Source organism: Lissotriton helveticus, chromosome 7 (genome assembly GCF_964261635.1).
Source record: "Lissotriton helveticus chromosome 7, aLisHel1.1, whole genome shotgun sequence".
NCBI classification, from domain to species: Eukaryota; Metazoa; Chordata; class Amphibia; order Caudata; family Salamandridae; genus Lissotriton; species Lissotriton helveticus.
Genome location: NC_136068.1, coordinates 1,289,208,234 through 1,290,361,666, shown reverse-complemented (window position 1 = coordinate 1,290,361,666; position 1,153,433 = coordinate 1,289,208,234). Strand labels below are relative to the sequence as shown.

At 45.6% G+C, this 1,153,433-nt stretch overlaps 2 protein-coding genes across 5 annotated transcripts in view; one reads left to right on the top strand and one right to left on the bottom strand.

The window, feature by feature from the left end:
• Positions 1 to 108,820, top strand: part of RECQL5 (RecQ like helicase 5) — a 912,465-nt gene extending 803,645 nt beyond the window's left edge. For 2 of the 3 annotated variants that reach the window (XM_078654536.1, XM_078654535.1), the window contains exons 14-20: positions 41,513 to 41,609; positions 41,905 to 42,048; positions 44,685 to 45,412; positions 82,720 to 82,798; positions 95,906 to 96,160; positions 102,175 to 102,247; positions 107,297 to 107,534. In XM_078654536.1, the coding sequence (XP_078510662.1) occupies positions 41,513 to 41,609; positions 41,905 to 42,048; positions 44,685 to 45,412; positions 82,720 to 82,798; positions 95,906 to 96,160; positions 102,175 to 102,247; positions 107,297 to 107,400 (1,480 nt within the window). In that variant the 3' untranslated portion in view covers positions 107,401 to 107,534. Of the gene's footprint in view, positions 1 to 41,512; positions 41,610 to 41,904; positions 42,049 to 44,684; positions 45,413 to 82,719; positions 82,799 to 95,905; positions 96,161 to 102,174; positions 102,248 to 107,296 lie in introns of all 3 variants that reach the window. The other variant, XM_078654534.1, reaches the window with a different exon arrangement.
• A 108,415-nt stretch (positions 108,821 to 217,235) lies between these two features.
• MYO15B (myosin XVB) lies at positions 217,236 to 1,028,071 on the bottom strand. 2 transcript variants are annotated; one of them, XM_078654532.1, is made up of 44 exons: positions 1,027,543 to 1,028,071; positions 979,863 to 979,925; positions 915,007 to 915,064; positions 873,649 to 873,779; positions 825,522 to 825,617; positions 821,472 to 821,707; positions 808,298 to 808,476; positions 808,072 to 808,144; positions 796,151 to 796,348; positions 795,952 to 796,049; positions 720,801 to 720,877; positions 718,566 to 718,647; positions 717,125 to 717,154; positions 716,521 to 716,634; positions 673,690 to 673,886; positions 671,363 to 671,653; positions 669,445 to 669,544; positions 636,908 to 637,033; positions 634,760 to 634,961; positions 624,510 to 624,588; positions 618,712 to 619,003; positions 587,307 to 587,422; positions 544,094 to 544,153; positions 543,186 to 543,261; positions 523,955 to 524,073; positions 523,067 to 523,185; positions 496,802 to 496,943; positions 492,899 to 493,010; positions 490,961 to 491,172; positions 474,155 to 474,255; positions 466,971 to 467,034; positions 454,419 to 454,491; positions 454,008 to 454,084; positions 453,503 to 453,579; positions 451,887 to 452,017; positions 451,329 to 451,423; positions 400,991 to 401,068; positions 399,900 to 399,996; positions 381,732 to 381,880; positions 376,717 to 376,841; positions 358,227 to 358,360; positions 332,932 to 333,065; positions 283,664 to 283,804; positions 217,236 to 218,910 (listed from the first exon to the last, which is right to left on the bottom strand). In XM_078654532.1, the coding sequence occupies exons 1-44, from the start codon at positions 1,027,924 to 1,027,926 to the stop codon at positions 218,845 to 218,847; spliced, it is 5,604 nt and encodes a 1,867-aa protein (XP_078510658.1). In that variant the 5' UTR covers positions 1,027,927 to 1,028,071; the 3' UTR covers positions 217,236 to 218,844. The 2 variants fall into 2 exon arrangements, with proteins under 2 accessions (XP_078510658.1, XP_078510659.1); XM_078654533.1 differs by lacking the exon at positions 717,125 to 717,154.
• Between the last annotated feature and the right edge of the window lie 125,362 nt (positions 1,028,072 to 1,153,433).

Sequence of the window (1,153,433 nt, the reverse complement as noted above, 5' to 3'; positions counted from 1 at the left end):
TCCTCATGGGGATGATGCACATGACGTAGACCCTTGGGATGACTACTTCACAGATCCCGACCCACACAATGATCCAGACCTCTATCCATCTAGGCCATCACCACCAGATGACAATATTGGTTTCGCCCAATTAATAAATAGGGCTGCATAATACCATGGGGTACAATTACATTCTGATCCCTTAGAGGAAGAATTTTAACTTGAAACTGTTGCACCCTCGCAGAAGTCCACACATACCCTGCCAATGTTAAAAGGCATGCTCAAACCTGGCCCAGAAGTTTTTAAAGACCCTGTCAGAGCCAAGATTCTCAACAGCACGATGTATAAAAAGTATAAGGCAAATCCCAATGACCCGATTTACATTAAAGGTCAAATCCCTTTGGATTCTCTTGTGGTGTCTAATGCACGCAAAAGGGCAAACTCCCAGAGTAAAGGCAACACCCCCCTCCTGATAAGGAGTCAAAATTAATAGACGCATCTGGTAAACTGATTGCGTCACAGGCTGCAAATCATTGGTGGATAGCCAATGCCCGAGCTTTATTGGCCAGATACGACAGGACTCACTATGATAAGCTTGAAAAGCTCATGCAACACCTTCCTGACCAGTACAAACATAAGGCCAACAACCTTATCCAAATTGATAACAAACACCTCAATTAAATGTGTGCTAGATGCGGCTGATACCACATCAATCAATCAATCAATCAGTGACACTTATAGAGCGCGCTACATACCCGTAGGGTCTCAAGGCGCTGGGGGGGGGGGGGGGGGGGGGTGCCGCTACTGCTCGAACAGCCAGGTCTTCAGCTTCTTCCTGAAGGAGAGGTGGTCTTGGGTCAGGCGCAGGTCGGTCGGGAGGGAGTTCCAGGTCTTGGCGGCCAGGTAGGAGAAGGACCTTCCTCCTGTAGTCGCTCTTCGGATGCGGGGGACGGCGGCGAGGGCGTGGTTGGCTGATCGGAGGTGGCGTTTGGGAGCGTAGAAGTTGATCCCGCTGTTGAGGTAGCTCGGGCCTTGGTCGTGTAGGGCTTTGTGTGCGTGGGTGAGGAGGCGGAAGGTGATTCTTTTGTTGACGGGGAGCCAGTGAAGGTCTCTCAGATGTCCGGTGATGTGGCTGGTTCGTGGGATGTCGAGGATGAGTCTGGCTGAGGCGTTCTGGATCCGCTGGAGTCTCTTCTGGAGCTTGGCGGTGGTACCGGCGTAGAGGGCGTTGCCGTAGTCCAGTCGGCTGGTGACGAGGGCCTGGGTGACGGTCTTTCTGGTCTCGGTGGGGATCCACCGGAAGATCTTCCGTAGCATGCGTAGGATGTTGAAGCACGCCGAGGAGACGTTGTTGACTTGCCTGGTCATGGAGAGGGAGGAGTCCAGGATGAAGCCCAGGTTGCGTGCATGGTCTGTTGGTTTGGGTGCGGTGCCCAGGGCGGGAGGCCACCAGGAGTCGTCCCAGGTGGAGGGGGAAGAGCCCAGGATGAGGACCTCCGTCTTGTCAGAGTTCAGTTTCAGGCGGCTGGTCGTCATCCACTCGGCTACCTCTTTCATCCCTTCGTGCAGGTTGGCTCTGGCGGAGGCGGGGTCGTTGGTCAGGGAGAGGATCAGCTGGGTGTCGTCGGCGTAGGAGATTATGCTGAGGTTGTGTTTGCGTACGATGGCCGCGAGGGGGCTCATGTAGACGTTGAAGAGGGTGGGGCTCAGAGATGATCCTTGAGGGACGCCGCAGATGACTTCGGAGGCCTCTGACTTGTATGGTGGTAGGCGGACTCCCGCGCCATTAACACTAGCGTTTTGTTGCGCTAGCACGCTTGGCTTCTGGTCTCCGGATTCAAACAGGATGTACAATCTGCTATCCTAAATTAGCCCTTTGCTCAAGAGCATCTTTTTGGTCCTTCAGTTGACACAGTTTTAGAAAAGAAGAAAAAAAGTTGCAGAAACTGCTAAGTCCACGGGGGCCTTACAATTCCCTTCCCTTAGAGGCTCTTTTCGCCGCTCCTTCTACAGGGCTGGCTCCAAAACCATTGGCTCAGAACATCCCTCTTTCTCCTACAAGAGTCACACTCAAACATCCTCCAAAGGATACTTTCGCGGAGGCTACAGAGGCAACAATGGTAAAGGAAAGGTCACAGCAACAATAACCGCACATCCCCTACCACCAAATAGTGACTTCCTTGCACTTTCTCCTATCATCCTACTCCTGTCGGGGGCGTCTCTCACAGTTTCTACCTGTCTGGAATTCAATCACAACAGACAGGTAGGTAAGACAAATTGTCCATATGGTTACTGCCTGGAACTCACCTCTACTCTCCCACCCCCGGCCCCCCCAAACATTCCTCCCAGACAACGTCCAATGTCCTCTGAACATCTAACACTTCTCAAACGAGAGGTTCTCTCTCTATTACAAAAACATGCAATAGAACCAGTCCCCTTGCCTCACCAAGTCATGGAGGTTTACTCCCTCTATTTCCTAATTCCAAAAAAGGATGGCTCTCTGAGACCCATATTAGACCTCAAACCGCTAAACCTCTACATTCAGTCTGATCACTTCCACATGGTCACTCTCCAACAGGTGCTCCCCCTACTTCAACAAGGCGACTTTCCCTCCTCTCTCGATTTAAAGGATGCCTACTTTCATATTCCCATTCACCCCACTCACAGAAAATATCTCTGGTTCGTGGTAGATGGTCAACACTACCAATTCAAAGTCCTCCCATTCGGGGTGACTACAGCACCAAGAGTCTTCACTAAATGCCTTGCAGTAGTTGCAGCCCACTTAAGAAGACAGCACATTCATGCCTTCCCTTATCTGGACGACTGGCTCACAAAAGCCAAGTCACACACAAAGTAATGTAACTGCTTCACACCTTGGGATTCACCGTAAACCGTACCAAATTCCATCTCCAACCATGCAACATACAATAGTATCTAGGGGCTACAATAGACACTTCAAAAGCTCTAGCATACCCCAACCCAGTCAGGATAAGCATCATACAAGCTCTAATAGCAAAATTTCAACCTCAACACTCACTACCAGCGCAAGTGTTTATGCAATTAATCGGGATGATGGCCTCTTTCAAGAATCCAAATGCGTCCCTTACAGGAGTGTTTGGCACGTTAGTGGAACCAGGCTCAAGGTCAGCTAACAGATCTGGTGTTGGTAGACGACCGCACCCATCGCTCTCTGCAGTGGTAAAACACACAAAACGTTTCCAAAGGGTGGCTGTTCCACGACCCGGTTCCACAGATTGTGCTATCAGACGCATCGCTCACCGGCTGGGGAGCTCATCTTCAAACCCATACTATTCAGGGCATATGGACCCCTCAACAAAAATAATTCCACATAAATTACCTGGAATTGTTGGCAATCTTCCTAGCATTAAAACCTTTTCAACTCCACCTCTTAAGCAAAGCTGTCCTAGTCCGTACAGACATGACAGCAATGTATTATATACAAAAACAGAGGGGACACACTCTCTCCAGGTTTCACACCTAGCTCAAAGCATATACAGATGGGCCATTCCTCAAAACATATCTCCTTGCAGAACACCTCCTAGTAGTACACAATCAAATTGCAAATCTACTCAGTCGCCAAAAAATGCAGATCCACGAATGGGAACTTCATCCTCAAGTTCTGCTTCCATTCTTTCAAATCTGGGGCCACCGAGAAATAGACCTGTTCGCCACACACCAAAACGCAAAATGCCCAAGCTTTGCATCCGGGTATTCACACCCATTGTCCAAAGGCAATGCGCTATGGATGAACTGGTCAGGCAAATTTGTTTACGCTTTTCCGCCTCTCCCACTCATTCCGCTAATGGTTCAGAATCTCAAACAGCATTCCCTCACAATGATCCTAATTGCTCCAACATGGGCCCGACAACCATGGTTCACAACCCTCTTGGAACTATCAGTAGATCCTTCATCAAAAGCCATGCCTCTCACCCAAGCTTCTTACTCAGAACCATGGAGAGCTAAGGCATCCAGATCCCAATCAACTCAATCTTGCGATCTCCCACCTAAAGTCTTAGAGTTTGGCTACCTTAATCTCCTGCCAGACTGAATGAACATCATTAAAGAGGCTAGACGTCCTACCACTAGAGCTTGCTATGCCGCAAAGTGGAAAAGATGTGTAATTTACTGTACAAATAACAAAATCAACCCACTAGATGCTTCCGTTCAAAACATCATCTTTTCCTTTTTGCATCTACTACAATGTAACCTTGCGTATACATCCATTAGACAACATCTCGCGACAATAGCAGCCTATCTCCAAAACAGACAACATTAGTCTTGTTTAGAGTACCAGCTTTCAAGGCATTTATGGAAGGACTTAAAAGAATAATTCCACCTAGTGTTCCACCCTCTCTAGTATGGAACCTAAATGTGGTACTTACCAGGCTCATGGGTCCCCCATTTGAACCTATGCATAAATGCGAATTACAATTTCTCACCTGGAAAGTAGCTCTCTCAGAAGAGTCAGTGAACTCCAGGCATTAACCTATCAAGAACCATTTCTCCAAATTCATCAAAACAAAGTGGTTCTTAGGACTAACCCAAAATTTCTATCTAAAGTCGTCTCTGCTTTCCACCTTAACCTGTCTGTAGAACTCCCAGTGTTTTTCCCTCTTTCCCTGCAGAGAGCGCCAGAGGGCTGAACGCCAGAAGGCCATTACGAGCAGAATCTCACAGCACAGCTGTTCGGCATTACCATCACTCTTTCCCGCCGCAGTGGGGGACCGCTTGAACCTCCTGAACCCCTGCCGGAGTTTGCTGATCTACCGGAGTTACCGGAGCTGCCTGAGCTGCCTGAGCCGCCTGTGGAAGCCTGCGGGAAAGTTCACCCGCCCACGCCTCCCACACCCGTATTCAATCTGCACTTGCTCCTGCTCTGCTCACCGGGATCACCGAGCCGCAGAGGCTCGCGGCAGCACCTCCCTCTCCGCGGCTCCTGTGCATTGGAAGCCGTACACAGTTGAGCCGCGTGAGTCAAGAAAGGGGGGAGGGGGGCCGGTTCCAGCCCTGGCTCTAGTCTCGGCCAGGCTCGGTCACGTTCACGGCTCGTCACGGCTTGGCCCCTGCATGCTGAGGGCTCTTATAATCTACCTCGAGCCTCCTGCGGGGGGCATAAGCACAAGCATAAGCACAAGCAAAAGTGACTGCTGGTTGGCCGTGAGCGCCTAGAGCAACCTGAAACTCAACGGAGCGCCCTCCCCAGTGATTCCGTGACTCGGGGGTTTCAGGGGAGATACAGCAGCAGCTGCAGCAGATGAGCCTGGGATTAGCATTGGAAACCAGAGATCGGGCGACGTGTATCAGGAAGGCAAAGGGAAGGTGTGTCACAATTCCCGCGAGCCGGGGGAACTGAGGAACCGTGGAACTGTGGAACCACATTGAGACCCGCTGAGTCCCACGGAAACACCGGCTGCGACCCATGAAAAAGGAGGCAGGGGCTGTGAACCTTTTATAACACCACAGCGGGGAACCAGCAAATCACCAGCTAAAAAGGGGAGGTTAGTGGTTTCTCTTAATCCTCCCACCTATTGACATTTCATCACGCTCCACTCCCATCTTGTTCTAGACCAAAACCTGTTAGCCATCAAAATTATTATAGCCTGTTATAGCTTCACCAGTTCTTTGTGGCTCGCTCACTTACCAACTTGGACAGAACGATACATGCCACATCTGCCAGCCAGCTGGGAGACAGGCGCTCAGGTCAGGCCTGCAAGCCCAGCCCTCTAGTCCTAGTCTCCCAGTCTCAGCCTCAGTCCAATCCTCAGCCTCAGCTTCAGACTCTCCCTTAGCCTCAAGCCTCAATTTCAGTCCTTGGGGTCTAGCGAGCAAAGACCTTGCGTAGCAAGCTGGGTAGCAAGCAAGGACAAAGTCAAGCGACTCACAGGTCACCCAGCACCACAACGTTCTGGCCCTTATTCCCCTTATATCACTGGGAGCGACTACCTCTGACAGCACCGCAGAGGCTCAGCAAATTCAACATGAGGTCGGGAAAGAAAAGGGTCCACCTGGAAAGTAAGCCGAAACTCAAATCAAAAACCAAGTGAAAGGCAAAGCTGGAGACCACATTAAGCACCACCGAAACAGAAAATGTCAAAGAAGTTAGCGGGAGTTGGGCAGCGACACAAGGAGAACCTGGAGAACTTGGAGCATCCAGCGATGGAGTGTCGCGGACTGCGATCTCTCGTCCCAACCTGCGACAGCCTAAAATTACATCAAAATGTAACTTCATGAAAGATCCTTTTTCCACTATTTTCTCGTCTAGCGGGAAAATTCAGGGCCTACAGGATTCACTTCTTCCCCTATCACCAGGGGACCCGCTTCTTGCTCAATCTCCGCAGCAAGTCAGCTGCACTTCATCTCCCTCTCCCATATTGGCCAGTCAACAAGCTTTGAGTCCAGTGACAGCAGGGGCAACAGGGGCCTTGGTCGATCGCGAGACTTTCAACAAGGCCATTTCTAGATCGTCATCATCCCCAGCAGGAGACCGGGGGGCAACGCCTGTCTTCCATCTACTTTCCCCTGTTACGGTCCCAAATGCCATCCTGGCACCAACAGCCTTATCCCTATGTGCATCAAGTCAGACACATGATCCTTTCACGCACAATTCTTTCACCTGCAGAGGTGTGGAGTTCAACCAACGGCAAGAAGCCCTGAGCAGCGATGACATAGGCAACCCAAACAGCTTGCTGCCTGTAGATAAAAGCCATCTGGCCCAAACGGACAATATTAAATCCCATTCACAGCCCCCAGAAGGGGCATCAAAAGACCAGCTTGATCACAATAAAGAGGACCGGCCGAACAGACCAAACCTAGGGAGCGACGGCCTCGTCAACATAACCTATTTGGGCTCGCAAGAATGGGCCGATCTAGTTGCCACATATATTCCATCTACGCGTATGAACCCAGCTTCACCAAAGGTGGAACCACCAAATAACATCCAGGACTTTAGACTGGGTCCAACTCAGGAGGGTGCCCTCTCAAATTCAATCTCCTTGCCGACCTCCTCACTGTCTTTATCGCCCAATAAAAGGGACATCGACATGGGGCCACCAAAAAGTTCACAAGCAACAGAAGTGTCAAAAACGTGGGACATCCTGCTCAACACTATGCAACGAACTGTTGAAACTCTCCATTTTCAATCAGACAAAATGGACCTACAGCTGTCTCTTTTAGACACTCTTGCTGTCTTTGTAGGGAGGATAGACGACAAACTCGGCCAGTTAAACTCGCTAATTAGTAGGGCTCAGCAGGACGCAAAGCTGGCATGTAGTTGCGGTCCCATTATTGACAAACTTGCAGCACTTCCAGAAATCGTATCCAGCCTATTAGAAGGGCTGCCAAAAGGGACAAACACAAGGCCCCAGTGTATTAACCCGGCGAAACAGCCTCCCACGTAGCACCAATAGGAGGGTCAACTGCAGCAAGCTCCACCGATAAAGTCTCACCGGAGTCGCCATCAGGGGGTCTGCCACTGGAACTGGCCCACACGGCAATTTGTTCCTCTTCTCCTCCAAACGCCTGCAAGCCACCCCTCAATGCGAAAGGGCGGCGTCCGCTGAAAAGGAAAGGCTGGAAAAAACAAACACCAATAAGTATACCAGAAGTCTACCCACTCTTTCAAACAAGGAAAAAACCTGAACAGCTGGCCGAGAGTCCTAACGCAGCAAACCCTATTAGAAAGGATTCACTGCCTATGGCCCTCGGACTTTCCCCCAATGGAGTATCCGTAAAACAAGTCTTACTGCTTCCACGTTGGAGGATGGCAGAGTCGCATCCGACGGTAGAACCGGATCCCAACATAAATCCGACAAACATTGTCTCTGCAATGTGACTGAGGAAAGCCCCCTTATTCTACCTCAGACATCTGATCCTGTAACAGCACAGCCAACTCAAATCTCGGATCCCGCGCGGGACGACTCATCCATCCCCACCTGTGTAAGTTCCCGTTCCCATGAGGTGGCGGATCCACGGCTCCTGAGCCCTCAAACTAAGTCTTTACTCACCAGAGCTAGTATTATATCAGATTTTTCTGTGCCAGTTTCAACAACTCTCACCTTTGGAGAGATTCCTATTGGAATCCAGCCTTACTCTGACCGTAACAATTTAAGTCCTCAAGCCCCGAATAATCAGCTAATCCCTCTGTTATATCATCCAGAGGACCACTCTACCAGCATCCTCTTTACTCCAATCAAAGGGCCCATTTGACATCCTGAATAGAGGGAATTTACTACGGCTACTCAGCACCATACCAGCACTTAAGGACTTATCTTCAGCGGACCTTCTGTCCATAGAATTCATAAGAACAGATAGGCTGGATGGGAATGAGGCGACAAAAGCTATATGGACTTCCCCTGAAATTGTCAACAAAACCCCTAAGGAGCAAGGTCTCCTTAAAGTATGGAGAATCAACATAGCTGCCCACCACAACACAGGATACCCGCCGCCCCTGCTTGAGAGGCCCCAGCAGCGCCCCAATACAATTGCAACGACACGGTCCGTGCTGAGGGGCGCATTGGGTTCCTCTGCTACAGTAGCGCAGGCGACACCCATGGTAAACAGCTCAAGGCTGACAAATACGCACCGTACGATTGAACATCGGCTCATCAGGATATGCAATTCGCAAGCCAACCACCAATGACAAGGATACCGAACAGAGAAAGATCTGCGCATGGAAGCACCGCACATGGATCTATGCTCATGGAATATCAACGGGCTCTATAACAAAGTACCGGACACTGACTTTCTAAAACATGTCAAATCGTTTGACATCATTCTCCTCCAGGAAACTTGGCTGGAAGAGCCGATTCATCTAGAGGGCTATACTTGCCATCATACCCCAGCCATAAGGAAAAGCAAGTTTGGTCGTCTATCAGGAGGCCTAGCAACCTATCTTAAAATATCAACAATTGGTTATGCTCGGGCACTAAGCTCAAACTCCTTGGCCATAAATACAGTGGATTTACTACTTCACTTCGGGGGCAAGAAGAAAGAGCTACAGCTGACCAACACCTACATCAACCCTAAAAACAAAAGACAGGAGGGGAATATCTTGATGGACCATTTACATAACGTTATGACTACTCGAACATCATCAAACCTAATTTTGTCTGGAGACTTTAACCAATGCATTTTAGGGTCCTCTGTCATCAGCGACATTCAGGCCCAGTCATTCCACTGAAACATACCAACTCAAGCATTCAGCAGCCAATGCAAGGCATCTAAGGCTGCAAAGGCATTACTGGAAGACCTAGAACACATGGGCCTGAGGGTCTTAAACGGAAGATTCGCAGAGGACTCACGATCTGTGCCCTCATTCACCTAGGGCAAGACTACCTCCTCAATTGATTATACGTTAGTCTCCCTTACGTTATATCATTACGTTTTAGGTTATAATTTAGGAGATAAGGTTGACAGTGATCATCGCCCTCAAGAAGTCAGTCTAGGGGCGCTCCCTGATGATATTCTTTTGAACGCAACAGGTCCGCAGGATAGTTACTCCATCAACCTCAAACGCATCAAAACTTCAGTAGCAAATACTGCTGAGGTACTTCAAGCTGCAAAAACTCAACGAAGCACTTCAAACTACCCTTCCGGCAACACAGTAGCAGGCTGGGAACGATTCACGATGAAGTTTGCAAACAACTACTCGACAACCGTACGGCACTCTTTAGCACCAGCACATGGTGTCACAAGGAAGATCTCGAGCACCCAGAAACTAGCTATGAAATCACACAAAAAAGCGATTAATAAAACTTTAAGACGGTTGAAGCCCGGGGAATGGAACTCTTCTAGCAGAGATTCACAAACACCGTGTGGATCTCCAAAAACTGAAATGGGCAATTAAAAACAAATGAAGCAGATTTTTGGGCCAAACTCCACTACGCATCCAAGGGCAATAACAGCGCCCAGTTCTGGTCGATCATAAACAAATTGTTAAACCCAAAAAACAATGGTATAACATCTTACAAAACGAAATCGACTTGGGAATAATTTCTCGATGAACATTTCAATCATCAGGACGGCAAAACAAGGAAGCTTTATAATCTTCTGGAGAGCCGAAAACTTCAAATAAGCTCAGCACGAGAAGATGCCATATTGGTGCGCTCTGTGGCCCAAATCAGGAAATTAATTTCCAAAGGTAGAAAAGACGGCGCAGCTGGTCCAAAACGGTATTCCTCCGGCCCTTTTCAAACTTGAACCAGAATACTGGGCTGACAAGTTGATCCCCCTCTACTCATCTATTAGTAACTTTGGGCGCCTTCCTGTCTCATGGAGGGGCTCAATCATCTCACGGATTTATAAGGCGGGGGATAGACTCCTTCCAAAAAACTACCGCCTGATTGCACTCATTGATATTGAGGCTAAATATTTTGCTGGTCTTCTATTGACTCAGCTGCGAGACTGGACTACAAATCAAAGCTTAATACCATCTAGTCAAACGGGGTTTTGTAAAGACATGGGGACAACATCCAACCTGGTGGCCATCTCGTTGCTCATTGACAAGGCCAGGGTTATCAAGCAGGCTCTCCATCTCTGCTTTGTGGACTTTAAGGCGGCCTTTGACAATGTCAATCGAGATATCCTCAGGCGAAAACTGGCCTCCTGGGGGATTCCCTTGCCTCTACTAAGCCTCGTGATCGAATTACACACGAATACGTGGGTCCAGGTAAAGCTTGGGAACGGCTCGCACCTCTCTAGGCCTATTCCTACCACAAAGGGCCTAAAGCAGGGGTGCGTGTTAGCTCCAACTCTCTTCAATCTTGTAATTCCCATGCTCCCCGGTTAGGAGGCAAAGGGCTGCCCAGCATTTCCTACGCAGACAACGTGGTTTTGGTCAGCCACACGAAAGTTGGTCTTCAGAATCTTATTAACACGCTTCATGGTTATGCCGTTAAAAATCTATTAGAAGTGAGCATCAGCAAGACAAAAGTTCTGTCCATAACTGGGAACAAAAAGTCGCACACTTGGTCGCTTGGCACAGAAGCAATTTCAAACTGCTCTGAATACAAATGTCTAGGGATCCAAGTTGACAAAGGTGGCCGCTATTTAAATCAACTAGAGGCCATCAAGAGGAAAGGCATGTTAATAGCCATGACACTGAAACAGTTAAAGTCCAACTTGAGTGGTGAGACTCTCCTGCCACTACTTCGAGTAGCAAAAATCAAAATAGAGTCATCAATTACGTATGGCAGCGAGGCCCTAAGAGGAACGGACGCAAAACTTCTTGATACAACCATCTCAAAGGCCTACAGACTTCTATTTAACTTGCCATCGTACACTTCGCAGGCCCAGATTCGGTTGGAATTTGGGCTGACACTCGCACGAAGAGGCTCATACATCAAGTGCTGGCATAAATTAAAGAACTCTTCAGAAAACACCTTGAACCGACAGCTCGGGCAAGATATGACCAGTTCAGCCAGGATGCTGGCGAAAAAATACTTGGAGGAGTCCTTGGCCATCAAAGGACAGAAAGATCTATGGGAGACTCCTCTATCTCATGCACAATTCAAGCGCATAGTGAACAAGAGTTTAAAGAGTCCCTCGCATGTGGAGGACAAAGCCTCGCTTTCTCAGAGGCGCCACGCCTGGATGACCCTGTGTACATATAAATCACCAGGGCTTCAGGCATATTTTGGTCTGGGGTATGGCTGGAAAACAAAAGAAGCCTTTTTCAAACATAGGCTAGGGATCCTACCTGCCATCCCTCACCTACCACCATGGCTGAGACAGAACTACGGGACCAAATGCAGGCTCTGCGGAATCGGGACTGAAGACTTAGAACATCTACTATGTACTTGCTCGAGGCTGAATGAGGAAAGAGTAGCTCTGTTGAAAACCGCCTTCAACGAACTAGGAGTCCGCTCACGGAGACAAGCCGTCCTTGCCTGTTTTGATCCTGGTTTCCCCCCCTTAAACGGGAAGCTGGTGAAATTCCTGAAACTAGCAGAACTGAAACAAAAAAAACAGGCACTTGGCCGAGAGGATACCTCAGGATAAGACAAAGAAGCCTCGAACAATATTCTCGTACTATGTTTTATTGCTTTTTATCTTTGCTATTTCTTTTTATTCCTGTTTTTAAGGTTTTCTTTTAATTTCTCTTGAGGAGACTGTTTTTCAATGTATTTTTGTAACGGTTTTTATTAACCTAAAACAATAAAAATATTACTTACTTACCCTCTTCCAGACTCAGTAGCAGAACGGGCTCTTCACACACTGGACGTAAAAAGAGTGATACTTTACTACAGTGAAAGAACAAAATCCTTTAGAATGACTAAACAACTTTGTGTGGCTTTCTCCCCACCTCATGAAGGCAAACCTATCTCTAAAACAGGGATTGAAAGGTGGATTGTTAAATGCATCTAAATATGCTATGCTAAAGCCAAACGCACCTTAACCATTCTCCCTAGAGCTCACTCCACACGTAAACTAGGGGCATCCATGGCATTGTTAGGGAACATTCCCCTAGATAACATCTGCAAAGCAGCAACTTGGTCTACACCACACACATTCACAAAACACTATTGTGTAGACGTGCAAGCAAAACAACAAGCTAGTGTGGGCCAGGCTGTATTAAGAACACTTTTTCAAACCACTGCAACACATACAGGTAGCCACTGCTGTGTAGTCTATGCACAAAGATACGATCTACTGCTCATATGCGGTGAACGGAAAATGCTACTTACATCTGCATTGCATCTGTTCTTGGCATGTAGAGCTGTAGATTGGTATGCTCCCACCCGCCTCCCCGGATACCTCTATCGGTTCCAGTACTATCTTACTTAGATGCATCACACATGGACATCCTTTTCTATTTCTTACTAACTCCATCATAACCCTCCATGGCAAAACAATCTGGAGATGGAGTTGATGCCCATGCGCACTATCATCCTAAGGAGGAGTCACCTACCCCGTGACTACAAAAGACTTCTTCCAAGACAAAAACAAAGTGCAAACATCCGAGCCCAACACCAGATGGCGATCTATGCACAAGTAAATGGATCTACAGCTAAACGTGCCAAGAACAGATGCATTCCTTCTCGTCCTTAGTTAGCAGTGCTGACTCTAGAATAAATAGACTGTTGGTATATAAGAGTTCCTGCTCCGGTGTTCCTTGCACGCCCACAATTCTCAGCGTTCACTTCCATTTATATTGGTCATATGGACTATGAAATGAGCCATTGAGTAGTCTCCTGGAGGCTTTTTAAGTATAATTTAACTAACCCTCGTTTTAAAATTATTACAATTGATCATGTCAACTTGTTCTTTGCCACCAACTTGAGCACCACTGGAAACTTTTATCTCGATTTGGAAAGGATGTACAAAGTGCGTGTACATCAGCTGTGTGAGGCATCATGAAGTCATTGATGAGGAAGTTGAAGTGCACTTCAGGCTCAAATACAAGCAAAGGAGGATAGGTGTTAGCCAGTGGATGAAGCTCCCTCTAGGGTTGATCTAGCAGGGCTCAAGGGCGATTATATGTTTGCCGAACATGTTCTGTCAATATGGTTAGAATCATATTGTGACAGACCCCACACTTGCAGGGAAGAGGAGCTTCACAAGTGATATGGAACTGATTACTGACTGCAGGCAGGAAAATAGATCAGCAGGCTACAGAAAACCCACTCAGAAGGTACTATGAAGTACTGCAACATGGGAACCCGTTGAGAGATGAGGCAAATGTGAAACTTTACTGAGGTTGTGTGCACTGCCAAGGGTGGTCCAGGAATGGCTAGTGCTTTGGTTCAGAGATTGCAAACCAGAAGGCAAAACTCCTGTCACTGCAGGCTTTCAAGTTAACTGGAATTTTGAGGTGCTATCTTTCATTTGGTACCTTTGCTGCTTAGGAGCTTGATATTCGTTTGAAATGAACCGCGATGATGGATCATTTCAAGCAAATCACTTCAAGCACCTCATTTTCATTTATTTAGGTATGGAAATTATTCACCTGCAAGACAAACCGCAGGAATGGATTATGTGATAGTTAGTAAATGACACAGAGGAAATGGAATACTCTCTCACTGTCACTAGCAGTTTTACTGAAAGTTTTCTTTGTATTCACAAACACCACATTACTTTCTGAACATATTTTTCACTGGCTTTCACATTTAGTCCAGAATCTTCTTTGCCAATGTTACTGCCTAGCATGTGCTATGATTTACTACAAAGATCCAGTACGATGAGTGGTTTGAGTCCCGGAGATGCTGTAGTATTTATTATTGGGCACATTACAACAGATGTCGACCTGATGTAGATCCACTCTTGTGATGCCAGTAGATAGGACTGAGGTGGAAACTGTGTGTGGGAAGGCTCTAGTACTGTTCCCCTTCAGTAATGTGCAAAATTTAGGAGGAGTTCTCAAATTGTTTCCAAGTTGTGGGCTAAGATTAAGCATGCCACTGTTGACAAGGTGATTTTAGATAGAATGCTTTTGGGTGAAGACTAGTCTCCTCCACAAATGCAAGGCAAAGTCAACTGTGCATTTGAGAAGCTGGCTGCTATTTCCCCTGACCAAGTTTATGGCCCTGGAGAAGTTGATTACAAATATAGGGTCTGAGGAAGAAATTGCCTTTCCATACGCTGTGGTGCATCACCCGACACATTCCATCTGTTGCTGAAAAATCAGAATTGATAATGTCCTGATGGAGGCAGTACTTTGCTTCTCCAGAAATAGTAATAAGCTTTCTAGTGCTGTCAAGGATCTTCTCGTGGTGGAGAATATTGGAATATTGGAAGGTGGAGTGTGGATCTGGGTAGTAAACTTTCGGTTACATTGGACAAATGTCATAACCTTACAAGAGAAGTTCCTAATGATCCATTTCAAATGTTTTAGTTGCTTTTATGTTCTACCTTTCAAGTTGAAGAAATTTGAAACATGTGCTCAATATGACCAGAGGCTGGCATACCCATGTACATCTGATCTGGTCCTGACAATTATTAGCTATAGGGAGGACATGCATGGGTGGCTTAGTGTCTTACCGCATCTTCGTGCATACTCCTGCCATCTAGTTTTGGGTCCGGATGTTTGCAAGTTGTTTTTCTTCGAAGAAGTCTTTCCAGTCTGGAGGTAGGTGACTCCTCCTTTCGATGATAGTGCGCATGGGCATCGACTCCATTGGTAGATTTTTTTCCGCCATCGAGTTCGGACGTGAATTGCTGCTCTCCGGTTCAACACAGTTTCTCCGGTTTCCCTTGGTGCGCAAGACACTCACCCTCAACGGTATTGTTTTTGATCGCGAAATCTCCTTCTCCGTGTATCTTATTTACTGAAAAAACCCTCTTTCGATCGGGTAGGTCGTGGAAGGTTTTCTGCCCTACCCGCGTCGGTCCGCTTCGCAGTTGATGGAACGGACTCCATTTAAATTCTGCCCTCGTGCTATGCGAAGTATTTGTGCACCGACTCACACAAAGTGTGCAACCTGTGCTTGTCTCCAGAGAACAGGACTGCGATGCGTGTAAGGCTTTCCGATCGAAAAAGACGCTTCACGACTCTCTGGCTTGACATTGCGACATACAGAGCCAACACACAAGTTCCATTCCTTACCTCTTTGGAGAAGATTTGGAACAAGAGGCCGGAGAAGCCATGGGAGCCGAGGAGTAACAAGACCCGATCTCCATCTCCGACTCGGGCTCCGAGGGGGACAAAGACATCTTGCAAGGGCAGCGTACCATGAGTACAGATCCTCCCTTGCCCCAAAGTCCACCTCAGTCCAAGAAGAAGGCTTTGGTTCAACCCGCCTCCAGGCCACGGTCGGCACCGAGAACATGTTTCCGACGCCCCGCCCTCCGGCTAAGCACCGAAACACATCCAAAAGCCTTGCGGCTCCGAACTGAGCCGTTCAAAAACGTGCACCGAGCAGAAAGCTTTGGGATCTAAGTCAAAGACAGGCTCCGCCCCTCCGACACCAAAAACGGCTTCGGATCCGAAATCCTCTGCATCCAAAACACCAGAATCCAAAACTCCAGCATTGAAAATCTCGGCACTGAAACAAACGGATGTGCCGATTCCCTCTAAGGAACAACATTTCGATGCTCCGCCTTCCAAACCGGATCCCAAAGAGAGCTATATATTCACCCAACTACTAGACAGCTCACCACAAAAGTATCCTCACCCCTAGGGTAGATAAGAAGTATAAGCTGGCACCATCTGATCCAGCATACATAAAGGGGCAGTTACCATTGGATTCCTTGGTGGTTTCCAACGCATGCAAAAGGGGCCATTCGCAAACAACCGGTGATGCTCCACCCCCAGATAAAGAATCTAAGTTGATAGACGCTTAGGGTAAAAGGGTAGCCTCTCAGGCTGCAAACCTTTGGCGCATCTCCAATGCACAAGCTCTGTTAGGTACGACAGAATGCATTGGGATGAAATAGAGCAATTTCTACCTGATGAGTACAGGTCCAAAGCACAAGACCTAGTGCGGGAGGAACAGCTAATTTCTAATAATTCCATCAGGTGCGCACTAGATGCTGCAGACACTGCTGCTAGAGCTGGCAACACCAGCGTCCTTTTGAGAAGGCATGCCGGGCTTCCTATTTCAGGATTCAAACCAGAGGTTCAGACTACAATCTTAAACACACCATTCGATAAGGAACACCTCTTTGGCAGATTCCTCACTGTAAAAAATTAAGAAGGACCATGGGAGCTCTTCAGTTACCAGGACATGGTTTCTTACGGCGCTTCTTCTACCATGGAGGATCTAAGGATACTTCCTCAGATACTACCTCCACCACGTATAAAGGCAACAATCAACCCTCTGCCTCTAAAGGGTACTTCAGAGGGGGTTACAGAGGCAAAAATGGCAAGGGTAGAGGTAGAGGCTCAAACACATGCGCCTCTCCCTCCAATACCAAACAGTGACTTCCCTACACTTCTCACCCGATCGTTTAACACATGTCGGGGGTGTCTTTCACATTTCCTACCCGTCTGGTAGTCCATAACTACAGACAAATGGTTACTGGAAGTTATCTATTCTGGTTATTGCCAGGAGTTCACCAACAATCCTCTAAACATTCCCCCACAGTCAAACAAACTCTCAGCGTATCACTTACACCTTCTCAAACAAGAGGTTCAGTCTCTCCTTCTAAGTGGGGCTATAGAGCCTGTACCACTACGATACCGCGGGCCGGGCATATACTCCTCGTATACTTTCTCATACCCAAAAAGGGCAGTTCTCTCAGACCAATTCTGGACCTTGGAGAACTAAACCTTTACATACAGTCAGACCATTTTCACATGGTAACACTTTAACAAGTACTAACACTTCTGCAACAGGGCGACTTTCTGTCTACTCTAAACTTAAAGGATGCCTCTTTTCATATTCTAATCCACCCCGCTCATCTCAAATTTCTCAGATTTGTGGTAGCGGACCAACATCACCAGTTCAAGGTATTCCCGTTCGGAGTCACCACTGCTCCCAGAGTCGTCACAAAGTGCCTGGCGGTAGTCGCTACTCACCTCAGAAGACAACACATTAATGTCTTCCCCTACTTGGACGACTGACTCATCAAAGCCAAAACGTATTCAATATGTCTCCAACACACTCACAGAACACTACAGTTACTACATCAACTGGGGTTCACAGTCAAGTCCAACCTTCCAGTACTCAGTACTACCTAGGGGCCACTTTAGATACTCAAAAGGCCCTGGCCTTTCCCAACGCAGCCAGAATTCGCAACATTTAGACTCTAGTTCTCAATCCAATCACCCTCCAGCTCAAGTGTATGTGCAACTACACAGAATGATGGCATCGTGCATCATAATCTTTCCCCATGCCAGGCTTCATATGTGTCCCCTTCAGGAATACTTAGCGAGTCAGTGGAATCAATCGCAGGGTCTTTTAACCGATATAGTGTTGGTAAACAGCCGTACTCCTCGATCTGCAGTGGCGGAACACACAAAATGTATCAAAAGGACGGCCCCTCATAGATCCAGTTCCACAGACAATGCTAACAGCGGATGCGTCCCTTACTGTCTGGGGGGCTCATCTTCCGCACCACACAGTGCAAGGCCTGTGGAGCCAACATCAAAAATCACTCCACATCAACCATCTAGAATTGCTGGCATTCTTTCTAGTGCTCAAAGCATTTCAAACCCACCTAAATGCCAAAGCGGTCCTAATACGTACCGACAACATGACAGATATGTATTACATATAAAAACGGGGGGGGGGGGTGGGGGGACACTCTTTCCAACTGTCACACTTGGCCCAAAACATTTGGAGATGGGCCACTCACCACAACATCCATCTCCTAGCGGAACACCTCCCAAGAGTGAACAATCAGATTGCCGATCTCCTCCGCAGATACACAAATGGAAACTTAACCCTCAGGTTCTCCTCCCATACTTTCAAAGTTCGGGAGTCCCTCAGATAGATCAGTTTGCCACACGCCAAAACACAAAATGCCCAAACTTTGCCTCCAGGTACCCACACCCGCTCTCGAAAGGCAATGCACTACGGATGAACTGGTCAGGGATATTTGCCTATGCTTGCCCGCCTCTCCCACTCATTCCATTAGTGATTCGGAAGCTCAGGGAAACCTCTCACACTGCTCCTAGTAGCTCACACATGGGTTCGTCAACCATGGTTCACAACCCTGTGTGAGCTGTCTCTGCTTCCCCATCAAAAGCTGCGCCTCACATCCAGTCTCCTCACACAGAGCCATGGAGAAATCAGACACCCAGATCTCAAACAACTAAACCTCGCGATCTGACTCCTGAAGTCATAGAGTTTGCTTGTCTAAATCTCCCACCAGACTGTATGAACATCATCAGAGAGGCCAGAAGGCCTACTACAAGAGCCTGTTACGCAGGTAAATTGAAACATTTTATCTGTTGCAATAACATCATCATCAATCCTCTTGATGCCTCAATACAAAACATAATTTGTTACCTATTTCACTTGCAGCAGTCAGGATCGGCTTATACTTCTATCAGACTACATCTCGCTGCAATAACTGCGTATCTACAGAATAGGCAGCACTTATCGCTTTTCAGAGTGCCCATAATCAAAGCTTTCATGGAAGGACTTAAGAGTTATACCACCAAGACTTCCACCTGCCCCAGTGTGGAATCTTAACGTAGTCCTCACAAGATTGATGGGCCCACCTTTTGAACCCCTGCATAAAAGTGAGCCACAGTTTCTTTCTTGGAAAATGGCGTTCTTCATCGCAATCACTTCGCTAAGGAGGGTAAGGGAATTACAGGCACTAACCATAAAAGAGCCTTTTTTCCAACTTCACAGAGACACAGTGGTTCTTCGTACTAACCCCAAGTTTCTACCTAAGGTAGTTTGTCTTTCATTACCAGAATTCTTTCCTCAACCTGATTCTGTAGCAGAACAAACTCTACATACTTTGGATGTCAGAAGAGACCCTTTTATATTAAATTGAAAGGACAAAATCGGTTTGTAAAACCAAACAACTTTTTGTTGCTTTTGCACCACCACACAAGGGCAATCACACATCCAAGTCAGATTTTGCCAGGTGGATTGTTAAATGCATCCAAACTTGTTATGCAAAAGCAAAAATAACTTTAACTATACCCCCAGAGCGCATTACACTCGCAAAATAGGGGCTACGATAGCTTTCTTAGGAAACATGCTCATATTTGACATTTGTAAAGCTGCAACATGGTCTACACCGCACACATTCACCAAACACTATTGTGTTGATGTGTTAGCAAGACAGCAAGCTAATGTAGGTCAAGCAGTACTTAGAACACTCTTTCAGACAACTGCAGCAGCTACAAGTTAGCCACCACTTTGGGAGAATACTGCTGTATGGTCTATGCAAAGCATGTGTTCTACAGCTCACATGCCTGGAATAGATAATGTTACTTACCCAGTAAGCATCTGTTCTTGGCATGTAGAGCTGTAGATTCACATGCGCCCTCCCGCCTCCCGGGTACCTGTATCTGTTGCAGTTCTCTCTCTTACTCTATATACATACGCATGGACATCTCTATTCCTTTTTTTTTTTACTTTTTTAAAAACTTTTTATTAGCATTTGTGCTTCAGAATTATACATTTGTTTAAATGAAACATTGTCAACAACCCATATCAGTTCTCTCCATTTGCAGTTAGGGAATACATCATCAAGTACACCATTGTCCGATGGTACAGTGCAAGCCCAGTCAGCAATATAACCAATGAACACTGTCCCCGCGCCCCTACAAACACATCTTCCACTGCAGTACAATTGTGCCACACAGTGTTTAGGTAAGAGACATGTCTACATCCCACATAATACTACATATGTTAAGCAGCTATTACATTGTGTTCCTGCGGTGTACATGGAGTAGTGTCGGTACCTCACTCCTTCCCCTGGCTTCCCCACCCAGTTAGTTGTTCTTCTTCACCAGTCTATCCGGAGCTCATGGACTATTCTCATAGGTAGTGGACAGCTGCGGTGGGTAGCAAATGTGTCCCCGGGATTCATTCCATTTCTCCCAAATTTTGGACCATTTCTTGGGACATCCCCTATGTGTATAGACCGCCCTCTCTGCCACCATCGCCACATCCATATAGTTTTCCCACTGTGTTTGCGTGGGCACTACACCGGACCCCCAATTTTTAGCAATGTTTCTCTTTGCGATGGCTAACCCGAGTGTAGCCCAGGTCTGGAGCCCCAGGCTTAGGTCAGTAGGGGGCCAAATATTTAATAGACACCATCCGGGGTCTAGCTGGACATCTGTTTCGCCTACCAATGATATTTCAGTCAGTATGTGCTCCCAGTATGTTTGTATTTTAGGGCAGTCCCACATGGTGTGAAAGTATGTCCCCGCCTCAGCCCCTGAGACATAGTGGATCTGGTGCCCGTCCCAACTTGTGGAGTAGGGTGCGTGAGTAGTACACGCGATGTAGCACTTTAAGTTGCACTAACTTCAGCCGTGATGGGATAGCCGCCTCTCTAGCCGATGCCAGTTGATTCATCCAGCCCGCGTCATCTATGTCTCCCAGCTCCACCTCCCATTTACTGCGTAGGACAACCATAGGGTCTGGGAGATTGTTTACAAGCTTACGATATGTTAGTGAGATAGCTTTGGGGCTAGATAATCAGTAAGTAGTCTGTCTTCAAGGGGAGATGAGTCAGCTAGTTTAGTGCCTGGTGGGATTGCACTTTGCAGCGCGTGTCGGACTTGAATATATCGGTATAGTTCAGTGTCTGCCATTCCATACTTCTCTTGCAGGGCGGCGAAAGATATGACCTCTTCTTTAATCCATAGGTCCCCTATTTTTGTTATACCAATAAGGTCCCATTGTCTGAAACCCTTGGTGTTAGCCAAATTACCTAGGCGGCTTGTTTCCCAAAGGGGGGTCGCCAGCGTGAGCACTCCCTCCCATCCCAGTGCCCTCTGTGCCGCATGCCAAATTTTGATTGTGTGTTCCGTGGGGCCTGTAAGTGTATGCCGTTTTTTGTTCGTATAGAGGGCCTTCATCAAGTGTTCTATGGGAAGTATGCTTTTATCCAGTCTGTATGCTGGGTCGTGTTGTGGAGCGTGTAACCATTGATTTACAACCATCAATTGCGCCGCCCAATAATAAAGTTTGACATTTGGTAAGGCTATGCCTCCATCGTACCAGCTGCGCACCAGTTTGGCTTGTGCTATACGGGCTGGTTTCCCATCCCACATTAAGGAGGATACCTCCGCGTCAATCGCCTTAAAATAGGAGAGAGGGACAGGGAAGCGGGTATTATGGAGCGCGTAGAGGAATCTGGGGAGTGCTAGCATTTTGAAGAGTGCGGCCCTTCCCAAGAGTGTCAGCGGGAGAGCTCTCCAATGTAGGACATCCGATTTGAGACTTTGTAGGGGTTTCATTAAATTTTCTTCGATAAATAGTGAGTGTTGCGGGGTGACGTATATGCCCAAATACTTGAACCCTCCAGTGACTGTTTGTAAAGTGCAGTTAGGGGGTAGTGTCGGTAGTTGGCCTCGTAATAAATTTAGTAGTGATTTTGTCCAGTTTATGGTGTATCCAGAAACCTCTCCGTACACTGTGAGTACGTTCATTAGGGCCTGTAAGGACTCTGTGGGGGACATCAGGGATATCAAGACGTCATCGGCATAAAGTGAGATACGGTCTTTCCAGCCCTGCTCCCATGTAATTCCACGGATGAGTGGTTTGTTCCGAATTTTGGTCGCCAGTGGTTCCAATATGAGCGCGAAAAGGAGTGGGGGTAACGGGCACCCTTGTCGTGTACCGCGGCCCAGTTCGAATTCCCTCGATATATTAGCCACAACTTGGGCCAGGGGTGCCGTGTATAGCAATCTCACCCAGCCGCAGAATTTGGGGCCGAGCCCCATCCTTCGAAGCACTTCATATAGGAATGGCCATTCAACCAGGTCAAATGCCATCGTGGCGTCCAAGGAGAGAATGGCCGCATCCTCCTGCAGCTGTGGGACTCGGTGTAACACCCCGTTAAGGCGCCTTAAATTGAGGGAGGTATTGCGTCCGGGCATAAAGCCGGACTGATCCGGATGGACCAAAGTCGTGAGATGCGGTTGTAGCCGGAGCGCTAGTAACTTCGCCCAAATTTTGGCTTCGGCATTTATTAACGAAATCTGAATGTATGAGGACGTCAGTTCCGGAGGTTTGCCAGGTTTGTGAATGGCCACGATAGTCGCTAATCTTTGATCTCTGGGGAGTGTACCTTGTGTCAGGCAGTCATTGTACATGGAAAGGAGATGAGGGGTAATTTTTTGCGTGAGTCTTTTATAGAGTTCTATCGGGAGGCCATTTGGCCCCAACGCCTTCCCAGTGTGGAGTGCCGTCAGTGCCTTCCCCACCTCTTCCAGCGTCAAATCCTCTTCTAGTGTTTGTGTGTCTTCTGGTGAGAGTGTGGTCAGTGGTATGCCATCCAAAAATCCCCTGCAATCCTCGTCGGTCATCGTGCCCCGTGGGGTATAAATCTTCCCATAGTGGGTGGCCAGTTCTTCTATTATTAGTCGGGGATCGGTGGTTATGGAGCCATCCGACAGTGTGAGTTGGGCTATCCATCTGTTAGCTTTTTCCCGCTGTTCTAACCACGCTAGCATTCTTCCCGTTTTATCACCTAGCTCATATATTCTGTGCAATGTATCTGTATATCTAGTTTGTGCCATGTCTGTCGCGTATGCTTTGTATTCTTGGGACGCCATTGCTAGGGTATGGGAGGTTGCCGCGGTAGGGTCCAGTGCATGTGTCATTTCTGCTCTCTGCACTGCTATCTCTAAAAAGTCGAGGTTCTCTCTGTGTTCCTTTTTATGCCTAGTGATCGTGGATATAGCCTGTCCTCTAACGACTGTTTTGTAAACCTACCAAAGGAGAGGGGTGAGTTGCTGGACGGGAAAGATGGCGGCCGGCTAGGACGCCAGGTCGTGAGCTCCGATGAGACTGCCCAGCAAATGTGAGAAACCACGAAGTTCGTGCTCCCAAACCGATTCCCTCCTTTGAGCCTAATGCAAGTGACCCGGTGAAAACCCGGTCCTGCCTCGGTCCCTGAGCAGCATAAGAAATTAGGAGACTAACCTCCGTGGTGCTCGTGGCCGCTCTCGTCTCGTTTGGGGCTGTGCAGTGCTGTGCTGTTTGGCCGGCGGCCTCCAGAGGTGAGAGGAACGGTGGGGTGGGGTGTATGACGCCACCCGCTCAGACGAGTTTGTCAGTGGAGCCCCGCCGGTCAGTTTCAGAAGCGTGTTTGGTGCAGCCTGCTACACGCTCGGCTCGGCAAGGGCTGTGGAGTGCTGCCCGGGAGGCACACAGTGCTTGTCGGAGAGCTGCAGGCAGAGTCTCCTTCCTCTCTTGGGCAGTGGGGTCGGCAGGGGAGGCGTCAGAACTGACACTGACATCGACGGTGGGATCGGAGACCAGGAGAAGCGTTCATCGAACAGGGGGCTCAGGCCACGGGTGAGTGAGGGTGTCGAGGTGGCATGCTCCTTGGAGGGTGTAGACACAAAAAAGGCTCCCAATATCGTCAGAACCAGGGAGGCCAAAGGGAGTAAGAGAGTAAAAATAATAAACCGGGTGCCTGGAGGAAAGGGAGAAAAAGAAAAAGGCTTAATTGCACAAAGGGCTAAGCAGATCAAGGGGCACCCAGGAGTGAACCAGCAGCAGCAACGGATGAAAAAATTTGAAAGCACACTGGAGGAAAGAAGTAACAATGGGGGTCAGGCCTTGAAAGAGGGGACGAAAAACGCAGAAAACACTAAATCAGCCCAAGTACAAGTGCAAGTGCATGAACTAAGTGGGGAGGTGGAAACTGAGGTGGTCAGTACTGAGTTGTGTAGTCCTATAATAAGTGCCAAGCTAAGGGAGTGTAAAGGGGCAGCGGCACTAGTGCTACTAGTGCCTGTGGAGAAAGCACACATTGGTGAAACAAGAGTAACCACGGTTCAAGAAAAAGAAAAGGATAAGGAAAAGGGGGTATCAAGTTATTGCCTAAGAAATAGACAATTTCTTAAGTACACCAATCAAGCAGTAACAAAACAAGTAATTGCCCCTCGTAGCACTAAAAGGAAGTCTAAGAAGCAAATTAAGTCAGACCCCCAGCAACTTTTACACGAAGAGGAAAACACCGAAGGAAACAGGGAAGATCGGAAGCGCACCAGACGCTCCTCTTCGCGTCACTCCCTCTCTTAGATCCTTCTTTAGAGTCCAGGACCAGAGCCAAGTACTTACCGGCAAGGGGGGTCAAGAGGTCAAAGTAGTTAAAGTAGTAGAAAGCAACGCTCCTACTTCGCTATTTAAATCTTGCACACCTAAATCTTGCATACCTGAATTTTGCATACCTATGGCTGGGTCTACAAATATGGCTCAAGTATCAGGTACGTTAGCCTCACAAGAATGTACACCCATCCCTTCTATAACGGAAGGGAGAGGTCTCATGCAAGAAAAGCCGACAGCTACCAAAAAACAAGGACAAATGCAGGCAAGCCCTATAACTGACGGATCGGAGGGGTCGGAAGAGCTAGAAAGCGTACATCCTCAACCAGTAGTAAATCAACTGAGTAGCCATCAAATAGGGGACCAGTTAGGGGGAGGGACATCTCAAACTCAAACTCAAGCCCAAGTCCAAGTCCGGGAGCTAACCTCAACAGAGTTGATGATGGAGAAAATGATGGAGGAAATGAGGGCAAAATTTGCCGTATCCGAGACAAATCAGAGTAAAATCCGAGAGGTATGTGAAGCATTAGACACTGAGATGAGTGCGTTGAACGATCGGGTCAACGTGGTTGAGTCAGTTCTGGAGGGTCTCTCAAAAAAAGTGGAGAGAAATGAGAAAGAGATAAGGGTCCTCAAAGAAAGTGATAGGAGCACCAGCGAAAAACTGGAATCTTTGGAAAACCAGGCCAGAAAAAATAATTTGAGAATTTTGAATGTTCCAGAAGGTAAAGAGGGGACTGACGTAATGAAATTTATAATACAGCTACTCGAGGAGCAATTTCCTTGGACAAAGGAGATAGGACTAGATGAAGATATTCAAAGAGTGCACAGAGACCCTTTCGGTAGAAACAAAGAAAGAAAGAACCCCAGGAAGATCCTGATAAATTTTAAAACCTACACTATCAAGGAGAGAATCCTAAGTGAGGCGCTGAAAAGTGGCTCACATAGCAAAGGTGATTGGACATTTAGGATCAGGTCCGATATTTCTAAAGCCACTCAAGATAGGCAATGAGAATTGGGGCAATATATGCAGGAGCTGAAAAGTTTAGTGGCAACTGTACAAATAAAGTTCCCCGCTGCACTCCTAATCATGTGGAGGAATAAAATGTACAATATAAGGGAGCCTGCTGAAGTAGCTCATTTTCTGGAGCAGATGAAGGATCAAGGGAGAATGCAATCTGAGCCAGAGCTTGGGTCCGGCGCTAGGTCTGGGTGCTGACCCCTAGTCTCTAGTCTCTAGTCTCTAGTCTCTAGACTCTAGTCTTTAGTCTCTAGTCTTTAGTCTTCAGTCTACAATCTTAGTCTTGGTCTCCGTAGATGGGATTATGGCCCCTAATCTCCCCAAATTTCAAACTTAATCTTGATAGAGGAGAGGGGACCTAATAATACTGTATGAAAACCAGGAGGGCAAGAAAATATTTTTAACAGAAACAAAGAGGTCGTACTACGAGTAAAAAGTGGGCAGTCATGGGGCTCAAAATGGGCTAATAATGCAGCCCAAAAGAAAAAGAAGGGAGGTTTCCCCAGGGAGGTTGTTTTTATGTCACAAAAATAATAAAAAGATAAAAAGCACTTGGGTGGGGAGCAAACTAGGGAAAAAAATGGGAAAAAATCCTCAAAAAGCAAAAAAAAAAGTTATTAGGGCCTGCAAAGCCTAGGCGAGGGGAGGACATGGAAAATTTGTATGTGAAAGAAAGAGGAAATGATGGGGAAAAATGTTAACATACTATCTTGGAATGTAAACGGGCTAAGACTCCCAAGTAGAAGGCGTAGAATTTTTGAATACCTAAGGGTGGCAGATTGTGAGATCATTATCTTACAGGAAACACACTTGTTGAAGATGGAGTGGGAGGACATCATAGAAAAACTAAATTGGGTGGATTGCTATGTATGTACAGATCAGGAATGTGTGGTTAAGGGGATAGCGATACTCTTCAAAAAACCCTAAAAGTAAAAATTGAAAAGACTGAACTTGACAAAAAGGGTAGGTGGGCAATCACCAGGGTAAGAATCTACGATACCCCGTATACAATAGCGGGTTATTATGGTCCCAATTCCGACAATCCCTCCCCCTTACAGAACTTGTCTACCCATCTTTTATCATATATATCCCCGGTGATCGTAGGGGGGGATTTTAATTTGATTCCAGACCCTAAGGTAGACCGTTTTCCACCCATGAAACAGGTTAATCTCCCTAAAATGCGGGAGTGGGTGGGAATCTATAATAAAGATCTAGGTTTGGTGGACATTTGGAGGGAGAAAGGGGATAAAAAACATCCTTTTACCTTCAAAAATAAAAGACTGGGAATAAAATCCAGAATTGACTTCCTGTTGACAGACAAAATATTAGTGGATCAAATTTATAAAATCGAGCATTTGCCAGCCACATTATCGGACCATTCTGCCGTGCTATTAAAATCTCAGTTGAACATCCAACAGCCGGCAGTTAGATGGACAGTGGATCGTACCATTTTTAATGACCCACAGAACATTGAGAGTCTCAAAATAGAGTCGTTAGAGTACTTTGAGAATAATAAGGAGGGCGTATCCCCACAGGTCATGTGGGATGCAAATAAGGCGGTTATAAGAGGGAAGATACTCAGTTTGTCTGCATACAAAAACAAAAGATCAAAACAAGAGATAGGAATGCTGGAAACTAACATCAAAAACCTAGACTTACTAATAGTGACTGAGGCTGATCCTGAAACAATAAAGAATTTGGAAGAGGACAGGGGGAGGCAAGAAGAACTGCTAACAGGGGAGTTAGAGAGTAGGGTAAGAGAGAAATGGGAGGCAAGCAAGTTGACGCATTATGAATACGGGGAGGGGTGCAGCAAGCTGCTGGCGTGGAAAATAAAAACAGATGCCAGTAGAAACAAAATACTCAATACCTTACCGCAAGACGGTTCAGATATTTGTTCTGAAGAAGAAGTAATAAGAAAATAATTCGTAGACTTCTTCTCCCTATTATATACCGAGGACACAGCCCCATTAAGTGAAGATTTAGATAAGTACTTAGAAACCCTGGATTAACCAGTGTTATCGAACCAGGAACAAGAGGAATTAAATGCCCCAATTGCAAAGGAGGAGGTAGAAGAGGTGTTGAGAGGCTTGAAGAGGGGTAAAGCAGCAGGCCCGGATGCCCTACCAAATGTTATGTTATGTTATGCGTTTTTATTTGGCGCACAGATGCTCCAGATAAGGAGCGTCCTGGCGCCCGACAAGGCAGCTGCACAACACAACTGAAACAATAAACAAACAGTGTAGACAAACTAAGGGAATAAAAAAGTTTTCACCGCACGGCGAAAGGAAAGCAGATCCCTCATAGCGCGGATCGCCGGGGGCAGGGAGTTCCACAAAACCGCCGCGCGCACTCGAAACGAGCGTCCTCTAGCTCGACTCCGCTTGAAGCGCGGCACGACAGCTAGTTCTAGGTCGGCAGATCTTAAGAGTCGAGCTGGGGTGTAGTGGGCAAGAAGAGCCACAAGAATCGTTGCTGGGGACCCCTTCAGAATTTTGTAGGCGACACAGAGGACCTTAAACTGGATCCGCTGGGCCACCGGTAGCCAATGCAATGACCGCAGGGTACTGGAGGTGGGACAGAATCTAGGGAGGCCTACCACCGCTCTTGCAGCGGCGTTCTGGATCCGTTGTAGGCGCCCAATCTCCGCTTGGTTCAGACCAACTAGTAAGGAACTCGCATAATCCAGCCTCGAGATGACTGTGGCTTGGATCATGAGTTGCCTAGTGGGAGCATCGAAGAACTTCAGCACTGGACGGAGCCCGCGCAGGATGCCAAAGCAGCAGGCCGCCGTGCGTTTGGTATGACACACAAACGTAAGGGAAGGGTCCAGCCAGACCCCGAGGTTCTTAAGCTCGGCGACTGGGATGGGAGCAGGACCCAAATCCCCAGGCCACCATCTCTCTCCCCAAAGATCCGGCTGTCTGCCAAAAACCATGACCTCGGTCTTACTAGCGTTCAGCTGGAGACAGTTGGACGTCATCCAGCTGGCGGCCGCCCGCAGTCCTTGTTGAAACCTGGGGGCATCTACTTCGGCGTCCCCGCTGATCGTAACCGCTAGCTGGGTGTCATCGGCATATGACACCATCGTCATACCCCATTGCCTGACAACCTCAGCTAGCGGCCTTACGTATAGATTAAACAACGTAGGACTCAGCGAGGAGCCTTGGGGAACCCCCAGGTTCAACGGATGGAATTTGGACTGGTAAGGTGGGACGGTCACGCTAAAGGCCCGGTTGGCTAAAAACGACCGGAACCACTGGAAAGCGATACTCTACATTAAACTTAGTGAGGTCCTATCCCCCCTATCACAAACTTGCTAAACAAAATCTATCTAGAGAAAGAGAAACTTCCGGATTCGTGGAATGACGCCACGATAAGTATCTTGCTAAAGCCGGGTAAAAATCCAGCAAGATGTGAATCCTATCGCCCTATAAGCCTTCTAAATAGTGATTATAAGATCTTTACACAAATGTTATCAAAAAGGCTCGGTATAATAGCAGGTAAGCTGATAAAATATCAGAAAGGGTTTGTAGGAGGCAGGCACTTGCAGGACCTGACTCACGAGCTTATTGGGTCTATAGATATAGCGATAAGCGAGAAAATCCCCTTAACAATAATAACGCTGGACACGGCTAAAGCGTTTGACAGAGTGAACTGGGGTTTTCTAAATGCAACGCTAGAGAAATATAAGTTGGGTGAAAACTTCCAGGAAGCTGTTAAAGAATTGTACCGATCACCAAAAGCTAGGGTTCTAATAAATGGGAGCTTAACAAAGAATATAGATATAAAGAGGGGGACTAGACATGGGTGTCCCCTCTCGCCCCTATTGTTTAATTTATACATCGAGCCGCTGGCACATAGGCTTAGATCTAATTTGGAAATAACCCCGTTCAAATATAATGGATGGGAAAAGAAAATAGCTTTGTATGCAGACGACCTGATGATTTTCACGGATAATTACATAGGATCCATTAAAGCTATTGAGGACACTCTAAACGACTTTGGTAGGATATTTGGCTATCAAACTAATCAATTAAAAACAGAGATTATGAGCTGGAATTCCCAAGTTATTAGCAACTACACCAGGGAGAAAATCAGATATTTGGGATAGAGTTGACCAAAAACTTAGATAAAATAGCAAAGATAAACCTAGACAGGATAACAGCGGAAGTAAGAAAACTACTGAAGGCACGGGGAGGTCTTCCTCTAACATTTTTAGGTAGATCTAACCTAATTAAAATGGCCACCCTCCCAAAATTCACATTTATATTTAGTGCTATCCCTCTAGAATTTAATAGAGATATTCTAAAGAAAATACAGGGTGAACTGTCAAGTTTCATTTGGGCATTTAAAAGCCCTCGCATTGCATGGGGTAAATTGCGGAGAAAAAAACTGGAAGGAGGAATTGCTAGTCCCGACCTAGTTGAATACTATAGAGCCTTTCAATTTAAGCATATTAGGGTAAACAAGATCTGTACCCGGGTCATCTTAAAGCAACGACCAATAATATTGGCCACTATTTGTACAAATTCGGTCACCCGAAGTACTTCAAAAAAATAAAATTGAAGACTTTGGAATCAGCTGCGAAATTGTGGTATCGGATCAGGAGTACTCTGGATATTCCTTATTATAGTGAGTTTGCACCTATATGGGACTCTCCAGGAACTCCGGAGTGTCTTAAAGACAGTTTGGCAAAACCACTAAAATCATCAGGTTATGAAGTATGGGGCCAAGTATTGGTTAAGAACACTGTAATAGATTGAGAGTCTCTATGTACAAGCACAAATGCACCCCTTTCAAAATTCAAGTTTTATCAACTTTCTGGTTGGGCAAAAACTCTGAAGGAGAAGTGCAGTGGAAATAAAATCCTAGAAGCTTCAATGTTGCAGAATTCCCCAAAGAGAAAAGAAATTGCATTATGGTATTGGGCACTGATTGGAGCCACGGAGGAATACCTGGGGAAAAGATCTGCCATTGTTGGATCTTCAACATTTGTGGCAAGTATCTATGAGCAAATGTTGGTCCATTGTGAAATCTGCTACTCTAAGGAGAAATCACCTATTTACTTCCCACAGAGCCTACTGGACGCCAAAGCGTCTATCCAAATTCAGTGGCAGTAACACGAAATCCTGCCCCAAATGTGGCCTACCAAGGGCGGACGATGTGCACATGTTCTGGCAGTGCCCCCAGCTCGGTGGTTTCTGGCAGGAAGTGAGTAAAATCCTAGAAGCTGTACTGAGAAGACCACTCCTAGTAAGTATGGATCTTGTTATTTTTGGGGTCTGCCGGCAAGAGGGAGTAAAACCCTTAACAAGGAAAGAAGAGAACTTGTTGTTTATGTTGATTCTGCTTGCGCGAAGGGAACTCTGCATTAAGTGGATAAGACCGGTTTCCCCTACGCACTTAGAATGGGTGGCTTCCATAAACAGAGTTAATAAGTGGGATAGGAAAGGGAAACCCAGTAGGAAATACAACTATTGGGAGATTTGGGAGGACTCACAGTTTGCAAACTAATTGGGAGATTGAACATACTAACATGCTAAGCCCTACTCATTTCCAATGTTTATGCAATGGCAATATGTACACAAGCATGATGCTTGTGAGAGTGGCCAAGGTGGTCAGCTCCCCCACTTCGAAATAAAAGTATTGAAAGTGTCATGAATGTAAGGGGACCCGACTTTGTAAGTACACATAGTGAGACTCCCCAGCACCAGGGGTGGTGAAGGTCTGGACAGCTGAGAAGTGGGTCCCCGATAACTTCAGATACACTCTATTGCAGAATGAGGGGGGGGAAAAAGCCTCCCAAAGGATGGAGGGTGAATCTACGGATGCCAGGTTCTCTTCGAAGTAGTGGTCGGTGGCGGTTGCCAATGCCGTCGCTATTTTGTGATTTTTAAGATAACCTGGATAGATCGGATAAAGTCTCTGTCGTCTGGGGTGGTGTGTCGTGTAACTGAGCTGAATTGGGGAGTGATCCGAGATCCCTCTCGGTAGGTGGTCTATCGATGTTACTTTTTCGGGGGAGATCGCTAGTGTTAGCATGTAGTCTATGCGGGAAAGACTGTTGTGTGCACCGGAGTGGAACGTATATTGGAGCTCTGTGGGATGCTTAAGTCTCCATATGTCTGTCAGTCCTATAGCGTCTAGGAATTCCCTAAAGGCCTGATGAGGTCTAGTAGGGTCCCGGGGTGGATTGCGGTCGACGGACGCGTCTATTACTGCGTTAAAATCCCCTCCTATAATTAGTTCCCCCTCAGGGAGATCGACCAGGAATGTACCGAGGTCTCGGAATGCGCTTTGGTGAAATGCCGGAGTAATATACACCGACAGTATGTTATAATTGATTCCCTCCCATTGACAGGCTAAGGCAGCGAAGCGTCCCTGGTCGTCTGTCCGTGTGTCTTTTATTATTTGTGGGTAGCTTTTGTGTATCAGTATGCCAACCCCGCGGGATCCCGAGGAGAAGTCTGCATGTACTAACATTTTAAAGCCCCAACGATTCAGTGCCTTGCAAGCTGACCCTGTCAAGTGTGTCTCCTGTAGTAGAGCTACAGCCGGGGCCCTCCGTTTTAGGTACTGTAGGACTAAGCCTCGTTTGATTTTATGCCCTAACCCGTTTACATTCCAGGAGATGATTCGTAGGGGGGGGGGGGGGGGGGGACACTCTATTTTACCCGCCTGGGAACCGTGTTCCGCCCTTTCGTCAGTCGCCATAGGGTATGAAGGTCTCATGTGAACTTATAATGCTGCCACCGTATTGCGGTGAAATAAAATGTCGAGCAGCCCGCGCTGGGCTCGCCAATATATGTGCGGTGCCGGAATCTCTGACTTAACAGACAGCTGTAGTGGAAATAAGAAGCGCGCAGGTTGCCCACCGATTGTGTGGTCTAGACTGCGTGTGTATTTGAGTGTATCCCATAGTGTCATTGCTATACATTCATGGAGAGATTGAAGAGCAATCAACTGGTAACATAACCAACTAGAACTTTTGAAGTCCAAGACCCCCACACCCCTCCCTGTCGCCCCACCCAATGCAAAACTGAAAAAACTCCCTACCCCCCCACCCTGCCTCCCTGCCCGGTGGATCCAACCCTGACCACCTCCCCAACTGAGCAGAGCGCTTACATTCCCTTGTAACTTGCATAACTCTGGAGGATGAGACCTCTCCGACCCTCCAAAGTCCCCCATTCGGAATCAGTTCCACAAGTGCATTTTAGGTTCGATAACTCCTACCTCTCGCCATCTTCGTAAAAACGTTCAGTTGAGGCCGTTCCAAGTCTTGGCCCGTTTCAATGATATCGTACAGCCCCCTCACCCCCCGTACATAGTTCGTCCGTACTTCACGGACTACAGTGATTGACTCCAGTACTGGATACGTCACTCCCTTGGTGTCCTCTCGGGCGAGATACGTTCCCTTAGGTCAGTCCCTTTCAGTGTTCCACAGGTGGACGTTGGGTACCTTCATCAGCTGTTCCTCGGGGCGCTCCTCGGTTTCTCGGACCTCTTGCCGGTCGCCAACCCTCTAGCCAATCTTTCGCCTCTCCTGGGGATTCAAAGAACCAGGCCTTTCCCTCGGATTCCACTCTGAACCGTGCTGGGAAGATCATGGAGTATTTGAGTTCTCTTTTCCGCAGCTCCTGCTTGACTTCCACATAGCTCCATCGTTGTTGTGCCACTGCTGCCATATAGTCTGGATAGATGGTGAGTTCTGAGTTTTCGATCTTTATCGGAGGGGCCATTCTTGCCGCTTGCAAGATGGCGTCTCGGTCGTGGAAATTGAAAATACGCGCCAATATGGGCCGTGGCAGTTTCCCCGGGCGTGGCTTCCCTCCTGGTACTCAGTGGGCCCGTTCCACCGAGAAATACTTCGATAATCCACGCGGTTTCAGCTGGTTTAGTATAAGGTCTTCCACAAAGAGGTCGAGGGCCGGGTCCCCTGCTGTCTCTGGTACGCCAACCAGGTGTACATTGTTGCGTCTGGATCTACCTTCCTGGTCGTCCAGCTTAGCTTTTAGAACAGTAGTGTTCTAAGAACACTTAAAGAATAACAGTGAGAATTAAAGGTACAGGAAACATTATAATAAAGTAAAATGTAACAGTTGTGTTGTCTTCTTCCAATTTGCGCAGCCTGTTCTGGAGATCCGCTGTATCCGCTGAGAGCACCGCTGTCGTTTTTTCCACTTCTCCCAGGCGGTCTGTCACTTTAGCGAGATCTGCACGCATGAAGGAGATGTCTGTAGATATTGTGCCCATCGAGGTCTGCATTACTTGCAGCGTCGCCATGACGTCTTTCAAGGTGACTTCCCCAGGGTCTCCTCGGGGGGGGGGGGGGGGGGGGGGGGTGATGATTGCGTGGACGGTTGTGATGTCGTCCCTTTCGTCGTGTCACCGCTTTCTTTATGGTAGGCATATTTATCCAATCTTGGGGCCTCTGAGTGACCCTTCACTCCTCTGCCAATCATATTGGCCCCCTCTCGGGGCCGAAGCCCGGTGGTCGCTTGTGTCTTGTCTGGACGGTGCCCACTGGACACCACCAGCTGGTTACAGTCCTGTGGTTGTCGCCCTGTCCACGCTGGGGGCTGGGATGTGTGCCTCAGGATGGTTGTGGGTGTGCGCCCGCAGGGTCCCGGATGTACAGTCCGCGTTAGCAGGATGCCACTGAGCCCCTGTGCCAGCGACCGCTCTTCGCCCTTCTGGTGGTGATGGTGGTGGGGGGGGGTTCGCAGAGTATTCGTTGGATCCCGGTATGCCTTGAGCCAACCACAGTCTACCTCCCCCACCCGCGTTATTTTAGGGTACCTTCAGTGCAGTGCCGCCGCAGTTATGGACCTCGAGATGTGGGCCCCAGTGCCAAGATGCCCCGTCGTGTTGCTGCCAGTATTTGTGCAACCGTGGGTCTCGCAGCTGGTCATGTCTTGTTCCAGGCACAGTGGGGCGGCTGATCGGCAGGGCTCGGTAGGCCTTGGAATGGCCTCAGTCCACTTCCCACGTTGATTATGAGGCAATTATTCAGTGCTGTGAATCTGTGGGCAGCGTCCGTGCGATACGTGCCTCCGTGGTGGGACACACCTGCTTGCCTTCCTCCGCGCTCGTGTCGCCGGGGGTCCTGCTGCTTGCTTCGTCTTGGTCGGGGCTGATCCGGCGGCCTTGTCACCAGTGGTGCCGGCTCCCGGGTCCCGAAGCTACCCGAGTCCCGGCTTCGGTGGGAAGAGTAGGCCGCAAAGTTGCACACGGTGTATCTCCGGCTGAGGTGGGTTGCGGAGAACGCCGGCCAGTGTTGCGTGGACCGGACGTGTTCCGGTAATCGATTATGCGCTATAGGCGCATGTACTGGGTAGGATAAGTGTCCGGATTTCGGCGGGGGATCACTAGGGCCTCGGAGCTCTTCTAAGCAGCGGCCATCTTGCCTGGTGCAAGCCCCTCCTCTCGACATCTCTATTCTTTACTTATTAACTCCATTCTCACCCTCTGCAGGAAAACAATCTAACAATGGAGTGGATGCCCATGCTCACTATCACCGAAAGGAGGAGTCACTTACCTTGTGACTAGAAAGACTTCTTCAAAGAAAAACAACTTGCAAACATCCGGACCCAACACTAGATGGCAGGAGTATGCAAAGCATGCGAATCTACAGCTCTACATGCCAAGAACATATGTTTACTAGGTAAGTAACATTATCCTTAGACTGTAGCACGTTTTTGGTGTGATTGCTACTTACATGTGCACTTGCGCGGTCGGGCTCACATTTGTGGAAATGGGAAATATTCAACTTGCTGTTAGATGCCGTTTCAAAGAGGAAAGGAAAGTATTAAAAAATGATTATTGCTAGCTATGTGGTCATCAATAACAGAGTTGTTCCATACTGAGGTGTCCCATGTGATGACATAGATGAGAGCAGTGATCAAGTTGTCTATGATGTTGGGATCAAAAGTGCATTAATAATATCTGCCGAACATACACAACACCGCAGTGCAGAGCGAGTTTTGGAAGTTATAACATACAGAATTATAGATGGGAAGCTGGAGGTGTCGAATGTCATTTGGAACCACCAGGTGGAAAACTTTTATTTATTAATTTTACAGCTACCCATCTACAATTTTGGCATGTGAGAGTTTTATATTTTTTACATATGTCCCCATGTCAAAAGGAAGTCATGCACAACATGGAATCCTCTCATTCAGCCCCTCCCCCTAAAAGTAATTTAAGAATATTAATAACCTGATGTCCTGTCCACTGCCATTGCTAGTGCCTTCTGGGGAATACTGGGAGAGCAATTCATTTTCTTTGTTTCCCCATAGCCATGCATAGCCGGGTTAAGGATCTGATATTCATGCTGAAGGCGATCTACCAGAGCAGTACATAACTCAATAGGCTTCTGAAGCTCAAGTTGATGGTGAAATTTAGTAGTGTACGCCCATACTGTGCCAATGAGAAAATCTATACTCTTAGCAGTGCATGAAGATGAAATCTAGACTTGAGGAGACAGTTCTAAATAACTCAGAAGGTAAGAAGAGACTGATACTGAGGGGTTTCATACAGACGTCTCACCCTTGGAACTGTTGAACATACCAAATGAGGATGACCCCATTCTCTTGTGCTGTAATGACATGTTTCATGTTGCAGTGAAAACAAAAAGAGGCTGTAATCCTTCAGATAGGTCACCCACAATCCAGGGCCCAAAACTTCAAGATGTGTACCTCACGGTTAATGGGGTTATGCACTGCATTATTTATTATTATTCAGAATGACTGTATCTGAATTATCAACTCCTAGACCAGCATCAATCTTGTTTTAGGAAGGGGCACAGCACCGAATCAGCTCTCACTCAAGTTATGGAAGACATTTTAAAAATGCTTGACAAAAACAAATCCTGCCTTCTGATTCTCCTTGACCTTTCCTCTGCATTTCACACGGTTAGTCATGACCACCTCCTATCCATCCTGCAAAACAGAATGGGTTTTGCTGATCAGGTGCTACAATGGTTCTTGTCTTTCCTTCATCACAGATCACAAAGGCAAACCACTCTCTCTCCCAGCCCTCTCCTGTACTCATGCGGGTCCCCAAAGGGTCTGCTCTATCTCCTATCCTCTTCAACCTTTTCCTGGAACCTAAGCCTAACTCATTAAACTCCATGAACATTCTCTTCCACATGTATGCGTACAAAACACAACTCTATTTTAAAATCTCATCCCTGAGAAACATCATCTCTCTCAACACTGGTTAACGGAGAACCATCTCCTGCTTAACACTTCCAAAATGGAATATGTGCTCATCTCCCCTCCGAACCACATCCCCAAGCTTGACCTATGGCTGAGTCACCTCACTGCTTTCAATTGCACTCCTCTCATCATAGACTCAGCCAAATCTCTCGGAGTCACCATGGAAAAGCACCTAAATATGAAAAATCATATCAGCAATGTATGTAAGGGAGCAAACCACTTGTGGAGGTCACTGAGAAATATCAAACCTTTCCTTCCACTAAATGATTTCAAGCAGTGGCCCAAGCACTTGTCTTGCCGAGGCTAGACTACAGCAGTGCTACCCTCTGTGGCCTTCCCAAATACGCCCTGGCTCCACTAAGTTCATCACTGAACAGGGGGGCTAGACTGGTCACAGTTACCAAACGATACGAACATATATCCCCAATCCTAAAATCTCTCAAATGGCTTTCCTACGAAGCATGAATTCAGTTAACGATTGCCGTTGTGGCGCACAAAGCCCTTCACTTCAATGCTCCCAGGTACCTTGCGCAAAAACTTGAACTATCCTCTGGTTTAAGAGCCTCAAGAAGCGCCACTACCTTCCTCTTGAAACCACTCACCCATAACAAAAAAATAACTTGTCACCAAGCTTTCTCTGGCGCTGCCCCAAAGATATGGAAATCTCTTCCACCGGAGGTACGCAGAATCTCTTCAACGAAGACTTTCAAATTGGAAGCTAAACGATTCCTAATGAACAAATTCTTACCATAAGAGGGATCGGCTCACTTGATCGTTGACATTGTTCCCACTATCTTGTTACCTCCATTTGTAACAGCTCTTCTTTAATGCACACTGTGACCCCTCCTCGTTGCCCGTGTACACCTGCTTATTGTATTACCCTCCTGGGTGCAATTGTCCCGCACTCTGCGATAATTCCCGTCTCTCTTTTGTCTTTTTTCTCTCTCTCTCTCTCTCTGTCTGTTAATATTGCATTTATGTTCGTCCTCCCATCATATTGTGAAGGGCTCTGATAACCTTCGGGATCTTGTTAGTGCTATATAAAACTTTATAAATAAATAAACAGCTGTTCATGGCAACGGTTTTTCCCCCCAGCCTTGTTTTATTGGGTTTTATAGTTTCTTTTACATTATGATTACATTCCATTACATAGATTATTTTTACATAGTGCATAGTATTAAAATGACACATGAGTACAATTACAATTCTTTTGTTCCGTATTTCACTCTGTGGAAAGTACATTTTTTCTGGTAAATCCGTTATCCCTTCGCTTGAAGCATAACTATTTTCTTCAGGTCTGGCGGTAGCCAAGACTTTTTTTTTAATACTTACTCATGAGGGCTTTTAGCCAACCCTCTTTACGCATTGGTCTGTTACTGTGTCATTCGCATTTTTCTTCCACCCATTACAGTATGGAGCAGTGGGTCGACCCTCTTCTGCCATTGGCTTGCTTCACTGTGAGTGATGTCATTCTGCCGTTAAGTAAGGAGCACCTCTACACAAAGAAGTGCCCTTAAATGCCAGGGACTACTGTTTAAAACATGCTTTTTCAGCCCCTAAAAATTAGCTTTTAGCCGCTTTCTTTTTTCCTTTTTTTTAAGATTGAGGGCTCAGCAGATTCCTCAACAATAAAGTTTTGTAAAAATTAGAAAACAAAACGAGGATTAATGAAGCCAGAAGGATGGCAGACCTTTTGGCTTTGCCAATGCTTGTTCTGTTCTTGTTATTTTTATATCTGCTTTAAATAGCTTTCAATCTTGTCTTTGTTGTACACTGGAATACTACCCATAGTTGACTTTGTAGTAGTAAACAAACAACTAAAGAGACTTTAATAACCATGTGTATTAACTGACCCCAGCTGCTTCTCTGGGCAGTGCCATACAGCCCATCTCTGCCAGCTTGTGGACATCTTTCCATATTGCTATTATAAGGGCTGGAGCTGATTTTCAGGTTATGGCAGTAGTTTATTTGCTCATTATTATTTCTAAATCTATGACCGTATTACCTGACGTTTTTCATTTCATGCTGGGGAACTATCCCAAAAGGCATCCCATGGGTGTGTATAACTCTTCCTTCCTTAATGCAGTCTCGGGGTGCGCTGCAAGCCCTTCCAGTATTTTACTAATGCCATGTGGTAAAACCCTGCTTCCCTCACGCACATCTGGGGCATGTTGATTACTTCTGAGTAAGTCTTTTAGGTGTTTATTAAGTTCTGTGAAGAAAATGTAATTGTGTTTATTTATTTTTTATTTATTTTGAAAGTTTTATATAGCGCGGACAAGATCCTTGCAGATATCAGAGCGCTTTACATAGAAGGGGTACATGAGGGCGCATAGTCAGACAGATAAATCAATAGAACAAACAGTACAAATAGGTGGCTGCAAAGCCAATCATGTGAGTAATAAGACAGCTAATACAAATAAGCAAAGGGGTCAAACATGTGGTACAGATCGGTACAGAGTATTAACAGAGTTCGAGATAATAGTTCAAGTGTATTTAGCCATAAGGATAGCTTTTACTTCATTTTTAAAGAGTGTAGTGGAAGAGATAAGCCTGGTTTCGGGAGGGAGTGAGTTCCAGATCCTAGGCGCCATTACTGAGAAGGAGCGCTTATATGTTTTTTCCTTCCGGAATCTTCGAGGTTTCAGCAGAAGATTGTTTGTGCCTCTAGTGTTTCTAGCTCCGCCAGAGATTGTCAGCTTCTGAGCGAGGTAGCCGGGTGAGTTTAGGTGTACCGCCTTGTGTGTCATGCAGGCGATTTTCAGATGTATTCTGGCTTCAAAAGGTAGCCAGTTCAGGGATTTCAAGTCAGGGGTAATATGGAAGTGCTTTTTTGACCCAGTGATGAGTCTCGCTGCAGCGTTTAGAGAAGCTCTTAGGGGTGCGGTTGTAGTTAGGGGGAGTCCGCAGAGGGCGATGCTGCCGTATTCTATTCGAGGGAGGACTAGTGCTTGTACTGCGGTTTGGAAGTCTTTGGCTGGGAGGAAGGGTTTAAGTTTCCTCAGCGTATTGATTTGGAAGTTCGCTCCCTTTGTTGCCTTGCTGATATGTTGCTGCATGTTGAGATTGGTGTCGAGTGTTATGCCTAAAGATTTTGCTGAGTCCACGATGGTGGGTTGGACATTGAGTGCGGTTAGGTGTTTAAGACAAATTTGAGTGGTGGCGATCTTCGCTGGAGGTGAGATCAGAAGGAACTCTGTTTTCAGGGCATTGAGTTTGAGATGATTATCGGCAAGCCAGGATTGGGTACCTCTGATCGTTGAGTTCAGGAGCAGGATGTCTTTGGGGGATTGTAATTTGAGATAAAGTTGGGTGTCATCGGCGTACATGTGAAAGTGTACATTGGATGCTTGTAGCAAGGTGGTCAGAGGTTCCATAACTAGGTTGAACAGAGTTGGGGATAGAGAGGATCCTTGGGGGACGCCTAGCGTTACAGGTATTGGCGAGGACATCAGGTTGTTGCTCTTGAATTTCTGAGACCTGTTGTGAAGAAAGGAAGTGAACCACTTGAGAACAGTTCCAGATAAACCCATTCTTGTGTTTAGTAGTTTCAGTAAATTCTCATGTTGCGTCGTCAATTATGTGAGTCATAGCAGTTTCTGTACTGTGTCCTGCTCGGAAGCCTGACTGGTGAGGATTGAGGAGATCAAATTGTTCAATGTGTTTAGTCAATTGTAGTTGTGCGCATTTTTCCAGCAGTTTGGCGAGAGTGGGAATATTGGTAATGGGACGGTAATTGTTGAGATCAGAGGGGTCGGCTGTAGGTTTCTTTAGAAGAGGTGTGACTTGTCCAACTTTGAGAGAGTCAGGTATGCTTCCTTGTTGGAGAGAGCTGTTGATAATTTTAGTCCAGAGAGGGAGAAGCAAAGGGGTAAAGTCTTTTACTGCTGTAGCAGGAAGGGGGTCCGTGAGGTGATTGGATGGTTTCAGGGTGCTGAGCAGTTTGCCAATTTCTTCTTCCGTGTATGTGCCAAAGGTTGACCATGTAGCATTGTTTTTTGGTTCAATTGGTGTATTTGAAAACTACATTGCATGACACCCTCTATGTATATTTTGGAATCCATGTCTTCTCTACAGTAAAGTTGAAATCGGTTTCCCACACTTACCCAATTAATGAGCTGGCCTAATTTTTTAGTACTGTTGCATAATGATTTGTTTTTACTTATAAATGAGTTGATTATTTTGTAACCTTTTCTTTATTACTTTGACTTTTTAAGGTTGTGACTTCAGTAAATACCTGGGGGCGGTAGGAGTGTTTGTCTCTCACTAGACCCAAGGCAGGTGAACTCTTTCCCTCCCACTCCCCCACGCACCACCAAGGTTTTCACCAAACAGGATCTGGCAGTGCTGCTTTGGGATGTTTGCGGTTTTCTGTTGTTCTTCTTAAGTTCTGCAGTGTTCTTATGTGGGTCAACAAGACCTGAAATATTCTGCTGAATCGAAACCGGGTCTGCTATGGGCTGCTGTCCAGAGTCAGGATCGGTCACATACAGCTGTAAGCATCAGCCATGTGCTTTGTCAAACTGACGAATCTGATGTGTTCTCCTCCAGTGATCTGCATGTTATGGTTCTTCTTGTGTCATTCAGAAAGCTATTTGCACTAACCAAGTCCTTTTTATTATTAATTTCAGATATTTAAACACTGATGCCCGTGCTGTGGAGATGGAACATGAGGCTTTCCGGAGCAGCAAGATGGTTAATCTCTATAAGGCGACCATGCTGAAGAAAGTATGCTACCACTGATCGAAGGGGTGGGAGTACAAAAGACATAGACTGCCTGGTGGGCGGTGGGATGGGATGGGGTTCAATTACTCTTAAGAGCTGCAGTAGATTGGAGAAGAGATGTCAAGTCTCTAAGCATGCAGGAGTAGGTGTAATGGTGGAAGATTGTGTAGACACATTACATCGAGAGCTCAGAAGAGCCGCTGCTACTTGTGCCGTCTACTGTGGGGAGACTAGGCCTGTTTAGATGACTTTAAGTTTTAATTCAGCAGTAAGAGGTTCTTTTCCCCTCTCTTTTCAGGTTGCGGAGATTAACAAAGCGTCAAAGGTGGGTGAAATGTATTCTGGGCTCATGCCAGAGCACGAAAAAAGCAGAGAACCCGCAAAGGAGTCTTCAGCCTCGGAACTTGAAGATGGCTTTGTTCCTGCTTCACAAGTCTACTCGGTTAGTCCATGTGGGGCTAGGTTTGAAATCAGCATGGCAAGGAAGAGACCATGGAACATGGATATAGAAAGAACACATTTCATGCAATTCCCAATCACACACGTTTAGTACATTTACTTGTAGGGAAAACCTGGAGATGTCTCTTCTTTATTAACACCCCTAAAATTGGTAGGGTGGGATCCGACTTCGTTTTTCGCATAAACTGTATTTTTAGTAGCACAACCTGATATCACACTAGGTTCTCACTTGCATGGCTTAAAAAGTCTTAGCAAATGGGAGACATCTTTTCATAGAGGTTGAGGACTAACCTGAGCATTAGAAAAATTCAAAGGATTCCCCAAATTATTCAGCTGGAGAGGGGCATATGGGTCAACAAAAGCAACAAAAAAATCTGAACTAAAGTGTATTCAGTGCTGTCAGCTAGAAAGGGGGGGTTTACTGCTTATCTCCTTAAATGTCAACCTAACCACATTATGCTTTCTAGGTTCAGTTCCCCCTTAGCACCTACTCATTGGAACGCTCTTCCACCCTATTTGAGGGCGATTTTCAAGCTACTCCCATTACGCAAGAGGCTAGGAAGTTTTCTGTACGAAAAGTAGTCCATCATTAACCTCGATATAAAGCTTCCCTGCATTTTGTATGTCCACCCTAGCTTCAAGATATCCCTTCGGGGAGGAGCAGTGCGCTATATAAATGAAATATATAAATATATAGAATAAGCAACTCCTACTATTCCATTCAGCGTTAGAAATATAAAGAATCTTTATATTATGTTATGTAGCAGCAATTTGCACAATATATTTTATATAAAAAATACCAAATTGAGTATTTTGTAAAACTCATTCGTATACCAAAACAGAGTTCATTCAGCTGGATACTGCTATACAAAGACAGCACGTCACCCTGAACACACACTGCACTAGGGACATTCTGTAACAGTACATTTTGGCGGAGTCCAGTGGGAGCTTAAAAATTGACAGTTCTGAATGTTGGTGGTGTTTCTCAAGTTCATCACCCTCTCATGACAAAATTCCAAGTCCGCATAGATCCTTCATCATGTAATTCCAATAATCTTTGGAGAATACACACTGGTAAAGAGCCCTGCTTCCATATTTCCAAGATTAACTTCTTGACGTTGCCCAATCACTCAAACTGTCACAAGTGTGTAGACTGTACTCTGTAGTATATTCATCCTGCCTCTTGTGGAACCTCGAACATTAGTTGGATGATAGTCCCTGTTCTCGATTATCAGTCATAAGAAATTATCCTTATGAATCGCCCCTCAGTCACTAGCATATCTTATTGTAATCCAGATCCAACAGATAGGTTGTTTTCCCGAACTAGGCTTCTTTTTCAGAAAAGTCTAATAAAAAATGTGACTTATTTAAGCACAAATATACTTAGGCACAAGTGGGATATGTTTATTAGGAGTTAAATTGATTGAAGTGTGGCTCATTTGTTACATTGAAACATTTTGATTTACCATACTAGGTTGAAATATTGTTGACCATCGTCCTGCTACAGGACATGTTTGCCAAAGAATGTACTTAATGCCGATAAAATTGTCTATCTGGGAGATGAGCTACTCTGCTTAATATTATTTATAATAGGGGAAAGATGTTTGAGTAATGGAGACTGATCCTAATTCTGTTTCTCCGTTCATCCTAGTGCATCTCCCCAGTGTTAATATATTTGTTGCCTAGGGAAAATTGTCTTTAAATTCTTGAGATGTTTTGTTGGTAAATGTAGGCAATGATTTCTCCGCCTTTCTTTCCTCCAACATTTAGGCTAAACGTTCAAATCAGCCAGGTTTAGAAGATGTGTATGTAAGCATAGGGACTCGTGCTCCTCGACTGACTGTTGAGTCCAGATCTGAAGAGAGTGAGCTATTTGACCCTGCTTGGGGCACTCATTTTAACTGGAGCGTTCTGTCATGGCCTTCATCATTCTCCTCAGGCAAAGGCTCCTGCTCATCTGATTTTCATTTCTCAAATCGGTATGGTTGTCTCATTTAGTATTAAACACTTGAAAGTAACAATCTAGTTCAAGAGATACTCGCTTTTAAGTCTGAATGGACACATTGTGTGGCATTCAAGCAATCGGGTATCAACTTTTTCTAATAAGTAAAGTAGTAACTTGCACTCCTCAGGCTGTCATAGAGCAAATATTTCCCACTGACCTTTTAGTATTATCAGAAAACATGACCAAATATTAGATCTTTTTGGAGGTATGGTGAATATTTACTTAAAACATTTTTCAAATTGCATTGTGCCTCTGAGGTTATGTGATCAAAAGGTCAAATCTTTATCTGTTTCTGTTTGAAAGATGTGATGGGACGCTATTGGGTAGGTACAGTGAGAACAGCATTCTCTAAAGTTTTGTGATCTTAACTATATAATAACGTTTATAGTAAACTATATACATTCTTCCAAAGCTGCGTACAGAGACATGTTACTTGTAGGAGTCACAGAAAAGAGAGATATAAAGAAATATATCTGAATGAAAGAAACCATATGCAATCTTTTCCCTTTCCTCCCATTTCGTTGTCTCTCCCTTCATCATCTTTTGCAAGTGCTGTTTAATTTCACTTTGTTCCACAACACATATTAAATCTCATTATTTTTCTCTTCATGTAGTTTAAACCCAAACGGATTGGTGCTGGTGTGCGTAGTGCTCAAGGACAGTTTCAGACTGCTTCTGACCTGCTCAAGCAATCAAAGGCGGGAGACACTGAAGGAGCAATTTCAAGTTCCACGTCAACCGCAGAGCAAAGTCAACCCAGGAAAGAGAACTCGAGTTCAGCACTTTATGACAATTTATGTCCCCCCAAAAATATAGAGGAAACAGCAGGAGAATCTCAGGAGACCATGGAAGCGTGTTCCCTTCCCACCAAGGAAGAATCCACTACAAACTCAAAAAATACTCTTTTGTCTGATAGTCCCAAAAAGACCAAACCTAGAAAAAAGCAACTTCAGCTGGCAGAGGCAGCCAAAAAAGATTCCCAGAATATCTCCAAGTTTTTCCAGCTTGGAGTAAAATCGGAGACCAGGACTTCTGTAAATATCCCCAAGGGGAATGAAGAGGTGGACTGTAATATCAGAGAGGCACAGCCTCCGCCTGCTCACCAAAACAAAACTCCTGAGAACAATGTCTTCCTAGATACGGAGGGTGCCACAGCTACAGTCCATCATAGGGAAAAGGAATCACTGACCGTGGTTGAGGATGGGCAGACTGGCATTGGACTTGCATGTTTTGGAAGGCCAGATGAGAATCTGCTGAGCAATCAACACCAGGAACCAGGGACCGGGGACTACCTAGACCACGTGAAGTGCCATAACACAGAGGAGGCTGACACGGAAAAGAGGTGAGGAACTTGGGTGTCCACGGGAGAATCAAGCTCAAAAAGGTAGGTCATATATTGCTGACCACTATTCTGTCTGTTAAACAAATTAATGAGGCTGTAAAGGGCAGCAGATCAACCTTCAAGCACGACCAGTCTGCTCTCAAAACCACCTGTGTGCTCTCTTCTGCTGCGGTTACACTCTGCACAGGCCATGTACACAGTTGGTTATTACCCCTGTTGTAATTCCTCGCCCATGGGGCCATTAGTGGCAGTTACAACCCTGCATTATGTTGTCCTTGCCCTGTACCCTCACAATCACATTCATTAGTCAATAGCGTCCTTTTTGCATCCTTCTGCTTGTGTTCCTCCAGGGCTTCGTTCTCCAGGCAGCGACCCTGTCATATTTGTGGATCTTGTCTTTATCATGAGTGCTTCCATCGCCTGACGACGATGTCATGACCTGGAAATACCGACCTAGGACGGTCATGTCCTTCCTCTGTGCTCTCACTGTGCACCTCCCCTCTGTGTCATGTCCTGCAGTCTGTCCCTGGACTATGGTGTCCTTGCAGAACACAGTCATCGCTTCCATCTCTTGCTCTGTATCCTCAACACTTCGATTCTGATCTGGTATTGAGGAGACTATAGTAACAGAGAAATCAAAAGGGGACTATAATAGAAGAGAAATCTAGAGGCTTTCTGTGGGTAGGCTGAGCTTCCACAGCAGTCCAGGTGGACGGAGCTATTAGCACACACGATGGGTTTAAAGGCTTCTGAAGTACCCTTGGCTCGCACTAGTGTGGCCTAAACGTGTAACTAGTGTCGTGGATATAGACAAGATAAAACGACATCGAAAAAATAGTAAACATTTATTAATAAAAGCATTCAATGGCTGAGAGGGAAATGCCTATTTTGGGTGGGGGATGAATCTTTCTAATCATTCCAAAATAGCCTGTTTGGCATAGCAATCTATTGACTGTTTACTAAAAGTAAAAATAAAGGTAAAACCATCAAGAGTTTTAAGGGCACACCTGTGCACCTCAGCCAGTCAGGATTCTTATACAAGCTGGCACAGTGGACGATAAGCTAGCAATAGGGACCGGTACCGCTAAGGTGAATTATTTTCGGATACATTCAGAAACAGTCAGGTCATGTTTCGTGTGCCTCTGATAGCCTTGCAAGTTCATCTCCTCTGACAGACTGTCTCAGGTAGGATCCTCACAGCCAGCCATAGAGGCTGAAACCGCAGGGGATTGTTGTATCTCCTTTTGATCTTTCCAGGCATGAAAGATAAACTAACATCATACTTTCCTGGATTCCCCAAACACCTACGCAACAGTGCTACTTCTCTTTCCTATCTCGGCATACTCTGATTGAGTACTAGGCCGTCACCAGCCTTTGTATTTAAAGACATGGAGCCTGATTCACAAAACCTGTGTGCACTTTTTGCAGCTGGCAGAATACCTCTGGTAATTGTGCGTGTGGTTTCTGAACCCAAATACCCAAATTCACCATGCCTTTTGCTGGTCTGGGTAGGGCCAATAAGTGTATGTGCGGCACTCCTAGTTTTAGACTTTATCTCAATGCACAACCAAGCAGCTGGCCCTGTCTGCTCTGGCTTTGATGGCCCATTGTAGCAGGTTGGCAGGTTAACATTTACTTTTCCACTCCTGATTCGGCATGTGCTCCTCCACGCACGCATTTGATGTATGGATGTTGGAGTCTATAAAGCAACCGGGTTATTTCTGTTCCCACATGTGCCTGATGCCTCTTTTGTGCATACCTCTGTGAAGGAAGGATCCCCTAGACTCTGTACTTACCACAGACCTGGTAGACCCTGAGCACAACATGTGCATGCATGAGCTTAAGCCTATTTGTACACTTGCATTACATTTTAAACACAGGAAAATTCTTACTGAGAATTTGTAAAATACACTCTTTGCGCCCAATAAAACAGTGTTGTGTGCAAGTTGTTTTACACCAAGCATCACTTAGTAGCGGTGTGGTCCTCCTTTTGTATTTTCATTTTAATCAACACCTTGAGCCGACAAATCATGGTTCAAGGAGCAGTGTTGCATGTCTTCCAGAAAAAAACACTCCTAACAGATGCATCTTTAATATGGAGCTGCTTTGCAGGTAGTAATTTGCTTTGCTTGATGATGGCAAATGGATGATCTCTGGGTCAAGTCCCAAAAGGCAAGTGGGGGCGTGGCTACGAGCCGGCAATGGTGGACGCATAGTCTTTGAGCTCCGTCCCTAGCTCGCAAAACTAGCTACTTATCCTGTACCCCAAGTACGCCACCCACCTATAATTGCCTTCCGGAGCATCGAGGAGCCAAGGAGGAGCGGCGGCGAAGCCCTGCCGTCCCTTAACACGTCCCAGGACCCGGGAGGAGTAACGACACCCGCGGCGGCCTGCGGCCTCGTGTGAAGCCGCGTCCTGGATTTGGCAGGCAGCCCGGGGGGCTATCTACTGACGGCGAGGTTGCGGGAGCACAACAGGTACGCCTGAATCCGGGATGCGACCGCTCCCACACCGACTACCCTGCCTCCTCAGCTTGGGTGTGGCCCCCGACGGAGCACCCTGTGAGACCGGCCTGCCATCGCCGGCCGCGGCCGAGAGCGGCTGCGCGCGCTGGGGGACGCCGCGATCGGAGCTCCACCACTACGGCCAGTGGGAACCAGGGCGCCTGACTGCCGAGCGTGGTCTGCGGACCCGGACTACGGCAGGGACGGACAGCGGATCGCCACCCCAGGAAGGCAGCAGGTACTAGCTGAGCGCGGTGGGCGGCCTGGGCGGCGACACCGGCGGACGCCATCTTGTCTCCTTCCGGGGCCCCGGGCTGCGCCAAGCTCACCGCGCGGTGATCTCTGCCCGCCGAAGCCTTGCACCAAGACCACTGGGAACAGGGAGAGCGTCGAGTTACCGTAAAAGACCCACTCGCATCCTTGCATGAGACAACCCCGACGTTCCCGGAGGGCAGGGTTCGGAGTACGAGGACGCCATACCTGAGGTCTCTCCTACTACAAGCCACAGCGGTGACCCCGGACCACCTTCGTGACACCCCTTCTACTACCTGGGGGTCGCCCCGGCCACCACTGCCTGTACCCGACCATACGCCGCTGAGAACTTTGCTCACATCACCTTAGTGTCCCACACTGGCTCTGGGGAAGACGTAGTACCGGCTGATCCCCGGCTCCCGGATCACATCTCTCAACGTTCACTGGTGCGCAGGATACCACGGACCACAACACGGTGGAGCCTGCCCTGTGGGCGCGAGATCAACGCAGCGTCGCCCTGCACACCAGATCCATGGGGAGACACCGGGGCAAATCTCAGGACCAGGGCGCGCCAACGGACATGCAGTCTACCGTATCTGAGGACCCTCTGGCTTCTTCCAACGCGGATGTCGTCCCGCCAACCGGAAAGGGGACCCAAGACGCCAAGCTGGACCTCATCCTGAATGAAATTAGGGCGACAAGAGAGGCACTTGAAACGCGTATGGATACTATGGCAACGGGCCTCTCACTGCTCAGGGCAGATCACAATAAACTGGCTGAGAGAGTGTCGGAGCAGAAAATTGCGCTCAATGACCTGATCCCCCACCAAACGGAACACTCCACAAAACTGGAAGGCATGGACAAACGACTCCGACAGCTGTGGGACAGGGTGGACGACGCGGAAGGGCGGGCCCGCCGCAACAACGTCCGGATTTTGGGCATTCCAGAGCGGAGCGAAGGGAGGAACCCCACCCAATTCGTGGAAGACTGGCTCAAACAGATGGTAGGCCAGGAAGATTTTACTGCCCTATACAGCGTGGAGAGAGCACACAGGATGCCTTCGAAGCCGCCTCAGCCAGGAGCACCGCCGCGCCCTCTGATCGCACGCCTCCTTCACTATAAAGACCGTGACACAGTATTACGCGCGGCAAGGGAGAAAGCGCCTATCCGATATGAAGACAAGACCATATCGGTGTACCCGGACTTCACACCGGCGGTACAGCGGGCCAGATCCACCTTCCTGGGTGTCAAACGCAAATTGCGCGAACGAGACCTGAAATACGCGCTCCTCTTCCCAGCCCGCCTCAAGATCCTGCACGGCAACAGATCACACTTCTTTGATTCCCCAGAAGAAGCGGAAGAATGGATGGAAGTCACACTCACCCTCCGACATCACAAGACCCGTTCGCCGATGGAGCCAGCAATGGCCGCCGGAACCAACCTAGCCGTAGCCGCCCTACCTCTGATACTGGCCAAGGCCCCTCGACACGTACCCCACCGAAAGGTCAAGACGCGACGAACCGCTCACTGGACAAAACGAAGGTGACACAGCTGACAGAGGCGGCACTAGCCGCCCACGATGCGGGCACAGCAAGGGGCACGGCTAGCAACTCGGACACGCGCACAGAGGTATCGGGGTCAGCGGATAGCTTGCAGCTCTTCCCCAAGATCACAGCACAATTGGCTGCAGAATTTTGACTACGGCACCTTGATCGCTGCACGATTGGTAATGTATGACCAGCACGCTTAGCCACACGCGGGTGGGTGGCATGGGGGCTGTATGTGCTAAGGGCTTGCTGGATCACCACGGATCAGCACATAACAGGATCGGATAGACTACACCCCCCATCGAATGGACATGGTTAAGTTAGAATGTTACCCACGTTGGGTATCATGGTTTGGACCCCGAGTCCGTTTCCTTGGGGACCTTAAAGTTCAGGGGTTGTTTTTTAGAATGGCATTCTATCACCAACACAGAGTACTCTCGGCTTGCTCACCTACAGACGCGCCACTTCCTTATGCAGCACACAGACATGGGGTCACTTAAGTTATATAACATATGCACCTGGAACGTGAGAGGCATGGGCTCGATCCACAAGCGGCACAGAATACTGGCCCAACTTAACCGCAGAGGGGTGGTGATAGCCTGCCTACAAGAGACACATTTAAGTGGTGCCAAGAACTTGAAACTGTCAAAGAAATGGAGGGGCCAACTTTTCGCTACGTCCTACTCTGCATTTTCAAGAGGGGCGGCTATATGGGTTCGTAATTCTGTGCCCTTCAAACCACTGGAACAGAAGATTGACAAAGAGGGAAGATATGTATTTGTACGGGGCGAGCTGGATGGTGTAACTGTTGTAATTGGCTGTGTGTACGCCCCGAATTCGGGCCAATCGGTCTTTTTAACTAGCCTTAATGGTGTACTGGCGGACTGGGCGAGCTACCAATGGATCATCGGAGGGGATTTTAATGCTGTACTTGATGTTATGTTGGACAGGTCACACCCACCTTTACACGCCACCGACAGCAGGAAACAGGCGGCCGCACTGACACAATGGGCGGACGGGTGGGATTTAGCGGATGCATGGCGCAGCAAACACTTACTAGACAAAGAGTACACCTTTTTCTCCCCACCTCACCAACTGCACACCAGAATAGACAGAGTGTTCTGCTCCCTCTCTTTACTTGGGGCGATCCTCACAACGCAACACATGGGTAAGACATTCTCAGATCATAACCCTGTGGAACTGGTGATGCAATGGGGTAGACTCCTGACACCTATACCAACGTGGAGGCTGCCCACGGACCGGTTTGAAGATGTTGCCTTCAAATCATCCATGGCGGACACCATTGAGGCTTTCTTCGCCACGAACACTGGCACCTCTAGCTCCAGGCGACTGGAGTGGGACACATTCAAAGTCTACATAAGGGGGGAGGCAATGGCCACACGGGTGGGCATGAAGAGGGTGGTAATAGACGGCCTCAAGGAAGTAGAGGGTAAACTGGCATTGCTAGAAAAAGAAGCAGCAGGCACACACCTCCACTTTACACCATTACATGAAGCGCACATAAGGCATGCCGAGCTCCTGGAAGAACTTAGGCTACTGGACTACCGGGAATATACTAACAGACAGCACACCCAGGCTGACCGGTCAGGCCCACTGCTAGCCCGCATACTACGGGACGCCCCGACACACTTACCAATCCTTTCTGTTACAGACCAGGACGGCTCCACGGCCTCGACTCAATTAGGAATCAACAAGGCCTTCACAGACTACTACACCACATTGTACGACCCACACCAACCCCTCTCGCACGCGGCACTAGAGGCATTCATGGAGGGCCTGGACATGCCGCAGCTTACAGAACATTTTAGAACACAAGGAAACCCTAATTGGAACCTTAGGACCATGGGTTATTTTGATTATTATAGACAACAGGGGTCCTAGGAAGTTATGATGCAACAAGGAATACTCATATAGACCACAATCAGTGCTATATTGTTTTCGGCGCCCAGCCGGGCGTAAAATTATTTATTAAAGAATAACATAGATTTGTATTGAACTGAAAGGGGTCAATGAATAAACAGTAAGATAGGGTACAGTCCTGTACCTATCCCGCAAGATTGGAAAACCAATAGAGTCAAGTAAGATAGAAAGGAGAAAAGAGGTTTTTCAGGCAAGAAAAAGGAAATTTTTGTAGAGCCAAGGGTGGCTTGCGGTTTCAATAATAAATTTCGCAAAAATACACCCAACAGTGTAAACAATTGATTATACACATTGGATCACATATAACACTGTTTACAGCGTCGACGTTTCGATCCCTAAGGGCTCTTAATAAAGTGGGATCATCATCAGGACAATTTAAAATCACTGCCTGTATTACAATACGAAAGCCTGTAGGAAAAAGGAAAAAATAGAGAAAAATAGAAACATGAAGTAAGGCATCCGCCTGAATTGAAAGGAATTTAAAAACATTCGACAGGGCCCACGTGCTGTTTAAGGGCCATTTTCTATTATTACTCGCGGTGATTTTGCTAATGTGAATAGTGATATTTGTGTCGTATAATAAGGTTGAACGCAGAGTGAAAACGGCGCAGTGACATTGTGATAAAACTTTGTCAATGTAAATAATGGTACATACTTAGTGCGCAACACTAAAGGCGTGTGAAGTGATTCGGTGAACAGGATTTAGGAGCTTGGTCAGATGGTGATAGTGAAGGGCTATGCATGTGTAAGGGCTGGCTTAGGGCAGTGATCAAACCCGGGTTGTGGCCATTACCTTCAATGGTCCAGAAATGGTTTACAGAGGCACGATTGTTCTAAAATTCTCTTTCCAGCTTCTATGAAGTGGGTGCTGTACAATAAAAATTAACCATTAGCTGGGTTGTGGGGGCAGTGGTACCTAGGCCAGGGAATTGGGGTGAAGGCTTACCTGGCTACAATTCACGCAGCCGTGGGGTAGAAGTTGAACCGGATGGTTACTTCCTGTTTCAGGAGTGGGTTATCTCCTGAACTGCAGTCACACTGCTGGATGACAAGGATCGAATTTAAAAAGGACCAAGGGCAGAATTATGGGGTTGACTATACAGAGGTTAAATTCAGCTCTCGGCTTACCTGGCTATATTTGAGGCAGCCGTGAGCTCGAAGAATTAACGCGATGGTTTCATCCCGGTCGGGAGTGTATTACCTCCTGTGCAGATGCGATGCTGAAAAATAACAAGGAGCGGGGTCAGGGCCAAGTCTACCGGCTACGGTAGGGGCCGGGATCTAAGCTGCGTTTGGGCGTAGGCTTACCTCGCGTCTCGATGGAGGCGGCGGTGGGGTGGTGGGAGAAACTCGATGGTCTTCTCCCCCGTCTCAGTGGCAGCGCGAATCCGCTGTGACCGAGTGTGTTCTGGGTAGGATATTTAGGACCGATAAAAAATAAAGAAAGGACTGGGTGCTATTCCTGATATTTGGCGGCCATATTTGAATGGCAAAAGGAGTCGGTATGGCCAGGCTGAGAACCTAGTTATTTGTAGATCGCCATTTTGGAGTGGTGAGGAAAAATTTTCAGTGAGTGCTTATGCAGTTTAGTGCTCATACCCGCGAGAGGTGCAGGCCGTCTGTGCCCAACAAGCATACACATTTTATTAAGCAGAGAATTAAGAATATAAAACTACAATGTAGGATTTCAGTTGTCACATTTCCATATTTACAAGGAGTCTTATCGGATTAGCGTAATCGAACATAATCGCATTTGTGGTACCGTTCACCATTCAAAATAGGAAGAAAAATGCACACAACAATGTTGGATTTAGTCATCATTTTCACATTCTCAGGGAGTCTTTTGATTATAATGATCACGGCAAGTCGCTTGTGTAGTTCATCATTCAAGGTAGGTAGAAAATTAAACCACAATTGTTGGATTTAGTCAGTACTTTTCAAAAAACCAAAGAGTCATTTCAGATTATAGAGATTAGGAAAAGTTGGTGATGTGGTTCAATTCAGAGTAAGGATGTCCAATCCTCTGTCCGATTTAATCCATTACGAATGGAGTCTAGCAGTATGATGCACTTCAACTCTTCTTTATTTAGAAGACTGGACATGCTCCCCCCTCTTTGGGGAAGTTTCAGTGCCTTGAGTACAGTCAAACGGATGTCATCCTCGTCATGGTTGGTTTCCAGAAAGTGTTCTACCAGTGGGGCATTTGGCGTACGGCATCTGATGCGGCTCCTATGTTGGCAGATCCTGGTTTTGATTTTTTGAGATGTTTGCCCAACATAGTTTTTGTTGCAGGGGCATTGGATCAAGTAGATAACATTAGTAGTGTTACAATTTGTGAGTGTGTTACATTTAAAGGTGTAGAGATATGACTATTCCCTTGAAGCATACAATGGGTCTGGCTAGAATCTAGCTATAGCACCTTCATTAATACAATCATGACAACATACTATACAATTCAAAAGGTACACAATTATTTATTAAAATGACAAAGATAAAAATCGATTCACAATTATAAATCATCCATTACAAAAGAACACACAATTAAAATTATTGGTCAACTAAAAAACAGTTAGACAATTTCTTGTGACCTGCACAATGAAACGGACAGACAAAAAGTTGCAAAACATGAAACTTGTAAGATACAGTTGTACATTCAATCCTGCAATATAATATAATCGCTCCCTGGTTATGTAAACCAAAACTTGTATATCACCAAGGGAGGAAACAGTTTGAATTGTACTGGGTTTTGGGCGTCGACGCGTTTATATTATATTGCAGGATTGAATGTACAACTGTATCTTACAAGTTTCATGTTTTGCAACTTTTTGTCTGTCCGTTTCATTGTGTTCTTTTGTAATGGATGATTTATAATTGTGAATCGATTTTTATCTTTGTCATTTTAATAAATAATTGTGTACCTTTTGAATTGTATAGTATGTTGTCATGATTGTATTAATGAAGGTGCTATAGCTAGATTCTAGCCAGACCCATTGTATGCTTCAAGGGAATAGTCATATCTCTACAGGTTCAATACCCTAACTTCCCTTGTTTATTCTAAGGGGTTCCTCTCTCTTTTTTTAATATTACATTTAAAGGTGACATTATCAAACACAAAACATTTCCCTTCAATTGTCAAGTTACAGACTGTACAGCCACCACATTTAACATGTCCAACAACGGGGGACAGACCCCATGCTGACTCAAGAGTGGAAGAATGAGTGGGACTGGGTAGTGCTGCGCGGACCAGGTGGTCCTTTAAATTCTTACTCTTTTTGAATGCAAACAATGGGCGTTCGATCTCTAGACTACCGGCATTGATTACTGGCCAATGTCTTAGAATCAGTTTTCTCAACTTGTTGGAGATGGGGGAGAATGTTGTCACACAAGCTATCCTGTCCATGTTTTTCTTTGGATTTGGGACAAGAAGTGTTTCTCGTGGGCGGTACCAAGCCCTTTTCAGGGCGTTTTTGACTATTTTCCTTGGGTAACACCTGTTTTTTAGTTTGTTAGCCAGGGTAGTGCTTTCTCGGAAGTAATCCTCCTTATGGGAACAGTTTCGCCTGATTCGCAAGAATTGGGAAAACGGTAAGGAGTCCCTCAGGGCCCTGGGGTGATTACTGGAGTACTCTAGCAAGGTATTTCTCTCTGTGGGCTTACGATAAAGCTTGGTCAATAGTTCAGCTTCCTGGTGGAAAATTGTCAAATCCAGGAAATCTATAGAGTTCTTGTCAGATGTTGAGGTGAATTGGAGTCCCAAACAGTTATTGTTCATCCAGTGTAAACAATGGCGCAGTACATTGACGTCTAATCTCCATATCATGAAGATGTCATCAATGTATCTGCGCCACATGATGACACCAGAGAAGAAGGGGTTGGTAGGTACAAGTATTGTCTGTCTTTCTATTTCGTCCATAAATAATATGGCCAGGTTCGGGGCAAAAATAGCGCCCATAGAGGTCCCCTTGATTTGCTGGTAGTAGTGACCTTGGAATGTGAAAAAATTCCTAGTCAAGCAGAGTTCTAATAGCTTACAGATGAACGATGTTGGAATAGCATGTGGGCGAGGACGGCTATCTAGAGTCCTCTGTATAACCAATAAAGCCGCTGTCTGTGGGATATTCGTATACAATGACTCCACGTCCATGGTGCACAAGGTATCGGTGAGGGGATTAAAGGGATGGTGCTCGATCAGGTTGATCATGGACATGGAGTCACGTACATAACAGAGTGTTGAAGGGACAAATCCTTTTATGAAGAAGTCGACAAAGGCCCCTAGGGGTTCCAATATTGAACCACAAGCCGAAACAATTGGGCGGCCAGAACGACAGAACGACAGCGGGACGACCTGAAACGTACTATCACCACGACAGAGATTAAACAGGCAATACACGCCTTACTGAGGAATAAAACTCCTGGTACAGACGGCTTGCCTGTAGAATTTTACGAGACGTTTGTTGACCTCCTCGCCCCACGACTACAGACCATCTATCATGAAGCACTACAGACTGATTCCTTACCACCGTCCTCCCTACAGGCCCTGATAACTTCCCTGTTGAAGCCGGGCAGGGACGGAATGCACCTAGCTAACTACAGACCCTTGTCCCTCCTTAATACTGATTACAAAATACTGAGCAAAGTGCTGGCAACTAGGCTGACACAATACATTCCCCAACTGATTCACCCCGACCAGTGCGGGTTTGTTCCTGGTAGGAGCACGGCCTTGAATCTCCGTAGGCTAGCCCACCTGAGGATACCGGCCCAGGCGACCGGGAACACCGAGGGCTGTATCACGCTAGACCTCAAACAGGCCTTCGACTCCCTTCGATGGGATTTCATGTTTGCCACCTTCGAGAAACTCGGCTTGCCTCCAGAATATGTTGCATGGGTCAGACTGCTTTACTCCCAGCCGACGGCGCGGGTTCGGACGTCCGGATGCATCTCTGAACCCTTAGCCATTGCGAAGGGTACCAGACAAGGATGCCCACTCTCTCCACTCTTATTCATTCTAGCACTAGAGCCGTTGCTTTGTAAGCTCCGTAAAGTAGCTCCCCACCTAGGCATCCAAAGGGGTGGAAGAACGCATGTGGTGTCGGCCTATGCTGATGACATCATCCTGTATCTCCGTGACTTGAAAGGAGACTTGCACCCTATCCCCACTCTCTTTGAGACTTACAGGTTGCTATCGGGTCTCGCGATAAGCGAATCCAAGTCCTTAGGTTACTGCTTTACTGACACTGAACCGTCCGCGCCATTGCCATTTCCGCCATACGCCTTCCAAATGGCGGACATCACCTTCCGTTACCTCGGGGTCCAAATATACAGGGGAGCGGAGGCAATGCTGCATGGCAACCTGGACAGGGCAATACGATCACTCAAATCACAGGTGCAGTTCTGGCAGTCGCTACCGTTGTCGGTGGCAGGTAGAGTAGCGATCTCAAAGATGGTGGTGCTTCCCCGACTACTTTATTATTTCACTAACTTGCCATTCCTGATCCCGGCCTCTACTTTCAAAACATTAGACACATTACTGACGGAGCTGATATGGGGATCGGGTCGGAGACGCATTGGACTGACTAAACTGCAGCTTACCACTGGGGCCGGGGGCATGGGAGCACCGGACTTTAGGGCCTATAACTACGCGTGTCAGTTACAATGGTTGGCTTACTGGCTGGCGGGTAGAAACCTACATGAGATTGACATGACGGAGGATGACCGGTCCAAAGGGAAACTCCACACCTTACTTCTGCCCCATTCGGAGCTGCCTAGAGATGCCCCCCCCCCCTTCTCCGCCTTGCCATTCGCTATTGGCGGAAGGCGGTGAAGTATCCATCCCCCACGACTTCCTACGCCCCTACAACACCGCTGCTCGGTATTCCACTGGAATCCGGCCTGCTCACAACCCACAAGCTAGCTTCATGGCATGACGCAGGGGTCATGCACATCGGAGATCTATTCGCAGATGGACACATATTATCCTTTGAGGACTTCAGGGCCACATATAACGTCCCCGAAGGCTCATTCCTCTTACATGCTAGCGTACGGCATTTTGTGACAGAGCAATGGGCGAGAGATGGCAAGGAGCCGCCCGCAAACCCACTACTATCCATGCAATACCTCATGGGAGCGGGTGGTCACCTCACCAGATGGCTCACTACTGGTGTTAGATCTGGGAGGGCGATCCCCTTAACACCCCTTAGGACTAAATGGGAAGGCGACATAGGACGGCCACTTGGGAGCAAGAATGGGAGCGGATTCTACAATTTCCCAAAAGGGTGGCCAGAAGTCCGAAATTCTAGTTCATTCAACTGATGGTACTGCACCGGGCTTACCTCACGCCACACCGCATACATGTTATGTTCCCTGACACTACTGATGCCTGCCCCAGATGCAGAGCTGAGGACGCTACACTGATACACATGTTCTGGAACTGCCCAAAACTGGGCTATTACTGGACGAACATACATGACTCACTCGCCAAAGCAGGGTCTTCCTTATTACCCCGCACGTTAGAACACACAATACTAGGGTTAGGGCCGAACACGCGGAAACGGAGTGTGTCGACACGCTTCACTGATATGGCCTTGCTACTAGCGAAACGCGCGATAACAATGCGGTGGAAATCACCCAAACCGCCAGAACCAGACACATGGAAAGCAGAAGTTATACGATGGGGTAAGGCAGAGGGCGAGGCACTGCAGCGTGAAGAACGTAGGGGCCACAGAAAGACGCCGATATCGCTGGATTGGTTCACCATACTGGGAGCCTTTGAAATGGATGGGGAGGAGGGATCTGAAGTTTCGCTCTCTACTGCTTGAACTGCCACTTACCCTTGCTAGACTTTGGCTTGCCTCGATGTCCCAGAGTGCGTCTTGAAATATGTTAACCACCTACCTGTAATGTGTGTTGATTATACCTCTACCTAAATGTATGGGACGTACATCCGAGTAGGAGCTATGTGAGGGAGCAGCCGATGGACACTTGACTATCTAAATTACGAATAGGAATGCCGAGGGCGGGTATACTAAGGGTGGTGGGTGGGAGGTTTATGGGGGTTCTGTTTAGCTACTCACGACACAACAAAATAAGAAAATTTACATTATGGTTGTTATTACATTACAGCGAGGAGCATGCCCTCATTTGTATGATTTATTCTATGTGTACTGTAACGCATTGATGCTCTACTTGATCTGCAAATAAACAAATTTTCAAAAAAAAAGTCCCAAAAGGCAAGTATTGAGTTAAATTGCTTTTTTGATTGACACTTCTTCCTGCAGCTTCATCACCTCATGAATTTCTCTTGTTGCCAGACTGGATCTGGAAAATTAGAAAGGTCTCCTGTGTTGGTAGATGGCATGTTGGGTCCTGCTTGACATTGGTGCCTCTGTGGTTGGGACGTCACGAAGTAGTATCTGGTGTCACCTTGACATCAATTCCGTTTTTTTCTGCACCTTTGAACTCGGAGCTGGAGTTGCTATACATTCGAAAATGGTTAGGATATTCCATTTTGCTGTGTGTTTGGGGTGATGCCACAGAGCAAGAGGTCAGGCTGTTATATGTACTGCTTCTGCCACTCCCGAGACGTTTTAAGTTCAAATCCCCCTCCAAGCCTGCTGCCGGTAGCAATTGTTTACTTCGGCATCTATCGTGCACTGGATTTGATGTTCTTACACTTCTGGAGGCCATAACAATTGACTCCACCTCTTTAGATCTCACAACCAGGATAGGTCTGGAGATGTAGTTTTTCTTCTAAAGAACTATTTTTTTTCCAAGTTCAATACTTATTGAATGGAGAGCTCGTCTTCGTCTTGACATGTGTCCCCAAGTGTGAGAAGGATCTCTGGTCGTTACATTTATTCCGACTTCAGCCTCAACTTCATTTTTAGAACCCTGTATTTTGGTGGAAATAACTCCGGAATTGGTACCTGGCTCTGTTCTGGCTCAGTGTTCGACACTACTGACTCAACTACTGGCTTTCCTGTCCCCTGAGGATGACTCCACTGAGGTGGCAACCTTCACCCAATCCTTGCAAACTATGCTGCACTCTCCCCTGACTCTTTCCATGGAGCCTACAGGATCTTTGACTTTGCCTGAGTTCTTTTCCTTTGGGGCTGGTCAACCCCAACTAATAATGTTAATGTTGTAACAGCATCTGCAGCCATTATTATGCTGCTGAAGGTCTCACCGTCTGTTTCAGTTTCAGCACCTATACCAACACGGTCTATGCCGGTGGCTCTGGCTCTATTTTCAAGACATGTGGGTAGTCTTATAAGCATCCCACAAGCCTTGCTCGGGCTTCAATCAAGGTCTTTTGTGCTCAAAAGGTTCATAGTGAAGCAGAATTACTGTGTTCCTATGAAGACTCAGAAGAGGTTCCTCCTTTTGTTTTCAGAACCTAAATAACTTCATTACTTTTGATAGGTTTATCCTGGTTTGCCCACCTGCATTCCATTGAGAGGACTTTGTGTCTTTTAAGGTGGTTTTGGGCAAGCTGGCCAAGATTCTAGCATTGCCCCAACTAGTTGCAGAGATTAAGGCTAACATTTTGACTGAAATTCTGCAGACTGGCGCTTTGCTGTCGGAAGACATATTGCTTTTTAATGAGACATTGTTGGACTCTGTCATGCCCATTTTTAGCAGACCAGCATCTGCACTGGCTACCACCGTTTGGTTGATTGTTGTTATCTTGCTCCCCCTAAACAACCCAAATGTTTGTCCTATCATCCATCATTCCACACTCCTGGATATATCCGTGCTGGTACTGGTCTCTCGTCTTGCTCCCCATCGAATATTGAATGTCTGCGGATTGAGTCTCTTTGCTCTTGTAATGATACGTGCATGATGGTGCGCTACACCAAAACAGTTTGAGATGGCACAGTTGGTGCTTCTTCTTTTGCCAGACCACGTCATTTTTCTGAAGTGGTTCATGGTGATTTTGGGGACACTACAAAACTTCTTAGACCTGCTCTTGACACCATGGACCTGTATCTACCTACTCTTGACAACGAAGGGTGTTGTCTTCAAAGGGTACCAAGGCCAGAAGTGCCAGTTTTGATCTTCATCCCCGACTTTTGATTTCAAGGCTCTTTTAAATATCTCCTTGTGAGAATGCAGGTACATCAGGGAGAAGATTGTTTTCCTTTTGACACTGCCGCTTTATTGACTTCTGTGGCCTTTAGCCTATGCAGAGGGGACTTCATCCTTACTTTCATTCTGGTCAGTCTGCTGGCACAGCTCCTAGGCAGGGGACTCTTGTTACTTGTTGTTCTTGAAGGGAGCCCCTCTCCCCTTGAAGAGTATCCCGTAGTTACTGACAGTGGTCTTGCTCCTTGTTTGGGCATTCTTGGTGTTACTGATCCGTGTATTCTTGAGTCAAGGCATTAATTGGAACAATACACGATCTCTTGATGTGGCAAGTGACACTGTGAGGGACATCACACAGTTACACCACCAATATATTTGTTCTTTGTACTACTCTTCACTTATTTAGGATTATCTCTTGTTTGGAGGGTTAGTTCCTTTCCACGGATGGTATTACCTGGTTTTCATGTGACCAGATTAGGGTAGAGACAGCATGGGATGTTTTATGATGCCCTTTAACTATGGGCCTTTTCTTCCTACTGAACATCTGTCAAGGAATTGTATGGTGATAATGGTTTGCATCTTTTGAATTCCATTTATTAACAGGACCACAGTTCCCACATCCTCCATGCTTTCCTTTCCTTCACATTTGCTGAGGTCTCTTTTGGCCTATCAAGTTTTTCTGTTTTCTGTTACTGTTATGGGCCTCTGTGGGGCCTGCTTTGCCCTATTTTGGATTGGCTTTGTAATTCAAACCACATTTAGTGGCCTTTTGTATGTTGTGTTTCATGCCTGTTCTTTCTGCACTGTCTTGATCTCCGTCTCTGGTGGGGAGGGGCTGGATGGGGGAAAGGTGGTGTGTCCAGTGTTGTGTGCGGTGCTGTTCACCTTAGAGATGCTTTGGTTAGCAGGTGATCTGTACGCTGTACTTTATGGAACCAATCTTTTATTCGTTTTAGAAGACAATCTTGCGGCAGTACACAGCTGTGTGCCTACAACCACATTTGCCGGCAGCGTGGGATTTATGTACTAATCAAATGTACGCCACTTCAGTGCCTAAATACCAAAGCTGGCAGCGATGTCTGGATTGCATAAGTACATCTATCTACAAAAGGAGCAAAATAGGTGCAACACATGAAGAAACAGGACAGACATCCCTCCTCCTTCCCTCGAAAAGGAAAGGATGGGGATCCTGCACCGGTGCTGAACTTCTTCATTGTAATATCACTAACTCCCATCTATCAGACCACACTTTGGCTCTGTCTCGTTATATACGGGACACCATCGCCTCCTGCGCCTTGGGGATTAGATGCAGTATTTGGGCCAGGTTACTTCCCTAAACTCTTTTGACAACAGTTGTATGAAAGGGGCCCATAGGTCTGCATAGGTTTCGCCCTTGCAGTCCTGAACAAGTGAAAGGCGCTCCATGGCCAGAGTCAGCCACAGTCTATGTAACCAGGTTGTGTGATCCGGCACTGTCGTAGTGCTCCAGTGCGCCAAGAGTACCTATTGCGCTGCCGCTAACGCCAGTGCTATTTGCCTGCCCCTCAAAGAGCGCTGGGAAAAGGTCAACGATTTTGAAAGCCCCAGAAGTATGTAAGCCGAAAAGCGTGGAATCTCCGTCTCAAAGGCTGTGTCTATGTCCTTCAGCACCCCAGTCTCGAGCAATGCCCGAGTAAATGTACCAGAGAGCTGGCAGGCCCACATTCCCTCCAACACTGAAAAATAGTGTGGTTTTTGTTCCAGCTATGGCTGCGAGCCGGTATGAGGTACCAATAGGAAGAAACCTTGTAAGCTGAATCAGTTCCAGCGGTGTTATGTGCTGAATGGTGTGGCCTGTAGTGAATGTTCGCACATTCTTTGTCTGTTAGGGCCCTCCCCAGCTCCTCCTCCCAGCACAGTTGGCCCTTTGTGTGCATCCTTTTCTGCCCGGCGGCAAGCATAGTGTATAGTTCAGAGATCAAGGGTTTATCATCTTTTTTACTCACTACCCCCTTCTCAAATGGGGTGAGTAGCCGAGAGACCTGCTACAGGTATGTTGGCGAGGTGGACCAATGTCTCAGTATGCTGTACTTTAATGGCAAAAGGGTGGTGTGGACATTTTGTGATTTCCTTTTGTTATCTATTTGGAGACACAGGGTCACGTGCAGAACTAGGCAGGGACTGCCTCATTATTTAAAGTGCCACCAGTTGATTTTTTGTGCTGTTTGATTCTGCTCTTTGTACCATGCCATTATTTCCAGCTTTGACTTGAAGGGCTGACTGCGCCACAGACCCTCCTAGGGTTTAATGGTCTGGAATCAACAGATAGAAGTACTCATGACAAGAATAAGTTACTTATTTATTTATTTATTTATAGGTTTTTATAGCGCTATGAATAAACTCCCGAAGGAGTATCTCCGCGCTTATGACACCTAGAGTGGAGAGCTTAGATGGAGCTACGGGGAGATATTTTAATACTTTAATACCAGAAGTCTAGTAGAGACCAGCGGATAAATGCTTAGCATAGGCTAAACAGAAAAGTTTTCAGACATTTTCTGAATTCTAGATGACTCCCACACTGTTTTAAAGGAAGCGGGAGGGAATTCCAAAAGCTTGGGCCTACCACAGACAAGGTCCTACCCCCTTGCCTTGCTTTGGCGATTTTTGGAATGTTCAACAAGAGCTGTTCACCAGACCTAAGGGTACGTGTAGGAACGTAGGGAACAAACTTAGTAGCAAGGTACTCAGGTCCTAATTCATTGAGGCCTTTGTGGATTATACAGCCGATCTTAAAATTCACTCGCTGCCGTATTGGCAACCAGTGAAGTTTGTGCAATAGAGGTCTAGAAGGAGACCTAGGGGGAGCATTGAGCACCAACCTCGCTGCTGTATTTTGTACCACCTGTAGGCGGTTGAGGACCTCTTCATTAGCTCCTGCCAGGAGACCATTGCAGTAATCAAGACGGCTGATAATCAGAGCTTGAACCAGAGTTCTCCTATAAGAATCCGGAAGGTAAGGAAAAATCCTTCGGAGGAGACCTATTACGTGGAAACATGTTCCTACCGTAATGGAGACATGATGTTTCATAGTCAGCTCTGGTTCTAGTCTGACTCCTAAGTTCTTGATCACTGTTTTGGGCTCAGGGACTGGGCCCAGATCAGGAGGCCACCAGTCAGGGGACCATTGGACCTTGACATCACCAAAAAGCATAACCTCCGTTTTTCCAACGTTGCATTGGAGGAAATTGGCAGACATCCATCTTGCAACTGCCTTCATTCCATCGGAGAAAGATTGTATTATCTCCGGTGTAAGATGTTTAAAAGGGAAGAGCAGCTGCGTATCATCAGCATATGATACTGGGTGGAATCCGTAAGCTCTAGTTACACCTGCCAAGGGGGCCACATAGGTGTTAAACAGGGTTGGGCTCAAACAAGAGCCCTGCGGAACCCCCTTGGTAATGTTAACCTCCTTCGACCTAAAATCACCCATGGTGACAGATTGGGTGCGGTTGGAGAGAAAGCTTCTGATCCAATCCAGTGCCATACCACCGATTCCACTCTCAGCCAGGCGTTCGATAAGAATGTTGTGCGAGATAGTATCGAACGCTGCCGATAAGTCTAGGAGTACCAGGATCACAGAGTAACCTTTGTCCTGGTACAACCGAAGATCGTCAGTAATCGACAGCAAGGCCGTTTCGGTGCTAAATTTTGGCCTGAAACCTGACTGAGATGGATCGAGGTAGCCAGATTTTTCCAAGTAGGTAGATAGATGTTTATTGGAATGCTTTTCGGTGATTTTCCCCAAGAATGGTAAAAGGGAAATAGGTCTGAGATTAGACAGATTGGTCCATGGAATTGAGGAATTCTTCCTGATCGGTCTTACAAGAGCTTTTTTCCAACATTGTGGAACTACTCCAGATGTTAGTGAGAGATTTACTAGCCTCTGAACGTCAGGGCCCAGAATGCTCCCTAGTGGGCCCATAAGCCTAGCTGGGAGCCGGTCTGCCGGACTGCCACTTTTGATATCCATAATTAGACTTTGGACCTCACTCAGTGAGATTTCTGGAAAGTTATTAAAAGAATGAGACTTCTTGGCTTTAGTTGATGATATACGCATCAAAGCAGAGTGATCTTGACTACTGTTCCCAGTATTTGTGGTCTCTATTGTCCTGTAAATGGCATCAATTTTATCGGAGAAAAAGCTTGATATACTATCACAAAGATGTTGTGAGGCCATATCTGTACTTTCGCAAGCAGCGGGCTTCAAAAATGTATTGACAATCTGGTACAAGGTCTTTGAATCATTACCAGCTGCCTCTAACTGAGCGGTGATATGGTGCTTGCGAGCAGATCGTATGGCTTTGTGATAGGTATTAAGAGCCATCCTGTAATTGACTTTGTCTCCTTCCAGGTGGGAGGTTCTCCATGTTTTCTCAAATTTCCTAGCTGTACGTTTTAAAGTACGCAAATCCTCCGAATACCAGACTTCATGTTTCTTGGTGAAGCTAGTTTTAAAGGTTTTTATCGGGGCAAGTTGTTCTACTACATTACCGACTGCTAAATCCCACTTCGAAAGAGCGCTGTTAATGTCGTCTGTACATACGACAAGAGGGGGACAGTATCTTTGTTCAAAGGTGATGTTGGTGATTTTATGCCACTGCCTTCGTTTGGATGGAATATGGGCATGTACAGCGGCAGGGGGAACGTTTATTGGCATGAAAAACTCAAGCATAGAATGATCTGTCCAAGGATAGTGTTTGGGTAGGTTACATTCGATGCCCGGAAAATTGGCTATAATCATGTCCAAAGTATGTCCTGCTTGATGTGTAGGTCCACTGTTACATTGTTTTAATCCCAGGAGAGAGATATCAGTCATAAACGATTGTACCTCCTTATTATTTCCGTCTTCACTGTGGATATTAAAATCCCCGAGTAATAGGAAATCTTTATCTATGCTAATATGTTGGTGCAATTGCTTCCACTAACAGTTTAGACATGTTTTTCAATGGGCCAGGTGGACGATAAACCAGGGCTCCTTTCCTGCTACATTTAGTGGGTGAATCAATCCTAAATGTCATCATCTCAAAATCAGAGGTGTAACATTGATCTAAAACAGAGACAGAAATGTCATCTTTAAATACGATTGCTATACCACCTCCGGTTTTTATAGGTCTATCCTGTCTAACAATCTTATAGCCCATCGGTATGCCAAGAGTAATAGCGGGAGTGGTATGAGGTTTAAGCCACGTTTCAGTTAGGAAACACATATCTGGCTTATAAGTGGAGATGAGATCCCAAACCTCAGTAGAATGCTTAACTAGCGATCTTACATTACACAATAAGTTACTACCCCCACAAGTCAGAGTAGTCGTGGTATTAATAGTACATTGTTGATGGGAGACGCTATGCGTTAAGAATTGTGTATGGCAAAACCTACACGAAAAAGGCCCTTCAGGGCAAAAGTGAGATGGCGGAGAACAGTTAGGTGAAAGCACATTAGGGCGTAAATAACGTAGAGTGTGAGAGAGATATACCCGCCTGGTACCCTGAGTACCGCCAGTCGGTAATACCATAGCCCCTAGCCACGTCCTGTCGCGGACGGGCGCAGACGGGCTTCTCTCTGGCGCGTCTCAGGCGCTTCACTGCGCGCGACCGCTGCGCGCTCGAGGCGACGAGGGGGCTAAGTAGCCTTCCTGAATGGGAGACTAGACCGCTACCCGCTTGTACTAGTGGAAGTGGAGTGTGTGTGTCTGCCTCTTACCTGCCCGCCCTCCGCTCTACGGCGCTACTAGCCGAGTCGGACCGAGGCGGACAGGCTGAACCACCGAGTGCAGACTCCCTTCAGTAGGTCAGTTTTTAAAAAACCCTTTTGCCCCTATGCAGCGTGTGCAATTATTAAAATACAATTTTCACTAATGTGCTTTAAAATTTTTAAAGTAAAACGATATCAAGCATTAAAATACTGTATCCGCATTTGCTGACTGGAGCAAGCTGTCTGGCGTCAAGCGGGTTGGGGAGACTCTGCCACCGTCCTCCCTACCGCAATCCGCCGGCAGCTCCTCGCTGCCTAAGTAGCCTTCCTGAATGGGAGACTAGACCGCTACCCGCTTGTACTAGCGGAAGTGGAGTGTGTGTGTCTGCCTCTTACCTGCCCGCCCTCCGCTCTACGGCGCTACTTACCTTTTGTAACGTTGTTTCTGGTTGATACTGTATCTACCTGCACATTTCTCACCACACCTGCATCCCCCTTCTGGGAGCATTGTGAGTTTAGTAAGGTTCTATGTTCTTTTTTCTGGACTGCATTTCTATCCCTTTTGTCAGTCTCTTCCTCACCTCTGAGGGCATGGAAAAAGGTCTGAAACTTATATCACAGTGCTGTGATGGGGCAAATATGGCTCTGTGACATCACATCTGGGGAGGCACCAGTGTCGAGTGGGAGTGAGGATGCCACTGAACAGTGCAGGAGATCTATTTCAACTTTTCTATAACCAGCACCTGGGGAGATTCACGAGATGAGTAATCTGCAAGTTAGGTATAGCATGTACCGGAAACAGTTAGACGTTAAGCAGTCAGTTTACAGGGGGCGTGGCCAAACGTGGAAGATGGCAAACACCTAATCCAGGAGCTCCTGGGCCGATAACTCTCCCCTATCCCCCACATAAAACACCCATCCGTTCTAACCCTACAAGCAGCTGCACGGAGCGACATTTTCCAGCCGGGAAACAACAACGCTGAACCTGTAAACAGCGACCCAACTTGGGACTGGGCCGTAAACTACGCGAGGCTGCCAGTCTGGGCCTAGCACTCCGGGCGGGAGCAGCTGGCTGCTGGAAGGGACAGAACCACCTGAAATCCTGGACAGCTGATAGATGCGACATGGGTAGTGGCTCGGCTGATTTGAGCTGACTGAGGCGCCAGAAGTGAGCAGCACACACGGCGGACAACAGAGACACAGAGCGCCCTTGGAGGTCCTGCGGTGGTGGAGGTATGCAGAGTGACCGGGTCCTGCTGCAAAGGGTGAGGCCTAGTTGTGCAGCATGAACTGGAGTATGGGACTGAGGCCGTGCGGCGCAGGGCGCTAGGGGACCTGGCTGTGTAGTAACAGGAAAGATCACGGAGGGCCTATGCATACCATGGAGGAGCAAGGTGAGCGAAATACTAAGGGGGCCCCGAACAACAGGGAGGCGGCCGCGACCGACTGCAGTAGTAAAACACGGCCCAGAACAACAAAATCAGCTGGGATGCGCAGTGGGCTCCCCCTCCTCATCTCATAATGCACGGCCTGCAAAACTGCGCCATACACATCCCAACACGATATATATGCCCTTAAAGGGGCAGCGAGTTAACCCCTACAACCACATGCCCCACCTACGAGGCCAGCGAGGTAATGTACGGGTGGAAGAAATATATCTCATGGCTATGTACAGCGGGCAAAGTGTAAGATAGACCGCAACAAGACTGGGCACAAAAACTGGAAGAGTACATAAGACGCAAACAAAACCTAAGCCCTGTCAGTATAGAAGCTCTAGTGGCCCCCCCTGGTGCAGCGGCACGTAACTTGCAATCAATCAATCAATCAAAGCATTTGTATAGCGCACTACTCACCCGGAGGGTCTCAAGGCGCTGGGGAGGGGGGGTCCACTACTGCTCGAACAGCCAGGTCTTGAGCTGCTTCCTGAAGGCGAGATGGTCCTGGGCCAGGCGGAGGTGGGTCGGGAGGGAGTTCCAAATCTTGGCGGCGAGGTAGGAGAAGGATCTTCCTCCTGTGGTGGTTCTTCGGATGCGGGGGACGGTGGCGAGGGCGAGGCTGGTCGAACGAAGCTGGCGTTTGGGGGCGTAGAAGTTGAGGCGGCTGTTGAGGTATCCTGGGCCTTGGATGTGTAGGGCTTTGTGTGCGTGGGTGAGGAGACGGAAGGTGATTCTCTTGTTGACCGGGAGCCAGTGCAGGTCTCTCAGGTGTCCGGAGATGTGGCTGCAGCGGGGGATGTCCAGGATGAGTCGTGCTGATGTGTTCTGGATCCGTTGGAGTCGCTTCTGGATTTTGGCGGTGGTTCCGGCGTAGAGGGAGTTGCCGTAGTCCAGACGGCTGGTGACGAGGGCCTGGGTGACCGTCTTCCTGGTCTCGGTGGGGATCCACCGGAAGATCTTTCGTAGCATGCGCGGGATGTTGAAGCATGACGAGGAGACGGCGTTGACTTGTCTGGTCATGGAGAGGGAGGAGTCCAGGATGAAGCCCAGGTTGCATGCGTGGTCTGTCGGTTTTGGTGCGGTGCCCAGGGCGGGGGGCCACCAGGAGTCGTCCCAGGCGGAGGGCGAGGAGCCCAGGATGAGGACTTCCGTCTTGTCTGAGTTCAGTTTCAGGCGGCTGTTTTTCATCCATTCGGCTACCTCTTTCATCCCATCGTGTAGGTTGGCTCTGGCGTTGGCGGGGTCGTTGGTGAGGGAGAGGATCAGCTGGGTGTCACCTGCGTAGGAGATGATGTTGAGGTTGTGCTGGCGTGCGATGGCTGCGAGGGGGCTCATGTAGACGTTGAAGAGGGTTGGGCTGAGCGAGGAGCCTTGAGGGACGCCGCAGATGACTTCGGTGGCTTCTGATCTGAACGGGGGGAGGCGCACTCTCTGTGTTCTTCCGGCGAGGAAGGAGATGATCCACTCCAGTGCCTTCTCCTGGATTCCGACGTTGCTGAGGCGCTGCACTAGGGTGCAGTGGCAGACAGTGTCGAAGGCCGCTGAGAGGTCCAGGAGGATGAGGGCCGTTGTTTCTCCGTTGTCGAGCAGGGCTCGGATGTCATCGGTTGCTGCGATCAGTGCGGTCTCGGTGCTGTGGTTGGCCCGGAAGCCAGACTGCGAGCGGTCGAGGGAGCCGTTCGTCTCGAGGAAGGCGGCCATCTGTTTGTTGACGGTCTTCTCGATGACTTTAGCAGGGAACGGGAGCAGCGAGATGGGGCGGTAGTTTTTGAGGTCGGTGGGGTCGGCCGATGGCTTCTTTAGAAGAGCGCTGAGTTTGGCGTGCTTCCAGCTCTCCGGGAAGGTGGCGGTGTCGAAGGAGGTGTTGATGATGTCCCGCAGGTGGGGTGCGATGACAGCGTCGGCCTTGTTGAATACGTGGTGTGGGCAGGGGTCGGTCGGTAATCCGGAGTGGATGGAGTTCATCGTGCGGACGGTGTCTTCGGTGCTGATCGGGATCCAGGTGCTGAGGGTGGGGGTGAGGGGCGGTGGTTCGGTCGTGGTGTGCGTCGGTTGAGTGCTGAAGCTGTTGTGTATATCCGTGATCTTGTTGTGGAAGTAGGAGGCGAGGGAGTTGCAGAGGTCTTGCGAAGGGGTGATGTCGTTGGTTCCGGCGTTGGGGTTGGAGAGCTCTTTGACGATGTTGAAGAGTTCCTTGCTGTTGTGTGCGTTGTTGTCCAGTCGGTCCTTGAATGCGGTTTTCTTGGTGGCGTGGATCAGTTGGTGGTGTTTCCGGGTGGCGATCTTGAGGGCAGTCATGTTGTCCGGTGTAGGGTCTCTGCGCCAGGCTTTCTCGAGGGCTCTGCAGTTCTTTTTGGAGCTCTTGAGTTTGTTGGTAAGCCATGGGGCTCTCTTGCTGCCGGGTCTACTGGGCGGGGTCTTCAGAGGGGCTAGGTTGTCTGCGCAGTCTCTGATCCACTTCGTGAGGTTGGTGGCCGCTTGGCTGGGGTTCTTAGCGCTAGTGGGTGGGTTCTTGCTCAGGGAAGTCGCGAGCTGGTCGGCTGTGATCTTGTTCCAGCTTCTGCGTGCAACCTGTTGCTGGTGGTGGTGGTGGATCCTGGTCCTTCTGAAGCTGAAGTGGACGCAGCTGTGGTCCGTCCAGTGGAGTCCGGTGGCGTGGCTGAAGGTGATGTCCTTGCTGGAAGAGAAGACGGGGTCGAGTGTGTGTCCGGCGTAGTCGGTGGGGGTGGTTACCAGTTGCTTGAGTCCGAGGTTGGCGAGGTTTTCCAGCAGAGTGGTGGTGTTGCGGTCGTTGTTGTTCTCCAGGTGGAAGTTGAGGTCCCCGAGGTGGATGTAGTCAGTGGAGGGGAGGGCGTGCGGGCTGATGAAGTCGGCGATGGCCTCGCTGAATTGTGAACTTGGTCCCGGGGGTCTGTAGATGAGGGTGCCTCTGAGGGTCGTCTTGGGGTTGATGTGGATCTGGAAGTGCAGGTGTTCGGTGGGTGCGAGGGTGTCGTCGGTGTTTGCCGTGATGCGGATGGAGTTCCTGTGGATGATGGCGATGCCTCCTCCTGTCTGGTTGACGCGGTCCCTCCGGATGATTTTGTAGCCGTCCGGGATGGCGATGGCGGGCGCTGAGGAGGCATTCATCCAGGTTTCCGTGAGGAAGGCGACGTCTGGGGCTGTGGTGTCGAGCAGGTTCCAGAGCTCGACGGCGTGTCTGTGGACGGAGCGGGTGTTGAGCAGGATGCACTTGAGGTGGTTGCTGCTGGAGTTCGGCTTGATCGGTGCTGGTGCGGTGCAGGTCCGGATGCAGGTGAACTTGCAGGAGTGGCAGCAGAAGGGTCCGTGGGTGCGTCTTGGGGCGGCTCGGTAGCACCCCGGGAGTCTACCGGTGTTGAGTGCGATGAGTTCGGTGGCGTCGTAGGTCAGTCGGGTCATCTTGCGTCGGTGGGGGCCGGGGGTCCTGGCTCTGGGCGCGGTCCAGGCGCGGACGGGCGCAGACGGGCTTACCTTTGGCGCACCTTCGGTGCTCCGTCGGTGCTCCGTCGGTGCTCCCGCTGCGCGCTTCCGCTGCGCGCTTCCGCTGCGCGGTCGCTTCGGGGGCGTCATAAGTGAGGAGCCGGGAGGGCGGGTCAGCTGGGTGGCGGGAGCGGGCGGCCAATGGGCAGGAGGGGGGCGGAGACGCCAGAGGGCAGTGGCGGGAAGGAGGATCGAGGGCGGCTCAGCGGCGGCTGGGTCGTCCGGCGGCTGGAGGGAGCACACAGGTGGGGGAGGGCAGCAGAAGGGGGGAAGAGGGGTACAGAAGGCAAAGGGGGAAGGGGAACAGATGCTAAGTACACAGGCGGCGGACAGGGGAAACAACAGGCACACAGCAGGTTACAGAAGGCAAAAGGGGAAACAAGTGTGCAATACAATTGGCGAAATGCAAAGGGCAAACCAGGCACGCAGCAGATGGCAAACAGCGGCAAAAAACGGAGGTGGTAGCAGGAAGTGCGCAGCAGTCAGCAGGGCAGCGTGCTGGCAACAGCAGGCAGGAGCGGCGGAAGTGGGGCGACCTCGCCTGGGCAGGCTCGAGCGGTCACTCCTTACCCCTGTGTTTGGACCCCTTAAGTGAGGAGCCGGGAGGGCGGGTCAGCTGGGTGGCGGGAGCGGGGCGGCCAATGGGCAGGAGGGGGGCGGAGAGGGCAGTGGCGGGAAGGAGGACCGATGGCGGCTCAGCAGCGGCTGGGTCGTCCGGCGGCTGGAGGGAGCACACAGGTGGGGGAGGGCAGCAGAAGGGGGGGAGAGGGGTACAGAAGGCAAAGGGGGAAGGGGAACAGATGCTAAGTACACAGGCGGCGGACAGGGGAAACAACAGGGACACAGCAGGTTACAGAAGGCAAAAGGGGAAACAAGTGTGCAATACAACAGGCGAAATGCAAAGGGCAAACCAGGCACACAGCAGATGGCAAACAGCGGCGAAAAACGGAGGTGGTAGCAGGAAGTGCGCAGCAGTCAGCAGGGCAGCATGCTGGCAACAGCAGGCAGGAGCGGAGGAAGTGGGGCGACCTCGCCTGGGCAAGCTCGAGCGGTCAGAGAGGGATGTGCGCATTGTGTCCCCACACGGTGCGAGAATACAGTACCCCAGGCGCCATTTTGGGGACTGGGAGAGAATACAATGAGAAGGCCAAACGGGAAACCGGGGGAGCAGGGTCCAGCAGGGGACCCCAACACCAATGACACAAAAAACCCGCCACTATTGCTGGAAGAGGTCCCAGCTACCCCTGCTAAAGAAGTCGCCCTCTCTGACAAATTGGACATGAAACTGAAAGAAATAAGGGAATCTAGGGCGGTGCTGGAGAAGCAACTGGGTACACTCGCAACTGATGTGAGCCTACTACGAGCTGACCATAAAAACTTGGCTGAGAAAGTCCAGAAACACTCAATGACCCCATGGCGAAAAGCACAAACATAAATGGTCACACAGTTGCAGCAACAAGCTAAAGAACTGCAGGACAGGGTGGATGATGCAGACGGTCGAGCACGTAGAAACAACATACGTATAATAGGTATGCCTGAAAAAAGTGAGGGACGTGATCCAATGCAGTTCATTGAGCAATGGTTGCGTACTGCGGTGGCGACGGAAGGACTGTTTGACATGTTCAGTTTGGAGAGGACCCATAGGGTGCCGGTAATCGTGCACCTGGTCTGCCACCGAGACGGAAGGACTGTCTGACATGTTCAGTGTGGAGAGGGCCCATAGGGTGCCGGTAATCGTGCACCTGGTCTGCCACCGAGACCAATGGTGGTAAAAATCCTGAATGATAAAGACAGGGACACACTCCTCTGCAAAGCAAGAGAACGAGCCCCCCTCCTTTACGAAAAACACAAGGATCTTCCTGTTCCCGTACTACACTGTGCAGGTACAGAGACAAAGGGAAGCTTTCTTTGGGGTTAAGAAACACCTGCAGCAGCTGAATCTGCGATACACGTTGATATTCCCAGCCAAGCTCAAGGTTATGCACAACAATGCCAGTCACTTCTTCGCGGATGTAAATACTGCATGGCTGTGGATAGAAACTAACTTCCCGGACCTGACGATATTGTAAGAGCACAGATGGCACCGAAACGGGAGCCAGCGCCGTAGGCGAAATGGGCAGAGAAACACTGTAAGGCAGCGACTAGAGGAAGAGAGAACACCCACCCTAGAGCAAAAAATAGAGAGTAGGAGAGCAGCTTTTCAGACCGCTGCAGCACTGAGGACAGCAGGAGACGCCAGCAGACGTGACTCGTCCTCGGATGGGATGCCATTAACAGACTCTGAGAACAGCCAACCTTTATTCCCATCTATGACTCCTCAAATTGCCCGTGACTTGCTGGATTGAGCAAAGGAAATGCGCGGAAACAGCATCAGAACCGTAAAACACAGTACAAAGTTGGGCAAAAATGAGACCCCTATGTCACCAAGAAACTGATACAGAAACGCACAAAACACAAGCCTAATGGCCCAGAAGCAGGGGCTGGTCGCTGTTGGTATATGTATAGGCGCTGATGACATTGATATGATCATACCACTGACTTAGCAGGATGTGGGGGAGACGGATCGCGCTACCGTGGGGCAAGGCCACTTCTTCCTTTTTCTCTCTCTCTTCTCTTCCTTCCCTTTTTTCTCTTGCCTTCTTTATTCTAATCCTCAGAATATATTCAACACAATGCTGCCTCTAAGTGCAGCACAAGTGACCTGTCTGGAGGTGAGATTATCGCTGACGTACTTCCCTCCCCACCCCCCTCCTCCCCACCCCCCAGGGATTGCAAGTATTATGTTTAAGTTGCTGCCACTATTGGCAAATGATTGGTCGGGCACATATTTGGGGTTGGACTGAAGTATTGGGGTAGTTTGGATACACATAATTAAGAGTCACAAAGGGCGCACAATTGGGCACAAAGTTAAACCTGCGAAGAAGCAGAGCGAAAACACAAGGGCGAATATTAGAACGTACACACAACACAAATGACAACACTGTCAACATATAAATTCCTCACATGGAATGTGCGGGGCATGGGCTCAGTGCATAAGAGGTACCGTATTCATGTGCAACTGATCAGGCGTAAGGCGCAAATAGTATTCATGCGAGAAACACATTTAAATCTAGCTGAAGTCGGCAAACTCTGGAAAAAATTGAGAGGCCAATTGTACAATACAACGTATTCTGCATTTGCGAGGGCTGCAGCAGTATGGATTAGGATGGGGGTCCCTTTCAATCTACTAGAGCAACATATAGATGGGGAAGGCAGTTATGCCCTGCTAAAAGGAGAACTTGACGGGCGGTTGGTAGTGGTGGGCAGTATTTACGCCCCAAATTCGGAACAAGAAGTGTTTCTGAGGATAAGTGCTTCTCTGGCAGACTGGGTACAACATCCCTGGATTCCGGGTGGGGACTATAATACAGTCTTAAGTATACAATTAGATAGATCGCACCCCCCAATTAGTTGAACAATAACAATACGACAGGCCAAAGAGCTGGAAACATGAGTGCGAAGATGGACACTGACAGGTGTATGGCGCAGCAAAAATGTAGAAACACGCAAATACTCATGTTATTCCCCGATGCATGCATTGCGCATACGGATAGATCGCATCTTGTGCTCCCTTGTCCTGTTGCCGCAGGTGTTGAGCACTATATACATAGGTAAACCATTCTCGGAGCACAGCTCACTAGAGCTCACTCTTCAGTTGGGTCGAGTCCCAACCCGGTCCCGACGTGAAGATTTAACCCCCAATTACTCGAGGAAGGTGCTTTTAAAGCACAAATATCAGGTGCAAGCAACAGTTTCTTCTCCCACAATGCTGGTACTGCCTCTTCCGCCCTGGTGGTGTGGGAGGCGTTCAAAGTGGTGGTGAGGGACCCAACAATCGTCGCAACAGTAGGTACAAGACAAACGATTGCACGTAGTCTAGCTGAAGTAGAATCCCAGCTTGGAACACTAGAGAATGAGGCAGTCGAGTCCCCAGATAGCGCAGACAAATTACTGAAAACACGTATAGACTACGCGGACCTACTTGAAAGGCTGCATGTGGTGGACTATAGGACATATGGCCAAGGAGCCCACATAGAGGCGGACAAGGCTAGCACGCTGTTAGCAAGAATAATACGAGATCCCCCTCCGTCCGTCTCAATAACAAAGATCCATTCCCCCTTACGTGCCACAGCTGTCACTTAAGTAACAATAAATGCAGCATTACAGGAATACTTTGAGCACCTATAAAAAAGCCCCTGCACAGGCACATACACAGGAGATTCGGCGTTTCCTCCAGGGAGTGCAGTTGCAGTTGCAACTGCACTCCCTGGAGTTCTGTTAAAAGAAACAGATAAAGAAGCACTGAAATTATCGATCACAGCAGCGGAGATACAGGAGGCAATCCGGGACCTTCCAAGAAATAAAACTCCGGGGTTGGATAGTATTCCCACAAAGTTCTATACAACATATGCGAAGGAGTTAATAACCCAATCAGAAAAATTATACGCAGCAGCGCTGGACACGGGCGCATTACCCCCGACCGCAAACCAGGCGCTTGTGGTTTCTCTGCCTAAACCTGGTAGGTATAGCACTGACATTTCAGCATATAGACCCCTATTGCTATTGAATATGGATTACAAAATAGTCAGCAAAATAATAGTGACCCGACTGCTCCCACATCTCTATAAGCTAGAAAAAACACAGACCAGTGCGGATTGGTCCGACATAGGAGTACAGCCCAGAATGTACATATGCTACAGGTTGCCCTGCGATACTGGAAGCAACGATTGAAGTACACAGCACCATGGCTACTGTATGCGCCAAATATCCCGCTTTGGGATTCCCCATTCCAATGGGAATAATGACTCGTAACCAACTAACGGGGTGGGTAGATGGGGGGGTTACAACAGTGGAAGCATTATTCAACAAGGGCACTCTACTGTCACAAGCTGACTTCATACACACCCAGGGTCTACCAAATACTTTGTTCCTGCTACATGTTGGGGTCATTCATTATGTAAAAAGGGTATGGGCCCTAGATGGGCAGGAGCCACCAACACATGACCTAGTTAGTGCACATGTTGCATTTAATGGGTACAGGCAGGCACCTGACGAAATGGCTGTATACGAAGCTAATGGCTGTAGAGCGGCGCTATCTTCACCGCTAGTGGCTCTGCGAGCTAAATGGGACACAGATTTGGAATAGGAACTGACGGATGGTGAGTGAGCATCCCTTTAAGCATATCCAAAAGTGGTATTTGGCAATGCGTGCTTCAAATGTATTTAATACATTATCACACAGTATGCATATCTGGCACCCATATGCTGTGAGGCTGCCCCCATCAGACGATTATTGGGCACAGATAGCACAAGCACTGACTGTATTGGTGGGTGGTCAAATGTGGAATACAGCCAGAGGCTGTGTGCTTGGGTTCTACCCACATCCAAAGGGATATAAAGTGCAGGCACACTTTGCGTATCTAGCAATAATAATCGCCAAAAGACTTCTAACAAGGAGGTGGAAAGCAGTGAGACCGCCAATGATTGATGCATGAAAAGAAGAGGTAAAGAAATGGGGCCTGGCCGAAAGTGCAGCGATTCGGAGGGGGGAGCAGCGAGGGCTCCGTAGAGTACCCATAGCAATGGCCTGGGATATGCTGCGGGAGTCCTTAAAAGCATGGGACGGGAATGTAAACACTAATGTAGTGGCTGAAGCATCTCTCCATGTAAAGCGAACTTGTTATGTTAAGCGAACTTATAAAGTGCATGGCTGCCCCAACAACGGGGCGTCCCAGTGCTGACAGACAGGGGGCCATAGAGAGGAAAACTAGAGAGTAGAGAAAAGCCAGGTTTTAATCAATTTCCTAAATGCCCAGTGATCTTGTGTGCTCCGAGCAGCAAGAGAGGCAGCATTCCATAGGTCTGGGGCCATTGTCCTAGACAAGCGCCCCACTGCTGTCTGCCTGCCCCATCAAGGAGTACAAGCCAGGTGCAAGTCAGCGGAGCGTAGAACTCGAGTTGGGACATATGGAGAGCATAGCATTTGCAGGATTTGGGGGCCTTGGCCATGTAGAATCTTGTGCATAGAGTCTTAAACAGGACTCTGTTAAATTGGTAACCAGTGAAGATGGTGAAGAAGATTAGAGGCATGATAGTACTTTGGTAAGGCAAAAAGTGTGCGAGCTGCCGCATTCTGTGCCCGTTGGAGTCTTTTAGTTACTCACTTGTTCACACAGAGTAAGAGCCCATTACAATAGTCTAATCGAGACTGCACTACTGATTGAATGATCTTTTGGCGGATGGATGCATCGAAGTATCACAAGATGGGTTTCAGGCTCCGTAGGAGGCCAAAACAAGTCCCCACCACATTTTTTGCGTGGTTCTCAAAATAGAGAGGGCATTGTCATTCAGGACCCCTAAGTTCTTCACCACGGTTTTCGGTGGAGGAGTGGGGGGTACCAAGACCCGTAGGCCACCATTTGTTGTCCCATTGATGTCATGACCCACCAAGAGCACCTCAGACTTGGAGGAGTTCAATTGTAAGTAATTGTTTGCCATCAAATCTGAGATGGCCAGAAGATCCTCTTGGAATTTCACTTGTCTTGTTTAAGGTTGTTGGAAAAGGTAAATACCAGTTGGGTATCATCATCATAAGATACCATATTGATATTCCTTGCTTTAGCCACGAGGGCCAGTGGTCGACATATACGTTGAACAGCGAGGGGCTCAAGGCAGAGCCCTGGGGGACCCCACAACAGAGAGAGTAGATGCTGGACAAATAGGGAGTGGCAGAGACCTGAAAAGAGCGATTGGTCAGGAAAGATGCAAACCAGACCAGTGGCTTGCCCTTGACCCCGATCTCCTCGAGCAGTTGGAGCAGAATCTTATGGGAGACGGTGTCAAAGGCCGCACTGAGGTCTAATAAAACTATTGCAGAGGTGTTATCCTCATCTAACGTGGCCCATAGCTGCTCTGTTATTGCCAGTAGATCCGATTCAGTACTGTGTCTGGGCCGGAAACCATTTTGATACCTGTCTAAGATCTCATTTACTACCAAATGCTTGGTCAGAGAGATGTTAACATAGGACTCAATTAAATTTATTTCGATAAAAGGTATCATAAAAGTTCATAAAGATACAGTAAATACAGTCACAAAATATTTATAAAACCATTATATACGTAAGTACTACACTAAATACAGGTATTACGTATGTCTTAGTTAATCGAATTTATCACAATATGAAATATAAAATGTGTGTTGTTTAAAAAGTTCTAAAAATTTAAGTTTTTAAAAAAACACTGTATAAACATTTCCAATAGACATAATAGGTGCCAGCTGTAATCAGTGATCTTGTTACAATTCATATTTTTTCTCCCGCTTTTTACTTTATATAATACACTGCAAGCAGATACCTACTAATGCCAAATACAAGAACCTGACGTGTATCTGTTAATAGAATACTTTCTGCGTCTCTACACCTCCGTACTCCTAGATTTATACAAAGAGGTTTAATCCACTTTATCCTTTGAGCCTTGTAGGCAGGACAGAAAAACAAAACATGTGTGATGTCCTCCCTCCCACCACCATTACACATGGAGCATTTAGCATCACTGTTTTTGTTCCACCTTGCAGCACAACTTTTTAACAAGAGTATTCTATACCTAAATTTAAGGTATAGGGTTTTAGCTAGTGGAGGGTTCACTTCGTTCAGGAAGGGTTCATAATGAGGGTCTACTTTGAACAACAGAAATAAATTCTCTGGGTAGGGAGCCATTTGATATATCATTAGTTCTATGTTCGTTCATATAGACCCAGAAGATAGCTTTTAATGTCCTCCTCGAATTAGTGGTTAATGCATTAGGGCTATTCCAAAAGGGTGACAGTCCTAACCTCTCAAACCATACTCTTATATGTGTGAACCATGTGATACGGTTAGAGATATCCAGATCTTTTAACTCCTCTAACTCTGCTCTATAATAGAGGAGTGCCGGTGTAGTCCATAACCGTACCCAGAACATTAGTGGTCTAAGTATTGCGTGATGGTCAGTGCGCCTCATCTTAAGGTCTAGCATCATCTGGATTGTGGGAGTACGCACAGGTATCTTTAGGAGAGATCTGTAGAATGTTTTCTTTCACCTCAAATGATTTTTTAAATGCAGGGCCCCACAGTTCCGCCCCATATAGGGTCGCCGCTTGAGCTTTAGCACGGTACACCTCAAGTGCAGGAAGCACAGCTTTACTCTGGCTTTCCCCATGCCTTTTTAGTATGGGGCGACTGTTCTGAATCAGGAGTAGCTTGCTTTTATCAATTTGGGTTTTCCACTGCATTTTAGAATCAAGTGAGACTCCCAAATAGTTAAAATTTTGAACATATTCCAATTTTTGATTGCCTAGAACCAGATTCCCTCTAAAGGAACTGTGAGGGTTTATGGCCATGTATTTGGTCTTATTAGCATTTATCTCTAATCCTTTGTCACTGCAATAAGAGGCAAAGGAGTTGAGAAGACGCTGTAAACCATTTGCAGTTTGAGACATTAGAATGGTGTCGTCATAGGACTCCATAATCTTGCCCAAATATGGTAGCAAAGAAATTGGACGGAAGTTCTCTGGTAGAGACGCATCCAGTGCGGATTTCTTAAGCAAAGGAGTGACCTTAGCATGCTTCCATGACTGGGGGATCGCCGCAGTTTGAAGTGACATATTTATCAATTCCCAACCTCGGTCAAGAGGCAATCATGGAATTTCCTAAACAGGTCAGGTTTGAGAGGATCATCGGGGGAGCCTGATTTGACCTTCATAGACAGAGCGTCCATGTCTTTAAGAGGCATGGGTAGCAGATCTAGTAAAGAATGGGATTGAACTGTCCTAATGGGGTTCTCCAACGATACAGAGCCGCCCGTCCTCGTGTTGAGTGCACTGTAAATGCCTTCCACCTTATTGATGAAGTGTTTAGCCAGTGACTCGCATTGTGTATTGGCGGATATGATGTTATTGGCCTCAGCCGGGAATTTCACTATGTCTTTTATAAGGGAAAAGATTGTTTTGGAGGGGTTGGGCCTTGACAAGATCAGACTGGCATGGAATGGGGCCTTGGTCTTTTGAACTAGTTTATGATAAACTTTAATTGCTTTCCTATAAGTGATTTTTGCAGTGGAGTCATAGGCAGTTCTCCTAGCCCGCTCTTAGATTTTACATTTTTTTCTTTTCCATGATGAGAATCTCATTGTACCAAGTGTGGATTTGAATATGCTTGGCACAGATCATTTTCCTCGGGATACAGTGATCAAGTGTGTTGTTAATCCAATCCCTAAACAAACTGTCAGCTGCTTCTAAATCAGTAGGCCATTCTGGGCGGGACAGGTTTAGGGTGGGTAGAAAGGTGCATGTGTCCGTTTTATGCCAAGGGCGCTTCATAGAAGACTGACAGGAGGAGCATATGAGGGTGCCTCCAATACCGAGGCACAGAGAAATGAGAAAGTGATCAGTCCAGGTCAGAGGGATGGGTTTTGACCTCCAGAATCTGAAGATTCGAAAATACCGGATCAAGTAAATGTCCTGCAGCATGTGTTGGTCCCTCCAGTTGCTGAGTTAGTTTGCAGGCATCCATGTCTCCCAGGAAGTTGGCAATCTCATCCGAGTCAGAGCATTCCAAATGTAGATTCAGATCTCCTACAATGCTGAGATTGGCTGCTTTTAAAAGAAGAGTGGATGTGATGTGGACTAGAGCTTCTTGAAAGGCTTTTGCAGGGCCTGGCGGACGGTAGCTAAGGAGTCCAGTAAAGGTACATTTATGGATGGGACAGAGTAATTTTAAACAAGGTACTTTCACAGTCTGGAATAGTCTGTGGTGTAAGAGTACAAGAGAGCGCTGATTTAAATATGACTGCTAGGCCTACCCCTCCCACTTGTCCTATTTTGTGCACACACCATGTAGCCTGCAAGAAGGGCCAAGGCTGGAATGGCCACAGAGTCAGCAGTAAGACAAGTTTCCATCCGGAATAATATATCGGGTGAGGAGTCTTGTAGGAGATCGAACATTTTTGCATGGTGTTTCACAAGTGATTTGCAATTAAGGCTAAGGGTGGTAAAATATACCAGACCAGAGGCCAGAGGGGATGACCCTAGTCCCATCTCAGCTCTAAACCCACATTTATCACACTGCTCTTGAGAAAAATCGTGGTGCCATTTACAGTGCCCACAGGGAGCTTTGGGTTGTAGGGCAAGCAAACGTTCTCATGTGTAAATTTGCCTATGGGAAGTACCAGGGCCAGGAATCCTGGCGACGTCCAGGCGCGGACGGGCGTAGACGGGCTTGCCTTAGGACAGATTAATATGTAAACTAGCCATACCATTAATTAATTAATATATATTGGTAAGTCGATATCACATTGCCCTGCACTAGACACATAGTGGGCAAAAGTCCATTTAGCATTGCTGTCTACGATTAGAGTGTGAAATATACAGGAATGCACTACAATAAGTTTTTCCTAGCCGCATGTAACTGTACACTTGTTTTATAACTGTATAGATTGCCCCTTGTGATGGCCAGTTAGTTTATTTATGGTGGGTGGGAGGTAACTAGGATTGTTTTATAAGCATTAGTAATACTGATAATTGGTATAACAACTGAATTTAGTGAACATGTTGGGAACATAGACATAGTAATTGGATGCAATCCGTGGAAGGGTATGATCACACCCTGAAATAAGTAACCTCATTGCGTCTATGTAACTGTAATCCTTATATTGCGTTGTACACGTATAAGCAGTTTTTTTTCTCCACAAGAAAAAACAAATGTACCCAAAGAAATTCTAATTACAAAACTCAAAGTTTGTTATGAACAAAAAAAAAGCCTGTCTGTTTAAAAAACTCTCCCTAAGATGTTGAAAAGTGCAAATTACGATTCACTCCTGCTAGCAATTCATTTAACGGTTCTCCAGGTCTCATCACACTGTTCTATATTGGCACCATATCCTTGCTATGCACGCTTGTTTCTTTCATTCGCTCTGTCACAGACCTTGTTCTGTGGTGTCATCCTGCATTTTAGTATTTTACTGTGATTCACAGACCCTGGGCCGTTCATTGCTGAGGGAACGTGCTGCTTCTATCACATACCAGGCTCTGTGGTTAGTCCCTGTACCTTGGCCTCAGTGCTCCCCCTTGTTGCATAATGTCTTTGCTCTGTATTCTTGGTGCTTCAACACTTCACTGCCACCATATTTTGTAGTCGGAGTTCTTGGGCTGCGGTAGTTTTGCTTTGTTGCTTGCTTCACATTAGCATATCAACATTCTGTGATCAGTCATCCTTACTGACGCCGAAACTTCTTTCTTAGGACCGAGGCGGAAGCAGAAAGAGAACCGAGCATCCAGAGTGAAGTTCTGCGAGGGAAGAGACCAGGGCCAGTAGAGGAGGTGAGTCAATGAGGCAGCACATCATGCTGTTCAGATGCTTCGCACCAGCCATTTGACCACATTTAGAGGGGGTTCCTCTGTCTCCTTGTTATATTCACATGAATTTGCACTCTTCGTACCTGGGTTTTGACAAGTGGATTACCCTTTCCGCCCTTCACTTCATTGCAGATTTAAAATGCGCTTCACCCCTATGTATTTTCTTTAGCCTGGTTTTTGAATTTTGAGTTTTGGTCGTTTTTTTCCTTAGGTGTAACACTGCCAGCTATTCGTTTGTTGGATATGTTTTGACATGTATATTACAACATGGCAGAACATGTTGTAACATAACATGCATATTATCCGTGAAGGTCTTGTAATCCTGGTTTTCCATCATAGTTCTTCTCTTTTAATCATAAACATCTCGCCCCATCTCCCCTTGAACCAAAAATATAGTTTAAGTGGAGATCTCTGTATATCCATTTTCTCTCTCTAGCTGACGTCCAAAAACTAATGAGCTGACTGATTCCCTGAGGCATAACAGAACTGGGCTGCTTGGGAATTCATAAGGCCACGCTTTTCAGTCCTGGTATAGCCAAAGTAAAGGAACGCCATTTGCCGCTTTGGTTTTTCAATTGAAAATGCTTTTTTAAAGTGGAGCTTTCAGTCAAATGTATTTTAATATGAAATAGTTGTTGTAAATAAGCTGCTTCAAATCTTCTCACGTAGGTATGTTTTTTTCTGTAATGATATCCAGATAGCAAAATTATTTACTGTGCGTTCTCACTCAACCGCTCAGATATTCTACTGTTATTCATTTCAGAGGAATATCTGTGGAAAAAACTAGGAATACAGTTAGTAACGTTTGCTTTCTTTTAGAGAGGGGTGATATTGCCTTAATGGGTTAATAAAATAATGACTTTTACCTATAAAATAAATGCAATGTCTATTTTATGGCAAGGCACAGAACCCAACAGTTTATAGGTTCAAGGCTTTGCAACAACCAAAGATGATATACTTGCAGCTGACTTGAAAGTAGGAGGATCTTTTCAGTATAGAAAAACCTAACTAAGAATGCATGCCAGCATTTCCCAAGACTCCTGATTGAACTCCTCCTTAAATCTCTGTACACTATTAAGATTTTTTAAAGGAAGCTGGAGGCTGTAGTTGCAAATGTTTAATGAAAAAAAGGGAACAGAGTTTCTTGCTCTGGGGCTAAATGCCATCTCGTCAACATTTACCATAAAATCTAGGGAAAGCAATTACTACACCACCATTTCAGTGTATTGCTTCAAGACATCCTTGTCCTGAGCCATCACCTAAATTTCGCCTAAGTGATTGTCCTTTCAGAACCGAGTCATCACGTACTTAATCATTTTTGTGGAGTCCTGTGTTGTAACGTCACACCAACATGCAGACAAGTAAACCACTGCTTCATTTCTAGCCGTAAAGACTGCATGAGATTCTAAGCTTTTAAAATTCTGGCATGGTCACATTACCATTCCTCGATATACAAGCTTTATCCGGTTCCCTGACTTCAGTGTGTTCTGGTTTAGGCCTTTCCCTTCCATTCTGTGGTGGCGATCAACCACCCAACTGGTCTCAACACAGCTGTTCCTCCTTTTGAATTAGAATGTTGCCCACAAAATAATGAAAAGGGATGGTCCTCACTTTCCCTAAAATCCATTGTCCACCAGGTTGTAATTTGTCCTGTCCAGAAGTACAGCAGGCCTCCTGCCTAAATTATGAGAAAGGCATGGGAGTTTGTCATTTCAATAGACAAGAGAGTGTTTCCTCTCGTTGCCTCTTTTGACCCACCCTTGATTTCGTTGAGGTTTTGGATTGAGGACTGTTTCTGTATGCCAACGTCTTATCTAAATATTCAAATCACGCTAGAACAAAGCAGAGATCACTACACCTCAGCCAGAAAGCTAAATGACTGTCAAACCGTCCAATCAAGAACATGCTGCTAGAATGTCTGTGTTCTGTGTTCAAGGAAACATATAAGCATAATCTACATATTTGGTCATTTTCTTGATAAAATAGTTTCCAAGCTTCATTCCCTTTGCAGAAAATGTTCTCTCGTTAATCATTGCATCTGAACATTTGGGATAAAGTGCAATTAAATATTCCATCGCCTGTCAACAAAAGGGCTATATTCACATGTCCCAATAAGAAAATTGCCCTCTCGGGTAATCTAGGCATCAATTCAGGGCCTAAAAAACAAGTTATTTTTCCTCCAAATCAAAGTTCTTTGTCCAAGGCCCTTTAATATTAAGTAAAAAGTCATAATCATTATTTCATTCTTGATCAGTCAATTTGCATGTAGCTTAGGATTCACTACTACTTTTAAATCTAAAGAATTTAGCAAACTTTATGACCTCTTCTGTACAGTTACCTCTTTCAGAATCTATCACCTGATTCATGAATACCTGTAACAACGACTTGTTGCTCTGGCAGCTAGTCCGCAACAATGTGTGGTGGGATAACATTAGATCTAAAATGTGATCCTCTGAGTGCTCCAGGTGGCTTCAGGTGTTGCCCATTTACTGTACATATCCTTGGCTTATCACCCTGCCCACCCATCCTCGACCCCTGCCCACTCATCCCCGACCCCATCTTCCATTCTTGATTGAATCATTGCCTGTTGTCATCTGTAAGATTTGTCGTGCAGTTGTTTCCCCAAAAAAAGTCGACCAGGCCAGAAGGGAGTTGGCATTCTTTTCTTCTGAAAATTTGTCTCCGTCAAAAAAGGTGTGCCTTCCCCATTGTAAAGGCTTCACCTAAAGCGACACAAACATTGAATATACACCTGCTTCAGAGGTAAGAGCGAGAACTTTGACTTTTACCATCGCTAATTTAGAAATGTTTATCCTAAATCCAGGTTGGGTCTGTCAAACACAACATGGTGATGCTGTTCTCATCACAGGCCAGATTATCTGTCATCAACATTCCATTCCCCAATAATCAGAAAAAGACCCATTTATGCCACTTGCACTGTGGTTCGACTTGTTAGGCTCACCATCCAATGTCAAGAGTGTCGAAAGGTTCATCCTTATAGGTACCTGTCTTTAGGTTCAGTGTCTGTCCCCCATTTTAGCCATTGTCGTAACTACCATCAGTGAGAGGCGTCATTGTTGTTTTATTATCTAGTCCCCATTCCAGTTTCCAAAAACAAGTTGGGAAATGGGGGAAGTTGCTTCCTTTTCTCATGGAATATGTAATTAAATGGGTGCAAACCTACAAGAAGAAAGAACATTCGTTCTTCCCCAAGTCAGGTGATCAGGAAGAGTTGCAGGAGAATACTAGTCCATTAAGGTTGCCATGGGAGCGGTAAATACAGTTGAGGCGACAATGATGATGAAGAGGAGGTACCTAGTTATGGAAATAATTTTCACAGAAGCTTGTTTAGAGATTGAGCCTTAGAATGATTAAGTTGACCCGAAAGACCAACCTTCTTCCTATCTATACCCTGTGCTTTCTCTTCCAATAGGTGCACCTAATGTTATTTATATGACAAAGGGGATAGTCAATGAGTTTGGCGTACATCTGCACTTGAGTGTACAAGAAATACTTATTGGCCAAACTTAACAGCTAGTGCAAAGAGTAAGGAGTCCAATATTTGGGAACATTATAGCAATTTGGAAGAAAGTCTTAGAATCACCATGTACAACTCCAGCTACAAGTAGCTAACCAGGTAAGCAAAACACAGTTCCCCAAGTCTAAGCATTCGTGCCGTCACAGCCTGTCCAATCATTTTGTTTGGGCTTTCACCACAATCTTCCATTTTGGGTACCATGAAAGTATGCCTAATACAAAATAGAATCTACTGTGGCCAAAAACCACATGTATCATTTGCACTCTACATACATCTTCTGCGCACAAGTAGCATATGGACATGCAACACCCATGCTTTGCGTGCATGGATGGTGGACCCAGTGGTAGGGGATTGTCAGAACAGTTAGAAAACCCCAAAAAAAGACGTTTGGCTGAGTTCACAATCAGACAATTTGGAAACTTCACCTATAATCCCTTTGCTGCCAGCAGTGTCTGTATACTCCAACATGTTGGCATGACAGTGGTGGTTCTCTTAAACAAGCATTGAAAAAGCCAATAAGCCTCACCTTTGGGACCTATTGACTTTGCCAAAAGTTTTAGCCATAGTGCAAGAATCCCTGATGACGTGTAGCATGACGAACAAACATGGGGGGCACACCAAGCATGCACAAGCCTACAAAATGACTCAGGCTTCCTTTCTTTTTGTTTACAGATCCTAATGAATCAGTAAAAAAAAAAAATTAACGAGAGCAGGTGTGGGGAAAGAACCTGGGTGGGGAAACCATGCTGGTGGTGGAAGCAACACAGAAGGTGGAATCACAGAGGGCAGGGCCCCAATACAAGAGTGGGGGAAGCAACATGGGGGTGCATGGGGTAGAAACACGGAGGGCGCAGGTGGGGAGCAGCATCACGGAGGGCACAAGGAGGGAAGCAAATGAAGACAGACCAACATGGAAGGGGTTGGACGCGAACGAACAAAAGTGAGCTCAATGTGGGGTTAAAGCGTACTCTAGAGCAACTCAGAGGGCGGAGTTGTACAAAAGTGAAAGCTTAAGGGAGAGAGGCTCGAAGGATAAGTAAGCTGAGGAAAATTATATCTCTACAGTGTTTTGACAAAATGTGGGGAGAGAAATGGGCAAAGACACTGAATGGTAAAAAGGCATGCACTCGTGTACTGCTAAAGCTGTTTTAAGTTTTTAAAATGATGATGGTGTCAACGATAAAAAATTTAATGTGCACATAGAAGCATAGGAAAGGCCCTAGATGAAACAGTTCAAAACTGATAGTGCTCAGGAGAGCAAGTAGAAGGGTGAAGCTTTATAAAATTATGAACACACTTAGTGCGACTTAAAGAAAAAAATGTTGAAAGTAGAACTTTTGTAATGTTATGAAAAGATATGTTTTGGGAGGAGTGGGAAAATACACAGCACGGGGATAAAATGCATACACTCTCATGAAGTGCTTTTAGAAATAGAAAAAAAACTTCCCACAAAGTAGACACTTGAGGAAGGATAAAAGGAGCAACTCGAAAGATGGTAAATGGTGTACTCCGTGAGAGGGACGAAAACTAGGTGGACGGGCTAAAACAAATAAAAACATTGTATGGAAAGCCAAAAAAATAAGATTGACAAAACAAAAAAGCAATGGGTGGAGTTGCTTTCCAGGTCCACAATTAACCTGTTCCCAATAAGTCTTTTGTAACTAGACGGCTGTGCTGTCTGTCAGACTAGAACCTAAAAAGTAAGGTGCACATGGGGGGCTCTCTCAACCACAGGCCTCCTTCGGGTCTCACTCCATATCAAGGGAAGGTCTCGGTGCACATGCTATTACCCCTTGCCCCCTTGGTATGGGGACTTTGAGGCAGGGGTCCACGCTCTCTAGAGCCATTCTCCATCCCAACAATTATTAGTAGGTAGCTGTCCGAGTCAGAAGCATGAGGTGGTTGCGCATTGCAGTCTGGTGGTTTAGCTGGAAGTTTGATAATACCCAACTCACCAAGATAGTGGAGCTGCAAATGCTTATTTTTTCTAATAATTTATAGCTGCGCACAAGTTGCTAGGTTCGTGATATAACATTTACGACTCCGGGTAGCAGAGCATACACCTATACTGACGCTGTATGGTACAGGCAACAGGTCTTGTACTTCATCTGTGGTGAGACTTAAGTGAACTTTAAAGTTTTGTTTAGGAAGATCCCTGTGCCTTGCTAAAATCAGACCACTATGCAGTAGCCTAGCACGAATATTATGGACCGTTGCGCAACAAATGAAAATGCCCCCTTGACTGCTGACGAGATAGTAAAATACAGCAATTATCAGAGTTCAGTGGGCCCGGTGCCACTACACCTGCTGCACAAATGGTAGCTACCTACGCATCTGCAATTCTGCCATTAGCACTAAAAGTGAGTGAGTGAGGACGTGGCACACATCATAACAATTTAAATCTCCAGAGAGAGCGAGTGAGAGTTTGGAAGAAGAGGTCGTTTATCAAACATAGATTCAGATTTTTAAAACTACAGGTCAGGAATGGTTAACCAGGTTGTTGTAAGATATACATATACAGTTTAAAATGTACCTGTGATCAGTTCACCTTACAGCCGACACTATGGCTGTAAAATATGCATGTGCTGTTGTGAGCCCAGAAATCTTGGCAAGAATCTATTTAGGCATGGGTGTAATTTGGAATCCATGCCATGATAAGGCCTTAGTAGTGGCATTGGGCGAGTAGAGCTCACTATAAAAGGGAGAAGAAAGAAGAACAGGAAAGTCTGCAACAGAGGATGATAGAAGCTGGCTTTGCAGCCCTAAGTGAAGGTGCTCGGGTGCCTTGGTGCCTGCTGACTGTAACCACTGGGAAGCACCATTCAGCCGGTATCCCCACAATGGGTAGAGCCTGGAATAATTTCACACGGATCCAAGAACACGCCATTCATTGTGTCATCCGCACTTAAGTATGCACACAGCCCTGGCGCAATGCTGAACCACCGGAATCGGAAATACCCTTCTTTGTCGGGTGGTAAAGATAGCCCTTGAAGTGGCCTGTACCACATCGATTTCCGGAAGTCCCAGAAGGTGTGATGTAGAGCGTGCAGATAGGCTGACTGGTTGCCCTGCTCCATGTGAACCACATATCGGCTGCTTCTTATTGTCCTGGAGGGTGCAGGTTTTAGAGCATTAATGGGTTTTGTTGAACCTGAATACTATGTGCATGAGAGAGGGCATGTGACCGCGATACTTCCTGAGTGCTTGCTTTAGGTTTGTGATTTTATTTAGCCTGGAGGCATCGGAGTGCTTTAACATAGAGCTGAAGCATACAAACTGATAATGCAAAGATACTTCCTAGGAGGAGTAAGTGCCTGGATGCTCAGAGTGAGGGTGATCAAGGTTCTTGTGACACGACCGGAGAAACATTGGTTCATGTAATGCTCCCAGTTGCAGGTGGTGGGGGTTCCAGGACACGGGATTCTTGATTCCTGATTGGTGCCTGAAAATTTCAGTGTCTAAGTTAGATAAGAGGGTGAAGAGGAGTGAACTGCTATGGTCCATTTCCCTACAAAAAGCTCCATGTTACCTCACTATTAAGCATTCCCTTTGGTCGAACTCTGAAAAGTACGCCTACATTTGGCCTTCCCAGTAACATTGAAATATCCATCTTCAACAGCTGGTAAATCATATTCCAAGTGAACGATAAGATCTTGGCCATGGTTGACAATATCTTTCCCACTCTCAGACCCTTCCCTTCTGACTCGCATACTACCCCATCTGAACCCTCCTCCTCATACTCTACTCCCTCCACCACAAACCTCCTAACACATCACAACCTCGACTACACCATCCCCTAAAGCATCTTCAACCAGTTACAACACCTCCGACACTCCCTCCTGCCTTCATTCCCCCAGTTTCACACAACCACCTGCCGTGCACTATCCAGACAGCTACCCATACTCAATGTGCCTTCACCACGAAACCACCTGTTACCTACCAGGCACGTAAAAAAACAACCTCCCTCATCTCTCTTTGCCCCTCACATAATTCGCTGTTAACCCCCATCCCATGAACATGCTTCCTCTTGCTCCTTCTCGAGCCCTATACATCCAAAACATATTCTGAATCACAAGCCCATCTGAGACATGCCACGAAAGAACAACACAAACCTCTACCTTGCCTTGTACAGCATTGGCCACCCTGCACGAAACTCCTGTCCTTACATCTCGCAAAGAAAATAGACAAACTTATCTCTTTTCAGCAACTTGCTCACTTCTCAAAATTGTTACCCATAACACCCTGTGTAGAATAACAGCCCATTTCCAAACAGTATCTCCAAAGGCAATCACTCTCTCAGACCCATATGGGCATACTCTCCACTCACAGCTAATAATCTACACAAGCTTGTAGAAGTTACAAAAGCACCAAACTATCCTAAGACCTTCTGCCAGACTCAAAATGGTCTACCTAGCCCAAACCACATTTCACCAGATTCATACCATACCATGATCTTAGGTGGACCATACCATGTCCACCTAAGATCATACCCCCCCCCCCCCCCAAAATGAGATCTAAATACCCACTCTACTTATCAGACAGCTGGTGCATAAACTCTCCAGTTCTTTCTTTATTTGCATGCTGCACAACTGATGCTCTGCAGTCAAACACTGCCTTGACATCTTAGAGATGATCAGTGACCACAACATGGACATCATGGTCCTCAGCAAAACGTGGTTCAACTATACCATAAACAATGCATTTCCCTGCCCTCCAGCCTCGTGAAACTGGTCCACCTCTGATCGATAAGGTTTGAGAAAGTAGTGCTCTCTGCCCTTTCCTGGGTAGCAACAAGAATCAAAAAACTACTTAAGTGGCCTGCTACTCTATAGACAACTGGGACCTTCAAAATGCAGTTCTACAAACAAAATGTATGTCCGAGCCATGCATGATGTAATGCTTGGCCAAAAAACGGAGCTCTACTGTGAAGGAGGGGCAACTGGTACTAAGTGTCTTGGCGTGTGTGTATGATGAAGTGAGCAGTCTCATGGAAACCTGTCAGTTGCTTTAGTCATGCCTTGCAATAAGAAGTCTACAAAAAGGGTTCTAGTTTCAAAATCAAATAGTAATAAAACATTTTAAAAAAACAAAATCTTACAAATGTTCAGTTACCTATAGTGCTCATCATTTACCTGGGTTGTAAATGTGGGATGAAGTAAATGACATGCACCATACAAATATGTGTTATAAATTAGCCTCCACCGCCTTGCCTACTGTTAGTCACACATGGACCCAAGTATGATTGTGATGCTTTTAGGTCATGATTATACAGAGAAAGAACATGTAGTCAGCGCTGCAGAAATTAACTTAATTACCAAGAGCTCTGTCCATCCTTGGGTTGTTTTTGATGGGAGTGGGGGAAGGTCAGTGCACATTGATTTCCAAGCCTTGGGACACTGGCCCAGAGGTACTTGTGCATACCCTCATCATTGGTACCCGCAGAGGAGTTCTGGAACACAGGCTTACCTGCCCACTGTCTGCACACAATACTGACCAGCGAGCATGTCAACATGTTCATTTTTTTCAAACCACAATCAGCAATAGAACCCGAAGCACAAATGTTTTAAGTTGATGCCAAGAACCTCCTATTTTTTTTTATCTGATTTATTTTTGAGTGGCTCAGCATAAGTTGAAAGACTAAGTCAAACTTTCTGATGTTTTGTTATTTGTGCTGTCATTTCCCTAAAACCATATTTTAGCTTGATTTATTATATGAAGTTGTCTCTGCTGATATTTTTCAACCGATTTACATATTGTTTGCACTTCAGTGAGTATGATTTGAACTAATTCTAAGCTGCTTTGCGCCTTTGTTTTCAACTTGATGAAGTAACTTGTTAATAGAAGTGGCTTTCATAAATTTCAACGGTTTTTACTGCTAACTATGTAACGTGGTTATTGTTAAAATATTAACCTATGCAATTGTAACAGTTTAAAAGGTTTTTTTTATTTTTACCAAATGTACATGCTTGATTTATAGATGAAATATCCTCCAGTTGGGCCAAGTGCTCGATCCAAGTCTAACTATTGAACGAAATGTATTCAATAGTTGATGGTTAAAGCTCCAGAAATAAATGTTACATTGTATTACTCTCCTTTAAGGCCACAGAGTCAACGAGAAGAGTAGCAGGGTTTAGAAGATGGCACAGTTTATCCAGATGTTTAATAGTAGTAGTCATTCTTGGAGTCATTTTAATTTTCTTCTTCAGATGAGTTGAGATTTTAATGTGAACACTGTAATTGTGTATTCTGTGTATTTTTAGAATTGTGTTCTGTGAAACGATCCCTTCTTATCCATGATGAGTAGCAGATATAGAGATTGAGATAGATCAAAAGAACAAAGGAATTCACATTCCTTTCAGTTCAAGGGGAAATCTGTTTCCAAACAAGGCATCTTTATTGATTCATGCCCTGCTTCTAGGTCGGTATCTCCAACGAGTAGCTCGTGAGCTACAAGTGGCTCTCCAGCTCCCTGTCAGTAGCTCCCCTTTGCGCAGTCCAGCCTACTACTTTAGAAGCTTTTGCTTGGTTGAATCATTGTCTGTATACCAAAGTTAAAAAACTTTATTGTGAAGGAAAATACATGTATTTTCAGTAAGAGGTGTTCGGAGAAAAATGGTTGGATTTTGAAAACGTATTTAAAGCTATTATTTGAGTTGGAGAGATTTATTACTCACATTATTACCTTTGTGCCAGAGGCGCTACAGCTACTGCTGTTATGTATTACCCATTTAGAGGCATTCCAAATTGATAATGCTTTTTAGGTCGAGCCTAGAGCAGCGCATGCGCTGCTCTAGTAAAACGACCTCTTGGAATCGCTCTGGACTTTTAACACGCTAGTGCGTGTGAAAAGGCCTAAGGCTTGCAGTTACGAGCAGCAGCGCGCAGTGTGCAATCTGTCTGATTCCACACGCTCGCACACTACTTTCACTTCACGGTCACTTTAACTTTTCTAAAATTTGCATTCGGTTGTAAGCTGAAGTGAATCCAATGCTTGCCATCCTCTAATAAACGGAAACAGGGCTTGCAGTTAAGTTGCTTGTCAGTGTTGCTGTAGAATATGGTAATTTTGCACTGGAATCTATTTGAAATGTGTGCGCACATTGTTTTCAGAAGAAGATAATGGATAATACGCTCAAGTCAGCCTAGAACCTTGCTCCCCAGCACCAATGTACATAAAGATTGCAATTATGCCACATCCTCTTCAGTACATGCTAGTGGAAATCTCCTGCCTATGGCATCAACGGAAATAAACGATTATAGCAATACAAATAAACATTCACATATTTTTTCAAAATAACTTTATTATTTTGTGTCCAAATAAGGCAATTCGCATTATCAGAAAAACATTTTGCACTGAGCTGCTTTAAAGGGCTGCAAAACACCGATGTCCTGGCAGAACAGACACACTTTTATGGAACTGCAGCACTCTTCAAGAGGCACCGGCTTGGTTTTATTTGAAGAGCTTAAGGCAAACAGGAAACGTCACTTAGCATTGTTCTGCAAACTGTTAGCCTGTGAACTCTTTATGTAAAGAAAATACAAATGAATCCACATACCGAACAACAAATAACTGGGTCGTCGATGCTGCGTAAGCAGCTGCAGGGCGAATTTGGGAAGCTTTTGTACCTATTAAAATCGAGGATGCTGTTTTCATGGCTCTGGTTGTACTCAGAACCTTTACGGGTTCAGCTTAAGCACGCGCACGTACACAAACGCACCAAAACATAGCCTTGCGCTTCTCTTTTATAAATTGCTGTTTTCTTGTTTGAAGTGCCTGGCCGTGGAATTCAGATAAGGGTAATGTGGGTCAGTGCTGCCAGATATCAGGCAGCCAGGGTTTAAAATATTATCCCATGGTGAGCTCTCGGCACTGGCAATGTTGACAAACCAGATGTCCACAGTACTTTGGGTAACAAACAACTTCTCCGTTGGCAACATTAGACCATAATTGCAAAGTTACTTTTTCCCCAGTCATATAAACCACAAAAACACAAAACAAAAAAAGTGGTATAAATGCTTTTTCACAAAACAAGCATTGGCATAGCCAATAGGCCTCACCTTTGGTACCTTATAAGTATTTTAATTATGCAGCACAAGATCCTTGATGCAACATCAACTGTTGCATGGCTAAACACTTCTAATGTCCCAAAGGGGAGACCTATTGGCTATGCCAGTGCTTGTTACTTATCTGCTGGCGGCCCTGCCTAATGCACTGTTGTGATCACTGCTAACAATCTTGGATGGGTGGTCACTGCTACATCACTAATATAAGTAGCTCAGGATGATTTTCATTGAATATTAGGAGCTCTTATTAAGACCTCTAGCACTAATAGAAAACTTCAGATTGGTTTCCATTCAAGACAAAGGCAGCAATGCTCTTGAAGAACTTTATCTGTGACAGATTCGGAAGGCTATTACCTGGAAATCATTACAGGTGTTCTGCAGTGAGATTACTTTATGGATGGCCTGATATGCAGATAGGGCATGTGACTTGAAGAAATGTATTTGCTTGAAGGTTTGTAACTTTATTAGCTTTCTATTTATTGGTAATACTTTGAACTCTGCTCATCATATTAACTAAGTTGAAGTTTCACCGTAAAGTAAAGGCATTTCACCTTTTTTAGAGAAACTTCATTTCCACCAATGAAAACATGTTTACACCTTTAAGATTCGCTTCACAGAACTGGACACAACACATATTATGTGACTTTTCCCACTAGATGTATGCGATGGCACACTGGATGTTAGTGGTTGGCTGTTAGCTGTCTTTATTTGATTCAGTGGTTGCAAGCAGTTGACGTTGTTCCACAGGATGTTAGTGGTCACCTCTGCAACCCTGCGTGTATTTGTGGCCATCAGGGTGTTTCTGTCTAGAAGTACCTGACCTGTGTCACCTCTGAACGCTGTGTGCCCACCTGGGCCTTTGTTACCACTGACAGCAGTGTCCCGCCCTTTGGTCCTTGTTAACAATTTCCATTACTCCATGGCAGCTGGTGGTCATGGTGTTCTCTTCTCATCCATTGTTGGCAGTAACCATCCCTGAATTGCCTCTCATGGCAGTGTCCTTGTCAGCGTGACCCTGTTAGCACTATGCTTTTCTGATGCTTCCTGTTTGCAGTGTCCATCACCTTGTGGCTCCTGGTGGCTGTAACCTTCCTGCTGTTTTCTCTGGTGTTCTTCCTGGTGCTTGTTCCACGGTGCTTTTGTCCCATGCTGCCCCTGGGACAGTGCTTGTTCATGACTGGACTCTGTGTTAGTGTCTTTTCCTGTATGGGCCGAGCCCCTGGTGGCAGTGTGCTTTCCTGATGGTCCAATATAGTAAATGCTTTGGTCCCTGGGCACCGCTTTTGTGCAGTTATTGTTGGTGGGCATGTTCACTCTTCAGTAATCAGTAATATTACTTCTGTTATTTGTTTGTGTACTTGCTAGCTCTGCAGTAATTCAGTGTAATATATGTCTGTTAATTGGACAGTAATTAATTCTGTGAATCTGCTTGCTGTAAAGTAATTCAGTCCATATATTGCCGCCTTTAGGATTTGCCGGCCCCTGAAACGAAGAGACTGCGAACAGGAAGGAGCTCCTCTTGTTTAGCACCAGTGGACACGAAGGCTGGAGGAAGCCTTCCCAAGAAGAAAGTGACCTTTGACCCGAATCTGTCCTCAGAAGACAAGGAAGGAACGACAAAAACCATCCAGCCGGTTGCCAAGGGAGTGTCCCTCAAGGATATAGCAGATATTGTGGTTAAATATCTGACTCCGTTCTTCAAGAACGACCGCTTCGCTTCCAAGGTATGTGCTGTCTTCTCCCCTGTCTCACTTCATGGACCAGGTGCAGCGCTAGCCAACTGCAGCCAACATGGACGAGGCTTTGGGTAGCACTTACTTTGCCTCTCCATTGTGGCTACTGGAGAGGATCCTCAGCCAAGTTGGAATGTTGGTTTATAGACATTTAATTTTATTTTTTTTTAAAGCTATTTTTCAACTTGTAAAGGAAACCAAAGACTCATTCTGAGGTCATAAATGCAATCTATAAACCATAGAGAGCACAACATTGAAACATTGAGCAGTTTGGAACCTTTACACCATTTATAAGGCATCCAGGCGAATGTTCTAACAGCATGTCCTCTCAGCGGAGCACAGTTATATATCAGAAACATAACTCTGTTTTATCACATGTCCCCAGTAGGCATCACTCACCCACATAGATCAGTTGCTGCCATACCACAGACACCCTTTCATCCACAACCTGTAGGTGTTGTGTTTTTCTTGCCAGACCCTGGTGGGTCGTAACTATGCAGGCTACCCACTTGGATATCCATCTCTCACCTCGCAAGATACACCCCAAGAGGGTCCCATATATCTTCTGGCCGTAAGGTCATTCATTAGTTGCATTAAGGTGCCACTCTCAATACGATCATTGCATACCTTCAGGCCCTTAGACATTCATCGAGAGTGCTAGCTTTTCGTCTGCCTCAGTTCATGGCCACCCTCCGATTGGCGATTTTACATATCCCATAAGTGGTGTTTCCTCTAGGTGTTGATCTGTCATCTCTTCCAAAGCAGGACAGCCTGCCAGTAGTCATGAATGCTTTTTTCCATGCTAATTGTAAGAACCCAGCTTGTTCCTTCCTGCAACGTGTGCAACAGTGGTGGCGCATAGGGTTAATTTAATGTTATCAAGCTGGATACTATACGCCCTATGCAAAGATTTTAAGTGAAGTAGTTTATTCCAGTAATACAGGGATACAGGGTGCAACAGTATTTTTATTTGTCATCTGTTAGGGGTTTACCCAAGTCTGTTTTCCTCACCCGTCTGAACAGCTCTGCCGTACTCATCCGACACTGTGGCACACAGGCATACAGCTGAGACACCCAATATGTCATAACTAGAAAATTAATCAATTGCATGAAGTCAGTGTTTTGGAGCCTAGCATAAATAAAGAAGTCTAGGGTAGTATGGTTCCTCCATGATTTAAATTCCTTTAGTGTAAGGAAGTGCCCTTCCCTACATAGGTGACCAAATTCCAACAAAGTTATTTTAGTCGGTATCCCCTGTATCGTACGCTCCGTGGTGAGAGACACCATGGAGTTTTGGTGAAGTTGAAGAGCCGGTGAATATAAGAATGTGTTCCTCACTCTACATCACAGCAAGCGCTATGCCCAACTTGCAGCGCCCACAGTTTTGACTTCTCTCTGTGGCCTAGCCAAATCAGAGGGAGTATGGATGTCCGGGGAACTCCCTCAATTGGATCCTGTTTAGGAATAGGATAAAGGAGGCAGTCATCTGGGTGTGATACGAGTAGGCCCCGAAGTGGCATTGCCACACGTTTTAGTAAAGTTCGAGGTCTGGGACTCAAAACCACCCCGGTCATAGTGGAGTGCCTTCGTGCTCCAGCTTATCCTGGCAGCACTGTTGACTCAAAGCAGCTTAATCAGTAGGGTTTTGAGAGTGAAAAAGAAATGTCTATTGAGGGGGATGGGAATGTTCATAAATAGGTAAAGAAACTTGGGAAGGACCACCATTTTAAACAGTGCCACTCTACCTGCAAGAACGAACAAGAGTTTCATCCTGTTATCAACCGGCCATTGTAACTGATCTATGGCGGGCCACCACTCTATGTTGCCCTGCCCCCAGGTGTCAGAGTCCACAACCCAGGTATCAGGGTCCGCAACCCATCTAATAGGGGACTCTAACGGACACATCTCCGTACAGTTGGTATGCGGAAACATCCGTTTTATCCCAATTCCACTGCGCCTCCTAAGCTGCTGCTGAAAAATTGAGGTAAATGGATATTGTTGTACTCTGATGTGACAACGAGCTTTGCGCTCACACTAGTCTCAGGATAGTGTTGCAGTCGCAAAAAGTCAATAGGTGCACAATTATTTGCCGTGGGGATGCGCCATGGTGTGGCCATGGGCTCAGCAAACAATGCACTCTCTCAATTTATGTTGCAGGCTAAAATATCAGTGAGGACTTTTTCAATCTATAAAGCCATCCCATTCGTGTCAGTAGACTTGGCAACCTCCAAAATTCGCAAGATTGTTCTGTCTCGGCCTTGCCTCCAAATCCTCAGTATTCACTGTCACCACAAGAGTCCACTTCTCCAACTTAGCTCGTTTGGCCTTGGTTTCTGTTGGGTCGTTTTCTATGTCTGATCTCCGCTCTGCGCCGTCTAACCAGACCGAGTGCCGGCCCATCAACTCAGTGAAGCAGTCCAGTTGGATTGCCATGGCATCTATTTTAGCATCAATAGATTGAAGACTGGACTTAAGGTCTAATAATCGTGCAGCTGAGGTATCGCTAGTGCCCGGCGCATCCAACGTAGATGCATTGTGTCCATCCAGTGTGAGGTCCATGCGACATGGGGTTTTTCCCACATCAAAACACAGTTTGCCATATCTGGTGCCACCTTTCCCTGTTGCACCCAACCGTACCCTGAAAGGCCTAGATATGCCAACAAGTCACAGCCGTTTCCAGCCAATGGAGAGTAACTGCTAAGTGCCGAAGCCCACCATCTCCGGTGTTCTCCAAACAGTCAGTAAAAGAAGGGGGCTATTTAAACAAAGAATTGGAGCTGACGCAACCTGATTGCTTCAGGCAGAATTTATAGAAGACCCAATGATACCAGTGAGGAACTGGAGATATAGACACCAGGGCTCAAAATGCCTCAATTTTAAGTCCTTAAATGGAAATTAAGCGGAGTCCTGCCACCTAAGCAGAAGCTGGTCACACCGCAGGGTGGCTCCAACCCGCTGCACCTTGCAGCCAATCCGACCACTGCTGCAAAGGCATCTCAGTCTGCGGCTCCCCTTCCAAGGCTGGCTACAGCGCCCCACAGCCATGGAGGTGCATGCTGGTCTCCATTCACTCTGAAGATGTGGGTCTTCTTTGTTGTGGGTAGCCTGGCGCCAGCCCAGAACACAGAGCTAGGAGATGCAGCCGCTAAAGTCCCAGAGGTAGATAGCGCGGGCCACGTGCCGGTACAACCTCAAAGAGCGGCATATCACCTGGCAGCAAAAGCAGGGGTCTTGCCCGACATGGCAGGCCGGAAGAGAGGACAGCCTCCGGCTCAACAGTGCCCCCGCCATGACCGAGCCTCCAAGGCACAGTGCCCCCTGTAGGCCGCAATCTTCCATCGGCAGCAGCCCCCACACCACAGCCAGGCAGAGCTCTCTCCCTGTTGCCCCTGGTCACCATTCCACCTCTGCCAGCATCCTACAGCTTTCGGGGGCAGCAGAGCTAGGTAACAGTAAGGGTGGTAGAATACCCTGATACCATTTGTGTTGGGGGTGCCATGCAACTGCCACGGATAAGATGTGCCACTCGGTGCTCCCTGCTAGGCCGCCATCTTGGTTGCCTGCGTGACCATGCCCCCCTAATCCCTTTATAGGCATTTTTATTGCATGCAGTCATCCATTATTATGAACTTGTCGCTCTATCACCTTTCTAGAGTGGGTCTCCAACAGGTCAACCACGAGCTACCAATAGCTCTCAGGCTGCCTCTTAGTAACTGGCACATGATGATTAACTGTCACCTGATTTGCCAAGATGCAGCTGCCTAAATGCTATGCATCACTTTAAAACACAGTGAAACGCTTTCTGTGGGGCCTAAGAATTGGAAAATGCAGAAAGATGTAGTTCACTCTCTTCTGGAAAATTCTTTTTTCTTTCTTTTTATTCAATTTTTATTCTTTTGTTACTTGTTTCCTTATTTCGCTATTTTTTGGTTTCTTTTTCTCCTTTCTACTTCTTTCTCTATTTAGTTAGTATTTTCTTTTGTCTTGTGCTTACTTTCACTCTCAACTCATTTTCTTTTGGTCTTTCTACTTTCTGTCCATTCTCCTTCCTTCTTTCTTCTTTCATTCTCAACTTCTCTTCTTTGTATTCTTTCTTTATTTTTCCTGTCTTTCTTTTTCAATTTCTTGTGGTTTTCCTTTGACTGTTTTGTTTCTTTTTCTCTTATCCTCTTCTACTTCTCTCCTTTTCCCCTCCTTTCCTTTTGTTACTTTCTTTTTTCTTCCTCTTTCATTTCTCAATCCTTTCTCCCCTTTCCTGCTTTTCTTTCTTTTACTCTTTTTTTCCCTGTTATTTTTTTTTTAATATCTTATTTTTTCCTCTCATTTATTTGACTGTTTCTTTCTAACTTTTTTCTTCCTCTTTTTCCTTCTCGTCTTGAATTCTACTGGGTTTACTTTTCTCTTGCCCGACTTGCTCTTTTCTTGTTCTTATCTTATTCTACCTTTCTTTTTCTTTCCTCCTCTTTCACTTCTGTTTCTTTCTTTGCTCTTTTCCTCCTTTATTTCCCCTTTCTCCTTTGTTTAGCTTCTGTTTTTCTTCCTTTCCTTTTTCTTGTCTTATTCTTTCTCCTTGTTAATCTGCCTTTTCTCATCTCTTCTTCTCTCCTTTTTGTTTCTATTTCTATTATCCTATACTTTCTTCTTCTTTCTTCTTCTCTTCTCTCTTATGATCTCAGTTTTCTTCCCTTTCTCAAGCTTTTACCCTACTTTTCTCTCTCTTTCTCTCATTCACTTCTCATTGTTTATTCCTACTTTTATCTTTCATATCTTTTCTTTCTCTCACTGGTTTTGTCAATTCCTTTCTTTTCTTCTTCCTCGCATTTCTCTCCTTACGTTCTTCTTCATTGGCTTTTGCTTCCTTTCTCATCTCCTTTCTTTTTCCTCACATTTCACTTTCTTTCCCTCTTTCTTTTTATTTCTCCCTCTTCTTTTCTCTTCCTTTCTTTCTCTCCATCGTGGCTTCTTAAATCAACCTCTTCATGGAATAATTTGTGTGTCGTCATTTTCTTATTGCTGTACAGTGTGGTGGTCACTGCCGAGATATGTTTAGTTGTAGCCTATGACTGAAATGGGCTGATGCATTGCTGCATAATGTCTGCTTTAGTAAACGGAGGAAAAGTGTGAGTGACGCAACAACAATATATACCTGTTTATTAAAATCAAGAGGTCTTGCCTAACGTCTGACCTAAAAACAGATAGCCAAGGGGAGAGGTGTGCTGCTAGACCTGGAATATGTGGGATGAGGGCAGTATATTTCGGCAGGGAACATCGCAGTGCAGAAGTGCATTTGGAATGAATCTTATGCAGAACCGTAAGCTGCTTTCGGGTAGTAGTGCACACATTTTTATGAGCTGTTCAACATTTTATAAATCCATGCTTATTTATTCATTGCTTAGGCACTCTATGGGCTGCAGAAAGAAATGCAAATCTGCGTGCACTACAACTGTGTTTTAGCGTACTTAAAACACATTAGAGGTGGTGATTTATCACAACACTACAGTATGATGGTGGGTGTATCAAATAGTTTCCCCACAAGTTAGAAATGTCTGCTGGTATTATTTATAAGCGAATTTCAGCTCCAGTCAACTGCATTACAAAATTTTATTTTTAATATATATGTCCAATAATAGATCAAAAGTGACATCTGTTTTTGCCTTACCTGATATTGCATTTTTAAATTATTAAAGGAGCTAGAAATGTACTGAATAATTCATATTTGTCGGGACTGGGGCAGAGCATGCTAATCTGCACTCCCTGAGCACCAGGAAGACCGAGTCCTCAGAAGGTGGACAAGCGACAACATTTATGGGTCATCACAGCAAGGACTATGTAGAACTCTTAATTGAAAGGAGGCGTCTAGGCTGGCCAGTCAAAGAGAGGGCATTGGCATAGGTCAGACGGAAGCCCATCCGTACCGTAATCAAAGTATAGGATTGTTCAGAGACTCCTCTTTAATCTTTGTTCTTCATGCTGCATAACACCCTTCTCCTATTTCTCATGCATAGGAATTGTTCAAGGCCTTCGCCAGGCAGCTCACCCACTTCCTGTCCAGTGAGAAGAAACCCCTGCGGAAGAATGGTGAGATGTCCTCTGGGTCTGCATAGTAGTGTTGGGGCATTAAAGAGAATTTCTTGCATTTCAAATTCATAGAACAGTGACACTTTCCAAACCGCACACTGTTTCTGGGATAGGGTGGCATAATTCAACACTGCACACCATTCCTGGATAAGTTGTGCCAGCTCCAGCGTTCTATCTACACAGTGGTGATGCATGCTGCACGAGCAGTGCACAGTGTTCTAGATTGGGAGTAGGGAGACATACCACAGCTGTGCAGTGTTCTTGAGTCAGTGATGCATCTTAGGGCTGTGAAATGTTTTCGAGGAAGAAGGCCACTTCAGGAAAGTGCTGCGTTTAGAGTAGCGACATCTGTCTAGGACAGAATGGGTTATTGCAGTAGTGAAATCCCTCGAACTGTGCCGTGTACTGAGGCAAGCAAAGGCTTTGCAAGCAATGTGGGTTTCGAAATCTAGGCAGTTTGTCACCATCCAGAGCCAGTCAAATGGGCAGGAATATGCCTTAGCATTTACCTTCTTTATTAAATTTGGCACTGCGTGCGTAAACTGTAAGTGGTCTGTGCCTTGCAGTGCGACAGAAGGTGGAAAGAAGTGATAGGGGATTTTCATATATGTATTGCAGTTATTCAGGTTTGACAAAATATGCATTTCATATCTGATAGAGACATCTAGCCGCAGATTCTTTAACTTCGAATATCTCCCCAGGCGTCAGACTGGATCCGGAAAATCCTTTTCCTCAGCAATACCTCTACACGCAGGGAGGCAGCGTAGCCCGGCTCCGTCCTGACGTCGTCCGCGGAAGTGACGTCACTGGAGCCATTATGCCCCTCCCGATGTGCTGACGTCAGTTTTCTTCTTTTCTGCGTCCTAATGCAAAACCGGGAAAGTGATACCTCTGGCCTGTTTTTCTTATCTTCAGGCTTTCTCGATGCCTTTTTGTGTCGAGGAACAGTGTGTTCGATGCCTGCGGGCTATAAGTCGTGCCGGTCCTGCTAGTGACAGATGTCAGTGACGGATGAAATCTGTATGTGGTGCTTGAGCGAGCTCCACGACTCCGTGGAGTGTGACACTTGCCGCCAGCTGCGGCTGAAATCCCTTTGGGAACGCCGCATGAAGCTGCTGTCTGCCCTGATGTCCCTAACGGACCCCTCGCGACACGGGTCTCCCTCTCCAGCAGAGACGCTCACATGGCGCCAGTCCTCACACAAGGACGTTCCTGTTCGGGGCAGGTCCCACTACCGTTGCCGTCATTCGCCTACCTCGGGTAAGCTCAAACGGAAGTCGCGGAAATCGTCGTCTTCGCGGGGACATCATGTTGGGGCCTGCGGTTCCCGGTCTTTGCCAGACTCTGGCCCCCAGGATTCGGGCCCTGCATATCCCCTGTTTCCGGGTACTGGGGCGACTCAACCTCAGTTTGAAGACTACTGCAGGGCCCTGCAGTCCTTTCTTGCTTTGTTCCCCCTCCCTGTTGCGCCTTAGGGCCCCACAGTGGGGGTAGAGACTCAGGTTGGGACTCCGCCGGCGGCCCCTGAGAGGCAGGTCCCTCTGTTCCATTCCGGAACAGTCTCTTCTGTATTCTGTGTATATTTGTCGTATTGGTGCACACAGTTTGTGCTCTACGTTCTTTCTTGTGGCTCAAACACTGTCAGGGGTTCTTGCCTATGGCGAGGTAAATTTACGCCGGCTCAGTCTCGGCTGTGTGTTGCCTCCTACCCCACTTCCCTAGCGGGGTCTCCGGACCCTTGCTTCTTGCAGGACAGGGGCCTTAATTCTTCATAGGGTGGCTCTTGTCTATATCTTTCTGCCACCGGATCTGTGCTCCACCCCAGCTGTTTCTCCGGGTGTGGTTTCCTACTCACATTGGTAGCACTGGTGGTAAACTCCCCACCAGCTGTTTTTCTGGGGGTGAGTTCTTACTCCCATTTCTGGAAAAGTTGCTTCTTTAGGTAGCATTACTGTGCATGTCTTCTTGGCATTCTCCTTGTTGGTAGACGGTGTCAGTCTATGGTGATGTGTGCTTCTGGTGACAGGCTTCTGTCTGTGCCTTTTCTCAATCCCTTACTGACAGTCTCGTGGTCTAGGTTACCGCCTACCTCACGGGAGACCAGGTTTCTGCCCCCTCGGGGCACTGTTGTTTTTTTTTCAGCATTCTGTGACTGTTCTGCCGCTCACCGGTACAGTGGTACCAATTGAGCGACTCCCCTGTTTAGGGTTTTGTCCCTTCATGTATGTGTGGCAACATTCCTGTCTCGTTGTAGATTCTACACGCCACAGGGTGCTCGCATACTAGGTTCTTTTTGCCCTAGTATCTGGCCTTCATGCTCACTCTTTCCTTCGGGATCAAGTCTCCTATGTGTTCCTGGCTTGCAGGTTGTCCCCTCACGATGGTACCTTTTGGTACCTTTGGCTGCATGCCTACCTACTGAGCTTTTGCTCCATGGTTACTCTTTTGTCTCTGTGACACTAGACTCTGGGTTCGGCCCTGCCACTGTTGTCGCATGTCCTGGGTGGTACACATTTCATGTGTTTTTTTCTTACACATACCGGCCTCCTGTTGTGGCTCCAGTTCTTGGCCAGACGGTCTTCGGACTGTCCCCTGTACCGTTTTGGTATTCGCTGTGGTGTATGTTCAGGCGGTTTGCTCTACCGTTGTCATGTTCCTTACAGAGTTTTCTGGGTCTAATGTCAGTTACCCTGACATTGCTGTTCCCACCGTGTTTCGTCCAGTCTTTTGACGAATATGTTCTTCTGGAACTTGGTCGTTGTTTTGCAGACCCTCCTCCTATGGGGTGTGGCTTTGGTATCTATTCTAAGTTAAGGAATCTGTGGCTAGATGCCTCTATCAGATGGAAGAATTACTTACCTTCGGTAACGATATATCTGGTAGAGACAGAGTCTAGCCGCAGATTCCTTTAACGCCCTCCCATCCTCCCCGCTCTGTGAAAGCCTTTTCATATGTTGTTTTTCCACCTAGCCCCACCTTTTCTTGTGACCTTGATCTTTCGGAGGTGTGCGCTCGCACCTCACACTGGGGCAGGGTGTGTTCAGCGTGGGGCCCTTCAGCCTCCCCTCGGTCCTAGTGTTTTCGAGCCATTTGGCTCTCCACTCAGTCCACATTTTTAGATGGTTAAGGTCTATACTTTTCACTGCCTTCTCTTGGTGCTCCACCTGTGTTCTCCAAGTGTGGCATTATTCTGTTTTCAATTTCGACCCACCGTCCATGCTGTGCCTCCATCTTTCTATGGCAGTCGATTGGGTTAGGTTCTCTTTTGTGCTACAGTCATTCAATCTCTGGAGGGTGTGTGTAGTGAACTTTCTGGTGGTTATTCACTTCTACTCACTTGTCTTGCAACATGTTGCTTCAATATGGTGGTTCTTTTCATTTACCTCCTGTGGTGACAAGCTGTGTCTGGCTTGTCCTATCTTTTGTGCCGCGGCTGTTACCCCTCGAGGTGGGCACGGCTTGGCAATTTGTTGGGCCCTTGCTTGCAGCAAGTGCTCTGTAAGCTCCCTTTAGTCCCAACGGGTACTGGGTGCTTTTTCAACTTCCTATAGTTTCTCTTTTTTTTTGTTACTTATTGTTGTTGTTTTAACGATTTTGCTCTTTTTTAACACACACTGTTCCTATGCTATCGCAGTTTTTGCATGGCTCTGTGTTGTGGCGTGGAAAAGTTTCTTGTAAAAAGACTGACATCAGCACGCCGGAAGGGGCATGTATGGCTCCATTTATGTCACTTCAGTGGAAGATGTCAGGACGGAGCCGGATGCCGCCGCCTCCCGGCTTGCAGAGATATTGCTGGGGAAAAAAGATTTTCCGGATCCTGTCTGACGCCTGGGGAGATATTCTAAGTTAAGGAATCTGCGGCTAGACTGTGTCTCTACAAGATATATCGTTATCGAAGGTAAGTAACTCTTCTGCCTAGAATAGAGACATATCTGTTTATTGGGGCATTTCCCAAGAGGCTCTGAAAGGCTTGAGGTTCATTTTGTGTCAGCGAGAGCCTGATACCACCCAGTCCTACTATCCTTTCTGAGGTAACTGCCTATTGGGAAATCTAAGACTACAGTTGATGCTTTAATTTAAACTCAAGTGTTTGAAGCCGTCTTTTCTGACATATGTCCATCTCTTCCTCTCTGAACTTCTCTTGCACCACAATCTACTCTCCACTTTACCCTCTACAACCTTTTTGCCTTCCACTTTGATTTCATCTTCTCCCACAAACTGTCACCTCTTTTCATGCACTCTGTCTCTGTTCTTTACCTTTTGCCCTTCCGCTGTTGTACCTTTCTGACACCTCCCCTCGGTTCATTGCTTTCACTTTTACTCTTGCCACTTCTGTCCTTTCTTCCTCCTTTTTCATTTTTCTATTTTATCCTTCAATATCCTCCTCATCTCCTCTTCCCTATATTCCCTTCTCCTACCCATTCGCTCTGTTCCCCATTCCCAATTTACTGCCGATTTTCTATTTCTCCCCTGATCAATTTGTTAATAATTTGGCTCTTTTCTGCATCCTGTCCCCATTTCCCAATCCCTAAACTCCACCCTTCCTTCTCTTCTTCCTGATTCTCTTCCTACTTATTCATTCCCTTCTTTTCTCCATTTGTGTTTCTCCATTCTTTCTTCTCTCCCATCTTTCTTTCTTCCCACTTCTAACTTCCCTTTTTTTCGTTCATTTTACATCTTCCGTTCTTGCTCCCCCTCTTCCCTCCTACCCACGTTTGTCTGTCTTTGTTCATTTCCTCTCATGTTACCTGGGTGCCTGTTCTTTCTCCTTTCCTCCTCCATCCCCTTTCTCTCCATTCCCTTTCTGTCCATTCTCCTTCCTTCTCATTTCCTTTTTTCCACTTATTTTCCCTCATTTCATCCTTGTCATTGTCCCCTTTCTTTCCATCATTCCTTTCTTTCGTTTCCTCTCCCTTTCTTGAACAATTTTTCGTTCCTTCCACTCCACTTTGTTCCTTGTCCCCTTTTTTCTTCTCTTCCTCCACCTCCTACACCATTGCCTCCTTTATTCCTTCATCTTCTCACTTTTATCAACTTTTTGTCCTCCAGTGAAAGAAGACGCCCATCGACTGATTAAGAAGTTTTTCAAGACCCGAGCGAAGTGTGAGAGTGAGGAAGACTGGCAAGAGGTGCTAGTATCTGATGCCCAATAGACCAGCCTGGGTTCATACTCTAGCCACATCATGTCCAGTGGACCACAATTAAAATTGCTTTGGAAAGTGTCTGTCCCGGACTTCTTTCTGGACTCCGGAGACTTGCGGCCTCACGCTAGCCTCTGCCAGTGCCAGCAAGACATGCAATCTAGTGGATAATGCCATTGTTGTTTCAACTTTTTGGTTCAACTGGATATGGTGAATGACAGTCACACCGGATTCTCCTCGGTGTTGAAGATCTGCTCTGGAGCTACGGTTAAAGCTAGTAATGCAACTTGTGAAGACCAGCCTCTTCGATGCAGCAAGAAGTTACAATATACAGATGTTACAGTGCTAGTAGTGGTAGTGCATCTTGTGAAGACCTGCCACCTGTGGCCACTGCTGGTGCTGGTGACACGTCATGTGAAGATCTGCTTCTTGCAGATACTGTTAGTGCTAGTAGTGCACCTTGTGAAGTCCTGCCCCCAGGCCACTGCTTGTGAAGACCTACTGCATTGCACCATTTCTACTGCAGTTTGTGAAGCCCTGCCCTACTAGTTCTGGGAGTGCACCTAGTGAAGCCCTGCCCTACCATGTATGGATACTGCACCGCTAGTTCTGGTAAGACATCTTGTTATGTCTCTGTAGTCATTGCATCTCCCACAGCAGCTACCCTTGGTTCTGGTAATGGATGTTGTGAAGATCTACTCTTAGGGACTGCTGGAGGTGGCTATGTACAGACTCTGCAAAGCTCCGCTGGCAGTGTGCAGATCCTGGATCTTGTGAAAAGCCCCCCTACAGTCACAGTCCACCCTAGGCAGTGTACGGACACTGCTTCTTCTGAAGACTTGCTCTAGTCCCAGACAGTGCATAGATACTGTACTTTGTTACGAACCCTACTGCAGTCACAGCCCTTCCTGGGCAGTGCACTTTAGATTGGGTAGGAACACAATTGGGAGTTCTTTTACAGCCTTGTCACCTCCTTAGTTCCCCAGATAGTCTTTTGTGGACTTGATACTTTCATGCTTTACAAGCCTTAAGTTAAAAACTCTACTGGGGAGCCTAGTGCAATCCCCACAGCTCAGGGAGTCGTCAATGTTCCTCTTTAGCAGGGAACTGATATTTCTGTTATGAATGTTCATTTTGAATGTCGCTCATTTAGTGCCTATTAGTATTTATTCTCAGGAAAGAGAACGTGTTGGTGTTGACATAGGAGCCAACCATCCATTGGTCATGTTCAAACTTCAGATGTGCTGTTTTCACAAAAATCACCATTCCGTGCTAGAGGTTTGTCATGGTTTGTATCTCCATATGGCTTGGAGATCGTCATTAGCTGCCACCATACATTAATGTGCGTGAAACAAGAAGATATGGAATCAATAACACAATAAGGAAGTCTTTGTCATGAAAAATACTCAATAAAATGATATGTTCCCCTTTTTCCTCTCTTGTAATTTGACTTGATTTAGTTGTTCTGCTGAATTTCATCATATTCACCCGAGACATCCAGGCATTCCCAGTTCCTTGTGTAATCAGAGGAATTTGATTTTGGTTTGATTTTATTTCTTATAAAGCGCAATGGTTACCAGGAAGGTTTCATGACTTGAAGGGACAAAACCATCAAAGGAAGGAAAAGGGCAGCACAGTGGACGTTTTCAGCGCCCTTAAAAAAGCGTTATGTGGCTCAATTGTTCTTAGTTGCAGTGGCAGTATATTGGATAGTTTAGTGCCCCATAGTCTGAGTCATTACCTGCTGGCATGATCATGTTTAATTATGGCTACTGCAAGCCAGCGAAAGTCTGTATCAGAGAGACATGATCCTATTTTTGTAAATGGTAAATAAGATGAACAGCTTCTTTCTGAATGCATTGCACCTTTCCTTAGGGGTAGGTTGAGAAGCTAACATGCAGACTGATATGTCTTGAAGGTGAGCAAGTAGCTCTCACTGAAGCACTGGTGAGGTAGGACACATCTAAATACATACAGCGTTTAAAAAGAGTCACTTTAGACAGCCTTTACCTGTTAATTTGTGTAGAGCTCTTTTTAAAGCCAGTGATACCCAGGGATTTGTCCTTAGGAAGTGGTTGGGGAGCTATTCTCATACTCCTAAGTCAGGGAGAATTCTTCCATTGCTGTTAGTTATTTCTAGCACCTCAGTTTTGGTAAAGTTACATTTCAGATACTTTGCTAGCATTGGAGTTTGCATACATTCACATGCTTGCATCATTTCACATCATCAGGCTGGAAATCCCTTGAATAGCAGTTAACTAAAATGGCTATAGGCCTCAACAAGTGTTTTTTAGTAGCACAACCATCTCTTTGAAACAACCCAAACTTCAGCCAGTGAGGTGAAAGTGCTAAGCGTTCCTACTACCTGCCATAGCTCACGATTATATCACACTGTTTGTGTGAGAATTGAACCAGCCCTATCTTCAACTTTCAGAGTACTGTAACTTGTTCTTGGGGTCATTTTGTAGAAAAGTACAATTTTGGGGGTACACTTCTCCTGTAACACCAATAGTAATCATGACTGACATGAAAAAATATAAATTTTCAAATCCTGCTCTACATGCGGACAGGAAGGTCAAGCTACTTACCTTCGGTAAAGCTCTTTCCGGTAGAGATTTGATCTAACAGCAGATTTGTGGTCACCTTTTGAATGTTCCCCAGGTGTCGGACTGGATCCAGAAACCTTTCTGTAGTACCTCTGCACATCGGAGAGTAGCACCATGCGGCTCCACACTGGGACCGTTCCACTCCAGATATGACATGCGGAACCTAAATAGGTGCCACTCCTGCATGCTGACATCAGTTGCTTTCAATGCTGTCTGTGTCGCCAGACTCTGAGCCCAATAGCAAATTGGTTGTCACCAGTGTGCAGACTCCTGGACTTGGGATCTTAATGGATTTGAAGTCCAGTTCACAGAAAAGGGATGATGGGGAGGGTCAGTAAGGAATCTGTGGTTAGATATTGTCTCTACCAGAAAAAACGCTAACAAAGGTAGGCAACATATTCATCTGATAGACATTTCTAACTGCTGATTCCTCACCTTTAGAATACCTACTAGAGCAGTACCTATTAGGAGATGGGTCTGTGAATTTTGTCAAACCAAAAGTTGCTACATGCCCAAGTAGGCAAAATGCCCCTCTCATTGAACCTGACAGTCCAGACAATAGTGCTTCTTGAAAGTATTGGGTGATTATGCCCACAGAGCGGCCTGGCAGATGCCCAGGATAGGAACTCCACGCACCAACGCAGTGGTAGCAACCTTGGCCTTGGTGGAATGAGCTTGCAGTTCTTCTGGAGGGTGCTTTTGGCCAATGTATAGCAGTTCTTTTTTTTTTTTTTTTTTTGTATTTCTTTTTTTATTGAAACTTTTAACAACATAAACAAGAAAAAAATAACAAGGCAGTACAATCAATCGAATGGCGAAGCGTCCTGCGGGGAGGAAAGCATAAGATCATAATACAATCATTGACATTGCAGGATGGGAGGATTGAGGGATGCAGCAAGTCCGGAGACAATCCGAGCAACACAATAGCAGGAATGTCGGGTCAAGGGGAAGGAGGATCCGCCACTAAGTGTGTGAAGGGAGGTGTACATATTTCTCCCCGGTAGGAGTTCAATTGACCCCAAATCTTACCCCACTTGCGAGGCCTGCCACGTGCCACATACACCGTCTTCTCCCTGAACATGCACCAATCCATATTTTCCTTCCATGCCAGAACTGTGGGCGAACTCTGAGAGCCCCACAACTGGGCGATATCCCTCTTAGCGATCAAATTGCCAAGGGTCACCCACTGAGTCTGGGCCAAATCATAGTCATTGGGTTCCCAAACATTCAACAAACATCGTCTAGCTTCAGGCAACAACGCAACACCCATGACCTCTTCCATCACTGCATGCACTCAATTCCAGAAACGAACAACCACCGGGCACTCCCAGAGTATGTGGAGAAAAGTGCCCGAGAGGCCGCAACCTCGCCTGCACAGCCCATCCGAAGCATAACCCATGCTGACCAAGCGTGGACCGGTAACATAGATCCTGTGGAGAATCTTAAGCTGTACAAACCGGAGGCGGGCCGGAATTGCAACCTCTTTCGGCGAGGATATGGCCGACTGCCAGTCCTCGTCATCTAACTCCAAAACCATCGCCGGTCCAAGCTTCCCTGAGGCGCTGTAGAAGGTCGGTCCTATTGTTTATCAACTTTTTGTAAATAAGCGAAATCGTACTGTCGGGAACGTGCCCATCCAGCACCCGATCTTCAAGCGGCGATGCCTCCGGAACAGTAGTACCCGGAGGGAAAACCGCCATCAGCGCGTGTCGGATCTGAGCATATCTAAAAAACTCCTTGTCACTCAAGTCATACTCCAATCTCAACTCCTCAAAGGTTTTAACCCGATCCTTAGTCCATACATCATTCACCCTGCATATACCAATAACGTCCCACCTTTCAAAACCTTTCGTCTTCCACAGGGAGCCCAGTCTCTCGGAAGCGTAAAGAGGGGTCGCGCATGTAAGTCTATTCTTCCACCCCATTGCATCATTCGCACGATGCCATACCTGCACCGCTATCTTGGTAGCGCCCTGTTGTAGTCTCCACCAGGCAGCAACCATCTGTCCATTTCGAACGCGGGATCGTACGTGCCGTGGTTAATGGCCCCCAGCTGGGAGGCCCAGTAGTAGCGCTTAATATCCGGGAGAGCGATTCCACCGTCTTACCAAGGTGGTGTTTACTTGGCAAGGGCTATGCGGGACCGCCCACCCCATATCAGTTGTCTCTGCAAGCTTTCGACCTCTCAAAAGTAACTGGCCGGGATGGTATCAAAAGTATTCTGGAGGACATATAGAAATCGGGGCAGTGACATCATCTTGAATAGAGCCGCTCGTCCGAGCGGGGACAACGGAAGTCTACGCCATGCCTCAACATCGGACCGTAGGCGATGAAGCGGGGGTAGCAGGTTACGTTCAAAGCAAACCACAGGATCCAAGGTGATAAACACCCCCAAGTATTTGAAACCCGCGTGTACCACCTGTATTGGGCACCCACACGGCAAGGGAGGAGAATCTCCAGAGAGAACGTACACGCAGGACTTGGACCAATTGATTACAAGGCCAGAATTTTTACCAAAGGAAGTCAATACATCGAATAGCACTACTAGCGACTTCCGAGGTGACGTGAGGTATAGCAGGATGTAGTCAGCGTAGAGCGATACTCTGTCCTCGAAGTCAGGGGCCAACGTATACCCTTCATTGATGGCTCCCACCTCAGCCAAGCCGCCAAGGTTTCCAAAGCAAGGGCAAAAAGAAGCGGGGACAACGGGCACCCCTGGCGAGTACCCCTTCCGAGAGAAAATGAGCCAGAAACACGACCATTAACGACCACCTGAGCCAAGGGGTCGTGATATAGTAATTTCACCCAACTGATGAAAACAGGGCCAAAACCAAACTTGGCTAGGGCAGCCCAGAGGTATGGCCATTCCAGCATATCAAACGCCATTGTGGCGTCCAAAGAGGCCAAAATGGCCGATTCACGCAGCGAGGACGCTCTCGCAAGAGCGCCATGTAGACGCCGAAGGTTCAGTGCCGTGTTTCGGTGTGGAATTAATCCGGACTGATCTGGATGGATCAGGTCGCAGATAACCGTTATCAAGCGATTCGCGAGCACTTTTGCGAGGATCTTAGGCTCGGCGTTTAAAAGCGAGATGGGCCTGTACGACGCGCAGCAATCCCGTGGCTTCCCCTCCTTGTGAATCACAACAATAGATGCAAGTCGTTGATCGTAAGGGAGGGTACCAGCATCTATCGATTTTAAAACAAATCGAGCGAAGATGCGGTGCTATTTTATCTGGACGTAGCTTATAAAGTTTGATGGGAAGTCCATTCGGACCCATGGCCTTTCCCGATCTCACAGAGCGGACTGCGGTAGCGACCTCCTCAACAGAGAGTGTCGCGTCCATCAGCTCCCTATCCAGATCCGACAAGCAGGGCAAAGCGATGTCCCTTAGAAGCAGATGCGAGTCCTGTTCTGGTCTATCCGATACTGGGGAGTACACGGTTTGGAAATACTCAGAAAAACACTCCACAATCTCAACTGGGTCAGTCACTCTCACTCCATCCGCTTTCTCAATCAAAGGAACCACACGACTAGCCCTCTCCTTCTTGTCCAACCAAGCAATCAACTTTCCGGCCTTATCTCCCACGTCATACAAACGGCCTTGCTGCTCTCTACTCATCACCTTGGCGGCATCAGTGACCAATGCTCTATAGTCAGTTTGTTTGAGGCTGAGAAGGTGCAACCTGTCCTGGGTGACATCAGATTCCAGTTCTCTTTCTAGGTCTGATATCTCAGTTTCAAGTCGGACCACTGCCTCGCACTTACGCTTCTTAGCGTTATTAATTAACGATAAGGCGTGGCCGCGGATGACAGTCTTATAGGCTTCCCATAGCGAGACAGACGATGACACAGACCCCACATTATCCACAAAATAATGGTCGAGTGATTTGATCAATTCCGTACGGATCTTAGGGTCACGGAGATACCAAGGGTTGATCGGGGCTACCCGGCCCTCAGTTCCCGGCCCTGTTTCCATTACAAGCCATAAGGGGGAGTGATCTGAAATACCCCTAGCCAATTGTCTGATCTCTTGAACAAACGGGGCCTGTGTTGCGGGAATCAGCATATAGTCAAGTCTCGAGCGACTACCGTGTGCACCAGAGTGAAAGGTGTATTGCAATTGTCCAGGGTGTAGCAGCCTCCAGCAGTCTATCAATCCCAGAGTGTCACGGAAGCCACCCAGCCAGGACTGGGACCTCCCAAGATCCCTAGGTGGGTAGCGATCGATATTCCCGGAGACCACTGAGTTGAAATCGCTGCCCACCACAAGAATGCCCTCTGGGAGCCCCAGTATCACCCTCCCCAGATCCGCAAAGGTCGTAGTCTGAAGGCCAGGTGGGACATAAACGGAGAGCAGAGAGATGACTTCCCCTCCCACCGTCCAGTAATGGTGGCGTATCGCCCCCTGTCGTCAAGAATGACGGCATCGATCTCAAGGGGGAGGGAGACTCTGACCAGGATACCCACCCCCCTAGAGCCAGTGGTGAAGCCGGAGTGTGCAAGGAGACGGTAGCCCCTTCGATTCAAGGCATGGCATGTATTGCCTATCAAGTGTGTCTCTTGCAACAGCACGACATCAGGGGAGAGACGTCTCAAGAGTTGTAACACCACCCCACATTTTATCCTGTCCCCCAACCCGTTAACATTCCAACATAGCAATTTTAGCCCCCTACCCCCCATCCCGAACATGGTCGCAGCATCCACCCCACATTAGTCGCAACAGCCAAGTCCAAAAGTCCATCAATATAGTGCCTTGAAATGAACCAAACAATAACAACTCCCCCCCTCCTCCCCCAACCTACCCTCGAAACAAGACCCCCCACCCTGCACCCCTGCGTTAGACTCAAAGGCCCCCCCAACTTGAAGTGTGCCTGTCCCCTAGCAAATAACTAATCTACGAAAAGAAACTCCAGAGGAGGAAGAGACCCACTTCCTCCGCCACCCCTGGACAACCACCTCAATTAAAGCAAGTTAAAGGATCCGCAAACCATAGCTGAAAGATCTATATGTAGTCCAGCGAACCAAGTCCCATTACTATTCCTGTTCCATCGGTCCACCTTCGGCTCCACCGGACTGTTCAGGGTGTTCCTGCTGCCTGGGCAGTGTGTCGAGACAATCACTTGCAGCCTCAGGGTGATCAAAGAAGAACGTCCGATCTCCATGGTACACACGTAGCCGAGCTGGAAATAGCATTGCGTATTTCATGTCCCTATCTCTCAATCGTCTCTTCACTCCCTGAAACCCCATCCTTTGTTTCTGCACCAACTGAGTGAAGTCTGGGTAGAAACTCACCGTCGTATTCTCAAATTTCGTGGGGCCACCCAAGCGCGACGCCTGCAGGATAGCGTCCCGATCACGGAAATTAAATATCCTGGCGATTATGGGCCGCGGGGTAGCACCCAGCTTAGGTTTACCACCCGGCACTCTGTGTGCCCGCTCCACCGCAAAGAATTTACTCAGGCCTTTGGGTGCAAGATGGTTGACGATGAGGTCCTCCACGATGAGGTCAACATTTAAGTTGTATGAATTCTCAGGGACACCCACAATACGGACGTTGTTCCGCCTAGCACGACTTTCAAAATCCTCCAGACGGCGGGAGAAGGAATCATTAGAGGACCGTAGATTATGGGCCTCCGTTTGTAGGTCGGAGACATCTGTCCTGAGGCTAGAAGTCTTCAAGTCCAGGGATTTAACTTTTTCGTTCATTTTAGCTAAATCCGCCCTGATCAAGTTGACATCAATCGCCACTGTATCCAGTTTTTGTGCCAGGGTTTCATACTGCACACCGATTGAGGTCTTCATACTCGCAATGGCGCCCATAACATCGTGCAGAGTCAGGTCGTCGTCCGCCGTAGGATCGTCTCCCTTGTCCACCGGAGGCTTGCCCGTTCCACGGGGGATCCCTTAGGATGGGTGTATCGGTCCATGACATTTGATTGTATGGAGCCCCCACGGTGAGCAGTCTTGGTCTATCGCTTTTCAACCTCTGGCTTGCCGGCCATCTTGGAAGCTGTGCCCCCGAGGGGACCCTGAGATCTGGTGAAAATGGCTACGTCAAAATCACCCACAGATGCTCATCCAAAGGACAGTGTGTCTCACGTCACACACCGAGCGTTGATATACGGTCCCGGCCCTGGAGTAGGACCACAAAGTAAAGCAGTCCTTGGGCAGCGGGGTCAAATCCGCGGCGTAGAAGGGTCCGGGCCAAAAGCGAAACCGAAAGCCAAGTCCAGGGTCGAGAGTAGGATCAGGGCAACCACTGTTGTTCAACTACCGCCCAGGCAGATCATCAGATCCGTGGAGCAGGCCAGGAAAGTTCAGCTTGTCATAAAATCGGTTCCCTTAGACCAAATCAATTTTTGAAAGCAGCTATCCTATCAGCTGGGTTGCATCTTCAATGTTCTGTCGTCATAACCAGGATTATAGTCAGGATAAGTTCCGGAGGTGGCAAAGGTCCAGGAGCCCTGTGCTCACGCGACCATCCCGGTTGCGCGCGAAGCTCCTCCTCTGTTTAGCAGTTCTTGATGCAGAGGACGAACCAGCAGGAGATGGTTGTTTGTGTATGACCTTGCCTTTTTTTCTCTCCATGTACCCCACATAGAGCTGATCATCTACCCAGTGTTCTCTGTTGCGATTGATGTAAAAGCTCAGGGCTCTTTTGGGGTCCAAGCAATGGGGGTCTCTCCTCTTTTTTAGAGGGATGAGATGGAGGATAGAATGCCGGCAGGGTGATTGTTAGACAGTCTTGTAACGCGTCAGTTTCAGCAAGAAGGATGCTTGTGATAGTAGAACTAGTTTGTCTCGGAAGAAGAGAGCATGAAATATGTGAGGACCAAGTTACGGTCCCACTGTGGCATGAGAAAAGGAGAGGGAGGAAACAAGTGTTACAGGCATTTTTTTTTAACGCATCTCAGCCGTTGATTTTAACAATTGGGGCTGGCCCCGCAGCTGGAAAAAGTGCAAAAGAGCCAAAAGATAGTACTCTAATCTTTGTTGGGTGAGGTACAAAACAAACAGAACATAACATAACTTAGCCTGGAGGGAGTTAGTCTGGTGTGTACTGCACCAAACCATAAATCTTTTACACCAAAAGGCGTATATAGTTTTTGTTGAGGGATACCTGGCTGCCAAGGTGACAGCAACCACCTCTGGAGGAAGGTCAAATTTGTTCAGCTGTCGCTGTTCCATCTCCATGCATAAAGGTGGAGATTATGAAGGTCTAGGTGCAGAACCCTGCCTTGTTACTGCAACAGCAGGTCACCCTGGATGGGCAGCCTGATTGAAGAACAGCTGCTCAAGCTCAGAAACTCTGGGTGCATACTCTCCGTGCCCAATACAGGGCCATGGGGATGGCTTGGGGTCGGTCGGTCAGTCCTGATCTTTCTCAGAACTCAGGGCAGAGGAAGTATCGGCAGGAAGGCATACAGAAGTCCCAAGTTACACTCTAGGCGGAACATGTCTCATAGCGAGAGACACTTTGGAAACTCCAATGCACAGCATTCTCTGTGGTGGCGAATAGATGGAGCCATGGTTCTCCCCCATCAGTGAAGAGACCATGCACCACCTCCATGTGTAACTGCAACTCGTAATACACTAGGCATCACCTGCTGAGTTTGTCTACCCTGGCATTCAAAGAACCTCCCAGGTGGTTCACCTACAGGAAAACCCCTTGAAGGTCTAGCCATTTCCAGGGGTGCTGTCTCCTGGCATCAGGCCCCTGACCCCACTTTGCCCTGTTTGTAGCAGTACCACATCGCGGTGGTGTTGTCCTTGAGCACCTGTATCAACCTTGCCTTAAAGGCAAGAAGGAAGGCTTATAATGCCAAATGGATGGCCCAGAGCTCCAAGAATTTGATAAGGAGCCTGGCCTCTGGTGGAGACCTCTGACCTAGACCTCTTCCAGGGGGCTGCCCCAACCCAGAAGGGATTCATCAGTCTCCCCTGTCAGCTCTAGAAAGGGTAGGGGTGGGATCTGCTGCTGTCACAGTCCAATACCCACCAATGCAGTCTCCTCCCAAATCCTCCCAAATCTGGATGTGGTCGATGAGGTCTCTTTGATGTTGGGCGCAGTTAGACTTCAGATCCCACTGCAGAGTCTGCATATGCCACCTCACATGCTTGACCAGCAGGATGCAGGAACCCATCATGCCCAGCAGCCTCAGAGTTGACATCACTGAGGTCCAGGACAGAGGCTGAAAGATGGGGGATCGTAGCCTAAATGTCCTGGACTCTCCAGGAGAAAGTCACAACTTTGAACCGTGTCCAAAATGGCTCTGATGAAGGAGTGTCTGAGAAGGAGTAGGGCGTGGCTCATTGATAGTGAACCCCAACAATGTCACGAGGTATGAGAAATTAGAAAACTGGTATCCCCGACCTCCAGAGGTAGAGAGTGGCCACCACCACTTTTGTGAAAACACCAAAGAGGCACTGGTGAGGCTGAAGGGGAGCAGTGCAAACTGAAAATACTACTAGCCTTACCTTGAACCGCAGGTAAAATCTATTTGACTGCAGGAAGGACAGGTATATGAAAATATGCATCCAGCAGGTCCAAGGATGCCCTCAAGTCACCTAGGTCCATGGCAGATATGATCTGGGCTAGCATGAGCATTTTTAATTTGTCCATTTAGAGACCGAATGTCCAATATAGGTCTGACACCCCTGTCAGTCTTTGGCATAAGGCAATAGTGAAAGGAATAGCCCTCTCCTCTTTCGGAATCCAGTACCCTCTAGGGAGCATCCTTGGAGAGAAATACTTGCACCTCTTGCAGCAAAAAGTACAGCTGTGCTGATATTCACTGCGGTGTGGGAAATAGTTAGCGGGGCAAAATGAAAAGGTGGGGATCGCTATGTTGAACGATTTAGAAATCCAGCTGTTGGACGTGATGGTTCTCTTTCAGGGGATCCTCATCAATAGTCATAAGCATTAGAATATTCCCGCCCATGTGCGGGACCCCGGAAAGATTATATTATATGTGCCCCACATATATATATATCCCTATATATATATATATATATATATATAAACATATATATATATATATATATATATATATATATATATATATAAACATATATATATATATATATATATATATATATATATATATATTCACTGAAAAAACCATAGGTTATAGACCATATATAGTTAGGAATTAGCATTTACAAACCTTATTTTACTCACACAAAACCATTGAAATTCCATATATAGTTAGTTGCACTAACTATATATCGCGCACCCGCAATCCACTGCTGATCATGTCACATATTACATCATTCATGACATGGTCAGTGACATCACTGATGACATCACTGATGACATCTCAAATGACATCACTGATGACATCTCATTTGACATTACTGATCACATCACTGATGACATCATTCATGTGATAATACGATGAACCTCTTCAGACTCTAATATAACCTTAGATACACTCAGTGTAAACAGACACTCACAGACTGTCACTCATCCATGAAGTTACACACACACCTAGTCAGTCATGCAAAGAATCAATCACACCTCCATTTTCTCAACTATACAGTTATACACACCTTACTTATTCAAACACATACTAACACATATTTACTCACACATTCACTGGCTCTTATGCACAGTTATTTATATATGTCAACTCTCACATGTACTGTGTTTTACATATGTACTTACTTTGACATGTAGCACTGAGACATCCATTCACTCACCAATACACTCATGCACACAGTCAACCGCCCATACAGCTGTTTCCACATGCACTTTTGAACCCATACATCTAGTGAATCAACTGCTCACACATCTATGCACAGAGTCATACACCTCCCAGACACCCACACACACACTCAGTCTCCCATACAAATACATGGGCAACCAATCAATAACCCATATAGTTACTCATATAGCTACTGATCAACACATGCAGCAGTTTACAGAACAACAGATATAATGATGCACAAATTAAGACAGTTTAGTCACTAACCCAAGCACTCAGTGAGACACATTTAATCACTCACTCATACAGTCAGTCATGCCCCTACTAAATCCTTCATCCAGACACTTATAAATCCACTCATTCTTCAATATGTAAGACATATTTTAACTTTACAGAAACATACAGTCACTGGATGTTGTCATCAGTGATGTCATCAGTGATGTCATCAGTGATGTCATCAGTGATGTCATTTGAGATGTCATCAGTGATGTCATCAGTGATGTCATTTGAGATGTCATCAGTGATGTCATCAGTGATGTCACTGACCATGTCATGAATGATGTAATATGTGACATGATCAGCAGTGGATTGCGGGTGCGCGATATATAGTTAGTGCAACTAACTATATATGGAATTTCAATGGTTTTGTGTGAGTAAAATAAGGTTTTGTAAATGCTAATTCCTAACTATATATGGTCTATAACCTATGGTTTTTTCAGTGAATTTCAATGGTTTTGTAAATGCTAATTCCTAACTATATATGGTCTATAACCTATGGTTTTTTCAGTGAATTTTCAAGGTTTTGTAAATGCTAATTCCTAACTATATATGGTCTATAACCTATGGTTTTTTCAGTGAATTTCATAGGTTTTTTAATAGCAAATATCTATATGTATGAAAGTAATAATTTTTATTAGAAATTTTAAAATGTGTAAATATTTTTTTTTTATGTGCCCCGGTACGCTCCCGGGGCACGTACCGGTGAATGTACCGGGGAGCGTTCCGTAAGCGCTGCTCCCGCGAACGAAAACAACATGATGATGTTTCGCGTAGTCGCGTGATGCGCCGCGTAAACGTGACGCATCGCGTAACCGCGTGATGCGTTTCTTCGGCGCGCTCCGTAAACGTACCCGAAAGCGCTCCGTGGCGCGACCCGGAGCGCGAAACGTAAGCGCGCCGGGGCGCGTAGCGTAAGCGCATCGGGACATGTGACCTGAAAATAACACTTTTCATTGGTTCTCAACTTTTTTTTTTCTACAAATGATGAAAGCCCCCTCCTCTTTTCCTCATTCTTACTTTTTTCTTTGAGAAAGCAAGAGCTATCTGTGAGACATGGCTTCAGTAGTAGCTGCAGCTAGTGCACCCCCACCACCACCACCACCCAGAAAGGAAGGTCCACCACCACAGATCTTTCCAGGAGTTGAAGAAGAGGAGGAAGAAGATGATGAGGACCAACAAACCATAACATACTTGCCTGAAGAACCAAGACAAAGCCATGTCAAAGTTCATTATATATGGCAGTATTTTTCCATTCCTGCTGGGCAAAAAAAAGTGAATGCCCCGAAGGTGACATGCTTAATTTGCAAAGAGGTCATGTCCAGGGGCAACCCAAATAAAAAACATTCATTTGGGAACTACACAATGATCCGCCACATGCAGAGGTGGCACCCTAACAATCTGGCACAATCTGAGGTACGGGATCTGGCTCAGAAAAAAAGAGACCATCAGGCCAGCACCTCCTCAGGTGAATCTTCATTTGCAGCACCAGAAGGGCGCGAAACAGTACCAAATATACAAGAAAAATTTGGTGTAATAAAAATGGTCTGCATTTTTTGCGGAAAGACCCTCTGCTACGGGGAACTAAGCATTCACCTTATTAATGCTTCCATCGACAACCACAACTGCAGCAAGAGAAGAAAGCAGTAGGTTTTTTTTTTCTCCTCTCGAGCCACTGTTCCCAGTTTTTTGTTTCTTGTTTTTTGTTGAGCCCTTTATAATGGCTGTTTTTCGTTGTTTCCCCCCAAAAAAACCAAAAAAACCCATAAAATTGTTCAAAAAATACAAAAAAACAAAATGTTCAGAAAAATTAAAAAAATATATAAAACAACAAAAACATTAAAAAAAAGTTCTTTTCAGAACTACCTCCCATTTTAAAAAAATTACAAAAATTTTAAGCACTCTTGACTTCATTTTTCTCATTGGTGCGCTTCCCGGTGCACGCACCGGAGAGCGCCCCGTTAGCGCAATTAAAAAAAATAAAAAAAACAAGAGAAGGAGAGCAAAATAAGAAGAAAAATAGTAAAGGATGTGGAATGAGAGGTAGGGATAGAACCGGACTAAAAGAACAATCCTGAGGGAAAGTGTTAGGAAAACAGTGAGCAAAAGTAAATAGGAATAAAACAAGATGTATGATAGTGACTAAGGTTAAAACATGTGGAATAACAGAGAGAAAAAACAGAAAGCAGAAAAGAAGAAGTGACAGAAAAGGAATGATTGAAACAGCAAAGAAATGTAAATAACATAGGGGCATATTATCAACACAGACGATAACATTTTCGCTGCTTTTATCGGCAGAAAACTGCCGCTAAAGCCGCTTTTGCGGCAGAAAACTGCAGCTAAAGCCGCTTTTGCAGCAGTTTTCTGCCAATAAAAGCAGCGATAATTTTATTGCCTGTGTTGATAATATGCCCCTTAGTGTGCTTGAACTACAGGGAGAAAGCATAATGAACAAGTAGTGAAAGAGTGATCAGTCAGAGACAGTGAGAGTAATAGAACAGGAGTGAGGAACTATGAGAACAGAGGGACTGAGAAAAGGAGTAGAAGGAGTAGAGTAAGTAAGTAATAGAGAAAGGAATGAGGGAAATAGCAAAGGCAGGAAACTGAGGGTTAAAGAAATGAAGCAGTGGAACTAATTGAAGTTAAATGTGATAGAAATGTAACGAAAAGGGTACAAAACATTTACCTTATAATTGTCGTTAACTTAGTCACTTGTTATTTTTATACTTTCAATCTGTGAAAGAAAGAACAAAAATTTGAAAAATATTAAAACATGTATTTAAAAATTAGAAAAGACAAGGGAAAAGATTGACAATCATCCAATTTTACAAAGAAATAAAGTTAGAGATAAACATGCAGAAAAAAAGAGAAAGAAACGGTGATAGACAGTCAGACACAAAAAGAAATTGAAATAGAGTAAATTACTAAGAGAAAAAAAAGAAGATACTTTCAGTGACAGAAAAGAAGGATAGAAGAGAAAACTAAATTGAAGTTGTGAAAGCTACTAAAAGAAACTGAGTAAGGTAAACTATATAAGGAAAGGGTGAATAAGGAAAAGAGAGTGAGGGAGAGAGGAGACAGAGGAAGTGAAGGAAAGAGTGTCAGATACAGACTGAGTGAGGCATCTACACAATGTGATTCATAATGTTAGGAAACACAGGTAATGTAATTGAAAAACGTTCAATTTTTTTTGTTTATTCCACAATCACATCACTTGTGTTTCCTTTGCTTAGGTATCTCATTGTGTAGATGTAGTCTAGCATATGAAAGACTACGCAGAAGGTGACCACTGTATGCAACAACTTTGACACTTACAGAAGCCTCTGCTTCTCCATGCCCCCTACACAGTCCTAAATATATACATTTTAAACTAACAGTATCTTGTTGCAGATGAAATGAGGCCTATCTTGGTGCATCTTTTGCACTGCTGCTGTGTCACAAAAGTGACACAACGGCAGCGCAAAAGAGGTGCACGGTCATCATAAAACTGTCCCTAACATTTTAAATGATTGTTTCAGGATGCCGATAAGGTGTGGCCTATCCAGAGATTTGTTTGAGGTGAGGTCTACTCAGAGTTACAGATTAAATTTAGGCTTGTTGAAGAGTACAGAGGAGATAATACATGTGCAAGCCTACCAACGAAGTGAGTCATGTCCACTGCACTCTTGAACAAAGGCCGGACCTCCTCTGTGTCCCTGGACAGGCCTAAACCTCATCTGCACAATGTGATTCGTAATGTTAGGAAACACAGCTGATATAATTGAAAATGTGCAAATATTTTTGCTCATTTAACAATCACATCACCTGTATTTCCTCAGCTTAGGTATCTCATTGTACAGATGTAGTCTAGCATATCCAAGAGTACGCAGAAGGTGAGGACTGTATGCAACAGAGCAATGTACATTACTCACCTCCCTTGACACTTACAGAAGCCTCAGTTTCTCCATGCCTCCTACACAGTTCTAAATGTATATCATAAATACAAAAAGTACAGAATTAATTATACATGTTAAATGGTTTATTTTTGCTGTTCTCAGAATATATCAAATTTCACTAAAAACAGTGACTTGAAGGTATTCATCATATAACAGCGGGGGAAAAAAAACACAATCAAAATGATTGTGTTTAAAAAACCCATATAACATAACCAATCAGAAATCAGAACTCCTCAAAAGTAACTTACTTTCCATGACGTCGAAGGATGTCCTATGAACAGCTTATACTCTGTTGTGCTGTTATTACTTTAAGCCCGCCACTTTCTGAAAGAAAAGCTCAATCGTTTTGACAAATATGTTACATACAATAAATGACTTCTCGCTCTCTACCGCACTTCTCCTCAAGGCCAAATCGTGTAAGAGCCATTTATAACTCTTGGAATTCTTCTAAGCAAATCCCGTCATTTTCTTTTTCCGCAACTTTCAGAAAGAAAACGTTCAAAATCACTTTCACAATCCTGTACTAGTAATATCTCACCCTTCTTGCTCACTCATGTTCCACATTTCCTATGACACTGATACTGCTTACTATGAAGCAGACTTACACTACCTCTATGACTACTACAATTATTTAATTCTCTACATCACTTTTAATCACAAAGCAATTTAAAACAGTACATAAAATTATATCAACTCCTAAAATCATTATAGGCCAGTTACCTACCCTAAATTCTTTCTTCTGAAAACAGAAAGTAATAATATTTTTAAATAAAAAGGCAACATTGTTTCATAGTGCAATGTGAATTATTTCCGGAACATCATTTTTTTTTACATTTTGAATAAGATGTGTAATAAATGGATGTTGTCAAAGGACCATCATGTCATATAATAGCTGCAGTTAGAAATGTTCTTCCTAAAATCAACGACTGTGTAGCCATAACATTTGTAATTAAAGTTGAAAACTTATTTTCATCAGGTTTATATAGTTGGAATTTTTAAATGACATTATAACCAAAAGTTTGTTCAAAATATGTCGACAGCATTGCAGACTTACATTACCTCTACTCCATGTTTTGATTGGCTGCTTGAATTAGCTTATTAAAAGAAACAGTTTTTCTGAACTCATTCAAAGTGCAGTTCTTTTTCCATGACGTCAAGTGTTATGGTAAGAACACCGTTTGCTTTGGGAAATACTCTGTTGTCCTTTAACTAATCCGTGCCCACCACTTTCTGTAAGAAAACCTTCTTTTTTTTTCAGGAACTACTTAAAACTGAAAAATAACTTTTGACTCTGTACTACACTTATCCTCAAGGCCAAATAGTGTAGGAGCCATTAGAACCTCTTGAAATTCCTCAGAGCAAATCCCGAGATTCTTTCCCTAAAATTTTGGTTGTAAAAACACCAGGTAAGAATTTTTAAGGTCAAAAGGCAATTTTTTTTTAAAAGTTAAAACAGAATCATTGCAGAATGACCAGCCGTTTCGAGACTTCAAATAAGCTGTGTAATGTCCTGATGTTGTTGAAGGACCGTCATGATATATAATTGCTGCAGTTACAAAAGTCCTTCCTGATATTGACAACTGCGAAGCCACACATTTTTTTATTAAAGTTGTCAATTTTGTTCCATCAGGCCTACATCGTTGGAACATTAAAATGACATACTGGCCATATGTTCGTATAAATAATGTGGACAACATTTCAGACTTACATTGGCTACACTCCATGTTGTGATCGGCTGCTTTTGCTTATTAAAGGACACTGATTTACTGTCTGGCAAAGTTAAATATATAAATTTTTCTGAGTCTACACTAGTAGTACTTGATACCCTACATTTCTCGCAGTCATGCTGCCATTGATAAGAAAGGCCAAACAGGTGATCTAAATCTACACCTTCATCTTGCAATACATCAAGCATATACATTAAAAACTCCTGACAATCTTGCTGAATATTTTGAGAGAATTGCGTTTGACCTGAACATTTGTCTAACAGATTTCAAATTTCAGACACACTTTCTATTTTTGTTCTATCAGTGCTACATTTCTCTAACACAGAATTCAACAAACTGCAAAATCTTTGATCCGAATTGACCACAATCTCTTCTTTTACATTTTCTAGAGAAAACAAAACATTAACCACTACATTAGCATAGCAGTTGACACCAGAACTGTTTTCAAATTGAAAACCAACAACATCTTCAACAAAATCCTTTTTCTTTCTGCTTATAATTTCTGGTTCATCGACTTTTCGTCTTTTTGCTATAACTTCTCTACTATTGGTCACATTTCTTTGTTTCCGGCCTACCACACGTTTCTCAAACAAAGGATATTGAGGCAAATGTGGCGCATACTCTCTTCTTAACCTATTGTATTCCTTAACACAATCTAGATCCTCACAAATGTTTGTGACATCACACTCAATCAAGTACAATCCCGATAAAGTTCTGTAAAAACAGTTTCTGTCGGGTCGGGGACAATCGATATTTGCCCGGCGGTATTGCCTCTGTGACCCTCTAGTCAGTTAAATCAATGAAGAGGCAGGCGCTGGAGACTGGAAGGCAGGAAACAAGGGTTTTTATTCTCTCCGGAGGAGAACACAACGAAACGGACAGAAGGTATCGTTCTGAGGTGCTCTAACTTACGTTTGAGGCCTGGCCCCTTATATACAGTGTTTTATGGTTTTTATTGCAGTTTACATATATGTGACAAAGCTTTGATATACGGAAAGACATACCCGGAATCCCCCTTTGGGGCCCGTTCCCACACACATTTACAGTTGAAATCCCCACCCTAATCACAACAGGTGATGAGCATCGCGCAGCTGGATAATCCGCCGAGTCACGGGATGTGGGGAGTGTGATTGGGTCTCATGGGGTGGGGGCTTTGATCAACCCGGGGATTTCTTTGATGGGGGAAGCTTTCTATTGTACGGGGAGGGGCAAGGGTGGTATCGGCAGAGCTGGGTGTCGGCTTGGGAACGGGGAGGACAAAACGGGCACACGGGGAAAAAGGGGGTTTGCATCTAAGGGCCGGAGATCATGAAAGGAAAGCAGGGAGGTGTCGCGCTGGGAACAGGATGAGGGCCGGGGGCAGAACAGCGCCGAAGAGGGGTTTATGACTCAAGGCAGGTGCAAGCAGGGGGTGGTCAGCGTGCAGGCTTAGCGAAGGCAAAGGGCTATGTCAGGGGCTAGCGGCATGCAAAAGGGTTTGTTCTGATCGGGGCATCTTAAAATGGCGGGCGCGCACGACAAAAGTGTGGCATCAGGGGAAGAGGCAAGATGGCGCAGATAATGTTCACCAAAACGCACTAATTTTCCACAGTCCCTCCTTTAACATATTCAAGACATCTTGTTGGTTCATTTTCTACTCGGGTCTATTGTGGTGAGCATGAAAGAGAGAGAACGGTAGGAAACCCAAGATAAAGAGTTGTAAACAATACACTTTGAGGTTACTAGTTTTTAGGAGGTGCACCTATTTGATGAACTTTGATAAATTGGTTCAGCAGGAAAGTCATAGGAATGAAATACAAAAACGGCGAGCAGCAAGTACATATCATAACGTAAACTGGCAGGTTAATACATAATTCGGATTCGGATTGGAGCAGGATCAATACAATGGTGGCTGGGAGAGAAATGAGGCGTAGAAAAAACGGTGGTTGAGGAGGTCAAACGTTCGAAGTTTACGAGTTCTCATTGTTCTTTGTGGTCTTTCGTTGGCGCTGTTGAGCACCGGCGGTGGAGCTACGAGTCCAGCTCTGGTCTAAGTTCTGCGTTGCAGGGCACGACCCTTTCCTCGCGTTTCTGGTCGGAAAAGGTCCTTTTCGCCCCGTGTCCTTTGAGGTGATTGTCAGAAAGTTCCGATGGAAGAAGAGCGCTCAAAACGGTCTATAGGGTAGGTCAGAGGAAAAAGAGGGGGATGGAGCAAGGCCAAATTAGGAACAAACTAGGGGAACGAGAGACTTCAAATAGGCGGGCGTGTGACGGAATTCAGAGAGCGGGGACTTGTCGACAGGCACTGGACGTCGAGCAGGGGCATCAGGTCGACCCTTTCTTTTCATGCTGTCGAAAACAGTGCCTCGTCCTGCAGCTCTTTTCAGTCGTGGTCTCGCCTTGGCCAATGTCGTAGGTGTCCCTTAGTCTGCAGTCAGGCCTCGTGCTCCCACATCCGGTCGTTTTCTCCTCCAACAGCAGTACCCTTAAACAAGTTTGAAAAGACAGTCTTTTAGAAAATTTTCGGATGAAGATAATCAAAAAGTCTATTTCTCTCCCAGCTCCAGGCAAAGAATGAAAATGTCCGTCATTTTTAACGTTCACAACTGGCATATGAATGACCGGTGGCGGACCTGCTGGATTTACTATGACTTTCCTTCATAATCATTTATTACAGGCATGACAGTTCATCTGATGGTAACCCACCTTCGGGAGATAAATCTGGCAAAGGTATGCCGTTCTCTAGAGTTTCACATTTACAAAAGGGTACAGTGAGTCGTCAACATGGTACTACACAGGTATTTCACTGAGAGACGAACATGGCTAAACATTTCCTTTCTATCAGTGCATCCTGTTTTTCAGCTACTGCGAGGTTCATTTTGACGATTTCTTTACCTTGGTCTAGTCTGTTAACCTTGTAAAACATCATTCTGGGTCCTACGTAACCTTTTACAGCCCGGTTACTTAACTTGGAAGGACAGGGGATTTATGGGAAACAACCAGGGACATAGACAGGGGAGGCAACGGGGGTGATCGTTTTTCTGGTTTGGGTATTACGACGATTCGGGGAGGGGAGGGTCGCGTATTCTGAGGTCCTTGTTTTATACTATAGGAGCCGTTGACATGTAGTTCCCTTATTTCGGGCCAGATTAGGGAACCTCTGTCGTCTTACCTGTCCTTTCCCTTACGGCCCAACCTGGGTTCATTGACTTCTAGCGGAAAAGGAGAGGTAATGACGCGGCCTCAGGGTGATTGCATTAAAGACAAATGTTTGTGCAAATACTGACGGTATTTGAAGCCAATTAGGTGGTGTGCTAGGGGTGGCAATCTGCCAATTTCGGGGCTAACCACTCGGAAGAGTGGTAGTGAGAAAATAGAGAGAGAGTGAGAGAGAGAGAGAGAGAGAGAGAGAGAGAGAGAGAGAGAGAGTGCAACGGCAGGCTAAATAGTACACGTGCAACGGAGAGGGCGGCAGTGCGTTCGAGAAAGGCTATTTAGTGCATTACACAGTAAAGGGTATTCACGAGTCCACGTTAGCTTGTAATCATGCAGTTTGAGCATTAGACAGGGTAGAGGGGACGTGCTTTGGGAAAAGGAAAGAAGAAAAAGGAGGTACCATTTTGTCGCACTTTCTCGCATTCTCGGTCCTTTGACCAGTTGGGTCAACGCCTCAGCCACACACACACACACATTCCCTCACAGTTTCGCATCATACGTAACGCGGGTTCATTCGTCCGGTCTGGTTTAAGGGTGATCACTTTTTATCAGGTTGTGCTAATTTTTCGGGTTTGTTCGATACGTGAGTAGTTTTGCAGGCGTGCTTAGACACCACCCTGCGGCGCTAGTCCGTTTCGTGCACTTAGACATGGCAAGGTCTCAGATCTTCGCCACACCTTGGCTGTAATCTCTGATGTAACCTGCAGAGGGAGGAAAAAAGGGGGAGGGGGTGGGGGAGACAGCATTCGCGCGCATACAAATACATGGATTCATAAGTCCTTTACTTACCTCTAACCCGTCTTTCCTCCTTGGGGCAGGGTCCCCGGGGATATGGTTTTCGGAGTCGAGGGGGGGTAGTGTGTTCATGTAGGGCGTGTGCGGGGAAACATAAAAAGGAAACCAGAGGTGCCTAGTGCGAGGTATCTAGTCAAAGGATATATCTCACTATCGGGATCCTTAAACCTCTTTCAACGCCGTGGCGTTCTAAAGTTCTTCGGTTCTTGGGTCCCTGCTACTTTGGAACGTTGTACTTTACAGTATTTACATTATTTCATTTCACCCTCCTTTTACATTCCCTCATTTACACCATTCGTTTTACCCATCCTTGGAAGTCACGGTCTTCCTCTACGCGAGAGTTCATGAGTCAGTCGCGTACTTTTAAGACGGAGTGTCGTGTTGTCGATCCGATCCGTCCTCCAGGGCTGGGCAACCATCTTCCTTTAACCTTAAAGAGAGAGCAGAGTAGGGTGCACAGAAAAAGAACTTTCCTACCCATCCCATATTTGTTTTAAAATAAAGCATGCAATACCCGTCCATAGTTTCAAAGACTTTATTTTGCAAATTCATTTCAGCATATGGATTAGGAGGGTGTGGTCGTATTTGGTCGGTCGTGGCAATGGCTAAAGTGCGTGCAGCGGGGGTGTCGTTTGCAACAGTAAAAACATCGGAAAGTTTCATTCATTCATTTGTGAGAGACTAAAACGTCTATTAATTGGCTGGGGGTTCGGGGGCATATATTTTCATAATTTAGAAACATAAGCATAACAGGTGTAATCAGGTTTCCTATATACATACCGTACGCATGTATCGTAAATGAGGTTTACATCAGTTATAAAAATATAATACATTGTATATTCGTAATCAACGTTTGTAACGGGGATCTTTTCATACTGTTCGTCGAGTGAGCTCTCCTTGTCTTTTCTAGCCAAGTGTACAAAGGATCACAAAAATCTCAGAACATCAAGTTTATATTAGTGCGAAGGAACACCACGAGGTGTTCGTAAGTTCCGATTGATACCAGCGCCATTTTGGGCGGGGCCGGCACAGTCCGGAAGCAGCATCAGGGGGAAATGTTTCCATTACTGGCAGTTTGGACCAGAGTCCTTTTCGGCAGTTCTAGAATTCACGCTAACAGAAGGTGTGGCAATGTCATGTTTGTTTCGTTGGCGATCGAAGCAGCCGTCCCTTACCGGAAACCTGCAAAGGCCGAAGGCTCCGCCGGGGACCTTTGTATGATCTTCAAGGCTGCGGAGATGCTGCCGGAGATGGGGGCTCGTGCTCCATGGGACAAATGTTTGAGTTGTATGGCTGGCCGAAGTTACTCTAGTGGCCGGGGCCCGCCTTCCAGCGGATCCAGACGCCATTTTGAGGCCCTACAGGGGCCACCCTCGTCGAGTTTGCAAGAATGGAAGAGACCCTTCGGAGTGAAAGGAAGAGGTCCCTGTTTTGTGAGAGCGGGACGTTCAGCTGGGGTGCAGCTGTGATGCCCCCACCTGGGGGGGGGGGGCGAGGGAGACTCGTTCACATCGTCTCCTTCTCCCGGTGCACTCCATGCCGCTCCTTTTCATCGCCCTGCATGAAGGCCTCTCCACATCCGGTGTTCCCTAAGTGTCACCATCGTATGTTCGGTGCTGCGCAAATACTGGGGTGCCACCATTGTGTGTTCGGTGCTGCGCAAGTACTGGGGTGCCACCATGGTGTGTCCGGTGCTGTGGAAGTATGGGCACCATCGCCTGACTGGGGGTGTTCGGCGTCGGACTGGGGGCTGGGAAACCTCCTACCGGTGGAGGTGGGAGAGGCTCGTCCGCGTCGCCTCTCCCTCCCAGCCCAACTTGGACAAATTGTTGTGGAGGTACGTGCAGGACATCCCGCCGTCCAGGACTGCTGCGGCTGTGACAGAAGAGAAAAGGAAGAGATGCCTCGCTCTCCTCTTGACATGTGGCGGGACTACCTTAGTCTTTCCAGGCCCGTTGCGGCCGGCCAAGGAGACATGTGGCGGGACTACCTGCAAATGCCCAGGCTGCGGGCTCCTGCCTCTCCTCCGGCTCCCCCATACGTTAAGATTTCCTGACCAAGAGTTGGCGGCGGGGCTCGCCTTATATGGGTTGCCGTTGGTTGGGCGTAGCCGTAACCCTGCCCTATTTTGGAAGGTTCCAGAATGGGGGGGGGGGCGAATGTTCTGTTTGACTTTCATTTTCTACAGTTTATCGTTATTGTTCCTTGTTTGTTGTGCTAAATTAAAAGTTCAAGTTTATTAATGTTCTACGGATTTTGTTTTATCATTTCTTTCTTTCCAGGTTGCTTTTATGCTAAGTTTCTGTTAACAGGGGTCGAGTAACACGGAAACACGTGTAGAGGGGTGACGCAGATTTGTACATTTACATACACACGAACTCAGACGGGGGGGGGGCAGTACAAGTACGACATACAAAGACCCAAGACAAATATAAAAACAGTTATCGGTCATAATTATCTCTTTCCGTCTGTAAGTTTTTAAACGAGGCTGGGTTCCCGTCTTGACATTGCCCGACCTAGGAGAACTTGATCATGCCGCTGAGATTTTCCTGGCGAAATCTGTGCCATCGGGCATAATCAAACGTGGTGGTCCTGTCTGGCCTGTCTATGTAAGTCGGGTTCTTCTCTGTCTCGCGCCTTTTCTCGTACTGTCGGTCTGTCGTTCCTGTCGGTCCTCTGCTCCTACTCACGCTCAGTAGAGTCGGGCATTGGGCTTTCCAGTGTCCGACATACCTACAAAAAGCGCATTGGTCTGACCCTAAGTCTGGTCGTCCTTGGTATAGTGTCGGGGGGTAAGTTGTGGGTAGCGGTGTCCTGGGGTTGTCCTGTCGGTATATTTCCCTACTTGGTTTATCCTCGTCTTTTCTCTGTCGTTTCGTAGCCTCTCTGCGCCACATACCGAGACTGTCGAGCATAATTGGCGTCGTCTTATTATTTCGAAGGGCTATTTCTAACGTTTCTATTTTATCAAGGTCAAAGGATCCTGCCAGTGGCCACTGTTTATCTTGGCTATCTTCGGTATACCTATGCCATAATTTATTATAAGCTATGGTGACTAACCCATAGTTTATGAACATGTCCTTATTAGGGGTGCCTTCTAGTGGAGCCATATGGTCCACCTCTAACACCCGGTCCGGGCTAAACAGGCTGTTTATCAATGGGGAGAAGACAGACATGACGGCTCGTAACGAGGGACTAAAAAGTCAGCACTGCCTATCTTATCACTAGGTGCAAAGACTAGACAGAATATTTCTATTCTACGTTGTTTGCAGGCAGTGAATACCTCATGGATCCCAAAAAAAACCAATAGACCAACAAAATAACAATGGGGAGAATGAGTAGGATCGCAAAGATCTGCGTTACCTACCCTTTTCACTATCTGCAAAAAGGATGGTCTCTTCCCTGCTTGCAGACAGAGAATCTCCAGGAAACAATAGTTTGTGAACAACAGTTCAGTTTCAAGCAATTATTGAGTGGGGGAGAAAAAGAATAAGCACGGCTGCTACCCTACTTATCCTCCACTGCTTGCAAAGGGAGAGAGAGCCTGTTGCTTCTCCGTTTGCAGACAGTGAATCTCTAAATAAAAATAAACAAGGCAATACTAGTATTTTGAACAATCAAACGATCAAAACAAATTTCGCAATTAGTCGTGGCAACACGACCTTACCCGGACCATGTGGACAGTTTCTTGTCTTCCGAATCCAGCGCCCGATCGTCCTCTTTTTCTCGTATTTCTCACGGCACTCCTGATGGTTCCCAGTCAGGACCGTAGATCACTCGAGAGAGGTCTGTTCGGAACTAGTGAAGTTCGGATGATCGGCTGCCAGACGAGGGTCTATTGGGCAAGAGCTCTCCCGATCGTTGCAGTCGTTCACTCTGTCGTCGGGACCTCTCCCACTGGATCCACGAGTCGCTGATGGGCCCCACGCTTGGGACGCCAATTGTAAAAACAGTTTCTGTCGGGTCGGGGACAATCGATATTTGCCCGGCGGTATTGCCTCTGTGACCCTCTAGTCAGTTAAATCAATGAAGAGGCAGGCGCTGGAGACTGGAAGGCAGGAAACAAGGGTTTTTATTCTCTCCGGAGGAGAACACAACGAAACGGACAGAAGGTATCGTTCTGAGGTGCTCTAACTTACGTTTGAGGCCTGGCCCCTTATATACAGTGTTTTATGGTTTTTATTGCAGTTTACATATATGTGACAAAGCTTTGATATACGGAAAGACATACCCGGAATCCCCCTTTGGGGCCCGTTCCCACACACATTTACAGTTGAAATCCCCACCCTAATCACAACAGGTGATGAGCATCGCGCAGCTGGATAATCCGCCGAGTCACGGGATGTGGGGAGTGTGATTGGGTCTCATGGGGTGGGGGCTTTGATCAACCCGGGGATTTCTTTGATGGGGGAAGCTTTCTATTGTACGGGGAGGGGCAAGGGTGGTATCGGCAGAGCTGGGTGTCGGCTTGGGAACGGGGAGGACAAAACGGGCACACGGGGAAAAAGGGGGTTTGCATCTAAGGGCCGGAGATCATGAAAGGAAAGCAGGGAGGTGTCGCGCTGGGAACAGGATGAGGGCCGGGGGCAGAACAGCGCCGAAGAGGGGTTTATGACTCAAGGCAGGTGCAAGCAGGGGGTGGTCAGCGTGCAGGCTTAGCGAAGGCAAAGGGCTATGTCAGGGGCTAGCGGCATGCAAAAGGGTTTGTTCTGATTGGGGCATCTTAAAATGGCGGGCGCGCACGACAAAAGTGTGGCATCAGGGGAAGAGGCAAGATGGCGCAGATAATGTTCACCAAAACGCACTAATTTTCCACAGTTCTGACTCGTGACAATGCCACATATGCCATACCCTCCTTGAACACAGAACTGCCAATATTCACCAATGCACTGTCTACACTTAAACCTTGCGATTTATGGATTGTCACCGCATATGCCAAGCAAACAGGAAACTGCTTACGGCGAACATATAAGTCTTTTACAAGCAAAAACCTAGCAGAGCAACGACCAATTAGCTGTACTTCCTCAATGCCATCAAATTTAATTTTTAAAAATTCAATTCCATCTCTATTTCTGTATTTCTCAAAATCAACAACATTACCCATTGGTCCATTTACCAGACCCCTTTCAACATGCAAATTCCTTCTTAAAATGATACGGCAATTTAAGCACACATTCAGAGTCTTTTCAAAACCTGCAGTTTTAGATATAGTCTTCTCTAATGAATCCAATTTTGATTTCAAATTCTCAGACAAAATAATTGTTGCTCCCATATGCTCTACTCTGTCAATAGCTTCCAGTTTCACAATCTCTTGGTTTTCTAAATGCAACATTTTGTTGTTGAAGATGGCACATTCTGCAAGAGTTGGCATCAAACATATTCCAGATTTCTTCTCAGTAATTTTCTGAAAAATATTCTCAGGCACAACGTCTTCTTCTGGATACAAATTTGACAGTAATCGTGCATGTAAAGCTTCTTTCCCATGCTCGGTCACTTTTCCGATTCTAACATCTTGTAGAATATTCTTATAATCTTCATCCTTCGCTTGACGCATATTTTCACGCAGTTCAGCATAATTGAAGTTTAACCATATATTGACGTTGCCAATACTCCCTAGGCACTTCCTGGGATCTTCATGCGTGAGCATTTTGAACACAGGTTGTCCTTTCACTGGTGTCAGCTGCAGAAGATCACCGAAAACAATGATGTGTTTGCCACCAAATAACACATCATACTCTGTTTTGAGAACTTCTTGCATTCTCAAATGCACAAAGGCAAGCATGACATTGGAAACCATGCTTACTTCGTCAATGATAAGAAGTTTCATTTTCCTCAAGACTCTTGAAACTTCACAACAAGCATCTCCAGATAACTTGTGGTATTGTAATTTGTTATCATGCTCCACTGGCAGCATCAGTAGACGATGCAAAGTAATACCTTTAATGTTATGTGCTGCCAGTCCAGTTGGAGCGGTGACAACACAAGACAGCGATGACTCAGTCCTTTTCTGCAAATAACATGAAATTGCTTTAATGAGGAAACTTTTTCCAGTTCCCGCTTCTCCACTCACGTACAGTCGGACAGGCTTCAACGACGTACATGAGCACTCTTTCTTCTCATGACTTAATCCATGATCTATTTGGTTGGTAACTTCGTCATATATTTTCCTCTGCTCAACGTTGAGTTGTCTTTCCAAGTCTTCTAAGTTAACCGCATCCTCCTGAGCATGTGCCATGGCTCTTTCCACTTCAATCATGGCAGTGGGAGCTTCATTTTCGATAACTGGTCCTCCTAGTGGATCCTGACTCAATGAAACAGAACTCTGACTGTCCTGAGAACTGTCTCTAGCAATCTCGGCTGCAATCGTTGCTTCCTGCTCGATTTCCGCATTCAACATTTCTAGATATTTGGGAAAAACAGGACATTCTATGGTCTCCTTGGAGGCATTGGAAGAGTCTTCGTAACAGAGGAAATCTCCAAGCAGTTCCTCTTCTGCACGCCAAGGCTTGAAAAGTTGCAAAAGTGCTAAATAGAAAAACTCTTTTCTTTCAGGAGATTCGCCACTCAATTTTCGATGGTTTACCAAGTGGCATTTTCTTTGCTTGACCAGACATCCCTCACTTCCAATTACAGCATACACTCCTTTATCAATATCTTCTTTGATGTTCCTCTTGAATATGTAATTTTGTAGAACCTCATACAGACAAACATTCTCGAGGTGACTGCTTCTATTTGGATAATATGGATCCAACATGTTGGTCTTCAAAATATCTGTACTGTTTGGCTCCTTTTCCGCCAAATACTCAATTTCCCGTACAGGTTTCAGAACTCGATTACGCGTTGCAGCAAGACCAAGACTCGCCCAAATGATACTCCTGGATTTGGCATAGAGACTTGCTGAAGACAACCGGTCAGAACATTCGTAAGCTCCGATTTCTCGATGCGACAACATCTTCAGACTGAAACTGTACAACTTCTTACTGAGGCTCTTTTCATGGGAAATGTCATCCCACATATCCTTCAATTCTGTCTTTTCTTTTTTGGTGATGTAAGATGTCACATACCGAGCCACAGCCATACAGTTATCAGCCACAAACTGTATATCCATGTTAGCATTCCACATGGACAAAATCACTGGGTTGTAGTCGTTGATGTACTTGGACTCTTCGTTCCTTTTCAAATAGTACGTATTTTTGGGTGATTTCTTCATCACATTATGTCGCAGTGAAGACATCAAACTGTTCACTCTTCCTTTAGAAATCACCGGTCGTGGAAAGGCGAAACGACATTTTGTGTAGAACTTGTCCTTGTTTCTGAATTTACAACGACAGTACTTTCCACAACGATGGCTTTGGAAGCGTAAAACTTGTTCTCTTAGGCTTTTGTGTTCCCTTGCCTTTGGAACAGCACATGTAGAATACTGTTCTATGAAACTCATCACTAAGTCATCCGGATCTGTTCCAAAATTGGGTGCATCTTTGATCCACAGCAGCATATTCATATGAGGAGCACCTCTTGCTTGGTACTCCTTTCTCCAGAAGAAATCCAACACCTCTCCAAGAGGTGGATTTTTCTTGTTCATGATGAAAGACATCATAGCTTCAAATCTATGATTGAAGTACCTGCATACATTCACTGGATCCAAGGAGCACAGTTCTCCGGGTGTCTTGAATTCGATATTTTCAATGTTTCCATTTGCCTCTCGTAGAAATTCAAGTAAATCTTCCCAGCCATACTCTGCACAGCTGAGAGTGAGGAACCATGTGGGAGTTCCTAAGTTCCTCAGCATACATTTTAAATCACCATGACGACGGTACTAGTACTCATTAGTACCACGCTGACACGCCATGAGATTAATCAGGTGAGAATCCAAAATACTGTCTTGCACATTGACTTTATCCATAAAGTCACTTGCCGAGATATTTTGCATCTGTACACCACTTTTCAAGATGTGGTTCACTGCATATGACAGTCCAGACAGATCGCTTTCAAACAGTAGATGAAACAAATAGGGAATGCATTGACGAAACCTAGGATCTTCTGCATACAATCGTAAAGTCCGGTATTCAGAAGCAGGAATTTGATCAGGTCGCTCATCATATCTTCCTCCTTGACCTGTTGGAAATAGCTGTGGGAAACACCGAGCTTCCAAACTTTCCTCCTAAACACTAATGGGACTTCCTTTGGCTTGTTTCATTTGAAACAACTCAATAGCATTCCCCATGACTTCCTTGGAATGCAAAGGATGAACACTATAATGTTCATATATTTCTTCATTTTTAGAGGCTTCTACTTTCTCAATTTGACCAGCACACAAATCGCTATCCTCTTCTTCACTTACTTCCTCTTCTGCAACATATACATTCTTGTAGTACTTATTGTTTTTCTTCAAATACAATGTTGCCTTTTTGACTTTCCTAACATCCACTAAATCTTGCCAGATTTTCTTACTCTTTGTCGGAACCCCATTAACTAAGATAACCAGAGGTTCCTTTCTCTACTCCAATTGTATTAATGTTTTTCTTCAAATCTAGAGGCAAATAAACAACTCTTCCCTTTAATCCTCTCTGTAAATCTGATGGAGGCAATTTCCCTGTCTTTGGCTCCATTCGTACAATAGCCTGAAAGGGATGGATACTTTGAATCAAAATAGATTCATAAGTATTTAAATCCTTCAATTCAGAAGGAATCTCAACCAATTCCAGATTATTATGAACCGCTCTAGCAGGTATCCGGTTTTGATTTAATTTGTTACAACAATAAGTACACACACGTTGATCCGATCCCAAATCAAAACAATTTTCTACCATCAAGTATGTTGCAAAATCCTTCCATTCACTATTATTTTCACTTTCCGCATATAAATCCACTAACTTAGTCTGATTCTTATAATAAGTGCGTCGACAACACACACAAGTGAAATTAGGTCTCTCACTTGATTTCACCTGAAACGTGGCAATTTCTTTCTGAAAATTATCTGTACTGGAAACCTGTACACTATCTTCCACATTACCTTCTTCTTCTGGGTCAATTTCAACATTCTCCTCTTTACTTGCAAAGTAACAAAACTCAATTTCTTCACAAATATTCTTTACATCTACTTCAGAACCATGCAAAAGAGCAGTGCATAATTGTTTAAGCATAATTGCTGGACTCTTAGCATAATACAACATTTTAACTAATTTCCTCACTTTATTATGATGCACTGCTAGCATCCTGAAATGATGAAAAACACTCTGGCATACTCTCCTGGAAAGACAAGCCAGTGAATGACCATGCAAACCTGTCACTTCTCTCACTCTGCAAGGATCTAATTCTTGCAACAACTTCATTTTCTGTTTTAAAGTTTTCTTATTAAATGTCCGTACAAAATCACAAAGCAAATTATTGGAATCCTGTCGCACACTGCACATACTACTACACTTCCAGGTATAAACTGGTCCCTTAGGACGTCTTCCTAAAACCTCATTACCTAACACCTCTTCTGCCTCTGTTGTCACAAGTTTTTCTTTTTCAATTGGACAACCATCTTTCACCTCATAAGCTCGACCATTGGTGTCAACTGCATGCACCAAATCATTATCCTGGAAATAACTCTCCTCATTAAAAAATGCCTCACAACTTGAACTATGCATCCATTCTCCTGAAAAAACTTCACAAAAATTACTACGATTAACTGTTCTCTTCCATCTACTATTTGTTTTGAAATCATAAATTGCCTTGTTTAGTTTCCTAATTCTATTGATTATCAAAATAAATAACTTTCGCTTAATTTCGAATGCCTGATCAATAATTTTCTCAACTTTTTTTTCTCTTATAAAAAACCACTTTCTGTTCACCTTTCTTAATATTTTTTAACAAATTTCCAATTATCCTGTTGCGGAACATTCGTCTATGAATGTCCCTAAACTGATTTTTCCTTCTACTACCATGCACAGAGTTATCTCCTGCTCTAGCAGTAACATTTTTGATTGGCCTTTCCTTTCCGTTTAAATTGGCTCTCTTTTTCTGGACTAAAACATGTTCTGTAGTAATACTTTTTTTTTTACAAATATTTCTTAGGAATGATTTCGTTCTCTTACCCGGAGCTTTCTTGGTGACTTGACGAGTTTTTATTGTAGAGGACTGCTACAAGCATTTAGTAATCTGCTGTCTTTGACGTTTTGTAGCCTTTCGGTTTCGTTGTTTAGATGGCATGTTGTAATTTTGAAATGATCTGCAGTTGAATCTGTGGTAAAATATAATAAAAAATGTTATTAACCACTATTACCAAACAGTAAATCAATAACAGTCATCAAAAAATTAACATACTAGTTGTCAATTGTACATACAATAATTTTTAGTGCATTGGCAAATTTAGTAGTCACAAATAGTAGCAAAGAAATAGAATGCTTCTACATTTGACCTTTGCTCTTTTATATGGGAATTTGAACTAATTTTTATCAGCATATTTCCCTATTTTATTAAAGACACTTCACACAAGCTGTTTTTGAAGATATGTTTAATTTTAAATGAAAAGGTTAACATGTTTACTTTTCATTTCCAGTAACTTTTAAAAATAAATATTTATAGTTCCATAGGCTCGAGCAGGTCAACTTCCCACCCTATGTCATACAATTCTGACAAATCGGCATCCTCATCATGATCTTCATCATCCTCAGGATTTAAATCATCCAAGGGATCTACTTCCACTGATGTTTCAATCACAATTTCAATGATAATATCGAGATCAACAGATTGCTCATTATCACTCATGCTTGATGTTGTCGTTATCTTTAAAGAAAGAGAACAACAATGAGATGTTGCAGACTAAGAGACAAATCTCAGAGACTATAATTGTAAAATTGTTTAACAAGAGTAACATTTTGCAGATATTATTTAACCATGTCCAGCGATGCTGAGGAGGTGAGGCCTATGTCCAAGTTTTCAGTGAACAGGACTCATCTCTTCTTAACCTTGGATAAGCCTCACCAACTCTGTGTCCCCTGCTAATACTTAAATGTAAAGGGGCAGATTTATTTTAACTGGCACATCCCCAGGGATGCACCAGTTAACGTGCGCCGCTGCTCTGCCACCCATGATGTGCAGCATTTACAATGCAGAGCACCATTGAGCAAAAACAGCACAGATGCGTCACGCATCTGTTCCACAAAAATGGCGCATTGCACGAATCACGTCGTAAGCGCGACATGTCTACTGCAATGCACAGGGGCAAGCCACACATTGCATGGTGCATCACTCCTTATGCCTGTTTCAAACAGGCGTAAGGATTTGATTCAGCAATGCCATAAATGTGACTCAGTGAAATCTTCTTAATTTTACTGTGTTAGTTTTACAGGGCTTTCATGCAAATGACTGCCCACCCTACAACAAAACGCTCACATGAAATCTGACGCAGGTTTCATGTGGCACAGGACTTTACAGCATGACACATCTGCCTAGATGCATCAAGTTGTAAATATGTCGCAACATAGCAAATCTTTTGCATCGCCCCTGCGTCACAAAAGTGACGCACAGCGGTGCAAAAGAGGCACACGGCTATCATAAATCTGTCCCTAACATTTTAAATGATTGATTCAGGATGACGATAAGGTGTGGCCTATCCAGAGGTTTGTTTGAGGTGAGGCCTACTCAGGGTTGCAGATGAAATTTAGGCTTGTTGAAGAGTACAGAGGAGATAATACATGTGCAGGCCTACCAATGAAGTGAGTCATGTCCACTTCACTCTTGAACAAAGGCCAGACCTCTTCTGTGTCCGTGGACAGGCCTAAACCTCATCTGCACAATGTGATTCGTAAAGTTAGGAAACACAGGTGATGTAATTGAAAAATGTGGAATTTCTTTTCCTCATTTCACAATCACATCACCTGTGTTTCCTTTGCTTAGGTATCTCATTGTGCAGATGGAGTCTAGCATATCAAAGAGTACACAGAAGTTGAGCACTGTATACAACAATTTTGACATTTACAGAAGATTCAGCTTCTCCATGCCCCCTACACAGTCCTAAATGTTTACAGTTTAAACTGACGGTATCTTGTTGGAGATGAAGTGAGGCCTGTCTTGCAACATGGTGCATCTTTTGCATCACTGCTGCATCGGTTTCATGTGGCACAGGACTTTACAGCATGACACATCTGCCTAGATGCATCAAGTTGTAAATATGTCGCAACATAGCAAATCTTTTGCACCGCAGCTGCGTCACAAAAGTGACGCACAGTGGCGCAAAAGAGGCACACGGCCATCATAAATCTGCCCCTAACATTTTAAATGATTGATTCAGGATGACGATAAGGTGTGCCCTATCCAGAGGTTTGTTTGAGGTGAGGCCTACTCAGGGTTGCAGATGAAATTTAGGCTTGTTGAAGAGTACAGAGGAGATAATACATGTGCAGGCCTACCAATGAAGTGAGTCATGTCCACTTCACTCTTGAACAAAGGCCAGACCTCTTCTGTGTCCGTGGACAGGCCTAAACCTCATCTGCACACTGTGATTCGTAAAGTTAGGAAACACAGGTGATGTAATTGAAAAATGTGTAATTTCTTTTCCTCATTTCAGAATCACATAACCTGTGTTTCCTCAGCTTAGTTATCTCATTGAGCAGATTTAGTCTAGCATATCCAAGAGTACGCAGAGGATGAGGACTGTATCCAACAGAGCAATGTACATTACTCACCTCCTTTGACACTTACAGAAGCCTCAGTTTAATATTTCTCAGTTCAATATTTATTTAAAGAAGTACACAAAATATGACCTTCTCATAAATATGAAAAGCGTTTTTTGTTTTTTTTAAAAACGATTTTCTGGTCATAATTTGAAAACACAACACAGGTCCTATGTACAAGCACATCCTATCAGTACTTAAATTAGCCAAGCACACATGGGGGCGTATTTACAAGGACCTTACACCACAGGGAAATAACTTAAATTAAAATGGGGAAAATGACATCAAAGGGACTCAAAGGCCTTTTAAATATGCCCCAAGCAGCCTATGAAACTCTAGCAGTACATATCAAGAAACTTAAATGACTTCAATAAACGTTTTTAAACACATCAAGTAAAGCAGTTATTCAACTACATTCATGGGGAAGTGACTTAAAATGCCCTAACACACATGAAAGCGTATTTTGAAGGCCCTTAAACCATTTTTGCATCACTTTTAACATGGCTATGTAACTCAAAGAAACAAAATCTAAATTTGCCAAGCACACATGGGGGCGTATTTACAAGGACCTTGCACCACAGGGAAATGTCTTAAATTAAAATGGGAAAAATAAAATCAAAGGGACTCAAAGACCTTGTAAATATGCCCCAAGCAACCTATGAAACTCTAGCAGTACATATCAAGAAACTTAAATGAGTTCAATAAACGTTTTTAAACACATCAAGTAAAGCAGTTATTCAACTACATTCATGGGGAAGTGACTTAAAATGCCCTAACACACATGAAAGCGTATTTTGAAGGCCCTTAAACCATTTTTCCATCACTTTTAACATGGCTATATAACTCAAAGAAACAAAATCTAAATTTGCCAAGCACACATGAGGGCGTATTTACAAGGACCTTGCACCACGGGGAAATGACTTAAATTAAAATGGGGAAAATAACATCAAAGGGACTCAAAGGCCTTGTAAATATGCCCCAAGCAGCCTATGAAACTTTAGCAGTACTTATCAAGAAACTTAAATGACTTCAATAAACGTTTTTAAACACATCAACTAAAGCAGTTATTCAACTACATTCAAGGAGAAGTGACTTAAAATGCCCTAACACACATGAAAGCGTATTTTGAAGGCCCTTGCACCATTTTTCCATCACTTTTAACATGGCTATGTAACTCAAAGAAACAAAATCTAAATTTGCCAAGCACACATGGGGACGTATTTACAAGGACCTTGCACCACGGGGAAATGACTTAAATTAAAATGGGGAAAATAACATCAAAGGGACTCCAAGACCTTGTAAATATGCCCCAAGCAACCTATGAAACTCTAGCAACATTTTAAATACACAACTTTCTTCATAATTTTCTCCTTAAAGCATACTATTCTCTATCTAAATTAAATGAATTTTTTCTCACCTTAGCAAATACTTTTTGAGTTTCAAAACAGTCTCAGACACACACCAATTTGTCTTCAGCAGAGCAAAAGGTATGCACTCCAGAGGCTGCAACCAACAATGGCACAGAAATGCTGTAATTCATCACACATATCTCTCATGCCACCCAATCAGAACTCTTCCCTCACTTTTTCAAATCAACACCCTTCCCCCCTCTGCCCTTTCTGCCTTTTTTCCATAGCAACCACCTCCTGAAAGACCTCTCATGTTTGCAAGTTCACACAACAATGTTTCAATTGAACTCTGAACTCTCAGTACACCTGCGTATCCAGTGCAATCTTTCATAAAATGATTTTTTCTTGACCATTCAAATTACATCTTTCAAATAACTCATCCATGCACCCTAACTTTCTGTTTTCAGCAATCAAAATCCACCAATCACTGCTACTGATTAATTACCACAGCAACTCCACAGTTTTTTTCATTACATACTCCTACTGTTTCAACTGCCATTTCATTACCACACTTCATCTGACTGCAGCAGAACCTCCTCTCACCATGTTTTCTGTCTGGATTGTTGGACATAGTTATATCCACTGGGCTCAAAGGTATGCTGATAACAGAAATTTACACAACCTCAATTTACAAAATGTGGAAGTCAACTGGATTGGCCACGGAGGATTAAGATGTCACCAATTGATACCATTGGTGAAAACCTTTTTGCATTTGCCAAAACCTGACCTGTTAATTGTGCACTGTGGAGGAAATGACTTGGGCACTTTGACTGGGGTAGGTCTGGAAATGCTTTTAAAGGACACCTTTGAGCAATTGATGGCACTATTTCCTCAAACTGCCTTGGTATATTCAAATATATGCCAAAGACAGAAATGGAGGTGGTCAAACCAATTTTGTCCACAAATTGAGAAATCGAGGAAGCATGTAAATAAATCTGTTTCAGCTTACATGAGAGACCATGGAATGGGCTCCATCTACAACAATAACTTGCGTTACCACATGCAAGATATCTACAGAGCAGATGGAGTTCACTTCTCAGATGAGGGGAACAGAATTTTCATCCTCAATTTAAGACTGTGCATTGGTACCTACTTGTAGGTACCTACATCAGCCACAGGACCCAAAAGCTCTTTTCAGAGCTACCCTACATCTGATCACTCACAATTATTATTTTACTCTAACTTTTTTCACAAATTTTCACCAAAGTACGCTCCCCGGAGCGCTACCCGGTACGCGCACCGGACGCTAACCGCGCGAACATTTGAAAAAAAAGATTTTTTTTTCACACATATGGGCCTCCTCAGCCACCCTCAGAAAACCTAGGGGGTCAGGATACGTCTACCGTGCCCCCTTCTACCCATTCTCAACATTATTTGCCCTCCATCTTGTATCTCAAATCTACCGAAACACAAAATGGAGGACTCCCGTAACGCTGCCGGTTCGCGTACCGGGGCGTGCACCGGGAAGCGCTCACTCAAAAAAGGTGGGAAAGTAATATACAGAAAAACCACTGGAGACACTTTCACCAAATATAGATTAGCTCATACTACATACCAATCCCTACCATTTTCACAAATTTGGTTGGAATTCCATTTAGCCATTTAGCCTGTAGACCTCTCTAAATACCCTGAGGTAAATTACTTCACAAAACACATCTGAAGTGTTGGAATTGACAACCAATTAAAATGTTACTTTCATTTTCTACTTTTTTTTACCTGACATTTGATTGGTTATGTACCTCAATATATATAAAAAAAAAGAGAGAGAAACACAGCCATTTTGACTACTACTTCCTGAAGTACATTGCAAGAGCATTTTCACTGTCAACTTAAACTTGTTTTTAAAAGGTAAGATGTTATTTTATAAATTTGACAGGAGAACTATGTTATGCACTTTAAATTAATTTGGGAAAACATTCTCAGATAGTTATATACTATCCCTCTGTAAGAGTTAGACATTGAGAAAGGCTTGTTTATTATAATTATGGATTGATTTAGGTTTCTGTGGTATAATTATGAATTTACTTAGGCTTTTTCACAGGCACTTTTTAATAGTACTACTTCACGCCTGAAACCATACAGTGCCCATAGATAACTTCTCTGTTATAAACTCACAAGTACCTGTCTGAACTTAAACCCAACAGTGCCCTATCTCTACTGATATATTTATTTTTTATGCAAATTTCAGCACAAAAATGGAAGGAGAACAGAACGTTTCCTTTGAAATTGTCCTAGAGATGAACAATGAGGAAATCATTGAACCCATTGACTTGGAATTCATGGATGAATCACGGGACCATGAACTTCTACAATGTGTAGAATCTGTGGATTTCTTACTTCAATATGAGGACGGTCAAATGTGGGAAGTTATGTTCAGTCAAAAAGAAGACATATCAGACCGTCAAATGTTAGACGTTCTATTAAATTTTGAAAAAGAATCAGAAAAATAAATGTATATTTAATAATCAAAAATTGTTCGAGTCTTTAATCATTTTTATATCTAATTCATAAACTAGTACCAAATTGATTATAATGTAAAGTCAGACTTATAGTATACTGTGCAACTTTATATTATCTCCAATGTGTATTTAACATCTCTTTATCATCTCCTGCCTCCATATTGTTTCTGCTTTCCTGACACACTATGGTATGAATTCCATATTCCACAATAACTTCTAAAACAGCATGCAAGATATCTACAAAGGAGACGGTGTATATTAATTTTTTGACTCTGCATTGGTACCTACATATTGCTACTTAAATAAAAAAAACGAAAAAAAAACAACAAAACGAACAATCAATAAACATACAATATTTAAAAAGTCTATCATTCTTTTTTCCTTATAATACGCTCCCCGGACCGCTTCCCGGTGCGCGTACCGGGCGCTCCCCACGCAAAAAAAACGAAAACATTTTTTTTTTTTTTTCCCCCACGGGGCCCTTTTAAAGCCTCCACATCAAACCTAGGGGGTCAGGGAGGATCTGCTATGCCCCCTTATAGTCATTTACCCCTTTGTTTTGGCCTCCTCTTGTCTCTCGATCCTACCGAGAGACAAGATGGCGGCCGCTCCGGACTGTTTAGAATGTTGACAGACAACGGAGAGCCAATCAGCTTCGCTTCGCGAAGTTCCGTTACGCGTCAGGTACGAGAACCGGGGCGCTGCCCAGAGCGCGCTTACAGATATATATATTTTTTTGAACGTTAATTTCTCAAAATCCACTGGAACACATATATTGAGACCTAGCAAAGGCACATCGGGCTACCAGTCCCTACAATTATGCCAAGTTTCGTGGAAATCCATTCAGCCGTTCGAGCTAAAAGTGAGGCCAACCGCCCTATGGAAAATTGCATGGGAAAAACGCGTTTTGGGACCCCCCTTTTTTCTCGCCCCCCCTTGACAAAACCCCCCCAAATTTTCAGGGGCTGCTCAGAAACAAAATGTTCCATTTTCCTGAAAATTTCAGCCAATTCCGTCCTCAAATGCCAAAGTTATTCGACATAGAATTTTCAAAAATCCCATAGGAATCCCGTAGTCTATGGCACCGCAAGTCCGTTCTGTTGAAACACGGACTTGCGGTGCCATAGACTATGGAACCGTGATAAGGAACAGGAGCTGTTTTTGGTGGTTTAAAAACGTGCAAGTATCAGGAAGAGACTTAAGCCGCAACCCACTGGGGTAATACTATGCATAATTTGAAGCAAGCACGGCACTCGGCCCACTGGGGAAATTAACAAACACCACAAGTACCACGATGCCCCGAGAGTGGCTACGCCCACTGAGGCGGACTTGAACTCACATCAGGTGTTTAAAAGTGAGCGCCGGCAGCTTCTTGCAAAACCAGAGTCCCTGATGAAATGCTGTCACCAGCATGAAACGCGTCGGACAGAAAGGTGAATTATTTGCAGCGCGAGTGTTTTCCTGTACTCTGCAAAACCTCCAATAAAGAAACCAAAGCTTTATTTACCTGTTGTGTGGCTCTTCCACATTGGGCTCTCTTTGTTTGGATTGATATATATATATATATATATATATATATATATATATATATATATATATATATATATATATATATATATATATATATATATATATATATATATATATATATATATTCACTGAAAAAACCATAGGTTATAGACCATATATAGTTAGGAATTGGCATTTAAAAAACCTTATTTTACTCACACAAAACCATTGAAATTCCATATATAGTTAGTTGCACTAACTATATATCGCGCACCCGCAATCCACTGCTGATCATGTCACATATTACATCATTCATGACATGGTCAGTGACATCACTGATGACATCACTGATGACATCTCAAATGACATCACTGATGACATCACTGATGACAACATCCAGTGACTGTATTTTTCTGTAAAGTTAAAATATGTCTTGAGTGGATGTATAAGTGTCTGGATGAAGGATTTAGTAGGTGCATGACTGACTGTATGAGTGAGTGATTAAATGTGTCTCACTGAATGCATGGGTTAGTGACTAAACTGTCTTAATTTGTGCATCATTATGTCTGTTGTTCTGTAAACTGCTGCATGTGTTGATCATTAGCTATACGAGAGGCTATATGTGTTATTAATTGGTTGCCCAAGTATTTCTATGGGAGATTGAGTTTGTGTGGGGGTGGCTGGAAGGTGTGAGACTCTATGCATAGATGTGTGAGCAGTTTATTCACTAGGTGTATGAGTTCAAGAGTGCATGTGGAAACAGCTACATGGGCAGTTGACTGTGTGCATGAGTGTATTGATGAGTGAATGGATATCTCAATGCTACATGTCATAGTAAGTACATATGTAAAACACAGTACATGTGAGAGTTGGCATATATAAATAACTGTGCATGAGAGCCACTGAATGAGTGAGTGGTTGTATCGATCATTGTGAACTTGTATCAGGGATTGTATAAGAGAGTAAATATGTGTTAGTATATGTTTCAATAAGTAAGGTGTGTTTAACTGTATAGTTGAAGAAATGGAGGTGAGATTGTTTCTTTGCATGACTGACTGGGTGTGTGAGTAACTCCATGGATGAGTGGCAGTGTGTGTGTGTCTGTATACACTGAGTGTATCTAAGGTTATATTAGAGTCTGAAGAGGTTTATCGTATTAGCACAAGAATGATGTCAAATGAGATGTCATCAGTGATGTCATCAGTGATGTCATTTGAGATGTCATCAGTGATGTCATCAGTGATGTCACTGACCATGTCATGAATGATGTAATATGTGACATGATCAGCAGTGGATTGCGGGTGCGCGATATATAGTTAGTGCAACTAACTATATATGGAATTTCAATGGTTTTGTGTGAGTAAAATAAGGTTTTTTAAATGCCAATTCCTAACTATATATGGTCTATAACCTATGGTTTTTTCAGTGAATTTTCAAGGTTTTGTAAATGCTAATTCCTAACTATATATGGTCTATAACCTATGGTTTTTTCTGTGAATTTCATTGGTTTTTTAACAGCTAATATCTGTAGCTGTAAAATGTATTCTTCTTTAAATCCAAAAATATATTTTATATGTTTATGAATAATTTTTTTTTTTAAATATTTTTTTTTCTTCGTTCCCGCTTCGCGAATCGGGAAGCTTCCCGTTAGCTGACCTTGATGCCGCGAAATAGACCGCGAGCCGGTAAACGTTTCTTTACCGCAACTGCCGCGTTAGAAAACAACATCGTGACGCCTCCCGTCCGCATGACGTTTCGCGTTGTCGCGTGATACGTCATATGACGTGCTACGTTAGCGAACTCGTACGCTTACCGAGTCGCAAAGCACAGGTTTCTGGAAGCAAACCGGGAGGCCCTGCAAAGCGCGTAACGTAAACACAGCAGGTCATGTGACTTGGTAATAACACTTTTCATTGGTTCATTTCACTTTCGGTTTCCTAATGATGTAAGACTAGGTCATATGATCTAAAATGAACACTTTTCATTGGTTGAGAACTATTTTTTTTCCCAAATGGTGAAAATCCCTCCTTCTTTCCTCACTCTGACTTTCATCATTGTGAGAGAAAGACCCTTTGTTACCAGTGAGCAATGGCTTCTTTACTAGCTTCAGCTGGTGCTTCCCCACCACCTCCACCACATCCAAGGAAGAGTGGACCACCTGCTAAAGTTATAATTCAGCAAGAAGAGGAAGAAGAGGAACAGGACGACCTAGATAATCTCCCTATTATGGCCAGAAGATCTGTTGTACCGGAAGTAACGGGACCAGAGGGCAGGGAGATGGTGCCAAATATACAAACGAGATTTCGTGAAGTAAAACAAGTCTGCGTACATTGCAGTGGAATCATTTGCTACGCAGAAAGTAGCATCACTCTGATCAACAGAGCTATTAACAATCATGCTCATGTTTGTCCGAAACTCCCCAAACAATAAATTCTTTTTTTTGTTTTCTTCCTCCTGTTGAGCCCTTTACAATGAATCGTTTTCGTTGCCCCCTCCGAAAAAAAAACAAAAAAAATATAAAACTGTTCAGAAAAATTCAAAAAAAGTAAAAAAAATGTTCAGAAAAATAATAAAAAAAATATAAAACAACAAAAACAATTTAAAAAAAAGTTCTTTTCAGAACTACCTCCCCGTTATAAAAAAATTGGTACAATATTTGCAACTGTGCCAACCTCTATTTCTCTTAGTTCGCTTCCCAGTTCGCTCCCCGGTACGCGAACCGGAAGCGAACCAAAAAAATTTTTTTATAAAAAAGAACAGTAAGTATAAGGGAAGGAAACAGACAGTTATGTTAAAAGAAAGACAGCTATAGGGGAGTAAACTAGAGATACTATTACCCGTAATCCACTGCTGATGATGTCACATATTACATCATTCATGACATGCTCAGTGACATCATCAGCAGAGGATTGCGGGTAACAGTATCCCTAGTTTATTCCCTATAGCTGTGTTTCTTTTAACATAACTGTCTGTTTCCTTCCCTTATACTTACTGTTCTTTTAAAAAAATTTTTTTTAGATCTGTCAGAAACAGTGAAAGTAATGAAATATAAAAGACTACGTAGAATATGAGCACTGTATGCAACAACTTTGACACTGACAGAAGCCTCACCTTCTCCATGCCTCCTACACAGTTCTACATGTACATCATAAATGCAAACAGAACAGAATTAATTATACATGTTAAATGGTTTATTTTTGCTGTTCTCAGAATGTATCAAATTTCACTAAAACAGTGACTTGAAGGTATTCATCATATAACAGCGGGGAAAAAAAAACACAATCAAAATGATTGTGTTTAAAAAACCCATACATTACAAATCAGAATTCAGAACTCCTTAAAGTTAACTTACTTTCCATGACGGCCAAGGATGTCCTATGAACAGCTTACACTCTGTTGTGCTGTTATTACTTTCAACCCGCCACTTTCTGAAAGAAAACTTCCATCGTTTTCAAAAACATGTTACATACAATAAATGACTTCTCGCTCTCTACCACACGATTCCACAAGGCCAAATCGTGTCAGAGCCATGTATAACTCTTGGATTTCTTGTAAGCCAATCCCGTCTTTTCGCATTTCCGCAACTTTCAGAATTAAAATGTTGAAGATCATTTACACAATCCTGGACTAGTAATATCTTCCCCTTCTTGCTCAATCATGTTCTACATTTCCTATCACACTGATACTGCTTACTATGAAGCAGACTTACACTACCTTTATGACTAGTACAATTATTTAATTCTCTACATCACTTTTAATCACAAAGCAATGTAAAACAGTAGACAGCATTGCAGACTTACATTCCCTCTACTCCATGTTTTGATTCGCTGCTTCAATTAGCTTATAAAAAGAAATAGTTTTTCTGAACTCATTCAAAGTGCAGTTATTTTTCCATGACGTCCAGTCTTATGGTTAGAAGTTATGTCTCTGTACTACACTTATCCTCAAGGCCAAATAGTGTAGGAGCCATAAGAACTTCTTGAAATTCCTCAGAGCACATCCCGAGATTCTTTCCCTAAAATTTTGGTTTTAAAAACACCAGGTAAGAGTTTTTAAGGTCATATGGCAATTTTTTTTTGAAAATTAAAACAGAATCATTGCAGAATGACCAGCCATTTCTACACTTTAAATAAGCTGTATAATGTCCTGATGTTATTGAAGGACCATCATGATATATAATTGCTACAGTTACAAAAGTCCTTCCTGATATTGACAACTGTGAAGCCACAAAATTTTTAATTAAAGTTGTCAATTTTGTTCCATCAGGCCTACATCGTTGGAACATTAAAATGACATACTGGCCATATGTTCGTATAAATAAAGTGGACATCATTTCAGATTTACATTGGCTACACTCCATGTTGTGATCAGCTGCTTTTACTAGCTTATTAAAAGAGACTGATTTACTGTCTGGCAAAGTTAAATATATAAATCTTTCTGAGTCTACACTAGTAGTAGCTGATACCCTACAGTTCTCGCAGTCATGCTGCCATTGATAAGAAAGCCCAAACAGGTGATCTACATCTACACCTTCATCATGCAATACATCAAGCATATACATTAAAAACTCCTGACAATCTTGCTGACTATTTTGAGAGAATTGTGTTTGGCCTGAACATCTGTCTAACAGATTTCGAATTTCAGACACACTTTCTATGTTTGTTCTATCAGTGCTACATTTCTCTAACACAGAATTTAACAAACTGCAAAATCTTTGATCCGAATTGACCACAATCTGTTCTTTTAAAGTTTCTAGAGAAAAGACAACATTAACCACTACATTAGCATAGCAGTTGACACCAGAACTGTTTTCAAATTGAAAACCAACAACATCTTCAACAGAATCCTTTTTGTTTCTGCTTATAATTTCAGGTTCATCAACTTTTCGTCTTTTTGCTACAACCTCCCCAGTATTGGTCACATTTCTTCGTTTCCGGCCTACCACACGTTTCTCAAACAAAGGATACTGAGGCAAATGTGGCGCATACTCTCTTCTCAACCTATTGTATTCCTTAACACAATCTAGATCCGCACAAATGTTTGTGACATCACACTCAATCAAGTACAATCCCGATAAAGTCCTAACTCGTGACAATGCCACATATGCCATACCCTCCTTGAACACAGAACTGCCAATATTCACCAATGCACAGTCTACACTTAAACCTTGCGATTTATGGATTGTCACCGCATATGCCAAGCAAACAGGAAACTGCTTACGACGAACATATAAGTCTTTTACAAGCAAAAATCTAGCAGAACAACGAGCAATTAGCTGTACTTCCTCAATGCCATCAAATTTAATTTTTAAAAATTCAATTCCATCTCTATTTCTGTATTTCACAAAATCAACAACATTACCCATTGATCCATTTACCAGACCTCTTTCAACATGTAAATTCCTTCTTAAAATTATACGGCAGTTCAAGCACACATTCAGAGTCTTTTCAAAACCCGCAGTTTTAGATATACTCTTCTCTAATGAATCCAATTTTGTTTTCAGATTCTCAGACAAAATAATTGTTGATCCCATATGCTCTACTCTGTCAATAGCTTCCAATTTCACAATCTCTTGCTTTTCTAAATGCAACATTTTGTTGTTGAATTTGGCACATTCTGCAAGAGTTGGCATCAAACATATTCCAGATTTTTTCTCAGTAACTTTCTGAAAAATATTCTCAGGCACAACATCTTCGTCTGGATATAAATTTGTCAGTAATCGTGCATGTAAAGCTTCTTTCCCATGCTCGGTCACTTTTCCAATTCTAACATCTTGTAGAATAGTCTTGTAAACTTCATCCTTTGCCTGACGCATATTTTCATGCAGTTCAGCATAATTGAAGTTTAACCATATATTGACGTTGCCAATACTCCCTAAGCACTTCCTGGTATCTTCATGCGTGAGCATTTTGAACACAGGTTGCCCTTTCACTGGTGTCAGCTGCAGAAGATCTCCAAAAACAATGATGTGTTTGCCACCAAATAACACATCATACTCTGTTTTGAGAACTTCTTGCATTCTCAAATGCACAAAGGCAAGCATAACATTGGAAACCATGCTTACTTCGTCAATGATAAGAAGTTTCATTTTCCTCAAGACTCTTGAAACTTCAAAACAAGCATCTCCAGATAGCTTGTGATATTCTAATTTGTTGTCATGCTCCACTGGCAGCATCAGTAAACGATGTAAAGTAATCCCTTTAATGTTATGTGCTGCCAGTCCAGTTGGAGCGGTGACAACACAAGACAGCGATGACTCTGTCCTTTCCTGCAAATAACATGAAATTGCTTTAATAAGGAAACTTTTTCCAGTTCCCGCTTCTCCACTCACGTACAGTCGGACAGGCTTCAACGACGTACATGAGCACTCTTTCTTATCATGACTTAATCCATGATCAATTTGCATGGTAAGTTCGTCATATATTTTCCTCTGCTCAACGTTGAGTTGTCTTTCCAACTCTTCTAAGTTAACCGCATCCTCCTGAGCATGTGCCATGGCTCTTTCCACTTCATTCATAGCAGTGGCAGCTTCATTTTCGATAAGAGGTCCTCCTAGTGGATCCTGACTCAATGAAGCAGAACTCTGACTGTCCTGAGAACTGTCTCTGGCAATCTCGGCTGCAATCGTTGCTTCCTGCTCAATTTCCACATTCAACATTTCTACATATTTGAGAAAAGCAGGACATTCTATGGTCTCCTTGGCAGCATTGAAAGAGTCTTCGTAACAGAGGAAATCTCCAAGCAGTTCCTCTTCTGCACGCCAAGGCTTAAAAAGTTGCAAAAGTGCTAAATAGAAAAACTCCTTTTTTTCAGGAGATTCGCCACTCAATTTTCGATGGTTTATCAAGTGGCATTTTCTTTGCTTGACCAGACATCCCTCACTTCCTATTACAGCATACACTCCTTTCTCAGTATCTTCTTTGATGTTCCTCTTGAATATGTAATTTTGCAGAACCTCATACAGACAAACATTCTCGAGGTGACTGCTTCGATTTGGATAATATGTATCCAACATGTTGCTCTTCAAAATGTCGGTACTGTTTGGCTCCTTTTCCGCCAAATACTCAATTTCCCGCACAGGTTTCAGAACTCGATTACGCGTTGCAGCAAGACCAACACTCGCCCAAACGATACTCCTGGACTTGGCATAGAGACTTGCTGAAGACAACCGGTCAGAACATTCGTAAGCTCCGATTTCTCGATGCGACAACATCTTCAGACTGAAACTGTACAACTTCTTGCTGAGGCTCTTTTCATGGGAAATGTCCTCCCACATATCCTTCAATTCTGTCTTCTCTTTTTTGGTGATGTAAGATGTCACATACCTAGCCACAGCCATACAGTTATCAGCCACAAACTGTATATCCATGTTAGCATTCCACATGGACAAAATCACCGGGTTGTAGTCGTTGATGTACTTAGACTCTTCGTTCCTCTTCAAATTGTATGTGTTTTTAGGTGATTTCTTCATCACATTATGTCGCAGCGAAGACATCAAACTGTTCACTCTTCCTTTAGAAATCACCGATCGTGGAAAGCCGAAACGACATTTGGTGTAGAACTTGTCTTTGTTCCGGAATTTACGACGACAGTACTTTCCACATCGATGGCTTTGGAAACGTAGAACTTTTTCTCTTAGGCTTTTTTTCTCCTTTGCGTTTGGAACAGCACACGTAGAATACTGTTCTATGAAACTCATCACTGAGTCGTCTGCATCCGTTCCAAATTTAGGTGCATCCTTGATCCACAGCAACATATGTATATGAGGAGCACCTCTTGCTTGGTACTCCTTCCTCCAGAAGAAATCCAACACCTCTCCAAGAGGTGGATTCTTCTTATTCATGATGAAAGACATCATACCTTCAAATCTATGATTGAAGTACCTACATACATTGACTGGATCCAAAGAGCACAGTTCTCCGGGTGTCTTGAATTCGATGTTTTCTACGTTAGCATTTGCCTCTCGTAGAAATTCAAGTAAGTCTTCCCAGCCATACTCAGCACAGCTCAAAGTGAGGAACCATGTGGGAGTTCCTAAGTTCCTCAGCATACATTTTAAATCACCATGACGACGGTACCAGTACTCATTAGTACCACGCTGACACGCCATGAGATTAATCAGGTGAGAATCCAAAATACTGTCTTGGACATTGACTTTATCCATAAAGTCACTTGCCGAGATGTTTTGCATGTGTATACCACTTTTCAAGATGTGGTTCACTGCATATGACAGTCCAGACAGATCGCTTTCAAACAGCAGATGAAACAAATAAGGAATGCATTGTCGAAACCTAGGATCTCCTGCATACAATCGCAAAGTCCGGTATTCAGAAGCAGGAATTTGATGAGGTCGCTCATCATATCTTCCTCCCTGACCTGTTGGAAAAAGCTGTGGGAAACACCGAGCTTCCAAACTTTCCTCCCAAACACTAATGGGACTCCCTTTCGCTTGTTTCATTTGAAACAACTCAATAGCATTCCCCATGACTTCCTTGGAATGCAAAGGATGAACACTATAATGTTCATATATTTCTTCACTAGTACAGGGTTCTACTTTCTCAATTTGACCAGCACACAAATCGCTATCCTCTTCCTCACTTACTTCCTCTTCTGCAACATATACATTTTTATAGTATTTATTATATTTTTTCAAATACAATGTTGCCCTTTTGACTTTCCTAACATCTACTAAATCTTGCCATATTTTCTTATTCTTTGTCGGAACCCCATTAACTAAGATAACCAGAGGTTCCTCTTCCACTTTTTCTACTCCAATTGTGTTAATGTTTTTCTTCAAATCTAGAGGCAAATAAACAACTCTTCCCTTTAATCCTCTCTGTAAATCTGATGGAGGCAATTTCCCTGTCTTTGGCTCCATTCTTACAATAGCCTGAAAGGGATGGATACTTTGAATCAAAATAGATTCATAAGTATTTAAATCCTTCAATTCAGAAGGAATTTCAACCAATTCCAGATTATTATGAACTGCTCTAGCAGGCATCTGGTTTTGATTTAATTTGTTACAACAATAAGTACACACACGTTGATCCAATCCCAAATCAAAACAATTTTCTACCATCAAGTATGTTGTAAAATCCTTCCATTCACTATTATTTTCCCTTTCACTTTTTCCATATAAATCCACTAACTTAGTTTGATTCTTATAATAAGTGCGTCGACAACACACACAAGTGAAATTTGGCCTCTCACTTGATTTCACCTCAAACGTCGCAATTTCCCTCTGGAAATTATCTGTACTGGAAACCTGTACACTATCTTCCACATTACTCTCTTCTTCTTGGTCAATTTCAACATTCTCCTCTTTACTTCCAAAGTAACAAAACTCAATTTCTTCACATACATTTTTCACATCTATTTCAGAACCATGCAAAAGAGCAGCGCATAATTGTTTTAGCATAATTGCTGGACTCTTAGCATAATACAACATTCTAACTAATTTCCTCACTTTATTATGATGCACTGCTAGCATCCTGAAATGATGAAAAACACTCTGGCATACTCTCCTGGAAAGACAAGCCAGTGAATGACCATGCAAACCTATCACTTCTCTCACTCTGCAAGGATCTAATTCTTGCAACAACTTCATTTTCTGCTTCAAACTTTTCTTACTAAATGACCGTATAAAATCACAAAGCAAATTGATGGAATCCTGTCGTACACTGCAAATACTACTACACTTCCAGGTGTACACAGGACCCTTAGGACGTCTCCCTAAAACCTCATTACCTAACACCTCTTCTATCTCTGTTCTCACAAGTTTTTCTTTTTCAACTGGACAACCATCTTTCACTTCATAAGCTCGACCACTGGTGTCAACTGCATGCACCAAATCATTATCCTGGAAATAACTCTCCTCATTAAAAAATGCCTCAGAGCTTGAACTATGCATCCATTCTCCAGAAAAAACTTCACAAAAATTACTACGATTAACTATTCTCTTCCATCTACTATTTCTTTTGAAATCATAAATTACCTTGTTTAGCTTCCTAATTCTATTGATTGTCAAAATAAATAACTTACGTTTAATTTCAAAGGCCTGATCAATAACTTTCTCAACTATTTTTTTTCTCTTATAAAAAACCACTTTCTGCTGACCTTTCTTAATATTTTTTAACAAATTCCCAATTATCCTGTTGCGGAACATTCGTTTACGAATATCCCTAAACTGTTGTTTCCTTCTACTTTCATGCATAGAGTTATCTCTTACTCTAGCAGTAACATTTCTCATTGGCCTTTCCTTACCATTTGAATTCGGTCTCCTTTTCTGGAGTGAAACATTTTCTGTAGTAATATTTTTTTTACTAGACATATTTCTTATGACTGTTTTTCGACTCTTACCCGGTGCTTTCTTGGTGACTTGACAAATCTTTTTGTTAGAGGGCTGCTGCAATATTCCATGCTCCTGCTGTCTTTGACGTTTTCCAGCCTTTCTTACTCTTTCTTTGCTAGGCATCCTAAAATCTTGAAATAATGTGCAGTTGAATCTGTGGTAAAATATAATAAAAAATGTTATTAACCACTATTACCCAACAGTAAATTAATAACAGTCATCAAAAACTTAACACACTACTTAAGTATATAATATACTGAAGCCTATCTTCAATTTTTCACTGAACAGGACTCATCTCTTCTTAACCTTGGATAAACCTCACCTACTCTGTGTCCCCTGCACATAATTAAATGTAAAGGGGCAGATTTATATTAACTAGCACATCCCCAGGGATGCACCAGTTAACGTGCACCGCTGCTCTGCCACCCACGGTGTGCCGCATTTACAATCAGATAGGACAAAGCTACATCAAAACCCTGCGCCTGCTTGAAGCAGGCATAGATCTTGACGCAGGTAGGCTGAAAGCTAAAGCAACAACTAAGTGTCGTGTGCAGAACTTACAAAAAAGGAAAAATGGCGTTTAAACCAGTAATGAGACCATGCTAACGTAATACAGAGTAAAAATATCCAGGATCTACATCAGTTTGGGGTTCACGAACCTGGCAGGTACAAGGCACTGAGGCTTTCCACCGTGCATGTCTCATCCCAAAACATATGTTGTTTGTGAATGAAACAATTTCCCAGACCAAATGCTTTGGATTGGCTACTTCTAAAAAATTAAACACCCCTACTATCCCGGAGTTAGAGGAATACGATGGTTGGAGTAATTTTACTCGTTGTCTATTAAAGATTTACAGGCCCTACTCCGTAATTCTTCCTTTAACATTTCCAGTATAAATCCAAAAGGTTGACTGCTTTGGCAACGTGCCTTATCCACGGTTTAATAACGCTGCCTTTTGCTTTATATAAGTTTTCAAATTGTATGAAATATATACCAATAGGTCGTTATTAACCTTTAGGTAGTGGTTTTCTTCATCAAGTCTGGTCGCTTCCATACACATACAGATTTTCAAAGATGATCAAGAACTTTATCTGAATGGAGAGGAATGCACTGAGACGCCAGATCATTCACTAATGTGTAGGCACAAACAGTTACACGGTTCATGCAACAAACACCGACCAAATATGGCTTGCGTGTTGCAAGGCACGCCATTTCCTGCTATCATCCCCACGTTCAAGTTCTTGGAAAATGGTAGTTATTTGATGCTCAATAATGAAGATTGTTCTGGGTTAATTAAAAGTATTCATTTTATCGTAACAGTAAATGAACGGGTTATTTGCTGCAGAAATGTTCTATTTCCTCCCACACATGAACATAGGGAGTTTTCAATCTGGCCACAAATACCAACCTTGGGAGCACATTTCAACGGCATGGCAAGAATAAGAGCTCTTTTGTCTCAGAGAGAGGTGGCCTTGAGTTCGGCCCGTGAAACTTTCGTGCTTCACATAGCGAACACCCGTACAGAGGTGCAGACCCTTTTAAATACAGATTCGACTTTGCATTTCAGCAAGATTACCCATTCATTTCCATGCAGCAGGAGGCCCATAGGAATGAAGGTGCAATTTGCGATTAGCAATTACCTCATCGCAAATTACGAATTTTTCCGACGGTGCAGGGGTATCTCAAGAACACCCTGCTGCACCCCTGAAAAAAAAATTTGGGGTCATATGGCGCACATAAATTTTGAAAACATTCCTTTACCTCAAAAACGATTTTCAACTCATAATTTGAAAACACTGCACATGGGGAAATGACTTAAAATGTCCTTAAGACACATAAAAGCATTTTTTGATTGCCTTTGCAGCATGTTTCAGTCACCTTTAACATGCCTATGTAACGGAAACATTCAAAATTTAAATTTGCCATGCACAGGTGGGAGCATATTTACAAGCAATTTGCTCCACAGACAAACTTCTTACATTGAAATGGGAAAGACTCTCAATTACCTTATAAAGAAGCAGACACCATTATGTCCTTCTCATCAATATTAAAACCATTGCTTTTTCTCAAAAACGATTTACAAGTCATAATTTGAAAACACTCCACAGCTCCTATGCACATAAAAGCCCTGTCAGTACTAATACTTCACATTTTCTCCAATTACAATTTCTCAAACAAACAAAATCTATTTGTGAAACACTTGAGACAAAGCAACATTTGAAAAACACAACTTTCTTCATAATTTTCTCCTTAAAGCACACTATTTTCTATCTAAATTAAAGAAATTTTTTCTCACCTTAGCAAGTACTTTGAGTTTCAAAACAGTCTCAGAAACACACCAATTTGTCTTCAGCAGAGCAAAAGGTATGCACCCCAGAGTCTGCAGCTATCAAAAGCACAGAAATGCTGTAATTCCTCACACAGATCTCTCATGTCACCCAATCAAAACTCTTCCCTCACTTTTTTTCAAAGCAAAACCCTTCCCCCCTCTGCCCCCTCTCTGCTTTTTCTGCATAGCAACCACCTCTTGCAAGACCTCTCACACAACAATGTTGCAATTGAACTCTGAACTCTCAGTGCACCTGCATATCCAAAGCATTCTTTCATTTAATGATTTTTTCTTCGCCACTCAAAATACATCTTTCAACGAACTCATCCATGCACACTAACTTTCTGTTTTCAGCAATCAAAATCCACCAATCACTCTTACTGCTTCATTAACACAGAAACTCCTCAGTTTTTTTCATTTTACACTCTCATTTTTTCAACTGCCATTTCATTGCCACACTTCATCTGACTGCAAGAGAACCTTCTCTCGCCATGTTTTCTGTCTGGATTGTTGGACATAGCTACATCTATTGGGCTCAAAGGTACGCTGAAAACAGGAATTTACCTAACCTCAATTTACAAGATGTGGAAATTAAGTGGTTTGGCCACAGAGGATTAAAATGTCACCAATTGATACCATTGGTGAAAACCTTTATGCATTTGCCAAAACCTGACCTGTTAATTGTGCACTATGGAGGTAATGATTTGGGCACTTTGACTGGGGTAGGTCTGGAAATGCTTTTAAAGGACACCTTTGAGCAATTGATGGCACTTTTTCCTCAGACTGCCTTGGTATATTCAAATATATGCCAAAGACAGAAATGGAGGTGGTCGAACCAATTTTGTCCACAAATTGAGAAATCGAGGAAGCATGTAAACAAATCTGTTTCAGCTTACATGAGAGACCATGGAATGGGCTCCCTGTACAACAATAACTTGCGTTACTACATGCAAGATATCTACAGAGGAGATGGAGTTCACTTCTCAGATGAGGGCAACAGAGTTTTCACTCTGAATTTAAGAATGTGCATTGGTACCTACTTATAAGTACCTAAATGTACCATAAACCCAAAAGCTCTTCTCAGAGCTACCCTACATCTGATCACTCACAATTATTATTGTACTCTAACTTTTTTCACTAATTTTCAAGAAAGTACGCTCCCCAGAACGCTTCCCGGTTCGCGAACCGAGCGCACTCCACGCAAAAAAACTAAAAAAACGGTATATATTTTTTTGCCCTGCGAGAACCTTTCAAAGCCTCCACATCAAACCTAGGGGGTCAGGGACGATCTACTATGCCCCCTTATGGTCATTTGCCCCTTCGCTTTGGCCTCCTCTTGTCTCTCGATCCTACCGAGAGACAAGATGGCGGCCGCTACGGACTGTTTGGAATGTTTACAGACGCCGAAAAACCAATCAGCTTCGCAAACCTCCGTAACGCGAAAAGTACGCGAAGCGGAGCGCTGTTACAGATATATATCTTTTTTTGAACGTTAATTTCTCAAAATCCACTGGAGCACATATATTGAGACCTAGCAAAGGCACATCGGGCTACCAGTCCCTACAATTTTGCCAAGTTTCGTGCAAATCCATTCAGCCGTTCGATTATTATTATTATTTTTTTTTTTGCCCCGCGGGGCCCTTTTAAAACCTCCACATCAAACCTAGGGGGTCAGCGAGGATCTACTATTCCCCCTTATGGTCATTTGCCCCTTCGCTTTCGCCTCCTCTTGTCTCTCGATCCTACCGAGAGACAAGATGGCGGCCGCTACGGACTGTTTGGAATGTTGACAGACGCCGGAGAACCAATCAGCTTCGCTTCACAAAGCTCCGTTGCGCGAAAAGTCCGCGAACCAGACCGCTGCCTGGTCCGCGCTTACAGATATATATCTTTTTTTAAACGTTAATTTCTCAAAATCCACTGGAGCACATATATTGAGACCTACAAAAGGCACATCGGGCTACCAGTCCCTACAATTTTGCCAAGTTTCGTGCAAATCCATTCAGCCGTTCGGGCTAAAAGTGAGGCCAACCGCCCTATGGAAATTAACATGGGAAAAACGCGTTTTGGGACCCCCCTTTTTTCTCGGCCCCCCCTTGACGAACCCCCCCCAAATTTTCAAAGGCTGCTCAGAAACAAAATGTGCCATTTTCCTGAAAATTTCAGCCAATTCCGTCCACAAACGGCAAAGTTATTAGACATAGAATTTTCAAAAAACCCATAGAGAAAAAATCCTAACTATATATACCTACTGGCGACCGCCAGTAGGTAATATATATATATATATATATATATAAAAATAAGCAATTGCAGCCTAATAAACATCAGAGCTGAATTATGCTGTAAAGAATTTCCATAAACCATGAACAAACATGCATTATAAACATGAAAAACAACAGTCTTGTTTTAGAACTGTTTTAATGCTCAGAAAGCAGTGGAAATTCTCATGAAACACTGAAAGCATAGGAAGCTCCCAGGCTGCATTGCAAAACTACAGTCTAAAAAGACTGAAAAGCTAACCTGCATCAACATGCAGCAAAATGACACTGTGCCTTTAAGGCACCCATGACCCCCAGTTCCCATCATGCCTCAGGGGTGACAGTTAGGTCAGTTGTTCTTTCCGGCTCCTTCAGGAAGGACCCTGGTAACTCAGCTCCACTCTTTTCTGGCTTTCTGTCAGAAAATTCCTTCATATTCTGATTGTTTTTGGCTTACTTTGACATTTTACATCAAGTCAAGTAAGTATCTGTCTTTATTGACAGTTTTTTTGAGACATTTTCACTCAAAATGCCCTCACTCTTTGACAACTGCCCTTCTTGTTGCAACAAGAAGGCTAAAACAGACAGTCATGATGTCTGTATACTTTGTTTGCCTGATCATCATGACCCAAAGACCTGTCCTCACTTCGAGCTCCTGTCAGAAAGAACTCTTAAGGACAGGGAGAAGAATCGCATTTATGGCCTAGCCCAAAGGTCATCCAGAGGAAGATCTCCGGTGAACAAGGGCTTCAAGAGGGCTAGATCACCTTCAAGGGACAAGTCTTCACGTCCTTCAGCTTCAGCGTAGGGCTCGGCGTTGAAGAAACAGCTACCGGTGGGTCATTTATCGAAAAAACGACAGTCGACGGCGGGCTCGCCGTCGAAAAGAAGATCCGGTTTGTCGCCGACGTCGAGGATTCCAGCTCCGTCGCCGAAATCCCCTCCGCCGTCGTTCACCAGGCGACGATCGACGTCGAGGGAGGTCACACCTCTGCCATCGTCAACAGGGTGACGATCGGCATCAAGAAAGGGGACTCCTCCGCCGTCGTCAACCAGGCGACGATCGGCGTCGAGGACCATAACCCCTCCGCCATCGTCAACTCTAGGCAACGATCGGCGTCGAGGACGAAGACCCCCATCCGCCGTCGTCAACCCGGCGACGATCGGCGTCGAGGGGCGTTACATCTCCGCCGTTGTCATCCAGACAACGATCGGCGTCGAGAAGTGTGACCACTCCTCCGTCATCAGCAAGGCGATGATCGGCGTCGAGGCCCAAGATCCCTCCGCCGTTGACAACCAGACATCGATCGGCGTCGAGGAGGCGATCTTCATTGGCGTCTCGTCGGCGCTCGGCGTCGAGGGTGGTCAGTACACCTCTGCCGTCGTCACATAGACATTCGACGTTGAGAGAGGAAGCTCCGTCGTCGGCTGGTCATCGCCGTTCGGCGTCGAGAGACCATCATTCCTCGCATCGCTCGCTGTCGAGACATTCGACTCCGAGATTGCTTGCTCCGTCAACGCCCAAGAGGTTTTTGACGTCGAGAGAGAGGGTTCCTTCGTCGGCAGTGCAGCGCTGTTCGACTCCGAGAGACCAACGTTCGTCACCGTCGAGGCATTCGACGTCAGAACACCCGACGTCGAGGCCTCATGAAAGGGCTGATTCGACGGCAAGGGACTCTGTGATTATGGTGAGTGAATCGGCTTCGCGCCACTCCTCTTCCTCTTCTTGCTCCTCAAAATCACCCTCAAGATCCAGAAGTCCGGTCAATAGATCACCTTTACGACGGACGGATCCTTCTTCGGAAGTGGTGAGGTTCTCCCCTAGGTGGTACCAACCGTTGGATCGTTGGCGAGAATCAGGGGCTGCCAAGCGGATGCGACAGTACGCCAGTCCGGAGCACAGGTCTCCACTCCAAAGATTGGTGGCAGAAGTGGACAGGCGCAGCCCTCCCAGGCGCCAAGCAGAAAGATCGCCTGTGAGGAGGCCATCCAGATCTCGTTCTCCCAGAAGAGAAGAGCCGGCCAAATCTCGTTCTCCCAGAAGGGAAGATCCAGCCAGATCTCGCTCTCCGAGAAGGGAAGAGCATCCAAGAAGATCACGTGAAAGGAGGCACGGTGCTCACCGCAGGAGTCGAAGAACTCCATCTTCTTCTTCTTCCTCAACCCTGTCTTCCAGGAGAAATTATTCTCCCACGCTTACAGATAGCCCCATCTCCAGAGTTTCTCCAGTGGACGACTACAACACTTATCTAAATGTCCTGCAGTGAGGGGCTAAGAAACTGAACATTGAAATGTCTGTCCCCCAAGTGGCTACGACAGTGTTTTTGAAACACTGCATCAAAAATCTGTTTCACGTCCATTACTACCCTTGGTCCCGGGAATTATGGATCCTGTCAAAGGCATTTTTCTAACTCCAGCGACTATTAGGGCTCAGCCGGCTCTCATACAAAAAAAATACAAACCAGATGACTCCGACCCAGTCTTTGTGAAAGCTGACCCTCCAGAAGACTCTGTGATTGTAGCAGCGGCTCGGAAGACACATGCAGTGGCTGCCTCCTCCTCAGTTCCACCAGACAAAGACAGCAAATCACAGGACTCATGGGGTCGAAAGGTATGCAATTCTGCTTCTTCTTCCCTGAAGATCTCCAGTGCGGCTGCTCTATTAGGTAGATATGATAGAGCCCTATGGGATTCCATGGATTGGTTCAAGTCCAAACTGCCAAAAGAGGACCAGAAGGACTTTGAAGAGACACTGACAGAAGGCTGCCTAGTGTCTAATCAAATAATTAGCACAGCGGCGGACGGCGCAGTGCAAGTGGGATTCTTATTCCCATGGAGTTTGTGCCAGGAGGTCTTCTTGGCTGCGCCTTACAGGCCAAAAAGCTCGATGCACAACAACGCATCTTAAACCTTCCTTTTTCTGGTTCCTCTCTCTTCGGTGAACACGCTGACGAGGAGATGAGTCAAATGAAGACCGAGCTGGACACTGTGAAAGCGGTCGGTCTAGAAAAGAAAAAGGAGTTCAAGCGCCGCTTTAAGACCAACAAGGGCTGAGGGGCTCAACAGAGGGTTCAAACCCCTCAGTGGTCCCAAAACAAGAGTCAAGGCAAGACCCAATTTCGAGGAGGCAAATCGGGCTGGGGTAGAGGTCACCAGCAGTCCTCTAACACAGCGAGGGGAGGAAAGGCGTGAACAGTGGCTTTCTCTGGCGCCGTTGCCCACTCCATTGGGAGGAAGTGCTTCACAACATCTGGCAGAGTGGGTCAGCATCACAAAAGATCGTTGGGTGCTGAATATACTGCGCAATGGATACACGCTACGTTTCCGTGCGCTCCCAAAGAACATTCCTCCGAAGAAATCTCTTCCCCACCAGCTGGACTTGCTCCGGAGAGAGGGGATAATTCTTCTGCAAAAAAGAGCTATAGAAGAAGTACCTCCCTCTCAAAGTGGAAAAGGAGTCTACTCCAGATATTTTCTTGTTCCCAAAAGAGATCAGGAGGACAAGTTCAGACCCGTTCTAGACCTTCGTCTTCTAAACAAGGTCATAGTCAAGGAAACGTTCCGCATGCTAGCTCTTCACCAAATATGTCCACATCTTCAAGTCGGGGATTGGATGTGTTCGGTGGATCTGCAAGATGCATACTTTCACATCCCGATTGCACTGCGTCACCAAAAGTACTTGAGGTTTGTGATAGGCAACAAACATTACCAGTACAAAGTGCTGCCCTTCGGGCTCAAGCCCGCACCACGAGTCTTCACTAAATGCATGGCAGTGGTGGTGGCTTTCCTTCACAAAAAGGGTCTTTTCATCTATCCGTACCTGGCTCTTAAAAGGTCCATCTCAGCACAGGTAGCAAACGATTTCCAGCTTTGCCTGCACCAGTTGCACAAACTCGGGATCCACGTCAACATGGAGAAGTCAGTCCAGCGGCCAACACAGTCCATCCACTACCTATGCTCCGTCCTGAACACAAAATTGGCAAAAGCGTTTCCTGCGGAGGAGAGACTTTTTTCTATGCGGCAGAAGGGCAGAGTTCTGCTCGAGTCTCGAAACCCAACAGTCCGACAGGTTGCCTCCCTGTTAGGTTCCATGGCGTCATGTATCTTTCTCACACCGAACTCCAGGTTGAGAATGCGTCCTTTACAGCAGGCCCTGGAGGACCAATGGGACCAAGCGACAGGACGTTGGGAGGACCGGATCAGTCTACCCCAAGTAGCGAAGACTTCCATCAAATGGTGGACTCGACCGCAGAATGTTCTGGTCGGAGTACCTTTTCACCAGCCTCTCCCAACGCAGTCAATAGTGATAGACGCTTCTCTACAAGGCTGGGGGGCACACATGGGGTGCCTTCAGATTCAAGGTAGGTGGTCGGCGCAAGAGCAGACCTACCATATCAACATGCTGGAGCTCCGAGCGGTGCATCTTGCTCTCAAAGCTTTTCTTCCAGCGATCAAGACCAACTCTGTCCTGGTTCAGACAGACAATACAACCACCATGTTCTATCTGAACAAACAAGGAGGCACACGGTCACGCCCTCTCTCCCTGGAGTCACAGGCGATCTGGCACTGGCTTCTCGCTCGGAATCTCTCAGTGGTAGCAGTGCACCTTCCAGGCGAGTTAAACGTCAAAGTGGACGCACTCAGCAGGCACTTCGAAGATCAGCCAGACTGGGTGCTAAACGACGAGGTAATAGACGAGCTTTTTCGTTGTTGGGGTCGTCCAACTATAGACTTGTTTGCAGACGATGAAAACAGAAAATGCCACGCCTTCGCGTCCAGATTCCACCGGCCAGGGACGCAGGGGAATGCTCTCTTGATGACTTGGTCAGGGACATTTGCTTACGCATTTCCTCCCCTATGGCTGATCCCAAAGGTGGTTTCCAAGCTCCTCAGGTTGAACATGGAGATGATTCTAATAGCTCCGGACTGGCCACGGCAGTGGTGGTACCCGGACCTTCTTCATCTGTCTGCGTGTCTACACAAACGGCTGCCTTGCAGACCAGACCCGTTGAGCAAAATGAACGGGAGGATTCTGCATCCCAACCTCCCGTCACTGAACCTGACAGCATGGCTCCTGACGTCCTGCAGTACGGACATCTGAACCTACCTCCTGAATGTATGTATATTTTAAAAGAAGCTAAGAGGCCTTCCACAAGAGCGTCTTATGCGTTCAAGTGGAAGAGGTTTTTATATGTGGTGCAGGGAGCGTCATCTTGACCCTACTACGGGGCAGGAGGAGGTTGTTCTACCATACCTCCTTTCTCTAGCAACATATGGGTTGAAGTATGCTTCCATTAGAGTACATCTGTCAGCCATTGTAGCGTATAGGAAATCACCAAGCCAAACTTTTTTCTTTCAAGTTCCAGTGGTCAAGGATTTCCTTCAGGGGTTGAAGAAAGTCAATCCCCCTGTACGGAATCCTTCTCCTTCTTGGGAGTTGAACCTGGTTCTATCCAAGTTGATGGGGTCTCCTTTTGAGCCCATCCACAAGGCCTCAATGCAACACCTCTCTTGGAAGGTTGCGTTCTTGGTGGCAATTACATCGGCGTGAAGAGTAAGTGAGATACAAGCGCTGTGTACAAAAGAACCCTACACTGTTTTCCACCACAACAGAGTAGTCTTAAGATCACATCCATCCTTTTTACCTACAGTGGTCTCTGATTTTCATATTAATCAGTCCATTTCTCTTCCATCGTTTTTCCAAACCCTACGACCCCAGCTGAGCGGTCTCTGTACTCTTTAGATCTCAAGAGAGTGCGTAAGTTTTATTTGGAAAATACCAAAAGTATTAGGAAGATGGATCAGCTCTTTGTCAACTAAGGTTCAATGAGAACAGGCTGGCAAAAGATCCATCTCCAGATGGATTGTTTCCTGTATTAAACTGGCTTATCAGCTGGCGGGCAAGCCTTTACTGTTGTCACCTAAAGCACACTCTACTAGGGGAAAGCGGCCACAGTAGCTTTCTTACATGATGTCCCTATGTCTGAGATTTGCAAGGCTGCAACCTGGAGATCAGTTCATACCTTTACAAGGCATTACTGTCTTGAATCTGATTCCAGGACTGATACTCAAGTAGGACAAGCCTCTTTGAGGAATCTATTTGGGTAGCCGGCGGCCTGTACAAGCTTAGTTTTTTCTAGGCTTAGTATTGATATTACTGTTTTTCATTATTCCTTTGCCCGCAGGGAGAGGAGGTGAGGCTCGCTATTCTGTTCTAATGCTTATGACTATTGATGAGGATCCCCTGGAAGAGAAGGATTAGTTACTTACCTGTAATCCTAGTTCTCTTCCAGGGGTATCCTCATTAAAGTCATAAGCAACCCTCCCGCCTCCCCGGGCAAAGGATTATTTTAAGTTGGAGATATGGTTAACCTAAATGTTTCATGTTTTTTTTTTTCAGTCTCCACAAAGAACAACTGGCCTAACTGTCACCCCTGAGGCATGATGGGAAGCTGGGGGTCATGGGTGCCTTAAAGGCACAGTGTCAGTTTGCTGCATGTTGATGCAGGCTAGCTTTTCAGTCTTTTTAGACTGTAGTTTTGCAATGCAGCCTGGGAGCTTCCTATGCTTTCAGTGTTTCATGAGAATTTTCACTGCTTTCTGAGCATTAAAACAGTTCTAAAACAAGGCTGTTGTTGTTTTACATGTTTATAATGCATGTTTGTTCATGGTTTATGGAAATTCTTTACAGCATAATTCAGCTCTGGTGTTTATTAGGCTGCAACTGTTTATATATATATATATATATATATATATATATATATATATATATGTTTATATATATATATATGTATGTGGGGCACATATAATAGAATGTTTCCGGGGTCCCGCGCATGGGCGGGAATATTCTAATGCTTATGACTTTGATGAGGATACCCCTGGAAGAGAACTAGTATTACAGGTATTATTTTCTTTACAGTCCTCCAGTGCAGCGCCTACTTCTTCACCAAAAAGACCTGACCCACCTCAGGCTATAATCTTGCCTACATTATGTTTCTTTCTGGTAAATGTAATGTGTTACTCGCTCTCTATTACTTTTAACAGTGTTGTGATGCCAGCTTTTGTTGGTTTGCTTATTGTCTTCAAATAAAAATACCATGGTAAAAAGAAAAGGCACAATCCATGAAGTAGGCCTGTAAATCCCAGAAAACCCAGTCGAGAGCATACACATATGTCAATAAAGTGCAACACTTGTGTCAAATGCCCTTAGGACCTAGATCAGCTGGGATAACTTATTTTCCCACTGGCCTCTTGCAAATCCATGTAAAAGGTCTGAGAGAAATCCACCACCAGCATTTCTATTTATCCTAGACCTGAATCAGCTAAAAACATAATGGAGCTCCTGCTGGTGTGAATGCCCTGGCAGAGGCCCCAGGTCAGAGTCTGGATGTCTGCCATCCAGCTGAGCTTTTGTAATTTCATTGTGTGACATTGTTTGAGATAGAGCTGAAGCCGGTTTAGTATCTCTATCAGTCACACATCCTCTTCCAGCATTTGCACCAGCGTCCACATGGAAAGCTCCATCACATATCTTTGAGCTAGAGTGGTAGCCTGTACCAGTGTCTGTATGGGACCTGAAGCAAGCACCAAGGGGTCAAATTCCACTAAGGACAGCTACGGTAATGGTAACCAGACTGAACACCCCTGCGTTTACTTGTGGCCCAAAGGCATGCCATAGAGAACCGTAATCATGCCAAAAATCTGCAGCATGGGCTCCTTGAAGGCTTCAATCTGCTGGGGCATTCCATACGGCGTGTGAAATTTGGGGCACACTAGCATCAGCTGAAGAACTGGCTCTGCAACTGGAGATGTTGTAGGTGAACTACTCATATCATAGCAACCCTTGCACCTTCTCTTTGGGTTCAGTGTGGCGGGATGGGGTCACGTCCTGCTTCACTTTAATGTGTTTGTGCTTGGACTTCATTTTGACTTACTGTAGGACTTCGAGCGTGACGTTGACCCCTCACACAAACAGCCTCAGGGCAAAGTCTGAGCCTGGAACTTGGACATGCACAAATGCCGGGACTTCTTTTGATTGACAGCATATAACATCACCCCAAAGATCACCTTTGGGTTCATGAGTGCACATTTCTTGCACGACTTCGAGTTGTGACCCAAGCCCAGATACCAGAGACACAGTTCATGTGGGTCCATGACTCACATCTGTTTTCCTCACTTGCTGCATTGCTTGTAATCTGTGGTTTTGGGCGACGACATCACTCCCTATTACACTGGAACTCGGAAGACAGACAAAATAGCCAGCAGAACTCTGGATCTGCTTCGGAAGGCGCTGAAAGAAAGAGACCAACATCAGTGTGTAGGAATGGTGATTGTATGCGGGGTCTGCTCTGTCCAATACTGAGCCAATGCCGAGCCACACCGCACCACCTACTTGTACTTGGGAGCACTGCTAAGAAACGTTTTCCAGATCCAATCTGGCACCTAGGGAGTATTTTAAGGTGAGAAATCTGCAGTTAGAAGTTTCTATAAGAAATATAAATATATGAGAACGTGGGAAGGTTGCATGTGAATGTATGAAATATAGGTATATATTATACTTTTCTTACGCTTGTGGTTCAAAATCTGAGATATGGTGGACTCCAGGAGGAGTAGGAGCACTTGGAACTTAAACCTCATTGGCTGAAGTTTGGGTTTTTTCAAATGAGGTGGGTGTAATGCCAAAGAAACACTGTTGTTGAAGCCTGTGACCATTTTAATACTCTTTACTGCTATTTAAAGATGCAGAGGATTCCTAGCCTGACGACTGGGAGTGATCCAAGCATGTGAATATATGAAAGATGCCAATGCTGAATAACTTGAGTTACAGGTAATAGCCATGGGTCAGATAAAAAGGCCGCTGATCAGAGTGTGCGACCAGTAAATACTTTTCTTAACAGATCTATGTACAGATAAGTCTGTTTAGAAAATTCAGATCTGGAATAGGTCGCAATCCAACCTACCTCATCAATTTTCATAAAGTACGTTGGAAATTGTAACTCAGTCCAACTGGAGACCATTGCAGTTGTTTTTTTGTTTTAATTTAAGATTGAGAATTGGTAATGGTCCATACTCCCCAATAAACTTTACTTTAAATTCACAAAGGGGAAGGGGCCTCAAGAGGATCCCTTCCCTTTTAAAAATGGGTTACGACTCTAACTTGGGGTCGGTAACTAGAATAGGAATCACTATTTCTAAGGGAAGCCTACAGCAGCCCATTATAGTGATTTCTTTATCAATTTTCAAATCCATTTTATGATTTGGATGGGGAAATTAGTTATAGATTACGAAATTGCAAAATGCATTTTTGTGGTCGCAGACTCTGAATGGAAGCTTTTTAGATCACAAAAATGCTTTGGGCATCTGGTCCCAATTTCTTTTGTCCCATCCTTTAATGTAGTGTTTCCAAGCAAGTGCATAGGGTTTTTCACTGTCCCTACAGACTAAATATACAGTAGGATTAAACTGTTTCAGCAAAGGATAAGGCTTTACAATCAAGTGATCTTATTATGCAGGGCAGTGAATGCACATAAACATTAAAGGCAATGCAGACAGAGAAGATCCTTGTAGGACAGTTAGGGAAACAGAGTTGTAGTGACCCAATTTCACTGAATGAGTATGCCCTCTTGGGAAAGATCAAAGAACAACAGAATGCCAATACTGTCACCATTCTTCCTTTGTAAGTTGTCAGACCATAAGAATTGCACACTACGGTCAAATACCACACTAATGTCTGAATGAATCTTTTGTTTTATTTTAAATTTTTCTTAAACAAGGATTATTGGTTATTATTTCACCAATTCTTTATACATTACAAGACCTCTTTCACAAATATATATATATTTTTACACAATATTCACAAAAATATTTTATACAATATCAACAATGTCACAATTATCAAAACAATTTCAATTTCAAAACAATCATCCCCTCACCCATTCACATCCATACATATCATCATACATTTCCACAAAACCTGGAATCGAAATATTCACAGTCAGCCATATACAATAAATTTTTCAATGATAAAACTTTTAACGAAAGTTTTTCTATTACTCCTTTGTTTAGATGGCAAAAGTTGTCTACGCGTTTTAAACTCACACCATTCGCGGAGTTCTCATCAGGACAAATAGCTGTAAGGAAAAGGAGAACAAGAACCTTCCTTTAGGGTCATGTCAATAATGATGGTAACCTTACTCTTAGGAAAGATGATAATTTCTGGAGAACAGCTGCTTCCATTCATGCCTCCTTTACTCACTGTAGGAGGAGTAGAAGGTCTATGTCACAAGCAATGGAGAGATCCAAATACTGCTTTAAAATCTTCAGGAACCAACTGACTCTTCAGGATGTTCAAAGATAAGGAATCTGCAAATAGATAATGTCTATGAGAGATATCTGATGTAGACATCTAGTCACAGATTCCTAACCTTTAAATAGATAACCAACCATGAGGTGGTTCTGCAAGTCCGATCTAACCAAAAAGTCCTGCAGGACTGAATGGGCAAAATTCCCATCACAATGGACCTGACTGTCCAGGCAGTAGTGTTCTCCTCAACTGGTTCTTCTTCATAGGGGTCCAGAGCCCCTTCCGAATGACGCCAATCCAGCTCCGTGTCGGAGTAGGGTCGAACTACAGAGATGGTGCTGTTAAGGGGCATCAGTTGCACCAGGGACATCTGCACTGGAGTGGTCAACGAGGAAGGTCTCAGAGTGCGAACCCACCGGTGTGGTTCCAGTAGGGGCGTCTCCCGCCACCGTGGGGCCCAAAGGTGCTCCAGAGAGGCCAGGCTGCCCAAAAATGAGGCACATGGCCTCATTAAACTCCTTTAACTGGGCAGGGGTCACGCCGGCTCCGCAAAAGCGTGATGGGGATCCAGATTCAGACCCCGCCGTCTCACCGGGCCTGGAGTACCGACGGTTCCTCGTCTCGTCAGATAACTTCGACGGACGGGGAAGTCGAAGAGTGTTTGGACTTCTTCAACTTCTTGAGCTTGTGGGACTTACCAGACTTCCCTGAAAACTTTGATCTCTGGACCTCCCATGGGAACAGGACCTTGAGCGCCGCTGAGTCTACCGATGTCGGTTGGTGAGGAGTTTGAGGGATCGCTCCCTCAGCACCTTCGGGTACAAGGGGCTACAGTCCGCACACACCTTGGTCATGTCCCAGCTCTGGGAACCACAAACACACCAAGCGGGTGTCGACCACCGACATTTGCCTATGAGAGGCCCCACATGGTTTGAAACCAGCCAGTTTCTGAGGTCACATCCTCACACTAGGAAAAAAATCTCTGATAAAAGGTCGACAAGAAGTCAAAAAAAGACCAGTCAAAAAGTGACTGAGGGGCAGCTCAATCCAGATCAGTGCTATCCGGAACAGAAAGGGAAGTACAAATGGCAGCGCACCGAGGTTTCAGCTTTATAGGTACCGGGCACATCACTTCCAACATGGACGATGCCAACATGGAACCAAATGCCACCACCTACTGGCACACAGGGGGTACTGCACGAACATTTTCCGTATCCAGTCGGATGTCTGGGCATAAGGTAAGGAATCTGCTGCTGGAATTCTCTATCAGATATTTGTCGCACCTTGTCATATGGCTCACTAGGCCTGCCATAGGAGTGACTTACACATATTACAGAGGGAGGTTTGGGCTTTGCCATACTTTTAAATGGCAAAGTTGAGTTAACAGTTTAAAACCACTTCCGGTCTGAAGTGGCATGTTTTCCCTTGATCACAACCAGGGTGGCACAACCAGTGTTGCAGTCCCTCCGCTAAATTGCAGGCCCTGTATGCCATATAGTAGGGACTTGCAAGTAAGTTGGCTTATGCCAATTGGGTATGAACCAGTTGAACATGCACACTTTATGGTCAGGGCACAGGTGCTGAGATCTGGATAACCTGCCTCAGTGTCTTCTGAGTCAAAAAAACAGGAGCATCAGTCCAAAACTATGGGGGTGGCCATACAAAAAGAGGCATTTTCTTACACAGACTAACTCTGGAAGAAGCTGGTATGTGTAAGGTGGACACAACACCTGAAGTTTACTCACCCTCTGAGCTGAGCTGTTGGTAACCAGGAACGTGGAGCATCAAGGGAAAACTGTCCAATGGCTCAAATGGAGTACACATCAGAAATGTCTACTAAATTCACATCCCACTGGGATATCATAAAGGGTGCAGGGGTAAACAAATGCTGTAGTCCTGTCACAAAATATATCACAACTGGTGATTTAAATAGGGAGGGGTGATCAGGTAACTGAAGAAAATCTAACAGTTCTGAAAGATAACCTTTGACAGTGCCCTAAACAAAACTTTGTTGGGTTCGAGAAAGAACAAAGAGCAGGACATCAGCCAATTTGGCCTTAAGGGGATCAACCTGATGGGTGCTGCACCAAACCAAACACTTGTGCCACCGACGGGCATCTATGATCTCTTTTGATGGATGCCTGGCTGACAGAATAACATCAATAACCACCGGGGAAGGTCAAAGGCATTCAGCTGTCTCCCCCTCAATCTCCATCGATGAAGGTGGAGTGTGTGCAGACCGGCATGGAGAACCCGACTCTGCTGCTGCAACAGTAGATGCTCCCAGACGGGCAGTCTTATTAGAGAACATATGCTCAAGTCCAGGAGTTCTGGATACCACATTCTCCATGTTCAGTCTGTAACCATTAGAGTGACTTGTGAACCGAGTACTTATCTAATCGGTGCTGACATTGCTCATTCTCAGCAGTTGTTAAGAGATCGAGCCAAGTTTATCACCAATACCGTAAGAGACCTTGTGCCACCTCCACGTGTAACTGTTACTCGTGAGCCGCAGGGCACCTGCAGCTGAGTTTGTCCGCTCTGGCATTCAGGAAGCCTGCAAGGTGGTTCACCGCCCGGAGAATTCCTTGGTGGTCCAGCCATATCCAGAGGTGCAAGCCCCAACTCCCAACCTTCGTTTGTTGCAGTACCACATGGTGGTGGAGTTGTCTGTGAGCACGTGTATCAGCCTTCCTTTGATGGATGGTAGGAATGCTTTAGAGCCATCAGCACCAGAAGGTTAATATGGAGCCATTATTCCGCTGGAGACCAGAGGCCTCGTATCTCCACATCTCATAAATGGCCACCCTAGCCCAGAGGTGATGCATTGGTCACCACTGTTAGATCTAGGTGTGGAAGGGAGAGGGGTCTGCCACTAATCCAATCGCAGTCCAGGGGTCACCACTACAAATCCTTTGGACTCTCCTCTGAAATCAGGAGGTGGTCGGAGGGGTCCTCTTGATATTTGGCCCACTGGGATTGCAGATCCCACAGCAGAGCCTAGTGCATGCTCCTGGCCGGCTCGACCAGCAGGATTCTTGAACCCATCAGTCCCAAAGCCTCTGAGTCAACCTCACTAAAATCCAGGACCAAGGCTGAATGATCGGGATCATAGCCTGAAAGTCCTGGACTCTCTTTGTCAGAGGGTAGGCACGAAACCAAACTGTGTCCAGGATGGCTCAGATGTACGGGTGTGTCTGGGAAAGAGTCTGTGTGACTTTGACACATTTCTAGTGAACCGCAAAGGTGACATGATTTTCGCCGCAGTCTGGAGGTAGCTCACGGTTGCCTGCGGCGAACCTTCCCTCAACTGCCAGTCATTGAGAAAGGAGAAAACTGGCTCCCCTGACCTTCAAAGGTGTGCTGTCACTGGCAAGGTGTCAAGCCCACTGGCCTCTTGCAAATTTCCATACCAGTTGTATCCTCTGTGTAGGGTTGAGTGAGCTCGTCATTTAGGTCACAGTTGTTATCTGAATTCATGCCAAAGAGTGAATGTAAGCAATGGTGCCTGCCCAATGAAGGATTCAGGACGGGCAATGGCACCTCGGTTGGATTTGGGCTGGCGTTGTATCGCTGAAGAGGATATTTGGGTCCGGCTCCCCGGGGAGCGAGGGAGGTCTTGGCTTCTAAATGCCCGGATACAAGGCTCCAATGACTGCGAGAACAGGATAGGGACTGGACCTTGGACTTGAAGCCATACTAGGAACGCCCCCAATGCGACATCTTTTTGTGTTTGGCGACTTAGTTCCGCCTCACATTCCATGATGGCCTTGGGATTCATCACCGCTTAATCTCCGTGGTTATTTTATGTCTGAGGTGTTTGCAGTCAGACCATGACTTCATCTGCTTGTTACAGAGTTTAAAACATGTTGTCTCAGGTGGTGGCATCCATTGCACAATGAAGAGAATATTAAAAGTTTGCGTTGGAAAAACAATGAGGTAACAGTCTTTTAATGAAGTAAGAAGCACCGGATCCCCGTCTTGTGGTGCGGAAAGAAAGGATCTGACATCAGGATCCTGCAGGAGTGGTGCCTATATAAGCCCCGTACATCACTTCCGGAGAACAGTGTCAGTGTGAGCTACTGCGGAAATATTTCCGAATCCAGTCTGACACCTGAGGAATATTCAAAAGTGGAGGAATCTGCAGCTAGAAGTCTCTATCAGAAAAAGAATACACACAAGTAAAAGTAAACAACCAACTGCAGCAGTCTTGCAAAATGGTTCTACTGAAATAGGAGTTGCATTGTAACCCAGGAGTGTGTGATTCCAATCCCACAATCCTCCATGCCAGTTCAATTTCAGGAAGACTAGATGCAGCCTTGTGGTGCAGCCAGATGACTGTCAGAAGTCTTTCAGTACTGGCAATCATTCTGGTAAGGATGCAGTTTGTGGATTCTCCCTTGGCTGCCATCCACCCACCTCAGTGAAAGTGGACTCCATGGCAATCACACCAGACCCATCTAACACCTAGTATCAAGTTACTGAATTAGCAGTGTCTAACCCTCTCCCAGCTCCCATTTGGACCCATTTAATTATTTCTCCACTGCTGTCCTCGATTTTTCTGGTAAGTATCACAGCGACCCGGGTCCATGTCACAACTCTTTGCACACGAGCGGACGCTGATACGTCGATCCAGCGAGGAATTGCAGGCTGATTTTTTTCAGCTTTCACAGAGCTTTTCGTGACCCTGTGGATTTTTGTCATTGACATGGATTATGGCATGAAGCAATATGAGTAGCTGGCGTACCGACCAATTGAAAGGGAGATACTGCACCCGGGTCGCTGTGTTACTTACCAGCGCCAGAGAAATAATTTCTTCCGATCGATCTCAAGATTATTATATTTAACCCTGTCCTGAAGAGGCCAAAGAAGAAAAGGCTGAAACGTGAGCGCATCAACACTTATGTGGAGTCTTGGAATAGCAGTGATTTTCTGGAACTGTGTTGTGTCACACTAGAATCAGGCTAACGAGGGGACTAGCCATTTAGTGTAGCACCTTGTAGATTACCTCAGAGTGGTTCTCCTAGAAGTATAGGGGTGACATTTGTGTGAATACATTTTTTAGGGTTAGTGTTATTTGTTTCATCATCCGTTTCATGTTGGTTGTGGGTTGTAATGTAAAAACACTTTTGTGATTAATGTCAACTGTTTCGCCTTGGATAGGCGTCATTGTTCTGTGTGTGTGATAGATTGATTTTAATACATTCGCTATGAACAATGATTTTTGCTGAGAGGGTAATTAACTGTGCTCTACTCGAGAAAAAGTGTTTAGTATTGTTTCCTTTTATACCAATTTTTGATTGTATAAAAGCCACTACCTCTACTGCCCGAGTTCTGAATTAGAACAAGAACAATTGTGTCGGTCATCCCTGTGACACCAGATTGGGCCAAGAGAGTGTAATGCCTGAAGCTCTTTGACATGAGTATCTGTCCTCCAATCAGGCCCCACTTCAGGAGGACAGCAGGGCAGAGTTCACCACCCAAATCTACACAACCTACACGTCCATGCATGGAGATTTGGTGGTGGCAATTAGCTGCTTTCATTCTGCCACCTCAGGTGGTAGGTGTCATCCTTTCCGTCAGGCGTCCCTCCGTGAAATTCATCGGCACTGGGCCAACTTTGTAACTTGGTGTGGTGCTCAGGACACTGACACATACTTTCTTTTGTTTGCTTTGACTTTAGCCCAGCAAAGTCATGAAGTGGACACTGTAGAAGGTTATTTGTCAGATTTGTATTGCCTGTCTAGGTTAGTGGGACCAACGGTTTTTGTTCAAATCACTTGTTGTGATGAGATTTAATATAGGTTTGATAAGACAAGTGAGGGAGGGAGGATAGGTCACTAAGGTGGGAGGGAGTTAGTTGTCCTGGGATACTTGGGAGAGAGAGTTTAGATCTGTGATGATTGCTGTAATAAAGGATCATGGACTATGATGTAAGGATGGATGTATTTGTAATTTCTGACATTTTTACTGTACACTGCAACTGATGTATGTTTAATAAAAAGAATTTAAAAAAATTAGGTTTGACACACATGTTCCCTCGCAAACTGTGATTCCACAGTGGGGCTTTAACTCAGTCTTGACATTCCTCATATGTATGTCTTTCAAGACTATACCTAGCTGTTCGCAATGTCTCCTGACCTGGAAGACTGTTTTCTTCATTACAATTGCGTCAACTCATCATTTGAGTGAATTGCAGGAACTGTCAGTGCAACCGCCCTACACTGTGTTTTTTCTGGTCAAATTAGGGCTGAAGAATCAGGCAGCCTTTTTACCAAAACCTGTGACTCCCTTTGGGCACTATCACCCTACCAACGTTTCTTGGTCCCCCTCACACCTCCAAAGAGGAAGATAGGCTTCATCAATTGAACCCCAAAATAGCATCAAGCTTTTACATATATCGTACCAAAGACCATCGAGTGAACTATGAACTTTTTGTTAGGTTCCTGGAGCATATCAAGAGAAGGTTGTGCTGAAGAGGACCTTGCTAAGGTGGATAGGTCTCTGCATTAAGATCTGCTAGTGGCTAAGAAGAAGCCCTGTAAGGTCTGACAGCCCATCCTACTTCCATTGCATTGACGTGGGGGTTGACTATCCTTAAAATGTGCCAGAGTGCGGCATGGGTGTTGGTGCATACGTTTATGAATCACTACTGACTTGACAACTCTGTTCCACAAGACATTTGGTCTTTGTGCACTCCACATACCCCTCCATCTTGGGGAGATACTGCTTTGGTATCTATTCTAAGATGAGAAATCTGTGGTTAGAAGTATCAATCAGAAGAAGTTACTTATCTTTGGTACCTTATCTAAGTGCATACTCCTCACTGCCCCCACTTCCCTAATCTGTGGAGCAGACTCTTTTTAACATCTAAAATAGTCCCAAGTTGGTGATCAGCACACGCTTACCAATAATTATTTACACTCTGCGTCTGAGGGCACAGAATTTGAAAGACAAGAAATTTACCTCAGCGCAAAGGGGTTGCGCTTATATGTGGCTTTGCTCCCTGACTTCTGGAACGATAGGGAGTCAGCGCGAAACCACATGCCTGCTTCAGAAATTTCCCAGATTAAGTCTGGAACCTGGAGATACTGTAAGGTGAGGTATCTGTGGTAATATAGAGTATCTCCCAGAAGGATTATGTTACTCACAATGTAAGCATCTGTTCTTGGCATGTAGTGCTGCAGAATCACATGCTTTGCATAAGTCTGCCATCTAGTGTTGGAATTGGATGATTAAAAGTTATTTTTGTTCCAAGAAGTTTTCTTCGAGTCATGAGACTGTGACTCCTCCTCTTGGTAATACTGCGCATGGTCATCGACGCCATGTTCAGATTGTTTTGCTGTGGGTGTGTGAGAATGTAAGAACGCTGTATATGTAAGCAATAAGATGGCCATGCGTTAGATAGGAAATAAAATGTATGAACAGCAACCTACACAAGATTTATTGGGAAGGAGGGTTGGCATATGTGGATCTACAGCACTACATGCCAAGAACAGATGCTTACAGGGTAACGTAATCCGTTCGAGGCATATGTGCTGTAGAAGCACATGCTTTGCCTAGACTGTAAAGCAGACCCTCTCACAAGGCAGTGGTTAACATGTGGGGGCTGCAGTTGTTGAGTTTTAAGTACCACTTGACCAACATTTGCTTGTTGGCATGCAAATATGTCCACACAATAATGCTTTGTGAAAGTGTGTGGAGTAGACCATGTTGCTGCTTTACAAATTTCAGCGATAGATATGTTTCCTAAGAATGCATTGGAAGCTCCAACTTTTCTAGTAGAGTGAGCTTTCAGGGGAACAGGTAGAAATTGTTTAGCTTTTATATAGCATGCTTGGTTGCATTTAATAATCCATCTTGAAATGCTTGATTTTGAAATTGCCTTTCCCATGCAAGGAGGGGCAAAGGCAACAAACAAGTGTATTGTTTTTCTAAAGGATTTAGACCTATTAATGTAATACATTAGTGCCCTATTAACATCTGTGTGTAGTGCCCTTTCTGCAACTGTGTCTGGTTGCTGAAAAAAACAGACAAGTCCATGGTTTAATTAATATGAATATTAGAAACCAGTTTTAGTAGGAATATCGGGTTACTTCTGAGCACTACGCTATCATGATGTAGTTGAAAGAAAGGCTCTTCAAGAGTTATCTCCTGAATTTCGCTGACTCTTCTAAGGGCAGAATTAGCAATTAAAAATGCACGTTTCCATAAAAGGTACTGTAATTACCAAGAGTGTAATGGCTCAAAAGGAGGACCCATTGGTCTTGTTAGGACAAGGTTTAAATTCCATGCTGGTGCGGGTAGAATTCTATTTGGAATTACCCTTTAAGTCCCTCCATAAAAGCTTTGATAACTGGTATTTTAAACAATGACGTGTTGTCTGTTTTGCAGATATGCAGCAATAGCTGCAAGATGTAATCTTATAGAACTGTATACTAACCTGGCAGTTTGTAAATGCAATAGATAAAGAATAATTGTTTGTACCTTGCATGAAGAGGGTTGATGTCTTGTGTATGTCGGAAGACAACAAAGCGTTTCCATTTTGCTGCTTACCACTTTCTTGTGGTAGGTTTACGAGCCTCTTTAAGAATGTTCATACAGTCTTGAGGTAAATTTAAGTATCCAAATTCTTAGATTTCAGGAGCCAAATTGCAAGATTCATTTCTTTGGGATTGGCATGCCTTAGTGTCCCATGGTTCTGTGTGAGAAGGTCCGGGTTGAGGCGAAGTTTCTCATGTGGGACTAGAGACATCTCATGAGTGTTAGCAACCATGGTTGTCGAGCCCATGTTGGAGCTATTAGTTTCATGATGAGAGATGGCTGTCTGAGTTTCCTGACCACTAATGGAAATAGTGGGAGAGGTAGAAAAGCGTAGGCAAATATCCCTGACCAATTTATCCGTAGAACATTGCCCTTGTATTGATGGTATTGATATGTGCTTGCGAAGTATGGGCATTTAGTATTTTCTTAGCAGTTGAATGTTGTGGTGTATTGGTAAATTCCATATTTTCTGTACTAAGTGAGATAATTGGGGAGAGAGTGCCCCCCCTGTTTTTGTAAATAATACATAGTTGTCATATTGTCTGTTATAATTTGGACAACTTTGTGCTTTGGGTGAATTAGAAGGGTTTTCATTGCTAGATGAACAATTTGCAGCTCTAGCTGATTGATATGGAAATGTTTTGGAGATGTGCTCCCTAACCTATTTGTGAAGCATCTGTTGTCAGAACTATTAGGGAACTGGGTCCTGAAACGTCCGCCCTTTGGATAGAATGTGTGGATTCCACCATTGTAGAGCATGATATGTGGGGCTGTTTACCAACACTAGATTGTGAAGTTGACCTTGTGAGTGAGTCCATTGTTGAGAGAGACATTGTTGTAGAGGTTTCATATTTAGTCTGGTATGTGGGTCTCTGTGAATACAAGATGCCATCATGCCTAGAAGTTTGAGAAGTATTTTGGCAGGAATGTGAGTTCCTGTTTGAAACTGTTGAATTAATGTTAATATGTTGTGTATTCGGTCTGTTTGGGTTTGCTATCGTTAAAGTGGTGTTGAGCATTGCCCCTAGATACGACTGAGTAGCTGCTGGTTGTAGATGAGATTTTTGTCGGTTGATGGTAAACCCTAATGGATGAGGTACATGTAGGGTCTTTTGAGTGGTTTTTTTGCAAAGGTTGAATGTTTTGCTTTGATTAGCCAATCATCTAGATAAGGGAATACATGAATATTTTCTCTGCCCAGATGTGCTGCCACAACTGCCAGATATTTTGTGAATACTCTTGGTGTAGTTATGTCAATGGGAAAACCTTGACTTGATAATGGTTTCCTAGAAAATGGAATCTTAGGTACTTCCTGTGTGCAGGATGAATGGGTATATGAAAATAGGCATCCTTTAGATCTAAGGTTGCCATGATGTCCCCTTTTTGTAAACAAATGAATGATCTCTTGTAGAGTGACCGCATGGAAGTGTTCTGATATTATATAAGGATTTAGTGGTCTGAGATCTAGTATGGGCTGGAGGGTTCTATCTTTTTGGGGAAGAAGGACGTATAATTGATATACTCCTGTTCTGTGAAATCTTTGTGGAACTGGCTCTATTGCTCCTTTTTGCAACAAAGCCGTTATCTCTTGTTGCAGAAGGATCTGAAGTTGTGTGGATAGTTTGTGTTTACAAGGTGGGATATTTGGAGCAGTTATTATCAGCTGTAGACAATAACCATGTTGGATAATGTTTATGACCCATTGCTCTGTTGTAATTGAATTCAAATTTTTGAGACACTGTTGAAGACGACCCCCAACAGATGTTGGGTGTTGTGGGAAAAAGGTAAAGGAGTCATTGTTTGGTATTGTCATTTGAGTAACCGGTATTGTTTCCTCTGCCTCTTCCTTTAAATGTGTTCCCTCTGTAAGAACCTCTGTGGAAGGTTTTTGTTTAGGTTAATCCCTAATTTTTATATTGTGACGCAGATGTATGTGTGGTAGCTGATCTTGCCCCCTGTTTGTAATTGGGCCTACGAAAGGAACCCCGGGAGGTGTTCATTTTTAGAGCGCCCATTTATTTTGCTACCTCAGTGTCCTTCATTTTCTCAACGGCTGTGGCCACTTGAGGGCCAAAGAGGTGTTCTTGATCGAACACAAGATCCAATATGGTTAATTGTACTTCAGGTTTGAATTCTGATACCCCTAACAATGCATGCCTGCGTATTAGGACACTGGTATTTATACCTCTATCAGCAGTGTCAGTTGCATCTAGTGCACACTTAATGGAATTGCTGGTGATAATTTTGCATTCACTGACAATTTCCTGACCTCTTTTTCTGTGCTCTTCTGGGAGGCATTGGAGTAGCCCCTCATTTCGTCCCAGTGGGCCCTGTCATACCTTGCAAGCAAAGCTTGGCTATTGGCTATATACACCAAGGATTAGCTGCTTGTACTGCAACTTTTTTCCCAGAGGTATCAATGAGTTTGGATTCCTTCTCTGGCGGTGGTGCATCGCCAGTTGTTTGGGAGTTAGCTCTTTTTTTTGCATTGGACACCACTAAAGAGTCTGGAGTTAATTGCCCTCTAATAAAAAATGGGGTCTGATGGTGGTGGTTTGTACTTTTTGTCAATACGTAAGTATCCTTGTTTTGGCTGGGTGTTTAAAGATTTCATCTGAGTGATGTGTCATGCCTTTGAGCAATGGTAAATATTGTACCCCTTTTTATGCAGTAGACCAAGTCTCAAAAAGGAAATCATCCTCTATTGATTATTTATATAGAGGTACCTGATGAAATGTGGCTGTTTTTGCTATTAGATCCTGATCGGCAGATGCATCATCTGGTGGTGATGGACGACTGCGATATAAGTCAGGATCTATGTCAGCGTTGGGTCAATATTATTATTCCAGTGATCCCTGGTTGTGTTTCATCTGGGATATCTTGATCGTCCCCTACTGCTGACTGAGAAGATCTGTTACCTGGTTCAGACAATTGTGGTGAGTGAGGTGTGGAGGTGGTGTTTGTGGTACAGCTGAAGTAGGAATGGGTATGTGCGATTGAGTAGTTGCAGCATCCTTTCTTCTCTTCTTTAGGGGTTGAACAGGAATGGCCAAAGCCTCCTCAAAACTCAAATGCCTCTTAGGAGTATGTTGTTTTGGTGGCAGTAGCATTATTTTCTTAGCTCCTGGCTGAATTTGGGAAGTTTTTTGTTTCGGATCGAGCTTTTGATGAAATTGTTCAAGGATCGGCTTGGGAGGAGATTTTGGACTAAAAACAAAGTATTTTGGAGGTGGAAGTCTTTTTTTCTGTGCAGAGACCGAAGTCCAAGGTGTTGTGGTCTCGGACGGAATGGATGTAGAGACCCCTTCTTTAGGCTGAATTTTCAGAGCCGAGCCATACGGCGAGGCTTCTGAGTCATGTTTTTGGTGCTCGCCATCGCTTGTGTGCAGTGGCGGCTGGTGAGTAGTTTTTTCAGTGAGAACTGATTATTTGGGCTTCAGAGCAGGGGTAGAAGTAGTCACAATACGTTGTTTCTGCGCTGGCTGAAGAGTGGCCGAATCCTCTTCTGATTGAGACTCTGATTTGGAACATGGATGGAAAATGCTTCCTCCTGTGCTGCTGAAGCTTCTTCGACCTCCTCTTGGAGACCGAAGATGTCGGGGGATATCATCTGTTTATTTGCACTGCATTTCTGGTCTTCTAGCACGTCTGTCCCTAAGGGTCTTTTTGGACCAAAAAGATTTGCATGCCTCACAGCTGCACTCTCAATGTTCGTGCGAGAGGCATAAGTTGCAAACTGAATGTTGGTCGGAGTGGCACTTTGGACGAGAGTACTTTCCATTAGGGGTCATTCTCCGAGAGTGTTGGAAATGCAGAAGTTCTGCCTAGCCAACACCCGCTATGTAGATTCTAAGTATGAGAGTTAATACGATGCTGATCGAAACAATACTGGTGAGACATATAATGGACTGAAGGCAGCTTGAAGGAGACTCGAACCGGAGCGCAAAATCCTACATCCGGACCCGTCGGCGGAAAAAACAATCTGAGGATGGCGTCGATGATTATGCACAGTATTACCAAGAGGAGGAGTCACATAGCCCTGTGACTTTAAGAAAACTTCTTGGAACAAAAATAACTTGTAAACATCCGCACCCAACACTAGATGGCGGACTTATGCAAAGCATGTTTATCTACAGCACGCATGCCTCGAACAGAGCCATACCAATGTAAGTAACTTGTTCTTTTCTTCAGAGAAATACATTGAATAGGAAAGTTTCTATGTTGGGAGGTGAAGAACCCACTAGCGTTCTGAAGATGCAAATATAAACTATTACCTGAAATTTCTGAAAGTAGCAACTCAAGTCTCACCATTGTTGTCCTCGCTCTTCAGACAATTGGAACTAGTACTTACCACCTACCTGCATGGCTGTTATCCTAAGACTCTGGGAAATCCAAATCGGAGCCAGAAAATGCTGTTGAAGTGAGCTAAGGCGTACATTCTCAGTAGTCCCTAATCCTATAAATTTGCAGATACTATATTAGTATTTTCATTCATTTATTTCTTTATTTCGGCCAACGGCCATAAAAGACACACATAAATACATTCATTAACTCATACATTTAGAACATAATACATGTGTAAGATCAATTAAAACAATAATTACAGTAATAAGGTGTAAAGTTAATTCTCACCAATTAAATCAAGGACATAGTTCATTCAGCAGGCAAATACAGTTTTAACAGCAGAATTCACTATTTAAAATCTATCCATCTTCAAAGTACCTGTCCCATTTTCTTTCGGACAATAAAAACTGAATGAAGAAACCTACTGATACTGAATACGATAAACTGTGCAGTATTAGTTTTTAGGATCCTGTATGCTATATAACAAGATCTAGTGCCTAAAAGAGCACACATTGGTTTGAGCCATTTTTTTCGAGCTTTCTGGTATGCTTTGCATATGAATAACATATGCACCTCATTCTCCTTACATATATCTGAGCACATAGGGCATCTCTCACTTATATTATTAGGACAATCCAGTTTTTTATTTGTCCAACGCTCAGTATTAGATTTCAGCATGAGGTTCCCATACCTGAACTTCAGGAAGAGAGTCTTAGCAAGGGGAGGCTCTATTTCGTCCAAAAACGATTCAAAACATGGTTCAGTTTTAAAGGTTAAAAAATGATTGGTTAGGGTGCCGGTTCTACTATCATGAATATATCTGTCATTCATGAAACACCAGTATGCTCTTTTTACTGTATTTTTGGCAAGAGCTGGTAAATTCTCTGGGTTTTCCCAGAAGGAACTCAACCCCAGATTGTTAAACCATTTTTTAACATGCCCGAACCACCGAATGGAATTGAAGGTGGTATTTTCAATGATCATTTTAGTTAGTGGTCAAGGTGTGATAGTTTAAACCAGGTAAACTGACTACGACACCACTGTTACAGACTCTAAAAGCAATGTGATGTATACAATGGTGCTGGAGCCCTTTCTTGGAGGATTTATACTCACTTACATATTGGAGTCTTAAAAGGGCCACCTACAAAAGTAAGTTATAGAGAGGTTTGGGCCACAAAGTCACCTGCGTCAAAGTAATTTGCAAGATCTTTCCAGCTGCAATTGAGGCTCATGGTTTTGAATGTAGTTCAAGGACAGACATTGGGTCCTAAAGGAAGGCCTCAAACTGCACAGTTAGTTGGGGTGGGGGGGGGGACATATTGGTTATGTAGAATAAAGCGTTTTCTGATAAAGATACCTCTAGGTTCAGATTCCCCACCTGGTAAATATTCCCCAGGCATCACACAGGCAGGCCAAGTGTTCAACAGAGTCACCAGAACAGTGTGAAGGAACAATATGGTGCTCAGTTATGAGACAAGAAAGCTTGCTTCCGCAAAGATATATCCTACACAGACCAGATTTTAAAACTGCGCATCATCATCATTAAGCAGTCAATGGGATGGAACATACAACCTCCCCTCCTTCCCCTCTTTCAACTTCATAGACTATGAAAAGGCATTCTACAGCGTAGACAGGGAGACCCTTTGGAAACTTCTCCTTCACTATGGTGCACTAGATGAACTTGTTAGAATCGTCAAGAACTCTTAGAGGGGAAGGCCTGCAAGATAGTCCATGGAGGACAACTCCCAGAAGCCTTCCAAATGAGGACCGGAGTCTGTCAGGGTTGTTTACTTTCACCTTTTCTGTTCCTGCTGGCAATAGACTGGATCAAGAAGACATCCACAGCAAGAAAAAACAAATGGGATTGAGTGGACACCTTGGACGCAGCTCAACAACCTGGACTTTTCAGACGAACTAGCAATACATTCTCATATCCATCTGCAGATGCAAGAGAAGACTGGCAAAGTGGAAGCTACATCAGCATAACATTTGCATCAACATCCACAGGGGAAAAAACACAATCCTAAAGGCTAACATGCCAGCACAACTGCAGTCACTCTTGCAGGTGATGCACTAGATACAGTTGAGGCCTTCACCTACTTGGGCAGTGTCATAGACAAGCAGGGTGGTACAGACACCAATGTCAAGGCAAGAATTGTCATAGCACGGACTGCCTTCTTTCAGCTAAAGAACATCTGGAGCTCCAACTACCTAATGCTGCAAACCAAGATCAGGATTTTAACACCAACATAAAATCGGTCCTTCTGTATTGAGCACTCCGCGAGGCATATGTGGGCTCTTCATTGGGATCACAAGTCCCAGTGGGCCCACCATCAAAGGGACCTCTCAAGCCACGTTCAGATCTCAAAGGAGACTGTATAAGATCTGCAGTGGTGGAGACTAGACCGTAAATGGGTTTGTTGCAGACCCCTCGGCCTTCCCCACCCAGGGCTGACTGTGGTGACTGAAGCATCACTTGTAGGTTGGAAAGGCCATTTTGAAGAGGTGGAGATTAGCAGCCTCTGGTCTACAGCGGAGTCTCCTCTCCACATTAACCTTCTAGAGGTCAGAGCCCTCCCATTGAACCACCTGGCAGGATTATTGAGTGCCAAGGCTGCAAAACTCAGCTGTTGACGCCTGGCAGCTCACGAATGGCAGCTCCATCCAGAGGTGCTGCAAGGTCTCTTCTGCGAATGGGAAGAAGTTTGATCAATCTTTTCACCACTACAGAGAACGCACAATGTTAGCACTTCTGCTCATTCGAATTTCCAAAGCATTTTCACTCTGATGCATTCCACCTTGAGCGAAACTCTGGACTTGTGTATGCATTTCTCCTGATACCACTGTCCTGAGTTTTCAAGAAGATCAATACCAACCGGTCCCAAGTCACACTACTTGCTCTGAACTGGGCATGGAGAGTATATATAGTATCCAGAACTCCTGGGCTTGAGCAGATGTCCTCCGATCTGGCTACTCCCCCTAGAGGACCTGCAGATGCAGCAACATGGCAGGGTTCTGCACCCATGCCTTTGCAATCTTCACCTTTATGCTTGGAGATTGAGCAGCAACAACCGAACAACTTGGAGGTGGAGGTGGAGGATATCATCTCGGCAGCCAGATTTCCCTCAACGAAAACGATACGCTTGTTGTTGAGACAAATTTTTGGCCTCTCGAGTTATCTGATGTTCTGTTATTTGTTCCGTATGTTGCCCAACAAGGCTTTGCTTTGGGCACGGTTATGGGTAATCTTCTTACTGTTGCCAGCTAAGCCCTCGTCGTTTAAGTCACCTGTTGTGATGCAATGTTTTTATTTTTATTTTTATTTTTATTACAAGGGCTGCAAAACGTATCTCCCTTTGTCATGCCTCAATGGGATCATCATCAAGTTCTGGCATTTCTGATGTGCTCTTAGTTCGAACCACTTCCCAGCTGTCCTTTACAGCGCCTTACTATCAAGATTGTATTCCTCATTGCCATCCCATTGGCACTGCATGTGAGTGTCAAACTCTTTGTGTTAGCGTGACACCGTGGATAGTATCACCAAGCCCACAGGCCAATTAACTTAATCATATACACAGCCTTAATCAGCCCTAATCTCTTTTGCACTTTCCCGTGATACAGGAACCATAGGAATAATGGTGTCAGTATCCGGCACACTGAACATATTGTTTGCACCAGTACTGGCAGCATCTCAATATATAGCCATAGTCTTTTGATTATTCACTTCCAAATCCCCAGCAGCTCATTAGGTACCTGAGTGGGGCTCCTCTTCTCCTTTGTGATCCTTCATGCCTCGATGGGTTCCCGGGTTGCTTTTGCTTTTATAAGATATTTAAGAGAATGTTGGCCCCGCATTTAATTGACGTATACCAAGAAGCCATAGAAACTGGCAAGCTCCCTCCAGCAATGGGCGAGGCGGTCGTCATACTCCACCCTAAACCAGGTAAAGACACACAATTGTGCGGTTCATACAGACCCCTCTCGCTATTGAACTTCGACTACAAAATTCTGGAAAAAATGATGGCCAACAGACTATCGTTGATAATTGACCAGATGATTTCATCCGCCCAATCAGGCTTTATACCGCACAGGTCCACTTCGCTGAACCAGCACACACTACTCACCTCCCTACAAAGAATCAACCCCCAACTCACGGCGGCGGTCCTATTGAACGCCGAAAAAGCCTTCGACTCATTGGAGTGGCCATTTCTGAATGCCACACTGACAAGAATGGGTATACCACCCAGATTCTTCTCAGTAATATCTCTGTTATGCACTCGCCCATCAGCCCGGGTACGATTGAACAGCTCTCTAACACCTACTTTCACTCCATTGTGGGGAACACAACAAGGCTGCCCCCTCTCCCTGTTGCTGTTTATTATAGCAATAGACCCTCTTGTACGACATCTGCAGGATAATCACTCACATTGGGGCATACAATTTAAAACAGGGCCCTTATTGCTGACACTTTATGCTGATGACATCATCCTCTATGTGAGACACCCAGACCAGAACCTTGGACCGATTCTCTGCGAAGTCACCTGTTACAGCGCCCTATCGGGACTGCACATAAATTGCAGAAAGTCCGATATTTTTCCCTTAACCGTAGGTCCCGCCACACGTAGCTTGGAATATCCACTAAAATGGTGTGGGGACTCAGTTAAATACTTAGGCATTCACATTTACAAAGACCCGTTTCAGATCCTTCAACTTAATTGTGGCCCAGCAATGGAAGACTTAACAGGGAAAATAGACCGTTGGCTGAATCTACCTGGATGGCCGGGAGAATTGCCCTGATTAAAATGGTCATTTACCATCTATATCTTTTCCATAACATCCCAATACCGCTGTACAGAAACTTTTTCGCCACATTGCGCTCTCAGCTGATACATATGGGGGGGACAAATGCAAAAAAAAAACAAGTGATGGACAGAATGCTGAACAATGTCATACTTTCACCCCAGTGGAGAGATCTGGGCCCAAATCCATCGTTTTTTTGCTCACCATGCCTTTCCAGTTTGAACCCAGCCATATGCAAATCAGTCTTGACCCTGTGCCCAATGGGAACAGTCCAGCCCGAACTGTTAAGCCAGGTCTTTCCTGGACCGGAATCAAGCATCCTAGGACCGGTTTCTGGCTATCAGCCGTCATCAGCCAGGATAGCTTGACTCCAGTGGTGTGGAGAGCACGGGACTCATGTCCGAGCATACCCGTCCCACTCGGGGTGACAAATGCAAAAAGAACAATTGATGGACAGAATGCAGATCAATGTCATACATTCACCCCAGTACAGAGATCTGGGCCTAAATCCATCGTTTTTTTTGCTCACCATGCCTTTCCAGTTGGAACCCAGTCATATGCAAATCAGTCTTGACCCTGTGCCCAATGGGAACAGTCCAGCCCGAATAGCCAGGCCAGGTCCTACCTGGACTGGAACCAAGCATCCTAGGACCGGTTTAGGGGTTTCACCGCTCATCAGCCAGGATAGCTTGACTCTAGTGGCTTGGAGAGCACGGGACCCACGTCTGGGCATACCCGTCCCACTCAGGGTGACAAATCCAAAAAGAACAATTGATGGACAGGGGGCAGACAACCCATAGTTAGCTGGGACGTCTTGACACTGCCCTATGAAAGAGGGGGGTTTGGATACCAACTTTCAACTTTATTACTTAATAGCACAATGCCGTTTTTCACTACACTGGTTTCACTTTGACACCCGTATTCCTTATCTTCAACCCGAAGCAGACCTTGCTCACCCCACTCCGCTTTCGGCTCTATTGCCGGTGGGCTTGGCTCGTGACCCGCAGGACCTGCAAACCCTCTCCATGACCAGTTGGGCCTGGAAACAACTGACTCTAGCAACCGGGGCGCAATTATTGTTTTCACCATACTTTCCATTAGTAGGGAATTTATGGATCCTCATCACACAAGAGCAGGCGGTAATACACACCGTAAATTTTTTTTAACTGGAAACATTTGGGGACCTTTTCCCCAACAACCATATTTATTCCTGTAGCGAAGACATCCGATTTAAAGAGGCTACATTCATGGAACAATTCATATTATATCAATTGCAAAGATCGTTGAAATCTGCAATTCCCAGCTACCCTATTGAGCCACCAGACTTCCCACCGCTGACACTCCTTATTAAGGATAGCAGTGGAGAACATCTAGTGTCCAAAATGTTTAGGGCCACGATAGCACTGCTCCTGCCCTGGGATGAGAAGGTACGACAGGCTTGGGAACAGGATTTAGGTCTGCCACTCACGGACACGCAGTGGCATTACTGTTGCGAACAAACACAAAGAGTTTCCTTTAACCATGAGCGCAACATACTACATTTCAAATTACTACGCCGGGCGTATATCACCCCGGCCAGGGTCCATCACTTGGACCCAGGTCGACCACACACATGCCCAAGATGCGGAATCTCGATGGCAGATTTCGCACATTTGTAATGGATGTGCCACAAGGTGGCTCACTTCTGGAAGCGGGTATTTGAGGAACTCTCACAAATTATCGCCCAGCCCATACCCCCCAATTCCCTACTGGCTTTACTAGGATATGTCAAAGATCTCCCAAAATCCTTCAGATGCTTTTGCGCAATAGTACTCCTGCTCGCTAAGCGATAACTCGCAATACACGGGGGGAGCAAGCACACACCAACAGTAAAGGGATGGATGTTTAGCTTGTCATATTGCAACACCAACAGCGAATTATATGCCCAACTCCAACCCCCAACATTTAGACCACTGGACATATGGCACCTTTCAAATCCCACTTATTAGCACAAACCTTGGTGAGTTTGCAAACCGTGCAAAAGTCTCAACCAGAACATTGAAAGGGCCAAAAAATCGGGTATTCACAATCCATCTGTAATGGACACCGGGAAAATGTTTATATAACTAATATGCTTTCTTTTATTTTTTTTGGCTACTATGAAAATTGTGGACCTAAATTGTACTGTTTGGTATTATAAGGAAAAAAGGATATAAATAAAACTTAAATAAAAAAGGGCTATCCTTAATCTCTCCTGAGTTGCTCTGAGGAGCCACATGCCTTCCTTCTGTGATCTGTTCAGTTACTTATGCTTCTGCCCTTTGCTACGCCACACCACCAAAGGAGTGTTTAGATGGATTGGGCTGTTTGGATGCCATACTAGGGCTGCCTCTCTAGCACCCGATTCAGATAGACTTTGACTGAAGAGGAACTAAGATAGATTACCTCAGCAATTTGTCCTGCGATCTCTGGCCCCACCAATGTTGATCGCAGAAGGGCCTTCCAACAAGGGGGTAAGGTTGTTTAGGTCTCTCTTGCAGACTGTGGCTGCGGCTTAATGAGAGCGGAGGAGAGGAAAGTAGAGCAACAGCCAATCACTTAGTCAACATCTTGGCCACCTAGTTGACTAAACCGCCCACGCACAACAGTCAGATATTTTTACGGAGGCTATTACATCTTCAGCGACTCTTGGGGCAGCAGGATGTGCATCAAGAGTGGAGAGGCAGGTGCCAGATGCGAGAATACTAACTGGGGTAACCCAAGAGGCCGCAAGATCCGATGAGATAGAAGTCAATTCAAGGGATGACTGCCTCGAAGCAACGACATAGAATGATGCTCGAAGAAGGTATATAATCATCATAATCTATCTGCTACCACTGAACATAAACTCAACTACATCATGGACATCCAGGGCAGTGGGACCAGAGAAGAGAGTATCCAAGTCATCTAGTTTAGCTAGCATGTGACACAGAATATTAAATAATACCAGCATCCGCATCAATGTAAGGCTATAATGAAACAGGAGATCGTTAAACAGGTTTATTCACTCTCTGATGTCTCGACTGATGTCAGAAGATAACGCAAGTATAGAGAGCAATACAGATAGCGTGGATTATGAGGAATTAAATACTAACTTGGTGTCATGTGTGGCTAGCAACAAGGGTCCGCTGACAGTTTAAAAGTCAGTCTCTAATGTAAGTGACAAATTGGAACTTGACTGCTCTGACGTGGGACTATTATTTGTCACAGGCCTTAATGGTGCCTACACAGGCCCGCACATAATTTCTGGAGCAGAACGTCATCAGTGTGGAACCTAAAGGCGCCACCTTCAGGCTCACAGTGTTACTGCTGAAAGGTTTCAAGATCCAGTCGGTCACTAGGGGAAAAATAAGAAGGGGACGCGCTAACAGCAAGTGGGGTGCACACATCTTTCGCGGTGAGGGGAACGGCCAACGCAGTCCTGACTCTGCCCTTACCTGCCTGCCATGAGAGAACGGCTGCCAAGAACTACCACTCCCAGAACCCCCTCAGCCTGTTGCCATCTGTGAATGAAAAGCGCCTGGTTACCCAAGGGCATCCCAGTGCTAAGGAGTACACTAAACCAGATTCATAACATATCAAGGAAAGAGCAAGGTTTTTAACTGTTTACTGAATTGCTGGTAGTTAGATTGAGAGCGGATGTGGAGAGGAATACAATTCCAAATCTTGGCAACACTATATGAAAACAGGCGACCTCCACTTCTTGTTCGTTTAATGTTTGGGACTGTTAATAGGTATTTACCCTCTGATCTTAGGGCTCTTTTGGGCTGGTTGGGAAGAATCATGGCCTGAATCAGTGGGGATCCTTTTCCAGCCAGTGCTTTATGTGCAATGCACATAGCTTTGAATTGAATCCTCTCCTGGATTGGAAGCCAGTGTAATGAGGCCAGAGCAGGTTTGGCTGAGAACCTTTTTGGAACATTTAAGAGCAGCCGAGCTGCACAATTTTGGATCGTCTGTAGTATTTTAGTGGTGGAAAGTGGGGCTCCGAGGTAAATAGCATTCGCATAGTCCAGTCGAGACAGGATTAATGCTTGTACTAGCAACCTTCTGGCCAAAAAAGGTAGTAGGGGAAGAATTTTCCTGATCACCCGCAAAAAGCTGTAGCACGTGCCTGCCACTTTCTGCGCTTGTTCCTTAAGATCTAGGTTGGAATAGAGTACGACTCCTAGGCTTTTTATATACTTTTACGGGGTATGGCCACCAGGAGTCTATATTAAGGGGGGGCACGTTGCCATGAAGCATAATTTCCGTTTTTGCTCCATTGTGCTTCAAATATGAGGTGCCATCCAACTGGTCACTTTTTCTAAACAGGATTTAAGTTATCATTTTTATTCAGTGAGACGACTAACTGAGTATCATCTGCATAGGTGACGATCTGCACCCCGAATGGGATGACTATATGTTGCAGAGAACTCAGGTAGACGTTAAACATAGTAGGGCTTAATGCTGATCCCTGAGGGACTCCACATGTCGGGGGTACTTGTTTGGAGATGTGGTCTTCCTCAAAGACTGAAAAAACTTTGTTTTCTAAAAAAAAGATTGCAATCATTTAAGTGCTATTCTGTTAACTCCAACATCTCGAAGTCTGCTAATCAGGAGCAAGTGGTTGACTGTGTCGAAGGCTGCGCTTAAATCTAATAAAATAATTGCAGCGCAGCCTCCGCTGTCAAGAATTTTTCTAGTTTCCTTCACTACGGACAGGAGTGCAGTCTCAGTGCCCTGCCTGTGATCTGAAACCTGTTTGTGAAGAGTGGACCAAGTTGTTATTTTCCAGGAAGCCCGAAAGGGAGGAATTTACATGCTTCTCTGCGATTTTGCTTATGCCAGGAAACAGGGAGATGGGTCAGTAGTTTTGCTCAGTCTTCCGGGTCTAGATAGAATTTTTTTAGCAAAGCCTTCACCATCGCCCGTTTCCACAGGGGAGGTACAATTCCTGTAAGAAAAGAGGCATTAAACAGGTCGACTAAGACTGAAGAGATGATCTTGCTAATCTTATATAGAATAGTGGGCGGAGCTGGGTCAATGGATGAGCCCGATTTAAGATGGGTTAAGATTTCTGCTAAGGAATTCTGGTTCAATGGGCGGAATTCTTTCAGTAGGACCTGTTCCCTTGTTAAATCAGTTTGAGGTACCAGCTGCTTGTCACTTTCCAGAAGGAAGGACGTGTAGATGGTTTGTATCTTGGCCGAGAAGAATTCTGCTAACTGGTTACAGTGGAGTTGAGGGATATCTGTAGTCTGTGAAGGGGCAGAAGAAGTCAAGAGTGATTTAGCAACAAGGACGATTTCGCGCGGAGAGTTTACCACCAATATTATTTTCTCTTGATAATAGGAACTTTGTGCAGATTTTATTTCTGATTTGTAATGTTTAATGCTTCTCTATATTTAGCTTTATTACTGAGTGTGAAGTCTTTCCTCTACTTCCTTTCCAATAATTTGCATTTTTGCTTATGTTTCCGGAGTCCCGAGGAATACCAGGGGTTTCTATTAGTACCAGTTTTTATCTGTATCTCTGTTTTTTGGGAGAATAGTGTTTAGCGAAGACTCTAACCAACTATTGAATATATCATTAGAAATAATAGGATTGGGGTGGGGTTTGGGTCTTGTAACTTCCAGTTCAGTCTCCCATGCATTCCACGGAAGTGTAGACCAAGTCTGAATACGTTTTTTTCTTTCCCTCGCAGGTGGGCTTATTTCCTGCCTAGCCCAGGTGAATGGGAGCAGGAAATTATCAGACCATGGTAATGGAATCGGTTGGAAGGCAGTCAATGTTTCAATATTAGAGAAAATGGGGTTCAATAAATGACTTTTATTGTGTGTTGGCCCTGGGACTTTTTGATTGAGCTGAATGGCCGCTAGCCCTTCAACAAGTCTCCCAATACCATAAATTTGGTAGGGAGCGTGCCAAATTGGCTACGATTGCAGGTATGGCCTGACCAAATGGAATCACAGGGCTGGGGGACGATAAAGTAAAATACCCGATAGGGTAATGACATGAGATAGCCAGATGGAAAACAGGATACTTTCAGAGTTTGGAATGTGATTAGTCGTGATGCGGCACATCCTTGTAGATAATAGCAATGCCCCCTCCCCGACCAACATCTCGCTCTTGCCTCTGTATTATATAGTGAGGTGGGAGTGCTTGTACAGTAGCATAATCCAAATCTTTGTTCAACCAAGTTTCCGTGAGGAACAGGATATCCTTTTTTCTTCTTCTTCTTCTAGCAGGTTCTGGATTTCCACAGCGTGCTTGAGGAGGGAGCGACAGTTAAGTAGAAGCATTTTGAGCTCACTTTCCTCCACTAAGGTGTCAGACCTACATAAAGGAGGGCACATTTTGTAATCACAGTTAGGACATTGTAGGACATGATGCTCAGGACTTAGAGGTTCCTCTTTGAGGTGTATGAGCTGTTCAAGTGTGTAGCAGAGCCTTATCTGATTGGAACCAGCAGGTTACCTGGCCCCTGTTCGGGTGCGGACGAGCGCAGACGGGCTTGCCTTTGGCGCACCAGCGGTGCACCCGCTGTGCGGTTGCGTCTGTGAAATTTAAGATGCAGGAACACTTCAATATATATATTTGAAAGTTGTCTTTATTCTCTGAAAAAGATTCCATCCAACCAGTCTGAGACAGCAGCTTCAACTGCCTCGCTTCAGATCTCAACACTATGACCTAAACACATTCCAATACCTCATACATTCCATAAAGTCATACCAATACAGTAGAAATACCACACATCTCCCGTCCCTAAACAATGTAAAAAATTTCAACCAAATGAAAAATAAAAAATAAATAAAAAATTAAGTTACACATAGACCTTCAGGTAACTTGGGCTCTTTGTAGATCTTGTAGAATGACGAAGAACAAAACTAGATGAAGATAAAGTTGATCTTTCTTCTCATGCAAATCTCGATAAGAGTCTACATGAAATTCAGATGAAATATTTTGTGCCTCATCTTGCAAGTTTATTTGTCCATTTTTAACCACCACAACTCTGTTAAGTTCCAAACTCTATGATCTTGCGTTTTGACAGCATTCTTGAAAATTTTAATAACAAGCATAGGTTTACTGTATTTCAAATTTGCATTTCCAACATGACATGGTTTTTTTTACCACCACCAAGTCTCCAATATTAACCTTTATCAATTTCACAGATTTCTTTTTATCAAAATAAGATTTCCTTTGAAATGCCTTGCTCTCGTCCCTTTCATCTAACTCCTTTTCATTACAAACATCTTGCCTACCCTTACTCAAAGCATAATTATTGACCCAACTCGGCTCAAAATAAGTAATGGCCATCTTTTCCGAAACAAAAAAAATTGAGTTTTCCCTATCGTGGGATGAGGTGTCCTTCTATATTCTTCAACTTTCCTTAAAACGTCAGATCTCCAATCAAGAGATAGAGACTTGGCAAGGGTGATAGATTCTTTGAGAACTAAGGTCATTACTTCCTTAAAAATATCATCTTTAGTTATTTCACCACACCATCTCTCCTCAGAAATGTGATTTAGATCCACGGCACACACCTTTTCACCAAACTCATCATAGGTATTCTCTTCACTTTCAACACACTCTCCAGAAACTAAACTTGAAAAAACATCAGCTACCATGTTGTCCACCCCAGGAATGTATTTAAGAGAAAAAGAATACTCCTGAAGAGCAATTATCCACTTGGTAATGCGGCTAGATATCATATCAAAACCTTTATTCTCAAACATTTCCACCAAAGGCTTGTGATCCGACCTTATTTCAAAATTCACACCCCAAAGAAATTTCTTCAATTTCTTCACAGCCCAGAAAATAGCTAGGCACTCCCGCTCTACTACGGAGTATCTAGTCTCCGGCTCCCTTAAACTGCGAGAAAGAAACGAGACAGTTCTCATTCCATCAGGACCAATCTGTTGCAACACAGCACCAAGGCCTTTTACACTTGCATCAGTGGTTAAGACAGACTTGAGTTGTGTATCAAAACTTTGTAAGAATGGTGCATTAGATAACTTATCCTTAATGATAGAAAATTCCTCTTCGCATGACTTTGACCAAACAAAGTTGTAACCTTTTTTCAAAAGACATCTCATATTCGAAGTCAAACTTGCGAACCCTTTGATAAATTTGGCATAGTATTCTATCAACTCCTCTTTAGAAGTAGGAGCAGACAGGTTCCGAATGGTACTAACCAACTCCTCCTTCGGCTTAACTCCACTACCTGAGATATTGTGACCAAGATAATTCAAAGATTCACACCTAAATTTACACTTTTCAATTTTTACTGTCAAATTGCCATTACTAAACTTAGTAAGCACAGATCTAAGGCGAGAATCATGTTGGTCAACATCATCACCAAAAACAAGGATATCATCTTGGTATATGTCCATGCCATCGATACCTTTGAGCAAGTTTTCCATCACCCTTTGGAAAACTGAAGAGGCAGAAACGAGTCCAAACGGCATCCTTATGAAACAAAACGTTCCAAACGGGGTTATAAAAGCCGTAAAATCTCTACAGGACGGTTCAAGCTCAATTTGATGGTATGCTGAGGTTAAGTCGATGGTGCTAAACACCTTCGCACCACCCAACATGACCAACAGTTCATTAATATTCGGGAGGGGATATTTATCCACGACCACATTTTTATTCAACTGGCGCAAATCGATGCACAAACGCAAATCGCCATTGGCTTTCCTAGCAGCGACCACAGGTGAAAGCCATTCGGTGCCTTCAACAACCTCAATTATTCCATTGTCCATGAGTTTCTTGATCTCATTTTCCATCTCATCTTTAATGGCCAAGGGGACACCCCTAACTTTACAAGAAACAGGAATACAATTGTTCTTAAGCTTGATTCTGTGCTGATAACCCTTCAACTGTCCAAGACCATCCCTAAACACCTTTGGAAATTCTGTTTTCAAACCTTCAACAAAAACATCACTATCTTTATTATCCACCAAACAAATGGGTTGTTCCTTTAATAAGATTTGCGGTTCAGAGTTTGGATCTAAATAAACTCCCAGTTCACCTTGGTGTATGCAACTTATCAGACTGTCACCTTTCTTTGACACATACATTTTTCCTGATATCATTCTACCACGGAATTCTATCAAACCCCAAAAATACCTATGTAATTTTATTGGTTCCCCACCATAAGCTAATGGGGTGATATCAGGTTTGAACAAATGTACCTTATTCTTGAGATCATTCTTGTAAAAATCATTGGAAACTATGGTTATCTTAGCCATCGAATAGTACACGAATGGTAAAACCCTCAACATCAATTTCATCAATGGGACATGACTTTTTAACAGAAACACTATTTACTTCAGAAATGATCTGCCCTCATTCAACCTCATCTGTACTAGAATTCACTTGTTCTTCTTGGATATAAACCTTCTTGACCTTTTGAAGAAGTTTAGTTTTGCATACTGAAGGATAATTACCCTTTTTCTTACACTTGCTACAAACATTCCCAAGTGCTGGACATTTTTTGTCATTGGCTAAATGACCACTCTTATCACATCTGAAACACTTAAAAGATACATTTGTATTCCCAAGTTTTTTCTCACCGTAGTCAAAATTCCTATTATGTTCAGAATACTTCTCCTTATCAATCATTTTTGGTTTCTTCTCATTCACACTCTGTACTTTTGTGTCCGTTTTATCTTTGTTAATAATAGCAACACACTTTAAACAATGTTCCATCCTTTTAGCCACAGCAATAACTTCATCCAGAGTTGGCTCATCCCTAAGCCACAATTCCTCCCTGACCTTATCCATATTGCATCCCAACATGAATTGATCCCTTATGTGTTCATCAGTTAAAGCTTCAAACTTACATGACGAGGATAATTTCCTCAAGTCAGTTAAAAAACTTTCTACAGATTCCTCTTCTCACTGCATTCTTTTGCCAAAATGATACCTTTCTAATATAGTACTTATTTTAGGAAGGTAATGTTTATCCAATTTGCAAATACAAACTTCATACTCATTAAGACCATCAGCTTCAGCTTCAGGTAGCTCTGGTAAATGATCAAACACATCCTGGCCTTCAGAGCCAAGACAATGGAGTAATAAAGATGTTTTCCTCTCTGCACTTAATGTGGCACTGCATACCTTTCAAAAACTTTCTTCCATTTTTTCCATTTTATCGTGGGCTCACCAGGAGAAGGTAAAAAAATGGATCAGCAGTGACATTTTGCATTGCACCAAACATGCAAATAAAATAATATATTCAGAAATATATCCAAAATTCTTCAAGAACAGTAATTCTACAAGTTTTCCCTTCTCATAGATTTACCAATAGAGAGAGAATAAAAATAACCAACTATTCATAAATATAGCAAGGCATGCATACCATTTGGTTCCGAAAATACACAAGTATGCAACTAAGTTATAACAGCATACCTACATATAACAAAATAAATAGCATGTAAATTGCTGTGAACTAATTTTTAGAATTTAGTGTGCGCATCGCTGTTTCATAAAATACGCACCACAGAGTATCCTAATTAAAGCGTGCGTATCGCTGGTTAAAATTGTACAGGCAGCTGTGAGTCATTAGCTACAATTGACGAGCATAAGTACCTTCGTTGTGTTCCATAAGCGTATAGCCGTAAACTGAAGTTACTAAATAATTTGGTAATCCAAGCGTGCGTACCGCTGAAAGAAAAGACACACTCAGAATATAATAACTGTTTAAGACCTTTCAACTTGAGTACTTCCTCGGTTGTTTTCGTAGCTAATGCGCGTCGCTCACGCAGCGCTTACTTTCTTCTTGTTTCCATAACAAACACGTCGCTAAGCAACAGTAAAAGCCAATGATGAATCACGTAGTGACGTAGCTGCAATAGACGCTGTGAACAAAGATGTCGCTAAGCAACAGTACAAGCCAATCATGAATCACGCTGTGACGTAGCTGCAATAGACGCTGTTCCTTGACTTGGACACACGCAGTGTCATCATTCCATTGAGAGACATAGGCGCTTCACGAGCAGGAATTTGAAGAGTAACAATGCGCGTGAGTGACCATTCCTTTAACGATCAAGTTATATTTCATGGACAAACAATCTCACAAAATGAAAACCTCATTAGACAAGCCAGTAGAAACTTTCTTAAGCCGTTTGACAAATAAAAAGTTCTTAAATTCGAAAGAGTCAACAGCTCCCAAAAGTACGCTCGGCAGAGCAAAAGCCAGCAATAAATATCTAATGGTTTTCTTTATGTGCTTCAGATTCAGCGTTAAGCTTCACGCATCAAGAGTCGCTAAGCTCTTCCTCCGCTCACAGCAAGTAACTACAATCGGAAGTCACACCAACCGCTCCCAGCTAACGCAGTATTTCTTTATAGCGAGCGTTTGTGTGCCGATATATGCAACCATAGCTCTTTAACAAAAGTTTTTTTTAACTTAGGAGATTCGTAGTTTAAAAATAAAATAAAAACGATGGAGCTTTAAAGGGTTCCTTTAAGCAATCCTTCCATTAGTTGAACCCAAATATAGCGACCATCAAAAATAATAGTTTAGGTCTCACCACAGTATGTACATCTTGCAAGATGTTAGGATCTTCTTTCAGGATACCAGGATACCAGTGCCGACTATGCCAGTGTGAAATTTAAGATGCAGGAACACTTCAATATATATATTTGAAAGTTGTCTTTATTCTCTGAAAAAGATCCCATCCAACCAGTCTGAGACAGCAGCTTTAACTGCCTCGCTTCAAATCTCAACACTATGACCTAAACGCATTCCAATACCTCATACATTCCATAAAGTCATACCAATACAGAACAGGAGAAATACCACAGCGTCATCGGCTCCTAATGAGGCCGACTGAGCGTGATGACACGGGGCTCTAACGCGTTTGTGGTTGCAAGCTAGAACGTTCACCTTGGAGGGAATAGCCAGCCCTAGGAGCATTGAACACCAATCTAACAGGTGAGTATAACAAGTTTAAAAAAGCAATTCTCCACAGGTTTTTAAAATCAGTTTCAAATGCAATCCTATCTTAGCGCTCGCCGCTGTCAGTGTTAACCCAACAACGTCAGTATCGGGGAAAAGCGCTCTTGCGCGGTCGCGTCATCAGCTCCTAATGAGGCAGACTGAGCGTGATGACGCGGGGGCTCTAGCGCATTTGTGGTTGCAAGCTAGAGCGTTAACCTTGAAGGAATAGCCAGCCGTAGGAGCATTGAACACAGCTCCGAAATGTAACAGGTGAGTATAACAAGTTTTATAACCAGTTTAAAAAAGCAATTCTCAGCAGGTTTTTAAAATCAGTTTCAAATGCAATCCTATCTTAGCGCTCACCGCTGTACAGTGTTAACCCAAAAACGTCAGTATCGGGGGTGCGATAAAATCTGCCCTAGCCTCCCGCAGCGCTGGACGCACTAACAGCAAGTGGGGCGCATACATCTTTCGCCATGAGGGGAACGGCCAACGTGGTCCTGACTCTGCCCTTACCTGCCTGCCTTGATGGTACTGGCCGCCAAGTTCAACCACTACCAGAAACCCCTCAGCCTGTCGCCATCCGTGATGCCGAGCAATGCGCCTGGGGGTGCGATAAAATCTGCCCTAGCCTCCCGCAGCGCAGGGCGCACTAACAGCAAGTGGGGCGCACACAGCTTTCGCCGTGAGGGGAGCGGCCATCATGGTCCTGACTCTGCCCTTACCTGCCTGCCGTGAGGGGAACGGACACCAAGAACTACCACTCCCATAACCCCCTCAGCCTGTCGCCATCTGTGACGACGCGCAACGTGCCTGGAGGCGCGATAAAATCTGCCCTAGTCTCCCGGTGCCCTGCCTGGGCCAAGGGCGGGCCCTTACTAGCCCGCCAGAGGCCGGATTAGGCTGGGCTGGGACACTCCTCTTGAGTTTGAGATAGTTTAGTCTGGAACAACATGATCCCTGGGGCAAGTACTTTTACTGACAACAAGCTGACTCTTTTATTTATTATTTTTACATTACTGGTAAATCACACAATTATTAAGTGATTGGCAAAAGGGGCATTTTTTTTCTTTTTTTTTTCTTGCCATAACGTGTTTGTTTAAGTAGTAGTTTGTTGGAACCGTGACTAACATGGGTGAAAGACAATTAACAGCTAACATTATTGCGAAGCCCAAAGACGCTAAAATGACCCTGCTAAATTACCTTACGGGGGCTGTAGGTGCTATAGTAAAGCCGATATCTTGTGTGGAAGAAACCCTAAATATAGAGGCACAGGGGTTACCTAGTAATAGCAAAGAATTATCTCTACCTGAAATAGTGACAGACGAAGCCCGCATCCCGGGAACTTCAAACCCAGAGCTATTAAAAAATGGGTGCATCCAGATACTTGCCGATGATATCTCTATTAATGAGCTGGATGCTGAAACATCACCTCCATCAAAAAGATCTTGTAACCCAAGATCAGCTGAGTCATTGGATAGCTTCCCCCTCCTCCCCCCCGAGTAATTTCCCTGGCCCCCGATAATAGACCATTTAAAACCAACCCGAAAAAAACAGCAAGGGAAAAAAGGTAATGTCCAGTCTGAAAAGGGCAAAGGAATTGAACCCTGCTCCAAAAACAAAGGAAATGGTCCCCATAATGAAAACGAGAAACTGTCTAAATTGATCATGGAATTATCAGAATACGTGAAACAGTCTATCAGTACTATGGAAGGTAGATTAGAAAAAATATAACTAGGTCTGGAGAAAGTTGTAAGAAACCAGAGCCTAATAAAGCATATGGGGAACATGTGTGAAATGGACCCTCTAAGTACATCAAAAGTAACACAAGGTGTAAAACCTATTTACCCCGTAGCATCTGACAATGAAGATAAGTATGGGTCAGAAATACACACGGAGCGAGTTATGACATGAGCCACCAATAAAAACTCGACCTATTAACTCTGATACACACGACAGACTGTGCAGTCGACCCAGTCTAAATCTACCCGCGGCAGCTACCCCCTTCACAGTGATATTAGCTAACATCCTCGCCCCCCCACCCAGAGGAAGATGAGACATGGATATCACTGCGGAACAAAGCCATTCATTGCTTAGGGAATAGAACTGGACTGACTAGGGAAATGTTTAGGGAATTCAAAATGGTCAGACGTGTACCTTGAGTTGGCAATAGTATGAAAAGTCTTAAGGTAGATTGTGTTGTTCTTTCTTTTGGTGTTCCTTCCTTGGTAAGGGAAATTCTATTTAGAGCCAGGGACAGAAACATTACTGACTTAGTTATAAATGTTCTGCCTTTGGGTTACTTTTACCAGCCTACTCTTTTAACATGACAAGAAGGAACCCAGCCTCCTACTCAGCCCATCGGCTATTTCTCCTATAATCTGTAGGTGGCAAATAGATTCGGGCCTCTCCAATCCTTGGATGCAAATAACTGACTACCTAGTCAAAAGAACATAGCAATACAGCAAAGGATTTGGTAAATAGGATAATCAATGTTATCCTCAACGATTTTCCAAGCACGGATCCGATGGTCAACATGACCAAAGAGGGAGAAGCTTCTGGGCTAGACCCTGTGATTAGGAATATTTCAGACCAAAGTATGCCTAGTAATCCCACACAGACCGAGCAATCTAGTCCTAAATTAACTCAACAGACCGAATCGGTCAGTGGATTAAATACCCCTAAAAAAGTAAGTGATCTATTCTGCAACATAGCAGGTTTATGAAACAAAGTTAACAATCTAGCATGGTTGAGTTTATTGATACATTTGATATCCTGTGTCTACAGGAGACTTGGGTGATAGATGATGGTCATCTGAATGGATTTAAGACCTACCATACCCCTGCAATTCCTCAATACACGGGAGGCCAAAAGGAAGGATATGTGTGTATATTTCTAATCATCTGAGTGTATCAAAGATTGAACTGATAAAATCTGACAATTATTACCAAATAATATAGATTTGCATAGACTCTAGCTATACCCGGGCTGTCGTTAACTTTTATAGAAATGCAGAAAATGGTCATCTGGGCCCCATTTTAAAACAGTTAAGCGAGGACCTAGGCAAACTAAGGGCAAACAATAGTACAGAAATGATTACTGTTTGGGGAGGGGATTTTAACGTTAATTTGTGCCAGCAAGCTGGGCTGGGAATCTATGGGATGGAGGTAGAAGAGGATGTATTTCCGATTCACTTTGAGCACACTTCCAGGGGGGAGATGCTCAATGAAATTTTGTTCTCACATGATCTTGGGTTTTCCAACTGTCTGTGCTCCCCGAATGTGGAGTTTGAATACACCTTTATTGGTAGGGGACTTCTATCTATAATAGATTTTATAATTGCTCCTAACCGTTATGCTAATTTAATCGCAAACTATAAAATAGATTCAAATGTACTGAGTGATCACCTGCCCTTGAGTTTCAACATGTGTTTGCCCACTGCTGTTGAATTACATTAAAAAAACAAATTGGCATGGACCAAAAATATCTCCCTTGCATGTTTAAATGGATATACTTTACGTTGGTCCAGTCACAACCCTGCAGAATTGAACAAGCAAATTATAACAACGGCTTATGATTTAATTTTAACCTGTCTCTGGGAAACTACCTCCCATGATAATATTTTGTGGCCTTTTTCTGAAATCACCCGGATTATCCAAAACTTGTTAACAGTGGAAACGAAGGGTATACGATCCCGTAAAAATGTATGGTTTGATTCCCATTGTACAAAAACATATACACGACTTAAAGAGGGTTTACACAGGGCTGTGAAAGATCAGGAGGAAATCCGAGGATGTAGACAGAAGTACCATTTGGCCAGAAAGAAAGAGTTAAAAGAACTAGCTTGGGATGCCCTTCATGAAGCATCTCTGAGCAAAGATAGCTCATCATTCTGGAGGGCAGTTAATGCTCCGTTCTTTACCACCGCCATCACCTTTGTGAACACCCGAGGCACACTGGTAAGGCCGAAGGGGAGCACGGCAAATTGAAAATGCTCTTGGCCTACCGTGAACCGCAGGTAACGCCGGTGGCCCGGCAGAACGGGGATATGAAAATATGCGTCCTGCAAGTCCAACGCCACCATCCAGTCTCCAGGGTCCAAGGCAGCCAGGACCTGAGCTAGAGTTAGCATCTTGGACTTCTCCTTCCAGAGGAAGCGATAGACGTCCCGGAGGTCCAAGATGGGGCGCAAGGCTCCCTTGCCCTTCTTGGGGACCAGAAAGTAGTGCGACAAACACTCCCGACTTCCTGATCTGGAACGCACTCGATGGCTGTGACTTCCTGACTGATAAGAGCCAAATGATCCCCCGATATGCGGTGGAACTGAGGCGGCATGGCTGGAGGAGCGGACACAAAGGGGAGCAATGTAATGTCGCGCCAGTGGTGGAGGTGATGGCAGACCCTGTCACCCACTGGTGTGAGGTGCTTCCTGAAGCACGGATTAGGAAGGTTTGGAGGCGGAAGCAGCGGGGGTGGACGTGGACTGACCCAGGGGCTGGTTCCCAGACTCGCCCCTGCAGAAATCAAGTCTGCGGCCACGCTGAGGCTCGGTCTGCACAGGCTTGTTGGAGGAGCGTGTTTGGGTGCTTCTGCCCTGGCCACAAAAGGAATGAAACCCAGTAGTGGCAGGGGTCTTAGTAGAAAGGCCCAAGGACTTGGCCGTGGCTCGCGAGTCTTTAAAGCGCTCCAGGGCATTGTCGGCTTTATCACCAAAGAGGCGGGAGCCATCAAAAGGCATGTCCATGAGCGATCAGGGTTGCCTTCACTAACATCTTCTAATACCTTGGTGTCGTGTTTGAGCTGTCAGGTTCATGGGGGCCGGCTGTCGGCTTCTTTTAATGAAGTCGACTGCAGCCATATTAAATTTCTCGAGGAAAATGGGCAGAAGACCTCTGGGTATCCTCCTAAAGATATATCAGGCAAAACGCGTGAGCATTGCGACATTTGGGGTGGGAGTTTTGGGTTTTCATGACTTATCTTGTAAACAATGCGTGGAAAACGCTTTTTTAAGGTATATTTTAGCAGTACCTGTCAGTTCCCCAGTTCTTAACTGCCATAGCGAGTTGGGTATTTCCTATATTAGAGATGTGATTGAAGTATAACCGGTGCTTCTTTGGCACCGTGTTTGGATCTCCAGTTCTACCGGCCTAAATAGGAAAATGATCAAGGACTCAATGAATTTGGATTATGCAAGTAAGATGACTTGGTTGAAATATGTTAAGAATTTCATGTTTGATTTGGAGCATCAAGAATATTACACTTCCCCAGAGTCAATGAATTCTAGACCAAGGAAAGATCCTAAAGCAATTTGAATGTCCCATCTTGAGTCACTTAGACTGGCCGTCGAGATGAATAAATGTATGGTAGTTCAACATCAAATGACCTTGATTACTTATGAAATCCAACCATACCTTTTATGTTGTACTGGGGGATATGATGGATATCTTTTAACACATTTTAGGTTTGGCATCTTTCATTGTCTAATTAGCTATCCAATGATGAATGATTGGTCCAGCAAACTCAGCTCCTGCCCTTGCGACAACATTTCCCCTCAAACCACTATCCACGCGATTTTATTTTGTAAATACTATGGTAAGGAAAGATCAAGATGGATTATGCCCCTATTAAAGGTGGGGGGATGGAGGCGAGGTCGTACTGCCTTTTTGTATCTGCAGTTGCTGGATAGCGTGTATGGTATAGGTGTTATGGCCGGCTTTCTAAACAACATCTTGAAAGAAGAGAAAAGAATAAATAGCTAAACAGTCTATGTAAATGTACTTGTCTGTACTATTAGCTGTAGAGTTGCCCTGTTCCTAAATGTATTAATATGATCAGCTTAGCATTGTGTTTATCAAATGAACTGTGTAATATGTGTGTATTTGTATTTTAGCTGTTTGCTTTTGTGATTTTAATGGCTAAAAGCGAATAAAGCATATTCTGCAGCTAGATAGTCACTACCAGAAGCACAAGTTACTTACTTGTGTAACAGTATATCTGTAAGAGACATTAGTTAGTGATAGATTCCTTAACTTAGAATATCCCCAGTTGTCAGACTGGATCCGGAAAGTTTTTCTGCTTAGCAGTACCTCTGCACGCCAGTAGGAGGCGTCCTGCGGTTCCCCGTCCGTCACTGGCGTCGTAGGCGCCGAGATGACATCACAGAGAGTACTTAGGCGCCACTGATGCGCGCTGACGTCAGTTCTGTACACAACTATTCCGCGCCGAAACGCAGAGCCATGCAAGATTCTGACAATTGGTGCATAAAACTAGGGCCCTAAAAGGGGATGACCTTAACCCTAGTAATCAGTTCGCAGAACGGGGAGGATGGGTGGGGCGGTAAGGAATCTATCACTAACTAATGTCTCTTACAGATATATCGTTACACAAGTAAGTAACTTGTGCCTCTGAAAGAGACACGTTAATCAAAGATTCCTTACCTAGATACCCCAGCAATACCAACTCCGGTGGAGGGTCTCCAAACAGGATTACACCAGAAAGTCAAGGAGCACAGAACTGCCAAAGAAGCCATCTCTCCGGACCTGACTGTCAAGGCAGTAATGTTTGGTAAAAGTGTGCAGCGAGGCCCACGTGGCTGCTTGAAAAATATCCTGCAAGGGGACACCGCGTCCCAAGGCAGTAGTGGCTGCAGTCGCTCTGGTCGAATGGGCACGCAGCCCCACAGGAGGCTCCTTCTTGGCCAAGGAGTAACATGCTTTGATGCACAAAACGACCCACCAAGAGATGGTCCGTTTGTGCACCGCCTGAACTTTTTTGGCGCCCACGTAGCCAACAAAGAGCTGATCATCCACCCGGAACTGCTGTGTACGCTGCAGATAGAATGCAAGCGCGCTGTGCACCATGCCACAAACTTGTTCCACCTGCAGGTGTACACCGTCTTGGTGGAGGGACGCCTGGCTACCAGAATGACATCACAGACCTCTGGAGGAAGATCGAAAGGTGTCAACTGTCGCAGCTCAATCTCCACGCATGGAGGTGGAGACTGGCAGGTTCGGGTGAAGGACCGTCCCCTGCTGCTGCGACAGAAGATCCTCCCGAAGAGACAGGCGGATCGGGGGGGGGTCGATGCTCATACTGAGTAGCTCGGGATACCAGACTCTCCGAGCCCAGTTTGGAGCCACAAGAATGACTTCGGCCCGGTCGTGCCTGATCTTCTTCAGCACTCTGGGCAGATGTGATATAGGCGGAAAGGCGTACAACAGACCGCAGCTCCACTAGCGACTAAAAGCATCGCCGAACGAGTGCCGCCTTGGAAATTCCAACGCGCAGAACTGATGACATTGTGTGTTCTCTTGTGTGGTGAATAGATCTAACCAAGGCTCTCCCCACTGCTGAAAGAGACCTTGCGCCACGTCCGAGTTCAGACGCCATTCGTGATCCATCAAGCACCAGCGGCTGAGTTTGTCCGCCATGGCGTTCAGGGAACCTGCCAGGTGTTGAACCACCAAGGTAATGCCTTGATGTTCCAGCCATGTCCAGAGGCGCAAAGCCTCCTGACATAGGGTCCAGGACCCCACCCCACCCTGCTTGTTGCAATACCACATGGCGGTGGTATTGTCCGTGAACACCTGCGCCACACTTCCCCGGACAGAGGGAAGAAATGCCTTCAGTGAAAGTCGGATCGCCCGCAGCTCCAGAAGGTTGATATGGAGCCGGGACTCCACCGGAGACCAGAGGCCTCTGATCTCCGCCTCCCCATCCGAGGAGGGATGCATCCGTCACCACTGTGTGCTCCGGTTGGGGAAGGGAGAGGGATCTGCCACTGACCCAATCGTGGTTCGTGAGCCACCACTGCAACTGTCGTGCAGCGCCCTCCGAGATCTGGACGTGATCGGACAGGTTGCCCTGATGCTGCGCCCACTGGAACTTCAGGTCCCACTGCAGAGCCCGCATATGCCATCTGGCATGCGTCACCAGCAGGATGCAGGAGGCCATCAGGCCCAGCAGCCGGAGGGTCATCCTGACCGAGACCCGGGCTAGAGGCTGAAAGATCGGAATCATAGCCTGAATATCCCGGACTCGCTGCTCGGGAGGATATACCCGAAACAGTGCTGAATCCAGAACCGCTCCGATGAAGGGGAACTTCTGAGAGGGACTAGGTGCGACTTTGGCACATTGAGGGAGAACCCCAGCAAATGCAGAAATTCAACCGTATTGTGGAGGTGGGCGACAACTGCCTGCGGTGAGCTAGCCTTCAACAGCCAGTTGTCGAGGTAGGGGAAGACTGACACCCCAGACTGGCGCAGATGAGCTGCGACCACCGCCATCACCTTTGTGAACACTCGAGGAACTCTGGTAAGGCCGAAGGGTAGCACGGCAAACTGAAAATACTCGTGGCCTACCGTGAACCGCAGGTAACGCCGGTGGCCCGGCAGGACGGGGATATGAAAATATGCGTCCTGCAAGTCCAACGCCACCATCCAGTCTCCTGGGTCCAAGGCAGCCAGGACCTGAGCTACAGTTAGCATCTTGGACTTCTCCTTCCAGAGGAAGCGATTGACGTCCCGGAGGTCCAAGATGGGGCGCAAGCCCCCCTTGTCCTTCTTAGGGACCAGAAAGTAGTGGAAATAACAACCAATTCAGACTTCCTGATCAGGAACGCACTCGATGGCCCCCTTGGACAGGAGGGCGTGACTTCCTGACTGATAAGTGCCAAATGATCCCCCGACATGCGGTGGAACCGAGGCGGCATTGCTGGAGGAGCGGACACAAAGGGGAGCGAGTAACCTCAGCAGATAATCTACAGCACCCACTTGTCCGATGTAATGTCGTGCCAGTGGTGGAGGTGGTGGCGGACCCTGCCACCCACTGGTGTGGGGTGCTCCCTGAAGCTCTGATTAGGAAGGTTTGGAGGCGGAAGCAGCGGGTGGAGGTGGACTGACCATGGGGCTATTTCCCAGACCCGCCCCTGCAGAAATCAAGTCTGCGGCCGCGCTGAGGCTCGGGCTGCACAGGCTTGTTGGAGGAGCGTGTTTGGGTGCCTCTGCCCTGGCCACGAAAGGAACAAAACCCTGAAGTGGCAGGGGTCTTAGTAGAGGACTTGGCCGTGGCCCGCGAGTCTTTAAAGCGCTCCAGGGCATTGTCGGCTTTATCACCAAAGAGGCGGGAGCCATCAAAAGGCATGTCCATGAGCGAGCTCTGGACATCAGGCGAGAACCCAGTTGAACAGTCGTGGCAATTGCCCTGCCCAAGGAATCAGCCGTGTCCAGACCTGATGGCAAACTTCGCCGCATCCTTGCCCTCCACAATCGCCTGGGAAAAGACAGCCTGGACCTCTTCAGAGCACTGAGGCAGGACCTCCAAGACCGAATCCCACACCACGTGAGAGTAACGGCCCAACAGGCAGGCGGTATTTACTGATCGCAACCCCAAGCTGGCCGAGGAGAAAAACCTCTTGCCATATTGGTCCAGCTTCTTAGATCCTTATCCGGTGGAGCTGTGGGAAAGGCACTCTGCGACGTAGAGGTCTGAATGACCAGGCTTTCAGGCGTGGGGTGAGTGGTCAAGAAGACCGGATCAACGGGCGCCGGGCGATGGCGCCTAGCGACCTTCTTATCTACCAGAGCTTCAGAGGCCGGCTGGAACCAAGTGCCCAAAAGGAATTCGGTAAGGGCCTCATTGAAGGGGAGCCACGGCTCCGACGACGTTGATGCCGTCTGGAGCACCTCCGTAAGGAGGTTGGTCTTGAGGGCGACCGTAGGGAGGTCGAGGTGGAGAACCTCTGCAACTCGACGCAGCATCATAGTGTAGGAAACGCACTCCGCCTTAGTAGGCGGGGGTGATGGGTCGGAGGATACATCAAGCTCACCCACATCGTGGAGGTCATCTACCCAATCCTGCTCGGAGTCACACTGCTGCGCAAGGGTGGGGGGGTCCTCAGAACCGTCCCTATCCTCATCTGGCTCCGGAGTAGAAGGAGCCAGCCGCGGTGGCAGGGCCGAAACCGGAGAGGGGGCAAGCGGTGCTGGGAGTGGTGCCAGGAGCGGCGCCGGCCTGGGCCGAACCGGTGCCGCATGCCTCTTTAGATTCTAGGTCGGAACGAAATGGTCCGAGAACCGGGACAGGGGCGGGATAAACGGCACCCAGTCCGGCACCGGTAGCGGAGCCATGGGCGGCGCTGGGGGCGGAGTCAAGGGCAGCGCCGGGGCTTGAGCCAGCGGAGCTGCACCTTGTGGTGCGGGAGCTGAGGGTCTGGATCCAGTGGCGCCGAGGTTTGTGCCAGATGCGGTGCCGCCGGCCCAGCAGGATCTGGACTCGGGACCGCGGGGCCGGTAGGCGCGCCAGCGGTAGCCGAGGCCTAAACAGGCGGTCCATGGCAGGAAGAAACTCTTGCAACTGTTCGGGAGTCGCGGATGGACCCGGGTATAGCTGGTAGGCTGCGGGATTCCCAGGCTCCAGAGGAGCCGCAGAGGCGGAGCCCCTGTCCCCCACGTCCGCCTCCGGGGAGTGATGGGGGGACATCGAAGAGCGAACACGCTTCTTCAACTTCTTCTAATGGCGTCGCTTACCGGATTCCGAAGGTGAAGACTTCGAGTCCGAGGAGCGACGGATCCGGTCCCGTGAGCTGCCCCTAGACCCGGAGCGGCGGTGAGAGGAGTGCCGGACCTCCAGCAACTTCCGGCGCCGCTCCCATAAAGCCTTTGGGCCATAGCACGGCAGTCCCGACAATCCCGGGAGTCATGGTCATACTCCAGGCAGTAGCGGCAGACGTCATGGGGGTCCGCCACCTACATATTACGGTGGCACGACCCAAAAGACTTAAAGCCGGGCATCCCTACGTGCACCAGGAGACAAGAGAGGGAGACGAAATTCTCAAAAAAGTGGTCAAAAAGCAACCGAGGTACTTGCTCAATCCGGTTCTGCGCTTTTGGCGCTGAAAAAGAAAGAACTGACGTCAGCGCGCATGGGTGGCGCCTAAGTACTCTCCGTGACGTCATCTTGGTGCCTACGATGCCAGTGACAGGCGTGGAGCCGCAGGATGCCACCTACTGGCGCGCAGAGGTACTGCTAAGTGGAAAAACTTTCCGGATCCAGCCTGACGCCTGGGGATATTCTAAGGTAAGGAATCTATCACTACCGTGTCTCTTTCAGATAAAGCGTTACCAAAGGTAATTAACTTGTTCTCTAGTGTACCTATAGGTCTGGTTAGGAATCAGACTTCTCTCTTTGCTTTTCTGTCGACATCTTTTCTGTCTGATCACTGTTGGGAGTTAAATTAACTGTTTGTGTTTACAATGTTTATGGCACCAATGGCACAGTAATTTCTTGATTAGCATAACAACTGGGTTGTTGTAGGAGTTGGTCGCCTGGCGAAATAATCTGAGATTCCAACCACAATTCCCTATTCACCTCCGGGTTCAGAACAGCGCACAGGCTACAAGAACTGAGGCAAGAAGTCTGACACTCGACTTTTAGACACCACATCCATGAGGAACATGGGTAAACACGGACACTTGCTGTCTACACTCTGGACAGGGTTTGAAGGCCAAAGATTTAAGAGGAAATCATTTTGGAAAACATGTATTGGAAAAAGGAGGTAAATCAGTGACACGTTTGACTAGTGTCTGCATTCTGGTCTCAGTAGCACGGGAAAAAGGGAAACATCACAAGCACCGGGGCTACCTTTAACAACTAGATGCATCACCCTCGATGATGATTTCTCGGATGACTAGTACCACAGCATATGGTTGTCCTGTTTATACCATTTTTCCATCCAGTGGAAAATCTTTGTTGTACTATCAGAAGAAAAAAAAAACTGCATACTAATGCTGACTAGAATAGTGGTGTTATAATCCAATGTTTTTGATGGATCCCTAGGGGAATATTCCTGTTCAAGTAGACATAATAGCCCGAGCTCCCACAGGGTTCGAGGGCAAGCCTGATTACACAACACATAATGCCACAGTGGCTTCATCTAGTGCCAGAGACATGATGGCTAGGAAACGGTTCCGGATCCAATCTGCTTCGTGAATCCGTTTCTACCATTAGGCAAGACTAGGCGGCCGCCTAGGGCGGCAAAAGGGCCAGGGCGGCAAAAGGGGGAATTTTTAAAATATTTGATCCTACCTACGTAAAGCTAGGTGGCCGCCTAGTACTGCCTAATGGTAGAATCGGCCCTGCCCTCAGGACCCTTCACGGGGCTCAGAGTGTCTCTTGCCGGATCCAGCCAGAGAGAGCGACGTGCGCAAAATCCCCACCCCATCCACTTTGTCTCTTTACAATGCATCCGAAAAGGCCTGGAATCCCAAACAAGCAGCGTCTCGGCGAGTACAAGAGAAGGGGCTGGCAGTGCAGGGAATGTAGACTGTTTTAAACCGCTCGCCACGGCTTTCCTAAACACCAAGAGCTCACAGAGAGGGGTGTAGTGAGAACTGATTTCAGTGCTTTGAGGAGCCCTTATGACGTCACAGGTGCTGTACAAATAACATGCAACCTAACGCAGGATGGAAGCTGATAGCCTGCTACTTGAAAGGGGGACATCCTCTGCTACTTCAAGGCACCCCCACTGCGGGCTGTGCGTCTTCAGCACCAGCCACAGACCACCTGCGTGCAGTCTGCACAACATGCACAGAGCTGCAAAGACCCTGCAGACCGTATTTACTCATTTCTCATCACAGAATCAAATACCCTTCATATGATTCCTGTTGGCATAATGCAAATCCAAAGATGCAAAATTGCCCAAGGCTGTAATAGCAGTGTCGGTGCTCACTCCCTGACAATTGTCAACACAGCACATGAGACGTACAATGAGAACGGATGTCAACAAACTTACAAATGGAGGGCTAGACTCCAATGTCGCTCGTGTTTTTCAATTAAAAAGTACATTTTGTCTCATTTGAAAGGCATAAAACAATCTTTTTTTTTTTAACCGCTCGATACATTTTTGAAGACATTGTTGGAAGGTTGAGGAGAGTAACTGCGTGGCTATTGCCTCTTATCCTGTAAATATCACATATAACCTTTACGCATTTCATTACTGGTAACTGGTTAATGGCTTAACAACTGAATGATTTCATCTTCAACATGCCTTAAACCAGTAAAAATGGTTATTGTTCTCTTTAAGAATTCTGGGCTGAAATATTGGCAGCTCAGTAAACTTTGCACCTGTTGTCATATTAATAGGCTGTTCGTGCCTAACAAAAATGAATGTGTCCTCATGATGTAACGCAACTTGTGCTCATTTAAAGCGCTCTGATACCCGATACTATCGGGTCAAGATCGCTCTTTATAAAACTTTGCAAAAAAAAAAAAAGAACTGACCACTAACCAAGTGTCATGTCCGATACCGTCATCCGGTAGTGACTGTTTAGACCAACGTCAATGTCCACGCTGGGATTTTTGAGACCCTGTTAAAAGTAAGACTACAAATCCCAGAATGCAACGCACAGGTGGCTTCAAACCCAGGATTAGTTGAAGGTGTTCCACAACATGGAACCACTTGTCAACTATGCTGAAGTGTGCATTCTGTCTTGCACCGGCTCAAAATCTGGTCAGGATTACCATCATAGCGGTAACATGCACGAGCTTGTCATAATTTCTATTCACAGTGCCAAGAAGCAGTTAATTCTGTGTTGTACACCAAACTTTATTAACGTCTTGCCATAGTCTCTGATTAGCGCAGATTTGAGCATCATGAACTATAATCTCCCTGACGTGGAAATCTTTTAATTGTTGTGATAAGCCTCTATTAATTGGATACAATGGTGATGATAACTATTTCAGGCGCCTCAGTGAAAAAAAAAACATGGGTCGGCAAAACCACTAGGTCTGGCCTTGGAAGATGGTGCAAGTTACTATTTTTGTTGTTTCTGGTTTTGAAAACGAGGTGCACTGTCGCCTCAGTGATATTTAAACACAAGGCTCTATTGGGCATCCGTGTACATAGTTCTGTGAGTGTATGGCTACCGTAAAGGTCTGGCCTGGGCCTTTCGTTGAGGTCATTTGCAGGACATACTGTTGTGATTGAGTTTCCTGATAGTAAATGAGAGTAACATAAAAGCGTTCAGCAGTAGAGGGTGTGCCTCTCTAGCCTGGATGACAGGGGGAGAGAGTGATGGTAGTAAAAGGGAGGGGGCGTCATTTTCAATTCTCGCCCAGGGCGGCAAGACACCTAGAAACGGAGGGATCTATCAGAATAAGTGTCCTTTCTGTTCTACTTCTAGCACCGAATACCATGTCTTTCTATGTGTTATAAATGTTAGGAGTCTAGTAATGTTTTGTTCAGTGTTTATATTAAAAAATCTAAGCGTCCGGTGTTGTGTCCAAAGTACACAGGCCTTTGAGATTAGGAGTTAGCCTTAACTTACCAGTATGAGTACATCTCTACTCTGTGATCCACATAAAATGTTGCATTGTACCAGTATCTTCGCACACCGAGTTAAGTGCCCTGTGTTGTAGTCCATGTGTTTCATGAGGCTTCAGGCCCATCAGGTCTCACTCAATATTTCTTCCTCGTACAGTCAATGAAGTAAGCGCCAATGATTTGCATAACCTATTATTTACAATGCTACTGTAAAGCAAGGCAGTATCTACATAAACAAAAACTAGTTCATGTATAGTATTAAAGTTTCAGCTAGGACATCATTCTTATTTTAGGAATAGTAACACTTTATGCAATTAAAATGAAGTTTAATGAATCGTTTATACAAAAGTAACTTCACAGTTGCCATGTTTGCATATCATGTTTATTATTTTACTTCATTTGCAATATGAATTACAATTATTTAGATTTACAAAATTCTATAAAACCAAATTAAAAGTACAGTCTGTCTGGATACTTCAGTCATAAAGAGGCTTCTAACATGCAGTTATTTGAAAGGCATGATTAATCTCTTAGTGCCTGGATAGTATCTGGGTATTTATTTGCACTCATTTTTCTTGGCCCTGGAAAGGGGTATGACTAAATCTGAAACTCCCCACAAACGTATTAAGAAAGGTGACTGGCAATCATACTAATCAGTGGCCTTCTGTCTTTATTTTGTGTGTCCAATACTTAAAGAATGGTTGCGATTGACCAGCAACAGCTCACCCAGTAGTAGGTCTTGAGAAAACTGTAAAGGAGTTGCTGATCAAAAGGATTTGTGCAGACCCGCCATTCAACAGCATAGCTCTGATAGCAATGTTGGATGAAGTAGGTCATCTATCCTTAGCCAGACTCATTTTTATGTAGTTTGATTCTATGCCAAAGTATTGCCTGAAAAATGACTTGATGTAGGAAAGGCATGTCTGTCTGATATATATAGGTTCCGGGCGTATGTTTCACTGCCCCCTTTTGATTGGACTTATTAGTGAAGACCATATTCTCGCAGCTATTTTGGTCTCTGCTTGATAGTGTGTTGCAAAACCTCTGTTTACTTATTCATTGCCATTATAGGGGATGTGATAAGGAGGGGACACGGAGACAGTGCCACACAGGCTGTTCTGTTTGTGTCATTCGACAGAAGAGTGCATTATTCATAAGTGTAGCCCCTTACATTGCCTTACTATTATTTATATATTTAAAATTAAATATAATTTACACTTTTATTTTACATTATATAAAGTACTTGTCACAGTGCATAGATTTTTTTCTTTAAACTTATTAAGTGAAGTACATATTCATTTGTCTGCTCGTGTATTAGTCCTATGATACCGCTGGTTAGACATCTGCATTATTTTCTTTCACTGGCGGCTGTCAATCTATAGTGATATCACTAATGGGCGAAAGCCTGGAGTAACCTAACTGGCGCACTTCACCATGAAGTGAAGTCACTGGTAAATGTTGGTCTGGAGGTGACGTTAGGAAAGAACATCAGCTCGAAAAGCTGTCAAAGCTGGGAGTCAGTCTTGAGTGATGTCACTGGAGTGGTGGTGGAGTGAACTAACGGGCACCAGTTAATCTCTGGTGAAACCCTAGTGGGCGTCAGCTGTAAGTGGTGGCACGATGTCACAGTTAGGTGTCTGTTTGGCATGGTGTGATTGTGAGCATTTGTCAGCTTGCACTTGATGCACTTAGGGGCATCCATTCTAAGTTAAGTCAGTGGTGGCCACGAGCATGCAAGTCACTCTAAATTGTATGTCAAAGGCCAGGAATATCAAGGATAAATATGATATGGAAATGGGTAATGTTCAGCCTTTAGTCTCTATAGTCACAAGTGCACCTTGGCTCCATGCTATCATGATGAAACGGGTGTGCACGTTGATTCTGTGGTCTCTGGTAGACCATGAAGAGGATGCATTTCTATTGCTGGTTCTTGTCCTTCTTTTCCAGTATCGGCAGCTGATGATAACATGCTCTTATGGAAGCGAAGAGCTGTCCAGGTCTTCCATGATGATGGCAATGGTGTGATAAACTTCTTTAGCCTGTAAAGAAAGGACAAAGACAAACTAGTCATCAGACTGTCTTATACTTTCAATGTTTGATACTTAACCTTCTGCGCATAAAATCTCTGATTTTAGTAGGGCCATTGCCAACAAAAAACAAGCATTGGAAATGCAATAGGTCTCGCATTAGAAAAGTTGGAGCTATTGGTCTTGTAAATGACAATTTTTTTAACTTTTGTTTTGGTTTTGAAAATAGCTAAATTAATATCTTTGTCATTTACAATGCCAATAGTTATAACTTTCGCAAATGTGACACCTATAGCATTTGTAATGCAACATGATTTGTATTTACGTGACTTAGATGTATTGATATTACAAATAACAATGGCTTTTAATTTTTTTAAGTAATTAATACTTATATAAAAGTGATTGTAATTTATAATGGCAATAGCTTAAACTTTTGTAAAAAACTTTTGTGAAGATTATGTTCAGTGTATTTTATTGTGACGAAAATCCAAGAACAGAAGTGAAATATTAACATCTTTTTGTGACATTTGTAATAAATCTTGAAACATTGAGAGAACATAATTGAACCAGTTGTTGTTGAATGGTTGCACAGATTGATGCTGTGATGGCGCAGTGGTGCTGAGTGATGCTGTGGTGGTGCTGAGTGATGCTGTGGTGGTGCTGAGTGATGCTGTGGTGGTGCTGAGTGATGCCTTGGTGGTGAAGAGTGATGCCTTGGTGGTGAAGAGTGATGCTGTCGTGGTGCTGAGTGATGCTGTGGTGTTGCTGAGTGATGCTGTGGTGGTGCAGACTGGTGCTGTGGTGGTGCTGATTAGTGGTGCTGAGTGGTGCTGTGGTGGTGCTGAGTGGTGCTGTGGTGGTGCTGAGTGGTGCTGTGGTGGTGCTGAGTGATGATGTGGTGGTGCTGAGTGATGCTGTGGTGCTGCTGAGTGGTGCTGAGTGATGCTGTGGTGGTGCTGAGTGATGCTGTGGTGGTGCTGAGTGATGCTGTGGTGGTGCTGAGTGATGCTGTGGTGGTGCTGAGTGATGATGTGGTGGTGCTGAGTGATGCAGTGGTGGTGCTGAGTGGTGCTGAGTGATGCTGTGGTGGTGCTGAGTGATGCTGTGGTGGTGCTGAGTGATGCTGTTGTGGTGCTGAGTGATGCTGTGGTGGTGCTGAGTGGGAGATGGGGAGAGGGAGAAAAAGGAGAGCAGGGAGAGGGTAAAGAGAGAGAGAGAGAGAGAGGAGAGAGGGGGGAGAGATGAGAGAGAGAGGGGGAGAGAGGAGAGAGAGACGGAGACGGGAAGAGAGGAGAGGGAAAGGGAGAGAGGGAGAGAAGTGAGGGAAAGGGAGACGGGGAGAGAGGAGAGGGAAGAGAGGGAAAGGGAGAGAGGGAGAGGAAAGTGAGGGAAAGGGAGAGAGAAAAAGGGAGAGAGGGTAGAGGGAGAGAGGGAGGGTAAGAAGAGAGGGGGAGGACGAGAGCGAAGGACGGAGGGGAGAGAGAGGGGAGGGAGAGAGGGAGAGAGAGAGGAGAGCAGGCAGAAGGGGAGATGGGGAGAGGGAGAAAAAGGAGAGCAGGGGGAAGGTAAAGAGGGAGAGAGGAGAGAGAGAGGGGGAGAGGAGAGAGAGAGGGTGAGAGAGGAGAAAGGAGAGGGAGAGGGAAGTGAGGGAAAGGGAGAGAGGTAGACGGAGAGAGGGAGAGTGAGAGAGTGAGGGGAGGGAGGGAGAGGGAGGACGAGAGGGAAGGAGGGAGAGGAGGGGAGATAGAAGGCAGAAACTGCCTGAGAAACAGACACAAAGAAGGAGTAAGAGAGAAAGGATGGCAGGCTTTGAGGAAGAAGAGTGCCGCAGACAGAGATCATGCGGTGAGAAACAGGAGGGCAAAGGCAGATATGGAAGACGACGATCCACCGAGCAGGTCAAGTCGCGGAGAGGCACAGGCATAGAGCAGGCAGAGCACGGGGAGAGGAGGGGCACAGAGAGACTGAAGGGCAGTGGCAGCTAGATTGTAGGTGCTATGAAAGAAGGAGATAGTGAGTCTGAAAAAGGTACGAGTGGGCCAGAGAGATTGCGAGAGAGAAAGACGAGAGCAGACAATATGAATGAAAGGGAGAGAAACAGTAAGACAAACTGGAGGGAGACAACGAGAAGTTGGGGAAAAATGAATGCATGTGGCTAGCAAATGAGGGACTGGGAAGTACGTGATACAGACGAGATAGTGGTAGTAGATGGACGAGTTGAAAAAAAGAGATGGGCAAAAGGCAGTACAGTGAGACACAGGGAGAACGAAAGAGAAAGAAGAGGGCATCATTGGGTAAAAGTGACAGAGAGAGAGAGAGGCAAGAGGGAGTGTAAAGTTTGAGTCCAAGAGAGGAGAGCTATACAGACAATAAAAGTATGGATGCACAAACAGACACAGGCAAGAGATAGAATACTCTGGGAGAAATATAGCACGAGAGATAGAGTGACAGCAATAAAGAGACTAGGAGAGTAAATGGGAAACTCGCAATTCCAATATTTTAAGGGCAGAGTAGGAAAGAGACATGCATTAGACAGGCAATGTGGATGAGAAAAACGAAGATCAACGCACGAGAGGAAGAGAGCAATAAAGACACTAAGTGGAGACAATGAGAAATGATAGAGAAATGTAAGTGCACCCACGGGAGAGACTGGGTGGGGCAGGACAGACAAAGTGCAATACAGAAAAGAGACATGCATCATACAGAAGGGAAGGGGCAAAAAAGAGATAGAGACAGTAGAAAGAGATGGGCAAAAGACAGTACAGTGAGAAAACAAAGATGAAACAAGGAAGAGGGAAAGAAAGGATGGAGGCTGACGGGCCAAAAGAAGGAAAGGAAAGAACGAAGGAAGAAAGGGAGCAGGGTGAACAACAGAAAGAAGGACATTGAGGAGAAACGTAGCCGCAGACTCTTTGGACATTAGGAAAAGGCACGCTGAAGGGCGAGGGAGGGAGGAGAAACGTGTGAAGCAGGGGGCAGGGGTAGCGGATACCTTTGAAGTGAAGCTAAGCTTCACTTCAAAGGCTTGTTGGCACAGCGCACGCTGGGGGATGCCTGTGGGAGGGAGGCTGGTGTCTGTGCACGCGCTTTTTATGGCAATGCACATGCGCATTGAGCGAGCTTTTCACGGGCACTGCATGGAATCGCCCGATCTCGGTAAGCTCTGTTTAAGCCCCTTTATATCTCGCTCCGCTCAATGCACATGCGCATTGATAGGTCACGAGACCTAATAACCTTGAAGGATTATCATGGGACTGAATGTGTATACTAATGCTCAAACAAAGCTGGAATTGGAGGAGACAATCCCACAGACTTAGGAGTGCAGGCTTGTATGGGACCATGTGCAGAGCTGGGAGGGATGGAGCATTGTTAAGCTCTCACTGAGGTTTTTTTTAAATAAAATGTTAATATTTTTATTTATGCTTTTGACATATAACCGAAGCAAAAACATATTGCAACATGCATCATTAAGACCTAGTCAAGGACCTCCATGACTCATATACAATGCAAAGTTGCTACTTGTGTGCCTTCACTAGCCTCCTCAGTCCACCCCCTCCCACCATCAAATCTCAGGTCATTGATGACCAGTCCTCAAAGTCATCAGCCAAATACTCATCTATGCGGACCATTTTCAACCGTATTTCCTCTGTTACAGCCTGCTCCATCAGGTCTCTCTCCCAGGGTTCAATATCTGGGCCTGTCTCCCTCAGCCATCTGATTGCTGTTCGCCTTTTAGCCAGGCCCAACAATGCGAACTCTTTGCTATATATAGTTTCTTCCCCTTGGACAACGGTATGCCCAGTAAGCAGTGGTGGGAGGCGGGGGGCGGGGGGGGGCTGAGGGACAGATCGATGGACAGTCCAGTGATCCAGTGTAAGTTTGCATCCACATCTGCCCAGTAGCCCTGTAACCGTCCACGTTATATGTAATAAATGAGCACGTTCCTGTCTGCATCTGGGGCGGTCCGAGAGTCGGGTCGGGTAGATCCTGGCCAGTTGCAGTGGTGTATAGTAACTTTGGTGCATAAAGTGAAAATGTGTTAGCTGGATTCTGACATTACTAGAGGTTGTTTTGACATGTGCACAAGCCTGTCTCACTCTGCGTCTGCTAGGGGCGTGCTGTTAGCTCTGTCCCATTGTTTGCAGGCTGTCAGTTTTAGCATCTGTCTCTCAGCCTTTAATGCCCTGTATAATTTGGACACCCCATGGATGACCGTACCGGATTCCAGAAATATTGTTAAGGTCACAGAAATTGGGTGGTGGCAGGGAATTCGGGGCAGATCTCACTCATCACCTTGTGTAGTGTAGTTCCTATAGTCCCAATAGGCTCTGCGCATTGGAATAATATCTTCAGTAGTATAGACATAGGACTGAGGTTAACTAGGTCTCTACTGACTATATTAGACTTAAGTTTTTTGCCAGCTAGCTCAGAGTTCACTAGAAACTTTCTCGAATAAGCGAGGAGGAGTTTAACCTCCCTGGATAGACAAGAAGGGATTTAGTTTCTGACAACCATAAAACATGACAACTTTGCTCTCCCTGAATAAAAGTATATCTCTAGAGTCGTGTGAAAACAAAAGACAGCTATTTCACTCAGTCAAAGGTGCGTACTTAGTTTCACCAGATTGCAGAGAAAAAGAGAGACGGGCGTTTTCAATAAAAGGTGTTATTTATTGAGCAGTCATTTTCCTCATACAAGAGAAATGAATTGCTACAATTGCAATACTTATAGTTAAGTAAAGTGCATACAGTACAAGCAAGATTATAAAATAATACTGTAAAAGCATTGATATGGTTTCTTAGCCATATGATACTTTAAAATGGATAAAATAGATGCATACATATATACATTGACTAATCGTACTCAACTGGTGCTTCTAACTACGCCTACCCCGGTGTACCTGACCTAAGCCTAATACGTGGGAGGGAGTAAGTAAGTAGCAGTTTAAGTTAAGTTTGTTTTGCCAAGAATCTGACTCAAGAATTCTCTGTAAGGGTTTAGTCAGTTCAGTACCTGGGTATTAGAAGGCAGGAGGGCTGGTATCTCTCTCTCAGGACTCGGTATCCCAGTCACCCGCAAGGGTAAGCTGGAAACGCCGGAGGCTGGATTTCTCGGCAGGAGAAAAGACAGCGTCTTTCTCAGCGCGTCAAAAGGGAGGGGCAGCGTCCGTGGGCTCTCGCATCAGCTGGGCTCTTCGGAAGTAGATAGCTGCTCTGCTCCAAGAGTACCACCGTGTGTTTGCTTAAGGCAACGTTGGTATATTTATACCTGAAAGGTGCCGGGTTTGACGTAAGGCTGGACATAAGGCGTCAATAAAGATGTCACTAAGAACTGGTCGTTCTTACAGTGCTTTACAGGAGTTCTCGGACGAAATCAAAACAAAGCAGCGTTGCTGGAGGCTTGGATTTGTTTAAGAACTCGGTGTGCTTTCTAGGGGGCTGGAGGAATAGGCTTGCTTAATGTGACAGCATGCGCTATGACTGAATTATGAAAAGGGTTTCTATGCCGTTGTAGGGATATTATTGATTTATAACCGGACAAGGGCAAAGGATAGGAATATCGATTCAGGTACCTAGATAAACACACTACACCCACTCCACAAATTCATGTCCATAATTACTAAATTAAGCAATAGTAAACATATCTAACGGTGCATGTGTATACCGATCCACCCCAAAATACATTATTTTGCATCTGAAATGGCATATGCGAAATACACGAAAAATGAGTATAGGTACAGTATTTCAAGCAGAGTAATCATTCATAAAACAGGATGCATATATTTCTGCAGAATGATTTTGCTAAAATTACACATGAAAGGGCTCTTAATACAGAAAATAAAAGTGCGAGACCATTTCATCACATATAAATACAGTTATTTGTAAATATGCTAGAGGCTGAGGTAATCTATTGTCTCTAGAGTTCCTAAAAATAGAAGCTCTGTTCTCTAAGAATAGTTCTACTTTAAGCAGAGGGTGAGTGCCCAAAAAAAGTAAATATTTTGGAATCGGGAAAAAAATAGTTTCGTTTTTCAAGGGAAGAAGTCAAAACAGTTCCAAATACTTTCAGAAGCTTTTGTTTTTCAAAGCTGAAGGCCAAATTCAGAGAACGCTGAGTGATTGTTTGCTTAAATGTTTATTCTTTCTGTTCAGGGGAGAACATCATTTCAGACAGACTTTCAAAAAAGCAGTTTACCGCTTCAGGTGAAAGTTCGACCAAGTTGGAAAATGTCGCAACTGTGCAGTCGTGAGAATGATTGCTATCATCGATGACATGATCAGCATTGCTCACAGAAGGTCGTACCTGGTTGATGTTGCTCTCATCTTGCACTTCACTACCCTTTAATCGCAGTGGTGAAGTCTCAACGAATGCCGTCATCAGGATGGGTAACCGCTGGGGACAACACGATGCATGAGCCTTTACTGGACTTAGCAAAGTATCTGTATCCAAAGGTACTTCTGATTGTAGTGTGAGACAGACGTCTAGCACGCATTCTTCTCCGCACAGCATACATCTTAACACAGGTAAGATACAGTTCTGCCAGATGGGCCTGAATGAAAGAAACCAGGTCATATTCAGATCTCTTAGCCGGGCTAATCCAAGGACTTTAGTTATGCGGTACCGATAGCGTATAGCTAGGATCGTTTCTTCCATTGTTGCTGGAGTCTTGTCTGTGACATGGCTTGCCATAACGAAGCAGGAGTATCAAAAATAAAATGCCTGCTACGAGTCCCAACAGGAGTGGAAGGCCGCCAAAGATTGAATGGACAAAATTAGGAAAGATGCCCAGGACTGCTTTGAAAGGTGTCAACAGTCCCGAAAAAATTGTCTTAAATACACTTGCGATACCATTCGTATCAGAAATGTTTAAGATTTCGTTTAGCATTTCTGCGAAGTGTAAGGGGCAATTTGTTGATAAAAGGTTATGTATCTCTGGCGTAGTCCTTGCAACTTGGATATCATACGTTTCTTTTGATGACGTCAAGGGCACAGGCGTCTGTAGAAGAACAGACTTCATTCTGCTTAAAGGATCAATTCGAATAGAAGAGATTTTCAAACTGGGCCAAATTTTTCCCTCCCTGTCTGGAGTGTCGTACGGATACAATACTTGCATACAGCAAGTGACCATGGACGAAACGCTTACTAGATAAGCTTTTCCTGGCACCAGGCCACAACATCTGTGGTCCACTATTAGAATGTAGCTCCCGTTCGAAAGCCGTCTAAAGAATGGCTCTATTCGAGTTGCAGGTGTGCCAAGCTGGTGACATGAAAGGTTATTTGAAGTCCCCTCACAGGCCCCATGTAGATTTATACCCTGACACAGAAGTATACCGCTTAGTGATTTTTCACAATTATCACCACTAAGAAATACATTCTGTCCCTTTTCACTATAACGTGTGTGTGTAAGGTAATTTCCATGATGACTTAATGTATCCTTTACCCAACCTTTCATACTGGCCTGCCTGTATATACTTTTGGCAGTATCGAAATTGGAAAGTTGTTATCGGAATAGTTATGATTCCGTGTATTATCCATTCAATGACAGGTCGTTCTGACATTGTCAATGGTAATCTCTCAAGTTTTTCAATGCACAGAATTGTATATTCTGCTCCTTTTTGTGCCAAGCTGATTTGTATATCAGTAAGGTTAAAGATAGAGAACAGTGACGTTGTGTTGATTAAACGCCAAGGCACGTAGCCTGAACGCAGATTTTGTAACGTCCAGCCAAGCTGTACAATAGAACGCAATTGGGACTGACCATGTTGTAACATTAGCATGTCCTGCTCTATTATATCGATTGCAGATGATACAATACTGTCCAGTGAATATATTCTGGAAGACAGAGTCATTAACCCATTGTCCACAACAGAAAGTGATTTTTCCAAATTAATATGGTCAATTTCCCGTATTTTCTCTGCTGTTTCAATTTGAGTTTCTTTCCAAGCTTCGTTATAAGCTGCATATATAGAGGCCGCTATGAAACGTTTTTGACGCTGTTTGCGTGGTCCCATAATGAAATCACGCAAGTCAGCACCTTCTTTAAGTAAAGTTAAGTGTTGCTTAATTTCTGCCAGTGTGGATGTATGTAGCCATTCAAGGCAGAGTTTTCCTACACTGTATGTTGTTACTATCCCTGGATGTTGTCGCTGGGAGTATCTAGGGTCTGGCCTGGTCAATTTGAACCCCTGTATTTTGTTCAGGAATCTATCTTGACAGTTATTTGTGTCTGGGGGCCAGATCAACCATTTTTTCCAATCAGGATGTGTTCTGTTTTGGTTTAAAATATGGGATACGTCTATCTCAACCTCTGTAGTGCTATTACTGTCAGGTGTTGGCTTTGGAATAGACGGTTTGTATAAGTCCTTAATTTTGGCTAGGCCAAGACAGGTTGTTTGTTGAATTGTGTCATTCAAAAATATAATTTGTTCTGGGATCATGCAGGCTCTGAATAATGATTCTATACCTTGGACTTGCCAATCTTTAGTACCCCAGATGGTTTTTGTCTCAATGTTATTTTTCCAAAAATCAAAACCAAATGTATTCATTTTTTCAAAAAATGTTTCTGAATAGATTAATTTTGTATTTGTCAGCATGGTTTTCATTCCTGTCTTATTTAACAGTTTGAAATAAAACGTTTCTGCTTCACTTGTGTTAAACCCTGAGAAGTATGGGAATTTCTCATAAAATGTTTTTGAACTACCTTTTGGTGGAGTTGCACAATGTTCCCATTGATTATAATTTAAAACATTTCTAGGTTGAGCAGATTTATGCAAATAATGGTTAGCATAATGGTTGTAGCAGTACATCTGATCATAATTCGATGAACCTTGTAAATAATCATGTTCAGTAAATTTTGCTGACATAACTAAGTCTGACATCATATCGTTAATACTTTCAAAGTCCCAATCATCAGAGAATGTACTCGGTTTTACAAAGTCACTTAATGAAACCTTAAATTGATGAGGATACTTCAAGAGCTCGACCGGGCCATATATATCGTAATCTGTTTTGTCCCATGCTACCCCACCGGGTATCGGATTGGCTGTGAAGTTTACTGAAGAAAGTTCTCTTTTCTCGATGTGTGAAGACTTGTGTGGCTTTAGGACCAGGTTGATATTCTGGCTTGCTGTGTCCATTGTAACATATTTTCCCTCAATGAAGTGTCCCAAGCATAGCACCATGATGAGCCAAAGCAGGAGGAAAAGTACACCTAGCACCACCCAAAATTCAATCCATGGGGAAATCAGATGGGTTTCTTGTAGTTGATGAAAGAGTTCTTTAGTTTTGTCTTTAAAAGTTTTTGTTGTTGTTGGCTGTTCCTCAGGTTCGCTCGGATCCTCAGAAAAGTCATCGAAATTGATTAAGTAGCCTGATGTAGTTCTGTCAATTATTGGAATTGCTTCTGGATTTTTCTTTGTTTCATTAGTATAGTCTGTGGCTACATCGTTGTAGACAGGTGTTTCTTGACGAATTGTTATAATTTGGGTTTCAAGAGGCATAAGTTCCTTGGCTTTGTTGCATAGTCCTTGTTGATTCACTGTAGGTTTATCAAATGTGATTAGTCTCTCAGTTTGAACCTCTTGACTTGTAGCAAACTTTGGTGTTCTGCTACTTCTTGGGAGTCCACTTGGCCTACTACTTATTATTGGCCACATGATTGTGGTTTAACCAGGTCGATGGATACAACTCGGTTCTCCTTTTACCAGCAAGGGGCGGTAGTACAACTGATCTTGTTCCGTTGACAGCTAAGACAGGTACTGCTTTTCTGTAAGAAGGCACAAATTCCTTCTTGACCGCGATTTTCTCTCTGACCAGATCCCCAATCTTTGGAATCCAGACAGGCCTTGCTGGGACAGGTGGTTTCTCTTCAGTGGCTGTTGGCTGTTTCAACTTTATGTTGCTCAGGTCTTTTCTTGTTTCATTTAAGTCCTGTAAAATAGCCAAACGATCTTTGATATCAAAGCATTTTCCTTCTACCACTGAAGTCTGACTATCGAGATCCTGGATATGCATTCTAGTCCCGAACAATAGTTCTTACGGACTGAAACCTTTTAGAGAATTTCTTGGCAGATTGTTAAGACTACGTTGGACACTTATTAAATGTTTGACCCACCCAACCCCCGAACCTAATACCTTTGCCGTTATAGATTGCTTTATGTCTCGGTTTTTTCTTTCCACCATCCTATTTCCCTCAGGAAGGAAGTGATAAGATTCCCGCAATGCAATGCCCATGCTGGTCATGGCCTTCTTATAAGCTCGAGAGCTAAAAGCAGGACCCTGGTCAGAATGTAGCATGCCAATTGCGTCTATGCCACTATAGACTCGCAAATCTTTTATAACAGTTCAGACGTCAGCCGAGAGCTGGGGGTCTACATTTTAAGTGGAACTAGTCTCTTTAATAATATTAATGGGACGCATTTTTTTCTGGGTTTTTTGTATTGATATTCTTGTGATATCTAAAAGAAGGGCATTGGCAGTACTCCGGGCAGTTCGCCACTGCGGTCTCTGTTGCAGTTTTGACAGTAGAATGCAAATTTGTAGTTTTGCAGGCTCATTCCTGGCCACCAGTATATTGATTGTAATTCTTTCAGAGATTCCTTAATCTTAAGGTGTCTTAGACCCTCACCCATATGTGCGTCTGCTATTAATAAGTTTCTCCTGTTCGTGTTTGGAATTACTCTATCCCCCACTCCAGGGATTTGAGCAAAAGGAACGGAGTTTGCATCGATTACGTATGTATAATTGAGTGGATAGTTGACGGGTAGCGCTGTATAGTCGCCTTTTGATGACGTTTTTACCGCCAGCATCGTTTCCCCGTCTACGTATTTTCCTGAATGCTTTTTTGTAGCTACGGAAGCCGGCTTAGTTGCTTCCGCTGTGGCTGTCTCAGCCAATGAATTCCCTGAAACGTGAACGCCATCACGTTCATGACTCAATGAATGTATCACGTGAGTCTTTGGTAGTTCTTTCTGTAAAAGAACTACTTGTTCCCAAAGCGATTTTTGCTTTATTGTGGCACCTGTGTCATCTTTGTAACGGTTTTCAACCCATTTCTGCAAGTCGTTATTGTATGATTTGACGCAGTAATATGAATCGCACACTATTAGTGTCGGGAATTCGCGATCGGCATTATCTAGCGCCATTTTTAACGCTATTACTTCAGTTTGTTTATCTGAATTATTTTCTACAGAGTGTGATTTTGTTACCAGAGGTCTCAATTTACCTCCGCGCCACACGTATTTAACAATCTCGCATGTGGCGTTATAGGCTTGTTTTCCCCAAACTGAGGGTTGTGCATTTCCGTCTGTATATATTACACAGGCGTACTGTTGTATGGGCAGAATGTCAATTGGCAGAGGATATTCTCTTTCATATTCTAGATTTTTTAATTTTTTCATTTCCGGGTCAAAATAGTGTTTCACTTTGTCTATAGCAAGAGAATTTTCCCATTGTATCCATTTTGGATTTAATGCCACAGTAGGTAAATTACATGGGCTTGTTAATGCCTCAAAGGCTGATTCTGCTGTTCTAACAGTAATCCGTCTGCCTTCGGCTTGGTCTCTTTCTTTTGCTACAGCTGTTTGAATCGCATGTACAATGTTTTCCTTAATACTGAATGTTTTTTCAGCTTCTGTGTACAAATGTGATTTGTATGCTATTGGTACCGTTTCTCCCTCATTAGAGTTTAGGTATGTGAATCCGCATTACAAGGTTGCGTGTGTTATCGCATGTTTGCAATTTTGTTTTAGCTAACATGTCTGTTTGCAATGATCTCAAAATTTCTGTGTGTTTTTGAGTCCAATTGATTGTTTTAAAATCTGGTCTTATTAGTTCATAGAGAGGTTTAACCCTCTCGGCATAATTTAGAATGTGAGTTCTTCCGAAATTCAGAAAACCTGGAATTGATTGTAAGTTTTTCAGCGTTCTTGGTGCTTGGATTACAGCACATTTCTCTAAGAAATTGTCTGCCAGGCTTTTGCCTTCACTTGATAATTCATATCCTAAAAACAGGACAGTTAGATGGGCAATTCGTGACTTTTTAAAGTTGAATTTGTAACCCTCTGCTGCGAACCCAAGTATTATGGTGTTCACTCTTTTCAAGTGAGTATCCAAGTCATCATCTGTTAGATAGATGTCATCGACATAAGATAATGCCTCATCATCATACAGTTGTAGTAACTCTGTTACTCTCGCTGAGAATAATCCTGGGCTGTTCTTGAACCCCTGTGGGAGTCGACAGAATTTTCCTGTGAGCCCATTATTGAGAAAGCGGTCAAATACCTGCTTTCAGGTGCTATATTTTGACAAAAGAATCCATTAGAGATGTCTAATGTTGTTTTGTATTTTTTGCGCACGATGTTATTCATTAGTGCTGCACTATGTGAGTTTTGTACTGCAAAAGTTTTGCAACATGAGTTAAGGTGTCTGTAGTCCAAAACTAGACGATATGAATCGTCTGGCTTGGAGACAGGAAACAAAGGATTGTTCATTTGTGAGGTGCAAGTTTCAATCACCCCCTGGTATTCAAGTTGATCTACGATCTCCCTGACCTGTTTTTTAGCTTCTTGCTTAATTGGGTGCTGCCTCTGTGCAGTTGGTTGACATTTTAACTGGATTTTGTGAGGAGGAGAGTCCTCATCCCATCCAACATGGTTTTTATATAATGCAGGAGCTTGGGCTACTGCCCACTTCCTTGCAAGTGTATATTTTTTATGAATTGGAATATGATTTGAGAAGGCAGGCATAATCATTTCTTCGCCATGAGGGCACTCCCTGACAAACTCCGGTGGCCAGTCTTTTTCGGCTAAAAGGATGTAATAGCCTTTGGAGAGGTTATCCCAAAATAGACCCCTTATTTTCCTAGTCTTAGCTCCCTCTATACGTAATGTTATTTCGTATATTTTATGAGGTTTGCTAAATCTGGTATCTGCAGTTTCCACCTGAATGTATTCATTCGTGTCCACTGTCTCCAGATGATTCATCAGGATCTTGCGAGCTATGCTCACTTCTGCTGCGCTGTCTAGCATTGTCTGAGCCCACTCTCCGTTTTTCAGCTGTGTCCTCAGGATCCTCGGCATGTTTGATTATTTTAACACTGGCTACCTTCTTTTTTGGAAATTGTAGTTTTTTACTTTGATGAGCAGGTTCTTTGTCTTTGAACTTGACGTGCTCTTCCCTGTGTTCTGACCGTCCTCTTCTTTCCGATTTCTGCGAGGAAGTCTGAAAAGATCGAGAGGGACGTGTATCAATATCTTGATATCTATCAGGTTTCTTCAAATTATCCCTATTTCTAAGGTTGTATCTTTTCTCAGAGGGCTCCCTCTGGGGAGACTCGTGTCCTTGGTCCAGAGATCTTTCTCTCCGCCGAGGAGACTTTCCTCTGGATTGGAATCTTTTTTCTTTGGGAGTGGATTGTTTATTTCCATCCCAGCTCTTTTTTGGAGTGTTTAGATTATTTTTAATAAATCTCTTTTCAGGATTTTCAGTTAGTTGGGGTTTTAATGGTTTCCCACCCAAACTATCTCTTCCTAGCTCTTCATAGGATTTTTCTATGATTCTGGCAAGTTCAAATGGTTGTTCTGCTATATCTGTTTCTTTCAATTTCTGGCGGATTGCCACAGATGCTGCTTCTCCTTTTATATTAGATAATAATAAAGCTGAGACCTGCTTGAAGTCTTTCAGTAATTTCATACCCAGAGTTAAAGCAGGTTCTGGACCGTATTCGTTTTGAATCTGTCTTAGCACATCTGGTATTACCGCCATGGACGGAACACCATGTGTTTTTGTGTAAATGGAAGCAAAAACTGTGCCCCAAGTTTCACAGTCCTCCACATGTGGTGCGAGCCCCATTGGAACGCAGATAGTCAGAATTCTGTGTTTCTCAGTAGGGGTAGTATCCGGAAATACTGCCTCTATTTGAGTGATGTTTTGTGCTAACCAGAATGGAATTTGTTCCCGTTTTGCGGGTACTTTACCCAGACACGATTGTATGTTCTGTGGTGTAATTTTGTTTATGTTCCCCTGATGAGGGGTCAGCTGTGGAATGTTAATAGTTGGTTGGACTGTTGAGGTCCGCATTACATATTGGACTAATTGTCTATGTATTTTAATCAGTTGTTTTAGCTGTGCTAAAAGTTCTGGTATTGACATTTTCTCAATGTCTGGATGTGGTGTGTAGCTGGCTAGAACCGGCCTTGTTGCTCCTGGTCTACCTAGTGGACCGAGCCTGGTGATGTGATTATTATGTTTTAGGGCGCCTTTAAACCAGAGCAGGTGCTCTTGGTATTTTAATGGGATTTCCACCTCCTCGAAAGGAGTGTAGTCATCCGGTGGTTCCTCTATTTTGTAATAGTGGAATTCATGTGTGACAGCGTTTGCTGCTGGAAAATTTAGCCATGAATAGAATACCTCTGTCTGCCGATATTCATGTGCCTCAATTACAAATATGACTGTACCACCTCTCGATGTTAGTCCATTTTCTATAAGTTTAAGAGTTATAGTTTTTCTTATGTTGACCGGAATGAGTATTGCATCCGGGTCGGTTTGCAGGAGACTATTGTCATCCTCTAGGAGTTGAGCTGCTATTCTAGCTGCCTCCCTATCTCCTTCACCGTCTGACATTTTACTGACAGGAAGGTTTTTTGTTGCAGATCAGGTTTTCAAGGAAACAAAGATTAGGTGCACAATATTTTGGAACACTGTATCCTTCAACGTTGAATAAACCAAAAACTATACATAGAAATCACTTCCTACTAAGTTCCGGCGGATTTTAACCTTTTACCCACTCCAGACGTCTTTGGAGTTTTTACGGGAGAAAGGGTCTGTGTGAAAAAGCACGACTGAGTTACTCTAACGTCTTGCGTTAGATTTATCGCCTTACCAAATGTTGAGCGCCATGTAGTGTAGTTCCTATAGTCCCAATAGGCTCTGCGCATTGGAATAATATCTTCAGTAGTGTAGACGTAGGACTGAGGTTAACTAGGTCTCTACTGACTATATTAGACTTAAGTTTTTTGCCAGCTAGCTCAGAGTTCACTAGAAACTTTCTCGAATAAGCGAGGAGGAGTTTATCCTCCCTGGATAGACAAGAAGGGATTTAGTTTCGGACAACCATAAAACATGACACCTTTGCTCTCCCTGAATAAGAGTATACCTCTAGAGTCGTGTGAAAACAAAAGACAGCTATTTCACTCAGTCAAAGGTGCGTACTTAGTTTCACCAGATTGCAGAGAAAAAGAGAGACTGGCGTTTTCAATAAAAGGTGTTATTTATTGAGCAGTCTCTTTCCTCATACAAGAGAAATGAATTGCTACAATTGCAATACTTATAGTTAAGTAAAGTGCATACAGTAAAAGCAAGATTATAAAATAATACTGTAAAAGCATTGATATGGTTTCTTAGGCATATGATACTTTAAAATGGATAAAATAGATGCATACATATATACATTGACTAATCGTACTCAACTGGTGCTTCTAACTACGCCTACCCCGGTGTACCTGACCTAAGCCTAATACGTGGGAGGGAGTAAGTAAGTAGCAGTTTAAGTTAAGTTTGTTTTGCCAAGAATCTGACTCAAGAATTCTCTGTAAGGGTTTAGTCAGTTCAGTACCTGGGTATTAGAAGGCAGGAGGGCTGGTATCTCTCTCTCAGGACTCGGTATCCCAGTCACCCGCAAGGGTAAGCTGGAAACGCCGGAGGCTGGATTTCTCGGCAGGAGAAAAGACAGCGTCTTTCTCAGCGCGTCAAAAGGGAGGGGCAGCGTCCGTGGGCTCTCGCATCAGCTGGGCTCTTCGGAAGTAGATAGCTGCTCTGCTCCAGGATTACCACCGTGTGTTTGCTTAAGGCAACGTTGGTATATTTATACCTGAAAGGTGCCGGGTTTGACGTAAGGCTGGACATAAGACGTCAATAAAGATGTCACTAAGAACTGGTCGTTCTAACAGTGTTGAAAATGGCAATGTATGTGTACATAAGCGGCGTTCATTTGTGTTCACTGTACCCCTTGTTGTAAGCAGAACGAATAATTACGAAACACTGACTGTGTTATCCCGCCAGCATAAGACCCATGCACATATGTACACGACAGCTATTTTAGGCACCATGGCCTCTCTGACTGTTTGCTAAACCCACGACACCCCTCCCCGCGCGCACTGCTCATGCAACGGCCACAAGACCCTCTCCCTCTGCGTGACCCTGCTTTAGAAGTAGCACTCCTGCTTGACCCACACCCCCCCATTTCCTCCCAGGAACACCCTTCCCCTCAGCTGACAACCCCCCCCGGCTGCACTTGACCTCTCGACCCGGTCCCAAGTCCTAAGAACAAGCCTCGTGGATGTACATCCCCCTTTTCCCTGCCCAGCATAACAAAACCGTGATACACCAACCGAAGTGTCCGACCTTATCACCTGACCAACCTTTGACCTGATCATCCCCTCCTGCCCTCGTGCCCTGTAGGAATGTCCAGCTGAGAGGTCACAATCTCTTGTTACATTCAGGAGGGGAGGATGACATCTGAGCGACTGGTATGGGAATAAGCCTGAAGCTGGGATTCCAAGCATGCCTTTTCCCACTTCAAAGCGTCTTTATTGTAATAAGGAATGTTTGTGCATCATAAACATGTGTATAAAAGACGAAGCCTCAGAGAACTTGTTAGAGCACCTCCTGAAGACACTATGCGAGTGTCCGAAATGACAGGCTCTCCTCATGAGAAATAAAACTCTATTCTTGTCTTCCTGCTTCCAGCGCCCGTCTCTTTATTTGGTAATTGTTCAAGATGGGAACTAAGAGGCGTCCTGCGCCAGCAGCCTGGGCATCAGGTGTGTTATGGGCTGACTTTTCCTCAATTGGCGCCCCAACGCGGGGTCCATTAGCGACATAAGGTCCGGTAAGAGAGGTCCAGACGATGGGGTGAATATCTAAACGATTGGAGTATACCTGCCTTGAGAGGGCCCTCGTCCGGCTGCCGATTGAATGAACTTCACCGATTCTGAACGGACCTCTCTCAAGTGACCTACTGTCCTGACTGGAATCCCACAGGAATGCTGCGGTAAAAACATGGAGAAAGAGAACGATGGGGCGCTGGAAAAAGGAAGGCGAAGAATTGCCCACATGGTCCGGTCCAGGTAAGGTTAAGTAGGACGTCTTTACGTCCGATTGGTAGGATGGCTTTATCCATCTGATTGATTGATTGATTGATTGTTTTGAAATCAGTATTTAAAATACTGGTATTGTTCATTGATTGGTTAATTTAGCCTCGGTTGCTACTTGAAGTATTGGTTCTCTTGGAGACATTCTCTGTTTGCAAACAGCGACGAATAGGAACGTTCCTCTCTCTTTGCAAATAGTGAAGGATAGGTAATGCGGACTTTTGTCCCCCGTTGTAATCCGTCATGCCTATTTTTCTCCCCACTGATTGATTGGTTGCTCTGTTGCTCTTTGAGACATTCGCTGTCTACAAACGGGGAAGAATAGGAATATTCTGTCTCCCTTTGCAGATAGCGAAGGGTAGGTAATGCAGACTTTTGTCCCCGTTGTAATCCGTCATGCCTATCTTTCTCCCCATTGATTGTTTGTTATCGGTTTTTATCGATTATTGCTCTTTGAGATATTCCCTGTCTACAAACGGGGAAGAATAGGAATATTCTGCCTCCCTTTGCAGATAGTGAAGGATAGGTAATGCAGACTTTTGTCCCCGTTGTAATCCGTCATGCCTGTTTTTCTCCCCACTGATTGATTGATTGTCTGAACATTTATTGTTCAAGGAATAGTTCTTTTGAGGCATTCTCTGTTTGCAAATAACGTGGAATAGAAATGTTCTGTCTAGTCTTTGCAAGTAATGAAGGGTAGGTAATGCGGACCTTTGTCCCCCGTTGTAATCTGTCATGCCTATCTACTCCCCACTGATTGGTAAACCAGTTCCACCCGGACCATTTATTGGAGGTAGGTCATCTGGCTCGGCCAGGAGGGTACCCCTAATACAAAAGGACAAATATAAAAATGCGGATTAGCCGCTGTATCGTGCTAGCAAATAAAAGAGAAAAATATATATATAAAAATCGTTAGGGAAAAGAAAAGGAATAGAGTGAAATCAGTAGGCCGCTGATGAGATCTCTTTTCAACCTCGCTGAAATGGAAACATAGGGAACAACCCCTCTGGAAATATGAAACTGGTGAGGAAAGCCGAACTTAACGCTATGACTTCGAGACAGCTTGGCTCCACCACCCACCCCGCCCAATTAACGACAAAACTTAGGCGAATAATAGAAAAATATATAACACTCTAGCGAAGTAACAGGTGAACACGTTTTATTTTTTAACAAACAAAAAAAACAACATTTAAGCAACTATTTACATGACAAACTGCTGCAACGACAAACGAAACCCACAATGCATTTCGCCGTCTGCCTGACGCCGTTCCAGCCCTTCCTTCCCCAAAGTAGCAATGTTGGGCTACTTTGGGCTACTTTCTAGTAGTTTTTGGGCGTTTTAAAGTCTACAAAAACCGTCATGGGCGGTGGGGTGGAAGGACCACTACGCGAATAGCCCGAAGGCGGCGCCACACGCCAAGGCCTGTCCCCCGGATGAACCAAGGGACCCGTTCCTGGGGCCAGGGCGAAGAAGCGTCCGGCCGCCATCGGCTGTGGGCCCGGCCCGAAACGTGCCAGGCGTCCCCACTTCTTCAATAATGGCTGCGACAACACTGGGGGGGGAATGTCTTGCACATGCCTCCGACCCCCCCCCCCCTCGTCCTCATCGCCTGGTCCGGCCATAACAAATGTCAAGCAAGACGCCGTGGGGTGCACCGGGAGGGAGAGGCGGCGCGAACGAGCCTCTCCCACCTCCCCAGGTGAAGGCTCCCCAGCTGCACCCCCAACGCTCCTCGCACCCGGCAAAGGGTTCGTCCACTCTTACGGTGCAGCGACGCTCCTCGCACCCGGCAAAGGGTTCGTCCACTCTTACGGTGCAGCGACGCTCCTCGCACCCGGCAAAGGGTTCGACCACTGTGGCGATGCTGCGACGCCTCGCCCGACAGGTTGAAGCCCGTCTGCTCATTTGACCCCGCGATTGCCGGTAGCTGCCGAACTCTCAAAATGGCGGTCGACCTTGCAAGAGCGGGCCCAGCATGAAGGAATGGCCCGGTTGCTTGTTGACTCCACCATCATAAAAGTTCTCCTCGACCTTGAAGATTCTATAGGAGCCGCGGGAGTCCCCGACCCCCGCAGATACCCCAGATGGGGAATGACTGCCATAACTGCCCGCGGAACGATGAAAATGTAGCCGCGGGACGTCGGCGCTCCCATGCTGACGCCAGCCTCAATTTGAATGACTAAAATCCTGCAGACTACAGTTCGGATCAGTTCAGGTGAAAACGCAGTATGACCCGGTAGAAAAATGTTGCTTCCCTCCCCCCCCTTTTGACTGATGGTTCATACTGCCGATCCCTTTCTGTTGCCCTTTTACGGAACTTTTTGGACTGCCGAAAGAGGTTCTGGGCCAACCACGAGTTGGTGGAGGTTTTGACTGTGCCTGGATCTGCCTGGCCGCACCCAAAATGGCGCTGGTACAAATGAAACTTTCAACTCCTTGTTGTACCCCGATTGCTCAGCCTTGATGTCATGAAATATGTATACAGTTTTTAAACACAATGAATTGATATGGGATGGGTACTGATTATGTGTTTGGACAATGAATTGAAGTGAGATGGGTGCTGGTTGAACATTCGGACAATGAATTGTTGTTAAGTTTGGCGCATCATGACTATTGAAAGTTCGAATTTCAACACTTATGATACTCGCTCACACTGAAGTTTCGATATGATCATCTCTCCCACACTAAAAGGTTCATCTGGGCTTAAATGCCGAGTTGGCAAGAACTGCGTTCCGTGGAGATAGACCGAGTATGTAGTAAGTAAAAGCCTTTTCGGGTTTATGCGCGCTGATGTGTTTTTTAAATGCTGCCCCCGCCCCCTTCTTTTTCCCTCTTTCTGCAGGTCACTTTGGAACATCGATTAAAAATACGAAAAAGAAAATGGTGATCTAACGGACGAAGAGACGGGAAAAATGCATTTGATTATGGTGCCTACGCACCCCGAATAATACAACCAAAAATAATGTGCACTCATGATTAAGCACTCTACACTTAACTAAATAGGGAAAGGTTTAAAGAATATTCTGAGGTGAGGTTTACTCTAGTACCCTCCGCTTGGAGGACTAGGAATGTTGTCAGTGTTTGGAAATTACTACATCCTTTCCGCACCCTCATGGACCGGAAACTCAAAGCTGCCCTATTGTTCTCCCAACTGACACCCACTGTTGCCTCAGCCTGGAAACACATTAAGCCCGACCAGGTTAGTTCTTGACTGGTTGCCAAAGGCGTAAGTGTGTACAACCACAAAGACCAGTAAAGGCAGCCGACAATAAAAGGAAAGAAAAGGGTAAAAAGAGCGTAGGATGCTAAGGATGCGCAGCATACAGGAAGAGATCATTATGGCCAATAACGGTTATATGTCTTGTCTTGGATTTTTGTATATAATACATGTACTGTCTCCCTCACCTGAGTATGTGTGTACGTAATGTATGGAGCAACGTCATCCCTCTGCCTGTGTTTCCGTATTACTTAACCCCTGTTGTTCTGTGTTGTGCGCGCACTGAATGACCCATTATTGTGTGTTCTCTCTCTCTCTCTCTCTCTCTCTCTCTCTCTCTCTCTCTCTCTCTCTCTCTCTCTCTCTCTCTCTCTCTCTCTCTCTCTCTCTCTCTCTCTCTCCTCTCTCTCTCTCTCTCTTCCCCTCTCTCTCTCCTCTCTCTCTCTTCCCTCTCTCTCTCTCTCTCTCTCTTCCCCCTCTCTCTCCTCTCTCTCTCTTCCCCTCTCTCTCTCTTCCCCTCTCTCTTCTCTCTCTCTCTCTCTCTTCCCCTCTCTCTCTCTCTCTTCCCCTCTCTCTCTCTCTCTCTTCCCCTCTCTCTCTCTTCTCTCTTTCCCCCTCTCTCTCTTTCTCTCTCTCTCTCTCTTCCCCCCTCTCTCCTCTCTCTCTCTCTTCCCCTCTCTCTTCCTCTCTCTCTCTTCCCCTCTCTCTCTCTTCCCCTCTCTCTCTCTCTTCCCCTCTCTCTTCCCCTCTCTCTTCCTCTCTCTTCCCCTCTCTCTCTCTCTTCCCCTCTCTTCCTCTCTCTCTCTTTCCCCTCTCTCTCTCTCTTCCCCTCTCTCTTCCCCTCTCTCTCTCTCTCTCTTCCCCTCTCTCTCTCTCTCTCTTCCCCTCTCTCTCTCTCTCTCTCTCTCTTCCTCTCTCTCTCTCTCTCTCTCTCTCTCCCCCTCTCTCTCTCTCTTCCCCTCTCTCTCTCTCTCTCTTCCTCTCTCTCTCTCTCTCTCTCTCTCTCTCTTCCCCTCTCTCTCTCTCTTTCCCTCTCTCTTCCTCTCTCTCTCTTTCTCTCTCTCTTTCTCTCTCTCTTTCTCTCTCTCTTTCTCTCTCTCTCTCCCTCTCTCTTTCTCTCTCTCCAAAAGCCCCTGTCCCCTCTTTCCTTGTATGGTGACATTGTGCCCCCCCGGCACAAAACTTAATTGGGTCTCCTCGAACACAAAGGTGTTCGGCAAAATTGACAGGAACTAAAAACGATTGTGACTTGCCATAATACTACCTCTCCTTTCTGCAAAACGATAGAACCCGAGTTGGTAATGAAGGAAAGGACAGGTAAGACGACGGATGTCCCCTAATCTGGCCTTTTATAGGGGGACTATAACGTCAATGGCCTTCTGTTTTCCAGTTCGCTAGAAATGCAATTCCCAATGCACCGATCACTTCACCCCTCTACACTTAAGTGCGGATGTCCAAAGCTCCCCCGCTTCTCCGATTGACCCCAGCTCCCTGTCCAAAGCGTCCCCGTTTCCCCCGATTAACCCCAGCTTCATGTCAGCTACCCTCGAAGCGTAATTGATGACCTTGATTAACGGTCGCTCCCCAAGAAAAGCATGTTTAACATCTGCCCCCTCCCCCTTCTTCATGACGATAACGCCCCTGCTTGCAAGAGTTAGCCGACCCCAAAGGGAAATGTAAGATTGTCGGTACTTGGGTTAAAAAAGAAAAAGGGCGAGTCTCTACATAAGGACTCGATTTTGAGTTTGATATAATACACTGTGTATAAAGGTCCAATTTCTCTCCACATACGTCACGAATGAACGCCAAACAGGTTTATGAATTCAATGGTAATGCCCTCCTACATACTCCATAAGTGATGACTTCTGACTGTGACCGATGAACTTATCTCCCACCTACATAGGATTGGGGACGGAATTGAGATGTATAAATGTCTTCTCCTGCCAGTTTTTCTAAAACTTATTTTTTACCCATTCAAAGATACAATCACCGGAGGAGAGGAGCTGGACGTGACGCACAGCCTGGCCACAGATCATGAAGCACGTGTGACCGCGACCAAAGGTGGAGCCACCGAGCAACGAGACGCGGGACGAGGCACCACTCTCAAACTCGGCAGATGAAGGAATAAAGGGCCGCCTTGAAGCTCTCGATTTGCTGACCCACTCGTGCCTGAAGTCCCCGTCCCTTTTTGAGCCCGACTGATGGGCCTTCCTGCTCGTCATCTTTTGCTCCTTTTGGTCCCTTGATGTGCTCAAAGATCTGATCCCACTCCGCCCTCTCTTCCCTTGATTATTCAACAACATCACACTTTTCGCATAACTTTTGACTATAGAATGAGGTTTTGCCACGGAAAAAGAAAGACACGCAGGTGCCCAGCATGAGGCACCCCTAAGAAAATCAGTTAAGAAACAGGACTGTGATCTAACAGCAGAGGACTGATCGCACCCTGCAACGTGTAAGAATGAATCCAAGCTGGACCTATAGCTCCACCGCCGGTGCTCAACAGCGCCAACAAAAGAAGACGGACTCTGTTAAAAAAGACATTGTGACGAAAACCCCCCTTCCTGAACTTTCTACTCACCCCCTTGACCAAATTGCTTGTATCAACTTGAACTCCTCCCTCAGCCATTTTGTATTGCTTTCTAAAATGTTTCATCGATCACTCATGCATTTAGTTTTCCAAAGGTCTCTTATAGCACTGACAAGACCCGAAGGTATCAGAGCTCTTTCTACTGTATTTTGATGTCAGCGGAGAGAAAGTCAGAACATGATTCTATAATGTGTCTGAACGTTTTTCTTGATTAACCCCGACTAAAGTATAATATCGATCTCTAGACTTGTATGAAGAACCCAACAAATGTAAATTAACATGTATTGCATTCTGCCTATCGTATCGACTATATAGAATTGAACTTGCTTATGTAAAAAAGCGGCGACTGTTGAAAATGGCAATGTATGTGTACATAAGCGGCGTTCATTTGTGTTCACTGTACCCCTTGTTGTAAGCAGAACGAATAATTACGAAACACTGACTGTGTTATCCCGCCAGCATAAGACCCATGCACATATGTACACGACAGCTATTTTAGGCACCATGGCCTCTCTGACCGTTTGCTAAACCCACGACACCCCTCCCCGCGCGCATTGCTCATGCAACGGCCACAAGACCCTCTCCCTCTGCGTGACCCTGCTCTAGAAGTAGCACTCCTGCTTGACCCACACCCCCCCATTTCCTCCCAGGAACACCCTTCCCCTCAGCTGACAACCCCCCCCCCTGGCTGCACTTGACTCTCGACCCGGTCCCAAGTCCTAAGACCAAGCCTCGTGGATGTACATCCCCCTTTTCCCTGCCCAGCATAACAAAACCGTGATACACCAACCGAAGTGTCCGACCTTATCACCTGACCAACCTTTGACCTGATCATCCCCTCCTGCCCTCGTGCCCTGTAGGAATGTCCAGCTGAGAGGTCACAATCTCTTGTTACATTCAGGAGGGGAGGATGACATCTGAGCGACTGGTATGGGAATAGGCCTGAAGCTGGGATTCCAAGCATGCCTTTTCCCACTTCAAAGCGTCTTTATTGTAATAAGGAATGTTTGTGCATCATAAACATGTGTATAAAAGACGAAGCCTCAGAGAACTTGTTAGAGCAACTCCTGAAGACACTATGCGAGTGTCCGAAATGACAGGCTCTCCTCATGAGAAATAAAACTCTATTCTTGTCTTCCTGCTTCCAGCGCCCGTCTCTTTATTTGGTAATTGTTCAAGATGGGAACTAAGAGGCGTCCTGCGCCAGCAGCCTGGGCATCAGGTGTGTTATGGGCTGACTTTTCCTCAACAGTGCTTTACAGGAGTTCTCGGACGAAATCAAAACAAAGCAGCGGGGATTTCCCAGGTTGCTGGAGGCTTGGATTTGTTTAAGAGCTCGGTGTGCTTTCTAGGGGGCTGGAGGAATAGGCTTGCTTAATGTGACAGTATGCGCTATGACTGAATTATGAAAAGGGTTTCTATGCCGTTGTAGGGATATTATTGATTTATAACCGGACAAGGGCAAAGGATAGGAATATCGGTTCAGGTACCTAGATAAACACACTACACTTGGTCAGCCTTGCATATTGTAAGAATAGTCCCGGATCCATCCCAAACTGGTCTGGAGACTCAGCAAATGTCCCAAGCTGTTCTCCCGGGAACTAGTCCCCAATTGTCATACAGCCCCCTGCATGCCAATGAACCATAGTCATGTCCATCGCTATCTTCTGGAAAGGCAGAGGCCATTTTAGCTCCAGTGCCCTAGAAAAGGGACAGTACACCTGAGCACTCAGTGCTCACCTCTGCCCACATCTTTGCCATGTGGCCCATCACGTATGGGAGGTCTGAGGGTGCTGCGTTCCCCATCATCAATACCGTTTGTAGTGCATCAAACAGCTGTTACTCCAAATAGTCTATCTGGGTACACCAACTAACACCTGCTGTAATTATGTTGTGTAGTACTATAATTCTAAGTTAGGAAGGCCAAGGCCCCCCTCTTCCTTGACCAGCTTTAAGGTTGTCAGTGCTACTCGGCTGCATCTACCAGCCCAAAATAACATTACCAACATGGGAGCCCAGATCGCACACAGTGCGTTCTGGAGATGGTAGAGGCACCGCTGCAGCAAAATCATCTGTGCCAGAGCCACTTGTCTGACCAGCGATAGTGGTAGAATATCCGAGAAAGCTATGGATTTTTTCAGCCCCTCTACGATCCTGTCCATTTAAGTGCATACTGCCTTTGCCCCCTGATGCCTCACAGTTATGGCCAGATATTTAATTGCTGTGTTTTCCATCGTAGCCTTATATTGGTGAGAGAGACTGTAGGGGCATTCGCCAGGCGTCCCAGTGGGAAGGCAAGTGCCTTTGCAATAGTAGTATGGAGCTCCGCCCAACTGCTCTAATGCATTCTGTAGTAGGGGCATCAAGACATGACAGTCCCACATGTAGACCAGCATATCGCCTGCATACAGTGAGACAATGTGTGTCACTATACCGATCTCTATCCTCCAGTTGGCCAGCATCTTTTGCAGGTGTATCTCAAGTGGTTCCAGTGACAATGCAAACAGCAAGGATAACAGAGAGCATCCTTGCTGGGTCTCCCTTCCACATTCCAGGCCTCTGAGCCCGTGCTCCAGACCTTCGCTTTTGGCATTGTGTATAGCAGTCGAACCCACCCCCTAAAGCGTGCCCAGGCCCGCAGCGTTTTGAAACCTATAGTCCCATCTCACCGTGTTAAAGGTTTTTTCTATATCTAAGGCCATATACCTGCTATGGAATGAGGTGTGGATGTGTATGTATGTAAGTCTGTGAATATTATATGTGAAGCTCCTCTCAGGGATGAAACCACCTCGATCCTCATGCACCAATATGCTAATCATTGGTCGTAGCCTGTTCTCCAACATTTGAGCTAATATTTTAGCATCGGCATTAATCATGGAAAGGGGTCTATAGGATCCAATTTGCATTGAGCCTCATCGTGCGTGAGAGTTGGAATGAAGTGTTTAGCCTTGCAGTACACTTCCAATAGCTTAGCCATGACCAGGAGCGCAAAGCTTTATAAAAATAAAGAGGTACGCTGTGGAGCCCTGGCATCTTATTGTGCAGTATCTCCTTGAGTGCCTGAGTCAGCTCTTCCTGTGTGAGCTCCACGTGTAATCGCACAGATTGCTCCTCAGAGACACGAGGCAGTGGGCACCCCCACCAGTATTCCCCTATGTCACCTATCCTCTCTCCCGGCAAGTTTTTATAAATACTGGCAGGTTAATGACTCAATGCTTCCATAATGCCTATCTGCATGTTAACCTGCATACTGTCCGGCTTTGTGACGGAGAGGATCTACGAGTATGGCACCTCAGGAAGCAGGAGCCACGCAAGGAGTCTACCAAGTTTATACCCCTCTCTGTGCAACTATGGCCTATATTGTCACAGTGTAAATCTGTCTAACTCTTCCCATGTGGCACAGAGCACCTAGTACACTACCAGCAAATCTAGTCTATTGATGGGGCCATTGGTTCCCTCCTTTGCAGAGTCACCACTGACTCCTCATGTTGCAACATGTCTGCGCAGCTGTTGCTGTATTCCCGCCATTTTTCAGATGCACTCCCCCCCTTACCACACATTTAAAAGCTTCCCAATCCACAGCTCTAGAGTCTGTCTTGCCCCAGGTCTGCTCAAAATATAATGTTAGCTGCACCTCAACTCAGCATTCTGGAGCGTCTCCTTCCTGAACCCTCCATGTAGACACCAGGGGACTGCTCCTCATTCCAGTATAAACAATGATCAGCGGTGAATGATCAAACAGACATCTAGAGTGGTACTGATCCTTCTCTGCTCTAGTACATCTGGCCCCTCCATTTCCTGTGCAGCGTGTCCGCCTCCACATCTGTCACATGGCTTTCCTGCAGGAAAGCCACTTTTATTGCCTGCCTTTTTCAGGTATGTGAGCAGCCTGTTGCGCTTGCTCGTTTAGGCCCGGCATATTCGAAGTAGCCATTCTCAGACAGCTTCTAGTAGCGTGTATCATTCACCCAGTCTTACTGTGAAGCAAAGTTCCTCTGACCCTCCCTGCATCCTGCTCTGTGATATATCCATGGTCTTCATCCTGTGCAGAGTCCATGTCCTCCGCCCCCATACAGTTACCATCGTCAAGGGTTGCATTAACTCCATCATAGGAAACAACCCTCTTTCTGCATACACCAGTCCCAACCCTCCCCCTGCGTAAACACCTGTAAGTGTATTTGCCCACTTTGCTCAACCCTGAACATTGTTACTTCACATATACAGTTAACCAGAATAAATCATAAAAAACCCTCCCAATTTCTTACGCAAAACCTGCTACTATATGTATGTGTCTTCGCCACTCGCCACTTCACAGGAGGAGGTGTGCATACCTGCCAGGACCAGACACCCCTAAGGGCCCTATTCTATCTAGCATGGGGCAGTGCAGTGGTTCGCCACAGGCCCACAGCCAACTGAACTATCAATCACAAATAGAAAGCTTTGTTCATCAGCAACTGCAGGATAACGCACAACACAACAGTATTTGGGGCATTACAGTGATTGTATCACCCCAACCCCCTTTTCACCCATGAGGAGGCACAGGCTGAAGTGCAGAAGCTTACATATTTGGAAATTATCCCTCAGACATAGCCGTTTCTGGTATCACTGCGTCCACCGCCAGGCCACCACCCCCCCCCGATACTCCACCTCACCAGTATTCAGCAATAGTTCTGCAACACATGAGGTGGGAGTCTGTCACTAGCATGCTATCCTCATCCATCATAATCTGTGCTCTCTGGGTAGGTGCAATCAGCTCCATCAGTGTTGCAGGATTAGTTCTGCCCGTCCATCTTCACTGTTGCCTTTTTGCTGCCGCAGATGGAGTACTCATTCCGCATCTGGTTCTGTCTCCCATCTCCGGCCGCTCCCATGCGTCCTCCGCCCATGTGAAGAAATGGGAGCGTCCACTGCGGAGTACTTTTAGTTTTGCTGGAAACAGCAAAGTGTACTGTACACCCTCTGCTACCCTCGGCTCTGAGTTTCTGCTCAAGTGTCAAAGGACTCCAGCTGTTTTTGTAATCTGTGCATGTAATCAGGAATTAAGTGCACAGAGCCAGCCTCAGTTTTTCATGCGTATTGTTGTACAGTGTCTCTATATTTATAATTGAAAATGGAAGCTATGATGACAGTAGGAGGGGCTCCAGGAGGGGGTGCTGGCACCAATGCCCGGTGTGCATGCTCCACCGTTAACATTTTGGATAGTCCTGGTGGGTACAGCATTTCTGTGATCGAGAGCTCCATATAGCTGTTTGTGTGGACACCTCTGCTCTCTCCGGTAGTCCAACAAACCGGAGATTATTTCTATGGGACCGTCCCTCCTCACCATCAACCTGTTATCCATGTGGTGCGAGAGGTCAGCATGGGATAGTTGTTGGAGTGCAGTTTGGTCAACCAAAAGGAGAGCTATCGCCAGAAGAAGGAAACTGCTGGTCTGGCTGTTCCTGGAGACCAGTAGTCCAGTGGCGATTAGACTTTAGCTGGATCAAAGAACCCCTCCAGGGTCATCGACCCCTGTGGCCAAAGTCACCCCACCTGGACCAAGGAGCAGCCCCAGGAAGTCCCCTGTTGACCACACAACATCTTCAGCATCCTGTATTCCTTGCATCAGGACCACTCCACAGAAGATAATGACAACTGGCCACTAACGCTGGATGGGAGACTGCTTTTGTTGCAGAGAGAACTGTTCTGTTGGACCATGGTGGTCATCCTGCCTGGCTCCCCACATGGGCAGGTTGCCCAAAATACTCTTACTTAACTGTATTCAACCTAGATGTAACTTTTAGTTAAAAACTTTTTAAATGTCAAATTCGTTGAATTGGCCTGTGCTTGTTCAGAGTTGAGTGAAAAATATTGATTCATCGATCCCTTAAAAATCTCTATTTCTGGGACCCTCTGGTGGATCTTTTTTGTTTTGGTGTCTATAAATTAATAAAAATACAGTTTTCTTTAAAAAAAATTATTGTTGGATTTCTTGAGAGTCCAGTTTCTTTCCTCTGCAATTGTTTTGATGCTATTTAAATGCTTTACCCGTGTTCCTTTGTTGAAGCCTGAATGCTCAAAGCCACAGCTACCCAAGGTTGAGCTAAGGTTTGACAAACTAAGCCAGACTGTTTCTAAGATGGGTTTAAAATGTATTACTCATGTGAGGTCTCACAACCACACCATATAATACACCCCTTTTTTCACAACCAGGACAATTCCTTGGTGGTCCAGAAATTTCTAGATGTACAGGGTTTCCTGGTACAGGATCCATTACCCCAGGCTGCCACGCTTGTTGCAGTACCACATGGCAGTGGTGTTGTCCGTGAGAATCTGTACCAGCCTCCCCTTAAATTTGCCAAGGTCTGCAAAGAAAAAGGCTTAGAAATAAACTGCTCCAAAACTAAATATATGTCTTTCAATCCCTATAAATCCAACAAGGGCAAACTCGTACTGGGCACGCAAATATTGGAGCGGGTAAAGTCCTTTGATTACTTGGAAGTTCGCATCGGCTATAGGCTGGTATGGACTCTGAAGCTGGAAAAGAGTCCTCTGACCCTCCAGCATGTAGATTGTGCTATAGTACGAAGGGCTAGGGCTTCCCTCTATTGGCCAATTTCACCTATCCTAGAACTTCATAGGGCAAAAGGTCTAGGAGCGGCCCGATACGGGGCTGAGCTATGGGGGCTGAAAAATCTGACAGACCTAACCCTTGTCGAAATAAATTTATTAGAGCCATCATGAACCTGCCAGTGAACACACCTCTCCTGCCATTAAGACTAGATCTTGGTTTAAAACCTAAAGAACACTTCGCCATTCTTAGGGCACTTTTGTTCTGTATAAGGGTATGGACAAGGAAAACTCAGGTCCCGTTGAAGGAAGCCGTGGTCCAGCTGATTGCCCTGCACAAGCAAACAGGTTGAATCAAGTGGTTCAAGAAGATCAAGGCTTGATTTTTAAAAATAGGGCTGGTGCAGCTCTGGGAGGAACCTGGGACCATCACCAAATCTATGGTCCCCCTTGTTAAAAAAAGGTTCTGGGGACTGATGATCTCTGAAAACATTGAACGCACTGCACATGGCACTTTAACTGTGATGTTCTTAAATGTTAAAGGCAGTTTTGGTTTCGAAACCTTCCTGGACGATATCGAACCACCCCAGGCACGAGCACTGTATAACCAATTTAGATACGGAACCATTCCTTTAAATGCAAGGAGATGTAGCTGGGGAAATGTATCCATTAATTTGCTGCGCCCCTCTTGTTACACTGCTCCCGAGACACTTGAGCATTTTCTCTTTTGTTGTCTCTCCTATGCTGATTTTAGGAAACTTGGATAGCTCCTGTTTGTCGAATGCTTTCTTTTAGATGTCCTTTGGAAGCCACACGTATTTTTAATTCAGATACTACAAGCTGGCTAGTGTTTTCTATTTCGAGATTTTTGCTTTTTGCCTGGTGGAAGAGGTCAAAATGTGTAAAACAGTGTCTGAACATTGTAGTGTCGATCTAGCTCAATCTGTTTTTATGATTGATTTTGCACATTGTTTTTTTATTGGAAGAATTATAAGTCTGCTTTTAAATGGACATCTCAATGAACATTTTTCTAATGCAATTTTAATTGTTTTTACTCTGATGTATTGTTTTTTTATGGTGTGTATGATCATATTTTTGATCTAATAAAGTAATAATACTAATACTCTTACTTAACCGTATTCACCCTTTAGGTAACTTGTAGTTAAAAACTTTCTAAATGTCAAATTCATTGAATTGGCCTGTGCTTGTTCAAAGTTGAGTGAACAGTCTTGATTAATCGATTCTTTAAAAATCTCTATTTCTGGAACCCTCAGGTGGATCTATTTTGTTTTGGTGACTATAAATTCATAAAAATACAGTTTTCTTTAAAAAAAAAAAAAAGAGTGTTCGATTTCTTGAGAGTCCTGTTTCTTTCCTCTGCAATTGTCTTGATGCCATTTAAATGCTTTACACGTGTTCCTTTGTTGAAGCCTGAATGCTCAAAGCCACAGCTACCCAAGGTTGAGCTAAGGTTTGACAAACTAAGCCAGACTGTTTCTAAGAAGGGTTTAAAATGTATTAAACAGTGAGGTCTCACAACCACACCATATAATACACCCCATTTTTTCACAACCAGGACAATTCCTTGGTGATCTAGATGTACAGGGTTTCCTGGTACAGGATCCATCCCCCCATGCTTGTTGCAGTACCACATGGCAGGGGTGTTGTCCTTGAGAACCTGTACCAGCCTCCCCTTGATGGATGCAAGGAAGGTTTTCAATGCCAAGTGGATGGCTTTTAGCTCCATAAGGTTGATACGGAGCCAAGACTTCATCAGAAACCAGAGTCCTCTGATCGCCATCTCTCCCAGATGGCCGACTCAACTTTGATGCAATGCATTGCTCACCATTGAACCCTCTGGGTAGGGCAAGAGAGAAAGGTCTGCTGATGACCAAATCATGGCCCAGTAACCACCACTGCAGATCCTTTGCAGACTCCTCCAAAATCTGAACGTGGCTGTAGAGGTACCCCTCATATTGGGCCTGCTGAGACTTCAGATCCCACTGCATGGCCCACATATCCACCTCATGTGATTGACCAGCATGATTTAGGAGACCACCAATCTCAGCTGTCTCAGAGCCTACCTCACTACATTCCAGGAGAAAAGCTGAAAGATTGGGATCATAGCCTGAATGTCTGGAAATCTCTTTGCCGGGGGGAAAGGCATAAAACCAAACCGGGTCCAGAATGGCTTCGATGAAGGATGGGCTCATCAGAGAAGGAGTCAGGTGTGACTTCAGCACATTGATAGTGAACCCCAAAAAAGGCAGGAGGTTCTCCATAGTCTAGAGGTGATTGAATATTTTTTGGGCCTAGCCTGCCTTCAACAGCAAGTCGTCGGTGTAGGGGGAAGACTGTCGCTGTTCAATCTCCACACAAGAGTGTTGACAGTTTTGGGTGGAGAACACTCCCCTGCTGCTGCTGTAACAAAATCCTCCCGAAGGGGCAGCCTGATCAGAGGACCAATGGCCATGCCCAACAGCTTGGGATACCAAACTCTCCAGGCTCAGTTTGGAGCCACAAGGATGACTTGAGCCTGGTCTTTGCTGATCTTCTTGAGAACTGGGCAGGAGTGGTATGGGCATAAAGGAGCACAGGAGGCCTTCACTCCATTCAATATGAAAAATGTCCCATTGTGAGAGCCACCTTGAAAACTCCAGCATGCAGAACTGCTCATATTGTGCGTTCTCGGCAGTGGTGAACCGCTCTAACCAAGGCTCGCCCCACTCCAGAAAGAGACCTTTCACCACCTCCGGTTGGAGATGCCATTCGTAATCCGCTAGGCATCTTCGGCTGAGTTTGTCTGCCAGGTGTTGAACCACCAGGTATATGCACTGACGTTCCAGCCATGTCCAGAGATGCAAGGCCTCTTGACAAAGGGTCCACGACCCCTCCATTCCCTGTTTGTTGCAGTACCCCATTGTGGTGGTGTAGTCCGTGAACATGTGTACTTGCCTTCCTTTGATGGAAGGGTAGAAAGGCTTTTAATACCAGCCATATTGCCTGGAGCTCCAGAAGGTTGATGTGCAGTCTGAATCCTGCCAGAGACAAGAGGCCTCTGATCTCCACCTCTACCAGATGGTCGACCAATCCCAGCAGTAATGCATCTGTCACCACTGTGAGATCGGATTGCGGAAGAGAGAGTGGTCTGCTGCTGACCCATTTGCAGTTTGTTAACCACCACTGCAGATCTCTTGCAGTTTGGTCCAAGATCTAGACCATGTCAGATAGATTCCCCTGATGCTGCACCCACTGGAACTTCAGGTCCCACTGCAGGGGCAGCATATGCCAGTGGACCTCTGTCACAAGTGGGATGTAAGAGGCCATAAGTCTCAACAGCCTCAGAGTCAGTCTCCAGGATAGAGGCTGAAGGATCAGTATCACAGCCTGAAAATCCTGAACTCACTTGTTACATTGCATATTATATTACTACAGCTCTCCCTTTTAATTATCTCTTTCCCTTTTAATTATCTCTTTCCCTTTTAATTATTATGTATACTTTTAATCTCAGCACCTGCCATACAGTTTGTTATGACTTCATTTGGAATTGTGTCTCATGTCATTCTTTCTTGGACTTCGGCTGATGCAGTACTGTGCCCAATCCATTAAACTACTTTTTACCTTCTAATGGACTTATCTGCTTCATTTTAAGGAATCCTACACTGGTGACGAGTTACATCGTACCTACTACTTTAGAGGGCACAGGAGCGGTACAATTTATTTTGGGATTTGCCTATTTTTGGACTTGACCATCATTATCTACATGTGGATAATAGCATTATGTTATTCACCACCCATTTTTTCTGCAGTTTCTACGAGGTTCCTTCACCCAGGAAAGAATTTTAAACCTGCTTGGGTACTTTTGGCCTGTATAAACAAAGATAACACTGGCTTCTGGTGAGCGGTTGATGCCCCTTTTTTTAACAATAGAGAGGCAGATTTTATAGACATGGTTATTACCGGTGACATGTGGGTAGACTTTTTTTCAGGGCTCTACATGGATGAGACTACAGATGATAACGTGATAGAGCACTGAGAGCAAACGATAATATTGATCAAGGACCATTACCCCAAGAGATTAAGATCACCCTTGAGGCAGTCACTAAGTCAATCAATGAAAATGCCTCAAAGAAAGCGCCAGGGATGATTATAAGCCTAAAATAGGGTTAAGGGCCCCTCTTTTAACTAATGTATTAATTAGTTGTATCCGTCACGGGTTTTTTCCGACCTGGGAAGATGCCATAGTGATACCTATATTCAAGAAAGGGAACAGAAATTAACCTGAGTGCTATCGCCCGATATCCTTATTAGATGCCTTTATGAAGATAGCGGGAAGGGTCATTTAAAATAAGCTTGAGACATGGACCGAAGATACAGGTGTTTTATCAGTCTTTCAATATGGTTTTCGACCAGGTTTAGGCACCATTGAACAGGGGCTTAATTTGTCCCTGATTATTGACAAATACACAAAAGCTAAAAAGGGCAAACTTTTCCTCACCTTTGTGGATTTAAGTTCCGCCTTTGATTGTGTCAAACACGTCATGCTGTGGGATACTCTTAAAGATCTAGAATGTACCCTCCCTTGCTGCTGTTCATAAAGGAATTATATAGGGGGGCAGGTGCGAGGGTAGGGTATGGGAAACAGGGAGAATGCTCAGCTAAGTTCCCCATAAAAAGAGGGGTGAGGCAGGGGTACATTCTTGCCCCACTGCTTTTCTCCCTCTATATAAACAGCGTGGGACAGTACATGAGCGAGTTCAATCATGATCATCCAACCATCAGGGATACCCCCGTTCCTATCTTATTATACGCAGATGATGCTGTGATAATGTCGCGGACACAGCTGGGCTTGCAAAGGTCGGTCTCTAATTTTGACTGAGCGGGGCTTAAAGGTAAATTTCGCTAAGATATTTACCATGAACTGCGGAGCAAGATTGAGGAAGACATGCAACATCTTTATTGATAATAAAAAAATCGCGAGCAAGGATAAATTCTCTTATCCAGGTATAACCTTTGACAGGAAGGGCTCATAGAAAGCAGCCATGAACCGCAGAAAGCTGACCCTCCCGAGAGCCATAGGAGCTGTTACTAACTTTTCAAAAAAACTAGGTGGAAGACACGTTCCGGAGCTTCTGGCCATTTATAAATCTAAATGTAACAGGGACATACGGGGCTGGCATATGGGGTATCGAATGCGCAGACCAAATACAACGCTGTGAAAACGCTTTTATGTGCTACTTATTGGCGGTTCCAAGTTCGACCGCCGCTTCAATAGGGACGTAATTAAAGATTGCCTCAGGCTGAATGGGGTGGCAAACCTGCCCTGGATTAGTTACATAAAAAGTATGACACACGATATAGGCCACCCAGAATATTTCCATAATCCAAGCAGCTTGGAATCTCTTTCCAGAAAATCCCTTAAAATACATTGTTTGAAACACCTAGAAGATAAACAATGGCTCATCGAGAGACAAAATAAATCTGTCATGGCAAATCACTGATGTCCACTTGCACAGGTATACACCCCTACTTAACATTGGTATGGAGTAGTTTCTCTCGTATGCAACTGGCCCGCTTTCGCAGTGGGTCCTTTTTTAGGACGGACACTTTTCCTGATGTCAACGATTGGACAGAACCTCATCATATATGCCCTTGCGATGATATCTCTAGATTGACCACAATGCACTGCACTTTATTCTGTAAATATTATGTTGTACCGAGGAAAACATTTTTATTGCCCATTCTTAGAAGATGGAACCTAAAACAATGCAGAATAGCTTTTTTAAGAATACAAATGCTAGAAAATGAACATTCAAACCCAAGCGTTGATTCTTATTTCTTCTGCACGTCACACTGATGTGCACAGTTTTTCAATATTTATTTTGACAGCACATTTCAAACCCAGGCATTATTTCTCATTTCCTCTGCACGTCACGCTGATGTGCACAGTTTTCCATGTTTATTTACCCAACTCCATTACACTGTTGTACATAACTACTCATAATCCTTTTGTAATCATTCTTCTGGTAGTATAGTGCTGTTACTTTTAACATTTTCATTAGTGCCTGTATTACCATGCAATTTGAACAGCCTGGTAAATTTCTCAAATCCAAGGGTGATCTTCCCATTCCCTGGTCCAGATGGAAGGAAGAATTTATAACCTACATGAAAGCCATTGACGGGGATAGGATGGGCAATGAAAGAAAAAAGAGTATTCCATTGTTTAGGATCTATGGGGCAAGCCGTATTTAGAACTTTACCTGTAGTGCCTGGTGAACTCAGCACCTTTGAGGAAGCACTTGTATGCATGGAAACACGCTTTAAGCCTACTACTAGTATAGCATTAAACAGGTATACATTGTATACTAGACCTCAAATGGATTCTGAAGCTTTTGACAACTTTTTAACTGCACTTTAGACCCTTGTGGTTTCTTGTAACTTTGCATCATAGTATATGAAATGATTAGGGACTAAATAATTGTAAATGTTAAAAGCAAGAAACCCCAAGAGCAGTTATGGGTTCTGGGAAATCGTAATCTGCATGACACCATAGTTACAGCGAAAGCCTTTGAACAATCCGAGAAATCGATGAAGACTGTTGAGGATGTATATGCCAAAGGAGATGGGAGTAACAAAAGTATTGATGAAGTTTGTGCTGTGAATAAACCCACGTTCACCAAGATTTCCTATCGCGGAAATAGAGGTGACAAGTCGGTCATATGTTTCAGGTGTGGAAGTACCAACCATGTAGCCTCGTTCAAATTTTGTCCTGCTATAGGGAAGGAATGTATCAAGTGTAACAGAATGGGGCATTTTGCCTGGACCTGCAGAGATGACCGCAAAAGAACCATTAACAAAGATGGGAATGTTCCTACTAGAAATAGTGAGGTTTCTTGTGTAAGATGTACCAACTCCTCAGATGATGATCCAGTTAGTGAAAGAGGTATTGTAGTATCTATAATTGATGTATGCTCTCTCAAGGAAACTCTATGTTCACCCAAGTGTGTTGTCAAGTTCTTAAATGAAGATCTGAAACTCATGGCAGATATCAGATCGCTTTGGACTATCATTACAGAAAATTATTTTGATAAAAAATTCAGTAAAGTCATGTCCGTGAAGGATTTGTGCTCTCCGTACATCATAGCTCAAAGTTTTGATGGGTCTACGATTGATCTTATGGGGTATGTTGCTTCAGATGTTGAGTTTACGGGGAAGATCAGCTTCAATTAAAATGTATTTGGCAAGGAAAGGTGTTAATGTATTAGGTTGGAGAGACCAATGGAGGTTAGGGATCATCCTCAATCCCTGCAGCAAATAACCAGTCATGGTTGTAGAAGAAGGAGTTGGTTTTGATGTAATTGAAAAATAATTTCATGAAGTATTTTCAGAAACATTAGGGAAGCTCAAGGGTTTCACTCACATAATTAAACTTAAGCAGGGAGCGTCTCCTGTGAAACAGAAACTCAGAAATGTGCCCATTAATGTAAGGGATGAGCTTGGCAAAACCTTGAAGGGTATGTTAGATGAGGGTATCATCGAAGAAGTGGAGTCCTCGGAGTGGGTTTCTCCAATTGTCTTAGCACGCAAACCCGACAAATCTTTGAGACTGTGCATAGATCTTCGAGCTCTCAATGCGAACATTTTGGTTGATTGCCCCCCCTGCCTAATATTAACAAGGTAGTGATCTTGTTAGGGCGTGCCACAGTTTGCTCCATCTTGGACCTTAGGTCCGCGTATCATCAAATTGAATTGGGCAAAGAATCTCGCCACATGACTTCTTTCATTACACCCCATGGACTTTTCCAATTCAAGAGGATGCCTTTTGGATTGGCATCTGCAGCCTCCGTGTTTCAGAGGTCTATGTGGCATCTTTTTAAGGATATGCAGTCGTGTGTAAAATGTTTCCAAGATGACATTCTAATCTACTCACCTAATAAAGTAACTCATGCAGAACATCTTAAAACAGTATGTACCATCCTCAAAGAATATGGACTTACTCTGTAGAAGAGCAAGTGCAAACTATTTCAGGAGTCAGTTGAATATCTTGGACACACTATCTAAGGAAGGAGTTGTTTAAAAAAGAATCTCTTGTCGATGCTATTCTCAAGGCGCCTGCTCCTGACTCTAAAGACAAACTTCTCTCCTTCTAAGGTCTCTGCGAGTATTATAGTAAATTTATAATGAATTTTGCATCCAAAATGGATCCCTTAAGAGAATTGACAAGGAAAACTACTGAATTCATTTATGGTGAAAAACAACAGGAAGCTTTTGATAACATTAAGGCGGATATGATTCCTGCTCCCACACTCAAACCTTATTGTATCGGTAAAACTTGTATACTCACTGTTGATGCTAGTCTATATGGGCTAGGTTGTGTTTTGTCTCAATGTGCAGGTAAAGATGAATGGAATGTGGCCTACGCCTCCCGCACTCTAAACCTTACTGAGAGATGCTATGCAGTGATTGAAAGGGAGTTATTGGCATGTGTCTGGGGGGTCGAGCACTTCCGTTACTACATCTGGGGTGCACGGTTTGTCTTGGGGACGGATCACAAGCCTTTAGTTTCTATTTTGTCCCCCTGTGGTGGTCTCAATGCTACTGCCAGAATAGCCAGGTTAATGTCTCGGTTACAGGAGTGCAGTTTTTCTGTGGAGTATGTCCCAGGAAAAATTAATGTTACTTCAGACTGTTTATCAAGATTTCCCTGTAGTGCGAATGGAATGTGTGAGGATGAAGAAGTTGTTGCCAATATTTCTGAGGTAATGTCAGATAAGTTCAGTTCCATTTCTGAGAAAATGTGGGAAAAAGGCATGAGTGAGGATGATCTGTTGCGTCATTATAAATGATACCAGAGTAGGTTGGCCTTCTAAGAACGAAATATCTGTTGAATTGTTTCCTTTTTTGGAAGATTTCCAATGAATTAATTATAGAAGGTGACTTTATTTTTAGACAAGGGAAATGTACTCCACCTTTATCCCTTCGTGATCATATTTTATCTATGAGTCATGAAAACCATTTGGGTATGTCCTCCATGAAAAGACTTATCAGGTCTTTATTTTGGTGGCTTGGATTGGACAGATATGTTGATAGAAAAGTCTGAGAACGCTCAAATGTGATCCTGCTCCCCTCATCTCTGTTCAGTGGCCTGATTACTCATGGCAAAAGGTAGGTTTAAACATTGCAGGGCCTTTTAATTTTCTACCTCAGGACTGCAGGTTTGCGCTAGTAATGGTGGATTACCATTCCGAGTGGCCTGAAGTAAAGTTGGTCCCGCATGCTACTACTTATAGTGTTGTTTCATTCTTAAAGGAAGTTTTTGACAGAGGAGGTTACCAGGAAGAACGTATTTCAGGGGAAACAACCTTTACAACGCAACTTTTACAACGAACTACCATTACAACAAATTTTTTACAACGCAAGTACCTTTACAACGCATACCATTACAACGTAAGTATTGGTTTGGGTAAAGGGGTATTTTTAGGGTTCAGGGTCAGTTTTCAGTTTTTGAGTAAAGGGGTATTTTTAGGGTTCAGGGTCAGTTTTCAGTTTTTGGGTAAAGGGGTATTTTTAGGGTTCAGGGTCAGTTTTCAGTTTTTGGGTAAAGGGGTATTTTTAGGGTTCAGGGACAGTTTGGGATTTTTGGGGTACAGGGTTAATTTGTAAAAATAAAATAAAATTATATTTAAATTAAATTAATTAAATGTAATTAAATATAAATTAATTATATTTTAATAATTTAAATTAATTTAAATTAAAAAAAATATTTTTAGGGTTCAGGGTCAGTTTTGGGTTTTTTGGGGTACAGGGTTAATTTGTAAAAATAAAATAAAATTATATTTAAATTAAATTAATTAAATGTAATTAAATATAAATTATTTATATTTTAATAATTTAAAATAATTTATATTAAAAAAAATATTATATACTTACCAATATTTACGTTGTAATGGTATGCGTTGTAAAGGTACTTGCGTTGTAAAATCTTGCGTTGTAATGGTATGCGTTGTAAAAGTTTTTGCGTTGTAAAAAATTCGTTGTAATGGTAGGCGTTGTAAAAGTATGCGTTGTAACGTCATACATCCGTATTTCAGATAATGGTGTACAGTTGAAGTCTCGTGAAATTACTGATTTTCTAAAAATCTGGAATATTCGTTATGTCGCTACAGCCCTATATGAACCTCAAGGGAATGGTCAAGTGGAAAGGTACAATAGAGTTCTAAAACAAGACATTCTATGGGCGCGTAATTTTGGTTCTATGTGGAAGGATAAGTTCAGGGAAAAGTTATGGTTGTGCCGCATAACTCTCCATTCAACCACTGAAGTTTATCATTTCTGTTTACCCAAGGGGAGAGAGCTGGTTTCCAAATTGTGCCCATGGTGGTTCAAAAGGGTCATAAAAGTTCACAGTACAGAACTAAATCAAAATTAAGTAGCCCACAGAGTGGAAGAAAAACAACAAAGAAGTACATTTTACTATGATCTCCCCATGAAAGTTAAGGCACCCCATTTTGTGGTTGGTGAGTGGGTAAGAATACGTAAGCCTGGCTTTCTTCTCAAAGGTCAAGTAAAGTTTGGAAGACCTGTTAAAATTGTCAAAGTCAATCGCAACAGTGTGGTTACCCAGGGTGGGAAAGTTTGGAATGTAAAACGTGTTGCTAAATGTACCATTATGCCTTCATAAAGTTTCTAAGGGGGGGAAATGTGTTACATTGCATATTATATTACTACACCTTTCCCTTTTAATTATCTCTTTTCCTTTTGATTATTCTGTATACTTTTAATCTCAGCACCTGCCATACAGTTTGTTTTGACTTCATTTGGAATTGTGTCTCATGTCATTCTGTCTTGGACTTCTGCTGATGCAGTGCTGTGCCCAGTCCATTAAACTACTTTTTATCTTTTACTGGACTCATCTGCTTAATTTTAAGGAATCCTACACCACTGTTTGGGAGAATAGGCCCGAAACTGCACCTTGTCCAGAATAGCTCTAATGAAAGGGATTGTCTAAGAGGGAGTCAGGTTTGACTTCGGCACATTGTTAGGGAATCCTAGCGAATGTAGGAGGTCCTCCATATTCTGGAGGTGGGAGACGAAAGCCTGGGGCAAGCCCACCTTCAGCAGCCAGTCGTCGAGATAGAGAAAGACTGGCACCCCTGACCTCTGCAAATGAGATGAGTGGACCTAGCCAATTAGGGAGAGGCTTATCCCACCCTCCAACTGGAGGGTGGCATAATAGGGGGTGTACACACCCCACGGTAGGAACCCATTGATCCCGACCTGCACACCCCGTTAAACACCCCTAAATATAGTATTTAGGGTGAACCCTGAACCATGCCTCCTGAGATACGAGTAAGAAAGGAAGATGACTGAAGAGCCATGCTGTCCAGGAAGAAGAGCACACCAACTGCTTTGGCCCAGCCCTACCAGCCTGTCCCGTCTATGACCTGCCTACAGCAAGAACCTCGGCAAGTCCAGCAGCCAACTACCACAAGAGCCCTGAGGACCTGCCCTGCAACCATCTTACAGACTCTGTCTGCCATGAGGACCGGATTTGCTCAAGCAAAAACTCACCCACAGAAGAATCTGGATTCCAACGATTCTGCACCAGACGAGCACGGCCTGAGTTAGAGTGACCCAACACTACGACGAGGTCTCCCCAGTGATCCATCTGATGATCCCGGACCTCCCTCAAGCTTCAAGACGACACCTGCAGCCGCAACCTGAAGGGTCCCCCGCCGGAGCTTGTAAGAAAACCTGAAGCCAGAAAACACCCCTGCACCCAACGCCCCACGGCCTTGGGTGGCACACCCAACGGTGTTCAGGCATCCCCCAAGAACCCAACTTACCTCTCCAGCCAGTGGTCGCCTTCAGGAGGTCTCCCTGCCTGAGCCTGCAGCAACTTCGCACAACTGAAGGTCTCCATTGAAACGCACAGGGTGCCCGATGTCCTTTTTTCACCCTGCACCCAGCCGCCCCAGTGTCGCAGCTCCTGTGTTGGTTGTTGGCCCCTGCAGTGCTGACCTTAACCCCAGGAGCTTTGCTCCCACAACCGAGTGGCCAGCTCGTCAGCAGTCCCTAACCGAAGGCCCTCTTAGCCCCATTGGCTAATGTTGGGCTCCTGCACTCTGCACCCAGCCACCCCAGTGCCGCTGGTGGTGCAACGTGAGTGCCCATCTAGACCTTGGGGAACATTGGTCCTACCCCCCAAAATTCCAACTCGTAAGTTGTGTACTCACCCGAGAAACAGCGAACACTTTTCTCCCATAGGAACCTATTTTAAGAGATTTTGAGCCTAAAGTTTTTGGGTTGAACTGATGTTTGTATTGAGAAGAGAGAACTAAACTGCAACTGTATACAAATTCTTACTTACCTTGTATTGTGATATCCCAAGGTGTGATATCTAGGCATACCACCCCCAGTACTCAAAATAACAAAAAATTCATCTAAAAGTAATTACTGAATAACATAGCATATATATTCGGATAATGTTATATATTATCTTCCAAACCAGTCCTATTCTAAAGGCGCTCCAGTGGCATACATGTTCCTTTCTAATTCCAGCCCCCATGGAATATCACATGCTATACACAATGTTAACTTTCCGGGGCCTACTAGTGTCTGTATAATCCCCCCACCCCAGCACCCACCCCCTCAACTCAAACACCCCTCCCTCTCCATGTCTGGTCTATCTCATCGAGTATACCTACTCATATCGTAACCGTACAGTCCATATCCATTCATTATCCATTATCCAGTGAATCCTAATGGTTTGATCCCCTGTCTCCTGTGTAACGCGTGCTGTGCTTGCGTATTCCCATCCTCCTCCTCGTCTTTTTCATTATCCACATTATCAGTTGTCAATTCCCCTATCATCGCCCTCCATGCCTGCACATCGTCCTCCACCTTTTCATACTTTGTGTACACTACGCCTTACTTTGGAATAGTATATACAGAGCCAGCTTCCTACAGCCATCGAATGGCATGCCCATAAGAGATGCATGGACATCCCCAGAGAAGCCAGTTGATCTCCGCGTCACTAAAGACGCAATTGCCCTGCACAGCTCATCTACCGTGTCCAGCCTGCATCTGATTGTGAACTTGGCTGCATCCCTGCCACCAGCAATAGCCTGGGTCAGGATGGCCCTGGCCGCCTCCAAGACCCCAGGTAGCTATTGTGCAACCGAATCCCACTCTGTGTGGCTACATCGCCCCAAGAGCCATGCCATATTCATGACCACAGTGCAAAGCCGGTGGAAGAGAAAATTCTCTTCTGAAAGGTATCTAGCCTCTTGGATTACCTATCTGGTGGAATAGCAGGGATCACACTGAGGTTAACCCTACAGGTAGAGGCCTGTGCCACCAGGTTCTCAGGGTTTGGGTGCAAGGTGACAAAAGCTGGGTCTCAAGGAGCGGGACAGTGGTGGTGTGCGACTGTCCTTTGCACGGGAGTACCCATGCAGGGCTTGGCCCAGGCCCTCAGCAGGACATCAGAGAGGGCTTTGTTGAAGGACAAGAGGAGTTCTGTGTGGGACACCCTAGGCTGAAGGACCTCTGTTGAGACATTGGTGTTGACTTTCACCAAGGGCAGAGTCAAGTTAAGGACCTCAGCCACCCTCCACACCACAATAGCAAAGGGAGGCCCCTTCCTTCATAGCCACACTATAGGAGAGACCAGGCCAGCTTCTGGGGAGGTGTGCAGACTACTGGCATCAGCCAGATCCTCATAGCAGTTGTGTTCGGCCAAAGGTTCTACAAGGGGGTCAGCAAAGCTGCAAGGATCCTCAGATCCACCCTGGTCATATTCCTCACAGGGCCTATCAGGAAAAGGGACACTTTCCACCAGAAAGATTGTTACCACAGGTAAGTAACTTTTTCTCCAGATTATATACTTCTACCTGCAGATTCCTCTCCTGTAGAATAGATTCCAAAGAAATACCCTGCCCAGGAGGAGGGTTGATGGATGGTTAGACAAGAGAATCCTGCAAGATGGACCTGGCAAAGTGTCCGTTTCTGCTCACCTCTGAATCTAGACAGTAATGTTTTGCAAAGGTGTGCAAGGAAGCCCACATGGCCGCCTTACAGATTTCTGCTATCCGGACTCCCTGAGCAAAAGCAGAAGTAGTCAATTAAGCCCTGGTGGAATGGACTCTTAATTCCTGCACTAGGCTTTTTTTTTGGTTAAGGCATAACAGATCTTATTGCGGACGATGATCCACTGAGACAGAGGCCTCTTCTGTACTGCCTTACCTTTTTTTTAGCATCACAGTAGCTGGCTCCTTGATGGGTCCAGGTAGTAAAGAACCACCTGCTAAGGATCCAACCAAAGCACCCGCTTCTCCTCCTTTGCAGGATGAGGCAGAGGATAAAGGTAAAAGAATTAATGGATTCAGCAAGATAGAAAGTGGTGACAACCTTAAGGGGGAGGCAACCCTGTTTCACAACACCAACTTGTCTGGAAAGAAGGTAGCGAAAGGAGGGCGACAGTTAAGGGCTTGCAACTCACTAACGCTTTTAGCAGAAGTGGTAGCAACAAAAAATACAGTTTTGAGGGTCAACATTCAAAAGGTACAACTGTGAAGGGGCTCAAACGGTTTCCCCATCAAAAATGAAGATTTAAGTCCCATTGAGGAACCACGAAGGGCGCTGGGGAAAAAAGGTTGACCAGGTCCATAAGAAAATGCATAAGGGGATTGTAACAGGGATGGTTGACCCATCAGATGGAGGAAAGCAGACAAGGCAGCTAATTAACACTTGACAGTACCAATGGTGCATCCACTCTGAAAAAGAGAAAGTGCAAATTGTAGACCCTGAGCAAGCTTGGCCTTCACGAAATCTACACCATTGTCTGAATGCCATGCAACAAAGATGCCCTATCGGCCAGAATAAACAGGCTTGAAGGAGGGACAAGATGAAGTCTACCACCTCTGGTGGCAGCTGAAAGGAGCTCAGTCGTCTCCGCTCAATCTCAAGAATGTAGGTGAAGGTCTTGGAAATTGGGGTGCAGAATCATTCCCCCCTCACTGGGAGAGAAGGTCCGGCCTTAGTGGAAATTTTAGCGGGGGACATGTAGAGAAGTGCAGGAGGTCCGCATACCACACCCTTCTTGGCCAATCAAGGGCTATGAGAATGATTTGAGCCCGCTCTTTGGGAATCTTCCTGAGAACCTGAGTAATCAGGGGCTTGGTGGAAAACCTGTAATGCAACTAAAAGCTCCACCACAACTGAAATGCTTACCTCAAGGATCACTTCAATGAATACTGGAGGGAGCTGATCTGCTGGCACTGAGCATTTTCTGAAGAGGTGAATAAGTACACCTGAGGGGTAGCCGACTGACATTCAGAGACCCCGCTAGGTGATTGGTAGTGAGCCTAAACTTCCAGGCAAGAGAGGCGAGACCCTACTCCCCCTGCTCGTTGCCGTACCACATTGCGGTCGTGTTGTTAGTCCAGAACTGGACGATGACCCAGGACGGAGGAGAGAAAGGCCTTAAGTGCCAGCTGAATTGCCCGTAAAAGCATCAGGTTGATCTGAAGAACCCGCTCTTCTAGAAACCAGAAGCCTCTGATCTCCAGATGCACTCTGCACCCTAGGGTGGAAGCATTCAACACTACATAGTCACAGTCGGAGGGGGGTGTGAAGGCCATCCCATGAGTTAGGATTGCCTCGTAGCCCCACCATGCCAGTTCGACCACAGTGCTGTTGAAGATCACAATGAAGTCCGTCGGGCCTCCACATACTGAAGTCACTGCCTGCAAATGCATTACTGCAGGCTTATGTGTGCCAACTTGCGTTTGTGACTAGGAGGATGCAGGAAACTAGCAGATGTAGAAAATGTAGGATTCTCAGGACTGGGATTCTCACACCTCGCTGGAAAGATGGAATCATCTCCTGAATGTTTGATTCTTTGATCTGGAGGAAAGGTGAGAAATAGGCGATGTCCAATACCGACCCTATGAACTGGAGTAGTTGGGAGTGCCACAGGTGAGATTTGAGCTTGTTTATCAAAAAGCCCAGGTGGAACAGCAGGAATGCTGTCTATTGCAAATGGTGCAACTCTTTCTAGCAAGCTGGATTTGAAGAGCCAATCATCTAGGTATGGAAAGATGGGGATGCAACCACTGTCAATACCTATGTTAAGACTCAAGGTGCTGATGTCAAAGCAAAGTGCAGTGCTGCAAAATAGTAGTGAATAGAACTCACTACAAATCACAAGTTCTTCCGAAGGGACAACAGGATTGGGATGTGGAAGTATGCATCCTGTAGATCAAAGGACACCATCCAGGCTCCAAGCTCCAACGCCAGTAGATCACGAGCTAGGGTCAGCATCTTGAACTTTTTTTGAGGAAGAAGTTCAGATTCAGGAGCTTCCAGAATTGGACACAGACCGCCGTCCTTCTTGGGCACCAGGAAGTAATGCGAGTAACAACCATGGCCCTTTTCCCTCGCTGGCACAAACTCCTCCGCTCCTTTGAGGAGGAGAGCTCCCGCCTCTTGCTGTAGGATAGCCAAATGGTGTGTTGGTGGAGAGGAGGGAGGAGTTGAAATGATGGGTGGAAACTGACGGAAGGAAAGGGTGTAGCTTTTTTTACGATTTGAAGGACCCGCTGGTCAGAAGAAAATAGGACACCCTCCCTCCCACAGGCTCCGTGTGGTATTGGGAAAGCAGACTAGGGCTGTTTTTCTTGGGGCGCAAGGGAGGAGGAGGGTTGTAGGGCTAATTTGCAGCCTCTCCCTCTGCTGCAGCTTCAGTATTGCTGCATTAGAGAATTCTAGTGCTGGTGGGTACTGGCGGGGACGATTGAAATTGCCACAATTTCATTGCTTCAGCGAATCTGAAGCCACAAATGAAGCGAAAAGACCGAAGTCCTTTGCAGGGGTGGAAACTGAAGATCAAGCTATATCTTTGCAGGTCTTAAACCTCTCCAGCACTGAGTCAGCTCTGTCCTAAACAATCGAGTGCACTCAAAGGAAAGATACATAGGATTAGCCTGGACATCTGAAGAAAAATTTGACGTTCTGAGCCAAGCATGGTGTTGCACCGAAATAGATGTGCCCATTGAGCCGAGTGGTCGCTCCCCAGCGTTTGGTATCGTTGCCTGCAATCTGCCTTCTGCCCTCGCTTGCCGCTTTGTGCTCTGTATAATTTAAATAAGCAGCTTTAGCTCTGTTTTGCTTTGTACTTTATCTGCCATTGTATTGTATCTGTTTGCGCGTCTGTTTATCCCCCAGCGCTCCGCTGCCATTTTACTTGTTGTTGTGCTCACAGTGAACCCGCCCCGCCTCCCAGCTGAGCCGCCCTCCCACAAACTACTTCCAGCGCTCGATCTCCTCTAAGCGCTGTGACTCGCTCTCAGCTCTCGAGCCGAGTGGTCGCTCCCCAGCGTTTGGTATCGTTGCCTGCAATCTGCCTTCTGCCCTCGCTTGCCGCTTTGTGCTCTGTATAATTTAAATAAGCAGCTTTAGCTCTGTTTTGCTTTGTACTTTATCTGCCATTGTATTGTATCTGTTTGCGCGTCTGTTTATCCCCCAGCGCTCCGCTGCCATTTTACTTGTTGTTGTGCTCACAGTGAACCCGCCCCGCCTCCCAGCTGAGCCGCCCTCCCACAAACTACTTCCAGCGCTCGATCTCCTCTAAGCGCTGTGACTCGCTCTCAGCTCTCGAGCCGAGTGGTCGCTCCCCAGCGTTTGGTATCGTTGCCTGCAATCTGCCTTCTGCCCTCGCTTGCCGCTTTGTGCTCTGTATAATTTAAATAAGCAGCTTTAGCTCTGTTTTGCTTTGTACTTTATCTGCCATTGTATTGTATCTGTTTGCGCGTCTGTTTATCCCCCAGCGCTCCGCTGCCATTTTACTTGTTGTTGTGCTCACAGTGAACCCGCCCCGCCTCCCAGCTGAGCCGCCCTCCCACAAACTACTTCCAGCGCTCGATCTCCTCTAAGCGCTGTGACTCGCTCTCAGCTCTCGAGCCGAGTGGTCGCTCCCCAGCGTTTGGTATCGTTGCCTGCAATCTGCCTTCTGCCCTCGCTTGCCGCTTTGTGCTCTGTATAATTTAAATAAGCAGCTTTAGCTCTGTTTTGCTTTGTACTTTATCTGCCATTGTATTGTATCTGTTTGCGCGTCTGTTTATCCCCCAGCGCTCCGCTGCCATTTTACTTGTTGTTGTGCTCACAGTGAACCCGCCCCGCCTCCCAGCTGAGCCGCCCTCGCCCCTCCCCCTCCACCATCCATATATGACAGTAGTTCCCGCGCGCAGCGTTCACGCGCAGCGACCGCGCCCAATCCGCGCCGAAGGTGCGCCAAAGGTAAGCCCGTCTACGCCCGTCCGCGCCTGGACCGCGCCCAGCGCCAGACCCCCTGCCCCGCGCGCTGTCCAGCCCTCTCGCATTACCTACGCTGCCGCCACCCTCCTAGCCCTTAACCCCGGTCGCGCCCCCACCTGCGTCCAAGCCGCTCCTGGTCGCACCCATGGACCGTTCTCCTGCTACTCCTGCAAATTTAGCGGCACCGATAACATCTCCGCTACGACCACACCACAGATTCCCGACCCCAACCACCTACAATGCATCCTTCTCAACACCCGCTCGGTCCACAGGCACGCCATCGACCTTTGGAACCTACTAGACGCCATCTCTCCAGACGTCGCCTTCCTAACGGAAACATGGATGAACGCTTCCTCCGCCCCTGACATCGCCATCTCTATCCCTGATGACTATAAGATCACACGCAAGGACCGCACCGACCACACAGGAGGAGGAATCGCTATCGTCCATAAGAAATCCATCCGCATCTCAACCAGCTCTGACGCCAACCTCGCTAACTCCGAACACCTTCACTTCCAGATCCACACCGACCCCAAGACAACTCTTAGAGGCACCCTCCTCTACAGGCCACCAGGACCCCGCGCAAAATTCAGTGAAGACATCACGGACTTCATCACCCCACACGCGCTCCCCTCCAAAGACTACATCCTTCTGGGAGACCTCAACTTCCACCTTGAAAACATCAACGACCGCAACACCGCCACCCTCTTAGACAACCTCTCCAACCTCGGACTTAAACAACTGGTCACTGCCCCCACCCACATCGCAGGTCACACTCTCGACCCCATCTTCACCTCCAGCAACCATGTCTCCTTCAGCCACACTACGGATCTCCTCTGGACTGACCACAGCTGTGTTCACTTCACCTACAACAAGCCGAAACCCATCATCCACCTCCAACCAACTCTACAAAGAAACTGGAACAAAATCACCACGGATCTGATCTCCACATCGCTCCTCCGAACCTCCCCAGCCCTCTCTTCTAACGCCAACGAAGCCGCCTCCAACCTCACCCTTTGGTTATCCAACACCGCCGACACCCTAGCACCACTGAAAAAACGTCAACACAAACTTGGCAACAAGAAGGCCTCATGGTTCAACGATGATCTCAAGAAGTCCAAGAAACTATGCCGCTCCCTTGAAAAGGCCTGGAAAAAAGACCCATCCACCAGCAACAAGGACGCCTTCAAAAGCGCCACCCGTACTCACCACCAACTGATCAGAAAAGCCAAGAAAACAGCATTCAAGGATCGACTTGACAACAACGCCCACAACAGCAAGGAACTTTTCAACATCGTCAAGGAATTTTCCAACCCCTCGGCCAATTCCAACGACATCACCCCCTCTCAAACCCTCTGCGACTCCCTAGCCTCTTTTTTCCACAACAAGATTGCTGACATCCACAACAGCTTTGACAACCAACCCGGAAGCCAACCCACCCTACCATCTGCTGACCATCTTCCCCCCGTAAACACCCTTAACGCCTGGAACCCAATCTCCACTGAGGACACCATCCGCCTGATGAATTCCATCCACTCTGGATCCCCCACAGACCCATGCCCTCACCACATCTTCAACAAAGCAGACTCCGTCATAGCTCCGCACCTCCGAGACGTCATCAACTGCTCCTTCAACTCCGCTACCTTCCCGGAAGACTGGAAACACGCTGAACTCACCGCCCTTCTGAAAAAACCAACAGCAGACCCCACCGAACTCAAAAACTACCGCCCCATCTCGCTTCTCCCATTCCCGGCCAAAGTCATTGAGAAAGCTGTCAACAACCAGCTCGCCGCCTTCCTCGAAGCCAACAAATCACTCGACCCCTCACAATCTGGCTTCCGAGCCAAACACAGCACTGAGACCGCCCTCATCGCAGCAACAGACGACATTCGAACTCTACTGGACAATGGAGACACAGTCGCCCTCATCCTCCTCGACCTCTCTGCAGCCTTCGACACAGTCTGCCACAGCACCCTTTTACAACGCCTCAGAAACATCGGAATCCAAGGAAAAGCACTGGAATGGATCACCTCGTTCCTCACCGGAAGAACCCAGAAGGTCCGCCTCCCACCATTCAAGTCCGAGGCCTCTGAAATCATCTGCGGCGTACCTCAAGGATCCTCTCTCAGTCCCACCCTCTTCAACGTATATATGAGCCCCCTCGCGGCCATCGCACGCCATCACAACCTCAACATCATCTCTTACGCGGATGACACTCAACTGATCCTTTCTCTCACCAAGGACCCCAGCACCGCCAAAACTAACCTACACGAAGGAATGAAAGAAGTCGCCGATTGGATGAAACAAAGCCGTCTGAAACTGAACTCAGACAAAACAGAAGTCCTCATCTTAGGTACATCCCCATCTGCATGGGACGACTCCTGGTGGCCGGAAGCCCTCGGAAAAGCACCCATCCCGACAGACCACGCACGGAACCTTGGCGTCATCCTGGATTCTTCACTCTCAATGAACAGACAAGTCAGCGCCGTATCCTCTTCCTGCTTTAACATTCTTCGCATGCTCAGAAAAACATTTCGCTGGATCCCCTCCGAAACAAGGAAAACAGTCACCCACGCTCTAATCACGAGCCGACTGGACTACGGAAACACCCTCTACGCAGGTACCACCGCTAAACTCCAGAAGAAACTACAACGAATCCAAAACGCCTCAGCCAGGCTCATATTAGACATCCCACGCAACGAACACAGCTCTGGTCACCTTAAAGACCTCCACTGGCTGCCCGTCAATAAGAGGATCACTTTCCGACTGCTTACCCACGCACACAAATCACTCTACGACATCGGACCAGATTGCCTCAACTCCCGACTGTCCTTCTACACCCCCTCCCGCCAACTTCGCTCTTCCAGCCAAGCCTTCGCCACTGTACCTCGCATCAACAAGACCACCATGGGAGGCAGATCCTTTTCATACCTGGCTGCCAAAACATGGAACTCACTCCCCGCTTACCTTCGCCTCACCCAGAATCACCTAGCGTTCAGAAAGCAGCTTAAAACGTGGATATTTGACAAATAATCCTCCTCCCCTTCCTAAGCGCCTTGAAACCCTCTGGGTATGTAGTGCGCTATACAAATTTTATGACTTGACTTGACTTGACATTGCTCGGGCAACAGAGCCCGCTGTATCTAGTCCTAATTTGATGATATGCCAGGAGGCATTCTGCCCATCTGCAATGATGGGCAGATGGACAGGGCGGGACACAAGCGGAAAGATCATTTAGGCCATATCCCACAAAGCATAGTACTAGCAAGCAAGAAGACGGTTGGCTTTGAGGGATTTTATGGCCATATTTCCCGTAGAGAAGACATTTTTGCCCTGGGCCTCCATACTTTTGAACTCCCTGTCAGAGGGAATTGTAGGGAAAGCACCGCCAGTTTGGATGCCCGAACAAGAAGCTTTGGTGACCCGACTCTCAGGAGACCCCTGCTTAAAGAAGAAAGCAATATCGCCAGGGGCATACCAATAAGGTTGGGCAATCATCCTATTGACTGCAGGCGCAGACAAGAGTTTCCCCATTCTGCCATAATGGGATCCAGCTAGGGGAGAAGTGGTTCTGAGGAGGCTGATAAAGGAAAAAGAACCCTTGTAAGGACGTCTGTTTTTGTTTCAGTGGTCGGTAACTGTAAGTCCAACACCTCTGCAGCTTTCAACATTACTCTGTTCAAGGATATGACCTCCAGCATTGGTGGTCCAGTGGGGAAGTCTAAAGCTAGTTTAGACCCTGTCTCCAACCCACTGACTGGATCTGGATCTTTATATACCCAAAGTACTTCTCTGGATCAAATTCTGTTCCAAAGATTTCATGGACAAGTGATCTAGAAGCCTTTTCTTCCAGTAGTCTTGGTGCCTACTTATGAGAATTAATCTGAGGCTTGGCATCAGGCTGTGGTGCCAACAGTGCCATGTCTGGGGCCAGAGGGAGTGACGGCGGAGGTCAAGTCGGTGGTGGAGGCATGATCGGCATCGTCCATGGCATCAGGTATGGCACTGAGAAGCAGAGCACATGATCAAAACAGTATTGCACAATCAGCGGCTCCAATGGAAAGGCACTGAATGGGATCGGTTGACAGGGCAAAAAGAGTGGCAGACGCAGTGGGTTTTCTGGCCCAAAGGTGCACCGAAGCCTTTGCAAAAACAGGGTTCATCACGTTGAGAAAGTCCGCTCCGGGAACTAAGGGAAAGCTGGGGCCAGAGCCAGCGTCAATGGCTTGGGAGACGGGACCGGGAACTGAAGGCTATGGAGGTTTATTCAGGTTCACAGGAGGAATAGTGCTGCACGAAGGATCCTCTGGAGGTATGTCGACCAACTCCAGTTCCTAGGACAAAATTTCTGCTGGAGATGGAGAAAGGCAGGGCTTACTTCCCCCTGGAGCATTTCTTTTCCTTCCTCCTGTGCTTTGTCTTCAATTTCTAGAAAATGATGATGGAGACCAGGAGAGGAGTCTGAAACTTTTTTAATGTCGTCAGTCTTCCTTGGCTCGGGCCATTAAAAGTTTGGCCTCTTGCTCCTTGATGGCGTTGTGATGCATGCTGAGGCACAAGGAGCAAGATTTATAATCTTCATTGGACCCCAAAGAGAGGAAATGGGGATCTGTGATGGACCTCTGTCCCTTATAATCCCTACAGGGCTTAAACTCAGACTTTGTTTGGGTGGGCAAGGTACTTTCTGGTACTGCAATCGTTTTGGCTGAGGTACAATTCTTCAGAGAGTGAAGCTCTGGAGCCGCGTCAAATGTGTGCAAAAAAAAGGAACTGACATTGATGCGCCGTGGTGGGCGCTTTATGGTTGCTGTGATGTCGACTGAGTCCAGCGCCCTCTATTATTTCGAAGTTCCCTGGATCCAGTCATATGCCTGGGATTGTTATACAGGTGAGGAATCTGCAGGTAGAAATATCCATGAGAAGGCTGAAGTCGACATCAGACGACACCAGTCTGCATCGGAGTTAGGAATGACTATGGGTTCAACATAGGCAGTGACGGAAATGGCATCACTGAACCAAACCCTTGTGAAGGTCGTCGATTCGCAACGGGAGTCAGTTCAGAATCAGGAACAGTTCCAGAGGGCTTGACTGGTGGCAAGGGCGAACTTGCTAGCGGTAACCCAGTTGTGCCTCCTTCCAGGCCACATGGCGCTCCAGAGTGGTCCGACTGTCCAATAATGAGGTGCATGGCTTCATAGAACTCCTCAGTTGGGCTGGGGTTGCTCCGGCTCCAGGAAATTCTGGGAGGCACTCCTGGATTGCTTTGGGGTTTATCATTTGGCAGTGAGTGCAGGCCCCGAAGGCGTAGTAGTCTGGCTCCAGGCACTACAAACAAACTAGGTGGGTGAATCTGTCACAGACATTTGCCTGTGACAAACTCCATTGGGTTTAAAACCCACAGGTTGCTTAGGGGACATCTCTAAGGCACACTAGAAGCAAAAAGGCTCAAAAAGGTTGACAAAACGTTGAAAATGTGGTTTAAAAAAGAGCTACGTACCTCTTCCAGATCCATGTTGTTGGTGCGTAAAGAAAGGGTCTGAGGTCCGCATGGTGGAGTGATGCCTATGTAGGCCATGCACACAATGCATCCAGAGGTATTCAGTGCTTCCCACTAGCACACAGAGGTACTATTCAATATTTTCTAAATCCAGTCTGACACCTGGGGAATATTTCAAGGTAAGGAATCTGTGGCTAGAGGTCTCTAGCAGATAAGGCAGATCTGTGCTCAAGGATCCTGTCAACAGGAGGTAGAAAGAAAATAACTGGCTAACCTGCCCCATGCAGGGCATAATGGGGCACTGGAGGTCAGAGAGCCCTTGAAGGCACAGTATTCTATTGTCATTATTTTCAATGCAACAGCCCATACAGTCACATTGCACTATCATTTACTTTAAAATAAAGTAAAAATAGCTTGTGAAGGATGTTTCAAAGGTCACTGTAACCTATTTTAGTGAATTTTAAAGGCTCTATGCCTTTTTCCATCTTTTAAAGTAAATTAATAGAATAGTCAATAAAGCCTGCCAGTCTGCACGTTTTATATTTTTATCACATGTACCTCCTGGCCTTTCTGAAGTAAGCGACATGCACATGATTGAGGAGTATTTTTGTTCAGTGCCCACGATGAATAGCAGGTAAGGTAACAACTTGTAGGGATAGAATGTGAGTAGCTTTAAACCCCTAGAGAATGTGACTTTCATGCCAGTGATACAACATCTTATCCTTACGAATATATTCCTCTATGGTGAATGATGTAGTAGTTGCCTGAAGGATGTTCCTACATCTGAGGTGGATTTCGCACACTCCATACACTTAATTGCGCAAACATAAAGCTATCTGGACTCAAGAAGATGGAGTGTGAAGAAGTATTCCACCACCTGTCTTCATCTGCGGTGCAGGATAGACTCTGAACTTGAACAATCTATCCAATGATAAAGCAAGACGATACACGTACCAGAATGGTCTCAAATGTTGTGAATATGTTTATAGGTCTCTGCACTCTCTATTTCTACAGCATATTAAGGGTCAAGGGACTCAGAAGAAAGAATGGCAAAGGCAAGTGGCCATTTCATATAAAATACCTCTCTATGGTTCCCCGTTTACTAGTTCTTTCTGGCAAAGTACTGGTATTTCTTGTTTGACGTACACAGGTTTTAGAGGAAACATGGTGAAATTCTTCAGTTTCCATTCGTGACTTATATTTTTGTTTATGCTGATGGTATACTCCAGGTTCTTGGCCAGACTGGACAACTGCTCTATCACGATGAAGACCTTGTGATCTGAAAAGCCATGCACCATAATCTGTGTGCCTCAGTCAAAGGTAAAATCTAGGCAGCCATGTTTTCTCATGTAGAACATAAGGGTCATGTTGTCCATCCAGCTCCTTATAAAAGTACGATGAATTCAGACACAAACGACTGATTATATAGCTTACCTTTTCAAAGCATGTATACGTAGCTTTAATGTATGTATCAGTGACTTTGGGTAGTATAGCTACTGAGGATGCATCCTTTGTAAAATGGAATTAAGGTCCTAGAAAGGAGAGACCTGTGAAGAGTTATACAATGGGCTGTGACCAGGTTAAGGACAATTTGAGGTCCCTCATTACCTACAACTACAACAAGTAACTACTGTATTCAGTATCAATAAACCGTTTTGTAATCACTTGCTGTCTGATAGTGCTTGGATTGGCCTCACACAGAACTAGCAGTTTTTATGATGAATACATTCTTAAGTGTTGAAGCATGTACCTCGACACACCTTGTTTTGGCAGGGTCTGAAGCAAGCCTTGTCTTTATTTAATGATGTTACCAGGTGCTGAGACAGAAAAGGGCGTGGCTGTTGCTCTCCATTTTCACTTTACTGCAACTCATCCAGGAAATAGAATATGTGAAATTCCATGATGATGAGGTATATTGCAACCTGTTACATCTGTGCCAGGTACCAGCCATGAATGTCTGACAAAATATTGATTACAAAAATATCTACCTACAAAAATATCGTAACAAAAATGTCGATTACAAAAATATCGACATGCTATCTCTAACAAGGTAAGAACAAAAATATCAAGAAAAAAATTTCGTAATTAAAAAAGATAGTTTTTTTTTAAATTTAACAAAATATGTAATGTAAATAACATAATACTTATATTTTTAACTGTTTATTACATTTATGTTATAATATTTAAAATTAAATAATATACATAATTTAATTACAAAAAATAGTATACATATAATACATAATATATACTTCCTTAATAACTTTTAAAAAGTATTTTATTAACTTATAAATAAATACAATTATTATAAATTACAAATACATTTATAAACATAAAATAATAATATAAATTAAAATTAATAAAAATGTAAAACAAATGTAAAAATAAAAGTAAATGTTGGATAGCATAGGGGTAAAAATTACTATTCCGACTCCAGAGAGTGCAGCAGTAGGGAAAGTGTTGGATAGCGTAGGGGTAAAAATTACTATTCCTACTCCAGAAAGTGCAACAGTAGGGAAAGTGTTGGATAGCGTAGGGGTAAAAATTACTATTCCAACTCCAGAGAGTGCAACAGTAGGGAAAGTGTTGGATAGCGTAGGGGTAAAAATTACTATTCCAACTCCAGAGAGTGCAACAGTAGGGAAAGTGTTGGATAGCGTACGGGTAAAAACTACTATTCCAACTCCAGAGAGTGCAACAGTAGGGAAAGTGTTGGATAGCGTAGGGGTAAAAATTACTATTCCCACTCCAGGTAGTGCAACAGTAGGGAAAGTGTTGTATAGTGTAGGGGTAAAAATTACTATTCCAACTCCAGAGAGTGCAACAGTAGGGAAAGTGTTGGATAGCGTAGAAGTTAAAAATAACATAATTATAAATTAATTAATATTTTAAAATATTTAAATGTGTTATTATTAAATAAATATAAACCATTTACAAATACCAATACATAATTATTAAAAACATGGTTAGCAATAAATAATTAAGTAAACAAAACAAAAATTAATGATTAATACAGATTCATAATAATTAATTGCCAATAATAATTAACAATCATATAATTAACAACAATTAATAAAAAAAAATTGTTACTTAATTACATTTAAATTACTTCCCACCCTATTCCCCTATAAACCCACAACCCACTAAAGAACATAATTATCAAGTAATCAATTATTTAAAATGAATGACCAATTAATAACATTTAATTACCAATTAATTAAAATTAATTTACAATTCCTAGAAATTAATAATTAATTTCGTATAATTAAATTACTCCCCACCCTATTCCCCTATAAACCCATAACCCGCTACAGAACATAATTATCAAGTAATTAATTAATTAAAATTAATGACCAATTAATAACATTTAATTACCAATTAATTAACATTTATTTACAATTCCTAAAAATTAATAATAATTTAGTATAACTAAATTACTTCCCACCCTATTCCCCTATAAACCCACAACCCGCTACGGTACTAAAATACAAAATGTACTTAAATTACATAAATAAAAATAAAATACATATTAAATACATAATAATATGAATAAAAATCATATAAAAATCGATATTAGTAACATCGATATTACTAACATCGATATTAGTAACATCGATATTACTAACATTCATATTAACAAAATCGATATTACTTACCTTCGAAATTCAGTCCAATCAATATTAAAAATATCGATATAACTTACCTTCTATATCATGTCCCTTCGGTATTTAAACATCGACATTATTTTATGTCGATATTTAAAAATCGATATTTTCTCTGCCTACCACCAGCCATATGCAATTCAGCCTTGATCCTGAAGTGTGGCTCAATGGTTAGAGCGGCAGACCCTGATGCAGAGGTCTAGCCCGGGACCAGGGTTCAATTCCCCGCCTCGGCGGGTCTTGGGCTCAAAAATTCCACGGACCTGATAATTCTCGCCTCGGTGCCTATTCCAATCATGGAGTCCCACTCTGCAACTCTGGGCAATAGCTTGCTTAATCTCCACAACGGCCCCCACAACGCTAAGGATGCCTGGCCTCCACCTTGGGGGTGCCCAGGAGTGGACACCTCACAGGGAAAGCCAGGATGGGTTCCACAGCCGTATTCGTACAAGCGCCTTGAGACCCTTGCGGGTGAGTAGTGCGCTATACAAGTATCAATTTACATTTATTTACATTTACACCCATAGGAACAGCCCAACCCGAATTGCTAGGTCAGGTCCTGGTTTTTATCTGACGTGGCATTGCAGGCAGAAAAATGATGGACATAGACATCATTGCAGTTGAGAGTAATTACTAGTAGCTGAGATTTGGTCAAGCAATCCACCTTCACTTTTTTGTTTTGTTATGTTATGTTATGTTATATCTGTCTTATATAGCGCACGGCTACTCAAAGAGTGTCCCGGCGCTTTAATGCACACCTGTATCACAACATAACAGAAAAAGAGAGCAGAAAAATAGGGGGGAAGTTCAGACCAACCGAGAAAACTAATATCTAAGAGGTAAAAAGCCAGGTTTTAAGGCCCTTCCTGAACGTCAGTAAATTTGGAGTACTGCCCAAGGTCACTGGCAAAGTATTCCAGAGCTGCGGAGCCAGCAGTCTGAAAGATCGGCCTCCTATACGTGCCCTTTTAATACGAGGGCCCGCGGCCAGGAACAAAGATCCGGACCTCAAGGATCTTGTGGGGTAGTAAGAAACTACCCTCTTTTGTAAATATTTTGCTCCTGAATCATGAAGAACTTTATGAGCTAAAGTCAGGGCTTTAAAAATTATCCGCTTCCGGATGGGGAGCCAGTGAAGTGACTGCAGGAGACCCGAGGTTCTGGCACGGCCTGATAGTCCAAAAATGGCCAGTGCTGCCGAATTCTGGACCACCTGCAGTCGTTGTAACAGATACTCCGGCAGGCCGAGATACAGAATGTTCGAATAATCCAATCTCGAACCAATTATAGCCTGCACCGTTATCTTCGTATGATCTTCCGATAGTATGGGCAGAAACTTGCGTAGCATCCGGAGCAAACCGAAGCAGGTGCCGGTGAGACCGATTATCTGGGATCGCAGTGTCAAGCCATTATCGATCTTAATCCCCAGGTTCTTGGCCACCTGGGATGAACCTGTAGGTGGAAACATATTCTCCGGCCACCATTCCTGCCACTCTGGATCCGAACTGCACCCGAAGAAGAGTACCTCTGATTTATCCGAGTTGCACTTGAGGCCGTTAAGTTGGAACCAATAAAAAACGGCCCCAAGGCAACCCTGGATACTCTCTCCATCAAAATCCGCACCTTTCCCGCACGTGAAGAGGAGCTGGGTGTCATCGGCGTAGGAAACGATCTGGGCCCCGAAAGATTCCGCTAGTGCCGCCAGAGGGGTCATAAAGATGTTAAAAAGAGTCGGGCTCAACACAGAGCCCTGAGGGACTCCGACTCCCAATGACGGCATCTCAGCGGAACTGGAGGAGGCCCAGACCGTTTGTCGACGGCCCGCCAAGAAAGATCGAAACCAGCTGAGCACCGTCCCCCTCAGACCGATCTCATAAAGTCTGGCGAGGAGACCCTCATGGGGGACGGTGTCAAAGGCCGCCGACAGATCGAGCATCAGTAGCATCGCTTTGCCACCTGGGTCCAGCACCTCCTTAATAGCCTCCGAAACTTCCAAAAGCGCTGTTTCAGTGCTAAGGTTTGTGCGGAAGCCGGATTGAGTGGGGTGCAGTAGATCATGTGATTCCAGATAATCGGAAAGCACCTTATGCACATGCTTCTCGAGGATCTTGGCAAAGGCGGGCAAAAGCGAAATAGGCCTATAATTAGCCAGCACCTCCGAGTCCAGACCAGGCTTTTTAAGCAGAGGTATAATCATAGCCTGCTTCCAGATCTGGGGGACTACACCCTCACTAAGGGAGCAGTTCAAAAGGGGGTTCACAATGGGATTGATGACTTCGGCCATTTTAGCCAGAAATTTGGCCGGGCATGCATCACGAGGAGATCCCGATTTAAGGCAGGCCATCAGGTCCAAGGATGCAGAGGCTGAAAGTGGTGGAAAATCAGCCAGCATCGGATCTACACTAGTAGCGGAAACAGGGCCACCCTCAGAAGAGTGAAAAACCTCAGACCCCCTCAAGGGAAAGGACTCTTGAATCCGCTTGATCTTGGAGGTGAAAAAGTTGGCAAGGGCACTCACCCATGCCTTCGTAGGAGGTACCTGGGTCACGGAATCACGAGGGGCCATAAATTCCCTCACAATAGCAAAAAGCTCCTTGCATGAATTGGAGGCCGTCTCAATTTTCCTAGAAAAATAGCCTCTCTTCTCAGAGAGAATGTCGCGATGGTACGCTTTGACAGAGGCTCTGTAGGCGAGTTTAGCCCCCGGATCGTATTGCGCACGCCACGCTCTTTCTGCCACCTTACACTGCCGTCGTGAAGCCGCCAGTGCTTCGGTAAACCAGGGGGCGGACGCCCGTTTTGCAATATTGCGAGGAGACCTCACCGGGGCAAGATCATCCAGCCTCTCCGAGAGCCACAATTGCAACTGCTCTGAGTCCCTTTCTAAATCCCCTGTCAGGATACACGGATGAACCAGACATGCCTGTATTAGCAGTTCTGGAGTAACCCGATGGAATGCCCTAGATCCCTGGGAAAGCTGTCGAGAGACACTAGATGGTTTGCTTGTCTCCGACACATAATACTTAACCAGCCTGTGATCCGACCATAGCACCTGAATAGGTGCTAAAATCTCTATAAAGGTCGTCGAGAAAACCAAATCCAGGATATGGCCCTTATCATGCGTCGGTCCGCAATAATAAGGCAGAAGGCCTAGAGGAGTCGTCACGTCCAACATTTTAATCGTGTCTGCATCCCTATCGTTTTCTTCAGTATCACACCATAAGTACAGACCGGGGTCCCCGTGCTTACTGTGTCAGTGTGTTCAAACCACCCTAGTGACAAGGTTCAAAAACGCTGAAACTGGTCTGGGGTTGCTTATGTTCCCACTTAGAGAGGACCTGACCATTCAGGCTGGACTGCTCTTTTTGGAGCAGGAAGAAAACTGATGTGCATATTACTGGTTCCTCTCTGAGGCAGCATGATGGGCAAAAAAACACAATAAACTGGACTGAAGCTCAGAGTAGTCATAGGTGGCTGAGATTAATTCAAGAAATACAACCATCACTTTTTTTGGTACATACTTGAGGTAGCATGCATTTGGAGAAAATCAGTGCATCTGCACTCCATGGCCAGCATGGGTGGGTGACTGAGCCTCCTGGGCAACATTGGCCTTTCAAGATCACCTGGAGTGATGCTGAGAAACCTTCATGCAATGCTTACAATTACAGGCAGTTGTGGGTGAACAGAAGGTTGCAATGGGGGAAGGGTGGGGTGTCAAATTTAGGATTCTTCTTCCCATGCTGAATCAACACTATACTCTTAAAGAGGTAGGAATGTCTGGTCTTATAAATGACTTTTTTATCATTATATCTTTTCAATAGATTGATGCCTGAAGTTCCCAAACTAAAGGAGGACGGGTAATCTTTTACCTCTGTTGTCATTTTGTGTTTAGAGCACATTTACGAAGGCAGTGACTAGTGATGGATGCACCACAACACATGGAAGTGCATCTAAATTCTCATCTGTCCGCCTTTCTTGATCAATCCGGATATTTGGATAACACACAGCATGGCTTCAGGAAACACCACAGCACAGAGTCTGCTCTGACTCTTGTGGCCGACAAGATCCGTCGGCAAGTGGACTCTGGCCAATCCACTGTCTTGGTTTTACTTGATCTCTCGGCCGCATTCGATACCCTGTCTCCCGCCATTTTAACATCTCGGCTTAGGGAGGCAGGGGTCGAGGGATCGGCTTTGAGTCTTCTAAACTCCTTTCTTTTAGAAAGAGAGCAGAGAGTGATGCTTGGGAACTACCTCTCCCCTGCCAAGTCTTTGCAATGTGGGGTGCCACAAGGGTCGGCTTTAAGCCCGACCCTGTTTAACATCTATGTGGCCCCCCTTGCTAGACTTATAAGATCGCAGGGGATGGAGGTAGTGTCCTACGCTGATGACACTCAAATCATGGTGTCTCTGGCTCATTCCTCTGTGGTGACATCTGCCTTGAGCTTCAGGGTATGCATGCAGTTGGTGGCAGACTGGATGACTGTTAATTCCCTGAGGCTCAATGGCGAAAAAACAGAGGTACTGGTTTTTGGAAAGAACCAGGATGTCTGGTCGAGCGAGTGGTGGCCTTCGTCTCTTGGCACTTGCCCCTCTCCCTCCCAATCAGCCAGAAATCTAGGTGTGATATTTGACACCTCACTCTCGATGTCCCTTCAAGTAAACAGGACCGTGGCCACCTGCTGGGGTGTGATTAGAACTCTAAATAGAATCCGTGAATATCTTTCTCCCCAAGCTCGGAAACAAATTGCAGTCGCTCTTGTTGGCTCCAGGTTGGATTATTGCAATTCCCTGTATATGGAGTCCAACAAGAGCCTGGTACATCGACTGCAAATTGTGCAGAACGCGGCCGCACGTTTTGTATTGGCCCTTCCTAAGGTGGCTTCGGCGACTAAAGCCAGGAAAGATCTTCACTGGCTTCCAGTGCAGCACAGAATTTCTTTTAAAATTCTTTGCATGACTTATAGAGCATTGGCGGAGGGATCAATGAGTGGGATTAGTTCCTTGCTCGCTCGCTATGTCCCAGTTAGAGGCCTTCGATCCGCTGAATTGCTCCAACTTGTCGTGCCAAGGGTCAGGCTGGCAAGATGGGGAGCTAGGGCCTTTTCAGTGGTGGCCCCTCAGCTCTGGAATTCGATTCCCATTGAGCTTAAGAGGTTGCCATCTATTGAGTTGTTCAAAAAGGAGCTAAAGACATGGTTCTTTAGGAAGTCTTATCTCTAACTGAATGTTTCCCTGGAGTGATAAGCTGTGTTTTGATGTTAGGCGCCTTGACGCCCATGGGGCAAAGTATGCGCAGAATAAAAACATTTTCATTCATTCATTCACATCGGTTCTCATTTTTTTTGTAATGTTGTTGCTTTGTCCTCACTACTTTTTGCTCCACATTTTGTGCCGCCAAATTCCATTTCAATTCCCTGTCTCTGGATGTCCTCTCCATGGTTTGGGAAAGATTTTATGCCTTACATATTGACACCTGCTAACATTAGTCATCATCTTCAGTCAAAATTGTTAAGGAGGTTTTTTTGTCTTTGTAGCATTTTCTTTCTAGGGCGCTCACAAGAAGAAACTTTGATGTGTTTAGGGTCATATTAAGTGCAAAGTGGCACCGTGGCTCCTGGGAGCAGATGCTTTCTTCTCAGGCAGTCACAAAGGAAACTTGAAAGGCCTTCTCAGCATCCAGCTTTTGGCAGGCATTTAGTAGATTGGGATTGATGGTTATATGAAAGTAGGCCTCTTGCAAGTTGGTGGACCCCAGAACCTGCACTTGCTGTAGGACTGAAATGGAGTTTGACCCTTCGGAATGATTGCTTCCTCAGGGTACCTGTTCAATTTGCACGCATCCAACTTCCCAATTTCTTTCTGACCAGGAGATACTAAGGGGCCGATTCCGATGTCGGACGGACCTGAGTCCGTTCGACATCGGTCCGGAGTAGTAACCCACCGACCTGCTGTCGTGGGTTACTGCCCTCAGTCGCATTCCTATACCTGACAATGCAAGCATGCTTTCCGGTCGGAAAGCATGCTTGCATTGCTGAAAGCAGGGGTGTAGTTCATCCCTGCACCCTGTGGCCGATACCCCATGGTGTCTGCCACCGGGTGCGGGGAATCAACGGAGGGGCACCATAGGTGCCCGCCAGGCTGCCATTTGGTGCCTCACACCCATGAGACAGCTTCCGACTGCCTTTTCGTGCCAGACAGACCGACACGAAAAGGCAGTGAAAAGCTGCCATCGTACTCCCTCGGTCGGAAAGAGGCGACTGGGGGAGTACTGGAGGATTTCCAGACTGCGGACAGGCTCGTCCGCAATCTGGAAATCCGAGTTGGATTCCTTCCCGACCGAGCCCATCGAAATGGCTCGGTCGGGAACGAATCCGGCCGGCAATGACGGATTCGGTCGGAAGGGCTCCGAACATGGTTCGGAGCCCTTCCGGACGAAATCGGAATCGGCCCCTAAGAGTAAAAATCAATCTTGCAGTGCCATAGGGCACTGTAATGCATTGCGGTGGCAGTGTCGAAAGCTAACATTTTCTGGGTATCCCTTCAGATTTTGACTGAAAAGGACTTTAGGGATACTTCAATTCTGCCGTCCAAGGTTTGAGCACAAGCAATAGATGAATTCTAAATAGAAATAATCTAGTCAGTAGGTCTTTTGCCCCAAGCCCATTGTGCTAGCAATATCTAGCCAGGAGACCTGTGGCCAAAAGTCGTGGGTGTTTGGAATCTCTAGCCAGGAGACCTGTGGCTAGACTTTAACTGAAGGTTAAGTCTGGGTAAGGCCCACTCCCCTGGACGGGCCTCACTTTACCCTAGTTAACCCTAACAAGTGGTGGCCTGCGGCATGTTGCCCATTTACTGCCATCCTTAGCCCTTGGGTCTGGAATCCTGTTGAAAGCTCTTCGTTGCCTGAGCCTTTGTGACTAGTGAAGACAGTTGGGGGCCAAGATGAATCCAGCCAGTCTACAAGATCCTTGTGCTTTGCCAGCCCATGGGTCCCCGAAGTGCCTGTCTGTCCTCAAGAGGAGACTCATCGACGTTCAGGGCCTCCACAAGTAGAACTTTCTCTGTCCTTCTCTGTTGACTGAAGCAGCAGGTCTGTAGGCCTGCAATGTCATCAGAAACCTAAACAATCTCACCTTTCTCTTACTACTTTGAAGGCTGTCATCCGATAATTTACCTACAAGCACACTCTCTCGCTCGTTCGTTCTTCTCAAACAAAAAGCTTCAAAGCTCCACCCAATTACCTGGGTGTACTAGTTATGGCCACCTCTCAGGGCCTGGACGAGCACCTGCGAAATAGTCCCCAAAGCCAGACCCATTCTTCCTGCAAATTCTAAGCATACTTACTCAAACCAAGGGGAAGAGGTACCAATATTAGACTCTGAAACTAGTGCAGAAAAAGGACAAGCAGTGTAGGAACAGGATCTCATTCGGCAGTTGGGAAGAAACAGTGTGAAAATAGCGGTGCACACGTGCTGTTACAGGGAACAGTGTAGGAGAGCAATGCATAAAGTCAAGTCCAGGAGGAGAAAGTGTGGGAACAAAGATCAGAAGTAGACATCTGTAGAATGCTATTAGAACAACATTTAATGCAGCAAGACCCAGGGATCTATGTTGTTTGCGGTGGTAGTATTGGGATAGGACCACAGGGAGTCAGACCTTTAAGGGAGTCTGAAACCTGAATGACATTTACTTGGGAGCAGGGTGTACCCAGAAAAGCTTTTATCGTATTCCTTAAGGTTCCACATGGTCCTTCCCATGTCCCAAAAGATGAATTATGATTACCTCATGTAGCTCGAACCATACGCTCTTTGGTTTGTTGGTGGTTCCATAATTCACCTCCACACCGGGGAGTGTAGCGCTGTCCATGGGCCGCAGTGTTTTCATGGTCTGAATGTCCGTCAGAGGAATGGAAAGATAGGTGTTCTGGAAAAGGAAAATGGCAGACTTAAAGATTTACAGCTCAATTCTGGCAGACAATTACAATCAGAAACATGAGCAGATCTCCTAGAGATGTGACGTTGATGCTACAAACATTGCCACATAAGGCATCATCCACCACATAGTCATATGACCAAGTTACAAAATAATTTCTAGTTCAGTTAAAGCAAATATTGAAAATATTTTACTTTCATTTGTTTCAGATTTCATCTTTGTCATCGAGAATTAAAGCACACGTGTTTTCTAAATTGTTATTGGGTGCAAATGATGCAATGAATATCAGAATGACATCGAGTAGGACAAGCAGTTATTAAAAAGAGATACCCAATTGAGTGTACACGCCACGCTAAAATAAGAAAGAAATGCATGCTCTTTATTAGATAGCAGATGATAATATATTCAGGTGTTGAAACAGTTACTTTTAGAAGCTTTAATGTATTCAATTCTTCCCAAGCATGACCATACCTCATCTACTCAAATGAATCATGGAAAACGCTCACAATTAAGCTCAAAATATATATGCACAAGTGTGGCCTGGAGAAGCATTAAAGGTGCATGCCTCTTTAGCACTCCTCTCTTGCCTGACCTTTTAGCAGCAAACATTTCATCACTTTAAGGCAGTTCAAACAACAGCACCAGTGGTTTGGGGAGGTATCGTCCTACAGCTAGTGGCAAGTGACAGGCGGACCCCTCCCAAGAAAAAGGAGGAACCATGGAGGCCTGAATCCATAGGCACGGAATTACCAAATTGCATCTTGGTGTTCTTACGTTAGGAGCTAATACCTCAGCCGTAAGGGGATGGGAAGAGTGTGTATGGCAGTAGGTTGCCCCAGAGCAAAAGAGGGTTGTGTGGAGTCACCAGCAAGCACAGTGAGGTTCAGTAAGTAGCAGACCATGTAGAAGGGATCAGGTGGTGTCTGCATGGAAACCCACATCCTGTCTGTAGCCCCACAAGCCAGAGGTATTAAGATGGTCTAATGGATAGCGATGATTATGGCGATGTGCTCGACCCAGTCATGTAAACAAAAAGGGCCGAAAAGGAGGGGACAAAAGAGAATAACCAGAAATAGAGGTGACATCTTGAGCATAGGATCTAAATGAGGCAGTGGGATACTTTAAGTAGAGACTTTGTGAATCCCAGTGCCTTGGGTTTATGAGAGAGAATTTGCTGCACTATTTGTGGTGGCCACTACTTAGTCCCTCTAGGTTCATATATGGCATCAGAGGAAGGATATGTTACATTGAAAGGGATTAAAGGGTGAATATGAGGTATGAGGAGTCATCAACCTCTCACTCAGAGTAACTCAACACATGTATCAAAGGCATGGTCAGGGAATACACCGCTGAGCGTCAGAACACATGCTTTACTCACCTGCAGCTACAGTTCTCTTTCGGATTGTTAGATTCCCATTCTTGAATAGTTCCCCCTCCCTTGTCAAGCTGGGAGTCCCAATGTGACCTTCAAATAGCAGTATTCATATGACAAAGGAGTGTAAACTCTAAAAACTGTGTTCTTTAGTAGAAAAACTACCTCGGAAATGCCCCAACTTCAGCCAATGAGATGAAAGCACTCTCAACATCCTCACCCTCCCTCTGGAGGCCACTATACCTCTGATTTTTAGCAAACGTGAAAGGATACATAGATCGGCTAAGCTTCTGAAACTGGGAAGGATCAAACACGTGAATCTATGAAAGATACCGATGCGGCAGGGCTGTAACTACAGGTAAGTAACATGTTTCTTCTCCAGCACTGGAACTTTAATAGATTTGCATACCTGAATCAGAGTAGTGATATGTAGTCAAGTGAATAAGAAGCACTTTATGCATATTGTATAATCTTTGTGTATATATTTGCAAACAGTGGAAAGAGGCTCACCTGTAGAAACAGCTGTCACGGCCCTGCTTGCCCCATAGCGGATTGTTGTTTCTGTATTCAGGATGCAGTTTTTCCTGAATGTGGCAACTTTTCTGTGATGCTGCCCTGCAGATATCTGCCAAAGGCACCCATCCAGTTAAAAGTGCTGTCACTGCATTTTTGAGGGGGTGGCTGTCTTTTGTATAACAAAAGCCAACTATAGGTGCGATCCACCTTGCGATGCCTTGGTTAGCAAGAGAACAGCACTTCTTCTGATGGCCAAAGGAGGCAAAAGTTGAACTGTTTTCCTAAAAGTTTTAGTCTGGTAGAGGTAGAATTTGAGACATCTGCGAGTTTCCAAGGAATGTGAAGCTAGCTCTGCTGTATTTGTTGTGTTAATAAACAGTGCCTTCGAAATTATGGATAAATTCAGGTTAATGTACCAATCTGAGATTAGTGTGCACACCACCCTGTCATTATTAAACCTTAGATATGAGTCCTTGATCATAAATGCCCCGGTTACTTACCGGTAATCATCATTACTCCGAGTCCTTGTCTTCCTCGCCACAGTATAGTTTCCCTTCCCTCCCGGCCCTCTTGGTGGCTTCATGTCTGCGGCTTGGATTTCAGGTCGTTTGGCTCTTTTTCTGTATCCCTTTATGGGATTGGCTGTAGCCACTGGGGGCCATCTTGGAGGGAGGGAGAGGGAGACTAGAGCGCTAAGTTTTGCTTGGAGTTTCTGTGGGAGCCGGAGGCTCAATGGTTAATACTGTGGCGAGGAAGACGGACGAGGAGGTAATGCTTGGATCTCCGCGCTCACCATCAGAGTGGATGGCAAAGCCAAAAAAACAGACACTTTTCATTATAGAAATGTAATGTTTTCTTTGTGAATAGGTTCAAAGTGGCTTTTCATCAGCTGACTTTGCAGCGTATTGAGTTCCCACCTCGCTGCTGAAGGTCTCACTAGTGAGCGCCCTTTAAGGAATTTCCTAATGGTTCTTACACAGAAAACAGCAATATATTGTCAGGTGTTCTGCAGACCAGAGAAGTGGCAGACACATGCACTCTAATAGAACTGTGTCTTAGTCCTGACTGAACTAAATGAATACAGCAGATGTGGTAGGATTAGTGTGGTTTGGAAATTATAGGATACTATTCTTTAGTCTTTAGTCAGCCACGACAAGCAGAATATATGTTTTATTTGTTGACACAACTCTTACTTGAGCCAGTGTAAAATATCGCAAGTTGAGAACTCTGTGTTCAGGAGCCATGCCGATTAACTAAGTGACGAAGGATCATGACCATAAGAATTTCTTTTGTGACTCTAGTCAGAAAATCTGGTTGCTTGCCCAGAGGAATGTGCAAGGCTTCTGACGGATGAAAGATTTGTCAACCAGTACTGGTGGGACCAAATTAGCATTAGGCATGGTTCCCTCTTGGGCTTTCTAATCACCTGTAGGGTGATGGGAAGTAATGGAAAAGTGAAGGTTAAGTTATTGGACCTTGACATTAAAAAGGCATTCACTGAGGGAAAGGAAAGAGATGGGGGAAAAGGTAGGCAGCATTGTGAGCCAACATGACTGATGCGAGTCTTTGAGCCTTGCGCGAAGTCCAGTAATATCAAGCACAAAGCTGCCTCGCAACCAGAACAAATACAATGTCCCTCCCCTACCTTCTGTGATCCAAAATGTGGCCTTCTACAGCTTGAAACGTGGGGCTGCGGAACACATCTGATCTCGAGGTCAGCAGTTCTGAGAGACGCCTTTCCTGAATCTGCAGGCACACAATGACCGATACACCTGGGGAAAGCCAAAGGGCCCTGATCAAGTGCTGGGACTGGAAACATTGGGGCGGCTTGCTGGGAAGATCCTTGAAGCCAGAGGTGTCCAATGCAGTATCGAGAGACCTCAATCCAGACATGCCACTGATAGCTGGGGAGGGAGGTAGAGGGAGGGAGAGAGAGGGAGAGAGGGAGAGAGAGAGAGAGAGAGAGAGAGAGAGAGAGAACGAGAGAGAACGAGAACAGATGGTGTACGGGCCTGAAAATTAGGAGGATGTAGGGGTGGATTCCCATTCCACAAAGGCTGGAGTATTGATTGTCTCCTCTTAGGTGCGTAGGTGGGAATGTTCCTGAGGCGAACAAGAGGAGGCACTCAGCAAAGGGCATGAAGTGGTAGAGGCTGTGCGTCTGGTTTGCTGACACCTTAAGAGGACTTGGGGGAGAGTTCATGATAGCCATGGTGATCCCCTGATTGATAGCTACAGCCACCCATCCCCCCACATTGGAAGAGAGCTGGAGACCAGCATGTACCCCAGGCAATTTTTTCAGATTTGGCTCCCTACATAAATATCTCCACAATGGAGAGTGGAGGTGTCCCTACTTGATGTCCTCTATTTGGTGCTGGATAGCTGTTAAATAACTCAGGAGTCCCTGGCAGAGGCAAGGAAGTGGTGGGGAGCTGGTTCACTCGTAGCACCGGCACAATGTGGAGGTGAGCCCCTATGGCCTCCTCTTAGAAGTCCAAATCAGCAGTAATTCTGCACGGCATGAAGCTCAGCTAAATGATGCTGTATACCAACAAAATCAAGAGCTTGTTCAACTCCAAAGCACACTTATTTGACACTCCATGGGCTGCCTGGGGCTTGGTGGCTGAATAGAGAGCACTGAGTGGGGGATTCAGGCTGAAAGGGGACTCCGCCTCCTTAACCTGTACAAGGTGGGCTTGACCTAAAGATAGGTTCTAGGGTGGTGAATGCAGCAAAGGAATTAAATTTGGTGCAGGCAGTACCCCAGGGTACACAGCTTTGAAGACAGAGTATGAGTCAAATATGAACTATCTCGACCAGGAGAAAGATCCTGCCAGACCCTGTTCAAGGGACCACGGGTGAAGTAAAGGCTACTGAGCAGTGGCGGTGCGTCCATTGGGGGCGTTGGGGCGTTGCCCCACTAGCCATGGACGACCGCACTGCAGCGCCAACATGCATTAAAAAATGTTTTTTTGTTTTAAAAATAGCGGCGCGCACTGACTCAAGCGCACTACCGGCCCGACAGAATCGGGCATCTTTAAGGAAGTGGGCCGGGGGAAGGGGGGGCGGGGCTGCGACGCACAGGCAGCCAGAATATCGTATGTGACACTCACACACACTGCGCAAGTGAAATCCAGGAGAAGGCAATATTCAGACTTGCCCGCGCATGCGTACACTGGTACAACTTCCCCCCACCCCCCTCCATGTCACCCAGAGACACAGGCAGGGACCCGGGGTCCCGGGCACAATATGGGCAGATAGTAGGCTGCTCGTTAGCCAATCCTGGCGCAGTGGCGCTGTTAACTCTGCGCCAGGATTGGCTGCTGCAGCAGGATGGTGACGTGCGGCACAACAAGAGCGAAATTGAAAGCAGAAGAAAGTAGTGATCAGTCGTCGTCGTTGTTATTGTGTGCCTGCCTGCTGCCTAAATCTACTACGGACGGTCCGGACCGCCTGGTGCTTTGTGCGAGTCCTCCTGTCTCCTGGACCTGTCTACTGCTGCTGCGTCGGTCGGAACGGAAGACAGACATCGAGGACTCGGAGCAGATCACCAGAGACGAGAGAGAAGTTCCAGATAGTCGACGTCACGGTCACCTCCACCACCGCGACCCACGTAAGTTTTTTACTGTGCCAGGCCAGGCCTCCTCTGACCTCTGCCAGTGCCAGTGCCATCCCTAAGTTAACCAGTCACAGTCATTAATTAGAAACAAATAGATATAGACATCTGACGCTCCACAACTCTCAAGAAAATACAGGAGCCGCACTTGGTGAATGAGATGTTTAATAATTCCCAAACCTACTTTAGACCCTCTGTTTTCTATGGGCTCTCTTACTTGCATCCTCTTGTCTGGCTGCTGGGACCTAGGTCTGCATACAGATGGACTCTTCTTAACTGAAAGCGGATAGCGTTTAGCGTGTGTAACTTCGCAAGCGGCCTGATAAAGCCATCAAATGAAAAAATGCCTGAAGCAGCACAGGGTTGACACGTTTATCTGTGCGTATTGAACTTAAAAAAAAACATGCTCCTTAATAATTTCTGTGTATTGGAGAAACGTGACTTTTGCAATGGCCTCAAATCCTCCAGTGGCCAGTTGGCGCTATATCAAAGAAAGTCCGGAAAACAATAATGAACCTTCTCAATATGTTTTCATAGCCTAATGCTCAAACACAACTTTGATGGGTTTTATTTATGCTGCATTTATTGTTCTGCTTTATATGTTTTCAAGCCAAAGGTATGTGTTTAAAGGGGCGATGAGGCCTTTGGATATGAATTCATTCATAGCAGTCAGAGTTGCACGCAGTACGTCTGCCAGTGCACTTAGCAAAGTCAGAGATGACACCAGCTGCTGGTTATTAAACAGGTGGCTCATTACCAGGCAGGGCCAGAATCGAAGGTCATCACACTGGTCAAATGTTAGATCACAAATCTTCAATTACTGCTGAATCGAAGGTCACTAAATGTTAATGATGTCACGAGTTTCACGCGCCGAGGTCCGTTCACTGGCACAATTTGTATTGACTGCACAAAAGCTTTTATATTCAATCAGCAACCTCTTACTTCTGTAAAACCTGCCAGTTTCTCGGCCCTCACATGCACCGGCTAACTGGTTTAAAACCTGCCTCAGCAGTAAAGCGTTGGCGACGAAGCCGCCAGGGACATTCACTGAATACTGACAAGGATTTGATGCAGTGCTCCAGGGTCAGGTCAGGTGTGAATCCCCTTCAAAGGAGATCGTTTGTTCATCAGAAACGGCCGTGAATCTATAGTGCACCCAACACTTCAAGGACGTGCATTTTTAAATTAACATTAGTTTACCTCCTCTATAAGTTTATGCTCTATTTATTTATTTGTTCAGATTAAGCTTATGCATGGGCGCATAAGAAAACAGCAGATTGAAAGCAAGACAGACGTGCCATTTAGGAACGTTAAAGTTTTAGGGTTATTGGTTTTGCCTAAAGGCATTTTAGAGTTGCGTCTGATAGTACCAGTTCAGAGAGCTAATGATGTAAATACGGGGTGGCTTCACAGTGTACAATCAGAGCAGTGAACGGCACCTTGGAATAACACGAAATGGTATGAGTTGTCAGAGAGAATAAAATATTTTGCCACCCATTCATAAATACATAGTATATGCATTAACGCATGCAATGTATGCAGCCCAGGCTTCACTGACATGTTTTTGTCTTATTTGTGGGTGAGGGAAAAGCTCCAGACACACATCCAAAGAAGAACCTACTGAGCAGTGGCGGTGCGTCCACTCTGTATTCCAATATATATTTTTCTTTGTAATGTTATTGTTTACTGTAGCTACAGTTTGCATTATAGGACAATTATCTGGTAATTGTGTGCTGATTTTTTTCCAAACCTAGTTGTCCGTGCTTCTATTCACTATCATATGGGAATGTGTAGTGTGCACAATAAATTCTGTTGTATTGCTCTAATTCTCTCTCCGGAGCGGAGGGCTCCACATTCCAGAATGTATGTTTAAATCATGGAATATGGGCTCAGCTGAAGGAGGCTTTGTCAAATCGGTCCCTAAAAATGCTTTTACCTATTATTGTTACTAGACCAGTTATTTACTAGAGCGGTGCGGGCGCTTGTGTGTCACTGTCCAGTTTTGCAGTGCATCTGCAGGTTTTTAGAAGGGTAAGTTAGTTTATTGGTGCAATGCTTTGTGCTGCTTGCGACACTCTGCGGTACGCGAGCACCCATGCGGAGCCTTAATAAAGTTTCTTTCCTTCAGTCTTACTTGATGTGTGTTTACTTTCTCGCTCCTTTTCTCTTATGTACTTTAAATCTTTCTTATGAGGCTGTGTGTAGAGTAGTCTTTGGAAACCATCCGATGTTTTGTGCCTTTGGTAAACCGAGATCCCCATGGGGAGGAGCTTGTTCTGTTAAGGGGCCCTGTGCATCCATCCATTCATGAACAACAGGCCTGTGTATTATTAATATCACACAAGTGCAGCCTCTTGATTACTCTGCTAACCCCATGGCTTGCAAATTCTTCCTGCTTTCCTGATGCCTTACAGGAGAGTTGGTCCATGCAGAACAGCTGAGCCAGTACAAATGAATGCCCTCTACAACCCAAGGCATCCGGCCGTCTGACGCATCACCCTTAATTGCAGCCTTTGCCCTTTGCCTCATCCAGCCTTTGCTGGAAGTGGGGTGTTTATAGGGCGCAGCGGCCTTTGTGACCTGTAAATGTGGTATTCGGCCCCGACAAGGGCCCTTAAGAGTCTTGGGACCCCGGAGCTGGTGATTGGTGAATCGCTCCCTATGCCAGGGACAGAGCCCTCTTGTCTGCCCCAGGCCGCAGCGCCCCGGGTCTCTGTCCTGGGGCAGTGTAGGGGTATAAGTGCAGAGTGTGTGTGTGTCTGTCCCTGGGTGCACTTGGCAGAGAATGAATGTTGTATGTTGTATACTTGTAAAGCGCACAGCTGCCCCAGCAAAGGGGCGTCCCGGCGCTGTATACCGCTGGGGAACCCAGTGTGTGTGCTTGTCCCTGGGGTGTCCTGCGCGCCTCTAATGTGTGTGTGTGTGTACTTGGCAGTGTGCGTCTGTCCCCGGTGTGTGCTGCGCCTCTGATGTCTGTACTTGGCAGAGAGAAGAGTGTGTGTCTGTCCCTGGTGTGTGCTACTGCTACGCCTCTGATGTGTGTGCTTGGCAGAGTACTAGGTGTGTGTGTCTGGGCCTGATGTGTGCTTGGCAGAGAGTGTGTGTGTGTCTGTCCCTGGTGTGTGCTGCACCTGTGTGTATGCTTGGCAGTGTGTGTGTGTGTGTGCGTGCTGCATGTCTGATGTGTGTACTTGGCAGAGAGTGTGTAACTGTCCCTGGTGTGTGCTACTCCTCTGATGTGTGTGCTTTGCAGTGTGTCAGTGTCTGTCTGTCCCCGGTGTGAACTTGGCAGAGAGCAAGTGTCTGTCCCTGCTGTGTGCTGTGCCTGTGTTTGTGCTTGGCAGTGTGTGTCCCAGGTGTGTGCTGCACCTCTGGTGTGTGTACTTGCCATAGAGTATGTGTCTGTCTCTGGTGTGTGCTGTGCTCTGTCTCCAACACTCTCTCTGTCTTGCTCTTGTCTCTTTTCTCATATATCCTGCCCTCCGCTTCACTAGGTTTCCTACTTCTGTTCCACTTCATTTTTCATTGACCACAATTGTCTTCTGTGCCACAAAATTCATATTCCCCCACCGTTTCCCACTGCTCCTTAACTGTTAGTCCATGTGATCACCAATCTGCAACAAGCAGTAAAGCCTACATGCTCCCATCAGGCCCCTGCAGTGAGTAAGGAGTAGTATAGAAGCAGGCCACCAGTCACAAAAGCAAGCCCCACGCAGACATGCCTGCTGGACCCATAGATAACCTTTATTAACCTTCCTGCTTCCTCAAATTTGCTTGAAAATGCACAATTTTTCCACTATTTTTTCAAAATTATTATATCACACAAGTGCAGCCTCTTGATTACTCTGCTAACCCCATGGCTTGCATAATTTCCTGCTTTCCTGATGCCTTACAGGAGAGTTGGTCCATGCAGAACAGCTGAGCCAGTACAAATGAATGCCCTCTACAACCCAAGGCATCCGGCCGTCTGACGCATCGCCCTTAATTGCAGCCTTTGCCCTTTGCCTCATCCAGCCTTTGCTGGAAGTGGGGTGTTTATAGGGCGCAGCGGCCTTTGTCACCTGTAAATGTGGTATTCGGCCCCGACAAGGGCCCTTAAGAGTCTTGGGGCCCCGGAGCTGGTGATTGGTGAATCGCTCCCTATGCCAGGGACAGAGCCCTCTTGTCTTCCCCAGGCCGCAGCGCCCCGGGTCTCTGTCCTGGGGCAGTGTAGGGGTATAAGTGCAGAGTGTGTGTGTGTCTGTCCCTGGGTGCACTTGGCAGAGAATGTATGTTGTATACTTGTAAAGCGCACAGCTGCCCCAGCAAAGGGGCGTCCCGGCGCTGTATACTGCTGGGGAACCCAGTGTGTGTGCCTGTCCCTGGGGTGTCCTGCGCGCCTCTAATGTGTGTGTGTGTGTACTTGGCAGTGTGCGTCTGTCCCCGGTGTGTGCTGCGCCTCTGATGTCTGTACTTGGCAGAGAGAAGAGTGTGTGTCTGTCCCTGGTGTGTGCTACTGCTACGTCTCTGATGTGTGTGCTTGGCAGAGTACTAGGTGTGTGTGTCTGGGCCTGATGTGTGCTTGGCAGAGAGTGTGTGTGTGTCTGTCCCTGGTGTGTACTGCACCTGTGTGTATGCTTGGCAGTGTGTGTGTGCTGCATGTCTGATGTGTGTACTTGGCAGAGAGTTTGTAACTGTCCCTGGTGTGTGCTACTCCTCTGATGTGTGTGCTTTGCAGTGTGTATGTGTGTCAGTGTCTGTCTGTCCCCGGTGTGTACTTGGCAGAGAGCGTGTGTCTGTCCCTGCTGTGTGCTGTGCCTGTGTTTGTGCTTGGCAGTGTGTGTCCCAGGTGTGTGCTGCACCTCTGGTGTGTGTACTTGCCATAGAGTATGTGTCTGTCTCTGGTGTGTGCTGTGCTCCGTCTCCAACACTCTCTCTGTCTTGCTCTTGTCTCTTTTCTCATATATCCTGCCCTCCGCTTCACCAGGGAGAGGTGTGGCGCCGCGGCCAGGGCGACTGACGCTGGAATCTGGGGATCAGGGTTCGATCCCCGGCTCCGGCGGCAGGTTAGCCCAGCACCATGTGACTCTGGGCAATAGCTCGCTTAATCTTCCTGACGGCCCCCAGCGCCTAGAGACCCTTACGGGTGATTGTGCGCTTTAACAAATGTGGATTATTATTATTATTATTAGGTTTCCTACTTCTGTTCCACTTCATTTTTCATTGACCACAATTGTCTTCTGTGCCACAAAATTCATATTCCCCCCACCGTTTCCCACTGCTCCTTAACTGTTAGTCCATGTGATCACCAATCTGCAACAAGCAGTAAAGCCTACATGCTCCCATCAGGCCCCTGCAGTGAGTAAGGAGGAGTTTAGAAGCAGGCCACCAGTCACAAAAGCAAGTCCAACGCCGACCTGCCTGCTGGACCCATAGATTACCTTTATTAACCTTCCTGCTTCCTCAAATTTGCTTGAAAATGCACAATTTTTCCACTATTTTTTCAAAATTTTCTCGGGGGGAATTCCCCCCGAACCCTCCTTGGGGGGTTCGGGCTCGCTCGCTGCGCTCGCTCGCTACAGTGCAGTATGAGTACCATTTTACGCCCCACCACTTTGAAATGTCACCAGCCGCCACTGCTACTGAGCCCGACCCAGCTAGGTTGGGGTCATTTTCGTCTTATGTTCCAGGATCCTTTCAACTTTTGCTCTGCAAACAGGACCAAGTACAACTCTTTCAGCACTTGAGTCTGTGGTAGCAATGGTCAGCAGTCGAAGGCTTCTCTGGGAGGTAGTGTGGCGGTATGTGTGGGGTGAAGTTGGTCGACATGTTTCATGTTCTAAATCGTGTAGTTGGATCTTAGCATTTCATCAGGACCGGGGGATCCTCATCTACGCTAGAGGGGACGGTATGGGTATGTGTAATGATGTCACGTCCCCTACAGTCTGGACTTGTGTCGTAGTCCTGTGTGAAAGTAAATGGGTTGAAAAACTGAGGAAAAGTGAGGTATACCTCCTGGGGAAGACCTAGAAGGGGGGTTATTTTGGCCCCAACCATGATGTCCAGGGTACTCGCAATATGGCTAGGGAGGAAGCACTCAGCTGGAGGTCCTACGAAGCGTGGGATCTACCCCTGTCTGGACATAACCTGTATCCCCACGCATTACACATACCCATAGCGTCCCCTCTACAGTAGATTAGGATCCCCCGGTCCTGATAAAATGCCAAATTCCAACTGGACGATTTAGGGCATGAAACCTGTCAACCAAATTCAACAGGTAGGCACACTCAATATTTTCTTTCATTTGACTGTAAAGAGGTTAAGTAGGTCCAAACCTCAAGAGTGGACCACCCCCCACAATCGGGTATTCTTTAACATGATAGGAGTGCTGGACCTTGATGCATCCTAAATTTAGTAATTCTTAAGGTGTAGTAGGCTATTTTATTGCATCAGGTTCATAAGTTTTGCATAGACCTATCACCACACATAGGATCTCATTAAACAGACTAAGAGTACCAAATCATTTCAAATATGTCACACCTCACATTAATGCAGTTTTACTTCTATGTGCTTGTCCCACCTTATAACCGTCTTGAAAGTTCGATATAATTTTATTTGGAAATGTAAATAAAGTTATTTATAAGAAAGCAAAAGGCATTCACCCTCGAATCTGTTTCCCAGTGTCTGCTCTCCATTATTTATTTTTTGCCATTCCAAATAGTACCAGATTTGGATGGCGCTAATGATGAAAGACTTTGTCCAGTGGGGCATGGGTCATGGGTCAGTTCCCATTTGGGACATCTGGTCAAAGTGTTGCTGGAAGCTCCTGCCCACACATTGTCTCATGTTACTTATTGATCTAACTGCATCCTTTGACACCATTAATCATTAGACGTTAATTTACTCTCTGGAGAATCTTATGAGCTTCAAATAGAAAGTTGGCTCAAATCTTTTTTAACCAACTGCAAATAACTAATGAACATAGGAAATTTAGCTTCAGACCATAAATAAATCCGGTATTTGTAAAGTGTGAACTGCTCACTCCTAAGGGTCTCAAGGCACTTGGGTGCATCGGGGAGATTTTGTGAGCTATTGTCCAGAGTCACATGGTGCTGAGCTTAGCTGCTGCTGGGGTCGGAATCGAACCGTGAGCCCTGCGCTCTGGAGTCAGCGCACTGCCCGCTGTTAGGACTAAGTTAAGGTGCCACAGAGGCATGACAAAGGGTAAGGAGGAAACGTGTTGCAAACCTTTCTAGAACCTATGAACAACAGGGGATTTAAAAAAGGATGGCTGATCAGGCAACCGCAGAAAGGCTTAGATGGTAGAAAGATAGCCCTTTACGGTGCCAAGAACAGAGCACTGCTGGGCAAGGGAAAGGATAAAGAGAAAGACCTGAAAAAGTGGAGCAGAAATAGGGTCAACCTGTTTCTCTCACACCACCCCACAATAGGTCTAATGGAGGGAGACCTGGCTTCCAAGATAGCTTTGCAGACTTTGGGCGAAGGTCAAAAACTGTCAACTGTCACTGCTCAATCTCTACAAAAGCATTCACAGGTTCGTGTGGCGAACCGTCCCCTGCTACTGCAACTGATGCTCAGAGGACTAAAGGCCATGTTCAACAGCTTAAGATACCAATATCTCTGAGCCCAGCCCAGAGGCACAAGGATGACTTGGGCCTGGTTGTCCTGATCTTCTTGAGAACTCTGGGCAGAAGTGGCATGGGCGGAAAGGCGTACAGGAGGCCTGAGCACCACTCAAGATGAAAAGTGTCTCCGAGCAAGAGCCACCTTGAAAACCCCAGCATGCAGAACTGCTGACACTGCATGTTCTCAGCAGTGGCAAACACATCTAACCAAGGCTCTCTCCACCTCCAAATGGAGATGCCACTCGTGAGCTGGTAGGCATTTTCAGCAGACTTCATCCGCCATAGCACTCAGGGAGCCCACCAGGTGTTAAACCACCGGGGATATGCCCTGACATTCCAGCCATGTCCAGAGATTCAGGGCCTCTTGACAACGGGTCTACGACCCCACCAGCACTGTTTACTGCAATACGATATGGCAGTGGTGTTGTCCGTGAACACCTGCACTAGCCTTCCCTTGATGAGAAGTAGAAAGACATTCAATGCCAGGCGGACCACCCGGAGCTTTGGAAGGTTGATGTTGAGTCAGGATTCTGCCGAAGACCAGAGGCCTCTTATCCCACCTCTCCCAGATGGCCGCTCTATCCAAGGAGTGATGCATCTGTCTCCTGGGTCCAGGCAGACAGGACTTGAGCGAGTGTGTCCATTTTGTGACTTCTCCTTCTTGAGGAAGAAATTGAGAGGGAGCAGGTCCAGGATAGGACAAAGGCCTCCATCCTTCTTGGGTACAAGAGAGTAGCAGGAATAGCACCCACAACCTAATTATGGTGCCAGCCCCCTCTCTTTGGCTTCCTTGGCCAGGAGAGCCATCACTTCCTGCCAGAGCACGGAGAGATGGTCCTCTGTCAACCTGCCACAAGCAGGTGGCATGGGTGGAAATGTAGTCATGAAGCGGAGGGAGCATCCCTTCCGGACAATTTGAAGAACTCATCAGTCTGATGCTATATACCTTCAATGGGTCAGGTGATAGCGCATCCTACCTCCCACTGGGCGCCCATGATACTAAGAGGGCAGACTATAAGGGCTTGGAGGCTGAGACTGCAAGGGGGTGGTGGACTGGTTGACCTCTGGCTGTCTGACTCAAGGGGGTCTGTGGGCACAGCACACTCTGCTATTCAGAGGCGGGGAAGCTTGTGTGCTGCGGTAGCTGGGATGGTATAGGTGCAGCTGGAAACCTTTTACATGGCCACTAAAGGAGCGAAAAGCAGACTGGGGATGGCAAGAGGTCATGGAAAGGACCAAGGACCTAGCTGTAGTGCTGCTATCCTTAAAGCGCTCCAGGCTTAATATTCCTTATCTCCGAAGAGACGGGAGCCATCAAAGGGCATGTCCATAAGTGAAGTTTGGCCATCCCCTAAGAAGCCAGTTGTTCTCAGCCAGGTGTGGCACTGTAATACCACAGTAGAGGAAACCGCTCTGCCCAGCAAATCGGTGGCATCTAGTCCACATCGGATCGTAAACTTAGCTGCAACTCTCCCATCAGCAACAGCCTAGGAGAGTATGGCCTGGGCCTCCTCTGGAACCAACCAACCAAATCCGGCATACAATAGGAGTCATGGCAGAAAAGGCATACAGTGTTTACGGACTGCAGTGCCAGACTGGTGGAAGAAAGAAATCCTCTTGCCTAAGGTGGTCAGCCTTATGGATTCATTATCTGGTGGGGTGTTAGAGAACGCACCAGGATTTACATGAGCCTCTAGAGGCTTAGACCACCAAACTCTCCTCAGTAGGGTGTTGTGTGAGGAAATTGGGTTCCCCTGGGGTGGGGCGTGGCTGCAGGCAATTGTCCTATTCACAGGAGCCCCTTTGCTGGGCTTGGACCAGGTCCTAAACAGGATGTCTATAAGACCTTCATAAAATGAAAATATTAGAGAAGCGGTTCCGAGAGGTCACTCCTAGCTGAAGCACCTCTGTCAAGATGTTCGTCATGACTGCCACTGAGGGCAGGCTAAGGTCCTGGACCTCAGCCGCCCTTCTCACCATTGCAAAGAATTCTCCCTCCTCCATAGTCACAGTAGGGGTAGAAAGCAAGCTAGTATCTGGACAGATGTCCACTCCACTGGCTTCCACCAAGTCCTTGTTCATGTTTGGATCTAAAGGCTTGTTTTCTTCAGGGTCCATCCATGGATCCAAGAGGCCTGACTGGTGCCTGGGACAGAGCCACTGGCGTGGATCCAGTAGGGACCTCCTGAACCCACAGGGCCCAAAGGCACGCCGGCGGTAACAAGTCACTCAAATATGTGGTGCATGGCGACTTAAAACTCTAGAAGTTAAGCGGGGGTCTCTCCAGTTTTCAGAAGATCTGGGAGGCACGGACCAGGCCCATGCGCTGGCTCAACCACAGAACCAGGCCTCAAATGGCAACACTTCCTCGTCAGCCGAAGTGAAGTCGAATACCACTTCAACTTCTTATTCTTCTTCTTGCGGTGGAACTTACCAGAGTGGCTCGACGACTTTGAGTGCGACAAACAGCTTGGACTCTGTGACCGAATATGGGATCTTGCTCTTGACTGGGATTAAGACTGTTGCAGTGTCTCACGTTGGGCCGCCAGGATCTAGAGGGACCGCTCCCTCAAGGCCTTCGGATTCATCGCACGACAGTAGATGCAGGTCTTTACATAGTGGTCACACTCAAGGCACCAGAGTCAGACAAGGTGCAGGTTTGTCACCGATATTGATCAGTGACAGGTGCCACAGGGCTTGAAGCTAGCCTTCCTAGATGACATTCCTGCCACATCAGGGGAAGGGTTTCTCAAAAGACGTTGACAAAAGTCGAAAAAAAGGCCAGTCAAACTGTGACTGGGGTGGCTCTCTCCAGAACTGCACTGACTGGCACGGACAGAAAAAACTCACGTCAGCTTGCTGGGGAGGCACCTATATAGGCACCCTGCACATCACTTCCAGCGCAGATGACTCCGATGTCGTCACGCGGAGCCGAACACCAGCACCTACCGCACGCAGGGGTACTGCTAACGAAACATTTCTGGATCCAGTCAGACGTCTTGGGATAATTCTTAGATAAGGAATCTGCGGCTAGAAGTCTCTATCAGATTAGATCTGATGCAAGCCAAGCATCAGAATTGTTTCTTTCTTTATAAATTTGTTTGTGACCTGTAGGTCTAATATCAGTCTGTATTCTACCTCTGATAATTTGTATATACCAGGTAATACCTGAAGTAACCTCCTTGGCCCTCCTGATTCCATCTACTGGCTTGTTTTCTTTTATTAGGACTGTTGAGTTGAATGGGTAACTGATGCTTAAATGTTGGTTTTGCAGGAACAGTCTTGAAATGTAGAAAATATCAATGACCTACAATATTTAGTACCTACTGTTTCTTAGAAGTCCTGTCTGCCACTGGAGTGAGAAACAGAGGATGACTATAAGAGTGTCACTGTCTATTACCAAAGTAGTGCTTTCCTCTGGATGGGAAAGGTTTCATCGATGATGACTTGGATTTCGACTACCTTCTTTGGTAAGGGTATCTATGTATTTGGGGATACTGCTGTAAATGAGGCTGGAAAGGCCAGCGATTGGATTGAACCCTGCACTGGTAATACCTCTGCTTCTTACCTTGAATTGTTGTCTGAATAATTGTTTGTCAAGCCCCACTGCTTTCAGAGCTTATGCCTTGTTCTTCATCTTTCGCATTTCTTCCTCCCTGTGTTACCCAAACAAAACGGACCCTGAAAACATGAGGTTCATCATTTTTTAACTGTAGTTCCTTCTTTAAGTTGGTAAGGCGCAATCAGATAGATTTGAAGGTAGGTACACCATGACCGTATCTGCTGTGGATCGCAGTTCTGTCAAATCATCTGCTGCACTTATAATCTGGTTGGAGCCCATTGAGTTTTCTTATATCATTCCTGTGAAGTCGTGTTGATGTTTTGGCAGATCATCGATAAAGGTTCTCATGCTCGCACAGATTTCCCTCTGACACCTTCCAGGAACAGCCTTCTTGCTGGCAGTTGTTATTTTAGGTGCATAGCTGCCATACAACATACTTTCCTTTGTGATGTCAAGGCAGTCCAGCATAAATGACGGCAAGGGTTTCGGAGCTGTTCTCGACGGTAACATTTCTAAAATTAAAGAAACTGTCAGTTACAGAGCCCCCAGAGAAATGTCAGGTGTAGCTGCTCCCCTGTCTAGGGCCTGATGATTTGCTGTAATGTAATCGATGGGAGGGACATAAGAGGGAGCTGCAGCTGGTGAAGTCAAAATTCAAGATGAACGAGTGCCAACCAAACCCGATATAGGAAATCTGGAAGGAGATCCGTCTCTCTTTCTCCTCTCCCGAGTAAGTTTGGAAGAAGCTGCAGAGCTGCGAAGAGACCTCAGAGTTGGTCTCTTTTTTGCATAGTGGAGACACAGGTGTTGGTCTTCGCACCACTGTCGGAGGTGACAACTATACGGTATCTAAAAGAACCTGAAGTGGATCCTCAACAGCTGTTATTGGTTTTATCGGTTTAGAAGGTAGTTGATGCAGATCCGGTGTAGTTTGATGAGACATAATTTGAAGAGGCTTAGACAAGCACTCTACTTTTTTTCAATTTTATTTTTTTAAGAAATGTTGTTAATGATAAAGATGAAAAACGAGGTGTCACGTCAGGCGACACACCTTGTTGATTAGGTGATGCCAGTCATGGAGAATGTAGTAGCGATGTTGAGGCCAAAGACTTAATTGACTGCAACAGAGTAGCCGTCATATGTATTAATGTTGTTGGTGATGGTGACAGTCCTAGTATTTTCAACAGCATTGGTGAAAGGGACTTTAAAGGAGATCAATGGCGTCTCTTTTTTGACATCGATTGGTGACCTGTCTTCGATGTAAGTGATGAGAAACCTATAGATGTTGATATCGTAGCTGGTTTAGACATTAATACCAACACCAGTTTTATCAATGTCGAGCTGTAAGCAGTCTTCACTGTCAGAAGGTGGGTTGTATTCAACATCAACAGTGAAGACCATGCAGGCTGCGGGTGTTTGGTGTGCTTCTCCATGACAATTATGAGAGGCCGACATTGAACCTACCTTCATAGTAGAGTAGACTGGAGCTGAAGCGCTGAACACTAATGCCAATACCTTAATTGCCAATCTCGACCAACGGCAAGAATGTTGTTGTCGATGTTTTCTTGAAAATCACTTTTCTCTACATCTCCCACTGTGGGAGTCCTTTCATGAGCAGGCTGTCTTTGAGAGGTAGGATGGAGGATGGCTTCTCCATCATTCCTGAGTCTGATGCCCACTGGGTTTTTAAAGTCCTTTTGAACAATATTTTTTTGCAGATGTCACAGTCTTTCACCAGGTATGACCTTGTAGAGGTCAAAGTCAGCCTTTTCCCTCCCACAGAGGGGACACTTCTCAAAACGTGATGGCAGGGCTGAGGTGAGCATCTGTCTGAAAACAGCAAAAACTAATCTCACTTGACAGGGTGATGTTAAAGGTGTGAAGTGAAAATAAAAAAAACTACGTTTTGATGTCAATTTCTACTAAAAAAAACAATAGAGGTGTTAAACCTCACCTGTGCTCTCAGATGCTACTCACTGAAGCCAGAAAAAAGAACGGACTTCACGAGGCAATTGCCAGTACAGTGCATGATGGGTAAGGGGAAGCCTCTCGACTCTTAACGAGATAGAACACGTTTTCACACATTTCAATCTAAGATTATCAGGCTGAATTTTTTCCTTCGGTATCATATTTTCACACCTTTCACCTACTCCTTAAGGTTCATCAGTGGATTTCAGGAAAAAGTGTAAGCCTTGCTAGGCTATTAAAGGGTGCTTGCATGATATTTCAATGGTTAATGCATCTATGAAAAGTGTTCCAGGGTCCACGAACACTGTCCGGAATTATTCTAGCATTTGACTTTCATTGAAGATACTAGAATGCTGAACTTTTACAGTCCTCTTATTTTTATATTTTGTGCCTATCTATGTAATAGTAGTTGTATGATGCAATCCTTGTTGGCAAGCAACTGAGTTGTTAGCACAGGAATAAGCCAAAGAGAATGATTAAAGTATTTTACAATAAGACAGAAAATAAGTAAGTTCTTCTGTGTAGCGAAGTCAACTTCCTTGAACAGGTGTGTCTTATTATTATTATTATCATCATTATTATTATTAATAATTAATATAGCGCTGAATCACCCCAAAGGGGTGTCTCTGCGCTTAGGACGGAGTACTGCAGCCAGACCCAAGGGAATTAGAAAAGATGAGTTTTCAGAAGCTTCCTGAACTGAGAGGCGCTCTGGCAATGCCAAAGCTGGAGGGGCAGCTCCTTCCAGAAAGCAGGGGGCAAGATTTGTAAAAGCTTTGCCACCATTGCACACCTTTTTAATTCTAGGGTGCAAAGGAGGAGCTTGGACCCAGATCAAAGGGCTTTAAAAACAGTGCAGCCTATCTTAAAGTTTACCCACTTTCTCACAGGGTGGCAGTGGAGTTTTTTGAGAAGGGGAATAGAAGCCTTTCTAGGTGGGGCGTTTGCTACTAGATGGGCAGCCGTGTTCTGCACAACTTGTAGCTTGTTTAAGGAGGCTTCGTTGGCCGATGCCAACAGTGCGTTACAAAAGTCCAGACGACTTAGTACTAGGGCTTGCATCAATGTTTTTTTGGTAGAGGAAGGTAACAGGGAGAAGATTCTTCTAAGTAAACTGAGTGTGTAGAAGCAGGTGCCAGCAGTAATAGTGGTGTGAGCATCGAGAGTGAGGTACTGGTCGATCCTGATTCCTAAATTCTTGACCACTTCTTTAGGAGACGGGGCATTGCCCAGCTCTTCAGGCCACCATCTGGGAGTCCAGCTTATAGCTGCTCCTCCAAACAGCATAATCTCTGATTTCTCTGCGTTCAATTGGAGGAAGTGAGTCCTCATCCGGGCAGCAATGGTCTTCATGCCTTCAGAAAAGATGGATTGTATATCAGGTCTGCTTTTATCAAAGATGAGGAGGAGCTGGGTGTCGTCCGCGTATAAGATGGGAATGAACCCTAAGTTACTCATTAGTTTGGCCAACGGGGTAACATAAATGTTAAAGAGAGCAGGGCTCAAACAAGAGCCCTGCGGTACCCCCTTGGTGACTTTGGTGGTTTTTGATCTAAAGGTCCCCAATGTAACCATCTGGGTTCTATCAGTAAGAAAGTCTGTCAACCACTTCAGTGCAAGGCCTTGTACTCCAATGCCTTAAGTTCTTTCTGAACTACAGGAGGTGAGAGAGCGCTTTTGATGTTGATGGGGATGATGGATGGGGTCCTGTATGCATAGTCTGGCAGTGCGCTGGCTCCTGGTGTAGAATTGTCTTCCTGAGGTGATCAGTTTCTTGGTAAGCTATGCAGGGTGTCATTGCTAATGTCCTTATAATTCATGCACCTGGTTTTGGGCTTGTAGGAGGATAACGGTGTAGGGTTAGTATAGTTCTTTCAGCTTTGAAGAGAGGTGCTGGTGCAGAGGTCTTTCAGGGGTGCCAGAATGATGTTTTGGAGACTATTAGCAGAGCATTGCCTTCATTAATCGCACAATTTAATGAACAATTGACTTACCTTAACTAAAGCTCTTTCTGGAAGGTGGAGCAGTAGCTCTGTACCACACCATTCTCAGCCAGTTTGGTGCAATGAAGATGACTTGGGCTCAGTCCTGGTGGATATTCCTCTGAACCCAGGAGATCAAGTGCATGTCATGAAACGCGATCTGAATTGGAAAATTCCACCTTAACCAAAATGTGTTCCCCTATGGCTCCTTTTAACAGACACTGGGGGCACAGAACATCGGGCAATGGGCTTTTCTGTGACTGGCGAAAAGATGTATCTGAGGGATGCTCCAACAGGGTATAGATGTCTTGCACCAACTCTGTGTGAAGGTGCCACTCGTCAGCAACATGACGCCAACTGAAGCTGATGGCCCTTGTATTCAGCAAGCCGGCCAGATTATTTAGCATTGGTGACAGAAGAACTGGCAAGGAGCTTGGTATTGTACTGTAAAAAAAGTTCAATCGGGTCGGGGACAATCGATATTTGCCCGGCGGTATTGCCTCTGTGACCCTCTAGTTATTTAAATCAATGAAGAGGCAGGCGCTGGAGACTGGAAAGCAGGAAACAAGGTTTTTATTCGCTCCGGAGGAGAACACAACGAAAACGGACAGAAGGTATCGTTCTGAGGTGCTCTAACTGCATCCCTGAGGCCTGGCCTCTTATATCCACATTTATGACTTTATTGCAGATTACACATACATGTTTAAAGCTTTGATGTATGGAAAAGACATTCTCGGAACTCCCCTTTGGGCCTGTTCCCACACACATTTACAGTTGAAGTCCCCACCCTAGTCACAACAGGTGATGAGCATCGCGCAACTGGATAATCCGCCGATTCACGGAATGTGGGGAGTTTGATCGGATCTCATGGGGTGGGGGCTTTGATCAACCCGGGGATTCTTTGATGGGGGAAGCTTTCTATTGTACGGGGAGGGGCAAGGATGGTATCGGCAGAGCTGGGTGTCGACTTGGGAACGGGGAGGACAAAACGGGCACACGGGGAAAAAGGGGTTTGCATCTAAGGGCCGGAGATCATGAAAGGAAAGCAGGGAGGCGTCGTGCTGGGAACAGGATGAGGGCCTGGGGCAGAGCAGCGCCGGAGAGGGGTTTATGACTCAAGGCAGGTGCAAGCAGGGGGTGGTCAGCGTGCAGGCTTAGTGAAGGCAAAGGGCTATGTCAGGGGCCAGCGGCATGCAAAAGGGTTTGTTCTGATCGGGGCATCTTAAAATGGCGGGCGCGCACGACAAAAGTGTGGCATCAGGGGAAGAGGCAAGATGGCGCAGATAATGTTCACCAAAACGCACTAATTTTCCACAGTCCTCCCTTTAACATATTCAAGACATCTTGCTGGTTCATTTTCTATTCGGTTCTACTGTGGTGAGCATAAGAAAGAAAACGGTAGGAACCCTAGATGAAAAAAGAGTTGTAAACAATACATTTTGAGGTTTCTAGTTTTTTTTTAGGAGGTGCACCTATTTGATAAACTTTGATAAATTTGTTCAGCAGGAAAGTCATAGGAATGAAATACAAAAACGGCGAGCAGCAAGTACATATCATAACGTGAACTGGCAGGTTAATACATATTTCAGATTCGGATTGGAGCAGGATCAATACAATGGCGGCTGGGAGAGAAATGAAGCGTTGCAAAACGGTGGTTGAGGATGTCGAATGTTCGAAGTTTTATGAGTTCTCATTGTTCTTTGTGGTCTTTCGTTGGCGCTGTTGAGCACCGGCGGTGGAGCTACAAGTCCAGCTCTGTTCTAAGTTCTGCGTTGCAGGGCACGACCCTTTCCTCGCGTTTCTGGTCGGAAAGGTCCTTTTCGCCCTGTGTCCTTTGAGGTGATGGTCAGAAAGTTCCGATGGAAGAAGAGCGTTCAAAACAGTCCATAGGGTAGGTCAGAGGAAAAAGGGGGATGGAGCAAGGCCAAATTGGGAACAAACTAGGGGAACGAGAGACTTCAAATGGGCGGGCGTGCGACGGAATTCAGAGAGCGGGGACTTGTCGACAGGCACTGGACGTCAAGCAGGGGCATCAGGTCGACCCTTTCTTTTCATGCTGTCGAAAACAGTGCCTCGTCCTGCAGCTCCTTTCAGTCGTGGTCTCGCCTTGGCTAATGTCGCAGGTGTCCCTTAGTCTGCAGTCGGGCCTCGTGCTCCCACATCCGGTCCTTCTCTCCTCCAACAGCAGTACCCTTAAACAAGTTTGAAAAGACAGTCTTTAGAAAATTTGCAGATGAAGATAATCAAAAAGTCTATTTCTCTCCCAGCTCCAGGCAAAGAATGAAAATGTCCGTTATATTTAACGTTCACAACTGGCATATGAATGACCGGTGGCGGACCTGTTGGATTTACTATGACTTTCCTTCATAATCAGTTATTACAGGCATGACAGTTCATCTGATGGTAACCCACCTTCGGGAGACAAATCTGGCAAAGATATGCCGTTCTCTAGAGTTTCACATTTACAAAAGGGTACAGTGAGTCGTCAACATGGTACTACACAGGTATTTTGCTGAGAGACGAACATGGCTAAACATTTCCTTTCTATCGGTGCATCCTGTTTTTCAACTACTGCGGGGTTCATTTTGATGATTTCTTTACCTTGGTCTAGTCTGTTAACCTTGTAAAACATCATTCTGGGTCCTACGTAACCTTTTACCGCCCGGTTACTTAACTAGGAAGGACAGGGGTTTTATGGAAAACAACCAGGGACATAGACAGGGGAGGTAACGGGGGTGATCGTTTTTCTGGTTTGGGTATTGCGACGATTCGGGGAGGGGAGGGTCGCGTATTCTGAGGTCCTTGTTTTATACTATAGGAGCCGTTGACATGTAGTTCCCTTATTTCGGGCCAGATTAGGGAACCTCTGTCGTCTTACCTGTCCTTTCCCTTACGGCCCAACCTGGGTTCATTGACTTCTAGCGGAAAAGGAGAGGTAATGACGCGGCCTCAGGGTGATTGTATTAAAGACAAGCGTTTGTGCAAATACTGACGGTATTTGAAGCCAATTAGGTGGTGTGCTAGGGGTGGCAATCTGCCAATTTCGGGGCTAACCACTCGGAAGAGTGGTAGTGCAAAAAATAGAGAGAGAGAGAGAGAGAGAGAGAGTGAGAGAGAGAGAGAGAGAGAGAGAGAGAGAGAGAGAGGGAGAGAGAGAGAGAGAGAGAGAGAGAGAGAGAGAGAGAGAGAGTGCAACGGCAGGCTAAATAGTACACGTGCAACAGAGAGGGCGGCAGTGCATTCAAGAAAGGCTATTTAGTGCATTACACAGTAAAGGGTATTCACGAGTCCGCGTTAGAATCTTGTAATCATGTAGTTTGAGCATTAGACAGGGTAGAGGGGACGTGCTTTGAGAAAAGGAAAGAAGAAAAAGGAGGTACCATTTTGTCGCACTTTCTCGCATTCTCGGTCCTTTGACCAGTTGGGTCAACGCCTCAGTCACACACACACACATTCCCTCACAGTTTCGCATCATACGTGACGTGGGTTCATTCGTCCGGTCTGGTTTAAGGGTGATCACTTTTTATCAGGTTGTGCTAATTTTTCGGGTTTGTTCGATACGTGAGTAGTTTGCAGGCGTGCTTAGACACCACCCTGCGGCGCTAGTCCGTTTCGTGTATTTAGACATGGCAAGGTCTCAGATCTTCGCCACACCTTGGCTGTAATCTCTGATGTAACCTGCAGAGGGAGGAAAAAAAGGGGGGGGGGTGGGGGAGACAGCATTCGCGCGCATTCAAATACATGGATTCATAAGTCCTTTACTTACCTCTTACTCGTCTTTCCTCCTTGGGGCAGGGTCCCCGGGGATATAGTTTTCGGAGTCGGGGGGGGTAGTGTGTTCATGTAGGGCGTGTGCGGGGAAACATAAAAAGGAAACCAGAGGTGCCTAGTGCGAGGTATCTAGTCAAAGGATATATCTCACTATCGGGATCCTTAAACCTCTTTCAACGCCGTGGCGTTCTAAAGTTCTTCGGTTCTTGGGTCCCTGCTACTTTGGAACGTTGTACTTTACAATATTTACATTATTTCATTTCACCCTCCTTTTACATTCCCTCATTTACACCATTCGTTTTACCCATCCTTGGAAGTCACGGTCTTCCTCTACGCGAGAGTTCATGAGTCAGTCGCGTACTTTTAAGACGGAGTGTCGTGTTGTCGATCCGATCCGTCCTCCAGGGCTGGGCAACCATCTTCCTTTAACCTTAAAGAGAGAGCAGAGTAGGGTGCACAGAAAAAGAACTTTCCTACCCATCCCATATTGTTTTAAAATAAAGCATGCAATACCCGTCCATAGTTTCAAAGACTTTATTTTGCAAATTCATTTCAGCATATGGATTAGGAGGGTGTGGTCGTATTTGGTCGGTCGTGGCAATGGCTAAAGTGCGTACAGTGGGGGGTGTCGTTTGCAACAATAAAAACATCGGAAAGTTTTACTCGTTCATTTGTAAGAGACTAAAACGTCTATTAATTGGCTGGGGGTTCGGGGGCATATATTTTCATAATTTAGAAGCATAATCATAACAGTTGTAATCAGATTTCCTATATGCATACCGTACGTGTGCATCGTAAATGAGGTTTACATCAGTTATAAAAATATAATACATTGTACACTCGTAATCAACATTTGTAACGGGGATCTTTTCACACTATTCGTCGAGTGAGTTCTCTTCGTCTTTTCTAGCCAAGTGTACAAAGGATCATATAAAATCTCAGAACATCAAGTTTATATTAGTGCGAAGGAACACCACGAGGTGTTCGTAAGTTCCGATCGATACCAGCGCCATTTTGGGCGGGGCCGGCACAGTCCGGAAGCAGCATCAGGGGGAAATGTTTCCATTACTGGCAGTTTGGACCAGAGTCCTTTTCGGCAGTTCTAGAATTCACGCTAACAGAAGGTGTGGCAATGTCATGTTTGTTTCGTTGGCGATCAAGGCAGCCGTCCCTTACCGGAAACCTGCAAAGGCCGAAGGTTCCGCCGGGGACCTTTGTATGATCTTCAAGGCTGCGGAGATGCTGTCGGAGATGGGGGCTCGTGCTCCATGGGACAAATGTTCGAGTTGTATGGCTGGCCAAAGTTACTCTAGTGGCCGGGGCCCGCCTTCCAGCGGATCCAGACGCCATTTTGAGGCCCTACAGGGGCCACTCTCGTCGAGTTTGCAAGAATGGAAGAGACCCTTCGGAGTGAAAGGAAGAGGTCCCTGTTTTGTGAGAGCGGGACGTTCAGCTGGGGTGCAGCTGTGATGCCCCCACCTGGGGGGCGAGGGAGACTCGTTCACATCGTCTCCTTCTCCCGGTGCACTCCATGCCGCTCCTTTTCATCGCCCCGCATGAAGGCCTCTCCACATCCGGTGTTCCCCAAGCGCCACCATTGTACGTTCGGTGCTGCGCAAATACTGGGGTGCCACCATTGTACGTTCGGTGCTGCGCAAGTACTGGGGTGCCACCATGGTGTGTCCGGTGCTGTGGAAGTATGGGCACCATCGCCTGACTGGGGGTGTTCGGCGTCGGGCTGGGGGCTGGGAAACCTCCTACCGGTGGAGGTGGGAGAGGCTCGTCCGCGTCGCCTCTCCCTCCCAGCCCAACTTGGACAAATTGTTGTGGAGGTACGTGCAGGACATCCCGCCGTCCAGGACTGCTGCGGCTGTGACGGAAGAGAAAAGGAAGAGGTGCCTCGCTCTCCTCTTGGTCATGTGGCGGGACTACCTTAGTCTTTCCAGGCCCGTTGCGGCCGGCCAAGGAGACATGTGGCGGGACTACCTGCAAATGCCCAGGCTGCGGGCTCCTGCCTCTCCTCCGGCTCCCCCATACGTTAAGATTTCCTGACCAAGAGTTGGCGGCGGGGCTCGCCTTATATGGGTTGCCGTTGGTTGGGCGTAGCCGTAACCCTGCCCTACTTTGGAAGGTTCCAGAATGGGGGGGGGGCGAATGTTCTGTTTGACTTTCATTTTCTACAGTTTATCGTTATTATTCCTTGTTTGTTGTGTTAAATTAAAAGTTCAAGTTTATTAATGGTCTACGGATTTTGTTTTACCATTTCTTTCTTTCCAGGTTGCTTTGATGCTAGGTTTCTGCTAACAGAGGTCGAGTAACACGGAAACACGTGTAGAGGGATGACGCAGATTTGTACATTACATACACACAAACTCAGGCGGGGGACAGTACAAGTACGACATACAAAGACCCAAGACAAATATAAAAACAGTTATTGGTCATAATTATCTCTTTCCGTCTGTGAATTTTAAACGAGGCTGGGTTCCCGTCTTGACATTGCCCGACCTAGGAGAACTTGATCATGCCGCTGAGATTTTCCTGGCGAAATCTGTGCCATCGGGCATAATCAAACGCGGTGGTTCTGTCTGGTCTGTCTATGTAAGTCGGGTTCTTCTCTGTCTCGCGCCTTTTCTCGTACTGTCGGTCTGTCGTTCTTGTCGGCCCTTTGCCTTTACTCACGCTCAGTAGAGTCGGGCATTGGGCTTTCCAGTGTCCGACATACCTACAAAAAGCGCATTGGTCTGACCCTAAGTCTGGTCGTCCTTTGCATAGTGTCGGGGGATAAGTTGTGGGTAGCGGTGTCCTGGGGTTGTCCTGTCGGTATATTTCCCTACTTGGTTTATCCTCGTCTTTTCTCTGTCGTTTCGTAGCCTCTCTGCGCCACATACCGAGACTGTCGAGCATAATTGGCGTCGTCTTATTATTTCGAAGGGCTATTTCTAACGTTTCTATTTTATCAAGGTCAAAGGATCCTGCCAGTGGCCACTGTTTGTCTTGGCTATCTTCGGTATACCTGTGCCATAATTTATTATAAGCTATGGTGACTAACCCATAGTTTATGAACATGTCCTTATTAGGGGTGCCTTCTAGTGGAGCTATATGGTCCACCTCTAACACCCGGTCCGGGCTAAACAGGCTATTTATCAGTGGGGAGAAGACAGACATGACGGCTCGTAACGAGGGACTAAAAAGTCAGCACTGCCTATCTTATCACTAGGTGCAAAGACTAGACAGAATATTTCTATTCTACGTTGTTTGCAGGTAGTGAATACCTCATGGATCAAAAAACCAAAAGACCAACAAAATAACAATGGGGAGAATGAGTAGGACCGCAAAGATCTGCGTTACCTACCCTTTTCACTATCTGCAAAAAGGGTGGTCTCTTCCCTGCTTGCAGACAGGGAATCTCCAGGAAACAATAGTTTGTGAACAACAGTTCAGTTTCAAGCAATTATTGAGTGGGGGAGAAAAAGAACAAGCACGGCTGCTACCCTACCTATCCTCCACTGCTTGCAAAGGGAGAGGGAGCCTGTTGTTTCTCCGTTTGCAGACAGTGAATCTCTAAATAAAAAAAAACAGAGCAATACTAGTATTTTGGACAATCAAGCAATCAAAACAAATTTCGCAACTTGTCGTGGCAACACGACCTTACCCGGACCATGTGGACAGTTTCTTGTCTTCCGAATCCAGCGCCCGATCGTCCTCTTTTTCTCGTATTTCTCACGGCACTCCTGATGGTTCCCAGTCAGGACCGTAGATCACTCGAGAGAGGTCTGTTCGGAACTAGTGAAGTTCGGATGATCGGCTGCCAGACGAGGGTCTATTGGGCAAGAGCTCTCCCGATCGTTGCAGTCGTTCACTCTGTCGTCGGGACCTCTCCCACTGGATCCACGAGTCGCTGATGGGCCCCACGCTTGGGACGCCAATTGTAAAAAAAGTTCAATCGGGTCGGGGACAATCGATATTTGCCCGGCGGTATTGCCTCTGTGACCCTCTAGTTATTTAAATCAATGAAGAGGCAGGCGCTGGAGACTGGAAAGCAGGAAACAAGGTTTTTATTCGCTCCGGAGGAGAACACAACGAAAACGGACAGAAGGTATCGTTCTGAGGTGCTCTAACTGCATCCCTGAGGCCTGGCCTCTTATATCCACATTTATGACTTTATTGCAGATTACACATACATGTTTAAAGCTTTGATGTATGGAAAAGACATTCTCGGAACTCCCCTTTGGGCCTGTTCCCACACACATTTACAGTTGAAGTCCCCACCCTAGTCACAACAGGTGATGAGCATCGCGCAGCTGGATAATCCGCCGATTCACGGAATGTGGGGAGTTTGATCGGATCTCATGGGGTGGGGGCTTTGATCAACCCGGGGATTCTTTGATGGGGGAAGCTTTCTATTGTACGGGGAGGGGCAAGGATGGTATCGGCAGAGCTGGGTGTCGACTTGGGAACGGGGAGGACAAAACGGGCACACGGGGAAAAAGGGGTTTGCATCTAAGGGCCGGAGATCATGAAAGGAAAGCAGGGAGGCGTCGTGCTGGGAACAGGATGAGGGCCTGGGGCAGAGCAGCGCCGGAGAGGGGTTTATGACTCAAGGCAGGTGCAAGCAGGGGGTGGTCAGCGTGCAGGCTTAGTGAAGGCAAAGGGCTATGTCAGGGGCCAGCGGCATGCAAAAGGGTTTGTTCTGATCGGGGCATCTTAAAATGGCGAGCGCGCACGACAAAAGTGTGGCATCAGGGGAAGAGGCAAGATGGCGCAGATAATGTTCACCAAAACGCACTAATTTTCCACAGTACGACTCCAACAGGCATCAAAAGAGTTCCTAATGGAACGATAGGGGTGCTCCACATCGGGGGAGAAACTGCGGGTGGGAACGCAATCGGAACTCCACACGGTCCCATGGAGCCAAAAGGCACTCCACAGGCGGCCAAAGAACACCTGAATATGTCCCACATAGCACCTAGGAAGAGTGTGTGATCAGCAGCCAGTGCTGGAAACTCGGGGTAGTTCAGAGTTTGCATTTCTAGTGGATTTGGTAGTGGCAGTGCTGGAACAGGCTCTGAGGCCAGATTTGGCATTAGGGACACCGGAGGATGCTTCTGAGGTGGCGTGATATTCACCATTCTTCCTTTGAAGATGATGACTTGGCTGAAAGAGGGGTATACAGAGGAGATTTACCCCTCTATTTCGATCAACGTATTTATGACTCCATACCCTTTCGTCTTTTTTTTCTTCCTTGAGGATTTTGATGATGGAGAAGAGTGAAAATGTGACCTTGAGCTTGGAGTAGAATGTCATTGAGTAAGACAGTCATTCCAAGCCCGGGCCATGAAAAGCTTGGTCTTACAGAATATGCAGCTGGATTGGTCATAGCAACGAGAATCATTTGTAGAGCCCAATCACCACAGATAGCCTTCAATCAGATATGTGATGGGTATTTTGTTTGTCACAGATGAAACCATGACTTTTTTGTAGTAGAGATCCTCAATGATACCTGAACTATACATCAATTGAGGAATCTGCATATAGTTAGAAGTGCTCATCAGAAACTGGGCTAAGGCCGAATCTATTTAAAGGAGAACATCATATCGAAGGTTGAATTATCACTATTCCATTAGCAGTGGGGACAATATTCCAAAACTGGACTGGACTTGACTTACATAAATGGAACAGCAACACTACTAATTAGTAGAATATGACACAATGTAAGTAGAATTGCACTGCAGGTTAATTAAAAAAGTTATGTTCACCAGTCAACCATTGTGAGATATAATACATGGTCAGGCAGAGGGTCAAACACCATCCGCATCCTAAGACTCGCCTCCCTCTTGCAACTAACAGCCACCATCCTTACAGCAATCATTAAGACCAGGATGGCATTAGAACACATTACCACAGTGGAATTAAGGTTTGTCTGATCAAGCACGTAGAATGCTTTAATGTCATTGAGGTAGAAAAAGGGATTTTAGATATTTAGAGCTCAATACAAATGCTGCAGACCCAGAAGTAGTTTGTTACATAATAGTGAAGAGCTGGATCCTGAAAGGTGACTTTCGAACAGAATAACATGTGGTCTATGTTTTCCTGATGGGGGCTAAGCAAAATCAAATTGAGAGATTATTAGAACATAGACTGGGCTCTGGTATTTCGCAAGAGCACCTTTGAGAATATGGAATAAGATGCCAATATGAAAGACACCACTATAAGCTATTGTTCTCCATTTAAGTTTAATTAAACACTATTATTACTGTGATCTTAAGAATTGGGGTAGATGAAGTTATCCTACATGAGGCCAGGTATTTCGGCTTAATAGCATACTAACAGACTATGCCTATGAGCCATAGAATCAAATTCCAAAATGCAGATAATGCGGGGGCAATAGTCACAATGGGTAACTGTATTAGAGATAACCTGTTATTAATCATTCTGGCCCTTAAACAAACACATTGTCTGATCTCTTGGAGTCACTGCATGAATTTTAAATCACAAATAGATTATGGGTCAGTGTAGGGAGATTCCACTCTTATTCCACTGGGTAAATATGCAATCGCCACCCCCACCCTCCCACCTTAGGCAAGATCCGGCAGTGGGCACCAGCTTCTCTCAAATATTCTGGAGCAGAATATTTTAGGATTGAGAGGAAATTACTAAACCATCTCTTGAACAAATACAAAGTGGTTGGAAGGAATTGATGGCCTTTTTGTGGGTGTGTTCCCAGTTTTTAGAATGTGCTACTACCTGGTACTCTCCTTAACGCCCCTAAATTGAGTATTTAGGTGGCACCCCTTGCCTAGAACTTTAGATTCGACGGATCAACAGAAGAAGGACGAAGAAGACACACTGCCTGGACAGGACTGCAGCAGAACTTTGGCTAAAAAGCTGCGTCCTCAGCCCTCTCTCGACAATCGCAACGGAGTGACTTGTCCTGAAAGCTGGCGAACTACCAAAGCCTTGGTTAGCCTGCCAACACTTCAACCAACACCGAAAGTCTCCCTTGGAGTAGAGGAGCTACTCCCCTGCGGTCTGCAAGCACGGACAAACAAAGTCCAGGCCACCGCTTTGCAGCTCCCCAGCCAGACTGACGCCACAGACAACAGGAGAAGATACTCGTACTCTGGAAGGTAAGATCTGTCTCCCCACGAGTCTGAAGACATCAGAAAAAACCTGAGCAGTGCCCTATCAACCTCTGGGGTACCAGATGCCCTGCACCAAGCACCGACCGTGAGTGTCCAGTCTGGACTCTCACTGCTCCAGGACCAAGCAGCCATCGAGGGACATCACCATCACTGAGATCCATGTCAAGAGTGGCCCAGCTGCCTTGATTTCTCCTCTTCCAGCTGTTTGTCCCTGAGCGTGAGGTGCATCTTTGCGTAGCAGCCCAGCCAACCAAACCAATCTGCTCCCGAGCCCTCCGGCCCGGATCCGGATGAACTGGCTATGTCTCCGTGTTCCAAGACCCCTTGTGCCCTGATACCCTTATGGGAGCCCTCTGACTTGCTCGCAAGTCCCTCTGTGCAGCCTCTTTTCAGGTGACCCCCTTCTCTGTAGCGCCAGCTATCAGCCTCACCAGCACCCTGCTCCTAGTAAAACATGGGCGGTTCCTGAAGAACTGCTGGTAGTACTTTCAACCTTGGCCCACTACTATTCCGATCCCAGAAGGTGAACCCCTCAAACCGACTGTACTTACCTTTATGCATGTTTGATTTTTCCTCCCATAGGATTGCATTGTGCGTAAAAGTGCAAAGGTTTGAACGATTACTTACTTGTGCATATTTCTGTCGAAAACTGTACTTACCGTGAAACTAAGTTCATGAGTTATATAAAAAGAAGTGTTGTTTTTCTAAATTGGCTTTGGATTGTGTGTCTCATTTATTGCCTCTGTGAGTACAACAAATGCTTAGCACTACTCTCTGATTAACCTAACTGCTCACGCACACTACCAGAAAAGAGAACATTAGTATTATCTAATTTAGTCTCTGTAAACCAATTGGGGACCCACTGGACTCTCTGCACAGTGTACTCTGTTTTAATACACTGTATAGAGAGACAGCTTTCTGCAATTCTAATATTGGTCACAAGCTCAGGGGTTTAAAGAACTAGAGGACTTTAGGCTAGACTTGTATAATAACCGAAAAAGTGCATCGGATTGGACCGTTAACCTTAAAATTGCAGTGTGCTAAGGGTGGCTTCAAAGTGCATGAAGAGGAGTATTATAATTAGGCATGCATGTTTAATCTGTTGTAAATTGCTTTCAGGGAGATGGCTTACTTAAGTTCAGATGATACAGTTATATGATCCTAGATTGGTGCCCAGTGAACCTTTAAGGCACTGCTAAAAGGGAGAGCACTGGAAATAAGGAATACCGGCGTATTGTACATAAAATGTTCAAAGTAAGGCAGAGATTGCACAGGAGTTTTGTATTTTCTAGGTCACAAGATAATGGCAAAACTATAAGTCAGAAAAGAGTTACCAAACTGTAGAAAGAGACATTTGGAGAAAAGGATTCGCTGAATTGTGCCCAAAGGAATCTTTTAGAGAATTTGATGACATGAAAAAGATCCACAACCTTGATGGAATCTGGATCTGCACGAAGTACTGGCTGTGTATCCCAAAATAAAGATTTACATCTCCAGTTTGAGCTGCAATGATTCACTTTACAGGGTCTCATCAATGGAGTATGTTATATTGATTTGTATAGTGCACTAATCACCTAAGAGGCTACCCAGTTGCTTAGGCAGGTGTGTAGATGTGTGGTCCCCAAAGTGGTTCAGGTTCCAGGTCTTCAGATTCTTGCAGAACTCAAGAAGTGAGGAGGAGGCTCTAAGGTGTTGGGGAGGTCCTTCCATTTCTTGGGTTTGATGTAGGAGAATGAGTGACCTTCAGATTTGCTTTAGCATATGCGGGGAATGCGTGCGAGTGAGGCAGAGCGTAGGTGTCTGGTGGGTTGGCGAAAGTGTATGTGGCTGTTCAGGTGTTCTGGCCATTGGTTGTATAAGACTTTGCATGTGTGTGTGAGACGTTTGAATTGGCCCGCAATTGTGAATGGGGAATCAGTGAAGCTTCTTGAGGTGCGATGCGGGTGTGGCGTGAGAGGTTAAGTATGAGTCTTGCAGCTGTGTTCTGGATGGTCTGGAGACTGTGTAGGAGTTGTTTGGAGATTCTGGCATAGCGAGTGTTGCCATATTCCAGCCTGCTTGTGATGAGTGCTTGAGTGACAGTCCATCTAGTGTTCCGAGGCAACCATTTGAAGATTCTTGTTACATGTGTGGGATGTGAAAGCAGGAGCTACACACTGCATTTCTTTCAGCAGTCATGTTGAGCTTGTCACATAGGATAATCCCTAAATTTCTTGTGTGCTCTGTGGGTGTTGTTCTCAGCTCTGATGGTCATTAGGTGGAGTATAATTTTGAGGTCTTGTTGCTGAAGACCAGTACTTCCGTCTTGTCGGAGTTGCAGTCAGTTGGTTCGCATCCAAGGGTTACAGTGCGCTTTACAAGTATGGATAACAATAACAATGGTCATGCAGTTGGTAAAGTTGATTCTGGTGGTGGTTGTCTTGTCTGTTAGGTAGAGGATGAGTTGAGTGTCATTGGCATAGAAGATGACGGTAATGTCATGTGGTCAGATGATGTTGGCGAGCAACATTATGTATATGTTGAAAAGGGTGAGGCTGTGTGATTCCACATTCCACATAACAATCTCTTGGGCTCTGATGTGAAGGGTGGGAGCCTGACTCTTTGGGTTCTTTCAGTGAGGAAGGAATAGATTCATTTGAGAGAAGATCTTTGTATGCTAATCTTATGGAGTCTTCTGATGAGGGTGTTATGGGAGACAGTGTCGAAGGCATTTGAGAGGTCAAGCAGGATGAGGGCCTCTGTGTCTCTGCAGTCCAGGATGATTGGAATGTTTTTGGTGGCTACGATGAGTGCTATTTTGGTTCCATGGTTCTTTTAGAATCCTGATTGAGTGTTGTCTTGAAGATATTAAAGTTTGAGGTACTTTGTAAGTTGATGGCCTTCTCAATCACTTTGGCTGGATAGGGGAGCAGTGAGATGGGTCTGAAGTTGCTCAGTTGATCTGGGTCAGCGTGGGCTTCTTGAGGAGGGGTATGATTCCTGCAAGTTTTCACGGTTGGAAGCTGGGTCTGTGTATGCTATAAGGCATAGTGTGCACAGAGTTCAGTGGATCTCCAGAGGTATAGCAGAAGCTAAATTAGATAATCACTAATAGCTCTGTTTGTGGTAGTGTGGTTGAGCAGTTATGCTTATCAGAGGGTGTGTTAAGCATTTATTGCATTACTCAGGCAAGAAATGGTGGCACACACATTCGGAGACAAAATCCAGACCAATTCTCCCATCTAAAGTAGGGGTCAGAACTGGTGGGAGCCGATTCCTGGGGGCAGCAAAAGGCAGGGTCAGCTAACAAATGCGGCAGGCCTTTGATGCTTTCCCTTCATGGACCCAGCCCATCCTGGGAAAGGAGGCATGACACCTCTGCCCAGGATGTGCTTTGTTTCTGGACCCAGAGAGCAGAGACCCTCTACCCAGGGGTCCAGCCACCTGTCTGGTGGTGGCAAATGGCGGGTAGCCATTCAGGAACCAAATCATGGGTGGTAGGTTTTCAAGGGGCTTCTCTAAGATGCCCTCTGAGTGCATTTTACATTAAAACCAAACTTCCCAGCTTTCAGTAAAGCTGTTATGGAGCTGTGGAGTTTATAATGACCAACTCCCATACCATATACTTTCTATGGCTTTACTGCACTTACAATGTCTAAGAATGGACTTAAACACTGTAGGGGTACAGTGCTCCTGCAACTGTACCTTCACCTGTGGTCTTGTGCACCCTGCTAGAGGGGTGACTTACCTAGGCCACATGCGGTGGGTTGCAGGTAAGGCATGCAGTGATGTGTGCTATGCCGAGACTTCACTTTTCTCTGCACCAAAACACGCAGCCTGCAAAGGCAGTGTGTGGGTGTTAATGTGCAGGATCGATAAGGGTGGCACCATAGGTGCATCAGCCATTGAAGGCCGTCCACGGTCACAGTGACCTTGGTACCCATAGTACATTTTACAAGGGACTTACCTGTGGCCAGAGATGTGCCAATTCTGGGTACAAAGGAACAGTTTTGGGGAAATAACAGAGGCCCTAAGAACCTGATTGGCAGGGACCCAGGGCTCCTCAAGTCAAAGTAAACCAAATGTCAGGCAAAAAGTGGGGGGTAACCATGCAAAAAGGGACACATTCCTACATCCATTCATCCTGGAACGTGGTGGACGTGATGGAGGTGTTAACGATGAGTGTAAGGGGGGGTGCTAATTGGTGATGTTCCCAGGTTGTAGAGGCAGTAGGAGCCGCAAATTCCTTGCCTTTGAATAGATACCCAAGCAATACCATCCCTAGAGGCAGACACATTTAAACTAAAAAGTCATGCAGGACCGAACAAGTAAAGTGCCCGTTCCTGTGCACCTGACTGTCCAGGCAGTAATACTTGGCAAACGTGTGGATGGACGCCCATGGTGCTGCCTGAAAGATGCCCAGGACTGGAACTCCACGGGCTAACTCAGTGATCGCGGCCTTCGCTCTGGTGGAATGTGCTCTTAAGCCTTCAGGAGGCTGCTTCTTTGCCAGTGCACAGCAGATCTTGATGGAGAAAATCACCCCTTGAGAGATGGTCCGTTTCTGCGCCGCATGACCTTTCTTCTCACCAACATATCCCACTGAAAGTTGGTCGTCCACCCAGAACTCTTGTGTGCAGTCAAGGTAGAACGACAACACCAATTTTGGGCCCAGACGGTGAAGTCACTCCTCTTCTTTAGAGGGATGTGGAAGAATGTAGAAAGTGGGCAAGGTGACAGATTGGCCCACATGAAGTGGTGAAACCACTTTTGGCAGGAAAGAGGCCCTAGTGAGCAGCACCAGTTTGTCATCAAAAGCTTATAGGAAGGGGGGCGTGGCTTGCGACCGAAGAACATGGCCACAACCTAGAGGAGCTCCCGGCACCCGACAGCCTTGACCTGCAAATCCAGAAGTTATCCTGCAGCCTGGAGTGACCAGAGCGTGAAAACAGCAGCAGTGTGCCCTCCGGTGCAAGGATATCGACCCGGTGAGAAACGCGGTGTTCCCAGAACCGAGCACGGCGAAGGGGCGGAGCTGAGGCCTAACATCCGCAAACGGAGCCGGGACCCACAGTGAATACCAGGGCCGCACGTCGGTGTACGTAGGGCGGCCAGACAGCGAGACAGCACCCGGACCCTGATTCCCGGGACCAGGATTGAGCGCTAAAGGCAGTGAGTGCCCCCCACATCCTGAACAAGTGTGTGAAGGCTGCACCCTCTGAATAGATCGAAAGTGCGACGCAGGAGCCAGGCTACTGGGCTTGATGCGGGGCGAGGTCCGGGGGAGCAGCCGGGGGGCCAGGCTGCAGCAGAGGGGGAAGAAGGACACCAGGGTCAGCGCAGCGGATAAGGCGACGGTGCGACACGGAAAGCTGAAGGTGGCAGTGTAGGAGGAAAGGGCCCCCGGCGGCTGAGGTGAGACCCCTCGAGGGCCATCGACGAAAGGGTAGCAACAGGCCAGCATTGAGGTACGGAGACCCCTGGGGGTTAATCAACACAGGTGCAGAACAACCGCATAGACAAATACACGCTGACAAAGAACCAGCAAGCAGAGCCTCAGCCGGGAACGCCGGTCACGGGCGAAAAGACTGATAGGCCTCAGAAAGAAGTCACGCTACAAGACGTTATGGCAACGTTAATACAGATGCAAACATCCATTGGCTCCATTTCCACTGAGGTGTCGCTGCTGAGGGCGGACCTCTCTAACATGAGCTCTACGGTGACGGAGGTGGAGGCCACGACGAAAACCCTCACGTCGGACACAACAACATTAAAAAAACAAGTGGCGCACCTGGAACGAATGAACCTACAGCTATTGGCAAAACTGGACGACCAGGAGGGGCGCTCTCGGCGCAACAACGTGCGCCTAGTTGGCGTGCCGGAGAGTATTCGGGGGCCAGAATTGGACCTATATGTGGATGACTTGATACAAACGAAGCTCTGCCCCCGGGGACTATCCAAATTCTTTTCGGTGGAAAGGGTGCACAGGGTCCCGGGCGAGCGGCCCAGACCAGGAGCTCCCCCGAGGCCGATCCTTGCAAGACTTTTCAATTTTCGTGACAGGGATGCGATCCTTTAGGCGGCCCGAGTGGGCCCCCCTATCCGAATAGAGAACAGTTCGGTGACGATATACCCTGATTATACGGTGACAGTCACGGCCCAAAGAAGGAACTCCGCAATAGGGAACTGAAGTATGCAATGCTGTTCTCGGCAAAACTGAGAGTGCAGGCGGAGGGAAAAACCTGTTTTTTGAGTCACCTGGATAGGCCACCGACTGACTGGAGGGCTGGAGATTAGTAACCAAAAATCAAGGGCAGGGGGAACGACGACGGAGGCCCTCCCAGCGAGACTGAGGTGTAGAACGAGAGGAGGAGACACGGCATGCGAGTGGGGAACATAGAGCAGAAAATGAAGAAGAATGAAGGATCAGAGGCCCGAGCAGAAACCATGGAACAGTCAATAAAGGAACAGACTTCCACTGGATAAACCCCACTGGAGGGGAGATCGATAAGCAACGGTAAATTAACTGGGACGCTTGGACTGCACCGGACTGAGAGTACGATAACGCTGAACTGGCACTACAGGGAGAAGACACTGCAATGATGAGAGAACAGCTACGGACTATGTAGAGACTCGGTTGCAGGCTTCAGATGAGTATTGCATAGGGTGGGGCGGGCGGGGGTAGTAGGGCTTCTCACTCCCCAAGTTACAAATGTTCAATGGTTTGGGACTGAAGCACTCTGCTATGTTGGGGAGGCGGGTAGTTTTAAATCCGCTCGGCAGGGAGGCAGGGTGGGGGATGTGCAGGGGGGGGAGTTTATGAAGGGGAGAGTTGCGGGGGCATTGTTCCCACTGTTCATGGGAAGTTTGACTTTAGAAAAAATGATGCATGACAGGTCAGATCAGATTGCGACACTCCATACACAGGGTCCGAACATCAACACATATGGCAGAAACAAACCAGGACACTAGCAGTACAACCGCAGGGACTCAGGGACCCAACAGCGGGCGCCGCAGCTAACAGTACTCTCCTGGAACGTAAATGGACTGGGAGACAAAATCAAGCGGGGATTGGTGCTGCAATACATCAGAAGGAAGAACCCGGCTGTAGCATTGATTCAGGAGACACACCTGCAGGGTACGGCAGTTAAGGCACTGAATAGATGGGGGTTCCACATGGCAGCACATGCAGAATTCTCTTCCGGGTCTAGAGGTGTTGGTGTCTTAGTAAATAAACGCTTCCCTAAGGTGGTGACAAAAACGTATAATGACGAACAGGGTCAATTTGCGGCCGTGACGGGTTAATGGGATGGCAAGACATACAATATGGTTTCTGTCTTTATCCCACCTACACTGCACCGAGGCAGCATTTGCAGATTTGGGGAAGTTCCTACTCACCCTCCCTGAGGGAGAATTGATTATAGGGGGAGATTTTAATGCAGTCATGGACCCAGACTTGGATAGACAACCTTCGAGGGGTGCAAGCCGAGAGACCCGGAAGTTGCGGGACTTTGTGGAGGCGTTGGGTCTACTAGATGTATGGAGAACTAGATACCCGACTGATAGACAGTTTACGTTCCACTCTGGGGCCCATAATAGTGTCTCTAGACTGGATTATGTCTTCACTTTAGCCACCGGGGTATTGGGCATCATAGACATCCAACATCTCCCGAGAGGAATTTCGGATCATTCCCCAGTTAGTATCACATACACATCCTCCAACTTACAAAATCGACAACTCTTCCCCATTAGACCAGGGTATCTACAGGATAGGAAGATTTGGAAAACGTTACTTCAAACCACCAAACAATACTTTGAGGAAAACGAACATTCGGTCTCCTCACCGTCGACACTCTGGGAGGCTTATAAAACGGTCTTGCGAGGCCAGGCCCTATCGGCGATTACAGGTGAAAAAAGGGATCAGCAGAAACACATAGGGGACCTCGAGGAGGCAGTAGGAAGGGCCGAAAGGGTGCATACATTGGATATTACAGAGGACACGACACATGCATTCGACCTAGCACAACAGGAATACAGGGCATAAACACGAGAGGAGGTCTCTGACAGACTTACAAAAACCCAGCATACTATATATGGACAGGGGGACAAGGCAGGGAGGTTGCTGGCATGGTTAGGGAAGAAGGAAAGGGCGAATAACTGGATAGCACAAATACGTACATGGGAAGGTACGCTAGTACAGGCCCCACAGCAGATTGCAGATGAGCTGGCACATCACTATGAATCAGTGTACACACGGCTAAGGCAACAGTTGAGGACAATCAGGCATTCTTGCAGGACATACAGACTCCCACCTTGGGGGACGACGCTGTTTCAGCACTAGAAGAAGACATGGCGCAGGCAGAGATCGCGCAAGCGATTAGGGCACTGAACACGGGGAAGGCGCTGGGACCAAATGGTATCCCAATAGAGTTTTATAAACTAGGGAATGCACAGCTAGCGCCACACCTCCTAGACATGTATAATGAAAGCTTAACGATTGGGGCTCTACCGAGGGACCAGCGCCTGGCCACAATCGTTGCGATACACAAGCCGGGCAAGCCAGCGCAGGAGTGTGGTGCATACAGGCCGATTTCACTGCTCAATGCAGAGGCAAAGATATTAGCTAAAGCCCTAGCTACGAGACTTCAGCCCTACCTAGCTGACATCATCCACCCGTACCAGTCGGGCTTCATGCCCCACCGCAACACCGCACTCAACCTGCGGCGGCTGTTCGGAGTGCTGGAACGAAGGGAGACCCTAGACGAAGACGCGGCCATACTCTCCCTAGATGCGCGTATGGCATTTGATCTGGTGGAATGGCCCTTCCTCTTTGCGGTCCTCCAGCATTTGGGCTTCGGCCCTAAATTCTGTAAATGGGTGGGATTACTATATGAGCGACCATTGGCAAGAGTGGTAGTGAGCGGCTGTCTCTCCAAAGAATTCTCGCTGGATAGGGGGACACGACAGGAGTGCCCGCTTTCACCCCTGCTCTTTGCTATATTCTTGGAGCCCTTAGCGCCATGGGTCAGACAGGACCTCACGATAAAGAGCAATGGACTGGGAAGATCGAATCTCGTTGTATGCAGACGACATCCTATTGTATCTTACCTCCCCAGCGCAGTCTATTAACTGTTTACTTGACATCTGCGCTGCGTACGGAAGAGTGTCTGGATACATGATAAATTGGGATAAGTCGTTGTTATATGTCCTCCGAGGCTCGCCACCTCAATTACCAAGAGGGTGCGCGCTACAGATAGTCACAGATGGCTTTAAATACCTAGGGATCTTCATCACACCTGATCGGATGCAATTCCTTGATAAAAACTTGATGCAGCCGCTACTGTGGCTCAAACAGGATGTCCAGCATTGGTGCACATTGCCCCTTACGCTCCACGGTCGTGCAGCACTGTTTAAGATGGTGGCGCTACCGAGATTCATTTACGCACTGCAAAACATCCCGTTCCTGGTCCCGTCTAAGTATCCTAGAGCAGTAGAGGCAGAGATAATCACTCTCCTATGGGAAGGGAAGACACCTCGTATTGCTATGAAAAAACTAAATAGAAGCTGGTACGACGGAGGGATAGCTTTGCCTGATATTAGGGCCTATTATTGGGCCTCGCATCTTGTCCCGATCAACCAATGGCTACATGTCCCCCAAGACGAGCCAGCGTTTCGGCTGGACAGGCATATCTTGGAGAAAGCTGACATCATGGATACCCTGTATAATAAGAGACGAAAGCAATCAGCCACCGGACCGACACTCCATACGATTAACATTTGGTTTATGGCGCAGCGTGTATTGGGATGGGAGGGAGTGATTACATTGGCAACGCCACTGTGGGATACCTAAAAGCTGGGTAGGCTTGGCAACTCCAAGGGATTTCGGAATTGGGACAACATAGGGATCTCGTCAGTGGGCGACCTGTGGCAGAAAGGAATGGTAATTCCATTTGCGCAACTACAGACCACTTATGGCCTCGCTGAGACGGAGCGCTTCCGCTATATGCAGATTAGACATGCCTTGCAATCGTCTCTACCGCCAGGCGAGACCCCAGAGGAATCCTCACCGTTAGAGGATAGGCTCCTGACTGACCACCTTCAAAAAAGGGCGATCTCGATGATTTACAGGAAAATTATTAATAAAAGACCTGACCCCACACACACAGTGAAGGTGGCATGGGAAAAGGATGTGGGGGACATTGATGAGGCGGACTGGCGAGATGCACTCGCCTCCCCGAAAGAGGCTGCAATTCCGTCCAGACTACGGCTGGTGCAGCTTAAAATACTGCACCGCACATACTACACGAGGGTGCTGTTGCACAAAATAGGGAGTGCAGATACTTCACAGTGCTTGAGAGGGTGTGGTGAACGAGAAACCTTCTTTCATACGGTGTGGGCCTGCCCCACAATAGGAAGATACTGGATGGCAGTAATGAGGACACTCTCCCAAGTTGCAGAAATTACGATATTGCCTGAGCCAAAATATTGCTTGCTAAACATCTGGGAACCAACAGATTTGAATGTGACCATGCAGGGATGGGTGACCCTGGGAGTAACAGTGGCAAAGCGGAACATTGCGCAGCGATGGGGCTCCGGCACCAGTCCGACTCTAACCCAGTGGTCCCCTGATATGGACCTTGCAATGGTTGCAGAGAGATCTGTTTTTGTATACAGGGGATGTCCCAAAAAGTGGGAAAAAGTTTGGGGTAGTTGGAACTCCTATAGTGGTGGAATCTGCGAGCCACAGCTCCCGGAGGACAGTGATTCAGATGGGAGCAACTGAATGCCTTGTATATCAGAAGACCGGGCTGCCACGCCGTGCAAGGGAGGGTTTATGGACCAAAATACCCTGGAGAAGAGCCCTCACATTTGAAGGAGCAAATGTATCTATATGCGAGCTTGTGATCTGTATTTATGTCATGCAAACATTAATGTCCGATTTTTGCTTTAATCTGTCAAATAAAAAGTAAAAAAAAAAAATAAGCTTATAGGAAGCAGCCTGAGGGGACAACTGTGTTAAGGCTCGAAGGGAACACACTTCAGAAATATGAGAACCAAATTAAGGTCCTCCTGAGGCATAATGAAAGGGGAAGGTCGGAACATATGTACAAGACCTTTTAGAAATATATTTACAATGGGAGATTTAAATAAGGAAGGTTGGTGAGGCAGCCGCAAGAAGGCAGAAAGATACTCTTTCAGAGTGCCTAGAGCAAATACCTGCGGATCAAGGGTCAAAATAATAGGTAAAATATCAGAAAGGGAGGCAGAATGAGTGTCCTTAGACTTTGCTGTACAATATGACACAAACCTTCTCCATCAGCAGGCGTATACCGTCTTGGTGGAGGGACACCTAGCTGCAAGAATAACATTACAGACTTCGGGAGGAAGGATCTCCATGCAAGAAAGCGAAGAGTTGACTGGTTACGGTGGAGAACCCTCCCCTGCTGCTGTGACAGGAGATCCTCTCAAAGGGGAAGCCCATTCAGAGGATCAATGCTCCTGCTCAAAAGACACCAGATTCTCTGTGCCCAGTTCGGAGCCACAAGGATGATTTGGGCCCAGTCATCCATGATCTTCTTGAGAACTCTGGGCAGGAGTGGTATGGGCGGAAAACGTACAAGAGGCCTGTGCTCCACTCGCGACAAAAAGCATCTCAGAGTGAGAGCCGCCTTATGGCGTGCAAAATTGCTGACATAGCGTGTTCTCAGTAGAGGTGAACAGATCTAACCACAGCTCTTCCTACTGTTAAAAGAGACCTTGCGACCACCTCGGGGTGGAGATGCCATTCGTGATCCACTAGGCACCAAAATCTGGCCTGGCGTTCATGGAACTTGCCAGGTGTTGAACCACCAAGGAAAGGCCCTGCTGTTCCAGCCATGTCCAGAGACGCACAGCCTCTTAACAAAGGGTCATCGACCCTTTGCCCCAGCCTGTTTGTAACAGTACCACAGTGTGGTGGTGTTGTTTGTGAACACTTGTACCAGTTTTCCCTTGATGGAGGGTAGAAAGGCATCCAAAGACAATCGGATCACGCTGAGCTCCAACAGGTTGAGGTGGAGTCCCAATTCCACCAGAGTCCTCTGATCTCCACCTCTCCCAGATAGCCGCCCCATCCCAGCAGTGAGGCATCTGTCACTACTCTGAGATCTAATTGGGGAAGGGAGAGGGATCTGCCTCTGACCCAATCGCGGTTTGTTAGCCACCACTGCAGGTCTTTTGCAGTTTTCTCCGAGATCCGGAGCATGGAAGAGAGATTACCCTGATGCTGCGCCCACTGGAACTATAGGTCCCACTGCAGAGCCCTTGTATGCCATCTGGCATGTGGCACTCACAGGATGCAGGAGGCCATGATGCCAAGCAGCCTCAGAGACAGTCACACCAAAATCCAGGATAGAGGCGGAAACATCAGTATCATAGCCTGAATATCCTGGACTCACCACTCAGGTGGAAAATCCCAAAACTTCACTCTGTCCAGACCAGCTCCGATGAAAGAGAGCATGTGAGAGGGTGTCAGGTGTGACTTCGCCATTTTGATAGTGAACCCCAGCAAATGAAGGAGGTCCGCCATAGGCTGTATGTGGGAGACCACGGCCTGGGGCAAGCCCATCTTGAGTCATCAAGCTAGGGAAAGACTGGCATCCCTGATCCACACATATGAGCAGCGACCACCGCCATCACCTTGGTGAATACCCGAGGGGCGCTGGTAAGGCCTGAGGGGAGCACGGTGAAGTGAAAATGCTTGTGGCCTATCATAAACCGAAGGTAATGCCTGTTGGAGTGAGAACGTAAACCTTCCAGAGGCTGTTTATTTTCAATGAGGACTGCAACCAGTCCTCATGTTTGCTGCTGGCACCTTTTCTATGGCTTTCTTGGTCAAGAGAGCTTGACATTCTCCTTGGAATATAGACAAGTGGTCTCAATGAATTATAGGAGCGGCTCTTGAGATATCTGCCCAGTATGTAGGATATTATTTTGACTTTTGTAGTGGGTACTTTAAGGTCTAAGACCTTTATCTCCTAAAAGTAGCAAAAGAGGCTGATTCCTTTGTAGCTGTTGCTGGGCTAGGTAAATGTAGGCTAGTGTCTGGGAAGTGTATAGTCCACTGGCGTCTCGTGAGTCAAAAAAGCGATTTTCTTTGTCATAGATTTGACTTTCGTTGTTGTCATCAGGGTCATCATATTGGTGGGGCAATGTTTTGGGATCCAAGAGGGGACATTGTTAAAGTGATTGCAACCTCAGCGGAGGGTGCGTCGGATTACCCTCTGAGTCTGAAATGACTATCAGCACCCCCCTACTGGATCAGTGGCATAGAATCAATGCTCAGGGTTTATTTGCTGGTCCTAGCATCGTAAACGACTTAGCCCCATGTCCAGAGTCAGGGCTGATACTGAGGCAGGGTTGAGTAGCACAGTCTAGGACAACTCTGCTGGAGGCAAACTGGCCGAAGGCCACCTCGGATCCTCTAGGCCCGTAGGTGGTCCAAAGGGATTCAGTCAGGTATAAAAAAGCGTGACACTGACTTTCTTGAATTTGCAGGGTTGTTGTGACATCGCCAATGGCACAGGGAAGTGACGACACATAAGGGTTGGAGTCTGTTCTAAGGACGGGAAATGGGTTTACCACATGAAGGTATATGGGGTGTCACATGACTTCAAATTGTGGAAGTGGCAGGAGGAAGGGAAGCCATGCTTTGGCTTCTTCTGGTTTCTTAGACTTTTGGACTTACCAGATGAGTGGGACTTCAAGGATAAATGGTCTTGAGATCAGCCTCTGGAGCAAGAGTTTGTCCAAGCCCTGACTAGGACTGGGCCTTCCTCATCTTCTGACAGTGTGTTGCGACAAACAGTTTTGCTTCGCAGTACTGAATGGTCTTTGGATTCATATTTGCATACTTGTCACATCTTTGAATGGTGTTTGGAGTCTAGACACCAGAGACCTACCTTATGGGGGGAGTCCATCACCGTTATCTGGTTGCGAAAATCCTTACCTGGGTTGAAACCTGTCCTTCAGAAGGGTTATGTCCCTTGCAGCCTGGGAAAAGTTTTTTGAAAGAGTTTGTTTGGCTTGGCAGTGTTTCAGGGAGAGCTCTGGATGCGCATCGGAAGGTGCAGAAAGAAAGGAACTGACGTAAGCATGCGGCGGTAGCGGCTATATTGGGGCCCCCCCGACGCCTGGAGCGACACCTGGTGGCCCACCGCCCTCGGAAACCCGCCAACCCCCACAGACCACGCACGCAACCTGGGAATCATCCTGGACTCCGAGCTCAAAATGGACCGCCAGATCAACTCTGTCTCATCTTCCTGCTTCCACACCCTCCGCCTCCTTCGTAAGACCTTCAAATGGATCCCCCTCGAACACCGAAAGACAGTCACTCACACCCTGGTCACCAGCAGACTCGACTACGGCAACGCACTCTACGCCGGAATAAACAAAAACCTCATCCGCAAGCTACAGAACATCCAGAACGCCGCCGCAAGACTGGTCCTCAACCTGCCAAAACACTGCCACATCTCCCAGCACCTGCGCACACTCCACTGGCTCCCCGTCGAGGCGAGAATCACCTTTAAGATGCTCACCCACGAACACAAGGCCCTCCACGGCACTGAAACAGCATACCTGAACAGCCGACTCAAATTCCACGCACCCCAAAGGACCCTACGATCAGCCCAGCTCTCCTACGCCGTGGTCCCCCGCACCAGAAAGACCAGATTGGGAGGCCGCTCCTTTTCCTTCCTCGCTGCCAAAGCATGGAACGCCCTTCCGCTCCACCTCAGACAGACAACATCGCTCCCCATCTTCGCAAGAAACCTCAAAACCTGGCAATTCGACAGACCCCCTCCTTGATGGAATGGAACCTGCAGCCCCCCCCCCACCCCCACCCCTAGCGCCTTGAGACCCTTACGGGTGAGTAGTCGCGCTTTAACAAACCCCTGATTGATTGATTGCCCCAATGTAACTTCTGGGGTTGGACAGACCCGATGCAGAAACGTGCAACACCACCTACTGACACACAAGGGTATTGCTGAGAAAAATCTCTAGATCCATTCTAGAGCCTGTGGATTTCACAAGTTGAAGAATCTGCACTTAGAGGAATCCATCAGAAACATTCAATGACATCCTCTGACTAGTATTTGATAAGAGAAGCTGGAACTGCAGAAGGAGCATGCTCAGAAATCTTGAACAGTAAATCAGCCTTAACTCTATGACGATATCTGAGCAGGAGGAGGCTCAGCAGCCAACATAACTGGAGAATGCGAGACATTGACAGACTTCCCAACTCCCTAGATTACTACCAAGCCAGATGTAGTTGCTAGAGGCTGCGGGCTTTCTAAGAATGACTAGGAAGTGAGAGTCATACTATTAGTCCAGAACCAAACCAGGCTACATTCTGCTGATCAATCAAGAGGCAGTGTTAGGAACAGCATGTATTCAAAACTGCTCACTCAGAAGGTGAAGAGAGAGGCAAATTGAGAGATTTGTCCTGCTGGTAGAACTGTGAGATGATTAACTTGTTGATATGTTGCACTGGCTGAAGGTAAGGCTGATATGGCACTCATATTAAGTAACAGGTATATAGATGGTGTTATGTGTACCCAAACTGGAAAAGAAGGTGGAAGTTGCGTGGTACCTTTTCTGTAACTTGTCTCCCTAACTATGCTGAAAAGTGAGAATGAGTGAATCTAAAATGGCTGTAACTCCGATACAAACAGTTGACCTACTCTTTAGGAATAAGATGGAAGATAGTTTACAAATACACAATCTCTTGCAGTGCCCCTCACATCTCTATTGTCTACCAAAATAAAGAATGTGGCTGAACATAAGGAAAAACAGATGATGGCATAAGGAGCAAATGTAACTGAACTGCTAACTACAGAGAATAGTTGCATAATACCCATGTGCTTGATCTCACATTGAATTGCTAAATTAGGTTAAACAGATCTCCCGCCAGACCATATCAGTCACAAAAGTGTTATAAAATGCATGAGTACTACAGAAACAGATGATAATCATGTACAGTGTGAGAAAGTCAACTCAAGTTGACACCAAAAGATTACGGCATGTTTGAAACAAAAGCTACAACACAGCCTCCTTGAACTTTCATGTCAGAAAACAGTCAGTGATACACTTAATCCTGATCTTAGCTATGGAAAAAGGACTCAATTGGGGATGGTCCACAAAAACAGAGTGTGCCACACCGGCCTCCCTCTCATAATGAGAGTTTCCAATGAGATCGGGAATGCCAAGGCAGTTTTACAATCCAGCAGAAGAAAATCTCTCAAAGCAGTTCCAATTAGCACCTGAAGTTTTACGTAAGAACTCTTTTTAGCCTCTTGGGCAGCTGGCAGAGGATACTTTCAAGCCTGGTCAACCTTAAACTCAAGCAGAGAAACCACAGGCATCCACAACAGGTCGGACTAAGCAGGCGGACTATGCAGGGGACTCGGTGTCTGCAATCTACATGAATGGAATGATTAAAGGTCCTGGATCGGACTCAGAGATTGAAATTAGTAGTCGAGCAATTAGCATCTCTTCTACAAGACCTACAGGACCTAGAATCCATACAAGTATCAAACAATATCCAGCAAATCACAAGTAATGACTGCAATCAATAGGCACTAAACTTCAAGTCGTAGATCAGAAAATTGAAATTTGTTGAGACGATTAGATGAAGCTGAGGGAAAATTAGCCACCACTAAAGACACTTGCAAATCTCAATATGGACCACACAAAATAAAAGCACACAAAGAGCATAAACTTTGAAAATTGCTCAAGATGGCCATTTATGACTTGTTGGCTTACCAAAATACTCATAAGGTCACACCTCCCTATCAGTTAGTCAGGCACAAAACAACTATCAAAAAGTGCCAGAATTGCCATATACTAGATTAGATGACTTCTCGGACTATAGAACAAAGAAAGAAGTACTTAACCAAAGTCTGGACAGAGAGAGTGTTTAAATCAACCACTGGGGTGACAATCTAAATTTGTTACGCTATGATCTTAGAGATGTCCCAGAGGAGCAAAAATAGGCAAAGCCCGAGTTCAAAGCTCCGGCTGCACAAGCACAAATGGTCCAACAATCTAGCCTTAAAGTTCTGCAGCAAGGCATGCTTAATGTGTTACAGGATGTCGAATACATATGAATGCTACTACAGAAGATCATGTATGTAATTATCCCAATTCAGCAGATATACATGATTTTTATATAGTGTATTACTAGTGTTTAAAACTGTGTATTATATATTGGAGTAATGTTGATCAGTGCATTGGAAGATCAGGGCTGCATAATGAAAGAGGGCTTTCGGCTTTGCGCATGTTGGTGTGCACTACTTACATATTCCTATGATTTAATTGAGCAGGCTATATTCCGGCCCATGACTATCATTCTCGAAAAAGCATGGGGATATAAGAGACCTGTTTTTGACATCAGTTACCAAAAATGATGAATCCTTGTCCTTCACTGCTCCTGTTGAGGTTAGGCGGGGACGATTCTGCCCCTGTGGGATCTCATCAGCACCTCCACTTTAAACATTACAATGGTGTGGCTAGCACACAAATAATTCATGGGATCTTTTATTACCTACCTGAGATGTCTTGTCCACCACCATTATATGTTCGCGGTTCACCGCCATGTAACAAGGGGCTGGTACACCTGGTTCACTCATTCGTTTGACCTCATAGATATTACTGTCAAACAGGGGTAGTTGGGTAACGGTTTCTGCAGAAGAAGAAAATTTAGAGATGAGTGGCAAGTGACCAGCAACATCATGTTGGTGTAACTCTAATCTACTGCTGCATGTCGGTGAGATACAGAATATGACCTAAGTCTCATAACATATTATGTGAGTTACAATCCATGGAATAGTGTGATGGAACCACTCACAGCCTTTCACTTGAATGGGTTAAAGAAATAAAACTGTGATGTCGCCACAGAGAATTCATGAGTGGTGCATGTGGAAAGCATGGCAGAATGTGATACAGCCTCAAAAAGCTTATGATATAAGTATCATAAGAGAAGAGAGCTGATAGGACGATGGTCACAGAAACACATTTACAAACCTTTACATGTGTATTTCCACCCCGATTAATGAACGGTAGAATTGTTGCTTGCTGCTCAGACCAACCTGGACACTTTCAAACAGTTTGAAGAAAAACTATTTTAATTAATTCCAATCTAATCTTGTAAGATATTTGGAGTTCCCTGGTCCTGCCATAAAGCAAGGGGAAGATTGTTGGTGAAAGAGGGATTCTCAGAGAGCTCTGCACCAAAAAGACTCTCTTCAGACCTCATTGTGTAGCATTTGTAATTTACTAATGTTGGTCATATATAACCATGATAGTGTATTACTGATATGGAAAAAGATTTAGTTCTCTAGCATGGCTTCCTTCCGAGATTCATATCATGTGTAAAAGAATGCCAGGCATCGAGAAGTCACTAAAAGTAAAACCAGAGGACTGAATAACACACTCTAAACAGAATTCTGAGAGAGTCCTATTCTGCCTGAAAGTGAAATCAAGCCTGTACCCCCAAGCTAAAGTTCCTGGCAAAAGCATGAAAAAATATCCATGAGTGGCTGTGTAAATTCCCTCTTTCTGGAATTGTGTCAAGCAGGACTATTGTTGTTGATTGAGCCCTAGTCAGATAACCCACAGCATTTGCTTCAAGAGCATAGCTTACGCTCTGCAAAGAGAATCACATAAAACAAAGTATCCTTCATGTGATCCTGACTCAATGCTGCCTAGCCCAACACTGTCAGACCACAGACTACTACCAGCTGTTCAAATAGTACAGCAAGGCTCTTTACTCGTCAATTTACTCTGCTAATGATTTTGAATCTGGTTCATGTACAAATCTAAAATCACTTCAGAAGCAAACTTGTGTTAGCCCTTAAGTATGTCTGATTTCACAACAAACCATAAGTGGTTTCTTAGAAAAAGCTTCATTTTGTTCACTCTTGCTGATGAAGATGGTTACCTCGAAAAAGATGAACTTTAGTTTGAATCTATATTAAGTGTTAAAAGGAAACCCCTCCAGTATAAAAAATAACTAAATCAAGGTCCCTGGCTTGTTGCCCTCATGTGCTCTTCTGCCAAGTGATCTTCGGCATTGATTTAAATCTGGGGGGAGGGGGCTCAGATAGGCTGGAGATCTCTCCCACCACATGCGACTATGCAGCGGTGGACACTGCACAACATTTTAAAATGTAATGTATTTTTATGACATCCATAAATGCTGCTGCCATCGCCGTTTCCAATACAGGTGCTACACTGTCCTGCACCATAAAGGGGCCAAAATGGGTAGCTAATTGTGGGTTTAAATTAATGTGTTTCTGGCTTGTAAAAATATCTCCATATACTGTTCACACAGCTAAAGAAAACCATGCAGCATAATTACACATTTTTTAGGATATATAATGTCCACGCTGATTTCTTTCCACACTGCATTTGATTGGCAAAACATCTGTTGTGCCTGAAAACACAATCTAGTTACTAGGCTAAGGGGTCATTTAGAGTTTGGTGGATGTGGGACAACCACTAAAAAGTGGCAGATGTCATCTGCTAAAGATCCAACAAGAGTATGCAGTTCCTTTTAAAGACAGTGGAATAAGTGTATAAAGGTTCCGTTTATTACAGTGGGAATATGTGCCTATAGTAGCAAGTGCCCTCACACACCTGGATGGGTGTTATGCTTCATCACTGGGCAAGCTCCTCGTTGGGCTGGCGCTGCAATGCCCGATGGGCACGCTCAATGAGGCACTTTGCCTGAGATCTATTTATAGAACCTCCGTTTGATGAACTGAGGGTGTGTGGGCCAATAGTGCAGATTAGTAAAGATTATATGAAAAGGAAAAGTGTATTAAAATAGACTAAGTGATCCTCAGAGACAAGACATTTTAAGGAATGAGTTCGCTTGTCTAGTTAAAATGGGGATTATTATCGAAGGATATAATGGTCCTAGATAGCCTAGTGATTGTTAATGGGTCAACATGTTTCTCAACTATTGTCGTCAAAAATGATCATGTGGCAATTCTTCAGGACCTAAAACTACCCTACTCTAGACAGTGGCTGGAATTCCTGGGTGTGTATTCTCAAGAAGAGATTACCAATCAATCAACCAAATTGTGGTAAATCTAGTACCTCAAAGTAGGTAAAAACCGTCCTTAAACTTAAAAGACAGCCATATCAATACAGACTGTAAATCACAAGTAATCATTATTTTTGTGAGGCATGCGATGAAATGTCAAAACATACCCCCAAACGACATGCGTGCAGCAAGCACTGTGAAACATATGACACCACCCACACACACAAAAACATGACGATTGTGAAGTCACAACATGAAGATCACTTACACTGTGGAGATATATGTAAAAGGGTTAAAATAGTATCAAGGACTCACCCAATTAAGGCATCGGTAATGCCCCCGCTTGTATGCGGGCCCTAATCACCTAATCGCTCCTGGTCCCCTCCCTCTTTTGATACAAGCCCATCTGCTAAACAGAGGGTATCCCGGCTCTAATTAGTCATAGAAAGCACCAGATTTCTGACACCACATATCTGCTGACCAACAGGACAGTGGCCATTGGGCTGTTGATCAATGTACCTCAGACTATCTACCCTATTTACAGAAGACCTTCAGATGTACATTTTTCCATGTTGAGACTGCCAGGAATAGCCTGACTGTCTTGAACAGGAAAGCAAATAAATTACCCCACACTCTGGGAGAAAACTCCCACCTTGTCAGGGCTATTCATTTTTTTTATATCATTTTCAATAAAAAAAACTATTTTTTTCTTCGGAAGTTTGTTTTTGAAAAACAAAAAATTCTTCAGAGCACGTACATTAACCCCTTAGCTGCGGCGGCTATTCCGCTGCAGTGCTAAGGGGGAGGGGGTGCCGTCACGAGCCTCGGGTGGGCTGTGCTTGTGACGGAACGGTTCCGTCACGGCCCTGCCCGCCCAATAGAACCCTCAGGGCAGGCGTGAATTTGTGCCGCGCAGGCGTGGCGAGTGGGCCGTGACGGAACCGTTCCGTCACCAGCACAACCCACCCGAGGCTTGTGATGGAACGGTTCCGTCACAAGCACGCAAGGGGTTAAACATAAGACACACTAGATTAAGCTTCAGTTCCTTCAGTGGAGTTGCTGTGGAGGCTTCGTTGAAGGTACAGAGAACCCACTTGCCTGACAGAGCTCTCCAAGTATGACAGGCAGTCATCTAGCAGGGGAGCAGCAGACTTCCCTTTGCTGCCTTAGTGGGACACCCACTCAATTATACATAGCCTCTACATTTGATGAAGGTTTTAAGATCAGAAACACGGTTTATGTTAAGGGTTTCAAGACTAAGGGCTACATGTACTATCTGGTTGCAAAAAGCTGGCTGCAATTGTGACTAATTTTGGTGACACAAAATGTATTTCACTAACCTACGTATGTCCAAATAGGACGGTACACAAAATAAACAATATTGAGTCACAGACCATCTCCCTAATGCAACTCACTAGGGTTGGTCACAATCAGATATTCTGGACTGCAAAGGTCAGCAGAGCACCATACCCGTCATTGATTTAAAAAAAACCTTCTGTAAAAACAGCAGCCTAATTTCCTTAAAAGAAACTATTATGCATTTAAAAAAATAACTTTATTCTTTTTTTAAAAAGCTTCAATGGTAGTTGGGAGTAATCCCCTACACCACTGTCTTCGCCCCATCAAACTTGTACCCCAGTGTGCAAAGTGAAAGGGTTCAAAAGTGGGACCCCTTCCCTTCTGCTAATAAGTTACCATCCCAACTTGGGTGTCAGCTACTTACAAGTTTACAACCTGAATTTCAGTCAAACTATTGATACATAGGGTACAGAATTTCTATTTAGAAGATATGCCAACAAAACGGCCCTTCAAAATAGCAATTAGTAAACCAATTCTAAACCCATTTTAGTTCTATATTCTCTATATATTTTAGTTCTATTATTAAGTTCTAAAATGGATTTAGTTAATAGGGAAAACGTTTTAGCAGTGCAAACTCACAAATGTAGCAGGTCACCACTAAGTTTCATACATCTGACCCTAATTGCTGTTTCAAAGCTCTGACTAAACACAGACTTCCCTGTGTTGCTTTTCAATTAAGCATTTCTTCAAGTAAAGACTGCTTTTCTTTTTTGTTAAATAGTGCATTTTTGCAGCTTAAGGCTGTACTCCTGTCCCCCATATGACTCTATGGTGCTGGATTCTTAAACATGCAACATTTAAGTGAGGTTGAACCCAAGCCAAGTGAAATTCAGTTTTACTTGCCAGATTTGCTTTCCATTTGCAAGACAAATCCGCAAGCATATATATTTTTTATTTGTAACCATTCCGTCACAGCTATCTGACGTAGTCTGTGGGAGTGTGGTATCATTGCTCAATGTATTTTATAGTCGGTCGAATTAAAGTTATCAAAACCTGTAGTGTTGTATTTTAATAATGATTTAACATGGCTGCAAACCTCGCTCTGCACAGACAACACTCATCTCAGAGTACCAATTTTCTAGCAAATGTATGCAGTTATTGAAACCCTGGCCAGCCCTAATCTAAGGAAGAAGAATTCTCTGATAAAGAAAAAAACCTATCTGAACAATTATTTTTGGAGCTAAAGACTAGTCTCAGAGGGTGTGGTTATGCTGTATGTAAAGTGGCTGCAACCAGCTTCCCTATTACTCCAAGAAACACACCAGCTGGGTACGAACTGCTCCTACAGATACGGCTACATAGGGTGTACCATTTGGGCTTCAGCCGGGGCTCCCAGCGGGTGGCTATATCACTGTAGAAAACGTTTTCTATGGTGGTGCAACAGGTCTCTCTAGATCCCCTTGCCTGCTTACGGCACTGTAGATGGCAACATGTGAACACTTCAAGGCATATAAGCCTCCACCGCGAGCTATACTGGGTCTGGCCCTGGAGGAGGCCCCTCAGCTCCTATCGACCATCCTCCCGGGGTTCACTCTTGAGGGTGTGGGGTAATTTTAATCCCATTATGCACCCCAGACTGGACACAGATTCAAGATCCGAGGCCGGCAGGTCACAGTGCCTGTCAGACTGGGCGAGGGCTCTCGGCCGTACTGATTTATGGCAACATCATCATCATCTCAATGCCTGACATTACACTTTCTATTCCGTACCTCTTCCCGCCTCAACTAAACCTTTGCCCCAGCCATAGACTCTGGGGAAATTTCCCGGATTCAAATACTTCCTAGGGGACTCTCAGACCACTCTCTCATAGTGGTGACGACCGGGAAACCGGCTGGTGGTGAGCGAGGTCTGCTCAAAGTGAATGCTTGGTGGCTCTTAGGCCACTCATTCAACGACTATCTCCATGACACCCTTATTGAATACTTTGATTGCAACAACGGTACAGTTTCTTCCCGAACCACATTATGGGAAGCCTGCAAGGCTACTGTCCGGGTAGAGGCCTTGGCGCATTAGAAGTTGGGCCAAAGGGGCTGCAGAATCGTCCCAGAGATTCATAAGCCTGGGGGGAGGGCGGGAGTGCTCCCAGCGGTGAAAATATTGCTGCAGTATTCAGCTCTAATTTTCGTGGCCTAAATGCTCACTGTGGGCCCCACCCGCCTAGAAGGGTCACCACATTATGGTGGACATCCAAATGAGAACCCTCTCTGGGGAGGAGGCGGCTGACCTAGACCTTCAAATCAAGGTGAAGGAGGTTCAGTAGCCAATTGCCTAGATGTCGTCAGGCAAGACATTGGGCCCTTATGGCTTCCCCTAGAATTATCTAAGAAGTACTTCTCCATGCTCGCCCCACATTTATTGCCCCTATTCAACGATGCTCTGGCAAGTCATAGACTCCCTCCAGACTCCCTCCAGATCTCAGGGGGGGCCACCATAACGGTCATCTCCCAGCCCAGAAACCCCCCTGAGGAGTGTGTCTCTTATCACCCTGTATCACTAAAAAAACGTTGAAGTGAAAATACTTACCAAAATGTTAGCAACAAGACTAGCGACTGTGATCTGCTCGCTGGTCCACCTGGACCAGAAACTGGCAGGAGCACTAGGCATTGACTTCGCCTCCTTCACTTGGCACTGGTGCAGAGAGAGAAACTGCATGAGGCCAGTGAATTGTTGTTAATCGATGTGGAGCACGCATAGTCCAGTGGCCTGTTTTTCTAGCGATCCTTCGTTAAATGCAACTGGGCCCCAGGTTCATCGGCTGGATAGAAACCAATTGTAAAGACTTATGAGAGCAGCTCATGGTCAACAGAATCCTCTCACCTCCCCACCATTGCTGTTCACGCTTGTAGTCGAGCCACTAGCGGTGTAAATCAAGGTAGATGCTAGTGAGCAGGGAATCCGGTGCTTAAATGGGCTGGAAGACAGGGTCTCTCTCTACTGTTAAATGCTTTTATATGTTCATCGCGCTGAGGCCACTGTTCCCAACCTGATGTAAATCCTTCAGCTCTACAGTGATGCACTGGGGTTCTGGGTGAATTGGGAGAAGTCAGTGTTGGTGTCGGTGAAGGGGGAGGTACAAGGGGGAAGAACAGATACTCAACTCCAGTTGGCAGGAGACAGTGTCCGCTACCTGGGTATGACTGTGGCTTTACCCAAAAGAGATATTGGGTACTAAATGTGGTACCTTTACTTAGTAAGATGAAGCACAACTTTGTGACATGGGAACCACTGCTACTGACCATGGTGTAACGTGGAGTGCTTTTAAAAATGATTACCCTCCCATAATTCATTTACGCCCTTCAGCATTATACATATATTCTCCTCCCATCCTTTTTCTCAAAACTCCAGGCCCAAATTGGGGCTTTCTTATGGGCCAACAAAACTTTGCAAGTGTCATTTGCTAAGTGTTGAACGTCCCTGTATGTGGTGGGGGTGGGGTGAAGGGATATAATGATATACTACTGGGCATCCCATCTGGTGCCAGTGGATGACTAGCCCAATGGGGACAGGGACGACCAGGCAAACCCTTGGACCCCTATGCAATACTTACTTTATGGCAAGTCACCATCCAACGCACTTTCTGGGAAGTTTACAACAGCTGCCCAAAACAGCCGGACAAGTCGGTATTACCAAATGTGATTTAATAGTACTCTTTATGTTGGTGGATATGTGGGGGAGGGGGGACAGGGTCATCAAGTCCTTCCAAGATCAAGTGACTCTTCCACAGATCACAAAAGGATTAGTTACTTACCTGTAATCCTAGTTCTCTTCCATGGGAATACTCATTAAAGTCATAAGCACTGAATAATCTCCGCCCATGAGCGGGAACATATAATAATATAATAATATAATTATATATATATATATATATATATATATATATATATATATATATATATATATATATATGTGTAAATACATATAATAGTAGTACATAGTACTAAACAAATTATACACATATATATGTATAACCAATAAAAATGCAGCCCAACATAACCCATAGGCTAATAAAGCCATAATTACATATTTTCTGCAGTATGAAAATAAATCATATAAATAATGCAATAAAAAGGCATGAGCCTCAAAAGCATTCCATAATCAGCAGAAAACCTTTATTTTCATCAAAGAATTTGTAATAAAAGGCAATTAGCCTAAGAAGGCTGCATACAGAAAAACTATCCCTGTATAGAAAATCAGACTGACACCTCGCCTTTAAGGCATAAGAGAATCTGAACACTTTGCCTTTAAGGCCTCCAGGGGAACTCTGTTCCCATCATGCACCACAGGTGACAGTTAGGTCAGTTCTTTTATACGGTACAGTAAACTTAGCAGGAATCTGCATCTAGAAACACAATAGTACCATCATAAAGCTACTGCTCGCCCGGGGAAGCGGGAGGGTGCTTATGACTTTAATGAGTATACCCCTGGAAGAGAACTAGGATTACAGGCAAGTAACTAATCCTTCTCTTCCAGGGGATACTCATTAATAGTCATAAGCACTGAATAGAGTAGCAAGCTCATACCCACAAAACGCGGGCAAACAGAAAAAATAACAACAACAACAACTGAAAACACACAGTTCTCAGGTAGCATTAGCAAATACATTTCTAAGAGATGCTTGCCCAACCTGAGCATCTGCCCGTGTGCCTGAGTCAAGGCAATAATGGCGAATAAAAGTATGCACTGAACGCCAAGTAGCTGCCTTACAAATTTCTGCCATAGAAACATTTCTGAGGAGAGCTATGGTAGAAGCTTTCCCTCTTGTAGAATGTGCTTTTGGTCTTCCTGACAAAGACCTATTTGACAACTGATAAGTTAGAAGAATACAAGAAACAATCCATCTAGCAATGGACCTCTTAGATGCTGCAGAGCCTGTATTAACAGGACCATAGTTAATGAACAAATGGTCTGAATGTCTCAAAGCCTTTGTTCTATCTAAATAAAACTTAAGGACTCTCTTCAGATCTAAGGAATGAAGAGCCCTTTCAGCAGGACTAGTAGGATCTGGAAAAAAGGTAGGCAAGGTTATGGCTTGATTAATATGAAAATCTGACACTACCTTGGGCAGAAAAGCAGGATGCGTCCTGAGTACCACTCTATTAGAATGGAACACAGTAAACGGTTCTTTGCAACACAGAGCTTGAATCTCGCTCACTCTACGAGCAGAAGTAATAGCCACCAGGAATGCTACTTTCCAAGTTAAGTGTTGCAAGGATGACTTATGTATCGGCTCAAAAGGAGCACCCATTAAGTTAGTTAACACCACATTAAGCTCCCACGGTGGAGAAGGAGACCTGACTGGCGGATACACCTTTGTCAAACCTTCCAGAAAATCCTTTACTACAGTCATCCTAAAAAAGTAGACCTGAGTAGGTGATTTTCTGTAGGCTGTGATCGCAGCAAGATGGACTTTAATAGAATTAAATTGAAGACCAGATCTTGCTAAATGTAAGAGGTAGGGCAAAATCACCTGTTCCCAACCATCGATAGGATCAAACCCATTACTCTCACACCACAGGTAAAATCGTTTCCACTTAAATCCATAGGATTTCCTTGTAGAAGGCCGTTTCGCCTCCTTAAGGATGTGCATACAGTCAGGATTCAACTGCAAGTGTCCATACTGGATGACTTCAGGAGCCATGCTGCCAGGCGCAGGGAGGACAGATTGGGGTGGAACACTCTCCCCTTCTGTTTGGACAGAAGATCCGGGCGACACGGCAATCTCCTGTGTGGTACGTCCGACAACTGAAGGAGATCTGGAAACCACCATTGGCGTGGCCACTCTGGGGCAATCAAAATCATCCTGGAGTTGGTTCTGTACATCCTGTTGATTACTGTTGGTATCAACGGGGTCGGTGGAAAAGCGTACAGTAAGTTCTGACACCAGTCTATCAAAAGGGCATTCCCCTGAGACCCGCTCTGGGGAAACCTGGACGCGAAGACGGGGCATTTTGCGTTTCCCACGTCTGCGAACAGATCGATATCTGGTGTTCCCCATGCCTGAAAAATACTGTTTGTGACTTCCTCGTTGAGGACCCAATCGTGAGCCTCGACGAAATCCCTGCTTACAAAATCCAGTTGAGAACTCCCGCCAGATGTACAGCTGTTATCGACAAGTCTCTTGCCAGTAACCATTTCCAGATGGTCTGGGCTTCTATGGACAGAGTCCTGGACCGAGTACCCCCCTGCTTGTTTAAATAATACATTGTCGTTGTATTGTCTGTTTGAACCAGTTGGGACCGAGACTGGAATGAGGGAAACAGGAACTTGAGGGCTAGATGAACAGCCCGCAGCTCCAGCAGGTTGATGGATAGCCCTTCTCTGAGTCAGACCATAGCCCTTGTACTTGCAGAGGGCCCATATGAGCACCCCAACCCTGGAGTGAAGCGTCCGTGATCAGAGTCTGCACCGGAGGGTCTTGATGAAACGGAACACCTCTCATCAAGTGTGATCTCTTCATCCACCACCTGATGGAATCCTTGGCGGACTGATGAAGAAGAACTCGATCCTCCCAACATCCCGTCCTCTGACTCCACTGATCTTCTAGACACTGTTGTAGAGGACGCATGTGCAACCTTGCGTTTGGAACTATGAAGATGCATGATGCCATGGATCCCAGAAGTGAAGATACTTGACGAACTGTTGGATAAGTGGATTGACGAAGCAGTTGACACTTCGACCTGATTGATAACCACCTCTCCTCCGAAGGACACACGTTGTCTCTTTCTGTGTCCAGAAGAGCTCCCAGGTAATGGATCCGCTGAGTAGGATTCATAATTGATTTTTTGAAGTTGACCTAGAGACCCAACCTGTGCATGAGATGAAGACATATGGACAGATGATCTTCCAACAGAGACGGGGACAAACTCTTTAGGAGCCAGTCGTCCAAGTAAGGATAAATGAAAATTCTCTGCATTCGATGGAAGGCAGCAACCACCGCCATACACTTGGAAAACGTTCGGGGAGCTGACTTCAGCCCGAATGGAAGTACTGCATACTGGTAGTGATGAACAGACACTTGAAACCTGAGAAATCTGCGAATGCCTTTTGGAGATTGGAGCATGAATATATGCATCCTTCAGGTCGATGGAACACATCCAGTCCCCTTGATGTAACCGAGGGAATATTTGATGGAGCGCTAACATTCGAAACTTTTCTTTTCGAATGAACCTGTTCAACAGTCTCAGATCCAGTATGGGCCTGAATTCTGCCTTGGGACCTTTATTTTTCACCAGGAAAAACTGGGAGTACAGACCTTGGATTCGCTGTGGACGAGGGACTTTCTCTATTGCTTTCTTGCACAGAAGGATGTTTGCTTCTTTTTGCAACAGCTTTAGATTGTGATGAAAAAGTACCTTCGGATTGATAATGGGAGGAGGTTTCTTGAATTTTAGGAGGTAGCCATTTTGGATAATGCCGATAACCCACCTGTCCTTTGTTAATCTTCTCCACTCGTCCAAGTATAAAGCAATGCTTCCTCCTACCGGAGTGGACAACAGCTGCGGAGGAAGTCTCTTTTCATTGCTTCTGAGGCTGTTTTGCAGCAGAGGACTGTTGTCTATTTCCTCCTCTGCCTTTCCCAGGTCTGCGCTGTTGAAATTGAGACCTCTGTTGGTTCTGGCCTTGATTTTGCGACGACCAGTTCGACGATTGCCCACGTTGCTGGAACGACCTTTTGTCATAAGGACGAAAATTACGCCGGCGGAAGTCTTTCTTCTTCTCCAGGCCCACTGCCTTCAGAGTGTCCAGCTCCGACTTCATCTTGGTCATCTCATCATCAGCATGAGATCCAAATAATGTCGATCTTTTGAAAGGTAGGTTAACTATCTTTCTTTGGGCATCCGGCTTTAGACCCGTGAGACGCAGCCAAGCCGATCTTCTGGAGCATATGCCGTGGGCATAACCGTGAGCTGCCAGATCAGCCGAATCCGCAGCCGCACTTATACTTTGGTTTGCCACCAAACTACCTTCTTCCACAATCTCCAGGAAATCTTTCTGATCTTCCTTTGGAAGTTTGTCTGCAAACCTCGCCATAGAATCCCATAAGAGGCGATCATAGCGACCCAGCAAAGCCGCAGCACTGGCCACTCTCATGACCGAACCAGCTGTGTTACACATCCTTCGGCCCAAGGAATCCATATTTTTACTGGCTTTCTCAGGTGGGGCAGACGAGACAGACGTAGCCGAATGGGCCTTCCTGGCTGCAGCCACTATGAGAGAATATGGTGGCGGATCTGTGCGCAGGAACATGGGGTCTTGATCAGGTGCCTTATACTTTTTCGCAATCCTTGAAGGACCTGATCCTACAGTCGCTGGCGTCAAGAAGTCTTCATTGCCGGTTCCAACAAACCAGGCACCAGTGGAAGAAGAGGCCTAGCAGAGGACATTTGATGTAGAGTCTCAAAAATGACAGAAGGTTTCACCTGAGGCACTGTCATAGTAATATTGAATTTACTCACCCCATGACACAAAACCTCATTAAAGGTTCCCAAATCATCTACAGGCGAAACCCTGGAGGGTGGTGTTGATGAAATCGTGGGCGAATAGTCTCTGTAAGAAGACCTTGTTGAAGAGGAAGAAGCAGGAGATCTATGTCTTCTCTCAGGAGTAGTAGACCGATGCCTACTGCATTCCCTAGAGCGTGAACGCCTTCGCACTGGAGATCTGGATCTCCTTGGCGAACCACCAGCCGATGGTCTCGAAGCCCCCATAGTCAGTGGTCTTTGATTAGGTTTTGGCTGCATCTTCCAATGACGGAGGCTTTCTAGCCATCTTGGAGACATACCTGCAGGTGGTGTTTTACGCACCGGAGAGCCCTCCGGGGAAATCTGCACAATCTGCATTCCCAACAAAGAAGAAGAAGCAGATGAGGAAGCACTCCCAACTGAATGTGGAGACCCAGATGCTGGAGCCTGCACCTCTCTGGGGACCACCTGTCTTTCTCCTGACGCTGACTTCCTTGACATCGAGTCAGAATGAGCCACCACTGAAGAATCTTGGTGTGGAGAGGCTCCGACCACTGGAGATCTGTTCACCGATGTCCTTGACTGCAGGTCGTGTGAAGCAGACCTTGAAGGGTCATCCAACACTCTCGACGCTGATTCAGACCTCGACAAAGACCTATGAGAGGTCCGAGAGGCTGATCTAGAATGTTTCGACGTCGACCGTGAGACAAGCAGCGTAGACCTCGACGTCGACTTCCTCGACGTCGGACATTTTCTCGACGCCGACTGGCCCCTTTCTAGCCTCGAGCCCGAGGCATGCCTCGACGTCGAACCATGTCTCGACGGCGATCTGGATTGTCTTCTCTTTTCAGGTCTCGACGTCGTACCTTCATCTCTCGACGTCGATCTAAACTTTTCTCTCGACGTCGATCCAACTCTTCCTCTCGACGACGATCGCTCTCTCTCGACGTCGAACGCCTTGCTCTCGACGTCGTCCTCATAGCAATCGACACCAGATGTCTCGACGTCGATACACTTCCCGACGTCGACGGTGATCTTGAGTTCGACACCGCACTTACTTTTTTCGACGTCGACGCTTCCTGGTGTCGTTTTTTTCTTGCTTTTACCTTCAGGAGAAGCAGATCTTCGACGTTTTGAATGAGAAGGGGACCTTCCAGACGACAAAACACTCCTTGCCCCTTTCTCACGACGTCCTTCTCTCTCCATAAGCCCCAAAAGCCGAACCTTTTCTCTTTCTTTCAAAGTTCTGCTAGAAAGCTTGAGGCAATGGTAACATTTTTCCACATCATGTGTGGAAGGAAGACAAACCACACAAGCAGAGTGAGGATCTGTTTTGGACATCTTCTTCCCACAGGAAGGACACTTATAGAATAAAGGTGGCATAACTGACCAACATTTTTCTAAAAAAGTAGTCAGAAAAGGTAGAAAAACACCACCAAAAGCCAATACTGTAAAAAAAGACATGAAAAAAACAAATTCTGACTGAAAAAAAGTCAAATTCAGCCGAGCTCAAGTTCCAGGTTCCTCACAGAACAAGCCGGAAAAAAGAACTGACCTAACTGTCACCTGTGGTGCATATTGGGAACAGAGTTCCCCCGGAGGCCTTAAAGGCAAAGGGTTCAGATTCTCTGATGCCTTAAAGGCGAGGTGTCAGTCTGATTTTCTATACAGGGATAGTTTTTCTGTATGCAGCCTTCTTAGGCTAATTGCCTTTTATTACAAATTCTTTGATGAAAATAAAGGTTTTCTGCTGATTATGGAATGCTTTTGAGGCTCATGCCTTTTTATTGCATTATTTATATGATTTATTTTCATACTGCAGAAAATATGTAATTATGGCTTTATTAGCCTATGGGTTATGTTGTTTACAACAAGGGGTGGTGAGGGACAGAGTCTCTGAATTAAGCAGAATACTCTCACCCAGTCAAGAGATCAGGGCTAGATTCAACACCGTTTTTTAGCTCATTGCACCATCCCAGTTTCAGAACCTGGCTGTATGCAAATTAGTCTGTTCCTGTCCCAGTGCATGATGGGAACAGGGCAAACCAAACTACAAAAGCCAATTCTTACACTGGGAAGGAAACAAGCTTCCGGGGACCGGTTTCTGGCATTACAGCCGTCTTCGGCCCGGCTTGCTTGAATCCTGATGGTGCAATGAGCAAGGGACTCATGTCTGAGTATACCCTTCCACGCTTAGGGTGGACAAAATTATTTACAACAAGGGGTGGTGAGGGACAGAGTCTCTGAATTAAGCAGAATACTCTCACCCAGTCAAGAGATCAGGGCTAGATCCAACACCGTTTTTTAGCTCATTGCACCATCCCAGTTTCAGAACCTGGCTGTATGCAAATTAGTCTGTTCCTGTCCCAGTGCATGATGGGAACAGGGCAAACCAAACTACAAAAGCCAATTCTTACACTGGGAAGGAAACAAGCTTCCGGGGACCGGTTTCTGGCATTAAAGCCGTCTTCGGCCCGGCTTGCTTGAATCCTGATGGTGCAATGAGCAAGGGACTCATGTCTGAGTATACCCTTCCACGCTTAGGGTGGACAAAATTATTTACAACAAGGGGTGGTGAGGGACAGAGTCTCTGAATTAAGCAGAATACTCTCACCCAGTCAAGAGATCAGGGCTAGATCCAACACCGTTTTTTAGCTCATTGCACCATCCCAGTTTCAGAACCTGGCTGTATGCAAATTAGTCTGTTCCTGTCCCAGTGCATGATGGGAACAGGGCAAACCAAACTACAAAAGCCAATTCTTACACTGGGAAGGAAACAAGCTTCCGGGGACCGGTTTCTGGCATTACAGCCGTCTTCGGCCCGGCTTGCTTGAATCCTGATGGTGCAATGAGCAATGAGCAAGGGACTCATGTCTGAGTATACCCTTCCACGCTTAAGGTGGACAAAATGGGTTATGTTGGGCTGCATTTTTATTGGTTATACATATATATGTGTATTAATGAGTATCCCCTGGAAGAGAAGTATCGTTACTTGCAGCTTCGGTACACCCTGGAAATATACCGATATAAACTTACATCCCTCCCAGAATATAATCCCTTGGAACTTTCCCTCATACACGGCATGCTTGGGAAAAGGGGTAGCTCCTGATTATATAAGTCAATCATTATTAACACCCGTGACCCCTTGCTCACACTCAAGGCACAATGGGAGGCAGATTTGGGAGCAATTGAAGATGAGGAGTGGGTTGAGGCAAAAATGGTGCCCCGTCAATTGGCGAGATCAAAGCACTTTTTCGGCTAACACATTTAAATGCTTGCATACATTTTACTATTCCCTGCACAGACCCTGGCAAATGGGATGAAAAAGCGAGCCCCACATGCACCAGGTGGCACTTCTCCCTTGAGACCTTCTTCCACAAAGTTTGGGAGTGTCCAGTGATTGTACGGTACTGGAAAACAATTAAGGATGTGATGCAAAATGCAGTAAAGAGACCGTTAGACTTGAGTCTGAAGATAGGGGGTAATGGACTTGCTGAGGGGTACCAGGCGTGCACACATCTGTGATGACCAAAGGATATTTGGAGGCCAATATGAACATAGCCTGCCATAGGCCAGAGGCTCATTTCACTCAATCTCAGTAAGGACCATCAGAATGAAGCATTTTGCAGCACTTGAGGAACTGGTCTACAAAGCCCAGAGGTACACAAGAAATACTTCTGAATATGGTCTCTCTGGACTCGGGCAGAGGCGGTTCTGGGACAGGCTGCAGGCTATTGATTCAGTGTTCTTGTTGCATAATGGGTGGTGGTCTCAGAGGGTCTCAAGGATAGATATTGTATTGCTGGGTTAGTGGAGACTCCACAAGTCACAGCACTTGCTGAATGTTTAAATTTGCATGTTCTTATATACAGATAATCAATAAAAAGTTAGTTTAAAAAAAGGTGTCTCCGATGTCCTCTATGTCAAGCATAGAAGAAGAATATAATTGGTGAAGGGCATTTTGTGAGTCCCTTAACACACTAGGGGCCGTATTACAGAAAGTGGCCCGGGGCGCAACAAGCGTTTGTGCCCACTTTGCACACCCGAGGGGCACTTTTGTATTACAGAAGGGGGTGCAGACACTTGTGCGGACCCTTCTGTAATACAGACAGTATTTACTTAAAGTGCCAGCGCTATCTGCAGGGGGCTTTCCCTCGTTTGCATGGGGGTGTGCCCCATCCAAATGAGGGAATCCTTTTGCCTCTGCTCCCCCGCCCTATTACAGACGCAGACAGAGAGGTATAGATGCCATCAGTAGCTGCACTTACAGAGTGCCCCCTAAAAGGTGGGACACTGTCAGTGCACCCCCTGACTGTAGCCCTCTGGTAGGGGGAAAGTGGGTCCCATGGACCCCCCAGACATTCCCTTGCAGGCGGTTTTCTGCCTGTACTGTGAAAACACTGAGGGGCTGTAAAGCAGCTGCTCCGTTTTTCACCTGAATGTGTTACCCTAGGGCAACGCGAGTTCGCAGCTGCCCTGAGGGCAGCACATTCATCTTAATAGGGCACATTTTCATTGTTTGCGCCAGGCACACCTTTGTAATCGTGCGCCTGGTGTAAACAAGGCAAAAATGTGCTTATTGTGTAATGTGGCCCTAGAAGTCCATATCTTGTTGCAATGTAAGACAGTCTGTAATATAAAGAGGCTTATTATACATTACACACTGAACAAAATAAAAAAAAAGTGGTTACAAAATGGTGCTGTGTCTCTTCAAAGAACATGTAAGAATTATACAGCAGCTGTTCTTAAGCTTTTGACTTCTTGGGATCCTCAGCGAATCACTAATGCAAGCTAAAGACCTCAGTCTAAAAAATGTCTAGTTAAACTTCAAAACAATACAGAAAAGTACAGAAAAAAGCATACAACAAACAAATCAACAAGTAAGTTACCTTCCATGACGCCTTATCTGGTAGAGACTCTATGTAGCCGCAGATTCTTTACCTTAGAATATTTCCCAGGCATCAGACTGGTTCCAGAAACTTTTCGAGCAGCACCTCTGTCCGTCATTAGGTGGCATCAATCTGCTCCATGTCAGATAAAGTTGCAGAAAGCGGATCGACCATTTTGGAAGCACACCATGGCACAAATTTGTCCTAACGGCAGACGTATACTGTCTCAGTTGAAGGACGCCTGACTTCCTGAATGACGTCACAGACTTCGGTGGGGAGGTCAAAAATGTCGAGAGATGCAGAGCCTCTTGACACAGCCCACCCTGCCCTGTTTATTGCAATACCTTATGCAATGGTGCTGTCCGTGAACATCTGAACCAGCCTTCCCTTGATAGAAGAAAGAAAGGTTTTCAATGCCAGGCAAATTGCTCTCAACTCCAACAGGTCGATGTGGAGCCAAGATTACGCAGGAAAGCACAGTTCTCTGATCTGTACCTCTTCCAGATTGCTGCTCCAACCCAAGAGTGATGGATTTGTCGCTATAGTCAGTTCTGGATGGAGGAAGGGAGAGGGGTCTGCTGCTGACCCAATCTCGGTTCTTTAGCCATCACCACAGATCTTTTGCAGCTCCCTCCGTTATCTTGACCATATTAGAGAGATTCCCTTGATGCTGTGACCACTGGGACGTGAAACAAGTAAAGGTACCTCTGAGACCATAAATTCAATGTATTTCTCAAGACATAGGATTAATTATTTTACCTACATCAATTTTCTATAAATGAAAATGCAATACTTTTGACAGCTTAACAACTTGGATATATAGACATCAACTCATCTCTCTGCTGTTGCAACAATAACCAGCACAGCAGGCAGGGAAAGATTGGAACCACTGACCTCTGCAGATGTGCTGCGATCACCGCCATCACTTTAGTGAACACCAAGGGTCGCTGGCGAGGCCAAAAGGGAGCACAATAAACTGAAAGTGCTTGTGGTCCACAATGTACCGCAGGTAATGCCTGTGAGTAGGGCATTATGGGGATGTGGAAGTAGACCTCCCACAAGTCCAGTGCTACTGTCCAGTCTCCAGGATCTTGGGCAGACAGAACCAGAGCCAATCTGAGTTTCTTCTTTTTCAGGAGGAAGTTGAGAATGTGCAGGTCTAAAAGACGGTGGAGACCGCCATCCTTCTTGGGCACCAGAAAGTAGTAGGGATTACAACCGCAACCTACTTCTGAGGCAGGCCCCATCTCAATGGCTCCTTTGGCCAAAAGAGTCTGTACTTCCTGGCGGAGCAGAGATGGGTGGTCCTCCATCAGTTCGTTTGTGGATGGTGACTAGAGTGGTGGGGTTTCTAAAAAGAGGATGGATTAACAAAGCTGAACAATATGAACTACCCACTTGTAAGATGTTACGGACTGTCAGTCTGGCAGGTGAATTCAGATATTCAACTAAAAGGGTTTTGAGGCTGCAGATGCCAGGGATGGCAAACAGGGTGGACGTCTGGCTGCCTGGCCCATGAAGGTTTGTTGGAGTTGCATCCGTGACTACGAAAGGGCTGGGGAGTCTGTGGGCTTTGTTGGCTGGGTGAGAATGGACGAGACTGATGGCCCCTACCATAGCTACGGATGGGGCAAAATGCAGAATGGGGTTGAAATGGGGCAATGGAGAGACCCAGGGATCAGCCAGTGGCCCAGCTGTCCTTAAACCACTCCAGCTTGGAATCTGCATTTTCGCAGAAGAGGTTGTTGCCATCAAAAGGCATGTTCATAAGAGATGCCTCAACATCACCCAAGAAGCCATTCGATCTCAGCCATGCATGGTGTCTGAGTGCCGCTGACAATGCAATTTCTCCGCCTAGAAAGTCAGTTGTATCCAGTGTGCAGCAAATGATGAACTTTGCTGCTTCTCTATCGTTGGCAATGGCCTGGGTAACTATAGCTTGGGCCTCCTCCTAGAACATGGGCAGCGCTCATACAATGGAATTACAAATTGTGTGGGTGCCTTAGCCCATGAGTCATGCGGTGTTCACTGAATGCAGAGCTAGGCTGGTGGAAGAAAACATCCTCTTTCCAAAGGGTAACCAGCCTCTTGGATTCCCTATCTGGCGGTATTGTAGGGAAAGCGCCAGGTTTAACTTTGGAGGTAGAGGCATGGATAATCAGACTTACTGCGACAGGGTGTGGGTTGAAGAAAGCTGCATCCCCAGAGTACAATAATGGTGCACAGGAGCCCCTGTACAGAGCAGGACATCCTTGAGGGACTCATTAAAGAGGAAGAGAGGTTCTGAGGGGGTGACTCCCGGCTGAAGCATGATAGTTAAGACATTCTTTTTGACTGCTACTGAGGATCTCAGCTGCCCACCTCACCACTAGGGCAAAGGAAGTCCCTTCTTTTGTAGCCACACCAGGAGGAGAGACTAAGCCAATGTCTGGTGAGGTGTCAGACCACTGGCATCTGCCAGTTCCTTGCACCTGTTATCGCTGGGGTCTTCTAAGCGGTTCTGGTAACAATAAATATCCTCAGATTAACCCAATCATACTCCTCAGAGGGCCTGTCGAAGAAAGAAGGCCTGTACTGACTTGGCCAGTGCCAGAGTGGGTATCAGGCGATACCAATCCGGCTTTGTATCGGAGTCGGGTATGATAATGGGGTCATCAACACTGTGGGTAATTGGCTGGCCTGGAAGGATCAAATGGGGGTGGGGTCGCACACTACTCACACACCGGCGGTGTCGCCCCTAAGGACTCTGGTCAATGTAGTAAAGTGTTCGCGATGCATCATCTTTCGATCTTCTGCTATCTTCGCTGTCTTCGCCATCCCTGGACACGTGTTTCGTGGTATCACCCCTCGTCAGCAGGGATAGGCCGTGTACTGGGGTTGCCGATGGCTGCCAATATCTGCCAGGTATAGTACCACTCAGGCGCGTAGGTGCGGGATCCCAGGCTCGTCAGCCCACTGCTCACGGGAGCTTTAAAGTTACAAATGGGGGTGGGGTCGCACACTACTCACACACCGGCGGTGTCGCCCCTAAGGGCTCTGGTCAATGTACTAAAGTGTTCGCGATGCATCATCTTTCGATCTTCTGCTATCTTCGCTGTCTTTGCCATCCCTGGACACGTGTGTGAGTAGTGTGCGACCCCACCCCCAATTGTAATGTTAAAGCTCCCTTGAGCAGTTGGCTGACGAGCCTGGGACCCCGCACCTGCGCGCCTGAGTGGTACTAAACCTGGCAATATATGGCAGCCACCGGCAACCCCAGAACACGGCCTAATCCCTGCTGATGAGGGGTAAATACCCCGAAACACGTGTCCAGGGATGGCGAAGATAGCAGAGAATCGAAAGAAGATGCATCGCCGAACACGAACTACACTTACCACAGTCCTTAGGGGCGATCCCGCTGGTGTGTGAGTAGTGTGCGACCCCACCCCCAATTGTAATGTTAAAGCTCCCTTGAGCAGTTGGCTGACGAGCCTGGGACCCCGCACCTGCGCGCCTGAGTGGTACTAAACCTGGCAATATATGGCAGCCACCGGCAACCCCAGAACACGGCCTAATCCCTGCTGATGAGGGGTAAATACCCCAAAACACGTGTCCAGGGATGGCGAAGATAGCAGAGAATCGAAAGAAGATGCATCGCCGAACACGAACTACACTTACCACAGTCCTTAGGGGCGATCCCGCTGGTGTGTGGGTACTGTGCGCCCCACCCCCAATTGTAATGTTAAAGCTCCCTTGAGCAGTTGGCTGACGAGCCTGGGACCCCGCACCTGCGCGCCTGAGTGGTACTAAACCTGGCAATATATGGCAGCCACCGGCAACCCCAGAACACGGCCTAATCCCTGATGATGAGGGGTAAATACCCCGAAACACGTGTCCAGGGATGGCGAAGATAGCAGAGAATCGAAAGAAGATGCATCGTGGAACACGAACTACACTTACCACAGTCCTTAGGGGCGATCCCGCTGGTGTGTGAGTAGTGTGCGACCCCACCCCCAATTGGCCTCGAAGGATGTTGATTGAACAGGCTCAGGGGAAGTGAAGGCCTCACGACCACAGCTACAATGGTTCTGAGGGCAGACCCACTGGTGGCAATCCAGAGGGGCTGTCTGCTGAACACATGAGGCTCAAAGGCACTTCAGAGGGGTGGGCCCGCCCAAAAATAAGCTTCATAGCCTCATAAAATGCTTGTAGTTGGGCAGAGGTCTCCCTGGCTCCGAGAAACTCAGGGAGCTGCAGACTGGACTCTGAGGTAAGCCCTGCGTGGGAGTGGGGCTTATTGTTCCAGCGCCTCGTTCGATTACTTGCACTAGCGTGCTTTTTGACTTCTTTGACTTTTTGTGGGATTTACCCAATAACTTTGAGCATGCTGATGAGCACCTGGAATGGCTCTGTGAATGTGCCTGGAACCTTTTTCGCGACCGGGACCTGGAACGTCATGGAGGTGAACGGTGTCAGGTGACAAGGGGCTTCAAGGAATGCTCCTGCACCGGCTTGGTGTTCATGGCGCAACAGTCCTCAAAGGCCTTGTAGTCGTGGTTCAGTTCCAGGCACCGAGACAAAACAGATGGGTATCTGTCACAGACATCTATTTGTGACAGGAACTACACGTCTTTATAAACCCCTCAATTGGGGGGGGGGGGAGTTTGGAGTCCCTGACAGACTGAAAGACAAAGCCTCAAAAAGAGTTGTCAAAACGTTGAAAAATGTTGTCCAAAATGTGAATAGAGGTAGCTTTCTCTGGATTTTCTGGATTTGCACTGATGGTGCAGACAGAAAAGAACTGATGTCAGCCCACTGGAGTGGTGCCTGTATAGGCACCACACACGTCACTTCAGGCGCATACGATGCAGAGCCGATTGACACCACCTACCAGCGCACTGAGGTACTGCTCATAGGGTTTCCGGATCCAGTCGGACGCCTGGTGAAGGTGTCTCCAACCAGTCGATCGTGAGCCACCAGTAGCTCCCTGACACCTTCAGAGTAGCTTGCGGCCTTGAGTTAATTTCTAAATAAGCGCAGAGTCACATTTCCTTTCCTCAAGTTAAGGGAAATGCTGTGTTTATTTTACATATTATCATCAGGCTGCAGATAGCAGGTCCTTGTAATGAGCAGTGCTCAGTCAGATTTATGACCCAGACAGGGACACAGAGGTGAAGAACTGAAGCACTGAGGTATTTAACTCTTCAATAAAAGTCCTTGTCGTGTCAGTATTGGAGCTGAGAACAAATTATGTTTCTGAATGCTTTTAAATGGGAGAAAATTAAAATGGAATGTTAACTCTTCATTTTAATTTCCTCCTATTTCAAAGTGCCGCATTTACAAACAGCAGGCCTCTCGCTTCTAATGGCCAGTATGTCCCGTGCCACATATGCCTATGACACAGGCTCTCAGTCACTCATACACATATACCTATTCATATGCACACATGTTCATACATCCCCAAAGACCACACTCTCACTGAAACACAAGGCAGTCCTGTCATAAGGTCCCTAGTCAAAGTATATTTTTTCAAACTATAGTATTTGGCTCTATGGACATAAAAGCTTAAAGTCAATGAAAATGGGCGTGGGGGTGTCTGGTAACAATCTGAGAGTTGTTTAGCCTTCAGTAGAGCAGGATGATTTTCCCTGATCAGAAGGAGCTCTCACTACAGCAAAGGCGGAAGACGCCTAAGTTTAGGAATCTGCGGCTAGAAGTCTCTATCAGATATGCAAATTATTAAATGTTTTATTTAATTAATAAACAAAAAAAATACAAAAATCGAAACTTCAGTTTAATGGGAAGGTAGTAGCTTTTCAAAATGTAGTTTTATTTCTAAAAAACAAAACAATAGACTAGACCAGTGGTTCCCAAACTTTTGACTCCTGAGGACCCTCACTGAATCACTACTGGAAGCCGGGGACCCCCAAGCAATTTGTACAATTTAAATTTCTTTCTAAAAACGCCTTTTGAAGCAGAGGCAATTTCAAGAGGGAGACATCCTGAATTGGGTCTATTGGCATGGACATGTATGCATACAGCATTGTATTAATTAGTGGTACCCAAGGGCTTATGGAAAGTGAGACAGCAGCACGAAAATCCTACTGCTGATCCTGGCTGCATCTATTTTTACCTGCCTGCCAAGTAACGGTAACCTATACACATGTGCCTTTCAACGTTTTATTGCTTTTATTGCATTACCTGTATTTTCATTGTTGTGTCTGTGACTGGTGTTGTCTGCCTTCCCCCGCTGCCTGTACGTGGTCTGTGCCCCTTTTTCTTCCCTCTGTTCCCCTCGCTGTCCCCGTGCTCTCTCTGCCCGGTCTTTCCTTCTGTACCCCTCGCTGCCCCGTGTCTCTGCCTGGTTTTCCCTTCTGTTCCCTTCGCTGCCCCCGTGCCTCTCTGCCGTTCTGCCTTCTGTTCTTAGCTGCCCCTATATTTCTGTATTTTGCCTCTGTGCCATTCATTTTTTATGCCCGTTTGCCCTCTGTGCCACTCGTTTTTCCCTCATTTTTTTGCCCCTTTTGCCTTCTGTTCCACTCGTTTTCCCCTCGTTTTTGTGCCTTTCTGCCCTCTGTTCCACTCGTTTTCCCCTCGTTTTTTGTGCCTTTCTGCCCACTGTTTCTCTCGTTTTTTGTGCCTTTCTGCCCTCTGTTCAACTTGTTTTCCCCTCGTTTTTTGTGCCCTTCTGCCTTATGTTCCAATCATTTTTTGTGCCTTTCTGCCCTCTGTTCCACTCTCTTTTTGTTCCTTTCTGCCCTCTGTTCCACTCGGTTTCCCCTTGTTTTTTGTGCCCTTCTGCCCTATGTTTCACTCGTTTTTTGTGCCTTTCTGCCCTCTGTTCCACTTCGTTTTCCCCTAGTTTTTTTGTGCCCTTCTGCCCTCTGTTCCACTCGTTTTTGTGCCTTTCTGCCCTGTTTCACTCGTTTTTTGTGCCTTTCTGCCCTCTGTTCAACCCGTTTTCCCCTCGTTTTTTGTGCCCTTCTGCTCTATGTTCCAATCGTTTTTGTGCCTTTCTGCCCTCTGTTCCACTCGTTTTTTGTGCCTTTCTGCCCTCTGTTCCACTCGTTTTCCCCTTGTTTTTTGTGCCCATCTGCCCTATGTTCCACTCGTTTTTTGTGCCTTTCTGCCCTCTGTTCCACTTCATTTTCCCCTCGTTTTTTGTGCCCTTCTGCCCTCTGTTCCACTCGTTTTTTGTGCCTTTCTGACCTCTGTTCCACTCGTTTCTCCCTCGTTTTTTGTGCCCTTCTGCCCTCTGTTCCCCTCGTTTTTTGTGCCCTTCTGCCCTCTGTTCCACTCATTTTTTTGTGCCCTTCTGCCTTCTGTGTCACAGCTCGTGTGCTGTGAGGATGCATGGGCGTTTAATTTTTCAATACGACAGGCACTCGAGTCCTGCGGACCCCCTGGGAATGTCTCACGGACCCCTGGGGGTCCGCGGACCACAGTTTGGGAAACGCTGGACTAGGCTGTAGATTATGTCACTGTCTTTTTTGCTCCTACTGCATGCTCTCATTCTGTTGGTGCACACAGGGCTTCAATTGAGCCCACAAACTGTCCATACTAGATTCCATTTGCTGTACTTGTGTTACTCCCACAAATCATACTAATGCTATTAATTTGATGTTTAGACTCCAGCTTGAAACGACTTCATATTTACAGTATTTACTTTTTTTCAATTTGTCTTTTTTAATATAAATATACTTTATTAATTGTCTGATATTATTACATTTTCTAAACAGTTGGGGATTCCCTGATTAGGCATTTTTGGCCCATTGGGTCATAAGAGCCCAAGTTAAGAACAAGAGACAGAAAGGCAGCAAAGGAAGCAAGAGAAAGAGTGAGATAAAGAAAAAGAAAGTTTATGATGGAGAAAGAAGAGGCATCAAATGAACTCAAAATAAAGCAGCCTGGTTATTCAGCAGCTCCCGCATTTGGCAGTGCTGGTGACAGGCTTCTAGGAAAAACGTTTAACATATTAAGCAAAGTAAAGGATCTAAATCAGGGATGTTTTTCATGCTGGAGAAATTGTTCACATACACATGCACTCATCTCTGCAGGGATACCCTCTTATCAACAGAAACTTCCAGAGGCCCCCGTCTCCTCACCTATAAAGCGGACTTTGGCTTGCCATGGGCTCAAATCCATTATGGTTGCTATCTCCTGAAGCACATACTTCTGTGTGGACTGAAGGTTCACCTGCTGGATCAAGCATCGTGGGATGTAGTCCATCAACTCCTGCCTGAAAAGAACAAAAATGCCACCTCAGAATTAGACAAAACCCTCCTGACCACAGGTAAAGAATGAAAATGTAGGACTTCTCAGCCACCTTCAGCATTGTTGGCCATCATGTACCTATCCACACTCTAAAGTCTTGAATGAGATCCCCCTGGCAATGTTGTTGATTATTCCTTCTACCTGTCCAACCAATACCAGTTCATTCAAATGGGCAAATGCAGGTCCCAATAACTCTTTATCAAAAACAGAGTCCCCCAGGGTTCCACCTCGTCCCCAATACATTTCAACCACTATATACCGCCTGAGTATCATAATTCACCAATATGCCAATGACGTACAAACTTACTTTAAAGTCTTTTCTGCTCCAAACATCTTATGCCTTAAACACTCTTAATCTTTCCATGAAAGTTGTAGTACGGGGAGCAGCAATAGGGCAGTTGGTGGGAGCTAGGCAGGAAGTTCACCGAAAACTCTGTGAGGTAGAAGACCGGTTAAAGATACTTGAGAGAGAGGCAAGTGAAGACCATGGGAAGAGAGGGGAACTGCAAAAGGGGAATATTGATCATGCTGACGTACTGGAAACGTTGAGAACAATTTACCACAAAGACTACGTTCGCCGACAACATACGGAGTTGGACAGATCTGGTGCCCTATTGGCCCGCCTCATCCGAGACCAACTGGACCCTCCGGTGATAACCCAGATCTGGGACCTGGCGGGAGATCTGGTCCGCACACAATCTGAGGTTAATACAGCGTTCCATGACCACCTGAAGGCGTTGTACGCCCCCTTTGAGCGAGAGGACCCGGACCGGGTGTCCGAATTCCTACGCGATTTTCCCTTCCCGACCCTATCGGATGAAGCCCAGCAGGACCTAGAGGGGCCCGTCACACAACATGAAATCCGGGCTGCCATTAAATCCTTAAACCGCAATAAAACACCGGGTATAGATGTGCTCCCCGTGGAGTTCTACGCGACCTATTCTGACACCCTAGTGCCTGTCCTGGAGAAGATATATAGAACGGCCTTTGAGGAGGGACACCTACCTGTGTCGACGATGCAGGCCTTGGTTATCTCCATACCTAAACCGGGCAGAGACATCTTGGACATGGTGAATTATAGGCCTCTGTCCATGCTTTCTACGGAGTATAAAATCCTTAGTAAGGCCCTAGCATTAAGACTACAATCCTATCTTCCTACCCTTGTGCACCGGGACCAGTGCGGGTTTCTTCCAGGCCGAAGTACGTCTCTTAACACACGGAGATTGCACGCACTTATGTCGTCCACGCCTCGGGAATTTCATCGGGCAGGGTGCATAGCACTGGACCTGAAACAGGTGTTTGACTCGTTGTCCTGGTCGTTCATGTTCGAAGCTCTGAAACGATTTGGGTTCCCAGCTTCCTTCCTGAAGTGGATCAAATTACTCTATACGGACCCTTAGGCTAGAGCGCGCACAGGTCGGCATGTTTCCGACAGTTACTCGGTACACCGGGGCACCCGATAGGGCTGCCCCCTGTCTCCGCTTTTATTTGTCCTTACCCTAGAGCCCCTAGCTATAGCCCTACGTGCCCAGGGCGACCAGATGGGCATTCCGATCAGGGGGACACATAACTTGATATCAATCTATGCGGATGATATCTTATTGTACTTCAACGACCTGGAGGCGGATCATACAGCCCTCTATGATATTTCTAGCCATTTTGATGAGATTTCGGGTTTAGCTATAAACCCCGACAAATCGAACGGCTTCTATTTTAAGGAAGCACTGCACCCTGATTCCGTTCCCTTCGGAACGCATCGGATCCCGGTATCTCAGACCTTGTTTAAGTACTTGGGGATCCAGGTATACAGGTCAGGTGGAGGAGTGTGGCTCAATGGTTAGAGCGGCAGACCCTGATGCAGAGTTCTGGCCAGGGGACCAGGGTTCGATTCCCGCCTCGGCGGGGTTTCGGGCTCAATTTCCTCGGACCTGTTAATTCTCGCCTCGGTGCCTATTCAAATCACAGATTTATACAGGTGATGAAATTGCACAGGGCTTACCTGACCCCTAAGAGACTACATAAAATGTTTCCGAACACCCCCCACCGCTGCCCACGATGTGAGGAGGATGAAGTGGGATTCCTCCACATGGTCTGGTCCTGTACAAGTATACGGAGGTATTGGACAGAGGTATGCCAAACACTAGGAACGATCACTAATTTGCCAGTGCCCGGGGATGCGCTGTACTGCCTGGTAGGGTCCCGTAAACGGCCCAAGACACAGAAGGCCCAACTGAAATTCCTTGATTTGGCACTCCTATTGGCAGACAGAGCATTGACGATGCGGTGGAAATCCCCCAGACCACCGAGGGCTTCCCTGTGGCAGGCAGAGATGGAGCGATGGGGCCGAGCAGAGGGGACGGCTCTTAGAAGGGTGGAGGAACGAGGTCAGAGAAAATATCCTATATCTCAGGACTGGGAGGTCATGTTGGCAGCGTTAGAGGAGGTAGATCTTCACCCGTCACAAGAGGAAGGAGGGTAGAGACTACACACAACATGGGGGTTCCTTAACAAGAGCCGTAGGTGCCCGAGGGAGCGCACGGATTACTTGGACTTACTAGCTAACAGTATACCTACTAGATAGTGTCAGCAGGAGATAACTCATGGAGGATTCCACAACCGCCAGGAGTAGGGAGGGATGTGGTATGGGAGGGTTCAGAGGGGAGGATATGGGAGTTGTTAAGAATTTTTCTTTTGTTTCCTTCCTATTGTCATTCAGGTCAATGTCAAGGTCTAACTGCTGTTCCCCATTACCGCAGGAAATGTGATATATGCATAGATAATATGTCAAGGAGGACCGAGTACATTCTGTTAGAAACGATATTATATGGGGCATGTTTGTGATTCTATATGCAAGGGAAGACCTTATGGGGGAGAAAATAGGGAAAAATTAGCTGAAGACTACGATAATTGATGTCTAATTACAGTATTTTACCCGGTAAGCTGGAAATAAAGGGCCTCATTTATGAAAAGGGACGCATCGCTGCGTGAAAGCAGCGATGCGTCACTTCTCAGTGCGCACTCCTTGCGACATACCTGATGCGTTATATTTACAGTATGAGGCATCATGTCCCAAGGAGTTACAGATACATCAGTATTTCTGACGTATCTGTAAGCGCAAAAGTGACGCATTGCTGGAGTGTGTCACAAAAGTGACGCAACTCCAGCAATGCATCCTTTCACATGGGGCAAGCCCCATGTGAAAGGGCTTGCGTCAGTCTTACGCCTGCTGTGAGGCAGGCGCAAGATTTTGACGCAATGGCGTCCTAGAAGTGACGCAGTGAAATCTCATAGATTTCACTGTGTCACTTCTACGAGGCTTTTTGCGGGGGAACGCCACCCCTGCATACATTATACCTGGCGCAGGTATAATGTGGCGCAGGGGTTTACAAAGTGACGCACCGGCGGCGTAAAAGTGACGCAGAGCCTCATAAATGAGGCCCAAAATGTTTAATAAATAAATTTTAAAAAACACTCTTAATCTCATCCAAATCTGGGTGCCCCACACCAACCTAAAATTCAACTCCACCAGAACAGAATATCTGTGATTTAATGAGAATAACAACTAGTTAAATCCTAAGTCAACCAAATTAACCTAGATGGATTTAAACCCAAACTTTCACCAACATCAAGTCATTTGGAATCACACTCGGCACCAACCTTACCGTTAACGAAAACATTGTGAAGAAAACCAAGATAGCATGATACAAGCTCTCTCTTTTAAAGAAAGTGAAACCAAGTAAAATCAGGGGAGCAGGGAAAACGCATTTTTGATCCCAATTTAAGGGGCACTACTGGTGTAATAAGAGTACTTTAAGCACCTCACCCTATCCAACATTGGTTATAAGGAGCAGCAAGTATTATGAGAGGGACCCAATGAGGCAGAATAATATAGGTTATGCCTGAATAGGCACAGAGATGAGTGAAAACTACCACATCAGCATGCTCTATTTGGGACAGATCTGGGACTGTCTCTCCTGCAGTCGCTGGGGGTGTTTCACAGGTCTCTATAATTTAACAGATGGTGGCGGAATTTCTCATGCACCCATTCTCGTTACTGTACACTAATATAAACGTCACCCGAATAAAACGTCCTGTAATGTGTCTTACAGGACCCTGGTGTAGTGCCTTACCCATGTTTGAGGGAAGACACGTCACAGGTCAGTTATTATTGTTCCTTTCACTCCTGGGACAATGGGTGGGTGATGTTCAAGAGGGATCTGCTTCCTTCTGGATTGAATGTTGGGAGCCCTGGCTCACTTTCGACTGCTCATGTAGTTATTACGATTCTTGCGAGTGACCTTCATTAGCTCACTCTCATGGAAGCTGGAGCCGTTGAGGGATAATTGAGAATTAATTTGTCCAACAAGCACTTCATATGACCAACTGTAGGGTCACGTCTAGTCAGGGAGCGAGCAGTGGAGTGAAACTAAATCGGAAATCAGTTAAGTCTCAGATCACTTTCTTGCTTTGCCACATTCTTCATTGCCTTCTTGCGGGCGAGTATGAGCTTATCTATTTTATAATTAATTTGAGACTACTGTGGTATGATAATAAGAAACTATAGAGATGCCTGAAATTCTCACCACTGAATCAGGGGCATGATCTCCTGTCTTGAAATTCTTGTGATATTTTTGGGGGTAGCCAAGATCATTTATATTTTGGTTAAACCCTTTCTGCAGTCAGTTTGAATAACTGTTTCATCAGCAAATTGAGAGTGGATTGTCTTTCCATCAATGGGATAGGCTTTTGCCTTGATGTCTAGTACTGCCCCTAAAAAGGTTAAGCTTCTAGGCAGGTGTTAGAGAGGATTTCTCACTGGTGATGACGAGTCTCAGTCTTACAAAGGCCAATATTGTTTTTTTTAGGCATCAAGATGAACCTTTGGTCATTCAGTCGTCCAGGTTTGGGTGTACCTGGGTATGCCTAGACGTCAACGGTAGACTGCAACTGGAACTATTCAATTATTAAATATCCTGGAAGCAGATCGGAGGATTAAAGGGAGAACTAAAGGGAATGCGCACAACTGATAGTGGAGACTTGTTACCTCGAACCTGAGGTAGACGCAATGCTTTTATTGGATAAGTATATGAAAGTAGATGTCCATGAGGTCTAACGATACCATGTGCTTGTGCCTCATAAGTAACTGTAGAACCTCTTGAAGAATTACCATTCTGAATTAATGTTTCTTTAGAAACAGATTTAGTTGTCTGAAGTTCAGAAAGGACGCCACTCTTTTGACACTTTCTTTTTGATGAGAAAGTATTTGAAATAGAATCAAATGTTCTGAAGTTTAGGCACTGGTCCGATAGTCCCCTTCTGTAGAAAGTTGCAAATCGCTGCTTTCAACAATCTTAGAGGCTTGTGCTTGACCCTGTGCGGAGGAGTCATTTGTGGATGTTGAAGAAATTCTAGTGTGTTTCCATGCTGGAACATATTGAGCACCCATATGTCTGTGGTGATCTTTATTCAACAAAAAGATCCTACCACTGCATTATATTATGTCCTTCCTTATTTGAAAGATTGCAATTATAATGATGATGTAGAAAAAGTGTTACACCCCTGCAGTTATTCAAAAAAGGGGAAAGGGGAAACACTGTGTTTTTAAAATACCCCTCAGACACTGAAAATTAATTCAGTGTCAAGCGGCCCGTCACAATGGACCCGACTATCCAGCCAACAGGGTTTGGTAAACGTGTGCAAAGATGCCCAAATTGCAGCCCAACAGCTGTCCAGGACAGGGACTCCACAAGCTAACACATTGGTCGCACCCTTGGCTCTGGTGGATGAGCATGCATGCCAATGGGTCCTAGGCTTGCTTGTGTTCCGGTTCAGGGAGTACCTGGCCTGGCAGTTCAGGCGGACTGTTCCCATTGAGGAGCAAGGTCAAGACTGATTTGCATATGGCTGGGTCCAAACGGAGGTGGCATGGTGCATAAAAAAAGGGTCGATTTGGATGCGGCCCCAGCGATTGCCAGTTGTGGAAAATTAGTGCGTTTTGGTGAACATTATCTGCGCCATCTTGCCTCTTCCCTGATGCCACACTTTTGTCGTGCGCGCCCGCCATTTTAAGATGCCCCGATCAGAACAAACCCTTTTGCATGCCGCTGGCCCCTGACATAGCCCTTTGCCTTCGCTAAGCCTGCACGCTGACCACCCCCTGCTTGCACCTGCCTTGAGCCATAAACCCCTCTTCGGCGCTGCTCTGCCCCAGGCCCTCATCCTGTTCCCAGCGCGACACCTCCCTGCTTTCCTTTCATGATCTCCGGCCCTTAGATGCAAACCCCCTTTTTTTCCCCGTGTGCCCGTTTTTCCTCCCCGTTCCCAAGCCGACACCCAGCTCTGCCGATACCATCCTTGCCCCTCCCCGTACAATAGAAAGCTTCCCCCATCAAAGAATCCCCGGGTTGATCAAAGCCCCCCACCCCATGAGATCCGATCAGACTCCCCACATTCCGTGAATCGGCGGATTATCCAGCTGCGCGATGCTCATCACCTGTTGTGACTAGGGTGGGGACTTTAACTATAAATGTGTGTGGGAACGGGCCCAAAGGGGAGTTCCGAGAATGTCTTTTCCGTACATCAAAGCTTTAAACATGTAAGTGTAATCTGCAATAAAGTCATAAATGTGGATATAAGAGGCCAGGCCTCCGAAATACAGTTAGAGCACCTCAGAACGATACCTTCTGTCCGTTTCGGTGTGTTCTCCTCCGGAGAGAATAAAAAAACCTTGTTTCCTGCTTTTCAGTCTCCAGCGCCTGCCTCTTCATTGATTTAAATAACTAGAGGGTCACAGAGGCAATACCGCCGGGCAAATATCGATTGTCCCCGACCCGATTGAACTTTTTACAATTGGCGTCCCAAACGTGGGGCCCATCAGCGACTCGTGGATCCAGTGGGAGAGGTCCCGACGACAGAGTGAACGACTGCAACGATCGGGAGAGCTCTTGCCCAATAGACCCTCGTCTGGCAGCCGATCATCCGAACTTCACTAGTTCCGAACAGACCTCTCTCGAGTGATCTACGGTCCTGACTGGGAACCATCAGGAGTGCCGTGAGAAATACGAGAAAAAGAGGACGATCGGGCGCTGGATTCGGAAGACAAGAAACTGTCCACATGGTCCGGGTAAGGTCGTGTTGCCACGACAAGTTGCGAAAGAATTTGTTTTGATTGCTTGATTGTTCAAAATACTAGTATTGCTTTGTTTATTTTTATTTAGAGATTCACTGTCTGCAAACGGAGAAGCAACAGGCTCTCTCTCCCTTTGCAAGCAGTGGAGGATAGGTAGGGTAGCAGCCGTGCTTGTTCTTTTTCTCCCCCACTCAATAATTGCTTGAAACTGAACTGTTGTTCACAAACTATTGTTTCCTGGAGATTCCCTGTCTGCAAGCAGGGAAGAGACCACCCTTTTTGCAGATAGTGAAAAGGGTAGGTAACGCAGATCTTTGCGGTCCTACTCATTCTCCCCATTGTTATTTTGTTGGTCTTTTGGTTTTTTTTTATCCATGAGGTATTCACTACCTGCAAACAACGTAGAATAGAAATATTCTGTCTAGTCTTTGCACCTAGTGATAAGATAGGCAGTGCTGACTTTTTAGTCCCTCGTTACGAGCCGTCATGTCTGTCTTCTCCCCATTGATAAATAGCCTGTTTAGCCCGGACCGGGTGCTAGAGGTGGACCATATAGCTCCACTAGAAGGCACCCCTAATAAGGACATGTTCATAAACTATGGGTTAGTCACCATAGCTTATAATAAATTATGGCACAGGTATACCGAAGATAGCCAAGACAAACAGTGGCCACTGGCAGGGTCCTTTGACCTTGATAAAATAGAAACGTTAGAAATAGCCCTTCGAAATAATAAGACAACGCCAATTATGCTCGACAGTCTCGGTATGTGGCGCAGAGAGGCTACGAAACGACAGAGAAAAGACGAGGATAAACCAAGTAGGGAAATATACCGACAGGACAACCCCAGGACACCGCTACCCACAACTTATCCCCTGACACTATGCAAAGGACGACCAGACTTAGGGTCAGACCAATGCGCTTTTTGTAGGTATGTCGGACACTGGAAAGCCCAATGCCCGACTCTACTGAGCGTGAGTAAAGGCAAAGGGCCGACAAGAACGACAGACCGACAGTACGAGAAAAGGCGCGAGACAGAGAAGAACCCGACTTACATAGACAGACCAGACAGAACCACCACGTTTGATTATGCCCGATGGCACAGATTTCGCCAGGAAAATCTCAGCGGCATGATCAAGTTCTCCTAGGTCGGGCAATGTCAAGACGGGAACCCAGCCTCGTTTAAAATTCACAGACGGAAAGAGATAATTATGACCAATAACTGTTTTTATATTTGTCTTGGGTCTTTGTATGTCGTACTTGTACTGCCCCCCGTCTGAGTTCGTGTGTATGTAATGTACAAATCTGCGTCATCCCTCTACACGTGTTTCCGTGTTTACTCGACCCCTGTTAGCAGAAACTTAGCATAAAAGCAACCTGGAAAGAAAGAAATGATAAAACAAAAAAAATCCGTAGACCATTAATAAACTTGAACTTTTAATTTAACACAACAAACAAGGAATAATAACGATAAACTGTAGAAAATGAAAATCAAACAGAACATTCGCCCCCCCCCCCCCATTCTGGAACCTTCCAAAGTAGGGCAGGGTTATGGCTACGCCCAACCAACGGCAACCCATATAAGGCGAGCCCCGCCACCAACTCTTGGTCAGGAAATCTTAACGTATGGGGGAGCCGGAGGAGAGGCAGGAGCCCGCAGCCTGGGCATTTGCAGGTAGTCCCGCCACATGTCTCCTTGGCCGGCCGCAACGGGCCTGGAAAGACTAAGGTAGTCCCGCCACATGTCAAGAGGAGAGCGAGGCACCTCTTCCTTTTCTCTTCCGTCACAGCCGCAGCAGTCCTGGACGGCGGGATGTCCTGCACGTACCTCCACAACAATTTGTCCAAGTTGGGCTGGGAGGGAGAGGCGACGCGGACGAGCCTCTCCCACCTCCACCGGTAGGAGGTTTCCCAGCCCCCAGCCCGACGCCGAACACCCCCCAGTCAGGCGATGGTGCCCATACTTCCACAGCACCGGACACACCATGGTGGCACCCCAGTACTTGCGCAGCACCGAACGTACAATGGTGGCACCCCAGTATTTGCGCAGCACCGAACGTACAATGGTGGCACTTGGGGAACACCGGATGTGGAGAGGCCTTCATGCGGGGCGATGAAAAGGAGCGGCATGGAGTGCACCGGGAGAAGGAGACGATGTGAACGAGTCTCCCTCGCCCCCCCAGGTGGGGGCATCACAGCTGTACCCCAGCTGGACGTCCCGCTCTCACAAAACAGGGACCTCTTCCTTTCACTCCGAAGGGTCTCTTCCATTCTTGCAAACTCGACGAGAGTGGCCCCTGTAGGGCCTCAAAATGGCGTCTGGATCCGCTGGAAGGCGGGCCCCGGCCACTAGAGTAACTTTGGCCAGCCGTATAACTCGAACATTTGTCCCATGGAGCACGAGCCCCCATCTCCGACAGCATCTCCGCAGCCTTGAAGATCATACAAAGGTCCCCGGCGGAGCCTTCGGCCTTTGCAGGTTTCCGGTAAGGGACGGCTGCCTCGATCGCCAACGAAACAAACATGACATTGCCACACCTTCTGTTAGCGTGAATTCTAGAACTGCCGAAAAGGACTCTGGTCCAAACTGCCAGTAATGGAAACATTTCCCCCTGATGCTGCTTCCGGACTGTGCCGGCCCCGCCCAAAAATGGCGCTGGTATCAATCGGAACTTACGAACACCTCGTGGTGTTCCTTCGCACTAATATAAACTTGATGTTCTGAGATTTTTGTGATCCTTTGTACACTTGGCTAGAAAAGACAAGGAGAGCTCACTCGACGAACAGTATGAAAGAATCCCCATTACAAATGTTGATTACAAATGTACACTGTATTATATTTTTATAACCGATGTAAACCCCATTTACGACGCACACGTACGGTATGCATATAGGAAATCTGATTACTACTATTGTGATTATGCTTCTGAATTATGAAATATATGCCCCCGAACCCCCAGCCAATTAATAGACGTTTTAGTCTCTTACAAATGAATGAGTAAAACTTTCCGATGTTTTTATTGTTGCAAACGACACCCCCCCTCTGTACGCACTTTAGCCATTGCCACGACCGACCAAATACGACCACACCCTCCTAATCCATATGCTGAAATGAATTTGCAAAATAAAGTCTTTGAAACTATGGACGGGTATTGCATGCTTTATTTTAAAACAATATGGGATGGGTAGGAAAGTTCTTTTTCTGTGCACCCTACTCTGCTCTCTCTTTAAGGTTAAAGGAAGATGGTTGCCCAGCCCTGGAGGACGGATCGGATCGACAACACGACACTCCGTCTTAAAAGTACGCGACTGACTCATGAACTCTCGCGTAGAGGAAGACCGTGACTTCCAAGGATGGGTAAAACGAATGGTGTAAATGAGGGAATGTAAAAGGAGGGTGAAATGAAATAATGTAAATATTGTAAAGTACAACGTTCCAAAGTAGCAGGGACCCAAGAACCGAAGAACTTTAGAACGCCACGGCGTTGAAAGAGGTTTAAGGATCCCGATAGTGAGATATATCCTTTGACTAGATACCTCGCACTAGGCACCTCTGGTTTCCTTTTTATGTTTCCCCGCACACGCCCTACATGAACACACTACCCCCCCTCGACTCCGAAGACCATATCCCCGGGGACCCCGCCCCAAGGAGGAAAGACGAGTAAGAGGTAAGTAAAGGACTTATGAATCCATGTATTTGAATGCGCGCGAATGCTGTCTCCCCCACCCCCCCCCCTTTTTTCCTTCCTCTGCAGGTTACATCAGAGATTACAGCCAAGGTGTGGCGAAGATCTGAGACCTTGCCATGTCTAAATACACGAAACGGACTAGCGCCGCAGGGTGGTGTCTAAGCACGCCTGCAAACTACTCACGTATCGAACAAACCCGAAAAATTAGCACAACCTGATAAAAAGTGATCACCCTTAAACCAGACCGGATGAATGAACCCATGTCACGTATGATGCGAAACTGTGAGGGAACGTGTGTGTGTGACTGAGGCGTTGACCCAACTGGTCAAAGGACCGAGAATGCGAGAAAGTGCGACAAAATGGTACCTCCTTTTTTCTTCTTTCCTTTTCTCAAAGCACGTCCCCTCTACCCTGTCTAATGCTCAAACTGCATGATTACAAGATTCTAACGCGGACTCGTGAATACCCTTTACTGTGTAATGCACTAAATAGCCTTTCTTGAATGCACTGCCGCCCTCTCTGTTGCACGTGTACTATTTGGCCTGCCGTTGCACTCTCTCTCTCTCTCTCTCTCTCACTCTCTCTCTCTCTCTCTCTCTCTCTCTCTCTCTCTCTCTCTATTTTTGCACTACCACTCTTCCGAGTGGTTAGCCCCGAAATTGGCAGATTGCCACCCCTAGCACACCACCTAATTGGCTTCAAATACCGTCAGTATTTGCACAAACGCTTGTCTTTAATACAATCATCCTGAGGCCGCGTCATTACCTCTCCTTTTCCGCTAGAAGTCAATGAACCCAGGTTGGGCCGTAAGGGAAAGGACAGGTAAGACGACAGAGGTTCCCTAATCTGGCCCGAAATAAGGGAACTACATGTCAACGGCTCCTATAGTATAAAACAAGGACCTCAGAATACGCGACCCTCCCCTCCCCGAATCGTCGCAATACCCAAACCAGAAAAACGATCACCCCCGTTACCTCCCCTGTCTATGTCCCTGGTTGTTTCCCATAAAACCCCTGTCCTTCCTAGTTAAGTAACCGGGCTGTAAAAGGTTACGTAGGACCCAGAATGATGATTTACAAGGTTAACAGACTAGACCAAGGTAAAGAAATCATCAAAATGAACCCCGCAGTAGTTGAAAAACAGGATGCACCGATAGAAAGGAAATGTTTAGCCATGTTCGTCTCTCAGCAAAATACCTGTGTAGCACCATGTTGACGACTCACTGTACCCTTTTGTAAATGTGAAACTCTAGAGAACGGCATATCTTTGCCAGATTTGTCTCCCGAAGGTGGGTTACCATCAGATGAACTGTCATGCCTGTAATAAATGATTATGAAGGAAAGTCATAGTAAATCCAACAGGTCCGCCACCGGTCATTCATATGCCAGTTGTGAACGTTAAATATAACGGACATTTTCATTCTTTGCCTGGAGCTGGGAGAGAAATAGACCTTTTTGATTATCTTCATCTGCAAATTTTCTAAAGACTGTCTTTTCAAACTTGTTTAAGGGTACTGCTGTTGGAGGAGAGAAGGACCGGATGTGGGAGCACGAGGCCCGACTGCAGACTAAGGGACACCTGCGACATTAGCCAAGGCGAGACCACGACTGAAAGGAGCTGCAGGACGAGGCACTGTTTTCGACAGCATGAAAAGAAAGGGTCGACCTGATGCCCCTGCTCGACGTCCAGTGCCTTTCGACAACGTCCCGCTCTCTGAATTCCGTCGCACGCCCGCCATTTGAAGTCTCTCGTTCCCCTAGTTTGTTCCCAATTTGGCCTTGCTCCATCCCCCTTTTTCCTCTGACCTACCCTGTGGACTGTTTTGAACGCTCCTCTTCCATCGGAACTTTCTGACAATCACCTCAAAGGACACAGGGCGAAAAGGACCTTTCCGACCAGAAACGCGAGGAAAGGGTCGTGCCCTGCAACGCAGAACTTAGAACAGAGCTGGACTTGTAGCTCCACCGCCGGTGCTCAACAGCGCCAACGAAAGACCACAAAGAACAATGAGAACTCATAAAACTTCGAACATTCGACATCTTCAACCACCGTTTTGCTACGCCTCATTTCTCTCCCAGCCGCCATTGTATTGAATCTGCTCCAATCCGAATCTGAAACATGTACTAACCTGCCAGTTCACGTTATGATATGTATTTGCTGCTCGCCGTTTTTGTATTTCATTCCTATGACTTTCCTGCTTTATCAAATAGGTGCACCTCCTAAAAAAAAAAAAAACTAGAAACCTCAAAATGTATTGTTTACAACTCTTTTCCATCTAGGGTTCCTACCGTTTTCTTTCTCATGCTCACCACAGTAGAACCGAATAGAAAATGAACCAGCAAGATGTCTTGAATATGTTAAAGGGAGGACTGTGGAAAATTAGTGCGTTTTGGTGAACATTATCTGCGCCATCTTGCCTCTTCCCTGATGCCACACTTTTGTCGTGCGCGCCCGCCATTTTAAGATGCCCCGATCAGAACAAACCCTTTTGCATGCCGCTGGCCCCTGACATAGCCCTTTGCCTTCGCTAAGCCTGCACGCTGACCACCCCCTGCTTGCACCTGCCTTGAGCCATAAACCCCTCTTCGGCGCTGCTCTGCCCCAGGCCCTCATCCTGTTCCCAGCGCGACACCTCCCTGCTTTCCTTTCATGATCTCCGGCCCTTAGATGCAAACCCCCTTTTTTTCCCCGTGTGCCCGTTTTTCCTCCCCGTTCCCAAGCCGACACCCAGCTCTGCCGATACCATCCTTGCCCCTCCCCGTACAATAGAAAGCTTCCCCCATCAAAGAATCCCCGGGTTGATCAAAGCCCCCCACCCCATGAGATCCGATCAGACTCCCCACATTCCGTGAATCGGCGGATTATCCAGCTGCGCGATGCTCATCACCTGTTGTGACTAGGGTGGGGACTTTAACTGTAAATGTGTGTGGGAACGGGCCCAAAGGGGAGTTCCGAGAATGTCTTTTCCGTACATCAAAGCTTTAAACATGTAAGTGTAATCTGCAATAAAGTCATAAATGTGGATATAAGAGGCCAGGCCTCCGAAATACAGTTAGAGCACCTCAGAACGATACCTTCTGTCCGTTTCGGTGTGTTCTCCTCCGGAGAGAATAAAAAAACCTTGTTTCCTGCTTTTCAGTCTCCAGCGCCTGCCTCTTCATTGATTTAAATAACTAGAGGGTCACAGAGGCAATACCGCCGGGCAAATATCGATTGTCCCCGACCCGATTGAACTTTTTACACAGTGACTGAGATTAATTCAAGCATTCCCTCCATCACCTTGTTCTTTTTGCGGTATGGTGGATGGCACAGGAAACAAAGCACTAACTCCAGCTGCAGAAAGGGGTTAGAATCAGAGGACTGGGGTGGAGTCCCACCTATTCAGTGCAAACGGCGCACTCCTTTCCTGGAGAGGGAGCAATAGGAGGAAGACTCCAGTCTGGACTTCTTGTGTTTAGGCTTTGCCATAAAAAAATTTCATGCCCACATTTTAACAGGGATCATTTGTTATAGACCTCCGGGGTTTTTTACGGTGTTTCAGCAGCAGTCGCTGCTGGAGAATTTTACCAATTTGGCCGCTGTCCTTTGTAAATTAGTTATCTTGGGAGATTTCAACCTTTGGTTGAATGGATCTCTTGATTCAGGGTACTTCAATGTTCTTCACTCGTGCAAGGGTCTTTGCCTTTTCCAGCGGGTGGCAAAGGCAACCCATAAGCGGGGTCACATACTTGATTTGATCTTTGCTGAAGAGCGGTATCTTAACGTTATGGTAATTCTGCCTTTGGTCTGGTCAGACCATTTTTTGATTAAATTTGCAGTGGACATTGCTAACCATAATCTCCGAGAAACTGGTGCTAGGAATTAATATGTCGGTAGAGATTGGAAGGCGCTTCTGCGCAAGCGGGGTTTAGCCCCACTGTTTTTGGTAGATGATTGCTTTGAGGCAAATAAGTTTGTAGGCAAAAATTATACCTCCCTCTGATCGAAGATTATGGCAGTTCTAGATGTATTCACCCCGCTAAAAAATCATAGAACCAGGGGCAGACCATCGGCTCCGTGGTTCAATGATAACCTAAGAAACATGAAACTTGACTTCAAAAGTGCAGAGAGGACGTGGAGACGGGGTTATGCGGACTCGGATAAATATATATGGAGATCTAAGATCATATGCTATAAAAAGGAGATAAATAGGGTTAAGGCAGAATATTTCTCTAACATGATTCTTAATACCCCGAATAACCCCAAAAGTATTTTTAGCATTCTGAATAGTCTTACTAGCCTTGAGTGTACAAAAAAGCAGATACCCCCCTCTCCGGAACTGTGTAATAATTTAGCCAATTTCTTTCATGCTAAAATTAAAACTATTATTGATGAGTTGAGGGGGGAGGGAGTCAGCAAGTGGTTTCTGAAACCACTGACACTGTGGGTTTCAGTGATATGGGGATGAGGGGTAATGATGTTCCTATTACCCCTACAGACAGCATGAATGGCAATTACTTAACTGAGTTTGTGCCTTTGACCTTGGAGGATTTTTGTAAAGTAGCACGTGGCATTTCATCAGGTTCTCCCTTAGACCCTGTTCCTCACAAAATCTGGAAGGAGTTCGAGGCAGAACTGTTTCCTACTCTACGATTAATTTGTAATCAGCCCCTCATTAGTAGGCTAGTGCCATTGCAGTGGAAACAAGCTTTAGTGACTCCTTTGCTAAAAAAGCCTTCTCTGGACCTGCAATGTCCTAAGAACTATAGGCCGATTTCTCTTCTGCCCTTTCTGGCCAAAATCGTTGAAAGAGTGGTTAGTAGGACGCTCTCCAACCATCTGGAGCAGCATAAATTGCTGGAGGAGGCTCAGTTTGGTTTTCGGCCTGCTCATGGTACAGTGTCGGCTCTGGTGATCTTGATGGACAAACTTCGGATGCGGGCAGACAGGGGTCAGGCAGCTATTCTCATTCTGCTTTACCTGTCTGCCGTGTTCGACATGGTCAATCATGGGACTCTATTGAGTAGGCTGGGGTGAAGGGCTGTGCTCTCCAATGGTTTCAATCTTTCCTTAAGGATCGAACGCAGGCAGTATCCCTTCCCCTTATCGTTTTGATCTGATTAACATCACACATGGTGTGCCACAGGGCTCGGCAATCAGTCCGATTTTATTTAACATATACATGAAACCCCTGATTGCAGTCATTAAAGAGCATAAGATTTTTATTTATTTATTTATTTATAAAGTACATCATAAACTATTCCGATGACACGCAGCTTATTCTCTCCTTGAAGGGAGAGCAATCAACTTCATTGGAGGAGTTCCATTGCTGCTTGCGTGATACGGCTCTGTGGCTGAAGAGTAATTCACTGCAGTTCAATGCAGACAAGACTGAGGTGCTCTTCTGCTCAGCGGATAGGGTTCCCTCTGTGTTGCCCAGTAACTTCTGGCCTAGCGATACGTCAACCGCAGTGAGACCAGTGGATACGGTTTGTAACCTGGGCATCATGTTTAATAACAAGTTGACTATGGAGGCTCAGGTTTCTAGAACGGTGGGTAGCTGCCTTGCGAATATCAGATTTTTGCGGAAATTTTTGCCTTTACTTCCCCACCAGGCACAGGCATTAGTTGTACAGAGTACAGTCTTGAGTAGATTGGACTACTGTAATGCCCTCCTGTTAGATTCTCCAAACTTTCTGTTGGATAGACTTCTTAGGATCCAGTCCACCGCAGCCAAACTTGCCTTGGGCTGGCCTGGAAGGACTTCTTCCTCTCGAGGCTTGGCAGAATTGCACTGGCTCCCGCTGGGGCAGAGAATTCAGTTTAAGTCTCTTTGCCTTGTGTTTAAGGCCCTACATGGGCTGGGCCCGGTCTCTCTGCAGAGGAAATTTGAGTGGTATGTTCCAGCCAAAAACCTCCGTTCCGCTTCAGCGAGACTAGTTAAGACCTCGAGGTTCAGGAAAGTCAAAGCGGGGGGCAGAACCTTTATGGTTGCCACTGCTAGACTTTGGAATGAATGGTCTCCCTCTGGAACTGAGACAAGTGAGCGATCTCCTTCTTTTTAGAAGAAGACTAAAAATGTGGTTGTTTTTCCGAAAATTTAGGGGCTGCTTTTTTTGGGTGGCCCCTAACCCACCCTTCCCCCCCCCCGACGCTCTTCTCTTTGTAAGCTCCCCACCATGTACTCTGAGTTGCCAGCGCCAGGATGCCTCTAACAGAGCGCTTTAGAAATTAATTAAATAAATAAACTGAGACTTCCTATTAGACTTTCTGGAGGATGGGGACACGGATCAGATCTTGGATGGGACCACGATTTGGACCGGGACCAGCCTTGTTCCTTGTGCTCTGCATCAAAACTCTTTACCTCCTGTTTCCTGATGGTCTTCATATGCATTAGAGAGCATTTGTTTCATGACTTCAAATCATTCTTGGATCTGAGCCACTAAAGCTGCTAAAGACAGATGTCATGCTGGTCTCTGACCGACATGTTCTTCCTGCAGATGTGGCAAAGCTTAGAGCCTGTAGTTTTCTGGAGACACATCCCTAGCAACTGCCCCAAAACCATTTTTTGGAAGTCAGTAAAACACCGACAAAAGTTCACAAGAGGAGCTCCGTCAAAGGGCATGGAAAAAAGTCAGCGCTCAAGGGTGGTGCCCATATGTGACTCCATGTCATCACTTCCGGAGGCAGGGCAGAGCCACCACAGAATCCGATGGTACCACCTCCCATTGTGTAAGGGCAACTGCTAGGAAGCTTCCTGATCCAATGGCCTGTTTGAATTTAAAAAGTGAGGAATCGGTGGTTTGATGTATCCATCAGAATGTTCAACACTGCCAAGAGCCATAAACCGATATAGAACCAAGCCTGGTCGAAAACAAAAGCACTCAAACAGGTCGAATCCTAAAGAAGAGGATATAAGCCCAACCCCTGAAAAAAGAACTGAACCCAAACTAGTGCAAAAAGAACAATTGATGGACAGAATACAGAACAATATCATATATTCACCCCAGTACAAAGATCTGGGTCTAAATCCATGGTTTTTTTGCTCCCCTTGCCATTCCAGTTTGAGCACAATCATATGCAAACCAGTCTTGACCCTGCGCCCAAAGGGAACAGTCCAATCCAAACTAGAACGCATTCTGACTGTTAGAGCTACACTTCTGAATAGCTTAAAGTTCGACAAAAGAGAATGTAAACAAAAAACAGGCCCGAGGCTCAAGTCTGACAGGCTGTCAACCGAAATACGCCTGTTCCTGTCAAGTGGTAATACATCAAATTATGGCAATTGTAACACAACACACTGGCATTTCAACTAGACTCAACTCTAGCAGAAAAGCCAGTAATTTGAACTGGACTCAAGTCTACGAGAAAGGCCTTTAAAAAAACTAGGCCAACTTACAGTAATCGTCTATCCTACACATGTGCATTTCTGGACTGTGACACAGCTGCTAAAGGCTTGTTGCACCCTTCGGGTGTTTCCTCAGAGCGCATATGAAAAATATATGACTGAGCAGATTCAGACATACTTGGAAGGCGGGTCAGCAAGTCCTTTGACAAGGTGCTGCAATGCAGCCAGGATGCCGGTCTGTTTCTCCAGGGGTACAGTTCTATCCATCATGAATAGCTTGCGGTTCAGATACTCCCAGAGCACCTGTGATAAAAGAGGTAGAACATAAGGGAAAGTTACTTATTTACGTGTTATTCTAATTCACCACAAAGGTATTCTAGTTAAATTCATAAAATGTTTGAACACTTTTGATTACTTTATTAAAAATACAAATGGAAAACATCATTTGGCTCCAAGAAGCAGAATTAGACACCAGGTCACAGAAAAACACAATCAAAAGAAGAACTACATGGACTAGTTACCTCGAGTCACAAAACAATAGGTTGTATAAGAAATAAGAAAACTCAGTCAAATTTCTTTTCAGTATTCAACTTGCCTGGAGTGAATATAATGCACCAAAAAGTCCCTTAAAGGAGGTGATGGGATGAAGGAAAGGGAAGGAAAAAGGAACAGAAGGGTAAGGAGGTAGGCAAGAGCATTAGTAAATACTGTGAATCACGAAACCAGTTATCCAACAGTTGTCATAGCTGTCACATACCCCAATTATATGCAACAGTAAGAACGAGTTAAGGCAGAAAAGATTTTTTTGCTCAGAATCATCCACAGTTAGGGGAAACATAAATCCCAGGTCTCTTATGCGCTGCCGATAAGACTGTTCAGGTGCGACCTAGCTGCCTCAAGCTCAGTGCTAGCCACATTTACCACCAAAATCCCAGCAGGGCTCATCCAAGGATTCTCACCCCATTGGTTAACCTCTCTCCAAATGGCTTGGAGGTGCTGTTTCTTACTTTGAGTCGGAAGTCTTATAGGATCAGGATACACCTGCACTCATATTGAGTGCTTCTTTTAAGGAGGCGCGTCTTTAATAATACCATTGTCGGTGTCATCAAGAGTTACAATGACAGAATCTCCATTGAGGATTGGGCGAGAGATCCCTTGATGAGCTTAGATCCTACATTCCCTCCTGTCCATTAGTGCAACATGGGCCATCTGCAAACAAAAAGTCTCATCGTAACCATGAAATCCAGTTTAGTAGGGGTGGAAGTTATCGCTCCACCAAAAATTAGCAACCCTCCCTGCAGTTTCCAGAATTACAGTTCTGCCCTCCAACTATGACACTGCTCAAGTTCTATCAGATGTCGAATCTCCAGATCTGAAGGATCTGCTTGAGTCTCCACTTTACTCAGGTTGACACCACTGCATTGAGACCAATCATTCTACCCTCCATTTTCTTCATCCTTACCTTCATTGCAGAGCCAAATTTCTCCACATTACAGAGCTGCAGCGTGATGCTCCCTAATGCTGCCAGCATTTTCTTTAGACCACTAAGAACTTATGGGCTTAATCATCACTAACTCTTTTCTATTTGTGAGTCTTGGAGAGGTTAAAAGTCCACGTTGTCTCACCTGGATTGTTTACCTGCTACGCTCAGGTGGAACACTCCTGCTAACTACAGTGAATCTTGTTACCTTAGGGAGAAGCACTTCTGCACCGATTATCCATCCCTTCAACCAGGCACCATAGACAGCTGTCAGCTAAGAGGACTCTGTTATCCCATCCTCATTCCCCTCAGGCACTGCAGGGTCTTACCCACTCCACTGGTACAGTGGCATCTCCTGAAGGATTCGGGATATAAACAGCCTCCTGTGTCATGTCTGGCAGAGACCCGAACTCCAACACCTTTGCATACATTTTAGATAGCTTTGGTGTTAGGAGGGGCACGTACACCAGGTAAAATTCTACAGGTAGGCCATCCGTACCAGTTGTCTTGCCCCACACCAGATCTTGGATAGCTTCCCATATTTCAGGTACAGAGAATAGCTTCTCCGAGCAAAACCGGATCGTCCTCAGGCAGCTTCGGCAACACCACCCTAGCAAGGAAAGCCTCAAGCCCCTCCTCTGGTGTGGGGTCATGTGCCGCATTAAGCTGTCCATAATGTTGTGTAAACACATCATGGACCGCCTCTTGGGAGTACACCATCTCCCCCCCCCCCCCCCACCTCCCCCAGGTCCAGCTATCTGAGTAATGAGGAGCAGCCTGTTCACTGGAAAAGTCAGTCATGAGAGCACTCTACCAGCTCAGCGCCCCCTCCACATGTGCAGACAACTGATACTCATGTTTGTTTGGGACGTGGAGCCTTTCTAGCGTTGTCCTGTGTCTTTCCCATTCTTCGTGTACAGAATACAAGACCTGAGGGTGGTCTGGGACTTCCTTCTCTAATCACTGGATGTCATCTTCCAGTCTTCCTGCAGCATTCTCACGGTCCTCACTGATTAGCTGAGGCATTACCTCAACTCACCACCTTGCAAGCTTCCCATTCAACAGCTTGTGTTGATTATCACAGACGATGTTGAAGTCCAAGGATAATCTGTCAATTTTATTCTCCAAGATTTCCCAAAATGTATTCACGGCATTGAGGATCAAGTCCAATTTGTCAGGGGAGCCAGTTGCTTGCAAGAGTGCACCAGCCGACGTGTCCTGGTCCAGGCGGGTGCCCCCGGGGATGGGGCCCTGTCCGGTCTCACCATCTCCCCCGCCGCCATTCCCTTGCAGCTTTTGTGTGATCCATGTTGGGTTGAATGTAGTCTTTCCCCGGAACGTGGGATGGTCAAATCTCTCCTACTGGTCCTGGCCCTGCCATGTGGGTCTCAAAGGGGTTGCAGCAGTGCCTTCTTTATCAGCCCGTAGGGGCCCAGCGTGTTCAAAGCTACACCCTGCCCTATTCTCAATTGAGATTAGCAGTCAGTCAGGATCTTTGCATCCAACTGAGATTTCAACCAGGGATGGAGGGGAGATTCTCCCCCCTCCACCAAAGGACAAACAGGTGTCACTGGTATCTCCACTGGGTGCCCAGCAGTTTGTCTGGATACTGTCACCTTCAGCCTCCGGGGTTTGCTATAGTCCTCCCCGATCTTGTCCCTCTACACAGGGCTGCTGGATTTTTCCAGACGTCAGCACCTCACAGTCATCTTGTTGTTGGCACCTCAACCTAAGGAATGGGGCTTGTCCTTGGCACTGCCCAAAACACCTCCAGGCTTCATTCTTGGCATCTTTGTCTGTGATAGGCCCAGGGAGCCCAGTCTGGTGCCCTCATGCTCTGTTGTGGGAACTCTCACCCTTCTCTGTGCCACAGTGGCTCCTCCGACACCACAGCATCCTCCCTCCCACATCAATGGGAGGCCGACTGACATCTGCGGCAGTCCCAACACTCCCTGGGCACACCACCAGGCCATCAGCAACATTCAACCCCAACGATGACTGCAGCAAACTACGGAGGGCAGTGGGATCCATTTTGGATACCCCTGGCCTAGCCTAGCACAATATGGAGGTTGAGGATTGTTCTACCACACAGTGGAAGTGTATCGCTTAATTACTACAGCTGAAGGGAGAAGACCCAGACTATGAAGCGGGGGAACTGGAGATAGGGCTCCTTTATATATCCTATGATGCCTTTTGATTAGCAAGAATCTGCTTATTAGTCTCCATGAGCACTGCCATTTACTGGATGATAGAGGTGATTGGTGGTACTGCAGACGGTTGTGATAGGTGATGCCTGCTCTTTTGTCTTTCCTTGATTTCTCCTTTAGGTAACCTGACGACAGTCAAGTGCTGAAACCTCACTGCTCTTTGTGCCTCTGTTGTGGCGGGTGGAGACAGCCCTAGTGGTACCTGCTTTGTAAAACCTCACTCTAAACAAAGGTTGTGTCTAAAGAACAGTCCCAGGAAGAACACTTGGAAGAAGAAACACCTCAAACCACTACAGTTTCAGACAGGAGAACCACATCTCCGGTTTGGAAGATGTGCTTAAAAGTGGGACCAAAATCACCCCACTCTGATCCAGTTTGAAGATCTCTTGGACCAAGGCAGGTAGTGCAACACAGAGTACCCAGAGGAGTTCTGTGCATCCAGGGCTGGTGTCTGTCTGCAAGCAAGTCTCCCAGAGCTGTGGGAAATCACCTGAAAACTGAATGTTCTGCTTAAGTTGGGTAACAATAAACATCTGTTATTCAGAGCCAAGATACCCTTGGGTGAATGTGGCTATACAAATACACATCTTATGTTTATGTTATGGCGGACCAGAGTGCCTACCCTGCAGTGCCTGCAATCTTGCCTGCCTGCTGAGAGAGGGAAAAACCTGCCTTGCCGAAGAAGAGACCGTTCAGGAAAGAGTGAGGTTCAGCACTTCTCTGATGACTGTGCAACAGGAACAAGTGATCTGGAAGGACACTGCTGCCTGTGGGCATCCCCAGACTCATTCTGGATTCTGAATGGAATCACAATACCCTGATCAAGTGCCAGTCCGGGCTGTGATTGCATGACAACTGAAAGCTCTAGCAAGGTAACTGAGAAACTGCTAAAGACACAAGCGGGGCTGCATCTGACAAATTGGTGTAGACCCGAACGGAGCAGCAACTGCTGAGTCACTGAAGGCCAATGAATGAGAATGAAGTTTGCCCCTAGCTGGTGGACAGAATAAAGTGCATCTACTGCCTGTGGGGTGAATGAAGGGCAGCCCAGACATCCCTCGCCTGCAGAAGATGTTGGGTGCAGCGAGGAAGGGATACAGTGTCCTACCTGCAATTAAGATGAGTAGCAGCGTTCTAGCTGTGGTGAGGATGGGAGGCAGCCGTCATATTTGTGATGGGGATGAGACGCAGTGTCCTATTGTGGTTAAGCGGTTATACTGAGTTCTACTGTGGTGAGATTACGAAAGGCATTATCTGGATAGGGTGTAAATGAAGTGCACATCTGCCTTGGGTAAGCAATAGATGCAGTGCCCTAGTTCTGGAAAGAGCCCTAGCTAGGGTGAGAGCGAGATGCAGTGGTCCAGCTGTTGAGGAAATTACATGCAGGACCCTACTTGGGTAGAGAGCAATATGCAGTATTGGATCTGTGATGAGAAAGAGGTGAAGCTCTGACCTGGGTCCCAGAAGAACCTGCTCACCTGGTTATAGTGGACGGAACCTGCTCACCTGGTTATAGTGGACGGTTGTGTATATATCATTCTCAAAGTGCAGTGATGTCTTCCAGGTGATGCGTCTGAACTCCAGGCTCACCGAGTTATCCTCCAATAAGAAGTCATGGATGTATTCCTCCCCTCGGATGGGCCTCACCACCTGACCTGTGCACACAAGATTGTCATTGGTTACCATATCCGAAACCCGGATGTATACAACCTCTCAGGAATGACTCTACATGCTACAAGAGCTCTGCTTGCTTAAAACAATAAGGGATTCACCACAGTCTGAGTGAACTTCTATTCAAAGGGCGCCACAGGGAGAAATCTCCTGAATTGAGACAATATTCAAGAACAAATAGTGTGTTTGTGTGTGGGGGGTGGTAACACATGTTTATTAGACACTGACAATGCATGTGAGAGGGAACACAAGCTCATAGGCACTGATGAGGTGACAGAGACAAAAACACAGGCTCTCTAGGAATCACTGCTGTATGTAAAGGAAGTGCCTGCTCCTTAGGGATTAACACTGTGAGAGACAGGACAGTAGCTCACAAGTACTTAGCGAAAACGCAGCTCATGCTTGGACACATGTGCATCCCAGGGAGACATACCTTCTGTCTAGGCAAGAAGAACATCTGCACCATGGGGGCAAAGAAAGTGTTCAGGAGAGCGGACATGACTGTGAGATGCATGTCTCTACCTAACAAAAAAACCCTAAACCCTCACAACACCAGCTCCAGCTCATCATACCCAGGAGTAATTTTAAAAACTGACCTGTAGAGGAGAAATTCACTTTGAAAATGGATAGACAGCAGATGGTGTTACAGTCTTCCAAAAGCCATGACTACCAGGGAAAAGCACCCTAAATGCATCACTCACAGCAGGCAACCTCCCTGACATAAAAAAGTATGTGGGGGAGCAAAGGGGGGATTGTCAAGGCCTGGGTGTCGAGTCTCCTCTGGTGTTCTAGTCTTTGTCTGTCAGAGATACAGGCGACAGGATTTCTAGTAGCAGTGATAACACTAGTGCAGGACACTCTCCCAGCAACTAGTGCTATCCAGTTTGATTGATTCCCTGTTGACTGGGACTCTTGGGAAACCCTGCTCAGAACCCTGCTGAAAAAGCTTAGATCAAAAAGCCTGTAGCACTACGTTCTCATGTGAGGAGTGGCTGGACACAAAACTGGGATCAGCAAGCGTAGGTCTATAGAGCCTGGCCACTATTCTGCTCTCAGATAGTGATGGAGTTTTTTCCATGCAGCTAATATCAGGTATAATAAGGCTGTGTTAAAAAGGCAAGTGGGACTCAGATAACTGTTTAGATGTCAGAAGCCTCTCAGTGAGGATGATGGCTTTTGCTTTGATTGATGGAAGGGCGAGGTCTAAAATCTCTCCTGCCCATCTCACCAAGCTACTTCACGGGGTCGGGGGAAGGGAACTAGAAGGGTTCACCATTTCTAGTTCAGGATAAGTATTGGTGCCACTATCAACCCCAAAGGCCTGAAATTCTGATTCCGTATTCATGGACAAGAAACGGGCAGCCTCTCTATTATCATCTATCCTGATGTCATCGATAGGGTCTGAATCAGTCCCAAACAGGGTGCGGATAGTGTCTCCATACCACCCAGAGCTAACAGATTGTCTTGTAAGCTGCTACTCTTCTAGTAAACATTGAGCGTCTCTCCTCAACTTGACTGTCCTGTATGTAGGTGACGGTTGTCCCGACAATGGAACCAGAGTGTTCGGCATTGGCGCAGACAATGGCGCCAACAGTGCCTTTACTGGCATCAGGGGAGTTTGGGTTGAGGCTCAGAAGTCATAAGTCGCACTGATGCCAGGTGCGAAGCGAAGGAGGTGGTGTTGGAGAAAGTTGAGGCAAGAAGGGGGTGAATGTCACCACAGGAATTTCCAACAGTGGCAATCCAAAGGCACCCATACCAGTCCCATAGTGGCAATAGCGCACCAGGTGGGGGACTATAGCCTTCTTAAAAATAATGAATAAACATTGCAGGATCTGTTGTGAGAGAAGGGAAATCTGGGTAAACCAGTGTCTCTGATCATGAGGAAGAGGGGGATGGACCTGAGCCAACATCAGATCTAATGGCATCTACACCACTGCACCCCCCTGAGCCAACATCAGATCTAATGGCATCTACACCACTGCATCGTCAGGGACCGACATCTCCAACAGTTCTGGCTAGGAGGACAACTAAGTAGGGTTGGAGACTCTCTAGGACAGCAGTTCTTAACCCTTTGACTTCAGTGAACACCCACTAATTCAATACTGGAAACTGGGGCCCCCCACCTATAGAAATTCTATGATTTGAACCTCAAAACAATATAGAAAATACAGAAACTAGTACACATCAAATATACAAATTATAAAATATTTCAATTCACAAATAAAGACATTCAAAAATCGAAAGTGTTATATCAGTAGGAAGGCGTCGGGGTGTGTGGTAAACCCATGGGTTTTCAAAGAGTACTTCTTCGAGAATTGGTAAGGTTTCTTTGTGCGTTAGACTAGTATAAAGGCTTTCCACATCAAGGCCTATCAGGATGTTGGTTGTTGGATCGAATTGTAAGTCTTCAAGGAGGCACAGCACCGCTTTGGTGTCCCGTAGGTACGTGCTCGTACTTTGAATGATCGGGCGTAATAAAGCGTCGGCAAATTTAGACACCCACTAGGGACACCTGACTCATTGAAACCATGCCCCTAGTGAGTGAGGGGACTCAAGAAAGGAAATTTTTCCTTCTTTGTTATGTTTTTCGCCTATAACTGAGTGACATTCTCCTGCTAGGTTGTTTATCTGAGATTTCGGATTTTGTAGGTCTACAGTTAGAATGGGAGGGTGGACCTAGCTTTTCCCTCTACCTCCCCCCGTTTTTGATCTACATACTTCCTTAATCAGCTAATATTATTTCATTTTGTAAACAGTCACAGACTTCCCTAGTAGGCATGGCAGACCGACCATACGTTAAGAGTTACTGCTCCAAAGGCATTGGAGGAATTACTGTTCCTCTTTTTCTTTTTTTTTTCCAACATCATATTTTTTCTCCACATAAATATATCATACATGAGTCAAAAACACATTTTTATGAGAAATTCCCCATCCGCCCAACAAGAACTCCCTTCCCAACTAAAATACCTCACTTTGGAATTTGCCTAGGGTTGTACTTTACTTCCCCTTACATTGAGCATGAGTAGCATATCTAACATAAGTTCGCTCCAGTGTTTGGGAATTGGAAGGATCACAGGGATCTGGGGCACCCACACTCCAGCCCCTTGTCTGTAACGTAATTCAACAAAGCTTATCCTTAGCTCTCAAACTTATGATGAAGACTACTGCAAATTCCTATAAAATGTGGTTGAAAACCTGTGATGTCTCATATCATTATGGCAGAGGTAAAATGTTACACTGTGGTAAACCAACATGGATACTCGCATCTTAGTAAGTGTAATCTTACACTCTTCAACCACATTTTATAGGAATTTGCATGTATTCTCATGGGAGAACACAGTTTATTGTTTTACCCAGGCACTGCACATTTTGATTCATTGTTCACAAGAGTATACTTACTGGGAACCTCAGCAAGCCAACATCATAGAAGTAATATAAATCACACAGTCATATTCGATTTTACTTCATAGTTAATTGCATGGATGCTTTTGAAAGTGATACATTTGTTATGGATTCACACTGAGGACAGTTTCTTTTATGTTTGTAGGATCTATCCCCTGATGAAGGGCACAGCGGGAAATGCATTGGGCATATTTATGTTAAGAAACATTGTTACATTTGAAAACAGCATAAGTTGGATACTTCAAACTGAAAGGAAAAGGTGTCATAATCACAGACTGGACCGAGCTTATGCTACCTCTACTGCTTTGTTGTTTAAAAGAGATTTATTATGGTTGTCACGAACTACCTTTCTTTCCAGAGTATCAAACTGACTCCGCTTGTTGCATACTTTTGTTTTCACCATGTTCCTAATCTTGTTTTAAAATTGACTTGTTTGCATTACTTCTAGGACTCCTATTTTTCTTCTCCTCTATCTCCTTCTTCTCTCTTCTTCTCCTTTCTTCTTCTCTCTTCCCCCCTTTCTCTTTTCTCTTTTCCGTAAAATCTTTTAAAATTGCATTTACTCTTAGTACAGTTTTTACCTATGGGGATATAGTTTTGATATTGCTTTTCATATCATGTTTTTGTTTTACTCATATCCTCTTGCTACATGACTTTGTACTGATGTTTTACATTGTTTATTATCTCAGTAAAGCATTTTAAACACAAACTTAAATGAAAAGAAAATAAAGAAAAAATATGGTTTGGAATAACACTAATTACTTTTTTGAATATTTGCAGATTGGTGACGTTCCCTACATGTTGGGGATATCGCATTCAGTTCATTCTCACATATCTCACACTCAGGAGGATTAACCAATCAGCACCAACAAACAGAATACGTGATTAACTAAACCATGTGTGAGTGTGTAAGTCTTATCATTAAGTAGCTGGAAGTAACTCATGCGGTCAAGTTCCTGGTAATTGTATTCCTGTTTACATTGGGCAAAATCTATAATGGTATTTCCCAGGAACAGATCTCGTAACAAATTTGCAACCACACTCATACCAGTGGACAAGAGCCTCTGGTATGATCCCTGGGATGAAATCTACATTATCCTGTAGCAGGGTAAAAGGGGAGGGGAAGGTTGTCATGTGATGGTCCCTCGTCAAAGAGTCCCAAATATCCATGGTTTGCCTCAGTATATCGGAAACATAGCAAACTTGGGGTATGGCATATCTGGGAGACTAAGGGATGGTCCTCTGGCACAACCCATTACCGCCATGTCCATATGGATCCAATGGTTTTCATTTTCGCATATGGACCACTCAAACAAAACTCCAAGCTGGGTCCCCTGGTAGTATTTTTTACTATCTAGTAGGCCCAGACCCCCTGAACGCCTGCAATATTTTCCTGGAGACTCGAGCTTTCTCTCCTACTCAGATAGAGAAGTCTATCACTTGCTTGAGTGCTTTCAAGTAGCTTTCTGGAAATTTGGCTGGGAGCGCTTGAAAAATATAGTACAGCTTAGGCAACATTTTCTGCTTTATCTTAGCCAATCTACCCAACCAGGGTATATGCAAAAGTTGCCACTTGTGGAGGTCGGATTTGATTAGGTGTTTAGGTCAAGGGTAATTTATAGCATAAAGCATGCTGTGCTGTGGCTTAATGTAGAACTTCTGGGTATTTTAGTTTGATGTTGGGGGCACAGCTGATTGGGTGCAGGGCGGAAAGTTTGCTTTTGATATCCGCGGTTAGACCCATACTGAGAATATGTAACTTATCGAGGTTCACCTTGAAGGGCAACACCTCTTCGTAGGATTCCAAAAGCTGCATAATATGGGAGATGGAGCTTATTCGGTCTAATATTGTGAGGAGAATTTAATCTGCTAACAAGTGTATTGAAAGCTGCCCCCCCCCCTTAAAGGGCATCCCTCTAATGTCTGCATATTGTCGGATGGCTAGCACCAGGGGTACTACGGCCAGCACAAATAGAAGAGAGAGGGGGCAACCCTGTCATGCCCCCCTTAACAGATAGATCTCCTCCGATTGTTCCCCACTGACCAGGACCCGCACCATAGCGGATTTGTAACTAGCCAACACCTAAGTCAGTACTGGGTACGTATAAGATCCTTTCCAAAACTCGAGCAAGGAAAGGTCAGCTGACCGTATCTAAGGCCTTTTCGGCATCTAGCTCTCTGCTGTCTCATACATGGGATTGTCCTTTTTCTACGTGTTGTAAGACTCGTCTAATGTTGTCCGCGGCTTGTCTATGTGGGATAAAGCCTGATTGATCGAGGTCTATGAGATACAGCAAGTGTGGTTAGAGTCTGTTGGCCAAACGTTTTGTGAAGATGTTTGCATCCAAGTTAAGGAGCGTGATAGGTCTATATAGGCATTGCATATATGAAGAGATTTCCCCTGCTTGTGTATTAGGGTAATGTTGGCTGAAACCATTGTGTCTGATGTTAAGAATGAGTTAAGCAATAACACCAGGTGAGGGGCTTAAAATATTTTTAGAAATGATTGGTGATGCCTTTCGGCCCCCGGTCTTTGTCTGGGCGCAAATCCTGGATAGTTTGGGGGACTTCCTGGTCGGTAATCAGTTCTTCCACTTTGTCACTGTGGCTTTGGAGATTTTAGGTATGTGGGCCTTGGCCAGAATGGCAGCCATCTTATCAGAGGGAAATGAGTCTCCCCGACACAAAGTCACATAAAACTCATGGAAGGCCCTCACTTTCTCTTCTTGACGATCAAGAAGAGCTCCCCCCCTGGTCGGAGCAGGTCAGGAATTCTATGGGAAGCTGTCTGGGTTCTCAGTCTCCTTGCCAACAGGATCCAGTCTTGATTGCCTGCATATAAAGCATGGGTACTCACAAACATTTTCCCTGGGTCCGCAAAGTTTGGTCTTTGGTGTGACTGAGGGCCGCACTGATGCCAGTGGGGGTGTAAAGTGGGTGTAGGGGGAGCGAAGCAAGTATATATAGGCGCTTAACTCAATTGCACTATGTGAAACCAGAAAACTTGGGATGAATCTAGGTTTCTCCACTTGACCAAATTGTGTGACTCTTGGCAATTATTTTATTTCAATTCCCTCCTTTTTCTTCACAATCACATATAATAGGACCTCAAAATACATGACTTTAGGATACGTGCTGTACAACACAATCTCATGTGCTTGGATGTAATCACTAATGGCATTGTTGTAAGGGGGAGGGGGTGGGGGGTTGGGAAGCCTGAACGTTTCTAAATTCATGTTTGAAAATCATCACTTTAAAAAAAATGTATTCCGAATGCACTGCTGTAATTTGATTTACTAGGGTTAAATGGTTCTACAGGTCAATGAAATACACGTTTTGAATTTTGAAAACACTATCGTATTTTTACACGTTTACTCTCTTTAAAAATGGAGGTGTTCCTAAAGTTAAGGGCCCAGTTACTTCCTTTCCCTAAGTACAATAACCTTTAAATAAGAGCTTGCTGTATTTTTTTTTAAATGTTGGAGCTGAGTTGAGTAAACAGCAGTCCAGTACTGCTACTGTCCAGGGGGCCGCATGTATAGGTCAGGGGGGGCCGCATGTATAGGTCAGGGGGTCCGCATGTCGCCCCTGGGACATACTTTGAGTATTACTGATATAAAGCTTTTGGCATAGGCACAATAGTGCCTCTATGACTTTTCTGTGATTAAAAGGTCTCTTAGGAGCAATCTCCTCCTGTAAGTCCCTCAGGGAGCCATCTGTCTATGGTTCTGCACTGCTCTTTTGTGGTCTACTTGCAAGGACACCCTATATGTCTTGTTGGTTTGGAGGAGTTTAGCCTGCTCTTCTATACAGTGTAATTGAATCAGTGCCTTGACAGCGTCCCAAACAACAGTGGACTCTGTCTCTCCTGTATTATTATTCTCAAAGTACTGTTCTATCCCCCCTATGAAGTTCTACTCAAACAGGGTCGTCCCTAAGCAGGGATTTGTCATATCTCCACAGGAGTCATCTGTTAGGGATTTTATGGCACTTACTCTTCCACACCACCATGGACTGGTCTTAAACCACTAAGGACCTGTGGGGGTGACAGACACTTTTAGTGCTAGGATGTAAGGGGTTCCCCAAAGTAGATCAATATGCAAGTAGGATCTATAAACATGTGAGAAACAGGTGAAGTCCTGCTCATTTGGGTGTTTGTGGCACCACAAATATTAGACCTAGGTCTCTCATACCTAGCGGCAAGGCTTGGACTATCACTCCCTGTAAGTACCTGTCAGGCGGGTATCTATCTAGTGATCCATCAGGTACGAGGTTGAAATCAACAACCCACAATAAGCTAGTGGGGTCTTATTCCCCTAGCTTTAACATAAGACATGGGAGGTGCTGGTCTTGGTCATGGGGCATTGGGGCATTAAATGTATTGTATGGACGATTCTGGTATAGCCCTTCAAGATAAATGTAGCACCCCTCCTCCTTATTAGCAATCACCTTTACCACTTCAAAAGGGACATTTTAATGTCTGCCAATCATGACTCCTCCCCTCTTTTCATAGTGTTGGTAGCAGCAAAGAATTGATTATAGTACAATCTAGGCTTCATTAGATATGTTTCTGCTCTCCTAAGGTGCGTTTCTTGCAGGCAAAATATGGTGCTGGGACAGAATATCGAGTTGGAAATGTCGACTTACACAAATATCGAGTTGAAAATATCGTGATTCAAAAATATCGACAGCAAGAATATCGTGGTCAAGAATATCGAATTTAAGGTATGCAATATCCTTAAAAAAATATAGAAGTCATTAATATTGTTTGCAAAAATATAGATGTTTAAAATATCGATTTAATTAGTGTTATGTATTTTAGTTTATATTTTAAATGTATGTGATGTATTTTTTTTGCATATATATTGTTTATGCTTTTTAATGTATGTGTTACATTTTTAGTAGTTATGAATTTTATTTTAATTACATTTTGTATTTTTTTAGTTCCGTAGTAGGTTGTGGGTTTAGGGGAATAGGGTGGGAAGTAATTTAATTATAATAAATTAATGGTTATTCATTTATTTAATGTAGATTTTATAGCATTAATTGTGGGAAGTAATTTATTTGTAATTAATTACTAATGGTTATTAATATTAATTCATTTATTGGTAAGGAATTATGGTAATGGTGTAATATGTTTTAGGTGTGGGTTGTGGGGTTTATAAGGGTAAAGGGTGGGAAGTCATTTATTTTTGATTAATTAATAACTAGTTGTTAATCTATATTAATTATTTTATTGAAAATTAATTATGGAAATTGTGTAATTAATTTTAGGTGCAGGTTGTGGGGTTTATAGGGGTAACGGGTGGAAAATCATTTTTGTTTAATTAATTAAAAATTGGTTGATCATTAATATTAATTAATTTATATTTAATTAGTGTATTTGTTTATATTTTTTGTGGGGGGTTTTATTGTTATAGGGGTACAGCGTGGGGAGTAATACATTTTACTTACTTTATATATAGTTGTTAAATACTATTAGTTTTTTAAACTGAAAATAAGTTTTAATTGTGTAATTAATTTATTATACAGTTTAATTTTAGCTGTGGGTTGTGGGGATTATAGGGGTAAAGTGAGGGAAGTTAAACAATGTATATGAGTTTTAATTTGTTTTTTAATTCATAATATTTCTTTAATTGACAATTAATTATGGTAGTTGAGGAAGTACATTTTTTTATTTAGATGTGGGTTGTGAATTGTGTGGTGTTATAGGGTAGGAAATAAAAAAAATACATTTATGTAATAATTTATATTTCTGTTTCTAAATAATTTTTAGTTAAAAATATTTATTAGTTAGGAAATAATTTGTTTATTTTATTAATATAATATTTGTAGGTATTTGTTATATTTATTCAACATTATAATATGCTTTTTAACTTTTTAATATTAAATATATTTGTATTTGAATATTTAACATATTAATATTTTATTTATTTATTTTGTTTTTTAAATATTTTTATTGTTGTTAAAAGTGTGTTTGTTTTTAATTTTGAACTAACGTTCCCTACTGTTACACTCTCTGGAGTGGGAACAGTAATTTTTTTACCCCTCCGCTACCCAACACTTTCCTTACTGTTACACTCGCTGGAGTGGGAATAGTAATTTTTACCCCTCCTCTATCCAACACTTTCTCTACTGTTGCACTCACTGGAGTTGGCATAGTAATGTTTACCCCTCTGCTATCCAACACTTTCCCTACTGTTACACTCACAGGAGTGGGAATTTCTACCCTCCGCTAGCCAACACTTTCCCTACTGCAGCACTCACTGGAGTGGGGAATAGTAATTTTTACCCATCCACCATCAAACACTTTCACTACTGTTGCACTCACTGTTGTGTGAAATTTATGTTTGAGGATTTTTAAATAGTGTAATGTTTTAATTTATAATAGAATGTTTTTTAATTAGATTTTATGTTATTGGTACAAACACACACACACACACACATATATATATTTGTACTTTTTTATAATTTTAAATTGATAAAATATATTAAAATGAATAGTTTATTGTTTTAAAGTAAATATATATGAATTATTAGGTGTGTTTAACTTTTTAAATTAAGTTTATTATATTTTTTTAATTTATATTAAATCTACCTTATTTTTTATATTAATTTTATTGTTTAACATATTTAATATTCATTAAATATATATATATATGTATATGTATATGTATATATCAAATTCGATATTTTGTACACCTATATTTTTTACATCGATATTTTTGTACTTACCTCTTTAAGTATAGGGAGTCGATATTTTTGCATTCTATATTTGTGCATCAATATTCTTTACTTCTATATTTTTAACATCAATATTTTGTCAGTGAACCGCAAAATATATCTGGTGATACTTCTCTTAACTCCCTCCTGCTCCTGTATTGTTTAACAGGAAGTTAATCCTGTAACATTCCAAGTCAGAAGTTTAACCATATTTCAAGAAACAAAGGATTAGATGTAAAGCTGCCGATGGAGCAGGTATCGTCCTCCTGGCAGCACATTTAAGGTGAAACAGGTTGGTAAAGACATTGTGTAAGGTGACCATACCATCAACTAAGTACTCATTTATAGTTCCTCTGCCCAACCTGACCCCCCCCCCCCAAAGGAGCTGAACTTATTAACAACCCTTGTGGAGAAGGGATTAGATATATCCCCAACGCAGTGATGAGTAGAGTCATGGTCTGCTTCCACCCACCCACCACCCTCACATCCCCCTCAAGAGGCCTTCTGCTGCTCTGCGAAGGGCTATCTGGTCTTACAGTGAAAGTGTTACTGTACAGCATGGGTACTCACAAACTTTCTCTCGGGGGCCAAATTTACAGTTTGGTTTGTGTCCGAGGGCCGCATCGGTGGGGGGTGGGGTCAGTGGGGGAGGGGGCGGGGCTAGAGCAACAACATAAAACTGACCATGAGGTTGATCACAGGTCCCTGCAGCGGACGCCTTCGTCCACTGAGCCGTCCCAGCATACACACATCTCTCTCTCTCTCGGTCTCCCTCCCTCTCTCTAGCTCTCTCTCCCTCCCTCTCTCTAGCTCTCTCCCCTCTCTCCCTCCCTCTCTCCGGTCTTCCTCCGTCTCACTCTCCGTCTCACTCCCTTTCACTCCATTTCCCTTCCTTTCCCTCCCTCTCTCTATCAGTCTCCCTCCCTTTCCCTTCCTCCCTCCCACTCCCTCCCACTCCCTCTCCGTCTCCCTTCCTTTCCCTCCCTATCCCTCCCTCACTCCTCCATCTCCCTCCCTTTCACTCCCTCTCCATCTCCCTCCCTTTCCCTCCCTCTCTGTCTCCCTCCCTTTCCCTCCCTCTCCCTCCCTTTCCCTCCCTCACCCTCCCTTTCCCTCCCTCTCACTCCCCATCAGTCTCCCTCCCTTTCCCTCCATCTCACTCCCCATCAGTCTCCCTCCCTTTCCCTCCCTATCCCTCCCTCACTCCTCCATCTCCCTCCCTTTCACTCCCTCTCCGTCTCCCTCTCCCTCCCTCCCTCTCTGTCTCCCTCCCTTTCCCTCCCTTTCCCTCCCTCTCCTTCCCTTTCCCTCCCTCTCCGTCTCCCTCCCTATCCCTCCCTCTCCGTCTCACTCCCTCTCCGTCTCCCTTCCTTTCCCTCCCTATCCCTCCCTCACTCCTCCATCTCCCTCCCTTTCACTCCCTCTCCGTCTCCCTCCCTTTCCCTCCCTCTCTGTCTCCCTCCCTTTCCCTCCCTTTCCCTCCATCTCCCTCCCTTTCCCTCCCTCTCCTTCCCTTTCCCTCCCTCTCCCTCCCTATCCCTCCCTCTCCGTCTCACTCCCTCTCGTCTCACTCACTCCTTCCCTCTCCCTCCCTCTCCCTCTCCCTCTCACTCTCCCACTCACTCCCTCCCTCCCTCTCCCATGCACTCCCTCCCCTCCCTCTCCCACGCACTCCCTCCCTCTCCCACGCACTCACTCCCTCCCTCTCCCTCTCCCTCTCACTCCCCCTCTCCCTCCCTCACTCACTCCCTCCCTCTCCCACTCCCTCTCCCTCTCCCTCCCTCCCACTCACTCCCTCTCCCACTCACTCCCTCTCCCACTCACTCCCTCTCCCTCTCCCTCTCCCTCCCTCCCACTCACTCCCTCTCCCACTCACTCCCTCTCCCTCTCACTCACTCCCTCTCGCTCCCTCTCACTCCCTCTCACTCCCCCTCCCTCTCCCCCTCCCACTCCCTCTGTCATCTCACCCTGCCTGTGTGCCAGCCGGGGCACACACACACTCACAGCCGCACCCGAGCACTTCACAGGTCTTCAAAAGACCATTTGCATGTTAATGAGACCTTTGTATTTCACCTCTTCTCAGGCCCCTGCAGCTGTACTCTGGCCATTGCTAGGTTCGCCCGGCCGGCAGCCCCCACAGAGCAGCAGAGTCTCTCGCTCTGCTGCAGACACTTTAAAAAAAAAAAAACGTAAAACACAGGTATGATGTCTCGGGGGTCCGCGGGCCGCCAGGGAAGGCTTGCCGGGCCGCCCCTGGCCCGCGGGCCGTACTATGAGTACCCCTGCTGTACAGTTTGGTAAGACTAGACTTGTTCTGCCATTAAACCGTTCCTAACCCTCCCAACTACCAGCAGTATATAAACAGCATCAAACAGTTTCTGAAAACCTATCTATGTCAACCCAAACCAGGCAAAGCAGTGTGATGTAGGCTGGAGGCAAAAGCTGTCATCTGGAATGGGCTTGACCACAGTACATGAAAGATTGGAGTTTGTCATTAGTCTTGGTCTTTTTGGTTGCTCCCAATTATCCTTGGGCTTCCATTATTGGTCAGTCTTCTCTTTTGTCAGCGCACGTGGATGTTCCTTCACTGACCCCAGGATTTCCTGGGCTTCCTCCGGCGTGCGTACCATGTAGGGTTTGAAGTTGATCTGAAACCACAGAGCAAAGGGGTAGGCTCACCAGTAACATAGCTGTCGTCTGCATAAGTCAGCCGTTACCCGGTCCAGTGAATGCCTCTTGTTTAGAGTAAGCATGGGCGGATTTTGCGGATCCACGATTCACGAATTTGCGGATTCACGGATCGTGGATCCGCAAAATCCGCGGATTATGCGGATCGGCGGATTTGGGGGCGGGGCTTCCTCGAGTGTGTGGGCGGGGCCAAACGGACGGGCTTCCATGCGAGCGCACATGCCTCTTGTGTGTATAAAAGGTCAGAGACCGATCGGAGCAGCAGATTAAGAGACAGAAGCTCCTGGTCACAGGAACAGCACGGGGATTGCGCTCGTGAAAGTCAAAGATGCAAATGCCTCTGGCCAGCATCACAGAGGATTTTCGATGGTATATTTGGGAAGAAGGCACACCTGCCCAGCACCCACAATGCTCACGATTGTTTTTGGGCTGATGAATGAGTCACTGAATTTAAGCTTCAACTAGGGCACATGCTTTATTGATATCTGCAAGTGTTCCTCAAGTGTGTGGGCGGGGCCAAACGGACGGGGCTTCCATGCGAGCGCACATGCCTCTTGTGTGTATAAAAGGTCAGAGACCGATCAGAGCAGCAGATTAAGAGACAGAACCGTTTGTCACCATCATGAATAATTTACGATGGAGCCGGCAAGCTGCCAGCGCCATCCTGCAAAAGTTACTTAATTAGCTTCAACAGGAAGCTCCAACGGATAAAATAAAGCAGGCGCTCGAGCCCCTGCTGTATCTTATCTATTAGAGCTTCCTGTTGAAGCTAATTAAGTAACTATTTGAGGGTGGCGCTGGCAGCTTGCCGGCGCCATCGTAAATAATTAGGCTCGCTTGAACTTTTGACCGCAAAATCCGCTCCGATCACGGATTGCGGATTTTCGGTAAATTCGCGAGAGTTCGCGGACCGCGAATTTACCGAAAATCCGCAAAATCCGCGATCGGAGCGGATTTTGCGCTCATGCTTAGTTTAGAGTGGTCTGGGAGATGTCTTTGGAAGATATCAATCTACTGATCCAGGTAAGTGAGTTGGTCAAGTTTTCAAGCATCCCTCATGATGTGATCATGTAGTGGGTAGGTGTCAAGCTTAGCTATGATGTCTCTCTGTCTAGCCCACAGCCTAGCCCACATAAAAGGCCTTGATTGTCCAACTCTGTGTGCCCATATGACAGGGATCTCATATGTTTTGCTTTCCTTGAGGACAAATTGAAACAGGAACATGCAAAAGTGGTTATATAACAAGAGAGCGGATGGAAAGGAAATTTTTTAAGTGGTTCGGCACAAATCTTACCCACAGAGAAAATCTGTAAACAGTTCAAATGTGATGTTTCATAAATTCACCACAAGTCAAATCGACTCGCGGTAACAAAGTCATCAGGCTCAGGGACCTTGGACGCAGGGTAGGACATACAACGCGCTCCTGCCGGCCCAACTGGTCAAGGGGCCATAGCTCTTAGGTTACCTTTAGGGACTCTTAGAACAGACCAAATCTGTCATGGGACATTAATAACTTTATTTTTTATACTTTAATTTCCTTTCACTTAATCTAAGGTAAACTAAACACACTCTTTGTGATATGAGGTATTTTCTGTTTTACAGAAAACCGAACACAATAGATATGGGTTGGTTATGGTCCTGAAGAAATGCTTATGAACCTTTGAGGTAAAAAGAGACATAAAACATGTTGACTGCACTGTAAAACCAAAGACTCATCACTATGCCCGATTGGTTCAGTCCCGTTTTTAGTCTTGGCACAGACACTCGCTAGGAATAAATACTGTCAAGGCAAGGCCCAAAGCCAATTTTAACTATACCTTTGCCCAGTCTACCTCCCCCTATTATAATAAACTCAAACAGGGCAGTGACCTGAGCTGTGGAAAATACCGGGCCAAGAGGAGAAAAGATCTTTGCAAAAATGCCTTATTTCATGGGAGCCCGCAGGGTATTACAGCGCCTCCCCACTGAGGAGCTAGCCCGATGATGAAGCTAGGTCTAATCCTTCAACCAGCTTCTTCAAAAAAGAGGTCAAGATGATCGGATGTATGATGGTTCAATGCGTACCGTTACAACGCATACCTTTATGACGCAGGTCGGTGCTCTACTCCCATAGCAGTTTGACTTCACTTTCCAGCTTGGTGCCAGATCTGGTAATTTTTTTAGATCTAGGCTCATAGCTATGGTGTCGCCCTCATTGGTGGACACACAATCACCAAAGGTTTGAATTTCCTTACTGACATCTGACAAGTCTGATGCCAAATCTGCTTTCAGCGCTTGCATCTGGGTAGTCACCATGTTCAAGATTTTATCGTGGAGGTCACACAGGCAGGCCTGCCAGTCTTCCTGCTTGATTGCATGCCCACTCTCATTCTTTTTGAAGTCCATCGTCGATGTCGGCAGTGGCAGTCCCAGAGACCCCACCAACTGCAACGTTCCTGGAGATGTGCCCCTCCCACAATTGCCACGTTTCCTTTGGCATTCAGGCTTTTTTTCATGGCCAAAAACATGTCCACCCCAGCTTTTCTGTCCCAAAATTAAGCTGTGACAGCAGGGGGATGGCACTCAAGGTGGTCACCCGTCATGACAAGGGAACCAGGCACAAATGTCCTGGGACTGGTGCACTCACGAAGCAGCATTGGTGAGGCAATCTCCTCAGGGCTTGGGGGTTGAAGAATCAGTACACATGGCAGAGTACGGTCATAGAAATGGAGCCTGGGCAATCCTTACACAGATCTCTAGGCTGGAACCCAGGATGACTGTTGATGCCCCTCTGACTTAGGTTCTTCGCCACCGGGACACACTGAGGCGCCTCAGGATCCCGCCATCAAATGAGGTAAGAGCCAACCAAGGGCACATAGTGATTTCGGAGGCAGAAAGGGTGACCAGGGACGGGAGCTTATCGGTCGGACGCCATGTTCATCTGACCACTGACCACACAGCCCAGCCATTTTTTCTCATGCTTACATCGCTTTTCTTGAGACAACTATGAGGATGGTGACGGTGATGATTTTGAATGAAGCCAGGACTTGCATCTGGTCTGGTGTTCGTCTCGGGTCCTGGTGAGAAAGAGGTAAACTTGCCTCTCTTTCATTACCTTGGGGTGCATTGCTGAAACATAACTCTCACAACTTTTTGTCATGATCTGACCCACTGGCGGCTTGCACGGGTCGGGGATAGAGGGGGCAGTAAAAAGGAATAAAAATAAACGTATCTCCTTGCCGCCTTGTCTCTTCTCATCATACCTCTTCGTTGTTGTTCTGCTCCGGCCTGAAGCAGGAAATACCCAGGCTCCCATGAGCCAATCACAATGCTGCAGTACAGCATTGTGATTGGTCTGAGCGCCTTGGTTTGGCCCTCAGCCAGGGACTGTGAGCCTGGGCATGTTCTCCACCCAGGCTGTAATGCAGCCTGCGTGAAGAACATGTAAAGTGCGCAAGATGGTTTGGCCAGCCAAACTATCATGGGAACTGATAACAGTGCATACCACTCCCCGTGGGTGCCTGTTGTCCCTTTGGCCCCAACCTCAAGATACAAAAGAAAACGATAATAAACCAAGGTTTAGTATCGTTTTAAAAAAAGTTGTTTTATGCTGATGGAAGTGGGGCGATGCTCCTCCGCCATAGTGTAGGAGCCGCCGCTGATCTGACTCCATGTACCAAAAGCAAATGTTTTGAGTAACTGAAGAGCAATTTATGGATCTGCATTGAAGGTACAGAAAAAAGGGAACTGAAATCAGGACACAGGGATGTGCGTTTTATGGCTCTGGTGCCCTCAACAGGCATGAAAGAGCTATTGAAAAGGTTTCCGCATTCTGTCTAACATCTGGGATATTCAGAGGATGAGAAAACGGCAAGTATAAGTATCATCAGGATGTTGTAGGTCTGTGGTAATTTTTTTCTATGCGATAGTCTCCTTGTTTTTCAACATAACTTGTTTTGACATACTTTCTGTATTCTTTTCCACCAACTACTGACTTGAGAGTTAGTCACTCATTGAGTTTGTCCTATTTTGGGCTATGCTCAATGGGTTTGGCACTGGGTAAGTCAGAACTAATTGAAAAAATACTGCATCACATTTTCAATGTTCTAAGCAGATGCTTGCAGATATAAAAACTTTATTTCCAGTAACTACAGTCCTCCACCTTAAGTATATTTGATAGATTTGCATGCTTAAATTATTCTCCAACATCAGTTTCCCAGCCTCATGTCAGGGAATGATTTAGCATGAGAATATGTTAAACATCCTGTAATTACAGTACTTCCACTTTGGTATCTCTCATTGATTCACATGCTTTAATTATTCCCCAACATCAGTTTCTGAATTTGATGTCGAGGAATAATTCAAACATGTGAATCTAAGACAGATCCAATATTTGTGAAGGAAAAGTTACTTACCTGTAACTACAGTTCTCCAACTTTGGGGTCTATGACTGATTCACATGGTTGAATTATTCCCCGACATCAGGCTGGGAAACTCTCAGCCTGACACTGGAAAATAGTACAAGCATGTGAATCTATGAAAGATTCAATGTTGGAGAACCCTTCATCTATGTTGGTTGAGAAAGGCAATATTGGCTGCTTTTCTCTATAGTTACAGTGACCTTTGGTCTTCAGTGTTTTGAGAGCTTGAAAATGGATGACGATGTTTCTCCAGGCAAAGAGCAAGTGTTCCTTTTGACAGCATCTGCAGAGGCATGTTTGGTCAGAAGGTTAGTATATGTACTCAAGTAGTCATGCCCTCAAACAGGGAGTTATAAAACACTGAGTTTAAAGGCTACTGTAATAAGCTCAGATGGAACATACTGTATTGAAGTCAAAGTAAACATCTTCCCCATAGAAGATCTATACTGTGTTTGAGTTGTAAATGGCAGAGATGAATAGATTATAAGGAAATCAGGAAGTTCCCCAGAAAATGGGTCTTTATAAAAGGGCCAACACATGAAATCTTCAACTTCAACACTAGTGACCTACCAGAAACACAAGTCATATATACGGCAGACTTTGAATCAGCCATATTCAGAGGAAACCATCTGCTGGAAAACATTCAGATTGACTCACCAACCAGTCAGTTTCTAGTAGACGATTTCTAGTTTAAAACCCGACCTGGAGTCTCAATCCAGAGCTGGAGAATTGGCATTCCTGTTCTTTCCCCAGCAGCCCCTAGCTAAGATGCCCTGCAAACACTCACCTTGGCTCTTGTTGGCAAAGATGGCAAACTCCCGGATCTCCAAAGGCTCATCGATACCCAGCTGCCCACACAGATCCTTCCCTATATGAGCAGCCACCTGGGGGTGAGGAGACAGTGAGGGTAAGGAAAGGGCAGGGGATAGTGAAGAGGAGAGAAGGGGATGCAGGGCAGGAATACAGGCGGTTAGTGAGATTGTATTGACAACTGTAATCACCAGTGCCTTTTCCAAAAACACATCAACAGTGTACAGCAATTTCTACTACTAGTGACATCATATCACATTGTTCCTTGCAGATGTAATTCCACTCCACAGTGTCCCTGCATGAGTTACAGGCCTACAACCACCTGTAGTGTACGCACTCTAATGCCTGCAAGCTTCATTGTTAGTTCTATTGCAGGTGTCGTTTAAGAGTAAAGATGTCCAATCTCCAGATACCGTGATGTCATGCATGAAGTCATAATGTATTATCTCTTTACACCTTTTGCCCTCTAAGATTTCTCACCTTGAGGATGATACTCGTAAAGCTCAGCTGGGTAATCTCTACCTATCCACTGCTCTCCAGCCTCTACGATCCCATAGTGACATTTCCAGGACTCAAAAGTGAGATCTCCTTAGTACCCACTGCTGGATATCTCCCGTCTCATAATGTCACTTGACACCCACTGCTCTCCCAGCTCCTTTACCCCAGGATATCGCTCACGAAGCCAACTGAGACTTGCTGTCCTCTCATTACACAGTATCACTCTTGAAATCTACAGGTGTTTCTATTTACCTCTATGCACCCCATCATGTCTGGAGATTTGACATCTTCACTTTTAAATGACACCTGCAGCTCAGGTACATTTCCCCTCACTGCACTCTATTATGTCAGTCATGCAGGATCAGTGACAGATCCATAGACACCCATTTACCCCTGAACCCACTATTTCAATGAGGTGAGTTTGGGTGTGCGATTTCCTGGTGCCTATACCCTTATGTCAATACTGAACTCATGTCTGTCTTGGAACTCAAGTGAGACATCTCCTTAAACCCCCACGCCTCATTCCCTGATGACCTCATTCCGTATTCAAATGCTGTCTCAGTGACGTACCGTGAAGGTTTTGACTTTGGTGGTGAATTGCAGTTCTCCAGGCAGAGCGATCTCCAAACGGCGCGAGGCCCGTCCCTTCTGCAAAACATGAGAGGGCAGTGTTGAACACCAACACACTACAGATTACACTAACACAATAGAATGCACTGACTCCACTTAAAAAGACACACTGGAAGCCAGTACCCACGTTATATTAACAGCGCCTGAAATTCTAAAGAGCTATAAAGACTAGTCCGTGTGAGTCTCTACAAATCACCACTACAGCACCAGCGATCAGCCACTAAAAGAGTCCATAAATATACTGATTCCTGGTAAACCAATCATAAGCGCAAGATCCACCAGAGATGGTTTGTCAGATTACTAACTTAATAGAGACAGAAAGAAATATAACAAATGGTGGACCACAAACAAACACTTGTAGAAAAACATGAACACAACATTCACTAACACTATAAAGATCCAACAGAGAAATTGATCAACTCACAAAACATACAGGCAGAACATAAATAACATGGATACAGAGGATAATGGCATTAGACAATGTGGGCCTTGATTCACAAGGGAAACTTACACTTTCCATGCGTGAAGGCGCTGCACATAAAAAGACCAATCTTTTTATGTGAGGAGACTCCGCCCTCTTAGATATACCACTCGTAAATCCATTTGTGAATAGCAAACAACTGTAAACTTACACAATGGTGTAAGTTTACCTTTGTGAATCAGGCCCACAGTACCTCTAGGCACACAGAGCACTAACACGCCAAATCAGAAGGAAAAATCACACAGGTGCTAAGCAGTAACAACATAAACAGAGCACCAGCACAAGTGAGGGTCAAAACAAAGAACGGGCACACAAAGCATGAAGTCAGCACAAAGACACAGATCACCAAGCAGATAGAGGAAAACGTTACCTACCTTTCGTAATGTTTGTTGCTAATAGATAATCTATCTTTCTCAATATACAGTATCTGAGAAATATTTCCAGGTCCATAACTGTATCTTGAAATTTTAAAAACTCCAAACTAGACTTTGTGCAGCCAAAATGACAGATGCAATCTATGTAATCATTAGTTTATCCTTGTTTCCGTTTGTCACAGAAATCAAGAAAAACACAAGTTACTGAAGAAATAATATCTAACTCAGTATTGAGAAAAACTGGGAGGGTGATGATTATTATTATTTATTTAATTTATTTAAAATATTTATAGAGCGCGGCTGTCACCTGGCAGGTATCCTGGCGCTAGTAACTACTCCTGAGGTTTTCAGGCGAGAGGGTGAACTAAGGGCAAGCGGACTCTGAGGGATGATTAATATGAGAGAATGACTGTCCATGATAAAAAGGCTGACAGTGAGTAAATAGGATATTCATCCTGCATTTCCCGCAGCTTAGAAATACTTCACAAGAGTGTACACCAGAGAAGGGGACCCTAGTGTTCTTATGGTAGAAACAGTCCAACCACCATTTGACTGAACTTTTCTTATTCATCGTCTCCAAATCCAGACACAGATTTTTTTGGCAGATGTAGGGTAATTCATTTAGAAAGGGGGTTACTTTTATCGTTCTGGACTGTAGAATACAGGCAAGTGTCAAGTACACGTATGGCTATACTTCCAGATTGCTGCCTGGCAAATGTCTGCTATGGACACTCAAGCGAGCATAGCTGTTGACGTAGGCATACTTCTAGCTAAAGCCCTTCCTTGCAAAGGATAGCCAGCCAGATCACTGCGGGATACAATGGCAGCAGACACCCAGTAAGCTATAGCCTGCTTCAAAAGAGATTGAACTTTTCTAGGAGGCTCATAAATTACAGGAAATCGATCAGATTTTCTAAATTAGCTTGTTTTGTCTGAATACAATTCTAGCCATCCTCTAACAAGTGAAATATTCTTTTCACTGCAGTGTAGGAATTTTGGGAGAAAGTCTTAACGATTACGAGCTTGTTTAAGTGAAAATTCAATAGTACTTTAGGTATTAAGCATGGATTAGTTATAAAACGACTATAGTCACACAATTGTAAATAAGATTCTTTTATTGTAAAAGCATTCATTTCTCCTACTCCTGGTGTGGAGGTTGAGCATTTAGAATAGCCAGTATCCAAGAGAGAAATGCTATTTCTGCTTTATGTATCGGCTCAAAAGGACTTTTCAAACGCTGAAAAAGTACAATATTAAGTTGCCAAGATATTTGCAGGTGTGCTTCTTTGTAATTGAAATCACAGCCAGGTGCACCAGTGTGACTCAGACCGGAGCTGGCACTTGTTGAAGATATGGAAGAATATTATGCAAAGGACAAGAAATTGGGCTTAGTTTTGTTGAGTACACTAACTACAAAAGCATTCCCACTTGGCTTTATACAATGTATTTGTTGACAGGAAGTTTTAAGCAGTAAACCTCACTGGATTCAGGATCCATGCTGATACACTTAGAGATGCTGGATCTGGTTGCAGGACTTAGCCCTTGATGCGAGAAAGCAGGTGTGACAGAGGTGGTAACGGTTTGTGTGGCTGCTTTGATAGGAGAAGAAGATCTGCGAACAAGAACTGTCTTGGCCACCATGGGGCTATTAGTAGAAGTCAACATGGTGTTCCTCTTCATCTTGTTTATGACTTTTGGGATCAGAAGAAGAAGAGAGGTAACACAGGCAAAGGTACCTGACCGGGCTATCGAAAAAACATTTCCCCACAACAACAGTAGGATATGCCTGCTGGCATAAAGGTGGCATCTGTTGTCAGATTTGCACCAAAGAGGTCCAATTTCGAATTGCCCCAAAGTCAGACACTGTTGTTTAGTTGATCTTGAGGAAGCTCTCACTTATGGCATTCCTTTTATGTTCTGCTCAAGTGTCTGCCCATGCATTATCTTTCCCAGTACATGCACCGCTGTTAATTGAATATGGTACTTGATTGCTCCTTTGGCCAGGGAAGAGTTTGGTTACCTCCTTCTTGGTTTATATATAGTACGTCAAAGTTGTTTTGTCTGTGCCGATCAATACACAACTCCTTTTTATTAGTAGAAGAAAGGATTGCAAACCTAGAGTGATGGGTCTCATCTCCACAATATTGGTATGAAGATGAGTATTGTCTGTTAACCATAGACCGATTAATGCTAACTCTGGTGGATGTGCTCCCCAGCTGCCTAGTAAAACATCTGTTGCCATCATGAAGCAGAATTTTGTTGAAGGAAGATTGGTGGTATTGTCAATAACATAGTGGTTGATGAGATAATCGCTGTAGACAGTATTGCTGACGATGTCAAAATCGATGTTGTTATTGTAAGCACTACTGTTTTTTCTCGTGTGTCTTAGTCAATGGTAATCCCTTCAACATCTTTGTCTACAATATCGTCAATGACCCTGACGACTAGGGCCTTGATTACGATGTCGATGTCCTCAGTCCCATACCCAAAGGAATTTTGGTGTCAGTGGCTCGGATGCTGACTTAGATCTAGCTGGTTTATCAATCGCAATGATCTACTAAGATAAAAGACTGTCATCCTTTTCGGTCCTTTGATCCTTTTTTTGGAGGTTCTTTTGAAGTACATTGCGATTTTTCAGATTTTGAAGGTTCAGGAGCCATCCTTTTTGGGGATGAGAAAGTAGAGGGAGTACATGCCTGTCCCTTGATATTGTAACGACACAGGTTCTATGGCTCTTTTAAACAGGAGAGATTGGACCTCTTGCTGAAGTAGATATACATGTTCTGGTGACATTTTGTGAGAACTTGGTGGAATGTTTGGAGGATTGTTGGTAAGCTCCAGGCAATACCCATGTTGGATAATTCCTAACACCCATTTGTCTGTGGTGTTAGATTGCCAAATGGGGAGGAATTGTAGAAGACGTCCCCGACAGGTGTTAAATGATCGGGGGACATGTAGGCAAGTCACTGCTTGTTGGGGAGGGGGAATTACGTGGTGTTGAACCCATGCCTCAACCTTTGTTGTTGTTGCCTCTGTATCCTCCTCTAAAGAAGCCCCTCGTAGAGGAAGATTGATTGTTGCCTTTGTAGGTGGCAGCAGTATTGTCTGAGGACATGGTTTTAACCCTCCACGATAGAAGAAGCGACAAAGGAGCCCCGATTAGAGGGAGACTTCAGAGCTCACGTAGACTTGGCTACTTCTGTGTCTTTTTTCATTTATATCTACTACGGGCCTGAAGCGATGTTCCTTGTCAAAAGGAGTATTTAAAATAGACTGTTATACTTCAGGTTTGAAACCAGAAATCCTCAACCATGCAGGTCTCCTTAATAACATACTAGTGTTGATCTCTCTAGTTGTGGTGTCTGCAGCATTTAAAGCACATCTAATGGAGGAATTGGATATGAGCTTTCCTTCCTGGACTAAATCCTGGGCTTTTGCTTTGTGCTCATCTGGGAGATGTTGTAGCAATTGCTACATTTCGTCCCAGTGTGCTCTACCATATCTGGTTAGCAGGGCCTGGGTGTTGGCAATGTGCCAATGATTTGCTGCTTGGGCAGCTACCCATTTACCAGAGGCGTCTAATAGTTTTGACTCCTTGTCTGGAGGGGGAGAATTCCCTGTAGTCTGTGAATTGGCCCGTTTACAGGCATTAGAGACCACCAAGTAGTCTAGTGGTAACTGTCCTTTAATAAAGACTGGATCTGAGGGAGCAGGCTTATTTTTTTTATCAATTCTGGGGGTGAAAATGCGAGCACGCACTGGATCTTTAAAGATATCATCGGCATGTCTCATCATACCTTTAAGTATAGGTAGAGTGTGGCTAGCCCTTTGTATGCTACTGAGCGTTTCTAATAGGAAATCTTCCTATAGAGATTCCTTGTGTAACTGTACCCCATAATATTCTGCAGCTCTAGCAAGTAATTCTTGATAACCTACATTGTCGTCAGGATGGGACGGCTTTGCAGTGTAAAGATCTGGGTCATTATCTGTAGGTGAATCTGTGTTATAATTAGGGCTCCCGGTTTTATGGTATTTATATTTTTTTCATTTCCATCTGTATTTATCCATATTTATTTTTTGGCTAATTTTACCTGCATTTATCCATATTTGTTTAAGATTTTGTGAAAAAAATTAAGTTGAAATGTGTATATTTCTGCATGTATTTAACCGGTTAATGTACACTTGTGCCTGAACGCCTGACAGGTTTTAATGAAATATATACACATTCAGATGATAAAATATGCACTTATAAGAAAACATGCACAATTTCATTTCATGGTTGTGTAGTGTAGTTCCTATATTCCCAATAGGCTCTGCACATTGGAATAATATATCCTATAGATGTGACGTAGGACTTATGTCTACTGGGTCGCTATCAAATATATTAAACTTAGTTGTGAGTGCCAGCTAGCTCAGAGGTCACTAGAAACTTTCTCTAATTCACAAGAAGGGATTTAGTTTCTGACAACCGCATAAACATGACAACTTTGTTTCCCCAAGATAAAACTGATTTTCAGAGTCGTGGAAACAATAGATATTTTACTCAGTCATTCGTGCTTGCTTCGTTTCACCAGAGGTGCAGAGAAATAGAGAGACCGGCGTTTTCAATAAAAGTATTTATTGAACAGTCTTCGTTCTCATGCAGAAGAAATTAACTGCTACAATCGTAATACTGGTTGCAAAGTATAATGCGTACAGTAAGAATAGTAGAATAAAATAATACTGTAAGAGCATTGTATGGTTCCTAGACCATAGATAAATACATACATAAATTACAAAGGCTAAAAAGTACTCAACTGGTGCTTCTAAAATACGCCTACCCCGATGTACCTAACCTAAGTCTAGTACAAGGGAAGAAGTAAGTAATGTGTAGCATAAATTTAGTATTATTTGCCAAGAATCTATCCAAGATTTCTCTTAGGGTCTAATCAGCTCCGTACCTTGGTTTAGAATGAGGGAGGTCAATCTCAGGACTCGGTTTCTCAACAACCGCAAGGGTAGCTTGGAAACACTGGAGCTGCATTTCTCGGCAAGAGAAAAGACAGCGTCTCTCTCAGTGCGTCTGCTGGAGGGTCGGCTTCCTTCGGCACTTGCTGTAGCAGGATGCGTAGGGCAAGTAGATAGTCGAACTGCTCCAAACCACCGTGTGTTTGCTATGGCAAATGTGGGCATATTTATATCTTGAAGGTGCTGAGTTTGACGTAAAGGTGGACATAATAACGTCATCAAAGAGTCTCAGTTCTTTGAAAACTCCATGAGTTCTTGGACAAATCAATATTCAAGCAAGGGGAAGTCCCTAGCTGCTGAAGCCGAGTTTTCCAAGAAATCGTTGTGGATTTTCAGAACTAGTGGAAGTAGCCATGCCGTATTTGGACTGCATGAGCTATGTCTAAATATGGTTATGATTTCTATGCCTATATAAGGATGTGGTTATTTATACCTATATAAGGGCATGAATGGGGAACATTGCACTAGGGTCCTAAAATGCTATACAACACCCACTCCACTTTATTATGTTCGACATTACTAAAATGTAAGCACTAAAACATATCTAATGCATGTGTTTACAATCCCACCCAAAAATACATAAAAATGCATTTGAAATGGTTGTACACGAATAAATGAGCATTTATACTGAACGCATTTGCAAAGCAATGATTTCATTTCAATCATGTAGCATGTTGTTAGTATTGCTAACTGAATGAATCATAAAAATTACATTTATGAAATGGCTCTAAATACAGAAAAAGGTCGAGACCATCCTATAGCAGAATATATAAACTGTTTTGATTTCTTGATAAGGTCAATATTGTTTCTAGGAAGTGTTCAAAGAATTCTTGTTCTCTAAGAATAGTTCTACTTTAAGCAGATTACTTTGTGCCAAGTTTTGTTTTGTAAAAAAAAAAAATCGTAGAAAAATAGAGTTCCAAAGTTAGCAGTTTATTGTCTTTTTGTTTTGAAAAAGGCGAAGGTCGAATTTCAGATTTGAAAGAACGCTGTGTGCTAACTTCAAAAGTTATTCTCTGTGTCAGGAGAAAACATTAATTCGTCTAGGCTGGCAAAGAAATCGTCTACCACAGTAGATGAAAGTTGAACCACTTCATTAAGTAGATCAATCGTACACAAATGAGAAGCATCGCCGTCAGCGTCTGTCGCATTAGCAATGTTCGCAGTCGATGGTACCTGTGTGCCTGTTGGTCCGCGTATCTCACCTTCAGATGGAATTGCCAGTGAGATCTCAATGAATGCCGTCATCAGGATTGGTAGCCGTTGGGGGCAACACAATACATGAGCCGTTATCGGACCCAGTAAGGCGTCAACATCCGTTGGCATTGCTGATGGAAGTGTTAGGCAGATATCCAACACGCATTCCTCTCCACAAAGCAGGCATCGTAGAACAGGTAAGTTGCAATCTTGCCAGATTGGTCTGAATGACAGGAACCACGTGGTATTCAGATCTCTCAAACGAGCCAAGCCAAGAATCTGCGTTATGCGTTCACGATACTGCATTGCCATCCATGGTAATCTGGGTATCGCTGGTGACCGGACTTGCCATAACGAATCCCTGCTACGAGTCCTAAGATGAGAGGCAGGCCGCCGAACACACAGTGCACGAAGTTAGGAAAAATGCCCAGGACTGCTTCAAAGGGTGCTAACAGTCCCGAAAAAATCGTCTTAAATACATGTACAATACCACTGGTATCAGACATGTTTAAGATACGACCTAACATTTCTGCGAAATGTATGGGGCAGTTTGTTGATTATAAGGCATGTATCTCCGCAGAGGACCTTGCAACTTGCAGATCATACGTTTCTCTAAACGAGGTCAGTGGCACAGTTTTTTGTAAAAGAATGGCTTTCATTCTGCTTAAAGTATCAATTCGTATAGAAGAGATGTTCAGTGAAGGCCATAGTGGCGACTCCCCGCCTGTCTTAGTTTCTGGAAACAATACTTGCATACAACAAGTGACCCTGGCTGACACACTAACAAGCTAGACTATTCCTGGCATCATTCCACATCAGCTGTGATCATTCAGCATTATGTAGCTCTCATTGGAAAGCTGCCTAAAAATTGGATTTATCACTGCTGCCGGGGAACCCTGTAGGTGGCATGATAAGTTGCTTGAAGAACCATCACAGGCTCCATGTAAATTAATGCCTTGACAAAGAAGTGTACCGCTCAATGTGGTTTTGCAACTTTTACCACTAAGAAATACCTCCTTTTCCCCACTCCAACATTTGTGTGTGTATGGTAAGTCCCATGTCGACTTTATGTATTCTTTACCCAAACTTTCATGCAGGCATGCTGGTATGTGTTTTAAGCAATACTGAAACTGGAAAATCAACACTGGTATCGTGATGGAGCCATATATTATCCATTCAATGGCTGGTTTCTCAGAAACGGTTACTGGTAATCTCTCTAGTTTTTCTATGCTCAGCACCGTATAGTCTGCTCCCCTCTGTGCCAAAGAGATTTGTTTATCTGTAAGGTTAAATCCAGTAAACAATGACGTGGTGTTGATTAGACGCCAAGGCACATAGCCTGAACGAAGGTTTTGTAACATCCAGCCTAGCAGCATTATAGAACTCAATTGAGACTGGCCATGTTGTAACATTAGCATGTCCTGTTCCATTATGTCTATGGCAGAGGATACAATGCTGTCCAAAGAATAAATTCTGGATGACAGAGTTGTTAACCTATTTTCAACTACAGAGAGAGCTTTCTCTAAATTAATACGATCAATTTCCCGTATTCGTTCTGCAGTTTCCATTTGTGTGACTTTCCATGCTTCATTATGAGCAGCGTAAATACCGGCGTATATGAAACATTTATGATGTGGTTTGCGAGGTCCAAGCAAGAATTCTCTCAAATCAATGCCATCTTTAAGTAAAGTTAAGAGTTGTTTTATATCTGGGAGTGCGGATTTTTGTAGCCACTCAAGGCACAGTTTTCCTACACTGTAAGTTGTTATTATCCCTGGATATTGTCTCTGAACATATCTTGGATCTGGCCTAGTTACTGGAAACCCTTGTGTCTTTATCTAGAATCTATCTTGACAGGTATTCATGTCTGTGGGCCAGTTTAACCATTGTTTCCATTCAGGATTAGTTCTGTTTTGTTGTAAAATATAATTTACGTTAACCTCCTCGTCTGTAGTTCTATTACTATCAGGTGTGGGCTTAGGTATGGACGGGTTGTTTAAATCTTTTATCTTAGCCACGCCAAGACAAGATGTCTGTTGAACAGTTTCATTTATGAACATTATTTGTTCTGGGATGATGCAGGCTCTGAATAATTCTTCTAAGCCTTGTACCTGCCAGTCTTTTGTGCCCAGACAGTTTTTGTCTCAATGTTGTCTTTCCAAAAGTCAAAAGCCTAATGTGGACAATTGAGCATTAAAGGCCGCAGAATAAATTTGCTTAGTATTGGTTAACATACTTTTCATGCCTGTCTTATTAACATTTTTAAAGTAAAACGTTTCTGGATTTGTGACATTAAAACCTGAGAAGTATGGAAATTTTTCATAAAATGTTTTAGAGCTACCTTTTGGTGGCATTGGACAATGTTCCCATTGATTATAAGTTAAAACATTTCTGGGGGTTGCAGATTTGTGCAAATGATGATGACCAAAATGATTAAAACAATACATTTCTTCATAATTTGATGAACCATCTAAGTATTCATGTTTTGCAAATTTTGCTGACATTTCTAAGTCTGCCATCATGTTATTTACAGCCTAAAAGTCCCAATCATCAGAAAATGTGCTTGATTAAACAAAATCACTCAAGGGAACCTTAAATTGGTGTGGAATCTTCAGCAGCTTGACAGGGCCATAAATGTCATAATCAGTTCTATCCCAAGCCATACCACCAGGTAGTGGAACGGCTGTGATGTTTACTGATGACAGGTCTCTTTGTTCACGATGAGATGATTTGTGTGGCTTCAGAAGCAAGTTGATGTTCTTACTTGCTTTGTCCATTTTACTATATTTTCCATCTATCAGCTTTCCCAAACTTAAAACAAGAATGAGCCATAGTAGGAGAAAAAGTACACCTAACACAATCTAAAATTCAGCCCATGGTGATACCGGATATGTATTTGTAAGCTGGTGAAAAAGTTCTGTTACTTGTTCCTTGAATGTTTTGTTTGTTGGTGTTGTTTCAGGCTCATTGGGATCCTCAGAAAAGGTATCGAAGTTGATGAAATAGCCAGAGGCAGTTCTGTCAATGGTTGGTAATGCATCTGGATTATTTGAAATCGCTGGAGCTGCTTGTTCCCTTGACATGTTAGTATAGTCAGATGCTACATCATTGTAGACAGGAGATTCTTGACGAACTGTTATTTGGGTTTCAAGAGGTACAAGTTCCATGGCTTGGTTGCATAGTCCTTCTTTTCTCACTGCAGATTCTTTAAAGGTGATGAGTCTTTCAGTTTAAACCTCTTGGATGGTAGCAAGATTTGGTCGTCTGCTACATCTTTGGAGTCCAATGGGCCTACTACTTATTATCGGCCACATAGTGTGGTTTTATCAGGTCAATTGATACGGACCGGTTCTCCTTTCTTCCAGCAAGTGGCGGCAGTAACACTGTTCTTGATCTGTGGATTGCTAAGACAGGTACTGGTTTTCTGTAAGAAGGCCCAAATTCCTTCTTATCCGCGATTTTTTCTCTGACTAGATCCCCAATCTTTGGAATCCAGACAGGTCTTGCTGGGATAGGTGGTTTTTCTTCAGTGGTCATTGACTTTTGTATGGTGTTGCTTAGACTTCTTCTTGTTTCATTTAAGTCCCGTAAAACAGCCAAACGGACTTTGATATCAAAGGGTTTTTGTTTTACCACTAAAGTATGACGATCGAGGTCTTCGACCATCATTCTAGTACCAAAAAGGATTTCATATGGAGTGATTCCACCCAGAGAATTTCTTGGCAGGTTATTAAGACTACGTTGGACATTTATTGAATGTTTGAACCACCCGTCACCCGAACCGAATACCCTTTCTGTTATCGATTGCTTTATGTCATGTTTTCTTCTTTCCACAACCACATTTCCATCAGGATGGAATGGACTTGAGTACCGCAATGCAACGCCCAAGCTGGCCATGGCCTCCTTGTAAGCCCGAGAGCTAATAGCAGGACCCTGGTCAGAATGTAGCGTGCCGATTGCGTATGTGCCTATATAGACTGGCAAATCTTTTGTACCAGTTTGGGCGTCAGCCGAGCACTGAGGCCATATCCAAATGAATCTTGTCCTAGTACTTGTGGGACTGCTTTTGTCCATAGGGACATTTGAGCGTGGATAGTCTGATGCTATCTAACAATGGTGTCTGTACTGGGCTGGCTACACTGTAGTCAGGAATCTGGTGGCGCTCTAAGCCGTGATCTCTGTAGCAGACATCGCAATTAATTCCAAATTCGTAAATGTGGGCATTCATCCCTGGCCACCAGTACATCTCTTTTAATTCTTGTAGAGATTTTGAGATCCCTTGATGTATCAGACCCTCTCCCATATGCGCTTCTTGAATCAAAGCACCTCTCCAGTTCCTGTTTGGAATTACCCTATCCCCCACTCCAGGGATTCGAGCAAGAGGAACGGAGTTGGCATCAATTATGTATGTATACTCGAGTGGATAGTTTAGAGGTAACGCAGCTCTGCTGCCTTTGCTTGTGGCATTGACAGCTAGCATTGTTTCGCCGTCTATTTTTGTTTTTGAACGATTGATTGCAGCTATGGAAGACGTTTGCACAGCTGCCTTCGCGGCTTCATCAGCCAATGAATTCCCTTCAACATGAACGCCATCACGCTGATGACTCAGTGTATGGATCACGTGAGTCTTTTGTAGTTCTTTCTGTAAAAGAACTACTTGTTCCCAAAGCATTTTATGCTTGATTGTGCCACCTTTTGAGTCTTTAAAACCATTTTGAAACCAGTTTTCCAAATATTAATTGTAACACTGGACGCAGTAATACGAATCGCACACTATGAGTGTGGGGAATTTGCGATCAGTATTTTCAAGCGTCATCTTGAATGCCTGTAGTTCAGCTCGCTGAGCTGTACAGTCTCTAAGAGATTGAGTTTTTGTGACCATAGGTCTGAATTTACCATCGCGCCAGTGACCTTTAACAATTGCACATGCAGCACTATAAGCTTGTTTACCCACAATTGCGGGCTGTGCTGATCCGTCTGTATAAATTATACATCCGTAATGTTCTAGAGGCAGAATCTCAGTGGGCAGAGGATATTCTTGTCCTATTGGAGAAATTCTTGAGTCTTCAAGTAGGGGTCAAAAATGTATTCAACGTCTGTTGCAGCAAGAGAATTACCCCATTGTATCCATCTCGGATGTAGAGCTTTTGCATTCGGAATGCTTGCGTTTGTCACTGCCTCTAAGGCATGTACAGGAGTAACGACTTTATGTGTTTACCCTGTGCGAGGGCTCTCCCTTTTGCTACTGCAGTTTGAACCGCTGTCAGAATTTTTTCTGTTGAAGTGAATTTCATTTCAGCTTGTGTGTACAAGTGTGATTTGTAAGCTATTGGTACCCTTTCACCTTCATTAAAGGTTAGGTATGTGAATCCGCATCTCCCTGGGATGATTCGGATTACAAGGTTGCGTTCGTTTACGTGTGTCTGTAAATGTGTTGTTGCTAACATGTCAGTTTGTACTGAACGCAAAATTTCTGTGTGTTTTTGAGTCCAATTAGTAGGTTTGAAATCAGGTTTGATTAATTCGTAGAGAGGTTTAACCCTTTCTGCGTAATTTAGAATGTAAGTTCTTCCGAAATTCAAGAATCCTAGAACTGACTGTAAGTTTTTCAGCGTTTTTGGAGGTTGGAGCAGCGCACATTTTTCTAAAAAGTTTGCTGCCAGGCTTTTGCCTTCACTTGAAAGTTCGTATCCCAAGAATAGGATGTTCAGGTGGGCAATTCTTGATTTCTTAAAATTTAATTTGTACCCTTCAGAGGCGAATCCAAGTATTATGGTGTTCACCCTGTTCAAGTGCCTGTCCAAATCATCGTCTGTAAGATAGATGTCATCGACATACGATAATGCTTCATCATCATATGTTTGTAGTAACTCTGTTACTCTGGCTGAAAATAACCCTGGACTGTTCTTGAATCCCTGGAGGAGACGACAAAAGTGTTGTTGTGTCCCCATTATTGAGAAAGCGGTCAAGTACCTGCTTTCAGGTGCAATGTTTTGACAGAAGAAACCGTTTGAAATATCTAATGTGGTTTTACATTTTTTGCGCACGATGTTATTCATCAGTGCTGCACTGTGTGCATTTTGTACTGCAAAGGTTTTGCAACAGGAATTTAAATGTCTGTAGTCCAAAACTAGACGATATGTATTGTCTGGTTTGGAGACAGGAAACAAAGGATTGTTCATGGACAAGGTGCATGTTTCAATCACCCCTTGGTATTCATGTTGATCTAGGATCTCCCTGACCTGTTTTTTAGATTCCTGTTTAACCAGATACTGCTTCTGAGAAGTTGGTTGATTTTTTAACTGGATCTTGTGGTGAGGAGAATCCTCATCCCATCCCACATGATTTTATATAATGCTGGTGCCTGGGCCACAGCCCGTTTTCTGGCATAGGTGTATTTTTTATGAATAGGAATATGATTTGAGAAGGCTGGCATAATGATCTCTTCGCCATGTGGGCACTCCCTGACAAATTCAGGTGGCCAGTCTTTTTCAGCCAGAAAGATGTCATAACCCTTAGATAGTTTTTCCCAAAAGAGTGCTTTTATTTTCCTAGTTATGTCCCTGTTAGACCTGACATCATTGGCGTGAGTCTCCCTTCCATTTTTGACGGATTGCCTCCTCTGTTTTGACATATTGTTGCTGGTTGTATGTTTTGGGCCCTGTGCCACTGCTAATCAGTGCCACAGTGCAAGTGCGCCCTATGTTAAATTGATATACTGATTGGATTCCATGATTGGCTTATCTGATCTACTGTCAGCCCCTAGTACAGTGCACCATGTGTGCCCAGGGCTAGTAGAGCAAATGCTGCTGGTGGGCTTGCAGTACTGGTTGTGCCACCCACAGAAGCAGCTTGTAAAGTGTGTCACAGGCCTGCCATTGCAAGGCCTGTGTGTAGTCTGTGACTACCATGTCGACTTGGCCAAGTGCACCCACTTGCCAGTCCCTAAACCTTCCCTTTGCTTCATATTAGACACCCCTATGGGAGGCCTAAGGGCACGGTGCATTGTAAGTATAAGGTAGGACATGCTCTGATGCGTGTAGCATGTTCTAGTAGTGAATCACAGCCATTTTTGTTTTTCACTATTGAAGGCTACCTGGTCTCATAGATTAGAATGGGTAGTGAAGATTGTTACATCCCTACAATCCTAACTGGCTCAGGGAACATGGTAGAAATTCAAGTTTAGTATGCCTGAACTCAGAATAATAAAATACATCTTTTAGTAAAGTTTATTTTAATATTCTGTGTTTGCAAATACCACTTTTAGAAAGTAGGTATTTGCTTGCCTAACCATTTGAGCCCGCCTCTGCTGACTTGTGTATTCCTAATCTGGGTTTGTGTGTGACAGGGCTTGGGAAATTCCAGGAGACAGTCTGGGACAGCCCAGTGGTGATTAGGGAGATTTACCTCCAGATGCGAGGGGGAGAGTGCACCTGGGACCTGAATAGGGCTAGGCCTTCCCTCCACAATGCTGGCTCCACCCCCTGTGGCTTGTCTGATGTCCCTGCCCTGCACAGTGAAAGGAGAAGGGGAATCTTGTCAACAGAGTACTCCAGAGCTGCATCTTCCCTCCCCTGTGCTGGCTCCACATCCTGTGGGGCGTCTGATGTTTCTGCCCTGCACAGTGAAAGGAAGAGAAGAGTCATGTAAACACAGTGCTCAGGAACTGGTTTAAACTAGGCAGAGGCCTCTCTGGCTTCAGAGAACAAAGGAAACCTTTCTGCCAAGGAGTAGAACCAAGGAAGCTGCAGGAGTTTGGACTGCCCCTCTGCCAGTGTGCTGTTTGCTGGGTTGGCCTGCAGTGGTTGCTTCATTGCCAAGGGAAAGGAGAAAGAACTTTGTAAGGACTTTCATCTACAGAATATTCTCTAAGGGCTTGAACTGTGCTTGCCTCCTGCTGAAGTCTCAGGGCCAAAAGACTTCACCTCCAGCTCCCTCCTGAATTACCTTGCTGGGAATTCTGACTCCAGGCACTTGCGTGCCGCTGGGAGATGGAAGCGCGACGCATCGAGAAGAAGAGGGTCGCCGCCACAGCTGAAATCATCGCAACGCCGGAGAAGCGAGAGTTCGTCGCATCTCCCTGGAAGCGTGTGTTCATCGAAGCTGTCTGCTGTCGCATCACCAGAGAAGCGCGACGCATCGAGAGAGCTGTCATCGCATCACCGGAGAAGCGCATCGCAGGGCCTGTTGCGGCTCCAAAGTACAGAGTCGTCGCAAGGCTGCCAGGGCGTTCTCGCATCGTCATCGCCGCATCAAGGGCGCCATCTTCTCGCATCGCAACTGAAACATCGCATTGGCATCGCATCGCATCAAGGCGCCATCTTGCGCACCGCAACAGGTCGAGAATCTACGCATCACCTCCGCACCGGTAAGGCTCACGACGAGTCCCCTACTCTGCGCAAGCATTGAGAAAGGACGCAACCGTTCCCCCGGGTCACGGAACCAACGCATCTCCCCTTTTGCGAGCCTTTTGTTCACTTTGCGTGCCGCATCCAAGAACTTTGTTGAGAACTTTGTCGCATTTACCATCAACTTGAATTAAGAGACTTTTATCCTCTTTTAAGTAACCTTTAGTGTAGTATTGTGGATTTTTGTCGTTTGTGGTCTTGTGTTTACGTCTATATAAAGAATACCTATTTTTATAAAACCTGTGTTGTGTCCATCTGTAGTGCTATCACTGTATTACTGTGTATATTTACAAATGATTAACACACTGCCTCTGAGATAAGCCTGTCTGCTCGTGCCAAGCTACCAAGGGGGTGAGCAGGGGTTATTAAAGAGAGTAATCCCCTTATCCTGACTTAGAAGTAAGGGTCCCTATTTGGACAAAGGTGATAACCATTGCCAACTAGAGACCCCCAGATCTAACAGTCCCCCTCTATTCGGAGTGTTACTTCATATTACTTATGTGGTACACTAACCCTGGTATCTGCAGTTTCAACCTGAATGTATTCATTCAGGTCCACTGTCTCCAGATGATCCTTCGGGATCTTGCGAGCTATGATAACCTCTGCTGCACTGTCTAGCATTGTCTGGGCCCACTCCCCGTTCTTGAGTTGTGTCCTCAAGATCCTCGGCATTTCTGATTTTAAGACGTGCTACCTTCTTTTTGGAAAATTGAGTTTTCTTATTTTTAGGAACGTGTTGATCGTCTTTGGACTTCTTCCTTGTGTTCTGATCGTCCTCTTCTTTCGGATTTCTGCGAGGAAGTCTGAAAGGTATGAGAGGAATGTGTATCAGTATCTTGATATCTATCAGGTTTTCTTAAATAATCCCTATTTCTTAGGTTATACCTTTTTTCAGAGGGCTCCTTTTGAGGAGACCTTCCTCTGGATTGAGAACGCTTCTCTTTAGGATGTATCTGTCTAGTATTTTCCCACTTCTTTTTAGTAGTAGTGAGTGTGTTTTTGATAAAAACGTTTTCAGGATTTTCTGTTAGTTCAGGCTTTCCTGGTTTCCCTCCCAAACTATCTCTTCCTAGTTCTTCATATGATTTTTCTATTATTCTGGCCTGTTCATATGGTTGCTCAGTTACATTAAGTTCTTTTAGTTTTTGGCGGATTGCCACGGATGCTGCTTCACCTTTAATATTTGCTAATATTATAGCATAGACCTATTTGAAATCTTTCAGTAACTTCATACCGAGATTTAAAGCAGGCTCTGCCCCGTATTCATTTTGAATCTGCTTCAGGACGTCTGGTATTACCGACATAGACGGTACACCATGAGTTTTTGTGTAGATTGCAGCAAAGACTGTACCCCAAGTGTCACAGTCCTCCAGGTGTGGTGCAATCCCCATTGGTAAACAGATTGTTAGAATCCTGTGTTTCTCATGAGGTGTACTATCTGGAAATACTGCCTCGATCTGAGTAATTTTTTGAGCTAACCAGAATGGAATTTGTTCCCTTTTTGTGGGTAATTTACCAATGACTGATTGTATGGTCTGTGGTGTTATTTTGTTTGTGTTCCCCTGATGAGGGGTGTGCTGTGGAATTCTGATAGCCGGTTGGACTGTTAGAATCCACATGAAATATTGTACCAATTGTCTATGTATTTTAATTAATTGTTTTAGCTGAGCTAATAGTTCTGGACCTGTCATTTGTTCAATGGCAGGATGTGGTGTATAGCTGGCTAGTACCGACCATGTTTCTCCTGGTCTACCTAGTGGACCGAGCCTGGTAATGTGATTTTGATGTTGTAGGGTGCCTTTAAACCAGAGCTGATGCTCTTGGTAAGTTAGTGGAATTTCAATGTCCTCGAAAGGAATGTATTCTGCTGGATGTTCCTCTATTTTATAGGAGTGGAACACATGTGTTGTTGGATTTGCATGTGGAAAGATAATACATGAATAGAATACCTCTGTCTGCAGATATTCATGTGCCTCTATGACAAATATTACTCTACCACCTCTTGCTGATAAGTCATTTTCTATAAGCTTTATAGCTATGGTTTTCCTTCCATTTTCCGGGATGATTATTGCATCCGTGTCGTCTTGTTGAAAACCTGTAACGTCAAGACCTGGTTGGTTTGCATTTACTGCATCTCTACTGTTTTCTGCGTCACTATTCGACATTTTGTTGAAAGTCTTGCAGAGCAAGTTTCAAGGAAATAAAGATAAGGTGCACAATATTTCGGAACACTGTATCCTTCAACGTTAAACAAACCAAAAACGAATAAATAGGATTTTCGTCCTACTCAGTTATGGCTGATATTTTATCCTTTAATAGACTCCAGACGTCTATTGGAGTATTTTACGGGAACAAGGGGTCTCTGCGAAAAGCACGACTGAGTTACTTTAGTATCGAGCGTTAAATTAGTGCCTTACCAAACGTTAGGCGCCATGTAGTGTAGTTCCTATATTCCCAATAGGCTCTGCGCATTGGAATAATATATCCTATAGATGTGACGTTGGACTTATGTCTACTAGGTCGCTATAGAATATATTAAACTTAATTGTGAGTGCCAGCTAGCTCAGAGGTCACTAGAAACTTTCTCAAATTCACAAGAAGGGATTTAGTTTCTGACAACCGCATAAACATGACAACTTTGTTTCCCCAAGATAAAACTGATCGTCAGAGTCGTGGAAACAATAGATAGATATTTTACTCAGTCATTCGTGCATGCTTCATTTCACCAGAGGTGCAGAGAAAGAGAGAGCGGCGTTTTCAATAAAAGTGTATATTGAACAGTCTTCTTTCTCATGCAGAAGAAATGAACTGCTACAATCGTAATACTGGATGCAAAGTATAATGCGTACAGTAAGAAGAGTAGAATAAAATAATACTGTAAGAGCATTGTATGGTTCCTAGACCATAGATAAATACATACATAAATTACAAAGGCTAAAAAGTACTCAACTGGTGCTTCTAAAATATGCCTACCCCGAAGTACCTAACCTAAGTCTAGTACGAGGGAAGAAGTAAGTGATGTGTAGCATAAATTTAGTATTCTTTACAAAGAATCTATCCAAGATTTCTCTTAGGGTCTAATCAGCTCCGTACCTTGGTTTAGAATGAAGGATGTCAATCTCAGGACTCGATTTCCCAACAACCCGCAAGGGTAGCTTGGAAACACTGGAGCTCGATTTCTCGGCAAGAGAAAAGACAGCATCTCTCTCAGTGCATCTGCTGGAGGGTCGGCTTCCTTCGGCACTTGCTGTAGCAGGATGCGTCGGGCAAGTAGATAGTAGAACTGCTCCAAACCACCGTTTGCTTGCTATGGCAAGTGTGAGCATATTTATACCTTGAAGGTGCCGAGTTTGACATAAAGGTGGACATAATAACATCATCAAAGAGTCTCAGTTCTTTGAAAACTCCATGAGTTCTTGGACAAATCAATATTCAAGCAAGGGGAAGTCCCTAGCTGCTGAAGCCGAGTTTTCCAAGAAATCGTTGTGGATTTTCGGAACTAGTGGATGTAGCCATGCCATATTTGGACTGCATGAGCTATGTCTAAATATGGTTATGATTTCTATGCCTATTTTAGGATATGGTGATTGATACCTATATAAGGGCATGAATTGGGAAATTTACTCTAGGGTCCTAAAATGCTATACAACAGTTGTGCAAATCTACTGCTGTTTAAGGCTCTATACTAAAATTCCTTTATTTTTGTAATCACCTTGCCTGTTATTCCACACAGCTTTTGGCCTGGCAGTCATGATTGCCAGCATTCAGAATCACTAAAAAACAACCCAATTTCCATTTTTATCCACATTTAAAAATAAATACAGACATGAAAATAAATATTTTTCGCTCTGTATTTATCTGTAAAAACAGGGATCCTTAGTTGTAATACTTAGAGGGGTGTGTTGGTCAAATATTGTCACCCCCCCCCATCCCCATGATCACCATCAGGTGGTGGTGGTGGTGGAGAGATAGTTGGTTTAATCTCTAAATGCTGCAGAAGTGGAGAAGTTGGTGTAGGGGAAAGTGGTGGATGAGGAGGAGAAGGGTTAGTACCTACATTCTTCCTCTTCAAAGGAATATGGTAAATGGTGTCCTTTAACTCAGGTTTGCATTTCTGAGGTGATTTAGTAAGAACACATCCTGTGTCTGGACTTTTATAAAGTTCCTTTTGCTTTGGGTCTGATTTGGGTGTGGGGTGTCGAAAATCGGATCCTGCAACTTCAGAGGAACAGTTTTAGGTTTCGGCACGAGGCTTTCGGTGCCGGGGTAGAATGACTTTTCAGTGCTGAATGAGGATTCATTTTTGGTGTTAATGATTTCGGCTCCAAAGCAGTTTTCGACTTCGAGCCTGAAGGTTTCGGCTCATTGCCAGACTTTGGCCGACTCGATCTCGAGCCGGAAGGCTTAGTGACGTGTTTCGGTGCTGAGCCGGAAGGCGGGGCATCAGAAACATCTTGTCAGTGCCGACCATGGCTCAAAGGCGGGGGTGGGACCAAAATGCTTTTGTTTCGGCTGAGTTGGAGTTTGGGTCAAGGGGCGGGGTGTTCAGAACTCACAGGATGTTGACCTTGTGGCAAGTTTTCTTCAATCTCGAAGTCCGATTCTGGAATGGAGGCAAGTACTTGTTGTTTTTCCTCGGCCCCTTGTGTGTCAAATTTGTGCTTGCATCCTTTGCCGAAGATGTCCGGCGTGTATTTAATGTTTTGACTCTGCATTTTGCAACGATGAGCCCGACTATCACGGAGTGTTTTCTTTGATCGGAAAGATCTGCATGCGTTGCAGTTCTGTTCGTTGTGTTCTGGAGACAAGCACAAGTTGCACACTTTGTGCGAGTCGGTGCGCGGATACTTGGCATTGCACCAAGGGCTGAATTTAAACGAAGTTCGTTCCATTCACTGCAAAGTGGACATACCCGGTTGGGCCGGACGGCCTTCCCAAAAGTCTTCGATCGAACTAGAGGTTTTCCTCGATGGATACAATATGCGGAGAAGTGGGATACGAGTTTGAAACAATACCGACGCGGGTAGAGTGGATTGCGCACCGAGGGGAACCCGAAGAAATGGTTTCAAAGCAGAGCGCAGCAATACATGTCCGAACCCGATGTCTGAAAAAAACAATCTAACAATGGAGTTGATGCCCATGGGCACTATCTCCTAAAGGAGGAGTCACCTACCTCGTGACGGGAAAGACTTCTTCGAAGAAAAACAACTTGCATACATCCGGACCCAACACTAGATGGCAGGAATATGCAAAACATGCAGTCTACAGCTAACATGCCTCGAACAGATAGTTTCCAAAAGTAAGTAACTTTTTCTTTTGACAGAGTCTTCTACCTGCAGATTCCTCACCTTTGCAACAGATGCATTAGTAATACCATACCTGCTGGTGGGTCTGAAGTAATTGCCACACCAGAAAGTCTTGGCAGGATTATCACGTATGTTGTGCAGATGAGCCTTTTTGGTACTACAGGTAAGTAGGGTAAGTATGTTTTAAGTTATAAGGCATTTTAACTTAGTGATATCTGTGACCATGGTAGTTTAGCAACATTTTGCGAAAGTACCACGGTACATGCTGATGACAAGGAATTATGTGATTGGCAGGGGCAGCTCCTCATCAATGGCAGAGGAGCGTCGCCTCACTGCCTGGCTCAGAGCCAGCAAATGAAAAATAAAATAATGTTCTAGCATCGTTTTATTTTTCATTTGCCGGCTCTGAGCCAGGTTGTGCAGGGAGGTTGGGGACATGGATGGAGGAGAGCTATGTTTAATCCCAAAGTGCACATATGTGTTTGGCAGGCCGTCTCAGGCAGACCAAAACACACATGTGCACTTGTGCCGGGCTGTGCAATGAACAGCTGGGCTGGAGAAACCCCCACAGACTCCCTGGCCTTCGCGGAGCATTTTTTCAGCCCGCTGAGGCCTAGCAGGAGTGCAGCGCCCGGATTCGATGGGAGTCTGTCCCAGGGGCTGCTCGGACAAGGAAGAGAAGAGGAAGTGCGATGCGGGAGGCGGTCTGCAGCTTCAGGTAAGTTCTTTTATTGTTATATATTCTACCACCACCCTTGCTCCTCTCTCGCGTTCCCTCCACCCACACAACCACCCTTTGTTTGTGGCGTCCGCCACTGGTGATTGGCTAATGACATCCTCTACAAAAGTTAAAGGCAGCCATGTTGTTTTAACTACTCTTTGGGTGTGTTCTGGGTTAGGGCCTTACATATAGGTAAGTATCAGGATTCATATTTTTTCCCCTACCCCTTACAACTTTTTAAAAATGATAATGGATAGAAAAAATATTTCTAAGTTTATATATATATATATTTTTAAATTACGGAGCATCGCAGTATTACCTAATAAGTCCCGCGGTACATAAGAAAAATTAAAAAAATTATAAATATGTAAACAAAAAAAATGCACCGTACTACATTATATTTAAAAAATATAGTGTACTACAGTGTATTTAAAGAAAAAATCCTATTTAATTCTTTACAAAAAAGTACTGTAGTAATCCTAAAACTTACCACGCCAATAAGATTTTTTTTAAAGCGCGATTCTCCTTAAACTGCTTTAAAAATATATTAAAAAATATAAATACATTTCTCTACCTATTACCACTTTATTAAAGTGGTAATAGGGAGGGAAAAACAATAAAACTTACTACTTACCAGTATATGAGTCCCTAACCCAGAATGTAGCAAAAGTGTGTTGAAAACTACATGGGTGGTTTTAACGTTTTGTAAAAACAGCCATTAGCCAATTAGATACTGCCTTGTCATTGGCATGTACCGTGGTGTACCACAGCACAATATCTAACTTAGTATTTTGAGACTTAGAACTTTAACAATACTTAAACTATTTACACCTACTACCAAAAATCACAGTTTACACCCCATAATCTATATTTCTGCCACATTAAATGTACATTAAATGAATATCCGTTCACCCATCCTCACGTTATGCCTGATTAATGTATCACACTCCACTCTATGCCACTCCACTCTACGTCACTCCACTATATGCCTTTCCATTCTACCCAACTCCACTCTATGCCACTTCACTGTATTCTATTACACGCTACACTACTCTATTCTATGACACACCAGTCTGCTCAACTGTACGCCTCTCCACTCTCCGCTATTTCACTGTACGCTACTCCACTCTACGATACTACACTCTATGCTATTTGGCTCTATGCCATTCCAGTATACCGCACTCCACTATACGGTTTTCTACTATATGCCATTCCGCTGTACGCTATTACACTGTACACCACTCCACTCTATGCCACGCCATTGTACACCATTCCACTCTACACTACTCCACACTACGGTATTCCACTGTACGACACTCCACTCAATGCTATTCCACTCAATGGCACTCCACTTTATGTCACTCCACTGTACGCCACTACACTCAATGCTATTCACTTTACACCACTACAATGGCAGCTATTCCACTGTATGCCATTTCACTCTATGGCACTCCACTCTACACTACTACACTATACTATTCCATGTTACGCTATTACACTGTAAGTCACTACAGTCTACCTCACTACACTCAACCCCACTCCACTCTACAACACTCCACTCTATGGAATTTCACTGTATGCCACTCCACTCTACGCCATTCCACTCTATGCATCTCCACTCTATGACATTCTACTGTAAGCTATTCCACTGTACGCACAATCCACTCTACAATACTGCACTCTACACCACTCCATTTTATGCTATTCCACTGTACACAACTACAGCCTACACCACTACACAATACGTCACTCCACACATCTCCTTGTATGCCACTCCACTCTATGCTATTCCACTCTATGCCACTCCAGGCCACTCCACTGTACACTATTCCACCATAGGCTACTCCAATCAATGCCACTCCAATCTATGTTGCTCGACTCTATGCTATTCAACTCTACGCAACTCCAGTCTACGCTACTCCACTCTACGTTATTCCATTGTACGCAACTTCTTTCTACACTATTCCACTGTACACAACTACACGCTATTCCGCTGTATGCCTCGCCACTCAACTTCACCCTGCTGTACGCCACTCCATGCTACTCCACTGTACGCTATTACACTCTACCCCACTCCACGCACCAGCACTCTACACCACTCCACTGTATGCTATTCTAATGTACGCCACTCCACTCCACACCACAATATACTATTCCACTGTATGCAACTACACTCTACGCCACTCCATGCTACTCCACTCTACGCTATTACAATGTACCCACTCCATGCCACTCCAACCACACCATCCTACTATACGTTATTCCACTGTACCCACCAACACTCTATGCCACTCAACTCGACGCTATACAACTCTACGCCAATCCAGTCCACTCTACACCACTCCACCATACACTATTACACTTTTCCCCACTCCACTCCATTCAACACCATTCCACTGTATGATGATCCACTGTATGCTGCTCCACTGTTTGCCAGTCCACTCTATGCCAGTCCACTCAACGCTATTTCAGTCTACGCCACTCCACTGTATGGTATTCCAATTTATGCCAGTCCACTCTATGCCACTCCCCTGTACACCACTCCACTGTATGCCAAACCACTGTACTCTCTGACCCTCTACACCACTGCACTGTACACTACTCCACTGTATGTCACTCCACTCTACGTTATTTAAGTGTACCATACTCTACTGTGTGCTATTCCATTGTATGCCAATTCACTCTATGCTACTCCCCTGTACACCACGCTGCTGTACTCTGTTCCACTGTACACCTCTCCACACTACCATACTCCACTCTACACTTCTCCATTGTACACCACTCTACACAACTCCATTCAACCCCACTCCACTCTACGACACCACTCCACTCTACAGTGTGCCACTCAATTCTACACTACTCTACTCTGCATTTCCATTGTATGTAACTCCACTCTACCCCACTCCACTCAATGCTTTTTTTGGTCTGTTTGGGGAGGGAGGGAGTGATTCCCCAAAAAACCCTTTTTTAATACCCTTAACTCCTTTTACTTCTACCTGCCCTTGAACCATAACAAATCCTTTTCCCTCTTTTACCTCTACCCACCCCAACCATAAAATGTCCGTGTTTCCCTCTAACTATACCCTCCCCAAAACACTAAATTCACCCTTACCCCCTTTAACATCTACCCACCCATTACCCTTAAACCACCCTTAACCCCATTTACCTGTCCCCACCCTTAACTCTAAAATCACCCTTACCTCTATTACCTCTACCCAACCTGAAACCCTAAAATCACTCTTACCTCCCCTTCACTCTACTCAGCCGAAAACCCGAAATTCACTTTTGCCGATTTTTATCTCAACCAATCCTTAAACCCTAAATTCACTCATTGCTTTTTCACCTCAAACCATCCCTTGACCCTAAATTTACCCTTACCTCCCTCTACATCTACCTACCCCATAACCCTAAAATCAGTCTTACCCACAGTTACCTCTACTCGCACCTTATCCCTATTTTTAAAATAATTTTACTATAATGTTATTTTAAAAAAATACCTATAAAGTACTGTGCGGTAAAGGATGCAGGGGTAAAGGTAAAATTCCATTAAAGTCACTTACCTTTGTGGTAAAGACTGCAGGGAAAAGGCAATGCAGGTTAAAGGGGTAAGCTGTGTAGAAATGCTGCTTCCACTTGGTAAAGATCCTGGGTGCCGATGTTCTGCTGAATGGGAGAACCGGGAACTGGTAATGAGTGGAGCCAATCACAAACCAAAGGTACCTCCTGTGCTACTGCAGGATCGGTATGTGGAAATTTACATCTGCAAAGTCGACAGACACAATCCAGTCTTCCGATTCCAGTGCCAGAAGCACTGGTGCTAGGGATAACATCCTGATCTTCTTCCAGTGAAGAAAGAAATTTAAGATCCTGAGGTTCAGGATCGGGCCCCGACTGTAGTCTTTCTTGAAAACAAGAGAATTACCGCGAGTAATGTCCATGCCCAATTTCCTGCTCTGGGACCAACTCCACTGCCCCTTTCCTTTGTAGACTTCCATCTGGAGAATGCAAGTGTGCTCTTCTGAGATTGGGAGAAAGGAACTGGAAAAATGGGTGGAGTCCTCTGCTGGAAGGGAAGGGCCCCTTTTCTACAATTTGTAAGACTGACTAGTCAGTTGTAAAGGCCTGTAGATGGAACAACACCCTTTCCCCAGAGGTCCTGCATGCTCCTTTGACGAAAAAGGAAAACAGCTGGGGTGAAGGAGGGCTGATGGTCCTAACAGCCCTCAGATTTGTCACATCCTCTGTACTGCCAAGGAATTGTTTCGGTGATTGGATGACTGGTAGGATTGTTGCTAACTAAAGATTAACCTTTAGAAGCAGCCTCAAAACTTAGAGGATGTTATTGAAAGTCTAGCCGGAGGCAGGGGTGGATTCTCCATTAGGGCTCAGGGGCTGCGCCCTCATGATACTCCTTCACAGTATACAAATATTAAATAGATCATTTTATTTAGAGGTAGGATCGTATGACCCGCCTCTCTATGAAGCAAGAGATGGAAGCCAGGCAGTAATCAACCTTCTGAACTGTGACGCATGGCTTACTGTTCTAAAGCCCTTCATAATGAATCATTGCATTTGCAGTCTATGGCAGTCAGGATTCTCTACAGGCCAGTGATGCTTTCAGCGTCATGGTTTGGGGCGCTGGAGTCTCCATCTCTGCGTGAGAGCAGCCGCCCGTCATTCACAGGCACAGATTTCACCCTTTCCCATTTGTCACACATAGGAGTGGATGCCAGCACTTGTGTTCTGGTGCCTTGTTCTCGGTGAATGTAAGTGTTACAGAAATGTTAATCTTTTGTTATGAATAGTGTGCCGAGACCCCTCGCCAACCTCCCCCACTCTGACACCCCAGGCCCTGGCTGCACTAACGCTGGCCCTGTTAGAAGTAAAGCTGCTGTATTTGTTTCCCTTGTGAAATGGATTCAAAAGACGAGCAGGCCAGGGTTCTTGTTCCCTTGCAAAATGTATCCAAATATCCGAGTAAAGGGCAAAGCAAGAGATATGTGCTTACAGTAGACAGTTATCTGCTGTATGACATTAAAACTGTACCAATCTTCATGTCCTTAACAATATAAATGCCAAAAACTTGGATTGAGTGTTAAAAACATTAAGGCAATTCAGTTCCTCTCTTACTTCATGTTTTACCTAATATTGCCAAACCTCATGAGTTAGTTATATAAGCATGTTGTGTTGCTATCTGTATTTTTTTCCTTGCATACTTTGAGCTGTGCAGGTGTTTATTAGGGGCTCTGATTGAGAGCTCTGAAACTGGAGCCAAAGGAAAGTGCTTGTCAGTGGGTTGGCCTCTCTGCAGAGCACACAAAACAATGGTCATGTATTCCAGTTGGAATTGCAATTTTGTGAAAATGTGTGTGAAGGGGTGCACAGATGGCAAAATATTTACAGGGCAAAAACAAAACTAAATAAACTGCTTAAATGTGAGTGAGTGCAGTGTATGTTTGGAAGTGGTGAAGTGAGGGAGAAGAGGAAAGAGAGGTGGTTGAAGATGTGCAGATGGATGAGATGTGCAGAGAAATACATATATATATATATATAAAAAAGCACACATAACTGAAGCCTAAAACGGCTTCCTTAGGCCTCAATAGTACTGAAACTTTAGAACTGAAACATTTTGAAGTATAATTATTTATAATTATTTATAATAAACCCTTGTTGTTACTCATTTATGTTAAACAGCTAACAACCATTGACAAAGACAATCGTACTGACAGGTTTTAGGTTTAGGTCAGTTGTTGTGCTATATATCAGGATGCAATTACATCTCAGAGAGAAACCAAAATACCAGTCAGGTAGCACACTATGGGAATCATATAAATGTTTTTTATGTGTTCCCTTTTAGTTTTTCATCCCACTTAAAGATCTGTCTTCAAATATTTCTATATGACTGATTGCAATAAACAGTGTGGGTCCTTCCCGAAGCCTGATTAGAGCATTTGCTTCCAAAGGTTATGCCGCATGCAGTGCAAGACACTGGGCAAGCACACACTTTAATAGGCTGACGTTGTCGCATTGTACAATTTGCACATTACAGTAACTATTGAACATATTAATGCAGTAAGATATAAGGCATTTTTTTATGTGTTTAATATTTCAAAACAACGCGTTCCTACTGTTTTATAAGCCTTGCTTTATCACTAAATTAGTGTGCTTTAAAATGCACCATTTGCCAATCTTTTTTTTTATTTTCTCTGGAATAGGATCCAGCCTTCACCCCACATTTGTCCATTAAGCACCCCATGTTTGTCCCTGTGTTGCTTACTACATTAAAGCCATACCAAACCTTTATGCAACCACTTTTAAATGTCACCGGCCGCCACTGCCCGGAAGTGCTATACCCAAAGAACTAGCAATAGCCCATCCTGTTTTAAGTAGGTGCTGTTCACTGACCTAAATGCTAGGTTCCTACAGAGAACACTTTCTTCCTTATTGCCTGCAGCTTCAGTTCCCTGTCAAAAGCTAGGGAAGGATCCGGCATTATGTTTAGGATTCAAAGAGAACTGCACCGTCAGGCTTTCGGGTGAAGGGACAAGAACTCAGGGTCCCCGGGTGCCGAACTACAGGGGTGAGCAATCAACCAATTCACAGGTTGTGCAGAAGTGGGATTGCCCCAGGCCACCTTGATGGGATCCACAAGTACCTCTTTGAAGATGAGAATCAGCTCAAATGCAGCAGAGGCTGGTTGGAGGATCTCTTTTAAGAGACTTGACTTGGTCTCCTCCACTGGAAGCTGCAGGTCCAGTATCTCTGCAGCCTTCCTGATAACAGTGGTAAATAAACCCACCTCTTAAAGCAGCCACTCAAAGGTACATTCCATCTCCACCTCCAGCGAGTTGCCCAGGCCACTAGCATTTTGAGGTCAAGTAGTCTGCTGTAAGCGCTTTTGCAGGAGGGAGCAAATTGCGGTCATCCTCATCATACAAAATTATCTGTGGCATCTGAATGTGTCTGGAATCTAACATGAAGGAGTCCTCTGCCATTATTCCTCCATGAGCAAAGGCCTGGTATGATTGTTGCCTCTGTATCTGGCCTCTTCTGCTAACCATTTTGCCTTGCACCTTCAGCGCATCATAATGGCCTTTGAGGCATAGGCTCAGAAGGCGGAGCTGGTGCCAATGCGGTTTATGGTGCCAGCTCCAATGATGGAATAGGTCTCTATGGCGGAGGGCTACTGCTGGAGTCCGGCGCACAAATGCCATCCCAGTGGGGGCCGATGCATACCCTTAATCTGACATACGTGGTCAGATGGTGCTGGGAAAGTACTGACCACCAGTGTCCTAGTCAGAGGTCTCATCGAATATATGGGGCCTGGAGGGAACTGAAGACCCAAGAAACAGTGCCACCTTTGTTTGCACGAAGGCCAGCAACTGGGCTGGAAGCTCTGGGAAGCTAGAAGCAGGAACTAAGGGGCCGATTATGATCGTGGACGGACTTGAGTCCGTCCACAACCACTGAGGAGGAGGGACCGTCCGCAGGGACAGCGGCGGCCCCTCCGAGCAGATTAGGATGTGACCGCCAGGGTGGCGGTCACATCCTCTATCTTTAACATTACTGCGGGTGATGCATGAAGCATCACCCGCCGCAATGTTAAAAATGAAAGCAGTGCATTTGCATGAACAAAGTGGCAGGCACCGCGCGGTGCCTGCCGCTTCGTGCAAGCAAAGGCAGGGGGGTACCATAGGTACCCCCCACGTGCACCTCCCACCCCCCCTTCTCCCCTGGGGGCCCGCAACGGGCCCCCAAACAAAAGTCCGTATGCCTTTCCACGGTGGAAATGCCGCCGTGGAATGGCATAGAAAAGCAGACATCCTAATATGCCTGGCGGTGTCTGACAGACACCGCCAGACATGTTAGAGCTTTTCCGCCGCAGTCGGAAGGCGACTGCGGCGGAAAAGCAGCGGACGGTCTTCCTGACCCCCCAGCCATCCTAATCTGGCGGGGGGGTCTTTGAAGGCTCCGCAGCGGTTTTTCCGCATCCTCCAGGCAGGCGGAAACTTCCGCCGGCCCGGAGGATGCGGAAAAAACGCAATCATAATCGGCCCCCAGGTTTGGAGTGTACACAGTCTTTGGCCAGAATGATGTCGACCTGCTCTGGTTCAAAGAAAGATTCTGCTGGTGGTGGAGAGCACAGTAGAGACTTACCTCTGTAGAAAGAACAATGTCTAGATGTGGAGTCATCCCATCTGCCCTTCTTCTTATGCTTCCTTTTCTTGTTCTTATACAAGTCTTCGCCTACCGCTTATTAATGGCTTTTGAATGCTGGAGGCTGTACTGCTTGCAGAACTTGGAGTTTTGCTTTGGTCCCAAGTCCCACAATCTTGACTTTTTTTGAAGAAGACATTTCCCAGCACTGCAAAATATCTGTAAGGTCTTTGATAAATCTCATTGAAAAGCAGCTCTGGATCTGCATTGAAGGGCGTGGTTAAACGGCAACTGATTTCAGTGAACTGAGGTGGCATTTTATGGCTCCAGTGATGTCACGTCTGGGGAGTAAAGGAACCCAGACAGAACCAATGCTACTGGTACAAAATGTGTGGCTCTAATAGACCACAATGGATATTGAAAAGGTAAGAAATCTGCAACTAGAAGTATTCACCAGAAAAACTGGCATATAGAAGGTAAGTACTTTCCTATACCTAACCACTCCTTCTCAGACAGATGATGAATGATAAATAAAATGGATGAAAAATCAGAAAACAACTTGCCAGCGAGCCTTAGACCAGGGCTTATGGAACAGTCAGCACAGCACTCACAAGATGGTAGCCACAACCCAGTTGGGTCTCAGGGATTCCGTTGTTCTGCCTAGGCATGTGAGGAATTGACTCCTCAGTGGTTACCTGGGGCCAGGAAAAGACCGGTAGTGAGAGCGGCTAGAATATCTGTACAAAGGCCCCGTGCTGCTCCAGAGGGCCCGACCCCACAGAGGGCCCAGACAACCACAGGCCAAGGTGAGTCTGAAGCACTGGGGCCCTTTATACTTGAATTCAAAGAGCCCCTGCAGGCATAGTGTCCCAATGAAGATACACTTGACCTGGTTACACCCTTATGCCCCTCCATTGACCAGCGTGCAACTAGGGCCCTGCACTAAACCCACAGACTAGAGGGCAGCCTGAGGGAGGAATAACCGGGTATTTGCATGCAGGCTCCACACCGGTCCCGCTAGTGACTATCTGCCGCGCCGGTATTTCTTTATTTTCCCCTGCATCCCCACACTGTAACCCACTAACACTGTTCCCCCATATTAGATTTTGTATCCTCTTTGGTGTCAGCGTCACACTGATTGTGCCCTCTGTAGCATTCTGCTCTTCCCCTACTGTACCACTGTTTATTGTGTGATTGTGATTGTACTGTAGTCATTTTGTAGTCTGTTTTTTTTTTCCGTATTCCCAACGCTGATTTTTCCGGCTGCAACCCGCCCCGCCTCCCAGCTGTACCTCCCTCCCCCCTCCCCTACTTAATGGCGACCGCTGCGCAGTCGCTCAGTGGACGCGTGCAGCGGGCGTGCCACTGGCGTGCAAAAGGCATGCCTAAGGCAAGTCTGTCTGCGCCCGTCCGCGACCAGCGCCAGGAACCCTGGAACTCCGAGCCAGCACCGATATGACTCTGCTACCCTCCATGCATTCAACCGCGGAAGACATACCAACTGCCAAAGAGCCGCACACAACACCACCCATGGACAGTTCTCCTGCAGACACTGCCAACGATCCTTCACCATCAACGACGCCCCCACGATGGCAGAAGGCCCACTGGATCGCAGCTCAACTTAAGCCCTGACCTGCATCCTCCCTCAATGTGCACTCCCTACACAGACACCGCTCAGATATCTGGGACCTGCTTGACACCCTATCGCCCGACGTCGCTTTCTTCACGGAAACTTGGTCCAATGCCACCTCTGGCCCCGACAGCAGCACAGCCATCCCCGACGGATACAAGATCCAGAGAAAGGACCGCCCAGGAGGAGGCCTCACAATCGCACACAAGACTTCCCTCCGACTCTCCATTTGCAGCACGAGCAACTCCCAAGCCAACACAAAACACCTCCACTTCCAGATCCAGAACAGCCCCAGGACCACGCTGAGCAGCACCCTCACCTACAGCCCCCTGGCACCTCGCACCCAGGCCGCCACAACCATCGCCGACTTCGTCTCACCCTAAGTCATCACCTCCATGGACTACATTCTGTTCGGCGACCTGAACTTCCACCTCGACAACCGCAATGACCCCGAATCCACCACCCTCCTGGACAACCTCTTCAACCTCGGACTGAAGCAGCTCATCACCATCCCCATGCATACAGCAGGACATACCCTCGACCCCATCTTCCCAGGAGGAACTAACTTCTGCTTCAGCCACAGCACGCAGCCTTTCTGGACGGACCACCACTGCGTACACTTCACTTTCACTACCACTACCGCACCCAAACCTCCCACACCCTCCAAGAAGGAACTGAAGCAAGATCACAGAGGAACATCTCAACACCACCCTCCGCCTTGATCCCCCCAGCGTCACGACCGACACCAACTCCGCAGCCAAAGAACTCAACCGCTGGATCTCCATCTGCGCCCACAAGCTCGCACCCCTCCGCCACCCCGCAAAACAATGCCCACAGAAGGCTGACTAGTTCACCACCGAACTCCAAGAAGCCAGACGCTCCTGCATACGCATCGAGAAAACCTGGCGGAACTGTAAAACCACGGAAGACTGGAACAACCACAAGAACGTCCAGAAGGAATACCACTGGCAAATAAGGCACACCAAGCTGACCTTCATCAAAAACAAGATCCACTCCAACTCAACCAACGCCAAAGAACTTTTCAACATCTTACAGCAATTCACCAAACCCCCCAGCAAAGCCATGGACGTCACACCATCCCAGGAACTCTGCAACAAGCTCAGCTCCTACTTCCATCTGAAAATCAAGGCCTTCTACAACTTCAGCGAACAGACACTGGACACGACTCCCTTCCCCACCATCGACAACCAGCCGACTGTCACTACCTGGAATCTCGCCATAGTAGAACACGTCACTGCGACCATGAACAACACCCACTCCAGAGCCTCCACAGACCCCTGCCATCCACACATCTAGCACAGGGCTGCCGCTGCCATTGCACCCGAACTAGGATGGACCATCGACGCTTCCTTCAAATCCGGCATCTTCCCAGATGACTGGAAGTGGACGGAAGTCAAGCCCCTCCTCAAGAAGCCCACAGCCGACCCGACGGACTTTAAAAACTACCGGCCCATCTCCCTACTCCCCTTCGCTGCCAAAGTCACAGAGGGACTCGTAAACGCTCATCTGACCGCCTTCATCGAAGAGAACTCCATCCTAGGCTCCTCCCAGTCTGGATTCCGCAGCAACCACAGCATCGAGACCGCCCTCCTCACCGCCACCGATAACATCCGCATGCTACTCAACCAGGGACACACTGCGGCCCTCATCCTACTAGACTTCTCCGCAGCCTTCAACACCTTCTCTCACCGCACGCTCACAGCCAGACTTCATGACGAGGGAATACGAGGAACCGCCCTCAACTGGATCCAATCCTTCCTTTCCGGCAGAACCCAGAGGATCAGACTCCCTTCCTTCCTATCTGAACCAACAGAGATCAACTGCAGAGTACCCCAAGGATCGTCGCTCAGCCCCACGCTTTTCAACATCTACCTGGCCCCCCTCGCCGCCATCATCATACAGTATGGGCTCAGCATAGTCTCATACCTAGACGACCCCCAGCTCATCCTCTCCCTCATGAAGAACCCTGAAGACACCGAACTTGGCTTCCAGGAAGGAATGAAGGACGTCGCGCGCTGGATGAAAGACCCCTGCCTGAAGCTCAACTCGGAGAAGACCGAGGTCCTTATCCTAGGACCCTCCAACTTGGCCTGGGACAACACCTGGTGGTCCTCTGCCCTCGGGAGTCCACCCACCCCTACAGACTACGCAAGGAACCTCAGCATTATCCTGGACTCCTCCCTCACCATGACCCGCCAGATCAACTCCGTCACCTCCACCAGTTTCAACTGCCTTCGCATCCTCCGAAAGACCTTCAAATGGATACCCCCTGAATGCAGAAAGACCGTCACCCACACACTCATACCCAGCAGACTGGACTACGGCAACACCCTCTATGCCGAATCAACAAAACTCTGCTGCACAAACTCCAAACCATCCATAACGCCGCAGCAAGACTTGTCCTAGGGACTCCACGTCAAGAACACATGACCCAACACCTACGAGACTTTCACTGGCTCCCCGTCAAGAAGAGAGTGAGCTTCAAACTTCTCGCCCATGCCCAGTAGTGGCCCGTCGAGGGAGTTCTGTGGGGCGGAAAGCCGGTGCAGGAGAGGTGCAGGGTGGGGGGTAGTAAACACCGGAATATAGATGATCGGAGGTAAGTAAACAATTAAATAAATAAAACAAATTTCGTAGCGCGGGCTGCATCGCATTTTGCAATGCAGGGCACGCAATGTAATTTGTTTTATTTATTTAATTGTTTACTTACCTCCGATCATCTATATTCCGGTGTTTACTACCTCCCACCCTGCCCCTCCCCTGCCCTGCCTTTCCACCCCACGGAACTCCCTCCACGGGCCGCTACTGCCCATGCCTACAAATCCCTCCACAACTTCGGACCCAAATACCGCAACAAGAGAGTCTCCTTCCACGTACCCAAAAGGAACCTCCGCTCCGCTGACCTTGCCCTGGCAGGGACTGCCCCGGATCTGCTGGTGGACGAGCCTTCTCCTACATCGCAGCCAAGACCTAGAAGGGGCTACCAGCAAACATCAGAGGCTCACCGAACTTGAACACCGCAAGACCTGGCTTTTCAACTGAACTGGAGCTGCAGCCTCTCCCCCCAGTACCTTGAGAGGGCGCGCCCCGAGCTACTCACCCTCATGGGTGAGTAGCGCGCTTTATAAACCCCTGATTGATTGATTGATTGAATGACTGCAGCGATGGGGCCTTACTCCTTGAACGTCTTGAGACCTTCAGACACAGGTGAAGCTAAAACGCTGGGCACCTCTGTACTGTGACAAAAGGAACCTCTGTAGTTGCGGGGCCAATGGGGTTAAGCCTGACCTGGTAGGCCCCCTGTCGATCAACAACTGCTAGAGACCAAGCTAAAAACTTGGTCCATGAGGACATTTGTTAGGCCCTCTATGCTGGGTCCTGGTGTGTGGGGTGGATGGTGCTGGACCCTGCCATCCTTTAGTGAGCCTGCACACTGCGGGATTGTAGACCCCTTTGGCCCATGTCAACGGAACACTCTGAAGGTCTCATCTTGCCTTCAGACGGCCAACATAGTGGACCTACTAGCTATGTTTTGAGTCCTTAATTGATACAGAAGGGACCTAGACCTGCGACCTGGGGTTCAAAGCGACAATCACTAGGAAGAAATTGGGCTGAGCACCACCAACTATCACACAATGAGTGAACACACAAGACAATGATCATATCACTTACTCAACTACCTTTGACTTTCCCTTTCCAACGGCGTTTCCTTAACCTAGAATGTGTCCCCTGCTGTCTGGAGGCCTACCCTTTGGTGATTCAAATTGGCATGGTTTTAGACTACCTTGCATCGTATCCAGGGTTTTAAGAACCTAGCATGGCAGCAGTCAAAAATAAATGTTAAGAAACATTAATTCCAATCAAAAACACAGACCCTCCCCATAACCAAACCAGACAGCATGAAACAGACTCCAGCAGGTCCAGTACTTTGGACACCAACCAGGACGAAACAGTCAAAAAGCCATTCATTATGCAATTCTTTCAAGACACCAAAACTGAAATCACCTAGGTTTGCACAGTCAAGTTGACGTCTTGAATAAACAGAGGACATGAGAACATTGAACTTGGAGCACTACAGAGCCTGTTTATTGCAAATGAATGACCAAATGATCATTTTTCAGGAAAAGCAAAAACCTGCATTCAGGGTCTATTCTGAGCCATCTCGAAAAGCCAGACTTCAGACAGCCTTAAGGAGACAGAGCCCAGAGAGTGTGTGCTGAAATTGCAAGGCCTAGAGGAACCCTGGACATTCTAGCTCGTCTACACCACTTCGAGGATAAAGAGGGTTTATGAGGGCAGTGAGATCTGGAGGCCAGATATCCAACAACAGCGTTAAAGCTTACATTTTCCAAGATCTCTCTCTCATAATCATCCAGAACAGTTGGTCATTCAAACTTGTTACTACCTTTCTGCAAAGTAAGGGCATCTGTAACAAGTGGGGTCACCCTTTTCACATCATCTTTGAATGGGAGAGAAAGATCTGAATATCTAGCCTCTAAAAGAGAAATGCGTGCCATCCACATGTTCCTTGAGAGACGTCAGACTCACTTACAAACCCATATTATCCCTTCAGTTAAGGTTTGAGTTAAGAGACGTTGAAGTAGGTGATGGAGGAGGTTTTTAGACTTAAGGGGACAGATCCGAATTTTGGAAACTGATGAGGTGAAGTTTCATAAACAAAACTTTATATCCGGTTCTATGAATTTAGTAATAAACCGAGCTAACGGTGGCTCTTATAGACCTATTTCCTTTCTCAATACCGTTGTTGAAATTAGCACTAAAACTGTGACAACCAAACTCAAATATATTGTTAGGAAGCTCATTCACCCCAACAATCCAGCTTTATTATTTAAACACAAGCTAGGAACAATACCAAAAAAAGGCGTCCACCTTATTGACATTGGTAACAAGGGGGAAGAAATGCTGCCCTGATTTCCTTGGACACTGAGAAAGTGTTTGACACGATTGACTTGAACTTCAAGGAAGACACCCTGCGTGAGACTGGCCTGTGGGAGGACTACAGAGGGTGGCTAATGGCAGATGTTATGCCCATAATGCAAGAGCTGGAGTTGACAAGGAACTGTTGCATTGCATCCAAACAGAACCGGCCACTAGGCAAAGGTGGGAAAATCCCCCTTCTTTTTCCTCTTACTCCGGAGCTTTTTGCCCAAAGAATCTACAACATTCTATAGATCAGGAGGTCCTACCAGCTGGAGATGAGTTTAAACTCACAATGTTTGCGGATGATATAAAAGTATCACTAATGGATCCCACCAGGTTTCTCATATCCTTAATGAAGGAACTATTGAAGTTTCAAAGATTGTCAGGATTTAAGACGAATTAGACTAACTAAATCAGAGGACCTTTACAGCTCCTCTCCCCTTGCAATGATGCTGGCACTTCCAAAGGATGGTACCAGTGCAGTGTTTTAGTTCGACGATTTGGTACATGGGGTTAGACCTGGGAAAATAATAGGGGTGTCCACAGAGGATAATGTGTACAAATTGAGGAATACCATATTCTGCACTCAACAATATGAGAAATAAAAATATCTTGTAGTTGGGGCGCGTTGCAGCCCTTAAGGAATCATTTTTTATTTTACTGGAGAAAAGAGCTCTAACAACAAATTAATTAAATGAGAATTTTTTTTTTGAATGGGAAGAGAAATTGATTATTGTGGGGGTAGATAAGTGAGTTGCAGGAAATGTTTTATTATTTCCGGTTGTAATATGAAATAAAATACATTTAAAGTAAATCCAGGCTGTAAAATACTCACTTCCATGGGACAGCAGTGTGTCAAACCTGTGGGGTGGCCATTCTGATGTGAATGCCCAGTCTATGTGATCTTGAAAACATTGCTGGAGAGGGGAGGCAGGTATCTACAGGTGCATTGTAGGGTTGACAAAGAAATCGTCTAAGTTGAATATGGTGATGGACAGGACAGTAGACAGGTCAACCAGAAGTCCTGCTAGAAACATTTCAGAGGAGATGAAGGAAATACTCTTGGGCTTCAGCCTGGTAGAAATATGAAGAGCAACACATCAAAGAGAATTCTACTGCTTCCAGTGCACCAAATGCGCTCATGAAGAGATATCACCCTTCTGTTCAGTCATACAGCTAGTATCATTAGAGCGGTAGAAATGTACATGATTATTGTGTCTGCCCATGCTCCTTTTTAATTAAAATAGGCAGAAGGTCCTCTCCAAAAAGAAAAGATGATGAAGGTAGGGAAGTTATGTCATGCAGATGCTGAAATAGGGTAGAAATCTCTAAGGCTATAGATGACTATATGAACTTCAACAACTAATGGGGTAATAAGGAATGGCTTGAAGGTGGTAATCTACAAGACCACAGACAAATTTCAACGTCTTTTGGTGAACAAACAAAGATAAAAAGGATGTGAAAAGCTTATATGCACTGGAAAACAGGAGAGTTCCGAACAGTGTACTTGAGAGGTTGAGAGATCAAGGGACCAGTGTCGCCTACTGGAACAGACTTAAATTTCCCAAACATTTATGAGAAAACGACAGAAAACGTGGGTACCCCAATAGGGGAAGAGGAAATACAAGAGGTCATTAAGAGCATGAAACCAAATAAAGTCCCCAGTCCTTTTGGCTGAGTAGGAATTCCATAAGCCTTTCTCCTCTAATTTAATTCATTTAATAAAGGGAATGTTTAATTCCTTCTCTGAGGCTGGGAGAGTAACTCTGTCCATGGGCGATGCATACATTGTAGTTATTCCTAAACTGGGGAAAGGCCGTTCAAGGTACACAGCTTATAGGTCTGTTACTCTACTGAATGTGAACAAAATACTCTATATGAAGATCCTGGCGAACAGACTTGCAATGCTCCGCCCAACTCTTATCCTTGAGTTGAGATTCATACTAGGGTGACAGACAATTAACAATATCCGCAGGTTGGCATTCCTGGTCAAAAAGGCAAAAATGTGAGATTGATGTGATAGCACTAGATATGGAAAAGGACTTTGGCAGGATGAAATGGTCCATGGTCTTAGTGAGCTACCAGGAACCGAAGGCAACAGTTATGGCTGACAGGGTGACAGGCGGGGTTACCCTCGGTCAGCCCTGTTGTTTGTCTTAAATATTAGAGGCACGAAACATAAAATTATACTTTTTGCAGAAAACATGCTGTCTCTGCGGGACCAAATGTTTTCACCCCCACCTCTACCCATTGGGTTAGCACAATATGGGTTGGTGTGGGAGTAGAAGATCAACAATGATATATCTGAATTCCGGCCCATTGGCTTTAAGTAAGGGATTTTTTTTACCTTAGACAAAAGGGGCCCTTCACAATATCTAAGGAGGGCGTTAAACATTTAGGTGTTGCATAATCACTTTTACAAAGCTACATGTGGCTAATATCACAGCCCTACTAAAGGATACCAAAGCATCTGTCGAAGTGTAAAATGCATTTATGTCTCAACTGGGCTGTATGGTGGCAATCAAGAAGCCTGTCACACCCAGGTTGCTCTACATATTCCAAGCCTTCCCAATGAGAATAGGGAAAGAAGTATTGGATGACTTACAGAAAAAGTTGTTGAGCTTCATGTGGCAGGGCGAACCCCTACTGCTGAGCAAACATTTAAAAGGTTTAGATATCAAGAAGTGCCCGGGTTCCCCAACTTCATGGAATACTACATGGTCACCAACTTAGAATAGAATTGTCTTGGGAAAAAATCTGGTTCCACATGGACCAGACCATAGCTGGAAGGTCACTGTGGGAACTAATTTGGTTACCGAAGCGATGCAGACCCAAAACCTGCATTACAGCCACATTACAAGTATCTTCTTGTATACATAGTTTATAATTTCACTAAAAATAAAAATAGTCTCCCCGACGATGTCAATATACAATAACCCTGATTTTGGACCAGCCTAGGAAGGCAGTTCCTTTCAAAGATGGGAAGGAGGCAGCTGCAGGATGAAATCTGACATTTTTAAACCAATATCCTATGACCTTACACTCTTAGCGAACTACAGTCCAGATCTGTTCCTCTAAAGATGCACAACTTATGCATGTGTATGTTACCTGCAGTGAACAGTCTGAAAGCTGTGTTAATTTATGAGCCAACTTTAACAATTTCATGTCCACCATGCAAACCAGATGTGCTAACCGAGGGAGCCTGGAGTGACCAATTTCACTTTAGCATTAGAAGTTACCCCTATTACTGTCTATTTTACTTTATAGGTTTACTATTTATATTTATTTCTATCACATGATTAATCATATTTGCCTTATAAGTTTAATAATACTGTTTACATATTTTGTTGTGTCCTATAAACTACAGGATTGTGCTTGATTCATTGTTTTTATTAATTTTGAATCTATACATATGCTTCAGAACAAGCTATTCCAATATATTCACTCTGTTTCTATCACACAGCCTGTAAGGTATTTTTGCCACAGCAGTGGATATGGTGTAGATTAAGTGAAAAAGAACCACACAGTATTGTTATAAAAATATGTATTTATTATAAACGCTCACTAATACATTGCAATATCTCCTACCCGGAGATATAACCACAATACACACAATACTTTGATAATAGAACACGTCAGTAGCACAAATACACAGCGGTCTACAGAGGGAGACCAAACCACATACTAAAATAGTGGACTGTGAACCATGACCTAAGTCGAGACTGGACCCAGAATACGTAGAAGAGCTGAGGACCCAAGGAACCACCCAAGGTAAGCACCCAGGAATCCCACGGAGGCTGTGTGCAGAGAGGGAACACGACCAGGTGCTCAATACAAGTCAATGGGTAAGACGCGGTTGCAATGTTTAAGAAGAAGGACCCTTCCGAGCGTACCCTGGAGAAAACCCATGGAAGATGGAAGGTTGGAGAGTCACCCCACCCGTAGATACCCCAGGATCAGGATACCCACACCAGGGAAGCAGGGTGCATAGGTGCGAAGTGACATCGGAAACCGTTTTAGACCACAATGGAGGACTTCAGTGAAGATGCCGCTGGTGAACAAGGTGAAAGAGTCCGGTGTAGCCAAAAGGTGGGTTCAAGATGAGAGGTACCTGCAAGCAGAGGGGACAGAGTCTATGCCACTCAGGAGTGACCAGGAGACACGTAAGACAAATGCCCACCGATGTTGGAAATGCAGAAGAGCTGAGGGTGCCCTTGGAGAAGATGCACAGAACAAAGGCACAGAAGTTGCAAGAGGATCTCGAGCAGCTCACCAAAGGATGAAGTCCCACGGTGCAGGGGACGCGGTGCAGGTGAATATCTTGGTTGCAGGAGATGCTTGAGGCCAGAGCTTCTTGGAGCCTTAATATCTCTCGTGATAACAGTCAACAATCCTTGGCAAGGGCAAGTCGACACATTGCACAGGGTGCGCTCCAGCAGTTCCGATTAGGGATAATGGCTTCAAACTTGCTGTGAAAACAGTGCAGGCCTTGTGGGGGTTGCAGAAGCACCACCTGTGTTGCTGAACCTTTTGTGGTCTGTAAGAGCTCAGGATCAGTAGACCAGTCAGCATTTTTGCGGTCCCAGCAGATGCAGGGAAGTGACTCCTTCACTTCAAGAGAGATTCCTTCGGGTGTCTTGAATGTCCACAGGCCTGTAGAAGAACCTGTATGGAGCACAGGCACAGACGACGCAGAAGAATAGCAGGATAATGAGACCAGGAGCAGCAGTAGTCTTCCCAGTTCCCAAAGCGAAGTACAATGAAGTCCAAAGTGCCTAGACAGTTGAAGATGAAGTGGTTTCGGATCCAAATCTTGTCCCATGAGGAATCTAAGGAACCACCCACAGGTAAGCTCTTAAGTACCCTAAGAAAAGGTTTGGGATAATTCACACAGTCTGGACAGTGGGGATGATACTCCCATGTCCTTTGTACAGCTTCACACCAGAACGGGAGCCAATGGCACCCTGAACTGGTTCCAACTGGAGTGTTCAAGGAGGGCACCAAATGTGCCCTTCAAAGCAGTCTAGTGGCGCTGGCAAGCACCCCCACCTTCTCCCAATTCACTAGGTCCCATCTGGGAGGTGGTTACACCTCCCTGTGACAGGAACCCTATTGTCCTGCCTTCCACAGATCGAGGTTGGCTCAGCAGCAGGAGGGCAGAATCGTGTCTCCGGTCAGCAGCAGCCATAGTTTGCTGTCCGGGTCTAGAAGACTGTTACTGGGAGCAGTGAGGGCCTCCAGGAGGAGCTTTACAGTTCATTGAATCATCGGGGTATGATTCCAACATGTTTGATACCAAACACAACAGTGTTCATTACAGCCATCGCGTAATTATGCATGGCCACTCTATGTATTGTAATGGCTGATGCACTAACAACCTGGGAGAATGGATTCCGTGGATTGTAGGGATGTCCTGCTCATGCAGGGGCACCCTCACACTTATAATCAAGCACACTGCCTTCAGGATTGAATAGCCAGCTTTAGAGGTGACTTATAGGTTTTAGGTGCAGTGACCTCAGATATAAGGAAACCTATTTATGTTGTAAGTGGTGCTAGCACCAACTTACACAGGCTGCAATGGCAGGCCTGTAGTCACAATTTCAGAGGTCTCCCATGGGTGGCATAATACATACTTCAGCCCATGGGGGACCCCTGGTGTACCCATGCACTGGGTACCTTAGTACCATATACTAGGGACTTAGACGGGTACATCAGTGGTCAATCGGCTGTATTTAAGTACTCACCATGCCCAATTTTGGGAAGAAGCACAGAGACTGGGGTCCTGGTTAGCAGGATCCCAGTTAGACTAGTCAGTAAAACCTAAGGACACCAGCAGAAAGGGGGGGGTGACCATGAAAGCAGATCCTACTTTCCTACACACACACACAACATTAGGAGATGAGACTAACCTTGGACCAGCTGAGTCTTCATTTTCTAAGTGGAACTATCTGGAGAGTCCATCTGCATTGGCATAGTTACTCCCAGGCTTGTGTTCCACTGAAAAGTCCATCCCCTGTAGGGAAATGGACCATCTCAGAAATTTGGGATTTTCACTCTTCATTTGTTTAAGCCATAAGAGCGACTTTATGGTCTGTCTGAACAAGGAAGTGAGTACCAAACAGGTAGGGCCTCAACTTCTCCAAGGCCCAGACCACAGCAAAGGCCTCCCTCTCTATAGCTGACCAACATTTCTCCCTGGCGGTCAACCTTCTGCTTATAAAAGCTACTGGTTGGTCCTGGCCCCCTGCATTTAGTTGTGACAAAACAGCTCCAACCCGTATCTCAGATGCATCTGTGTGGACAATGAAGGTTTTGGAGGAATCAGGACTTTGCAGAATGGGAGCAGTGCACATAGCCTGCTTCAGGTCATCAAATGCCTTTTGTTAGGTAACTGTCCATTGAACTTTCTTAGGCATTCTCTTGAAGGTGGGATCATTAAGGGGAGTCACAATGGACCTATATCCCTTAACACAACTGCTGTAGTATCCAGTCAGGCCCACGAAAGCTCTGACTGAGTCTGGGTAGTGGGAGCAACCCAGTCCATGACGGTCTGGATTTCGCTCTCTAATGGCTGAACGTGGCCTCCACCAACCAGGAGACCTAAGTATACAACCTTGCTCTGCCCTATCTGCCACTTAGTGGGCATGATAGTGAGCAGTCTAGTGACGCTGGCAAGTGGCCCCACCCTGTTCCAATACACTAGGTCCTGTTGGGGAGGTGGTCACATCTCCCTGTGACAGGAAACCTATTGTCCTGCCTTCCCCTGCTCGAGCTTGGCTCAGCAGTAGGAGGGCAGAATCTTGTCTCTCGTCGGCAGCAGCCATAGTTTGCTGTCTGCGGCTAGAAGACTGGTACCGTGAGCACTGAGGGCCTCCCTGGAGGAGTTTTACAGTGCATGGAATCATTGGGGTATGATTCCAACATGTTTAAAACCAAACATGACAGGATTCCTTACAGTCAGGTCAGAGTTAGCTATCGCGTAAGGACGCATGGCTACTCTATGTATCGCAATGGCTGATGCACTTACAAATCGGGAGAATGGACTCTGTGGATTGAAGGGGTGTCCTGCTCATCTAGGGGTACCCTCACGCTTATAACCAAGTGTCCTGCCTTCAGGATTGAAAGGCCTGCCTTAGGGGTGACTTATATGTTTTAAGTGCAGTGACCTCAGATATAAGGAAACATACCTGTTGTAAGTGGTGTTAGCACCAGCTTACACAGGCTGCAATGGCAGGCATTTAGTCACAATTTGAGTGGTCTCTCATGGGTGATATAATACATGCTTCAGCCCATGGGGGACCCCTGGTGTACCTATGCCCTGGGTACCTTAGTACCATATACTAGGGACTTGCACAGGTACATCAGTAGCCAATCTGGAGTGTATTTAAGTACTCACCATGTCCAATTTAGGGAAGAAGCACAGATACTGGGGTCCTGATTAGCAGGATCCCCGTCAGAGTAGTCAGTAATACCAAACGACACCAGCAAAAAGTGGGGGTGACCATAAAAGCAGAACATACTCTCCTACAATGCTTAAAAAGTGAATTACAGAGATGTTTTCACCTCGGGTTCTGAATGACATTCTAGATAACTCAAGCTTCGCTCTTCTTTATCTAAAGTCACTCCAAACCCCTATGTGAAAAACAACCTTGTAATTTATTGTTACCTATCTATAATTCTACATGTAATCCCAATTCTGCATTGTAGGAATCTTCATTGAAGTGATAAATGTAAGACTAATTCCCCGGAGCATTTTCCATAGATGTATTGTTCATTGACATGTCACACAGAGTGTCAGTGTCCATCTGTCCTTATTATGAGCATACCCTGTAACAGACGATCTGAGGCTATTTTTTCCTGGAAATAAGCTGATAAACACCTAAATAACTATTTCAAGCCAGCATTGCAACATCTGATGTGCAAGAAAGGGTGAAAGTGTATGAAACTATAGGACAAAATGCACCTTCATAGGCTTGTACTGAAAGGTAGGAATAAATGTCCTGTCTCTAAGACTCCAGGAGCTTCCCCTACCCATGATGCACTCTACTGGCAGCTGACTGACAGAGTCACTTATTTGGAGAGGTAATGGGTTGTTTAGGTAACTTTTTCTTCTGCATCGGATTTGAAAGATCTTCACTGATAGTCTCGAAATGTTAGCCTAGAGTAGCAGGCTAGTTTTATACACCAGAAGGTGGCTGTTGGGCAGCAGGAAGAAACAGAAAATACAAAAGTTCTAAATGTACACAGTGTATTTTGACAAATGGAGTTTCTCTATTTCAAGAACTTTCTCATGATTTCCCAGCCATTCTAGCATCAACCTGCACGTCTAAATCTAAACAATCTTTTGTGAATGAGTAGATTGATAACCATGTTGATGCCTTGCAGATGTCTGCAATTGGTAAATTTCTAATTCAAACCATAGTAGTTGCATTTCCTCGGGTCTCTTTTGGCTTTGCTAGCAGATGTTTGATTGCTAATTAGTAGCATAATGCAATACATGCTACTATACCTTCTAGCAACATATAGTTTGGATATGGCTAGACCATGCCTGATTTGGCGCCAGTTTACAAATAGTTGATTCATTTTTTGTCAGGTTCTTACGTTTTTGTTTAGGTAAAAGTTAAAGTGTCTTGTAATGTCAAGTGAATGAAGGCACCTTCTGCTGCTGAGGAAGAATTGGGAAAGAAAGTAGATAGAATAATAGTTTGAATAATATGAAAGTCAAACAATTTTGGGGAGGAATGGAGAATGTGTTCTCATTGACATCCTACGACAGCGAAAAACAGTGTAGGGCTCAACTGACAATGAAGCTTCCAACTGGCTCACTCTCCATGATTGCCACAAGGAAAGCAGTCTTCCAGGAGAGATGCTGCAATGTAGCCCTGTGTATCGACTCCAAAAGGGAGCCGATCAACAATGACATAAAATGTTCTGCTCGACTGATGGAGGTCTAATTGGAGGGAATACTTTGAAGCCTTCCAAAATGTCTTTGATGACAGTATTTTTCTAAATGATTTGGAGATTTTCTGCATGCTGTAACAGCAGCAAAGTAAACTTTTAATGATGTGAAAACAAAGCTTCGCGTGGGCTAAATAAAGCAGATAGGTAACAGGTAATTGGATTATGCCCATTATCTCGACACCATATGCAGAATCATTTCCAGTTTAGGAAATAGCATAATCTTGTGGAGGGACGTTTTACTTCTTTTAAGATTCATACAGGCCGGTAAAAGATTCAAATAGCCTCACTGTCTGACTTCAGGAGCTATGCAGCCAAATTCAATACTTTTAAAGCTGGGTTTGAATTTGCCCCAAGCGTTTGGTCAGCAGATCCTGCTTTCCCTGCCTCGGCAATCTGACACTATCAATATATTTTTACCTCGTATCAACACAGTTTCAGTATTACTGAGGGGATGCGTGAGACTGGGTAAAACGTGTAAAGAAATGACCTTAAGCAACTGACCACAAGGACATTTCTAGAGACCCGTTTCTGATCGCAAGAATGCAAAGTGTCTTCATTTTCCCACAGGGACGAGGTCCATAGAAGGTGTTCCCCACTCTTCAAAGATGCAGTTGACTCTTCATATAAACGACAAACAAAGTATGCTTGCCAATTCATTGTCCCTGAAATGTGCACTGCTGCTACCAATTGTTCCCTCGAGATGGCTCAGTACCAGATTGTCTTTACTTTCATATTCTTGACCTGGAGCTTCCTTGTCTACCTGGGTAATGCACAATTGAGGTGTTGTCTGTTTTAATCGCTAATTAATTTCATTTTCAGGAACGGTAAAAAAGGTTTGAAGGCCAGGTGGACTACGAACAGTTCCGGATCATATATGTGGTATGAGGCTTCCTTCACTTTCCACTGCCCCTGAACAATCAAATACTGTGGCAAGGTCTCAATCTTGACAGGAACGCATAGGTCACTATGACTTGTGCCGATATTTCCGTCTGAAAGGAAACTCCTTTTAGCACATTTTGTGTTTTGCACTACCATTTTAGAGATTATCTTGCTGTTGGGAAGTGAGTTCAGTTTGTCTTCCTACTTGTTTCTCTTCAGAATGTCCTCTAGGCCTTGCTGCAGGGCTATGAAGTGCATCCAAGACAAGAAAAATACAGGCTGCCACACAGCTTTGAAGAAAGGTGATTTCTCTTTCTTTTGGGTTGAAGGTTCGCTCCAGGATATTACATTTTTCCCAGACAGATGACACGCTCTCCTCCAAACCAACCACTCTTTTCTGTATGATGTATCACATTGCCCCCTAATAAGATAGTCTCTGAACCTGCATTGAAATCGATTTTTGTTGGTTGATTTGGAGATTCAGCCTGTGCAGAAACTTCAAAGTTGTTCAAAAAAATCCTGCTTTATCTTTTTCTGACTGAGCTATTACCAGCTATTCGCCCTGGTATGGATAGATCAAACTTCCTCTTCTCTGCAGGAGAGTTGATACTACTGCCATGCATTCTCTGAGAATGTGCCAGAAGAAGGTTTGAGTTTAAAGTGTAGAACTGTGTTCTGATAGTGATGTTTCCCTAAAACGAATCAGAGAAATCTTTAGTGATGCTTCGAGCCTGGCATGTGAAAATATACAGATCTATTGTAGAGATCCATTCCTTGTACAGCAGATGCCGACCAATCTGATTCAAGGCAAGCATCCAGAATTCTTCTTTCTTGATAAACTCGTTTGTGAACCTTAGGTCTAATATTGTTCTTTATTCCCCTTTTTGGGTCTTTTTGCTGAACCAGGAAACACCTGGAGTAAACTCCTTGCCTTTCATGATGCAATTGAACTAGCTTGGTTGAATGTTTCCTTAACAAGATTGATGCTTCTTTGCAGAGGATGGGTATCTGATACTTCGATGTTGATACTGGAGGAACTTGTGGTGGAATGGCCGTGAAATGTAGATCTTATTAACGATATGTAATATTTAGTACTCATTTGCCTCTTGTATTTCCAGTACACTCTGCCGATGCAAGGACACAGTTCTCCCCCACTGGAGTGGGAAACCAAGGAAGGGTATGAGATTGTCATTGTCTGGTACCAGAAGAATGTCCTCCTCTTGAAATGGAAGCTTTTGTTGATGGTGATTTGGATTTCAACACCTTTCCCTGGTACCTTTGCCCTTGAGGATACTGCTGAGGATGAAAAGGTGAGTGAGGAAATTGAACCCTGCATTGGAAATACCTACAATCGTTTGCTTTGAATTGTTATCAGAAGAACTTTTCCATTGTTTTCAGCTGTACCTCTGGCTTTAAGGTGGTAAGGTGGAGCCATGAGGACCTGTGAATACTCCATGACCATACACTGTAGCTGCCAATTTCAGCAAATCAACAGTTGCACGTTGGATGTTGTTGGAGACCAGCAAATGTTCATGCAGCGTGTCTGTGAAATCTTGCTGTTGAGGCTTTGGAAGATCATTGATAAAACTTTTCATACTCTCACAGATTTCCTTCTGCTATCTCCTGAAGAGAATCGAACTGACACTGTGAGGCAAATGCCATCAGAGTGCATTATGGTTAGGGGAAACTCTTGGAGTCTTAAAGAGACAGGACACTTTATTTCACTTTTCAATTTAAACCTATCAGACTGCATTTTTTTCTACATTTTCACCCATTTTGAGTATATCAGATGCTACAATTCAGGCTTGAAACAGCTCATTAGAAGTTCATCAGTTTATTTCCAGGAACAAAAGGTAGCCTCAGATAGACTATTACAGGTTGCTGCCCATGAGAAAAACATATGAACATTAACACTCTGTGTGACATTTCAATGGATAACACATCTATGAAAAGGGATCCAGGGTCCCGCACACATTAGGGAATTACTGTAAAATGTATGACTATCAAAGAAGACCCTGCAATGCAGGACAAAGGTCCATCTACTTCCCTTTCCTTAATAGGAAGGGAGATGGATGGGCATACATTTAACCCATAAAATGCTAAGAATCTGTACACAATATCCACTTGCATAAAACAAGATCATTGCATCATGATTACATTGATGTGAACTGAAACATAATGCTCAGGAATGAAAGTGTTTATTGTTTGCAGGGACAACATTTGTTAAGAGATTTGGTCACTTCCTACCATCACTGTCTTATTAATATACAAATTGGAACAGTTGCCAAAACCAAGAGCAATCATTCCCAAGTGACCTCTTAAAGGCGAAGGATACTGCTAGATATCCATTTGCCCCTGACCTCATTTTGGCTTTTCGGGGGAAAAAACAAGAACAAGAGCATCCCAGGACACAAGTTATACGGTATACATGAATAGCCTTGCACCATTCAGAAAATGTTCTCATGTATTAGCCTCACTATACTTGTGAATGCCATTTTGGCAGCCAAAACATCATTCACTGCCTTATTAGAGAGGTTCCAGTTGTTGAACTTCATCTTCTCAACCACCAAGCAGGGAGACTGAGTTTTGAATCTGCAAAAGAGAATGACCTCATCTTGTGAAGCATACAATTAACCTAAGACAGTCATAGATGTGGGGTGTGGATACAAAGAATGAGCTCATGCAGGCCCATGTACAACATCATTACAGCCACCCCTGGTGCATTGAGAACTGTTTCTGATTGATGGTGCCTCAATTTCCCCCTCTTGGGGAAAGAGAGGTAATTGGAGGAAAAGTATAAAGAAAGGAAACCTCCAGTCTAAATTATCTGCAACCCCAACCCTCCATTCCAAGTAAACTCTCCTACAAAATGTCTGATGCATTCTTTGACCTTGGGTAACAAACAAGAGACCGCACCAAACAAAAAGCTCTGAAATGACTACAAATGTAACTCCCGCTCTTGAGCATTCACCTTCATGCTGCTGAGAATTTCTCACAGCTGGTGTCTCTTCCTGACACAGATCAATTCAGAAGCAGGTGTACACTGGTGCTCTCCTAAGTCACAGAAGCTGACACCACCTCTCTTGCTATATTGTACAGAGTAATAGTAGTGTTCACCAAGAATTGGACCACCACCCTCCAGTAGATGATATAAGAGCCAGGTATATCCACTTAATTTTCAACATCATGTGTCTTAATCTCTCTCCTGATGCAAAGAGGTGGGATCTCCATCCAATCAATCAGTCTTGTTTGTAACTAAAAATCTTAGGTCACTGAGATCTGATTGGTTCCTCTCCCAAATACTTTAATCTTTATTCAACTGCAAATGCCTCCCGGCAGAATCGATTCCACTGGGTACATAGGATCAACTGAAGGGATATCTTCTGCAACTTAATTTGAGGCATAAGAAAAATGAGTATTGCGAGGAGCTGTAGGGGCTGCAAAAAAGATCATCCATAGGAGTCTCTTCAATGGATGGAACAGAGCCACCATTTTCACAAAGTGATATGATCCTCTTGCAAGGCAACCGATTTTACTCTCCTGCGGTGCACTGTATCTGGCCCAGCTTTACAAATTGGATATGTTAAGATGGCATTAAAGAGAATTTTCTATTTTGATAGGAAACTTTCAACTATGGAGGATGGACAGTTAATCTATAGATGGATTTTTCTTTGAAAAGTCTGTCATGAAGGTATGGAGAGAGAAAGTATAGCTCTTGCCAACAGCAAATTAAATGTTTATAAGTTAGGAAAATAAATTAAGTAAGCTCTGGATCCTGGCATCTGTGACTTTTGGGCAAAAGAACAAAGGAAAGGACACTAGGGAAGCTGGGTAGTATGGGTCGCATTTGAAATGTTATGTGATGTCTTATAGAAGATCAACTACATGGAGCTGATTCAGCACTGAGCCTGAAGCAGGCAAACTTTCTTGATATAACTCTGCACTTGGGTATATTTCATAGATGAGAAATCTGAGGAGCATAAGTCTATATCACAAACATTTAGCATTGGCAAATCGGTTGCACAGACCACAAACAATGCTGATAACAGAGTACTTCATCATTGAAAGGACAGGACTACAACTGGAGAGACATGAACCATGGACACATTGAATTAATGAGCATGAACACAACGCAGACTGAACGTATCACAGACTGAGACTTATACATAAATCTTTCATCTGCCCTAGACTTTACCAAGAGAGCTTCCATCTCCACATTGAATGGAAAGTGCCGGCGACCCCTGTATAGCATGGTTTGTCTCAGGTGATCTTGGCAGGTCCTGGCGATATCTGTGGCAAAAAAAGAGACAACAATTGAGAGGAGCCCTTAAAGAAAGGTTGACTCAACTGTGGAATGAATTGGTACAGTACACCCAGCCATTTAATTCCAGACTGAAAGAAGGAGGTTCATGACTACTAGAAGAGAGGTCACTAGACTGAACAACTCGCCATTTGTGTAGCTGGAACCCAAAGGCTGGATGTGCCCTGGCACGGACAAGGAATCAAATATCCGGTCAAAGAGAATGATGGAGGCAAAGATAGAGTATGAATCCGTTGTGGAGATTAAAAGGCAACAGCCTTTACTCCTGGAGAATGGACGAGACAGAAGACAATGTGTCATCCAGGTGTGGTGGTTTGAGGAGACAAAGTGAAGGGAGTGCAAAAAGTGTGGAAAGTGATGAAGCAGAAGACAGACAGACCCCAGTGTGAACAGTGAAGGAGACAGTGGGAATGTCCTGCTGGAATACTGTACCTTGGTAGCTGCTGTCTGCTTGCGAACACACCTCCTGCAGATACTTGGTCACATAAGGCAGTAAGGTGGCAGTCGGAAGGAAGTAACCACTCAAGATGCTGAGCAGGCGCCAGCCCCGGGTACAACTTTCCCTGACATAGAGAAAACACCAAATTATAGGATTTAGGGGCTTAGCGATTAGGCTGCACATATGGCAATCTGTAATTAGACTTTCTTGGAAGATATCAGAGATGAGCTAGAACATAGAAGATTTACTGATTAGACTGTTCATCCCGAGATTATAAAAATATAGGAAACTATGATTACGTAGCAGATTCAGGGGCTGGGGAATACAGCATTCAGGGATGACAGTATGTACAGAGAAAAGATAGCACATAGATGGTTCAACAATTAATTGGGAAATACAGAAATGTTGGATTAAACAGAATGCACAGGAGTTATGGATGGCAACACCCAGGGGTCGGCAACACATATAGGAATTAGGTACTAAACAAAAGATTACAGAGCAGATACAGGAATCAAAGATTTGACAGCAAGTATAGGGAATAGAGGAAAGACTGCAGATTAAGTGATTAGGTGGTGTAAAAAAATGTTCAAGGGTTAGACATCATATAATGGCAGGAGAGTTGGGAATGCAGTTATGATTAAACAGCTATATAGCTAATAATAATTATATATAATATGCAAATATTGAGAGTTGGCTAGCACAAGCAACAGTGGTAAATTAGAACATTCAGGCAAGAATCAGGGTTTAAATAGCCCTTATATTAAGCAGGGATTAATAGGGAATAAAAAAGGATTGGAGCTGAGACAGGACATCGAGAAACTAGAAATTAAACAGCATATGATGTATCATAGATAATATTGCACACACTTGCATGATACAGCAGATACAGGGATCAGAGATTTGACATTAAATTCTAAAGGCAGAAGCAGTGCAAGGAATTAGGCAGATACAAGTAGGTAAGCAACTATACAGCACATGCAGGGTTAGGAATTAGAAAGCAGATATAGCTATCAGAGATTAGACCGCAAACAAGAACCAAAGGATAAGGAATTTGTGCAATGGGCAGATATTATACATATTGATTGAATGTAATTCGCCCACAGTAATTAAGAGTGGACCAGTATGAGTTAAGCATATCTGCCCATCCCTTTGGAGCTGGCTGAGTCGCTTATGAAAGTGGTAGGAGCATGCTTAGACTTTGAGCCTGAGCTCAGTATGTCATAGAACTCAAGTTGTCCCTGCCTCTTACTGATCATGAGGCCCAACCAGGCTAGACAAGTCTGGGGTTTCTTTTACTGTACTTTGGTGTTATAATGGCCAACAGTTTGAGCTAGGTTGTTCCTTTTGGGGTTGGGTGAATGCTGATTTCAAATAAACAACAAGCACTTGACAAAGAAACTACATTGACAGCAGGCGCTGACCCAGGAGATCAGAAAGACAACAAAGTCAGCATTCATAGACTAGTCGACAAGTTGGCAGGTGATTTGGAGTTAGGACAAACTGCATTCATAGGATTTATAGAATAGTTTGAGAAAGAAGATGACTCGGAGGTAGCCTGTTTGCCGTTTCCCAGCTGTTCCCACTGTGGCATGCGGTGCTGTATACTCACTTTTTGGGGTTCTCTGTGAGCTGTTTAATGACCTGACAGTACACCTCATCACGAAGAGTCTCCTTCTCCCTGCAGAGCTGGAAAGGCAAGAAACTGATGGTTAAAAACATGCATGAGGCGGCTGAAAGACAGATATCTGCAATCCTGCAGTGGCGCCTAGTATGCTTGCCTTTTGTCCAATGAGTAGAACTAATTGCCCCCACAATTCCCCTCTTCAGAACAATTTCAGAGTCTGATGATACAGCCTAAAATCAGTGAGACTTTTCTCATGATATTCTAATGCTATGCTGGTCCTCACAGGCTGTGCTCTGTGTGCCGTCAGTTAGCTGTCAAGCTATTACTCCTGACTGTCACCACCACTCATCACATACTTTGATTCACATGCCATGCTGTCATTCACATGCCGTCATTTTTGGGCTTCTTTGTCATTCATGGAGTTTGTCTTTCTCACAGAAGATATTATCACTCCCAGGACAGGTTGTAGCTTGTAGACTGCATTTCTCACCTGTAAGATCTCGTACACACAGACATTTTCATCCGGGGTCCTGTGATGTGGTTGGTCTCCCATGAACTTCATCAGATCTACAAGAAGTGGAAATGTGACACTGTGATACAGGTATAACCACACAGACACCCCCGCTCTTCCCTTCAAGGCCAATGCAGCTCTCCCTGCCCCTGATGAAAATTCTATGTTTTCCCAATCATGCCTTTGGTCTACAGGAAGGGAAGTGCAGAGAACAGTTTGGTATGTTTGAGAGAGAGAGAGAGAGAGAGACAGAGGGAAAGAGAGGGAGAGAGAGAGAAAGAGAGGGAGATAAAGAGCGGGAGAGAGAGAGAGAGAAAAAGAGAGAGAGAGAAAAAGAAAGATTACAGACGAAAGAAATAAGAAAGTGATGTGGCACAGAGCATCACTCACTCATGAAGTTGTTGGTGGCGAGCTCATTCAGTTCTTTGTCGTCGTACAAAATAAGAGACTCCTGAATTGGAACCTGCAGAAGTCAGTGAGAAAGGATGAGTCTTGATGGTGTTTGCGGTTAGTAAATCCTGGATGGAGGGAAAATGAGGTAAAAGACAGAAAATACCACAAAGGAGGGAGTTGGGGTGTTCTGAGATAGACATGCAATTAATTTTTTATGGTTGAGCTGCAGCAACATGGCATGCTATGCATAAGGTGGCAAAGGGGAGGTCTACAAAAACAGATTTTCATTCATGCCACTGAACAAATATAAATGTGTTGCCTTGTGGAAGAAGGCTCAAAATGTACTAGTGGTGTATCCACAAACACATTTGTTAAAGAACATCTTAGAATTAAAAGTGAGTAAAAATGAGTTAAATACCTCAAACGCTACTTCTCAGGCATTGATACTCATTTGCATTAACATGTTTTAATGTCCTCCTACACCAGGAAAGGGCAGGCCACCCAATCATAATAAAGTACATATTTATTTTCACTTTTGTATGTCACAGACATCACATGTAGAATGTTCTGATGTTAATGAAACTGTAAACGGCACTGCCTCTGGTAGCCATTATAGATTTCTTGAAGAAAAGTTAAATAAAGTAACATGTATAATACACTCAGTAATGCACCATATTTGTTTATGTTATTAGAAATGGAATTCTCCTTTGAGTGGTGATGGATAAGATACTCACCTTTGATAATGCACTTTCTGGTAGAGATTTCATCTAGCCCCAGATTTGGAAACTTTTCAGTAATGTCGCTGTGTGTCGATAGATGGTGCCATGCGGCTCCGCACTTATGTTGTTCCGCTCCGGAAATGACATGTGGGGACTATAGAGGTGCCACTCCTGCATGCTGATCTCAGTTGCTTTCGAGAGTGTCGTGCCCCCAGATGTAGAGTCCGAAAAGCACATTGATGTGACCAGTGTGCAGATTTCTAGACTTGGGATGTTATTAATGGAGTCCAATTACAGAACGGGGAGGATGGAAGAGTCTCTACCAAACACAGCGTTACTTAAGTTAAGTCACTTGTTCTTCTGCTAGAGACTTCTAGCCACAGATTCCTAACCTTTTGAATAGATACCACAGCAGTACCTAGTTGGATGTGGGTCTGTGGATGGACTCAAACCTGCAGTACCGAGAGGGCAAAATGTCTCTCTTGTCGAACCTGGCTGTCTAGACAGTGGTGCTACAGCAACACATGAAGGGACGTCCATGTGGCCAAAAGCAAATAATATTTTGAGGACAGGGACTCTGCCTGGTGCCTGGTAAAACAGTGGTAGCAGCTTTGAGCCAGGTAGAATAAACATGCAATCTTTCTGGAGGCTGCATTTCTGCCAATGTATAGCAGATCTTAATTCAGAGCACAATCCAGCGGGAGGTGGTTCTCTTTTGCCAAGCCGTGCCTTTTGTCGCTCCTGGGGACTCTACAAAGAGCTGAATGTCTACCCTGTGTTCTTTTGTACAATCAATATAAAAGCTGAGAGCTCTCTTGAGGACTAAACGGTGGAGTCTCTACTCTTACTTGAAGAAATAAGGCAGAGCATAGAACGCCAGCAAGATGATGTTTTGACCAACATGGAACAGTGTCAAAACTTTAGGCAAGAAGGATGATCATGTCCGCAAAACCAGCTTGTCTGGGAAAAAGGTGATGGACAGCAGGATGACACTGAGTCTGGAGCTCACTCACACGCAGCACCAAGGATGATGATGATGAGGAACACTGTCTTGAGGGTGAGAAGTCACAATGAAGAGCTGTGATGTGGCTCAAAGGGAGTATACATTTGAACTGCGAGGATCAAGTTAAGGTCCCACTGAGGCATGACAAAAGGATAGGGAGGAAACAAATGTAAACCTTTCAAAAAGCGCATAACTTTTGGAGACTTTCACAAGGAAGGCTGATTCAGTAATCGCAAAAAGGCTGAAAGGGCCAAAAGGTACCTTTTAACTGTGTGAGAGCAAAGCCTTGCTGAGCTAGAGCCAAAACAAACAATAAAACATTAGATAACTTTGCCTGGAGGGAGTCTATCCACCTAGCAGCGCACCAACCTACAAATGTGTCCCAATGACAGGAGTATAGACTTTTTGTTGAGGGATGCCTGGCTGCCAAGATGACACCAGCAACCTCTGTGGGAAAGTCAAAGGTGTTAACGGTCGCCGCTCAATCTCCAAGCATGATAGTGGAGATTGTGAAAGGCCAGGGTGCAGAACCCTGCCCTTCTACTGGTCCTTCCTGAGAGACAGCATTATGGAGGACAGATGCTCAAACCCAAGTGTTCTGGTAAGCATATTCTCTGTGCCTGATTGGAAGTCACTAAGATGTCTGGGGCCCATTTGGTCCTGATCAACTTAAGAACCCAGGACAGGAGTGGTATCAACCGGAAGGCATATAGGAGACCCGAGTCCCACTCAAGGCAGACCACGTTTCCAAGCAAAAGATGCCCTAGAAAGTCCAGCACACAGAAGTGCTGACATTGCACATTATTGGTGGTGGCTAACAGATCAAGATATGAATCTCCCCATTTGCAGAAGAGACCTTGAACCATCTTCAAGTGTAACTACCACTTGTGATCAGCTAGTCACTGATGACTGAGCGCACCTCCCCTGGCATTCAATGATCCTGCCAGGTGATTCACCACTAGAAAGATTTCTTGGTGGCCCATCCATTTCCAGAGGCACAGGGCTGCCTGGCGAAGGGTCTGCGACCCAACCCTGTTTGTTGCAGTAACACATGGTGGTGGTGTTGTCCATGAGTACCTGTACCAGCCTCCCCCTGAATGAAGGCTTTCAGCACCAAACAGATGGCCCTTTGCTCCAGAGAGTTGATATTGAGCCAACCCTCCACCAGAGACCAGGAGCCTTCGATCTCCATATCTCCCAGATCGCCACCCCAACCCAGACATTATGCAGCAGTCAACACTCTCAGCTCTGGTTAGAGAAGGGAAAGGGGTCTGCCATGGACCCAATTGTGGTCCACTAACCACAACTGCAGATCTTCTGCATTCTCCTCTGAAATCAGAACATGGTCAGGGTGGTCCCATTGATGTTGGGCCCACTGAGACTTCAGATCCCAAAGCAGAGCCTGCATATGCCACTTGGTATGCTCGACCATTAAGCTGCCAGAGGCCATCTGTCCCAGCAGCCTCAGAGTAACCTCATTGAAATCCAGGTTCAGGACTGAAAGATGGGATCAATGTCATAGACTCTCTTCTCCAGGTGAAAGGCATGACACTGACCCATGTCCAGAATGGCTCAGATGAAGGGGAGGGTCTTAGAAGGAGTCAAGTGTGATTTCAGCATGTTGATATGAACCCCAAAGATGACAGGAGGTTAGCTGTCATCAGAAGGGGTTGAAGACTGCCTGGAGTGAGTTTGCCTTCAACAGCCAGTCGTTGAGGTTTGGGAAGACTGGGACCTCTGAAGATGTGCTGCTACCACTACCATCACTTTTGTGAACACCAAGGGGCACTGGTGAGACCAAAAGGGAACAGAGCAAACTAAGAGTTTGTGTCCCACCATGAACTGCCGGGCCTGTAGAAAGGGTGTATGGAAATAGGTGTCCAATGCCACCATCCAGTCTCCAAGGTCAAAGGCAGACAAGATCTCAGCCAGCGTGAGCATTTTGAATTTCTCTTTCCATAGGAAGGCGCTGACAAGGTGCAAGTCTAAAATTGGACAAAGGCCTCCACCCTTCTTGGACTCCAGGAATTACAACCTCTTGTTACTTTTGGTGTGGACACTCTCTCAATAGCCCTTTTGGCTCAATTGGCTTAGACTACCTGCTGCAAAACAGAGAGACGATCCCCTGTCAGTCGCTGGGGGAATAGTGGAAGGTGCAGCAGCGTGGAAAGGATGAGTAGGGCATAGCCAATCTGAACAATTTACAGGACCCACCTGTTGAACGTTATGGCCTGCCAACCCGGCAAGAATCGTCAGATCCTGTCTCCCACTAGGCAAATGGCAACACTGTTGCCAATTGCCCACACGATGTAGGGGGTGGTGTCCAAGCCACAACTAATTGTGACCTTGGCCGTGTCACAAATGTCCTGTATATCCTGGATGAGGAAAGGCAGAAGATCTTCAGGGACACCAAATCCCAAAGAGCATTGGAATAATATCCAAGCAGGCAGCTGGCATTCACTGACCAAAGTACCAAGCTGGTGTATGAGAAGGCTTACTTCCAGAACGTCTCCACCCATTTTGACTCCCTATCGGGGGGGGTGTAGTTGGGAGCGTGTTGGAGTTAGTCTTGCTTGCTGACACCTGCACCACCAAGCTTTCAGGAGAGGGGTGCTGAGATTTAAAAAAAGCAGACAACGTTGCATGTGCTGGCGTGCCGCCGCTCGCCATCCCTCCTTCCGTTGTCCATGTTGGCCAGACCACTCCCTCCATTGTCTGTGTTGCCCCCACCTGCCATAAAAAAACACTATGACATGGACACCGCTGACGACATCATACTGCTTTTTCCCCACACTCTCTGCCCTCCATGTTGCCTCCCTTCTCCCTTTGTATTGCTTCCCACCCCTCCCTCTTTCCACTATTAAAACAAACACCTATGACTCAGTCAGCACTGGCTGAGTGAGGTCCTTATACACATTTCGCTGGAATGAACATTAGACAAGCATCATCAACTAATATTGCTTTGTTTGTTAAAAATTTTGTGCACTGTGAAATGTGTATAAGGAACTCACTTGTTTAGTGTGCTCGGGCTTGGCAGTATTTCATGTAGGAACTATTAGGGGTCAAGTTAGTGGGGTTGAGGATGAGTACCCCTTCCCTGAGCATCATAATCCAATAAGTAAACAACAGTTTAACACTGACCATCACAAGAGAAGAGCCATAACCACATAGGGCATAATCATCCGATTTAGGATTCAGCACTGGCTGAGTCACAACCTTTTTTTTTTTTTTTTTACTTTCAGCCATGTAGCACAACTGCCACTGGAAATGAAATACAAACGATGTCTGTTGCCCCAGTGGGCATCTCTAAATATGGCAGATGGAGTACAGTCGCAGTGGCAGGAGTATAGTACTCTGCTATGGTGATAATACTTAATTTGTCCATCAAAGTATAAATCAGACCTTCTGTCTTTTAAATTTGTATCGAACAACAACAAAGGAGTATATGAAAAATACAAGACGAGCAAGCATGTTTCCACATTCACTGTAACGTTAACTCGTGAATTAAACCACTTTTGGTTTTTCTAAAAGCCCTCACTCACCAACCTAGCCGAATGCCACCCTAGTGTGCTACAATGCCAGTTTACTGCAGAGCTGGTTCAGTGATTGGTGAAGAGTGATATAAGTGAATTTTAAAATGTCCAATTAAGTTAAAAAACGTGCTTTATTTGTTTTGCCAATTGAACATGAATAAAAACAAAAGTGTGGGATAAAGGACCACATTATAAGTCTATTTTTATCCCAGGAGTGTTGGTCAACATGTTTCTGCCTTTAAATGAACAGTTTATCATGCCAGGCTTTAGTCAGGGCCAGTGTGATGTGAAGAGGACCGCGGCGGTATGGGCGTGCTAAGGCCCACCCTAACCTGGGGTTACTAGTGTAAAAAATTTTCAAAACACTAGCTAGATTCCCTCAAACTTGGAGAGAAACCGAGTTTATTGGAAGGTGCTGACACTACGTGCACCATTGGTCTCGGGAGGGGGGTGATGGCGACTTGGCACACCGCCCTTTCCGCCAGGCACCCGTTCTGAACCTGGACGTAACCTCTCTGACCGGACCCGGAAGTGTTATTTCATAATTTTAAATTTGTATACCACTTTGAAGTGCTCACTCCTTTGCTATGCTCTCTCTGCAGAGAGCCGTCAGGAGTAGGGAGTAGCTCTATACTTGAAAACCCCAAACACAGGCCATAAGAGTGACAAGATCGCACCTGGATGTCAGCCTCAGTGAAATATGTTTCAAAAGGTTACAAAAGCCCCCAGCCCTACTCTTTACACCTCTCGTATCTCCTTGCTGAGATGTGCTCAGGCCCCTTTGAGCAGTGGTCTCTCTTTAGAATCAGAAAGCTCCTTTTGAAGTGCACGGAAGTACAAAATGGCAGTCTCTCTCGTCCTTGGTGTCAAAGCAGTAGTCGTTCATGAATGTATGCACTTATACCCTAGGTGCAGCCTGGAAGATTCCCATGATAGACATTCCCCATGCCAGCTGAATTGTTGAAGCTTTGTTTCCTAGTGGAACGGGCCTGCAAATCTTCATGAGGAATTTTTCTGGCCAAAACATAATATATCTTTATACAGAGGACAATGCACCGCTACCAAGACCTTTTCCTCACCGCTCTACCACTCTTGGTTCCAGAGAAATCAACAAACACCTAGGACATCCATGTGGTGGTCCCTTAAATGAAAAAAGTAGAGATATACTGCCCCTGCTCATGTGAATAGGTTCAGCCATCTCCACATCTGCCTCGAAAAGCCTGGGCCAGCTGCTGCGCTGGTGAGATGGTTGACGCTGCTGGTAAACTAGGTCTCTGGAGTAACCTCTTCATTTTCTGTACTACTGGTGAAATTAGTAAGTTTGCAACAATAACCACAATGATCATGCTGCAGCATGAGGATCTTTAAATGGCTCAAGCTTAGAGTTAGCTTTTCCCCCAAAAAGTCTAGATCCATCAAAAGGGTATGCCCATGAGGGACATCTGGACGTCCACAGAATATCCAACTGCCCATATCCAATAGCATTGTCTAATCACTACGCTGGTGTCAATAGCATACATGGTGATGTCTAATTTAGAGCACAGAACATTTTTTGATACATTCTGTCCACCCTGATTCATATAGGCAAGGGACATCCTGGAGACTTCTGGGCAAGTTGGTAAGCTCTTGCTAGCCATGTACCAGAAAGCATGGGTGCCAGAAGGCACACTGCATTCAAGGAACATAGGACCAGGCTAGTTGCTGAAAATATATTTTTGTCACATGGGTCAATATCCTTTGATTCCCTATCTAGGGCTTAATAGGATGGTGTTTGGATTCACCTACTCGATGCCTGCCCCACAAGGCTTTCAGGCATAAGGTGTTTTGTCACAAAATCTGAGTCACCAGGGGTCCGTCTGGGGCACCTGGCCATAGGTCGACTGACCAGAGGATCCGAGCTTCATTATAGGGCAACAGAGCTGCTAATGAAGATGGCTCTGGTTGGAGTATTTCAGTCAGTAAATTAGCTTTGGTTTCAAGATTAGGCAATTGTAAATTCAGCGCCTATGTAAGTTTGCACACTACTACTGCAAAGAAGGTGCTTTCTTCCACTGATGCATCCGGGGGTGAATCCAGCACAGTCTCAGGGGAGGTGTATAGTCCACTGGCATTCTATAAGTCTAGGTAAATTACTTCTCCAGTGTATTGAGGAAATAGCAGATTGTCTACACCTCCATGACATCATGAATTTCATAAGGAACATTTTACTGGCCCCCATCCCTCTGGTAATACAAGCCTCATAGAGGCGACTCAGGATCTGTCTGAATGACTACTGCTTGTGCCATGGTAACCTCATAGTGCAACATAAACCTGGCGTGGGTCGACAGCTCAAGCATCAGCGGAGTCTGCAGTGACACTGGTATGGAAAGGACTGAAATTGACCATGAAGCTGGAGTGGAAGCCTGAACTGGCTTAGGTATGGGCCCAGAAGCTGGTCCCAAGGAGGTAGCTCGGGGGAGCACTTGCTGCCGAAGTTCGACTGAGGCCTCTAAAGCTCCTTAGGGCCCAAAGGCACACCAGAGGAAGTCGGAAGTGTTGGAAAGATCAGCAGCATGGCCTCCTTGAAGGATGAGATTTATAGCAGGGCAGATAATGTCCTCTTGAATCCGGGTGCATTGGGCCCAACTCTAGCACTGGATGAGATGTGGGATATGCTGGAGGTGGTGAACCCTTTCAGTGTCATCCTCACAACTCTTCGCCAGACTCAAGTGGTGGAATGGGGTTGAGTCTCACTTGGGTTTCTAGCGCTCTTGGTATGTTTGGACTTCGCCTTACCTAAAGCCTTTGACAATCGGACGTCGAACAGGACTAGCTCTTGACTGGAAGTGACTACATGACTTGAAGCAGGAGCAAGACCGCTGTTCCAAATGAGACTCCTTCTTATGCTCAGCAAAGTAGAGTTTTGCCTCCCAAAAACCTTTGGGTGGATGAGGGCAAACTCTGCGTTGTGAACGGAGACCAGGCTCCAAAGGCGTAAACGATGTAGGTCCGTCACTGATATCTGCTTCCTGAAGTCGCAGCACGGCTTGAATCTCTGCGTCGCAATTCTTTCCAAAATAAGAATATTTAAATGCATGTTCCTTGTTCCTGTAAGTTGAACTACTCAGGACCTAAAGGCGGCCTAAATGAATTATTTTCCTTCAAAGTAAAAGTGGGTTTTTGTTGTAGACATACACGTAGGATTGATATATAAGTGTGAGGCCTGTATGGCTAGACACAAGCGAAAGTCTCTCACTGCCAATGCTCTTTTTATGATACGCCCCAGAACGTTACGTTATCCTACTTCCCTGACAGGAAAAGCGGGTTAATACACACCCAGGGCTTCAGATGGCTTCTAGAATGTAGCTGGGGCTACTTAGTTGCTTAATTTGTGTTGCACTTATTTCTAAAGACCGGCACTTATTTATGACAGTCCATCACAATGTGGTGCAGTCGATTTTGCGTTCATAAATAAGAAAATGTGTTCAATTTACTTTATAAAATTATAAAAACCACCATCTGCACAGCGTGAAGTGACCTGGAAATACCGCAGGCCTTGGCACTTACATTTTTACAAACTAAGCACTGGGCAATAGTCAAACAGAGGAAAGGAGTTGTGTACTATCAGGAGGGAGTCCTTTATACCATAATCCATCTGCCCTCTACTCCTGGGAGAGTGCATTTGGGGTATGTAAGGGCTTGAACACATGAAGAGGCCACGGCTCCATAGAAGGCACACTTAGCCTCAAGAGGCTAGGATGCTCCACATACGCTATATAGAGCCTATAAATAATGAAAATAGATGTTTGTTTATGATAAGGTTGATTATTATGCTGGCTTTCCTTTAAATATATCTCCTGTTGAAGCTCTAAAATTCTTCATAATACACAATAATAAACTGTTTGGGTTTTTGGGATTTAACATTCCGATTTTAGCTAATATGTATCATCAATTTTGAAGATTTTATTATTTTAGTAAATATTACACAGGTGATGAGTTGCTATATCTGAAAAGGCAAAAAAAATGGTAAGAGGTTTTTAGGTCAAGCCTGAGCAGCGCATGCGCTGGTCTGCGAGGCATGCTTTATTGAGGTATGGCATAGAAGCTCTACCCATTTCCCTGCCCATCTTTTCAAATCGCTCCTGTTGCTGCCCTTTCAAAATCGTTGCTTTTCATTTGTGAATAAGCTTAGTAGTCCCTCCTTGGTACCGCCTTGTCTGTATTTGTAACCTCCCATAACAACTGAAATTTTTATTTGTGTTGTTACATGTTACACGGTCTGCTTTATCTAGTCGTTGAGCACTATTTTCTTCAACAATCTTCCCTATTCCACCCACGACGTCTCAGCACACCGCCACCTTTTATATTGTTATTGGTCATGTATTTTTTTTAATTTCCAGCACGGTCCGCTTTAAATATAGCGCCCACACTTATTTCATTATTTAATTTACGGTGTGGTCCTCTTTCACTTTAGTGGCCGCACTTATTTATTTAATTTACAGCGTGACCACTTTCATGGCAGTGCTAAAAAAGGTTTCTTTATTTATTTATTTTTACACTTTGTGTAAAAGTGCCCCATATGCGCTTTCAATTTAATATTGGCCGCGCCCTTTTCTTTAGACACTACTCACTGTAACCTGAATACAGCGAGCACCCTCTAAAGAAAGGGCAGCGGCCACGATTAAAGAGGTCTCGCATTTGTGAAAGCTTGAGCTATAAGCAATAGAAATGACAATGCCTTTTATATATGTGTTGCTTTGAAAAACAGATAAATAAAAGGCATTTTCATTTATAATGCCAATAGCTTAAAATCTCGCAATTGTAAAACCTATTGCATTGAAAATGCTTGTTAACTTAAATGCTACAAACGTGAGCACAGCTGTGGGATTTGCTTTTTGGTCCTGAGTCCTTCTTAAAGTCGGAGCATGAATTCTGCGACACGGCATAACGAGCCCACTGCCTCAGGCTTGTGAGAACCATGAATCAAGGACATACGATGCTGTCACCAGCAGGCCTGTTATCTGTGAAGCACCTCCAGCCTACAGCAGATCTTCCCCATGCCCTACCCTACATTCAGGCCCTGTTCCAGCTTTCCACACCAGAGGAGGCACCTGAAAATAAAGCAACGCTGACCAAAAAAACATCTGTAAGTCAGATAACAAATGTTTCAAACTATCCATTTTATAAAAATGATTACATTAGCAGGTGAACTTAGTTCTAACCCCAAAACACACGTAAAATCACAGATAACGTCAGCTTTAAAGAGTTTCCTTCTGCAAATGAAACAATCTCAATAGCTTTTAAAAAATGGAAAACGTATTCAGAAATACTAGGGACAAGGACAAACATCTCGTTCCTGTCTCCACTGAGTCAATTAGTGACTTTTAGTTTTATGCTTCTAGCAGCCAGGCTCGCTATAGCCCGAATATGGAAATCCCCGGTCCCTCCCTCACCGCAAGTGTAAAGGACTACCATGCGGCCTCTGGGCGCAAGGAAGGAGCTGTTAGTGTTAGACCCCGGCCAACTTTCGAAATATTGACAAACCTGGATTTTATGAGCTTTTGTTAATACTTTTGATAACTTTTCTGAATTGCGAACCTAATGGAAGGAAAATACTTTTTTGAAAACTTGTGTGAATAGCAAACTCGCTGGAAGATGACCATAAGTTCCCAAACTGAGTTGGTGGGGAGTTTGGCCCTGCTTAGAGAACCTGACCCCACCTCTAGACTCTTGAGTGTGATTGGCCCTCCTTAGAGAACCTGACCCCACCTCTAGACTCTTGAGTGTGATTGGGCCTCCTTAGAGAACCTGACCCCACCTCTAGACTCTTGAGTGTGATTGGCCCTCCTTAGAGAACCTGACCCCACCTCTAGACTCTTGAGTGTGATTGGGCCTCCTTAGAGAACCTGACCCCACCTCTAGTCTCTTGAGTGTGATTGGGCCTCCTTAGAGAACCTGACCCCACCTCAAGACTCTTGAGTGTGATTGGGCCTACTTAGAGAACCTGACCCCACCTCTAGACTCTTGAGTGTGATTGGGCCTACTTAGAGAACCTGACCCCACCTCTAGACTCTTGAGTGTGATTGGGCCTCCTTAGAGAACCTGACCCCACCTCTAGACTCTTGAGTGAGATTTGGGCCTCCTTAGAGAACCTGACCCCACCTCTAGACTCTTGAGTGTGATTGGGCCTCCTTAGAGAACCTGACCCCACCTCTAGACTCTTAAGTGTGATTGGGCCTCCTTAGAGAACCTGACCCCACCTCTAGACTCTTAAGTGTTATTGGGCCTCCTTAGAGAACCTGACCCCACCCCAAGACTCTTGAGTGTGATTGGCCCTCCTTAGAGAACCTGACCCCACCTCTAGACTCTTGAGTGTGATTGGGCCTCCTTAGAGAACCTGACCCCACCTCTAGTCTCTTGAGTGTGATTGGGCCTCCTTAGAGAACCTGACCCCACGTCTAGAATCTTGAGTGTGATTGGGCCTCCTTAGAGAACCTGACACCACCTCTAGACTCTTAAGTGTTATTGGGCCTCCTTAGAGAACCTGACCCCACCCCAAGACTCTTGAGTGTGATTGGGCCTCCTTAAAGAACCTGACCCCACCTCTAGACTCTTGAGTGTGATTGGGCCTCCTTAGAGAACCTGACCCCACCTCTAGACTCTTAAGTGTAAATGATGTAACACAGATTCACATTCTGAATCAGAGACCTGAATGTGGACTCGTCTGCTTCTCTCAGTCTCTATGATTGTATTTTCCTGTCAAATTATTCACAAAAGGCATTTGAAACCCTTATTAATCGCAATATCACTGCCCACTTCCCTCACCTTAACCTTGTGCCACCACAGAGGTCAAGCCAGTGAATCTCCATCCTTTCCTGTACGCGGCGGTAACACACCACCTGGAAGGTCGTCCCTTCCCTCTTTGTGCACCATGCCCTTTAACGAGGTGAGCAATCATATACAGTGTTGTGGAAGTTGTAACAATGTTATATTCCGGGAAGGCTAAATACACAGTAAATCAGTTCTTCTGATTTTGCCTCACTGCGACAGAGCTAGGCCAACCAAGACTGGCTATCCTCAGTAATTTACTAGCTAGCTACATATCATTAGATCCCCTGTGGAGGTTCAGGGTATCAATAGCATCTGTGACAACACAGCCTTATGATCTGATCACTTACTGGTACTGAGAAGTGATCAGTGTAGTAGGTGGGTGCAGGGAGCATCATGTCCAGTACAAAGTACCCAAATGCTGGTGATATAACTTGTCGATGGTGCACCCAGTAGTTGCTCAAAATGTGGTCCCCTGGATACTTACTTTGGTGTGCTGCACCAGGGTCAGTGGTCTCTTCCCCTCCGCACTCATCCCTTTCCAGCCCATCCTAGAAGGGAAGCAGAGAGAGAAAGTGAGAGTGGGGAAGGGAGATGCCCCTATGAGGCACCATCTCCTGCGGTGGGGCTGCACAGCTCCAGACTCTGACGTCAACAGACACAGCCAGTACGAACTGTATACATGCAGAACAGCCTATCATACATGTACAATGTGTGCTTTTTGGAGGGTTGACACATTTGGGCTGTGTTAGAGAACAGGAGGGGATGGGGATGAGACCATTGGCTCTCTATAATATGCCTATAATCCAGTCCAGCAGGCAGACACCCTTTCCTGATAGGCAGTGCTGCAGACTCCCCACTTTCAATCACACTACAGTGACAGTGAGTTCAGGGCCTGTCATGTGATAGATCTTGTTAGAGGAAGAAACGTAATGTGGCACAGGATCTGGGAACAAGAAATTGGTGCAGGAGCCATAATGGGAACCACACAGCCAGAGCATGCAGAGCTAGTACTGTTGTATTGGCCCATAAAATTAGTCTTACCCTGCAAGATTGTGGGTTCTATTTAACATTTAATTTTTCCACCACCCCTTCCAAGTAGATTTTCAGTCATGGGGACCATCAACTTGGAAGGAGCAGAGAGGAAAAGGGATAGATTTTGGAATGGAGAAGTGAACTACCATGGTATATACACCTTAAAAGTATAGCACACCCGAACTTGCATAGCCTGACGTTTTGAACTGCAGGTTTATTTTATAAACTAATTTCCATGGCCATTATGCTGAGAAATGCTCTGGTGTGCCACCACCACCCAGAAGACGGGTTACGTTTGCTTGGCACACAATTACAGTACTGGAATATTTCATGCATGTTCCTTCATCACCTATAGCTTTTCAACTGATTTAGGTAACTACTGTGGAATAAAATGCACAATTTGGCGTCATTCTTCTTAAGCGACTGAATTAGGTTACCTCCATCCACACAGAACCCACTGGAGGAAGTCACACTCACTTGCTTTGCTTACTAGCTGCAAATTGGTAGATGAATTTAAGCTGCAATGACCACCAGATTCACACGTCTACTATCCAAGCCCCTCAAATCAACTCCTTCTGCTTCCAACAAGCAAGGCAAAGGGAGATAATGATGGGAGGGATGGTGAAGAGGAGGAAGTTCAGGAAATACTGTTCCCACATGACCAACCCATAGAAGTCAATGAATGGGAGGGCTGTGTGGCACCAGATGCTAGACCTTTGGATTCCATTCCAAAAGACTACCAACCAACCTGATTACCCTGGGGCGTTTCAGTCTAATGGGATGACTATCGGCATCATTCGACTTGCCAAAGTCCTCACTGGATAAGTCATGCCTTTTTATCCACTTCAAAGACATATCTAGAAGATCGATAGGGGGAGGTTTCCTCTGAATAAAATAATATGGTACTAGCTTTCCATCTAGAAATGATGAACAAGTTAGTTACGTTCTGTAATGCTCTTTCTAGTGGATGCTCTATCTAACTACAGATTTCTCACGCTTTGAATTCTCCAGTTGACAGACAACATCTTTAAACCTTCCAGCATCAACTCCTGTGCATTGATAGGTTGGTGCCATCCGATTCTGTGTTGGATTTGTCCTGCCTCTGGAAGTGATAGAGCAGAGTCACACAGGGGTGCCACCCCTGTGCGCTGATGAAAGTTTACAACAAAGCTATCTGCACCCTTATACGTGCAGCACTAGCAACAGATTGAAAACCATGACAGTGTTCTGAATCTAACATGCAACTTAACTAACAACTAAAAGTCCACTCCACAGGAAGGGGAGGAAGTTGGTTCGACAGAATATCCACCAGAAAGAGAATTACCGAAGCTAGGTAATTTGTTCTTCAGGTGGGTATTTCTAGCCACACATTCCCTACCTTTGAATAGATACCAGATACCCTCTCAAAAGGTGGAGGGTCTCAGGAGTGGACTTGACACCAGGAAATCCTGCAGGAATGAGGGCAAAATGCCCCTTTCAGAGAACCTGAGAGTCAAGGAGGTGATGCCTTGTGAAGGTGTGGACAGACGCCCCTATAGCCCTCAGGCAGATGGCCAGCAGCGGAACACATCTAGCCAAAGAAGTAGTGGTGGCTTTAGTTCTGATCAAATCAGTCCAAACTACCTCTGGGGGCTAATTTTTTGGCCAAGGCATAGCACATTTTATGCAGAGAACAATACTTATGGGCAGGGTCTGTTGCTGGGCTGCCTTTATCTTCATGGTACCAGAGTACACTACAAGCAATTTGTCTACCACTTGATGCTCCTTAGTTTAGTCAGCATTAAAGCCAAAGAGTCTCTTGGGATCCGACCGCTTCAGTCTCTCCTCTTTAGAGGGATGTGCCAGCAAGAAAGAAGCAGGGAGTGTGATGCACGACTCCATGTAGAAAGCCGGACACATGTTTGGTACAAATGATGCCCGAGCCTGAGGCCCCAGTTGGTCTGGAAAGAAGGTGGTCTATGGGGGTTCCACATACAGCCGCTGCAGTTCACTGACATGGCACACAAAAGTAATCCCAATGAGAAAGACAGTTTTCAGGGTCAAAATCCGCAGGCAACAAATGCACTTATGCATAAAAGACATGCACATCAAGAAGGTAAGATTCGAATCAAAGTCCCACAGCAGCATAAGAAAAGGTGCTGGAGAACCCCGAATATAAACCTTTTTTAAGAAACGCATAACAATCAGAGACTTAAATAGGGCGGACTGATAAGGCAAACATATCAGAGAGTTTAGCTTGCAGAAGATCGAACTGATGGACCTCACACCAGGTGACAAACTTTGTCCGTCATCCAGAATAGATTACATTTGTGAATTGGTGGGAAGAATCAAGATGACATCCACCACCTCCTTCATGAAGATCAAATGTGATCAACTGCTTCCGTTCAATCTCCAGGCATGGAGGTTTGGGTTTGGGTGGAGCACCCTGTTGCTGGGACAGCAGGCCTTCCTAAAGAGGTAGACAGAGCAGGGGACAAACACTCAGACTCAGCAGGTTAGAAGAGCACCACATTCTCTGAGCCCAGTCTGGGGCTATCACAATGAGCTGAGCGCAGTCCCCCCTACTAACCTTCCTCAAAACCTGAGGAAGCAACAGCACAGATGGGAACACGTAAAGGAGAATTAATGGGATGCAGGATGAAATCATATCCAACATGGACTTGAACTTCCTTACCAAAGTGAACTCTTTTGCAGATAGGAATTCAGTGTTTGATGTTAGGTCGAGAATCCTCTCCTTCGTGGGAAAGGATTTTGACACTGTTAAGTCCAGGATCGCTCCCAGGAACACCGTCGATCTGGACGGAGTGAGAGAGGATTTTTTGTTGTTCATTTTGAGACCAAGAGACTTGAAAAGTTGAAGCCAGACCTTAGTCGACTGTTTTACCACCCAAAGAGAGGAACCCCTTATTAACAAGTCCTTCAGGTATGGGAACACCTGGGCCCTGAACGTCTTGAGAAAATCTGCCACTGGAGCCATGCATTTGGTCAAGACTGGAAGCCGACTTTAATCCAAAAGGGAGCATCTTGAACTGGTAATGGCATCCTGCCACCTCGTATCTTAGATAATTCCTGTGTTTCGGACGTATGGGGATATGAAAGTATGCATCTAGAAAATCCAGGGACGTCATGAAGTCCCCTTTGTCCACCACTTGCAGAATCTCTTGAAGAGCTAACATTCTGAAGGGCTGTTTTTTGACTTGTTCAATAGTCTCAAATCCATTACTTGCCTCCACTTTCCCGACTTCTTTCTTTAAGAAGAAGTTGGAAAAGAATCCTAAACTGCGCTGGCCATGAGGAACTTCCTCTATCACCTCCTTGGATAGTAGCGATTGAATTTCCCTCTTTAAACTTACCAGATGACGAAGTACAGACCTGTGCAGAGGAGGATTGGGAGGCTTTTGAACAAATTTCAGGATGTATTCATGCAGGATTACATCTAACACTCATCTGTCGGAAGAGAGAAGTTTCCAGTGATTGAAGAATTTGGACAGTGGATTTCCGAATTGAGGTGGGATTGAGGCGACAGGTGCCTTCTTTACATCATTGCCTCCTGGGATCATCCTGAGACTTTTCTCCAGCTGGAGGAGCTTGAAGCCCCTGCTGCAAGTAGGTTTGCTATCTGGCCTGTTGAAAGGACGGTCAGGAAGTGAATTAGCCTCTGCCATGAAAAGACTGGAATGGCCTTTGCTGCAAAGTGCCGAGTGAATGAGCAGTATCAGTGTCTGATTTTATGGACTGCAAGGCAAGGTTCACATGCTTCCAGAAAACATCTTCCCCATCGAAAGGCATATAGAGGATCTTTGACTGAACTCCTGGTCGAAACGACGTCGCCCTTCAGCCAACCCTGTCGATGTAAAATTGGTGCCCCTGGGATCTGCTGAAAGGTCCGCGGCTGAAATATCCATGTCTACATCTATTATCTCGGACGAGGCTACCTCCCCTTCCATTACGATTTCTCGGGTCTCCTTCTTCATATCCTCTGGGAGATACTCTGGGAGGGGTGACAAGTCAGACTACATCTGATGATCGTATCACCCAAGGATGGCTAAAGCATTGGAGGCTTTAATGGAAGTCGCCACCATGGCTGAGAATCTTTTCCCTATGTTGTCCAGCCTGCATCCTTCTTAGACAGGCGGAGCTGTGGACGGTGAATATGGATTCTTTCCCCGCCTCTGAGTCCTCTGCATTATAACAGAGTCCAGTTTGGACTGACCAATAAGGCAAGTTGGACAGTTCTCTGGAGCTTTGTATTTTTTATCAAGCTTCGAGAAGACAGATGCCTGCCACTTAAGCTGGCATTTCCCTATGTTTTAAATCCTCCTGCCAGATAAAATCGAACTATAGGGTAAGGATCTCTTTGAGCGCTGGGCCTCAACTTTAAAATCAATAAAAAGCATTCAGTATGCTTTTTAGGCAGAGGGAGGTCGATACGTTTAGACACTCTTTCAAGAATGTTGTGGAATCCTCCAATGTCTGCTGGTGGTGAATCTGCCGGAGGAGGAATGTGTGAATCCGACATTGGAGCAATATAATCATCCCATCCTGGATGATCTTTTGAGTCTGAAAGAATTTCTACACAAGCGGATGGTAGCGGTTCCTATAGAGAAAAGGGTGAGGCATGGTTGGAAGGTATAGTGATTGGGTCTGAGGCTGATTTGTCTTGGAAGAAAGCTCTGAATCTGACCTTTCTAAAACATTGGTGTAGTACACTATTAAGCAGAATCTGTCTTCGCAGGGGGTGGGGACAAAGCCCACACCTTTCCGTAAAACTTCCTTCATCTTCAGTCAATATCCGAGGTGACAAATTGACTACTATTATTTTGATGCTGTTTGACTCCTGGTCCGTATCTGAGGTTCGGGTTGTTGTCATTGTTCCCGTTTGTTGTCTCCTCTTCTTTTGCTTCTGCGTCTGGCCCATCCTCTGCTGAAAAAAGGTGATTGAGGAAAATGTTGTTGGAAAAATAGTAGCTGGGATTAGGGGACCATCTGGTACATCGGGTGCCACATTGGTGGATGTCCTGGATATGGACCCATTGGATGATTCACAGAAAAAGGCCATCGGGTAGCCATGTAAAGGATGTTGGTGGATTCCCCAGGCAGCTCTTATGGCTGCTCCAACTGTCATTGCTGGATACACTACTGAAAGAACTATTCTTCCTGTGAGATGTGGTTAAATCCTCATCAGATGCAACTTGGGAAACAATCAGGTGAACAATGCACACCTAGTTGAGAGCCAACACACAAAAACGGCTACCCCTCCCATTACCTCCAGAAGGGCAGAGACTGGGGTAGGTCATGAGTGACCGGGGGACTCCCACCATGACCACAGGCAAGATTCCGGTTTGTGAATCTATGAAAGATACAATACTGGTGAAAAACAGTTATTCCTGATCACAAATGTCTTGCTAAAAGCGTGGCGAGCACACATTCAGGAACCTTTGGCAAATAACAGTACATTGAAGAATTCAGACCAATGCAATTTGCTTACAATGCCTTCCTCCACTAAAGTAAAGCATTCGGAACCCAGAAAGATCATGGACAACAATACCTGCCTATTCTGTTACAAGCAGTGGGGTACTAAATCTCCAACCCTATCAAAATAAGTGCAGATTTTCTGGCTATTGGCACAGAAGCACAACTTATTGTCCGGAGCCCACACTCCAGTGTGTCCCTCCTGCCCTCTCTTACCCCAATTTAGTTTCTTTATAAACTTTTGGGGTAAAAGCACTCTTATCATATTGCAATGTAGTGTACTTTGGCAAAAACCTTTGCTATAAAAATATTCCCTTGCTCAAATGTTCTGTGGTTTTCCCTGCCCCTTTGGCACTCTGTAAAATACCTATGCTCCTCGTAATATGTGATGAATGGGAAGCAGTATCATTGTAGCTTTGACTACAGGCTGTGCAACATCAAACTTTTATCATCCATATTCATTATTTTGAAGTCTTTTATCCGGAAAGTAGCAACAATAGATATTGTATAAAAAGTGTTATTCCTTTGTAAATAATGTCTGACTGTGCACCAGTACCACCATACAGCCCAAAGGGGACGAGAAGACGACTAACGGCTCAGCTCATAAGTCTAACTTGAGCATCTTCAAGCACTGGTAGTTATACAAGATGTATGCCACGTCTTAACATCCCTGCTGAGGTGTTATCCTCTTGTGATTCATAATGGCCTCATGCAAGTAGCAAGAGATTAAAAAATAAAAAAACAAATGCAATATGGCTGCATGAGCACTGCAGGTAGGACAGTTCTAACACTCTACCTATTGTGCAGAGCACTACTCTGACATGCCTTGGATTAGGACTGAGGTATATTTGCAACATTGTATGTACGAAACTATATGGAAAGGGAACATATTCAAATAAAATAAGAGAGATTAAGTTTGCATGAGATGTGGGAAAACGCTCACACAACAAATGGTGCATACTTACATGATAAGTGGGAAAGGAGTCACCTGAAAATTGGAGAGGTACTCCAGAAGACGTGGACAGGCACTCACATGAGAATGGAACAAATATTGGCACATGATTGATTGGGTGTGTATTCCGATTAGATGGGGGACGATTGTAAGAAAAGCCATTACGCAAGAAGAGTGGGTCAGCTGTTCCAGAAATCTGACCTATTACTCACATGGTCCGAACCTCCCGAAAGTATTTCATGGCGAACTCCACCATAGTGTACTGGTTTCCATCAACTGACATAGCATCTGAGGTCATACTTGGGACAGGGCTCTGCAAAGGAAACACAGACAAAATGCATGAGCTGGAAACACTTCAAAACTAACCTTGGCCTAAGGATGCAGCATCTATCTCACCTAAAGGAGCTTGTTTATTTCACCCAAATGGGAAACACCCTGTCTCACCTAAAGAGCTTCCTCTACCTCACTGAAGGGGACTCCGTCTTTTTCACTAAAATAAGCTCTTACTAGCTTACCCAAAGGAGTCCCATCTCATTTGCCTGAAGAGAACTGCCCCTTCTCACAAAAGAGAACTCCCTCTGAATCACCCTTAATAGGTCTATTTATGTAATTATTTATTTTTGCAGATTTAAATAATGTGGACATGACACATGGGTGTTATGGAGGTTTAGAAAAATGGATGAATATTCAGTACAAGTTCGGAACATGATTTATTGCCTCACAGCTAAAACAAAAATTAACATAGGTGTAAGTAGAAGAGAGGTTGGGAAGTTTCATGCAAACTGATGATTATGTAGGGGGTTACGATTGCCACATGATGCAAACATCTACAAAAAACATGGGAATAAAACACAGCAGAGGTAACATATCATAGAGGCAAAACAAGCAAATATAATGCAGGGGAAGTAATGCTAGGCATACCATATATAACGAGAACCAAGGTACTAGGAGCGTCCATACGCATGCAATCACATTTAGATTACTCCTTCTATCTCAACGACACAGAATTCCTCTCTCTCACCCAAAGGAAACCCTTTTACTCACCAAAGGGATTTCCTTTATCATACCCTAAGGAGCTGCTCCTATCCTACTCAACGAAGCTCCCTCTGTCCTACCTATGGAAACTCCGCCATCTCATCCAAAGTTTCTCGCTCTGAATCACCAGAGAAGACGGACGCTGTTTTACCCAAAGAAACCAAACAAATGTCTCTGTTACTGAAGAAAACTTAACAGTAATAACTAAGAAAACTTCTCTGTCTCACCATGTTGAGTAAGCTCTCTGGCCAGGCTTTGCATGAGTCAGAATGGATGAAGATACTTGCCTACCTGAACAAAATATTATGCAATGCACAGTTTAAATATATCCAATTTAATATATTGAACAGACCCTATTTCACACTTAAAAGAGTTAGTAGAATAGATCTTGGAGCCTTGACAAATTGCCTCATTCAAGGGAACTACTATTGCCCTCCAAATGAGCCCCCTTCAACCCCAGTGACGTTAAACCATCAACCTCATCCAAAGGAACACCATGTGTCTAGGCCAAATGAAACAACAGAACTCGCTCCCTAAAATGAACTGCCTCTGTTTCATGCACCACAGATTACCTATGTCTCATTCAAGTGACATTCCTCAGTCTCTTCAAAGAAAAGTGTCTTATTTTTGTTTATTGGTAACCCCAACTACAAAAAATGACAAACCCATCTCTCTAGACAGATAGGACACCCCTACCTTTCACTTGTGGGACCTCCATCTCTCAAGCATGGACCCTCAGGGGCCTATTTATAAATTACATTTTGTAGCATGTTTCTTAGCACTACAATAATCCTATTAACGTGCTATAAAATACTATTTACATACATATGTCCAGAGGTCTATGCCTATGCCTCCTCTATCTTTTATGTGCGGAAATCTTTGCCCAACTGCGGAGATCTCAGCTCAACTAAGTATACATTTTAGTAGTACATGTGGGAGAGAAGTGGATGAAAAATGGAAATACTTAATACTAAAGAGAAGGCATTAAGGGAGGAGGAAACAGGGGCTGATGGAGTCTTAGGGAGGGGCATGCCCTCACCCACAGGAGAGTAATCCCATTGCACAAGTTACTACTTGTATAATGATATATCTGTAAGAGACATTAGTTCGTGATAGATTCCTTACCTTAGAATATCCCCAGGCGTCAGACTGGATCCAGAAAGTTTTGCTTAGCAGTACCCCTGTGCGACAGTAGGTGGCGTCCTGCAGCTCTGCTCCCGTCACTGGCGTCGTAAGCGCCGAGATGACATCATGGAGGGTACTTAGGCGCCACCCATGTGTGCTGACGTCAGTTCTGTACATGACTTTCCGCGCCAGAAACGCAGAGCCATGCAAGATACTGACCATTGGTGCATAAAACTAAGGCCCTAAAAGGGGATGACCTTAACCCTAGTAATCAGTTCACAGAACGAGGAGGATGGGTGGGGCGGTAAGGAATCTATCACACTAATGTCTTTAACAGATATATCGTTACACAAGTAGTAACTTGTGCATCTGAAAGAGAAAGGTTAGTGATATATTCCTTACCTTAGAATAGATACCCCAGCAATACCAACCCCGGTGGTGGGTCTGCGAACGAGATTACACCACAAAATCATGGAGCATAGAACGGCCAAAGAAGTTGTCTCTCCGGACCTGACAGTCAAGGCAGTAGTGCTTGGTAAATGTGTGCAGCGAGGCCCACATAGCTGCCTGGCAAATGTCCTGCAGGGGAACTCCATGTCCCAAGGCAGTAGTGTCTGCAGTAGCCCTGGTCGAATGGGCATGCAGTCCCACAGGAGGCTCCTTCTTGGCCAAGGAGTAACACGCTTTCATGCAGAGAACGACCCACCGGGAGATGGTCCGTTTGTGCACGGCCTGACCTTTTTTGGCGCCCACGTAGCCAACAAAGAGCTGATCATCCACCAGGAACTGCTGTGTACAATGCAGATAGAATGCGAGCGCACGTTTTGGATCCAGATGGTAGAGCCTCTCCTCTTCCCTTGAAGGATGCGGAGGTGGAAAGAAGGTGGGCAAAGTGATGGTCTGCCCGATGTGGAAGGGTGTGACAACCTTTGGCAAGAAAGAAGGACGGGTCCTTAAAACCACCTTGTTCGGATGAACAGAAAGGAAAGGAGGTTTGGAAGAAAGAGCCTGGAGCTCACTCACTTTTCTGGCAGAGGTGATAGCCACCAGGAAAGCCGTTTTCAAAGCGAGAAGATGTAAGGGACAGTTATGAAGGGGCTCAGGGGGAGCACACATCAGAAAAGTCAAGACAATATTTAAGTCCCACTGAGGCATTGTGAAGGGTACGGGTGGAAACGTACGCGTTATGCCTTTAAGGAAACGGTTAACAACCGGGGAGTTAAAAAGAGAAGGCTTATCTGGAAGCTGTAGGAAGGCAGAGATGGCAGAAAGATAACCTTTGATAGTTCCCAGAGCAGAGCCCTGCTGGGCCAAAGAGAGAAGGAACAGGAGAACCTCAGAAAGAGGGTCAGAAAGGGGATCCATGGCCTTTGCTGTGCACCATGCCACAAATTTGTTCCATCGGCAGGCATATACCGTTTTGGTGGAGGGACGCCTGGCTGCCAGAATGTCATCACAGACTTCGGGAGGAAGATCGAAAGGTGTCAACTGTCGCTGCTCAATCTCCACGCATGGAGGTGGAGGCTGGACAGGTCCGCGTGGAGGACCATACCCTGCTGCTGTGACAGAAGATCCTCCCGATGAGACAAGAGGATCGGGGGTCGATGCTCTTACTGAGTAGCTCGGGATACCAGACTCTCCGAGCCCAGTCCGGAGTCACAAGAATTACCTGGGCCCAGTCACGCCTGATCTTCTTCAGCACTCTGGGCAGAAGTGGTATAGGCGGAAAGGTGTACAACAGACAGCAGCTACACTTGCGACGACAAGCGTCTCCGAGTGAGTGTCGCCTTGAAAATTCCAAGGCGCAGAACTGATGACATTGCGCGTTCTCTTTGGTGGCGAATAGATCTAACCAAGGTTCTCCCCGCTGCAGATAGAAACCTTGCGACATGTCCGAGTTCAGATGCCATTCGTGATCCATCATGCACCGGCGGCTGAGTTCAGACGCCCTGGCGTTCAGAGAACCTGCCAGATGTTGAACCACCAAGGTAATGCCTTGACGTTCCAGCCATGTCCAGAGGCGCAGAGCCTCTTGACACAGGGTCCATGACCCCACCCCGCCCTGTTTGTTGCAGTACCCCATGGCGGTGGTGTTGTCTGTGAACACCTGCACTACACTTCCCCAGACACAGGGAAGGAATGCCTTCAGTGCAAGTCGGATCGCCCGCAGCTCCAGAAGGTTGATATGGAGACGGGACTCCGCCGGAGACCAGAGGCCTCTGATCTCCGCCTCTCCCAAGTGGCCTCCCCATCCCAGGAGGGACGCGTCCGTCACCACTGTGTGCTCCGGTTGGAGAAGGGAGAGGGATCTGCCACTGACCCAATCGCGATTCGTGAGCCACCACTGCAACTGTCGTGCAGTGCCCTCCGAGATCTGAACATGGTCAGACAGGTTGCCCTGATGTTGTGCCCACTGGAACTTCAGGGCCCACTGCAGAGCCTGCATATGCCACCTGGCATGTGTCACCAGCAGGATGCAGGAGGCCATCAGGCCCAGAAGCCGGAGGGTCACCCTGACCGAAACCCAGGATAGAGGCCGAAAGATCGGAATCATAGTTTGAATATCCGGGACTCACTGCTCGGGAGGATAAACCTAAAACAGCGTTGAATCCAGAACCTCTCTGATGAAGGGGAGCTTCTGAGAAGGACTCAGGTGCGACTTCGGCACGTTGATGGAGAACCCCAGCAAATGTAGGAGGTCGGCCATAGTCTAGAGGTGGTCGAAGACTGCCTGGGGTGAGCCTGCCTTGGTGGTAGGGGAAGACTGACACCCCTGACCTGCGCAGATGAGCCGCGACCACCGCCATCACCTTCGTGAACACCCGAGGGGCACTGGTAAGGCCGAAGGGGAGCACGGCAAACTGAAAATGCTCCTGGCCTACCGTGAACCACACGTAGCACTAATGGGCCGAAAGGACGGGGATGTGAAAATAAGTGTCCTGCAAGCCCAACCCTACCATCCAGTCCCCAGGGTCCAGGGCAGCTAGGACCTGAGCCAGAGTCAGCATCTTGAACTTTTTCTTCCGGAGGAAGCGATTGACGTCCCGGAGGTCCAAGATGGGGCGCCGGCCCCATTTGTCCTTCTTGCGGACCAGAAAGTAGTGGGAATAACAACCACTCCCTACCTCCTGTCCGGGAATACACTCGATGGCCCGCTTGGCCAGGAGGTCCGTGACTTCCTGATGAAGAAGAGCCAAATGATCCCCCGGCATGCGGTGGTATTGAGGAAGCATTGCTGGAGGGAAGGACTGAAAGGGAAGGGAATAACCCTTGCAGATTATCTGCAGCACCCACCTGTCTGATGTAATCTCGCGCCAGTGGTGGAGGTTGTGGCGGACCCTGCCACCCACCGGCATGGGGTGCTCCCTGAAGCTGGGATTTGGAAGGCTTGGAGGTGGAAACAGCGGGGGTAGAGGCGGATTGACCCGCAAGCTGGTTTCCAGACCCGCCTCTGCGGAAGCCACGTCCGCGGCCTCTCTGAGGCTGGTTTTGCACAGGATTATTAGTGGTGCGTGCTTGGGTGCTCATGCCCTGGCCATGAAAGGAATGAAACCCAGGAGTGGCAGGGTTCTTTGTAGAAAGACCCAAGGACTTGGCTGTGGCCGGAGAGTCCTGAAAGCGCTCCAGAGCAGTGTCGGCCTTATCGCCAAATAGGCGGGAGCCATCAAAGGGCATGTCCATGAGCGAGCCCTGGACAGTGGGTGACAACCCAGTCGAACACAACCAGGCGTGGTGCCACAACACCAAAGTCATGGAAATAGCCCTGCACAACGAATCAGCGGTGTCCAAACCACACCTGATGGCAAATTTAGCCGCATCCTTACCTTCAGCAATCGCTTGGGAAAGGACAGCCTGGACCTCCTCAGAACACTGAGGCAAGACCTGAGCCATGGAATCCCACACTGCGTGGGAGTAAAGGCCCAACAAGCAGGCGGTGTTAACCGATCGGAGCCCTAAGCTGGCCGAGGAGAACAACCTCTTGCCAAATTGTTCCAGCCTTTTCTTATCCGGCGGAGCCATGGGAAAGGCACTCTGCGACGTCGAGGCCTGAATAACCAGGCTCTCAGGCGTAGGGTGAGTGGTAAGGAAGGCGGGATCACCAGGTGCCGGGCGATGACACCTGGCGCCGTTTTTATCCACCGGCGCCCCCTAGGCCAGCTGCAACCAAGTGTCCAAGAGGACTTTGGTAAGGGCCTCATTGAAAGGGAGCAGCGGCTCAAACGATGTAGACCCCGTCTTGAGCACCTCCGTAAGGAGATTGGTCTTGAGGGCTACTGTAGGGAGGTCGAGATTAAGAGCCTCTGCAGCCCGATGTAACATCATGGTGTAGGAAGCACCCTCCTCCATAGTAGGCAGAGGAGAGGACAACCCCGGGTCAGAAGAAACATTGAGTTTGCCCGCGTCTTCCAGGTCATCCACCCAATCTTGCTCGGAGTCACATTGCCAGGCAAGGGGGTCCTTAGACTCGTCCCAGTCGTCATCCGCGGGGGCTGGTCGCGGCGGCAGAGCCGGTGCCGGAGAAGGGACGAACGGCGTTGGGAACACACCAAAAATGGCCCCGGCCGGGGCCGGGACAGAGCCGCATCCCAATTTGGATCCCAGGCTGGAACAAAATGGTCCAGGTATCAAGGCAGGGCTGGGATAAACAGCACCCAGTGTGGTGCCAGGGCTGGAGCTGGCGGTTCTGCACCCCATGGTGCCGGGGCTGGAGCCAGCTGCGTAGGATCCTGTGGTGCCAGGGCCAGAGTGAGTGGCGGAGCCGCCAGGCCAGTAGGATCTGGACACTGGACCGCGGGGCCCGAAGGCAAGCCAGAGGGAGCCCGGGGCCTAAAAAGGCGATCCATGGCAGCAAGAAACTCTTGCATCTGTTCGGGAGTCGCCGACGGACCCGGGTATAGCGGGTAGGCCGCTGGACTCCCCGGCTCCAGAGAGCCCTTGTCCGCCTCCGGGGAGCGACGGGGGACGTCGGAGAGCGAACACGCTTCTTCGACTTCTTCTTATGGCGTCGCTTACCGGAATCCGGAGGCGAAGACTTGGAGCCCGAGGAGCGACAGCTCCGGTCCCGCGATCGGTCACGGGAACGGCCCCTAGACCCAGACGGCGCTGAGAGGAATGCCGGACCTCCAGCAATTTCCGGCACCACTCCTGCAAGGCCTTCGGGCCATGGCTCGACAGTCTCGGCAGTCCCGGGAGTCGTAAATCGGCCTCCAGGCAGTAGAGGCACACATCGCGGGGGTCCGCCACCGACATGTTACGGCGGCACAACCCGCAAGATTTGAAGCCGGGCATCCCTAAGTGCACCAGGAGAAAAAAGGGGAGACAAAAGTCTCAAAAGAGTAGTCAGAAAGTGACTAAGGTACGGGCTCAATCTGGATCTGCCATTGCTGGCACGGAAAAAGAAAGAACTGACGTCAGCGTGCATGAGTGGCGCCTAAGTACCCTCTGCTACGTCATCTCGGCGCTGACGACGCCAGTGATGGACGCGGAGCCGCAGGACGCCACCTACTGACGCGCAGGGGTACTGCTAAGCAAAACTTTCCAGAAACAGTCTGACGCCTGGGGATATTCTAAAGTAAGGAATCTATCACTAACGTGTCTCTTTCAGATGCTATTCACAAACTGCCCTTTTATAGTTACTACTGACAAAAAGGGCCAAAAACTGTTGTAAATGTGCTCCAGCTCAGACCGGGAGTAAGTCCAAAACTACCTGCACTGCAACATGCTCCCATAGTAAATATAGCAGTAGGGATATACAATAAAACCCCACATTAACAGAAGTTAAATTATTCAAATAAAACCACAACATTTCGATATTTTGGAATTAATATCTATCACACAGATGTGAAATGGAAACAGGACAGATTGATTTGAGGTTTTAAATCTCAGATTGCATTCTGGACTTCATTATCTCTTTCAGGAATGGGATGGATTGGGCTTGTTAAAATGATCATGTTCCCATGTTTGGTATATTTATTTGCAAACCTTCCACTAGTTCTCCCTCAATCCTTTTTAAAAGACTTAGACCGGATGGTTACTGGCTTCATTTGAAGAAGGAGGTGACAATGCCTGGCTCTACAACATTACAACTCCCAGTACATGTGGGGGCACAGGGTCCCCTGGATCATTCGAAATATTATCTAGTGGCACAGCTGCAGTGGGTTAGCAGGTGGTTAGCTTTGCATTCATTAACTGAGATGGGCCTGCAAGGGACAAATGTAAGTGATGGCACATTGAAAAAATTAATATACACCATGAGACATCTAATCCCGCAAAGGCCTATATCTATTATGCACTGCATAGTGGAACTATGCTTGGGTTTAGGACTCTAGTAAAGGACTACAAAGTTGTTGTTAAACAGTTTCTGTCTTATCAACAAATTAGATATGTTATGTGGGAGCTATGGCGTGTCAGATCAGTTGGACCACATACGCATGAAGTATTACAAACATTACATAGTGTGGGAGATGGCAAAAGTTTAATTAAGTGGATTTACAGAGCCTACACACAACATCTGGATTTACCAGGGAGTAAACTCTCAATACAGTGGAAGACAGATATACCCAGGCCAAGCTTTGCAGTATTCAGAATGGAAGAAGATAATTGCCTACCTGAACAAAATATCATGCAATGCGCAGTTTAAATATATCCAATGTAATATATTGAACACACCCTAAGTAAGTAGAGTAGTTCCTTGAGCCTGGGCAAATTGTTCCCACTGCACTGCTGCAGAGGCTGATTTTGCACACAAGGTGGTCTACAACATATTATCACATTACTGGGGTGATATTACTGCAGGGTTGTCGTAGGCCAATGGATGTGTAGTTCACAACATTCTTGAGGTTTGCATACTAGGCCTCTTCCCACACCAAAATGGGCAAAGCCACAGGGCAATTTAAAGATCTAGGTTTGCTTTTAGTACGGCTTAAACTTATTACAGATTGGAAAAATACAAACTCTCCCTCTGCTACCTGATGGCACTTTGTAGCGCTTAATAGTTGGAAATGGAAAGTGTGCATCTGCAGGGAGGAGTGAGCATGCTTGAGGAAAAAATGTGATAGTGCATAGCTGGGATGTAATGCTAGAATCAATGAAATCCTATGAGAAGAAGGATGAGTGGCCCCCGCAAACATCCTTGACCTGCAGTTTTCATACTTTAACTTGTGTAGGGTAAATATTTAATAGCCAAACGAAAAATATGTACACATATGTTTAATATACCAGTCAGATGGGAGATTATTGTAATACATGTAAAGCGTTTACATATTATGTTTTTTTCTATGATAAGGTTTGTAGGAGAGCAGCACCATTTGAGGTCTTATGGACACTGTGGGTAGTGTTCTACTCTATGACGATGTGAGGATTATTGTAACGCAGATAAGGAAGTGTTAGAACATACACAAAATAGTACAAGCAAATATCAGAGAAAAATAAGTAAACAAACTATGCTCTTTTGGATTTTGCTGTGCCCCCATGCTGCTACAGTGGAGTTCCACGCCTCCACGTAGCACTGAGCGTCCCGCTCCTGTTTCCTCGCTCCTCCCCCCACCACGAGCACGATGGCGTCTACCTGCGGGAGGCTGAAGCTGAAGCTGCTTTCTGTGTTCCCGAGTTTCTCTTCGTAGTGTCTGAGGTGTTTGCGGGGCGACCTGCGGGGGCCCTTGCGGTGCTGGTGGATTCTGGCGGCTCTGGCGAGAGGTGGACCTGCGGGCGGCTGCTGCTGCACTGGCGACTTTCTGTGCAGCCGGGCCGTTGTGGAGCTTCTCTTTGCGGCATTTGCGGGACGATTACAGGAGGCCCTGTGAGGCGGGGGTTCTTGCAACGAGTGACGGACTCAACGGGTGTTGACTTGTGCTGTCAAATCCTGAAGGCGGTGTCTTTCCTTACAATGACAACAGCATGCTTTTCACGCCCCAAGAGACTCGGGCTCCTTTATTAACACTGCAACACGTTTTGGATCAGATACTTACTCACTTCTCTGCAGATGCCAATTTTCTAGCTTTTTGCTCATGATCATAGAAGCTGTTTTCGGGTGATTACGTGCAGACTGGACTACATCTCCTATCTCGCCTTGCTGTTTTGCCTTATCCCTCCCCCCTGTGGCAAAAGTGTGGGAAGAAAAAGAAGTTTGCTGGTGAGTGGGCTTTAAGTATTATTTTGCGGACTGGCCTCCTCTAGTGGCAGCTTCCCTCCGTTTTCTTATCTTTTGATTTCTACCCACTTTCTAAAATCTGCAGTCTTTGATGGGCAAACTAACAGGCACGCGTGCTAAGGGGAGAGCCCGACGCCTTCAGGCTAAAGAAGAGGCTGCAGCAGCAAAATTAGTGGGTCAGCAGGAAGACAGGGCAGAGATTTCTTCCGTGAGCTCTGAGGGGGAGACTGAGGCAATTATAGAGTCTCCAGTAGTGACTTTGGGGGATATTTTTCCACTTGAAATAATGCAGGCTGACACTATTCAACAAGATTCTGTGCCTGCGGCGGATACCGGCGCACAGTTGAAGGCGATGGCTTTTAATAAGCCTTTTATACAGTTTCCCCTGTTCGAGGCCAAAAGTAATTTGTCCGCATTGAGCTGTTCTACTTCGCTCACTCCTGGCTTAGTCCTCATCAAAGACCCCAGTACAGCGTAGGGGTCGCTCCAGTAACAGCAGCAGTCAGCAATCTAAACGATGGAGTTGCTAACCAGGTGAATTCAGCCACATGTCAAAGCGTTTGGGGGTGTGGAGCAAGTGGATATATTGAGCCCTATCCTGTCCTTGGATACCGAGACTATTCAGACTACAGGTACAGACACGCTACAACTATCAGTCAAAGACATGTTAAACTTAATCTTAGATGAGATTCGTGAAGTCAAACAGTTCCAGAGGGCAGAGCTTGTCGGAATCCAAAATCGCATGGACAAAATTGAGGACATTGTTTCTACATTCCCTCCTCGACTTCAGGAAGCTGAAGCCAGAATTTCAAGTCTAGAGGATGAGATGCCCAAGCTTCAAAAGGACGTCAAGGATGTTTTCAATTCGTCCAAGGCTCTGGAATCCAAGCTGGACGAACTGGAGAATTTCAAACGTAGATCAAATCTCAGAATTGTAGGGGTCCCGGAGAAAATTGAGGGTTCGAATATGGTCCAATGGGTCACTTCTTTTCTGTTGCATGAAGTAATCCTGGAATTCAAAGGAGATTTGACAATCACCTGAGCTCATCGGGTTCCTGCTCAGCCATTTCCAAATTCCTCTCTCCCCCGCACTATTTTGTTACATTTTGCAGATATTCGCATCAAAGAAACAATTTTGTCAATGGCCATTAAACAGGTTCAATTTGCAGCAAATCCCACTACAAAATGTCGGATTTTTTCCGACATGTCTGCTGCCGCTGCTAGGCGCAGAAAGGAGTTCGTGAAAATCTTGCACCTGTTCAAAGCTAAGGGGGCACAAGCCTCCATAGCACAACAGTCAAAACTAAAGGTGCTGATTAAAGGCAAATTCTACCTGTTAACAGATAATGATGAAGCTAATGATCTGCTCAGCAAAATGTCGCCTGGTTAGATGTTTTGGTCACTTTAGTGTTCTTTAGTGTTCTTTTTACTTTTTTCTTTTTTCAGATGACGGTCATATAATGGACATGTATATGTTGGATATGGTGGAGGGGAGTAGGAGGGGGAGGGTTTGGGAGGTTATGGGGTGTTATTTCAAGACACTTCTATGGTAGGGGTTAAGACCCAGTGGCAGGCGTAGGTGAGAGTAGTAGGAGGAGGGCGACGGGTGAAGTTTGGGTGGGGTCAAAAAAAGGGGGAAATATCAACGTTTTTTGCAGTCAGATGGTGCTTTGTGAAAAAGTTCTTCGCAGGCGCTGTGTTATTTTTGATGTTGCAATGTTTGATCAATACAAGTAAACAAATTGTATTATGTCTGTTAATGGGGGATTGAAATTAATTTCATTTAATGTGAACGGTCTAAATAATAGGAACAAAACGCGGGCCATAGAATCATGGATTCGGACTGAGAATCTGGCTGTTATAATGCTACAGGAAACCCATCTTTCTGCTACTAAAAAGGAGGATTTCCTTATGTTTAAATCATGGGCTTCTTTCGGGGGTTTTCATGCGCTATTAGCTCACAACGAGGGTGTTGCCCTTTTTTTGAATAAAAAACTGGAAGTTGAAATTATTCAGACGGATCAGGATGGTCTAGGTCATTGGTGTTGGGCCTCATGCCGTTTCAAAAATCAACAAAGTCCTATTACCTTTGTTAGCTTTTACGCCCCTATAGAGGATAACTCCCAGATTTATGATGCAATGTTTCAGTCCTTGTTACTACTAGGAGGGGATATTGTCATAGGTGGCGATTTTAATATACTCATGAATCCTAAATTAGATTCCACTTCATCCTCTAAAAGACAGTTTAAACCTAAAACCCTTCGGACTATGCTAAATAATATGACAACATTTGATCTGTGTGATCCATGGCGGGTGAAAAATCCACAGAAAAGTGAGTTTACTTGTTGGTCAAGTCGGTTTAAAACATCCTCTCGAATTGACTTTTTTTTGGCATCTAGACAGCTTAATTTTTCCTCACAGAAAATTTGCCATAATGGTTTCTCAGATCATGCAATGTTGGTTATTAATTTTGCTTTGGGTAACAACAATACTAAAATACCTAAACCCTGGATTTTCAATAAAGCTTACTTACAAGAGACAAATTGGGTGACGATACTTAAATCAGAGATTTCAGATTTTATAACTCGAAATTTAGGATCAGCTCCTTTACATATCATCTGGGATTCTCTGTAGGCTTTTATTCGGGGCATAATCATAAGTAAAGACGCAGCTGAGTGGCTCGTTGCAAAAAATATTAGGAATTCTCTCTCACAAAAAAATCACGATTTAACAACACAACGACATTTTAATCCAACTCTTAATGTCCAGGAACAACTTAACGTGGCAAAGCGGGATCTGAATGCCTATTACTATTTACAGACACTCATATTGAGACATTTAATCAAGCAGAAATAAGCTCTATAATGCTCTCCCACTATCATAACATATATAGTACACAGTACTCCATTGACCATCAAAAGTTGTAAAAATTTTTGGGGAGACATGTACTTCCAAGCCTATCCTTAGATGACCAACTAAATATGCGACGCCCATTCTCTCGTGCAGAAGTCGATTCGATTGTTAAGGACCTCCCATTGGGCAAGGCCTGTGGTCCTGACGGCTTTTCTGCTGAGTTTTTTCAAAGTTTTCTTTAATTCATTCGCTGATTTGTTTCTGTTATTATTAAATTCCATGCTCGAAGGCGGGCAAGTTCCCGCATCTTTCCACGAAGGGACGGTTGTTAGTTTCTTAAAAAAAGGGAAAGATTCTAAAGACCCCAACTCATACAGACCGATTACACTATTACGTTCGGATTAGAAAATTGCCACCAAATTATTGTCACTTTGTTTCAATATTATTTCGGCAGATTTAATTCATCCTGATCAAAACGGGGTTATTGTGGGCAGACAGCTTTTTACCAATACGCATTTTTTGATTGAGGCATTAGATTTTTTTTGAGTCACGGGGACTACAGGCTTTGGTTTTATTATTAGATGCTGAAAAAGCTTTTGATTTGGTGGTTTGGGCCACACTTTTTATTATTTTGAAACATTTCGGGATTCCACAACAAATCCTTATCTTAATACAGAATCTGTATACTGGTTTAATAGCTAATATAATCAATAATAAACTGGTAGCGGGTTAAATTTTAATTCAGCGGGGAACTAGGCAAGGGTGCCCCTTGTCTCCTGTTTTTTTTGCTTATTTTATTGAACCACTTGCCGTAGCAATCAGGAACTGCATACAGATTGTTCCCCCGGTCATCTCTATGGCTAAGATCAAACTATAGGCGGATGACATCATGCTATTAATTAAGCCGGATCTTCGATCACAATCACAGGCCATTAAGATTTTTGAAGAATTCGAGGCTGAAATTTTGTCTGTGGGGGTGCTGACCCTGTTCTACATCCGGATTTATATGGTTGTATTAACTCAAAACCTAAAAGATATTTGGGAATCTTTTTTTCCCCTACAATCCAGGATTTATATATACTTAATTTTGTCCCGTTGATTCAAAAGGTTCGTCTAATGTTTGCACGGTGGGATCCACTACCGTTATCTCTTCTTGGTAGAATAGCATTGATTAAAATGTCAATACTTCCCCTTTTTAATTTTTTACTCTCCACCACTCCAATTTTTCTGCCTGGTTCTTTTTTCTCTAAAGTCGAATCTATGTTTTCTGCATTTGTTTGGAAAAAAAAACCCTCGTATTGATATACGCACTCTATATGAAAGAACTGAATATGGCGGTCTCTCGCTACCCAATTTAAGAGAATATTACCATGCATATTTTGTATACTATTTAGACCGATTCAAGAATTTATCTTCAGGAGCGAATGCCTTTGACATTTTTTTCTCGGGTTAATATGTTCGGAAATTCAGATCCCATCCCCTCTTCTCGTACCCAAATCACCAAAATTTGTTCGATATAAGACCCTGAACTGGTTTTTCAAACGACGCAATGCCATGCTCAAAAGATATTCCCTCCCTTTCTTTAATTTATCAACTCCCTTATTTGGCGTTTTTTCTTTTCTAAAAATTAAAATCGAACCCACAATTACCGTGAACTGGGTGAATGCTGGGTTTCGAACGTTAGCTGATTTTGTGGACAATGGGTTTTGGCTAACGGTCGACGCCATGCAACGTCTGATTCCCAGTAACTTTTTGCTAATTAGGTCCTGCATTGAGATCCTTAAAACTCTGACTTTTTTAGACCTAAGCCATCTTAGTATTTCGTCACCGTTGTTTGAAGACCTTTTTATAAACGCAGTAACAAAAAAGCCAGGGGAATGGAAAAAATACTTGGCACAGAGTCGGGAGGAGGAATTGTGCTCCAAAGCAATACGCAAATGGCATACTCAGGAAAACATAGTGCTTCCTATCAATACATGGAAAACTATTAATAAGTTTAATTTCGGTTCATTACGCAGCGCCAACTGGCGTAGAATGTTATTCTTTAGCAAATGGCTTTTGTATCGCACTCCTGCTATTATTGCCAAAATGTATGATAATACGTCTGCAAATTGTTTTAGATGTTTTCAATGTGATCCAGCTAACTGGTCCCATATTATGGCACACTGTTCTAAAATTAAGCCTTTCTGGGATGCAATCTTTGATTCTCTTCAAATTTATTACGCAATTCCAATTGTTTGTAACGTTAAACTATTACTGTTTGGTTTTGATTCTGATTGCCAACTCTCAGAATATTTGGCTAAATTTGTCTATATTGCAATGGCTGTTGCTAGATCACTTTTATTGCAGAATTGGCGATCATCACAAGTTCCAGTGGTGCAGGAATGGCTTGACAAAATGAAAAGGGTCAGGAAATGCGAATAATTGTATGCAAAACGAGTTGGGGGGATAAAAAAGTTTGAAAAGATTTGGGGACAGTTTTTTGAGTAATTCTATTTTTTGTTACCCTATTAAGAATGTGAATGTATAGTTGTGACAAATTATATTTTCCTTTTTGTATTTGATTTAAAGACTGCAAATAACTTTAATAAAACCCATTAAAAAAACAACAAAAAACTATGATCTTTTGACTGATGTGCTAATAAACAAATACAAATATATTTTAAAGAATAAAAATCTATGCTAAAAAAAGTTAAAATAAATTAAACTATTTGTGAGGAGGAGCTCACTGTCAATAAACATTTTTTTTTTAAATAAAACTATTTCAAAATATACATACATTTTATTTATTTATATATGTATTATTTTATGTAAAGGGTCTACAAAGTTTTCAAAATATTTTATTAACCTTTTACAAGTTCAAAAATGATTATAACATTAATATCTATTAAATTACTGATCATTTAAAACTAAATTATTAATGCTGTAGCGTTGTATTATATTATTCTATGTTTAACAAACATATGCAATTAATTAACCCGTTCCGTGCTCGCTTCTGCCAACGGCTGACTCGAGCACTACCTCGCGGGTGCTGTGAACGACCGTCGGCCGACGCAGCCCCGCCCACTCTGTAGAATCCCTCTGCGGTAAACGGGTTAACTCTATTATTTAACTCAAAAACATTTAATCAAATGTTTAAATGTTGAATGCACTTTTGGAACATCAAATATGGTTATAAAGTCACTACTAGTAGTAACTTTCCAATCGTATTTGATGTTTTTACCGACTCCACTCCCTATTTCATGGGGTGGGGACGAGTAAATATATGGTTTTGAGTAACTCTACATCTGAAATGGTGAATAGCCAAGAGTTGTAAAGTTACTCAAAAGTGTTAGAGTAAACGTTCCCATGTAGATTTAATCACATGCAAGTTTACCTTCATGAATAGACCCCTTAATCTCTATACTACAGTAGCCCCGGGATCACAGAGCCTCTGAGCATTAAAAGACAGTTGAGTTTTCAGAATGATCAGCTGACCTGCAAGTAATCTCAAATTGAATTCATTATACTCAATTTGATGTCATACGTATTTGTTGTGGGCACCCTTAATATTCAGTGAGTTCCCAGTAAAGCCCTACACCACAGGATCTCATCTTTCAATTGTTCAATCTCCCACCCGAACAAAGTTTACCTACGGCACATTTCAGCCTTTAGAAATTTCAACTCTCACAATCAGGGAGTATTAACAATGTCTTCACAGGACTACGTAGCACCTTGGTTCCTCACCCACACATTTATCCGTCCCAAGAGTTTATTGTGCAAAGAATATCTTGAGAGTGCACAGCTGAGGGTCTATCCCTGTTGGACCTGCACCATGTCCCTAACATTCCTCTTAGCCCAGTTCAAGACACCGCACCTCATTCCTCAAGGTCTTCAACAAGGGTGATTCTGTTGAGGTCCGCACAGGCGATTGTCCATTTGTCTGCACAGGAGGCTCCAGCATGCTCTTTCTGTACTCCTCCTTCCGGTTGTTCATCTGGAGGCTGAAGTAATCGGGGGCTGCAGCAGACTGGACTATGTTGGAAGGGAAAAGTCCAGAGCGGCCACCAATGGAACCAAACTGCCAACCTTTCAGGGGAGAAAAGCAGCAGAATCTTCAGCAAAAGACTTTTCAAAGAAAGTTATCATGGTAATACAGTAGTGATAGTGTCTGTGCTAACTTCTTTTCAGTGGGAGAATCTGCTCTTCTTAAATTTTATAAGCCTCTCATGCTGTCTGAAGAGGGTGCCTCCTTGAACAGTAAGATATTGTAAGATTGTCCTTAGAAAATACAGAGTCTATTCTGAACATCCAGGGGTGGGAATTGTGACCGTCGCTTGATATTCTGCAGAACAGTCTAACAGCCCAGAAATACATTCCCACTGATACCTGCACCTTCTTTGAGCAACAAAAATACTCTGCACATCCAGGCACGCATTGTTCTCCAACAGCATAATATCTATGTATATTCTTAAATTCTACAGTAGATGTGCAAGGGCACAGCAAACAATCGTACACCTACAGTTCTCTTGGTAATAACCAATTATCAGACCCTATAGATACACTATTCTTTTTGCCTCAGCAATTTTAAAGGCCAACCTAAATAACAAAGTCTTTGTGCTATCAAAGTTGTGACTGTAAAGACAGAATCAACGCCTCAGAATCTGAACACAAATTGCCTCTGATTTAGCAATACACGAAATTCCATAAACGTTATGAATCGAACACATTTGTACATACTATGAACTGGGAAAAAACAATGGGAGAGCAAGGGTATTGTGTGGGCGCGCCCACTATGTGTATGTGAATACTTGTAGTCACTGTTTGTGGCATGAGTTGAGTCCCATTGGGTGTTTAAAAGACCCCTCGCACACCACCCTAGTTGGTGTCATGCTTCATCATTCGGGTCCCAACCGGGTGGCGGAATGCCCCCAGTTGTGCTACGACGCCTGATTACAGCGGAGCGGGTGATGGTGCGTTAGTGTGATGTGAAGTTCTACAGTTAAAAATATCACTGAGAATCCTTGCCTCAACTTTATTATTGGCGGCTCAGGATATATGTTAAAATCTAAGTGGTGCAACTAGTAAGGATTGATTACCTATCAGTTGACTATGTGTGATGGTCTACATGTTTCAGCCCCCTCTGGGTAATTTAATGGGCTTTCTTCAGGAAGGTGAATAGTGAGTGGTGAAAGGTGATTAGAGCCACGCGTTAAAACCAATGTGGTACCTACACACTCGCTAAGGTGTGTGGTAAAAAAGGTGTGAAAAGAGTGTCGCATACTTACTGACACTACAAATAGGCAAAAAAAATCCTGTGGGAAGAAAGAATACAAAACACAACATACAAATTCTGCCAAGTTTCACCTTGTGGCTATAATGTGTGTGGGGAAGGGGAGGAACCTGTAAGTGCAAAACTTAACACAAATCTCAGAATCCTAATTTGGGCTCACGCTCCCATTCGTGCTCAAATTATGATTCCCAATTTGGACTATAACTCCAATGTCTTATCATGTACTCGGTTAAAAACAATGCTATCTGGGTCCTCTCAAATTGTTCTTTTTGAAGTGTTTTGATGCCCTGGGCCTTATCAAACTATTTAAATTATTAGCTGATAAATGTCTTTGGAGCATCCACAAATGCAGAGGGTGAACGATCTATAGGATTAATCAATACATTTCCAAACTGACTAGTCTTTAAGAGTTGCCTCATTTCAAAATGGGTCCTGTTCCCTAAATGTACCATTGATCTTCAGGCCTGCACACCACTAATCCCATAGTCCCTTTTCTTTAACACAAGGTTAGCTACATCTTACCTGGCTGAAGTCCCTCTATGGGCAGAAGCTTAATGATGTCACCCTTCTTGAAGTGCAGAAGGCTCTTGTCATCTGTGATGTAACTCCGGAGGGCAATGACGTGGATGGAATCCTGAATGAAGATGCATTGAAAAGGTTTAAAGATGGAAATGCAGACTGCATTCACAGAGACAAAAGATGCCACCAGTGGAGTGAATGGGTATAATGTGAGGGGTCAAAGCAGAGTCCTTGGGATTATCCGGATGGTGAATGCTCAGCAAATCGCATGCAACAGTGCATGCCATCAGAGCAATGGAAGGAGTCACAGGGCCTCTGGAACAAAAGTATACAATGGCCTTCCCCTTCAGTAACACCACTCATTCCTGTTTATATATGAGTGACAAGATACAAAACTTTTAATAAAGGAGTCCAAGGGAACTTATTTTTAAAGACTAAGTAGTGTTCTGTCCCCAACCTACAATACGTATCTACACAAGGAAACTACTAGTCTATCAAAAAAGGGGAGGCAGTGTAAGGCAAAAACAAAACAGAATCTGAGTCATCACCACAACCTGTTCTTAATATAGGAAGGAATCCCATCAGCCCACCAAGTGGCAGAACTTCATCATCTGGGGTTAGTTGTAACTGGTACAACCAGTACAGCTCACCCTTTAGAATGGAAAGCTGCACTGGGCCATAACACCAGTGATGGATAAAGCCACACCTTGTTTTTTTGGGTCAGTGGTGCTGAATAAATTTTCAGTGCTTCAAAACATAATAGAATAAGATTGCGATTTAAAATTGACTACTATGATAACTATGGATACTTTAATATGCGCGATCACAGTGTCAAATCTAAAAACAGTGTGTTGATAGTTGTGTTGTTTTTGCCTTACACTGCCTCCCCTTTTTTGATAGACCAGTAGTTTCCTTGTGTAGTTACGTATATATGAGGGACCTCATCTATTTGGGAGAGTAGCTAGTTACTGCCGGTGTAGATGTATCTAAAGTCATAACATTTTCACAGTTTGCCCAATGAAGAAGAGTAGTAAATACTCCTACTTTGCTGATGTTTTTTTCTTCCTGCAGTTAACTGGTTACCGTCGGATGGTCACTGTACTTTATACAGACCTCCTGCATTTGTCGGATGTAATATAGCGCCCATGAAGCTATGACTGGACATTTTTAGTAAATTTTAATAATTGATTGCATCTGCCTTGATATCTTGAAGTTTAACATCAAGAATCTGTTTAAAAATATTATTTAAATATGATTTTTCAGAATGTTCAAATATACATTTCCAGATACCACCAGGCATACTGTGCGAGAGCATATTAAGGTATGGTAAACATCAAAACCACTGCTGACATATTAGCTTTAAAAATGCATATTTCCTATCGGCCTTTAGAGGCGTCGAGCCTGCCCGTGCATTGTCTATGAGGCTCGGGTAGAAGTCACTCGAGTGCAGCCCAAGCACGGTGTGACACAGAACTTTGCCACCGTAATGCGTGAAAGGACTGGTGTGGGGTCAGTGCTTTATTTGTGCCAATGGTTACTATTTCGCCACCTACTTTTGGGGCCAGCATTTATTTAATTATTCAGATATTTACCAAGAGCGAGAGAAGGAAAAAAAATCACATACATCGGAAAGCAGGAGTAAGAGAAAGACGGGAAACCCGTCACAAAGGGAGAACGCAGGAACCAGCAAGGGTGACATAAAGGGACAGGGAGTGTCTGGTAGTGGATTTAAGAGGCATGAGCTGGTTTAAGACAACCAGTCCTGGTATTTGGTGTGCCGAGGTTTAATACGTTTAATGGCACCGGCAGCGGGCTTCTGAGCAGAGCTTCAGGCAGCAGCACCGGGTACAAGGGCAGTGGCGTAGCATGGTCAGGTGGTACCCGGTGAGGAAAATTTCTTGGCACCCCCAGCTTGACAAAATGGCAAAAATATGTCTTTAAAACAATTTTTTTTGCCATTTTGTTACCCACCCTCCCCTTCAGTGATGACACCCGGGGCGGTCCGCACCCCCCTTCCTACACCCTGTGTAAGGGGTTGGTGGTAGAAGAAATCCAAAGTATATATATAGAGCGGTCAACCTCCAATCTGGGGAACCAGGTTCGAGTCTCGGTAATGACCCTGGACATCCTGTATTTCTGGGCAAATTACTTAATCTCCCCGTGCCCAACAAAAATGAATGTGTGTCCTCATGTAACGCAAATGGTGCAATGTGAGGCGCTCCGATACCGGGTCAAGTTGGCGCTATATAAAACTCAGTAAAGAATAAATAAATAAATATGCATAGCTTTGTTCACAGAACCAGTTTTTTCAAACGATCCCGCCTGAAAGTTGTGCTCCACAACATGTCATATTGACTGTGTGTGAAGCTCATTTTCGTTTCTAATGTTGCCAAGATTAATGATCTGTGAACACGGACACAGCAGAGGGCAAACGCTACAGCCGATAAATGCAGACACAGCAAGTTGCATATAGGAAAATGAAAGGGAAGTACTTTTTTTTCATTTATTTGCCAAACATTTTTCAAAACGCCTTAAGTATTTAAACGACCAGTGCGCTAGGTATTTTGGAATATGCAGTGAAGTTACCCAATCTGTTTTAACCCAACAAATACCGAAAGTCTTCAAATGTTGTTTTCATGCGCTCACTGCTGCTAGATGAAATATTTGAAAGAAAGTCATAACTGAATGTCTATTTTATAAGAGTGGGTTTATGCTCAGTGGAATGACTGCATCAAATACAGCCATGGCTTAAAGCTGTCAAGTCTTCTAATAAGCTGAGATATATTGTTGGCAGACAGACACAGATATGAGTGTCAGCTCAGGAAAACTCAACAGAGGGAGATGGAGGTGGGATTAACATGGTCAGATTTAGTGGCACCTTGACTAAAACTAGGAGCAGAATGAAAGGCTGATTTTTGTATTCCACCAGGTTGTATGGGAATGCAGCAAGGAGACCATTCTCCCCATTAAGGCGAGAGATAATAAAATATTGCAGCACAGTTAGAAAGCCGTCCAGAGGATGAATGGTTTTACCTTACAAATTAGATATTGTTGGTAGTGTGCAGACTTTGTTGCAACCAAACCCTACAACACGTCTGCGATGAAGGCTGATGAGATGCTGAATGCTGTGTTTGGACTTAGCCAGGAGTGAACTGGCAGATGCCAATTACATGAGTTGAACAGAAATTCAGTTTTAGAAATGAATTTCTAGAGTCCGTCGTCAGATGTTTAGCCATGTGACCGCCTGCCCTATTTAAAGTGGGCAAGCAAATGGCCAATTTTCACTGTCTGTCACCGCCAGGTAAAACCTGGGGTAAGTGACAGTGAAAACTTGTAAATGACCCCCACTACACAGGAGAAATCTCCCGGGTAAGGGGGGTCATTGTTTTTTTCCAGTTTAGGGATTTTATCTTTGACAAAAAAAAAATATTGAAGGTTTGATTTGGGGTTCTGCCATTTTGATGGAGTTGTCTATCACATTTTCAGTGCATTGACAGGAACCGTTGTACCAGCGTTTCCTGACAATGCAAGAGATGCCTGCTGTAAATTCGGCAGGTGGGTACTTCATCGATGAAAAGAAGTACTTCACTCAGTTGGGTCAAGAAGTTCCCAGCCTAGGTGTACATACATGAAGAGGACTGGAAAACTGTACACTTATTTTTTAGTATGGGGTTCAAAGTTCCCAAAAAATAGAACACATGTTTGTAACTGCAGAAGTAGTAAGTGAGGAGGAGTTGAAAGCGAAATTACATGAAGATGCGCCAGAGTACAAGAGGATGTCAGAATATTTAGCTTTATTGCGAAACTACCCAGTTTCCTTTAAGGTCAGTTTACATCTGATGTGCAAATTCCTTGGGTGGCTGCAAAGAATCATTGCACAGCAACCTCACAGGCAGAGCACCTCACCTTTTTCAGCTCGTGCAGGAAGAGATCCACGAGTGCTTTGAGCTGACATGCTTTGGATGATAGTAGTACTAGCTGTTCATTCCTCAGGGAGAACTCAAGTGTGTTGGGGGTCCTCAGTTCCACAGACAGCACGTCAGCATAGCTGTAAATCGGGAAAAAGATTGGAGAACACAGTGAGAATTTCCCCTGTCCACTTCTACTTTTTTTTTTCCTCTTTTTTTTTACTACCTATAACCAACACTGGCTAACTAACCAGAGGTTTTTTATTAACTTTATTTTTGAGTTTAAGCAGCCATACAAAAAAACTACACTACAGAGTTATTTGGCATGGCACAGACCAACTCCAGGTGTGGAGTACAACAAATTGACTTACAAGTCGGATGAGCAGGGTTGTAGGGATACGAATTAACAACCATACATCACAATTGTTGCAGGCATGATGTAGGTGCACACTTTGGAAATGTCTCCCCCCCACCCAAGTAGTGCATACCCACGAGTATAACCACCACCACATCAAACGACAGCCACTTCTGTTCACACAAGACATTAATGAGCACATCAAGCGCTAGAGCACACAGCATGCTTCAAACAAATCCAGCATTATGCAACTCCCCCATGTTATCTAAAGCACCATTACCACACCCTCCTCTTCTCCGGTTTCTGCCTCCGTCTTCATTCGATTGAGATAGGTAGGGCTGATATGGTCCCCATATATCTCCTGGGCTGCTACACACCGGCTGTAACTCACGGTACAGATATCACTGTGTGTTGCCATATGCCATGTCTACATGACAGTCTTTGTGAGTCTGGAGTGGGCCTATTCTGTGTGCCTAGCATGCAGCAACTCCAGGGTCACCAATTGGTTCCCAAACTCCTGAGGACCCCATTGAGTCACCAATGGAAGCCAGGCACCCCGAGCAATTTGTATGATTTAAATTCCAAACATTAAAACAGTAATTCGAAAACAATAAACACACATGTGCAAACAAAACAAATATTCGAATTACTAAGGATTTTAATATTTTATATTGAAAGAATTTGCAAAAAACAGAAAGGTTAGTGCTGCATCTCCCTGACTAACTTTTAAATGGTTGGTTTTATTTCGCAAGGCTCCTGCCAGGGCAAGATTGGAAACCCAAAGCAGCCCTGGCAAATGTTTTCAGACCAGTACCCATACAGTGCACACCAGGTGCAGTGAGTGAGCCTGACCACTGCAAAGGGGGCTTGGGGAGGCTCTCCCTCAAAACATTTTAGGAAACAATGGTGAATTCTATATCAAATTTATCATTATATATTGAATTGTATCAGCTTTTAAAGAATAGTAAATGATGACCTTACTATGCACCAGGATACGACAATCTTTGTTGGGGTTCCTCAATGATTCCCTTATTATCACCCTCCAACCGTGACTCTTATCTCTCAATACCCCCTCTGTCACATGTATTTCATTTTTTATAGCATCTATCATACCAATGAAGGATGTCAGAGCCCTTCACATCAAACACATATATGGCAGATTTACAAGTCCTTTGCGCCATGGGTGCTTCACAAAAAGTAACGCACTGGTGGTGCATTTTAGTGCCCCATATTTCCAAGGCGGGAAAAGCCACCCTGTGTGACTTTTCCTGGTCTTTTAATATGGCCCATTTGCACACAGCACTTTGCGTGAAAGGGGCGTTCCCTGGGTGTTGCTGTGGGTGTTCCCACGCAACACCCATGAAACCAGACACATTTACAGATTTACTATAATTCGTATATCTGGAAATGTGTATGAATGCTATGCCTCCCCAGGGGAGGCGTAGGGAGGTGCAACCAGGAGAAATGTATTCATTTCTCCTCGTTTTTTCCTCTTTCTAAACGTGTTGCATTCTGCAGCACGCATAGAAAGAGGATATCACTGTTTATGTACAAGAAGGGTTCCCTTCCTGCACATAAACAATCAGTAAAACAATGAAGTTTTGCAAGTTCTATGTGTGCTAATGCATCACACTTAGAAGTTGAAAAACACCATTTCTGATTATTTATGTGCAGGAAGGGAACCCTTCCTGCATATAAACAATCTCCCCACGATGCAGGCATCCTTGCACCATGGTGCAAATGTGCCTGTGCAGGGCATGGCAGCAGTTTGTGCGCCAGCGCAGGGGGAAGCACAGAGATGCAACATATTGTTGTAAATATGTTGCATCCTGTGCTTTGAAAGTGACTGAGTGCAGCGGAGCCAAATGGCTGAGTCACTTTACTTGTAAATCTGCCCCCTAGAGGCAATGATTCATATGTGTAAATCAGTGTATAGAAAATGTTACATAAGGCAAATGCGATTATAAGGTGTAGGATTCACATGTCATTCATAGTGGTGGGCATTTGTAAAGAGTGCTTGGTCTGGAGAAGCACAAACTCAGGATCCAGAGCATAACACAGTGGTTAGCATTGACTTTAACAATAAAAATGTGTTTCCACCCAAATAAACCTTTTTAGCAGCATCAGGATAATGAAAGACTTGAAAAAAACATAAGTCTCTAACTTGTACATTGCAGTTTGCAAGCAGCTGTTTAATGGCAATGTTAGATCTGGGGGTCTCTAGTTAGTAATGGTATTCACCTTTGTCCAAATAGGGACCCTTACTTCTAAGTCAGGATAAGGGGATTACACTTCTAAATAACCGCTGCTCACCCCCTTGGTAGCTTGGCATGAGCAGACAGGCTTATCTCAGAGGCAGTTTGTTAAGCATTTGTGAATATACACAGTAATACAGTGAAAACCCTACAGATGGACACAACACAGGTTTTATAAAAATCAGTATTCTTTATATAGACTTAACACAAGACCACAAACGAGAAAAATCCACAATACTACACTTAAGATTGCTTTAGAGATGATAAAAGTTACTAAGTTCAAGTTGATGATAAATGCGACAATGTTCTCAACAAAGTACCTGGATGTGTAACGCAAAGTAAACAAAAGGCTCGCGAAAGGAGAGATGCATCGGTTCCGTGATCCAGGGGAGATGATGCGTCGTGCCTCAATGCTTGCGCTGAGTAGGGGATGCGTCGTAATCCTTACCGGTGCGGAGGTGATGCGTAGATTCTCGGCATGGGGGCCCTTGGCGGTGCGCAAGATGGTGCCTTGATGCGATGCGATGATCCGGGTGCGATGCGAGAAGATGGTGCCCTTGATGGGGCGATGCGATGACGATGCGTAGATGCCCTGGCACCCTTGCGACGACTCTGTACTTAGGAGTCGCGACAGGCCCTGCGACACGCTTCTCCGGTGATGCGATGGCGACTCTCACGATGCTGTCACACTTATCCGGTGACGTGACAGCAGGCAGCTTCGATGAACACACACTTCCAGGGAGATGCAGCGAAGGCTCGCTTCTCCGGCGATGTGACCATTTCAGCTGCGGCGGCGACACGCTTCCTCTCGATGCGTCCCGCTTCCAGCTCCCAGCGACACACAAATGTCTGGAGTTGAGAATTCCCAGCAAGGAAATTTAGAGAGGAGCTGAAGATGAAGTCTTTTGTCCCTGTGACTTCAGCAGGAGGCAAGCACAGTTCAAGCCCTTGGAGAATTTTCTTAAGATGATGAAAGTCCTTAAAAAGTTCCTTCTCCTTTCCTTGGCAATGAAGCAACCACTGCAGGCCAACCCAACAAACAGCACACTGGCAGAGGGGCAGTTAAACTCCTGCAGCTTCCTTGGTTCTTCTCCTTGGCAAAAGGTTTCTTGTAACAGAAGAGATCTAATTTCTTGGGATCAGGGTCACAATATTTATACCCCAACATCCTTTGTTCTCTGAAGGCAGAGAGGCCTCTGACTAGGCCTCTGCCTAGTCCAAATCAGTTCCTGAGCACTTTGGTTACATGACTGTCTTCTTCCTTTCACTGTCTAGTGCAGAGTCATCAGCCGACCCACAGAAGGGAAGATACTTTGTTGACAAGATTCCTTCTCTCCTTTTTCCTTTCACCGTGCAGGGCAGAGATATCAGACAAGCCACAGGAGGTGGAGCCAGCATTGTAGAGGGAAGGCCCGGCCCTATTCAGGTCCCAGGTGTAACTCCTCCCTCCCATCTAGATGCAGATCTCGCTATTCACCACTGGGCTTCCCCAGCCTTTCTCCTGGAATCTCCCAGCCCTGTCACTCACAAACCCAGACAAGGAATACACAACCTAGCAGAGGCAGGCCTGGACAGTTAGGCAAGAAAATACCTACTTTCTAAAAGTGGTATTTTCAAACACAGAATATTAAAACCAACTTTACTAAAAGATGTTCTTTATCATTCTGAGTTCAGGCATACTAAATTCGAATTTCTACCATGATCCCTGAGTCAGTTAGGATTATAAGAATGTAATCATCTAACTGTCCATTCTCGCCTATGGAGAACAGGTAGCCTTCAATAGTGAAAAACAAAAATGGCCGTAGTTCACTATTAGGACATGCTACACACACCAGAGCATGTCCTACCTCATACTTACAATGCACCCTGCCCTTGGGCCTACCATAGGGGTGTCTACCATGAAGCAAAGGGAAGGTTTAGGGACTGGCAAGTGGGTGGACTTGCCAAGTCGACATGGAAGTACTAGACTACACAGCCCGTGCAATGGCAGGCCTGAGACACACTTTACAAGCTGCTTCAGTGGGTGGCACAACTAGTGCTGCAAGCCCACCAGCAGCATTTGATTTACATGCCCTGGGCACACATGGTGCACTGTACTAGGGGCTGACAGGTAAATCAAATAACCCAATCATGGAATCACCAATTAGTACATCAATTTAACATAGGGAGCACTTGCACTGTGTCACTGATTAGCAGTAGCACAGTGCCCAAAGCATATAACCAGCAAAAACAAATCAAAACAGAGGAGGCAATCCGTCAAAATGGAAGGGAGACTCACGCCAATGATGCCAGGTCTAACAGACAGTTTATAGGTCACTGTGCTAGATTACGTTTATCACTTATGAACTGCAGAGTAACAAAAGAATCTGTGACAAAAGCAGTAACCCACTAACCTATGCACATAAAAAACTGTTTTTTAAAATGCATGGTACACGTTCTTTGCAGCAGGCATATTAACCCTCTGTGCTACATTAGATAAGTCAAAGCTGCCACTTGACAACACTCCCATCCATCCCCAGCAGGTACATTAAGCACTGACGTTATCTTGACACTTTTATTGTTGCTGGGAAACTGCTAATTCTACAAGGAACTTTGTAGTGCTTTTAAAATGACTGCCTGAGGACCCCCTGGGAATGTGTCACGGACCCCTGGGGGCAGTGCTTGAAATGGAAAAATAGAAGTGCAGGTACTCCATACCAGAGTACCTGCTTGTTTCTGAGAAATGCCGGTATTGGCCAATTAAAAGTATAGCATTTCTCTTGAGCAGTGCCAGTACTCTCCCTATCAAATTAAAAAAGTGCTGGTACTCCGTACCGGACATTACCGGCCCATTTAAAGCACTGTCTGGGGGTCAGCGGACCACAATTTGGGAAACACTGGCCTAGATGGTGACGGGATATCTTTGTAATAGTACAACAGTGCCAGTAATTAGGTCCCTGCTATGTGCGCAACAGTAATTTCTCCAAGTTCCCGCCAGGACTGTCTGCCAAAAATACTGCACCCCTGGACAGAATCAAGCCACATGGGCAAACACCGCCTCCTCCACACCACACCTGAGGCAGCTTGCTGTGTCGCGTAATCCATACCGGGATAGGTGAGCCAGCATGAAATACTCTATTAAGGTACTTGAAATGTTTTGTTTTTAAACAGTTTTTATCAATTTTCCCAAAAGAAGAAATAGCACATGTGCAAACAGGTATGGCAGTATCGAATACAAAGATGAAATTATATTGGCATTCAGAATGCCAAAACAATGAAGTAAAGGGCTACAGTGCAGCCAAGGTATGCCATCAGTTGCAACAAAGTAACTTACACATCAAGAAAGGGGGAAGGGAGGAAAAGAACAATGATAAGTAACTTATTCCTCATCGTGCGGAAAAATGAGTTCACTAATATCAAGTGGTCTGAAGCGCGAGTGAAGAAAGGGGTTTAGGGGGTTCCCATGCTCCAGTGAGGGTCACCATAAGTGGAGGGGGAGCAAAAGTGGGGAGGTGCAAACGGGCAGGGGGGAAAAATGCAGGGGGTTTGGTGAGAGAGATGGCGTCAGGGGGGAGCGCTCCCTCCGACACCTCTCAGCCAAACACCGCCTGTAGGGGTTATGGGAGCATTGGAATGGGGAAGGGGCAGGGAGTCCCAGGCTTGTTAATGCATTCAAGTGGGAGTGGAGGGGGGCCCTGAAGTATGTGAATGTGAGTCCTGCGTCTGAGCGGCGAGTGACAGTAAATAGGTACTTAATAGTTGCCAGACATCTTTTGTTCTGGAGGATGGCGGTCGTAAAGATGCCTACAGCTCACTAGTGGTGTCACAGTATGTCACCCAGTTGGTGGCACATGGGGGAAGCCTCTTACCCCACTGGGGTGCAACCTTGCGCTTTGCCATGAGAAGAGCAATTGCAATGAAAAGTCTAATGTTTTTGGGAAGATCCAGCAGATAGTCTAGCCCAGCAATGCCATAAGTGTGTCCGAACTTAAGTTCCCTCTAGCATAGGGATTATTTTCATAAAATATCTCCCCGTATTGCGACACAAGGGTGCAGGACCAGGCCATGTGGAGAAAATCTGCATCTGGTGCGTGGCATTTCGGGCAGTCCGAGGAGCGTGTTCCGTAATAACAGTGTGGGTCAGTGGGAGTCACCTACGCGGTTCGGGCTGGACTGTTCCCATGAGGCACAGGGTCAAGACTGATATGCATTTAGCTAGGTCTGAACTGAGGTGGCAAAGTGAGTTAAAGAATGATGATGGGTTCAACCCAGATCTCAGACTGGGGGTGAGTGTCTGAAAAGTTTCATTGCCCCGTCCATCATCTCCTTGTGTTTGCTTTGTTCACCCTAAGTTGTCAGGGTATGCCCAGACGTGGGTCCCCTGCTCACTTTGCCACTGGATTCAAGCTAGCCTGACTGATGAAGGGTGTTACCCAGAAACCGGTCCCAGGATGCATGTTTCAGGTTCAGGGAAGACCTGCCTAGGCAGTTCGGGCTGGACTGTTCCCATGAGGCACAGGGTCAGGACTGATTTGCATATAGCTGGGTCTAAACTGAGGTGGTGAAGTGAGCTAAAAAATTATAATGGATTTAACTCAAATCTGTGACTGGGGTGAATGTCTGAAAAGTTTCAGTGCTCCATCCATCATCTCCTTGAGTTTGCTTTAGTCACATATGCGCACCACAGAAATTTAAAATGCAGGAGTTTATTGTACTTGAAATGTAGCAGACTGTGACAGCTATACAGTGAAACAGATTTCATTATGGAGCAACAGTAAGTCCACTGTGTGTCACTGATGGCAACACCAAGGTCCCGTTGCCAATCTACTTCCAATAAACCAAGGGGACCCCTGAGAATGATTGTAGGTGGAGGTGCAGGGAAAAGGAAACAGTACAATAACACAAAAACTCCACCTGTATTAGATCAATAAGTGCTTATAAAGTCACTAGATACAAACGGTCTCCCTCCCAGGAAACAGTGGGTAAATAACGTAGCAAAGGATTATGAATACATAGATTTGTTTTGATCAAAATTCATGGGAAACATAGTTCATACATTGTGAGACATTGAATCGTAAAAAACAATAAAGAATAAATTATTAATACCCCACACAATAGAAGAACAGTCAAGCAATCACAATCACTCTCACTCATTCATTCACAGACGTCCAACTACTACAGAGGAACATTCATTCAAGGAAACAGAAATTCTGGGGACGGTCAGAGAGGGGCGAATACCTAAAGATCGGATGATAATCAAAGAAGTAATGTAAATGGGATAGATGCTGATAGATACAGTGTTGTATCCTCTCATTGATAAATAGCAATACAAACTAAACAGAGTTGACAAATTGAAGTAAATGTTATCACAGAAAGAAATATAAAGGTTAGCAATAAACTCTCTCCACAATAAGTAACAATAACGATATTAGGGGGAGCAGTGGATCATGTAGGTTTCGCCAAGTAGGTTCGTGGTGCCGACGTACTTTTCGGTGAGTGACCTCACCAGGGTCTCACCTTCATCAGGGCACAAACCAATGGAATAACAAAAGTGGGGGTATCTGAAAGTTTAATCGATAAATGAGCAGGTCTATAGATAGCCGCGAGAGCAGGAGAGACTCCGGGAACAGGGAAGAATAGATGCCTAGAGGGTGAGCTGACGCAAGGCAGGGCAGCGCGGAGTATCAGGTCGAGGGGTGGGAAGATCCTCGTGGGATTTCGTTTCGCGGCGCTGCGTATCAAGGCCCTAACAGTGGTGCAATCTGAAATGGGATAGAATGGAGGTGAAACAGGCAGAGAGGGAGGAAGTTCACAGATAGAACTCGGGATGGCAGCCCTTCAAGAGACCCGAGGGGGTCCTCCTGGGTCCGGGGAATGGAGTCGTTCAATCAAGTTGGATGATTGGGCAGGTAATCTTCGGGAAACGTCTGGTCCACAATGAGTTTCCTGGGAGGGAGACCGTTTGTATCTAGTGACTTTATAAGCACTCATTGATCTAATACAGGTGGAGTTTTTGTGTTATTGTACTGTTCTAGTTGCCAATCTAGCCTGACCTCCCAGATGCCAAGGCGCCACGCCTCTTGTGTAAGTGCATAAAGTTTTGCTAGGATGTGACATGGTGTGGACATTTGAAAGAGGTTTGTCAACGTCAGCAACTCTGGGGGGTTCAAGCAAGTCCTCCCCTAGTAGGTCACATATTGTGTATCTGGCCCTATAGTAATAGAACTGGGTCAGGACAGAGGATTCTATCTTCTAAACAGTAACCTGTTCCCAGCTGCACATGGCACCGTCTTGGAAGAGATCTTACATAGCAGGTAGACCAAGTCTCCGCAACACTCCCCTCTCCAGTGACAGAGGAAACCACGTACACCAATCCAATGGAACATATGGCAATTAAAGGAAGAATACAGCCTGTTGTTCTAGAAGCTGCTGCCAGTAATAGACCTATCACATTTAGTGAGTCCAGGACATTGTATTGTGACACTGGCCTCGCAAACAAGGTCTAGAGTAGTGATAACCAGGAGGTAGCCTCTAGCTCAAAGCACAAATGTGGTAAGTCCTTCGGGTCATAAACCCAGTAATGAGTGAACATACACTGCTCAGCCCTGTAGTAGGTCTCAAGGTCCGGCGCATTCAAGCCACCTATATCATATGGTAGTGTTAGTGTGTCCCAGCTCTCCCACGGCTGCGTCCCTTCCCAGGCCAAACAAACCAAAAGGGCTCACAGACTGCTAAACAGCACATGGCAGCAAGATCAGGATATTTGCAAACAGGAAGAGGAAGCGGGAAGCACCACCATTTTCATGATGGCTATACACCAGCTGAGCGACAAAGGCAGTTTAATACACCACTCGACCGCTTCCAAAAGCTTCTGCACTGCTTTTCCATAGTTATCCAGTAGACCCACCGAAGGGTCTGTGTGCACCTGGTTGCCCAGGTATCTCACCGGATCAGTAGTCCATTGTAATGGAAACTCTATTTTGACCGGGGTTGTAGCCACAGTGAGGGGGAATATCAGGGATTTATACCAATTAATTTGAAGGCCTGAGTTCCCGCCATATAAAACGGTCTCCCATAGAATCGGGGAAAAATTATGCTTGGGGTTGCGTCCATGCATAAGGTGCCATCTGTGTATGCAGAGATGATCAAACTGTAGTGCAGAAGCTGGATGCCCCTGTGCTCATGATATTCTAGGAGCACACAAGCTAGTGGTCCAGCCACTAAAGCATACAATGACGTCGACAGGGGGCATCCCTATCTGGTACCTGTTGAGATAACATTGACATTAGTGACTATCTTGTTGACGCGGACATGCACTGTCGGCAGGGTGTATAGCATTTGGACCAATTGTAAAAAGACGTCTCCCACACCTATTTGTTGCAGTACTGCAAGCATAAACCCCCATTCTACTGAATCAAAATGCCTTTTCACAGGAGCAGCCAGTCCATTTGGGCGGAGGGGCCATACCCCTCCACCTTTTGCCCCACAAGAACAGTGTCTGTCAGGCCGAAAAAAGGTCAGCCTGACAGACACTGTTAACTTTCAGTTCAGGCAGCCAGGAGTCAGACATGCACATTTAGCGCTGGCTCCTGGCTGCCTGAACTGAACTTTGCTGGGCAGGGAAAGTCACAGCTTCTGTGGGCGTGACGTTCTCAGCTCAGCAAAGGTTCCTGAGGCCCGCCCCTCAGTGACGAGGGGTAGCGTCACTGATTGCTTAGCAACTGGGCGCTTCAGTTTTAAGCCCTGAAGCTTCAGTTTTAAGCCCTGAAGCGCCTTGGGTTGAGTGTCAATCAGTGACACTTCATCACAGAGTGGGGTGGGGTCAGTAGTCTCACTGACCCCATCCCACCCTGTGATGACGTTGGGACTGCTACCCGGGTCCACGCACATCTCTTGCATCTTAACACCACTTGAGCCACTTTGTCTACCTGTGTCCAATGCCAGTGTGCATGAAACAATTGCAAAAAACAAAACCCACCCCCCACCCACACTGTGAACCCCAACAACATACACAGTGACATTGATCCCCCTAAGCCCTACCAAAACCCATCTTTTACGATCCGAAACAAGATCAAGTGGTGCACGCATGGGGGCAGATGTTACCAAGCCAGCCACCTCCCGCCACAAAAGGTCACAGGGTCCGTGTGAATAAACCTAGTTTGTGCTATAGCAACTAAACAATTGTCATATATGAGCAACCACTTTAGCCATCCACACCACCCTTAGACACACAGTTATCGACCAACTGTTGGGTTGTGCTGGGTACCCTACACAAAAACATATATTAGTGTACAAATGAGAATAATAGAACAATCTTACTTTTGTCCATTCACATCTCTGCCAGCAGTCCACTGCCAGGCCACAGGGCTGCAACCCTGCCATCACAGGAAACTTGGCAACCAGAAGGTAGGAGGGGCTGCAAAGCAACTCAGGCAGAGCATAAGAAGCTAAGCAAATTAACGATGAGGCATTATTCCTGTCCATCCAAGTCTTGGGAAGCTGTGGCATCTGAATCCTCAGATCGAGGGGAGTGACAGAGCGTCCCTGTCGCCACTCAGTGCTGGAGAAAATGGAGAGCTGGCTTCGAAACCCCAAAGACTGTCGCCTTCCGTCGTCCAAGACCCATAGGCATGCAGAATAGAGCATGCGTTAGTCCTGGGGCAGTGCCTGCAGTTTAAACTTGGCCAGGATGAACTGCCTCCAAGCCTCCTGGACCTGCTGTATGAAATCAGGATAGAGCGACAGTTCCGTGCCCTTGAGGCAGAGCACTGCAAGTTCCCTAGACCTGCCGAGTACTGCATCCTGGTCCCTATAATTCATAAGTTTCACTAGGATGGGACAAGGTATCGCCCCAGGCACAGGGCACAGCATCAAGGAGCGGTGGGTGCGCTCAACCACAAAGATATTCGAGAAAGTTGCATGCCCTAGATGGTCATTAAGGCGTTACTCCATGCAGCCGATAGTTGCCAATGTTTATGTACTCGACCAACCCCACAATTCTCACAATATTACTATGAGACCTGGCTTCAAGATTTTCAGCCTTAGTCTGCAGCCTAGGAAATACTTTGTATATCCGTTTCTGGTTTGTTGATGCTGCGTCCTGTTCGTCCTCGGCCTCCGACACGTGCCTCTCAACCATATCCAGATGTTAGACTTGTTTATCCAACCGCTCCAACATGCAGTTCACCCTATAACATAGTGCATTGATTTTACCATCTATCTTGGCATGACTGTGCTGCATAGCTGATAGGATCTGTCACAGTTCACTTTCCTCCTCAAGGTCGTCATCGTCCCGGCTGGAATTCCAAGGTGGCCGCCCCATCGTCTTGAGCCTTGGGATTCTTTCGCTGATCAAAGTTCTACTTTGGAGAGACTCATCTGTTTTGCCCATGACGCGTTGATGTTTTGAAGTGTACTTTCACAGAGATTTCCAGGGGTGGCAATGAAATAGGCAGCAGAGCAATTGAGGGGCTCCAGGACTGGGCCCAACAGTGCACAACTAACCAGAAAGGTCAGCGCCCAAAGACTGGCCTGCCCATAATATCTGCAGCTGGTAGGGCTATCACCTGCGGAGTGCAGGCACCCACTTAGCAACTTCAGGGCCTTCTACGTTTGCTGGGGCTCCCTCATGAGACTCCCCCTCTTCCTGCACAGGACTCTGAGGATGAAATGAAGACGCTCACCACAGCAGGCAGAATGACCATAAAGTAACTCTGCGCAGCAGGATCTAAGGACACTCGTGTAGACCCACGCCACTCATAGAGTCAGGACACAATCTGCTCACCGGTAACAGGTTGATGGAATCAGGTATAGGAACACACTGGTGCATATCCAGCGGTGGCAGAGAGCGAATAACATCTGTGGTAGGTCTCACTCGGTGGGGGCACCATGCAGGGGCCATGCACCTACCACTGACCATGCAGGAGCCATGCACCTACCACTGACACATACACAACTCCAGCTCCTCCATCCAGCAAGGTCTCCATTCAGGGTAGGCTATGGGCTTACTCTTCTCCTCCCAGCCACTCTTATAACTGATTATAGAGTCTTCGCATTCCTCGGGAAGGACCCGGGCAGTCCCACGGGATCTTCAACCAAGACAGCAGCACAGGCAATGCTCCCATCTCCTCAGGCGTGTCTCAAGAATCGCACGCAGAGGCCACAGCACTGACCTCTCTTGTGCAGCATAGGAGCAGTGTCAGAGGCCGCAGATACCAATGCGGCACAGCCCTGGCCACCCTCTCTGTATTGGGGGTGAATGTTTGACAATGTTCTGCATTCTGGCCATCATCATGTTGTGTTGTTATAGTCACCCCAAGTGGGAACGGTATGCCCAAACATGGGTCCCATGCTCACTATGCCATTAGATTCAAGCTAGCCTGGCTAATGAGGAGTGATACCCCGAAACCGGTCCCAGGATGAGTGTTTCCAGTCCAGGGAGGACTTGGTCAGTCAGTTCAGGTTAGACTGTTCCCATGGGGAGCAGCATCAAGATTGATTTGCAAATGGCTGGGTCCAAACTGGAACAGCATGGTGAGCAAAAAATGATGGATTTAGACCCAGATCTCTGTACTGGGGGAGAATGTTTGACAATGTTCAGCATTCCGTCCATCATTTTTTTGTGTTGTTATAGTCACCCCAAGTAGGAAGGGTATGCCCAGACGTGAGTACCATGCTCACTATGCCATTGAATTCAAGTTAGCCTGTCTGATGAGGGGTGATACGACGAAACCAGTCCCAGGATGCTTGTTTCCTTTCCAGGGAGGATCTGTTCTGGCAGTTCGGGCTGGACTATTCCCATGGGGAGCAGGGTCAAGACTGATTTGCATATGGTTGGGTTCAAGTTGGAATGGCATAGTGAACAAAAAAACATTGAATTTAGGCTCAGATCTCTGTATTGGGGGTTAATGTTTGACAATGTTCAACATTCTGTCCATCATCTTTTTCTGTTGTTACAGCTTCTGAAACCACTAAACTTGGGTGGAGACAGCCGCAGGTCAGGCCTTCACTTCTCGAAAGAGAGAAGCACCGGGACAGAGTCACAGAGCCCACAGGCTGTGGCGCAATAAGTCTTAAGTAAGGCGTATTCTTCAGCATATGCTGCAAGGCTGAGGCAGAGTCAGTCACATGACAGGCTATAGTTCCTGTGAGGATTGTGGTGTATTATATGGTATGGCTGTGAGAACTTGCTGCATAATACACTTGCAAAACTGTCTTGTGTGCGGTCAGGCACGTTTGTAAAACCTTTAGCTCAACCCTGGGTAGTTGTGGGTTTGGCAGCAAGGTTTAAACAAAGGAACTAGTATGAAACATTTATAGGCTATCTTGTTTTAGGTTTAAAGAAACGGTGAGTGAAAGAGTCATTTTTATGTATTCCTCAAGGAGCCAATACAATGTAACTTTGTTACACAAGGTAGGAGCAAGCAAGACTAGGCTAACATTATTTTGCTTGAGTTTTGCTGGTTATGGATGTCACTACAATATTGTTTCTTATTCCTTTTGCTTTTTTCAGTTTTGTGGTATTTGGTCTAAAGATGCAGGGTTTAGAATAGTGTTTAGGTCCTATTACATTATTTTATAAACTGTAGGAATCAGGAAATATCAGAATAGTTCTTTCACTGATGGGCAAAAGGGCTGGTTTCATAAGAATCTTTCCCAATATGTACCATCACATTTACCCACAGACAGAGAATGGGTGAAACCCTTTGATACTCCAGATCCCTTTTCTAGCGAGTCAGTATTAATAGTAGGTGAATTGCCAAACTCCCCATGAATTAAACATTCAATGCAAGGTACAGTGATAGGTATATGTGAAACACTGCAAAAATACTGTTTCTGTTGTTTTTAATGTTTAAGGAAGAGAATTTGGCCTAACGGCTAGGGCGGTCTACCTACGAGCTGGGGAACTGGGTTTGAGTCTCGACAGGGATGCTCAATATTCTGTGATTCTGGGCAAATCCCTTAATCTCCCCATGCCTAACAAAAACGAATGTGTACGTTTGTAACGTAACTGGTGCTCATGTAAAGAGCTCTGATACCTTCGGGTCTATTACGTTCTATATAAAACTCCATAACAAAAATAAAAATAAATGATGCCGTGAAAATGTGTAACCATTGATAACCACTGTTTTTCTAAGGTATTGAAATTACTGAAAAAACCTCAGCAGAATTGACCAAAAATAGAAACTGAAAACAGGAAAGCCTAAGTATTTAGAATCACCAAACAACAAAATAAGAAAGTTCGCAACACAAAAGAAATCCAACACCAATTTATAAAAATGTACTACATTTTTATGAATTTTTAAACACTAAGAAGAGCAAAATCTACATGAGGGATTCAGTGATATAGATTTTTAGGTAAAACGTAAATCTCAGCTTTTTAGACCAATGCAACTAACAAGCACTGGTAACCATAAAATATCGCAACTTTTAAAAAGTTTGAAAGAGTTGTATATAGCTACTCCGGCCTGCGTTCGACCATTTCCCGCAGGGAGAATGTCAGGGAGCCAGTAAAGAGTATGTGGACAGTTACCTGATCACCAAAGCAGTCTCAAGTCCAGTTCCACACTTTACATCAAGACCGCCATAGACTTCAATGGAGTGGTCCTAATGCTGGGGATGCAGGATGCTGAAAGATGCTATGGGTGCTGTGTGTTTGTCAAGGGTGTCCTTGAGGTTAAACCTTGGTCCACTGGCAAGGTAGGGTGACTTTGGCAACATGGGTCAGTGTCCCTCGAAATTCTCTCTGAGCCAGTAGAAGACTAGCTGCGGTTGGGCTATCAATCGCCATATACAGCGGGTCCATCAGTTTCTTGTGGTGAAGGCTCCTGTCTGTCTTTGGTGACCAATCTGGACTCAGGCGACACTCCTGGTTCCAGCAGACTCGGGTGCAACTTCTGGCTATCGAGGATTAGTCTCTTGGGATGCCCAGCAGTGGTAAGTGGTGATTCCAAGAATGTGGCTACTGACTTTCCGGGTGGGGCTACTTCAGCTTGAATGGCAGTGGTGCTGGTTCCAGAGGGTCAGTTGACTGCCAATGGGCTACCAGGATCCCTCCTGCTTCGTGACGATGTCTGGCTATGTATGGCATCTAGCAATCTCAGAGGGCACTATTTCGCCCAATCCCAAGATGTATAAACCCTTCCTTTTAGATTTTATAAGTTTGGTTAACTACCCTAGAGGTGTGGCTACCAGTGGAATATACGCCCTTGGGAAACTGGTTTTGCCACTGGTTTCCCCTCTCTGTTACCGCCGCCAGTCTGTCTACCTAAACAAAGGGCCAGCTCTACATGAGTGTGATCGTCATTTGCCCACCAAAGGCAGCATCCCCCTTTGAAGCTTGCCTTTTCGCCCAACACCTTGTGTAGCTTCCTGCAAGGGGGAGGTAACACCTCCCTCTGTAACAGGTTTCTATTATTCCTAAGACTGGAAGTCATTCACACTATTCCCCTGGAGGGCAGAAGTCTACCTGGTGTCCAGCAACTGCGCAAGGCCACCAAATAAAATGGGCAACAGAGTGCCAACTTTCTAAAATTTGCCTATCTCTAAAAGTGACATTAAATTCGACTTGGGCATCAAGTAAGGTGTAAAACCACAATTAATTTGATAACTTGAAGTACCCACTTTAGTAGTCATTCTGTAGGAGACCTCTATTGTTCCTGAGCCTGGGAGTCATTCACATGACTCCTCTGGAGGGCAGAGCACTGTCGGGTGGCCAGCAACTGTGAGAAGCCACTGGACAAAGTGAGCAACTTCTAAAAGTTGCCTTTCCTTAAAAGTGACATTACATTTTACTTGGGTATCAAGTCATATGTAATGCCACAATTAGTTTGATACCATGAAGTACCCATTTTAGTACTTTCATTCAGAAGTTAGCTGGACTTAGAGGTCAGTCAGTAACCCTGTATTAGCAAATGGGGCTGCTAACATTTCCACAGCAAAAAGATCAAAAGTTACTTACCTGTAATCTGTGGTTCTCCAGTATTGGTATCTGTCATAGATTCATTCACATGCTTGAATCATTCCCCATCGTCGGAGAGGGAGTCCCACGGTACATAAAAAAAACAATAATTATGCACATAATAACCATAACATAGATAACATAGAACCAGGAAGTAAAGTAGCCAGAAACTAAAAGGAAAAAACTTCCACATTTATGACTTGTCCAAGTCATTATATACAGTCCAAACTGCAGCCAATCAGGTGACAGCACCCTCCAGCATGTTCTCCACAGAGGCTCAGGCTCTCAGAGTTTCTAGCACAAAAGTGATTCACAGTGAAAAGAGCATAAACGAGCCTCTGAGGGGAGGTGGGTGGGTTGCATGTGAATTTATGAAAGATACCAATACTGGAGAACCACAGATTACAGGTAAGTAATTTTGTTCTTCTCCAGTATTGGGGTATCTTTCATAGATTCACATGCCTGATCCAGAGTACAAAGCAGTACATCCATCATAATGCTAGTAAGATCCTAATTGTACCATAAGCATATGAACAAGAGGCATTATGCAATAACACATAAAAGCTCTATAATATATATGTATATATGTATATATATATAAAAGGCAATGTTTAAAAAAATAAATAAGCATAGCTGATATGTGTCTGAGAAAACAGTAAAGAGGAGGAGGGAAGAACAGAGGCTCACCTTATTTAAAAAGATTACGGAGAACCGCTTGTCCCACATATGTATCTGCATTACTGGCAGCTTCCAAATAGTAGTGCTTGGTAAAAGTGTGCCTGCTGGACCATGTTGCAGCTCTGCAGATTTGATGAAGCGGCACACCAGCAAAAAGAGCAGTAGAGGAGGAGATTGCTCTAGTAGAATGTGCTCTTGGAGTTGTTTGTAATGGTCTTCCTGCTTGTTGATGACAGAAACAAATAGCAGCAGAAATCCAACGAGCTATGGTCTGCTTTGATATTGGGTGTCCCTGGCATATTCTTCCATAGGCCACAAATAGCTGGTCAGATTTACGGATTGAAGAAGTACGTTGTAAATAGAATTTCAGACATCTCTCGATGTCAATGGTATGCCAAGTCCTTTCCGCAGGTGATTGAGGATTAGGAAAGAAAGTCTTTAAAATTATTGTTTGTTTAGATGGAAGTCCGAAGGAACCTAAGGCATAAAACTGGGGTTAGTGCGTAGCACTATCGAGTTTGAAATGAATTGAAGGAAAGGCGGATTAACAGTGAAGGCTTGACTGTCACTGACCCTTCTAGCTGATGTTAAAGCTAATAGCAGAGACACTTTCCAAGATAAAAACTTCAAATCCACTTTATGAATAGGTTCGAAGGGGTGCCACATAAATTGTGCAAACACCACGTTAAGATGCCAGGATGGAGGTGGGCGGCGGATGGGAGGAAACATTCGAAACAATCCCTTGAAGAACTGTTGAATGATTCTAGCCGAATAAAGAGAGTTGGAACCATTTTGTTGAAATCTTGAAATAGCCAATACAAATACTTTAAGAGTAGGATGGGAAAGGCCTGATCTTGCCAAGTGCAAAAAGAATGGTAGAATCTGCTCTGGTTTTGCATGGATTGGATGAATATTGGCAGTTTGACACCACATGCAAAATCTTTTCCATTTAAGTCTGTACGTCGTATTAGTGGAAGGCACTCGAGCATTGGCTAAGACTTCCTTACAGTCCGCAGGAATGTTTAAATGGGTAAATTCAAGGTGTTCAGGCACCAGGCCGCTAATCTCAGAGATGCAGGATCCGGGTGGCAGATCTGTCCGTTCTGGATGGACAGAAGGTTCGGTATTGGTTGAAACTGAATAGGATCATATTTGGAGAGAAGGAGGAGTTCGGTAAACCAGAACTGGCGAGGCCACCTGGGAGCAATGACTATTAAGCCACAAGGTTCTCCATCATTTTCCAGAGAACCCTGGGAACCAACAGTATCGGAGGAAAGGCGTAAGCATAGATCTGCGACCAATTCATCAAAAACGCATTCCCGCGTGACCCCTTGTGGGGAAGCCAACTTGCGAAGTATGGGCATTTGCAGTTCTGACTGGTCGCAAACAGGTCTAGATCGGGGTGACCCCTCTCTAGAAAAATTCGATCTAACATTGGTTGATGTAGCTATCACTCGTGATTGGATACTGTTGACCTGCTGAGGGAATTCGCCAGGACATTGGAAACTCCCGTAACATTGACCACTGACAGGGTGATCCGGTGTCGTAGCGCCCAATTACAAATTTGTTGCACTTGTTGAGAAAGTAGGGGGGACCTTGTTCCGCCTTGTTTGTTCAAGTAGTGCATACTTGCTGTGTTGTCTGTCCGGATTAATACTGACGCCCCCAGAATGATGGTGCGAAAAGATTTTAGGGCCAGGAAGATGGGCAGCAATTCTAGGACGTTGATATGCCACGTCCGCTGCTGGATGTTCCACTTGCCGCTGACCGTCAGCCCTTAAAGGTGTGCTCCCCACCCCTCGAGGGATGCATCTGTGGTGATGACAAAACTTGGAGCATCCACTAGAAATGCACAGCCTGCTGCCACGTTCTTTTTGCAAGTCCACCAGTGTATGGCTTCTCACATCCGGGGAGTGATGTGAATGAGATCGTCGAAGGACCCCGAAACCTGTAATCATTGGTCGTTGAGCTCCTCCTGCAGGGGTCTCCTTCTGAGACGGCAGTTGGGGATTAAAGGAATGCAGGAAGAAAGCATCCCCAGAAATGATTTGAACTGCCGGACTGAAACGCACCTTTTCATCGCAATAGGTGGGCAAAGCTGCAAATTCTTTGTTGCCTTTCATTTGAGACAAATGCTTGTGTCAGTTGAGTGTCTAACGTGGCTCCCAAGAACGTCTTTCTTTGCGATGGGACGAGATGAGACTTGTTGAAATTGATGGAGAGGCCCAGAGATTGGGAGAGGGACAAACATCTCTGAATGTGGGCTTTCGCGATAGTGAAAGAATTCGCCTTGATGAAGCAGTCATCGGGATATGGAAAAATGTGGATCCTCTTCAGATGAAGGTGTGCGGCCACCGGTGCCAGAACCTTGGTAAACACACGGGGTGCTGAACGTAGTCCGAAAGGAAGGATTTTGAACTGGAAGTCCCTGTCATCCACTCTGAACCGCAAGAAGTGTCTGTGTCTGGGTAGTATTGGTACATGGAAATATGCGTCTTGGAGGTCAAGGGTGGCCATGTGATCCCCGCAGAGAGGAGTTGAAGGATTTCTTGCAGCGTTAACATCCGGAAGGATAACCTTTTAAAGTATTTGTTGAGGGAGCGAAGATCTAGAATGGGGCGCCATTCTCCCAACTTTTTCTTTATCAGGAAAAATCTTGAATAGAATCCGGTTCCTTTTTGTAATTGAGGGACCATTTCGATCGCTCCTTTTCGTAGCATCAGATTTATCTGGGAAAAAAGCTCCTTGAGATGAGCTGGAGGTGGGCCTTTTGGAGGAAAGTTTGGAGGAATCTTTATGAACTCTAGAACATGGCCTCTGGCCTCAATGTCCAGAACCCATTTGTATGATGTTATAGTGGACCAATTTGAGTAAAATTAGGAGATTCTTCCTCCAACTTTTAAAGGTGTAGGCGGTAGAACAGGTGGCAGTCGTCACTGTTTTTTTAGACGTATCCCATCCGCAGTAGGAGGGTTTTCTCTTATTCTGTGAATAAGAGGTATTTGGTTGTCTGTAGGACTGTTGGCGTTGAAATGAGTAACGTTGGTTACTTTGATAAGATTGGTATTGCCTTTGTTGGTTATAACCGCCTCGACCTGAAAAGGATCCACGGCCCTTACCGCCACGAAAGGGCGGCTTCTGAAACTGGAGAGTACCAAGAGATCTTGCTGTCTCTGTATCCTTCTTGATGGCCTGAAGGGCCTCCTGGCGAAAAGATGTAGATTTCAGCCAGCCTTGCCGCCGTAGCACTGCGGCACCTGCTAGTTGTCTAAAACCTCTAGATGCAACATCCACGGCCGAATCTATGATTTCAGCAGAGAAGTTCTCTTTCTTGCAGGATCTTTAGAGCTTCCTATTTAGATGGCTCTGGCAACATATCGATGTAGGGAGAAATGTCCGACCACATCTGTTAATGTTAATGTTAATTACATTTCTATAGCGCACAGCGGCCTCAGCTAAGGGGCATCCTGGCGCTTCCAAAAAGCAAAGAAACAGCTGTCCACCGGCACTACAGGGATAGTAACATATCCGGTGCTTACTGGGGGAAAAGGTGAGTTTTGATAGCTTTCCTAAAAGTGAGCAGATCGTTTAGGCCACGAATCCATGATGGCAGCGAGTTCCATAGTTTAGCAGCCATGAAGCGGAAGGAGCGTCCACCAGTCCTAGAGCGTTTCACATGTGGGACACATATGAGGTTCTAGCCTTCCGAGCGCAGAGTCCGAGGGGGCACATAGGGGGTGAGTAGTGCACAGATAGTGGAAGGGGAGTCCAATTTCATGATTTTAAATGATAGGCAGAGAGCCTTAAACTGGATGCGTTTGGCCACTGGAAGCCAGTGTAGTTTATTCAAGGTGCTTGCAACCGAGAGAAAACGAGGTAGGCCAACTAGGCTTCTTGCTGCCTCATTTTGAACCTGCTGTAGCCTGTTGATCTCTGACTGATTAGCTCCTAACAGCAAGGCACTGGCATAGCCAAGACGGGAAAGAATGGTGGATTGCACTATGAGCTGGCGGGTATGAGGGTCAAAGAATTTCAAAATAGGTCGGAGGTTCCGTAAAATCCCAAAACACATAGCTGCTGTTTTCTTGGTGTGGGTGCAGAAACTAAGAGAGGAGTCGATCCATACCCCCAGGTTTTTTACCTCAGTTTTTGCATCAGGAAGGTTACCCAAAATGTCAGGCCACCAATGTCCTCCCCAGGCAGAAGTGTTTTTGCCCACAAGTAGGACCTCTGTCTTGCTAGCGTTAAACTGCAGACAGTTAAGCGTCATCCAATCTGCGACAGCCGAAAGTCCACATTCAAATCTGATGGCATTGTGAACAGTGTCCTCAGTCAGGGCTACCACCAGCTGCGTGTCGTCCGCATATGAGATCATATCAAGGTCCCATAGCTTAGCGAACGCTGCTAGTGGCTGCACATAAAGGTTAAATAACGTGGGTCTGAGAGCCGAGCCCTGAGGGACGCCTTGATCAATAGTGTGTACTTTAGAGAGGAACGGAGGGGTGGAAACACTGAAACTTCTTCCCGTTAGGAAGGCTCTAAACCAGCAAAATCGCATGCGAGACAGTGTCAAAGGCGGCACTCAGATCCAACAGGATCAGTGCCGCCGTTTGACCCGAGTCCAAAGTGGACCGGAGATGTTCCGTCACGCTTAGAAGTGCTGTCTCGGTACTATGACCGGCTCGGAAGCCGTGTTGAGAGGCGTCCAGAGTGTTATTGGATTGGAGGAAGCTGGTAATTATTTTATTGACATGTGCTTCCGTTACTTTAGCAGGCCAGGAAGCAGGGAGATAGGCCTAAAATGTTCCAGTTTATTGGGGTCTAAAGTAGGTTTTTTATGATTGGGGAAACCCAGGCTTGCTTCCATCTTGCAGGTATCTCCGCGGATTTCAAAGAAGAATTAATAATTTGTCGAAGGGGATCAAGAATGGAAGTAGGTGCTTCCCTGAATTGAGCCGGTCTTAGGGGGTCTGCTGGAGAGCCCGATTTGACTTTTCCACATAATCTAGTAAAGTCCTCATAGCTGATATCCGGGATAGTCAAAAGTTTGTTAATACGCTCTGGTCTAATTTGAGTCATTTCACAGGTCAGAGCAGTCGGCGGGGCATTGGTGGCAAAGGATCTATATATTGTGCGTACCTTCTCAATTAAGAAGGTTGCCAGGTTCTCACAATAAGTTTTGGCGGTCAGAGCCTGTCTCGGCGTCTTCTTGGTGGTGAGGTCTTTCAGAATTTTAAAAATGACTTTGGAGGGAGTTGTACTGCTCCTGATCTCTTCAGCATAGTATGCGGCGCATGTTCTGCAAACCGCCCTATGATACGGTTTTTGGGCTGATGTATAAAGTTTTTTGGTTGCGGAGTCATACAATTTCCTCCATATCCTCTTTTGCAGGCACTCCTCAAGATTTTTAAAGAGTCATTGTACCACAGGTTATGTATGAAAGAGCCGCATTTAGACCAACTGGCCGGGATTAAGGCATCCAGAGCTTTTGTAATCCAGGCACAGAACATCTCATACCTTTCTTCGGTATTATCTCCCACATCCAAAGGATTAGATATGAGCAGGGCATGAAAGTCCTCCAGACGTAGTTTCCGCCAGGGACGTCTATGTACCGAGTGACTAGTCTGCCTGTTCAGGGTGTTTATTAAGGGTAGTGACATGCCTACAAGCAGATGATCCGACCAAGGGACCGGAATGGGTCTGTCTGAAATGGCCATCTCTAAATTCGAAAATATAGGGTCTAGTAGGTGGCCATCCCTGTGGGTGGGGCTCAGAACCAATTGGCGCAACTGGAAAGCAGCTAGATCCGCAAGAAGGCCATTGATCTTTTTGTCCAAGGTATTATCGAAATGGAGGTTCAAATCTCCAAAGATACTAAAGTGTGCCGTATTTACAGCCAAGGACCCCACAGTTTCCAGGAAAGCCGCTGAGAAGCCCCTATCATGCCCAGGAGGCCTATATACCAGAAGCCCAGAAATGGTCATCTGCCTGTCGTATCGGTATAAAATGGCCAGAGAATTAGCAGCACGGACGGTTGTCGCTGCCATGGTGGAAACTTTTCTGCCAATAGCGTCCAATCGTCTGCCATCTCAATCCGGAGGAGCTGTAACCGGAGACGAGGGGTTTCTTGCTTGTCATTGCGCTACTTGGCCTATAACAGAGTCAGCTTTTGGTTGACCTATGAGGCATGCAGGCAAATTTTGTCTGGTGCCTCATATTTTTTGTTGAGGTGGGGCAGGACTGCAGGAACAGAAGCAGGAGCTTTCATTACCTTCAATCTCTCTTGCCAAATGAAGTCAATGATTGGAATAATCCGTATCTGTTTCCTCGGCTGATCTTTGAAGTTGTATAAGAAACATTCATCCTTTTTTGTTTCCATAGGCAGGAGGAACCTTTGTGTTGCCCTTTCCATAAGAAGATGAAAACCTCCGATGTCAACTGGAGGAGAATCGATGGGAGCCAGAGTTGAAGGAGACGGAGTTTGTATCTGGTAATCGTCCCAATCCGTAAGAAGCAATCTGTTGTCCATTTCTCCTTCCTCCTTATCCTTGTCCGAGGTATGAACATCATGAGAATGATGAGAAGGCACCGGAGAAGGTGGTCTGGGTGACCTCAATGCAGAAGAGGAAGTTTGAGGGACAGGCGTTGGTGGAACAGACGAAGCCGATTCAGATGGAGGGAAACGGTGATCATAATCATCCAACATGAACTGTAAAATATTTAACAGAGCCAAAAGCATTTTTTCCGTAGGGATCGCATCTGTAGCTGGACCAACAGTCTCTGTGGAAGGATTGTTCTCCTGATCCTCCTCATGATATTTAATGAATAATTCTGAAGGGCTCCTGGCAGTGCAAAATCTGTCATCCTCTTCGGATTCCTCCTCATCCTCTCCATAATCCAGCAGCTGTTCAGGTAACTACAGCGGTACCTTAGTAGGGGAAATATGAAGTGGAGAGAGGGCCTCCAATGAAGATCCACGCCTGTGCAGCAAGGAAGATGCTGTTGTCAATGGAGGCAAGTGCGCAGACGTCGTAGATGGTGTAGAAGGTGTCGTGGCCGTAGACGCTGACCAAACCTGCAACGCTGTGCAAGAAGATAATTGTAGTGTTGACGAGGGAGCCGTCGACGCAGTCGTCATCGACGAGGCTGGTGTCAATGAGGTAATCGTCAACGACGAGGTAGCTGTCGACGACGAGGTAATCTTCGATGACGAAGCGGCTTTTGACAACGAGGCAGCCTTCGACGACGAGGCAGCCATCGACGAGGCAGCCGTCGATGAGGCAATGGTCAAAGAGACCCTTCTAATCTTTGTCATTGTCGAAGGGACGTCAACGGTAGATTTCAATTCCTTCATCAACAAAATTGGCTTCACGGAGACGGATACCAGCGTTGACGGTGATGATGCCGACGACATGATCATCTGAGGTCTCGGCGACAAGAAGGTGGCAGTCGACGTTGTAGCGTCGACGGTAGGCTTCATCGACGAAGATATCGTCGTCGATGCCGTTGACGAAGGTAACACTCCCCACATCAGATAAGGGGTTGTCTTGATCTTTAATCTTCTGTAGCCACAGAAGTAGACGTCCTTCTCTGAGGGTTTTTTGAGGGAAGGTTCTGCAGATCTTGCAGGCTCTCACCTGGTGATCAGGATACAAGCAATAAAAGCACTTCTTGTGGGGGTCCTCAGAAAACAGCCGGAGCTTCCCACAAGACTCACAAGGTCGAAAGAGAGATTTCTTAGATGAAGACATCATGAAAAGAAGAATTCCTGAAGGAAATTGAAAAGTACTGAGCAGAGCTCAGGGAGACTCCCTTAACACGACGTGCTGTAGAAAATCTGAGAGCCTGAGCCTCTGAGGAGAACATTCTGGAGGGTGCTGTCGCCTGATTGGCTGCAGTTAGGACTGTATATAATGACTTGGACAAGTCATAAATGTGGACGTTTTTTCCTTTTAGTTTCTGGCTACTTTACTTCCTGGTTCTATGTTACCTATGTTATGGTTATTCTGTGCATAATTATTGCTTTTGTATGTACCAAGGGACTCCACCCCGACGACAGGGAATGATTCAGGCATGTGAATATTTGAAAGATACCCCAATACTGGAGAACTACAATTTGGAAGTTTTGCTATTACAACATATTAAAAGTATATGTCCTACTTAATAATATACACCTACCGGCATTAGGGCTCAATAGGCCTTCCTTAGGGGAGTCTTATATATATTGTTAAGGAAAGTGGGGGCTTTACCATTGGTTTAATTGGGAAATTCGAGGTAGCCGTTTTAAAACTGCTCTTCCAGGCTGCAGTGGCAGGCTGGGAGACATTTTGTACTTTCTCACATGCAGGGTAGCGCAATCAGTGCTGCAGCATGAGTGGATACTCTAACTTGAGTGGACACTCTAACTTACATGCCCTCAGCACTGTTGGTACCATATACTAAGGGCTTATACGTAAGTCAGTTTATGCTCGTTTAAAAAAATAGCTAAAAACATTTCTGTTTAACTAATTAACATTACCTTACACCTCAAGGCTTGCGCCGGGAGACTTCTTGGAGTAGCTGTGCGCGTTATCAACTGCAATAACATAACATGCCAATTGAGGTTAGCCAATTTAACATACATTTTGAAATGGGTTAGAACACTGGCACTCAGGTCTGGTTAGGAGGCCGCAGTGCACTCTCAGATTTGAAAACCTAGCAGAATCAGTAAAAAACTTGGGGGGTGATCAAGCAAAAAGAGCCATTTCCTTACAGTTCCTTAACACCAATAGGTCCTGGACAGAAAGATTCACAAGTCAGTGACAGGTTACACTGGCTCTTAGCTTGCAACTGCATCTGTTCAAGCCATACCATATGTTCAAGCCATACCAGCTCAGTCTGAAGCACTGTCACAGGATGCCTATTATAAACTTTAACCATGCATCCGTCTTTCTTTGAGTTGTGCACAAGAGAAGCTGAGGCCAGGTTACACAACACTGTAATTGTATCCCTTGCCCACTGGGAACAATCTTGCTCGGGACTGAAATGAGATGGTACCTGTAGCTGCAGAGGATTTTCAGGTGTTCAGGATTAAAACCAGCAGCTTTCACAATCTTCAGGAGCCTGATACCGCGGTGAGAGACGCCAAGTAGCTGCACATCACTCCCATTCTCCCCCTAAAACAAGAGAAAGGATTTTCGTCAGAAGAGACACACTTGACAGTCAAATGGATCCAGTGAAGGGTTCAGTCTTGGTTGTAATGGGGCCATAGGATCTGTGGAATGGGGAACCTAGAGTTGATGGTTACCAAGCAGAGACAGACATAAGTGATAGCTGCTATGGTCCAGCAGGCTTTCTCTTGTGACTGTAAAGTTGGAATCCAGGAGGCTACTTTTAAAGTGATGTGAAGGCAAGCCCACTGTTTTAATGGAGGCTGATAATGTCCAGCAGAGGTCTTCTATCAAGGTGACAGGACATACACAGGGGATGGGTTGGTTTGAGGGTTGTTCGGTGCTCTCATGATGAGAGGACTGGAACAAGGTGAGGTAATGGCAGGCATATTCTACCACAGCTTCTCCACCACTGAAGGTGACAGGGAATAGGGTAGAGAGGATTTAGTGATGGCTGCTTTAGCCTGGAAGAGGGTGTGTAGCAATTCTAGATGGGTAGTAGATGCAAGATCATATTAATGATTGCTATGACTCATCTGGACTTTTCGTGCACTAATGGTGTCGGGGCAAATACGTATGCTGAAGATTGGTACTGGGGAAGGCACAAAGGCTATGCTGGTTTCCTACGGTGAAGTATGCATTAACTTCTTTAGACGACGACAAGGCATACTCACAGGTGATGGATGATACCTTTGATCTGATGGTGTTCCTTTCCAACATTCATGACAGGGCAGATACATGGGATTTGTGATGGACTCTCAAGTGCTTTACTTACTGTGACAGTGAAAAGACGTGAAAAATAGTTGGCCCAGTTATCGCGGGCAGCCACCACAATCCGTTTCTTTATACCCTCTTCCAAGATGGATTTTGCATCTGTCCCAACACGAAACTCGGCTGTGAGCAAGAGAGACCAAAGTCAGCATTTACCAAACCAAAGAGGCTTAACTAATGCATCCTCTAGACAGTCGTCTTAGTCTTAAGATGATAAATACCCCAACCAGACAGTGAGAAATTACAGCTGGTCATTAAAAAGTTTCAAACAATGGAAACAGAAACACATGATCTGGTACTACCAATAAAACAGAGTGCAGAAGTACCCCAATGGTCATAAAAGACCTTAGCCAATGAACGTCCCAGCTATAGGCGACTTCAACCAATAAGAGCCGAAGAAGCATGACAATCAACTTACGAAATGTCTCAGAAACAAATGATCGCCAACCATGAAATCTTTTAGAAATATCAATGGATGGAAAAGGGAGAGTAGAGATTTGAAGTAATAATCATCTCAACCAATGAGACAAAGCCATCAGAAAAATCAACCTATGAAATCATAGCACCCTTTCTTGCGAATGCCAATAAAGTAGAGTACAGAAGTATTTCATTGAGGAAGAGAAAATGTTCTCTAATTGGTAGTCTAAGCCACGAACGACCTAATGTGCAGCACTGTGCTAACTTTACTAATTTTATCTCGAATAAAAGAGCTTCAACAGTAAAACAAAGCCATCATAAATATTGTCATAAAAGAAAACAACGAGATTCTAAGCAACAATATATCATAGCAAAAACACAATTAAGCCAGCAGAATGCTATTCGATGATAATCGGATCCACGAGTCTGTGAGTATTAAAGTAACCACGCCAATAAAATGAAGCCTCTGTTAACCAATACAAATTGAGCTATGTGATTCTGAACAATTAAACATCCCCAGTGCATTTAAACCATCAAAATGTCATTAAATGAAAAAGGGGGCCGAGACTTTGGACAATGAAACATCCCCACAGCTGTACTTACACCATCATAAATGTTACACAGACACACATTTTACACCCCCATACAGAATTGTACCTGTTTTTTTGCAGTAAAATACTAGACTAGACTAACCTACCCGGACATGCAGGAAGCGTCAGATCATAATTAGAAGCCTATTAGCTTACGCTACTGGTCAGGGGAAATTAGTTTTTGCTCTTTGCTGCTTTAATTCTGAACATAGCCCGTGGAGGTTGTGTTTGGGGCTTGTCTTGCCATGACTGTCCAGCAATGAGGCAATCATTATCACATACATGCGCATGCGTGCCTCTGCCGAATTGAAGCGCTGAGGCACTTTGCAACCAGCAGTGAAGCCACAAATTTAAAGCATGAGTGCAGCTGCCTTTTCACCTACTAGTCTATGCACTCAGCCGATAAATCTTTCTGCTTAACCCTAATTAGCAGCAGTTCACCCACAAGATGCAGGAGTTTGAAGATACTCACACACGTTTACTGTGCGAGTGGCAAGTTCAAGGAACCCGGCCTCAAGGTCGTCTGCTAGGACTCTACACAAGCAGCACTTAAGGACAGCAACTTAAGTCCCAGATCAGTCCACAAGAACTTACTTTGCCTATTTGCCTCACACTCTGCTCCTCATTATGATGCCGAGTTGGGTTTAGCATAATTCCAGATGAAACTGAACTCAGAGGGTCGAGTCAAAGAAGGAAATGTGTCTTGTGGTGGAACTTTAACTCTTTAAACAGTATAGTAGCATCATGAGAGGAAGGTAGGTAATTCGCTTGGGCACTTGAAAAGGAGGAGGAAGTACATTTTAGGCATCACACCAATTCAGCGCTACAGGATTGTGTCGCAAGTGACTATTTAGAGGTGAAGTCATAGCAACAGGTTGTGCAGAAAAATTAGGTCTTCGTTTTTTTTAAGAATGATCAAATCCTTCATCTACTTACAAAAACGTCTCTATCTCTCCTTGTTACCAAGCAACAAATGTCAATTCTTTCCATTCTATTTGATCTTCTTGCACACCAGAAACCTTCTTTTTTCTGGACTCTCAATTGCACGTTCCTATTCATGTATGATGTTGGCAGTGTAATCTACAGAAAAGTCCTACTCTGTCCTCTTTGTCACAAATTATCTCACCTCTGTACATCACTCCGAACAAATGATTTCTCTTTCTTCTTGATCTTTCAGCAGTTTTTGGCATATCGGGTGCCGGACTGTACTAGCTGTCTCGACCTGCTTTTACTGTCTGGTTTTAGCCATACTGTTCTGTCATTGCTGTCCATGAATCTTTTTAATCACTCCTACATTGACCAATTATCTTTGAGCCTTTCTCATCACTACTGTGCACCAAAGAACACTGTGATGAGCCCGCTTATAGACTACTTCTCTCACTAATCTCAGCTCCTCTTTTGGTCCACGCTCTTACGTCTTAGTAAACAATTCCAACTGAATTGTATATATGGAAATCTGACACTGAATATATTTAAAAAAAACTTGTTTATGAAGTCATTTATATAACTAGGAGGCAGGAGCAACCGTTGCTAATAGTGGAAGTTCGTCAATGCTTCTTCAATGTCATTCAGTGCAGATTGTTTGTATATATTCAAGCGAAGGATAGCTTGATAGCTTCTTATTTGGTATTTATATTGGTGATACTGAAATTAGCGTCTTATTTGGTATTTATATTGGTGATACTGAAGGCAATCAATCAATCCATCCATCCATGCGTCCATCCATTCATGCATCCATCCATCCAGATACAGCTACTCTTGGCCAGAGGCACCTGTTGCTTCTATCAGATGCATGTGTTTAGCTGGAGCTGGCACGCGAGCAAAACTTTAGAATATTTTGCCTCTTGTACCATGCTTAGGACGCCAGGTGGACAAAAGCAGAGCTAAGGTCAAGGACCTTCATAATCTCAATTTGATCCTGGTCCAAGTGGAGAAGTTGGTCGGCCTTTGCAGACAATATGGTTTACTCAGTGTGATGCAAGCAACATTCTTATTATTGCAGATCGAAGAGCTTACATTTTCCCAGAGCATCTGGAAACTCAGAGATTACTGTTTCTATTCATTGAGAAGCCACTTGTAAAAAAAAGTGTTGGTTGACAGATGAATTCAGATGAAAAGAAGTCTATTTTAAAGGAGATACATGTATAGGAGAGGGTCCCCGTAAAGGTAGTGTATGCCAACGGGCCACACTAAAAAGTGATTAATTACAATTTAGAAAAAATATACAACGAAGTTTCCATTGGTAATAAGGTTTTATTACCAAAGGATAGAAGACAACAAATTATCTGTTTCAATACAAAATTTCATATATTGACAAAGCCCCAACGGGGAGGGGAGAAAGGGAGAGAGAGGAAAAGAAACTGAAGGAGAAAGTAAAGAAACAAATAGACACAGTATAAATAGTGACCAGGTTATTACAAGGTTAGTGACACTGTACGGAAAATTGACAATACAGAGGCCAAAATACGGCCAAAATCAGACAATTAATAAATAGTCCAAAACATCCAGCACATTTGATAATTCAAATTAATAAGGGTTGTGCCTGGTGTATCAGCAAAAAACAAACAGTCGACGTTTCGACCCCTAATAACAGGCTGGGTAAAGTCCTTTCACGGGGTCTTCATCAGGACGTCATACGGGGAAGGGGAAGGGGCCACACTGTGGGGGAAAAACATTTTGACTTTAATACATGGTAAAGACGGCAGTTTATCCAATAGTCTAAACCAAGTAATTAATTTAAAGCTATTACAGCAAAATTGAATTACCATGGGGTACGGCCTGGGGGGGCTCTGTACACAGAGTTGGCGCCACGCAATTAAGTCGCGGTCAGTCACTAATGGTCGAAAAATCAACAGGAGAGGAGAAAGTCAACAGTTAAATCTATACATGCGCTATGTCAAATTACATCTTATGGTAGGTAAAAGAAAGCACTAAGGGCCCTCTATTTAGCATTTAGGGCGGCCACAAGAGCAGAACAACAGATCTTGTTGCCACTCTCATAATCATAAGATAATAATTAATTAAATACTTAAATACCTCGAAACTCTGGCGAAATTATTACACCAGGAAACAACGAGTGGGGCACTCTTAGTGGAATGTGACCATTCGGACACGCTGAAATTAAGTAGGTGAAAAACTCGTGTTACTTAATACAGAAAATGATGACCCAAGAAATTCACGAATTAATTAAAGGCCAATATTGGCGAACTTACAAGAGATTGTTTTGTGGACAAGGTAATCAGAGGTCTCCGTCACCGTGGTAATGTGAGGAGCCGTCTGTTTGGAGAGACTGCTAACACGAAGGCGGGTAGGCGTGTGTTTATCAAATCCAACCTGCCATCGGAGAAATAATTAAAGAGAAGAGCTAGAGTATATACTTGAAAATTGCGTCAGACACAACCGTACACTATCGTACTGGGGCTCTTACTCACAAGAAATTGTGGTACGTGAGCTTTCCGTCTGGGTGTAAAGCCGATGTATTACTGCAAGGCTCCACAGAAGATAGAGATTAATTCACGGGGCTCGTAGTCCCTTGGTTCCTAAAAAAACGGGATAATGATTAATTTCGGAGCTCTAAGGAGCCGATAGGAGACGCCCGCCAAATATTCACTTACATTAGATTGACTGGAAAGCGTCTGCAAGGATCAGACCTGAGGGATGTCTGCAAGAATCCGGACAGCAACTCCGCAAAGCAGCAATGCGGAGTTTGTGGGCGGGGCCAGCTAATGTTGGTTCCATGAAAATGGAAGAAATACTCAAGGCTACCGCGGTGAAGGGTGATAGTTTAAGGCAGCGATATTAAATTCGTAGGGAGTGTCTGAACCCGCATAAAAAATATATATTATCACAGGATAAATCGGTGCGGCTCTCATCTATGAGGATGTCGACCACAACTGCAATTTACAACACCTAGATTGTCGTTTATTACAAATGGTGCTTCTCTCACACAGGAGGAAGTAGACCCATTCCTTAATTAAATACATAACTACAAAATTGAGTGGCATCACATATTTTAAGGAAAGTATTATGAAAAATGGGTGCATCTCTCACACAGGAGGATGAAAACCCGTTCAACCAATATGTCAAGAGACATGATTACAAGCTAGAGAGGGAAAACAACACATAATTTAAGACAGATCCTGAACCATGGGTGCATCTCACACGCAGGAGGATGAAAACCCATTTGACCAAAATTCAAAAAAGTGTGTGCCCAAGCATTCAAAAGGGTAAACTTCAGAGTTTCAGTATTGGGGTCAAGGTGTTCTAATAAGGGACATGTTAGATGGTTCAACCTAGCGCTGCCAGTTGTGATAGACTGCTATCCTGTTCATTCAGTCCGTTTTTTATGGAGTCCAGAAGTGACATCCATTTGGACTCCCGTGTATTCAGGATAGATAGGAGGTTACCTCCCCTTCTCCCGAGAGTCACCTTTTCAACAGCAAACCACCGCAGGTCGGTGACCAAATGGCCAGCTGTGAGCCAGTGGTCCACAAGGGGGGCGCCTGCCACTTTGCATCTCAGTCTACTACAGTGGGAAGAAATTCTAGCCTTGATTTTTTGTTGCGTCTGACCTACATACAAATGACTGCATGGGCAACGGATGATGTATATCACTCCAGTAGAATTACAATTGGTGTAGTGTTTGAGGGTATACGTACGTCCACGGTGGTCAAATGTTTTGGTCTGGATTGTGGTGTCGCAGGCAGTACATCCACCACATCTATAGTGGCCAATCACAGGGGGCAAATTCCAGAGGGATGTTAGAGTGGGTTGGCTCTCGCCTTCAAGGAAAGAGTGAACCACCATGTCCCTTATGTTTTTAGCTCTCTTAAAAGAGTGAAGGGGCAACTCTGTTTGGTTGATGACATCAGCCACCAATGGCCAGTTATGGTTGATGATCTTCTTGATGTCGTTACTGCGAGTTGAAAAGGTCGTAACACAAATCACGCGATCAGTTGTAGCACGTGAAGCGTCACTTGGATTAAGTAGGGAATCCCGGGGGTTATACCAAGCGCGCTTTCTTGCTCTCTTGACCAACCTAATTGGGTACCCCCGTGCTATCAAGCGTTCACTCAAGACCTCCGATTCTTTAAAATAATCGGCTCTTGTGGAGCAATTCCTCCTAACCCTGAAAAATTGGCCGACTAGCAGGTTATCTTTTAAACCCCTAGGGTGATGACTCTGGTATTGTAAAAGTGAATTACGCTCAGTTGGCTTCCTGAACAAGGTGGTGTGCAGATGATCTGATTCTGCGTAAATAGAAATGTCTAGGAAAGGTATAACTTCTTTGCTTGATTCCATCGTGAACTGGATCGCCGGATTTCGGGAGTTGAGCCAATTATGAAATACTTGGAGTTGGTCACCATCTCCGTCCCAAATACACAGGACGTCGTCTATGTATCTGACCCACAGGGGCAGATGTGCCTTAAACGGATTAGTAGCTGGAAAAATGTGCTGGTGTTCAAAATAATCCATGAAGATTATAGCCAGGTTTGGAGCGAAGGTGGCCCCCATCGCTACGCCCCTAGTCTGCAAATAAAAATGATCTTGAAAAATGAAAAAGTTTTGCATCATAGCAATTTCCAATAGTTGGATAATGAACTCAGTAGGGACCTGGAGAGGGGCAGTTCGAGTGTCTAAAGCCATTCTCATTATATCCAATGCTTCTTGTTGGGGGATGCTCGTATAGAGTGATATGATATCACATGTAACTAGGAGGGAACTTTCTGGATTAAAGGGTCGACCATCTATCAAATTAATGACTTGTGTGGTATCTCGTAAATAGGCTTTTGTATGGAGTGCGATGGGCTTCAGAAAAAAGTCAACATATTGACAAAGAGGTTCTAAAAGAGACCCACACCCAGAAACTATTGGGCGTCCAGGAGGTTGGCTAAGGTTCTTGTGTACCTTAGGTAAGGTATAAATTGTGGCCAGTCTGGGAAATTTTTGATTAAGGAACTCGAATTCCTGTTTGCTCAGAAACCCGGTATCCAAACCCTTTTGGGTCACCCTTAGGATGGTGTTAGCCAAATCACTTGAAGGGTCACTGGGTAAAAGACGGTAACTAATGCCATCTGATAGTTGTCTGTAGATTTCGGCTTTGTAATCAGAAAGATCTTGAACCACAATTGCACCGCCTTTATCCGCGGGTTTTATAACAACCTCTTTGTTGTTACTTAAATCCGCCAAAGCCTTCTTCTCTGTTTTTGGTAAATTCAACCTGGTAAATTTGGGCTCTTTGAGGGAAAGATCTATGGAGGAGGTCACAATATCCTCAAAGGCAAGGATCCGGCTATTCATGGCATATGTGGGTGGAAAAAAGGTTGAGGGGACCCTCAGGCCGGTAACCGAATTATTAAGTCTGGTGGTCTGATTTCGAAAGAAGTAGCGTAACCTTATCCTTCTAAAAAAACTATACAGTTCGGTTTTCAGCAGGAATTTGTTGACCGAAGCAGTGGGGACATAAGAAAGTCCTCGGCCGAGGACCTTGAGTTCAGCCTCCTGGAATTGATGTTTTGAGATATTAATCACTGGACTAGTGACGCTGGAAGTCACAGGAGCTGATGGAGTAGGCATGGTTACCATCTGTAGGTGTTCCTGCGTGTGGATATCTCCCCGTGTGTCTCGGGGCGAAAAGTGACCCGCTTCTGTTGCTTGCCTCGACCCCCTTCCCATCCTGCCTGATTCTGTTGGTGGCCTCTTGTAGGCCTCTCCTATACATGTATCACATAGCACCCAGGTCCCCGTGACTATATGGGTTTAACCCCCCTTTGTGTAACACTATCTGAGCAGGTTTGACCTGCGAGGTTCCATTTCCCTAAATTAAATTTAGCTATACCATGGTCGAATCCGAGTTACTTTCCTACACAGAGGAGTATATCAACCAGCTAACCAAAGACCTATCGTCCACTTTCTTATCTACCTCGGTCCCGGCCATTGACATCACCCTTAATGATAAGGTGGCCCGTTTGGAAAGATTAGAGAAAAAACTTATTCGAACAAGACTTCATGGACACCTTTTCACGAGATACTTGCAAGAGAATATAATCCCGGTGGGATTGCAAATCAAAATCGAGCCTGTGATATTTGTCGACGTACCTAAATTTAAAGAGGGATTTAGTTACGTGGCAAATAATTGCTCCCGGCACTGGATGGTGCTGGGAGTCGAGACAGCTGCAGAACAGGGAGTCTCCTTAAGCAAAGAGATCGCAGATCTGAAGGCCGAAATCTTGGGTGATAGTACACTCACCAAAGCCAAGGAGGCCATAGACCACTTGGAAGCAACCATAAAAGACTTCGACACTACGGCACAAACAAAGAAATTGGAGAAACTGGCACGTGATCTCAGAGTTTCCCTCAAAGAGCCCAAATTTACGAGGTTGAATTTACCAAAAACAGAGAAGAAGGCTTTGGCGGATTTAAGTAACAACAAAGAGGTTGTTATAAAACCCGCGGATAAAGGCGGTGCAATTGTGGTTCAAGATCTTTCTGATTACAAAGCCGAAATCTACAGACAACTATCAGATGGCATTAGTTACCGTCTTTTACCCAGTGACCCTTCAAGTGATTTGGCTAACACCATCCTAAGGGTGACCCAAAAGGGTTTGGATACCGGGTTTCTGAGCAAACAGGAATTCGAGTTCCTTAATCAAAAATTTCCCAGACTGGCCACAATTTATACCTTACCTAAGGTACACAAGAACCTTAGCCAACCTCCTGGACGCCCAATAGTTTCTGGGTGTGGGTCTCTTTTAGAACCTCTTTGTCAATATGTTGACTTTTTTCTGAAGCCCATCGCACTCCATACAAAAGCCTATTTACGAGATACCACACAAGTCATTAATTTGATAGATGGTCGACCCTTTAATCCAGAAAGTTCCCTCCTAGTTACATGTGATATCATATCACTCTATACGAGCATCCCCCAACAAGAAGCATTGGATATAATGAGAATGGCTTTAGACACTCGAACTGCCCCTCTCCAGGTCCCTACTGAGTTCATTATCCAACTATTGGAAATTGCTATGATGCAAAACTTTTTCATTTTTCAAGATCATTTTTATTTGCAGACTAGGGGCGTAGCGATGGGGGCCACCTTCGCTCCAAACCTGGCTATAATCTTCATGGATTATTTTGAACACCAGCACATTTTTCCAGCTACTAATCCGTTTAAGGCACATCTGCCCCTGTGGGTCAGATACATAGACGACGTCCTGTGTATTTGGGACGGAGATGGTGACCAACTCCAAGTATTTCATAATTGGCTCAACTCCCGAAATCCGGCGATCCAGTTCACGATGGAATCAAGCAAAGAAGTTATACCTTTCCTAGACATTTCTATTTACGCAGAATCAGATCATCTGCACACCACCTTGTTCAGGAAGCCAACTGAGCGTAATTCACTTTTACAATACCAGAGTCATCACCCTAGGGGTTTAAAAGATAACCTGCTAGTCGGCCAATTTTTCAGGGTTAGGAGGAATTGCTCCACAAGAGCCGATTATTTTAAAGAATCGGAGGTCTTGAGTGAACGCTTGATAGCACGGGGGTACCCAATTAGGTTGGTCAAGAGAGCAAGAAAGCGCGCTTGGTATAACCCCCGGGATTCCCTACTTAATCCAAGTGACGCTTCACGTGCTACAACTGATCGCGTGATTTGCGTTACGACCTTTTCAACTCGCAGTAACGACATCAAGAAGATCATCAACCATAACTGGCCATTGGTGGCTGATGTCATCAACCAAACAGAGTTGCCCCTTCACTCTTTTAAGAGAGCTAAAAACATAAGGGACATGGTGGTTCACTCTTTCCTTGAAGGCGAGAGCCAACCCACTCTAACATCCCTCTGGAATTTGCCCCCTGTGATTGGCCACTATAGATGTGGTGGATGTACTGCCTGCGACACCACAATCCAGACCAAAACATTTGACCACCGTGGACGTACGTATACCCTCAAACACTACACCAATTGTAATTCTACTGGAGTGATATACATCATCCGTTGCCCATGCAGTCATTTGTATGTAGGTCAGACGCAACAAAAAATCAAGGCTAGAATTTCTTCCCACTGTAGTAGACTGAGATGCAAAGTGGCAGGCGCCCCCCTTGTGGACCACTGGCTCACAGCTGGCCATTTGGTCACCGACCTGCGGTGGTTTGCTGTTGAAAAGGTGACTCTCGGGAGAAGGGGAGGTAACCTCCTATCTATCCTGAATACACGGGAGTCCAAATGGATGTCACTTCTGGACTCCATAAAAAACGGACTGAATGAACAGGATAGCAGTCTATCACAACTGGCAGCGCTAGGTTGAACCATCTAACATGTCCCTTATTAGAACACCTTGACCCCAATACTGAAACTCTGAAGTTTACCCTTTTGAATGCTTGGGCACACACTTTTTTGAATTTTGGTCAAATGGGTTTTCATCCTCCTGCGTGTGAGATGCACCCATGGTTCAGGATCTGTCTTAAATTATGTGTTGTTTTCCCTCTCTAGCTTGTAATCATGTCTCTTGACATATTGGTTGAACGGGTTTTCATCCTCCTGTGTGAGAGATGCACCCATTTTTCATAATACTTTCCTTAAAATATGTGATGCCACTCAATTTTGTAGTTATGTATTTAATTAAGGAATGGGTCTACTTCCTCCTGTGTGAGAGAAGCACCATTTGTAATAAACGACAATCTAGGTGTTGTAAATTGCAGTTGTGGTCGACATCCTCATAGATGAGAGCCGCACCGATTTATCCTGTGATAATATATATTTTTTATGCGGGTTCAGACACTCCCTACGAATTTAATATCGCTGCCTTAAACTATCACCCTTCACCGCGGTAGCCTTGAGTATTTCTTCCATTTTCATGGAACCAACATTAGCTGGCCCCGCCCACAAACTCCGCATTGCTGCTTTGCGGAGTTGCTGTCCGGATTCTTGCAGACATCCCTCAGGTCTGATCCTTGCAGACGCTTTCCAGTCAATCTAATGTAAGTGAATATTTGGCGGGCGTCTCCTATCGGCTCCTTAGAGCTCCGAAATTAATCGTTATCCCATTTTTTTAGGAACCAAGGGACTACGAGCCCCGTGAATTAATCTCTATCTTCTGTGGAGCCTTGCAGTAATACATCGGCTTTACACCCAGACGGAAAGCTCACGTACCACAATTTCTTGTGAGTAAGAGCCCCAGTACGATAGTGTACGGTTGTGTCTGACGCAATTTTCAAGTATATACTCTAGCTCTTCTCTTTAATTATTTCTCCGATGGCAGGTTGGATTTGATAAACACACGCCTACCCGCCTTCGTGTTAGCAGTCTCTCCAAACAGACGGCTCCTCACATTACCACGGTGACAGAGACCTCTGATTACCTTGTCCACAAAACAATCTCTTGTAAGTTCGCCAATATTGGCCTTTAATTAATTCGTGAATTTCTTGGGTCATCATTTTCTGTATTAAGTAACACGAGTTTTTCACCTACTTAATTTCAGCGTGTCCGAATGGTCACATTCCACTAAGAGTGCCCCACTCGTTGTTTCCTGGTGTAATAATTTCGCCAGAGTTTCGAGGTATTTAAGTATTTAATTAATTATTATCTTATGATTATGAGAGTGGCAACAAGATCTGTTGTTCTGCTCTTGTGGCCGCCCTAAATGCTAAATAGAGGGCCCTTAGTGCTTTCTTTTACCTACCATAAGATGTAATTTGACATAGCGCATGTATAGATTTAACTGTTGACTTTCTCCTCTCCTGTTGATTTTTCGACCATTAGTGACTGACCGCGACTTAATTGCGTGGCGCCAACTCTGTGTACAGAGCCCCCCCAGGCCGTACCCCATGGTAATTCAATTTTGCTGTAATAGCTTTAAATTAATTACTTGGTTTAGACTATTGGATAAACTGCCGTCTTTACCATGTATTAATGTCAAAATGTTTTTCCCCCACAGTGTGGCCCCTTCCCCTTCCCCGTATGACGTCCTGATGAAGACCCCGTGAAAGGACTTTACCCAGCCTGTTATTAGGGGTCGAAACGTCGACTGTTTGTTTTTTGCTGATACACCAGGCACAACCCTTATTAATTTGAATTATCAAATGTGCTGGATGTTTTGGACTATTTATTAATTGTCTGATTTTGGCCGTATTTTGGCCTCTGTATTGTCAATTTTCCGTACAGTGTCACTAACCTTGTAATAACCTGGTCACTATTTATACTGTGTCTATTTGTTTCTTTACTTTCTCCTTCAGTTTCTTTTCCTCTCTCTCCCTTTCTCCCCTCCCCGTTGGGGCTTTGTCAATATATGAAATTTTGTATTGAAACAGATAATTTGTTGTCTTCTATCCTTTGGTAATAAAACCTTATTACCAATGGAAACTTCGTTGTATATTTTTTCTAAATTGTAATTAATCACTTTTTAGTGTGGCCCGTTGGCATACACTACCTTTACGGGGACCCTCTCCTATACATGTATCACATAGCACCCAGGTCCCCGTGACTATATGGGTTTAACCCCCCTTTGTGTAACAATATTTTAAAGGAGGACTACTTATGGTGCTATCCAGAGAGCTAAGCACGACATCTTCTTTGACTGCTATATTTATGACTCTAATAATGAATGGGTGAATACAGAGGAATGGCTCACCTATTACCATTCACGCCACTGGAAATATCGAATAGGTTTGATGTATTCAGTGGTCTAGATGAATGTGACTGAAGTTTAATGAACAGGGTGGAAGACAGCGGAGGTGGAAATAATTGTAATATTGATGGAGCTAAGGAGGAAGAAGGTAGTAGATCTTTGAGGGCAGAAAATATTGTTACTGCAATTGGGGCTGGGGTTAATAGCAGCCCGTCTCCACCATTACCAGGGGGCAATTGTGGGTCACACGCTACATTAGTTTCATTAGTTTCATGGAATGTAGCGGGAGTGCGTGCAAAAATATGTGATCCTGATTGGAATAATTATGTGAACACTTTTGAAATTTGTATGTTACAGGAGACATGGGCTACGGACCAGGTCCATAGAGTGGGATATAAAACATATCAAATAGAGGCTGTACATTCAACAAGAGGACGAGCCTCAGGAGGCCTACTAATATGGATCAGTGTATCTATCAATATCGGTATAAAAATTCTAAATACCGATTCTTTAGATATACTTGGTCTGGAAATAACTACTGAGGACAAAAGGGTGATTAACCTTATAAATGTGTATAATAGTCCTCATCCCTCTCATAAGGTGTCGCCATGTATTGAAAAATTGGAGATTTTCATGGACACCCTAGAGCCAGATGCAAGTGTAATCCTATGTGGGGACATGAACTGTAATTATGAACCGATTACGGGTATGGTCAATTTGTTTGAAGATGAGGATATGGCCAATAAGATACCCCTCCTGACTGATAACGGAACTGTAGCCGGGTCTACATTAGCCCTTCAGATCACTAGGCTGTTAACAAGCCATGGTCTGAGGGCTTGCAATGGGCGTATGCCATCAGATAGCCCAAAAGCACCCACTTTCAGGAGGCGAGATTACAAAAGTAATCTAGATTATGTTATCATTTCCTTTGATTTGTGGCGATACACAACTGATCTAAAAGTTAAGGAGAGGTTTGACAGCGACCATTATCCCCTTGAAACTAGCTTCCTTACAAGCTTATTAAAGGGGTTGGGAAACATAGAGGGAGGTGACTTACAAGTACAGTTACCAACACTAGATAACATCATAGTTAGTAATAATCGAAGGGCTGTCAAATGGGCATATATATTGGAAAGAGAGGACCTCTTATCCAATATTTATCACACTTTTGTAAATACATTTGAATCGTACTGTCCACTAAGATGTGATTCTGGGGAATTTATCAAGTTACACAAGCTCCTCTTTAGTCAATTGTTAGACCTTTTAACAAAAAGATCAAAAAAAGGGACTGGTACAGCAAATGCAAAACCAGTCGGGAAACCCTGGTATAACAAGGAATGCCGTGCTGCTAAAACAGCTTTGATTGAGGCAATCAAAAGAAAAAGTCCTGAGGAAATTAAAGACAAAAGGAAATTATACAACAAAATATTGGTACAAGCAAAATCTTCTTGGGACAAGGAATTATGGTCCAGCATGCTACAAGCAGCTAAAACTAAGGACCAGAGGCATTTCTGGGAACTAGTAGCTAAGGGGAACAAACGTGAGAAGGGCTCTAGAGAGTTTTGTTTAGATGAGGCCACATGGGTAAAACATTTTACAATGTTGTATGCAGCTAAAACCACTGAGGTCATTTTGCCGGGTGAACCGACTTTAATCCAGTCAGTAAATCCAAAGCCACCGATAGTCTTTGACTTACACGAAACTGAGCAAGCACTTTCTTCAGTCAAACAAGGGAAGGCACCCAGACTTGATAAAGTCCCAGGTGATCTTTATTTGCATAACACTGATGTCTGGGCACCATATTTAAACCATTTATTCAATGCTATTGCGGCTGGTGACCAAACTTCAGACACCTGGGAAGGAGCAGAAATTATCACTATTTTTAAAAAGGGTGATAGAGGCGATCCAGCTAACTATCGCCCTATTAGTCTATTAGGGCCCGATGTAGGTCGGTCGGTAACGGCCGAAAATCGGTATTTTCGGCCGTTACCGACCGGTATTTGAGCTTTGATATGTAGGGCCACTTATTTTACAGATTCGGTAAATTTACCGATCGGTAAATTTACCGAATCTGTAAAATACCGAATCGGTATTATTACCTATTCGTTAAATTTGATATGTAGGTGGGACTCTTCTGAGTCCCACAACTCTTACCGAATCTGTATTTTACCATCAAATATATTTGATGGTAAAATACCGATTCCGGTGTGCATGCACATCTGTGCATGCACACCTGTGCCATATGACAGGCAGACCTGCCCTTAGGGCAGGTATGCCTGCCACATGGCCCCCAAACCATTTTTGGGGGTGCTAGAGGGTGTCAAAGTGACACCCCCTGCACCCTTGTCAAAATCGGTATTTACCGATTCGGTAAATACCGACCGGTAATGCCCCATTCATTCCTATAGGCTTCAAAGCCCATAGGAATGAATGGAGCATTACCGGTCGGTATTTACCGAATCGGTAAATACAGATATTTACCGATTCGGTAAATGGAACATCTGGATGTTCCTACACACCCCCCCTTCTTATTTACCGATTCTTTAATTACCGAATCGGTAAAATTCGGTAATTAAAAATTGGTAAATGATTCCTACCTACATCTGGCCCGTAGTCTTTTAGATATAACTCAAAAGATATATGCCAGGCACATATTAAATCGTATAAACACCGGGTTAGATGAAGAACTAGTTTTATCAAAATACCAGGCGGGGTTTAGGGAAAAAACTGGGACCATAGACCAGGTACTAAGGCTATGCTGCTTGTATTGGAAATATGTCATCATCCGCAAAGGCCACCTGTATGTGACCTTTGTGGATCTACGAGCAGCATTTGACCTGATACCTCGTGATTTACTTTGGAAATCCTTGGAAAGGCAGGGACTACCTGGGGGGACTCCTAAAACTGGTGATGGACCTGCATCAGGAGAACTATGCTAAGGTTAGGTGGGGCCCAAATGGGGAACTTACAGACCCAATCCCAATAAAAAGAGGAGTACGCCAGGGATGCGTACTGGCTCCCACACTTTTCTCCCTCTTTGTCAACGACATTGCGGCTTACATGGAGAACTGTGATAATGATTCGCCTCGACTGGGAGGGGAACGGGTACCGTCCCTCCTTTTTGCGGATGATACGATTCTCATATCACAAACCCCTCGGGGCCTTCAAATTTTATTAGATAGGTTCCAGCAATATTGTACCTTAAAAGGGTTGGAAATTAACATAAAAAAAACCAAATATATGGCACTAAACCCGCATAAAAGCTTTAAAAAAAATTAATGTTAAACGGTCATAAGCTTGACTATGTACAGAGCTTTACGTATTATTAGACTCGTCAATGGGATGGAGACCACAGCTAGAAAAATCAAAAATAGTGTTCAAACAAAACTGTCTTTCAATATTAAAAAGATATAATAAATGTGTGAACAAGGCAGTTACTCCAGCACTAGAGATTTTTAGATACAAGGTTCAATCAGCTGTTCTGTATGGAGCTGAACTATGGGGACCAGTATGTAGGAAAACCTTTGAAACACTGGAGAACAAGTTTATTAGGGGATTACTAAAAGTACCCACTAATACCCCATTGGTACCATTATTTTTAGATTTAAACATTAAGCACACTGACCATCATGCTATGTTGAGACCATTATTATTATGGGTTAGATTATGGACAACCCCTGAACTGACTGACTACAAAAATGGGTTGAAATAAGTATTGGACCTAGACAGTGGTAACCAAATTTTTTAGTTCAAACATGTAAGAGTCTGGTTATCCAAACTAGGTCTAACCCACTTCTGGAGTGAGCCGGAGTCCTTAATTATGGCCTCCAAGAAAATTGTTAAATTGTCCTTTTGGTCTTATGTGAGCCATGACTCTGCGTATGTTAGAATGCATGGCCCTTTGACCCCAAAAATTTTTATGGTTAAAAATGTGGCTTGTTTTGAATCATTTCTTGATGAGATTCAGCCGCCATTGGCCAAAACCTTGTACCTAAAATACAGATACGGAACACTGAGAACTAAGGTAATTGAGAAAAGCTGGGGGAAGACAAACAGTGACTACTGCACTTTATGTTCTAACAATATGAGGGAAGACGTTTTTCACATATTGTTTTTTTGTCCCAGCTACGGTAAAGCCAGGAAAAAATGGATAGTGCCTTTATGTCGCATTATTGGCTTTAGATCCCACAAGGAAGCTGGTAGAATTTTAAAAACGGATACCAGCCAAGTAATTGTGTTTGGAATTAGTAGATTTCTTCTGGCTGTATATTTTATTAGACTGAAAATGTCCCTCCCATTTTAAACAGTATACCATATGTATTGATCAAACCACGGATTACGTTTTTTCGTATTTTTTTTTTGTTGCTAATTTTAAATTTTATGCCCTGGCTGTTATAAACTTATTTAATGTCTTTTTAACTTTGTAATAATGTTTTTTAACTATTTATTAACTTCGTGATAATTCTATATTATAATAGATTGTTCCAAAGCGATGACGCGTAGTATTGATTACTGGTTCTGTGTGTAATGTTTTTTATGATTGTATTATTGTATATCTTTTATGTTGCAACGCAACGAAATAAAGATTTTTGAATTGAATTGAATGGGTGAAGGTATGGAGCTTATGTTTCAGTAGCCATGCTCAGATTTGATGAAGTATGACAATGAAGGTTCACGACTGGTCTGAATAATTCCTTCATATTCTTCTGAACATGACTGAAACTCAAATTAATTTGGTGCTTTTTCATTGTTACTAGCATTATTTGCAGTCTGTGCACTTTGAGAAGCAATAGGTTCATCAGTCGCCTAAATAATTTGTTATTTAACTCCACCTGGAAAGTCACAACAGTCTCTAACAAAGTTTAACCGTGGCGGCAATCCCGCTGTGGTGCAGCAGTTTAGCGGAGTGGGCGGGGCTGCCTCAGCCAACGGACATGCGCAGCACTACGGAGGTAGTGCTCACGATGGCCGTTGGCTGACAGAAGCATGGAAAGGGTTAAGAAACACTGTTGCCCACCTCAATGCCCTGCTGCTTATAGACCATGACAGAGAGAACACGTAAGCTGAGTCTCCAAGCCACCATACAGCTCTTCCATGCACCCTACTCCAGCGGCAGTTCCTCCTGGCAGGCTGGCAGCCTGACGGCCAAAAGTAGGCACCAAACAGCACCGACAAAAACACACCTTCATGGGGTCACAGCCCCAGTACTTATACAGCATTTTCCTTTGTCTGTTCGTGACACCGGGCTTGGGGAACCAGCCTGAACTGGTTCTGGTTTGTTTTTTTGGAGCACTCTGTTTACAGGGCTCCTCTTTCCCATTGTTAGGTGGGGGCTCGGTCATCAGACCACCATAGGGGGGCGGAGCCAGCATTCACCCAGGCAGGCACAGACCTATTCAGGGTCAGGGACTACTCCTCCCACTACTCCAAATGCAGATCCCCTACTCAGCCTAGCGCTGTCTCCCCCTGCCCTTCCTGGAGCCACACACACCTCACCAGCCCCTGTCACTCTAAAGCCAGAAATGCAATACACATCAGGCAGGCAGACACATAGCCCACAGAAATGCCAACTTCTAAAAGTGGCATTTCTAAAATAGTGATAATAAATCTGCGCACACCATTGCACAGCATTTGATATTACTATTCCAACCATACCAAACGTGACCCACGCTGCTCCTCTCATATCAGGAATTACCACTGAAACACTTATCAGGGAATCCCCAATGCATTCCTATGAGAGGGCAGCCTCACAGCAGTGAGAAACCAAAAGGGCTGTTTGTCACTACCAGGACATGTCACACACCACTCACAGTACATGTCCAACCTTTTACTTACAATGCACCCTGCCCACAGGGCTAGCTAGGGCCTACCTTAGGGGTGACTGACATGCAGTAAAAAGGGGGTGACAGACATGGCACACACTTTAGGTGCCACGTCACAGTGGCAGTAACACTGCGCGCAGAGGCCTGAGACAGGTTTGAAAGGCTACTTTGGTGGATGGCGCAATCAGCACTGCAAGCCAACTAGTAGCATTTAATTAACCGGCCATGGGTATCAGAGATATTACTTTACAAGGGACTGACAGGTAAATTAAATATGCCAAACAGGTGTCGACCAATCTTACCATGTTTACTACAGAGAGCAGACACACTTCACACTGAACATCAGTGCTAAAGTGTCCAGAATCCTAAAACCACCAACGGCATGTCACAAAAAAAGCTAGGAGGAAGGGAAAAAGTTCAGGGATGACCCTGCAAATAGCGCCAAGTCCAACAATGAATAATCGAGCCATGAGAAATTTTCAAAATGTAACCCCGCAGTCAGATGGCGAACACACTTATTTAGTCATTTACAAGCAGAGACTAAAAGGACTGGTTGTAAATCAACAGGATTTCTCAATAGGCCAGGACCTTTGAAAGCCCAGTGCTTTTGGCCAGAGTCTAGAACATGTTAGGAGTGACGGATTCTGCTTTAGCCCCAGTCCCCGTCAAAATCCCAGCTCATCTACATTTCCCAACCATCATCCTATTGCACAATAATCTCCTTTACCTTTCTCTATAAACCATATGGCATCTAATAATCTACAGTCAGCTCTTACCCAACAAGTCTTTCATTTTGCGTCTCTCCTCTTTTGAGATTCGGAAGCACGACTCTGAATAGGTATCCCGCATGATCTAGAGTAAAGAAACAGGAAGGTAAGGGTGGGTGCATACTGCACCGGAGAGGATAGCCATGTGTCTTACAGACTCAACGATCATGCCCTGTCACTGTGAAATTTAGGTGGAATTATTGTGTGAGTTTGATAGTGGAGGAAGGCATTGAATTGAAAGGATTGGAACCTGAAGTCCTTCAATGCTGTGTAAATGTATTTAACCACACACAAGTGTGTCACAGACCTTATTAGCAGAGTAAAAGTGAAGTTCAGATTTCATTCCCGGTCTTAGTGAACCTCTCAGCTGAGATTACCAGAAAATGATAACAGAAAGAAAAGAAGAGATAAATGGAGAGAGGATAAAAGACCTCTGCAAAGATGCTACAGAGATTTCCTACTCCCTCTAGGTTATCCCTTATTGGATGGGAAATCTCCTCATCCCACAAGTACCCTTAAATGGAAGACAGAATGGCTATTGATCTACTTTTGGATGCATCCTTGATGCAGCTCACACACGTCTAATTTTGGGAAAGTAATCAGTCATTTCGGCTGTTTTCTGCGCATGATGAAAAAACCTCTCTCAACATTTTTGATCTGCAAGCTAGGACCAACTGTTACAATCTTCCTATGAGTAGTCAAGAACCCAGCAGGCTTGGCCTGCCTGGCTACAGAAAGGGACTATGATTTGGGAAGCTAGAGAAATGCCAGCTGAGAATACCAGATGATAGAGAGCAATGGAGAGTTTTAGGAGGGAAATGATGTAAGATGAGGAACCCACCCAAAGACTATAAGAAGTCTAGAATCATCTTGGAGATGAGTGAAACAAATGGGAGCTGTAGATGAGACCAACTTACTTGTTCGCACAGTAGATTCAGACAGTATGGTTGGGTGAATTTCTCTCGTGGGTAAAAAACCTGCATTGAAAGGAAACGATGATTGTGAGAATTGGGCCATCAGTGGCTGATGTGATATCAATGACAAAAGGATAACTGAGCAACAGCAGGCAGTAGCACAGAAAGAAAGAAGGTGACGTTAGACAGCAGGTGTCAGGCACATTCAGACTCATGATCAACTTGCTCCTGGCATGCACGACTTACAGGTCTCCTTGTTAATTCTTGCTCACATTACCCGCACCACTGGCTGAGAATAAGGAGGGGGTCCATTTACAATTAAGTTTGATGTCTCTTGCCTATAGCTGGGGCAGCCTGCCCCTACACAATTGTAATGTGATGCACTAATGAGGTTCAGATGTACTTTGTTAACCCCTAAACCAGAAGACTGACTGTGCAACCCTAGAGGTGGGAGCGGCACCAACTAGGACAAGTTTACATCTGCAGGTTTCTGACCTACCTTGGAGTAGACAAGGTAGGACTTGTCTTCTCAAACATAGCTTTTTTCTCTGAAGTCCTTCCTAGGAATCTTTGTTCAAGTGGTAAATACAATAAATGTGTTTCAAGCAAAGTAAGCAAAGACAGATTTAGACAAATACAGAGCTATAACCTTTTCTCTGCTAAGCACTGAAATGAATCCCTCCCATAACAACAAAAACAAAACTTTTCAATGTCGGGGCACACAAAACATGTGTCATTATTGTTCTGGATTTGTTCAAGATCTCCATAAAGATATTTGGCTAAATGTCTGTCAGTGGTATGTGCTTTGGGAAATTTTATTTTTAGAAGCAGGGCAGATAAAGCTCCCACTGTAAATTATATATGGCTGTACATGTTTGCCTACCGAAAGCTATGAACAACAAGAAAAAAAGAAAATGGCCATATGAAGAATCCCCAAAGCAAAACTGCTCATGTTTTTTTTGATAATCAAGTTTATTGTTTTTTTTAGAGAACAAATCACGAGATACAGTGGCAGCAAAATCAAGCACATTATTTAGAGAAAGTACATTTGAAGGAAAGACGACAAAGACTTGTAAGGCACTTTTGGAGTGAGTAAAGCACTTGCTTATAAACATTCTTGTACCAGACGCACTCGCGCCCCTTAGGGCATTATGTTGAACCAGTTGCCCCATAACTTGCCAAAAAGCTTGGGGCATCCTCGGGCCTCAAAGAGGGTCTCCTCCTGAGTTCCACACCAGTCCACTCCCCGTCTCCATTTCCGCGTGTTAGGTGGCTTGGCCTGGGACCAGAGTGCCGCTATATTGCGCTTTGCCACCGCCGTTCTTAGGAAGCACTTATCGGCCCAGGAACCATCGAGGCCGTCAATCACACCCAGGATCAGGAGTAGCAGGTCATGGGGAACCTCCCACCCCAAGGTTTGTGTAAGTTCTAGTTCCACCCCCACCCAAAATGGTGCAAGGACGGGGCATTGATAAATCATGTGGTAGAAGTCCTGGGGTGCTGGGGTGAGGTATGCCGTATGGAGGTAATAGAGTTGGACTAGATGCAACTTGGAGGAGGTCATTAAGGTCTTGGGAGCCATGAGAGCGTCCCTCCAGTCTGCATCCTCCAGGGGACCCAGCCACCCTTCCCAGCGGGTACGTAGCAAGTCCAGGGATGCGGGCCATTGTTCACTAAGGAGCGGTAAATGGGCAACACCCCCTTTGCCCAGGTTTCCCATCATCACTTGGGCCTCCAGGGGACTGAATTCCAGGAAGGATGTGGGAGACGGAATATGTACTCGGAGGGCATGCCTTAGCTGTAAATATTTATAAAATTGGGAGGAGTGGAGGGAGTAGCGTTGCTGTAAATTTGCAAACGATCTGATGTGGTACCCTACCCAAACGTCTCCTAAAAGCGAGATCCTGATGTGGTCCTATCGACGGAAGTGTCGGAGGGACGAGATCTCCTCCAGCCAAACACCACTCCATAGAGGCGTCTGCCTTGTGAGTTTCTGGACACATTTTGTGTGGCGTAGGGCTGTGCGCCAGGCCATAAGTACCGTTCGGATGACGGGGGGAAGGGCCTGTGGCACGGGGGTCCCATACAGGTAGGATTGGAGCTGTGGGAAGTCCAGTGACCGTTGTTCCACCCGGTACGCCGGGTCGGACCAGTCGCCCGCAAACCAGTCATGGATCAGGATGAGCATCGTGGCCAGGTAGTAGAGGTGGAGATTGGTTACTCCCATGCCCCCATCATAGGGAGGTATGTGGCAATGTGTCAGGGACAGTCGTGGCCTCCTGCCTCCCCACAAAAACTGGGTAAGGGCACTGTCTATTTCCCGAAACCAACTCCCTGGGAGATGAAGGGTAGTATTATGTACGAGGGAGGACCATCATTGTAAAAAGTACTTTTATACAAGGACAAGGGAACCCAAAGGTAATTCGGTAGGGACCTTGGGTAGCATCATATTATAGAGAACAGTGGTCCCTATTCTAAAAAAATAATAAACAAGGGGAGATAATCATACACTAGATAGAAAGTATGACTTTTGTCCAGCCGGACAAGAATTCTTTTTTCATAACATATTTCAATAAGTAGAGTTTAAGAAACAATCAATAACAAGTGGGCACAGCCGTGACCCACAAAACACAAGACAGAACAACGAAAGGGATTGGCCAAAAGGCAAGCCAAAATGGGTCTGTATACTTGTACTCACTTTACACAGACATATATCAACTTTTAAACACCATTGCACACTCTAATACAGTTTAATCTTAGTGCATAAGGTGTCTCGGTGTCGACGACATTTCGATGCCCCTATTAAATACCAAAGCGATACAAAAGGGGATGATGGACGGAGCGTTTGAGCAAATCAAACACTCACCCCCAGTCTACTGATCTGGGTTTAATCCATCACCATTCTTTAGCTCACTCAGCCACCCCAGTTCAGACATGGCCATATGCAAATCAGTCTGACCCTGTGCCTCATGGGAGCAGTCCAGCCCGAACTGCCAAGCCATGTCTTCCCTGGACCGGAAACAAGCATCCTGGGACCGGTTTCGGATTCATAATCCTCATCAGCCAGGCTATCTTGAATCCAGTGGCCAAGTGAGCAACGGACTCACGTCTGAGCATACCCTGCCAACTTAGGGCGAACAGAGCGATACAAAAGGGGATGATGGACGGAGCGTTTGAGCAAATCAAACACTCACCCCCAGTCTACTGATCTGGGTTTGATCCATCACCATTCTTTAGCTCACTCAGCCACCCCAGTTCAGACATGGCCATATGCAAATCAGTCTGACCCTGTGCCTCATGGGAACAGTCCAGCCCGAACTGCCAAGCCATGTCTTCCCTGGACCGGAAACAAGCATCCTGGGACCGGTTTCAGATTCATAATCCTCATCAGCCAGGCTATCTTGAATCCAGTGGCCAAGTGAGCAAGGGACTCATGTCTGAGCATACCATGCCAACTTAGGGCGAACAAAGCGATACAAAAGGGGATGATGGACGGAGCGTTTGAGCAAATCAAACACTCACCCCCAGTCTACTGATCTGGGTTTAATCCATCACCATTCTTGAGCTCACTCAGCCACCCCAGTTCAGACATGGCCATATGCAAATCAGTCTGACCCTGTGCCTCATGGGAACAGTCCAGCCCGAACTGCCAAGCCATGTCTTCCCTGGACCGGAAACAAGCATCCTGGGACCGGTTTCGGATTCATAATCCTCATCAGCCAGGCTATCTTGAATCCAGTGGCCAAGTGAGCAAGGGACTCACGTCTGAGCATACCCTGCCATGTTAGGGCGAACAAAGTGATACAAAAGGGGATCATGGACGGAGCGTTTGAGCAAATCAAACACTCACCCCCAGTCTACTGATCTGGGTTTAATCCATCACCATTCTTTAGCTCACTCAGCCACCCCAGTTCAGACATGGCCATATGCAAATCAGTCTGACCCTGTGCCTCATGGGAACAGTCCAGCCCGAACTGCCAAGCCATGTCTTCCCTGGACCGGAAACAAGCATCCTGGGACCGGTTTCGGATTCATAATCCTCATCAGCCAGGCTATCTTGAATCCAGTGGCCAAGTGAGCAAGGGACTCACGTCTGAGCATACCCTGCCAACTTAGGGCGAACAAAGCGATACAAAAGAGGATGATGGACGGAGCGTTTGAGCAAATCAAACACTCACCCCCAGTCTACTGATCTGGGTTTAATCCATCACCATTCTTTAGCTCACTCAGCCAACCCAGTTCAGACATGGCCATATGCAAATCAGTTTGACCCTGTGCCTCATGGGAACAGTCCAGCCTGAACTGCCAAGCCATGCCTTCCCTGGACCGGAAACAAGCATCCTGGGACCGGTATCAGATTCATAATCCTCATCAGCCAGGCTATCTTGAATCCAGTGGCCAGGTGAGCAAGGTACTCACGTCTGAGCATACCCTGCCAACTTAGGGCGAACAAAGCGATACAAAAGGGGACGATGGCCGGAGCATTTGAGCAAATCAAACACTCACCCCCAGTCTACTGATCTGGGTTTAATCCATCACCATTCTTTAGCTCACTCAGCCACCCCAGTTCAGACATGGCCATGTGCAAATCAGTCTGACCCTGTGCCTCATGGGAACAGTCCAGCCCGAACTGCCAAGCCATGTCTTCCCTGGACCAGAAACAAGCATCCTGGATTTAGGCCCAGACCCTTGTACTGGGATGAATGTATGACATTGTTCTACATTCTGTCCATCAACTGTGTTTTTTGCAATTTTCACCCCGAGTGGGCAGGGTATGCTCAGACGTGAGTCCCATGCTCTCCACACCACTGGAGGCAAGCTATCCAGGCTGATGAAGGCTGATAGCCAGAAACCGGCCCTTGGATGCTTGATTCCGGTCTGGGAAAGACATGGCTTGGTAGTTCGGACTGGACTGTTCCCATGAGGCACAGGGTCAGAGCTGATTTGCATATAGCCAGTGTCTAACCCAGGGTGGTGTGGAGTGCAAAAAACGATGGATTTAGGCCCAGATCCTTGTACTGGGATGAATGTATGACATTGTTCTACATTCTGTCCATCAACTGTGTTTTTTGCAATTTTCACCCCAAGTGGGCTGGGTATGCTCAGACGTGAGTCCCATGCTCTCCACACCACTGGAGTCAAGCTATCCAGGCTGATGAAGGCTGATAGCCAGAAACCGGTCCTTGGATGCTTGATTCCGGTCTGGGAAAGACATGGCTTGGTAGTTCGGACTGGACTGTTCCCATGAGGCACAGGGTCAGAGCTGATTTGCATATAGCCAGTGTCTAACCCAGGGTGGTGTGGAGTGCAAAAAAACGATGGATTTAGGCCCAGATCCTTGTACTGGGATGAATGTATGACATTTATATAACTCAATAATAGTGCATTAAAACAAACATCTTGCCAACTTATTTTTCCATCAAAATCCAACAAGAACTTCAATTTTTTTTCCTTCCCCCCCCCCTCACCCCGCACCCCACCTTAGGTGCTCCCCTCCAGCACCTAGTCCTGTGGCCCTGCCCTTCGCCTTCACCTCCTCCCCACGCTGGCCACCTGACACTCACCCCTCTCATGGAGGCGCCTTGTTGTTGCGCCTCTTACCCTGTGATCCCCCTGTTACCCCCCTACCCTCTCCCCCAAAATCATATTCAGATTAACTCTGTAGTTGATTAAGCATCTCACGTGCCTCATCAACATCAGTAAACAAATAAAATTTGCCTTTTATCAAAACTTTTAACTTTGCCTGCTGTGCCATTGATGCTTGGACACCCTTTTCTTTAAATAATTGCAAAATCTTTACAAAGTCTTTTCTCCGTCTCGCAGCAGCCGCCGACATATCGGAGAAAATCCGACATTTAGTAGTAGGATTGGCATGAAATTGTCTTTGCTTGAAAGCTTGTGAAAGGATTGTCTCTTTGACCCGTACATCAGCAAAGTTCACAATAATTGTCCGAGGAAAAGGAGAGTTAGGAAATGGACGAGTTGGAACTCGGTGTGCGCGTGTAATTGTTAGGTCTCCGTTAAAATCAGGGATTACCTCTCGAGAAAAGAAGGAAGTAATCCATTGCATCATGTCAGATCCTTCAATATTTTCTGGCACGGATACCACTCGAAGGTTTGACCTTCTATTGTAGTTTTCTAACTCATCCAGTTTAATTTCAAAGGCTTTTGAAGACTTACAGATAGTAGACACCTCTTTCTGCATAGTGGTCATATTATCCTCCAGCCCTGAAATTCTATTTTCAGATTCTTGAAATCGATTTGTAAAAGAAGTCATTGAATCTTCAATTTTATCCAGACGGTTACTGATTACTGCCAATTCGGTCTTTTGAAATTGCTTCATTTCTCCTTTTTCTCCTAGTATCAGATTTAGCATATCTTTTACTGAGATCTGAAAGTCCCCTGTAGTCTTAGTGTCCATCTCCAAAATCGGACTCTGTGTCATTGCATGTGCTGTAGCATCATTCAAATCTAATTTAGATTGCGGCAAGATAGAGAATGCAGCAGAGGGGACAGACGTAGTTGAGACTTCATACTTACTCGAAGATGCAGTTTTTATATCTACAGACAGGGAGTCTATTAAATTAACCACATTACTAGTTGACGTTGTTGTATCTGTCGGATTTAAGGGGGTTGGAGCCTCTGGTGAAGTTGCCCTGGTCCCAACTGCATTCGTGTTAACATTAGTAACATGCCCTGTGCCCTTTCGCTCAAATAACGGGAATTGTTTAGAGACCTTAGGAGTAGAAATTACCAGGGCATCTTTGGGAACCGGTGGATCATGTGCTGGTATAGAATTCGCCCCTTGAACCATTCCTGGTGAGTTAGTTGCTATGCTTGATAGGGCCATATCCATCCCAGCCATAGGCAGCTCTAAAACCTCCATCGGCTCCTTCCGCTTACTAGTGAAAGAGTTACAGGAATCTTGTTGCTGAGCCTGTGTTCTATTATAGCTTGGAAGATTGTTTTCACCCTCTCCTGAACTCTCCGAATTTTCAGCAGAAGAGTTCTCCTTCTCTGTAGCAGATCCTGCCAGTTTAGCTTTTTCTGATTTCGGTTGTTGACGCTTTTTTATCACCCTGGTCCTAGCCGTCAATTGTTTGCCCATAATCAGATCACAAGGCGAAGTACTCTCACCTCAGAGTCACTGATCGTCAATCTTTGGCAGGACAAAGTCGGCGTATTAGATGCCAGAGCGTCAAAAATGTTAATACCTATACTTCACTATATCGCGATATCTCTTATTACTGGCAGGGTCCCAGTTATTTGAAGCCTTATTTGAAGCCTTGCACATACAGCGATTTTAGCACAGCTACGCCTCCACGTAGCACCTGGACCTCCTGTTCCTCGCTCCTCCCCCCGGTTTCTCGTGGATGATGGCGTCGGAGGTGTTTGCAGCGTCCAGTGCTGGTGAAATCTGTGCAGACTGAAGCAGAGAATACGTGCTGCGACTGCTGGGACCGCGGGGATACAGGCTGCCGGAAAAGCGGAAAAGCGGGGAAAAAGCGGAGGGAGAGAAAACCACGAAGAAACGAAGTAACGACCGGCTCAAAGGTACACACACTCGTTATGAAGTCGCTGGGGGAACGCACCTCGTACGTCTAAGAGGAAAGACATTTTTTACAAAAATTAAGCCTTTAGATGGTCTCAGACGTTTTCAGAGGCGCTCATTAAAAGCAAAATATCAGCGATATCATTGAGAAGAAGTGTGGAAGTGTGGAGCCTAGTATTGATCACGCTGTACTCGGTACCTTTAGTGGCAAACTTTGGAAGAACGCTTTTCAGTGCTTTTTTGTGCTGCAGAAAATTTAAATGTTCCTTAGAGGTTGAGTTCGAAAAACGTACATTTTTCAGAGTGGATTAGCAAGTATTTAAGAACCGGCTGAAAGGTTCGAACTCTGGAATGAAGATTGATTAAGACTGTGTTTACTCGCCTATAGTACGGAATACTGAATACTTCAAGTCCCAGCATTCCTAGCGGCTTCAGAGGTTATTGGAACTTTTTGACCTTTTTTGAATACTTTTTGAATACTTTGCCTTCTTACCTCTATTATATAGTACTATGAATGTATGACATTGTTCTACATTCTGTCCATCAACTGTGTTTTTTCCTATTAAATACCAGGCATCATCTTCAGGACAATAGAATTATACATTGTAGTCTTGACAGTTATATACTGCGCCTTTTTATGTCACTTTACATACTTTACTTTTTATGGTACTGCCCAAGAGAAACTCTTCTAGAACCCAAGCCCAAAAAAATGCAGGAGCGTCTCATGTGTGTCACTACATTCTCTCCAGCATCCAATGCAATAAGAAAGAGTGTAGTAAAGCATTGGCCTGTGCTGAATGCAGGACAACTGAACCTTGAACGTCCGCTGTTCGCCTTTAAACGGGCTAAAAACATAAAAGATCATCTTGTCCGGGCATCTCTCCCTCAATCAACCTTGAAAACCACACTTAATGATGCATGGGGCCTACCAACCTTGACAGGGCATGCTCAATGTGGCAGCTGTGTATGTTGTGATTACACTGTTGAAGGAAAAACCTTTGAGTATGGAACCATCAAATTTGAGAGAAAGTATTTTTCAAATTGTAACTCAGCAAATGTAGTGTACGCTATTTTTTGATCTACGTAGGTCAAACAAGCCAGAAAATTAAACTCAGGATCGGACAGCATCGCAGCAGGATTCGCTGCAAAACTGCTAATGCCCCGCTTGTGGATCACTTTACAGACAAAGGACACACTGAGAATGACCTCAAATGGACAATAATAACATTGATCAAACCGCCTCCACGAGGGGCTGACATATCGCAACTTCTTAACAAAGAGGAACTACACTGGATTTTAAGGACCAACAGCATTCACAGTGGCCTCAACCGTCTTGAGGACTGGATCTCCTTATTATAAAATGTGTTCTGTAATTTGTACTATAACATGTAATTAAGTCACATGCTGTGTCACCTTGCATGCTTTTGCCCCTGTATTTTTATCTCACCCATCTGCACTGACAAGACTATTCCCACACCACCTTAAGATGGCTGCCGCTTTTCCATCTTAATCCCTTCACTCGAGACTCCTTAGTCCTCCATCGCTCTCTGGTGATAGTGCTGCCTTGAGATTTCTTAGTCCTTCATCGCTCTCTGGTCATAGTGCTGCCTTGAGATTTCTAAGTCCTTCAACGCTTTCTGGCGATAGTGCTGCCTTGAACTATATACTGAGCCCGTAACCGGCAATTGCCAGTCTCTCGGGTTACACGGAAGTAGATGAAGCAATCTGGCTCACCACTACCACAGTAAGTGCTCACGCCTAAACTCTTCCATCCCCAGCTACCCACTGTCACAGCCCAGCCTAAACCCTATTCACAATTTTGTTCTCAGATAATGCGATTGTGCATTTCCCACTGACTGGCGTCCATCATACGCGATTGCGCAGGGATGCTCTGAGACTAAAAAAAGTGGAACTGGTAAATATGTGTTCTGTTTTTTTCCACCCACCACTGTACTCCAACTTAGACTCCTTGTAACCTTGGAATTTCGCCCACCCAGATACCCTGACTGCTGGCCGAGCAACCCTTACCAACTCAATTGTGAAGGCCCGCGCGCCTCACAGAATTACGTGAGACTCGTTTATAACTCCTGCCATAGGTAAATCCCCGTTCACACTGCACTTTTATGTATTAGTACGCACTGCGCCGTTTTTAAACCACACGCAGTCTAAATGACTACCCGGTTTTCCAATCACCCCTCACTACTATGTACTGCACCGTTTTTAAATTTTGTATAAGCATGTGATTATGATGAAACCCATCCTCACGAGCCTAGTCCGGACCAACCCGCTTAACCTACAGGACTGGGTCACACGCTTTATACTTGAGAAAACTATGTATAACCACCTATATAGTCCTCACGTGGTTCTGACATGATTCTCATATCTATATCACCCGAGCATGAAATTGGCACAGCAATAACCATAAAAATCGCCGGTTTATTTACAAATGTCACCGATTCTATGCTGATAACATGCCTAGCTTATTTTTCTAAATATGCTTTACACTTTTTTCCCTCTTTTCTCCCTGTGTATCTTACCTTTCTCCCATGTCATTTTAGAATGTAAAGTAACATAAAAAGGCGCAGTATATAACTGTCAAGACTACAATGTATAGTTCTATTGTCCTGAAGATGATGCCTGGTATTTAATAGGGGCATCGAAACGTTGTCGACACTGAGACACCTTATGCACTAAGATTAAGCTGCATTAGAGTGTGCAATGGTGTTTAAACGTTGATATATGTCTGTGTAAACTGAGTACAAGTATACAGACCCATTTTGGCTTGCCTTTTGGCCAATCCCTTTCGTTGTTCTGTCTTGTGTTTTGTGGGTCACGGCTGTGCCCACTTGTTATTGATTGTTTCTTAAACGCTACTTATTGAAATATGTTATGAAAATAAATTCTTGTCCGGCTGGACAAAAGTCATACTTTCTATCTAGTGTATGATTATCTCCCCTTGTTTATTATTTTTCTAGAATAGGGACCACTGTTCTCTATAATATCATTGTAAAAAGGGCACTCCTGCCAAGTGGGTTGAGAGGGAAAGGGGAGATTGCCATTTCCTGAGGTCCGCCTTGGCCTTAGTGACCAGGGTCATGATGTTCAGGGCCCATTCGAGTTCTGGAAGGAGGGCGACCCACACCCCCAAGTACTTGAATGACTGCCTGCGCAGGGGAATGGTCATTTGCCAGTCGAAGCAAGCCCGGGACGGGTGTAGGGGAACCAATGTGGATTTCGCCGGGTTAAGCCGGAGGCCAGAGAACTGTTCAAAAACAGAGAGGGCGTTCACCATCTTGGGCCTGAGTTCTCTGGGTCCGCCAGGAAAAGGAGGACGTCGTCGGCGTATAGGGCTATCTTGTCGATCTGATATGGGTCCCAAGCCCAACCTCGGATGAGGGGATCCTGACAGATGAGGGAGGCCAGGGGTTCAATTGCTAACACAAATAAGTGCGGCGAGAGCAGGCAGCCCTGGTGAGTGCCCCTTTGAATAGGAAACGTCTCTGAAAGCAAGCCATTAATGAGGACCCTTACCTTAGGACTGGAATATAGGACCCGGATAAGGCGTCAAAATGGGAGGCCGAAACCCATCCGCCAACACGTCCCCAAGGTAGCTCCAATCTACCGTATCAAATGCTTTTTCAAAATCTATAAAAAGCTGGGCCAGATATGGGGTGAGGCGATGGCGGTGTGCAAGGTGAAGGCGGCATATGCAGTGCCAAGTGCCTAGGGTAGGCATAAAGCTGCATTGATCTGGGTGAACCAAATCTTGCAAATTGGAACGGAGTCGTTGGTCCACGGCAGTGGTGAACATTTTTACCTCAGTGTTTATAAGGGAGATGGGGCGGTAGTCTGCACAGGCAAGGGAGGGCAGTTGTGTCTTTGGGAGGACCACAATAGTAGCCACCTCAGTCTCTGGTGGGAAGGACCCAGTGTCCACTACATGCTTAAACAAATCCACTAAAGGTGGGACCAGTGTGTCACAGTAGGTCGCATAATATTCTTGGAGATATGCGTCGGCCCCGGCCTCTTGCCAAAGTGCAACAGTGAAATGGTCCTATGTATCTCTTCCGGGGTGAAGGGAAGATCCAGAGTCTCTGAGACCATCTGGGAGAGGCAGGGCAGCTGAGTCCCGGTCTCGGATAGCAAATCTGACAGAGAGGTTCTGGGAGGTCGGGCCGCGTAAAGGGCAGCATAGTAGCCCGCGAAACGTTGGGCGATAGCTTGGAAGGTGACGTGGTGAACCCCGGTCTCATCACGGATCTCAGGAATAATGCGGTTGGCTTTGGGGTAAGACACTAAATTGTGAAGTAATTTGCCATCTTTATCGCACCAACCATACACGCGCATCACAGAGGAGCGCCAAAGCATTTTAGCGGACTCCAGCAAGATCTGGCAGATCTCTTTGCGTATCAGTGTACGCTGTCGATCAGAGTCGTTGCTGCCAGTGTAGGCCTGGGCCCCCTCCAGCTGTGCCGCTTGGGCCTCAAACTGCAATAGTCGGGCGGTCTGTTCTGTGCATTTCGCATGGACCAAACCTCTAGCCACCCCTCATATAGTGGCCTTGCCGGTCTCCCATAATGTTCCCGGCGAGGAGACCGAACCCGTATTAGTCGTAAAATAATGTCTCAGTTCCTGCCTGAGGGATTCAACAAATTCTGCATCCTGCAGGAACCAGGCATTCATCCGCCACGCCGTATGAGTACCGTTAGGGGAGTTCCCAAGGCGGAGGGAGACGGGGAGATCTGAGATGCCTCTGGGCAAGACAGTGGCCCCGGACATCAGTTGACAGTCTAGGGCAGGTAGCAGGAACAGGTCGATACGAGAGTGGGTATGGTGGGTCGCCGAAGTGTGGGTATATTGTTCTCTGTGGGGGTTTTCACACCACAGCACGCAAAGATCCAAGGCAGAGGACCAGTCAGATAGTTGTTTAGCAGAGGCAAGGCGGGACGCTGATGGAGTACCTGTTGTGTCGCAAGAGGGTTGCAGAACGGCGTTGAAATCACCTCCAATGACTGTCAGACCCTGTGGAAAGGAGGAGAGCACAAGTGTGAGACGGCGAGGGGCAGAGGTCATGGTGGTGGGGAGGATGTATGTACACAGGATATTAAAGGGGTGTCCTTCGATGTACACAGGAGATTAAAGGGGTGTCCTTTGATTGTACCCGTCAGGGCCACATAACATCCTTGTGTGTCCGTCTCGGCCTGCGCCAGGGTAAATGGGAGCCCCTTCCGAAGCAGTATGGCAACCCCCCCGGGAGCCCTGTGTAAAACCGGAATGCCAGACCCTATTGAACCCATATCAAGCGAGGAAGTTGCATTGCGTACCTAGAAGGTGTGTTTCTTGTAGGACCAAGATATCAGGCGTGTGACATTGGGCGCTACGGCGAACAGCAGTGTGTTTTATGCGGTCTAATAGGCCATTGAAGTTCCACGTCAGGATGTGGAGGGGTCTATTTAAGGTGGACGTCATTGAGGTGGAAAGTGTGTAGAAGAAGTGACACAAGTGCAAGCAGGCCCAGGTCCCAAGGGAATCAGCGTTCCATGGCCGGGGTCTTTGGGTAGAAGTTGTGCGGTCTGGTAAGTCTTGTGTCGTCGTCAATGGCATACATGCCTTCGTAGCTACCAAGAAAAACAAGGAACAGCGGCCCGTAGGCGGCTAAAAACAACAAACAATCGAAAGACAACGGTCTACCCACCCTCCAACGCCCCCAACTCTTCCCACCCTACACTTCTGAAGACAAAGCATCTGTCGCCCTAAAAAAGAAACAACTCAAAACAACAACCCACCAATGAGTCTAAGTGCTAAGCTAAAACGGTTAGCTGAACATGGACATGGCAGAGATGGACCCCTCTCCATGTAGCCGGATAAGAAATTTGTCAACAACTGCAATTACTTTTAGGACAAATATGCAGCAAGGAATACAAGTAAGTCCAGGAACTGAAATAGGAAGCAGGTCGCTAAACCGTGGTTGCAATGAAGATGGATCGCTCACACTGTATAGGTTAGATAACAATCATAAATGTATGAGCAATCCAGGAAGCGAAATGGGGAATTTCTGCTTTAGGCCACAGTTCAAGTTCCCTCGTTTTCTCTGGAACCACAAAACACAGGGCTCCTAGACAGGTCGGACCCAGATATGGCAGGGCGCAAGTTCTCGGAGGGGTCCGGGATACGGCTCAAGTCAATCAGAGAGTTAGACGGTTGGGAGTGGCGGATCTCGGAGTCGAAGCATGTTAGGGAGGGCGCTGGGATGGTGCACCTGGTGATCTGGATGCCCCACTGACGTTCATTTTTCTTGCGGGACCTGGTCCAGTGTCTCTGGGGTTTAGGCAAGGGGGGACTCGCCGGGTAGGGGAAGGAACCGGTTGATTCCGGAGGGGCCGCTCCTTCGTGAGCCAGGTCCATGCTGCCTGGGGGCTGTCAAAGAAGAAGGTCTTGTCTTGAAAGACAACTCTGAGCCGGGCCGGGAACAGAAGACCGTAGCAAAGACCCTGGTTGCGTAGCTTCTGTTTAACTTCATCGTAAGTCCGACGTTGGGCCTGCACCTCCCTGGAGTAATCTGGGAAGACCATGATCCTGTTGTTTTGAAACATCAGTGGACCCTGCACCCTAGCCGCGCTGAGGATGGCGTCTCTGTCCCGGAAATTAAGGACCCTCAGGATTATGGGTCGGGCAGGGACCCAGGTGGAGGTTTGGGGGACAAGGAGCGATGGGCCCGCTCAACGGCGAACCAGGGCGAAAGGGACTCTTTGGGCATCCAGGAACGCACCCAATCTTCCACGAACGTGTCTGCATGGCCTTGCCCAGCTCCTTCGGGAAATCCTATAAGGCGTAGATTGTTCCTCCTCGACCTGCTTTCGGCATCCTCAGCCAGTCGGTGAAGCTCTGAGGCCTGGGTCTGGAGGCGGGCCACCTGGGTCTTAAGTTGGTCAATGTCATCTTCTGCCATGAAGGCACGGGATTACGCCTCCGTAATTCACGCCGTGGCATTGCGCAGGTCTTGGTGAATAACAGCCACATCTACCCTCACCTCGCCAATCTTGTTTTCGACTGAGGCCTGCGATGTGCCTATTGCCTGAAGGATGGTGGAGAGATCGCCCCCAGCGGGGACAGGGGCATTAGGTGTCCCACCTTTCAAGATCTCGGTCTGACGTGGTAAATTGATCCATTTTGGTTTGGGTTGGAGGGGCAGGGTTCTGCTGGGTGCGATTCCTGCCCATCGCCACCAAGGACAGGGTCCCGCCCCCGCATGGGCAGGGGGGAACAACTGTTCCGCAGAGGAAGGGAGGCCCCTGACACCCAGACCATCAACACTCAAGTCCGGGCACCCGGGTCCACCCCTTCAGGCCCCCCGTGAAGAGCAAGATTGATTCAGTGCCCCGGAGTCGGTGTCAGGTCTTAGTGGAAAGCTCCAGTGGAGGCCAGGCCAGACGACAGTGACAGCGACAGGTCCACAGTCCGGTCCCCTCGTCTGGCAGAGAAGGCCTCCCCTCTGAGAAAGTGGCTTTGGTCAGACGGGGGCCAAGGAGGAGCCGAGTTCCGTAGTGGGCTCTGCCGCGGACACAGGCCTGCCGGAGCACTGGGGCCCCAACTGATCCTGCCCGTCGAACACCGAGAGACACCCCCTGGCAAGAAGCGTGGTATGTGAAGGAGGGGGAATTAAGCAACGAAGGAGGGGGGGCGGAGGCACTGATGTTACTCCTCCGCACCGCCACCCGACGTGATGGACGATCCCCAGACCCCACTCTCCGGTGCGTTGATGGTGGGGGCAACAGGAGAGTCCCACACGTCCCCTGGCCCAGTCGCCCAGGCAGCATCAGTGAGGTTGTTGCACCCACGTGGATTTTCAATGGTGGGAGGGTTCGAGCCCAGGGCAGCCCAAGCTTCCGCTTCATACACCCCCTGGCAAGAGGCGTGGTATGTGAAGGAGGGGGATTAAGCAACGAAGGCAGAAGGGGGGGCGGAGGCACTGATGTTACTCCTCCGCACCGCCACCCGACGTTACGGACGATCCCCAGCCCCAGACCCTACTCACCGGTGCAATGCTGAAGTAGGCCACAGGAGAGTCCCGGGCGCCTCCAAGGTCACTCACCTCGGCGGTCGTAGTGAGGCCGTTGCGCCCGCGTGGGTGCAAGACAGTGGGCGGGTTCGGACAGGGGGAGGCTCCAACAGAGGTCGCACCATCGAGGGGTCCACAGCTCCCCGGGCGACCCCAGGAAAGCCCAGAGGCAGCACCGCTCACAGGATCCAGTGGGCGTCAGCAGCCGGCCCGCAAAGAGTAGCCCCAGGACTGCCCCCGTCCCACTGGCTCACCTGATGTTACAACCGGGCAGCAGGCCAGAGGAGAGACACGTGGGATGGCTCGAAGAGGACCCCGATCCCTGCACCGCCGCCCGACAATGGCGGCCGAGGTCTGGAGGCAGGTCCAGGGAGGTGCTGTGGAATAGTCCCCCAGGGGCCACAGGTCGAATCAGGAGGCCAACCAAGCCCCGGTCCGATGGAGCCGCAACAGCCGCTACAACCTCAGCTCCTTCCTTATATCGCCTCACATAACGGCAGATGCTGGGATGGCCGGGAGAGTTTCCAGCGCACAGGGCCCATCACCAAGCCATCTCCGGCATCGGGGGCGGGCAGATGGGCCCCGGACACCGCTGCCGCCCCTATGCAGCCGGCGGAGCCGGGCCATCCAGGGAGGTCATCAGGCCCAGGGCCGGGGCACCAGCGGGTCTGCCATTTTGAGGATCCGGGGCCGCAGGCTAAAGGAGAGCACTCCTGGGCTGCCGGAGTTCCGATCCGCCTGAAGAAGGGATCGGAGCAGAGCCAAGGATGCAGGGAAGCTCCGCGGGCAGACAAGGGAGGTAAACTGTGGTTGTTGGCGGCGGATGCAAGGCGGACAACGGAGAGGGTCCGGTGCACCCTTAGAGTGCGAACGCCATCTTGACGCCTCAGGCCATGCCTCAAACTGCTCATGGTTAAACATTTTTCTGAACCCAAAGTTGTGAACAGCAAGGAAAATGGGCCTATTGCAAAAAAAAAAAGTTGCATCCAAGGTCTAGAGAATGATATGCAGAAGAATGCCTCTTGTGCGCAGTAGTCGGTCTACCCTAGATGTAAGCTGAACATGAGGAAAGATTGATATCTACAACAATGCTTGACACTACAGATGACCACAAAGCTATGAAAATAGTAACATGAAAACAAAGGTAGCATGTGTCATCAGAAGGCAGTAGAGCATCAAGCGAGGAAACATATAGAAAATCCTCTCATATCATCTCTGCCTGTCATTTCATAGTGACCCTTTCTCTGGCCACTTAGGTAAAATGTCTAACCATCTTTTGTTTTCTGCCACTGAGAAAAGATCTATGTACAAACTTTATCGTAAGGCACTGTGCAATCCCTTCCTTATGCTTTCCTGAAATGTCTTTCTTTAGCTGATCTACTTCCTGATTCTACATACTTAGAACATGCAAAACCATCAGTTAAATTCGCTGCTCAGGTCTACAACATCTGAGCTTCTTTCAATAGTATTTTATACCCCATACTAAATTGTCTAGAAAGAACACAGTTGTGTTGTCTGTGCAGGAAGAATCCTCTCTCAAGTGCTTCTATTTTGTTGGCACTAACCGGCCTAGATTACACCAGCACACTAAATCCAGGTCTTCCAGCCTATTGTTTCAAATGCTTAAAGCAACTGCAAAATGGAACCCATCAGAGCCCCTGTATGGAGTCTCTCAAATTATGAGTAACAGAATCACAATCTGTAGATTTGATTAGAAGATGGAAACAGGTGCATGATGCACTTTCCCACATGAGCATGTCTACATTAGTGTAGATAAAAAGTGGAATTGTTTGGCTGCCAATACAGATAGTGGAGCCACATGGACTACTCCAACAAAAGGCAAGAGTAAATGTGACTCCAGTTTTCAAAATGAAAGGCAATACCTCTATATTTAAAGAGGATGTTGGTGAAAAAGCTTGCCCAAAACAACAGGTGTTTTACCTGCTTTTTAATTTTTTTTAATTATTTATTAGTTATTCTCATTAACAAACAAAGGTCATGCCACATTGTTCACATTCTGATATACAGCACATATACAATGTCTCATGTGCAAGCCTTCCCCCAATGGACACAAATAATCATTATCTATTCCTCTCATTAACAGTCCCCCTGGGCAGTGTCTGTGGTCTCTGGATGCTTCAGTAAATAGGCAGTTAGCGGGCTCCAGATATCTTTGGGTCTCGTTGTTGTTGGAAGCTCTTCCTCATATGTTTTCAATGTGTCTTTGCAGTACACCATATTGACTATCCACCTGATATATACAGGCTCTGCCTTACTCTCCCAGTGTATTGCCACTTTCCTTTTGGCTAACAGCAAAGCCACTGCCATGAATGTACTTTGTTATGGCTCTCAAATTTTTAAGCACTCCCAACAAACATGCTTGCCGAACATGACACATTACATTCCGTCATGGAACATAAAGCGTCAACAATTTCCTCCCAGAATCTTTGCACTGGACCACATCTCCACGCCAGATGTAGAAAATCCGCATCTGGTCTCCCACACCTACAACACCTCGTGTCTTCCCACAGCCCATAACTGTGTAGTCGTGCAGGTGCGTAATACTCCTGGTGTAGATATAGGTAATGTATGATACTTACGTTCGCATTGGGAGTTAGCATCTCTGTTAGAGCACAGCACAATTCCCATTCTTTCTTTGTCAGGGGCTCTTCTAGCGCTTGGTATGATAATGACATGATATAGACATTTAATAAAGTGAGTGATTAACTCCCGAAGGAGTATCTTGGAGCTGCACTGCTGAGAGAAGAGAAACTTCCTAAAACAAACAGGTCTTCAAACCCTTCTTAAAAGAGATAAAGTCTGAGCAGAACAGGAGACTAGAGGGAACTCTGTTCCAATGATAGGGGACAGTGTAGGAAAAAGAACTACCCCCCTCACATAAGGTCCGAATGCGAGAGATGGTCATAAGAGTCTTATCTGAAGACCTGAGACATCTTGCAGGCCGATATGGTTTTAAACGCATGGACAAGTAGGTGGGGCTGGATTTGTGAAGTACCATATGTGTCAGACATCAGAGTTTAACAAGCATTGGCATAGCCAATAGGTCTCGCCTTTGGGACCATATACGTTTTTAGCCAAGCAACAGTTGATGTTATTGCACCAAGGATATTGTGCTGCATAACTAAATACTTATAAGGTCCCAAAAGCGAAACCTATTCGCTATGCCAATGCTTGTTGATCCTCCATGCAGGAAATAAAGTAATGGTGGTGAACAGGTCTTTGTTATTGAGACCAGGATGATCTCTCTTACTAAAGCGTCAGAAGGATAACTCAAAACAGTTTTAAATAATTAAGCAATATTTTCTCACACAATGTATAAATTAATACAATTAGTGTTTGTGTTTAGGATTCAAGGCCAAGTTATGCAGTCGATGAAAGGTTATAATTTACTAATGTTGTCAACAATTTCTGTTTTGTATAAAGCTGTTTTGCAAGCCCACTAATATTCTTAACGTTGCAATATGTTTCCTAGCAAGACGTATTTCATTTGGGACACTGCTTTCTGATATTCTGAATGCCCACAGTAGATAAAGGGCTATTAGTTTAACATTAGGCGAAAACTCATCCATTGTGGCATAAACCCTTAGTCTCTGCCTGGTAATTATAATGTAAATATTATCTATTAAGTGGTGTAAAGCCTTGCATTCTAATCATGCATCTTCGAGAGGAAAAAACATCTTCAACTTGCTTGTGTTTTTTTTCTCCCCGATATGCAGTTCAGGTATTCAGAAAGAAAAACACAGGACATATTTAGTTGTTATCAGGTAATTGTGACATACGTTCACAGATGCACAGGATCTTGAAAGTTGTGTTTCATATCGCCATTTATGAGGGAGGCGGTGCTGAATGCTAGCGCGGCCCCTACAGCCCCAGAAAATCCAGGCACTCTTCCTAAAGACACGCGCATGTTACAGCTCCTAGCGCGACCTGGTTGAGGAATTTGCTCTTTGTGTATTGATGTGAAAATTACACTTAGCTCGATCTCATTTTTAAAATTTGAATGTTAAATTTTGCACTGTGTTTTTAAATTGTACAAAAGCACGTTTGCACTTTTACCTACCTGTCTGTGGTGTTAATTGTCGCTCCTGCTACCCCGGTCCACCGCAAGCACTCGGCTTGATTGTTGTGGAGGGTGCAGGGCGCTTCCTACTTCCGGGTTCCTTTGCCGGCGCAGGACAGGGATTGGTTAGAGGGGAGGGAGGCGGTGCTGAATGCTAGCGCGGCCCCTACAAAGCCCCAGAAAATCCAGGCACTCTTCCTAAAGACACGCGCATGTTACAGCTCCTAGCGCGACCTGGTTGAGGAATTTGCTCTTTGTGTATTGATGTGAAAATTACACTTAGCTCGATCTCATTTTTAAAATTTGAATGTTAAATTTTGCACTGTGTTTTTAAATTGTACAAAAGCACGTTTGCACTTTTACCTACCTGTCTGTGGTGTTAATTGTCGCTCCTGCTACCCCGGTCCACCGCAAGCACTCGGCTTGATTGTTGTGGAGGGTGCAGGGCGCTTCCTACTTCCGGGTTCCTTTGCCGGCGCAGGACAGGGATTGGTTAGAGGGGAGGGAGGCGGTGCTGAATGCTAGCGCGGCCCCTACAAAACTCTCAGATGCATAACACGCGCAGCGAGGACGCGCAGCGAACGCGCCGATCCCGCGCCGAAGACCCGCCAAAGACAAGCCCGTCTGCGCCCGTCCGTGCCACGACGGGCCAGGCGGAGGGTCATGTCCAACATCCTAGCAATATACAGGTACTGTCATCCGACCATCTAAAAGCCCTACGCCCAACACCAAATCACAACTGCATGTTGTTGGAAATCCCTGACTCAGGGAAAAATACCTGCCTCGCTTGTAGTTTTACAATATCATCTATTCAACCTTATCCTCCTCGTAGGAATAGACGCAGGAATCAAATAAAGCAATCCTTCCTCACTAACGACCCCTACCTGTTCTACAGCACAAACTGTCGCTCCCTGCCTATGCACAGGCTAGATATCTATGATTTGTTAACAGACAAAAACCCAAGCGCCCTGTTCCTTACGGAAACCTGGCTTCACACGGGGTCTGGCCCTGATGTAGCCATGGCTCTTCCTCCGAACTACGCGATCGTTAGGATGGACAGAGTTCGGAAAACTGGGGGCGGAATTGCAATTGTTTATAACAAAAAATACAAATGTTCTCTTGAGGAAACACTAATCCCTGATTGTGAGTCTGCCTTTTTTTAAATCTGCCTCAATCCCAATTTCACAATGTCTGGCATTCTTATATACAGACCGCCTGGAAACAGCAGTAAATGGGCAGCAGAATTGGCTAATCACATAGCCCCTTTCCTTCTGGCAGCCAAAAATTTCTCCATCATTGGAGATCTAAATCTTCATCTTGACGAGAAATCAAATTCGACATGTATCAATTTGCTGGAAGATCTCACAGCACTCAATATTCACCTACTTAACACAGGGCCCACCCACAGGGCAGGACATTTATTGGACCCTTTATTGTCCAATCTCCCCCAACTCATCTGGCTGGATACTATCCCCATCTGTTGGTCTGACCATTTTCTAATTAAGTTCAAGCTTGAGGCACTTAATGCTTCTACTGTTCAAGCCAAGGTGGTGCCCCCGTTAAAGAAAAACTGGAAATCCTTAGATGTCCCTAAACTCAATGCAGAACTCAGTAGGCATCCACCTAGCACTAATCAAACCATGGAATGTATTGCGATGGCCACACAACAATGGCTGACAAATGCAGCTGAGTCCTGCCTATCCATTCCTAATGTCAAAAAGAAATTACATCGCCCCCCGGCCCCTTGGTTCAATGAGTCACTAAAAGAAGGGAAAAAGAAATGTAAGGCCCTCGAAAGAGTGTGGCGGAAGGATTTTGATCCAATTAAAAAATCCTTATACCACACAGCTAGGAATCACTATCATACTGCATGCAAAAAAGCACGGGCCTCGTATGTAGCTAACACCATTTTGGGAGCTGCAAATAAAGCAAAAGTACTGTTTAACACTGTAAAAAACCTTGCTGGAGCACAAACTACTGCTCCATCACGCCCCTTGAATGAGAAACAGTGTCAGGAATTAGCTCAATTCTTCTCAGACAAAATCGACAAACTAATCATTGAGATAGATGGGAACAAATCTGACCCATCTGAAGAAGATGGTGAGCATACGCCGACTGTAACCCAGACCCTTCAAAAATGGCCTCCTATTACAACAGACACCCTTATAGCCATTATGAAAACAATCAAGTCTGGCTCTCCACAGGATCCCATTCCCATTAATATAATTAAAACACTGGATGTACCAGCCCTTGAAATTTTAGCTGACATTCTAAACTCATCTCTGGAGCTTGCCACAGTACCCTCTATATGGAAGCACGCTATTGTGACCCCATTGCTTAAAAAACCGACAGCAGACCCCGACATACTGGCCAACTATAGGCCTATTTCACTCCTACCTGCTTTCTCTAAATGTCTGGAGAGGCATGTGCATTCTGCCTTATCTCTCTTTGTAGAGGAAAATGCCCTTCTTCACCCCACCCAATCAGGTTTCCGCACAGGGTTCTCTACGGAAATCGCTCTACTGGGTATCTCTGAAACAATCAGGAAACTCCTCGATGATGGTCAGACGGTTGCGCTTGTTCTACTCGACCTAAGCGCAGCCTTCGATACCGTGTCGCATACAAAACTAATCACCCGGCTGGAAAAAAATGGAATCGGTGGAACTGCTCTGAAATGGATCAGATCCTTTTTGAGCCAGCGGACATTCCAAATAGCCTCGGCTGATGCATGCTCGGGACATTTCAAATCCCCACATGGAGTACCGCAGGGTTCCATCCTCAGCCCCCTCTTCTTCAATCTCTATCTTAGACCTTTGGCAGACCTTGTTGAAGAGGCAGGACTAACCTTTATGTCATATGCTGACGATTCTCAGATTGTCTTCTCACTATCTAAACCCCAGGCTTCATCTTCGTCTCCCTTAAGAGATGGCCTTCTGAAAGTCTTCAATTGGATGACAACTAACCAATTGAAACTAAATGGAGATAAAACGGAGATTCTCCTTCTGGGCAAACAGCCAGAGCTGTGGGGTACTCCACACTGGCCTGACCAGATGGGCAATCTTCCAACTCCAGTGACTCATGCTAGGAACTTGGGAGTAATACTGGACAATTCCTTGTCCATGAAGCACCAGGCCAACAAAGTAGTGGGCCTCTGCTTTACGATCATGAGGTGGCTCAGGAAGATCCTTTGGATGCTGCCTGTCCCCATGCAAAAAACAGTGGTCAACGCCTTAGTTACATCCCGGCTTGACTACGGGAACATCTTATATTTGGGTGCAAACAAGGCAGTCACAAAGAGGTTGCAGCTTGTTCAAAATGCGGCAGCCCGACTTCTCTGTGTTATACCCAAGAACAACAGCGTGTCTCCTTACCTACGTGAGCTGCACTGGCTAAGGGTTGAAAATCGTATCAGGTTCAAGGCGTTGAACTATATGTTCAAAATCAAAACTGGTACCGCACCCAAATACCTCCAAACACTGGCCTCTCCCTATATTCCAGAGAGAAATCTACGTTCAAAATCAGCTGAAAAATTTGGCGTACCTAGATTCAAACTGGCCAGGATGGGAGGAAGATCATTTGCTTACCTAGGCCCATCCATCTGGAACACCCTCCCTATCCATATTCGAAAGGAGCAAAGTCTCACCAGGTTCCGGAAAGAGATAAAGACCTGGTTGTTTGACCAGTGTCTTTAAAATATCCACTGCTGTTTTATCATCATTGTGTCTGTGTGCTTAGGCGCCGGGAAACCCTTTTTGGGTAGCTGTTTGCGCCATATAAGTTCAAAAAATAAATAAATAAATAAATAAATTATGTTCCTGAGGAATAGACATCTCTCATGCTCTTGGCAGCGCCTACTGACATTTGGATTTACAATGCTCTAGTTTAAGTCTCTAGCCTTGTGCAGTCTGTCAAAAACGCCTCGACTGTCCATTTATAGTTGTCTTGAGCACTCAGTCTGAGAATCTTTCGTAAATGTACCATTGACGTTCCTCGGATTTTAGCGGCCGCTTTGTTTCTCGTTCTACCCCGCTTGTTCTCTCTCAGGGCATTATCTGAAGCAACACATTTATTTTGCCTTGTCAACAGCAAGTTATGGCACAAATGCGCGACTTCTTTGACGTGACAAAGGTCATCATGTTCCTTGAGGAAATATTGGAAATACAGGATTTGTTGTAAGGCCATTTTTTATGTGTAGAAGAGGGGAAGCGCAAGAGTGCTTGTGTGGCAGGGCATTTATATGGGAGCGTGTTTAAGTGTGTTTTCACTGTCTTTCTTGTTGTCTGTCTGTGTGTCTCTCCACAAGTGTGTGTGTGTGTGTGTGTCTGAGGTTCTTTGTTTGCAAGAGTATTTGTGTGTGTCCCTAGCTCAATTTTTCTCTTTCTTCCTCGGTGTATGTATGCCTGTGCATGTGTGAGAGTCGTTTTGCGTGTCCTTGAATTTATTTGCCTCGGTCTTATCGGGGTGTGCGCGTGTGTATCTCGAGGTAATGTTAAGATTACTGTAGAAAACATTTATTACGTTGGTCCTACTTATTACACCAAAACGGAAAGAAAGCAATACAAAACAGCCAACAAAATAATTTTGTTTCATAGCTCTGTTGTAAGTAATTAAACTTCCTCTCTGGTAATTGGCAAGCAATTAAAACAAGAATTACACGACAACGAAGATTCACCTGGCGAACACGGTTTTGCGAATGTGAGAGCATCGCGTTTTAATGACCCGTGATGACGGAGGAAAGACAGATAGCAGCGCGCTTAACCGCACGCTGGTGGCCTTTGGCAGCACTTTCAAAAGTCAGCTACTAAATGTCGCGGCCAGACCAGCGCATGCGCTGGATCAGGCCGAGACCCACAAATTACCCATTTTCTGACTGGCAGCCAATGAAGCTTCCGAAGAATTGGGGAGGAGAAGGAAGATTGCAAATTAGCCTAGTAGCCGTGTTCTGGACCACCAGGTGTCGTTTGCTGATGTTAGCAGAACATTCCCGCTATCCAGGTGACTGATTATGAGTGCCTGGACAAGAGGTTTCCTAGCACTGGCGAGAAGCCAATGAAGGTCTTTTTTAGAAGCTTCAAAGTGGCAACGCAGGAGCAGCAGGTGGCATTTACTTGGTCCTTCATGGAGAGAGATCGATCAAGCTTCACACCGAGATTTTTCACACTCTGCTTAGGTGAAGGGGCCGGGCCAAGTTCAGCCAGCCACCGGTTGGCCGACCAGAGCTCAGATGCTTTACCAAAGAGCATAATCTCAGTCTTGTCGCTGTTTAGTTGGAGATAATTGCTAGTCATCCAAACAGTGACTATCGTCATACAATTAGCAAATTTGATTTTCTCTTTGTCTGGGCCGAAGGAAATAAAAAGTTGGGTGTCGTCAGCATACAGCACTATCTCCACATCGCAGGCTCTCACGATCTGGGCGAGTGGCGCCACATAGATATTAAAGTGGGTGGGGCTTAGACACGAGCCCTGGGGCTCTCCCTTATTCAAGTACATAAGACAGGACTTTAAGGGGTCCAGGGAGACTTGTTGTGTTCGGTTGGTAAGGAAGTTGCAAAGCCAATGAGGGCTCTGCCATGCAGTCCTGCCTCGTGAAGCCTGTGAATTAAGATGGGTTGGGAGACTGTGTCGAACGCTGCCGACAAATCCTGCAGCACCAGCATAATTGGGGTACCTGTGTCAAGAGAGAGTCTGACATTATGAACCACGGCCAACAAAGCACTCTCTGTGCTATGGAGCTGTCTGAAAATAGATTGTGAATAATCCAGGATGTGATTTTCTTAGAGAAAGGCAGTGAGTTGTTTATTGTTAAACCTTTCCAGATATTTGGCAAGGAGAGGTAACAGTGAGATTGGTCGATAGTTGGTGGCAACTCTCGGATTTGTTGAGGATTTGTTGAGCAATGGCGACACTAACGAGTGCCTCCATTCCTTGGGCGCTGTAGCCAAAGTCAAAAAGAGGTTATATAAGTCTGCAACGACAGGAGCCAGACAAGTTGCTAAGCTAGCTGTTATTTTGGGAGGACAGGGTTCCAAAGGTGAACTAGACTTAGCGTGGGAAAGCATATCCAACACCTTGGAGCAGAGTGTGAAATTGCTCAAGCTATCCGTGGCTGTCGGATGGGGATGATTAAGGTCGAAATTGTGCCGAGAGCTGTCTGAGATAGTTGACAAATTTTTATAGATAGATTTGATTTTGTCTTTAGAGAAGTTGGCTAAATTGTCACAGAAATCTCGGGAGGCCTCAATGATGGAGTCACAGGCACGGGGTTTCACGAAGTTATTTAGAGTTTTAAAAAGCTCTTCGGTCGAATTCCGTACATTTTCAATGAAGATCGCTAGGAAAGCCTTCCGGACAGACCTGATCTTATTATGATAGGCTTCCAGCCTGGAGTGATATATTGGTTTATCATTAAGGGAATTAGTGAACCGTCACCTGCGTTCTAGGCTGTTGCTCAATGGCTACTCTTGACGCAGGGCATCTGAGTACCACAGGGCAGAGCTTCTAGAGGAGACTTGGGATGATATCTTTAGGAATAGCTTGATTCCAGCGCTCTTGTGCCATGCTCTCACTCGGTGTATTCTCTGCTTGCATTGCTCTGTACAGTCTTGTGACCGTGTGCTTGGTAGTGGAGTTAATGATTAGTGTTTGCAGGGCTGTCAATGTTTGTGGCTTCTCTGGGAATGAGGTAAATAACACATAACACTTTAATTGCCACCTGAAGTCGGCTGTAGGTGAATCTGAACAAAGGTGTCTCATTACTAATATGTATCATGTCTGCTGCAGACAGACACTTGCCCTATGGGTAGAAGTAGCCCATTGTTACCAAACCCACCAGTTTTAGCAGTGCAAGGCTCCCTCTTTCTTGGGTTACTGAAATATCTGTGTGGCATGCTAGCGGCATTGCCAGTGCGTCCATTGGTAGTCTATGCACTCTTGCCTACATGGCATGTGACGCGGCTGAAGTGTGTTAATCTCTGTGCGTAGTATGTCTCTGTGTCGGTGAGGCAGCATGCTATCCAGAGGGACAGGTGTGCGTCCTCCATCTCTCCCACCAGGTGCTGCATGTATTGTGGAGGATGAAAACAGTAGTGTGCATTCTGTGTTTGGGTGCACAGATAGTATAAATATAGGTCAGATGCCAAGAAGCCACCCTGCGTGTTTGCCTATTTTACAGAAAAGTGAGAATAAGCTCCCAAAAATGGTTTCGGCTGACTTCGTTGGGGATGTGAGGATAGAAGTCAACACCTGGAATTCTGTGCATATTGCAGATTTTCATGCAAAAACTACTGGGATTCTGTGAATTCCCAAAATAAGTTGAATCTATGACAAATGCAGTCTTAAATCTACTGTCCTAGATTTAATGCTTTTTTTTTTTAGAAAAGCCCGAGTGTGAACAACAACAGAGCTGATTTTAGCACGAAGAGCAGAACACTAAGTAAATAATGACCTGAACCCATAGCTGTCCGAGGTATTTCGGAAGACATTTGAGAATTTGAATACGAGACTATGCTCCTCATAGGTCTAGATGGGAAAATGTTTATTTCCAACAAAGCGTTTGAAGAGTTACCATCTTGATCTGTCATTTTCTGAGAAATCTGCTGAATAGCGCATCATCCCCTTTAATGATGAAGATGCTGAGGTAACATGTTGCCTGGCTGATCAGAAAAATGCTTTGTTATGAACACCAGGCCATGACATGTTCTACTGAATTCAGAACTAGTTTGAGCATCATTGTGGCGACATGTGAGAGTGAACCCTCTCACCCGAGGGGTGCTGTGGGCCAGAAAGAAAAACATTAAAAAGTCACTGAAAGCGTTTGCTGCGTTACCTCTCTCAGGGGTGCCCTTAGGCATGTGCAAGCTGTGCACCTGCACAGGGCCACCAAAGCCCAGGGGCCTCCATGCCAATATATATCCATAATATAATAATCCTCTGAGGGTGGATACACCCTGACCCCGCCCCCCCTCTTCACTGGCCTTCGCGCCTACGTTCCTCCTGGTTCCTGAGCTCCGGGGACTCCGTCCCGCCCGGACCCCCTTTTCCGGGGGCCCCTACCTACGCTCCCTTCCCAGGGCTGCCATGAGCCTAGAGCCGCCCCTGCCTCTCTAGCAGCAGATCTTGCGGTAGAGGCTGATGTATTTACCTGATCCCTTTTAGTGCCACGTTGTTTCTATTTTTACACTCTTGCAAGAGCTATGTTGAACATATATTTTTTTTAATTAGAGGAACACCAAAACATGCCTTTAAGGTATTTCTGTTGTTTGACTAGCACTATCTTAGGTCTGAGTTCTCATTTCCTATCTTTCCCTTACGGAAAAGTACTAGTAAGCCCTCAGTGTTGAGTAACATTCATGGTTCCCTATTCCAACTTTGGTTTATGTCATTTAACTCTGTCTATGAACATATGCAAAAAATGTCCTTTTAAGTTAGGACCGTCTGTCAAAGGAAATAAAGAGATTATTTTGGAAACTACCATATTTTTAGATCAACTATTTTTCCTTTAGTTGGGGCAATACTATAACAACCCCGAGATTCATCAAAGTACTGTTTTGCGAGTCCTTAATAGCGAATTTAAAGGATTTGCTATTAAAGACTCGCAAAACGGGATGCATGTAGAAATCGCTATATATTTAACGATTTCTACTGCCTCCTTATTTGCGATTCGCTAATTGCGAATCACAAATAAGGAATGGCTTTCCCGGCCCATAGGAATTATTTGCGATTAGCAATTAGCGAATCGCAAATAAGGACGCAATTTCAAGGGTGCCAGGGTGTCCAAAGGACACCCTGTTGCACCCCTGAAATGGTGATGTACACTGGTGTTGCGCACACACATGTCCCAAGGACATGTGTGTGCGTAACATGCAACTTAAAAAAATGCACTAAAGTGCATTTTTCTAAGTTTTTGCTATTTACCACGTAGTTAGACTTCGCGGTAAATAGCGGCCCCAGATTGCGAATTCGCAATTTTTAAATGGTTCATGCATTGCATTTAAGGAATCTCAAATTGAGATTCCTTAAATGCAAATAATCGCAATTTAGCGATTTATAAAATTGCGATTTTTGCATTTGGGATGATGCATCCTAAATGCAAAAATACCGCTCGCAAAGGGCCAGATTCTCAGAATCTGGCCCTTTGCGAGCGGATTTTGGTTTGATGAATCTGGCCGCAAATGGGGTACATTACCAAATACTTTTTTTGTTATTTCTTTTTAGATCTCGGCTAGCGTAGGCTGCGCATATGCGCAGTCTCGCTGGTGAGATTATTTGTTCTTAGTAGTGAGGCTTAAACCCGCCCCTCTTCTCCATTGGCTAGCTTCCTAAACGGCGGCCAGCCATTGGAGAAGAGGTTTGTCTTTCAATTTAAGCCCCGTCTTTTTCGGATTGGGGGCGTGTTTTTTTGGTTCTTTCTCTCTGTGACGTCCTCAGTCCAAAACACGCCCCCCAGTCTGAAAAGGACGGGGCTTGCTGCCTCTTGAGTTAGTCCGCGAAACCCTCGGGCGCCGGCGGCTGTGCCTCGCTCTATCACCATGACTTTTTTTCTTTGCCAAATAGCGCGATACACAAGGTACTGCAGTCTGCTCAGCCCCCAATAAATCAAGTGAGTAGAGAAGCCGTCACGAGTGTCCGAGGCGGAGCAGCTGCTGTGTTTTTTAAAATTTTATGTAGCTGGCTGCGTGCAGCTTCCGTTCCCCCTTAGCAGGTGTGTATTGTCATTCAGGGCCATGGGGCAGCGTGCAGTGGAAGCCTACCCCCTCCATTTTCCTCAGACGGCACCATGAGAGTCCCCTGCTCTGGCCACGGTGGCGCCCTGTCTGGTGGGTGGCCGTCTGAGGTAGCATCCTGCCCATGTCCGTCTCCCAGCAGATCTCCACACTGGCCAGCTGTCTGGTGCTAAAGGCGAGACGAAACAGGGTGGGCCTTTGATGCGGGGCGCCCGGGGGCAGAGCGGAGCTACCTGCCTGGGCGTCACTCTGTTCATGGCAAGTGCGGGGCGCGCTGCTCGCTGCAGGCCACCGCCGCGCCTCCCGCTCCGCCTCCTCGCTCTCCTCCTCCATTGTACGATGCTGCGCGCAGCCCTGTCCAGGGGCGCTGGGGAGGCTTGAGCGGCAGCCGGCGGGCAGCGGCTCCCGAGTCGCATGGAGCTGCTGCCGCCCGAGGCATGAGGGGCCGCCCATCCGTCCGACCCCATGCGCTTGCGCTCAGGTGCAGGCTGCATGCGGTAAGTTTGGCTCGCCATCCCTTTTTTATATGACACAAACTCGCGTGGAGGGAGGGCTGGGGAGGAGATATCAACATGTTTTATGTCTGTGCGCTCCTGTGCTGCTTGTGACCTGTCTGTCTGTAGTCAGCAGGGATCGCGATACACCGACCCAGGGAGATAACGTTTTAGTCAAGAAGTGCAAGTCACAGAAGCCCGTTGTTTTTATGGTTTTTAAATTGCTATGGAGAACATTCACTCCGAAATGTACAGTCTCCTCATCGATACCTACATTAAGAATTCCACAGAAAGGGAGTTGCTTCTCAACGCCATTGAAACCCTACCTTGTGTTAAAAAGAAGACCGACTGAGCTATGCGTTGGATTGGAGACAGACCCTCCAACTCCACCCTCCAACTCCACCCTCCCCCTCCAACTCCACCCTCCAACTCAAACTCCACCCTCCAACTCCAACTTCACACTCCAACTCAAACTCCACACTCCAACTCAAACTCTACCCTCAAACTCCACCCTCCAACTCCACCCTCCAACTCCACCCTCCAACTCAAACTTCACCCTCCAATTCAAACTCCTCCCTCCAACTCCAACTCCACCCTCCAACTCCACCCTCCAACTCCACCTTCCAACTCCACCTTCCAACTCCACCCTCCAACTCCACCCTCCAACTCCACCCTCCAACTCCACCCTCCACCCTCCAACTCAAACTCCACCCTCCATCCACCCTCCAACTCAAACTCCACCCTCCATCTAACCTCCAACTCAAACTCCAACCTCCAACCTCCAACTCCAACCTCCAACTCCACCCTTCAACTCCACCCTCCACTCTACTACTCACTATTACTCACTCTACTATTCACTCTCTACTCTCTACTCTACTAATCACTCTCTACTATCTACTACTCTCTATGTACAACTCTACTAACTCTATGCTACTCACTCTACTACTCTACTCACCACTACTCTCTACTTCTCTACTACTCATGCTCTACTACTCACTATCTACTACTCTCTACTCTCAAATCACTATACTACTCGCTTTATCTACTACTAACTCTACTACACTCACATTTGCGAGAGATTAAGCTATTGTCATTGTAAATGGCAATGCCATTTATTTATCTGTTTTCAAAAACAACACATAGAGAAAAATGTGTCATTTATAATGCCAACAGCTCTAACTTTTGCAAAGGTGAGACCGTTGCATTGTAAATGCTTGTTTATTTCTTGAGAAAATAGATTCTTGACCACAAAAGAAGCATCAAATCACATCACATGATAGTACAAAGACATTTTCTATCACAATGAGTAAGTGGGGGACATTGTTTTACACAGTGGGCAAAGTTAAATGCTTCCTACACTCTATATGGGGCATGGAATGTTTCTTATAGTAGACGCTTTGTTAGGTAATTTGGTTTGTGCCATCACTGGTGTTTAATCAACGTACTGTGACTAAAACCAGTTTCTGTTCACAGCAGGCCACAGGAATTGCCACAGTGCTCTTTGCGCAGCCTCCCCCTCAATGCAGTCCAAGGCTGTCAATGCTGGGCAGTCCTCCGACCACAAAATAGCACCAGCACCCCTCCTCGCTGAAGGGGCACTCCTGTTTCACCGTGATCGGCACGTAAAGGCTCAACAGGATTTCCTGCCGTAAACTGGAGCAATGCACTTGACCATGGGTTTAATAACAGGCAGTGCCAGTCCACCAGAAGTCTGAATACCCCTTTTAAAGGGTATGTACACAAACAATATAAGCAGTATACAACTGCTGTACATAAATAGACAATGACCCAGGCATTAATTTATTGTTTATGCTGGTCCTTCTGAAAATTGATAGGATGTAAGTTGTTCCCAGGGCAACAGACCTACCTGATTAAGACCCTTGACCGTATATGCCTCACCTCCAGTACCTGGGCCCATTCCAGAGGTGAATCCTTCTATCATGGTCTCTGGCTAGAAAACACCAAAATTAGGCACCAGAATGGCCACCTTCCTGGCCAAGTATGTCTGGGATCCCAAGGAGGGGGATCGACCATTCCAGGCGGTCATGCCAGGACAAGCTCTTGCATATCATTGGCCTATTGACAAAATCCTTGACATGGCTGAGGAGGCCAAGGATTCAGGATCCTTATTCTCCCCAGAAATCTTATCCAGCGATGTACAGTGCTCCTGTATATTCTTGGACAACGCTAATTGTGCTATATCACCGGAGAGATGTCAGTCACTCCTAATTAAAGTTGACCCAAAGTTTGGGGATTTGGCCATCTCGGAGATTGGCGTTATTGCTCACAGAGGTCTATTTGGAGACCTATTCATGAAAGAACTGAACAAGTTTGTGTCAGACTTTACCTCTGTAGACAAAGTTCACGCTTCCATAAAACGGATAATGCAAAGGTTTTTGCTGGGGCATGCGTGACTCCAATACCCAGCTCCCTACATAGGTCAAGGTTCCGGACGGGGAAAATGGACGCGTTCAGACCAAATTCAGGGGCTTCTTCCTCTCCAAAGGCTACCACATCACCAAGGCACCAGAGGTGGCGACAAAAGAACGAAAAAGCAATTTGGCATACACATTAAGCATCCACCCTTTTTCTCCGTTAAGAGTAGGGGACAAGTCTCCAAATTTTCTATCCAATTAGTAGGAATTAACATCAGACGCAAGGGTCCTTGATAAAGTTCAAGTATTCCAGATCAAATTTCATGGTTCTCCTGCCAAAGCTTACTTCCCAGTCCCCTTATCTCCTCAGAACAGGCCGCCTCACTAATGGGGCAGAGATAACAGAGCTACTAATTGAGAGGCAATAAGCCCCATGTTGGTTCACCTCAAGACTTTCTTGAGCAATATTTTTCCTGTAGAAATGCGGGGCAGCGCCCCGTCATAAACCTCAGAGTGCTCAATGAATGGCTGGTTTTCCACCACTTCAAAATGGAGAGAATTCTCTTCCTAAGGGCTCACCTGCGGCCCTAATACTGGATGGTCAATCTGGACCTCAAGAATGTGTACCTCACGGTTCCTGTTTAAATACCACATCGCAGATTTCTACAATTCATCTCAGGAGCTCGGACCAGGCCCGTAGGCAGAAGTATAGCTTTAGGGGCTTTAATTAACCTCTTGGGTGAGTATACTGAAGGGATATGGCACTCTAAAGACTTGTACTGATCCCATGGTATAATGAGGTGCTAAGCGGTAGGGAGATCACCCCACTCTCCAATATATGACCAAGGTCAACAATACAAATGATTTTTACCCGCATCATACATTAACTTTAAGTAATGTATCAAATTTCCACAGATTCTTTTGTTCATGTGTTCTTTTTTGCCAACATGTATTCCGTCGCCTCAGGGAATCAATCCTGTGACTCATCAGGGCTGTTGACTTGTTAGCTACCAGGGGTCCTTCTGCCAGTTATACTTCCGTCCCGGCGTGCTTCGAATGCCAAGACCAGAGCGTGCTCGCGAGCATCATTAGAAGACAATGGCCCACGTACCAAATTAGGGCACACAACAAAGGAAAACATTTGAAGCATTAACACGCCTGATATTGGAGAGCGAGGAACTGATAACATCTGAAATTACATCGTTGATGCCAACACTGTGAATATACATATATTACCTTCTGGCGGTTGCCAGTAGATAGTTATAGTTAGCACCTAGTTTTCATAAGAAAAGCGTTTTTTGTTTTGCTAATAACTCTGATGCCATTTGATGAATCGTCACAGAATTTTCAAAACTAGTTTGCCACTTACTTAAACCGGTAGCAGAAAAGTTCCTGGGAGATTCGTCAAGAGGGGCAGAGAAAAACAGAGATCCCCACGCAATTTCCCATAGAGATTTTGACAACGACGACACCAAATTTGGCAGAAAGTCGCTCTTGATCAACAAAGAGCCTTTTTGTAATTCGGTGTAAATCCCTTCAGTAGTTTTTATATTGTTTAAGAATTTTTTTTTTAGATATCTAGGGACTCGGACCCTTCACTGATTTGCCTGTGTGGGATCCCCGGGTGCTCACGAAATACATCTTGATTACATCTAATATGTCACAAGATGGCCGCACCACAAAAATCTGTGAGTAATGAGATCAGTGAGTCCTTCATTTATGTTAATGAATTCTGTGAACAACCAATGAATTGAATGCTATTTATGGATGTCACTAACCCGCACCCACTATGAGAAAGGCGGTTGTCGAGATGCGTCTGTGTGTGTACTTTTACCGCAATAAATTTGGGTTCATCAGCTCTGGTGAGAGCTGGTATTTGTTTACCGAAAACCGTGTATACCCTGATCGGCGCAAGCAAAGATCAGCTGAGCGACTATGGAAATTAGCACCTCCATTGATCACCTATATCACCTGAGAGTGCTGAAGAATACATACAACAGGAAAATCCTAAAGGCTAAGGCAGACTTCTTCAAAACCCAGCTGAACCAAGCCATTCCCCGTCCCAAAAAAAACCGATTTGAAATCGTCAATCAACAATTGCGCAACACTCAAAACACTATGGCGGTAAGCGATTCGGCTAACCCTAATTGCAATGAGCTTGCCAATTTCTTCCTAGAAAAGAGAAAAAACATTTAATACGACATTCAATCTAAGAATCTAAGAATGCCCTTCCACAAACTAGTGCTCATGAGTCTACATTTCACTTCATACCCACGCGCAACACCACTCACAATATCCGGAGATTGACTCGATTAGTGAATACCCCGCCACCGGAAGCCAGGGCGCCCCTAGTGCTAGCAGTGGATATAGAAAAAGCTTTCGAATGCTTGGAGTGGGAATACTTATATGAGGTGCTGCAGCGATTTAGCCTAGGTGAGGGCTATATAACATGGACGAGGGTGCTGTATACAGCTGCAAAAGCAAGAGTTCGGGTGGGCACCCTGATATCACACCAGTACAACGTGTGCCGCGGAACTAGACAGGGTTGCGCGCTATCCCCACTGCTGTTTGCCCTAGCGGTGGAGCCGCTTGCGGCGCTGGCTAGGAGGGGTGACTACTACGGGGGTCTCGAACATAATGGAACTCGTCACTTTATCTCGCTGTACGCGGACGATCTCCTCCTGTTCCTGGAGGATGCTGACAAAGCTGTGGAAGGGGCGGAAAGGCTCCTGGCACGCTTCGGTGAGCTGTCCGGCCTGAGGGTCTACTGGTCCAAAACCTGCCTGTTTCCTCTGCGACAGGGCGAGATACAACCCTCTACCCGCCCACTGCTCAGATGGGAGCCTGATTGTTTAGCATACCTAGGAGTGTATGTATACCATGATGCTGCACACATGTTGGAAGGCAATGTGGGCCGCTGTCTCCGCGCCCTGAAGGGCAACATGTCCTTCTGGGCTACCCTCACACTGTCGGTGGCGGGCCGCATATCCCTGCTAAAGATGATAGCCTTACCCAGGTTGCTGTATTATTTCCGAACACTGCCTATACGGGTGCCGGGAGCGATATTTCGCCAACTAAAATCAATGGTAATATCCTTCCTATGGGGGACGGGCAGACGCAGAATAGCGCTGGCCACGCTGACCCGACCTAAAGACGAAGGTGGCCTTGCAGTCCCCGATTTTGAATTATACTACCTTGCTGCCCAACTGCAGACCTTTACGCAGGAGGTTGCGAGGGAATACCGCGGCCCGGAGCAGGAAAGGGGCAGCGGCACCGCTCGCCATGTGCTTGCTTATATCGCCCTCCAGCAACGACTGGTACTCAGAGATCTGTCCCTGGAGGAGAGAACATTCCGTCTATGTTGGAATCGATCACAAAGGCGATCGGGAGTAAGACATCCATATGCCCCTGAGTTCCCACTGGGCATGGTGACGGCGCTCCCACATAGAGGTGATTGGTCGTGCGTGCAGCACTGGGAGGAGGCAGGACTACAAATGCTGGGGGATTTATATGACGATGGGGTGCTAACCCCGTACCAAACGTTGCAGGAGCGCTACGACCTGCCGCGGGGGGACTACCTGTTACACGCAGCGGTGGTGCGAGCCCTACAGGCACACTGGGGCGAGGGGCTAGTAGAACCACCGACGACGCCGGCCTGTCAGTACACTATGATGTCCGCAGGGACCTACAAGGCGGTCACGTGCCTTTACTCTAGGTTGCTAAACGAAACCTTACAACCACTGACCGAGCTGAAAGCCAAGTGGGAACTGGATCTGCAGATGGAAATTCCGGACACCACATGGGCGCAGCTGGTGCAGCGCGCTAGAAAGAGCACGAGGAACGCCCGATTCCAGCTGATCCACTTTTACATTATCCACAGGGCCTACCTGACCCCAGACAAGATACGGCAATACTTCGGGGCGGCGGAGGCAGCTTGCCCACGCTGCAACAGAATAGGAGCGGATCTGATCCACATGCTAAGAAACTGCCCCCCGCATACAGGTTTACTGGGAGGAGATTGGCGTCACCCTGAATGAGGTGACGGGTAGGGACCTTCGTTATGACATAGCCGCCAGTATATTGCACTGGTTCCCACACACGCCCAAAAATAAAATGTCAAGTAAATTTATCGACATGGGCCTCCTGCTAGCCAAAAGGGAAGTTACCAAGGGGTGGAAGTCGAGAACGAGCCCCACGCACCGAAGCTGGTTAACTGAGTTTCTGAAATGGGCGGCGAGCGAGAGCACACTTTGGTACCAATTGGCACGGCGAAAGGAGGACGAGAGAGCTCAGGAGTCGGCAATGGAGTGGGAAGTTCTGGTGCAAGCCCTGCGTGATACCTCAGCAGAAGAGGAGGGGGATGGCGGGGAGGAGACGCCGCGGCGGTAGCGCCCTCGCCAAGCACACACACCCAATAAACGGCTGCGATATCCTGCTCGCCACTCCCGAACACACATATGCTGACAGGGTGCTAGTGGGGACATTTGGGAGGGAGGGGACCAGGGAGGGGCGGGGGGGTTTCCAGGTCGGAGAGTGCACGGGAGGGGATCCTTTCACGGGACTCCGGGGGGGGGAGAAGGGGGGGAAATTAAAAGCAGGCAGTGGTTCTCCCCGCACGACACACACAGCGACAGCAGGATGCAAAAAATCTTATTGTTTATGAGTATTGCCGCCCGGCCTCCGGGATGTGGGCTGAATGGCTGTGTACACCGGAGAGGTGCATGTAAGTAGGGTTGAGATCTCCACGCTGATGACGAGCTTCCTGTCTAAGTTGCTATGCATTTGGTTCTGCAATAAAAACGGTTTAACAAAAAAAAATGAGTCTACATTTCACTCACAGATCAAGGACCATTTTAGTATTCCGATTGAAATTCCAAAAAACAATGCCTCTTGGCACACCTTCTTGCCCATCCCAGAATTTGAAATCTATAATACTCTTCTAGTGACTAACCCCTCCAATCACTTCTCTGATCCCTTACTGCCTTCTTTATTCAAAATGATAAAAACCTCTACTCAGCTGCGACATACCCAGGACCTGTTGACCTTCAGGAGACTTCTCAAAACCTGGCTGCTCGAGCAATAGCTGCAACCACCCCCCCAGCGCCTTGAGACCCTCACGGGTGGTTGATTGATTGATATTCTACCCTTACGGTCAAAGATTGTAAACGCCTCTCTGAGGCAAGGTTCCATATCTGACTGCCTTAAAGTAGGGCAGGTCACACCTATACTAAAGAAAACCAACTCCCTCTCTTCAGACCTCAACAACTACTGCCCTATATCCAACATCCCCACTCTGGCGAAACTGTTGGAAAAATGTGTACAAATTCAATTATGCAACCACATCGAGAACTACAACCTCCTAGACAAACACCAATCCAGCTTCCGTCAAGGTCACAGCACTGAATCAGCACTCACCCACATAATGGATGACCTACTAAAAATGTTAGACCATAATGAAACATGTCTTTTGATACTTCTTGATTTATCCTCCGCTTTCGACACAGTTAAGCATGACAACCTACTGTCCCTACTCGAACGAAAGATGGACCTAACTGACCCAGTGTTACAATGGTTCACCTCCTTCCTAAATAACAGAACCCAAAGAATCAAGATGAAGCAGTTACTTTCTCAACCCTCCATGGTCACCCTAGGGGTTCCACAGGGCTCAGCACTATCACCTATTCTTTTTAATATACTCATGGAACCCCTGGCAAACGTGATGAACTCTGCGAACATTCTATATCACCTGAATGTGGATGTACACAACTGTATATGCGAATCTCTTCTCCAGATGACTTAATCTCAATCAAAGCTATTTTACATAATAATCAAGGTTGGCTCACTGGCAACCACCTCATGCTTAACACCAAAGAACGGAATTCCTTCTCATCCCCCCCTTCCCCAATCACACACCCAAGATAGACTTATGGCTGAAGCATCTAACTTCCTTTGACTGTGCTCCCCACATCATTGACTCTGCGAAATCCTTGGGAGTCACCCTAGACTAACCCTTAAATATGCATGCGCAAATCAATAATGCCACCAAGGGAGCTAACCATCAGATGAGTATCCTAAGGAAACTTAAACCCTTCCTCCCACAGTCCGACTTAAAAATGGCTGTACAGGCCCTAGTGTTACCAAGATTGGACTATGGAAGCACCACTCTATGCTTTCTTCCCAAATACAAGCTGGCCCAGCTGAGGGCATCGCTTAACGCTGTGGCCAGACTGGTCTCAGGAACTAAAAGTAATAACCACATTTCTTCGACCTTGAAAGTTCTGAACTGGCTACCCTACGAGGCAAGACTACAACTAAAGATCGCCTGCATGACCCATAAAGCCCTGCATAGCAACACCCCCGGTTACTTAGCACAAAAGCTAGAGCGGTCGGGAGGATGCAGACAATCCCGAAGTGCGAGTTCACTACTACTGAAACCACTTCTACAAAAAGAGACTGATTGCAGAGCATTTTCAGGTATTGCCCCAAAGATTTGGAACTCCTTACTTCCAGATGTACGCAGAATCTCTTCCTTTACCTCTTCCAAAAAAGAAGTAAAAATGCTTCTGATGAACAAATTCACATCCTAAGACTTTAACCGCATGCGTGCGGCCGCGATTTTCGCGCTGTGCGGCTTTTTTGAAAAGACCGCGTTACATGACGAGCTGAGCTCGTCATGAGCATGCGAGCGGCGCAACTCATGATGGAAGGGGTTAATGCTTTGATGACTATTAGCCGCCTATGTTATACGTATACCACTGTCTACCTCTTTTGTATTGAATGTCGAATTTCAAATGTATGTATATTACCCCAATCGTTTAAAAACAGTGTATTGTAAAGTGCTCTGATACCCTTGTAGGTCATATTCGCACTATATAAAACTTTATAAATAAAAAAAATATAAGTAAGGTTGAAAATGTTGACAAAGGCTGTGGGGACACCTGAAACGCTTTCCTAAGTGGCAAGTGATGTCTATCAATAAAATGGAATTTCCTAAAGGATTGTAGTGCAGGTTTTCTCTTGATGGGGAGAAAGCTGTTTGCAGTTGTAATGAGGCCTGTGTGGTGTCGCCTCAACCTAGTACCATCGGTTATCAGGATGCACTCCAGAAACCCAGAAACCCACAATGATATATATACCATTGTGGCAACTTAGGGGAAAATCACATGGTTGGGGGAGCCGTAATTAGGGAGTGCTGCAGAAACAGTTAAAAGCTGGGGGCCACGGACTTTTAGTTGGGCGGAGGCATCTGAAGAAGGCACAAGCCGAAATGCATTATTCCTTACCTGCTATCTATTAAAGAACCTCGTCTGAAATCCCTGCCTGAGGCTCCTTCATTCAGTGTTGTTGGAGGGTGTATTGGATGTGTTCGTGTCAGCCAGAGACACGTTAAGGAGCCCCGTTTCATCAAATTGGCTGCCTGCTTTCCCGGTCCCTACGCAAGCAGTTTTGTTTTTCGCCAAGGTATTGGCGTGCAGCAGCCCACCTCCAGAGTACGGGAAAAGCAAGGGATGCTGCCGGTCGGCAGTCCGTGACTTCACGGAGGTAGCTGGTGCATTGTAACCAGCCCACGACCCAGCGGACCTGTACCCTGCAGGTTGAAACATAGTGCAGGGACTCGAGGGGTCCTGAAGATTTAGGGGGTCATTATGATGGCGGATTTCCCGCATACTCCGGGCCGGCGGAAGCCACCGCCGGCCCGGAGTATGCGGGAAATCCGCCGAGGAGGCCTGAAAGACCCACCGCCAAATCAGGATGGCTGGTGGGTCTCACAATCTGTCCGCCGCTTTTCCGCCGCGGTCGGAAGGCGACCACGGTGGAAAAGCACTAACATGGCAGGCGGTGTCTATCAGACACCGCCAGCCATATTAGGATGTAGGGAAAGTAATGCTTTTCCGCGGCGGCTTTTCCGCCGTGGAAAAGCATACGGACAATCACTTTGGGGGCCCGTTGCGGGCCACCTGGGTGAAGGTTGAGTGGGGGGTGCACATGGGGGGTACCTATGGTACCCCCCTGCCTTTGCGTGCACGAAGCGGCAGGCACCGTGCGGTGCCTGCCGCTTTGTGCATGCAAATGCACAGCTTTCGTTTTTTACATTGCGGCGGGTGCTGCTTCAAGCAGCACCCGCCGCAATGTAAAACATACAGGATGTGACCGCCAGGGTGGCGGTCACATCCTAATTGCCATGGAGGGACCGCCGCTGCCCATGCGGACGGTCCCTCCTACTCAGGGGTGGCGGACGGACGCAAGTCCGTCCGCCATCCTAATCGGCCCCTTAATTTGGACTGAATAAAGTGCGCCCAGCTCTGCAAACGCTCAAAAACACAAAGATTCAACTTTGGTTTCTCCACGTTCCACAACCCAGTGGACCTGTACCCTGCAGGTCGAAACGTAGTGCGGGGACTCGAGGGGTCCTGAAGATTTCATTTGGACTGAATAAAGTGCGCCCAGCTCTGCAAACGCTCCATGTTCTACCGGCCCAGGTATGAAGCATTCTGGGAGTTGCAGTGTCTACCATCGTGGCAACTTAAAGGACGATCACATGGCTGGGGAAGGCGTTTACTCCGTAATTAGGGAGTGCTGCAGAAACAGTTAAAAGCTGGGGGCTACAGAGTTTCAGTTGGGCAGGGGCATCAGAAGAAGGCACAAGCTGAAATGCATTATGCTTTACCTGCTATCTATTAAACAACCTCGTCTGAAATCCCTGCCTGTGGCTCCTTCCTTCGGCATTGTAGGAGGGTGTATTGGATATTATATATATATATATATATATATATATATATATATATATATATATATATATATATATATATATATATATATATATATATACACACATCAGCTGTAGTTTCCCACCACACCGCCGACGCGATAGTCAAAAAACCACGCAAATCCAACGTTTCTTCTTAGGCACAGGTATTTATTGAAGTTGAGTTACCAAATCTGACGCGTTTCGGGCATCCGCCCTTGCTCACAGATTGTCAGTCAATAAGCTGTTCACCATTTAAATACCAACTGTTCCATAGTTTTTTTCAAATGCATTTTTTTCTCTAACCACGTGATAGTGAAGAGTGAGGACATACTACTCAGTAAAGCCATATGTAGTTTGTCTTCCAAACATTTTAAACATTTAGCAACCCATATATATATATACGTCATACAAACGTCTCCAGCAGTCATGCAGGTTAATAGACGAGACAAACCCAGGTACTGGTGCTGATTTTTTATTTAGCTCCACACCACACCACCATTACGCGTTTCGAGCCAAACAGGCCCTTGATCACATGACAACGTGCAGGGGCTTATGTGCTCCTTTTAAAGTGCTAATGCCACAAGCCAAGTATTGCTGTCATAGAAATAGAAGACATATTGCCACAATCACTTACTGCATAAATGCAGATATGCACATAATAAACATTGTGTAATATACAACGTGTTATTGTAACTGCTCATACAGTTTAACTAAAGGATGGAAGTATATCTGTCTAAAATATAAATACATGAATATATATATATATATATATATAGTCAAGATACGTCAACCTGGAACTAAGAATAGTAAATCTATACTTACCTATGTATATTTATCATGTTGACACATTACAAGCTGATACACTTTCCAAATTTGGGCAGGATAGAGACCTTGACCGTACTTTTCTTTTGAAGGTGCAGAAAAAACTCTTATGGAGGAGGATTCTTTCTCCCTCAATGGACATACCTCAAAACTGCCTTTTCACATATGATGATGTAGGAGGAGGTGGAAGAACATTATTTAAGAAGAAAGCTCCATGGGAACCCTCCTTTCAACAAAGGCAGTTATACTGCCCTCTCCCTCACAATCGTGGGAGACATAATCATACATATTGTGAACAGCTCGAGGCAGCATAGTCCTCCAATTTGCCACATATGTAGAAATAATGTGACACGGCTATGATTGCAGGAAGGAAAAAAGCAAATCCACCAGACAAAGCCTTTGCTCTAACATTTGAATCAACATGATGTTTATCAAATGTTTATATTGCAGTCTGTGTGGCTATCTAGCAAATTTAAGGCATAGATACACCTTTAATGAAAGGACTAATAACTGTTCTTGTGAGTGTCCCCTATGAAGTATTGTATCATAGTTTCTTACAATTGTGGATCCTCAAATGTTGTGCCATATCTGCTTATTTCAAAGTTTCCATACCCCAGTTGCATATTGCTGGGACTTGCCATTCAGGTTCACAGTATAACCTTTTACTTCTGCAACACCATCCAGTTGGTTTATATGCTGATCTACATCTCCTAAACACTTCATGAACTTCTAGTACTGCTCCGCTGAAGATTGTTGTATGGTTTTACCCATGCACTGTTAATGCTACCAATCTCTAGACTCTCTGGTTTATGTTTATCCTTATAGGGATGTGAACTCTAGAACTTGATTCACTAATATAAATGTGACCTTCAGAACTGGACATAATGTTGCAAGTATGATTTTCAGAAACACGGCATGGCTTATATATATCTGGGCCACAACACTCTACTATGGTGGCCCAGATATATAAGACAAGACTTTAACAATAATGTGGATGGTTAACACGGTTTTTGTTATTTATCTCAGCCACTATGTAAGGAGATACAAAAGGAGTGAGGTAGACAGAGATTCAAAGAGGCACCAATAGCCATAATGCCTCAATTATGGAGAACCTTAAAATATACTTTTCACTTCAGAAATACTCTGGTGGATGATGGCGATTATTGGCTACAAGTTAGATGCACCTAGATTGAGAAACTCTTTGTTGACATGGATGGTGAGAAAATTATGGCCAGTGACTATTTTCTGTGGCACATGTCTGAGAGCTGCTACTTTAGCACTGGCAAGGATTCAACTCTGGTCCTTGACTATTAAAGATGCTGCCCTGATCCCACCCCTCAGACACCCTGACACAATTTACCTCCTTACGCAGGAATATCTTCCAGTCCACATTAGCATAGGAGAAGTAGACACTGGCAGAGAGTTTGCAGAGTAGTGACTTGATGTTGGTGTCCTCTAGCAGGGAGCGAGCAGAGCCTGACAGAAGGAAGGAAGAATGATGGTCAAAAACAGAAATACATACATAAACTCACCACATGTCTGAGACCTTTGTAGACATTAGGCCTCCACCATGACCTATGAGACCCTATTACTCCATGGTTTTCCCCAGAGACCCTCATTCCCAAAAAAGGTTTTTGTACACAATCCCTTATTGTTGATTTTAGAAACACATTCACAATACCTTCACCCAGAGATCTGAGCCCCTCATAAATAAGGTCTAACCCCTAAAACGTAATTATCAATGTGGGGGGGAAAAGAACCTATGATCCATTCGGCTTCCAGAGGTTAGAACAATAATCAGGGGGAGAATGGATCACTTGTCCTGTGAAATGAGGGTCTTTATCGAATTAGAGTCATATAAAAACCCTCATCAAACGTACACAGCCCGGTAGCGGTATATCTTGATTCTCCGCCTAGGTGTAACGTTACAGCATCATTATAGGGTTCTTAGATAGTTTGCATGCTGTCCTCCACCTGAAGGTAGACCAACTGATTTTCCAGTAGTGTTCAGAGATTTAAGAACAGTGAAAAATGTGCAAGTGCTCAGGTGCTGTGAATTAAAATTCTCTACATCACCATATTGCGCAAGAATTGTACTCTAATGATGGTGATGTGAGAAGGTAAAAACAATTCAGGTGCGATTGCAGACCCAGTTACAAGTCTACCGCACTATTGGGTCGACACGTTTCAGCCTTCTTGTAAATTCTAAAGGCTTTTTTCAGGACCAAAGTGCTATAGGAAGCTTGTTGCAGCCCCTAATTATAGTGGTTAACTTACCACCAGCATTTGTAAATTCAGATCTGTAGTATCTGGAATTATAAGAAAGAAAAGATGTAAGTAGTATCATAGTTCTTAAGTATGTACCCTATGTGTCCAAGGCAATCACATTTTGTACCACTGATATATCAATAATGCTGTTACGATTTATTGTGCATATTAATAAAGACATTTTTTTTTATACCTTGTTGGTTTCCGTTTGGAAGGCGTACAAAGTATCTTAGCTATTTAAAAGATGGCGAGTATGGCAGGTTGTCGAGTTGTATGCACGCTAGCATGTTCATTTGTACATTAAGGTAAGGATTATGGCATTCATCATGTAGGTTAAATTACATTAAGTGCGTGGCGTCGGATGCCACCGAGCGGTAAATGGCCCTGAAGAATGAAATAATGACATATCCTAAAGGTAAACTTTCTAATTCAACTATTCCCGCTAACTTTGACTTTTAAGCCTCCCCGCATGACAAAACATTAATATAACTGTACAGTGGCTGTAATGTTTGAAAATAATAACTGCTTGCACTCTATTAGTACGCGCACTTGTCCTTACATACTATTATTTGAGAAAAGGGCGTCTTATTGATAACCGCGACGTATTTGGCTCGCCATTATCATGATCGTCCTCAGGGCTATAACTTTGTTTTTAATACTGGAATTGACTCTGTGAGGGCGCATACCAGGGCGACTAACCAGCGTACGCCACGCACTTAATGTAATTTAACCTACATGATGAATGCCATAATCCTTACCTTAATGCTAGTTAGACTTGTGAATCCTTATGTACAAATAAACATGCTTGTGTACAACCAACAAGGTATATAAAAAAAATCTTTATTAATCTGCACAATAAATCGTAACAGCATTATTGATTTATCAGTGGTATTAAATTTGATTACCTTGGACACATAGGGTACATACTTAAGAACTATCAGCCACATGCATCATTGTAGGAATTTACGATTCCTAAATTGCGAAAATTAAGGAATCGCAATTTAGGAATCTCAAATTCCTATGCATCAAGAATTTGCAAACGTTTTTGCGATTTCTTAATTTTCCTTATTTGCGATTCCTTAATTGCGAATCGCAAATAAGGAATCGCTTTACATTGATTCCTATGGGCCTAGAGGCCTAGAGGCCCATAGGAATCAATGGGAAGGCATTGTCATTTTGCAAATTCGCAATTAAGGAATCGCAAAATGAGAATGCAATTTCAAGGGTGCAGGGGGGGGTCCAAAGAACCCCTCCTTGCACCCCTGAAATGTCACGTAAGTACATTTTACTCACACACATGTCCCAAGGGCATGTGTATGTGTAAAATATAAGTTTAAAAAATGCATTTTTGGGAATTTCTGAAACTTTTCGCAAATTACCATGAAGGTTTACTTCATGGTAATTTTCCCCTTCCTAATTGCGAATTCGCAAATTAAAACAAATCATGCATAGCATATAAGAAATCGCAAAAATTGCGATTTCTTAAATGCTATTGCAATTTGAGAAATCGCAAAAAATTGCGATTTCTTAAATTGCGAAAAATGAAAAATAAATAAATAAATCATGCATAAAAAGGATTTTTGCATTCGCAAACGGCCGAATTTTGCGATTCGCACCGTTTGCGAATGCAAAAAAGCTTGATGCATGTGGCCCTTTGATACTACTTACATCTTTTCTTTCTTATAATTCCAGATACTACAGATCTGAATTTACAAATGCTGGTGGTAAGTTAACCACTATAATTAGGGGCTGCAACAAGCTTCCTATAGCACTTTGGTCCTGAAGAAAGCCTTTAGTATTTAAAAAAAGGCTGAAACATGTCGACCCAATAGTGAGGTAGACTGGTAACTGGGTCTACATTCGCACCTGAATTGTTTTTACCTTCTCACATCACCATCATTAGAATAAAATTCTTGCGCAATAGGGTGATGCAGAGAATTTTAATTCACAGCACCTGAGCACTTGCAAATTGTTCACTGTTCTTAAATCTCTGGACACTACTGGAAAATCATTTGGTCTACCTCCAGGTGGAGGACAGCATGCAAACTATCTAAGAACCCTATAATGATGCTGTAACGTTACACCTAGGCGGAGAATCAAGATATATCGCTACCGGCCTGTGTACGTTTGATGAGGGTTTTATATGGCTCCAATTCGATAAAGACCCTGATTTCACAGGACAAATGATCCATTCTCCCCCTGATTATTGTTCTAACCCCCAAAACACCTATACAAGAGCACTTCCAAGTGATGTTACAATCCATTCACAATACCTTACCCGAGAACCAGCAAAATAAAATCTCATTATCAGAAACCCATGACCCACCTACGGAGGTCTCAATGTGGAGAATCTGATTTACATTTGTGTCTGACTAATTAACAATTACCAGTTCTCTCATTGTCTTTCCTCCTCAGCATTCTGGGACTCTAAAGTGCTCTCCCAGGAGTTTAAATGTATATGATGGCCAAACTGTGTGAGAGGCAGGTGCTTTAGGCATATTGCCTGGGAAAGTTGAGAATTTTAGCACTCATTTTCAATAATGTAATGTGTGTTTTTTGAGATGGAATGCTTTACGTATTTCAACCGTCTCATCAGCCCTGTCATTTGGTTCCTCTCCACCACTCTGTAAATAGGACGATATATAATACTGTAGTTTTTTGCGTGCGTATTTTCTATAGATTTTTAATTCAGTAAAATGCTGGGGACCAATGACTTTCCAGAAAAATGTATAAAAAAAAATTAAAATAAATAGACAATCCACTCATACTCCTCCACATTCTAGGAGAAGGAGATTCTATGTTCTTTGACTACATGACTCTTGACATAAACTTTGGATCTTCACACTCCTGAGCTATATTCTTTATTGCTCAGACCACATTTTCAAAGTTGGATGGGTTCATAACATTTTCTAAGGTGGCTATAAATTTCAGGGTGTACTCAGTCAAATGCTCCAATACAACAGTGGTAGAGTGCCCAAAATGAGGCTGCTTTCACCATGCTAGAGATGACTCTTTGAATGCAAAGCCCCAATATGCAGTGCACACACTACGAACCCTTGAGAGTCACAAGGGAAAGGGGACAGAAAGGAGTACAGTGACATGCAATGTTTCTGAGGAGCAAATCATGGACTAGCACTGCTTACTCTGGGCAAGAGGTAACTCTTCACCAAGTGTAAGCTGTCGATATCGGTCAGCTTACACTTCATGCATGCATGCTGCCGACATTGGGAAAATCAGGCAGAGATACCACAGACTGCACACTCCTCACAATGTCCAGTTCATGATATGTGCTACTGTTTGTGAAATTGTGACTGGTGTCCCTTAAGGGACAGTGGTCATATTGTAATCCCAGTATGAATGCTGACGCTGCAAAGCCTTTTGTTTCATGCAGGCCTTGGTCCCAGCACTCGCCACAGTTACCAACTGAGATGCATAGCCGATTCATTCCACATTAATAATGAGTTTGGCGATTTACACCTCGTGTTAACAGTCCCTTAGCACTGCGAAAGATTAGAGAATCTGCTGCAGCACAAAGGGTGAGTGAACTCACATAGCAATGCAAAGCTAAGCACTTGCAAGTAGCCTCCCTGTATAGGCCCTGGACATCTTCCAACAATCAACAAAATACGGTAATTCTGCAGGTCATATATTATTATCACTTTATAATATGCACACACATTTTTCTATCTTCAATGTTTTCCATGACCACTTAACAAAATTGGTGCACTGTAACTGTATAAACATTAGTGCATACTGATACAATGTATGTAAAAGCTTTGATGGTTCACAACTTCTAAAATGTTAAACCGATATTTCTCAGTATCTTGCTGTTCACAATTCATGACCAGACTGATTGGAACACGAGCTCACCGTCGTTTACCGCGTAAACATGTTTCAAAGTCAACAATGGAGTTTTTAAGCTCAACATATTTTTATCATATATACAAGCTTGACATAATCCTCATGTGCTTGCACATAACACAGTTTCCACAACTCACTTGTGTGATCATCACCCACATGCAAATATTTTCCCTTGAGGTAGTAAGCAAGCAGGACAGGATCAAACCAACATACTCCTCTTGCACATTCTGCAATTAAATGTTCAGTCCAAAACAATTCTTGCTGATGTAAGACTCTCTTTCTGTCCCTTCTCGTCAGGGTAAGGTAGATGTGGTATTAGTGCCTATAAATGGGCCACAGAATGTTCTTTCTCTTCCTTTGGGGATTTCTGGCTTTTTGATCAAACTCAAGTCTTGTGCTTGTATGTGGTCTGCCCCACATGCATCATCCAGCATGGGAACTTCTACTGTATACATTACAAACCTTTGAAAATGTAACTCTCCTTTGTGTGGTTGGTTAGCATTTTCGATCCAGCCCATTGTTGCTTTGTGAGTGAGCTAAACAAAGACATCCCCCTCTGTTTATATTGCCAAATATCTGTGAGTGTTATGTAATGTTATTTCATCACTTTGAAAACAATATCCTTCGTCTTATGGCTTCTTTTGTGAAAAGTTGCAGTTTTTACTTTACAAAACTAATTTCAAAACTCAGGATAATTTCCAAATAATCTAAGGTTACTAATAAAACAACCCAGCAATAATTATAAAGGAAGCGGCCAAAGGAGGAAACATAGTAATGCTCCATGTAGATAACTATATTTCAGTTGGCAGGTATCAGACACCACCTACTATGAGAAACTGCCTAACAAACCAACTAAAGTTATACAATGTGTACTCTACACTCAATTAATTAAATGGCATCCGAAAGCGTTATTATCTACTGAATAACAAACAGTACCTCTTTATATGACACCCTATGGTGCAACACTGTACCTTTTACCAAAGATACACAAACCCGGATTCACATCAGCAGGGAGAGTTATTATAGCAGGTATGAACTCAGTGTGAATTGGAGAATACATTAATTACTATTATAAGCCATCATTCCAAAATGCCTTCCTACATAAGCGATACAAAAAACATACTCCAAAAACTAGACCATTTGGACTTTATGGAGGAACTTATTCTGGCAACAACGGACATAGTGTGCCTTTACACTTCTGTCGAATATCTTCTTGAGAGTGAACGTCTTTGAGATCTTGGACGATGAGGCCAGTGGGATCTCAATCTTGACCTAGACCTATGGCTGTGTAGTCTGGTGTGATGGAATTTAGATCTAAGGTGCCTTGGTGCCAGTGCCACTGGTACAGGATACTGTGGTGGTCGAGAAGGAGTGGCTGGTGGTATTAGCAGTGGAGGTACAGCTGGGATTGCTAGTTGAGGAGGAGGAGATGAATATGGAAGACGAGTGAATTCCAACAGAGCCTGTGGAGATATTGGTGAATCTGGAATGGTCATTGAAGATGTGGCTTGGATGGAGGATAAGCTTGTGAGTACCCCGATGGGGTTCCAGTCGATCTGTACAAAAACAATAGGGAATTATGGGCCCCGATTCTTGCACGCCTTTTTAATGCAACTCTACATGAGGGCTTACTTTCTTCGTTGTGCCAATCTCGGATAGTACCAATTTTTAAAAAGGGTGATCGAGATAGTTGTAAGTGTTATCGCCCAATATCACTATTGGACTCCACTGTCAAGATCCTAGGAAGAGTAATTTTAAACAGACTCCAAATATGGGCTGACGAGAATAAAATTATAAGCGATTTACAGTATGGCTTCAGGAAAGGCCTGGGGACAATTGAGCAATGCCTGAACTTGCATATTTTAACTGAAAAGTATACCAGAGCCAAGGAGGGTCGATTGTTTTTAACATTTGTAGATCTTACCTCTGCATTCGACTGCGTCTCGCACAGTAAACTTTGCTGGTTATGGGTAACATGGGTGTAGATCGCTCCATCATAAACCTTCTTTGGGAACTTTATGCTGGAGCATCTGCAAAAGTTACATTTGGGAAAAATGGGGAATGTACCAAATCCTTTGGAATTAAAAGAGGGGTACGCCAAGGCTGTGTCCTAGCTCCATTCCTCTTCATACTCAATATCAACGATGTGGAGAGCACACTACTGACTGAGTGTAGGGACCTCCCAATGGTAGGGGAAAGGCCAATACCAACCCTGCTATATGCAGATGATGCCGTCCTTATGGCTAGATCAGAAAGTCGTGTATGCATGAACCATGCAGCTACATCCCCACGACTGACACACCATATGAATAATTCTTCAAAATGTAGACTTGGTAGTTCAATTTATTTAGACACAAGTGGAATGTCAATAGCAAATTGATATTACATTCATATCAATAAGTGATCCATGTTAAGTAAAGTTCATAGTTCAAAACGAGGAACAATCATGAAATGCGACTCCAATGCATTTCGGGCAAAGCCCTTTGTCAAGGAGTGCTGTAAGGAAGGAGACGAATCACCATCAGAGTACATTACGATAAAAAACAAATAACCATAAACAGTTAACAAACAAAAAACGTGCGTAGCGCTTAACTGACATAGTGCCTAGCGTTTAAATCAATGGTGGTGACCAGGGTGTGGTAAATGATTAAGGTGCCGATCAAAGGATAATAATATTGAGTGACTGGTAACCCAATGCGTGAAATAGTTAAATACGGCGGTTGTGTCAAAGTGCTCGTGAACCTAAACAAACGAGCAAGGTGATATGCGCATTAAGCAGGCAACCATTCAAAGCACCAGTCGAAAAACTTACTTCGAGTTAAGAGTAACGCCGCCCGTTACTGACAGGTTCATGGTTCCCGGCCAGGAAGCTGGGAAACCAATATAGCGCGAAACAAGGGTTGTGAACATAGAGGGCGGACTAGGCTGGTGTATGGACAACTTGGGCGCCATGCTGGAGTGGGGGAAAGTGGTCATCGCCAAAGGAACTAAACGTGTGACGGGAGTTATAGAGTGTTAAATAAAGTGTAAATAAAATGAATATTAAAATAAAATAAAATGGAAATGGAAATGAAAATAAAAATAAAAATTAATGAAAAATAGCCATGCAAGATCGTGAGACGATGGCAAAAGTGACGAAATGTGCAGAAACACACGCAGCATGCGGATCAATGTAACATGGTGCTGACATTATAGATAGCAACTAAATTCACAGCGATCATTTAACCCAAAAGGTTTTTGGGTCTGGAGGCGGTAAATCCATTCCAGTTCTCTCTTCAACAGGAGTTTATTGTTGTCAGTACCCTCCTTTTTGGTAACAGTTTCCAAAATGATATATTGCAATTGTGCAATAGAGTGACGAGCTTCATCAAAGTGCATGGCAATGTTGGACTTCACGTTTTTGAGTCGGATGTTTGACTTATGTTCATTTAAACGTGTCTTTATTTTTCTTTCGGTCTTTCCCACATACAGTGTGCCGCATGGGCATTTTAGTGCGTAAATTAGGTTTGAGGAGTCACAAGTGGCGTTGGTCCGGAGCTTGATAGTCTTGCCATTCATGGGATGATGAATGAAATTGCCTTTAATGGCAGAGTTGCAGTGACTGCAATTTAAACACGGTTGTGTGCCTTTGTATTTTAGACCTGAGGTTGTAGGGTTGGACAGTATTTCCTTAATGTTTTTGCTTCGAGTGTGGGCAAACAAGGGTGCAGCTCTGTACAACTCATCGAAGTCTGGTTCAATCTGAAGGATGGGCCAATGTCTTAATATGATCTTTTTGTAGATCTTACTAACAGTTGAGAATTTAGAAACCAGAACATTTCGTGGTTGTGCTGTAGTGTTTTTTTTTAACAAAGCTTCTGGTCTGGTGATTTGTGTCACTCGAAGTTGTGCATCTTTAACAACCTGTTCTGGGTAACCTCTCGCTACAAATCGCTTCTGCATTTCATCCATACGTAGATCCAAGGTGTGTTCGTCTGAGACAATGCGTTTGACTCTCAAGAGTTGAGAAAACGGTAAATGTCTTTTTAGTGACTCCTGGTGATGACTCTTGTAATGCAAGGTGTTATTACGGTCAGTCTTTTTTCTGTGGAGGTCAGTGGTGAGACCATTAGTGGTGATTTTTATGTTAACATCAAGGAAAGTGATTTCTGAATCATTGATTTCCCATGTGAGTTTGATGCGATCGTCTTTGGAATTCAGTTGACTGAGAAATTGTTCAAGAGAGGCTGTAGAATCCGTCCAGATGAGAAAGAGATCATCAATATATCTTGTATACATGAGTATTTTTTCATGGTTGGTTTGATCGCCATATATATATGTTTTTTCGAAGTTTTCCATGTAAATGTTGGCATATGAGGGGGCCGCACAATTTCCCATAGCCATTCCAGAAAGCTGTAGGAACCACTCATTGTCAACTTGAAAGTAACTATGGTAAAGAGTAAAGAGTATATACCATCAATTCCATTAGGAAAGTTTGCATGGAGTTGTCAATATCACTGGTGAGCAAAGCCTGTTCAACCGCTTCGATGCCTCCCTGGTGAGGGATGGATGTGTATAAGGAGCTGACATCAGCAGTACACATGATGTAGTGGTTGTCGTGATTAATCTGAATTTGAGATAGTTTAATTAAGAATTCTGTAGTATCCTTAATATAACTATGAGCTTTGGTGACAATGGCTTGTAAATATTTGTCAATCAGCTTGCCAGTCGCTTCATGAATTGAACCTCTGGTGGACACAATTGGCCGAAAAGGAGGATTATTCAAATCTTTATGGATTTTGGGACTCATTTGTAAAGATGGGCTCCTAGGATGTTGTGGTAGGAGGAAGTTCTTAGTGCGTTCCTGTATGATATTGTTATCAAAGGCTTTCATAACAATGTCTTGAAGAGTGTTATAAAATTCTCTAGTCGGATTATTATCCAATTTCATATACAAGGAAGCGTCACAAATATGTTCTTGTAAACGTTGATTGTACAAGGAGTTGTCAAGAATGACAAGAGCCCCGCCCTTGTCGGCTTTCAGGCATTTGATTTCCTTATTGTTAGCCAGAGATTGAAGAACATCACGATCTTTAGATGTGAGGTTAGGGCGTCGGTTGTGACGCTGAAAGTTAATCTTTGACACGTCATGGCGTACCAATTTTTCAAATAAATCAATTGACTTATGGCTACAAGGAGCTTGAAATGTGCTTGCAGGTCTCAATCCTTTCAATTCATCGGGTTTGCTGTCAGTGGTAGATGGTAAAACCTTTTCAAAAAAGTAGCGCAGCCTAAGTTTCCTTAGGAATTTGAAGGTGCTGACCTCAAGTTCCAACAAGTTGGTGTTGGTAGTGGGAATGAACGAAGTGCCTTTCTCTAAAACGTTCATCTGATATTGATTGATGGTAGTGCTTGAGATGTTTATGACTAGGTGGTCCTTTTCGGTTTGGGGTCTTTCGGTATTGCCTTGCTCCGAGTTGTTGGAGCAGTTGAATCTTTTTCTTTTACTCTGGCTCCTCCTGAGTCTTCGAGGTCGGTTGTGTCTACCTCTAAAAAATGAACCGCAGAGGTTTGAATTTGTGAGGTGGCAGATGTGCTAGCGACGTCGTGAGCTGGTCTAGGAGGTAGAGTAGCACGAGGCGGTCGAGATGAGGTGTCACTACCAGAAGAAGATGTGTCAGTTTGTGTATTGGTTGGTCGATTCCGTCTCCGTTGGGTGTATATGTCTGCCCATGAATAAACCTCGTCGAGCTTGTAGTCAAGCGTATCCCGGCGAAATTTTCGAATCTTCCGCTCGTTGATTTCTTTCTGATGTTTGTCCAATGTGATTTTTAAATCAGCCAGAGTATTAGAAAGTTCTTCTGGGGTTAACATGTCTTTAAGTTCTAGATCAATTTCTTTGATTTCTTGTTCAAGTTCTTTAAGAATATCTGAAAGTTCTTCCACGATCAACAAAATGAGATCCAGGCTGCATTTGTTCAAAATTCTTTCCCATTTGTCTTTGAATATTTTCGAGTTTTTGCACAATGAGGGTTTCAAGGCGATCCGTAAACCGCGAGGGATTCTGAGTGCCCTGTGGTACTTCAACAAAGTGCTCGCATGGAGCTTTTGGTTGATGTGTCTCTTTGAAAGGTATAGTAGTTGCTTGATACATTGTTCCTTGTTGCGTGTGGAAGAAGCTGGGGTGATGTCTTCCTCAATTAAGGCATAAATGCGTTGACGTTCCTCTTCGTCATATGCAAGGGTGTGCGCTCGAGCTTCGGTGCTGCGGCTAATCTCTTCAAATTGCATTTTAGCGCGTGCAATCGTTCGTGGCGGGGTGCTGTAGATAATGAATAGTGGGAAACGATGCACAGCAATGTTGTGAATCTAGTTGTCAGGTGTAGACAATTTAGGGTGCACACGTGGGTAGTGTCTCCGTCCAAGACACCTGAGGAAATGATCAGAAAGTCGTGTATGCATGAACCATGCAGCTACATCCCCACGACTGACACACCATATGAATAATTCTTCAAAATTCTTCAAAATGTAGCCTTATGGCTAGAACACCACAGGCTATGCAGAGGTTGGTTACCTCATTTTGCGATTTCATGACAAGGTTAGATTTGCGTATTAATTGTTCTAAGACCTTTACCATGTCTTGTGGATCGGGATTAAAAAACAGGAGAAGGGCACTTTATATTGGCTCTATCCCTGTTGATGTTACTCCAACCTTTTGTTACCTAGGAGTTTTAATTGATTGCAAGGACCTATGGAATACCACTATTAGTACTAGGAGATTATTGTTTTGCAAATCAATTATGGCCTTAAAGAACTTTAGCCGTAAAATTGGGAAGAGACCAATCAAGGAAATGCTAACCATATATAAAGCCACTTGTGTAGCGATTGTAACATATGGCTCAGGTTTATGGGGACACGCCAATGTAAGCTCACTGCAGATTGTTGAAAATCTCTTTATGAAATACCTTCTAGCACTTCCACAGAGTGTTTCAACATATGTTTGTCATGTAGAATTAGGGGAGCCTTACTTGGAAGACACTATAAAAACGGCACCAATTCTACTATGGCATAGAATATGGACAGTTGACGAATGTAAATTAAACCGCACAATAATGAACAATGTGGTTGGGCTAGAGAAGAGTGACAAATTTAGATGGCTGTGCCATGTGAGGAAATTCCTCACTGCATTGGGTATGGGGTATTATTTCACAGAACAATCTTCTCTATGTGACATTTCAAGAAAATCTTTAAAAGAAAAGTGTATGGCTTATCTGCACAAGAACAGAATTACGATTGAAATGAAGAAAATAACTGTAGTAGCCCACGAACAAATTGTGTTTTCTAGAAATATACAACCTTATTTGAGCTTACCAATGAGTGACCATGAAAGGTTTTTATTAATGCGTTTTAGATTGAATTTGTTCTTTCGGTTACTTAGTTTCCCAGTAATGAATGATTGCAGGACCGGACTGGGAACCGAAACCGGCCCTGGCAAAGTGCTCGGCCGCCCCCCCCCCCCCCCGGGGGTTGGGGGGTGCGACCGCGCTCTTTGGTCAAAAACTTTGATAAAATGTCCCTGCGATGAACTGTCAGTACAAACGGATATACATATATTATTCTTTTGTACATTTTATTCTGTACCTAGACGAACGTGGGTTATTCCACTTCTGAAGATTATGGGCATTAATCGCTGTCGCCCTGCTTTTTTAGCCATACAGATGCTTGATAGTATTTTAAGTGTCGTATTTATTTCCTCATTCCTTAAAAATGTTTTTAAATCACGAAAATCAATTGTAACCTGAATTATGTGGAAATAACCTTTGTGTACTGTAATTGATTGTATTGTAAGAATCTTTTTTAATTATGATTTTCTTCTTCTTTTATTGTACTTTTATGGTTATTTTGTCTTAATAACCGAATAAAGTTTTGAAATGAAAAAAAATGAGTCAGACTCTTAAGGAAGTCTGCGTGCTCTCATCCGTGAAAGCCCCTGCTGTCTTAGTCAGAGGAATTCTATGATGTCTTGGCATCGAACCATGTCGTGACGCTGAAGTTCTTGATGTTGTATGTTGTCTCGACATTGATGGCACATATGACACCAAGGAGGAGACCAATGTCAAACTAGCTCCTGATGGTGAGCAAGCAGGTGCTATACCACTTCTCAACATGGAACAGGAGCGTTTGCTAAATTTTCTTCTTTAGGATCTCCCTTTGCAGGTGTCCTCAGAGTGTGCATTGTGGCACTGGTAGAGGGAACTGTCTCTCCTCATCCTTCACAAGTCTCTCCAGCAAGGGAATTTTGTCTTTTGTGGTGCTCCACTCGGCCATGGAGGTGAATCTTCTCTCTCTTCTTCAAATGTCACCTGGAAAGGGTCTTGCAGTAGTGACATGATCAGTGGGTCTGTTTTTGCCACATTCTGGGCCGTTCACAAAAAGAGATGGCATTTTGCACAACATCAGATATATTTTTTTCTCACAAAAATTTCTAAAAAGACTCTACACTCTAAAGGACATTGAGTGAATCATTTTATGAAGAAATATATTCATTTTCTTAGAATAAAAAAGCCCTAAAAGGGCAGAGTTCTGCTCCAGGATCTTGTCAGCAGGAGCCAGAAAAAAAGAACTGAGTAAACTGCTACCTGCAGGGCATAATGGGGCACTGGAGGTCAAGGTGCCCTTAAAGGTGAAGTGTCCTATTTTTATTGTTTTCAATGATGCAATCCTTACAGCCACTTTGCCAAATATTTCTCATTCTCTTTCTTTAATAAGAAGCAAAAAGAGTTTGTGAAGGATGTTTTTGAAAAGGTCACTTTTTAATTTTTTCTTGTTACTTTTGAAGGCTTAAGCCTTTCTTCACATTTTTTATATTGACAATATAGCTGTTTTAAGGCTGCAACATGAATCATTTGTGTCACATTTGCCTCCTTGCCTTTCCAAAGTATGGCAAAGTAAATGTGACTTTGAAAGGACTGCTCCGGAATCCCGGCACGGGTCTGGGACTATTCAATACTTATGATTATCAAAGGCGATCCCCATAACCAATACATTTCATTATCATTACTATACTCAGAAAATCCTATATTAGCATTGGTACCTGATCAGCAACAACACATCTATCCAGAATGGGATCCAATAATACCCACCAATTGGTTTTAGAAAAGCATGCAATCTGAAGCGGATGTATGACGGTACAACGCGTACCGTTACAACGCGTCCCTTTACGACGCAGTTTTAACAACGCAAGTCGTTACAACGACTTGCGTTGGTGGGGCGCTGATAGTGAATAGTTTAATTTACTATTCCAACACCAGTCCCCGTGGATAGTAGGGAAGGTGTTGGATGGTAAATTAAACTATCCCTTATCCTAGAGCGCCCTCCAGCGAAAGTCGTTGAGCGAAAGTCATTGTAACGACTTTCGTTGTTAAAACTGTGTCGAAACTGTACCGCGTTGTAGTGGTTCCGTTGTAAAGGATGTTTCCCATCTGAAGCAACACATATGTTGATCTTTACTCAAGGATTAAAGTAAAAAACAACTAACATTTTTGGACAATAATATATGGCATAACTTTCAAATCTGTAAATTGATTGAGAACAAAACTACAGAAGTAATGTTGCCTAATGGTTCTAGACACAGAATACTGTCATGGATCAATTGCAAAAGCACCTTTCTAATACACATAATACAACATCCTTGTAAACAGAAATACACTGGTACGACCTCCAGACCACTAAAACTCGCATTCGAGTACACTTACGGAATATCCAATGCCATGAGTGGAAAATTGCCTACAGGACCTTGAACACAACAGATCCTTCAGCTTTTTGGGGATAGAGCAGATACCAAGAGACGTCAGAAGAGGTGATTGAGTACTTATACTACGAAGAATGGAACATTAACTTAGTATTAGGACAGACTCATTATGCTATGGACTAATTAAAGCAGCAGAGATGCATTACTGGCTTTACTAACTTACCCAGGATGGATCTTCATGGCAAGAATACTTAACAGTTCTCTCGCTCTCAACACCAAGCCAAGTAATACCATAATCCATTCACATGGAACCAAGCTCTTCACCTATCATTTTTTTACAGTCTCCAATGATCTCTACTTGGATCACATTCTGACCGTCTCCATTTGAACTGTACACACCCTGAACACTCTCAGACAGTCCAATGTACTTCCACTCTCATGACTAAACTGCAGATTTATACCCCTCCTACCATTCTCATCAAATATCTTCCATCTTATTGGGATACCTACGATAACTCCTAGAAAGTTCTTATTAATTGGTAATGCTGTTTCTTTTGACTGTTTCATTGTAAGCTCTGTGTCATCTACTTTTGTACCACTAACTAGGATGACCAAGAGAAACAATGAAGTCACATTTCTAACCAATATGCTCCTGCAACTGTGTATGCTGTTCTGTTGACTATACTTCACGCTTCGCTTGTGCCATACTAATGTACAGATAGTTAGAATGACTTTAGAAAGAATATATATAACATTATCACCAACAAAATAATGATACCATCTTTGCATTTAAGAATTTTAGACTCACACTTAAATACCTATAAAATTAGGTTCAGACTCTGCCATCCCCTCAACCCTTCCACTGCCCATCCACTACAGATGTCCCTATCCTGCTGCCCAATCAAGCTGTCTCATCATCTAAAGGGTCTCCTTATTGATAAATAGCTCATCATTAATGTTAAAGTTTAGAAACAAAGTAGCCAAATTAAAATTGACAATGAGAGAGACGCTCCTGTAGGTGATGGAGCCAATGACAAGGATATCAAAGCTGAGGTTGACAAAGAAAGAGACATCAAGGGTGAAGGATGCAAATGGGATGAGTGCAGAAAACACAAGAGAAGTGGGGACAGAAGTTGCGGAACATGTTGAAAGTCTCTTACTTTACCAGTGACTACATGCACAGTCCTAGAGAAAATGCTGTTGGGTATTTCTATAGTAATGGCAGGACTGGAGATTATTCTTTCATACTAGCTTTTATTTACACTGGACTTGCAACATTTGAAAAGACTGGGTTTCTTAGAGATGGCATTATATTCAGTAACGTTGCTGTTCACATGAGCACAGGCCTATATATTAGGAAGCAACCAAGTAACCTATCAGAGGCTAAGGTGAACAACTTTACAAGGACTTGTGTGTTTAGCATTTTAGGTAACTTGAAACTTGTGTATGGATTAATTAAAGCTGAAACTAACCAGAGCTTAGCCAGTAATTGCTAACACAGCATGCAGTAAAACTATCGGACTAGTCATCTGAGACCAATGCCCAAGAGCCACTTATCTGATATACAGAGCAACAGCCAAAACAGACAGATTGCTTACTAAGTGATTTTTTCAAAACCGTTGAACCTGCCAAATATCCACTGATAAAGAAATGTAACTTGGGGAGAGATGCTCCATTGACAGCATTATGTTTCATTTGCACAATTACTGTTACGGCTTTATTGTGCAACAAAACAGGCTCCTCGATGCTTCTTCAAATTAATTAGAAAATATATACAAAATTGAAAGCAGAATCTCTCTACTTCACTAAGGAGTCCACCAAAGCGGTAGCGGTGGAACTACTCTAAAGAAAGAAGGCAAGTCAAGGGTACCTTATAATCTTTCCTCTGTAAAGTAGGCACATCTCCAGTAGACACAACAGACGTTTCAAGAATGTTGAATAACAGCATGTGAGCTTGTGCTGAAATGGAATCTGGTCTTTCAAAGACCATCTCCATATCAAATCAGGGACACATGCAATATTATCAGGAGGAAATTGCTTTATGAAAGATCAACATGTCTGGGATCTTCTTATCTTTAAGGTTGGTGTCAGGACCACAATTAGAAACACTGTAGTAGATTGTGCCTTCATATGCTGATCTTCATGACTTGTATCAGCAGTTTGTGCAGTAGAGAAAGAATGCACGTTTTTGCTTTTGAGAATGCCTATTGGTGCCTATGAAATCCACATCTAGAAACAACTGAGGGTTTGGCTTGACCATAACTTGTCTATGGATCATCACATAAAGAACCTGAGTGCTTGTTACTTTGGTCTATTGAGGTGCCTTTAACAAATCGATGGGCTTTCCCACAATCCACTACAAAAAAAGGTGTTCAGGCAATCAACACATCGCAGCTGGACTACGGTAATGTTCTCTAGCTTGGAATCACTGAGACTTTACTAAGGTGACTGCAAAACGCAGCAGCATGAATACTGTTTCTTTTTTTTTTTTTAAAACCTTTATTGTGCAGTATCATCAAACATTTACGGGCCTACAACCACCCGGCCGGCCTCGACGTCTGTCTAAGCACTTTCATAAGGTATACGGTGACTCAGCAGTACATCAATACAAAGTAGCAAGCATTCAGAATTACACTGGAAAACATCAGACTGCCGAGAAACAGGAGAAGTAAGGTTCATTTTAAAATTTTAACAGTATACGTAAAAGGATAGAAACAGAGAAGGATCAGTAACCATACAGTCCAGCGAGAGTAAGAGTGGGCAACGCCTACCAAAGGATATCTAACGAACAGTGAAACATAAGCAAAGTATCGGCACATAAATAGCAATGGAAGGATAAACTACCACCAAAATATTCGCGCCAGTCCGTACCCACCCCACACCAAGCCACCCTACTGACCCGAAGAAAAGAAGAAAAGAAAAGGAATTAAAAAAAAGGGAAGAGAAAAAATAAGGCCCATAGGAACTGAAAACGGACAAAATAAAGCCCCCCCTCCTCACCCCCCACCCTACACACATGCAGAGGCTACGGCCTACCCCCCCCTAGCAGTGTGTCTGTCGCCCAATAAAGAATACCCGAAATATAGACACAGAACAGGAAGAAAGAAAAGAAGAAGAAACCCTATAAATCGGAGGAGGGTCATACATATGAGCTCCCGGTCTCCCAAGCCACAAGTTCATTCTCCACCCCAAGAGTAAATGGCAACAATAATAAGCAACAGTTACAGTAATGAATGGGGAGAGTCATCAAACACAGCGCAGCTGAATGTTACATTGGGACATATCAATCCGGTCCTCCGCCAGCCAAGCAGCCATCAACTATGAAAGGGAGCACCTAGCCCTGGCCCGTTCGTGCGAGCCCCCCTAAACATGGCCCCTGTGGGAAGCCCGTCCCACCCAACACAAAGAAACAAAATGTCCACGCATGGCAGAAGAGAGGTCTGTGAACACAAAATGGACGCCGCCCGTTACCAATAGGTCCATCTTCACCGACAAACATCATCCCCAGGTTCGTCCGATGACACTCAGTCCACAGCAAGGATCGTGGGGCTTGGAAGAAGGATGCAGTCAAAGGGGCTAACAGCTGCAAAAGCATTGTTCGGGGCAATAGCGACGATATCGTGAACGAAGTCTCAGCCCCCAGGCGGGAGAGATACACTGCAGCGCCACAGGAGCTGGCAGACGGTCGTCCGCAGGCAACAACACTATCAGGGATAATCTGCTCCCCTCCGCACTCGCGGGGAAACATAGTAGCCACCTCAGGAACTGGAGAAGGCAAATCGCCATCCCACTGGGAGCAGTCCAGCCATATTCGCTTCAGAGTGAACGCAACGCCATCAAGCTTCTCACCCAGCTCTCGGTAACCATCCCTCCACGCAGATCGTAGGTCCCCAAGAGCAGCGAGAATGGTGCCACAGGATAGCTCAGGTTGGGGACCCCACATCACCGCGTTACGAGATGACCCGCACATCCCATCACACATCACAGCGATAGGCAGGGTACTGCAGCCTATCTCGTGCAGGGAGCCAGCAAACGGTTCCACCGTGGAGGGAGAATGACAATAAGATGGGGGCGAGGACGGCACCGGCAGGTAGCAGTCCAAAGTACCGATGCCAACAAGGCAGACCTCTAAGGAGCGATCCTCGGTAACAGCCATCCCCTCATCAATTCAAGGCTGGGACAAATTCGGGGGTGGTCCGCAAAAACCGGGCAAGTTCGAAAATGGGGTCGATACTGCTCACCTCCAGCTTTACACAAAGAAGAAGTATTCCCAGTGAGTCCCCATCTCGCAAATGCACCCCAGTCGCGTGGTGCGAGGAGCTGCGCCCCAGCAGCGAAATTCTGTTCCTGCTCCCTGTCGGCAGTCAATGCGTCCTAAAGGGCCAGCTCCGAACAGGCCCGGCTGGCCGGTGTTGAGCAATTAGCACCCGGCGGCATTCAGCTGCGTAGGTCCCGGCTTCAGGGCTGTGGAGGCCACCAAACAACTTCCCGAATAACTCCAATTACCAGGCAGGTAGAAACCCCAGGAAAACACGAATGAGGACAGCGCGCAATCACCCACACCCCGCTGCAGCGCGACCTCAGGATGATAATCAGGATTTCAGAGCGGGGCTCGAGAACTCGCGGAGCCGGGAGCCTACACGTCCGCTCCGGTGGCCATCTTGGCTCCTCCCCCTGAATACTGTTTCTTTGTCACAATCATCATCCTATCCCTGTCCGCTAGACTGATTTGCATTGGCTTCAAATTGCAAATCGGGTTCTAATTTAAAGCCTTTTGCTTTGCCTTCTGCACGGTTGCCAATACAGGCCCCATCTCCTTGCGACATCTCATTTAGCCCTGTGCTTGTTATAGGGCACTCCGGTCTTCCGACTCAAGGTTGCCCTGTGTCCCCAGAATCAGAAGGAACAGGGAGGGTAGTCAATCAATCCCTATCAATTAAGTCGTTTCTTCTGACGTCTGACGCAGAAACTCTGGAATTCTCTACCACTTAATTTGCTTCTGAGGCCTAATGAGGCAATCTTCAGAAAATATCTGAAAGCATGGCTGTCCTAGCTGCTGGTCTGCTAGTTTTTCTTGCTGAGTTCTGTTTGTGGCCAGATCTCTATCGCTGCGATGCCCTAGGGTGCTTTACAATCCAAAACATAAACATCTAGGGGCTGACTACGATGCGGTAGGATACAGCTTCAACCGTCGGTCGGTGCTATTCCTACTGCATGGTAATCAGCAGGTCGGATTCCTTTCCGACAGACCCATTAGGAGAGTGTCGGTCGGAAAGGAATCCTACCAGTCAGACACAGAACAGCTGTAGGAAGTCGACTTTGGGGGCACCAGCAGGGCCCCCATAGGTGCACGGACTCCGTTTGGAGGCCAAGGGGGCACCTATTGTGCCCCCCTTTGGATCCCTGCACCCCGTGGCAGGCACCTTGAGGTGCCTGCCAAGAGGGGCAGGAATGAACTGCACCTCGCTGTTTTACAATGAGGGCATGCATTCCAGTCAGTATACATGCTCCCATTGTAAAGAATTGGGGTGCCACTAAACAGTGTTCGGTCGTATCCTAATTGATGGGTCATGACCACCGACAGGAGGTCGGTCAGTCCCAGTACCGAAACGATGTCAGGCGGACTTCATCGTAATTAGGCCCCTAGTGTTTGACATAGATGATGTTATCTACATTAAAATGGTGTGAGAAGTAAGTGGTAATATGTCAGCCAAAGAATGGACAGAAGGGATTTCTTAAATGATTGTTGAATGGAGACCTAAGTGCGGATTAGGGTTTTTTAGTCCTGCTAATGTTTTACTGAAATAAAGGATTTAATAAAGGATTTGTCAGTGCTGCCTCTTCACAGTGGCAACAAGTAAAGAGAAGCACCTCGCCTTCAGCATACTGAAACAGGAAGAACTGTGCAGTGGCTTAAAGGGATTGTGGATACCACATAGCCCTGACCATTTACTCCATAGCTATTCTGGACCAACTAGTCTCAGCCACTCCAGGTGTCATTCCAACGTGCTCTGCATATACATCAAAGATATGTAATTTATACACCAGTCACAGTTAGTGCCAAATGAGTTATTCAGGTTTGAAATCTGCACATACGCACCTTATGTGGAGTAAAAGTTTGAGACTCACCAGCAATGAGCCTCGTAGTGCATGATGTGCCCTCTGTCCATCAATGCCACTATTCTAGGACCATTTGACATGGGTAGAATCACGTAGGGGTTCTACCTTGCTCTACCCTTTATTTTTTCTAGAATCATGCAGTCACAAGGCTGGACAGCTCAGTAGCCACATGGCTGAACAACTCTGGGAACAGGCAGTGGTACAGTAAATTGTGGTTCCATTTTAATGCAATGACATGCCTGTGCTAGAGAAGCTGGGTAGTTGGGAACAATGCTAGGATTATTTGGGAGTGTTGGATGCTGCAGCACAAGGAGAGGGGTGTCACTGCTTGTGGAGTAAGCAAGGAACATGGTGGAAAGAGTATAAAACTATGTTGCAGAGAACCACTGAAAGAAAAATCATTGCACTTTGGGGAGGTTATTTAACAAAAATCAAGAGTGTGATTTGTAATGCAGCCTACTTTTTTGTGGGAGTCACATTGACGTACGGCAGACTGACTCCTGGCTATTGGAAAAAAAGCACACTGTACTGTATACATTTTGTTTTAAGTGGATTCCCATGGAACATAAAATTAACTAGGAATGATCAAATATAGCATTAAATAAAATGCAAAGCGAAGGTGTTTATTTTAGTGTTAAAAGTGTGTCATTCGTAGTTTAATTGAAGGCTACAACGTTACTGTCATATAAGTGCTTATTTTGGAAGCTGAAATAGTCAGCGAGAGCCAAACAGTTTTTCTAATTAGTGGTCTAAAGTTGATCTTTGGTTCATTAATTTTGCATGGTTTTACTTTTGTGTTGAGTGTCATTATGATGCAATTGAAACCTCCAGGTAAATTCATTCAAAGCGAATGAATTCATGGATCCCATTATGATACATACAAATCACAGGAGGATTCCAGATCGGCTGCATGTGATATGAGTTCCGACTCTGGACGAGGTTACAGCAGCTGCCAATTCCATGGAGCAATCAGTGGAGAGAGTAAAGATGAAGTCTGATGCTTGTTTTGTAAACGTGGGTAATCAGAGAAAAGAGCAGGAGAGAGAGGCAGAAAGGCTGAAAGTACCATGTGCCTAAATACTGCTTAGCAAAGGGAACGAACGGTATGTATAGGGTGTGGGTAAAAATGGGTCTTTGCATGAGGTTACAAGTTTGCTTAATGAAGATCAATAATGGTCAAAAACAGGATTACTGTAGTGTAAATTGAATAATGTGTGTGTTAACGTGGTCATGATGAACTATGAAAAGGAGAGAAGAGATTGACACATTTTTGTGATGGAAAGATGTGGAAAGAAGTTGGAGTTTAGTGAGATTAAGGATGATTAGGGACGACTTTAGCCCATTTTAAGGCAAGACATGTATAATATGCTGCGGGAAGAGCAACAGAAGTTAAAGTCTACAGAGCTCATACAGAGCGTGATAGGCAGTTTCCAGGTCTAGAGATCCCAGCCTACCCGGGGAGCACCTTTGTGATGAACCCACATGTACACACTGTTTGCATTCGCACCTATCCAACATTCATTTATAGTCTAAGGCCCATGTAAAAGCAGGCACTGGGATTTACTTTGGGATTCCCCTGGCCTTGCACACACAATAGAGAGGTGGTTCCTTTCTCAAACAGTGAAAGTGTACTGCTGCTATCCCAGGAGTTGGAGGATTGAGACCTAGATACTGTGGTGGAGAGACAAGGCTTCTTTAAAAAATCAATTAGGCATTTTGCTGCAAAGGCTGTTGATTAATCATCCTGTAGAGCTGCCATATGGTAGCCGGTGATGTGGAAGGGTGGGACTGCAGCAGTCTCGTGTTCAAGGTAAAAGGTACTCCTTAGATGAAGCCAGTTTTGTGTCTTGCCCTTGATCACTCGAGTGTGCCGGATGCCAGCCAGGTGTGACGAGCATCCCACTACACAAAGGCTGTATCTGAAGAACAATCTGAAACAGACACTTGAAAGGAGAATCACTCTACATTGGTTCTGGAGGTGCAGGCAGTGGATCCACATCTTACGTCAGCTTTGACTGTATAAAAGTGGGATGCACTTGTTGTTCCAGTTCTACGTTCTGCATGACCAAGGATTGACTGCTCTATCGAGTATTCATAGGACTGCTGTGCAACTAGTGCTGGTATATACCTGACAGCCAGATTTCCATAGGCGGGGCACCTATGTCTATAGCTTGCTGGAAAAGCTGCTCAGTTGCCTTAAGTGTGTAGAAACCAGCCTGACTCCCAAGAGAGGGGTTAAGCCTGCCAACTTTGCAGTGATTGTACAAGAGGAGCCAGAAGCACTGTGACCACAGAGTTGGTGGTGTCTTTTAGAGGAGGCAAATGGAAAAGAATGATCTGATTACCCTGGGTGTCCGTGGGATCATGAAAAAATACACATTGACCTGCGCCACTGTGACCAAAAAGAGAATACAGATTGACTTGCACTACCGGGACCAGAACGAATATTGTGGCTTGAACTGTGCTGCTGTGACCAGAAGATGACTGCAGCTGAACCACATCAATGTATCCGAGAGAAATGCATCCTCGATCCCAGAAAGCAGGGAAACAAGGGAAAAGCAGCAGGTAGAGGTTCTGCCAACCACAGCATCTAGGACACATCAGGGCCAGATGTAGGTAATTCCAATTTACCTACTCTTAAATACCGAATCATACCGAATCGGTATTTAAGAGTAGGTAAATTGGAAGTAGGCAGATGTAGGTAATTTTTCTTTTTCAATTACCGATTCTGTAAGATTCGGTATTTACCGATTCGGTAAATACCGAATCGGTATTTACCATTGATTCTTATGGGCCTTGAAGCCCATAGGAATCAATGGGAAATACCGATTCGGTATTTACCGAATCGGTAAATACCGAATCCTGGCAGGGGGAAGAACAATTGTTACTTACCTGTAAACAGGTGGTTCTCCAGTATTGGTGTCTTTCATAGATTCACATGTTTGAATATTCCCCGTCGTCGGAGTGGGAGTCCCACGGTAAATAAAATAGCAATAAAATGCTAAATACATATATAAACATATATACATATATGTATAATCAGAAGAAAAAACCTGAAATATGTATTAGAAAAGGCATAAACTGCCTACCCAAAATTCTACATAGGAATGCATGGGGAAGGAAAAGACCATATGCAGCCTATCCTTGTTATTATGTTAGTCCAAACTGCGGCCAATCAGGCGACAGCAGCCCTCTAGAACCTTCTCCTCAGAGCTCAGCACCTCAGATTTTCGTAGCACAAGAGTGACCAAAGAGTCTATGAGGAGAAGAGAGCCTCTGAGGGGAGGAGGGAGGGTCGCATGTGAATCTATGAAAGACACCAATACTGGAGAACCACCTGTTTACAGGTAAGTAACAATTGTTCTTCTCCAGTATTGGGGTGTCTTTCATAGATTCACATGCTTGAATATAGAATAGATAGCAGTCAGTACCAAGAAAAGTTTCCATAATCACAATGCATAACAAAAGACTGAAAATGTATGTGTATGGGGCACATATATATATCTATATATATATAACAGTCAAGAAGCATTTGGAAACTAATAGGAGGAGGGTAGAACAGAGGCTCAACTCATTGAAAAAGATTACGAAGCACAGCTTGTCCTACTGCGGTATCCCCTTCATTCATGGCAGCCAGACAGTAGTGTTTCGTGAACGTGTGCCTGCTGGACCACGTGGCTGCTCTGCAGATCTGATGCAGCGGGACACCGGCAAACAGTGCAGTAGAGGACGCCATGGATCTTGTAGAATGGGCCCTCTCCGAAGTTTGCAAAGGTTTGCCTGCCTTTTGATGGCAGAAAGCAATAGCCGAAGACACCCAGCGGGCTATCGTAGGTGTAGTAACGGGACGTCCCTTGTGAAAACGCCCATAAGCTACGAAGAGCTGATCAGATTTGCGGAACTGGGCCGTTCTGCTGATGTAGAACTTCAAGCACCGCTTAATGTCCAAGGAGTGCAAGCGTTGTTCCGCAGGAGACTGCGGGTTGGCAAAGAAAGACTTCAGAATAACAGGTTCGTTAATGTGGAAATCTGAAGGTACTTTCGGAAGAAAAGTAGGGCTAGTGCGTAACAGCGCACAATCCGATTGAAACTGCAGAAATGGTGGTTTGATGGTAAATGCATGAATGTCACTTACTCGACGCGACGACGTCAAAGCAAGAAGAAGAGCCACCTTCCAGGTGACGTACTTGAGGTCAGCTCTATGTATTGGTTCAAACGGTGCAGTCATTAATTGTGCCAAAACAATGTTAAGGCGCCACGCAGGAGGAGGGCGCCAAATTGGTGGAAATTTACGAAATAGTCCCTTGAAAAATTGGCGTATGATCCTAGATGAACAGAGAGAGGTGGAGCCATCGTGGCGAAAGCGTGAAATCGGTGCCAGAAAAACTCTTAAAGTCGCATGAGACAATCCTGACTGAGCCAATTGGTAGAAGAAAGGGAGGAGCTGAGCAGGCGTCGCACGCAAGGGATGGACACCCGCAGCGGCACACCAATGGCAGAAGCGCTTCCATTTCAACTTGTGAGTTTTTATAGTTGACGGAGCTCTGGCTTGAGCAAGGATGTCTCGACATTCTTGAGGAATGGTCAAATGCGCAAATTCACAGTGTTCAGGTTCCAGGCTGATAAGCTCAGAGAAGAGGGGTCCGGATGGTAAACTAGACCCCTTTTCATGGAAAGAAGATCCATCCGAGGATGTAGAAGGATGGGTAGGCACTGAGACAGAAGGAGCAACTCCGAGAACCACGCTCCGAGAAGGATGTGGCAGGGTTCTCTCCTTATCTTCCAAAGCACCCGAGGCACTAGAAGGATTGGAGGAAAGGCGTACGCAAACAGATTTGACCAGTTCATCAAAAGGGCATTGCCTTGTGACCCTTTGTGGGGATGCCAACTTGCGTAAGCTGGGCATTTCCAGTTCTCCGGTGTTGCAAAGAGATCTAGTGTTGGGCGACCCCAGCGGCGAAAGATCATGTCGAGAGTTGGTTGATGTAATTCCCACTCGTGGGCTGATGATCAGGATCTGCTCAGGGAATCCGCCAGGAGGTTGGACAACCCTGGGAGATGAATTGCGGTGATCGTGATTTGGTGCTTGAGCGACCAGTCCCAAATTGCCTGTGCTAGGCAATACAGCGCCGGAGATTTCGTTCCGCCCTGCTTGTTTATGTAGTGCATGCAGGTTGTGTTGTCTGTTTGTATAAGGACAGACTCTCCGTGCAGCACGGGGTGAAAAGACTTGAGCGCCAGGAAAATGGCCATGAGCTCCAATTTGTTGATGTGCCAGGTTTTCTGATGAACCGACCACTTTCCCTTTATGGACAGGTCCTAAATGTGCGCACCCCATCCTTCCAGAGAAGCATCTGTTGTGAGCGTAAGATCTGGAGTGTCTGATAGGAACGACATCCCTGCTGCAAGATGCAATGGCTGTGTCCACCATTGGAGCGCTGCTCTCATGCGGGTCGTGATAGAAATCAGATCGTTGAAGGATCTGGTGACTTGACGCCACTGCCCGTCTAGTTCCTCTTGAATAGGACGTGTCCGTAGCCTGCAATGTGGGATGAGTGCGATGCACGATGAGGCCATCCCTAGAAATGACTTCAGCAGTCAAACTGAAATGCACTGTTTTGACAGTAGAAGAAACACTAGACGAAGGATCCTTTGTTGACGTTCCAGGGATACAAATGCCTTCGCTAGCGTGGTGTCTAACGTGGCCCCTAGGAAATCCTTGCAAGTGGCAGGGCGCAATTGGGATTTTTCCAGGTTGATAGACAGACCCAAGGAGCGAAACACCCTCTGACACAGGGAGGTATGGCGCAGCAGTTGTGAGCGGGATTGCGACTTCAGAAGGCAATCGTCGAGATATGGGAATATCTGGACACCTTGGAGTCGAAGAAAAGCCATGACCGGAGCCAATATTTTGGTAAAGACTCGAGGGGCGGAGCGGAGGCCAAATGGCAGTACTTTGAACTGGAAATGTTGTTGCCCCACCTGGAATCGTAGGAACCTCCGATGACTTGGAAGTATTGGGACATGAAAGTAGGCGTCCCTGAGGTCGATCGTAGCCATGAAATCTCCGACTGAGAGCAAACGCAAGATGTCTGTAAGCGTTAACATGCGGAAGGATTGATTCTTGAGATATTGATTGAGCGCTCTCAAGTCCAAAATTGGTCGCCATTCTCCGTTCTTCTTGACGATCAGGAAAAAATGGGAATAAAACCCTTCCCCCCTTTGAGACTTTGGCACTACCTCTACTGCACCCTTTTGAATCAGAAGGCGAACCTGATGGAAAAGTACCGTGAGGTGCGGAGGAGGTGGTCCGGAAGGTGGAGTCGGAGGAGGGATTTTGACGAATTCTAAGGCATGGCCGTTTTTGACAATGTCCAGAACCCAACGGTCCGTGGTGATGGAGGACCATTGAGAACCAAACAGAGAGATTCGACCTCCAATTGGTAGGGTCAAAGGCAAGTCATTGTCTCTTATTGGAAGATTCCCTATAGGCGGACTTCCCTCTGTAATTCTTGGTTGGTGTTTGGCGAGACGACTGCTGTCGATTATAGGAGTAACGCTGGGGGTAAAAATTACTATTCCAACTCCAGAGAGCGCAACAAATACGCTATCCAACGCTTTCCCTACTATTGCACTCACTGGAGTGGGAATAGTAATTTTTATCACTACGCTATCCAATGCTTTCCCTACTGTTGCACTCTCTGGAGTAGGAATAGTAATTTGTATCCCTACGCTATCCAACGCTTTCCCTACTGTTGCACTCACTGGAGTGGGAATAGTAATTTTTACCCCTACGCTATCCAACTCTTTCTCTACTGTTGCACTCTCTGGAGTGGGAATAGTTATTTTTACCCCTACGCTATCCAATGCTTTCCCTACTGTTGCGCTCTCTGGAGTGGGAATAGTACATTTTACCCCTACGCTATCCAACGCTTTCCCTACTGTTGCTCTCTCTGGAGTGGTAATAGTAATTTTTACCCTCCCACTATCCAACGCTTGCCCTACTGTTGCACTCTCTGGAGTTGGAATAGTAATTTTTACCCCTACGCTATCCAACGCTTTCCCTGCTGTTGCACTCACTGGAGTGGGAATAGTAAATTTTACCCCTACGCTATCCAATGCTTACCCTACAGTTGCGCTCACTGGAGTGGGAATAGTAATTTTTACCCCTATGCTATCCAACGCTTTCCCTACTGTTGCGCTCTCTGGAGTGGGAATAGTAATGTTACCCCTACGCTATCCAACGCTTTCCCTACTGTTGCACTCTCTGGAGTGGGAATAGTAAATGTAACCCTCTCGCTATCCTACGGAAAAAATATTGTATATGTTTTGTTAATAATATATATATATATATATATATATATATATATATATATATATATATATATATTCCAAGATTAATCTCCGTCTTGCGAGGCAGATTAAGAGGCGGCACACGAGGTTAGAGGGGGTTCACCATTTCATTTATTTACATCAGGCATGACGCGTTTCGGAATTATCCTTTTTCAAATGCCCTTTCAGTAAAATATATATATGTTTTACAATTATTTTTTTAAGTTACATTAATTAATTATTAATTTTAAGTTTATTTAAGTATTTTAAGTATGTTTAAATTAATTATATTTATTATTATATTAGTTTTAAATTAATTTTAGGATATTTATATCGATATTTTGATTGTCTATATTTTTTCCTATCGATATTTTGGAGCCGATATTTTTGTACTTACCTGTTTGTAGATAGGAAGTCGATATTCTGGCATTCTATATTTTTACCTCGATATTTTGCAAGTCGATATTTTGACTGTCGATATTCTGTCAGTGATCCAAATGGAAGAGTTAGATGTAGATATTACTTGGGAGGAAGTGGAGGGAGCAATAACATCATTGGCAGCGGGCAAGGCTCTGGGACCCAATGGTATCCCTCTTGAATTCTACCGGACTTTTCGGCAAATTCTAAAATCAGAATTTATTACTCTATTTTCGGCCGCGCAAAAGGGGATTGCACCAGTGTCTTGGCGTAAGACTACTCTTTTCGTTTTCTTGTGAAAGGGTAAGCCTGATCTATTGCCTAGGTCATATAGACTGATTTCACTAATCAACTCCAATAAAATGTATTTTAAAATTATTGCCATGCGCCTAGCTGGTGTCATCTCTGTGTTGGTTTCTAATTTCCAACACAGGTTTATCCCTGGCAGGGATATGGCAGACCATGTGAGGCGTGTGATATCTTTTTTGGATTGGGCACCAGCAACTGATACCACATTGGGGGTAATCCTGTTGGATGCCAAAAAGGCATTCAACAGGGTTTCCTGGCCGTACATGTGGGAGGTTTTAAGACTGAAGGGATTTAGCCCTAAGATAGGACACTATATATGAGTCCGGAATTTCCGGTCTAGAGTCGAGTCTATTTAAGATTGGTCGAGGTACACTGCAAGGATGCCCCTGTTCACATTTATTATTTGCCTTATATATATATATATATTTTAACAAACTAAATCAGTTCAAAGATATAAAACCAGTTCAACTGCGGGCATATGGAGTATAGAGTATTAGCATATGCTGATGAGATTGTTGTTGTTACATGAGATAATGTCACTGCACTCCCTGCAATTGATAAATTGGCATCTCAGTTTGGGAGCTTCTCTGGTTATAAATTAAATATATCCAAAACGCAAGTGCTCTATACAGGTGGTGACCCTCCGGAAAATGTGGCTTCTGTCTCAGAAGCTACATATTTGGGAATTAAAATCTCAATGCCTGTGAGCAACATCCCAGAGCTAAACATGAATCATGTGCTGGCTAGGGTGAATTCAACATTGGTGCGGCTGGATCATTTGCATTTATCTCTTCATGGTAGATCAAACGGATTAAAAATGATGGTATTGCCTAAGTTTTTATACATGTTTAGAACGATTCCCCTAGAATTTCCTGCCATGTTTTAAGAGGTTAGAGAGGATTTGCTCTAGATTTTTATGGGGGTATAGCCGACAGAGAAGGGCCTATAAGAAAATGATGTTGCCAAAAGATCGCGGTGGCAGGGGTATGCCACATTTTATGCTGTATTATTGGGCAGATATCCTGCAATATACCAGTCCCCTGGTAGTCGGGACAGGGCTGAAATTGCGCCCTGCCATAGACCATCAATATATGAATTCGGGTTGGGGGTGCAGGCTAGGGAATGCCTTGTCAAAATAATAGAACCATGTTGTTTTAAGAAGACTACATTTAAAATACTTAAGGCAGCATATTCTGTTTGGAAACAGGTCAAGCGGCAGCTAGGTGTTTTTAAGCTCAATACATATACCTCATTCTCAGCTCCCAGTTTACTCCCAATAATTTTTCGGGATCAAGTGACCAATAGATGGGGATTGAAAGCAATTCACTGTTTAGGGGATTTATGTGATGACGGACAATTGGTAACATTTGTAGATTTGCAAGCAAAATGTGGTTTAGCTAAACATGAATTCTTTAAATTTCTCCAAATTCGTAGTTATTTTAATAAGCAAGGTGCTGGATTTGAACAACAGCTTGTCAGAATTTCCCTTATTGAAAGAATGAAGAAAAAAACATCTATTGGTCAACTTTATGCACAACTAATAGAGACATTTCCAGATGATTTAGATGTATGTCAAGGAAAATGGGTAAAGAAATTGGGGCTAGAGGATGTTAATATCAGGGAATCCTTAAGGCTCGCTAATCAAGTTTTGATGACTGGGAGGATGCGCACTCAGCATTATATGGCCATATATAACATGAATTATACCCTAAGCAAGATTTAAAAATGGGGGACATCTGTTGGGATTACGTAAGTTTAATAGATGAGGTTTATATGCAGCAGATGCAGTTCAGATGTTTTTTCTAGGTCCTAAATTAGGGGAGATATTTGGAGAAATTGAGCAATTTTTAGGAATAATAATGGGATCCCCTGTGTGTATAACTGGGGAACTGGTTCTGATAGGGGTTGGCTTGAATATCTCTAGACTAGATCAAGAGCCACGGTATCTTTTTTGTTTATTTGTATGGCAGTGGTACGGACTTGCATTACTAAGGATTGGATTAGCCCTGATCCACCGACATTCTCAAGCTGGCGTTCAAGACTATTAGCTATGTATAATTTAGAACTAGCAATCTATAAGACTAAGGGGAGGAGGAAGCGTGCAATCGGAGTCAAGATTTGGTCTGCTATAACCGATTGGATTTAAGTGTAAATAGGGGCAGTTATGCGCTCGAAAAGCTATTGAACAAAGTCAGCCATTATTTTGTTTCGTGATGTGATTTAATTTGTCTTAACTCATGTTTATACCAGCTTGCATTAATTTTGTCTGTGTTGTGCCATCATTTTGTAAGAGCTCAATGTTTCTTTGTTTTCTAATCTAGTTGCTCAATGTGTATGTTTCTTTGTATGTGTAACTGTTCAATTCCTTGCATAAAAGGGGGAAAAACTAATAAAAAAAAAAATAAAAAAATAGCAGATCATGAAAAAACAGCCAGAGTGAAAAAAACTGTTTGGCTTCTACAGAACAGCGATCGTGTTCTGCCAGACCAGAAAAAACTGACCTGGCTGAAGTGAATGCTTTCAAAATGTAAAGGAGCAGAGTTTGTGATATTTTTCTAAAACATATGTCTATTGGGAGGATCACCTTAGTGGAAACTGTAGTCCTAACTGTAGTCATACCATTTAAAGCTGTGGTATACTGCAGTCATGTCATTAGTTGATATTAGTGTTGTATTAAAAAAGCATGTGTATGAAAAAATAAAAATAATTAGAAATTCTGCTTGCTTACCTTGGATCTTGTTGTCCTTCAGAACTGGGGCCTGGGTATCAGGAGCAGGAGGCATGAAAGGTGGGGGAATGGGTGGTGCTTTGGTGGATTCACGGGATACTGGCGGGGTAGGTGGGGCTCCTGGGGGATGGCTCCGGGGCATCGCGGAAAAAACGTTCATGAGGGGCAGCTGCTTTTCGCGGATGGAGTCAGAGGGAGCACTTCCTTTTTTGCCTGGTGGAGGTGGTGCAGTAGGGCCTCTGTAGCTGTTTGGTGGTGATGCTGAATCACCAGATTCAGAACCGGTTGACAGCTTAGGGAACAAGAAGAAAAGTGACAAAACACAATGTCAGAATCATGCTGATTATTTGTCTTTATGAAGTTGCTCAAAGAACAAGTATAAATAAAAAGGTGATGGGTGGAATGCATGAACTAATCTTAGCTAGGGTAATTACTTGGGCTACATTCTAGTCCATTTGCAAATCAGCCTTGGTCATGCTCGTATAGGAACAGTCCAGCCCTAACTACCAAGTCAGGTCTCCTCCAGCAATCCAAGACCAGTTTCAGGCAATTTAGGTCTCTTCAGTGAGGTATAGCTTGATTCCTATGGTATAATGAACACAGGGCCCATGCTTGGGCATACCCCTAGCACTAAGAAGAGCAAAACAATGACGGGTAAAATGCTTGAATTAATATAGGCCACTGGTAAATAATTTAGACCACAATGCAGTCCAGACGGAGGCCGGCCATATGCATATCAGTCTTTGATCTGCTCCAATAGAACAGTCCAGCCTGAAATGCCAGTATTGGTACAAAAGCAACCCTAGACCAGTTTCAGCCTTTAGGTGTCACCAATGACGTATAGTTTAATTCCTGTGCACAGTTACCATAGATCCCAAGTTGAGAATACCAGCCATAACAAACAAAGGGTGATATGCTTGAATGAATCTCAGCCACTGGTAATTAGTGGAGGCTAAATTCTGTTAATAGTTTTTGACATGAACAGCATATTTTAGAAAAAGCCCATGTCAAATTAGATTTCCATGAGAAATGCACCAAATTCGAATTACATTAACTTTCTCTGATAACTATCCTTTCTAGAAACTGCAGTGCCAAAGGTGACCATGAGCGCCCTCACAGTTTGCTGCAATGACATGAATGACTACAGTATTAGTAAGAGCTGGCTGCATTGCCTATGATGCAGCTGGGTGCACCTCCTGGAATATCAATGCTGCTCACATATGGCTACAATACATAGATGACCTTATTGCTCTGGAGATTACTGCAGAGACAAGGTTGCTCTTGTCCTCTTACAACTGGTTTTAGATCTTGGGTGACAGTGACCTCCTTAAAAAACACTTCATGTCGGAGTTGCAAATGCTCCCCTTCCTCTATGAATGACAGGGACATCATGCTCTCCTCCAGTTGCAAACCCAGGGACCCCTGGCAACCAAAGCTAGACTCGGTGTGTGTTGTGCTCGTACCGACCTAATAGATTCATTCCCCCTCTCATCTGGTTGCAGTGCCAGTTAGATGTAAATGAGGCTTGGTCATGTGTCCTCAATGCTGGGGACAGTGCAAGTTATGCACTTGCACAATTCACAGTTTCCTGAAATGACAAGGATGTCTACACTTCCACCCACCAACATCTAGCTGCACTGTTGGTTATCCCCATGTCACCCTCACATCCGATTGGCTGCTAATGATGCACTTGTCCCCAACCCAACTCTTTTAACCTAGAGCAGGAGGTGGTGTATGTCCTTACCAATGAGCAGCACACTTAACTTGAAATCAAAGAGGCCCATGCAGCTCACAGCTACTGAAGTATCATGACTGCACATATCCACTCTTCCAGCTGGCTGCAGTGCCAGGGATGCACTTGTCTCCCACATATTCCTACAGCTGGTTGGAGTGCCAGTGAAGATGCCTCCTTGCTAAGCTATGGTTCCAGGGATCTTATGCTCCCCCGCACAACTGACCACCTGGATCCGATTCCAGACGGTCGCTCCCCCCACGCTCCCTGGCCATTGAGATCTGCTGCACGCTGGTATTGTAGAAATTTGAGCATCACGCTCACTTGCAATTACTCTATTTCATCGCGCATAGCTGTAAAGCAGCATTTGTAACTCGCGCTCGACTGCATTAGCATACTAAACATAGCGCGTGATTGTAAGGAGCTCTGAACATCGGGTTCGAGTCAATTAGCTTTTAAAGTGCATTCTGAACATCGCGCTCGACATTGAAGCACAGCGCCTGAGTGAAACTGACCTGGCATCATCGCGCACGATAGAAATTGTTATTTTATACATAGCGCTTTGACTAATTAATAGCGCCGTACCTCGCATCATTTTCTGCATTGTGGTTTAACTTCACGTGATTGTAGCTACTGCTGACATTGTTTAATCTGCATTCTTGTGCTGCCTCGACTGTGCATTCATTGTGGTATTAGCTTTGCACTAAACATAGTCTGTCCCAGTTTCACTTTCCAAACTACATTTTGGAACCTGGCTTGTTGTTTACTCGATTGTCCCGCCTACCCTCCCAGCTAACGCATCCCTGCTGACCCTCCCACGCTCCGCCCCCTCAACTATCCATTTAAGTCGAATGCCCCAACGCGCAGCGTCCACGCGCTACGGCCACGCCGAAGGTGCGCCAAAGGTAAGCCCGTCTACGCCCGTCCGTGCCAAGACCGCGCCCAGCGCCAGACCCCCTGGCCCCCGTACTACCCACCCTACCCGCATTACCTACGCCGCCTCCACCCTCTTAGCCCTTAACCCCGGCCGACTCCCCAACTGCGCCCAAGCCGCTCCTGGACACACCCATGGACCCTTCACATGCAACTCCTGCAAGTATGACGGCACCAAGACCAACTCCCCATCCACTAACACCAAACAGAGACCTGACACCAACCACCTTAAATGCATCCTGCTCAACACCCGCTCAGTCCACAGACACGCCATCGACCTCTGGAACCTACTAGACACCATCTCTCCGGACGTCGCCTTCCTAACAGAAACATGGATGAACGCCTCCTCAGCCCCAGACATCACCATTGCCATCCCGGAAGGCTACAAGATCATCCGGAAAGACCGCGCCAAGCAAACAGGAGGAGGCATCGCCATCGTCCATAAGAACTCCATCCGCATCTCAACCAGCTCAGACGTCAACCTCGCTAGCGCCGAGCACCTTCACTTCCAGATCCACACCGACCCCAAGACCACACTCAGAGGCACCCTCCTCTACAGGCCACCAGGACCCCGTGCACAATTCAGTGAAGACATCACTGACTTTATCACCCCACACGCCCTCCCTTCCGAGGACTACATTCTATTGGGAGACCTCAATTTTCACCTGGTAAAAAGCAACGACAGCAACACCACCGCCCTTCTGGACAATCTCGCCAACCTCGGCCTCAAACAACTTGTCAACTCCCCCACTCACCACGCAGGCCACACACTCGACCCTATCTTCACTCCAGCAAACATATCTCCTTCAGTCACACCACAGCTCTCCATTGGACGGACCACAGTTGCGTTCACTTTATCTACAAAAAGACCACAACCCACAACCATCCTCAACCTACTCTGCGAAGAAACTGGAACAAAACCACCTTCGACCAGATCTCCTCATCGCTTCTTCAAAACCCCCCTGCCCATTCTTCGAACCCCAACCAAGCAGCCATTAACCTCACTCAATGGCTAACCAACAGCGCCGACAACCTAGCTCCCCTGAAAAAACGTCAAATCAAAATAGGCAGCAAAAACGCCCCCTGGTTCAACGATGATCTTAAGAAATCCAAGAAACTCTGTCGCTCCCTTGAGAAGGCCTGGAAAAAAGACCCAAGCACCAGCACCAAGGACGCCTTCAAAAACGCCATCCGCATACACCACCAACTGATCCGGACTGCCAAGAAAGCCGCTTTCAAAGACCGACTTGACAACAACACTCACAACAGCAAAGAATTATTCAACATCGTCAAAGAGTTTACCAACCCCAATGCCAACTCCAACGACATCACCCCCTCTCAAGCCCTTTGCGACTCCCTAGCTTCGTTCTTCCACGACAAAATCGCAGACATCCACAACAGCTTCAACAACCAACCCGGAGACCAACCCACCCAACCCTCTGCCGTACCGTCACCCCCCCTGAGCATCCTTAATGACTGGAACACAATCTCCACTGAGGACACCATCCGCCTGATGAACTCCATCCACTCAGGATCCCCCACAGACCCATGCCCTCACCACATCTTCAACAAAGCAGACTCCATCATTGCACCACACCTCCTAGATGTCATCAACTGCTCCCTCAACTCCGCCACCTTCCCGGACAGCTGGAAACACGCCGAACTCAGCGCCCTTCTAAAAAAACCCACAGCTGACCCCACCGAACTCAAAAACTACCGCCCCATCTCGCTCCTTCCATTCCCGGCCAAGGTCATCGAGAAAGCTGTCAACAACCAGCTCGCCGCCTTCCTCGAAACCAACAAATCCCTCGACTCCTCTCAGTCCGGCTTCTGAGCCAAACACAGCACTGAGACCGCACTCATCGCAGCAACAGACGACATACGAACTCTTCTGGACAATGGAGACACAGTCGCCCTCATCCTCCTCGACCTCTCCGCAGCCTTCGACACAGTCTGTCATAGCACCCTGCTACAACGCCTCAGAAAATTCGGAATCCAAGGAAAAGCACTGGAATGGATCAGCTCGTTCCTTTCCGGAAGAACCCAGAGAGTCCGCCTCCCACCATTCAAATCTGAGGCCACTGAAGTCATTTGCGGCGTGCCACAGGGATCCTCAATCAGTCCTACCCTCTTCAACGTATACATGAGCCCCCTCGCGGCCATCGCCCGCCAACATAACCTCAACATCATCTCCTACGCTGATGACACTCAACTGATCCTCTCACTCACCAAAGACCCTAACACCGCCAAAACCAACCTACATAAAGGAATGAGAGAAGTAGCCGAGTGGATGAAGCAGAGCCGTCTGAAACTGAATTCCGACAAAACAGAAGTCCTTATCTTAGGCACCTCCCCCTCCGCCTGGGACGACTCGTGGTGGCCAGAGTCCCTTGGAAAAGCACCCATCCCGAAAGACCACGCACGGAACCTGGGCGTCATTCTGGACTCCTCACTCTCGATGACCAGACAAGTCAACACCGTTTCATCATCCTGCTTCAACATTCTTCGCATGCTCAAAAAAACATTTCGCTGGATCCCCACCGAAACTAGAAAAACGGTCACCCACGCACTGGTGACAAGCCGCCTGGACTACGGAAACACCCTATATGCCGGTACCACCGCAAAACTTCAGAAAAAACTCCAACGCATCCAGAACGCATCAGCCAGACTCATACTAGACATCCCGCGTAAAGACCACATTTCTGGTCACCTGAAAAACCTCCACTGGCTCCCCGTCAATAAGAGGATAACATTCCGCCTTCTAACCCACGCACACAAAGCACTTTACGAACTTGGACCCGAATGCCTCAACACACGACTTTCCTTCTACACCCCCTCCCGCCTGCTGCGCTCCTCCCACCAAGCCCTTGCTGCTGTACCTCGCATCAACAAAACCACCATGGGAGGAAGATCCTTCTCCTACCTGGCGGCAAAAACCTGGAACTCACTTCCCATTCACCTTCGCCTCACTCAGAACCACCTAACATTCAGAAAGCAACTTAAAACCTGGATATTCGACAAGTAATTCCCCACCCTTCTCCAAGCGCCTTGAGACCCTATGGGTATGTAGCGCGCTATATAAATTAACTGAATTGAATTGAATTGAACTGAATGCACACTATTAGAAACCAACCTTGTCTGAAGACATGCCCAGCATTGCCAGAGCTTCATCCTTCGGGTCCTTGCGTTTGAAGAGGTTCACTGGTGGCTTCCTGTAGGGGGATACAAGAACAACAGAGAAAGTAAACTCTGTTTGGTCTAATTCAGGATTCAGCAGGGAAAGCAAAAGCAAACATTAAAAAGATATCTGCAGTATTATACAGGTCATACAAATCCAAAGCAGGCTTTTTAGAAGAACTGCCCTCTTTGCTACTGAACTTGAGTATACTAGAACTAATTCTGAGTTTGGCAAAGAGTATATGCAAAAAGTCTATACTCCACTATCCATGCTGTAAATGCTGAACTCCAAAATGGAGGAAGCAGTGACAAAATAGGTCTCTATTTGCAATCCCAGCACTAGGACAGGCCTCCCCAGCGGTCAGTCCTCCAAAGCTCGTATGGTTAGAGATGTCCTAGGAGCCCAGCAGTAGCTGAAGAGACCATTCGATGGCAAAGCTAGCCAAGCAGTAGACACCAGTATCCCAGACAGAACATTTGTACATGGATCCAAATCTGTACCCAGCCTACACATCAAGCATACTGAAGAAATATATAAAATATTGTTAGATATGAATGAGACAGAAATAAAAAACATGCCCACAATGCATATATTTGAATAGTATTTAGGGAAATTAATTTCATATTGTTTTAAAGGCATATGAACATAGTGGGGCAGGTGTTCAATGCAGGGCAACAACAAAGTGTGACCAATGCCTGCTCAGCAGCTGGAATTCAAGAAGTGCAAAACCCTGTCCTCAGTCAGAGTCTACTCCTTTCTGGGCTCCCATTCTCCTCTCCTATGTTCTACGAAGTTTCCCAACTTCAAACTATGTGGTTCAATCGGAGAAGAGCTGATTTCTGTAATGTATCTCACTACCTCCTGCTTTTCTAATTTGTCCATTGCTTGGGGATTGACATCTTCACACTGCCCATGTGTAGCAATAATACCTTACTTTGGAAAAGTTACTCTGTTGCATAAGATGGATGCCAGCAAATGGAATTCTTAAAATATTCTTAGCCACAGGTAGTTACCCTGGGAAGTATTCTTTTGTTTTTTACGCCCCCCTCCCCAAGGCTGGGCCTTATGCAAATCCTATCGTGTATCAAGAGGGAGAGAGAGGACCAGATAGCTAGTCCATATCCCCGGGTTTATATGAAGTTAATCAAAAGGAGACTAGCTTAAGTAAAAAAAGGGGGTTAACAAAGATTAATTTTAATTCAAGGACTCAAGTATGTTTCGTCAGGGGGTAGTGGCACCTGGTAGGTGTGCTCATAAAGCCCTCACCCACCAACCTAGTTGGTGGCATGCTTCATCATCGGGCCCACCCAGTGACACCTAGCGTGTCCCGGGTGTGCTTCGACGCCTGATTACAGCGGAGCAGGTATGTCGCTGAGTGTGAGGTGAAGAGTGTTATGGGATGTGAATTAAAACGGCTTGGCGGGGGTCCCAGTACCCGTAGGTAAATTAGACTTTAATACCTGGGCCACCGTCAGCGGTTAAAAATAAGGCTGTTGGATGTTAGAGGCGAGTTACGACCTCCCACATCCTGAGACGGGTCAACATGTTTCAGCCAGTGCCTTATGAATATGCTGGCTTTCTTCAGGACGGATTAAAATATGTGTGAGTGATTAGAACTAGTGGGTGTGTAATTCAGACTATGTGTATACACGCCCTAAAGTGTTTTTCTATGTGTGAGAGGGGGATTCCCTTCTCAAAACACGCTAGTTCAGGTAGTATGCTACTTCATGGCTGTGAAGTGGCAATGGTTGGCCAGAATTGCTGGGCAGAGCCTGCTTTGGACCTGCAGTGCCTCCTTCGCAGAACCGGTTCTGCGAAGGAGGCACTACAGGTCCAAAGCAGGCTCTGCCCAGCAATTCTGGCCAATCATTGCCACTTCACAGCCAAGAAGTAGCATACTACCTGAACTAGCGTGTTTTGAGAAGGGAATCCCCCTCTCACACATAGAAAAACACTTTAGGGCGTGTATACACATAGTCTGAATTACACACCCACTAGTTCTAATCACTCACACATATTTTAATCCGTCCTGAAGAAAGCCAGCATATTCATAAGGCACTGGCTGAAACATGTTGACCCGTCTCAGGATGTGGGAGGTCGTAACTCGCCTCTAACATCCAACAGCCTTATTTTTAACCGCTGACGGTGGCCCAGGTATTAAAGTCTAATTTACCTACGGGTACTGGGACCCCCGCCAAGCCGTTTTAATTCACATCCCATAACACTCTTCACCGCACACTCAGCGACATACCTGCTCCGCTGTAATCAGGCGTCGAAGCACACCCGGGACACGCTAGGTGTCACTGGGTGGGCCCGATGATGAAGCATGCTACCAACTAGGTTGGTGGGTGAGGGCTTTATGAGCACACCTACCAGGTGCCACTACCCCCTGACGAAACATACTTGAGTCCTTGAATTAAAATTAATCTTTGTTAACCCCCTTTTTTTACTTAAGCTAGTCTCCTTTTGATTAACTTCATTCCTTATGCAAATCCGCCTTCGCACTGCTACAATGGGCACACTCTAGACTAGATTGCCGGAGCATGACCCCTCTGAACAGGAACAGCCCCAGACAGGTTTTAGCCTCACTGGGCCTTATAAATGAGGAGCAGCTTGAGCAGCTTGAGCACCTCAGCTCTCCACTACAAGCTACTTTTATCAACACTTCATGACTATGCTACAGAGGTGGGGCCAAAACAAATCCCTGCCAACATTGCTAACCCACAACACCTAAGATCCCCAATGCTTCTTGAAGGACATCATCACTCTCCTTCCCATACTAAGGTAGACAAAGTCCATCATCGACAACACCTGCCAACTGGGATTATTCTCTGACCATCAAGATGCAATACTTAACCACTTAACCAACCTCCACACCCCTTCCCCCTTGTCTAATTTTATTTTAACACTAAAACTCACCAATAGCCGAATCTACTGGTTTATCTTCTTTTCAAATACATCATATCCCCTCACACCCCTCTTCTGACTCCCGGAAACCCTGGCCTACCTCACAACCCTGGTCTACCTCACAGCTGACAACCTAAGAGCAGCAACACGCTTCTACCGCCAAAAATGGAGAAAAAAACTCTCACTCAGCTTAGAAGCACTTATTCTCTTCCCTCAATGTTACACCTAAAGTTGTGCACCAGTAGGATAACATTTCATCCCTACACAGCCACACATAGGAAATGTCCATACAATCCGTCTACTTCCCACCTTGCAGACAATAGTGCAATACCCCATCACTGTTGTGACTTCCTTCCATACATTTCGTCCTTGCTGTTAATAAGCAGCCGCACCCTGGGAACACTGCTGCTCTCGCTACTGAGCTTGCCAGATCGATAGCACAAGGAGCAAGAAACAGTGTCAGGAACTTTCTACTAAGCAGGCAAACATTTACAATTCAATATGATGGTCATTGTCTCAACTTAAAGTTGTTTGAGACTTTTTATCCCCGTACCGGCTCCTGTGGCCCAGGTAGAATCTACATCAAAGAAAAGGTGCCAGCAGGTAATATGTCGTAAATGCCACCAGGTTTGCTGTTTCTAAACACAGAACCTCCAAAACAGAAGTCCATCTTCGGAAAAAACACAAATAATGTTCTGAATGTTCTGAATGTGCTGGGAGATTTATCCCAGGATGTTGGGAATATGACAAGATTTTCTGCATGGTTTACCTAGTGGATTATTAAAGAAAGACCATCAGTGCTAAAGGTGTTGAGGAGGGCTCCCCAGACTGGACATCCCCTTCGATGCCAATTTTGCTGGCATCAGGCCCCCCACAAGGATTTCCCCACATTTTAGGTAAAGCAGTAGAAGTGAGAGGATGCCCTACAGGATATCCACATTTTATAAAATAGCTTGCAGGTGACCCCCCAAAAAATAATTTTATTAATGGGGCACCATTGGCGAGGTTACAGCACAGGGCGGGATGCAATAAAGAGTTTGTTTATTGACTCCGACATCCTTGTGTCAACATGTTTCAACCGGTTGTTTTATACTCGAAGAGTAATCCGGGTTTCGTCAGGACCTTACAGATCCCCTTTCAATCTCATAAATGACATGAATGTCTGTTCCTATTAGTAGTCAGATTGTAGGGTGCACCACTTATTTACTCCAATCATACACAAGCATTACTTCACTGTCAAATCCGGTTCTGGGGCCTCATTTATGAGGCCGTGCGTCACTTTGACGCACCAGCAGCATAAAAAATGTGCATTGTTGCATCATATTTACAAAGTGACGTATCTAGATAGATGCGTCACTTTGTAAACCCCTGCGCTACATTATACCTATGCCAGGTATAATGTATGCAGAGGGGGGGGGGGCGTTCTGACGCAAGAAAGGGTCATAGAAGTGACGCAGTGAAATCTATAAGATTTCACTGCGCCACTTCTAGGACACAAATGCGTCAATTTTTTACGCCTGCCTCACAGCAGGCGTAAGACTGAAGCAGGCCCTTTTACATGGGGCTCGCCCCATGTGAAAGGACACATTGCTGGAGTTGCGTCACTTTTGTGACACACTCCAAAAATGCGTCACTTTTGCGCTTACAGATACGTCAGAAATACTGACGTATCTGTAACTCCTTGCAACATGATGCGTCATATCATAAATATGACGCATCAATCATGTCGCAAGGAGTGCGCACTGAGAAGTGACGCATCGCTGCTTTCACGTAGTGATGCGTCATTTCTCATAAATGAGGCCCCAGGTACTTAGGACGGTGCTAATTACCTCCCAGGGTAGAGTGGCCCCAGGGGTAAAGATGCAGGCAGGCGCCGCCTTTATCAGCTTACTCCTGGTGGCACCCCACTCCTGGTGGCACCCCACTATTACACACACTTGAGCCCCGCAGCTCCTAAAAACCCTGGGAGATAATTAGCACCTCTGGTTACATCTGGTAACAATAATTCCACCTGCACAGGGAAAAGATGGGGGAAATGAGGTAGGACAGGGTAGAAACAAGAGACTGGCTCATCTTCCTCTTGTAAATGGAGAGCGTTTTGTTTTTAAATTCACACCATTACGCAAAGTAGTTTAAACCTCAGAATTTGTTTTTCATTCCGTTCGCCCAGGCCTTTGGTTCAAGCGTATGTCCCTTAACAAGTGTCCAGTCTGCTGCTGCGGGGCAGCCTGAGCTCTCCAACAAGTGGTGTGGAGTTCTGAAAAGTTTAGAAGGAAACCAGCACACGTCAATCATGGAAATGCCCTCTCACAGCCAAGCCATGTTTTCGAAGACGATCGGGTGAGTACTAAAACTCTGGCAAGGGCCCTGACCAGGGCTTTATTTTATGCTGTGGAGCAGGTGGTGAGCACAGACACAGACAGCCTTTTGGGCACCAGGGATTCGCTTTCATGATGCTTATGTTAACATGCAAGAAAGAGAGACAGAAAAGGAAGAAGATAAATCGAGAAAACAGCAACAAAGGGCGAAAGCAGTGATGAGAATGAACCTGAAAGAGTGAGCTAAAGAGACAGGAGGTGTAGGGTGATGAGGAGAGGTAGAGTCAACTAAAGGTATTCGAGAACCCCGACATTCGGCAGTGTCATTGGCAGGTTCCTACAACAAGCTTTAGGACTCAGGACCTCTTTTTCTTTTTATTAACCAAGAACTGGGCCGTACTAAACCTAACCACTGGACCCCAAGCTAGCTGGTACCAAACTAGTCACAAACAAGTCCGGATGTCTTGGGCACCTTACTGCGCAAATTGAGTACGTCAGCCGGATAAGCTACATGGAACTTCGCGAAGTGCAACAAAAAACCTCTGCCGCACTACGCGGAGCTCCGCGGGCAGCGTAGTGCGTTAGATAAATGACGTTTGCAGTGATTTTCAGTGCCAGGGGCTTGTCTGCACTGTGCAATCATCGCGATCGGCACCATGCACAGTGCAAGAGGGCCCTGCTTTCTTTCTGCCGCTTGAGTAGATTTTACTTGAGCAGCAGCTTTCTCAACGCGAATGGGCAGTTTCTCACCGCAAGCAGTAGCGAGCATACACGGCCACTCGCAGTGAGAAATCTGACTGCCTTCATTGAGAAATCTCACCAGGAGGTTGATTTTCCATGCACGAGCTCGCCAACTTGATGTTGAAGATCGCGAACCAGGAAAAATCTCGCCTGGAGGTGGATTTTCCTCGCTCGCTTGCCAACTTGATGTTGACAACGCGAACGAGGAAAAAAACTCCGCTCTGCAATGCGAAGCAGAGTTTTTCAGAACTCCGCGAGCTCTGCATAATGCGGAGTGCGGAAAAGTCTACAAACTCCGCGAGCGGAGTTCACCGCCCAGACTTAGTTTATATATGGTTGGATGCTACGAGCCGGCCAGTGGGACCTAGCCACTCGCCTGACTCGCGCTTGACTCGCGCTGCTCTCCGCGCTCTTCGCGCACAATTTAATTTGCTTTTAAAACATTTTAACTGCCTCTTGTATATGTCTAACTTTTTTGTTGTGCAGGTTGCCACCATCACGCGCCGAGCGTAATTATTTACATCTTTGACAGCCGCCCTTGCAGGAGATCAATTCCCGCCGGGTCGCGCTGTTTGGCCGCCATCTTGGGTGAGGAGGGTGAGCAGGCGAGCGGTGCAGCGCTCGGCCCCTCACGGCCTCAGCCCATAAAATGGCGCCCCCTTACAGGGAGCGCAGCGGACGGGCGCAGCGGGCACGCCGTCGGCGCGCCGAAGTCGCGCCTAAGTCCAGCCCGTCTGCGCCCGTCCGCGGCTGGACGGGCCCAGGGGCTAGGGATGCTGCCACCTCTATATCCTACTCCCCTTCCGCTCTTAGGTGCCTACAAGCCTCTGCCAGCCCTCTCTCCCCCGACACCTGGACTCGAATTACGTCACTTGGTATTGCAGGCTCCTCCCCCCCCCATCTTGAGCCGGCGCTATCATTCATCGCTACTGCTCCTACCGAGTCGCAGAGTCGTATTATATCTAAATACTCGTTCTATGGTCAGGCATCAAGCTGACATTCTTCATTTACTTATGACTGAAAGCCCGGACGTCCTACTACTATCGGAGACCTGGCTCACTAATGATTCACTCCCCGATATCTTGGCTGCGCTACCCCCAGACTATTTTCTGCTGAACACCAACCGATCGGGGGGTCGCTCCGGGGGAGGGGTGGCGGCGGTAATACGCAAGGATCTCAAGATCATTGCCTCCGCGGCCATGACTCTCCCAGAAGTGGACACCCTGGTCCTTAGCCTTGGGACTGAGGTGGGTGCAGTCACCCTTGTGGTACTCTATCGCCCCCCCCACCCTATGCCGTCCTTCCCTTCATCCTTTATTGACCAGTTGACCAACATCGCCACCTCCTCCCCCGTATCGTCATCATTGGTTTCTTTAACTACTGGTTTCAGCATGAGGACGCTGGCCCGCATGCTTCCGAACTGTTCGAGGGTCTGTCGAGCCTGAACTTTACTCAACTAGTCAGGTCCGCCACCCATAGGGGCGGCCACATCCTCGATCACATTTGGACCCATGGGGTCAAGTCCTCTTGCCCACTAATAACACCATGCGTGTGGTCTGATCATTTTTTGATCGACACCACTATTTCGGCAGTTGGCCAGATTAGGATCCCCCCGCAGGAGGGTGGCACTGCCCGTAAGTGGAGGGCTGTCGACTGCCCTAAATTGTTGTCTCACCTGTCCCAAACCCGTCCCTTGCTTCCCAATGACATCGGTACCAATGAGCTTTATGGGCATGTGGCTGACTGGCTCACGACAGCCAGCGACATCTTTGCTCCCCTAACCAAGTTCCCCCGATCTCGACACAGCAATTCCCATAAATGGTTCACCTCCCATCTTAAAACCCTCCACCTGGAACTCCGTCAATTAGAGCGTAAGTGGAGGAGAGACTACTGCCCGCTAAGTAGAGATGCCTATGTGGCCGCCCGTAATAGGTACAAACTTGCCATCTCCGCAGCAAAAAAAGCTTATGCCTCAGGAAAAATTTTATCAGCCCCCTGTAAGTCCAAAGAAATTTTCAAAGTCCTCAACGAATTTACTTCCGATCCCAGGACGCTCCCAACTCAGGCCCCTACACAGGAAGCGTGTAACATTCTTAGTACCTTTTTTATTCAGAAAATTGTATTGATCAAGGACACCATTCCAGTCATTCCTCCTGGCGCTGGATCTGTCTCCCCCCCTCACAACACCTCTTCGCTTACACAATTCCCTCTTCTAGACCCTACATCTCTGGCCACTCTGGCCTCCCGCACTAAGTCTGGATCCCCAGACGATTGTTGTCCCCCTTCCATACTCCGGGACATCTGCCATTCTCTACCCGACTGCATCCTCCCCCTGCTAAACTCTTCTCTTTCTTCTGGTACGGTGCCGAGCTCCTTCAAGGAGGCCGTGCTGGTGCCTCTTCTGAAGAAACCCGGGGCCGACCCCGCCGTCCTGGCGAATTACCTCCCCATCTCCCTTTTGCCCTTCTTTTCGAAAATCCTGGAAGCCCACGTCACCGCCTGTCTCTCACAGTTCATCGAGAGCTCCAACTTTCTCGAGGCTAACCAGGCTGGCTTTAGACCCGGCCACTCTACGGAGACAGTGATCTTGGCCGTGCTGGACGCCCTGAGAGACGGCGTTGACAAGGGTACCCCCCAGGCCTTGGTATTATTAGACCTGTCAGCCGCCTTCGACACGGTGGATCATAACATTCTTTTCCACCGTGTCGAGCAGGCTGGCATCCAAGGCCTGGCGCTGGCTTGGGTCAAATCCTTCCTGACCGGGAGGTCTCAGACCCTTAGCCAGGGCACTTTCAGGGCTCCTAGGGAGCACTCGCCCTGCGGGGTCCCCCAGGGCTCCTCTTTATCCCCTCTTCTCTTTAATCTCTATCTTCGACCCCTTCTTTTTTCTCTGAGGCAGTGGGACGTCACCGTTTTTAATTATGCGGACGACCTGCAACTCATCTTTTCTCTCAACTCCCCTTCCGCTATTCCCAACTTCCAGGCAGTCATGTCCCACATTCTCCAGTGGATGGGCCAAAATCAGCTAAAATTGAACCCCGGTAAGACAGAGCTCCTCCTTCCCGGTAGGAGTGCCACCCTCTGGGGGCCACACTTCTGGCCGGCGGAACTTGGCCCCTCTCCCATCCCCGTGGCCTCGGTGAAGAGTCTGGGGGTCACCATTGACTCCGGTCTATCCCTTGGGCCTCAGGTGGGGACGGTGGTCTCCTCCTGCATTTACCAGCTGCGCAGGATTAGGAAAGTGGCTTACCTCCTTACACCTGATGCCCTCCTGCAAGTCATCATGGCCCTCGTCCTCTCCCGCTTAGATTTTTCAAACGCGATCTATCACGGCCTGCCTAAAACATCTTTGGCCAGACTGCAAGCTGTTCAAAATCAAGCGGCGAGACTGGCCCTTGGGATCTCGAAGTGGCTATCTGCCAGGCCTCTCCTTTCCAAACTGCACTGGCTCCCTGTCACTTCAAGGGCGGCCTTCAAGATCGGCTGCCTCACTTTCAAGTCGCTAGCTGGACCTTGTCCCGCCTTCCTGAAATCTCTTATCAGGCCCTACTACCCATCCCGGAACCTGAGATCCTCCCATCTTCACTTCCTGACCACTCCCTCTTTCAAACTTTGCAGATCTGGAGGCCGAAGATTTGCATATTTGGCCCCCAAACTTTGGAACTCTCTTCCTCTCTCCCTCAAAACCTCCAATTCTCTGATTCTTTTTCGTAAATCTTTAAAAACCTGGCTGTTCCCCCAATCTAGTTAAGTCCCCCTGTCCCCTCTGCATCCAACCAGCGCCAGGAAACCCATGGTGTCAGTGCGCTCTATAAGCACCCCTTACAATACAATACAATATGACATCTGTGGTTAATAAAGCGGTAAACGTAATGAGATGTAAAATAAAAGAAATCAACGAAGTTAGAAATGCAAAATATTCTAAAAAAGAAAAAGTGACGTTAGACCACTTGCTGGATACATCCTGGCAATGTGCATCCTCTTATGTGGTGCACGAGGAGCCTGAGGAGGTCAGGTGTGGCCTGAGCCTGGGAGCCTGGTTCCCAAGTGTTGCTGGCCTTATCGTGCCAGCCCATATGCACGACCCAGCACTCTCTACCTGCTGGACATCCCCTGTATAAGTGCCCGGGGCTGCAAGGCGCCTATTGCTGCAAGTAGCATGTGAGGATAATTCTTATATCTCCAGTTCCACAGGCTGCAGTGCAGGCGGATGCTCCGTGGCCTGGGGCGGTCTCTCACCTCAGTGGCTGGATCGGCTGTGGTTCTGGGCCCGGCCTGCTCTTGTAATTTTTGATGATGTTACTGATCTCCCGACTGGGCTGTGGTTTCAGAGGAGGGGTAGGCTTCTTTTTGGGTTCCTTGCTTCCGTTAATATCTTTGGGTTTCTTCTGCACTTCCGGCTTCTGCGTGGGCGGCTTTGGAGGTGGCGGAACAGTAACTTCTGCACAAAAAGAGATTTTATCGTTACCTTGGGAAGCTGTACCAACCAACACTCTCCCTTCCGGGTCAAGGTCATGGGGAAGACAGGTAAAGCGGTCTGTGACTGAGGGCTGAGACAATATACAGTGCTGAGCATGTAGGTCAGAGAAAGAAGCAAACACAAGGAGATGATGTATAAAGCGCTGAAACTTTTTAGACACTCTGCCCCAGTGACAGATCTGAGTTGTATCCATCATCGTTCTTTATCCCACTTCACCACCCCAGTTTGTACCCAACCATATGCAAATCAGTCTTGATCCTATGCCTCATGGGAACAGTCCAGCCCAAACTGCCAGGCCAGGTCCTCCCTGAAACAGAAACAAGCATCCTGGGACCTGTTTCGGGGTAACACCCCTCATCAGCCAGGCTATCTTGAATCCAGTGGCAAAGTGAACAATGGACCCACTTATGGCCATACCCTGCCAACTTAGGGTAAACAAAGTAAACACAAGGAGATGATGGAGGGAGTGCTGAAACCTTTCAGACACTCACCCCCAGTCACAGATCTGGGTTGAAACCATCATTGTTCTTTAGCTCACTTTGCCACCCCAGTTTGGACCCACCCGTATGCAAATCAGTCTTGACCCTGAGAAAGAAGCGGGCCAGCAAAGACTGACAGGCATGTAGAACAGTGAGATCATTCCGGATCCGCCTGCGCCTCTGAAAGCAGACTAGGGCTTAGTTAATGTCCATCAAATACCAGTCAGTCCAGAGCCCTACATGCCACCAAGGCTGTCCAAAACCTGGTGGCTTGTCAGTGCTATTTCAGAATAATGTCCTTTCTTTTGGTATAGGCTACTTGTCCCACTCTGGGCAAGACCTGATCAACCACTTAGGCCCTAATAACGAGCTGCTTGGCGGAGTGCAAACACAGCATGCTAAATTTATGTTACTGCACAGTAACACTGCACCTGTATCGGGCAATTACGAGTTAAACCCCAAGGATTGGGGAATAACACAGTGGGACTGGAGTTACCAGTCATAAAACCACACTGAAAGACCAATTACATGGGGTTTAACACATACATCTGCCACCTGCTCTTAGCTGCTGCAGCTTCTGTGTGCTGTGGGGTTGATGTGGGGGTGGTGGAAGTAGGGGCGGAAGGGGAAGCTAAGTTGTGCCAGGGAGATAACTTTGAGCTACTTCTGCCAGAGAGAAATTGGGAAAGTTGCTTGGCTGCTGCTGCAGATAAAGCATCATGCAATGTTTCCGGGAGGAATTACTGCCGCTGTTCCATAACCCAGGAAAACTGGATGCAGGAACATGGGCCCACTCAGAATCATGTAGCATGGAATAGCATAGCGTAATTCCGCTCTGCTTGCTTCATAATCAGGGTCTTGATCCTCTCAACCTAGGCAGTATCACTAAATGCGAAACAAAAGTAACACCCATTGTCAAGAATACCCCAAGCATTCTTCTAATCCAACTGTTTTTCTAGAGTACTTTCCCGCTCATTCAGGGTAAAAATCACCCTGGAATGGCCCCGTATTCGCCACAAACATGAAACATCCTGTCGCTGTAGGGAGACAAATCAGCTCTGCCCCTTAAACCCATTACGGTGATTCTTTTTATTTTAGAATGTAGGTTTGATAAAACAGAGGGGCAGTTCAACACAGGAATGCTCGGAGAAAGAATACGCACTCCTTTTGGGTTCACCAGCAGCCTCCATAAATGGCTCCCAGTGTACCTTGCCCCACAGTGGCAACAACTGTCTAAAACACTTTCTCCACTGCTTATGAGAGCAATAACTCCCACACAGACCCGTTCATTAACAATGCAATACAGTACTTTAGGGAAGAAACCCTTGGAGCTTTACCAGCCTGTAATGGCATGGGTATAGCCTGAAATGGGAAATCTGTATGTGACAAGAAAGTTTATAGGGACCCAGGCTGCTGTTAGAGCCTTACTGGGTTTTGGCTCTGGACTGCTTTCTCGGCAAGGTTCCTCCTCCTCTTCTTCATCTTCAGAGTTCCTCCTCGGTAGAAGGATCTTGGAGGTGGGGCGGACTTTCTTTACCTCTGTTTCTCCTTTCCCTGCAGGGAAGACACCATTGAATTCAGTGTTTTATGTCATGCCATACTGAACTGTTTAGCTAGCAAACATTTTCAGATGCTGCCATCTGGTTTTGAAGAAGATATATATTCCAGTGAATCTTCTGCTACAACTTCATTAGTGGTCTCTCAAAAGTGTACATCCCTTTGTCTGCAGTGCATCTCTGTACCTCACCTCAACAGCTGTGAATCCTACATTCCCACAATCTGACTCTGCTTTTTAACCACCCACTCACCACATTCACCGATATTAGTCTCAGTAGAACCTCCCATACTGCTCATATTCAATCAACAGTTCTGCACCTGCCACACCTCCCATACCACACTGTAAGGACAAGTGCTGACTCTACAATCAGTGGCGTAACATAGGCCCCCGCGGTGCGGGGAGAGGGCCCAAGGTCCAGTGGCCCCCCTCAGCACAGTACCCTGGCCTGAGAGCGCCTGACTAGTTCAGAGGGGGAGGGGGCTCCGGGTAGTTTGCAGGGGGGCCTGCTCAAGTTTCGTTAGGCTATTGTCTGCAATTTGCTACTCCACATCAACTAAATCTTCCACACTGCCCCGCCCAGACTCCAACTACTTACCATTCAGCATCTGCCCCACACAACACTCTACACCTCCCCCAGCTATTTTACATCTGTTCAACCACTGCTAATGCTGCCCACTTTACACCAACCACCTTCTCAGCCAGTCCGTAAATTTAATTGTTGATACTTAAAATTGTTACAATAAATTTGAAATAAAAATTGCACATTACATTAAAGAACAGTATGCAGAATGCCAGACATTTGTGGAGAAAGTAAATTTATTGTTAAATTCCAATTACATCCTGCCAGGTGCTTGCAAAGTCAAATGAACAGGCATTGCCGTCTAATCTTTTGGCTTTGTCAGTGCTTGTTTTGTTTTGCAACGGTCTTTGTAAATGTTATTGTTGCAACCTCTACCAGGCCCTGCCAATGTAGAAAAAATTGGCTAAAAGCAAAACAAATGTTTGGTCTCAAAAAGTACTCACTATCTTAGTATTCCCTGTCACTGAAGGGAAATACTTTGTGGTGGATGTGCTCCTTGTGGAGGCAACTGCTTGTCGTGGTGATGCTCTTTGTGAAGGGAACTGCTTTGTGTGTGGGTGTGCTGCTTGTAGAAGTGCAGAATTCGGTCATTCATTCTGAAATTAGCCAATGGCTGATATTGGCTGACCCACTGCCCCATGCTGTATGCTGCAGTAGACAGATGAAAAAATAAATGGCACAGCAAGAGACCAATGGATGAAAAGGACCAGCTGAAAGCAGCTACAAGTATACTCTACATGTAATTTTAGTGAGTTCAAAAAGCCTTGCCTAACGTCAGACGTAAAAGAAAATGTAAAAAATGTGATGTACATACTGAAAAACAAACATACTTGCATCTAAACCGTTATCACAATGACTGAAACTTTAGCCACATTAACACAATTCTAATTGTTTTTCTTGTTCAGACATAATATTACAGAAGAATTGCATGACGAATACCTGCATTAACCGATCGGGGAGGTAGGGAGTATATGGGATAGAGACTCAATTTTTAAGAGCAAAGTCTGTAGGACCCTACTTGTAGGGAAAGGACTTCCAGCAGTCTCTTCATAGTAACTTTATGCCCTATATGGCGGTTTATGGAGACATGCAAATGCCTGTGCTCGTTTACATCTTGCTAAGAGCTATAGACATCCAGGCAGATTTTTACCAACAAGATCAGTGTGGTCTGCTTTAAATGATCCACAAGATGAACGCACGTTACCCGCCCTAAAGCAGTGCAAGTAAAGCCACCGTCCCAACAACACCAACATCTGGAGAACTCGAAGCCTTATCTAACATGGCCGATCACCAGGCATTGGTGACTCCATTGTGACCGGTGAATGTATTCCACAATAGTGCTTTATGTATATTATTTCAGTGTTTAGCCCTATTCATCAAATTCACAAAAAGAGAATCCAACGCAAAGGCCTGATTTAGCAAAGCAAACTGCAGGTTTATCTGTGCCAAGGATGTTGGAAATGAGTGCCCATATAGATTTCTGAAGGTTGTGCAATGCAACCAATCCAGGCTCTTTACTATTTTGTTAGAGTGGGTCTCAAGCCTGTAGAGCAACGGTGCAAAGGCTTAGGTCTATCAAGTTTAGAATAGAGGTGGTGCAGGGCTTACTAGCTATGCATGCAACACCTGAAAGAATATGACAGTGAAGGAAGTTTATTTTTGAGAGTTGCAATATGGGACTTGTGCCTTCCGTCCAGCGTTTAATAGTTTCAGTTAGACTATCCTGTACCTCCCCTTCAGCCCAGGGAACATTCAACAGGGGTGTTCCGCCACCTTCCAGAAATCAGGATGTGAGTGTTGCTGATGTTCATGACTAAATTGCTGGTGAGATATTAAGCCTCTCACTGCTACAATGCTCTTGGGAGACTTACACCGGTGATATCTCAAAATCAGCGTATGATCAACGTACTGAAGGGCTTGAATAAGCTATGAGACTAGTTTAGGTGGAAACGATTTACCTTTGCTGACTTCGGCACCAAAAATGGAGTTACACAGTCTAAAAAGCAGGGGTACACATTTTGTTTCAGGTCCTAATTTGTGTCAATTTGTTCACACGCTGAGCGCCCGTCCCAGTCTCCCCATAGCCCAGGTCCCGGAATATGTTGACTGTATGGCGCATAATAATGGGGGTGGGACTCCAAAAGCATCTAATGTAAACCATAACAGTCCTCTGCTAACACCACCTAGGACAGTTTTATAATTAAAAAGCACGTCCTCGTTGATAAAGAGGGACCTTTCAGAGATTAATCAAGATTATTACAACCAGGAGGTTATCATATCAATAGTTGCAGAATTTGCATAAAACTCTGTTTAAAAAAGGAGCAAAAACTGCTTTTTGTGAGCCCGCTTTGTATTTACCCAGCAGCAGACGTGGGGTCCAAGGCCAATACTGGCATAGAGAGGATGCCCAGTTTGGATGAAAAAAGTTACTCACCTGTAACTATAGAGCATTGGTACCTTTCGGAGATGAGATGCACGTGACTGAATAATTCCCTGTGGCGAAGGTGGGAGAGCCACCATAACCTTACAGTAGCAGTATGAGAGTATAGTTGTCTTGAAAGGCTTTAAAACATTATCACTCGAGCAGCGCAGTTACCTCGTTCTGAAAGACCTGAAATCCTGTAAATTAGATGAATGCGATGGCTGCCACCCCTCCCAGAGGCCAGCTCACCTCAGATTTCCAGCACAAGTGTAAAAAGCAGAAGTTAACAAGAAGAGAGCCTCTATTTGGGGAGGAGGGAAGGCCACATGTGAGGAGGGAGGGCCACATGGGAATCTATGAAAAATTTAAATGCTGGAGAACTTTAGGTACAGATATGCCATTTTTTCCCCTCCAGCAAAGAATCCTTCATAGATTCACATTCTTGATTCAGAATAGCAAGCAGTACCATCAGTTTGCAGGTGGTCCGTTAATAATTGAAAAAATAATGGAGCATTGCTCTTCCCAGCACTGTATTGCTGTCTGCTCCAGCATCCGAACAGTAGGGTTGAGGGAAGGGATGGCGATTCTTCCAGGTAGCTGCTTGGCAGATGTTAGTAAATGGCACTCCTGCATAGAGAGAAAATGATGCTGCCATACTCATGGTGGAGTGTGCAGTGACTGTCTATAACAGAGGACATACCACAAAGTGCAGACATAAGTCCCTGACCATGCAATCACAAACACTTTTCCCCATAATTCTGGCTATGGGTACCTGCTTGCATTGAACTCGCATTCCCCTGTTGCAAACAGGTTTAATCTTGGTTTTCTATGGAACACTCTTCTCAGTAGAGTGTTATTGCTTTCCTATTTGTGGCATCTCTGCAATGTGCGGCTGAGGTTGTCCATTTGGTCTTTATCTGCTCCTGGTAGATGTTCAGTCTTTAGAAATATCTTGTATTTTATAACCCAATGTCACAGGTGTTGAGCCTTCAGTGACAGTACTAGAGATCTTGTGAGTCCCTGTTTGTAGATACAGCTGCGGCCAGTGCTGGTAAGAGCGGTAGGGTCGGTTGGGGGTGGGGGGTATTTCAACAGACGGCAAGGAGGGAAAACTAATTATTTATTTAATTTTCACTCGAGGTTGTCTGTTGAATCCCCCCCCCCCCAACCCAGCCCCACCGCTCTTACCTGCACGGACCGCGGCTGTGCTGATGTAAAACATCCATCCAGTGCTGCCCGTTCTGACCAACACCTATGAATGGTGTCATTGCAATAGAAAGGACTGAAGTCTTCACATAAGAGCTCTCAGTTCCAGCACACTGATGTGCACTTTTGTTTCCTATGTAGGCCACTGCCTTTGGCTGTTACCGCTCGAAGATCTGCCTCACATCCTTGCATTGAGGCATCTGTGGTGAACAAAGTCTGTTTGGGGTGGAAGATACAACAGGCCCACTCCTGTGTTCTTTGTTGATGTCCACCACAGGACAGCCTTTTTCACGGTTGCAATTATTTTAATTTGATAATTGAATAAGCCAGATATTTGCGTCCCTTCCTTGTGCAGTTTGTGCTGTTTCGGAAGCATTTGTTATTGGCAAAACCGTTTGAGGCATATATAAGATGATATCATTCCTAGTAGTCTTTTCACCAAGTGTATCTTGACAAACTAGTTGCTTTTAGATCATACTTGTCAAGGCTGACAGACTCACATGACTGTCTTGGGAGGGATATGTCTTCATCTCCTGTGTGTCTAATGGTGTCTCAAGGAAATGCATTTTGAGGTATGGGTGCAGCGTTGATTTTTGAATGTTGTAAGGAAATGCATCTCTTTTGTATGACTGCGCTCATGTTTTTAGGCTGATGCTGCTGGTTTTTCGACTCTGTAGGCGTATTGAGTCCTGACCAAAAGGCCTCAGTGCCAGTGCTCAGACCCTTCAAAAGATCTAAGTTTATTTGGCTCACCCACAATTGGCATAAGTTAACTTATTTATAAGTTCCCAGAGGTGGTACCAGGGGTACCCAGGGCCTGTAAGTTAATGTGTCCCTCATGGACTGCAGCAGTTATTCTGCCACCACGAGTGTGACAAAGCAAAGCAAGACTCATAGCCTCAGTTCCGGACTGCTAACTTGACTTTATTATTTAAACTAATGACAAATTCCAGACCTACCCTTTTAGTATATATACACATCACCCCTAAGGCAGGCCTATTGAAACTTATGGTAGGGTGCTGTATATTAAAAATTGGTATATGTGTTCTAGTAACTTTACATGTCTTGACAATAAAAATCCTGCATTGTTGATTTTACTATGGAAAGGCTAGTAGCCCCGTTGGCAAGTACAGAGTTACATGCTGACAACTCAGCAGTGCTAACTGCTGAATGGGGCTACTAACCATGATACTTCGAGGTATTAAGAATCTCTGTAATAAACCCAACAAGTTGCTCAAGTCGAATTTAATGTAAATGTTGCACAAATAGCAATTTTAGAAAGTTGACACTTTGGTGCCTAAAGTCTCCAGTGATCATTTATGGTGAACACAAGCTGCTGTCCTCAAGACAGCCTTCTGCCCACCTGGGGGAATAGAGAATGACTCCCAGGAAGGAACACAAAAGGCCTGTCAATGGTAGAGGTGTTACCTTGTACTGACAGGCGGGCCAAACAGGGTGTGAGCCTGAAAGGCAAGCTTCAAAAGGGGAGCTGCCATTAAGGGGGAAATGGTAGTCATACACAAGAGGGGTTGCTCTTTTGTTTTAGCAGACAGGCTGGCTTTTTGGATATGGAGGGAGAAGTCATGGCCAAACTGTTTTTTCCATGGTCGTGTAGCCACCAGGTAGTTCCGATGAGCTAGGGAGCTAAATAACCCAAGAAAAGGGTTCTGCTTTGTTGGGGTTAAGTAGAATGTTGCATTCTGGGCCAGTTAGAAGCCACATTTTTCAGGAAGTCTTCACTAGTACCTGGTAGCACCTTGTCTAGTAGTCGCCACATCCCCCCAGGGCACAATAATGCCATAAAAGTGGCACCCCTTGCACCCAGACCTCAGATCATGTCGGTACTAGATAGAGGACCAAATTACTTTCCTGCTGTTCGTTGGACACAGCAAAGAGAGGCTGCATCAAAGACTGGACTGCACCTGCTTACACCGGGGGCTAGCAAAGAAAGGACTGTGCATGTGATGTCCCGCTCGTGGAAAAGTTGGCTCTGAGCCCCATACAGAGAAGGCGGTGTGGCACGGTTACAACAAATTTTTTACAACGCACTACCATTACATCGCAACTTTTACCACGCAAACCATTACAACGCATTGCGCTGGGGGGCGCTCTAGGATAGGGAATGTATTTAATATACTATCCAACACCTTCCCTGCTATCCACGGGGACTGGAGTTGGAATAGTAAATTAAATAATTCACTATCCAGCGCCTAAAAGCATTATGCGTTGTAATGGACTGCGTGGTAAAAACCGCGTTGTAAAGGCATGCGTGGTAAAAGCATGCGTTGTAGTGACACCAATCCGAGAAGGCAACTCCAAGAGTCAGTTACCTGACTCCCTGTTACAGCCACAGGAACATAAAAGGTGAGAAAGCAACTCCTCTGAGAGTACAGCACCAAGAAGTCTGATTGCTGCAGGACACCAAGGTAGACCCTCAAAAATAACATCCGAATCTGCTGTACCCGAAAGTGTCATCAGAGTGCAGTTTGGTCACCCAACACGGAATTTACTGCAAGTTAAGGAGAACTACTGGTTTTGCTGTAACTAGAAACTGGTTTTGTGCTGGACGTCTTTCAGACTCTTGGGATATAGACCCCCCTGAGTCCAAAGTTGCCCCTCCTTGTTCGTTGATCAAGGGGTAGCCACAGGGAGACTGCCAACACTGGCTCAGCATCCTTGAGCATCTCAAGCATTCTGCATCCCTTGCATCGAGACCACTCCATTGATTTCCATAGTGGTTCGCCCATAGACCATAGAACCGGACTGTAGACTGTTTTAACTGCTAGATAACTGTTCAACTGGGGCTTACTGGTCCCTGTGACCGTCTCCCTTTTGAAGTTGGTTCCCACAAGAGTACTCTTATAGCCGTTTTTAAGTTACTTGTTTTGGCTAATCCTAAAACTGCGAGTCGGGATAAAGTACAATGATTTATTACGCTAAGAGAAAGCTTCAATTTATTGTCTTGTTCTTGAAATTCATAACTCTGTAGCCCTCCAGTGGATGTTTGTCATTGAGATGTCCATTTAAAGATAAAAATGCAATCTATTTTTATAAATTAGTGTAGGATTTTTATTGTATTGTATTTCCTTCTTATTTAAGTGTGTTGGTACTTGTTATTGCTTTACACTTCTTCCTGTGAAAAGCCTGACTGCCCTGAGCCACAGCTACCCAGGACTCATCTATGTTTTTACCAATAAACCTGACTGGTCCTGATATGGAATTGTGCCTTTCTTACACAGTGAGGTCACATAACCACACAATATAATGAACCACTTTCCTCACAAGTGTAAGCCCTAATTTTTGGAACAGCTTGCTTACTGAGTGTGTCATGGCTACCCTGAATGATCAACCAAATGTTGAGGTATGGGTATCACAGTGACCCAAACACAGAAGGCGCCCTGCTACTGGTGTCATACAATTTGTGAATAGTTTCAAAGGTGATGTGAGGCCATAATGGGTCTCTGTGAATTGGTAATGGTGACCTGTCACCTCGCACCTTAATAAGTTCCATTTGCAATAAGCTGGAATGCGAAAGTTGGCATTTTGAAGTACCAAGGATGCCAAAAGTTCTCTCTCTAATTTACCAGCTGCAACAGTTGCTGCTGAGTGACTATTTGGAAATATTATTTTCTCAGTAAGACTATGGTCTGATGTAGATCTAGGATGGGTCTCCATTTATCTGATCTTTCCTTCTTGATTAGAAAAAATCTCCTTTACAAGCCTACATTTGGCTGATGCTTTGAAGCTGGGCTCATTAGCATGAGGAGGATTTTGTCTTCAGTAAGCACAGACCTTTGGGCAGCGGTGACTGTGGGCGACACTGGAGAAATCTCACTGTGTCTCCAAAGTGGATGAGACACAATAACCATCTATACAATGTTATTTGCACCCATCATGACCCATAGGCCAATACCCTTCCACCATTTCGGCCAAGAGTTCATCAGTGGCAAAAGTCTGCCTCTTGTGATTTTGGGTAGGTACATCCCCTTTGCTTATATTATTGCGTGTTGCAGGATACAGATGGTTGTATTCTATAGGATGGTTACTGCTGTTGACTCTAGTAGTACTGACAGTATTGGGTCCACAGTGCCTGGTATGGTTGGTAACTATTACTCTGATATCCCTTGCGGTATGTAGTACTCTTTGCTCTGGTGCTGCGAAAAGGCTGGGAACATCAATATTGTAAGATACCTAGAGATTTGGCCATGTCTGTTTTAGTGTTTATATTCTGAGTATGTTTCCCAAACAGGGGTCACCATCAAAAGGGCATATCAAGTATGCAACTTTGAACTTTTGATCTGAAAGATGTTGCTCTTAGCCAACCCTGTATATGAAGAGTAGCAACCCAAAACTATGTGCCAAAACACAAGGTTTGCCACATCTATAGGAGCAACCCAAGCCTTCCACCCTTCATGGAAAATTGCCTTAGCTTTCCGCTTCTTGTCCTTGTAGAAGTTCAATGTAGGGAGCTACATCTGACCAGTCTGGCAATCATATCTGCTTTTGAGGGCCATGGTGTTCGCTGCTGGAATTGATATGGCAGCCATAAAGGAAACTCTTTTATTGGAGGCATCTATTCTCTTGCCCTCTCTATATGGGGATGGAAGTCACCACTGCAATATAGGAAGACCATGCAGGTATAGCGTCCAGTCATTGTGATCACTCCTCCTCTTTGGTTGGAGGTGGAGGAGGAAGGAAAGATGAAGATGTAATAGACTGGGCCAAATGCAAGGCAGAAACCACCTTGTTTGAGAAGGATAGACAGGTGCCAATAACCAAGTTACCTGGGTAGAAAATATGAGAAAGGGTGACAACTGACAGGGAGTGAAGTTCTCCAACAATATGATATGAATTATTGCCACCAACAGACCCTGCTTAGCAATTGATGACGCAAATCGCAAGATGTTGGAAAGATGAGAATTAATAGGTATGATGCGTTCTGACTGAATGAACTTAGTCCAGCAATCTGCATATATAGTTTTGCTAGTAGACTTCCTGGCTGCCAAGATAAAGTCTGTTATGTAACCGTCCTGCTTTGAGATCAGGTCCACTCTGCATGGGAGAGGAAGGGATGGCAAAGTGCTGAGTGCCAAAAGACCGGCGTACCTGACTGGGGCATTTGTAATCAGCTGTGCTCAACACACTTTCTGCAGGATTTTTGACAGAAACAGGATGAGGGCAGAACGTACTGTAGGCATTGACACTAGCTGAACCTGCAGACATCTCCCAGGGAACCAATCATAAGGAAGTGGATGGCACAAAACTAAGGATATTTCCTGTTCTAGGCCGTAGTTAAGCAATCCATGAATGAAAACCCAAATATGGAAAGAATCACCTCTGTTACTTCAAGGGGCAGGTCCCACACATGGACCTCAGTGAGAGATGGTTAAGGCATCAGCCCTCTTGTTGATTGAGCCTGTCTGTTAATATAATGGGTGTGCATGGTGTTGTCTGACAGAATCTGAATGTTGCTCCCAGAAAGGGAGAAAAGCCTTCATGGTATAATGGACACAACTAGCGGGGTCACATTTATGTGCAAGAATTGCTACGATGCCGACCAAAGGCCTGGTGGCGTAATGTTGCCCAGATAGATACCCTAGCACAGTGAGGGAGCATCTGTTACCACCACAGCCAGACCTACAGAGGGCTGAAGTATGGCCCACCAAAGAGTTAGAGAGGTTCATGCACAATGGGCATCTGGATGAACAGGGTGGAAGATCTTTACCTCAGCCAATTCTACTTGCTTCTTTATTCTCAAAGTTCTGAGGAAGGTATTTCCTTTTATCCTTTTTGATGTGAGAAAAACAGTGGTCACTGCACAAATTGCATCCAGGCTAGACTACTGTAAGGCATTATTTACTGGTGCAAATAAGCGAAGTATCCTTAAGCTCCAGATGGCACAAAATGCAGTGGCTCAAGTTCTTCTGGGCATTACGAGACTTGATTCCGCCTTCAAGACCCTGATCCAACTGCAGTGGCTGCCAGTTGCTAAGCGTATTCAATTCAAAGCCTTATGCATAGCTTTTAAATCATTGCATGGACTAGGTCCACTGCAAATGTCACACTATTTGAAGCCTTATGCCCTGGCTAGACCACTCAGGTCAGCGGACTGCGGGAACTTTGTCACTCCCAGATTGTGTAAAGTCAAATGGTGGTGGGGGGCTGGGGCAACAACTTCACTCACACCACAACTAGACTTTGGAATTCCCTACCAACAAATCTAAATAGGCATTAGCAATGCAATAGGTCTCGCATTGACAAGAGTTTAAGCTATTGGCAATGTAATAGCTTAAACTCTCGCAAATGCGAGACCTATTGCATCAGTAGCGCCCATATGGTGCTTTCACATTCATGAAGGCCACACCCCTTTCTTTAGACAAGCCACATCTAAAGAAAGGGCCGTGGTCGACAGCAAAGTGAAACCGCTGCATGGGGGCTTTGACCAAAAAAAGCTCCTGTTTGTCAATTTGACAAACAGATGTTTTTTTTTTTTTGGTAAAAGCGTCCATGCTGCGCTTTCACTTTAATGTTGGCCGCACACCTTTCTTTAGACGCAGCTTGTCTAAAGAAGGGCAAGTGGCCTTCATGAATGTGAAAGTGACGCATGGGCGGTAGTAAATAAAAATAAGAAGTAAATAAATAAATAAATAAGTGCAAAGCTATACTTAAAGCGGGCCGCACCACTAAAATAAAAAAATTAAAAAATCACATGTGCACCTGCCAATAGTACATAAAATAAAAGAGGGTGGCGTGCTGCGAGTTAGTAAGTGGAATAGGGCCAAATCATTTAATAAAATAGTGCTCACAGCCAAGATAAAGCAGATCATGTAACAACACAAGTAAAAGGTCCAGTCGTTATGAGAGGTAACAAATGCAGAGAAGGCGGGACTAACAAGCCTAATAATGAATCGCAAGAAAGCGTTTAGAAAAGACAAAGACACAAGCCAATTACAAAAATGGGCAGAGTGTCAAGTCCATACTCCAGTACTGCATGCCTCACGACAGCGCATGCACCGCCCAGTCTCGAACTAAAAATAGAACAATGTGAGTTGAAAGACAGAGAGCAAGAGGGATATGAGTGAAAGAAAGTGAGAGAGCACGACAGGTTTAGAAAACAGGGAGCTGTTGACAAACAACACACATATGAAAGAAAGAGAACAAGAGAGAGATGAAAAAGTTTCTGGCTTGAGGAAAAAGTCACCTGGGACACAAAAGCAGACAGAGCAGTGAAAAACACGAAGTGTGGATGAGGTAAAATTGTGCGAACAAAACAAAGAAAAAGTGAAAGATAGAAAGGGACAGAGAAAGAAATAAAGCAAAGGAGTCAAAGGGGTGAGGGAAAGAGAAACTGTGAAAGGCAAGCAAGACAATGGGAGAGGAGCAATTGCAATTGAGGAAATACACGGCTAAGGAAGTCTTAGACATAGGGACCGTCAGACTGAAAGTGAGGAAATGGGGAGAAAAGAAAACAGACCAAGAAGGCAAGGAAAACAATGCAACGAAGCTGCACAAGGAGAAATGTGAATTGTAAATATTGAAGAGTGAGCAAAAGAGACAGAGCAACAGAGTAAGAAATAAATATATAAAAATAAAACAAGAGGGTGAAGAAAAAAGAGTAAAAAAATAAGGGTCTGCAAGAGTGAAAAACAGAGACTCAGAGAAAGAAAGAATTCATCAATATGTGAGAGAGATTAGGAGGTATGAGCAAGTGATAGATGGAGGTAGGTTTGAGACAGAAATAGAAAAGTGAGTGACAGACACAAAGGGAATGTGAAAGAGAGAGAAATGGTGACCTGAAAAAAGAGATAGAGAAAACAAAAAGGAAGCATGCTGGTTGCTGAGTGAAAATGGATGTAAGAGAAAGAATAAGAAAGAAAGTGAGAGAGAGTGAGAGACCAAGAGATGTAGAAGACGAAGATGGAAAGAAGATACACATAATACATCACAGCTGTGAGACAAAGCAAGATAGTGGAAAACAGAAATGCCCATAAGGCAGAAATTTTAAAAAAGCAAAGAGAAAGCTGTACAAATGGAAACGGAGAAAGAAGAAAATCAGAGGAGTCAAGAGTGAGGAAAATGAGGTTGGCAAGCTGCACACAGGAGTTGTGAGGGATTTGTGAGAAAACATAAAATGAAAATGAAGAAACGTATCATAGAGAGAGGAGAAACTCAGAAGGAAAGGGAGACAGATGTAAATAGAGAGCAAGAAAGAGACAACCTAAGAGTTATGAGATGTGGTATTTTTCAGGATTGAAGATAGTGGCTCAACCCAGCAGCTACTTTCGGGATTGGAAAAATGAGGCCTTCTATGAAAAGTTTCATAAGACATCCCTCTCCCTTGCATGGATCCAGTTCTAACTTACTTCAGGCGAACCAGTACCATATGGTATGAAAACATCAATGTCAAAAGATACAGACAAGAAATGGACAGAGGACTACGAAAATTTAATATTTATTTCACTTGCCAGCCTGGTCGTTTCCCTTCCTAGGAACCAGTGGGATTCTGGGACAACAATGTGTGTGTCAATGTTTGACTTTGACCTCAGGGCACAATTCTTTGGCTGGTCCTACTGCCTTCAATGCTTTGTTGTTGTTGCACGTTTAACAAATTATATCATATTGAAAGCACGTTCATTTACCGGATCTGGCATTAACGTACTTAAGGGCCCTAGCTATGCAAACAGTCCACTCTTAATTGCAGCTTGAGGGACTCAGATAAGCCACCACAAGGCAGAGATGTTTGTTTTTCGCACGAAGAAAACCAGACGTGTGTTGCTCAATTCAAGTATTAAAGTGATACACTTAAACAGTACTTTCTGGAAGATGCCGTCTTCTTGGTTCAGTTCAAATAAACCAACTGGACGAACGCACCTGAAAATAATGCTTTGTAAAATGTTTGCAAAAATTATGTTATGGTGACTTGAGGTCTTATGGTGACCCTAGTACTGATTGCTGCCTATTGAAATCTAGTACAGTTGTGACTGAAATCCGCCCTTGCCCTTTAAGCAAGGCATCTCATATCATACGTGCAAGCCCCGTGAGATGTGGCAGTGTGAATTCAAACTGCTTCGTCATAAAAGCATCCAAAACACAGGCTTCAGGTGACCAAACGATGCAAAAGTCGGGAAAGTGAAAGCGCGCATGACACACTGAATGCAAAAATCGGGAAAGTGAAAGTGCGCATGGAACACTGGGTGTAAGGAAACCATGTCCTAGCTGCAGTAGGGTAAAACTCATTAAAGTAAATAGTGCATACTGACTAAATAAGACGTACAGTGTAACATCAGAAGTAAAAGGGCCAGTCGTCATGGGAGGTTTCAAATGAAGACAAGGTACTAAGGAGGGACTAACAAGGTGATGAAGGAATCAGAAGTCAGCATTTAAGAAGTACAACAAGACACGGCAATTAAAAATATGGGCAGAGAGTGGGCGGAGCTTCACATCCTTAACTCAATACTACATGCCCCGCAGAGCAGCGCATGCGAGCTGTCCAAGCTCAACCTTAAATAAGAAATCAATCTGTTAAACTTCAGAAAAGGTCTGAAGACTTGGCTTTTTAGAGGGTGAGTCCAAGCTAATCTTATATGAATTCCATAGTTCTGAAGGTAGCGTCTAGACACCTCCGGGCATACGTAGCACTCTATTAAAGCCTAATTTCATTTCAAGAGGCTCTCCTGATCCTGATGGCATTTTAACTGCAGGTACCACTGAAGGGCAGCTATCTGCCATCTAGCATATGCCAGCAACAGGATACATGAGGCCAAGCAGATCCAGACCCCGCAGAACTGGGATAAGAGCTAGTCAGAAAACTTTGAATCGTTTCCTGAATATCCACAATCCGGTGGAGAATGAAAGACGTTCCTGCAGGTCCTGTCCAGAACCAGCCAGCCAAAGTTGAAAATACATTGCCTCCTCTCCACTGCAATGAAGCATCCACAGCCACCAGTACTTTTGTAAAAATGGGTGGAGGGGGCATGGCCAACCATCATGACCAAGAGGACGTGACTCCGATCGCCTAAGCTCAGAGCCCTGTGGAATTTGGTCCACCCGGCAAGTGAAACACCGCGAAAATCCTAGAGTGGGGCGCGCCGTGACAAGAGGACATGAAAAAGACTGCCAAGTAGCTGAAGGAGAGCTTTTAAGGGTCTGATACGAGCCGGCCTGCGGCACGGAGAAAGACTCAAAATGGCAGTGTTACCGGCCAGGTGTTCATCGACTCGGCGGAGCCGCCTCCCCTGGACCACGGACAAACTCACTGAGATGGACCCAGCATGCAGCATAGCCCCCCCGGGGTCGAAATAATGGATGGCGAGGCGGAGAGGAGGCTAGATTCGACTCTCAGTGAGATGGGCAGACACCCTATCGCTCCACAGGGACATGTCGGAGGAAGGGCCAACGAGCAGCCCAACACCCAGGTGGGAGCGTGCCAATAAAGCAGCGGAGGATGGGAAGCTCCTGGGTAATATCCCTCCTCTACAACCTGGGCCCCAGCGGGGAAACGAAGGCACTAGAGGCATCCCTCATGAGGTATACCAAAGATGCCTGACTTTAAAATAGCGCCAGACAGGTCCAAAATACCTTGTGAGACCCCCAACCTGTGGCTGATTCTATAGAGAGAAAGGACTTGCCCAAGAGGCGTGTGCCCTGCAAAAGGGAATGTGACTGCCTGCTTGCAAAGAGCAAGCAAGCAAATAGCTGGGGATCTCTTAAATGTACTTACCTAAGCCAAAGCAAGTAGCTACCTGAGGCCTCATCGAGGCAGAGGCCCCGAGCTGACGGAGAGTAGCCCACCATGCCCCAGATTAGACTGACCTAGTCTAATGCACAAACTCTTTGGGGGACTGCACTGCATTGACCGAGGCCTGTGGCCACCGAAAAAGACTCAAACTAACAGAGTCTCCAGCTATTTTGCTCCAACTGAGCCCAGGGTGGAGAAAGAAGGGGAAGCTTACGTGGCAGCGGGATGGCGCTCACCTGGGAAGATCTGCTGGCGACACTGAGGGTGTTCAAGAGGGAACTCAGAGAAGACATCAAGGCCAACATCGGCGCCTCGTTCAACGCATTCAGGGCAGAGATGTGAACGAAACTAGTGGGGCTTCAAGCAGACGTAGACTCGTTCGGTTCCTGCACCGTGGACTCCACCATGGTAAAATGCGAAGCTTTAGAAAACCGCTCCAGCTGACACAATATAAGAGCGAGGGGCCTGAAAGAAGGAAGCAAAGGGACAGACCTGGAAACGTTCATGGTGGGTCTCTTCTCCAGTGTCCTGGGAGACGACTGTCCAGAGGTGCAGCTGGAACGAGTACACAGGGTGGGCCCACGGCTGCAAGGGGAAAATAGATGCCCAAGAGACATTCTGGCCAAATTGAGCTCCTTTAAAACTAAGGTACTGGTCCTCCGGAAAGTCAGGAGCAGCGATATGGTAAACTTTCAGGGTGCAAAGTGCTCATTCTTCCAAGATGTGACCCAAGCCAAACTGGCATGCAGGCAACAGTTCAGTCCGATTACAGTGGCACTAAGGGATCACCAGATTAAATACCGATGGACTTACCCTTTTGGCATAGCCTTTCCCTTTGGCAACAAAAAACACCACTTTATGGAGGTGGAGGGGGTGGCGGCCCTGATCGGCCTCGAGAAAACACCACAGCAGCAGGCATCAACCTCAGGGAGAGAACCCGTGGAGCAGGCGACGGAGCAGTGCTCATCGGGCCCCTGACAGACGCCCAAGAGGGGTGGCAAGACGACGAAGCATTGACAAGTGTTGGAACTCCAACCCAGTACTGTGGTGATTGGCTCCCTCTAACCTGCTGTTCAAGGAAAGATACCACCCTGAGAGAGAGGCCACATAGTGAAAGAGTCTCCTTGTACCTGAGATCCTAGGGTATAAGACAAAATAGAGGGGAGTATCTCTATTTCCTCAGACTGAGATACAAGTTTGTTTTTTCTCTCTTTGTCCTCGGCTCATTCTGTCTCAAAGGAATAACTGTTCTAGAAAACTAGTGTCCAAATATACATGCAAGCGGGGGTCTAGGAGCGGGAATGAACACGCCCATTGAGTCACCAAGAATGAAGCTTTTCTATCGCTTTGGGGACTTCTCAACTAAAAGTTATTGCTTATGTTTTGTTTAATTGTTTTCACTGTGGTACCTAGAATGTGGCATATTTGACTGGATGGCTGGGGGTGTTAGGGGTGGATTAGGGATCGGGGGACTTTTGACCGGACCGAATCAATAGAATGCTTGCATTAACAAAGGTGCTACACATCACTATTTAAATAGTAGTTAATTGTTTTTCATGGAATGCAAGGGGTCTCAACTCCCCTAACAAGAGGCAACGTTTGTGGAAATTCCTATGGGACCATCATGTCCGTATAGTAGCATTACAAGAAACCCACCTAGGGAAAGGGGAAGACCTCCGCCTGAAACACAAAAGCTACCCACTAATTTTCCGCACTTTGAACACTACTAAACAGAACTGCGTCGCCCTCCTATTTCACTCCTCGATTCACTTTCAGCCTCACAACACCAAAACTGACAAAGCTGGGAGGTTCCTTATGGTCAGAGGGATATTGATGGGACGACCATGTACCATAGCCACGGTCTATGGTCCCAATGCCGGTCAGTCGAAATTTCTCCTCACATTTTTATCTCCTCTGGAGGGCTTTGCCACGAGGGACATAATCTTATTGGGAGATTTTAATCTCATATGGGACACTACAGTAGACACTACCCACCCACAGCGGACAACTGGGGGAGTCTTTAGTAAGTCTCTCAAATCCTCTTTACAATGCAGGGGACTGATCGATACAAGGAGGGCCCTCAATCCCTCAACACAAGATTACTCCTTGTTCTCTCACTCCCACAGATCTTACTCTAGGATTAACCATATCTTCACCAGCCAAGCACTCCAGCAGACGATCTTGAGTGCTCAAATACACCAGATATTTCTCTTGGATCATGCCCCACTAGAAATCCTGATCAACTGGCCGGCACACACTCTAAACTTGCTAGGTGGTATTTTCCCCAAATTCTTAGCAGAGATAGGCTTCTCTGTGATGACTTGAGGAAGTCGATTAAAGACTTCTTCGCTATCAACGACCCCACAGACCCCTCTCACTTGAATAATTGGGGCACCTTTAAGGCAGTAAGAAGGGGGAAATGCACCACGCTAGCTATCACTTTGAAAAAGCGACAGACAGAGGAATGGCTCTCATTAGAGGGGGAGTTGCGAGATGAGGAAAGGGCGCACAAGGACACCCCGTCCATACAAACTCTACGGAAAGTAACTGCACTGAAAGGAAAACTCCAGGCAATATATACCAATGGGTCAGGAAAAAAACTTTATGAGCCTCCAGTCCCGGGGCTATCATGGGACAACTTAGAGTGAAACAAGAAAAAGAATGCGTTAAACAAATAGTCGACGACAAGGTCACCACACACCTTAGCGAGGGAGGGAAAGCAAGGGCCTTCCGTGATTTTTACTGCTCACTCTATGCAGCAGATCTCTTCATAGAACAGGACCAAGCTCATTACCTGGACTCACTAAGCTCCCACAGGTCTCCCCTGCCAATAATGATGACCTTAGCACACTTATTACGAGGGAAGAAGTCCAGAAGGCAATAGACAGCCTCAAACTCCTGAAAGCCCCAGGGCCTCAAGGACTGAATGCCCAATTCTACAGAACATCTGCAGCTGAGCTAACTCCCCATCTGCGAGATCTCTTTAACTAAATAGCAACTACCCAACAAGTATCTCCATCCATGGGGGAAGAGTTAATCACTAAAATCCCCAAGGCAGGGAAAGATCCCCAATTATGTGCCTCATACAGGCCCATAGCACTAGTGAATCTGGCCGCCAAACTATACTCCAAGATATTGGCCAGCAGACTAGTAGATATTTTACCTACACTAATTCACCCCGACCAATCGGGTTTTATCAAGGGATGCCAGACCCAAGATAACTTAGGCAGGACAATGCACCTAATTGATAAAGTTTAGAAGAAACGTATCCCAGTGGCCCTTTTATCATTAGATGCAGAGAAGGCCTTCAACCAGGTCGATATGCCCTTCTTAATGTGCACCCTACGCCGCTTCGGGTTTGGTGAGGCCTTCCTGGGAATGTTGAAAGCTAACTACCCCTCCCATAGATCCCGAGTTCTAGTAAATGAAGTTGCCTCAGACTTTTTCGATCTATCACGAGTCACAAGGCAGGGCTGTCCCCTATCTCCCATGCTCTTCGCTCTCTGTATCGAACAACTCACAGTGCGGATATGATCTAATCCAGAGATCAGTGGCATCAGATCTGGACCAAATGAACACAAAATTTCACTCTTCGTGGATGATGTATTGCTACCCATCACTGACCCTAGTGCTTCCCTGCCGGCTATACATGTCAAACTTAATCATTTTGAATGAGTAGCGGGGTTTAAAGTTAATCTTTCCAAATCCTTCTTACTTAACCTGACAATGCCCCAAGAAATGATGGCAGCGATCGAGGAAACTTCGCCGTTCCGATGTCCACGCAAAGAAATTACCTACCTGGACCTTACAATTACCCCCAAACTTACACATCTCTCTATAAGGCTAATTTCCCCCCCTTGCTGCGACAGCTCAAAACCGATTTTAAAAAATGGAGCTCCGGATATATAACATGGAAAGGCCGAATAAACGCAATAAAGATGAATGTCGTACCCCGCCTTCTCTATCTCTCTCAAGGCCTTGAATCAGTGTATATTCCACAAAATTGTATTTAAGTGATCTCAACACGAAAATGTTATTATGCATGACTTACTTTTACCTTCAATGTACCACTGTTGTTCCTTTTATATAACTAATATACACAATATGCTCACTTGAGCGTCTAAGTCTTTCTTCCCTGTCCTTCTAACTATTTGCACGCTGTTTACATTCTACTCTTTTCAAACGTGTGCATGTCGTTGTGCATCATCTGACTAGACCTTCCCCATCTTCATTTCTGTGTGCGCCGAGGTCGTCACTAGAGCCTGATTCATGCTGGCATCTAGTTTGAATTGAATCGTCCATCTTCAGCTGACTGCTTCATCCCACTCGTAAGCCGCGCCTCTTTCCCTCCCCACGCTGCTTTGACTCCGAGCACCATCGAGTTAGCTTTCAGCCTTATACCTGCCGTGCTGCCCTGACTCCAAAAGTCTTCGGATAGGGTGTAGAGACGGTCTAGTTGATGCACGGCACGTCGGCGGACGTGACGTGCAGGCGGCCAGGATTGGCTGCGGATGTAGGGGGCGTGGCAGAGCGCGGAGAGCGCGAAACCACAGCGGGAGCAGCGGCGCCGGAGCAGAGGCTCGGCGCTCTTTGGGTGTGAGACACATATAATCAATAAAGAAGTAATTACCCCAGCCAGGCTTCAGAGTCATCCTTAGTGTATGCCTGCATCTTCACAGTGGCGACGAGGGTGGGATTGAAGACCCCCCAGCAAGGCAGGACCACTGACTCAGCCCCAGGCGACAAGCAAGCACCAGAAGCTTTGGGACCACCCCACAAGGTACAGAGGAGCAGGACCACCTGGTGCAGGATAACAGGTACCCCAAAGAGTGCGGCAGAGCCCGGCACACCGGAGGGTGTGGCGCAGAGGAAGGAAAAAAAAAAAGGGAGGACAAGCCCTGGCAACCAAGAAATAAGGCAGGAGAAGGGCACCGACCCACGCAGCGAACAGCAGACCCAGTGAACACGCGCTGGAGGGTTCACAAGGAGCCGAGGGGGCCGACACGGACAGTCCCCGAACCCCAGCAAGTGGAGAAGAACAAGACGACACACCAGGGGGTCCCCGCAGCCAAGTAAGAACACTACCCGCAGTGAAGAGCGAGAAGATGAGCGCGCAAGCAGGTTACGCGATGGCTCCGGTACAGTTCCTACCTCGCCCAGGAGAACCCCTCATGAAGTGGGAGGACTGGAGAGAATACATCGACAATTTCATAGGTGTACTAGAAGATGAGAATGAGGAAGTGTTCAAACCCCGGAGGAAGAAACGCATTTTGCTACTGAACTTAGGCCCAGAAGGTCTCCGGATTTACAAGAGCTTGGTCCCGAAACAGAGAGCATCCACAGACGACGATGTATACGCACATGCGCTCGAAGACCTCAATGAACACTTCAGACCGGCGGTGTGCGTGTCGGTGGATAGGTTTAATTTCCAACAGAGGAAGCAGAGGCAAGGAGAAACAGTGGAGGAGTACGTGGCGGCGCTGAAACGGCTGGCAGCCACGTGCAGGTACGCCAACTGGGAAGAGGAATTCATCAAGGACCAGGTGGTGATGCATACCACGTGCACGAATGTGCAGGACAAGCTATGGGCTAGTGGAGACACCACACTGAAGGAGGTGTTGGTCATCGTGAAAAGAGCGGAATTAGCACGTCGATGTGCTGAAGTGACGAAAAAAGATATGGCGTCCAGCACAATGGTGAACAAAGTAGATGACGAGAGGCCTCGCAGAGAGTATCAAAACAGGAAACCAACGGAAAGAGAGCCCAACAAGTGGCAAAGCAGCACGAGCACGTCAAGTAAACAAGCAGGTAGCAACAGGAAGTCATGCTACAGGTGTGGGAGCTGGTCGCACGAGGCGCACGATCGGAAGTGCCCCGCGTTCCGCGCCAAGTGCGCATTCTGCGGAATAATCGGCCACTACGAGAAAGTTTGCAGAAAGAAGGCCTCCAAGAGCATGGTGAGATGTGTGGGTCAAGGCAACGACGATCCGGACGATGATTCAGAGCCAGAAGAAGTCACTGTGATTTACATTGAGGACCAGGTACTAAGCACGGAGGGCAAAGTCCTAGACAGAGAAGGTAGACGCACGATGAAACCGGTTTTGGAGATGGCTATAGGCGGTGTCAAGATCAACGTGGTGGCAGATACTGGATCACCCTTCACCATCATCCAGAGAGCAGTATGGGAGGAGAAATTTGCACCACGTCTCGGCCCAGAGCTAGAAAAGCTAGACATCCGCCCAGTCACGTACAACGGAGATCGCATTCCCATGGCGGGATTCAGACCCTTGACCTTCGAATTCCGAGGCCGGTCGGCACACTGTAAACTCTATGTATTGGAGAGAGGGCCGTCGGTCTTGGGTTGGCTGGATCAAGGCGACCTAGGAATCAAGCTGGACCCGGGTGGCAAGGAGCAAATACTTCTGACGGACCAGGTGGCAGGGCCGAGTCTGGACAAATGGAGGAGCGAATATCCCAAGGTATTCGGGGGCACAGTAGGGAAGCTGGAAAAATTCGCCCACAAGATCATCCTGAAGGAGGACGCTGTCCCGGTGGCCCACAAGGCTAGGAATGTCCCGTTGGCAGTGAGAGACGCTGTAAGAGCAGAACTCCAAGACCTGGAAAAAAAGGGGATCATAGAACCCATCACGTGCGCCGAGTGGCTGGCGCCCCTGGTAGTGGTTAAGAAACCCAACGGAAGGGTCCGGTTGTGCGTTGACCTGAGAGAACTGAATAAAAACATTGTGGTGGAAAGATTCCCCTTGCCCAGGATAGAGGAGATGCTGGCCAGCACCAGGGGGATTAAGTGGTACTCAACCATAGACTTGACCTCTGCATACCATCAAATAGCTCTGCATCCGGACAGCCGCAAACTAACATCTTTCATCACCCCGTTTGGGTGCTATCAATTCCGCAGGATGCCATTCGGCTTAGCTTCAGCAGCGGCGGTGTTCCAGAAGATGATGCACCAATTATTCAAGGACATTAAGGAAGTCCAATACTTCCAAGATGACATCTTGGTGATGGGCAGAGACATACCAGACCACGACAGGAAGTTGGCAGAAGTTTTGAAGATCCTAGAAGGGAAAGGACTCACGGCCGAACGGTCCAAATGCAGAATAGGGATGAACTCGGTAACCTACCTGGGGCATGAGATAGGAGCGCAAGGTGTAACTCCCAAAGCAGATAATGTCAGAGCGATTTGTGAGGCACCATCCCCCACCACCAAGGAAGAGGTCAGGTCATTCCTGGGGATGGCAGAGTATTACGGAAAATTTGTGCAGCACTTTGCCTCAAAGACTCATTACATGAGACAGCTAACGAAAGAGAACACGGAATTCAAGTGGTCAGAAGACACACAAAGGGAATTCGAGATCATCAAAAAGGAAGTGGCTGGAGCTATACCCCTTCAAGGGTTCGACCCTCAAGGTAAAACCGTCCTCACCACAGATGCCAGCGACAAGGGACTGGGTGCAGTCCTCATGCAAGACCGAGGGCAAGGACAGTTGGAAACGATCTGCTTCGCCTCGCGCACACTGAGTGAGACAGAAAGGAAATACAGTGTGATAGAAAAGGAGATGCTGGCGGTGGTGTGGGCCACCACGCGCTTTCGACAATTCCTGTGGGGCACCAGATTTCAATTACGGACCGACCACAAACCGCTACTGAGAGTGCTGACATCGAGTGGCCATGCAGAGGCAACGCCCCGGATATCGAAGATGTCGCTAAAACTCCTAGAGTTTAGGTATGATGTGGAACACATACCAGGCAGCAAAAACAAGGTAGCAGACTACCTGAGCCGAGCGGCGGCCATGGAACCGAGCGAAGAAGACAAGTCAGGCACAGAAGAATGGGTGGCACTAATGGAGGATCATGAAAAGGTTATCAGCCTTCAAGAGTGGACACAAGCGTATGCAGAGGACCAGACGTTAGAAGAGGTGAAAACTTACATCACCCAAGGATGGCCGGATAAGAGACGGGTCCGGAGAGAACTTAACCCCTACTTTGAAGTGAGGGAGGAACTCTCCCTGGACAATCAAGGAACATTTGTATATAGAGGAGAGAAAGTCGTCCCTCCATCGAACATCATACCCAGACTGTTGGATATGTTGCACGAAGGGCACCTGGGCATTGGGAAGCTCAAACTGAGGTCCAAGCAGAACTATTGGTGGCCGGGAATGGACATAAGAGCGGAACGACATGTGAGAGAATGTGTGAGGTGCCAAGGCGCAGACAAGACACTCAAACCCCTGCGTCCAGCATTGGGTGCATTCGAAACACCAAGGAACCCCTGGGAAGAGTTGTCCGTCGACATCTTAGGCCCCGTCCTAGACACCCAAGGGGTCCAGAAGTACGTGTGTGTCCTTGTTGACAGGTTCTCGAAATGGCCAGAGGTCAAGATAGAGGAAGCCATGGACACGGAAACAATAGTGAAATTCCTGGCAGACACTTTTGTGAGGGAAGGCATACCCAAGTCTATCCTCAGTGATAATGGGCCCCAGTTCCGATCGGAAAAGTGGGACAACTTCATGGAAAGGAACGGCATCCAGGCGAAGCATACATCAATATACCACCCAGCAGGAAACGGCCAAGTAGAACGCTTCAATAGGGTGGTGATGGGGTCGATCCAAGCAGCCATCTCGGACAACAAAGACTGGGAGAAGGACATATGGCACATGTTATGGGCATACAGGATCACTCCCACAAGTACGGGATACAGCCCCTTCCAGCTGCTGCGCGGCCGAGAACCATTCACTCAGGACAACCGGGTATGGAAGGAAAAGACGGTAGTAAGTGAATGGTCTCCTGCTGTGGTGCGGGCCAACATTGAGAAAGCCAAGGCAGTATACACAAGACATTATAATGCCCGGAGGAACGTGCGAGACACAGAGCTTAAGGAAGGAGAATGGGTGAGAGTGAAGCTGCCCACTCTGCAAAGAAAAGGAGAGAGCAAATACAGCAAGCCCTTGCAGGTGAAGGAAATTAAGGGAAGAGCGGCCAGGCTGAGTGACGGCAACATATGGTCACAAGACCGCATGGCCAGATGTAATAAGATCCTGGTTTGGGACTGTGAAAGGGCAGGTGGAGAATCAGAAGAATGTGAGAGTGAGAAGCAAGTACATCAGGAGAACGAGATCACATTGAGAGAAGGAGAGCAACGACAGGGAGAAGCAAGGAACAGCGAGCAGGAGATAAGAGCCGAGGAGAACGGTGATGACAGGAACAGGCAAGGTGAAGAAGAGAACAACACCACCCCAGTAAGACGGACACGGAGTGGCAGAGCGGTGGTGAGGCCCACGAGGTTCAGAGACTATGATTTGAGCGACGGACTGTAAGTGCAATGTTTGTGTGGAAAAAAGGGAGATATGTAGAGACGGTCTAGTTGATGCACGGCACGTCGGCGGACGTGACGTGCAGGCGGCCAGGATTGGCTGCGGATGTAGGGGGCGTGGCAGAGCGCGGAGAGCGCGAAACCACAGCGGGAGCAGCGGCGCCGGAGCAGAGGCTCGGCGCTCTTTGGGTGTGAGACACATATAATCAATAAAGAAGTAATTACCCCAGCCAGGCTTCAGAGTCATCCTTAGTGTATGCCTGCATCTTCACATAGGGTCCGCGCTTTTGACCGCGTTGACCAGAACCACGGTCTCGCGCTCCCCAAGTCGTGCAAAATAGCTTTCAGCCTTAAACCTGCCGCTCTGTCCTGACTCCGGCAGACTTCGGATGAGGTCCGCGCTTTTGACCGCGCTGACCATAATCACGGTCTCGCGCTCCCGGTATGACTGCAATATCGCGAGCTCAATCCTGAGCCGCGTTGAGGCTTGAGTTTCACTCGGATTCTCTCACTGACACATCCTACCCAACCTTGCGGCCGGGGGCCACCTCTTGTCACCCCAATTTCATGAGCCTGATTTACCTTCTGGATGCTCGGGTCATACATTGGGGCACCATGCGGACTCGTTCACCAGTTTTTATTCCCATTGGGTTACACTAATTCCCAAACCGAGCACTTGCTCTCTCATGATTTCTGTGTTGCCGGTTTCCTTAATTATTCCAGACCGGAGCTTCCATTCCATTCAAACCACTCCGGTGTTTGCGATTTTCATCTGGCGTCCCTATTTTCCTGTCAGGCTCAATACCCCCCTGTATGCCACTGGGACAACCCTCCACCCTTGGGGGACATTTTTACCAACAGGCTTGTATTTACCCATTGCCTGCCATTCAGCAACCTGCGCACACAGTGTTCGCTACAGGCTTCAGCAGCCTTGCTTACCAAGCTAGCTTCCTTGCTTCCCAGGTATTTACGCCCAGCTGCATCTGTCTCACCACAGATCGATGCAGTAAAACGTGGACCTTCTCTGTACCACCCTCCAGGGACCTCCCATCGCCACCTCCTCAGAGCCCCCTGACTAGTAAGTTGTCTTCCCTTCCAACCCTCCAGTGCTGCCTTTGCCTTATCAGCGTACGTACTTACCTTCTCTTGCTTTAGGCAGAGGTGTTCCAGGTTTTACCTGGATTGTTCCAGGACCCTCCTCTAACACGATTGGGATTTCTGTCACAATACATTGCATACATCGCCGTGGTTCCTCCTTGGGCATTGCACTTTTTTGTACATATCACCTTCTCTGAGCCTAGTCATGCGGTATTCTTCCTTTGCTTTGATTTGTACGCTGCGATCTGAACTTGTCCTAACCTTCCCTCTTGGGCTCATCCATAACTCTCATTCCTTAATTCCTTATCCCTTCTTCTTTCTGACCCCACTTAGTCCACCATTGAGGGTGTATATTTTTACCTATAGCACTGCTATAAGAAATAAGAGTAACCTGGTCCTGATGATGGTCTGACTACTTCAACAGGCCGAAACACCATTGACTTTTACAGCAAATATTTCAGTGCTATTACTAAAGGATACCCAGCTTGATTTCCTTTGTATATATTAGCATTTATTGTTTGGGTATCCTGACTATGTAAATCTCACCATCATTTGTGTTTTTTTGTTGCGCCCCTTCCTGTTGCTGTGCATACTTCCTCATGTGTCACTTGCGCCGTCACCATTTTTCACGAGCACTTGTGCAGAGTATCCCACAGGTTACATGCCATTTAATGTAACGCAGTGCTACCCTTACATATGTTTTAATATGTAAATTTTAAATATGACAAATATATGTATTTTCTAAACTCAATCCTATGTTTTCAAATTGTTCTTTTGTCTCCCTGGATTCTCCTTCCTCTCCCAGTAATTTATTGTGCTGCTTGAAATTAACCTTCAACCAACACCCATAGAGACATTGTTGTTTGTTACAGATGTTCGCCCTAGGCTCTACAGGATTTATGGGCTACCTCCTTTAGTCTGATACTGCACAAAATGTATTTGGCAGGGGCAAAGATCCCTCTTATCCCAGCGATTATGTACTAGGCACGCCTGGAGGGAGGTCTCCTCGATTTCCTCCTGTATTATAGAGCCGCACAACATTGGGTCTTGGCCAAGTGGTCCCTTAAAGCCTCAGATAGACATTGGCTACATATGAATAGGCAGATAGCAGGAAGAACTATTTGGGACCCACCTTGGAAACCAAAACAAGATAGACCTAACAATGTCTATCTGAGCACCCCCACAGCCACAACCCTAAGGGTGTGGGATAGCGTAACCAAGGCATTGCCCCTAACGACCTTTCCATGCCCCCACACCCCATTCATTTTAACCCTGCCTTCCCTCCCGTGCTACCAGAAGGTCCCTTTGATAATTGGAGGGAGGGTGGTTGCCTCATGTTATCTGAACTCTTCAAGCTAGGAGAACTACGCTCCTTCGCAGATTGTGCTGCTCTTTTTAATCCCGCGCCTACAGAAGAATACCACTATTTCCATTTAAAACACTGGGTGCAACAACCCCAGGAGTGGCTGGCCGCAACCAGGGGCTTGCTCGCAATAGAGAGGTTTGTCCAAACCGTCAACAAGACTAAGGGCTGCATATCCTTTCTGTACTCCCTCCTTCTAACGGTGGGTCCACATCAAGTTCCGCGCCACAGAGGGTTCTGGGATGCCAAGCTACACACCCCCATTGTAGAGACACAGTGGAGCTCCCTATACAAAGTCATTGCTAAATATAACTGTTTCATGTTCTTGAGAGAAGCCAATTACAAAATCATGTATGAATGGTATCTACACCCCCAGAAACTACATACTATTTTCCCAAACACTTCCGATAGATGCTGGCTGGGCTGTGGGCTTTTGGGAGATCTCCGCCATATTTGGTGGGACTGACCTTCCATTCAACCCTTCTGGAAAGAAATTCTTTGCCAAATCAAACAGATTCTGGGGTACCCATTCCCTGCTTCCCTCGAACACACACTTTTGGGGGTGCGTGATCCCAGTCTGAAGTACCAACCACAGGGGGACTGCTCTATCATGTAGCTATGTCTGAGGTGGCCAAAATGTCAATAGCATCCGCCTGGACGAAACCAGAGGCCCTCTCTCTTACCCAATGGCATGCCCGTTTCTGGCAAACTCTAGCCCTCGACCGGACGACAGATAGTAATGAAGATTCCAGCAGGAGCTATGATTACATTTGGAGTCCCTAGGTGGGTTAATTGTCGGAGGGGTTACCTCTATTTGCCTGCGGGCCTAGGTTGTGGGCCCTCCACCTCCTTCAGATATAACAAATTTGGCCCCAGTCTTGAATTCCCAGGAAGTCGAAGCATCTAGGCCTTTTACTGACTCTTCCGAGGGCGACCCCAGTCTCCCCCGAGCTTGGAGCGGTGGACCCCTTGGGTCCTCTGGACTCCGGATTACGCCTGCCCTACACTCACCTCAGCCATGTTAGGGTCATATACATGGGGTACCAAGGAAATGTTTAGTTGTTTTGTGATATGTTTAATCTGTTAGCTCCTGAGGGAACAGCACAGAAGCAACATGAGACATGTAAACTATGCATGTAAGGCACTGTAATGATCGAACGTCTGTGCCTAGGTAAGGCGAATAGTCATGCTGAGAACTTGTGGAAAAGCTGTGTGTTGTCTTTAGATAACTGATCTTGGCATGCGAACTATGTTCGGCCGAGCTACAAATGTTGTGTATTTGTGTAAAAACCAATAAAAAGTTTTTGACAAAAAAATAGGTGGAGCAGTCAGTACTCCGAACAATAGAATAATACTGTACGCCCACTATAAACCTTAGGTAACATTCAGGCAGTATCATAGAACTTTGTTCTGGTTGAGTGTTAAATACCTTAAAAATTCCCTTCACCGCCAGATTAAAGGTATGCCTTAAATGCATGACAATATTGGAACTGAACATCTTATTTTTTAAATGGGTGTCTTCTGTCACTAGCAGCAAAAGCTAGAACCCCGCCTTTGATTCCCTACCTAAGCCCTTAGCAAACGTAATATTGCACGTCTGCTCCGCAGAGCTATCTTTGCTAGCAAAAGAAAACAAGCATTTGCAATGCAATAGGTCTCGCATTAGGAAAGTTTGAGCTATTGGTATTGTAAATGACAAATATTTTATTTCTGTGTTGGTTTTGAAAATAGTGAAATTAATAGCTTTGTCATTTACAATGCCAATAGTTTTAACTTTCGCAAATGTGACATTGTATTTACATGACTTAGATGTATTGATATTACAAATAACAATGGCTTTTATTCTTTTAAATAATTAATACTTAAATAAAAGTTATTGTAATTTATAATGGCAATAGCTTAAACTTTTGTAAATAACTCTTGGGAAGATTATGTTAATTGTATTTTATTGTGACGAAAATCCAAGAACAGAAGTGAAATATTAACATTTTTTTGGTGACATTTGTAATAAAGCTTGAAACATTGAGAGAACATATTTGAACCAGTTGTTGAATTGAATTGTTGCACAGAGTGATGCTGTGGCATTCAGTGGTGCTGAGCGATTCTGTGGCGTTTAGTGGTGCTGAGTGATGCTGTGGTGTTAAGTGGTGCCAAGTGATGCTGTGGCGTTGAGTGGTGCTGTTGCGTTGAGTGGTGCTGAGTGATGCTGTACCATTGAGTTATGCTGTGGTGCTGAGTGATGCTGTGGTGCCGAGTGATGCTGCGGTGCTGAGTGATGTTGTGGTACTGGGGCGTTGAGTGGTACTGAGGCGTTGAGTGGTGCTGGGGCATTGAGTGGTGCTGTGGCATGGAGTGCTGCTGTGGCGTGGAGTGATGCTGTGGCGTGAAGTGATGCTGTGGCGTGGAGTGATGCCGTGGAGTGATGCCGTGGCGTGGAGTGATGCCGTGGCGTGGAGTGATGCCATGGAGTGGTGATGTTGCATGGAGTGGTGCTGTGGCGTGGTGCTGAGGCGTTGAGTAATGCTGTTGCGTTCAGTGGTGCTGTGGCGTTCAGTGGTGCTGTGGCATTCAGTGGTTCTGTGGCATTCAGTGGTGCTGTGGCGTTTAGTGGTGCTGTGGCGTTCAGTGGAGGGATCCGTGAGTGGAAGGATGGATCCGTGAGTGGATGTATGTATGTATGGATGGATGGATCTGTGAGTGGATGGATGGATCAGTGAGTGGATGGATGGATCAGTGAGTGGATGGATGGATCAGTGAGTGGATGGATGGATCCGTGAGTGGATGGATGGATCCGTGAGTGGATGGATGGATCCGTGAGTGGATGGATGAATGGATGGATGGATGGATCAGTGAGGGGATAGATGGATCCGTCAGTGGGGATTAGTGAGTGGATGGATGGATCAGTGAGGGGATAGATGGATCCGTCAGTGGATGGAATGTTGAATGGATGAATGGATCTATCAGTGAGTGGATGGATGATGAATGGATAAGTGAGTGGATGGATGAGTGGACGGATGGATGGATGGACGGGGGGAATGAGCAGGAGCAAGATGATCAGAACACCAGAAACTGCATCCACTTGAAATAAATGGTGTCCCGTCCGAAAATGTAGTAAGTAATAATGTGAAGGGAGTTGGAATATTGGCAGAGGCAGCGGATAGGTCTAAAAGTATGAGGACCGCCGCCCCCCCTTGATCTAGGATTGCCCTGATCTCATCAGTCGCCTTTATCAGGGCAGTTTCTGTACCGTGACCCTGCCTAAACCCAAATTGGGTGTCGTCTAGGAGGTGATGTTGATTAATGTATTCAGAGAGCTGATAGTTCATGAGTGTTTCAAATATCTTGGCAGGGAACGGGAGGCAAGCTATGGGTCTGTAGTTGCATGGTTCAGAGGGGTCAAGGGAAGGTTTTTTTAAAAGAGGTTTAATAACTGATTTTTCCCAGACTTCTGGGTAGGAACCTGTGAGAAACATGGATTTGCAGATGTCAGTGAGTGGAGGCGTGATAACCTCAGTTAGGAGTTTAAGTATGGAAGGTAGACAAGGGTCTAGGGCAGACCCTGACCTGATGGAGACAATAAATTTATGAATCTGTTCCACAGGGACTGTGTAAAAATTGGAAAAGGTAGGGCTGGAGGGAGTAGGAGAGGGGTTAGGGTCGGAAGCATCGGGGTGGGTTTGAGAGGAAAAAGCTGAATATATAGTGGTGACCTTGGTGGCAAAGAATATGGCTAAAAAATTGCAGAGTTCTTGGGATGCCTCGATAGAAGGACCTGTCGGGGGATTGGAAAGGGTGTTGACTACTTGGAACAACTTCTTAGTGGAGTTCTGGGCAGACTCAATTTGGGATAGGAAGAAGGTGCTCTTGTGGGTAACAATGGATCGCTTATATATAGCTAGTGCGTCCTTATAGGTTTGTTTGTCCTGAGGTTTGTAGTGTTTACGCCAATGTCTCTCAAGGTTCCTGCAGTACTGTCTCTGGAGTCTAAGGCCCTCTGTGAACCATGGCGCAGACGGAGTGGTTCGATTAGGAAAGATGGATTTGATCGGAGCTACCGAGTTGAGAGCATCCTGAAGCCAGTCCTGGTACATGTTGGATACTAAGCTAGGATTGGAGCAAGCCTCGTAAAGAGAGGTAGTGAGGGTATGGGTAAGTAGAGGGATATCTATGTTTTTCCAAGCTCTAGTGCTCTTGGAAGTGTGGGCTTTAGATTGAGGCGGATTAGGGTTGTGGGCCTTCGTAGTAAAAATAACTGCGGCATGGTGTGACCATACCAGGGGGAGGACCGTGAGCAGCGTAATATCGGGGTTGTTAGTAAACAGCCCATCGAGGGTGTGGCCTGCTTGGTGAGTGGAAACTGATACTAACTGGTGGAGTCCAACCACTTGAAGGTCAGCGATGAGTTGGATAGTGTCCTTGTCACTAGGAGATTCAAGATGAAAATTAAAATCTCCTAGTATAGTGTAGTCGGAAGGTCCCACCAGAGGCTCAATCAGTTCATCCAGGGCTGAGAGGAAACGTTTGCGAGGACCTGGGGGGCGGTATAGGAGGGTGCCTTTGAAGACTTGATTGTTATTGAGGGCGATGGAATAAGTGAGGGCCTCAAAATCAGAGCGATGAATAGATTCTATTTTCGTAGGGTATAGGGCTTTATGAATAATAGCTAGCCCGCCACCCTTGCCTGTGGGTCTGTCCTGTCTTATCACACAGAAAACATCCGGTATCGCCTAGCAGAAGTCCGGACCGGAAGAGGCATCGTCCCAGGTCTCTGTGATAAACAGGATGTCAAGATCTTGGCTGGAGATAAACTCCATGATTTCCAAGTTATGTGTGGGGAGGGAGCGGGCATTAATGAGCGCCGAGCGATAGAGGGACCGGAGAGTAGGAGGGGGGTTGTAGGTAGAGGGAAGGGGAGGAGGAAGTATGAAAGTGCAAGAGGGACATGGGACTGGTACGGATGTGAGGTTGATAGAAAGGGGCAGATGCCGACAGTGAGGTCTAGTGGCACGTGAGTTGATTTCCTTTAGCTGCGATGAGGAATAGCATAAAGAGGTACCGTTGGAATGGGAGCAATAAGACCAGGGGGAGAGGCCCTGGGCCCGGTCCAGGCGCGGACGGGCGCAGACGGGCTTGCCTGGGCGCGCCCGCTGCACGCTTCCGCTGAGCGTTAGAGGGGCATAAGGTTTTTATGCCGGTGGAGGCGAGCGGCTAGACTGCTAACCTCTGTGGAAACAGGAAGTGGAGTAGCGCACTTCCTGCTGTGGCGATCTATCCCTCCACAACAAACTGAAGACTCAGTGGTGGAACAGGGAACACGCCAGGACAACAGCAGAAAGGTAAATTCTTACTCAAAATACAATTGTGACATAGAGATTAAGTGCAGAAAATAAAGGTGATTTAAAAACCCTAGGAGCCCTTTAGAAATGAGCCTCCGTCGGCGTTTTATTTAAAACAAAGCTTTTGACGGCATGAGCAACGCTAATGCAGGACCTGTGGCTGGTCATGAAGTTTTCAATGCGTGCTTTTAGCATAAACGTGTCCCGAAAGAATCCGGACTTACACTGCCATGGCACCAAAAAGGACACAGACCAACATCCGCCCTCCTCCCAAGTCAAGTAAAGGCATCGGCATTACAATTCAGTATTAAATACCAACTATGCACAACAGACCAATCTTCTGGAAGAATTCTCGCTTTTGCTGGAAGGTGTCCAGTTGTTCGTTGTAGAGGCTGTTGTCATCATCCCTTTCGTCTTCACTCAGCTGATTTACCTGAGAGAAAAATTACAGTGAGATCCTCACACTTCACGCTGCCCTCCACAAGCAGTACCACCTCCCCATATTGACTAATTGGGGAGGCTGACGATTGGCCAATACAACAGCCAAGGAAAGGAATACTCGACCTCCCCACATCAGATCCATTCCTAACCTGCTCACTTTCAGGAACGCCTTAAAAACCTGGCTTTTCCCTAAGTAATTGCCATCAGGGTTTCTGCCCTTCTTCCACAGTGCTAGCGCCCTGACCTCTTCGGGTAATTGCTGTGCTCCATAAAACTAGTCAACATAACACCAAAGAACACATAAACGTTTCAGTGTGTCTAGATGGCTGGTGCTCCGAAAGTCAGATTGAAGGCACATGAGGGACCTGTGTGGAGTGTGGTAATTTTGGGGGACATGTAATTGATGTGGTGGCAGAGGCTGTGAGGCACCAGCATATAGCTGTCAGTGTAAAGTATGTGTGTGTGTGTCTAGAGGAGAAATGTGGGTGGGGGAAATCTGTGTGTATCTTCCTGTGGTTTTGTGTGTATTTGTGTGAAGAGTGTAGCTGTGCATCCCATGGCTGTCCAGCCAATCAACGGATCTGTTTACATGAAGGTTCAATGTGTATGTGTAGTTTGCGTGTAGGGCTATAAGTATGTGTGTGTACTGAAGTTGAGTGGCATTGTGGCCCCCGCAGCTCTGCATGTTTGGGCATAAACCTTTGCCTGTTGGTGGGTTTGTGTATAGGGGATCTATAAGTAAATCTGTGAGGGTGAATTCGGATGTATATTTACGTCTGTTTGGATGAAACATGGATGTGAAGGGACTTTGGGGCCTTATTTAGAATTTGTTGGACAGGGTACTCCATCACAAAAGTGACGAAGTATGACAGAGTACTCCATCACAAAAGCAATAGAGTACCTTGGCCTCTAAACCCTTGGTATGCCTGCTCAATTATTAATCTGGCGGACCATCAGTTTTAAAATGAATTGTAAACCTTATTCTTAAGGAGTAGATGTCTTTGGGGCATCAGACCACCTTCCCTATTTAGAGCAGACAGTGTGTGGTATTTTTTTTCTGTCCATAACAAACAGAAAATAAACTCCCACCCACACCCTGGGGAAAAACTCCCAGGCTGTGGGGGGTGATTTGTCTTTTGTTTCTGAAAAATTAAAAACGAATGCCGTAAGGCCGTCAAAAACATGGCGGATGCACACCAAACTTTTTCGCCACTGACTCCTGTGATGGCACAAAGATCACTGTAGGTATGATTGCTTCTCTGAAGGCACAGAGATCACCGCACGGGCAATGCGGTTCTCTTCATCAAGGTGCCCATCAGAGTCAATCTTAGAAAAACCAAAAGGTACAACCCTGCTGTTTACGGCTCCCAACACTCGTCTAGTCACTAAGTCCCAGAGTAGAGGAATGCCTTGTTACTCCACTCTTACAGAACATCTTCTCATCCATGCTGAGAGAATTGAAATCTTTTTCTTCTTTCAGAAAGCCACTTGAGACCTGATTTAGAGTTTGATAAACAGGGTATTTGGTTATGGCAGCAGTTCTTTTCAAGGTATTGAGATGACCGCAGGTCTGGCAGACATCTCCAAATGTGGTGGTCGGGTAACTCTGAGAATGCAGATGGCGACTACTCTGTCCACCCACCTCTGAATCAGTCCCTTAAATTGCTTTACTTCCAATTTCTTGGCAGTGACAGTCAGAGGTCAATAGTGCCTGGAGCGGGGGCTAGTCTATAAAGCTGTACTCTATGCTCACATTTATCCCTTTATTCAGCTAAAGACCCCTCCATTTAGTGAAAGTAAAAGTACTTACAGGCTTTGGAGCGGTGGGTTGAGTCATTGGACTGGTTTTCTTCTGGCTGGCTCGTGACTGTTTTTGGGGGTTGAGTGGCTTTGGTCCAGTAGGTTCCACTGGGGCAGGGGGTGGCGCAGGGACTGGAGGTGTCGAGCCATGAGGAGGAGCCCTGGGGGGTTCAGGAGCCCGCGGCAGCTCTTGTTGCTTTTGCGGTTTCTCCTGCTGCTTCAGTTGTTGCTGCTGCTGTTGCATCTGCTGTTGCTGCTGTTGTTGCGAAAGCACGCTTGCTTGAAGTGTCATCTGCTGAGCCTAGACGGCAAAAAGCACCACTCTTACCTGTGACACCAGTTTTCCACCATGAAAGTTCGAATTACGCTAATATGCTGCTGAACTATTTATTTTATTTTTCGTATTTAACTGGACCAAGAATATTTGAATCCTGCAATGCTATATATTAAACTGAATGATGCGTAAATGCAGACCGGAGTACAAGCACACAGCTCTGTAAAATACTGAGACAGTGATACACAGCACATGCTACACTTATTTTCGTATTTACACTCGGAGGCACAGGAATATAAAATGATTAGCCCAGAACCACACCATTTTTGGTCACGTGCCAAAGTCAGGATTGGAAGTCGTTTCCCTAGGTTTCCTTGGAAGCAAATTTAGCACTAGACACTCCTGACAGCCATCAACAAATTCTAAAGCAGTGTATTTATCGCTGGAAGGCCCTACACTGGAAAATATTTGTATGCCTGCTACAGCAAGAAGATCATGTCTGTACTTCACAGGAGCCTCAACTCGCCAAGACATTGGAAACCTACTCAGTGATGAATCTGTGAAGTTTCAGGCTGTCATTCATACTCGCTTGTTAGTTGCCATCTCTGGGACGGACACAGTTGGCCAAGAGTCACCTGCATTCCTGCCCATGTATTTAGGCACGTCAGCAGTATGTCCCTAAAGAAGCTCCCGCCTTTCATACAGAACTTCCTGCAGAAGTGCATACATACATAAAGTTATGTTATGTTGGAATACTCACAGAGTGGAAGTGCCCCTGTCCCTATATAGGCTCAATTTCATAATTTTTCTGAGATGACAACTACATACATTTAGTGAAAATCACCCGAGCTACTACTATAGTATTGTTATTGTTGCATAGTGACCACATCAGGCAAAATTATATTATTGTCCACCATATGAAAGGTTATGAATAGTGTTCACCTCAATTCATCAGGCATGGTTTCCAGCAGTAATATAAAAAGGTTTTTGCAATGTGGAATGCCTTCATGTGGGTTGTACATAACAGCCATAGCTGCACTGCCCCGTCACTAATATTATTACTAGAAAATCTCCTCAACGCCCCTTAAAAAATCACTCAAATATCATATTTTCAAATATTTTGAAAGTGCAACCATTTTCTCCAGATATCAGTTTTTGAGTTCTGAAAATACGCACATTTTCTCCTTGAATGTATGCTTTTCGATTGTGGTAAACATATCATTTCAATCAAGCAAGAGATTCTAATTTCGTAGGCTGGGCTACACACAGGAAAGCTACATATAGGCAACTGGAGAGCTACCAGTAGCTCACAAGCTACTAGTTGGAGAAGCCAAGCAATATCCTTCAGGGACGGTTCCACCGTTATGGTGGTGGCGCGTCACCCCCTGTTGAAAGCCAGCAGAGGCAAGGACATATAAAATGATAATAAAAGGTTTTTATTATCATTTTATTTTGCGTCCTGCCAGCCGAGGGAGATGCGGGGACAGCCACAGTGACGCTGCAGCACCAGGGAGGAGGGGAGAGTGGTGGGCACTGCTATATGCGCATGATGGTTTGGCCAGCCCCAGATGGCCGGCTAAACCATCATGCGCACGTAGCCTTTCCCCTCCTAGTTGTGTTGTACAGCTGGGAGGAGAAACCAACACAGGCTACCTCTCTATGTCTGAGTGCCGAACCAAGGCGCTCAGACCAATCCCAGTGCTGCTCACATGCTGGAAATAGCATTCCCAGCATGTGAGCAGCGCTGGGTTTTGTAGCATGGAGCCTGCGCAGTGTGCATCAAGTTCCTGACATGGGCGCGAGGATCGGGAGGATGGCGGCGGCAGTTGGAGCAGGTAAGCGTAGTTTTATTATTTTTTGACTTTGTTATGTTCCCCCCGCTCCTCGCCCCACCGCTTCACAGTACCAGTGGCCGCTCATTGATATCCTTACAGACCTTTTGCACCTCACTCCTCCACCCACCATTTTTCAGATAGTTCTTCTTTTAGTTTCTTATTCTCTCCATCTTCCACTTTCTCCCCATTGGCATGCTCATTCTTATCAATTGCTGTGGTGCTGCTCACCAGAAGGAGGGCCTGCTGGTTGATGAAGGTCTGCTGCTCAGCTGCTGCCCTCGAAGAGGCTGCGGCAGATGGGGCCTGTTGAGGCGGCTGCATCATCATGGGCTGTGGTTGCTGCATCAGCATGGGCTGGACCTGTGGCATCATCATAGGCTGTTGCTGTGGCATCATCATAGGCTGTTGCTGTGGCATCATCATTGCTGCAGGATGGAGAAAGAAAAAGGTCATTTGCTGCACATCCCTACCAACAATTCTCTCATTCCAAAGGTATTGTAGCGTTCAGTGGGTCCCTGCATTGAAAGTAGTGCGGATGCTGTCTCTCCAATGCTTAGACAACATGACTATGAGGTTTCTAACCATTTTAGCACCGATTCCCAGGTGGAACACGAAGATCCTCATCACAAGTGGCCCGTGTCAGATACAATAATTATATCATCTGATAATATCGCCTCTTCCGACTCTCCTCTATGTAACAGTTGCATTTCTTGTTTACATCGAATGATTGTTGAGATACAATAGTCCTCACCCCTTCTCCAATGGCAAGAATTAAACAACTCCAAGCCAGAACCCTCTCTTCAGATGTGAATGCCACTGCACTGAGAAAAGTATTCTTATTTTTGCATAAAGTACAGCCTCTTACATGTTTTGGAATTAGCGTAGAAGGTGAATTTGGAACTTTGCTAATAATAGAACAAGAAATGTGCAGCCATCGATGAGGGGAGAAAGACAACCTAAATATTAAAACTGATGTTCGGTCTGCTGGGGAACTGCACAATGGGAACAACAAGAGTTGACAATCTGGTAAAGTTGAAGCAGTGATCTTAAGAAATATGTCCTTCCAGTGGCCCTGTAAGTAATTAAATACAATCTCTACTAGTCACTGAACCATTAACATAATTTTGCAACTTACTAAATAGAAAAGTGTAAGCATTTTGTAAATATTTCTATACACATGGGTTAATTAAGGAGTGGTCTCTTGTAACCTTTTTAAACCCCAAATGTTTTTAATACCACAAGGCATGAATCCTACCTCCAGCTCATGTCGGAACCCCTTTTAATCATAAAAACCACCAAATACTGTTAGACAACGGGGGACGCGGATTCTCGGACACACGCCGTGAGGGCAACGGCCAGTTCCACCTACCTGTCCTTGGCAAGCAGATCAACACCTATTCCCCCTCTGTGCCGTGAGGGCAACGGCGGCAGCTCCTTCCACGCCAGACCGGGCGACAGCGGGAAACTACACATCCCAGCTGCCCCGGGGCCCGGCGCTCCACCAGTGACGTCAGCTTTGCGCCTGGAGGCGCTACAAAGTGCGAGGACCGTCCTGACCCGTGCAGAAGCGGTCGCTCCCCTCACTCCTCCTGGGTATCGTAGCGCTATTCCAACGCTGCCTGTGCTCTGTACTTTAATATTTTCATAGCGCCACACTGTGCCTGCATATTGTCATAGCGCCGCATTGTGATTGCATATTTTTCATAGCGCCGCATTGTGACTGCATATTTCCATAGCGCCGCATTGTGCTTGCATATTTTCATAGCGCGGCTCTGTGGTGCTTCATAGCGCTTGACATTCATCACTGTTGTTGGTAATTGGATTGTTGGCTGTAGCGCTCCACTGCTCACCCCGACCTCACCCTGCTTACATTTGTTTTTGTTGCTGCCATTTTGTTGTTGTGTCGTCCCAGCCCGTACCTCCAACACGCTCCCGCCTCCCAGCTGACCCTCCCTCCCACTAATAGTATAGGCCGACCCCACCCCCTCAGAGAGCTGTGACCGTCCTGACCCGTGCAGAAGCGGTCGCTCCCCTCACTCCTCCTGGGTATCGTAGCGCTATTCCAACGCTGCCTGTGCTCTGTACTTTAATATTTTCATAGCGCCACACTGTGCCTGCATATTGTCATAGCGCCGCATTGTGATTGCATATTTTTCATAGCGCCGCATTGTGACTGCATATTTCCATAGCGCCGCATTGTGCTTGCATATTTTCATAGCGCGGCTCTGTGGTGCTTCATAGCGCTTGACATTCATCACTGTTGTTGGTAATTGGATTGTTGGCTGTAGCGCTCCACTGCTCGCCCCGACCTCACCCTGCTTACATTTGTTTTTGTTGCTGCCATTTTGTTGTTGTGTCGTCCCAGCCCGTACCTCCAACACGCTCCCGCCTCCCAGCTGACCCTCCCTCGCCCCTCCCCTTCCTCCATCCTCTTATGTCAGATGCCTTTACGCGCAGCGTCCACGCGCAGTGGTCGCGCCGAAGGTGCGCCAAAGGTAAGCCCGTCTACGCCCGTCCGCGCCTCGACCGCGCCCAGCGCCAGACCCCCTGGTCCCCGCTTCACCCATCCCTCCCGCATTACATACGGCGCCTCCACCCTCTTAGCACTTAACCCCGGCCAACTCCCTAACTGCGCCCAAGCAGCCCCAGGACACACCCATGGACCCTTCAGCTGCCACTCTTGCAAATTCACCTGCATCAAGACCCACACCAAACCAACAAACACCAAACAGAGATCCAACACCAACCACCTTAAATGCATCCTTCTCAACACCCGCTCGGTTCACAAACACGCCATCGACCTTTGGAATCTACTCAACACCATTTCTCCGGACATCACCTTCCTAACAGAAACCTGGATGAATGCCTCTTCAGCTCCAGACATCACCATAGCCATCCCGGACGGCTACAAAATCATCCGTAAGGACCGCACCATTCAAACAGGAGGAGGCATCGCCATCGTCCACAAGAACACCATCCGCGTCTCAACCAGCTCAGAAGACAATCTCGCTATCGCCGAACACCTTCACTTCCAGATCCACACCGACCCCAAGACCACACTCAGAGGCACCCTCCTCTACAGGCCACCAGGACCCCGTACAAAATTCAGCGAAGACATCACTGACTTCATCACCCCACACGCCCTCCCCTCGGAAGAATACATTCTACTGGGAGACCTCAATTTCCATCTGGAAAAGAACAACGACAGTAACACTACCACCCTTCTGGACAATCTCGCCAATCTCGGACTCAAACAACTTGTTAACACCCCCACACTCTATGCAGGACACACACTCGACCCTATCTTCACTTCCAGCAAGTATATCTCCTTCACTCACACCACACCTCTCCACTGGACGGACCACAGTTGCATCCACTTCATTTACAATAAGACCTCGATCCACAACCACCCTCAACCAACTCTGCGAAGAAATTGGAACAAAATCACCATCGACCAGATCTTCAAAAACCCCCTGCCTACTCAACGAACCCTAACCAAGCCGCCATCAACCTCACACAATGGTTAACCCAAACTGACGACAAACTAGCACCCTTGAAAAAACATCAAATCAAGCAAGGAAGCAAGAACGCCCCCTGGTTCAACGATGACCTTAAGAAATCCAAGAAGCTCTGTCGTTCCCTTGAGAAAACTTGGAAAACAGAGCCAAACACTATCACCCAAGCCGCCTTCAAAAACGCCACCCGCAAACACCACCAACTTATCCGGACAGCCAAGAAATAAGCACTCTAAGACCGACTAGACAACAACGCCGACAACAGCAAGGAACTTTTCAACATCATCAAAGAATTCACCAACCCCACCGCCAGCTCTAACGACATCACCCCCTCTCAAGTCCTCTGCGACTCCCTCGCCTCATTCTTCCATGACAAAATCGCCGACATTCATAACAGCTTTGACAACCAACCCGTAAACCAGTCCACCCCACTCACCTCCGAACCTGTACCTCCTCCGAATAACCTTTTCGACTGGAACCCAATCACCACAGAAGCCACCATTCGCCTGATGAAGTCCATCCACTCAGGATCCCCTACAGACCCATGCCCCCATCACATCTTCAACAAAGCAGACTCCATTATCGCACCCCATCTCCGAGATGTCATCAACTGCTCCCTTAACTCCGCCACATTCCCAGAAAGCTGGAAACACGCCGAACTCAGCGCCCTTCTAAAGAAACCCACAGCTGACCCCACCGAACTCAAAAACTACCGCCCCATCTCGCTCCTCCCATTCCCTGCCAAAGTCATTGAGAAAGCCATCAACAACCAGCTCGCCGCCTTCCTCGAATCCAACAAATCACTCGACTCCTCACAGTCTGGCTTCCGAGCCAAACACAGCACCGAGACAGCCCTCATCGCAGCAACAGACGACATTCGAACACTACTGGACAACGGAGACACAGTCGCCCTCATCCTTCTCGACCTCTCCGCAGCCTTCGACACAGTCTGCCATAACACCCTGATACAACGCCTCAGAAACATCGGAATTCAAGGAAAAGCATTGGACTGGATCATTTCGTTCCTCGCTGGAAGAACTCAGAGAGTCCGCCTCCCCCCTTTTAAGTCAGAGGCCACCGAAGTCATCTGCGGCATCCCGCAAGGATCATCACTCAGCCCCACCCTCTTCAACGTCTACATGAGCCCCCTCGCAACCATCGCACGTCAACACAACCTCAACATCATCTCCTACGCTGATGACACTCAGCTGATCCTCTCACTCACCAAAGACCCAACCACCGTCAAAACCAACCTTCATGAAGGGATGAAAGAAGTAGCCGAGTGGATGAAGCACAGCCGTCTGAAACTGAACTCGGACAAAACGGAAGTCCTCATCTTAGGTTCATCCCCTTCCGCCTGGGACGACTCTTGGTGGCCAACGGCCCTAGGAAAAGCCCCCATACCGACGGACCACGCACGGAACCTGGGCATCATCCTGGACTCCTCACTCTCGATGACCAGACAAGTCAACGCCGTCTCATCTTCATGCTTCAACATCCTACGCATGCTCAAAAAAACATTTCGCTGGATCCCCACCGAAACAAGAAAAACGGTCACCCACGCACTGGTTACAAGCCGTCTGGACTACGGAAATACCCTTTACGCCGGCTCCACCGCAAAACTGCAGAAAAAACTCCAACGCATCCAAAATGCTTCAGCCAGACTCATACTAGACATCCCCCGCACAGACCACATTTCCGTTCACCTGAAAGAACTTCACTGGCTCCCCGTCAACAAGAGAATAACGTTCCGTCTCCTCACCCACGCACACAAAGCCCTATACGAACTTGGACCTGATTGTCTCAACACGCGCCTTTCCTTTTACACCCCCACCCGCCAGCTGCGTTCGTCCAACCAAGCCCTCGCCGCTGTTCCGCGCATCCACAAAGCCACCATGGGGGGAAGATCCTTCTCCTACTTAGCGGCCAAAACCTGGAATTCCCTTCCCATCCACCTCCGCCTTACTCAAAACCACCTAGCCTTCAGAAAACAACTTAAAACCTGGATATTCGATAAGTAAACCTCCCCCCCCCCCTTCCTCAAGCGCCTTGAGACCCTATGGGTATGTAGTGCGCTATATAAATTCTGACTTGACTTGACTTGACTTGAGCACGCCTCCCGCCCCGCGGGACACGCGCGGGACGTGCCGGGCGAAGCCCGGGCAAAGGGCGGGCCGTCTGTGGCTGTCTGGGGGCAGCCGAGGCAGGGCAGGCCGCTCTAACTCCTTATATACCAGACATGATGTTGGCCTGAACCAACCTGTGGAACTTGCACCACAAAAGAGGGCTGAGGGTGTTCTCTTCTAAGATCCGGACTAAGGTTAATATTATTTTGTATTGAGCCCCCTGAAAACCACTGCTAGTTCTACTCTGTTTGCTACTACAGCCTATACAAAAAAGAGGTATGGGGAAACGCAAATCCATGGAGGGGGGTTGGGTGGGGATGGTAACCCCCCGAAGCACCGAAAGGGAAGGAAAACTAAGAAAGGGTCCAGTCATGCCGCTGTAAATTGTGTCATCGATCGAATTGATAATCTTGTGGAAGATTGCAGGGAGATTCTTGTGGCCGATCTAGGCCACACTAACGTTGAGGCCTCAGGAGATGAGAGTGTAGCTCAATTAAGACCAGTAAATGATGTTAGTGATCCCCCCCTAATACCTGCCATGTTTCGGGCAAAAAGAAGAGTTAAAGATGGAAGCATTACTGAAAGCAATAGCCGGCCAATTACAACAGGTGAGGCTCATTGTCACGTGGGTCATGACGTGCCCCCTAAAGTTCTGACTGAGAAATGTTTATCTCCCTCTGTTCCTTCAATATCCTCTGGTAACAGGTATGCAGTTTTGGCTTATATTCATGATGATTCCCCAATTAGACAAATGATGCAGGTAGAAGGGGCTGAAGGGGCATGTACTTCCACTGCGACATCTAATTCAAATTCCAGCAGGGGTAACATAGCATCTGATTTAGTTATCCTTTTACGTGATGAGATCGAATCACTAAAATCACTAATTATAAACTTAACAACTTTGGTTAGTGTCATGCCAGAGGGAAGAACAAACAATCTTTCTAACACAATAACCACTACACGAAACTTCTTCCCGACAAAAACAAGCATAGTAGATAAGATACATCAAACACAAGTTAGATGGATGGGCCCAATGTCTCGGTGCCTGAGCAGTACCCTGGTACCATGTGCTTTCAACGGGAACGCTGTACACTGGAGACAAGTAAAACCATCCACTTCACACTACAGCAGGCAGATTCCAAGGCTGTGTTGTTCACAGGACGTCTACACATATTCCATAAATATTTACCTTGAAGAGAATGAGCTAAAAAGGTTACTTACCAGCAATGGTAGTTCTCCAGTATTGGTATCTTTCATAAATTCACATGCTTGAATCATCTCTGTTGTTGAGGTGAGATTTCCTATGGTAACATTACAAGAGCAGTTCCATGTTAAAGATAGCCCTAAAGCTATAACAATGTATCTTCAGCAGACTAGGCACATAATTTAAAATGAACCAAAGTCCAACCAATAAAAGAAAATCATGTGAAGGAGTAATACAAATAGGTTTGCCTCTTATGGGGAGCAGGGTGGGTCGCATATGAATCGATGAGGGATACCAACACCGGAGAACGATCATTACAGGTAAGTAACTTTTTTGTTCTACAGTAGTGGATCGTATCTAGATTCACATGCTTGAATCAAATTAACAAGCAAAAGTTATTAAGCAACATTATAAGATCATAGTAGATGAAAGGGAAAAAGCTTAGAGTGGCTCACCTTATTGAAACTGATCATGTAATGCTACCTTGCTCACTGTTTATCCTTTTGTGCAGTCTCTTCTAGACCATAGTGTCTTGTAAATGAACATGTGTATATTCGTCCACGTTGCTGCTTTGCGTATATCTGTCAATGACACTCCAGTGGACAGAGCCATTGAAGTAGAAACACCTCTGATGCAAAGAGCCATCACCTTGCTGTGAAGTGGCATGTTGACCCTTTAAAATTTCATTAAAAAATCGCAGTTGCAACCGCTCGTGACACCCTGCTTGAAAATGGCTTCTCTCTTACCCGGGTGCCAAAGGCAACCAGAAGCTCATTCTGATTTCCTGAACCTCTCCGTTCTATACAGGTAGAATTCTAGACATCTTATATAATTTCAAATACTCTTTATTTCGATAATGCGCTATAAAAGAGATACAAATTAAATGTTAAAATAAAAAAACAAACATCAAAAACAATGACTTCATATTTAAAAAAGTGATAAGACAAATGAATGCGAAATATGGATAGACATAAAATCACACAAGATCATTACAGCTTCACGTACAAGTTAAAAAGCACTTAAATTATAAAATTATGAATAGTGATAAGGCCTTGCTAGGTAAGATTTCGCTAATATTCCATTACTTATTTCTTTTTAACCAAGAGTGAAACAAATATCTGGACACTGCAAAGACCAGATAGGGAGTCATATCAGCTTGGAAAATCCTGATAACGTTCTTATACCTACTGACACCCAGCGTTCGACAAATTGAAATAAGCCATTTGGCCCATGGTTCTTTATGCACTTTCTTTCTTATGACCACACAAGCTACAATCCTGTTCTATGTCCGTGTCCATTTTGATCTAAAACATTTGAGGGGCAGGTTTCCATGTCAGAACTGAATGTATAATTGTTTAGCTAAATTTGGTTCTATAGCGTCTAAAAAATATATTTAGTAAAAGTTGTCTTTTATCATTAAAAATTAAGTAGTTAAAGTGTCAGGGTGCCAGCGTTAAAAGAATATTAAGTTTATAGGTGTAGAATTGGTTTTTCAACTCCTTCATAGTAATATTGGTACAACAGCCTGCCGGGTCAATCCAGAGGTTATCTAAACCCATCCCCATTAAGGTGTTGCTCACATATTTAATCCATGGTAAATTAACAGCGTTTGGATGTTTGGAAATTTCCACCAACCTGTTTCGATAGGGCAGAAGTTCAGGTGGGGCCCAGATTCGTCTCCAGAAAATGAATGGATTTTGACCTGAGACCCAAATCAAGCCTCAGTGGTACTAAGGGAGTGCTGACTGGTAGACACAGCATTTGCCTGATAAATCTGTTCTCAGCCATTTCCAGGGGTATGATGTTCTTATGGCCCCATAGCTCCGAACCCTACAGTGTAGCCGCTAGTGCCTGTTATGTATATAGTTGGATTACTGGTGTTATGAATTTACACAACAAACCTTTATACAGCTTCAGCAGAACCACACTTTGCTGTTCTAATTTTAATCTTCTTTTAGCAACATGTGATATCCAGTACAGCTTCTCATCAAGTGTAATCCCTAGATAATCAAAATGATGTGCCTGTTCTAATGGGACACCATCTAAGGTGGGATTGGAGCGTGTTGAGGGACAAGGGTTAAAAGAACAAGTTACTTACCTTCGGTAACGATATATCTGTAAGAAACAGTAGTTAGTATTAGATTCCTTACCTTAGAATATCCCCAGGCGTCAGTCTGGATCCGGAAACTTTTGCGTAGCAGTACCCCTGCGCGTCGGTAGGCGTCATCTGCAGGCGTCCCCTGCGGCTCCGCGTCCGTCGTCGGCGTCGTGCGCCGTGATGACGTCGCTGGAGTATATAGACGCCGCCTCCGCGCGCTGACGTCAGTTCTTTGTACACAGCTTTTCCGCGCCAGAACACGCAGAGCCATGTGAGAACCAACACTGGTGCCAATTGAAACTAGGGCCCTGAAAGGGATGTCCTTAACCCTAGGAATCAGTTCGCAGAACGGGGAGGATGGGTGGGGCGGTAAGGAATCTAATACTAACTACTGTTTCTTACAGATATATCGTTACCGAAGGTAAGTAACTTGTTCATCTGAAAGAAACAGGTTAGTATTAGATTCCTTACCTTAGAATAGATACCCCAGCAATACCAACTCCGGAGGTGGGTCTGCGAACCAATACAATCCTACACCAGAAAGTCCTGGAGGACCGAACGGCCAAAGAAGCCATCCCTCCGGACTTGACTGTCCAGGCAGTAGTGCCTCGCAAAGGTGTGCAGCGAGGCCCACGTAGCCGCCTGGCAAATGTCCTGCAAAGGGACTCCCCGGCCCAGGGCAGTAGTAGCCGCCATGGCCCGAGTGGAATGGGCCCTCAGCCCAACAGGAGGCTCCTTCCGAGCCAAAGAGTAGCACGCTTTGATGCACAGAACGACCCACCGAGAGATGGTCCGTTTATGTACCGCCCGTCCCTTCTTCGCACCCACGTAGCCAACAAACAGTTGGTCATCCACCTGGAACTGGCGTGTGCGATCCATATAAAATGAAAGCGCACGTTTTGGGTCCAGACGATGGAGCCGCTCTTCATCCTTTGAAGGATGCGGAGGCGGGAAGAAGGAGGGTAAGGTGATGGACTGCCCGATGTGAAAAGCAGAGACTACTTTGGGCAGGAAAGAAGGTCTAGTTCTCAGAATCACCTTGTCTGGATGAATGGACATGAAAGGAGGTTTGACAGAAAGAGCCTGGAGCTCACTCACTCTCCTGGCAGAGGTGATGGCAACCAGGAAGGCCGTCTTTAAAGTCAGGAGACGGAGAGGACAGGAATGAAGTGGCTCAAAGGGAGCGCACATCAAGAAGGTCAGAACCAGGTTCAAGTCCCACTGAGGCATCACGAACGGAATAGGTGGATACATGTGCGTGATGCCCTTTAAGAATCTCGTTACAATAGGGGACTTGAACAAAGAAGGCTGATCAGGTAGCCTGAGAAAGGCCGAAAGGGCAGAAAGGTAGCCCTTGATAGTGCCCAGAGCAGAGCCCTGCTGGGCAAGAGAGAGAAGAAAGAGGAGAACCTCGGAAAGAGGGGCAGAGAGAGGGTCCACAGCCTTTGCTGTGCACCATGCCACAAATCTGTTCCACCGGCAGGCGTATACCGACTTTGTGGAGGGACGCCTGGCTGCCAGAATCACATCACAAACCTCAGGAGGCAAGTCAAATGGCCTCAACTGTCGCCGCTCAATCTCCACGCATGGAGGTGGAGACTGGACAGGTTCGGGTGGAGGACCGTCCCCTGCTGCTGCGACAGAAGGTCCTCCCGAAGGGGCAGGCGGATCGAGGGACCGACTGACATGCTGAGTAGCTCGGGATACCAGTACCTTCGAGCCCAGTCCGGAGCCACAAGGATAACTTGGGCCCGGTCGCGCCTGATCTTCTTCAGCACTCTGGGCAGAAGTGGTATAGGCGGAAAGGCGTACAACAGACCGCAGCTCCACTCGCGCCGAAAGGCGTCGCCGTGCGAGTGCCGTCTTGGAAACTCCAACGCGCAGAACTGATGACATTGCGCGTTCTCTTCTGTGGCGAATAGATCTAACCAAGGCTCTCCCCATTGCAGAAAGAGGCCTTTCGCCACGTCCGAGTTCAGACGCCATTCGTGATCCACCGAGCACCGACGGCTGAGTTCGTCCGCCCTGGCGTTCAGTGTTGAACCGTCAGAGTCACGCCCTGACGTTCCAGCCATTGCCAGAGACGCAGAGCCTCCTGGCAAAGGGTCCACGACCCCACTCCGCCCTGCTTGTTGCAGTACCACATGGCGGTGGTGTTGTCCGTGAACACCTGCACTACACTCCCGTTGACAAAGGGGAGGAATGCCTTCAGTGCTAGGCGAATCGCCCGCAGCTCCAACATGTTGATGTGGAGCCGGGACTCCGCCGGAGACCAGATGCCTCTGATCTCCGCCTCTCCCAAGTGGCCTCCCCAGCCCTGGAGGGACGCGTCCGTCACAACTACGTGCTCCGGTTGGGGAAGGGAGAGGGATCTGCCTCTGACCCAATCGCGGTCCGTAAGCCACCACTGCAACTGGCTCGCAGTGCCCTCCGAGATCAGGACATGGTCGGATAGGTTGCCTTGATGCTGGGCCCACTGAAACTTCAGGTCCCACTGCAGAGCCCGCATCCGCCACCGGGCGTGATGCACCAGAAGGATGCAGGAAGCCATCAGCCCCAGCAGCCGCAGCGTCAACCTGACCGAAACCCGGGATAACGGCTGAAAGATGGGAATCAAAGCCTGTATATCCCGGATCCGCCGTTCCGGAGGATAAACCCGAAACTGCGCCGAGTCGAGAACCGCTCCGATGAAAAGGAGCTTTTGAAAGGGACACAGGTGTGATTTCGGCACATTGATGGAAAACCCCAGCTCGTGCAGGAGGTCCGCCGTCATCTGAAGGTGGTGGACGACTGTCTGGGGCGAGCCCGCCTTCAACAACCAGTCTTCGAGGTAGGGGAAGACTGAAACCCCTAACCGGCGCAGAGGAGCTGCGACCACCGCCATCACTTTCGTGAACACCCGTGGGGCGCTGGTAAGGCCGAATGGGAGCACGATAAACTGAAAGTGCTCGTGGCCTACCGTGAACCGCAGGTAACGCCGGTGGGCCGGCAGGATGGGGATGTGAAAATACGCGTCCTGCAAGTCCAACGCCACCATCCAGTCTGGCGGGTCTAGAGCAGCCAAGACCTGAGCCAAAGTCAACATCTTGAACTTCTCCTTCCGGAGGAAGCCGTTGACGTTCCGTAGATCCAAGATAGGACGCAGGCCCCCCTTGTCCTTCTTGGGTACCAGAAAGTAGTGGGAATAGCAACCACGCCCTACTTCTGGCCCAGGAACGCGCTCGATGGCCCCCTTGGCCAAGAGGGCCGTAACTTCCTCCTGCAGAAGTGTCAAGTGGTCCCCCGACACACGGTGGTTCTGCGGTGGCATGGCTGGAGGAGAGGTCTCGAAGGGGAGGGAGTAGCCCCTTCGGACGAGCTGCAGCACCCACCTGTCCGATGTGATAGAGCGCCAGCGGGAGTGGTGATGGCGAACCCTGCCACCCACTGGCGTCACATGGGCCTGAAAGCACGGACTAGGAGGATTTGGAGGCTGATGCTGCGGGGGGAGGTGTGGTCTGACCTCGCCGTTGTCCCCGACCGCCTCCACGGCGGAATCCACGGCCGCCACCGCATTGAGAAGTGTTCTGCGGTGCGTGACTGGCAGCCCGTGTGGGACCGCCCCTTCCGTGGCCACGAAAGGAGCGAAACGAACCCGTTTGCTGGCGCTGGGTCGAGAGACCCAAGGACTTGGCCGTGACCCTGGAGTCCTTGAAGCGCTCCAGCGCGTGGTCCGCCTTGTCGCCAAACAGGCGACTGCCATCGAACGGCATGTCCATCAAAGTATTTTGGACATCAGCCGAAAAGTTGGCGGATCTCAGCCAGGCGTGGCGACGAATCGCCACCGTTGTGGACATCGCTCTGCCCAGCGAGTCGGTCGTATCAAGACCACACCTGATGGAGTATCTTGCTGCATCTCGGCCTTCAATCATAGCCTTGCCGAGCTTTACCCGTACCTCCTGCGGGCATTCTGGCAGCAACTCCGCGACCGTATCCCACAGAGAGTGGGTGTAGCGGCCCAAGAGGCATGCGGTGTTGCAAGACCGCAGTCCTCAGGGACGAGAAGACCTTCTTCCCATATTGGTCGTACCTCTTGGATTCCCGATCGGGCGGGGCCGACGGGAATGCGGTCTGGGAGGTCGAGGCCTGGATCACCAGACTCTCAGGGGTGGGATGGGTGGACAGGAACTTGGGGTCGTCCGGACATGGACGGTGGCGTCTGGCCACGTTCCTATCAACAGGCGAACCTGAAGCGGGCCTGGACCACGTGCCCAAAAGAACGTCTGTCAAGGCTTCGTTGAACGGCAGCAGAGGCTCCTGTGGGCATGACTGCGGTTTGAAGACCTCAGTGAGGATGTTAGGCCTCACGACCGCGACGGGGAGCTCAAGGTGTAAGGCCTTGGCAGCCCTCATCAACACCACTGAATAAGCAGCCCCAGCCTCCGAAGCCACAGTAGGAGGCGAGACAAAACCAGGGTTAGGAGAGTCGTCCAGACCACTGGCGTCACCCAAATCACCTGTCCAGTCCACGTCGTACTGACACTCACGTGACAGAGGGTCCTCAGACCCCTCCCAAACCTCACCGGATTCTACATCTTCCCCATATTCGGAGTCAACAATGTAGACCGGCTCCTCGGGGTCCACAGGCCCCATCGGCGTCGGGCGACGCCGGTCCGACTCCGCGTCCGGAGTCGGAGAGGTTATGGGGACGGCGCCGCCCGGAGCCGGCCCCGGAGCACCGGCGCCGCGGGAGCACCGGAGCCGCGCGGGGGCGGCTTCGGGGGCAACCCCGATGGAATCGGCGCCGGAGAGGCCGGTAGACCAGCCGGCGTCGACCCTGATGGTCCTTGCGGCGCCGGGGTCGGAGCCGGAGCACCCGACGGCGTCGAGGCAGGGACACCCGAACCGCTAGGGCCCCCGGACGGGAGCACAGGGCCCGAAGGCGCCGTAGGCCCCGTCGGAGGAGACAGTGCCCTCATGGCCATAAGGAACTCCTCTATCTCCTCACGCGACGCGCCTTGCCCAGGGACCGCCGGGTATGGAGCAGGCCGCGCCGGCGACTCACGCGGAGCCGCGGGGGTGGGGCCACCCGGCCGCATCGCGCGAGCGTCGGGGGGAGTCGGGGGTACGATGACGACGCCCCGACTTCTTGTGTTTCCTACCTGAGGAACCAGAGGAATGGTGACGACTTCCGGAGCGCTCGTGATGGCTCCGCGACCGCTCCCTCGACCGCTCCCTCGACCTCCGGCCGGACCGGGACCGCTCTCGACGTGGGGCCGACACCCGCAGTTCGAGTAGCTTGCGGGACCGCTCCCGCCTAGCCTTACTCGTCAGGGCCCGGCAATCGACACAGTCATCCACGGCGTGGTCGGGGCCCAGACACCGGAGGCAGAGTCGGTGATGATCCGTGACCGACATCGTGCGGTCACAACCATCACAGTTCTTAAAACCGGGCATCCTACCGGCACCGTAACAGTAAAAGATTAAAAAACTTTGGTCAAAAGACCGGAGTACTGCACTTCTCGGATCTGCGCTAACTGGCGCGGAAAAAAGAAGAACTGACGTCAGCGCGCGGAGGTGGCGTCTATATACTCCAGCGACGTCATCACGGCGCACGACGCCGACGACGGACGCGGAGCCGCAGGGGACGCCTGCAGACGACACCTACCGACGCGCAGGGGTACTGCTACGCAAAAGTTTCCGGATCCAGACTGACGCCTGGGGATATTCTAAGGTAAGGAATCTAATACTAACCTGTTTCTTTCAGATACATAAATTTCGTTTTGCTTATATAGTTTCCAGCCCCCTTGACCCACATAATTTGTTGAACACATCAAGTATTTTCTGCAGCCCCATGGGGAACTTCGACAACAAAAGTGTGTTGTCAGCGAACATGAGGACCGGATACCCTCATGTCGCTAGACGCAAGGCATAATTTTCCCTGCTATTTAAAACATCTACCAGGTCATTTAAAAACAGAGTAAAGAGGGTGGGGCTAACACACAGCTCTGTCTTACGCCAGTCTTCACTGGAATAGGATCAGTAACTTCACCCAACTAGCCACATCTTAATTGTGCGTAGTTGTTCTGGTGCAGTTTCTTAATTATGCTGCACAGGTAGGTTGGGATGCCCAGTTCTGGCAGACGATTCCACAACATGACTCTTGGAACAAGGTCAAATGCAACTCTTAGGTCACCAAATACTGCATAAAGCATTCCCTACTCGAGGTTAACGATCTTCCAATAATTCATCTGGAGTCTAAAGACCTGATCCACAGTGGAAGTGTGGGATAGAAATCCAGCTTAAAGTGGGCAAAGGATTTCATTCTCTTCAAGCCAGTATTGGAGCCTGCTCATTATGACCCTGCTAAAAAGTTTCTGTGCCGTATCAATTAAACAGATTTGTCTGTAATTGGCAGGGTCCAAGGGACGCCCTTCTTATAGATGGGGAGAATCTCGACCCGGCCCATGACTTTGGTATACTTGCACCTTTTGAAATGGCCTTAAATTCCACAGTGCAGTATGGTGACCAAACCTCTATTTCTGATAGATAAAGATCTACTGGGATCTTATCGATGCTAGGTGCTTGCTGCTGGGCTATCTTTCTAATGACATCTTCCAGCTCCTTACTAATTATCGGGGAAAAACCTTTATCCTACCGCGCTGTTCCAGCACACAGGGTGATGGCCGGAGTTTCAGGGAGTATGTTCACCTCAGGGTTTTGTTGGTATAAGTTAGTGAAGTGGGCTATCCATGCCTCTGCTGCTACATTGTTATTCATTTTAGCTCTTCCTCCTCTATTCCCAGTGGCAATTAGATTCCAGAACAGGGAGTGAACCCTTTTCAGGCAGTGAGGCGGTGGACTTACTTTTTTCCTTTGAGAGACACCCGGTGACTACGTGGACCGGTGCAAAGTCCACGACGCACAGGAGGTGAAAGGATCCAAGCTGAGACGGGTATCTGTGTACCCACATGAGTATTGACTGGATGGTGGAAATATATTTTGTGGGCGACTAAAGAGTCGATTCCAGATATTCCCTCTTCCTGATGAAGCCATAAGAAATGAAAGGCTGAAACGCAACTGCGACTGCGTCGACAAAACCTGGAGGAGTCCTATCATTTCCAAAAATTATTTCCTTATAGTTAGGGCACCTAAAGATAGAGGGTAGGAGGTGAGATACCTCAGGCGCACAGGTGACTTTCTCACAGTGTATCACTCAGAATAAGGAGTGTACATGCAGTTTGAATAACATTGAAGGTTTTCTTTTATTGTTGTATATAGCGTGTTTGTGTACCATATTGTGATTATGAATTATATGTGATTTATTGTCTTGCCATATGTATTGTATATATTATGTTTGATATATATGTATTTGTTTTTTTGTGTATATCCAGCACCATCCGATGACATTGTTGTGAAACATTTTAGAATCAAGCGTAATTTAGCGATTCATGCCCTTATATAGCTATAATTCACATTGCCCTTAGATAGGCAGAGAAATCAGACCCATATTTAGACATAACCCATCCAGTCCAAATACAGGCATGGCTACTTCCACTGGTTCCAAAAAGCCACAACGATTTCTTTGAAAACTCAGCTTCAGCAGTCAGGGACATCCCCTTACTTGAATATTGATTTGTCCTAGAAATCATGACGTTTTCAAAGAACTACCATTCCCTTGGGGTTCTCTGGTGACGTTATTATGTCCGAGTTTACGTCAAACTAGGCACCTTCAAGGTATAAATATGCCTACACTTGCCCTAGCAAACACACAGTGGTTCGGAGCAGCTCGACTATCTACTTCCCCAACGCAGCTCGCTACAGCAAGTGCCGAAGGAAGTCGACCCTCCAGCTGATGCACTGACAGAGAGGCTGCCTTTCTCTCGCTGAGCATCCAGCTCCAGTGTTTCAAAGCTCCCCTCGCGGGGTGTTGGGAAATCGAGTCTCGAGACAGAGATACCAGACCTCCTTCATTCTAAAACTAAGGTACGGAGCTGATTAGACCCTAAGAGAAATCTTGGTTAGATTCTTGGCAAAGAAAAACTAAACTTATGCTACACCTCACTTACTTCTTCCCTCGTACTAGATTTAGGTTAGGTACATTGGGGTAGGCGTATTTTAGAAGCACCAGTTGAGCTTTGTTATTTATGTATGTATTTATCTATGGTTTAGAAACCATACAATGCTTTTACAGTATTATTTTATAATACTCTTCTTACTGTACGCATTATACTTTGCAGCCAGTATTACGATTGTAGCAGTTCACTTTACTTGCATGAGAAAGAAGACTGCTCAATAAATTCTTTTATTGAAAACGCCCGTCTCTCTATTTCTCTGCACCTCTGATGAAACGAAGCATGCACGATTGACTGAGTAAAATATCTATCTATTGTTTCCACAACTCTGAAGATCAGTTTTATTCTTGGGGAAACAAAGTTGTCATGTTTATGCGGTTGTCAGAAACTAATCCCTTTTTGTTTATTCAAGAAAGTTTCTAGTGACCTCTGAGCTAGCTGGCACTCACAATTAAGTCTAATATATTCAATAGAGACCTAGTCGACCTAAGTCCTACGTCAAATCTATAGGATATATTATTCCAATGTGCAGAGCCAATTGGGAATATAGGAAATACACTACAACATGTGTATTTCACAAAATCATGTTTAGATAGTTGTAAGAAAACAAAAATGACAGGGTAATTGATTGTGCCTTGTGCAGAAATAAAATAGTTGCTTGATCTCTCCCTGCTTTCCTATAAATACATTTTTCCAGTGGTTCAAACTGGCAATTTATATCACCCCCTACCCCCACAAGTCTTAGTGTATTTAGATGGAGACCTACTGTGTGGGTAATTATCTTGTCAATGGTGGTGGATTCCAAGCGTTTAACGTTGGGTCTCAAGTATATGTGATAGATATTTGCTCAGGAGCCTTAGGCAGTTTAATAGTCACACAAAGAATATCTTCCTCAATTGTTTCGATCTCAAGCACCACACACCTCACATGTACACCAATCCAGATCACTAGACCTTCTGAGGGTCTACCCTTCCCACAACACCTGGCGTTAATATTGTAGATGGCAAAGTTAGGATAATTAATTTCATGACTTTGCCATGTCTCCTGAAAGAGGCAAAAATCAAACATATTGATACATTTGCCGGGTCAGGATCCCCCAATTTGGAAACAAGGCCAACTACTGTGACCTCAACCCTCATCAGCCAATGCAGCAAAAAGCTGCCAACGACTGCAGAACATGCCCGGAGGGGCTCTCCAAATTAGCATAGGGCTCCAGCTGTGCAGGCCTGCCGTGACCGCGTTTCTGCGGGGACCAAAACCCCATTTGCCACTGTGGCAGGAAGCCGCCAATGACTGCAGAATGTGCCCGGAGGCTCTCTGCAAAATAGCGCATGGCTCCCGCTGCACAGGACTCCTATGACCGCGATTCCGGGGTGAGACCTCGAACCCCATCAGCTACTGCAGGAAGCCGCTAACAACTGCAGAATGCACTCAGAAGCGCTCTACAAATTAGTGCAGGCTCCCACTGCGCTGGACGTGGCCGGGTGAAGTCCGGGTCAAAAGCAGGCCCATCTGTGCCCGTCCGCGGTGGGATGAGGCTGCGCTGGTCCACCCCTCTTGGCCTCTTGCACTGAAACAACCAAGAACTGCAGGGGTAAGTCCTATCAACCATCTCAAAAGTATACCATTTTCTACTGGGTCAACAGGGCTCATTACGATGGGTAAACGTAACTGTACTGGTGGGTAGCTTTCCATACAACCACCTGCCCAAGTGATTGCAATTGACAAAATGCTCCAGCAAACTATTGGTGCAATTGTGAATAAAATGGAACACACAGAGAGGAGTCTTTCACTTGGGGGTGATGGGGAAGCCCGCAAAAGTCCAGCTAGCCTAATTTCTCCCATTTCTACCCAGTTGAAGTCCAATACAGATATTGTAGCTACTACCGACTCTGATAGCGACTCCAACCCCGCCAACAAAAAAGCGCCCATGCCCACTAGGCCCGCAACTGTTGATGATTTAGCGGAAGGGAACTCCTAACAGGAAGCACCCTAACCGTGATTAAAGCAAAACAGGTAACGTCGACCGGATGCTACCCCAACAACAATGCCCCAACGCCCACACTGTTTTCCAAATCTAGGGGCAATGCAGGAAAATTGGCACATTTAAAAGGAGGCAAAAATCTGGTTGTACAGAGACCAGTTTGGATAGATGAGTTTATAGGCACTGCAATGGACCAACTCAAGGGGGTGATACACCATGAATTCAGGCCACTTCTGGACAAAATAGTTGTCCTCGATTCTTGAGTAATTGCACTGACTAAAGCCAATATAGATCACGAACATCCTCATGCCAAAACTTTATCCCCAAAGGCAGACCAGCTGGATGGATTTGGTACTTCAAGGACCGAACTATCCCAGACCCATAGAAGTAGCATAGGACCTGACCATGGTCTGGGGAAGTATGGAGCATAGGAGGTAATGGTCTAAAGGGAAACACATGCCCAATTGACACCCTTAACAGATACTCTGGAGAATTACCATCAAGAAGTAACCGCAGAAATGTAGTGGCCATTCCCAATCCGCCTCAAAATAAGGCCAAGACTATTGATTTACTCCCAGAGGCCTGTCCATACGTAGTTGTGATGTCTGAGGTCCCTGGTTTGAGAGATGGGCGAGGGAAAACCACACAGAACTGAGCAATAAATATCTTAACTGGCTGGGTAAATAAAGGCACTTTCCAACTTCAATGGCCAGCAACATATTGTGCACCCAGCGTGTGGAGTGGATTGGGAAGGAGACAAAGGACCGTCCCGGAGATAGTGTGGTCATCAACTTTAGAGACCCTACAGTTGTTTATGATTTGCTAAGTAACAGTTCTACTGATCACTTAAGGGGTAAGGGGTGAACTTACTACGCCTGGGATATTTTTATAAGCCCCCTTTGGCCTCCCAAATAAGTTTGTCACAAGCTGTGAAGAATCCTTCCTTTTATCCTGCGAGTATCCTAGAATAAACCAGCTATTTGAAGATATGCGCAACTTCCCCTTGTACAATAGGTTTGGTTCTTTAGATCCAAGCTCACTGCCCTAGCAAGGTAACCCGTAGGAGAGTAAGGCACTCATGCCCCAATGATCAGAACATTAGCCTGAGGATATTAATGCCTAGTCCGCTCAATGAAACTTCTAGAGCAATTAGATCTCAGCCTTTCTTAATCTGGACTTTTCCTCGAGGGCGATAACATCATCTAATGTCAAAAATACCTAATTAGCCACCAAGCTCCCTGAACTAGTGGGCAGGAAAAGTATGGCGACTCCTAGGGGATCTCAGTTAAGTAGAAATCTGCAGGGAAACCCAAGAAAAATAAGGACATCTTATATCAAAATAATGTCTCTCTGGAGAAGTTGTTGGATATAGAAAAAGTTATTTAAGCATGATTTGCTCATTCATGTACAAATCGGAAGGCACTTTAGACATAAATTTCGGGTTAGGTCTTAGCATCACTCTGTCAGTCTGAAACTGGAGAAATGGGTCTTTGATTGTGAAAGCTTGGATTTTGCTGACTCTTTTAGCTGATGTCAATGCCAAAGTGGGCCTACCTTCTATGAATGAACTTTAATCCTGCCCTATTCATTGGCTCAAATGGTTCTTGCATAAGCTGAGACAGAACTATATTGAGTTGCCAAACCACTAGTGATTTCTTAACAGGGGAAAAGACCTCAAGAGGCCTTTCATGAATTCTTTTATTATCCTATTACTATAAATGAAGATTTGTTCAATTCTTTTCAGAAATAGGAAACTTAATTGGTATGAACTTTGATCAATACATGGGCTAACTCTGATCGAGCAAGATTTAAAAGATAGGGAATGATCTAATGTGGCATTGCAGACATAGGATGTAAACTTTGTTGTTCACACCAGTTACAAACCTTCGCCATTTACCACAGTAAGTCTTATTTGTTGATGTAGATCTTGCCTCCGTCAGGATTTCTCTGCAGTCTTTTGGGATTTTTAAACTTGAACATTAAATGTGTTAGGGGCCAAGCATGAACCTTCAATGATGCTGGATATGGATGTTGGATCTGAATATGGATGTTGGATCTGAATATGGATGTTGGATCTGGATGTTGGAGCTGAACATTGGCTCTGGTCAAGAGGTCTTGCCCTTGTGACAGCGGAATTGAAAGAGCTTCCAAGAGCAGAATTTTTTCAGTAAATTGTCTTGACCATGCTTGGGGGATTAGAATTAATCAGCAAGATTCCCTTATTTTTTTTAGCACTTGTGGAATTTGCAGAAGAGGCAGATCTGTGTATGCAAAAGTTCCTGATCATACAAGAAAAAGGACATTCCGGACCCTAGTCATAATTTACACCTGCTTTCGCAGAATTGGCATTTGCGATTTAAGTCTTTAGCGAAGAGATAGATTTTCAATTTGCCCCACACTGCAAACATCTTGTAAATCTGGGATTTTGGTGATCACTATTGGGTGCGCTACGACTGAGGGCATCCACCCACTCATTTTTCTGCCCAGTACACATTCTACTACCACAGATACGCTGTGCTGTGTTGCCCAGTTCCAAAGCCCCTGTGTTTCCTTAGATAATTCCTTAAATCTTATTCCACATTGTTTTATATATAAAACATGGTGCTAGTATTGTCAGTGTATCAATAGTGAGTATACTTTTAGTCTCGTTAAGAAGGACCGAAGACCAAATCCCACAGCCATAAGCTGCACTAGGTTTATATGCAGGAAACTTTCTTCCCAAGGACACCTGCCATTGATAACCAGCTCCTGGAGATGAGCTCCCCATCCTTCGATGGACATGTCTTCCATCAAAATAAACTTTGCAGGCTCTATGAGGAAACGGAGACTCTTTGATATGTTGGACCATTTCCTCCACCACACCAATCCCTTTTATCTTTGTTGTTACTTCAACCTAATCGTTGAAATACCCTTTTATCTGAATCCACTCTCTGGAGCTGCCTAATATGCCAGTTGCAGAGTGGAATCATTGGAATAGAGGAGGAGCTCATGCCTAAAAGATGAGTAAATTGTTGTACCGTGATCTAGCTCTTGAATTGTTAGGTCTTGCAATTTGTGTAACTTCACTGGGGGGCAATGCCTTTGCTTTTTGTGTATTCAAATTGCTCCCAGAACCTGAAGTTTGGTACATAGATTTGTTACCAACTACTCTATATTGACTGCTAATCCCACGTTATTGGGATAAGCTCAAACATGCTCGTTTTGATCTTCTGATCAAATTGTACCATGGACTTTTTATCACCCAGTCATTCAAATATGGAAACACTTGATTGCCCTATTTTCTTAAATGAGCTGCACCCAGTGACATGCATAAATATCCTTTGTGCAAACTTCAGCCCGAAAGGCAGTATGTTCGATGGCTAGGGTGAATAGGAGTGTGAAAATGTGCATCTTGCCTATCTAAAATGGTCATAAATTCTGATTCTATTAACAGATGAAGAAGTTCCTACAGTGAAACCATCTTGAAAAAGTAGTAAGCAGCTGCAGATTTAAATGTGGCATCCACTCTCCTGTCTTTATTCTTAATTAAAAAAAAAAAGGGAAGAGACTCCAGATGTTTTTCTGGGATTTGGGAACCTTTTCCCTTGTCCCTTTTTAGGTCTTGCCTAGGCAGCACATGCACCGTCTCTCCGAGACATCAAGTAATCTATATGTTGGGTGAAACTCCGCCTATTGCCGGGTAATATCTCCTGCTGCTCACCATTTGTTTAACGTTGGCATACCTCTTGTTAGCTGGGTTTTTACTGGCTGTTGATCCATACTGACTTCCGTTTAGTCCAGAACCAGCAGTGCCTAACTACTGTTTTCGTCCGCTTTTGTGTTTGATGTGCTTGAGGGGAACTTTCTTTTCCTTTTTTTGCAGCCCAGCATGCGGAGTTGCAGTTAATGTAGGTAGTAAACAATTGCAGCCATGCACATTCATATTCTTTATGCATGTATAAATATTTCTGATTTTTTTAAAGCAGTGCGTTATCGGGACTTGCAATGCTTACTTGTGAGCAATTTCAGCTGTGTGCATTTCGTTTTCTTCAGCGCACAGCTCGCCCCACCCCACCACCCATTCCTGTTCGTCCTGTGCAGCAACACGCTGCTTCTTGTTTTCAACTACAAACAGCCAGAGGGAGCAGCATGCCGTGCTATTTAGTTTAACATCAACAATCCATTACAGAAGTAAACAGAGAGATTAAGTGATTTGGCAAGCAATATGGTATTTTATGCCTCCCTCCAAAAATCGAACCCTATTTGCCAGCTTCGAGGGCTGCCGCTCTTGCCACATCCTCTCCCCTCGAGAAGAATATAGAAGATGACTGTCACTCCTTTGGAACGCACAAGCATAATACATTTACATTATGCATTCCAAAGCAGCGCTGGCCATCTTGTTTTCGACTGCTGCACCCGAATTCAGACACAAGGTTAAAACTCGCCATCCATAACAAAGCTTCCGCAATCTTATAGTAAAAGTAAACAAAAGGGCCAACTTACAAATTCACTATATCTGTGCTGCAGTGCAAAGCATGTTTTGTTTTCCTTTCAATAGACTTTCCCCACAAAAAATGGTTGTCTCACTGAGTTTTCAAAGTATTGTACAGACTCAGTCCACTACACTCTCTGGTATACAGAACTGTCATCCTTCAGTGAGCATCAGAAAATGTACATTCCTGGAGAATTCTATAAGCGCTTGCAGATGGTGCCTGAAAACGGCGGGTACAATTTTGAGCTCGGCACACATTTCACTGATGCAAACAACATGGCGCTTACAAACACTATTATTTTTATCGGGCAACAAAGGTCCTTAACTTAAATTAATAAACAAAACAATGAATTATAGACAACAATCTGTACTATAATGAAGAAAGTGTCCAGCCAGACACTGATTTAATTATTGGAAAAGATTAAACAGATAAGGTGAACATTTATACAGTGGGGTACAATCCTGTATCCAATACATATAACACAACCAGGACAAAACCAAGGGATTTAAAAGAGCGGGGTATTTGCAGGCAATTATCTAATAACGAGACGCTAGTAACAAATGATACATTGGCCTAGCTGTACTCATGTAGTAAACACAGTTGGGTAACACAATAGGAAAACTGGTGTGTAACTACATAGACTGTCGACGGCGTTTCGATCCTATTAAAAATAAAGGATCATCATCAGGACTAGAAATGTATTGCCTGATTTTGCAAGCCTTGAAGGAGTAAGGTGGCGGAGCTTGATAGTGATTCTACAGTCCTGTAGAATTTCGGATGGCGGAGCTTGGTTGGGATTCCAAGGTCCTATGAAGTTCCGGGGTGGCGGAGGGGTTGGAACTGGAGGAGGTTAATTTAACCTGGAGGAGGAGCTTCGGAGTGGAGCGGTTAGCGCGGTCAGTCGAAATTGCTGCCGGCACCTATGAGTCCATTTCCTAGGGGAGAATGCAAGTACCGAAGGTTCACGGTATTGATGCAGCGGGTCTCGGCGGGGAATATAGGTGCCATCGAGCCCGCCAGCGGTTTGAAGATGTTCCATCCGGAACTCTAGATCATATCCCAACTCGTGGATATCCTCATCACGGAATTCCCCGCCGAGACCCCCTGCATCAATAACGTAAACCTTCGGTACTAAACACAGATAAGACCAAGTACTTGGTACTGAACCCACCAAAAAAGCTGGGTAGGCCCCCAGTCTTGAACCTTGTATCTTTGGAAAGGGTTACCCTATTTGATTATCTTGGAATACGCATTTCCGATACCATGCAGTGGAACCCTCACATACAGAAAATGCTTTTATGCCACAAAAATGTAGTGGGGGCCATCCTCAAGGAACAACGCTCTTCATCAACTAGACCCGTTGCTCCGGTTATCGAAATATACTAGGCAAGAGGAGTAAGCTCGGCCCTATACGGAGCCGAACTGTGGGGCACAAGTAATATGGAACAGTTGACAAGATCTGAAAATAAATTCCTTAAAGATATAATGGCACTCCCTCAGAGCACTCCTACTCTAATTCACTGTTACTTGAATTGGGGTGTCATTCGATTAATTACCTGGCAAAAGTCCGACCGCTCTTATTATGGGCTCGGCTGTGGCGAGTGCCGGAGTTAGCAAAGTGTGCGGAGGGTCTGTCGGAAATAATGTCCATGTTGGGATGTCATAAATTTAAGTGGCTTAAAGATGTCAAATCCTTGCTTTGTGATTTGGGCCTCAATGATGCATGGGAAAATAGATCTGCCCCACCAAAAGGAGTATTGAAGAAACTTTATTGGAGTTGGGTATCTAGTAAATACAACTCTGATCCCAAATTAGGCAGAATAACCGATGACTTTTTGAGGATCAAGGATGTTACTTTTTTTAAACCCTATCTTGACATTATCCAGAAGCTCTTCGACAGGGCTTTGTATTTCAAATTTAGGGTTGGTATATTACCAATACGCAAATTGACTGCCCGCTGGAAAGTCCCTTTTCAAACATCCCCTTTTTGCCCAAATTGCGAGTCTAGAATAGAATCAATGGCACACATCCTGTTCGCATGTCCGGCATATAACTCACCGAGGAACTGCTGGCTCAAACCGTTATGTAGAGAACTGGGTACTAGACACCATTCTGTAGCGCTGCGCATTTTTAAATCGGATACTCACTTATTGTATGTATGTGATTTGTCAAAGTTTTTGAGATGGGCCTGGTCCATCAGATTGAAAAGGCTAAGAGAAAATATTTAATCTGTGATTTTACTCTTATGTGCGAGTAGTTTTTACTTTTCTACTTTGCGTTTTATTTTCGATGTAATATGTGTACTTTTTAAGAAAAATTGTAAGAAGTTGGCATCTAGGTGTTCATGTTGACGAAAAATGGATCTTTTTATGATGTTAAAGTATTGTTCTATGCTCATGCTTTTAAGATATGTTTTTATCGAAATAAAGCCTTTTTCATACTCATACTGTTTAATCTTTTCCAATAATTAAATCAGTGTCCGTCTGGACACTTTCTTCATTATAGCACAGATTGTTGTCTATAATTCATTGTTTTGTTTATTAATTTAAGTTAAGGACCTTTGTTGCCTGATAAAACTATTACCCCTGGTCCTTGATTACCTAGAGGGTTCCCTTGTTTCTTTGAAACTACGCTTACAAACACTAGTCATGCTTGTTTCTGTTGGGAGTAGTGGTTGCATGTTCTTGCTTGGTCAGCACTGTAGCAGGAAGGTGGAATTATTTTCTCATCCTTGCCGGCCCCATTCACACTGGCACTGCCTGGTTTTCGTCACCCGGTGAGCACCTTTTCAGGAAGCATGCATTCTAACAGTGCCCTCACCGTGCTTTAATCATGTCCATTTCAGGTCAGTGCACAGAGGGTTTTTTATTCTTGGGTAATACAGATCTTTTCTAAATGATGCCAGGTGAACCCACAAGAGGCTGGAATGTTTTTCAGGGAGCTGACACACACACACACCGCCATTACATTCGGAGGCGCAGATTTTGAAACGTGAAGTGTGAGCGCTGGAATAATGTACATCTAGTTCGTTCATTCTTATAAACTGATGGGACATCACGTTATATTTCTTATTTAAGATCTTGACATAGCACACATGTGAGGATCTTAAGCACAGAGTGGCAGGATGCTTAACAACAAAGAAATAAAAGTGAACAAACAAATATCTCATAAGAACATGAGTTTAGTCTCTAGAAAGATATTAGTATCTTTATAGTGCAGGCAGAGAAAGACCAAATCAACAGGGGAGCAAGGAGATACGCATGTGTATGTATACAACTGTATTGTGCATGGCAGCGTTTACTCAAGGAAGCTGCTGAGTGTATTGTTTGACTGGGATTAAACTGTACGAGGGAAGAGCTGAAACACCTAGGGAATAGTTTTGATAATTAGTGTTTACTGAGTCCCAACTCATGCCATAGCCACACTTCACTATTGCTTTGTTTTTTTTCTTTTCATTTCAACCAAGCATTCCCCACATTATTCTTGTTGAAGTTACTTTATCTGGTACCATAATTTCTCACAGTTTACAATAAATTTAGGGTATCATTTGTAGAAAACGCTCATATCCGGGATACTTCTATTACAGTTTTTGCAAACTGTCCAATTGCAATATACAAATCTAGACTAGACCCGTTGCTCCGGTTATCGAAATATACAAGGCAAGAGGAGTAAGCTCGGCCCTATACGGAGCCGAACTGTGGGGCACAAGTAATATGGAACAGTTGACAAGATCTGAAAATAAATTCCTTAAAGATATAATGGCACTCCCTCAGAGCACTCCTACTCTAATTCACTGTTAATTGAATTGGGGTGTCATTCGATTAATTACCTGGCAAAAGTCCGACTGCTCTTATTATGGGCTCGGCTGTGGCGAGTGCCGGAGTTAGCAAAGTATGCAGAGGGTCTGTCGGAAATAATGTCCATGTTGGGATGGCATAAATTTAAGTGGCTTAAAGATGTCAAATCCTTGCTTTGTGATTTGGGCCTCAATGATGCATGGGAAAATAGATCTGCCCCACCAAAAGGAGTATCGAAGAAACTTTATTGGAGTTGGGTATCTAGTAAATACAACTCTGATCCCAAATTAGGCAGAATAACCGATGACTTTTTGAGGATCAAGGATGTTACTTTTTGTAAACCCTATCTTGACATTATCCAGAAGCCCTTCGACAGGGCTTTGTATTTCAAATATAGGGTTGGTATATTACCAATACGCGAATTGACTGCCCGCTGGAAAGTCCCTTTTCAAACATCCCCTTTTTGCCCAAATTGCGAGTCTAGAATAGAATCAATGGCACACATCCTGTTCGCATGTCCGGCATATAACTCACCGAGGAACTGCTGGCTCAAACCGTTATGTAGAGAACTGGGTACTAGACACCATTCTGTAGCGCTGCGCATTTTTAAATCGGATACTCACTTATTGTATGTATGTGGTTTGTCAAAGTTTTTGAGATGGGCCTGGTCCATCAGATTGAAAAGGCTAAGAGAAAATATTTAATCTGTGATTTTACTCTTATGTGCGAGTAGTTTTTACTTTTCTACTTTGCGTTTTATTTTCGATGTAATATGTGTACTTTTTAAGAAAAATTGTAAGAAGTTGGCATCTAGGTGTTCATGTTGACGAAAAATGGATCTTTTTATGATGTTAAAGTATTGTTCTATGCTCATGCTTTTAAGATATGTTTTTATCGAAATAAAGCCTTTTTCATACTCATACTGTTTAATCTTTTCCAATAATTAAATCAGTGTCCGGCTGGACACTTTCTTCATTATAGCACAGATTGTTGTCTATAATTCATTGTTTTGTTTATTAATTTAAGTTAAGGACCTTTGTTGCCTGATAAAACTATTACTCCTGGTCCTTGATTACCTAGAGGGTTCCCTTGTTTCTTTGAAACTACGCTTACAAACACTAGTCATGCTTGTTTCTGTTGGGAGTAGTGGTTGCATGTTCTTGCTTGGTCAGCACTGTAGCAGGAAGGTGGAATTATTTTCTCATCCTTGCCGGCCCCATTCACACTGGCACTGCCTGGTTTTCGTCACCCGGTGAGCACCTTTTCAGGAAGCATGCATTCTAACAGTGCCCTCACCGTGCTTTAATCATGTCCGTTTCAGGTCAGTGCACAGAGGGTTTTTTATTCTTGGGTAATACAGATCTTTTCTAAATGATGCCAGGTGAACCCACAAGAGGCTGGAATGTTTCTCAGGGAGCTGACACACACACACACCGCCATTACATTCGGAGGCGCAGATTTTGAAACGTGAAGTGTGAGCGCTGGAATAATGTACATCTAGTTCGTTCATTCTTATAAACTGATGGGACATCACGTTATATTTCTTATTTAAGATCTTGACATAGCACACATGTGAGGATCTTAAGCACAGAGTGGCAGGATGCCTAACAACAAAGAAATAAAAGTGAACAAACAAATATCTCATAAGAACATGAGTTTAGTCTCTAGAAAGATATTAGTATCTTTATAGTGCAGGCAGAGAAAGACCAAATCAACAGGGGAGCAAGGAGATACGCATGTGTATGTATACAACTGTATTGTGCATGGCAGCGTTTACTCAAGGAAGCTGCTGAGTGTATTGTTTGACTGGGATTAAACTGTACGAGGGAAGAGCTGAAACACCTAGGGAATAGTTTTGATAATTAGTGTTTACTGAGTCCCAACTCATGCCATAGCCACACTTCACTATTGCTTTGTTTTTTTTCTTTTCATTTCAACCAAGCATTCCCCACATTATTCTTGTTGAAGTTACTTTATCTGGTACCATAATTTCTCACAGTTTACAATAAATTTAGGGTATCATTTGTAGAAAACGCTCATATCCGGGATACTTCTATTGCAGTTTTTGCAAACTGTCCAATTGCAATATACAAATCATCATAAGTTGTCCCATGTAGCCTAAAATAGTAGATATAAAGCTCCGCGCTGCAAATAAAGATAACAATGTCAACCTAGCAGCTTAATATATCTATATATGAACTGCTTCTTGGCTTACCCTATTTTAATAAAATATGTCTTGTCATTTGATAGCTGCAAAGGTCAAAGGGCCCTTATTTTCTGAAGACAAACATAGAAAGGTAAATAAGAGTAATGTATCTTTTTCATCTTATTTTTACTTTTTTTTAAAAGAGAAACTCTTTTCATTACTGCACTACTAGTAACATTACTCAACTTAACTCATGTTATCGCTCTGGGGTAGCTTGCTCTGTGTTCTTGCATATAGGTCGAATATTTATGGGTGTTTATGCATGCGAGGAGTCTATTTATTGTTGCAAATAAAAAAGCAAAAGTAAAAACCATTATAATTTTCAACGCCAACAGCTCTACCTTTAAAAAATGCGAGACCTATTGCATTGCAAATGCTTTTTTATCATGGAAAGAATTCCAGCTTACAAATTTGTCAGATGTAGATGTTACATGGTGGTTTATTTGAAGTTCTTTTAGAAACTCAAAAGTACAACCCTTTTCCACTAGTTCGCAGACCCATCTGTCCATTGTGATCATGCTCCAAACTCTTCAGCACAAGGACATTTTCCCACCAACTGGGCAGTGACTCTTGGTGGCCGGTGCCTGTCCTCCATCAGCTTCTTCTTCCAGTATCCTGTGTTCTAGATTGCATAGCAGTTCTTCGTCTTGGCATAGTTCTCAAATATGATGTTGATGGCCTGTACCGAGGTTGGTATTGCAGATGGCATGGTTGATACTGGAAATGGGCTGGTTGATCCCTGTACAGCCGATATCCTCCTCTATTGGATAGCTGTCATTTCCCTCTGTAAGGCCTAAAGGACTGTTGTCTGCATTGCTGAAGTACTACTACCAGCGATCTGGCAGTTTCCAGGTTTGTTTCTATGCCTTGGAGTGCCTCCTCTGCATGTTTCATATAAAGAGATTCACCATCAAATAGCATTTCCAAAATTCTACTTTGTATTTCTGGTCTAAATGAAGTGCAATATAGCCATCTCTGTTTTACGACAGCTGCTCCTGCCAGCTGCCTGAATTATGTTTGCTACAAGTATAGACGCATCTATGTATGTCCCCGATATTCATTCACCCATACTCAAACTATTGAGCGCCTCATTCTTTTTATCTTCTGGTAGGTCTTCCAGACTTGAGGCTAGATGAGAACTAGCTACTTACCTTTGCAAATATTCTTTCTGGTGTATACTCTATCTAACTGCAGATTCCTCACAGTTAGAATATCCACGGGCGCTACACTGGATCGGGAAGATTTTAACAGCAATGCACTCCATGCTGGTAGGTGGAATTGGGCGGCTTCACAGCTTCACGTTGACTTCATTCTTCCCCAGAAGCGGTGGAGCCAAATATAAGTGCCACCCCTGTGTGTCGTTCTCAGTTTCTTTCTTGACTCTGCTCGCTCAGATGCAGAGCCCAACAATAAACAGAGGAACCAGTGTGAAGATTTCTAAATTGGAACTTGTTTTTATGTAGAAGAGACCATTTCATAGAACAGGGAGGTGGGAGGTCTGTAAGGAAACTGCAGTTAGATAGAGTATTCACCAGAAAGATTGTTACTGAGTGTAACATCTGATGGATACTTCTAACTGCACATTTCTCACCTTTCAATAGATACCAAAGCAGTACCTCCCAGACCTGAGGAATGTCTCATATCAAAATGTTTTGCAGGACCATCCTGTCGGACCTGACTGTTAACGCAGTAGTGAACACCTGTGCCAATGCCCACATCGCATCCTGACCGATGTCAACTGCAGGCACTTCACAACCTTGGCCCTGGTGGAGTGTACACCAATACCTCTGGAGTTTGCTTATTGGCTAGTGTGTTGCAGATCTTAATTCAGAAGGACTAGCCACTTAAACAGAGTCCTGTTCTGCACTGCTTTGCCCTTCTTTGCCCCAGAGTACCCCACAAGAGCTAATCGTCCACCCAATGGTCTCTGATGATTGTATAAGCTTAAAGCTCCTTTGAGGTCCACCCAATGGAGTCTCTCTTCTTTCATGCAGTAAGGAAGTGCAAAGAACATTGAGAGAGTGATAGATTACTAAACATGAAAAGCAGTCACGACTTTTGGTGAAAGGGCCACCCTGGTTCTCAACACCACTTTATGTGGGCAAAAGATGGTGTTAGGTGGCTGCACCGAGAGAGCTTGGAGTTCACTCACAGAGAGCTGAAGTCATTGTGACCAAAAGCACAATTTTCAGTCAGGAGATGCAGCAGACAGCTGTACATTGTTTCGAAAGGTGTGGCCATGAGGAAAGTGAAAACTAAATTAAATTCAGATTCAACTGTGGCATCAAAAAAGGTTTTGGAGGAAATAAATGAGTCAAACCTTTCAGAAATCTCATCATAAAGAGTAGGACAGTTGGTGCAGTAAACTTAAAAAGGCTGAATTGGCCTGCACAAGATGGGTATTAAGGGCACCACACAAGGCCACTAACATGTCCTATGGCTTGCAACCAGGTTGACATGCTCAACTTCGGGAGGAAGATCAAATGCAGTTTAATGCTGCCACTCCCTCTCTACACATGGAGATGCAGACTCTGCCCTGCTGCTGTGACAAAAGGCCCTCCTGAAGATGAAGCCATAGTCTGATCGGAGGACAACTGCTCATTCCCAAAAGTTCCAGGTACCATAATAATACTAATAATACAGCATTTTATGTAGCGCGAACAGCTACCTCACAGGGAGGTGTCCCGGCGCTTGATAGAACACATTTAACCAAGAGGACTGAGGTGAAGAGGCCTAGCGCGGTTGGGTAAAGAGCCAAGTATTTAGCAGCCGCTTGAAGCATAATTCAGAGGACGCTGTCCGAATTGCTGGGGGTAGGGTGTTCCACAGTGTCGCAACATTTGCCAAAAAAGTTCGACCCCCCAGTCGGGCCCTATTCACTCGTGGGACGGCAAGTCGAACTCGGCAGCTGGAGCGAAGTGCTCGGCCTGGGAGTATCTCGGGAGTCGGGCTTTCAAGTACTGAGGACAGGTGCCAAACAGAGATCTAAAGGCCAGCGTGAGTGCCTTGAATTTGATTCTGCTGGCAACTGATAACCAATGAAGTGACCGAAGATACGGAGAGACTGAGTGCTTGAAAGGAATCCGCATTAACAGTCTCGCAGCCGCATTTTGGACCAGCTGAAGTTTTTGGATTAGGTATTTTGGTAGGCCCAGATAGAGGCCGTTGGCGTAATCCAGCCTAGATGTCACTGTGGCATGGATTACTATTTTTCTGCAACTCTCCGGTAGAAGTCTCAGAATCTTGCGGAGATTTCTCAGCTTACTCAAGCAGCAGCCTACTACTTATTGGATGTGCGAGGTCAAGGACAGACTGTCATCCCACCGCACTCCCAGATTCTTTGCCGTTAGGCTGGGTGAAGGGGGCTGTCCCATCTCCGCTGGCCACCAAAGCTCTGAGGGTGGAGGTGGACCTTTACCAAAGAAAATCACTTCCGTTTTATTAGCGTTGAGTTTTAATTTATTCGTGTTCATCCAACAGGCCACATCTTGGAGACAACCCTTGAAACTCGAGAAGGCCTCCTGCGACACCTCTGAATACGGAAATACCAATTGGGTGTCATTGGCGTATGAGATTGCCTTAACACCCCAATTGGCAATCAGCGTAAAGAGTGGAGCGAGGTAGATGTTGAACAAGAGGGGGCTGAGTGCCGACCCTTGAGGGACGCCACAACTGAGGACTTTGGGCGTTGAGGAAACAGTCCCCAGAGCCACCTTCTGTGTTCTCTGGGACGGGTACGACTGTATCCATCCCAGTGCCTGGTCTCGGATGCCTGTCTCAGCCAGTCGCATCAAGAGTCTAGCATGATCAACCGTGTCGAAGGCGGCCGACAGATCCAGGAGTACCAGCATCGCGGAGCTTCCTGAATCCATCGACCACCTTACTGACTCTGCTACCTCAATTAATGCTGTCTCCGTACTGAAGCCTGGGCGAAAGCCTGATTGCGTCTCATGTAGTATCTTGTTGTCTTCAATGAATTTGCTCAGCTGACGCTGTATTATTTTCTCGAACATTTTACCCGGTGCTGCTAGCAGAGAGATCGGGCGCAGATTGCTGAGGTCTTCTGGATCCCCATTAGGTTTTTTTTTAAGCGGGAGAAGGGTTGCATTTTTCCAAATGTTAGGGAATACACCAGAGACGATGGACGTATTCCAGATCTGTTGTAATGTGGGGGCCACAGAATCAGCTATGGTGCGCCAGAGTTTTGGGGGACATGGGTCGTCCGGTGAGCCTGACTTGCAGCGATTTAGTTCTTGCCTGACCGCACTCAGGGATATCGCCTGAAATTGAGCTGCGGTTTCACCAACCACCTCTTTGATGGCTAGGTCCGATTTCACCGTGTTTTTCTCTGGCCCGAAGGACTCATAGACTTTTTTAATTTTCTGGTCAAAGAACTCTGAAATGCTTTCACACAGAGTGCTTGACGGGGGGGCCTCTCTCTCAATACATTTAGGTTTGAAAAAGGACTGTACCACCTTAAAAATCTGTTTACTTGATTGCTCAGCCTGTTGGATGGAATCCGCATAAAACTGTTTTTTTGCCTTCCTAATAGCCTTCTGGAACTTTTTAGATGCTTCCTTATATCTGTTTTTTTCTAGGGGCTCATAGTTTGCCCTCCAGAGTCTCTCCAGCCTCTTGCAGGCTGCTTTCTCTATTCTGAGGTCCTGAGAGAACCAAGGGGCGGAGGGGGAGTTCCGTTTAGATATTGCACGTGAGGCTGGAGCAATGGAAGATACCATATTCCCGACCCAATCATTGAGAAGCTGTGCGTCCATATTAGCATTTGAGGTGAGAGAGGGGATATTCTGAGCCAAGACCGGGCCCATAATATCAGGGACTAGCTTTTTCCATTGTCTCTTCATAAAAGAGCATTTGTTTGAAGCAGGACTATCCACAGCTATATTTAATTTAAATGGGATCAGTGAGTGGTCCGACCAGGCTAACGGTAGAGGTGTCTCCGCCTTCACATCAATAATATTGGTAAAAATTAGATCGAGCATGTGACCCGCTCTGTGCGTGGGGCCGCCATTAATCAGTCTCAGCTTAGCTGAGTTAAGTGTGGATCTCAACAACTCTGCAGGGGCACAGTCCGCTTTGTCCATGTGAATGTTGAAATCCCCGACTACGATGAATTGAGGGTGGAGGAGGGAGCTCTGAACAATCGTCTCCAGCAGAGTTAGTAAATTGGGTCCTCTCTGCCGGGTGGGCGGTAGATCACTAATGCCGCCAGGGATAGTTGCGGACTCATCTGAAAACAAAAGTGTAGCCCCTCAATTCCCTGAATCATGGTCGGGGCCGAGGATGTTAGTGTGAGCTGTTCTTTGAATATGACAGCGACACCTCCGCCTCTTTTTGTGCCTCTGCGGTTCGAGAAGCATATTTTATATCCCAGGGGTACTGCCAGCGCGATGGCGGTCAAACTATCCTCATTGATCCATGTTTCTGTTAGAAACAGAGCGTCTCACTCGTGCTCTTCTAGTAGTAGCCAGATATCATCTGTATGTTTAACTAGGGATCTGCAGTTCAGGAGGCCAGCTCTAAGGCCTTTGTTATTCGGCGGCTTAGGTTTAGAAAACCTTGCGGCGTCTCTTGATGCCAATGATAATCCACTGGCTCCGCATGTCTGGGGAAGAGTAGTAGACTGAAGATCTATCCCCTGAGTGCAGGCCTCAGAGCCAGTATTGAGAGCCCATAGGTCATCCCTTGGCCACACGATCCTACCCTTGCGCGCACCCTCACCGACAGCATGCCTGGCCCCGGCCGCAGTCTGGTCACGGACGGGCGCAGACGGGCTTGCCTTAGGGGCGCCCGCTGCGCTCGTCCGCTGCGCGCCCAATGGAGACACATATTAAATAATAATAGGTGGGGGCGGGGCGTGGCCTAAGTGGTGGTGGGCGTGGCCTGTGTGTCCCAGGGGTGGCGGCAACACGAGGAAGTATCCCGCGGCAGCGTTCCAAACCGCTGCGCGTGAGTGCCCAATGGAGTGAGGTAGGTCTTGTCTTAGATCACAATGTTACACTCAGCAGTAAAAGATCTGTCTTAAAATCACAGAAATCAGCATCCTCAACATTGTCTGGTCATTATCATTATGTTAATAACTTTCTTGTGACCTATGCATATTTCTTAGTAGGAATAACTTATTTTATGAAAATCACTTTTTTATACTTCATTTTATGATTATGTGTATCAATGAATATATTCACTCCAATTTTTTATTAATGTAATTAAACTTTGTACTTTATCATATAATTTTCCTCCTTGAGTCCTTCTTCGCCTTATAGTGTGTCCTTTTTCCTGTTTTTGACAGACTTTATATTTTTGGCCTGGGCTTTTACCCTTGCATATGTTTGCTTAAACCTGACCCAGGAAACTCATCCCTTCCAGGGGGTCCCTGTTACCTCACCAGATTAAAATCACAGTATTACACACAAAAATTTTAAAAATCTCAAAGCGACTCTCCCGGCTTCCGCCTCAGGAGGTCAAAGTGTTCAGACTCGCGCTTTTACATGAATAGCTTTAAGTACTCGGTAAAAAGGGGCGTGGCCTAAGTGGTGGTGGGCGTGGCCTGTGTGTCCCAGGGGTGGCGGCAACACGAGGAAGTATCCCGCGGCAGCGATCCAAACCGCTGCGCGGGAGTGCCTAATGGAGTGAGGTAGGTCTTGTCTTAGATCACAATGTTACACTCAGCAGTAAAAGATCTGTCTTAAAATCACAGTATTACACACAAAAATTTTAAAAATCTCAAAGCGACTCTCCCGGCTTCCGCCTCAGGTGGTAAAAGTGTTCAGACTCGCGCTTTTACACGAATCGCTTTAAGTACTCGGTAAAAAGGGGCGTGGCCTAAGTGGTGGTGGGCGTGGCCTGTGTGTCCCAGGGGTGGCGGCAACACAAGGAAGTATCCCGCGGCAGCGTTCCAAACCGCCGCGCGGGAGTGCCCAATGGAGTGAGGTAGGTCTTGTCTTAGATCACAATGTTACACTCAGCAGTAAAAGATCTGTCTTAAAATCACAGTATTACACACAAAAATTTTAAAAATCTCAAAGCGACTCTCCCGGTTTCCGCCTCAGGAGGTCAAAGTGTTCACCACACTCCCACTCTGGAGCTACTAGGATGACTTTGAACCTCGTTGTTCTTGACCTCCTTCAAAACTTGGGGCAGAAGACATAGCAGTAGAAAGGTGCACAGGAATCTTGTGCTTCACTCTATTCTGAATTTGTCTCAGAAACTCTAGAGTGCAAATGTTTTTACATTGCGCATTCTCACCAGTGGCGAAAAGATCTAGCCTGGGCTCTCACCTGCTCTCACTTGCTGTAAGATGCCGTCTCCCACCTTGGGGTGTAACCACCGTATGTGATCCACCAGGTGAGAGCAGTTGAGCTGAGTTCATCCGTCTTGTCAATCAGAAATTCAGCTAGGTGGTTAATGACCAGGGAGATGCTCCGGCATTCCAGTCAGCTCCAGAGGTGAACTGTTTCTTGGCATAGGACCCAGGATCCTCCACCACCCTGCTTGTTGCAGTACCACATGGTACTGTTCATGGGACCCCAAACTAGTCTTTATTTAATGGGAGGTAGGAAGGCTTTTAGTGCCTGATGGATGGCCCATTGAGGTGGGTTTCCACAAGAGACAAGAGTTTTCTGATTTCCACTTATCCTATATGTCCTCACCAACTATACAATAATGCATCTGTCACCACTGTCATCTCTGGGAGGGGAACGGAGAGGGGTCTACAGATAGTCCAATTACAGTTGAGCCGCCACTGCAGGTCTTTTGTTGTCACCTCTAAAACCTGGATTGGGCCAAAAAGCTTCAGGACTGAAACCCATCCCAGGAACAAGGCTGAAACACTGGGATCATAGCCTGAGTATCCTCCACATATTGTGGTAAAGGGAAGGATGGAAACTTCACTGTACCCAGGATCACTCTAACGAAAGAAAGCCTCTGCAAAAGGAGTAAGATGTGACTTTGGGTGGTTCATAATGAACCCTAGCAATATCAGGTGGTCACCTTCATCTGGAGGTGGTCTACGAATGTGGTGAGCATGCCAAGGTCAAGGTAGGGGAAAACTGGAATCCCCATCCTCTGAAGTTGTGCCACAGCCTCTGACATCGCTTTCATGAAAACACGTAAAGGGCACTTGCGAGGTCAAAGGTAGCTTCTCTGGGACTGCAGGAAGGTGCACAAAGGTTGGCATCCTGCAGGTCCAGCCACCATCCAGTTATCTGTATCCAGGAAAGACAGAACCTGGGTAAATGTGAGCATTTTGTATTTGTCCTTTACAAGAAGGTGTTTAGATAACAGACACCCAAAATAAGATGAAGGCCTCCATCCTTCTTTGGTACAAGGAAATAGCACGAGTATCAGCCAGTCCCAATTTTCAGGACCTGGGATGCTCTCTGTGGCTCCTCTGGACAAAATAACCTGCACTCCTTGGAGCACAATGGCCAGATGATCCTCTGAGAGATGCTCTGATGTGGGCGGGAGGTGCAGTGGTCTAAAAAACAGCCAAATCAGCATTCTTGCCAAACATGCAAGGCCCATCAAACTGAATGTCCATTTAAGAGATTTGCATGTCCCCAGAGAAACCTGTGGATTGCATCAGAGCATGCATCCAAAGCACCACGCTAGTGCCAACTGCTCTGCTCATGCAGCCATTAGGGTCTAGCCCAGAGTGGATGATGTAATTTGTGGTGTCTTGACTATTATCAAGTATTTGAGCCAAATTGCCCAAAAATCCTCAGACACCGCTGCCAAGAACTTGCCACCCATGTCCCATAAAGCATGGGTATATCTCCCCGCAAAGCAGCTGACAAAGACTGACCAGATAGGTAGGAAGAGGAAAACATCCACTTTCCCAAAATCCCTAAGACAATCTGACTCTGTCAGGAGGAGTCATACGAACAGACTTGGGGTTCATTTTACTGAAGAAAACTTGAACTATCAAGCCCTCTGGTGTAAGGCGTGGAGTAAAGAAATCTGGATCAGATGGCACCAGCCTGCAGCAATTAGCAACCTGCCGGTTCACTGGGAGGCAGGAACAGGGTTTAGACCAGGTCTGATAAGAGTGTCAGTCAGGGTTTCATTAAATGGAAGTAAGGGTTCAGATGATGTTTATCTGGACAGCAAAAACCTCTGTTAGTACTTTTGTTTCAACTTCCATACTTGGAAGTTGTAAGTCCCAAACCTTTGCTACACATCTCATTATCACAGCAAAGGAGGCACACTCTTCAGTTGGTGGTCCAAAAGGAGGACACAGCCTAGTATACAAACCTACTGGCATCTTTCAAATCAAAATATAAACTGGGCCTTTTTCAGCATAATTGGTGCAATTTGGACGTGACGACTTGCTACTTAGGAGGATTATATGTATTTAAATAAGCATTAGATGATGACCTCATACAAAATAATCTCTTGGTAAATGTACTGGGAAATAAATTATCTTCTTGTTCTCACCTAAAGGTGACAGGTTGAACTGTTAACTGTGTATTTACTAATTTTAGGAACCTGGACAGATTACCTTTGGAGGTTTAATAAGAAATTGTCGATGGATCCACCCGATTTGGATTGGCAGTAATGAAATGAACACATATTGCACTTTGGCATTATGTACATTTATGTAAAATTGATGCCAGGGTGGTTTTGGTGGATGAAGAACAGTTTTCTGATAATATTTCTTTCACAGGGTGATGGTGATGATTGTTTGAACTATGAGGTCTACTTTAGTATCATCTTTGGTGGTTGATTGTTTTTCTTTGCTGCAATGGAAGATATGTTCGATTGGATTGTGATATGCTGTATGTATATATTCTTGTCATTTTTTTCCTTTCCTCTATCTTGTCTTTTTATTTGATTTTTTTCATCGTTATTGAGAGTTTGAGCATGATATGGCCAGGTTAAATATGTGGATGTTCATGTTGGGTCCGACTATGACACTTACCTTTGTTATAAGTCTTCTTATTTTTAGTGCAACAGTCCTCATATCTTTATGTATTTATAGGTCCCCTATGAATTGATTGTTATATATCTGGAAAGGTCCTGAGGAAGGTGGTCTTTACATCTTGAATCCACCGAAACACGCGTCAACCTAGTGCGTAGTCTCATGTTCCATTTGGAGACTCTGGTGCTGGCAGCAGTTCTCTCTTGCCAGATAATACTCAACTGTGTACAGATATTGGATGAGTGTAGTTGATGTGAGAATGTATGATTTGGTGTGACTGTAGTATGATTGTATGTATTTATTTCTAACCAGGGGAACTTATTTTTCTTTAGGAATTTGTTTCTCTTTATGCATTTTTCTCAGATTTGGTTTCATGTTTTCTGTTTTGTAAATAATCACTGCTATAAAAGAAATGCATTTGTGAGCCGAGAAATCCAGAATAATATGTCATTGTGCTTTTTATGTGATAAGGACAATAATTTATAAAAATGAAAAGTTTTTGGTAAACTACAAAAATATGAAAAATGAGATGAAAAAAAGAAAGTGAAAAGGTTTTTGATAAAATAAAATAAAATAATAAATGAGATGATTAGAGTTGTTACTGTTGCATTTCCTGATGTTTTATGAAATGTATAGGAACTATGTTCAATGGTGAAAATATGACGGTCTGTGAGGGAAATATTTGGGGCCAGATGTAGGTCACCAAATACCGGTCGGTAACGGACGATTTCGGCCGTTACCGACCGGTATTTGGTGATTGAGATGTAGGGGGCCTTAAATTTACCGATTCGGTATATTTACAGAATCGGTAAATGTACCGAATCTGTAAATTACCGAATCGGTAAATTTACCGAATCTCAAGTTTGTGATGTAGGTGGCACTGAAAACAGTGCCACCGGCCCTTAAGAATTCGTTATTTACCATGACATACTATGTCATGGTAAATAACGGATTCCTGTGTACATGCACATCTGTGCATGTACACCTGTGCCATGTGGCACACATACATGCCCTTAGGGCATGTATGTGTGCCACATGGCACACAAGCCAGAATCAGGGGTGCAACAGGGTGTCAATGTGACACCCTGTCCACCTTGCAAAATCGGTAATTTTACCGAATCGGTATTTACTTTACCGATTCGGTAATTGACATTGATTTCGTTCCCAGCCTCTCATGGCCCTCCAGTGGTTTACACTTGCACCTCGCCCAAACTCCCCTCGTAGTGGTGAGACTCGCTCACTACGCACCGTGGGGGGCTGGTCAGATAAAATTGCCAGGGCTGCTTTGGGTTCCCAGTCTGACCATGATTGTGAAGAAAAAGCATGTCAACTGAAGAGGAAAGTAGGAGTGAGCTCTGGACCCGAGTATGAAGGCAAGGAAAGAAAAGAACTGACACTGATGGTGCTTATATGCGCCTCCATTGTCACTTCCAGGTCTGAACAAAGTCTAAGAGGAGCCGCTGACACAGAGGAACTTTGCTGGTAAATTCTTCTGGATACAGTCTAGTGCCTGAGGATTTTCTAAAGGTAAGAAAACTGCAGTTACAAAAATCCATCAGAAACTGCAAGGACATTTGCAGCTTTGATGGTTGCCGCTGATCAAGTAGAAACTCTTTTCCCAATATTGTCAAGACATCTGTCTACTCTGTCAGGGGGCACTGTGCAAAGAGCTTAAGGATTCATCAACCTTCTTTGTGCTGCTTGCACTACTACTGAGTCCACTTTAGAATGTCCTACTAAACATGCTGATGTAGTATCTGGAGCGTTGTGCTTCTTTTCTAGTTTAGGGACCACTGCAGTACAGTTGCTGGATTCTGCATAACCTTAAGTGTGGTAGATGGATGTCCCACTGATGATATTGTTGTCAACAGTTCCTTTATTGTCAACAAAGATCTTTATTTGGTCTTGTCTTTAAGCTGCTTTGTCAACCTCACTATTGTAGACTGAGACAGGAATGGGATTGTCAATTGTGGAAGTATTCTGGTTTTCAACAGCACACTTCTTGCTGTAGTGGAGAAGTGTGGCTCAATGGTTAGAGCAGGCAGACCTTAATGCAGAGCTCTGGCCAGGGACCAGGGTTTGATTCCCGCCTCGGCGGGTCTCTGGCTCATTAATTCCCCTGACTGGATATTCTCGCCTCAGTGCCTGTTCTGATCATGGGTCCCACGCTGCAACTCTGGGCAATAGCTTGCTTAGTATCCACAACGGCCCCAAAAGCGCTGGGATGCCTGGCTGCACCTGGGGGGTGCCCAGGAGTGGACATTTCCCAGGAAAGCCAGGAAGGGTTCCTAAGCGGTATACGGACAGCGCCGGGACACCTCCGGTGGAGGTAGCTGTGCGCTTTACAAATTCCGACATTTACATTTACATTTAGTTGACGAGTGAGCTTCATCGGAGCAATGTTATGGTTCTTATTAAAGGTGAAAGGAAACATGAAGGTGAAAACTATATTTCCTGTGGCTCTGAAAATGGCACTTTTGAGTATGTGCCTGCTTGGTGATGAAATGAAATGAAATGAAATGATTCGTACTTGTAAAGCGCACTTATAGTCATGAGTGTCTTGGCGCTACACGCATACCGCTGTGGAACCCTTCCTGGCTTTTCCCTGTGAAATGCTGATGATGGTTCTAGTTGAAGCTTAGGCTTCTTGTAACTCTGAGTTACCTCAGCAGATTCACTATGGTGCTTGGATTCCTTCATAGTTTGTTTTGAGTTAGATGGGTCTTCTGTTCTTGAAACCTTATCTTGACAGTGAGACCTCTGATGGGTTTTTTATGTCTTTGAAGACAAGCTTAATTCCTCATTTGAAATACCTTCCTCCCTTGATTTCTGAAGCCACAAGAGCTTTACCTTCCTATCCTTTAAAGTTTTTATGGAAATCGTTCTGCATCTATCGCAGGCCTTAGGCTTGTGAAATGGGTAGAGGCGATACATACAATCCTTATAAAGGATCATCTGGGTCTTGTTTGTGCTATATAAGATAGCTAAATTGTTATATCAGAACATAGCCTCTTTTTGGAAAAAGAGCCACAGGGTCTATTTTTGGTAGTATCTGACAAGATGAAATGTGAAAAGAGTTTAATAGCTTGTTAACCCCTTCCACGCTCATGACGAGCTGGGCTCGTCATGAAGTAGCCTCCTCGCACGCTCATGACGAGCCCAGCTCGTCATGATGGGTGGGATTTCCGATTTCTCAGCACAGCAGGGGAATATGCTGAGCATCCATGGGGTTAAGTAACTACAGTTATCAACTAACCAGTAAGAAGAAAACTGTAGAAAAAAAGAAACATACGGAGAAAAAACTGAGGGGAGCTCAAGAGAGCCTATTGCACACACTATGTGTAGTAGAAATCTGGTAGACTTTCAGGTTGTGGTCTTCAGACTGATCGGTTCAAGTTTAGTTCATTTTAAATCATACGACTTGGCTATTAAAGATACATTGTTATAGCTTTAGGACTATAACATAGAACATCTATTGTAATGTTAAATTGAGATTCTCAGCTTAAAAACAGAAATGATTCAAGCATGCATGAAGAAAAGAAATCGGAGGCAACTGCTGTCAGAGGGCCCTCCCTACGCCAACTGAGAAACATACATAAACCCCTCCACATCACCAATCACATGCTTTATACTATTGTGTCACCCTTGTACCCCCAATTGTATTACCTGGCATGGTGGGCATCATTTGCATGGTGTTCATTGCCTGCATCCCCCCTGGCATCATTCCACCCATCATTGGCATGGATGAATACCCAGGCATCTGTCCCATGGCAGGAAAACCTACATATGAAAAGAATGGACACTATGAGCAACTGTTGTGTAGTACACCATCTGAACCCAAAGGACCATATCACCAAATGAAGGCCTTTTCCATCTATGATTCACCTAGGATCTGAAACAACATCTCCATATCCATAAGGACCACCCCAAAGCACCTCCAATTTAGGAAAGAGTGGAAGACACAAAACTTTTAAAAAAACAGTATTGCAGAATGCAGTAACAATCCATCAACAAACTACCTTTCTTATCACTCATTGAATGTATGGTAGTCTTGGACCCTATACAGTGCTCAGCTACCATTTTGGCTAGTTTCACATTATATACATAACATAAATGAATGCGCAATAGCACACAAAAATGCCATGCAGCTCCACACCACACCACAAGCCAGGGACAGAGAATATGCCAGCTCGTCATTCCTTTGGAAAAAAGTCCAGTTTCAACCAGAGACAAGTGAACTCACAAAAAGTACAGAATGGGTGTTACTAACCCACCGAGTAGCTGGGCATGAGTGGAATGCCTAGAAGAAAGCAATAAGAAACATGTTAAAAGCCCAGGGCTCCATAATACAGTAACGGATTGTGATTCCTGCGGTTGTATACTCTCTTTTACAATAATCTTTGCAGAGCGCCTAACTCCTTCTCACCACTATGATTTTTTCCCACCTGCGTCTGTGCCTTTTTGACTTCTGTCACTGTAAGCCATGCAGGGCAAGCAGCTCTGCCTCACCCATCTTTCAACATGGATGAGTTATATTTGACTTTACAGGCCCAGAGGCTCCCTCTGGCTCCAATGCCTATTTGACTTTGCATTACTGTACGATCTACTGGGCATTGAGCTTTCTCTTCCTCATGCCTGTTTGAACTGAATTCTATTTCAGTAATCTCTGTAGGGCTGGGAGCTCACTTTTACCAGGTACTTGTATTACATGCATTAATGAGAAGCTGTAAAGAAGGGAGCTCTCTGTCACTTCTATGCTTCTGTGGCACATGTTCATGTAAACCACATCAAATTCCTACTCTCTTACCCCATACCTAAGTGGCTTGTTACTGTGAGGTCTGAAGCATGCTCCCTCATCGTATGTGCTTTTATGATCTTAGAACTGTATTCTCAGTAGTGATTTACCTTTAGACTGTGTTCTTGGTGCTACTGTAAGCGCCTTCTAGTGTCCCGTACAGATTGTATGACTGTAAATATACTGGACAGGGAATGTCTTGCACTTGTGCCTACATTAGGGCCAGATGTAGGTATCCAAATACCGGTTGGTAACGCCCGAAAATACAGATTTTCGGCCGTTACCGACCGGTATTTGGATACTGAGATGCAGGGCATCTTAAAATACAGATGCGGTAATTTTACCGAATCGGTAAATTACCGAATCAGTAAAATTACAGAATCTGTATTTTGAGATGTAGGTGGCACTGTAAAGAGTGCCACAGGGCTTTAAGGATTCGTTATTTACCACCAACTATTAGTTGGTGGTAAATAACGAATACCTGTGTATATGCAAATCTGTGCATGTACACCTGTGCCATGTGTGCCACATGGCACACAAGCACTAATCAGGGGTGCAACAGGGTGTCAAAGTGACACCCTGCCACCCTTGCATTTTTCGGTATTTACTGAATCGGTAATTGACATTCATTCCTATGGGCATCCAGGCCCATAGGAATCAATGGCAAATACCGAATCTTACCGATTCGGTAAAAAATACCGAATTATTACCTACATCTAAGTTACCGATTCTAAAATACCGAATCGGTAAAATTCGGTATTTTAGAATCGGTAAATTAGATTTACCTGCATCTAGCCCTTGGTTGTCCATGTAATATGCTCTGAGAAAGGGATGGAGGGTGAAGGTATGGGTTGATGGAGTTTTCTCTTTGTCTACTTCCCCTACTGGTGGAACCCCCTTCTCACCTCAGACTCACCTGTATAGGATCCCTGGTGGGTTGGTCCAATTTTGCCACCTCCCTTCATGCGCGAGTTCAGTGGTCCGGGTCTCTGCAGCTCCTTAAAGGTGAGAAATCAGGTCTGAATCTACTTTTTACCCAACTCCAATGCAATGAGAGTGGACAGGCTAAGAGCAAGATGAAACAGGAAGCTGAAAGGGTGTCGTTTTATGGTAGCAGTCACTCATAGAGGGACTCCTTATGATCACTGTAGTGCAGAGAGGATGGTACATGCATGGGCTGGCTGTGGTACAGTAGTGCACGTGGGACTGTAATCAATCTAGATATTTAACAGGGGAAGAAAGGTTAATGTGTTTCAGAGGAAACTATCATGGACAGCATGACTATTGTGATAGAGACTGACCATGAACAGAGAGACAGTGTGTTCATTGTGGTACAAAAGAATCTCGTGTAGAGAGACAGAGAATGTGTGCTTTAGCAACGTTTCAAAAGCATATTATTACAAGCAAGTTAAAGAATTAAGTTTTGCTGCCTTTTTTCTTCTAGGCGATAAGGTCCTGTTACTGAGGCTCTCTCGAAAACATTGCCTAAGTGCGAGATGGCTGTCTAGGAGAATGCCAAAGAGGATTGACTTTGCCTTCACCTTGGGGTAAACAACTTCTCATGCAAAGGGCACTGATGGAGACGTTTATTTTCTAAGACAATCTCTACAAGAAAGACTGGAACTGGCCATGTAGTGAGACCCAGCTTAGCCCTCGCAACGAGGTGTCCGAAAGCTTTTGCTGAGACACAATTTTCACATCATGCTTTTTAGATGCCATGTTCTATGTACAGAACAAATTTGGAATGTGATTATGAGCATGAGAAAAGCAGATCTTTTTAGATTTCATTTTGCTGTCCATGTAGTAAAAGTGCAAAGCGTGGTTCATTTTGGTTAACCCCTGTCGTTCATTTTAGAGACTTGAATTCATTACACTCATTATTAAGGATTGCCCTTTGAGCAACTGCCAGTGTCAATATTGTGAACCAATGTGGAGTGAAATGAATACTCCTCCTTCATTACAGTGAGCAAGCAAATACTTCAGTGGAGCCGTTGCAAACCACATCATGCTTAAAATCTGGCCTTGCCATTCAGTAAATGACATTTGTGGGCAATTAAAGATGGAGGTCTTCTGTCCTTTGTAGGCTTGCACCTCTACATTCATAACCATGTGTACAATACATTGTGCTTCGTGAACAATAAGGAGGGAGGACTTATAGTAATGGTATGAAATGATCACTTTGTTCTGTGTCACAAATATGCACAACAGCACAAAGATTTTGGTTGCATCACCAATGCAACACAAACACTGTGTTTTGATGAGGCCAGCCCAGTAATATATCTAGCACCAAGTCTTTATATACGGGATTCTGCAACTGTTACAACTAGGCTTAACATCCACAACCAGAAGGTTCTAACGCCTTCTGGAGCTGGGATAACATTTCTTACAGTTTGGTAAAACTAACGAAATATTTTGATGCAATTCAAATAATCTGCACCTTTCTACATTAGAGTGATCTTAGGTACACTCATTTGTAAGTTGTGAGATATCTTCCCAAGTCTTAGGTGTAGTTACATTGGTATGGTTTGGTTTACAGTGCCAACACAACAGAACTTAAGAATATCACAATTTATTTAGGATACAATGATAAGTCTGGCCTCTGTCCTAGTTCCTCAGCAGTTCTTGTAGCAATGAGGGACAACTAAATACGTTTGAGCCCTAAAACCCAAAAGTGTAACAGGATCCTGTACAAAGAAAGTTATGGTTTAGGGCTTTAGATGCCAAAGACGTGGGCATAGGACAGAGCCTTGAATTGAATCAAAACATGTTATGAATTTCTGACCCAAGAAGATGACAGAGCAGGAAAACAAAGGAGGGAAGAAGTACCAACACAGAAAAAGCCAGCCCAGAACATTCTGCTCTCCCGCTGCCCCCCTGCATGCACATAAAAACAAAGAAATGTTGCACTGCACAAGGGACAGTAAAAGCTCGGTTCATATTTTTTCAACCAACGAAATAAGCCACAAATATCTCTTCATTCGGTTGACCAGTAGTACTTCAGTGCATGGATTCACCACTCAAAAAAGGGCTGGTTGATTAAATATAGATAATGAATCAGATACATTGAGAAATCTTGCTATTGGATTTGGATCACCTTTGCATTAAAGATTTGTGCTGGAAGAACTAAAGTACAGACAGGCATTAAACTCACTGTAGGGGATGTTGTCACAGGATTGAAGAGGTTGTCAACATAGTTGTCAAGCCCAGAATACTCAGCATTGTTTTGAACTAGGATAAAAAAAAAACAGAGCCATATTAAGAAACATTCCACTATTTGCTGGGTCTCTCCACCAATATATACAGAATTCTGCACATGCCACCTATCAAATATAGGTACTTTTTACAACTGCTTCTCCATCAGCAAAGAGACCTTTGAGAATATGCTGGGAGATTATGTCAAATTAAAAAAATAATTTCACATGATGCTGCAGCGATATGAAAGTATTGTGTTATTGGATGATGAATTTGTTATTATATGCATGTATGCTTTTATGATTTTACTACTTGATATCGAATAAAGCTCGTTTGATTGATTGATTGATTGATTGATATGGCAGTAGGACTATCTGGGGATGGGCTCATGATTGCTAAAAGGCTATCCGAGGTCAAACGCTGGAGTATTGAAGCTCACAATGGGTTCTACCAAAGACTGAATTTATGGGGCATCAAAAGGATCTTATTTTTTTAACTCCTTTTATTGAACAATACAGCACAAGACACAGCCAGTTTGTTATTTGCTTGATACTGGTGGGTTACAACATTAGTATTCGGTTTGTTAACTTTTACAATCTGTAACATTTCCAGTCATATGCACCTACCTCTTTTCATTCACCAGGCGGATCCACCAGCCCCGCTTCCCTCCTATCCAGCTCAGCTGCTGGTGACAAACAGATATCGCCTCTGTATATATTCCATGCCACCCACTTTCGATCCCATTTTTTGGGGCCTCCCCTGTTTTTGAAGACGTCTTTCTCTGCTATCATAGCCCTGTTCATGTCTGCCACCCAGCCTTTCACTAGTGGTGGGTCCACTAATCTCTAAATTTTTGTGCTATATTCCGTTTTGCAAGCGCCCATCCCAGCAATGCCCATGATATTTCAATTTGTGTTAGGTCAGTGACTTCCCATATGTTTAATAAACAGAGTTTAGGATTGGCATTGAGTTTTTTTCCCCCCGCACTTTCCATTTTTGATGTGATCGCTGCCTAATATGTTTGAATAATTGGGCATTCCCAAGTCGTATGGAAGAAGGTTCCCTAATGGGAGAAATGTCATAGACAGCGTGTATCAGCTCTCCTCTTCATCTTAACCAGGACTATTGCCAATAGGTAAACTAGGTGTAGGGTTTTAAGCTGAAGTAGTCTAAGTCTCATGGGAATAGAGATTTCCCAGGGTGAGGCGAGTGCATCTCACTAGTCATCGTCCTCTAAGTCACCCAGATCTGACTCCCATTGCTGCCTTAAGCGTATCAGTGGGTTTGGTCGATTGTTGAGCAGCTTTTTATATTTTAGGGAAATAGCTTTCTTAGTCATATGATCCAACAGTAGTCTATCTTCGAGGGGGGATGCTTTGGATATTGAGCCACCCTCCAGTATCGCTGTTGTCAGGGCATGGCTGATTTGTAAGTATCTAAAGGTTTCCGCCTGTGCCATCTGGTATTCTTTCTGCAGTGCTGCGAAAGATAGTACTCCGTTTTTAGTTCACATGTCTCTCACTTCCAAAATACCTATCAAATCCCACTTATCGAATCCGGGGCAAGTGCTCAGACAGCCAAGCCACTGGGATTCCCAAAGGGGGTAACCTATGTAATCATCTTGTGCTACCCGAGTTTTTTGTGACCCAATGCCAGATTTCTATTTTATGAGTCATTGGACCAGCGAGTCGTAAATTATTAGGGTTGGTATGAAGTGCCCTTCGATATCCTCCCTGTCCCATTAGCCACTGTTCCGTATGAAGGCATGGGTCCATTTGCGGGCTATGTACCCATCAATTGATTATCGTCATTTCGGATGCCAAATAGTAGAGTTTGAGGTCAGGTAATGCGATCCCACCATCATACCACCCCACTGTTAATTTCTGCATGGCGATACGTGGTGCCCACCCATCTCAAAGCAATGTGAGCAAGGCACCTTTGACAGTCACAAAATAGGAGTCTGGCACCCTGTAACGGGCATTTTGTAGTGCATATAAAAAAACGGGGTAATGCCAGCATCTTATAAAGTGCTGCTTGCCCTGCCACTGACCCTAGGGTCAGTGGCAGGGCAGGCCGGTGTTTGATGTCCGCTCGTAGCCAGTTTAAAGGACCTTGCAAGTTGGTGTTGTAAAACCAGGTAGAATCAGTGGTTACATTGATTCCCAGGTATCAGAACCCGTCTGTTGCTGCGAGGATGCCATATTTTTCTATCAGTCTAGGTTTTTCCCCTTGTAATAAGAATAGGAGGGATTTCGACCAGTTTATTGTGTAGACTTAGCGTCTGCCAAAAATTCTAAATATATGTAGAATACAATGTATGGACAACGAAGGCAACGCCATATATACCAGTATGTCGTCTGCATAGAGGGAGATCTTGTCCCCATGATCTTCTGTCCTGTATCAAAGAGCCACCCCTTACCCATATCGCCAGCAGTTCTAGTACTAACGCAAAAATTAACGGCGATAGGGGGCACCCCTGTCTGGTTCCTCTCCCCAGGTGTATTTGCAGCAATGTGTGTCGGTTTACGACGATCTGCGCTTGTGGCTCGGTATATAGGAGCTTGATCCACGTGATAAAATTAGGGACAAAATCCATGCATTCCAGTACGGCGAATAGAAAAGACCCTTCAATGGTATCAAAAGACATCTTGGCGTCTAGCGACAGCAAGGCTGCTTCTTCGCGGATGGTGTCAACCTTGCCTATCACCCCACGGAGGCGGCATCGATTTGAGGCAGTGTTGCAGCTTGCATAATTCCTGATTGATCGGGGTGCGCCAGATTTTTAATTAGGGGGATAAGCCTATTAGCTAGTACTTTAGTGAGAAATTTTGCCTCTGCTGTCAGAAGCGAGATGGGCCGATAGAATGTAGAGTCCTCTGTCGGATTACCTTCTTTATGTATAATCGTGGTTAGCAGTATCTCTGCTGGCAGATGTCTTTTGTTTAAACTCTCTGGATACATTTGGCGTAAGTGGGGCATCAATTTTGTTGCCGCCATCTTGAATAATTCAATAGGAAGCCCGTTGGGGCCCATGGCCTTACCCAAGCGTATATCTTTATTAGCTAACTGTATTTTCTCTGTTGGGAGATCTTCCTCAAGGGAGTCTCATTCAGCTGAGGAGAGACTATTGACTTGAATAGTGGCAAAAAGGTTACGGGCGTCAAGGGCCGTGGTTTCTGAAACCGATGTGTAAATCTTATCAAAACAATCAGCAAAGGCCTCTGCTATTCCCTGCGGGTCATTTATTTCTACTCCCTCTTCTATCCTCAGTTGGCAGACCCTTCTCTGTTCCTGCTCTCTTTTTTCAAGCCATGCTACCAACGTACCCATTTGTTCTCCAAGTTTGTATATTTTTGGTACACTGTCTTTTGCCTAGACTTCGCTGCCTTAGTGAGCAGTTGCCTATAATTTAGCTTTTTGGCCTCTAGCATCGGTTTGAGGGAATCGTCCATTACCTGAGCTAAGTTCTTTTCACCTCTTAGGATTTCATCCTCAAATTGTTCTAGTCGATTTATTAGTTTCCTTTTGTGTCCCACCATTAAGGCAATCGCTTTGCCCCTAATAACTGACCCATAAGCTCCCAAAATCATTTGTGGCGAGGACACGGAGCCTATGTTTTCATTAAAATATAAGTCTGTTTCTTTTAGCAGTTCAGACTTAATATGCAGTATTTTTAGTGCCCAGGGGTTAATTTTTAAAGTTGTGTGTTTTGGTTGGGTTCCGATTTTCATTCTTGCGAGCACTGTGGAGTGATCTGAGATTCCCCTTGCCAAACATCGGGACTCAGTGAAGTCGGGAAGATCCTCAGTGTGGGTAAATAAATAATCTATGCAAGATTGGCTACCATGGGCCCCTGAATTAAAGGTAAATTGTGGAGTATTGGGGCTGAACTGTCTCCAGATATCGCCCAGGCCGAGCGCTGAGAGGAAATCTGCTAGTTTGGCCCCGTTATTGGGTCTCTGCAGGGGGGGGTGGGTGGGGGGCGGGTCACCGATCAAACAGCCCATCCATTGTTAAATTAAACTCTCCTCCAATAACTATTGTGCCCACAGGAAGATCAATGATGAGTTTACTAAGGTCGCTTTATGTGGCTTGTTGAAGTGCCGGATAATATATTGAGGGGTTTCCCTTCCCACGTACCTGTAGCCGCTGCAAACCTACCCTGCTCGTCTGTCCATATGTTACTGACCATATAGGGGCAATTTTTGCAGAGAAGGATACCCGTATCCTGGGAGCTAGTGATGAATCCTGCGTGTGCGATAAGTTGGAAACCTCGGCTATTAAGGGCTTTGCACGAATTGCCGATAAAGTGTGGAAAAGTAAATTTTGCCATGTTCTGTGTCCCTACGTGTCCTCCATCTTATGTTATGTGTGCATGATTAATATGCATATGTATCCCCCATGTTCGATTAAAGACGCAATTACAGTTGTGTCCATCTCTAGTATGCCAGTTTCCAGTTCTCGTGAATACTACGAATATTAGGCCTATGTAAAGTTGCGTTGCCACGTTTCTCAGTGTGCACGTTATTTCATTGTAAAGTCCCCGTTTTCTAGGCCTCAAATGGGCCCGGACACCAGATTCAGCTTCTGTCTCCTGAACCCTCGCTGAGGAGCGATACAGCCCCCACCTGTATCCTCGACCCTTCACTTACTTCCTGCCTCACAGTGCCCGGCTCAGCCTGGCTCTGCCTCTGAGTCTGCCAAGAGTATGTTATGATTCTAGTTATCAGTTCAGCCCTCCTTCTCTGCATTCCTAAGCTACTGAATTGCATCAATAGTTTCCGTCATCGTCTAGCCTTTACGTCTCCATGTAAGAGAAATACTGTATTTAATGGTCATTTAATATTCTTCAACGCACTACATGTAGAATAATGCATGCAGCAGTCTTAGAGTCTGTTAGCCTTTCCCCTCCTGACTTTTAGTTTATATCAACATGTCCTCTAAACATAAGATACTAGATAGGGTTTAGGTACATGTCGCCCTGACTCTCCAGACTTCAGTCTCTGCTCCTAGCACAGAGTTCATAGCCCCCAGCTTCTCCTAGTAACACGTCATTGTCAGTTTGCGCGCACCATTAGGTTAGAGGTCCCGGCTCCTTAGGTAGCCCCCTCCATGTTTCCGCCCCATTTATGACATACTCTGTTACGTTTACATCACATGTCTATGTATACGCCTCCTGTTACACCTACTTTCACCCTTATCTTTCGCGACTGCTATTGACCACACCCACTGCTCCGCCTATTGTATTCACTGTAATGCAACTGTTTTAGTATATATGCTTGTGTACTGTTATTAAAGTTAGCGCGCTCATCCCAGATCCAGCCCCGGCAGCTGCCGGGCCCTGTCATCCTATTCCTGTGCAGGTTGTCCTGTTCCTGTCCTTTATGCTGTATTAAACCTGCAAACTCCTACTACCTCGAATCTTGACTCTTATTTATTGAGCTATCTGTTATTCATTTATCCATTCAAAAATAGAGGTATTATTTATTTATTTACCACATAATGGCGCCCGAATAGGGACTTGCCCTTTCCCCACGCGCCGGTGAAGCCACGCCGGCCCCCTGACCCTCTGCAGCCGTGACGGAACCATACCGTGCACGTGCAGATATTTCTGCTTCAAGTATCCCTCAGGCCCACGGAGGAGACGGAGGTGGCGGTCCAGCATCCAGACGAGGCGGTGGAGGAACGCGGCGAGTCCCGACCAGAGCCCAAGCCGAGAGTCCAAGGTCCGAGGTATCCGGAGGCCCACCCGTAACTGAAGTCCGAAGTTCGTCCGTCCGGCGTCGAAGCAGTCCAGTCCAGTCCGAGGCTTTCCGTTCTTGCTGCCCGGTGAGTACCATTGCTGGGGTAGTATCTAGACAGGGTCAATCTAATTGACTCTGGTCCGTGGGTTGGTGGTACACAGACCCAAAACGAAGTGTCCACTTTGGTGGATGCGGGTCCTAACGTGTCTCTTTATGAGACCGGTAAGTTTCGTACTGTTTTAGCAGTACATCTAGTTTCTGTTCTAGTCAGTTCTGTTTCTCGAGAAAATTCTGTTTTCAGTATTCCAGGTAGTATTCTGTTCGAACTGTTTCTTTAAATGTTTTTCATGTATTGTAATGTCGTGGTATGAATGTGGAGTAATTATCGTGTTCATTGTGTATTGTATTGTGTCTAGATTACAGTTCAGTCATGCCCTTATTTTCTAAACTACGTCAGTTAAAAACCAGAAAAGGTCTGCTAGAAGCAGCAGTTCCTGTCCCGCCTAGGGACAGTCCAGGTCATTTTATGTATCAGAAGCATGGCATAAGTGCCATATTATATCTAGATTTATGGGTGGAGTACACCAAGGAATTAGAAGAAAAGTATAGATGGCCCGTATCGGGTACATGGGATGCCGAGTGCATCATGAGAGTAGAAGAAGCATTATGGAAAAAGAAAGCCAGACAGTCACAGAAAGATGCCATCGAGTTATGGCGTAAAGAATCTCATAGAAGAACCGAAAAAGAAATCAGAAAGTCAGAAGTAAGTAGAGAATCCTTAGAACGAGCCCAAGAAAAGGAATTAATCGAGATAGGTGAACGAGTCAAAACCGAACAGTCAGACAGACAGAGGCATGCCCTTATTAAGGGTATGTATCCTCTTCTTGCCGATGGCTTGCCAAAAGCGACCCCGGAGGCATCCAGTAATTTTCCGCCACCATTAGTTCCGATCAAGCTACGTCACAAACCGACCGCAGCTGATATTTTCATCTCGTCCTATTTGGACGACACAGTCCCGGAATATGCAAATCCTGTTCCGCCAGTCCCTGTAAATCAGGCAATTCCTGCTCCCCCAGACACCGGGGCACCCTTTGCAGTACCCGCTACGGTACCCCCGGTCCAGCCTACATTACAATTTCCCACCGCACCGGTACGACGAGTATCAGTCGACGATTCTAGTTTAGGGGCCGCAGGAGGAGGTCCTCCTGGTACCCCGCCACCACACCAACGTAGAACGTTGGCCGAGTTACATGAATGTGCGTTACAGCGTACGCCCAAATATAAGTCCGTTGCAGATATCCGACGAGCTCTCACTGAATGCCGCTATGATCCAGTTGCAGGTGATGATAGTACAGTAATATATTCCATCCGTGTAAGACGGGTGACCGGGTATTTGGACACCCTACCGGATATGAAAGGAGATCTAGACAGAATATATCGTTTCATCCGTACAGGGGATGATCCAGAAAGTATTGGCGAAGCCATGTCTCAAAGGAAAGCTGAGATCCAGCTCATGATATTAAAGTTTCTGATTAATTGTCTAATAAGAGAACAAGATTATCCGACTAAAGATCCGGCCGAAATGAGAATCCTGACAAGGTGGAGTGATAATATAGCCGAGGGTAAACACAGGACACTCAGTAGTATAGAGAGTATGTACAAGAAAATCCGTAAAGAAATAATAAGGTTACACGAGAAACGCAAAGAAGCACTAGTAAACAAGAAAGAAAATGACTCTTCTACTGAAGAGGTAGACGACGAGAATCCCACTAGAATAGCGTATGTAGGTAGAACTAGACTTTCCGACCGACATTCACGTCTAGATTACAAGAAAACTGTTCCTCATCCAGCACCAGAACAAGGTTCTCTAGAACAAGTATTTCAAGCTACCGATCACATTCTGAAATCACGAATCGGTTACAGTGAGTTAAGTACTATGCATGAACAAGAACTAGCCCGATCAGCAGTCCGATGGATTACTGATTCTACCACTTTTCCAGACGAAATAGTGGCACAAATGTTTCTGAAACTGCCTCCAGCCGAGCAACGACTGGTGGGTATGTATATGATTCAGCACCTCATTACTCTGTATGAGGGTCAACATTCTGATCCAGGTCCGTTACACGATGTCCTGAACGAGTTACTCCAGTATAGATGGAAAGGTCTAGGTACCGATTTAATTAGTGTTATTCTAGAACAGCGCCACAAATATAGAACGTTTTTGAACCCGCATTTTGTTCGTCTCACCCCCAGAAAGTAAACCCTTTTACATAGATAGACAGAATCCGTTACGAGAAGTACACCCAGTCAGGACAGCAGATGGTGAAATGCAACGAGTGTTTGTTTACACCCCGATTACAAAGATGGAACTCTTAGAGATGAAGAAATTAATTCCCTGTCATGACAAAGTTCCAGCAGGGTTCCACCGAGAATTAAAAGACATGCTCCGTATGGGAGAATACACGTATCCAGATATTATTAAAATGTTAAAGGTCCTGTTGCCCGCAGGGGTATACGAGAAACTCAAGGAAAAAGAATGGGAGGTGGGAGAGAAAAAGATCGATTGGGCAGTTCTCGAAGCTGAAGATAAGATACGAGTACCAGGTACCGGTCTTGGAGAGAAATGTAAAGAATTACCTGAATTATTGATACAAGTTTTGCCCAGATTATTAGCCACTAAAAAGGAAGACTGGGATGCAATCTCAGCCTGTAAACAGAAACAAGACGAAGACACTAGTGATTTTTATTCTAGATTCGAGAAATGCTTTAGTATTAACAGTGGCCTCAAGACAAGTAGCGAGTCATACCCTCATCTCTTTGTTACTAAATTAGTCGAGAATTCAAGTCCACAAGTTAAGAACCGAGTTTTGAAAGTCGAAAGTACCTGGCAAGCTAATACCCCGTCCCAAATGTTACAGATGCTTCAATATCACCAGAATAGAATCAAAGAAGAGCAAGATCATGAAAGAAAACGTATGAAAGATACGAAAATGAAAGTACTAGTTGCACAATCTGTTCCTCAAGACAGTCAGAAGAGGGGTACGAATCAAGCCAGTCATCCTGCAGTTCCCGTTAAAGGGACCTGCAATTATTGTAAACAGCCAGGTCACTATATAAACGAGTGTGCAGTTCTGAAACACAATATAGCTACTGGTAAAACTAAAGAAAGACCACGTCCGCCTAGACAAGAACAAGTTTCACAGACTTCTCAGCCACAGAATGTACAACAGACAGTTCCAGCACCGCAGCCTATTGCTGCAACACAGCATGTTACACAGCAGATGTACCAGTATGCACAGTCCGAATATCCAGAGTATCAGCCATATTCATGAAACAGCCTAGAGAGGGAGGTAGGCTTGCCTCTCATCGAGATACCTGTAGATCAAGAGGGTCCCTATGTTCATAGTCAAGTACTAGGGAAAGACAGAAAGTTTCTGATTGATACAGGGGCAAGTAGGACGACCATCAGTCACGCCGAAGTTCCAGGGGCTCCGCTCTCAGGCTCTAGAAATGTTTCCCTTGGATTTTCAGGAAAGCCTATTGTAAACGAGATATCTAAGCCAGTTATTCTAGAAGTAGGTCCATTGTCCCGCACTACTGATCTGTTACTTACGAAGTCATGTCCAGAAAATCTGTTAGGTATTAAAACACTGAAAGAATTAGGTGCAGTTATTTGCTGCTCCCCAGAGGGAATACGATTGTTCTTACGTGACTTCAAGGGTCACTATGTATTACGAGATTTTGATCCAAGATTATCTAATGTTCCGCAGCATCTATGGGCACAAGGTCCAACTGATGTTGGTTATATGCAAATCACACCCCATCGTGTGACTCTCAAACCAGGTGTAGTGTTACCACGAATCAGACAGTACAGATTGCCACCTGAGGCTGTAGCAGCCTTATCCAAAATTATTGACGAGCTCATCGCTCAAGGAGTAGTTGTAGAAACTGACTCCAATGTATGTAATTCTCCGATCATTCCAGTCATGAAACGTACTGATCCAAATGCACCCCCAGTATATCGATTAGTGATTGACCTTCGAGAACTCAACAAATGTATTATTCCCCAGTACCCAGTTGTCCCAGATATCTCTTCCCTATTGACAGCCATTGATTCTGAAGCCTCATTTTTTACAGTCATAGACCTCAAGAACGCATTTTTCAGTGTCCCCATTCATCCAGACAGCCAGTTTCTTTTCGGATTTTGTTTAAATGGAAGGAGCTATATGTTCACACGAGCTCCTCAAGGTTTCACAGAAAGTCCTAGTATTTACAGTCAAGCACTTAAGAGACAACTAGACAATATTCACATGCCAACTGACACTGCCCTGCTCCAGTATGTCGATGATCTACTGATCACAGCCCGTTCTGAACGTGCTTGCGAGCGAGCATCCCTTACAGTCTTGTATTTCCTTGCCGAGATGGGGCACAAGGTGTCCCCTTCGAAGCTTCAATTCTGTGTCCAGCAAGTGATCTATTTAGGCCACTTACTGTCCAAGAGGGGTAGGCAGTTGACACCTGACCGTATCCAGTTAATAGCGAGTCTTCCTCAGCCCAAGACCCAGAAGGAGGTACGTGCTTTTATCGGCCTCACTTCTTATTGCAGACAATGGATTCCTCAGTATGCATTTCTAGCCAAGCCACTGATACAGTTAACGACACAGGAGGCAGCCGTATCGACTGTCCTCCCTTGGACATCTGAACATACACTTAGTTTCAATGAGTTAAAGAAAGCCTTATGCCAAGCTCCAGTTCTCGCTACACCGAACTACAGTAAGCCTTTTACACTTTTCGTCACTGAACGTGAAGGTACAGCATTATCTGTTCTCACACAAGATCAAGCAGGACAATACAAGCCCTGTGCTTATTTTTCGAGCACACTAGATCCTGTAGCCCAGGCGCTGCCTGCGTGCCTCAAGTCAGTTGCAGCCACAGCACTAGCTATCAGACAGAGTGATTCCATAGTGTTAGGGCATTCCTTGACAGTACAAGTTCCACACTCTGTGGAAGTTCTTTTAAACCGAACACAGACTCAGCACTTGACAATTGCACGTTTAACAGGTTATGAATTGACACTGTTCCAGCCACACATAGAAATCAGACGCTGCAACGTTCTAAATCCTGCTCAAGAACATTTCCGAGGATTTGAAAGACTGCCAAAGTACTATTCTTAAGGACTGTCCCGCAAAAGACTATGATACGAATCCCTCCCTGTTAGAGAAAACTCCGCAGCAGGAGTATAAGAAGAAATTAAGGTCTAGTAAAATAAGTCAGCCAGTTTGATTGTCTAAGTCCTCCCCTAGGTGAAACGGTTAGACCGGTTTCTGACATGTATAAAATAGACCCCCACAGAGAGAGAGTTAGTGAGAACTCTAAAAGTTGCACTATTATTTTATGTTTTCTGCTATATTTTAGCCTTATGTTTTCCTGCACAGGTTATGCATTTTATTTGTATTTTCCAGCTCCTCATGTAAATACGTCTTCTATTGCTACAGTAGAGCATACGTTTAGTGATCTGCCTCCTCATGAACTTTCATATCGTCTTGCTATGCGTAATAATTCTTTTATCCGCATGTTACATTATTCACACCAGACCAGCAATGCCACTAATTGTTCGGTGTGTGGTCGACTCCCCCCTTTCCAGACACCGAAGGGAGTTCTGCCACTCTTTCCTTATCCATTTTCACATAATGGTTCGTGTGGAGCATGGTCCACGTTAACGTCATCCTCAACAGATATGTCTTTTCTTAATAGTACATGTTTTCCAGACAAGCAAGGTCTTCCCCACAGAACAGGGTTAGATCTAGAAAATGAAGTTTATAACTTAGGTAATTATTCTTCGAATTTTATGGTCCTGAATGTTCAATCTGATTCTACTCCCGACTTACCTGCTATGTCAGTACTACCAGTCAAAGGTGAATTATGTGTCCGAAAGAATGGTTCCGTACATGTAGGCCATAGTGATTGTACGACTATTGTCAAGTATAGTGACAGTAGGAAATCTATTTTCAAAGCTTCACGTCATTCCTATTTTGTTTGTGGTCAAACCGCATATGTTCGTCTGCCCCTCGATTGGGAGGGAACCTGTTACATTGCCTTCCTACTGCCACCAGTTTTTCTAGCCCCACCTGACTATCATAGGAATTCCCACCTAGTACATACTAGACACAAGAGAGATCTCCCGATTGTCGATTATACTGAAACTGCTCTAGAGCAATACATAGATATCAATAAAGGTGTCTTCCCCTACTTAGGTACTGTCGTGAATAGTAAACTGATACGTAGATTAACCAGAACCCTTGAAGCAGTAGTGATTGAGACTACTTCTGCTCTAGGTAACTTAACCGAAGAACAATCCTTTATGAGAATTGTCGTGCTCCAGAATCGTCTCGTCCTTGACGTCATACTGGCCGATAGGGGCGGGGCCTGTAGAGTCATCGGATCTAGTTGCTGCATTTTCATTCCTAATAACGCACCGTCTGTTTATTCAGCTATAACCAGACTCCATAAAATTGCCCATATGTTACACCAAGATCCAGGCACCTGGACATGGTCCGGTTGGTTCTGGAATATAATTTCCGCCTGGGGATGGAAAGTATTGTCTTTTCTAGGTATTGCAGTAGCGATCATATTCAGTTGCTGCCTCTGTTTACAATGTGGCCCCGCGATTTGCGGCATTTGTGCTACCTCTTGTATTCCTAGTCCCAAGTCCTGTTCTAAAACCCGTTCCAAGAAAATTCGAGACGAGCAAATGATACTGTATGAAATGATAGATGGTATCATGAATATTGATGTTTCCTGATGGAAACGTAGTGACAAGGAGGGAATGTGGAAAAGTAAATTTTGCCATGTTCTGTGTCCCTACGTGTCCTCCATCTTATGTTATGTGTGCATGATTAATATGCATATGTATCCCCCATGTTCGATTAAAGACGCAATTACAGTTGTGTCCATCTCTAGTATGCCAGTTTCCAGTTCTCGTGAATACTACGAATATTAGGCCTATGTAAAGTTGCGTTGCCACGTTTCTCAGTGTGCACGTTATTTCATTGTAAAGTCCCCGTTTTCTAGGCCTCAAATGGGCCCGGACACCAGATTCAGCTTCTGTCTCCTGAACCCTCGCTGAGGAGCGATACAGCCCCCACCTGTATCCTCGACCCTTCACTTACTTCCTGCCTCACAGTGCCCGGCTCAGCCTGGCTCTGCCTCTGAGTCTGCCAAGAGTATGTTATGATTCTAGTTATCAGTTCAGCCCTCCTTCTCTGCATTCCTAAGCTACTGAATCGCATCAATAGTTTCCGTCATCGTCTAGCCTTTACGTCTCCATGTAAGAGAAATACTGTATTTAATGGTCATTTAATATTCTTCAACGCACTACATGTAGAATAATGCATGCATCAGTCTTAGAGTCTGTTAGCCTTTCCCCTCCTGACTTTTAGTTTATATCAACATGTCCTCTAAACATAAGATACTAGATAGGGTTTAGGTACATGTCGCCCTGACTCTCCAGACTTCAGTCTCTGCTCCTAGCACAGAGTTCATAGCCCCCAGCTTCTCCTAGTAACACGTCATTGTCAGTTTGCGCGCACCATTAGGTTAGAGGTCCCGGCTCCTTAGGTAGCCCCCTCCATGTTTCCGCCCCATTTATGACATAATCTGTTACGTTTACATCACATGTCTATGTATACGCCTCCTGTTACACCTACTTTCACCCTTATCTTTCGCGACTGCTATTGACCACACCCACTGCTCCGCCTATTGTATTCACTGTAATGCAACTGTTTTAGTATATATGCTTGTGTACTGTTATTAAAGTTAGCGCGCTCATCCCAGATCCAGCCCCGGCAGCTGCCGGGCCCTGTCATCCTATTCCTGTGCAGGTTGTCCTGTTCCTGTCCTTTATGCTGTATTAAACCTGCAAACTCCTACTACCTCGAATCTTGACTCTTATTTATTGAGCTATCTGTTATTCATTTATCCATTCAAAAATAGAGGTATTATTTATTTATTTACCACAAAAGTGGGTCTCATGTAGGAAAACTATGCCTGGTGCTTGACAGTCTTAAGTACTGGAGGACTATGTTTCTCTTTAATTTGTCTCCTAACCCGTTCAAGTTTCATGTGAGGTCTTTACTTACAACGCCTACCATTGCTGTGTATGCGTACTACCTGCTATCCTTTCGACTAGGGACTCATAGCTGAGCCTCTTTGTCCCAGACACATACTTTCAGCTGCTTGATTGTAAGCTTTGGTATAGATTTTTAGTATCAGTGTGCTTTGAGCTCTCGCAGGTTTGTTGATTGGGCTACTTCTTAGACATATGCCCCTTGTTGCCACCCACTCATTTACTCTTGAAGTCTGTGGCTGTATGTTTACCCCTACACATCACATTAGTAATGCTGATCTTTGCTGTACGAAAACCAAAATGAAAATATAAACAATTTGAACACCCCCCTCCCCCCAACACTCACACCCACCTCCCTGCCTCCCTGCATGACGGTGTCCCTTGGCCCCCCCCAACAGTGCAGGGCCGTCATACTCCCAGCCCTATAACAGAGGTGTTGTGGTCTCAACCCTCCCCATTCCTCCTCCTGCCATATACGATCATACAGTATGCCGCAGGAGACACTAGATTAAGTTATACTATACTCATCCGCTCCTCTTGTCTGCTGCCGCATTCTGGAATCTCAGTGTACTGTCTACAGATTGTCCCCAAATGGTTGACCCTGAATATTGCGCTCTGAAAGAAAACAATACTGGAGTCAGTAAGGCGAGACTCACGTGTAGGTGTCCCAGACTCTCATTTGTCCCCGGGAATGCCTTCATACCCTGTGTTTTAGCCTTGAGTCCAGTGGAGTCCATTCACAAGCCACTTTTGGAGTGTTGATCATTGTGTCCATGCGCGGGGTCTTGTCGTTTCTGTATTGTCCCTGGATGTCGATCCTGTCGGTCCAGTTGTCCCCAATCTCCGACTCGTCGCCATCCATCCAGCCAATCTCGGACCTCATCTGGCCTTTGATACCGTGCCCCATGAGCAACTCATGGAAAGACTTCAGGAAGGCGGTATTGGCGGCACGGTTCTCAAATGGTACACTTCCTTTTTAAGCGTCCGCCAGCAAACTGTATGGTCCCACCCTTTCTCGGCCCCTATCACCCCCATGATAGTAGGAGTTCCCCAGGGCTCAATTCTAAGTCCGGCCCTGTTTAACATGTATATGGCCCCCCTTGCACTCTTAGCGGAGAAATTCGGTGCTAAAATGGTATCTTACTCCGATGACACGCAACTTCTGTTCACCAGCGAGAAAGGCACTGTGTTCCGAGGCAGTGAGATAAACACCTGCCTAACGGAGGTGTTTTCCTGGCTCAGAGTGAACCAATTAAAGTGTAATCCCAAAAGTCGGAGATTCGTTTTTTAGGTTCCAATTCGAGTGAGGAGTGGCGCCAGTGGTGGCCACTGGACATGTCTCCTCCGAAGTCCTCTATTACCACAGTAAAAAAACCTCGGGTGTAGTTGGATTTGGACATGTCCATGAAGACCCAAATTCAAACTGGCCTGCACCTGCACCTGCTTTTGGCTTTTAAAAATGCTGAAGAATTTCCTCCCCCTGCTCTCGGTCCCCCTCAGAAAGACGGTAGTGCAGGCCCTGATTGCATCAAGGCTGGACTACTCACATGTCCTATATCTAGGCTTACCGGAATATCTTTTAGGTCGCCTGCCGGTGATTCAGAATGTGGCAGCCAGAGCTATTCTGATGGTAGGACCCAGGGTACACATGACCCCCCACTTAAAATCTCTTCATTGGCTTACGGTGCATAAGAGGGTCCTGTTTAAGGCTCTTACCCTGGCCTTTAAGGCCCTACACAACTCAGGGACCCATTACATTAGGAAAAGGATCCAGCACTACACCCCTCAATGAACGTTAAGGTCCTCGATGCAGTTTATGGTGACCATTCCTAGGTTTTCCCGTTCCCGCATGGGCGGCCGCTCTTTTCAAGTGGTGTCATCCTGCTATTGGAACGGCACTGTCACCTTCTCTTAGACAGGCATCTGACTTAGGTGTATTCAGGAGGAAATTAAAAACCTGGCTATTTCAATAGTATGACTAGCTAGCTGCTGTGAGCTCACTCTGCCTTTTTTTTTTTTTTTTTTGAAGACCTTTATTTGCATCATTAGGATAAACATGTTCGGGCCTACAACCAATCCGGCCGGCCACAAGTCAAAGACGGTCAAAGAAATCAAAATAAGCGACACAAGGCCAGTTGGCAGGCAAGCAAACATAATTAAACAACGCTAAAAATGGGATAAGCGGCAATAACGGCCCAATATCAGGATCAATGAGGTCCATTTTATGATAAGGGGACAAGGCTCATGACTGATTCACAAACAAGGGATAACCCAGAAACAGGAATACACCCATGCTGAAACGAAAGAAAGGGGGGGGTTTGGGGGGGGGAGGAGGATGTAAGGGCACGAGTCGATCGCAGCACAAAATAAACGTAAAATATAGTGGAGAAGCATACAAGTGCTACCAAGATCTTATGTCCCCCACCCAATAACACGCTAACAGAAACAAGGGGAACGGATAAACTTATACGAACCGAACCCACTTCTAACAATACGAGCCTGGGAAAAAAAGGGGGGGGGAAGGGGAGGGGGGGAAAAGGGGATAGGGAAGGGGAAGGGTGGAAAAATAGGGGGGAAAACAAAGGGGAGGAAACCAAAAAGGGGGGACAGAAAGGGGGGGGGAAAGGAAGGAGAAAGAGCAAAACAAAGAAATATAAAAGGAGAAACACAATCGTGCAAGATGGGCGCCACCCCGGGCCAGGCAACCCGCGGCTAATAGTACAGAAGAAAGTGGAGAGCAGGCGAAAAGAATGGCATGGCAGTCGCGACGAAGCATCGAAACCGATAAAAGTGGCATAGCAACAGACCCCAACCCACTCATGCCCGAGATGCGAGGACAGAAGCGGCACCACTATAAAGGAATAGAAAAGGGCCATAGAACCAAAAGAAAACATCTGAAAGACCCCACCCACCCGTCCCACCCCGCACCCCTGCAGAAGGCTACGGCCTACCCTCCAAACAGCGTGCCTGTCGCCCTAATCCGAAACCCGAAATATAGCGAAAAAAGAAAGTAGAGAAAGAAGACAAAAAGAAGAGGAGAGGAAATACAAAACAAAAATAAACGTGAGGGAGGAGCCAGAGGATATAAGCAAATACATTCGGCCGCGACCCTCCCCCGACCAACGAATGAATAAGCATCAAATCAATACTACATCTTCACATACAGCAAAAAATCACAGGGAGGGGGAGGAGGAAGAGAGTGTAACGATTCACCGTATCAGGGAGTACATACATCAGTGCAACGGGCAGGTAAACCAGCAAACTATCATGTCGTACAACTCACCCCAAACCCTTCCTAACCACGAAACCAACCCAATAAAGGAGAATATGGAGCGGACCACCCAGCACAAAATAATCGTAATGTTGTCCAAAGTCACAGCAGTGATATAAATCAGGGAGAGCCTTCGTACGGAGGGAACGCGAAAAGTCAATAAAGCAAGTCAATTGTAGTAGCAACGACAGGGCAAGCAAAGGCAAGCCGGAGTCCAGATGCGCAATTCGACAATACAAAGGTACCCCTCCAGGACAAAAGTTCGAATCCAACGAAGCGGGATCAAACAGCGGCCCACCATAAGTCCCAGGTACCCGGGAAGGAGTAGATCTCCGCGGCGTGTGGAAGTCCTCGAAATCCAGGCGGTGAGGAGGCAGAGAGTCAAAAGTCACCGGCCCATCAGTCGGCCGAAGAAGAACAACAGCAACTCCTGGCACAGCCGAAGGGGGCGAAACAATGGCGGCATAAGGACGATAGGGGTGCATGGAAGAGCGGCGGCCCAAAATGGCGGCGAGCCGCATGGGGTCGGCAGAGGCACCGGGGGCCAAGATAGCGTACAATGACATCAAGGCGTCCAAGACATCTCCGGGCGTGGGCGCTCGATTACACACCCAGGCCTCCGCACAGTCCAGCCGGTAAGGAGCGCCGATGCAGAGCGGAGCATCCCCCACGTTGTCGGTAGCCATCTTGTGAGTTTCGCCACCCCACACTCTACCGTGGGCCCCCAAACAGTTTCCAAATGGAGGACTTTACAGACCTCCGGAGGCTCCCAACAACGGCCTCACCGGCACAGGATGGGTGAGCGCCCGATGGGGGGGGGGGGTCCCCTCCGAACAGTGGCAGGCCCCACAGGCGAGAGCCAGGTGCGGGGTGCAGGGCCGCCGGACAGGACAAAGGCGAAGGGACCCCTTCACACGATCAGCCCCCAACACTTCTCGTCCCCCTCCAGCCGCACGGCCCAGTCGTCGGGGCCGGTTCAGGATCTCCGGGGCACACGCATAACGGTTCCCACCAGTGGCTCACTTTCGCGGCCGGGGCCGGCAATCTCTTCTCCGCCGGTCGGGTCCCGCAGGCGAGGTCCCTGTCTCGGGTGCCCGGAGGCCTCAATCTCACCGAGATATTTACAACAAGGGGTGGTGAGGGACAGAGTCTCTGAATTAAGCAGAATACTCTCACCCAGTCAAAAGATCAGGGCTAGATCCAACACCGTTTTTTAGCTCATTGCACCATCCCAGTTTCAGAACCTGGCTGTATGCAAATTAGTCTGTTCCTGTCCCAGTGCATGATGGGAACAGGGCAAACCAAACTACAAAAGCCAATTCTTACACTGGGAAGGAAACAAGCTTCCGGGGACCGGTTTCTGGCATTACAGCCGTCTTCGGCCCGGCTTGCTTGAATCCTGATGGTGCAATGAGCAAGGGACTCATGTCTGAGTATACCATTCCACGCTTAGGGTGGACAAAAATATTTACAACAAGGGGTGGTGAGGGACAGAGTCTCTGAATTAAGCAGAATACTCTCACCCAGTCAAAAGATCAGGGCTAGATCCAACACCGTTTTTTAGCTCATTGCACCATCCCAGTTTCAGAACCTGGCTGTATGCAAATTAGTCTGTTCCTGTCCCAGTGCATGATGGGAACAGGGCAAACCAAACTACAAAAGCCAATTCTTACACTGGGAAGGAAACAAGCTTCCGGGGACCGGTTTCTGGCATTACAGCCGTCTTCGGCCCGGCTTGCTTGAATCCTGATGGTGCAATGAGCAAGGGACTCATGTTTGAGTATACCCTTCCACGCTTAGGGTGGACAAAAATATTTACAACAAGGGGTGGTGAGGGACAGAGTCTCTGAATTAAGCAGAATACTCTCACCCAGTCAAAAGATCAGGGCTAGATCCAACACCGTTTTTTAGCTCATTGCACCATCCCAGTTTCAGAACCTGGCTGTATGCAAATTAGTCTGTTCCTGTCCCAGTGCATGATGGGAACAGGGCAAACCAAACTACAAAAGCCAATTCTTTCACTGGGAAGGAAACAAGCTTCCGGGGACCGGTTTCTGGCATTACAGCCGTCTTCGGCCCGGCTTGCTTGAATCCTGATGGTGCAATGAGCAAGGGACTCATGTCTGAGTATACCCTTCCACGCTTAGGGTGGACAAAAATATTTACAACAAGGGGTGGTGAGGGACAGAGTCTCTGAATTAAGCAGAATACTCTCACCCAGTCAAAAGATCAAAAGTCTCTTGATTTGGTCGCGGGTGCCCCCGGTTTAGGCCTCCCCCCCACCAGCAAGTTGTTGGAGAGGTTTTTGGGTTGCAGGTGTTTAGTGATGAGGTCTTCCACAGATAGATCCATTGTTGGTCCTTCGACCTTTTCTGGTAAACCTAAAATACGGACATTGTGACGCCTCGACCCCCCCCCCCATAATCGCCCAGTTGAGCTGTCAGGGACTTGGTGTGGAGTTGTAATTCAGATACCTGTTTCTTGGGTGTCGACGTGTCTGCCTCCAATACTCGGGTGACATCTTCCACCTCTTTGACTCTAGAGTCCATTTTCCTAAGGTCTGCCCGGAGTAGCGAGATGTCTGTGGAGAAGGAGTCTACGCGGCCCTCGAGTGATGCGTGCACTCCCGTAATCGACGCCATTACGTCGTTCAATGTGGGGGAATCTTGGTCTGCTGGTTTTTGTGGGGTTTACTGCACTGTATCTAAATACCTTGTATGTGGGTAGACCTTCACACCTTGTCAAACAATGTAAGTTGCAATGTTTGTAGAAAAGCTAAATGGTCATTTAGTGATGTATCTGCGTGCTCTCTCACATGAGGGGTATAGCCCTAACCCCAAGGCACTAATAACAAATTTGAAGGCCTGGGAACACCCAGGTCTGTGAGATGCACAGCCTTTGTCCCTGTGGTTTCAATTGCTTCCAACAAAACAAAGTCGCACAAAGAAAATTTGAAAGCCTTATATTGTTAAATACTAACTATTCTAAACGATGCAAGTTTCTATAAGCGAAACATGTACAACTCTCTGTTGTATATAAATGTGCTTTAACAAACACTAAGTTACACTTGAAATCAATAGTGCAAAAGAAATTCCCAATGCATTTCGTGTTAATATTAACCCTTCTTCAGGGGGTTTCCAAGTACAAATAAGATGGTTTAATTCTGTTCCTTCTGTGTGGAACTACAACAAAAATGGAGAATAGACAGAGATGTCACCAGGTAACTGAATGTGTACGAATACAGTATGAAAATAATAGGATTTGCACATGACAAATAAATCCTCCAAAATACTGAAGGAGAAGTCTGTTTACCAGAAGCGTTGTGAAAAGGCAGGCTGCTCATCAAGTGAAAAGCGATGGACCACCTTCAAGACATGCCCAACCAGGACTCAAGAGACGCCCCATGTAAAAATGCTATCGTGGATAAAAACTGTTACTGAACAAAACTGGATTGCACAGTGCGGACGAGCATCCCGCACTGTGCAATCATTGTGAACAGCGCAGTACGCATAGCGCTACGCGTATCTCGCGTAGTACGAAGTGCACTTTGCGTAGCTACGCGTAGCACAACTACGCAAACTACACCCAGGGTTAGTATTTAACAATATAAGGCTTTAACATTTTCTTTGTGCAACTTTGTTTTGATCTATAAAAAAAACTTTAAAAAAAAATTGTAGAAGCAATTGAAACCACAGGGACAAAGGCTGTGCATCTCACAGACCTGGGTGTTCCCAGGCCTTGAAATTTGTTTCCTGCGCTGTGGCATGTCCAGCCGCCCCCTTCTCTTGCGTTTTCTACCAAGCGAATTTGTCAACTTTTTGATGGTGTGAGCCGCGACCCCCCTTAGTCGTTGCCATTATTGCGCCAAAAGCTAATCTTTCGCCGCTTGGGGTACTCACCGCCGCCTACCAGGGAAGCTCCCACGTGGCCTGTCGGCTTTTCCCCTCCAGCTAGTAGTGGCGCCACCAACGTGCTCCCAGAAAGTTTTGTTCAGTGGTATCCGGCCTGCTTCACCAGGTCACCACTGCAGTTCTATAACAGTTCAGGTCTGATGGGTGAATGTGTCACTAGTCCTGGGTGGCGCCACTCACTTCCTCTTTGCAGGCTATTTTGCTCTGGATTTGCCCTCGAGGGGTCTCCGAATGTTTGTGGCCTGATGCTTGCCTCCTTTGACCGGAAGTCTGTCACCCCTGTGTCTGCGTGGAAGTGTGTTAAGTTCCACTGGGATTTTAGTGTGGGCTGGGGTCCCTCTGTATTTTGGGCCATTTCTTACAGTTTCTCCCAAGTGCGTCACAGTGCCAGTCTGTTCAGGGCCCTGTGTTTCTCGGGCCACTGTTCCCCCTACGGTGCGGAAGCGGGAGGCAGCGCTTGTCACACAAAATACACACTTGCCTCTTTTTTTGGCGGTCACTTATGTTCCAGTGTCCTGCTGGTGTATGCTATTTCAAGAAGAGTGACTCAAACGTGGGCGTGTCTACGCCATCAGATCTCTCTCCTCTTCCTGCAGTCAGGACGTGAGTTTACGTGACTCTGTGGCTGCAGTTTCATCACAGGCTGCGATGTCGCATGCACCTGTTTTTCTCCGCACAGGATCTTTTTAAAGCGGGTGATGTTTTATATACAAATATGTGAGATGCCAAGACAGTCCAGTAGGTTTAGAAGTGCATACATTGGTTGTTCAAAGGGAGGTCACATGATGCTGCCTGGTAGAAGGCTGTGCTGCTGCTGAGCTTTAACTCTCTTGCAAGTACTTCAAATTTAGAGCACAACTATCAAGTGTCACCTGTAACCAAATCCAAGGAACAGACAGTGGAAGCAATGCCACCTGTACTATGGGCAAAGCTCACAAGAAACAGAAGAAAACAAAAGATTTTACAGCGGTTGAAAGCAACCAAGTGGGGCAGTCACTGGCAGACAAAATGGCCTTCCCCTCTTTGGGGAATACGTCTGTCCAGTCAATATGATACTCCGGTGCAGACTTGAAGGATATGAAAACCACAATATGGAACAAATTGGATTAAGTATGCATAAAATTGGACCAGATGCAGAAACATTTGAACTCTGCGACAGGGAGAGTCACTTACCTCGAGAGCAGAGTGAGTCTTACAGAAGACAGTTCAAACACAAACTCAGGACCCAAAAGCTGCACATGTCAGACTAGAATATCAAGAGGGGAGAGCCTGGAGGGAAGAACATTTTCTTAGCTGAGGTGCCTAAAACGGTGGAGTTGGGCCAAATTGCACCCTTTTTGGAAAAATTGATTCAGTATCTCCTACCACAACAAAAGGGGGAAGCGGAGCAAGCACAATGCCTGTCATACCATCCCACAATTTACCCAAATGTATTGTGATAATGCAGTGGATAATAACACTTACTTTGGTTGAAAGTCTTTAGTATTCACCATGGTTGGTGCAGTCAGTGCTGGGTATCTCTAGAAACGTCAGAATACTTGTCCTTCTTCAGTAAAAATTAACACCTTAAATTTGGGGGTGTTGACAATTCTGATCACAGTTTTCTTAGGTTTCTATACCACCTAAGAATGAAGGTGCATCCCAATGAGCTTGCCCTCCCAATAACTCAAAAGAACCAACCAAAAAAGGGGTGGTATGGAGAGAGAGCACACTCCCTGACATACTACCACACAATTCACCCATATGTAGTGTGGTACATGCAGTGCATTATGACACTCACTTTAGTGGAAAAGTTGTAGTATTCACCATTGTTGGTGCAGTCAATGCTCGGTATCTCCAGACATGTTTCAGAATATTTTGTCTAGGTGCATTTCATTATTTAAATTAATTTTATTAAATGACATAATGCTACATACATAATACACACATACACACACACACACATATATGTATATACACACACATATATATACATATATATGCATATACACATATATATGCATATATACATAGATATATATATTCACTCAAAAAAACCATAGGTTTTACAGACGTTATAGTTAGAAATTAGCATTTGGAAAACTTTACAAATTCACTGAAAAAACACAGGTTTCAGGGCCGTATAGTTAGCTGGACATTTCACTCTTACAGAACCATAGAAATTCCACCGTTATAGTTAGTTCAACTAACTATAACTCGCGCCCCCACAATGCACTGCTTATAAAGTCACATATTACATAATTCATGGCATGGTCAGTGACATCACTGATGTCATCTCAAATGACATCACTGATGTAAATCTTCCCAACGCCCCTGAGCGCCGCCCTCCCCCCCCCTTCCAGGGGTACCTGTACGCTTCACAAACCATAGTGAGGAGAAATATTAGGACATACTTATTTTTTCTTCTATTCTAAACAATATTATTTTCATATCTTCTATTTAGAATTACTGCAATTAATAGATGTTTTTAGTCAAAGGAAATGACACGGTTTTCCGGGTAACAGTTTTTAAGCTCTCCAATATATATGTACATATTAAGGTACTATTAGGATCGAAAGTGAAACTTTTACAGCTTCACATTTTGTAACTTTTCCCAACACGTGCACAAGTGAAACAGTTAAAACAGGAGCACGTGTCAACTGTAAATGTGACACCTAAATGGGTGGAGCTGCATCTTCCTTCCATAGACTACTCAATAACCAAAAAGTATATAAACCACACCCGTTGTTCAATTAGTTTCGTTTTTGCGAGTTATTTTTGCGAGTCCATTCTGTGATGCAGGTTCCCTTTTCTAGCGTCGGATTCTTCGTTTGCGATAACAAAACATGTTACGGAGTTGTACGTTGTTTGATTATGGCATAGTAGATATTTATAATACGTAGCTATTTGTGAATATTTGAAGATTTGGATTGCAAAAAAGTGCTAATAGTTGTTTTTGCCATTTATATGTAACGTAAGCAGGTGGTATTGAGAAACACCCAGAATAGAGGAAACACTGTTCCTTTTCTGGCTCCTTCAAGTTCGTATACTGTGAGTATGTACATTATAATAATCAAAGTATAGCAGATCTGTGAACAAGCAGGGGAAATTACTGTATGCGCTTTCACGCTAACCTTCACATGTATACCTACGCTGGAAGAATGCTGGCTATGGGCAGTACCTCTTTGCAAGCTTGGCGCGGATCTCCGTTATGGACTGGTCATATGGTAAACACTGGCTCTGATTAACAGCTAACCCGTGGCACTCTATGAATATTGTACCTTGGCAACTATATATATATATATATATATATATATATATATCAAGTTTCACAAGTTACCCACAAGGCAGGGCGCACTCACAATTCGGCGTGTCATCTGGTAAGGAAATGTCAGGCACATCCAGCGTCTTGCAGTAACCTGACGCGTTTCGAGTAAACCACTCTTAATCATAGGTTTTCACTGCCACACACAAACTGCCAACAAAATGGTTTCCAGCAATCTCCCTTTAATAATGCGCCATCAATCACAGTCAGGTGAGTTCAGCTTCAATTGCATCATGGGACTGGAAGTCCATAACATAAATCCCAAGTGGGCTGTAGGCAGTTCTGCATGAAATAAATTGTTCATCACGGGTGTGCCAGCCCGAACATTCCCCAAGTGCACCTTTCGCCTGTTTGTTCCGCTCCGCTGAAAGCGAGTCCAGCAGCAGAACCGCCTGCTACGCGGCGGTGCACCCCTCGGCCGGGTCGGCCGAAATAAATCAAGTTTCACAAGTTACCCACAAGGCAGGGCGCACTCACAATTCGGCGTGTCATCTGGTAAGGAAATGTCAGGCACATCCAGCGTCTTGCAGTAACCTGACGCGTTTCGAGTAAACCACTCTTAATCATAGGTTTTCACTGCCACACACAAACTGCCAACAAAATGGTTTCCAGCAATCTCCCTTTAATAATGCGCCATCAATCACAGTCAGGTGAGTTCAGCTTCAATTGCATCATGGGACTGGAAGTCCATAACATAAATCCCAAGTGGGCTGTAGGCAGTTCTGCATGAAATAAATTGTTCATCACGGGTGTGCCAGCCCGAACATTCCCCAAGTGCACCTTTCGCCTGTTTGTTCCGCTCCGCTGAAAGCGAGTCCAGCAGCAGAACCGCCTGCTACGCGGCGGTGCACCCCTCGGCCGGGTCGGCCGAAATAAATCAAGTTTCACAAGTTACCCACAAGGCAGGGCGCACTCACAATTCGGCGTGTCATCTGGTAAGGAAATGTCAGGCACATCCAGCGTCTTGCAGTAACCTGACGCGTTTCGAGTAAACCACTCTTAATCATAGGTTTTCACTGCCACACACAAACTGCCAACAAAATGGTTTCCAGCAATCTCCCTTTAATAATGCGCCATCAATCACAGTCAGGTGAGTTCAGCTTCAATTGCATCATGGGACTGGAAGTCCATAACATAAATCCCAAGTGGGCTGTAGGCAGTTCTGCATGAAATAAATTGTTCATCACGGGTGTGCCAGCCCGAACATTCCCCAAGTGCACCTTTCGCCTGTTTGTTCCGCTCCGCTGAAAGCGAGTCCAGCAGCAGAACCGCCTGCTACGCGGCGGTGCACCCCTCGGCCGGGTCGGCCGAAATAAATCAAGTTTCACAAGTTACCCACAAGGCAGGGCGCACTCACAATTCGGCGTGTCATCAGCTGCTGGACTCGCTTTCAGCGGAGCGGAACAAACAGGCGAAAGGTGCACTTGGGGAATGTTCGGGCTGGCACACCCGTGATGAACAATTTATTTCATGCAGAACTGCCTACAGCCCACTTGGGATTTATGTTATGGACTTCCAGTCCCATGATGCAATTGAAGCTGAACTCACCTGACTGTGATTGATGGCGCATTATTAAAGGGAGATTGCTGGAAACCATTTTGTTGGCAGTTTGTGTGTGGCAGTGAAAACCTATGATTAAGAGTGGTTTACTCGAAACGCGTCAGGTTACTGCAAGACGCTGGATGTGCCTGACATTTCCTTACCAGATGACACGCCGAATTGTGAGTGCGCCCTGCCTTGTGGGTAACTTGTGAAACTTGATTTATTTCGGCCGACCCGGCCGAGGGGTGCACCGCCGCGTAGCAGGCGGTTCTGCTGCTGGACTCGCTTTCAGCGGAGCGGAACAAACAGGCGAAAGGTGCACTTGGGGAATGTTCGGGCTGGCACACCCGTGATGAACAATTTATTTCATGCAGAACTGCCTACAGCCCACTTGGGATTTATGTTATGGACTTCCAGTCCCATGATGCAATTGAAGCTGAACTCACCTGACTGTGATTGATGGCGCATTATTAAAGGGAGATTGCTGGAAACCATTTTGTTGGCAGTTTGTGTGTGGCAGTGAAAACCTATGATTAAGAGTGGTTTACTCGAAACGCGTCAGGTTACTGCAAGACGCTGGATGTGCCTGACATTTCCTTACCAGATGACACGCCGAATTGTGAGTGCGCCCTGCCTTGTGGGTAACTTGTGAAACTTGATTTATTTCGGCCGACCCGGCCGAGGGGTGCACCGCCGCGTAGCAGGCGGTTCTGCTGCTGGACTCGCTTTCAGCGGAGCGGAACAAACAGGCGAAAGGTGCACTTGGGGAATGTTCGGGCTGGCACACCCGTGATGAACAATTTATTTCATGCAGAACTGCCTACAGCCCACTTGGGATTTATGTTATGGACTTCCAGTCCCATGATGCAATTGAAGCTGAACTCACCTGACTGTGATTGATGGCGCATTATTAAAGGGAGATTGCTGGAAACCATTTTGTTGGCAGTTTGTGTGTGGCAGTGAAAACCTATGATTAAGAGTGGTTTACTCGAAACGCGTCAGGTTACTGCAAGACGCTGGATGTGCCTGACATTTCCTTACCAGATGACACGCCGAATTGTGAGTGCGCCCTGCCTTGTGGGTAACTTGTGAAACTTGATTTATTTCGGCCGACCCGGCCGAGGGGTGCACCGCCGCGTAGCAGGCGGTTCTGCTGCTGGACTCGCTTTCAGCGGAGCGGAACAAACAGGCGAAAGGTGCACTTGGGGAATGTTCGGGCTGGCACACCCGTGATGAACAATTTATTTCATGCAGAACTGCCTACAGCCCACTTGGGATTTATGTTATGGACTTCCAGTCCCATGATGCAATTGAAGCTGAACTCACCTGACTGTGATTGATGGCGCATTATTAAAGGGAGATTGCTGGAAACCATTTTGTTGGCAGTTTGTGTGTGGCAGTGAAAACCTATGATTAAGAGTGGTTTACTCGAAACGCGTCAGGTTACTGCAAGACGCTGGATGTGCCTGACATTTCCTTACCAGATGACACGCCGAATTGTGAGTGCGCCCTGCCTTGTGGGTAACTTGTGAAACTTGATTTATTTCGGCCGACCCGGCCGAGGGGTGCACCGCCGCGTAGCAGGCGTTTCTGCTGCTGGACTCGCTTTCAGCGGAGCGGAACAAACAGGCGAAAGGTGCACTTGGGGAATGTTCGGGCTGGCACACCCGTGATGAACAATTTATTTCATGCAGAACTGCCTACAGCCCACTTGGGATTTATGTTATGGACTTCCAGTCCCATGATGCAATTGAAGCTGAACTCACCTGACTGTGATTGATGGCGCATTATTAAAGGGAGATTGCTGGAAACCATTTTGTTGGCAGTTTGTGTGTGGCAGTGAAAACCTATGATTAAGAGTGGTTTACTCGAAACGCGTCAGGTTACTGCAAGACGCTGGATGTGCCTGACATTTCCTTACCAGATGACACGCCGAATTGTGAGTGCGCCCTGCCTTGTGGGTAACTTGTGAAACTTGATTTATTTCGGCCGACCCGGCCGAGGGGTGCACCGCCGCGTAGCAGGCGGTTCTGCTGCTGGACTCGCTTTCAGCGGAGCGGAACAAACAGGCGAAAGGTGCACTTGGGGAATGTTCGGGCTGGCACACCCGTGATGAACAATTTATTTCATGCAGAACTGCCTACAGCCCACTTGGGATTTATGTTATGGACTTCCAGTCCCATGATGCAATTGAAGCTGAACTCACCTGACTGTGATTGATGGCGCATTATTAAAGGGAGATTGCTGGAAACCATTTTGTTGGCAGTTTGTGTGTGGCAGTGAAAACCTATGATTAAGAGTGGTTTACTCGAAACGCGTCAGGTTACTGCAAGACGCTGGATGTGCCTGACATTTCCTTACCAGATGACACGCCGAATTGTGAGTGCGCCCTGCCTTGTGGGTAACTTGTGAAACTTGATTTATTTCGGCCGACCCGGCCGAGGGGTGCACCGCCGCGTAGCAGGCGGTTCTGCTGCTGGACTCGCTTTCAGCGGAGCGGAACAAACAGGCGAAAGGTGCACTTGGGGAATGTTCGGGCTGGCACACCCGTGATGAACAATTTATTTCATGCAGAACTGCCTACAGCCCACTTGGGATTTATGTTATGGACTTCCAGTCCCATGATGCAATTGAAGCTGAACTCACCTGACTGTGATTGATGGCGCATTATTAAAGGGAGATTGCTGGAAACCATTTTGTTGGCAGTTTGTGTGTGGCAGTGAAAACCTATGATTAAGAGTGGTTTACTCGAAACGCGTCAGGTTACTGCAAGACGCTGGATGTGCCTGACATTTCCTTACCAGATGACACGCCGAATTGTGAGTGCGCCCTGCCTTGTGGGTAACTTGTGAAACTTGATTTATTTCGGCCGACCCGGCCGAGGGGTGCACCGCCGCGTAGCAGGCGGTTCTGCTGCTGGACTCGCTTTCAGCGGAGCGGAACAAACAGGCGAAAGGTGCACTTGGGGAATGTTCGGGCTGGCACACCCGTGATGAACAATTTATTTCATGCAGAACTGCCTACAGCCCACTTGGGATTTATGTTATGGACTTCCAGTCCCATGATGCAATTGAAGCTGAACTCACCTGACTGTGATTGATGGCGCATTATTAAAGGGAGATTGCTGGAAACCATTTTGTTGGCAGTTTGTGTGTGGCAGTGAAAACCTATGATTAAGAGTGGTTTACTCGAAACGCGTCAGGTTACTGCAAGACGCTGGATGTGCCTGACATTTCCTTACCAGATGACACGCCGAATTGTGAGTGCGCCCTGCCTTGTGGGTAACTTGTGAAACTTGATTTATTTCGGCCGACCCGGCCGAGGGGTGCACCGCCGCGTAGCAGGCGGTTCTGCTGCTGGACTCGCTTTCAGCGGAGCGGAACAAACAGGCGAAAGGTGCACTTGGGGAATGTTCGGGCTGGCACACCCGTGATGAACAATTTATTTCATGCAGAACTGCCTACAGCCCACTTGGGATTTATGTTATGGACTTCCAGTCCCATGATGCAATTGAAGCTGAACTCACCTGACTGTGATTGATGGCGCATTATTAAAGGGAGATTGCTGGAAACCATTTTGTTGGCAGTTTGTGTGTGGCAGTGAAAACCTATGATTAAGAGTGGTTTACTCGAAACGCGTCAGGTTACTGCAAGACGCTGGATGTGCCTGACATTTCCTTACCAGATGACACGCCGAATTGTGAGTGCGCCCTGCCTTGTGGGTAACTTGTGAAACTTGATTTATTTCGGCCGACCCGGCCGAGGGGTGCACCGCCGCGTAGCAGGCGGTTCTGCTGCTGGACTCGCTTTCAGCGGAGCGGAACAAACAGGCGAAAGGTGCACTTGGGGAATGTTCGGGCTGGCACACCCGTGATGAACAATTTATTTCATGCAGAACTGCCTACAGCCCACTTGGGATTTATGTTATGGACTTCCAGTCCCATGATGCAATTGAAGCTGAACTCACCTGACTGTGATTGATGGCGCATTATTAAAGGGAGATTGCTGGAAACCATTTTGTTGGCAGTTTGTGTGTGGCAGTGAAAACCTATGATTAAGAGTGGTTTACTCGAAACGCGTCAGGTTACTGCAAGACACTGGATGTGCCTGACATTTCCTTACCAGATGACACGCCGAATTGTGAGTGCGCCCTGCCTTGTGGGTAACTTGTGAAACTTGATTTATTTCGGCCGACCCGGCCGAGGGGTGCACCGCCGCGTAGCAGGCGGTTCTGCTGCTGGACTCGCTTTCAGCGGAGCGGAACAAACAGGCGAAAGGTGCACTTGGGGAATGTTCGGGCTGGCACACCCGTGATGAACAATTTATTTCATGCAGAACTGCCTACAGCCCACTTGGGATTTATGTTATGGACTTCCAGTCCCATGATGCAATTGAAGCTGAACTCACCTGACTGTGATTGATGGCGCATTATTAAAGGGAGATTGCTGGAAACCATTTTGTTGGCAGTTTGTGTGTGGCAGTGAAAACCTATGATTAAGAGTGGTTTACTCGAAACGCGTCAGGTTACTGCAAGACGCTGGATGTGCCTGACATTTCCTTACCAGATGACACGCCGAATTGTGAGTGCGCCCTGCCTTGTGGGTAACTTGTGAAACTTGATTTATTTCGGCCGACCCGGCCGAGGGGTGCACCGCCGCGTAGCAGGCGGTTCTGCTGCTGGACTCGCTTTCAGCGGAGCGGAACAAACAGGCGAAAGGTGCACTTGGGGAATGTTCGGGCTGGCACACCCGTGATGAACAATTTATTTCATGCAGAACTGCCTACAGCCCACTTGGGATTTATGTTATGGACTTCCAGTCCCATGATGCAATTGAAGCTGAACTCACCTGACTGTGATTGATGGCGCATTATTAAAGGGAGATTGCTGGAAACCATTTTGTTGGCAGTTTGTGTGTGGCAGTGAAAACCTATGATTAAGAGTGGTTTACTCGAAACGCGTCAGGTTACTGCAAGACGCTGGATGTGCCTGACATTTCCTTACCAGATGACACGCCGAATTGTGAGTGCGCCCTGCCTTGTGGGTAACTTGTGAAACTTGATATATATATATATATATATATATATATATATATAATTTTTTGGGCTCTTTCTCTATGACTGTGAGAATTGTTGAATGTTCCCCCCTTTGATCATATACAGTGAATTTGTATATTATAAGATTCACAGTCATTATGATCTGAGCGGAGTTTATGAGCCGTCGGCGTGAAGACGAAAGATTTTGAAGTTCCGGAAAAAAAAGCTTTGAACATATTCGCCGCTGAAAAATATTTTGTTATTGATTTTGTTTTGTGTTTATGACTTTATTTTCCTTTTCCTTTTTTGTGTGGCATCATAGGAGTAAACCATCTCAAATACAGCTTACTGACCATTATAACTTACTTGATCAGATATTTTTACAGTGAGAATATTTTTCGAAATTGCAGTTTTAAAAAAGATTTTTGGCATAGATACTTTTTTACTGAATGCCTTTGATAAACCGTACATTTCTTAATTGATATTTTCTTATTTCTCTTTTTCTTTGTCGTGGTTCCTATTCTCGTTCTCCATATAGAATATATAAAACTAATATTGTATATATTACTACTTTTCTATATATTCTTAATGGACTATGTATTCTGTTACCAGAGCAGTGAGCGACCTCTAAGCACTACGACAAAACGTTCCAGACTTCTACAGAATAGAGATTGTAAAAATGTTGGGTTTTTTTTGTCCTCCTTATTCTTCTTCCCCTGTGGAATACTATGAAGTCACAGTGTATATTTTAATACTGTGAACTTATTGTACTTCAGAGGAGTTGAAGATCTATCTCTGCAACATACATTTACTACAGTTATTTCCGTTGATAACTTACTACCTCACAATTTGTAACACTGCTAATATTTTTTTAAATAGTAGTCTTTAAAAAAAAACCTGTATACATAGTGGTTTAATTAATGTTTTGAAGAAGCGTGCATTTCTAGGTAATATGACGTCATTTATGTTTAACTGTTTTTTACATGTTATTGTTCTTCTGACCTGAGATGCTGTAGTGCGGGAGTGTTTCTTGTAGCACTTTTTTTCTACTTCATCTTAAAAGTAACTGATGCCCTCTTATATTAACAAGAATATGGGGCAACACTTTTACAAACTATAGGCAACAAAACAAAAGGAGGGCGTGGCCACGCTTAAGGGATATTTTATGAATTGTGTTTTTATTTGTCACCCCGCTGATATATACAGCTACACTTTCCTAAGAAGTCAAGTCAAGTCAAGTCAAGTCTAAATTTGTATAGCGCACTACTCACCCAGAGGGTCTCAAGGCGCTTGAGGGAGGGGGGGAGCTTTACTTATCAAATATCCAAGTTTTTAGTTGTTTTCTGAAGGAGAGGTGGTTCTGTGTGAGGCGGAGGTGGGTGGGGAGGGAATTCCAGGTCTTGGCAGATAAGTAGGAGAAGGATCTTCCTCCCATGGTGGATCTTTGGATGCGTGGAATTGCGGTGAGGGCTTGATTGGACGATCGAAGTTGGCGGGTGGGGGTGTAGAAGGACAGGCGCGTGTTGAGGTATTCGGGTCCTAGGTTGTAGAGGGCTTTGTGTGCGTGGGTGAGGAGGCGGAACGTTATTCTCTTGTTGACGGGGAGCCAGTGGAGGTCTTTCAGGTGACCGGAAATGTGAGCTTGGCGGGGGATGTCTAGGATGAGTCTGGCTGAGGCGTTTTGGATGCGTTGGAGTTTTTTCTGTAGTTTGGCTGTGGTTCCGGTGTAGAGGGTGTTTCCGTAGTCCAGTCGGCTTGTAACCAGTGCATGGGTGACCGTCTTTCTTGTTTCGGTGGGGATCCAACGGAAGATTTTTTTGAGCATACGTAGGATGTTGAAGCATGATGATGAGACGGCGTTGACTTGTCTGGTCATCGAGAGGGAGGAGTCCAGGATGAAGCCCAGGTTACGTGCGTGGTCTGTTGGTATGGGTGCGGTTCCCAGGGCCGATGGCCACCATGAGTCGTCCCAGGCGGAGGGGGATGATCCTAAGATGAGGACTTCCGTTTTGTCCGAGTTTAGTTTTAAACGGTTGTTCTTCATCCACTCGGCTACTTCTTTCATCCCTTCGTGTAGGTTGGTTTTGGCGGTGTTTGGGTCTTTGGTGAGGGATAGGATCAGCTGAGTGTCGTCTGCGTAGGAGATAATGTTGAGGTTGTGTTGGCGCGCAATGGATGCGAGGGGACTCATGTATACGTTGAAGAGGGTGGGACTGAGTGAAGATCCTTGGGGTACGCCGCAGATGACTTCGGTGGCCTCTGAACTAAAAGGGGGGAGGCGGACTCTCTGGGTTCTTCCGGCGAGGAACGAGATTATCCAGTCCAATGCTTTTCCTTGTATTCCGACGTTGCTGAGGGTTTGTATGAGGGTGCTATGACAGACTGTGTCGAAGGCTGCGGACAGGTCGAGTAGGATTGTAGTGTAGTTCCTATCTTCCCAATAGGCTCTGCGCATTGGAATAATACCTACAGCAGTAAAGGCCTAGGCCAGACGTTAACTAGGTCTACTACTGTCGATACTAGACTTAAAGTTTTGGGTTTGCCAGCTTAGCTCAGAGTTCGCTAGAAACTTTCTCGAATGTTCAAGGAGGACTTAACTTCCCTGATTAGACAAGAAGGGATTTAGTTTCTGACAACCATAGAACATGACAACTTTGCTCTCCCCTAATCAAGAGTCAATCTCGAGAGTCGTGTGAACAAAAGGCAATTTATTTTACTCAGTCAGTACGTGCATTCTTAGTCTCATCAGAATGTAGAGAAAAGGAAGAGACGGGCGTGTTCAATAAAAAGGTGTTATTTATTGATCAGTCTCTTTTCTCGTACAAGAGAAATGGATCGATATTATTGCGATACTTATAGTTAAGTAAAGTGCATACATTAAAAGCAATAGTATAAAGTAATACTGTAAAAACATTGATATGGTTTCTAAGCCATAAGATGTTTTAAAATGAATAAAATATATTACATACACATATACATTTGACTAAACGTACTCAACTGGTGTTTCTAGATACGCCTACCCCGTGTACCTGACCTAAGTCTAATACGTGGGGGGGAATAGAAAGTTACAGTTTAAGTTAAGTTTGTTTTTGCCAAGTGAATAACTAAAGAATTCTCTGTGAGGGGTTATTCAGTTCTGTACCTGGAAGTTAGGATGAATGAGGAATGGTATCTCTCTCTCTGGTCTCGATATTCCAGGCTGCCTGCGAGGGCTACCCGGAAACGCCGGTGCTGGATTCTCGGCAGGAGAAAGCAGCGCGTCTCTCAGCGCGTCAGAAAGGCGGGGCTGCTGCCAGCGGGGTCTGCTCTGCTCTCGGCTTCAGCAAGGATGGCTGCTCCGTCTCGTCACCAGGCGTGTGTTTGCATATGGCAAGATCGGTAATATTTATACCTTTAAGGTGCCGAGATTGACGTAAGGATGGACATAGATACGTCAATAAAGATGTCATACGACTTGCTCGTTAGCACATTCTTTTACTAAAGTTCTCGGTGAAATCAAAACAATGGCCGCAGGGTTTTGCCCAGGTTGTCATAGGTTTGATTTGTTATGAGAACTCCGTATGCCTTATCAGGGGCTGGAGGAATATCGCTTGTCTAATTAGATCGCAAGCGTTATGACCTAATCAGATAACACGTTCCTGTGCCGTAGTGTGACTGCGTCAGATAACGGTATCTGCATCATGGGGGTTTTCTGCCTCATGGGCTGACTGCTAGTTAACTTGTTGGTTTGTTTAACTAGAATAGGGTCAGGAATAGGGGGATCGATTCAGAACCGATAGGAATACATGACACCCACTCCACGCTAACTATGGACATATTTACTAATCTAGGCATAGTATAACATAGTACAACATACTATAGAGTAGTGTGTATACCTTACCACCCCAAAATACATAAATGCATTTTGAAATTTTCAAATATACTGAAAAAAAATTGCAGACATATATATATGGTATGCACTCAAGCTGTAGAAAAATGCCAAAGTAATCGCATTTGTATACATTATTGCTTATTTGGTATATGAGAATTACACATGAAATGGTTTCTGACAGAAAAAAGTTTCGAGACCATTCCATCACAGAATAAAATATCTTTATGAACATGCCAGCGGGCAGCTAATGTCTATAAGCTATCTAAAATGTAGAAACCTTAGTTCTCTAAGAATAGTTCTTACTTTAAGCAGAAGATAGTGTCCCGAAAAATATGCAAAAATATTTGGGGCTGCTGAAAAAACTGCTGTCCGTGAACTGTAGCGAAAATGTTCATGTGACTTTATTTTTAAAGTTGAAGGCCGAATTCAGGGAACGCCGTGTGCGAGCTTGCTCAAAAGTCTCTATTTCTGTTCGGGTGAGAACATCATAACATTTAGGCTTTCGAAAAAACTGTCAACAGCTTCCTGGGAAAGTTCCACTAACTCGGAAATAGGTGTAATCATGCATTCTTGCGCATGATTGTCTCCATTGACATTCTGATTTGCATTACTGACAGAAGGTCGTACCTGTTCGATGCTGCTTTCATCTTGAACTTCACTACCCATCAATCGTAGTGGTGAAGCTTCCACGAATGCCGTCATCGGGATTGGTAGCCTTTGAGGGCAGCACAAAGCATGAACCTTGATCGGGCTCAACAATGTTTCTGCATCCATCGGCGCATCCGATTGTAGCGTCAGACAGGTGTCTAACACGCATTCTTCTCCGCATAGCAGACACCTCAATACAGGTAAAACACATCTTTGCCACATTGGTCGAAATGATAGAAACCAAGTCATGTTCAGGTCTCTAAGCCGGGAAAGTCCCAGGATTTTTGATATCCGGTCCCGGTATCCAATGGCTAGGATTGTTTCTTCCCTTGTCGCAAGAGTTTTGTCTGTGACATGGGTTGCCATAACGAAAAATAAGGACTAAGAATAGGATTCCTGCAATTAGTCCCAGAATCAGGGGAAGTCCGCCAAAAATCGAATGGACGAAATCTGGAAAAATACCCAGTATGGCTTTGAATGGTGTTAATGCCATCGAAAATACTGTCTTAAATACCTTTGAGACCCCATTGGTATCAGAAATATTTAAGATTTCATTCAGGATTTCCGCGAAATGTACGGGGGAATTAGTTGATAATAATGTATGTATCTCTGCAGTCGTCCTTGCGACTTGTAGATCATACGTTTCTTTTGATGACGACAGCCTGGTAGGCGTCTGAAGAAGGACTGTTTTCATTCTGCTTAAAGTATCTATTCGAATAGAAGTAATTTTCAAATCGGGCCATGCCCTTGCCTCCCTGTCTGGAAAGGAGCTGGGGAACAATGTGCGTCCACAGCACTTGACCTTCGCAGTCGTAGTAACTAGATAAGGAGTCCCGGGCATAAGACTACAACATCTGCGGTCTACAATAAGAATGTAACTCCCATTATAGAGTCTTTGAAAGAATGGTTCTATTTCAGTTGCAGGTGCGCCTTGCTGGTGACATGAAAGGTTGTATGAATTCCCTTCACAGGCTCCATGCAAACTAATTCCGTTACACAGAAGTGTGCCACTCAGTGACATCGCACAATTGTTGCCACTAAGAAACACTTTCTGTCCTTTATTACTGACACATGCATGTGAATAGGGCAGGTTCCATGTTGTTTTAAGGTACCCCTTTCCCAATTTCTCGTACATGCCAGCCTGTATATATTTTTGGCAGTATTGAAACCTGAAGGTTGAGATTGGAATATTTATGATTCCGTGTATTATCCATTCACTGACAGGTCGTTCTGACATTGTCATTGGTAATCTTTCTAGTTTTTCAATGCTCAAGATTGTATAATCAGCACCCTTTTGCGCCATACCGATTTGTCTATCAGTAAGGTTAAAGATTTGGAATAGTGACGTTGTGTTGATTAAACGCCAAGGCACATAGCCTGAACGCAGATTTTGTAACGTCCAGCCAAGCTGTACAATAGAACGCAATTGTGACTGACCATGTTGTAATAACAGTAAGTCTTGCGATAATATATCGATTGCTGACGACACAATGCTGTCCAAAGAAAAAATTCTGGAGGACAGAGTCATTAACCCATTGTCCACTACAGAAAGTGATTTTTCCAAATTAATACGGTCAATTTCCCGTATTCTCTCTGCTGTTTCAATTTGAGTAACCTTCCAGGCCTCATTGTATGCTGCATATACAGAGGCTGCTATGAAACGCTTTTGACGCTGTTTGCGTGGTCCCAAAGTGAAATCACGCAAGTCAGCACCATCAGTAAGTAAAGTTAGGTGTTGCTTAATTTCTGCCAGTGTGGAAGTTTTTAGCCATTGAAGGCATAATTTGCCCACACTGTAGGTGGTTATTATCCCTGGGTGATGTCTTTGAGGATATCTAGGGTCTGGCCTGTTCATTTTGAAACCCTGTGTTTTGTTCAGGAATCTGTCTTGACAGTTATTAGTATCTGTGGGCCAGATCAACCACTGTTTCCAATCAGGATGTGTTCTGTTTTGGTTTAATATATGGTTTACGTCTATCTCTTCATCTGTATCAGAGTTATTGCTAAACATTGTTGGTTTTGGAATAGACGGTTTATTTAAATCTTTGATTTTGGCTAAGCCAAGACAGGTGGTCTGTTGAACAGTGTCATTTAAAAATATCATTTGTTCTGGGATCATGCAGGCTCTAAACAAAGCTTCTATACCCTGTACTTGCCATTCTTTTGTGCCCCAAACACTTTTCAATTCAACATTTTTGTCCCAATAATCAAATCCAAAAGTATTCATTTGTTCAAAAAATGAGTCTGAATATAACAATTTTGTGTTGGTTATCATGGTTTTGGTTCCTGTCTTGTTTGACAATTTAAAATAAAATGTTTCAGCATTACTTGTGTTAAAACCTGAAAAATATGAATATTTGTCGTAAACGGTTCTTGAGCTCCCTTTTGGAGGTGTTGCACAATGTTCCCATTGATTATAATTTAAAACATTTCTAGGTTGTGCAGATCTATGTAAAAAGTGGTTACCATAGTGGTTATAGCAATACATACTGTCATAATTTGTAGAACCCTGCAAATAATCATGTTTGGTAAATTTAGCAGACATTACTAAGTCAGACATCATATTATTAATGCTTTCGAAGTCCCAATCATCAGCAAATGAGTTTGGTTTTGCAAAGTCACTCAATGAGATCTTAATTTGGTGTGGATATTTCAGGATCTCGACCGGACCATAAATTTCATAGTCAGTGTTGTCCCAGGCTACCCCATCAGGTATCGGATTGGCTGTGAAGTTGGCTGAAGAAAGTTCTCTTTTCTCGACGTGTGAAGATGTGTGTAGTTTGAGGATCAAGTTGATTTTCTGACTTGCTGTGTCCATTTTGGCATATTTTCCCTCAATGAAGCGTCCCAAAGTAAGTACCATGATGAGCCAAAGTATGAGGATAAATGCACCAAAACCCACCCAAAATTCAATCCATGGAGAAATCAGATATGTTTCTTTCAGTTGTTTCAAAAGTTCCTTAGCTTTGTCTTTAAAGGATTTTGATGATGGCTGTGTCTTTGATTCACTGAGGCTTTCAGAGGAATCATCGAAGTTTATGAAGTAGCCGGATGCAGTTCTGTCAATTGTTCCAATTGGTTCAGGATTTTTGTTTCTTGCATTTTCACTTGGTACTTCATTATAGATAGGTGTGTCTCTGCTAAATGTTTTTATTTGGGTTTTCAGAGGTCTGAGTTCTATTGCATTGTTGCATAGTCCTTGTTGTTCTTCTGTAGGCGTTTCGAATGTGATGAGCCTCTTCGTTAGGACCTCTGTACTGGTAGCAAACCTTGGTGTTCTGCTACTTATTGGGAGTCCACTTGGCCTACTGTTTGTTATCGGCCACATGTTGTGGTTTTACCAGGTCGATTGATACAACTCGGTTCTCCTTTTTACCAGCAAGTGGCGGTAGTACAACTGATCTTGTCCCGTTGACAGACAAGACAGGAACTGCTTTTCTGTAAGAAGGCCCAAATTCCTTCTTTACCGCGATCTTTTCCCTGACTAGATCCCCGACTTTTGGAATCCAGACAGGTCTTGCTGGGACAGGTGGTGGTTCTTCAGTGGTTGTTGGCTGTTTTTTCAACTTTATGTTGCTCAGGTCTTTTCTTATTTTGTTTAAGTCCTGCAAAATAGCCAAACGGTCTTTGATATCAAAGCTTTTTTCTTTCACCACTGAAGTCTGACTATCAATGTCAGAGATCATCATCCTAGTTCCAAATAATAATTCGTACGCACTGAATCCCTTCAGAGAATTTCTTGGCAAGTTATTGAGACTACGTTGGACACTTATTAGATGTTTGACCCACCCAGCTCCCGAACCTAATATCCTTTCCGCTATAGATTGCTTTATGCCTTGGTTTTTTCTTTACACCATCCCGTACCCTCAGGAAGGAAGTGAGAAGATTCCCGCTGGACTGTGCTCATTCGGCCATGTTTCCCCCCAGGCTGGTGGGCTTGAGTGAAAACAATGGTCGAACGTAGCATGCTCTTAGCGTATATGCCATTTAGACTCGCAAATCTTTGTATAACAGTCCGGACGTCAGCCGAGTGCTGGTGATCTACATTATAAGTGGAAACTAGCCTGTATATGTTAATCGCAAGCCATTCTTTTTACTGGTAATATTATCTGCCGTAATACGACGAGGTATCAAACTGTTTCTCTCCCCACTGCGATCTCTATTGCAGTTTGGGCAGCGTTTTACAAACATGGTGTGACGCAGGCTCATGCCTGGCCACCAGTACCGTGATTGTAATTCTTCCAGAGAATCTTTTAATTTAAGGTGTCTGAGACCCTCGCCCATGTGTGCGTCTGCGATTAACAAGTTTCTCCTGTCCATGTTTGGAATCACTCTATCCCCCACTCCAGGGATTCGAGCAAAAGGGACGGAGTTTGCATTGATTATGTATGTATAATTGAGTGGATAGTTGATCGGTAACGCTGAGCAGTCGCCTTTTGATGACGTTTTCACCGCCAGCACTGTTTCACCATCAATGTATTTTAATGTACGCTTTTTTCGAACTACGGGAGCCGATTTAGTGGCTGCCGCTGCGGCTGTTTCAGCCAATGAATTCCCTACAACGTGAACGCCATCACGCTGATGACTCAGTGAGTGAGTCACGTGAGTCTTTGGTAGTTCTTTTTGTAAAAGAGCTATTTGTTCCCAGAGCAGTTTCTGCTTTATTGGTGCATCTGTGTCATCTTTGTAACCGTTTTGAATCCATGTCTGCAAATCGCTGTTATATGATTTGACACAGTAATACGAATCTGACACTATAAGTGTCGGGAATTCGCGATCCGCATTATCTAGCGCCATTTTCAATGCTATTATTTCAGTTTGTTGTTCTGAATTACTTTCTACTGAGTGTGTCTTTGTTAATAGAGGTTTTAGTTTACCTCCGCGCCACACTTCTTTTGTAATCTCACATGTGGGGTTGTATGCTTGTTCTCCCCAAACGGAGGGTTGAGCATGTCCGTCTGTATAGATTACACAAGCGTAATGTCATAAAGGCAGAATGTCGATTGGCAGAGGATATGTTTCTTCATATTCTAGATTTTTTAATTCTTCTAGTTCTTAGAAAATTGTCAGCCAGGCTATACTTGATAATTCATATCCTACGTACAAGACCGTCAGATGGGCAATTCTGGACTTTTTAAAGTTGAATTTGTAACCCTCTGCTGCGAACCCAAGTACTATGGTGTTCACTCTTTTCAAGTGAGTCTCCAAGTCATCATCTGTTAAGTAAATGTCATCGACATAAGATAATGCTTCATCATCATATAGTTGAAGTAATTCTGTTACTCTCGCTGAGAATACCCCCGGGCTGTTCTTGTACCCCTGGGCTAACCGACAGAATTGTTTTTGAGTGCCATTTACTGAGAATGCAGTTAAATATCTGCTCTCTGGTGCTATGTTTTGACAAAAGAATCCATTGGAGATGTCCAAGGTTGTTTTGTATTTTTTGCGCACTATGTTATTCATTAGTGCAGCACTGTGTGAGTTTTGCACTGCAAAAGTTTTGCAACATGTGTTAAGGTGTCGGTAATCCAAAACTAGACGATATGAATTGTCTGGTTTGGAGACCGGAAACAAAGGATTGTTCATTTGTGAGGTGCAAGTTTCAATCACCCCCTGGTATTCTAGCTGATCTAGTATTTCATTTACCTGTTTTTTAGCTTCTTGCTTAATTGGGTACTGCCTTTGTGCAGTAGGTTGTGATTTTAACTGGATTTTGTAAGGAGGAGAATCCTCATCCCATCCTACATGATTTTTATATAAAGCAGGTGCTAGAGCCACTGCCCACTTTCTAGCAAGTGTGTATTTTTTATGAATTGGAATTTGATTTGAGAAGGCAGGCATAATTACTTCTTCGCCATGAGGGCACTCCCTGACAAACTCTGGTGGCCAGTCTTTTTCAGCTAGAAGGATGTCATAACCCTTGGAGAGGTTATCCCAAAATAGTCCCCTTAATTTCCTAGTCTTATCTCCCTCTATACGTAATGTTATCTCGTATATCTTGTGAGGTTTGCTAACCCTGGTGTCTGCAGTTTCCACTTGAAGATATTCATTCGTGTCCACTGTCTCCAGATGATTCATAAGGACTTTGCGAGCTATGCTCACTTCTGCTGCACTGTCTAGCATTGTCTGAGCCCACTCTCCGTTTTTCAGTTGTGTCCTCAGTATTCTCGGCATTGTTAACTACCTTGATACTGGCTACCTTCTTTTTTGGAAATTGTAATTTCTTTTTTAGCTGAGCAGGTTCCTTGTCTTTGGACTTGGCGTGCTCTTCTCTTTGTTCTGATCGTCCTCTTCTTTCCGATTTCTGCGAGGAATTCTGAAAAGATTGAGAGGGACGTGTATCAATGTCTTGATATCTATCAGGTTTTTTAATATTATCCCTATTTCTAAGGTTATATCTATTCCCAGAGGGGTCACTCTGCGGTGACCTCTGTCTTCGGTTTGGAGATTTTTCTCTTCGCCTAGGAGACCTTCCTCTGGACTGGAATTTCTTTTCTTTAGGATTGGATTGTTTGTTTCCATCCCAGTTCTTTTTTGGTGAATTGTTATTAAAAAATATTTTTTCTGGACTTTCAGTCAGTTGCGGTTTTACTGGTATTCCACCTAAACTATCTCTACCTAGTTCCTCATAGGATTTTTCTATGATTCTGGCAATTTCAGCTGGTTGGTCTGCTATATCTGTCTCTTTTAACCTCTGGCGGATCGCCACGTTTGCTGCTTCACCTTTTATATTGGCTAATAATATAGCCGAGACCTGCTTGAAGTCTTTCAGTAATTTCATACCAAGAGTTAAAGCAGGTTCTGGACCGTATTCGTCTTGAATTTGTTTTAGCACATCTGGTATCACCGAAATGGATGGAACACCGTGCGTTTTTGTGTAGATGGAAGCAAAGACTGTACCCCAAGTGTCACAGTCCTCTATGTGTGGTGCGATTCCCATTGGAAGACAGATAGTCAGAATCCTGTGTTTTTCTAGCGGGGTGGTGTCAGGAAACACCGCCTCTATTTGGGTAATTTTCTGTGCCAACCAGAATGGTATTTGTTCCCGTTTAGCCGGTACTTTACCTAGGCAGGATTGGATGTTCTGTGGTGTAATTTTATTTGTGTTCCCCTGGTGAGGGGTCAGCTGTGGAAGTTTAATCGCTGGCTGAATTGTTGAAGTCCGCATTACATATTGGACTAATTGTCTATGAATTTTTAGTAATTGTTTTAGCTGTATTAACAGCTCTCCTGTAGACATCCCTTCGATGTCTGGGTGTGGTGTGTATCCGGCTAAGACCGGCCACGTTGCTCCTGGTCTACCTAAAGGACCGAGCCTGGTGATGTGATTATTATGTTTTAGGGCGCCATCAAATAAGAGCAAATGCTCTTGGAATTTGAGTGGTACTTCCACCTCCTCGAAAGGAGTGTACATTTCAGGAGGTTCCTCTATTTTGTAGTAGTGGAAGTACTTTGTTACAGCATTTGCTGCTGGAAAATGTATCCATGAATAGTATACCTCTGTCTGCCGATATTCGTGTGCCTCAATTACGAATATGACTGTGCCACCTCTAGGTGTCAGTCCATTTTCTATAAGTTTTAAGGTTATAGATCTCCTTTTGATGACCGGAATGAGTATTATATCCGCGTCTGCTGCTTGCATGGTAGCATCAGCATCTGCGAGTTCAGTTGCTGATCTAACTGCCTCTCTTTCATCATCACTCTCTGCCATTTTACCGACAGGAAACTTATGTCTTTTGTTTGCAGATCAGGTTTCTTATGGAACAAAGATTAGATGCACAATATTTTGGAACTGTTTATCCTTCAACGTTGACTAAACCAAGAACCATACATAGGAGTTCCCTCCTGCGAGGTCTGGCGGATATAACCTTTCACCCACTCCAGACGTCTTTGGAGTATTTGGGAAAAGGGGTCTGAGTGAGAAAGCACGACTGAGTTACTCTAAATGTCTTACGTTAGTTTTATCGCCCTTTCCAAACGCGTTGGGCGCCATGTAGTGTAGTTCCTATCTTCCCAATAGGCTCTGCGCATTGGAATAATACCTACAGCAGTAAAGGCCTAGGCCAGACGTTAACTAGGTCTACTACTGTCGATACTAGACTTAAAGTTTTGGGTTTGCCAGCTTAGCTCAGAGTTCGCTAGAAACTTTCTCGAATGTTCAAGGAGGACTTAACTTCCCTGATTAGACAAGAAGGGATTTAGTTTCTGACAACCATAGAACATGACAACTTTGCTCTCCCCTAATCAAGAGTCAATCTCGAGAGTCGTGTGAACAAAAGGCAATTTATTTTACTCAGTCAGTACGTGCATTCTTAGTCTCATCAGAATGTAGAGAAAAGGAAGAGACGGGCGTGTTCAATAAAAAGGTGTTATTTATTGATCAGTCTCTTTTCTCGTACAAGAGAAATGGATCGATATTATTGCGATACTGATAGTTAAGTAAAGTGCATACATTAAAAGCAATAGTATAAAGTAATACTGTAAAAACATTGATATGGTTTCTAAGCCATAAGATGTTTTAAAATGAATAAAATATATTACATACACATATACATTTGACTAAACGTACTCAACTGGTGTTTCTAGATACGCCTACCCCGTGTACCTGACCTAAGTCTAATACGTGGGCGGGAATAGAAAGTTACAGTTTAAGTTAAGTTTGTTTTTGCCAAGTGAATAACTAAAGAATTCTCTGTGAGGGGTTATTCAGTTCTGTACCTGGAAGTTAGGATGAATGAGGAATGGTATCTCTCTCTCTGGTCTCGATATTCCAGGCTGCCTGCGAGGGCTACCCGGAAACGCCGGTGCTGGATTCTCGGCAGGAGAAAGCAGCGCGTCTCTCAGCGCGTCAGAAAGGCGGGGCTGCTGCCAGCGGGGTCTGCTCTGCTCTCGGCTTCGGCAAGGATGGCTGCTCCGTCTCGTCACCACGCGTGTGTTTGCATATGGCAAGATCGGTAATATTTATACCTTTAAGGTGCCGAGATTGACGTAAGGATGGACATAGATACGTCAATAAAGATGTCATACGACTTGCTCGTTAGCACATTCTTTTACTAAAGTTCTCGGTGAAATCAAAACAATGGCCGCAGGGTTTTGCCCAGGTTGTCATAGGTTTGATTTGTTATGAGAACTCCGTATGCCTTATCAGGGGCTGGAGGAATATCGCTTGTCTAATTAGATCGCAAGCGTTATGACCTAATCAGATAACACGTTCCTGTGCCGTAGTGTGACTGCGTCAGATAACGGTATCTGCATCATGGGGGTTTTCTGCCTCATGGGCTGACTGCTAGTTAACTTGTTGGTTTGTTTAACTAGAATAGGGTCAGGAATAGGGGGATCGATTCAGAACCGATAGGAATACATGACAGGATGAGGGCAGCATTTTCTCCGTTGTCCAGTAGAGTTCGAATGTCGTCTGTTGCTGCGATGAGGGCGGTCTCGGTGCTGTGTTTGGCTCGGAAGCCGGACTGTGAAGGGTCGAGGGATTTGTTGGATTCGAGGAAGGAGGCGAGTTGACTGTTGACGGCTTTCTCAATGACTTTGGCAGGGAATGGGAGGAGCGAAATGGGGCGGTAGTTCTTAAGTTCAGCGGGGTCTGCTGTGGGTTTCTTCAAGAGGGCGCTGAGTTCGGCATGTTTCCAGCTATCCGGGAAGGTGGCGGAGTTGAGGGAGCAGTTGATGACGTCTCAGAGAGGGGGTGCGGTAATGGAGTCTGCTTTGTTGAAAATGTGGCGGGGACATGGGTCGGTTGGCGATCCTGAGTGAATGGTGTTCATCAGGCGGATGGTGTCTTCAGTGGTGATTGGGTTCCAGGCGCAAATATTGTTGGAGGGGGGTTTTAGTTTGGAGGTGGGTGGGGTGGGCTGGTCTCCAAAGCTGTTATGTATGTCAGCGATTTTGTTGTGGAAGAACGAGGCTAGAGAGTCGCAGAGGACTTGGGAGGGAGTGATGTCGTTGGTGCCGGCGGTGGGGTTGGTAAACTTTGACGATGATGAATAGTTCTTTGCTGTTGTGGGCGTTGTTGTCGAGTCGATTCTTGAATGCTGATTTCTTGGTGGATCGGATCAGTTGGTGGTGTTTGCGAGTGGCGTTCTTGAAGGTGGCCAGGTTGTCAGTGGTTGGGTTTTTTCGCCAGGCTTTCTCGAGGGTGCGACAGATCTTCTTGGATTTCTTAAGGTCATCATTAAACCAGGGGGCTTTTTTGCTGCCTTGCTTGATTTGATGGTTTTTCAAGGGTGCTAATTCGTCAGCGCTGTGGGTGATCCATTGTGTGAGGTTGGTGGCTGCTTGGTTTGGGTCCGATGATTTTGCAGGAGGGTTTTGGTGAAGCGATGTGAAGAGCAGGTCGGTGGTAATTTTATTCCAGTTTCTCAGAGGAATTGGTTGTGGGTGGTTGTGGGTCGTAGTCTTTTTGTAGTTGAAGTGAACACAGCTGTGGTACGTCCAATGGAGAGCTGTGGTGTGATTAAAGGAGATGTGCTTGCTGGAAGTGAAGATTGGGTCGAGCGTGTGCCCGGCAAAGTGGGTGGGGGTGTCAACAAGTTGTTTGAGTCCGAGATTGGCAAGGTTGTCCAAAAGGGTGGTGGTGTTGCGGTCGTTGTTCTTTTCCAGGTGGGAGTTGAGGTCTCCCAGTAGAATGTAGTCCTCGGAGGGGAGGGCGTGAGGGCTGATGAAGTCAGTGATGTCTTCGCTGAATTGTGTGCGGGGTCTGGGTGGTCTATAGATGAGGGTGCCTCTGAGTGTGGTCTTAGGGTCGATGTGAATCTGGAAGTGAAGGTGTTCGGCGGTTCTGAGGTTGTCATCGGAACTGGTCGTGATGCGGATGGTGTTCTTATGAATGATGGGGATTCCTCCTCCTGTTTGGTTGATGCGGTCCTTTCGGATGATCTTGTAGCCGTCCGGGATGGCTATGGCGATGTCGGGCACAGATGAGGCGTTCATCCAGGTTTCTGTAATGAAGGCGACGTCCGGCGATGTGGTGTCGAGTAGGTTCCAAAGTTCAATGGCGTGTCTGTGGACCGAGCGGGTGTTGAGCAGGATGCACTTCAGGTGGCTAGTGTCAGAGCTCTGCTTGGAGTTTGTGGAATTGGTGTGGGTCCTGATGCAGTCGACCTTGCAGGAGTGGCAGGTGAAGGGTCCATGGGTGTGTCCTGGGGCGGCTTGGTAGCAGTTTGGGAGTCGGACGGGGTTAAGTGCTGAGAGGGTAGCGGCGTCGTACGTTACGCGAGTGGAGTGGATTTTGCGGGGGCCAGGGGGTCTGGCGCTGGGCGCGGTCCAGGCGCGGACGGGCGTAGATGGGCTTACCTTTGGCGCGCCTTCGGCACGCATCGGGCGCGACCACTGCGCATGAACGCTGCGCGCAGAAGCATATGTCATAAGTGGATAGTGGAGGGGGGTGGAGCGAGGGAGGAGCAGCTGGGAGGCGGGAGCGGGGTGGAGGGACGGGCTGGGAGGCAAACAAACAACAAAATGGCAGCAGAAACAAAAGCGAAACAAGGCGAAGCAAACACTCAGGCAATGCGATATAGCGCTACGATACCAGTGTGGCACAATTGAAAATGCAGGCAATGTAGCAGTCCAGCGCTGAGCTACGATACCAATCTGGCACAATTTAAAAGCAGGCAATGTAGCAGTCCAGCGCTACGATATCAGGGAGCGACCACCTCTGCAGGAGTCAGGATGGTCACAACGCTAGGGCAGGCAGGACGATTCCTATGCTATCTGTGGGAGGGAGGAGCAGCTGGGGGGCGGGAGCGGGGTGGAGGGACGGGCTGGGAGGCAAACAAACAACAAGATGGCAGCAGAAACAAAAGCGAAACAAGGCGAAGCAAACACTCAGGCAATGCGATATAGCGCTACGATACCAGTGTGGCACAATTGAAAATGCAGGCAATGTAGCAGTCCAGCGCTGCGCTACGATACCAATCTGGCACAATTTAAAAGCAGGCAATGTAGCAGTCCAGCGCTACGATATCAGGGAGCGTGGGGAGCGACCACCTCTGCAGGAGTCAGAAAGTATATTTGTGATTGCTTAATAAAAACTGAAACCACACCTACTATTTTGCTGCAAGGAAATAGCACTATCCGCAACAGAAGTAAGCAGAGCACTATAACTATATATCATAAGTAAACATTGCTCCCGAGACGTAGGTTACACAGAACCTTATTTAAATGAAGACCACAACAGTAAGCTCTCTTTTTCAACCCCCTCCTCCATATTATATTAGCTCCAAAGATGTAGCACTCCCCGTCAGAAAAGTAACCACCCCATTATAAGTAAATACTGCTCCTGTGAAGTATCCCACCCGCTGACTTAATAAAAAGAAGAAAGCAACACACTGTTATTTTCCCGACATGATTTGTAGGCCCCACGTAAATTATATAAATGGCCCTTAAAATACACTTTAAAAAATGACCTTCACAGTCCCTGTCCACCACCTTGTGACCACTGTACAGAGTTAACAGTGTTCCTACACTCCCCTCTACAACTTTGTTTTCCCGTTCTCTTTTGAAATGTGTCACAAAATGGCTGACAACAGTGAACCGTTCCCACCCAATAAGGAGCAAACTTGTACTTGGAACACTTTAGTCAATAAAATGTCCATGGTGTTCCGCAGAAGAGGAGGGAATGACTGTCAACACTTCTACTTTTAATGCTTCACAGCCAATGAACATTAAGCTTGGGAAGGTCCCACTTGGAACACGTTACCCAATGAGATGTCCCTAATACTCCGCGGAGGGGAAGGAATCACTGACAGCACTTCTACTTTCAATGGTTTACAGCCAATCAACAGTAAGCTTCAGAAAGTCCTCCTTGGAACATGTCAGACAATCAGATGTCCCTCCTACTCCACGGAGGGTAAGTGAATGGCTGGTAACACTTCTACTTTCAATAATTCGCCGCCAATCAACATTAAGCTCTGGAAGCTCCTCCTTAGAACATGTCAGCCAATCAGATGTCCCTCCTACTCAGTGGAGGAGAAAGGAATAGTTAGCAAAACTTCTACTTTCATTGGTTCGCAACCAATGAACACTAAGCTCTAGAAGGTCCTCCTTAGAACATGTGAGCCAATCAGATGTCCTTGCTACTCTGCGGAGGGGAAGTGAATGGCTGAAAACACTTCTACTTTCAATGGTTCGCAGCCAAATAACATTAAGATTGTTGTTGGAACACCTCAGCCAATTAAACGTTAATTGTGTTCCGTGCACAGATTCAGAACACGCCCTCCCACACATTATTACATTTCCTGTAACAAAGTGACACTATCCGTGATAAAAGCGAACACTGCATTATAAGTAAACATTATTCCGCATTATATCAAGGAAGGCCGCAATATGGCGCATTTGTGTTTTCCCGATATAATTTCCACAGCCTACTGAATCCCCCTCCCAACATGAGTAAAGCCCCAGGGCTGCGGGGGCCGCAGCGGACCCCGCTATTATTTTTTAATTAATGCCCCCAGGACCTAGCCCACCCAGAGGCCTCATTAAAATAAAACACAGGAACTCGCGACCCCAGTGCGAATTGCGCCAACATTATTATTCTTTTTTAATGCTTTATTTGGCCCTGGGGGTCCTTCTGGGACCCCCTGAGCAAGACTAGGGGGTCAGGGTGTTTCTACCTTGCCCCCTTCTCTTGTTTTATATCTTTGTTTCTCTGTTTTCTGGTGACTTGCTTCTACTGAGTCACAAGATGGCTGCCAACACTTCCTGGTTTGGAGTGTTAGCCGCCAATCACAGTGAAGCTCGTGCTCGGGACAGATATCGAAACTTTTATTTTTCTAATTTCTCAGCAACTACTGAACGGATTTACACCATTTAAAAAAAAGGTCGCTTTCTGATCCAAGCTCTACCTTTTTTTCAAATTTGGGATAATTCCGTTCAGTAGTTTCGGCTATAGCCTTGCCCAAAGTTTCCTATGGGAAATTGATTTTTTGATGCTTATTTTTTGATTTTCTCAAAAACTACTGAACGGATTTACACCCTTTAAAAGAAGGTCACTTTCTGAACCAAGCTCTACCTTTTTGCCAAATTTGGGATAATTCCATTCAGCACATAGGGCTGTAGCCCGTTGCAAAATGGAAATTAACATAGGGAAAATGCGTTTCGGGACCCCCAGTTTTTCTCAGACCCCGCTTGATGAATCACTCCCAAACTTTCAGGACAGGAGCTGACCTGGATACACTCTTTTATTTGGAGAATTTTGCAAAGATTCGTCAAATGACGCCAAAGTTATTGGCACATCAAAAAATGTTTTTCCTATGGAAACTAGGTTCTAACTATAACTACCTACTGGTGACCGCCAGTAGGTAATACATATACACACACATAAATATATATATATATATATATATATATATATATATATATATATATATATAGTACACATATACATACACTGAGGTAATTAATTTTAAATGTTTACCTTTAAACAATTTGTGAATACCCTCCGAGTAAAAACGGTACACATTGTAAACATCGCTCTAAGAGTGGTCTTCTCAGATCAGCACAGTCCTCTCTACTTGCAGATGCTGACCTCCAAAACGCGTTGGAGAACATGTTCATTTGTGTTGAATATTCTTGAATAAGTACCATATTTCTACTATACAGCAAAGGAGACTTGTGAATTATTGGGAGCACGACGTGGCACCAAATCTTATATATATATATATATATATATATACACACGCACACACACACACGCACACACACACACACACCTACGATATTCTTGCCCACAATATTTTTCTTTCAATATTTCTGAAGTTTACATTCAAAGTATGCAAACACAATAATTCCATATTTTTTGTTGAGGACATTTTTGACACAATATCACCGTGTTCCCATATTTTTGTAGATCATATTCTGTCATACAACTGTTACTACAATGAGTAGGAACTGCTGCTTGAGGTTTCTTGTGTATTGATCCCCTATCCTATTTAGGGCGATATTAGTTTTTGACTGAACTTGACTCTGCCTTCTTTATCCACTGAATTGGCTCTAGGAGGCTGGTCCATCACCTCCTTGTTGTTTATCAGGACATGGTGGTGCCCCTCAGCAATTGCATCAGGAAGTGGTGACTTGATTGCTTTGGTAGTGGGCAGTGTAGCATTGGACCTTTGGAGCTACCATACGGGTGATGAGTGGGTTTTTTGGGGGCAGTCTCAGTCCTGGAACTTTCTCCTTGTCTTTGTGCAGGTGCTGGGGGGTGGCGATTCTGTCTGACCGGGCTCAAGATGCTGCCTGAGTGGCACAGGAATCACTTCACCACAGTTAAACGGTTAGGCATTTTTCTAGAGTTTGGGGACTATCTGGAAGTTAGGGCAGAACACTGGCTGGAGCACCAGCATTGACATATACAGCACCGCAATAGAGGCTACCCACTTCATTTTCTTACGCTGAGATGGTATCGCTTTTTGGCTGGTGTTAGATGCTGGCTATAACATTATAGCATATGCTTCTCTTGATGTTTGTGAGCTGAGGTGGGACCATCATCAGCCCTAACTCTAAGTGCTGCTTTTTAATTGAAGACTTTTGTCATCATGGCTGACACAAGGTTTACATTTTAAGCTGGGCTGCCAGGGGTTATTTGTGATTCTGCTTAGTGTTAGGTCTCTTAGGCCTTTGTTTAACTATGCACGAAAATTAAACTCTCTGGAATAGAATTCAAAAGCGCGTCTCAGGTAACACCTGAGTGTTGGGGAGAAATTTGATGGGAGCTTTGTGGTGATAACTTGCCCTCTAGTGATGACATTAGTTTCCTGGGCTTGGTCAACAAAGGGCTTCTGCGTAAAACATAATGATCCTGATTGACCTTTGTAGAGGAGTGTCACTGACGGTTGGGGTTGATTGGTGTGGATTGGGGGTGGAGTGGTGGATGATGTTTAGACTTGTTCAATGTTCTGTGAGTTCCAACTTGGTAACGGAAAGGCATTTTACTCAGATCAGTGATAGGGTATATGCAGTAAGACAGAGGGGGTAGGTGGACTTCAACAAGATCCTAGATGATACACTAGATGGGACTGGTTAATTATTATTTTTTTTTGTAGAGTTTTATATAGCGCGAACTAGACCCGAACCGAATCAGGTATCAGAGCGTTTTACATAGCACCAGTTACGTTACATGAGGACACACTTTCATATTTTAGGCACGGGGAGATTAAGTGATTTGCCCAGAATCACAGGAGGTTTTTTTTTGGCGTCGTTACCGAGACTCGAACCCAGATCCCCAGGTCCGAGGTTGAGCGACCTAGCCGTTAGGCCAACCCCTCTCCCCGCAATCTGAGCAGTGACATGGCTGTGTAAAGTGAGTAGCTACTTTGTGGTGGCATTACAACCCTTGCGTTAGTGCGTTAGAGCTACACCTTTTATTCAAATGTTCATGATATACACTTCAGGATCAGTTTACTTCTTATGTAAGGGTATTGTACAGAATGTCTATCGGGTTGTTGTCAATTTCTACCTAGAACATGGCCAGATCCCTCTCCAGTGATTGCAGAGCTAAAGCGTCCCACCTCATCTCACCAATGAGGATCTGAAAATTCAAAAGTGAGGTCCTGACTGGTGGAGCTTTCCAAAATAACTGAGATCGGAAGTGAAGAGCTTTTTTTTAATTCAAAGCAGGCATGGTTGAGAGTGGCTTTGCACTGTGGGAGGCCTTTAAGGAGTACATAAGGGGTATCTGTAACTCATGCCAGCACGCAGCACTTCGATACATGAGAGCACAGCTGAACAGATTACAAGGCAATTTGAGTAGATTTGTGGATACGAACACTGCCAGTGGAGATAAATGCATCCTGCATCAAACTGGGGCTGCTCTGGTGGAGTTTCGCCATACAGCAACACCAAGACTAAATGTATGCAACGGATACACCTCGCCCAGCGCCTTGACTCCCTTACGGGTGAGTAATGGCGCTTAACAAACACCTGATTTGATTTGAATGTTGCGGTGAGGAGATATGGTGAAGGGGATCATCCTGGGTTCATCTTAGTATGGACAGTGCAGAAGAAAAGGGGGTGGGCTGAGGTACTGGAGGTAATGAATTGCCAAGGGAAGGTTTGTAGAACTCTCTGCCTAATGACTGAAGTATCTGAGTTGCATTATCATTTGTTGCATTCTTTTACGTCCTCTCAGTCTTTAGCTGAGATTAAAGAATACTTAGACCAGGCTGTCTTAGCATGGATGGAGGACGGGCGATGGGATTGGCTAAATGTGCCACTTACAGCTGGGGAGATAAGGGATGTTAAACGTTTTAAGCAAACAACATTGCTTGTTAACGAAAGGTATTTGGACAATTTAATGTGACTGAAAGGTGTGTATCTGGTTTTTTTGGTGTACTTTCTGGCACATTCAGTAATTCTGTGGTGGGGAGCAAGGGGCGGGGTGAGGGGGCTTGAGCCAGGACAAATAGTGCTGGAGCAGCAACCTCATCTAACCCCTCTTAAGAAAAGAGGGTGCCGCTGGACACAGCTATCGGTACTTGAGACAACTTAAAGAGGTGGTTATCTGGGGTTATGAGCAGTGTTAATCTGGGTCTAAATGAATAAAGTTTTATAAGTAATTTAATAACAAGCGTTCTATGGACAATAAGCAGTCACAATGTTTGAAATGCCATTAACTCTAACCACCACAGTGCACTGCAACCTAGACCCACTAATGCACTACATTTTACAACATAGGTTCATTAGCCAACACACAGCACTGTATCCTAATTACATGAAAACACCTCACTGCACGGAATCCTAACGATACTAGCCTACCACACAGCATTGTGTCCTATGAGCACTAACTCACCACACTGTACACCATGAATGCTAGCACCACACATGTCCTAGGGACACTAAACCATCATATTGAACTTAGAGCTATTAATTCATCACAGTGCACGTTGTAATCCACATTGTTGCACTCTGTAGTAGGGATACTCACCCACCACAACACACTGCATGCTAACAACACCAAGGAATCCTCCTCCTGTAACATTTGGGTGTATACTGGCAGAAGGAAGCAGTCAATTCAATTCAAATATAGCTTTATTCGGTTGGGACAGACAACCATAAAAGCACACATTTAATACAGAACAATAAGAACAGTTCGTTATATGACCGTTTCCCTGGTAATAATATAATACGTATCATTGAAAAAATACAATAACATTTTTGTAACTACAAGATTACATCATAATAAACAAGATGTATACAGTGCGATATGCTTAATGTAAACAAATATATCTTAGCAGTTAAACAGCTATATAACATCTTAGTAAACATGACATATAAAGTGCGATGTGCTAAATGTAAACAATTGGCACTTAGCAGCTATATAATTACAACAAGAGGAAAAGGGCAGGGTGCTCAATGTAAACAATAGACTTATTGCACCTTAATAGTTAGATATAGTAAAGTCTATCATGTAAAATCCTACATTTATTAGTATATTAATATGGCCCATCCTTATTATAACTTTTTAAAAGAATAAAATACCGTTTAAAATACCATACTCTTACTGGCCTTAATAGAACTAAGTATAAAAGAAGCGGTAAAGAAACAAATCCCCGGTTCTTCCTGAGTCATCAATAAGGACATAGCAGCTTTGATGGTCTTAGCCTCATGTTTTTAAAAAAGTGGTTTAAGATACATGATTCTGAATGCCAAAAACAGTTTACATAAAAGTGAAAAGTGCGTGGTACTCTGCTTAGAATGGCCATCACACGGGCATGGGGAGGAGGAGTGCTTTTTCATAATGGGAAACGCAATCAAGTGGTGCACTAAACCAAGCCGCATTCTGGTTAAAACAAATCGGTGGGAACTTCTAGTGACAAATTTTAAATATCCTTGGAGACCCGTTGTAACACTATACATATGATAGAATTGGTATGTATCCTGGTTCTTAATGGTTTCATGCCTATTATTAATCCTATTGGTCAGGAAAGTACCTTTCAATTCCTGTTTAGATAGTGATGATGGACTACTAAGATTCCCTGTAATGGATATATCAAAAATGTCACCATAGGATTTAATTACATATTTAAGCCAAGGTATCCGTTTTGCGTTATCCAACCTCAAACAGTCATTTATGATAGCCTTGGTAAAAAGGGTCTCTTCCTTAGACCAGATGGATCTCCACAGCTGCAGTGGTCTCATGGCTATCAGATCCAATAAGTAATTAAGGCCAACTTCGCTGTGGATACGTTCTGTAGAAGGTGAGGTTGGAAGGCATAAAAGCTTTTTTAGAAAGGTGTTCTCCTCTGTTTGTAAAATCCCACATATTTGATGACCCCATATTCCAGCCCCGTACAGAACCACTGAAGTACATCTGGCTTTGTAGATGTCAATCATTTCTTTAACCCACCGATTTTCCAAATTAGCGGCAAATTTAAAAACTCCGTTGATACTTTTTCTAAGTTTGGCCTGCACCTTTATCCTTTCATAAATCCATTCCCCATTTGATGAAAATGAGATACCTAAATAACAGAAGGACTCAACGTTTGTTATTTTATTACCTTCTATTATAAATGGTCTCAGGTTTCTATATCTCTCTCCACAAACCATAGTGAATGTTTTGGTTTTGTTTATCAGCAACATCCTATTATTTATAAAATTAGCAAACCCATCAATTAGCTTCTGAAGCCCCACCGGAGTTCTTGATAACAATACGGCATCGTCTGCGTATAGCAGAACCGGTGTCTCTTTGCCGTCCACCAAAGGGGAGTCCGCAGGGATCTTTTTAAGGGCCTCATCCACTTAATTGATGAATAAGGTAAAAAGCAGTGGGGCCAACACACATCCTTGGCGAATACCACATTTTACTCTCAAATTAGGTGTACATTCTCCCTGGTGTCCATACCGGACCTTAGTTGATAAGTTTTAATACCTTCTGGCCAGAAAGTAAATAATTGCTCTGGGTGCACCAAGGTTAAGTAAAACAGGCCAAAGAACACCATGGTTTACTAAATCAAAAGCACTGCTACAAAACATAAAAAAAGCCGGCCCTGTTTAGCTTTTGTATATTTTGCTATAAGGAGCTCTAGATTAATACTCTGTTCCAGAGTACCCAGGCCTTTTCTAAAGCCGTACTGCGATTGGGCCAAGATGTTGTTTTCCGAAACCCACTCCTACAGTCTAACCAACAGGACTCTACTCATAATTTTGACCGAGGAGTCAAGTAGAGAAATGGGTCTGTACTTTTCTGCTTCGGATTTATTGCCCTTTTTATGGATCGGTATAATGACGGATTGCCCCCAAGTGGGGGGCATCCCTCGGTTACTGCGGCATTGAAGACCATTGTAAGTATTGGTCCCCATAATTCGGGTAGGGATTTATAGATATCTATTGGCACACCATCTGCCCCAGGTGCTTTTCCCCCCTTACTGTTACTTATGCCTGTCAATACCTCCTCTAGTGATATATCTAGGTTGATAATTGGCCATTTATTTTGTGTTGTTGTATCAATCATTGGGATATCGTTAGGATTAAAAATGCTGGAAAAATGGTCCACCCAATCCGTGCAACTTACATGCGCCAAAAGTTCCGGGACAGTGTTCCGGGACAGTTTTGTTTTTAAGAAATTTACTATTCACTGTGTCCCAGAACAGTTTATGATTGGCAGTCCTTGCGGCAAAGTCAAGGTTTTCCCAAGCTTCTTGTTGTAGTTCAGCCTTCCTTCGTCTTATATTAAAATTGTATTCAAGTTTAAGACTACGGACAACTGAACTATCCCTAGGTTTGGATGGTAGAGCAAATTTCAGCTTATTTAATGTAACAGTACAGGCGTGGTCAAACCATCCCCTATCCTGTTTTTGATTTTTGGAAGCGGTCTTAGTAAAAAATTTAGAGATACGTTTGTTAATCGTATTAAAATTAACTAAGATCTCAGTAGGTTGGGTCATTAAGGATAAATTATCTGCAATTTCATGACCACAAGCCATCATAATTTTTTTTGTTAATTCGGCCGAGTTCTCTCCCTTCCACCTAATTCTTGTGCCATTCGAGCGTATTGATACGATATTGTTAACAATGGTACATGAGACAGCCTTCTTAATCCCCCAGACATATAATTCCAATGTGATTGGGTTATGGTCACTCATGGGCAATGCAACAATCTGTGGGATGGTACATAGGTGGGCAATATTAACAGAGATTATGACATGGTCTATACAGCTCTCGGATGACCTTACTGTAAAAGTCGGGATATCCTTCCCGTTCACATTTTCGCACATTGCAGAATATCTAAATCAAATTCAGTCATAACTGCATTTAGGGTGTTACCATATGAGCAATGTGGAAAGTGTAGACGGTTATCCCCTTCATCTGATTGAAGCCCGCATGCTTTGGTCGTGGACAATGGACAGTGAGACAGGTTAAAATCCCCTAACCAGACCATATTCACATTATTGATATCTATGTCAGTCATGTTACTTAGGTCCTGTCTTAAATCTGTGACCAGACTATGTCGGGTGGAATTAAAAATATTGTTATAAAAATTGATCAACAATACATCCCGACTACCCCTATGTTTAATCAGTAATAGCTGTGCAAAATGCCCTACTTTGGTACTATTCATGACTTTCACTGGAAGATTATTTTTCAACAGAGTTAGCAGCCCACCTTTAGCTCTACCTGACGGTGACGGTAACGCGGGCAGGTTATATGCCAGGTTATATGCCGTATACCCCTCTATAAATACATCTATAGTGCTCCATGTTTCTTGGAGACACACTATATCGTGTGTACTAATGAAATCCTTCCAACCCGGCATGTCGATCTTATTTGTCAGGCCAGCTGTGTTCCACGTCATAATAGAAAAACCTCTCCCTTGGTTAGGTACTACAGGGTTGCCTAAAGTGCTTTTGTTGACTGACTCCCTAGTGTTTTCTAATGATGTAGATAGTGGTTGATGTGTTAATATGCCCAGTCTATTACTCCTGTCCTCCTTAGCCCTGTTTCCGGTCTCATTCATATCATCGTTGGATTCAGTCATTAGCTTGTGCATAGCAGTCCTATTTATTGGTGTTCCGGGCTCTAAGGATAACTCGGTGGACCAGTGACTGTTATCAATATCAGTGACAGGGGGCAAACAATATCTACCCCCCCCCCCATGTTTTTGTGCTAGGGTCAGTCAATCATTACAGTCTAGAGTACTTAAGGCATGGAATCTATTGGATAATGGGAGGATGTGATGGGTAACTGGGTCAATAGTATCTATTAATCTACTGGGTTGGGAGTTCCTTCCACCTAAGAGGGGATTGTCTAGATGTTTATAGAAATAACCAAGTGGGTAGAGTGAAATTGATCGCTCTATACTGGTGCTACAAGCCGCTCTCTCAAGGGACGTTTTTGCCCAGGATGGATTCTTGAAATTAATAACTATGCAGTCCCGTTGTATGGTTTTTCTGAGTGGACCTATCCACTGCACCCTTCTAGTTAATAGGATTTGGTCCACGCATTCCACAGGGAAATTGCAATGATCATGAAGCCAATGAAGTACCTTGTTCTTCAGGGTGCTATGCCTTTCGGTTTGTTCTACCCCTAACGATGGGACTTTAACCATGACCACTACGTAAGGACTGCAATCTGGCGGTAAATTAATCACAACCTGCTCTTTCTGTTCCTCACGTCCCTTAGGCTTACTCATATCTTGGGGTTTCTTTTTGTTATTCTTTTGCCCGTTACTACTGGAACATACGGTACTAGGCTGTGAGTCTGAATGTACACTCCCTCTGGTGTTTAGAATGGCACAGTTATTCTGCGTACTGGAGATCAAATTACAATGCCTGGCCATTGTGGTAGTTAGGGTGTTTGGGTTAGGCGTAGCCACTGACGGTGTGAGTGATAGGTCTGGCATTTGTACCAGGGAATTGGTGTCTATATCCCTGATTTGGCTATACCTAGTTTTCGTAATATTGCCCAATTTCTCAATCTCCAGACTTAAAGTGTCTAACTTAGCAACCAGAGGTTTAAGCATAGAATCCAGTTTCTGAGTCAATGTTGAAATAATTATATTAACAAGGTCATCAGGTAGATTAAAAGGGACATCATTGTTCTCAGGGGCCTTCTTTTGATTACGGGTCACAGGTCCTTTTCTAGGTTTGCCGTTATTCACTAATTTAATCTGATCTTTTTTACAATTTCTTCTCCTTTTCGGTGTTGGGGGGGTCACTAGGATTAGGTGATTGGGGTTGCTCTTCCTGCAGGGGTGTATCCTGTAATAGGATGGGGAATTCTTGGTTGACCTGAGTTATGGGGGCCTCGAGTTGTGAATTAACCAAGATGACATCAGCCTCCAAGGCTGGCATAGTGTCAGACCCAGGTGCTACCCCCAAGGATAGACGTCGTTCTGCCCTGGTAATTTCTTCATTAATGACACTCACAGCCTTAACCAAATATTCATCAATGGTGGGGCCATTATTAACCTTGTGTTTTGGTGTTTTTTCTAACTTCCGTTTAGACATTTTCCACAGGGGCTGCCAAATAAACAAACAAAGGACCTATATAATAGCACCCCAGGTCCTGTGGCTGATATCAACCCTACGCTATAGCAACAAGTATCAATATGGGTTGAGTTAACAGCCTGTTTGCATCGTTGTTAATATTGAGTCCAAAGGCAACAAATTACAAATACCCCTATTCCAATGTCCAAGCATGAAGTCACCTGTATATCCAGTCCTGCAAATTGTCAATAAGGTGGCCCAGCCCTGCCTCGAACTGTCACGGACGGCCGCAGACGGCCCGCCCTTGTCCCGGGCTTAGCCCGGCGCGGCCCGCTAAGCGCTTTTAGCACCTCCGGGCGCGGGATGATTGATGGCGGCTTCCTGCCGCGAAGGATCTCGGGAAGTGTAGTCCCCCCCCTCTCTGCGGCCGCGCTAGTGTGGGAAGAAGCTGCGGCGGCGGGAGGGAGACCTACACAGAGCCAGGAGCTGCGGCGGCAGGCAGGAGGGCAGCGTGGAGTCAAGCGTTCACCCCCAAGGTTAGCAGAGCACCCCAGCAGTCAATATATTCTGAAGCACGATTAGCTCTGAAAACCTTGTATTCAACACACTTCTGCAATAAGATGTCTTAAAAATATATATTAGGGTGGTAGATAAGAGCCCACAAAACCACACAGCCTGCTTCACTATGTTAATAGCATAAATGGCTCTTGGCCTGCGACTTTACCGTTGTGAACCCAAACATAGTTCTTGAGGTGAGTGCCTGGCCCAAGCTGTTTTGAAAGGTTATCCCTATTTAGGTCTCGCAGACCTAGCGCTTGAGCGCGCATGCGCTCCTCGCTCTGCAAGGGCTTTTTGTCATCAATACGGTTTCGGAAGGGGAATTGAAGCCCCGTCCATCATTTTGATTGGGTGGCGTCATCTTCCATGGTAAACACTGGCTTCTGATTGAAAAGGAGGCTTCTTAGTCCCTCCTTGTTACCGCCCTGTGTACTTTTGTCCCCGCCCACCCGGACTGGATGTTTTACTTGAGGCGTTACACATTCGGCGTTGTATATTCGGTGAGCACTGTTTTCTTTCAGCTGCTCAACAGCCCCATCGATGCCGGCTGCCGTGCATGTGGCTCGCAGTACGGAAGTGCACTGTGAGTGTCTGTTCTTGTTTTAATTGTAAACAGCTCTTCATACACGTTTTGTGCGCTTCCCCAATTCATCTTTAAAATACACAGCGAACACAGTGTGCTCGAGACACAGCGCTGACAATTCCAAATGAAATTTGTTAAGCTGTTATATTGATGCAATGTATTGTACACGCGCGTGCAAGTAAGATTTTCAGGCTCTGAAAGTCTTGCACCTCTGGTATTTTCTCAGCCCGTCTTGCAAGCTTCAACAGAACTATTGTCCCATAGCGCAGTTCTGTCTTCCACCGCGTTTTCTGTTTTTTATGGCCCGCAACCGGCAATGTGGTCTCTTAGTATTCACACATTACAGTGTTGAATCCTTTTTTTCATGCCGCTTATGTTAATTATTGCCACAATCGCCGTAGGTATGCGGCTTTGCCACGACAATTTTACAGAATTGGAGTGCCGAATTATGTGGCCAAGGTGCCTAAATTGCGCGGCTAAGAAAGACTAATTATGTGGCTTATAATTCCGTTAAAGGAACTCTTAAGAACCGTATGGTATGTTTACATTCTTTTTAAGTTTGAATGTGTAAATCTGCGTGTTTGCTAATAGTGAACACATTACAAAGAATGACTGAACTTGTCAAACAAAACTTTATTGATTTGTTAAAATCTTAAAAGTACACTTCCCACATTCCGTGATAAGAGAAAGAACAGCAACAAAACATGACAATATTCAGCAAGAGAAAGAGCAGCAGCATAACATGATAATTTTAAAACCACAATTACACCTCGAGATACATGTAGTTTAACTTCTCTTGTTCCTTTTAAAATGGAGTATTATAACATTTATTTATTAAAATCGCTAAAAAGAAATAAAAAAAAAAAAATATATATATATATATATATTTTTTTTTTGCCTATACATGACTTCTTCAGAATGCACTTTTTACTACTGTTATACCTTGGTGTCTCTACCTTTATTCAAAGATAAGGGCTGCACTATACATGTTCTTCTGCGCATTTGAGGAACAACTTAACTTTATTCATATATTTCCCCAACGCACAGGCTATATCTAAATTCTCCATTTCCACCAACAGAGTAGCAGCTTGCATTCTGTGCGTAATCTTATATTTTTTAAAAATCGGACATAAAAACTCCTTTCGAAAGTCTAAAAATCTCGTACAATCTAATAAAATGTGTAAAATATCGCAGGTGGTTCCTAAAGTGCAGGTGCATTTCCCATTACATCCTATCATTAGGTTTCGAACCCCGTTATTCGCATAACCTGGGTTTATGCCAATTCGCATTTTCAAGACTTCTCGCCTCAGATTGTGGCTGGGTAGCCGATCCACGTAGGGGAAGTGTTGGCTACTCTCCCACGCCAATTTCATGTGTGCAACCGAGGACTTCTGAGCAAGGTAGTCCCGATCATAACTACGGGACATATTGACCCCTTGAATCTTTAATTCTTTTTTCCCAATTGAACTTGATGTGCAACATTTTTTAACTTGGCTTTTTATTCTCGAAACAAATATTTTATCAATTTATGCAGCAGATAATGCATTATATTGTGCGTGCTGGACACTGACTACACAGGACCACTGATGCACAATGGTGCTTTTCCAGTAGCTCGGTGAGTATGGTGTTCCGTTTCGGTGGTCCTTCCCTCAGTGGAGGAGTCTCTGATGTCTTTTTTTTACTGCCTCTCGCCATAGATGTTTTCTCCTTTAACTTGATTGAGGTCGTTTCACCTCCCTCAATGACGTCAGTGCACAGTGGTACAACCTATACCATATGTCCAGTTACCACTTGAGAATGTAGGGCACATCATCACCCTTATCTCAGCTACAAGGGCACAAAGAAGCAGGGTTAACACTGCATAATGCTCCACTGTAGTGTCTTGTCCGTGGCTCCTGGGGTTAACAGGTTTTCTTAGTCGGAAAAATGCATACTAGACATCAGTTCTGATCAAAACATGGGTACATACTGCTTATTTGGCCAGACTCGCCTCCAGGCTAAGATTTCTCTCCTCTAATATTAGTCAAGTCAAGTCAAGTCAAAAAGGCTTTATTTCGACATAAAAAATATCTTAAAAAGCGTACATACAATTAAAATTCATTTTAAACAAATAAGAATAGGACACATATAAAAAAGACTCCTTACATAATAAAAAACAGCAGATAAAAACACGATTAAACTATTTGTCTAAGTCTTTTTGACCGAATCCGCCATGCCCACCCAAGATACTTCGAGGTGGCGCATGCATAAAATGAACGAGTGTCTGAAAGTAGTATCCTTAGAGCCATATTACAATGTCTTGTTCCCAGTGTTTGGCACATAGGTTTTAGCCATTTCGTCCGTGGAACTTTATAGACAGGACACTCGAATAAAAAGTGAGGGACAGATTCATAGCGCTGTGGGCAGAAGGGGCACCACGGGGCAGTCTGGTAGGGAATTTTCCAATGACTTGTGAGTTCCATTAAGGGAAGAAGACCTATTCTAAATTTGAAATACAAGGATCTTTCCCATGGGGCAGAAATAATGTCCAAATACAGTTCTCTGAGGGGGACATCTTTAAACTCCATAAAATTTCTGGACGATTTACAAATCGTTACAGAAGAGTTTCTTTTATTTGCCACCCAATTCCAATAGAGTTGTTTTAGCATTAGTTTGGGCGGAGCCGTCTGTTGATGCCAAGCTTCTTCTAGGCCCAGGTTGACAAGTAATGCTTTGATGTCCCTTAACCATTTTATTTTTGTCCAACCAGTGGATTTAATAATCTCACGCAGGCCATCCGCATAACTTGACAGTTCAGGTACTCTCCAAATGCGGGTCCACAGAAGCAAAGGGCGTAACTTGGCTTGGTCCTCAATCGCCCGACAGCCCATGTCTAGTTGCAACGGCAGGATAGGGACAGAGGGACCGAGGGACATCAAACTTCTCAAGAAGGTGTTCTCAGCTCGAGTAAGATCTTTCATGTTTGACGTTCCCCAGAGTTCCGCCCCATAGAGAGCGGCACTTACTCCTCTGGCCGAATAAATATCCATTACTGCTGCTATAGGTTTCGTGGAGGCTGCTCTTTGCTCTTTCAACAGAGCCCCAGTTACTCTTTTCAAACTTAGCAACATTTTGGTCAAATGATGGTCCCATTTCATCGAGTCCACCAGCCGGATACCCAAGTAATCAAACGTTTTGGTCCTTTCCAATGCAACAGACCCTAGTGTTGGAGGGGGGCCAAGTTTTTGCGGGGGATTCAGGATAAGATACTTTGTTTTGTCAGTGTTAATGCAGAGTCCTCTTTGCTTGCAAAAGTCATCAAAACCAAAGAGAAGCTGCTGAAGTCCCATCGGGGATTTTGACAGAAGTAAAGTATCGTCCGCAAAAAGCAGGGTAGGAATTAAGCGACCTGCCAGACGGGGTGCATCAGCTGGTATCCTGGTCAGACAATCCACCACCCCATTCACGTAGAGCGAGAAGAGTGTTGGTGCAAGTACGCACCCCTGTCTTACACCTCTGTTCACATCTATTCTTAAGGTCTTTTCACCATTCGGCCCCCAGCGAATTTGGGCATAGTTTTTTTCATGGAACCTCATAATCAAATGGAGCAAGTAAGATGGCATACCAAGGTCACACAAAACCTTCCATAAGTTATTTCTAGGGACCAAATCGAAGGCTGTGCGGAGGTCGATGAAGGCCAGATATAAGGTACCCTTCCCAATCACGACCACCTTCCAATAAATCATAAGTAGCCTTAATGTTTGTTCGATTGTTCCCGTGCCAGCTCGGAACCCAGCCTGAAAATCTGAAAGAATCTTGTTTTCCTCTGCCCACTGCTGGACTCTGGCTAAAAGAACCTTGCCTGCTACTTTCTGCGAGCAATCGATCAGGCTAATCGGCCTGTAGTTCGCTGGGTCTTCTCTTGAGCCTTTCTTATGCAGAGGGACCACCTCCGCGGCCATCCATGAAGCAGGCAGGGGTGCACCCGCCATAGCAGCATTTAAAACTGATGCAATTAGCATACTCCAATTGCCCAAGTCCATACGAAGCAGGTCACCAGGAAGGCCATCGGGGCCGGCCGCTTTGCGCGGTACAAGAGATTTTATTGCACCTTCTGTCTCTTTCCTAGTAAACAGGCTTTCCTCGAAGCTCCCATCACCTCGAGAGATATGAGGTAGAGCGAAGTCCATTACCTCTGCTACAGGAGCTGTATACAATTTTGAAAAATGTAAATGCCATCGATCCTCAGTTATGTTACAAGTGATGACAGTGTCTAGGGGTCTATTTTTCTTGCGTATTAGATCCCAAAAGCCTCTTGCATTTTTTCCACCACTGGCAACACGAAGTTCCTGCCAAAAAGCGTCTTCCCACTCTCTCCTTGCCAACTTTAGCTCCGCTTTATACCTCTTACGTTCAGTGGCTATTAGGGTCACATCTCCACTTTTTACAGCCAATATTAGTGCTTTCTTTCTAGCACGACACTCTTTTGAGTACCAGCCAAAATTCCCATGCCGCTTATCAGGGTTCTTAAATCCCCTTTTTATCTTAGCTTTAAATAGGCCCCCAATTGACGTCGAAACCTCACTAAACAATGCTGTAATATAGTTTGGACTGACAGGCTCATTTTCCAAAATTGCACAGGCCCCTGAGGCAACAGCACGAATGCAGGAGAGTTTTTCTTCATCGATTGCCACTTTATCCCATTTTAGTCGTCTTAGACAGTTTGAAGGGACCACCCCTCCCAAAGGCATTGGCACAGGTGCATCACGATCTCCACTGACTAGATGACTCTCCCGCCACCAGCGTGTTAGGGATAAAGAAAGTGCATTATGGTCACTGTCCAGGGAGGGTAAGACTATCATGTCCATCATGTGGGCCCAAAATATTAGTGAATTTGCCTTTTTGCCTGTCTTCAGTGGAGACAGGATTTAATAACTAGCACAGATGTTGCGAGGTAACATTAACAGCTACAACTGCCCTCATCCCCACTTTTGTTTTAGGATAGGGTCTTGTTGCATGTAGAAGTTGGGTGCTGTTCAGGAGACACAGGAAGCACGCATGTACAGGTACCATTATTCAGGAATAAGCTACAGGTATACAAACCTAACCTCTAAATAACACATAGCTAAATAACAATACCAATAGCAAATCAAATGGCTCTAACAAACAAATACGAGACATATTTCATTTCCAATGCTTGTTTAGACAGGAGCTGAATGTAGATGAACCAAGACAATGGATAAATAGTAAAACCTTCTGTAGTAAGATTCAGACAGCAGGAAAGTGTGAAACATCGAGAATTAGAATTAGGAAAGTGAAAGCTTCTTTTCTGGACACTTTACAATCTTTTGTTGCAACAGTCACTTCATGATGGTTTTAATATTGCTCTTTAAAAAGCCATGCATCTGCTTATGAATACATAAAAACATCTACTTAAATGGGACGTCATATGGGGTAAGCTCCTTTTGAAGGAGCTCTGAGTTTATCACAGAATCCAAATACAAACATAAAAAGCACCCATATGATTTAAAAACCATCAGTACTGCAGTGATGTCTCATTTTTCACCACACCTCTACACATAAAAAAACACATTTACACTTCACCATCTTTCTGAAAACGCCTGAACCACTGACTCCGACAATGCTCATTTTGTGGGCAGGTTGATCTTCCAAGACACAGGGGGCCAAGAATCCCTCACATGGAGGTTCGAATAGAATGTGACTGAGTGAAAACTTGTCCTCAACTACAAAATCATCAACCCTTACTCAGTGCTCTCGTCATTGGACTAATATATTCTTTCTAAACAGTAGCTGATGCTAACTAGATTCTGCAAAGAACCTAGTACATTGAGCTCATGACAGATTTGTGGGGCATTAAAAACACGAAGGCTATACAGGTTGTCGAAGACAGGTTTTTAAAGAACCTTCTAACTGTCCCTAAAACAACAGCCAATTACATCGTCCATCAGGAATGTGGAATTGGCTTTGTTGAAGACGCAATTGCCGTGGCACCCCTACAGAAATGGATGGCTACTTGGCTAAACCCTGAATTAGTACTAAACCATGATATCTTGAAAGATTGTATGTCACTCGATCATGGGTTGTGTATACCCTGGCTCAAATACGTTCAGAAGCTATCAGTAAAGCTGGGTAGACCAGAATTATATAACTCCCCAGAAACATTAGAGAAGGGAGATATAAAATGGTCCAAGGAAACATACCTGCGCTTAGCTACCATGGACAGAGAAGAGAGAGAGCTGGCAAAGGTGACAGTAAGGGCCCACCAGCTATGCAAAACAACACTATCCATGGAACCATATTTAGGCTATGTCACAAACAATAATCATTGTTTCTTATTGATTAGATTCAGACTTAATCAATTTCATTTTCTTCTTGGTGAACAGAAAGGTTGGAAGAAGGTAGATGATCTTGGGCCCTGTACCTGCAATAGTTTCTCGGGACAGGATATCATACACTTCTTATTTTTCTGTGAGCACCTTACTGTCATTAGGAAACGTTTTATTTTTCCAATTTTAATTAACAAAGGTTTTATGCAAGTGAGACCTGCCCTTCTCTATTTGCAAATGTTGACAGATGTATGGGAAACTTTTAACATTGCTAATTTCTTATCTGCAGCCGTAAGAACCCTGAGGAACATAACTTAATATTTTATTATCATGTATATTTTTATCATTGTGTTAAAATGAAATTAGTTTGTACTATTTTCATCCATTGATTTTATATGTATTTATGAGCTTTGATTAGGTTATATACATTAGGGATTTACAGTTGCTGACATAATCTGTTTTTTAGAATGCGTTTATGGTTTGCACATAAACCGAATAAAGATATTTGACTGACTGACTGACTGACTGACAGGTACACTATGGAATCCCTGTATATAAAGATCATATGGCCGATGTCTCAAACTTTGCTGCACGCACTAGCAAGCTTGACAACGGTTTTGTTATGTATGGAGTATTAGATGTGATTGAGTCACACAATGCATTGCATTGCGAGTCATTGCAAATAAAAAATAGTGAATGGGGAGCCAAAGAAGTCCTTTCATTGCAACTTGAGCAGAATGTGCGTCACAAAGCACTGAATGGTTTCAGACTGCTTTGTCAATCCCTAAACATCTACAAAGTGATAACAGTCAATGAGGATCAGCTTTCACTGTATGAATGAAAGCTACTAAATTGTGAGGGGCAGATAACAGGTCTTTTGAGGGCGTGCTATTAAGGACCAAGGTCATAATGGCACAATGAAAAAGCAATACAGATGTGGGTATCTGGTATCCCTTGCAGGCTTTTATGACTTCAACAGTAATCATTTGCAAGAGTTTGCAGAATGGCTACTACCTCATGAATGCTAATGAGGCACAACTTCGAAAAATCACTACAAGTGACTCCTCTCCACTGTGCTGGCCAACATTGCAGCGGCTGCACAAACACAGCACTGCAATACGGTCCAGCCAGTGGTACGCTGCACACAGTGCTTAGAATTCATAGGGTATGGCATTGCTGGCACAATGCAGACCTGCGGCCCAGTCTCTGTTTGCACGGGTGGTGCATATTCAGCAAAACTATGTTTCAGTTTGTAGCTCAAACATTCATAAGGGTACGCAACATTCCCACATATATCTATTGTCTTAATTACAGTATGTCAAAAACTAACATCTTATATGTTCATCTTCATGTGAGAAACATCAGTTAAGTGCTTATTTCTCAATGTAACACAGGTTGCTGTTCAAAAGTATGAAAGAGGCACGATGCCGGGACAAGTCAGGGAACCTGCTAGCGTGGTTGGGGAGCAGGGAGAGGAAGGGGGTGCACATTAGAGAGCTTGCACAGGACACTGGTGTCAAAGTACGTGGGAGCGGGAATATAGTGCAGGCCTTTGTGATATACATGACAGATTTCTACAGGACCAGGCTGGTTGCACCCCCAGAAGTAGTGCTGGAGTTTGTACAGGACTGCCCTACCAGGTGGCTGAGCCAGGCTCAGGGGAGGAGCTGGAAGCGGACCTCACAGTGGCGGTGGCTACACTGGCTATTTCCCAATTGCAGGCAGGAAAGACCCCAGGCCCGAATTGGCTCTCAATAGACTTTTTCCACAAATTAACTAGACAAGTGGCTGTCCTGCTGCATACAATGTAAGAGGAAGCATACCACACTAGGGTACTGCCAGAGGACGTTCAAACAGCGACGATCGTCCTATCCCTCCAAAGCAGGGAAACCGCTTGATAGGTGCGATTCCTATAGGCTGATATCCCTATTTAATACTAATGCCAAAATCTTGGCAAAATTGATAGCTTACAGAACGCGCCCATTGGTGACTGATCAAGTACACCCAGACCACATGGGATTCGTGCCTTATAGGTCGACTAGATTGAACCTGAGGAGGCTCCACAACACTCCGGCTGGGGCAGGGAAAGGCCATGTCCATGGACCAGTGCCTCTTTAGATGCTAATAGGATAAGGCCTTCAATTCGGTCGAATGGCCATTCTTGTCTGCAGTGTTGGCTAAGATGGGATTTAGTCCCCGCTATATTTAGTGGGTGAGATTGCTTTATACTGGACTGAGAGCAAGGGTGAAGTTAACGGATGTCTTTCCCAGGAATTTCATATTGAGAAGAGAACAAGACAGGACGGCCCTCTATCGCCAATGTTCTTTGCGCTGGCGGTGGAGGCGTTGGCCGCATGGAAATGAGTGGACATACAAATCTGAGGTTGGCCATGATACACGAGCTGGGAAGAGAGAATATGGCTGCATGCGGGTGATATTCTGATGTACCTCACTGAACCAGTCCCTTACTAGATCATGGTATGTATTTTGCACTTTGGGATGTGTTGCTATGCTACACTGACCCTGCTACCTTCTGCCACCATCCACACCTTTCCTCTTCCTCCATCTGGCGCATCAAAGGGCAGTGCCATTTTTATCCATCGTCCCATCAAACAGTAAGCTGGTGAAGATCCACGGAATAGGGGAAGGTAAGGTAAGGATGAGACCTGCGGAAAGTAAACCCGCTTCTCCGAGTCCTACTTCCCGTTTATTCCTGGTGCTTCTTCTTCATATACTCTGAGTCAGGGCTCATACGAAGGAAGAGCCAGGGGAAGTGAGGGAAATGAGATTCTGGCAGGAAAGTAACTTTAAGTGACTAACAAATGCTGCACTTATGGGCAGCCATAGGGAAAACGCTAATTGTTGAGAAAATAATATTTTGGTGGCAGTAAAAAAAAGTTACCTTTTTCTGTTCCCCAAATGTACAAATCTGGTGTTATATTAGTAGAACCTTTCCAAATAACTGATTATTGTGTCACACACTTAATAGTTTTTCAGTTCACACAAAGTAATATTATTAGGAAAGGTCAAAACGAATTCCTGAGCAAAGAATAATGATCAAAGATTAAAAAGAAATATACTACCAAGGTTCTGGTGCATACAAATCTCTTAAAATTAAATGTAGTCACTATGAATGTATCAGGATGAAAAGCAGTACAAAAAGAAAAGATCTCTGCTTTGCACCAGACCAGAAAAAGGTTCTGTGCCTGAGGAATTAAAAGTGAAAGGTGCTCCCAGCTCTTGAGGTTCGAGACAGGTGATCAGTTTCTTGCCTAGTTATTAAGTAAAGATTGACAAAAAAACGGAGTAAGTTGAAGAATAAATGTATAATTTCGGAAGAAACAGACAATGGTCGGTTGATGCTGGATCACATATTAAGTGGAAGGCCACCCTGGGAGGTGGTGTGTCTGCCTAAACTTCAGTGAGACCAGAAGCTTCGTTTCCCCTGTCACGAGGGCAACGCAGAGGGAATGGGTCCCTTAGAGCACATGTGGAGCACTGACTATGTTCCTGTCTTAGTTTGAACTACTGTGGGGTAATGCAGACTTCTGGTTTGGAGAGGAGGGCGTCCTTGGCATGGAGAGAGGGAGTCCATAAGGCTGAAAGATCAGTGCTCGAAAGGACATATAAACATTTTGCAGAAGCAAAGGAAATCTTTGGGCTGGTGGAGAGGGAACACTTCAGATACATTCAGCTGAGCATCTAGGTCCAGAATCCACCAACAGAAAGAAGTGATGAAGCAGCTAACAGAATTTAAGAAAATAATGGTGATGGCGCCTGGAGATAAGTATACTATTTCGCGTCTATATAGAATTACACAGCTTTTAAGACCCATAGACGCAAGGCGAAGACAAGCTCCTTTTCGGCAATGCTTGGAAAGATGACCTCAGAATACATCTAAACAAGGATCAATCGTGAAGCATTATGGGGAGGACCAATAACTTGGGAGAGACTCTTTTTTTAAATCGTAAACAGAGAGGTATACACATCATCACACGTTGAAGAGAGTGTAGGGAGAGTTCACATTGACCGACATTTTCTGATCATACCACCACATCACACAATTCTGAAGAGAGGTGAAGCAGACAATTAAGGAAGCAGATTGTTGCGAGGAGATCCTGTTGGGACGCCTATCCGAAGCAGAGTTTCTTTAATACTCTTGGAAGGGAAAAAAAGCACCTATCACATGTTGCGAGCAGGTGAACCATGAATGGGGAGGGGGTTTTCGGTGAGGGTGTCAGTGGGGAAAGCTTGGTTACCTAAACTTTGGTGGATCTTAGGGAAGACTGCAAAGGAGAGAGAGCAATGCTTTGGGAAATAATGAAGTGTCCACCTTGCATTCCTATTCAATACATTTAGAGCCGACTGATGCCTTAAACACCTACTGGTGTTCAACATAAAGTGTAGCCCTGAAACATATGTCACGTACAAAAATTAGGTTGGTAACTGTTAGACCTGGCACCATTGGTGTGGGTCTCCCTTCCATTTTTGCTGTTGCCTCATGTATTTTTGCTGGTGTTAAATGCTTTGGGCACTGTGCCACTGCTATTCAGTGCCACAGTGCAATTGCTCCCTATTGAAAATTGATGTATTAATCAGTGGTTCCATGTTTGGCTATTTGGTTTACTTGTCAGACCCTAGTCTAGTGCACTGAGTGTGCCCAGGGCTTGTAATTCCAAATGCTGCTGGTGGGCCTGCAGCACCGGTTGTGCCACCCACAGAAGCAGCCTTGTAAAATGTGTCTAAAGTCTGCCATTGCAGAGCCTGCGTGCAGTCTGGTACTGTCATGCTGACTGGGCAAGTGCACCCACTTGCCATTCCCTAAAACTTCCCTTTTCTTCATATCAGTCACCCCTATGGTAGGCCCAAGGGCAGAGTGCATTGTAAGTATAAGGTAGGACAAGCCCTGATGTGAATTACAGCCATTTTCGTTTTTCACTATTACAAGGCTACCTGTTCTCCATAGGCCAGAATGGGCTGTTGGGATTATTACATTTTATAATCCTAACTGACTCAGAGAACATGGTAAAAATTCGAGTTTAGTATGCCTGAACTCAGAATGATAAAATACATCTTTTAGTGAAGTTGGTTTTAACATTCTGTGTTTGCAAATACCACTTTTAGAAAGTAGGCATTTGCTTGTCTAACCTTTCAAGCCTGTCTCTTCTAGGTTGTGTATTCCTTGTCTGGTTTTTGAGTGACAGGGCTGGGGGATTCCAAGAGACAGGATGAGTCAGCCCAGTGGTGAATAGAGAGATCTGCATCTAGATGGAATAGGGCTGTGCCTGCCTTCCACAATGCTGGCTCCACCTCCTGGGGAGCGGCTGATGTCTCTGTGCTGCACACTGAAAGAAGAGAAGGAGTCCTCCTAACAAAGTGCTCCAGGACTGTACTTGCCTTCCACAATGCTGGCTCTATCTCCTGTGGGGCGTCTGATGTTTCTGCCCTGCACTGTGAAAGGAAAAGTGAAGTCTGGTAAACAGAGTGCTTCAGAACTGTTTTGGACTGGGCAAAGGCCCCTCTCCCCTCAGAGAACAAATGATTTTGGGGTATAAATATTGGGACCCCGATCCCATGAAATTAGAGCACTTTTGGACTACAAGAAGAAACCTTTACTGAGGAGAGGAACCTGAAGAAACTGAAGCGAGACTATTCCCAAGCTGAAGTGCTGCTTGGGGAATTGGCCTGCAGTGGTTGCCTTACTGCCAAAGGAAGGAGAAAGGAACTTTGTGTACTTTGCTTTCAACTTGTGAAGGATCTCCAGGGGCTTGGAAAAGAGTGTGCCTCCTGCTGAAGTCTCAGGGACAACAAACTTCATCCCCCAGCTCCCCAGAGTTCTTTTGGAAGTGCCTGCTGCTGTTTTGGGCCTTCTGAGGAACTGCGTGTCACAAGGAGCTGGAAGTGCGACTCATCGAGGAAGAAGCGTGTTGCCGTCGCTGTGCCTGCCGTTGCAACTCCAAAGGAGGGTGTCGCCACTGGAACTGTTGCACTGCACCGCATTGAGAGAAGCGTGCCGCAACAAAGAGGAAGCGTGTCGCCCTCGCTACTGCTGCCGTCGCAACTCCGAAGGAGGGTGTCACCGCTGTAGCTGTCGCATTGCACCGCATCGAGAGAAGAGTCTCGCAACGAGGTCGGAGCGTGTCACCGTCGCTGTGTCTGCCGTCGCAACTCCAAGGGAGGGTGTCGCAGCTGGAACTGTCACAATGCACCGCATCAATGAAAAGTGCCTCGCATCCCCGAGAAGCGCGCCGCCGTCGGAGCTGCTGCCGTCGCATCATGGATGTTACCGCTGAAGTTGTCGCATTGCGCGGAAGCTTCACGCATCGTGGGAGAAGAGTGTCGCAGTTGGAGCTGTTGCCGTCGCATCGCTGAATAAGGGTGTCGCCGCTGCAGTCCACGCATTGAACCGAGAACTTCTCGCAGCCCTGGAGAAGCGTGCCGCATCTGGAAGATCTTCACGTCTTTATTTCTTTGCACCTGAACTTTTCTGCATTTCCCTCGCTGCGACATTGCTTGTCGTGGAAGCGCAACGCAACCTAAGGTACATTGACGCAAAGTGTCGCATCTTAAGAACAGAACTGAACTAAGCTAAATCTACCATCTTAAAGTAACAGTATTGTGCATTTTTGTCATTTATGGTCTGGTGGTAAATCTATATAAAGTATACTTGTTTTTTATATAAAACCTTGTGTGGTGTCCATCTGTAGTGTTGTCACTGGGTTACTGTATGTGGTCACAAATGCTTTACACACTGCGCCAGATAAGCCTGTCTGCTCGTGCCAAGCTACCAAGGGGGTGAGCAGGGGTTATTTTAGGAGTGTAATCCCCTTATCCTGACTAGAGGCAAGGGTTCCTATTTGTCACAAGTACCTACCTGTGCCAACTAGAGTCCCCCAAATCTAACAGTAACGCATAAGATTAGAACAGATGTTTGATGTTGTCTTCCCCCTCAAGGTGATGAATGATAACTCATCTGTCTACCACTGTTATGGTTGATCTTTGTTGGTTCGAGATAGAAAGGGAAGAGTGCAGGAGAGGTATGATGTTAACATACTTTTCTTCTTATAGAGATGCTAATGCCTATTTATATGTTGTAGAAGTGAATACATGCATGGACATGACTGCCCTGTTAGAGCGTTAAATGCACATCAATACCTATTATTTGTTGAGCATTTAGCAATCAGACTGAGGCTCCTAAAGTTCATGTGGTAGACAATGCCAAATGCATGCTGCTGGGGGAACACCAGTGTCCTCACAGATCTTTCAATGGCCATTGACACATTCGACAATAGGGTTCTCCTTGTCACTTGCATCGGTGGGTATTGATTGAGGGCCGGAGCTTAGACTGTTTCACTTCTTTCTTTTTGGATGAACCTTTTAGAACAGAGTCGTATAGGTGGAGCTACTGACCCCCGTGTCTTGACCTGGGTGCCTTGCTTTCACTGGATAGCCTCACTGTGGGCGAGGAGTCATTTGTTGGAGGCTGAAGACCTCAAGCTCCTCAGTGATCCTTTGTAATGCTTGGCTATGCCACCCTAAGGTATATGCATTTATAAATTGCGTTTCCAGACCTGCATAAATGCATATATCTTAGGGTGGCATAGCCAAGCATTACAAAGGATCACTGAGGAGCTTGAGGTCTTCAGCCTCCAACAAATGACTCTCAGGTGGTGAGTACTACCGCAATCTTCTGCTAGGTCATCCTCGCCCACAGTGAGGTTACCCCTTGCCCTTCATGCCTAAAAACCTGACTGGTATTGCAATCTTCCATTCATCTGACATCGATGTCACTGCGCCTATGGGTGTTTACAGCGTTTCAACTCCTGAAAGAGTAATGGGGTCATCATCAGGATGAACAAAGTAAAAGAGCACTATATCGGCCCTATGTCACTGAGAAATTAATAAGCATCCAATACTATATGCAAGGTAATTAATTAAAATATCATGTAATTAAAATATATGGTCTATACCCGAGGTTCACAGTTACCTTACTTCAAGTAGGAATCAGAATGCCTAAAAAACAACTCATAGAGAAAAGTAGATCTCAGAGACATTTGAAAGAGACTGAAACATTGAGTGACAAGTGTCTAAGTTGTGGAAATCACGCACATGTAAGGCCTATTTTTAAAAAGTTACTCCCGTCATTGAGGTAGAGAAAGGGGCAGTCCCAGAGTCTGAAAAAAGAATACAGGTAAGCAAATTACATAACCAAACGGTACATGGAGCACCGTGGAAACAGGGGCACTCATGACGGCTAAATATGGTTCTTACTTATTAGGTGTGCTGTAGAGAGACTCTGTTAGCGTAGTGAAGAATCAAATCCTGCTGGCTTCAAAGTAGGCACGAAAATTTTATGGCAGTGGCCTTGATCAGTTCAAGTATATAATGGCACCATGTGTGTGTTCCTATCGTTCAAGTAAGCATGGGGAGCTGGAACCCCATCTCATACAACACTGGTCATGTGTTCCTGGCAGTGTATGATGTCAACACATTAGAGTAGAGGTCTCTATGCTCCTCTGCCATCCTGACAGGACTACGCCTAGTTGCAAGTTTCCATATGTCACAAAGATGGTTTTGACCAGTTGTCAAGCTTTGTTTATGTGCCTTCTGAATGGAAGGTGTACAGATATCTGCACGGATGACTGATGCATGGTAACTGATTATATGCCGGGTAACACTGCTGTGGAATTGGATCCTTGGGTTTGCCATTGGATTCCAAGTGCCCTTACCACCCTGCCAATAACGCAGAACGAGAAATGGCTCACCTTTAGCTCGGTTGGGGTTGAATCCGGGGGCTGGGAAGGGCGGTGGCGGCAGGACCGGCGCCTGCATGATGGGTGGCGGTGGGATGTGCTGCTCCATCCTAAGAATACAACATACCAAAGTTAGATGTGATGTGGAACCTAAAGCACCAAGTCTGGAACAAAATCAAAACAAAAGGGGAGCTACGTTCTAGGTACTCACATGATCAGTGGGGACGAAGGAGAGCTGCCCACCCTTGAATCATTCATGAGGGGGTAATATAGGGATGAGCTAGAGGGGCTCAGGTACTCTTCGGTCTCTGCGATCAAATCCAGGACAAAGTCACAGCCAGTCAGATCCTGCCAGTCGTCACCTGTGAAGAGGGAGACAGACCAGCCTCGGGGGGTTTCCAACACACCCCTGGGTGGCAAGGGGAGACCAGGAAACAAGAAGCAGTATAGAGAGAAAAGGGAGGCAAGGGGGGAGAGGGGAGTGATGGGAAATAAGGAATATGATAGGAGAAATAATGTGCAATGGTTAAGAAGCATGGAGAAAGAAAAGAGGAAAAGAAGAGGTGGAAAAGGAGAACAAAAGGAAGAAATAAGTCAGTAAAAGGAGGGAAGTATATCCGGAGAAATGAGGTAGCAGGTGATAGAGATTAAGAAAAGAGAGATGACGAAGGAAGAGGATGGAAAAGATAAAGGTGTTGAAGAAAGGACAGAGAGAAGGAAAGAAAAATAATGAAGTCAGAATTAAGAAGGATGGATGGAAAACAGGGTGGGGGGAGTGACAACACTCGAAGGATGGGCACAAAATCAGAGAAGAGAATGAGGGAGAAAAAGTAAGAAATGGAGGAAGAGAGAATGGAGTGTCAAAAGAGACAGGGTCAAGAATAAAGAGAAGAAAGGAAGGGAAATATGAAAAAATAAAGTAGTGGTGGGCAGAAAGAAGGGTTGAAAGAGGGAGGAGAAAGTGAGAGGGAGTGGTGAAGGTAGAATAACGTAGACAAGTGGACGTGCGAGGAAGGAATGGAGAGAGGAAAACAGAGGTGATCAAATTCAGAGGCAGCATTTAGGTATCCAAACCATATGTAGTCCATTCAGCAGTGTGCACGGTGAAATACGCATAATCATCGAAAAACATTCAAATATTCTCATGCAGATACACTTGCATCTTCATGGCTTTATTGAATCTCAGATTAACACTAGCCAAAGCACACAAACTACAAAAGGCCTCCCTTGCTGACACACATTCTTAGACGTTTGCGTTTTCAGGCTTACACATTGAAAGTCTTTATTCACATGACTGCGGTGGCTGGGATGGAAGAATGCAAGGGCGTTTCTCTCAGTGAGGTTTCAATGCACTAAATAATGGACTTACCTTCTGCACTACAAGTATTCAATCTTGATACCAACTTCTATGTCCTCAACTGTGCTTGTCTTGGTCTCCGGCTGCAACCCTGATAATGTTGCAATCCCCGTAAAGGGACATCCTTGCAATGGTCGGTCTTATGGCCGACATGGGTGGTGACATGGTCTGAGGGAAGAGTGTTTTCTCAACTATGAAGTGATTGTACACTTAGCGGGGTCATCCACCATATTACCAAATGCCACTTTCTGGCGGTACCTAGCCAGTACTAAATTTGTAAAAATAAATATGTGCTGGGGCCCAAAATTTTCTTCCGAAGCCCGCATCCAGCACTACAGAAGATCATGGTTGGTGAATATCAAGGCTGCATATTCTTGATTCAACCATGCCTCTTTCTTCTGCCTCTGTATCGCACTCTTGCAGGTTCATTTTCGTCTCTGCATCCTCCACTTTTTTTTGCAGATTTATATAGCGCGAACTCGACCCAAAAGTATTAGAGCGCTTTACATGAGCACCTGTTACGTTACACAGGGACATGTTCATTTTTTAGGGTAGGCTGTTTCCTCATTATTCTCTTTCTCCTTTGTTCTCCCTTTCTCTCTCTTGTTCTGGGTCAAAGTCTGGTGATGAAAAATTAGCACTGGTCCCAAAAAGTGAATGCCCGTGGGCCCCACCAGCATACACCGCCTCATATTAAGCACCTACCCTAGTTAGCCACATTTTGTTGCTTTGGACTTCTGCTGCTGATCCTCTGCCCAGTCCATGTTGAGGTAAAATGTTAATGGTCAGATGGCCTCCTCCTGTTTGCAAAGTATCATTCAGTACACATATCTGGGTTTCGGTTTCTAATAACCTGTCTGGAGTAGAACCCACGAATTAATCTGCAAAACTGGGTGATGTTCTAAGCATTTGTTTTTCCGCCAAAACAACAATGACCTTCTCTTCTATCTGCACAAGGGCCAATTCTGATTCTGGAGTATCTCTAAGCATATGCATCCCTCCTGTATCCCTGTGATGTTTCACCAATCGTGTGCCGGAGTGGACCCGAGCAATGGTGATGAGAAATGTCTACTTTATCTTCAGACAAACCCACTGCTGCTCAGAATTGCTTCTGACCTAAACAACACGCTGGGTATTTTGTGGTGCACCAACAAATATACTACCACGTAACCTCACTGGATCATGAGAGTGTAGACACTGCATTGGCCGTCTTCACAGTGAAGTTTTTGAAAGCATTATACTTTTTTCATTAAAGTTTAGTGGAATGAGGGAGACAAGTACTGGGTTGGATGAAGTTTTCTCGGCCCCAGCTGATAACATCGAACTTGACCTAAGGTGCTCTGTACGTTTTGTCCACCCTAGTATTAAGGAAGGGGGTTGGAAACGATGATGTCAGAATTAAAACACTGCCTCCAAGGTGTGGCCTTGACTAGAGCCGGCCATCAAATATATTTTAGGTTTTTCCATAATGGTAAATAGGGGGAAAAAGTTCATTTTATCTTTCACGTTGCCAGATGGGGTGGCTCTATCCTTTGCTTCTGGGAGAATATCACAGCACCAGGACCAGACATTCTTGGGAGCATAATATACCTTGAAGCTTCCTTGGCCCCACACAGTTTTCCTGCTAATATTCTTTGCATGACCTCATTACAACGTTGAGGGTCTTTATCCATATAATTCACTACCTACAGTATCAGCTCCAAAGACATCTGCTTTGAGCGCACTATCACTATCATTTGCTTTTCAAGGTGGAGTAGGTGAAGATGAATTTCAGTATTCCAAACTAGAGGTGGCGAGGGAAGGGCTGGGGCAGGTGGAAAAAAAAGCCTTCCATGAGCTTTCCAATATTTAAATGAGAATTCACAAGTCCCTGGCACATAACTGGGTCCTTGTCCCTTGGAGGTAATCCAGTGTATTCTACTTGCCACATCAGTACTGTAATGTCGACAGCCACCTGTGCTTGCGAAAGGTATCTCTTCCTATATTCCCAGTAATGAGATGTCTATTGATGATGGTGGCTTCTTTGGAGAAGACAGTGCATATTTCTTGGTCATCGACATTCTCTTGAACAACACAAGGTTAAAGGATGGGAGATGCAAAAAGGTTGCCTGAGAAGCTGGGTTGGTTAATGATGGAGACCTTAAAGGTGAAGGCTTCGATAATGTGAAAAGAGCTGCTGTGTCCTCTCACAATCAGGGGGAAAGCTTCCTTTACTCCAAGTACAGTGATGGAAGAAAAGAAGGCATTGATTATAAAAGTCACTTCAATGTAGGTAGGGGTGGTGGGCTAAAAGGAATTATATTAGGAGTTTTGGTTAGATTACAGTTCTGGACTATTTTTCCTTGCTAAAAATCCCTTAGTAGAGAAAGAGCTTCCTTTCTTTATCAATAGGGCCGAAGGGACCTTTCTCAAGACATTGCTCTTTTATTTGTTTGAGGAGTGGCGGCAAGGCACACCAGCAGGGACCTCTTACCTTAAGACGACTCTCCTGGATACCGATGTGTGAGAATTGAAATTGGAGTTCGCAACGTCATAAACTACTGGGTGAAATTATGACAAGGACACACACATATACCCGAACCACTAAGATCAAGAAAAAGGTGACCATGCGTACTCTTTCACGTCATGACTGTTCACTAGCAATGTGCCCCACTTGTGTATCACACTGATGACGACTTGTTTATCAGGATGTAAACTTAATATCTCCTCCATAAACTTTAAACTGTAATGCAAATGACTGATAATGCTATAAAAAAAGTATTAACAAGTCTGTGAAATGTAAAGCTGCTGTAACTGACAGACAGGCACAGGTTATATGGTTCACTATGAGGTAGGCTTTACCAATGGGTCTGGCCACCAGGGCTATAATTGAATTTAAGCCCACATTTCATAATTTTCTTTGTACTGTATCTGGGATATTTTGTTCAATACATCACAGGAATGTAAAAAACTATGATCGCTGCCTAACAGTGGAGCCAGGAGGCTTCACCAGTGGGCCTTAGCAGAGGTTAGGTTCCTGGATGGAGGGCTCCCACCTTTGTTTGCTCCTTGGCGGTGGTTCCACACTCATGTTCCTGTGTTTGCAGCTGAGACGGCCAGTGTGACAATGACTGAGAATGTGGCTTTAGGAGGCCTACTGTCCTTATGTGTACGGATGGTAGAGTGGTTATGTGTGCTTCTGTGTTAGTTTAAGAAATGAATTGTGCTGTGAACATACACCAACTGCTCAAGGAGGACATGGCCCTAATGTTATCCTTTGCAGTTCTTCAAAGTCCTCTACGACCATCGTTGACAGGCATGCTGATGTCATATGCCTGTATTTGGGGGAGATCTAAATTCTAGAATTCTATGGGGTCTCTGGCAACAGCGCTGTCCCGCCACATTACAGAGGCATCTAATATCTGGTATTTCCTTGCCTTTACCAGAAACTGTCAACCAGACCCAGAATAATGTATTCAATTCAGTCACAAATGCTCTATCAAGTACTGTCCCTTTACCCCCTTTACCCACTGGCCCTGACGTGACTTTGAGTCCTTTACTAATCAATAATAGAGCCATCCAGTCCAAGACTATAACTAATTTGGACACATGTAAGAATTAACAAGGGCAGAGAAAAGAAAGAAGGACATTGGAGCAAAGAAAACTAAGGGCAAAGGGAGCACTGTAACTTTTCCAACAGCTAATTGTACCTCGGTAGGCACACAAACAGAGACAGAGACTGTGACAACGAAACTCATAGATAATACTAGCTCTAAGAAAGTTATGACTGACCAGCCTGCAAGAACTATTTACCCAGGACTAAGCTCAGCTTTAACATGCATTTGTGAGCTGGCTGAAAAGAATTTCTCTATTTTGTGGGACATAGTGAGTATGCTCGAATCTGTAATTAACACCCTAAACACTAATATTAAGAGCCAATTACCAACTGGAGGGTATAGAGAAGACACAGGGGGCAATGGGAGGAAACCGTTTGCTAGTTGCCAAAGATGGGAATATTGACAAAATACAGGATAAATCAATGGCCAGGAACACTGGGAGTAAGCCAGCGGGGGGACCAGCAACAGGGACGCATGTATTAGCAACCCATAGCAGACAGAAGCGCCACGTAAAATCCCCAGATGGGGCTAAGGGTGATAGTGTTCCTAGTAGAAGTGAGGGAACTAACGAACCCAGTGAACCATTGGTTCCTAATAAGGTGGCATTACAACTCCCCCAGCTGCATGCCCCTATGTTATAATACTGACTGGGGTTCCAGCATTAAGGAAGGACCAGAAAGAAAATTGGGTAGAATTAAGGAATAAAACCCTAGACTGGCTGGTAAGACAAACGATGATTCACCCCAGAGATGCCAGTGAGATACTAATGGTTAGGAGAGTAGGGTGGGTAGGGAATTCTACTAAGAATATTAGAGGGTATTGCATTGTGGTAAACTTTCGCAGGCCAAGTATGGTCCATACCTTACTATCAAACCACGATGCAACCCTCAATCCCAAGACAGAGATTAGTGCTCTTCCTTGAGGCTATTTCTATAGGCATCAGGGGAGATTAAAGTTAGTGGAGATCCATCTTTTACTCAATCTAATAGATATGAGGCCCTGTCAGACCTAGACTCTCAGGATTGACAACTACCTGGAACTAGTCAGGCAATGGATAACTTAGCAACCAGTATATCTCTAGGCGCGAACAATGGTGGCACCTCTAATGATCCTACAGAGTTAGGAATTTTGAGCATTAATAACAGGACCCTAGAGGTGCCCCCTAAAATTCATACAGAGGCCCCGTCCCGCAACTCTACTAACACCGAGGTTGAGACTGATTTCAGGATTTGTGGTAGAGGTCAAGTATATGTAACAGCTCAAAAGAAGGTGTATGAAAAACAAACCTTGATAGAAAACCAGGGTGATAAAGCTATAGGACACCATAATATAAATAATGATCCATGTAATAATATAGAGTGCCCAGAGCTAGCGGAAGTTAATACTACAAGGATAAATGGTAACATACCCAATGAAGGCGGTAAGCCCAAAATAAAGTTAATTTCCTGGAATATAACCGGAATTAGAAAAAATGTAAGCGACTCTATGTAAGAAAGGATAGAATATGTGCATAATTTTAATAGCCTGGGCATTACTCTAGATACTAAATTAGACTGGAAACCGCAGCTGGACAAGAGTAAAACAATTCTTATCCAGAATTTAGTTTCGATAGCGAGGAGACACAAGAGCAGCCAATCGAAAGACGTTTCCCCAGTATTGGAGTTATATAAATACAAGGCACAATCTGCTTACCTCTACGGGGCAGAATTATGGGGATGCGCAGTACAAAACACATTTATGGCACAAGAGAATATCTTTCTTAGGAAACTACTAAGTATCCCAGGGTGGACCCCTATACTCCCTCTTGTAATGGATCTACACATCCATTGTACTGATGACCACGCGGCTTTACGGCCATTATTGTTTTGGGTCCGCTTGTGGTCAACAGACGAACTTGCCCATTACAGAGAAGGCCTACAGGATATTCTAAAAATAAAAAATAACACAAGGTTGGCATGGTTGACTCATATCGAGGACTGGTTTACTAAATTGGGGTTGAGACATTTTTGTGAGGACCCAGAAGGCCTGACTTTGAGCTCTAAAAAACTGTTAAAACTAAACAACTGGGCGTTTATTCAAAATTCCCGGTCACACAACCCCAATCTAGGCACCTTATCCTTGAGGTACCTTACCATGAAACCAAACAGTAAATTCGAGCCTTTTATGGATGAAATTCAACCAGGTCTTGCCAAATCTCTGTATTTAAAATTTCGTTATGGCACTTTGCAAATTAATGCAAATACTACAAAATGGGTGTGTAACATAGGAAAGGAAAACAATGGTAGTTGTGAACTTTGCAACACAGGCGTCAAAGAGAAAGAAGTACACATGTTATTGTTCTGCCCTGCTTATATCTATGCTAGGAGAAAATGGAATAAACCAATTTGTCGCCGTTTGGGATTTAGATGCTGCAGTGAGGCGGAAAGAATATTGCAAACGGATACTGCCCAACCTATTGTAATCAGCATAAGCAGATACCTTTTCTGTGTAGATCTAATAAGGAGGAGAAGGGGTTTAAAGTTTTAGTTACCTCTGTGATTAATCTTGTGCTAAGAAAACAATAATAATACCCAAAAGGTAATTGGTATGGACCCTTGTCCATAATGCCGATAGTTTTAAATATATTTTATGAAGGAAACAACATCCTGCAAAAATTGTGCCTAAATTAATTGGTAGTATTGTAAATTTTGCTAAAATGACATTTTTGATGGACGTTCCATGATTTTAGACTTTAAAACCGTATTTATTGTCTTAATTACAAGGAAAACCTTTATTGGGACTCCGATAAGCACTTATAATTGTGTCTGAACAAGACGGGTTATGAATTGAAAGATTTGTCTTATGATTGTTTTATATTATATGTTATCTTTTATGGTTTCTTATAATCGAAATAAAGATTATTGATTGATTGACAGTGCCACCCTGCCACTTAAAACCAGTGAAACCTGCGATGCTTGGGAAGTATGGGGATGCGAAAATATGCATCCAGCAGATCGAGGTAGGGGAGATAGTCCTCCGCATCCATGAAAAGCAGGATCTCCAGGAGAGAAAGCATCCTGAATGGTTGATTTTTGATTACCAAGTTCAATATCCTGAGGTCCCTTATTTGCCTTCATTTCCCGGTCTTCTTCTTGATGAGGAAGAAGTGGGAGTAGAATCCTTGATAGCACTGATCGCGTGGAACCTCTTCTATTGCCTGTTTGGAAAGGAGTAATCGAATTTCCTTTTTGAGAACTGGAAAACGGCGATGTCTTCCGTGGTGGAAAATCCAGAGTTTGTTGAACAAATTTCAGCGTGTGACCATGCTGGAAAACATCTAACACCCATTTGTCTGAAGATATGAACTACCATTTTTCAATGAATTTGGACAAGGCGAACCGAACTGTAGTGGCAGGAGCCTGTGGCTTCTTATTGTCTCCTGTTGGTATCTGAAGATTTTCCAGCCGCTGGTGGACGTTGGCATCCCGATGTCCTTGAATAAGATGGTGTTGTGTTCCGGTGGTAGGCCTGGGTTAAATACAATGGACGATAGGCCTGTTCAGAGTAAGTCTGAAACCACTGTTGAAACTGCGGTTGAGAGGGATATTGCATTTTACCTCTGCCTCGAAAGGACTGAAATGTTCTCTGCTGCAAGATGTGAGCAATTTGGCCATGTCAGAATCTGATTTGATTGACTGGAGTGGCTCATAGATGTGCTTACCAAAAAGACATTCTCCGCGAACGGCATATCAAATACCTTAGCCTGCACCTCAGGGCGGAAAGTGGTGGCCTTAAGCCATCCCTGGCAACTCAACACCAATGCTCCAGCAATCTGCCTGAAGGTGGTGGACATGGCAATGTCAATCTCGGTTTAGGCCCTTTCTTGTTCCAATAGAATGTCTCTCACCTCCTTCTTCCTGACTTCAGGGAAATACTCCAGCGAAGACGAGATGTCTGATCACATCTTGCGGTCGTATCTCCCTAGGATGGCCATGGCATTAGAAGCTCTAATGGAGGTGGCCGCCAGGGCAAAAAAATATTTTAGCTATATTGTGCGGCACAATATATCCTTCTTTATCCGGTGGGGCTGTGCATGGCGATGCAGGATTTTTGGCTCTTCTCTGTGCGGCTTGCATGATGACCGAATCCGGTCAAAAGTGGTGGCCAATTAGGCATGTGGGGGAATTTTCAGAAGCCTTATATATTTGTGTCGAGCTTAGGTACGACAGTGGGAGTGGATGCTTGTGTCTTCATTATTTTAAGCACCTCCGGCCACAAGAAACCTCAACGAGTATAGCCGAGTGGGGCGGTGAGTCCCAGGTTTAAAGTCATACAGAAAGCACTCTGCCATGTTTGCTGGCATAGGGAGGTCGAGCATTCTGAAGCCCTCTCTAGAAAGTCGTGGAAACCGCCAATATCCGCAGGTGGTGAATCAGCTGCTGGCGGGGTAGGATATGGTGGCATTGAGGCAATATAATCATCCTATTCATTAGGTGCATCAAGGTCTGTGTGAAGCTCACCCTACTCTAATTTCTGATCAACACTGTCTTGTACGTTATCCGGCATGGAAATAACCAGAGGTATTACCTTGTCCTTTATCTGTCTTTTCGTGCTTTGTGGAGCAGCAGCGATGAAAGGGACTTCTCATGGAGGCGTGGGCCATTGCATAATAGGTATTCAACATGAGACAAAAGTCTGTAACAAAGGAAATAGGGACATTGACAGAGTTGTTCTGGAGATGATGGTGCTCCACCTCAGGGTAATGCTCCTGAAAGGTATCCAAGTGCTGAGCAGAGGGGGGACCACTATCAGTGAAGGAGTAGTCTCCCTGTAGGTAACCCGATGAATTGTCTTCCGCATCTTCCTCTTCATATGACTCTTGACATTTAACCTTCAATTGAGAAGGGCTGTACGCAGAGCCAAATATGCCTTAATCTTCTGTCTTCTGGAAATCCAGAAGGCAAGCTAGAGGCAAAGGAGAGATCTTGGAAAATTTCAAAAGCAATGGTTTTAACTTTAAAATACTTATTCCTTCCGTTGACAGGACCGTCGACGGACCCATCGATGACATGGTTGGTTGCAACGTCGATGAGGTGGCTTGAGAAGTCTTTGTCAACGGGACATCAATGAGGGTTGCCGTCGACGGTGAGGTGGTCTTGATCGTCAGGAATGGTCTTGTCATCGTTGATGATGGAGTTAAAATCCCATCCCTGCACGATGACGCTGTCGCCGTCTTGATCGTCGTTATGGTAGTGAGCCTGAAACTGCGGCTTAGCTGTAGAAGGCGAATTGTTAGACGATGGTGACATAAACAGAAGGTCTGTCAACAAAGAAGGCTCTTCAGAGGGGTGAAGAGTAGACGGAGGCACTGAACCAGATCTCTGAATATAGGTGGAAGGGCCAGTCTGATGTTTTTTGGATCTTTTCTCCTCAGATGTGTCTTTACCTTGAGACTTAGATCTTTTAATGTCTCCGTGGGCAGAAGACAATTCTCCCTCTTTCCTAGAAGAGGAGTGAGCTTTCTCCTCATTCTCAGAGCCTGAGTCAGAGGCCGCCTTCTTCCTCTGGAGCCATAAAAGTAATCTACCCTCTCTATCCATAAGGTTTTTTGCTGAAAACATACAGCAGTACTTACATTCTCTGGGCTTATGGTCTGGATAGGGACAATACAGGCATTCCTTATGAGGATCCTCAGAGAAGAGTCTGCTTTTTCAATAAGTCTGGCAGAGTCTAAACAGCCCTTTTTTAGATTCTGACATTCTGTGAGAAACAAAGTCAAAATACACTCTCCAACTGTACTTCAGATGCTGGAATGAGATGAAGTGATATTTGGAAATTGGTGGTTAAAAGGGTAACAGAGAAACACTGTTGCTTAGCAGAGCTCATGGAGACTCCTTTAGGCCTGGGCGGAAAACTACACTACGCTCGCGTAGTTTGCGTAGTAGCAGGCAATTTTTGCTCGCTCGCAGTCCTCAACGTCAAGTTGGCGACCGCGAGCGAGCAAAATGACATCCCGGCGAGACTTTTTCCTCGTTCGCGATCAGCAACATCAAGTTGCCGATCGCAAGCATGGAAAATAAACCTCCCGGCGAGATTCTCAACGCAGGGAGGTCAGGTTTCTCATTGCGAGTGGTCGTGTATGCTCGCGACCGCTCGTGATGAGAAACTAAAGTCCGCGTTGAGAAAACTGCCACTCGAGAACAAATCTATTCGAGTGGCAGAAAACGACTGCTTGCACTGTGCAAGATGCCGCTTGCAATGATTGCACAGTGCGGACAAGCATTCGGCACAGTGCAATCATTGCGAACAGCATTTCCTACCGCACTTTGCAGTTCACATAGTGCTACGCGTAGCTCGCGTAGTGCACTTCGCGTAGCTACGCATAGCGCTTTTACACGAACTACGCCCAGGGTTAGACTCCTTAACACACGACATGCAGTAAGAAATTTGAGGTCTGGTGGCTCTGCAGGGGATGAGTACTCCAGGGTCTCAGCTCTGATTGGCTGAAGTTTGGATGTTTTAAACAATGTAGATAGGTTACTAAATACTATTGTTTTTCAATGGAGTTAATGCTAAGGCTTTAGCACTACTATTATTACTGTTACCGTGGGACTTCCACCATGACGGGGAAGATTCAAGCATGTGAATCTATAAAATATACAATACTGGAGAACAGAGAGGTGACATCTTTGTGGAAGGTTTTGACATCAAAGTGTTCCTCTGGTATAGTTCATCGTGTTGAAACAGTATCTTTGTATCATCAGGTGGAAGATGTCATAATGGGAGTAACTGTGAGGTGAAAGGCCTGAGACACTTTGTCTTTTTCGAAGACTGCACTCTAAGCCAAATCACCAAGTTTGTAACATGCCAAAGACAATTATTTTTCAAAGGACAACTGTGAGACATACTGGCAATTCAAACTCTTCAAAGTAGAGTACTCAATATTGCTTTTCTCAAAAGAAACCATCCCTAAATCACTCACTGCTTAATTTGCATCCTTGTATGTTCTTTGGGTAGTTATGATACGGAATGAACACCAGGTGTTAGGGTCTTCAACACATGTGAATTTGGAATGGAACTTTGATTCAAGCCATCATCTACAAGCTCAGACATACAAGTCCAAATGTAGGCACATACGTATAACAGATTGATGCATACATGGTCAGGCTAGGCACATGCTTAGACTCACTCATACACTACCTTGATTGGAGGATCCATGAGGCAAACTCTTCACCTGTCGTCCAAGAATCCACCTCGGTGGAGTACATCTCCTCTGTGAAGCACAAGAGATGAAAAGAGAGCGCATTAGTGAGCCAGGTGAGGCTTAGAGAGTACTGATGGTGCATTCATGAACAGGCGTTTATCATGTATGTGAGGGGCAGTAAGGGGGGATGACATCAGACCTGATGACACTTTTAGCACTCACCGGTAAAGGTGTATGCCTCCAGCACTATCTTCCCCTTTCTCTCATTGGCCGTCCATTCCAGCAGGGTGGGAGGGTGTTTGCGGCACACATTAGGGGCAGCAACTGCCTGCTGACTGGATTTCAGGAGTTTATTCTGGCATATGGCCCGATATCCATCCAGCCCATGGTCGGACACGTACCTGTAAACATAGTAAGAGGTCAAAGGTTAGTGTTGATGTGCGGTACAAAGTGTTGTGTAATGCAAAGCTGAGAGCCTATGTCAAAGGATGAGGAAGCTTAAAGCTATCCAAAGGTGGGAATAGGGCTAGGGCAATATACAGTGCAAGATGAGGTAGAAAGGGGTGCCCTGCTAGGGTGGTATCTCGATCAAATGACAACTGATATCAAAATAAATAAACTCACCAAGTCTTTTTGGTTCAAACAATTATCCAAGATGTAAGGTAGATTGAGGCTCCCACTATGTTGTTGAGGAGTGTAAGCCAATGACGGTTACAAAAGAAATCTTATTCCGTCATAGCAACACCTCAGTCATCAAACCAAGGCTTACTGGAAAGACGTTAGGTGCTTTGCTATCTTAATGGGCTTCAGTGCGCTAGCTGACTATAGAAGTAGACTTATAAGGCTCCGCTTCAAGGCAGCATTTCTATTCTTTATAAGCATTTATTGACATTTCAGTGTAAGTGTACTATAGATAATGAAGGCAAAACAATATGGCAACTGAGGAAAAACCAGCTTACTACAGTGCCATTCAATTGTCACTCTTTTCAATTAACTTATGTCTCAGAAAAAAACATTACGTTTTTTAAAAGAACCCTCACCCACTAATCTCTTTCATGGCATGCTTCATCATCGGGTTCCCACCTAAGATGCAGAGTGCATCTTAGGTGTGCTGCAACGCCTAATTACAGCAGAGTTGTTTTTTCTTTGTGATGGAGTAAATTTGTGAGTGAATTTTTAAAACTACCTTCAGGATATCCGTCCTTGAGGGATACATTTTTATAATGGACTCCTGGGTAAGGTTAAAAACAGTGGTGGATGAGCAGTGAGAAATTAGTTGTCTCTCACATCCTGGTGTTTGGTCGACATGTTTCAGTGAATGGTGCGTGCTGGTTGAGTCACATTGGCTTTCTTCAGGACCAAGGTGTTAGGGCAAAAAAAAAAATAGTGAATGCACACTCACTTAGGCATGCGTATAAGAGGCGGTTTATTTGTGACTTACGATTTTCACCCAACTTCGTGTAGTATCCGTAAAGATCATCGAATACAGTGGGACAGAAATAATGCATCAAGACATGGTAGAATTAAAAAGCACTGTTTAAGACTATAGAGATCGGGCAGAGCAGGCGTGTTACGTAGAACATACTCATCATGGAACTGGACGAATGTATCCAGTTTTCCACACACTCTTGTTGTAGTCAAGTTGCATGCAGTTGTCTAAAACATTTATAGGTCTAGGTGTAAAAATCATCACCCATACCATTTCGTTTCGTATAGTCATTTATAAGTTTAAAGGGCAATTTCAGTTTAAAGCGCTCCCTGCCACATACCACTAGTTGTGACAACGAGCACCTCTCGGCACTTTGTGCCCATTTCATTCAACTGTAATCATAGCCGGTTGTGTAAGCAGGCAGAAAGCCAGTTTTGCGTTGTGCCATACGGCGTATGTGGCCTAGGGAACTTATTTCTTTATGGGAAAAAGATGGATGCGGCACAACATTAACTGTGCGACATGCCAGTAGGTATACGTGAAAGAAGAAGCAGAAAATTGGTGAACATTTTCCCCTATGTCATCAACATGTGTTGTTACCAACTAGGGCAACATGGACCTCGGGGGAGGCTGCACCTAAAGTCACACTCTGTGGAGGGAAAGAAACAGAGTACAATCAGCCCAATTCTTTCCTCAGTAGTAATAAAAGTCCACTGATCTCTCCCATATGGGTTGCGACCTCCAGCAGGACCTCCTCCCTGATTTACCTCGTCCATCTGCCTTTATACCTACTGCGGTCCTGCTCGAAACCTAGCTATTGCTCTGACCCCAGCACTAACGGACTAAGAAGCAAGGCCAGCATCCCGGGGTTTGAGCGTCAGCGTGTGTATGCTGACGTCATGCAGTTCAGGCGACTTCTTTCATTGGACACTCCTGTCATGCCCCGAATTGGAAACCCGTCCAACTGTAAAATGAACCCACTACTGTCCTTCGGTCTCATGTTTGATTTCACAAGCGTATTATAAGGATAATATTACAAGTGTAGACGTGTGTAAAGAAAAATTTTGCTCAGCTGATTCAAAGTAGTGTGCACATATTCTTGTCATTTGGGTGCAGACAAACATTGAAAGATTTATGTACATTTTGGGGGTGCATTATATTCAATCATACTACTCACAGACTAGGTTGCTACTATGCGCTGCACCGGCGAAGGGAACTATGATGTTGATTCCACATATTGCGGAATTCATCATAACTAGCTTATGGAATATGGTCTTGTGTAGTGTATGTAGGGGTTACGAGCAAATCACAGAAGTAACTAATAAACTTCTTGTTGAAGCTGTAAAAATCGAATACATTGATATAGACATATTGCATCAAGACATGGTAGAATTAAAAAGCATTGATGAAGATAATGCAGAGCTGGCGCCGCAGGCGTGTGTCGTGCAACATGCTCATCATGCAACTAGAAACATGCATCTGGATTTCCACATACACGTGTTGTATTCAAGACGCATACCATTGTCTAAAACATTTATGGGTCTATGTGTAAAAATCACCACCAATACCATTTCAGTTTCCCTGTGATCCCACTCCAGAACTAAGAAAAAAGAACAAAAGTCAGAATCTAAAGGTGACATCCCGAAGCAAGAGTCAGACTTTCATGGCACCAAGAATCCCAGAATATCGTATTTCTATACACTCCCTAAGATTGATAAAAACCGGACACCACCACCGTGATTCCCAGTAGTTTTCTTACTTGAGCCACTTTCACAGTTTAGTGATTTTTTTCTGAAACCCTTGGTACAGGGCACCTCAACTTATTTGAAGGACACCAGTATTTGCTAAACCTACCCAACGAAGTTGACTTTGACCCGGAGAGCAATTTTATGGTGAGCTTTGACATAGAGAGTCTGTACACCAGCCTTCTGCAGGAGGAAACCATGACCGTCATCAGGGATGCCCTGGAATAGGATGTATGACGTTACAACGCATGCTTTTACCACGTATGCTGTTACAACGCAGTTTTTACAACGCAAACCTTTACAACACATAGCGCTTTGGGGTGCTGGATAGTGAATAGTTTAATTTACTATTCCAACTCCAGTCCCCGTGGATACTAAGGAAGGTGTTGGATAGTAAATTAAATCTATTCCCTATCCTAGAGCGCCCCCCAGCGCAATGCGTTGAAATGGTTTTCGTTGTAAAACCTGCGTTGTAAAAGCACTGCGTTGTAAAAGTTTCGTTGTAAAGGATGTTTCCCCCTGGAATACAATAGCCCACGCCGGTTCATAATGGAGTGTGCACATTTGGCCCTGATGGAGAATTTATTTGCGTTTAAAGGAACACTCTACTTACAGACAATTCGGAACATCAATAAGGAGCACAAATGCCCCGAGTGTGGCAGGACTTTGGGTTCAACTTTGAGAAAATACATATCTTGGGTACTAACAACCGCTACTGAGGAAGAATAAAACTATGGAAACTATGCATAGATGATATTCTGATCATCTGGGAGGGACAGACACAGTCACTGGACCCATTTTTGGAATGGATCGATGAACTCAACACTAATTTGTAATTTACACATACAGTAGATGGCAGAACAATCACTTTCCTGGAAGTAACGATATTTGCAGAGGATGGAAAACTACATACAAGAACTTACAATAAAGCAACGGGCAAGGCCACCTTACTAATATTTGACAGTTTCCACCCTGGAGCACTAAGGGAGAATCTACCCTATGGGCAATTTAAAGACTAAGGAGGAACTGCGGTAAAATTGAAGACTTCAATTCACAAGCAAAATCCCTTACAGAGAAGTTACTGGACCGAGAGTAGCCAGAGGAAATCATAAGGTCTACCCGGAAACGTGCATGCAATCAAAACAGGGTAGCCCTGTTAGAGGAACATATCAGAAGCGAGGCTGCCACTGCGATAACATGATTCACAACCTACAGTACAATTTCCAATCAAGTGACAAAAGCCATAAACAAGCATTGGCTCATACTAGAAACGGGGAAATTTAACTGGATGAAACCCCTGTTCTCTTTCAAGACAGCAAGCCATCTGAAGGACTGTCTAGTCTCCACACACCCCAAGAGATCCTCACAACAGAGGAACACTGTATTGAATAACTGGCGTCTACCTGATGTAGTGGGTCATTACGCTTGTGGCAATTGCAGCGTATGCCACTTGACTGCAACTACAAGGATGTTCAGTCTGGAACCAGGCAAGCTTTGCACTATAATAAAACATGACCTTTTCAGTTATGGTTCATAGGAATGACCAGCAGAAAAGTCAAAACCAGGATTTGCGAACATCGCAGCAATGTGAGATGCAAACAAAACACCACGAGGATGACGGACCATTTTCCAAAGGAAGGCCACACACAAAATGACATTCTCTGGGTTGTAATCGAACAACTGGAAGCTGGTCAGGACAACCTACTGGGTCGACTCTTTCAGAAAGAACAGTGAAGGATAAATCACTTGTCCATACAGAATACAGGGCTGAATGACGACATACCTTGGAACGCGTTCTCTGTGAGATACACAGGTCATCCCTCTCTACATCCAATGATCTGCAAGATTCATGTACAGGTCTTTCAGATACCTGACTCCCTGGGACAAGTATGAGTGTACAAGATTTATTGTACGGGCCCTTCGAAATCTTGCTACTTGGGACAGTAAAAGGCCCCAAGACCATATGAGTCTTTTTATGAATACCAGTACTCAGGGGTGACATCGCATAATACATGCCTTGAGATTAATGCTGACCCTAAAAGTATTGTTAATACATTTTTATTGCTTAACCCTGGGCCTTCTCTGATTTGCTCGTAACCCATAGATCCCCTATACAAACTACACTAGACCATATACCATAAGCTATATATGACTAATTCGGCATTATGTGGAAGCAACATTGTGGTTCCCTTCGCTGGGCCGAGCATAGTAGCAACATGGCCTGTGAGTTATATGATTGAATATAACGCATTCCCAAACGTACATAAAGCTTTCAATGTTTGTCTGGACCCAAGTGATCAGAATACGTGCATGCTACTTTGAATCAGCTGAGCAAAATGTTCCTTTACACACACGCCTGCACCTTAAATTTTATCCTTATAATACGCCTGTGAAATCTAACACAACACTGGAGGACAATAGTGGGTTAATTTACAGTTGGGGGGTTACCAATTAGGGACATGACAGAAGTGTCCAATGAGAGAAGCCGCTTGGCCGGCATGGCGTTGGCATACGCGCGCTAAAGCGCAAACCCTGGGATGCTGACCTCACTCCTTAGTCCACTCGGGCCGAGGTCTGAGCAATATCCAGATCCAAAGCAGGACCGCAGTAGGCATGAAGGCAGGCGGATGACCTTGACGAAATAAGTTGGTGAGGGGGAGGATGTCTCGCCTAGAGGTCGCAACCCGTCTGGGCGCAACCACAGACCTTAGAAGTTTTTTTGTATAAAACTGAGGAAAAAATTGGGCTGATGGTACTCTGTTTGATCACCTCTACAGAGGGCGACCATAGGCGCTGCCTACCCCTGGGATCCATTTTGCCCTAATTGGTGGCAACACGAGTACGTGACCTAGAGGCATGCATCTTTTTACCATGAAGAAATGAGTTAAGCGAGACCACGCATCCCTGTACACATCCACTGTATGGGGGTCAAGCAACACTGGTTTTCTGCCTGATGGCACTATAGGCTATGATTACAGTTGAATGAAATGGGCATAAAGTGCTGAGAGGTGCTCATTGTCACAACGAGTGGTATGTGGCAAATGAAAAGAGAGAGCACTTTAAAATGAAATTGCCCTTTAACATTATAAAGGACAATACAAACGAAAATGGTACGGGTGGTGGTATTTACACATAGACCCATACATGTTTTAGACAACTGCATGCATCTTGAATATAACACATGTGCATGGAAAACCAGATACATTTGTCCAGTTGCATCATGAGCATGTTGCACGACATGCACCTGCTACGCCTGCTCTGCATTATCTTCATCAGTGCTTTTTAATTCTACCACGTCTTGATGCATTATGTCTGTCTCACTTTACTGATACTCCAAGAAGTTTGGTGAAAATCTTAAGTCACGAATAAACCACCCCATATATGCATGCCTTAGTGTGTGTGCATTCACAATTTTGTTTATATTTTTACCTTAACACCTTGGTCCTGAAGAAAGCGACTGTGAATCAACCAGCACGCACCATTAGTTGAAACATGTCGACCAAACATCAGGATGTGAGAGACTACTAATTTCTCACTGCACATCCCCACCGTTTGTAACCCTACCCAAGGAGTCCATTTTTACAATTTATCCCTAAAGGGAGCATGTATGGAGGTAGGTTTAAAATTTCACTCATAAATTCACCTCATTACAATGAAAAAAATCAGCTCTGCTGTAATTAGGCGTTAAAACACACCTCAGATGCACTCAGCATCTTAGGTGGGAACCCGATGATGATGCATGCCACCAAATAGATTGGTGGGCCAGGGTTCCTTTAAAAAAACTAATGTTAGTTAATTGACATGAGTGACAGTTGAATGGTACGGTAGCAAGCTTGTTCTTTTTGTTGGACACATGAGGTAAGGGAAGTGGGACGGGCTTTCCTTTCCCTTCTCACTCTCGCTTTTGTTTAGAGAACTGAGGAAAAACGCCGCCATCATTGCATCACAGGACTGGTTAGTAGCCATGGTCCCTCCGGGTCTCAGACCCGGTTCTAATTAACACCTAACATTGAAAAGGGTCCCTATCAGGCCCTATACTCCTTAACCTTACAGACAAAAACAACAATCAATTTCTGAACAATGACTGTAAAACATGTGAAAGTAATTCAAGTCACCGATTTAGTTCCTGTTTATATTGCACATGTTTTACTTAATCTTTCATTCCCTAAAAACATTTACTACTTCTTGGATGTTGTGCTTCTGTAGATTTTTGTGAAGCATGTTACTCTTGTATAGTATGTACTTTGAACTTAGTTGTACCCATGTGTTCATAATGGACAATGATTTAGATTCCCTGAGTTGAGGCTGAAAGCAGTGGGAGGGCTGTCACTAGGTCAAAAAAGTATGCAGAATACATAGTGATCCAATCCTTGGCCGCTTGGAAGAGAGCACAGACATATGGTCACGTATGGCAGTTGCAAATGTGATTCAATGAAAACATGTGTGAAGAAGATGCACAGTTTTCAAAATATTGACAAAGTGAAAGTAAAGGAAAATGCAATGCTTACATACGAGTGGGTGCATTGTGTGTTTGATTGGTGGTGAAGTGAAGTAGATGCGAGGAAGTACATACAGGGAGAGTGAAAAGATGTTTTTGGGGATGAAAAAGTTCTCTGTATGGTAATGAACATGTACCCCTGCTCTGAGTGCCCAACTGTACCGTTGTCAGGGTCCCTAATGTTGATTTCTGTTTTCATAGGCAAACAAAGACCATGTGTGTGCACCATGATGTAGGCCTGGCTCATGGATTGCAGTCTTGTTGGACCGGGCGAGGCACCCAAAGCACTACTCTCATAGTGGTGGAAGGCTACTGCTTTCACCAAGAGTTAGGCAGCGCGTGTGCGGTGGTGGAAGCATTCTGTGCATTGATCAGTAGGAGTGAAGATGTATTTTTAAACCTGTGTCACTGGAGTAAGGCCAAATCTACAAAAGTCCCTCACACAAGCTACGTATCGGAGAAACACTGATACACTACTCCTGCCTACCACAGAAACACTATGGGAGGTAAGGAGCTACTTTAGTTCAATACACAATGTTCTATTCAAAACCAGTAACTCAACAATCCCCTTGGGGTCAAAAGCAAACAATAAAAAAAACGTCATAAGAGCTCTGAATGCACCATACACAATGGAAATGTAAATTAAAAATTATCACATTTTATTCATAAAAACAAGGTATAGCAATATACATTTAAAATTACACATGTATACAATTAATACAAAAAACCATAAAAAGTTGACACAGCATAAACACTACATGCCCCACAAAACAGTGCGTGAAATTGACGAATCAGCAGTCGGCAGTAGTGATTTGAATGTCTGCGCAAGCCGCTGGAGAACTGAAAGAATCGGCCTTTGAAAAAGCAATTAAGCGAAACGCTTCAGGCCGCATCACATGAGCTGCTCAGTCCAAGAGGCATCGCTGGTCCTAAAGTGCTTCCCAACCAGGTGGGCAACCTTTGGAGCATACATTTACACGCGGCAGCTCGGCCGCGGGGGAGCACTACCGCATTAACGTTTGCGGGCCGCCGAGTCGGGAATCTGCCCGGTTCATTGCGGAAGGACTGGCACCCGAAATAAAGACTTTCCAGCCCCTGTGGCCCATTCAGGGCATGCATCAGAGAACTGAAGTCTCCTGGCACCTATACAAGGTTGAATGAGCACAGCATAAACACTACATGCCCCACAAAACAGTGCGTGAAATTGACGAATCAGCAGTCGGCAGTAGTGATTTGAATGTCTGCGCAAGCCGCTGGAGAACTGAAAGAATCGCCCTTTGAAAAAGCAATTAAGCGGAACGCGTCAGGCCGCATCACATGAGCTGCTCAGTCCAAGCGGCATCGCTGGTCCTAAAGTGCTTCCCAACCAGGTGGGCAACCTTTGAAGCATACATTTACACGCGGCAGCTCGGCCGCGGGGGAGCACTACCGCATTAACGTTTGCGGGCCGCCGAGTCGGGAATCTGCCCGGTTCATTGCGGAAGGACTGGCACCCGAAATAAAGACTTTCCAGCCCCTGTGGCCCATTCAGGGCATGCATCAGAGAACTGAAGTCTCCTGGCACCTATACAAGGTTGAATGAGCACAGCAAAAGCACTACATGCCCCACAAAACAGTGCGTGAAATTGACGAATCAGCAGTCGGCAGTAGTGATTTGAATGTCTGTGCAAGCCGCTGGAGAACTGAAAGAATCGCCTTTGAAAAAGCAATTAAGCGAAACGCGTCAGGCCGCATCACATGAGCTGCTCAGTCCAAGAGGCATCGCTGGTCCTAAAGTGCTTCCCAACCAGGTGGGCAACCTTTGGAGCATACATTTACACGCGGCAGCTCGGCCGCGGGGGAGCACTACCGCATTAACGTTTGCGGGCCGCCGAGTCGGGAATCTGCCCGGTTCATTGCGGAAGGACTGGCACCCGAAATAAAGACTTTCCAGCCCCTGTGGCCCATTCAGGGCATGCATCAGAGAACTGAAGTCTCCTGGCACCTATACAAGGTTGAATGAGCACAGTATAAACACTACATGCCCCACAAAACAGTGCGTGAAATTTACGAATCAGCAGTCGGCAGTAGTGATTTGAATGTCTGCACAAGCCGCTGGAGAACTGAAAGAATCGGCCTTTGAAAAAGCAATTAAGCGAAACGCGTCAGGCCGCATCACATGAGCTGCTCAGTCCAAGAGGCATCGCTGGTCCTAAAGTGCTTCCCAACCAGGTGGGCAACCTTTGGAGCATACATTTATACGCGGCAGCTCGGCCGCGGGGGAGCACTACCGCATTAACGTTTGCGGGCCGCCGAGTCGGGAATCTGCCCGGTTCATTGCGGAAGGACTGGCACCCGAAATAAAGACTTTCCAGCCCCTGTGGCCCATTCAGGGCATGCATCAGAGAACTGAAGTCTCCTGGCACCTATACAAGGTTGAATGAGCACAGCATAAACACTACATGCCCCACAAAACAGTGCGTGAAATTGACGAATCAGCAGTCGGCAGTAGTGATTTGAATGTCTGCGCAAGCCGCTGGAGAACTGAAAGAATCGGCCTTTGAAAAAGCAATTAAGCGAAACGCGTCAGGCCGCATCACATGAGCTGCTCAGTCCAAGAGGCATCGCTGGTCCTAAAGTGCTTCCCAACCAGGTGGGCAACCTTTGGAGCATACATATATATATATATATATATATATATATATATATATATATATATATATATATATATATATATATATATATATATATATATATATATATATATATATATATATATATATATATATATATATATATATATATATGTATATATATAATACAATTATTTAAAAATATATTTTAAATTATATTATTTTTCATATTATTAGTAACTTTTACCCCACCAAAGTACAACGCTCTACCTACTGTTGCATTAAATATACTATTCCCACTCCAGTCTCTGCAACCGTATGAAAAGCATTGGACTTCGGAGGGGTTACATTTACCATTCCTACCTCAGTCTGTTAAACAGTAGGGAAAATGTTGGACTTCGAAGGGGTAACATTTACTATTCTCACTCCAATCTGTGCAACAGTAGGGAAAGTGTTGAAGCGTGGAGGGGTTAGATTTACTATTCCCACTCCAGTCTGTGCAACATTAGAGAAAGCGTTGGACTCCGGAGGGGTAAGATTTACTGTTTCCACTCCAGTCTGTTTAACAGTAGGGAAAGCACTGGCCTTTCAGAGGGGTTACATTTACTATTCCTACTCCAGTCTGTGCAACAGTAGGGAAAAAGGGTTGGACATTGGAGGGGTTAAATTTACTATTCTTAACAACAATATTATTTGACTGAAAAAATTATATTCTTGCCAACAATATTTCTGCATCACAATATTTTTGTATCACAATTTCGTTTTCCTGATATTTCCATCTCCTGATATTTACGACTCAATATTTTGTCTAAATACCCCCGCTAGGTGTCTGTGTGCTTGTGAGAAGTACAATACGTGAAAAAACAAGCATCATACTGTCCGTGCATGGTGAAAATGTGTGTTAGTAGAGGGTATGTTTGCATGTAGTACACAATGGCACAATACAGAAAGGCTACAGTAATGAGCAGTGCATACAGAATGAATGGTGTATCGACTGTATGTTATGTTGATTTGTATAGCACGGCTGATCACCTGGTAGCTGGAGTCGGTGCCTAGGCGTGGGCATGAGGGTGTAGGGAGTCAGCCGCTGGGAATTCTTTGAAGAGCCAGGTCTTCAGCTTTTTGCCAAATTCAAGAAGCAAAGAGGAGGCCCTGGTGTGTAGAGGGAGGTCATTGCAGGTTTTGAGTGCAATGTGGTAGAATACCAGACCTGCTGTTCACCTTTTGCAGATACAGAGAAGTGTTTGCAAGTGAGAGTGAGGATGAAGACAGGTATTTGGTGGGTTGGTAGAAGTCAAAGCGGTTGTTGAGGTATGTTGGGCCTGTGTTGTACAGTGCCTTGTATGCGTGTTTGTGGTGCACCATACATGGAGGTAATAGAGTTGGATAGTGTGTGTGTTGTGTACATACACTGAGTACAAGTGTGCCTGTAATGGTGCATTACAAGGAGGACCCTGTGTTTTATTTTGGGAGACCCAGACTGCATATCGAAGACATGAGGAGAAGAGAAACCTTTGCATTCCTAAAAGCTTGGTGGAACACAATGAAGAAAGTAAAGAGAGAGACTCCAACAGTGTACTTTAAAGAGTGCTCTTTGATTCAGTGAGAGATCACAAGAAAGGAGATGGAGCTGGTAAGGAAGTCATGAAGAGTAAGGCTGGGAGCATGGGATTAACTTTTTAAAGCACATATCATTGTGGCTGACATACAGGTGTGAACTCTAGTCACTCCTATGGCCTGTGTTGTGGAGCTATCAGCTTTGGAGTCTCTCTCGCTGTGACAGACAGCCTGTCAAAAGGAAAAAGAAGAAGAAGAATGTATACTTTAAAAGAAGCAGAACCCCAACATAAAACTTAAAAGGCTTAGAACCTAAATCACAATTGGTGTCTGGAGTAGACTATAAGAAGGGGAGGTTGAGACCCCAGAAATGTGCCATCTGCTGTGTGAGGAGGTGAATCTTTGCAAAACTTCTGCCTTTGACCAGGTTAGGGGGGCCAAGGCTTGCTAGTCTCCCTTCAGGGTGAGGGGGCATCCTCTAGGGAAATGAAGACCATCTCCTCTGAAGCATCAGCACCTGCCTGCTTGCTTGCCAAAACCAGTGTGAAAGAGTGGAGAGTTGGAGGTAGCCACGTCCAGTGGGGAGCCCTGTTAAGCAGACTCCCGGTGCAAGGTGAGAGGAGAAAGCTGCTGCTCCAAATGGGTTGTTGCCTGTGTGCAGAAACAGGCCAGTGACCGCCGTATGCTAGGAAAGGGCTGCCATGAAGATAGTAATGAGCTGTATGATGTGGGGGGAGATTGAAACCAGTACCACATTGTTGCGGTGACCTTGTATGCCAGGAGGGGCCACCATGGAAGTTATTGCTGTCGTCAAGTGCCAAGACCTATGTGGGCCTTAGCTGGGACACTGTATGCCAGGAGGATCCACTATGTTATAGACTGCCGTGCAGTGAGGACCAGCACCTTGTTTGCATGTACCGCTGCACCACGTATGCCAGGAGAGGCTGCCGGTACTGAGTGTGCTGTGAAGTTCGGGCCACCGAGCAGAGAAATTAAAGCTGCGACCTGTAGGTCAAAACAAGCGACTAGGAGTTTCACTGTTCAGAAGACATCCCAAATATTCCCCAAATGTTTTGCAGAGATTATAAGTTACTGGCACTGCTCTGTGAATGTTTGAGATGATCTGCAAAAGCCAGTGCCAGAAAATATAATCCAGCCACTCTGAATGGTTCTGTAGTCGGTGTCCCTGAAAAGGTCCCTAATAACGGGTCTAGAAGTAAAGCAAATAGACCAGAGGCAGAGAATGTAACTGCCCAGTCCTTCCACCATACCCATCCCACAGTCAATGTTTTGCCAAGCCCAGCATTAGCATGCTCTCACTTTTGGACATAAACCACCCAACAAGCACATAAGGGCCTTGAAGTTTAAGTCTTTGTGCAACATTTTAAAACGAATCCCCCACAAATAAATTTACTCAGAGGTCAGAATTAGCCATGTTACCCAAGGACGATAGAGGCCTTAACAAAGAGTCCCCAATTAACAGGAATCTAGCATTAACAGTGTGTATGCAATAATGACTAGGCGGCGTCACAAAGCCTAGCTAACCATTACTTACTTGAGAAGTGGCTTTTCCAAAGTGGGCGAGGGACTGATGCAGTCCAGCAGGGCAGCAGTAAGTAGCCAGGCACGCGGGGCCTGTCCCTCTACTGGATTCTGCCACGTCAGGGACACCAGCTGGCTAAGAACCTCATCACGAAGAGCAGGGTGGGCGAGAACCCGCTGAGCAATGTAGTTGCCCAGGGTTACCTCCTGCCAGTCTTGTAGCCGGGTGTCCCCCACAAAGCGAAGGATCTGAAAAGAAAATAGAGATATGAGGTGGCTGAGAGGGCTCAAAAGTGTTAAACAGAGGCCTGAGCAAAGAAAGAGCTATCCACATAAAACAGAGACCACAGGCGAGACAGAGACAGTCAGGCAAAGGAGAGCCCACAAGTTAGACAGAGCAAGCTAGACGCAGAAGAGATGGCCAACCACAAAAACAGGGCATACACATAAACCAGAGTGACCCAGACAACCGTGGGTGAGGTGAAGACAGTCAGGCAAAGGATAGACCATTAGACTGTCAGTGAGGCAGAGCTAGCCGGGTAAGCGAGACACCATAGGTAAAACAGTAAGCTGGGCAAAGCAGGGGCTGTGGGTGAGAGAGAGCTAGAGCTCTGGCAAACAGAGGCTGTCAGTGAGCCAGACCAGCCAATCAAACCAGAAACTACAGGCGAGACAGGGTCTTATGGACAGTTAGACCCTGTCTCACCTATAGTATCTGCTTTGATTGGCTGAGACTCAGCCAAATGGGCAAAGTAGAGAGTGTGGGTGAATTGAAGTCAGACAGGCAGCGTGAGCTTGTCAATACAAAAGCATCAGGTACGAGAGAGGCACCTTGGCAAAGCAGACACTTCATGAGAGACTGTCCTAGCCAAGAAAGTAAAGACAGTAAGTTTGAATGCTCCAGCCGGGCAAACAGGAGCCTGAATCTGAGAGAAACCCAGCTGGTCAAATCAGACAGAGCAGCTAAAAGAAGCCTGAAGGGTACAGCAGAAAATGTGGCAATGTCGCATCCGTGCAGAGCTGAACCACTGAAGAGCCTCAGTCTCTGGAGAGTGGTAGACTCTGGGGAGACCCCGCTACTGCTGATACTGAGCCACCGAAGGGTCAAAGGGTCGTATTTAGAGTTGGGGAGATATGGAAAACCAGCCAAAAAGTGGTGGATGTTCCATCCGCTGTGGTTAGGTGCCATCAATCCTAAGTCATTGGGCGGGACATCTGGCACTTTTTGGCAGTCTCCCATAGGCCCAGTTATAAGTACGTCCCAAAGTCTGGGTCGCCCAACAATCAAAAATGAGTCCCAGTCACTGGAAAGCGGTACTACCAAGTCTGCTCTTTGTTAATTATGAAGCTACTAATGTGGGGTTCCTACTTCTAAACATTCCGTGGCCAGATCAATAGTCTTTTATTTCCATATTTTACCTAAAGGCCAGCACACCCCTTTCGGATAGACCTGCAGCCCACTCAACCACAAGAAAATGTAAGTGCTGCTATTTCCAAGAGGAATGTTCCAAAGAAATCGGCAAGGCCCGAAGAGCAATCGATAACTTTTTTAACATTAAAGTGGGCTTTGAATTCTGACCCTAGAAAGGACACACAAGTATATCAGACTTCACTAACTATTTCTATCAATAAGGTTGTACATCCTGATCATGTTTTCTCGTTTGGCTTTTCTATTCCTGTTCCCAGCAACCGAACAACTTGGAGGATGAGCTTGTTGGTCTATTGTTATGAATTGTAGGCCATTATCTCTTTATATTTATAAATAGATCACCCATTGCCCCTATAAATCCTGGCTCTTCTTTTATGAGATAACAATATAGGGCCGGATGTATCAAGGCTTTTTGAGTTCGCAAACGGGCCGATTCACAAACGCAAAAAATGCTTTGCGGACGTAGCAAAGCATATTTTGAGATGCTGTAACATCTTACCGAATCACAAAAAGGGATTGCGATTCGCTATTAGGAAGGGGTGTGTTTAGGGCGTCTCTTTCTAATACCAAATCGCATTCGTATGTATGAATGTTTTGCGACCGAAATGCGGTCGGATAACATTCACATTTTACTACCTACTTCAAGTAGGTAGTAACCCATTCGCAAATGGGAAGGGGTCCCTACGGGATGAAAAACGTTTTTTTTTGTTTTTTTACGCATCCCGTTTTTCTTTAAGGAAAACGGGCTGCATTTAAAAAAACAAAGAATTGCTTTATTTAAAAGCAATCACAGTCATGGTGGTCTGCTGAGCCCAGCAGGCCACCATCCCTGTGATTTTTGCGATTCGTAGGGAGTCGCGAATTGCGACCCACCACATTAATATTCATGAGGTAGGTCATTTGCTATCCCATAGGAATCCCAGAAAGTGTTAAACACACTTTCTGCATTCCGTTTTGCGATTTCTTAATTGCGAATCGCAAAGAATCGCAATTAGGAAATCGCAAAACAGGGCCTTGATAAATCAGGCTCTAAGATCCTTGGGCCAGATGTACGACCCATCATTTTGCGAGTCACAAATTGCATCGCATTTGCGACTCGCAATTTGCGGCTCGCAAATTGGGATGCACAACAGTGTCTGAAACACTGTTTGCGATTCCCAATGGGGTCTCAAATTGCATTCCTCATGCATATTAATGAGGCAGTCGCAATTTGCGACCCCATTCAGAATGGCTAGCACTCCCAGGGATGGTGGCCTGCTGGGGTCAGCAGACCACCATGTCTGGGACTGCTTTTAAATAAAGCGTTTTTTTTTATGCAGCACGTTTAAAGGGTGCTCTTTGGTTCAGTACTTTAGAGGAAATTGTCTTTTTTATAAAATTAATTGTGCATGCGTTCCTAAAGGGGAAGGGGTCCCCTTCCAGTTTGCTATTAGGAAGGGACACCCTTGGAACGCCCCTTCCTAAGAGCGAGTCGCTAACCCTATTTTGCAAGTCACAAATTAATTAGCGACTCGCAAAATAGGGTGGGTACACGGGCCACATGCTTTTTGCGGTCGCAAATGGGCAAAAAGCTCTTTGCGACTGCAAAAAGCAGTCGTACATCTGACCCCTTGTTCTCTTTCAGCTGTCCAAAGTAACTTATCCAGACACTGCACTGCCCTCTGGCACCACTTCCTTTACATATTTCTTTTTAAAAGGAGGAATTAAAATACTTTTTCAGACAGGAACCTATCTCTTCTAATTGAGGACTGGGACACAGAAAATGTATTTTGATAAATAATGTTCAAAAATATTTTTGAAAATAGATACTTCTTTTAGGAAATAGAGTTACGGCGACCCGCACATAGATGAAACTAGCATGCTGGAGTTGACCCCTTCAGACTGTCTTAATTCTTAAAACAAGGGCGTCCATAACTCTAGGAGGGTCGCTTCCATGCTAAATATTCTGGGTACCAGCTTAAGATATATTTACTTACAATTAAGGTTACAAATTGGACACTTACTTGAATGTTTTAAATGTATCCTTACCAGGCCCTAATGAAAGTTAGGTGGCCGGAATTACGTTTACTGAAATGGGGAATAACTGTTTCGGCAAGGAATTCTGCATGGCATTCCCTATTCCGAGAGGTTTCACTCTCTGTGAAGGGTGACTTGTAGGGTAGGAGAGGGAAAGGGAAGAATAGTTTAGGTAGGGGAGAGCACTGCAAGCTCCCACCATGCCAAAGAAAACCTTTGTAAAGTACAGGGGGGGAGGCTTGGCTGCTCATGAGAGGAACGCCTCAGGTGATTTTACCAGCAGGAATGTGGGAACATTAGGCCAGTCTTGATCTTGCGGAGCAGAAACCCGTTCCACTTGAGTGATAATCAGAGACCTTACCTGCAACTTAGTGGAAGGACATTTGCATGTTTTTAAAAAATAGCTTTCTGTATTCCAGCCTAATCCTGTGGCATAGATGCACTGCTGCATGCGGGTTTTAGTTTCAGATCTACATGTAACTGACTTGACAGCTGTAGAATTGACAAAAAAGAACCTACCTGCCAGGTGCACCTACCTGCTCACCTCTACCGAAAGGTGTTAGTGCTAGCCTCCGATAGCTGTCCTCTCAGTGCTAGATCAGAGAATCACCCACTCACCAACTTGTAGATCTCCAGCGCGTGCTGGCGCTCCTCCACTGGCAGGCGCGTCAGGGGCTGCTGAAGAAGCTGTCCCAGCTCGGGTAGATTGGCTGCCTAGAGGGAGAGGAGAGCATGAGTGGCATGTTGACTGGAGTGTCCCTGGTCCTGCAAGTTAATAGAGGTACTACTAAAACCAACAAGGTTGGTTACTAGCCACATATAGCAAATACCTTACATACATACATACATATGACGACCTGTAGATCTCATAACCTGTACACTGTACATATCATCATAATATCCATCAGCCACATTTACCCACAACGTTCTCCTTTTACTTAGGCCCAGGGCATCTCTTCAAATACCACCTATTGGCCACACACTGCTCTCTCCAATCTCTTCAGTCAACAATTATAGGAAATGTGCCTTTTATGCATAGTAACCCTAGATTTTGTAATGTTTTCTGGACCCTTTTTTGCTCGCTTTAGATCTCTGTGCACTCTACCACTGCTAAACAGTAGTAACGTGCCTGTGCTTCCCCTACAAATCATATACTGTACATTGGAACTCCCTATTTGGCCTATTTAACTTTCCTGTAAGTCCATTGTAAAGGCTGCCTTACCTATGACTAATGACGTGGAAAGTTAAATGTCATATCTGGGCAGCCCTGTGTATTTACAAACAAACCCACACATATTACCACAAATGTATATATACCAAGAGCACTGTGCTCTGACTAGGCTGCAGTTTAAATTAAGTGATATGCCACATAGTAGAGAAAACTACCTCTTCCTTGTAGAAAAAACCTATTTTCATATAGTCATAAGTCACCCCTAAAGTCTGCGTAGTAAGCCCTTAGGAGCAGAGTGCTACTATATAAAAATATGGCACACTACATTTTGAAGTTAGTGTGCCCAACAGTAAAAATAAATGGCAAACGCTATTTCAATTGATGGGCCTGATTAGACCTTTCTCTAATAGGCCTAAGTCGTATTAAAATCTTTACTTTGCACCTCCGCTCAGGAAAGGACTAGAAAAATGCATCAAAGTAATTTTGTGCTTAGTTTTTAAAATCTGACTTAATGGTGAAGTCAAATTTGTGATACTTTAAGCAGAAAAGTAATTTGATAAAATATTTACTTTAGGATGCCCTAGACAGAAATGGCTTAAGGCCAGTTCTGCCACTCATGTCACCTCCAGAGCTCAAATACACAACCTTGGAAGGGATATATAACGGCCCGTTCAGAGGACAGTAGCTTGCCTCTGGGTCCAGGAAAAGCCAATGGGCAGGGGCGTAACACAGGCCCCCGCAGCCCCCACGGTGCGGGGGTGCCCGAGCTGCACGGGCCCCCTCAGCACTGTACTCAGGCCTGATAGCTCAATATTAAATACAGAGTGGGGGGCCCTTCATGTTCCCTGAAGGGGGCCTCCTCAACTTTCGTTATGCCAGTGCCAATGGGTATTAAATGCAGACCACTTAGCAGAGATTAGCTATTTGGGAGTGGACAGGAGTAGTTGGCAGAACAAACTGCAGCTTCAGCAATAACTCTTTGGACTTGCAGATGCCAGGGAGAGCTTCTCCTTTTCCTTCTCAGATTTTCCCAGACAATTAGGCTCCAGCAACAACAGGAGGAAAACCAGCCTTGATCCTGTAGAGCAGGGCAGTGGTCAAGAAGCTGAAGACAGGCCTACCTGGTGGCAGCTGGGTCTCGTCATTTTGAAACAGGGGCTCTTGGGTAATTTTACAATAAGACCAAGAGGAAGTGCTACAAAAGGAGATGGGGGACTGCAAGAAAAACGATTGGATTGGGGGATAGAATCCCTCCAATCACTGGTTAGTGAACAAGATAAATCTGGCACCTCCACCACCACCTACTCAGAATATTCCAGAGTCTGGGAAGACCACATCTAAAGAAGAAGGCCCTGTATCTAGAAATGCACGATTTAAATTAATTAACTACTATGTGCTGCATAGGGCATATTTAACGCCGGTTCGCATCAGGAGGTACTTTGGTGCGGACTCTGCGGCCTGCCCGAGGTGCGGAGAGAGAGAGGTGCACATACTACTTATGTTCTGGAGCTACCCACCACTGCAAACTTTCTGGGGGGAAATTAGACAAGTATAGGTGACCTGAATGACAAAGAACTTCCATAGACCCTAGAACATTACATCTTAGGGTGGTTCCCTCACACAGCCAAAAATAAGGTGACGGGAAAGTTTCAAGACCTCGCTTATATTTTAGCCAAGCGGGAGATAGCCAGGAACTGGAAAGCGCTGGGGGGGGCCGAGACTCGTCACTTGGAGAAAGGAGCTTGAAAGTTGAAAGGATTTGTAAAGCGCTCTGTTACCAAGCGGTTTCCTGGCGCTGAAGGATTGACAAACGGGGAAGTGGGAAGCACCAGGAAATTACTGCAAAGAGAAGGCTTTGGCAAACAGATGGGTTTTAAGTGCTTTACGAAAGTGCAGATATATAGTGATAGACCTGATGGTCAGAGGAAGACTGTTCCAGAGACAGGGGGCAAGGGTGGAGAACCTAGTGCCGCCCACTCTGGACTTTCGAAAGCGGGGGACACTGAGGAGCGCCTGGGTTGAAGAGCGGAGGTTGCGAGAAGGGAGGTAGGGGGTAATCATGGAGTTTATGTAGGCTGGGGCTGTACGGGCACGGGCCATGAAGACCATACAGCCCATTTTGAAGAGAGTTCTTTGTAAGATGGGAAGCCAATGAAGGGACTTTAGTAAAGGAGTGATGTGGTGGAACTTGGGGAGCCGGTAGAGGAGACGGGCGGCCTGATTCTGGATGGACTGGAGGCGCCGCAGTTCGTAGGCAGGGATGCCCACGTACAGGCAGTTCCCGTAGTCCAAACGGGAAAGAATCATTGCCAGGACAATAAGTTTAAGGGCATCAAGGGGAAAAAAAGGGAAATCTTGCGGTTAATTCTGAGGGACAAAAAACAGGATGAAACAACAGAACTAATATGAGGTCGCATGGAGAGGTCTTGGCTAATTTTGATTCCCAAAGTTTTAACTGAGGCGGAGGGAACCGGGGAGGGTCGAAAGTGGAAGGCCAGAAGGCGGGGGACCAGGGACTGGTGGGATCGCCAGTTAGGACCAACTCCGTTTTGTCCGGGTTAAGTTTGAGATGATTTTGATTCATCCAGTCAGAAATAAAGATGAGTGTGGTTTGAAATTTAAGAATAGAATCTGGGGAAGAAGAGAGATCAAAAACAAGCTGGAGATCATGCGCATAATTAAATACGGAGACCTACTTGTTAAGCAGAGAAACAATGAGGGGGTGGATGTAAAGATTAAAAAGAAGAGGGGAGAGGGAAGAACCTTGGGGGACCCCACAGGGCACCGAGCGGGTGGGGGCGGTAAAGCCCGAGAGTTGGACCGCCTGCGTCCGGCCTTGGAGAAATGAGGAGAGCCACGTGAGAGCGGTCCCACGGATGCCCGCTGCTCTGACACGATCGAGAAGGATGGAATGGTCGACCGTGTCAAAAGCAGCGGACAGATCAAGAAGCACCAAGGCTTGGGGGGAGTTGGAATCTGCCTTGCTCTTCAGCTCGTCCAGGACAGAAAGGACCACAGATTCTGTAGAATGGGCCGGACGGAAGCCCGCTTGGTGGGAGGCCAATAGATGGTTGTCTTCGATGTAAGACGAGAGACAGGAAGTAAAATGGCTCTCCAGAATCTTGCCGAAGTAAGGAAGCAAGGATATGGGCCTAAAATTGGCAGGGAGAGTGGGGTCCGTACCAGGTTTTTTTAGAATGGGGATAACTGTAGCTGATTTGAAAGAAGCCGGGACTACGCCCTGAGAGATGGACGCATTGAGAAGGAGCAGAGGAGGGTCAGGGCAGCCAGAAAACAGCTCCCTTAAGATATGTGCCGGACCACAATCGGCGGGGGAGCCGGACTTGACCTTTCTGAGAAGAGCAAGGAAGGAATCCATGGAGATAGGTGAGAGACGGTCAAGGAAAGGGAACGGTGGGGGGGAGGGCGAAGGGGGAAGGGGAGAGGATGACAGAGGGATGTTTCGTTTGATATTGGCGATTTTTTCAAGGAAAAAATCATTGAGAGAATGGCAGAGTGCTTGGGAAGGGACAGGATATTGATTAGCTCTGTCGGATGCAGCTAAGTTGTGGACAATGGAGAAAATCTCCTTGGGTTTATTAGCCGCTAAAATGATGTTCCCGGTGAAGTATTCCGTTTTGGCTAAAAGGATAGCTTTCTTATAGTTGTGGAGAAGGAGCCTATGTCGAGCTCTCAGGGAGGGGCAATAATTGCGTCTCCACTGGCGCTCTGACTGTCTAAGAGCCAGTTTAAGAGTTTTGAGGTCACTGGAAAACCACTTATTAGCTTCATGGAGGCGACAGGACCTGACCCTCCTGAGGGGAGCGACCCGATCGCAAGAAGTGGACAGCCAGTAGTTGACGGCGTCCACTTGGAGGTCAAGGGAAAGGTCGGATAGGTCGGGGGAAGAGGTCGCCAAGGAGGAACAGAGAGTATTAAGGTCCACTGGATTCCAGTTCCGGGCTGAGACGTTCTTAGGCAGGGGGAGCTATAGCTCCAAAATCAATCGAAAAGGAAATAAGCGAATGGTCCGACCAGATACAAGGAAGGATAATAGGAGAGAGGATGGTCCGACTGACTGACCAAATCTGGTCGAGAATGTGGCCATGCACGTGGGTGGGGGCGTGAATATGAGAAACAAAATTGAGACAGCGGAGGGTGTCCGAGAAGTCTTTGGATGTCTGATCTTCCCTAGGGTCTCCAGGCCAATAATTGAAATCACTCAAAAGGAGAACTGAGGAATTGTTGATCACAAGGGTGGCCAAAAGTTCCTGTAAATCTGGCACTAAGTGAGACATAGTTTGAGGGGGACGGTATACAAGGACAACAGTAAGAGGAACCAAGAGATTGACCGAACGGAGAGGGGCTGGAACTGGAGATTAGACCGGATAATCATAGCCACGCCACCACCGACTTTCCCGTCGGGGCGGTCGGCACGGAGGGCATAGTAGGAGTCGGGAGATAGGTGACATCACGGCTGCGCGCGTCCGCTTCGCGGACGGGAGGGAGATGTCATGATATGCTGGCCAAAGGTGGGAGTGGCCGAGAGACTGCACCGGCAACCCCAGAGTACCCTCAAGATGGCGTCGGAACTCGCCGGTCCCCGCTACAGCACCTTAATCGGCTGTGCGGAGGAACGATCAGCGAGGGGAAGGCAGTAGCGCTCAGTGGGTGCAAGGCAAGGCGAAAGTTAAAAGCATAAACACACGCAGATTACACAAACAAATATTTTTTTAAATAGCAGATTATCAGTGCTCCCGGCTTCCGAAAGATGGGCAGGGGCGAAAGGGAGACTGCTACTTCGAGAGGCCAGCCGGGGAATAGGTAAGATGGAGAGGGCCAGGGCTTGGGAGGACCTCGTGGGAGAACTAGTGGCAGCTGACACAGACGCTCTCAGCAAGGCGGGTACCCCGAGAGCAGCTGAACCAGACCCAGCCGGCAAGCAAGAGGGACAACCGGCTTTACACTGCTAGAGGATACAGTAAGTTAGCACACGGTTCATAGAGACCTCGCACCTGACCACCTCTCACCATGTACTTACCAAACTTCACTTACTAGCAAGCAACTCAAGAGGGGAAGGGAGATAGTTCTGTCGATAAAGGGTTACTGACGATGGCACACTAAAGAATGATACAGACAAGAAATGTACACCAGGACTCCGCTAAAAATGTACGACTGAATGTATGTATTAACAAAATACAATTGCCAATAAAATATGTTTTAAAAAAAATAAAGACGAAGGCCCTGCAGGAAGAAGACTTCTGACTCCTACTGCAAGAAGAGGAAAGACCTGACACACGGACTCAAGGACACACAGACTCAAGAACCACTGACTCCAAGATAACCCAGTTGACTAAAGAGAACTAAAACGTTTAGGAGACCTGGCTGGAGGAAGATATGGTGACCCAAAGCCTGAACTGAGGAACTAGGGGGTGCAAGACTAAACATACCAAGCTTTCCCAGCAGCTGGAGACTAAGGGCCATATGTAGGTAAATACTATTTACCGATTCTAAAATATCGAATTTTACCGATTCGGTATTTCAGAATCGGTAAATGGTATGTAGGTAATGATTCGGTAATTTTTACCAAATCGGTAAAATTCGGTAAATACTGATTCGGTATTTACCGATTCAGTATTCCCCATTCATTCCTATGGGCCTGGAGGCCCATAGGAATGAATGAGAATTCGGTAATAGGGGAAAGACTTATAAGGGTGGCAGGGTGTCACATTGACACCCTGTTGCACCCCTGAATAATGCATGGGTGCACATGTGGAACACATACATGCCCTAAGGGCATGTATGCCTGCCACATGGCACTTGTGGAAAAGCACAAATTTGCTTTATCCCAGGTTTTCGTTATTTACCACCAACTTGTAGTTGGTGGTAAATAACGAATCCTTAAATGAAGAATGCACTCACTTGAGTGCTCCTTACATTAAGGATTCGGTAATTTACCAAATCGGTATTTAAGAATTCGGTAATTTACCGATTCCTTAAATTACCGATTCGGTAAATTACCGAATCCTTAAATTTGGCCCCTACATCACAAATGCCTAATACCGATCGGTAACGGCCGAAATTCGGTAATTTCGGCCGTTACTGACCGGTATTGGGCTACCTACATCTGGCCCTATGTCTGAAGGTTAAACTTTTGACCGGGACAACCTGCTGAGTGTATCCAACCTCTTTTCCATCGGAATTAGCCTCAAATTGCACCCAGAACCCGGTCAACTGCAAACTGTTCTTTTTCCATACTATTCGACATTTTCTAGTTGATTTTTGCCTTAAAGTTAAAAAATCCATATATCTGGTTCCCCCTAACGTATTCTGATGATCTTGTTGTGTTTTTGGTTCTTAAAACGTTTCCATATTTTTTTAATTGGCTTGGGAATTTTGTTGTGTTGTTTGATGTTTTTCAGTTTGAAATTGTTGGTACTGCTTGAAATTAGCACATACGTCTCTGCTGCTTTTGGCATAGGCACATGGAGTTAAGCAGATGTGGATTCTGTCCAACCCCAGGTTTGATCTAACCAGAGTAGGGTTATTGAGCTGATTGTGGTACCCCCTCCCAGATTAATAATACAATGTCTGAAAACAATCATTGTACACCCTGAACTTTTCTTGAAGAGTCCTTGGATTTGGACATTTGGCTAGATACTGACTAGGATATTTATTTAGGTTTTTGTAACATGCTAGTAGCCATCTTGCAATAAATATAAAGTGATAAAATTACGCTTCAAGTAAAAAAGTGAATAACAGGGTTCTGAGTGATATCCTAGACAACTCGAGTGCCATTCTCTTTGTCTAATTGAGGTTTCTCAGAATCCCTCTGTGAAAAATATTCCTGTAAATTATTATTACCCATCTATTCTACATATATTAGTCTCTTATTATTCTGACAGACATTCAGAGTAGGAGTTGCCGCAGATACATCAGGTTCCAGTCCTAGCAGTCTATCAGAGGAACATGTGAAAGATGAATGGCTCAGCTCCAGTCGGGGGAGGAAATAAGATTAAAATGAGTTGCAGTACCATCTAGGATATCTACCATCGTCTTGTACATAGCAAGACGAGTATTTATTTTACTCTGCTCTCAATGTATTTATATTGGAAAGGAGAGATGCTGTGCTAAACTCTTTGGCTTGAAGAATGTTCCTTCAACATCGGGGAGTGGCGGGGAGTGCTCTGACACTTTCAGACTAAATACAAAGGCTTGATTCTCTTACTTATTTGAGCGCCTTACTGTGATGGTGGTACCTAAAAGTTCCAACTCATACTCTATTGGAGAAAGGAGAAGCAAACACTGGTCCAGGTGGCCCCTATTTCTCCTAACCTCTACAATCGGCCACCTCTGCATGTAGGGGCTGGTGAAGACCACTGCCTTGTGTACGAAGGAGCCATCTAGAACTTTTGGCGATGTCTCTACAGTAAAGAGACAAAAGTGATGATCTAAAACTGCTGCCTGTGTTATATCCCTAACCCATAGACTCTATTCTTGCTCACACTCCATACAGGGGACACTGAGGGTAGCTGGCCTTGTTCTGCCCCTCCCTCCTACACCTGGCTAGTTCACAATTCTCTCCACACATAGAGTGGTGGAGAGAACTGAAGGGCAGCCATCATTGCACAACATTTGAATCTATCAGAGAGGACTGGAATCCCTAAAGAAAGGACCAGACCACAGCTATGCTAAGTGGTAGTGGCCACATTATTGCTTGATAGGGAGTGGCATGCAGGCGGCTGATGGCTGTGCCTAAGTGCTGATATGGACTACGATTCATGTGGGAATTAATTGACAGGGAACTGGTGACTAAAATGGGATTAATGATTAAACTGAATGCAGGAAAGTCCGAAATCTTACTCTTCGGAGGAGCCAAACGTGTCTGGAATACCACCTGGTGGCCCCAGACACTGGGGGACGCTCCATTTCCAAAGCAATGCACAAAGAATCTGGGGGTCCTCGTGGACAATACCCTATCCATGCAGGACCATGTGCGGGGTCTGTGTGGAAGAAGCTTCGCGATGTTGAAGCTTCTAAGAAGGCTATTTCCTTGGATCTCGTAAGATTGTAGGAGAACCGTAACGCAAGCACTACTTACCAGTAGACTGGATTATGGTAATGCACTATTCATGGGCATGGCAGATTACCTTTGCACACGACTACAGGTGGTGCAAAACGCCGCAGCCAAATTGGTATGCAACAAAGACAGATTCAGCTCATTGTCCAAGTGCTTGCAATTACTTCATTGGCTGCCAATGTGCCAAAGAGCGAAATTTAAGCTGCTCATCTTCACACAAAAGACCCTGCACCAAAAGGGGCCTTTCATCCTACAGAGGAAAGTTGAATTTTATGTACCCACTAGGTGCTTAAGATCACAGTCCCTAGCTCTAGCAGAACAAAACGCATCAAGAAGACAAGAACAGGAGGTTGTAGCTTCTCATACCGGGCACCAAAACACTGGAATGACTTACCATACAAACTCCGCCTCACAGAGGCCTATCTTGTCTTCAGGAAAAAACTTAAGACTCACTTGTTTTCTGGAAAACAATACCGTCCAAATTCATGAACCACTCAGTCACACACCAGAAGTCTTAGCACAGCGCCGTGATATCCCTTGGATGAATGTCGTGCTTTACAAATACAAATACAAATTGGGGGTGTGGAGTTTAGGCTTATGGATAGAATACTGGCCAAGGCATGTGCCACTAGCTGCATGAAACCGAAGAGAGATGAACTAGACGTTGACTCAAAGGGTTTGAGAGATCAATTATTCAGAACAAAATTTAGGTTGCACATTGGTTGGGATTTCTTCCTATGTGAAAAATGCCAAAGACATTCAGAGTGCTTTCTGATGACTTCATTCTGCAATGAAAGAAATTGGATACATGTGTTCGTGCAAGTTCCATTTTCCATCATGTATATATACTTTGCTAGACTAACTTAGGGGCTCATTAGGATCGCGGATTTCCCGCATCCTCCGGGCCGGCGGAAGCCACCGCCGGCCCGGAGGATGCGGGAAAACCGCTGCGGATGCTTTAAAGACCCACCGCCAAATTAGGATGGCTGGTGGGTCTTTGAATCTGTCCGCCGCTTTTCCGCCGCGGTCGCCTTCCGACCGCGGTGGAAAAGCATTCACATGGCTGGCGGTGTCTATCAGACACCGCCAGCCATATTATGATAGAGTAAAAAGTATGCTTTTCCACGGCGGCTTTTCCGCCGTGGAAAAGCATACGGACCTTCACTTCAGGGGCCCGTTGCGGGCCCCCTGGGTGAAGGGGGGTGGGGGGTACCTATGGTACCCCCCTGCATTTGCGTGTATAAAGCGGCAGGCACCGCGTGGTGCCTGCCGCTTTGTGCACGCAAATGCCGTGCATGCATTTTTAACATTGCGGCGGGTGCAGCTTGAAGCTGCACCCGCCGCAATGTTAAAAATAGAGGATGTGACCGCCACCCTGGCGGTCACATCCTAATCTGTATGGAGGGACCGCCACTGCCCCTGCGGACGGTCCCTCCTACTTTATGGTGGCGGACGGACTCAGGTCCGTCCGCCATCATAATCGGCCCCTTAGTGCCAGAGTTCATCAAAAAGAATAATACAACAATATTGGATGAACTGACCATGCTAAAGGGTTGATGTCTCTTTCCACAGCCCAATACAAAAACTTCACTCATTTGGTCTTAAACTGGTTTCTATTAAAATAGTTCTGCTCTGATCGATGGTCATCCCTAGAGACCAAGCCAACTCTGCCAGCTCTGAGAACCAAATCTCTCAATTGGAAAACAAATCTTCACTAAGTGGATTTCTAATTTTGACAGCCTAATTTCTGTCTCTGGCCTGTGTGTGTCCGCCATCACACTGAGTGTGGAAACAATTGTATTTGGATTTCTAGGCCATGACAGAGGAAGTTCATCACAAAGAGGCTGTCTCCGCCGTTGATGGATCCACTTTCGATGCATATATTCTGGTGGAAATATAACCATTGCTAATGTTGTATGATATAATATCCATGACCAGCTATGGGCAATGGAAACCACCCTGAAAGTGAGGTAAATTGTTAGCACCTACTTATGTAGTCTCCCTAACACTTGCAGAGTTTAGGGATTCCATCGCTAATAATTCCCTTGTTTAAGTATGCTTAAATAGATGCTCTGCTTTAGCGCTTGTCCTGTCAATTCAGCCATAAACTTTTTTTTAACAAAGTTATGATTTTCTAAATTGACAATGCAGTGGTTAACTGACCATATAGGACTCCTCTAAATCCCCCATTAAGCAATGGGAGAGGGAGCAGCTTTCATGGCTCATTACGGTGTCGGGCAGAATTGCCTCCGAGCAACACCGCCTTGGACTCGGGACCGACCAACACGTGGTCGGAGTTCCATTGTTCTCTATGGGAGCTCATGTTCCGCCCGACAAACGGCAGTAACCCAGGCTCCTATGGGAAAATGGGGTGTGTGCGGGAAAACCCTGCACCCTTTCACAGGCACCCCACGGTGCCTGCCATACAGTGCAGGGTTTTACAAGGGGGTCCCTTAGGTACCCCCTCAGCCATAAACCGAAAGCCACGGGCCCCCAAAGTCACTTTCCGACTCACATGTGCATGTCGCTTTTTGGTGGATATGATCATCACACATTCACCCTCTTCAATGTCGCTCGAATTGTGACACTGAAGAACTTTTGGTGGATGAACATGATGATGGTCAACTTCATTCAGTTTCCATCTGTTGCAACTGAGGTTGCTTTTCGTCTTTCTAGGCGCGCAAGAATGCTTCTGGAACTTTCTGGTGTCCATTTTCTCATCTCACCGTGATGCACATGGTTTCTCCTTTGTCTTGCAAACCGTTATGAAGTGGTTTTCCTTTCCGCAACCTTTGCAAGTCTATCCGATGACTGGACATTTGCCCTCATGTGAAAATGAAAATCCACATTGGAAACCCAGCTTTCCTTGCTATGAGGATGACGATTTACCTGTGTCTACTTTTTGCTTGGGTTTGCTCTTCATGATTAATGCCGATTCACTCTTCTCTGTTCCAGGTTCCATGTCGGCAGCTTGCCAATATGCTCTTTCCTCAGCTCTTGCAGCTTTATGCACTTTTTCTCAACTAAGTGGTTCTCTCAACATGCGTTTTCTGAATGAGTCTGAAAGGCAGCTTTCAATAACTCCGAGGTACCTTCATCATTAAATTGACTAAATGGACAACGTTTGATAAGCATGTCAAGTCTCTACACAACCTCATCCATCATTTCACCAATTTGTTGTGTCGCTTGATTGAAAATGTTCCTCTCACAGTCAACATTTGGATTTGGATTGAATTTAGCTCCTAATGCTTCTTTGAATTGACGGTACGAGATTATCCCACTCTGGTTTTTTTTTTCTTACTTATTTTACTCCATCCCTAGCAAGATTCTTTAGATACTTAAAGACCTTCTTATCATGTACTTCTTCTAGTGCATCTATGACGTCACCAAACCTCTCCATCATTGCAGTCCATTGGCTCTAATATTCTGCTTTTTTGCCATGTCAAATCGTGGTGGTAGTTACAGAAACAGTGGCATTGTACTTCAAGCTCTTTTCTACTGTTGTTGAGAGTATATGCTGTTCATGTGATGGCAGCTGTTCACCTGGGTCAGTCCCTCCTGCAAGCACTGGCCTTGTGTTGGTACCTGGGCCGTCACGCCCAGTGGGAGGTCATGAGGCACCATCTTCTTTTCTGACGGCAAGTGACTGTTTCCTCATGACACTGCTGTCAGCCTTTTACACCGTACCTGGTTGCAGCTGCCTTTAGCGCATCACTTTGTATCGATGATGGCTCTGTGTTAGGTTGTAGCACAGTGTCCTCTTCTTTCGGCCTTGCCACTGGGTTTCAGGTGGGTTCTTCGAGGACCATATTAAGGGCTGGATCAAGGCTTGGATTCCTACTCCAGTCTATACAACTGTAGGAAAAACACTGGACTTCAGAGGGGTAAAATGTACTACTCCCACTCCAGTCAGTTCATCGGTAGGGCAAGTGTTGGACTTCGGAAGGGTTACATTTACAATTACCACTCCAGTCTAAGCAACAGTAGGTAAACTACTTAACTTCAAACATATTACATATTTGAATAAAGCTATTACTTTACAAAACATTTAAGACTCTAAAAATAAACATTATTACTTAACATAAAATACGTATAAAACTTAAAAACCAATAAACATCAATTATCACATTTTCAAAACTCATAAACAATGTAATAATGAATTTACAATAAAAAATTAATGGCTATTCAAATATTACTTAACTTTCCACCTTATATCCCTACAAACCTAGCAACCTACACCTACACCTAAAATATAATGAAAATAAATCTATAACAATTTACATAATTATTTATCAATTAAATATACTTAAAAAAAATATTTACTTATTTAACTTCCCACTCTATACTCCTACAAACCAAGCAACCCGCAACTTAAATATAACTAAAATAAATCTGTATTACATAATGTATATCATTAAAACTCGATTCGATCATTTTTTTAAAGAAAATAATAAATACAGCAATATAATGTGTTCCCCTTTCAATATAGCGTTTGCTACTGCAGCCTTCCTATTTCATAACGCTGTAAATAGCAAGTGCTACATCTACCCCTTTTAATGATAGTCTGAATGTTACCCCCGCGGGATTAAAGGGTTGCACTGCAGAATAACACTTAGCAAGCGCTTAACTCACTGTTTTCTTTGGAAGGCCAGTATTTCCTCCTTTTCCAGCCTTGGCGCTTCAAACAATAAATGTTTTCTTTGCCCCTAAGTAAAATATGCCTGTGCATGTCACTGCGACACATACAACACTTACAATCTTCCCGGAAACTGCCATCTAACACCTCTCTGTGCACTTTGTGTGTTTAACTTGGCGAGACCTATCTGGCCGGCTTTGCCAATAAAATAGCTCCAGGTTGGCACTGGCATTCCTCTCTGCACACAAGAAAATTCTCGTCGTCCTTTTCCCAAATGGGTCCATTTGTGGCACGTGGTATTTAGAACATTTAGTTATGAGCTGTCAGACAGCTGAAGGGCGGACAGTTCAAATCCTAGTGGTTGAAATCAACAAACTCTATTTGTTAGCAAAAAATGGCAATAAATAGCATTAGAACTAGGTCTAAGACAGCTATATATTTCCCACCGTGGCAGCCATCCACTATTCTTGTTTGTAACATCACTTCTGCATTTTGACGTCTTTAAAATGGCACCTGAGCAGGGAATTATACAGTGATCGGGCTGGGATAGAGGGCTGGTAAATCAATTTTATGGGAAATGTAAAAGCACTTTCTTATCAGCTGGTATGTTGTTTTTTCTCTAGCTCCATGGGGGCGGGGCAAATGTGGCAACCATACACCTGACTGGCTGCTGTGAATGCGAACTATAGGTTGTAAGAAAGTAACTTATGGCATGCTACAGACAAAAGTACATTAATTTTGCAGATCGCATAACGTGCCACATATGAAGCATATACCTTACACATTGTGACTGAAGAAATGTGTGGAAAAAGTTAGAGAACTCACAAGGTCAAAGGTACCCCTTGGGAGATGCTTTATGTGGTCTGGGAGAAAGGTGAATCAAACAACAATAATATTGAAAGAACCTCCCACTCGCCCAACAAATGTTTTAACACTGGCTAAGAATAGCTCACGCGGGCTGTCCCTTTGTAGTGACGTTACTAAATACACATACAATGCATGACTTCAAAAGTGGCATGACTCATTTTATTTTAATTTTTATTAATTAAATTATGCTGCTTGTAAACCATTTTACCATTTGTATTTTCTTTGAAATACAATTCCTGAACTTGTATTACAATATAAAGAGCAAATCATACTAAATTTGACAAAAGACCAATATAAATACAATGTACACAAAAAACCAAAAATAATACAATATTCAAAATGCAGTTAATCGAAAGGTGTGTAAAACCCCTTACAAAAGCACAGTTGTACAGCCTCACATACAGTCACCACATCACAATCATACTCATACACACGTCCCATACGTAGTGTTCCAGCTAGCAAGGCTTGCACTAAGTAACTCTTGACGAGAATCCTTCATTTATGTTCCAAGGTTATACAGCTAGCTGGAAAGTAGATCAGGCCGACACACGTTTCAGTGGATTGTTAAACTTGTGTCCACCTTCATCTGGACTGCTCAATTTCTTTATTTCAAAACAGCGGAGGCAGTAAGGGGATCAGCACAATTGAATCCAGTTAGTTGCGTGTAGTCCGTGTCAAGACTAGAGGTCCACAAGAGGTGCCTCTAAAAAAATATTCAGTCTGAGCGCTTTAAAGCATATGTTATACGCATGACTCCTCAGAAATCTGCTTCAAGGGATTTCGAGGCTCTTAGGGAAAAGCTTCATTCATTATCAATTTGGCTCTCTCTCAAAGTGCAAGGCTGCTCAATAACTATGTAGTTGCCATGTAGATTTTAATTTAGTCTGTTCCTTAACACTGGGATTTTGTCTTTACTTCCTTGTGTGTCCCAAGTCTCAAACACTCGACATTTGTTGTTCGAGTGAGAGGTTCTTTCTATATATAAAACTTAGCGAACTGACACAAACCCCTTTTTCATGCATCATTTATTAGCAAAAGCAAGGGTACCCCGATCTCAACTTTCCAGCAGCGGACCGCTGCAACAAGTATGCACTCTTAGTTACAGTGTGTGTGTGGGATTTGTGACATGGCGGAAAGCTGTGCTGCTGAGTTAACCTGTCTGTAAGTGCTATAAAACTGGTTTTACGTTTGAAAACTGGTGGTCACAGGGTCACACAGGGAGCATGCAAATTCCGGACATACAATTCAGTTGAATGGACTACTCCCAGAATTTAGCAATGTTAGTCACGATTTGGTTTAAGGTTTATTTTGTGTCAATAAATTATGCACTGAAGTTGAGGCTACAGTTAGTTTGCCAACATGCTCTATCTACAGTTTATTCACCACTTCAAACACACAAAATACCTAGGCCTCTCAATCTTACTTTCTATCTATTTTATACCGCTCTCACCCCTATCTATTCATCATACCACATAATTCCACTACACAAATACACTACACACCACACAATTGCATCCCACACAATTCCACAACTAACAATTCCAATTCAAACCACATAATTTCACAACAATCAACATACATCAACTACAAACAAAAAACATAAGTAAAAAATAAATAATTTACAACACCAATGGCTCCAACTTTCACAAATGCGAGACCAGTTGCATTGCAAATGATTGTTCTTCTAGTTATTTAACCTCTATTACAGACAATAAGAGATAATAAAGACATTGCAGGTGTCACATTTGGTATCTTCACATTTAAAGCAGCCGCTTATGCAGACAATGTATTATTTTTTACTGAAAATACGGAATCTATTCAGGCCTTGTCAAATACTACTGAAGCTTTCTCTCTGGTATCAGGATATACTTTAAACAGGGATAAATATGAAGTGATGGTCCTAAAAAAATTGGGTGCAAGAAGGAAATTCAGATATGCACTGGCAAAGTCAATCAATAACATATCTTGGTATCTAATGTAATGTTAAAATTAATGAAATTCTCAAACATAATGAAAACATCACTCTGCAAAAAGTATTGAATATTCTATAAAGTTGGTCTCCAAAATGTTTTACTTGGTGGGGAAGAAATAAAACAATTAAAATGATGACAACATGTTAAAAATAGCAATATGTATGTACATAAGCGGCGTTCATTTGTGTCCACAGTACCCCTTGGCGTAAACAGAATGGATATCGCTAAGACTCTGACTGTGTTGTCCCGCTGGCATAGCACACACGCACACGACAGCCATTTTAGGTACCATGGTCTCCCTGTCCACGATCGCTCATCAGCGCACTTCCCTGACCCTGCAAGCATCCCCCATGCACCCTGACTGCTCCCGCTCTCTCATGCGCGAGTCATGAGCCCTCCCCTCCCGCATGACTCTGTCCCTAAGAATCGCGTCCCGCGCCTGACGGACACCTCCTGCCCCCCCATGAATACCCCTCCTTTGATGACCTCTTCCTCTGAGCCTGAATGTCTGCACAGACCGCTGGTCATCCCTTAGCCCAAGGATACAGTTTATTGCCCATCACTGTACGCACTCGTCTCTCTCGAAAGAAGCCACTATTGACCACGACCGCCCCACCCCCTGAGATTCGATCAGGCACACACATTCCAATAGAATCAGCGGAACACTCAGCCGCATGACAGCCCCCTCCTATTGCATGGAGGATAAGGGCCCTACTGTAGCCACGTGTTGGAATACCTCCATACTATACAAAGTGTTGATTGTAATAAAGGTTGCCTGTGTGCCACCAACCTGTGTATAAAAGACGAAGTCTCAGAGAAACTTGTTAGAGCACCTCCCGAAGACACTATGCGAGTGTCCCAAAGGACAGGCTCTCCTCATGAGTAATAAACCCTGTTCTTGTTTTCCTACTTCCAGTGCCCGTCTCTTTGTTTGGTAATTATTCAAGATGAGAATGAAGAGTCGCCCTGCACCAGCAGCCTGGGCATCGGGTGCGATATGGGCTGACTTTTCCACAATTGGCGCCCCAAACGCGGGGGCCATCAGCGACATAGGGTCCGGTAAGAGAGGTCCAGACGATGGGGTGAACATCTAAGTGATTGGAGTATACCTGCCTTGAGAGGGCCCTCGTCCGGCTGCCGATTGAATGAACTTCACCGATTCTGAACGGACCTCTCTCAAGTGACCTATTGTCGTGACTGGAATCCCCACAGAAATGCTGCGGTAAAAACATGGAGAAAGAGAACGATCGGGCACTGGAAAAAGGAAGGCGAAGAACTGCCCACATGGTCCGGTCCGGGTAAGGTCGTGACACACGACAAATTGCGAAATTGATTGATTGATTGTTTGATAATACTAGTATTTCCTATTGATTGCTTCTGGGAGATTCTCTATTTGCAAACAAACACAGAATCGCCATACTCTGTTTATTCTTTGCAGATAAGTGAAGGGTAGGCAACGCAAAACTTTAACACGTCGTGCCTATCTTTTTCTCCCCATTGATTGATTGATTGAATCGAGCATAGAATTGTTCGAAGTTGGTTCTCTTAAAGGATCTTCTCTGCCTGCAAACGGGGAAGAATAGGAATATTCTCTCTCCCTTTGCCGATAGTGAAGGGTGGGTAACGCAAACCTTTAACACGTCGTACCTATTCCATTCCTCATTGATTGATTGTTTATCCAAACGTTGACTGTTTGGGAATTGGTTCTTTTTGGAGGTATTCTCTATTTTGCAAACGAGCACAGAAGTCGCCATACTCTAGTCTTTGCAAGTAGTGAAGGGTAGGTAATGCGGACCTTTGTCCCCCGTTGTAATCTGTCATGCCTATCTACTCCCCACTGGTTGATACGCCAGTTTCGCCCGGACCATTTACTAGAGGAAGATCATCTGACCCGACCAGAAAGCACCCCTAGTGAAAAGGACATATGAGATAATAAAGTGATCACTGTAAACTGTTAACAGAAAACTTTAGCATGAAACAATCCGGAAAGAAAGGAATAGGGAAACGAAATCAGTAGGCCACTGATGAACATGAACTTTTATTTAAACAACGAACAAAGAAACAATAACAATACGTAATAATAAAACCTAGTAATGCCCTAGAAATAGGAAACGTTAGAAACGAGAACGGTAAACTGTAGAAAATGAAAGTCAGCAGAACATCCGCCCCCACTCTGGAAAATTCCAAAGTGGAGCAGGGTGCGGCTCCGCCCAGCCGGAAGCAACCCATATAAGGCGGGTCCTGCTGCCAACAGTCGGCCAGGAGATCGTAAACGTAGGGTGTAGCCGGAGGAGAGACCGAGGCCAACGGGACCCGGCCAGGGGATTGCCTTGACAACGCTGGAGAGTTGCAGGGGGGGGAATGTCTATGTCCTCGACCCTCCCCTCTCTCTCCCAGTCCGGCCGCGGTGGCACGTGAGAGTTGCAGATAGTCCCGCCACATGCTCTCCCGGTCCGGCCACCAATGGCCAGGGACTGGGGCCGACGGGATCCGGCTGCAGCCGATGAGCCAAGGAACCCGTTCATGGGGCCAGAGCAAGGGGCGTCCGGCCGACATCCACCGGAAGCTCGGCCCAAAGACAGACAGGACGTTTTTTCCTTTTCTCCTTCGTAATGGCAGCGACAACACGCCAGGCGACACTTCTTTCTTTTCTCCTCCGTAATGGCAGCAGCAACACGCCAGGCACCACTTTTTCTTTTATAATGGCTGCGACAACACTGGGGGGATGTCTTGCACATGCCTCCGACCCCCCCCCGTCTTCATCGCCTGGTCCGGCCACAACAAATGTCAAGCGAGATGCCGTGGGGTGCACTGGGAGGGAGAGACGGTGCGAACAGGCCTCTCCCGCCTCCCCAGGTGGAAGCTTCCCAGTTGCACCCTCAGCGCTCAAGGCGCCCGGAAAAGGGTTCTTCCACTGTGGCGATGCTGCAACGTCTCGCCCGGCAGGGTGGAGCCCGTCCGCTCATTTGACCCCGCGATCGCCGGTAGCTGCCGAACTTTCAAAATGGCGATCGACGTGGCAAGAGCGGGCCCAGCATGAAGGAATGGTCCGGTCACTTGTTGACTCCACTGTCATAGTTCTCCACAAACTTGAAGATTCTAGAGGAGCCGCGGGAGTCCCCGACTCCCGCAAATACCCCCGATGGGGAGTGACTGCCATGATTGCCCACGGAACGATGGAAATGTAGCCGCAGGACGTCGGCGCTCCCATGCTGTCGCCAGCCTCAGTCTGAATGACTAGAATCCTGCAGACCACAGTCGGATCAGTTCCGGTGAAAGCACAGTATGACCCGGTAGGAATATTGTTGCACCCCCCCTTTTTTTGACTAATGGTTCAAACCACCGATCCTTTCTTTTGCCCTTTAACGGAACTTTGGGACTGCCAAAGGAAGCCCTGGGCCCAACCACGAGTTAGTAGACATTTAGACTATGCCTGGTTCTGCCTGACTGCACCCAAAATGGCGCCGAAGCAAATGGAACCCTCAACTCTTTTTGTACTCCGATTGCTCAGCTTTGGTGTCATAGGATATGTATGAAGTTTTTAAACATATAGATTGATATAGAATATGTACTGATTGTGAGTTCGAACAATGGATTGATATAGGATGTACACTATAAATTCAGGAAATGAATTGATATGGGATGGGTACTGGTTATAGGTTCGGACAATGAATTGATATTGGATGGGTACTGATTATGTGTTCAGACGGTAAATTGACATCCGATGGGTATTAAATCGAACATTCGGACAATGAATTGTGTGAGTTTTGCACATCGTGATTATTGAAAGTTGGAAGCCCAACACTTATGACACTCACTCACACTGAAGTCTCGACATGATTTTATTGCGCTTTTTTGCACTTTTGTATGAAATAAACGACCACCGACTCCATTAAAGTTTTCTACTAATAAAGTATCCTCGCATCTACAGTTTCAGCCTGCTCCGTGGCTGGTCCACAGGATTGTAGGCCCGTATTTATGCACCGACATTCTTATTAAAGATTTTTTGAGAAAGCAACTATATTTGTCCGTGTAAATTGATAAAGTCTTGAATGAATAATGCCTATTTTTCGATATAACTGAAATATGGGCGGAATGACTAAGCTCGATTAGATAAAAAAGGGTTGAAAAGGTATAGCACATAGAAATATTGCAAATATGAAGGGTCGAATTTTGGTTGTGTATTTTTCCTTTTTATACAGCCAAAAGCAACCGCTGAAGATCCAGGTATTTAGCCCATACTTTATATGCTACCTATATAAGAAAAATCACACTAACGATCCACCTGGGCTTAAACGCCCCAGTTGGCAGTGATCACATCCTGTGGAAATAGGCCGAGTACGCAGTAAGTAAAAGCCTTTCTGGGGTTATGCACGCTAAATGTGTCTATCAATGTAGCCTGCCCTCCCTTCCCTCCTTTTTTCTCTCTCTCTGCAGGTCACCTCGGAATGCCCCTCCTTTTCTCTCTCTCTGCAGGTCACCTCGGAATGCCGACGAAAATAGTGATCCAACAGACGAAGAGACGGGAAAAGGGGTCTGATTATAGTACCTAACCACGACAAACCCCGAATAAAGCAAAAAGAATAATGTACACACATGATTAAGCATTCTTACGTTTAACTAAGTAGGAAAAAGTTTAGGGTATTTCGAGGTAGGGGTTACACAAGTATCCTCCGCCGAGAGGACTAGAGATATTGCCAATATTTGAAAACCTACTACCTCCTTTTCCGCATCCTCATAGGCTTAGAACCAAAAGCTGCCCCATTGCTCTCCAATTATCACCAACTGTTGTCTCAACCTGGAAACGCACTTGCTAAAAATGACTCGAATAAACCGCTGTGAGCATTAGCCCGACCAGGTTAGTTCATGACCAGTTGCCAAAGACGTAAGTGTGTACAATCAAAAAGCCACCAGTAAGAGGTAGCCAACGAATAAAAGGATAAGAAAAAGGTAAAAAGAGCGTAGGATGATAAAGATGCTCGGCATACAGAAAAGGATAATTGTGGCCAATAACTGTTTTATGTTTTGTCTTGGATTTTTTTGTGTATAATACATGTACTGTCTTCCCCGTCTGAGTTTGTGTGTACGTGATGCATGAATCTACGTCATCCCTCTGTCTGTGTTTCCGTGTTACTTAACCCCTGTTGTTCTGTGTTGCGCGCACTGAACGGTCCATTATTGTACCCGCCTCTCTTTCTCTCCCCATGTCATACGTGTACCGAATGGACCATTTAGGGTGCGGTCTCTCTCTCTCTCTCTCACTCTCTCTCTCTCTCTCTCTCTCTCTCTCTCTCTCTCTCTCTCTTCTCTTTCTCTCTCTCTCTCTCTTTTTCCTCTTTCCAAAAATCCCGTTTCCTCTTTTCAAGTATAAAGACGTTGTGCCCCTCCGGCACAAAACATTATTGGGTTTTCTCGAACACAAAGGTGTTCAGCAAAATTGACCAAAACCAAAGCGAATTGTGACTTGCCACATTACTACCTCTCCTTTCTGCACACGATAGAACCCGAGTTGGTAATGAAGGAAAGGACAGGTTAGACGACGGATGTTCCCTAATCTGGCCTTTTATAACGGAACTATAGCGTCAATGGCCTTCTGTTTCTCAGTTCATTAGAAATGGGATCCCCAAATGCCCCGATTGCCCCACCCCCTTGCACCTAAGTGCGGATGTCCAGAGCCACCCCACTTCCCCCGATCGACCCCAGCTCCCTGTTCAAAAGCACCCACGCGCCCCCGATCAACCCTACGATAATGCCCCTGCTTGCAAAAATTAGCCGACCCCGAAAAGAGATGTAAGATCGTCGATACTTGGGTTAAAGGGAAGAACGAGTCTCTACATAAAGGACTCGATGTTTGATGTGATGTAATACATTGTGTACAAAAATCCAATTTCTCTTATCATATGTCGCGAATGTACGACAAAACTAGTCTATGAATTCAATGTGCAATACCCTTCTCCAGACTCCATAAGTGACGACCTTTTGATTGTGACCGATGAACCTATCCCCCACCTACTCAGGCATGGGGATGGATTGAGATGTATATCTATTCTCTCGACCAGTTTTTCTAAAACTTGTTTTTCACCCATTCAAAGATACAATCACAAAAGGAGAGGAGCTGGACGTGACGCACAGCCTGGCCACAGATCATGGAGCACGTGTGACGACCAAAGGTGGGGCCGCAGAGCAACGAGACGCGGGACGAGGCACTACTTCCAAGTTCAGCTGATGAAGAAATAAGGGGCTGCCTTGAAGCCCTCGACTTGCTGACCCACTCGTGCCTGAAGTCCCCGTCCCTTTTTAAGTCCGACTGATGGGCCTGCCTGCTCATTGTCCTTTGCTCCCTTGGTCCCTTGGTGTGTTCGAAGATCTGGCCCCACTCCGCCCTCTCCTCCCTCGATTATTCAACAAACTCTTTCATATAAACTTTGACTATGGACTGGGATTTTGTCACGGAAAAAGAAAGACACGCAGGTGCCCAGCATAAGGCACCCCTAAGAAAATGAGTTAGGAAACAGGACTGTGATCTAACAGCAGAGGACTTATCGCACCCTGCAACGCGTAAGGATGATTCCGAGCTGGACCTATAGCTCCACCGCCGGTGCTCAGCAGCGCCAACAAAAGAAGACGGACTCTGTTAAAAGACATTGCGACAAAGACCCTCCCCCTTTCCAGAACTTTCTATTCGCCCCTTGACTAAATTACTTGTATCAAATTGAACACCTCCCTCAACCATTTTGTATTGCCTTTTAAGAAATGTTTCATCGGTCACTCATGTGGTTAGTTGTCCAAAGACCCCCTATTGTACTGGCAAGCCGGAAGGTATCAGAGCGTTCTTTCTGTATATGATGTCACTAGAGAGAAAAATGTGAACTTGATTTTTATGTGTCGAAGCACCTTTTTGATTCTACCCCGACAGAATATTATGCCGATTTCTAGGCTTGTATAAAGAGCCTAACAGATGTAAATTAACATGCATCGTATTCTGCCTATCACATCGACTGTGTAGAAATTGAACGTGCCTATGTAAAAAGTGGCGACTGTTAAAAATAGCAATATGTATGTACATAAGCGGCGTTCATTTGTGTCCACAGTACCCCTTGGCGTAAACAGAATGGATATCGCTAAGACTCTGACTATGTTGTCCCGCTGGCATAGCACACACGCACACGACAGCCATTTTAGGTACCATGGTCTCCCTGTCCACGATCGCTCATCAGCGCACTTCCCTGACCCTGCAAGCATCCCCCATGCACCCTGACTGCTCCCGCTCTCTCATGCACGAGTCATGAGCCCTCCCCTCCCGCATGACTCTGTCCCTAAGAATCGCGTCCCGCGCCTGACCGACACCTCCTGCCCCCCCATGAATACCCCTCCTTTGATGACCTCTTCCTCTGAGCCTGAATGTCTGCACAGACCGCTGGTCATCCCTTAGCCCAAGGATACAGTTTATTGCCCATCACTGTACGCACTCGTCTCTCTCGAAAGAAGCCACTATTGACCACGACCGCCCCACCCCCTGAGATTCGATCAGGCACACACATTCCAATAAAATCAGCGGAACACTCAGCCGCATGACAGCCCCCTCCTATTGCATGGAGGATAAGGGCCCTACTGTAGCCACGTGTTGGAATACCTCCATACTATACAAAGTGTTGATTGTAATAAAGGTTGCCTGTGTGCCACCAACCTGTGTATAAAAGACGAAGTCTCAGAGAAACTTGTTAGAGCACCTCCCGAAGACACTATGCGAGTGTCCCAAAGGACAGGCTCTCCTCATGAGTAATAAACCCTGTTCTTGTTTTCCTACTTCCAGTGCCCGTCTCTTTGTTTGGTAATTATTCAAGATGAGAATGAAGAGTCGCCCTGCACCAGCAGCCTGGGCATCGGGTGCGATATGGGCTGACTTTTCCACAACACCCATGACAAAATGGAATAATAAAAAAATTTGAGAAAAAAATAAGACTACCCAAAACCTTGAGAGGAGTTAGATTATCTGACTTCTATTTATGTCATAAGACCATTCTCGTCAAGCATAGCTCTAGGTGGCTACCTCAATCGGATAAATATTGACCAATATGGTTGGAGGTAGAGAGACGAAATTTACAACACTCCAGTTGGATATATTTTTTAACATCCTGTAACAGAAACCTCCTTCACTCTGTGGACATATTTCAAAACTCGAAAAAACTGATCTTATCTATTGACTTAAAACTAATTAGTAAAGTAAAAAATGAAAATCTGGCATTGATTTGAGATAATGGCTCAATCAAATTGAATTGCTTGCTTGTTAATTGGCCCACTTGGATTCCTGCTGGTACACACACTTTGAACCAATTGGGCTCTCGGTAATCTACATCTCGCCACCATAAAATATCTCCGGTAGTCCTCCCTCTGGGCTCACATCCAGTTCAACACCAGGTGCTTGATCTAGAAGATCAGATACTGACAAACTGAAATACACAGAAACTAAACTAACGTGGTACCCTCAACACGCCCCTAGCCAGAACTTCTCAAGGATCGTGACCGTGAAATGTTTACTACTAACCAGAAAAGATCTAAAAAACAGATGCATTATCTTCCTTCTGCCTGGAAACAGCCCCTCTACACTTCTGCTACTTTGAAATTGCCACAAGTTAAGTAAACACTTCCATGCCTGTCCCATGCCCCCTCTCACCCCTGCTCTTTGCTATTGCCATCGAGCCTTTGGCTGCCTATGCACGATCTGGACGTGTCTACAGGGGATTGCAACTGTGAGGCATCATCATTGCATAGTACTCTATGCAGATGACCTACTCATTTTCCTTCGCAACACAGGGGAGGATCTGGATGGAGCGAGAGCAATGGTGGACAGGTTCGGACTCTTGTCGGGCCTCAACGTAAGTTGGCAGAAATCCAGATTCTTTCCAACAGTCACTACAACACTTATGGTCACTGTGGGAGAAGGATTTAGGAGTTCCCTTTAGCAGATAAGGATTGGGACAGTATCCAGGAGAGAACGCCCAAAATCTCCAGAAAGGCGCGCTTTAAATTACTCAATTATTATGTGCGACATAGGCCGTACCTCACCCCAGAGCGGATGGGTAGATATTTCCACCTGGCCCACGCAACCTGTCTAGGTGTGGGGAGAGAGGAGCTCATATTCTCCATATGTTCTGGTCATTCCCCTCACTGCGCATCTTTTGGGGGAAGTCATTACTACGATAGGGGGAACTTCCTGACTCCCCGGGCCATGGCCTCCTAGGATGGTTTCCCCATACATTCAAGACGAAGGTTACAAGCAAGTTTCAAGACTTGGCATTTGCCCTGACCAAACGTGAGATCGCCAGAAACCGGAGGTCACTGGGCGGCCCTCGAATACTCACATGGAGAAGGGAGATGGCGAAATGGGTGAGTTGTGAAGGAAGATTGCCCCTGAGAGAAGCCAGATTAGGGATACGAACAATAGACACAGCCCATGCTTGGGAGGCCCTGGTGAATAGTTTCACCGACTCAGAGCCTGACTCCCCTACGGGTTCGCCTGTGAGATCACTAGGACTCACTTCACACTAAGACCTGAAGCATACTCTAATCCTTGTCAGACATCTTGCGATGGCCATGAGATATTAACATCTGAGGTGAGACATCTTGCCCCACTGCCCCGTCCCACGCCTCAATGTGCATGCCTATAGTTATGCTTTCTCACCTCTGTAGGAATGCACTGACTCTTAGGGGTGAGGGGGGAGCGAAAGGGAGGGATTGTTCATTATTGCTTGTGCCAAACTATAGTAACTTATCCATATCTGCACAGCCAAACACGCGCGCTCTGTAATCACACATGCATACTGCTTTCCACATAAGTATCTACAATGCTCTGCAGCCCTCTTGCGCCTAGTTCTCTTTACATAATTACCCCGCCCCCCCAACAAAAAACGAAAATGAAATAGCGGAAGCACATACGAGCCCCCTTTATTTTGGTATACGTATTCGCTTGCAATAAATTAATCTAGCAGTGCCTCAAAAGGCACCATTTGACCATTTTTAGAAAAAATCCTTTGACAATAGCATTTAATCCATTTTGCATTTGACTGACATTTCTTCAACCCAACCAGCCTTTCATGTTCTCCAGTCAGATCAATGCCCTGCCAACTCCTATCATGTAGTCTGCTCCTTAGAAAATGAAGGGAAAGAGGAAATGTGTTGGTACTAAGAGACATTCCATCTACTGTCTGCACTTTGGGACGGTTCAAAGCATGTATGGCCTAGCACTCTCCTGTCGCGCCTGCGGTGTCTCGACTCTCTTTTATAGCCAGTCTCTTAAGGCCACTCCTCGAAACTGACCTTTGAGTTCAACTCAGTGAGCAAAGATAGAGACCAAGAATAGTAATGGAAGAAATAAAGAGTGGCGATGACAGGCCCCACGAGGAAGATGACTAGAGACAAGGCGTTTGGCTAGCGCCTGCATGTCACATAGTTGAATAGAGGCACAAGGCTACACACATCCCCCAGAGGGATGGCAGAAAGCTATAAATAGGTAATGGCCAGCGAAAAGCTTCTCTTGCTCAAAAACCCACAAAGGGTAAGTGTAAGGGTACCCGCAAAGGGTAAGTGGCAAGCAGGGTCTAATTGAGTCGCAAGCGGGACCTGATCAGGATGTGTATTTGTTGCAAAATCAACACCATGGGCCAGATGTACGAAAAGAAACTGTATTTCTTAACGGGCCGAATCGTAATTTCGGCCCGTTAAAAAATGCAAAACAGCCTTTCAGACTGTATAAAAGCAGATAGGGAATCGTAAAATGCAATTTCTCCCCAGCATTTTGCGATTCCTTAAATAGGAAATTACAAATAGGGATTCGCAATTTCCTAAGTACATGTATAAAACATGTATTAAATGTGAACAGGGCAATTAGGAAATGCTATTATGATAGTAATCATGCACAATTTAAAAAAAAAAAAAAACACCCACATTATTTATGTCTCGTGACCTTTAAATGCTGGCAAGCGCATTGAGGGAGCGAGAATTCAAGTGCTCAAAAAAATCGTGAAACCAAGGGTTTCGTTCGTGCGGTTTTCTTGAAGTTCACGTGAATCACGTGAGCAAACAAGCACACGCATTCACGGCCGCACAGCACATCAAAGGGCTTCGCCCAGCATGCGCTCTGCGGCTTCTCCTCCCCTAACACGCTGGCATTCACGGCCACACAGCACATCAAAGGGCTTCGCCCAGCGTGCGCTCTGCGGCTTCTCCTCCCCTGTCATTAACATGATGTTACACCAAGATCAGCGAGTTAGCAATACCTCAATCCGAACACATTTTATATAATGGTGGTCTAATACTCTTGCTTCTGTAGTTCAGTTCATTCAGGCACTACAACCTTAATCAACATTGCCGCTCCAATATTGTGAAAACATGCTCCCTCCAGCCAGCATGTTTATATTGAGGGCACTGCTTCTTGAACAAGCAGCCACAGAAACGAGCACTGGCGTTGCCAATAGGTCTCACAATACAAAACTGCTTGAAAGACAGAGCGAGAGCGCACCGGCACAGCTCTACCTTGCCACGAGTGAAAGAAGCCCTCTCGTACGGGCATCCTGCTCTGCTTCCCTGCCACCTCTTTCTGCATGTTGAAATAGCAGCCGCTTAGCCGCTGGCAGCATCCCGCTTTGACGGCTGTGCTTGTCTCTCATTCTATTTATCTTGCCTGCCTAGCTCTACTTCCCCGGCCTCTTTTCCCTTCGGTATCCTACCTCTCAGTTACTTTCTTTTCTCACGCTTCTCTGCGCCCTTCTTTCCCACCACTACCCCGCTGATCCTTTTCTCAGCTCAGGGGCTGCTCTCCTTCTGACTCGCCTTCCCAGCTTCTCCCCCAGCATTGACCTTCCCCCTCCGGCTCGCTTCCCTCTCAGCCCCCAGATCCCGTCACTCTGCGCCAGGCCATGTCCTGCAGCAGCCGGCGCTGGTGGCAGGCCCTGGCCAGGTTCCATGATTCTGAAAAGTGCATCGAATCTCCCTAGAAGTTATTCACTAATCCAGTATATATCCCTGAAATGAATAAGTATTTACAATTTGACTTCTCAACTGCGTCACAGTGCAAAGGGTAAGGACTCAGTCTCAGATTAGATTTATAAATCGTTCCCACAGAATCGTCCCAGCTATAGGTAGACGTTGTTAAACCCAACAGGGCCTCCTCAATTATACTTTTGTTTCGACATTACGAGCTCCCCCCCTAATATCTCTGCCCCATTCTCTTCACCTCATACTCCTGCGCTTCTTTACTGTATTGGGTCCTCAGATAATTATTCATTGATTACAAGCTGCGCAGCAAACTAAATAGAACGTTGAAAACACTCGTTCTGACATTTAAGGACAAACCAGTTGCTCTGGAATTCATTAAAATCTTGAAACACATCTGGCCAAGCAGACCGTCCCCTCCATGGACACCTAATAACAAGCACTTGCGTTGCCAATAGGTCTCGCAGTAGGAAAGTTGGAGCTATTACAATTGCAAATAACAATGTCTTTTATTTTTCTTTTCATTTTAAAAACATAAGGGCTTTGTCATTTACAAAACCAATAGCTCCAACTTTCCTATTGCGAGACCTATTGGCAACGCCAGTGCTTGTTTTTAAGAGCCATAAAGCACACACTTGCCCCTAGGGCATTTGTGCACTTTACATGTGCATCACTTTTTGGGGGGTGCATCAAGGAGGGACCTTAGGCTGATAGGCACCCTTGGTTTTGCATTTCAAAATTTGCCATTTCCTATCCTCTACCTCACCATTGCATAGAAAGAAAAGAAAATTGTTGCAGAGCTAATTTTGTGTCAAGGAATCAACGTGTGACGCCACTTCAACAGCTGCTGGCATTTTCGTGAATGAATGCCATAGCAGCTCGGGACTGATACCTAAACCTACAACATGTCTCTGAACACAAGTAGGAGTACATTATTAAATATAAATACCATTCATGAAAATAATTCACAACTCCACTGCATGAATAATGTAATTTGATCACTGATCACTCTTTGCATATTTTCATGGAATTCTTGTGTGAAGCTAAAGGCAGATGTAATTAGACTTTCTGGTTTGGAAGTTCAGTAGCAGTATGAAATAACTTTGGATGCATGAGACTTTCTTTAGACAATAATGCTGGGCCTAAGTTAGAAAGATAGTAAAAAGATTTGGGACAAACAGGAGTAATCATAGTGTGGGAACAGACGAACTACATTCTACTGTGTTGTGACAGGCAGGAAAATAGGCACAATCGATAGACCCAGCAAACCACCTAATCCCATATCCCAACCTCATTTGATTTTCGGAAGTAAAGTATAGGCATATCTGACCAGGGAGCAATTATTCCAGAAACAGACAATAGCTTCAGTTAGCAATATCCATGTTAAGCACTGCTGACAAAGCCTTCTCCCCATTCCTGTCACTGCCATGCTTCACTCTGAAAATACACCTCTTTTCCACCCCCATTCGTTCATCATTTTCAATGTTTTCTTCGCTCTCTACCTTTTGTCGTAAAGCACTGATGAACAACCTGGTGAGAGAACAATGTCATGAGGAAATTCCATTCTATCCATTCTCCTTTTCAAGCACCTCCTCCCTCGGTACTAGTAGAACGAAGGGTACCAATAAACACATCATGTAAAGCCCCTCTGCACAATTGTAGTAACCTTTTCGTTACTTTAAAGTACATTGGGGGTTTCTTGCAGTCGCTCTGGGTCTCTGTCTTTTTCTTTCCAGGTCACTCTATCACTCTTTTTGCTTCACTCTCTTTGCTTCACTCTCTTTCTATTTCACTCTTTTTCTGGGTCTTTCTCTCTCTTGCTCCCTTTGTCTCTCCCATCTTCCCATGTTGGCTGTGCACAGCTGCAGGGTTCGAAACTAAGGGGTCATTCATAGGAGAAATGAGCAAGAGTATACAATCTTCAGTGCACTTCTCATCATCATTTCGCTACCTTTGCTTATTTTCCCATTAGCCCATGTTACACAGGAAGGTTTTCGTAGGTGAAACTGCGTGTTTATGAAGTATCTTTTTCCAGGACTACTATAATATGTTTTAGAACCCCCAAAGTAATAAATAAATGTCTCAAAATTGCATCGAATTTCACCAAAGTTTACACAAACCTATAGTTTACCTATATTTAATTGCTGAAAAAATAAGTAATATGAGAGCTATATATTCCCAGCGGTAGGTGCACTCTATTGTGCCAATTACCTCTCAGGCACGTGTAAAAAAAATGAAAAAACTAAAAATAGATTTGAGGCATCCTAAAAAGGATTTAGCAAATTAGCAACTACATCTGCAATTACTTTTGGAGCCTTAATGTATTAGTTCAGCTTCAAAGTAGGATACGCCCATAGTATTTACAAAATTGTAATGTTACTCAAGAAACAAATATTTGATTAGCAACTAGTAAATTAATATTGGCAGTTGCTACAGCCAACATGAGTGTCAAGGGCTCTTGAACAAAAGCCTTCAAAGGAGGAAGAGCCATATGTTCTGATTTCAATAGTCATCAAGTATAATTAGAATGATTCAGGTAAGCCATATAAATACCTTCAAGTTTACAAGAAACGACAGGGCTTTGTAATTTTACTGTTATCAAGGTGTTTTTACGCAATCTCTAGTGACTGAATTGGTTAATTAGGTAATATTGAAGCTGGTTGTAGATGTAAGTGGAGCATCCTAGTAAAGCACATCCACTAAATATTAAATTAAAGACCCATAATAAGGTGTAAATGCTGCAGGGTTTCGCCATGAAGGTTGTCACTGGATTTATGCACTGATGAATTTCACAGGGAACTTCTGGGTACCGGGACCAGACAGGTATCCAGCTATTTTTTTATAGGATGTTCTGCCAAAGCTTGACTACTATTTTGGATACACTCTTTCATTTAAGAGTTTCAGGGAGATGGTGGGGTGACACCTTCGATGAATGAGGCTGTGATTGTTGTGTTATCCAAACCAGGTAAGGATCCCAAGCCCCTTTCGTTGCTGAATTCGGGTATAAAAATGTTCAGGGTACTAGTGTCGTCAATGCGGGGAGAGTACTAAAAAACATATCCACATAATAGAGCACACCTAAAGCAAACAACTTAACATCCTCCTGATCTCATCTGACACAGAAGGCATTCTAGAGAATGGACTAAACTTTCATGGCAGAAGTTCTGAGCAAAGCAGGATTGAAGTATGAGATACTTACCTTCGGTAACGATGGATCTGGTAGAGACGATTCTAGCCACAGATTCCTTCACGTAGAATTATCCCCGGAAACTTTTGTGCCACAGCATCCCTGTGTGCCAGGGCAACATCACGCGACTCCGCCCAGGCATCGTCCGCGTACGTGATGTCAGCGAGGTCACATAAGACCCGCCCCGGCGCGCCTACGTCAGTTTTCTTCAGAGAACCTTTCCGTACCACAACGCGGAACCACCAGATAAAAAACTGTGGAAGCATGGGAACAGTGTGTGAAGAGCAGAAAAAATGGTGACTAACAACACCAACAGAGTAGTGTCAACACCGTAGAACTCAAAGGCAGGGAAAGAAGAAAGAACAAGCAGAGGGCTGTGCAGCCACCCTGCCAGCACATAGACAGCCCCCCACCCCTGTGCCCCTGATGCAAGGAACATGCGTAAAGTCATGGCACACAGAGTAAACCTACCACCCCCATCCTGAGCAAGGAAGGGAACCAGTCCCTAGACAGACAGGGACAACAAACCTCCAAGCCACCCCAACATAGAGAGCACCCACCCACAAGGGACAAGGGCAAGACATGGCCAGATGACCCTTAATCGGAGGATAACAATGGAAGGAAGGGAGGGGAGGGAGGACAGGGATAGAAAGCAATCCCCCCCAACCCTGGAGTAGCCAGAGCAGCAGGGCACCGGAGCACCGGAACCCCATCCCCCAAAGGAGAAATGTACCGTCCCCAGACGGAGCCACCCATCAAGAACAAAGAAGGCACTCACAGGAGACACAGCCCCCCGCCGGGGGGCGAGTACTGAAGACCAACCCAAGGGTCTTCGCAGAATAGGGGAGGAAGGTCGGGCCGTGAAGGAATCTGCGGCTAGAATCATCTCTACCAGATACATCGTTACCCAAGGTAAGTAACTCGTACATCTGATAGAGACTACTAGCCGCAGATTCCTTCACGTAGAATAGATACCCTAGCAATACCCCCTGGGAAGGAGGGTCTGCAAAAGGACCCCACCAGCCAATACAGAACAGAGGGCCCCACAGGGGACCAGATCTGTGGACCAGGTAGAACCTCATCCCTGCCAGGCAATGGGAACCCCCACAAGCAGAACCCTACAAACTCCAAAAGGATGTAGGAGGGAGAAGAAGGCTGAGAGGCCCGTACAGTCACAGCAGAGGAACCAAGGGCAAGGTCGGAGAGGCCGAAGCACCACACTCCCCCACAAGGCAAACCAGCTGCCACCCCATGCCAAGACAGGAAGAGCAGAAGAAGAAGCCTAGAGGACCCAAGGAAATAAGGGAAAAGAAGGCGAACCCACTCCAGATGGAGATCAACCTGCCAGCCAGAACAGCGCCAGCAGTCAAAAGCCGCCAGAAGCAAGAAGAACAGCCCGAGGCCCCAGAAAGGCCGAGTAGGCAGCGCCCGGCAAGGGAGAACACAGGATCATCCCAGACCTCAGGGCAGGAGCAGGGAGAGGAGGAGATGCCCGGGCACACCACTACGAGTGGTCGCGCACACGACCTCAGGAAGCAAAAGCAACCTACATAAACGCCATGGAGAACAGGCACCCGAAGGCGACCAGAACCCCCTAGCAGAGAGCAAGCCATATGACAGCTACCACTACCCCACATAGGGTATGTTAAGTCCCAAGATATGGGAACCCTCTTTGGAAGAACTTCCACAGCAGAGGAAAAAACAAAAGACCCATGGGGAAAAAAGCAGCCCTCTAGTGAAGCAGAAGGCCTAATCTCAGGGCCAAGTCTGCGCAACAACTCCGCGATACAAAAGGGGATGATGGACGGAGCGTTTGAGCAAATCAAACACTCACCCCCCGTCAACTGATCTGGGTTTAATCAATCACCATTCTTTAGCTCACTCAGCCACCCCAGTTCAGACATGGCCATATGCAAATCAGTCTGACCCTGTGCCTCATGGGAACAGTCCAGCCCGAACTGCCAAGCCATGTCTTCCCTGGACCGGAAAAAAGCATCCTGGGACTGGTTTCGGATTCATAATCCTCATCAGCCAGGCTATCTTGAATCAAGTGGCCAAGTGAGCAAGGGACTCAAGCGCAACAACTCCGGCAGAACACCACACAGAAGCAACAAAAGGGCTGTCCAGCAGCCAACAATGCCAAAGTCCCAAGGAAGGACGCAACTGGCCAGAACACACACTCCACAGCCAGAATAACCGGCCTAAGAAGGCCCGGAATCAACCCAACTCAGGAGTCACTGAGGAGGGGACGGGGGAGGATAAGGCGGAGGAGGAGGACGGAGCCCTGCCAAGAGCCGTTGGATAGTAGAGTCGGCCGGGGCATAAAACAACAGACTGCCATCAAACAGAAGGTCAATGAGTCGCTCCCGAATATTCTCAGGGAATACTCCGTCCCGAAGCCAAGCATGGCGACGGCGAGCGACTGAAGAAGCCATGGCCCGGCCCAGCACCTTCGAGATGTCCAGAGTGGAGAATAAACGGCGCAAGCTCCCGGCCATCCAAAGCATGATGGCGTAAGTCCACCTGACCAGTCTCCTGGGACGCTGCCAGAGACTCAGCTGAGTCCCACAAACAGGAGGAGGCCCTAGCCATCACAAACAAGGAGTTAAGGGCCCGCAGGGCAGCGCTGGTCGAGGCGAACATGTTGCGCCCCCTCGAGTCCAGCCAGTGGGCCTCTGGGGATGGCAAAGTCAACAGTGGTGGAAGGGAGGGAAAAGCAGTCCGCAAAAGGGGGCTGGCGGCTGAGGGGTGAAGGGAAAGACACGCCGGGTCACGCGGCGCCGGGAGGTGCCGGTGCAGAAGATGTTGAGGCACCGGGTCCCCCGAGGCGGGACGCCTCCAAGCCCCCGTCAAGGAAGAAAGGAGAGAACCTTCAAAAGGAAGTAAGATTTTCCTCCCACCAGAGCCCTGGTGGAGGACATCCAATAGATGGTCCACCGGAAAGTGAGGCACCGGGTCAACGATACGCAGGATGCCCACAGCCGTGGACACCACGTGTGCGAAGGCCGCACCCGCCACTCTTGGGCCCGCGGTGGCGAAAGCAGCTCCTCCGTGGAAACTAAGGCGGCCGTCCCGAGGCCAAGCGGACGGGCAAGGGCCAGATCTGGAAGTCAAAAGGAGCCGAAGAATGAGGGACATGCCGCTCTTCTGACGAACACCTCTGCCTCAGGAAGAGCGGGGAGCCGCCCTTCGACGTCAGTGAAAAGGACACCACACGGCGACCAGTCTCCGGGGAGGACGACACCAATATACAGGCTGCCTCTGGAGAAGAAGATGTGTCCGAAGACGAATCCTCAGTACGAACCCTGCGCGGAGCCGTGGAGTCCGCTGCCTGAGGCAGGACGTCGGCACCATCCGGCGTCACAGGAAAAGGTTCCTCCAAGTCACCCCGCACCGGAAACCGGATCAGAGACCGGAGTAGGGCTGGAGCCGAACCGGCTCCGGGGTGGCGCCGGGACGATGCTGACCCGACTCCTGCCGAGGCAGCCACCTGCGTGGGGGAACGAGAAAGGCCTGGAGAGTGACATGAAGCCCTCCGCCAGCCACGGCCCAGAATGAGGCGTAGATCACTCGGCAACCCATGAGGCGATGCCAGCGACGATTCAATCTCCGACTCGCCCTCTGACGAGGCAGCCGCCTGTGGAGAGGGACGAGATGGGCCCGGAGAGGGACGAGGGGTCCTCCACGGGCCTCGATCCGGAGCGGGACGAGGAGGGTCCACTGACCCCTGTGGCTCCACACGGTCCAGCTGCTGCCGTAGCGGTGTCACCTCGGCCTGAGATAGGACCACCAAGTCAAAGGACCAAGAGGGGCTTGGGGATGCGACCCGAGCCCCAGCGACCTCCCGCAACACGACAGGGACTCCCGCAGGAGTTTGCGGAGAGACAGAGACGGCATGGCCTGAAGGAGGTGCCCCGGAAGAGCCGCACCCCAACAGAACCACATCCTCCAAACCTGATCCGAACCAGGCGCCGCGGAGGGCCCTGTGCAGGGCGAGGGATCCGCTGACGCCCCAGGAGGGGAAGGAGGAGGAGACACCAGCGAGGCCTGCAAGGCCGCCGCGTATGTCTCCATTTGAACTCTCGACGCCCCAACACCGGGAAACGGTGGCTAGGACGACACACGGGCCGCATCACCCGCGGAGAGTCCATGCCCCCGGCAGGCTGTACACCAGCCCCCGGGGACAAACTGCAACACTTACCCACTGGGGGCGACGCTCATGTGACATCCAAGAAGGGCGAGGACGATCACAGGCGTATCTGAAGCCGTCCGCCGAAGCAGACCGAGGGGAGGATGTCGACCTGGAGAGATGCGCCGATAGAAGTTTCATCCGGCGCTCCCGCCACGTCTTTGGCTTCAACTGTTGGCACACCGTGCAATAAGTGGTGCCGTGATCCTCCCCCCAAACACCACATACAAATGAGGTGCAGGTCCGTCGCTGACATGAGACGCCCACAAAACATGCAAGTTTTGAAGCCCGAAGGCATTCGCACACTGTTCCACCACCAAAAAAAAATGGAAGAAAAGGGACCCTAAACAGGCCAGAAGCAAGGACCGGATCCGCGTTGCACGTGGAAAAGGGAAAAAAAACTGACGTAGGCGCACTGGGGCGGGTCTTATTTGACCTCGCTAATGTCACGTACGCGGACGACGCGTGGGCGGAGTCGCGTGATGTCGTCCCGCCCCCGGCACGCAGGGAACCTGTGGCAGAAAAGTTTCTTGATCCAGTCTCACGCATGGGGATAGTTCTACATGAAGGAATCTGCAGCTAGTAGTCTCTATCAGATCAGTATTACTACACTTGGGCTCTGGCGAGTTATGGCTCGCTACAAACCTTCAGAGTCAACCGGGTTAGATTATTACTGGGTTAGATCATTACTGCTGGCGATAGGCATGGGAAGAAGACAGGCTGCCCACTAGTGTCATTCCTTTTTGCACTAACCCTGGAACCTCTGGATAAATCCATTTGATGTATGATTGAAATAAATGGGTTGAGTGGACACATACAAACTTACAATGCTATCAGATGATAACATGATTGCTTTAGAAGACCAGAGAGCTTATTTTCTTCCACTATTGAAGGAATTGGAAAGACAAAGGATGGTCTTAAGCTTTCAAATAAATATAGCAAAGACAGAAGCCCTTCTTTTTAATCCACTACCGCAGCATTCAGTGGCCTTGAACAATCTAAAGCCTTTAGACTGGGAGGCCTCGGCAATGACATATGTGGTAAGCCGCTGTGTCACACCAGGTCTCAAATAATGAACCTCAACTTTGCTAATTCACTGACAGGTAAAACAAGGCTTAGAGTTTTGGCACATGAAATATTTTTCCTGGTTGGCCAGGGTTGTCATAGTCGAAATTACCATCTTGCCCAGAATCCTATGCTTTAACATTGATCATGGGGTTGAAACCCTGTGATTAGCCATCAAGCATTTCATTTGGCGAGGTAAGAACTGCCCCCGCCTTCCCTCAAGGAGAGCAATTAGGACACTTCACCGCCTGGTCCAACAGGGAGGATTGGCAATTCCACACATCTTGAGTTACTATCTGGCCACTATCAGGCCACCTTCTTGCGATACCTGGTAGATTGGGCGAATACAAAACCCACCAAACAATGGTGCTACATCGATTACTAATTGCAGAGACCCATCTGTGGCAGGTATCTTGGCTGTGCAGAGCTCAACAAAGCTGGGGTTTATACTTCTCTCTGGTCACTAGAGTAACCTTAGCAATACAAGACAGTGTGGATGCCCACTTCGGCTTATCCCTCAATCCTTCACCTTTCGCACCTATGTGCTTCAACTCGGAGTTTTTGCTGGCTTCAGATAAGCAAACTTTCAAGGAAATTGAGGATGAATAGTTGTGTTAGGATGGGCTCCCTGTTCCAGAATGGTGAGATGAAATCTTGTGAAGAAATTAAAAGACAGTATAAGCTTTTTGAGTCCAAAAGACTTGGATACATGAAGGCCCATCGATGGATCTTACCCCCGCACATTGAGGAAGGAGCAACACGGCCTCTTACTCCTTTAAAACAATGCCTCAAGCATAGAGCCCACAATCAACATCTACAATCAACTCTTGCTGGGGCTCAACCTGTCCGAAACAAATGCCAGGTCAAAGATGCTGGGAGAGGGACCATGGAGTTGGCACATCTCCTAGAAACTGGAAGGGTTTTTATGACAAGCTAGCATTTTGGTACAACGTGTAATAATCAGAGAGACGCAATATAAAATCGATACACATACCTCGCGTAAAATAGCCAGGAGGGGCAAGTTGAGGTCTGATATATGTTGTAGAGGGTGTGGAGCTGTGGGTACTCTCGCACATTTGTTATGGCCGTGCCCCAAACTTCTCTGATATTGGGGAATAATTCTGGCTGAGATTGATTTTGCTTTCAGATTTTTGGAAAACCACCATCTTTATACAACACAGCCCTAAGGCATAAAAACAGATTGAGCTTCTTTAATTCATATTCTCTCTTGAGAATATACAAAGCCAACATGCCCCAAATGTCTTAAAGTATTACATCTCATACTGGCAGACAGTGTCTTGCGGAACCTCCAGGTATCCCCTGTAGATCAATACTCCCTGCCTGACTGAATAACATTTAATATACTTGGTTGTCAGGCCCACTGTATCCTCTTCTAGTACTATTATAGCAATATGTGGAGGTTGGGCGGAGGAAAGTTTACAGCAAAGCTTGTTATGTTTATTGTTACAATGCTCATTGCTGACTGGTGGGTTGTAGGCAACGCTATGTGTATTTCAGAAAAAAAAGTAAAACTATAAATTACATTTTAATGAACTCTCGATTTCTTCTTCTTCTCTGCCTTTTAAAACTATGCAAATTACTTGGAATTAAAGTTGCCAGCTATATTGACAGCATTATGATAGTTAATTTCGATTGTAGATTAACGGATGCAGACAATATTCTAGTAAGGAGGTGGGAGATGAACTCTGGCGTTTAGGGAAAGACCAGTAAAAGTATTATCCCTCAGAGGCATGCCAATTTTCTCACAGTGCAAAGATGTAACCCTCTTCTAAACAAATGTTCCTATTTTATGACCATCCAGTGCTGATTATCCGTATAAATATAAAGTGATCACATGAATAGTGAGCCGGGGCTCACATGATCATGAGATCTATCACAAAACAACAAGCTGAAGACATTTTTAGAGTGAGGAGTGTGGTCTTTAAGATCGGGTAATTTCAAATTTATGGAGCTACAATTATGATAACTAGGATGCCTGGGTTCCCCAACCAACAACTTGAAAATGCAGTATACGGAGCAGTAAGAGCTGTAGCTATGAAGATAACTGAGATTCATAGAGAGGTGTACTGGAAAGACATGGGAAACACACACAGGAATCTAAGCTTCGCTAGGAGATTGAGTTGAGGTTGCAATTAACTGATGAGGTTCGTCATTGTTGCCTCCATATTATGAATGTACCCAGTAACATGTCGACCCCACTCTAAGTGGAAATAACCAATACATTAATTGGCACATTTCCCTACACATATTTTAACCTTGTCAGACTGACCACTGAATACATTTTTCTTTCTGGTACAGCTCTTTGACAATTTTAATACCACATTTTTCACATCACTGTCACAAAAAATCCAGCTCCGCAGTAATCTGGCGTTGTAGCACACCAGGGAGGCACTCGGCTTCTCCTGGTGGGCCCGATGATGAAGCATGTGACCACCCAGGGTGGTGAGTGAGGGCTTCTAATAAATCCCTAACGATTTCCAATGTGAATTTTACGGGAATATACTGATCTCTGATCATGTGCTAATCTACCTTGTTTTCTTGACACTCTCTTGTTGTTCTACTGGTGTACCCAGTATTGGTCAGACTCAAGTTAATCCAGGCTAAATATTTGCATGTGGCATAATTAATGTCATGCCAAATGAATAAATAACAGCCAAAGATGTCCATTGTCACAAATTCAAGACATAAGTGATCAATGTTATTCACATGGAAAAGTACTACTTTCTATATATAGGCTTATAGGATATGGGGGTGTCTCCCTTGAAGAGTGCAGCTCAAATACACAATTGTTTGGAAGCACAATAATCTCTGGGTCGTTTTATACATTCTATGGAAAAAGGGAATTGATTAAATAAGTCTTTGCATTGGCTGTCTTGTTAACTTAAGAATTAATTGTGATCAATTTTGAAAACCAAATGCCCCAGGAGTTACATGTTGAGAATGGGGCATGAGTAAATGGGCAGCTTTAGACCAGCGTATACAGGCTCACTGAATTGCACATGGGAAAGATTTAATGAAGTAATTAATGTATTTTCCGATTGGATGCCTCCTTATTGTCAGTGACATTGTTATGCCCTTTTGTACCTCTCTTAATGATTTACAAATTTATAGCACGTTAAATGTATGATCTCTATACAATGAGGCCTGTCCTGATTAAAAAGCTGGTATATCAATTAGGAGATAGACACTCTATTATTTTTGATATTTACTAATTTGTAAGTCTCATGTTTTCCTATTCCCTTTTTCTCTTTTCTACTTCCCTTCATTTGTATATATTCGTTGCTGTAAGACCACAACTGCTGTGAATAATCCTGCTGATGTATTTCCATGTTGTCTGGAAATAATAAAGAATTTGAAATAAATTGTGGGCTATGGTTTCCGTCTTTCATTCTATTTCCCTCCAGACTTTCACCCCTCATTCATCATCTACTTTAATATCCACTAATGACATAGTTACAAAATATGTTGTTTGGTATGTACATAGACAGGGACATGATTTGTACTTACTTTTTTTTTAATTTATTTTTTTTAAACCTTTATTGATATCAAAAGAAGACAAATCGAGGCCCACAACCAAGCCGGCCGGCCGCAGGGTACAAAACAGTCAGGAGTCATCAGGCAAATAGTACATAATCAATCAATACAAAGCAGAGGCCGTACAATCGCAATAGGGGAGAAGAAATACAGAAACTAAAGGGCTAAAACACAGGAGTAAAGAAGGCTTAATTTTACAATAAGGGGAGAGGACGTATGACAGGCACACTTGCAATACGGAGGCATCCGACATCCCGTAATCAACCTCAACATTAAGAAGGGGGCATGGGGCAAAATATCAGGGGGACAACACAATGCAGTCAAGAAATCAGGATATGTGAGATACAGTCAGCCCCTGAGCATTATCCTCGTAACACGCTCACCACCCAGGACACTACCAAGCCAGAACAGAGGGATCGGAAGACAATGCATGAAAACCCGCCCGTCACAGTACCCTCTGGGACGCAGGAAGGAAAAAGGGAAGGGGGACTAGGTAGGGGGGGGGGAGAGGAAGGGAAAGGAAAATGGAGGGAAGAAAAACCAAACAATAAAAAGGGGATAAGGAAATATGAAAAAAAGAAAGGTAAAAGACACGCCGACACGGCTCCCGTGGTGGGAGGACAGGAGACAAAAGGATTAGCGGCCCAAGTGGGGCATGGCAATCGGATGGAAAGACAGCCGAAATGTAGCAGGAGGAGTAACGATGCCATACCCCCACCCGAAACACACCATAGGAGGTCGGGACAGACGCGGCCTCACGAAAAAGAGATACAAAAGGGCCATAGAACCAGAAAACAAACAAAAAATAGAACCCAACCCGCCCGTCCCACCCTGCACCCCTGTAGAAGGCTACGGCCTACCCTTCAAACAGCGTGCCTGTCGCCCTAAACCAGAACCCGAAATATAGCAAGAAGAAAGAAAGAAAAACGAGACAAAAAGGCCACAAAAGCGGAGAAAGAAAACAGGAGGGAGGAGCAGAATAACTATAATACAAACGGTAGGCCACAGCCCTCCGCCCAACCCGACAAGTACAATCAAAAACTGACCAGGACGACACCCCATCACGCGCCACAAAATATTAGGAGAAGGGGACCTCCCACCCCTCTACAATCAGAGACAATTGTGCAACGAAATCGCATACCGGGAATCAAGCAGAAGTCGTACATTTCACCCCCAACCCTTCCGAGCGACAAACCCCACCCACCACATGGCAATGTACAACCACATACTAAATACGAAATCAGCATATAATCGAGTGGAATGGTGACTAGCATAGCTACGTGGGGGGTAGATAGATCGAAAAGTGAGCAGTAGTCCAAACTGAAAGTATCGATGCATCAACAATCGAAGCACGAGCCATGAGAAACGAGTTCAGTTGCGCCACTTGAGCGGGCGAGGTGGTCCCAATTTTAAACACAGGCAAAGTCATCGAAGCAGGCGCAGGAGGAAGTCCACCCATAATTCCAGGCAACAATGTCGAACAGGGTCGCAGTACAGCATCCGAGTCCCCGGGGTCCGAACCTTGAAAAGCAGGGCGCCCCAAAGTCACCAGCACACTACACGATCTTCGATCAGTGGTGGAGACACTCAGGTCAATCGAGGGGGGTGAGGCAATGGAGGCATCGAAACAAGAGGGCGACAAGAAGAAACGGCCGCCCAAAATGGCGGCGGATCGTGGCGGACCCACCGAGACGCCCAGGGCCAGGGAAGCGTGCAGGGATCTGAGGGCTTCCAGGATATCTCTGACTGTCGGCTCACGCCCACCAGATCCGATCCCCACACAATCAGGCAACTCGGGCCCGCCGCCACAGGGTGACTCTCGTTCCAGAGGGCCGGCCGCCATTTCGTGAATCAGCCCAATCGCCGCCCACGAGGACCCCCGGAAATAACAGTTCTCAAATGTAGGACTTTACAAGCGCCGGGGGTCCCAGCAAGGGCGGCTTCGATGCCAAAAGGATGTCCGCCCAAAACGGGTCTCCGCCCGCACCAGCACCGGTGCCCCAAACAAGCGGAGTCCGGGCCCCGAGGACCAGGGCCGCCGGACAAAGCAGCGGCGGGGGGAGACCCCCTCTCAGAATCAGGTCCCGGGGCTTCTCACCCACGTCGGCCACGCGACCACCAGGGCAGGTCCGGTTCAGGATCGCCGGGATCTTCGCACATCGGCTCCCAACACTGGTTCTCGCTCTCGGCCGGGGCCGAGAGCCGTCGGATCCCACCGGCCAGGTCCCGGTCCAAGTCTCGCAGAGGCCCCGATCTCTCGGAGGCCAGAACTCCGGAGCCACTGCACGTCGAGACCCCGGGGTCAGATGGTAAGTACAAACAAGCCGTAATGTTTCCAATTCCCCAAAAGTGTGTCGTCCCGGGACAGGATAAAAGACAGGATAGGCAGTCAGGATGGAGGGCTGCGGGAGCCGAGCTAAAGGGCGACCATCACGGCCGCGAGCTAGGCTCCTCCCCTTGTACTTACTTTTTTTGATGTGTGAAAAAGGTGGCCAGCCTCTGTACCATTCTGGACTTCTACAACTTTAATTAGTTTCTACCAGTTGAATGCTTCAATATTTTGGCCAAAATTATGTGGACCATTCATCAAAAGGACCCCCTATTTTCAACAGATCTCTTGGATACTCCGAGTTAGCCGAAGAGCTATGGCTTGAGGCTTTTCCTGAAGGTGTGCAGAATGGGGGAGCTCGTTCCAGGCCTTCGCCACGATGTAGGAGAAGTCTCCTCCACCCGCTCTGGTTCTGCGGATGTGCAGGGTTTCTGCTAGGGCGAGGTCGGTGGAGCGGAGGTTTCTTCTTGGTATGGGGAATGAGACTCTTTTATTGAGGTATTTGGGTCCAGTGTTGTAGAGAGATTTGTAGGCATGGGTGAGTAGCCTGAACGTTCATCTCGTCTCGAAGGGTAGCCAGTGGAGGTCTCGCAGGTGTTGGGTGATGTGATCATGTCGTGGGATGCCGAGGACGAGTCTGGCTGCAGTGTTCTGGATGGTCTGGAGTTTGCGTAGCAGGGTTTTGATGATTCCAGTGTAGAGGGCATTTACGTAGTCCAGTCTGCTTGTTATGAGTGCATGGGTAACGGTCTTTCTGGCGGGGGGGGTCCTAAAGGTCTAGCGCAGGATGCGGAGGGTGTTGAAGCAGGTGGAGGCAACGACGTTGATCTGTCGGGTCATGGAGAGGGAGGAGTCAAGTATGATGCAGAGGTTTCGGGGGTGGTCCGTTGGGGTGGGGGGGTTGCTGAGGACGGTGTACCACCAGGTGTTGTCCCAGGCTGAGGGGGTAGGTCCGAGGACGAAGACATCTGTCTTCTCCGAGTTGAGCCTCAGACAGTTGCTGCTCATCCAGGATGCAATGTCTTTAATTCCTTCCTGGAAGCGGAGTCTGGTGGCATCAGTTTCCTTTGTGAGGGAGAGTATGACCTAGGTATCGTCGGTGTAGGATACTATGCTGAGTCCAAGCTGTCTGATGATGGCGGCGAGGGGGGCCATGTAGATGTTAAAGAGCGTGGGTCTGAGCAAAGATCCTTGGGGTACTCTGCAGTTGATCTCTGTGGGCTCAGAGAGGAATGGCGGGAGTCTGATCTTTTGGATTCTGCTGGCAAGGAAGAAGCGGAGCCAGTCGAGGGTGGTTCCCTGTATGCCGGCGTCATGGAGTCTGGCTGCGAGAGTGCGGTGGGAGACGGTGTCAAAGGTTGCAGAATGTTCCAGTAGGATGAGGACCGCCATGTGGCCTTGGTTGAGGAGCGTTCGGATGTGGTCCGTGGCGGCGAGGAGGGTGGCCTCGGTGCTGTGGTTGCTCCGGAATCCAGATAGGGAGGGTGGAATATGGTGTTCTCCTCAATGAAGTTAGTCAGCTGGGCGTTGACGATCTTCTCAGTGACTTTGGCTGCGAATGGGAGAAGAGAGATGGGTTGGTAGTTTTTCAGGTCTGTCGGTCTGCAGAGGGTTTTTTGAGGAGGGGCTCGACTTCTGCGTATTTCCAGTCGTCTGGGAAAGTGCCGGTTTCGAAGGTGGCGTTGATGGTCCATCGTAGGTTGGGTGCTATGGTGGCAGCGGCTCTGTGAAAGATGTGCAGTGGACAGGAGTCAGTGGGTGCTCCTGAGTGAGTTCTATTCATGGTTGTGGCGGTATCTTCAGTGGAGACAGGGGTCCAGGCGGTGATGCTGGGCTGGCTGTCTTCGCTGGAGGAAGAGGTGGTTTCTGGGGTTTGTTCACTGAAGTTGTAATAGAGGGCCTTGATTTTCAGATGGAAGTAGGAGCCTAGGTTGTTGCAGAGGTCCTGGGAGTGTTTGACGTCAGTGGCTTTGCTGGGGGGGGGTTGGTGAATTGCTGGATGATGCTGTATAGTTCCTTTGAATTGCTGGAGTTGGCGAGGATTTTGTTCCGGATAAAAGTCCTTTTAATGGATCGGATGAGTTGGTGGTATTCTGTCATGGCGTTTTTGTAGGTGGTTTGGTCTTCTGTGGTTTTGCTGTTCCTCCATCGTTTTTTGAGACATCTGCAGGTGCGTCTGGAATCTTGGATGTCAGTGGTGAACCAGGTGGCCTTCAAGGGGCGCTATCTGTCGGGGTTCTGGAGGAGGGCGAGCTTGTCTGCACAGTTGATAATCCAGTGGTGTAGTTCTTTGGCTGCAGGGTTAGAGTCGGTCGAGGCAGGAGGGGGATCGTGGTTGAGGGTGGAGTTGAGGTGCTCCTCTGTGACCTTGATCCAGTCCTTCGCACAGGGCGTGGAGTGGGTTTGTGTTCGGTGGCATTGTTGAAAGAGAAGTGTAGGCAGTGGTGGTCCATCCAGAGGGGCTGCGTAGTGTGGCTGAAGCAGATGTTGTTCCCTCCTGTGAGGATGGGGTCGAGGATGTGCCCTTCCTTGTGGGTAGAGGTGGTGACAAGCTGTTTCAGTCCGATGTTGGCGAGGTTTTCCAGGAGGGCGGTGGAGTTGGGGTCGCTGGGGTTGTTGAGGTGGAAGTTCAGGTCTCCGATGAGTATGTAGTCCATGAAGGCGATAGCGTGGGGCGCGATGAGGTCAGTGATGTTAGAGAGGAACGAAGTTCAAGGTCCGGGGTTCTGTAGGTGAGGGTGCCACGAAGCATCATTCTGGGGCTGGTCTGGATCTGGAGGTAGAGGTGTTAGGTGGTGGAGGGGGAGTCACTTGTGCTGGAGGTGGAGAGTCGGAGAGAGCTCTTGTGTGCGATGGTGTGTCCTCCTCACGGGCGGTCCTTCCGCTAGATCTTGTATCCGTCGGGGTGGTGGTGGCGATGTTGGGGGAATAGGAGGCATTGGTCCAAGTTTCAGTGAAGAAGGCGGCGTCTGACGAGAGGGTGTCAAGGAGGTCCCAGATCTCTATGGCATGTCTGTACAGTGAGCACACGTTGAGGAGGATGCACCTCAAGGCATCGGTGGGGGAAGGGACTGTGGGGGTAGCAGCGTGGGGAAAGGATGACGAAACGGGCACAGAGGACACAACAAGGCCGCAGGTAATGGAGCACAAAAATCAGGGAATTTAAACAAAAAATACACAGCAGTAACAATTAAAAGGCACAAAACAATTACAGGCACAAAAACGCTTACCTGGCACAAAAAGAGTAGACAGGCCTCGAACACCTACTTACTAGGAGAGGTGTGAGGGCAGTGGCACTACAGCGGAGCTGCTGGGGCAGAGGGCAGAGTGCCTGACCAGGAGGACAGAGGTCTTTCTAAGCACTCTATGCATTTTGGTGTCTAGCATCTACAATCTATAAATAACCAGCCTATACGGAAGGTCGACTCAGATGCAGCTCTGAAATCACTGAAATAAAAAAAACTAAACTACACAAAATTCTGCTCCCAATTCTATTAATAAACATCACATGGATTTGTCTTAATAAACCAATCTAATTCTTTGCTTTCTCTTGAAGTTACTAGACCCCAAAGTAGCTTTAATATCCTATTTACCAGACTTCACATGAGGACTGTTGTATGGTACAAGACTTTTACAATTTTTGGGTTACATGGAAATACATTAAGTCTTTCTAGACCTGAATTTCTTGAGTATTTATCTGCAGACAGAACACCACGGTGATGGTTTATACAGTTAGGGAATGTAACACACAATAGCAGTATCTTTGGAAGATAGCATTTGATCTTTGGCGATCGACCGAGGGATCCAAAATGCTGATCCTGAATTCAAGGACAATCCACAACTCTTTTGAAATCTTGTGACCGATAAAAGAAGAAACTTGCTACGGAAGAAAGAAACCTAGCAAAAATGTCCCTTCGGGAGGAGAAGGAGAGAGAGAGAGAGAAAGAAAACACAGTATTTTTCAGTACTGGTTTGTTGGTAATGTGCAGCTCACATCGGGTAGAATGTCAATACATGAAATGCAGGTCTACATACTGTAGCTCAGGAATACTTGATTACTGAAGTTTCTATCGATCCTTACAATCATAAAGCGAGCACAGAAACACTGAATACCAGTTTTCGACAAGGGACGAGCTATTAATGAAAGCCAAAATACCAGGATCTTTTCAAGTCTCAGTGGAACAGTGGAAGAAAGGGTAGGCTGTGATAGATGGTACTAAGCAGAAGTGGATAGGAACACTCCCAATAAGGAAAACAAAATAAATGTAGATTATTGAAGATAGGGTGTGAACTAACATTCTATCTATCTATCTATCTATCTATCTATCTATCTATCTATCTATCTATCTATCTATCTATCTATCTATCTATCTATCTATCTATCTATCTATCTATCTACCTATCCTGCAATGTCAGTTTACCACAGTTGATTAGAACAACTTGCAGGATCTGGGAAAGTGTCAGTTTAATTTCAGTGGTGAAAAGTGTGGCAATTTTCCATCAATTATAATTTGAGCATTGGAGATGAAACCAAGGGTGTTTTCTTAGGAAGAGCAGCATCTTGGCCATTGGAAATGTGATAAATATGTACAAATCTGTAACTTTGAGGGCATTCGCAAACATTTGCAATGGTGGTTTTTTATCTCCTTTCACACATCTGGCACTATTAAAGAAAAAGGTTGACTAACGTGAATAAAGTGGATATACAAATCCCCAAATATCCCCATATTTACATACTGTGGTAGGGGAGATGTTTCTACACAGGGGGGAAACAAACTTGTGTACAAAAACAGAACAAAGGTTAAGGTTCATTGCAGCTTAAAAACAACCATAAACCTCAGGATTTTCACCTGCATTTAGAGTCAGATATAACCAAATAAATATACTCGATTATGCTTCGGTAGGTTTATGAACCCTATAAAAGTTGTAAATCTATTCAGACCATTGGAAGAAGTCCATAATATTCAGAACAATACCTTTGCGAACCAGTCTTTATGTAAGGAGATGTTTCCCCTTCCTTACAGCTGGCAAAGGTCGAACTTTCCGGACTTTTTTAAATTACATTTTCTTATTTCCAACACAACTAATTCAGATGTATTAATTAGTTAAGATTTAGGAAATGTATCACTGGCTTTGTGTTTTATTTGAAAAATAAATGTAAATGGTGATTTCTTCACATTTTAATGATGGGAAATGCACATGCTTTGAATCCAAAGGACAGCAAACGTGAGTGTTTCAAAATGGCCAGGGCTCCGTTTGCAGTCACCTAACACTCAGTTGCTGCAAAGGGAAGCATGTATTACAGCACTATTTTCTTTGTTTGCACTTTTATTAGAAAAAAAAAACATTTTTTGCACCTTTCAGACTTCAAATCATTTTTGTTTGGCCAAGAATTGTTTATTTTTTATTTGTGGAATAATTTGGGGTACTTTTAGCAACTTATTTTCTCCATTGTTTACCACTATTCTAAACAGGGCTTTTTGAATGTTTTGCCAATTTTATGAACTAATTGCAAACAAATAATTTTTTAGATAAATGATTTCAAATTTGTTCTTCTATCACATTTGGTGATTAATTCTCTTATTATAAACACTCGATATTGTCTTTCATTAGCACTCAGTACACCCCTGCCACAACCAGCCACTTGTCTATAAAATTCCATAAAAGCACTTTTGGCACTCTTGATTTAATGATGGACAAACCTGGAAGTTTGCAGCAACAAATTTGGAGAATGGGAAGTTGTTGATATCCGGTGGCAGCTTGAGGTTAGTCTGTACCTTGATTTCTGGAAGTGAGACCTCAGTGATGCGGCTGACCTTGGCATGATGTAGCCCTACAATGGTATAAAAAAGAATTTCATCACTGTACACTTCAGAAACATGCTGCAATTAAATTCATTATACAGGATTAGCTGCATCTTCTTAGTGAACAAGCCCATGCAGAAGGTAAGTACACTGCTTTCCCAACTCAAACATATCTCACTCTTTATTGATGTCTGAAGATCAACCCAAGTCCTTTTGCTATGTTACCATAATGACCCACAAATCCTTCCTTCTGTCTGCTAGTCGGTTGTCTGCTCCACTAAGCTTATCAGCCTGTTTTCCTCAAGCCTGTCTCTCTTACGTTCCACCCTGTTCTTTCCACAGAACACCTTGCCTTCTCCCCCCACTCCTTTTAAAGGACTGTGATAGTGTTGTGGTGGCTTTCACAGAAAATTTGGGCTCCAGCCGTACAATTATGGTGGTGCCTACATTCACAAAGGAAATATACACAAGTAAATGTACTCATAGGTATATTTCTTATACACCTACGTGTAACAACATTTTTTTTCTATTCATGATTTCCAAGTGTAGAATGAGAAGTTTAGACTTCCATTTCTCCACCCCCTCAAATCAAGTTTGTAGACTCCTATAACAGGGTTTACAAGTGTAAAGCCACTATTAGTAACTTTGCACTTGTAGGTTGAGATCTCTGTCACAGTAGAGAATATCTCACTATTGGCATTTGCAGGCAACATTTTTAAAGTTTATTATTCTATAAAAAATATTGAAAATAATTGACTGCATAACATGAATGTAAATTCATTTTGAGTGGATTTACCGTATAAATAATAAAATAAAATGTTACAGCAAATGAATTCATTAACTTGAATGTGTATTAAATAATTAATTTAAATGTATTTTCATTTATAATTTTCAAATAATAATTTAAAAAATCCGTCCCACACTAACATTTTTATTTTGATATAATACAAAGTAAATATTGTTAAAAATTATGTGTTTAACTAATTTAAAATATTTAATTTCCTAATAAAAGTTTATTTATTTTTGATTAACTGCATAAGCTTTTAAAATAAAATAATTATTGAATAATTGTATAAAGTCGTTCTAACTATATATGTGTGTGGTAAAAAAATGATAAATAATTATTTTATCATTTTAAAAGTTAATCAGACTTAATTTAAATAAATATACCGCTATGGCTGTATTGACTCCAGAATTGAAGCCTGTGAATGGAATCGTCTTACGTTTTTGAGTGTTGTGTTTGTATTAGCATGTCCCTCCCTAAACCTCCCCTTAAATTTTGCTAAACCCCTCCCATTTAGAAATTAAGTATTCTCAATTTTCCAGTCACTCCTCTTGTTCCTCCCACATTTATACCTGAAGGATATACCTGTGTGTGGGGATCTCTGCAGAGAAAGGGTAGGACAGTCAGAGGTCACCTCACATAGGTTTGTGAAAAACATTTTGTAGTGCGAGTAGTACTACTGTAGCCTTAATTCACATACAACAGAATGCAGTTTGTGAATAAGCCCCTTGAAGTCAATCGAATTATGGATAAACAAGTGGACAAGCATCTGTGCACATTGATGCAGTGATGGTGCGATTAGAACCCAGGCAACTGCTGGTAGGCTGAAGGGTAGGAATATATATCGCCACTCATCAGGGTATATGTAAGTGCGTATAGACACATTTATGGGTGTATTCACTGTGTGACGCTGTGAGAGAGCTGCTAATGGGCACTGCATATGCACAGCAGCAGTTTCTTTATGGGGGGGGGGCACCACCTCCCCGCCCACTGCGAGCCGCAATAAGTGTTAAAAACAAAGTGGCATTGAAATTATTTCAGCAGCCTCCAGCCTGCCCATGAGCCAGGAGAAAAGGGGGCATGTCCTGACTGTCTTCTGCAGTCGATTGGGGGCATGGAGAACTGGCCAGACACTGCAAAATATGTATGTCGGTTTGGCTGACTGTCTTACGACAGCCAAACTGACATGCGCACTTTGCAGCTCTCCACTCAGCTGTCTTAAACAGCTATGTGGAGAGGAAGCATAGGCCTCCAGGGCCTGAAGGAGCATCGGTGCAACCCGCTGCATCCAATCCTGGTGCTCCTCTTATGCTGGTTAACAGCATGAGAGCAGCATCTTGATTGGTTAGGGGAGCTCTTCCTGCCACAGACTGCAGGAGTACACCGAGTCGGACGCGTCATAGCCCGTGGGTAAGTACAACTTACTTTTATTTCTATTAAATGTGTAATGCATGTGCTTGTATTTCATTTTGGCCTTTTGAAGGGAGAGGTTGTTTGTATTTTGGCTTTTGGAGGGAGGGGTTGTTAAATTTTTGCTTTTTGGAAGTAGTGGGGCATTTGGCTCGCCTCACTACTTTCAAAGGATACTAGCCGCCTCTGCACATACAACCAGTTTGAGGCGCTGTCTTCTTTCTTTTAAAGGAAGCCTGTCAGAATATTCAGAGCAACTAATCAAGGATCCTGCAGCTCATATTTCTCATGCTGGAATGTGCATGGCAGCAGCTTGAGCATCTCATGTTTTTCTTATTTAATTTGACTGATTTCCAAGACTTCTGTATTTCAGTAGCTTTAAGTTTACACTTCTAGTTGCCTTGTAACATGTGGTCTATATCTTTCCGGATTGAACAAATTACAATAAATATGAAAGGGTACCCTATTCACATCTTAGGTTTTCTTCTACTCTTCTGTATGACGTTGTATAGAATGAATGTGGGGCTTTACATCTTGTACTGTTCAATGTTATTGTTCACATTAGAAGACAGTGCACACTTTCATAACATCACAAATTATAAATTAGTGCAGGGAACAAGGGGAATTGAGGACCAAAAGTCCAGAAGAAATTGATTTTGACCTGGATAGGTCTAGCTTGGGCAAAAACATGTTGAGTGAATAAAAGACATAAAGGGTCTTAACATACCCTCTTGTTTTTACCAGTCCAATCCAAACAAGCTTTATTTGACATGTAACCATAAAAGCACAGTACAAACAACATTTAAATATACACACTTAAAAATGTCTTAGCTGGGTTATACATAGTCCTGTTGGTGGAAAAATTGAAAAAAAACTAGGATCTTGACAAGTAGAAAAAATACAAATTTCATATTACCAGCTTCCTTTCAGTAAAAATCTGTTTAGAATAAAACTAAAACAGTTTATTATTGAATCAGTCACATTCTAAATTCGAGCTAAACAAACTATACATTTTGCTCAAGATTGATTTCCCCAGATATTGAATTCAGCCTTATTACCCACACCCACCCCAGATATTTAGCAACCGCCATTGTAATGAATGGCAACGTACTGGTGCATATAAACCTTTCAGCTTCAGCACTCCTATTTGTGCCAAGTAGTTTGCACATAGGGCTCAGCCAAACCCTCCTTGAGGTGGCATAGGCTGAACATGCAAAGAGCATATGGGCGACTGTTTCTTTATAGATCCCACAGGCCAGGCAGGTGTTATCGCTTGGTGGAGATCACCTGGAAGTAAGAGATCTTAGGGGTAGTGAACCTACCCTCAGCTGAAAATACAATTTCCTGTCCCTTGGTTTAGTAATAGTATCCCAGTAGGTTTCAAGTCTGGGAATACATTTTGATTCCAGAAAGATTCCCGTCATTGAAGATGAATCAGTATTAGTCCAAACATTATAGGTGACCCTTTCCTAATATTTCTCTTTTAAGATCTTTTTAGAGGGGAAAGAGGCATCTGTTGGATTGTCCTAAAGCGTTTTCATACCTAAGCCCACTAGGCTATTTCTAACTCACATTAGCCAGCCGATTTTATGCAAGCCATCAGATTTTATTACATCAAGGAAACCCGTGGTGTATGATGACAGTTGTCCACAACCTGCGCCAGTATAGAATAGGGCGCAGTTTGGCAACATCTGTAATGGCATTTCTACCCAGATCATATCTTAACGGCCTTAATGGAGTGCTTTCGGGGAGATTAGTAATACTATGGAGGAACTTATTTTCAGAAAGACTTAAGAAAGCTACGTTCTCAACCCCCCCAGAGTTCAGCACTGTGGAGGGTGGAGCTGACAACTTTTGAATCATAAACTTGGAGCACTGGTCTAATGGGTTTTTGTGTTCTATTCTTAAGGCTCCCATAAGTTGCCGATGTTTTAATGCTGCTATATCGATGTGATAATTCCACTTTAGGTCCTTCTCTACGTGGATCCCCAAGTAAGTGAAAGCCCTGACCTGTTCGAGTGGTTGGTTATTTATTCAAATTTTTCCTTTAAACTTTCTGTGCAGGTTAAAAGCCATTAATTTCGTTTTTGCCACATTAACTTCCAGGCCGCGAGCAAAACAAAAATCTTCAAAAATTACTAAGGCTCGCTGGAGGCATCTAGGAGTCTTTGAGATAATTAATGTGTCATCCGCGAACATTAAAATCGGGATATTTACACCAGCTAAGGTCACTGACAAGAAGAAATCCACTATTCAGTTAATACACAAAGAAAATAACGTTGGTGCCATAGCACAACCTTGCCGCACCCCGCGTTCTACAGGAAACTGGGTGGTGACCCTACCCTGTCCCCCCCACTAAATTCTAGCATAATTTGCCTCATGCAACCTCATTATAAGAGTTAGCAGCTCTTTAGAAAGACCTAGTTCACTCAGCGTCGCCCACAGACAGGAACAGGGAACAAGGTCAAATGCTGCTCTTAAATCAACAAAGGCAGCATTGAGGCTACCTTTGCCCAGGGTCACTGTCTTCCAATACAGAAGGATAAAAGGGAAGAATTCATTGATGGTACTTTTTTTTTTAATTTATTGAATTTTTATGACAGCACACAGACAGTAAGGGAAAACATTTTTCAACATATAATTATCAATCCTTAAGCAGTATCTTAACATTTAAGACAAATCGTAGACTCAAAAAGTCACAGCAGATAGGAGACAAAAAAGAAAAGAAATAAAATACCATATACATAAATTTAGCCATAGTTTTTCTTACAAGCCTAACCAGTTAGCTAAAGGAGACCATACTTTGAATCCAAAAGTTTTCTTCTTAATGCCCTTGATTTTATACAATGCTATCTCAAGATGGTAGATAGACAGTAATTTAGTTTGCCACATAATGAAATTTGGTGGGTCCTCATCGAGCCATTGAGATGTAATACAAGAGCGATATGCCGACATGCAGATAAAAATAAAACCTTCCTCTGGTTCAGAACCCTGGTAAGTCGCACTTTCATTACACCCAAAAATAACCGGAGGAGCTGTTAATTTAACAGAAATACTCAAACTGTTCCTTAAATAAAACTCAATATCGGCAATAAGTTGAAATAGCTTAGGGCATCTATAAAACATATGAGCGGCGTCCGCTGCATATAAATTACATCGATTGCAATTCGTCCCACGCCCCGAATTCCATTTAGCCAGTTTAACCGGCGTGTAGTATAATTCAAAAACTGACATAAAGTGTTGACTAATCATTGACCCATTGAGTAATACATTACCCGCAATCTCCATACTTCTCTCCAAATTAACATGTTCAACGTTCAGCTTGTTTTGCCATTTAAGTACCCTATCCTCTAAATCGTCTTCTACCTTCTCCAGAAGCAACTGATATAAAGACCCTATCTTACTCCGTTCCTTTATGGCTTCAACTATCCCAATTTACCCCAGCAATATAATCTGTTTTGCGAGTTTCTGAACACAAAAACTTCGTATCTGGAGATACTTAAAAAAATCTGCGTGATACAAATGGTATTCTTTCCTTAAATAATCAAATGAAACAAAATCATTCCCTTGAAACAGATCACCAAAATTACATATCCCCAAAGAGTGCCACCTTTGCATTACCCCGTCTCGAAATAATTCTGGGAGAAAAGAGCATTTCTGCAAAGGAGTATATGTATTTATATTAGGGCCTATTCTAAATCTCTTCTTTATTGTCCTCCATATAACATAAGCAGAATAAATAGTCTTACATTTGTTTTTTTATAGTAACTAGGCTCAATAATTCGATTTAGACATTGTTTAGCCTCGGCGCCCAGGAGCATCTCATAAATAGAAGGCGAGGCAAAATCCTCGACCGGATCGTCAGGGAGAATTAGTACTCCCATATGTTGCAGAATCACTACCCAGTGATAGAATTGAAAGTTCGGAATACCCCAGCCTCCTCTTTCTCGGGGTAACACACATTTTACTAGCGCTCTCCGAGCCCGATGGTATCCCCAGAGAAATCTAGAACACATTCTATTTATTCGGGCAAAATAACCGGAAGAGATAATGAAAGGGATAGAACGAAATAGGTACAGGAACGTTGGGAAAACAAGCATTTTTAGTACATTACTGCGGCCAAACAATGAGAGCTTTAAGTTATTTATTCTTTCTAGCAGCTTGTTAGAAGAACCAGTAATAGGGTCCAGGTTTATAGAGATGATTTTTTCAATATTAGCTGTAATTTTAATCCCTAAATAATTGGCTTCTTTTGCGAGCCTAATATTCTCTGGTCGGCAAACATCTGAGTGAATAAGCTGTATCTTATCGACGTTCAATTTGTACCCCGAGAAATGCCCAAATTTCTCGGCTGACTCTATAATATTTGGAAATGCGGTACACAAATCTGACGTCACAACCGCAATATCATCCGCGTAAGCACATACTTTAAAATCCTGATTCATTATCTGCACAGGTTTAATTACAATATTGTCCTCTAGGCTAATAATAAAGGGATCAATATACAAGGCAAATAGCAAGGGGGAACAGGGACACCCCTGTCTTGTCCCCCTTGTTATAGATATTTTCCCCGACGTCTTCCCTGAAATTCGAACAGTAGCAGATGGATTAAAATATAGTGTCTGAACTGCCCTGATAAATTCACCGGGAAACCCCTTCCTTTCCAAAACCAGCCACATAAAATACCAAGCGACCCTGGCAAACGCTTTTGCTGCGTCCAACAGGGCCACACCGACCGGAGAATGTGTACCCTGAGCCCAATCCAGTAGGGATATAATCCGTCTTATATGATCGGTAGTACCTCTGTGCTGTATAAATCCGTGTTGTCGAAGAGATACTAAACCTGGCATCAGGTCATTTAGCCGATTAGCAATTACCTTGGAGTAAATTTTGCTGTCCGAGTTCAGTAAAGATATCGGCCGATATGACCCCATCTCCTCAGCATTTTTACCTTTTTTATTAAAGACCACTATCGTAGCTTCCGCCCATGAACGGGGAGCCTTACCCAAAAAGGCTTGCTGACAAACTTCCAATAGTTCTTTTTTTAATATACTCCTGAAAGTTCGGTAAAATTCCAGAGGGATATTATCAGGTCCCATGGCCTTACCCTGGGCTAAGCCTAAAATTGCTGACTCAATTTCTCTCCAGTCTGGTGCAGCCGTCAATGCTGTCTTTTGTACCTCCGACAAAGTTTTCGGAATCAAATCCCTTAAATAGTCCCCAGCATCTATCCTATCCGGCTCCTCCCCATATAACCGTTGGTAAAACCCTTGGAAAGCCATTAACACACCTTCCTTAGTCTCTTGCAGTGCCCCCTGCAAATCTTTAATTTTAGGGATATCATTATACACCGCTTTCTCCCTTGTCCTTTTTGCCAGCACTCTTCCTGTTCTTTCCCCGAACTCATATGCCGTTTCGTTATGTTGTATATAATTTGCAGCAATTTGGTCGGCAATATAAGCATATACGCTAGACCTTTTAACCGTGAGTTCCCTTTGGGCCAGCTGGATTACTTCTGCCTCTGCACCATGTCTAATAACCTCAGCTAGTTTCTCCTCTACCTTAAGAACCTGCTCAGAGTTCTGCTGATACTTAGACTGAGTCTTTTTGCTTTTAAACTTGGAGAAGCTAACGGTTTCCCCCCTTATTACCGATTTGAACGTATCCCAGACTATTTCCTGGGAGGTCGTGCCCTTATTAATAGAAAAAAAAATCCTGAATTGTTTTGGTCATAGCCTGGCAGTACTCCTCATCCAGAAGGAGCTTCCTATCATAGGACCACTGTTGGGGTTCTACTTTATCTTGCAAATCTAAAGCCAACTCTAAGACTATCGGATTGTGATCGGAGACCAATTTAGGATGGATCTCGAGTTTAGCTTTAGCAAGCAGCTCTGGTGTTATAAAAAAGTAATCTAACCGTACAAATTTGGAATGGGGGGCAGAATAAAAGGTAAACCCAGGATCCCATGGATATTTTATATTCCAAACATCATGAAGACCATGATCCATTAACAAATTTCTTAAGGCCGCATAAACAATCTTCTTTCTCCCTGGATGTACTGGATTAGATCTAATATTCATACATGAGTCAATATGAATGTTAAAGTCACCACACATTAACATGGGCAGAGTCCATTGTGCTATTTCCAAATTCAGAAAATTAAAGACTTCGGCATCATCCAGTTTCGGCCCATACACATTACAGAGTGAAAACCTTTTTTGCTCCACCTTTAGTTCACAAATAGCCCATCGGCCCCATTTATCCGCATCAGCCCTTACACATTCTCCCACACCCCTTTTCTTAAGTATCGCTACCCCTCTTTTAACTCCAGTTTGCTTAGAACAGACAACTAATTCCATTCCCATATTTTTTAAATAATCTCTGTTGGCCCATGCAACATGTGTTTCCTGCAAACACAATATATCTATCTGTATTATCTGTATAATTTTAGCTAAAATTTGACGTTTCTTAGAGTCATTTAGGCCGCATATATTTAAAGTACAGATCCTAATTTTTCTATTCATTAACATAGCTATTCACATCCTTTTACGTGCCTGCAGAACCGATTTACTCCATTTTTTAATCATGTTTACATTTTTCCCTCTTTTATACCTCTTGTCATTCATTTTCCCTATCATCTGAACTTTACCAAGCGGTTCAAAATCCTTACTGTCTGTTGCTGTCTTTTTCACCCCCCAGAACCAGATTGATGGTACTAGTGTATTTATGGAAACCTGCTTGAAAGGGGGACAGTATACTACTCTCATCTATCCAATCTAGGATTTTGTTCAGGATTAACCTCCCAACTACCTTTTGTATCGTATCTATCAAACTGATAGGTCTGTAGTTCCCTGGGAGCGATGTGTCTCCTTTTTTGTATACTGGAATTTTTTCAGCCCCTTTCCAGGAATCTGGTACCGGGGCACCCTGAGCCATCGCATTTGCCATCAGCAAAATGTATCTACCCCATCTTGCTTTATCATGGAGGAACACATCCGCGGGGACACCATCGGGTCCCGGCGCTCTACCTCCTGCCACTGCACCAAGAGCTAGGGAAACATCATTATTGTTAAAAGCCTCATCCAAGTAAAATACATAACTAGAATCTTCCCTATGATTCTCTGAGGGGCTGCAGGCGTATTGGGGTCTGAAATAATTAACCTAGTCTTCCTGCAAGACATGATTTTGAGGCTGATCTGGTTGGCCCCCTCTGCCCCATTTTATAATACTCCAGAATAATTTACTGCTATTCTGCGAGCTGGCTTCTTTAAGGTCAATCAATCAATCAATCAATCAATCAAAGCATTTGTATAGCGCGCTACTCACCCGGAGGGTCTCAAGGCGCTTGGGGAGGGGGGGTCTGCTACTGCTCGAACAGCCAGGTCTTGAGCTGCTTCCTGAAGGCGAGGTGGTCCTGGGTCAGGCGGAGGGGGGTCGGGAGGGAGTTCCAGGTCTTGGCGGCGAGGTAGGAGAAGGACCTTCCTCCTGTGGTGGCTCTTCGGATGCGGTGGACGGCGGCGAGGGCGTGGCCGGTCAATCGCAGCTGGCGTTTGGGAGCGTAGAAGTTGAGGCGGCTGTTGAGGTATCCTGGGCCTTGGTTGTGCAGGGCTTTGTGTGCGTGGGTGAGGAGACGGAAGGTGATTCTCTTGTTGACTGGGAGCCAGTGCAGGTCTCTCAGGTGTCCGGAGATGTGGTTGCGACGGGGGATGTCCAGGATGAGTCGCGCTGATGTTTTCTGGATCCGTTGGAGTCTCTTCTGAAGTTTGGCGGTGGTTCCGGCGTAGAGCGAGTTGCCGTAGTCCAGTCGGCTGGTGACGAGGGCCTGGGTGACCGTCTTCCTGGTCTCGGTGGGGATCCACCGGAAGATCTTGCGTAGCATGCGTAGGATGTTGAAGCATGACGAGGAGACGGCGTTGACTTGTCTGGTCATGGAGAGGGAGGAGTCCAGGATGAAGCCCAGGTTGCGTGCGTGGTCTGTAGGTTTGGGTGCGCTGCCTAGTGCGGGGGGCCACCAGGAGTCATCCCAGGCGGAAGGTGAGGATCCCAGGATGAGGACTTCCGTCTTGTCCGAGTTCAGTTTCAGGCGGCTGTTCTTCATCCATTCGGCTACCTCTTTCATCCCTTCGTGTAGGTTGGCTCTGGCGGTGGCGGGGTCGTTGGTGAGGGAGAGGATCAGCTGGGTGTCGTTGGCGTAGGAGATGATGTTGAGGTTGTGCTGGCGTGCGATGGCTGCGAGGGGACTCATGTAGACGTTGAAGAGGGTTGGGCTGAGCGAGGAGCCTTGAGGAACGCCGCAGATGACTTTGGTGGCTTCAGATCTGAACGGGGGAGGCGGACTCTCTGTGTCCTTCCGGCGAGGAAGGAGGTGGTCCACTCCAGTGCCTTCTCCTGGATTCCGACGTTGCTGAGACGCTGTACTAGGGTGCGGTGGCAGACAGTGTCGAAGGCCGCGGAGAGGTCAAGGAAGATGAGGGCCGCTGTTTCTCCATTGTCGAGCAGAGCTCGGATGTCATCGGTGGCTGCGATCAGGGCGGTCTCGGTGTTGTGGTTGGCCCGGAAGCCAGACTGCGAGATGTCGAGGGATCCATTTGTCTCGAGGAAGGCGGCCAGCTGCTTGTTGACGGTCTTCTCGATGACTTTAGCTGGGAACGGGAGCAGCGAGATGGGTCGGTAGTTTTTGAGGTCGGTGGGGTCGGCTGATGGCTTCTTTAGTAGGGTGCTGAGTTCGGCATGCTTCCAGTTCTCCGGGAAGGTGACGGTGTCAAAGGAGGTGTTGATGATGTCCCGCAGGTGGGGTGCGATGACAGCGTCGGCTTTGTTGAAGACGTGGTGAGGGCAAGGTTCGGTCGGAGATCCGGAGTGGATGGAGTTCATCGTGCGGACGGTGTCTTCGGTGGTGATCGGGGTCCAGGCGCGGAGGGTGGTGGTGGGGGCTGGTGGTTCGGTCGTGGCGTGCGTCGGTTGAGTGCAGAAGCTGTTGTGTATGTCCGCGATCTTGTTGTGGAAGTAGGAGGCGAGGGAGTTGCAGAGGTCCTGCGAGGGGGTGATGTCGTTGTTTCCGGCGTTGGGGTTGGAGAGCTCTTTAACGATGTTGAAGAGTTCCTTGCTGTTGTGTGCGTTGTTGTCCAGTCGTTCCTTGAATGCAGTTTTCTTGGTGGTGTGTATCAGTTGGTGGTGTTTTCGGGTGGCGAGCTTGAGGGCAGTCATGTTGTCCGGTGTTGGGTCTTTGCGCCAGGCTTTCTCAAGGGCTCTGCAGTTCTTCTTCGAGTTCTTGAGTTCGTCGGTAAACCATGGGGCTTTCTTGCTGCCAGGTCTGCCAGGCGGGGTCCTCAGGGGGGCTAGGTCTAAGCATGAGCGCAAAATCCGCTCCGATCGCGGATTTTGCGGATTTTCGGTAAATCCGCGAACTCTCACGAATTTACCGAAAATTCGCAATTCGCGAGCGGCGGATTCCTCGGTCAAAAGTTCAAGCCTTGCTGGTCTGTAACTAATTTACGATGGCGCCGGCAAGCTGCCAGCGCCATCCTAAAGTTACTTAATTAGCTTCAGCAGGAAGCTCTAATAGATAAGATAAAGCAGGGGCTCGAGCGCCTGCTTTATTTTACCAATTAGAGCTTCCTGTTGAAGCTAATTTAGTAACTATTTTAGGATGGCGCTGGCAGCTTGCCGGCGCCATTGTAAATTAGTTACAACAGGCACAAAACGGTGGTGTCTTCTTGAATAAATATGAAGGGCAGGGTTCATTCTGGCACGACGGTCCTGGCACAAAAAGTAAACCTCTTCCGCAAGCACTTACAGAAATAAGCATGTGCCCTAGTTGAAGCTTAAATTCAGTGACTCATTCATCAGCCCAAAAACAATCGTGAGCGTTGTGGAGGCTGGGCAGGTGTGCCTTCTTCCCAAATGTACCATCGAAAATCAGCTGTGATGCTGGACAGAGGCCTTTGCATCCTTGACTTTCATGAGCGCAATCCCCGTGCTGTTCCTGTGACCAGGAGCTTCTGTCTCTTAATCTGCTGCTCTGATCGGTCTCTGACCTTTTATACACACAAGAGGCATGTGCACTCGCATGGAAGCCCCGTCCGTTTGGCCCCGCCCACACACTCGAGGTGTGCACCGTCTTCCCGCCATTTACCCACTATGATAGGTCACTCAAGGGACCCCTGCGCCCTTCGGCGCGATTGCATAGTAACACACACCTGGTCGCTGTTGACAACTCTCTGGCACTTTAGGTAGCTGTAGTGTAGTAAAAGCACTATACATTTACCCAACGAGGTAGCACTTACTGATTATCCAGTAGAAAGTACTCCAGTTCAGTAGAGGTATGGCACAAAACGGTGGCGTCTTCTTGAATCAATATGAAGGGCAGGGTTCAATCTGGCACGATGGTCCTGGCATGGAAGCCCCGCCCCCAAATCCGCCGATCTGCAAAATCCGCGGATTTTGCGGATCCACGATCCGTGAATACGCAAATTCGTGAATCGTGCATCCGCAAAATCCGCCCATGCTTAGCTAGGTCGTCTGCGCAGTCGCTGATCCACTTCGTGAGGTTGGTGGCCACTTGGCTGGGGTTCGTAGCGCTGGTGGGTGGGTTCTTGCTCAGGGAGGTTGCGAGCTGGTCGGCTGTGATCTTGTTCCAGCTTCTGCATGCTACCTGTTGCTGTTGGTGGTGGATCGTGGTCCTTTTGAAGCTGAAGTGGACGCAGCTGTGGTCCGTCCAGTGGAGTCCGGTGGCGTGGCTGAATGTGATGTCCTTGCTGGAGGAGAAGACGGGGTCGAGTGTGTGTCCGGCGTAGTGGGTGGAGGTGGTCACCAGTTGCTTGAGTCCGAGGTTAGCGAGGTTGTCCAGCAGGGTGGTGGTGTTGCGGTCGTTGTTGTTCTCCAGGTGGAAGTTGAGGTCCCCGAGGAGGATGTAGTCAGCGGAGGGGAGGGCGTGCGGGCTGACGAAGTCGGCGATGTCTTTGCCGAATTGTGTGCGTGGTCCCGGGGGTCTGTAGATGAGCGTGCCTCTGAGGGTCGTCTTGGGGTTGATGTGGATCTGGAAGTGCAGGTGCTCGGCGGGTGCGAGGGTGTCGTCGGTGTTGGTTGTGATGCGGATGGAGTTCCTGTGGATGATGGCAATGCCTCCTCCTGTCTGGTTGACGCGGTCCCTCCGGATGATCTTGTAGCCGTCCGGGATGGCGATGGCGATGTCGGGCGCTGAGGAGGCGTTCATCCAGGTTTCCGTGAGGAAGGCGACGTCTGGGGTTGTGGTGTCGATCAGGTTCCAGAGCTCGACGGCGTGTCTGTGGACTGAGCGGGTGTTGAGCAGGATGCACTTCAGGTGGCTGCTGCTGTTGCTCGTCGAGGTCTTGGGCACTGCTGGAGTGGTGCAGGTCCGGATGCAGGTGAACTTGCAGGAGTTGCAGCAGAAGGGTCCGTGGGTGCGTCTCGGGGTGGCTCGGTAGCAGCCCGGGAGTCTGCCGGTGTTGAGTGCGATGAGGTCGGTGGCGTCGTAGGACAGTCGGGTCGGCTTCCGTCGGTGGGGGCCAGGGGTCCGGGCCCTGGGCGCGGTCCAGGCGCGGACGGGCGCGGACGGGCGCAGACGGGCTTACCTTTGGCGCGCCTTCGGCGCGCAATCGGCGCGCCCGCTGCGCGTGCAAGCTGCGCGTACGCGTGGACTCCGCATAGTGGGGGGTGGGGCGAGGGCGGGGCAGCTGGGAGGCGGGAGCGGGTGGACCAATGGGCGGGAATGACGAACGAAGCTGGGCGGGGCCGCAGGGGAGCAGCGGCGGGGAGCGGGGAGGGTGACAAGCGGCGGGAAGGACACGAGGACGGCAAAGGAGGCACAATATGGGGACAAAACAGGTCAACACAATACAGCAACAAAATTACCAAGCAACGCTGAACACAGGCGAAAGGAACGCTAAGGCGATCAGGGGCACAAGGCAGGAGGTGAGCCGGTAGAGTGACGGTCCAGGCACACGCCTGTGCGAGGCAGCAGCGGAGGGGTCGGGGGTCACGGCACTCAGCGAGGGAGCTGCGCGGTGTGTGGAGTGACCAGCCCTGCAGGCAGGGGCAAAGGTCACAGATCACCACCGTGTGGCGACCACCTTAAATGGACCGTGGGATGGCGGGGCAGCTGGGAGGCGGGAGCGGGGTGGACCAATGGGGGTCACGGCACTCCAGCGAGGGAGCTGCGCGGTGTGTGGAGTGACCAGACCAGAAGGTCCTGCCATCTGAGCTCATTCCATAAGCGCTTGGCTTTATGGATGGCTTTTTTATATTCATACCTGGCAGTACGGACAATATCTGTTTCCCCACCCCTGATTGCACTACCAAGGGCGATTCTAGCTAGTCTGCATTCTTTATTATACCACTGTGAAGGTTTCGGGTCAGCTAGTTTCTTGGTTCTAATGGGCTTAATGAAATGGGATCTCGTGCGCATAAAGAAGCTATCATGTGCCTATGTTACTTGCCCCAAGTCCCCTCCTGAAGACAGAATTTGCTCAATCTCCAGCGTGGTGCAGTCTACATCATTGATGATATTTCCCAGAGCCTCAGGATTTTCAATTATATATGACCATTTAAGCCGACGAATGTCATTGGTGGGAACAACATCCGGGGCATAGGATTCAATCTCCCCCATATGTGGTTGCACAGACTTCCACCAACCTTGAGTAACACACAAGGGATTATAGTCACTTTCAAGGCAGTCCTTTATTACCATATCATCAATTGTATGCCAGAATTTCATACTACAGAGAATATTAATGTTAATCTGGATGACCACTGCCGTCCATTTTTTTACGGGGTCAAGTTCTAATTTTGGGACTCCCCATTCGGCATCTTCTTAATCGGTGAGGTGCCAGTTGAGTAGAGATCGATGAAGCTGTTCAAAACCGTTAGAACTTGGGACTTGCCCACACATAGACATTGTAGATGTCAACATATCCTAGAGGACCCAGGTTCATCCTTATCACCTGGATATCGCTACTCTTAGATGGTAATTCTTTAATGCTCAGGCCCAGCGCTTGACAGACCCATATAGTAAGGCCACCTGCTGGGCGGCCTTTTGCACCTTTGGTAGCTGAAACATGAACATTTAAGTAGCCTGCACAAAATTGCGGTGCCAGGAGCCCAGTCTCTTGGAAAAAGCAAATATCAAACTCATTTACAAAAATGAGCCAATCGGGTATTGATATTTTTTAGCTCAGACCTGCAATGTTCCATGGCATAAGTAAGCCCCTGGTATGGGCATAACCAACATGTAATGGATCATTACCTTGCCGTAGGAGATTGGCCATAGACTGACGCTGTAAATCAGAGCCAGAAGCATCCATAAATTGCATAACATTGGCAGATCTCGCTTCGGGGATATGACTAGCGATGTCACAGCTATCGGGCTGGTGTCGAGCTTTGGGGGCAACTGAATCCTCATCACTGACAATACATGGTCCTTGTGCGTATCTCTTGTTTTTACTATTTGTGACAGGGAGATGTTACAGTATTTATAGGGTAGTAAATCTGCATATGAGATTTACGTAACCATGGGTCATTTAAGTACTAAGCAATTACAAGTTGGACCTCATGGAATAAGGAATTAACACCTTGAACCAGATTTACAGGTTGAAAAACCCAAAGGAATTCTAAATTCAAGTTTACCGTGTATGCAGATGTTACTAACAGATTATCAACAAGGGTTAAAATATCGCAGAAACACGAATTTATTCAAATCGGAACAGCATAATCTTAAAAAGACAGCATGCACACAAGCATCCAACTATGGTGCTGAAGTAAGCCATCACAAGTGCAGGTGAGTCTGAAGTCTGTGTAATGCAGTACATTTAAAATTAACATGGTTGTTGATTATTTCTCTAGTTTAAAAGTTTACCAGTATTGCTAGAATGATAAACATCCTTTTCAAGGACACACGGGGTTCTCTTAAAACTTATTTTTCCTCTCAATTCTCCACAGATGTTGATATTCAAACCAAAAGAGAGACTGCATGTATTCATGAACATCTCACAGAAACTGTATCAATGGAAGGGCTTCTGCTAAGCTGTTGCTGTATTGTAATTGCAAAAAACATCAAGGACAGGGAGAAATATGCAACAAGCACACTGGAAAGAAACCTATTCCCAATTCTACAAGGCACAAAGTGCTAAAGATGAACTCTCAAAAGGACACCAAGCCTACTAGCTGTGAGGGAACAAGTGCTTAGAGCTTGACATTTCGGTTGAAAAACAATATCCTACCACTGATGTTTTTCTTGTGGTTCTCAAGTGGCTGCACTGAAGTAGTCTTTGAGTAGAAATCAGGTGAAGAAGGAAGGTTCAGAAGACAGTGCTAACTGAGACACCATTCATGGATGCAAGGAACTCTCTATAGTGCTCCATTCTTTAACAAAGTGAAGATTTCATACATTAAAGATGTTTGTGTGAGAGGAGTTATGGGAAGCAGGGATGGACAGAGTCCTTCATAAGATGACCCCTATTTTATAAGCTGTGGAACACATTAGTCCAAGAAAATTTCCTTCTACCTTGAAAGCAAATCTGGCATCCTCCCCATAGATCTAGAGGATGACATGATTTACAGATGTTTGAAGTAGAGAAAAAGGAGCTTCTATAACTATATGCTGTTGCTACCTCCCGCTAGTGGAGTTTCTCCCACAATTTGGATGAGGTAAATTTGTGACTGATAACTGTTACGTTTGAAAGTGAGCTCGGATACATCACATGTCTGCATTCAACTAAAACGTCTAGAGTTGAGAGTCTATACCATTCTTAAAGACACGAGAGACAGGTCTCTTTATGTATTCCTGCAAGTTTGCTACCGAGCAAATTAACCACCTTAACTAGGTACTGAGCAAATTAACCACCTCAACTAGGATGTGAGAATATCTCAGAAATGTGTACACAGAGAGTTGGAAGGATACAGCATTAGGATACAAAAGGCAATAAATGTCATGATCATTCAATCATTTTTTAAAGCCTGGTTTACTGGCCAACAAGGCAAGTAAATACCAAAGTAGATACAACACAACATAACAAGCCCAATCAAACATGACCACTACTCAACAAATGAATACGCAGAAACACATTAACTTTTAGCTTCCTGCTAGTAAGGCAAGGTAGCAAAAAAGGAAGTCAAGCACAAAAGAAAAAATCTTACAACCATGAGTAGAATCAAACCCACCCAGCTTTCACACATCTCTCCAGTCACATCCAAGACATAGGATTCTACAGGGCTGTTATGTTAGGCTATAGTTACTTATATAGTCTTCTAATCACCGGTAAGGCTATCCAGGCACTTTAGCAAGAGGGCAGGCGACCGATGCCTGGACAGGTTAGTGTATAGATGTGTATGCAGGGCTGGTGCTTTGTAAGTATGCGTGAGTAGTTTGAATTGGGTGTGTTTGTTGATTGGGAGCCTGTGTAGTTCCTTGGGGTGTGGGGTATGTGGGTGTGGTGAGGGAGGTTGAGTATGAGTATTGCTGCAGTGTTTTGAATGGTCTGGAGCTGGTTAAGTAGCTTTTTAGTGATTCCTGAGAAGAGTGTGTTGCCGTAGTCGAGTCTGCTGGTGATCAAGGCCTGAGAGACTGTTTTCCCTGTGTTGAAGAGTCTTTGTAGCATCTTTGTAGCATCTTGAGTATGTGGAAGCAGGTGGAGGTCATTGCATTTACTTGGGCTGTCATGTCGAGCTTGTCACGTAGAATGAATCTCAGATTTCTTGCTTTGGTGGTGGCAGTGGGGTATGAGGTTAGTAGGCCTCCTGGTGGAGTCTCAGGGGGATGTTTTCTTTCCAAAGACTACTTCACTTTTGTCTGTGTTGAGTTTGAGGCAGTCTGGTTCCATCAATGAGCTTACGCCAGTCGTGCATGTGGCAAAGTTTTTTTTGTGGTGGGGTCTTCTAAGTCAGTGAGAATGTCAGCTGGGTGTCATCTGTGATCGATATTAAGTTAATTTTGTAAGACCTGATGCGGTCTGCCGTAGGGGTCATGTAGGTGTTGAAATGTGATCGGCTGATGGATGATTCTTGGGGTATCCCGCCGATGAGTTGCTTGCCATATGATATCTAGGATGGTAGGCTGATTCTTTGTGTCCTTTCCTGTGAGGAAGTCAAGAAATAGATCCAGTTAAGAGTGGGTCTTTGTACGCCTGTCTAGTGTAGTCTTCTGATAAGGGCGGGTCTTTGTATCTCTGTCTTGTGTAGTCTTCTGATTAGGGTCTCGTGGATTGTGTTGAAGGCGGCAGAGACGTCAAGTAGTGTCAGGGCTGCTGTGTCTCCATGGTCTAAGATCATCCTGAAGCCATTGGTTGCTGCGATGAGGGCAGTCTGAGTGCTGTGATTTGGCTGAAAACCTGATGGCAACTTGTCAAGGACCTGGTGTGCGTTGAGGTGGTAGGAGAGCTGTGCATTTATGGCTTTTTCCATTACTTTGGCAGGGTAGGCTAGAAGGGAGCTCTGGCATTAATCTGATGGTTTCCTGGAGTCTGCGGAAGGTTTCTTGAGTAATGTGTTGACCGTTGAGTGTTTCCAGGCATCTGGAAATGTCCCGAAGTACTGGAAGTGTTCATGAGGTGGGTGGGGACTTCACTGTTGGAAGCTCTGCCTTCGTGTAGATGTGGTGTGACCTGGGGTCAGTAAGTACACAGGAGAGGTTGGTTCACATGAGGATGGCCGTCTTTTCCCTGGTGAATGTTTTTCGAACAGGCAGTGTTTTGTTGTGCAGAGTTCATTCGTGTACCATCTGGCTTGATTCCATGCTCTTCTCGGTGTGCTGTTTCTGAAGTGACAGGGAGTTGGCGCATTTAGTGGACCAATTGTTCAGGTTTTTTATGTTGCTTTTTAGATCATTGGTGGAGTTTGGTTGATTGCAGTGCAGGGGTTCTATCCAGCTGGAGTCCTGGATGTTGTTCCAACTGCATTTGGCCACGTTCATTGGGGTGGGTCTTGTTAGGCGGGTAATGCTGATACATAATTGGATGAAGACAAGTTCGAGGGTGTATCTGGCGGAATGTGTGGGTCCAGTGACGTGTTGAGATAGTCAGTCCCTGGTTCTCTAGGCTTTCGAGGAGTCCATTGGTGTTGGAGTCACTCTCATCTTCAAGGTGGAAGTCTCCTAGTAGAATGTACTTGCTAGAGTCGATGGCAAAAGGGGTGATGAAGTCTGCTAAGTTGTCAGTGATAAGGCTCTAGGACACGGGCAGTTGATATATGAGGGTTCCAATTAGTGTGCATGTTGCTGACATCTGTATCTTGATGTGTAGATGTTCCATAAAGGGGGTTGCAGCTTCTGTGGTTGTAGTGCAGTTGAAGGAGTCTTTGAAAATGATTGCGACTCAACCTTCCCGGTCTATGTTGTCAGTCTTGGTGCACAAGTCTGTATCCTGCAGACATAGCTATAGTGATGTGCGGTGTTTGACTCGTGGTCAGCCATGTTTCTGTGACGAAGAGGATATCCGGGGTGTCATTGTGTAAGATGCCCCTGATTTCGATGGTGTGTTTGATGAGTAAGCAGGTCTGGAGGATCAAGCATGAAAGCTTGTATTGGGGTACATGCTTGTAGGTAGGTGCGTAAAATGTGTTGTTAGGGTGTGTGAGTGTGGGGGTATTGTGGTGCAGGTGAACTGGCAGTGGGTGTAGCCGAAGACTCCTTCTGTGTGGTGCGGATTGGGCCTCTTATAGTGTGTGGATGGGTGTCCTGGGTTCAGGGACCAGAGCAGCATGCTGGGTTGGAAGCCAGGGTTTGGTGTGCTGGTCACGGTCCAGCCATGGACAGGTGCAGACGGGCTTGCCTTTGGCACTGCGGCTTCCATGAAGTAGTTCCTGAGATACAGAGGAGCATAGAGGGTGGTGTACAGGGCTACGGTAGAGCGCCTGAAGGAGTAGCATCCCAGGAGCAACAGGAAAGGAACAGGAAAATGAAATAGGATGTAGAAACTGAGCCTTCACTGCTCTCCAGAATGCGGCACCATCTTTCTGTTGCGCCGCTCTGTGGAGAGCTTCCCAAGCATCATTCCTCAAGGCACACCTTCTATCTTTAATGGCCTGCCTATAGACCAATCTCGCCTGCCTAACATTATTAGGACTTCGGGGCTGCCTGTGAAGCTCCTGCTTTAGATGGAATATGCTTGTGTGCATTTCGTATTGAACCACCCCGGATCTTTGACTTTATTACAATGCTGGGTAGTTTGTAAATTCCTGACCTCATTTGATATTTCAAGAAAAGACGCTAGAATACTATCATAAGAGGCTAATTCACTTAGACAAGTGTCAAAAGCGGATTTACAAATCGTTACCAATTGTTTTGTCATCACAACAGGATCTACTTTCGACCACTGTAAAGTATAACTGTTGGTTTTGTCGAGTTTTATCTTTCCTGTGGTATGGGCGGCATTGGCAACCCTTTTGGACCGGTATAATGGGATGTTAACCGTTAAATAACGGGCAAAATGGTTGCTCAGAGAGTTATCACCAACCTTAAAAGAATGCAACCTAGACGCATGGTTACATGAGACTAACATATAGTCTATAGTTGAGACTAAGCCTCTTCCGTTAACAGTATTAGGCATAGGAACAGGTGTATCCAATAATTCATTTACAAAACCCAGTTCAGTACTGAAAAGCAACTCATAAAACAACTCCCCCGCCACTGAGTGGCAAAAGTGGGTGTTACACAAACCTTCTTCATTAATAAAACCACACATTCTGCTATCCTCAAATGGGCACAAAAGACAATTAAAATCGCCAACCAAGATGAACATTCTATCTTTAGAGCCAATATTACAGATTGAATTTAAATCATCACCACGTTTTTTTACCACCTTACTGAGTTCAACTGGTGGGATGTTGTTATAGAGGTTAACCAGGACAATGCATTGTGTTACACTCAAAAACATTTTGACTATCTGGTAATAACTATCCCCCAAATATGATTCGGTTTTATCTATTGCTAGCTTGTTAAAAATATATATGCAGAGCCCTAGGTCCTTCACTGCCTGCGTGTGAAATGTTTTAAAACCATTTATATGATTTGTCCCTATAGACCAGGTTACCTGCAGACAAAGTATATCGTAGTTCACAATGTAGTCGCACCATACTTGGTTTTGTAACTTTATGCGCAGCCCAGAGATGTTCCAAGAGATAAGATTCTAAAGGAAACACTCAGGGTTGATCAAGGGAGTGGGGGGAACAAGCTTGGGAGTATTAAAATGATGGATGTACGTCATGACAACGTGGGCTTTTACACCGCGCTGCCATTACGACACATCCATTACAACGCAAGTTGTTACAACGACTTGCGCTGTAGGCGCTGGATTTTGGAATAGTATGATTTACTATTCCAACTCCAGCCTACGCAACAGTAGGGAAGGTGTTGGAATAGTAAATCTACTATTCCTTAGTATCTAGCGCCATCCAGCGCAAGTCGTTGTAACGACTTGTGTTGGGATGGCAGCGTCGTAATGGCAGCGCTGTGTAAAGCCCGCGTTGTCATGGCTGTCTCCCAAAATTATCAACGCAAGGTGGCACTAGTGGTTGAGTTGGGTGCTCACAAAGTCCAGAAGAGGGAGCCACGTTCAACGTACTAGCTGCCCTCTCTAGAACGTCCTTCGTACAGAAAATTGGGATTGTCCCACCAGCTGTTTCAAAAGAGTCTATTCTGCTTTCCTGCACTAATATTCCATCAGCACAGCGCCCAGCTAACCAACTACCCCGATTTAAATGCTGGTTCTGGGATGCCAGTCAATCAAAATAATTACTGACTGGGACTGCATACCTGGACTGTCTTGGTCCACAAAGTTTCTCTTCCTCTAGGAGATACTGTGGGAGTCGATGTAGTTTATAGAAGAAACCCAGAGGTAAGATGCTTATCCCATTAGCTTTAACCCCTTCCGTGCGGCCGCGATTCCCCCCGTGTGCTGGCGCCGAACGAACAGGGCGGGGCCGTGACGAACCCCAGCCGTCATCAGCACACGAGCACCGTGGAACGTGACGGCTGGGGTTCGTCACCAGCATGGAAGGGGTTAACGGGCCAGTTGCCTACCCTATCTAGTTTAGTTTGAACCAAACCTTGTGACCTAAATGTTAATACAATATAATCACCAGATAATGACTTGGTAGAACTCCCACCCAACCAATCCGCCGTGCGATCTTAAACTCTGTAAATAGCTCATTAGATATGCCTGTCTTTGTGCTTAATAAATGCAGAGACGTGTTCCTCAATGTTGACCAATGTTCTACGTTGCCAAATGGCAAAGGAAGAACATTGGCCAGAACAACTGTATATGGTGTTGTTTCAGGGGGAAGATGCAGCTTCCTTGGACCTGGCAGATTTCCCCTACCTTAGTCTTGACGTCTGGGGCTGCTTATAGTCTGGCCTTTAACTCCAGAAATATAACCCTCCCTACCAGAGAGGGCCCCCTTTGGATCGTCTTGCCCTGTGGGCCTACCCTGTTTCGGGTGAAGTGGCTCCGCTTGGTTTAATAAAGGGGACGTTGCTCTTCTCCCTGGCAATCTGGGCCTGGCCAAGTTGTTAGAATTATTAGAAGAGTAGAGTACTTGTTGTTGAGAAACACTCTCATTCACAGGGTTGCCTTCAGGTTGAATGGGAAGTGGGTCCCCATTTCTGCTAGAAGTCTTTATTCTGCATTGACAGGGGGCTTGAGGAGCACTGTTTACTAGTTGTTCCAAAATAACTAGCCTCTCCTCCAGTTGAGTTAACTTTTGCATGAATGGATTCAAAAGACCTGACACAGTCATTCTGGAAGTCCGCTGCTCCTGAATTAGGACTGAACTTGATAATGCAGTATCCTTTGGGGTTCCAGTATGTCCCTGAGTAGACTCTCTCTCAACAGATTTGGGTTTACGTCCCAACGCCTTTGATGAGGGGTTAGTTTGCCTATTGAGGCCCTGCCCCTTCCTTTTCTTAGATGGTGGCGCAAGGCTACTCCCTTAACAGGCTTTAGCTTTCTGACCCCTTGTGGTTACGTTTTGGCTTGGGCAAATTGGTAGTTGCCTCAGAAACCTCCGGGGCATCAATAATTTCCAGTTCTGTTGTCAAAAAATGCGACATGTTTATATCATAGGAATTAGCTACTGGATTCATATTAACTGCGGGGGCAATTGTGGGCAATCGATTTGGAGGAAAATGAGGCCCTAATGATAATCTGCACTCAGTGAGTGCGATTTCATGAATCAATGCCGACTCGGCCCTTAATAGAAAGGCATCTAAAGTTCCTGCCACACCCTGCCCCGATAGCGATTTACATTTACTCATGATTTGATGCACCTTTAATACAGCCTCAAGTTAACAATAGAATACTGTAACCTCGTACCTTGTTCGCACAGTTCAATGCATATGTCCTAGATCATAAGATGTCAATAATGTGGCCCAGCCCGGCCTCCTTCGGGCTCTGACGGGCTTGGACGGGCCCGCCTTTGGGCTGTGCTTTGCCTGCACGCGTCCTGCGCCGCGGTAGTCGAGGCAGCGCTTCAATACTCTGTCGGCATGACAGATTAACTATACTCTGGATTTAGAGATGTCTGCCACCCCCAAGGAACATTAATGCATTGAAGGTGGCCCATGCGACTATATCAACATGACTGTGCTGTACGGCACACATTCAATTTCAAAGCAGTATTTTCTTTTGAAAATACAAAAAAGCAATAGTGTGGGGGGGTTTTACTTTCACTTAACACCACATTTGGATGGCAGTGTGTGAAAGCAGCAACTGGACATTCGTACACCCTGTCTAAATAGGGCAAATGGCCAAACCTCTAATGGCTATTACTCTGTTGGACCATCAGAGGAGTCTATCAGCGGTGGAGACAGAGCAGTCTCAGTTCGCTAACATAAGTTTCTTCAGACTCTAAATGAGCGGACAGAATTTCAGTTGAGGAGAGAGGGTACGCTGTCACCATTTTTGCATTCCTGTACTCATATTTTAATTACCTCAGCTGAGGGCTGTGGCTAGTGTAAATTCCTCAAGAGATCATCTTTTAAATACCCAAGTTTGTTTTCATTTCATTTTGAAGAAAACATTTCAAACCATTAATAATAATAAGTTTAAGTCAATTCCTAAAGCGCTTGGGGAGTGTCACAGCGCTAGTATTGTCCACCAACCTACACCCAAACCGGGATACAGAATGAAAAAAATCTGACTAAAAAGTACTACTGCAAGCAGAGGCAGTTTTTCAGCATTTTACGGAAGGCTATTTCCGAAGACTCCATCCTAAAATGGGGGTGAGGTGGGGGGGGGGGGGGGGGGGGACCACAACTTAGCAGCACGAAAACCAAAAGAGCCGCAACACATCCGGGCTTTTTTCACAAAGGGAACCACAGCTAATTTGGCTCTAGATGATCTAAGACTGTGTTTGGGAAGAGAAGGTTTCACCATAGATGATAAAAACAGAGGGCGCCTGTCAATAATGATTTTATAAAACAGTCAAATCGCTTTGAACGAATTTCTGTTATTTGGGGGGAGCCAATGCAGTTTAGCTAGAGCCAGAACCAAGGGTGTGCATTTGGGTAGATTCAACACTAACCGTGCTGCCCCATTCTGCACTCTATGCAATTTTTGCAGTCTCTTCCGGGTTGCTCCAATGTAGAGAATATTACAGTAGTCCAGCTGAGCTGTCACCAATGACTGGACTATAGTTTTCCTAGCTGCTAAAGGCGAAAGATCCATAATCTGCTTCAAGATTTTCTAAGTGTTTAACCATTTCTCTGCAACATACCCTATCTGGGTATAAAAAGTCAACTCGGGGTCAAACCAGACTCTTAAGTTCTATACTATTTGTTTAGGAACTGGAACAGAACCCAGGACCAGACAGAAGCAGCTTTACCAGAAATGAGAACTTCTGTCTTATTGGCATGGAGTCTAAGGCAGCTCCTCCCCATCCACTCTACCAACTCCACCAAGCACAACCTATTTTGTGCAGCTGGATCTTCCATTTCCTGGTAAAGAGATTGGCATATTTCTTAAAAATATTAAATAAGTCTGCAATACTTCTCTCAAATTGAAAGGCTCCATTTAAAACCGTTTGTTTCCTTAATAAAATTCCATCAAATAGTGTTCCAAGATACAAAAGCGAATCTACCAAATCTACTCTGCAATGGGCTAAATCAAAGACCAGGGGGTTCTTTAAAGCTGACACCGAAAGAGTGTTTTTGTTTTTTTCCAGCTTTTAGGTCCTGATCAGAACCCCGAGAACTGAGGGGATTTGAAATGCGTAGACCTTCTTTTTTGGCCATAAGAATTGTGAACCATTTGAAATTGTTTGATGTATTGTACATATGATGTAATATATTTTTCTATGGCGTGTTTTTGAATGCTTCTAAGAGAAATAAATCATTTTGGTTTGTAGTGTGATTGCTGGGTGATGTGGTGAGCGAGTGACAACATGGAATGAGTATGTATGGAGTGGTATGAAGTGGGAGGATTGGATGTGAAGAATGCTAATGATAATGTCTTTTAACTAGAAGGTTTTTGTGGTGTGATGTATAAGGGTTTGACGAATTGGAGATTGTTTGGGGGTATATAAATGTGAGAAATAATTGAAATAAAGAAAAAGATTTATTCAGACTGAAAAAGAGGTCTGAGGTACATGTTGTTTGATTTCAATATGGCCCCTCGTGAATAAATGAGTGTGAATAGGCATCAGTACTGGCAATTGCTCAGTTCTTTGGTAAATTGAGGCTTGGCCTTACTGATTTGAGTCCAAACCCAGTTTTGGTATTAGTGACCCTGTGATTAAGGCATACGATTTTGTCTCATTAACAAGTAAATCCAGAGAGTCCATGAATTTAGTATACTCCTCTATGCGTCTCTGCAGTGCTCTGAGGGTTCTAGCTAAAAGTACTGCATCGTCTACATACAGGAGTGTCGGGAGGGATGCTGAATTATTATATGGAACATCCTTGGTGCATTTTCTAGGGCCTTCCCTACCCTGTTGATGCAGAGGGAGAACAGATATGGAGCGAGAACAGATCCTAATCTCACTACATGCTAAACACCAAACGTTTTGCGCATTTTCCCTCTCTACCAAACCTGACATAGGCCGTGGCCCCTACATATAGCGGTCTTATAAAATTAATTATTAATGGGTCTACTCCCAAGGACTCCATGATTTCCCATAGCTTACTGTGGACTACATGGACAAATGCGGCTGATAGGTCCCTAAATGCCATGTAGAGATGGCCCTCGTGTGTACGACGCGTTCTTGAAGAAGACACACTTTTACACCCTTCTTCACCACAGTATACTTGGTGATCACCATACTTAAGCCATTGGTTCATGGTCCTTTTGCCCTTCCTGAACCCATATTGCACCATTGACAAACTTTTCCTCTCCTCAACCCATTCCTCCAATCTATTTAAAAGTAGGCGTCCCACCATTTTAGCCGTACTATCCATCAAAGATATCAGTATGTAATTTTTAGTTAGGGCACTGGATTGTGCTAACGCACAAGATAACTCAGCCATCTCGAATGCTAAGTGGGTCTTGTTTTCCTCATCTGCTTGAAGGATAGTATAGCACACTACCTCAAGAGTACTTTAAAAGATACTTTGAAGTATGCCACCCATCCAGCTTCTTCAATATGTGTATCTAGAGAGGGACCAGCAGCGTCTTTTAAAAAGGGAGTATTTACAACCTTCCAAAACTCTCTGCTATCTTCACTAACTGGTGCTCATATCAAATCCGCCCAGGCTTCCTCCCTTTAGTTTTCAACCTATTTCCTCTAGCCTCCTTGCATTTAGGCCTTAGGCTCAGCCTAAAGGGCACATTTCCAGGGATCATATGTAAAGCATTGTGAAGGTTTGATAGAGCCTTTGTAAATGATGTGACAAGCCAGTGTTCCGGTGGGGGATTTTTAGTCACAAATGGCTCAGTCAGATGAAGTTTAATTTCAATTAATACCTCCACGAAGGTTACTTTATCATGTTTGGGGTTCACATACGAATCTAAGCAAGTCATGATCTCTGCCTGTTTGCATTGCAACACCTTAGGGAGGAAACTCGCTTTTACCACAAGGTCCCATTTTAAAGATATATACATTTTAGCTCACTAATAGTGGTTTAGGAACTTAGACTAGGTAATTCTTACATCTTCCCTCCCATTTCAGATGACAATCAAGAGCAGCGTGGTCTGTATCGCCCAAAAATGTTACTTGTATATTTGTCAATCTCCCACTAAGCGTTTCCGAGACAATTATATAATCTATTGTAGACCTCTTATTTGTGCTCCCAATTGTTGCATCCCTGACACAAGTAAGTGAGTTTAAACTATTTAATATCACCAAGTTCCACATCGCCAATAGCCTATTCAAAGTGTTCCCATAGGTACAATGTTCAAAATAGGTCATGTGGTAACCTTCACAGTCTGTTAACCCACAGACAGGCCTCCCTATATTTTGGCAACATTTAGCGTTGAAATTCCCCGCCCGTTCAAAATTAAGGGCTTTGTGATGAGAGATAATTTCGCCAATCGCCTGTTCCAAAGAATCAATCACTAGTGTCATATCTTCCTCAAAGAAATTATTATAAAAATGCATTATAATCACATCAGTATCTCTGTTCCCCTTGCAGACCAGAAAATGAAAATAAGAAAAATGGTTAAAAACTTCATGATTTTTATCTTAGTAGTGTTACCTATCAGTGTCAAGATGCCACCTTTGGCCCGACCGGACCTAGTTGGGATCGCTGGGGAATGATAGGAGCAAAAGTCGTTTAAAAAAGCTGAACCCACTTCCCACACCTCCTGAAGACATAATATGTCATATTTAGTTGGCTCCATCAGCCAGTCCAAATTATCCTTTGTTCCCTAAAACCTGCTATATTCCACGTAACTAGGCTTATGGAGCCTGTACGCCCCCCTTCCTTGTCCTTTTTCTTTATGGAAACTGCCCTAGGCTTCCCTTCTCTCACATTGTTAGGTCGAGGACTCCGTCGCACTGTGTAAGCAGTGTGGGCGAAGCCCGAAGATTTTATGTTTCTTAGAGGGGGCTTGGAACCCACCCCTCTTCTCCACTGGCTGGCCTAGTAAATGCTGGCCAGCCATTGGAGGAGAGGGGCGTCACTCGGTTCAAGCCCCGTCTTTTTCGGATTCGGGGGCGTTTTTTAAGCTTCTTTCTTGCTTTCTTTCTCTCCTCTTCCCATTGGCTGGAATTTTACCTTCCAGCCAATGGGAAGAGGAGGGAACGAAAACCACGCCCCCGAATCTGAAAAAGATGATGCTTTCTCCGAGGCATTTCTGCCTCGCCTCGGATAAAGATGGTGGTGATCAGCCGGAGCACGCATGTTTAGGTAAGTCTGCTAGTTTTTCTTGTTTACTACTAGATCTCGGGCCTTGTATTGCTGCCGATCTACATTAATGTTTGTCAGCTTTCCAGTGACATTTCAGTTTGGTTTGCAAGTCTCCCTTGTTGGTGTGGGGTTTCCTGCTTCCGTAGCAAACTCCCAGACCCTGCTGTTGCAGTGTAATTTGTAAACCTCGCGTTTTTCATTACGCTTTTCTTCTACTCTTCATGCCCTGGTATCCAGTGCTCTAATATAAGATATATTAAGCCAATTGTGCTCCAAATGTGACAGGCTGAGTCGGATTCGCACAACTCACTGTTAACACACAGTGGGTCAATACTGCCCCACGGTACTACCCAACTGACCTGATCTATAGCGCATTACCACCCCGTGCCCTCTAACCGCTAAAATAACTCCTTTTCCTGGAAAGGGTAAAAATGTATTCGAGGAGCCACCCGAGGCGAATAAATTATGTAAATAGTATGAAACCACCCTCCCGTGTCCCAATCTTAAGGAAATCGATTTTCCAAATGGTGGCTCGCAGTGATTACCGAGGCACGCCTGGCTGCTGCAGACTCTGGGAAACTTCCTGCAGTCCCGAACACCGTCGAGAACTGGAGGTCGCGTTTGCTTTTGACATGCCGAGAGACGCGTGTAATCCCAGAATGCCTTTGGTGTTGCCGGTCTCTTTAGAGGTGGGTCCGAGAAGTGCAGTTTGCATGCTAAATGTGGCACCCTAGTGTAGATGATGCGCTGGCATATTAGATGCTGCAGCGTGCTCTGTGGTAACCCTGCATCCCTCGGGCCCTCCTGGCAGTCCGTGCCTTTCTGGGTCGTGGAGAAAGAACCTTATCACTCAGATCAGAGAATCTGCGAAAACTGTGAGTATAAATGAGCGCCGGGACTACACTGTATAATAATGAGAAACTCTTGCGTGACCACTTCAGCTTTTATACGAAAGAGCCCAGCTGTGTGTTTGTCAAAGAGATTGTGTTTCCGGAGCTTAGCAGCCTGAACGTTTGTAACCCTCTGTGGTGCCTCGGATCGACTTACTTTCATATGGAGGCGGCGTCACTGGGCGGGGAAGCAAAGAGGAGTTGCGTCTGCAGTGACTTGCCAGAAGAAGAGGGTAGCTCTATACAATATGACCCCCATTTCTCTCGTTATCTTAGTCTCCTCCATTATCCCCTGATTTCTCTCCTTCGCTTCCGCTGCTCTTCCTTTCTTTTTCGCTCCACGCTCTCCTTCCACCCTATCTCTCTCGTTGCCGACCCTCTTTACATGATCTTCCTATACCGAACCACTTAGAGTTCTTCTAGTGCAGTTTGGGATTTCCCATCCATTTACTTGGGGACCCCCCCAACACCCCCTTCAGTGGACTACCTGCCTAGGGCAGAGCACCTGGCTTTTCTTTCCTGGCTGGGCTTCCTTGAGGATGGCCGTTGCCTCTTATGCCAGGGTCAGCTGATAAGTTGTGTTCCTCCAAAACGGGCTTGAGTGCATGCAGTTCAGAAGTTTATTTATTCTTGTTTTTTGTAATGCATTAACCTGAAAGGATAGTTGCAATGCACAAGTGTTTTTGAAAACTTTGATGTTGTGGTTTTATATTGGAATTGTCATTGTGCTTTTGCTTGTCCCTTGACCCCCACCCCTTGGCGATCTAGGCAAGCACCGGACACTCCTCTGTAATGCTGTTATGTTCTCCCTTTCTCTCTGCTATCTCCTACCTTTTCTCTCTCCTTCTCTTCCTCGCATCCATGTCCCTCATTTGGTTTTATCTCAGCCCTCACCTCTTTCTCACGTATGCCTCTTTCACTTTTTTTATTTGCTTTCTCGCCATTTCTTCCTTTCCTTCCTTTAACTCCATTTCTGTCTTCTCTCCGTTCTCACTCTCTACACTCTGAGGGGATGTCCCGTGCCTTTGTGGCTTTGCCTAATCAATTTACCTCTCCCCGGGAGGTGACAGATGCCTTCTTCCATGACAGTGCAAGCCTCCTCACACTGCCACCAACGCATATCAACCCTTTTTCAGTCTGATGGGAATGTGCTCATTCAGTTTGTGGCCTCTCTCGCAAGTGTCAGTTTCGTGTCTCTTGTGGGAGTGAGTCTGGCAGGGAGAGGTAGTCCCAACAATAACTTGTGTCTGTAGATTAGTAGATTCACAAGTTGTAGTAACCACACAGCCCTCGAGTGTCATTTTCTTCCGGCTGGGGTTGAGGGAGGGAGTAGAAGTAGCTGCAGGCGGTCAGCATGGATATGCCTTTCCAAACTGTGGGTCAGTCTGAGGTCACGGAGAGAGGACAGCAAGCAAGGGCCTGATGCATAATAGAAACATGGGTCTGAGCTCTGGTGAGACAGGAACAGACACTACTTCCAATGACTGCTCTCTCTGCCATTTGGACAGTATGACAAAGAGGGGGCTGTTGTGCCCAACCGGCTACCCTGAGCACGCTATCAGGTAGCCATCCTTGCACTCATATTGTAATGAATCAATTTCTGCAGGCTGTGAAAGCCTCAGGGCTCAGTTCAGTAAATGTGATGGCCTTGTAGTGGAATGTGTGTGGCTCTGTCTGTGTGGCTCTGTCTGTGTGTGGCTCTGTTTGTGTGTGTGTGGCTCTGTCTGTGTGTGTGTGGCTCTGTCTGTGTGTGTGTGGCTCTGTCCGTGTGTGTGTGGCTCTGTCCGTGTGTGTGTGGCTCTGTCCGTGTGTGTGTGGCTCTGTCCATGTGTGTTTGGCTCTGTCCGTGTGTGTGTTGCTCTGTCTGTGTGTGTGTGGCTCTGTCTGTGTGTGTGTGGCTCTGTCTGTGTGTGTGTGGCTCTGTGTGTGGGGCTCTGTGTGTGGGGCTCTGTGTGCGTGGGGCTCTCTGTGTGTGGGGCTCTCTGTGCGTGGGGCTCTCTGTGTGTGGGGCTCTCTGTGTGTGGGGCTCTGTGTGTGTGTGGGGGGGCTCTGTGTGTGTGTGTGTGGCTCTGTGTGGATAGCTTTTTTTGTAGGTGGCTCTATGTGTGGGTGGCTCTGTCTGTGTGAGGGTGGCTCTGTGTAGGTGGCTCTGCGTGTGTGAGTGTAGCTCTATGTGAATGACTCTGTGTGGGTGGCTGTGTGTGTGTGTGGCTCTGTGTGGGTGTAAATGCAATAGGTCATGCATATGCGATCGATTAAGCTATTGGCATTGTAAATGACAATACCATTTATTTAACGAGTAAGCTAATGGCAATGTAAATGACAATGCTATTTATTTATAATTTAAAAAAAAATTTAATGAGCAATGCCAATAGCTCTACCTTTAATAATGCAGAGACCATTGCATTGTAAATGCTTGTTGTCATTATTAGCCACTCAATCACAATCCTCTAGGTTCTCCAGTGGGGCATATTTATTTCTAAGTGGAATCTCATCTCTTCTCACTTGGGAGTTACTTTGCTGGTTAGAATAGCTGAGGGTCCTAAGTTTCCCCATCTCTGCCCTCTGAGAGGTATGCGGTATTTAACAGTAGCTTAATGGCAAAGCAATTATCTGAGAACTTACGGATGGGGAAAGTGGGAGGTGGCTTAGCACATTCCCGACTAAGGCTGGACTATCTAAGTTCACCACGATGCAATACCCCATTATAGTTTTAGGAGCATGGCCCACCCATGTTACTCTTCTTGCTATTAAAATGTGCTTATGTAAATAAGGACCCCCTCTTGTGAGTTTAGAGAGCCAGTGTAACGCCTTCACCAAACGTTTTTCAGTGGTCTTAACCTGAGACTGTCTAAGCTCAGGAACGTTTACCAATACCAGGGCATATGAAAAAGCTGCTGGAGGCAGCTCTAGTCTGTGCCCTCATGAACCTCCCTTTCCATTTTCCCCTCTTGCTGCTCTCTTCACTCTTGGTTTTTTAGCTTTCTCTAAGGGCATGGGGAGGGAAAGTAATTGTTGTATGCTGGGACTGACCAAATTGGGGATTGCTTCTATCCTGGAGTCAGGCTGCACTGCTGTCAAGGGGGCATTACCCCTGTCTCGTTTTGGATAAGCTAATTCCCCCGTTTGATCAACTGAATGTGATGCACTAACGAGAGACTGCAGATGACTCCCTTGCTAAAGTACCATGGTTCCGCCCCTATGGCTAACTTTGTTTCCCGCCTCAAATGTTGCAACAAATGATTTTGATAAAGGATTCCATTCTATGGAAGAGATCATCCATATTTACAGATAGTAAGCTCTGAAGCGAAATTTCAAGTCTAGACGACTTCTTGGCTTTGGGTGAACTATTTTGTCTAGTCCCACCCCTACTTCTTTTTGTCGGGAGATCCATTAAAGTCATGTACGTAGAGGCTGGTGGGGCAAAGTGCTTATCAATTGAGTTAGGGAGCAGGTCCTTCAACCCCTCTAACCCCGCATAAACATTGCTTCCCGTCAATGGCTGATCATCCATAGTAAGCTAGCCAGTTCTTATCTCCTCAACAGAAAACCGACATTCTGTGAGCTCGATTTCCTTAGTTAATATATTTGCTGCTCTTACAAGGAAGGAGTCAAGAGTGTCTATTATTTCTCCTCCTGTATCCTGACACTTATCTTTTTTCTTTGCCATGGAACTTGTCCGCACCAGTTCAGGATATTAAGCGTTAGGGAGGTGGCCCAGCCCGCCTTTGGCCTGCGCTTAGCAGGGGCTGAGGGGCTTGTGATCCCCCAGCGGTGCTTCAGGTATGATGCATGGCTTCCTCCTCTCTCAGGTCACAGGAGCTGCTTGATTAACTATAACTTGCACCTTCTTCATGCACTACTTATCTATCTTCTTTTATATTATATGACTTATATCATGTAAAATAAAAGTATTTACAACAATAGTTATGGCATCGCAAATCAAATCTTTTGTGAGTATATAGTGCATGGAAGAGTGGCGAGTTATAGTTAATGGAGTGTGGCTACCAAGTTATATACTGTGCCACGGTATACTACAGTAAGTTAGCGGTATTACGCAGTACCAGCGGATGATAAGTAAGTATGTGACTGGCTAATGGCTGTGTTAACCAAAGGTAAGAGACTGTCATGAAGTTTTAGCACAGTTTCGCTGCATTCTGGGTTAGGGTCTTTTATATAGGTACGTGGTAGGTGTTCTTGTTGTTCACTACCTATTACTACTATATTAAAGTGGTAATAGGTAGAGAAATGTATTTATAATTTTCTATATATTTTTCCAGCAGGGAGAACAGCACATTTTAAAAACAAAATTCTAAGTAGCGCTGTAATTTGTAGGTGTTACCACAGTACCGTGTATACTTTATTGTGCATATTTAAATAACTTAAAAATAGAAAATACACTGCAGTATACTATGGACCATATTCACAAAGGCAATTTGAGTCAAAAGTCTAACTTTACGACTTTTGGTATTCACAAAGGTCATTTACAAGTCGTATCTTTACGTCCGCAGTTGGGCTGGAATCTCCAGCTTTGGCCACTCTCCACACCCGGGACGTACTCTCCGGCTCAGGCTGTACTCTCTGGCTTGGGCCAGATGAAGTGCAATCAATGGGCCGGAATGCAATTTTTACAAAAAGGAACATTAGGAACGTGTGATAAATGGTAGAGGAGGTCATAAAAATCAGTTTAGGTAGGTAAAAGGGTGTGGTTGGACACTACATCATATCCCAGAAATGTTTGCTCCTTTGCATCGTGGTACATGCAGCTTGCAATGCAGACAAGAAGAGTAAATCTACATGCTCTGCCCATCTGCCCCTCATGTTTCTTTAATACATGTACGCGAATATTTAATTCAAATGTTGATATGTTGCTCTTGTTACTGTGTTTTGGTCTAATTTTTCTTTTGATGGGAGGAGCCCAATCACTGGGCTTAGGATGATGCTATCACTGTGGCCAAAAGACCGATCTGAGACTTTAGCCACAGGTCCAGATTTCAGCTTAATTTCAGAAGTGACAAAGGAAACCATTTATGTTATCAGTAAATCAGGATCTAAGCAAGGGTTTAACCACTTGGATGCTAAGGTGTTTTATGGCTTTGAATGTAATTTCCATTGAAGTCAATGGAAACTCCATGACGAGCTGGGCTCGTCATGAGCGTCGAAGGGGTTAAGGATCAGTCAACATTTCCATCACTTGTATCACCCTGCATCCTCAGGGAAGGTAGAAAGATATAATGGAAATACAAAATCTAAGCCATGTGACAAAAATAGGCTTAAATGGTTTGAAGCACTTCCATTAGCCCTAATGTTGACGAGAGCCATTATTAATCAAAAGACTAAACTAGTACTACATGAAATTATCATTGGCCTTTGAATCTATGACTGAATAATTGATCTATGATTCACCCATCCACTCTTTCCAGGTCTTGATTTGCACTGGCCTGAAGATGTGCCTTTAGAATATTGCAATGAACTGATTCACCAATTCAATAGCTCCTGTTCTAAAGTACAGAGGGCACTGTCCACTGACCCAATCAAAGTCTATAGGAATCTGCTGTGAGGTGACTGGATTTATTTAAAGGACCAGCAGTGAATGTAATTGCCTTACCCAGGTGGCCAGATCAGTACCAAGTCCTACTGATCACCAACACCGCTGTCAAGTGCTAAGGACTGTCCACCCGGATCCACACATCACATTACAAATAGACTACAGGGCTGAGAGACACTGCTGACAGAGCATGCCCTCACAGATGCACCACAAAAAAAGACAATGAAGATGCACATGCTGTGGCTTTGGTCTGTGATCCTGATAGTAGGAAGCCTCCCAGCTACCTAGTCCATTGATCGTCTGGCTGCCCCTCAAAGCAAGCTTGTTTGGTTAGTTCACAGGTGGCTGTATCAGGGACAGTGGGTGTGATGAAGTCAACATGTGTTCAGTCTAATAAGATAAGACTTTAATTCAGTTTCTTGATCAGAGTAAACAATACCTGGCCATTTATTTCTTTAGGCTAGCTGAGTTCCCATGTGCCCACTGACATAACCTGAAGAGTACCAATGATCCCAATTGTTTTTGAATTGGTAAGAAAAATACTCTTACTTAAACTCGCACGGAGACTTCACTCCTGAACGTGTAAACTATATTACTCATAATTATTTTGAGGACCTTATTGTTTCATTGCCCTTACAGAAGATTTTGCATCCTGCATTTTCATTGGATGCAGTGAATGTGATGGGACTATATCTAATTATAAAGATCCAAATCCCTTTTCAATATTCACCCAAATTGATATCCCAAGAACAACTTTTCCTTCTGGTGTGCTTAAAGGAAGTGGAGTACCTGTCCAAAATTAGACTTACTATGTTTGTGTTACCCAAACATATGTGAGCTAATCCAAAGACAGGCCTAACAGCTACATCGGTCAACCTTGAAGCTGGGGAACTAGGTTTGACTGTTGGCATGGACACTCAACATCCTGTGATTCTGGGCAAATCACTTAATGTTCGTGTGCCGAACAAAACAAATGTGTCAGTCTGTAACACAACTGGTGCTCATGTAAAGGACTCTGATACTTTCGGGTCAAGTTTGTGCTATATAAAACTACAAAAATAAAAAGTTACTCTAATTACACTGTGCTAGCCATCAAAACTCTGTCACACCACCTTCTACCTCGTACGAAAGAAAATAAACATTTCACAGATTTGGATGGGGTGTGTTCATGAAAATGGGCAAATCAAAGATTAGGGAGTGCAGAGGTAGTGCTCCTGAGTTTACTAAGGTGGATGCATCCTCCAAACAAAGTTTATGAAACAAAAGGATCCACCTCAAAGAGGTTTATTGTATGTCTAGAAATGTAAGGCATACGCAATGTTTGTTAAAATACCCCTCACACACCAAAAGGACCCTTGGTGTCATGCTTCATCATCGGGGTCTTCCCGCCCCGCTGCGGGACGGGTTGCAACTGGTGACTACGCTGGAGCACTATATTATTGTAAGTGCTATGTGAGGTGTATCTGTTGTGAGTGAAAAAGGGTCAGGGGTGGATGAAAAGGTGATGTTAAAAAATACCTGGCCTTATGGATTAAACATTTTTTAATTGGTCATAGGCTGGTATTGTTAAAAAATGTGAGTCGGAGAGATCACACTAGTAATGTGCGTATTCTCCTTTAAGTGTCAACATGTTTCGAAGCTTGAGATGCTTCTTTGTCAGGACAGAGTATGATCCCTCAGTCACTCATTTTGTTGCTATAAATATGTGAAGAGAAATATATACAAGTGATGTTAAAAAATACAATAACTAATTGGTACAAGTATGGGTTTTTCTAAAGCTTTATCAGTATTTCTGAGTATAATCTAGAAACAAACGGAGTCAGTGCTCCATGAGCCTCCGGGTCGAGAGATGAAATGAAACTCTCATATTCTGTCGTGCAGTCACTGCTTCCTCTCTCGCCAACCCGTGGTTCCATGGATGAAAATGGGCAACCTTAAGAGACTGAGAAGAAGAAACCTCTTTTTCAGCCTAGCGGCTGTGTGCTGATTTACATTGAACATTTTTTACTAATCCATTGTACTTTGCAAGTGTGGATTTGTGTCTCGTCCTCATCACCAAATTGAAGTGATGACCAGATTCAGTAACTAAGTAAGTACTTCAAATTTTCTAGCCAATACCAGCAGCATACATGGAGCTCCTTCACCTGTTTTCCAATAACTACTCCTATCACCTACAATCCAGTGACCTCACAGAACTCTGGTCACTAAGGCAACCCTTTGCAAAACAACACTCTAAAGGCTCACCATGCTGGATGGTACAGCCACTATAATGCAATATAAGAATTATAACAGCAGCCATCAAACAGTTCTTTCATGAGCTCAGCTGTGCAAGTGGCTTTGGTGAGAATTTAGTCAGGTGGTTCATACTAGAACTCTTTGCAATAGAGAACATATCTACATCCTGCCTTCTCTAAGGGAGCTTATTTCCATTACAGGTGTAGGTGGATCCCCCTGTGTGCTTTGTGACCCACGGCCAGCTATTTTTTGCATTAAATACTTTATTGACTTGAACCAAATGTGTGACAGTTTACTTCAACATTCCACTTTCCATAGGGGTATATCTTGCAATTGCCCTCACAATATTTATTTATTTAAGAAGTGTTATATAGCGCTAGCCTGACTGGGGGGGGTTGGAGCGCTTCACATCAATTACAGCCCATTGAGTGTAATGGGGTAACCCTATAACCCTCAGAACCTGGGCGGGTAATTAAACAAACAATAATGGTTCTGTCGGGAGGAGTACTTCAATTTAACATGGTACTTAATACTTCAAAAAAATGCGTTGTAATGTGTGTTTACCCCCAGGAGGGATATATGACGTTAAAACGCATATTTTTACAACGCATACCGTTACAACGGGACTTTTACAACGCAAATACTATTACCACGCATGTATTTACAACGCATTTTTTTACAACGCAGGTACCTTTACAACGCATACCATTACAACGTAAGTATTGGTAAGTATATATAATTTTTTTAATTGTATATTATTTAAAATTATTTTTATTTAATGTAATTGTATTTAATTTAATTTAATTTAATTTTATTTAATTAATTTAATGTATATTTATTTTTATTTTATTTTTTTCTTGTACCCCTTTATCTAAAATTCCCAAAACTGACCCTGAACCCTAAAAATACCCCTTTACCCAAAAACTGAAAACTGACCCTATACCCTAAAAATACCCCTTTACCCAAAAACTGAAAACTGACCCTGAACCCTAAAAATACCCCTTTACCCAAAAACTGAAAACTGACCCTAAACCCAAAAAATACCCCTTTACCCAAAAACTGAAAACTGACCCTGAACCCTAAAAATACCCCTTTACCCAAAAACTGAAAACTGACCCTAAACCCTAAAAATACCCCTTTACCCAAAAACCCAAAACTGACCCTGAACCCTAAAAATACCCCTTTACCCAAAAACTGAAAACTGACCCTAAACCCTAAAAATACCCCTTTACCCAAAAACTGAAAACTGACCCTGAACCCTAAAAATACCCCTTTACCCAAAAACTGAAAACTGACCCTAAACCCAAAAAATACCCCTTTACCCAAAAACTGAAAACTGACCATGAACCCTAAAAAAAACCCTTTACCCAAAAACCCAAAACTGACCCTGAACCCTAAAAATACCCCTTTACCCAAAAACCCAAAACTCACCCTGAACCCTAAAAATACCCTTTTATCCAAAAACCCAAAACTGACCCTGAACCTTAAAAATACCCCTTTACCCAAAAACCCAAAACTGACCCTAAACCCTAAAAATACCCCTTTACCCAAAAACCCAAAACTGACTCTGAACCCTAAAAATACCCCTTTAAAAAAAACCTAACATATAACATTTTAAATATAATTATATACTTACCTATACTTACGTTGTAATGGTATGCGTTGTAAAAGTACCTGCGTTGTAAAAACATGCGTTGTAAATAAATGCGTGGTAATAGTATTTGCGTTGTAAAAGTTCCGTTGTAATGGTAGTGCGTTGTAAAAAATGCGTTGTAATGTGTGTTTACCCCCAGGAGGGGTACATATGTAGTAAGACAAATAAATGAATAAACACTGACCCAAACGGTGAGAAAGTAAACCTTTAGTATTCAACTTTCTCTGTAATTTTGACTAGATAAAGCATTAGCTATGCTGTCCAAAATACAAGAAGACATATACAATGAAATACAACAAGTGGTGTAGATCGTGATTTGTGATGGACAATTACAGGTTACACAACATAGATAAATAAAAATGCAATTTTTCAAGCTTATCAACTGTAATCACAATAGTCTTTTGGCAAAATGGTTTCTTTTGTTCCTATCAGACTTTGTACAGTTAGATCTATAGCAGAGTACGTCGACGTTTCGACCCTAGTGGTGATGCACTGACTATGTGCATCTGGGGCGGGTCTTCATCAGGACTGAGAATAGGTTGGACAGCCTTGGTATTGGGTATACGTTTCCTCAGTTCTTATACTGCTTCCGGTGCTTGTCAGCCGACAGGTCACACAGGATGTTGTTGGATCACTGGTTCATATTCTTATGTGATCGATTCTACAACACCAGCCAGTGGGAAATTCTACGGATCTGGGATGCCTTGGCGATTGCTCGAGCGTTTCTTCAAGAACGACTGTCTCCTTGGAGTCTTCGCTGTGATCACATCAATTACAGAGCAGATGAAAAGAGAGCAGAACATAATACAATAGCGCAGGACAATCGTAATGACAATGACGAAGAGTTCCATTTCAAGGACTTGTTAACACCGCATCCAAGAGAGGTGAGGTGTCAATCTCAAGGCTCCAGCTGCTTCTAGCTGTTCGCTAGGGCTCGATCGAGGAAGAGGGTTTTGAGCTGATTTTTTAATTTAGCGAAAGAAGAAATAATTCTGATGTGATGGGGAATCGAGTTCCAGATTTTGGGCGTGTTACCAGCGAAGGACCTAGCCGTGGTTTTTTGTTTTCGTGATTTTAGCGGGATGAGAAGTAGGGTGTTAGAGCTTCTGAGAGTTCTGTTCTGGCCAGCTTTTTAAAGTTTGGCCGCCATATATTCAGGTTTGCCTGTGTGAAGGGCTTTGTGGGTGAGGCAGGCTGTTCTGAAGTTCGCCCGCAATTCTATTGGTAGCCACTTGAGATCTTTGAGTGCAGGAGAGATGTGATCAAATTTCTTTATTCCTGTGACCATTCTGGCAGCCGCGTTGAGAGTTGTTTTCAGAGGAGCAAGATGTGTTTTCACTATTCCAGAGAGGACTGCGTTTCCATAGTCCAGTCTTGACTGCACCAATGACTGGGTGGCTTGTTTAAGATCTTTGGGCGGGATAAAAGGTTTAATTTTGTTCAGTAGCCTCAGGTTGAGGAAGGCGCTCTTCGCCGAGATCTTAATGTGTTTAGTCATGTCGAGTTTTGAGTCCAGGGTGATGCCTAAAGATTTAACAGAATCAGCCAGGGTGAGGTTCCCATTGAACGCATCAATAGCTTTTAGCCACTCTACCATTAGTGGGTTCTCTTCTTTGTTCGAAATGAGGAGTAGTTCGGTTTTGTCCGGGTTCAGTTTTAAGTGGTTACTTGTCTGCCAAAGTTGCACTTCTATTAGTGTTTCATTGAGTCTTTGAATGTCTTTGGCCGAGGAGATTTCCAAGTAAATTTGAGTATCATCAGCATAAAGGTGGAAAGGGATGTTAGCTTTTCTGAGTAGGGAGGTGATGGGTTCCATGTAAATGTTGAAGAGTTGAGGGGAGAGCACTGATCCTTGGGGTACTCCCCTGTTGACGGGATGGAGGTGGACTCAAAGGTTTTGATTTTGATTCTCTAGAAGTGGTTGTGAAGGAAAGAGGAGAACCGTTTGAGGACTACCTCATCTAGACCGGCCACACAATATGTGGTGAGAGTTCAGCTTAATTAAAGGGTAAATGATGTGTATGCTTGACACAGGGGGATGTGGCATGCAGTATGTGATAGGACTTGTGTTATTAGTGGCACAAGTACATTAAGTGCCCCAGTTCACGCTCAGCTTTAAAGGCATCGATGGAGTCAGTTCAAATTGCAGAGAGGTACTTAAATCATTGGAGGTTGCATACACACATAAATACAGATACAAGTACACACAAATACACCCTTCCCATTCTAGAACCATGGTACAGAAAAGTATGTCATTCTCTTCAGGTCACACAGTATCAGTGGCAAAGCTCTAATACCCAGCAGTCATGAGTAACTCCAGCCTGTAATCATGAGCAGGATTAACACTGTTCACACTTTGGTGTCAGGTTTACATTATGGTATATCGAGCAAGTCACTTTATAGGGTGGAGAATGGGAGTGAGTTTCTTTGGCAGCTGTTCTTACCTTCAGCCGTTCGGAGAAGTACAGCAAGCTCGGCTGGAATCTCCAGTCTTCCAAGATCCTAGAACAGAAGAGAATAGGGATAAGATAACATTTTAAATGCATACACCATTCTGTGCCATGGAGAAAATTATGTGAACCTAATAAAAAAAACTATCAAGTATGAGATGAAAACTGAATTTAAACAAAATTGAAGTTGACAAAAGGTGTTTTTGATGATTTCATAAAACAAAGACCAGGGACTGAGTATCAAATCCTGAGTCAGGGTCAAAGGTAATGGAAATACTCCAGTATATACAAAAAGTCTTACCATGAAAGAAATGTAAATGACATTAACAAAAAAGAAACAAATACTGACATCAACACATGGGAGGCCTACGTGCTATGGGTGTTTTGACGCCGGAAACAATGCAAGGTCCAGATGTGATTTGCATCACTGGCTATCCTACTAGCAAAGCAAGGGATCACTATACACTGGCGGGCTCAAGCAGGGCCCCCAGTGGGAGCCTGGATAGGAGCTGTCAGTAAATGGGGCACAGCAGAGGAGGTGTGTAGGAGAGTAGGATCTGCTTCTTATAGTTAACCCCACTTTTTGCTGATGTCTCACTGTTTTCGACTTAGACTGACTGGGAATCTGCTATCTAGGACCCTAGTCAAGCTGCTTCTCCTCTAAATTGATTGCATGTACTTTAGGTACCCTACCAGTTGGATACTATTTATATTATTATTATTATTAAGCGTTCTTATATAGCGCTCGATTACCCGTAGGCATCTCGGCGCTTGCCTTGGGAACCCGTCCTGGTTTTTTCCTGTGAGATACCCGTACTGGGCATCCCCAAGGTGAAAGCCAGGCCTCCCGCCGCGGGGGGCCGTAGTGGAGATTAAGCAAGCTCATGTCCAGAGCTGCAGAGTGTGAACCTGTGACTCGAGTAGGCACCGAAACAAGAATTATCGAGTCCGTGGATATTTGGGCTCAAGACCCTGCCGCGTCGGAAATTGAACCCTAGTCCCGGGTCTGACCTCTGCTTCAGGGTCTGCCGCCTCTAACCAGTGAGCCACACTTCTCCACTGTTGTGTACTGGGGTACCCTTATCAGCCCCTAGTATATGGTACACTATGTACGCAGGGCTTAGGTACCCCAGAGGTCTCCCAGGGGTTGCAGCATGTATTTTGCCACCCCAGAGAAACCATTCAAACTGACACCACAGGTCTGCTACTGCAGCCTGTGTAAGGTGGTGCATGCACCCCTTACTAAGAAATAGGTTACCTACATCTATTCTAAATCACTGCACATATAAACCTATCAGTCACCCGTATGGCAGGCCTTATCAATCCTGAAGGCAGGGTGCTGGGTTTTGTGTGAGAGGGTGCCCCTGCATGAGCAGAGCACTTCTGCAGCCTTCAGAATCTATTCCCCAGGGTTGTCTGTGATGCAGCCAAACCATATATACTTAAGTGCATTATAACCTTGCGGTAAATGCTAACTTTAAAACGGCTGCTTAGAAACATGTTGTGTTTGGTGTCAAACACCTTGGAATCATACCTCCACACCAGTAACTGCTCCACACCAGTAACTGGTGTGGGAGGTATGATTCCTCTCTTGCAGAACAACTACTGTGGGGCACCGGTCTACCCGGTGCCAGCTTTCTCGACCTGAGCATCACAAAATTGATGCTGCCAGCCACAGACACGCGTCTGCCCTCCTGCTGCTGAGATGAGCTCGAGCAGGGGAATGCTAGACATTAGGTTTCCTGTCACAGGGAGGTGTGACCACCTCCCAGACAGGATTTAGTGTATTGGGGCTTGGTGGGTGCACTCTGAGAGTGCCTGACAGTCTGCACTGGGGGCACATTTCGTGTCCCTGTGCATAGTCCAGCTCAAACCGGTTGCAGGAGCCATTTGCTCCTGCTCTGGCGTGAAACTGGACAAAGGACATGAGTGTAACCACCCCTCTGTCCTGACCCTCCCATATGTGGGGCCCCAGAGTTGTCTAACCCCTTCCTTGGGTATAAAGTAGGAACCCTGACTACAGGACTTTAGATTTTACCTGGACTAAACTCTGCAAGCAGAAACCAAGTACTTCTATGATCTACACTACGCTGGATGACTGAAGAATATCCCTTGGAGTAAAGGAGTTACTCCCCTGATGAAGCAGGCACCTTAACGCATCTGACCAGTTTGCGTCTCTCAAGCTCCTGAGGACTCCGAAGATTTCTGCAACACAGGAGGTAGATTCCTGAGCGTCTCTGAGGTTGATCTGCTCTCTCAGCAATTCTGAGACCCGTATCCCTTGTGGGGACCGTGCAACCTGAACACCTGTGCACAGTGTACTTTTGAAGCAGCATATGCTTTGTGGCAATCCCTGAGGCTGTACTATGGGCTATGTGTAGTCCTGACCCCGAAAAGAATTTCCACTGAAGATTTCTGACTTCCACTCCATGAGTGCTCCGTGGGCCTGTACTTTGTGATTCAGCGTGAGGTCCCTTCGCGATCCCTGGTCTGTTGGCCTGTGGGTCCCTTTGAAGATAACTTTGATTTCTCTTGGGCTTCCCTGGTTGCTCCAGATGTGCCCTGACTCCCCATAGCTTCGAGAGTCTCTAGGACCTTGCTGGTCCTCACCGTGACTGGTTTCCTCTGCCCACATGGGTTCCATTTTCCAAGGCTTGTTGGTGTTAAATCCGGACACTGACCCCTCAGCACTCGACATCCTTTATGGGATAGCTCACCTCCGGACTTTAGGTCATCATCGACATCTCCTGGTATCTGTGGCTGCAGAGTCAAGCATCCAGTCTTCTCACCTGAAGCACCCGACATCAGCGGGCATTCGTCTACCGAGCCCCTAGTCACCCTGAAGTGACCCAGACTCTGTACCCTCTGCTTTGAGATTCTTCTCACCATGTTTCCAGGCTTGGTTACCGTGGGACGCATTTCATCTTCCCGGCAGCAGCACTTCTTTGAGTCGCGCCATTGAAAACGACAACGGTTTCCGACACCACTTGACCCCTATGAACCCAGATCCCCTGGGATAGGTAACACAGGTACTTCGGTACTCAAAAGGGTGCTGGCCTTAGAACCTTCTATGTTCCAAAGGGTTTGCTTGAAGTCCTCTCCGAAGAGTTCTTAAACTGTAATTTTCCAACTGCGACTTTCCCATAGAGCTGTACAGAGCTCGCTTCTGTGTTCTTACACTACAACCGTCCTCCGTGGGTCCCCAGAGTCACTACTTTGGGTGGTTCCTTGGGGTCCCTGTGATTCTATGTGCTCTAGGCGCTGTGTCTAGTCAAGTCGTTGTTGTTATACCACTTTCTTAGTATATGGTTTGGTCTCCCTGCTGTGTATTGTGCTATTTACTGTCGTTCTATTGATTAAGTATTTTGTGCCTGGTGCTCTAATCTAGTATAGAGGTTAGTAGAGAGTGTTTAGTAATAAATACATATATTTTATATATCTCTTGTGTGGTTCTCCTTTCATGTGGTTAATCAGGAGGTTCTGATCTGGTAAAACAAGCTGATTTTCATTCCTTCGAGACTTAGCCTGAAGGCTGCTCTCCACAGCTACCACTAGGATAGCTTTCTATAAAGGTTGTCTTTAACCTAATCATCAATAAGGGTTGTTTGGACTGATACGAGGTGCCCACTTTAATTAGTGGACAGCATATACCAGGCCAACTTCTCACAACGTCGCAATCATGCACGAAAAGATATGGGGGGAGGGGTGCCGGCACAGCATTTCCACAGAATAGGCCGCACTTCTTCAGCACTTCCGACAGCAAATGGCAGAAACCCAACTACACCTGGCGTTACCAGCTCCTATTGGGAGAGCTCAACCAGGGTCCTCCTGCCGAGGCCGCCAGAGAACCCTCAACAACGCAGAGGCCCCCAGAGACAACAAAGACACGTGTGCCCCCGTCAGGCCCCACAGGGACAGATCCCGTCCAACACCAGGACCGACCTTGTAAGTCCCACAGCATAGCCACCAGTACCAAACACTTGTCTGCCCACTCACATCCCCATCCCCAACCACTCATCCCTGGTTCATTCCCAAGTTAGTAACTAGTTGATTACACCAGCAGTTGCACAAACCGGACATATTATAGGAAGGAGAACCTCATCTGGGGCGAAACGAGTCACACTTCAATATTCCCCGACCCTAAATTATTTGTAGCTTACATCCTTGTTGGCTTGTACTCATATCTCTTAGCACTATGCATGTAATTATGATGTATAACAACATGTGATGATCTTGTAATGTAAAAAACCCATTAAAAGGGTTTGCACAAAAAAATTCTGAATTTATTAATTTGAAATTAAGACAAAATAGATGACTAACAAAGTCCCTTCTCTCTTTTTACCACAGCTATATTACTAGTCTTCTTAGTTTCAGGTACCCATCAGTACAATGAAGATGTAGTATTAATAATGTGCTATACAGGAACACATCAGGAATGTCAATGTTTTAGGGAGGGAAGGGGGTGGTGAAGGAGGAGCAAAATCACGAATAAGGAAAAGAATAACACTAGTGAGCAGGAAAGAATTCTAGCCCAGGTCTTATCAGGTAAGTTAACTGTTTGGGCGACAGTAAGGGAGAAATGCAATTAAAAAGAGGTTCCGATGAAAGGCAGAGGAATGCTGAAAAGACCACAAATTCTAAATGAAATGATTATTACACAGATATATTGGCCAAGGGAAGATGTATTGGTTTGTGGTTGCCTATGTAACTGCTAAGCATTAACAGACTGTTCTGATTAGTGGGTAACTATTTAAACAGTGGAATCTATACATGAAGCACAGCTTCTATTTTGCAAATGACGACTGGAGAAATATGTGGAACAGACATCGTTCCTGCATACTGCCATTAATGTCCTCTTTGTCAAAGCAAATGCAAAATGGATGTGAATTGAATAGAGTTATTAGGTGAAGCATTCACCAATTGGGGCGAACAAAACATGACTTAGAGGCATTAAAGCAAACCAGCAAATGTGCAATTAACAGAGCTGCAACATCTAAAAGCCTTACTAAACATATGTGGCACATAATGGATTGAATTCCCTAGAAAGATCATCCCAAAGTTGTAAAGTAAGCATGGAAAGGGACTGACCAGCTGATCTGGCTTGCTTAACATGCGGGATGAAACATATTAGCTGTGCAATGGATTGAAGAGTCCCTACTCGATTATACAGCTTGATCTGAAGTGCTGGTGGGGATTTTTCAATGCCATTAAAAAATGGGTGCATGACACATAGCACTTTAAAGACCACCCTCTGTCTCACCGAGATCCTCTGTGGATAGATTCAAGTCTGAGAGACATGATCAAACCTCATAACCCACAAGCTACTTGGGCTGCACAATTTTGAATCACTTGTAGTCGGTGTAGGTAAGAATCAGGAATCTCAAGATAAAGACTATTACAGTTATCTACTCTGGAAAAAACCCCAATCGAAAACAATCTTCATGTGAGACTGAAAAAAAGGCAATGTTTTTCTTAGTATTTTAAGAGAGAAAAAACAGCTTCGATTTGAGGTTCCAAAGATCAATGGGAGACCAGTAGTAAACTGGGTCAGACGGAGCCCTGAAATCTCTCTGTGTTGTTGTCAACAAGCAAAAACTCAGATTTTTTGGCATTCAGCTGAAGAAAATTAAGAGTCATCTGATTTTGCACAGCTGAAAGGTAAGTATTTAGATTGCCGGCAAAGATGGATGTTTGCTGGACAAAAAGAACAATCAGCTGGATATGATTGGCATGCTGTCTCAAACAGGCCTTTATTTCTGCACTTGCATCTTCTCACAATGATTTGCAGCAGGAATTCTGTTTCATTCATTTTCATGATTCAAGACTTAGGTACATCCTTTTAACCAAACTCTTTGGGCTGCGCGGTTATTTCATCACAGCACAGTACAAAAATTGGCAACGTCATTTCGCAGATCCTAGTCAATAAAACAATGAACCATTGTAATTTGGACAAGAGCCTACAGAGTGTAAATTGAGGAACTAAGAGTAGACTCTATATTGTCTCACACTTTTAACTCATGCACTAGCCACACAAAGTAACATTTTAAGGAACAAGAAGATGCACAACTTTGTTTACTTGCATGCTATACATAGGCCACTAACTTATGATGACATAGAGGAAGAGTTTGCATCTCACCGATGATACTCAAAAAGATGAAAATACATTTGGGATCTTGTGCAACTCTACAGATGGGACTTCACCTTGCAATTTGGTCTGGGCTAATTAGCACATAGTTATTCGCCTTCTTTACTGCAGCAGACATCATAAAACAAGGACATGCATTGTTACCCAGGAGCATTCCCAGCGCTCAAGTAATTAATGCACTGCTGTGTGCTTAACTCGCCCTGTGCATATATCATGATAGCATGTATTGCTGTGCAGCACGCGTGAGTTTGCCTGTGCATGCTGAGATGTATGTGTGCCTATGAGTGTTCAATACATTGAGGTCTGTGGTTTCCATCTGGGAAACCCAGGTGCCTTGGAAGGGCATGTGGAGAAGCACCGAGACAGTTTTGTGGATTGCTACATTCCCAAGAGCTGGATGGGACATATATTGGATGAAGGAAAGGCCAGACTCTTCTGTGCACTTCAAAGCGGCTCTTTGATTCTGAAAAGGTATCTGATCAGTGGGGCCTGGACACCTCTGATAAGGGAAACACTGCACAGATAGAGAATCACAAAGAGCAAGGCTGGGGCCTTTTTAGGTCTCGCCTGTCGATGCGCATGCGCATCGAGCAAGGCGAGAGTATTGGGACTTATCCACTCTTTATCCACACTGCAAGGAATCGTGGCGATTCCTTGCAGTGCCCGTGACTTTTAAGCTCAATGCGCATGCGCATTGAGCTTAAAAGCGCGTGCACGTCCGTCTTTGTTTACCCGCTCCGCCCCCTCCCCTTCCCGCCGTGTCGCATTTCTCCTCCCCCCTCCCCTCTCTTCCCTCCGTCTTGTTTATTTTACCCGCTCCGCCCCCTCGCATTTCTCCTCCCCCCTCCCCTCTCTTCCCTCCGTCTTGTTTATTTTACCCGCTCCGCCCCCTCCCCTTCCCGCCGTGTCGCATTTCTCCTCCCCCCTCCCCTCTCTTCCCTCCGTCTTGTTGCCTATGGGCGGCTGTGCTGGCAAGCAGCGCTGCTTCCTCTCCTCTTTCTGTTGAAACAAACAGCAGGGAGGGGAGGCGTTTCCAGGGCCAGCTCACTCTCGCTCTCTTCGTCTTGTTAGGGTTTTCACCACCAGAATCAAGGAGTGACAAACCAGCCAGTATGTACATTTTCAATTCAGAACGCCACCTTTTTTATGCACACTGATTTACACAATATTTCTGCGCAGTGTCCCGTTATTATTTCAAGGCGCTACATTTGCTCGTGACAAACATCTCGCAAACCATTTCAGCGAGCAAAGACGCGCCTCGCGCTGCCTGCGTCTATGTGACAGCGCGAGACGCTTCTTAAAATAGAGCAGCGGTCGCTGAGCTCCGGTTCAAGCCCTCGTAAACTTTATTTTTTCAATGCAATACGTCTGTTCCAAAACAAGCAGGCCCTCGGCCCGCCGCTGCCGCTGCACACAGGCTCCGTTGTGCCGCCGCGGTGAATCACTCCTCCTGCAGGCGGCTGATCTCCTGGGGCTGGCGGGAGGCCAGGGCGGCTGCAGCTGGGCCTTGCTGTCTGTTCTCCAGGCCTGGGGGGCAGGAAGGCTTGGCGCTCACCAGCGCGCCCTGTTATGAATGCTGCCTGTACCCAATGTGCCCTCGTTCCTCGCCTGTGCCCGGACCCCGTCTTTTGCCTCTGGCTGTGGAGCGCTTCTCTCTGTTTCCACCTCGTTTCCCCGAGCGGGGGCCGCACCTGGTACCCCCTCCAGCCTCACACCCTTTACGCTTCCTGTCTAATGAACTGTGTTTCCATCACTGCTCTCTCTCCCTGCCAATGTCGCCTTTCTCTCCCATTGCCCTCTGTCTATGACCCTTCACCAGTCGCTGTCTCTTCTTCTCTGCCCGTCACCTCTGCAAGGGGGTCTCCTTTCTTCATGCCCTCCCGTCCTTTGTTGACATTGTCACTCTCAGCTCTCCTCACGCGCCCTCTCTCCTGAAGTGTCAGTAATCGCGGCCGCCGTTTCTCCCTCCCCTCACCTCTCTCCCTACTTCCCTCGATCTGTCTGTAACAGAGTCACTGCTCCTCCCACTCTCTCTCTCTGTCTGCCTGACGCCCTCTCGCCTATCCTCCTATCCTGCCATCTCTCTCACATCCTGACATCTCTCTCACATCCTGACATTTCTCTCACACTCTCTCCCATCCGGCCATCTCTCTCTCCCATCCTGCCATCTCTCTCCCTTCCTGACATCTCTCTCTCCCATCCTGCCATCTCTCTCTCATCCTGCCATTTCTCTCACACTCTCTCCCATCCTGGCTGCTCTCTCCCATCGGGCCACCACCCTCACCCTCACTCACCCTCACTCACTCACCCTCAACCCCTCACCCTCACCCCCTCAACCCCTCACCCCCTCACCCTCAACCCCTCACCCTCACCCCCTCACCCTCAACCCCTCACCCTCAACCCCTCACCCTCAACCCCTCACCCTCACTCACCCTCAACCCCTCACCCTCACTCACTCACCCTCAACCCCTCACCCTCACTCACTCACCCTCAACCCCTCACCCTCAACCCCTCACCCCCTCACCCTCAACCCCTCACCCTCAACCCCTCACCCTCAACCCCTCACCCTCAACCCCTCACTCACCCTCACTCACCCTCACTCTCACTCACTCTCACTCACCCTCACTCACCCTCACTCACCCTCACTCACCCTCACTCACCCTCACTCACCCTCAACCCCTCACTCACCCTCACTCATCCTCACTCACCCTCAACCCCTCACCCTCACCCTCACCCACCCTCAACCCCTCACCCTAACTCACACTCACCCTCACTCACCCTCACCCTCACTCACCCTCACTCTCACTCACCCTCAACCCCTCACTCACCCTCAACCCCTCACTCACCCTCAACCCCTCACTCACCCTCAACCCCTCACTCACCCTCAACCCCTCACTCACCCTCACTCACCCTCACTCACCCTCACCCACCCTCTCCCTCACTCACCCTCAACCCCTCACCCTCACACAGTGCAATAGGTCTCGGAGCATTTGAGTTAGAGCTTTTAGAATTGTTTATGGCTTTTTTTATTTGTAATTCTTTAGCATTGGCTACAGGAAACAAAAATGCTAAAGATTTACAAAAAAAACCCATAAACAATTCTAAAAGCACTAACTCTAATGCTGCGAGACCTATTGCATTTCCAATGCTTGTTAGCATTTTGTTAGGCATATATCAGTGAGGCTGACATCCAGGTGTGATCCTCTAGTCACTCTCATGGCCTGTGTTGTGGAGCTATCAAAATTGGAGTCAATCCTGCTGTGACAGACTGCTTCCTGGATAAAGGACAGGACAGAGGAAAGGGCACTTCCAAGGAGGCAACACCCACAACACAACTTTCAAAGACAGAGACACTAAATCACATCTTTGCCTGGAAATAGATGCACCAGTTTTTGTCCTCTTGCGGAGACCAGAGGATGCTGTGAGCAGGAGGACTGGGCCTGAGGGAGCAAGGTCCAACGGGGATTCTGCCGAGTGAACACCTAAGCAAAGTGTGAGATTTACAATCCAGGTAATGGCTGCCACACCGAGCGGACCATAGGCCCTGTGCCACCCAAAGTCAGTAATCTGGTATGCCAAAGGGAACCTCTAAGAAAATTAGTCCATTGCCCGTATGTCGATAGGAGGGGCTTGGACCCCCAGCTGTTTTGCCTGCAGTGATAAGACTATCGCTCATCGCCGACACACCAGCATTAGTCGGTAAGTCTGATCAATGGGCTGGGGAACTTGCCCTGACTCATAGCACTAAGGGCACTGGGACACTTTGACTTCTAAGAAGTCATCGTAGAACTTCTAGGACTCGTACCTACTAGTGAGGCCTAACCTGAATGTTGCCTAAATGTGAATAACCATTGTCAGTAGACGGGGACGTTGGACTCAGGACCTTATCTGAACAACACTAGAGTGCAGGCCCTACAAAGCATGTGTATTGTTTGTGTGTGCCATATTTCACATTGTGTTTGTATATGAATACTAGGTTTATCATAAAATCAAGTATCTGTCTGGACATTGATTTAATGGGGTTGCTGGATGTATTTTGAGTCTTGTGCCCATGTAATCTGCTCCTATTCTCCAGACCCAAGCCCTCCCATCTTCCCCATGGGGAGCCTTAGACTACTCGATCCGGGCTACCACTTAGACTCAAGTGCTGAAGGGGTAGCACTTGGGCTACTTGCTCAGAGCTCACTGAAGGTCGACGCACTCAACATCAGCCCCCACAATTGAGCCCAGCAGCTCTTACATGCTGTAGCCCTCTGAAAGGGGTTCTTACATAAAATAAGATTTGGTTCCGGAACAAAAAACCTGCAGGTTAGGTTAGCTTTGTAATATTATATACAGCAATATTATAGATTGTGCTGCCGACTGATATGTTGGCGGAAAGGGTACTCTGTTGTAATGGAGGCGGAGTACCCTTACCGCAGCATAACAGTCCGCTCGTCCCATTTAAATGAGGGCGGAAAGTTGGTGTAATGACAGCGGAGACTACTGTGTCTCTGCTGTGGGTACACCCTCCGATGGCCCGATGGAGAGAGGACCGTTGGAGGTTAACCTGTATATCCGCCCACCGAATTCATATGGGCGGACATACACGTCAGTTTTCACTGCCTGTCAAACTCCCATGGCGAGGTAAGCATTGTTTTTTGTTTTTTTCATTAACAAATCCTGCTTTTGGATCTTGCTTTTGAAAATCTAAAAAAATTGTTAACTTGCTTTACCGTTCTATCATGTTTGATGGAACCGTACAGCAAAGTGACAATACATTGGCAGGAACGCCTTGAAGGCGGTTCCTGTCAATGCTTGAAATGTCCACCGGCCTGAGGATTTTTCAAAATTTGGTCGTCGGGACCTCTGCCAGCTTGACAGAGTAATTTAGTCCATCGCCCTGGCATAGGATAGACAACCGCCCAATTTTACACATTGGGCATTACTTCTCTATTGATGCATAATGTCAGGCTACTATTGCTAACTCTCCCCTTCTCTGTATGTAGTTCAATGTCCACTCATTCACATGGACCCACCCAGCATCTCACTTACCAACTCACTCATGATCTCCAGTTATCAACTCATTCATTCATCAATTCCCTCACCAAATCAACTACCCAGACAGTCACACAATAAAGAGACCCTTTATTTGGTCATTCATTTACTCATGCACTCCCTCACAAATTAATTCACTAGTTAATCAAGCCAACCGAAAATCCTCTCACCCAACTAAATATAATAATTTACTCAAGAAGTTAGTCACTGAAACACGTTACCATGGAGTTGGAGTGCAATCAATCACTTGATAAGTTGATGCAGCCGAAAGCCCTTAAGACTTAAGGAAAAGACAGTCATATGTCTTGACAACGCTTCTGAAAGAAACAGTGGGTCTAATGAAAAAATACTAGTGATTAGAGACGGATATGCATGCTGTTTATCTATACAAAAGCAGAAGTTGTTGCCAAAACCAGTGTGCTAAAAAAGTCAATTGTTTCTAATGAGTAAAAAAGTACTAAAAAGAGGGAACAGAGTTAAAGGGAGAAGATCTTGAAAAAAAAATGAATTCAGCAAAAACAACAGCTCACATACTTAAGAAAAAAGTGGAGCAGAAAAGTGGAGCAAAAATCCCAAGATTCACCCTAACTGATGAAAACAGGCCCCACATTTCTCTCAGCTAAAATCTATACAACTGGAGGTCTGAAACAAGGCTGCGTGCTGGCTCCCCTCCTTTTCAATCTGTACACGGCAGTCCTGGGAAAAGCTCTTGTCAACAGCAGCTTTGCCCCCCCCCCCCCGACTATGCAATCGATCTCTACACATTCTTCAGTACGCAGATGACATAGTCATCATGGATCACACCAAAGTGGGCCTCTAACGAGCCTGACCAGCTTACATGATTACAGCATATCGAATTAACTTACTATAAACTCAGAAAAGACCAAGATTATAATAATAGGCAGGCAAAAACACAAACAACATATTACCTGTACCATAGGCCCCAGGACAATCAATTCAGTGCAGAAATACAAGTACTTGGGGGTCTGGTTTACAGAAACCGTAAGACCCTCTGGCCATAAAAAGGAACTGACCAACAAATCGACTGCCATAACATACTGTCTGATAAAATTGAACAACAAGTTAAAAAGTCCCTCAGCTGTGGCCATCAGAAAGGTCACTCAAGCTTCTCTTCTCCCAGAACTCTCGTACATCCGAATTCAAAAATCTCTGAGGGAATCCTTAAAGAGCTGCCTCAGAGACATATTCGAAAAAACTGGCTCACCATGGCACAAACAGCTTATGAGAACCATGGCCTCCATTTAAATAAACAAACCAGCACTTGCTCTTCCCTGAACATCATACGCCACTTGGAAATCGCGAATCAATAAACAAGTCCAATTAGTCTCGTTCCAGCAAGACCAGGCCATATTAAAAATCTTATATTTGATTACCCCACTGAACGACTCATACTTAGTAAACAAACCTCAGCCCTACCTTACCGTTCCCCCAACCCTAAAACCAGGAGAGAGATTATTTGCATGCGATTGCTGGCACTTCCAATTACGGATTCCAGCAGGGCCTGAGCAAACCAAAACACTGAAGGAGCATGTCGACTGTGTGACTACAAATGTGAATCATGGCTACACCTCCTGTGCTGTTGCCCGATCTTAGCCACAGAAAGGAGGATTATTTTGAGATTATTTTGAGAGAACTATGCCTGAGAGAAAAAGTACCTACCTGCAGTGAGGCCTCTGCAGTATGTTTCGCACAAAAAGAACCTCACATCCTGGCCCGCTGTGGAAGATTTGTACAATTGATCAGAGGTGCTATTTACCCCGGAACTGCTCCCTTCCACGGCCCTCGTAAAGGACTATTTCAAAAACCCCAGGACCACGAAAGAACACTTCCAACTCACTCGATAAGCACAATCACTCCATCAGAGGAAGAGTAACAGCATGCAGAATGGTAGCAAAGTAAGTCCATCAGACTTAAGGAGCCAGATCGCTGATACTTTCACGGGGACCGGACAAAGAACAACGGCCAAGAGCAAACAAGTGAAGAAGCACAGAGTCAAACGTTAGGACTCAACTATTGCGCCTTACCAGAGTTTTTAACTTCTAGGAATTGTATCTTTTTTTGTTTTTTTGTGTTTTCTTTTAATGTTTTTACTGTAATGCAATGGTTTTAACTAACTTATGCAAATAAATAAATTCAATTCATTCATTCATGACCCCAACTGATGAGGCTACTCTGGAGTACTGCACTATTGTAGAGTCTGAACTTTGAAAGACATAGCATCATTTTTCTGCACAATCGTCTACTCTCAAAGTTGTTTTAAGATGACATATTGCTTTAAAGATTGGTTTGGGATTTCCCTGTCTGCAGGTAAGTTTCTAAAGGTCAAGGCTCTAAGAATAAACCCATGATGGAGAATCTGGTAAAGAAGGCACTGTAGAAGGACCTTCCTTTCTATAGAAAGCCTTACTATGGTACACTCCTACAAGAAACTTAAGATCAGCAAGCTCCTTCCGAGTAAATGCTATCAGATTTAAAAAATCAAAATGGGGTGGCAGCAGCTTTGGAGTAGTAGCAGCTTTGCAGTGAGAGCAGCTATATCCTGGAATCTCCTTCCACTCAATCTTAGGTCAGCTCCATCCCTGCCCCAATTCAGAATTAAGAACCATTTGTAAACTGAACTATATGACAATCTTGCTGGAGTACATGGAATGTGAAAGGATTGACTTTGGGATGTCAATTATTTTTTAGAACAAGATTTAAATATCTTTAAGTAAACTGTACACAAATTTCAAAATATAGTAGGAGTTAGGAAAGCACAAATGAAGAGCATTTTTTTGTAATTGTGAAGTGTGATGGAAACAAAGGTTTTAATAGTATCAAAACAAATCAAGACACTTTACTGGTGTGAGAAGAACAAAATCCTCACAGACCTCCGGGCAGGTTTTAGGCAGAAAGTTAGGGCTATGGATCAGGTCTTTCGGTTCCTCTTGGTCGAATGGAAGGTAGTAGAGTTGGCAAAGGTTTACCTTGATGTGGCGTTCATAGATTTGGTTGCCACTTTTGACCAGGTCACCAGAAGCTCTGGGAAGTCCTCCAGGGACTGGGCATCCTGTCTGTCCTCTTCCAATTGATTAGATTGTTCCACAAGAGGAACTTTGCGAAAGTAAGGTGTGGGGAGAAAGGAGTGTTAACTGATGCCTTTCCTGTATGGCAGGGTTATGTCCTTGCCCCAATCCGTTTTCTCCAATATATAGAAACAACTGATTCACCTACCTATTGAACTGTGTGAGTGACTCTCCTTCCTTGGTGGGAGTAAAAATACCAGCACTCCTCTTTGCAGATGACATGTTGTTCTTGAATAAAGCTAGGAGGAGGCTTCAAAATCTGTTTGATAGCTTAGGCCAATTTTGCAGAGACTTTGGCCTCGAAATAACACTGCTAAGACCAAATATATGGTGTACTCCAAGAAAGGTAGGGTGAAAGGGGTCATTAAGGTGGGTGCTGAGGCATTGGAAAGGGTTCAGGAGTTCGACTGCCGGGGTATCAGCGTAGATGAGACAGGATAATGGAATCTGCCGACTTTAAAAAGTACTTTAAATGCGAAACAACGGGTGGATGCCATACAAAAGTTTGCCACAAAACGGCTTGGTCCCCTGCTCCTTTAGCAGTAGAAATGTATAAGGTGCAAGCTTGGTGGGGGGGAGTGCAGCACTTTATGGGGTGGAAATATGGGGCTACTGCAAAAATATCCCCTTGTCCATATCAGAAAATAACTTCCTTAGGGGAATTTTGGGTCTAGGGAAGGACAAGTCAATGCCCCCCCCCCCCCCTGTCTAGATTTATGAATTTACGAGATAGCGACAGTGCTATTGTTAAAACCTTTGCTGTACTGGATCCGAGTGTGGAGTACCGATGAACTGTGTCATCTTAAGGAGGGCTTGAGGGATGTCATCTCAGCCAATGAGGTATGGAGAGTTAGTTGGTGAAGGGTGTTTAAAAAGACATGGCTTGATTTGGGCCTATGGAAGATTTGGAGTGAGCCTCAGACAATTCGGGTAAGGGACGCCGTTGCAGTGAAACATATGATGGTAGAGATAGCTAGCCACTTAGAGACCACAATTTTTTAATAGGGAGTTTGACAAGTGTGTTCCACCTTCATAAGCCTGTTTGCAAGGTTGAGGAGTTTGGGGATTTTATATGCATGGCACAGGCACGAATCCTATATCTACAATTTAGACATGGGTGTCCACCTGTAGCACCCTTTCCTGTGAAGTGGAGGAAGGTGAACCACGAATCTGACTGCTGCTCATGCTGCACAACTACTCGCGAAAGTGATGAGCATGTGCTGTTTTTTGTCCCCTCAATGTTAAACCATCGTCCAAATGGATTGTCCCCATGTATAGAATATGCTAAAGGGACACCACCTCGCTCTTGGTCGTGGCTGTTTCCAAATTTCTGCACTCCGCATGGATAATCAGAAGCAAAGTGCTAAAAGCTATACACAGATAGGCACTGAATGGATGTATGACGTTACAACGCATACTTTTACCACGCATACCTTTACAACGCGGTATTTACAACGAATACCGTTACAACGCATAGCGCTTAGAGGTGCTGGATAGTGGTAAGTATAATTTTCTATTCCAACTCCAGTCCCCGTGGACACTAGGGAAGGTGTTGGATAGAAAATTAAACTTATTACTTACCCTAGAGCGCCCCCCAGCGCAATGCGTTGTAATGGTATGCGTGGAAATACCTGCCTTGTAATGGTAGTGCGTTGTAAAAATTTTGTTGTAAACGTTGCATACCGCACTGAATGCTCCTTTTGTGACTACAGTTGTTTGGATGATCTTTGTATATGGGCTTTTATGCTCTCTATTGGTGCTTTTTGTATGTTTTTATCTTGTTTTAACTGTTTTTAATGGATGTATTTTTGACTATGAAACAAATATTTTCAAATATCAATACATAATACGAAGGCACTTTCCTTGGTTATGCACAAATGATTAATATATGCTAAAACCCAATTTTCATGCATTATCTTTTGTGCACTACATAGATTTATCAGCGCAACTACAAGTTTGTGCAAACTTAGTGGCCATGTTGATGAAAAATGTTCTCTTTAAACGGGTGTGCCACCAGACCATGCTTTATTGATATATTCGCAACAGTGAGCCCCAGAATCCACCCCTGTCTCTATAGTACAAACGTACTACTCTCCTGCTCAATGTGCGGAGTTCATTTAACATTCGCTACACTTCTTCTTTGTGTGGTGCTTGGATTTTTCAAAATTCCTATGACGTCAGCGATGTAACACGGGCAGCACCCCCACTCTGAAAACTGATCCAGCACCACCGAAGGAGTGTTCCGGTGTTTTGACCTTTGAAGGCAGCAAACGCCTTCCTCGCACAGAATGCCCTTTGGTCTTAAAGGAGGGAACTCGAAAGTCGTCACTATGATGAATTGAGAGTTAACATGAGTACACCCGGGAAGTAAAACATGATTGCAAGATTTATTTTTATTCCCTTGCAGCTTATCATGAACAAGGTGTTTACCATTTGCATGCCAATGCTCAGGCTTTCGATGCCTGCCGTATCTTATCTTCCAGGATTTATTTCCCTGATCCTGTCCATCGTGTGTGCGTCAGCTCAAATTCCGGGTGGTGGTTTCGGTGCAGCAGCCCTGGCTCGTGGGAATGTGTCACGTTTTCGAAGGCTTTCAGCGCATACTGTTTAGGACTGCTTGATGGAATGGTAACATTTATCTAGAGCTTCTGTAACTTCTCTAGTCAATGGCGGCAGTGTTGTACCACAGTCAGATCATTTCTAATAAAATACAGTCAGTTGATTTATAAAATGTTCTAGGGATGGACTCGCTGGACTCTTCAGCGCAAAGGAATGTATCACAAAGGATTGCTCCTCTTATGTACCAGTTCCAGTGGGGGTTGCGGTTGTTGTATTCTGGCCCCCAGCTGGTGTTTGGGGCTCAGAACATAGGACACGATTCACAAAAGTAATCTGAGACAAAATCCGAACTTTATGACTTTGGGTATTCACAAAGGGCATTTAGGAGTACTAAAGTTAGGATTCCTAACTTTACTACTCCTAAATGCACTTTGTGAATACCAAAAGTCATAAAGTTAGGATTTTTTCTCAGAAATCCTAACTTTACTATTCCTAAATGCCCTTGGTGAATACCGAAAGTCGTAAAGTTAGGATTTTGTCTCAGATTACTTTTGTGATTTACTACTCCTAAATGCCCTGTGTGAATACCGAAAGTCGTAAAGGTAGGATTTTGCCTCAGATTACTTTTGTGAATCGGGCCCATTGTTCATAGGCCTCCCGCTGCGCGATAGTAAATGGCATGCACACGCAGGTCAGGATCTGGCGTGGGACTGCCTATGCTTAGCCCTGCCTATTTATTTATTCCTGCGATCACATGACATAGGTGGTCTCAGGCCGGTGTGTGAACTACAACACCCCTTCAAAGCCAATCACATTACATTCCTCCCTTATTATAAACAGAATAAACATGAGAATGCATTCAACTAGAAAACTAGGTAAGCGGACAATTGACAGTCATACAAACATTTGCCATGAGGGGCTAGTCATTATATCCAGCAAACAAACAATGTCATTGGTAAAAATGAGACTGGTGGTTGATCTCAGGGTTCACAGCTGCTGGCTGCACCCTTTCGACTAGTCCCGTACGTAGTCCTGGAACTGTTGGGATGGTATCGGATTCTGCTGGAGGTTGTAACTTTGTTGGCCTTGATCATATCCAGCTCGTTCAGCAATACTGGGTATTTCAGTCTCTGCCTCCTTGCCTGTGGGAGATAGTTTGGCTGCCGCAGGATCGGTCTGGGAAGGCAGTGGAGAGAGCAACTCTCCTGAGGGGTGGGTGGTGAATCAGTCATATGTTGATCATCCAAGGAATCCTGTAGGTGTTGCTTTAGAGACTCCAGTGGATCTCCGGGGTTTTCCCTTGACAGCTTGAAGTTGGGTACATTTCCCATTACAGTCTCTTGGCCACTGGAGGCTGTTACCGTGGTCCCACAGATCCTGGAGATCTTCCCCAACTTTAACTTGAACGGAAGCCGGAACTTGCTTCCCGGGTGCCGGTGCTTTAGCACCCAGAGAGCTTTGTGGCTTTCGATTACCTATTTTGAGACACCTGCCGGTTTTGAACTTCTCTGCGAGCTTGATCCTGGTTGGGTGACAAAGGAGCTTGTTCCCAGGTGGGGTGGGGTGGGGTGGGTTTGGATGACATCCGGGATCTTTCGACCAATACGAAGGGTGCTTGGTGATACTCCAGTGGTTTAATGTGGAGTCAATAAGGAGTCTTTTAAAAATGTGTAAAAATGGGTGGTCTTAGGCTGGGGTGTGAACTACAACATCACTTCAAAACCGGCCACATTATAGGGGTGCCTAGGATAGTAGAGTCCTTATGATATCTTCCCCCAGGGGGCGATTGGCTCAGACCTGTGCTAGACAGGCAGGGGTTGGTTGGTGTAGCGCCAGAGGGTGGGTTTGGGGATAGTTAAGGCCAGGTCAAAGTCTCCAAGACCTCCTTCCAGGCTGTGATACTCGCTGTTGGCTGGCCGCCAGATAGACTTAAAGGGACAGATTAGTGGATGTTAGTGTGTGCCCTAAAAAAATAAAAAAAATAAAGAATTCATGGAGAGTAGCGAGGGCGGTCAGGAAAGCACTGAGGGTTCTAAGCAATTGGATGGGAAAATATAAAAAAGCCTGGCCTTTTGGCTCAGGCATGAAGGAAGAAGACCAGTTCACCACAATAGATCGTAAACTATCCCATCACACATGAAAGGCTTCATAGTAGAGAAAGGTATCGGCATATGCCCAAATAGTAACCAAATTGATTTATATAAATAACATGGTTCTTTACAGGGGTCCCTGTTGACCCAGTGACCTACATGCCCCCGGGTACACATCCTTCTTAATGGAGTGGGCCTGAATAGAGAGAGAATTTTTGGTGAGCTTTTTTCTGTTGTTTTCCCTCTTTTCTTATTGGTGATAGAGTAGAGGGGTTTTATTTGGTTTTCTCTGGGGTGAAGGAGAGTGGAAACACGTTTCAAGCCTTCCTGCCCTCTGACACAGTACTTTAGACCAATGGTTTGCCTAAAGGCTTCATGTTCTGAAGTATGGGAAGGGCAAGTGGGGTTGCTTATTAGTTTTCAGGTTTAGGCTACCTAGACACCTGACATGCAGGTACAGGATACTAAAAACACCTACAAGTAAAGCAATTCCCCAAGGAGGATGGGCCTTCTCAATCAGGACGCCAGCCCCTGGTGAAATGCATTTCTTGGGAGGCTAACAACTCCTGGACAAGGCCCAAAAAAAGGAGTAGTGCTAAGAGCAGCTACATAATATGGCACTGGTATCCTCATGTTACAAGAAACTCATTTAAAAATGGATAATTCTAGAGGCCTATCTAGAAATGGGTTCCACACAATGTTACTTGCTAAAATTGACTGTGGTTCTAGAGGGCTGTTATTGGTGAACAAACACTGCTCACTAGAAGTGACACAAACGTGGCACGATACGGCAGGGCGATATGGCATGGTGACAGGCATGTTTACAGTAAACAGATCACAATGTTGCTGGGCTACGCTCCGCCCCCTTTGTGCAAAAACTTCCTGGCCATGTTTGGCTCTGGTTTAACAATCGTGGGAAGAGTCTTTAAAGGTCTCATAGATTACATGAGAGCCGAGCCTCTGCATGCTACAATGCCTTCAGCGACACCCTTTGCTGACATCTTAGGATACATGGGAATTTCTGATGTTTGGCGACACTATCATCCAAGTGAGGAGGGATACCCCTTTTCTTGGATACATAGGTCATTGTCCCGCATAGACTATTTCCTGGTGTCTCCTGCTGACTTATGCTAACTTAAAAATATGGCCATCCATGCTAGGGGCTATTGCATCACGCTCCAATTAACCTTCAATTTATGAGTAAACCACCGTTCACCGTGTGAAGCTGGTGAATGAGCCCGTGGTGGCTTGAAAAGCATGAGGTGTGGGACACTCTAGCAAGAATGTGTCACAATACTAAGAGCACTGTAGACTCACCCGCGGTGTTGTGGGAGGTCTGCAAAACGGTCATAAGGGGACAAATGATCAGAATAATCACACACCGAACCAATAACACAAAATCAGTCCGTTTGAGAGGGCTGTCCAAAAGCCTGAGAAAGATTACAGATCACAATTGCATACTACGGAGGCAAGAATATGTAAGCTCAGTCAAGTGAAGTTACATCATGAACATCTAGAATGTTTTTTTAACACTTATGCTTTATTAGCATTTTCATAGACACAGCAATACAGTATGTATTAAACCCCTGTCCGTCACATAGAAAGTTACCAAATTGACTGTGCTTGCACTGAATTTTCCCGAGTATATGTATTTACCTCATTTCCTACTAAGACCCATGATGCATTCGGGCTCAAGCAGTCTCCCGGGGGGAAATGGGTGTGACTACAGTGCCAAGAGGTCTGTATACAATAAGTAATAACAATGAAACATCCAAGTTAACTTACAGACCACAACTGTGTCCATGTGTGCTCTAGCGTCTCTTTGGGTTGGTCAGTCAATGCCAGTTCTGGGAGGTAAAGGTCGCTTGGGGAGGGAGGTTGGAGGAGTTGGGGTGGAGGAGACATGTTGCTTCCGAGAGGGAAAGCTTACATAACATGGCTCTTGGCATTTAGCCAATTATACAAGTGGGGATGGAAGGGAACAGGCAGGCTGACCCACTCGCTGACGAGAAGAGAAGATGAGTTCAGGTATACTGCTCAGTTAGAAAGAGGAAATGAAATCATCCTTTCCTAGCCATGGGACATAGCCAACAAATGCGCACAATACTACAGCTTGCTCTACAGGGTGTCTTCCCCTTTTTTCAATAGATATCTGACCTCCAAATCCATGCTGGCTTTGTCTGAAAATGAGCAAACACAATTCGACAATCCTATATAAGTAGAAGAGGTTTTATAGGACAACAAACAACTTTCTTCATTCAAGACGATGGGGCCTGACGTATTCCCAGCAGAGTTTTATAAAAGCCTGGCCACACCACTAGAGAAGTTGCTCCTGGACTTGATTGAAAAAGCCAAAGACATTCGTAGCTTCCTGCCCGACATAAGTGAGGTTCATGTACAACCATTCTGTCTCCCTGATAAATAAGAATCATATCGCCCAATTTCCGATAAACGAAAAAGCTAAAATGCTCTTTAAAACACTTACAACTCGCCTTAACATGGTTATCACAAACTTAATTAACCAAGCAGCTTCATGCCTCACCAGAGACAATATCCGCTTTGCATTAAATGCCCTGACATTGGGAGTTAAGTTGAAGGAAAACCTGGCGCTATTACTGATCGATTTTGAAAACGTTTTCAACAATATTTCCCCGGACTACCACTTAGCTATCTTGGGCTGGATGGGTTTTGACTAGCGTTTTCTCACCTATACCCGCAAGCCCTCCTCAGGACTTCAGGTTTGGGTTCAAGTTTATGGGCCATTGTTGTAATCATTCCTACTATAGAGGGGTAAGACAGAGACACTCATTATCTCCGTTATTTTTATTGCCATTGAACCTTGAGCTTGATGAATCCAACAAAGTTAACAGATCACAGGGATCAAGTGGTCCGAGTCTATGGAGGATAATCTATCCCTATACTCAAATAACCTCCTCATATACTTTAGCCACCCACTAGACTCTGGCACAATTGTGATGCAGATCCTACAGGAAGTTGGCCACTCTGCAGGGATAGGTGTTAACTGGAACAAACCTAGACTTTTCACCCTATGTCCAATAGATGATGAAGCGCCCTAGGCTGAGACTCCCAGGATTTGTGTGAATATGTAAAGTATTAAGTAATTGGGTGTGCATCTCTCCCCAGTGGATGAAATAGCACAAAAAGATAATATATGCATTTGTACAGACACGCAAAACTGTCTGCCTCACCCATATATTTTTAGGACCAAGTTTCCACAGGTAAAGCGTGTTTTGGTTTGCTAATAACTTTGGCATCATTTGACAAATCTTCATGAAATGTTCCCAGAAAAGTGCCCCACTTTGTCTAGTTGTGCATAGAAAGCTTTGCAATGAATCGTGAAGTGGGGGCAGAGAAAAAGGGAGGCTCAAAAAAGCCCTCTTCTAATGTTAATTGCCATAAAGATATTGGACACAACTACAGTCCGAACAGTAAGGTACCAAAAAACACACAGCAGCAGACCAAGGTCAAGCACATTGATTCCGTCTGTTTCTATTATATGTTGATGCAACTACTCCCGACACCCGCTGCCACAGGATGTATAAGAGACAAAATGTTCATCGGAAATGGAAGGTGCACTCCAATGAAGTCAATTGTGTAGAAAGATGTTTTGAAAATATCTTCTCTTTATTTAGATTAATTTGTTTTCTTAAAAAAGGGGCACAGCCAACGCGTTTCGTTCCCCTAGTGCCACAGGAACTTCGTCAGGGCTTACGCAGAAAACACCTAAATGTAGTGATCTAAGTCAGGTGAACAAGAGTCCTCACAAAAAAGCGTCACCAGGGCTGTATCATCCCAGGTATTCACTTTCTCGAGCTAGTCACAGAGTTAACACCAATGACGTTTCCAAAGGTAATATTCCTATTCATAGGTTGATAACTAGTATCTTCCTGTATGGGGGGTCCTCCTGGCGATAACCACTAGTTTCCAAGACCACAATAATGATCCGATTTCATGTACAAATTCTTTGCGTGCTCTATACTAAATTAGGGACAGCTGGGCTAGTGGATAAAGTACCTCAGTATAATTAAATTGCATCTCAAGCTAATTGCCCAATGTGCTCAACAGTATTTGGTGAACGCCCCTCACAATCTTCAGCGTCATGAAAATATCACATCATCGTGCCCTAAGTTTGGGCACCATTCCTAAGAAGAGACGGGGACCGTAGGTACAAGATGCACTTCCCCTCAATATGACCCGACGTGTATCCTAATGGGATTTCACCCGTAATGCGGATGAAACAAGTCCTCAGCACCTGTGATAAGGCGCAAGTGTCTCGTACCTCCAAAAGCCAGCAAAGAACAGTCCGAACAGTAGTACGGCCATGCCTTGGGGAGGTGGTGGCCCCCCAACCACTCACACACCCACACTCAAAGGTTACAGTTAGGAAATAAAATTGAAAAACCCTTACAAGTTCACTGGAAAAAACACAAAGGTTACATGGACATTATAGTTAGGAAATTGATTTGAAAAAAACCTTAGTAATTCACTGAAAAAACAAAGATTACAAGGACATTATAGTTAGGCTCAAATTTCCCACATACAAAAAAATTGAAATTCTGCACTTATACTTACCTGAGCTAACTATAAATTATGCCCCGCAATACACTGCTTAGGACCTCCCATAATATATCACTCATGACATGGTCAGTGACATCAGTGATGACATCTGAGCCTAACTATAACGTCCCTGTAACCTTCGGGTTTTTTTCAGTAAAAAAAGAATATATATATATATAAATTCCAAATCCTGACCCACCTATCCCCCCACCCCTACCGAATGACTCTGGTCCTTTACAGAAGGTCCTGGACCATAGCGTCTAAGATGTAGGAGTGACATTTTTACTACATGATTTGGAGCTGCACAATACTGAAATTGTGGGTGGTAAAATTCAACATAGTGTACAGAGTACTTAAGAGACCAATAGCATTTCATCCAAAGCTTGCCATATTAAATATCTTAGAGGGTGAAGGTGCAATATGAACTGAGAAAACCCTTTTGAGACTGGGGCGAATAATGGGGAAGAGGGGCATAGCCAAGTAATGGAGAAAGAAAACGCCTCTGAGTGTCGGGAGATGTGGTATGGCTCAATATAGGATACTTGAGCTTCCTTCATATAAGGCCTGGGGATGTCCCCAAAAGCACTGTCAAATCTGGGCGAATTGGGATCACGTAGCAAATGATGAGGAATGATGTCTACTGTAAAAATCACCTGATAGGTCGGTAGCCTTATTAAGTACAGAAACATAATTAGAAAAGCACAGCTGGATTTTGAGGGTTTAGCTGGGCTTAGGCAAGAAAAGGAAGCAAATGCTAGGATGGAAATATATCCAGGTATACAATGAGAAGAGGTAGACAGTGAATAGCGACTACAATAGATTGCTCCCACACAGCTGGTACCGGCTTTGCATACTGCATTTGATGTCCCACTGCATACAGGTCATGTTTTGGGCATTTAACCCTTGGGGAGGAAGGGGGCATGAGGTAGAGGATAGAAGAGATCACAGGTCTGTGTTGGTGTTTCAACAAGGGTTTTTTGCCAGAGCCCTGTGCAATTATAAACATGATAGTTCAAAATGCAGGGACAATATGCAATTAGGGAATGTTTTGGGAACACTGCCATACCAGTCCAAGGACAGCAAGAGTAAAGGAAGGGGCAAAAGCAATACATTGGATGTAAGTGTTCATACACCAGTTTAAACTGGCAAGTTATTGAGATGGTTGCATGTTTCTCCTGAAGGTTTCCACCTATGTTACTAGGGTATAAAAGTGATACATTTTGCAGAGAATTTGAAATCAGCAGGGGAACATCCATGGGTTGTAAAGTAATAATTGTTTAATGAACTTGAAGAGCTGGGTCTAGTGGCTCGGTGAACAAATGCGTCCACTGTAGGGACCTGTGTTTGACCTCATGGTCATAGGTTCAAATCCAGGCGGGTCCACTTAGCCTTTCTGAGGTCGATAAAATGAGTACCATTGAGTTGGGTAACAATAAACATCTGTTATTCAGCCCCAAGATGCCCCCTTGGGGATGAACGTGCGCTTTACAAATACAAGTGTGATGTTATGTTAAGAGGACAGATGGCAAGACTATCCGACTTTTGGGCATTTGAAAAGGTGAGGATTTTCCTGTTGGGGGTGGTTACTAAAAAAACCCACTCCAGGTGAATTTTATATGATTCATCACCTGTTGTGGCCAGAAAGGTAGTCAATGAATAACTTTATTGTCAGAGGAAGGACACTGTAGTGCAGTTCTCCTCAGTGAATGAGGCAATGTGACTGGTAAGAACAGGCGGTGAAGAGATCAAGATGGCAAAACATGATGTCAAATTGGTGTTCCAGTTAATGACCATACATCTGCTGGATTGTTCCTTTCTGGGAATACAGTTTGACTGGAAAATATTTGTAGACATGGTACTATTGTTCGGTTGTGCTATCTCTTGTAGGCTGAAGACATTTATTGTGTTTTTTGCTGTGGTGTTTTGTAGCAAATTCTGGTTATGAGTTAGTGACACATTATTGAGATTAGTTCTTGGTTGTGGGACAGGCTGAGGTAGGGTGTTAGCAGAAAGTATTGAAATATTATAGTCTGATAGAAGAATTGGGTGTGCCCTTGACACCTGAAAAGACTGACAGTCCAGTTCCCATCTTCACCTTTCTGGGCACTAAGCTGGATACTGTGGCGATGGAGGTGAGAATGCCTGAAGAAAATAAGAAGGAAGTGATTTTTGATGCTAGAAGTGACAGTTTTGGCCAGAAGAATGGAATTTTGTAATGTACAAAGGCTGAGTGGAGTTTCATGGAGTTGAGGGGAACAGAAGTGTAGATTGTTTTCTGTAATGTAGACTGTAGTAAGTTTACAGTGTTCCAGTTGTTAGGGTTGATAGATGGTGTTAGTGTTAGGCCTGCCAGGGGAGAATTTCGGGACATATTCTTTTAGAACTAGGGTGACCACAGAGGTGCATACTCAGGGTTTTTCAACAGAGGGCATCAATAAATTGGGTAGATGGGTATTGGGTTGTTACTTGAAGTACATTAGAACTGAAGAATCAATTGTATGAAACCTTAAAAGGTTATGTTTCAGGTTGTGCTTCTGAACTAGTTTGGGTGTTTGGGACCATTTGGATTATTGGTCATTCACTTGTATGATGGGCAGCAAACCATGCAGAAAAGTGGGTTTGGGAAGTTGCATTTGTTTGTGGATGGATACATTTGTTGTGGAGAGGTGAGGTAAGCACAAAATCAGATGGGGCTAGTTGCTACCCTGGTTGACTGAGATAGTGTCACGTAGAGCTTGTCCGAATCTGTTGTTAATCCATCTCAGGGGAAATGATTTGATTCAACTTTATGGCTTGTCATTAATAAAAATGATGAAAATTTATTTGGAGTATGTTAGGTGTTTGTGGGCGGGAACATTTGTTTCAGAGACAGTAATGGTAAAAAGCAGGTTTGGCAGGGAGCATTAAAGAAAAATGTGACTGAGATAGCACAACAGTAGGTTAATAGAGAGATCAGGCTATTCACAAAGTATATTGTGAAGGCGTATTTCAACATGAGATTATAGTTCAGGATCAGTATGAGCTGTTTAGACCTGATGGAAAGCATCATAAGTGTTTAGGAAAAAAAATAAGTTACATATGAATAACTATGGTTCTCCAGTATTGGTATCTTTCATAGATGCACATGACTGAATCATCCCCATCATCGAGCTGTGAGTCTCGCAGTAATTTCTAGTAAGGAATACAATGCTAAACCCAGCATAGACAGTCTTAAAACTTCCATACTGTTAGCCTATTCACATCATTAGGAAAGAAGCAAACTTCAACCAATCAGGAGGCAGCTCTGTGAACAGAACTGCCCTTGTAGACCACCATACCTCGGATTTCACAGCACAATTTTTTAAATGTAGGTAGTTTTTAGGTGAGCTTGAGCGGAGGGGAGAGAGTGGGTCGCATGTGAACCTATAAAAGATAAAAAAAACTGAAGAACCACAGTAACTGATAACTACGTTATTTTTTCTCCAGTATTGGATCTTTCATAGATTTACATGCTTGATTCAGAATGGCAAGCAGTAATAGAAGTGTTATATAAAATATTTTAGAGAATGGTGGGAAACAGGAAAAGATTAACACAAAGGCTCATCCTTATGTAAAAGATGTTGCTTTCTGACAGTGGCAATTAGAACAAACTCTGCCTTAATAGACTTCTGCTTGAGACAGGCGTTGGATTGCAAGGCGGTTCATCTGGATGATGTCATGGCCAGATAAGACATTTAATCGAGGCTGAATGATAAAAAAAATTTATTGATTTACCCCGAATTCTGATTACACTCCAGGAATATCAATTACTGTTGACGATTAAGCAGTACTGTATTTGATTATGTGTGTCTATATAAGCGATTAAAAAGGTTTGAAACAGAATATTCCATGCCTTCCTGCACTGATATACCAAGTTTCTTTCTTTGCCATTTAGTGATCCATGAGCACGGACTTCCACTGTGAATACAAAACATCTGTTGCATATATATTCCAAAACACTCCTGCTGATATTTGCCACAGTATTCAAGGCTTTTCAGTAGTAAGCCACTGATGGAGAATCAAAAGCTGACCCACCCATTAGTTGTTGTTTTAATGGTGAGTTATCCGATTGTATCCTAAATGCGATCGATACAACGCCATAGAGTAGGTGTGTGGAATTTTAGTTCGTGTAGTGAACATCATCTACGCCATCTTGCCGACTCACGTATGAACATACACGACAGCCATTTTAGGTACCATGGTCTCCCTGTTCACGATCGCCCGTCAGCACACTTCCCTGAACCTTGCAAGCCTTCCCCGCGCACCCTGGCTGCCCCCGCACTCACATGCACAAGTCATGAACCCTCCCCTCCCATGACTCTGTCTCAGGGAATCACACCCCGCGCCTGACCAACACCTCCTTTCCGTCCATGAATACCCCTCCTTTGATGACCCCTTCCTCTGAGCCCGACTGCCTGTACGAACCGCTGGTCATCCCTTAGCCCGAGGATACAGTTTATTGCCCACTACTGTATGCACTCGCCTTTCTTGAAAGAAGCCACTATTGATCATGACCTCACCACCCCCTGAGATTCGATCAGGCGCACACATTCCAAAGGAATCGGCAGAACACTCAGCTGCGTGATAGCCCCCTCCCAATCATATGAGGGGAAAGGGCCTCTACTGTTGTCATGTGTTGGAATGGGCCGGAACTGGGGGGTGCCGGGGATGTCGTTCTTATACTTCACAATGTCTTTGTTGTAATAAAGAGCGTCCACATGTCTTGAACCAGTGTATAAAAGACCAGGTCTCAGAGAGGTTGAGAGAGCACCTCGAGACGATACCTTGTTGTCCGATCTGATGTGTTCTACTCCGTCGGAATAAAACTTGTTTCCTGTCTTCCTGTCTCCAGCGCTGCCTCTTTATTGGATAACTTCGTATGGTATTAGAGGCGTCTAACGCCGGGCAAATTTAACTTAGGAAACATCAACAGAATAGCCTGACCATTTTGAATTGATCTTTATCAATTGGCGTCCCAAACGCGGGGCCCATCAGCGACACGTGGATCCAGTGGGAGAGGTCCCGACGACAGAGTGAACGACTGCAACGATCGGGAGAGCTCCTGTCCGATAAACCCTCGTCTGACAGCCGATCATCTGAACTTCACTGATTCCGAGCAGACCTCTCCCGAGTGATCTACGGTCCTGACTGGGAACCACCAGGAGTGCCGCGATAGCAACAGAGAATAGAGGACGATCGGGCGCTGGAAGCGGAAGACGAGAAACGGTCCGTGCGGTCCGGGTAAGGTCGTGACACACGACAAATTGCGAAATTGATTGATTGATTGTTTGAAAATACTAGTATTACTCGTCTTATTGTTTCTGAGAGATTCTCTATTTGCAAACAAGCACAGAGTCGCCATACTCTGTTTAGTCTTTGCAGATAGTGAAGGATAGGTAACGCGGACTTTTGTCCCCCATTGTAAGCTGCCGTGCCTATTTTTCTCCCCATTAATTGGTTGTTTGAATCGGGCATTGAATTGCTCGAAGTTGGTTCTCTTAAGGATCTTCTCTGCCTACAAACGGGGAAGAATAGGAATATTCTCTCTCCCTTTGCAGATAGTGAAGGGTAGGCAACGCAAGCCTTTAACCCGTCGTGCCTATTTCATTCCTCATTGATTGATTGTTTATCCAAACATTGACTGTTTGGAATTGGTTCCTTCTGGAGGTATTCTCTGTTTGCAAACAGCGTAGAATAGAATATTCTGTCCAGTTTTTGCAAGTAGTGAAAAGATAGGTAGTGCAGGCTTTTGCCCCCTATTGTAACCCGTCATGCCTATCTTCTCCCCATTGGTTAGTAGTTGGGTCAACCCGGACCGCTTATTAGAGATGAACCATCCAGCTCCACTGGAAGGCACCCCTAATAAGGACATGTTTACTAAGCAAGGACTAGTCGCTATAGCTTATAGTAAGTTATGGCATAAATATACAAAAAAGGATCCTGAAAGTCAGTGGCCACTGATAGGTTCTTTTGATGAAAATAAAATAAAAACACTAGAAGCAGCTGTAAAAATAAATAAGGCTACGCCCACTATGCTCGATAGTATTGGCATGTGGTGCAAAGAAGCAGAACAGCGAAGGAAAAGAGAAGAAGCAAAAATAGTGAAAGAGTTACGAAAAGCAGCCCATCTGGCCGCAAAAGTACCAGATGAAGAAATAAGAAGAAAAGAGGAAGGTAAACAAACACAAGAATCAGGACTGGCAGGCCAATGCCCTGTCAGGACCCCCCTACGCTCTACCCGGAGATGCCCTCCAAACAGCGGGCAAATGACGAGTTACTGCTCGGTCCTCCAATTATCTACATGCCCCCTCCTTATGCTCCCTGCCAGCCTCTAGCACAACACTCACCAGCTCAAAGTGCAGGCGTGGGTGACCCTAGCGCTAGTGCCCCGGCTCTTGCGGCCTTCGCACCAGCCGCATTGGTAACAACAGCAGATGAACATGAGACTAGCAGGCAGCTAACAGCCAGGCCAAATAGGTTGAGCAAAGATGAGCGGGATGGAATCGACCAGATAGCAAAGACCCTGGTAGAACGGAAGGAGAGCGAAGAATATACGATGAATATGCACAATTCACATGCCGGTAGTCACAGACGGCATTTCATTTTACGGTTCAGCTACCACACCCTGAACGCCTATGAGGATAGGTACCAGAATAAGGGTCCTGCTAAACTGACGGCTCTATATAGAAGGGTCGATGTTGGAGATGGGACTGAGAGCGATGTGACGGACCTCTTCATGCAAACGCTTGAGGTTTTCCGCCACCTCGCGGAACAGAAACCAGAGGTCAAGATCAAAGTCCCTGAGACGATTGAACCCCCATTAGAAGCAGCCAACACTATGATGCCTATCAGAGAAGCCGCCCCCTACTGGGTTCCCCCAAGAGGTCAGGGAACAAACGATGATATCAACCACGCAGATGCAAAAGGGAGGGTTGTGTACAACTGGGTTTACCAACCATGGGATCGGCAAGATATTTTAACTTTTAGGCAAACCCTGCCCGATTTAAGAAAGAACCCTACAGCATTTTATACCGAACTAGGCACAGCCTTGGGCTCAACCATAATGACTCTGTCGGACATCGATTTGTTTTTCGGGTTGTGTCTACCGGCCGATGTGTGGAAGCAAATCCGGAAAGCCGACCACACAGACCTGTTCGGACACACCTGGAAACAACTCGATGAACTAGATAGGCAGCGAGAGCCCGGAAAGAAACCTGTAAAAGACATACTGGAACTCCCCGACAAAATAGTGCAGAAGCTAAAGACGTTGATCCCAGAGAAGAAGGTAGACTGGTCGGTAGTCACGGCTTGCCGTCAGAAACCCCAGGAAGACGTATCAGAATATTTCTCCCGATTTGAAACGGTGTTCTCCGACTACAGTGGCCAAGACATGACCACCGCAACCGGACAACACCTATTCGTGCAAAACTACGTAAAAGGGCTATCGCAAGAGGTCTCCCAAAAGTTACAGACGAGTGAGAGTAGTTGGGGAGCCTCCAAACCTGCAGCTATCCTTCAGATGGCTCAGTATTACGAACACCAAAAGAACGAGAACGAGAGGGCGACTGAGAGAAAGAAAAAGGACTTAAAGGAACGAGTGATGATTGCTCAATTGCAGGGAGTGACTACAGGAAGGGAACGGTATAGGGGAAACTACCAGTCGAATGCCCCTAGGAATTCGCCCCCTAGAGACCGCAACCCCACACCTGGCGCTCCACGAACCGACCTCGATGAGAACCAGTGTGCATTTTGCAAAGAATTTGGACATTGGAAGTCTCAATGCCCGGCCCTTCGGGAAATGATTAAAAATAAAGAGACAAGGGACATGACAAATGGCCCAAAAACTGGAGGGCAGGGGCGAGGGCAGACCTACGACACCACCAATGATAGACCTGGCAGACCAAACACATTTGACCGACCCCGACAAAATCAGTGCCAACAGTCCGACTGCAACAATGCTCACGACTCTGCATAGGACTGCCAGGGGCAAGGGAGGGATCCAGTCGAGCTCTGTGTTGACCAGCAAGGTCCTTACGTCACTGCTAAGGTCCTGGGTACAAAGTCTCCATTCTTGGTAGACACTGGAGCGACACGTAGTGTATTATCAAAGCGACTGATTCCAAGGGCACCCTTGTCTGGCTCACACATTACATCGATAGGTTTCGATGGAACGCCCTCCACTAATCCCCTGTCTGTACCTATCTCCTTTGACCTAGGAAACAATCCCACTGACACAACATTTCTGCTCTCCTCCAACTCCCCTGACGCCATTATGGGTATTGATTTACTGAAACATTTCCGAGCTACTATTAGGTGTTCCCCGGATGGAGTCCGAGTCATCCTGTACGACAACCCGAGCATGTCCAGACCCTACCCTGCACGACATATGTACACCATAACAGATGCTGACCTATCCTTGCTCGATACCCTACCCCTGTACCTATAGGCCAGAAACGACTCGGATGTAGGACAAATCATGATCGATCCTGTACACATAACTGTTCGACCAAATGCAATACTCCCGAAACTCCCACAGTACCGGATATCGCCCGAAGGCGAGAAGGCATTGGTAGCGATTATTCAGTCCTTGGTAGATGCAGGAGTGGTAGAGGAAGTGGTTAGTAATGTCTGCAATAGCCCTATCCTACCCATTGTTAAGAAGCAAGGTGAGGGAGATGAGAAAGCATACCGCTTCATCATCGACCTGCGAGAAGTCAACAAAGTGGTGGTGCCACAGTACCCCGTAGTCTCAGACATCGCCACCATTCTGACTCTCATCCCGTCCACTGCCACCACCTTCACCGTTATTGATCTTAAAAATGCATTTTTCTCTATCCCCATCCATCCAGACAGCCGTTATCTCTTCGGCTTCACTTTAAAAAACCGTTCATACCGATTTTGTAGAGCTCCCCAGGGCTACACTGAAAGTCCCAGCATTTACAGCCAGGCCCTCAAAAGACAGCTGGACGCCGTCCAGCTACCAGATGGAGTGGTGTTGATCCAATATGTCTATGATATCCTTTTGGCAGCCGACACCACTCCACTTGCAATCACAGCCACTATCCAACTCTTGCACTTTCTTGCGGAGAATGGCCACAAAGTCTCCAAAAAGAAACTGCAGTTCTGCCAGCCCCAAGTGACATACCTAGGCCATCTCCTGTCCAAAGAAGGGAGGAAACTTACGCCCGACCGAATCCAAACCATCCTAGACACCCCCATTCCAGAAACACAGAAGCAAGTCCGTTCATTAGTTGGCCTTACCTCTTTCTGCCGACAATGGTTACCAAATTTCAGCCTCATTATAAAACCCCTACTTTCCCTGTTGGCCAAAGATGTTCCGTTCCCACTCCCTTGGACTCCCGAATGCCAAGCATCCTTTAAGGAGTTGCGGGATGCCCTTTGCTCGGCATCCGTTTTAGGAACACCAGATTACTCCAAGCCCTACTCCCTTTTCACTCACGAAAGGGAGGGATGCGCATTGTCTGTTCTAACTCAGCCCATCGGCGCCAAACAGCGCCCTTGTGCCTACTTCTCTGCCACTCTTGATCCAGTCGCCAGAGCTCTACCTGCCTGCCTTCGAGCAGTAGCCGCTGCTCCGCCAGAGTGAGGGAATTGTACTTTCGAACTCTCTCACGGTATTAGTACCCCATGCAGTTGACACCCTTTTGAACCAGACTAAGACTCAACACCTGACTAGCGCACGACTAACAGGGTACGAATTGACTCTACTTGCACCCCACATCACTCTGAAGAGATGCACGACATTGAATCCTGCTACACTGTTACCCTTGCCCGAAAATGACCCCGATGTGCCCCCTATACACGACTGTGTGACCCTCACGGACGAACAGACTAGGAGTAGAATTGACCTCCGAGACATTGCTTTTACAGATCCTGATGGAGAACTATGGGTAGATGGCTCTTGTATCAAACTCCCAGACTGCACCACTTCCGCGGCCTATGCGGTGACTACAGCTCGAACAGTAGTTGAAACAGCTCGCATCACACAACGGTCCGCACAGGCGGCCGAACTAATTGCCCTCACACGAGCATGTATCATAGCAGCAGGAACCACGGCGAACATTTACACGGACAGCCAGTATGCCTTCGGGGTGGTTCGTCATTTTGGGCTCCTGTGGAGGGAAAGGGGATTCCTGACGTCCCACGGTACGCCCATCCTTCACGGAGATCTAGTCTCCGCCCTGATTGAAGCAGTTCTTCTCCCCAAACGATTAGCAGTGATCAAATGCCAGGCACACAAGAAGGTGATAGATTTAGTTGGACAGGGAAACGCACTAGCCGACATCACTGCCCGAACCACAGCTGAGAATAGGACAACGACACGCATGTATGTGACCAGGTCACAAGCAGAAAAATGGACTGACGCTAGGGAAACAATTAGGGACATCCAGTCGGCTAGCACACCTCTCGAACTGACTGAATGGGCACGGGTGGGTCTAAGGGACGATGAAGGCTGCTGGCGGACAAAAGACACGAACAAATGGTTGCTGCCCGACTCATACTTGATCCCCATACTGACAATGGCACACTCCCCTGCACACGTAGGTTCTGCCCCCATGATTGAACTCATTTCCAAAGTCTGGCACAACAACAAGATCCCCGACTCAGCCAAACGCCTGGTCCAGCAGTGCCTTATTTGCCTACAACACAACCCCGGGAAAGGAACTGTAGTACCCCGGGGAGGGTTTGGGATCCCCGACCACCCATTTGAGGTCCTCCAGATGGATTACATCCAACTGGAGAGGTGCCAAGGCTTGAAGTACGTATTAGTCATTGTATGTGCCTTCAGCAAATGGGTGGAAGCCTATCCGACCCGTGATAACACTGCCATGACTACTGCCAAAGTACTACTGAAAGAGTTTTTCCCTCGCTACGGCCTTTGTCGAATTTTATGGAGCGACAATGGCCCCCACTTCATAGCTGAAGTTATCCAACTAATCCTGAAGGGGTTGGGGGTAAAACAGAGGTTCCATGCAGTCTTCCACCCCCAATCCGCTGGCCTGGTTGAACGACACAACGCTACACTGAAACTGAAACTGTCAAAAATAGTGGCCATCACAGGACTTAAGTGGCCAGATGCCCTTCCACTGGCATTACTATTGATGCGCTCCACTCCCACTAAGCACCACTTGACCCCCTACGAAGTTGTATTTGGGCGACCAATGAACCTCTGGACTGCCCCTAAACCGACCTCCATTCACGACGTCCCCGACGTCCTGCTGTCAGATTATTTATACAAATTAACTAAAACGTTGTCTGTCATTCATCAACAGGTGCAGCAGGCCATCCCCGATGCTTCCAGGGGTCCCGGTCACGATATCCAACCGGGAGAGTACGTCCTAGTCCGAAACTTTCAACGGGCAAAGAGTCTGGAACCCCGGTGGATGGGCCCCTGGCAAGTACTGATCACCACTCGGACGGCTCTTCGAGTGGAGGGGAAGAAGCACTGGCTGCACGCACACCACTGCAAGAAGGTTTCCTCGACCCTGGACACGACAGGCAACGTCAGCACCCAAGAAGAGCTCCTGAACAAAGACCGACCATCACTGAACTGCTATCCTGATACCGAGGCACTTGAACTTGCAAAACACTCTGATCCCACTGTGCCATCCCGAGAAGGGTATTTCCTGCGTCGAAAGGAGGGAGCTTCGGCTAAGTAGGCCACTGACTAAGTTAAAAATCTCAGAACGGTGACCCAAAGCAACCAAGGGTTACCCGGAGAGAAGCTAAACAAAGTCTGTGGTTCTGCCCACTACCGAGCACCTTGAAGATGAAGATGATGGAAGCGCCAGATAAGAAGATGATGGAAGCGCCAGATAAGAAGACGGCGGAAGCAACAGGAAATACCCACTACAGGAACCCAAAGACTGATAATTTGCACAAATCAAAGACAATCGCTTTCTTCATTGTCTTCCTCTTTTGCCTCCTCCTCATGACTTCCTTCTGGATCTTGGAGGAAAGCACACCCGCTCACCAGATGTTGCCAACCACTGTCCAGCCAACCACCATGAAAGAGCACCACCTGATCACCCTTTCACCTCAGCTCCGAGAAAGGCGTAAGGAGTTCTGGAACAATTCCTTCGTACAACTGTTGCACCAGCACAACCTTGCTGCAAATGCCACGAACTGCTGGATCTGTGGGTTGCTCCCCCATGCTACCGGACACTCCATCCCCTTCATCCCTTCTCCTTTCTCAGTTCACGGCTCCTGCCTCGTCTGGTTGATCCTCATGCAGGAAAGCCACAAGGACAACGCCGCTTCCGGTCAAACAGTGTCACACTTCTACTATGGGTTCTGGCTGAACAAAACAGGAAAGACGTCTGCCCCCTTTTGTCCTGCAATTTCAGGTTCAACCTTCCTTACGAACATCCCTGCCAAAGAAAGGGTCGAAATGCAAGTGCTCCACAATCCAGCCAGACCCACCTTCTCCCACCTGCGGAAACAAACGGCTGCCACCCTGACCGTAGCCCTGTCTGTCATCAATGTCACAGGACTCGTATGTCTCGAAGGACAGGGGACGCAGCTGGTGGGTCACAGTTCTTGTCGCATCACCAAAACATTGGTCTCAGCTGACCCCCCCTCCTTTGTTGCTTCCCCGAATATGTACTTTGTTTGTGGCACCAAAGCTTACACTTGGCTCCCAAAAGGCTGGAGGGGTACGTGCTACATCGCCTTCATTCTTCCCCCCACGTATGTGGCTCCAGCCTACCATCACCGGCAAAAGCGCGCCGGAGACATTGGACAAGCCGACTCCACCGGAGCACAGTTCCTGGATGCGGCGAAGGGACTTGTTCCTCTGTGGGGCCCAATGGCAAATAGCCGCGCTATCCGACACCTGACTCAGGCAGTAGAAACAAGCATTAACATCACCGCTGGCATCCTCGCCAACAACACGGCTGAGCTTCAGGCAGTCCGCCTGGTGGCTCTTCAAAACCGTCTTGTTCTAGATGTGGTTCTGGCCGACCGTGGAGGAGCATGCCGCATCATCGGCTCCAGCTGTTGCACCTACGTGCCAGATAACTCACCTTCAGTCTACAAAGCAATCGAACACCTCCACAGACTGTCCTCAGAGGTTCACCAGGAGCAGGAAGGATGGTCGCTTGGAGGCTGGTTCTGGGACACTTTGAAGAACTGGGGATGGAGATTGTTCACGTTTATATTGATACCAATCATGATACTGTGTGGGTGTTGCTTAGGTATTCAATGTTTACCACCTTTATGTGCACTCATTTCCAACTGTATGTGCCCTAAGACTTTGGACTTTAAAACTGAGCACATGAGTCCCCTATACGAGATAGAGGTGCGTGGTCTCCTGGGGATCGATCCGAACTGACAAGCTGGCGAGACATGTTAAAGGGAGGACTGTGGAATTTTAGTTCGTGTACTGAACATCATCTACGCCATCTTGCCGACTCACGTATGAACATACACGACAGCCATTTTAGGTACCATGGTCTCCCTGTTCACGATCGCCCGTCAGCACACTTCCCTGAACCTTGCAAGCCTTCCCCGCGCACCCTGGCTGCCCCCGCACTCACATGCACAAGTCATGAACCCTCCCCTCCCATGACTCTGTCTCAGGGAATCACACCCCGCGCCTGACCAACACCTCCTTTCCGTCCATGAATACCCCTCCTTTGATGACCCCTTCCTCTGAGCCCGACTGCCTGTACGAACCGCTGGTCATCCCTTAGCCCGAGGATACAGTTTATTGCCCACTACTGTATGCACTCGCCTTTCTTGAAAGAAGCCACTATTGACCATGACCTCCCCACCCCCTGAGATTCGATCAGGCGCACACATTCCAAAGGAATCGGCAGAACACTCAGCTGCGTGATAGCCCACTCCCAATCATATGAGGGGAAAGGGCCTCTACTGTTGTCATGTGTTGGAATGGGCCGGAACTGGGGGGGTGCCGGGGATGTCGTTCTTATACTTCACAATGTCTTTGTTGTAATAAAGAGCGTCCACATGTCTTGAACCAGTGTATAAAAGACCAGGTCTCAGAGAGGTTGAGAGAGCACCTCGAGACGATACCTTGTTGTCCGATCTGATGTGTTCTACTCCGTCGGAATAAAACTTGTTTCCTGTCTTCCTGTCTCCAGCGCCTGCCTCTTTATTGGATAACTTCGTATGGCATTAGAGGCGTCTAACGCCGGGCAAATTTAACTTAGGAAACATCAACAGAATAGCCTGACCATTTTGAATTGATCTTTATCAGGTGGGTGATCCACAGAAACATCTTTATGTACATTTCTTACATCTGGTCTAGACTTTTAAGTCTGTGAATGATAAATTGCTCTGGGGCAAAACTGGTAGCATTGGGAGTGTTTACAGACATTCATCCGCTAAGTCCACATGGAAAGAACTAAATGGGTTTGTTGTTCTAAGAAATGGCAGTCTACATTGCAATAGAAGGTTAAAAAAAGAGGTGCGTAAGAGCTCCCTCCTTGCACACTATTGTTCATCTATGTATGCTCAATAGCGCCCTTTGCCATCACATCTGCCAGTTACCTGGTATTGTTTACCTAGAACAATGGATGAAAAATCAGCTATTGAAAAATCAGCTAAGAGTGTGATCTAAATGGTTGGATTGAGAATCAGTGTATCACACAAGGTTGTGCAGCAGAAGTATTACCACACTGAGGAATTTTAGCTCATTCACAATGTTCAATATACAGGGCAGTCTGGGCTGTCCTGGCGATTGGAACATGTTATACTAATGCTTCAGGTTTTATTTCAAGGGCAGTTGTAACATTGTTAAGGACATGTGCAGGCCAGACAAAAGCCTTTGTGGAGTCTGTGTTAAAAACTACTCACATGGCCTCTTTCCGACTCTCCACATAAGAATATTTTTGGAAAATGTGTCAGTTATCATTATAATTTCAATTTCGTTTTGGCCACCACAAGTGTGGAAGGGTATGCTCAGATGTGAGTCCCTTGCTCACTGCACCATCAGGATTCAAGCAAGCCGGGCCGAAGACGGCTGTAATGCCAGATACCGGTCCCCGGAAGCTTGTTTCCTTTCCAGTAAAGAATTGGCTTGGTAGTTTGGTCTGCCCTGTTCCCATGATGCACTGGGCCAGGGTCAGACTAATTTGCATATAGCCTGGTTCTGAGCTGGGATGGTGCAGTGAGCTAAATAACGGTGATGGATCAAGCCCTGATCTTTTGACTGGGTAGGAGTGTTCTGCTTAATTCAGATACTCTGTCCATCACCACCCCCTTTATGAATAGTTATCATTTTAAAGCATTTTGAGCTAGTAACATTGATCAATACATAACATGAATTAAAGACCACAAAATGTGCCCCCTCCCTCCATCTCCATACTAACTGAAGAAAATCTTGGGAAAAGAAGTGTCAAATGGTTAATTTTAAAGTACATCTGAATAATAACATTTGTTAAACCTTATGGCCTGGGAGTACAGAAGCAAAACTTCATCAGCCATTAATGAGGTGGGCTGGGGTGTGATATTTCAACACAGTAGCAAGGCAAATTTGCATAGAGCCTATGGTAAGGAGACCAGACGCTGCCCTGGCACCAAGGGCTCAGTGCTCCACTCCAGAATTTTAGTTTAACAACTTTATGCTCTGTGGGTGTTTCAGTGCTGGCGATACAACTGAACTAAAACCCAAAAACAATTATTTGCAGAAGCAAACACCAGTGGAACAATGTTTCCGGGGCGACAGAATACTCTAGCATGGGGCTTTAGAAATAATCTCTCAAAGGCACTAGGGATGTCGCAAAATCATCCCCATGCCAGCTGCGTCTCACATGTGACTAACTCTGCCCAACAGGATAAGCCTTGCAGAGAATTTGTCCTGTCAGGAAATCTCTCCATCTCCCTTAAAGACAACCCCTCCCTGAAACAACAAATACATTTTTAAATGATGTGTCTACTGCATTAAGGTTACCAAAAAAACACTATATGCCACCTTGAACACAGTGCTCAACCCCTGGAGTTTAGTTTAATAATGGAGTGAATTCTGGGAACTGTAGTTCTTTTGTGCTTCAGTTGATCATCTAGAACTAACACACCTGTATACAATGATCTGTAAAAAAACATTAGGATTGGAGCATTGACTCATCAGTGAAATGGAGTTGTAGTTCCACTTTTGGCATTGGTAGCAGTGACTCAAATAGTTTAGTTCTGGAGGGGAAATGACAATTACACTTTTAAAGACGATCAAAATCTGAACATGACACTTTTTGAGAGAAAATAAATAAACGTGTGAACAACTTCATGCTGTAGAAAATGATGAACACAAAGAATGTTAGTTACTGCATTGTAAAAGCATGCAGAAGGAGTAGTTTAAATGACATCATACATATAAATAACATAGGTTGGGAAGTATCAAAAGATAAAGTAATATTTTTTCTTAACGAGTGGTAGGAATGTTTATTGATGGATTCTCACTTTAATGAGTTTACTTCCTTTCAGTTTGAAATTGCAATTACATAATAGAATAGCAAATGCGTTGTATGAATTAGTATGATTAAACCACAATATTGATAGTGAATTTTATAAAATACTTATATTGTGTGATAACGTGCGCACCAAAATGATCAAAGAAAAATAGGTACTACAGCTTTCTACTACAAGATGCATCAGTGAAACTTTCAGAGAATATTCTTTACATGTGTGCTAATAATAATTACTTGAAACAGAATTGTTTAGTAATATTTTAAAGTACATTTACATGTTGGAATCTATAAACATGGCAGTATCCTATTTCCAATAGAATTAATTTAGACTATATTATTTGTCCTCAAGTGCATCAGAAATTTCATTAGAAATTCAACTTATATGTTTTCTGTATAAATATATGTTCATAAATCTATGTCATTGCATTATATGAGCCTAAGTTAACATAGGCCAAACTGTACTCATGAATGTTTTTGCTTCGCTATGCACACTGAGCATGAGAAAGCCACTCAATGTAACAGTTAAGTGTATCAAGTTCTTTTCCCCTCTTGCGATTCTCACATATTGTTTAAAGATATTGTTACATTTTTGTTACTACTTGCAGGACACTTGCCTGGGAAAATGCCTTTCGAAGTCTACAATGCGCTCTAGCTAAAGGGACATTGTGTATCGTTTCATTGTGTGTCTTCTTTATGTCACCCGATCTACATTCCACATACACTAACCGGTGGACTGAGTGGTCTGATCAGATAAGGTGACACCAGGAGGTGCCTTCCCCGGAAATGCAAAGAATATAATATTGCCTGATGAGAAAGTTTTGTGAGGATTATTATAATCTTTTCGGAGAGAGACTCTTGTGTATCTGATGGTGGTGATGGATAGCTGCTGATCTGCTTGCAGGCAAATTAGAAACTCTTGATGTGAACTCATCGGGCTTCCTTTAAAAATGTGCCTATAGGCTGCTACATGCGCGCAGTGGCCCCTTCCTTCTGGGAGCACTAAAACTGGCATTTCAAGTCCTATCCTGAACTTTGTGGGCTTTGGGTATTGATCTATTTTACTAAATGTCTTAGTCCTATATGATGCATTTATTTGCTAAAAGATTTGATAAACTAAAATATATTAACTAAACTAAATTGACTCAGTAATCATGTTTTATCCACTTAAAGTGAATGAGCATTCTCAACTTTAATTCTTACATATGACTAATGGTGATCAGAGTAGAGAACTTGCAGGACATCAAATACTAATGCTGCTATTTTATATTGCTTTATCTGAACTCTTAGTGTGTATGATTTTGGCTTGTTTACATTGTTTGGGAGATTTGGACCAGCAGTATTAATGGTATCTTTATAGTATTGTATTGAGAGTTATTTATGAGTTTGATTTCATATTTGTAGTTCAGTTATCCAATTCCTGGTCCTTATTGGATGACTGTTGAACCCCTTCTAACCAATCCCCTCTCGACACATAGCAAGGTTGTTCGGAGGACCAAGAGAGTGGTGATGACTAAAGCTATAAAAATGATCATAAAATGCATTTGGTAAAATTTGTAGTTAGGGCCCAGCTTAGGTTACAGCACTAGCGTTCATTGTGCTGTTGATTGAAGAAAATACAGGAACAGCGGAAGATTCTACAGAACATCTTAGCAGCTGTGTATATGTTTCTTATTGCTTTGCTTTGTTATGCTTTTCAGATCATATAAATAAGATCAGTGTCAGGCTCTGCCTCCCTTTGACCCTAAAACCAAGGAGGAAGAAGAGACTCTGCCTCACACCTATTTTTTCTTTACAGCCCCTGGAGGATCCCAGTAACGTATGGTATGCCGTAGATGATCTTGATTTTCACTGCTATGGTCCCTTTAAGACCCGGCTGCCTCACGCTGGGGCGTCCCAGAGCCACGCCCCCTGGAGGAGTGAATCGTCCACGCCGGAAGAGGAAGAGCGTTGCATACAGGAGAGCCTGAAGTCTCTGGCGCTGAACCGTTCCATCCCAGAAACCGGAGATCCTGTGCAGAAGTCCAGGGAGGAAGCAGCAACCAATGATGACCTGCGGAGAGCGGATCGCTGCTGCGAACCAGCGGAACAAGTGCCAGGAGACCAACGACCCCACGAATCAACCAGCATCATTCCAGGAGGAGTGTGGCTCACACAGGTGTGTGCACGGTTTCTGGGGAGCGGGAGGCGGATGGAGAGAAAGTCCCACTCGCATCAGAAGGGTGGGGGTCCTTAAAAAACTTGGGTGAATAGCGGCTTGTAGCCCTCCTGTTTCTTTTCACGCTGCATTTTTGGTGGTGGTCTCTTTGGCAGCGTGTTCATGAAAACTTTCCTATACCTGAGACAGCATAGCGCGTGGTGCTGACCCTTGTTTCTGTTCTCTTTTATGACTTTCCCTCCTGGCGTGGTCATCATCCCCCTGGTGGAGAACGTCCATAAGAAGGAGAACATCATTCCCCAAGGAGAGGAAGAACCATTTGAATGGCTGAACAGCTGAACTGTCTAATATAACAATAAACGCATCCCAAAAGACCTACACTGTCTTGTGGTTCCTGTATCCCGTGACAATCACATCTTCCTACTTCCATGTCCTTAGGATCCTGAGGAAGGTGTTTACTATCATTCCGGCCGACTTGCAGAACACAGTTATTGTTGCATTATTTATTTATTTATTTGAGGAGTGTTCTATAGCGCTAGCCAGACCTGAGGGTATTGGAGCGCTTCACAACCGTTTTTGAGCAAGATTCATACAATAAAGCAGTGTACTATATATATAGGTTCGGGAGTACTCCTCCCCTGCCCGCCCATCCTCCTCTCCCTGAAGAGCCCGACCCACCAATAGAGCTCACCCATCAATCCGGTGCACCCTAGTAATAACACCTACGTCCTGCCGTGAGACACCACCCCCCAAAACTAGCAGAAAGAACAAGACCCCTCTACCTCCCTCTGGCAACCACCCTCACCGGCCCCCTGCCCTCCTCCCTCCAAACCCACTTTGAACGACTTCATCACACAGTTCGAATGACCTCAACACACAGTACGTGACTCCCAATCCCTTCCCCAGGCCCTCATGCAATTTAACACCGACGCCCCTGTTATGTTGTTGTCATTTGAAGTTGGCACGATTGCTGCCGCGCTTGTGTCTTCTTCAGATGTCGTCGCGAGTGTGATGTGATGTTTTGAAAAGTGAGCGCTAGCATATAGATATGGTGGGTAGTGGTTGCGCGGATTGTTTACAGTACCTGTACTTGAAGGGCTGATTAAAGGACGCTCTACATTCTTTGGAGTTCTCTTGCCTCTTCTTTTTGTTTTATACTGCAGCAGGAACTCTCTCTACACTGGTGACGATCCGGAAACGTTTCCCCACGTTCAACGTCAGGATATTTACAATTTCTTCAGTTTTTTTCGTCGAATCTCATTCGGGTTTCTCCCTTACTCGTACCGCTGCCATTGGCTGTCGGCAATTGAGGCGGAGCCCATTTCAACGACGTCAGCTGCTCACAATTGGAAGATTATTGTCTCTGTGTATTGCCTTCAACACTCACCTTTGTTTTCGTCGTTCGGTGCGAATAGGCGCATCTACAGAGTCATCCCTATTATACTTCTTCTCAGCTGCTCACTATCGGAAGAATTTATTCCCTACTGTGCGATCGCTGGAAGAGTACTGCATCTGTTTTTTTTTTCTTTCTGTGACACGCACACATATCAACAAGCGTGTCCAACAGGCATCTGTAATTGGCATATTTAAATCTGCCTTTCTGTGACACGCACACATTTTCCTCTTTATTCTTATAGCCTCATTAACAGTTCAGTGCTTAAATGTTTTGCATCTACAATTATATATTTTTTTATACAGCAATGTCTGGTATTCAACCTCCTCCCTCATTTCTTTCAGTACCTGGTGAACCCCAGATTGAATGGGACATATGGGAAGCAATGTTTCTAGCCTATGTTGATGTTCTGGAGGGGGAGGAATGTGAAGCTGACAGGAAACTAGCTTTACTAAAACATTGTCTTGGAGGGATAGGTCTCAAGGAATATAAAAAATTACCTCCTTTGTCTAACACGACTGACTTAAATGTGTACCAAATTGCTTCAAAATAACTCTCTATTCGCTATGGAAAAAAATTCAATGTGGTTATGGAGAGATTTAAATTCTATTCAAGGTAGCAAAAACCAGATGAGTCCATTGAAACTTATGTATCAGCCTTGAGGTCTTTAGCGGTTACTTGTGACTTTGAACATATTAACTATGAACACGTTTTGAGAGATCAAATTCTCATGCGTACTAATAACAGAAAAATGCAAGAAAGGTTGTGGACCAGTTCAGACATGTCTCTTAATGCTGCAATTGAAATAACAAAGGCCATTGAGCATTTAGAAAAGTTTGTTGAAACCAGATACAGTGATAAGGGGGATGTACATGTTGTCAACAAGGAAAATAATAAACAGAAACAATTTGCAGCCCAAAGGAATGAAAATCCTCATAAACCTGAAACTAGAAGCAGATGGCAAAAACCTGATACCAGGTGAAACAATGTTTACTGCTTTAGATGAGATAGTAGTTCTCACCTAGGGAATTCAAAGTCATGTCCTACTTTAGATAAAGTGTGTGCCTTGTGCAACTAAAAGGGACATTTTCCATGAGTATGTAGATCAGTCCCTAGAAGAGTCAATGCTATACAAGAACATGAGGAGTTGTATGAAAATGATTATGATGTAAATACTATACTTTGTGTAACTAAAGAGATGAGCACTACAAAATGTCCTTCATGTGAAGTCACTATTAATGGAATCTCTACCCAAGTACTTGTAGATTCATGCTCCTGGTATACTATCCTGCCTCATGCTAATGTCTGTTCTAACTGGCCTAACATAGAACTTACACATCCTGATATTTCTCCAAGTGGTTATACTGGTCACTAGTTACAAATCCTAGGGTATTTCATTGCTGGTTTAGTCTTTCATGAATGCAGCATGTGTGGTAAAATTTATGTTACAAAAATAGGGCAATCGCTCTTAGGCTGGCCACATCAAGAAAAACTAGGAATCAGATTAGATCCTAATGCCGTTCCTCCTGTTTATTCTGTTGATACTAATTTCAAAAACACAACGCTATCAAGAAACCTAATGACTCTGTACTAGTTGCTAAAATAAAAAGTGGTTTAGGCAGTGCAGCTTCTGCCTTCCAAAGACTGAAGAAAGAAACTCTGGATGGTCTCACTGGGGCCATAGCATATCAAGATGACATCTTTTTTGGCAAAATGAGGAGGAACATGAGTATAATTTAGTCAAAGTACTAAATGCATTAGCAAACAAGGGATTACCGCTCCGTGCAGATTCAAGAGACATGAAGAGGAATACTTAGGACATAGTATCAGTGGAGATGGGATTAAACCTAAAATGTCACATTTGGAAAACATCAGTGTGAAGGGGCCCCGCTCTCTTCCCCGCCCGGATTACCATGTCCCCGATACTCACCACTAACCGACGGGTCGGCAAACCCCACATCCGCAACCCGTTTCGGAAAAGCCGCCATGTCGAGGAGTCATCCACCCCTCTCTGTGTTACAGGAGGAGCCGCAGGAGCCAACCAGTGAAAGCCGCCGACCGGACACAGAACCCACTGACCCCGGAAGTCCCGCCTCGGGGGCAGCGACAGAACCAGTTAAAAACAGACAGGAAGCCCAGAACGCCGTCGGAGAATCGTGGCAGGACGCTCAGACTGGAGGAGACGACGGAGACAAGGAGAAAGGAGGAGAAGACGTGTGGTCCGAAGATTGGTGGAGTCCTTGAGGAGGTGGCTGAAGAGCGGCCGCGACTCCAAGGGAGAGTTGCGGCGGACCGGGTGAGTACTAGTAACCGCCCTGAGAGCACGCTAGGTGCTCACTGTATATATTGTAGATAACCACCCCTCTCTCCGTTTAGGCACTCATAGTCACGAAGCACTTAGTAGAGTTAGCCCCACCTGGCACTGTATACTCTATGTAAAGCACTCGCACCGTGTGGAAACCCCCCCTTCACTGCTTCCATCACACGCTTTTCTGTATCCCCGTCCCTCGTTCCTCCTCCCGACCCAGACCTACCTCACGGACCCCTCTTTCCGTCCTCACATCCCTGGTGTTGGTGAAAGGAATCTCACTGTGGTCCTACCAGACTAACGGTCCCATCTTGTCTCTTATTGTCCTCCGAGGTACATCCCCAACACCGGAGCCGATCCGACGACCAACCGGACCCCCTCATCGGAGAAGAGCCCCGAAGACCCTTGGACCCCCTCAGTGGAGAAGAGCCCCGAAGACCCTTGGACCCCTCACCGCTTCCCCTCCTGTACTCTTTGCCTTGTACTGTGAAATAAAATACCGGCATAGCCCACTATATACGTCCTCCGTGCCTGCTTTTCCGGTCCGCCGCGCACCCACCATCACACTTGGTGTCAGAAGTGGGATCAACCGGAAGCATGGAGGACGTCATGAAGAGAATGGCCGACTCCCAGGAACAGCTGGGTAAATTGATGGAACAATTCCTGAAAACCGCTGAAACCGACAGGGGTCAATTGCACGACGTCCTCAAAGGCCAAGGTACTGTGCAGGAACAAGCTATGGGCAAGTTGACGGATGTCCTAGGTCAACCAAGACCCATGACATCACTCCCTTCGGTGATCCTTCAGAAGTATGTCCCGGGGGAGGACCCGGACTACTTTTTCACCAATTTTGAACGGTTGGCACAGGCAGCCAATTGGCCAGTGGAGCGCTGGGGTCAATACCTAGGGCCACTTTTGACAGGCGACTTGCAAGCCGCCTACCAACAGGCGAACATCCAGGGAAACAATCCATACCCAGACATAAAGAAGTGCATACTGGAACGCCTCGGAGTGGATGACGACACGTATAGAGTCAAATTGAGACAGGCCAAAGAAGGGCCCCAAGAGAATCCCCGAGCCCTCTCTTTCCGGATCAAAGACCTTGCCAACAGGTGGCTTAAACCGGAAGCGTCCACAAAGGAAGATATCATGGGCAAGGTCTATCTTGAACAATTCCTGAACTCCTTGCACCCGGCCACCCAGAGATGGGTAAGACAACATACCCACCTCACTCTGGACACGGCAGTCGAAGTGGCCTGTGCGTATAGTCGGGCTCAGGAACTGCAACGCTCCAGAGAAGAACCCACCCATAAACCACAGTATGGACCGAACCCTCGGTCTTCCCGACCACCACCACCACCACCAAGGAGACCTGAACCTCTTCCTCTCATGGCCCCACAGGTCATGTATCGTCCTCCTAATCCTGGGCCTCAGTGTTATAATTGCGGTGGCTTCGGACACATAGCTCGGGTGTGCCCTCAGAAGGAGGAGCCGATGGAGATCGGCATTGTACGGAACTATGTCTGCCACACCCCGGGGGCTACCCCACCTCCATTTCACTGCCCGGTGTCTATCGACGGACAAAGAGTCCTTGCCCTAGCCGATACAGGCTGTCGCCAAAGCGTTCTCCGTCCTCAGGATTTAACCCTCCCGGTGGGAACCCCCACAGGAATGGTAGCCATACAGTGCGTCCACGGGGACACCAAAAGTTACCCCACAACCCAGGTGAGGGTACAACACCCCGGTGACCCTGGTACCACACTAACGGTAGGTCTCGTACCGAAGCTACCCGAACAAGCCATCCTGGGGAGCGACTACTCAGGTCTCCCCCTACTGCTACAGGACACTACCGACTCCCTTGCCCAATGGTGGAGAGAGGCCCCCTATTCCCAGGACTTGTCCTCACAGACAGCCACCCCGAAACCACACAAGTCCAGAAATCAGAGGAGACAGGAGAAGAAACACCATACATACGCCTATCCCGCGGTCATCGAGGACCACCCCTGGGAGACCGACAGGGAGTTCAGGGCAGCCCAACTTGAGGATCCACTGTTACAAGAAGCCTGGGGAAGGGCCCTAGACAACGAGGACCCCTTACAAGTAGGTCCCTACTTTTTCAAGAAAAACGGCCTGTTGTATCGCAAGGGGGGAACACACCAGAAAGCACAGTTGTTGATTCCCGGCCCATTCCAAGAGAAGGTTCTCTTCCTGGCCCACAGCCACTTGTTAGGGGGTCATTTCGGGGACGAGAAGACCAGTCAGGCAGTCCTAGAAAAGTTCTACTGGCCAGGGGTACACCAGCGCGTAAAGAATTATTGCAGGGAGTGTGCGATCTGCCAAAGACATAGCCGTTATCGGCCCCCTAGGGTACCACTGAGACCTCTTCCCCTGATCGATATCCCATTTAGCAGGATAGGGATGGATATCATCGGACCCCTCCTACCCTCACGGAGCGGGTGTCGCTATGCCTTAGTCATAGTGGATTATGCCACCCGTTTCCCCGAAGCCATTCCCTTACGCCAGCCCACAGCTCAGACCATCGCTAAAGCACTTATTTCGGTGTTTTCCCGAGTGGGGTTTCCCAGGGAAATCCTGACCGATCAGGGCACGCCTTTTGTTTCAGCCCTCCTAAAGCAGGTATGTGCACAACTAGGAATAAAACAGATCAGGACCTCAGCGTACCATCCGCAGACGGATGGTCTTGTTGAGCGGTACAACGCCACGCTGAAACAGACACTGAAGAAGTTGATAGGGTTGGAGGCCAAACGCTGGGAAGATATGTTGCCTCTGGCACTTTTTGCCATTCGTTGTAAAACGCAAAGCAGCACCGGCTATTCCCCTTATGAACTGTTGTATGGTCGGGCCCCTCGCACATTGCTGGATATGGCCCAGGAGGCCTGGGAGGCTGAACCCGAACGGACCCGTCCCTTGCCGGAGTACATAGAGAACTTGAAGTCTCATCTGGCCGAAATACGGGACATAGTCCGACAAAACCTAGACAGGGCCCAAGACGCTCAAAAGACGCAGTACGATAAGGGCACTAAAAATCGGGTCTTCGCTGTGGGAGACCTAGTCCTCCTAATGATGCCCTCGTCAGATCACAAGCTCTTGGGACAGTGGCAAGGTCCGTTTTCCATCACGCGACAGGTCACCCCGGTTACATATGAGGTCGAAATGGATCCCACTCGGGGTTCCAGCCAGATATACCATGTCAACCTCTTAAAAAAATGGGAGGGACCCCGTCCTGTGTTGTCAGGTGCTATGTTGCCCTTTTCCTTCCCCTTTGATCCCTGCCTGGATCCCGAGTTGTCTGCCCCACAAAAACGGGACATCAGAGAAGCATTGTTTCCCGTAAAAGAGGTCTTCTCGTCGTCTCCGGGACGAACCACGATCACCGAACATGCCATAAACACAGAACCCGGGAAAGTAGTCAGAATGCGACCGTACAGAGTACCCGAAGCTTGGAGAGCCGTTATTAGCAGAGAGGTGAAGGACATGCAAAAGATGGGAATCATAGAGCCCTCGGTCAGTGACTGGAATTCCCCCATTGTCCTTGTACCAAAACCTGACGGGTCTGTACGGTTTTGCATCGACTTCCGGGAGGTCAACAAAGTATCCTCTTTTGACACGTATCCCCTACCCCGGGTGGACGAAATGGTCGAAAGGATTGGTAGAGCCAAGTACATTTCCACACTGGACCTCTGTAAGGGGTATTGGCAGATACCCCTCAGAGACCAAGATAAGAAGAAAACCGCTTTCTCCACCCCAGAGGGCTTATTCCAATTCACGGTTATGCCTTTTGGCCTTCATGGTGCCCCTGCCACCTTCCAGCGAGCCATGAACCATGTCTTAAGTCCCCACTCTCTGTATGCGGGAGCCTATTTAGATGACATCGTTATATACAGCGATAGCTGGTCGCAACATCTTACCCATCTAACCAGGGTTGTTGCTTCCCTAGGCTCCTTTGGGTTTTCCATCAACCCCGCTAAGACCACCCTCGCTGCTCAAACGGTCCAGTATTTGGGTTACCTCTTAGGGGAAGGACTGATACGACCCCAGAAGAGCAAAACTGAAACCATACAATCCCTTCCTTTCCCACAAACAAAGAAAGATCTACGAGCCTTCCTGGGGCTCCTGGGGTATTATCGGAGGTTCGTACCCAACTTTTCCCAGAGAGCAGCCCCCCTTACGGACCTTCTAAAGAAAACTACCCACACCGAAGCAGTGCTGAAAAATCCCACTCCCATCTTATGGCATGCGTTTTCAGACCTAAAACACGCCTTGACCTCCAGCCCGGTACTGATAAGCCCTGACTATACCCTACCTTTTGTTCTACAAACAGACGCCTCCGACCAGGGATTGGGGGCTGTCCTGTCCCAGAAAGACACCCAAGGACACGAAAGGCCTATCCTATATCTCAGCCGAAAGTTATTCCCCAGAGAAAGGAACTATGCAGTCGTGGAAAAAGAGGCCCTCGCGATCAAATGGGCCATCGAAAGCCTCCGCTATTACCTGGAGGGCCGAGAGTTCACTATCTACACAGACCATGCTCCCTTGGAGTGGATGGCCAGGAACAAAGGACACAATGACCGAGTCCTCAGGTGGTTCCTGTCCCTCCAACCTTATCGTTTCAGAACACAACACCGAAAGGGAACAGAACAAGGGAACGCCGATTACCTCTCCCGGTACCCCTCGTCCCCAACCCGTACAAGAAAGACAGCTAGGGGAAGGGGATGTGAAGGGGCCCCGCTCTCTTCCCCGCCCGGATTACCATGTCCCCGATACTCACCACTAACCGACGGGTCGGCAAACCCCACATCCGCAACCCGTTTCGGAAAAGCCGCCATGTCGAGGAGTCATCCACCCCTCTCTGTGTTACAGGAGGAGCCGCAGGAGCCAACCAGTGAAAGCCGCCGACCGGACACAGAACCCACTGACCCCGGAAGTCCCGCCTCGGGGGCAGCGACAGAACCAGTTAAAAACAGACAGGAAGCCCAGAACGCCGTCGGAGAATCGTGGCAGGACGCTCAGACTGGAGGAGACGACGGAGACGAGGAGAAAGGAGGAGAAGACGTGTGGTCCGAAGATTGGTGGAGTCCTTGAGGAGGTGGCTGAAGAGCGGCCGCGACTCCAAGGGAGAGTTGCGGCGGACCGGGTGAGTACTAGTAACCGCCCTGAGAGCACGCTAGGTGCTCACTGTATATATTGTAGATAACCACCCCTCTCTCCGTTTAGGCACTCATAGTCACGAAGCACTTAGTAGAGTTAGCCCCACCTGGCACTGTATACTCTATGTAAAGCACTCGCACCGTGTGGAAACCCCCCCTTCACTGCTTCCATCACACGCTTTTCTGTATCCCCGTCCCTCGTTCCTCCTCCCGACCCAGACCTACCTCACGGACCCCTCTTTCCGTCCTCACATCCCTGGTGTTGGTGAAAGGAATCTCACTGTGGTCCTACCAGACTAACGGTCCCATCTTGTCTCTTATTGTCCTCCGAGGTACATCCCCAACACCGGAGCCGATCCGACGACCAACCGGACCCCCTCATCGGAGAAGAGCCCCGAAGACCCTTGGACCCCCTCAGTGGAGAAGAGCCCCGAAGACCCTTGGACCCCTCACCGCTTCCCCTCCTGTACTCTTTGCCTTGTACTGTGAAATAAAATACCGGCATAGCCCACTATATACGTCCTCCGTGCCTGCTTTTCCGGTCCGCCGCGCACCCACCATCACAATCAGTAAAGCTCCTATCCCTGAAAACAAAGAACAATTAGTTGCTTTTTGGGACTAGTGGAGTTCTATGCTAAATTCATTCCCAAATATGCATCTGGGATTGAACCATTTAGGAATATTTTGAAAAAAAATGTGAAGTTTACTTGGACTGATGTTATGACTGCAACGTTTTCCACTATTAAGAAGATGATTGCTGAGGCTCCATGTCTCAAACCTTTTGTAATTGGTAAACATTGTGTTGTAATGTTTGACGCAAGCAGTTGTGGATTAGTTGCAGTATTTTTTCAAGAGAATGGGGTAAAGAATGGATTGTTGCATATGCTTCAAGAACATTACGAGAACAACATTACTCTGTACTAGAAAGAGAACTAATAGCATGTGTTTGGGTTGCAGAATATTTTAGACCATTCCTATGGGGAACAAAATTCACCATTAAGTCTGACCATAAGCCATTGGTTCATATATTATCACCTGGTGGTGGGCGTACATTGTCATCAAGGTTAGCCAGACTTTCTTCTAGACTACAAAACATGGTGGGTAGTAGTTGCGCGGATTGATAACTGTAGCTGTAACTTGAATGGCTGATTAAAGGACGCTCTGCGATCTTTGGAGTTCTTGCCTCTTCTTTTTGGATTATACTGCAGCAGGAACTTTCCCTACAGCCCCAACATGTCCCCCGCCTCCCCACACCCCCGGCGCCCCTAGACCCCACACGGACAGTTCACAAAAGGGCAACTTAACAATGTTAAGATATCCGTCCCCCCCCCCCCCCATGGTCCAACTTACCCGCCCAAAACACCCACACCTTAGTTCTATCTAGAATAGGCTATTGCAACGTTCCTTAAAATACCCAAGCTCAGCTCGATCTCCAAGGGCATTTGTCACCTTCATTGGTTACCAGTGACCGAGAGGGTTACATTTAAAGCCCTCTGTATTGTTGACAAGGCCTTTTACACTGGAGGTCCTGCATATTTCCAGAAGTTCTTCTCTTGGCTTGTGATGAATAGCAATTTAAGACTGATAAATTAGTATTGGTCCCCAAAATCAAGAGATCGAATTGGGAAGGAAGAAGTTTTACTTTTTTGGCCTGCAGGTTGTGGAATTCTTTACTTATTGTTTGAGATCGCAATCCATTATATCTTCTTTCAGAAAATTGTTAAAGACCTTGCTTTTCTCTGTTCTTTTATTAGTAGATTTATTTTAGTCCTCTCCACCGGGAACGTTCAGCGCTAAGACACCACGGCCATTACGCGCTTTATAAAAAATGTTAATGCAATGTTGTTGGGCATTTAATGGCCTCCAGTGGATGTAATGTTGCTTATTGCATGCAGTAGAATGTATTAGATAAACTATCTATCAGGTAGAATAGAATGTATGACAAGTTAGTGTTCTGTGGAGGGCGGTTGGGAGAAGGAACGTGTACAAGGAGAGTGCTGCTTCCCTGCTGTTCTCAGCTGCTGCAGAGGTGAGAATAAATGATCTTTGATAGGCTATGCTGGAGTTTGTATCTTGGTGACGAGGATGGTATCAGATATAGTATGTTCCAGGAGTGTAGAATAAAGTGGCAAGCTGCTTAAGTCGCATAGCTTTACCTACTAAAGAGCTGCCGTGGAGATAGTGGGGTGAATTTCAGGTTGCTTATGGAGATGATGAAGATTTGAACTCTATTGGGAAAGGGAGAATGGAGGGTAACTTTTCAGTGTGATGCTGTACTGGGAAAGGTGAAAGAGTGTGTCTAGGAAGGGTGGGTGGGCAGGAAAAGTTGTCCAGATATCTTAAAAGAATTCTGGGAGGTCCGGAATGACCTAGGAGTGGAGTCAGACTTTGTTATGAGGGGTGGAAAGATTGTGCCCCCTCAGAGGTTGAAGAAAAAAGGGTTGCATTTATGCCATGAAGCTTGTTTCCTTCCCAGTGTAAGAATTGGCTTTTGTAGTCTGGTCTGCCCTGTTCCCATGATGCACTGGGCCAGGGACAGACTAATTTGCATACAGCCAGGTTCTGAAACTGGGATGGTGCAATGAGCTAAAAAACGGTGTTGGATCTAGCCCTGATCTCTTGACTGGGTGAGAGTACTCTGCTTAATTCAGAGACTCTGTCCATCACCACCCCTTGTTGTAAATAATTTTGTCCACCCTAAGCGTGGAAGGGTATACTCAGATGTGAGTCCCTTGCTCATTGCACCATCAGGATTCAAGCAAGCCGGGCCGAAGACGCCTGAAATGGCAGAAACCGGTCCCCGGAAGCTTGTTTCCTTCCCAGTGTAAGAATTGGCTTTTGTAGTCTGGTCTGCCCTGTTCCCATGATGCACTGGGCCAGGGACAGACTAATTTGCATACAGCCAAGTTCTGAAACTGGGATGGTGCAATGAGCTAAAAAACGGTGTTGGATCTAGCCCTGATCTCTTGACTGGGTGAGAGTACTCTGCTTAATTCAGAGACTCTGTCCATCACCACCCCTTGTTGTAAATAATTTTGTCCACCCTAAGCGTGGAAGGGTATACTCAGATGTGAGTCCCTTGCTCATTGCACCATCAGGATTCAAGCAAGCCGGGCCGAAGACGCCTGAAATGGCAGAAACCGGTCCCCGGAAGCTTGTTTCCTTCCCAGTGTAAGAATTGGCTTTTGTAGTCTGGTCTGCCCTGTTCCCATGATGCACTGGGCCAGGGACAGACTAATTTGCATACAGCCAGGTTCTGAAACTGGGATGGTGCAATGAGCTAAAAAACGGTGTTGGATCTAGCCCTGATCTCTTGACTGGGTGAGAGTACTCTGCTTAATTCAGAGACTCTGTCCATCACCACCCCTTGTTGTAAATAATTTTGTCCACCCTAAGCGTGGAAGGGTATACTCAGATGTGAGTCCCTTGCTCATTGCACCATCAGGATTCAAGCAAGCCGGGCCGAAGACGCCTGAAATGGCAGAAACCGGTCCCCGGAAGCTTGTTTCCTTCCCAGTGTAAGAATTGGCTTTTGTAGTCTGGTCTGCCCTGTTCCCATGATGCACTGGGCCAGGGACAGACTAATTTGCATACAGCCAGGTTCTGAAACTGGGATGGTGCAATGAGCTAAAAAACGGTGTTGGATCTAGCCCTGATCTCTTGACTGGGTGAGAGTACTCTGCTTAATTCAGAGACTCTGTCCATCACCACCCCTTGTTGTAAATAATGAATGGCATTTGGTATTGTGAGAACAAAAAGGAGAGTGAAGTATTTGTATACTGGTGGCCAGGAATGGATCTAGACATAGAGGGTGAAGTAAGATTTTGTGTGCAATGTGCTAGTTCGGACAGGAGTGTACAGACTGATTGTAATGGGATGTCCTAAAATGGTTTGGGAAATGGTGGTGGATTTTGTGGGTCCAGATCAAACCATGATGGGGGATAGTAAATATCTCATTGTTTTGATAGATTACTTTAGTAAATGGGTAGATCTAGACATTGTACAGAGGGCAGATTCAGAGACTGGGTGAGATTTTTGGATAGCATATTTTTGAGAGAGGATTAGCCAAAGCAAAGTTTGAGGGATAATGGACCACAATTTAAAGCTACAGGAGTGGTGAGGTTTCTTAAAAGGACCGGAGTGAAACATGTAAATACATCTGTATGCCATTCAACGGGGAATGGTGCTGTGGAGCACATTAATCAAATGATTAAAGCAACCATTCAGATAGCCAGTGGGAAGGGAAAGACGTGGGAAGTTGAGATAAAGAAGTTGTTGTTGACATATTGAGCGTTTGAAAAATTCTGCGAGGTTAAGCGATTACTGTGTGTGGCATTTGAGTAGGATGGCAAGATGCAAGGAGACTAAAAAATGTGAAGATGGGAAATGAGGAAAATGATTTGCATCAGAAAGATTGGCTATGGGAAGAAGATGTGGTGATTTGGCATGAAGGTGAGTTGGAAGCATTACAGGCAGACAGAAGTGTTTTAAAGCAATGGAAGGGGTTCGGGGGAGGATGGCGTCAGGATGGAGAGAACTGTTAGACTAGGTAGAATCATTTGAGCTCCTACTATATTGAAATAATTTGTATTGCAGTAGAATGGTCATCATTGTGATCTGTATATTGTTTATCATCAGTTTATAGTACTAGTATTGAGATGCCATTATATGGATAAATAAATCTGCATTTTATGTTGTGTTATTTATCAATGCTTTTATTACATTATTGTTATTTGTTAATGTGTATAAAGATGAAGGATGTGTGGTACTGTTTGCCCGCAGTAGAATGTATGAGATGAGCCATCTATGAGGTAGTGCATAATGTGTAACAAGATAGGGTTCTGAGGAGGGTGGTTGGGAGAAGGAGCTTATACGAGGAAGGTGCCGCTTCCCTGCTGTTCCCAACTGCTGCAGAGTTGATAATAAAAGATCTTTGACACACTATGATGGAGTCTGCATCTTCTCTACAGTGGACAGCAGTGATGGATTTTGCAGTGGCGGCTGCTTCAGTACGGGTGAGGAGGGGGTGAATTGGAGTAAAAAAATAATTGAAACTTACCTTCTTTGCAGCCGCCGCCTCCTCTTCTCCGTCCTCACTCTGCAGCGCCAGAAGCACCCACGATCCCAGCCTTTCCCAACCAATCACAACGTTGCATGAGCAGCGTCGTGATTGTTCTGAGCGGCCTGATTGTCCACTCAGGCAGTACCTGGGAGCCTGGGCATGCTCTTCATGGGTCGTGGAGAACATGCTAAGTATGCATGATTGTTTGGCCGGCCCAAGAGTGCAAAAAACACTTATCAGTGTGCTCAGCCCTGCCCCGTCTGACCTGGCTCCAATCCCTTGCTCCAATCCCTTGCAGCCGCCGCCTCCTCTTCTCCGTGCTCACTCTGCAGCGCCAGAAGCACCCAGGATCCCAGCCTTTCCCAACCAATCACAACGTTGCATGAGCAGCGTCGTGATTGTTCTGAGCGGCCTGATTGTCCACTCAGGCAGTACCTGGGAGCCTGGGCATGCTCTCCATGGGCCGTGGAGAACATGCTAAGTGCGCATGATTGTTTGGCCGGCCCAAGAGTGCAAAAAACACATATCAGTGTGCTCAGCCCTGCCCTGTCCGACCTCGCTCCAATCCCTTGCAGAATAAAAAAATGATAATAATAGCTTTTTGTAATCATTTCTTTTTCTTTTTTACACTGCTCAAATAGCAGTGGGACGATGCTCCTCTATTTTAGCAGTGAAGCTGCCACTGGGATTTTGGCAAATCGACAAGGCGTGTTCTAGAGGTTGCACCAAACTTTTAGAATTGCACTTTGAGCTACTTTAACTAATGTACTTTCTACCCGAGAGAACCAATTTTTTGTTTAATTGAAACTTACCCAGGTTCTGAGGGACATAGGGTTACCCCATTATTACCTAATCATAAGGGTTAAATTAGTCACCGAGAATACCTTCTTGCCTACCGCTTGCAATCTTTTAGATTCTCTATCCGGTGGGGTTGTAAGGAAACCCTGGGGTTTGTTTGGTACATGAAAAGGCCTGTATCACCAAACTCTCTGGTGAAAGGTAGACAGAGAGAGAGGTGAGGTATCCAGGCTCTGGCCTATATTGTGTCTTAATCATATGGTTCAAAGCTGGGGCAGAGGTAGGATTGTCCCAGTCCAATTAAATAGGATTGAGCTGTGCCTCAATGAAAGGAAGAGAGGAGTGTGATACAGCTGAAGCAGGCTGCACGGCCTCCATCATTATGTTAGACCCAGCGGCTGCTCCTCCACTATGGCAGAGGAGTGTCACTCCCTCCTCCCCCTCCAGCAGCAACTCACCCCCCCCAAAAAAACGATATTAAACCCAGGTTTATTGTCTTTTATTTTGTTTCCTTGAGTCTTGTGGGTGGGGTCGGGGATAACAGGCCCTGACAGGGAGTGGTAGGCACTGTTATCAGTGCGCATGACAGTTTGGCCAGCCGTCTCATACCGGCCAAACTGTCATGCGCACTGAAGCGGTCTACAACCCGAGCTGCGTTGCCGGGTTGGAGACAGCAAGTACAGGCTCCCGGTCTCCCTAGGAGCGCAAGGTATCAGTCCTCAAGCCCATCCTGAAGCTGTTTTCATGTGTGAGAGAAGCTTCAGAATTGGCTTCAGGGGAGTCTGGAAGCCTGTGCCTGCAGTGGAGCCACGAGAGGAGCAGAAGACCGGTAAAGTGGCGGGCTGTAAGCGGCAGGTACGTTCTTCCCCCCCTTTTTTTTCATTGTCGTCTCCACGCCCAGCCCCTCTCCTCTGACACCGGCTGGTACTGATTAGTTCTAGTTTCTACTGTTATCAAAGGCATATCCAACACTCCTGCCACTTTCCCTAAGATGACATGCCAAGAAGCCACTCGGGAGAAGGACTTGAGGGACACTCCATCGCCATCTCTGGGAACCTGTCAAGCCCACTAGCATTCTGTATTGCCAGTACTTGAAAATCTATTCTTGTGTTGCTCCTTGATCTTTTGTACTCGGGCACATACACACTCAGTCACTACTTTTCACCTTTTCACTGTGTAATTACTCTTTCAAAACTGGCATCAGGACGGACGTACTTGAACGCCGTCGGTCTTCGATTTGAAATTAAAAAGAGCTCGATATTATAAAATAAGAAACCATTGCAGGTCCCTCAGAGAAACAGTTGAAAGAAAACGTTCTGATCTAATACTTTCCGCAACAATTTAAGGTAGCTTACCCAACTGGGCGGACAAATATTGTTTTTAATAATAAGTACAGGGCTGAGGCGGAGACTGTGACTCCCAAAGGAAGGCCAGGTTGCCGCTATACACCAGTTGCCCGAGTTTTACATAATTTAAGAGATAAAATATGGAGTAATCGGGACACGTTTGCTTGAAGGTCATTTGAAGACTCAAGGGCAGATTTATCGCCTTACATTTTAAAAGAACTATAATAACAAAACTGCTGCTTTGAAAAAGTAGGTGTTATACTATTATTCCTTCGAAACGCGTTAACGCTCTCATTGTAGCCACAAATTTGTTTGTATACAACATGACCTTAGATGCCTAGGATTTGTATAGAACTAGGACTTAGGTGGTTTAATTCTCTCTTCGATTGTGGCAACTGATGACAAATGTTACTGTCTGTTTTTAAACTCTCGTGCAATATTTTTTGTATTTTAATATGATTATTTGGTTTTAAATACTGAATGTATTGTAATTGCTTCACTGTGATTTTTTTTTTTTTAACACATTTTATTGTCTGACTGCACATATGATGCAGGGCCCTGTAACCCAGGGACCACTGCAGGGAACAACCATGACAGTATCAACAAGCATTGGCATAGCCAATAGGTCTCGCTTGTGGGACCTTATAAGTATTTTGTTTGGCAGCACAATATCCTTGTAACTAAATACTTATAAGGTCCCACAAGCGATACCTATTGGCTATGCCAATGCTTGTTTTTTATTCTTTTTAATACGAGAAGCACAATCTGACTTGGAAGAATGTCCTCCGTTTTAATTGGCTGTGTGAGGCAGCCGGGCCGTGCGGTATCTCGCATGGGCGGGCTAGACGATAAAAACTTACTGCAAACCAGTTTCCTTCTACCTTGGCGATGTATATACGAGGCTTGCCGCTGCTTTAATATAGCTAGCCAGCCAGTGAGAACGGGCTGCTGCCTCGCTTCATTAACTAGCAGTGGCGATGGCGCTGTTGGAGCAAGGGCCGGCTCTGGAGCCAGTGGCAATTATACTTTCCTTTGGTCTGGAGTATGGATTTCGTATGAGCAGCCCACCGTCTGCTTCGTGCGTTTGATCAACTATCGTGAACGGCAAAACAACAAGTCCCAGAATACACCAAAAAGACCGTCACTTGCGTCTGCTATGACTGGACATGTTCGTGTAGCCGTCTTGCAGCATGCGCGCGCCCCTGGCGTGCACAGCCAGGCACGCAGCGAAGGAAGAAATGCTGGAGTTGTGCGTCTTTGGCTAGTCTTACAACTCTGGCTTGGACATGGCGCACCAGCGGCGCGCGGCGTGGCTCTGTGGCGTAAGAAGCAAGGGAGTCTGTAATATGGAATATTAGTCGGGCGGTGTCCGACGGCAAATGTGACTAGTTCGTTTCCCTGCTTTCTTGCACTCCGGTACTGTAGTCTTCATTTCGAAAGGCGACGATGTAATGAAAGGTATTGTGACGACCCCCCCAACACACCACCAGTATTCACCGAATTGAGCGTCGGATTTACTATGCTATGTTATTAACAAAACATATTGAAGTTAACACTGGATACGCAAAACGAAATCACCAGACGATATAAAAGCGGGAGGGATGATAGGAGGGAGTCGGGGAAGTAAGGCTGAGAGCAAGCAAGCTAGGGAGTACGGATGGATGGGAGGGGATGACAGAAGAAAGAAAAAGAAACGCGGGAACCGAGGGAATAGGAAGGAGTGCAAGAAAGGGGACGGAAGACATTTAAAAACAAGCAAAAACAAATGGAAGCAAATGGTGGGGGCCTGAAGGAGGAGGGGGTGCGAGGGATGAGGGAACACGGCCTGGGGGAAGCTGGCTGGGGAGAGAATGCAGAGCGCACGCTGGGCGAAGCCCTTTAATGTGCTGTGAGCGGCCGGGAATGAATGATTAGGGGAGGAGAAGCGGGAAACTGAAAGTACGGCCGGCCTGCAGCCGGCCATGAATAATTAGGGGAGGAGAAGCCCTGGCCGTGAATGCGCGTGCATGTTGCTCACGTGGTTCACATGAACTGCATGAAAACGCCATGAAAACGCCAGCAAAAAGCTGGTGGTTTCATGATGTTTTCGCCGCTTGAATTCTCGCTCCGATCGATAGGTCGCGAGACCTAAAAAGCACTCAGCTTTTCACTTTACAAGCACAAACTGGCAAGTGGATAACCAAGCACTCTTTTAACAACCCCCCTCCCTCACTCATCCCACCCCAAAGCCCCAGCCCCCCCACTCTCCCCTGCCCCAACTACCCCCACCCCCCCAGAGTTACACAACCACCACCAGTCTCTACCCCCTGATATCGAGAAGTATACAGAGAAAAAAGTATGACATGTACACGCACACCCGCCTCCCTAGCCCCATGTCCCTCAGCTCAGTACTTCCTGTCCCATTATCCCTCCCAGGGGAGGTCCTCCTGCTCCACAGGGGGTTCAAGCCACAGACCCCTATAGTCGGCCCAGCGCTTCCAGATTTTAGAATGTTTTCGCGGGCATCCCCATACCACGAATATTGGCTGCTCCAGCCCCATACAAAATTCTAACCCCCTCTTCCAGACTGCCACGGACGGGGCCTGTGAGTCCTTCAACCCCTTAGCAATGTCTCTTTTGGCCGATGTAAGGCCGAGTAGCATTAGGTGCCTTTTGTAGATGTTGCCCCCCACCACATCCATTACATGCAGCAGGGCAAACTGTGGCGTACGTGGGAGCACCCATCCCAATACCTCGGATAAACAGGCCAAGACCCCCCTCCAGAACCGTTCCAGGGATCCACAACTCCAGACTGTATGTATGAACGACCCTTCCTCCTTGTTACAGCGGAGGCAGTCCGGTGAGGCAATCAGTCCCGCCCGCCAGAGCCAAACCCTGGTGAAGTAGACTCTGTGTAAGTACTTAAATTGGATGAGGCGGAGACGCATTGCTATGGTGGCACCCCTGGGGGCGGGCAGAGCTTCTCTCCAGTCCTCCTCCTCTAACTCGCCTACATCCACCTCCCATAGCTCCCGGAGTCTCTGAAGCGTGGGGGAACAGTGTGTAACCAGTCACTGGTAAATGCAGTATATTTTCTTTGTCTCCAGGTCCCCCTTGAAAACTTTCGCCTCCAACAGGCTAAAATCAGGGAGGAACTCCAACCCCTCCAGGCTGGGGGATAGTGCATGACAAAATTGGAGGTATCTAAAAAACTGGGACCGAGGCATACCAAATTCCTCCCGAAGATCCTGAAAGGACTTAAGTGTCGTACCCCGCAGTACATCTCGCAGAGTCGAAATGCCTATGTTGTCCCATCCCCCAAAGCCCTGCAACGTCACCAGGCTGGGAAAATCGCCCATTGTACCACAAGGGGGTCTCTGCACTTAGGGTATTACACCAACCCATCCGGCGCAAAGCCTGCCGCCAGATGCGAAACACCACCCGAGTGGCCGTCGGCAGCGCACTTCGCAACGACGCCGTGTAAAGAATGGTATGTAACGTATGGGATCCCATCAAGTAGCGTTCCATGGCGTACGCCGGGTCCCCCCTGTCACCATACCACCACTCGTTCAAGACCAGAAGGTGGGAGGCCTGATAGTAGGAAAGGATATCTGAGGTCGCCAGTCCCCCACAATTGGCGGAGGAAACACGTGTGCAATGCCACTCACACCGCTCCACCCCCCCACAAAAACTGCCCTAAGGCGGCGTTCACCTGCCGGAACCATCCGGTCGAAATAGGATACGGGTGATTTTGCATTTGATACAGCAGGCGGGGGAGTGCCACCATTTTAAAGATCGCCGACCTACCATAGATATTAAGCGGCATACGTGACCAGATTTTGAGATCCGCCCGCACATGTTCCCACACTGACGACAAGTTCCGCTCCCAGGATACGGCCGGGACCTCCGACAGGAAAACCCCCAGATACTTGAGACCCCCCCCACTGCTACCTGGAGTGAAGATGCCCAACTACCCACTCGTGTTTGCCCCCCAGGCACACATAATGTGGACTTGCGAGGGTTCATGTAGAGCCCAGATGACTCGCCGAAGATCTGCATTATCCGCAGGAGACGCAGCCCTGATCTATTGAGATCCGTAAGAAAAAAAAGGACATCATCTGCGTACAATGTGAACCTGTCGGACGGCTCCTGTGCCCACTCAAACCCGCTCAACTGTGCATCAATGCGAACCCATGCCGCCAGAGGCTCCATAGCTAAGGCAAATAAGTAGGGCGAGGGGGGGCACCCCTGCCGAGTACCTCGCCGAATAGGAAACCTGGATGAGATCGCTCCCGCCACTCGTACCGAAGTCGTCAAATCAGTGTAGAGAAGACGCAGATAGGACAGGAAAGGAGCCCCGAGATTGAGCCGCGGCAGTAACAAGAACAGATAGAGCCAGCTCAGCCCTGTCCATGTCAGCGAGGAGGAGTGCAGCCTGTTTCCCAGTCTGTCAGACCGCCTCCACCGCCACATGCGTCTGTTGAATATTGTGCCTGGTCTGGGCGCCCTATGAGGCATAAAGCCGGCCTGATCCTGGTGAATAAGCTCTGAGATATGAGGAAGAAGCCGGTTGGCATATGCCTTGGCCAAGACTTTGGCTTCGACATTCAAAAGTGAAATCGGGTGATATGAGGCATGATGTTCTGGGGTTCGATCCGGCTTGTGGAATACCACCACTTCTGCATGCCTCCAATCCTGAGGGAGTCTGCCCTGTTCCTTGGCCTCCTCCAACGCCGCCCGATAATGAGGGGCTAACTATACATGATATTTCTTGAAGAACTCACTGGGGAATCCATTCTGACCGGGGGCTTTCCCCGAATTGAGCTCACACAGGGCTGTGCCCAGTTCCTCATCCGTCAGGGGGAGCTCCAACCGATCCTGCACCTCATTCGATACTGCTTAAGTAGGCAAGTCCGCTATAAACTTGTCCACCATATATTCCGGCAGGCACTCCTTCGGGGCATATAAGTCTGCATAGTATGCAGCGAAACTCTCCGCCGACTCCCCTGGGTCTGTCAGTGGGGCACCTGCTCCATCAAGTATCCTCTGCAAAGTCTGCGCATGAAAGGTGCCCTGGCAGAGCCTATGCAGTATTTTGCCGGACTTATCCCCCCACTGACAAATTCTGCTGCGCGTGGCAAGCCATACCTGCCGCGCCTCATCCAGGAGGAGGGTCGCGTAGTATTGTTACACCAGAATGAGCCGGCTCACCCCCGGATTCTCACCCGCCGTACGTCCCTGGCACTCCAACTCCTCAATCTCAGCCTCAGCGCGCTCCAGATCTGCCCGACGCTGCTTCCGAGCCGCCGCACACCAGGCAATATCTACCCCTCGTAATGTGGGTTTCAGTGCTTCCCATATCACTGTGATTTTTTTATTAAAAACTGTTTTTATGTAATGGTTTTTTGATAAAACATATTATTTTTTAATACATTTCAGCCATCAATCTACTGACTACAGGTTTTGTGCCAATACGAAACAGACGTAAGATTGACAGTGGTGTAAAATTCTGGAACTGAATGAATGTGATGTGGACTATGAATGTGAAGTAAGGAAGGGATATTGCAATTTTTCCAGAGAACATCTTTGTATAAAATAATTACTCTTTCGAGCACGTTGAAGTTATATACAAACACTGATTGTTATTAAAACCTTAATAACTATGCTAAACAAATATACACTAATTTGTTTGAACATCAGCAATTGTTTATCTGCTGAGAAATTATGCTCAAATGAACCCATAATAAATCATTGTACTGCAACATATTGTCAGTACCCAAAGTTCATATCTGGTGTATTTGGGTTACTCATGCACTTATACTTTCAAACCTGTGTAATGTCACATCTGTGCTCAAAGCACCTCGGCCACCACTATAGAAAGTGCCCTTGGAAGTGTTTACCCTGAAGTAAACAAACCAGGCTGCAACTCATCCTGCAGCCTGCCCAACCTTCTGATGGTTCTAGGCAGAGCACAGTCTGAACTTCCTACGAGTATTTGCCATTTACGTTTGAACACAATAACTTGCAAGAGTTATTAAAGGCAATGACCCCAGATAAGGAAGCCACACACACTGTTAAATAAATATTTTGTGGCTTGCGTGATTTTACCAGGACTGCTATTGGATGCAGTTCCTGTTTATTAGAAACCTAATACTTGATCAAACACGGTATTATTGTGCACATTAGGCCACACCCATAGTTACACAGTGCAGTCCTCCACACAGTTAATCCTACTAAGGCACTCCAACAAATAAATATTGTTTCCTGAAGCTTAGGTCATCACATGGACACAAGTGCTTTTCATTCCTCTTAACGCATTGAGCAGAAGTGTCCTGGTACCTTCCCGAAAACAGGGAAATGCATCAGACATAGTAAATGTGGACATAACCTCCATCAGCTTGACTATAATAACACATGCGTGTGACTCTATGAAACACCCAATGCTCCATGTGCCATTACAGACACTATCTACATTCATATTCACATTCCTCTGATTTTCACTTACAAATAACTGCTATCAAGTGTACTGACCTAGTTAGGCCAATAGTAGCAGAGCAAGACTACTTTATCCAGAATGCACTATATTGTCACACTTAATCTCATGCCTGGAAACCGTACCCACGATGCCATGAAGTAAGGTTGTCAACACAGCTGGAGGAATCAAGAAATACTTCACTTACCATCCCTGGCATTCCTGGATGTCTGTCGCACGGTTGCCCCCTCTGCTGTCTGTCCTTAGAATGCTATTTTGGGAACACCGAAACAAGGACAACAATAAGGTGTTGAAAACTCCAAGGAAATACAGCATTCAGAAACAGAAATGAATGGATTTCTTTGTATTTTTTTTTTATATTGGCTTTCCTTAGGAGTGATATTATTCACAAGGGTGAAAAGCGCTTTACAAAATATAATAATGCATTAGAGAGGTACATTTAACATGTTTGATTAGTCCATCAACAAGTAACGATACACACCTAGGAAGGGTAGCATTAAATCAACAGAGAAAGTCAGAGGTGTTGGGTAGCTGTGTGTCAAACGTGTACTTGATGCATGAATACGGTCACAATTACCCTCTGTAAGGCCTATGCCTCACAACAAATCAGTCGATAGCTTAGAACTTGAAATAAGAGGATGAAAGACTTCTTAAAAAGCTGTTTAGATGGATTCCGGTAGATTGGCGCCGCGCGGTTGTCCAGGCTCTGATAATCAGTCGCCTGGACTATAAAAAACACATTGTATATGGGCGTGGCAGAATATTTCAAACCATCCACAATGCCGCCGCTAAACTAATGTGCAATAAATGTAAATGTGAATCTGCAATTCCTTGTTTAAAATCACTGCACTGGCTGCCAAAATGTAAGAGGGCACAGTTTAAGCTACTCTGTTACAAGTATAGGTCTTTGCATGACTCTGGCCCTCTGAACTTAGAAATAGGGTTGAATTTCAACAACCTACAAGAAATTTGAGATCATCCAGTGTGACCATAGCTAAAGTTATAAAGATCAATGAACCGGTTCCCCCTTGACATTCGATGCATCGAGCACTATGTCGTATTCAGGAAAAGACACGGCTCTACCCTGACCAATGTAGTTCTGACTTCCACCTTCTTCTGAAATCAAATGGTAGTTACTAGCGCCATGATATCTGGTTGGAATGAATGTCTGCGCTCCATAAAAACCTTCAAATAAATAAAGAGAGAGACGGGAGGATGGAGGAGGTGGAGAGGGAACAGGTTATGGAGGTGGCAGATGCATTCAGGATGAAGTCACAGATTATGGGGTTCATTTTAAGTTTGGCAGATGGCTAAAAAGCTGCTAGGGCTATGAAGTCTCTGCCAGCCCCGAAGGACCAATCTGTTAAATGTATTTATTTTTATTTATTGAGTTTTATAGAGCATGGATGTGACCATCACGGTATCAGAGCACTGTACAACAAGAAACATGATGAGGGTTGCAGTACAGTAAGAACAAAGATCACTTCATCTATGATGTACATAGAATTCGAAGAGCACGGTAAAACACAACAGGGTACGGTATCAAATAAGGTGAAAAAGGACAGTTTCAATTGTTCTCTTATGCCACATGTTTTACTAGTAGTAGAGCTTTTACTTCCTTCTGAAAGAGCCTGAGAGAGGTAATTGCTCTCGTTGAGGGTGGCAGGGAGTTCCAAATTTTTGAGGCCGTTCCGGCAAAAGTGCCGCCATACTTTTTCCTTATTTGAATCTGGGTAGTTCTAGTAGGAGGGATTTAGCGTTCCTCGAATCCTTTCTACCTCCTGATAGCTTGATCCCATTCGCCAAGTACTAGGACCAGAATTGTTTAGAGGTTTGTGTGTTGTGCATGCAACCTTCAGTTGGATCCTGGCTTCATCTGGGAGCGTGTGGAGGGTTCTGAGTAATGGGGAAATGTAATCATAATGACGTGTGGCAGTTAGAAGCCTTGCTGCTGCATTTAATTTCACTTTCATCAGGGCTAGGCTCGATATAGGTAGACCTAGGAGTTTGGCATTCCCATAGTCTAGCCTTGAGAGCACTAGAGATTGCACCGCTGTTTTGAGGTCTTCTAGTGGTATGAAGGGTTTTAGTTTTCTTAGAAGGTGCAGATGTAGGTTAGCGTTTCTGGTTGCAGCTTGTATGTGATCTCACATGTTTAGATTTGAGTCTAGTGGGATGTCTAGTGATTTTAGTCACAGATGGTTTATTTATTTATTTATTTGTGTATTTTATAAAGCGCGCAGCTATCCCAATGGGGTGTCCCGGCGCTAATTGAACAGAGAGCAGAAGGTCTAAGGCAGAAGCTTATGAACTGAAAAGAAAGGTTTAAGGGATTTGCGGAATTCAAGCTCCGACAGGCTCAAGTGGAGGGAAATCGGAAGCTTATTCCAACGCTGTGTGGCACACACTTCGATGGTTGGGGTGTAGTTTAGCGATTTGATGTTAAGAGAACAAGGTTGTGGCTGTTGAGATCTAATGGGTAGGGCAAAAAGAAGGAATTCTGTTTTCTGAAGATTTAGTTTAAGATTTTTGAGTGCCAGCCAGTCTTGTGTTTTTCTTAGGGTGTCATCCAGTCTCTGGAAATCTTCTTGAGAGGAGGGTTTTATGTAGAGCTGAGTGTCATCAGCATACATGTGATAAGAGATTTGTGATTCTTTAAGGATTTCAGTGAGTGGTTCCAAGTATAGATCGAAGAGCATTGGGAGAGATTGTAGATACTTGTGTAATGTGCCTGTTGATGTCTGTTACATCCGATACAGTGCTGCCTATTTTGACTCTTTGTTATCTGTTCTGCAGGAAGGAGGTGAACCAATTAAGGACAGCTCCATATAGGCCCATTCTGAGTTTGTGGCTGACCATGTTGAACGCTACTGATAAATCTATAAGTATTAGGCGACAGGATTTGTTTTGGTCTAGAGATGTATGTATATCATCTAGGATGTTTAGAATGGCAACCTCGGTATTGTATCCAGGTGTTTGTCTAATAGGTCAAAATTCTAGATGTGTTTACATAGCTGATCATGGCCATATTTTTCTATCAGTTTGGACAGGAAAGGCAAACTGGAGACTGTGCGGAAGTTGCTTAAGTAAGTCTGGTCAGTGCCCGTATTTTTTAGGAGCGGAGATACTTGGCCGATCTGCAAGCATTCTGGGAGGGAGCCTTATTGGAAAGATGCTTTTATGATGTTTGTCTATAAGGTAGTTAGGGCTTGGTGGATCTCTTTCAGTAGATGGGAGGGAATGGGATCATTGAAATCTGTCGTAGGGTTTATTGCCTGAATGGTTTTCTGTATAGTCCCCTCAGACACTGTTCTAAAACTGTTCCGGAAAGGTCAGTTTTTTTCTTGGGACAATTGAAGTGTGTTGGTCAGTCTTCCTGCTGTGCACTATGAGAGTGGGATTGATGGACTCCCGGGCACTGGGTACTGGCTTGGATTTGAATAGAGTTGCTAATAGTTGCAATTTTATCTTTAATGAAAGTGCAGGAGTCGTCATAGGTGTGTGTTGGATTGCTTGTACTTGTGGGTTCTGCAGGTTCTCCTGATTGAAATTTTATTATGTTGAAGAGTTTTCTGGGCCTGTTCTTTGCTCTGTCTAAATCAGATCTGATCGCTGTTGTTTTGGTATTCAAGATCGCCTTTTTGTATGAGATTCTGTGTTTTCTCAACTGTTTGAGGTGGGTAGGGCTTGGGTAGTTCCTCCAAAGTTGTTCCATATGTCTTACTTGTCTTCTGTCATTTTTTATGTTTTGTTAGAATCATTGTACCAAACGTTTTTTCTTTTTTCTTTTTAGACATAATGGGCAACCTTCTGAACAATGTTAGTCATACTGCTGTAGTGTGGGTGTGTCAGTTCCTGAGCTGGTGTTCTTTGTTGCTCTTGAAGGGAATTTTTACCTTCTTTCAGCGAAAACATCAACACCGCCACATTGAGGCAGCCTCCTCAACATTGCTTTTGTTTCACAGAAACAAACCATTCATTGGGGAATTGGGATTGCTTGTTTCTGTGAGGAAAAAAAAGCAATTGCCCTGAAGCATTGAAAGTTTTCTTCCAGGACATGGGACGCCTCTCCTGCCTCACATTGAACTCAAGCAGACTTTTTTTTTGCTACCTTCATATACAGCAGAATATCTGATGTTCATAAGCAAGCAGCCCATGCCAGTGTAACTGTATTTCACCATTTTCAACTGAAAGGGACCCATACTTGTGCTTGCTTAGAGCCTGCATTTCCAGCTAGAGGCTGGCTGGACGCATTCAAAGCAGGTTCTTCCACTCACCTGAGGCGCTCACATACTGCTTGTAATTAAACAGCTTGTTTTCCATGTTTTGCTGGGCAGCATAGTCAAGTTAGTGGAAGTCCAGTGTTTATTGGTGGTTATTGGGATTAATCTTGTACTCTTGATGAACACTCCATGCATTTACCAGGGGCGGCTCCTCCACTAGGGTAGAGGAGCATTGCCCCACTGCTTTCTCGCAGTGCGAAAAACAGAAACATAAAATGGTAAAAGTACCAGTTTATGTTTCTGCTTCTCGCAGAAAGCAGAAGTGTTTGGTTGATCGGGGAGTCTCTAGAAGCAAGGCTGAGCAGGGGAGGAGTGGTGTGCCCGCTCCTTAGTGAGCACGACTGGTTTGGTCGGCCCTCTGGGGCCGCCCAAACCAGCCATGCGCACTCTGCCCTTTCTCTATGCAGGCTGCAATGGGGAGGGGAGGGAGGGTGCCTGATTCCTGTTCCTACCAGAGTCAGGAGAATAGAAGCAAGAGCCGGGAAAACGTGACATCCTGCCGGCGGACAGGTATGTTTTTTAAATTTATTATTTTACCACCCCCTCCCTGCATGACCCCTGGTCCGCTGATTAATGCCGGCCGCAACTGGCATTTACTCTGCTTTTTTTGTGGTATGTTAAATTTACAGAAGTTAGTTGGTATTATCAGTAGGGGGTAAGTGAGTTATTGCAGACAGTTGGTGGGTGTTTGTGGGTGTTAAACCTGGCAGCTTGAGGGTGGTCTCCCCCAAAACTGTTTATATACTCCCCACCTGTATTCAGAAATGCGTTTTTTATTAAACTTTTTATTGATCGTTTACATTTCACAAAAATAATATTCAATTTGATACGTCTCAGAGCCACTTTGAACTTGTTGATGAATACACAGACCAATGCCCAATCCCCCTACATATCCCTCCAATATTGCGGAGTTGGTTCACAGTGAATTCTCCCAGGCTTTCGGAGTCACACCGGTCCCAGTTTCTTTCCATTCCTCCCACATCTGCGAAAGATAGTCTCCGTTTCTGCATTCTTGCCATGAACCTTATACTATCTAAAATTTCCTTGGGTAAACCCGGGCTCTGTAGACATATTTCTTAGCCAGCATACACCAGTCCATGTTGGTCGCCCATTGCTCCATAGTTGGGTATTTCTGCTGTCCCATAGCTGCACTATGTCCCTTCTTGAAATTCGTTCTTGATGGCTTTAGGACTCTGTGCACTTTACCACTGCTGACCAATGCTAAAGTGCGGTACGCAGACATAATATCGAACTTTTAATATCGAAGTGACATAATATCGAAGTTTAAATATCGATGATGAAAAATATCGGAATCACCAATATCGATTACAAAAATATCGTAATAAGTATGTGTGCTGAAATATCGATAACAAAAATATCTAAGTAAAAATATCGTTGTAAAGAAATATCGATAAATAGTAAAAATATCCAAATAAAATATATTGTAATAATTATGTAGTAATATGTGTTATTGTTGTGTAATAATTAGTAATAATTAGAATTTATTAATAGTAATGTGTACCTATAAAAAATAATAAAAAAATAAAAAAACATATATACATTTAGGAGCGGGATGTTGGGTTAATAGGGGATAAGGGTGGGGAGTGTATTAAAAATGTATATATTATAAATATAAAATTCCATAATTTTTATTTTAATTAGAAAATATTACAAAAAAAGATATTTAATTTTTTTTTTATATAAAAATTAATTAATTGATATATAAATTTAGGAGCGGGATGTTGGGTTTATAGGGGATAAGGGTGGGGAGTGTATTAAAAATGTATATATTATAAATATAAAATTGTAGATTTTTTATTTTATTTTTAAATTAAAAAAAATATTATATAAAATACATTTTATATAAAAATTAATTAATTTATATATAAATTTAGGAGCGGGATGTTGGGTTTATAGGGGATAAGGGTGGAGAGTGTTTTAAAAAATGTTTATTTTTTTATTTTTTTAATTTAAAAAATATAATAAAATAAAAAAAACATTTAAAACTTAAAAATTTATAATTTAAAAAATAACAAATAATTTTAAAATTATGTTTTCACATTAAATTTAAAACAAAATTGAGATTTGAAATAGATGTTATTTTATATTAATTTTTTTAAATTAATATTATATAAAAAATGTTTATAAATAAATATATTTAAATTGGAGAAAAATATTAAAATGGTTAAATAATTATGCATTAAAATAAGTGTTTTAAATTTTAAATTTATTTGGAAAAAATGTAATAAATAATTCAAAATATTTTTTAATTTAAATATATATTTAAAAATTTTTTTTTTAAATGTCAAAACATTTATTAAACCAATATGTACATTAAATACAAATTCAAAATTTCGAAAAAAAATTTGAAATAAATTGCGAAATTTTTTCTATAAAAATTTACAATATTGTTCTACTTTCTAATATGTTTAACTATTTATTTGATATAAATATTTGGAATACTTTTTTAATTTAAATATATATTTTTTAAAAAACTTTTTTTAAATATGTCAAAACATTTATTAAACTAATATGTACATTAAATACAAATTCAAAATTTCGAATTTCGAAAAAAAATTGAAATAAATTGCGAAATTTTTTCTATAATAATTTACAATATTGTTCTACTTTCTAATATGTTTTACTATTTATTTGATATAAATATTTGGAATACTTTTTAACATTTAATTCATATTTAAACATTTGGTTTAAGTATATTTGTTTGTTGAGTGTATGGAGTGAGTAAAATTGTTTACAATCTATATTGCTGTACAGTTTTGTATATTATACTACATTTGAATTGTGAAAAAAAACATTATTAATTAGAAAAGATTTTATTTTTTTACATTATTATTGTATATAGTGTTTAAGGTATCTATTTTTATTTAACTAAACATATATATACATGCATTTTATGTACCTTGGAGTGGGAATTTAAATGTATATGTAAATAGTGTACTAAAGTATTCCTAATGTAGAATGGAGTAGGAATAGTAAATTATATATAATTAGTGTCCACCATCTATCTCTAATTAATGTAGACTGGAGTGAGAATATTAAATTATATTTAATTTGTGTCCAGCACCTACCCCAAATTAATGTAGACTGGAGTGGGAATTGTAATATCTATTTAATTAGTGTCCAGCACCTACCCCAAATTAATGTAGATTGGAGTGGGAATATTAAATTATAATTAATTAGTGTCCACCACCTACCCAAATTTAATGGTGACTGGAGTGGGAATAGTAAATTATATTTAATTAGTGTCCTGCACCTACACCAATTTAATGTAGACTGGAGTGGTAATAGTAAAGTTATGTAGATTGAAATGTCATTAAATACATCTTGTAGTGAAGTAAAATATTAAATACTGTAGTTTTTTTTTAACAAAAGAATTTTTTTATTCACATGAGAAAGAACAACAATAAACATTACAATAACATATATTTTTTACATATATATTTATTCATATATTTGTGTAATTTGTGTAAATTTTATTAAACATTTCAAACAATATTGTTAATATAACTTAATTCAAAGAATACATATTTAATAAACATAAGTATTGTTAGAAGTAAATAAAATGGGAAACAACCATTACAATGCAACTTTTACAACGCACTACCATTACAATGAAATTTTTACAACGGTAAAACTATTACAACGCATGTATTTACAACGCATTTTTTACCAACGCATACCATTACAACGTAAGTATTGGTAAGTATATAATTAAAAATTACATTTTATATGTTTGGTTTTTTTTTAAGGGATATTTTTAAGGGTCCAGGGTCAGTTTTCAGTTTTGGGGTAAAGGGGTATATGTAGGGTTCTGGGTCAGTTTTCAGTTTTTGGGTAAAGGGGTATTTTTAGGGTTCTGGGTCAGTTTTAGGTTTTTGAGTAAAGGGGTATATTTAGGGTTCAGGGTCAGTTTTCAGTTTTTGTGTAAAGGGGTAATTTAGAGGGTTCAGGGTCAGTTTTTGGTTTTTGGGTAAAGGGGTATTTTTAGGGTTCTGGCTCAGTTTTGGGTTTTTGGGTAAAGGGGTATTTTTAGGGTTCAGGGTCAGTTTTCAGTTTTTGGGTAAAGGGGTATTTGTTGGGTTCAGGGTCAGTTTTCAGTTTTTGGGTAAAGGGGTATTTGTTGGGTTCAGGGTCAGTTTTCAGTTTTTGGGTAAAGGGGTATTTAGAGGGTTTAGGGTCAGTTTTTGGTTTTTGGGTAAAGGGGTATTTCTAGGGTTCTGGCTCAGTTTTGGGTTTTGGGTAAAGGGGTATTTTTAGGGTTCAGGGTCAGTTTTCAGTTTTTGGGTAAAGGGGTATTTTTTGGGTTCAGGGTCCGTTTTCGGTTTTTGGGTAAAGGGGTATTTTTTGGGTTCAGGGTCAGTTTTGGGTTTTTGGGTAAAGGGGTATTTTTAGGGTTCAGGGTCAGTTTTGGGTTTTGGGGTAAAGGGGTATTTTTAGGGTTCAGGATCAGTTTTCAGTTTTTGGGTAAAGGGGTATTTTTAGGGTTCAGGGTCAGTTTTCAGTTTTTGGGTAAAGGGGTATTTTTAGGGTTCAGGGTCAGTTTTCAGTTTTTGGGTAAAGGCGTATTTTTAGGGTTCAGGGTCAGTTTTTAGTTTTTGGGTAAAGGGGTATTTTGAGGGTTCAGGGTCAGTTTTCAGTTTTTGGGTAAAGGGGTATTTTTAGGGTTCAGGGTCAGTTTTGGGATTTTGGGTAAAGGGGTATTTTTAGGGTTCAGGGTCAGTTTTGGGTTTTTGGCTAAAGGGGTATTTTTAGGGTTCTGGGTCAGTTTTGGGTTTTGGGTTTTTGGGTAAAAGGGTATTTTTAGGGTTTAGGGTCAGTTTTGGGTTTTTGGAGTACAGGGGTACAGGGTTAAAATAAATTTAAATTTAAATTAATTTAATTAAATGAAATTAAATTACATGAAATTAAATTAAATTATATTATTTTCTATTAATTTAATTTAAAATAATTATTATATACTTACCAATACTTACGTTGTAATGGTATGCGTTGTAAAGGTACCTGCGTTGTAAAAACATGCGTGTTAAATACATGCATTGTTATAGTTTTTGCGTTGTAAAATTATCGTTGTAATGGTATGCGTTGTAAAAGTATGAGTTGTAACGTCATACATCCAAATAAAATATACTGTTTGAAAAATACATATACAATGTATATATTCAAATACATGTTGTTAATAAACAATAGTTTAGTATTTATATTAATATTAATATATTAATATTACATTTTGTAACAACATTTTTAATTGAAGAAAATATTGTAGATTACATTTATTTATATACATTTTGTTAAACATTTCGTTAAAATTTTTAACACCATTTCAACATTTTTACAATTATAATCATACATATTATGTATTTTATAATATTTATTTTTATAATTTTACAAATTGTGTACATTTTTCCAAGTAATTTAATACAAATTATAAATTACAATTTTTTCATAGTATTCCTCGGTTTATTAAATTCACAAATACTTTGCTTGCATTAAATAATAAGTGTGTAATTTCTAACTTTTTCTTTAGTTTTGGGTCCTTTATTTTGTAACCGCTTTAGGTCGTTTTGTGTCATTTTGAGGAAGTTCAGCTAGCGGTTGGGAAACACTTCACGTCTCTGAAGGTAAGGTTTATTTAATATGTTTTAACTGTGTTTTAAATTAATTTTGAGAGTAGTTTGGTCGTATTTAGTGTTGTTAGAAGTAAATGTGTTGTATTGGAGATTATGATATGTTGTGTTTGCGGATGTACATTTAACGTACTTTTTAGTGTTGTATTGGCTTGTGTGTAGAGTTAGTGTTTCGATGTTTAAGTTTATTATACAAAATATTATGTTGCTATTACTTTTAGTAGGACTGTATGTGTTATTTTATGTGGGTGGGAATATTTCTTTTATGTCTTTCACTTGCAGGAGTTCCTGATGTCCGAAGGAAGCGTTTTTTTTTTGGGGAGAAGTGTTGGTTAGTTTTATTAACTAATAGTTTGTAGACACTTCTTCTATTTTTTCGGTTTTCCTGGAGCCTTTTTTCTAAATTTTTACATTTTTCGGGTTTTTTATGGTATTTCGAAAGAGCTTCGTGGAATGGATTTATCTATTTTGGGACACTTGTATTTTTTCATTTTTTTTTGGGTAACTGGAATTCGAAACTGGATTATTTTTGTGGAAATGGATTCTACATCATTTGGAATATCTTTGGTAAGTTATTTTAAATTTTTATAATTGTGGGTGGGTAATGTTTTAATGTTTATTGTTTAGTTTTATTTATTTCAAACATAATTAATGTGTGTATATATATTTAATTATATAATATATATTCCATACATTAATGTTTTTCGAAATAAATTATATGAATGTAATATTATTGTATTACAACATTTTTCTATTGAGATTGTTTGTGGCTTACAGTAGTTTACAGTAGTGTTTTGGCTATTATATTGAGGTATTCCATGCCTGTTGTGCTAGGGTACAGCTTTACTTGTTGCTCTAGGTATTTGTGCATTTGTTTTGTTTGTTTGGATGTTTTTGGAGTTAGTTGTGTAATGGATTGCTCCATTCTTAATTCCTGATAACTTTGCTCTTTTTGGAGGCATGTAATGAATTTTTCTAATGTTGGTTTAGTTCGGCCTGTTGATTGGAGGAAGGCATTGTGCCAACCTTCAACTGCGTTGTTTGTTTTAGATTCTCCATTTAAGGTGCTTCTGTAAACATTCCACCAGGGTATTAGGATTTTAGGATTTCTCCTGTGGCCAGATCTATGGAGTCTACCTATCCAAGTGTCCTCAAAGTAGTCTAAGAGAGGACTTAACTTTGCTTCATTTTGTTTGTAAAATTGGCTGTCTATTAAAAGGTTGTAGTGTTCGGCCACATCTGTTTCAGGGACGTAAGCTAGTGCTATCAGTTTTTTTATTTGATATGCAAAAGATGAGCTTGTAGCATATTCTATGCTTAGAGTAGTTTTTTGTAAATGCCTCCAAAGACACTGATTAAAATGATAATAGCATCCTTGGATACAAGTATGGGGGTGTATTTTTAAAATAGCTGAGAGCATTGCTTGTTCAAAATCCAGTATAATTTTTTCTGGGGAATAGTCATTTGTTTTTTGTTTGATAATGTTTAATAAATCCATATATGTTGAATTAGTTTTATTTGGAAGCAGTGCATATAGTAGAGGTATGTTACAGTTTTGATATAAGCCATGTATTGTGTAAAGTTGGTAGAAAGGTCTGGGACAGATGTTAAAAGTACCGTCCATCATCCAAATTTGGCATTGTTCGAGTTTTATTAAATTTATAGCAGTACCAAAGATTATTATTCTTTTCTCATTGTTTTTATTGTCATAAATTATAAAAGGTATTTTGTTTAAAGTTATAGTTTGGTTATGAGTTAAATTTATATCACTATATGTTTTAGGTGGTGGAGTGGTAGTAGTAGTTGCTTTTTTGGTACGTGATATTGTTCTTTTGAGAGAAATTATATTAGGCATTTGGGTAGTGGCTGTTTTTGGGATTTGTGGAATTTGTTCTTTTAAAATTAGGCTTGTAGGTTTTTGGGAACCTGTACTAGCTTCTTTAATGTTTTCTAATGCTGTTCTGACTTCTATTTCTGTAACATTTGGAGGGTGGTTGTGTTCCCTGGTGTAAAGGACAGTTGCTTCTCTAGTTGTTGCTCTTCCATAACATTTGTTAGAGTAATATTTGCAACATTTCCAATTTACTTTCATCCCAAATTGTTTCTCTTGGGTATAAGTATAACCCATGTAGCAGAGTAATAGTTTCCCTTTTTGACTGGTAACAAATTCAGCTCCTTCTGTCATTTTCTCCTTTTTAAATCTATAAGAAATATATGGTATAGTTATTATAGTTATAGTTATATGTATTTTAAGTGGGAATTATAAATATTTATATTGTGCATGCTTACCTTTGGTTGAAGTTTAGTCTGTGATTTTGATGTTCTTTACTCTTTTCCTTGTGGTCTGTCTTTTCTGGTGTTTCTTTGCTTGAAAAAAAACATTTATTTGTGTTAATTGTTTACTTATATTTTGTTGGGTAGCTTTTACATGTTTTCCTATAAGTTAAAGCTTTTACGTATTTTATCTTTTGGAAAAGTGTTTGGATATACTTACTTTGGTAGTTGTATCTTTGTTTGTTGAATTCTGTTCTTTGATATTTGTTGTTAGTGGATGTTGTAGTGGTGCTAGAAAAAAAGAAGGATATATGCATAAATTTGTACAATATGTTAGCAATTTTTAATTCTTTAGGAGTTACTGTTTGTCACATCATTTAATTGACTTACTTTGTATTAGTTGCTTGTTATGCAGAGTTTTAATGCTGTTGTAGGTGTAAGGCAATCTGTTCAATTTTCTGTTGTGGCCTGTATTTTCTTTGATGTCTTTATCTGTAAAAAAAATATTAATCATTACAATCCATATTTAGAAACATAGGGCCCCATTAGGATGACGGGCGGACATTGTCCGCCCGCCACCCTATCGGAGAACGGGACTGCCCGCCATAAGGGCGGGGGTCCCGTGGGGGGAATTAGGATGTGCCCGCCACAGTGGCGGGCACATCCTGTAGTTTTACCATTGTGACGGGCGGTGCACTCTGCACCGCCCGCCACAATGCAAAAAATGCTTTTACGCATTTGCATATGCAAAGCGGCAGGCACCGCGCTGTGCCTGCCGCTTTGCATATGCAAATGTGGGGGGTACCTTAGGTACCCCCCATGTGCCCCCCGACAGTGGCGCCAACCTGGGGGCCCTGCAGGGGGCCCCCGCAGCAATGTCCGCATGCCTTTCCGTGGCGGCATTGCCGCCGCGGAAAGGCCCACACATTTCGCCATCATAATATGGCTGGCGGTGTCCATTGGACTCCGCCACCATATTAATCTATTACCGCCGCGGTCGCAAGGCGACCGCGGCGGTAAAGCGGCGGACGGTATTTCCGTCCGCCATTGTCCCCTCCGCCATCCTAATCAGGCGGAGGGGAAAACGAGAGTGGTTGCCGGGCGGATTGCCTCCGCCTGGGTGGCGGTGGCCACCGCCACCCTGGCGGAGGCAATCCGCCCGATATCCTAATGGAGCCCATATTTTTGGTAGTAGGTCTGTTTGCTGTTTTAATGTTAAAGCTTCAATTAATTAATGTTGTTCGAGAAAAAATAGAAAATGATTACTTTGTTAGTAGTTTCGTCGTTTTCTTCTTAGGTTTTTCTGTTCTTTAGTAGTGAAGTTTTCTGTACTGGTAGGAGATAATATACAATACATATGTATGAGTAATTTGTCCTTTTTACTAACTGTGTAATTTTAGCAGTTCCTTTAATTAAGTTACATTTAGTTACTTACTTTCAATCCTCTTAATGGTAGGTTGAATCTTAGTTTTCTTGTAGGCGTCGTCAAATGTATCCACAGTATTCTTTCCTGTCTTCTACTTTTCTCAGGTAATTTGTTTGTTGGATGTAATTGTTTATATAGTGTTTTGGAGTTACTAATTAGTTAGCTATTGGTGAGTTTATGTTTGTACTGTTTTGATTCGTTGGTTTGTATTTTCGAAAAACTGTTGGTGTAATTAATTACCATATATGGTAAACGCTAATTAATGTTGAGCATACATACCTTTATATAATATGTTAAAGAAATAACTTATAAATGTGTAAATCATTTATTTTTAAATGTGAAAATATTTTTATTTATAAATAGTTGTAAAATGTTATTTTTTGTAGTGCTAATAGTAATTTTTTAATGTTTAAAAGTGTTATAGAATAATAATAAAATTGTTCGATATTGCTTAAATAACGATATTATTGTAGTCGATATTTTTACTCTCGATATTTTCAACGTACTGTTTATAAATTTTAATTATCGATATTTAAATATTGCGATATATATGTGGTCGATATAATTGATATCGATGTTTATGTATTGCGATATTTAATTTTCGATATTTGTGTATGTGATTAAATAAGTATAGGATGTCGATATTTTTGATGTCGATTTATTTGTGTCGATAATTTTGTACTACGATATTGTGTCTTTCGATAATATGTCATAGATTCCTAAAGTGCTTGTTCTCACTCCTTAAAAAATGATAAAACTGGTCTACTCATGATTGGCACATTTAATGTATTTAATTAATTAATCTTTATTTCGGTCAATTATAACCATAAAAGATACCTTAAAAATACTAATTTTACAGTACCAAATAATCCAACAGTTGAGGTACAAAAAAGGAAAAGGGCGATAATTGATATACAATCTTTATGATCTGTTTCAAATATGCCATAAAACCTATCTATTTTCTTAAATACATTTAAAAAGACACGTTTAAAAACTAAGCATTCTACATCATATAAAAATCTATACCATCAAAAGAGTTTGAAAATAGTCTCAGGGAGGGACGAGACATTAATCACAATTAACATAACCAATTTTGAAAAGTGCAGCTGCAATAGCTCTTTTACTTATTATTCATTATGGGAATGTAAACTTTTGACTCTAGAATTTTAGCCCTGCTTTCTTCCTAATCAGGTATACATTAAATAGGAACCTACTTACACAGAAGACGACTAGTTGTGAAGTGTCAGTCTTCAATATGCGTTCAGCCTCACTACAGCTTCTAATACCCAAATTCCTACAGGGAGACCTAATCCATCGTTCCCTGGCTAATTTATATGCAGGGCAGAAAAAAAGGATATGTACATCATTTTCTTTAACCTCTTTTGTACATAGGGGACACAAATCATATCTACTGTCGACCTTGGTTCCACCCCATCTAGACATATTTGCATTTGTTTGTAAAACCCCATATCTAAACTGCAGAAATAGGGATTTCACTAGCGGGGGCCTACCTCATCCAAAAAAGGTTCAAAATGAACAACATCTTTAAAGGCTATAAATTTCAAAGTTAAGGACCCAACTGATGAACTATGTAGGATATTGTTATTCATGTAGGTCCAAAAGGTAGACTTTAGAAGTCGCTTACAAGATGACGTCAACTGTAATGGATCCTCCCAATAATGGGATAGGCCTAACTTCTTTGTTCATGATGTAACATGTTTTAACCAGGGTATTTCCTTACTTTGGTCTATCTTCATGATCTCCTCAAGGCCTTCTCTATAGTGGGAAAGCTCAGGAGTCGACCAAATCTTAACCCAGAATAGTAAAGGTCTTAACACTGCTTGATGATCAATACGTTTAATATCAAGGTCCATAAGTACTGGGATTAAGGTCATTCTGGTTGGGAGTTTTAGTAATTTCCGAAAGAAATTATTTTCTTCCCTTTCAAAATTCTTTTTACAGTATGGCCCCCAAATCTCAGCCCCATAAAGCACGGCTGATTGGGCTTTAACCTTAAAAACCTCCAAAGCGGGAGAAACAGCCTTAGAAATACAAGCCCTATGTTTTTTCAATATTGGCAGTGAATTTTGGAGCAACATTATCCTATTCTTTTCTAGTTGCCCCTTCCAAGACAATTTGCTATCCAAGGTAATTCCTAATTAATTAAAACGTTCCACATATTCCAATTTTTGGTTGTTTAAAACTAAATTCTTCTTAAAAGATTCGTGTGGGTTTATTGACATGTATTTGGTCTTACTAGAGTTGATTTCAAGTCCCTTCATAGTGCAATATTTGTTAAAAGAGTCACTAGGCATTGCAATCCCGTAGGGGTTTGCGAAATTAAAATTGCATCGTCAGCAAATAATAATGCTGAGATAACTTCGCCCCCGAGATGCGGGGAATCATGTTTTCAATTTTCTAGATATTTAGGGATGTCGTTTACATACAGTGAGAAGAGTGTGGGAGCTAACACACATCCCTGGCGTACACCCCTTCTCACTGGTAGTGCCTTGGATAATTCCCCCTTCGGCCCCCATCTTACTCTTGCATAATTTCCTACATGGAGCCTGATCAATTGCACAAGTAATTCTTCTGGCACCCCGGTATGTTTTAACGAGTCCCACAATAGGACCCGGGGAACTAGATCGAAGGCTGCCCTTAGATCTACGAAGGCAATATATAAACTGCCCTTCCTTAATGTAATATATTTCCAACAAATACATGTAAATCTGAACACTTGATCAATGGTGCTTGTTTTTAAATCTAAACCCCGCTTGATACTTTGATAATATGTTTACCTCATCTATCCAGTCTAAAAGTCTATTTAAAATGTGTCTAGCAAAACATTTTTGTAAAAGGTCGATTAAACTAATTGGGCGATAATTTGCCGGATCATAACGATTACCTTTTTAAAAAATTGACACAATCTCTGCCCCTTTCCATGTATCAGGAATTGGTGTACCTGCTACTATTGAATTACATAAAAAATTTATATACGGTCCCCAGACTTCAATATCATGCTTCAATAAATCTCCTGGAATTTTGTCTGGCCCTGGGGCTTTCCCTGGTTTAATGGTCTGAATCGCTTTTAGGGTTTCTTCTAGACTAAAGTGCATATGAACAACCTTTGCTGCAATTTCCAATTCCTTTTCTGCTGTAGGCAGTTCCCCAGTATTATCAGAGTACAGCTGAGAAAAGTGTTCCACTCAAGTATTTTCGTCTAGAAAAATGTCTTTGGCAGTTCTTCCTGTCTTATTTCCCCTCGATATTAGGCTCAAGAAAGCAGCCTGGTCTATGGACTTTGCTGCAATGATTAAGTTAGTCCAAATCTCATCATCCCAGTCTTTTTTTGTTTCCACAAGGATTCTATTATAGTTATACCTTCTCTCCCTTATTTCTAGTATATTCTTGCTTTTAATTGCCTGAATTAAGGTGGCCTTAGCTAGTCTACAATCTTTATTATACCAGGGGTTTCCTACCTCGCCTTGGTTGTTCCTTCCTCCATTTTTCTCTTTATAGATGTTACTTAAAAGTGGGGTCAGTGCATCTACCAAATTATGATGCATATCCAGTACACAACGATCCCCTATTGGGAGATCTTGGAATGGTGTTACAATGTCAGCAAAGATATTATAAATAGTTGTCATCACTGCGTCTTTAGCTAGGATATAAGGCCATTTTAGGGCTTGTCGATTATTATTTGTTAGGAGATCACAGGTAGCTAAATCTTTCCCTTCATTCCCAGCTGTGATAGCCTTAACAATCTGGGATTCTAGCGTCAGTTCTAAGGGAAAATGATCACTCTCCATTCTGGGGTCAATTTTAAAATCAATAGCAATATGCCACAACCCTATTGAAACCAATATAAAATCTATCTGGCTCTGAGAGTTACCTCTACAAAATGTAAATGCTGTAGATCTATCTGACGGCAAGCACCCATTACATGCCCTCAAATCATGTCCTACAGTAAGCTGTAGGATTTGTGCCGCTGCGACGGTACACTTTACCTCCCTGCTACTGTCTAAAGCCGGAATATTATTCGACATATCTTGCTCTACAAATAGATTATCGAAACCCACTATCGGTTCGAACTTGCAATTAAAATCACCACCAACAATTATCCTTGACATGGGCCCTATTGTGTCTAAGAAAGTTGCTCTATTGTCAACGATTCTTTGTTGGATGCACTTGGCCTATTATAGACGTTAATTAAATATAAGTCCTTATTGTCACGTGTAATAATTTGTACGCCCAGCAGATCCTGGGACTGGATATGCAGTGGAATAATATCAATTTCAAGGGTAATCCTTATCCACATTACCAAACCCCTGATGGTCTTCCTCTAACAAAGGGGTTAGCATTCACACTGAATGTTTTAAAACCCAATCTGTGAGGGATTTCCAATGACCAGGTCTCTTGTAGGAGGATTATATCACTCTGATCTATGTAATCACTCCATGTCATATCCAGTAAATTCTTTTTGAGACCTGCTATATTCCAGGAGGTAAGCTTCACTTCCAGATCCCTGCTTATTCCGATTAATTCAGAATCCACATGCACATGCAAACCTATTAATGCATTAGTAACTTCTGTGTGTCCTATTTGTAATTCTGAGCTACATGGTTGTGGAGACAATACAGCCTCTAAACCCGCCCTCTTGCTGGTTCATTTATCCCATGCGGAGTAGATGTTATCGGCACATTTTGGGAGTGGTGTAATACCTTACAGTAATTGGCAATGGAAATTACAGAGGCACTTGTACTACTTAGTCAGTCTAGATCTTCCAATGACGATAGGCCATCAAATCTATTTGCCAGTGGGGCATGGGAAACCAGCCTACTACAGTTACCTCCAGGGACTGGCTTGTAGAAATAGCCCAGTGGCAGAGTGCTGATGCATGTGCTCTGGGGGAGGTTCTCTTCCTGAAGTTCTAATATTCGCCTAGCGAGCTGCGGGCGTCTAAAATTTATCACCACACAGTCTCCTCTAATATTCTTTGTACAATCACCCACCCACCTAACTCTACGGACCATCAATATATCGCCAATATTTGCTGGATGGAATCGCTTACATTTTGTAAGCCAGTCCACTGTTTTATTAAGTAGGTTAGACCAAGTTTCCTTTTGTTCTCTTTTTAAAGTCGGGACTCCAGTTAATACTACCATATATGGAGAAGATGCTGGTGGAAGCTGTAGGACGTCAGTATTAGGTATAAGATCAGTTCCCTTTGGGCTATGAAGTGCTGTCCTATCAGGGTGTGTGTTTGATCTTTCGGGGGTTGTTTGTGTTTGCGATGTTCTAGCAAGACTCCCCTCAGTAACGTGAGTACCCTCTACCTGCTGTATGGTGTTATTTGATCTTGTTAAACTTTCCTCTCTCTGGCCAGTATCTGTCCTTTCCCTTATGTCTTTATCAGGGAGAGTCCCGGCATCCCCATATGATTTTGTTTGGGGTAGAGCAAAACCCCCGCCCACATGGGCGGTTAAGCAAGTAGGGACACTACCCCTTCCAACATTCCCCATTAGTTTACACAGCTGCTCTATCTTATTGTCCAGCTGACAAAGACTTGCTCTCATGCGATCTTCTACTTTGTCCATTCTATCCTTGATCACAACTTCCAAGGAGAAATTTATCTTGTTCTCTAATTTCCCAATTGTTTCTTCCAGCCAGGGGGTGTGTGATACATAGTCAGGCTCAGTTTGTGTACTCACTGATGTTCTTAGCACTGTTTTGATCACTATCGCACAATTTGATTTATTCGCTTGTGGTGCTCCCCCAATTTTCTTAGTCTTATTATTCCGCGGAGGAGGGTTAGCTTTCTTTTTGGACCGGTAATCTTGACCCTTGTTTCCCGATACTGGTCTATGTTTGCGCAACCTTGAGGACAAAGCGGGGATAGATATACAATTAGCGTCTTCATGCACATCACGCGAGGAGATAGTGGGAGTATTAGATAGCCGTGAAACATTTGGGGTTATTGTTGTTGGGCTCAATGGGGCTTTGTGCATGGTATCTATTAGTTTTGGTAGCTGGTCAGGAGCCTGATCACTATAGGCACTCAGATTTGTGTCTTCAACTATATCAGCTTCAGCATTCAAATCGATAATATCAATGCCAACCGGCCCTAAATCCTGTTGCTCTGAACTTGTATGAACTAAGGGTTGTGAGACGACTACTGGGGATTTTACCTTATTAATAGCCCCTAAGGATGACCTTTTTTGCCCCATAGGTATACCCAGAGAGAGTCTTTTTTCCGTTAATATTATTTCATGCTGCAAAACGGATTCAGCTCTAATTAAAAAACCATCCAGGGATCCAACCACTCCCCCGCCCCGCCCTCTGCCCGATTTTTCGTTTGGCTGCCATTAGGACCACAAAAGAATGTAAATTGGACTAAATGTCACTAACCAGGTCCTTAGTTGTCTTGATGTTTCAATCAATCTTGAATGAAAGGGAAGTGACCCAACCCAACCTCCTCTGGCCTACGACGGCCTTAGACGGTCACGCCCTTGTTCCGGGCATCTCCCGGCGCCACCCACGCACGTCCCGTGTTGCGTGGGGGAAGGCGGCGCTTTATAGCGCGATGACAACGCCTCCCCCTTCAGCAGCTGTGAGCACTCGGGCAGGGCAGAAAAGCAAGCAGAGACAACAGTGCACCCTGGGATCAAGAGTCCCACCATGGTAGTGCTGCGCGTAGGTGAGCGTCCCGTTCAAGCAGGAAAGCCGGTCATTCAAGGGTACAGCTGCAAACAGATTCAAAGAGGGCCCCGCGCTGCGTGGGGGAAGGCAGCACTTTATAGTGCGATGACAATTCCTCCCCCTTCAGCAGCTGTGAGCCCTCGGGCAGGGCAGAACAGCAAGCAGAGACAGAGGTGCACCCTGGGATCAAGAGTCCCACCAGGGTAGTGCTGCGCGTAGGTGAGCGTCCCGTTCAAGCAGGAAAGCCGGTCATTCAAGGGTACAGCTGCAAACAGATTCAAAGAGGGCCCACTCTATAAGCCCCTAGTGAAGTGGTACACCATGTACCCAGGACCTGTAAATTAAATGCTAATAGTGAGCCTGTAGCACTTATTGAGCCACCCACTTAAGTAGCCTATTAAAACATGTCACATGTCTCAGCCTGCCGTAGGAGCCTATGTGCAGTTTTGAACTGCCAACTTGACTTGGCGAAACAACATCTTTGCTAGGCCTAAAACTCCCCTTTTTTATTACATACATATCAATCCTAAGTTAAGCCCTAAAGAGCCCATAGTGGAGGGTGCATTGTATTTAAAATGTTGGACACGTACTTTTAAGTTTTACGTACTGGTAGTAAAAAACTCATAAATTCATTTTTCACTACTGGGAGGTCTATCTCTCCTATAGAATAACATTGGGTCACCTTATTACATTTAATTAGTGACAACTTTGGTTTAAGAACAGGTAGAAATATCATGTTTGGTGTCTAAATAATTGTAATTCTAAAACCTCTCAAATTGTAAAGTCGGATTTCAAGTCACAGGTCTGAAAATAACAATGTTAGAAAGTTGACATTTTCTTGCCCTAACCATTTGGTGCCTGCCGCCTGCCGCCTGTCTCTTGGTCTCATGACTGTGATTAGAATGGCAGTCGACCTTTGTATATTCCTCCCAGACACTGATAGAAAAGGGGGAATAGCTGTTGGCAAGATGGGCAATCTTGCCAGAATATGAGGGCAGAGCTGTGCACAGCACCATTTACATTTCAAAGGAGCTACCTCAGAGCACAAGCAGAGGACTTCAAACTAGCCTTCTGTCACCCCAGATATCCTAGGACCAGGGCAAAAAAGAAGGAAATTCCAGAACCATGTGGGGGTGGAGGGGTGGCAGGGGGGAGCTTCCACTTCAAAGCTGGAAGCAGGTATACAATAGGACCCTCAGACCCACACTTGGGTACACTCCTGGACCTGCTGAAGACCACAGAAGGACTGCCCTGCTGCTTGAGGCCTGCCTTGTTTCTCAGAGGACTGCCCTGCTGCTTAAGGCCTGTCCTGTATCTCAGAGGATAGTCATGTATCCAGAGGGCTGTCCTGATGTTTGAGGCCTCCCTTGTTCTTCAGAGGACTGCCCTGCTGCTTGAGACCTTTCTTGTTCTTCAGAGGACGTATTGAGGCCTACCTTGCTGCTTGAAGAACAGAGGACTAGTTCCTGAGCTACAGGGACACAACAAGCTCCAGAGGCCTCCAGACAGCTGCCCAGCTGATCTGCTGCAACCAGCCCTGCCTGCGCCCTGCTGGTCTCTGCTAGAGTGAGTTACTGGTACCCTAGAGGTGTCATGAACAATTGGCTGGCATCAGTTTAGCTCCTTCTGTGAAATCCTGAAGTTTTGAACACTCTGTATTGGACTTTGGGAGGATCACTTTTTTCAGGGGGACTAACAGTGGTTTTGGAAGATCAAAATGTGAAGGTATCTTCCAGTCATTACCAATGATGCTTTTCACTTTGTTTGCTTTTGGATAGTATGTAAGCAAACACATTACAAGACTAGTATTGGTTCTGTGCTTAAGTACTAATAGTGCATCACGTAGGGTGAACCATTCTCTTTTCATAGCTGTTCTAACACGTTTCGTGGGATGTCCTCTATTGATCGCTTTCTTACCAGCATTGGTGTTTTCAAAATAATCATCTTTAAAGGTGCAACTACTCCTAATGGAGAGGAACTGCCACCAAGAGGGTGGCCACTTGAAAAATACAAAGTGTGTTACGATCGGTCTGTTTAGTATGTACAGTCAATGTACCCTCACAAAAACTGTGCAAAGCTGTGTCACGCCCTTAGAGGATGTGTATCGCTAGAGGAAGAAACACAGGATGACTGCCCTCTGGACATTACACTTTAAGGGATAATTTGGTTACATTTATTAGACTTGAACATAAAACAAAAAAATCTTCCTCAAATGCCTGGTTTACCACCAGCCACAAGCCATTTTAGATACCAGAACTGAACAGCATGCAGGTTTGCAAATGAATAAAAGTATAACATTAAATGGTATTTGCATCAAACAAATAAAATGTTCAACTTGTAACACGAGGAAAGTACTTCATTGTTTTAAATGCCTCTGTGAGAAAGTATTAGATGTCAAACAGAGGGAGCACCTTTGGTTGAGCATTGTCAGTCTATAAATCATACTGAAAAGGTTTTTTTGGGGTCTGTGATCTTTATAGCACAACAAGACTAAGGGGGGCTCCATCTCAACTATTCTGAACAATCAGGAGGCAAGAATGATCGAGAAATTGCGTACAGCAAATATAGGACTTAATGACATTGCTGAAATGTGGGCTTTGATTCAATATTTATTTTCCGGTTCTGTACGTGCCTGCCATTGTTTTTCCTCAAATGGTAGCTATATTCTATTATGCAGGCAGTTCCTTCTGTGGAACATCCTCTAGATATATGCTAAGGTGTATGTATTTTTGAAGGTATTGCCTGATACAACCTGATACAACCAGTACTACGTTTGTACTGCTTGCTCCAGCTGGTCAGAAAAATGCCATATGCAATCTATTGTGTGTTCCCTAAGGCTTCATTTGCAATGACATGTTACTTAAGACCAGAGAATTCAGCAATAAGCAATCAAGCATTATTAGGCAGGGGCGCTAGAGGGCGCGCTTGCGGAATGGCTGCCTGAACCCGCAGCTCCCGCTCCTTGGTCAGTGATCCTACTTAGATCCTTCGCCACGGGGTGCCACATCGATCCCAGACGACCGGATTCTGCACCGGAGGGGTGCCCTCTGCACTCGTTCCAAGTTTGGAATGCCTGCGAGCCCTGGCGCCGAAGTTACAGGCTGCTGACGAATGCCCGGCACTTGCTCTGGAGCTGCTTGAGGCGGACACACGGGCACTGTTTATACGCGAGCCCGAGGCCTGCCACGAGGCCCCCAGGCCGCACCGAGACCTCGCCTTCCTGATCCTTGCTGGGCCGACGGGCGGAGGGGGCTGTGAAGGTAGGCGGCCGCTACGGACACTCGCCTTGGGTCTCCCCCCCCTCTCCCCCCAGCCGTCACCTTGCTGGTTTTTGTGAGGAGACTACTCCTGTTGTGACGCCTGCTGCCACGGCTCCTCAAGACCGCCACACCTGCCGCCCATAGCGCTGCGGACCCGGACTTGCGCGGCGCTGTCCGCCGGGACTTTCGACCAGGGGCTGCGGTTGCCCCCTGATGTGCAGAGTCCCGCTGTCGCCACCCGCAACACCCGCCTAGGGAGCGCTGTGCACAATTGGGAGCCGGGTGTGTTGGGGGCCATACACACGCGACACAGCCACCATTCCGAGTGGCGCCGACCGGTGAGTCGTGATGCCCCGCCGCTGTGCTGGTAATCTGCTCCCTTGGATCTGACCCTGCGGCCAGCCCTGCATGCCGGTACTTTGACCCATATATTGCCTGGCGTCCACGCAGCGAGTGCATGATGTTACAGCCGGTTGCCCAGGCCTGGACATACTGCCATTACTACTGAGCGGTTGGTCACCACGCAGCGCCACTGTTGAGCACGACCATATTGCGATACCTAGACACGCACCAAGCCCGACACCTACCTGCCTGCTGCTGGCTGGTACTTACCTGCAGTGTGCTGCCATCCCTCGGCTTCGGCGTCTCACCTAACTCCGGTCACTGCCATGGGGCGACCTGAGACTCGCCAGCCGAAGCTGAGCTTCGATAACACCCGCAAGAACGCCACGTCGACACAGATGAACCCGGGACCCAGCCAACCGCCTCCGCAGCCTGCACCACCTTCTGCTTCTGCTGCGGACCTTACCAGCCTGATACAGGAGATGCGTCAAGGCTTCGCCACCGTAGTGGAGAAGGTAGATGGCGTCACGGCTCGACTGGACGCCCTGGTTCACAAGGTGGATCGCCATGAGGAGCGCCTCACAACTGCGGAACAGAGAATCTCTGACAACACCGATGCCGCCACGGCCCACACGACGCAGCTGGCAAGAATGGACAATCTCCTCCGCATCATAGCGGCAAAGAACGAGGACTTGGAAGCGCGCAGCCGCCGGAATAACATTCGCATTACCAATGTGCCGGAGTCCACTGCCACGGGCAGGATGGAGTTATATGTGGAGAAATTGCTCAAGGGCTCAATTGGAGAGGAAGCTTTCTCGTCCCAGTTCATCGTGGAGAGGGCCCACCGCTCCCTGGCACCCATACCCCAGCCTGGCCTGCCACCGAGACCTATAATCGCTCGACTTCTGAATTATCGCGATCGCGATACGGCCCTCAGAGCTGCCCGGACTCAGAAATCACTGCGGTATGAAGGCATTACATTCTCCATTTATCCCGACTTCACGCCGATGGTTCAAGATGAACGGCGCAGGTTTCTTCCAGTGAAAAAAAAACTGCGGGAAGCCCAAATAGACTATGCCCTCTTATATCCTGCGAAGCTTAGAGTTACCCACCAAGGCAAACAGCGTTTCTTCACCAACCCGCAAAAAGCTGAGGACTTCCTGAAGACGATCCGAAGAGCGCGCAGGGACGACCATGTGCCTGCGGACGAACAGGAGAATGCTGATCTACCTCCAGAGCACCATGAAGACTGATGGACCTATCGTACTTTGAACTGCATGAGCATCATACCGACCTACAAGCTGGCAACGGCTCACCACCTGTGGGCTGGGGAGATACAGAAGCGGCGAACTGTCTGGACCTTGCACCCCAGTGGTAACGTATACCAAGGACCACTCTTTCGGCCCTAGACTCCACCGAGGGCGGTACAGTTCTGGAGCTATGGGCCGGATAGTGGCAGTGCGTACTTTCTGATGTACCCCTGTCGGGTGTTCCCCATTGACTTATTGTTTCTTTGGCTGTTTGCCACATCACAGTTGGGGGGGGGGGATAGGGGGGGGGTCACGTTAGGGGGATCCATGGCTACTGGCATGTTTGGGATGCTGGGGTGGGTGGGGGGGTGTTAGATTTTGTGAGGTTGCAACTGCATAGGCTGTGTATTTATTTGCTAACTTGGTGTGTGGTTTGGGCCTGCGGAGGCGGATGTGGACTCAAGTTTTGGCCCCTTTGGGCATTTCCGCCTCTACTGTCACTATGTCCATGGCTGCTATGAACACAACTGCGCGACTGACATGTTTGTCTTGGAACGTCCGAGGGTTGAACGATGCCAAAAAATGCAGGAATGTTATTGCCTACTTAAACAGACATCATGTACAGATTGCCATGCTGCAGGAGACGCATATGCCCATGGGTAGGGTCCCATCTTTTGCATTGAAATGGGCTGGTGCCCGCGTTTTTTCCTCCTATTCGTCTTATGCGAGGGGTGTGGCGATTCTCGTTGCCCGTGGCGTACCTTTCCACCGCTTTGGGGAGGAGATGGACGGGGAGGGGCGGTATGTTTTGCTATGGGGTAGGGTGGGACATGACACCTATTTATTTGTCTCAATGTATGCGCCGAATGTTGACTCACCTGCCTTTTTTTCCACACTGTGGGGTAGAATTGTCTCCATTGGGGCACGACACATCGTCTGGGGTGGTGATTTTAATCTGGCGCTGGCGCCCCACCTTGACAGAGCTGATGGTGTCAGCTCCTACAAGCCTCGTGCCAGGGAAGCTTTGGAGGGTGTGGTAGAGGAGGGTGGACTGTTCGATGCCTGGAGACACCTACATCCCATAGGTCGAGAGGGCACACATTTCACATCTCACACTGGGACATGGGCGCGCTTAGATTACTTTCTGGTCACCCGAGATGTTACCAGGGGACTATTAGGAGTTGACCACTTGCCCAGAACCTACTCAGACCACAGCCCTGTTAGGTTGCAGTTCCAGACCCCTGGGTGGGACAGTCCGAGACCACAGTGGAGGTTAGGCCCCGATGTGCTCCTTGACGATCTCTTCCGCACTGAGTTGGGAGAGGAGATCAGAGATTTCTTCCCTAGGAACAAGGGCTCGGTCGAGTCGGTTGAGCACATATGGGAGGCTTTCAAGGTCACTATCAGGGGGTTCTGCATTTCCAAAAGCCACGGGGTACTACGAGATATCTTGCGTACCATCACCACACTGGAGGGGGAGCTGCGGGACCTAGAGCTACAAATGGCGGCGGATACTGACGCACGCCTACAGGTAACCTTTAGGGAGACATTGTCCAAATACGAGGAAGAGGCTGCCAGGGAAGCAAAGTACAGGGGCAAACACTGGGTGGCCCGGAGATATTGTGAGGGGGATAGGCCTGGAAAAGTACTAGCTGCACTCACACGTGTACCACGAGAACACAACACTATATTAGAACTTACCGATGCGACTGGTGCCACCATTAGAGACTCAGATGCGATACTCACTGCTTTCACAGCACACTACTCGACATTATACACATCCACAGCAGAGGCGGACGCACCATATGCCGAATACCTAAACGACGTAGCACTTTGCTGGCTTAGCGACGGGGATAGGGAGTTCCTAGCAGCGCCTTTCGAGCTGGACGAGGTTCGCGAGGCCATCATGTCCCTCAAAAATGGTAAGGCTCCGGGGCTTGATGGCATTCCGGCCGAATTTTACAAAGCCTATATCGATACAATGGCACCCGTGCTAAGTGAAGTCTTTACCGAATCCCTAACTGATGGGAGACTACCCTGCTCTATGCGCGAGGTAGTTATCACCTCCCTCCTGAAGCCGGATAAGGAGCCCACCTCCTGTGACTCCTACCGTCCACTTTCCCTTCTAAACTGCGACGTCAAGATCCTAGCCAAGATTCTAGCTACACGTCTCTCGCTGCTCATGACCAGAATTGTCCTACCCGACCAATCTGGATTTGTGGCGGGCAGATCCACGTCCCATAATCTCCGCACCCTTTTCTCCCTGCTCCGCACGATCCACCCTGACGTCCCAGTGGCGGCGGTGTTCCTAGACGCCACCAAGGCGTTCGACTCTGTCGAATGGCCCTACCTCTTCTCGGTCTTGGCCAGTATGGGGTTCCCTAAACTGTTCTTGGCCTGGGTGCGCCTCCTATACACGGACCCTACGGCAAGAGTACTAATAAATGGAACACTGTCACAACCCATCTACCTTACAAGAGGCACCCGTCAGGGATGCCCGCTCTCGCCTCTACTATTTGCCATTGCGGTCGAGCCTTTGGCCTGTCGCCTGCGTCAATTACACCGAGCAGGAGCGATACAATGCCTGCAGCGGCAAATCGATGTGTCCCTCTATGCAGATGACATCACGCTGTACGTTAAATACCCGTCCCTACACCTCAATCCCCTGCTTCGTGAATTCGTCCTTTTTGGCGGGCTGTCTGGTGTTCACATCAATTGGTCCAAATCGCAATTCTTTCCTCTTACTGACGCGGTGCACGACTTCCCCCTAGATTATCCACTGGTATGGTGCCGAGATGATCTTCGCTATTTGGGGATCCGTATCGCTCGGGACAGGGATGAGACACTCCGATCTAACTATGGAATAGCCATGACCAAATTGACTGCCTCTGTCGATAGGTGGATCACGTTGCCACTCTCCATGGCTGGAAGGGCCTCCCTCATAAAAATGGTGATACTGCCCCGCTTCCTGTACCTTTTCCTAAATATCCCCTATTACCCTGGTGCCTTCTTCTTCAAGACACTCCGCACAGAACTGCGCAGACTCTTTTGGGGTGGCAAATCTCCCCGATTAAAGTGGTCAACGCTGACCCTTCCCTATGACCAGGGAGGGTTCGATGTCCCCGATTTTGAAACATACTATTTGAGTGCACAGGCGCATTTTGCCTATCACTGGATGGCTCCCACTCCCTTCATGCCACATATAGCGGTGGAAGACTGGATAGTACACCCGCTCCCGCTGAATGGCCTGCTGCACTGTCCCGAGACTTCCATCGACACTGCAGATACCTCGGTATCCTGCACATTGGATGCATGGCGCCGCATCGCTCGGCGATTATTGTGCGTACTGCCCTACTCCCCCGGGCTACCGCTTACCTATCACCCGCGGCTTTCCTTGTTGTCGGAGCTGGGGTTCCAGCGGCTATGTGACAAGCTTCTTGTCACCCGCTGGGGCGATCTGTTCCAAGACGGTCATTTTAAATCGGCTGACCTTTTCTTCAAAACGCACGAACATACACCCCTTGAACTATTTTACTATGTTCGGCTGCGAGCCGGGATGCGGGACATCCTACCCGATTACCCTGATGAGCCGGCGACCCTGCCGCCACTACACTTCCTTCTAGGGTCACAGGATGGGTCCCATTTGGTCTCTGGGTTCTACCGCCAAATCCGAAGCGCTGCCCCATTGCAAGCCTCTGCTGCCCGCCTGCACTGGTCTGCGGAGCTTGGACTGGAGCTTTCGGACGATCAGTGGAAACACTGCTGTGCATTAACCTCCCGCATTTCTGCCAGTTGCAGATTAAAGATTATACATTACAGATTTCTTCAGAGAATATATTACACGCCGGTCCGGAAGCATAGATTTGGGCTGGCCGATAATGATCGCTGTGAGCGTTGTCGTGCAGAACATGCTGATTTTCTTCACCTGGCGTGGTCCTGCCCCCAGATTGCCGACTACTGGCGACAGGTCCTCGAAGCCGTTGCGGAGATGGTAGACGAGGAAATTCCTGCAGACCCACTGGTAGCCGTCCTCGGATACACCAAGCAGTTGCCCAGAGAATACAGAAAATTCATTGACATGGCGTTGCTTCTGGCCAAGCGGCGTGTTGCTTGCCGTTGGAGTAGGGGCAGAGCGCCCAAGTTCAAGGACTGGCTGACTGACTTAACATACTGCCAGGACCAACATACCACCTTTGCTGAACTGCTGCCTCTTTCGTGCCGACCCAGGGACGTTTGGGATCCACTGGTACACTACTTGCTTAAGCGCTCAAACGACGATGTGCAGTCGGATGACGAGCCTGCCACTCCCCAGCGCCACTGACATTCTTCCCATGCATGTCCTGTGATCTCGGGACGGCTTCGCAGACTCCCCTCATTGGACATAGGTCACTGCCCCCGTAGATTCCCCGTAGAGTGAGCTGCCCTGCCTGGGCGGGAGTGCCCTCTCTCCCCTGTCCGTGCCTACACGTCCCCATCGCCACCACGCCGCGGGATCGCCTCCTCTGGCGAGCTGTGTCCTTCGTGCCACATGGCTTCTAAAACTGACACCCCACGAACACCAATGGCCCTTGAGAATGAGCACTGGACACATCACTACCCACACCGCGCCTCCTGCTGAGACCACCAAAATACACCAGTGACACACATTTCCACTACGCAGTCATGCACCACCTCTTAGTTGTAACCTGGTTGGGGAGTTTCTTGGTTCCTGTTAAGCAATCTACAAAACAGCAGTGAGAGCCTTCTCTCGCTCAAAAAAGCCTGTTCGACTGCTGCTCATCCTAGCTTGGCCTACGTCGTCGGACGCAGAGGTTATGATGTTTCAAATTTTAATATGCCGTCGGGCCCCCGGGATGCCGACAAACAGGCTGTGTATTGCATTTCCTCTTTCGCTGCCGGCCTCCGGGTTGTAGGCGATCCAAGCTGTGTATTTTACTATGCCTTTTTTTCTCAATAAAGCAGATTTGAAAACTAAAAAAAAAAAAAAGCATTATTAGGCACTACATACCAATGTGGCTGCTCCATTAGATGGGCGGGGGTTCCTTTCCCCACATGGTTTGGACAGATTCTCCACCTTTATACTAATGTCTTGGTATCTGTAAGGCTGAACAAATGGCTTTGTGCACACAAGTGGCAGTACTTGATCTTATGTCAGGACCAGAGGCTCTGATTATGCTTTTCTTTCTTTACTGCACATTTTTATCAGCAGCCAAATATAATCAATAAAAAAATTCAAACTACAATTCTCATGAACAGTATAACACATTAACAGTCACATGTTCCAATTACTATGAAGGCAGACCTTTAAGAGTTACATCATCATTTTGGGTCCTTTTTCTTTGCTGCTGCGCAGCCAATTAAGCACCGTCTTCACTATTATTTAAATATGTGCATTATTTGGGGCCATAGATTCTAATGACTTGTTTAAAACCTAGGGTCATGCATTCTGCTGCTTACATTACACCAGGCTTTTTGCTTACTCTGCATTGAGCGCATTTTTTAAGCACTTCAGGCAGATGCACTTCATGGTTATTTGTACTAACAATCTTTTTCCCATTACTGGGGATGCATGATCTTCCTCCTGTTCACCAGCTGTCATTGATGCTGGTATTTATAATGTGGGGCGGGAGCTGGACACACCCGTCCCTGTGACAGACACAGTCCCTTGTCTATGTTTATGATGAACCAGCCACATATGCATGCACACTGCAGTGCCACGTACTCTGGAGAGTGTGGTTTAGAATTGAACGCGTTTAGTGGCGGGTGTTCCCACCACTCTGAGGCCCTGCTGCACCAGAGTCTACTCAGGGTAGTATCAATTTATTAAGGTTGCCTAAAGTGTGATTTTCAGGCAGCTCCCTCCATTTTTAAATTGTTGCATTATGCCTACCTTGTGTTATACACTCTTCCCTAAGTAGTTGACTGTGGTTTTTTTCCACTCTTCTGTTCCACTTCTTGACTAGAAATATGGCCCAATATGATCCATTTGAAGATGGTATGGAGAACTACCAGGAGGAACCCAAGTGCTCTCTGGAACAAGCCCTTGTGGATGCTCTGGATTCAAGAATTCAGCAATTGGTGAATAAAGCCCTGGCTAGGGCATTGAGGCCATTCACCCATCAACTGCACGGCTATGCCCCGAGGATAACGTTGTTCCCCCTCCAATACCCAACAAGGCTAAGTCCAAGACCACTAGATGGACTCAGTCTGAAGCGTTTGAGAAACTGTCTGGCACCATGGTTGGTGATCATGGTAACAGCACCCCATCATTGAGTGCCCTCCCCGCCACACCTCTCTCCAAGAATGATTCCTTTATGGACTCAGATTCAGTCGCAGTGCAATCCAGTGATAGCATCCAAGAAGATCAGTCTGGGCCAAGTAAAAAGAAATGATCTCAGCTCCTGAGTGAAACCCTGTTGACCTCTAAAGTCTTGAAGGTGTTAGATTTTGAACCCAGTGACATTGTGACATTGTGCATTGCTGGTCATCTAGGTGGGTCCCCCCTCATGAGGTGGAGGATTATTGACACATCCACATTCTGAAGAGATTCGAGAAAGAGGTCAGAACCTGACTCCATGTGGAGTGTCCTAGACCAGGTTTCCCTGGCATAGTTAACGAGACCCCATAGTTAGACCCTACGATGGTCACTGTCATGAAGAAGTATTCAAAAGAACCCAAAAAATTTCTAAACAGAGCTTGCCGCAATTGCCAAAACAAACTGCTGGATATGTCAGGCCCCCTGAAAAAACTCCTCCAGCTTGCCTATTAAGCAAATTAATTTTCTACCCCTTTAGACCCAGATGTCCTAGTAGTAGGTTGGGCCCAGCTTACCATATGTCAATTGGAAAATGCTAATTGTGCTATTTCAACAGAACGCAGATGATCTATTCTGATGCGTATAAACCCTAAATTGAATGAGTTATGCTCATCTGAGGTTGGTCCTGTGGCCCAAGGTCTCCTCTTTGGAGGGCTGTTTATAGAGGACCTGGCCAAGTTTGTGTCCACTTACAGCACTCTGGATAAGGCGCAAATCACCCTTGAGAAGGTCTTCAGGCAGACCCTTTTTAGCAGGACCAGGCAATTCATGGTTCGCTTGTTAGGCCTTGAACTCTCTCAGGACACCCAGTGAGAATATTCCCCCATGGTTTGGGGGGATGGTATGGCTCAGTCTCCAGCGCCACTTTCTTCCTCTCTTGATCCCGTGGAGGCAGGAAATGTTTCTTCAGAGGGCACCACAGGGACGATAGGGAACCAGCCAAGACTAGGGAGTTGCAGGTGAGACTCCAGATCTCACCTGCAACTGAGGTTGCCCCCCAAAGTCAAAGGTGACTTTGGGGGGCAGAACTCTCTTATTTTTACACAACTGGCAACTTCTGACGCATGATCCGTGGGTCTTCAAGTTGGTTTAGGGGTAAAACTAGAGTTCTACAACACCCCTTGCCAGCTCACCCTGCCCAAAAAGATGTATTTTTCCCTAAGTGAGCAGAATATCATCTCCTGAGAAAATCTGGCAGTTTTTCAGGAAAGACGCAATATGCATTTCCAATCCTCATCCCCACGGATTCATCAGTACCATATTCTTAGTGGAGAAGAAAGGGTACGGCTCATGTCTAGTCCTGAACTCAAAGGACTTCAATGCCTGGAATATCTACAAGCACTTCAAGATGGAAGGAATTCAACTTCTACGAGATATTTTTCAAGAGGGCGACTGGATGGTCCATTTGGACCTGAAAGACGCTTACTTGACGATTCCCATCTTTTCTCCGCACCAGGGCTTCCTGCATTTCATGTAGCATAGCCATTGCTTCGAAGTCAGAGTCCTCCCTTTTGACCTTTCCACTGCTCCAGGATGTTTCATCAAGCTCATGAGGCCAGTGGAGGAATCTCTGCGAGTGAAGGATGTGTGTCTGATCATTTACCTCGATGATCTTATTCTCTCAGATGGTGCTTTGTCACCTGACCAGGCCCATTCAAGTCTTGCAAGCACTGGATTTTATAATAAACGAACAGAAGTCTGTCCTGAGACCCTCTCAGCGTCTGGAGTTTTTGTGATTCCACATAGACTTTGTTCTGTCTCAACTAATTCTCCCCCACAGAAGATTCAGACAATTAAGAAAGAGTTGAGGTCTACTATGTTCAGTCATACGATATTGTTGAGATCTATAGCCAGGATCACAGGACTATTGTCTTCCTCAATTCAGGCCATTTTTCTGGGTCCCCTTCATTTCAAGGTTCTACAAAAGCTCAAGATTCAACATCTGCAAGAGGGTCGCACATATGCAAATCAAATCAGTTTGTCGGAGGAGCCCAGGATGGAAATCTCATGGTGGCTCAACCACATACAGTCCTGGAATGGCAAAGCGATCTTTGACAATTCCTCAGAGATCATTATAGCGTTGGAAGCCAGCGGATGGGGCTGGGCATCAAGATGTGGTCCCATTTCCATGGGGGGCCGATGGTCGGAGTCAGAGTTGAGTCTCATGTCAACTGTCTGGAACTTCTAGCAGGTTCCTTTGCCATCAAGAGTCTTTCCCCCTCGAAAATGCATTGCTATATTCTGATGAGTATGGACATCTCAATGGTGCGGTATGTCAAGAAACTGGGAGGGATGACTGTTGGCAAAGATTGCCAAATACTTTTGCCACTTTTGCCTCTGTCATCGGATTTCAGTCTTGAGAGAATATCTCCCAGGTCAGAAGAATACAATAGCAGATTGGCATTCTCACTAACTCACGGATTTCAGCAATTGGAGACTTCATCCGATGCTATAAATTGTCTGTGGGGCCCATGCAAAGTGTATCTTTTTTCCTCCTGTCTCAACTGCCAGATTCCTGCTTTCTTCAGCCGGCGCCCAGATCTGATGGCAGATGCCTTTCTCCAGGATTAGTGCCCCTACCTGGGATACACATTCACTACATTCATAATGATCCCCAGAGTTCTCTCTCAAGTGCGACGTCAGAAAGCGGAGATCATCATCGTGACTCTGCTTTGGAAAGGACAAACTTAGTTTCTGGTGATTCTAGAATTGTCTTGTACCCTTCCATTGCTGATCCCATTCCATCAGAATCTATTGCTGGACCCAGTAGGATGGCCTCGCCCTTTGATCCTATCTGGCCATCTCACGCTAATTGCATAGAAGGTTTCAGGGAGGGATTGAGTTTGCTAGGCATTTCGCAACATGCTGGTTTCTACACCAAACAAGCCTAGTCTGCTAGCACCCACAAAAGCTATACATTGGCATGGAGATGATCGTGTGGCTGGTGTACTGATCGGAGTGCTGGTCCAATTGGGGCAGATTGCTGCCTGGTGATTTATTTCTTATCTTCTTTAGCGACCTCAGGTTTAGCTAATGGATCAATTAATAACTTTAGATCTACGATCTCCACTGGGTATCTGCCAGTTGATGGAAAACTGGTCAGTGAACATCTGGTGGTGTGCAAGCTCATGCAGGATGTTACAATGCCCAATCCTCCACATTGCCCATACAATAACTACCTTTCTTGCAAGCAACTTTTTCCTAAACTCACAATGCCACTCTGCTTGATTTCATGCCAAAGGGTTTTGGATGTCCAAACTTTTTACCTTTCTGGTAGAGTGTTCTCTCCTGAGGGAGCTTCCTTTATTATTACTAGACTAACAAAATTGAATTCCAGATTGGTTTATTATTTGTCTTTTCCAGATAACGCAAAATGGTGTGTTGTACAATATCTAAACGCATACAAAGCTAGTAGGAGCATTTAGATGATATTCTGAACTGGTATTCAGAATCGGCTTTCAAGACCTTTTATTATAAGCCTACTGTTGATGTTGCAACAGTGGTGATGGCACAGCTTGAAATAAGTACAACCAAATTTTAGCTTACGCTATAAGAATTTTCAATTCTATTAAGAACACGGAGGCAAGGTTTATCCCACCCTGGCTTGTTTCACATATGTATGTTGATTGATTGTAGGTATATACACTATACGAATATATGCTATGATTGCACTGTTATGTTTGCCCACTCAGTATATTGACATTTGTTTGCACGTTTACCCTAAGGTGATTGAGTTTATGGCTTGTTTTTCTATTTTTGCAGGAAATGAACAGGAGCATTTCTGAACCAGGATGGTCTCAAGCGTTTGCCAGTTCCCAGTAACAGACTGGAGTGTTGGTCCGTTCTTTCCAGTGGAGTTGTAGTCTGGAGATGTTCTACAAAGGCCACTTGCAGTTGCCGTTTTTGGATGTGGGAACTTTACTGGTCCTTTCTTGGGTGGTTGGACTTGATTACTCTTTATTCTAAGATGTTGAGTTTCAGTTAGGTTTGGCACAGGGGATCCAAATGATGATGTCAACTCTTAAAGGGCTGGCTTCATAGTGATGTGGCTGTTGATGAATTGCACTTTTCATGGGAAATGCAGTTTAAAGTGTTTCTTGATTGTAATTGACTGCAGTAAAGATAGAGAAGCATAATCCTTGCCCCTGTGTCCTTAATGGAATTGAAAATTCTTATCCCATAAGCTAGTACTTGTTTTACTAATGCACCATCCCGGGTTGATTTCATTTTCACTGTGTTCTAGTATGGTGTGTATTTACAAGATGAGTGTGTGATTGATGATTGGAGGAGTACACTCCCGCTTGTTTTGGTGTGACTTTTAGGAGTCAGGGTGAACCAGATGATGAAGCATGACACTACTAGAATGTGTTGCTTCCTTCCCTGCCCATGAGCAGACTGTGTACTACCCGATGAGAGTAGTGCCCTACGTTTCAAATTACAAGGTGGGATACTTTTGGTTGCTAGTATTAGACAGGGAGGACGTATCCCTCCAGTACCTATTCCAGTAAGTGGAAGGACCTCTCTACCCTTCTGACTTGGATTAGGGTACCCCCCCTTTTTTAAGTCAATATTTACCGGAAGTAGTACAGCACACAGCTGTAGGGTAAACACAGGAAAAATTCCATTAGAACCTTTGTGAATTAGGACCCTTTGCGGCCTGCACCATCTAGAAATACTTACACTCACAGAGCACTCAAGATGACTGAACTATTGGGGATTGGTTATTCTGATGAAATGGCATCAGCAATCTTGGCAGCACTATCCCTGCTACTGGACAAAAACATTACCCAGTTCCTCAACCAATCACATAACTGGGATGAACTTAACTAATTAAAAAGAAACCAGATGAAAACCTTACTCTACGGGGCTATAATGACAGAATATTTACGTGGCAATGCAGCCCCAACACGACTTTTTGGAGCATCCTATCTTTAAGAAAGAGTGGTCATTGATAGCGTGGAGATGCACCCAAGACTGGTTAAATCTAATCATTAATACAGCTAAATGACTGTCGGACACCCTGTTCATAAAAATCAAAACGAGTGAGGATATGCTAAACACCCAAATCAAGATAACAGTGTTTAAGAAGAAACTCAAAGAAACTCAACAAGGAGATTGGGGAGCATAATGACTACCCGATGCAAAGCAAGATCAATAAACTACAGAAAGATCTCAAGGAATGTTCACATGAGAAAGTGTATCCATACATTAGAGATGACTATAGAAAACAACCAGAATCTGATACAGAATCATCATACAGGAGCGACTCAGGCTCCTCCCACTCAGACCAAGAGTATTGGTCCAGTGATAACTCATCTAAAAGCTGGGGAGGAAAACCAATGGTGCACGAGAGGGACTGGGTTGAACCCCGCACACCTTCCTCCGCAGATGTTCGCATTGGCCTGGACCATATGGACCACAACAGTTTCAGTTCCAGAACATGCCATATTTCCAACCCAATCAGAACCAACATTATTTTTTTAGGATGGGGTGGAAGACAAGGAAGAGGTGGCAGACAGAACAGAAGAGTCCAATGGGATGACACATCAAGAGAAGGGGTGAACACAAGGAGCCAGACGAGGGACCAACAAGCAGGGGCGCGAGCTCCCTGTAGACCTGGTGGTCAACCTTACTCCCCAGTCCAGATGAATTGGCTGTTTTCAATAAAGGACTCAGGTTTGTCCCCACAGCACAGATTGTCAAATTCAGGACAAGATGTGAATTGAGTAAATTATTCAGGAAAATCCGAGAAAAAACATTTTGAGGGCAATCCCCAGCTGGAAGCAGACACCGGCCACACCACTTTGCGGAAGAAATCTAACTTCAACCCCCCACCATCTAAGATGCTGCCAGAAGTAATCACATTTGAAGAAGTAGTCATCAATGAGATGGAATGATTACAACCCAGGAGAGATGCCTTTAATAACCTCAACAAAAGAGAACGAGAGGGGCTGAGATCACTGAGAAAAATAACTAATCTTGTTAACAAACAAGAGGATAAAGGTGGAGCCATTGTGGTTCAAGACCAAGACAGATACAGGGGAGCATGCCTGAATTTACTTTCAGGTGAAAGACACTACAAAAAACTCCGAAGAGACCCTACGACACGTCTATAAAAGAAGATTGCTGAAATCACGGGAGAAGCACTGGAGAGGAACTGGATATCAAAAAATTAAAGAGATTTCTTCAATACAGCCGAACCCAGAACCCAACTGTTTTACACCATTACCAAGATCCACAAGGGCAGAATTCCACCTCCAGTAAGACCTATTGTATCTGGGATTGGATCGGTCCTAGAACCTCTTTCCCAATACACAGATTGGTTTTTACGACCACTGGTTACACAGATCAGATCACATGTGAGAAACACCAAACACCTTCTCAACATCCTAGCTGATTTAGAGTATTATCCCACACATGAGATGATGATATGTCTGGACATGGAAGCTCTGTACACCAGTATTTCACAAGAGGAGAGCTATGCGTTATAAAAAACACACTACGCACGCAGGACGGGCCTTGGCATGCACCCACTGACTGGATTATGAGACCCATGCACATGGCTTTGACTGACAGCTTTTTTAGATTCGAAGACCAACTTTATTTACAGAAGCACAGGACTTCCTTGGGCAACACTTTTGACCCCAGTATTGCATGCCTGGACATGAGTCAGCTGGAAGAAGAACACATTTGGACCAATAATCCGTACTCTGACAAAGGCCAGATTTGGCAGAGATACATAGATGGTATCTGATAATATGGCACAGAGATGAGAAGAGCACTGAGGCATTTGGAGAATGAATGAACCAACTGAACCTCTACCTCCACTTCACCATGTCCACTCACAACACAAAGGTATCATTCCTTGATGTCAACATCATAGCCAGAGGTGGAAAACTGGAGAGCACTCTCTATACCAAACCCACAGACCGAAACAGCCTGCTGCACTTCAACAGTGCACATCTACATTCCCTGAGAGAGAATCTCCCAGTGGGACAGTACCACGAATCGGTAGAAATTGTTCGGACTTGGAAAGCTACAAAGAAGAAGCAGACAAACTTACCAAAAAACTACAGGAGGAGAAGGCCTATCCTAAAAGAATAATAATAGAACAGCCCCGAAAAAGACCTCACAACACCCCCGTTCTGCCTTACTCGAGATCACCATGAAAAAAAAAAAGAACTCACTGATATGCGTTACCACCAATAACTCATCATCAAATATAATCAAGAAGACTATAAATAACAAGTGGCACATACTGACTTCAAACCAGCTAAAGTTTGAGAAACCCCATTTCTCTTTTAAACGCAACAGGAGCCTTAGGAATACCCTAGTCAATAAAGACAATTAGAAAACCCAACAAAACACTCAAATGACCCTGTGGAACCAACCACAAGTCGGGGGCATTATCCATGCTGCTTGTGTATTTTACGCCAATTCACAGCCCAGACTACCCATGTCGACCTAGGTCTTCTTCAGATTTGGGAACAATGACACCACACTAACTGTAACGCTGAAAATGTCATCTATATGATTACATGCCCCTTCAAGAGCCGATATATCAGAATGACAACCAGGAAAGTCAAGACATACATAAGTGAGCATAGAAGCACTATACGAAGGGCTAAGACAGCAACTAAACTCACATCCCATTATCTTGAAATTAGACATTCGGACCATGACCTCCAATGGACTGTGATTGAGAAACTTATGGGGGTACTGGTGTTTCCCAAAGATTATCAGAGAAGGAACAACGGTGGGTGTATAGACTCAAGAGTCATATACAAGGACTCAACGACTATTTCATGGAGCCAACTGACTCATAAATAAACTATGCCCACAATTGAAGGTAACACTACCCTGGACATTTCTAATGTTCCATTAGATAGATGTCGGTTTTTACTCTTTCACACTCCACTAACATCAAATCTTCCTCAATTCTCTTTGGGGTGTTAAGGTATGGGTGACCTTTAGACAGTAATAACTGATAACAACAAATCAGTGCTTCTCTTCTAGGTTGGATGACAAAACAACACTTGGTTGTTGGTCGCATTCACAGTGCAAAGATTGTATTGATTACTTGACAACTGTCTATGTGTCCTGAATCCTACAGATTTGGAAGCTAAACATCTAAAAGCAGCACCCATAAATTTAGAAGCTGTTATGTGTATCTATCTCTTAGGATTTTGGTGCTCCACTACGGATACAAAGAAATATGGGCAGGTATCTCCATCAAGTTTGCTTATGAGGTACACTAGTTATGTAAAAATGCGCGCATAGCACAGACAATGGGTTAACATGGGCCATGTACAGATAGCAATTATCTGTCTGATTGACCCGATCTATACAAGGTCACAAGGGTCTTATTTTAAACTGCTACTAATATGGTACAAAGACATGTAGGCAGAACTAATACTTGACACTACATCTCCCATTGAACTTCAGGACTTTGTAGTCCGCCACCCGTGGCTTCAAGGATGACGCCATACGATACGCATGGGGCAGGGCTCCTCCTGCACCCGAGCCGCACACACTGGGGCAGACACACACAAAGACGCGTTTACATAACTGGTTGCAAGATTTGACAACCATCTTTCAGCACTGGCAGAACTGATTTGGACGTTTATGCCTTGAAAAAGTGTTAGTAAAAGACGAAACATGTGTCGGCTACTGTGTGCTGGGAACATTTTAAAGAAATTCTTGACACAGCATGAATAAAGACTGCTGAACAGCAAGAAATATGTCTTGTCTAGATATCTGATTCTGAATAATGTTGTTGTGGCTTGTCCATTTTTTGAGTATAAGGAGGTATATTATAGGTCCCAAGAATTGTGATTGTCACGGTGAATGATCAACATGTAACTTATAGGAGTACTGCTGAAGGCTTAATCTTTTGTATACATTAAATTGAAGAACCAGATCAAGGATGGGCATACACCAGGCCGGTCTTTAGATGCATTACTCTGAACATCTTATCAAAAGATAGGTTGAACCTTACTGCATTCCAGGGAGGGAATCTGAGTTGGCCTGAAGAAAGCCCAGGACCCACTCTAGCCCTTCTCTAAGGCCTGAAACACGTTGGTATTAGGGTTATACGGCCATTGCATCCTCACCGCCCTATTTCTTATTTTTAATATCCCATGTAACTCGACCAATAAAGGGATACCTGGAGTTAATGGAGGATTCTTAATCTTTAAACCTCCTGGCCTAATCCTCCTAAGTGCTCCCTGAAATATGGTTAATCCCACCCTGACCTTTAGGAGTCAGGGTGAAACAGATGATGAAGCATGACACTACTAGAGTGTATGAGGGTTACTTATCAAAAAGGAATTGCTTCCTTCCCCGTCCATGAGCGAACGGTGTACCACCTGATGAGACTATTTATGAACTCATCATGTAACTATACAGTTATTACCCCTTATTTTTCAACTTTATACTAGATATTCCTATATAAATGAGCGATCCCAAGGTGTACTTTGATTGGCTCTCCTTCCCGAGCGTGAGGTCCTTACTGTGTACTTTTGGTTAACTAACCCACTGCAATATCCACAAAATGTCAACATTTTCCAGTAAACCTTAAATCTTCCCCCAGCAAGCCTGCTATCACTGCCTGATAGTGTGTGCGAACAGCATATTAATTAAAATCCAATTTTAACAGGATTTTACGTTCTGCTGGGCACTTACAAACTATGTTATACAAGTCTTCGCTTACAGAGGCGATATGCCGTTGTAATACTCAATCTTTTCCACGCAGGTATGGGACTAAGAAATTAATTATGGGCAAGTCGTAGTCTTAGGAGTTTTAGCTTTGCGTTTAGTCCATTTAGACCCCCCAGATAATTCTGGGGTTTTAGTTGGCTGTAAGTGGCAATTACCATCTGCCCAAGTGACTTTTTGGGCTAGTGCCTCTCTGTCCAGCAGTGATGACAATGTTTTACTACTCCCATAATCACTCTGTTAAATGCAGATTGTGAAAGAGGTAGGGCCCATAATTCTCCTGCTTTAAAAGTAGATAAGACCAAATTAAAATATTCATGAGCAGTCAAATTTTTCTGATCGCTTATAGCCTCCCAAGCAACAGTCATAAGGGTTGAATTATTATTTTTTCTTAGCTTATGACAAAATTTCAAATATGCCCCTCAACTGTTTACATGTTGTCTTCTTAGGCCAAGCTCATATCGGATTTGTGATGACGAAGCCTGCTGTGGAAGATTGACTCAGCGACAAAATGCCCCTACCACAAGATTGTCTATAATTTTAATAGGCCTTACCACTCAAATTGCCACACCATATCTCAATGATGGCACATGTTTGGCTGCCTTAACTTGTAATAATGGCTTGAGTGACAAGCCTTTTAGTGCGTTCCTCAGGGAAGCAAACGCTGCATTTAAGGAATTGTTCCTTCTTTGCAATGCTGCACATTGGTTCTTAAATGAGCCTAGCATCAAATATTACCCCTAGGTATTTATATTCTTGCACTGATTCAAGGTCAATTCCTTCTATACAGAATTTTCGGAGGCGAGCTATATATCGTCACTAGCATAGTTTTTGTTTTACTTAAATTAACTTTTAGCCCATGGGACGAGGCATACTGAGCCAGTCATTTTACTAATTAACCTGTGGAGCCCCACCTTTGTATAGCAAAACAGGATGATGTTGTCAGCATACAAAAGGTGGGAAACCTTAAAGCTACCCGCAACTGAGGAGTGCGAGTTAATGATGTTCAAGTCGGGTGAAATATCCGCAAGATATAAATTGAACAAGAGGGGGGCCAAGACATAACCTTGTTTTAGGCCATTTGATGCTGGAATTTATCTCAAGATTGTTGTGCCTTGACCCAATCTAACTCTTGCCCATGTATCCAAGTAATTGTATCGCTCTTAGGAGTTTATCAGAAACTCCCCAACTTGATAGCTTAGCCCAAAGGATAATCCTCTGCACTGCTTCAAAAGCAGATCAGAAGTCAACAAAACACAAATGTAAGTTCATTCATTGAGCGATGCCTTGCTTGCTCAATAATAAGTGCTAGAATTTGAACGTTGATTGATGTACCCAGGCCCTTAATAAACCCAGTCGGATTTTTATTTAGCAACTTTTTTTATTACACCTAGTCCGTAAGTTCACCCAGCAGACATTTGGCAAAAAACTTAGCTTCGCAATCCATAAGCACTATTAGGCGAAAATTGGTGGGGTCCGAAATTTGACCAGTTTTGTGTATAGGGGCTTTAATTGATCCCCTCCAGTTATAAGGAACTTCTTGGCTCACCAGTATGTGATTAAATAGAGTTGTAAATTTCTCTGCCCAGAGTTGCGGGTGCTCTTTATTAAGAGCTTGAGGTAGGCCATTCGGCCCCGGACCCGTCCTTAGAGAGGAGAGGGGTTGGAGCAAGCCTGGAGCAACCAGAAAAGCTGAAGAAAGTGAAGATTGGTCTTTGTGGGGGCTCACTAGCCAACGCAGTAGGAACCGCAAAGATGTGTCGAGCTGAAATGCACAAAGCGGGCCCACGGGACACTCGTGGAGTGTGGGCCTCTGAGCTTTGGTGCAAAAGGTGCTGGCGGCTTGGGCTTCAAGCATCCCAATGCACAACTACGGGATACCTTCGGGAAGTAGGTGCAGGTTGAAAAATGCAGGATATCCAGGAGTTCCGATCCCACCTCTCTTGTGTCCGCTACAGGTCTCAGCTTTGCAGGGAGCGCATGTCAGCATCAGAGATGTCTGGAAGTCTATGTCCTGTGTTGCAGATTCTTTGGTATCCAACAGGAGCCTCGAAAATGCAGACTGGCAAAGATGCGGTCGGTGCCTGTTTGACAAGAGCTGGGGCTGAGTGCCCCCGTAACTGGTTTGAACTGGGAAATGCATGGAGCACCTTGTGTGCCCCAGGCAGTGTCTGAAAAGCATTCACTGAATGCAACCCTCCCTTCCCCAATACAATAAAGCCTGTCTGGGGAGGTGCTAGCACGGTGGACAGGAAACCTATTGTCCGGGCCTTCCCTGCCGGAGTTTCATCCAGCAGCAGGAGGGCAGACTTGTATCTGTGGCAGCAGCATCCATTTTGTGTTGCTGGGGCTCTGTTTAACTTTAACCGGGTTCAACAGTAACTACATGTCTTCTCCCTCTAGAAGGGTGGAATGCTACCCCCGCCGCCAGAACTGGCGGGGGGGGGTAGTATTCTAAAGTGTTTGACACCTTACACGACATGTTTTGATAAAGCCAAACCAAAGTTCGCATTAACCGCGAGGATTATCATGCACTTAAGAGCATATGGTATGACTATATCATAGAACAGCTATAAGGAGATGGTTCCGAAAGCTGCAGAGGGGCTCAGCTCATGCTAGGGCACCCTCTCACACAAAACCAAGCACTCTGTCTCCAGGATAGTTAAGGACTGCCATAGGAGTGACTTATAGGTTACTATGGCCTAGATTTATCAAGATTCCATTATGCGAATCTTAAATAGCGATTTTTTGCGAATCGCTATTTAGAATTCGCAAAATGGAATGTATGTAAAAAATTGCTTTTTTTTAACGATTCCTTATTAATCTTTATTTGCGAATTCCCATGCATTCCTATGGGCCAGGAGGCCCATAGGAATGATTGTGAAGTAATTCTCAAATTGCGAATTCGCAATTTGCTAATCGCAATTTGAGAATTATTTCAAGGGTGCAGGGGTGTCTCATGGACACCCTGCTGCACCCCTGAAACTTACATGTGTGTGCATATGGCACACATACATGCCCTATGGGCATGTATGTGTGTCACATGCCACCTTCAAAATTGTCATATTTTGGTTTTTGAAAGGATATCGCAAATTAACACGAACCTCAAATTGGTGTTAATTTGCGATTCCTTAACCTGAATTCGCAATGTAAAAAAGTTTCATACATGGCATTTAAGGAATCGCAAAATTGCGATTCCTTAAATGCTTAAGCAAAATAAGGAATCGCAATTTTTTGCGATTCCTTATTTTGCTCATTTCTCATACATCCCAAAAGATGCAAAATGTCAGTTTGCGATTCTTTAAGGCCGAATTTCGGCCTTAACGAATCGCAAAAGGCTTGATACATCTAGGCCCCAGTGTCTATATATAAGGTAGATATAGATATACTATATTACACCACCTTACCCAGGCTGTAAGTACAGACCTGTGGTGTAGGTTTGGAAAGCTAACCAGGGGTGGCACAATACATGCTGCAGCCCCTGGTAGGCCTAGGCTGCACCTATGCCCTGGGTACCTAAGGTACCATATACAGGGGTTCACAAGGGTGACCCAGTAACCAATCTGGTATGTACCTAAAGTACAGGATATCAATTTAGAGAGAATACAGCTAGGCTGTGGGCCTGATTAGCAGGGCCACAGCAATACTAAGGTTGAAAAACCAGTTAAACACTGCAAAAAGTAGGGGTAACCATAGGAAGCAGACCCTACTCTCCTACAATGGTCACTTTCCATCTTGTTACCCAGACTAAAACATTTGACCATTGAATATAGGTCGACCAATACTAAGGAATGATCTACGACTGAGTAAGATTTTATTGAGTGATATGATGGCTGTGCTGGCATATCCAGTGCCACTTGCCCATTTAGTACTTGTAAGCCCAAGTGCTCCAGGTTACTTGCTGCTTCTTTTCCCATTAAATATTTGGATAGGCGGCACATGCCAAATGTGATCAAAAATGTTGATTATATGATCCATAGACGTAACCTGGCAAGGTTCATATTAAAATCATCCGACAAAAGAATTAGGGGCACTGGTTAAATCAAACCTTTATCACCCATACATTTGCATGATCTATCTTTACTACTTCAGTTTTAACGTCAAGATCCACTGATGTGTACAGTGCTAAACCCCCTTCAGCTTGCCCCATGCGGCTGCCCACGGCCCCCACAGGGGGCCACCTGAGAGGACGCCCCAGTTCCATTTGGATGCTTCCACACCCCCACTCTCTTCTGCGGGACTCCAGGAGGAGTACCTTTACAGGGCGCGCCAGACACATCATGTCCGGCACGCTGGGGGATGGGGAGCGTATTTAGGCCTCCCCCCTCCATTTTAGATCCTCTTTTCTGCCTGTCACGCCGTCTCCCACCCTGCCGCGTACCTGGCATAGGACAGGCAGGCGAATTTCAGAGGACGTTATAATGTTTTCTTTGTCGTTGCAGGTGGAGTTACAGGGTGATCTGGAAGAAGTCTGGGTACAGAAGGATACCTCTGCAAGAGCACAATAGGGGTGCGAGAGCCAAATCCCAAGAGCCTCATAGGAGGGTCCTGGAACAATACGTTGGCACCCCGTTAGTCCTTTCGGGCGGTTGTGGGCCGGTACAAACGGGGGCTTGCCTGGCCACGCTCAGCCCTGAAAGGATCGTGAGTAATAAGGGACCAATGCGTCATGTGATCCAGTAAGGGGATCACCCCTATAAGGATAGCACTGACCCCTATAAGGATACCGCTGATTGGGTTTTCCACAGTGCTTGGCTCATCAGGAGGGCAGGGCAGCATAGGTTGGTACAACTGCCTGGCCTTGGATCGCCTGTAAAATAACCCACCGTATTTTGCATACTTTTGTATGGAATAAACCTGCAGCAATATTTTCTCCAAACAAAAAGTTGTGCTGTGTATTTATTCATGCATTCCTATTCTGCGGAGGTGTGGGCGGGGTCTTGCGCCTATAATGGAACTCTTGTATTTGCTTTAATTGCCTAATCGGGATAGCATAAATAGGTTGGGAGATCACTTTCTGCTTCAGCCAATTTCTCCTGCAGGAGCACAATTTGAAATCTTCTGATGAGGATAAAAAGTCATTGTTTATTTAAGAAGTTTTCTATAGCACTGGCCTGACCCTAGGGTATCGGAGCGCTTTACAGCAAGTACATAGCAGATAATCACCAGATACAAAATAGAAGAGCGACTTATTAACAGAGGAACGCAAAATAAAAGAGCAACTAATTATCGTCACAGTCATCACTATCAAACACAGAACAGGGTTCAGAAACACCTGCAAAACCAAATCGGAGTAGGAATTAATGACACAGAGGCGCGCCACTTTCACACACAGAGCAGGGGTTACTGACACCCCAAGAGACAACAAAAAGGCAGGAAGCAGGCTTTGCTAGGACCAACACCCATTTAACAAACAGAAACCAAGCATATATGGCTAACGTCTATACAGACACCCCAGATTTGTACACAGTATAGGGTTTGCTTGCTGACATCAAGAAACAGAGCAGAAGTTGCTGACATGTATAAGTACCTCAAATAGTTATTGGCATCCATGTTCACCCCGCAAACAGACGGAGTACAGCGGTTACTGACAGTAACAACGTGCAAACAGTGACAGAGGTGGGAATACTGAATACTACAGTAACAGGGTTGATATTACTGACACCCAAGGAGACAGCATGCAAAGTCACATATGATAGGTTGTTGACGCCAAGACAGATCCACGCAAACAACAACAGAGCAGGGATTACTGGCTCAGAACGCACAGACTTCGAGCACGGACTATTGACAGAGAAAGTGCAAACATACCGCAGGGATCAGAGACACAAACAGATCCCATTAACGGACAATGAGCAGAGATTACGGACGCACATAGACAACTCCCAAACTGACACACGGCGCGCATTACTGCAGGCAAAAAGAGACCAGCCTACGCTACCGGCAAAAATATACATAGCAGTTTTTTTTCTCGTAATAGTTTATTGTTTTTATTATTAACAAGAATCTTGCGTGATCATTCGGGTATTTAACACAAAAACTATCAAGGGCAGCACAATCACCGACTGTAGACCCACTGTCGTGGGAGAACATTCGCAGATGGTGATACACATAAACAAGCTGCTGCTTCCCACGGATACATTTATAAAAATGCACGATTCCCCAAACACTAAATAAAAAAAATCATAATACACTTGCACATCCCTGGGTTAAACGGATTTTTCTTGCTGTTTCCTTCGGCTGGTAAGCGGTGTTCCCTATGCAGCCACACACCAGTCCATGACAGATGTCACAGCGCGCCTTCAAACCCAATAGCAGATTCGGATATTTTGAAACCAAACAGCATTGGTGTTTTTTTATCAAACTATTTTTATTGAAAATACAAGGCATCATCATAGAACAGGCAACTACTCCCTCCCGTCTACCATCCGAGGGAGAGCTGAAGTGACTCATTTACACTCGTGAGTGGTAGAGCCAGGGGCAGGGACGGACAGGCCTTTACCTCCTCCAAGCCAGCCGGGCTGGGACAGAGTCAGCAACACTCCAGCCACCTGACATGTAAACGGACTCCCCCCAATCCCACGGGCATCACGTGGCGGCATTCATACACCGCACCACAGAAGGGGGTAGGGGTGACACCCAGGGCGCCCCGGCCTACCTGCGCAGCGCCGTCCTCGCGCTCCGTGCTGCTGTCCTGCCCGGCTCCTTCTGCCCGCGGTGGGTGCGCCCTTCCTTCCTCCGGGCTGGGCCGCACCAGCCTGGAACGGCGGCCCTGGCAGCGGCTAAAGTCCAGGCGGGCAGGCTGGGCGAAGACGTCGCAATCATGCCAGGAGGACTGAACTTTGGAGCCAATAATGTCATCCACTAAACATCCAGAGAGCAAACAGGGCGGGGATGGGCTCGGCCGAGCAACACCTGTGTGTGTGTATACAGGAACTCTATATGTGTGAGCAGCAGCGCTGAGATATGCCCTGTGGGTGCGCAAGAGCACTAAACAGGGATATTGTGTGCGTGTGTATGAGTGCCGAGGTGTGTCATGCATGCTTCTGGGCGCTATGCAGGGACACTAAAGATTCCTGACTCGTATCTGCACAGAGGAGCACCGAGGAACTATGCCGTGTCATGCATGTGCACAGTAGGACCCTAGGAATGTGCCAATCCCTGTCGCTGCGTAGGTGCGCTGAGGTCTGTCAATCAATCAATCAATCAATCAAGTCATTTATAGAGCGCACTACTCACCCGTAGGGTCTCAAGGCGCTAGGTGGGGGGGAGGGGTGCCGTTACTGCTCGAACAGCCAGGTCTTGAGCTTCTTCCTGAAGGAGAGGTGGTCTTGGGTCAGGCGCAGCTCGGTCGGGAGTGAGTTCCAGGTCTTGGCGGCCAGGTAGGAGAAGGACCTTCCTCCTGTTGTCGCTCTTCGGATGCGGGGGACGGCGGCGAGGGCGTGGCTGGTTGATCTGAGGTGGCGCTTGGGAGTGTAGAAGTTGATTCGGTTGTTGAGGTAGCTCGGGCCTTGGTCGTGTAGGGCTTTGTGCGCGTGGGTGAGGAGACGGAAGGTGATTCTTTTGTTGACGGGGAGCCAGTGCAGGTCTCTCAGATGTCCGGAGATGTGGCTGTTTCGTGGGATGTCGAGGATGAGTCTGGCTGAGGCGTTCTGGATCCGCTGGAGTCTCTTCTGGAGCTTGGCGGTGGTTCCGGCGTAGAGGGCGTTGCCGTAGTCCAGTCGGCTAGTGACGAGGGCCTGGGTGACAGTCTTCCTGGTCTCGGTGGGGATCCACCAGAAGATCTTCCGTAGCATGCGTAGGATGTTGAAGCATGACGAGGAGACGGCGTTGACTTGTCTGGTCATGGAGAGGGAGGAGTCCAGGATGAAGCCCAGGTTACATGCGTGGTCCGTCGGTTTGGGTGCGGTGCCCAGGGCGGGGGGCCACCAGGAGTCGTCCCAGGCGGAGGGCGAGGAGCCCAGGATGAGGACCTCCGTCTTGTCTGAGTTCAGTTTCAGGCGGCTGGTCGTCATCCATTCGGCTACATCTCTCATCCCTTCGTGCAGGTTGGCTCTGGCGGCGGTGGGGTCGTTGGTCAGGGAGAGGATCAGCTGGGTGTCGTCGGCGTAGGAGATTATGTTGAGGTTGTGTTGGCGTGCGATGGCCGCGAGGGGGCTCATGTAGACGTTGAAGAGGGTGGGGCTCAGCGAGGATCCTTGAGGGACGCCACAGATGACTTCGGTGGCCTCTGACTTGTACGGTGGTAGGCGGACTCTCTGTGTTCTTCCGTTGAGGAAGGAGGTGATCAATTCCAGTGCCTTCTCCTGGATTCCGATGTTGCCGAGGCGCTGCACTAGGGTGCGGTGGCAGACAGTGTCGAAAGCCGCGGAGAGGTCCAAGAGGATGAGGGCCGCTGTTTCTCCGTTGTCCATCAGGGCTCGGATGTCATCGGTGGCAGCGATGAGGGCGGTCTCGGTGCTGTGGTTGGCTCGGAAGCCAGACTGTGAGGGGTCGAGGGATCCATTCGTCTCGAGGAAGGCGGCCAGCTGTTTGTTGACGGTCTTCTCGATGACTTTGGCCGGGAACGGAAGGAGCGAGATGGGACGGTAATTCTTGAGTTCGGTGGGGTCTGCTGTAGGTTTCTTGAGAAGAGTGCTGAGTTCTGCGTGCTTCCAGCTCTCCGGGAAGGTGGCGGTGTCGAAGGAGGCGTTGATAATGTCCCGCAGGTGGGGTGCGATGACAGCGTCGGCCTTGTTGAAGATGTGGTGAGGGCAGGGGTCAGTCGGAGATCCGGAGTGGACGGAGTTCATTGTGCGGATGGTGTCTTCGGTGCTGATCGGAGTCCAGGTGCGGAGGGTGGTGTCGGGTGGCGTTGCTGCGGTTGTGGCGTGCGTTGGTTGGATGCTGAAGCTGTTATGTATGTCCGCGATCTTGTTGTGGAAGTAGGATGCGAGGGAGTTGCAGAGGTCTTGCGACGGGGTGATGTCGTTGTTTCCGGCGTTGGGGTTGGAGAGCTCTTTCACGATGTTGAAGAGTTCCTTGCAGTTGTGTGTGTTGTTGTCCAGCCGGTCCTTGTATGTATTTTTCTTGGTGGCGCGGATCAGTTGGTGGTGTTTCCGGGTGGCGAGCTTGAGGGTGGTCATGTTGTCCGTAGTTGGTTCCCTTCTCCATACTTTCTCGAGGGCTCGGCAGTTCTTCTTGGAGCTCTTGAGTTCGTCGGTGAACCATGGGGTTTTTCTGCTGCCGGGTCTGCTGGGCGGGGTTCTCAGAGGGGCGATTTCGTCCGCGCAGTTGCTGATCCACTTCGTGAGGTTGTCAGCGGCCTGGCTGGGGTTCGCTGAGCCGGCAGGAGGGTGCTGGCTCAGGGAGGCGGTGAGCTGGTCGGCTGTGATCTTGTTCCAGCTTCTTCGGGCAACCTGTTGCTGGTGTTGGTGGATCGTCGTTCTTTTGAAGGTGAAGTGGACGCAGCTGTGGTCCGTCCAGTGGAGTCCTGTAGCGTGGTTGAAGGTGACGTCTTTGCTGGATGAGAAGACGGCGTCGAGGGTGTGTCCGGCGAGGTGGGTGGGGGTGGTCACCAGTTGCTTGAGTCCGAGGTTGGCGAGGTTGTCGAGCAGGGTGATGGTGTTGCGGTCGCTGTTGTTCTCCAGGTGGAAGTTGAGGTCCCCCAGGAGGATGTAGTCGGCGGAGGGGAGGGCATGCGGGCTGATGAAGTCGGCGATGTCCTCACTGAAACGTGTGCGTGGACCCGGGGGTCGGTAGATCAGGGTGCCTCTGAGGGTGGTCTTCGGGTCGGTGTGGATCTGGAAGTGTAGGTGTTCGGCGGTGGTTAGGGTGTCGTCGGTGTTGGTCGTGATGCGGATGGTGTCTCTGTGGATGACGGCGATGCCTCCTCCCGTCTGGTTGGCGGTGCGGTCCCTCCGTGTGATCTTGTAGCCCTCTGGGATGGCGATGGCGATGTCGGGCGCTGAGGAGGCGTTCATCCAGGTCTCTGTGAGGAAGGCGACGTCAGGGGCGGTGGTGTCGAGGAGGTTCCAGAGTTCTACGGCGTGTCTGTGGACGGAGCGGGTGTTGAGCAGGATGCACTTGAGGTGGTTGCTGCTGGTGTTCGGCTTGGCGAGTGCTGGTGCAGGGTAGGTCCGGATGCAGGTGAACTTGCAGGCGTGGCAGCTGAAGGGTCCGTGGGTGTGTCTCGGCGAGGCGCGGTGACATCTCAGGATGGCGCCGGTGTTGAGTGCGATGAGTTCGGCAGCGTTGTAGGTTCGTCGGGTTGGCTTCCGTCGGTGGGGGCCAGGGGTCCTGGCACTGAGCGCTGTCCAGGCGCAGACGGGCTTGCCTTTGGCGCGCCTTCGGCGCACAATCGGCGCGCCCGCTGCGCGTGACCGCTGCGCGTTCGCACGGTCGCCATATATGGCGAAGTGCGCGGGTGGGCGGAGCAGCTGGGAGGTGGGAGCGGGGAGGGAACAGAAGGAAAAAAGGGGCGGGGTCAGCGGTGGTGGCGGGAAGCGGGGAGCGGGGAGGGACGACGGAGGGCGGCAACAGGCAGGAAGGACACAGGAAAAACAGCGGGAGAAACAACAATAATACCAAATGCAGCGGGAGAAACCACAAATATGACAATTACAATTCTAATTCTACTTAGTAAAATACAGAAAATACACCAGGGGCACAGGGAGAGGAGCGCCGATCACGGACCACGCCGCTTGGAGGAGGGGGCGTGGTCACGAGGCGGCAGTCGGGCAGCAAGGCACAGCGGAGGGGGAAGCACACTCAGCAGCTGGTGGCCGTGCGGCGCGGGAGCGTCCCGAGTGTCTACAGGGCTGAGGACATCTGTCGTGTGTTTACTGCAGTTATCAAAGTGAGCGGGATTGGTAGGAGGAGAGGCCTACCCCTACTTTAAAAAAAAATAATAGAATCTATCCCCTACCTTTTTATCTAAAAAATGAGTCCCAGGACCGCAGGACGACAGAAATAGCCTAGGCCTATAGATGAGGCTATGGGTTCCTGGCCGTTCAGGGACGGGCGGGGTGGGCAGAGAGTGTAAAGGACTCTGTCCCTTCCTGCCCAGAGAAGACACGGCCAGTGTCCACTTCTCCTGCTCTGCTGCTGTCAGCTGCCCCCCTCTCTTTCTTCCTCTTCCTCTTATTCCCTCTCTTTTGGTCTCGCTCCTCCTCACTTGCTGAATGAAAACAGTGACTTCAAAAAAACACTCTTCACTCTCCTTTCCTCCATTTGTTCCCTGGTGAAATGAATCGAAAAAAGAAAGAAACACCTTGGCTGGAAATGTCTTTTTCTGCATTTTTTCTATTCCAAAGTGCAGCCTTGGGATGGACAGCAAAAAGGTTCAAAATACTAAAATAGCTAAATAAAGCAAGACAGAGTGATCGCAAAGTGGCCAGATTGGTCTTATTCATACCCAAACACATTAGTGCCACTTTACAGAGTTTGCCAGTGAGGCACTACCTTTGTTTTTTTGTCTTTTCTTTGAACAACATGGGTTTTCCCTGGGTGAGGAAGTGCACCATTCCTGGAGGTAATGCAATACCTGGTTGATGCATGGAGTGAAAAACATTTTATGTCATCCGTATTAGCTGTTTTGCTTATTTTAGTTTTTAAAATGTGTATGGAATCTGGTCTTTTTGAACAAATCTGCTTATGTTCTGTAGGAATAACCAATGGACATTGAAACAGGGCTCTTTCGGGACCTTTAGCCATGTTCTTACCTTTTCAAGCAAAAACACTCATTAATTTCTGAATAATGATTGTAAAAGCATTAAGGTAACCATGTTGAGCCTGGTACATTTCACAAACATTACTTACTCTTGCATTCCCTCTGAATGATTGCTTTTTAACGGCTATTACTTCTTTTTCAGGCAGTGTATTACTCTTGTCTAGTGCATACTTTGAATTGAGTCACATCCAGGTGCTTATAGTGGGGCACAATTGGGTTGTAGCTGAAGGCAATGCAAGTTTCTCTTAGTGGTATAGTATGGAGTTCAGTGGGGAAGAGGTTGTGGCACTATGGCCAGAGATGCCAAATTTGAAACTAGGGAACCAGGTTCAGCCTTAATGACCAGTCCACCAGACCACTCTCCTGAGGGAGCACATTCCCCTCCTAGACCGCAGAAGGCCCCCATAGATCTTAGAAGCCCTGGTGGCTTAGCGCCATCAGGTGGCAAGTGTGGGTTAATCTTGAAGGCCTGTCCACCACAATCCTTACTGAAGTTCATCTCCAGCCTTGCAGGCCGGCCTATGAAGCAGCATACCCTAGAGCGCCAGCTGTCACTGAGGTCACAGGACCCTTAAGGCTAGTCCTCCTCACTCATTGGTACCTCCATTGGCCATGTTTCAGCAGGAGTAGTGCAACTCATCAGGGATTGGCAATGCAGGATTTGCAATCGCACCAAACTAAGTCTGCAAACATTACAACCTCTCTGCTTCATGCACAAGAACTTTTAACATGTGCTGCCTGCTTTGAGGCAACTGGAACTGTGCAACAATGGAGGACAAAATTAAGTTGCAGTGTTTACTAAATTATGCAGGTAGAACTGCTGATGTCAGAAACTGCATTTCTCGGAGACACACGGCTTGTGATTCCACTTTTAAGTGTATTTTGAACATTCTGTGATTGGAAACATCTCACTTTGTGAATGTATTTAAATGCCAATAACTCATATTAAACCTTAAATAAACATGTGTATCGGTTAAAAAACAATTGTACCTTGGCACTGTAACATTTAATAAAAGGACATTTTCTGTATAGTAATTGAATTTGAACAAATTACCTATTTCAGAGATCCTACGTCACTAGTCAATTCTTTGGTATATTATCTCACAGGTCAGAGAAATTGAAAAATGCATACACCATTTAAGAAGAAGAAAACATCAGATAAATAAAGTTTCTGTATGATTTAATATCATCCGACTCAAGATTCTTTCTTTTTTTCAAATATGGTATACAATTCAAAGCACAGTACATGTAGTTTCAAAATAAATGCATAGTTTGAATATTTGATCAAGATGTTCTTCGCTTTGATCACAATAAGCAAATGTGTAGGCCAGAGTGAAGGTCCTAATCGTAGAACTTTTCAAGTGACAGAGACAGAGACAGCCTACACGTGTTTCGTTACTATGCGTAACTTTCTCAAGGCTTATTTCTTGTACTACTAACCAGTCACAGTGAAGAGATTTGGTTCAGTTACTGGAGCAGTAAATGGTTGTATTATGTTAGTCCTTAATTTTCCATATTTAATTTCCAACCCTTTCATGAAATCGACAGGATCGCCTCGAATCTCTGACCACGCCAGCGCACTACAAGGACATATCAGAGCCCTTGTTTGCACTAATAAATAATCGTTCGAACATGCATACTAATAGCCTTTTGTGTGCTACCCGATAGGAACCATTTACATATATGTCCATGAAAAATAGACTTGTTGCCTGATCCAGCACCTGAGACACATTTCCTTAAGGGTTGGAAATTAAGGGGCTCATTATGATCGCGGACGGACTTGAGTCCATCCGCGACCATCGAGGAGGAGGGAACCTCCGCATGACCTGCGGAGTTCCCTCCTGTCCAATTAGGATGTGACCGCCACCCTGGCGGTCACATCCTCTATTTTTAACATTGCGGCGGGTGCAGCTTCAAGCTTCACCCGCCCCAATGTTAAAAATGCATACATTGCATTTGTATGCAGAAAGCGGCAGGCACCGCGCGGTGCCTGCCGATTACTGCATACAAATGCAGGGAGGTACCATAGGTACCCCTCATGTGCACCCCCCACCCCTCCTTCACCCAGGGGGCCCGCAACGGGCCCCCGCAGTGAAGCTCCGTATGCTTTTCCACGGCAGAAAACCCGCCGTGGAAAAGCATTTCTTTTTGGGCATCCTAATATGGCTGGCGGTGTCTGAGAGACACAGCCACCATATTAGGGCTTTTCCGCCGCGGTTGTAAGCCAACCGCGGCGGAAAAGCTGCGGACGTAAACCTGGACCCACCAGCCATCCTAATGTGGCGGTGGGTCTTTGGTGGGTCCGCTGCGGTTTTTCCGTATCCTCCGGGCCGGCGGTGGCTTCCGCCGGCCCGGAGGATACAGAAAAAACGGTATCCTAATCTGCCCCTAAATATGGAAAATTAAGGACTAACATAATACAACCATTTAATGCTCCAGTAACTGAACCGAATCTCTTCACTGTGACTGGTTACTAGTACAAGAAATAAGCCTTGAGAAAGTTATGCATAGTAAGAAAACACGTGTCGGCTGCCTCGGGCTGCTTTCCAATTAGGACCTTCACTCTGGCCTACACATTTGCTTATTGTGATCAAAGCGAAGAACATCTTGATCAAATATTCAAACTATGCATTGATTTTGAAACTACATGTACTGTGCTTTGAATTGTATACCATATTTGAAAAAAAAAGAAAGAATCTTGGGTTGGATGATATTAAATCATACAAAAACTTTATTTATCTGATGTTTTCTTCTTCTTAAATGGTGTATGCATTTTCAATTTCTCTCACCTGTGAGATAATATACCAAAGAATTGACTAGTGACGTAGGATCTCTGAAATAGGCCATTTGTTCAAATTCAATTACTATACAGAAAATTGCCTTTTATTAAATGTTAGAGTGGCGAGGTACAATTGTTTTTTAACGAATGTAACAACGGGTTTTCCAGTAATACCTGTTGACTCAACATCCTTGGTAGTGGGATGTTTCTGTTACCTTGAAGGGCACCGTAATCTCAAAAAATGATGTACTAGAAGTAACTAACAGATAAAGTGAACTATAGAAATCGATGTGCGACTGTCGAAACCACCAATGTGAAAACCACCAATGTCGCGACTGTCGAAACCACCAATGTGAAATTGTAAAAAACATGTGTAACCATTGGTTGAATTAAATAACGTAATAAGCTGTAACTGGTCAGTGAAATGCCAAACAAATACTAACATTTTTGGATGTTTTGCTCTTTCTGGCCACACCTTTGACTACACCCACTGACTCAATCCTTAGGTTATTCCCGCCCTCCGATTCTCTGCCCAAGTTCCCCTACTTTTTATTCCCCCAGTTCGACCATCGGTCATGTAAATGTGTAGGAGCACTGAGGAGATCACGGAGGAAGTCACTGAGGAGATCTGTATGGTGCAGTGCCAGGAGCAGAGATGAGATCTATCATGCACGTATACAGGATCACCCAAGAAATCTGTCATATGTATAGGAGAACTGAGATCTGTCTTGTATGCACGGAAAAGCATTGAGGAGATCTGGTATGTATGTGTGTAGGGGCACTAGCACCATGCACCCTGTATGTACGTAGAAGCTCTGAGAAAATCTGTTAAGTCTAAAACAGCACCAAGGGCACCTTGGTGAGATCGAGATGGGAAGCATTTAGAAGGGTGTATGTGTGAATATAATAGTGCCGGGTGGTATGTTTCATACAGGTGCCCGATATAGGCTCAGGTAGCAACCAGACCTTTCACCTATATTCCCTTGACATTACACAACATAACAGTTCTTAGTACTAACCTTTTACCTCTTTACTGTAATGCCTAAATGGCATGGGGTTTTCTCAGAAAACTTGTGTCATCCATTATGCATGAGGATTCTTGGAATCACAGCAGGACTACCATCTCCTGCATAATAACTATGTATAAGGGTCATTCCATCCGCCATCCTAGTCCGACATGACACAGCAAGGTATATCCCCCGGGGGTACCGCTTTGGGTATATAAACACCATACCTAGTCTGAGGCAGGAGAGGAGAAAAAGGACTTCCATGCTGACGCAAGACGCTGAGGTTCCTACACGCAGACACTCCAGCACACAGTGGTCTAGCAACCCTCGCAGGGTGGCCACCTCGAGACCAAGACATTCTATATCTATTTGTTGAGCACAGATCTAAACACTGAACAAACAGACGAGAGCCCATTATGAGTAAAAGTCAGGTTGCTTACAATAAGACAGTTTATGGGTGAGGTCTATTGTGTGTGTGTGTGGGGGGGGGGGGGGTAATGCTTCTTGAAGACAGGTGAGGATGGTGTTCCAGAATTTCAGTGCATAGATGCAGAAGGCCTGCTTTTGTGTTTTTTTTCTAGCACCTCTTTGTCTCCAATAAGGCAATGTCCTGACTCTTGGTGTTATACTTTTCTCCTGAGGTTGTTAATTTCCATTAGTTTCTCGGCTTGTTGCATTGCAGTGCCTTTTCTGATGACCTTACAGGTGGTGATGTTGGTCTTGAAGGGGAAACAGACCTAGAAGGGATTCCCAGTGCTGTAAGTGGGCCAGGGTCTGCCAGGGCTGGGCCCTGGCAAAGCCCAAAAATGGACAAGGAACCAGAGCCCTATGGGTCTTTCTACTTAAGTCGTATACCAGCTAAAGAAACAACCATATCTTCCAGTCTGTCACGTACTGTCACCAAAAATCCTATTTGTGACACAGTGATTACGTGACAGGTGGCTACTGTTGTGTACCACTGGTGTTCCAAATCCCGAAGCATTATTTCATTTCAATTGAATAACTAATGTATTGCCACTGACTTTTAAACGTATCTTTATAAAGTTTTTGTATTGCATTTGAATCTGGACAAAGGTGCTGTATAAATAATGACATGAATATCCTTCTGATTTTGATAAGGCTTTGTCTAGTCAGATCCCAAATATATCATTGTAAAGCACTGTTATGTACATGTATTAATTACATAGGCCATGCTCGTGCAAAGGCTTCTCAAGCCACACCTGTTTTGGGGTCTGCCACCTTTTTCATTCCATTTAAAGCACCGAGGATGCCAGTGTAGATTATTGAGTTTTGGGGCGAAGCGCTCAAATTTCTTCAAGCCGTTGATGAGCCAAGCCACGGTGTGCAGGATGCTTTTCAGGGGGAGCAAGGAGGTGAGAAGAATGTTACTTCCATCCAGGTGTGAAAAGTCCATGGCCTGTGCCATTGTTTTGAAACACGTTTCTCAAAGAAAATGTCTCATTGTCTTCAGGAGGGAAAGCTGGTACTATGCTGTCTTGGTTCTTCTGGTAACGTGCTGTTTTAATGGAAAGTATGAATCAAATGTGAATCTTACTGGATGGTAGTGGTGAAGCAATGAGGTTTGTGTAGAAAAACTAGGCTAGGAAGAATGGTAGTGTGGAGCTATTGGCAAAAAAGAGGGATTCTGTTTTTGCAGTAAGGAGCTTTGGGTGGTGTTAGACTTGGCATCCTTGGCATAGTTTCCCCTGAGTTTTTGCCTTTAGACCTCCTGTTAACCAGTGCTAAAGTGCTTGTGCGCTGTGCTTTAAACATAGTAACATTGGCTTATCCACAACTGGCATATTTAATTTAGCTATAACTCCCTAGTAAAGTGCACTACATGTGCCCATGGCCTGCAAATTAAATGTTACTAGTGGGCCTGCAGTACTGATTTTGCCACCCACTTCAGTAGCCCGTTGAACATGTCTCAGGCCTGCCATTGAGGAGCCTGTGTGCAGTTTTAAACTGCCATGTTGACCTCGAAAATTAACTCTCTTGCCAGGTCCAAACCCTCCTTTTTAATAGATATAAATCACCCTTAAGGTAGGCCCTGTACAAGGGGGCCGCTAGAGGGCGCATGAGCAGCATGGCCGCACTTGCGTGAGGCTCCTGCAGCCTGTGCCGATATCCTGCTTGTTATCCTACTTTAACCACCTCCGATGCCGATGAAAGTTGGTGGGATTGCAGAGAGACTATGGTGTGACACTCGTTGAAACTTTGAAGAGCAACGGACCCGGGATTGCTGAGATATCGCCGCGGCGGGGACCGGCTGACTACTGTGACGGAGCCCTGCATTCCGCGAGACCGGACGCCGAGCCTATGCAACTCCGGGGAGCCCACGAGGTCTGCAGGCCCCGGTCTGGCAGAGAGAGTGCGGAACTGCGCGCTTGAGGATCGGGACGCTGAGGTGTTGGGCTGTGCGCATTGATACCCGAACCGGCGGACCAGAACAGCTCGGGGGTACGTCCATGAGGACTGGCGGTGGTCCGGAATATCCCATGGCAGAGAGGTGGCGCAAAGAGGTACCGAGCTATTAATGATTGCTGGCAGTGGGGCGGCTCGACACATAGACGTTGTCTGCCTATCTCATCCTACTTACACCCCCGCTCCCCTGCTGGGGGGGGCGCGACGCGCTGCTGCACTGAGTGCTGTGCAGGACGGTACCGATAAGGACACCTTTGGCGCCAAAAGTGAGTCTGGGCGCGCAGAGGGAGAGAACAACCGTTGGCCCTTAAGACATGGCGGTGGAGATGTGCCCCTGAGCTGTGCGACGGCGATCCTTGCATAGGAGTGGAGAGTGTGTACCCTGCCGCCGGAGACAAGCGGGATGGACAGTGAAGGGCGCATTACTATGGAGTCTGCCCGCTCAGCAGACTGATGGTACTGGGCTACAGGTTAGGAGCGCTACATGCCATTCGGTGAAGACTAGTGCCTGGTAGTCGCGTGGTGCTGACACTACTCACTGCACTATTGTAGAGGCGTGCACGGCGTCAGAGCTACCCACTCTGCTGCACGGGCAATTATATAGGTGCTGGTGCGATCCTAACAGGAGAGACTGTGGGTTGGACGATGCGATTCAGGGATTGTTCGTGAATCACTGGCCGATGCACTGCGCTGGATGAGACGCGGGATGGCTGACTGAGTCCGTGAGATTGACCCCAGGCCCTGCACTGTGGCCTTGCAGGCATAGGCCAGGCATACCCCTGCACGCTGGTTACACCATAGCGCGTCGGCGCATACCAGACAACACAGTGTACTAGCGGGCGCAAGTGCTGGGGACGGTGAGGCGCTTGTTAAGGGCCACAGCAACACATAGCGGTCTCGGAGCTGGCTTGGTGGATCGATCTCTGCTTCTTGATTCTGCACTAGTTCATGACGGAGGCCTCTGGATCGCCCTGTGGCGGAGGGGGTAAGGGGACCTCTGTATCCAGAGCCAGGTCAGCTAAAGGCGCTACAATGGGGCGGCAGGACACTAGACAGCCGAAGATATCCTTTGACTCAGCCCAGCCTGCGAAGAAAAACGCGAGATTGGAGTCTGACTCTGGAGGACCTCAAACTGCATCCATGGCAGGGACAAGCCGCGACGCAGCTGCGCCGGATATGCACCTTCTTCTGCAGGAGATGAAACAGGGATTCGCGACGGTGGTGGACAAGGTGGATCGGCTATCCTCCAGAATGGACGCTATAGCACAAAAGATGGATGTTCACGAGGAACGCATTACAGAGACTGAGAGGAGGATATCGGACATTGGCGATACCACAGCGTCCCATGCTACTAGGCTGACAAGAATGGACAACATCCTACGGGTAATAGCTGCAAAGAACGAGGAGTTGGAGGCACGCAGTCGTCGCAATAATGTTCGCGTGGTTGGTGTGCCAGAATCGACCAACACAGGGCGGATGGAAGAATATGTGGAGCGGATTCTAAAGACGGCGGTGGGGGAGGAAACCTTTTCGCAGCAATTTATCGTCGAGAGAGCGCATCGCTCTCTAGGCCCACAACCCCAGCCAGGTGCGCCGCCCAGGCCGATCATAGCGCGGCTCCTGAATTATAGAGATCGAGACACTGCGCTGCGGGCCGCAAGAAACACGAAGCAGCTGACGTGTGATGGAGTGAATTTTTCCTTATACCCGGACTTTACACCAATGGTGCAAGACCAAAGACGGAAGTTTCTTGATGTGAAAAGGAAACTTAGAGCTCTGCAAATTGATTACGCTTTACTATATCCTGCGAAGCTGAGAGTCACGCATCAGGCGAAACAACGCTTCTTTACAAATCCACAACAGGTTGAGGACTTCCTGAAAACTCTGAGGAGAGAACAAGGACATCGTCGCGCGGAGGGTGAAGCGGAGGAGGAAGAGGACTGAACCTTCAGTGACCATCGCTGAGTTCTATTGCTGGCTGAAATGTGACAAGTATGGGTCCGCTTGCATACCCTCAGCTTTGCTGCCGATTTGGGGAATCTGCATGAACACTGCTACTATTGATAGACGATACTTTTGACATCGGCGTTGGGACTCATGGTGGTAACGTATGCCATGCGACACCCCCTTCCCTCGAGGAATCCTCCGTGGGGAGGTTCGGATCAAGGGGCGAGGCGAAGGGGGTGGTGAAGTGCGTACCTTGTATGGCCCCACTAGGGTGTGCCCCATTGACACTGTTTTTTCCACTGCAGCTAATTGGGGGTTTGCTAGCGGTGGTAAGGGTGGGGGGGAACGGGGTGCTGGAGAGTTGGGGTTGCTTCAGTGGGAGGAGGGTGGGCTGGGAGCGCATGAGATGTGGACGATTAGAGTACTTGTTGGTGGATTGTGGATTGGGGATGCTAGGACACTGTTTGGTTGGGGGAAGGGGGGGCGGTGGGATGATTGAATTGGGGGGGGAGGCACGGGATGTGGGGAATGTTTGAGGAGTTTGGTTACTACGGTCGATGGTTACACAGGAAATTGCATGTCCATTGGAAGAATTGCTATGAGGTGGCTGGCGGGTGGGAATGTGTTTCATTATATCTGTCGCAAATGCTCATGGCTGATAAGTCCAGGAATACACTGTCGATATTATCGTGGAATATGCGGGGCATTAATGATGCTAGGAAAGGTAGAAATATACTTGCTTATCTGGATAGGCATAATGTGCATATAGCACTGCTACAGGAGACGCATTTTAGGCCACGATTGGATCCCACATTCGCTAGAAAATGGGCTGTGATCAGGAAATTTTCTTCATACTCCTCGTACTCGCGAGGAACTGCTGTGCTGATCAAAAGTTCAGTTACTTTTCACCTGATGGGTGAGATTTTGGACCCTAATGGTCGCTTTGTGCTGTTGTGGGGGAGGTTGGGCACAGATACTGTTGTGATAGTGAGTTGTTATGCTCCTAATATTGACACTCCGGAATTCTTTACGACACTGTGGGGGCATATACTGGGGGTGGGCGCCACTCATGTCATTTGGGGAGGGGATTTTAATGTCGCTTTTATTCCTGGTATGGATAGATCAGATGGCTGTGTGCAATATAACAGACAAGCGAGAGATGTGCTGGTAGGCATCATTGCGGAAGCTGGGCTGGGAGATAGTTGGAGGCACGCACATAATACACGTAGGGAAGGCACGCACTTTACATCACACACTAATACTTGGGCTAGACTGGACTACTGCTTTGTGTCAAGGGGACTTTGTGAGGGGATGGGTACGGTATCGCTTTTGCCTAGGACATACTCTGATCATTGCCCGGTGTTACTGACCATCACTGTGCCGGGACATGATCGAATGAGGCCTCCATGGAGGATGCTTCCGTCCATGCTGCTGGATACAGTGTTTAAGACGGAGCTGGGAGTTGAAATTGAAGAATTTTTCCCTAGGAACAAAGATTCGGTGGCTAGTGTTGAAACAGTTTGGGAGGCATTCAAGGTCACGATCAGAGGGATTTGCATCTCCAAGGGTGGGGGGGTGTTGAGAGATATACGGAGATCTCTGGGTAGACTGGAGCATGAGTTGAGAGAGCTGGAACTTGATATGGCAATAAGGCCGGACGTAGGTTTACATAAGACGTTTAGAGATAAGCTATCGGAGTATGAGGAAGAGGCGGCGAGGGAAGTTAACTTCAGGGGGAAGTATTGGACTGCACGTAGATATTGCGAAGGGGAACGACCGGGCAAAGTACTGGCTGCAATGACGAGGAAATCACGCTTTAGTTCCAATATATTAGAGATTGTCACGCAGGAAGGGGAAAGGTGTCTGGATACTGCGAGGATTCAGAGGGAGTTTCTGACGCATTATGATCTCCTTTATACGTCGCAACAGACAGCTGTGGAGGGCATGGGAAGCTTCCTTGACGACATTGCACTATGCTGGCTCAGTGATGTGCATAGAACATTCCTTAGCGCGCCGCTGGAGCTCGACGAGATCCGCGACGCGATTATGTCATTGGCTAATGGTAAGGCGGCGGGACTGGATGGACTCCCTGCGGAGTTCTACAAATGTTATATAGATATTATGGCGCCGGTCCTTAGGGAAGTTTATGTAGACTCTTTGGAAACTGGAATATTACCGGTATCAATGAGGGAGGTGGTCATTACCTCTTTGCTGTAGCCGGGGAAGGACCCGTCAGACACGGACTCCTATCGACCATTGTCGCTTATCAATTGCGATGCGAAAATTCTAGCTAAAGTCCTCGCAACACGCCTTTCGTCGATTATGCCCAAGTTGGTACTGCCAGATCAAGCTGGTTTCGTACCGGGTCGTGCTACCTCACATAATCTAAGAACGCTGTTCTCTTTAATACAGACGATTGCTCCGGATCTCCCAGTCGCCGCCGTATTCCTAGACGCCACGAAAGCGTTCGACTCGGTTGAGTGGACGTATCTATTTACTATCTTGCATAGAATGGGGTTTCCGAAGCTGTTTGTCAGCTGGGTGGAGCTACTGTATACCGCGCCGACGGCCAGAGTGGTGGTCAATGGACTGCTGTCTACCCCAATACCGATAACCAGAGGCACTAGACAGGGGTGTCCTCTCTCCCCACTGCTCTTCTCTATAGCGATAGAACCACTGGCTTGTCGGATCTGTCAACTACACAGAGATAGTGCCTTTCGCTGCTGCCAACGCTAGATCGGTGTGTCGTAGGCGGACGACATCACGATTTATGTAAAAGACCCGCAAAATAATCTTAACCCTATACTACGTGAATTTCTGGTTTTTGGACGACTGTCAGGGGTGCAAATCAATTGGAAAAAGTCTCAATTCTTCCCGCTCATGGGCGCTGTTCAAAGATTCCAATTGGACTACCCACTTGACTGGTGTGACTCTGATCTTAAGTATTTGGGAATAATGATCTCCCTGAGTAAGGAGGAGACACTGAGGATGAATTACGGGGTGGCCGTGTCGAAACTAGCGGATAACGTTACACGGTGGAAAACACTGCCGTTATCAATGGCGGGAAGGGCGTCACTAATAAAGATGGTGATACTGCCACAGTTTTTATACTTATTCCAGAACGTACCTTACTTCCCTGGCACTTTTTTCTTTAAACAGCTGAGGTCGGAACTTCTTCGCCTCTTCTGGGGGGGTAAACAACCGCGGCTACGATGGGACATTTTGACCCAGCCTTACGAGAGGGGGGGTTTTGACGTGCCTGATTTCGAAATCTATTATGCTGCTGCCCAGGCACAATACGTCTATCACTGGATTAAGCCCACGCCTTTTATGCCGCAAGTCGCTGCAGAGGACTGGATCGCACGTCCTCTCCCTCTCAGCGGCCTGATACACGGCTCGGTGCGGGACATAGACACACCATTTACCACGGTGACGTGCACCATCGACGCTTGGACTCGAATTGCGAGGATTCTTAATACCACTCAACTGTACTCGCCTGTTCTGCCCCTCACGTATCATCCTTGTATATCGCTCCTACAGGAGACGGGCTTTCAGTTGATGTGTAAGCGCTTGAAGATTGCCATGTGGGGAGACCTTTTCCTCAATGGGCAGTTTCGTACCAAGGAACAACTGTTTCAAGGTGTTACGCCTACTCCTCTGGAGATTTTCTATTACGTCAGGCTTAGGCAGGGTTTGAGAGTAGTCTTGCCTGATTTCCCGAAGGAACCTGATGTGAATCTGCCACTGCATGTCATGCTCCTGTCCGATGGCCGCCATCTGGTTTCCAGGCTGTATAACAATATCAGATCGCAGCGTCAGGGTACTGAGAGCTCAGCTCAGCGACATTGGGGCGTGGATCTGGGCAGGGTTATAACTGACGACCAATGGCACTATTGTTGTGCCATTACAGCTAAAATTTCACCTAGTAGCAGGTTGAAGATTATCCATTTTAAGTTCTTACAACGATTTTATTATACGCCTGTTAGAAAGCTACGCTTTCGTTTAACGGACAACTACAGATGTGACCGCTGCAGGGCGGAAGGGGCGGGATTCGTCCACTTGGCATGGAAGTGCCCCGGTGTGTACGACTATTGGGTGCAGGTACAGGAGGCCTTACAGACCATGACTGGGGTAGTGCTAGATAGAGATCCGCTAATAATGCTGTTGGGATACACACGGGATATACCTAAGACTATTCGCAGGTTTGTGGATGTTGCACTACTACTGGCCAAGAGACGTGTTGTATGCCGATGGGGTAGAGGGAGGGCCCAAAAGTTTAAGGAGTGGGTAGCTGATATGGTTTATTGCCAGGATCAAAACAATGTGTATGCAGATTTGATACCAGTGCGAAGCAGACCTAACGATATATGGGGTCCACTGCAGACATATTTAGTGAAAGAGGCAGCAGCATCAGCAGATTCAGATAATGACAGCCGAGAGTGAAGGCTGGAGCAGCTGCAACACTGTGACGTGTTTTTTCGATGACATAGCTGGGGGTCCCTAGTAGATTATAAGGTGGGCCGCTATATACATCTCTTCCTGAGCTGGCGATCACTCCCTGCCTAACTGCCGCTTGCAACATATGATGCACGATGATACATACGTGACAGGATGTATGGATTGGATGGGCCCAATATTAGTTTCACAATGCTGCATGAGAGATGGTATATACAATCTTCCTGCCTATTGCTTTCTTCTTCTGATGACCTTTAGAGATAACTGCTTGTGCTGTAATAAAATGCTGTTTAAAATTGGGTAGGTCATGTGCAAAAATACAGCTTAAGGTGTGATTTCTATTTAATTCCGGCCTGCTCGGGCTAGCCGACAGTCATATTTATTTATGTGTCTGCTTAGGACTGCAATGTGACCCTGTGTAACCTACATGAATGCCTTTTTTCTTTTTCCCCCTGTTGTTTGTCAAGAAAACTTTATAAATAAAGATTTAAATAAGGTAGGCCCTGTACAACCCAATAGTAGGGTGCAGTGTAGTTAAAAAGTAGGACATGTACTCTTACGATTTATATATCCTAGTAGTGAAAAACTCTTAAATTCGTTTTTTACTACTGCAAAGCCTATCTCTCCCACAGGTTACATTGGGATTAACTTATTACATTCTATAAGTGCAATTTCCAATTGGTAGGAGGTAGGATCCCCAAGTCTGGTGTCTCTGGAATCACAAACTAAAACCCCAATTTATGTTAAAGTTAGATTTTAAATTGTAATTCAGCAAATGCCACTATTAGAAAGTTGCAAAAAGAACAATTCAATCAATCAATCAATCAAAGCATTTATATAGCGCGCTACTCACCCGGAGGGTCTCAAGGCGCTGGGGGGGGGAGGGGTTCCGCTACTGCTCGAACAGCCAGGTCTTGAGCTGCTTCCTGAAGGCGAGGTGGTCCTGGGTCAGGCGGAGGCGGGTCGGAAGGGAGTTCCAAGTCTTGGCGGCCAGGTAGGAAAAGGACCTTCCTCCTGTGGTGGCTCTTCGGATGCGGGGGACGGCAGCGAGGGCGTGGCTGGTCGATCAAAGCTGGCGTTTGGGAGCGTAGAAGTTGAGGCGGCTGTTGAGGTATCCTGGGCCTTGGTTGTGTAGGGCTTTGTGTGCGTGGGTGAGGAGCCGGAAGGTGATTCTCTTGTTGACCGGGAGCCAGTGCAGGTCTCTCAGGTGTCCGGAGATGTGGCTGCGGCGGGGGATGTCCAGGATGAGTCGTGCTGAGGTGTTCTGGATCCGCTGGAGTCTCTTCTGGAGTTTGGCGGTGGTTCCGGCGTAGAGGGAGTTGCCGTAGTCCAGACGGCTGGTGACGAGGGCCTGGGTGACCGTCTTCCTGGTCTCGGAGGGGATCCATCGGAAGATCTTGCGTAGCATGCGCAGGATGTTGAAGCACGACAAGGAGACGGCATTGACTTGTCTGGTCATGGAGAGGGAGGAGTCCAGGATGAAGCCCAGGTTGCGTGCGTGGTCTGTTAGTTTGGGTGCGCTGCCCAGGGCGGGGGGCCACCAGGAGTCGTCCCAGGCGGAGGGTGAGGATCCTAGGATGAGCACTTCCGTCTTGTCTGAGTTCAGTTTCAGGCGGCTGTTCGTCATCCATTTGGCCACGTCTGTCATCCCTTCGTGCAGGTTGGCTCTGGCGGTGCTGGGGTCGTTGGTGAGGGAGAGGATCAGCTGGGTGTCGTCGGCGTAGGTGATGATGTTGAGGTTGTGCTGGCGTGCGATGGCTGCGAGTGGGCTCATGTAGACGTTGAAGAGTGTTGGGCTGAGCGAGGAGCCTTGAGGAACGCCGCAGATGACTTCGGTGGCCTCCGATCTGAACGGGGGGAGGCGGACTCTCTGTGTCCTTCCGGCGAGGAAGGAGATGATCCACTCCAGTGCCTTCTCCTGGATTCCGACGTTGCTGAGGCGCTGTACTAGGGTACGGTGGCAGACGGTGTCGAAGGCCGCGGAGAGGTCCAGGAGGATGAGGGCCGCCGTTTCTCCGTTGTCGAGCAGGGCTCGGATGTCATCGGTAGCTACGATCAGGGCGGTCTCGGTGCTGTGGTTGGCCCGGAAGCCAGACTGCGAGAGGTCGAGGGAGCCGTTCGTCTCAAGGAAGGCGGCCAGTTGCTTGTTGACAGTCTTCTCCATGACTTTAGCCGGGAACGGGAGCAGCGAGATGGGGCGGTAGTTCTTGAGGTCGGTGGGGTCGGCTGATGGTTTCTTGAGTAGAGCGCTGAGTTCGGCGTGCTTCCAGCTCTCCGGGAAGGTGGCTGTGTCGAAGGAGGTGTTGATGATGTCCCGCAGGTGGGGTGCGATGACAGTGTCGGCCTTGTTGAAGACGTGGTGAGGGCAGGGGTCTGTCGGAGATCCGGAGTGGATGGAGTTCATCGTGCGGATGGTGTCTTCGGTGCTGATCGGAGTCCAGGCGCGGAGGGTGGTGGTGGGGGGCGGTGGTTCGGTCGTGGCGTGCGTCGGTTGAGTGCTGAAGCTGTTGTGGATGTCTGCGATCTTGTTGTGGAAGTAGGAGGCGAGGGAGTTGCAGAGGTCTTGCGACGGGGTGATGTCGTTGTTTCCGGCATTGGGGTTGGAGAGCTCTTTCACGATGTTGAAGAGTTCCTTGCTGTTGTGCGCGTTGTTGTCCAGTGTCCTTGAATGCGGTTTTCTTGGTGGCGTGGATCAGTTGGTGGTGTTTTCGGGTGGCGAGCTTGAGGGCAGTCATGTTGTCCGGTGTTGGGTCTCTGCGCCAGGTTTTGATGGACAGAAGGCACACAAATGTCATACATTCACCCCAGTACACAGGACTGGGCCTAAATCCATTGTTTGTTTTGCTCCCCATGCCATTCCAGCTTGAACCCAGCCATATGCAAATCCGTCTTGACCCTGCGCCCAATGGGAACCATCCAGCCCGAACTAGCAGCCCAGGTCCTCCCTGGACTAGAAACAAGCATCATAGGACCGGTTTCACAGTTTCACCCCACATGGGGAGGCGTGGTGAGCAAAATAACAATTGATTAAACCCATATCTTTGTGACTAGGGTGAATGTTTGCATTGTTGAGCATTCCGTCCATCATTTGTTCCTTTTACTATTAGAAAGTTGGCATTTTCTTACTTTAGCTATTTGGTGCCTTCTGCCCATTTCTGAATACATGCCTGGGGTGGGTGACAGCTGGGCTTTGTGCATTACATCTAAACAGCCACTCACAAAGGGAGCTTGGGTGTGAATTGTGGCCATCCACATCCTGATGATATGGGGGGGAACTGGCACTTACACCTGATTGGATGGAAGGTAGGAGCTGACACTTACACTTGGATAGTTTGTGTCCTGTCCCCAAACAAAGGGCTGAAAAACCCCTGTAGTGAATCTGCAGCAAGGACAGGAAGGGCAGAGACTCTGTGCACTTCAAAGGCCTCTCTTTGAAGTCTCCCCCACTTTAAATGCCTAACTGGGTAGAAGTACGGGACTCCTGACACCACCAACTCGGTACACTTCTGGACCTGTGGACATTCTGCCAGGAAGGAGGACTTCTGTGCTGCTGAAAGGACTGTCACACTGCTGGACTCCTGCCTGCTCTGCTGGCTGCTTTCCTCCTTGTCTGGGAGTAAGACGAACTGGACCTGCATCTCTCCAACCCAGAACCAAAGTGACTCCAAGGGCTTGCTGGTTTGCCTCCTGTTTGAAGTCCCAAAGACATCATGGACTTCCAACCATCAACCTATAGCACAACTGGACTCTGCCACTTGAGAGTCTTGCCCTGCTAAGTGGTACCAATCCAGTCTCAGGCCCTGGAAAGTGGGTATAAATTGCTGCAACTGCCTAAATCCACATATAGCTGTTGTTGCACCGCTCGGAACCAGCGCATCTCCTTCAACAACTCGCGTTGCAGCTGCTGCGAGGTTCCAGTACAGCACTTCACCGTCAGCGCATCACCTACAGCTTCAACGCATCTTCAACTTTGTGCTGCTCTGCACCGAGGCATTGCCTACATCCAAATGATCTATGATAACGCCTTGCCTCCTCTGCTCCATGCATCGGGTCTTTGTTAACGACGCAAACAGAGTACTTTGCAGCAGTTGCAGAGGTTGGTCCTTAAATCCGACCCACGCTCCAACGTGGTCGGCCTGAACTTTTGTATTTGACATGGTCTAGTGGAACCAGATAGCCCAGGTTGGTGCGTTATGCTTTTAAGCACTACATTTCAGGTTGTTCTTTAAAAATTAATAACTCCAGTTCTACTTAGTGGATTTTTGTCGTTTGGGTCTTGTATTGTCCAATAAATTAAGTTCAGTTTTTTCTAACTAGGTGTGTGATCTTTTTTGTCTGGTGTTTTCACTTTCACAAACACTTTTAATATTGCCTCTTAAGTTAACCCCTTCGCTGCGGGGGAAATTCCCCCGCTGTGCTAGGGGGTGGGGGGGCGCGCACAGCGCCCCCATGCTCATGACAAGCTCAGCTCCTCACGGCCGCACCCGTTTTCATGGAACGTTCAGCACAGCAGGAGAATTATCCCCGCGTGTGAGCGTTCCACGGCTCATGAAGAGCTCAGCTCGTCATAAGCACAGGAGCACCGTGCCTCATGACGAGCTGAGCTCGTCATGAGCATGCAAGGTGTTAAGCATGACTGCTTTGTGCCAAGCTACCAGAGGGTGAGCACAGGTTAATTAAGGGTGTGTGTCTGACTTTTTTTAACACACACTTTATTGCAGTTTTCAAAGATATGACAGTTCTGGCATTTATAACTGATAGAAAAATGGCACAGAGCATATGAACAAGTGTTACAGAGAGCATCATTCAAATTGCACACGCTTAGAGTTAAAATATTATGCATTAAAGAAATAAACATTGAACTGTATCCTTCCCCACACCCCCACACCCCAACCAGTTCACTATGTCACCTAATCTGAAAAATAACTATGTATGTGGAGGTCCGCATGCAGTGTATTTCTAAGGGTATGTATGACAAGACGTAAGTGATGACATTCATGGTACTGCAGAAGAGGTGTAGACCTTCCTGTACCCAGTATCATGGTCACAATCCTTAAAAAAACCTGAAATGTTGTTAGCAGCATATAAGATAGGTGGAATGGCTTGCTTTAAGGTTATCATGATAAAGTGGTGTGCAATTCATACTCAGTCTGGTGTCATGTCCTCCACTTTAAAACCAACCCTCCAACAAAGCATCCCATTTTAACGAGATGGTTCTCCTGCAGAGGCCCTTGTATTTCTTCTGGCGGAGGGCTCAGCTCTCTGTGAACCCCCACTGGGCCACTTTCTCCTGCCATTTATCTAACCGCGGGACCGTCAGGGATTTCCAGTGTCTCGTTATAAGCTTCTTCACCAGTAACGAGGCCTAAGTCCGCAAATCGTAGGATTAGCTTAGAACCTCCATCCAACCATGGATGGAGGACCAGGAGACACTCTGCTGGTGTACTTCATTGGCCTAATCTGGTAATGCCCGATAATGCTGATGCAATGCCTGCTCAATATGTGGATAGGTGGGGGCATGTCCACAGCATATGTAAAAGAGCAGCATCTAAAGCTTTACAACGGGGGCAAGTCAAAAAAGCAGCGTGAAATATTTTGGTAAGCCTATGCGATGTCAAATAAGCTATATGCAGTGTAGAGAATTGAATGAATTTAAATCTTGAATTACAGGAAACTTTTTGTGATATTCGAGTATAGGGGCCCAGTCTTGATCCGGTATTTCATGGATGAGGCCCGTTTCCCAATTATGTTTCAAGGACGTAAGCGACGTTCTCAGATGCGCCCAAAGCCCACGATAAAGCCAGCTATACACTTGTGTCTGCCATTTCCCATAGTGTGCATTGCCTGGAGCACTTCATGTGTGATGGGTTCTTTCCCGCCAGGTGACCAATGCTTTTGTACATTTCAGATTGTGCTAGCATACATTCTTGGTGAGTCCATGTGTGCACAAAGTCAGCATGCAACATTATTGTACCGTCCTGGAATAACAAACCCAATGTTGACACTCCCTCCTTTTGACCCAAACAGCACATTGCTAATGAGCCAGATGATGTAGGGAGACAGAGTAGCTGGTCATTTGGTGCATACAATGGAGTATCTCAGAGCCAGTTTCCAGTAAGTTAGGGCCACGAGTAGTAGTAGAGGACTTGTTTGCAGAGGGGCCACTCCCAGGCACACCAATCTGTGGAGATGACCACGGTCTATCTGTCCCGTCGTATAACCTATCTCCGACAGGTTGTAACCAGCTAACCAATAGGACAGCCATTGAAGTTGCCCACAACACAGTAAGCCTTAAAGTCAGGGGGCCTCACAACCACCACTCGTAAGAAGCTGCAATTTAGTAAGGCCCACCCTGCGACACCCAGCTCCCCAGTCAAGCTCCCACAGTAATGTGTTTAATAATTTGAGCACCCATGCTGGCACTTCTAGTGGGAGGTTCACAAAAGAATACAGGAGACACAGCAACATAAATTCAGCATTAATTCAGACAGTAAGATCCCAGCCACTACCGGACGGTCATTTCCCATGCAACAACTGCAGTGTTTGTCATTTGACCTCCCCAACCAAAAACGTTATCTTCAACAACAGTACGAGATGGGAACTAAAAGGTTTCTCTAATTGCAACACAAGTGGGGTTGTGTATTTGATAACCTGTACGTGCAACCTTCACTATGTAGGAATGACGACAAGGAAGGTCAGTACTCGCATAGTAGAGCACAGAAGTAACATCAGGTGCAAGCGAGCCACAACAAGAATGACCACCCACTTCATTGAGCAGAACCATACACCCAATGATCTGTCCTGGGTAGTATTAGAAACAGTGAAAAACAAAGACAATCTGGAACGCACCCTCCATGAAAAAGAACAAAGATGGGTGTTTCGTCTTCATACAGATACCCAACTGAATGATGAAATCCCGTGGGGAGCATTTCGCCCATAGTTATTTTTTCTTTTTTTTTTTTTTTTTTTTTTTTTTTTTTTTCTAGTGACTGTTCGGGGCTGGTCCGAACTGTTTGAATACCATAGAAAACTGTCGCTGATAACAAAACAAACCCTACTATCAGAAATACCTTTTTCCTTAAAAACTAATACACCCAGCTGAGCCTTCCCAGACACGATAGGTACCATCCTTGCCTATCTACCTAAGTTATGATACCCGCCCTTTTATGAATAAACCTAAACCAATCCAAAAATGTCTCCAACCCGGCAAAATTTATCTTGTGTTCTAAATTCATGTGCAAGGACGCCCTTGTCCACATTAGCGCCCTAAATTATTGCATATCCCTGTACCCAGCGGTACTCATTAATATTCAGTGTTTGTAACTTACACTCGCGCCGAGCGCGATCGCATCCTACCAATATGGCCGCCCCAGTGCGCGCTCTAGCAAAACAAAGGCGTTTCCCGCCACCCGGAAGCTCACGCGTTCTAAATACACCGCGAGCCCGGCTTCAGATCAGTATGCGGTCGGGTGAGGAAGCAACCAGGTAGTACCGAGCGGGTCTGCCGATAGGAAGTAAGTGAATGGACTATGTAATCTTGCTAGAAAGACGGCAATTCCGAATGGGCAAACAAAAAGAGGCAAAAACCTCCTAACTCTGCATTTTGACAATCCCTGTTTTCAGCAATGTTTCCACGAGGCGTTCCTGCCCTTGCCTAAGACCATGGGGTGTAACCATACACTCTTTTATGTAAATATAACCATCTGCCATATTATTTCGTGTATGTATAGTGTGTGTTTTGTCTATAGTCACATTTAGTCTATATGTTTGTATGTTGTATGTGTGAAACCACTAAACCACTTTATTCACAGTGATTTATTTTTCAACACCGTCTTGAAAACCAGCACGCGTCAATATGATGCCATGGGCACACTCACGCCCTAGTTGGAGTGAGATGCTTGTGAGTTGTTCCCCTTCTTGGAAGGGGTTGTCCATCATTTAACATTTGTTGTTCTATTTTGCAGAAAACGCAGTGAAATACAAAACGTATGTACAGCACGCATGTTTTATTAACAACAGCGTTTATTGAAAAAAATTATATATTTTTTAGCAACACTTTTTTCATTTGGAAACAGGAGTGGCAATACAGGGCTGGACCCTGTATGGTCCTGAAGAAAAGCTTGGGGGAGCTTGAAACATGTTGACCCTAACACTGATCTAGCTCAGTAAAAGTTAGAATACAGTGTTACCCCTTTTTAACTTTTTTATACCACACTAGGAGCGAAATAAATTGTTGAGGCCCACTAGCACGGTATTTTTAATCCCACACCCACTCCACCATTATCACACTTGCACCACACATAGTCATCTCACAAAACCAGTGCTCCAGCGTAGTCGCCTTGTCGCAGCACGCCCCTTTTCGTAGAGAACTGGGATGGCCCCAATGATGAAGCATGTCACCGTGGGGCAACCCCGGTGAGTGAGGGGACTCTAGAAAGAAATTTTTCTTTCTTACATATATTTTTTGGTACACACTGACTCAGTAAGCAGTAACCATAAATACACCCACCAGGTCTCTGGACCTTTGACATAAGGTCCCTGTATTTCGTACACAGACTGGAGGCCGACCTGGTCTGGTTTAACCTCCTTCTCCCCCTTCTTTGTTTATGGACACAGCAACATAACCAGCTTTTCCAGGGCCAGACAGCCCGCCACCGACAAGCGCAAGGCGACCCAGACAGAATCTGTGAATGAAGCAAGTTAATTACCCTCACAAGGTTGCCTTTGAGTAAGTCCTGTGTATTACGATATATGTGGATACCCATGTAGCGGAATGTGTGGGACGCCACAGGGAGAGCCACACCTCTGACCCGCCAATGTGGGGACTATAGGAGTCAAATTCCTTGGTTTAAGTCGTGCACTGCCTTTGTACTTCCTTAAAGAGTTTCTACTACTTTCCTGTGCGCCTGGGACTCACTTCCCACCGGAAGTGTGGATACAAATGTTTGGGTTGCAGCTCTACTGCATGTAGGGCTGTCTCCCTGGGCACTAGTTCTGATGCTGTTTTAAGCCTGCTTAATTTTCGTGAACAAAAGATTCTTCTATGGTGTTCTTTGAAATTTCAATTATATTTTTATTGCTCAATTATTCGATGTTGTAATCACATCCAATATTTTTTCATTCTTCAATTGTTAATCATTGTTATCCATAATCTGCATAGCGATTATGCACACATTTGCAATTATACCCAATGCATTTCGGCGATCACCGCCTTCAACAGGGGATAATCTAAAAAACAATATATGCATACATTTCATTTACTACATGCCTCCATCCACAATTACATACCTATCTCATAAAAATTCTTGTGTCTTTACATCGAATATTAATCCGCGTGCTCTGTGTCTGTTTTCATTAATACTCATTATGACATGAATGGTGATGTTTATGCGTTATGCCAAAACGTGGGTACTATCGTTCTCTTCGTACATCAGCCATTTTAAGTGTCTATATTCCTTTAACCTCCTACGTGAACTCAGTGATGTGTTCTAGCTCTGACTGCGTGCTTTTCAGCGTCCCTCTCTATTTACTCGCTCGATATGCAGATGTTGAACGTTAAGCGTTCTTAACGATGATTCTCGGCATTACATGACTCGTATTACCTCTAGTATACTTATTTATTATCCGCTCTACGCGCTTTAAGCCGGTACCTGCCTCGCTCGTGGCTGCTGACCTCTCCGTAAATTGAACGGCTCTCTGTCTTGCTGGCTCCGCGTTCAATGTGCTCTACTCTATCGCATAACTATATCCGTTTTTTTTTACGCGCATGCGTGTTGCTGTCTTACATTTCTTAAAGGGACCTCATCTTATTAAATAGAAATCTTTATTGGTGCGCGTTGCTGGAATGGTGGTATCTTTGGTTAAAGAAGACCCTGTGAGGCATGATATACTTGATCTGCATGGTGTGTTTACCTTGCTGTCCTGCTAACACTACTAGTGTTTAAAATGTCGCCACGCATGACCATGACCTTGCTTATAATAATCTGATCAAATTAAGCTGTTAAAGTGAATTTCTGCAAAGCGTTCTTCACAGATAACACTGAAATTCGACTCTTTCATTTAACCCATTCGGTTTCAATGAGTTTAAGTGATATATCCAGTAATTTTCTCTCTTGAGCATGTTCATTTTTTGTCCATTCCTTCTCTCCTTTCTACGACTTCCAATATACATGCCTTCAGTTGGCTGATGTTATGTTTGGCCTCTAAAAAATGCGTGGCGAGAGTCGATTTCATCATTTTAGTCCTAATGTTACTCATGTGTTCATTAAGTCTTGTTTTCAACTTTCTCTCCGTTTGTCCCACGTAGACTGAGCCACATGGGCATTTTAACATATAGACTATATTAGTCGTGTCGCATGTGGCATTTACTTTCAAGTTGATCTTGAATCCTTTCATTGGGTGTGTAATCTGATTACCTCTAATTATATTATTGCAGTTGCTGCAATTGGTGCATGGTACTGTTCCTTTGTAAGTCATTGGTTTCATTACATTTTTGGGTTGTTTCAACAGTTCACCCAAGTTCTTGGCTCTGGTATGCGCAAACACTAGTTCACTGGCAAATGTATTGTTGAAATCTGGTTCCACTTTGAGTATGGCGCAATGTTTTCTTATGATGGATTTAAACTGAGTGCTTATATTGGAATATTTACTGACACATGTGATGCGATTGTCGGTTTTCCGTGGAGTGGATTTCAATACTTCTTCTCTGGTTTTAACGTTGCTTCACACAACGGCTTGTTTTAGTGCTTGATCTGGATATCCTCTGTCTTTAAAACGTAGTGTCATCCTCCTGATTTGTGCCTCTACTTGTTCTGGTTCCGAGACCACTCATTTCACCCTTAGCAATTGCGAGTATGGGAGATGCAATTTCAATGATAGAGGGTGATGACTTTCATATTGCAAAAGGTTGTTTCTGTCTCTGGGCTTTCTGTATAAGTTGGTGGCAAAACTTGTTGGTTTCCTTGTGATTTCTACATCAAGAAAATGTATCACATCCTCTTGTGCTTCCCACGTGAACTGAATCCTATCGTCGATGTTATTCAATGTTTCTAGTTGAATCTGCAGTGTTGCTCTTGTGCCTTTCCATATGACGAAGATGTCGTCTATGAAACGGACATACATTTCTATGTTGGTTTTCCATTCTTCTTTGTTGCTCCTCTTCAAAGGCTGTCATGTATAGGTTTGCATATGATGAGCTGCACAATTTCCCATGGATGTTCCGCTTTTTTGTAAATACCAGTTTCCGTTGTATGTAAAATAACTGTGCATAAGAGTAAATTCCATTAACTCCATCAGGAAGATTTGTAGTCCTTCTGTATATTCACTGTGTAGTAATGCTTTTTCTACCGCTTCTAAGCCTTGACGGTGTGGGATGGACGTATATAAAGCTTTAACGTCAATGGTAACCAATAAGATAGTTCGCTCGTTTGTGACGTTAATGGACATGAGTTTGTTAAGAAAGTCCATAGTGTCTTTTATGTATGATCTGGTGTTAATGACAAGTGGCTGTAAGTATTTGTCCAGAAACTTTCCTTTTGGTTCATGCACACTCCTTTTGGTCGAAACGATTGGACGACATGGTGGTCGATATGGATCTTTGTGTACCTTAGGTACCATATAAAAGCTTGGACTCATCGGGTTTTCTTGGGATAAGTACTTCCTCGTCTTCTCATTGATGATGCCTTTATCGATCACCTTTTGTAAGATTTGCTGTAAGGTTTGCCTGATTCCGTTTGTCGGATTGAAATCTAGCTGCATATAAATGTTCTCATCCTGTAGATGGATTGATGCTTGTGAGTCATAGTATTCCTTCTTTAAGATCACCAAAGCACCCCCTTTATCTGCTTTTTGGCATATGAACTGGTCATTTTGTGCTATGGAACTGATGATTCCATGCTCCTTTGATGTCATATTTGTAGATTTGCTTTTCTTGCGTGTGTTTAATTTGTTTATGTCTTGTTTACATAGTTGTTCAAATAGATCAAAGGTCTTGTGACTTATCGGTGCCATGTACGTACTAGGTGATTTTAGACCTCTCAATTGGTCTGGTTCCTCTTGTTTCGCCTCAGTTACAATATTGTCGAAAAAGTGCCTTAATCACACTTTTCTTGTTAGTTTAAAAAGACTAACTTCCAATTCTAATGTATTGGTGTGCGCTGTCGGTACATATGATATCGGATCATGGTACTAGCATGAAGGCGTTGGTTTATTTCTTTTCTCGTCAAGTATAACAACTGTTTGATCTGTTGCTCCTTGGTTTTGGTAAAGGTGTGTTTTGTGGATTCCACATGAATCCATGAATAGATTTGTTCGCTCGCTTCTTCAGTGAATGCAAATGTTTCAGCTCTACTCGCTGTTGAGTGTGTAATTTCTTCGTATTGCATGTTTTGTCCCTTGGCGTGCTCCGGCTTGTTAGTGGGTAAATGACTCAAATTCCTTGGTTTAAGTTGTGCACTGCCTTTGTAATTCCTTAAAGAGTTTCTACTACTTTCCTGTGCGCCTGGGACTCACTTCCCACCGGAAGTGTGGATACAAATGTTTGGGTTGCAGCTCTACTGCATGTAGGGCTGTCTCCCTGGGCACTAGTTCTGATGCTGTTTTAAGCCTGCTTAATTTTCGTGAACAAAAGATTCTTCTCTGGTGTTCTTTGAAATTTCAGTTTTAGTGCTTGATGTGGATATCCTCTGTCTTTAATACTCGCAATTGCTAAGGGTGAAACGAGTGGTCTCGGAACCAGAACAACTATAGGCACAAATCAGGAGGATGACAGAATGTTTTAAAGACAGAGGATATCAGATCAAGCACTAAAACAAGCCGTTGTGAGAAGCAACGTTAAAACCAGAGAAGAATTATTGAAATACACTCCACGGAAAACCGACAATCGCATCACATGTGTCAGTAAATATTCCAATATAAGCACTCAGTTTAAATCCATCATGAGAAAACATTGGGCCATACTCAAAGTGGAACCAGATTTCAACAATACATTTGCCAGTGAACCAGTGTTTGCGCATACCAGAGCCAAGAACTTGGGTGAACTGTTGAAACAACCCAAAAATGTAATGAAACCAATGACTTACAAAGGAACAGTACCATGCACCAATTGCAGCAACTGCAATAATATAATTAGAGGTAATCAGATTACACACCCAATGAAAGGATTCAAGATCAACTTGAAAGTAAATGCCACATGCGACACGACTAATATAGTCTATATGTTAAAATGCCCATGTGGCTCAGTCTACGTGGGACAAATGGAGAGAAAGTTGAAAACAAGACTTAATGAACACAAGAGTAACATTAGAACTAAAATGACGAAATCTACTATCGCCACGCATTTTTAGAGGCCAAACATCACATCAGCCAACTGAAGGCATGTATATTGGAAGTCGTAGAAAGGAGAGAAGGAATGGACAATAATAAGAACATGCTAAAGAGAGAAAATTACGGGATATATCACTTAAACTCATTGAAACCGAAAGGGTAGAATGGAAGAGTCGAATTTCAGTGTTATCTGTGAAGAACGCTTTGTAGAAATTCACTTTAAAAGCTTAATTTGATCAGATTATTATAAGCAAGGTCATGGTCATGCGTGGCAACATTTTAAACACTAGTAGCGTTAGCAGGACAGCAAGGTAAACACACCATGCACATCAAGTATATCATGCCTCACAGGGTCTTCTTTAACCAAAGATACCACCATTCCAGCAACACGCACCAATAAAGATTTCCATTCAATAAGATGAGGTCCCTTTAAGAAATGTAAGACAGCGACACGCATGCGCGTAAAAAAACCCGGATATAGTTATGCGATAGAGTAAAGCACATTGAACGCGGAGCCAGCAAGACATAGAGCCGTTCAATTTACGGAGAGGTCAGCAGCCACGAGCGAGGCAGGTACCGGCTTAAAGCGCGTAGAGCGGATAATAAATAAGTATACTAGAGGCAATACGAGTCATGTAATGCCGAGAATCATCGTTAAGAACGCTTAACGTTCAACATCTGCATGTCGAGCGTGTAAATAGAGAGGGACGCTGAAAAGCACGCAGTCAGAGCGCGAGTAGCTAGAACACATCACCGAGTTCACGTAGGTTAAAGGAACATAGGGCTAGATGTAGGTAATCTGATTTTACCGATTCTTAAATACCGAATTTTACCGATTCGGTATTCAAAAATCAGTAAATGAGATGTAGGGAAAAAATCTGTATTTTTTACCGAATCGGTAAAATTCGGTATCGGAAATTACCGAATCGGTATTTTCCGAATCGGTATTTACCAAATCGGTATTCCCAATGCATTCCAATGGGCCTTTTGGCCCATAGGAATGCATTGGGAATACCGATTCGGTAAATACCGAATCGGTAAATACCGAATCGGACAGCAAGCAAAAGTGAAACTTAACACAACAGCCAATCAGGTGCAACCACCCTCCCCCTTCCTACCAGGAAGTGGCTACACAGGCAGCTGCAAGTAATTAGAAGGTTCTGGAGAGGCAGTTGGAGCAGAGAGACTGGGAGCAGCAGCAGACAGAGATTGTGCTCTTTTCAAATTAAAACATGGCAAGCAGCAAGGACACAGAGCAGGCTGAAAGGAAAAGAAAGCTCAAATTCAGCAGCATGGAGCTACAGGTCCTTGTTGAGGAGGTGGTTAAGGTTCACCACAGAATTTTTGGTAAGCAGTCCCTTACTGTGCCAGAATCAGCAAAAAGGAAGATTTGGCTGGAAATCCTGGCGAAAGTAAATGCAGTGGGAGTGATCACCAGAGTCACTGAAGATTTAAAAAAGAGGTTCTATGACCTAAGGAGCCTCACAAAAAAGAAATTGGCTGACCACCACAAACAGGCCTCCCAAACAGGTGGTGGAAAGAACACTGCACCCCCCCTCACCGACCTGGAGGAGATGGTAGCCACAACCCTGGAGCATGAAAGTGTCCATGGACTGGGAGAAGTGGACAGTTCGGCGAAAGCTGCATCAAAAAAAGGTAAGATGCATGCACAGCAATCCCCCTCACACCCTCATCCATCCCTCACCCCTTGCAGCTAAGTTACCCCAGTCCCAGGGTGTCTGTGCCAAACTGTAGCAATGCATCATGGTACACGTAGTCAGTTAATGAAAGAGCATGTCACACAGCACTGTAACCACCGAGTTTTTCAACTGAATGCATACATAATGAAGGGCAGGCAGCATGTACTAAGTGCAATTACATAGGTTTAATTGTAGTGGCTGTGAGACATTTGCACCTAGCTGATGTGTGCTCATATGTCCACAGGTCACACATCCAGAAGGCAGTCTGAGGAGGCAGAAGGCACGGCACCCGAGAGGGATGACAGTCATGAGCCAGGTCCCAGTGCATCACAGGACACAGGTGTTCCGAGTGGGCAGGCACCTTCCCAAGAACCTGACGTCAGTGAGGTAATGCAGGCCTCCCCAATACCAACACAGTCCCCACTATTGCTTTCATCACCCAAAATGCCAGTATCCCTGGAGGTAGAAGCACCTGCTGCACACCCTAGCAGGAGGCATGTTGTTTCCCCACTGCTGGAAATGGAGACAGCTGCTGGTGAAATGGTGGGTGAAGACTCACACAACTTGGCTGAAGCTGCCATCTCTGTCACACTGCAGCCCAGCACAGAGCCTGTACCAAGTACCACTAGACGGCGCACAGTACAAGGAAGGAGTGTAGGTGCACGTGGGGAGGGGTCCAGTGTCTTCCAAGGCCTGGAGGGATCCATGGTAAGGATTCAGAGGATGCAGGGCAAGGGCATCATGGCCTGCCAAAGACAAATGCGAAACCTCAACATTAACATGCAGGAAATTGGCAAGGGCATCAGGGAGCTGGTGGAAGTGAACAAGAGCATGGCAACAGGCATACAGCAACTGTGCACAAAACTGGACTCTGAAATTACTTCAAGGCGCAGGGAGAAGCAGCGTGCAGAGAGAACTGAGAAATCTATACACCGGCTGGCAACAGCCACATCCCTGCTATGCAGACGTAGCATGAATAGTCAGGAAGTCCTGACTCATAACAGCAATCAGCTCACAAGGGGCATAGCCGGAATGACCGGTGCGCTGGAGGCTCTACTCAATGCCCAGAGTGCACAAACTGCTGCCATTGAAGTGCCGGACACTGAAGGTAGCACCAGTAGGAGCAGCACGGCAAGCCCCCATGTCGTAGAGACAAGGAGGAGCAGCAGGCGACAGGGTGAGGCTACAGGCCAAACGCCCAGTGAACAGGTTGAGCCACAAACACCTGCTAGTGCAAAGCGTGGCCGTAAATGAACAGTTGATAATATGGCCTACTGCCATTGGACATTCTAATCATAGTTTAAAATGTTAAAGTTGCACATTTGTGCCATTTAAACCTGCCTAGTAACAATATACAACTATGGTGGGTGGATTCAACACCTGTGTGTGTGTGTTTGCTCACTGTGAGCATTGCTGTGAAATGCTTACTGTTGCACTTTTGTTCTTTAACATACCTGGAAATATACTAAATTAAACAAAAACTTGTGCTTTCAATATAGGTTTCAGTGTCATCACTCACTCAGAAATAGTTGCGTGTTATTTCCTCACGTCTGTATCTGCCATCACTTGGTGTTGACACTCCAGCAGGTTGTGTTTCAGGCACAGCAATGTCGTCGTCATGATCCTCATAGTCTGACAACTCCACCTCAGTCCCCCTCTTAACAGCAAGATTGTGCAACATGGCACAGGCAGCAATGATCTTACAGCAGGTGATGGGGGTATACTGCCTTGCACCTCCGCTCTTGTGCAAGCATCTGAACCTGCTTTTCCAGATGCCAAATGTTCTCTCAACAACATTGCGTGTGCTCTTGTGTGCCCGGTTATATCTCCTTTGGCTGGGTGTTGAGGGGTTGAGGTAGGGGGTGAGTATGAATGAGCGGAGGGCATATGCACTGTCTCCTAAAAGAAAATGGGTATGATTTAATCACATGCATACTTGTACTGCTTACTGCAATAGGTGTTATAGGGGTCGCACACTGTGTCTTACCTAGGAGGTGTCCTTCACCAAATTCACCTGCAGTCAGCCGTGCATAGATGCCACTGTTTTGAAATATATAGGAGTCATGGGTACTCCCAGGGAATTTTGCCACAAGGTCAGTAATGGCGAACTTAGCATTGCAGATCACCTGCACATTGATGGTGTGGGTGGACTTCCTATTCCTGTAGATATATTCTGTGGCAGCAGGGGGACAAATGGGAATGTGCGTGCCATCAATGCAGCCAATGATAGTGGGGAAACATGCCATCTGGTAGAAGTCTGATTTTGTTTGGACCAGTTCAGCATGGGTTGCAGGAAATGATATGTAATGCTCCATCCTCTGTAACATTGCGTCAAGGAATTTGTGGAAAAACCTTGACAGGCTGCTCTGGGTCACCCCACCTACCGCAGCAACCACACTCTGGTAGCTCCCAGAGGCAAGCAGGTATAGGCTGCACAGCACCTGCACATGGGGAGGAATAGCGTGTGCCCTTGGGGTAGTGTGCTCCAACAGTGGGTGGAGGTCCCTGATGAGGTCAGTGATGGTGTCTGGGGCCAACCTGTACCTCTGGAGTATCTCTGCCTCTGTGAGCATGAACAGGGTTATCCTCTGTCTGTAGACCTGCTCCTCTCTCTGCCATTCCCTCTCCCCTTCCTCCTGTAGCCTTAGCCGTCTTGCAATCACATAAAATGCCGCCATTGTGCAAGAAGAATTGCATTTTGGGTCCTTTTTTATAGGTTGCACCTGTTTACCACCTGATTCCAATCCATGGTAAATACCGACTCTTAAATACCGAATTTCAAGCAAATTCGGTATTTCAGAGCTTCCCTACATCTCAATATCCAATTTTACCACTTCTTATTTACCGATTCGGTATTTTTCCGAATCGGTAAATTTACCGAATCGGTAAATATTACCGAATCGGTAAATTTACCGATTCGCAAACCTTTGCGATTCGGTAAATGTACCTATTCGGTAATATTTCCGATTCAGTATTTTACCGATTCGGTAACTTTACCGAATCGGTAAATTTACCGATTCGGATGATTTTCGGTCTCCTACATGCCGAAAGCTAAATACCGGTCGGTAACGGCCGAAAATACCGATTTTCAGCCGTTACCGACCGGTAAAGGCCTTCCTACATCTGGCCCATAGACACCTAAAATGGCTGATGTACGAAGAGAACGATAGTACCCACGTTTTGGCATAACGCATAAACATCACCATTCATGTCATAATGAGTATTAATGAAAACAGACACAGAGCACGTGGATTAATAATCGATGTAAAGACACAATAATTTTTATGAGATAGGTATGTAATTGTGGATGTACTCATGTAGTAAATGAAATGTATGCATATATTGGTTTTTAGATTATCCCCTGATGAAGGTGGTGAAAGCCGAAATACATTGGGTATAATTGCAAATGTGGGCATAATCGCTATGCACATTATGGATAACAATGATTAACAATTGAAGAATGAAAAAACATTGGATGTGATTACAACATCGAATAATTGAGCAATAAAAATATAATTGAAATTTCAAAGAACACCATAGAAGAATCTTTTGTTCACGAAAATTAAGCAGGCTTAAAACAGCATCAGAACTAGTGCCCAGGGAGACAACCCTACATACAGGAGAGCTGCAACCCAAACATTTGTATCCACACTTCCGGTGGGAAGTGAGTCCCAGGCGCACAGGAAAGTAGGAGAAACTCTTTAAGGAATTACAAAGGCAGTGCACGACTTAAACCAAGGAATTTGAGTCATTTACTCACTAACAAGCCGGAGCACGCCAAGGAACAAAACATGCAATACGAAGAAATTACACAGTCAACAGAGAGTAGAGCTGAAACATTTGCATTCACTGAAGAAGCGAGCGAACGCATCTATTAATTGATTCATGAGGAATCCACAAAACACACCTTTACCAAAACCAAGGAGCAACAGATCAAACAGTTGTTATACTTGACGAGAAAAGAAATAAACCAACGCCTTCATTCTAGTACCATGATCCGATATCACAAAGCACAACGGATTCCGAGGGGCCTTCGCATATCCCTTAAGCCGGCGCTATGTAAAAATTCCAAACAGTTCACAGAAAAATGGTTTGCGATTTTAAATAAATGTAGTTTGGATTTGATTCTTCTGATCATCGAGGAGCTATCTAAAGTACTGGAAGACTTAAAAACAGACATAGACAAAACCAAACAGGAGTTGGATAAACTTGTTACACTAGAAGAAATGGCAAAAATAGTGGAAGACATAGATGACCAATTACAGAAACACACACAGGAAGTAAACGAGAGAAAAATAAGAAAATACAGAAGAGATACCTTGGATTATAAGCCAGAAGAGGTATACACCTGGGCAGATATATACGCGAGAAGGAGACAAACAAAAACGTATACATCACAAACAGACACCTCATCAACAGACAGCGACAGAACACCGATAGATAGAACACGCCCACCTAAAACCACGAATATACGAGAGGGGGCTAGCACTTCAACTATAGGGCCTTTTTTTAGAGAGAGGCCTGGAAGAAAGAGAAGAACCCGGAGGGGACAAGGGAAAAGAAAAAGAAAAGGAACCCCCCCAGACCAGAAACGTAACAGCCAAGAAGGACAAAACCAAGAAATAACCTACTTAGAAGGGGAAAGTAAGAATCTGGTCATTAACATATCCGACAGGCAGTTAAATGATCTACAATTAAAAACTCTACAAAAAGGCACATCATATGTACCGACAGCGCACACCAATACATTAGAATTGGAAGTTAGTCTTTTTAAACTAACAAGAAAAATGTGATTAAGGCATTTTTTCGACAATGTCATAACTGAGGCAAAACAAGAGGAACCAGACCAATTGAAAGGTCTAAAATCACCTAGTACGTACAGGGCACCGATAAGTCACAAGACCTTCGATCTATTTGAACAACTATGTAAACAAGACATAAACAAATTAAACACACGCAAGAAAAGCAAATCTACAAATATGACATCAAAGGAGCATGGAATCATCAGTTCCATAGCACAAAATGACCAGATCATATGCCAAAAAGCAGATAAAGGGGGTGCTTTGGTGATCTTAAAGAAGGAATACTATGACTCACAAGCGTCAATCCATCTACAGGATGAGAACATTTATATGCAGCTAGATTTCAATCCGACAAACGAAATCAGGCAAACCTTACAGCAAATCTTACAAAAGGCGATCGATAAAGGCATCATCAATGAGAAGACGAGGAAGTACTTATCCCAAGAAAACCCGATGAGTCCAAGCTTTTATATGGTACCTAAGGTACACAAAGATCCATATCGACCACCATGTCGTCCAATCGTTTCAACCAAAAGGAGTGTGCATGAACCAATAGGAAAGTTTCTGGACAAATATTTACAGCCACTTGTCATTAACACCAGATCATACATAAAATACACTACGGACTTTCTCAACAAACTCATGTCCATTAACGTCACAGGCGAGCGAACTATCTTATTGGTTACCATCGACGTTAAAGCTTTATATACGTCCATCCCACACCGTCAAGGCTTAGAAGCGGTAGAAAAAGCATTACTACACAGTGAATATACAGAAGGACTACAAATCTTCCTGATGGAGTTAATGGAATTTACTCTTATGCACAGTTATTTTACATACAACGGAAACTGGTATTTACAAAAAAGCGGAACATCCATGGGAAATTGTGCAGCTCCCTCATATGCGAACCTATACATGACAGCCTTTGAAGAGGAGCATATTTACAACAAAGAAGAATGGAAAACCAACATAGAAATGTATGTCCGTTTCATAGACGACATCTTCGTCATATGGAAAGGCACAAGAGCAACACTGCAGATTCAACTAGAAACATTGAATAACATCGACGATAGGATTCAGTTCACGTGGGAAGTACAAGAGGATGTGATACATTTTCTTGATGTAGAAATCACAAGGAAACCAACAAGTTTTGCCACCAACTTATACAGAGAGCCCACAGACAGAAACAATATTTTGCGATATGAAAGTCATCACCCTCCATCATTGAAATTGCATCTCCCATACTCGCAATTGCTAAGGGTGAAATGAGTGGTCTCGGAACCAGAACAACTAGAGGCACAAATCAGGAGGATGACACAACGTTTTAAAGACAGAGGATATCCAGATCAGGCACTAAAACAAGCCGTTGTGAGAAGCAACGGTAAAACCAGAGAAGAATTATTGAAATCCACTCCACGGAAAACCGACAATCGCATCACATGTGTCAGTAAATATTCCAATATAAGCACTCAGTTTAAATCCATCATAAGAAAACATTGGGCCATACTCAAAGTGGAACCAGATTTCAACAATACATTTGCCAGTGAACCAGTGTTTGCGCATACCAGAGCCAAGAACTTGGGTGAACTGTCGAAACAACCCAAAAATGTAATGAAACCAATGACTTACAAAGGAACAGTACCATGCACCAATTACAGCAACTGCAATAATATAATTAGAGGTAATCAGATTACACACCCAATGAAAGGATTCAAGATCAACTTGAAAGTAAATGCCACATGCAACACAACTAATATAGTCTATATGTTAAAATGCCCATGTGGCTCAGTCTACGTGGGACAAACGGAGAGAAAGTTGAAAACAAGACTTAATGAACACAAGAGTAACATTAGGACTAAAATGACGAAATCTACTATCGCCACGCATTTTTTAGAGGCCAAACATCACATCAGCCAACTGAAGGCATGTATATTGGAAGTCGTAGAAAGGAGAGAAGGAATGGACAATAAAAAGAACATGCTCAAGAGAGAAAATTACTGGATATATCACTTAAACTCATTGAAACCGAATGGGTTAAATGAAAGAGTCGAATTTCAGTGTTATCTGTGAAGAACGCTTTGTAGAAATTTTATCAGATTTTATAAGCAAGGTCATGGTCATGCGTGGCGACATTTTAAACACTAGTAGCGTTAGCAGGACAGCAAGGTAAACACACCATGCACATCAAGTATATCATGCCTCACAGGGTATTCTTTAACCAAAGATACCACCATTCCAGAAACGCACACCAATAAAGATTTCCATTCAATAAGATGAGGTCCCTTTAAGAAATGTAAGACAGCAACACGCATGCGCGTAAAAAAACCCAGATATAGTTATGCGATAGAGCAGAGCACATTGAACGCGGAGCCAGCAAGTTAGAGAGCAGTTCAATTTACGGAGAGGTCAGCAGCCACGAGCGAGGCAGGTACCGGCTTAAAGCGCGTAGAGCGGATAATAAATAAGTATACTAGAGGCAATACGAGTCATGTAATGCTGAGAATCATCGTTAAGAACACTTAACGTTCAACATCTGCATATCGAGCGGGTAAATAGAGAGGGACGCTGAAAAGCATGCAGTCAGAGCGCGAGTAGCTAGAACACATCACCGAGTTCACGTAGGAGGTTAAAGGAATATAGACACTTAAAATGACTGATGTACGAAGAGAACGATAGTACCCACGTTTTGGCATAACGCGTAAATATCACCATTCATGTCATAATGAGTATTAATGAAAACAGACACAGAGCACGTGGATTATTAATCGATGTAAAGACACAATAATTTTTATGAGATAGGTATGTAATTGTGGATGTACTCATGTAGTAAATGAAATGTATGCATATATTGTTTTTTAGATCATCCCCTGATGAAGGCGGTGAACGCCGAAATGCATTGGGCATAATTGCAAATGTGGGCATAATCGCTATGCACATTATGGATAACAGGGACTATAGGAGTGTCATTGATATGGAAGGCGCAGGACTTGTCGCCATTCCTTTCACCCCCAGCCGTTCCCTGAATGTTTGCAAGAGAGATTAGAAAAAATTAGATATTAATACTCTCAATCTAGCCCTAGATTTCTATCCCCCCTCAGCATGCTCTAATGCTGGTTCCACTAAGGGTGATATAGAAATGTTATCAGGAAAGGTGGATGTTTGGCTCACGGATGCTATTAACTCCTGTCTCCCCTTGTCACAGAAAAAACAGAAGGTCCACAGAAATCCAGCCCCCTGGTTCGATGAACCACTAAAATCTGTAAAATCCAAATGTAAGCGCCTAGAAAGGAGCTGGAGGAAAGACTACTCCCCAGAATCCAGGGACGCTTACAAGAAAGAACTAAAACAATATCACAAATTATGCAATATTGCTAGAGCTAGCTATGTCGCTAAAACCATCTCTGAGGCTACGAACCAATCCAAAACTGTTTTTGAAGTGGTGAAAGAATTAGCGGGTTCTAAAACTACAGTTAAACCACCCACCCTGAATAACAACCAGGGCGAAGAACTTGCCTTATTCTTCACACAAAAAATCAAAACTATTTACCTGGACATAGCCAATCTTCAATCTGATACACCCCAGAACTTTCAGATATCCACCCTGAGCACCAATATTTGCCCTGTTACTCCATACCTGTCGTGCACCCACGAACACCTGAATTCGTGGCCACTTTTAAACCTGGATGACTTGAGGATGATCTTGGGCAAATTGAAATCTGGCTCACCCAAAGATCCACTTCCCATCCCAATATTAAAACAACTAGATTGCTCTCACTTATCCATGATTTGCAATACCCTTAACCTTTCCCTGCAAGAGTAAACTGTCCAGGCTAGTTGGAAACACGCCATGGTGACACCGCTTTTAAAAAAAGCCTACAGCTGACCCTAGCGTTTTTTCCAACTTCCGCCCTATTTCGCTTATTGCCTGCCTTCTCTAAAATTCTTGAGAGGCACATTCATTCCCATCTCGTTCAGTTCACTGAAACGAATCACATCCTCCATCCCTCGCAATCTGGTTTTCGTCCTGATTTCTCTACTGAAACAACACTATTGGGAGTCACGGAGAACCTGCGGCTTCACCTTGATAGTGGAGAAACTGTTGCGCTTATACTACTTGACCTCAGCGCAGCATTCGATACCATCTCTCACACCATTCTCATACAGACCCTAACCTCAATGGGCATTGGTGGCTCTGCACTGAATTGGATTTCCTCTTTCTTATCTCACCGCACGTTTCAAATTTTCTCCAACACAGCAACTTCCAAAGTTCATTCATCTCCGTATGGTGTTCCGCCGGGCTCTGTGCTCAGCCCCCTCCTCTTCAACTTATATGTTAAACCACTGGCCCTTATCGCAGAAAAAGCAGGTCTCACCCTATACACATATGCTGATGACTCCCAGATTACTTTTTCCCTTTCAAACCCGGACCCTGACTCCACATCCCTCTTGCAGTTAGGCTTAGGGAAAATTGCCACCTGGATGAATAACAATCTACCTAAACTGAATGGTTGTAAGACCGAAGTCTTGATCCTGGGTCAAAAACAAGATCTATGGAATGCTAAGCACTGGCCCACCGAGATGGGTCCCCTTCCTATTCCATCAGACCATGTACGAAATCTGGGTTTCACCACTGATAATGCTTTGACCATGCACCATCAGGCTAGCAAGGTCTCAGCCACCTGTTTTACAATCTTGCGGTGGCTGAGGAAAATCATCTGGATGCTGCTATACGACACCCAACACACTGTGGTCCATGCCCTTATAACCTCTCGACTGGACTACGGAAATGTCCTCTATCTTGGGGCGAACAAAGCAGTGAAAAGACGACTGAAGCTGGTTCAAAATGCCGCCGCAAGGCTGCTACGTAAAATTCCTAAAGCAGCTCATATCTCGGGACATCTTCAAGACTTACATTGGCTCAGGGTAGAGAGTCGCATTTTTCAAAACCCTGAGCTACATGTTCAAAATCAAAGTTGGATCAGCTCCACTATACCTACAATCCCTTGTCTGCCCCTACATTCCCTCTCGCCACCTCTGGTCCTTATCCAAAGGCAACTTCACTGTCCCCAGAATTAGACTCTCTAGAATGGGTGGCAGATCCTTTGCGTACATTGGACCAACTCTTTGGAATTCTCTCCCCCTGAATATTCGCTTAGAAACCAGCTATATCCGGTTTCGCAAAGCCGTCAAGACCTGGCTTTTTAATCAATAACGCTATCCCTGTCTGCAACGTTAGGCCACTTAGCACCTTACCTGTTCAGCGCCGGGAAACCCTTTTTGGGTAGCTGTCTCGCTTAATAAGCTTAATAAATAAATAAATAAATACATTTGTGTGGAGACCGGAAAGTGCACAATAGGCGGCAAGTAGTTGAGTCAAGCCCGCCATCCCATTCCGGAGGTCCCTAAGGTAAAGGTTCATATCATCTGCGTAAAGAGACACAAACTGTAGCATACAACCCACTGGTATCCCCCAATCACCAGATTCTTGATTTATACGCTGTGGTAGGGGCTCCATCGCCAGTACAGATAGAAGCGGTGATAGGGTTCATTCCTGCTGGGATCCACATGTGGCCCGATAAGTGTCTGAGATGTGAGTTCCTGCCCTAGCTCTGGCTGTAGGACTTGTATATAGAAGGGTGGCCCACGAACATAGGTTGGGGAATTTCGTACCAGGTCAGCGCCACCAACATAAAATCCCATCCCAGGGTGTCAAAGGCTCAGCAAACTCCTAACGATAAGCAGCCTGCTAATGAATTTTGATCACAGGCTTCTTTCATGTTGTGGCATAGACAACAAATATTCAGCGAGGTATTGCGTCTAGGTACAAATCCACAACAATCCCCATGCAACAACTTTGGGAGCATCGGGAGAAGTCTGCATGCAAGGATCTTACTCAAAATCTTGAATTCTGTTTATAATACCAACAGGGGTCTGTATGAGGTGATGTCTACAGGCGGTATCCAGGGCTATAGAAGGGATGCCACTAATGCCTCTCTGGTGGAGGGAGGAAGGAAGCTCTCCCTTAAGGAGGAGTTATATAACTTTTCTAGTTGTGGCACTGATTTGCAGGCATATGTAGAGTTAAACTCTATCAGGATCCCGTCCAATACCGGTGTTGTATTCTTAGCAAGTTCTTTAGTAGCCCCACGTATCTATCCCAGTGATATGGGGGCACCCAAGGCCTCCCTCTCCTCTGCAGGCACCCTAGGCAGCGCTGCTTGATGCAATAGCTATGGGATCTGGCGGAGGCGGGTGGTGTATAGAACGGCATAGAAGTCACGGAAGGCCCAACTGATTTCCCACTGTGTGTCAACCGTGCTCCGGGTCGGTTCATTTATGGCCAGAATGGGTGTAGGTTGTGTGTCTGACCGAAATAGACGAGCTAAGAGAGGTACCTATTTGTCTGCATCTGTATGTGTCTTTGGAGTATAGGCTGTATAATCTATTTACCTGAGGAATTAGTGAAGCTCAGCATAAATAGTATAAGCCTCCTGCAGTTCACCAGCAGCTTCAGCATTGCAAAGTGCCTTTGTCTCCAGTGGGCCAAGCTTGCGCTCTGTTTGCAGGATCTCCCTCTCAATTTCTCTCCTATAACCTACCACAGTGGTAATAGAGGTCCCACTCATCACAACCTTAAAAGCCTCCCACTCCACTAGTGGAGAAGCCAAAGTGCCAAAATTATCCATGAAATAGGTATCTATAGTAGTGGCAAGTGTCTCCCTAAAACAACGTCATCCAAGAGGGGCAGGTGCCATGTGGGTATTGGCTGTCTCCAGGATGGTGTTATTGTGACGGGATTGTGTTCGGAAATTGTCTTCCCTAAGTGTGTGGCATGTGTCATGTTAGGTAGGAGTGGGGTGGGATGGAGAAAACTGTCAAGGTGAGAGTAAAGTGTATGGGGGTATGAGTAAAAGGAGTATTCCCTCATTTCAACGTTCTGGCTCTGCCATATATCTGACTCTGTATCCATTGTTTCTGTTCCTTGGACTGATGTACCGGTACAGTGCCAGGCAAGGGGGGTGTGATCGATCTAATGTGGTATCTAGTACTGCATTAAGTCACCACCCAACAATACGTAGTCCAGTCTACCAGTATTGGAGACAGCTGGGACAAGAAAATGTCCTGCTTCATATTGGGTGCATATTTGACACTCCTAGTACAATTGGTGCTCCGTCCAGTGTCCCTCATAGTAGGACATAGCACCTCTGCGAATCTATCCTATGTCTAGGACTGCAAACGGACATCCGCCCAGAGCCAGATCGCAGCACCCTGAGCAAAAGCGGAATAAGAGGTATGAAATAATTGCCCTCTCAATTTTCGACGCAACTTCTGGGCCTCATGAGTTGTGAGCTGGGTCTCCTGCATGAATGTTATGTGGGCAAGACACCTGTTTAGTTATACCAAAACCCTGAATCTCTAGTGCAAAGAACCAAAGCGATTCAGAAAAGGGGGTGGTGATGAACAGAGTGCCTGAATTAAGCAGACCACTCTTACCCAGTCCAAAGATCAGGGCTTGATCCATCAACGTTTTTTAGCTCACTGCACCATCCCAGCTCAGAACTTGGCTATATGCAAATTAGTCTGTTCCTGTCCCAGTGCATGATGGGAACAGGGCAAACCAAACTACCAAGCCAATTCTTGTACTGGGAAGCACATTCCAGGTTATGACGTTGTAGGCATTAAATATTCTAGCCATTTTTTAAGAACCAAGTGCATTCCCCCTTCTTCTTTAGCCATCCCCGCACTACATGTCGCAGTCCTCCCAAATGGTGAAATAGATAGTGTCAAACAGAAAACTCCCAGTCCTGAATACTCGGTCCAGCAATTATTCGGCACTAGACCAAACCTAATAACCAGCAATAACATATCAACCATTGAAAAACAATTGCGTTTGTAAAAGGGGCGTGCTTTTCTGTACCTCTGGGGTAGTTCGAAATTAGGTGGTGAAGTCTTATCCACCATGACAGGTCATCAGGACCAGAGCCCAGCTTCGTGGATCAAGGAAACACAGAAACTTAATGACACCTACCACATTTGAGACAAAGGCAATGCATTATCAAGGATCATGGCCATGAGCGAGCCAAATAACTATACAATTAAGGCACATGCAATTCAAATGACAACAGAATTCAGTCTACAAACTGCCGGAGGGGGCAGTCCAAGACCCCAGTGCTATAGGCAGTGCCTGAAAAGAAAGGCATTTTTGCATGCACTTTACTCACGCCCTCCAGCCCAGCAAGTCATGGGCTATTTGTGGGATGAACACGGCGAACAACACCATACTGCTGGCAGAGTCTGAGTCTGAGATATTGCCCCATGGCAAGCTGGAGTTGACTGGTTTCTTGTTGAGTCTCAAGGAAGTCGCTGAGCGAATTGTTGTCTGTTGCTCCTCATGGGCCTGCTGTGGGAAGCTAGCCGCATTTGAGCTACCTCGATTGGGGGCACCCTGTTGTCTTCTCCACTGTGCACGCTCAGTCTTGGGCAGCTCAGATCGAGATGGTCGCCATCTTTGTGAATCTGGGAAGGGGTGTTCCAGCCAGACCCAAGCATTTTCCAGTGTATCAAAAAAGAAAGTGCGCTGTTCATGGATGACCTGGAGACAAGCAGGGAACAATAAGGCGTACTGAAGGTGGACCGATCCCAGCTGCTTTTTGACCTCTTGGAACAATGAGCACCTACACTGGACAGCTATTGTGTAGTTTGGGGACAAGGAAATCCTGACATTCTCCAAAAGGATGGGCACCCTTTCATGCACTACGCACAACAACGCGTCCTGGTCTTTAAAGTTGAGGATTTTGGCCACCATGGGCCACAGTGGTGCACCCGATATGGGCCTTTTTATGAGGACCCAGTGTGCCCTCTCCACTGTGAACAACTTGGACAGCATGGAAGGGACCACCACAGTCCTGAACCAGTCCTCTATAAATTGGGTGGAATGAGGGCCCTCCATACCCACTGGAACACCAACAATATGTATATTGTTTTACGAGCTCTCCCCTCTGCATCATCCACGCGGTCCTGGAGCTGCTCCATTTGCTGACATGGTGATAGTATAGAGAGAGTCAGTTAATTTGTTTTGACTCTGTTGGACAACTTACGCTGGTCATCCTTGAGAATGCGAATATCCGTTGTGATGGCCCCTAGGCACAGCTCTATTGCCACATGTGAATCGCGGATTTCCTGAAGAATGACCTCCAGTTTTTCCATTTGAGATGTCATTATGGTGGGGGATAACATCCTCAGGTGTCTGCTTATGGAGCTCTCCAAAGCAGTGGACTGGGAGTGAGACTGTGGAGCCGGTTTCGTCGCTTTGTTCCGAATTATTTTTTTCATATTTATTTATTTAATGCGATTTTATATAGAGCGAACTTTACCCGAAGGTGTCAGAGCACTTTACAAAAGAACCAGTTGCGTTATATAAGGACTTTGAATTACATGAGTTACATAAGAGATACAAACAGAAAAAATTTTGCAAATGTACAAGGTGTAAAGTCACACAAGGAAGAGAAAAATAGGGAAAAAAATTGCAAATATACAAGGTGTAAAGTCACTCAAGGAAGAGATATAAACAGGAAAAAATTGCAAATGTACAAGGTGTAAAGTAACACAAGGAAGAGATAAAAACAGGAAAAAAAATGCAAATGTACAAGGTGTAAAGTCACACAAGGAAGAGATAAAAACAGGAAAAAATTGTACATGTACAAGTTGAAAGTCACTCAAGGAAGAGATACAAACAGATAAACTCTAAAATCACGTAGGAATGGTAGTAAGTATAAAAGTGTACTACATATACTAGTGGTTAGAATTCTATATATACAAATACCAAATTCACACAGGAATACATTTTAACAGCAATTAGGCTTGGACAATTATATTATACATATTTACATATAAATTTAAGGCCGTCCAGGAAAAAGAGAAAAACTATCAAGGGTCATCAGACAAAATGGTGGGTCCAGGTCGTGGGTATAGACAGAGACCATCTCAAAAAACAAAACAAGACGGGAAGCACAAAATTCACCAAAGTCAAGAATCAGGAGAAGAACACAGAGAGCAGGATTCCATGGAGTAGAGTCAGAGGGGGGGACGCAGCATAGGATAGGATTCCCTGGCGAGGAACTGGCTGTTGAGATGGTCCGGAGTTATCACGAGGCATTATGTCCTCCGCAGGCGCCATTTTAGAGTCAGGCAGCGCCGATTTCAGAGTTCAGGCTCGGTTGGTATAAAACATTGTCCTGCATGTCTTGCTCGTTTCTGTGCCCGCGCTGCTGCGGGATGTGGGATGTGCTGCAGTGTCCACGTCCCCGGCTGGGTACCTCGTCGTCCCGCGGGGGTCGGCCCGGCAGTGTCCATCCTGGTACTGCACTGGCAGCGGCGCTCTCCAGCTCCAGTCTGGGGGAGAGAGGAGAGCTGGAGCCGGGCACTCGGTCTCAGGTGCCGATGCGGAGGGGGTCTGTGGCGATGGTCAGGATGTAAAGACCCCACCCTTACTCTGTATACTTGGCGCTTAACTAGCTGTTACACAATACTTCTTTCGATAATACATCTTTCGAGGTATTGGCATAAGTTTGTCACTATCTCGACTGTCTGTAGTATCTGGGTGATCAAGGCTCCCCTCCGTAAATGTCAGGTTTGGAACAGCAGCCTCCGCGGTCCTGCGCCGTGTACTGGGACATGCCTGTGCCAGTTTCGCAGTTGAAGCAACCAGATATGCGAGGGCCTTCTGCCAGCCACAGGGCCCTTGGCCACCAGGAGCACAAAACACTGCCCTGTTATACGCCAGGATGATCACATGGCAAAGCCACTTCACAGTAGCAGACAAGGGAGCAAAGAATCTGGCAATGGTCCTTGTCGGGGCTCACAGCATCCAAGCAGCCAGCGTGCATCACCTAGGGCCCCAAGCAGATGCCTCACCTAAGCGTTACCAATACATTACCAACCCCCGGACCGGTGGAAGGCTGTAGGGCCATTTGCATCCACATGCAGATAGGTACCACTCAGATTGATCTGAACCACATTCCAGGGGGAGGACGGGCTCTCCGTGGCAGTGGGCCGAGGGTATAATCGTTTTCGTGCCCCTGTGCGATGGGGTTGAGTGCAGCCCCAGGTAGGACTAAAGGCTGTCAGTGAATGCAGCTCAGTCTTATGGGTCACATCCACCCTCTGCAAAGTGGGGTCCACATCCAGTCCTGCCCGTGCCACTCCTCACCTCAGTGTGCAGTGCAGTAGCCGGTATTTGATCCGCTCCGAGTGCTGTCTGAGATTAAACAGTTCCAGGGGGACCAGTGGACAACACAGCCAGCCCCTCTGCTCTGTCCAAGGCCCGGGCTTTACTCGGGTCCGGCCTCCGTTCTTGGACTGACTTCTGCTTCAGGGGGATTGGGGGGGCTTGGCACCAGCACTCCAAGTTTATTGAGATTATTGCGCCTCTTCTCTAATGGGAACACACAAACTTCCCCAGGCTGGTCTCAGTGGTGCTGTCGGGTGCAGTGTAATCTCTTGAGCCATTGCCATGCTACACCAGGCCGGAACCACACTCTCAGGACCGCCCGTAGTGCAGAACCCAGCTGTTGGGTTCTGGGGTTGTGGACAGTGCTACGTGGGAAGTAGCTGTCCCAGGGGGACTCATGGACAGTGCGGCCGGTCCCTCCACTCCACCCGAGGTTCGGGGCCTCACACGGGTCTGGAAGACATCTTTAGCCCAACGTGCAGGTAAGCCGATTTCAATGTGCCCAGCTGCCGCAATGTCACAAATTGCCAAGCAGGGTCTGCCAGGCTGCCTGGACCATCCAGAGCAGCGGCGTGCATCCTAATTCTGCGCTCAGTGGGTCTTTTTCATCACAGTACAGGGCCAGAGTGCCTCCAGGTTAAGCAGCTGCCATCTTAGGAGGTTAGCCACTCCCCTCCCCAGGGTGTGTATCTGACTCACCCTGACTAGGACTGTGATTCCTGCTTGGATAGGGCACAACCTCTCCCAGCCAGAAACCCAATTTCTAACAGGTTGTATATGACATCCCAATCTGAATTACGTAGAGTGAGGTTTTGAGACACTGGTTGTTATTGGTAGAGGAGATTTGTAGGTTAAATTGACAACTGTCTGCCTATTGATGCATCTTGATATCTTTGTTGGTGAGTATGGAGTGAAGCAGTTTCATGTAGAGTTTGAAGATAATGAGGGAGTTGATGGAACTTGGGATTCTCCAAAGGTGACAGGGAGATTCTGGGATCTTGTGGTTCATGTACAAGTTGAAAGCAACTAGCAATATAGAAGGTGAACCACTAAAGTACTGTGTCAGAGAAGCCTGTGCATGTTTTGAGGGTATGAATCAATGCTTGGTGGTCAACTGTCTTGCAGGCAGCAATAAGGTGTAGCAGGATCAGGAGGCAGAGGTTGTTACTGTTATTGGCAGAGGTTGTTACTGTTATTGACGAGGAACAGTCTCTGTCCGTCAGCAATGGTCTGAAATTGAAATAGTACTCCTGTAGATCTAATGCTGTAGCTAGGTAGAGACAGCTTTTTAAAATAATTTTTTCTAAGAAGGGTGGGTAGGTCATGGGGCAGAATTTGACAAGATCCTGTGGGACCAGAGTCTCAAGTGGAATGTGTGTTATGTCTTGTACAGTCTTGAGGTTAGTTGTGAATGTTCCTTGTCTGAAGGATGCATTGTCAGTGTTAACGGGTGTGAGGGCAGCTCCTCAAAGAGGTTTTTCAATGGATAAAGGTACAATTTCATCCTAACCTTTCGGTGCACATTACTGAATGGTTCCGTCGTGCACAACAGTGCTCGTGTGCGCATGACGTAACCATTCCGTCATGTGCACACAAGCACTAAATCCCTCTGCTGAGGGATTTCCTCTTGTCTTTTGCCTCAGGAGGTAGGGAAGAGCTTCCCCAACCTCCAGAGGCATTTTTTTCTCAATGTAATGATGATCGCATGCATGGCGCGTTGACGTCATTAAATTGAAACTCAAACTGAAATGAGCCGATCAGCCCCTTTCAGTTTCCCTGTTTCAGTTCTTGTGGGGCTATCTCTCAGCCCCGCGAGCACCGAAATACATGGAAAAAGGTATCATTGGAAAGGGGAGATTCTCCCATTTCCAATGGTACCCCTTCCTGGTGGATCCGTCCTTGGGGATGCCACAGGAGGGCGATCCCCAAGCAGGGATCCACCCACTAGACACCAGGGAGAGGGGAGCAGCCCCTGGGCAAGGGATTTTGCTCTCCCTCCCAAGGTTTCTGCTGCTTCCTCGGGAGCAGATGGGGACAAGAGCCCCCTATCTGCCCGAGCACACTGCTGCAGACAGCACACTACGCAGCAGGGATTTATTTTATTTGTGCATATAGGGGTGGGGGCTGCCCAAAATGGGCATGCCAATGCCCCCACTGCCTCCAAACAACCTCCGCAGTCTTCAGTTATTACCCCAATCTGCCCACTGGGGAGATCCTCACAGGCCACACCTCCCTGGACTCCCCTGGGTGTCTAGTGTTCATAACTTTGGTAGGTTACCCTAGATGGCTGCCGAACCCGGGACCAAAAAAGCATATGATCCCCTTGCAAAACCAGGTCGTTTTGTGATAGATAATTTTGATGTCTCCATAATACGTTTTGGAACCCTTCCAGTTGTGGGTACTTGGTCCACCCACACAAGTGAGGTGCCATTTTTATCAGGAAATCTACAGGAACGCTCGGTGGTAGGAAATTTTTGTCAGTCTGGTTATCTCACAAATTCTTCATACAGAAATGTGTGGAAAATTTGATTTCTTTTTAGCAAAATGTGAGATTTGCAGGGAATTTTGGGTAGGAAAATGTTGGGAGATCCAAGCAAGCCACACCTCCCTGGACTCCCCTGACTGTCTAGTTTTTAGAAATGTATGGGTTTGATAGGTTTCCCTAGATGGCCACCAAGCCCGGGACCAAAAACGCAGGTGACTCGCCGCAAAACCAGATAGTTTTTCGATAGATTATTTTGAAGTCTCCACAGTATGTTTTCAGCCATTTCTAGTCGCGGGCACTCGGCCTACCCACACAAGTCAGGTACCATTTTTATCAAGAGACCCTGCGGAAATGCTGGGGGGTAGGAAAATTGTGCCGGCCCAGTGATTCCACAACTTTCCCACAAAAAAAGTGAGGAAAACAGGATTATTCTAGCTAAATTTGAGGTTTGCAGGGTATTCTGGGTAGGAAAATGCTGGGAGATCACACAGGCTACACCTCCCTGGACTCACCTGGGTGACTAGTTTTCAGAAATAGCTGAGTTTAGTACGTTTCCCTAGATGCCCACCAACCCCGGGACCAAATACGCAAGCGTCTCTCTCGTAAAACCAAGTCTTTTTGTGATTGATAATTTTGAAGTCTCCACAGTACATTTTGGGGCATTTCCCGCCACGGGCACTAGGCTTACCTACACAAGTGAGGTACCATTTTTATCGGGAGACTTGGGGGAATGTTGAGTGGGTAGAAGTTTGTCGCTGCCCGCAGATTTCAGAACTTTCTATCACAAAGATGTGAGGAAAATGTGCTTTATTTACACAGTTTGAGGTTTGCAAGGGATGCTGGGTAACAGAACCTGATGAGAGCCACACAAATCACCCCATTGTGGATTCCCCTGGGTATCTAGTTTTAAAAAATGTACAGGTTTGCTAGGTTACCCCATGTGCCGGCTGAGCTAGGGTCCAAAATCCAAAGCTAGGCGCATTGTGTAAAAAAGGTCAGTTTTCACTGGAAAAATGTGTTGTGCCCAAGTTGTGTTTTGGTCAGTTTCCTGTCGCAGGCACTAGGCCTAGCTGCACAAGCGAGGTACCATTTTTATTGGGAGACTTGGAGAAACACAGAACAGTAGAACAAGTGTTATTACCAATTGATTTCTATGCATTTCTGTCTTCCAAATGTAAGATAATGTGTTAAAAAGAAGTCATTTTGAAAAAAGTCCTTTAATTCACATGCTACTATGGGTATCCACAATTTCGGAGATGTGCAAATAACCACTGCTTATAAACTTTATATTGTGTTCCCCTTTAGGAAATACATAGGTTTCCTTGATACCTATTTTTCACTCTTTACATTTTACCAAATTAATTGCCATATAGCCAGTACACAATGAAAAGCCATTGCAAGGCACAGCTCAGTTATTGTCTCTGGGTGACTCTGGTTCTTGCTGAACCTACAAGTCCTATATATGGCTGCAACCAGAAGGGTCCAGCAGACATAACTGTATATTGTTTTTAAAAATCTGCCATACGTACAAGAAGTTAGAGCTAAAACCTTTGGCACAATTGGCTGTTTTGTTTCAACTCAATTTCAATATTTGTTTATTTCAACAGTTAGTTTCTATAGGAAAACCTTGAAGGATCTACACAAATGACCCTTTGCTGAATTCAGATTTTGGCTACTTTTTGGAAATTGATAGCTTTCCAGGATCAATTATTTCTTTCACACCCATTCTACTACTAAATGGAAGGAGGTTGCAAGCACAATAAATAGGAAAAATAGGCTATGTTCCAGTAAAATGCCAAAACTTTGTAGAAAATGTTGGTTTTCAGACAAAAGTCTGCCTGTTCCTGAAAGCTAGGAAGATGGTGATTTTAGCACTACAAACCCTTTGTTGATACCATTTGCAGGGGAAAAACTGATGCTTTCTTATGCAGCCCTTTTTCCACAAAAAAACCTAAGTGTAGCTGTATTTTGGCTAATTTCTCAGTCCCCTCCATGGCATAACACTAAAGGGGGATGGGCGGGAGGAGACCTAGCAGCAATGGGGATATTAGGAGGTATCCTTGATTGGGTTCAAGATGTTGGCAAGTTTAATGTGCGGTAGGAGGTTTAAGATGGACCACTGAGCAGTGAGCAACTGGAGGTAGTATGGATTATTGCTTTATACTGTTGATGTGGGATCTGATTGTCGAAGATGTGAGTAAAGGCGTTGCTTTTGTCGACTGATGGTGAGATGCGAGGGTCTCGATTGATGGAATGATTGACAGCTTTGACGAATGCTTGGCATGGGCCAACTTTGCCTTAGCCTTCCTCCCCTTTAAGGGGCACTAGATGTATTTCAATCCTTATTGACACATTGCCCAATACATCTTGCTGCTGCCAAATGTACACAATATTCCATAAGTAAAAGGTATATGCTTGTACAGATCACTCAGAGGTAGGTATGAGATAGGAACAGTGGTTAAGAATTATTGCAGGAAATGCATTGGTGTAATTTCGTTGTCAGGAAGAGTAGATCAAAGGTTGCACATTCCATTTGTGCACCTCCCTCGTTTTAATCATGGCTGTGGGTTTGTGCTGTAGCATAGTTTATGGCCGGACGTAGCCGAGGTCATAGTTCGCTTGGGAAAGAGATGTGTGGTGTGAGGAACCAGGGATGGAGAGGGTGCAGTCAATCTTCTTTTTCTTTCATTTTTGCAGAGTTTTATATAGCGTGAACTTGACCCGAACCAAATAGGGTATCAGAGCGCTTTACATAGCACCAGTTACGTTACATGAGGACACACATTAATTTTTGTTAAGCAAGGGGAGTTTAAGTGATTTGCCCAGAATCACAGGATGTTTGGCGTCGTTACCGAGACTCGAACCCAGATCCCCAGGTCCGAGGACGAGCGCCCTACCTGCAAATCACCATGATTCTGTAGGAAGAAAATGCTAAGAGGCATACACATAGAACATGACTCCCATCACGTACTGCTTCCAAAAACCTGCTCCTTGCAGTGAGCCTGGACTCTGACATCCAGAGAAAATACCCCATCAAAGAAGAAATAGCACAAATAATGGGGTGGGAAGAGATGAACAATAGTTACTTACCTGTAATCTGTGGTTCTCCAGTATTGGTGTCTTTCATAGATTCACATGCCTGAATCATTCCCCGTCGTCGGAGTGGGAGTCCCACGGTATATAAAAAAGCAATAAAATGCTATAAATACCATAGTAAATACCAATAAAAACAAACCAGGAAGTAAAGTAGCCAAGCTACAGAAGAAAAAACTTCCACATTAGTGACTATCCCTGTCATTTTGTGTAGCCCAAACTGCAGCCAATCAGGCGACAGCACCCACCAGAAGGTTCCCTCCAGAGGCTCAGGCTGTCAGATTTTGTCGCACGGAGTGATAGTAAACCAAAGTATGCTAAGAGCCTCTGAAGGGGAGGTGGGCGGGTTGCATGTGAATCTATGAAAGACACCAATACTGGAGAACCACAGATTACAGGTAAGTAACTATTGTTCTTCTCCAGTATTAGGGGTGTCTTTCATAGATTCACATGCCTGAATCAGAGTAGATAGCAGTAAATATCCTTGCTAGGCAGACGCCATAGTAACCCAGCTTGTCAAACTGTGCACATTATATGAATTATATATATATATATAAAATGTCTTAACATAGCCTGGAACATGATAAAATGCAACTAGTGAAGAATGTGCACTCTGAAAACGGAAGCAGAAGCGTCTGACTGCAGGAAAAAAGGAGGTGGGAACAGAGGCTCACCTTAGCTGAAAAGAATACATAGAACTGCTGGACACATGGAAACATTGGTCTTACTGGCTGCAACAAACAGTAGTGATTGGAGAAAACAAGGCTGCTAACCTAGGTTGTCGCTCTGCCGAGATGCTGGAGAAGAACTCCATCAAACAGAGCAGTTGAGGAAGACATTGGCCTGGTAGAGTGCGTACTAGGGGCAGCTAGCAAGGCTGTTCGACTTGTGCATGGCAAAATATCGATCGGAGCAAAAGATCAATAATGCAACTATTCGCCCGGACCCTGTTGGGTTGTAACCAATCGTACCTTAGTAATAAATTGATCAGATCAGCGAAAAACCGAACTATCCCTTGTAAACAGAACATTTGAAACCTCTTCTATTATCAAGTGTCTGGAAACAACCATTTTGTTGATAGTGGTGGAGGTAAAGATGCAGTCGAATTTACAGGCTCGATCCGAAAGAAATTCCGGAGGCGAGTTAAGTATGAACTCCCGAGTAACTCAAACCACCATAGAGTTATAGAGAACTGTATGAAAAGGCTAAAGAATCGAAAGATCTGAACCCAACTGACTCTAATAGAGGACTGTTAAAGCCAAGAAAAAGAAAATGACACCTTTCTAAGTCATCGTAGATCATCACTGAGGAAAAGTTGAAAGGATATCACATGAACTGCCCTATTACCACACTGAGATGTCTCGAAGGTAATGGACGAACTGGTGGAGAAAAAACAATCTGAATTTTTCTTGAAGGATTGAGTCATATTTTTTGAGGAATAAAAAGATGTGATCCCATCTTGTCGGCATCTGGAGCCGCTGCCAGTTAAGGTAATAGTAGAATTGCATGAGGCAATCCTGAACTTGATAGCTAAATGAAAACAAACTGGAAGATCCTTTCTATTAAGAGTAAGAGGATGAATTCTAACTGAACAATATCAGATACCGCAAAAACATTTGCGTTGGAGATCTTGTCCCTGTTATGGCGAACACTCCCTTGCCAACGGCAGGGATGTTTAGATAGGCGAACCAAAGGTAAGCAGGGGCAGGCCAGTGACCTCAAAGATGGCTGTTCCGAGTGATAAACCTGGCCGCTCTGAAAGAAATAGATCCGGAGGTGGACACCTCCGAATTGAGTCGTACTCCGACTGGAAAAAAGGGAAACTCAGTAAATCATTCTTGGCGAAGCCATGAGGGGTGAAGAGGGACACTCAACATCACTCCAGTTTGTACTTTCGGAGAACTCTGGGACCCAAAGGTAGCGGTGGAAAATGGAATCAGATTGAGATCAGTTGGACAAGAAACGCATTTCCCTGTAAATTCTTGTGGTGATGCCAACTTGAAAAGCACCAGAATGTGCTGTTCTTCTTGGTCGCGAAAAGACCAGATTTGGAAGCACCTTACTGACGAAATTTGAATCCACATTCCGTAGAGGAAAAACTCACTCGAGAGTGGAAATTGTCGTCCTGCTGAGAGTGCCTGCCAGACTGTGTCTTGTACCAGGAACGTGGAATCGCCAGAAAGTTGTGTGCGTTCTATCGCTCATGCACATAGATCACCGGCTTCTTGAGGCAACAAAGCTGATCAAGCCCTTTGTGTTTAGTGACATAGAGTACACCAGGTGTATTGACTATGCGCCAATACAGTTGTCTCCTCGAAATTATTGCGTAACAAAATTGGAGGGCAAGGAAGATGTCTCTTTGCTTTGCAGGATGACGTGCCAAACCTCATATGAGGGCTCATTTCCCGAAGATCTTCAGCCCCTAATAGTGCTCCCGAATTCCTGAGGGGTGTGTCCATGGTGCTTGTGCAATGTGATACCTGTTTGAGGGAAAAAACACACCTTGTGTATAAATGTCTGTCTTGGATTCACCCAAGAAAGAGAAACCTCTCGCATCGAGGAGGGATTGTAATGAGATCTTCAAATGAATCAGAGACGTGAAACCAAAGTTTATGCAGTTGCTGTAGTATTGTTATCCTGTGCAGAAGGACACCCACTAATACTGGAGAAGTTTGGGTGTACTGGATTGCTTATTAAGAAGAGTGATCCTCTGTAAAGAAACCTGTCTCAGAAATGATGAATGCGTATGTATTGCAGACACAGAACAGCTGCCAGAATCTACATAAGAATCACGTGGAGTGGACCGAGAGTCCTGACAAGATAGGCCTGTGATATAACTTAGAGTATAGAGTAACCACGTCCCGTGCTGAGGAAGCATTGTTACCTAAATCTTGACACTCTGGAGGTCGAGTGCACTTGTTAGGTCTCTGGCAGTAACATTTGAAAAACTTTCTTGAGGTACAACCTTTGAAAAATGTTTGCGCAGAGATGACCAAAAATCCAGCGCTACATGTCTGACCAGACAAAAGCGCTACATGTCTGACCAGACAAAAGTAAAAACCGCCAAAACATGGCGTTCAATTGATCTTCATATAAGATCAAACTATGTTTCACAAGTACTCATTTCGTGATATTCCTGCGACTACTTCGATATCACAACATGGTTGAAGAGGATCTGAGAGGAAAAAAACCTAACTCCTTATTAGATTCAGAACCACTCCGACGGTCCCTGATGTATCCATAAGTCAATTTGTAAATGACTCGCGCAGATGAATCGAATGCGGTCACTATGAAGGCGTAGCATACAGGAAATTGTCCAAATTCTAGAGGATGCTCTTTTGACATTACAATTAGAATTTTCCATATATAAATCATAGTGGTGACCAAATGAAATCTTAGAGATATGCCATCCTTATCACACCTGGAATGGAGTCATGATGGGCTTTAAAGTAAGTCGTAGTGTCCTGGAAAAATGACTTCCTGTATACGATTTAGAGTCGAATCATACAGTTGCATATCAGGTACTGGGTGGAACTTCTAGGATTAAAATGCGAAAACTGTCCTCGGGCACCCCGAAAGATTTGATCCCCGTACTGTGGAGAATCGAAGGCGCGGTATTGTTTGGTCAATATGATGGCCCAGAAGTAACAACTATAAAAAGGTATGGCCATTATCTCAGTATGGACTTGTGGGCGAGGAACTAAGGGTTCCTCCAACCTTAACTCCGCCACCCGATACTGCAAAACTTGGAGATGTAATGTATACTGCACGGTGTTTTGTTGATAATTATCTTTTGTCCATCCTTTTTGTTAAAAATTTTAGAAGCTCCAGTGTAGGGGTATTCAAGGATACGCACATTCTGTGCCTCCATGTTAAAATTGAACCTGTCCAGAGAGCTAAAAGATTGCCCGAGAGTCACTAGCGCCAATCTTTTGGATGAAGCAGAGCTCAAAATTTCTGTCAATACAATATAGAAAGAGAAAGAAACCGTCCGCCTCTATTCTGGTGACAAGGGCTTGACGAAAGCGCGTCACCGTTCTTAACATGAGGAGGGTAAATCCGTCAACATCCACCGGAGGATAGAAGAATAAAGAATCATACAAGATCCCGTAACTTGCTAAAAGGAGGCTACGACTAATAAGTCGGGTAAAGTAACACTGTAATAAGCCCAACTGGACCAAGCGTCGACTAACCTGACCATGGACTGGGTGGAGCATTAGAGAGGATAACAAGAAAACGTGACCCTCAGTGTCCGCAAAGGAAACTGTTGCAGACTTAAACCACTGTGGAGGTGACAGCTGACGCTGTCAGTCTACAAGTCCTCCGTAGACGTACTGTTTGCTGGTAACGAAAACTGATCCTTAACTTGGTCAACATTCCACATAAAACTCACCATCACTGAGGATGATTGTTGAATCGAGTAGTTTGTCAACTTTGAAAGTCGTCGACGAGCCTGCTAGTGATTAAGAGAACTGTCGTCAATGGGCCAGCTGTGTACGGACCTAAAGCCTGCGTGGCAACTGCCGATGTGCCCACTGTTAATGGCCCCCAACTGCACTGCTTATTGGCTCACTGTTGATAGCCTAGAGATGCCAGGTCCAATGCCAATGGCCAAGTGCCGATGGATCACATGTGAGAAGGGCCACTGTTAGTGGCCCACTGCTATTGAGCCAACCGTCACTGTCTGAACTGCTTGGGGAGCAGAGCAGCGACTCATGAATGCATGTAAATATTTCCAAAGTGAAGCAACACTTCGGAGATTGCCAGCAAGATGGTCTGTGTAAAAGGCTATGCATGTTCTGGGTTCCTTGACCCTATTGTTGTGATCACAAAGCGATCATGTGCTCATCAATATTTATTCCAACAAATACGCACTTGTACTCATCTGCATTTATAAACACCAGTAGTCCCAGTGTATGTGCAAGCCCACGATCTCCGGACTGAAAGTGCACTGCAGTTATTGCTAAAAAACAATTTATTTGCAAAAGTGTTAATAAATCTACATCTTTCGATATATGTCCAACTTATCTGAATGGGTTTAAACAGTGGCAGTTTCTGATGGGAGTATTACTGTCTTGACTATGTCAGCTGAACAGGCTCTCAAACGCCGACGAGACTCTTACCGTCGATGACTGCTCTTCAGCGTCGACGAGGGACACACTGCTCCCTCGACGAGGCACCTCATCTCCCCGTTGACGAGGCACCCCTCCGTCGACGAGGCCCCTCACCGTCGACGGGGCTTCCCACCGTCGGCGATTGCTCTACAGCGTCGACGAGGCATCTCGCCGTCGACGAGGTCCTTCGCCGTCGACGGGGCTTTCCCACCGTCGACGAGTGCTCTTCAGCGTCGACGAGGCATCTCGCCGTCGACGATAGCTGTTCAGCGTTAACGAGGGACACCCCTCACCGTCGACGAGGCTCGCCATCAACGCGGCTCGCCGTCGACGGAGCTCCCTCGTCGTCGACGAGGCTCGTCGTCGACGCAGCCCCCTTGTCGTGGACGAAAGGTTCCCGTCGACGATGCCACTCACAGTCGACGTTGCTCGTCGTCGACGCGGCAAAACTCGTCGTCGAGGCGAGCATTGACGAGGCAAAATTGCAATCTGTAAAAAGGCTGTTGTTCAGCGAAGCTCCTTGTCGGCTGCGCAACCTCCTGCGACTTACAACCAGTGCATCTGAGGGCTCTGTCAACAGGATCCTGTAGTCCTGTGACACCGTAGATCACCAGTGACGGCAGAGATTGCCGTCGTAGAATACCAAGAGCTTCTAGTCAGCAAGCTGGCATCTCCTCAGAAGAAAAAATGCACAAAACGAGTCTAAACGCCTGAGAGTAAATCTCGTGGGCGTAGATGTGGGAGGCAGACTCGTAGCAGGTCAAAGACCCTTACCTTTGAAGCAAACTCAGCTGGTGAAGTAAAGCCATAAAAATATCGAAAAAACCTCCCACATCAGAAGGGGGGTAGCCATAATCACAAGAACATCCCCTTCTATCCAACCATGTCAGCAACAGGCAGACAAAATGATCCATGGAAACGGTCTCAGCCTTCCACCAGTGACACAGGGTCAACAAATAGACTTCGTGTGAGAAATATCACAAAATTTAATAGATATATATAATATATATGAAGAAACTGAGCAGAGCTCAGGGAGACTCCCTGCACACGACGTGCGGTAAAAAATCTGACAGCCTGAGCCTCTGGAGGGAACCTTCTGGTGGGTGCTGTCGCCTGATTGGCTGCAGTTTGGGCTACACAAAATGACAGGGATAGTCACTAATGTGGAAGTTTTTTCTTCTGTAGCTTGGCTACTTTACTTCCTGGTTTGTTTTTATTGGTATTTACTATGGTATTTATAGCATTTTATTGCTTTTTTATATACCGTGGGACTCCCACTCCGACGACGGGGAATGATTCAGGCATGTGAATCTATGAAAGACACCCCTAATACTGGAGAACAAGCACTCCCTTGAAAGCTATTATACTTGAGAATTTATAAAGCTACTGACAGAGGAGGCAGGAAGATCGCATAGGTATTTATAATAAAATACACCAATGCTGGAGAAGTGCTGTGACAGATAAGTAAAGTTTTCCTTCTTCAGCACTGCACCTTTCATAGATTCACATATTTGAATCAAGTAGCTAACAGTATGAAACCCATATCATAATCAAACGTTTACCAACCAGGGCCGGATTTAGAGGAGTTGCCACCCGGTGCGACAATCATTTTTGGTACCCCTTGCCCCCATGACCACCTCCTTGGATTACCACCCAACCACCAGGCAAAAGTGCCTCTCATCTTGCCATAGCCCCTCTCTCACATACATTTCATTTGTTTTAAAGCACTGGTAAAGGCTAGCTTTACTAATATGAAGGTATATTTAACCAAACAAACCCTTTTCAGCAACATTAGGACTAGATTATGAAAGACTGGGGAAAAAAATAAGAACATCCTAACCTATTTTCTGCAGTTTGCATGCAGCTCTTTGATGACAGTTCGTAACAGTCGCTGTCCTATATTAGGGTTGTATCTTATGAACTGTGGTAACAAAAGGATCTCTGTAACAAAAGCAGTAATCTACTCAGCTATCCACATAAAATACAGATTTTACTCCTGAGGCGGAAGCCAGGAGTTAGGATCTTGCTACGCTTAGCTTTTATTGTTAAAATTTGGCATTGTGTTTGCTTTTTAATGAACTTACCGAGCACGACTGCAGAAACCCTTTTCCCTCGCTCCGCCGATTAGGTGCGGAGTCTCCACCCGATCAGAGAGGCTGCCGGTACACTCCACGGCCACCTCGCAGGGAGTTCGTTGGGGGTGGCGGTCTAGTGCTCTGACGCGCTCTGCGTGAGCATAAAGGAAGCTGCTCTGGCGCAGTAGCCCCACTCAGTTTACTCCTGAGGCGGAAGCCGGGAGTTAGGATCGTGCTACGCTTAGCTTTTATTGTTAAAATTTGGCATTGTGTTTGCTTTTTAATAAACTTACCGAGCGCGACTGCAGAAACCCTTTTCCCTCGCTCCGCCGATTAGGTGCGGAGTCTCCACCCGATCAGAGAGGCTGCCGGTACACTCCACGGCCACCTCGCAGGGGGTTCGTTGGGGTTGGCGGTCTTGTGCTCTGATGCGCTCTGCGTGAGCATAAAGGAAGACGGACATGCCTCCGCGCAGCGGACGCGGGCAGCGGGCGCGCCAAAGGTAAGCCCATCTGCGCCCGTCCGAGCCACGACGAGCCCAGAGGCCATGACCTCTGCCCAATCACAACCAGAGTCAAATTCCTCTAATATATTAGCCTACACTTCATCTGGGCTCCACAATATTCGGAAAACCGCTTCTGTCATCCACAGCTCCACTTTAAATTGCTGCAATAAGTGGCCGGGGCATTTGGACGACCCTGTAGCCTGTAGATGCTGCACCTTCCAGGGAAACCAACTTATAAGCCATGTATCGCTGTCGCGACCTTTCAGTACCTCTCCTTCGGAGGGGCTAGCCTTTATCCTATGTAATGTACGCTCCCTAGCTAAACACCCTTTTGAAATATGGGATCTGATTAATTCACATTCCCCTGAGATCTGTTTTCTGACTGAAACCTGGTTGAGCCCCACCAACCACCCTATTATAAATATAGCCATTCCTGACAACTACCAATTTATCCACCTTGATAGGGGGGGTAAAACTGGTGGAGGAATAGCTATTGTCTTTAAAAAACATCTTAGTATCTCCTGGATAAACTCCATCATAGGTGATACCATGGAAATAGGCATTTTTAAAGAAACATTCTCACCATCAGAAAGCTGGACAGGAGCCCTAGTCTACCGGCCTCCGGGTCCTAAAGCAGACTTTTCAGATAAATTAGTGGATATGATCGCTATCCACGTCCTGGCGGCCAGTAAGTTCATGTTGTTGGGGGATTTTAATTTCCATTCGGAACTGCTCTTATCACCTGAGGTGAACAAACTCCTCATTGATTTGGAGCAGTTGGGACTCTCTCAAAGAATTCAGGGACCCACTCACAACGGGGGTCATAAACTTGATCTAATATTCACTAACAATGACTCCCTCTGGTATGATTCTCCTTAGCCTCTCACTTGGACGGACCATTCTATGATCAAGTTTATGATGCCAACTAGTACGCAGCCACCGGCTGCTCGGTCAGCCAGCAAGTGTTCCTGGTAGCTCCGTCCACGGTAGAGTGGGATGTATCCAACTCACTGATGGCATTTAAGGAAGGGCTGGTGAAAGCTCTGGACGTAACTATCCCAGTAAGGAAGAAGTCCAGTTTAACCCTGAATCGACGTTCAGCCCAATGGTACTCCGCCGAATTAAGGCAGGAAAAATCTTCCTGCAAAAAATTGGAGAGACACTGGCGAAGAAGTAAATCCCCTCAATCAAAAGTGCTCTTCAAATCTGCACTGGCAGTCTACCATCATAATTTAAAAGCAGCGAGATGCCTATATATTGTGAACCAAATTGAGAGCTCAAGTAACTCTTCAAAGGCTCTATTTGATTTTCAAAGGCTCTAAAGATTTTGTGGCCCCGGTCGCATGTAAGCAGTCACCTATAGAGTCTCAAGAGCTATGTGACTCACTGGCCAGGTTTTTTCAGGAAAAAATCTCAAAAATCTATTCCATCTTTTTACCATCTGACCTGGAAAATCTATCCACTGTCTTCAGTCCAGTCAGCACTACTATAGGGACAGACTGTTCCCTAGTACACTTTACGCCTGTCTCATTAGTAGAGACTCAAAAAGCCTTGGTGATGGCTAAATCAGGCTCTCCGGCAGACTCCTGCCCCCCAAAAATCATGTCTCTCCTGTCCCATATTTTAGCTCCCACTATTCAGAATATCTTCAACCTCTCGATCCAAGAAGGCGTAATTCCGGCACCCTGGAACGAAGCCTTTGTCCGTCCTATCTTAAAAAAGCCTTTGGCTAATCCACAAGATTTGGACAATTATCGCCCTATTTCCCTGCTCCCTCTCCTGGGAAAAATGCTTGAAAGCATTATTAACCAGCAGCTGAATAGCTACCTTGAATCGAATGCCATCCTGGATCCCTCGCAATCCGGTTTCCGCCGGGGCTTTAGTACAGAAACTGCTCTGTTGGCGGTAACCGACTCTTTGAGGATGACTGTGGATGCCGGAGGTTCAGCGATTCTGATACTTCTCTACCTCTCCGCAGCCTTTGATACCATCTCGCATGCTAGGCTTGAGGAGAGGTTAACCTCTTTTGGTATCCAGGGTGCAGCTATTAAATGGTTACAGAACTTCCTGACGGACAGATCCCAAACTGTTGTCCTAGGGCCCTATCAGTCTGTGAAAATACAATTGGACAAAGGCGTTCCCCAGGGCTCCTGCCTTAGCCCTACCCTTTTTAATATCTATCTGGCACCTTTGGCTAAGGTAGTGGAAGCCCTGGGGTTCGAAACAATATCGTACGCCGATGACACCCAATTACTGTTTAACATCGGCCCAAATACCACAGGAATCCTTGAAATATCAAACTGGATGACTAACAACTGTCTCCAGTTGAATCCGGGTAAGACGGAAGTCATGCTTCTTGGGAAGGCAGCTGAAGCCTGGTCCAACGACTGGTGGCCAACACAGCTGGGCACCCTTCCAGTTCCTAAACAGTGTGTTAATAATCTTGGGATCAAGATAAATCAATTTCTCTCAATGTCGGATCCTTTTTTATCCCACGGAGCACCGCAGAACACTGACCCAAGTTATGGTTATGAGCCACTTGGATTATGGAAACGCCTCACTAGCAGAGGTGGGGGTAACATTGCTAAACAAACTGCAGGTAATCCAAAATACGGCGGCCAGGTTGATCCAGAATATGCCATCGGGCTCCCCCTCGCTACCTTTGCTGAGACTCCTACATTGGCTACCTATTAGACAAAGATCCTTCTTTAAGGTTTGCTGCCTGACATTCATCGCGCTTCAGGGTCAGGGACCGAAGTATCTGCAAAACAAAGTAGTAAAACACATTACGAGTCGCCCGTTGAGATCCTGCTCGCTGAAGTTACTTCATCTACCTCGTATCAGGCTCCATAGGTCAGGGGGCAAGGTCTTTTCTTACCTGGCCCCGAAATACTGGAATAGCATGCCAAAATCACTACGAGAGATTCCATCTTACCAAATTTTCAGGAAACATCTAAAAGCATTCTTGTACTAAGGCCCCCTCCTTCCCTTTGTTTCTTCCTGGCTGGTTTTCTGAGTAAGCGCCGAGATGCCCCAGGGTGATTTGAGCGCTATACAAAACTGTCTAACATAACATAACATAACATAACAGATCTGTGATTTGCACGTTACGTGCTCTTTGCAGCAGGCACAGTTACCCTTTGTGCTACTTTCTGCTAAACACAGTGCCCTCCTCCCTGAGGTCAGCGCCCCTTCCCCAGGTCACCACCCAGCGCAGCCGCACCAGACGCACTGCGCTAAAGCCAGCCCTGGGCATGGCCCTTTTACTCCTTGGTCAGGGACGTAGCTTCCATTAGTGTAGCAGTGCCCAGAGGACCGAGGGGCCCACTGAATTCTGAATATGGCTGTATTTCACAATTTAAACAGTGGCCAGGGTTGTCTTTCTACCTTGCACTAGGGCTGATGAGACAAAGGCTACACCACTGGCCATGGCAGGGTCAGCACTACCTGTGTTCTACATCAGTTCTTATTAAATGTCCAAATAATCATGATGAAATTATTACATAGCTCAAGGCTTGCTTCGACAATATAAGCAGCCAAGGTTTGCTGCTCATCCTTTCATCTTTAGAAGTCGATTAAAAAGACTGCCTTTGAACTGGGTAGCAATAACAACCAGTGGTTAATCAGGAAAATAGCATAAGGTTTTTGGTATTTACAAATCAAACAGCAACAAATTGAGTTAAATTACTTCTGATTTGTTCTTTTGGTACTTGCAGTGCACTTGCAATAAAGCTGTACTACCCCTATTCTTCAGGAGGAGCTAGTGTTCAGTGATCTTCAGTCTTTGCCTCCGGTTGTTTTCTGGCATTCGTGGTCAGTGTCTTCCTACAGCTGATATGTTATGGTGGAACAATGACGTCAGCGCAGTGCGTGAGCGAGTACCCTCTGCCCACTGATGTAACGCACATGTGGCTGTGAAGATGGCTGTAGCAACACGTGCCCCTGAGATACTACCACTGAGCAGGGCAGGCTGGTGTGACAATGTTTGTTGGTGCCAGCCAATGACCACCTCTGCCAAAGATTCCTTCCCTACCACCCTTTAACAGTGCCCCTAAAGTATCCATAACCACTCTCTATCAGATGTATTTAATTCGTTTTGTAGTGCCACTGCCGCCCATACCAGTTTAGGGTGTCAGATCTCTTTACATCACACACACTACACAGGGACAGTCAATGATAGGTGTGTGAGAAATGTTACATAAGACAGATGACTACAAGGTTTAGGAGTCACATGTCATTCACACTGGTAGGAAGAATGGTTTAAGAGTGCTTGGTCTGGAGAAGCACAAACTCAGAATGTAAAACGTAACACCATGGTAGAGGGTGCTCTTTAATAATAAGAATTGATTAATATCCAAATGAACCCTTTTTACAATATTAGGATAATGAAATACTAGGGAAAATCATAACGCTCTAATCTATACCTTGCAGTTTGCATTCAGCTCTTTGATGACATTTAATTGCTCACTGTTCTGTACTAGGACTATAACTTATAAACTGCAAGTAGCAAAAGGATCTCTCTGACAAAAGCAATAACCCACGGAGTTATTTAAATGATATGCAATTCTGTGATCTGCAGGGCACACATTGTTTGGAGCAGGCATATTAACCCTCTGCACTATCGTATGATGTGTCAAAACTTCCACTAGACAAAGCTCTGATCTCTCTCCAGGAAGCCAGAGTTATGTTGACATTTTTATTGTTGCCTGAAAACCACTGGAAGCAAGGACAGTGGTAGCAGGTGCTTTTAAAACTCTGTGCCTCCACCTGAAGTCAGCACCCAGTGCGGTGACACCAATCGCACCACCCTAGAGCCAGCCCTGTATAAAACAGTGGCTGGCAAACATTCATATCACATATTTTGATGATAAAGTAAGAAGAGGCTTACATGAGTGACATTGATTTTGAAGGACTGTCTTTCCAACTGCGGAGTCTGTAGATGGTTCTGTATTTAGGCAGTAGTGCTTCACCAACCAACGGATGCCTTTTCATGTTGCCACACTGCAGATGTTGTGACCCCAGCAAACATGGCGGCCGTTACTGCAACACTCCTTGTGGAATGAGCCGACACAGACGTTTTCAGTGAATCAAAAGCGTTGAATTAACAGGTCATGAAAAAGGTTATCCATGTAGTTATCCCCTGCAGGAGATGGGCCACCCTTTTTTCGGCGGGCTGAAGGCCACAAACATTGTCTTCTCCAGAAAATATTGTGCTCCCTACTTTGGCCAATTTCGTTACTTCTCTGTGAAATTTGATGACTGGGGAGCCTCAGTCACCTTGCAAAACATTGCAGTTGGGCGCTTAGCCATTAACAGGGCTGGAGATGTGAACTGAGTCTCTACTTCCCTTGGTGTTGAGCAGGGCTAGATACCCAACTAACAGAATTCAGGACCGGCTAGTTTGGCTCGGCCAGAGACTTCGCTCAGGCAGTCAGAAAATAAGGGCTCAGGCACCAGCTTAGTGATGGTGCAGGATGGTGCCCGAGTTGAAGAGAAGCTCTGCCGATTTCGACTTTCAGAATCCTGAGAGGAAGAAGGGTAAAACATAAACAATGGATATTACGTGTATTATGCAAGGTGTCCACTATCAAGTCAAATGTGAGAAAAAGAAGATATGGGCTTGCATTAGAAAGACTTGCAAGTTATCTAACTGCACTCACTGTCACAGAAAAAAAGTCGGACGCATCCAGTTACAGAGCTGTCACTAGATCTTTCTGCTTCAAAATAAGTCTTGTGATACAAAATTACATGATTGCTGCAGGCATAAGCAAAACAGGAAATATGGTGAACTACATATCGACCAATAAAGAGGATCTATGTGGGATATTGCTTGAAAAATGAAAATTATGCAAGCGCCTACTAAGAAGGATCTTTTTTAGGTTTTCATTCTTTATCCAAGGGGTGGATCCTACTGTGAGTTTCTGACACAGTGGAATGAGCAGTTCCAAAGTTATCAGTGGGCTTTAATTACCAAAATGTTCCTATGAGGACGCTGGAGGATTTGTCCTTCAAAAATTCGCACTTAGCAATATCCTTAGCCTTCCTGCTTTTTAATTTTATGCCTAAGAAGCCACATTGGGAGAGTGGAGGTGCCCCAGTTTCGAGTGGGATGTTTGCAACATCATGCCAGACACTTTCGGTATCAGAGCTCTTTTGATGCAACATTACTGATAAATCTTTGAAGATTGTCCTTATTAATAGCAGGGTATGCCCTGAAGTCATTGGTTAGATCCATGTGATAAAACACGTGTTGGTGGTTAAAACTTCAGCTAAGAAAGAGAGAAAATTGCCAATTAAGAAAAATCATTTATATTGTATGCTAGACTCTCTGGTGATCTCTGAAGGCATGCTTACAATTGACCGATAAGGGTGCGAGGAAATTTAAGTCACAGTTTGGGGTACTTTGCACAGCAGAAGCTACTAGCAAAAGATAAGACGAGAGTAGTTAAGCATGTACAATCAAATCCTGATAAAACCAAGAAATTAATTTGAGTTGAAGGTACAGGGAACTGGTTGCGGTAATGATAAAACAGATAATGATGTACAAGGCTCTCCGGGAATAGCATGTGGTGGAATCTTTGCACAATCAGTAGTGATGAGAGATCAGATACAATGTAAGGGTAGATACTCTCTTTGCCTGCAATGGAATCCTTACCTGCAGGTACCGGCGACACACCAAGGGTAAACGGGATATCAAAAGAACGGCCCCAAAGTTCACAAGAGTCTTTTTCAATCTCCTGTAGCGCCTCCTGAAACCAAAGAAAAAGTTACTATTGGCACATAAGCAACTACCAGAGAATTAGAAAATTGCAACTGGAATCCTTTATAAATGCCACAGGCCTATTGACTTACAAAAGATTGAGAGAGGTTTTGCAACAGGCTGGGGCCTCTGAAGCTACTGTGAAGCTGGGGCACGGATGCCCACATATTAGGATCTACTTGTATAAGACTGATTTTCCCTGGAATTTTTGAGGAACCTCCTTCACTAGAGAAATCAGATTTCTTTATGGTTACGTCTGCTTTTTACAAATGCATACCCCCTATGTCATTCATCCATCATGAAGGGGAATTCAGGCTAAAACTGCAATCATGCCCTATTTTACAGTCTGATTCTACGACAAGAGAACCATCTTCCCATGTTCCAAAGTATTGTTATGTACAATCAGAGAACTAAAGTCTGGCACACTTCTCTACACCAACAATTGCCTATATCTGGAGTCATCAGCTTTCGCCTCAGAAGTTAATTAGGCGCCTCTTCATGCCAGATGCAGATTCTGTTTTAATCTGTTAATTCCTTGATCCACAAGTACCACAACTTCCTTAATACCTGTGCTTTAATACCAAGGCCCTTTGTCAAAATGTGATATTTAACCCAACCTAATCCCTAACTAGGTTAAGCAAACAATGACCTGGTTTCTACCCTTGACAGCACATTTAATGACTATTTAAATAGCGCTCTCCAGTTTCCATATACCCCCTCAACATCCTTACCCTCACTGGCACCCAGACCCCAGCCAAAGGGTTCATCATCCATCTGTACTCTCAAGACTTAGATATACAGTGAGTTCTGCAAGTGGAGAAATCCACACCACAGTACCTACAAATTGGTCTTCAAATGCCTTAGCAATTTATCTTAATCAGTATACCACCTCAAGTACATCAGTTTATTCCAATGTTATGTCCAGGGCTGGCCCAGCAATTTTCTCTATCCGCTTACAAAGCATTACCTGTTCAGTATCCCTCACTCTTCCTCAAATATCACCACCAGAACGTCACATTTAGCAGTAGTAGTTAATGTGTTAAGTACTGGGGCTCTCCTCAGGAGGTAGCTTGCACCAGCCAATCTCTCCCGTTAGCGCTGCCTAAAACAGAACCTATTACTAACCATGAAAGTGGGAGAGGATGTGGCATAATGGTCAGATCTGCCAACTTCGCAGCTGGGGAACTAGGTTTGAGTCTCGGCATCAGCTCAATATCCTGTGATTCTGGGCAAATCATTTAATCTCCCTGTAAATGAATGGGTCCTTAACTGGTGTTCATGAAAAGTGCTTGTGTTGATGATTAAGTGTGGGTGTTGAGCACCGGAAACCACTGGCTCAAATTAAGCACTGTTTAGCAGGCTGTTCACTGCCCACTTTTCTCTCATACACAACATCTTCTTCAGAATATCCACAAAAGCGGATACCCATGCTCTGACTGACCATCCCATCTTCTGCTCCATCTCACCCCTCAAATCATGGAAGCCACTCATTTCCCCCTATAGGATCATGATCTCACTCCCAAGTCTAAACACCTTTTTCCTCTCACGCACCTTTCCACAATGCTTTGAACTGTCCATCTAGTTTCTAACATCTCAACCCCTAAGGACTGATACCTGAACATTTCAACAATTTCTGTTTGCCTCCTCTGTTTACGATGTTTTTGCTGATAAATGTTTTGGGCACTGTGCCACTGCTGATCAGTGCCACAGTGCAAGTGCTCCCTATGTGAAATTGCTGTATTGATTGAATTCCATGTTTGGCTTATTTGGTTTACTGTCAGTCCCTAGTAGAGTGCACAAGGAGTGCCAGGGCTTGTAAATACAAATGCTGCTAGTGGGCCTGCAGCACGTGTTGTGCCACCCACAAGAGCGGCCTAGTAAAAGTATGTCTGAAGGTCTACCATTGCTAGACCCCGTGCAGTCTGGTACTGTCACGCAGACTGCGCAAGTACACCTACTTGCCAGTCCCTAAACCTTCCCTTAACTTCATGTTAGTCACCCCTATGGTAGGCCCACGGGCAGGGTGCATTGTAAGCATAAGGTAGGACAAGCCTGACAAGGTTGGCATGTCCTAATAGTGAATTACAGCCATATTCGTTTTTCACTAGTGTAAGGTAACCTGCTCTCCATCAGTTAGAATGGGTTGCCAGGATTATTAATGCTATAATCCTAGCGGGCTCGGGGAGCATGGTGCAATGTCGAGTTTGGTATCCCTGAACTCAGGGTTTAATAACGCATCCGTTTGTGTGGATGGTTTTTGGACTCTGTGTTTGAAAATAGCACTTTTAGAAAGTAGCTATTTTCTTGTCTAACTGTCTACCGGTCTCTGCTGGTTCTGGTGTGCGTGTGACAGGAGCTGGGTGGCTCCAGATGTCTGAATGAGTCAGTGTGGGGTGAGTGGGGCATTTGCATTGAGAGTAGGGGAAGAGTAGCTCCTGATAGCCTGCCCTACCTGATACAATGATGGCTCCGCCCCCCTGCCAGGCGACTGATGACTCTGTGCCTGCCTGGGACTTTCCTGGCCCACCTCCTGCCGGGCAACTGATGGCCCTGCCCCTGCCAGTGACAATGCTGGCTCCGCTCCTGCTGGGCGGCTGAAGACTCTGCCCTGCACAGTGAATAGGCCAGGTGCTTCGGCCTGGCAACACCCACAACAAACCCAAGATGGGGGGAAATTCCCCTGCATGGACAAAGGGATCAAAGCCAAAAAGGGGTATAAGAGAAGGGCCCCTGAACCAAGAATTTAGATCACTTCTGACAAGGAAACCTGAACCAAGGACAAGAAGCCTGCTGATCTAAGGACTGCCTACCCCTTCTGCCAGAGTGCTGTTTGTTGGGGGAATCCTGCATTGCTTCTTTATTTTTGCCAAGGAACCAGGAGAGAGGAACTGTGTGTGTACTCTCAATCTTTGCTAAGAAAATCTCCAAGGGCTGGAAGAGTGCCAGTCTCCTGTTGAAGTCACAGGGCTAAAGGACTTCATCTGCTTAAAGTGCTGTTTGCTGGAACTTGTGAATCCAGCACCTCTGAAAGAATCCAGCAATCTCGACGCCGACGGACGCCGCCGAATTCAGCTCGACATCGTGAGTAACGGCTCCAGTGTCCCGCTTCCTCGACGCCGGCCGCCGGGCCCGAACGACGCCAGCAACGACGCCAGTGAGTAGTGAGTTCGGCTCCAGCTCCAAGTGACCCTGTGTCGAGGCCGCTGCTGATCGCATCAACATCGAGCCCTCTCGACGCCGTGAGCGCTGCTCACTCTTGCAACATCGACATCGACGACGCCGTATCCTGCTTCATCTCGTGAGTGCTGCTCCTGCCTGACTTCGGTCGACGCGGGCTACAGATCGCCCTGACTCCGAGGCCCGATCGACGCCGAAGACGCGACGCCGGACATCTCGACGCCGCTGATCATCGAGTGCTTCACTTTTCCAAGGTACTGTGTTGTTGGGGTCTGTGCGACTCCGGGCTCGACGTAGCGCTCCTCGCGGTCGACGCCGAACCTTTGGAGTAACTTTGCCTCGACGTCGTGTGACTCCCGTGTGGGTTACATTGTTGCCAAGAACTGTGTTTTAAAGAAGAAGAGTTGCTTTTGATACTAAAGACTTTGTGCTAAGAAGAAACCGTGCTTGAACTATTATTTTTCCTTCCAAGAGTATTTATTAAGACTGTGGTATATTTTGTCGTAATTTGGTCTTGTGCTAAGCCTTATATAAAAATCCTTATTTTTATAATACTACTGTGTTGTGTCCATTTGTAGTGTATTCACTTTATTACTGTATGTGGTCATCAATGCTTAACGCACTGCCTCTGAGATAAGCCTGTCTGCTTTGCCAAGCTACCAAGGGGGTGAGCAGGGGTTATCTAAGTGTGTGATCCCCTTGCCCTGACTAGAAAAGGTGTGTCCCTATTTGTCAGAAGTGTATACCTCTGCCAACTAGAGACAGCCGCTTCTAACATTGGTGGGTCAGCGGTGAGGATTTGAACTTTGCATTTATGACCCATGTGCAGTGATTAGTGTGCGCTACATAGTGAAAGCAGACCATAGCGCAGCCACAATCTGTTTTGGTTGGATATCCTATTTTTGTTCTCCGCTTTCCTGGAGCTTGATTTTTGAAACTGCCAGTTTTGACCATGAGTAATGCTGGAGGCACTACACCTGTTGTTGTGGAGGAATTTGATAGGAGTAAGATGAACGACTATCCGTTAAAGAAGCTGATATGGAGATCAAAAGGTTAGAGTTTGAAAGAGAGAAGTTAGCTTTTGAGCGTGATACCAGGATGAGGGAGTTGGAGCTCAAAGCTAAAGAGTTAGAATTGAATCCCTCTGGTGGCAGCATCCCATCTGTGCCTGCAGAAAGTAGGTTTTATTTTCCTAAAGATGTGATCAAAGATTTTCAGAAGAATGAGGATATTGGTCAATGGTTTAAAGCATATGAGTTAGCATTGTTGGCCCACCGGGTCCCTGAGAAGGATTGGGGAGCGGGGTTGTGGGGTCGCTTTGTGAATGAGGGAAGAGATACCCTGTTAGACATGCCTGTTGAGGATAGGATGTCTTATACTCATATGAAAGATGCTTTAATGTTAAGGTATGGCCTAACCCCAGAAAAGTACAGACAGGCCTTTAGAGAATGTAAGAAGTTGCCTGGTACTACGTGGGTTGAATATGTGTCATTTTTTTGCAGAGCCATGGATGGTTGGGTAAAGGGCAGCAAAGTGGAAAGTTATGATGCTCTTTATGATTTGTTTGCTTGGGAGCACTTGTCTAATAACTGTTTTCCAGAGCTGCGCCAGCACCTTATTGATAGCAAGATATCTAACCCTAGAAAACTTGCTGAGGAGGCGGACCGCTGGGTCAGTACCAGGGTCCACAAGGGTCCAGTGGGAGACTCAGCCAAAGGTGGGCAGGGTCCCCAGCAGAAGAGTGGGGGGTGTGGTAAATAAATAATTAATTACCGGATCTATTTTTGACTATAATCAATAAACAGGTAGCTCAATAAATAAGAGTCAAGATTCGAGGTAGCTGGAGTTGACAGGCTTTAATCAAGCATAAAGGACAGGAACAGGACAGCCTGTACGGGAATAGGATGGCAGCTGCCGGGGGCAGGAATAGGCTAACTTTTAATAACAGTGCACAATATTTATAGTTAAACAGAATACATTACATTCAATATAGTAGGCGTAGCAGTAGGCGGGGTTTGTAGCAGTCGCGAAAGATAAGGGCAACATGATGTAACAAGAAGGCGTGTACAGGGCGTATACATAGACATGTGATGTAAACGTAACAGAATATGTCATAAAAGGGGCGGAAACATGGAGGGGGCTACCTGAGCAGCTGGGACCTTTAACCTAGTGGTGCGCGCAAACTGACAATGACGTGTTACCAGGAGGAACTGGGGGCTATGACTTCTGCGCTAGAAGAGGAGACGAAAGTCTGGAGGGTCAGAGCGACATGTACCTAGGCATATCTAGTATCTGGTGTTTAGAGTACATGTTGATAGAATCCAAAGGTTATCAGGGTAAAGGCTAACAGACATTAAGACTGGTGCATGCGTTATTCTACATGTAGTTCGTGTGCGAGGAATATTCTATGAATATTAATACAGTATTTCTCTTACATGGAGACACAAAGGCTAGACCATGACGGAAACTATTGATGCGATTCAGTAGCTTAGGAATGCAGAGAAGGAGGGCTGGACTGATAACTAGAAACATAACATACTCTTGGCAGACTGGGAGGCAGAGCCAGGCCTAGCCGGGCACTGCGAGGCATGAAAGTAAGTGAAGGGTCAGGGATACAGGTGGGGGCTGTATCGCTCCTCGGAGAGTTCAGGAAACAGGAGCTAAATCTGAGTCCGGGCCCTTTTGAGGCCTAGAAACGGGGACAATTCAATGAATTAACGTGCACACTGTAAAACGTGGCAACGTAGCTTTGCATAGGCCTAATATTCGTTGTATTCACGAGGACTGAAAACTGACATACTAGAGATGGACACAACTGTAATTGCGTCGTTAATCGATCAGAGGGGAATACATGCATATCGATCATGCACATATGACATAACATGGGGAACACGTAGGCACATACAACATGGCAAAATTTACTTTTCCACATTCCCTCCTTGTGCCCTACGTTTCCATCAGGAAACATCAATATTCATGATACTATCTATCATTTCATATAGCATCATTTGCTCATCTCGAATTGTCTTGGAACGGGATTTAGGACTAGGAATACAAGAGGTAGCACAAATGCCGCAAATCGCAGGGCCACATTGTATACAGAGGCAGCAACTGAATATGATCATTACTGCAAAACCTAGGAATGACAATACTTTCCATCCCCAGGCAGATACAATACTCCAGAGCCAACCGGACCATGTCCAGGTGCCTGGATTCTGGTGTAACTGATGGGCAATTTTATGAAGTCTGGTTATAGCTGAATAAACAGACGGCGCGTTATTAGGAATGAAAATGCAGCAACTAGATCCGATGACTCTACATGCTCCTCCTCTATCGGCCAGTATGACGTCAAGAACGAGACGATTTTGGAGCACGACAAATCTCATAGCAGATTGCTCTTCGGTTAAGTTACCTAGAGCAGAAGTAGTCTCATTCACTACTGCTTCAAGGGTTCTGGTTAACCTACGTATTAACTTACTATTCTGGACAGGGCCTATAAAGAAGAAGAAGCCTTTATTGAAATCTGTATACTGTTCTAGAGCAGTTTCAGTTTGATCGACAATTGGGGACTCGATCTCCCTTCTAGGTCTGACGTGTACTAGATGTGTGTTTCTGTGATAATCAGATGGGGCTAGAAAAACTGGTGGCAGTAGGAAGGCGATATAACATGTTCCATCCCAATCGAGGGGCAGACGAACATATGCGGTCTGACCACAAACAAAATAAGAATGACGTGAAACTTTGAAAATAGATTTCCCACTGTCACTATACTCGACAATAGTAGTACAATCACTATGTCCTACATGTGCGGAACCATTCTTTCTGACACATAATTCGCCTTTGACTGGTAGTACTGAAATAGCAGGTAAATCTGGAGTAGTATCAGACTGAACATTCAGGACCATAAAATTCGAAGAATAATTACCTAAATTATATACTTCATTTTCTAGATCTAACCCTGTTCTATGGGGGAGACCTTGCTTGTCTGGAAAACATGTTCTATTCAGAAGGGACATATCATTTGAAGATGACGTTAACATGGACCATGCTCCACACGAACCATTATGTGAAAACGGATAAGGAAAGAGTGGCAGAACTCCCTTCGGTGTCTGGAAAGGGGGGAGTCGACCACACACCCAACAATTAGTGGCATTGCTGGTCTGGTGTGAATAGTGTAACATTCTGATAAATGTATTATTTCTCATAGCAAGACGATAGGATAGCTCGTGAGGAGGCAGATCACTAAATGTGTGCTCTACTGTGGCATTAGAAAACATATTTACATGTGAACTTGGAAAACATAAATGCAATGCATAACTTGTGCAGGTAACCATCAAACTTAGAAACAATAAGAAACTTAGAAAAACGATACATCTGATAGAGTTTTGACTAACTCTCTCACTATGGGGGTCTATCTCATACACGTCAGATACCTGTCTAACCGTTTCACCCGAGAGGGACTTAGACAATTAAACTGGCTGACTTATTTTACTAGACCGGAGCTTTAACTTATACTCCTGTTGCGGAGTTTCCTCTAACAGGGAAGGCTTGAGTTCAGAGTCTGTTTTTAGGCAGTCCTTAGAAATGGAACAGTCCTTAGAAAATGTCTTGTCTGGTAGTCCATGAAATTTCTTTATATGGGACAGATGGACCCACCCCTTGCGGCCTTCCAACTTCACGGCCGTGCGGGTGGTCAGAAGGACAAGTCGCGGCTCTTTCCAACGAGGCTCCAGCGGACTTGAACGATCAAAGTTCCTTACAAGGACGAGGTCGCCTGGAATGACCTCATGCGGTTTCACTTCGGTATTGTCTGGAAATGCAGCGGCAACCTGTGAACGACAAGAGTGTAGGGCAGACATCAAGGAAGCTAGGTAATCTGTCAACATATTACTGGAAACATCTGTAATACTGCGGGGTCTAGGTGTACCCCACATGTTTGGGGGGCGGCCGAATACGACCTCATAAGGGGACAGACCTGATCTGGAATGTGCGACCATTCTCATGTAGAATAAAGCAACTGGCAGGGCAACTAGCCAGTCTACACCTTTCTCTTTACATGTCTTGGCAATACGGATTTTCAGGGTCTGATTATGTCTCTCTACGAGACCGGCTGCTTCAGGATGGCGCACACAATGGAACTTCCACTGGTATCCCAACAGAAGGGAAACATGTTTCATTAACTCGGATGAGAATGGCTAGCCGTTATCAGAATACACGACCCTAGGGAGTCCATAACGGGGAAAAAATTCACGAACCAACTGCTTGGCAGTGGTCGCTGCTGTGTAATCTGGAACTGGATATTCTTCTGTCCACCTGGACAAAGCGCATACAACTACAAGGACATACTTGAAACCTCGACATCGCTCCATCTGAATGTAATCCATCTGGAGGACTTCAAAAGGGTGGTCAGGAGGTTGGAATCCACCTTGTTCCACCGGGACACTTTTACCTGGATTGAACTGGCAACATATCATACAAGTACGGACTTTCTGCTTGGCTGCAGCTCGTAAGTGCTTGTTGAACCAAAGGTTCTGTATACTGTCTAACATAGCTTTTTCTCCTAGATGTGCTGGACTATGTGCGGTATTAATAATGACTTGAACCATAGAGTCGGGGAGAAACCATGTGGCTTTTCCCTTCGTCACCCATCCCTGATCTGTCTGGACCCCTCCTTGTTCGGACCATTTCTTGATTTCTTCAGGAGTAGCATGTAACTGTATGTCTATGACATCTTGTGTAGGGTCCTTAACTGTCATACAGGTAGTTTGTTCTGGAATTGATGTCTGTGTCTTGTTAACTGGAATGTCTGCTGTCTGAGCTGTAAGCTTGGCTGTTCGATCTGCTAGATCGTTACCTTGGGAAATGATATCAGTAACTTTCGTATGTGCCTTGCACTTCATGATAGCGATAGCTGTCGGTAAATGTATTGCATCTAACAGAGCTTGAATGAGGAGACCATGCTGAATCTTGGTTCCATGAGAAGTCATGAAACCTCTCTCCTGCCAGAGTACTCCGAAGTCGTGTACGACTCCGAATGCGTAACGTGAATCTGTGTATATGTTTACTTTCAGGTTCTTGGCACGTATGCAGGCTTGGGTCAGAGCGACTAGCTCTGCGGCTTGAGCAGACAGGGTGTCAATACGGTGCGTTTCTATTACTTCGGTTTCAGTAGTCACTGCATACGCGGCTACTAGTTCTCCTGTACTAGTTCTCATACATGAACCATCCACATAAAGTGTCAGGTCGGGATTAGGTAATGCAAGGTCTGTCAGATCTTGTCTTGGCTTAGTCATAGTATTAATGACTTCCACACAGTCATGTGTGGCAGGATTTGAAGTAACTGATGGCAACAGTGTAGCAGGATTCAGAATGTTGCAGCGTTTGATTTCTATGTGTGGCTGGAACAGTGTCAGTTCATAACCTGTTAAACGTGCAATTGTCAAGTGCTGTGTCTGTGTTCGGTTTAAAAGAACTTCCACGGAATGTGGAACTTGTACTGTCAGGGAGTGTCCTAACACTATGGAATCACTTTGTCTGATTGCTAGAGCTGTGGCTGCAACTGACTTGAGGCACGCAGGCAGAGCCTGGGCTACTGGATCTAATGTGCTCGAAAAATAAGCACAGGGCTTGTACTGTCCTGCTTGATCTTGTGTGAGAACAGATAATGCAGTACCATCACGTTCTGTGACAAAAAGTGTAAAAGGCTTACTGTAGTTCGGTGTAGCTAGAACAGGTGCTTGGCATAAGGCTTTCTTTAATTCATTAAAAACAAGTGTATGTTCCTGGGTCCAAGGGAGGACAGTCGATACGGCTGCCTCCTGTGTCGTTAACTGTATCAGTGGCTTGGCTAGAAATGCATACTGAGGAATCCATTGTCTGCAGTAAGAAGTAAGGCCAATAAAAGCTCGTACCTCCTTCTGTGTCTTGGGCTGTGGAAGACTCGCTATTAACTGGATGCGGTCTGGTGTCAACTGCCTACCCCACTTGGACAGTAAGTGGCCTAAGTAGATCACTTGCTGGACACAGAACTGGAGCTTCGAAGGGGACACCTTGTGCCCCTGCTCGGCCAGAAAATACAGAACTGTAAGTGACGCTCGCTCGCAGTCACGTTCAGAACGGGCTGTGATCAGTAGATCATCGACATACTGGAGCAGGGCAGTGTCTGTTGGCATGTGAATATTGTCTAGTTGTCTCTTAAGTGCTTGACTGTAAATACTAGGACTTTCTGTGAAACCTTGAGGAGCTCGTGTGAATTTATAGCTCCTTCCATTTAAACAAAAACCAAAAAGGTACTGGCTGTCTGGATGAATGGGAACACTAAAAAATGCATTCTTGAGGTCTATAACAGTGAAAAATGTAGCTTCAGAATCAATAGCTGTTAATAGGGATGAAATATCTGGGACTACTGGATACTGGGGTATGATACATTTATTAAGCTCTCAAAGGTCAATCACTAATCGATATACTGGAGGTGCATTTGGATCAGTACGTTTCATGACTGGAATGATAGGAGAATTACATACATTGGAGTCAGTTTCTACAACCACTCCTTGAGCAATAAGCTCGTCAATAATTTTGGATAAGGCTGCTACAGCCTCAGGTGGCAATCTGTATTGTCTGATTCGTGGCAAGACTATACCTTGCTTGAGAGTCACACGATGGGGTGTGATTTGCATAAAACCTACATCAGTTGGACCTTGCGCCCATAAATGCTGCGGTACATTGGATAATCTTGGATCAAAATCACGTAATACATAGTGACCTTTAAAGTCTCTTAAAAACAATCGGATTCCTTCTGGGGAGCAGCAAATAACTGCTCCTAATTCTTTCAGTGTTTTAATGCCTAACAAATTTTCTGGACATGATTTCGTAAGTAACAAATCAGTAGTTCGGGACAATGGACCAACTTCTAGAGTAACTGGCTTTGAAATCTCGTTAACAATAGGCTTTCCTGAAAATCCAAGGGAAACATTTCTAGAGCCTGAGAGCGGAGCCCCTGGAACCTCGTCATGACTGATAGTAGTCCTACTTGCCCCTGTATCAATCAAAAACTTTCTGTCTTTCCCTAATACTTGACTGTGCACATAGGGACCCTCTTGATCTACAGGTATCTCGATGAGAGGCAAGCCTACCTCCCTCTCTAGGCTGTTTCATGAATACTGTTGATACTCTGGATACTCTGTCTGAGCATACTGGTACATTTGCTGTGTAACATGCTGTGTTGCAGCGATAGGCTGCGGTGCTGGAACTGTCTGTTGTGCATTCTGTGGTGACTGAGAAGTCTGTGAGACTTGTTCTGGTCTAGGCGGACGTGGTCTTTCTTTAGTCTTACCAGTAGCTATGTTGTGTTTCAGAACTGCACACTCGTTTATAAAATGACCTGGCTGTTTACAATAATGGCATGTCCCTTTAACGGGAGCTGCAGGATGACTGGCTTGATTCGGACCCCTCTTCTGACTGTCTTGTGGAACAGATTGTGCAACTAGTACTTTCATTTTCGTGTCTTTCATACATCTCCTTTCGTGTTCTTGCTCTTCCCTGATTCTGTTCTGGTGATACTGGAGCATTTGAAGCATTTGTGACGGGGTACTAGCTTGCCAGGTACTTTCGACTTTCAAAACTCGATTTTTAACTTGTGGGCTTGAATTCTCGACTAGTTTAGTAACAAAAAGATGAGGGTATGACTCGCTACCTGTCTTCAAACCACTGTTAATAATAAAACATTTTTCAAATCTAGAATAGAAATCACTAGTGTCTTCATCCTGTTTCTGTTTACATGCTGAGATTGCATCCCAATCTTCCTTTTTCGTGGATAATAACCTTGGCAAAACTTGTATCAATAACTCGGGCAATTCTTTACATTTGTCCCCAAGACCGGTACCTGGTACTCGTATTTTATCTTCAGCTTCTAGAGCTGTCCAATCAATCTTTTTCTCTCCCACCTCCCATTCTTTTTCCTTGAGTTTTTCATATACCCCTGCGGGCAACAGGACCTTTAGCATTTTAATGACATCTGGATACGTGTATTCTCCCATACGGAGCATGTCTTTTAATTCTCGATGGAACCCTGCTGGATCTTTGTCGTGACAAGGAATTAATTTCTTCATCTCTAAGAGTTCCATCTTGGTGATAGGGGTGTAAACAAATACTCGTTGCATTTCACCACCCGCTGTCCTAACTGGATGTACTTCTCGTAACGGATTCTGTCTATCTATGTAAAATGGTTTACTTTCTGGGGGTGAGACGTGAGCAAAATGCGGATTCAGAAACGTTCTATATTTGTGGCGCTGTTCTAGAATGACGCTAATTAAATCGGTACCTAGACCTTTCCATCTATACTGGAGCAACTCGTTCAGAACATCATGTAACGGACCTGGATCAGAATGTTGTCCCTCATACAGTGTAATGAGGTGCTGGATCATATACATACCCACCAGTCGCTGCTCGGCTGGGGGCAGTTTCAGAAACATTTGTGCCACTATTTCATCTGGAAAAGTGGTAGAATCAGTAATCCATCGGACTGCTGATCGGGCTAGTTCTTGTTCATGCATGGTGCTAAGTTCACTATAACCGATACGTGATTTCAGAATGTGATCGGTAGCTTGAAATACTTGTTCAAGATTCCCTTGTTCTAGTGCTGGAAGGGGAAAAACTTTCTTGTGTTCTAGGCGTGAATGTCGGTCTGGAAGTCTAGATTTACCTACATACGCTATTCTGGCGGTATTCTCGTCTTCTACTTCTTCAGTATCAGTGTTGTCTTCTTTCTCGGACACTTGTGCTGCTTTGCGTTTCTCGTGTAACCTTATTATTTCCTTACGAATTTTCTTGTACATACTCTCTATACTACTGAGTGTCTTGTGTCTTCCCTCGGCTATATGATCACTCCACTTTGTCAGGATTCTCATTTCGATCGGATCTTTAGTCGGACAATCTTGTTCCCTTATTAAACAATTAATTAAAAACTTTAATAGCATGAGCTGAGTCTCAGCTTTCCTTAGAGACATGATTTCGCCAATACTTACTGGATCTTCTCCTGTACGGATGAAACGATATATTCTGTCTAGATCTTCTTTCATATTCGGTAGGGTGTCCAAATACTCGGTCACCCGTCTTACACGCAATGAATATATAACCATATTATCATCGCCTGGGACTGGATCATAACGGCATTCGGTGAGAGCTCGTCTGATATCTGCAACGGACTGATATTTGGGCGTACGCTGTAACGCACGTTCATGTAACTCGACTAACGTTACACGTTTGTGTGGCGGCGGGGTACCAGGAGGACCTCCCCCCGCGGCCCCTATACTAGAATCGTCGACTGATACTCTTCGTGCTGGCAGAGTGACCGATGTAGCGGGTACTTGTACTACGGGCTGGACCGGGGGTACCGTAACAGGTGCTGTAACAGGTGCCCCGGTGGCTGGAGAACCAGGAATTACATTATTTACAGGAGCTGGCGGAACAGGATTTGCATATTCTGGGACTGTGTCGTCCAAATAGGACGAGAGAAAAATATCAGCTGCGGTCGGTTTGTGACGTAGCTTAATCGGAACCAATGTCGGCGGAAAATTACATGGTGCTTCCGGGGTTGCTTTTGGCAAGCCCTCGGCAAGAAGAGGATACATACCCTTAATAAGGGCATTTCTCTGTCTGTCTGACTGTTCGGCTTTAACTCGTTCACCTACTTCGATTAATTCCCTTTCTTGGGCTCTTTCTGAGGATTCTCTACTTAATTCTGACTTTCTGATTTCTTTTTCGGTTCTTTTATGAGATTCTTTGCGCCATAACTCGATGGCATCTTTCTGGGACTGTCTGGATTTCTTTTTCCATAATGCTTCTTCTACTCGCATGATGCACTCGGCATCCCATGTACCTGATACAGGCCATCTATATTTCTCTTCTAGATCTTTAGTATACTCGACCCATAAGTCTAGATATAATATGGCACTTATGCCATGCTTATGATACATAAAATGACCTGGACTGTCCCTAGGCGGGACAGGAACTGCTTCTTCGAGCAGACCTTTCCTGGTTTTTAACTGACGTAACTTCGAGAACAGAGGCATGACTTAGACTGGAATCTGGACACAAATACAATACACGATAAACACAATAATAACTTGAAAACAAATCACTCATACCACAACATTGAAAACACATGAAATAACATTTAAAATAACAGTTCGGACAGAATACTACCTGGAATACTGAAAACAGAAACACATGAATTTCTCGAGAACAGAACAGAACTTACTGGAATGACTAGATGCACTGCTAAAACAGTACGAAACTTACCGGTCTCATAAAGAGACACGTCAGGACCCGCATCCACCTAGGTGGACACTTCGTGTTGGATCTGTGTACCCAAACCCACGGACCAGAGACAAATTAATTGACCCTGTCTAGATACTACCCCAGCAATGGTACTCACTGGGCAGCAAGAACGGAAGGCCTCGGACTGGACTGGACTGCTACGACGACGGACGGACGAACTTCGGACTTCAGTTACAGGTGGGCCTCCGGATACCTCGGACCTTGGACTCTCGGCTTGGGCTCTGGTCGGGACTCGCCACGTTCCTCCACCGCCTCGTCTGGACGCTGGACCGCAACCTCCGTCTCCTCCGTGGGCCTGAGGGATACTTGAAGCAGAAATATCTGCACGTGGCCGGTATGGTTCCATCACGGCTGCAGAGGATCAGGGGGCCTGCGTGGCTTCTCCGGCGCGTGGGGAAAGGGCAAGTCCCTATTCGGGCGCCATTATGTGGTAAATAAATAATTAATTACCGGATCTATTTTTGACTATAATCAATAAACAGGTAGCTCAATAAATAAGAGTCAAGATTCGAGGTAGCTGGAGTTGACAGGCTTTAATCAAGCATAAAGGACAGGAACAGGACAGCCTGTACGGGAATAGGATGGCAGCTGCCGGGGGCAGGAATAGGCTAACTTTTAATAACAGTGCACAATATTTATAGTTAAACAGAATACATTACATTCAATATAGTAGGCGTAGCAGTAGGCGGGGTTTGTAGCAGTCGCGAAAGATAAGGGCAACATGATGTAACAAGAAGGCGTGTACAGGGCGTATACATAGACATGTGATGTAAACGTAACAGAATATGTCATAAAAGGGGCGGAAACATGGAGGGGGCTACCTGAGCAGCTGGGACCTTTAACCTAGTGGTGCGCGCAAACTGACAATGACGTGTTACCAGGAGGAACTGGGGGCTATGACTTCTGCGCTAGAAGAGGAGACGAAAGTCTGGAGGGTCAGAGCGACATGTACCTAGGCATATCTAGTATCTGGTGTTTAGAGTACATGTTGATAGAATCCAAAGGTTATCAGGGTAAAGGCTAACAGACATTAAGACTGGTGCATGCATTATTCTACATGTAGTTCGTGTGCGAGGAATATTCTATGAATATTAATACAGTATTTCTCTTACATGGAGACACAAAGGCTAGACCATGACGGAAACTATTGATGCGATTCAGTAGCTTAGGAATGCAGAGAAGGAGGGCTGGACTGATAACTAGAAACATAACATACTCTTGGCAGACTGGGAGGCAGAGCCAGGCCTAGCCGGGCACTGCGAGGCATGAAAGTAAGTGAAGGGTCAGGGATACAGGTGGGGGCTGTATCGCTCCTCGGAGAGTTCAGGAAACAGGAGCTAAATCTGAGTCCGGGCCCTTTTGAGGCCTAGAAACGGGGACAATTCAATGAATTAACGTGCACACTGTAAAACGTGGCAACGTAGCTTTGCATAGGCCTAATATTCGTTGTATTCACGAGGACTGAAAACTGACATACTAGAGATGGACACAACTGTAATTGCGTCGTTAATCGATCAGAGGGGAATACATGCATATCGATCATGCACATATGACATAACATGGGGAACACGTAGGCACATACAACATGGCAAAATTTACTTTTCCACATTGGGACAAGGGTAAACAGAGGGAGTTCCAGAAAGGGCCCCAAAGTAATCCCCAAGGGAACCAAGGGAAGGGTTCCCAGCCTCCCCCAGAGAAGAAATCAGAGGCCCCGACAGGTAAACCTGTTCGTAGGGGCCCAATGACCTGCTTCGCTTGTAAGCAGGTGGGACACCGGTTTTATGATCCCCAGTGTCCCTTGAAGAACTCTAGTGCACCACCCCATGCCGCCCCCCGTCAGTTGGCGAGTGTAGCCCTGGGAGGGGAGGAGATGGTTGCCCATGGTGGGGAGGGTCCCGCAGAGATGTCCCTGGTCTCTCTAGGAGACATGGAATTGGTCCCTCCACCCCCACTGCCTAGTAACACTAAGAAATATAGGCAGTGGGTGACCATTAATGGCCATAGAGTGGAAGCTCTCAGAGACACCGGAGCGAGTGTGACAGCTGTCAAGTGTCACTTGGTGTCCAGAGAGCAGGTTGTTCCCCACCCATTCTACCCTGTGATAGCTGCTGACATCTCCCAGAGAGAGTGTGAGGTAGCTCAAGTTTCCTTTGAATGGGGGGGAGTTTCAGGTACTCTTCAAGTTGCTGTAAGGCCCGCCATGCCTGTTGATTGTCTCCTGGGCAATGATTTAGAAGACTCCCCTTGGGCTAAGGTGGAGAGGGAGACACATTTGAAAATGTTGGGTGTGCCAGAGTGGGTGTGTGCAACCACTCGATCCATGACAGCAAGTAAGGGTGTTGATGGGGTTCTGGAGCCTGAAAGTATGGCCCAGGACCCGGCTGTGAAGAGAAGAGGCAGGGGGCGCGGGAAACCGTCCCCCGTAGATCCCGTGGTGCAGGAGGAGGCAGACCTTGAGGGGTATGCCCTGGAACCCACAGGTGAACAAGTTGCTGAACTGGGAGACCTGCCCGAGCTGACCCATTGGCAGCAGGATGGTGGTCCCTCCAGGGAGGAATTCTGTGCAGAACAGAAAGTGTACCCTTCTCTTGTGGGTATGAGGCAGCAGGCCTCAGCCCAAACCTCAGGTGATCAGTCAGGGTCACATTTTGTTTACTGGGAGAACGACCTCCTGTATAGCAAGCCTAAGGCTGCTGAGCCTGGTCAGCCCGTGTGCTGGTGGTACCCCAGTGCTTCAGAGCCTTCCTACTGGGTTTGGCTCATGACGTTCCTTTAGCTGGACATCTGGGGCAGGACAAGACCTATGACAGGCTTGTCACCCATTTTTATTGGCCTCAGATGCGTAGGGATACAGATATCCATTGCAAGACCTGTCAAACTTGCCAGGCAAGTGGGAAAAGCGGGCGGAAGCAGAAGGCTCCCCTCCAACCTTTTCCCGTGGTCAGTACCCCCTTTGACCGGGTGGGGATTGACATTGTTGGGCCCCTGGACCCCAAGACATCCCTGGGCAACAGGTTCATCCTGGTCTTGGTGGACCATGCCACACGGTACCCGGAAGCCATCCCTCTCAGAACAGTGACGGCCCCCGTGGTGGGACGGGCACTGATGGGTGTTTTTTCCCGAATGGGGTTCCCCAGAGAGGTGGTGTCAGACCGGGGCACCAACTTCATTTCCAACTATATGAAGTCTTTGTGGAAGGAGTGTGGGGTAACCTACAAGTTCACCACTCCTTACCACCCTCAAGGTAATGGGTTGGTTGAAAGATTCAACCGTACCCTTAAAGGCATGATTATGGGTCTTGAAGAACCAATGAGGCGTAAATGGGACGTCCTCTTGCCATGCCTGTTGTTTGCTTACCGTGAGGTGCCACAGAAGTCTCTAGGGTTCAGCCCCTTTGAGCTTTTGTATGGTCACCCGGTAAGAGGACCTTTGAGTCTGGTCAAAGAAGGCTGGGAGCAATCTCCCAGGAAACCTCCCCAGGATGTATACAGTTACATGCTGGCCTTTAGGAACCAGACTAGGCGCTTCAGAGATCTTGCTCAGGCAAATCTGGAGGCCAGCCAGGAGGAGATGAGGCGGTGGTACGACCAGAAGGCCACTCTGGTAGAGCTTCAGCCTGGACAGAAAGTTTGGGTTATGTCCCCTGTGGAACCTTGTGCGCTCAAGGACAGGTGGACTGGACCATTTGAGGTTGTGGAGAAAAAGAGCGATGTCACCTACATGGTGGACTTGAAGTCTCCCAGGAACCCCTTGCGGGTCCTGCATGTCAACCGTTTGAAGCCCCACTTAGAAAGGTCCGAAGTGGGCATGCTCCTAGCTACAGATGCTGGAATGGAGGAGGAGAGTGAGCCTCTTCATGACCTCCTGTCTGCAAAAGAGCAAGATGGGTCAGTGGATGGTGTTGTCCTCTCTGACACACTGACCCCTGAACAGCAGCAGGATTGTCGCCAATTGTTGGGACAATTCCCTGATCTGTTTTCCTTGATTCCTGCTGTCACTCAGTGGTGTGTCCATGATGTGGACACCGGGGACAGCACTCCTGTGAAGCACAAGGCTTACAGAGTGACTGACAAGGTCAGAGCATACATCAAGGAGGAGGTCTCCAAAATGTTTGCCTTAGGGGTGGTTGAGTCCTCTAGCAGTCCTTGGGCCAGCCCAGTGGTCTTGGTCCCAAAGGCTGCAGCGCCTGGTGCTTCACCGGAACTTCGGTTCTGTGTGGATTACCGAGGACTCAATTCAGTCACCAAGACTGACGCGCACCCCATCCCCAGAGCTGATGAGCTCATAGATCGGTTGGGGGCTGCCCGGTACCTTAGTACGTTTGATCTAACGTCTGGGTACTGGCAGATCGCCTTGACTGATGGGGCAAAAGAGAGGTCAGCCTTCTCCACACCAGATGGGCACTACCAGTTCCGGGTTATGCCCTTTGGGATGAAGAATGCCCCTGCCACCTTCCAGAGGTTGGTCAACCAGGTCTTGGCTGGACTGGAGGATTTCAGTGCCGCCTACCTGGACGACATCGCAGTGTTCAGCGCCAGCTGGGAGGAACACTTGCGCCACCTCCAGGAAGTGTTGTTGGCCCTGCGCAGAGCAGGCCTCACAATCAAAGCCAGTAAGTGCCAGATTGGGCAGGGTTCAGTGGTGTACTTGGGGTACCAAGTAGGGAGCGGCAAGGTGGCCCCCCTGCAACCCAAGATTGATACCATCCTGGCATGGGCACCGCCCAAAACCCAGACTCAGGTGAGAGCCTTCTTGGGTCTCACGGGTTATTACAGGAGGTTCGTCAAGGATTATGGTAACATTGTGCACCCCTTGACTTCGCTGACTTCCAGGAAGCAGCCACGACTTGTGATCTGGACTGACGCCTGTCAGACGGCCTTTGACACCCTGAAAACTGCAATGTGCACAGCACCCATACTCCAGGCACCCGACTTTTCTAAAGAATTTGTTGTCCAGACGGACGCTTCAGAGCATGGCGTGGGGGCTGTTCTAGCTCAGGTGAATGAAGAGGGCCGAGACTTACCTGTAGCCTTCATCAGTAGGAGGTTACTTCCCAGGGAACAGCGGTGGAGTGCGATAGAGAGAGAAACATTTGCTGTGGTCTGGGCGCTGAAGAAGCTAAGACCCTACCTGTTTGGGACTCACTTCCGGGTTCAGACAGACCACAGGCCCCTCAGATGGTTGATGCAGATGAGGGGTGAGAATCCAAAACTGTTGAGGTGGTCCATTTCCCTACAGGGGATGGACTTCACGGTGGAACACCGCCCTGGCACAGATCACGCCAATGCTGATGGCCTGTCCAGATTTTTCCGCCTTAGTGATGAGGACTCCCTAGGGTAAGGGTAGTTCTCCCCACATTTCAGCTGGAGGGGACACGTGTTAGACCTGGCATAATTGGCATGAGTCTCTCCTCCATTTTTTCTGTTTGCCTCCTCTGTTTACGATGTTTTTGCTGGTAAATGCTTTGGGCACTGTGCCACTGCTGATCAGTGCCACAGTGCAAGTGCTCCCTGTGTGAAATTGCTGTATTGATTGAATTCCATGTTTGGCTTATTTGGTTTACTGTCAGTCCCTAGTAGAGTGCACCAGGAGTGCCAGGGCTTGTAAATACAAATGCTGCTAGTGGGCCTGCAGCACGTGTTGTGCCACCCACAAGAGCGGCCTAGTAAAAGTATGTCTGAAGGTCTACCATTGCTAGACCCCGTGCAGTCTGGTACTGTCACGCAGACTGCGCAAGTACACCTACTTGCCAGTCCCTAAACCTTCCCTTAACTTCATGTTAGTCACCCCTATGGTAGGCCCACGGGCAGGGTGCATTGTAAGCATAAGGTAGGACAAGCCTGACAAGGTTGGCATGTCCTAATAGTGAATTACAGCCATATTAGTTTTTCACTAGTGTAAGGTAACCTGCTCTCCATCAGTTAGAATGGGCTGCCAGGATTATTAATGCTATAATCCTAGCGGGCACGGGGAGCATGGTGCAATGTCGAGTTTGGTATCCCTGAACTCATCCGTTTGTGTGGATGGTTTTTGGACTCTGTGTTTGAAAATAGCACTTTTAGAAAGTAGCTATTTTCTTGTCTAACTGTCTACCGGTCTCTGCTGGTTCTGGTGTGCGTGTGACAGGAGCTGGGTGGCTCCAGAGGTCTGAATGAGTCAGTGTGGGGTGAGTGGGGCATTTGCATTGAGAGTAGGGGAAGAGTAGCTCCTGATAGCCTGCCCTGCCTGATACAATGATGGCTCCGCCCCCCTGCCAGGCGACTGATGACTCTGTGCCTGCCTGGGACTTTCCTGGCCCACCTCCTGCCGGGCAACTGATGGCCCTGCCCCTGCCAGTGACAATGCTGGCTCCGCTCCTGCTGGGCGGCTGAAGACTCTGCCCTGCACAGTGAATTGGCCAGGTGCTTCGGCCTGGCAACACCCACAACAAACCCAAGATGGGGGGAAATTCCCCTGCATGGACAAAGGGATCAAAGCCAAAAAGGGGTATAAGAGAAGGGCCCCTGAACCAAGAATTTAGATCACTTCTGACAAGGAAACCTGAACCAAGGACAAGAAGCCTGCTGATCTAAGGACTGCCTACCCCTTCTGCCAGAGTGCTGTTTGTTGGGGGAATCCTGCATTGCTTCTTTATTTTTGCCAAGGAACCAGGAGAGAGGAACTGTGTGTGTACTCTCAATCTTTGCTAAGAAAATCTCCAAGGGCTGGAAGAGTCCCAGTCTCCTGTTGAAGTCACAGGGCTAAAGGACTTCATCTGCTTAAAGTGCTGTTTGCTGGAACTTGTGAATCCAGCACCTCTGAAAGAATCCAGCAATCTCGACGCCGACGGACGCCGCCGAATTCAGCTCGACATCGTGAGTAACGGCTCCAGTGTCCCGCTTCCTCGACGCCGGCCGCCGGGCCCGATCGGCGCCAGCAACGACGCCAGTGAGTAGTGAGTTCGGCTCCAGCTCCAAGTGACCCTGTGTCGACGCCGCTGCTGATCGCATCAACATCGAGCCCTCTCGACGCCGTGAGCGCTGCTCACTCTTGCAACATAGACATCGACGACGCCGTATCCTGCTTCATCTCGTGAGCGCTGCTCCTGCCTGACTTCGGTCGACACCGCTGCAGATCGCCCCGACTCCGAGGCCCGATCGACGCCGAAGACGCGACGCCGGACATCTCGACGCCGCTGATCATCGAGTGCTTCACTTTTCCAAGGTACTGTGTTGTTGGGGTCTGTGCGACTCCGGGCTCGACGTAGCGCTCCTCGCGGTCGACGCCGAACCTTTGGAGTAACTTTGCCTCGACGTCGTGTGACTCCCGTGTGGGTTACATTGTTGCCAAGAACTGTGTTTTAAAGAAGAAGAGTTGCTTTTGATACTAAAGACTTTGTGCTAAGAAGAAACCGTGCTTGAACTATTATTTTTCCTTCCAAGAGTATTTATTAAGACTGTGGTATATTTTGTCGTTATTTGGTCTAGTGCTAAGCCTTATATAAAAATCCTTATTTTTATAATACTACTGTGTCGTGTCCATTTGTAGTGTATTCACTTTATTACTGTATGTGGTCATCAATGCTTAACGCACTGCCTCTGAGATAAGCCTGTCTGCTTTGCCAAGCTACCAAGGGGGTGAGCAGGGGTTATCTAAGTGTGTGATCCCCTTGCCCTGACTAGAAAAGGTGTGTCCCTATTTGTCAGAAGTGTATACCTCTGCCAACTAGAGACAGCCGCTTCTAACAGTTTCATTAGCTCCAATGCACTGAGATGGCTTTAGATGAGTAAGTTATTTGCCTCTTTTCACCACAACTCTCTCTCTCCCATTCTCATCCTCCTAGAATTCTTAGAATAAATTACCACCCGACCATTGCATTAACCCAAGTCTCCTTAGGAACCGCAGGCGTAGCACTGGAGGGATTCTCCAGCTGCTCCTTCTTTGAGCCCTAGTGCTAGTTACGCTACTAGCTCACTCAAAGGCTTAGTCCTCGCCCCCTTCTATTGTCCATCCACACTATATTCTTCAGCAACAAAATCTCTTCTGCTATCTTTCCATATCAACGCTACATTGAGGTCACTCAGGTCTTTCTCTCTCTCTTTTACACTCCACCATAAAACACAAATTGCAAGCTGCTTCACAGTCACCTGGCACAGGAGGGCCATCTCCTCCTTTATCCTAAACTCCTCAAAGACAAAGATTATTTACTTTAGTGCCATTGCACTAGCCCCCTTTAATGCTACTACCAGCTTTTCTCCTTCCAACTTTTCTCCTTTCTCCAACCTTAGCATGCAATTCAACCCTAGCACGAACTGGACCCTTTTATCACTGTTTAAAGCTGTCAGGTTCCAGCTGCTAAACACTAGAAAAATTCACCCAACCTCTACTAAGTTACTTTTACTGGTTATGATTAGGGTAGCCTGCTAAAACAGAGTGCAAGTGCAAATTCCAAGGTATTTTTCCCTTACACCAAACAATTTCACAACAATTCAGATACATGTGCTTATGTAATTCCACAAACACTGAGCAGGATGGCTGTATGTGCATCCTAAGGCAAACTTCTTGACGCACCTACTGTTCAAAGCAATAAATGTCCATTCTCCTTATCTCAGATTTTCACAAGCCTCTCAGCTTTTACAAGCTGCACCCAGGCACAGTCACTACACTTGGTCAACCACAACTTGCTGGCAGTACTCAAACCTACATGATCCGCCTCCTCCCACGTGGAGTTCATGCACATCCATGAAAACACCTACTAAATCTCAAAGTCCCTTAAAGCTAATAATCCTCACAACTCTTGGGAAAGGCAATTAACGAATGCGTTAGGAATACTTTGTAATATTCTGGGAGTGTGCAGTACTGCCTTTGTCTATATTTCATTACTCATCATCAGGTATCATCACTTTATCAATATGTAGACAACCCCCTGAAAATGTTGGTCTGTTTATTGCTTCAGCTCAAAGGGCATACCAACTCAATCAATAATTAAAATAAAATATTTAAAAAAGCCAGTAACGCTGAGGCTTTCTCTTCAAACATTGTCAATCACTCTCGATGCACAATCTTTAAGCTTGCTTATGTCCATGAATGCTACTATGAACACTCGAGTCAAGTTCTATGGCTACCCAGTTATCCATTGAGACTGTCCGCAATCATAAATAATTCACCCTGTATCACGTGGCTTGTGAAATCACAGCATTTTTTAAGTTAACATTTTTACAGCGGCCCTACAGTTCAGCTTGAAACCCTTAAACTGTGGGTTTGGGCCTATCCTATAAGCATCAAGGTTTCTGGCAGCAAAGAAAAACTCCTCAGTCAGAGCCTTGGTGTCCAGTAAAGGATTGCCTCGCACCTTGCTTGGTAGCCCCGGATATGAGCCTGGATGATCGTGATCTTCTTGCGGAAGGCCTGGAAGTTCTTACGGTTTATGAACGCTCTCAGGTTCTTCTGTATGGTGATGATGGCCCAGCTCTGTGTCTGATTCCATCGTCTCTCCAGCATCTGATGAGCCTTCTCCCTCATGAAGACCTGGATGGCACAGAGAAATAATTGAACCAATGTATCAGGAACCTCAGCACTAGAAACTTTTTTCTAGGGAAAATATAGGACAAGGCCGAGCAATGACACAGTCACTGATCAATATATCAAGAATAACATCCTTGCTGAGATATGGGGCAGTACAGAACAATCATGGAACCACAGACTGTTGTATCAGCAACTGCAACACTAGAGACATTTTCCTCATGAAGACATGCAAGTTGACAGAGAAGCAATGCTACTTCTTACCAATGTTTAGGGAGCCTATTGTTTGAGTATTCCCAATCTTAAAGGCCTGAGATGGTACAGAGTACTACTGATAGCACCTTTGGTCACAGTTTCAGAAACCCCAACGCCACAACCATCACAATCCTGAAGATGTAGGATGAGATAGACAAACACAAAAGCTCCCTGTCCCCGCCAGCTGCCACAGTTCACAGCTGTCGGTAGGCCCAGGAATTAAGTAAGATGTACTTGGAAATATAAGCGGTACAAAAACGGGTGGTGATGGACGGAGCATCTGAACCAATCAAACACTCACACCCAGTCAAAAGATCTGGGTTTAATCCATCACTGTTCTTTATCCCCCTCTGCCACCCCAGTTCAGACATGGCCATGTGCAAATCAGTCTGACCCTGTGCCTGATGGGAACATCCCAGCCCGAACTGCCAAGCCATGCCTTCCCTTGACCGGATTCAAGCTTCCTAGGACCGGTTTCTGGCATTACAGCTGTCTTCAGCCAGGCTTGCTTGAATCCAGTGGCAAAGTGAGCAAGGGACTCACATCTGAGCATACCCTGCCAACTTATGGCGAACAAAGCGGTACAAAAGAGGGTGGTGATGGACGGAGCATCTGAACCAATCAAACACTCACACCCAGTCAAAAGATCTGGGTTTAATCCATCACTGTTCTTTAGCCCACTCTGCCACCCCAGTTCAGACAAAGTGAGCAAGGGACTCACGTCTGAGCATACCCTGCCACACTTATGGCGGCCAAAAGCGGTACAAAAGGGGGTGGCTTGGTGAGCAAAAAACGATGGATTAAACCCAGATCTGTGACTGGGGGTGAATGTTTTGCCATTGGGCAACATTCCGTCCATCATTTTGTGTGTTTTGCTGTTCACCCTATGTGGGAAGGGTATGCCCAGACGTGGGTCCCGTGCTCACTAGGCCACTGGAGTCAAGCTATCCTGGCTGAAGACGGCTGATAGCCAGAAACCGGTCCTAGGATGCTTGATTCCGGTCCAGGGAAGACATGGCTTGGCAGTTCGGGCTGGACTGTTCCCATGAGGCACAGGGCCAAGACTGATTTGCATATGGCCATGTCTGAACTGGGGTGGCTTGGTGAGCAGAAAAACGATGGATTAAACCCAGATCTGTGACTGGGGGTGAATGTTTTGCCATTGTGCAACATTCCGTCCATCATTTTGTGTGCTTTGAAATATAAGACCTACAGATGGACAAAAATGCGTATTTCTAACGAGGTATGCACATTCAGATTAAATGTAATCTATAATAAGCATAAATATAAGTAGGTAACAGTTAGAAAGTGTGGCTTTGCCAAATGTATACAATACCAGCTGTCAGACATCCATGCCTTTTAAAGCAGCAGAAAAAGTTTCTCATGAGAGTTTGTTCCAGCATACATTGTTTATTCTTGGCTGCAGAATAGTGAGAGATGACCCCTGGTTTTTATCTTAACTCATAGAATTCCTTTCTCACAGGAGCTCTGTCAACCCTTGTCTCCACAAAGGCTGAAAGAGATGTCATCTAGGGTTCCCCTATATACATTTGATTTACATCCAAATATTGTCATCTAGGGGGGGCGCTAGAGGGCGCACTGTGGAATGGCTGGCTAATGTGTCAGCTCCGCCGGACGGGCGCGGATCTAGCGGCCTTTGACCCCTTCAATCCCCTGCTACCGCCGTAATAAACCGAGAATTCGGCGTCGGAACTCGGGACCCACGTCACCGTGGCATGGAGGTGACACCACAAGGGCTGTGAGGAGAGGTTCCGACCCGAAAAGCGAAATGCCGACAGAGGCGCTCCAAAATGGCCGCTCGTGAGGATCGGCGGACCTGCGCCTACGGGACGAGCAAGTGAATTAAAATCAAGAGCCTGCCCGGCGCTGCATGAATTGGAGGTATCGGACTCCATGCGGGGCTGTGGGGAGATCGGGGACCGGGCTAGGTGCAGAGGCGCTGTGCTTTGCTGTGCGTTCCAGCAGGGACAAGATGGCGGCGCCCTTGGAACGCATATGACCGGCAGCGGCGGACAAGCGAAGCGGACACTGTGGCGCATTTTTTCGCTGCCTGGCGGATGTGAGTGCCTCTGGGTGTGTATATGAGTGGAGGGCTCCCTGTCCTTGTTGCTGGCCGGGCTGCATAACGGACCCCTGGACAGCGTGCCTGTGTCAGTGACCGCGAGGTACACGAGGAGAACTGCAGCTCGCACAGGGTGAGAGGAGTGCACGCTGTGAGTGACGCCTGGGGCTGCGCCACTGATCTCCGTGATCTGGCCCTAACAGCGTAATCACTCGACCGGGACCGGGGAGAGTATCTCTTCAGCGGGTGGTGCTGGGGTGATGTGCCTCGTCACTCATGTGCCCCATACGGTCCCCAGACAGCAGCGACCATTGACCCTATAAGACGCAATACCGTCGCGGGCCCAGCAGCACCCACAAACGAATCAACCGGCCGATGACTACGCGCACAGCAAGGTGGGGGGCTGCAACATCAGCACATCGCGCCAATTCCACCGCCAATACAGCGACGGCTAGCAGCCCAAGGACGTCCGGACACACCTCACCGAAGCTACACAACGACATGGGGAAACCAGACAGGCAACAAACCAAGCTCCAGTTTGAAACTCGGAAACAGGTCAAAAATACCGCGACGGACCCTGAAGCGGAAGGCGGCCAAGAGCTGACGGAAGGCACGGGCATGGAGTCAGTGTTGCGAGCGATCCAGCAGAGCCTGCAGGAGATGAATGGCAAACTGGATAATGTGATGCTGAGGGTGGACAATATGGCGGCGAAAATTGAAAAACATGACGAGCGCATTGTGGAAGCAGAACAGCGGATTTCGAGGGTGGAGGATGACCACAGAACCACGTCAAAGACCTGTGGTGGCCTGGAAAAGACAGTGGAGAGCCTACGAGCAAGGGTGGAGGACCAGGAAGCTAGGTCCAGACGCAATAACGTCCGGATTTCGGGTCTGCCGGAATCCACCAGCATGGGGAAAATGGAGACCTATATCGAGACGCTGGTGAGAGAGATCTTTGGCTCCGAAAAACTGTCCTCAGTGTTCCTGGTGGAGCGTGCGCATCGTTCACTGGCGCCTGTACCGAAGCCTGGCGCTGCCCCGCGCATGATCATAGCCCGCATGCTCAATTACAGGGATAGAGACACGATCCTACGGCTGGCCAGAGAAATGGGTAAGATCACCCATCAGGGGAACACTCTGGAGTTCTATCCCGATCACACCATGGCGGTACAACTGGCTCGAAAGGAATTCGCTTCGGTGAAAAAGAAGTTGAGAGAGCTTGGTTTGGAGTACGCCATGCTATACCCGGCGAAACTCAAAATCACCAATGGCGGGAAACCGGTTATACTACAGACAGTGCAGGCGGCACAGGAATATATCAAGCAGCAAGGGAAGCGAAGGAAACCTCAAGATCGAAATGAACCGACGAGTGACGTGGAATGATTGACTCTGTTCAGGGCAATGCGAGACTGAGCTATGGAACTCACGAGAAAGACATCAGCTAGCAGCAGCTCCAGCCAACTGTAGGGACTACTACGTGACACGGCGACTGTGAATGTCATAGACAGTGGCATGGCGGTGAACTTACAAACTTACTGTGAGTGCAGTCCTTGATAATGGTATGCCGCTGAAGGAACAGGCAGGATGTGAGTATCTGGAGAGCTGACTCTGGCAGACACTTTGTCTGCGTCAGTCATCGATCTGCTTATCTAGCTTCATGAGTAATGTATGTCGCACGGTTCCGAATATCTGCTGATTTATGACACAGTGGTGTGGTGGGTCTGAAGGACTATGTTTGCACCCTATAATCACCGTTGTTTTTTATTAGGTGGATTGAGGGTTAGAGAAGGATTTACATGTGTATTACATAGATGCTCACGCAAGCGTCTGTCCACATCCACCATGTGGATGGAGATGTGTGAACCTGGTGACACCCCCCTGAGGGTGCGCCCCGAGACATGTTTTCTACAAAAGTTAAAAGTTGTTCAGGGATGGCTTTGGCAAAGTTTGGGTGCTAAAGTGGGTGGGGGGAGGGCGGGGAATCCTGGGTCTATTCAGCTACAACCTCTGTGTCTGAGAAGCATGGCGAACTCCTTAGTCATGAAATACCATGCGGATAATGTTTTCAGTCAACCTATACTATTGTTGCTTTTGATTTCTGTGTTATGTGGCACAGCGGACCCACACCATTGGAAGCGGACTCGACATCTGGCGTGTATAGTTGCCATCCACACACATACTCATGTCACGTAATTGTGCGCTGAAATTCCTCACTTGGAATGTGCGGGGTCTGGGCAACCCGAAAAAGATCAGGCAGATGTTTGCTTATTTTGACCGATTAAATGTTAACATCGTTTTCTTACAGGAAACACACTTGGCACGAGACGGCACATCCACATTAGGCACTAAATGGGCGGAATCTGTAACCAACTCGAACTACTCATCTTACTCTAGGGGGGTGAGCATCTTAATACGGAAGGGGACAAACTTTGAGATTACAGGCATACACAGAGATACAGATGGGAGAAGCGTTGTTGTGGCAGGCACGGTTAGACGACAGAGGATATTGTTGGTAAACACGTATGGCCCTAACGTAGATGACCCGGGGTTTTTCAGTAATGTATGGCACACCATCACTGACCTACAGGCGGATCACGTAATATGGGGGGGCGATTTTAATGTGACACTGCAGGACACTCTAGACAGGACTACACACACATTGGAACAGCATGGGAATGCCAGGACAATGCTGCAGGATGCTATGGAGGACCTGCGGATGGTGGATTTGTGGAGAGTGAGTAACCCAGGGGGGGCTACAGCGACACACATTAACGCGGCGAACAACAGTTGGTCCAGGCTGGACTACTGGCTGGGTACGCCGGAAGTACTTACATGGGTTGTAGATATCAAACACTTACCACGAACACTATCCGATCACAACCCGGTAATGCTGGAAGTTGTTATCCCACGGTATGACCCACCACCCTTCACTTGGCGCTTCAATGCAGCTGCGTTGTGAGACCCCGTATATGTTACCACAATACATAAGGCAATAGTAGATTATTTTGACCTGAACTGCCCGACAACTGAGGATCCGGGTTTGCTGTGGGAGGCCTTTAAGGCTACGATTAGGGGAGTCTGTATTAGTACAACCTCAGGCATCCTCAAAGATATCCGACAGCAACTGTACACACGAGAAAAGGCCATTCAAGCACTAGAACAGACATATACCCAGACAGGAGACACTAAAGTGCTGGGAGACATTCAGGTGCTGCTGACGGAGCATAACAAATTTGCAACAGACGAGCTTCAGTATGTATCTAAGCGGGCGACTGCTAGGCGATATGGTGAGGGGGGCAGGCCGGGCAGGGAACTGGCCGCTAAAATATGCTCAGGTAAAACACCGCAAAATATAGCGTCCATTTGTACTAAAACCGGAGAGGTGATATTACGGATGTCAAGGGAATACTGAAAGAATTTATGAACGCATATGGCACGCTATACAAGGCACGCCCGTCGCCCTCGCAGGCTGATTTACTGGCGTATATGGAGGATGTAGAGATAGCATGGCTAGCAGATGGGCATAGGAAATACTTAGAGCGCCCTATAACAGTGGAAGAAGTCACAGACACCATTAAGCGTTTACCTAATAACAAGGCGCCGGGGCCTGATGGCTTCGTAACGGAATTTTATAAAATGTATGCTGACTTGCTCGCCCCGCACTTGGTGCGACTATATGGGGCGGCACATGAAGCCCAGACGTTACCGGCATCTTTGAGGGAAGCCTTGCTCATTACACTATTAAAACCGGGCAAGGAGGAAGACAAATGTGATTCGTACCGCCCCCTTTCGCTATTGAATGTAGATACAAAAATCATAGCTAGTCTGCTGGCAGATAGGTTGAAACCACTTATGCCCCTGTTAATAAGGCCCGATCAATCCGGATTCATCCCTGATAGGGCCACCACACATAACACCCGCACATTATTTGCTTTGGCGCATTATCTGGCTCCTGAGACGAAGGCTGTGGCAGTGTTACTTGACGCTGCTAAGGCGTTTGATACTATTGGCTGGCCCTTTATTCAAGCAGTCCTGGTGCGTATGGGATTTCCGCAGATCTTTCTAGGATGGATATCGATGCTGTACACAAACTTAACTGCACGCATCAGAGTGAACAGGTACATTTCGGAACCCATTCAGATATGCCGGGGTACTCGGCAGGGTTGCCCCCTCTCACCGATGCTATTTGCGCTAATCCTGGAGCCACTGGCTTGTAAAATCCGGCAACACCATCACTACTCTGCACTTCAAATGCCCTCACGGCCCATACACATCTCGCTTTATGCGGATGACATGGTGTTGTATGTTAAAAATCCTGAACAGCACTTGAATCCGCTTTTAAGAGAATACATAAAATTTGGTCAACAATCCGGATTGCAGGGGGAGGAGCCAAGATGGCGATCGGAACAGTCGCATAACCGCCTCGCTCCGTGATCCCTTCCTCCCCGCCACCTATCCTGTATTTCATCCTGTTCGGGGTGTTTCGAATTTGGTCACCAAGGAAGAGCCTTCACTTACCATCCTTGTCCGGGGCTCTGGCGTGCAGTCATTTCGGCGTTCTGCCCTTGTCGCCTTGCTGGCCTTCCCGGCCCTGACGCCGGGGCCTCGAGTGCTGTGCTTGCCCGGAGATGTTCGGAGTGCCGGCGGTCCGGAACCGGTGGAGAGACCCGATGGTGGGAGCCTGAGAGCCGCGGGCCGGAAGCCCTGGAGCGGACCCACCCCCGCGGGTGGGCCACCCCGTATGTCCGATTGCCTGCCGGCCCGAAGAAGAGAAGCCGCGCTGTCCGGCACCCCTCAAGTGGGTAGCCCACTCCTGTTGCTTGTCCCGCCCGGGGTCCGGTGCTGGGCTCCCCCCGAGTGTTGTGGGGAGCACGCCCGTTCTTCTGGTGACTCTCCTTTCTCCGCCGAGCGCCATCCGCCGCGGATCGGTTGTGTGCCCTGGGGCCGCCGGTGCTCCTGGTGGACTTGGAGGCGCCCACGATGATGGCGGCGGGCGCTGTGCTTAAGATGGCGGATGGCCCCTCGGAGAGTCTTTCTCCTGGAGACAGGGAAGTTGCTGCATTTGTTCTCTCCAGCCCTCGTTTGATTCGGGCGGCCCCTACTCGGAGTGCTGTCTTGTCTGCCCTGGCTGCTCTGGGGATCGACCTGTCCTTGAAATGCCGAGACTTGGAGTCGCGGATCGCCGCCATGGCTGCTCCGCCATTTTGTGACGCGGTGTCGTCTTCCCGAATTGTAATGGTTGAAACTTCTCCGGCTGCTGTGCTGGGATCTCCAGCTGGGTGTTTGATTCTATGGGATCAAGTGGACCCGGTGCCGATGCTGCAGTGTTTCCTACATCCTGATTTCTCTGCTTCGTGCTGGACAGCCCAGATATTGTGCTTGGCCACGTGGATCGTTGAGGTACTTTTGCATTCTGACTGCTGCCGAGTTCTCCTGGTTGCTTCTTGTTGGCCGGGACGGTGTTTTGCGGAGATCCCACTGGCCTTCCTTGACTGGTATGGACCCACTGTATCATTCTGCTTTTCGGCCGTGGCGGGGTCTGGAAGCTCGACTCTTCATAAAAGTGGACAGGGGTGATTGTGCCTGAGTACCTGTGGGACCCTTTTAAATGGCATCTCCAGGCCTCATTATTTTGGTTAGTTCTTGTTTTTCATCCTTGTGTGGGCTTTTCTCAATGTCCTTTTCGACCTCGATTGGTGATCCGTTGTTGCGGGTGGGGTAGTATTCTATGTTTCGATCGCTGGCTCCTCTCCTCTCCTGTCCTTCTTTTTCCTCTCCTTCTCTCTCTTTCTCCTTTCTCTTTCTTTGTTATTATTCCCTTTCTCTTTCTTCTATATTTCGGGTGACTCTGGGCGACAGGCACGCTGTTTAGTGGGGTAGGCCGTAGCCATTACAGTGATGTAGGGTGGGGGGGGGGTTTGTTATTTTAGTTTGTTTTATTCTATGGTCCCTTTTTGCTTTTTTCAGGGGGTGGGCTATGTCCCTTTGTTTTCACTCCTTTGTTTCGTACGTGTCCGCACTTTCTCCTTTTCCGGGGCGGGAGGGCTGTACATGTGGCGTCCACGTTATTTGTTTGCTGACATTTGTCCTTTATTTTTGAACCTTTGCTGGGCGTGGGATGTCTTTGGGCTTCGCCCTATTAGGGTTATTTGATTGCGTGGGGGGCTGTCTCCCTCCCGCCCCCCCCCTCTTTTTCTGTATATGTTGCGTGACGCCCGGTAGATATGGTTGCTGCCTCCTCTATAAAATGTAAAATGAAACCTTTCTTATCCTGGCGCTGACTGTTTAACGTCTTTATTTCACGTCTATCCTGTATTCATTCTATTGTACGCATTGATGTTGCCTTTTTTTGACTCTCCTGCTTTTGCGGCCGGCCCCTGTGGTTGTAGGCCTGCGCTTGTACTTCTACGTGTCTTTCAATAAAGGTTTTAAAAAAAAAAAAAAAAAAAAACAATCCGGATTGCAGATAAATTGGGATAAATCCCTTATCCTGTCACTGACGGACAGCACGCGCCCGACACAATTGGACTACCCGCTAGAATGGCAGGAGGAACCGACGAAATACTTGGGAATATGGTTTCACAGAGACCCTGAATTGGTCATCCGGACAAATTATGGGCGAGCCATAGCGTCCCTTGAAGACAAAATTAAAAGATGGAATAGACTTCCCCTGTCCCTGGCGGACAGGGCCGCGATCGTCAAAATGGTACTTCTACCGAAGTTCCTATATTTATTTAACAATATTCCGATAAAACCTCCAGCTGCAGTATTCCGTAATATCAATACGTTGGTTCTCAATTTGCTTTGGGCGGGAAAACAGGCGAGGATGGAACTGCGCACCATGACCCTGCCATATGCTAGGGGGGGTTTCAAGGTTCCAGACTTCTACCTTTACTACTTATGCGCACAGGCGCAATTCGCACACTTCTGGTACCACGACGTACCCTTTTTGACACATGTGGCTGTAGAAGCGGGCGATGCAGACCCGATCCCGCTAGCTAACATAATGACACATAAACGCCCTAGGTTACACGTCCGAGATATCAATCCGGTTAATGCTACCACGGAGGCTTGGAGGTTGATGGGAAAGGCAGCAGACAGTCTACCACTCTACGCACCTACACTTCCACTAGCGCATCACCCGGCCCTTTCGGTAACACAGGAGCAGGTTGGCATGGAACTGTTGAAGCGGGCTGGTATAGACACACTGGGTGACTTGTATGTAAATGGTGACTTCCAGACCCTGGACAAGTTACAATACATCAGCAACCCGTCCCCACTTTTCAGTTTTAACTACTACAGGCTGCAAAGGGCACTTCGGGAACACTACCCTACACACCCAGAAGAGCCGAAAACACTGGAACCACTACGGCTGCTCCTCACTACACCCACGGCGTCTCACCTAGTATCCAAGCTATACGCAAGTATACAGGGTGCGGTGGGGGGCAACACAAACAAGGCTAAGGACAAATGGAGCGCTGGGCTGGATGAACCTCTAACTGACGAAGAGTGGGATACCTCTTGCATGCTTACTAGCATGTTGACACCAAACGGTAACTTGAAAATCATTCATTATAAGTATTTACATCAGGTATACCATACACCTCAGCGTCTGTATAAATACGGATTGAGGGAAGATTCACAATGTTGCAGGTGTAAACAAGAAGATGCAGACTTCATGCATCTGGCGTGGCACTGTCGCAAAGTGGCGGGATACTGGGAACAGGTCATGCAAGTTCTGAATGGTATGCTCGGAGTTTCCGTGCTGTGTGAGGCGAAAGTCTGTCTGTTGGGTATTGTTCCGCAGCTAAGAGCTTTGAAGCGCAAATTCTGTGCTGTTGCACTACTACTGGCCAAACGTAGGGTATCCCTCCACTGGAACAGCAGGAGAGCCCCTGAGGTAAAGCACTGGATTGAGGATATGGTTTATTGTCGGGACACGCTCAACACATACGAGGAGGAGTTGCCTGTCAGATCTAGGCCCAAAGACTATTGGGGGTTCCTGCGTGCCTATTTACTAGAACATGGCACGACTGAATCGGAAGCGGACACTGAGTAATGTATACGGCCGAGGATAAAGACATAGAGCGAACGACTGTATGGTGTTGGTACTGAGGAGGGAGGATGCTGTGATGCAGAGTGTTTGTAGCGAGAGGAGAACTACAAGTTGGGTAGTATATTGTTATGTTTAGTTTCTTTAAGCAGAAAATGTGAAAATGTAAGACTACTGACAAGCATGTAGGCCAGTATAGCACTGACGACAGATCTGTGGTTTCTCAGATAACACGCCGCCGGTCCGTTGGATGTCGGCTGATGGGCTGTGTACACCTAACGCCATCTTTCTCAGTTGTGAATACATGTTGCCGGCCCGCTGCGGTTATAGGCATATTGAATGTATTTTTTTCTTCTATGTGATGGACAGTGCAATAAACATCTTACACCACAAAAAAAAAAAAAAAAAAAAAAAAAATATTGTCATCTAAACCCAGAAACCACTAGGGTTTAGGCCCTTCCCTGTGGATATGCGGTGTTTTGGAAAGGATGAGCTAGCCGCCAACCAATGCCCCCCTGGGCACTGGCTGGAGCTCTTTTATTGTAATAACCGGCTTACAAACCCTCAAATTTCTGAAGATGAGATCAGCAACGATTACCCAAATATGAGGAACCCATAGTCTGCACATGACGGAGGACATTTTATTCTTGATAGGAAGGCCTCTGCAATGGAGGAGATTCACTCCCAGGCTTTTCATGTGATTTTGGAAATTAGATTTCTGTATCGGGTATTTTATTGTAAAACATATCGGAAGGATGAATAACTTGTATTTTTTTGGTTTTTTTTTAAACTTTATTTTTCCCAAGTTTTACATACAGGAGTAAAATGATCAATACATTGCAGAGTATAGAATCAGCAACAGCAAGAAGAGCATGTACATCAAATCAATCTTAATCAACAGCAGTTTATGACGTATGTGGGTTATGCATTGCGGGCATATATCAATGACAAGGAAAATGAGCGTAAAACGGAGATATGCAATATTATAAGATTACGATTCCCAAGAAAACAGGAACGTCCTATGCAATACAGCAATATTAGTGGCAGCATGGAAAGAATATAATAATAATATAAGCAAATGTACCGAAGTTCTCATTTAGCCGACCCCTTCAGGGATCAGAGTGGAGTATTCCTCGAAGTTAACGTTACAAAATGCCAAACTACCAAGCCACACCTTCAGTGTTGGGATCTCTTGCTGCCCCACAACAAAGCAACCTCCCTTTTGGCCAACAGGAAGCACCTCGCAGCAAGCTTTCTTACTGTCCGGGGGAAATTGGCCACATAACCCAGCAAAGCGATCTCAGGGGTAGGAACTAGGTGCATGGAGAGAATGTCGCCTGGTGTAGCGTGTATCAAGGACCATTATTGGTGTATTTTAGGGCACGTCCAAGAAAGGTGAGCAAAATCAGCAAAAGGAGCATTGCATTTTGGACAGTGGTGGGGCCTACTGGGGCCAATTCTGTGTGAGCGTAATGGCGTATGATACAGTCTGTGAAGAAACTTAACATTAAGGAGTTTGTGCCTGCTGTGTAAAGAAATTTCCTTTGTTGCCCTACAGCACTGTTCCCACTGGTCGTCAGCAATGGGTTTACCCATTTCCACCTCCCACGCAGCCCGCACCTTGGTATCAGTGATAGGCATGAACTCACAACACTGCTTATATAGTTTAGAGACCAAATGTGCACCTGTAGGATGTTGGATAAGCAGCGTTAACGGAGGGGTCGGTTCAGGGGACATCGGGAAGGTAGGGAACGTGGCCCGCAGCATGGATTGCATACGTGTTAAAACAAAGGTGTCCATAAAGGAGCGCTCAGAGAATCGGGTATCTTCCGACACAGAGAAGGCGTGGCCCTCACGGAATAGGTCACCTACAGTCCGAATGTGGAATCTTTCCAGCGTGCGTTGAACCAGTATCTCCCCCGTTATTGGGAACAGAGATGGGTTAGGCAACGGCAGTGCCGGCGAATACAGCTGGGGAAGGCCCAGTAGTCTACGCAGTCTGTCCCATGCCCAGCAAGTGGTCGAAACAGTTTGAATATCGAGGGGGTCATGAGGGAATCCAGTAGGTAAAATAGTGGAAAGATGGCGAGGGAGCACTAGGTTGGCTTCTGGTTTCAAATATGGGATGCGGGCGTCTGGATGGAACCAGGCATGTGCGTAACAGCATTGTGTTATCAAATAATATAGATAAAAGTCTGGGACCCCAAAGCCCCCCCTGGCATATGGCAGTGTCAGAATCCGCCAGCCAACCCAAGGAGTCTTATCCCCCCAGACAAGGCGCAATAATAAAGAACACAATTGCGAGAAGAAGGTTTTGGTGAGTGGAATGGGGATGTTATTAAAAAGGTACAAAAACCCCGGGAGGACTACTATTTTAATTATGGCAACTCTCCCAGCCATAGTCAACGGAAGACGCAGCCACCTCACTATCTGAGACTCGAGCGAACTAATCGCCCTACCATAGTTCAATCTAATTATGGTGGTGGTATCAAGATGGACATGTACACCAAGATATTTGACCGCATCTTGGCACCATTCAAGAGGAAATTAACAAATCCAAGTAGTTGTGCTGGGTGTAAGTGGAAAGATAACTGACTTATGCCAGTTGATGTTGAGACAGGAAAATTTACCGAAGCAAATTATTTCTAATATGAGAGGTTCAAGATTATGTTGGGGCATCCTGACATATAAAATCGTGTCATCCGCATAAAGCGATATTAAAAGGGGGCGACTGACTCCGGAATCTGGGGATCACGGTTCGATCCCCGGCACCGGCGGAAGATTAGCCCAGCACCATGTGACTCTGGGCAATAGCTTGCTTAATCTTCCCGACGGCCCCCAGCGCCTAGAGACCCTAACGGGTGATTGTGCGCTTTACAAATGTGGATATTATTATTAGGCCACGATGCAGGTGTTTTTCTTGGAAATGGCAAACCAGTGGATCCATCGCCAAAATAAAAAGCAGTGGGGATAGGGGGCGGCCCTGTCGCGTGCCCCGGGGCAAGGTGACGGGGGCGGAAACTGTGCCGTTTAGACGCAATCTGGCAGTTGGTTCAGTATACAGCAAAGCTACTGTGGAGACAAAGCATTCAGGCATACCCATACGTCTCATGATGGAGAGGAAAAACGGCCACTCAAGGGAATCAAAGGCTTTCTCAGCATCGAGGAGGATGGTGGCAGCAGGAGTGGTAGGGGCGATCCTATGCAAGACAGCAAATAAGGTCCTCAGATTGTGGGAATTGGATCGATGTGGCACAAAACCCGACTGCGCCGGTGAGATGATGGATTCCATTAACAAGGACAGACGAATTGCAATAACCTTGGCTAGTATTTTATAATCGAGGTTCAATAAAGACAAAGGCCTGTAAGAACTACAAAGTTTAGGGTCTCTGCCGGGCTTAGGAAGAAGAATAATGACCGCTTCTCTGAATGTTGGAGGAAGGCGGCCCACCTCCAATGCCTCAGCATACACCTCAAACAGCCGCGGAACCAAGATATCTTTGTATGCTTTATAAAACTCGGCAGAAAAGCCATCAAGGCCGGAAGCAGAGGAACCTCGCAATGCATCGATAGCCTCTAGTATGCTGTCCTGGGTAATGGGAATAGCCAAAAAATCCTGCATGTATCTTTCCAAGTAGACCATAGCAATCTCTGCCAGGTAGTCCCCCTGTTCCTGTAAATCCCCAGAGATCCTGGATGTATAGAGCGCCTTATAATATGAAAGAAAGGAATCACAAATGTCAGGGGTAGAATGTAGCAAAGTATCATGCGGGCCAATGATTACCGTGATGTAAGATGCGTCTCGTGGGGGGCGTAGAGTCTGAGCCAATAATCTACCAGGCCGTTCGCCTTCACCATAACGGCGCGCAGCAGTTTGTTTAGTCAGAAATAACAACTCACAGTCCGCTGCTTCTCTAAATTCAAGCATCATTGCCAGGCGTCTAGCCTCTCCTGTACTGGATGTGGTGACCACTAACTCTCGATCTAAAGCGGCGATGTCAGTTTCAATGCGTGCCAAAGTGGAGCGTAAATCTCGTAGCACTCCTGCATGTTTTGCTCTACATACGCCTCTGATATAAGCCTTTAACCCTTCCCAGAGAACCGCCCAGGTGTCCACCGACCCAGTATTGAGTTCAAAATAGTCCTCAATGGATTGTCAGACTTCCTCAGTAAAAACCGGATCTAATAATGCCTTACCAGGAAAGCGCCATTGTCTTTCATAGTCACCCGGTCTGGGAATATTAAGTTTGAGAACGACCGGAGAGTGGTCCGAAAGTGTACGGGGGAGAGTAATCAACTCACCCACCCATCCTGCAATTCCCGGAGAGACTAACCAATAATCTATTCTGGTCCATGTGTTATGGAACCCTGAATAGTGGGTGAAGTCCGGTAGATGTGGATGTAATTTGTTTTCAATGTCTATCTTGGAAAAGTGTGTGCATAAGTCCAAAAGGACTTGCCTAAAACGGGGCTTAATATCAGGAGAAGTGGAAGTGCTGTCTCTATGCCGGATCTCACAACAAATTAAAATCGCCCCCCATTATCAATAGTCCAGTGTCAAGTGTAAAGAGTTGCACCTGCAGGTCGTGAAAAAAAGATGGGGAGTCAATGTTGGGACCATAAAGCCCGACAAATGTAATCTTGTGCCCCAAAAGGGTACCTGTAACAGTCAAAGTGCGACCCTCAACATCCGTCAAGGTAATACAAAGGGGACCCGTTTATGTATGAATATGGAGACCCCCCTCGCATACCTACTGTAATTGAAAAAAAATCGGTGGGAACCCCAGATCTTGGAGAGAGGTCAGTATTGGACAGATGGGTCTCCTGCATAAATATAATATCAATGCAATGTCTGGCTATATAATTGAGGACTTGTCTCAGTTTTTTAGTGTTATTTAAACCTCTAACGTTCCATGACATCAGGGAGAGCCCGGATGGACCGGGCTGACACCCTAGCTTAACCATTGGAAAAACCTAATCAGATCTGAGTCATGATGCACACTAATCTGCAGCCACAAACGAACAGGTTGAGCAATGATTCTAAAGAAAGCAATGAAATCGAACAAACACCCCACCCACCACCCACCACCCAGCCTCTTGTTGACCCCAGAGAGGCAAACCCCAGTTCCCTTGAATAAATACGTGTGCATTGTGAACAGTACCATTACGATGGACAATGAATAACCACTACGCATAAAGATCATACCAATCAAAGAACCATAGGGCGCGGCAACGCCACGCCGGTCGGGCATATAGCAATAACGTGGCATCATGTGAATAGGAAATAAATGAAGGAGTTAAACACAGCAGAACACAGTGATAAATGCAATAACCAGTCAAACAGTCACGGGCTCGGAGAAAAGGTCAGCGCTGTTTTGAGAATCCCCCTGAGACGTGGAGCCCATTTGCTGTACGGCAGCCGTCCCTGACTTGTTTTTCCTTAATTCTTGGCAAAATTCCTGCGCCTCAGTGGGGGAATCAAAGATTCGAAACCTGCCATCTACATCGACCTTTAACCTAACAGGATAGAGCATGCCGTATCGAAGGCCCAGGTTTTTCAGGGTAGCCTTAACACTATTGAATTTACGTCTTGCCTCTTGAACCATGATGGTGAAGTCCGGGGAAAAAAGCCAATTTGCTCCCTTGCCACTGGACATCACCCATGTCCCGAGCTGAGGGGAGAGCCGCATCTCTATCATGAAAGTTTATAAGTCTAGCTATGATAGGTCTAGGGGGGAGACCCGGACGAGGCTGGGGCCCCAACGATCTGTGGGCTCGCTCCACCACGAAACCCTGAGTGAATGTGTCTCTGCCGAACAGCTCCGTGAGCAGTTTTTCTACAAAGATGTCCATACGCCCAGTGGAGGTTGTCTCCGCAACTCCGATGATACGAATATTGTTTTGGCGGCTGCGAGCCTCGAAATCCTCATTCTTGATGGCGACGTCCTTGAGGATCTTCTCCATCCTGTCCAGCCGTTTCAGCGAGGCCGATGCGCCATCTTTAATGTCCGATACCCTTGCTTCAACCACATCCAGCCTCCGATCGTGTGCCTGAACCTTAGACCCCCATCTCAGCCAATTTCTTGTCAAGGTCATCAAATCGCTATCGAGAGATTTGAAACCGGCCCTCATTTCGTTAAGCATGGCCGCCGTGAGTGAGGCAGTGTTCTCAGGGTCGTTTGAGCCCATGGCCCCGTTAGATGAACCCGGGGGGGCGTCCTAGGTGGGGTCAGGAACCTTGTCGAATTGCAGCTTGCTTTGGTTGGGGTCCTTTTTCCCCATACCGCCTATAGAGGAAGGAGGCTATCCACTGGACAGACAAGGCCGCAGGCAAGGGGAAACAAGAGGATGGCGTGGCGCAAGGTGCGTGTGGGTGATCAACTCCACCAAGGCGTGAATCCGGAGGATGAACACTCAGTGGGTGGAGGCAAAGGAGCGGCTGCAGCTATGCCGGGTGACCAAGGAGAAGCAGGCCTGAACACAGGTGTTATTACCGGCGTGGAGCAACTGGTTTAATGGCAGGGCCCAGACAGAGCGTAGTGGAGAATGCAAGACGGAGATCCTGTAATGCTTTTACAACCCACTTCAAAGTAAACGAGCTGGAGGAGGAAGGAAGAGCTGGTGTGATATGCCTCAGTGAAATCCCCAAAAACGCAGAGGTGATGGCGGATCTTATCCGCGTGCACAGGGATGCCTTCAGCGTATTCCAGGTAATGGGGGAGATCGTAGTATCCCAGGGCAGCAGGCGGCCACAGAAAGCAAATCACCAAGGCGGACCTGAAGCGCCGCCGTCTACACGCTCCCGCGTGGACTCTACAGCAGGCAGCAGCCTTACAAGGTGGGCAGTCGGCCCGCGGGGGGCCCGCAGGGGGGGGGGGAGTCAGCAAGCCCTGTAAGGCCCAGCGCCACTGCTGCCTCAGAACAAGGCGTAGAGGCCCTCACGCTAGCCCACCTCGCGCCGCAACCCCCAATCGAGGCCTCGGCGCGGAGACGCATACCAGCCTGGGAAGGACTCGAGAGCGCTCTGCAAGAGCCGGGACCATGCCGGGAGCCGCAGCGGGAGGGACGGGGGGAGGGCACAAAGGGGCAGAGGGGATTGAGCGCAGGGCAACACCGGACCCCCACCAGGGCCGCACTCACCGCAGTAACAGGCTGCCGGATCGTCGCGGGAGAAGGCTGAAAGGCCGAGCCCGCTCCCTTGAATCGTCTCTGCTCACGCCAGGCTAGCGCGCCGTCTTCGCCGCCCCATTTTGGCCCCAGGTTGCTTCATTGGTATACAGGGGCGGATGGATGGTGTCCGCTGTAGCTAGGATGCCGCGACATCTGGAAAATTCGGAGTTTACAAAGCCCAACCGGCGGAGCTTCAAGCAAAGGCAGCCATCTTGGTTGCCTCCTTGGCCACGCCCCCATGATTAATTTGTAGTTCGCTCCTCCATAGTGTTGCCTGTGGCACGAGGTTAACTGTGACCAGGTAATACTATGTTAGAGAAGCTGAAAATGTCTGATTTCTGATCAAGGCACGCAAACCATCCGGAGGCCTGTGTGAATTATGGGGGGATCTGCTGGCGGAACTGTGCTAGTTTTGCGAGGTAACAGCAATACTTTTCTGCACCCCGCAGATAATACCTACATAGTTCTCTATTATTCAGTTTCAGTAAAGGTTTACCGATATTAGAATGTTATTCTACCTGAACATATTTACCTAAACGTGTTGAGCTGATCGAATATTTTAGAGTTTTGACAGAATTGTCTTTTTGTCTAAATATGCATGTTAAATGCTTGTTGGACTGCCAAAAGAGGATAATTTGAGAGCTACAGAATAATCCACTGCTCCTTCCCTCCCCTCAATGCTCACTGTCCAATCCTTGCAGTGGGCAGAACTGCATTAGGTAAATGCATTCAATTTAAAAATCAAAAGCAATAGGAGAGAGGAGGAGCCGCGCCAGCGACCAAGATGGCCGCTTGAGCATCGGCTCCGCCGGCCGCCACATCCTGACTTGCCATCCGGCACATACTCCTGAGCCCCATCCCTACCATCGGGTGGGGAACCAGCACCTGAACCACTAGGTAAAATTCTGAATGATTTGAGTGCTTCGGCGACAGAATAACGTCGCCTGCAATTTTATGGCCTACTGGTGCCGACGCCGGGAGCCTGCGTGTGGTGCTGCCCACTCTGGAGTTCGACAACATCGGCGAGTGGGACCGGAAGTGCTCGGTTGGAGCCCAGCCTACAGACGCTGTGTCACATCTGGGGTGTCTTCGGGTCCCCCCCTACTCTCTACTTCTACTGCGATCGACTGGATTTGATGCACGTTGGTGTCAACATTGACTGGGCCTTGCTCGATTGGCGGAGGTGGTGCCTGACTCGGAGGTGAAAATGGCGGCAAGAGGGGACCCAGAAAAGCCACCGCCGAAAACATCTAGGACTACCAGATTGGTTCAGTCCAACAAACTGGACAAGTATAACTTTTCTAAGGGTTCCCCGGTCGATGAGAAGCGTACCCCGGCGGGGGGTCAAGAGGGTGATCCAGCCGGAGAGGACCCAACGATGAAGGACCTAATGGCGGCGATTACCGGGGTCCAGTCTTCCCTGTGTAAGATGGACACTAAATTGGACACCGTGTCAATCGAGGTGGGTCTCATAAGAACGGATCTTACGAAAACCACAGAGAAGGTCAAGACGCTAGAGATCAAAACATCGAGCCTCATTGACGATGTGTCGGAGTTGCAGCGGGAGGTGAGACACCTCAGGGCGGCTAGGACTCAATTGAATCGAAAGTTGGACGAGTATGAGCGACGAGCGAGGCGCAATAACATTTGCATTCTTGGAGTGCCAGAGAAATCAGAGGGCCAGGCCCCGGATCTTCGTGGAGGATCTCGTCCTCAAGTATCTCAAGCCCAAGGGCCTAAGCAACTTTTTACAGTGGAAAGGGCCCACAGGGTTCCTGGCGGCCGCCCGAAGTCGGGGGCGCCTCCTCGTCCCATGATAGCACGGATCCTGAATTTCCGCGATCGGGACGCTATCCTGCAGGCAGCACGGTCCTTGGGGCCGCTGGCATTGAGAACGCTTCCTTACTGTTTTTCCCCGATTTCACTCAGTCGGTACAGAAACAGCGGCAGAGTTTTATGGCAATTAAACGGCGGCTACGGGCCTCGGAGATGAAGTACTCCATGTTGTTCCCGGCTCGTCTCCGGATTGAACATGAAGGAAAAAATTGTTTTTTTGACAATCCCGAGGTGGCAGTGGACTGGCTAGACCGAGTCCGGGGACCGGATTCAGAGGGAGGTGCCCGGGCGGAGAACGAGGAACAGTGACTTTTTATCCTGTGCTTGTGCCGACTTGACATTGGTGGCGGCGTTGCTGGTTTGATTGGGGCGGTTTATGTCCCCCCTTGATATTTTTGTTGTTTGTGAATTCCATTTGTACAATTCCGGGCGGGGGGAATATGATCGGGTTTGGGATGGTGGGGACTTGCGGCCTGTTGTAAGGTCCTCCTCCGTTTTTCTACATTTAGATAATTGTAGTTAGTCTTGGGGAGACAGGCACACTGCTAGTTGGAGATGTGCGTATGCTACATGCATGGGTGCAGGGTGGGAGGTTGGGGGGTTGGGTCCTGCGGTTTTTTGTTTGTTGGTTTGTTTGTTGTATGTGGCCTGTGTCTGCTATGGGTGCCGTGGAATGCTTCAGAACCTTAGAGAGATAAGTATGGCTTCCGCTAGATTGGGCTTGGGTTTTTCCTTCCTCAGTTGGAACGTGAATGGCTTGGGGGATAAGATTAAGAGTGCTATGGTGGGGCAACTAATTAGACGGCTGTGGTTTTGTTACAGGAGACCCACCTTATGGGCAAGCGCTGTATGGCACTACATCGAGGGGGCTATAAACTGGTGGCTCACGCAGGTTTTACTTCTGGTTCTAGGGGGGGTAGGGATATTGGTGAAGAACTCCTTTCCGTTTACTATCCAGGCGACGTGGTCTGATAACCGGGGTCGCTATGTCGGCATCTCAGTACTCTGGGAGGGTAGGACTGTTACATTCCTATCTATCTATGTCCCTCCGGCACTGCAAGTGGATACCTTTCGTGATTTGAGCAGGGTGTTTCTTACATTGCCCATTGTAAATATGGTACTAGGAGGAGACTTTAATACTGTGATGGATGGTGAGCTTGACAGGCATCCCTCCCGTGTGTTGTTGCCCTCCCGTAGGTGGCTGGCGGATTTTGTCTCCGCGTCTGGTTTGGTTCACGGGTGGAGACTTCGATACCCCGGGGACTCGGAATACACGCATGTATCCGCAGCGCATCACTCTTTCTCGAGGATTGACCATGTATTGGTGCCAGCGTCCCAGGCGGTGTTTATTCAGGAAGTGTCTCATTTGGCAAGAGCAGTGTCCTATCATTCACGGATCTGGCTTCAACTAAAAATGGGATGGGGTGATGTTGCTAGGGTAGCCCCGATTGGCGCATGGTGCTTGAGGGACCTCACTACTAAGAAGGAACTGGTGCGTGTCACTGATAGTTATTTTCAGGAGAACGCGGGGACGGTCGATTCAGGATGCTCCCTGTGGGAGGCCTATAAAACTGTTGTCAAGGGGGAGGCGCTCTCCCTAATCTCCGAGCAGAAGAAGAAGAGCAGGGCGGAGATTGACAGGATCGAGGTGGAGTTGTTAGCCTTGGAGAGGGAGGTGTCTACTGATGGGGACCCGGGGGCAGGGCACCGCCTCGGGCTTCTTAGGGATGAATATAAGAACATGACACGTGATAGGGCGAAGGTGCAGCATGCTAACTCCCAGAGTAGAATTTATGAACACGGCGATAAGGCCGGAAAACTGATAGCGTGGTTGGAGAAGGGTGACTGGGGGTCTCGTCTGGTGCTGGAGCTGCAGATTGCGGGTTCGGGTGCCACGACGGATCCACAGATGATAGTGGACGAATTTGACTGGTATTATGAGGAGGGTTACACATCGACTGGGGACTATACTGTGGAAGATAACGCAGAGGTCATTGGGGATATCCCGATGCCCGTCCAGTCCGCTGAGCATAGGGAGTTTCTGGGCTCCGCCCTTACGAATGACGAGGTAGCGGCGGCCATCAGGGGGGTGCATTCCAGGAAGGACTCGGGCCCGAACGGTCTCCCCATAGAATTGTATAAACTACACGCCAACCGACTGGCTCCATTTTTGAAAGATATGTATGTCAAGAATAGGGATAGCGGTATACTGCCCTATGACCAGCGCATCGCGAATATTGTGGTAATTTATAAGGAGGGTAAGCCTCGATTGGAGTGCCCCTCCTATCGACCGATTTCCCTCTTAAACGTGGAGCCTAAGGTGCTGGCCAAGTTACCTGCTACCCGATTGGTGAAGGTTATTACGACGATGGTGCATCCGGATCAGTCTGGTTTCATGACGCGCCGGAATACTGCCCTAAATATCCGTCGACTTCATGGAGTAGTGGCGGGGGTGTCCCGCATCCACGAACCGGCAGTGCTTTTTTTGTTGAATGCCACTATGGCCTTTGATAGGGTAGAATGGTCTTACCTTTTCGCGGTGTTGGAGAAGCTGGGGTTTGGTCCCGAATTTATTAGTTGGGTTCGTCTTCTTTATTCTGCTCCGTTGGCTCGAGTGGTCGTTAACAACCATAAGTCCCGGGATTTCCCGTTGGGGAGGGGCACCCGTCAGGGCTGTCCCCTCTCACCACTCTTGTTCGCTTTGGCCCTGGAGCCGCTTGCGGCTTGGGTACGGTGGGACAGATCAATTAAAGGGCTGCGATGGACATCAGAATGGGAGGATAAAATCTCGCTATATGCGGATGACATTCTTATGTATTTAACCTCCCCCCGACATTCCTTGATTGTTTTCCTGGACATCTTGGCTATTTATGGGAGGTACTCGGGCTTTGCCGTTAATTGGGCGAAGTCAGTCCTCTTCGTGTTGAGCGGTGATCCACCCAGGGTACCAGCGAACTGTCCAGTGATGGTAGAACTAGTGAGCTTTCGCTACCTGGGAATCCAAATATCGAAGGATCCTAAGGTGAGGTTTAGCGCAAACCTGAGAACCCCCTTGGCCAGACTGCGTGGCGATGTGGCAAGATGGAGGGAGTTGCCGCTCTCTTTATTGGGTCGGGCAGTTCTATTTAAGATGATGGCTCTCCCACGTTTTTTGTACGCTTTTACAGAATTCCTTCGATCCAGTACCCCCCTCATACTTCAACGAGATTGAATCTTTGCAGCGCCGCCTTCTCTGGGAGGGGAAACCGCGGATTGCGCTCTCTAAATTGATGCTACCCTGGTACGACGGAGGGATTGGTTTGCCTAATGTTAGGAAATATTACTGGGCTTCCTAACTAGCTCCTATTAACCATGCAATTTACGGCTCACCGGTTGACCCGGGGTTTGCTATGGACCGCGGCCAGATGCCGGGGGGTGAGTACACTAGGGTTTTGTACGCTAGACGTGGCAGGTTTCCTCTGGTGGGTCCAGCGTCGGTGGCGACGCGAGTGTGGCATGAGGCCAATCGTGCTCTTAAATGGGGGAATAACATTGGCCACGCCTTTGTGGAACTCGGAGGGACTGGGTGGTTTATGGAAATCGAAGAGTTTCGATCGCTGGGATCTAATCGTAATTTCGCAGGTGCGAGACTTGTGGGGCAAGGATGGGATTGTAACATTCAAGGAACTGCAGGTCAGGCACCAGTTACATGAGAGCGAGCGGTATCGTTACCTACAGATTAAGCATGTGCTGGTGGCGGCTATTCCTCGTGATGTGAAGCCGCTGGGGGCCTCCCCACTAGAGGACCGACTGTTGGATGGGTACCTCCCTACCAAGGCGATTTCCCTGGTCTATAGGAAGCTGGTCAACCATACTGAGGATCCCCTGGTGAAACTTAGGGAACAATGGGTCGCAGATGGCTTGGTCCTGGATGAAGAAGATTGGGGGGAGCCTGTGTCTTCCCCTCGAGTAGTAGCGGTCCCTATGAGACTTCGACTGGTGCAGCTTAGGATTTTTCATCGATCCTACACCACGGGCCACGGGTTGTTGCAGATGGGGCTGGCTACCAATGCAGATTGTCGCAAAGGGTGTGGGATGACTGGAACATGTATGCATATCTTGTGGGAGTGCGCGGAGGTCCGTGACTATTGGATTAAGATACATGAGAAAATGAGTGAGGTGTGGGGTGTACAGATTGCATTGGAAGCACGCAGTTGCCTGCTCAATGTTTGGGAACCTTCTGACCTCTCGAGCCATGGTAAACTGTGGGTCACTCTTGCATGCATTATTGCCAAGTGCAATATCGCACAACTATGGGGTGCTGGTCAAGCTCCTCCGCTTGGGAAATGGATGGAGGACCTTGACTGGTGCATGTTCCGGGAGAGGTCTGTGTATGTCGCCAGGGGGAGACCCCGTAAGTGGGGGAAGATCTGGGATGTTTGGAATGCTTACCGTGGGGACATCTGTGCACCATCGGCTTTAGATCCTGTCCGTGAGGAATTGGATGTCACTTGAGCCCTTTATACGTACTCCTTTATATTTTCTGTAATAATGGAAGACTATAATCTCCGCATATGGTTTGCAGCTACCCATGGCACACTGGTCACTTTTTCAGTTTGTGTATTGTTGTTTTTGTGTTCAATAAAAAGATTTTTTTTTTTTAAAAAAGCAATAGGAGAAAATTAGTTATAGACACAAAGATATATTGTTTTTGGTTGCGCAAACACAATCTAGTGTAAGAAGGTGGAAAAAGCACTTGTGGCTATCATGTGAAGAGTATTACAGGAGCCCTTTTTTCTCTGTTGACTTCTGCATAACAAACAGTCATTTTAATTTATTTTCATTACAGAAAAAAGGATTCAACTTTTTAATACGTTCTTCAGTACCAGCCTTGTAGTAGTAAGTTATTATATTTTCTCGCTGGAAAAATGTATGTGCTTCTTCAGAATAATAATGCAACTGCGACATACTTTAATGTAATATCACGTCACCTTTACAACTGTCTCTAAAATTAAAGGCTGGGGGGAGGAGCCTGACCGGTTCCAAGATGAACACCATTATTCAAGCGCCGTCGCAACTCTAATCTCAGGGCTGGCTGGAGCCATCAGAAGGAGGCGGAGGAGAGGCAGAGAGGTGCCAAGCTCATATGCATCTTTATAGTTATCCATGGTGTCCCTGTGGTGTCACCCTGACCCTGTGTTAATCAGGGCTGTAGGGCCACAGAGCAACACAGGATAACAGCAGCATATGCTGTGGCTGGGATTGTCTGGGCCACTACTACGTACAATGAGTGTGCGACTCAGAGTGTCTCCACGGCTCTGGAGTTCCACCCCAGTTGTACTGGATACAGGTGTGTCGTTGGGGATGCAGATGATGTGGCTCCAAGAATGGGTGAGAGAAGTTGCAAATACTTGGTTGTCAAGAAAGGCCAAATGGAGTGAATTCTCCCACTGTTTTTTGACGAGAGGATGGACCCTAAAAATAGGACAGGGACAGATCCTTTTCAGCATTAAAATACCTCAAAAAGACAATAGATTGAGGGGCCCAATACAAGAAAGGCTTTTTTTTATAGAACTGCCCAGTCATTGTTTTGCCCACAAGGGGAAAGCAGTGACCATCTAGAGAAGCAGGGAGTTTTACTGACACAAGAACAGTCCTTGATAATGACTTTACTGGGAGCCCTACAAGGCATGACCAGCAGCACTGGCGAAAGAACCGCCTCTTTGGAGATTGTTATAGAAGACATTAAAAGTCATGTCTCTGTGACTGAGAGGGGTGTGGGATCTCCAGAACAGTGCAAGTAGGTGCAGGAGCAAGAGACAGAACATCGCATTGGCAACCCATAAATACTATAATCTAGAAGCCAGTGACTTTGTGTCCATCACAGATCTAGAAATCAATGTAGGGCTCCTGAAAAACGACGCTCTTGGCAGCTGAGGCACACAAAGACTGTAGAAACACATTAGTTCAGGGTTTCTATAAATAAAGTTAGAACCAGTAAGATGGTGCCCGGCAGCTTTTCATTTGTTGCAGAGCTCCTGTTCGCACACAGTTCATCGCCAACATTGCGTCCCTCTTTGCTGTTTAAGGTTCTCTTCCTCGGTTTGCTTCTTTCCCCTCTATTTTCAGAGATTCCAAAGACTTCCTTACCCGTCACCTCACCTACAAGCGTTTTGAATTTCCGGACCTCATGGCAGTGGATCCATGGGATCTTCATTGCCAGTTCTTTGGGGGTGCAGGGGCGTCTCTGGTGCCAGCAGAGGTTCAGCACTGTTTTCTCTTCCAAAGGAGCTAGTGAGTAACTTAACCATCTAGTATGGCATATGTGTTGTTGTCAGGGCTTATTAATTTAAAAATGGTGTAATGGAACTTGTTATCCTAAGGACGGCGTTGTTACTCTGACAAAGCCAAATATCTACATGAGTGTTCAGAAGCTACTCCTGTGACAGAAGACTTCAAGTGTGTTCTGTCTTCTCACTCTATTCCACTCTTCCTCATGCAGGAGTCTCTCAGAGTTGTATACATTCATTCAGTGGACCTACACTCTGTGGACGTCCATTGATGGAGATTGTGGTGTTGACGTTCAAATCTATTGCACCTTTTTTCCTCATGTGACGGTGCATACCTAACCTAGGGCCAGATGTAGGGCGGCAAATACCGGTCGGTAACGGCCGATTTCGGCCGTTACGGACCGGTATTTGGTGTTTGACATGTAGGGGGCTTTATATTTACAGAATCGGTAAATTTACCGATTCTGTAAAATACCGAATCGGTAAATTTACCGATTCGGTAAATACAGATGTAGGTGGTACTTGAAACAGTGCCACAGGCCCTTACCGAATCGTTATTTACAACCAAATACTATTTGGTGGTAAATAACGAATACCTGTGTACATGCACATCTGTACATGTACACCTGTGCCATGTGGCACACATACATGCCCTAAGGGCATGTATGTGTGAGGGCATGTATGTGTGTCACATGGCACACAAGCCAGAAACAGGGGTGCAACAGGGTGTCAAAGTGACACCCTGTCCCCCTTGGCAATTCAGTAATTTTACAGATTCGGTAATTACCGAATCGGTATTTGCCACTGATTCCTATGGGCTTCAAGGCCCATAGGAATCAATGACAAATACCGATTCGGTAATTACCGAATCGGTAAATACCGAATCCTACAGATTCGGTATTTTTTACCGAATAATTACCTACATTAGATTTACCGATTCATGAAAACCGAATCGGTAAAATTCGGTATTTATGAATCGGTAAATCTAATTTACCTACATCTAGCCCCTAATGTTTATTATGACTTAGCAGGATCTAATCTCAAATTCAAAGGTCCCCTATTAAATGTCTTTTGACGAATGTGCTCTAAAATGCACCATTTCACCCTGCGAGTTGAAAAAATGCTTAGGGATGGAATTTTCTTAGAACCTTTCTTGGGGTAGTTGGTCGCGCTCGTGATGCTTGTGAAGAAAGTTTTGGTTTGATGTTATCCAGAACGATAACACTCTGCTAAAACCGTATCCTATAGCAATGTTGAGTTCCAAGTTGGGAGCAGTTTCTGCACTGCAAGGTGCTCAGTGTCTTTTATGTATGCTTGTATGGAGATAAGTATATTAGACACTGACAAGAGGGCTAATTTTGACAACGGCCACCTCAGGTGTTGACCCCCAACTAGACTTGTTGCGTCAAGGTGAGTTCTGCAGTTGAGACCTAGGGCGATCCTCTTGACCTTGCCAAAACCTAGGCCTAACGGGCATTTAGGTGGAGGCCACCTGGAAAATTTGGTACTTACGGACCTTGGCTAATGCGTCTCGTGAGTCTCAAACACTCAAGTAATGTCCAAAACACAAAGGACTCTTGGGAAGTGCCCCTTACAAAACAAATATTTTCCCTTTCCGAATTATTTACCGTTATTTCCTAATTCTGGAAATCCTTAAGCTTACCTTCCCTGAAGATATTCATTCACTACAGTAGGAGGAGAGATCTTTGTTAAGATTGGAAATACTGCCTTTAATGATTTGAAAGGCAATAAAGGTTGTCTTTTTGATACATCTCTGCTGTATGAGAGGCTGCTGCTGTCAAGTATTAGTCAATGAAGCAGCACTTGAGCTGATAATCCTCTTTTCAGGAGTAGAAAGACAGTAAACTAAACTGTGCAAAGCAGCTTAAGGCATTACAAAAATGACACCAGCAGTCACTAAAACAACACCCTATCTAGGAAGCTACCAACTTTTCTGTCGTTCTCAGGTTTCCGTGTGAAGCTCACTCACGAGGATTAAGCACTGACTTTCTTTACTGCATGAACATCAGCCAATATTAATGTCAGAAGAACCCCTTTTAGTGTACCATGGGGCACGCAGGTGCTACTGAACCCAACCGTGGTGGTTGAGGCCTTTTACTCCTGATGTCCCGGGACCCGACCTACTATGGATCTTTAGCAATTGGGCCAAGTACCCCTTCTGCACTTCACTCTCATTGATAATAGCAGCCCCTCTTAGCACACAGTTTTTCTGTGGTACTGGACAGAATGGGAGCAGGTTCCTTTGGAACACGTGCCCCTGCCAAGACAGCTACGAATCTCAGCACTTCTCTCAATAGCAATTTTACTGGTGGACCCTCCTGGTATACAGGGTGACTGCAATGTGATGGTACAGGTTCATCAAGTCCCACACAGTGCTTAACTCACCGTTATACATACGGTGGCCACCTTCACAGGGGCTACACCCCAATCGGTGCACAGCTAAATCCTAACACCTCACACAGGGAGTTCTCACTGTAGGACTCCCCACTGGACCTTGCTCCCTCCAACACTCTCCTCTCCTCACAGGTCACACTGGTCTTGCAAACAGGAAGGTGCTGGTGCTCCAGGCTCCATGGCTAGTTTTCTTAGCTTCCCCGAGTGATACCCCTTCACCTACCAGGGATACTAGCAGGCCTTTGCTCCCAGTTCTGGTTACAGGCAGAAATCTTGCAAAGCTTCCCTTCCTCACAGTCCAGCTGACTGCTTGGCATATGACAAATTTGGGGGTCTCAACCTCTCCTTTTATAGCCTTTTTCCAGACACCAAATGTGATTTAGGTGATTTTATGTTCGGGTTCTGCTTCTTTTAAAGTGCACATTTCTCCTTTCTTCTTTCCTCCTTAAAGGATGTATGTGGCAGCAGGCAAGACTCCGAAGCTGACTGACCCACAACACAATTCATGGGAGTGAGCAGAGTTCACACCTGAATGTCTGCCACAGTGACATGTGCATTTGAAGATTAATCCCATCCTCCCAGCCCTATAGCCCTATTATTTATGATTCTCTAATCAGACCCATCTCCCTTCCTGAGATGTGTCCAGGCCCCTTCCCTGTGCTTTATTACTGAATCAAAGAGCAACCTTTTGTAATGTAAAGGGAGGGTTCCTTCATTCAGTGTGTTTTCTAGCGTGTCCCACCAGCTCATAGGAATGCGCCAATCCACAAATCTGTCTGGGGTATTCCTCTACTCATGTCTTCATCAGGCAGGCCTGGGCTTCACAAAATGGAACCCAGGGTCCTCCATACAATGTACCATTCCAGGTACGCTCCCTCAGTGTACATTCATTGCACACTTTCTGTTCAGCACTAATACCTATATGTATTTTACCCTCACATATACCCATGCCTCCAGCACATACACGGTTCAGCACTGAAGCTTTCCTATCTTTAACCATCTCTCATGTATTGTATTCCTCTCAGGCACACATACTCCCAGTACATGTACTTACCACAAATATACTGCATAGTACTTCTCCATCCCTGTAGTGTACCTTTCCCAGGTACACATACAACTAACACAGTCACTACTACTGCACTATACAGCTCTCCAAATTTACCAGATGTAGGCCAAGGGTGGGTTAAACACACATCAGTGGAACTTTAAAGAAGGCGAGTGAGCCTATAGGCCGGTGACACAGGGTAACCAGCATTTGCAATGCAATAGGTCTCGCATTTGCGAGAGTTTGAGCTATTGGCATTATAAATCACAATGCCTTTTATTTATGTGTTGTTTTTAAAACAGGCAAATAAAAGACATTGTCATTTACAATGCCAATAGCTTAAACTTTCATAAATACGAGACCTATTACATTGCAAATGCGTTTTGTGCAATAAAAATATTTTTAAAGCGTTAGGAGAGAGCTTGTCCTGCCTGCAGCAGCAGGCAGGACAAAGATAAATGAGAAAATAGTGCTCGGAGGCTGTACTTAAAGTCTACCAAGTAACAATAGATGTAAGAGGGGGTGTCGCCATGGGAGGTTACAAAATGAGACAAGGCGGGACTATGGAGGACCTGCCAAGCCTTTGACCAATGAACAGCCACAGTTTACTGGTAGTAATGACACAAGCCAATGAAAATATGGGCAGAGAGTGGGCGGAGCTTCAAGTCCGTACCTGAATAAGAGCAGCCGCTGCCGGTAGCGGGAGTACCGGCTGGGCGGTGACGTGGGGAGGAGGAGGGGCAGGGTGGGGGGTAGTAATGTATGGATTCCGGACCTTAACAGGTAAGTAAACACATAAATAAATAAAACGAATTTTGTTGCGCGCACTGCATCGCATTTGGTGATGCAGTGCGCGCAACAAAATTTGTTTTATTTATTAATATATTTGCTTACCTGTTAAGGTCCGTAATCCATACATTACTACCACCCACCCTGCCCCTCCCCCTCCCCACATCACCGCCCGGCCGGTACTCCCGGTACCGGCTGTGGCTGGGAGCATGCCTCGCAGAGCAGCGCATGCGCTGCCCAGGATCGACCTAAAAAGGTCCTGCTCACTACAACTGAGCACTACTCAGTATGCTGGCACCACCACCCACGTGCTGCTTAACTCCTGGTACCACTGCAGGCATACTTACTCAGTGTACATTAGCAGCACACTTACTCTCCAACACTGTCCCCTCCATGCATTGTACCATTACTAGTACACATACAGTCAGTACACCCATTCATTCCATATGCACTGTTCAGCACTGAAGCTTTTCTACATTGTACCAGGGTGTGCCATTTGCAAACAGACACACTGCCAGCACACACTCTTGCTATGTGCGCTGCACAACTCTTCACCCTATATGTCTTATGATTCACACCAGCACACATACAGCCAACACAAGCTTTAATTGCGCACACGCAACACAGTACATCTTTCATTTCATGTATTCCTCGCAGTCATACATATAATCAGCACATGCTCTGATCCTACATTTACTACACAGTACTGCTCAATCCCTATACTGCATCCTTCCCAGGGACACATACATACAGCTACTCCTACCCATACTCCTGTGCTGCCTAGTACTCCAAGGGTGAGTTAATCACACAGCAGTGGAACCTTTAAAAAGGTGTGTGAGCCGGTATGCCACATTCTGGTGGCACAGAGTTAAAAGGTCCTGTTCACTGCTACTGATCTCTACACGGTATGCAGCCACCACCATGCTTGTGCTGCTTAACTCTTGGAGAGGGCAGTAGCCTTCCACAGCTATGAGGGTAGCGCTTTGGATGACCCGCCCGGTCCAACAAGACCACAATCTATGAGTCAGGTTCACACCATGGTGCATACGCATGACTGGTGCTTACCTATGAAAAAAAATCAGCATCAGGGATCCAGACAATCAATCAATCAATCAGGTCATTTATAGAGCGCACTACTCACCCGTAGGGTCTCAAGGCGCTGGGGTGGGGGGGGGGGTGCCGTTACTGCTCGAACAGCCAGGTCTTGAGCTTCTTCCTGAAGGAGAGGTGGTCTTGGGTCAGGCGCAGGTCGGTCGGGAGTGAGTTCCAGGTCTTGGCGGCCAGGTGGGAGAAGGACCTTCCTCCTGTTGTCGCTCTTCGGATGCGGGGGACGGCGGCGAGGGCGTGGCTGGTTGATCTGAGGAGGCGCTTGGGGGTGTAGAAGTTGATCCGGTTGTTGAGGTAGCTCGGGCCTTGGTCGTGTAGGGCTTTGTGCGCGTGGGTGAGGAGACGGAAGGTGATTCTCTTGTTGACCGGGAGCCAATGCAGATCTCTCAGGTGTCCGGAGATGTGGCTGCGTCGGGGGATGTCGAGGATGAGTCTGGCCGAGGCGTTCTGGATCCGCTGGAGTCTCTTCTGGAGCTTGGCGGTGGTTCCGGCGTAGAGGGCGTTGCCGTAGTCCAGTCGGCTGGTGACGAGGGCCTGGGTGACCGTCTTCCTCGTTTCGGTGGGGATCCACCGGAAGATCTTACGTAGCATGCGCAGGATGTTGAAGCAAGACGAGGAGACGGCGTTTACTTGTCTGGTCATGGAGAGGGAGGAGTCCAGGATGAAGCCCAGGTTGCGTGCGTGGTCCGTTGGTTTGGGTGCGGTGCCCAGGGCGGGGGGCCACCAGGAGTCGTCCCAGGCGGAGGGCGAGGAGCCCAGGATGAGGACCTCCGTCTTGTCCGAGTTCAGTTTCAGGCGGCTGGTCGTCATCCATTCGGCTACGTCTCTCATCCCTTCGTGCAGGTTGGCTCTGGCGGTGGCGGGGTCGTTGGTCAGGGAGAGGATCAGCTGGGTGTCGTCGGCGTAGGAGATTATGTTGAGGTTGTGTTGGCGTGCGATGGCCGCGAGGGGGCTCATGTAGACGTTGAAGAGGGTGGGGCTCAGTGAGGATCCTTGAGGGACGCCGCAGATGACTTTGGTGGCCTCTGACTTGTACGGTGGTAGGCGGACTCTCTGTGTTCTTCCATCGAGGAAGGAAGTGATCCATTCCAGTGCCTTGTCCTGGATTCCGATGTTGCCGAGGCGCTGTACTAGGGTGCGATGGCAGACAGTGTCGAAAGCCGCGGAGAGGTCCAGGAGGATGAGGGCCGCTGTTTCTCCGTTGTCCATCAGAGTTCGTATGTCATCGGTGGCAGCGATGAGGGCGGTCTCGGTGCTGTGGTTCGCTCGGAAGCCAGACTGTGAGGGGTCGAGGGATCCATTCGTCTCGAGGAAGGCGGCCAGCTGTTTGTTGACGGTCTTCTCGATGACTTTGGCCGGGAACGGGAGGAGCGAGATGGGACGGTAGTTCTTGAGGTCGGTGGGGTCTGCTGTGGGTTTCTTGAGAAGAGCGCTGAGTTCGGCGTGCTTCCAGCTCTCAGGGAAGGTGGCGGTGTCGAAGGAGGTGTTGATGATGTCCCGCAGGTGGGGTGCGATGACAGCGTCGGCCTTGTTGAAGACGTGGTGAGGGCAGGGGTCAGTCGGAGATCCGGAGTGGATGGAGTGCAGTTGGGCACTCAGGGCAGGGGTACATGTCTCCTACCATGGGGAGAACTTTTCTGTCCCAACGCTGAACCAAAGCAAAATCAAAACATATCACCCAGCAATCACTGGAAGTGATTTACGAAGGACATGGCACTGAGGCGATGTCTCATATTCCTCCAAAGTACCCTGGCAGAACAGACTGGCTCAATCTTTGATGTTTAGCAGCCAGTTAGGAGCTTTTATTACTTTGGTTCCTCAGCATCTACTATTTTCTGTTCTCATATTTCATGTGTGCTTGCTTTAATAGCTCTATTTAGGTACCTATTACTAGCATTGTCTTTTGATTTCAGGTTTTTCCCTCATGCGTCAGGGTCATTCTTAGGTTGAGCATTATAGACAGTGCAAGCTGGCTGGTTGTAAAAGACGTATTGAGGGCTTACCAAGAACACAGAAAAGCTTGCAGCCCAAACACTGTTCACTACTAGTTGGCTTTACTGTCACTCATTTGCCTGCTTCTTATGTGATGCCTTGCCCATC

What these genes read in the sequence shown, in the direction of transcription:
- MYO15B (XM_078654532.1), bottom strand. Translation starts at nt 1,027,926, where the DNA reads ATGCATGACACACCTCGGCACTCATACACACGCACACAATATCCCTGT. An exon ending in CCTTCGTCCCCACTGATCAT is followed by an intron (nt 796,050 to 796,150) that starts GTGAGTACCTAG and finishes TTGTATTCTTAG; the next exon opens with GATGGAGCAGCACATCCCAC. An exon ending in CCACCAGGGATCCTATACAG is followed by an intron (nt 717,155 to 718,565) that starts GTGAGTCTGAGG and finishes GCTTTCTTCTAG; the next exon opens with GCATTCCACTCATGCCCAGC.